Source organism: Nematostella vectensis, chromosome 8, assembly GCF_932526225.1.
Source record: "Nematostella vectensis chromosome 8, jaNemVect1.1, whole genome shotgun sequence".
NCBI classification, from domain to species: domain Eukaryota; kingdom Metazoa; phylum Cnidaria; class Anthozoa; order Actiniaria; family Edwardsiidae; genus Nematostella; species Nematostella vectensis.
In genome coordinates, this window is record NC_064041.1 from 14,345,948 (window position 1) to 15,458,160 (window position 1,112,213).

A 1,112,213-nucleotide genomic window follows, 5' to 3' on the forward strand; every position below is an offset into this window, starting at 1 on the left:
TATCTCGTTTTAACTACTTATCCGAATAAGGAATAGACTAAAAAGAGGGTTTTTTATGTTTTCTAAACATTTCTCGAATAAATAAATGGAATCTCCCAACTTCCGATTTCGTTTTACCTACTTATCCGAATAAGGAATAGACTAAAGAGAGGGTTCTTAGTGTTTGCTCATCATTTCTCAATAAAGGAAATGAAATTTCATAACTCCCGATTCGCTTTTACGACTCCTTTCTAAAGAGTTCCCGAAAAAGGAAATGGTATTTCATAACGCCTGATTTCGTTTTAACTACTTATCCGATTAAGGAATAGACTAAAAAGAGGGTCGTTAATATTTTGTTAGCAAGGTCAAATTCACACGACATACGTACGTAGTCAAGTAAAGCGCGAATATACTCCTCTAAACAAATTGTGAGAAAATACTAACAATCCTCTTTAAAGTAGATTCCTTATTCGAATAGATATTTAAAAAGAAATCAGGCGTTATGAAATACCATTTCCTTTTTCGAGAAATGTTTAGAAAATACTAAAGAACCCTCTCTTTAGTCTATTGCTTATTCGGATAAGTAGTTAAAACGAAATCAGGCGTTATGAAATACCATTTCCTTATTCGAGAAATGTTAAGAAAATACTAAAGAACCCTCTCTTTAGTCTATTGCTTATTCGGATAAGTAGGTAAAACGAAATCAGGCGTTATGGAATACCATTTCCTTATTCTAGAAATGTTTAGAAAATATAAAAAACCCTCTTTTTAGTCTATTCCTTATTCGGATAAGTAGTTAAAACGAGATCGGGAGTTATGAAATACCATTTCCTTTTTCGAGAACTCTTTAGAAAGGAGTCGTAAAAGAGAATCGGGAGTTATGAAATTTCATGTCCTTTATTGAGAAATGATGAGCAAACACTGACAACCCTCTTCATAGTCTATTCCTTATTCGGATAAAGTCGTAAAACAAAATCGGACGTTGGGAGATTCCATTTCCTTATTCGCGAAAACTAACTTGAATAAGGAGCAGTCCCGTATTCGTGTCACTGCACTAATCTATTTGTTTTGTCAGAGCCATATCTAGTAGCCAAGGTGTTAATTGACAACAACACTATCTGTCAAATTGTGGTTTTGTTAGCAAGGTCAAATTCACACGACATACGTACGTAGTCAAGTAAAGCGTGAATATTTTCCCTCTAAATATATTAATGCGTTTGGAAATAAAGCCCAAGATACAAATACATTTATTAGATGAGAGGTAGATTTCCTCTCTTTTGCTAGATTCATTTGTGAAAGCGATTGCACGCATTTCGTAATTTGACCTTTTGTAGCAGATAGAGTCTCATGTTCACAGCTCCTCTTAGCAGCGAGCACGTTAAAGCATCGAAATTTACCCGACGAAAATGCTGTTGGACTTGTTCTGAATAAACTGTTATGCCTAAATACTGTTTACTCGAATTAAAAGGTATCATGTAAGTACCCCCCGGATTTGAAAAGGGAACTGAGCGAATAAGGAAACAGACGAAAAAGGAACTGCGAATAAGGAACTAACTTCACTCTGGTAAATAACACCAACAAAAAGCAAGTTATTTAGTGCATACGAATAAAACCAGAAAGTTTTTTTTTTCACAAAGGTTTTGTTATCATTTAAAAGGTTTTTTTCGTCGTTCTCTGGCGTGACGGGCGCAATCATTTCTATGTTTATTTTGGCTTGAATTTTCCACCCAAAAGTTCACGTGATCTTAAGTCCCCTTTCAGAAAGACGACTCTTCTATTCTTTCCCGTGACCCTTTGCGCTTAACTACGTTCAGGTTTCTCTCGTCGCTCGTTTACCGTTTACTGGGCTTGCCTGGGTACGAGGCAGAGAGAGCACACTTGCAGATTTCCCTTGTGGTTAACAGTTCTCACTGGGTTGCGTTGCGTGTTTCTTTTACATTCTAAGAAAAACCTTTCACTTACTCTGAAAATATTTACAGAGCATGCATTTCGACAGTTTTCACATTATTCTCTCAGTGATCAAATCCACCCATACTGATCATTTAAAATGACGGCCGGTACTCAGGCCTGCGCCTCACGGTTCTCCGCTGACCAGATTGCCGCGGGCTCATGTTTCGTTCGTACATTGGCTTCATGCAGAAGTAGATGCGGATCGTATCTCCTTCGGGGGACTTGAAGTTGTACGAGCTTTCGCGACGGCAAAAAGCAGACTCAAGGCGCTCCTGTTTTACGCCAACATCCTGATGGGAACAAATAAAATAATCAAAGCGTGGCTGGGAGACTACTCCTTCACCCCATTGACCCCTTGCGCTCGATGTGCCCAGTTTGGAACATGGGGGTGGGGGGAGGTATGTAACCATGTCATGTACTTTGATGGGAGGGGGGGGGGGTCAACCCCTTGCTATCCTGTTCCATGGGGATAGAGTGTCTGTGCTGTCTGTACTTACCTGACCATACTTCTCCCAACATCCATCTTTGGCACCAGCTCGATACCAGACCCAGCGGGTACTCAAAGGCTCCGCCCCTTTCTTCTTGGCATAGGACGGTGTTGACAGGCGTCTGATGTCTGTGCGATATCGATTGATCTCAATACGCATATCCTCAAACTCTATGCGGACATGACTTTCATCCGAGCTTGATGATTGACGGTGTCTCCTAAAGCACATCAACTTATGATCAAGACACAAATCTCCAATCCACAAAGACTTGATACTGCCACCTCACCCCTAAGGGTTAAAGCTTTGAAAGCCCTTTGTAATCTTTGTTTGTAATCTTTGTTTATCGAGGGTAGCATATTTAACCGAATATACAGTTTTCTAACATATGGCCCTTGGTTAGTAAGCACTGTCACTGGGGATATAAGAATGATAGCAAGCTTTGTAAATTAAGGGGAAGGATGATGATACAGAGACATTTAAAAAGCTAGGGAGGAACCACACCCCTACTGGTCATTTACTTATATTTAAAAAAAAAATACAAAGAAGTCCTACCTCCCCCTGGCCCTGTGGTCTAAAGAAATAAATAAACTTTCACTTACATAAAAGATACAGAAGAAGATAGATCTGGTGAAATGTCACTAGTTGTGACAACATCATTTGATACATCACAATATAGTTTCTCTAAGATGTCATTGTCATGAGCAGACAGGCTTTTCCAGCCTTCAAGGGGGGCTCTGAACTGCCAATGATAGGCTAGGGGGCAGTGATGGTTGTCACAGTGATGGCCATGTGTGCAATCTCCTTTGATGAATGCAGCACAAATATGAGCTTGAGAATTAAATTTGATGTTTACTGAAAAAAACACACAATTTAGATTATTGCCATTACAAAGGACAGACAGACAGATGTTTCTTTGGGGGGGGCATGCGACCAAGAAGTTATAAGGTGAATCTGAGAAATCATTGTTTGTTCCCCTAATTATGTTATTCTGCAAGGGTTTGTTTAAATCCTCTTTGCATTATATATATTCAGTCTTTTTTGTGGCTGGCCCTTTGTTAGATATATATATATAATAAATCAGATTTTTAGCTTTTCTGATGAGGCAAGTGGGATCGTTTGCCTTGTAGGCTACAGCGCTATTATGGTCCCCATACATGTATGCCTGATCTGTTTGTACTTACTTCCCTCTCTGTTTCCCTCCTTTCCAGCATCTCTTGTATATCCACCCGTCTTGTGGCTTTTGACATAATGCATCTGTCTGCCATTGTCATATGCATCCAGGTCATTGCAGTAAGCATTTGGGAACTTGTTTCTCCATCTGTATGCCCACAGTACGCAATAAAGTGTCAAACACATTGCACACACCCTAGAGTTACTGAGTGGATCTGCAATGCTATGAGTTTCCAGTACACTGACAGATGCAAACTTATCATAGAAGTAAAGAGAAACATTAGCCAAAAAGGCACTCACATCAACTAATAAAAGAGTGACAAATGGTATGACCACGACAACCAGAAGTTCTAGAAACTTGACAGTTGATCTCAGTACTGATCTCCAGACCAGCTGCACATACTTCAGTTCCAAGAACCACATAATTGACCTTATTAGGAAAGACAATAATGTCCCCACAATTCTCAGAAGGTATCCGATACCAGCTGTCAGGAATCGCAGAATGATTGACATGAAATTGACAAGTAGTGTCCCTAGCACAGCTAGGATCTTGTAGACGACAGACCATAGATCTTTTAATGTGAGTATGACCGGACTCATCACAAACCAAACAATGGACATCAAAATGTCCAGCAGCTGTAACACAAGCTTTGAGTAATAATACAGATGGTAAGCTGTAAGCAGGGCAAGAACTACAAGGGACGCAGTCACTGTAACTCGCCCCCCTGGCACAAGATCGCACAGCAGTAAAAACAATCGACGGCAAAGTTCGCAAAATCCTCTTGCATAAATTCTTATTTCTCTTAGCTGAATATTGACCTGGTTTTTCAGTTCGGAGATTTGATTTTCCACGGGAACCCGTAGCCTTTGGTGTAATTCAGCTTTAAAGAAATCGTAGTACTCTATAGGTTTCCGGAGATATACCACGAAAAATGCTTTATAATCGAAGTAGATTACTGCCCGTATTGCGCGAACTAGAGTGTTCCATGAATTACGCAGTGTTGTAAACACCCAAACTATGGATGTGTAAATAGCTATAAGAAAATTCAGTAATGGGGCTAGCATTACATATATTTTCGTTAATATGGTGCTAACTCTTGTGAGAACGGTGTTCCACTTATCTCTGAAAACAGCTACAACTTGATAGAGAAAACAAGGCTTCGCTTTATCACTGTGACCTTTCGCATCTACGTCCGCCGCCATTTTCTTGACAAATTCAAAACAAGTTGTCTAGTTCTCCAGGTTCTAATTAAACAGCAAGGGGACCTTAGGACTCAGCAAACCAATAACCTTGTCCCGGATGACCAAAAAGATGGATCTAAAAATTGTGGAGGATAGAAGTATGCATTGCGCAGCGAAGAACCTTCTATAAGAATGTTTCGACGAGGATACACATTTTTCGCACGACGACACAAACCACAGGCAACCCACTCTCAATCGGAGTTATGGCCAACAAACGCACCCCAAAAAGTAAGATGCTTTCAGCAGCGGCATAGCCAGGATTTTTAACAGGAGGGGGGCCATAAGGCCCTTTCAATAGACATTTTCTCCTGTATTTTAGATAATGTCGCATATTTACTGTATTTTATTATTGGCTAATAGAGGGGGTGGGGAGGGGTGCTGGGCCACGGGAATCTGGCTTTCTAGAGTTGATGTCTTTTGTTGTTTTCTATGGGCAAGTATCTTAATTTGCAAACACCCACGCTCTCAGCTAAGCTGACAATGAAGTACGGGCGATAGGATAGTTTATTGGTGTTTCATTAAATTTTTGCATTAGTTATTTGCAGCTTAGACTGGAAGTGGTGCTGTGTTCCCTTTTTTTGTCAGTAGCATTTGCCATGATGTTTGGTTCCTACACCAGGGGCGTAGGCAGGGGGGTGGCCAAGGCCCCCTTCTAGCAGCCAAAAATATAGTAAATTGAAAAGGCCTTTTGCACCCCCTCCGGTTAAAAATCCTGGCTACGCCGCTGTACACTGCTTTGAACCCAAACAGCTTACATTCAGTTGATTTTTTAAAAGCCTGGCCATGATGCAGCTCTGTAGTCCAGTGATAAGAAAATACTGTACTTGTGCTAAAAAACACACACTCGTCTCCTATCCCTCAAGGTATTCTCTCAGGTGCCTTAAGCTGGTTGAAGACCAGAAATAAATTGTTTCAACTAACAAAACATCATTTGTTCATTGATATTATACCTATGATACATTTGCTTTAGGATGCAATGCAAGTCTAGAGAACCTAGGAAATACCTGTGAACACACCTTTTTGTCACCTCTTACAGCATAATGTGTGGGTTTGACATCTATTTTAAAAATAGGTTAAAACAGCCCATATCAAAGGCTAAAAGGCCCAATAGAACATATGCTGACCCTACCCCCTTTGCTAATTGTTGTAATTTATCTCTTGGTGAGCATATGTGACTTTTTTTTAAGTTCGAGTCCAACAATTCTTTAAAAAAATGAGTTTTTATGATGCATCTTTCTCCATATGATCTCTTGTATTTGTACGGAAAAATTTGGCTTGGAAAATCATAAAAATCAAAGATTAAATCGCATGCAATAAGTTTTTTTAAGTGTACATATATATATAAAAGGTATATTATTTTACAACAGATTTATCTATGAATACTAGAATAATACTAGTGTAACAACAAAAATTTTAAATACAAGAGATATCAATTTTATATTTCTTAATATCTTAAGAAATGGCTGTCCTCGTCTGCTTGATTCACTTTTCTTTTTCTTCTTCTCCCATTTTCTCCACATCTGTAGCAGTGGCTTCTCCCTTAGCGATGGCATCTCTATTGCGACTTGCTATTTCTATGCTATGTGGATGAACAGGCAATATACCAGCCTGGAAAACAAATGGTCAAATCACTTATTAATATGATTAAGTTGAGTAAATGCCAGTGAATAAAATTAAAGATCATAAAAATGCATTAGCACTCCACAAGCACATTTTAATTTGACCAAAATTTCTGATTAATAACTGCATATTCCTTCCCATGCACACACAATTTCATCAATGCCATCCATATAGATTTTGATAAGAACATTAAGCCTGAACATTTCTTTGTTAGATTATGTTTAAAAAACACACCAGCCTCTGTTATCAAAACCTTTTGTGGATATAGTCAGGCTCACAGGGGGTGCACACATCCCAGCCCGTCTGATACCACAAAGTTTCCTTGTTTACTTTAAAAAAAATTGTAAAACATTAGGCTTTGTTCATATGGTATTCATGCTTGCGCAATCTTCCTCAGCAAACCCTAGCTATGCAACTTGTAGTCATAACAAGATTCTTTTCTGTTTCTTTTTAAAGAGCCTAAACAATCAAATTTTAGGGGATAATCATCAAGGCCATTCGCTATGCAAGGGAATCAATGTCTAGGGCATTGCTAGAACATTTTAAGCTTTAAAGTGCTGAAAAATTAAAAATATATTATTAAAAATATATTTCTTAAAAGAACAAGTGTAAAACTCAGATAGACCAATCCCACACTAACTGACAAAGTACATTTCTTACCAGTCCAAGCAACATAGCTACAGGTCGTGTTGGCTCAGCTCCAACAGATAACCAATACCTGTAATCAAGAGTGACATCATTAGCATTTATTACAGTAGAACTAACATTAAAGGGACCTGCAATGTGTTCATTACATAATATATCCCTTTAAAAGAAGACGCAAGTGCATACTTCAAAATAACAAATGTTTATATTTATATGTATTAATACACAAGACTTAAGCACAAACTATTGCTAGCTAGATTTCATTGAGCACAACTTGCACCAAAAGACATGAGTAAGAGAGTGAGCCTCTTAATAAATAACGTCTGAGATGGTGACAGACTAGGCTGGTCAATTTTTAGAAGTTGTCGGACAATCAAATAGTGTATGGGATAATCTGTTTGATCCAAATTGTTAATTCTGAAAAGAGGTTTGCGTCCTCACCAGACCAATACCAGTCTTCTCTCCAGCATGTGAGTACTGAGGATTCCATATCCTTAAATGGGAGACCCATTAAGGCGATTCCTACTGTACTTATTTTGTCACACGATGATTCCCAACACAAATTACTTCAGTCGAGATTTGGTTTGATGACTCACTTAATTCTGTCGACATTTAAACTGATTAACTTCTCATTTCTGTCATTCGGTAAAGGGTCATATGTGCCAATCTGGAATACAAGATAAAAAGGAGGAACAAAGATTCCAAATTAACAAACTACACAAAAATAACGTTTATATTTGAAAACAACACGAATACTATCACCAATTTTATGTCCCTGATTAACCAAACAATGAACGGCTCCAGTAAAATTTGATGTCTGTAGAATACAACACACAACCCGCTCTCACATTTGCAGAGTGCATACCTGCTCAAAATAGCCACGGTTTCTCGCTTTCTTACGATGTGATGCGACCAGATAGAAGAAAGGTCTGTTCTTACATCCGTACAGGGCCAAACGTAGAGCTACAATCGATTTCTTCATAACTTTAGATAAGCATTATGGACTCGATTTTATTTTCGCTATCAGAGGTAAAATGGAGAAAAGTGCCAGGCGTCACAAAACATACCAGAGAGAGACTAGAACTTTCTTGAAAACACAGGGACACCAAAATTATTTGATAAGCTGTTGTTTTTCTAAAGAAAAAATCAAGTGCCTCTTTTTTTAACTGTGATAAAAAGGAAGAGATAAATTTATTGTTGATAAGAACTGTTGAGAGGGATTTTATTGAAGAATATGTTTCCCTTATAAGAAGGTGTCATCATGGAGGGGTTGGTTTTTACATTTATGCTTTTAATTTTAGCAGTTAGCTGGCTAACCTTTGTTTAGAACTAAAAAGATCAAACTAAGAAGAAAGTTCATGATGTGCTTTTTTTTAATAATTGGATCTTTTTCTGTTGTCATAATCTTGCTAGGCTAAAGCCTATGTTAAAAACTCCCATCATGCTATTCATGTCAGGGATGTACAGTTCGGATTATGTTTAAAAGGGCCTGTCTAGCCTCAGACTCAGGGAAATATAAGACTGCATCCAGAGCACCCTGACTATATTCCATCAAAAGGGTTTTCATACGCCGAGGTGCATCACCAGCAATTACATGTTCCATAATTTTTCTGCCGAGTCTTTCATTTTTGATAGGATTGCTGTTTTCTCTGACTTTTTTAACCATTTTTTGTACTTGTGGTTCAGCAAGACTAAGGATAACAGATGCACTATTAAGGGTCATGGCCGGCTGGTTGCTTTGTAAGTTTTCTAATTCTTCCTTCAAGTGTTGAGCAAAGGCAATGTTCTTTCCAAATTCATAAGCTTTCTCTTGTAACTGAAAGGAATAAAACATAAGTTAAGAAACAAAAATAAAGAGAAAAAGGTTGGACAAATGTAGTGGTATCAAGGGATGAGAATGATTGACAAATGTTGTGGTATCAATGGATGAGAATAATTGACAAATGTTGTGGTAACTAGGGATGAGAATGATTGACAAATGTTGTGGTATCAAGGGATGAGAATGATTGACAAATGTTGTGGTATCTAGGGATGAGAATGATTGACAAATGTTGTGGTATTAAGGGACGCAAATAATTGACAAATGTTGTGTTATCAAGGGATGAGAATGATTGACACATGTCGAGGTATCAAGGGATGAGAATGATTAACACATGTCGAGGTATCAATGGATGAGAATGATTGACAAATGTAGTGGTATAAAGGGATGAGAATGAATGGCAAAGAGAAATACCAAGATCCATGTGGGATTAATCTGGTTAGCTCCCATCCCACTAATCTCGGATTGCCAAAAAAATTTTCATAAAATAAGTCTTTGAAGATGGAAGTTAATTTGAAATTTTCATTATATCAATAATATGTGATTTGTACTTAAAAACATGTGACCTTTTGAATGGCCAGATCATGCCAAAATAAGCACAGAAATGGATGCGGCTGTCACACCAGAGAGTGACGATACAAATCTTCCAATAAAAATGAGCCCTTTCTGATAAAAAACTTTCTAAATAATTTGTGTGCGCTGCTACCAAATGCCTGAGTCCATGCAAGTTTGACTCCCCAAAATTCATGTGATTTTGTTAGTGCAAGTGGCCAAGAGTTTCCACCACAAGTTAAATCGAGTAAGGGAGCTCAAACCGTCTCCTACCCACAAATCAACTATGATACACTTTTTAGATGCTGTTTATACCAACCTCTGTAGAATGTGACAATAGTTTGAGAGCAGCTTGACAACTGTTAGCCAGCAGACTTGCTTTGCTTTTGAACACTATCTCCTTCCAGTAGTCAAGAGTTAAAGTGTTATACTCAGAGCTCATGACACGACCTTCCATCAGATGACTGATCACCGTGGAGATCATGGCAACAACTTGGGTATCATTCAAAGCAGCCAATCCAGTACAAGCATTTGCAAGTAGAAAATCACCAGTTAACACACTCATTTTGTTTCCAAACTCCATGTCTTTGAATTCTTTAGTAGGAACTGCTGCCAAGTCAACCACTCCATTGTGAATCAAGTATGCTGTGTTGTCCAAAAAAATTAGTGTGATTGAGTTGATTATTTATCTTCACTTTTGTACCAGAATCAATTAATTTGTATAGACACTTGGGGAATGTTGAAGGACTGATAAACAGCATGCCTGTGGGTTATATCATTTGTTTACATCAGCTCTTCAAAAGATATTTTCATTGTATCTATACTAACTACAGTCGAACTCCTATTAAGCGGTCACCCTCGGGACTTAGCTTAGTGACCGCTTAATAGAGGTTTACCGCTTAATAGAGGTTTCACTATTTTCGCCCGTAAATTAGGGTAAATCGGGCTGTAATTATACGTAAGAACTTTTTATTATAATAAACAACAGTAACAATCATGTTAGCCCTAAGACGGGGCCTGGTGCATTCCAATTTGATCCAGAAATGTTTGAAACCGCCTAGTCAGTTTGTTTTTGCCTATACGGCTCTTGTGGCTTTGCCCAATTCTATGGGCATGAGCTACTTTCGCTGGCGTTATGTAAAGTAAGTGAGTGCGTTAAGGTTGATGAGATTAAGAGTTTGCGCGATTTTGGAAGTCGAATCAAAAACTCGCAGTGCGTTGCCGTACCCAAAAACTCACAAATCTGACACAGTTGCATTCATTCGGGGATACCATGAATACATGACTGAGTGAGAACCAGCACTGGAAGATGTTTACAAACTTATGCGGGAACCAACTAACATAAAGGATCCGAATGCTGTTGCAATCGTAAGAGAAAAAGCCGACAAAACGGTGATGGATGGAGCCGGTCACCCGAATACTCTAGTTGACGATTACGAAGTTATCAGGCATATTCCCAAACTGATGTCAACGTGGGTTACCAAATATCTCAAGAGACCTACGAACTGTGAGAAAGTCGTAGTCAAAGGGAAGTGGGTAAACAGAGGTGGTGGCTATGGACTCAAGATTCCTTGTGAATACATATTTGAAGGTGACAGTTTTTCTTCTAGCTGGCTAAAGCGGAAATTGGTAATCAAGGAATTTGATGCGACGGATTCGCACAAGACCACACAAGTCTCACAAGACGATTAGCCATAGTAATTAGATTAGACAGTTAAAAATATGACGAAATATGACATGCACTATCTGTTGTCATGCTGACAAATATTGATGATGACCGTTTAATAGAGGTGAAAAACAATGAAATCAACCAATTGGTACCCTCCTTTGTTGACTGTGTCTGCTTAATAGAGGTGACCGCTCAATAGAGGTCAAATTTACAGTAAACATAAAGGGGAAAATTCGGGACTTTGGTAAATGACCGTTGAATAAAGGGTGACCGCTCAATAGAGGGCCGCTTAATAGAGGTTCGACTGTATATAGGGATTCCCTTTAAACAACAACTACATATATAGTGGGCATGGAAGGGTGCCTATCTTTTCTTAAATAACCCAGTGTCAGCTTTTTTTTAGTTTACCTAGTGTAAATGGTTAAGTGCAAAAGTGGAGTTCTGGTACTATACAGTGAGTTGCTTGCCCAAAATCAAATATTTAAACATGGGTTTGACTAATATACTGCACCTGTGTGAATCATTTCTGTGATCTCAGCTATTTGCCTCTGTCCTGGGAAAATCCCAGAAACTGCCTCGTGCTCCATTGACACCTTGTTGCTAGGGAGACAAGGAGCTGCTGCCTTAGCAACCAGCAATACCAACAGACCTCTAGTCTGCATGCTGTACTGCCCGTCATACACAAAGCCCCGTGCTGTCTTCACTAGCGGGTGTCGGCTGCCGACAAGCCTCTTCATGTACATTGCAATATTTGATAGTTCGTCACTGAGCAGGCAACGCAAGCTCAGGAAAGAAGTTGGGTAGCCAACCAGCTTCTCTGCATCTGATAATGCTTTAGTTAAGTCGTCCTGTTGATTGGCTGTCCATAAATCACGTGACTTGTTACGTAACAATACATTTGTTGCTGCATGGTGGTTGCCAATTTTGTTGACAGAATAAAGCTGATTTGCTTTTGTCCCAAAGCTAAGCACACGCGATGCTAGACTAAAACGCAAAGAAAACATACTCGCATAACTTTATCTATCAAAAGATATTAGAATTTCACGGAAATTCATGAGAAAGAGCGACCTTTGGACGTGACTCCCTTCAACGTTGTGGGTTCAATTTTCTAAGTTGGGCTCAATGTTTGGTCAGCGGAAGAGAAAATAAAACACAGGAAACCCGAGTCTTTTTCCTTTATAGTTAATAATTCCGGTGAGCTTTCCCGTAACGTTAGATCATTCCTTATTTTAGCAATGTCTTTTATCGTTTTAGATATATGAATTGATTGCATTTCTATGGAAAAAACACTCTGAAATATTGAATTTTAATTGTTTAGCTACATTTGGGAAACTTCGATCAACAGTTCGGTTGCTTGGTTCGTTAGCATTCAAAATGGCGGACCCTTCCACTTCGTTTGTGTCGAATGAGGTGAGCACGTTACAGGACTATTTGCACTCAATTCTAGCTCTCCTTCGGTATTACTTTACTTGAAATTCTTTAAAAGGTTAAGGCATTAATGCACTTAATGCTGAAATGTTGAATTTTTGTGCTGTTAAAAACGTGAATCGCTTTTACTTATTCCCGCTCTCGGTATCGTGTGACACGAAAAACTGCCATTATTTATATTAGTCATGAATTCTAGCTCTTTTGCAGATCTCGTTGTTGTTATATTGTTTATAACTTTAAAGTAATCATCTAACAATCATATAAGTCTGACTTTAGGTACATTTTCTGCAATTTTGTGCATTCTAGAACCATGGTCAAGGCTTTGTTGACCAGTTAACACTATTTATGCACTAGTCAATTGCAACCCCACCCCCTCAAAAAAAGAAAAAACTGCAGTCAAATGCCCCCACCCCTTGGGATGCAAACTATAGGCAACTACCCGACAACAAGTCACCTGTAAAAAGTCTATATCTTTCAAAGCCAGGGAATTTGTACTAAAAACTATCAATAAATTGTCTTCATCTGGTGTTATTTATCATTCATATTCATTTTTGCACATTTCGCCATGCAGCTTGCCACATGCTGATACATGGAATTGCTTGCTACAGAAGAGAAACAGTCTCAAACCAGAAACTGACATGACTTTTGCAAAGTACATTTGTGATGTCATTCATTTTTCTCCAAGCCCCCATGGTGGGGACAAGTCTTAGAGTAAAAAACTATCTATTCCCCCACCCCCTTGATACAGATTCTTGTTTAAAAGTGCTCTAAACCCCCACGTTAAACCCACAATTCCCCAGGACCATGGGTGGGGGTTTCAAATGACTAGTGCATTAAACACTTTTTTTCAACGTGTTTTTGTTTAATTGAAATTGTATTTTAGTTTATGGATAAAAAGTCCTATAAAAGTAATAGAATAATTGGAATATTGACAAAAAATAAAAATAACCAACTGTTTTCACAATGTTGCACGCGCATCCAAAATGCCACAGACTGGTCGGCCACAGCTGATCTGAAATGGTGTACGAAGAGGAGTTAACAGAAAAGAAACTATAGAAAATGCTGCCACAGTACTTCTTTTGCAGGGTCAAATTCCCTTTTATTGGCATTTTGGGACAGCTGTCATATATTGTGACTTTGGCCAGTGTGTGGAGATGAGGCAGAAGTTTATCACACTTGTCTCCTTGCCCAAGCTGTCTCATGATATGTCAAACCTGGCCTATTGCCTAGCACCCTAACCACAGGTAGCCCAGGCTGTCTCATGATATGTCAAACCTGGTCTGTTGCCTAGCACCCTAACCACAGGTAGCCCAGGCTCACAGAGGGTGTAGAGGAACTAACAGTTGATGTATAAGCAAAATTTAGTTCAACACAAATCAGATTAAAATGGATATCCTGTCTTCATTGACAAAGCTGTAGTTGTTGGTTTATTATCTTACTAGCTGCTATCCTAATTCACACAAATAAATTCTTGCCAATTGTTTTCCTATGAATTATAATCATATTTATATATGGCTAAATTTTTTTTGCAGTGTTTCTCTAAGAGAAACGATGTTTGTGGCAAAGTTCCTGCATTATTACCTAAGGCTTAATCTCATTAACAGAGTAAATTTGTTAGAGTTTTTTTTCATAAAATACCATAATATTATCCCCACATTACTAGATCATTTGTTTTGTTCAATTTGGAATTTTTTGGCAAATGGGTGTAATCCTACAGAAAGGGACAACAAAATTGGAAGCTATTGTCATTGTATTTATTTCTAATGACAAATTGAATTCTTCAATTCTCAGACACCTGGAGAAGTAGCAAGGACAATAGAACTTGTTGAATCTGTGTTGCAGTCCAACATCACAACTGATGCCCTACTGATCTCACAAGCCCAGATACATTCTCCACCTGTATGGCTTGGGACTGATCCTGCCTGCCTGGCTAGTGGCATATCTCAGATAGAGGGTTTTACTAAAGTCTTGCCATCAGGAATCAATGATGTCCCTCAGCCTAATAAGACAGGAATGAATACAGAAAAAGTTCAAGTTGAGCACAACAGTCCAACTCAAACAGAAAAAAAGATAAGTAAAGAAACAGAGCCTTTGAAAACACAAAATGCCTTGTCTGATGATAAACAAGCCTTAAAGCCATATGCATGCTCTACTTGTGGAAAGTGCTTCAAGACAAAGTCGCAGTGTTGCCGCCATGAACAGGGTCACCTCGGTGAGAGACCATATGAATGTGACGAGTGCCATAAGCGGTTCAAACACAAGTGGACTCTGAAAGATCATGTAAAGCTACACAATGACAACTTAGAGAAGCCTCACAAGTGTGACCTGTGTAACTGGGCCTTCTTACTTAAAAAGGATTTAAGAAGACATATGCTGACCCACACCAAGGAAAAGCCTTTTGCATGTTCAACTTGCAACAAGGCGTTTGCAACCAAGCAGACACTAATAGTGCACATCCGTGTGCATACAAATGAAAGGCCATTTGTGTGCAATGAGTGTGGAAAAGCTTTTAAGACCAGCGGTGATCTTGGGGTTCACAAGCACCTCCATTCTGGCAAAAGACCTTTTAAGTGTGAACAATGTGACAAAGGCTTCTTGAAAAAATCCTCCCTCACATATCATCTCACTCTACACACAGGTAAAAGACCTTACCAGTGCCAAGAGTGTGGGAAATCTTATAGGTTAAGATCTGAGCTTAACTACCACGAACGCAGTCACAAGTGTGTATTCCCGTGTAAAGAGTGTGGGAAATCTTTTCGGTCCAGTTATTTGCTTGAGGTCCACCTCCGCAGACATGCTATTAAAACAAAATGCAAGTATTGTAAAGAGGGGTTTGCAACACATAAGGAGTTGGAAACCCATGTGTTATCGGTCCATTCAGATGCTCTTGTGAGTTGCAAATTGTGTAATGAGTTGTTTGAAGGTGAAAAGCGGCTAAGAGTTCACATAAGCAAATCCCATCAGGAGGAAACTACAAAATGCACATTTTGTAGGCAAAGGTTCATTACACTCAAAGAATTGGAAGGCCATCTGTCATCAAACCACTCGAATGTTTTATTAAAGTGTGACTCATGCAATGAGATGGTTACAGGCAAAAGGGCGCTAAGAAATCACATGAAGAAAGTCCATCAAACTTCAACAACAAAATGCGAATTTTGTAAAAAGGAGTTCACAGCGCTTGAAGATTTGGAAAGGCATGTGTCATCTAACCACGACTTGAGTTGCATATTTTGCAGGAAGTTGTTTCACGGGAAAAGTCTGCTGGAAAGGCATGTAAGTAAAAGACACAAAGAAGGCACCAAACCCTCGCCATCTAAGAAGATTAGAATGGTTTTACAAGACCACTCTTCACAAACAGGGATACAGGAAATGATTGTTACAATGCCTGATCATAGTCAGCAGAATATTTACCAAGAATGCGTAAATATAGAGGATTGTCATGGTGACCTGGATTCTCACAACGAAAGTCCATCTCAACCAGAAGCAGATACTGGTGAAGAAGAAGAGTCGGCAGGAATGCATGAGTCTTCAGATGAGAAAACCTCAGAGGATGCTGATGAAGGTTTTAAAACCAGAAGTAATCAACATGATCATCAATGCCACCGTCGCACCAGTGATAGACAACTCAAGTGTGATCAGTGTGGTAAAGGCTTCTTGAAGAAATCCTTCCTCACAAGGCATCTAAAAGAACACGCTGGCAAAAAAGCACATCAGTGCAAGGAGTGTGGTAAGACCTTTAAGTCCAGTACTACGCTCAACCTCCACAAACGCAGACATGCAGGTCCACAGATTTGTGGAATCTGCAGCAAGGAGTTTGCGACGAAAAAGAAGTGCATTGCTCACTTTATCACAGAGCACCCATGTCCTGAGTGTGGGCGGACATTTAGAACTATGCACACTCTAGAAAAACACAAGGAGTCTCATAGAATCGTGGAACAGGAAATGTGGAAATGCAACTGGTGTGAGAAGAGTTACACACGAAAGAGTAATCTCACAGCACATTTAAAAATGCACAAAAACAAGAAACCTTTCTCTTGCAAAGCCTGTGGGAAGTCGTTTTTCTACAAGTCAAGTTTGGTGAATCATAAGTGTATGAACGTTTCAAGCACAGACAAAGATGAATCCATTGATTAGAAATGTTGATTTGGAATAGGACCACACCTTCCACAACCTAACAACATAAAGCCATAAAAAAAAAACTGAGAACTGCCCTATGGATTGTCTAGCGACATCATGGATACTACTGCAAAAGGTATTTTGGAAGGCCATAATCATCTCCTGACCCTGCACCAGAATAATTAGTGGTATGATTTGTGGCGTTATAGCGAATATGTTCCTGCTTGGTACTTTATCATCCTAATCACACTCGTGTGATCATGACTGATCATAGCACATACAGTGAAAAGTAGGGAGCAATGCATGGACCAAAATGCTGTTTGAAAGCGCAGGCAAACATGACTTGCTGAAATATTGGTTTAATGCATTTACCCATATATCAAATGACTTGGCCCAACATCAAGATCAGTTTTTTTTTGTTTATTGTTTGTTTATTCTTTTATTGTTGTACTGTACCAATAGAAACTGCATTACATGGACGTGTGACTTCAACTGGCTGTAGGGTATTACAAAGAGACTGGGTTTAGAGCCAACACGTCAGAGTCTTTCTAGTGTCAGGATTCATTATTTATGTGTGGGATAGCAATGTTTCTTGACAGGGACTTGAAGACAAGGGTCATTTCGAAAATGACCGCTAGAAAACTGTATACTATATCAGCAAGGTATGTTAAAATGAGTATTAATCAATTTTAATGTGTGATGCGCGCTACCGTATGCCCTAACAGTTATGGTTAGTTACTAGGTCCAACAAGCAATCGATAAATATCTGACTGACATGAAACACTTGCCAATCAGCTGGGCGAACATGGTGTAAACCTGTGACTTTCGGATTCCGGTATACTTTATCATGAAAGGTGGAGGGCGCGTAAGCGCTCCTCACACCATTACAATTTGTGATGGTGGCCACGGTAGCGCGCGTCGCACTATAACAATTTGTGATGGTGGATACGGTAGCGTGCGTCGCACTATAACAGTTTGTGATGGTGGCCACGGTAGCGTGCGTCGCACTATAACAATTTGTGATGTTGGATACGGTAGCGCGCATCGCACTATAACAATTTGTGATTGTGGATACGGTAGCGCGCATCGCACTATAACAATTTGTGATTGTGTATACGGTAGCGCGCGTCGCACTATAACAATTTGTGATTGTGGATACCGTAGCGCGCGTCGCACTATAACAATTTGTGATGGTGGATACCGTAGCGCGCGTCGCACTATTACAATTTGTGATGGTGGATACGGTAGCGCGCGTCGCACTATAACAATTTGTGATGGTGGCCACGGTAGCGCGCGTCGCACTATAACAATTTGTGATGGTGGATGCGGTAGCGCGCATCGCACTATAACAATTTGTGATGGTGGATACGGTAGCGCGCGTCGCACTATAACAATTTGTGATGGTGGATACAGTAGCGCGCGTCGCACTATAACAATTTGTGATGGTGGATACAGTAGCGCGCGTCGCACTATAACAATTTGTGATGGTGGATACAGTAGCGCGCATCGCACTATAACAATTTATGATGGTGGATACGGTAGCGCGCGTCGCACTATTACAATTTATGATGGTGGATATGGTAGCGCGCGTCGCACTATAACAATTTGTGATGGTGGATACAGTAGCGCGCATCGCACTATAACAATTTGTGATGGTGGATACGGTAGCGCGCGTCGCACTATAACAATTTGTGATGGTGGCCACGGAAGCGCGCGTCGCACTATAACAATTTGTGATGGTGGATACGGTAGCGCGCATCGCACTATAACAATTTGTGATGGTGGCCACGGTAGCGTGCGTCGCACTATAACAATTTGTGATGGTGGCCACGGTAGCGTGCGTCGCACTATAACAATTTGTGATGGTGGATACGGTAGCCCGCATCGCACTATTACAATTTGTGACGGTGGATGCGGTAGCGCGCATCGCACTATAACAATTTGTGATGATGGCCACGGTAGCGTGCGTCGCACTATTACAATTTGTGATTGTGGATACGGTAGCGCACATAGCACTATAACGATTTATGATGGTGGATACGGTAGCGCGCGTCGCACTATAACAATTTGTGATGGTGGCCACCGTAGCTTGCGTCGCACTATAACAATTTGTGATGGTGGATACGGTAGCGCGCATCGCACTATAGTGGTATGTAGATGTAGATTACAAAAAAAGCATAATTTGGTGTGTAATGTAAAAAGATTCCAATGATTCTATTGTGATTTTTCAGCAAGGTGTGATCATTTTGATAAGGCTAGGAACAAGTTCTTATAGGTGTGAAGAAACGTGAGTTATAGGGAGGGGTAGTGTAGTTGCACTTTATTCCCTTTTGGCAGGTTCTGACGCAATTTGCATAAAATGTTATTTTTCCCCAAGGACATGCATGATTTACACTGACAAAAATACATTTGGCATCGACTGCCAATACGGCTATCGACAGCCTTAAAGGAGAAGATAACAGCAGTTACACACCCTTACAACCAATCAAGAATTATCATAAAAATGCGACTTTGTGTACTCAAGTCTAATCCCGGCGTAAACAAGCTTTTCTCGTTATGAAATTCCACTACACCGCCTCCCTTTTATGACAAAATTAACAATTGATTGACACGACGTCTAATAACTTACAGACGTATGTCAGCTTACGTCCCACGCGAAAATCAATGTGTCGTAGCCCTCGGTGATTCATGGGAAACGTATAAATTAGGGGGGGGGGGGGGGGGGTCTAGTTTACGTTGCAGATAAACTAAGCTAGCTCGTGCAACACTGAATGTATATGAGCCTTAGGTTATCACACACGGGGCCGGGTTATATTTGACGTGTGGGAGGGTGGGGGGATAGCTGTTGCAGAGAAACTAAGCTAGCTCGTGCGAAAGTGAATGTATATCAGCCTTGGGTTATCAAAGCCCCGTTATCAGTCAGGGCTGGGTACTGCTGTTACCGCTGTACTGCCACTCGTCCATTCTGTCGTGTGATGAAAGACTTTTTTGTGTACAAACGACGCCCTTTTTTCGAATGCAGGAAAGAGCAGCATTGCGCTCGCACAGGAGGGGAGTCAAATGTCGTTTATGTGTTTTTTTTAAAAGCCGCTTCAGTCAAAGGTGCAGAAATTTGGATTATACTTTCCTAGCTCACAGACCAGAATAACAAAGTCTAGATATCCCCGTTCAGCCGATAAACGCATCGCTGAATTCCCAAGATAGACGCCTAGATTATATAATACAGTGTGTCTTTCAGATCACGTCTTTTTCTCCCGCTTATGTATCGGTTAAAGAACTTGCTTTGCCTCGCGCGCGCGTCTCAGCTTGTGATGGCTGAGCATAAATGTTGAAGACATGACAGAAGCGCGTACGTAATAAGTCTTAGCGCATTACGAGAGAGGCATGTGGCAGGTCAAGAGTCTTGTACTACCCAAGACAAACAACTCAGCCACTATGGATAAAACAACAAACGTATATGCTTTGTATTTTTAATACTTAAATATATAAGCTTTGCTTTCGATATCGTGGGCGCGTATATATGAGTATTTGATGTGATATTTATAAGGATATCAGGCTGGAATTTGTAGCTTTTTCGATAATCTGTGTTTACCAAGATTACCATAATCTGTACTTGTTTCCGTTTTCAACGCGGATATTCAGGAAAAACACTCACTTGCGAACATAAACATTTCGCCGCCTGACCAATGCAAAAGGACTTTCGGCGAAAATTAATCTATCGTGATGCATTTTATGCAGATTTTCTCAGTATTTAATAATTTACAATCTCACACCCGCATTTTTGTGTACGAGTCATCAGCGGTCACACAATGCTTTTGAGTTTAATTTATCATACAAAAACCTTTTCAAATCGCTAACAGACAACGCGTTAATACGAAAAGCGACTAAAAAGACTTAATGAATTGAAATCGCTGGCGCCAGACAATTCCTCCAAAAACCCTTTTGATATATGCATCCATGTCGCATTTTTATGGTTCTAGAATACTCCGATTATACAACCGCAATGACTTCATACCCACTTCAAACACTTTTCCTTGGCGAGATTAATACTATATACACCGCTTAATTATTCATCCCTAAGTCGACTCATACACCCTAGCGGATATACTGACGTCTTCCACTAGATGACGCGCGCGTCATATCTGTATTTGTTATGATTCTAATGCGTTCAGGGTCGCCCTATAGTGATTTTCGACGTACGGTGTTCCCTAATACTTCTATGTCACTGAGTTTTCGCGGGGATACTGGGGACATGTGTTCCTGGCTGTTCTGAGGACTCAATGTCCGTGAATTAAATTCGGGGTGTAATGGTACTTTAATATGTCGGATGACGGCCGCCACTTTATTCCTAGGGACCGGGGTCGTTTGTATCGTCCTCCCTACGACTATCGCCACATTAATCACAAATTCATGTATCGGGGAATAGTTTCCCACGGCCTCTAGTAACTCTTTCTGGTATTTCGAATGCACTCCGGCGTTTTTGATTTCCCGCATAGATGAATAACTCGGCGTGTTTCGGCGGTCGTTGAAAAACTCTGTACCGGATTTTACAAATAGTTCAGCTGATGTAGGCGACAAAAAGATTAGCATCAAAGCGCCACGGCCCTTTCTTGTGTAATTCTTTCTTGTGATTTCACTCAAGAAAAAATGTACCTTTGGCGAAGTCTGACAGAGGTTTAGAATCTCGACCATTTGACACTCGATGTTGCCGTACTGACAGTCAAGCCGGTGTTCTGGCCAATGAAGTATACGGCATTCGGGCGAACAATAATGAGTAAAGCAAGCCTTGCACGACTTAAACGTCAATTCCACTATCCCCAAGAGCTCCTCTTTCTTCTGACAATGCGGATTCTCACAGGTGAAAACCTTTTTCTCCATTAGCCTGGGCGGCTTTGGGGGAATGACGCGAGGTGGCTTAGGCGGCGGTGACTTGGTTGTATGCCGTCGTGGAAGCGTACTTGATTTCGATTCCCCTTCGTTCGTATGCTCATTCGCGTTCACATCCAAATTCAAAGAATGCAACCTATGTAGCCTACCTCCCTTGGGCTTCGTGTAGCCCGCAATGAAACCATTTTGTTCGCCTGTGTCCATGAATTTGGGTTTGATGATTTTGGTCGGGGAAATGGGCAATATATCTGTGTAGTCGGGCGTCCGTCTTGCGTTGCGTTTGCTCGAGTTCTTCCCTACGCATAAGTACATGTTAAATAGCTCAGGCAGAGTCGAGCCCGGTTAAGAAGTTAGAATCGAATGCAGGGGTTTCCTTCAAGACCAAACACCGAATCAAAAATTTCATTAGTCTCGCGAGACATCTAGACAGCTGTTGTGGGGTACGCCAGATATCGTCGTTAGCGGGTGTCAATCAAGGGTTAGAAGTCCGCACGCTTCGTCACACAACCACACTAGACAACAGCGTGAAGGAAAACCAAGAATGGAATCACATGGAGTGGAACACGGAATGCACTTAAAGTTATACCAAGAACATACCCTTGAAAAACGTGTTGTGAAATGCGAAGAATCTGCGTATGACAATAGCTGAGTAGTATTGGATAGTCCGTTCCCATTGAAAAATAGAATGGTTTTGGATCGAGAATTTGGACGATCGACTGCTGGGTTCAAGTAAGCCTATGGTGTGATGTCAACAAAATCCGATTACAATCACAATAACAAATGTCATTGTCTGGCGAGTCATTTATTACCTCAAGCGACGCAATGCACGTCGAAATAACATCATTCGTGACACTGGGATAGCGGCCGCCCCGGAACCGCGCCAAGTTGGCTCCTTATAAAATGTTTTTTTTTTTTTCAGTAAAAGGACTATGGGAAAATGAAAATGACTAAGAAAGCTGCGTATGCCACACAGTGATAGCGGCAGCCCCGAAAACGCGCCAAATTGGCTGCTTGAAATATGTTGTTTTTTACAAGAAAAAGAACCTGGGAAAAGGAATAAAGTTAAATAAAACTATGTATGTATGTCACGCATTGAATACATGAATTATTTCCCCAAGTCATTTGTATATATATATATATATATATATATATATATATATATATATATATATATATATATATATATATATATATATATATATATATATATATACTGCAGCAAAAAAAAAAAATAGTAATAATTAGAGGATGTCTGCAAGAAGATATCATTTAACTGTAAGCGGACAGTAAACAAAGTTTTTGCTTTTAGTTCGTCAGATATATTTTCTTTCATTCCATCAAAGAACCGCTTTACTCTTAACCTTGGCCAATCCAGAATTTCCATTCGTAGCCAAATAGTTTAGCAAACAATTAGCGGAATTCCCTGGGGGGAGAGGGTGGGTCAAGTATTTGTCACCCCTGTAATCACGTAGAATGGCTGCGTGTGATTACTAATAACACGTACTCCATATAACAGTCTGTTAGCTCCTGTTTGTTTGATAAACGGTCAATAACCTTGCACTATGGACCGCGGATATTTCTAGACGTGTATTCCCATACATAAACAAGCTTGCTCCTTGTTTGTTTAATACATTCTTTTATCATGGATGTTGATAAAGCACGTAGAAGCAGTATCAATTAACTTGATTTGGTCTAAATTGACAGACACGGCCATGCTATGACCTTCCTGTTCCATCATCGTATATCTATGCCACGCGACGCCAAACGGGCTCCCTGTAATTCTTCCTGTTTCATGAGTGAGTAGGCGAAACTTTTGTCTGAGTCATAACCGCATCCTTTCAAAAACCGCGTCCGCGACAAGCGAAAACACCCGAAAAATCATCTCATGTCTTTGAGATTTTCTTTAGAGATTCTTTATATTGTGACACGCGCTTCGCCTCCTCCCTCCCCCCCCCCCCCCCCCCTGGCTACGGGCCTGGAAAGTGTTTTGCATTCTATTTATTGGCCTCTATTTCACAAAACCATCAAGGTGGCCACAAAGGGTGAAGCGCCTGCGTAGCACTGGAAACTACAACCCGACGTTCGTGTCATAGATCTTTTACTTTCCAAAATAATTTAAATCAACAAACCTTTTTCTTCCTAAAACAAAACAGCTCTATTATATTGCTAAAAATACCGTTATCCTAAAATATAAATCAGATATTTCAATACACTTTTTCCATAAGAACTGAGTGGCGGTTCCAGGATTTCAATACGGGGGGGGGGGGGGGGTGGATAATGGCCGGTTAGACGGCTCGCTATATAAGGCGGGGGTCTACCTGAAACTCACTACAGACATCAAAAAAAATTTTTTTCGATAAATATCATATTCGGCTATTCCTTTACCGATTCAATGTTGTCTTACAACTGTCCTGACTCTTTTTCGGTAAGCCCGAGCGCTTTTAAAAAGTTGTGTCAAGTTTGAAGATCACGTTGCCATGGCAACGATTACTGCTTCTTTTGAATTCGGCGCATTTTTTCTACTCCAATGGGGCCCAATCGCCATACAAACCTCCTCAAATCTCTTTGAAACAACTGTCCAGCGGTTGACAGCAAAATACACAACTATTATGGGATATACATGTGCAAAATCCAGCAAAACTTCTAAACTTATCGAACCGCGATCCTCAAAGCTATATACAACTCATATCAACTCTTTAAAAGACCTTGAAAAATAATGGTCGGAGAAAAAGACTCATCGACGTACCGAAAGAAAAGAAAACGCGTGTTTTACGGCAGCAAAAACAGGAGCTGAACCGCTCAGACAGAGATGAAAGCTCTCAAACAACTCGTGGCCTCGACGAAGAACCAGGACCCTCACACTCTCGATCGGCAGATTATACTCCAGATCACAGTGAACAAGCTCCAGCAAGTGCTTCTAGAAAGAAGATTAGCGACCATGGCTACAATGAAAGCTTTGACGGAGAGTTTTCTTCGGACGATCAAAGCCTTTCAGAATTTGACTCAGACCACGAGGAGGAATCTGGTGATGATGCTGAAGCCTGCGAATATCGAGCCGTGGACTTGGGATGCCTCTCTTCCTATCTTTTCGATGTTCATAGATGCGAAGAAGGTGAGTATTTTGAAAAATAACATCATATTGTTTTCGCTGATAAGCTCAATATAGTGATTTAGTTTATATGATTGGTCTCAGATTTGGAAATTACTATATACACAGAATACGTGACCTTATGATTTCTTGAACTCAGCGGGACTGTAAGACTCATATTATAAGTAACAATTATTCTGTTTGAATCAATGGCTGATTCATTAGCTAGCGATTCTAAGTGTTTGTTTTATTGCAGGTAAACTTGAAATAAAAGAAACTACTTTAGCAAGGGCAGGGCTGAAATCCTCTTTCGAGGTTAAGTGCAGTTCCTGTCATGAAACTGAAACTCTGACAACATCAAGTCAAATCCACAGAAGAGGCAAGTCTTTCGATGTCAACCGGCGAGTAGTGTACCACTCCCTGGAAAGTGGAAATGGATATGAGGGACTTGCTTCATTTTGCAGAGTCATGAATATGCGATGCGTTAGCAAAGCAGCATATTACAATGCTCAGGAAGAGGAGGGAAGACGTGAAATGTGTTCGGCCGCAAAAAGACTGTGTCAGAAGCTGATAGGAGATGATGGCAAGGAGTTTGAGCTTCTTGACGTGGCTGTCAGTTTTGATGGAACCTGGGCCAAGAGAGGCTTCACATCACTCACTGGAGTGGTTTTTGCTATTTCTATAGACACTGGAGAGGTCCTAGACTACCATGTCCTCTCCAAACAATGCCAGACATGTACCATAAACAGAGGCAAAATTTCTGATGATGGAGAGTTTGAGGATTGGAGACTAGAACATGTGGCTTCAGGTGCATGTGTCTCCTGCCATGGAGGCAGAGGGTGCTGTTGTGCTCTGGAGTAGATCCATAGAACGCCACCACATGAGGTACAAGTGGATGATTTGCGATGGGGACAGTAAATCACAAAACTCTGTCCAAGAGATCTACGATGAATGTATGGTGGAAAAATTAGACTGTGTGGGGCACGTGCAAAAAAGGATGGGAAGGCGGTTGCTCCAGTTGAAGAGTAGGAGAAAAGGGAAGCTAGATGATGGCCATACGATTGGTGGCCGTGGCCGCCTCACAGAGGCCAAGATAAAAAACTCCAAAAGGAGTATGGTCTGGCAATTCGCCAGAACACCGTGCAAGATACTAATCCCACAGAAAGAGATATTGATGTGGCAGTATATGCGATGAAAAAGAATATAATCGCATCTCTACACCACAATATTGGGATGCCGGATCTTAAAAAACAGCATCAATACTGCCCAAAAGGAGCAAATTCCTGGTGTAAGTTCCAACAGGACGAAGCCACCGGTACCTCCAGTTACGACTCAGCAGACTGCTTACCTGAGGTTTTTCTAGAGGTACTGCGGCCAGTATACATGAGCTTGAGTGAGACTGATTTACTGAAGAGATGTGTTCGTGGAAAGACACAGAACCCTAACGAATGTATTAATTCGTTGGTTTGGGCCCGATGCCCAAAACACAAGCACCATGGCCCAAAGGTGGTGCGATTTGCAGAAGCATCTGCTGTCTGCCATTTTCATGGGGGGGGCTGCTAGTAGGGAGAAAGTGATGGAGAGTCTTTTGATCCCTGCTGGCAGCCATACAAAGCAGGGATCCCTTCTTAAGGACAGAAAGCGGGTGCAGAAAGCAGACAGGCAAGTGTCTGAAAAGGCAAAGAAGAAAAGACAGGCCACCCAGATGCGCAGAGTATGCAGGGAGGAGGCTCCAAGGAGTGCTGAGGGTGTTACTTACGAGTCTGGAGCCTTTTAGCTAAAATATTTTCAAGAACATTGCTTATATGATAAGAAACAGCGTTTTTGTGATTATTGTCAAATTTAAAGGCATTTTCCCGAATTTTTGCTTTTCGGGCTTCAAGAAAAGATATCTCTTCAAGAATTTGTTCAATTGACCTCAAACTTTCAGCATTGATAGATATAACTGAGGTGATTAAAATGAGTTGAGGGATTTCCTCTTTAATTTTTTAAAAGAAAGTTATGGACTGATGAGGTCAATTTTCCTATTATGCAAATTTAAATGACTTCTATTGGCTTATTTTTTGGAAATCCAAAATTTCCTCAACTCATTTTAATTATTAGTGTTCTAGCAATAGTACAATGAAGAAAAATCGAAATTCCATTCAATCTGCAAGGAGTTATTTTTTCTTAAATAAAAACTCTCCTTACTCAGCATGTGTCTTTTTGGAAGCCTGGTATCAAATTACATTGTCATATTTCACGGAATAAAATATAAAATCAGAATCGTCATCTCATAACCTTTCCAATGATATATGGTTTGCTATAGTTATGATGAAAACTTTGACAGTTGTGTTTTTTTTTGCAACACCACTCAATTTGCTATGAGTTCAGGTAGACCCCCGCCTACTGATCAAGTGGTTCTTGGTAGGTCGCTACATAGATCATACAATACTTCATGATGAATTGGATTTGTCGCGTCAGCAAAGTCAAGCAGGCGAAGGAAATTGGACAGTATCTCTCCTCCCTTGGACATTTATTCTCTAAAAACAAAGTGACTTTTATTTATTTTTTTACTCCAAAAAAGAGGGTGTAGTCGGGTCGCTTAGCGCACAAAAATAAAAAAGAGCTCAATCTATACACAGCTCCCATCCTTCTATGTAAACCGGCCCAGTCTCAACTGAAATTTAAACGTTCTTATACAAAAAAAAGTATCCAAAATGGTCCCAATGAATTTGAAATTGCTTCATACTCGCAATATTACGGCAGAATGTCCGAAATTTTGACAGTTTACTGGTCAGTTTCGGACCTTGCTATGCCGTCAACACAGGGTACCCGTGTTTATGCTACCGCTGTACCGAACCGAAGGCTCAGTGCGTTGCTAACGTTTCGCGTCTACCCTTTTCTCGAGCGACAAGAGCGTGTCGGAATTTAAGTAAATACAGCTCGCAGTCGCCTGCAGCAAAAACTCCAACAAACGAAGGAGAAAATTTGCAGGCCAAACAGGGCATTGTAGTTGTAAAAACTCTAAAATTGAATTTGGAACATACTTTTCGAACTCTGATTTTTGACTCGGAGAAGAGAAATCATAGAGATGAAAGGTCCCAAACGAAAACTTGAAGTATTATTCAACTGATGTTTAGCAAGAAGAGCTCCCAGGACACAACACGCTAGATCAAATCACTGTTAATTACCATGAATCATCGAGTATTTGTAGCAAGTCTGATGATATCCGCAGTTCTACCATTCGCGACGGCAACTTTGAGTAAGTATAGCTTTTGCATATTTTAACGTGTATTTGTTTATAAGTCTGCCTGTTGGATCATTTGATTCCTGTGTGTATTACAATTGCAATGCTGAGATCAAATCCTTTCTATGCGTTTTACTTTTTATTTATTTTTTATTGGACATTCTAATAATATTTTCGATTAATTTCTTACGGCATCACATTGGATTCTTTTAGTAAGCACTCCAATGGCTTTATGCACTGAAATGGCTTCCACAAGGCCAACAACAAACGTATTCGAATTTTGCTTGAACACGATGTAAAAAAAAAAAAACTAAAGTCTAAGTCTTCAAAGTCTTATCTTGCCCAATAATAGTTCACATGTTAAGGATGTATAACTATCTATCAATTTTCGATACATTTTTTTTAACAAACGCTATTTTTCTGAAACTCCATTGACAAACTGTGTGACAAACCTGTTTTTAGCCTTTCTTGTGAGGTTTAAAATGTTTGTGTTATACAGGTTTATGTATGTGTACATATATGTGTGTTTAGTTTAGAACTAATGCTGCCTGATGTATGTGTAAGACCATGGAGAAAGCCATTTTTGGCCAACTCCTGACTTTCTAAATGATTTAGTAACATTGGACTAAAGTCTCTATAAATATTAACAGTTATATAACTGATTATATTTTTTTTCTTCACTTATCCAGCTTTCACAGTCCAACCTGCCGATGCTGTTGTTGTAGTTGGACAGTCCCTAATGCTTAACTGTCAAGCGACAGACAGCACTGGTACGCCAGTTACCATTAACTGGAAGAAGGGCTCTGATTGGCTGGTGGACCCAACAAACAAGCCATGGCGTCAACTGCGTAATAACTCACTCTACTACACTAGCATTGCGGCTCAGGATGTTGGCGAATTTTTGTGTGGAGCAGTGTCTGGTGGGAGTGCTATAATATACAGCAGAACAGTAACAGTGGAGCTAGCTTGTGAGTAGTGGCTCTCTACTAGTTTTCAAGGGGGGCTCAAACCCAATTAATCGGGGGGAGGGGGATAAGAAATGGAGCTAAAATCCAAACAAATACCTCACTCACCTTTCAGGATCATGCACCCAACACCCCACCCCCCTCCCCACCCCTCCCTTTTGAGAAATTCGGAACCCAGTTCTGTTTATGTGATCCTTTTTGATGACTACGTCAGTTTGATCACAATGGGAGGGGGGGGGGTACAGACAGGGTGAGGAGAATTTACTTTTTGAAGAATGCCAACTAGCCACCCCTTTGCTGTACATTTGAAAATCCCATGGTCTATTGAAAAGAAAACTCCCAAATAAAATTTGAAGTCCAATATTTCAGTACTGAATTAGCCAATGGAAGTGCATGCTTTGTCAGACTCTGTATTTTGCAGGATTGTAAAATTGTGCCTTCTCCAATCACACTGCTATTGGTGATCTTGGAACTTTTTCTTGAGTTTTGCTCTTTGTATAATGCTTTTTGGAGTGTTCAATCAATCAATTGAGATTTTAAACATAGAAGCTTTCTTTAACTAATGGCTTGTGCCATAAGTCAGTCTGACATATGCAGAAACAACGAACACTCCCAAAGGCAAGAGGAGTTGCATGTTCTTTCTCTTCTTCTGCATCTCATGTAATTTACGTATGTCTCTCTGTAATATTTGCTCTCTCTTTTCAGCTATAAGCTCTATATTTGTATCAAACCCCAACAACAGGACAAAAAGAGTTGGAGATGCTGATACACATTTTGCCTGTGTGACTGGGATAAGCAAGCCATTTGCTTCAGTTTATTGGGAAAAAGATGGAGTAAAACTGACGGAATATCCGACAACCTCAATGCTGATTCCTACTGATAACCCATCATGGACTTCAGCGAGTATTTCAGTGCGGAACATAACACTGAAGAGTGCAGGTTTCTACCGGTGTGTGGCCGTGAATCCAATGCTGCCCAACCTGCCTCAAATAAGTCAACCTGCTTACCTTCAAGTTTTACGTAAGTATCAGTACTTTTAATAAACCAACCTTACTGTCCAGGTATATCCAGGTACATACATAGGTAGGGGGTTGAAGGATTCAGAAGAACCAGCCCACGGGACTGGATGGTCTGCTAAAATCAAAGAAATTCGAGAAACATTGTGAACTTGTAAGCATAGCTGTCAACCTCGCTTTAGGATAAATCTTGAGAAAATACAGTAAATGTATCAGAAGTACCAAGATAACTAATACAGGAGAATACAGTAAATGTATGGATATTTTCAAGAAAATTAGGCTTGAGAAAAGGTTCAAAATCTTGAGACTACCGCCTATTGCAGGAGAGTTGACAGCTATGTGGAAGGGGTATCATCTGAGGGAAAATGGTCTTCTAAAGGCCAAATGAATAAAGCACTTCAGTTTTTATGTACTATTTTTAAAGGTCACCCGATTTCATGAAAAATAAAACATTTGGAACCATGCATTCTTTATAAGGAGTTGATACTAGTCATTGAGTTGTATTATTTTGCATTGTTGTTGTTTTTTTTACAGCTGCTATAGATGCACCACATTTCCAAGTTCATCCATCTAGCACCACCATCGCTGAACACCAGTCGGCAGCTCTTCAGTGCCATATACTTGGTGTACCAACACCCAGTGTTACCTGGGAATTCAATAGCAATGGACTGCTGGACAGTCCTGATCGATACCAACTGAGTAATGGGTCTTTGTATTTCAAGTCGGCTAACAGAACAATGGCTGGGGTCTATAAGTGCACCGGTACTAACAGTGTTGGCTCAGTTTCAAGTTCACCTGTATTTGTGGGTGTTGCATGTAAGTATGCTTTATGAATTGCATGTTTTTAATACCCTGGGTACCAGAACCTCTAGACTTCTCTCATCCGCGCCTATTTGCCTGAGCATTACTGGGCAAGAGAAGTCTTGAGGCTCTGGTATCCTGGCTATGTTTTAAAGGCCCTTCTCAAAATCAGGAAAAGCTGTGCTGTCCCTCAGAACTTTCCATTTTAGGTTTAAAGCAGTGCTAAAATCAAACCCTGGAGCAACTGTTAACTGAGAACTAATTTTTTTAGTTGCCTTCTATTACTGAGAAATGTCTTTGTTCAGAGCTGTAGTAGAGGGTGGGGCATTTTAATGTTTCTGAATTTCCCTACTCTTCCCCTATGCTTTGCATTATGCTATGTTTTTCATGAAAAACATTTGAGAAATACAGGCTGCATAATAATTACCCATAATTACCCATCTCTGATTATTTGTCTGGCAAAAACCGCACCCTGGCTGGTTCACATATAGATTCTTTCATGCACTAACAACAATAAATCTGTCTTTTCAGATTTTGACTTTGTGTTTCACAAGCACCCCTCGAGCCAAAATGTGACGGAGGGTGCCCCTGTAAGTCTCGAGTGTGACCCCCCTAACAGCTACCCAATTGGGGTTACGATCACTTGGTTCAGGAATTACCAGGCAGTCCAGTTAGGTTCTGGTATTACTGTTAGCAGCTCTGGTACACTAACATTTGCGGCAGCTAAAAAGGCGGATGAGGGGGAGTATTTCTGCAGTGGTGTCAACTCATACCTTAAGGCTTCACGTTCATCCAGTATCGCCCAACTCACAGTTTGGGGTAAGTAATTTCCTTCCAGTATTTCATAAACATAGTTATATATCCTCACTGACATCGGTTAAGTTATTGGAGAGATCCACAGGCGCGTTCCCAGGATATATAGATAGATAGATACGTTTAATTCACCCTTTTGCAGTGGAAACTGAATTACAGGGATTGCGCAATTACATTGATGACTATACAGTAAGACAATTAGCATATTTAACAGTCACGAAATTTGACATTCTGCTAGTATAACATTGAATTACATTGAATGAGCGATCAGATCTTAATTCATAAGGGTGGAAAATAGGTGATCTTCTGCAATTTATTAGGTCTTAAAGCGGATTTTGGTTATTTAATGACTTAATAAACTTCGTTCAGAAGGCGTTTCTTCTGGCATCAAGTGACGGCAAATCAGCGGTTGCCAGGGCGACACTGTATTCTAGGACTGGCTGATGGGGAGTGCGCAGTCATAGGAATCATATGGAAAAAGCATAGTATTTGAAGATTCCTTAATAAGAAACGATACACATTTTTGAAGCCAAGGGTGGGGGGATGCGCGCGCACCCTGCGCCGCGCCTAATCCGTCAACGTTGCAGTAAAATTTGGAGACTGGATTTATGAGTAAGCCAGCAGCGGTTACCACCAAGGAGGTGAATTGGGCGTCCAAGTTGTGATAAACTGAGTACTGTGACCTCGGGGACTAGTCAATCAGCCCTCATATATGGCCTTTAATGCATTTGTGCCAATAGGTGACCTGCGTGCGTATTGATTGGACTTTGTGCTGCTCCTATAAGTCACGTTATCAGTATAGTACGCATGATATGTGACGCCTTGAACAGTTGGGTTAAAGGGCCATTAATATATTTATTGCCTCAGATATTTTTCTATTATTGAAAGAGGGAGGGGTGACTTAAAAACGGGGGGTCCGAAAAACAAAGGAGGGGCCTTTGATAGTCTCGACTGCTCGACCGTCGTAGATATAATAAGGTTAAGTGTTTTTTTAATTTTCTTGGGAAAAGACCATTGTACTTTTTTAATAATAAAATAGGAAGTTTTCGATTAAAAAAAATAATAAAATGACATAATATGAGTTCCTTTTCAGTCCGACCAACATTCTCTACGAAGCCACAAAACACAACCGTCATTGAACATCAGTCCCTTCTACTAATCTGCGCAGCCACAGGCTACCCAATGCCAAGTGTATTATGGCTCAAAGACAACCAGGCTGTGGATACAAATCACGTGACCTTGCATAGTAACGGGAGCCTGTCAATCACACGCGTTCTCTTTAGTGACAGGGGGAGTTACTCTTGCGTGGCTACTAACGTTGCTGGAAGCGCATCTTCAGTCGCTACACTAACTGTTCAAGGTCAGGCAAAATGGAAAATACAGTAACATCATAGTAGATTCTATTTAATACTAACCGATGGTTTTCTCCGTGTCCGCAGTTCCGCCCACCGTTTCCGGACGTCCCACCAACGCCACACGTATAGTGGGGGAGTCCCACACTGTCACGTGCCAATTCCAGGGCTCTCCCGCACCCCTAGTCACGTGGTTCTTCAAGAATGATACCGCTGACAAGACAGTGCCAAGTACGCTCAACTACGTCATCAACGGAGGGATCCTCACCATCAAGGCCGTGACGAAATCAGACGAAGGGACGTTTGTTTGTAAGGGAACTAACCCTGCTGGTGCTGCCGAAGCCTCGGCGTATCTGTACGTCAAGGGTGAGTCGATGACGCCTCGGGACCTCAGGCCATTACAGACACGTGACTCGAAACTCGCGAAACTCGATGTTTCTGCCTCTGGTAGCCAGCTAGCTGACTCTTATTTTAGGTGGTTCGGTAATATTTTTATATATGGACAGTCGGGAACCCTGTTGCGCACAAGGGCACCTCTAAGACTTCGCGCGTCCGAAAACAACTTGTCTGGTTGAGCAGTCTCCTAGCTAGCGGTATTGTAATGTTTGGAGCAATTTTGTTCGTTTGCCACATGCAAGCATGCTACTAAGATCCGAATCCTTTACATGATAATAGGAATTATATAAAAAAAATCCGTAAATTTGAGTCCAATTTCACTCTAGTTCCCGTGTCCTTGGACGCTGGTCCAGTCAATGTCACAGTCAACGAAACATCAACAGCCTCGTTTGAGTGCCAAGCATCCGGGGACCCAACACCAACTGTCACGTGGTACAGAGGGCAGACAGCCCTTACTCATGGTGGCCGTTATGTGATTGGTCAAGGCACGTTGACTATTCTGCGAAGCAACCCATCTGACACTGGGGAATACCGCTGTAACGTGACTAACGGACTGGCGACTCACGTTGGCGTGGCGCACCTGTTTGTTCAAGGTAAACAATAGGGGGCGACTTATGTCTCACCTGACTTTTGGGGCGACTTGCGCTGAGAAATCACGTGACTTTTTGGGTAGCAAACAAATGCTGCAAAATAGTGCGGCAAGATAACAGAAATGTTTAAAGGTCGTCGTTTGAAAGGTCGCAACCTCGTAGGGACAATGCTCGCTGTAGGAGCGAAACCAAGGCAAATACATCCATTTGAAGTAGAAATACGTTCCTTATTTAACACTAACAAAACATTAGACTTCATTTCGGAGTCAAATTATCCTATAGCCCGGTTAGACCACATCTTGTCACTGACACTTTCGATGAGAAAAAATCAAAAACTCTTGTCCATTCAGTCCCTGCAGCCATCACGTCTCTCACCGCCCCACGATTCGCCCAACTTAACGGCAGCACGACCCTAATCTGCTTGACCAGCGGTATACCCTCACCAAGGATCACGTGGTATCGAGATGGACGTGTCGTCACTCCTGATGGATCACGTGTCACTATCAATGGAGGCTCGCTAAGCATTGCGAGGGTCACTAGGTCTGATGGTGGTACCTACGCATGCGCCGCGAGTAACGCTGCCGGGATGACGTCACGTGCGGCAAACCTGACAATACAAGGTATGCTGTGTCATTAAGGGTGCAAAGGGTGCGCGCGCATCCCCCACCCCCCAACGCGTATCTAACACCCTTCCCCCACCTTTGACTGCGCACCCTTTTTTCTCCTATCTCCTCTACCCGAAAATTCACTAGCTCTGTCGCCATGTTATATAAAAAAAACCCATTTAAATATCAATTGAGAACGGTAATACCCACATTTGTTTAAATAATACTGTTATTCTGAAAAGTTAAAGATTATGGCGGTGTTCAGATTTTCATTACAGTTCAAAGATCGATAGAGATAAAACTTTGGAAAATGCTAGGGCTCCCGTAGCCTACGGCAATCCAGTTTCAAAATTCTTGAGCTCAAAATCGTCCCCTCTCCCCCACTTACTTTGGATTTGCCCGAAAAATTTGTTAAATGCTCGTGTTGAAGTGTGGGCAAGTGGATTCAGAAACTCTTTGAAAATTTGTCGGGTTCTTGGTCTAGTTTATCCAGACTCCTCTACTTAAATCCCATCTTCTTTAGTTCCTCCAGGCCCACCCACTGATGTCTCCGCCCTCCCTCTGACTTCAACGTCAATCAAGTTGTCATGGAAACCAGCATTCAATGGTCACTCCCCAGTCACGAGCTACACAATCGAGCAAAGGGTCGGCGACCGTTACCAGGAGATTGCGTCTGGTGTTACCATGACGGCCTATACCGTGTCCGGACTATCTCCGTATGTCGAGTATACTTTTCGATTGCGTGCTATGAATGCTATAGGACTTGGCGAGGGTGGCCTGGTATCCAACACGACGATGGAGGATGGTGAGTCTTGAATCTTGGTTGAAGGGCACTTGGTATCGTATTAGTAGATCAGGGAGGATGGTGACCGGGGGGTCCGCCCCCCGCCCTGCTCATATGACGATATGGGTTCCACTCCGGTCGACCCTTCCTTGGTAGTGAAGAAGACGGTTATTTTTATGTTTTTATTTGGATAGAAAAAGTTTCTAGATGGATCTAGGGACCTATTACCCAAGCTAGGGATGCCAATGTGAACTCAACTGATCCGTGGTCAGTGAATTACTCCTCAGAACCCCAAACCGCGTTTTTGACACGCCCCTGTAGACGTTGCAATGGTCAGGTTTCGCCTTCTGTTTTAGTGTTCTTTCTGTTTTTCGCTCAGCCCTGGAATTGACTTGTTGAATGTTTGTGGGCTTACTAGAGGCTTGTGTCCTTCCACTTAAGGGGGGGGGGGGGGGGGGGGGTGAACATCGTTGATACTGTATAAGCACTATACCGATATATAAATTTGTATAATTTTTCAATTTAGCGCCCTCGGAACCGAGAAACGTGGCCGTGACGTCACTCAACTCCACAACAATCACTGTCACGTGGTCAGCACCAGCCACGCCCAACGGTATAATCACGTGGTACGGGATAACTTACATGGTCAAAGGCGGAAGCAGCTCCTCTCAACAGTTTCCGGTCAGCGGTCTACCCCAGCTCAGAGCAGTGATAAGCAACTTATTGCCTCACAGGCTGTATGTTGTACGCGTTCGCGCAGCAACCGGAAGTGGGGCGAAAATGTGGGGGAACTTTTCTTCTGAAGCTGAAGGAATGACCGGGGAAGATAGTGAGTATTACATGTTGAGTTTAGCTTCAAAGAGCCTGTCAGACATGCTGCCTTTTTTTATTGTGTCCAACCATAAAATGGAAGATAAATTATCAGAAAAAATCTCCCTGAAAATTGATTATTGCGGCTTATTTAATGAATTCAATTATATCGCAATGGCATCCTCAAATCAGCCGATAGAAATAGAAGCTTTCTGCTACTTGTTTTAGTTGCCGTAGCCATATTGTGTTAGCCCATGCCCACCGCATTGAGCCTTTGCGCAACGCGTTTTTCGCAAGCGCACCATGTTGAGCCTTTGCGCTCATTTGTGCTTCGCAATCATTATGTTTATGTCCTTCCAGCTTGCTTCAAGAAATTACCGTGGTAGAAATGGTTAAGAGCCGCGTTTTTCCTTTTTTTTTTTTGGCAAAGAGGCCATTTATATCCTCAAATGTAAACAATAAAGGCTGAACGGAATCTGATCTTGTTTTAGCCCCTAGTGCTCCACCCCAGGCCGTCCGTGTCCGCGCTTCGAACGCCACCGCAATACACGTCACGTGGCAGGTGAGAGATCTGTGTGGGAGGGGGGTTACTTCTTGGAAATGTGTTTATGTGTGTGCGAGGGGGAAGAGGGCAAATCCGATAGATTTACCGTTGAATAAAAGAAAATTTCTTATGGACATATCCTAAAGTATCTACGGAAATCAATCGGGTGTCCTAGTACTAACACACACAGGGGCATTTGGGGCCGCGAGTCTCTCTTTTTCTTGGGTGAGAACGTTAAGCCGGAGATGCCTTCTCTCGCCTACTTTATTAACGTGTATATTGGGGGACGTGATAGAACCGCTGGGGACGCTCGCCCGTGGTACCATCTTCAGTGATAGTGCTTTACACACTAACTCGCACTCATGTTCGTAAACTGCGTGAGGCAATTTGTATCTCTACTGACGTGTTGTCAGTTTAATGTGAAATTTGATCTTGTTTGCGAAGTTGATTTGCGCGGTACAAATACTAAACTCATTTTATTGCAACACACACTATGAATTCTAAGAAAGGCTAGAAGACGGATATTTAAATATGTTGACTGTTCTCCTCCACAGGCTGTACCTGCTTCATCTACAAACGGAATCGTACGAGGGTACCAAATCCTGTACCAAGCAGTAGGCCCGTTCCATTATGGCAGCCCTATGACTATGACGTCACTCACCATGAATGCTTCCCTAGACGGTCTGCACCCCTGGACTGATTACCAAGTCTCGGTCCAGGCCTTCACTGTGGGCGCTGGCCCTGCGAGTCCTGGGATTATTGTGCGCACGCATGAATCCGGTGAGTAAGTTTGCTGGCGCGCACCTTGGCGCCATCCTCAGAATCCAGCACTTTTAGTATATGTTCCTGCAGGTCCTTAAAAAGTATTTCACGTGTTTAAGACAATAACAGGGTCCTAAATTTTGAAAAAAAAGTTTGATAATGGTATCAAAAAGTCTTATTTATCTCAAATTTCAGAAAAAATGTTTATTTTTTCTAGAGAAGATTATGCTATGATCGATTTATCTTAGTTATTACCGACTAAGTGTTGTATTTGTTCAAGCTCACACTTGTGTTAAATTTTGAAATTCTTGGTCTTAGCAAAGTCTAAATTTGGTGGCTGTTTAGCTTCAGAGACTTTTCCAGAAGCCTTTTTTTTAATTGTGTTCCGTGAGATCTGCTTAGGCAGGGGCAGATCTAGCTTTTCGCTAAAGGAGGCGGGGCGTAATTTTTTTATGTAACATATGGCTTTCTGGCAGCCCAAAGGGGTTTAAACCCCTTAAACCCTCCCCCCCTAGATCCCCTACTGTTAGGATATATTTGATTATGGAATACCTCTCACTAATAACATTTCCTTCAATGTTCAGTTCCTTCAGGTCCACCTCTGAACGTTACCCTAGTAACAGCTGACGCAAACTCGATCAATGTTTCCATGGCAACTCCTGCCCCTAAAATGCGCAACGGCAACATTACAGGATTTAGAGTATATTACAATGAATCCAATTCCTCGGGCCCATTCTTTACTGTGACAACGGACAGCATGGAAACGAGGCTTGTTAACTTGACAACCTACATGGAGTACGCTGTGAGCGTGGCTGCCATGACAACGTCTGGTGAGGGTGTCCGTAGCCAGGCGATGACAGTACGGACAGGAGAGGGAGGTAGGTGATGAGTGTAAGGGACAGGAGAGGGGGATAAGTGATGACTGTAAGGGACAGGAGAGGGGGGTAGGTGATGACTGTAAGGGACAGGAGAGGGAGGTAGGTGATGACTGTAAGGGACAGGAGAGGGAGGTAGGTGATGACTGTAAGGGACAGGAGAGGGGGGTAGGTGATGAGTGTAAGGGACAGGAGAGGGAGGTAGGTGATGACTGTAAGGTACAGGAGAGGGGGGGTAGGTGATGAGTGTAAGGGACAGGAGAGGGGGGTAGGTGATGACTGTAAGGTACATGAGAGGGGGGTAGGTGATGAGTGTAAGGGACAGGAGAGGGAGGTAGGTGATGACTGTAAGGTACAGGAGAGGGAGGTAGGTGATGACTGTAAGGTACAGGAGAGGGGGGGTAGGTGATGAGTGTAAGGGACAGGAGAGGGGGGTAGGTGATGAGTGTAAGGGGCAGGAGAGGGGGGTAGGTGATGACTGTAAGGGACAGGAGAGGGGGGTAGGTGATGACTGTAAGGGACAGGAGAGGGGGGTAGGTGATGACTGTAAGGGACAGGAGAGGGGGGTAGGTGATGAGTGTAAGGGACAGGAGAGGGGGGTAGGTGATGACAGTAAGGGACAGGAGAGGGAGGTAGGTGATGAGTGTAAGGGACAGGAGAGGGAGGTAGGTGATGACTGTAAGGAACAGGAGAGGGAGGTAGGTGATGACAGTAAGGGACAGGAGAGGGGGGTAGGTGATGACTGTAAGGGTCAGGAGAGGGAGGTAGGTGATGAGTGTAAGGGACAGGAGAGGGAGGTAGGTGATGACTGTAAGGGACAGGAGAGGGGGGGTAGGTGATGACTGTAAGGAACAGGAGAGGGAGGTAGGTGATGACAGTAAGGGACAGGAGAGGGGGGTAGGTGATGACTGTAAGGGTCAGGAGAGGGGGGTAGGTGATGAGTGTAAGGAACAGAAGAGGGAGGTAGGTGATGACTGTAAGGGACAGGAGAGGGAGGTAGGTGATGACTGTAAGGGACAGGAGAGGGAGGTAGGCCTATCTGGGGGTCGTAGTAACTCCACGTTACTCCAGTATGAGAACTAGACTTATAAGAACCCGCTGGGCTAACTCATTTTCTTAAAGCTGTTACTTTATCCAAATCAAAATTACGAAACTCAGTGCCATACTAGAAACAATTTTTTTTTTTTAAATAAGAACTACCAGAAGAGGTTAGGTTGGAAAGAAAACATACGATTTTAATGAAGAAAAAATGGAAGTGATTCGCAGCACGCTTGCGTTGGTGGAACAAACAAAACCAACCCAGTCATATGGCCTAATACATACTTAACAAAAGGCGATGAATTTTCATACTTATAAATGCCAATTTAGATCTTTCGTTTGTTTTGTTTTGTTTGTTTTCGTAATATTGGTTAACTGGTTTATGTCTTTATCCAGTACCTGGCGAGGTGCGTGACGTCACGCTAGAAGACAAAACCCACGTAAGCGTGAAAGTCACATGGAACCCGCCCCAGCCCTCTACCGGGATCATACAGGAATACCGAATCGTCTACAACACGTCCGAAGGAGGCTTGAAGTCAAAAACTACCTCCGACACCTCTGTCGTACTCACCAATATGGTCCCTAACACAACGTACGCTTTATGGGTCGTGGCGAAAACAAGTGCTGGATATGGTCCCCGCGGAAATACGCTATATCTTACCACAGGTGGGTTCGCCTTTGTGAACAAGAAATATTTATGTTCTTTGGCGGTTCGGATGTACTAAAGTCCCGTGTGGCTGTCGTTTTTCTAAATGGTCTAAAAGAGCCTGAGAAAAGCGCGCGGGAGACCTGTGATATTCTAAAACGTTAGGGACTAGGCTCCATTTCCAAGATGGCTGCCAGCAAAATCGTAGTAAACACGAATTCCTGCAAGTTTACTTCGCAATTCTCGACATACAAAGTTCTAGAGAAAAAAAATGATTGAAGCGGACTCCCAAATTATGCCTATGCCTAATAAGAAAATGACCGCGCGAGTTAGAAAAACATCAGCCTCATTGCTGGCGCCACTATGCTCAGTTATTGTTGGTGAACTGCTTTGCGGCACCTCCCAACATGACCCAGCATGCTTTGCGGCACCTCCCAACATGACCCGGCATGCTTTGCGGCACCTCCCAACATGACCCGGCATGCTTTGCGGCACCTCCCAACATGACCCAGCATGCTTTGCGGCACCTCCCAACATGACCCGGCATGCTTTGCGGCACCTCCCAACATGACCCGGCATGCTTTGCGGCATCTCCCAACATGACCCAGCATGCTTTGCGGCACCTCCCAACATGACCCGGCATGCTTTGCGGCACCTCCCAACATGACCCGGCGTGCTTTGCGGCACCTCCCAACATGACCCAGCATGCTTTGCGGCACCTCCCAACATGACCCGGTATGCTTTGCGGCACCTCCCAACATGACCCGGCGTGCTCTTCGAACAGCGCCAGCATAACAGGGTCAGCGTCTCGCCATCCTCTCGCCCTTAAATTTTGTAATTTTATGAAATACCAAGTGTGACAAAGCATCCATTTTCATCGGCTTATTATAGGACGCTATTGTGATATTTGCGATTTGACAAATAAAGTATAAAACATTGTTTTTAGAAAAATATTCCGAAATTTCTTCAAATTATCTGTCATTCTATGAATGAAAATATTAAATAAGTTGTGGCTATGGTCATTTTAAGTTCCAAGAGATTAGGTACTGGTTTATTGAGCTGAGCTAACGCTTATTTTCGACCCAGGCCTTCCTCCTGTTCCAAGTACCAGTGCCCCTCATGCGCCCACCACAGCCACCCCGAATGCCACCAAGTCGCCAGCGGTCGGTTCAGGCCCCTCGTCAAGTCGACTGCTAAGTGAAAGGGACTTGATAATCGTCGTCTCGTGTATCGGCGTGATCGTTATTCTTCTCATCCTGCTCGCAGTATACTTCATCGTCATCAGGCCTAGGAACTCGTACAAAGGACGTAAGTCACGTGGCGTTCCTTATTTGGAGATCGTGTCTTTATATGTCTAGCCATTTTTTATGGAAGTTTGCTGTCATTACTTTATACACCACTCTTAAATGTGTATCGCAACCAAAAGATTCAAATAAGTAAGCTAATTCTCGTAATTAAGAACAGATTGAGATTTGGAAAACCGTCGTTTTGTGTTTATTTACCTCTTGCCTGTATGGCTTGTAAGGGTAGCGTTTTGCCATCTATGCGTCTACCATGCAAAACGGAGTGAGACGTGCATTTTCCGAATACCACATTTTTTATAAATAGGTGTATAACAATGATAAGTATAAACGGCTACGTTATGATATGTCTCATAACTGGTAGTCGACTCAGTTTCGTATAATTCGATATAAACTTATTGCGCCTCTTCGGATATAATATTTGGGTCATGATGTTAGAGTCTAAAGGACCAAGACAAAAGACATGGGGTATCCCATAACTTTCTGTTCTTTTATTCTGTAGAGATGTCAGGAACTGAACGGAAGCGGCGCCAGGGAGCCATCGACATGGAAAACTTGCGCGGGTAAGTACCATATATGGTATTTTTCCTCAGTCTTGTATGGGAATCCTGTGTACATCCGGGACCTGCCATGGCACACCATCTTGATTTAAAACGTGCTGATGTTGAGGCTAACTCGGAAGTTGTTTTTAGTTAATTTCGACTTATAATTACTAGAAGTGTCGCACACTAAATTTGATATAACACCGTACATCTGACTTTCTATACTCGAAGACAAATGAAATCAAACCATAAACTCTTGCACTATGAAAATAAACTTCATAACCCTCTGTATAACCATATACTTGTTGTCGTATACTTATGTATGTTTTTATCTCCTCTTAGTTCTTCATTATTCATTAAACACTATTCATTTTGCCTCCATTTCATAACACTTTACAACAAACACAGTTCATGAGAACTCCTGTTTATTTTGGATATGTAGCCAGCGCCCAGCTAGCAGTAATCACTGCTGAATTTCCAATACAATTAATATATGAAAAGGTGAAATATTATAATCAGCTAATTTATATTTACAAGAAGTTAATACTGAGCCGGACACGTAAACCAGAGATAAAAACCCTATGGGAAAAAACTCTGGACCGTGTTCCCCGAAACAATGCTCAGCATTGCGTGCTCTCGGGGCTTAAGAGCCGAAGAAAAAGTTTAAAAAAGAAAATTCACAAAAAAAAAAAAATTAGCAAAAGTCAATATGGTTAAAACAGAGAAGCTGGCTAGATTGACACTAGCACGCTATGTCTCCCCTTATATACTCCTACCCATACTGCACTCTTCACATTTCCACGTGTTATTCACATGCCGTCAAAATAAACATTTCTGCCTCTATCATTACATTCCATCGGCAGAAATGTATTATTTCTTATATAACCCTCCCATACCTTTTCCAAAAAAATAACTATTCTCCTGACCCCACCTAATAACCATCCTCTTGACCCTACCTAAAACCCGCTGTCTTCCATGCATTGTATGACCCTTGTGTGCCTAAGGTCTGTGGAAGTGACTGGAGTCTATAACCAGCTAACCGACTCGTACATAAGCCAAGAGCTCTTGCACTACTGATGTGCTAAAAGGTAAATTAAACCTAAAATTTTATGTATAAACGTGTGTTTCTAAATCTGTGCGCTACTTAACCTTACCTTACCCCTCTTGGTCATAATGATAACGATACTATTTAATGTCTTTCTTTAAAATTTTAATTCTTTTGCGATTGCCTGCAAAACATCGCATTCAATAAGAACATATAGCGCCTTTGTTCTTTAGCTGCATAAATGTGTTCCAATTTTTAATGCCCTGCGTCCGTTTTTGCGCTCGCCCCGTGCGGCTTAGAATACAATATGGCGCCCGATCATCGAACGGGAGAGGGTTTTCCGCGATGATAACCGAGTACCGCCTGCAAGCAGGCTACTGGTTGGCTAGCGAAGTCAATGTCAGATTGTACAACCAGATTGTACAACCACTCGCATTATTATCAGTTTTAATTGACATGTTTCACAAATCTGTCAAGTGGGCAACGCTAGCGCGCGCCGCACGGTAACACTGCCAAGGTGGCAACGGTAGCGCGCGTCGTACGGTAAAACTGCCAAGGCGGCCACGGTAGCGCGCGTCGTACTGTGGTTGCGGTTCGACTGGTGTAACAGTTTAAAATAACTATTTTAATACTTTTTTATCTTTAAATCTATTAATATATGATTGTGATCAATCCTACAATAAAAAAACTAAACTGTATATAATAAAACTATTTTTTGGGGGATACTAGTAATGGTATTTTAAATGATAGTACTAATATGCAACTCGCGTGGCGCTTGGTTACTTTGCTACGAAACCCTATGCAAATATCTTATTGGGGAATAAGAGCCGTTTGAATTAAGGCCAAGTTCAATCCATCCCACAATAAATACTTCTCACAGTTTTATTTCTAAACTATCAAATAATGCAGGGAAAGTTGAGATTTTAAGAATGTTAACATTAATTGAATTAATTGTCACAGTTGAAGATGAAGGATAACGATGGTAAAAATTGCTCGGCGTTTCAGGGTATCACCCGATAAGCGACCTGTTCTTGACGTTCACGAAGAGACTACGAGTAATAACGACGACTCGTTCGACGACGGTTCGGAATGGGCGAGTACCATCACCGGAATGCCTTCGGAACCTGCTTCAGAGCCGATTGCAGTCGTGCTACCGACGAACGCAACCCCTCACCTGCAGCCTAGAGTCACGCAACTAGCGTCACGCCAACCTTCTGAGACACTTCCTGTCAACTCGAGGAATGAGTATGCCGGAGAAACCACAGGGGGTGACCACTCTCCACTGACTGCGCTCAGGAATAAGAAGCTCTCTATGGATTCTCTCGAGGGCAGCGTGTATGACCAGCCTTACACAAGCGTGGACGAGTTGGGGCCTGGGTTCTCAAGCTTCACTCCGCCCCCTCCTCCTGACTTTCGGTCGGATCCAGATTTCGGGTACGCGCCACTGAATGACGACACGTCACCCGACAGGTCTTTCACAAATCAGCTCTACAACGCCATGAACGATGACCAACCAAACGAAACCCTCTCTGATCAAGGCTTCTCTGAAGTAAGCTCGCCGGAAGTAAGGTCACCGGAACCGGAAGAGACTCAGCCAGAACCGGAAATTATCATTCCTGCCCCAGATTTCGAAGGATTTGCTAATGATGGGTACGACACTGACGAAGAACTTGATAAATATCTGGGAGAGAATGAGGCACCGGCAAAAAACCCTGTATCCGAGGTCCCTATTATCCCAAAGACAAAAACCCGGGTAAGCCCGACAGAGCTGTTTAGGGGCCTGGAAGCTAACTGCCCTCCTGATCCGCCTCGCACCAGTCCCCCTAAGATTCCCCCGGCCTATCCGCCCCGAAGCTCAAGTACGAGTCTCAGCTCCAGGTCTTCGCCGCGTGACTCGGTCAAGGTATCAGCCACGGGATCACCTGTGCCACCTGCGGGATCGCCCGCACCATTTGCGGGATCGCCCGCACCATCTGCGGGATCGCCCGCACCATCTGCGGGATTGCCCGCTTCTGATGTGATATACGCGCAAGTAGACAAGTCAAAAAAGAAGAGAAAGTCAACGTCATCGGAACCTGGACACGTAGTTTATGACGAGAGGACTAATTTCTGATCCTGAGTTTTAGTTTTGTGTGTGTGTAAAATAGCGTATGTGACGTGCTGAGATGGGGGCTCTAACTAGGACACATAGCAACGCACCTAATTGTTTTATTCTCACTGGAACATAAAGGCAAGAGAGCGCAACTGCTTAATTTTCTTGCGGTGTTTGGTCGATTCTCACTTGTTTTGCCCTATTCGATGACGCTATACTTCAGCGCGCGCTACCACCTTTCCGATTGCACTGATAAACCTCGTGCACTGCCGCTGTCGCAGACAGCCCAGCCTTAGTGACGCTAGGCCTAAGATTCGGCAACTCCAGAAGCTCCTTTCCCTGAGATCATCAGTGCTGTAACACTCTATAATCGCAGTTTTTTTTTAGAAACCGCAAATACAAGCGCAGAATTTTAAATATTCACTAACCATTTTAGCGGGTGAAATTAACATCCTAAAACATAGGATCTTTTTATCGCGCGTTTGTAGCTAGGTTTTTATATGCCTTACGTCGGGTTTTAGACCCATAACTACGCAACAACCAATAGAAAAAGAGTGTAAATATTTTAATAAAAATTTTGAACCCTTTTAATATTATTGTGTGATTCCAGAGGCACGAGCTTCACTCCGACAACACAAGCCGCGAAACGGCGGGCGCATAAAAACCGAACGAAGCCCGAGACTCTGGTACCCAGGGTACCAGAAAAACGTCCACAAAAGGGAGTGGGGGTGGGGGGTAGGGGAAAGATTTTTCTAGAACCTAGTGTAAAATGGACCAGCCCTTAGGTACATTCCACATTCTAAGTCATTACCAATACCCAAAGTACGAAACTACATGTCAATAAACTTTGATTTTTTAATATCCTATATACAGAACTTTACATTCCACCATTCAAAATATACTCTATTTGAGCGAATTTCATGTTGGTTTATTTGTATTTACAACGTTGGCTTCAAGGAAGCGTTCAGAGATCTCACTTTCCTTGACAATTCAGTCGTGGTCTGCTCGGGGCATATTTGGTGACTGGTCGATGCTCACTCAGAACGTCTTCCGCATTTTGTTTTATAATTCCAGAAATCTTAGAATTCGGTCCAGTGTTCGTTTAATTTTAATGCAAATTGTTGGTTGATTTGCACGTTTTTTCGGTCCCTCGGCTACTTGGAACGCCCGCTTGTTGCAGTGGGAAAGACGCGATTTACTCCGTGAACATTCGTGTTTCCCGACATTGGTCAGTTCCGTTAAAAAACGAACAAAGTTGCGAGTCCTCGATATTTTTTAAATACGTTTGCACGCACAGAGGTCCAGCGGTCTTTGTTTGGGCGCTCCCAATCGCCGCCAAAGAAAGAAGGCGCTGAATCCACAGGAATCCCATTGAGTCACACGAGCTCTGGGCTAGATATCAGAGGAGGCCCGAGCCGCTGGGGCTTCATAGACACAGGAAGCCCTGGGCCGCATTTCAGAGGGCTTGGTTGACACCACAGGGAGCCCGAGCAGTTCTAGAGAAGGTGGTAACCATCCCTCTGATAGTCCTCGTGCTCCGTTGGAATTGCATATTACGAATGAGAGAAAGATGCTTCAGGGTGATATCCTCCATCGAGTGAATATATGCAAGAGACACGCCGACACAACCAGCCACATCCCTCCCCTACACGGAGACGCGCCCGAACCTGTAAGAGTGCAACAAGGAGAAGTCAGGCAACATGTCAATAAACGGTCCCTGTCACTACCCCTAACGGTCCCCTAATCCCACCCCTAACCGTCCCCATACCCAACCCCTAACGGTCCCATACCAACACCCCTCAAGGTCCCCTAAACCCACCCCTAAGGGTCCCCTAACCCCACCCTTTTAACACGGCTTATCACGCCGCCATTTTACGCACAAGTACACCCGAAGTACAGCCACGTGACTGGTGCTCACCATTGCCTGTGCGCGGGTCATAAGCCACCGCGTGTCTGGCAGTCTTCGTCGGCTCCTGCTCGCGACACTTCGTGCATAGGCTCGAACAGCATGATGGGTTACAGAACGGCGTATCCAGCGGTCGTTCTACGTATGTACCATGCGCACCACCACTAACGTGCCACTCGGAGAATGCCTTGTAAGCGGTTTTACCTATGACGCATGCGCATGGAAATTAAAATTACATACAAATATAACACGTTGCTGCTCCCGCAACGGTTTAGTCACCAAAAACTGTCGTTTTGCTAGCTCACTCATTTTCTCATTAGGCATTACATACCATATTTGGGAGTCCGCTTCAACCATTTATTTTTTCGTTTTTTTTTTTATCGCTGTAGAACTTTGTAAGTCGAGAATGTCTGCGTAAACTTGCAGGCATTCGTGTTAACTACAATTTTGCTGGCAGCCATCTTGGAAATGGAGAGTAGTCCCTAACGTTTTAGAATATCACAGGTATACCGCCTTCTTGTCCCAGGCTCTTTTAGACCATTTAGAAAAACGACAGGCATTGATTGATATATAAGAATTTGTTGAACAAAATACTAGAAACTTCTCATTGGCTACTGTTTCACCAAAATTACAAAAGGAAGCCTGTGCTTGGTTGATGTACCACAGTAAAAAAAGGACGCATTTAATTGGCTCGTATACCTTGGATGTTGTACTTGGACGTGACTGAGAGAATCTCTGCTTCACCAGAAAATGTGTGCATGAAACACGCAGGCGAAAACACCCCCGACATCTTACTCATGATTAACTACAAGAAAGACAAACACAGAGAGAAAGTCAACAATAGAAGCTCAAGGGCATAACAAAGGTGTTACGTGCCTTTGCCAGCCGCCATCTTGTCATCCTAGCAAAGCACCAAGTGTGCGAAAGCATCCATCTTCAAGATGGAAATAGGTAAATAACATATGAAACACTTTAACATCGTTATTCAGAAATTTACCCAAGTAATTCGTTTTCAAATAAAAAAAAGTATAACAAAGGTGACTTTTTAATCTGATCCCCAAATGTCAAAAGAACACAAAATAAGGATTATTGTTTATGGGAGATCTTACGGAGACAGAACCCCTCTTACCCTTCGAAGCGATCGATGTGTGTTATTGCCAAACTTGGCCAAGTACGCTGCTTCACTCGGTAGTTCCGGGGGGAGCCGTACTTTGGGAAACTGAGAAGGAACGAGCTCCTGTAGCTGATACGAATCCCATTGCGCAACCATCACGTAAATGGGCGTGCTTAAGTACTTGAATACTGGAATAAGAAAATGGTGAATTAGACAAAAAGCCAAGCGTCTCATCACGCATGCGCGTAGCGAAAATTTTAAAGGCGGGAGGAGGGGGAGTGAAGTGTGGTAGTATTTGTGAGTATTTGTATTGCACAAATTAAAATGTGACTGACTTTACTCGTCAGGGTTTAGATAAAGACTCCTCTCATCAGTGCGAGAGTACTGTCACTGAGGATGCGCCACCAAAGGCCAGCGCCCCCAGCGGTACTTCTACGCCCCCCAAATACAGGTTAATGGATTTCGGTGAGAGACGGGACCAAGGGACGATACGAGGGATTCACATCCCCCATTGTAGAGGCATCTCTAAGATCCCTAACCTGGGTTCATCCTGACCTGTGTTCGAAAGCGGATTTCGCGATTCTCATAATAATAATAATAAAATAACGAAAAAAAAAATAAAAAATTAGTCTTTGGCGGCTAAGTGTGGACAACTACGCCCTTGCACTCATCCCCAAATACACGCCGCACACACCCCTAGATACACGCCGCACCCACCCCTAGATACACGCCGCACACACCCCTAGATACACGCCGCACCCACCCCTAGATACACGCCGCACCCACCCCTAGATACACGCCGCACCCACCCCTAGATACACGCCGCACACACCCCTAGATACACGCCGCACCCACCCCTAGATACACGCCGCACTCACCCCTAGATACACGACAAACCCACCCCTAGATACACGCCGCACCCACCCCTAGATACACGCCGCACCCACCCCTACATACACGCCGCACCCACCCCTAGATACACGCCGCACCCACCCATAGATACACGCCGCATCCACCCATAGATACACGCCGCACACACCCCTAGATACACGCCGCACCCACCCCTGGATACACGCCGCACTCACCCCTAGATACACGACAAACCCACCCCTAGATACACGACAAACCCACCCCTAGATACACGACAAACCCACCCCTAGATACACGCCGCACCCACCCCTTGATACACGCCGCACCCACCCCTAGATACACGCCGCACCCACCCATAGATACACGCCGCACCCACCCATAGATACACGCCGCACCCACCCATAGATACACGTCAAACCCACCCCTAGACACACGCCGCATACACCCCTAGACACACGCCGCACTCACCCCTAGATACACGACAAACCCACCCCTAGATACACGCCGCACCCACCCCTAGATACACGCCGAACCCACCCCTAGATACACGCCGCACCCACCCCTTGATACACGCCGCACCCACCCCTAGATACACGCCGCACCCACCCATAGATACACGCCGCACCCACCCATAGATACACGCCGCACCCACCCATAGATACACGTCAAACCCACCCCTAGACACACGCCGCATACACCCCTAGACACACGCCGCATACACCCCTAGATACACGCCAAACCCACTCCTAGATACACGCCAAACCCACCCCTAGATACACGACAAACACACCCCTAGATACACGCCGCACCCACCCCTAGATACACGACAAACCCACCCCTAGATACACGCCGCACCCACCCCTAGATACACGCCGCACCCACCCCTAGATACACGCCGCACCCACCCATAGATACACGCCACACCCACCCCTAGATACACGCCGCACACACCCCTAGATACACGCCGCACCCACCCCTAGATACAGGCCGCACACACCCCTAGATACACGCCGCACCCACCCCTAGAAACACCCCACACCCACCCCTAGATACACGCCGCACCCACCCCTAGGTACAGGCCGCACCCACCCCTAGATACACGCCGTACCCACCCCTAGATACACGCCGCACCCACCCCTAGATACACGCCGCAACCACCCATAGATACACGCCGCACCCACCCCTAGATACACGCCGCACACACCCCTAGATACAGGCCGCACACACCCCTAGATACACGCCGCACCCACCCCTAGATACACACCGCACCCACCCCTAGATACACGCCGCACCCACCCCTAGATACACGCCGCACCCACCCCTAGATACACACCGCACCCACCCCTGGATACACGCCGCACTCACCCCTAGATACACGACAAACCCACCCCTAGATACACGCCGCACCCACCCCTAGATACACGACAAACCCACCCCTAGATACACGCCGCACCCACCCCTTGATACACGCCGCACCCACCCCTAGATACACGCCGCACCCACCCATAGATACACGCCGCACCCACCCATAGATACACGCCGCACCCACCCATAGATACACGTCAAACCCACCCCTAGACACACGCCGCATACACCCCTAGACACACGCCGCATACACCCCTAGATACACGCCAAACCCACCCCTAGATACACGCCAAACCCACCCCTAGATACACGACAAACACACCCCTAGATACACGCCGCACCCACCCCTAGATACACGACAAACCCACCCCTAGATACACGCCGCACCCACCCCTAGATACACGCCGCACCCACCCCTAGATACACGCCGCACCCACCCATAGATACACGCCACACCCACCCCTAGATACACGCCGCACACACCCCTAGATACACGCCGCACCCACCCCTAGATACAGGCCGCACACACCCCTAGATACACGCCGCACCCACCCCTAGATACACGCCGCACCCACCCCTAGATACACGCCGCACCCACCCCTAGATACAGGCCGCACCCACCCCTAGATACACGCCGTACCCACCCCTAGATACACGGCGCACCCACCCCTAGATACACGCCGCAACCACCCATAGATACACGCCGCACCCACCCCTAGATACACGCCGCACACACCCCTAGATACAGGCCGCACACACCCCTAGATACACGCCGCACCCACCCCTAGATACACACCGCACCCACCCCTAGATACAGGCCGCACACACCCCTAGATACACGCCGCACCCACCCCTAGATACACACCGCACCCACCCCTGGATACACTCCGCACTCACCCCTAGATACACGACAAACCCACCCCTAGATACACGCCGCACCCACCCCTAGATACACGACAAACCCACCCCTAGATACACGCCGCACCCACCCCTTGATACACGCCGCACCCACCCCTAGATACACGCCGCACCCACCCATAGATACACGCCGCACCCACCCATAGATACACGCCGCACCCACCCATAGATACACGTCAAACCCACCCCTAGACACACGCCGCATACACCCCTAGACACACGCCGCATACACCCCTAGATACACGCCAAACCCACCCCTAGATACACGCCAAACCCACCCCTAGATACACGACAAACACACCCCTAGATACACGCCGCACCCACCCCTAGATACACGACAAACCCACCCCTAGATACACGCCGCACCCACCCCTAGATACACGCCGCACCCACCCCTAGATACACGCCGCACCCACCCATAGATACACGCCACACCCACCCCTAGATACACGCCGCACACACCCCTAGATACACGCCACACCCACCCCTAGATACACGCCGCACACACCCCTAGAAACACCCCACACCCACCCCTAGATACACGCCTCACCCACCCCTAGATACAGGCCGCACCCACCCCTAGATACACGCCGTACCCACCCCTAGAAACACACCGCACCCACCCCTAGATACACGCCGCACCCACCCCTAGATACACGCCGCACCCACCCCTAGATACACGCCCTATAAGCGGTTTGCTATTGCGGTTGTGCTTGTTGTTTTTTTGTTTTTGTTTTTTTCTGAGCAAGCCCGAGTCAGACCTGAAGGAAGAAATCCTTTATCGTGTTTAGGACACTTGCCTAATTCTCCATAAAGACAGCCGGCGGCTTTTGGCATCTCTGCTCGGCACGTCTCGTCCACGAAACCGTCCCATAAATCAGAAAACATCTACAGGGAATAAAAAAAGAAAACTGCACATGAAACAAAAGGAAAAACGTAAAAATATAAATTTATAACATTACACTAGATAAATAAAAGTAATGGGAAAAGAACATTTTAAGTTGATGTGAAAACAAATAAACATAAACTCACCACTCCAAGCGTGGAAAAGAAGTACGGCAAATCCAATTTATTTTCTTCCCCGAAATTAGGAAAAAGAGTGAACCACCCTCCGTCATTAAAACCACGAACCTGCAGAACAGACGACATGTAGAAATAAATGAACCTGCAGAACAGACGACATGTAGAAATCAATAACTAGGCCTGCCGGGATGCAACCCGTGATGCTTTGCGTACCCCTGTCAATGCTTGCCCTGCCCGTGATGCTTTGCGTGGCATTGTCTTAGTTCGTCAGGACCGTGATGCTTTGCGTGCCATTGTCTTTGTACTGATTTCACGACAAGGAGAATTCTGTCGGCGTGTGACCTTACCTTTGCTGGTAGAACCATTTGCTGTACAAAGTCCACATTGGCAAGCATGCCCAGGCCCCCCGCGGACGCTCCACCGAACAGAATCTGTTAAGATATCGAAAAGAATCAGTTGGAAAGGGCGCCATTACCTTGAAACGCCTTGCGCACATAGCCTGGTTTCCAGGCTACTGTCCTTTGGTGTATCAATAGGTGACCACATAAGCTAACAGCACAGCCTAGAGACGCCTGGATCAGACGCTATTACTCGACAAGCGACTGCCGATTGATTACCGAACACAAAGAGAAGGTCGTACGCGCCGAACAAACACCTATTGGGTACCGAACACCGAGGGAAGGCCGCAGGCACCAAACGAACACCAGTTTACCGCCGAAAGAGCGCCGAAGGATGAGCGAGTGTAAGGTGTGACGATACGTACCAGTGTTCCCGTGGTGTTGATCTTGTAGTCGTCCATAAGTTGCTGTACGACAGCTTTCACGATAAAGTGACCCAGCATTTGTAACCCATAGGGATGCGTCTCTTTCGTCTTCCGACCAACAAATACATCACCACTAGAGCAGAAATAATCATTGGATAAACGAAGTTCAAGGGGGCGGAGTGGCCCCAAAATAGATGGGGGGGGACTTAAAAAAAAACTCTAAGACAAGATTGATTAATATGATATGACAAGTTCTCAAAAAAGAGGTCAGCCGTCGCAGCCGTGACTTACCTACAATAAGGTACAAGAACTTTATTCCAAGAAGCAAATGTTGGGTTCTCGTTAGGATTATCGGATGAGAGGAATGAACCTGTCATGTAAAGTTCGTAATCCTTGGAGGAACCAAATGAGCCCTTGGCTCGCTCGTGACACGTCTTATGGTCCCCACACGAGCCTCCCGCCTGCAGCTGAATGACCCAGTCCTTGGAGTATGGATTACGACTGAGGTAGAACACGGCGGGTGAACCATCTGCCGAGAGAAACGATTATCAATAGGCAAAGAGCGGGTTGGATGTCGAGAGAGATGATTTTCGATGAGAGGGTAGAGGAAGGTTAGTATAATTTCTGAAAGTTCCGACATTCAAAACAATGCGAAATTACCTAACTAACCATCCAGGTGTATCAAATATTATGTGATCTTTCAAATAAATGCAACATCGCAGTTTGAACGTCTGGAAATGGATGGGAAGTTGTTACTTTAGGCTTAGGCTGTACGTTTAGACATTTAGACTAAACCATTAGACCCTCAGCATTTAACCCATAACCAGGCCCGTACCCAGGGGGGTTAAGGGGAGCGAGCGCTAGATTAGTCTGGTATGTAGCCAGACAATAAACATCCCGTGGAGAGACTGCAAAGGCGTAAAAAATCGTTTTTTTTTTTCGGGGGTGTTCAGCAAAATCCATCATCGCCATCACCATCACCATCACCATCACCATCACCATCACCATCACCATCACCATCACCATCACCATCACCATCACCATCACCATCACCATCACCATCACCATCACCATCACCATCACCATCACTATCACTATCACTATCACCATCACCATCATCATCATCATCACTATCACCATCACCATCATCATCATCATCATCATCATCATCATCATCATCACCATCATCATCATCATCATCATTGTCTTCATTTACAGCAGCCGCAGCAGCATTGTATCTATCATTAACTTTTAATTAACGACCATCAACTTCTTGATTATTAACATCTTCTTCACAGAAATATACATATTTTATAATTGCGGATAGGAATGTTGGCGGGGTTACACGAATGTTTGGGTTACTCGAATGTCGGGGTTACTCGAATGTCGGGGATTACTCGAATGTCGGGGTGACTCGAATGTCGGGGTTACTCGAATGTCGGGGATTACTCGAATGTCGGGGTTACTCGAATGTCGGGGATTACTCGAATGTCGGGGTTACTCAAATGTTTGGGTTACTCGAATGTCGGGGTTACTCGAATGTCGGGGATTACACGAATGTCGGGGATTACTCGAATGTCGGGGTTACTCGAATGTCGGGGTTACTCGAATGTCGGGGTTACTCGAATGTTGACGTCACTCATGATGAACGAAGGGGATATCAGTGGGAACACGAGATGCGAAATATTCTACATATGGCAAAAAAGCAAGATTTCACATTTAGAAACGGTGTATAAACATGCGCAACTTATTAAAAGGTTTGAATTACAGTTAAGCTCTTGGGTTATATTTTTCTTTCCCGAGGTAAACATCGGCAAATTATGGTGCCAAGGACATAAAGTCAATAAGTTGAATGAGTTCGTGTTACCCGGGTTTACCGCGCCTCGGTTGTCTTATTAAGGGGTTAGTAAGCTCGGTTTACTGAGGGGAAGACAGCCGCTGGGCTGGTAACACCCCCACATGGCGTAAAACTAATAAAGATCAACTCATGCATAACGTGTTTCATTGCGAACTGACCTATCAAATCCCCCGATTTATGGAGGCTCTGTGTTGAAACTACAGGGAACTCATAGAAAACTGATGTAACAGGAGATTGCAAATCCAATTATTGAGAAGCCAAATGCAACGCGGCTTGCTAATATTACAGTGTTTATACGAAGAGTTCAATAAAGAGTTAGTAAATTGAAAAGAAGGCTTAGTTAGACAAACTTCATTATACAAACCAATCAAAGGCGAAAAATTTGTATTGTTTGGCAAAACCCGCGGCTTAAAGCTAAGTTAATAGATACCACACTGGCTTTAAAACAAAACAAAAACCGTCAAATTTGAAATAGATGGATGGCTTTTCACAGTAGGTTATATGCGAACGCTTTTTTGTAAATAATTGGAATTTCCTGTTGAGTCTCTAATCAATCTGAATTTAGATTTTTCATATAACGAGATTTTCGTTCGGCAAAGTGCATGTGTAAGACCGTTTGCAAATGACAAAATTGTCAATTTACTAAAAGATGATTCAACATTCCTTATAGAAACAGACATATTTTTTTATTCCTAGATTATGATCAGAATATAATCTAACACTCAATAAAACTTGAGAAACAACAGAAGAATTAGACGAGTTCAGAACGGTTAAAATGATACCCTTGAATTCAAAGAGGCTTGCTGAAATACGAATGGTCGGGTAGATATCAATAATGAAAAGAACTGCCCGAGGCGGACTTAACGCGTACGACAGATAGGCGCATAATTTTCAAAGACTATACAAAGAAGGTTTTCATTCCTTTTCATCCTTTCTGCAATCGCTTCTTGGACCATTCCAAAAAAGACTCCTTATTTTGTCGTCTTCACGTTCCTTACTCCCCACAGTCACGGCGCGCCAAGGGTCCCGTTTTAGATCTCTTGTTAGTAAAGCTTTGAAAGGTTGAGGGATATTGAAAACAGAAGAAAAAAACATTTTGATGAGAGTGTGATATTTCAGCGCTAGTTAAACTGGTAAAAAGAGTGCCTTTCTAACGGAAATAGATGGTCGGCACATAAAAGATAAAAAAAAACAATTATCGTCTACTCCAGTAAAAACATAAAGCCATGCTAAACAATCTCTGTCACCGAACAGCAAAAACACACGCGTTCGAATGGAGATTAATTATCGTTTGAATGCAAGTTAGGCTGTGAGATATAAAAACACTTTTAGCCTATTAGAGCGATCGCATTTGCTATTGTGTTTTTAATGTTGTATTGTGACTCGCGGCGAGAAATTCGAAGCTTGTCTGTTCGAATCCTTTGTGACAATAGTAGAGACATACAATTTCCCGCAAACTCGCATCAAAAAGACCGACTGGAGTTTCCGACATGAAATCTCCAGTAAACTAGAACAGGAAGCTACCGAAATTAAAGCAACCCGGCTATAGCTCGTCGAGGTCTCATTCAGGGTATTTTAGCTAATACTTTGTTTTACACAAAAGTTTTAATTTTGTAAGGCGACCGATGCGGTGTTTTTGTTGCTATTTTCCCTAAGTACAATCGAAGATGTAAATACTGGCGGTGTGGTTTGTGTGGTACAGAATTATCGCAAATGGCAGAAAGACCGGGGTCTACCGAAAGCGACGGGACTAATTAAATTAATTCGCCTAAGTGATAGTAAACATACGTTGTCCTCGCCTCGATTTACCGACGAAATACACATGGACCTAATTCTCCCCAAATTACAAAGACGCCTAAATATAGGGACTGTACAAAACAAACTCTCATAAACACATAGCCTTAGACGAAATCCCCTGAGACTCACGACCAAAAACACGATATAAACCGCAAATTGCCTGATTCGAAAGGATGATCACGCCGGACGATCTGCCGACAGAAGCGAGCTAAACACTATCTCAATTCTCCGAATATTTTTATCGCCTAATACAGTGCGCACTCTCCCATACGGAGTAGTGGGCTTTTCCGAGGGCGCGCGCGGGGGCCTTTGAAGTTGCGAATTGGCATAAATTACTCTTCGACCAAAATAATTTAGAAGGCACTTGTGATGGTGATAGGGCCATGTGATCTTGAAATCTTATCGTGTGTGCTGGTGAGATGACTGACTGAAACACAGCGATCACTACGCGAGTTCGTCAAGCCATACTTACACCGGTAAAGCCTCGAAACGTTAGATGTTTTGGGTTATTAAAATATTATAGGCAAACTACTAGGACTCAGAGAGCGGCGAATTTATCATAACACACGAAACAATAACCCAGGCTCACCACCCGGGGCTGCATGAACTGTAAGCCGTCTTTCCTTTGATTAATCCTATCCGTACAGCATTCATCGGCGTTCGTGCACGATTCCCCTTCAATCAACCACCATCAGTCACTCACAAGCAAAAAATAAATAAACCCCGGAATCAATCCATCAATAAAACACAGGCCGGGTAGAGCGGGCACTCAGGGAACAACTTCGATCAATTCTGTTTAGAGCTTGAGCGTATATTAGGGGTTTAGTAAATGATAATATAGTGTGTTTAGAGCCGAAGTGGCTTATGAGTCTAATCTCCCCCGTCGACAACATTCTGATGTAGGCAATAAAACTAGATTACTGAGTGACTTACCTAGGCAGAGGGCATTGCGATCCCTGGCGTCGCGGATTTCGTGTTTACGCAGGTTGTAGCGGTATTTCTTGCGGGGACGCACGCTTCTAGTCTTCCTTGTATATTTACGGTATAAGATCTCCTTATAGCTGTCTGATTTTGAAGGGTTGTTGGGTCTTAGGATATCTGTCTGTGCTCCGTGACTGGGCCAACCTTGAGCGGTGTAAACAAATATCCAACAGAATGAAATAACAAGAAGTCTCATGGCTCTTCAGCGCTGTAAATAGGCGAACGATCCCCCGTAAGCCGCGAATCCAGGGTTTTCCCTCGCTGTTTAGGTCTTGTTACGATCAGGGTCTCTGCAGTTTAAAATTGCGTTATTCGTAAGTTAGCGATCGTATGAAGTAGCCGCATCCTGGCGACTCAACTCGATGCATCACACGTGTGGTTTAGCACTGAGAGATCAACCGTCGCTAACTTGCATCAAACATGGCTTTAAATTTCCCCTGCACGTTCACACTACTACACTACTGGTTCGAGGGACTTATTGTTATTGCTGTTAGGATGTGCTGCCTGTTTGTATAAGGCAGCCCAATCTAATGAATCCACACACACACACACGTATGTGTACGACGATACGCTCTCCGTATGACAAACACACCGAACCTTCAATTATATGAATGTGTGACATGTCACACACACACATAGTAAGTGAAAAAGTCACGCACTGCCGACCGGAAGTGGTCGGCGGAGGTTTCTGTACAAAGCACGTACGATGCAGTGTGCATATACTATGCGTACAAATTTTTCGATGAGAGATCCGGTTAGTAAAGCCGCCTTTATTATCAAAGAAATATTGTGCAAACAAAGAACACAATAATGGGTTCCAGGACAGGCGAATGGTACCATGACCACCTGACACTACACTGGCTGCCAACATCAGAATGGCTTCTTAATTAACTGTATGGCTTTTCGAGGAATCTCACTCCAGAGAAACGTTACACTCAACTATTTTAAAGCGGTTTAAAGCAATGCGTTATAGTCGGCCAATTGTTTTTTTTCGTTTATTTATTTGCTTTGCTGTCACCCTAAATTGAGTTTCTCGATTCATTCGCGTACAGTAAATTGACGGGTTCGTTTGAGGTCAAAAGGAACAAACGGCGATATAGTATATGAGCACTTTGACTCGTCGTCCCGGGTATTCTAATGGCCTGTCTGTTGGGAACATCTGAATGGCTTCCCTGGATTACAAGTGGCGCCAGAAATACGCATGGTCTTACTAAATTGAATTAATCGATGGTTAAAGCGAAATAAAACCTTTATCAAAACCACTAAACGTATAATACACAACAAAGTTGAAATAACTTTAAATCGCAATCGTCCTTAAGAGATATTTTTAAAAAATGCTCGAGAAACCTGAGAAATTTGAGACCTGTTTATCATATGTTTTCCAAATGTGCTTTCTACAAAATATAAAACAATTTATAACTAATAATGTCAAAAAATGCAGCTAATTGCCAGATGCATTAAAGAAATAAATAGCATGGTTCATGTCACGTATGCACTAACTTCTACGATGGGCCAACTTCAACGGACAACATCTAAAATACAGATGATTTATGCATTATATATTTAATTTCACCCCTTTGCTATTATAAGTCATAGGGGTCAAAGTTAATCAATGTTTTACGGATTATCGACGAATAGCACCAACAGAATACGTGCTTGATTTTACGGAAGCGGAAACAAACAAAAACACATCCAAGTGTGAAAATGGGATAGAAAAAGAGAAATTGAGTTTATGCAGGTTTGTCAGGACATAGTAATTGGTACAAATAGGCCCCCTTGTATCGGTGCACGGAAAAATTTGGCTATTTCAAGAAAAATGAATGCTCTCCCATAACTCCATTTGATGAGCAGAAGTAACCACAAAATAACAGACACTCTTTTGTAAAAAAAAAAAAACATTTGTAACAATAAAATTGACAACGATTGAATCTGTCCTTGAATTAACCGGATAAATATGGAGTTAAAATTTTATGCTGCCGTATCTCATCTCTACTTCAATAACTTTTTATTGAGCACTTTGGATAGGAGAAGGCGAGGGCAAAAATGTTTTAAAAGCATTTTTTTTACTCGTCTTCTTCTTCACTTTTTTCCTATATCCAACAAAGCAAATGATAACCGCCAACAACCTTCGAATAGACTGCTGGATATTCAAATCACTGTCGCAAATATTGTCTGGAACGCCCGAAGTTTAGACAAGAATAATTGAAAACAATTAATTAAAAACTCTAGAACGAAGAGAACCTTAAACAAGAATATCTTCCCTTTTTACAGAAAGAGCCTTATATATTCAAATGATGATAGTATGTAAAAGTGTTTTCGCTTACCGATCGTGGTGTTTGCGCCCTTGGGCTAATTCCGCGTGGCTCTGTTATCATCAACATCGGGTCTAACTATCGCGCGCATATCTCGGCAAAAATTCCCTCATGTGTCTGCCGAAAACTCATATTTATGACTTTTCTGAGCGTCGCCCAATCGCCTGCTTTCACCTGTGTGATTTGAGTTGACGTTGGGCTTGGACTAACTTGCCAGGACCATGAATACATAAAGTTAAACTATTATACAGCAAAACTTTTTAGCTGAAACATGCCGCTAATCGAAAGCAAATAGATAACAAAAACAATTGAGTCTGTGAATTAATGCGTTGATCGCTGTTCAGTCGCTAGTTTACGTCTATGTAGACCGCGACCGGGCCTTTTCACTGGAGCGCGTGGCGCGGTGGAAGATGCGGCAAGGACTTTAATGACCTCCAGGAATAACTTTATAACCACGACGATCGGAATAATCAAAAAGGGCATGGTAGTTTTATCATTGAAGAGCCTCAGTTTATCCATCTGACATCACAAAAAGAACATGAATCTATCTTTTTTTCAAAGAACCACACCAATGTGTTTATTTTTCTCTGCGTAATATAAATTGACGTATTAATCGCGCTTCTTTCCTTAGAACAATTACCAATTTCATGACTATTTGGGTAGTGGTTAGGCTCGTGCTAGCTACAGGGGTCGGCGAACTTTTGAAGTCTTTCGCGCGTTGCCGGTCACTGTGGCATCAATCAAATTTGAATGAATATTCACTGCTAAACGAACGACTCACAAATTTTGCAAAGGAAGACCTCAAGACAACTGCGTGCTTTGTTTACTCTTCCTATAAGAAAAATGCGCGCTTTTTTAGTATTGATTAACGAGGCGAAATAAAATCTTAACCACAAAAAAAACCCCTTAACTGATAATGAAATGACCTCATTTACCGATTTGATCGTTATGGAAAGTCAAATTCACCTTTCCTCGCCGCGTTTTGTGCCTCGATGCTTGCGCTTGCCGATGGTAGTGTTATACTTTTATATAAATCAAAACCAAGCATTCAAAGTGAATATCTATTTCCATTCGTCTCTACCACAAACATCGTGTTTTTATTCTGCACCTGTGGCACTGACTTGAATTGGGATACCTGTGGTATTCCCGGAGGATCGTATTTCCCGTACTCCTTCTTCCATGATTCAATTGTTTTTATACAAGAATATCAGCAAGCAGCAGAAGAAACAACAACAACTGCCTAGTGCATGGTGTGTAAAATACAATAAGAACATTAGAGTCACATCACACAGCACATAACGAGTAACATAAAAGAATATATGTAGGGTTGAAATACCTAGCAGTTCTGTTTATGATATAGAAAAAAGGTTAATTTAGCAAAATTATTATGAAGTCGCTAATCAATTACTTCCCAAATCCAACGCAAGCTTCGCTATATTGTGACTTGTAGATATGATGGTACACTTCTTAGGATCCCTGATTGGGACATGCCCCTTGCGTGACAGGCCTCTCTTTCGTGACAGCCCAAGGGCACCAGGAATACGATGATCGGTCAAATAACAAAAACAAAGAATTATTTTTATCTTATTCCCAAACTTACTGTCATTTGCATTAATACGAGCCTTTTCAACATCCGACGGATAAATTGGGCTTCTTCTAATCTCCTTTTCGGTATTTTAAGATGAATGAACCAGTCCTCATTCTAGACTGAATAGATAATAGCTGTTAACAGCTGATCCATTTTGGCCTGTTGGCGGCTTTTCGAACATAGGAGCGTACAGAAGGGTATTCGAAGTTTGATCAAAAGACTTTGCCCGGGGTGGCAAACAATACTAAAAGGCTAAAATAAGGTGAATCGAGAGCATGCCAATTTCACCAATTTTAGAAAAGCGCCATGAGCCTCGCATTAAGTATTTCGTCCAATATTGCGAGTAGCTACAAGGTCCTGGTAGAGCCGAGAATTTCATGCCCAAAAGATAACACTATTGAAGAGTGTTACTCCCTCTACGCAGACCACCCAGTGTTTACCGCATGTCTGTTGTCTTTCTAGTTATACCATCTTGTGTTTACTGCATGTCTGTTGTCTTTCTTGTTATACCATATGTGTTTACTGCATGTCTGTTGTCTTTCTAGTTATACCATCTTGTGTTTACTGCATGTCTGTTGTCTTTCTTGTTATACCACCTAGTGTTTACTGCATGTCTGTTGTCTTTCTAGTTATACCACCTAGTGTTTACTGCATGTCTGTTGTCTTTCTAGTTATACCACCTAGTGTTTACTGCATGTCTGTTGTCTTTCTAGTTATACCACCTAGTGTTTACTGCATGTCTGTTGTCTTTCTAGTTATACCACCTAGTGTTTACTGCATGTCTGTTGTCTTTCTAGTTATACCATCTTGTGTTTACTGCATGTCTGTTGTCTTTCTTGTTATACCATCTTGTGTTTACTGCATGTCTGTTGTCTTTCTTGTTATACCACCTAGTGTTTACTGCATGTCTGTTGTCTTTCTAGTTATACCATCTTGTGTTTACTGCATGTCTGTTGTCTTTCTAGTTATACCATCTTGTGTTTACTGCATGTCTGTTGTCTTTCTTGTTATACCACCTAGTGTTTACTGCATGTCTGTTGTCTTTCTTGTTATACCACCTAGTGTTTACTGCATGTCTGTTGTCTTTCTAGTTATACCACCTTGTGTTTACTGCATGTCTGTTGTCTTTCTTGTTATACCACCTAGTGTTTACTGCATGTCTGTTGTCTTTCTTGTTATACCATCTTTGTGTTTACTGCATGTCTGTTGTCTTTCTAGTTATACCACCTAGTGTTTACTGCATGTCTGTTGTCTTTCTTGTTATACCACCTAGTGTTTACTGCATGTCTGTTGTCTTTCTAGTTATACCACCTTGTGTTTACTGCATGTCTGTTGTCTTTCTTGTTATACCACCTAGTGTTTACTGCATGTCTGTTGTCTTTCTTGTTATACCATCTTTGTGTTTACTGCATGTCTGTTGTCTTTCTAGTTATACCACCTAGTGTTTACTGCATGTCTGTTGTCTTTCTTGTTATACCACCTAGTGTTTACTGCATGTCTGTTGTCTTTCTTGTTATACCACCTAGTGTTTACTGCATGTCTGTTGTCTTTCTAGTTATACCACCTTGTGTTTACTGCATGTCTGTTGTCTTTCTTGTTATACCACCTAGTGTTTACTGCATGTCTGTTGTCTTTCTTGTTATACCATCTTGTGTTTACTGCATGTCTGTTGTCTTTCTTGTTATACCACCTAGTGTTTACTGCATGTCTGTTGTCTTTCTAGTTATACCATCTTGTGTTTACAGGCTGTCTGTTGTCTTTCTAGCTATACCATCTTCTAGTTATGCCATGCCGTACTTACTGTGCACCGTTTTGAGTTCAAGTGTCTTTATCAGTCGCCATTTTTGCATCTTAGCAAAATACAGAGTGTAAGAAAGTATCCATTTTAGGTCTTTCCCAAAGATGCTCCAAATTTCTTAAAAACATCCCCAATTGCCAAAGTTACTCCAAAAATTGCCACAGAGTTGCCCCAATTCGCAAAAGTTGCCAAAAAAATGCTATAAAAATAGAATAAGAATTACCTAAAAATTGTCGCAAGTGTAAAACGTTGCCAACAAATTTACTAAATTTTACAAAGTGGCAGAGAGAATGCTGCTTAATAGTTCTTTTCAAAAAAATTTTTAAATATAACGCAAATACGTAATATGCAATGTAATGTGCATTTAACATCAGTCATGTTTTCGCTTATTGCTGTTGTCGCTCGCTTGTTGCTTAATAATAAGTTCATCGTCACTCGAGGACTCCGCCATTTTGAATATATTAGAATAATCATAGTAAAGAACGCTGACCAACATAACTGCCTCTTCGCAAAACCATACGTCGACCAATGACACAAGATTAATAAATGATGTAAGTAGTTAAAAAACTCGAGAGTTCAATAGTTTGATATACCAAGAACAAGAAAATAAGCAAAAAATGCCCATTTGACGTGAATGTATCCCTAAAACCCCGAAAAAAAAAACAGCAAAAGTGCTCTCATTTACAAGAGATGCCCGAAAAGAGAAAGGTTGCCGCATATCCTAAAAGTTGCTCAAAAGTTGCCAAGCATCTGTTGAGTGACTGTTGCGTTCATTCCGATTTAATTCGTTATTTGAGGTACAAAACTTTGTTTTTAGATGCTTATTTCGAGATTCTATCGCATTTATTTTTCGGACTAGGCCTTTTTAACTCTATACATAGACATCCGTTCGTTTGTGATACATTATCATTGTGTTTGCGTTAACAGAAAGTATTATTTTTAAAACACAGGGAAAAATTTTAAGCCCAAAACAAGAACTGACGAACAATTTATCCCCCACCCTAAGAATACTGACTCCCCCCCCCCCCCTCCCCCCGCCATGGACCGCAGTGAAATTTAGCGGTGAGCACCTAGTTGCTTTTGTTTCTATTATCTTCTTTCTATGAAGGAGCTAGTTGGTCTCTATTTTTTTCTTTGTGTTGGGCAATGTTCCTTTTCCAAAAATCAATAAGAAGTTTTGAATTAGTAACATTTTATCGACCCAAATTTAGCTTTTAATTTTGAAAGGTCTAATTCAGGTAAGTAATTTTTTGTGTGTATTTGTGTTTTTTTGTTTTGCCGAGTCAAGGTGATAAACAACTCAGCATGGTATCTATGTGTCGCAGCGCATAAAAACCCTCGAATGTGCATAGAATTATACGTCCTACCACTAGTCAATGCACTCCAGAAACCTTGACTTTCAAGTAGAAAAACTCAAGCGCTGAAGAGATCTTGATAATGGTGATGAAACGCGTAAAGCATCACAAGCCGGGTTACGCACACATAGATCACTTAGCACGCTAGATTACCTCAAGCTTGATCAGTCTCAAGTCGTCTACACTTAGTACGATTTGGTGAGCTTTTTAGCCGATTTACCTGTTGTCTCTGGGTACCATAGTCACAGTGAAGCGAGTGCTGATGAAGATATCGCGGTGTGTTGTAGAATTAGCTTTATGGCGCTGCTTTAAACTAGTTTTGTGCACGTCTCTTGAGGTGTCTGTCCCAGGTGATCAGGTCTATACGCACATTGTGTGGTATATCGATTTTGCTTGTACTACAAATAGCCTTGGGGAACTTGCTGTTAAACAGTGGGGTGCCGACATCGAAATGCGCTATCCCAACAGCCAATTAGGAGAAGCATTGTAGAGATAACAAGAAGCCAATCAAAATCTTTGGCTTATCTTTCTATAGCCAATCATACTATGCGGCCTTTTTCTAGAGATAACGGTCCGAGATAACCATAAAGCCAATATAAAAAAACCGATTGATCTTGATCAGCATTAAAGCAGTTGTCAGATCTTAGCTTAATCTATAAACAAGTGGAATTGCTTTATGGAGGATTTGAGGTCTCGACACATTTCCAAACATCCGGTTAATATCCAGACGGTTTTAATTTACTAGAAAAATTATCGACCACAGTCCAAATGTTCATTTTCTCTTTTTCTCTTTTTAATCATAACATAAAAACAAAGTCAAATATATTTTGTGTACATAGCTGGACGTGGAAAAAAGGCCTTAATGTCATTAATTGTGAAAAAATCAACGAGTTTCGTAAAATTGTATCACAAAAAGGGTAAATAAAAGGAACCTTCCAGGCGCAGTATGGCTAATAAAACAGCCCTATATCACAGAAATCGATGAGAGGCGGTGAACACAAAGAAATTTAATGAACAACTGTGAAGCAAGCGCCCTGGGAGTCCAACGACACTGTAACCCCAGCAGGAGAGCCAACACAGGTCGCCCATAGCAGCCCGATGCACGCTTCGAGGATCCAGGGGTCTTTTCTCCCGCTCGCTCCATCCTCGTGGCGAATACTTTCGTCCCCAGCGCTTAAATTAATGGCGCGAAAATTATCAAAAGACACATTTCTCCAGTCATAATATTAGGGCTTTTAAAAGATGGAAGTTATAGTCCAAAGAAAGCGAGGAACAAACAGCCATTATATTATCCGCACTCGTGGTTTTCTTAGTGGTTGTTCACAGTGCGCATGCGCAAGGCTGGTTCTCGCCACCTCGAGCACGGCTCAAGAAAATGCGCAAGCATGCGAGGTTGGTTTTATATATTATATATATCAACATTTGTTATCGTTTTCAACTGATATTGGAATAATAAATATAAACTCAAAGTAACCAGCTTAAATGGAATCTTATGGTTTATTCACTGAATTCTATAGCAACATTTCTCCCCAAAGCCTGCGATTGTGACTTACTACTATCTACTTTTCAAATCGTTTCTTATTTGAAAAATGTATTGCAAGTGCTTCCAATCTGTTCACGGTCGCAAACAGATCAAAAAGCTAGAAGCCAGTTCCAAACAAAAGCGAGATAAACTATAATCTACTACAAGTGTGTAAGACAGGTCAACACCGCAGACTGAAATGGTGTTAGGCAAGACTGGTCTTTTTGGTCTACGGCACCTTAGAGGCATTGCCCATTGAATGGGCCGAGTGCTTTTGCATGAAGTTTTACTATATTCAAGTAAAAACAATCACATTACCCCCCAAACCTTGCAAAGAGTTTCTTTATCCATCAGTAATCAGTAATCATTAGCAAAAGCGCATCTCGGGTGTTAAAAGGAGAGTGGATGGAGAGCGAGCGAACCTCTTTTATGGTCTTACGAGGTGTTATTAACGCCATATTAAAGACGCCGAAACGCCATGCGCCTGGTTTAACTATGTCCAGCTTTTTCAGGATGTCAAAACAATCGTAAATTAACCTTTTCTAGAAAAAAGAGCTTTATTTTCTTTGGATGGTTTCAAAGTTTATACAAACTCCAGGTGGTCCGTCTACTGGCGCCAAGAGTTTAACAGAAAGAGAGATTCGCATTCCTTCTGATTTAGCAATCCACTTGGCACCAGACTCTTAACGAATTTAAAATCGATCAGCGATCAGGTTTCAAGAGCAACAGTTGATATGAATTATATTAGAAAGGCTTCTCTGCGAATGCTAGTGTTCCCCTTTGGCTCTGTGTGCTGATGATAGCGAATTGTCGCGCCACAAGAGTCGGTATGGATCACACCTCAAATGACGAGGCTGTCGAGTGGACATAAAAACGGGTTTCTAGCAAAACGAAATCGAAATATCTAAATAAATGGGAAATCAGACTATTTGGCAGTTGCTTGCTATTGATTTACTTTGTAAATTGTAGCGTTGAAGACTTCTAAGACTATCCGCATTTGAGCTAAGCGCACATACTGCATACTGTATACTAACGCATGCGTCAACAAAGTAATCTGCATTAGAACAACTTGAGTAAACTTGAGCTAGATCCCAATAAGCCGTTATTTAACTACCCTCTATCACCTTGTATCACTGATCTCGAAGCTTCTTTTTTCCGAGTTTATCGATAAACATCAAGTGACTTAGTGATAAAACGTATGAATGTCATTATTGTTATTGCTGCTATTGTTACAAACTTCTTCTAACACGTATATCGAAGGTTGCCTACGGGCTACAGCTAGTTGTGTCACGATCACAAAACTTCTAACCGACAAATTGCTTTAAAGAAGGCCAATCACGCCGCCCTTTTATGCTCCTACGCAATGCCGATTCAAACAAAGCATCCACTTTCATAGGCTAATTCAAACAAGTAACAAAGATGGTCTCAATCAAATATCGTCAATAACGTATCAGACTTCATTCGTAGATTATTTTGAAGTTTCCTTTGCTTTTTATATACAAAATATACAAGAGTGGTTGGTCGACATGCATTCTTAACGGGGATTTTACTAAAGTATCGGATCCTGCTTTTATTAGCCATGATCACGTGGTGCTCAATGCATGTCCGCAAAAATCAAAAGGCATGCAGGATTGCGCTGAGAGACTTGTAACATCCTAATCGTCAGGTTCCCATCGTCATCGACGCCCTGCTTTAGAAGGGTACGCTGTCACCTTGTGATTAATTGAGCTCGATTCCGCGCGTGCAGTAATACACCTCACTTCCCATTTTTGTCATTCGTCAGTTAAGTCATTAGTCACAAGGGTATCGCGAAAGCAATGCTGTCAAGTCTTGTTCTAAAAGATAGAATGATATGTAATTTGTCATTCGCATTCTCTGGACTGAACATGCTTATTGTTGTTCATATGAAACATATGAAACAAAGAAGGGTCTAGAAAGACCTGATATAATTGCAAGGGTAATAAAAGGATAACGTTGTTATCGTGCACAGAGGTAAACCACAGGGACGTCTTGTTTGAGTAAACGAAACACCAAACCAAAGTCCGATAGGTCTACAGTTATAACGTGTATGGATGAAACTTTGACCGCTTACAATAAGCTATAAGAAGCAATTATTATCAAGTAAACTTACAGTCATTTTAAACAATGAATAGAAGTAATGTTAGTCTAGAAAGTGCACATGTAAAGAAGTATGCCTGATCCCTTACAGAAACTATTTGCTTACAATACAAACAAAGTTAAGTGCCAATAAGGCTTGTCGATGAGCGGTAGTGAAGTGTATAATAACAGATCTCGAGTATTGAGTATCGACCTCGCGTATCGAATATCATTATTTGGAGGCTATTTTTCGAGGAGAGTTTCGTGTCAGCGGAAGCAAAATGCTAGAACATTCAACGCTAAAGAATGCTCCATTTATACTTATACACTGATAGCATTGTTATTCGCGCCCTGTTTTTTTTTATCGAATGTTTACAACCAATAGTTGTTTCGTCGCCTGGAGATCTCCACTTCGCGGTCATTCGACCTTTAACTATATCAAAGTAGCCCGTTGATGGCTCTCGTTTTTAATCTTGTTTTCAAGTCGTTGTGATAACTCCAAAAGTACTCATCTTTATATTTTCTTTACTTTGTATATGTTCTTCTTACTAAGCGGGGATTTGCAGTAAAAACATGCACGCATTCACTTTTACCGCGCGTAACGTCAGTGACCTCTAAAGATATCGCGATGCGTGCACGCAAATACAGAAGGTTCAGTTGCTGTTGTAAAACGGTACTTACCGAGCGATCCGATCCAATCCTACTATCATACAGGGTAAAGCTGTGCTACTGCAGTGTGTTGGGGCGCCGAATGACGATACCACGCTTATTGAGTTCATATAAACGGAATACCACCCGTTTTACATTTTCTCGCCCGCGTCTGGTAAACTCGTCTAGTTGATATCTACTCGTAACAATTGCGCCAAATACTTAACCAAATGTTTATCACGGACAGGGCACAACAACTGATTACTACTCTTGCTGAAGAGGATCCACTTAGCGCTTATGACACCTCACAAGAGCGTTAAACTCTTAAGTTAATCGTGCTTTCGTGTGGATAAAACGTGTTTGGGTGAACGATTGGTAAAATCCATAGGTGCTGTTCGGTATGGGAATGCTGTGAATTTTGACAGCCTTAATGTGTTTCAGCTGGACTATTGGTAGTGTTTCGCATATGGTGCGCAGGCATGTCGTTGATTGGCTACACGTGCGCTAGGAAGGTGGATATGAGTGATATTGCACTATACCACCCGCTATTCAATGGTGGGTCCCCACGGGGAGCTAGTGGCTGAGATCACATAGTTCCCAGGCCGATTTTATGTTTACTACAAACAGTTGTTCTGAATTCTTAAGTTTAGACAGATCCGTGTCGGATGTGTGGCTCGCGATTAGCGTTTCGCTGATGTGTGGTTGTCTTAGCCGGATGAATCCCACGGAGTATCTCAGTACCACAGGACTCCCGTCGACACACGGAAATCATTAGTAGATACAACGAATGTTCAGTTTGGTGTGGTATGGTGTTAATTTGTAGGTATGGTTTGAGGCGTTTAAACGGGTCTATCATTATTATTACTAATTAGCACTTTCTAGAACTCGATTTGCGTCACCAGCACCTTCCAATTAAGATGAAATTTATCTTAAATTTTGATTAATATTATATTTCTAAAGATGCTAACTCTATAAATGATAAAAATACATTTCTTTATGTCAGACTTTTTGCTGTCTCACGGGCTTAGGTTTCTCCACCGTGGGGGCATTCAGAGAAATCTACCCTCGACATATCGGCGCATCTTTTTCCCTTCAACCTTCTGTTATGGCACTTAACTTCGGATAACTCACATATCAATATTTGGGTGACTTTCATACCCACTCGGCCGACCTCTTGGAGGCCTGGGTCTTAGGGCTTTTCAAGATCAGTGAGAAAAAAATTTGACCGAGAGATCAAGTTTTTTTAACAAATTTTTGCCTCGAGTCTCAAATTGACAGGAATAAGCATTTTTCACCATGTTTTCTGGAGATCCGGGAGCGGGAAAACTTTAGCTCTTCTAAATATGGGCATCAATGCCCATATAAGGCAATACATACGAAGGACACTATATGTGGGGAATATGTTTGATATGAACTATCCCCCCCCCCCCCCCCCCCTACCTCGCATCCCCCATCCCCTCGGCTAATCGACAGAGTACAGTGTCCCTAGCCTCCGCCGCAGGCATCGCTCTGCCCAGAAAGGGATTCCTGTGGTAATGCATCGAACGGGTTTCCTCTTTTTCTGCTTTTGGCATTGTCCCCTCCCCCCCTTAACAAAGGAATTTGTCGACCACAGGAATCCCGAGTCTCGGTTTCTAACGTTCAGAGACGCCTGCCTGCGGAGGAGGCTACAGTGTCCCGACCTATAGAAGTGGCGGGATATCGCCTGCACGAGGATATTTAATCGGATTGAATTAGCCTCTTTCGCACGCAACAAACGATTCTCGAACGGACCGGAAGAGAAGTTTGCTCACCACAGGGCTCCCGCTTCTTGTCTATCGCTTCCGGTTTTGGCCTTCCCAACACCGTGATGCCTTATTCGGGGGATTCTACATTTGAATAGCGTTTGGATTGAGAAAGTTACGGAGTAATTTTCTTCGTTCAACTCATTTTGTAAGCCTCACGCTGTCATTTTCGATACTCACTTATTTAGGATTCATTTGCATTTTTTTTTATTAGAATACTAGTAACTCGAGCCTGCTGTTTAACTCGATGTTTCTTTTGTTCTAGCCTCTCAATGGTATATATTGGTATATATTCAGTCGGTATAAATTGGAGGTCACATGACTTTTATCGCATGCAATTGAACAAAACGGTTAATACTGATCTAAAAACACACGATTTAAGGATTAACAGTAAGCACTAAGGGTGTAAGCAAGCGGAAATATATTGTCCACTTCTTAACCTAATGGTATGTTCATTTACAATGAAAAAAAAAACACATTAGCATTCTATAATTAGCATCTACTAATAGTGTTAATTCTAGTAGATGTTGTTAGCTAAAGGGCCTACGGGAAGGCTTGTAAATGATTTCATTATGACATACACCAAATAGCCGTTTGTTTCAGACTCTATATTTGAGGTGTTTTATCTCGGAGTGAAGTAGGGGGTGGGGGGTAGAAACTAGCTTTTAGTATATTAAGCCAAGTTGTCAGATCCACGAAACATGTGTCTTGAACCATATCGCTTGATTTCTTTTGACAGGTAAACTTGTGTTATTCCTTAGTACTCTCCACAAATTAGCTTACTTACCTATTAGCCGACAAGTGCTGCATTGTGCTCGATGATATCGGTTGGAAATCCCGGAGTATGCTTCACTTTCTCGAACCTATTTTGAACCAAAAGCGTCCTGGTTTGTTTCCTAAACGAATTGACGGTGTTTTCAATAGCGCAACATTGATATGCGGGGGAATATTGAATTGTGTGATTTTTGCCGCAGGGCAACAAATCGATCATCCAGTCAACGTAGTTTAAACATTGCTTTTTTAGATTTGCGGTCAACTAAACTGGCCTTGAGAGCGTGCTAGGTAATAGTCAATTCTTTTGTTTAGTCTACTTGCTTCGAGCAATATTCCTTGATTGTTTTATTAAGTTACCTTGGTACAAAATAGGTAATGCGAAACAGACGTTTTTTTATTGTTCTTTTAGCCCTGAATATCCCTGCGGGCGGTATTCTTACTGTCTCCTAATCAAATTTAGTTTTCGTTTATAGAAAAGACCGCTAACCAATCACGGTACTATGTACAGTGCCGATGTCGGTGCGCTATATGAAACGAATTTTTTCCACCATTCCGCCAAATTGTTTTCTTTTGGCCTAGGTAGGTTCTCCCTTCAAAAAAGCTTAAACATAAGGTACAATTGACTTTCTTTTTGCAAAAGCTAAATTTTGAAATTTATTTAAAATCTAGAAGACCTTGGGCGAAATTTACCTGTTTGCTTTGCTTGTTTATTCCCTCGTTTCTTTTGTCTTACGTATATTGATATTTGTATTTTTATCATTCACAATTTCATTCATAAGATATCAAACAATGAAAACAAATAGTTCTAAATAAATAAAATCTTCTGTGGGTCATATCAGTATTCCGTTAGTGCATTACAGTGATGTGGTTTTCATCGGTAGACCGTACAAAATAAACCACATGTAGAAACATCTGAAGTTTGCAAATTTTCCGCTTTTTACGCTGTAGCTATTCTGCTATTCTAGGTATTCTGGGTAATTTTAATATGGCGTCTTATATTACCCAGAAGACACTAGGGACGAGGTACCCTGGGTACCAGAGCCTCCAGACTTCTCTCGCCCAGTGACGCTCAGCCAAAATGCCGTGACATTTTTTGGATGAGTGTCACTGGACGAGAGAATTTTGGAGGCTCTGGTACCCAGGGTAGGGAAGAGGTTGTACGTGGTCGTTGAAAGCCTAAAAGCTATGTATCACGGGCGTCAGAGTACACCCCCCCCCCCTTCTTAAAGCTCATAAAATTAATGAATAACCTCGTGCGATCTCTCAGCCTAGCCTTGAATGTTAAGCCGATCATAGAACACCCTCTATAACAACTAGAACTAGAGTAAACACCCTTTGCCCACCTTTTACCATATTACACTTGTCAAAAGCTCGCGATTTCAGATGGCGATATTTCGCGACATTGGATTTTTGCGATTTCGCGGCTATTTTTTTTTTAAAAAACCGGGTCACTTTATTTTCGCTTTCTTCCAATTTGGGGACAATGAAATCAAGCATAGTGGAATTGAAATGGGCTATAATCATCAAAACTATAACAAACTTGTAAAAAAAAACATGATTGGGTTAAATTTAGTTAAACAAATCTATACAATTTATTTAGTTACATATTAAGTTACAAAAATCTATAAATACAGTTCAGAATTGTCCAATTTACCACTTACGGTACATACATGTATAACTGACAAGGTGTATTTCCATTGTTTTTTTCATTTGATTTTTGAGATTTCGCGAAATTTGACTGGAAAATGAAGTGCAGTAGTCACGTAATTTGATTTTGAATGTTCTTCAAATACTGTCTTTTATTCACATGATACCTTACCTATCCCCTTCCCTTAGTTGTTTAGTAACCCTTTAGTCAACGCTGCTAATCAATACAAACATTAGAGTGTGCTGGTACGCTAGCATTTCCATACTCGAACTATCCTGCAGTCCATTCCAGTATGGTATTTCATTCCCATGATACCCTGCGCTCATATTTTCAAACAAAATGGCGGCGAGGTCGATATTTCGCTGGAGAAGAAACCAAAAAGAAGTAATGTGTGTCTAGCTTACTGGATACAACCAACACGATACAAGATGCAAGCAAACGAAGCTAGATTCCTTAAAAGGTAGTTATAACGAATGTTGCTCATTTTGATTTGCATTTCGTTTGAAAACTGTGATATTGTCTCCATGAACGAATAGCCAAAACAGTGTTTAGCTTCCTAGTTTCTGTTGCTAACGACAGTTTCGCGATTTCTTGTGGTCTACAGGAGGGTTAAAGGGGGGAACATCGATGTGCATCCGACTGAAAATGCCATCGTGGTGAATTATGAAGTTGAGGCCATCATTCTTGGTGAGATGGGAGAACCTATGGTTGGCGAGAGAAAAGAATGCCAAAAAGTGTAAGATAAGTATGACAAGAGTAGAAAAAAAAATTCATTTGATCACTAGTATTTTTTATATTTAATATATTATGTAGCGTAGCGTTCTGATGTTGTTTTTTCTTTTATTTTTACTTCAGGATTCGTCTTAGAAGTTTAAATTCTACAACAAATATTGCAGCTCTGTCAAAGGAGATTATTGAAAAATGCAAACTTATCCATCCATCAAAACTCCCCGAAGTGGAGCAACTACTTTATTACCTTCAGAATCGAAAAGAGAACTCAAAATCTAAAGGTAAAGGCATATATAATGAATGAAGGGCTATGGATAAAGTTACATCTTTACAGGGGCTCATTCAGGGGGATGACACAGGGCGCCTTGCCTCTTTTCTGGCACAACAAAGCTATTACGTCTTGGTTGTTACGTCTCAGTACAGGAAACGAAATGCTCTTGAGACACCTCCCTCAAAGGAAAAGTCCTTGCTAACGCCCCTTGTTTATGCATTAATTAAATTAAGTAAGAAAGAGTAATACTCTAAATACTTTGAACATAACTTCACAAATATGAAAAAAAACCTGGGAAGGAATCAATCAAGTACTTTCGCGGAAATCTAAATCAAGGACTTGCCTCGCAAGAATTAAAGACCTGCAAAACTCTAACAAATCGACAAAGAACCTGAAAAAGATAGCAGATGTTATGAACAACCACTTTGCCCCCGTTGGGCATCAACTTGCATACAAATTACTTCCTTCAAAATAGGAATATCATGATATCATCATACCATATCATGAGTTCTCACTGAGTGCTACTTCTACTCTCGAATCGTTTTTATTCCATCCAGTAACATCATCTGATGTGCAATCGGAAATCCTATCCATCCCTAACAGTAAATCATATGGTCTCTACTCATGTCCAACCCACTGACAAAAAGGAGTCAGCAATATCCTGAGTCAACCCCTTGCAAAGCTAATTAGTCTCTCAGTCTCCCTGGGTGTCTACCCAGATAAGCTGAAACAGGCCCAAATTGTTCCAATATTTAAATCTGATGACGCAGAAGACGCCAATAACTACAGACCTATCTCACTTTTGTCAAACTTCAACAAAATTTTTGAAAAACTGATGTATCAAAGTATGATTTCTTTTATTGATAAACATGACTTTTTGTTTCCCGCGCTATATGGTTTCCGCAAAGCCCATTCAACACAGCATACGATATTAGAGTAGATATAGTTAATACAATACAAGCCAATATGGATGAAGGTCTCTTTTCAAGTGGAATATTTATATATCTAAAAAAGGCTTTTGACACTGTAAATCATAGCATACTTTTGGGGAAACTTCAACATTATGGCTTTTGCGAATAATATCTCAGTGGTTTTCGTCATACCTGAAAAATTGAAAGCAAACCACCGAAATTAACCGAAGCTTCTCCGACAAACAAACTATTGACTGTGGCGTCCCACAAGGATCTTATTTTTGGTCCTCGGCTATTCTTGTTATATGTCAATGATATTAAATACTCTTCTACAAAATTTAGTTTTTTTTTATTTGCTGATGATAGTAACCTACTGTATGCCCACAAAAACGTGCATGCCTGTTATAAACAAGGAACTAGAAAAGGTATACAACTGGCTGACATCAAATAAATTAACCCTTAATATAAAAAAGTCAAACTACATTATATTTCGCCCTCATCAAAAATCATTAACATATAACCCTATAAACTTTTGGTCTATGATAATGATTAAATCAGCATTTGAATATGCAGTAAAACCTCTATTAAATACCTTGGAATACTTATTGATGAATACCTCTCTTTTAGAAATCAAATTGACCAAGTAACAATCAAAATAAGCAAATAGGAATGATTTAAAAGTTGAGATATTTTTTTCCTCCCAAGATACTCTTACAGGTATACAATTCCTTAATTGCACCCTATATCTCCTATGCTCTAGCAGTATTGGGATCTGCTGATTAGTGTCATTTGAATAGAATTTTGCTTCTACAAAAACGTGTTATTCATTTCATGTGTTTCGCTAAACATAGAGAACATGCAATCCTGCTTTTTCTTGATGCTGATATTTTACCAATTAATTTTTCTTATTATGAAAATATATGCCGTTTACTGCACGATGTCCAAAATAATAGAGCTCCCAGTAACACAATCGATTTATTCACGGATATCAAAAGTGTGCACACCTACAACACGCGCTCATCGGCTTCTGAGAACTTTTACATGAAGCGTTCAAAACTACAAAAACAGTATGCTTTCTCTAGAGTAGGTGCTCGAATTTGGAACGAGATGCCAGCCACGCAAAACATCATCAAGCTCTCACTGAAATATTATTGAATCATGATGACTATTTGGACATTTCACAAATATGTAAGGCAATCATATTCTTGCACTAAATAGATTAAATACACTTCATGCTGTAACAAAGATCAGTTATCCTTCTACAGTGTATATGCTTTTCTTATTGAAATGACTCTCCTCCCTTTCTCCATTCTCCCATTCTTGTTTTGTTACTAAGATGCTTTTCTGTACTTGAGTTTGTGCTTTTATGTTTCGTATCTCGTCATTGTAATTTTACTTAATTTTTGTTTTCCTTAACTGATCCGCCATGATTAGTCCCAGACTAACTGTGGATCAGTGACTGTATGTAAACTTATAAAATGAAATATAATAAATTTGACTTGACTTGACTTGTTTGATATAGAAAAACCAACAGCCAATGAAGACCAAAAGCCAACAGGAACCTTATACTGCTTATTAACTTTTTTTTACCACATTCTTAAGTACAACCCATAAAATGGATCATTTTTTTATGAAGGATTGTCAAATAGTATCCTTTTTTCATGGCACATACTTTACATGTATCGATGTTTCCCTTTCCCCTCCCCCCCTGATAGCGTATGTTCATATTCCTTACCAACATTTAAAACAGTTAACCCTTTTTCCTAAATTTGCAACCTCAACCAATACTTTTATTTAGTTGGATGCTTGAAGGGTTGATCAAGGAGGAATCAGTGTTAATCAATGCTTCTTTTTGCAGATAAACAGAAGACAGAGCGAGAGAGACTTGAGGAAAGATCTGCAGAGTTTGAGGGGACAGAGGTAATATATTATTTCCTGAGTCTCATGAGTGTGGCACATTCTAGTAGAGACCTCTTTTCTTTATATTTCACTGCCATTGGTCAAACTGTCCCCGAATGCAATTGTGCCAGTGTTGCTAGGCAACTTTTTGTTGGAGCTCTTTCTGAGAAAACAGTTACCATATTTACAGTACTTACATATAATACCTGAATACACTTTTTTCATGCAAAAATGACCTGTTCTAAAATCGAGGTGCCTTTGATACATGAGACTTCTTGATAAATGGTCTCAATAATAATAACATAACAATAATTATAATAATAATAATAATAATAATAATAATAATAATAATAATAATAATAATAATAATAATAATAATAATAATAATAATAATAAAATAATGATACTACTACTACTACCACCACCACCGCCACCACCACCACCACCGCCACCAACACCACCAACACCACCACCGCCACCACCGCCACCACCACCACCATCACCGCCACCACCACCACCATCACCGCCACCACCACTGCCACCACCACCACCACCGCCACCACCGCCGCCACCGCCACCACCGCCACCACCACCACCGCCACCACCGCCACCACCACCACCATCACCGCCATCACTGCCACCACCACCACCACCACCACCACCGCCACCACCACCACCGCCGCCACCGCCACCACCACCACCGCCACCACTACTACCACCACCACCACTACTACTACCACCACCACCACCACCACCACCATCACCGCCACCACCACCACCACCACCATCACCGCCACCACCACCACCACCACCATCACCACCACCACCACCACCACCATCACCGCCACCACCACTGCCACCACCACCACCATCGCCGCCACCACCACCACCGCCACCACCACCATCACCACCACCACTACTACTACTATAAGCAGTAGTAGCAGCAGCAGTAGTAGTAGTGATAATAATAGTAATAATTAATTAAAATTCTTGAGTATTTTGATCTGCAAATAAATTAGTCCAGATATTTAAAACTCCATGTGTCGCCATTGGCCTAGTAATGGGCCTATAGCTGTTACGGTGTCACTGTTATTTGTTGCGTGTAAATTTCATAATTTTCTTGATTATATTTCCATTTTTATATTCAGATTGATGAGGTTGCAAACATTAATGACATTGATGACTACATTGAGCTTCTGTATGAGGATATCCCTGAGAAGATCCGAGGCACTGCCCTGATCCTACAGCTATCTCGAAATCCTGATAACTTAGAGGAGCTAGCTCAGAATGGTGAGAAAGGGCATTGTGTCTGTCCATATTTCTGTTTCTATCTATCTTTATCTAATGAGGATATATGAAGATCCTACAAAATATCATAAAGACCTTTTAAAAGTTCTTGCAAGATCTTGAAAAAGCTTAGATGTGACCTTGGCAATATCTTCTGTGGTACCTTGTAATCTAGCAAATAATTACATCATCTTTGAAGTAATGTTAAGATCTTTGTTACATTTATAAGCTTCTACTTTACTTTGAAAGTCCCTTACATGCACTACACCGCATTTTTTAGGCCATGAAGCCCTTTTCTTATTAGAGTACTTACATGTTATTGCAATACTGAAGATGAGATTTTGGAATCTGATAGATGGTGCAACAACAGCTTTATATGTGAAGAAATAGTTCACAGATGTTAACATTAAGGGTGTACTGACATTAGTGTTGCTCAGAAACGACGTTGCTACGCTAGTGGCGTTAAGCGCGCGCATATAAATAACACGGAATTCGTCATTCACAAGCTTTCCTGAAGTAAAAGAAACAAAAGTTTGCGTTTCAATTTCCCCAATTTGACTTTAAGTTGAATCAGCCTTTTCAGGTGATGATATTTCCCATATTTTGTAAAAACGAAGATTCAGCGGAGATTGAATCTTCGTTGAAGTCTAAGTTTTCAATTTTCACTACCTGCGCGCGCTGCAAACACCGGTTGCAAACGCTCACGCACGCCCTGAAAAATCTTATTTCAAAGTAGCGCCCGCTGTATCAGAATTTTAAAATACTTTTTCAATTTTCATCATGTCATGATGGATATTGTTCCTGTGAAGTGTAAATACCACAAAACACTATTGGAATTTGTTTTTAAACTTTCAATTTCATCATGTGAGATATCAGTGTGTCTGAGCAGGCCGAATGTGCATGCGCTGGCTTTGTTTCACTTCCGGTTCTGCGTTTTCTAAAAAAAAAAAGCTTTTTTGTCGCCAAATTATTTCAAAACTCTATATTTTTTCTGTATTCTTTTTTATTAAAACCTCCTTCATATAGCCAAGCATGGATTTAGTGTTAATCTAACAGAAATCAAAATTATATCAAATAATCTGGATTTCAGGACCTTTGAAAAATCATAAAAAAACAATTACTCAATCATTTCTAAAACGCATGCTTGGCTTAATGCACCCATCCCTCAAGATTCATAAAACGTATTCAATATTTGTTTTCGAGCAAAGTTACTTTGAATATTTGCTATCTGTAACTATGACGTCACATTATGACGTCACGGGTTAATGTCATCATAATAGTCAGCACACTTTTGTTGGTCAACTTGGCAAATATCAGTACCTCATGACTTTCTACAAGGCTTTTATGCTATATTAACATTTCCTTAGCAACAGATGTCAGTACACCCTTAAGAAAGAGCTGTCTACTACCTGACTAACCATTACGAAAAAAACAGAGCCAAACAACATCAATGACATAGTGTGCAAATCATGTCAAACAGCTCACAACAAAATGATTCACAATCTTGGCATTCCTGAAGATTGACACCAACACATACTCTCTCTCGCTCTCCACAGAGACTGTCCTTGGGGCACTGTCAAGGGTGATGCGAGAGGACTGGCGCAAGAGCTCTGAGCTCACCACCAACATCGTGTACATGTTCTTCTGCTTCTCCAGCTTCTCCCAGTTCCACACCATCATCATCCATTACAAGGTCGGGGCCATGTGTATGCAAGTTATGGAGCATGAGATCACACGCTACAAGTCATGGACTGAGGAACTGGAAAAGAAACGAACTGATATCCTTTTCATTTTTTAGAACTTGACTCACGGTTGTGTGTCGAGCAGTCTGCACGCCTTTGGCCACCAAATACTGTAGTTAGGGTTCTGCACAGCTGTTTTGGTATTGACACACCAAGAATGGCTGCACAGAAAGCTACCAAATAGTGGGTCATTGATGAAGGATTGTATCAAGTACCATCCCTTTTTCATGTGAAACCTATGACTGTGCACCCGCCTCATTAGTGAATCCTGGGTACAAACTTGCTCAAACAATTTCTGTACACAAATGTTATTTATCAATAGTTTGCATAACTACATAGTCTCAGGCCTATAAATTTATGTACACATGCAGTGGTATTTCTTGACAATCCTCAAGCAAAAATCAGAAAGACTACGAGAAAAGCTACAAAAAGTTTCTTGGACTTGTGAAGAAGCAAGAACAATTACTAAGAGGTGTGTTATTGTACTTCAAATACCTCTGTTAAACATACACATAACGTGTGTTCTAATTCAAATTTTAATGTAGACATCACATTGTGTGTTCTAATTCAAGTACCTATTAATTAACGTAGACATCACTGTGTGCTTACTCAAATACACATGCTCAGAAACAATTTCCAACTTTGTTCACTTATTGGCTTTGTAATAATTAGTCATCTGAAGCTGTGACAGGTGCAGAATTGAAAGAATTAGAGGGTCATGATAGACATCCACCTAAAACTAGTTGCAACTTGTGAACGAAAACAAAGGGTGCAAATGTGACTAAAAACGAGTGTAATAGATTTTACAATAGTTGATAAAAGGTTGATAAATTTCAGCTGACGTGCATCAAGCATGCTATACACTATGTGCATACTGTTTACAATAAAAATACAACAATACAATCAACTTTATTTATCGAGGCTATACACACATTCTAATGTAAATTATAAAGCACTCTTTTTTCCACCTTTCCACCTCCTGTTCAGTTATCATCTACCTGCTACTAAACTTGGCTGAGGATGCGAAGGTGGAGATGAAGATGAAGAACAAGGGCGTGGTCAGCATGCTGGTCCAGTTGCTGGAGCGGGACAATGCCGACCTCCTCATCTTGGTGGTGTCCTTCCTCAAGAAGCTCTCTATCTTTGTGGAAAACAAGGATGAAATGGTAAGATCTCTGTCTTTGTGGGAAACAAGGATGAAATGGTAAGCTCTCTATCTTTGTGGAAGACAATGATGAAATGGTAAGCTCTCTATCTTTGTGGAATACACGGATGAAATGGTAAGCTCTCTATCTTTGTGGAAAACAAGGATGAAATGGTAAGCTCTCTATCTTTGTGGAAAACAAGGATGAAATGGTAAGCTCTCTATCTTTGTGGGAAACAAGGATGAAATGGTAAGCTCTCTATCTTTGTGGAAAACAAGGATGAAATGGTAAGCTCTCTATCTTTGTGGAAAACAAGGATGAAATGGTAAGCTCTCTATCTTTGTGGGAAACAAGGATGAAATGGTAAGCTCTCTATCTTTGTGGAAAACAAGGATGAAATGGTAAGCTCTCTATCTTTGTGGGAAACAAGGATGAAATGGTAAGCTCTCTATCTTTGTGGAAAACAAGGATGAAATGGTAAGCTCTCTATCTTTGTGGAAAACAAGGATGAAATGGTAAGCTCTCTATCTTTGTGGGAAACAAGGATGAAATGGTAAGCTCTCTATCTTTGTGGGAAACAAGGATGAAATGGTAAGCTCTCTATCTTTGTGGGAAACAAGGATGAAATGGTAAGCTCTCTATCTTTGTGGAAAACAAGGATGAAATGGTAAGCTCTCTATCTTTGTGGAAAACAAGGACGAAATGGTAAGCTCTCTATCTTTGTGGGAGACAAGGATGAACTTGTAAGCTCTCTATCTTTGTGGGAAACAAGGAGAATATGGTAAGCTCTCTACAGTATATTTGTGGAAAACAGGGATAAACTGGTAAGCTCTCAATCTTTGTGGAAATCGAAAAACAAAGGATAAAATTGTACAATACCATAATTGCTCAAAAGAATGCCTCCCCCAAATAAGAGCCTGCTTAAGGATTTAAGCCCCGCACCAACTCTGATAAAGCAAGATAAATGTCCTTTAGGCTAAAATCGTGGAGTACATGAAGGCTAGTACTGTAAAAATGGCTTTTGGGAATCCATGTCCACTTATTTGTTATGCCAAGTTTTACTTTTATTTGATTGTCAATAATAACAGAGGATATGTTGAATTAACAAAAGGTTAAATCATGTTTTTTATTAGGCAGAAGCCAACATTATTCAGAAAATCAACAAGCTTATTCCTAACTCTAATGAGGTAAGTACTGTTGTTGTGTGTTGAGATCCATGTGTTCTGCACCTTGTTTGGTAGCCGGATCTGTATACTATAGTGTGACGCATGTTTCCAGGGCACTACAAAGTTTTATTAGCCGATTAGCATACGTTTTGATTAAAACAAATTCATTACTATCAGGATCCTCTCATGCTAAAATGTGCACAAGCATTTCCCAGATGGTTAGTTTAACTTGTATCAATCAGATAGCACGTTTTGGCTTTCTTTGCAAAACTTTGCAAAAGGTTTCTATAGTAGCATCTGCCCTGAAGCGTAGCCTTTAATTAGATGTTTGAACCTCCTTTTTTTTTCTCAGGATCTGCTGAATATCACTCTTCGTCTGCTGCTGAATCTCTCCTTCGACACCCAACTCCGTGAAGCCGCAGTCAAGTGTGGACTTGTTCCTAAACTTGTCCAGCTGATATGTGAGTACTACATAGCTGTCAACCCAACTTAAATAGAAATCTTGTGAAATCGGGTGAACAACACTAGATATGTTAAGAAATCTGTTAAGAAGATTAGTGATTCTAGGCATGCGATGATGATGATCTTATTATTTCCACAGCGAACGAAATTCACAGTGTAGTTGTTCTCTGCATCCTGTACCACATAAGCATGGATGACAAGTTCAAGTCCATCTTTACCTACACTGACTGTGTACCTACTGTAAGTAATCCAGTTGAATCTATCAACTATTTCCTACTGAAAGTTTGTCAAGCATTTTCTACTGTAGGTCATCTTAGAGGTATCATATTTAACTGCCTTGCTACTGTAGGTCATGAAGCTGTAGCTTGAGTCCTGGGGAGCTCAAACCTGTTTAATCCTCCTGTTAAACTAGTTTAACTGTCTTGTCAGGTCATCAAGCTGATGTTTAAGTGTCTCGTTGTACACAAACCATGTTTAATGTTCCTGTTAAACTAGTAAAACTGCATTGTCAGGTCATGAAGCTGATGCTTGAGAGTCCCGGGGAGCAGATAGAACTCGAACTGATTGCTCTCTGTATAAACCTGGCAGCCAATAAGCGCACAGCACAACTCATCTGTGAGGGGCCTGGGCTAAGGCTGCTCTTGCGACGCGCCTTCAAGTTCCAGGATGCACTGCTGCTCAAGATGATCCGGAACATATCTCAGCACGACGGGCCGACAAAGAAACAGTTCATAGTAAGCGATGTTGTTAATTCCTTGAAGTGTCTTTGTCAGCCGCCACTTTGTTATCCTAGCAGAAAAATGTATGGCCAGCTTATTAAGAATCTCGTTCCCATGTCAACTATTTCTCTTTCCTGCAACAGGATTTCATTGGTGATCTGGCCAATGCCGTGCGTACATGCCCGGATGAAGAGTTCGTGGTCGAATCTCTAGGCATTCTGGGTAACCTAACAATCCCTGAACTCGAGTTCAAGCAGCTCCTTGTGGATTACGGGATGCTTTCCTACATCAAGGATAAACTGCAGCCAGGTAAGAAATGTTATGTGAATTTAACTGAAGGGGAAGGTTCTCCCACGGACCCCCTCCCCTCCCCTCCTCTTTAGCGCCGCTATGCAGGCTTATTTAACTTGAACTTCTAGTTCGTATGTGTGGCTCTAAAATTGGTGTAGATTAGTCTCCATCCTACATTAATAGTCTTATCAATGATGTATAAGTGGTGCTTAAGAGGATCTTCTTGAATCACACCCTAGAAAAACCTCCTTAAAGCGCTCCCTAGAATCGGTCCTTTAAGTATTTCCTGATTTCCTGTAACTGCTTCCTAGAGTTGATTCGTAGAATCGCTATCTAGAGTCGTTTTCCAAAGTACTCCCTAGAATCGCTATTTAGAGTTGATTCCTAGAATCGCTATCTAGAGTCGTTTTCCAAAGTACTTCCAAGAATCGCTATCTAGAGTTGATTCCTAGAATCGCTATCTAGAGTCGTTTTCCAAAATACTTCCTATAATTGCTTCCTAGAGTACTCTAGGAAAGCATCTAGTTGCTTTCTTAAAATGCTTCCTAGAATATTTTTCTAAAAGGACTTCCTTGGCACGATAACATGTGTCTGTTGTGAAGGTGTTTAGTAATGTCCCTGATATTTCCCAGGTGCTGCCGAAGACGATCTAATTCTGGAAGTGGTGATACTCATCGGGACGGTGTCCATGGATGATGGATGTGCCTCAATCCTGGCGAAAGAAGGCGTCATACAAACACTGATTGAACTTTTAAATGGTAATAAGCTGTCTTCCCCTTTAGTGCCAAACTCTTCAAATTCAGTCCACCTCCTTTTCCTAAGTTGCATGTTAAAAATATAACACTTTTCCAAGAGTAGTGAGTCCTGCTCGGCTTAAAGCCGCATTGTCACCAGTTTACTTCCGGTCAATTACCAAACAATATCCGATGGTTTTTAACGAAGAACGCGAAAAATATTTGAAAGCAGTATGTCTATTGGAAGTCTCTTCGAGGATGTGATTGATAATTTAGAGCGGATGGCCTGTTAAATATCTCGGATTCTAATAGATTATTTTGTCTTTTTACGGTTGAGGTTTCCGTCGGACCTCCGGAAGTAAACTGGTGACAATGCGGCTTTAAATGTAAAAGGAGAGCCATGGTCTATCTGCTGGTATTTTGTCCTATTCTTTCCTATTTTCATTAATTGTGCATTTCCAATATTCATTGTACCCGTCTGTTGTTTATCAGCAAAACAGGAGGATGACGAAGTCGTGCTGCAGATCGTTTATGTCTTCTATCAGATGATCTTCCACAAGGCAACCCGTGACGTCATCATCAAGCAGACTCGTATCCTTGGGCGAACAATTGCAGAGGGGTGGGGTGGGGGGAAGGAGGGGGTACCCAGTGGATGGGGGGGGGGGCGGGGGGCGAAACTAGGTAGATCACCAGCTCGCTTGCAGCTGTGGCTTCACACGCAGCCGTTCAATGCTCTTGAAATGAATTTGCCTCGGTATTCTTGTGTTATGTTATGTGCTCTCTCTGAATGGATGGCACACGAGCGAGTTAATTGTTTTATTGCAGAGTGGAACACTTTGAAAATGTTTAGTGTACGAATGTTTACAGTACTTCAGAATATGGTGGTTTTCGTCTCTCGCGTAGACGAGTAACTGCCATCGATTGGTTTTCACGCTCTATTATCCCTTGACCGTTTTATCAGAGGCGCCCGCTTACCTAATCGACCTGATGCACGATAAAAACACGGAGATCCGCAAAGTATGCGACCAGACACTAGATATTATCATGGTGAGAGCAGGCCATACCACTATAAAATGATGGTGATTATGATGATGGTGGTGGTGGTGGTGGTGGTGATGCCAATAATGATGATGATGGTTGTAATGATAATGATGGTGGTGGTTATAATGATGGTAGTGATGGTGATAGTGAGGATGATAATGATGGTTGTGATGTCAATAACGATGATGGTGATGTTGATGATGATGGTGATTTTTATGATGATGATTATGATAGTGGTGGTGATGATGGTGGTTATGGTGTTGATGATGGTAGTGATGATTTTGGTTTTGATGACGATGTCTTAAATAGCTAATAAAAAGCATATCAGCTTTCCAAAATGGTTACAAAATGAAAGTGTATTTTAAACATTTAGAGGTAATTTATCTAGAAAAACCTATCTTTCTTGATTATTCTATTCACTAAGTTAGTCGCCTTGAAACATTCTGTTAGGTGCGTTAGTGATTATTCTTCATCAAGCCATACTTGATGTTTTGTTATGTTTTCTGTTTGGGTAAAATTGTGATTCTAGTAGAGTGATTCTAGTGGTAGAGTGATTCTAGTGGTAGAGTGATTCTAGTGCAGTGATTCTAGTAGTAGAGTGATTCTAGTGGTAGAGCGACTTTAGTAGTAGAGTGATTCTAGTAGTGATTGTAGTAGTAGAGTGATTCTAGTGGTAGAGTGACCCTAGTAGTAGAGTGATTCTAGAAGTAGAATAATTCAGTAGTAGAGTGATTCTAGAAGTAGAATGATTCTAGAAGTAGAATGATTCTAGTAGTAGAGTGATTCTAGTAGTAGAGTGACCTAGCAGTAGAGTGATTCTAGTGGTAGAGTGATTCTAGTGGTAGAGTGATTCTAGTGGTAGAGTGATTCTAGTAGTAGAGTGATTCTAGTAGTAGAGTGATTCTAGTAGAGTGATTCTAGTAGTAGAGTGATTCTAGTAGTAGAGTGATTCTAGTAGTAGAGTGATTCTAGTAGTAGAGTGATTCTAGTAGTAGAGTGATTCTAGTACTAGAGTGATTCTAGTAGTAGAGTGATTCTAGTAGTAGAGTGATTCTAGTAGTAGAGTGATTCTAGTAGTAGAGTGATTCTAGTAGTAGAGTGATTCTAGAATTAGAGTGATTCCCTGGTTGTCATCATTACTTGTGTACTCACTGGATATCTTTGCGCAGGAATACGACGAGGAATGGGCGCGGAAGATTCAAGCAGAGAAATTCCGCTGGCACAACTCCCAGTGGCTTGACATGATTGAGAACCACGCCCAGACAGACGGTGACGTGGAGGGCTACTATGGTGACGAGGTCCCTTACCTAGATGGAGACCTCCTGGACCGGCCCGACCTGTTCTACGGGCACCCGGGCTATGATGATCCTGTCACGCTAATATCACGCGAGGGAGCTGTCACGCCAGAGTTCATCGGTGACGAGCAGGGAGAGTACATGATGTACAATGGGCAGGGATACATAGATCCCAGAGAGCACCCCGCATTTATGGGCCCGGATGGGCACCCTGCGTACATGGGTCCTGATGGGCACCCAGCATATATGGACCCAGACGGACACCCTGCATATATGGACCCTGAGAGCCAAGCATACATGTCGCGATACCCTGTGGGAGGGTACCCCGAAGATGAATATGGATACGGAGGGGAGGAGGGTGTGGAAGATTGGGGTCGATTAATTGGCGCTGAAGAAGAATATATGTCCGACCATATGGGCCGTCCGGTAAGCCGGTATCGGGGACGGCCTACTTCGCCCATGTATGCACCCTCCGAGGGGGGGAGGCCTGGAAGCAAACATAGTGGTAGACCGGGACAGTACGAGGCCGAGGAGACTGACATGTATGGGAGGCCTGTGTCTCGCATGCAGTATGGATATAGATAGTCCACCCCCCTCGCCTCAAGTCACTCCTCGCGTTTTATTGATAAAAATATCGTAGTTTATTCTATCATGCCAGGCTGAGCTCTTACGGCGTACTTTTTATGTTTCGTCCCAGATTCAAACGCGAATAAACAGTCGATTGTTTTGTCTTCATTTGCACGCATTCGCATTTGATCCGGCATGCGAAAAGTACGCCGTATGAACTGGTTCTAACTCGTCCAGGAAGTTTGTAGTTTCTCCTACAGCGATGTGCTCAATCATTAAACTCTTTAAACTCATCATTATCTTTCACACGCTTGGGTAGTTTTTTTTTTTTTTTTTTTTTTTTTGGTTCCGATCCAACTTGTGTGAGAATCTGTCAAATATAAGCGCAACACAAGTGAGAATCGGCAAATACAAGCTCAACTAACACAAGTGAGAATCAGTCAAACACAACAAATGCCAGTTATAAATACCTGTAGTTATGCCCTGGATTACTTTTAACAACAAACAATTCCTTGCAAGAAAATATATCACAGATTTAACCTTGCTTAATCCCTGGTTGTGAACTTCTAAAGAGATTAATCAAGGCTTAAATGTCAAGGTGAATTTTTGTTTTTTTGTTTGTTTGTTTGTTTGTTTATAACTGAAAGTTCTGTCTAGTACAATGACCAATGTAAGGATTCGTATTCATGTTGGCTACAGGGTAGGCGCAACACAAGTAAGAATCGATCAAAACAAGCGCAACACACGAGAGAATTGATCAAAACAAGCGCAACACAAGTAAGAATCGATCAAAACAAGCGCAACACAAGTAAGAATCGATCAAAACAAGCGCAACACAAGTAAGAATCGATCAAAACAAGCGCAACACAAGTAAGATTCGGTCAAACACAAGCGTAATTCAAGTAAGAATCGCTCAAACACAAGCGCAACACAAGTGGGAATCGCTCAAACACAAGCGCAAAACAATCAAGCAGTAAGCGTTCTCTTAGCCTGCTTGTAGGCGGTACTCGGTGTTAATTGCGGAAAACCCCTCTCCGTTCGGTGATCGGGCGCCATCTTGTATTTTAAGCCGCGTAGTTCCTGGGGGCGAGCGCAGAAACGGACGCTACTCTGCGTCCGTTTTTGCGATCACCGAACGGAGAGGGTTTTCCGCGATGATAACACTGAATACCGCCTGCAAGCAGGCTAGCGTTTTCTATGATAACCGTCGCCGCCTGTGCTCGACCCTACGGCGGGTTAGTTTCTATGGCGTGTTGTGCGGTTGGAAAATTCTGCGAAACTTTATGACTTGTAATCAAAAGAAAAAAACAGTGACTGTGACCATCTTAATCAATGAAAAAGGTTTCTTCGGTAGCAGTTTTTTTATGCATAATATAGCTGCTCAGATGAATTTTACGTGAATTACCGTACATATCTCAAAAAACTTCTCATGGACCCATGAACAAACTTGCCATGGTCCCATGGACAAAATGAACCTGTGGCCAAACCATTCGATGGACAGCGATTGCCCAATTATGCGGGCAGTGTTTTTAAAGGAAAAGGTACAAAACCTAGCCGACTATTGTAGCATGTAGTTGGTTTTCAGTTGCTGTGTACTGTGTACATCCGGGAAGGCTATGTTTTCGAATGGGAGTCCTGGTCCTGTGGTGTGCAAGTATGCCCCAGCTTCCCTCACTTCATGTGGCCACAGGTATCCGCGGTACCTCGTTGCACGTGGTCGCTTAGGGCAGTCGTGACTCCTTCTATCCTTGTTTTAATTCGTCTCTTTGTTTTTATCAAGCCTTGAATTTCTACCAGCGGTACCTGCCGAGGTATGTATCCTGTTCAATGATAGCTTTTGCATGCAGTAAGTTACACAAAGCAATTCCGTACTTTTTATCGCTCTGGTTGACGTTAGTGTGTGTAGTTTTAATGTTTTCCATTGTTTATCTCCGCTTGAGTTCTTGAATTACCCTCTGTACTACTGGTTTTGTTTATAAGACAGCTGGCTACGAGCGCTGCAGGTATTCATTGTTCACATGTGTGTTCTATACAGCGCTCGAGGTCAAGATTACAAACTAATGTATCGATCGCCCGATATCGTCCGTATAACCTCCACATGCGAGATGTGCTTGTCATATAACTTACATGTCTATTTTCTGCATTTTTGATATATCCGGAGTCACTGTAATTTTTGTTTACAAAGACCAAAAGGGCGCAATTCCATACCCCTTCTAAAACACCATGGGTGGTAAAAACTTGTCATACAAAAAGATACCCAAGTCTCCAATTCCATAACAATTCAACTGACATATTCTTGTGTTGCAAGTTATAGAAATATTTGGAGTTGCCTATACAAAATAGCTCTGGTTCTTGTTCATCAGAAAGTCTTATTATGATTTAAGATGCTGAATAGACAAAATACACAGGACAAACTCATATGGGGGGGGGGGGGGGGGGGGGGACGAGGGGAGCAATACAATAAAGTGGGAAACAATTTGTTTAACAATATCATACATGGGGACTACCTTCTGTTCCAAGGTTCATAAAGCCAATATTATATACTCATCGACAAGTTACTGCTACTGTATGTAAATGACTGCTTTGCCCTCAGAGCCCCTGCCCTGGGAAACCTGTTTACTGTAATGTAATGTACAATAGCCGCAGTCTTCATTGGACCAAAACTGATGTAAACCTTTATAATAAAGTATCACCATCTACTTGAATAAGTTCTATCCACTATTTCTTAGTTTTCACACATTTACTGCATTCCAAGTGATAGCCTTGATAGTTTTTCTGGCATGAAAACCCCAAAAACACAAAGTTCCGCAGGGAGAGGGGGAGAAAAAATGTGTGGGGAAGGGCATTTTTTCTCCCCCTCCCCCTGCAGAGCACGTTATCCAAGATGGCGGCCGTGGTTTGGAACTTCGTGTTTTCAGGGTTTTCATGCCGAAAAAACTATGAAAGCCTAACAGTAGGCTATCCAAGTGATATTCTTCTCTCTCACTTTTTGAGGGGTTGGATACCCGCTGAACGTCTTTGCCACTTATTAGCTAATATGAATGCTCTGCTTTACTGTAGGATGGCATCTCTTATGAATTCTGTTAGTGACATCAATCAACCCCAAGAGGCAGGGCAAGTTTATCAAAAAGTTATCATCCCCAGGGATAGAAATGGTTTATATGGGTTACACATCAGCAATTTATCCCCTCAGGTTTCTGAGCATGATCTAAGGACAGTGTTTCAGGCAGTTGGCCGGGTTTTTGTTTGCAAGATTGTGGTGTTCAAGGGTGCCAATAACAGAGATACAAATGCACGTATTGGATTTGTGAAATTCAAGTCCTACAGTGAGGCTCTGTCTGGATTGCTTAAACTTAACGGAGCGGAAATCAAGAGATGTAACATCCTGATAAAACCTGCCCTCGTACAGGGAGATAAGGGGGGGCCAGTGTTAAAAACATCAAAGTCCTCTGGCAATAGCACTAGCCCTGACTCCAGTACTGCTGGAACACCAAGGAAGAACTCTGATAACTCCAGTGGGGAGAGAAGCCCTAGAGGGCCCATTGTGGAGATGAAATGGAGCAATGGGCAAGATGGCCCCCCCTTGGCTAGCATGCCCCTTTCCCCACAAACTACACAGGACTACTATGTGCTGTCTTCTGATGCCATGTGTAGGGATATAAGAGAGGTTAACTACCAGCCCAATGGTTACCATAAAAACACTGTTAACAATCAACAGGCGGCATGCACTCTGCATGGCTTGAATGACAACACATGGAGCAATAACAATGCCCCAGATGTATGGCCACAGGATCTCCATGGTAACATCACTTCTAATGAATATGCAAATGGGCATTTACAGATGCCTGAAACTAGCAAGAGGGCGACGTCCAGTCCTCAAAAGCAGTCTACCAATACATGCTCGTTGGATGGGTCAGAAGATGAGGGGCTGGCGTCAGTGACTGCTACGCTCAAACAACTAGAGATGTCTCGGTCAAGCTCCGCCTCATTTCTCAGCAGTGTGGATATAACAAAGTGGTCGGTGTCAGATGTTGTGGACTATCTAGAGAACACTGAGCAGTGCTCTAGTGGGATTCTTGAATTTATCAAAGGGGAGGAGATCAATGGGAATGCTCTTCTGCTTCTTGATAAGGAGTCTGTATTGCCATACCTTAAGTTGGGCCCTACATTAAATCTCTTGGATATCGTTAGCAAGATCAAGGCAAGCCAAGGCCTCAATTAAATTACATACAGGTGAAATAAATATATATTAGTATGTAATGAAAATATCTTAGAATATTATTATCTTACATAAACTCAAACAGGTAGTTTAGTTCAATGCATCTCTCATGCATCATCATTCCATTTATACATCATACATTTCTCTTTTCATAAGTATCAACCTACTTTGCAACAGAGGAAATAAATTTAGAATATTTTCTTTATTACAAACAGCTAGAATATATATTATTTATTTCTCTAATAACTGAAAGAAATGACTGTTTTATCCGATTTCATTAATTTAGATTCTATTATACTATTATATATACTAAATTCTATTATTCTATTATAGTATACAGCGGGAGCGTGTCCATGGCTCTTACACTAACCAAAGTGTCACTAAGTTCTTTTATCCTTTTATGAACTAAATATACACTTGTTTCAAAAAAGTTTGCACTTGAGAATCAGTGTTATGTACCCTGAAGTGGTCCATGGGAAACTAAGGCTACATTCTGGACTGTGAAATGTTCAGGGATGTATAGAGGCACACAAACAAGGATTCTCCACTTCTCCAAGGCTTGATTTTTATTGCTGCTTTTTTTTAATTACACAGTAATTTTGCTGAGACTCATAAGGCATTGTGGGTCACACCACATGGATTCTCCAAGTGTAACCTTATTTGAAATAGGTGTATTGTATAGTTGCCTTGATATCCGTGGAGATTATGCCTCTGAAACATTACACTAACACATTTTTAGCATGGTTCTTCTCTTTAAGTCACCCATAGAATTACTAAAAACTGTTAGAAATTTCTTCATAGACTATTCCTGGTCTGTGTAAGGCGAGAGTTGTGTTTGACTTCAAACTGCCATATTGTTAATTCGTTATAATCTTGAAGGGAATGTTTTATCCCAAGCAACGTTAAAGGATTATTCTTGGGTCGCGTTGACCTATTTGTTAATTTGTTATCACCCTAATGGCATGTTATGGTTGGTTTTCTTGACCTTGCACTTAAGGGTTCTCCACCAGACATAAGACAACACATCCTTGAAATCTTTTTCCATGGAAACCCAGGGTTGATGGGGGTTATTCGGGAAAGAGTGTGGTTTAGATTTTTGATTCGTTTGTACTCTGTGACAACACAAAGCCCTTGCAAGGAAGGGAAGCATGCAATTGCTACATTTTACAGTAACTCAATGGACCTGGACCATTAGATATTTGCAAATATCAAGGCGCAATAAAGCAGAGAAATTACCCAAGGAAAAATCCTGGCTTCACCCCCGACCCTATATGTCAAGGGGGCGGGGGTATACAGAGAGAAGGCCATTTAGATATAATATTCAGGTAAAGGGTTTTGAATCTCAGAAATATTACATGCTTAAAAATATCCCATTCTTCTTATCTAATGGTCCAAAAAAACCGTTTGATATTGATTTAAGCATTACATTGACCTATCTATCTTACTGGCTGCAGTCTTGTGGGGAACCTTAGTTTGTCAAAGGTCGTTATTTAAAAGGTTAAACATATTGAGATGTTTATATAGTTTATATGTAGCCATGGCTCTATGGCTTGAAGTCTGTTGATCTAATTTACGTGACACTGTTTTTCCGCCATCATCTTGAAAACTTTTCCAACATTAATTGAACTATAATGTAGAAATTTGAGCCGTTTTTATTATAGGTTTAATTGACTTTGATTGACTTACAGTGATTCAAGCAGATTTAGTTCACTAGCTAAACGAATATCATTTTATCTCCTAGAAAACCACGCGTCACGCAAGTAAGAACGACAGATTTTAATTAAATTACTTTTATAATGGTGGGAAGCCCAGCAAACCTTTTGAGGTATTGCTGACAATTTTGATTATCGCCTCGTGATCTCTAAAAATTCTTACGTTATACGTTATGTAGTCTGCTTTGCTGCCGATCTTAGCGTCACACACGTGCCGCTAGTAGCGGCTGCTAAGCATGATTTACATTATGAAACTATTTCATCAGAGTGGACTGCCTGTGGAAAACCACACGATTCCCGATCCAATACAAAAAGAGAGTCGAGATGATATCACAACTACTGTTCTTGTTAAATTTGTTACAATAATTATTTAACTCGCCAAAGCTGTTGAGGAAATAAATTCAAAACATGATATTGAGATAATGGGATATTTATTGGGAAACTTGTTCTGTCACAGTCATAAAATGCAACTGTCTTTTTTTTTATCGTGGCTGCCAGAAATCAGCAAAATTGCGCAATACACAAGAGCCTCTGCGCATTTCTACTCTAATAGGAGCAAATAGTGGGGCGTCACCATTCCCTCGCGTCCCAGACAACCACAGGAAACTCAAGCCCTCAGAGCTTTTATTCGCCTTTAATTAAAGTAAATTGGTGTTCTAAACACATATATTTATTCATAGTCAAAAGCCCCATAATAAATAGCCTTTGCGTCTAGTCCATCGACCACGTAATCATGACAACGGTTACCGTGGTAACATAAAAAATTAAATATCTCACTAAAATTAATAGCTGTACTAGGGGCAAAGGCTATTTCATATCTGTGTAATGTCAATAAACAAATATGTGCCTTAAGATTTCCAAATTGTTTTGCTTAAATGTTCCCCATTTTAACTTGAATGATTCTAGCTAATTAAAAATCAAATTTATTCAAGTAAACCGTTTCCATGGCAACAACAATTTCAACTTTTGTAAGTTACCACGATCTGCCACTATACCAAGCTTTATTGCTATCCATTCGCGAGATATTCAAGAAAATCATTTTGTTCCGCGTATAAGCCCATAGTCAAGCCTTAGTAAGCCTGAGTCGTAAAAATGACGTCACCCCGTACCTTTCCGCTTTTTTAAACGTTTGAATCCGTGTTAGTGTGGACGGCTGGATCCAGGCGAACATGATGCGAAAACGAAAGTGTGGACTCGAATCAAGTGATGCGTTTTCGGCGAAACGAATCCGGATGACATGACGGAAAATCGCGCAATTCCTAGAGAGAGAAGACACAATTTTTTACAATGGCTATAGTTCCTTGTATTACGGACTGATTTTCAAAACACAAATAACGTGAGGCCGAAGTGCACATAACCAGATTTTGGCTTTTTAAGATATTTTTTCCTTGATCATCATTGCGCTGTGTATCAGTTCAGGGACGAAAAGCTCAAATTTCAATGACACTTTACAAAAAGTCGCATCAATTTAAAAAAAGTCGCACTTGATAATTTGTTTGCTATAAGTTACTAAGAACTCAGAGAAATTCTCCGCCTTATTCGATGTGAAATGGGCTTATTTGAAGCGTCACGTCATGTTTTTCCGTCATGTAAATCCGGATACTTTTGAATTCGTGTTAGTGCGGACGGCCCCTCAGAGGTACGCACTCAATAAAGTCTAGCTTTGAATGCCGATGACTTGCGCGTGGTCTTGCGAAAACCAGGGGGCGGAGCTATCCCTTTTATAAGCGCGCGTTTATGTTTAAGTTTGCATTCTTTCCAATTGTAAATACGCTTTATTTGTAATGTGCGAGTTTTTCTAAAATTCACGGTTTCACGTGTCAAACGATTATTTTGATCGGCCGCTTGTTGCACTTTGGCCATTTTGTTTACTTTTGGACGGCTGTGATTGGTCGATTTGGCAACTCCTTCACGTCATGTGTGAAAGGGGTGGTTTGTAAAAACATATCAATCAATGGCTGTCGTATTTCTAAATGATCTAAAAGAGCCTGGGGCAAGAAGGCGGTATACCTGTGATATTCTAAAACGTTAGAGCAAGAGACCATGATATAAGAGAACGAATCCCCGTGGTTCGTCGCGCCATATTTGGTTATGGGCACAACGAGCTAGTACAATTTCACACCGAATTTTTCCCTCTGCACTTCTTGACTTCGTTCGCTACCTGTTTTTATCCTTTTAGCTGCTCTTCAAGGCTCATGATCACAATGCTACTCATGGGGTGGTGTCCTGTTATCTGTTAAGTTATCTAATGTTCAGTTATCTAAATGTTATATAAATAATTGAACGGGAAGACGTCGGGGAGACGGTGAATTTGGAGTTCATTCAAGACGCATCATGCAGACTAAAAAGTTCTTTTTTCTCTGCAATTCGGTGAGATAGAATACCTAGGCATTCTTAGAGTCTATGTTATGTATTTTAATACAAGAAGGCCTTAATTTTTCTTTGAATTATAACATTTTTAGATGAATGAACTTCAATTTTTCACGCAAATGTTCAGAAATCATGTCACTCAAGAAACCCTTGTCACTGGAATAAAATTTACTTCATTATAAAGACTTGAAATCTTTTATTTGTGATATCGGTGTGAATATAATGGTATTAAGTTCTGGATGTATCGTTTTAATTAAAAGGGAATTGGAAGAGACTTGTGTTTTGTAAACACAGATTTATGATAATTGTTGTGTTATAATTTGCGAATCAGCGGTGAAGACTTTTACTGGGGAAGTTGATCCCAGAGCCTAAAACGCACTTTGTGCATTTCAAAGTCACAGAAACGGGTGATTGGCTCCAGCGTACTCTATGGAAGATCATTTTTACAGCGTTCGTAAAAAAGGAGGGTATTTCCGTTCAAAAAGATTTCCAAAACATCCTTTGCCGGATCACATTGCTCAAGATGTGATCGCGCGTAAGACTCATGTTGCTAGGAAACGTGATCGATAACCAATCACAGACGTATCTAAAAATAACTGCTTGTTCTAAAAATAGTTTTTACGGACGTCATCATTGGAACATACCCTAATACGGGAGATTCGTTCTCTTACATCATGGTCTCTTGGTTAGAGACTAGGCTCTAATTTCCAAGATGGCTACCAGCAAAATCGTAGTAAGCACGAATTCCTGCAAGTTTGCGTGAAAATTCTCGACTAACAAAGTTCTAGAGCGACAAAAAAGCGAAAAAATGATTGAAGCGGACTCCAAAATATGGTATGTAATGCCTAATAAGGAAATGACCGAGCTAGAAAAACCACAGTTTCTAAATGAATGACTGATATGCATAGGGTTTTGTTGCCGGCTCTCCTTTTTCCTTCCCCCCTTCCTCAGGGATAATCCCGAATCTCTCGAGAACCGGTTAGCAGGCTGTATGGAGTTATTATTATAGAAACACAACTTTAAATAGAGTACTGGTATGTACAGTTGGTATGTTAATATGTACAGTTGGTATGTATAGTTGGTATGTACAGTTGGTATGACTTTTGATGTATATAGTTGGTATGTACCAACTATATGCCGTTGGTGCATAGTTATTATGTAATGTTGGTATACAGCGGCGTAGCCAGGATCTTTAACAGGAGGGGGGCCAAAAGGCCCTTTCAAGGCATTTTCTCCTGTACTTTTCGATAATGTCTCATTACTGTATTTTTCGCTGCTAGAAGGGGGGGGGGCTGGACCACCCCCCTGGCTACGCCCCTGGTATATATACACCATCAGATAAGAGTTTTCGCAAGTCTGATTCCACTAACCTCATACCCCTAGGGAATGGGTATGGGTTAGGGGCCTACGCAACGAGTCAAATTTGCATATACGCACTTTTGACGTCTAGCGTCATAGAAAAATGTCAATGCGTTTTTTTATCATATAAACACATAGAAGCGTCATATGCATCACAAGCAAAAAAAGTTAAGTACGACATCTTTGAAGTGTTGTCCTTTTTTTGCCAATGGTCTAAAATAGCCTTGAGTGAGCGCGCGGGAAACCTGTGATATACTAAAACGTTAGGGTCTGGGTCTATTTTTCAAGATGGCGGCCAGCTCAACGAACGCTCAACGAGTAAACACGAACTCCTGCAAGTTTACGAGGATATCATCGACGTACACAGCCCTAGGGCGATAAAAATAATTGAAGCTGACTCCTAAATAATGTTTTGTAATATACTAAAGAATTGACCGTGCGAGCTGGAAAAACACCGACACGGATGCGCTCAACGAACGAGGATCGAACAAAATGAAGGAATGTAATGAAAATATCCATACCTCCCCCATTGAGGGGATTGGAAATTTCGGGGGGGGGGGGGTTCAAACGCCCAGGAATTTCCAGAGGCGAGGGGGGGATGGGTAAAATGCCCTTTTTCCTTAACAGTTACTGTATTTATTTTTTTTTCCAGGGGGTTGGAAATCCCAGAGGGGTGGGGGCTCATACCCCCGACCTCAATAGAAGGGGGAGGGGGTATGGATATTTTCTGGAACTACACAATCAGGTTTAAGGTTTTGGGCATATTATAAGCTTACTGTTATATATCACACCTTTACGACGTTATAATGTATTTACTCTTTCTACGTGCGTACCTATATGTTTCTTAAACTGTTAAAAAGCGAATATCATATCATAAATTGTGTTTTTTATGAAGGCTTCCATTGCAGCGAAATTTATTTATCAAACCGCACACGCCAAGTTCATTGAGGATATTTACTATTCAACCGTCTGGAATATTGGCAAGGTGACGTGCCATTTTCACAATCGGCACCGCTTACTGCGTCAAACAACACTACAAACAAAGACTTCACCCCCCAGCTCACATTTTGTTATATTTAGAGAAACACAACTTTAAATAGAGCAACGTCGAGGTAAGGCAATCGATGTCCTTAGGATTCAATTCAAAATTGTGTACAAATTTAATATAAGCCTGTTAAATCTAATTATGTTGGAAAGGCGTGTTTAATTTTGTGACTTCAATTTTTAATAAAAGCTGGCTTTCGTTGTCTGATTTAATTTAGGTTTGTTGTCGGAATTCAGGAAATGATCAGGAATTATATGATCAAATAGGAGAATAATACAACGATTTTCGACACCTTATTACTTGTTCCCAATTATAGATAACTCAAAATTGCTCACAACTCCCCCATGTTAACGCGTGTTAAACTGCTTTATTAATTATTAGCAACTTGAGTAATATACCCTAAGATGTAATGGAAAGCGTGGAAATGTTCCGGGTATTTTCTATGCATTATATATTTTCGACAGGCTCTTTTGGTTGACATCCATGGGATCATCTAAATAAGGAGATTGGAGCAGGCTTGCTGGAAAGAATGGAATATCTTTTCGCAGCTCAAGTCTGCTCGAGCCTTTTTACCGCCTGGACCATACCCTGTATTTTTTTTTTTTTTTTTTTTGAACCCGGAATTGTATTTTTTTTTTCTTCAATCCTGTCTGAAGTAAATTTGAATTTGTTCCCATTTTTGTTTCAAAAATACCAATACTCCAATACAATACCTTTTAGAAACTTCTCTTAAGCGTTCAAGAATAACATTCCTCCCCAGGTGTTTTAATATTTTTTCACGCCTTTTTAATTTTTTCAATTTGACATTTTGACATCCATGTCTAGGCAAAGCCATTATAATCAACTCGCATTTTTGTTTTCTAAGTCGACTGATAAGACCTGATTCAATTCCATCAGAATTGTTTGCTTAGAAAAGTGATCTCAAGAAAACAAGGAAAAATTTATCACTGCTTTCACCTTGTTTGCTCCATCACAGGGCAGCATTATAGCTGTGACAAGCCCTCGGAAGCGAGTCGAGGGGCACTTGTTTCAAGAACTAACAAAAGTCAATTGGCCAAATAAGTAAAACGGCCAATTAGAACTTCATAATTAGCTGGTAATTACTTGATGATCAAATTGATCCATCTTTTTTGTATTTATGTTCTCAATTCGTATGCAATTGTAGAACTGAAAGGTATTATTTAAGAAATATGGTCACATGGTGACTGAAATCATTAAAGACTCGTTGCTAAAATACATGAGAACTATATTGGGAGAAGACCTTTTTTAGAACTTTTGCTCGTTCTATTATAGCTTATATTCCACGAAATTATTTCACTATACGAGTAAAAATGCAATGCAGGGCCCAGGTTGCTTTTGATAAATTTCTGTAACATTGAATTTGATGTTTTTCCTTTGCTCTGCTTGCTGAGTTGTGGGTGGGTTGTGTAAAAGGAAGCTATACGTGGCTCAAGACGCAATGAAACAAGTAGGTTTTCCTGAACAAGTAGCATATTTTTTTCATATTTTTCAGCTCTACAACTGGCGAGTGACCAGGTTGCTCAACTGGTTTGCGCTTTTAAAACGTTATGTGCACCTTTTTATTTCAGGGAGAATAAGAAACGCTGTGAGGGATATTCTGTTTGTATTTTTTTTGTTTTTGTTTTGTACAGAGAGTAGTGCAGACCACTAAGTGTCAGCGGGGGGAGAGGAACTAGTAAATTATACACGCTATAAATACTAACACAACGCCCTAAGAATCACTTTATTTCGTCTGACGCCACTAGGCCGGGACAAAAGGAAAACAGGAATTTTTTGCAGAGTGAATGTAGTTGGAAAAATATTCGTGAGATATTTTGTAAATATCTATATCAGGAGAGATATCTTTAGAAAGGTATTTCATATTCTAATCCTTGCCTCTGTTCCTTGTATCTTTTTAGGCAAGTGGTAAATGCGAAGCGGAAAAACCGAAAGAATATATGTTTTTTAGCTGTAAATTCTATGGAAATGAGGCCGGGCATGCATCTGGGCAAAGATAGCCCCGAGTCGTCTGCCTGGTACTCGTGCTAGGGCAGTAAAATGAATTTATGTCTTATTAAAGTTGTAGAATGCTGAAGGCACTTAATCTTTATTGCAAGCAGACAGCGCACCGGTTCCTAAAGCCCTCCACACGTCTTGCGGCTTGTACACGTTATAGGAAAACTTCACACAATAATAAGAAAAGGGAATTGACTTTTTGTCATGCCGGGCGAAGAAAATGGCAAAAGAGTTGAGATAATAAAAAAAGGAATGATACAAGATATTAACCTTTCTAGGCGCCTTGAAGTAACACTCGCCTGCAGTGCAGTATAAGCGTTTTGTTAATAAAGGCATTATACGAAAGCAAAGTAGTCAAAATACCCGTGGTGAGCTTCTTTAGTTACAAAAGGGGGACGAATCAGCCCTTTTAAAGATTTAAGTAAAACGCCTGTGAATGAATTGTGTCTCTTCAGACGTTTCTTGGTTTACCCTTTAAGATCAAGACAAAGCCGGCTATCAGGGGTCCATGGGTAAAACGAAAGTGCACCTCGTCAGTGCGAGCATTTCAACAGCGCCTTCGTTTGATTCGCACGTTATTTGTGAGGAGGGATGGAACAGCCCCTTTAAAGAGCTCGCTAAAATCCGTTCCATCCCTCCAAGTTCATGTCATTATCGCGATATTCAGGTTGTGAGGATCAGACACCTTGGCAAAGATATTTACGACTTCCATGTGTCGCCAAGAGTGTACGACTTCAATAATGTTGGTTCAATAAAGTAAACTAGATAAATAATCTTGCAGTTTGCTCTCTCTGGTGCGTTAACAGTTGCCACTTTTCGTTTATTTTAGTATCTTTTATCTTTTTCCACTGCGGCTTGGAATATCACAAAAGGGAAATAGATGGAATATCTAACTAAGAAAAAAAGGATATTAATCAAATTTCAAATAAATACGCGCGATATCCAATCGCGCAAATCTACACCAATGTTAACACCCCTGGTCTCACATTTTTAGTTGTTTTCCTTTTTTGGAAAACGAAAACGAACCATTCCTCGCATAATCGATAATATATGCTATAATAAGCAGATTCTCTTTCTAGGATCTAGATTCTAAACAATGTTCCTTTGTATTGATTTTTCTGTTGTGATCTTAAAGATCAACATTAGATATCTAGAAAAGACACAAGCGATAGATAAAGAGTACTCTCGAAAATTAAACTCCAAAAAGAAGGCGACCGCTTAGAAATACACTAAAAGCCCACTTCTGCTCCACACGCCACGGGTAGGATTTCATTGCAAATAGACGAACACAAGATATGAGACACGAGTGTGGGGACAGATGTGTTTAGTACGGCTTTCGTGCGATACGACTCAGTCAGCAGCCACTTACAGCGCAGTGTTTCCGTCTTTTTGATTTGTCACCGCTGTGAGGGAAGCAGTACGGATCGTCGTTAAGTTATCGTTTGAGGGGCTTTGACTGTACTCTACTGTTTAAGTATTCTGCACTTGGGCTGTTTTCGAAGTGTTATCAACGATTACCATATAAAACACAACCTCCTCCGCTACTATACTTAAACATTCTTGACTATTCTTCCATTCGAGGCTTGTTGTTATTGGCTATTAATGGTACTAGCCGTTTTGCACAGAAAGTAAAGATTTTTTAATCCTTCATATTTACATTAAGGGGAAAAAATCAAGTGATTATTTTTTTTCCCAAAATGGTAATAGTTTCAAAATATTTCAAATTATACAAAGCAGCTTCTCGCGAGTTCGTCTAAGGGTCTTTAAGGGGGAGGGGAGGGGGATAATGTGTGTGAGAAATGCGTGATGAGATATGCCTTAGAGAGGATTAAACATACAGTTTACATGGAAAAAAAAATCTCACGCTACCAGTCCATCATGCATCCAGAGTTTAATTCTTGTCACAAGAATTGCATAGTGATTTACGAATTTCAAGTTCATAGCATTCCAGTCCAGAGGATGGAATTCATAATAAAGTATCACATCAAAGAGAATTAAAGCTGGGATAAGTTTACTTCCGCAGAAGTATATTCCATTTCTGTGTTTAGGCAGTAAAACATTTCTCATCGAGAGAAATGTGTATGCACAAATATACACTGAATGATGCAAAATGCTGAATAGCGCAAATCATACTTCATACTTTCATTCCTTTTTTTTTGTCGGGGATTTTTATTTTTAAAAGGGATAAGATGAAAGCAGTGCTGTTGAGTCTAGCCCATAACCATACTCGACAACGGACTGGATGATGTCAGTGATATTTTGTCTTTGGAAATTTTGGATATTAGAATTGTGATGTGATGAACATGATGACCACCACGAATAGGTGACTATTCCATCAGCCATTAATCATTTTACCAACACACAGTGAAGCGCAAGACTTTTAATTATAAAAAAAATCGTGAAAATGATCGTCCATTTTGAATGAGCTTCGCCCGTATTTCCACCAGGACTGGTGATAAGATTTCGCGGAGCTCCAGCTAGGGTGAATTGTCTCTAAGTGGCGGAAGTGTATCCAATCAATAGCAATCTGTAGGCACTTGGGCATTATCTAGTATGATAACTTTGCGGGTAAAAGCGTGAGCGACCCGTGCCAATATGGATAACCCATCGAATGAACTAAACCCACAATCTCGAGCTTAATCTTTCCGGCTTTACGCCGAGTTCGTCGAGAAGCGCATATCCCACTGTGATCCTATCCCTATTCGTTATTTCAGTGTGTAGTAGACCTAAACCAACAAATTAAGAAGAGTTTTTTTTTTTTTCATTCAAAGCCGATTTTCCTCAAGTTTCTCAGCCCCGGGTGACAATATAAATTGAATCAGTTAATATTCTGTCAGCTTTACTGCTAATGTGCCAAAAATGATAAAAGACCCATCTAGTATTCGGCCTTTAACAATATGAGACATATCGCCAGCGCGATGACAAACCACGACCTAATTGCCTTAAAACTTCATCCTCATTAACCTGAATTCTTAAAATCAAGACATTCACTAACATTTTCTCGAATCAGAGAGCTTATATATAGACGATATGCCTGACTCAGCCTCCCACATTATTTCAAAACAAAAAATCCTGGCTTGAAAAGGAAAGCAATGATTTATTTCAAGAGTGTTTTCATTTTAGTTTCAAGCACTTGTCCAAGTTCTCTCTTTTGTTCAAATACAGTAAACACAACCTTATAGGGAGATTATTTTCCATAAAAGACCTGCCTTGCTTGATGAATTAAAGTAGGACAAAATCATGGCAAATTAATGAAGCTCGTGTATTGAGTTAGAGAGGGAATTAAGGACAGACGCTTAATCAATTTTGATTTCAACCGGTTTTATCGACGCCTCACTCCACATTTGCGGTGACTAGGAGGCGGACGGAAGAAACCCCAAATCAATCTAATACAGTGGAATTCTACAAAATTGCACCTTGTGAAAGGAAAACACCTTATTTGGCCGCTTATCTCATTTCGCTATTTGATTTCTAATTACTGGTAAAAGTGAAAAAGTCATGCCTTAGTCGTCTTTAATTTGTACATTTGTGTACAATGTCTTGCAGTTTATTCCAAATGTATTAAATACGGTGTTATTGGTTTTCCTGTTGATCTTTCTAATCGAGTAAATAAACCTTCCGATTTAGGGGCACTTTTACAAGTTAAAAAATCCGTGGCTGCCGGTTGATTAGTAAGGGGAGCGGTGAAATCACCTCAACCAATCACACGCCTCTGCTGCAATGCTTTATTCAATCAGAGAGGAGAAACAGCTGCCACTCACTAATAACTGTAACACTTGAATGGGTTTCGTGGTAAATAAGACTCAAAGTTTAGACAACGTCCATTCGCCTTTTTTGAAAGGACTTTCGCGGGTAGAAAAATCAGAGCTACTCTTCTACGGCGCTTTACGTTTTGAAATTATTGAGTTTAAAGATAAAATGCCTCGCTCCTTTTTGGTTCGAAAGAAAGTTCCAACCCATGATCAACACCACGAGGATATTACAGGTTTGATCAAATTTCATAATTCCAGTTTTAGGTTAGCTTTTTTACAACTTGATTCACCCCTCTAGTTAACATCTTTCTACACAAGAAAATAAAAGGCAAATTATAAAATGTGTTTTAGAATTGCTTTGATTTGAGCCTAGCAGGAAATTTTAAACATTTACTTCAGACTTTTTCAACCTCCCTAATAAAGAATAGATAAAATAAAAAATGCATGTTAAAAAGCATTTAAAGTATAAGAATTCAAATGTTATGTTTTCTATTTGTTTCAGAAAAGGTAGTTGCGAGTTCCGATCCAGATGGCAGAGATCTAGAAATCAGTGCCTCAAAAATCTTATACCAAGACAGTGCTGCAAGTCAAACTCTTCTTCAGGCGATCAAACCTCGTCATTACTTCCAAGGTAAGCTAAATACCCACCTAACGCTGTAAGCAGTTTATACTCAATTGAGATTGTCAGTAAATCCGCTTTGCAAATACACAAAAATTACACCTTTTCCACTATTATTTAAAAAATAAAATTCGGTCTAAAACAAACTCTTTGCTTAAACTGTGTTGCCCGCACGATGGGAAATCAAAATTATCACAGACCATAAGATAAACCGTGATTTTTGCATTCGCAAAAATATAGCAATTTGTTCAATAGTTCCGAATAAAAAGAAGAGCATATTCTTATATAATAAAGTTGATTCTTTTTTTTAAATAAGGTAGCGATTTTTGTGAGTGGAGAGATCTTAACGAGGTGAAAGCGCAGGGGTGCGTTAGTTAACAGAATGCGTACTTTGCATATTAACTTATCGACTACCAAACTTCTTTAACCAGCAGGAAACGAAGAGAAGATGCGTGATTAAGTTCGATGACAGCAGAACACCTGCTTGACTCGAATTCTCGATGTGCACATTTCACTTCAGTTTTGTCGCCTAAATTAAAAATCTAGAATATTTCCTGTGATTGCTAAGATTCCCTAGGATGACAGTGATTTAGCGCTAAGCGAGAACGCTTTTAATCTGACGCAAAGCTAAGCGCATGTCGGGTTATTTAGAAGTGGTTATTAACTAAACGGGAAAAAGAAAATTTATACTTGAGAAGAAAGACGATGCAGATAACGGTGAGGTGTTAGAGTGGAATCGGTAAATTGATCGATATGAAAGGCAAGTGGTCTAGGGTTACAGTCGAAGTATTCCATAATGTTTACCCAAGATGTCTATTATTCATGACATCTTCTGATTTTGAGAAATCGCTCATTTATTATAGATGTTAAATGTGCCTTAAAAAAGGGACGAAGATTGCTTATGAAAAATCACAGTAAATTGCTTGCTGAGGGCGGTCACGTGTTCCGCCTGATTGGACAGGAGACGCATGCGCAGTAGGAACGCGGAATAAAAGCCAAAAAGTTGTCGGGGCATGGGATTCTTGGCATTTTTCCATATTTGGAGATGTCTATATTCAATGTTTGGGCTACTTGCGACTAGAAATAAGCCTATGTTTGGGCTAAAAACATCAATGAGATCAGGCGAAAGCGGAAAGAAAAAAGGAGCCGGGAAAGAGAAAACTAATATCATTTTATCAGGAAATGTTTAGAAAGGTTTTGATTTGCACAGGAATAGCTTGAACAAAACGCTTTATGATAAGTCGTATGCGGGAGCTTACCATACCCTTGTTTGAATGTTCACGTGTGTGAGAGAAGCGAGGAATGCTATTACTTTTTATATTAGGGCCCCCGAATGGTCCCCGAAATTTCGATGTGCTCGCAGTTTTCGGCCAATGCTCGCATGCTCGCGCAAGGACCAATCGGGGGCCCTGATACTATATGCACCTGGCGCGGCCACAGGTAGCCCAAGCTCTCGATTATGCCTATTGATCGATTGTATGGGAAACTGTTATGCATACTTTTTGCTTTTATTTCTTTGTAGCTTATTTTTGTGTTCATGTTTACATTTTGCGTGTTTTTTCATACAATGTTTACCGTGGTCAATAGGCACAGTGTAGTATTTTGCACGTGCTACTTTGAGAGAGCATATCAAGAGAAAACCTAGATTGAATGCATAACGAATCTTTTTCGGCTTTTGAGTCTTTAGGAGTCTCGAAACTGAAAAAGTTATCATTCCAAGCTCTCTCTGTGTTTTTTTTTTTTTTTTTAAATTAAAGAATGTCAAATATAGAATGCATAACGAATCTTTGTCGGCTTTTGGATGTTTAGGAGTCTGGAAACTTAAAAAGTTGTCATTCTCTATGTATTTTTAAAATTTACAAGTTTAGTTTCCCTGAACATTATCGGATGAGTAAATAAGAACGTTTGATTTCTCTTGTCGTGTTCGCCTTTTGAAATTATGTATTTTACAACCGAGCCAAATACGGAATAGAGAAATTTCCTTGTTTCGAAACGGACGGCACAGAATCACAACAACCTCTTTCCTCTTAAAGAATTTCGGTCAACCATTCCTTTGTTATTTTTTTTATCGAACTTCAAAATGAAATATAGGAATGAAGTCTGATATTTGATTAAAATATCTTGGTTACTTGAATTAGCGGATGGAAATGGATGTTTCGTGTGACTCGGCATTGAGCGGGGGCACACGGCTTCTTTAATATAACTCTTTGTCGCGTTTTCCTCACAAATTACTTTATCATCCATGGCCACCATATTATTGCACCACCACCCTATCTTTGCATTTCGAAACAATTAACCGCAATACTTCGATGTTTTTCTGCTAGCTGCTGTTGGGTCTACTTCATCACATCCCGACCCAAGGCGCCACAACATCAAGCAGGAACACGTCACAGCAGCACATAGCCAATCCAGCCCCTCCACGGTCTGGAAAGCCTGGGCTCCACTGTCTCCAACAAGCTTCGTGCCTCCTCGCCATCTTGGCTTCTCAGATCCAAGCATGGCCAGCGGACACTCATTTATGTGCCATGCGCAGTACGATCCATTCCCATCAAGGCTGAGCACAAATGCCAGTCCCGTTGCTATGGAGCCGTTTCTATGGAGCATGTCTCATAGGTATGTGCCCAGTACGGCGCATGCGCATCCAGGCTCCGATTTGGACGCATTTAGAAGAAGCAATAGAACGTGTCAAATGGATGGTCACTGCGCAAGCACTCAAAGCGACACCAGGACCCAAAATAGTCACGAGGACAATAGCGTGTGCTATCAGGATTTGAGATCAACGGTGACTAAAAACGAAATGTCCCCATCAAGTCCTCAGAACTACAAGGTCGTGGACTCAGCAGAAAGAGGCAACGATGACCAGCAGACGTACGCTTGTAAGACGTGCCAGAAGATCTTCTGTACTCCACACGGCCTCGAGGTGCACGTTAGAAGATCACACGCATCCAGCAGACCATACAGCTGTCCCACATGTGGCAAAACGTTCAGTCATTATGTTAGTCTCATTCAGCACAAGAAGACGCACTCATCGGTACGACTCTTTGAATGCAAGAAATGCGGAAAGCACTTCAAGCGTTCGTCAACGCTGTCCACACACATGCTGATTCACGCGGACATCAGACCCTTCTCGTGTGAATTCTGCGGGAAAAGATTCCATCAAAAGTCGGACATGAAAAAGCACACTCTGGTCCACACAGGAGAGAAGCCACATGAGTGCCGTTACTGTGGAAAGTGTTTCAGTCAGTCGTCCAATCTGATCACCCACAGTAGGAAGCATTTAGGATTCAAGCCGTTCGCTTGTCTTGTGTGTGGACGCGCTTTTTACCGCAAGGTTGACTTAAGAAGGCACAGTCATGTTCATACGGGGATTAGGGCTTAAGCCGTTCGCTTGTCTTGTGTGTGGACGCGCTTTTTACCGCAAGGTTGACTTAAGAAGGCACAGTCATGTTCATACGGGGATTAGGGCTTAAGCCGTTCGCTTGTCTTGTGTGTGGACGCGCCTTTTACCGCAAGGTTGACTTAAGAAGGCACAGTCATGTTCATACGGGGATTAGGGCTTAAGCCGTTCGCTTGTCTTGTGTGTGGACGCGCCTTTTACCGCAAGGTTGACTTAAGAAGGCACAGTCATGTTCATACGGGGATTAGGGCTTAAGCCGTGTTTTCACATGGACACATATTTCTATTGTAATCATGGTTGAATACCGGACATAAGGACGAATTCGTTTTTTTCCAAGTTGTCTCTAATTGGAATAAGTTGCTATAATGTAATAAATACATATATAAACTAAACAAACATTACATAATTTCTTACGAATTATGAGAATAAAGATAGAGAATCATTATATTTCAGTGCGGACAACTTTTTGAGAATGTTGTATAAAATATAAAATAAACAGAGGAATTAGAATTGTCTCACATTTCTTTCTGAATACGGCTTCATTTAAAAACGTTGTTTTTGTTTTAGTTGTAGGATTATCTTAGTTTCTCGTTCTCTTCGTATCCAGCTTAAAATGACCGCCCCATTCTGCTCATCTTTATGAGGTGGGTGGGGTGGGTAGGGGGGTAATGCTTAGGGGTTTCGAAATCTGTATTCTCAGTATTTTAAAACACTCCACGGAAATGTTTAGGTCTTACGCATGTCAGACGTAGAAGTTCTTCCACACAGAAATATCTCGCATCTTCAAATTGCAGCAGAATAAATAAGCGATATAAGGGGTAATATTCATGAGTACATTGTCACCGTGACAGACCACGAGCGTAATCATTTGTACAGAGTTGTTAAAGGATTCGAAACTTCGTCATTCACATTTTGTCTTTTCTTTTTGCAATTAGTTATACGTCAAAACATAAACCGTCAAAATATATACCTAACCGTAAAGCTTTAGCTGCAATACGGTGATTCAGTGCATGTCTGGATGCATGGTCTTTTTAGTTTTTTTTTTAACCTGTCCGAGTTCGAGCCTAGGTCAAGTGTTCTGTTTTTTGAAAACTTTTCTTTACTTCTTTTTTACTTGCACTTCTTATGGCCTACAGTTAGTAAACGATAATGGAAGTGAAAGATGCTAAAACAGTGAAAGATGCTTTTTAGTACAAGCACACTGATACACTGTAAGCACAATCCAAAAATCCGAGAAAAAACTGGATAGAAGTGGAAAGGACATCCCAGCCATTGACGGATATGATTGCGAGTCAATAACATACGGGATCGTGCGTCGTTCTTTCCTCCGTGGGGAGAGGTACTCGTGTATTTTATTGCAATTTACCAGATGGCCCTAGAATGTAGCCCAGCTATTTTTTTTTTCGATTTTGCATTTTTTGAGTTGCCTGCCTATTGATCCACCCTCCCTCCATAATGCCAATAGAATAACAGTTTAAAGCTGATGCCAAAAGCAGGGGCTCCATATCGCTCCAATATCTAAAAGGGACCCCGACCAATAGTTAATATTAAGACTGCAGCACAAAATTAGTTGAATACATTCAACACATTAAAAAAAGTCCTTTGTTGAAGTATACTCAATAAAAGAAGTAATATTAGTAATATAAATGAATTGTGTAAGCTCTGATGGGGGGGGAGGGAGGGATTTTTGCTGTTACCATGGCTACAACTATTTCGACTGGTCAGCGGTCAGCAATGTGAGTCTCCCACTTCCCTTCCCTTGGGCCGCTACGCAGGCTAGCTGGCGAATCTCCCCTCCCCCACACCCCTAACTACGACCATTTCTATCTTTCAGCTGAACGCGTCCTTTATGGCTACCCGGGATCTACTGGTTTGTACAAAAACACTCAAGGGAATCTTTGGGCCCAATAAACACAAAATACGCCACAAACACAAACTATTTGTCTATTACAACTCGCTAGTCCAACCCATCATTGACTTCGGAGCTGTTGTAAAGTGCGCGACTTCCAAGCAGAACATAAACGTAGTTGTCGGACTTTAAAAGGCTGCGTGAAACTATAATATTGGCCAAGAAGTGGGGCACACCATCACAACCACTTAAAGAGATTTGGTACCGAACAGAGCTTTGGAAGCAATGGAGGCAATCCTGGCGCTGTTGGCACGGGAGACATGACATAGCGCATTTAATCGAGGAGTCTCGCAAGAAAGCGCATTTATCCCACTTGCTTGGATATAAGCCAGTTAAGCAGACAATTTATTTTTTTGTCGATAACATGTGTAAATAAAATATCAATCATTCTTGTATTTAATGAATGGCATCAGCCCAGCATATAAATAATTTCTTAGTAAATATTCAAACAACATTTATTAGATGATACATTAAAGAGAGTTTGCGTTGAAGTGATGAAAAATGTGCTCATTTTGGCCGGGAAAAAAGTTTTTAAAGAATCATCATTTACGGTAAGCAATATAGAGCATATCACTCTAATACATCCACATTTGACGGCAGGTGTTTTCACAAGAGAAGTTTGCAAAATGTCGGAGCTCTGTAGAGAAAGTAATATTTCAAAACCTTCGGAAAATGTATTCACGGCGTCCTTTATATCCCTTCCCTGAATCACCGAGAAAAGAATCTTGACCACCAAGATGTCTCAGTGTATGTGATATTGCTATCTAATAATGTGGAGTTTTATTTTTTGAGGCACACACAGGCATTGATATATCGCCTTCATTAAAATCATAACTGCCAACAAAAGGGGAGCCACCAAAACGAACATTTAAGGATTTTTTTACGAAAGATAAGGCCACGACTTTCTCTCCTAACTCCTTTGTGACCAGCTTAGGTTAATTGAGAAGGACTTTGAAAATTATTGAGTCTTATTTTTTTCCTGTACACTTTCGGGACCTTTGGGGGCGCCCACAAAGAGCGTAGGGTCTTCGAGCATAGGGATGTAGGGAAAGCGAGGTACAAATAATATACTGCCATTTCGTTCCATTTACTTTCATAGGGGTCAAAGAAGATGTATTGACATTTGCGTCAATTTTCTCACACGTACTCCACGCATTGTTGTTCTTTTTTTATCTTTGCCCAGGGATGATGGTCATTGGCAACTTCTCATTGTTTCCATGGTTACTACTCCTGCGATTAGTCAGCGGTCAGCAATGTGAGTCATCGTATTCCATATATGGTTATGAGGTGAAAGGTCACACAATTCGCGAGAGCGAGGCGTGGGATGTCGTGGATTGCATGTCACGGTGTCAGTCGGAGTTCTTCTGCCTTAGTATCGCCTTCCGTAAAACAGACAGGATGTGTATGCTGAAAAACGCGGACCGGCACACACATCGTGCGGACTTCGGACCGGGAAGTCGGGGAGTTCAATACATGGAAAACATGGAACCCTACAATAAAGTAAGGCTTTTTGATATTTCACATATTATATCGGTTTCAACCAACCTGATAAATAAAGTGAAATCTTCATAAACGACCCTACGCAACTACGTTTGATGCATTAGCCTAGACATGAAATGGAATATTAATATTTTTCTTTTTTGAAGAGACGAGTCCAGACGTGCGCAGATCTAAAGGCCGCGCGCGCGTCTGCCCCGAATGGGTATTACCGAGTGACACTTGCTTCTGGCCGAAGGCTCGCGGTCTATTGTGACATGGAAGACTTTGGTAAGGTTTGCGTACGCTCGTGCCTAAAGTTTTAGCTTTTTGTCAGCTGTGACGATGATAAATCAATGGTCATGCTTAATCAATCGCCAAAGAAATTATAGAAAATTCAAGAAAACATTCATAATTACACATTGAACAGATAATCGCAATTATTTATTAGGATGGGGCTACCGGAAATAAAGGGGTAACTGATACATCACTTTTTTTTCCGCGGACCCCTTCTGCTTGACAAGGCTTGCCTCAACCCCCACCCCACCCTTTTAATTCAGGAGAAACACACTTGAACGGTTTGTTACAGGTGGAGGGTGGACGCTCGTGGTAGGCATCAGCTCAACCGACAACAACCATCTGCAGCGGTCAAAGCACAACTGCATGCACGAACAGCTCTGTGTTCCGTTCACTAATGCCACCATCACAGCGAGAAAATTATCTGATGCGGACATCCACCAACTTGCCGAAACAGAAGGTGAAATTTGATTTGCTTCCTTATGTTTGTAAGTAAAACAACGCGAAAAGAAGGGGTTGGATACATGGGAGTATGCCCCCCCCCCATCCTCTGTTGAGCATGCCCCCCCATCCTCTGTTGAGCATGCCCCCCCCCATCCTCTGTTGAGCATGCCCCCCATCCTCTGTTGAGCATGCCCCCCATCCTATGTTGAGCATGCCTCCCCATCCTCTGTTGAGCATGCCCCCCATCCTATGTTGAGCATGCCCCCCCCCATCCTCTGTTGAGCATGCCCCCCCATCCTCTGTTGAGCATGCCCCCCATCCTCTGTTGAGCATGCCCCCCCATCCTATGTTGAGCATGCCCCCCCAACCTCTGTTGAGCATGCCCCCCCCATCCTCTGTTGAGCATGCCCCCCCATCCTCTGTTGAGCATGCCCCCCATCCTATGTTGAGCATGCCCCCCCATCCTATGTTGAGCATGCCCCCATCCTATGTTGAGCATGCCCCCCCATCCTCTGTTGAGCATGCCCCCCCATCCTCTGTTGAGCATGACCCCCATCCTCTGTTGAGCATGCCCCCCCCCATCCTTTGTTGAGCATGCGCCCCCATCCTCTGTTGAGCATGCCCCCCCCCATCCTCTGTTGAGCATGCCCCCCCATCCTATGTTGAGCATGCCCCCCCCATCCTATGTTGAGCATGCCCCCCCATCCTTTGTTGAGCATGCCCCCTATCCTCTGTTGAGCATGCCCCCCCATCCTATGTTAAGCATGCCCCCCCATCCTTTGTTGAGCATGCCCCCCCATCCTATGTTGAACATGCCCCCCCATCCTCTGTTGAGCATGCCCCCCCCCATCCTCTGTTGAGCATGCCCCCCCATCCTCTGTTGAGCATGCGCCCCCCATCCTCTGTTGAGCATGCGCCCCCCATCCTTTGTTGAGCATGTGCCCCCATCCTCTGTTGAGCATGCGCCCCCCATCCTCTGTTGAGCATGCGCCCCCCATCCTCTGTTGAGCATGCGCCCCCCATCCTTTGTTGAGCATGTGCCCCCATCCTCTGTTGAGCATGCCCCCCCATCCTCTGTTGAGCATGCCCCCCTATCCTTTGTTGAGCATGCCCCCCCATCCTCTGTTGAGCATGCCCCCCCCATCCTTTGTTGAGCATGTGCCCCCATCCTCTGTTGAGCATGCCCCCCCATCCTATGTTGAGCATGCCCCCCCATCCTTTGTTGAGCATGCCCCCCTATCCTCTGTTGAGCATGCCCCCCCATCCTCTGTTGAGCATGCCCCCCCATCCTATGTTGAGCATGCGCCCCCCATCCTCTGTTGAGCATGCCCCCCCATCCTCTGTTGAGCATGCGCCCCCCATCCTATGTTGAGCATGCCCCCCCCATCCTATGTTGAGCATGCCCCCCCCGCATCCTCTGTTGAGCATGCGCCCCCCATCCTCTGTTGAGCATGCGCCCCCGCATCCTCTGTTGAGCATGCCCCCCCGCATCCTCTGTTGAGCATGCGCCCCCCATTCTCTGTTGAGCATGCGCCCCCCATCCTTTGTTGAGCATGCCCCCCCATCCTTTGTTGAGCATGCCCCCCTATCCTTTTTTGAGCATGCCCCCCCCATCCTCTCTTAACCAGAATTTTGAAAGCCACAAGATTTCAGTCCAAAAAGCTATCTTTTGCATGAAAACAATGGGGTGGTTTCAATATTCATGACTCAAAGGCATTTTTACCCGTTACCATTGTTACCCGGCATTGCTACCCTTACCTAAAACCTTATCGACACTCCACAGGTTCTTTCCGAGTCGACTACGACTTTCGATACACCGGGTTTTTTCGCGTAAGTACACTCATCCTTCTGAACAAGAGACCACCAAGCACCAAACAAAAAGCCGTTCATTAGTTGTTATCTGACACGTTCAACATCGAATATACACAAAAAAATATCTAGTAACTAGAAAAACAAAATCGAGCAAGAAATCCTTAGCTAAAGATACAGCGATATCCCAGAGTAAAACGAACCAAGCGAACTAGCCTCGAATTAAAAAAAATATCGAACAGTATATATAGTACATTCTCGCTCTCCCCACTGTATTAACAGATAGTATTTAGTTCTCTTAGATACCATCTTACCCACTTGCAGTATATATAGTGCGTACTCGCTCTCCCCACTGTATTAACATATAGTATTCTAGTTCTCTTAGATACCATCTTACCCCCTTTGCAGTATATATAGTGCGTACTCGCTCTCCCCACTTTACTGTATTAACATATAGTATTCTTGTTCTCTTAGATACCATCTTACCCACTTGCAGTATATATAGTGCGTACTCGCTCTCCCCACTGTATTAACAGATAGTATTCTTGTTCTCTTAGATACCATCTTACCCCCTTGCAGTATATATAGTGCGTACTCGCTCTCCCCACTGTTTTATCAGATGGTATTCTTTTTCCCTTAGATACCATCCGGATATTGGAATTTTGATTCCTCTTGCTCAGGAACGAGGTAAGATGCTTTATTTTTATTATTGTTGTTGTTAAACTGTAACTTTTACTGTTGCTATTAGTGTTGTTGTTGTCATTGTTATTTTTGCTGTTATTTTGATGTTTCTGCTTTTAAAATTGTTATGGAGGTTGTTGTTGTTTTTATATGAAAACACAAAAAAAACATTTAGTACCATGCAACAGTAAACAGTAAATTCAACGCTACATATGGTCATTCGCAGAGAAGCATTAGCGACGGGACAAAAGTTGTTAAATTGGTTTTATTTTGTTTCATAGAAATATCATAAATATCAATAAAAACAGACAACTTTGTTTTTATTGTTATTTATACAAAATCGCTTGTAAAATGAGATTCTGAAAATATCTTAGTTTTTTCGTTTATGAAACGCTGTGTCATCATTCCTGGTATGTTAGAGGATAACCGTATGCAAAAATGAGACCCATCTGTTTAATAACAATATAAATCACATTGTGCACCTCTCTAGGGGATGCGCAAAGCTGAAAATTTACAGCTTTCAATGGGTCGTTTGCCAAACATGGGATTCTGCGGTTGTTCAATTAAAATTCGGCAAGTCAAGTTTGCTTACAGCAATATTGGAAGTTCTGCTCGTTTTACGCAAAATCTGAAGCTAAACTACTTGGTTAAAAGCTTTAAAAATGCGGTAATTTGGTAAGAAAAACGCTGGAAACATATGTGACCCGGCAAGGGAAAACGTACACTAGAGAAAAAGCGTTCGGGCTATGAACGAAAATTATCGTTTGACGGATTATGCAGAACGCTTTTACGATATTCAGAACGATATCAGGTTTCTACGAGAAACGATCTCCAATTTTCAAGATCGTTTCTCCGAAGTCAAGATAGTTGGTTAACATATTATTATTTATGATAAAATCCGACTAGCCAAAGCCTTCTTCCGCGCTCAAACTCGCATACGATGGCCACCATCTGGAGCACAATATTGTAGCCTACCTGTGCGCCATCGCCTGCGCATTATCCAAAGATGGCGGCCGGGTTATGCGAACTCCGTGTTTTCAGGGTTTTCGTGCCGGAAAAAACTATCAAAGCCTACAGGTAGTCTAACAATATTGCGTTTGGCGCAAAGCAGTGATAGATGTACACGCAACACGCCCTCTTGGTTCATTGCTCTTTTTCAAAATGACACTTTTTTTCTAGCTGCACCAGGATAATTGTGTCGCACAAATACCCGTATGTGTGGGAGTCCAACTGTAAAGGCGTGTCCCTGGGGTACAAAATTCAAAGCACAGGCTCGCACAGAGGTAATTACCGTTAACACCTGAATGAAATTATGGTTATAAGCAGAGGCTTCAAAAGGATCCTGATAACAAGATGCCCCACCGAAGCACCTGATAGGCACGTCTTATTACCTTTTCTATTCGTATTTCTTTTTGTTTTCAGTGTTTGATTGTCATGATGACGGGGAATGTGGAGGGGGCTTATGGCTGTCATCAAGATATCACTGTAAGTACAACAATCTTGCCTAGATGTCTGTCTGTCTTGCTTGCTTGCTTGCTTGCTTGCTCGTCTCTCCCCTTCCAATACGAGTATGTGTTATTGGTAAGACCTGTCCGTGTTAACTGTTCGTGTTGTCTTTCAGCTGAACGTATCCTTTATGGCTATCCTGGACTGTCATCTACTGGACTCTACAAAAATAAACAAGGACATCTTTGGGTCCGATAAAAACAACGGGACAAAATTATGGGTATAGAAGCAAGGCAAGAGAATCATTGAAAGGAATTAAAAGTGACTTCTCCCCTTAGTCCCCCCCCCCCCCCCCGGCCGCTTTTCTCGCCCACGGACCCCTTCCCCTCCCTTTAGCGCCGCTACGCAGGCAAGATCTACTTGATCTTGATCAGCTTCAAAGCGTCTCGGCCTCAGTGCCCCTCGGCCTTTTATTTCCTTTTATTCTCAAAAGAGTAGTACAGGCTAGCATTAGGAATTGATTTGATCTCTTTTTTTTTGTTTTCTAAAATAGAACGCTAAAAATGTTCTCCTTGTCGGCCGTCGTCGCAGGGAAAACAACACACCTTTTCTACAATGAAGTTATTTTAATTTGAATTGAAGCTGTTTACTGCGTCCATTGCATTGGATGTTATCCTCAATATAGACAGACTAATGTAAAAAAAAACTATGATAATATATTTTACAGTGACACAAATTCCGCTAGCAACACCCGCACATGACGCACCTGAACGAGGGGTGTGATTTCTCATGAAATGATACTCTCGTTATTCGCGGGAAATCTTGTGTTTTGCCTTAGCTAATATACTCGCATAAAGTAAAAAAAATTGACCTGAGATAAATCAATGTAACATTTTTAGGTGAAAGGCACCCAAAGTTATTATTAGTCAGGCTTTGCTTGTATACTAGTAATGTCATAATTTTATCGCAGTAGCTTATGCCCGACAGTCGGGAAAGGTCCTTAGCGGACTAAATGCCCGAAAGTTCTTAATTTATTCAGATAACAAATTGTCGACCTATTGAGCTCAAAGTATTCTATATTTGTTGAGAAAAGGCACTAAATTAAGCCTTATTGTCGGTATTGGATATTTTCTGTTGTCTCTGTACTGTGCACTATAGAATCGTAATTTTAGTGGTATTAATCGACAGCTCTCGATTTGCTAAAATATCACGGTAAATTTTTAACCTCTTGTGAGTTCAAAGTATTCTACGTTTGTTTCGATAGGGCAAGCCAATCTTTTATGTTGGAATTGTAGGTTTTTTCTTGCTTGTAAACACTATAAACCTTTCCCGACTGTTATTATAGAATCGAGCAGATAGAATTAAAGTGTCACTAAAATAGCGATTTTATAGTGTATACACAAGCACAGGTTCCCAAAGCTTATGTTACATTGTACGTGTTGCATTCATAGTTACTGTAAAGATATGGTGCGTTACAATTAAAAAAATGGGACGAAAAATATAACAAAATACCTTCACACTTTTCTCCTCTGTTTGTGGAGTTGTTATTTACATCCTTGTGAGTTTCAACCCATTTGCGGCACTATTATGAGCCATTGTAGTTCCCGAAACTTCCCCACCCCCACCCCCTAAAAAGTCATGTGGTCCGCCCCCAAGGGCGCTAGTAAAGGAGTATACATTGATTTTAATATATATTCGTTTTGGTTAACAATATTTTTTGGTGTAAAAAGGGATATTGTCCAACATATAAAACATTGTACGTATATCGTTTTTGTGGATTTGCATGCTTCACCACTATTTAGAAGTTAATTCCAATAATAAACTGTATCGGTAAATCCCGCTGTTATATCATGAAATCTGGAAGTATCTATATTATGGTTTATAAAGACAAAAGTATAAAATTATTTGTGCTACAAGCTAGATCATATCCGTAAAATATAAAAGTACGGCTCCTAAAAAAAGTCAGTGCCCCCCCCCCCCCCCCCCTTAGAGGACTTTTTTGGAGCCTTTTGGTGGTTAAAAATTTTAGGAGACCCCCCTCATTTTCTTTTCTCCCTCCCCCTCCCTTGGTGTATTTAATGAACACTATAATAAAAAAAGTAATGACGGTGCTTTTATGTGACGCACTTCTTTTTGTTATTTTTAATTAAACACAAATCTTCCATCAATTGAATCTCTTTAGAAAATTGACAGTTATTGTCGCTGCATCCTGAGTAAATACTAAAAACAATCACTTACTCAACGATTCTGTCGGTTTTTTTAAATGTTCTTATGTTCTTTGATTGCAGCAATCGAAAACTTCCCCATTTTTTATTGAGACAATTACAATTACTTCCTATATATCATTTCTGACGAATTTGTTGTGTATTTTTAAAGAAGTTAGTGTCACCTGCCAACAGCCTTTTCTCCTGGGCTTCAATATAAAAATCGTACGTCGCTTATTTGAGGTGAGTTTTGATTGGCATTAGAACATCTAAATTGAATGTAGTATTTTCGTCTTCTATGTTTCTGTGTATTTTTGTTTTAAGTTTATTTCGTTTAGAATAATTTAAAGTAAATTACAATAGCGACCAACAGTAAAGTTCGTTTCGATTTTTCCTACTGCAATATAATTTTCTTTTTTTTTCACGCTTCTGTCGAAATAGATTGCAAATGCTTGGACGTTATACTTTTAAAATATTTTCTATACGTAATCTAAGACAAAAGATCGATCAATATTGCTAAAAAAAGATGAGTCTACACAAATGACAGCACAATTGGTGCTGCCCTGGATACGAACAAAGTGAAGGAAAAAGGGAAAGGAGAGAGAGCTGACTTCGTTTTCTACACTTTAACATATAACACGGGATGGGCAAGGAAGTGCACCCCTTTGATAACCCAAGGGATTTGGTAGAACTCATACTGAAGAATTTGGAAATACTGAAACATACTTTACGTTTTGTTCACAATGTTTTAATGGAAGTGTCTTCAGTGAGTATAGCAAGGCCTAATATTTACATTGCCATATATAACCATTATCACCAGATTCACAACATGGTCTCTTTGGTATTGAACTGAATTAGTATTGAGTTCAATTGGTATTGAACTCTGAAAAATAGGGAACGAACCAGATTACGAAGTCACACTAGCCGAAAGTAACTTGGACTAGCAAAAAATACCCTAGTCTTTAACGACCGATTTGGGATGAAGCTTTTGCAACATTTTAGATTAGATAAATTTATATGATATCTTGTTTTGAGATTGTTATTTCAATATTCCTTCATAAAATTTGTCTTTCAACAAATTAATCATTAAGGTATGGCTTACAAGGACGTTTTATAAGAATTGTACACTGTGACATGCTAATTTTCTTTCTGTACAGATGTCATCTTCCTTCGATCGCCCATTGGTTCCAGCCTTTCTCTTTCTTTTGCTCCTGATAATACGAAGATCTAGTGTCAGCGGTTCACAGTGCCACACCTCCTCGCCAGGCATGTCGCTGATTGGCTATGACGTCATTTCCTTTTCAAATATGGACTTAAACAGTTGCTGGCAGCACTGTCGGGCATCGATTCAGTGCCAGAGTCTAAACTACTTCATAAGAGAAAGGAAGTGTGTCGTTAACAACAGAACGATAGAGCAAAGACCCCGAGATGTTGGTAACGATGATAACGCTATGTACTTTGATAATCCTTACAAAGGTATATCTTGTAACTTTTAATTAAGTAAAATAATACATCAGTTTTACCCCAGATTTGGTAATTGATAAGCTTAATGCATTTCTATATTTCCCACCTAAAAAAATAGTTTAATGATCTATAGACATTATGTAAGCGCTAAAAAGGCTATAATATTTGTTTAAAAGAACAAGAAATCAGCTGAAACGCCGTCAACGTGAAAACACTGAACTAGCTTTCTAGTTCCTTAAACCGTTGACTATCGCAAATACTTGTCTAAAGGTAAATCTAATGATACTCCTTGAACAGAAAGATATACTTGCCGACTTCTCCCGCACAGACCATGGAATACCGTCTTTCCAATATATAGCTGAGTTTCCTGATAAGCAAAATGCTTGATTTGGGGATTTTCTAACTGATTGAAATATGTTGGTGGTTTTATTAGCGGTGATTGGCTCATCCCCAAACCTACCGGCGCTGTCATGCAACGAGATCAGAAATACATCAAGCAGTGCCATCAGCGGGCTGCACTGGTTGAGGCATGAGCAATCGGGAGCAGAGATTCAAGTCTTCTGTAACATGTCTACTGGTTGTAAGCAAAAGACGTACTCCCTTAAAAGAAAGCTTGAAAACTTAGTGACACTCTTATTTCTGTTGTAGTGATTGAAAGCTGTCAAGAAGACCAATGTAAAAATAATGGCACATGTCAGTACCTGGGAAATGGCAATTACACATGCGAATGTCTTGAAGGGTTTAACGGAAATAACTGCGAGAAAGGTAAGTAGGTCTAGAGTAGTAATCCACTGACCACGGATCAATTAAGCTCAAATCGGCATCATTAGCTCTGTAAATAGTTCGCTAGATCCATTTAGAAACTTTTTCTATCCAAATACACACATGAAATTAACCGTCCTCCTTTTTTTTGCGAAAAGTTGCTACATCGCACTTGTGTGTGTTTGAAGTCATATTAAATAAGCTCAAATTGAGTTCTTGGCGAAATCTCTTTATCCGTTTGATTTTGCAAAGGTTGTGGAAGCCATTCAAGAGGACTGCAAAGCAGTATACCAAACAATAGCTTCACATCTTCTTCTGCGTATTCAAGCTGCGATCCATTCAAGGCGCGAATCGATAACACCTCGGGGTACTGGGCTCCGGCCACGACAACTGACCCTGGTGACTACCTACAGATAGACCTGGGTCCGAGTCACGTGATCTGTGCTGTGGAGACCCAAGGTGGGCAACATTCTGGCGAATGGACAACGAAGTACAAGCTAAAGCACTCGATGGATGGCATGAACTGGACTACTTATCAAGAGGTACAAGCGCAAATCATCAGTGACTCGAGGCGAGCCAGGGGCGCATCCAGCTTGTCTCAAGGGGAGACACATAAACCGAAGAGGGGGGAGGGCACCAATAAATAAAACGTATAGTTTTTAATCTACCTCCCCCCTCCCCCTTAATGGACTCCCCTTCATGAATCCGCCACCGCGCACCTGCATGAGGCGCATACATAATCCATGAAGAAAATCCAGAAACACACCCAAACACATCAATCCCGATAGATTTGTGGTTGAAATCAAACAAAGTCAGCCAACAAAGAAACTGCATGGTCTGAACGTCGCAAGCCCAAGTCAAATAAGCAATTTGTTTCAATAATGAATTGTTGGATGATATAAACGTACAAGAAACGTACAGAACACACCCTAAAGGTTGGTCCTCACTAGGCCGCAAGCGCATACGTAAGCGCAAAATGAAGGGCAACACAAGTGAGAATCGGTCAAACACAAGCGCAAACGCAAGAAACCAAGCAGTTGGGTTCTCTTGCGCTTGCGTTTACGTCCAAGTGAGAACCGACCTTTAGGGTCCAATATCCCAGCGGTACAAAAGCACAGGTAACCCATGACAGCGCTAAAAAGTAGTTTCTAATTTCTTATGTATATATTTTTAGGTTTTTAAAGGAAATACCGATGATTCAACGAAGGAAAAGCGATTCATCACCGAGCCTTTTTCGTGCCGTTTTCTTAGATTCGTTCCCACGACTTACCGTTCTTGGAAAGCCCTAAGGGTCGAAGTCTACGGCTATACTTCATAGTAAGTGTTGACTGAGGATGAAGGGGGGAAAAAAAGCCTCTAGCGTGACGAGACTAGCGTGACGTACGTGACGAGCCTAGCGTGACTAGTCCAGAGAGGCTTTACGAGGAGAACTAAGCAAGGCAATTATCAATATATATAAATAAAAATAAAAAAACCTTATCGTGATAATGATATTGCTATATTAATCAGCCTATTATCAAACAAAAGGCAAAAAGTGAAATTCTGATCGAGCAATATAAGTAATAACGACAATCTGGGAGAATCGAACTGTTGATCAGATGAAATAACACTAAAAATAGAACATACTTCCAGACATGCGCTAAAACACACACATCTAATAAGGCGGAAAATTTCTATAAGTACTAAGGAGTAATATAAACCAAAATATCAAATGGGAATTTTATTAAATTGATGCGACATGTTGTAAAAGGTCATTGAAACTTGAGCTTTCGTCCCTGAGCCCATACATAGCGCAAGGATGTTCATAAAGGATAAAAAAATCTTAGAAAACCCAAATCTGGGTATGTGGATTTTGGCCTCACGTTATCCGTGTTTTAAAAATCATTCTTGGTTTCCCAAGAAACCGATGGCCATAGAAAAATGTATTCTTTATCTATCTCGAATTGCGCATTTTTCCGTCATGTCGCCACGCACTCTTCGCTGAAACTTTGAATGAAAAATATCCTTTACACGCTTGCGTCGCTGGTGTATTGTATTCTATCCCAACTGCTCTCCTGCTTACGGACTATGATGAGTTATGGGTAGATGTAAGTCCGCAGGCTAGAAGACAGAAGGTCTACCATTAAATAAGGGGTTGGGGAGGGACGTGTTAATGTGCCAGCGCGCAAACAGATACATACCCTTATAATTACCATTCTGATCCGCAGACGTCCGCTGACCGCGTGGTAGTAACGAACTAGCTTGATGGTCATTGTTCTACTAGTTTAAATAATGGCCGTTGCGCATGATTGCACTTGGGATAGTATTCTATCCCAACTGCTCTCCTGCTTACGGACTATGATGAGTTATGGGTAGATGTAAGTCCTGGGATACACCTCCTTTGGGTCCTGCCCCCAAACTATATACCCCTAAACACCCTACCCGTAACTAACAACCCAAAACTAACACTCCCCAATCTTAAAACCCAAAACTATAATAAGCGTGCAAAAATTTTATCTATTCGGGGGTTATAAGATCCCATCTATCAAGGTGCTCGTCATGAAAGCCGCCAGGTACGAATGATTATGGGATTCGCAAGATCGCCATTGACGAGTCGGTTCCAACAAAACCCAAAACTAATAATGACAACAATAATAATAGAGTTTTTTTTTTTTCGTCCTTGTAGCATACAGTAAAATATTATAGAGAGAGTCAGAACACTAATATTACAATTTACATACATGACAATAGTTAACAATAATATGGTAATTTAGTACATTGGTAAATTGAGCAGTGATCTATGCATTCTTCACATTAAATTGTAGCCATACTGCACAATGTCGCTCCTTATAAGGTAACTGATAGGAGCGACATATGCATGCGTCGTCTCTGCGGTCAGATAGAAGCTTGAGCTCTGCAGCACGCAGGGTTTACCGATAGCTAAGGTCCGGCAGGATAACGCGCAAGGCTCTCTTCTGTACAGGCTCTACAATTTCTGACAGATATTAGGCAGGTCTGACCACACAGGCGACGCATACTCCAATATGGATCTAATAATGGCACAGTATATACAGAAGAGATCTCCATGTATGACTCCTGCCTTTCTAAGGAGTCTGGGGGATTAGAGATGCTTAATAGGCCCTCTTCAAAATATATTTAATGTACGTGTTCCAGCCTAGGTCCTGACTGACATAAACACCCATAACCGTCTCAATAGCGGTGCCAAATAAAGGTTGCCAGTAGGGGACGTCAGATTTTGCAAAAAGTTGGTTACAAGCTCCCTGCATTTTTTGGGGGGGAGGGGGGGGGGTAGCCGCATACCACTCTCCGAACAAGTGGGCAATGTCATCACCGACATACTGTAACTAGGAAAGAAACGCAGTATGATTTCATACACTGTCTGGTATCATCCGCGTATTTCACCCTGCAGGGCCGGCTAGCCACAAGTCGGTTGACTAAGATTGTAAAAAGCAAAGGTGCCAGCCTTGTGCTCTGAGAAATACCTCCATTTGAAAACACTCTAGAAGATACTGTATCACAAATATCAACTTTGAGGTCTAGCTGTTAAAAAGGCCCATATCCATTGAACAAGATGGCTATCTACATCTAGGATGTTTAGCTCTCTTATTAACACAGTGTGGTCAACTAAATCGAAACCTTCTAAGAATTTTGCAAAGAAAAATCGAGCAAAGTTCTCTCTACTATCTAGAAATTCCAAAATACTATGAATAAAATATCCAAAAGCCTGGGTGGTCGATTATCCACTCACAGAACACTGCTTTAGATCAAGTTTGTAAATTACCTGTACTACCAAGGAGTCTAGTGCAAAGCCTTCCAGGACTTTGGCTAACTGGGAAGTGAGGGTAATTGGTCTAAGGTCCTCGTTCACACTTCGGGGGGTTGCACCTGTGTGATGGGTGCACAATAAACTCCTTGGTCCTCTCATCCCCCTTGCAGACTGAAGATATACAGATCGCTTATCACAGGCTGGACCAGGGGACTTCTTGATCTTAATGCCCCTTAGAGCTTGGAATGCTTTCCTAGTAGACACAAGTTCACAAGGTCGCTTGAGACAGGGTCTTGGCATTTATCAGTTAGTGGTTCAAGTAGAGAGAAATCCTCGATTAACCCATACAAAAAGCTATTAAACTTCTCAAACAATGAGTGTAAGGTAGGTTTATTAGGGTCTAACAATTAATGCCACCAGTCACAAGATTCGGTCAGCCTTTCAATAGCTTTGACTTCACCCCACCAGTGTGAAATATAAGTGTCTTTAGACTGGATACCTTGTTGGTATAGTACTTAGATTTATAGTTCTTCACCCCTCTTTTGAGCCTGGATTCTTATTCTCTAATACTGTTTAGAGTCCTTTCCTTCCTTGACTAGCAGCTTTTGTTGTCTTGCAATCAGAGCAGTAGGCTATGCAGTTACCCATGGCTTGCTATTACTACACACAATGATCTTAGTAAGTGGTAAATAGGCATCAACAGCTGAAGTTTTCAGATTGTAAAACGCAACAAATTTTTCCTTAGCACGAAGAAGACTCATGATATTGTCCCAAGTGAAAGAGGTTATCCACCTTCCAAACGCCTACAAACGCCTATTAAAATCTGCTAGGTCGTAAGTCCCATCTCCAAAAGGTTTGTTTGACTGCTATTGGAGTTTCAGACTTGTTCGGTGAAATATAGATAGTGTAGTGGTCACTACTCCCCAACTTAGGAAGTTGAGAAGGTGACTTGAACAGTTCAAGCCTGGCACCAACCAAAGATGCCTGAATCTCTGGTGAAAACAGTAATAATATACTTAATATACCTGACTGAGATCTATAAGGACTCAATCTTAGCAGTTTCGTAAGCAATAACCCTTTTCAGGGCAAGCCGGATTCATCATAGGTTCACACCCCCACCACCATGCTCAATTCTATCCTTTCTAAACACACGACCCCAGGGAGTCGATGTATGAGTACAAGATAGAATCATTAAGCCAAGTTACTGTGATATAGATTATTCCAGGCTTTACATTTAATGTAAGAGAACACAGCTCGTCCATTTTTGGAAGGAGGGATAGTACATTAGCTACCAGTAACTGAGAAGCTGGTGACTCTGTGCTCAATGAGCTATCAGGAAGATCGGTAGAATGTAAACAGTTCGATGGTAACCCTGTGTACAGTTGACCACAGGCAGTCCACATTGGGAAAGAGTGGCTTCTTCTGAGTTCTTGCGTTTTAAGAACGAAAAGGCTTTCGTCCTCCAAGTTCCCCTTGTTACTTATTTCCACAAGTAAGCAGATAGCTTCTCCCTCAGATTGTCCGGGCCACAAACCTCGGACAATCTTTTTCTGTATGGGCCCCAACCTCAGACTTCCGTATTTTCTTAGTCCGGGCCACAACCTAGGTTAAGTCCTCCTGATGTTATAGAGTTCACGGCTGCTGTGCACAATTCTCGACGAGTCGGTGGTTTCATTCTGACTGGCTCAGACGATGAGATGAGAGCTTAAAAACGGCTTAAAAACGGCCCAAGAAGCCAGCAGTTGCAGATAATACTGAACAGCGATGACAACTAGTAATGAGAACGTAATTTACTGCGGCAGTACACAAATCCCGAAGAAAGTATGAACACTAAAGACGATATTACACGGAGCTACGAGGCAACGCGGCAGCCACTGCTTGAGCTGCTGCCCGCTGACCAATGACTACAAGCGTGGGAGGTCTGGGACCGGCTGCACCGACAGGATGACCCCTCCAGTCACACTATTAAACTTTACATCCGCTTCTCTCTAAAACTTGTTGACAACGTCAACGACTTTATGCCTCAAAGAGCGTGAAGATACTGAAACGGCGGATACACAAAAAAAAGAGAAAATGTATAGATCTAACGTATTACAAACTATGAATAGAAGGGCCAACCACCGGTATGCCGGATCCAGAACGTATAGGCTCAAAAGGCCCACGCCTGTGACACGACACGAGGTGGATCGGAACCTACCAATAAAAATTACATTTTTTTTCATATATATATACTTGTGTATTTCCTAAGTTTGGCAACAACCTCAAGACTCTCTATTTTCTTAGTCCGGGCCTCAACCTCAGACTGTCCGGGCCACAATCTCAGACAAACTATTTTCATAGTCGGGGCCACAACCTCGGACAACCATTTTCTGTCTGGGCCACAACCTCAGACTTTTGTAATTTCATAGTCCGGGCCAAAACCTCGGACAAACATTTTCTGTCTGGGCCACAACCTCAAACTTTGGTATTTTCATAGTCCGGGCCACAACCTCGAACAAACATTTTCTGTCTGGGCCACAACCTCAGTCTTTTGTAATTTCATAGTCCGGGCCAAAACCTCGGACAAACATTTTCTGTCTGGGCCACAACCTCAAACTTTGGTATTTTCATAGTCCGGGCCACAACCTCGAACAAACATTTTCTGTCTGGGCCACAACCTCAGACTTTTGTAATTTCATAGTCCGGGCCAAAACCTCGGACAAACATTTTCTGTCTGGGCCACAACCTCAAACTTTGGTATTTTCATAGTCCGGGCCACAACCTCGAACAAACATTTTCTGTCTGGGCCACAACCTCAGTCTTTTGTAATTTCATAGTCCGGGCCACAACCTCGGACAAACATTTTCTGTCTGGGCCACAACCTCAAACTTTGGTATTTTCATAGTCTGGGCCACAACCTCGAACAAACATTTTCTGTCTGGGCCACAACCTCAGACTTTTGTAATTTCATAGTCCGGGCCACAACCTCGGACAAACATTTTCTGTCTGGGCCACAACCTCAGACTTTCGTATTTTCTCAGTCCAGGCCACAACCACAGACTTTTGTATTTCGTATTCTTTTTATTCCGGTCAAAACAAAACCTGCCACCGTGAATACAGTCTCCAACAAAACAAATGTTTACATGAATGCCAAAAACACGTTTTTTTTCTCTTATGTGGTTATGTCCACGTCGTTATATCGGGCTAAACAGAGTGCGCGCGCCTAATTCGTTATGTCGTTATGTCACTAGTGTGCACCAGGCGATATGCACGGTGCACACTGTATGCACACTGGTGACATCACAACATAGGGGCGCGCTGTTTTATGTTCAAGTGTGTACATCCAAGAGAAAACAGAATTAGTTTGAACCATGGTGGAAATTATCGTAATGGTAGCTCAAGATTTACAGCTTGGGCATCATATAAGCGAAATTCGCGAAATATATCCAGCGAAATTGCTGAACAATACTTCTGCAAGGTATACCCACGCGCTCGCTGAAGTGGGTGATAGTTCAGCTGCACAAGTGTGCGGACCACAGGGATCCTGTGTCTACAAAAATCTTTTCAGCTGCCTTGGGGTCACAGCCGCCGATAAGATCTAACATAACGCCAAGACAGAAGACCTCCGGTAGTGTTAAAGCATGGACCTATTTTATCTTACGCTAGTAGTTGTATCCTTAGCTGGAGCTGCACAAGGTATGACACTCATCATGCAGTCACGACCACCGTTAGATTTAGACCGTTAATCTAATGAAAGAGCGCAAAAGCACAAGGCTTTGAAAAAAAAGGCGAAAGATGATTCCCTCGATCTCCAATCGACCAGTTATAAAAGTGATTCGGGATGGCCGCGTAGTTTTAAACACGGTTGTAGCACATACTAATTTAGCTAATAGCCTGTTAGTCGGTTTTATATGAATCCATCAAGTGCACATCGGCCCTTTGCGCGCCACAGTATTCCCAATGAGAACAGAGAACAAGCATTTCCAGAAAAGGGCCGGTTAGAAGGCTTACAAACTAAACGTGCTCAAAACTAACATTCATTCTTTAATTTTGAGTATTCTCAGCAAAACGAAACGACATAACAAAGATAGTGTACTTTAAAGTGATTATGTTCAAACAATGTAAGAATGGTTTCAAAACAACGCTTTTTTATTTGAGTCATTTGGCAGCGACTTCATAGCTTCAGAACGCAATTGAACTATCTTCAATCTTACCAGTTCCTGGTGGTGGGGGGTGCCTAGGTATGCGCCTGTTGGGACAAGAGCGCCTTGGACACTAAGACCTTGTCTTTTTTTGGGCCTAAAACTTACCATCAATCAAACCATTTCCTCGTGTTTTAGCAGGATCGTGCGGTCGCCGTATGGTCAGCGGAAGGATCGTGGGCGGAAGAGAGGCAACACCTCACTCGTGGCCGTGGCAACTGTCAATCAGGCTTAATGGTCACCACATTTGCGGGGGTTCCTTGCTGAGCTCAACGTGGGTGCTAACCGCTGCCCACTGCGTGATTCGAAGTCACAACACTTCAGACTACACCGTCATTGTAGGTAAAACAGAGAGTCACCTGTCCTTAAAAAAGAACCTGCAGTATGAAGGACGCAGACCTGGTTTTTCTCGTCATTCTCACGTCAGACCCCATCAAGAGCAGAGCTTCAGGTTTGGGGTGGGGGTGGGCTGCATTTGTATCAAGCCTTCCTGCTCTTCTTTTAGGAAGAGCAGACCACTGCAAGTCTCTAAGATAAAACACATTTTGTGATGATTCTCCTAAGGTACAAATTAGCAAATCCAGCTCTTTAAAATACGTCTAGTTTTAACACTCCTGTGGCCATCGTTTAGTTCAAACAATCGAGTTTAAAACTGTCTTTGCGACGCCAACAATTACTATCGCTTAATCTAGGTGCGCACAAACGAGTTCTGGACGGGACGGAGCACAAACTCAGCGCGTTTTACAAACACGAGAAGTACGTGGGAGGGAAGGACAAGAAACATGACCTCGCGCTCATCAGACTCGCCAAACCTGCTGCATTCAGCGCCAAGGTTAGCCCGGTGTGTCTGCCCAAACAAGGAGATCTTCTTGGTAATGAGAAAAACTGCTATACTACAGGTTAGTCACGCAATAATGTCACGCATGTTCATGTCGTCACTTATTTTGATCTAATACAAAGACCTCTCTCCCCAAATGTTTATGAACTCGCTACAACACTTTAACTTTTACCGAACATGTTTGCCTTCAAACCATGTCCCCTATAGGGTGGGGCAGAGTGTCTGGTTCTATGATGTTCTTCATGGCTACGAAGCTGCAACAAGCTAGGACTCCAGTAGTTGACCACGAGACATGCGCGATAAAGCTCGACAAGTTTGCGGCCGACAAGACAACCATGATTTGCGCAGGGGGTTCTGGGAGTAGCGCCTGCAGTGGGGACAGCGGTGGTCCACTGGTGTGTCACGAGGGAGGCACGTGGGTGTTGCGAGGGGCCGTGTCTTGGGGAACAAGTCACTCGTGCCCAGGCCGCATGTTTGTTGCATACGCGAGAATCAGCTCCCACATTGATTGGATTGAAAGAATCACTTCTGGTGACGTCACCGGAAGTGGACAAGGTAAAAGATCTGCGTGTGTCCCAATTATCATTATAGCATCTCTACAATCTTTTTAAGTATCATGTTTGGGTCCGAATTGAAACCCCAATCGCCGAAAACCCTAAAAGGCGACAAATGAAAGCTAACTCAAGGGCGTTAGGGAATGTTCATTTATTATCCCAAGGGGGTGGGCGGCTGGGGTCTGAGGATACTGTGGGGGGGGGGGGGAGGGCTCGAGAAATTTCTGAGGTCTAAAGGGGGGCGTCGAAAGTGTTTGGTTTTTATAACGGTGGGTCAATGATTCCTTTGTTTGTTGTCTCTACCATATAATTTGACGAAGTGTCAAATCAGTCTTTTTGGTTTAACTTGTCTCGGTTTGGGGGGAGTTATTTGGCATGCACAATCCAGGAGTCCAAGATTCGTATTAAGCCTCGTTTTATCTATGCAATGCAAACCTGTATACACCCTAAATACATCTTTTTATTGGTTTCCGCTATATACTATTATGAAGTGCTTATTTTCCACGTTCCTCCACTTTCTGTCCAGCTTGCAACTAATATCTTAATAGTGTTCCTTAGACATTGTCATTGCCGTTCCTTCCTTTGCTCCTCCTTTCTCTGGTTTTCGGGAGGGGGGACCATAAATATGGAGGAAGCGTAAGGGGGGGCATGGAAAATTTTGTTCCTCGGGATAAAATATGGACTTTCCCTTGCTATTTGAAATACTATGAAGCTAGGGAAAAGATAGCCCTTGGACCCCAGGAGAAGTCCTAGAGCAAGTTAAGCGAGCTTTTGCTTCCAGTGAACGGACAAAATCCGCTTAAATAACCGTGCTATTAAATCCCTTCTATAATAAAGGCGGCTCCGTTAGCTTTAAAACTGGCATGTTTTTTTCTTGCAAAAGTTATAAAGACAGAAATGGGCATGACTTATAAGACTGACCACAGAAAAAGCCCAACCGCTGTAACTTGGTTGCCTCGCTTTGGACAAGTGTGTGCCACAAATAAGCTATACTTATCATATATATATATTGCCTGATTTCTATATTGGCTTTTTGATTTTTGGTTTGGAAGCTGCTGCTCAAAATTTGAATGTTGTTTTTAGGTCTAACGACCTCAAGCCCAGCAAAGACAACGAGACTTCCAACAACTACTCGACAAAAGACCACCCAAGTCAGCACAGTGCACCATGCTACTAAAGGACCCGCTACTGGTGTAACCACTACCCTGCCAACAGAAACAGCCACGATACCCACAACAGCTAATGGCTCGTCTACAAAGGCACCTACTACAAACCCAGGTATTACTTCCTTGAACTAAGCTCCTGAGTTATCGAGAGAGGGAGTAGGGTAGAGGGATGCTAGATAGAGTTGACTCAGGATTACTCGAGCTTTGTTTGGTTTGAGTTATGGGGAGTTCGAGTTATCTTGAGTTCAAGGTATCTGGAGCTCGAGTAATCTGGAGTTCGGGTTATCAGAAGTTCGAGTTATCTAGAGTTCGAGTTATCGGGGGTCGGAGTTATCGGGGAGCTCGAGTTATCTGGAGTTCGAGTTATCGGGAGTCCGAGTTATTTGGAGCTCGAGTTATCTTGAGTTCGGGTTATCAGAAGTTCGAGTTATCTGGAGTTCGAGTTATAGGGAGTCGGAATTATCGGGGAGCTCGAGTTATCTGGGGTTCGAGTTATCGGGAGTCGGAGTTATCGGGGAGCTCGAGTTATCTGGAGTTCGAGTTATCTGGAGTTCGAGTTATCGGGAGTCCGGGTTATCGGGGAGTTCGAGTTATCTGGAGTTCGAGTTATCGGGAGTCCGAGTTATCTGGAGTTCGAGTTATCTGGAGGTCAGGTTATCTGGAGTTGGAGTTATCTGGAGCTCAAGGGAGTTTGAGTTATTGGGAGCTCGAGTTATCTGGAGATCACAAATGCATTACTTTATGTGAGTCACATAAATGAAAAGAACAAGAGTTAACTCTACGAGAATATGGCCATATATAAACATTATGACAAAATGATTGTTCTGGACACATATTTGTTTCAGAATGCCGAGACAGTAGCAAGAACTGCGAGTTTTTTGTCCGACTATGCAGCTCACAAAGCGTGAAGCGAGTTTGCCGCAAAACCTGTAAAATCTGTTAAACAACGGTACAAACCTATCCGTGAGGTGAAACTTAAGTCGTTTCCAACAAAGTATTATTAATCTAATCAATAAATTGTATTCAAATATAAACACTTGTACATGTGCAGATACTCGTCATTTCGAATCCACCACCCACCCCTCTTAATTTCGGAAATGCTAGACACCCCTTTTGCAGGCGCTCCCCCATCCTACGTGAATCTTTCGCGTATCCGAATAGAAATGAATCGATGATGTGTGTCACATGTGACCCCTTGTGTAGTTAAGTGTGGGCGCAGGGTAGGTGCGCGAACGTCTCTAAACGGCCGCCAAAAAGCGTTTTGTTTTCCTTGTTTTTATTAATAAATCCTTGAATGCGAGTCCTCCCCCTCCCCTCCCTGGGACTGGCACAGAACCTACTCCAGCTCTATTGTTGAATTATAGGTTCTTTTTATATGAGTTTTTATTGGATTTCTATTGATATTGAGTCAGTTCTTTTTATATGAGTTTTCATTGGATTTCTATTGATATTGTGTCAGTTCTTTTTATATGAGTTTTTATTGGATTTCTATTGATATTGAGTCAGTTCTTTTTATATGAGTTTTCATTGGATTTCTATTGATATTGAGTCAGTTCTTTTTATATGAGTTTTCATTGGATTTCTATTAATATTGAGTAAGTTCTTTTTATATGAGTTTTTATTGGATTTCTATTGATATTGAGTCTGAATCTAAGATACAGAAGGCTTTCTCTGTTTATTGCTGTTGTGTCAAATAAGTACAATGAGTTTTGACAACAAAAGAAGGATATATCGTCTATAACTCCAAAGTTGTGAGATTGATAATCGTTTTATCAACGCGTCGTACCTACACTGAGCTGTATGCGCTCAGGTGCACACTTTACACGTCTTTTTGCACATATCTTTTACGGTATTGCACATGTGCTGAAAGTACCGGCAGCTCGCATTTGAATCTTTGCAATCTGAAATCACAAGTAGAAACAACATTAAGACAGACAAAGAAACAACATGTGCTTATTTTTAGGGCGTAGAGGAGATATCGCTTATGTTCTGGGGGATTTAGGGCAAGCCTAGCAATGTTGCAAGATTGACCAAGATTTTGATTTTTCTTTTCAAGGTGACTGTTTTTACCATGAACGGTAGACAAAGCGATGCAGGATTTTTTGGGAGGGAGGGGAGGGAGGCAAAGGACATGCATTTATTCTACCTGAATGCGTTGGAGTATTTCATTCAGCGAGAAAACCCGGAGTTCATTATCTTGGATACCGGACTCGGGAGAGCAGGACGAGCGATAGTTTACAAAAAAGCGGATCCATATTTTCCAAAATGGCGGCCAAATAACGAACTCCTTGTTTTCTCGCCAAAATAAAACAGCAAACGCCTACAGTTAGGTTAGCGTGATCTTTATCTGAATAAAAACTTACCACCGGTGCCACCTCCACCACCGCCTCCATTTCCGTCTCCTCCATTTCCGTTACCGCCATTTCCGTCCCCGCCATTTCCGTCTCCGCCATTTCCGTCTCCGCCATTTTCGCCTCCTCCATTCCCGTTTCCGCCATTCCCATCTCCGCCATTTCCGCCATCCACATTACCGGAAGTAATCCGTTTGATCCAATCAATGTACGAGCTGACCCTGACGTAGATCGCGTACTTCTTGCCCGGGCACGTCATACTACTTACCCATGATGCAGCGCCGCGAAGGACCCAGTGCCCAGACTCCTCGCAGACGAGAGGACCACCGCTGTCCCCATGGCAGACGCTATTGCCGGCGCCTCCGGCACAGACCATGGATTGCTGGTCAATGCCGTCTTTCCATTGGCTGATTTTCCTGATGCAGGTTTGGTGATCTACGATGGGTGCTTTACCTTGCTGCAGCTTCTTGGCCCTTGAATGCAACAAAGAGGACGAGACTCTCCCCCATCCTAAGCGCGAATTACTCATATCAAATATATTTGTTAAAAATCTACCCATTGCTTGCTACCATTGCCTACATTGCCTGCGCCTTGAGTTGAGACATTCTCGTCTTTCTCGTAGTAGTAATTTTGTATGGGCCCCAGGAACCCTCGTTTTTAACTAACACTGGTAGTCGCGTAATCGCACCAGCGTCCCATGGACCATTATATTGGTATCACGTGACAGTAACGCGTGACACTTGTGTATATGAGGATTAAAATGGAAAGAGAGCATAGCTGTTTGCTCGAGACAAATTTTATTTAACAGTAACGCGTGACATTGACACGTGACACTATCGAACGATAGTGACACGTGACAGTATGGTGTGACAGTATCGTGTGACACTATTTGCATGACAGTAACACTTGAGACTATTGCGTGACGCTATCACATGACCTACCTGTTGCAAAACAGTTCTCCCTTTCCTTCATTAGATCTCCTTGTTTGGGCAGACACACCGGGCTAACCTTGGTGCTGAATGTAGCAGGTTTGGCGAGTTTGATGAGCGCGAGGTCATGTTTCTTGTCCTTCCCTCCCACGTACTTCTCGTGTTTGTAGAACGTGCTGAGTTTGTGCTCCGTCCCGTCCAGAACTCGTTTGTGCGCACCTGAAACAAAGAGGTGTCATTTTGGTGGTTTCATCAACCAACCATTTGGCGTTCAGCGGTGTCAGCAAGATTTGAGAAAAAGCAAGATGTCATTCCAGAAGTCTCCTGATTAGAAAAAGTAAAATTAGTAAAAGAATAGATAGGCTTTCATTGATATTCAAACTGAAATATAGTATTTGTGATGCTGGTTGAAGGCGACATTTTCCAACGTCAAAGTTATCAAAAACCGCGCATTACCTACGATGACCGTGTAGTCAGCGGAGTTATTACTTCTGATAACACAATGAGCAGCGGTCAACAGCCAGAGCGGGCTCAACAAGGACCCCCCGCAGATATGGCTTCCTTTGAGTCTGATTGACACCTGCCAAGGCCACGAATGAGGCACCGCCTCGTCACCTCCTACAATACGAACACCATCAGGACGACGACCGCACGACGAGGCTGAAACAGAATTACATACAAAAGTGAGTAAGACGACTGACTGGTGCAGATGTACTTGATTAAAGAGGTTCTCGCATCGCTGAACACACGAAAGCGCGACGAACGAAAGCCGACGCGAGGCCGAGTAATAGCAAGGGCATTAGGAGTGACAATGGCACCCAGGGTAGTGCATTGGGCTATTTATTCAAGACATGAGAACATATTTTAGCATCAAGTTGGCGCCCGTTATCCCACATTGCTAATTGGGCATTACACGGACATGATGCGACCGCGACTTTGTATTGAACACACTTGGTAAACACTTAAGAAGATCACTGAATACATTGCACAACGAGACACAACATAACACGTCAAGATGCTACACGAGCATCATCTTACCAGGGCTAGAAACTGCCCCCCATCCCCACCCCTCTCCCTCCCCTATCCTTAATAACATCCCTTAGAATTGCTAGATTAAGCTTATGAATTAACTTTCTAAACTTCTTAAAGGAAGAGGATTAGATTTAGGGCACAACAACTAATGGCTGGCTCTCAGTGGAGCACAAGTGAAGACCAAACACTAGAGCAAGCAACTCTTTGGATTTCTCGCACGTTAGCTCGATTCTTACTCGTGCTGCGCTTTACGCCGGCTCTTGCATTTATTTAAAAATAATTTCCACAAGCAAGCAAGTGCTAGCAAAATATGATTCTTACGGAGTAAACGAAAACCTAGTGTATCGGATGAAAAAGTTACAAGGGCACACAACGGATCTGTTCCGCAGATTTTGCTGGCTGGGAAGATGTTAGACCCCTCGGTTGCTGAGAAAAAAGTCGTCCCGAATGGTTCTGCTGACAAATTTGTGGAGTCGGACTAGCTGTGCTGGGAATATTTATGGGGGCGCTAGAGCGGATGCTGGGAAAAAGTCGTCCCGATCGGTTCTTATACGGGCAATTGTGCTAAAATGCCTAACCAACGCTGGCTGGGAAAAAAAAAGTAATTTTCTTTCCTGGGAAAGAGGAACAGATAATTTCTTCCCAGCAACTTTAAAAATAGATATTTTCGGCATCAGAACATATTAAAACGACGAAATATGCCGTTAACGTGTTTCGGAAAGGGGGGCTCGTTGTATGACCTTGAAGTCACTTTGTATTAGACTACACTTTAGCATTAGCCGGCACCAATACTTTACCCTCTGATGTCGCAACACCAAGCACACACAAAACAAATGCTATGGATCCGATCATCTTCGCGGTAGCTTAACATAAGGTAGAATATTGAGTAGCCAGCAGCCCAAAATGCTGCGTGCTCATCACAAGCTGGACAGCTGCAAGGCAGGTGCGGCACGGATGTCAATCAAAGGCCAAGGAGTCCCATGGTTGGCTAGATTAGGGGCTGAGAACTTTTGGTCTAATTCAAATCTACTTTTATCCGGGCCCGTACCCAGGGGGCTAGCCCCCCCCCCCCCCCCCCCCCCGCCCCCCACACACACACACACACATACATACATACTTTTTGTTTGGTCCTTATACAGATTGTGTACATGGGATCAGTCCCAAATAAAATTAAGATAGTTTACCATGCGATGAAGGAATACAACTTTATTGTGCTTCGTAATGCAGTGATTTTGGCAATATTTTTTCTATTATTTGTTGAAGTTTTGTTGGTCGATTTATGAGGAGGAGGAAGAGGTCAATTGTATGTTTGTGAAAGTTCGGCTCTTTCATCACAAAATTTGGGGCATCTTGTCAGGAAATGAACCTCATCCTCCACCTCACCGGTAGCGCAAATAGGGCATATCCTCTCATTTGCTCTTTTGTAAGGTTTTCGATAACGCGCAGCTTCAATTTCGAGCTTATGATTGCTAATTCGCAGTTTTTTCAGCGCGATTCTGTGGTTTAAATTGGTGACCTGGCTTATATATGTTTCAAATTCGTAAATTGTTTTGAATATTCTATAGGTTTATTCTATAAGTTTTTTTGTTGGTTGGATTCTTTTCTTATGTCATCATGCATGTTGCTGAACCATGTCTGTTACTCAACGTCTTGTATTCTTTGTTTTAATAATTTTTGTTTTTTTGTTTTTTCGGGGGTGTGCAGTTTTTAATCAGGGACCTCCTCGCACCCCCCCCCCCCCCCCCCCCGAAAAAAAAAATGGTCCACTTTTTCGGATTTCGCACACCCCCCTCCCCTCCCAAGAAAAATCCTGGGTACGGGCCTGTTATCTACACTTTTTAAAATACGTTTGTACTCGAGAATCCATGTGTGTAGCCAGCAGTGGTTCACGAGCACTAGGTATCTGAAAGCCAATAGAATGATAGCAAACACAAGAACAAAAATGGCTAGAGCTTTGCAAGGCTTGTTTTTTTGTTATTTATTTTGATATCTACTTTGATATCTATAAGGTGCTGCGGTTTCACTGCACATGGATTCTCCGGGTGCAATATATGTACAAGAATGAAATCATTTGTTTTGTGTTTGGGGATGATATCTTTGCGGAATAAAACTACACCCAGCCCTCTTGAATTCAAGCAAGGGATATCATCCATGATCAATTAGTATTTCGCCTTGCTAATCATTTCTCAATTGGCGGGGGTAACTTGGGGGTGGGGGGTGGGGGGGTGGGGGAGGAGTTGGAGAAGGGGGGCTGATGCATGAACATGACAAACCTTTACGAACATAAAACAGCCTTCTACAGTCTATGTCCCAGGCTATCCTGTCGCCCATGCCGCTAGTCGAGAGAGACTGTCGTGAGAGACTGGGCCAACCTCAAAATGGCGGCTTGCTATGATTGTTCATCTGATATTAGAAGTTTGTCAATAAATATCAAGAAATAATCCTTTCACAAACTACAGTCTACGTTGCATTTCAGTCGTTCCTCTTTAACCCTCGATATTTCTCAAAACCCATATAGTACGAGACGAGCTTCACTCTGAAGATCATAGAACCGCTGATTAAATCCTTTACTCTGTGTTGACATTAGTACATCACATCCATCCTGCTGAGCAAATAAGCTGTACTCGCAAAATGCAGATGCAACACGAACCCTTGCATTATATATCACACGATACGGAGTATCTTTCTCCAGAACTTGCACTGAGTTTGAAACGTGAAGATGAAATTGCTGTGCTTACTTGCTGTGCTTCTGTGTGGAAGCCTAGCTGAAGGTTTGTAGTGCGATCATATAGATGATTTAGTTCAGTTCAAGACGGTTACCTTTAGTCATACATTAGGGACCTTACGCTTCGTACGCGCGCTGAAGGAAAAAGGTGGAAGTGCGAGCTGAAATCTTATATACATCTCTCCGCCACCAGTTTACTAACGGCGCGCTGGAATCTTATGTACATCTCTCCGCCACCAGTTTACTAACGGCGCGCTGGAATCTTATGTACATCTCTCCGCCACCAGTTTACTAACGGCGCGCTGGAATCTTATGTACATCTCTCCGCCACCAGTTTACTAACGGCGCGCTGGAATCTTATGTACATCTCTCCGCCACCAGTTTACTAACGGTGCGCTGGAATCTTATGTACATCTCTCCGCCACCAGTTTACTAACGGCGCGCTGGAATCTTATGTACATCTCTCCGCCACCAGTTTACTAACGGCGCGCTGGAATCTTATGTACATCTCTTCGCCACCAGTTTACTAACGGTGCGCTGGAATCTTATGTACATCTCTCCGCCACCAGTTTACTAACGGTGCGCTGGAATCTTATGTACATATCTCCGCCACCAGTTTACTAACGGCACGCTGGAATCTTATGTACATCTCTCCGCCACCAGTTTACTAACGGTGCGCTGGAATCTTATGTACATCTCTCCGCCACCAGTTTACTAACGGCGCGCTGGAATCTTATGTACATCTCTCCGCCACCAGTTTACTAACGGCGCGCTGGAATCTTATGTACATCTCTTCGCCACCAGTTTACTAACGGTGCGCTGGAATCTTATGTACATCTCTCCGCCACCAGTTTACTAACGGTGCGCTGGAATCTTATGTACATCTCTCCGCCACCAGTTTACTAACGGCGCGCTGAAATCTTATGTACATCTCTCCGCCACCAGTTTACTAACGGTGCGCTGAAATCTTATGAACATCTCTCCGCCACCAGTTTACTAACGGCGCGCTGGAATCTTATGTACATCTCTCCGCCACCAGTTTACTAACGGCGCGCTGGAATCTTATGTACATCTCTCCGCCACCAGTTTACTAACGGCGCGCTGGAATCTTATGTACATCTCTTCGCCACCAGTTTACTAACGGTGCGCTGGAATCTTATGTACATCTCTCCGCCACCAGTTTACTAACGGCGCGCTGGAATCTTATGTACATCTCTCCGCCACCAGTTTACTAACGGCACGCTGGAATCTTATGTACATCTCTCCGCCACCAGTTTACTAACGGCGCGCTGGAATCTTATGGACATCTCTCCGCCACCAGTTTACTAACGGCACGCTGGAATCTTATGTACATCTCTCCGCCACCAGTTTACTAACGGTGCGCTGGAATCTTATGTACATCTCTCCGCCACCAGTTTACTAACGGTGCGCTGGAATCTTATGTACATCTCTCCGCCACCAGTTTACTAACGGTGCGCTGGAATCTTATGGACATCTCTCCGCCACCAGTTTACTAACGGCGCGCTGGAATCTTATGTACATCTCTCCGCCACCAGTTTACTAACGGTGCGCTGGAATCTTATGGACATCTCTCCGCCACCAGTTTACTAACGGTGCGCTGGAATCTTATGAACATCTCTCCGCCACCAGTTTACTAACGGTGCGCTGGAATCTTATGTACATCTCTCCGCCACCAGTTTACTAACGGTGCGCTGGAATCTTATGGACATCTCTCCGCCACCAGTTTACTAACAGCGCGCTGGAATCTTATGTACATCTCTCCGCCACCAGTTTACTAACGGCGCGCTGGAATCTTATGTACATCTCTCCGCCACCAGTTTACTAACGGTGCGCTGGAATCTTATGGACATCTCTCCGCCACCAGTTTACTAACGGCGCGCTGAAATCTTATGTACATCTCTCCGCCACCAGTTTACTAACGGTGCGCTGGAATCTTATGTACATCTCTCCGCCACCAGTTTACTAACGGCGTGCTGGAATCTTATGTACATCTCTCCGCCACCAGTTTACTAACGGTGCGCTGGAATCTTATGTACATCTCTCCGCCACCAGTTTACTAACGGTGCGCTGGAATCTTATGTACATCTCTCCGCCACCAGTTTACTAACGGTGCGCTGAAATCTTATATACATCTCTCCGCCACCAGTTTACTAACGGCGCGCTGAAATCTTATATACATCTCTCCGCCACCAGTTTACTAACGGTGCGCTGGAATCTTATGTACATCTCTCCGCCACCAGTTTACTAACGGCGCGCTGGAATCTTATGTACATCTCTCCGCCACCAGTTTACTAACGGCGCGCTGGAATCTTATGGACATCTCTCCGCCACCAGTTTACTAACGGCACGCTGGAATCTTATGTACATCTCTCCGCCACCAGTTTACTAACGGTGCGCTGGAATCTTATGTACATCTCTCCGCCACCAGTTTACTAACGGTGCGCTGGAATCTTATGTACATCTCTCCGCCACCAGTTTACTAACGGTGCGCTGGAATCTTATGGACATCTCTCCGCCACCAGTTTACTAACGGCGCGCTGGAATCTTATGTACATCTCTCCGCCACCAGTTTACTAACGGTGCGCTGGAATCTTATGGACATCTCTCCGCCACCAGTTTACTAACGGTGCGCTGGAATCTTATGAACATCTCTCCGCCACCAGTTTACTAACGGTGCGCTGGAATCTTATGTACATCTCTCCGCCACCAGTTTACTAACGGTGCGCTGGAATCTTATGGACATCTCTCCGCCACCAGTTTACTAACGGCGCGCTGGAATCTTATGTACATCTCTCCGCCACCAGTTTACTAACGGTGCGCTGAAATCTTATATACATCTCTCCGCCACCAGTTTACTAACGGTGCGCTGGAATCTTATGGACATCTCTCCGCCACCAGTTTACTAACGGCGCGCTGAAATCTTATGTACATCTCTCCGCCACCAGTTTACTAACGGTGCGCTGGAATCTTATGTACATCTCTCCGCCACCAGTTTACTAACGGCGTGCTGGAATCTTATGTACATCTCTCCGCCACCAGTTTACTAACGGTGCGCTGGAATCTTATGTACATCTCTCCGCCACCAGTTTACTAACGGTGCGCTGGAATCTTATGTACATCTCTCCGCCACCAGTTTACTAACGGTGCGCTGAAATCTTATATACATCTCTCCGCCACCAGTTTACTAACGGCGCGCTGAAATCTTATATACATCTCTCCGCCACCAGTTTACTAACGGTGCGCTGGAATCTTATGTACATCTCTCCGCCACCAGTTTACTAACGGCGCGCTGGAATCTTATGTACATCTCTCCGCCACCAGTTTACTAACGGTGCGCTGGAATCTTATGTACATCTCTCCGCCACCAGTTTACTAACGGCGCGCTGGAATCTTATGTACATCTCTCCGCCACCAGTTTACTAACGGTGCGCTGGAATCTTATGTACATCTCTTCGCCACCAGTTTACTAACGGCGCGCTGAAATCTTATATACATCTCTCCGCCACCAGTTTACTAACGGTGCGCTGGAATCTTATGAACATCTCTCCGCCACCAGTTTACTAACGGTGCGCTGGAATCTTATGTACATCTCTCCGCCACCAGTTTACTAACGGCGCGCTGAAATCTTATATACATCTCTCCGCCACCAGTTTACTAACGGTGCGCTGGAATCTTATGTACATCTCTCCGCCACCAGTTTACTAACGGCGCGCTGGAATCTTATGTACATCTCTCCGCCACCAGTTTACTAACGGCGCGCTGGAATCTTATGGACATCTCTCCGCCACCAGTTTACTAACGGCACGCTGGAATCTTATGTACATCTCTCCGCCACCAGTTTACTAACGGTGCGCTGGAATCTTATGTACATCTCTCCGCCACCAGTTTACTAACGGTGCGCTGGAATCTTATGTACATCTCTCCGCCACCAGTTTACTAACGGTGCGCTGGAATCTTATGGACATCTCTCCGCCACCAGTTTACTAACGGCGCGCTGGAATCTTATGTACATCTCTCCGCCACCAGTTTACTAACGGTGCGCTGGAATCTTATGGACATCTCTCCGCCACCAGTTTACTAACGGTGCGCTGGAATCTTATGAACATCTCTCCGCCACCAGTTTACTAACGGTGCGCTGGAATCTTATGTACATCTCTCCGCCACCAGTTTACTAACGGTGCGCTGGAATCTTATGGACATCTCTCCGCCACCAGTTTACTAACGGCGCGCTGGAATCTTATGTACATCTCTCCGCCACCAGTTTACTAACGGCGTGCTGGAATCTTATGTACATCTCTCCGCCACCAGTTTACTAACGGTGCGCTGGAATCTTATGGACATCTCTCCGCCACCAGTTTACTAACGGCGCGCTGAAATCTTATGTACATCTCTCCGCCACCAGTTTACTAACGGTGCGCTGGAATCTTATGTACATCTCTCCGCCACCAGTTTACTAACGGCGTGCTGGAATCTTATGTACATCTCTCCGCCACCAGTTTACTAACGGTGCGCTGGAATCTTATGTACATCTCTCCGCCACCAGTTTACTAACGGTGCGCTGGAATCTTATGTACATCTCTCCGCCACCAGTTTACTAACGGTGCGCTGAAATCTTATATACATCTCTCCGCCACCAGTTTACTAACGGCGCGCTGAAATCTTATATACATCTCTCCGCCACCAGTTTACTAACGGTGCGCTGGAATCTTATGTACATCTCTCCGCCACCAGTTTACTAACGGCGCGCTGGAATCTTATGTACATCTCTCCGCCACCAGTTTACTAACGGTGCGCTGGAATCTTATGTACATCTCTCCGCCACCAGTTTACTAACGGCGCGCTGGAATCTTATGTACATCTCTCCGCCACCAGTTTACTAACGGTGCGCTGGAATCTTATGTACATCTCTCCGCCACCAGTTTACTAACGGCGCGCTGAAATCTTATATACATCTCTCCGCCACCAGTTTACTAACGGTGCGCTGGAATCTTATGAACATCTCTCCGCCACCAGTTTACTAACGGTGCGCTGGAATCTTATGTACATCTCTCCGCCACCAGTTTACTAACGGCGCGCTGGAATCTTATGTACATCTCTCCGCCACCAGTTTACTAACGGTGCGCTGGAATCTTATATACATCTCTCCGCCACCAGTTTACTAACGGCGCGCTGAAATCTTATATACATCTCTCCGCCACCAGTTTACTAACGGCGCGCTGGAATCTTATGTACATCTCTCCGCCACCTGTTTACTAACGGCGCGCTGAAATCTTATATACATCTCTCCGCCACCAGTTTACTAACGGCGCGCTGAAATCTTATATACATCTCTCCGCCACCAGTTTACTAACGGCGCGCTGGAATCTTATGTACATCTCTCCGCCACCAGTTTACTAACGGCGCGCTGAAATCTTATGTACATCTCTCCGCCACCTGTTTACTAACGGCGCGCTGGAATCTTATGTACATCTCTCCGCCACCAGTTTACTAACGGCGCGCTGGAATCTTATATACATCTCTCCGCCACAAGTTTACTAACGGCGCGCTGGAATCTTATGTACATCTCTCCGCCACCAGTTTACTAACGGTCGATTACGTAACAATCTTCGATGATTTTTAACAGAAATTTCCAAATTTTTAAAGCGTGCCTGTTGGAAGTTTTTTTTAGAGAATGTGAATAATAGAGAATGTATTAATAATTTAGATCGGATCGATGGCCTGTTAAATAGCGCGGATTCTATTAGATTCTTTTGTTGAGGTTTCCATCGGCCCTCTGGAAGTAAACTGGTGATAATGCGGCTTTAAATGGTAGGTCCCCTTCGTCGCTGATTTTCAGAATTCTTTTTTATTTATTTTCAGCTTCGTGCGGGACACGTCCCTCAGGAGCACGCATTGTTGGGGGGGAAGAAGCGGTCCCAAATTCGTGGCCATGGCAACTGTCACTCAGAGGTCCCTACAGCCACAAGTGCGGGGCGACATTGATCACGCCTGAGTGGGCGGTAACCGCTGCTCACTGTGTCGGTGCTGCCGCTGACCCCGCGCGCCTGCGTTTAGTGGCAGGTAAAACATACATAAAACATGTGATATGACACGTGATATGACACGTGATATGACTGGCTTAACTTTGATTTACATAAGTCAATATCAAAACGTTTTGGGGAATAGCTTCGACCAGAGGCGTTTCTCGTTAAATACTACTTTTCTTCTTTTACATATCTTTTTGTAGATAATAGACAAAAAATAAAACGGAAAAGAGCTATCATGTGACGACGAAATGTACAAAGAAGTTTAATGTTTAACGTTCCCTCATACTAGGGGAAGGGAGGGAGGAGGGGAACCCCAATATTTTTACGAAGACTGCATTACATGAAACGGGCATGTACCAGTATTTGCTAGGGGGGTTGGGGGAGGAGTAGAGTCAGAAAAAAATATATAATATTTGATGATCCTTCGGCGGCGAAGAAGTGAGGGGTGCCCCGTCCACAAAGATGACCCGTCTATGTAACTACTCGATTTGTCTTAAGGTGCTCACAACATCCGTAACGATGGCAAAGAGCTCTACGTCGCACGCGTTATTCGTCACGAGAAGTACAAGCGACTCCGCCATGACATCGCACTACTGAGGCTAGCTCGACCGCTAGCGGTTGACAAGAAAGTGTCTACTGCATGCCTGCCCCAGCAAGGGGATAGGGCGAACCCAGGGCTGAAGTGTTATATTACAGGTATGTCACGCAACAACAGAGTCACACATCTAGTAAGGTACGCAACTGGTTAGTTATAAATAGAATCTTCAACGATGAGCAACTTGGCTACCGACCCAAATCAGACCATTTAGCTATATAGAAAATGGTCTGTTTACTTTTGACCCCAGATCAGTCTAGGCTACCGGTTAAATAAAGCAGGAAACTACGTAAAATATACACGCGACATGTCGAACATGTATACTGTTGAATCACTCATTTAGGACAGTCTAAGTCTATATATTTTCCGTAACTTGTTGAATAGAGACAACCTTTTAATAAAAAAAAATGATCACAGGTTTTCTTAAAATTGTCCAATTTTTTAAAACGTCTAAAATTTCCTATTGTTTAGGTTGGGGTAGGTACCACTCCACCATAACCAACCCGGCCAAGAGCCTCCGCCAGAGCCTGGTACCCCTTGTTGACCACGTAACGTGCAAACGCGGCTTGAAAGAGTTCTACTTAGACGAGGAGACCATGATGTGTGTTGGAGGGGCAGGGAGCAGCGCCTGCAATGGGGACAGCGGTGGCCCTCTGGTGTGTGAGGAAGGGGGCAAATGGGTGCTTCGCGGCGTTGCATCATGGGTAGCCACTTCACAATGCCCTGTTAATAACTATAGCGTGTACGCTAGGGTGAGCAGTGACGTTGATTGGATCCAGGACAAGATCGCTGGTAAGATACAGTTAGATGTACTGTAAGGCAAATCTATTATTACCAAGGAAAATAGTTTGTTTGTGGGACCTTCTTAATTGACCATATTTGGCTATATTAAACACATTCAACCAAGTTTGCCAAAACCCACTAAATGCCGTCATCTTGTAAGCGCACAGTGAAATTTCATGTAAGGAATTTGTTTTTTCTTGTATGGAAGTGACTCCGTTCAACAAAATAAACAAATCTCTGGTATTTTTTTCACGTGAGCTTATTACTGATGTCTTTCTAATTGTTGGTGGTGTATTGCGCCTCTGGTGATGTATCATGATAATTGTTGTTGTTAATGTTTCAGAATTGATACTTTCATTTTTCCATCTTGGAGTCGTTTTGGCTATTATTATGTCGTTGTTTCTGTATCATACTTTGTTGTCTCTCTTGTTATTTTAACTACGCAGCTGCTTTGTCTTCTATTATCTTTGTTCTACAACGGGGTTCTTTTGTCTCTATTCTTCTCGTTCTTTGTGTCGAGGTGCGGATATTGTTCATTTGCCCAATCAAATTGCAGCTTTTAAGAGCTGCGTACTGACCCTCTTGTTATCGTCGCTGTTTGTGTTGCCATTGATGTTTTATATGGTTGTTGTTCTTGTTGAACTGATGTTGCTTCTGCTTTATGGTAGATCTATTTACACTCACGTGACTATTGTACTACTGTCCTTGCAGCTGATCCTGGTGTCGATGGCTTTACGACGCCAACACCGCCAGGTAACCCTTCCTCCCGCCCCTCTTTCCCCACCCCACAAGTGTTCCATACAATTAACGACCTGAAACTGCGCTTCTGCATTTCTCTTTGAAAGGCGGCGCCCCATAAAACTCATGGTATGCTTTACTTTACGTGTTGTAAATATTATTGGCGAGAAACAAATAAGAGACATATATTATTATATATCAAGCACGTACCCGAGATTGGCCGAGGGGGGGGGGGGGGGGGGGGGTTAGTGGTCATAGGTATCATATGGAAAAAGCATAGTATATGAAGATTCCTATATAAGAAATGACCCAATTTTGGCCTCCAAGGGGGGTGCGCGCACCCTGTGCACCTCCTGTTTACGCGCCTGTATATTATATCCATTTTATCTAAACTGAACGATAGTCAGTCGCACCGCAAAGAGCATTAATATCTTGTCATTCGCATTTCCGTTTAGTCAGTTATTGACAATCGCACGCGTTTCTGTGTCCGGTAGAGTGTAAGGACCAAACCCCCAACTGTCCCTCCTGGGTGTCGCTTTGTCATGTTCCCGCGTATCAAGGCTTCTGTCCCAAGACATGCGGAGTGTGCAAATGTGAGTATAGATCACCTTAAAGCTTACAGAGAAAAGAGAGATCTTGAAAGCCCAGTGCAAATAGCGCCAGCATTGCTGGCCAAGGCAACTAATATTGTCGGCTGAGCAGTGCTGGCTTGCTGTGTTTACCAACATTTCCCTTTTCTTGTGGGGTTCCTCGAAGTTTACAGAAAAAAGGCAAAGGATTCTTAAGGCAAAAAGCGCCAGCATGCAGCGATTCATTCAAATACCATGCAGCTCGCACATCAATCCTGGCTTATTTTGGTCGCCAAAATGTCTAAAAAGTTTGTTTTTGTCCTGTTCTCTGGAGACCCTATTCGAAGTGCACCAGGGGCTCCAACGGTAACTCCCGCGGGCGCATTGAGCTAGCTAAGTATAACTCAACGGTAACTCCCGTGGGCGCACTCAGCTAGCTGAGTACAACTCAATGGTAACTCCCGCGGGCGCACTGAGCTAGCTAAGTACAACTCAATGGTAACACCCGCGGGCGCACTCAGCTAGCTGAGTACAACTCAATGGTAACTCCTGCGAACTCAATGAGCTAGCTAAGTACAACTCAACGTTAAGTCCTGCGAGCTCAATGAGCTAGCATAAGGACAACATTTGTTGGACAGATATTTTTTTGATGTAATATTTGTTGTTGTTTTTTTTTTTTTCAACAGAGTTTTCTGATTATGATGATACATTAGCGTCATTAGACTTGGTTCCAGAGCTACTCCATGTAAAAAAACGAAACGAATAAAGTCATTTTGCCAATGTTGTACGTCCTGAATAGAAGAGATACGCAACAAGTTGTAGAAATAGGCATTGTTCCACTTTTTTAGGAGAGATTCTGCTAGATCCTGGCTAGGCGCATGAAATAATACGATTACTGAAAAAGAAAATTTCATATATCATTTAAGGAGATGATAGAAGAGTGCTATGGGGGTAGGGGATAAGAAAAAAAACTGGAGCCCATTGGCCATAGATCAAACCTGATCCAGATCAGATTAGATGATAAAAATTAGACAATACTTTAGCTTTACGGCCAGGCTGGCGATTTCGCCCCCAACACCGCTATCTAGCGAACTGTACAATACAAAGGAACCCGAGGTACCCGCGCATTTGTGGGAAGGCAATAACCAGGATCCCAGCCCTTTCTTATACGGTTACGCCACGCACAGCTTGATGAGATTTAGACTGAATATCGGGGCTTTCCACGCTTGCGTCACGATACTACAAACGCAACTATATTATTACGCTGAGCCTATGCTTTATACGCTGTGTTTTTAAGAATACTTTGAAAATATATCGTTTAGACTTCGGAGAGAAGGGCGATAGCTCAAGTTTAAATTGACGTAAAAAAACGATTTTACGTCAGAGTAGAGGGAGAGTAAGATCAATCTTACGAGCAGTCAAAATGCGAATCGTTCGTTCGGTACCTTTTACACATCGGCAGCCCTGCATCGGTAGCATGTGTTTATCCAGAGATGGCACTATTCTATTATTAGGTTGGAAAACTGCTGTTATCGGCTATTATGCATCCCCCGTTAAATAAAGTTTATTGTTTTGTATTAAATTTTGGTACTTCCGTCTTTTTCTGTATATCTGTCTTTCTATTTTTATATTTTGTATTTCGCCGTTCTGTTTGTAACCTCATCATCCAGGACGTGTCAAGATCTCTTCCCGAAATATTGTCTTCAGACTACATGTTTGTGGTTAATCAACTTTGCAAGAAGAATTTTTTTTATTTCTTTATTTTTTTTAATCAAGTTATCATGATTTTTTTTTTATTTCTTTCTGAAAATAAATTAAGCGCATAAGATTTTACATATTGTTTTATGTTACTCTTTTAATCGTTATTTTTTTTATAACTTTAAATTTTGCAAATGTAACGTTCATTCACTATCAGAGAATGACATTTTATTTACTTGAAAAGAATAAGTTAATGTCGTGATCTGGTTTTTGAAGCTAGACCTTCAGCGCATACAAAGTCGGTGGCGTGCGAATAAAATGAAAAAGGAAATAAGTCAAGAGAAATGTAATCGATACCACCCACTGACCATGAAGATTGCCTGCTGCTAAATAGCGAGATAAAATATAAAATATTATTTTTTTAGTGTGATGCGTTCTAGAATTCATAATCAAATTGTGTTCATAATAACATCCTTAGATATTATTGCTATCGTTCATTTGTGTAATTTCCTACTAATAATTCATTGATATTATAAGATAATGTCAATTAGAACTCGGTTCAGGCTTAAAATACCCAAGCCTTTACTGGAAATTAGATATTTCTTCGTGTGATGTGCTCTTTTTAGAAAGCTGGAAATATTTATAAGAACAGCTCAAGTTTAACGTTAAATAGATAAATACTATAATCTGATCAAGCATTTAAAAGTAATGAGATTTTTAAATGAATCTTATTTTGTTTAAAGCACAGAGAGAAATCTACAGTATAGAGAGTAATGACTTGCTTTCTGTTTTTTTTTTCTGTTCTGTCGCTATGCCTTCTTTATTGAGTGTGGATTGCTTAATTGAGGCTTGGATTTTGTCTTAATGTTAAGGGTCTCTAATCTTCGTATTAAGACAAAATGATACGCAATGGATAAGAAATGGAAACAGCAGCAATAATTATTACGGACTCACACTTCAAATCCCTCTGGTATAATTGATCAATTTTGATGTCGAGAGATAGTAACATTCCCTTAGGAAACTGATAATTTTGTTCAAGCACGATAAAGACTGTTCTTTTTGGGGGTTTAAGCAGTACACACTCGATTGAAAGCATACTAACTCAAGTGAAGTTTTAAAAAGAGTCTGACTACTTAAGAATAGATAAGAACTGGACGAGGAAAAAAAGCCTTATAGTAAATCGTCGTTTTAATACTTTCAGAGAGCAAGTGTGAGTTTGTTTAAAATATGGATGGTATTAAACCAACATCAGGTAGCAAATGTTTTATGAGCGAGCATTTGCAAACATGAGCACTTTGACTTCTCGTGTTCGAGCAGCAAGGCATAAATTTGAAATTTGCCTTAGATTAGTCGTGTCTGTGTCAAATCATGAAGCATATTCTAGAAGCCAAAGTGGATTCAATTGAAGCGATGATTTGTTTTTAGAATGCAAGCATTCGATCAGGACTCACGTTGTTTTTCGAGTATTAGAGCAAATAGCTTATAACTTTGTGAGAAATTAAGCGGACAATCTGCTAGCAACGATAACTACAGAGCAGAAACAGGAAACGGGATTCACAATTTAAAAAAAAATTACAATACCAATAGAAACCGTTAACACAGTTGACGGCATAATGCGAAAGAACTGTCATTAAGGCTTTATTACCCTTTTTGTTGGTATGAAACAAGGCAGAATTTCGCCCCCATCTGTCTACAGCGGTCTAAGTTACTCCTACGAGCCAGCAGGGAGAAAGTTTGATAACAAAATTACGACCGCCCCTAACTACCTCATCCGTCCTCACACAGGCATTCAACTGTCAATCGAACACATCCCTCGCTTCCTATTACGATACTACGGTTCCGCGCAAAACGGAAAACACCTCCGATTATTTATCTATGGTAGTTTATATTAAAGTGCAATAACGGAATTGCTAAACGTTGCTGAGTATCAAATTGGAGAGTTTAAGGCAGTTTGTCGTTGCCTCGTGTATTTTTGGATAACAGGATTTTACCAACATTTGGACAGTGTTATTTTTATCGGGCTAACAAAAATTTGAGGAAAAAAGGTTTTGACATACATTATTGGGGAGAGCAAAGCTTGTAAAACAAAAATCACAACATAAGGTTAATATCAGTTTGTCCTTAATAAATGTGTCTTTCACTTGTCTTTTTTAATTGCCATTGTGTTTTGAGAACAACGGAAGACTGATCCCACTTGTGATTCGAGTAAAAGCGTTTTAACGCGTGACACGCAGAAAAACACTTGACAAAAAAACGATACACAGTTTTTATATGGATTGTATGTCTAGCCCTCTTCTGTTTGATAATTGCGTTGTGCTTCAAGAGCAGCTTTTTTAGAAGAGTGTAAATTTAGAATACCTAAATGTCCTTCCATAAGCACAAAAGAAAGAAAACCTAGAAAAAAATACTCTCACTCAAGCTGAACTATGGTAGAAAATAAGCAAAACCTGAATTAGAATTATCAGTCTATCGAGTTAAAAAGAGGAGCATTCTCAACTTTTCTAGATATTTTCATGACATCTTATTGGCATAATATTTTTTGCAACTTTATCGACACCTATGCTCCTAGTTTAGATAAATTCGCCTTAATCCATAACAGGAGTTGTGAAAATAGAGGTGAAAAAGAAAAGTTGAACCAAAATTTAAAGATTAATGATTCTATCGGCTTCTCTTAAACTTTTCTTTTTTCTAAAGTATGAACTCTCAAAAGCATAATATTCGTGTAACTTTATAAGCACCTGTGGATTCTACAATAAATACATTACCGGATGGATAGCGACGCCAGAATTATATCGGAAGTTCTTGGCATAATTAGATGATAATGTCACCTAATTGCATACTTTGCATAATTGAAAAAAGCAATTAACAGATAAATTCTGTTTAAACACCCGACACCCATCGCTACTCGGTCAAATGGAGCGTTGATGTCCTGTCTAATAGACGTTGGAGGTCATTTTGTAATTAATCCTCCCCTTACAGATGTTGACGCTGTCTTAATAGATTACGTCAAAAATGGGATTTAAATTCCGGGCTGAAGTATAAATACACGCGTTTACGGTGTCGTTGTCACAATGAGAAGTCGCCATGGAATCCTTCGTCCTGCTCGCGGTACTTACATACTCTCTCGTATCTTGTACCTTAGTAACTCCACAATCCTCAAAAGAAGAGGTTGCCACAAGGTGGTCCAAAGACAAGTACGATTATCTACCACTAATTCCACATGGAGAGAGCTCCGATGAGAGCGACGCATTTTTAGAGAACATTCTTCGAAATGACAAAACGACCTACCGAGAAAAAAAGGGCAGAGTCGTTCACAAGGGAAAGAACCCTCCACAGCCGCCATTTCGTATTCCTATTGGCAGAAAAAGGTCTAACAGGGTAGTCATTCACACGGGAGCGAACCCTACAATGGCGCCATTTCGTATTCCTGGTGGCAGAAAAAGGTCTAACAGGGTAGTCATTCACACGGGAGCGAACCCTACAATGGCGCCATTTCGTATTCCTATTGGCAGAAAAAGGTCTAACAGGGTAGTCATTCACACGGGAGCGAACCCTACAATGGCGCCATTGCGTATTCCTTTTGGCAGAAAAAGGTCGAATGGCGTAGTCGTTCATACGAACCCCGATTTGTCAGACTTGGATGGCGACACGCCCAACGTAAATATCGAAAGGGTAAGAGTATCTAGTTACAGGGACATCCATAGACATCACACAAACACAAAAACCTTCTTTACTTTTCTCGCCACTCACATGCACTTTTAAGCCTTTCATACTTCCGCCGTACCTATGCCCTTCAAAACGTTACACGCCCCGCCACCTTCAAACCTTTTATGCTTACCTAACCCCCACCCCCTAAAAATATACTTTGCCCATCCCCAAACCCCCACAAGCCTTAAATGCTTTCCTTACCCCCATCCCTACAAGCCGCAAACACACATTAAAAGTACATTCGAATTTGTATAACTAAACCCTAACGTATGATTGCATCATTTTCAGGCTCAAAAGGAAGAATGTTGATAAATCCTTCACAATTTAGACGCATTGGATTAATTGTGAGATAATATAGCAAATAAATTTCCCTTATATCTCAATGTTTTTTCTGTGTTTTATTGATAGAGAAGAGAAAGGGGTTTGTGACTAGCGATGACATCGTCCATCACCTATCTTGCCCCCCCCCCCCCTCCTTGGGCCATCGGTACATTATGCACTTCGCTAATGGCCTCTGACAAAGGTCCAGATTTACCAAATGACTGAAGAGAAACGCCAGTATCCGCTATATGAAAGTGGGCGGGGTTCCTACTCGTACCCCTACCCCTTCACCCCCTTTTCCCGGGATTCTTCGTGAGAGCCTTTGTGAAACCGCAATCGCTAAAGTGGTGGTTTAGCTGTTTAAAGTCATTAACAGGCCCGTACCCTGGGGGGTGGGGGGTGCAGGGGGTGCGACCCCACCCCTACAACGGACGAAAGTCCACTTTCGGCTGTCAATAGACGTGCTATTTGTAGATAAAACTATAAAGCATAAGCTAGATCACTCCGGTATGTCATCAATCCATAAGTCAGACTTTTTTGTAGCCAAATTCTGCAATAAACGTCTCGTGGATATAATGCAAAGACATAAAAAATTCCTTTTTGTTTTTTCGGGGTTGATAACATTTTGTACAGCCCCCCCCCCCCCCCCCCCCCCCTCCTCCCCAAAAATTAGGTCCACATTTTCGGATTTCGCACCCCCACCCCCAAAGAAAAATCATGGGTACGGGCCTGTTTACGCACCTTATGTACAACCCAACCCCTCTTCTTGCCAAAAGTTCCAAAATAGAATGGTAGAGGCATTAGTCTACCATTACCTGCTACAGCTAGGCTGCTTACAGAGAAATTCATTCCCGTGAGACACTAACTTACATCTATCGAGACCCTAACTTAAATTTAACGAGACCCTAACTTACATCTAACGAGACCCTAGCTTACATTTAACAAGACCCTAGCTTACATTTAACGAGACCCTAGCTTACATTTAACGAGACCCTAGCTTACATTTAACAAGACCCTAACTTACATTTAACGAGACCCTAACTTACATTTAACGAGACCCTAGCTTACATTTAACGAGAACCTAGCTTACATTTAACGAGACCCTAGCTTACATTTAACGAGACCCTAGCTTACATTTAACAAGACCCTAACTTACATTTAACGAGACCCTAACTTACATTTAACGAGACCCTAGCTTACATTTAACGAGACCCTAGCTTACATTTAACGAGACCCTAGCTTACATTTAACGAGACCCTAGCTTACATTTAACGAGACCCTAGCTTACATTTAACGAGACCCTAGCTTACATTTAACGAGACCCTAGCTTACATTCAACGAGACCCTAGCTTACATTTAACGAGACCCTAGCTTACATTTAACGAGACCCTAGCTTACATTTAACGAGACCCTAGCTTACATTTAACTAGACCCTAGCTTACATTTAACTAGACCCTAGCTTACATTTAACGTGACCTTAGCTTACACTTAACGAGACCCTAGCTTACATTTAACGAGACCCTAGCTTACATTTAACGAGACCCTAGCTTACATTTAACGAGACCCTAGCTTACATTTAACGAGACCCTAGCTTACATTTAACGAGACCCTAGCTTACATTTAACGAGACCCTAGCTTACATTTAACGAGACCCTAGCTTACATTTAACAAGACCCTAGCTTACATTTAACAAGACCCTAGCTTACATTTTACGAGACCCTACCTTACAGTTAACGTGACCTTAGCTTACACTTAACGAGACCCTAGCTTACATTTAACGAGACCCTAACTAACATTTAACGAGTTTCCAAAATGCCGCTTTCTTACATAACCGGGAGTTGTGAAATTCCCTGGGAACCTCGTTGCTAAGGTATGTGCAAGTTTGGTTGCCCTTTTGCGCGACTTTATTTTAGTTCAATTCTTTACGTAGCGTTACCTTTTTAACGTAAGATGCGCTCGGAGGTATGACCCCCCACCCCTCTGGAATTTCCAACCCCCTGGAAAACAATAAATACAGTAATTGTTAAGGAAAAAGGGCATTTTACACCCCCTCCCCTCTGAAATTCCTGGGCGTTTAAACCACCCACCCCACGGAATTTCCAATCCCCACAATGGGTGGGGGGAGGGGGTGTATGGATATTTTCTAGAACTACACAATTCAGAAAAATATAAATTAAACATACGGCTATTAATTTAATATAATTATTATATGGTTCTGATATCGCTTGAGTTTATTTATCACCTTTGTTTTTACAAATAATTGCTACCCATTAACACATTAGGGCTCTTGTGGGACATGAAATCACATCAGGAAAGAAAAAGAAATACTCTATGTTATGTAGACAGAGAGTTGAGGACATTGAATTGCAACTTTGGCAGAATGAAGTTTTCAACGATCAAAGACAGCAAACCACGCAACGCAATAAGCTTAGAACATATCGCGACCCTAAGAATAACTATGAACGAGAGCTATTTTGGGATCCCGAATCAAAACCACCAAAGTTGCCTCACCAAATTGCGCATTAGCAACCATGACCTCAAGATAGAGAAGGGGAGGTATCATAGATCACTTATCACTTATAAACTAGTTCATGAACGGATATGTCAATTATTTTCCGACATGGTAGACAGGTAGAGGACGAGTTCCACTTTGTTGTGCAGTGCAGTAAACATGCGCAGTTAAGAACTACACACTTCTCGGAAAACTTAGTAGATCCTCACGTGGAAATGATTTCGCTATGAAATCGAAGAGGCAGCTTTTTTCTCTCATAATATCACGGGCAAACCAGACGAAATGTTCTTGTATCGAATATTATCTTTAATTTGTTCACCAAATATATCTGTAATAAAGCCAATTTCTTGAAGCTGTTGCCATAGATTGATTGATCTGGTTCCGTTTTAGCCGTGATTCATAACAGTTTAGGCGTTTTTCTCCCTCATCTCGGTTTACCTCCTCCCCACTCGTAATAAAATACAACACGATGTTGCTGGAGTCTATGATTATACAATTTACTTTCAGTCAAACCAATGTACTAAATCTGTATACAATGAAGTGAATAGATTGTAAATTGTATTGTTATACCTATTTAGAGCCTCGTTTCCATCGGCCTCGTTTCCATCTACCTCGTTTCCATCTGCCTCGTTTCCATCTGCCTCGTTTCCATGCGTCAGCTCGCTCGTTTCCATCTGCCTCGTTTCCATCTGCCTCGTTTCCATGCGTCAGCTCGCTCATGATGTATCGACCTGGGCTACCTGGGATAAAGAGAGTAATGTTTTTCCAGGTTAGCCTAAACAGGTTTTTATTCAGCGGGTACTATTTTTTTAATTATAGGCTACATATAATTAATTAGGTTCTTAATTTTAAAGAAATGTTTATGTACTAATGGCTGGTAGTGCGGTATCTTGATAAAATGTCAATACCGACCTGGCCTTCGTACAATATGTGGTAAAGACCCCTTAAAATATATTTAAACTCTAATTATCGTGCTAAAACATGATTTTCATCATTGCTGTGAGATCTTTTAAGCCCAAGGTTCAAGTTTTTTTTAAAATAGGAACCTGTTTCAAATTTAAGCTAAAACGGTCTCATTTCACGGAGGTGTATTGGTATTTTTATTTTAACAGATTCTCAAATTAGGTTCTAATAAGCGGGTATGTACTGTTTGGAAAATTTCTTACATAAATGTGCTGCCCCGATAGTCACGAACTCGCAAATAAAAACTGTTGATAAACACATTTATACCCATATCCTATAGAATGACTTGAAACAGTTATTATATCCCTATCCGCCGTCTAAATATAAAATGGGACGAGTGTTATAGCACAGGGATCCCGCAATTTTCTGTATGGTTCCAGAATGTTGTGCAGAATGAAAATTAAAAAAAGCACTACTGTACTTTAAAAAAAATTAATTTAGATTAAATTGTTACCCGAGAAATAGCGTTATTTGACTGTGAACTTTAGAAGCACACTAGCATACACACATTGGCACCAGTCGGGCCAAGACGGGACGCTAGCACAGTCTATTACCCGTGCAGTTCGGCAACCATGGACAGCTGTTTCGTCCTTATTAGGACTCGTCAGCATGGCATAGGCGGTTTGCCTCAGTTAAACTTCATCGGCAAAAAAACTGCAGGGCGACTTCGACTCGAACGAAGTGCTTTAAACCACAGCTCAGATCCATGTGGGATCTAGAGCTGCGACCGGGCTAGCGTGATGCCAATTGTGCGGATCACGCATGCGACCTTTGCTAGTCTAAAACTCCGTCGGATAGCCAAACTATCCTTGCGAATATGTATACATAAATGTGAACTTTAGAAGCACACTAGCATACACACATTGGCACCAGTCGGGCCAAGACGGTACGCTAGCACAGTCTATTACCCGTGCAGTCCGGCAACCATGGACAGCTGTTTCGTCCTTATGGCCCCGACGTAGATAAACAATTAGCAATAATTGGCAATTACTAATCTACGTCGGGGCCACTTCGCGTAGATAAAGAATTAGCAATAATTGGCAATTACTAATCTACGTCGGGACCACTTCGCGTAGATAAATAATTAGCAATCATTAATCTACGTCGGGACCACTCCGCGTAGATAAACAATTAGCAATGATTAGCAATCATTAATTCGTTGTCTATCGACAGCAGCGGGACTGGGGCCACATGTACATGTATAGAAATGAGTGGGAACCTTGCAATTAGACCCCCGTCTTTCCTGTAGTATATATACATACACATGTGCATACGTACGTATATATACACATGTGCATAGCATTCGAAGGATGAAGTGCGAAAAAGATTACTGCAGGTGGCTAAAGGTCGGCCATGCAAACACGTGTGGCCAGAGGTGCATGGACACCTACTGCAAGATGCACCTCCAAAGGCTCCGTTAGGGCAGCCCCCTCCCCGTGCCGTGCAGGATCTGCGGCATAGGGACGCAGTCGAAGACGCGGTTGTGCCGCCCCTGCGGAGCGAATCGTGTAGGGCAGAGGATGCGCGGCACCGAGAGGCGCGCTCGGGAATGGTTCGCACTCGCCCTGTCTGACATCGTAGCCGGCGGGACTGGGTGGCACAAGACATACCTAAACACCCGTCCCGCCGGCTGCGATACGGGCAATTAGAGACTGGGTGGCACAAGGCATACCCAAATACCCGTCCTGTCTGATACCGCAGGGCTGCGATACGGGCAATTAGAGACTGGGTGGCACAAGGCATACCCAAACATGGACGCTTACATAGAGGAGATTCTCAATAGCATGCCTGACAAAGAGGCGCCCACCGCACTGGCAGGGCTGGTCAAGAACATCCTGGACGAGGGCATCTCCGAGGATGCCAAGCGCAAGCTGCTTAAGCCGCTCATGCCGGCGAGCTCGCGGCCAGAGGAAGTCTGGCGCGAGTTCGACTTTTTGCTGGAGCAAAAGGGCCCCGAGAAGTACTGTTCTCTCTTCGTCGGCGGCGCCCATTTTCGGTTCCCAAGCGTGGATGCCACTCTTCGGGGCCAAGACATAAGCGCCGGTGTTTTCAAGGAGATACGACACCTTGGTGGAGTAGGAGTCATTGCTCCAAAGCCGGTTATGCGGGGGCCTGATATTAATGACGATGGCTCGGTGTGGTGGGTCTCGCACGAGCGAGAGTCTCTGCGGGCAAACGCAGTGTTGCCACCGGTGCTTAAGATGGTAGACCCCGACCGGCGTTACAGACTCTTTACGGTCGTTGGTAAGGCCCCCGCAGAGCCATTGGCGCCAATCACAGAGGAGGAAGGGCGCTCGGAACACAAAATTGGTGGGTCATTAGTCAAAAGAGGGGACCGAATCGCAGTCGGCGCCCTGGAAGGCATCGATGCGGGTATTTGGGAGAAAGGACGAGAGTACCTCGTCTACGTGAGATACGAGCTTCGCCCTTTACCTGAGCAAACTGGTGAGCCTGGGCCAATGCGAACTGTGTTGTGAGTTATGTTGCCGACTTCTTGAGGAATCGCGGCACCTCGCGCTCCCTCGGTCTAACTAAGACACGAAGCAGGATCCTCGAGCGATTTGACAAGAAGCTGGCCACTACGGGATGCACCAAAGAAGACCTCTTTGAGATGGAAAAGAAGCTCGAGGTAAAGCTAGTAGCCGTGGACGCCCTGGGCAACGTTATGTGGAACTCGGGGAAGTACAAGACTAAGGCGAGGGTCACTATCCCTTCCCACAGTAACCACGCCTGGGCGGAGCTTCCGACCACCTGCGATCACGAGCGTCCACGGCCTAGACTTCGAGGCTGAGGGGGAGCTTCGTTCGTTATGTCAGGAAAAGGCAGCGCGAAGCGCTACCAGTGCCGCCACAAAAACGCGCGAGGCAAAAATGCGAGAGGTGCTCATTCGCTTTATAAACAGGGCGATCCCCAGAAGCACGAGGATCTGGCTGTGCGGGCGCGTTATAGTCACGCACGAAGTCAAACTGTACCGATCGGGACAGGACGGAGCGGCTATCGACAGGGCGTTTACAGACGAGACAGGACATGATCCTCAAATGGCTCCCTGATGATCACCCAGCCTACCAAGAGTACACCGAAGCTACGCACTCGATGGGCGGCGCAATAGGGTATCGCTTCAAGAAGTGGACCCAAAAAGAGAACATCAGGCCAACGCCTCTTAAATACAGGGACGTCTGGCGAGCGGCGCAGGTTGAGTCCAAAGTGTGGAATAGCAAGGGAAACTTAGGGGCGTAGCCTCATGCGCACATCGACATCGTGCGGCGTACCTAGGATGCGAGGACAGTCTCTCCGGCGGCGCCTCGGACGCCATTGATTTGGTACGGAAATACGGCTTCCCTACGAACGTGTATCGTATCGCGGATGTTGTGGGACGGCCATTGAGCGAGGTTTTTCAACTAACCGGGGCCATTCAGCTGACCGAGTGGGAGTTCTCTGAGGCCTGCCCCTACACTTTTTGGAGGGTATGGCAGCACTTGGAACAAAACGAGGGCTGGATCACCACGCCAGAGCTCAAGGACCTGTTAGACTATGGAGACCTCGTCAAGGCCACGGCGAGGGAGGTGTTGTATAGCGTCGAAAAAAAGGACTCCATCAAGTTCCCCCACTCCATCGCGTGCCGCCCCGGCGGCGAAGACTCGCAGTACCCTGAGGGTCGAGATCTCGCTGTCCGTTTCGTAGGCAAGTGCGCTCGCCATGGCGACGAGTCCTCGATCGTAGTCCGCGACCGTGAAGAAGCCGCGTATCTGACAAACGTCCTTGCGGGCACCGACCACTTACGTAACTTCAAGCACGCCGACGGGGCTCATCTGATCCAATACAAAGACGGTGTCCGACGCTCACAATGGTACCATATCAGGGCCTTCGTGTTGGCGTACACAAATATAGCGTTGCGACGCATGTTGAGGCGGATCCCTCGCGAAGACGTCCTCCGAGTGTGCACAGATGCCATATACGCAAAGGCGGTGCCCAGTGGTGTAAAGCTCGCGGAGCGAAATCCGAGGTATGGAGAGTTGCGCCACAAGAAGCCTGGGTACGAGTGGCTACCCGAAGCGGCTTGGGGTCCGAAGAAGTCGGGGAGCTTGGCCAAGGAGCCAAGCACTGCGCCGAGTCTGCCGTGCGATCTCTGTAACCTCTGTAAAGATGTATCTAGCCGGCCAAGTAGGATCGGGGAAGACCGAGTGGGCGGTGAGCATGTTCCGCGGCCGCAACGTTGTGGTGCTCACCCCCGAGAACGACCTCGCCCACGACCATAGCAACAACCCGCGCCTCGCGGTGAAGGCTCAAATCTACCACCACTACCTCTGCATACCAGCGGAGAAGCCGATCGAGGAGTGGAGACCTTCCGAGCTGGGGCACAAACTCGACCGTCTCGCAGAAGTAATCATCATTGACGAGTGCTGTAAGGTACAAACTAAAGTGCTACGCTTCATCCTAGAGTATCTCGCCACGCGGCCGTGTCAGGTAGTGTGTTGTAGCGACTATGGGCAGGTCCCGCCCTGGGGAGATAAAGAGGGGCCCCACGATATGCTCAAGGAGTGGGCACAAGGGAACATCCGCTGGTTCGGGTTCGACTACCGCTGCCTGTGTGAAGAATGCGGAATGCCGTACAGTACTTGCGACTGCGGCTCTGCCGCGCCCTCCTCCAGGCTCCATGACATAAAGGACCGGATTTGGTGTCGGCCAGATCCCCAACAGCTTGAGGTGTTTCGAGAGGAGTGGGGTGGGGTAGCGTTCGACGCGGCGATCGAGCAGGCCCACCCAAGCGATATGTGGGTGTGCTCGACCAACAAGATGGGGCTTTTGTTCAGCAGCGATTGATAGAGCACCACAGGAAAAACTACCCCCGATTACCAGCAACCATCCGCTTTGACCCCGATCCTAGCGTCGCGCATCGTTATCACAAGCAAGGGTGGCCGGTGTCCGTGCCAGGCAAAGGGGGTGAGAAGGTCGACGCGTACAAAGGCACGGTAGTCGAGGTTCCTCTCGATGCGGTCCTTAACGGGCTTCTCCTCGAGTGGAAATACGCGGGCTGGGGGACCGTCCACCGGGTGCAGGGCAAGACTATCCAGACTCCAAGACGTCTGTTTATCATAGACCACAGCTTAGAGGGCTGGATCACGAATGCTGTATACACCGGCATCTCCCGCGTGCGACACGCCGACCAGATAGTCCGTGTGATCCCCCCCGATAACACCCCCGGTGCCTTGGCTCCCACAGAACTGCAGGCTACGCCCAGTGAAGAGCTCATTACAGCGCGAATCAAGCGATACGCTGTAGACGACAGGCAAAAGGGTCGAACAGTATCGACCGGCTGGACGACAGTCAGGGTCACTACAAGTGGAATGTCAGACTCACGTGCCTTAGCTGCAATAGAAGCGCTGATCACGCTAGCGTGACGCTACGCAACTGCGAACGCATGAAGCCGTGCTTAGAGTACGCCGTGTAATACAACACTGGCTGTCCGGGCTCCATAACCCTCTTTAGTATTGGGTATGCCTTGCTTGTCCAACACGGGTCCGTCGCTCGCCGTCGGCCCTTGTCCTGGAGGTCTTCCTCGCTTATGGCGATGTACACCTCCGTTCCGACTTCTAAGGGGACCTCTAAGGGGGGCTTTTTGGCTTTGAGAGGCACGCGCCTCAGCTTTATGGCGTCTTTAGTCGCAAAGCCAGTCATGCGAGTCTTCGTTGCGTTTATGTCCGAGATGACGATTGGCAAAGCGGTAACCCACTCGCGGTTTGTTTCGCCGGATGCAAACTCCTTCGAGTACTGCGCACGAAATAGGCGCTGTGCCAGCCAGCGATGGAAAGACTCGGCGAAAGCTTGGCTCCTGTGGTGACTTGGCTCAGCCCGTCGGACCTCCACCCCGTGGTCTGTTAGAAGCTTTGTGGTAGCACCCTTGAACTTCGTGCCGTCATCAACCATGAGGACTTTAGGCCATGTGAGAGGTCCCTCTGCATAGATGTCAGCGAGTTCGCGGGAGACGACGGCCGCGCTTTTAGCCCTCAGTGGGCGGGCGGCTTTATATCGTGAAGCAACGTCAACGACAGTCAGGGCATACTTGTACCCGCGGTCGGTTGTCAAGAATAGCAGGTCCGACTGGTGGATGCGGTTCGATGTCTGCTCAGAGAATTGGGCGTATGTAGTCGGAGGAGGATGTGTCTGTGTGTAGCCCCGACGGGCTGCGAGCTTACCCACTTGCGCACTCGATCTATGGAGGCTGATCCCTTGGGAAGTTTGGCATGCAGAGAGGTCACTCCCTGGAAGCCACATCTGGCGTAGTATATAGAACGAAGGAACGCATCGAGTTCTTCGTCAGACTTGTGCTTCGCCGCCATTACGTGTCGGCAATGTACTGCAACAGGTGTATCAGTCTCCAACAGGCGGTTGCCGTCTGCTCGGGTAGTGCCGAGGCGGTCTTTCTGAGGTTGGTAGGCCTTCGGAGAACGACATTGGCGAACCTCTTAACGCACTCCCTGTCTGCGCGCCACAACTCGAGGCTTCGGTTAGCAATGTCACCAAAGGTACATAACCCACCCATCGACGGCACCTTCGGTGTCACTCGCTTAGCAGCGGCTGCTACATCGTGCATAGCACTCCACAACTGGTCTGCAATTATCTTATACGTATACGTATATGTATACGCGCAGTATGGAAAAAGGCCTCCTAGATGCAGCGCCGGAACGGCAGCTGCATCACAGCAAGCGGCTAGCTGTGTAGCCGATGGCGAGAGCGCCGGCGCGAATGTACGCAAGCTCGGCGTTTTTCTGCGTTTTGCTGGGGATGTAGTAGTCGGACAGCTCAGGAGCCCGTATAGACTCCAGGGATTGTTTTGGTCGGGTCTGGTTGTAGAGTTTGAGCGCGTAGTCAGTGTCGGTGAAGTTTTGCTTTGCGAGGGCCCCTCTCTCGCGACTTTGCGCTTGCCAATCGAGGATTTTTTGTCGCCGCTGTTGGTAGCGTCAAAAAATTGTGATGGAGGCCATCGAGTAGTGTGTACGTTTCACGTGCTGTGTGTACGTGAACACGAGTCTAATACGTGGCCTACACGTATAGTACACTACTAAATGGGCAGGATCTTCTGGTCCTCAAGGTAACCCTTCAAAGCGACAGCACCCGCAACAGCGGCAGTCATTTTTGCGTAGTTCATGGCGTTCGCGGAGGGGTCTTTGGTGAAGTCTTCGCGCAAGACCTTGCGCCCAACCCAGCCATTACCGGCGACGAGGCCGGTTATGACTGCGGCATCAAGGATGGTCTTTGTAATCTTGCTTTGATGCGTCGTCGACATATGTACGCTTGTACGCATATAATGCACGGACGTGCGGATATGGGTGGGGCTCTTGTGTTTAAATGTCTGCTTACTCCATGGCTAACAGTCGAGATTTGCATAGTCCGGGAGCGCGAAGCGCTGTCGCCGGAGCGGCGAGCGGTAGACCCTTCATCTGCTGTGTATTTGCGGGCGGGGTCACGTCGTCGGTACCTTCGGTAGCAAGTGGATCGGTAGCTCGCTGTTTAACAGCTGATGTACGAGTGAACGCGGCAGCTAGCTCCCGCCTACGTGTGTAGAGGCCGATCAATGACACTAGAAGACCAGCGACCCCGATAACCGAGCTGGCCGACCAAGCAGAGTTGCTTTCCGGGACTGGTGTGTGTGCCGAAGGCGTGCCAGCGCTTGCCGTTCTGGCGGCGGCATCTTCGGTGCGCGCGCGCAAGCCCTCGCGTCGCGTCCCTGCGACTCTCTAGTGACCGGCGACTCAACGTGTTGCACGACACGTGTCTCTTTCTTCTTCGCTCTGTTAAGTCGGTTCCACTCTGCCAAGCGCCTTCCGGCTCCGACTCCGCCAGGGTGTTTAGGTCGAGTCGCGGGTGGCTCGGGGCTCGTGATCCTCTCCACCAACGCCGAAGGCGTACGTGCAGGTTTATGGGCAGTTTTTTGATGATGCTCATCAGCAGCTTCCGCTGACCCGTTTGCCTTTCCGGCAGGCTGAGCACTAGTATTTCCTTGAGGTTCCTCCATTTGTGATGCAACTACTTGGTTGCTGAAGAAGTGGCAAGCTTTCAAATGAGCGTCTACTCTAAAGTCGTCATGGCAGACTCGCCAGTGTGCGTTTGCAGGCGAACCACTGGTGAATCCGCGACTGCTACCTCGTGTTGACACCGCGTGTCAGCGCTTGCCGTCCCGGTGGTGTTCACATGGCGTGCTACGTGTAACGCCCCGACGGCTAAAGCCATCAAACGACCGCAGCGTAGAGACAGGCTTCCGGACAATGTGCGGAGCTCGTTGTTGATGATGTAGTCGGACACTAGGTCATTGTGGAGATCGACCACACTGTCTATCGGCAGCGCAATGCCTACTAACTTGGTCGTAAGCTTCAGAAAGCTGTCTGCCAGGGCGTTTGTAGTCCGGCTGGCTAGAGCGGTCTCGTATCGCTTCTCGTACTTCCTCACTTCCTCGGCGCTCATGCGTTTGACGTCGTCGTGAGTCAGGGCCTTGCCTACCATTTCCCTCGACTTCCCCGAGGCTACGAGAATCGCGAGTTTCTCCCTCGCGTCTGCTATTTCAGTTTGCTCACCTCCGGTAGCCGTCCCGGCTGGCTGTGTCAAGCAGGCCAACGACTCGACGGCCGGGAGGCCGGCGGCGCCCCCCTCAAGAGGACTCTTAAAGTACTCGTCACTCATCATGCACCCTAGGTTGCAACACGTGTGTACGTTTCACGTGCCTTGAGGGCGGTGTGATCGATGCGTATACGTATATACGTATATACGTATACGTATACGTGGGCGGTGGTTTACTGCGCTTACCCTTCAACTAGGGCGATGGTATAAGGGTGACGCAAGCAAAACTTTAACTTCGAGAACTTTTTTGTCTTCAGGGCCTTCATGTACTCTTTCATCTTCTCTTCTGAGAGCTCCGAGCCGTAGTCATGCAGGATAGCTTTCATGTGCGCCTTGCTCGGCGTATAGAAGACCACCAAGGCCGCGATGTTCTCACGGAACGGCTTCGTGATGCTGGTGAGCTGCTGCGTGATCACCCACACGCTAATACCCACGTGGCGCGCGCTGAACGCCAAGTTGACGTGCTGGTCAGAGCGCCTCTTTACGTCTTTCGAGGCCGCACAGTCGTCAAGTATGATTAGCGTATTAGTGCCTTCGAAGACAGCGGAGACAAACCTCAGCAGTATGTCGATCTGACCCGCCTCAGGTGTGACGACAAACAGACGATTGTCGCCCTCGCCGAAGCCGTCGTATGTTTTGCTGTAGGCAAAGGTAGGGCACACGAGTACGATGTAGTCAAACTTGCCCCGGAAAGGGCCGCGCAGCCGGTCCACTATGAATCGGGTCTTCCCGCATGACGTAGGGCCCACGATGTTTTTCGGGTCCATACCGCGCTGCCGCAGCGCTTCGCGCAGAAACGCGTTTCGGTGTCTGTGCTCAGTACTGTATGGTCTGACTGGATATACTGACCCGGAAAGGGCCGCGCAGCCGGTCCACTATGAATCGGGTCTTCCCGCATGACTTCGGGCCCTCGATGTTTTTCGGGTCCATACCGCGCTGCCGCAGCGCTTCGCGCAGAAACGCGTTTCGGTGTCTGTGCTCAGTACTGTATGGACTCTAGCTGTCCGTTCATAAGGTTCATTTGGGCGTCGGCTACCACAAACACGTGACAGTTTACGGTACCCTGGCCGCTTGCCGTGCGTTTTATCTCGAGATGCACACCGTCGCGGGTGTTGACCAATCGGAGACCGCCCCCATAGATAGCATTGTCGTCCGTCGTTCGAAGGTCGATCCACAGAGCAAACTTGTTATCGCCATAGAACTACTCGGGGCCGATTGCCGGAGCGGCAGGAGCTCCGCTGTGCCCCCCCGGGGAGGGGCGGACGAACCGCCTTTTCGCCTCCCTCCAGAAATCCGTGGGACGTAGTCCCTGGCTGAAGACCTTGTTTGGCATGCCGCCGATTGTAACGCGAACGCTCTTGATGTCGGGGTACACGAACTTCTCAGAGTCGCGAGCCCCTGCCGTGTATGGCTCCACAAAGAGGAGCAACAGACCACTCATAGACCTTCGCGACAGGTTGACACTCTCGTTGATTATGCTGTCCGTCCCTTTGCTAATCACGAAGGTCTTGTGGAAGTTCACTTGCTCGTAGAAGAACGTTGTGCCGTTTGGGAGGCGGCGGCTGCAGACCGGCCGAGGTTGTCGTCCCTCGGGCTTTCGTATTCCAGCTCTAGATTTTTGATGCCGTAGGATAATTCGGCAGCATCGCTTCCGACTACTACCTGGTCAACCGTTGCGAGCGTGATCTCGAAGATCAGCGCCTCGGAGAGCGCCCTTGGGTACAGTACGCCGTGGTCCGTCATCAGAGAATGGTCTAGCGGGATGGTGTACTTTGCCCCGTGGGCGGCGTTTAGAGCGTTCTCCTTGGCGTTACTAGTCGCTTTATCGCCAGCCTTGGAGCGAAGTTTGCGCATGTTTTCTGAATGTATGCCCTGCTCCAGGCGGTCCTCTCTCTCGACCTTGGACAGGTAAAGCTCCTCATACGTCTTGAAGACATCGTAGTGGTTGGTGTCCTGGAGCGTTTCTCCTGCAAACGTGATTTTCAGGCGGCTCACGAGATTTCGGCCGACGTTGTTCACGACGGTATTATTCTCTTGGCCTGAGATGGAGAGACCGAAACCGACCCTCAAGGAGCCAGGCACAAGCGTGACGCCTTCCGATAGCTTTGGGACCGCCACATATAGCGTCTCGCCGGGGGAAGCTGTCGACGGGTTGAGTGTGACCCGGTGAACAGTTCTCTCGGCTTTCAAACCCAGAGGAGTTCTGGATGTTCGTTCGGGGTCAAGTTTATCGCTGACTGACATCCCTATTACGTATTACGTATATTATATATATACATAAAGTACGAAGTCGCGTGGCTATGGTGCGGACTGTTAGACATGTCTAATATAGCGTAGCATGAGTTATGCGCACGCATCATGGATGATGTTGGCGTTGACATTGACGATGCCTTGCCGGGTGCGTACGCCGATCGCGGAGCGGGGGACGACGAGACGACGCCCCTCATCCCGTTTGACCCCGACGATGGGGAGTCGATCCCAATGACGAGCACGTCATCGCGGGGGGCCCGGACGCAAACGACCGCTGAAACCTCGTTCACCACAGAGGGTGCAGCGACAAGACTCGGTCTCCAGTCCCTCAGGGAGAAATAACCAGACCTTAACGAGAATCTGATACGGTTCCAGTCAGACCGGAGGGGAAAGACGCTAATACAGCTTCACAACTTCGACAAAGGAGGTTGGAATAAACCAAGACAGCTGTTCAATGAGAACGGGGGCGTTCGACAGGACGTTGCAAAGCTAAAAGGCTTCAAGCTGTCGATGGGGTCACAGAACGAGTCCAAGAGCTGCAAGGGGTGGTAGCCACAGACAGGGAGACCATCGACGACCCTAACACGTCAGAGAGTCGCCGCCAAGAGGCCCGTGAGCGCAACGAGGAGAGGCTTTCCGAGATTGACGAACTAGAACGCGAAAACCGAGAGCTCGAGAACCAAAAGCCGCTAAGAGAGCGCATCAAAGCCATCTTCAAAAAGTACGGCTTTACCGTCACCGCTATCGGGTTGGCCGTGCGACGACGATCGCGGCCATTGTGACGTCGCTCGTCAAGTCGCTCTCCTCCGTGGCCAGAGGGGTCGGTAACGGGCTTAAAGCCATCGGGAAAAAGCTAGGCGAGCTTCTCCCTGGGCTAGTAGGCAGCATCGCGAACTTCGTGTTTAAGGCTGCAGGAGAAGCGGTGAAATTCCTTGGCGAAAATGCGTGGCTGCTCATTCTAGCCGTAGCCGCGTTCTTGGTTCGTCGAATGCAAGGCAATCATCGGAACAAGTAATACGCCGCGGCCACCGCGAGTGCCGACAACCCCGCCTTGAGGGCGGTGTGGTCACTTTTCGCCCGGTCCGATTGCGCTTGCCGTTCCGGCGGCAGTCATGCTATGCGCAGCATGCATACATGGAGAGGGGGCAGGCGCCGCGCCCTCTGCGTGCACTTTCGCAGGTGCTAAAGCCTTGCTTCGCGCCTCGCGGTCGATCCTCGGATCAGTCACGTGTTGCACCCTAGGATGCCAACCGGCCATGTTATGAGCACCGACTGGCTTTGTCTCGGTGTTGATCGCGTTTGCGCCGAGCGTCATGGAGTCTGTGGCTTTCTGCAGTTTATTGTTGTAGCCCACGACGCTTTGCGTGTTTTCCACCAGATCGCTTGGCATCAGCCACACTCCTGGTGCGACCGCAAGACTCAGTTTCACCTTGGCCTCCTGCACGGCTAACTGGTACCTTTGCACGCTTTGAGCGATGTCGTTTTCTATGATCGCGTCTTCAAGCAGCTTCGTGAACTCCGCCTGCGCCTCCATGGCCGGCCCACCGGCCCTCGCGATAGAGGAACGGACGTTTACCTGCGCGCCAAGCACTGCATAGACAAACGCCTCGACCGAGCGATCGAGTCTTCTTAGCCCTGCTTTTGTCAGCCCCTCACCTTTGGGAGGCGCAAACCAGCTATATTGCACGCCCCCGTGGTCGTCGTTGCGTATGAAACCCACCTGCTTCCCACTATTGTACGTCCCTCCTTCGTCGCTAAACAGATTGATGTGGCTCGGGTACTCGTCCGCCGCCGTGTCGTAGCCAGGGATCACGTGCACGTTGCGATACCCCTCCCCCGGGTAGAACACAAACACATCGCCTAGCCCGTGGTTCCGCCCGCCTTTCCATCGGAAGTCCGGCTTACGCAGCAAGCCGAACTCTATACATAGACGCTCGAAAGCGGCTTTCTTGTAGGGGCTACCTTTTTGCGTGAACAGGCTGTCGCCAGGCAGGGGGGCGCCGAGCTCGTAGAGTATCTTCCGCGTGGTAAAGTAGACGTCAAACATTAGAAATCCCCTGATGACAGAGGGGAGCGTGGCGAAAGCTGGGTCGGTTAGGGACACACTGCACCCGGCGGTTGCGCACCAGACCGCAAAGTTGAGTTGCTGTGCCCAGTACCCATAGGAAGGCTCTGATAGCCACCGGCGAGACTCCCTGGCGGACTTGTGCGTGACTACTGTCTCTTTAAAAATGTCTCGGACCCTAGTCGTGAATGATTTGTCCTCAGCCACGTGTATCTCTGGCTGCATGAGTAGTGGGGTGATGTCCGAGGCCGTGCTCTCCACAGGGGGCGCGGGCACGGCGTAGAGGAGCTTTTGCCCGAGGGTCAGAGACCTAGGGAAACCGGTTTTAGCGTGTTTGACTTGTTCGGCTATAGCGTGTTTGATATGTCCGGCTATAGAGGCTCCCGCCGCAGTTGCCGCCTTCTTCGTCTCTTCCATCCCTTTCGCCTCCTCGTTCAGCATCCGCCAGCCTTCCCAATCCATGCCCAGTCCTATTAAACACGAAGGCAAGCTGTGTTCAACATGGTGGTCCTACATATTGTGTTCACCAAAGGCGAACAGACGCTTCGTGGCGCTCCGGCAGTGCTCGCTGTTTAACAGCTGGTATAATCTCGAGCGGGAGCATCGGATAACGACTATAGCCGCCCTCCCGCCCATCGCTACTCTGCCAGCCGGGCACCACACGGCCGAGTCCATCGTGGAAACGATCAACCGCGCTGAAATCAAGATTCTGACCGCGGAGCTGGATCCCCTCACCGGGAAGATCGCTCTCATGTCCAATGGCTTTGCGTTCCTGAATGCCGAGCTTTGCGCACTATTTGGCCTAGAGGCTAAAGACGATCAGTTGGGGGAGCGGGGCCTCGCAATCCCCTTGCGGGGGGGGGGGGGGGCACTTAAGGTGGCTTTGCCGAAAATAGAGGCCCTCTACATCTGCTGGGATATCGTAGATCGCACGCAATGCGTGCAAGGCGAGCCATCAAACGTTCTCGCTTGCCTAGAAACCCGCGGGAGGCCGCACGAGAAAGTCGTCTATGGACCCGACGCCCCCGTTTGTGTCACAGCATCTTCCTCTGAGTTTGTCTCGAGTATCCAAATATAAATAAGGAATAACTACGGTAGACGGGACTTTAAGGGCAAGCCCGTTCGCCTCGTATTAGAGCTTACCTAGCTCCGACGTAACAAACATGGCAAACAGCGGCGATAGCAGTGGTGCCATATACCCCTCGCTTCCCAGTGTTTGTCCCCCGAAGAGTACGCACATGACGCCTGCCGTTCCGGCAGGCGTCGGCGGCGACGTGCAAAGCTTCCGACTCCAGAAAATATGTGACACTCAGGCGGTTCTAGACAACGAGATAACGCATCATCGACAGGTGAGGAAAAAGTATAAGCGCGCCTTTGCCGTTACCCATGCTGTGTCTGTGGCATCCGGCATCGCTGAAGGGGCGCTTTCCAGCGCCGGGGTAGGAGTCTCTTTGAGTGGGATAGGGGTTCTGATCGGCGGTCCGCTGGCAGGCGTCGCTGGGCTGGTCGGTGTCGTGGGCGCGGGCGCGAGGGTAGTCTCAAGGGGTATTACGAGCAAGGTGGCTAAACACGAAGACACGATGGTTTTAGCGGAGAGTAAGAAAAACTTGATCAGCGAGCTGGTCTCTAAGGCTCTGCAAGACGGGCATATCTCAGACGAAGAGTTTCGGCTAATACTTTGGGAACAAGAGAGATACTACGCTCTCAAGGCCGCCACCAGAGCTCGGCACGGCCTCGCATCGCGTATGCGCAGCATGAAAAAAAGCAGGAAAAGGGCCCTCCCTGGAAACACTCGAAAAGATAAAAAAGAGACTGCGAGAAATTCGCGAGGAGTTCGGGAGCGAGGTGTTCGAGTAAAGCTCACGTTTAAACGCCACGCCAGAGGCTTCGAATTTACGGCCGAAAAACGGTCATTCCGCGCTTCGTAGGGTGGCGGTCCAATCCAATGCTATGCACATGTGTATATATACCTACGTATGCACATGTGTAATATGCGTATGTATGCACATGTGTATGTATATATACTACAGGACAGACGGGGGTCTAATTGCAAGGTTCCCACTCGTTTCTATACATGTACATGTGGCCCCAGTCCCGCCGTAGATTAATGATTGCTAATGATTGCTAATTGTTTATCTACGCGGAGTGGTCCCGACGTAGATTAATGATTGCTAATTATCTATCTACGCGAAGTGGTCCCGACGTAGATTAATGATTGCTAACCATTGCTAATTATTTATCTACGCGAAGTGGTCCCGACGTAAATTAGTAATTGCCAATTATTGCTAATTGTTTATCTACGTCGGGGCCACTACGGTGTCTATGAAATTCCATAGTCCCCCCCAATAAGAATGTTTTTAATGTCAGGCTCTTTCAACAATATTGAACGTCCGAGGTCTGATGAAATACGAATGATGATGAAATACGAAACAATTTAGTACAAAGAATAATAGTCTTTTGAAAAACAAAAATCGGTTAGGATGATACTATAGCGCTGGCATAGATGTATAATAAAATAGATAATGTAGGAAAGTTGTAAAGTTTATTAAAGGCCTTCGTCACACTCAAAACAATTACCGCACTGAACCGAGAACGCTATGACAGCTATATCTTCGATTCAAATCTTTAATTTCGTGAATGTTTGCTTATCGAGATCTTTTTGACAGGTTTTGTCACTTATGTTATGCTTCCTACCTTAATATGCTAACTACAAAAGGATTAACATTTCGTTGGGATATCTTTAACAACTCGCTCTTGCAATAAAGAAGTGAGACCAATAATCATCGCAAGGGGGGATAGATGTTATCTTGAGAGTACTGCAGTTAAATTGCTAAAAAGAGATATTGGATTTAGTAAAAATCCAAGACCAAACGAGAGGAAATATGCCATCGACGGGGAATTTGACAGCCCACATTTGAAAGTCCTCAGAGTCAAGCAGCAGTTCACTGATAACCGATCACAGCTCCTTTTGTAGACATCAAAAGTGCTCCCTCCTCTCGATTCTTTGGCTGCTAGGCGTTTATAATGAAGAAAAGCACTAGGTTTATTGTTGTGTTAGTTGGGTTATCGCTTCTACTCACGAGACACTGCCAGGCAAGACGGAAACCAAAACTGAACGTGTTTATCGATGGAAAAGAGGTCGCGCGCTTTCTTTATGGTGAGTTTAAGGAGAAAACTATACAAAATTACTACTCTGAAGTGTATTACTAGCTTTGCAAAGCGTATTGACAAGTTGTTAGATTTGGTACGGCCGTATGCAATTTACCTAGGGATATCAAGCTTAAGAAATGTTTCTTAAATTCCTAATCATCAACAAAACTAAACCTGATTGTCAGTTTTTGATTGAAATAAGTTACAAGGCCGAATGTACGTTATGTTATAATTATTTGGATAATCGCCACTTTAAAGGCTAAAATGGTTTTATGTTTAGTTCGTGGTTAACAAATTGTATACACGTGAATATTTACGTAATGAGAGCGGTTTCTCAAAATATTTTCCTGCTTAGTTTTGTTTTGTCTAACGCTTTTAATTGTTTCCACTCTTTGTGCCGCGTTGCGTAAAGGGAAACACGCTAATTAACAGTTTATAACTGTACTATATCACGAAATTGGCTCAGAGGGTAATTCGCACCTTAAGGCAAGAAGTTTATTAACGTCTGGACGGAGGTGTTGATTAATTATTATTTTTTTTTCTTTCATTTACTTGTATCAAAGTTTTTGTTTAAATATTCTTAGAGAATACATTCTCAGCCCAAAATGTTGAGCTATTTTTATTTAACAACCTTACTTCTCTAAGTACAATAGTTGTAACAACTCGAAGTACTCGTTGTGTACATTGCTTTTTGTCAGTTTGTTGATGATAGCTATCACGTGCCTTAATACCTATACTATATCCCTGTATAAGAACGTTTAAAACAAAATGCCAAAGCACATTCCTCAGCATTTTTCTCTGCTCGGGTCAGAGTTTTTTTTTTAAACATATTTATATTATAACTCCACGTCCAGATATCCGTAGCTCGCTGTACCTGGTTCGCGACAGTGAAGTGGCCGCCATGTTGATGAAACCGCTGACAAACCTCGTACCACCCATACAGCCAAACATCCGGGACATCAAGTTTAAATTCAACTCTAATGGGAAGGTATGAAAAAAAAAATGATGAAACGAGCAGGTATCATCTCAGCAATCGTATCGACCGCTAGGCGGAAATAATCTAGACGAGCGGGTATTGATCGCTGGGCGGGAATAAATATCATGCGCAGTGGCTTTAAGCTCCTCCCCGTGAGCAAATCATCGTTATGCGCTGCAATATTATTACTACTGCATAAAGACTACATCAACTGATAAAAAAAGGATAACGTAATAAAAAGGACTGATAGTAGCAGTAAACAGTGAAAAAAAATTCGAGTAAAAAAAATCGAACCTCCTCCAGATCAGATAAAATAAGAAAAAATAGACCATACTTCCAGACATGGCAGCCTAAAGCTTTACGTCTAGGCTGGAGATTTCGGCCCCAGCACCGCTATCTAGCGAACTGTACAACACAAAGGAACCTGAGGTACCCGCGCATTAATGGAGAGGCAATAACCAGGATCCCAGCCCTGTCTTAGTCGGTTACGCCACGCACAGCTCGCTAAGATTTGAAGTGAAAATATCGTGGTCTTCTTCGCGCTTGCTTCATTTGGGAATAGGCGTGCTGCTAAAGTAATGTGGTGATGTCGTCATCATGTGCAGCACACTATGACCTAGGTCTACATTGCTGCCTTTTGTGTTTGTTCTTCTTTGTCCAGTCACGCATGTGCATATTTTTTTGTGCTCAGAACAACAAAAACAAGCTACATTGAAATGCACGCAGTCTAGGAATCTTTGTGTTTTTAGGTTTTTGGAAATACTGTGAATATACCTCTCGTAAGCTACACTCCTCGGATTTCTTAGAAACATTTAAGATTCTAGAGCTCATATTTTTCTTGGCACATGCATCGGGTGTGGGGGTCTCAAATTAAATATATCGTCCAAAAATCATAAATTATCCGATTTGAATTGTAGAGTAACGGTTTAGCGACGCATATAAAAGGTGGCGCATTTTGTTTTAAAATCTGACGCATCCAAGGATTTTCATCGTAGTATTCACCGATGAAAAGTGTAACAGAAAGCTTCGAAAGGTAGACAATTTACTGGGTTATTTCTATAAATTGAAAACTTTCGGGCATTGTGTCCATTGAGGGCCTTTCCCGACTGTCGGGCATATAGCCACTGCGTTGATGATATTTTCCCGCTTGTCTAGATATATTTCCGCCTAGCTGTCGATATCCAATTGTCGAAATGATACCGGCCCGCCCAGCGATCGATACCCGCTCGTCTAGATATATTTCCGCCTAGCGGTCGACATCCCATTGTCGAGATGATACCCGCCCGCCTAATGATCGATACCCGCTCGGCACAAAAAACCAATCGCGACGCACTAAGGTGTGTTGAAATGCTAGAGAACCTCGATGTTATGCTTCTATAGCCACTATCTCGACGTTCGGGTATCGATCACTTTGCGGAAGGAACCAAAGCGGGTATCGGTCAATGGGCGGGTATCAATCGATCTAGGTAGGCCGGCTATTCTGATTCACGTTACAAGCATTGTTTGCTTGTTTCGTAATGTGTGGCTTGTCGTGTTTGGCTCTAGGTGAGTTACTCGCTCTCCTTCCGCTCGAGTAACGAGTCGGTCATGGCCCACCCGAGAGCAAGCATCCCGCTGACTGGACTCGTCCCGCGGAAAACAAAAGGTGAACAAGCAATGCAACTTCAAAGGATCTGTGTGTTGCTTATTGGTATCGTGTAACTGCCGTATAATACTTCGATTTACAAAACCGGCAAGGTGGCTATGGTAGCGCGCGCGTTGCGTTAAAGACTAATCTAACTAATCGAGAAAATTTAATTGATAGGCATGACTAGTAGGGCGCATAAGTATTGGGAAGAAAAATGTTCTTACAAGATGAGAAAGAAGGACGAGGAGAATCAGAAAAAAAGATTAAGCGTGTCCTTGTTCTACACGACGTCAACCAAAAAGATATACAAAAACCTAAAAGTTTGATGCGATAAGAAATCCTATATCCGTTATGTGAAATGTTTCTTTTATTTCCAGCTTTCCGTGTACACTTTCCCTGTACAGAGCGCCTATCTGCAGAAGTCGTAGTTCATATAAATATCTCTTTTACCAATCGCAATGGCCGTAAGATTGTGTGGGGACCGTTACACCTAGCCTTACGAAGACGATGTCGCGCCACGCTCCGTAAGTACCAGATTAGATAGATATTACAAGTAAGATGGTGTGGACCGTTACACCTAGCCTTGCGAAGACGATGTTGCGCCTCGCTCGGTAAGTACTAGATTAGATAGATATTACAAGTAAGATGGTGTGGACCGTTACACCTAGCCTTACGAAGACGATGTCGGGCCACGCTCCGTAAGTACTAGATTAGATAGATATTATGAGTAAGACGGTGTGGACCGCTACACCTAGCCTTACGAAGACGATGTCGCGCCACGCTCCGTAAGTACCAGATTAGATAGATATTACAAGTAAGATGGTGTGGACCGTTACACCTAGCCTTACGAAGACGATGTCACGCCAAGCTTGGTACGTACAGGTTTAGATAGATATTACAAGTAAGATGGTGTGGACCGTTATACCTCACATTACGAAGACCATGTCGCGCCACGCTCCGTAAGTACTAGATTAGATAGACATTATAAGTTGGATGGTGTGGACCGCTACACCTGACCTTACGAAGACGATGTCGGGCCACGCTCCGTAAGTACCATTTTAGATAGAAAAGTAAGACGGTTTGGACCGTTACATCAGCCTTACGAAGACGATGTCGGGCCACGCTTGGTACGTACCAGATTAGATAGCTATTATAAGTAAGACGGTGTGGACCGTTACATCAGCCTTACGAAGACGATGTCGCGCCACGCTCTGTAAGTACCAGATTAGATAGCTATTATAAGTAAGATGGTGTGGGTACCGTTACACCTAGCCTTACGAAGACGATGTCGGGCCACGCTTGGTACGTACCAGATTAGATAGCTATTATAAGTAAGACGGTGTGGACCGTTACATCAGCCTTACGAAGACGATGTCGGGCCACGCTTGGTACGTACCAGATTAGATAGCTATTATAAGTAAGATGGTGTGGGGACCGTTACACCTAGCCTTACGAAGACGATGTCGCGCCACGCTCTGTAAGTACCAGATTAGATAGCTATTATAAGTAAGATGGTGTGGGTACCGTTACACCTAGCCTTACGAAGACGATGTCGGGCCACGCTTGGTACGTACCAGATTAGATAGCTATTATAAGTAAGACGGTGTGGACCGTTACATCAGCCTTACGAAGACGATGTTGGGCCACGCTTGGTACGTACCAGATTAGATAGCTATTATAAGTAAGATGGTGTGGGGACCGTTACACCTAGCCTTACGAAGACGATGTCGCGCCAAGCTCCGTAAGTACTAGATTAGATAGACATTATATGTTGACGATGACGATGATGATAATGATTGTGTTGACGATGACTGTGGCTATGACGATGACGATGGCGATGACGATGACGATGACGATGACGATGACGATGACGATGACGATGACGATGACGACGACGAGGACGATGACGATGACGACTACGAGGACAACGACGACGACGACGATGTTAATTATAACGCAGTGGATTTATGCCCGACAGTCGGGGAATGTCCTTAATGGACTAAATGCCCGACGGTTTTAAATTTATGACAACCAGTAACTTGTCGACCTAGTGAGTTAAAAGTATTCCATATTTGTCGAGAAAGGGCAAACAAATCTGAATTGAGATTTATTGTTATTGGTATTGTTGACTAAGTACACTTTAGAATCGTTATGTAGTGGCACTCTGCAATTTTCAAGAACATGTTGCTAGATGTCGACAGTTCTTAATTTGCTAAAATTATTATACAATGGAAATAGTCTGATGGTAAGTATATAAATAAGCATGTCCCGGACGTACACAGGTTTGCCGTGAGACTAATAATAATAATAATAATAATAATAATAATAATAATAATAATAATAATAATAATAATAATAATAATAATAATAATAATAATAATAATAATAATAATAATAATAATAATAATAATAATAATAATAATAATAATAATAATAATAATAATAATAATAATAATAATATATTGCTTAAAATATATATTTTTTAAATCCTCCCAAGGCACAACAGACTTTCCCCAGTCTTCTCAGAAAACTTCGTCCAGTACTCTACCAATACCTCGGATGTGTAACAAGAAATGCACCAAGAGGCACATCTTCAGACGGTTCTGCCTTAGCGACTACGGTAAGAATGTAGGATATGCTTTTAAAAGTGCACATTTTGTTGGCATGTTTGCCTTGTCGAGGGTTGGCCTCAGGGTAGTAGTAATAGAAGAATTACATGTTTCAAACCAATTAAAATACGCCAACAGCCGTTCTTTGTATTTTTAAAAAATTAATTAATATAGTCCACCAAATACTTGTAGTCAACTCTGGTATTTTTTCAAACACCAATACAACCCCGTATTGGGCTTGTGCAGGCCTGCCCCCCCCCCCCCCCCCCAGCAAAAATGGCCTTTTTCTTGTTCAATGATCACCAGATTTTAAACATTCTTTTAAAATATTTGTACCCCCAATTTTCCCCAACAGCTTCAAGCCATTTCTGCTTTCTTAAGAGTTCGTCTATTTGTCATTTCTAGCTATAAGAGCAAGAGTCGATTCAGAAGTTCACAAAAATGGCCATCAGCAGCTTCGTGTGCGCGTCAGTACGCGGTACAAGTCCGGCGCGGTGCGCATCACCAAGAGACAGCTCCTGGAGCTGCGAGGGCGGGAGCTGACTTGTAACTGCTCCCAGGTGCTCCCTTCCAAGGTCTACTTGATCATCGGCAAGGAGGATAAGCATAGGAGGGTGCTATTTGTGGATGGCATGGTCTCGGCGCTCGAGTGGGACGTTGATGGAAAGAAGATGGCACGCATGATTAGGAAGAGGAGGGATCGATGTCCGAAACGAATCACGCCTTAAGGGTGTACTGACATTAGTGTTGCTCAGTAACGACGTTGCTACGCTAGTGGCGTTGAGCGCGCGCATTTACATAACACGGAGTTCGTCATTTGCAAGCTTTCCTGAAGTAAAAGAAACAACAGTTTGCGTTTCAATTTCCCAAAAATTGACTTCAAGTTGATATCAGCCTTTACGGGTGATAATATTTCCCATATTTTGTGAAAACGAAGATTCAGCTGAGATTTATTCAAGCCAACCTTTTTGAAGCCAAAGTTTTCAATTTTCACTACCTGCGCGCGCTGCAAACACCGGTTGCAAACGCTCGCGCACGCACTGAAAATCTTATTTCAAAGTAGCGCGCGCTGTATCAGAATTTTAAAATACTTTTTCAATTTTCATCATGACACGACGGATATCGTTCCTTTGAAGTGTAAATACCACGAAACACTATTGGAATTTGTTTTCAAACTTTATTTCAATTTCATCATGTGAGATATCAGTGTGTCTGAGCAGGCCGAATGTGCACGCGCGGGCTTTGTTTCACCTTCGGTTCTGCGTTTTCTAAAAAAAGCTTTTTTGTCGCCAAATTATTTCAAAACTCAATATTTTTCTGTATCCTTTTTTTTATTAAAACCTCCTTCATAAAGCCAAGCACGTTAATCTAACAGAAACCAAAATTATATCAAATAATCTGGATTTCAGGACCTTTGAAAAATCATAAAAAACAATTACTCAATCATTTCTAAAACGCATGCTTGGCTTAATACACCCATCCCTCAAGATTCAATATTTGTTTTCGAGCAAAATTACTTTTAATATTTGCTTTTATTTGTATCTATGACGTCACATTATGACGTCACGGGGCAACGTCATTTTAATAGTCAGCACACTTTTGTTGGTCAACTTGGCAAATATCAGTCCCTTATGACTTTCTAAAAGGCTTTTATGCTATATTCACTTTTCCTTAGCAACAGATGTCAGTACACCCTTAAAGGGGTAGAGGGGTGGTGGGGGGAAAGAATTGTGCCTCGAAGTAGGGAAAGGGGGGGTAAAAATCAAGCCTTGAATGAGATGAGAAAGAATTGCGCCTTGCATCGTTTTGGGGTCTGGTATCGAGGAAACTTTCTTTTCTTTGTTTCTTCTCAATTGACTGCTGGTCACTTTTCCTGTTTTTCTCTTCTGATTGCAAGTCATATAACCTGCGAAACGACAACTTCGGAGAGTATTAAAAAAATTATGCCTTAAGGGAGTCCAGAATTCAACCGGTGTTCTACTTGGTTTTCAACTCTTTGTTATTTGCAGGGAAGTGATGGCGCTATTCACCAGTACCCCTAAGGCATTATTTGGTGCCTTAACAACGGCATTTTATTGTTTTGTAATATGTAATACTTTCTATAATAAAACTTGATATATACATTTACAAAGAAATCACGTAAGTATATTAAATTATGTAGTTATTTTGGGTAACTCATGAGAAGTGGGAAGAGATGGAGAGGCATGAGGTCACGTGATACTACATTGCAGGGCCGTAGCAGGGGGTGGTGCACTGGGGGCTTTTCCCCTCCCCCCAAATATCTTTAAAAATCTTAAGGAAATGACCAGTAGGGGCGTGACTGTTCTCCCCCCCCAATATTTTCTTAATGTTTCTTCATTGTGCACCCCCCCCCCCTCCCAAATCTTACGGGGCTTGCTACGGCTCTGCATTGCCTCGTGGTGATCCTTGCAGGCGCGTACCCAGAAAATTCTGAGGGGATAGGGGTGGCGTGCGCAGTCATAGGTATAATCCTTTTCCTGTTTTTCTCTTCTGATTGCAAGTCATATAACCTGCGAAACGACAACTTCGGAGAGTATTAAAAAAATTATGCCTTAAGGGAGTCCAGAATTCAACCGGTGTTCTACTTGGTTTTCAACTCTTTGTTATTTGCAGGGAAGTGATGGCGCTATTCACCAGTACCCCTAAGGCATTATTTGGTGCCTTAACAACGGCATTTTATTGTTTTGTAATATGTAATACTTTCTATAATAAAACTTGATATATACATTTACAAAGAAATCACGTAAGTATATTAAATTATGTAGTTATTTTGGGTAACTCATGAGAAGTGGGAAGAGATGGAGAGGCATGAGGTCACGTGATACTACATTGCAGGGCCGTAGCAGGGGGTGGTGCACTGGGGGCTTTTCCCCTCCCCCCAAATATCTTTAAAAATCTTAAGGAAATGACCAGTAGGGGCGTGACTGTTCTCCCCCCCCAATATTTTCTTAATGTTTCTTCATTGTGCACCCCCCCCCCCTCCCAAATCTTACGGGGCTTGCTACGGCTCTGCATTGCCTCGTGGTGATCCTTGCAGGCGCGTACCCAGAAAATTCTGAGGGGATAGGGGTGGCGTGCGCAGTCATAGGTATAATCCTTTTCCTGTTTTTCTCTTCTGATTGCAAGTCATATAACCTGCGAAACGACAACTTCGGAGAGTATTAAAAAAATTATGCCTTAAGGGAGTCCAGAATTCAACCGGTGTTCTACTTGGTTTTCAACTCTTTGTTATTTGCAGGGAAGTGATGGCGCTATTCACCAGTACCCCTAAGGCATTATTTGGTGCCTTAACAACGGCATTTTATTGTTTTGTAATATGTAATACTTTCTATAATAAAACTTGATATATACATTTACAAAGAAATCACGTAAGTATATTAAATTATGTAGTTATTTTGGGTAACTCATGAGAAGTGGGAAGAGATGGAGAGGCATGAGGTCACGTGATACTACATTGCAGGGCCGTAGCAGGGGGTGGTGCACTGGGGGCTTTTCCCCTCCCCCCAAATATCTTTAAAAATCTTAAGGAAATGACCAGTAGGGGCGTGACTGTTCTCCCCCCCCAATATTTTCTTAATGTTTCTTCATTGTGCACCCCCCCCCCTCCCAAATCTTACGGGGCTTGCTACGGCTCTGCATTGCCTCGTGGTGATCCTTGCAGGCGCGTACCCAGAAAATTCTGAGGGGATAGGGGTGGCGTGCGCAGTCATAGGTATAATATAGAAAAATGATAGTATTTGATTATCCTTAAATAAGTAATGATCCACTCTTTGGCGGCCAAGGGCACGCGCACCCCTTTAAGTACGCGCCTGAATTTTACATCTAGTTGACTTGTCCATCCACGCAGTCTATCGCTAAGTGGGATGGTCGACGGGCTGGCAGCTCCTGTCGGCAGCGCAGCCAGTGAATCTCTTCCTGCACTTCTTTTATTCGTTTGGTAATCCTTATGAGTTCCTCATCTATTACCCTGTGCAGATCCTGTCTGCTGGCCATATCAAGCATCTGTTCTTCTAGCTTAATTATCGATTTAGAAAGCTTGATGAGCACCTCATTTATTAATACAGAAATACATCGGAGCTCCTCAACATAACCAGGGGCCGGTTCCTGAAAAGAGGAATAAGTTATACCCGGAATAATAGCTATTCTAGGCATAAATCCACTATGCTAGACATAGCTATTCCTGATGGTTGTATACCCTATAAAAAGCACGAAATGTCCACCTCTTTGTTTCTTATAACATGACAAATACAATATCCAAAATAAAGCTCTTGAAATGCCGCTGGGTCATTTTTGCGCTTATCGTGTAGACTTCTTGCAGAGGTTTACTCGGTAATTTAGCGTTAGAAAGGAGATCATTTTTTTCATTGTTATAAGTGAAATTACACACAAATATTTGAGAAAAAAGCGCGAAAAGGTGAAAAAGCTATGAGCAACATGACTGCGCGCAAAGAAAATCCACCTTTCTTCAATCCCCGTATTGTTGAGCATATTGAGCACTTTCTTTGCATATAAACACTAAAAATGTTAATGATATCCTTAAGGGGACAATAGACGCTGTCTATAGTCTAGTGAACTCTCTCTTAAGTAAAAACTAAAAGTACATCAGTTCATAGAATTTTCTGCTAACGGGCTTGCACTGGATCTTATTCTCGCTGTCTTTTGCCCACTTTCGTGCCAATTTATCAGTCAGTTTGCTCTTATCTCGACCTCTTGTCTTATCTTGCATATGACTCGCGGTGATATAAGATCCCCGCCATTAGCACAGAATAACCTATAGAAGTTTATAAGATAAAATTCCTAATATCATAAATGTTATAAATGTTAATACAGCGCCGTAGCAAAGCTCAAAATATTAGGGGGGTACGATACAGAAACATTTCCATATAATTTTGGAAAATATGGGGGGGGGGGGGGTACGTGCCCACTGTTCCCCACCCCCTGCTACGGCCCTGTGATAACCTTGTTTTTTCAATGCTTCTGCTCGCGGTACAACCAGATGTTTACCTCCGCCCGAGCTTGGCGTACAACTGCACGCTTGAACGGGCATGGGTTTTCAATGTGCGCCTGAAAAAAGTAATTTTGGGTTAGAGCTCCGAGGGGTTGTTTATTAGATCGGGTAACTTACATAGGCCAAAAATGGTGGCGATAAGAAGGGATAGTGAGTTGGTGTGGGTAGAGCAGTGGGATCATAGTAAGAATGGCTGGGTATGGATTGCGGTATGATGTCTCTTGTGTGGGAGCAAATAGAGAGATTAGTAAAAGAAGAGGATAGAGGTTTGTTTGGGAGATTTCGAGAGCATTTCAGTGATCGAGACCACAGGTCGAGTGCTTAAACACGAGGTTCCGCCGGGCTCGAATTTGCAATTATAATCAAAATACCACCATGCTTGCAGTCACAAATTACAAGTCTCCTGTAAAAAATGCTTATCCCTTAGCCTCATGCGTTTGAAATAAAACTATTTTTGTACAGGTAACAAGACAATTGTGTTAAGAGATTAATAAATCAGTTTCCACTCACGTTTTCGGTGCAAAATTTTAAAATTTTGTGCTATCCATAATCTAACGCATCTTCATAAATTATTATTTCGCTGTGATGAAAATGATCGCATTTTAGAGCGCACACAGCTTGGATAGCATTATTTTACTACAAATAGAACCATTTTAGGTGGCCAAGTCTAGGAGTGACATTTAATAAGGTTTAGAATATAAAATTTGAATTGAGCGCTCAATGCAATTGTCCTGACATGTTGACTCATTGACGGCTGATTGATAACTGATTGTTCTTGAGCCCGGGGGTGGGAGGAGCTTTCCCTTTTATAGCGGAACCTCGTGTTTAACGTCTGCTCGAGAATTCATCAAAACAAACACCGAGGCTATGTACGCACTATGAAAGCACTATGAATGTTAAGATGGCTTGGAAACTTTGCCTTCAAATTCATTTATTCATTATTCTGTGGTTATTCTACTTGGATCGTAAGTTTCGTATTTAACTGGGACATATTTGTTGTGCATGTTCTACCCTTCCTACAAAATTATATTTTTAATGATAAAATGCAAATGTTGGTACCACGGCTGGTAACGAGTCGGATTATTCTCCTTACATGATTTTGTGCTGAGCCATCGCAGGAGCTTTGGAAAAGGCACCAATCGGACAAATCAGTGTGCGTGAGGGGGGGGGGGGGGGGGGGCGGGGAGGGTCAGGGAAGAGGGAGTTGCACTTTCTGACTTCTGTTTTTACCACAGGAAGCCCAGTTCAGGTGTTCTTCTCCTCTATTCAGATGCATAGGAAGGGGCCAATAAGGATGCGAGAAACGTCCTATCTGATTGATACAAGCTTCGACATCCAATCAACATGACAAAGAAAGGCTTGAGTGCGACTCAGTCATAACTTTAAAAAGAAAATAAACATATATGTTTGAAGTCTTGTGTAACTGCTCCGATATGTTATTTTTACATTCAGTGGGGCCCATCGCATCATTCAAATTAAAATCGTTTACCTGTCTGTGTCGCAGTTCTCCCTCCCAAGGGCAGCCCAGGTGCTGGTTCACACAGTGCACAGGAAGGTCCAAAACCTCGCGATCGGCAATTTTGTCCCTGAACCACTGAGGGGAAAATAATAAATTCCATCTATTTACTTATAACTATCAGGTGAACTCACTGATTTGTAAAAACATGTCTTTGTTTACCTTAGATTTGACTACAGTGGAGTTACATACTGCACTGCATCTCGTTGAACCTTGACTGTGAATAGAAAAATATATTTCTTTCAGCAAAAATTCTCAAGTTATCGCTGGCTTCAGGGTTTTCATGGGTAAGGGGAAGGGCGTCAGAGTTGGCGGTAGGTATGAGTAATTTAGCTATCGCTATTAATAATGTGTAATATTAGCTTTAGCACGTCGAGTGATGGTGTCAGAAGTGGGATATTATAATAAACAGCTTCTGAGTGAACTCCGACAAGCATGTATTATTTCAAGATGGCCGACCATAGTAGGTCTCGGATCTACACAGGGCTCCCATATACATAGCACAGGGTTACCAAATATGACTTATCGTAATACTACATAATGATAGAACTATGTACACGTTAACTCACCTGACCAAGGGGCTGATGCACGAGAGGCAGTACCGGTGCCCGCAATCTGTCTGGACAGCGTCCTTAAGAATAAATCCACACTTGGAACATCGATGACTAGCCTCTATTGTATCTTTGTCGGTATATTTGTAACCTACCATAGCAAAGTCTGTAGGAAAAACGCCTTTGCGTTAGTTTTACGACTGAATAGATTAATTAGAGTAATAAGGATTATGTAGGTCCCAAACGCGTGTCTCCCTCGATTTTTTTAATAAACTGACAAATTCAAGTTGACGAATTATACTTCAAACTTGTGATCTTGATTTATCTTCCTGTTTTCACCATGCCTGCACAGACCACAGACCACCAAGTTTCTCGTACAGCTTATCTGCAATCTTATCCTTGTCTATTCGACCTAACGGTTTACCTTTTCTCTATGGTGCTACCTATTCGCAGGATGTTTGTTCCAAAAACATGCCACATCAACTTTCGAAACTGATTTCCTTTTTGCCAGCTGGGGATGGCAGTAAACATATCGCGTACCGCCAGCACCACGATAGCTGTCATGTCAGCGGCAAATATTTCACAGATATTGCGGTGGTAAACATGGTTGACATAGGGCCGTATAGCAGCATATAGCGCCTCATAGCACGTGCGGCTTTTCTCACGTTATCACCTTACCGAATTGCAAAACCATTTTGACAAGCTCAAACTGCGCATCGCCTTGAAGATATCGAGTCATTTGCTATTTCTAATGTTGCGCGTGGGATTGGGTCGAGGTTATAAGCGAACAGCATGTTGGGATACGATTTTAGGGGATGCAACCCATCATTTTTTTTTAACAAAAGTTAAAAAAATGATTGGATTTGGTAATTCTGCTCCCAGGATATCTTCGTTAGGTAGATTCACAACATCAACTTAGCATTATTCGACGTGCGCTTCTCAACATGAACCGATCCCCGCGCAACGAAAAAAATGGCTAAAAAAAACTCTTATTTTTTGTTTATCAACTATCAGTTGACATCCCATTACCATTAGCAGTAGGCGTATAGTACTAAGGAATCATGTGACTTTTTGGGTGGCAAACTTGTGAGCGCTCTGGCTTTTGTCAGGAAAATAACAGCAAAAGAAAGACAACTTACCATAATTGCTTGAATAAGCGCCTTCCCCGAATATGCTCCTAGCTCAAACCAATGTGTTTTACGTCGTAGATTTCGACGATTAGGAACACTATACGTCAGAACGGATAAAGCCCTGTGCAACCTGCTTGGGCCAGCAACGCTGGCGGAGTGCTGGGCCGGTGTTAGGTCGTGTGCAAACTTTATTATAGATGCGGGAACATTTGTTGTAATGACAGCGTTATTCAGACGCGTGAAATTTTTTTGCTATGAAAATGATGCTAATGAGCCCAGAATTGTTGGGTTCTTGTACAGACTGCGCCAGCAAAGGTGTGATATGCTCGAATGACCACGAGACAAGGAAATGCTGGCTGGTTCTTGGCAAAAGTTTGAGCTCAATTAAAATTTCACCAACACTCGCCAGCACCAGCCAGTACCTTCCAACACGGTGTTCAAACTGCGCCAAAATTGCTGGGCCAACGTCTGGCCATCAATGCTGGCGCAGTTAATTAACTATAGTACTAACTACCGCCGCAACATGTTATTATTGAATGCTTGTTTTTTTTTTTTTTTATTAATCTGGGAAAATTTTTATTCCTTGCGCACTAGAGATAACGTCTAGGACATGAAAAAAAAAAAAAAATGGCGCAATCTGATAGCTGTTGACATAGTCCACTCTGTGTCTTGACGGTACAAAGTCATTTCCGGGGACGAAGAAGTCTCCTTTGCAGCCGCCCGAGGTCGGAGTCACGCAAAAACGCTCCCCGCGCGCCCCCGCGTGGGAGGGACGAAGGGACTTTCCCAGCTTGGGTTACCTGCGTTTAACAGTTGGCACCGCTGACCCCTTCCATGAGGTCAAGGCACCAATTTGGCAAAAATAGAAAGAAAAGGAAGAGTTTCTACGGAGATTTCGCAAGAAAAAAAACACACACAACTGTCACAAGGTAAACTGGTAAACCATTAACTATGGTGCTCGGTATTTTATACCTACCAAAACACAGGGAAGGGGGTTTGGCTCGATAAATGCGAGTTGGCAGAGCACTTGTTTACTTCATCAAAATCTCAAATCATCAAAGTCCATTTGGAATCTTGTGCTTCTTCCACGACGTTCTCCCAGCAAACAGAAATCCTGATAAAGAAAAATGCTTCAGTTGCCTTTTCACATGTTTTCCAACCAATTCTTTTTAAATAGGTAGAGGCACGCGTAATATATTTAAGTAAATTGTGTAATTCAGTCGTGGCGGTTCGCAGACGTTGCCCTCGATTTACTCAGGTTATTACATGGAAAATAACTAATAAGTTAATAATTCAAGTAACTGATTCATTTATATACTTTTCTGTTTTGTCATTTACTCCTTCAAGGCAAATATTTTAGAAATGCAACTTTTTTTAATGATTTTATTCATTCATTAAATTACGCTGAATTAGGCACGTTTGCAGCGAGGGCGCACTCATCCTCACCCATGCTTAGACGATTAAAGTCGAGTTTGTGAATGTATATGGGTGTCTACAAAACAAAGACCTAAAACCTAAAATCTGTTACCCCAAAAGCTATGACCCCCAAATATTGCCCTTATTATTTAGCCTACCTTGTTTCCCAAAATGGCTACACAGCGTGGAAGTTTCATGTAGAATCAGTGATCCTTATGAGATAATTAGCTAGTTCAATTTGTTTTCTTTTTTTAATTGGGAAATAGGGAAAAGCAATACTTGCGCTTCTAGATGGTTGTTTCTTAAAATGCTGATAAACTCAGAAACCCGGAAAGTCACCTGGTAAACTTTTCAGGTGTTTATTCAAAAATCTTAATTGCCCTCTATATAACTAACAGGAAATAGCTTCATGTTCTAGTTGTGTCCAGTTGTAGAAAGTTTTCATCACAGAAAAAACCATTCCACTGCCTGGTAAAAAGTGGGCCAATCAAGGCAAATGCTAACATCATTTTATGGGATTTCCTTCCAACCAATCAGGTTTCATCTCTGTCAAATGATTAATGATAATTAGCTGTCACAGTGCTAAAAATATAAACAGCTTTGCGAAATTATTAGAAGTTTTTCTACAAAATGAGACTTTATTTACTTGTTCTTTGTCTTTCTTTCGAAAAATGTCGATGCCACAGCAATGTTTGGGGTGCAAGTTGTCTACAGACATAGACAAAACTAGGATTTCAATAACTATTTAGCCAATCTATTCATAAACTTTGGAAATTATAATTTACTTGTCAGAACGCGTATCGGCAGGCTATGCTAAAGCTTTGGTTTGATAAACGCTCTTCCTCGCCAGGGAGTTTGAAAACTTTTCTGGGGGCGTTTCTCTAAATTACCAGTATTTAGCAGGTCTGTTAGGTCACCGAAAGAGTTTTCAGGATAATTTTTCAGGCAAAGAAGTGTGTCTTGAAAATGAGTCCAACTACAATTTTCAATGGGACAAATAACGACAATTAAAAATGGTTTGTTCATTGGCGCGCACAAATGAGAATGTTTCTTTCATGAAAAGCACAAGAAAACTAGCTGAATTACCTCATTAGGATCACTGATTCCATATGAAACTTTCGCACTGTGCAGCCATTTCTGAAACAAGTAGACTAAATAATAACTGCAATTTTTGGTTGGTCGTAGCTTTTGGGGTCACAGGTTTTAGGTATTAGGATAGATAATGAAAGTGCTGCAAAATTCAGAATTTGTATTATTGATGGCTCTGTAAAAAAGCATGATATCAATGAGCCTAGACAATAGTAGATCCCAGTAAACTCACGAATATACATGGGGTTTGGTACAAAAGATAAGTTTTCTATTAATATATAGCCTGCTGGAAGACAGCCCAGCGAAGTACAGAGAAATGGGGTTTTGCCATTAGAGTACTTGTAATAGAGTTTTTTTTCTAGTATAAAGATAGGTTTTCTTGTATTTTGCTTGCTTGTTTATGCTGTATGAACATGATTTTGTACACTAACTCCATAGAGTTTCATGAGAAATCTCTTTTTCCAAAAGGAAAGATATTGAACAGCAGCTCCCAGTAATATGGAGTAAACAAGAACTACTCCTGAGGTTAAAATTTGCCGCATCTTCAAGAGGGGGGAGGGGGTGAATAGGTTTGCAGATCGGCGGATTCAGCCCCGAAATGCTCACAGATTACGGATTTTGATGATTATTTCAACGGATTGACGGATTTTGGAAATACGGCGGATCATGGATCTGTTGACAATTTGGGCACGGATTTCGGATTTTGACTGCTTTGAGGGTCGAATTTCGGATGTGAAATGAAATGAAATGATTGAAATGAATTTCAATCAATGCTATTGTTTTTCTGTCAAACCATGCGGATCTAAAAATATCTACGGATCCATGGAAAATGTTGCGGATCGGCGGATTTACATACCCCTATTCACCCCCCCCCCCCCCCCCTTTTCAAATATTATTATGAATTGCCACTTGAGCCTGGCAAAAATTTGCGGGACGAAAATCCCTTCCAAGGTGAAAAGTAAATCAACTCAAACACATCATCACCCTTTCTGGAGATTTTCAGCTCTAAAGTATGCATGATGCCTGTTCTTTTACATTTTCCTTAGGTAGACACAGTACTGTTTGATCAACTATGGACTATTCTTAAATATAAAGTCAGAAACACATCTTTATTAGCAGTATTGCAAGCATTATTCACCTTCTAAATCTGTTCATCAAACAAGAAAAATATATAAGAAATATCAGAGAATACAGTAAGTTTATTGATGCAGTGGCAGAACATTGTTTTTATCTATTTTTGATATTCAAGAGAATTGGTGATGATACACATACAATTATTATATGGCTAGGATAGTATGTGCGCTGTGATTGGCTGATTTAGCAAGCAAGATTTCCCCATCTCAGACCGATTACCATGGCAAATAAAAGCGGAAGTTGATTTGTTTTTTCGCCAAAAATTAGTTAATAGCCATAAAATAAATGACTTATAAACCTTGCTTGCTCTGTCTGTATGGAGAAATATCAGACTTTGGTCTTTTCTGTGCAGGCGGCGAGCGGCCTGCGGTTTTATTGGTGTACATTCAAGACCTCGTTCTGATATTTCACCATACTACAGACCTTGTGCTTGGTTAATAATCATATGTAGCTCAATGTTATTATTCACACAAGCCTAGGGCTTCACATTGACAGAATCACAATATTTTAAACTTAACATTCTTTGGTTAAAAATTTATAGTATTATATTGACCCATGGCTATTTTTAAGCTGAATTGACAAAAAGAAACAGACTGAGAATCAATACCTCTATTTTGAGTTTTTTTCCACTCATATCAAAGTGGCACACTTCTGTACCTAGTCAGTTTTATCCAAACTTTCTAACATTGCTTTGTGGTCCTACTGTATCTTTCATCCCAAGCAAGTTGTTAGTTGGCTTGTATTTTTTTAACCAAAAATACAGCTATTAGCTTTTATTATTGAGTGCCCTTATATCATCAGGTCTATTGGGGCATAATTTGAGTGTTGGGCTGAGATGGATGTTTGCAAGCAATGAATTCACATGGATTTTCTAATGAATCTCTACTGCTGTCCTATGTTGGCTTTTCTGAAACCAAATTGATTCCAAAATTGTTTATTCTGATATTCTGGGTCTGTTTGACCAGGAATTGATTGGCTCTGGGTAGAAAAGACTTAACTGTCTAACTGTTGGGAGAGGGAGGATGTCCAGAGATATCCCATAATATGCTTTGCAATCTGGCGGCAGGATGTGTCATGGGGTTCAGTAGCCTTTAAGCAGTAAACATTCTGTTTTGAGGCCATGGAAATGGACCAAGAGGATCAGAATAACCATCCTCGGGGACCCAGGGCGTACTGGGTTTTAATTTAATTAAAATGAGGCCAATAGGAATCCGTCTCCCATTTCTTGATTATCGGGCAGACACGACCGACCTCTGCTCGGCTGTTACAAGTGTCATTTACACAGAGCACATGTACAGTTGTGTTGTTGTGTAATAGACTAACTGGCGTGGTTCCTCAGAGACAAAATGGCCGCCGACTTAAAGGAGGCTGTCTCTGAAGCGCTTAAAAGCTTCCCTAACATCAAAAATATCAAAAAAGAGCAGCTAATTATAGTAGAAAAACTCCTAGAGAAAAGAGATGTCTTTGCAGAACTTCCCACGGGATATAAAAAGAGCCTTACTTATCAAACAACACCAACAACATTCAAGTGATAAACAATTAAACAATCCAATTTCGGTGTATTAGATTTCAGATGATGTCAACAAATGCTGGTGCTAATAAGCAAAATCATCTGGCAAGCCTCAAATGACGGTACCGTATGACAAGGCCAGTTATTGGATTATAGAACAGTTTTAATACCAGCTCTTACAGAGCAGTTAGCCAGGGCGTTTTTTTTCCTTTTCTTTTCTCATTCCTCCCCCGCGGCGCTCTCATCCAGCGCTCGTTTCTGCTTAGTACGCCCTGGGTCCCCGCGGATGCAGAATAAAGGTATCTATTTGTGACTTGAGTTGTGTTTGCTGATCTCTTTTTGGGCGTTTTGTTGAGAGGGTCAATTATGCTGTTTTCCTTGTTAGATTTGAAGTTTGTCAAAGAACATGAACTACAGTATCATTTGGCTTAAGAGTAGTTGCTATCACCTTGGTTGGATGCATATCTACAACACCATTTATCCCTTAGACTGATGCCTCAGTGTCTTGATCTCAAAGTGTTTATTTTGCATTATGAATATTTTGGATTGTGGATGCTTCTCATGGCCTGTACAGGTTGGTGGGTCATTGGTTCAATAAGTTTTATTTAAAAGATGCATTAAATTGCTTGAATTACAATTCCTGCAATAAATGTGCATGCTGTTACAGTGACACAAGTTTAAATGCTGTGTACCTGCACAATTTTAGATGCAATAAAAAGGCTGAAAAATCGCATCTATTTGTTTTTGGGGTGTTTTATTTGTTAGAGATATACTGTATTAAGAAGAAGTTGATTCATCAAAAACTGGTACTTGACTGCCAAATTTTGGTCCTTAATAGGACTTCTTCAGGGCAGACTGAAAAAGATAAATTGTTACAGGTTTATTTACATCAACTTAGTGGCAAAAACATGGCAACCATATGAAAAAAAATTTGCACGTTCTAGAATGAACGTACCGTAGTCAAGACCAAAAAATAATTTATACATCTCTACTTGGTTTTCTACTAAAGAAAAAAAATATCACTATTTAGACCCCACAGATAGATAGACTTACAGATAGATAGAATTACAAATTAATTTTGAACTACAAAATTAAGTCAAAATTAATCCCACTCTGTCTGAAGTCACATGATTTCTTAGGGCACCTAGTATTTATATGTGTCTCCCATGTTAGATTCTGTTGTTTTCATTAGAGCACTTGGCCTCTGCAACTGCACATTTGATGCAAAACGTTTAAAGGAGTGTTCATTATTTATGGCGGGGGGGGGGGGGGGGTCGGTATTCAGTGCCACTCCACTTGAGTTTTCTGTACAACCCCCCCCCCCTCTCTTTGTCAACATCAAAACTTTGTTGACCCCCCCCCCCTGGAGAAACACAAACATTTGTTTGATCCCCCCTCCTCTTTAAAAGTCAACAAAACTACATTTATAATACAAAATATAGATACATATAAACAAATGATGCAGTGACAAACAAACAAGAAATAATATTTATTTTATTGTAAAAAGTCAAATGTGTCCTTTTGGCATTTTGAAACAGTAAAGAATATGTATCTATACCTATATCTATCCTTGCATGCCATATCACTAGTCTATATCACGCAGGACAATTTTTTATTTTACTGCATGGAAAAAGATAAAATTGTCCTTTGCGCTTGGTCTGATGGATCTCCCAGATCTGGCACTTGCAGGGGTGTTCAAAGCAAAGGTATCAGAGTCAGACTTTTTTTATGCATTGACGTTATCTAATAACCTTACAAATGCATATATTTTAGTGGTTGTTTTTTATTTATCCTATAGGTCAAGCTTAAATGAACTGCTACTGAGTAATAAACATAGTTGAATTTGCCATTTGTGGGAAAGCATTCACGGCTCAACAGCAGTAAATGTAGCCTAAATATGTTATTGGCAACGCTAGGAAACAGCCTTTTTTGCATTTTGATTACTTATTTCAATAATAATAAATAAATAAGTTTTCTACTTTTAAGGGATGAAACTTTCCCCCCCCCCCCCTTAACCACTTTGAAACTTTCATGGTACGCAAAACATTTTTAGCCCCTCCCCCATGTGAGAACCGACCCCCCCCCCCCCTCGGCCATAAGTAATAAACACTCCCTAATGTTATTTTTTCCAAGATATAAAGGAGGATGTTGAACAGCATAATGATTTTTTGACATGAGAAAATATTTTGACCAATAGCTCTGTAGGAACTGTAGCTTCTGTATCAATTAGTTGACGTTAATCCGTACAGTAGATTTCCTTGGACGTCTGTAAAAACTTCAATTGGCCTTTATATCTGAGGTTTTTCATATATAATTAAAATTAACGAATGGACTATCTATGTTAAATCTTTCAAATTCGTGTTAGGATGCTAGTATTTTTAGCTTGAAAAGTCGAAAAAATTTCTCTAGATTCTAATTATTTAGGACCACCATATTTCATCCTGGCAAGGATGACTTACCATATTTCATCCTGGCAAGGCTGACTTTGTCTTTTTAACATTTCTTGTCAATTTTCTTGCTATTTATCTAATTGTACTGAAACCTTACCAATGTAGACCTAGCTACCGCGGCCTTGGTGTTTTTATTGGTCTTGCGTGACTGATGTGAAACCACCTAAAACATTAATTCAAAATGGACTGAGGTCATTGACAAAAAGGGTGAGTTATGTTTAGCCATGACTATGCCTTTCAAACGTACACATTTGTGTTAAGGTGCAGCTTTATAAAACCAAGATCTTTCTTCTGTGTATTTTGTGTGTACAGTGTGCAGTCGGGTGTAAAAGCCTAGCTGCAGCATTATCCAGACATATTACCCGTTTGTTATTGATCCAGGCTTAGCATCTTCGTTGTCGCTCGCAAAAGCTTGATGTAATGAATGGATATGTGGTTAGCAAAGCTAGTATGAGCAAAGCTAGTATGAGCCCGTACACTTCTCTGCTACCTAGGTTGAGCTAGAATGTATGCAGGTGCATAAATGAAGGTTTTATATGTCAGGCATCTGCCTTGCTGTCTTCAGCCAACAAACAAAATGGGGAGGGATTACGGGGCGGCTGCACAGTAGACTGCTATCTATAGCTAGTTGTAGACTCGCATCTAGCTGAAAGCATACTTATGGAGAACTGTACTTTCTTGCGGACTCACAACTTATTCGATATAAAACATCAGAGTCAAGACTCGTCATGAATTGATTATTCGAATATTTTGATATTCGATATTATAAATATGATTAAAAGGGTTTCACCCCCAATTTAATATTAAGCTTTACTTTTTACAAATTATTATTACAGCACATAATTTTGTCTACTATTAGAAGAAACTTTTCGTTTCACTGCACATAGATATAAACATAATTTGATATGCCGACAATATGCGGTCGCCTGAATTTGCATCGACGAGTGTATGTTATGTTATGTTAATTAGGGGAATCCCCCAACTTCTTGCTCCACAGCAGCCAATCAGATGGAAGCAATCATAGGTTTCTCGGGATCGAGAAAAATACCCCTACAGTGCTTTTTATAGGTATCGAATTTTACTTAATTTTCCAAATGCTCTTCTTTTTTCCACTTATACCTACTAAACTGCATATTTAGCGTTGCTGTGGGTAGCGGAAATCGAGACCGGACGAAGAGTTCCATACGATAAAACGTATTTTCGCATGTTTTAGTAGGCTTCTTCATTTATTTCCATTGAGTGTTCTACATCCGTACCATTATATATTTTCGCTAACCTTAGGAATACCCAGCCACATATAATTTGGTTCCATTGGGAAGTTCATTTGTAGAACAATTGTGGATTAGCCTGCATTTCTTATGTATACATCGCCTTGGGTACCAGAGGCTCCAAGCTTCACTACCAAGGGCGACCACTGAGCGAAGTGGCTCCGCGGTAGCCTCGCCTCTAGGCGTCTTGTGACAGTCCTCTGTTGTCACGCATTCTATGCGATAAGCAGTCACCTGACAAGTGCACTCTAATGGCATCCTATTTTTAACTTTATACATGCAATGCAGCAATGGAGACGATTTTATCGCTAAAAATCGTATGTCATCTATAACCTTATTTACAACCGAGTTTACGCACTGGTATCATCCATTTCCACTCACTGATGATTAATACCGTGCCGTCAGAGTTCATTTCTGTCAATTTATTGTTTATCTTTTGTACAAGAAATGCTTAATAAGCGTTTTTTTTTTCAGAAATCTAATAAAAGGATTGTGGAAAAGAAGGGCTGAGGGTAAGAGTACTTATGCTTGTATAATAGGTTAAGACAATGTATAAGGTTGATTAACGTGTGTAGAGAATTGCTATACTCTCTCCCATGTCTCATGGTTTTAAGTGCTGCATACAAACAGAACAATTTGCTTATATCCGAGTCAAAACTCGCTGTACTGAATCAAGAAGATCATTTCTGCCTATGCCACTATCTAAGGCTCAGCCTAACTCTTGGAACTGTAGGTACAAGTTTTGCTGTTTGTGAAACAAGATAAAGCGACTAGAACAGTGACAGTTTGGGAATGTAGCAGTTCCAGGACATACGACTATTGTTTTTTTTTTGCGATCGTAGCTGCACCTCACTAATCTGTCACGAGTTTAGGGATATAGGCAGGCGAAGGGAATCGAATCGTCGACATCTAGACAACCAATACGGCATCTCTATATCTATACCGTTATAGACTATTATAAGACTATCTACTATTACGTTCAGATCATTAAAAACCGGTAACATCCGCGTATCTAACTAATTTGAAATCACAGTTAACGGAAAATGGGTTTATATAACAGCGCAGTTAGACTGATTTATTCTACGATTGTTGGAAGTGAGCTGTTTGTTTCAAATTTCAACCCATGCGATTGGTACAACTAACCATTTTTTGGGGGGGAATCCACGGAGATATTTACCATCTGCGAATTTTAGCTGCATCACATAATTTACCCGGCACACAGAGAATAAAATTGCCCCAGCATCGTGTGTACTTAACGGTAGATAATCTAATAAGAGTCTATTTTCTCACCTTTTATTTCACGCGGCACCTCTGAAGTATAGGGCCACGTGTTTCTACAGTGCTGTCGGTTGTCACTCGGTTGTCACCTGTTATCCGCCGCAAACCGCCTTTCCCTATCAAAGCTTTTTCATCTGATAACCAGACTCAATAACAAAGTAATCCAAGCTTGTTCGGTCGATTTTGGGAATGGATAACACTCCTTTCTCTCGATGTTTTGACTGGGATGTAGACTAAAGAGCATGCGCATGAGCTTGCTTGAGAAAAGTGACGTCAGAGGCTATTAAACAGCATGCGCGAACTTTGTCATGTATCTAGAAACGTGCGAGGGCCACGTGTACTTGCTTTGTATGACATTTTTTTCTCTTTCAGACGCGCCTCGTCGAGCGTAAGTTGATTTTTACGGAAGACGTTAGAAAATAATATTGCTGTATTTTATTTTGAGCCCTAAAGTTAAGTCGTTGTCCCAAGCTGTTATATTCTATTTCAAGGCTTGGTAGACGTTTTAAACTCAAAGACTTTGTAATAATATAATATAATATAGTTTAAAGGAATCCCTAGTGTGACCGCCAGGGTGATTATCGTAAATGCAAAACCATTTTAGTGGCTGCGCGTGCACGTATTGCGTGTTATTTTGTCGGTTTTCTTCTGATGATGATGATGATTATCATTATTATCATGATGATGACAATTATTATATTTGCGGTGATGATTATAATGGTTATGACATTGATGGCGCTGATGATGATGGCATTGATATTGTAGATGTTCATGACAATAATAATGATTGCTGTGATGATGAAGACGACATGGTAATTTTGATGACGTTGATAATGGTAATGATGATGATGATGACAAAGCTAATAATCGCGGTGATGCTGATGACATTGATGGTTATTATGATGATGATCATAATGATGACAATAATAATGATGGTGATAATGGCGGTGTAATAATGATGACAGTGATGGTGATTAATCATGATGGTGATGACATTGATGATAATTATCATAATGGCGAGGGTCAGTACGCATCTCTTATAAGCTGCAATTTGATTGGGCAAATGAACAATATCCGCACCTTGACACAAAGAACGAGAAGAATAGAGACAAAAGAACTCCTTTGTAGAACAAAGATAATAGGAGACAAAGCAGCTGCGTACATACTCAATGGCGATGATGATGATGGCATTGATGTTGACGGTTAGGGTGGTGACGATGATGATGATAATTATGACGATGATGATGGCATTAATAATGATGATAGCAGTGATGATGTTGGTGGTGATGGTGATAGTATGGTGATGGTGATGATGTAATTGAAATACTGTTGTAGTGGTATGTGTGAAGCCATTCAGAAATAAGAACGTGCCAACTCTTTGCATTCTTAAAAGTGGATGCATTCTCTGGGGAAATCCTTTTCGTGCGATTGGTCGGATCTTTTTTGAAATCCCATACCTAAATAAAAAGCTTAAAAATATTGTGCGGTAGGACACACAAAAAAAATGCCAAGTTTTCCCAAAAAAAGGTCTGGTTAACTTCGGTAAGCTTGAATATTTGCATAGAGGTTCCTTATGTTATGTAAACCAACATATCAAAAAGTGTTTTCTGTTTATAGATTCGTCTTCGAGATATGAGGCTTGAAGTGCAATTTTCTAATGTTCAAAGTATGAATTCTCCTCATTTTTAGAGAGAAGTCGGGCTTTGATCAGAAATTAAGCCAACTTTGCTAGCTAATATCTAAATTTCATATCTTCTAAATTCCTTTAAAATTTGGAATTAAGCTTTTGGTCAGAGGAACTCCTTGTATACGGAATCTTGAGCTTATATATTGAGAATTGGAAAATTTCATGCCATTTTTAAAGGCTAAAAATAAGAACCTGTTTGAAATATTAGGCTAAAAAGGCTCGTCTAGATTGGTATTTTTAGGCAAGCAGGTACTCAAATTCTAATTTCTTATAAGCTGGTAAGTACTGTGTTATACACGATTCATGGAAGTTACGCCTTATATTTTATTTCATGCTGTGCATTAGAGCCGGGTTGAAGCGAACTGCTGATTATTATTTTTGTTTTCGTTTAACTGATATGCCCGTGCAGCACATCATCTCGCACAGAATCGAGTTAGAATTGCAGATTACAAGTACACCACTGCAATTCGATTGGTCCGTTTCCGAACAAATTTAGGGGATTCCCCTTAGGGAAGTTTAATTAAAAATAAACTACCCGTCGATGTGTGCAAACACATCGACGGGTAGTTTAATTTAATTAGTTAATTATTTCCGGAAAATCTTTCTGTGCATGGAAATGCATTTCATTCATTTGAGGTATGTACTAATTATTCGACTAAAACATTACGCATACTGCTGATTATTATTTTTGTTTTCGTTTAACTGATATGCCCGTGCAGCACATCATCATCTCGCACAGAATCGAGTTAGAATTGCAGATTACAAGTACACCACTGCAATTCGATTGGTCCGTTTCCGAACAAATTTAGGGGATTCCCCTTAGGGAAGTTTAATTAAAAATAAACTACCCGTCGATGTGTGCAAACACATCGACGGGTAGTTTAATTTAATTAGTTAATTATTTCCGGAAAATCTTTCTGTGCATGGAAATGCATTTCATTCATTTGAGGTATGTACTAATTATTCGACTAAAACATTACGCATACTTAGTTCTTTACTCTCCTGCAGTTGTTGTTTAGACCACTCGATTTATGTTTTGTGAGAGCAGAAGGGAGCTATGGAACCTATTTGTCTCCCAAAACATCTACGTAATCTAAATTCTAGGAAGTTCCAGTAATGAACGATGTCCGTGGCTGGCTATAGCAAAGAACATTATTTGTCAGACTGGTAATATCTGCACGTATGAATAAGTTTTGGAGAATTTCACCCACACATACACGGGCTATCCCATGAGAATTGGAATCTTATAATACATAAGTAATTAATACGTTTGGCTGGCCTGTGTAGTAAGAGTTTTGGGGAAATATAGCCACGTAGGCTAGGGGAAATAGAGCGATCGAAGATGTATGACTTCGCAGCCCTTCCCTCGCATCGCTGAAACACAAGAAAAACGCTTGCTACGAAGATCATAAATAAATAAATATCTACCTATATCACTGCTGCTCGATAGAATTATAATTTTTTATTAACGGTCTAAACGGCGATGATGTCGGTACTGGTCACAATGATAACAATGATAACGATAACAATGCTGATAACGATGACGATGACGTTGCTAAGGGCGTGACAATGACGATGCCGATGACACGATGACGTTTCTAAGGCCGTGACAATGACGATGCCGATGACACGATGAAGTTTCTAAGGCCATGACAATGACAATATTGATGACACGATTATTTCAAGTATCAAAGAAGTAAGTCATAAGCAATGCTTCTTATGTCCCTTTTCGATTACAGTGCCGTGATAAATTTACTTTATTGAACCTGTAACTGTTATTCTGTTACCATAATTTAAAAGTCATGTTCTGATTTGTTTTTAAATATTTGGTGGTGTAAACTTGGATTATTTTACACTGACAACCTACTTTGGAATTGGTGTATATGGCGCGCACCGACTGACTTCTAACGTCTGACTGCAGTCTTCAATCTTTAAGATTTTGAATTTTAAAGCTGAAAACTTCAGACTTTGTATTTCAGTCTTTAGTCTCCCAACTTAAGGCTTCAAACTCCAGTTTTTAATACTTACGACCTCGAGTTACTTTGCCGAGATGAGCATCTCAGTAGTGAACTAAACTACTCTGGTTCACTGCGAAATTTAAAATAAATAAATATATATATATATATATATATATATATATATATATATAGCGTCACCCAGACACATTATCCGTTTGTTATCGAACCAGCATCTTCGTTGTCGCTCGCAAAAGCTTGATGTAATGAATGGATATGTGGGTAGCAAAGCTAGTATGAGCAAAGCTACCTGGGTTGAGCTAGAATGTATATAGGTGCTTACGTTTAGGTTTTATATGTGTTTGAGATATCAGACATCTGCCCTTCTGTCTTCAGTAAACAAACAAAATGGGGAGGGATTACGGGGTCGGCTGTACAGTCGACTATGCTATCGATAGCTAGTTCCCGTAGGCTTACATCTAGCTGAATATATAGCTAGTTCCCGTACACTTACATTTAGCTTAAAGCATACTTTTAGAGAACTGTACTTTCTTGCGGACTCACAACTTATTGGATATTAACATCAGAGACAAGACTTGTCATGAATCAGTTAATTGATTCTTCGAATATTTTGATATTTGATATGATTATGATTAGGGTTTTACCTCCAATTTAATCTGAAGCTTTACTTTTTTACAAATTATATTTTCATAGCTATAATTTTTTCTACTATTAGAAGAAAATTTTCTGTCACTGCACATAGTTATAAGCATAATTTAATATGCGTATGTTAATTAGGGGAATCCCCCAACTTTTTGCTTCAAAGCAGCCAATCAGATGGCAGCAATCATAGGTTTCTCGGGATCTAGAAAATACCCTACAGTGCTTTTTATAGGTATCGAATTTTACTTATTTTTCCAAAAGCTCTTCTTTTTTTCCACTTATACCTACTGTGCTACGTCAATTTCGGGCCTTTAAAACTCGCGATATCCACGACTCAATCGGCGTAAACTGCATATTTAGCGTTGCTGTGGGGATTTTAGCGGGAATCGAGACCGGACGAAGAACTCCATACGATAAAACGTATTTTCGCATGTTTTAGTAGGCTTCTCGCATTGATTTCCATTGAGTGTTCTACATCCGTACCATTATATATTTTCGCTAACCTTAGGAATACCCAGCCACATATAATTTGGTTCCATTGGGAAGTTCTTTTGTAGAACAATTGTGGATTAGCGTGCATTTCTTATGTATACATCGCCTTGGGTACCAGAGGCCCCAAGCTTCACTACCAAGGGCGACCACTGAGCGAAGTGGCTCCGCGGTAGCCTCGCCTCTAGGCGTCTTGTGACAGTCCTCTGTTGTCACGCATTCTATGCGATAAGCAGTCACCTGACAAGTGCACTCTAATGGCATCCTATTTTTAACTTAACTGCGCGTGATTAAAGCCGCATTGTCACCTGTTTACTTCCGGTCGATTACGTAACAATATTAGATGAAAACGCGAAAATTATTTCAAAATATTGAAAGCAGTGTGTCTATTGGAAGTTTCCTTGAGGATGTGATTGATAATTTAGGGCGGATGGCCTGTTAAATATCTCGGATTTTAATAGATTCTTTTGTCTTTTAACGGTTGAGGTTTCGTCGGACCTCCGGAAGTAAACTGGTGACAATGCGGCTTTAAATAAATTGAACATATTTAGACTTATGATAAAATAAACACATTTTGATACGAAAAAGCTTCCATTCAATCAGGCTAAATATGGTGTTAACGGTATAGAAGCCGGCCACGCCTTTCCTGGGCGTGGTCCCAGCTTTGGTCTATGATATACAGTAGATTGGATTGAATTAAAAACGGACGTTGGTCGAAAAAAGGGCTTTTAAAGTCGCAAGATCCAAGATGTGTGTACAATACACCTAAAGCAACCTCGAAGCGAGTGAAACTTTTTCCTAAACTCCTTTTGCAATTTTCTAAGGTATATGGCAAACACCGTTCTTTTCATGTGCCGTTCTAGATGCAAATGCCTGTGAATGCCAATGCGATTGTTCTTTGTTGATTGTTCTATGCCTAATTATCATATCAAATCACATCATGTTCTAAAATTAAACGCAAGCGGTCACAATTAATTGATTGATTCGAGTGTGGCATATAGCCACATTGTATAGAGATGCTGATGTTGATGTAGATGATGGTGTTATGGTATTGGTGGACGAATAAGAATATGAACAAGAGGTGGGCAATACTAAGAATGTACTAGGAATTCATCAAAATGGGGCGTGGGAAAACCGCCCAATCCATGCCCTCGGGATCCGCCCTGGTGGTTAGCGTGGTCGTTAGTAGTGCGGCTGTGGTAGTGAGGCGGTGGAAGTGATGATGATAACGATGAATTTTACCCTGCGATGGTTTGAACTAAGAATGCTCCCGGCTATTATGATGTTCGCGGGCTCATTTAAAATGAGATATGCAGGGGACCTTTATAGGTTATTTGTATTATTGTGATGTTATGCATGCAATGCAGCAAAGGAGACGATTTTCTCGCTAAAAATCGTATGTTATCTATAACCTTATTTAGAACCGAGTTTTCGCACTAGTATCATCCATTTCCACTAACTTGTTAATACCATGTCTTCAGAGTTTATTCCTTTAAATTTATTGTTTATCTTTTGTACAAGAAATATGTGCTCAATAAGCTTATTTTTTCTTCTTCAGAAATCTAATAAAAGGATTGTGGAATAGAAGGGCTGAGGGAAAGGTAACTTATGCTTGTACAATAGGTACTGGATACTCTGGAATGTAGCAGTTCCAGATTATACGACTATTGTTTTTTTTTTTTTTTTTTTTTTTTTTGCGATCGTAGTTGCACCTATGGGCAGGCGAAGGGAATCGAATCGTCGACATCTAGACAACTAATACGGCATCTCTATATCTATACCAATAATAAGGCATCTCTAAATCTATGCCGCTATAGACTCTTATTAGATTATCTACCATAACGTACACACGATGTTGGGATAATTTTATTCTTTATGTGCTGGGTAAATTCTGTGACGCAGCTAAAATTCGAAGATCCGGGGATTCCCCCCAAAAGTGCTTAGTTTCACCAATCGCATGGGTTGAAATTTGAACAAACAGCTTCCGACAATCGTAGAATAAATTAATGCCTAACAGCGCTGTTATATAAACCCATTTTCCGTTAACTGCGATTTAAAATTAGTTAGGTACGCGGATGTTACCGGTTTTTAATGATCTATTAGTGCCTATCTGTTGCGCCTCATACTGCATTCACACCAGCACTTAAACCAGCGTAGAGGTGCTTTAATTTAATTGTTTTAAATCTCAATCTCCCAAAAGTGGACAGAACCAAAAACAAAACTGAATAGACTGTGCTGTACATGTTACTAAGTGATCATTTAGCTAGTAAAAATTCAACGCAATGAGAAACTTGGCAAGTTATCAGGCAAAGAAAAACCTTATTTAACTAAACATGGTTTTTGTGTGAATGCAGCATTAGAGTAGTTTGTCGAAGCCTGCCTTTATCAGACTTTATCAGCCAAATACAGTTTTTAGATATCGATGCCTTTAAACAGCCATGTTTGTTAGAGGCGGTTAGTGAAGGGAATGCGCCGATTAGAACGAACCGATTCGCGTGCTCGTAGCTACGAAAAGGTAAAGGATTTCTTTCACGATTAAGCCTCTACACAAAGGCTATTCGCGTGTTAGATCTTTATTAAAGCAAACCTAACACCTTTGGCGAGAAGACTGCTCTATTTTAGTGGTTTAAAATACCATTTTCTCACCTTGTATTTCACGCGAAACCTCCGAAGTATAGGGCCACGTGTTTTACTATGCTGTTGGTTGTCACCTATTATCCGCCGCAAACCGCTTATCCCATCAAAGCCTTTTCATCTAACAACCAGACTCAAAAACAAAGTAATCGTAGCTTTAAGTCGATTTTGGGAATGAACAACGCTCCTTTTTACTCGTGGAACACGAGTTTTGTAAATAACCACGTAAACATCACTCAAATTGCGGCGGCGGCGGTGATGTTGACACTTCGTTTGCAAAAAATGATATGTATATTAAAAATATTGGCCAATTGACTTTGAAACCTAACAGAGAGCGAATCAAAACAGCCGTCTTATTGTATCGAGCAGCCCGTACAAACGGCTAATGTGAGAAAGGTTTATTGACGATATATTATGCGTGTGGACTATTCCGTTGTTCAAGCCGATTCTGATTGGTCAACGTTGTTCTGCATGGCCCGCTTTCTGTGTTCTCACTGTAAAATTTAATAATGTAAATCACAAGGTTTTCAAACATTATTTATAACAAATTCAAAGATTTTCATAGAATACATGTTTTAATTTACTGCTTGAGGATCATGATTTCCATCATTGCTTAATAAGCAATAAGCTGGTAAGTACTGTGTTATACTCGTTTTGTGTACGTTTCGCCTCGTATTTTATTCCATGCTGTGCATCAAAGTCGAATTTAAGCAAATTACTGATTATTATTTTTGTTTTCGTTTCACTGATATGCCCGGTCAGCACATCATATCGCACAGAATCGAATTGCAGATTATAAGTACACCACTGCAATACGATTGGTCCGTTGCCGAGCAAAATTTAGGGGATTCCCCTTAGTGAAGTTTAATTAACACATTGACCCCTCGACTGGCACAAAACACAATGTCCACTCCTTGAAGGATTGTACAACCACGAAAATATCTTTACGTATTGCAAAGCATTCTGGGAGATCCAGGGGAAAATTCACGAGGGGAGGGCCAGTCAACACTCCTCTCCCCAAAGTCAGATGGTTTTTTATAAGTCTTTTCACCCCGAAGCCAAACAAATCAATCCCAGGTCATACAGACCCAAAATAGCAGTGTAAACAATTTTGCAATCAATTTGGTTTCAGAAAAGACAGCATTTAGGAGAGCTGTGGTGATTCATTAGAAAATTATTTTCTCATCCAGGCAAAGCCAAACAAGAAAAAATCATCATGAATCCACCTTTGCTTGCAAATATCCATAAGCAAAGCACTCAATTATGCCCCAAAAGACTTCATGATGTCCTGAGACACTCTCTAAATATGCTTATAGCTGTATTTTTGATGAAAAATACAAGCAACCATCAACTTGTGCTGGCTTCAGCCAACGACGAGGGATTAAAAGTGGGGACCGCAAAGCACTGTTGGAAAGCTTGGATACCGCTGACTAGGTGCAGCTGTGTTTGACTTTGACGGGCTGTATAAAACTCAGAATAGGGGGGGGGAGGTATCTGTTTTCAGTCTGTTTTTTTTTTTTGTAAATTCAGCTAAAAAAAAGCCAGGAGTCAATGGGTTAAAGATAGACTACCTGCCTCAGGTGACATTCAGACATTTTAATTAGTTAATTATTTCCGGAAAATCTTTCTGTGCATGGAAATGCATTTCATTCATTTGAGGTATGTACTAATTATTCGACTAAAACATTACGCATACTGCTGATTATTATTTTTGTTTTCGTTTAACTGATATGCCCGTGCAGCACATCATCATCTCGCACAGAATCGAGTTAGAATTGCAGATTACAAGTACACCACTGCAATTCGATTGGTCCGTTTCCGAACAAATTTAGGGGATTCCCCTTAGGGAAGTTTAATTAAAAATAAACTACCCGTCGATGTGTGCAAACACATCGACGGGTAGTTTAATTTAATTAGTTAATTACTTCCGGAAAATCTTTCTGTGCATGGAAATGCATTTCATTCATTTGAGGTATGTACTAATTATTCGACTAAAACATTACGCATACTTAGTTCTTTACTCTCTTGCAGTTGTTGTTAAGACCACTCAATTTATGTTTTGTGAGAGCAGAAGGGAGCTATGGAACCTATTTGTCTCCCAAAACATCTACGTAATCGAAATTCTAGGAAGTTCCAGTAATGAACGATGTCCGTGGCTGGCTGTAGCAAAGAACATTATTTGTCAGACTGGTACTATCTGCACGTATGAATAAGTTTAGGAGAATTTCACCCACACATACACGGGCTAACCCATGAGAATTGGAATCTTATAATACATAAGTAATAAATACGTTTGGCTGGCCTGTGTAGTAAGTGTTTCTGGGAAATAGAGCGATCGAAGATGTATGACTTCGCAGCTTTTCCCTCGCATCGCTGAAACACAAGAGAAACGCTTGCTACGAAGATCATAAATTAGTAAATATCTACCTATATCACTTTGCTGCTCGATAGAATTATGATATTTTAACAACGGCCGTAACGGTGATGACGTCGGTACTGGTAACATAATGATAACTATAAAAACGTGCCTATTTTATGTTTATATAGTTTTTATACCTTTGTAAGAATTACTAACTCTGATTATAAAGGACTACTTCTATATAGTTTTGGATCTTTAGACAAAAAAGGTTGAAATTCCACCCTGTTATATTTTCCGGGGATCCCCCCAAAAAATTGCTTAGCGAGCAACTTTCGCAAATGGCAATCGCATGTCCTTGATGATGCCATATTTCCTACATGTAGATATCACGCAATCGTATTACCCCCGCATCGGGAGCCATTCCTTACGGTTTCCATTATAATGTCCCTTTGCCCGACACTTGAAATCGACGGGAAGCTAGGGAACAGGTTTTCAATCATTTACAGTATTCGGAATATACTTTTTGTATATTCCCACTGCTTAACTGCTAGGAATTAGCCTCGAGATTACGGCCTGAAATATACACATAACCGCAACATGTTCAAAAACACAATAATGCATGCAGAATATTCGAGAATTTCGAATTCAGGTTTTTCCGTCAAAAGGAAATGACTGCCGGTGGTTTCCGATCATGTCTGGCGTCTAAAAGTAGCTTTGACTATTATCAAACCGCGGAAATTTATGGGAAACCGTATCTGAAAACATATGCCAATCAGGACGTCCGTTCTCAATCACCGCGACACTAATTGTAGTTATAACAAAATCGTTTCCTCAACTTTCTTATTACTCTGTCGTGCCAAACCTCGCGTGCACCCAGTTCTCAATTAGTCACTTTGCTGCCAACTTTCTCTCCCCATGAAGGATTCTGTACAGAAATTTAGATCAAAGGCTCTTTGGTCATATTTGGTGGTGTTTGGGTAGATTATTTTACCTGTAAATCCCAGAGCCGGTGTCTGTTTCTTTCAAACTGTTAGACCTCGTGGTGGCCTTGAAGAGAAAAACGCAACCCCAATGACGTCAGGCCCGGTTGGGGCCTGGGTCTAACGCCAACGCAAAACGTGTTTTTTTTCATATGCTACGTTGTAATACCCTCTTTCTCGCGCTTCCCTAAAGTAGTAAGTCGAAAGCAATGCTTCTTATGTCCCTTTTCGATTACAGTGCCGTGATAAATTTACGTTATTGAACCTGTAACTGATATTCTGTTACCATAATTTAAAAGTCATTTTCTGATTTGTTTTTAAATATTTGGTGGTGTAATCTTGGATTATTCTACCTGTAAATCCCAGAGCCAGTGTCTGTTTAAAAAACAAAACAAAACGCAACCCCTATGACGTCAGGCCGGTTGGGGCCTGGGTCTAACGCCTGTAAACTGATATTCTGTTAGCATCATTTTAAAGTCATTTTCCGATTTGTTTCTAAAGTCATTCTGCAAATATTATTAAAGCGGAAGTAAAGAGAGTCAAAATGAAGGATATGTTTATAAAGTAATCCGTATTTTGGACTGATATTGTTATAAAAGCTAACTGGAGTTCTTTTTACACCGACACACTTGATGATGTAGGGAAACAAAATCGACCGCCTGGAAATATTTTTATAGTTTTTCTGACGTGTTAAAGATAGCATACACTGTTCAGACGTCGCCAGACAGACTGTACACAATCCACTGACTTCACCATATAAACAGAGGCCCCTGTGCTCACTGTTTACTGACAACGCGCATTGTGCGCATGTAACACCTATTCCAGATAAGGCTGCACTCGGAGAATCTGTGTATCGTAACCCACAGTGCTTCATGGTTATCAAGCAAATAAGCAAATAAAAGTAAATAAAATACAAATCCAGGATTCAAAAGCTGTAGAATTCTGTTTATGTCCGTGTGATCATTCAAATGGCTTTCAGATACAAGGATTCAGCCATTGATATGCTACCCATGAACCACCGTGGGTTACGACACATGGATTCTCGGGTACAACCTTTTTTGAAATAGGTGTATATCAATTTCTATAAACGTTGTCAGCGTGAACGGCGAATGGCAATTGCCAAATAGCAGTTCAACGACCGAAAGGTGTTTATGGGTAGTAATTATTTGTAAAAATAAAGGTGATAGATAAACGCAAGCGTCCGAACCATATATTAATTATATTATATGGGTAGTCGTATGTTCTATTTATATTTTTCTGAATTTGGAGAAAGACCCACAAGTCCTTTCGGTCGTGGAACTGCCATTTGACGTTCGCACAGACAAAGTTTTTTGAAATAGGTATATACTCCTATTAACAGCGCACACTACACGGACTTCACGATACTCCTATTTCAATACTAGTCAGTGCAAATGGCGAATGACGATTGAAAAATGGCAGTTCTACAACCAAATATAAGCATGAATCTCAATATATCCTACACAATGCCATGAAATGTATAAAATCGTGTCATGATCCATTAAAGGTCACTAATGTTTCGCTCTTGCATCGCTCGAAGTCATTTATTACGCTTATTATTACGAATAATTAGTACCATTTGCCATTTTCAATTCATCGTTTGCACTGACAGCCTACTTTGGAATGGGTTTATACGGCGCGCACTGACTGACTCTAACGTTTGACTTCAGTCTTCAAACTTTAGACTTCAAGCTTAAAGACTTTTAGACTGAAAACTTCAGACTTTGTACTCAGTCTCTATAGTCTCCTCACTTAGGACTTCAAACTCCAGACTTCGTACTTCAAACAATTCAGCGAAAATTTATTTATAATACTTACTACTTCAATTTACTTTGCCGAGATGAGCATCTCAGTAGTGAACTAAACTAGTCTGGTTCACTGCGAAATTTAAAATAAAAATAATATATATGGATGGTGATATTACTAAATATTATTCAAAAAATAATTCAATATTTAAAAAGTCCAAAGTCCTTTACATAGCTTTATCTACTAAACAGTCCAAGAGAAAGATGACTTCATTATAATAGTATTTGAAAAACTCCCATGGATGTTTTAGCCATGATTAAGGGCTGCATTTGTATTACCTCTGAATGGCTGACTAAAACTGACATGGCACTTTAGGCTGGTATACGGTACTAAAAGCATCGTAGACAAGAAAATAAAGTAGCTTTAGCTGCTGTACATCCCTACTAGACTCAAAACGTTTTTTCACCAGGGATTTCAATATTATATTCCTTTTTGTATTTTTCCAATTGAGTAATAATAAGCTACGCGTGTGGGTAGATACCGGGGTAAACTGTGGTATCAGCAATTTTATTTTTTTAGCTTTTCGGTGTTGAGCTTCAAAATTGTCATTCTGTGCCCTTCTCCACGGTAAAAATAATTTGAAATACCAGTACCTGGAATTTTTCATGGTCGATGATCCAGCTATCTATCTTTTTTTCGTTTCAGTTCTATCTTGGCTTCAATCGAGGTTCCATCAAGATATCAATTGATATCAGTAGTCTCCACTAATTTGAGAAGGTAATTATTATGATCAAATCTCGATCCGATGAGAACACATCGTTTACCGTTTTTTTTTCATATATAACTCTTGACTTCGAGATGTGTTTGATAATGATTTAGTGCCCGTCCGAGTACTAATGTTAAAGCCATATACAGTCATTTATGTTTCATACAATTTGATTTCGTGATCTGAATGCAGCTCTCAATACTGGATTACACTTGACCTACACATTGCATCATTTTAGTTTACATGCAGTTTACCTGTTACTCTCGATCTCGTGGAAACGGCCTGGTCTGTAACACGACCGGCCCTGGGAACTTAAATTCCAGCACCTTCAGTCTTGGAAATCAAGTTCCTTGTTCGTGTCCTTCTTTGGTTCATGTAATAAAAGGTGTTTACTTCAAACTTCGGTTGTTTTTTGTACAATAACGCTCTACAAAATCAAATCTACCGAGTGAAAAACTACAACATAAGACAACGAGGAGCCCTATGCTCGGGGGGCCCATAAGATAAATAAGGGGCCACAGGGGGCCCAAAACAAATAATATTATAACATCTCCCTTCTCAACAAAGTGTTAGGTTAAGTGTTCAATAAATGTTCTTAACAATGTTCAATAAGTCTTTGTGGTTTTTTGATAACCCTGCCAGATGCTGTGCTCATCGGTGTCGTCTCGTGTTGCCTCTCAGAAGACTTTGGTGGTGTAGGCGATGCTGTCACATCATTGCTTAACTGTGTGGGGTTGTTGGTACTTTCTGGTGGTAGTTGAGGAATGGCTGGTATAACAAAAGGACTTGTGCTCATCGATTGATCATTAGGTGTTGAAATGATTTGTCGTCGATTTCTCCTGAAGACACGCCCACGCTCATCTCCTAATAAGTACGATCGGGGCAATACTTCTGCTTTCCTCCACTCAGCCTCCCGGTTTGGACGGATACGCACCTTATCTCCAACTTGTAAAGGAGGGAGATCATGACTATGACTATCATAATACTTTTTTGAAACACTCTGACGATGTTTCAATGTCTTCACAACTTGATTTGGGTCAACAGGCTGAGGCAGTAGCAAACGTCGATGAGTCGGTAGTTGGGTACGTGTTCTCCTACTCATTAGCAGCTGAGCTGGAGACACACCTAAGTCATCAAAGGGTGTATTCCTGTATTTGAGTAATCCTTCAAAAGGATCTTTGTTGTCAGCAGCCGCTTTCTTTAAAATTCGTTTTGCGGTCTGAACTGCTTTCTCGGCAGCTCCATTTGATTGTGGATACTCTGGAGAGCTTGTGGTGTGACGGAAACCCCACTCATCTGCAAACTTTTTGAACTCATGTGAACTATTAAAAAGGTTTCTAGTGTTACTGTACTGGGAGCCATTGTCGCTCAGAACTTCCACCGGGATCCCAAACCTTGCAAAAATCTTCTTTAAGTTATTGATAACACAATTAGCAGTGGTTTGGCGTAACAACTCAATCTCAAAGTACTTTGAATACAAATCGGTAACAAGCAAATAGGAATGTCCGGCATATTCAAAGATGTCAGTACTGATCACTTGCCAAGGCAATCCAGGAACCTCACGTGGTAGTAGGGTCTCTCTTGGCTGTTGGTTTCGGAAGGCATTACATATGGAGCAGGAACTAATCTTGTCTTTGATCTGTGCAGTCATTGAGGGCCAGAAAACATATTCTCTTGCAAAACTGAGACTTTTGTTCTCACCCATGTGTGCGCCATGAATTTCTTCTAGCACCTCTGCCCTCAACGATCTCGGGACAATGATTCTGTCTGCTTTGAATAACAAACCATCTTCTACGCTAAGTTCCTCTCTAAAACTCCAGTATTCTCTCGCTAGCTCATCAAGTTGATGTTTTTCTGCTGGCCAACCTTTAACGACATATTCCATGACCACTTGAGAGGTAACATCGCAGTTTGATGCTTCCTTGAATTTTTGCAAAGTGCTTGAATCTACACCAAGACTGTCAATTAAGTTGATTCCAATCATCTCTTCTGGTTCACTAACTGGTTTAGTGTCACTAACTGGGGCTCTGCTTAAGCAATCTGAGATGAATTGTTTCTTTCCTGGCACATAACGAACATCAAGGTCATACTTTGTCAGCTTTAACAACATCCTCTGCAATCTCGGTGGTGCTTCATTCAAGGGCTTTTTGAAGATGGCTTCTAGTGGTTTGTGGTCGGTTTCAACTACAACACGACGTCCATAAACATAAGTATGGAACTTTTCAGTTCCCCAGACAATTGCCAGAAGCTCTCGCTCGATGTTGGCATACCTTGTCTCAGCAGGTGATAGTGTTTTTGAGCCAAATGCTACAGGTCTTTCGTCCTGCAGAATCACAGCACCTAATCCCGTGCCACTTGCATCAACATTAAGCACTGTCTCTTTGGTGTTGTCAAAATAGGCTAAAACTGGCGCTGAGGTAATGACTGCTTTGAGCTTGTCAAATGCATGCTGTTGAGGTGTCTCCCATACGAATGCGGTATCATTCCTTGTTAGCTGCGAGATAGGGCCCTGGAGATCAGCTTTATGTTCAATAAATTTATCCAGATAGTTTACAGTTCCTAGGAAACGTAGTATGCCATCTTTATCGGTCGGGGCAGGCATCTCGTTGATAGCTCTTACCTTTTCAGGATCAGGCTTTAAACCGTCTGCAGTAAATAGGTGTCCAACGTAGCTGACTTCAGGAACTCGAAGTTTGGCTTTACGTGGATTGAACTTTAGACCTATCTCACGGCTCCTCTTCAATACTGCAATCATCTTGTCATCTAGCTCACATTGATTTCCACCATGTATCAAAAAGTCGTCAACGATTATTTCTACTGGTACTCCTGCGAAGAGTCGGTCCATCTCTCGTTGGTAAATCTCGGGCGCGGAACTTATGCCGAATGGGAGCCGCAGGAATCTGTATCGACCCCAGGGGGTATTGAAAGTCAGGAGCTTCGAGCTTTCTTCGTCTACTGGTAGTTGCCAAAAACCGCTGCATGCATCCAACGTTGAGAATATTTCAGCACCGGTGAGTTTGTTGGCAACCTGTTCCACTGTGGCCATCGGATAATGGGGTCTCTTGAGGGCTCTATTGAGGTCACGTGGGTCTATACATATTCTGATGTTGTCTTTGGTTGGTGGGCTTTTCTTTTCTTTGCCTTTTCGTTTATCGATTACTAACATCGAAGAGACCCAAGGGGTATGTTCTTCTTCTTTAACAATGATCCCATCTTCTTCCATCTCTCTCAGCTTCTGTTGAGTTGGGTCTAACATGGATACTGGGATCTTTCTGGGTGCGTGTATAACTGGAGTTACTGCAGAGTCTACCTCTAGGTGTACTTTGTTGGGTAACATTCCTGGTTTGTTACTGAAGCAATCAAGGTAATCTTTCAGAACAGGGTCACTTGTGAGGGTTGTGGTACTTTTGCTTTGTTCTCTGGACAAGTCGATGTTTGATGTTTGTGCTGATGGTGAATCTAGCAATGTGAGATCCATGAACTGTAGGACTTCAAGATCAAGGCAAGCCTCACAACTTAGTAGTGGGGTGAACTCTCCATCAACTACAAGATATAACAGATCTATCTTTCGATCTTTGTACTGTGTTGGAAGGCGGACACATCCTTTAGGGTAGATGGGCTTAGTCGCAAGCCAGCCCTTCAAAGGCTGGTGTAAACGTTTCAACGGCTTGTTGGTGATGCTCTTGTACAAGTTGTAGGGGATGACAGTAGCCTCCGCACCCGTGTCTGCTTTCAGTTTGACCTCTTTTCCTGCTATCATGACTTTTATCAGGCTCTTTTTGGGTTGCTGGTTCTGTAACACGCTTCCGACTTCAATGGATCCAAAGTATGTGTGGGTTTCGTTGCTGTCACTTGAGTCATACTCCTGTTCCACCACATGCACTTCTGGATCTTTTTTCTGTTTGTTTTTACACATCTTTGCAAAATGGCCTGTTTTGCTACAAATCTTGCAATTCCTTTTAAAAGCTGGGCATCGTGTTGGGTGTGCAAATGAATGGCGATATCCACAGAACTTACAAGACGGCTGTTCTTTCTTAACTTGGACTGGTTGCACAGACACTGTTTTACTTGGGACTACTGTCTGTGGAACAAACTTATACTTCTGCAGCTCAGTCGCCTCATAAGTTCTGCAGTAATCATGCGCGGTTTGTAGGGTAAGGTCTGGCTTTTTCAACAACTCCCCTCGCAATTCATCGCTGGTTACTCCCCCCACAATACGGTCTCGTATCAATGAATCTCTAAGTGCTCCAAAGTCACAGTTTAATGAAAGCCGTTTTAGCTCACTAACAAAGTTGTCAATTCGTTCACCCTCCTTTTGGTTTCTAAGATTGAAGAGCAGTCGCTCATAAATGACATTCTTAGCTCCTCGACAAAGTTCATGGAACTTTCGGCACACATCACCATAAGATTCATTACTCTCGCCTGCAGTATACACAAAGTGGCTATACTCTTCAATTGCACTCGGTCCAGCACAGTTAAGTAACAAATTAACTTTTAACTTATCTCCCTTGTCGTCCTTTCCTTTTGCAACCAAGTAAATTTCGAACTGCATTAGGAACTTTCTCCAATTTTCTGATGCATTCGCATCCAACACCAAAGGTCCCGGAGCTCGATGATACATTTCCCCACTTTCGGCCATCGTTTCCTTGTTTTGTCGACTTTTCTTTAACAATTAATATTCTCCAGTGGTTAACCACTTCTGACACCATGTAATAAAAGGTGTTTACTTCAAACTTCGGTTGTTTTTTGTACAATAACGCTCTACAAAATCAAATCTACCGAGTGAAAAACTACAACATAAGACAACGAGGAGCCCTATGCTCGGGGGGCCCATAAGATAAATAAGGGGCCACAGGGGGCCCAAAACAAATAATATTATAACAGTTCAGTGTTATGTTTGTCACGTGTATATTGCACCGTTCTTCTATCTCTCGATTTGAGGCAGCGAGTCGGGTATGGCACACTCTAGAAGAACCATATCCACCATCCAGATGTTGCTCAGGTGATTTAGTCTTTTAACGTTTTATAGTCTCATGTTTAATTTTCTAGATTTGCGATTTTTAAATATCGGTCACGGCATCGATCTGCAGCGTTTCTCGATTTGCATATGACGCCATGACGTCATGCCTGTTTGTAGCATTCAGGGGATTCCCCGCGTGATACAACCGGATACCATTATAGCGTCTGTTACTAGCCTCGTTTCCTGGCTTCTATTGGCTGAGCGTTTTGTCGGTCAATGACGTCACTTTCCATTTGCCGCTCGTCGTAAACCTGGCAAAACACTCGAAATCGGCAAATGACGTGTCTATGGGCTTGTACGGAGCGAGGTTGAGTCTATGGCTTATACCCTAGCGTTTCAGCATGAAATCAATCGAGTACAGTACAAACTCACTCATATCTCACTACAACTGAGATTATTTACTTCAATTGAGCCTGTTTTGGGTCGATTCTCAAAGCGAAAGAGTAGATTGCGCAAAACTAACCCGTGACAACAGGAACAAGACGCCTACGAACGAAGGTTACGCTTTTAGCACGGTATCACGCGTGTATCACCAGGTTATTTCGATCGTAATAAGTAAAAAGGTGCGAGGATGCTTTTTCAGAACGTTCGCCTTAAGACAGAGCGGTAAGTAACATTTTTGTCGCAATTTCAATTTTTTTTCCAGCAGTTTTATTTTGTACAATTTTTCCAGCTTATAATTTTGCGGGCCGCGAAGCGATTGACTGATCTTTGCTAAATCCAGGAAGAAGTGTTTTCTTGCTTAGGATCCATGCAGCTTGTAAATACGATATGAATACCATCCCGGTTTTGATTGTTCTAGAGCGATACATTTGCGTGACGTGACTGTCTTCTTCCTTCTGTCACGCCGTCCGCTTAACTTCAGACTGCTAGCCAAACAAAAAACTCTTCTCCGAATCCGAAGGTTTTTGTTAACATTTTTCTTATTGATTGTACTTTAGCGGTTACACACAGCCTGCGTAATAGGGCTCGCTCTTCGAGCCTCTTGCTTTTCCCTCAAACACACGGGAGCTAGGCTTTTTATTGCGCTACGGGTTTTTTTTTAACTGCTGAAGCATGAGGGGTCCTTAGGTCAAGCACGCTTATTACCATAGCAACCATCGCGTCGACGCTATGAAAAATTATTGTGTTTGGTTCTAAAGACCCGTTCATGGACACCTTAATAACCAAACTAAATGGAAGTGGTAAGTTAACCTATATATTTTTATGGCTGAGAATAGTTAATTTTACTTATTACGAGTTTGCTTAAGGATTCATCGGCTTCAGAAAAACAAAAATATAATTTTGGTCATCAAACTACATGTACATGCTGCTAACAATTGATAACGCTAGCAACCTCGCGCGCGGGTAAATATTTTATTCTAAAAGGCTGAAGACGAGCGGATAAATTCAATACGCATGTTAACGCAATGCATCCAATCACAGAGGCTGGTTCTCACTTCTAGTACGCAAGCGCAAGTGCTTGTGTTACAGTGAGAATCGGAATATACGTTCGCTGCGTTTGTGTATTAGTGAAAACCAACCAATAATTACAGCGTAGGTGGAATAGTTTTTTTTAGATAATTAAATAATATAATTATCACATGATTATTATTATAGTGTTTCAATACCGCACGCAACTGATACACACTTATAAATATATGGTTTATAAAAAGACATTGCTTGGCTTTCTCGTTACTTTTTTTACGACTTAAAAGTCTTTTGAGAGAACCTGTTTTGACTACTTCCCCACTTGATTGTAATTAATGAAATTATTTATAATTGCTTTATTTCCATACGGCTGCGGAAATATCTTTTAAGCTCATTTTGGGTAGCTAGAAGTTCGTGTTCAGATAATTTTTTTTTATTTGTCTCACTTCGGTTAGCTTTCTTAGGTTATGTCTTGTTTAACCACGTGGCAAACCAGATCTCCAGGTGTTTAATACCATGTGGTGTTAGCGTATTTTTTTTTAGATTTTGCTGCTGTTATTGACTTTGAAAACGTGTGGTTTCCAGATGGCTGAATTTAGTGAAGCACCATACAATAGATGCATGCGGAGATGATTGATTACTATGCTGGGTGTTTTGGTGAACCTCTGACAAAATGTATACTGGTCACGCAGTATTTATCTGGAATCTTTAACATTGATCATGAACTCTTCGATTCTCGTCGACATTCTTTCTAGGCGATGTCGAATGTCAGGAGCCTATTCCTGTTCTTATTATTTGAATATCCTTGACGTTTGCGTGTATAAAATAATATGTCTGTTTGCAACTTGTGGTTGAGAGTATTCAAAGCACATCCTTCTCGGGGACGGTGCGGAAATATTCGCGTCGCTTGTCATACCGGGAGTGCGGTTTCCAGTGATCTACCGTGCTAGCAGAGCTTTCTTCCTGTTTGTTTCTACAGGGAGTTGTTGTCTCCATTCTCTCACACTCCTTGTTTCTATCAGTTCACTATCCTTGACGCGTCTCTGTTCTTTCGCGTTCTCGTTCGTCTGTGTCTTGTGGATACCCCGGAAACCTGCTCAGAACAGGGAACCAAATGAAGTCACATTTATTTGTATGGTACTAATGGTTTGAAGGGGCAGCAGCTGAAGAGTGGTTTTAGTGTTATTCCGGCAATCTCAAAAATGAGCCAAAACTATGCGGAATAACTATCCAGGTTTATCATAGGCCTTTGATTCTTCAGATAAATATTGTGGTTTGAACGCCTCACATCGAGCAGATGGAAATGGATTGAAAATAGTTCTTTAAGCTTTCTGAAACGGCTGTTCCTTTACTCAAACCTTGAAATTGCGAAAATAAACCAACTACATCCATTGCATAAAATCTCTTTTACGAAAAATTGATTCATTCTAATTTATTAGACTTGAGCGAAGTAATCAGGGTGATTTTACGTTGTTTTGTTAAACGCTTTTTCATATTTCATTAACATTTCTCAGATCAAGTGTTCTTTAAATATTTGTCTTCGGGACTTCGACTGGGTTTGGGTGAAATCAATTGATATTTAAATACTGAATAGATACGCTTGTGTTCCTCTTCTTGTTTGCTAAATACGTTTTGGATTCCTTTGTTACCTTTCCACTACCGATCGTTAAAAGGGTTTAAAAAAATCTCCCCCTCCCACAGGTAGCCCAGGCTCACGGCGAGTGTAGGTTTATTACAGAGTTTGTATGAGCGAACAAATCCCGTTGAAATAAATATGCTGATTTGAAAATAAAACAAAACAGTAGCTTGAAGTTGCTGCTACTCAAACCCGCCATTATTTGCCATTTTAAGCTGTTTTAGCCGCTGCGAATTTTTTCCGTCGCCTTCTGTATATAAAATAGACAAGGTTGCAAACTCCGACAACCGCCAAATTCCAAAGTGCTCAACAAATCTACCGATACTTTCAAAATCCAGACTCGCACGGCAAAATAAACCTCGCAGAATCATAGCACACATATTTATCTTTCCAACCATACCTTTTAATCGTCTATTCGTCCCCGTTTTTCCGTTTGAGCGGCGAGAATCTTTCTTTGGAATTTGAAAATATTCGTGATAGCGACGCTCGATGGGCCGTTCGTGGAGAAAAAGACAATACGCGCCATGCCAAATTCTACCAGCCGGGGTAGGGTACTTCAGTTTTTCCAAGAAATTAATCAAGTTCCGCATTGGACGAATAACTTTTATCAACTTCTATCAAGAAGTTTACGTTTTCCAATGCCCCGTGGAAACACTCGGATTGTCATTATATGGTGAGTTTGCGATATTCATTGGCTAACCCAAGTTTATGGGTACTCTTAATCATTGAATATAATTCGCACCTCATAATATATCCCACCCACGCACATGGTGCATTTTATACACTACATTATAATAGTCATGATTTTTAATGGACTTATTATACCTTATTTGGTTTTATTTGTTGAGTGTAGACACTGGTTCCAATACCTTAGCGCTCAAATGGCTCACTCATGACTGCTAGTGGCCACATTGTTAGACCAATGCTCTTGCCGTGCTCACATACCATATTTTAGTGCTCTGATACTCGCTCGATATCATATCGAGTGAGCTCCAAGTTGACAGGAAGAGGCTTCACTGGTGCTCAACAAGAAAATAAGAAATGCTCGAACAAAATAGAAACAAAACATCGGAATTATGTGTCTCAAGAATGTATCGTTGCTTGCCGACAAGAATGTTAAAAAGCTTTTATTGCTCGAATTCGAAAATTAAAATGCTTGGATAATAAAGAGAGTTGCTTCCCTTTTTGCCAAGAACCTTTCGATGTTCCCCATTTTGTCGTCCTTTGTATGGTGACTAAAATGGATAGAAATTCATCCTGAGAATAAACTGTTCCGATGATCTGTAGGCCTTGTTCTTGATCATCGAAGCAATGACCGTGTCATCCGGCCCGACTCATGGTTCAACTTTTTGTTCGATTGTTTTTTTTTTTGTTTGTTTGTTTCCGGTAATCCTACGTCCAGTCGTTTTTAGTCGATCTCAATCGAACCCCAATCATTCGATTGTTCGAATCGAACGTTCGAGGAGTCATGGTTGTTGAATAGAAAGCTGGTATTGGGGGAGGCTAAAATCTCGGCCCTTTGAACCTTTAGATGTCTGTCACACGATTCGCTTTAGCTACACTCTTATCTGCATTGACATGAGCAATTTGACAAGTCTTGAAATCCAGCCTTAGAAATGATTGATGTGTTGATTGACTGATGTCTTATTAGTAGTTTTTATATTTTACTCTACAAGCGAAAATCGTCCTTCGCTCCCATTATGACACGGAATGGGTATATTGTTTTACATCTATGATGACAATTCAAAATCTCCCTTCAGGAACCGTCAAAAGTTATGTTTGTTTCAACGATGGGGAACCCCCGGATCTCATTGCAAATATTGTCCCTTGACCTCGTTACTGATAGGTTGCCGCCACGGAAGCGCGTGGAAACACGCGAAGCTTATCCAAAACTTATTCGAAAAATATATATTGTATAGTGATATTCCAGTAAAGTATTACGAGGGTTGGTCTCGCAAAGAAATGCACAAGTTCGGAAGTACTAAATTGTCTATCATTAGATGCGCAGTTTCAAGCCAGATAACATTTGTGTTAGCAAAACTGAAAATGAAAACTAAACTTTCGAAAGTATAAAAAAATCCCTTTGGTTTTTCCTTCTATATTTATAAAGTTATTCATCTATCAGTTTTATATAGAGTGTTCACCGTTGTCAGCGGAACATTTTTGTCCAATTCCCTAATAGAATATCGCTCCGTGAAAAAAATGATATTCAAGTAAAAGTAATACAAGGTTTGATTGAGGATGCCATGTTATGAATTCACTTGTGAGCTTAATGGTAAGCATTTCTTAGTTTTTCCTGTTTATTTATAGGTTTAAAAATAAAATAAATAGGTATACATTGACAGCTGCAGGCCAGATCTCACCATAATCATTGTATAGCTGGTGCTACCTTCAATACCAGATAAGAGTATTCATGCCCCACCCATATCAGGGGGGATCAAGAGCCCAGGGAATTTTTTTTGGGGGGGATTGGCTATGGCCTAAATAGCTTAATTAGAATTTTTCATTTCTTCCGTAGTAAAAGGAGGAAGGGGTCTGTTCTAGAACGCCATTATTTCTTTAAAAAAAGGCGTTAAATTACACACGAAATACCGCGGTCTGATAACTTTGAAAGGTTTTATTTTGTCCTTCACTTTACTTCCTTATGAACATACTTCCGGGTAGTGCAATTGTTTCTCGAATAGTGGCATAACCTTTTATTCGGTTCTTATTCGGTTCCTATTCGGTTATTCGGTTCCTATTCGGTTATAATTGTCAGGTTAGCAGACTGCTAGTCGATTTACATGACCACTTAGAAAAACTAAAATAAACCATTTGGTGCATTCCTACATTCATCCTCGGGGGCACAGGGCGACGCGGAGACCAGATGCGGGAGTACGCGCGAAGACGAAAGAAAGAGGCAGAAGAAGAAAGATCATCGCGTCGCCCCGGGTCCCCGAGGATGCTTCAAGGTTATAAGCACGCATGCGCAGGAGGCGGACACTGAGGACCCACCGCCATCCACCCCCCACCCCACCCCCCGGCTGCTCCCTCGCCCCTAAGGTGTTTCCTTTGTTCCGGTTTCTCAGGGTATTAGGACGTTAAAGACACCTGAGAACTATGTTTACCAATTTGTGTTTTACGTAGTATTTTTTTAATATGTCGTTGTTTCAACAGATATTGCTATGGTAGGATACGAAATCGCCACGACAGATACTGCAATTGCCGCGAAGCACCTGTGTGCAAAGTGCCGCCTTATTGTCAAAGACGCTGTACAGACTGCCTGTGGGCACCGGTACTGCTCTCCGTGCATAAGTCCCCTATTAAGGTACTAAGTGCGACTACTATGGGCCTCCAGTTCAGACAGTTTTAGATCTGTCTTCCTTATCGCGCGCGCGATACACGCTCGGGTGCGCGCAGTCTTTCAACCGCTCCGTCAAAAAGGAAACATAGTTAATCCTGAAGAATCTATAAAGCTATTTAGTGTTGGTTTGAGAAAAATACAAACTACATAGGTTTCCCTACAGGTCTGTTTCGTGGTTGCCCACTCATCAGGGGAAAATCCCCTGATGAGTGGGCAACCACGAAACAGACCTGTAGGGAAACCTATGTAGTTTGTATTTTTCTCAAACCAACACTATACACCGCTCTACTTTCGAGTATTGAGCACTTTCTATGAAAGCCTTCAACCATCATTTTATAAAGCTATTTATATTTATTCCTAATAAAAAAATCAATAAAATAAAAAATTCGGATATAAAAGTTTATTTTTTAGTATTTCACAAATAATGAGACTTTTAATAGTCCAAGTTTGAAGGTTGTGCTACCGTGACATCCATAGTTTCATGCGCAATGTGCCATCACAAAATAAAATAAATGCCACAGGGCGCTAAAACGAGCATTTACGGTGTCTTGGCTTCCATTGTTGGTATCTTGCTAATACATTTTTGTGTTGGATTCCCAGCCGAGGTCCAATACAATGTGACGTTTGTGGCTCAACAATAACCAAGCCGGAGGTAAGTAATATTAGCTCCCCCGGTTGAGGTTGAATGTCCACTTCCACTAGTAGGTGGTGTTGGTAATGGCTGAGAGTAAGGGGGGAGGGGGAGATCAACGATTAGCTGGAATAGTGGAAACGAGAGTGGTTGCGTCGCCTTGTGCTCCAGAGGATATATATCCCTAATCATTCTGTTTCTGATTTTAGACCTTCCGTGACAAATTCGCCGATCGTGAGATACTGGAACTCCATGTGCACTGTGTGAACCAGCCTCACGGCTGCCCCTGGGAGGGAGAACTGCGACACAGACAGGTATAACGACTTTCAATATTCCACGTCGAAACTTTTTAAGATAATTTGTATCATCACCAAGAAAGATGGCTCTATATTTCATCTCGAGGGTGGTGAGTTTCTTGGAATACGTCATAACTAACTCAATCTTATCAAGTCGACCTTTCTTACAGGTATTATCACATATGGCTTCCATCCCCTAATACCGTTTTTGCATGGAATGTACAACTTTTAAGGCGTAGCAAGTTAAAGCTTGCTACGACTTTACAATCGGTTGCACCTGGAGAATCACGACACGTGAGAGTGCAACCTGATTTTAATTGGGAATATTTAAAAATAATGCCTGAAATGTCTGAGTGGTGATTCATCGACGTTTCGTCACTACAAACTTTAAAAACTGCCACCGTATTGGCATTCTTAGATCTATCATGAATATCATAAATGTTTTGCTTATTTTAATTGGCATTTTTTTTTCTTTTTTTTCAGAATCACCACACCAAGTGCGAGTTTACTCCAATATCCTGTGTGCATCCAGAGTGTGGCAAGAAACTGTCTGTGGCTAAGCTACCAGAGCATCTACAGAACGAATGTCAGTACAGAGAAGAGACTTGCTCGTATTGTGAACAGCCCGTGGTGGTAGCACGCATGAAGGTGGGTGCAGGGGAGAGTATGTAGGGAGTGTGAGGCGTATGAAAGAGCGACATAGAGAAGAGACGTACTTGTATTATTAACAGCCGCCCGGTAGCACGCATGAAGGTGCAGGATGCAGGGCGGAGGTATAAGGAAGTGTGAGGCGTATGAAGGAGCGTCATAGATAAGAGACGTGCTCGTATTGTGAACAGCCCGTAGTGGTAGCCCGCATGAAGGTGAGTGCAGGGGAGATGGGGTATTAGGAAGGGGGGCATATGAGAGAGTGGGACGGAGAATAGACGTGCTTGTATTGTGAACATTGCCTAGTGATTGCACGCATGAAGGCGGATGCGGGTGGGTGGGAACAGTACCGAGACTGTAAGCTACACGCCTGTGATAGGTATCCTATAATTTTTAATGAAATTATTATTTTTCTAGTATCATTTCAAATGGAGAGTTTGGCCATCTATGGCCTCTTATTGTAACGAGACATTGACCTCTTATTGTAAAGAGACAGTGGTCTCTTATTGTTAATATCTCCCATAAAGCTTCTATGTTATGTTCTAGTTAAACTAAACGATTGAACTATCTATTTTTCTTTAGGAACACCACGAGAAGACGTGTCCTTCATATCCCGTCAACTGCCCGAAGTGCAGCAAAGAGCTAATTCGAGTTGAGGTACATTCCACTCCATTTACCCGGGAGCCTCGGTTAGAAAAGGGGAGGGGATGCGAGAATACACTTGAAGTGTTTATGCTTGGGCACGAATGTACTGTGCAGCATTGGTTTAAATGAAACTGACTGCATGATCCGACGTTGGGCCACAATGCATATTAACAAATGAACATCTCGACGTGGAAAACTTCGACTGTCAGTATAGATACGGACTGCTCTACGCAGTTTACATTCATGAGTGTGAGTTAGTATGTAATCGCTAGCACTGTCACTGTCACGCTTATTTTGCTTACCCAAAAAGAGGTTAATAAAGACACGGCATTTTGGCTTGAAGTCATCTTGGCCAGACAATGTCTTCACACTCATACTTATGACTGTAAACTACGTAGTTCGTATCCATACTGTCAAGTATAGTCAGTCACATTTGATTAAAGACAAGGTATTTTGGCAAAAACTGTTGACCCAAGGTAACCAAACAAGCGAAAACATCAATAGGCCATTCCAGTTATAAGTTTGCGCGCGCATTACCATAGAAACCGTCATGCAGCGCGCGCTTCGTTTGGTGCAAGCTTTTAAGCTTTTTTAAGCTGAGGTAGGTTTCCATGTCGAGTGCGCGCGCACGCTTATAGCTGGTATGGCCTATTTTGCCACAAACTAGACCCCTGCTTGATATTGACAGAGGCAGGTCGAGTGACTCACACCTTTAAAGTGCTATGAAGTGAAACACTATGCTGACCCTACGCTGCATTGTATGTTTAAGTTGGCAAGGCATCTTGACCCTGCAAGTGTTAATGCTTGTGAAAAGCTAATCACAGAGTGTCCCTTCAGCAAAGTGGGATGCCAAGAAGTGAAGGTGAGATCTCCAACCATTTGTGACGCTTTAAGCTTGGTACCCTACCGTATGTAAGAGCTTAAGTCAGAGAAGAACGTTTGTTTTATTTAATGATATTATAAAGAATTGTTCTAGCGCTTGTCGTAACATCTGATTGGTTAAACTGGACCTTGGTGATTGGTTGATCCAACCCTTGATCTCAAAAGTGACTGGTTTATTTAATCCTTCTCCTCATAGCAGATTGGTTGATACAAACCCTATCCTCACAGGCGATTGGTTGATTTAACCCTTGTCCTCACAGTTGATTGGCTGATCTAACCCTTTTCCTAATAGCTCAGGTCTTAACATTGATGTTACTCTAGTCCTCACAGGTGATTGGCTGGTCTAACCCTTGTCCTAACAGTTGATTGGCTGATCTAACCCTTTTCCTAATAGCGTAGGTCTTAACATCGATGGATGTTACTCTTGTCCTCACAGGTGATTGGCTGGTCTAACCCTTTTCCTAATAGCTTAGGTCTTAAAATCGATGTTACTCTTGTCCTCACAGGTGATTGGCTGGTCTAACCCTAGACCTAATAGCTTAGGTCTTAGCATCGATGTTACTCTTGTCCTCACAGGTAATGAACAGCAAAGAGCGTAAGGTGCATCTTGAGAAGGGCGTGGTGGGGCACACCAGCCTACTTCTAGCGCTATTCATGGAACTCTCGCGCTACATTGAGGAGAGCCTTCCTCGCCTGGCGATGGGCCAACCTGGTGACAGTGTCTCCAAACTGCAAGAATTGTGCAATAAAGCCATCATGGGAATAGACAGTGTCGTCAAAGAACTCGCTGTTTTCAAAACAAAACAAGAGGACCACGAAAGCAGGATAAAAAAGCTGGAGCAAAGAGGTGGTGGAATCGGCGTCAACGGGCTGCAGTCACTGCGGATTTCAGAAAACATTGATAACGAAGCTATAGGAGATGTGCTGCGGCGTGTGGCCAATGTGGAAGCCAAGGGTGCGGATCATGAAGTACTGGTCGTCGAAGCGCACTCAGCCGTAGATGAACTACGCAGGGAGGTGGGACGTCTAAATGTCAAGCTACAGGAATCCGATGACATCATTCGTAGGCTTGAGCGGCAGCTAGAGTTACACGACCAGGGAACAGGACTACGCAATCTTGCAATCGCTGATCTGGAAGAACGGCTAAACACCCTACAAGGCACAACGTTCGATAGTGTTCTCTTGTGGAAGATCACTAACGTCGCGAACAAACGCAGCGAGGCAACGTCAGGACGTGTGACCTCATTCTACAGCCCTTGCTTTTTCACCGGTCCCCATGGGTACAAGATGTGCGCGCGCATCTACCTGAATGGGGACGGCATGGGGCGTAACCATCACGTGTCTTTGTTCTTTGTTATCATGCGCGGTGAGTTCGATGCCCTGCTGCGCTGGCCCTTCAGACAAAAGGTAACGTTGATGCTCCTGGACCAAGATAATGTGGAGCACGTGATCGACGCGTTCCGCCCAGACCCTTCCAGCAGCTCGTTCCAGCGTCCTCGCGCCGAGATGAACATCGCGAGTGGCTGTCCGCTCTTCTGCTCCCACGAACAGCTTACGCAACACGCGTACATTCGTGACGACACGATGTTCCTTAAGATCATCGTGGACAAGCCAGACTGGGCATGAAAATGGTTAGGCTTGGCCTGCAAAAACGACCGCTTATTCGTGCTCATGTGTTACGGGCGTGGTGACGCGAACGTGCTCATGTGAAGACGGGCCAGCGGATGTTTTTGCAGGCTAAGCCGCGATCGGCTGAACTAGAGTGAGTCCAACATCAATGTACGGCTATTTAGTTAAAAATGCTTTTATCGAAAAAAGCTGATTGTGGCTAGTTTATTGGGACCCTGAGAAATGAAGGATTATCAAACGTGGAATCGAAATATCGAACGGAAACAAAGCCTTAGTAAGCCAATTTGGTAACTGTAAAATTAGGATATATCAAAATAGCACACCCCAAAATAAAAAGCTTTGGAAAAGACTTACAGACCTTGCGAATATAACCTTATGGCTAATTTGCAACGGTGAATACAAAAAACATATAACGGCTAATTCTGTTTGTTGTGCGATGTTGGATTCTCTTGAGTTTTTGCTCGATTTCGGTCAAAACCTGGAACTTTGAGAGTGTGAAGACATGCGAACAAACTACAAACTGAGCAACAAAAATCGCACAACTATCACAAGCAAAGAATGACCTAGTAATGGGATTGTACAGCAGAAGATGATAGGGGAACTCTTGAGATTCATCGTTACGGCGAAGCTGTGAAGCTATTTTATAGTGTTTCGAGAAAGCGGCTCGAAACGTCACCCAACATTAAAAATAGTTGAGATTCGATCCTGTTTATGAGATGTATTTGAAGGATTACAATGACGACATTTTAACATCGATGGAGTGTATAGTGGTTACCAAGTCTTCAGAGCTTCTCGACAACACCTTACATAATACGTTACAAGTTACCAAAAAACAACAGCAATATTGCTACGGAGCGACTGGAGTCTTTAATACCTCACACTATGTTGGGCATAGCACCATTTCCGGCGTAATACTTCAAACATTCTTGCATCTCCTTCTAAAAAGTGCATCAGCTGAAAGACGAGGGGAACTATGGTGTTGCAGTATCATATCTCGAGATAAATATTGAGACCATTCGTGAATTACTACTACCTGGTCCAGTCCCCAACGTGTAGTGTGTGTTGGCGGGCTCACCTAAACTGATGAATTTTTCAGTATGCGTGAATTTGGTAATAGCAAGCGTACACAGCACCCAACAGATGTCAGTGCACCATCCTCAATGTCACATGTCGTGTTCCGGATCAGTAGACTAAAAGGCCATTTCTACCTAGACTGCTTGCGAATCCCTTCTTCGGTAAGCGTCAGTAAAAACAAAAGAAGGATATCCCGTGTCGTGCACTCAGCTTTAGGTCTCAAAACACCATCGGTTTGTTTACGCATAAGTCAATCGCTCTCCTCCAAACCCTCCACCCCACCCCCACTGTAGCGTGACAAACTGAATGTTGCGCGCGCAACATGGACATGTTTTTCTGTGTGTTTTTTTTTTTTACTAAGGCTAAGTTCAAACGTCGTATTATCCACGAGCCGTATTCAATGCAAATGAAGATGAAACAATCGACTCGATTCGTTTGCATGCATTTGCTTTGAATACGGATGGATAATACGACGTTTGAACTTAGCCTGACGTCCGCCAAAGGTGGGGCTGCAAGCAGTCAAATGATCACTTGGCCAAAAGTTCACTTATCCACCTGAAAAGTCCCAAGGGCTACCGTCAATGCCAATAGAGAGCTAGCATACCCGGGTCAACTGTGGATAGCTGACCAAGGACTAGAGGTGGCCGGGCGTGCAGGGACACGTTTTTGCTGCCAAAGGCTGGGAAGGCGCAGCTTGCCCCCTACGGGGGACCTGTGGCAGATCTTCGCGAGACCTCTTGGAGAGCACATGATCGTCGTCACGCAGGGCGCCTAACCGTGGTCATGGAGTCCATCTATGCCGGCGCCTCAGGTGTCACAGCATGGCGGTCGAATGAATGTGTAGGCCTCTCGTATCAAAACATCTGCTGTGCTGAACACAGTTCTAGAAATAGGTATAATTGGAAAACGAGTGAATGAGTCAAGTTGCCATCCTGACAATAGGGTGTTCTAGTTCTACAGGACGTAGGCTCGGGCACTTTTGATTCCACGCACACGCTGAATTTTGCCGCCGTCGCGTCTTGAAGAGCGAAGGCTGATCTAGATCGCTCGACTTTAGCCTATGACCGCTAGTAGTCCTGAATTACATACTACGACTCTCCGCTCACGACATCTCAGAAACCGTATGCGTGTTACTCATTTGCATTTTTGCCCTAAGCGTGCGCTGTTCGCGTGTGCATGTGTGCGAGCTACTCACCGTGTACTTTTCTATAACGTGTTCGCTCTCTGAACAAGGAATGAGTTCGTTATAAAATCTAACACCTTATAGCGAAAATGAAATATCCTGAATTTGACATGGAAAAGAATCAGCCCAACGAACCTGAGGCAAATGAGCTTTTTGATTTTTTTTATTGAAACTGGTCATAGCCACTTTCTTCTTTCATTTCATGATATTTTCGATTTGCATCCGCAATCAGCATTCCTTATATTTTGAAACTACTGTTAAAACGTTTAAAAATCCTACGACTTTCCTTTTCGTAGCCGAGCGTGGTGGCGGAGTCGTGGACTTGATTTTCACTCTACGACACGAGTTCTAGGACGCGGGCAAGTCACAAGACTAGATCGTGCTGTCTAAATCGGCCTTTAGAAATAAAGAGCGTGCGAACAATATGGCCGCGCGGAGGATCGAAACGAAGGATAAGGACAAAGGCAATAGAACATCTCCCATTTCTTCACCCGGCCGTACTCTTTTTGCATCTATCAGCGGCTTTCCCCGGGGTACGACCCCGAGGTACTTGCCCGAGGGATTTACCCCAGGGGATTTGTTTGGTAAGCGGTATATCGTACAACGCCTGGGCCTGGCTTCCCGCTTTTTGCGCTCTTCTGGAGATCTTCGTCGTGTAGTGATTCGAAGAAATAACATGCTCATCTACCGGTGACCTGATCTACTAAGATTCCTTTAAATTATTTCTCGTGCATTAATAAACGAAGAAATACATTATACCGTCCTCTAAGCGATAAATAACGGCCTTAGCAGTGATCACACTGCGAATGCTCTATATTTCTCCTATTGTTCGGATTCGCCAAGGAAACCCTTAATGAATTGATCAAGGAAACCCTTCATGAACTGAGTGATTTGATAAGTTTGTAAGGGCACTTTGACAAATTCCCGGGGGTCGCACCCCGGGGGAAGCCGCTGATATATGCAATGAACGCTCTTTTCCGCTAAAACCCTACAAAACGATTGCTATACAGGCTCGCTTGCTATTCTTGATCTGTTGACACGACGGAGAGTTGAAATCTATAGTGCGCGAGCCGCTATATATTCTATATTAGTTTGCTCAATTATTGACCTTGTTAGTCCGGGAAATGATAGTCAAGGCATTGTAAGAGAGGTAAATCAAGTTTATTTTTAAAAAAAAAGGACTATTAAGATATTGAAATCCTACTGAGTGGTATGGATCAACCACAAAAAAAAAAAAAAAAAAAAAAAATGAGTCAGCCGAGATTCATACATTTCAAGATTCATTCAACGAGCTTAGCGAGCTTGTGGGTCTCGAATAGACAGGCCAAGTTGTTGTAAGAGGGGTAATTCAGCTTGTGGGTCTCGGATAGAGAGGCCAAGTTGTTGTAAGAGGGGTAATTCAGCTTGTGGAACCTTAGTTCAGGACAATTTAGTAAGCTGATTAAATGATGGTCATAGAACCGGATGTTTAGATGAATATTGATTGTAAAGCCAGTGTTATAACAGGTATAGATCCTGCAGCTGAGTCTTTCATTTCATTATTTCTTGAAATTCCATATCTCCAATAGAAAGAACAACTATAGTACACTACAGCAACAGTAAAATGACGTTATATCAATACAAAAACAATGGAGCAAACAAGCTAAAGTTTAGCTAACGAAAACAATGCCAGTGCGAATCAGCAACTAGGTTTTGTGTAAAGATATTATCTATAGTTATAATCGTTAAATGAGCATTTTTTCCAGATTTGAGAAATTTAGTGGAAACTTTATGTAAATGCTGTCCTGCTTTATTACCAATGCGTATTAAAATCCGCAAGAGACTCCATGTGTCCTCTGTCGAAACTTCCTAATAATTCAGAAGCAAGCATGGTGGTTTGACAGAAGTAACTTCACGTGTTGCTCGGATAAAGCCTGCCTACATTAGAGTAATGACGCGCAAGATCAGTTACGATTTTACACCCCAAATCGAGTTGCCTCGTTTTCGCGGCGATATTACACCCCAGATCAAGTTCTTTTGCAGAATTTATCGCAACCTCTTTTTTGCAAATTAAATTGCAGTTGACTTTAGCGTGTTCGGGACTCCAGTGCAAATAACTGCGCAACTTTAACATAAACATTTTAGATTATTTAGCTTATATTTTTTTTAGCAGAATAGAAGTTCTTATGTAACATTAATGTTACGTTTTGGGTCAATTTACGACTATTTTTACACCAATGTTATTGCGTCGCAGCCTCAAGCGGGGTTTCGCGCGACCATTGCTAGTGCAGGCCTTACAAATATCTAGAAATCAAAGGTGATTGCGCGATAACGAGAATAGATCCCACAGGCTGACACCAAAGACTGTATGCCCCTCATTGCCTCCTCCCCAGGCTCCCGGGGGCGGACTCTAATACATTTAGAAGGGAAAACTACTGGTAAAGAAATAGTTTGCTATAAAAGAAACCCCGACGTTCACCTTCAACGTTGGGTCGTGTCTCTCAGAAGATTTCACATTTTTGGATTGATGCACCACAGAAAACAATGGGGAACCAAAACAGCAGAACAATGAGGTAATCTAGCCAGTTGCGTGAGGCCTTATGAGCGGGCTTCTACATCGCTTGTCAACATTCACGTAGTCGTTACTAGCATAGACGTTCAGGAGCGTTAAAAGCCTAAGAGGGGGGACTAATATAGTTAAAAAGGGAGGCTGCCGATGGGGAGGTGTGGGGCCCAGTCCCTGGCTTTGCCATTAATAACCTGCCACCTGAGAGCGAAGCAAGTTTGTCGCCTGACATGAGTAGGGCAGGGAGTATAATAATCTCGTTTTTATCTTAAACAATATAAATGATAGATGATATATACAAATCTTTATTAATCACAAAATCTGAGCCCGGCTTCTATTCTAAAATACTTTTACGATATTTTGATTGCTTCACGAATTAGGGGGAAGGAATTAAAAAAAAAAGATATCCTAGCTTCCCTGTTTTTCCCAGTGTCGAAACCCTCAGGTCTGATTCCTTGGATATCGTTCAAGTATAACGGTCTGAGTCTTTAGATATCGTTTAAGCCTGACCCTTAGGTCTGAGTCCTTGGGTATCGTTCAAGTCTAACCCTCAGGTCCGGACCTATGCATAGCGTTCAAGTATAACCCTAATGTCCGAGTCCTTTGATATCGTTAAAGTCTAACACTAATGTCTGAGTCCTTTGATATCGTTCAAGTCTGAAGATAATGTAATGTCTGAGTCCTTGGATGTCGGTCAAGTGTAACCCTGAGGTCTGAAACCTTGCACTCGTTCAAGTGTAACCCTGAGCTCTGAGTCGTTGCATATCGTTCAAGTCTGACCCTAAGGTGTGAGTCCTAGATATCGTTCAAATCTGACCCTAAGGTCTAAGTATGGATATCGTGTAAGTCTAACCCTAATGTCTGAGTCCTTGGATATCGTTCAAGTGTAACCCTAATGTCTGAGTCCTTGGATATCGGTCAAGTGTAACCCTAATGTCTGAGTCCTTGGATATCGTCCAAGTCTGACCCTAGGATCTGAGTCCTTGGATATCGTTCAAGTCTGACCCTAATTACTAATTCCTAAATCGTTCAAGTGTAACCCTAATGTCCGAGTCCTTGGGTATCGGTCAAGTGTAACCCTAATGTCTGAGTCCTTGGATATCGTTCAAGTGTAACCCTAATGTCTGAGTCCTTGGATATCGGTCAAGTGTAACCCTAAGGTCCGAGTCCTTGGATATCGTTCAAGTGTAACCCTAATGTCTGAGTCCTTGGATATCGTTCAAGTGTAACCCTAAGGTCCGAGTCCTTGGATATCGTTCAAGTGTAACCCTAATGTCTGAGTCCTTGGATATCGTTCAAGTATGACCCTAATGTCCGAGTCCTTGGATATCGTTCAAGTGTAACCCTAAGGTCCGAGTCCTTGGATATCGTTCAAGTGTAACCCTAATGTCTGAGTCCTTGGATATCGTTCAAGTGTAACCCTAAGGTCCGAGTCCTTGGATATCGTCCAAGTCTGACCCTAGGATCTGAGTCCTTGGATATCGTTCAAGTCTGACCCTAATTACTGATTCCTAAATCGTTCAAGTGTAACCCTAATGTCCGAGTCCTTTGATATCGTTAAAGTCTAACCCTAATGTCTGAGTCCTTTGATATCGTTCAAGTCTGAAGATAATGTAATGTCTGAGTCCTTGGATGTCGGTCAAGTGTAACCCTGAGGTCTGAAACCTTGCACTCGTTCAAGTGTAACCCTGAGCTCTGAGTCGTTGCATATCGTTCAAGTCTGACCCTAAGGTGTGAGTCCTAGATATCGTTCAAATCTGACCCTAAGGTCTAAGTATGGATATCGTGTAAGTCTAACCCTAATGTCTGAGTCCTTGGATATCGTTCAAGTGTAACCCTAATGTCTGAGTCCTTGGATATCGGTCAAGTGTAACCCTAATGTCTGAGTCCTTGGATATCGTCCAAGTCTGACCCTAGGATCTGAGTCCTTGGATATCGTTCAAGTCTGACCCTAATTACTAATTCCTAAATCGTTCAAGTGTAACCCTAATGTCCGAGTCCTTGGGTATCGGTCAAGTGTAACCCTAATGTCTGAGTCCTTGGATATCGTTCAAGTGTAACCCTAATGTCTGAGTCCTTGGATATCGGTCAAGTGTAACCCTAAGGTCCGAGTCCTTGGATATCGTTCAAGTGTAACCCTAATGTCTGAGTCCTTGGATATCGTTCAAGTGTAACCCTAAGGTCCGAGTCCTTAGATATCGTTCAAGTGTAACCCTAATGTCTGAGTCCTTGGATATCGTTCAAGTATGACCCTAATGTCCGAGTCCTTGGATATCGTTCAAGTGTAACCCTAAGGTCCGAGTCCTTGGATATCGTTCAAGTGTAACCCTAATGTCTGAGTCCTTGGATATCGTTCAAGTGTAACCCTAAGGTCCGAGTCCTTGGATATCGTCCAAGTCTGACCCTAGGATCTGAGTCCTTGGATATCGTTCAAGTCTGACCCTAATTACTGATTCCTAAATCGTTCAAGTGTAACCCTAATGTCCGAGTCCTTGGATATCGTTCAAGTCTGACCCTAATTACTGATTCCTAAATCGTTCAAGTGTAACCCTGAGGTCTGAGTCCTTGCATATCGTTCAAGTGTAACCCTAATGTCCGAGTCCTTGGATATCGTTCAAGTATGACCCTAATGTCCGAGTCCTTGGATATCGTTCAAGTGTAACCCTAATGTCTGAGTCCTTCGATATCGTTCAAGTGTGACCCTAAGGTCCGAGTCCTTGGATATCGTTCAAGTGTAACCCTAATGTCTGAGTCCTTCGATATTGTTCAAGTGTAACCCTAAGGTCTGGGTCCTTGCATATCGTTCAAGTCTGACCCTAAGGTGTGAGTCCTTGGATACATTGTTGAAGTCTAACCCTTGGGTCTGAGTCCTAAAAGACAGAACAAGGGCTTCACCTGGATAATATTCTTGCTCCATGTCCATATTAGAATGGGAAACATTGTAAAAGAGAAATCTGAATAATACACTGTCCCGTTATATAAACCTTCTTAGAGAAGGAAACCCAGCAGCCCGGAGCTTATGGGTTAGGTCACGTGGCATGACCCCTTTAACAAGGCCTGCCGTCTCTATAGTCAGGTGACTTAGATTGAAAAGGCGTCACTTGCCGAAACACTGGGGGCCCAACACTGTTGAATCACCTAGCGAGTCCTAAATGGAAGTGTGAATCGCGATTTTGCCGATAGTGTTCCCTTGTTGATAAAGGCTGCACTTATGTCTTCATACTTGGGCAGGAATGTCAGGTTTCCGAAGGCCGCGACCGAGGGCTTGGACGCTAACATCCGGGAACTCACTCGAAGGATGTCATCCATCGTGACGTTTTCTGGAAACAAAATAGAGGAATGTCACTGATGCGCGGTGCACACTGGGGGCATAACGACATAGGCGAGCGCTGTTTTATGTTCTTACGTTCATGTCTTTACATCCGCGACATAATAACATAACATCGACATGAAGCATGGGCATGCAGGGCATGTGGGCTACCTGCGGTTTTACCTGGTTGATCTCAGCAGCACTTACCAATACATTCGTACAGCTCGCCAGCTGACCTTCTCTCTCCTAGACCCAGGACCTGGCGGCCAATGTCCTCAAACACGATGACACGCGACTCGAGATTCATCATAAGCATTGACTGAAGCTGCTTCTTGGCGCGGGCTAGCTCCACCTGATACACAAATGTCACGTAATAATATAACGCAAGGATGTCACGCAATAAAATCACGCAATGGTGTCACGCAATGGTGTCACGCAATAACATTAGGTAATAATGTCACGCAATAAGATGCTGTAATAATGTCAAGCAATGATATCACGTAATGGTGTTACGTAAAAATATCACGTGTCGAGCAAAAAAAAAACACGCAAGGAATCCGCAGAAGATGTCACACAGTGATCATGGAACCATTGTTAGACATGGAAGTTAGTTTTGGGAAACGAATCAAATAGTGAAGAGAATCAATGAACTTACCTCTGAGATTAAGCCCTTTGTGAGACTGAAATATTCCTTAACGAGAACTTGAACAAGGTCTCTCAACTGAAAACAGCAATAACATCCAAACCACGTGTTATTTTTACACTTCATGCTACACTCACATTAGCACGTATCATAATTGAGACACTTCTTGTGCAGCTACACTACATGCATTTAGACTGTAGCATAATGCACTTTAACACACTCGAAACAAATACTCTGAACAATAAAAGACATGTGAATGTCCATTGAAAGACCATTTAAATGAGACCAAAGATGCAGATTCCGCTATCACTGTAACTGTGGTTATAATTACCTGTGTCGGGTGTGCACTCGCATGGATACAGAACATTCCGCTATCGCTGTAACTGTGGTTATAATTACCTGTGTTGGGTGTGCACTCGCATGGACACAGAACATTCCGCTATCGCTGTAACTGTGGTTATAATTACCTGTGTTGGGTGTGCACTCGCATGGACACAGAACATTCCGCTATCGCTGTAACTGTGGTTATAATTACCTGTGTTGGGTGTGCACTCGCATGGACACAGAACATTCCGCTATCACTGTAACTGTGGTTATAATTACCTGTGTTGGGTGTGCACTCGCATGGATACAGAACATTCCGCTATCACTGTAACTGTGGTTATAATTACCTGTGTCGGGTGTGCACTCGCATGGATACAGAACATTCCGCTATCCATGTACTTGTGGTTATAATTACCTGTGTTGGGTGTGCACTCGCATGGATACAGAACATTCCGCTATCACTGTAACTGTGGTTCTAATTACCTGTGTTGGGTGTGCACTCGCATGGATACAGAACATTCCGCTATCCATGTACTTGTGGTTATAATTACCTGTGTCGGGTGTGCACTCGCATGGATACAGAACATTCCGCTATCACTGTAACTGCGGTTATAATTACCTGTGTTGGGTGTGCACTCGCATGGATACAGAACATTCCGCTATCGCTGTAACTGTGGTTCTAATTACCTGTGTTGGGTGTGCACTCGCATGGATACAGAACATTCCGCTATCACTATAACTGTGGTTATAAATACCTGTGTTGGGTGTGCACTCGCATGGATACAGAACATTCCGCTATCCATGTACTTGTGGTTATAATTACCTGTGTCGGGTGTGCACTCGCATGGATACAGAACATTCCGCTATCCATGTACTTGTGGTTATAATTACCTGTGTTGGGTGTGCACTCGCATGGATACAGAACATTCCGCTATCCATGTACTTGTGGTTATAATTACCTGTGTCGGGTGTGCACTCGCATGGATACAGAACATTCCGCTATCGCTGTAACTCTGGTTATAATTACCTGCGTTGGGTGTTCACTCGCATGGATACAGAACATTCCGCTATCGCTGTAACTCTGGTTATAATTACCTGTGTTGGCACTCGCATGGATACAGAATATTCCGCTATCGCTGTAACTGTGGTTATAATTACCTGTGTTGGGTGTTCACTCGCATGGATACAGAACATTCCGCTATCCATGTACTTGTGGTTATAATTACCTGTGTTGGGTGTGCACTCGCATGGATACAGAACATTCCGCTATCGCTGTAACTCTGGTTATAATTACCTGCGTTGGGTGTTCACTCGCATGGATACAGAACATTCCGCTATCGCTGTAACTCTGGTTATAATTACCTGTGTTGGCACTCGCATGGATACAGAACATTCCGCTATCGCTGTAACTGTGGTTATAATTACCTGTGTTGGGTGTTCACTCGCATGGATACAGAACATTCCGCTATCCATGTACTTGTGGTTATAATTACCTGTGTTGGGTGTGCACTCGCATGGATACAGAACATTCCGCTATCGCTGTAACTGTGGTTATAATTACCTGTGTTGGGTGTGCACTCGCATGGATACAGAACATTCCGCTATCGCTGTAACTGTGGTTATAATTACCTGTGTTGGGTGTTCACTCGCATGGATACAGAACATTCCGCTATCCATGTACTTGTGGTTATAATTACCTGTGTTGGCACTCGCATGGATACAGAACATTCCGCTATCCATGTACTTGTGGTTATAATTACCTGTGTTGGGTGTGTACTCGCATGGATACAGAACATTCCGCTATCGCTGTAACTGTGGTTATAATTACCTGCGTTGGGTGTGCACTCGCATGGATACAGAACATTCCGCTATCGCTGTAACTCTGGTTATAATTACCTGTGTTGGCACTCGCATGGATACAGAATATTCCGCTATCGCTGTAACTGTGGTTATAATTACCTGTGTTGGGTGTTCACTCGCATGGATACAGAACATTCCGCTATCCATGTACTTGTGGTTATAATTACCTGTGTTGGGTGTGTACTCGCATGGATACAGAACATTCCGCTATCCATGTACTTGTGGTTATAATTACCTGTGTTGGGTGTTCACTCGCATGGATACAGAACATTCCGCTATCGCTGTAACTGTGGTTATAATTACCTGCGTTGGGTGTGCACTCGCATGGACACAGAACATTCCGCTATCCATGTACTTGTGGTTATAATTACCTGTGTTGGGTGTGCACTCGCATGGACACAGAACATTCCGCTATCCATGTACTTGTGGTTATAATTACCTGTGTTGGGTGTGCACTCGCATGAATACAGAACATTCCGCTATCGCTGTAACTGTGGTTATAATTACCTGTGTTGGGTGTGCACTCGCATGGATACAGAACATTCCGCTATCACTATAACTGTGGTTATAAATACCTGTGTTGGGTGTGCACTCGCATGGATACAGAACATTCCGCTACCATGTACTTGTGGTTATAATTACCTGTGTCGGGTGTGCACTCGCATGGATACAGAACATTCCGCTATCCATGTACTTGTGGTTATAATTACCTGTGTCGGGTGTGCACTCGCATGGATACAGAACATTCCGTTATCACTGTAACTGTGGTTATAATTACCTGTGTTGGGTGTGCACTCGCATGGATACAGAACATTCCGCTATCGCTGTAACTGCGGTTATAATTACCTGTGTTGGGTGTTCACTCGCATGGATACAGAACATTCCGCTACCATGTACTTGTGGTTATAATTACCTGTGTCGGGTGTGCACTCGCATGGATACAGAACATTCCGCTATCCATGTACTTGTGGTTATAATTACCTGTGTTGGGTGTGCACTCGCATGGACACAGAACATTCCGCTATCGCTGTAACTGTGGTTATAATTACCTGTGTCGGGTGTGCACTCGCATGGATACAGAACATTCCGCTATCGCTGTAACTGCGGTTATAATTACCTGTGTCGGGTGTGCACTCGCATGGATACAGAACATTCTGCTATCGCTGTTACTGTGGTTATAATTACCTGTGTCGGGTGTGCACTCGCATGGATACAGAACATTCCGCTATCCATGTACTTGTGGTTATAATTACCTGTGTCGGGTGTGCACTCGAATGGATACAGAACATTCCGCTATCGCTGTAACTGTGGTTATAATTACCTGTGTTGGGTGTGCACTCGCATGGATACAGAACATTCCGCTATCCATGTACTTGTGGTTATAATTACCTGTGTTGGGTGTGCACTCGCATGGATACAGAACATTCCGCTATCCATGTACTTGTGGTTATAATTACCTGTGTTGGGTGTGCACTCGCATGGATACAGAACATTCCGCTATCCATGTACTTGTGGTTATAATTACCTGTGTTGGGTGTGCACTCGCATGGATACAGAACATTCCGCTATCGCTGTAACTGTGGTTATAATTACCTGTGTTGGGTGTGCACTCGCATGGATACAGAACATTCCGCTATCGCTGTAACTCTGGTTATAATTACCTGTGTTGGCACTCGCATGGATACAGAACATTCCGCTATCGCTGTAACTGTGGTTATAATTACCTGTGTTGGGTGTGCACTCGCATGGATACAGAACATTCCGCTATCGCTGTAACTCTGGTTATAATTACCTGTGTTGGCACTCGCATGGATACAGAACATTCCGCTATCGCTGTAACTGTGGTTATAATTACCTGTGTTGGGTGTGCACTCGCATGGACACAGAACATTCCGCTATCCATGTACTTGTGGTTATAATTACCTGTGTTGGGTGTGCACTCGCATGGACACAGAACATTCCGCTATCCATGTACTTGTGGTTATAATTACCTGTGTTGGGTGTGCACTCGCATGGATACAGAACATTCCGCTATCGCTGTAACTGTGGTTATAATTACCTGTGTCGGGTGTGCACTCGCATGGATACAGAACATTCCGCTACCATGTACTTGTGGTTATAATTACCTGTGTTGGGTGTGCACTCGCATGAATACAGAACATTCCGCTATCGCTGTAACTCTGGTTATAATTACCTGCGTTGGGTGTGCACTCGCATGGATACAGAACATTCCGCTATCCATGTACTTGTGGTTATAATTACCTGTGTTGGGTGTGCACTCGCATGGATACAGAACATTCCGCTATCGCTGTAACTGTGGTTATACGCTGTGGCCGAGTAAATCCAGTGGTACTTGTTGAGTACATTCAGGTATAGACGCGAGTACATGCCCTTCCCAGGACCCCCAGCCGAGAAAGACCCACCCCCTCCCATCAACATGTTGAGGACAGTGAAGGCGAAGAAGTCTGGGTCATCGTAGGAGGTGCTCTCCAGGCCGATAGAGACATGCGCCAACTCTGGTAGCGGCGTGGGCCCTGGGTTTACACGTGGTTCTGCAGTGTGATCCTACAGTGAATACAATAACACAGTTAATTAATCATAGACGTAGCGCTCATTGTTGCGTTTAAAAAGAAGGTTAAAAAGAATCTATTAGAATCCGAGATATTTAACAGGCCATCTGCTCTAAATTATCAATTACATCAAATATTTGTCGTGTTTTCTGTAAAAAATCATCAAAGATTGTTATGTAATTGACCGGACGTAAACTGGTGACAATGTGGCTTTAATAAATCTGTATCGCCCCCACCCCTCCCTATCCCCACACTTTGGCCCTGGTTGATGGAAACTATTTATATTACTGGCAATGCTGTTTTGGCACTAAAAAATAAATGTACAAATAAATAAAGACTATGTATCCTGCATTATTTGCTATTGTGATCAGTATAACAATACGGCAGTTTTATTTCAGAATGGATTGGATTTCATAGTGAAAGAAAGAGGATTTAGTTTGCGACTGAGATGATCTTATTTGTATATGAATTTTCCGCAGCCTCCTGGACCAACCTGTGCGAAAATCACTATAATACTTTTTACAGTTCTGGATGGTCAAAATGCCATAGAGCATATGTACAGTACTACATTATATAAGAATGCCCAACTCACAGTGATAATGCCACCTGTGTACTGAGCTATTGAGTGGTCGGGCGGAGTCACAGAGGCCCCCTCGGTGTGCCAAGATGGCTTATCTGTGAAGTGTTTCTTGGTCAACTCAACTAGCTGCTCATGGTCCACGTTGACGCCAGCAATAACCATTCTGTCCGGCTGGTAATACGTCTTCATGAACTCCATTATGGTCTCTCTATTGATGACTGGCAGGTTCTGGGGAGGGCAGAGCTTGGGGAATCCAAGGGTGTTATTCCTATACGCCGCCTGGGCAGTAGAAGAACATTCAATCAGAGTTAGACTAGACTTACATGCCAGTATAGATTTCAATCAGAGTTAGCCTAGACTTACATGCCAGTATAGATAAACTGGCCTGGCCTGCTGGTTGGGTTATGGTGTATTTGAATATTGAAATGTCTTGTCATTAAAAAAATAATTATCCATAGACAGGGCTACTGGTATGGTGCGGGGATTTTCCGTAAATTATGCGGGATTTTTTTTTCCAATTATGCGCTAGAATTCGGGAATTATGCGCGAATTATGCGGATTGCGCAATGTTGTCAAAAAAATTCTAGGAGGAAAGGGAGAATTTAAACCTTGAAAAAATCGCTCAGAAAACGTTTTTCTCGTCGTTAAACCTTTGTATTTTCTATGGTACATCAAAATGTGAGCTTGCGTACGTTCGAAATAATTACGCCATTTTGAACGAGGCGCTAAGAGACTGGGGCGATGAAGTCCAACTTCACTTCACTTGTAGATATATTGTTTGCACAGCGCATAGTACTAATTAAATTAATTAGCTGCCTCGAAGGCTTTAGTATGGCTTCGAACTACAGTAACCTCTAGGGAGGGACAAAGCTATATTTGAAAATATTTGTCCTAGCATATGGAACATTGCGGACAACAAGAAAATCGCGAAAAGAGCTTAAATATTTGCGTTTTTTCCAGCAGGTTTTAGGGCTTACTATCTACCAAAACAGATAAAGATGCAGTTCAAGATATTTTTCACCTGTAATGACTTTTACTAGCTTCTACATAACCGATTTTGTTATTGTTTTCCCAGAGTTAATGTCCGCAATGAGATTGCTGAACTTCCTTATCGATTTCCACTTATCATATTATTTATCATGCTGAAACTATTGTATTTGTCTATCAACAATTATGATTATTTACTAACAGGAAAGCAGTGGGTTCTGCATATGGTGCGCACCCCGATTTTGAAGGTCATTTTTCGAGTAAAATAGTGTGCATTCGGGTAAATATGGTAGTCGTTTTCGAACCACACCGAAGTGAACACTTTTGTTCTACGAGGGCCTTCTGAGGTTTTTCGGGGATTTTTTGCCACTGAAATGAGGTAAGAAATTCCTAGGAAATAAAAAAATCACACTTTAGTTATATATATTCCGAAAATTTTCCAAATTATGCGGCAATATGCGGGATTTTCAAGATTATGCGGGGTTGTCTCAAAAAGGTCAAATTATGCGGCCCCGCGTCAGCGCATAATTCCGGTAACCCTGCATAGATTATTTTTAGCCTCCTCGGCAGGTATAAAGAGTTCTTCCACTCTCAAGTGGACCAGTTAAGAAGTCAAAGTTGCCTCCCCTCTCCCCTTTAGGAATCATATTTACTCACTGCATGCACCATGTCAGTTAGGATAGGTTCTGGGTCAAGACGCATCTCAAGATTCTCAAGCTCAAATTGCACCAACATCTTTTGTTCATCAACCTAATGAGCAAGTAAACACAAACTGTAAAAACAATATAATATATGGACTTTAAAGTAAAACATCAGTTGGATGCCTATTTTTGGGAATAGAACGTACATACTATTTTTTCCAAGACCACAAACCATTCAACTGCACTTACTGTATAACAAAACATTAATTGGCCAAGGTGGTTTGAGAAAATACAGTATGCATGCAGATTCTAACTGCTGATAAAACATCTTTCAAACGATATATTCAAGTTACTGTCACCAGTTTACTTCCGGTCGATTACGTAACAATCTCTGATGATTTTTAACGGAAACTCCGGAAAATATTTCAAAATTTTAAAAGCAGTGAGTCTTTTGGAAGTTTCTTCGAGGATTTGACTGATGATTTAGAGCGGATGGCCCGTTTTATAGCGCGGATTTTAATAGATTCTTTTGTCTTTTGACGGTTGAGGTTTCCGACGGACCTCCGCAAGTAAACTGGTGACAATGCGGCTTTAATAAAGCCTTATAATAAAGTCTTTTTTTTAAATGTTTTTTTTTTTGTATCGCTGAGCATGAATATCTACTGAGTTTCGTCATGGTTTCTGGAAGCTAGTTCGTACGGAGCTTCTTGTATAGTTCCATTTGTAAAGCCTGTCACGAAAACGGTGGAATGCCCGAAGTCGTCACCCAAAAATGATGAGACCAATTTTCATAATAATGCTGTGGCCATGCAATGTTTTATAGATATTACAATTTATAAGTGGGGAAAATATATTTCAGATGTCTTGTTCCACTTTCAGCCTATCAGTCTTGAGTCTCAGCCCTCAATCTCGACTCTCAGCTTCTGACTCTCTACTCTCAGCTTCTGACTCTCTACTCTCGACTCTCAGCTTCTGACTCTCTACTTACGACTCTCAGCTTCTGACTCTCTACTCTCGACTCTCAGCTTCTGACTCTCTACTCTTGACTCTCAGCTTCTGACTCTCGACTCTCAGCTTCTGACTCTCTACTCTTGACTCTTAGCTTCTGACTCTCTACTCTCCACTCTCAGCTACTGACTCTCTACTCTCGACTCTCAGCTTCTGACTCTCTACTCTCGACTCTCAGCTTCTGACTCTCTACTCTCGGCTTTTGACTCTCTACTCTCGACTCTCAGCTTCTGACTCTCTACTCTCGACTCTCAGCTTTTGACTCTCTACTCTCGACTCTCTACTCTCCACTCTCAGCTTCTGACTCTCGACTCTCAGCTTCTGACTCTCTACTCTTGACTCTTAGCTTCTGACTCTCTACTCTCCACTCTCAGCTACTGACTCTCTACTCTCGACTCTCAGCTTCTGACTCTCTACTCTCGACTCTCAGCTTCTGACTCTCTACTCTCGGCTTTTGACTCTCTACTCTCGACTCTCAGCTTCTGACTCTCTACTCTCGACTCTCAGCTTTTGACTCTCTACTCTCGACTCTCTACTCTCCACTCTCAGCTTCTGACTCTCTACTCTCCACTCTTAGCTTCTGACTCTCGACTCTCAGCTTCTGACTCTCTACTCTCTACTCTCAGCTTCTGACTCTCTACTCTCGACTCTCAGCTTCTGACTCTCTACTCTCGGCTTTTGACTCTCTACTCTCGACTCTCAGCTTCTGACTCTCTACTCTCGACTCTCAGCTTTTGACTCTCGACTCTCAGCTTCTGACTCTCTACTCTCCACTCTCAGCTTCTGACTCTCTACTCTCGACTCTTAGCTTCTGACTCTCGACTCTCAGCTTCTGACTCTCTACTCTCTACTCTCAGCTTCTGACTCTCTACTCTTGACTCTCAGCTTCTGACTCTCTACTCTCCACTCTCAGCTTCTGACTCTCTACTCTCGACTCTTAGCTTCTGACTCTCGACTCTCAGCTTCTGACTCTCTACTCTCAGCTTCTGACTCTCTACTCTCCACTCTCAGCTTCTGACTCTCTACTCTCCACTCTCAGCTTCTGACTCTCTACTCCCCACTCTCAGCTTTTGACTCTCTACTCTCCACTCTCAGCTTCTGACTCTCTACTCTCGACTCTCAGCTTCTGACTCTCTACTCTCGACTCTCAGCTTCTGACTCTCTACTCTCGACTCTCAGCTTCTGACTCTCTACTCTCGACTCTCAGCTTCTGACTCTCTACTCTCGACTCTCAGCTTCTGACTCTCTACTCTTGACTCTCAGCTTCTGACTCTCTACTCTCCAATCTCAGCTTCTGACTCTCTACTCTCGACTCTCAGCTTCTGACTCTCTACTCTCCACTCTCAGCTTCTGACTCTCTACTCTTGACTCTCAGCTTCTGACTCTCTATTCTTGACTCTCAGCTTCTGACTCTCTACTCTCGACTCTCAGCTTCTGACTCTCTACTCTCGACTCTCGGGGTTTACCCAGACTCTTTATAATAGTTTAAGTATATGTATATTATACAGTATGAAGTACCTCTTGTGATGTAATTTGTGGCCGCATCACAGCCTCAGACAGCACCTCCACGGCTAGCGGGAGACCACTTGTAAAACTTGATGTACCATAAACTATGGCATCTCTGATAAAAAATAAGAGGATGATTACACAGAGCTTTTATACGAAGCTAGATGCTGGTGATGTTAGTAATGGAATAAGTGACACAGTGGTGCAAATGATGATAGGAAGTACTGTACAATGAAAATGATGGTGATGTTGCTGGTGATGGTACAGTACTTGATAATGGTTGACAAGGTGATGATTTTGATGATGGGGGTAATAATCATGATAGTGATAATGATGATTATAGCTAAAGGTACATCATGGTAATTTTGAAAATGATTTGCGATAAAATTATGACAAATGGTGATGTTAGTCATGGAATTGGGAGATGTTACTGTATTTTAATAGTCTGACAATGTTTATGATGGTGGTAATGATTATAAGGCAGTGAGTGATAATTGTGATGATGAGACGATCCAGTAGTTATAATAATGGTGATGGTTGTGATGGTATGTTGAAGACTGTCATGTGTGCGGATCAGGAAAACTATGGCTATGCAATGTTGATATTATTTTGATGATGTTTAAAACATGGTGGTAATGATCATGACACTCTTACTAAAGGCGATATGGATGATGGTGATGTCATGATAAAAAGGAATTGATGGTTACGATGATTATGATACTGGTGATAGCATACAGTATTACCTGAATGAAGTACAGTCTGCCATTCCACCTACTGGCTCCAGCTCCTGCATGATGTCATCATGGCTGGGGAACTTGGCCGTGCTCTATACGAAAAGATAGTATATGTACAGCACAAATTACAGTATATGTAAGATTTTGACTTATGACGAAATCTGTCTCACATGTGGTCTGACTTTTTGTCATGATGGAGATACTGTAAGGGCTGCTCCAGCAACAATCATGATCATGGATTTGTGCACAAATTACAGTATAAGCATTTTGGCTCATGATGAAATGCGCTTCACATGTGTCTGACTTTTTGTCAGGATGGAGATAAGAGCTGCTCTAGCTACAATCATGATCGTGGATTTGTGTGCAGACAGGTTTGTGTGTTTTTGTTGTCACTAGAGATGGTACCAAGCACTAGCGTCCTCTGTGGTTCTTTCATATCCCCCAGTTCCCAAAAACAGAAGTTAATGATGTGTGGTGAGAGGCATGCCCTCTAGCTGTACCTATCCTTAAGACAAGGGATTCACAGTTCCTTATATATAATATGCTAGACAAGAATCATATTACAAAATCAATGATGAGGATCATGCTGCTACAAGAAACACTGTTTGAAAATCTTTACCTGAAATGCCATCTTCTCTATCACATGAGTAACACCATTTGGATGGTCAACCTCATATCTAGACCCTCCATCAATAACAACTAAAAGAAAATAGGTACTATATAAAAACAGTAGAACAGTTGGGATTTGCAAATTTGGTCCCTTATATAGTGTGCAAAGTCCCTAATATGTGTAAACAAAAAAGCCAGAGGATGTCTGACCATTTGCATATATTTCTATGCAATGGCTGGTGGAAAACCTGTGAGGTTAGATGACTGCTGTATGTATTTCATAGATAATTGAATTTTTATATACCAACTAAGGGCATACTTTCTTTGGCCTTTGTGTGTACATATCTTTTCAACATAGGGCAAGGCTGCACAAATCACACACATAGGAGCTTTAATGCATACAAATCCATAGGCATTCCCCAGTCACATCTGTAAGAGCATACTTTTATTCAATATAAATTCAAATATAGAATTTTTTGTCAAGCCATTATCTACTTTTCATTGATCAGATGGTTTAGCAATGTTTTTAGGCAGCTTACTGCACTTACAGTAATGTAAAAATGGCTGGTATTGAAAGGAACACTTGCCCTTTATATGAAAAAAGTGTAATGACTGGTGCGACTAGGCATAACAACATGGACGCACACACTCTTATCTTCGTATGTTCGTGTGTGAATTCAACATTTTGACAATCTCCTAACAGAAGGAGATGGACATAACGACATAAGAAAAACAAAACATGTTTTTTCTTTTATGTCATTATTTCCATGTCGTTATGTCAGGCTAGACAGAATGCATGCCCCTATGCCCTTATGTAACTAAGTGTGCACCAGGCATAACAGCCCATCACTCCTAGACATTTGCTCATCAAACAAGAGTATTAACTAACCACTGATAAGGGGCTTATAATTGTATCACGAAGAAGGGGGGGGGGGGGGGATGTGGCAGGAGTGGGGGTGAGAAGTAGGAGTCTGTCATGTAGAGAATGCCAATACGTCTGTAGAGGATGCCAATTATCATAAAATATGGAGGGGTGTGCTGTACACTGTAAAAGTCAAAGTAAAAGCCACCCCTTCCTCCCATACGCACGGCAAATGACTACTCACGCGAATTACGTAACTGATAGACACATTTCATCAGAGCTGTCAGCCTTGCGTACAACAATTAATATGTTTTGAAGCAACAGCCCCATACAAACCTCCGACAGTTGAAAATTGCCCAAAGGACTCCTCGGATGCGACTTTGATGCCGTTCGGCAGCGTGGTGACATGTGTCTCGTGGTGATCCCGCGTCCACTTCACTTGCTCTGTGATCCCTGAAGGTGGCGGAGGGACGTTTGGCAGAGCTTCATTCAACGGTGGAATCTGACCATTTGTTGCCCATCTGCGCGGTACATACGACAACAGGGGATTCTTAGAGGCTCTGCATGCTGAGAAAAGCTGCCGAGAAGCGAACCGGTAACATAAATAGGACATTTTTAGTGAGCTTCGGCAGCTCGAGATTTGTTACACATGCTGGATTGAGCCTGCGCTTTCACTGACCAGCGTCTACCACGCCAAAATAATTACCCCACAAGCGAACAATCGCAAAAAAAAAGAAAGAAACTGAACACATATAAAAAACAAATCGCCGAATTTTAATAATTATTACAAAACGTAGATTCATTCTTCTGTAGGATACCTTTTTGCATTGCATTATCTATTTTTGGGCTTCCTTTGCAAAGTCCGCGTGCGTTTGATTCAGCGGTTTCCCGAATGAAATCATGCATAAATAAAGACAACAATCAAGATGGCGGATTTGGTGCGCTGTGCCTTCGGACCGGCGTTATATCGAATCTACAGTCGCGTCGAGTCTCGGGTAAACACATAAACTTTACCTTCAGCTCCACCATTTAACTGGATTCTTTGCAAATCTAGATTTTTGTTTCAATTTTGAATCGCTTTTAAAATGTTATTTTCTTCCGCTTCTCGATCTCACGTAATAAAACTTCAATGAAGGGCTTTTGAGAAATCGTTTCCTCTCGGATACTAAGAGGTTTCTGATTACTGATATTTTGCTCTATAGATCCGAAGCCGGGCTTATGAGCAAGGAGGGCTTGAACAATGTGGCGAAGGAGTCATTAAGGCGGTGAGTACAGCGAGGAAATTCAAGAATTCGTAAAACTTGATTCCGCCTGCTTTTACGAAGTTAATATGTACTCGTATCTTGGACATTATACTCGTCTACGTACATTTAGTAGTATCATTAGTTCTGTTGTGTGATTTTTGAGTGCAATTATATGAATTCATATAATTCAGGTGTATTATTCATTAAAATAATTCAAATATTTTTTTTCTTGTTATTGTTTTCTTCCTCAATCCGTTCTGTTTTTAAATTCCTTTTTACGGACAGTGCTGAATAACGTATGCGCATGCGCGGAATCTGATGCAAACAAACAACTTTTCGCTTCACACGCAGTTCTAGAAGTGCGACAAACAGTACCGGTTTACAGCATGCCAATTCTGCATTATTTTTGCTAAACTAGACTTTTTTGTGCGACCTGCATCTTGAGTTTTGACTTTTTAACTTATTGTCTACAAATAATCAAATATTATTCAACTGGCGGGAGATTTCTAGACCAGGGAAACGACCTCCTTGCTTTTGATGGAACGAAAGTTTGTCGCTGTACTTTTCATAGATGACCATGTTCTGAAATGGCAACAAACGAGGTAAGTGTTGTAATCATCGATGTTTTATTTCAAAGGTACTAAAGTAAACCTTTACTTAATAATCCAAACTCTCCCACTTTCAAACGGTTCTCAAATGCGCCTGGAAGCAACAGACAAACTTCATTATTAGCGACTTTCTTGTTTCAAATGTACGTTCGGATCAAACCTAAGTAAACTTATCCCGCTTTACGACATATTTTTTTCCAAACAACTTATATATTAGATCTGTTGCTGACACCATCTGCAATATCCTGCGAGAGGCGGGAATGAAGTAAATATTGATTGATTGAACCTAAAGGAAGTTAACGCAAGTGACAGATCCAAGGCTGTGGCTTATATTGTTGATGTGTTTGAACCATTCCAGCATTTGCTTGGTCCTATTTACCGGTGCCATTGCTAGAAAAGAGCCTGTTGGGCCATGGATATTGTTGTAATGGTAGAAATGCAACTGTTCTCCCATTTATAATGAAGATGCAGGCAGTATTCGTACTACTCCTGGCAATGTCTATGTGATGCTCCAGCCGTGCAGTTGGGGTTGGGTCCTCATTAAGAGTCACTGCCATTTCAGGGGAAAGGTGTGTTCTCCCAAGTCCTTTGCCTTTCATTAAATTACTTGACCTTGATCTTTATAATTTCTTGAAGTGGTTCTTGACAGATTGGACATGTATGGTTAGACGGTAAACAGGTTTGATGAGGGGTGTGATAGCAGGCTAAACGTACATAGTTAATGTCATTATTTACAGAACAGGTTTTGAAATCGCACCAAAGGTTAGGATTAGGTTCAAGTCCAGAGGTTGTCTTTCCATATTATACCCTAGAGGAAAACACTTGGTGTCAACAGTGCAGATGAAGGTGGGAAGAAGGTATTGCTGGTATCCCCTGGCATTTCCATTCTGGCAGTATTCTCTAGGAAGCTGAAAGGAAATAGTAATATAGTTAGCCTTGAATGCTTTGCACTGTGACGTTTAGTATACTCACACCAGTGACTTTAGTGATGTTTTTAGTGACTTCACTGAATGTCTTGAGGAGGAACTCTGCTGTTTTTCCTGCCATCAGCCAGTAGTCCTGTTTGCTTGACCCTCTGTGGTATAAGCCTCCAAATGCTCCGTAAAAGTTTGCCATAAATCCCCTGGTGGCAATGGTCTTGGCAACCTTCTCAATACTCTTGGCATCAAAGTGACTGTATGTCTTGGCCCTTAGATTGGAATGCCAGGAACTTTTTTTTCAACCAGGAGGTAGAGCCAGGATTCTTTCAGATGCCAATATGCAGGGGGGTTGTTTTTCTGGTAGTCACAATCACTGAGATAGGATAAAGTTGCCTTGTCATAGTGCCTTCTTCTCCAGATAAGGAATAGAATTGCCATTTGTGACATTACAGACATGTAAAGCTCTAAATTCCCCGTTTTTAAAATCTGGTATTGGAAGTACACTAGTGGGACAACGTCATCAAGTAGATACAAAAGGGAGACAAATTCAGGTGATTTACATTTTTTGAAGAACTTTGTCTCTGATCATTGCCCAGCCCATAAGTGCAGCAGTGACAAGAATGGAGGACTGGTAGACTTTTGGCTTCTTAGGAAGATCGCCTCCAAACAGATGAGAATAAAGCTTTGCAAAGAAGTGATTGAAGATGATAGTCACATCTTGGACAGCGTTTAGGAAGATCGCCTCCAAACAGATGAGAATAAAGCTTTGCAAAGAAGTGATTGAAGATGATAGTCACATCTTGGACAGCGTTTAGGAAGATCGCCTCCAAACAGATGAGAATAGAGCTTTGCAAAGAAGTGATTGAAGATGATAGTCACATCTTGGACAGCGTTTAGGAAGATCGCCTCCAAACAGATGAGAATAAAGCTTTGCAAAGAAGTGATTGAAGATGATAGTCACATCTTGGACAGCGTTTAGGAAGATCGCCTCCAAACAGATGAGAATAGAGCTTTGCAAAGAAGTGATTGAAGATAATAGTCACATCTTGGACAGCGTTTAGGAAGATCGCCTCCAAACAGATGAGAATAAAGCTTTGCAAAGAAGTGATTGAAGATGATAGTCACATCTTGGACAGCGTTTAGGTGGACATGGAACTGGCCTTGCTCCGGAATGTTAGTTCAGGTAGTGGATGTCACTATGACGTGCGTTTGCAATCAGTTTCTGTGGGTAATACCATCCTGAACAATCAGCCGGGAATAGGATAAGATACTTGGAGAGGTAAGATCTCAGAGATGGGTATTTTTGGAGTACATAGTCAAGGGATTCCTTGTATTTTTTCATACTTTTGAGATCTCGCTCCTCCAGTAATTTACATGTCTTAAGGCTTTCCAAGTCTGTGTTGTTAGGTTGGCTGTATACCCTGATTATGAATAAATGAAAATACTCTTTATAATCAAAATTAAGACCACTTTGTTAGGCTAAGTACAGTACAGTTGCCCTTTTTATATAAATGTTTCTTTACAATATCTTTTATCCCAAAAAGTGAACATTTGAATCTCCTGTAGGCTACCCATGCGTTGCAAAATTACCTAAAATCCTGTGCAAAACTCTGAATGATTCCTGGGTTGAAATCTCTCATTGTTGCTGGTAGCTGGTCGATGAAGTGATTTCTCATTTGTTGTAGGCCATGCAGAATGTACACATTAAGAGTGTTGTTGTCGGCACCTCCAAGGCACAGAGTTTGTACACCTTTGATGTTCACAAAAACTGGCCGATGAAGGCTCACACCATTTGCATTTGGGGCTGCTATATTCCTGTGAACATCTATCTTGAAGTTGCCATGTGTGCCACCTTGGTCTTCCTAAGGTCTGTGGGTGCTCTTTTAGTATGGATGGTAATCATCTAGAAGATTTATAACCAACCAGCCAGCCTGAAAATTGAGGGGAGAAAGTATAATTTCCGCCCTATTTCATAATTTAAACTGTTTGTTGTCATACTTACAGCTTCAGCATTTTTTATTATCTCTTCAGTGTGTTGGTGATGGTCCTGTACCATTTTTGTTTTTTTCGTTTTGGACTGTCCTTGGGTTCACTTAGTATCCTATTGAAGATCCTGCCGCCAAACCATATAGTGACATTCCTGATATGCTGGAATGCACACCTTTTCTTTTTGCAGGACACATGTCTTCTGTGATCTGTGAAATACAGTTAATTTGCCATTTAATTCACTCAAAATTATTAATTATTATTTTTCTCATCTCATTTGTAACAATCTTAAGAAATTGTCAATATGTTGTAGGGAATGTGATATACAAAATTGTCTGACATTGGTAACTTTCCTTGCATGCTGTAACAATGTCTGACACTGATTTCATATTTTACCCACCTAAAGTATGCAAGAATATGTAACAGCGAGACCGTTCTCTGTTCTTGTAGTGCTGCTCTATTTGAAGAGACTTCTGCATCCTCACGAGTGATGGCGGACAGAAGCTGGTCAAACAGTCCAGGTGCATGCTTATCAGCAAAGCTTTTCATAGCCACAGGATCATAGAGGGGGTCACCGCAGCTGCTATTGTAGTATCTAGACATAGCTTGCTGACACTTAGCAACTAATTCTTGGAAAGAAAGACCTATAGACACAATTGTATATGTGAAGAATTAGTTAGTGTGTAAAAAGTTATTATTTTAAGCATTATTTTGATTACTTATAATGAAATGTTTGTTTGTTTTCTGTGTGTATCACTTACATACCTGATGAAGAAATATCTTTTATTTCTTGAGATAAACCCGGTAGGATGCTACTCTGGTCCAAACCCTAAAATATTGTTTTAGAAACATTTCACTTGGTGTGAATCTCAATGTGATAAAAACAGGACACCCTTCTTGCTAAAATTTAAGGTTTGTACCCCCTACTAAAATCCTGCATCTAAGGTTTTGCTTGATAAAATTATTATTAAGTAGGGCCTTTATTACCCTGTGAAACAAATTTGAACAATGCATATTTTTAATATTGAATTTCTTTGTTCACTTTCGTTTTATGTGTTACTGTAAACCACACAAAATAATGTTACCTGGTTGCCATCAATACTTGTTAGGGGTAGTCTGTTCTCAGTGTGTTTGCTTTTTGGTCTCTGTAAAGTAAAAAAAATAAATAAAAAATAACATAACAAAATATACAAAGAAATTAATGTTTATACTGTGCAATTTATCCCATTGTTTGACTTTTTTTCCCTGAATCCCATATGATTATATTTTTTCAAACCATTGACAAAATAAGATATCATGTGTAAAAATACCTTAGTGGGTGAAAGGAAGTCATGCTCATCTTTGAATTTCATAAGCGCTTCTTCTGCAGTTGTTACACCAACGAATTCCTGACGATATTTTGGAAAATGTTCACCAATGCGGTCGAAGAGATTAAAGAGCCGGCTCGGTATGGCTTGACTATGGAGCCCTTAGAGTGAGATGGTACTGGGCAGGAGCAGAAGCCATTTGCTTCTCTTTCCGCACGCATCCAGTGGCGACTGCATGCCCATATCTCTTCTTCGCTCGCTGAAAATTGCGCGAAAGTTCGCCTAATAGCAAGTGTAACTCGCCTCATATCCCCCTCACACTGCTCACCCGACCTGTCTTTTTGTGAAACAAACAGGATTTCGTTTTCGGTGCTCCATCCGTTGCAGTACACAGCATAACAAACATCAGATACACGGAAACAATCATTTTACGATAAGTGCCCTTTAAAAATCTTGCGTAACGCGAATTGTGTCGTTGTTTTCGCTAACTGTACAGCCTTAAACCCTACTGTACAAAAGATGACAGACACCTACGTCGATGGAGAATTGATATTAAAAATTATAGCCTTAGGTTTGCAGTCAATTTTTTAGCATTTAGGAAAAACCAACAGGTGCCGGCAAAATTTCAAAACCTGCCGCCATTTTAAAAGAAAATGTTGTCGTTCCGAGGTCTCGTGCGTCCAGAAGCTTGCGGATGCGCATACGTTTTTCAGCACTGTCGTTTTTACGTAAGTTACACTGAAAAAAAATGACCGATAGGAATTCATGGACCCCACTTCATATTAAGCTGTTTTAATTTTTTTGTTAATTTTTTTCTAAGAATACAACGGGTAAAATACAGTCTGATATATTCCTATTTATCTCATTAAATGGAAGGGTAGACTTAGACGTAAGCTTTTTATTTCATTTCTCTGTTGTTTTAGTTGTCCTATGCCTGGTCGATATGCTACTACACTTCTCCTGCCCTTGGATTTTACATGTTTAGAAAAGGTATTGTACTATGGAATTGTGAAAAGCTGTTCATAAAACACAACTATGTACATTCATACTATTGTTTAACAAGAGATACTATTTTACCTGTGCAGGCATTGATTAAGAAAGAAAAGGAGTCGACCTAGTGTTGAGTAGAAGGGATATAGAAACATCAGCAAACTGTTCATTTTTTATGGAGGAGTATAATATACCAGTGTTAATTTATTTGCTTATTTATTTCCCTGGTTCCGTCACAAACACACAGAACACACAGCTTGTCTGTAGTTTTTCTAGTCATACCAAACCATACACAAATTTTCTGGTAACAATGTTTTACCATGACTTTGATTAACTTTCAGGATTTTTCACACATGCAGGAATAATTTATATGTCGAAGTACATTGGTACAGCCGTGGTTTTACTTCTTGGTGCCTACTGCATAAGAGGTGATTTTCTGTTTATAAGCTACTGTCAGGGCAGAAGTAGGGGGTGGGGCACTAGGGCATATGTTGCCCCCCCAATATTTTGAAAAATTATAAGAAAATGTCCTGTATTGTCCCCCCCTCCCCAATCATACGTCATTTTTTGCAACTCTAACAGCTTGTACACTTTAGTCGATCCACAAACCATGAAAAAGTTGCCTGTCAGCATAGCTATGTCAGAAACAATTTCATTATACTACACAACAAAGAAATTGGATGGCCATGAAATTGTAATTTGTGATTCCCTTACTTTGTCAGGACTTCTAATTTCTTCTCCAACCAACAAAGAGATTAGTTGATAGAATTTATGTTACTTGCTAAAAAGTTAATTAAGTCCATTCTTGGAATCACCTTATATTCTTGAATCATTTCGCCACCCCCCCCCCCCCCTCCCCGCCCTTCAATTAATAAAGCATGAGCCTAAGGTTCTTGAAATAGAAGAGAGGTTGCCCAGGGAATTCCCCCTTTTTTCTCATGTGCATCACAATTCCTCTTTACAGGCTATGAGGGTAAAAGCAAATATTTGGGGGGGCCGATCTGTTGCATATATTTTTTCTCATTGGAACTAGTATCGAGATCTTTATGGTTTAATAATACTTCTATTGTGTATTCCAGGGTATGGCAGGTATTTAAATCATGATTATAGAGAGTTCTTAGACATCCTGGTTGCTACCAAAGGCTCAAATACAGATGAAAATAAGGTATAAATGCTATTCCCCAAGTAAGTTAGATCACCTATACATTCAGAAATATATCCTTTTCAGCTATATAGCCATACCAGCTTCTAAATCGACTGGGAACAAAAGTTTATTTGCGATAAACTGAAATGACAGTAAAAATGCTTTGGGCTTAATATAGTACAACCATTATAACTAGATTTTTTTGCCCCATTATTTTTTAAGGGCATGAGCCCTTAAAAATGAGTTTTTTTAAGGGGATCAGCCACTCCTTGTTAAATTTTAAATGGTCCATCCCTAATAGCAATTAAAAATAACAATACTCTCACATATATTTTTATTTCTGATTAATCAATGTCATTAGCATGTAACCTATGTTCTTGGATTGTAACTTTCAGCGACGTCTTGGCATGTATGACTTCATGTTCTATGAATGGCCCGCAGATTATACTTGGGATGAAGCACTGAGAAGGTATTTATTTACAGTTGACAAGCCAACATGTAAGCATGGGTAAATACCACTGAAGCGCCCAGCTGCATATATTAGCCAACGCATGACTTCAGGCTTTTATGTGATGGCTAATATATGCAGCTAGGTGCTTCAGTGGTATTTACCCATGCTTACATGTTGGCTTGAAGGACAACATTTTGTCAATCTACTGTGTATTTGTTTGCTACATCCATCGCATGGCTTGCACTGTCCTCTGACTACTACCATCTCATGTATGCACCGCTTATGGCTTTTGTATTTCTTGTACCATTAGAGATGCTTCTGAGGCAGAAAGCCCATTCCTAAGTCCCTCTCGCAGAAGCCCAAGAGGTTTAACTGCTCAACTTTTAGCATTTCCATGTGATTCCCTAAGGTGTGTATCAAATTTTGGAGTAAATAAATAAATAAATATTTCAATGTCAAAGTAAGCCCTTTTTGGTATATGGCCGATTTGTGAGCGGTCAATGAGTTGCTTTTTATTGTTGTTATTTTGCTGATGAAAGGCAAAGCGTGTACGTGTTTGCCACCCAATAAGGCATGTAATTTCTTAGTGCAAGTACTGAGTAATGATGGGTATTTTTGCATTTGTTGTAGATATTTAGCTGCTCACTCAGTAGGAAGGCCTCTCATGTACCCAGGCTCTATAAGGCTTCTGCAAGCAGGCTTGGGTAAGTTGGCTTGAATTGAGCTCCTTGTTTACAAGGCCTCAGAGGGAAAGATGTGGACCACTATCTGCCTGTTACTTTTGTCCTATGGCTGAAGGACCTTGTTACTGAGGAACCGTTTTTAGTGTGAAAAAGTATTGCATATTACGGGAGGTATTGCATATTTTTTATGGGAGGTATGCTTTTATCTGTAAAAAGAAGCAAAACTGTGTAGTAAAAAGTAGTAAAAATACAATAGGAATGATCAACCTACTTCATCTCATATAGTTGACTTGAGTTTGTTGTTGGATTTGTTATATAAGATCAACAGGGGTTTTATTCTGATCCCAGAGGAGGTAGAGAGAGGGGTTAATAGGCAAATAAGTGCATTTGATTGTTTTACATATACAATGACTCATTCTTTGTTGGAACAAGAAGTATGTAAGTGGAATGCTTTGCCTCCTTCGGTTGTAAACCATTGAGGCATTAGGTCGTTCAAACATGCCCTAAGAGTGCTAAGAGATTGTGAGAAGGTGGCTAAAAGGTAACTATTTAAAGTACTGTAACGTGACCCCTATGTATTTTTATCCCTAGCCGAGCCAATTCTGAGTGGTCGAACTGCATTTCTTGAAAAGGTATTCAGCACTTTGACAAATTACCTGGCTTTGAGCAAATAGCTTTGAGCATCCCAGACTCACAAACCCATCTTTTTGCACATAGGGAGGCAAGAGAGCCAAATTGTTAGCAGCAGATGGCAATCATATTGATACAATGTTTGTAGACAAGAGAGGGAACATAAGCAACAAGGGAGAAACCCTGGTATGGTATTCAAATAAGCCCTGGTATGGTATTCAAAAAAGCCCTGGTATGGTATTCAAATAAGCCCTGGTTTGGTATTCAAATAAGTCCTGGTATGGTATTCAACGAAGCCCTGGTATGGTATTAAAATAAGCCCTGGTATCGTATATAAATAAGCCCTGGTATGGTATTCAAATAAGCCCTTGTATGGTATTCAAATAAGCCCTGGTATGGTATTCAAATAAGCCCTGGTATGGTATTCAACGAAGCACTGGTATTGTATTAAAATAAGCCCTGGTATGGTATTCAAATTAACCCTGGTATGGTATTCAAATAAGCCCTGGTATGGTATTCAAATAAGCCCTGGTATGGTATTCAAATAAGCCCTGGTATGGTATTCAAATTAACCCTGGTATGGTTCAAAACTAAACCCCAGCGTGCAACAGTCTTTGCAAATATTAAAAAGCCTTAAGAAAGCGACACCTTTGTTATTTTTTAGGGGGGATGCACACTGCCGACAGAACGACATAAAAAAAGCATGTTTTTCATTCTTGTCGTAATGTCCGTGTCTTATGTCGATGTTACGTTGTCATGTCGCCGATGTACACACTCAATCATAAGAACATAAAACAGTGCGTGCCTATGTCATCATGTCAGCATGTGCACTACTTTTTTTTTAAAAAAAAGGGAAAAATTCAAGTAACCTAAATGATAATTTTTATGTTCTAATTATGGCATTCAATAAAAAAATATCAGAGGCTGCAAGCAACCTATGTACCAGAAATGTATATATGACATTTGGGACAAATAGACAATAACATGTTGGCTAACATGGTGGAGAACCCGGGTCAATATCAATTGGCTTGTTTTGATCTCAGGTGATAGCATGTGAAGGCAATGCAGGGTTTTATGAGCTTGGCTTGATGTCAACCCCACTCAAAGGTAACACTGCACATACATTTCTGAAAAGTCCCAAATCAAAGCCGGGTAACAGGCCCATCTAGGCATCCCACATGGGTGATATCACCATCATCACTGCATCAAATGGTTTTGGTTGTTTACTTGATTAGTTTAAAAAAAATCAATTTATGTTTTTTTGTAATTTATAGCTGGTTACTCGGCTCTCGGCTGGAATCATCCGGGTTTTGGCGGCAGTACAGTAAGTACAAATAACAAAAATTATCAATTTTATATCCGGTTTATCGCACCGCATGTCGGTGTGCGGATAGTGAAAACAAAACAGGAAGAACAGGGGATTTTCGTCCTCTTTTCTTAGAGCGAGCAAGTTTTGGTAAATAATTTTTGCCGCGAGTCGCAAATTGACAGGAATTAGTATTTTTCACCATGTTTTCTGGGGATCAGGGAGCGGGAAAACTTTAGCTCTTCTAAATATGGGCATCTATGCCCATATAAGGCAATACATACGAAGGACACTATCCGTGGGGAATATGTTTGATATGGATATTTGTATGTGCCATGTGAGTGGTTTTGGTGAGTCGGATATTTGTATGTGTCACGTGGGTGGTTTTGGTAAGTCGGATATTTGTGTGTGTTAAGTGGGTGGTTTTGGTGAGCCGGATATTTGTATGTGTCACGTGGGTGGTTTTGGTGAGTCGGATATTTGTATGTGTCACGTGGGTGGTTTTGATGAGTCGGATATTTGTATGTGTCACGTGGGAGTTTTTTTTGGAAGAGGAAGAACAAGATGGAAGGGCCAACGAGGCGGGTAAGAAAAAAGGACGAAAATCCCCTGTTCTTCCTGTTTTGTTTTCGGATATTTGTATGTGTCACGTGAGTGGTTTTGGTGAGTCGCATATCAATATTTGGGTGACCTTCAAACCCGCTCGGTCAGTCTCTTGAAGGCCTGGGTCAAATCCTTTCCTTACTAATCCTATAAAGTCCTTAGACCCAGGCCTCCAAGAGATTGACCGAGCGGGTTTGAAGGTCACCCAAATATTGATATGCGACTCACCAAAACCACTCACGTGACACATACAAATATCCGACTCACCAAACCCACTCACGTGACACATACAAATATCCGACTCACCAAAACCACTCACGTGACACATACAAATACCCAACTCACCAAAACCACTCACGTGACACATACAAATACCCGACTCACCAAAACCACTCACGTGACACATACAAATACCCGACTCACCAAAACCACTCACGTGACACATACAAATACCTGACTCACCAAAACCACTCACGTGACACACAAATATCCGACTCACCAAAACCACTCGGACCGAGCGACAGTGACCAGTCCACAATGAGTTAACTAGAAGGGCTAACTATTGAGTTTTCCGTGAACCTGCGTCTGCTTACTGCGATTGTCAATATCCCGCGAACTTTCGTCAACAATTTACAACTACTAAACCGCTAAATTGCCCTCTGCCTTCCGTCATTCAACGTTGATTGGTCACAGCATCACGGAGAGTTGGCATTATTTAAATTCACGAGGGTTCACGAGAATTTTGAATGACGGAATAAGGCGATTTAGTAGTTGGAAATCGCAGCCGTAAAACCATAAAACTGCAGTAAAATTCTGCAACTAGAATTGATCCGCAGACAAACTTATATCGAGACAAACTTATATCGCTCTAAACTCGTTAAATTTAGCTTCTTGGGAAGAAAAAAACACCACAAACGGATACATTTATATCCCAACTAAGTTTATTTCATGAATTAGAGCATAAAGATATAACTCATAGTTGTTTATTCGCGTGATTTCGTATGTCCTTAGAAATCCATCACTGACGCGGGTGGGAAGCCTGTGGTTTTGCTCATTACCCGTTTGCATTTGTTCTTTACTTCATGAATTTCCATTTATATTGAGCTGCATCAAGTAAGACACGGAAAAAGGTGTCTTTATTGCATTTGAATACTCGTAAGTAGGCAATTCCACTTTTTTCTAATCCCGAATTGACATCGTTTTCCTTGTGTCCTTGATTTCAGGGGCTTCCGTTCCCATCAGCTGAAAAGAATGCGATAGATGTAGTTGTGCAGTATGCCGTCCAAAAGCTCGGCTTCCCTTTAGAAAGTATTTTCATTTATGCCTGGTCTATAGGTAAGTAAGTTATTAAAAGCCCGCAACTTGGTTGTTGTTTTCATTCAATATTAAAAGACAAACTATGTGGAAAAATATCGAAATAACTCAGCCGGTGGAAATTGATGGTTTGTCATACTCAATATTTTGCTAGGATGACAAAATGCCTGGTGCTTCTCCCTTCCTCCATTTGTTCTTTATTTTACTCCTTTTATTGGAGGGACTTCTGTGTCACTCGATCGTCAGATCATTGGATCGATCATCCGTAAACTTTTTGTGGTCTTTCTGTGCTTTCGCAACACAGCAATTTTTAGATCTTCCTGTAAACTTCCGGTGACCAACTTCCGGTTAAAGTTAAGTACTATAAAAGAGCCCGGTCATCGACCTGTGACCGCTACGGTCGTTACGTGATATAGCCATAAAGTATATATAAGCTAGTTTTTACAGAAAAGTCTTCGATGTGGGTTGAGCGTGCGCATGCGCCTTCGTCACTGACGTCAATCGATCTTCTATGGTTCACTCCAATTCAAGTTGTTAGTTTACAAAACAAGTCAAATGCTAGCAAAGCTTTTAATTCTCCTTCTTCTAGTACTTGAAGATTCGCATCTCTGGGTTTTCACATTATTTGTTTGAAATTTTGCTGAAAGAGTGATTTTGTGCTATAAAAGCGGATAGCCAAAGCTACGACTTTTAAAGTCAGAGAAACACAAGGGAAAAACCTCTGTTAGCAGGGCCTTTCTTTGCAGGGTAATAAAAGAAAGCCTCTGTTTGCAGGTCAAAAAAATAGTATGAACTTTCATAAGTTGTTTTTTCCATAATGCTTTTTTATAAATTAAGTGCTAAATATCAAACAAAACTCGTTCAAACACGCTTATTCATCAAGAAACGATCAATAACGATTTTGCGAATTTCTAGAATGTTGACATGCTTAAAATACATATGACTGTAGCTTGATTAATTATGTCGGGTATTTAACTTCTGTTTCCGGAGAGAATAGGGCGAAATTTGACATTTAGCAAAAGCAGTTCGAACGGTGAGGTACCAATTAGGATAAAAACTAATTTTACTCATAGGTTACTTCGGCAATGCCTCGGTGGTATAGTGGTTCTGTCGCTTCTCTAAGACGTCAGAGACCGGAGGTTCTATCCCTACTTGTGACGTCTAATTTTTTTTTCTTTTTTTCTTTACTATTTATGATAATAATAAATAATCAAACTGTTCTTGGTGTTTTATCACATCGAAAAGAAAGGAAATTGTTATGTACTCCCAGCATTTTGGATGTGTTCATCCTTTGTTCAAAATTCATCCTGTATATGTTTTTTTTTTTTGCACACAAGAAAATAACTAGAAAAACAAATTTGCATTCACGAGTTGGCTCACAGAGCCCTTTGATTGAAATTCCAGGAGGATTCTCAGCTTGTTACGCAGCCATGACTTACCCTCAGCTAGGAGGACTGGTAAGTGGTCAATAGCGAAGCTCCCTTGCTTAGTCCCAAGAATTTCTTACTGATATTCCTGTTCTCGGAGATTAAGTGTGGGGTCTAGGACAAGCTCACATACATAAAGTTTCGTGTGACGTCACAACTCTTACCAGACACAGGAATCTCGATGAGCAACTCGCATAAGCACGCTTAGAAGTAGGGCTGAATGTTCATGTTAGTCATGTTGAATTTACTCTTCTCATACTAAGTGTCTTAATGATGCCATAAAAAATGATGCAACATAAGATCATAGCTTTGTTTTCCAGTTATTGTTTACCTTTCCAGTTTTTGTTTACCTTAAAATACAAAGGTCTTTTTGCCTTTTTTTTATCCCCTTTGTTGGCAGGTACTGGATGCGGCATTTGATGACATAGTTCCTCTCGCCCAAAGCAAGATGCCTGAAGTTTTAAGTGCGTACATAGTACCAGTTTTGTTTAAATCCTTGTTTGTAATCCTCTGTATCTGTAATGGTGGTAAAAACAATATTATTGTGTGAGCGCCTCCCCCAGAGTACCCAGTCCTTATCCCTTGAATACACGTCTACATTGAGCCTTAGATCCTTTTGGCCAGCGATATTCTTTCGTTTATTTCTTTGTCAGGCGTTTTTAACGTTTATTTTTTGGCCGGCGTTTTTCATTCCGTTTGTTTCATTTGTTACGCTATTTCCTAACGTTTATTTTTTTTCACCAGGCGGTTTTATTACTCAGACGGTGAGAGAATACTTTAATCTGAACAACATCAAGTACCTTTATGGGTGTGTATGAAGAGCATTCCAACTCATCGCAGTTAATTTGTTTGGTTAAGAAAAACAATGAGGGAATGATGGAAAATGTTTAGAGACAATGTAATGTTGTTTGTTGTAAGAATTAAAAAATACAACGAGGTGTTGTGTGTGGCTGGTGGCGCTAGATAGCAGATTATAGATTTGTAAAAAGCGCTAAAAAGGATAGATATTACAGACGTTTCGAGGCTGCCTTTTTAGCGCTCTTTTCAAATTTATAATCATACTATTCGTAGATAGGGATGATAAATAGAATCAGCAAGGGCTTTAAGTAGAGATCATGTCTTTACAAATTCACATGTGAGATGCTGCTCCAGCAGAATATGTATGCATGGGCCTGGTAGTTACTGCACTGTGTAACACACTGTTTTGTTTATTCTGTAGTTACTCTGGTCCTGTTCTTGTTGTGCGTCGGATGAGAGATGAGATCATCACTGTCGTGTAAGTAAAACCTAACAGTATAGTTATGTGATTTATCTAGGGGAGGGCTTGTGATGGGTCTAGGGGAGGGCTTGTGATGGGGTCTTGGGGAGGGCTTGTGATCGGTCTAGGGGAGGGGTTGTGAGGGGTTGTGAGGGGTCTAGGGGATGGCTTGTGAGGGGTCTAGGGGAGGGCTTGTGAGGGGTCTAGGGGAGGGCTTGTGAGGGGTCTAGGGGAGGGCTTGTGAGGGGTCTAGGGGAGGGCTTGTGAGGGGTCTAGGGGAGGGCTTGTGAGGGGTCTAGGGAAGAGCTTGTGAGGGGTCTAGGGGAGGGCTTGTGAGGGGTCTAGGGGAGGGCTTGTGAGGGGTCTAGGGGAGGGCTGGTGAGGGGTCTAGGGGGAGGGCTTGTGAGGGGTCTAGGGGAGGGCTTGTGATGGGTCTAGGGGAGGGCTTGTGAGGGGTCTAGGGGAGGGCTTGTGAGGGGTCTAGGGGAGGGCTTGTGAGGGGTCTAGGGGAGGGCTTGTGAGGCGTCTAGGGAAGAGCTCGTAAGGGGTCTAGGGGAGGGCTTGTGAGGGGTCTAGGGAAGAGCTCGTAAGGGGTCTAGGGGAGGGCTTGTGAGGGGTCTAGGGGAGGGCTTGTGAGGGGTCTAGGGGAGGGCTTGTGAGGGTTCTAGGGGAGGGCTTGTGAGGGGTCTAGGGGATGGCTTGTGAGAGGTCTAGAGGAGGGCTTGTGAGGGGTCTAGGGGATGGCTTGTGAGGGGTCTAGGGGAGGGCTTGTGAGGGGTCTAGGGGATGGCTTGTGAGGGGTCTAGGGGATGGCTTGTGAGGGGTCTAGGGGAGGGCTTGTGAGGGGTCTAGGGGAGGGCTTGTGAGGGGTCTAGGGGAGGGCTTGTGGTGGGTCCAGGGGAGGGCTTGTGGTGGATTTAGGGGAGGGGTTTTGGGGAATAAGCGTATTCCCACATTTTTTTTCTCTTTACAGGGAAGGGGACATTAGCACAAACCTTGGAAACATTCTTTTGGTAAAGTTGTTGAAGCACAGGTAAGTATATAATTCCATGTCGTGTTCTCAAATGCTTCAAATTACTTGGTATTATTTCTTTCTTTGTGATCTGTGGTTCTAGATATCCAAATCTATTGGATCGTGAGGCTCGCATGGTGTTAGATGAGTTTTTAGCTGCCCCGGAACAAAATATAAAGTGTGAGTGAAAGGTTCTTCTTGAACTTGTTGATGATACAACCGTCCCATCACTGCCACCGACGACGCCTCCACCAACAGCAAAAACACCATCATCATAACCACAATAAACGTCACTTGCAAAGGCATCAATATAATTGTCATCAGCAGCATCTTCATCATATTATCATTTCATCATCATCAACACCATCATCATAACCACTATAAACGTCACTAGCAACGGCTTCATTATAATTGTCATCGGCAGCATCGCCATCATCATCATCATCGTCGTCGTCGTCACCATCATCATCACCATCAACTCCGCCCTCATCATCAATAATAACTGTTATCATCGTCATAAACATCATCATCACCACGCTGCTGTTATCGTTAAGTAGAAAATGGTTAAAAAAAAAGAAAAACCACACTCAAATCATTGCTGGTGTTTCAGTGGGCCTGTGGACAAGCATGAACGTGGATGTCGAGGAGTGTAACCTGAAGTTGAAAGAATACACGGAGCAACACGGCAAAACCTTCCCCATGAAAATCGGTGAGAGCGTATTATATAACAAACCTTGTTACGCCGCAAAATGTAAGAACTAACGCAAAATGTAATCTTAACGCGAAATGTAATAGCTTTCAACGCAAAATGTAATAAATGTTTATCGCGAAATGTAATAACTTTTCAACGCAATTTGAAATTCTGTCTGTTAAGGTCCGTCCATTTCTCTGTCTGTCGATCTGACTTTTTTCAGTCCTTCTGTCTGGTACAACATTTATTTTCTCGATTACTGATTATGCTATTTGTTTTTCGCTATCGACAGGCCATGACATGCCCCCTGAGAAGAGAATCCACATGCTTATGTTCCTGGTAAGGTCGACCGTCCATAACAAGACTATGTTTAAGTCTCGATATGAAAGAATGCCGATCATTCGTTTTTCCTAATACCATGTTCGAAGGTTTACCTAAAATGTACTCTAATTAGCTCATTAAATATCAGCTTTGTGCTGCTGAAAACTCCTTCATCAGCCCCCTTACGCCTTTCTGCAGCATTGTTAACGCTTTAAACAAGGCAATTTACTGATGGGTTTCAGCGTATTGGGCCTAAAATTCCACAGAGTTTACACTACTGCTAGGGCCTTCAAACAACGTGTGATGTGCACGATTCTCCAAATTCCTATACAAATTGATTTTGACATTAATATTTTAAAGTAAAGTAAATTTTGATTTCAAATTTCTAAACATTATTTTAAAAAGTGCTTTGTGGCGCCTGTTGGCTTGTGAAAGCCACGACAGTAAGATAACACGTTTCCATCATTCTTAATGGCTTACTTACAACGCTGCCAAGGTGACCACGGTAGCGCGCGTTGTATGGTAAATGGGCTGAATAGGGAATAGTCCGTTTTATTGAAAAACTTTGTTTGAAGAATTTGGACCGTTATATGGAGGTTCCCTGTGTTTTTCAACAATACTATACGTGCGCTTTCATCTAATGTTCCTTATTTCTCAGGTTCTGCAGCACCTGATGGATTTTGACGCAGCCCATTGTATACCTTTGCCCTCGACCGAATTCCGTCTCCCGTGGAAGATAGCATCTTAGACGAAAACAGGCCAACATCAAAGTATTCAACATTCTTTTAGTTGAAAGGTCTTCGAAAAGAGGTTGTAATTCCAAGAAAACCAGCTCCTGGCGTTCTTACCGGGTTTCCTGTGTTCAGCCTAGCCCCACGTTTTTTTTACCGGGTTTCCTGTGTTAGCCTAGCCCAAGGCCTTCTTACCCGGGCTTCCGATCAGGTTTTGAGGTTGGTAAGACCATGTCCCCATGTATCCGTTTTCGTTTGAAAACGCAACCTTTTTGTTCCGATTTCAAAAAGATCCACGTCCACACGAAGCGTTTTCATTTTGATACGACCCGTCCCCACGAAAACGCAGAAACGATACGAAAACGATAATAAGTTCTATAGCGCATGCGTACTCGCGCGCCAAGTGGACTGGATCTGAGTTATCACGCCATTGTTTACGAAAAGTTCCGTTTTCGTCCGTCCCCACGGCACCGAAAGGGTATTGTTTTCAAATTGTTCCACTTTGGATACCGTTTTCAAATCGTTCCGTTTTGGGTCATCGTTTTTGCGTTTCCGTGTGGAAGGTACCCGTATCCGTAACAAAAAGGTTACGTTTTCAAACGAAAACGGATAGGTTGGCACGGGGTCTTAGAGTTGTGACGTCACAGGCTCTTCCCAGACCCCAAACTACTTTCACGGTTTATCTCAAAGGACAGGAAACCCGGTAAGAATGCATTGTACTACGCTGCGAAAAAACGGCAACCGACTAAGTCATTTTAGCTGTAAAAACACGCCAGCGTATTACGTGACAGAGCTCAAATTGATAGCCTGCGTAACGGCTCAAGGGAAGGGGAAGGGGAGGAAGCCCCCTCGGTCGCGCGCTCGCTTTTCTTCTCTACCCCCCTCTACCCCCGTCCCTCTCCCTTGAGCCGACGCAGGCTGTCAAATATTTTTTGGACTCAACCTAGGTTTTTTTTGTTTTTGCATGAGTGTCGTCGTGTAAAACAGCAAAATGGATGTATTCAGTTGTAAATATTTGCCATCAATGGTACAATTAAAAAAAATAAAAACTTTTGACTATACCAGTTTTATTTACATTTTACATTTTACATAGCTCTCCATAGTCCGAGTGTGCCGTACGGGATCTGATGGAAATGATAAATATTCCATTTTTAGATTTTTTTTTCATCGCAAAGTGTTTTATTGTTTCTGAGCAGGCCTTACAACCTTAAAGGTTTTTTGCCCCGCCCGAAATAACAGAATTTTTGTCTTTACTCTGGTCTAGTTTCTGTCTGCATGCTTCTGGCCATGGGTTTGATATTCTTATATTCTAATATATCTTCTTTCTAGAAAGAAGTCCCTCCCTCACGTACTGTGTGGTATACCCCCTCCAATGAGTGGGCGCGTAGCACCCTAGCTGTACAATACACCTATTTGTATTCGCCCAGTGTCTCTTAGTAGGGGATTACGGTCAAAAGACCGTGAGTTTTCGATGCTGGTCCTTTTGGTGTATTTTTTCTTGTATCTTTTTCTCTTTCTTAAGCAGTTCCTGTAGTCGGTTGTGTACGCTGTCTCGCTTTTCCGTAAAAATGGTTTTATTCCTAGAATCCCTGAAAATATATGATCATAAATGTAAGGAGATGTTAGTTAGGGGTGAGAAACATGTCCCTATTTCATTTAGAGAGTTTTTTTGCTCCGCACAAAATAACTCTTTCCTCAGAATTTCGGATATATATATTCTAGAAATAGTCCCTCCCCCACGTACTGAGTGGTATATCTCCCCCCGATCCCCACGTACTACATGGTATACCCCCCTTTCCAACCCCCACGTACTACGTGGTATAGCCCCTCCCCATATACTTTGTGGTTTACCCCCCTCCCCCACTCACTGCGTGGTATATCCCCCCCCCCAAAAAAAAAAAAAAAAAAACAATTTCCTGTTTGCGTGCTACGTGGATGGCATTCGACTGCGTCCCTAGGGCGAAACTATTTGAAAAACTGAAAGCAGTAGGTGTTACTGGGCGTTTCCTCGACATAATCCAATCAATGTACTCAAATGACAAGTCTTCCGTAAAAATTGGAAGCTCCATAACTGAATCCTTTCGATGCTACGCAGGCGTGAAACAAGGCTGTATGATTTCGCCAACGTTGTTTAATTTTTACTTGAGCGACCTCCCAGAAAAACTAAATGAAAAATACCGAAATGATATTGACCTAAACGGTGTGCCATTAAGTTGCATTCTCTATGCCGACGACTTAGTTATCCTATCAAAATCAGCAAAGGGCCTGCAAGAATATCTGAACAGCCTCGAAGAATATTGCAAAGCATCCGAACTATCCATCAATCTAGATAAAACAAAAGTAATGATTTTTAATAACACCGGGAAAACTATGAATAATTACAGAATCTTTTACGGAACTTATAAAATAGAAAATGTCAAAAGTTATAAGTAACTTGGACTCCACTTTTGCCCTTATGGAAATTTTAATTTGGCTAAGGAGGAGCTCAAAAAAGTAGCATTAAAAGCGATGTTCAAGTTAAGAAAAGAAATGGGAGAGCACTTCAGACAAGATATCAAACTAACTCTCCGCCTTTTTGACACCTTGATACAACCAATCCTACTTTATGGAAGCGAAATATGGGGAGCGGACTACAAGGGAAAGTTAGAAAAAGATCCAATAGAAATGGTCCACACCAAGTTTCTAAAATGGCTTCTCGGCGTAAACCGATACTGTAGCTCGAACGCGTGTAGGGCTGAATTAGGACGATTCCCTCTCAGAAGAAAAGCAAAGTGTAGAGCGATCAAACTTTGGCTTAAACTTTCAAACAACAATGGGAATAACGAAAAACTCTCCCGCAAAGCATTCGCTACCATATCTAATTATGAAAACAAGAACTTTTGGCATAGAAAAATTAAACAAATACTAGACCTTGCGGGTAGGAGCGATATTTGGCTGACTGACACAAACACTCCCGAAGCAACTTACAGTTTTCTTCAACAAAGGCTTTATGACATCGAACAACAGACATGGCTTAGCTCTATTCAAAATGACAACAGAAAAGACCAAGAACAAAAGAACAAATTGCGTACGCTCAGAAAGTTTAAACTGTCCCACAATTTAGAAGATTATCTAACGGACGTAAAAAATATTGACCATAGGATTGCCCTTACTAAATTCAGGCTAAGCAATCATAAGCTAGCAATTGAAACTGGAAGGTATGAAAAGCCATATAAACAACCTAACGAAAGAAAATGCTTAGTATGCCAGACAGGTAAAGTGGAGGATGAAGAGCATTTTCTGTTAGAATGTCCGGCCTATAAAGATGATCGGGATAATTTACTGGATTTCCTTAAAACGCATGCAGGTATCAATGTTAGACACCATGCCAACAAAGAAAATAACTTCGTCAGAATTATGGGATTGAGCCGGAATGAAAACGTGAATCGGCGCTTAGCGAAACATATTTTTGAATGTATGAAGGCAAAAAATGTGAAGCTTGATGATTACGTACGGTGACGTCACCTAATCATTCGAAACAAGAAAAAAATGCAGAGGGCAAAGTAAGAAAAACATATTATTTGTGGATTTACGCCGATGTAAATGTTTTATAAGGTGCCATGAATAAAATCTATCTATCTATCGTGGGGGAGGGGGAGGGGGTATACCACGCAGTACGTGGGGGAGGGGGAGGGGGTATACCACGCAGTACGTGGGGGAGGGGGTATACCACCCTCCCCCTCCCCCACGTACTGCGTGGTATACCCCCTCCCCCTCCCCCACGTACCGCGTGGTATACCCCCTCCCCCTCCCCCACGTACTGCGTGGTATACCCCCTCCCCCTCCCCCACGTACCGCGTGGTATACCCCCTCCCCCTCCCCCACGTACCGCGTGGTATACCCCCTCCCCCTCCCCCACGTACCGCGTGGTATACCCCCTCCCCCACGTACCGCGTGGTATACCCCCTCCCCCTCCCCCACGTACCGCGTCGTATTCCCCCTCCCCCTACCCAACGTAACGCGTGGTATACCCCCTCCCCCTCCCCCACGTACCGCGTGGTATACCCCCTCCCCCACGTACCGCGTGGTATACCCCCTCCCCCTCCCCTACGTACCGCGTGGTATACCCCCTCCCCCTCCCCCACGTACCGCGTCGTATACCCCCTCCCCCTCCCCCACGTACCGCGTGGTATACCCCCTCCCCCTCCCCCACGTACCGCGTGGTATACCCCCTCCCCCACGTACCGCGTGGTATACCCCCTCCCCCTCCCCCACGTACCGCGTGGTATACCCCCTCCCCCTCCCCCACGTACCGCGTGGTATACCCCCTCCCCCACGTACCGCGTGGTATACCCCCTCCCCCTCCCCCACGTACCGCGTGGTATACCCCCTCCCCCTCCCCCACGTACCGCGTGGTATACCCCCTCCCCCTCCCCCACGTACCGCGTCGTATACCCCCTCCCCCTCCCCCACGTACCGCGTGGTATACCCCCTCCCCCTCCCCCACGTACCGCGTGGTATACCCCCTCCCCCACGTACCGCGTGGTATACCCCCTCCCCCACGTACCGCGTGGTATACCCCCTCCCCCTCCCCCACGTACCGCGTCGTATACCCCCTCCCTCTCCCCCACGTACCGCGTGGTATACCCCCTCCCCCTCCCCCACGTACCGCGTGGTATACCCCCTCCCCCTCCCCCACGTACCGCGTGGTATACCCCCTCCCCCTCCCCGACGTACCGCGTGGTATACCCCCTCCCCCACGTACCGCGTGGTATACCCCCTCCCCCTCCCCCACGTACCGCGTGGTATGCCGCTGAAGAGCCTCCTCTTGCTTGTTTAGCTGTTTCTTGACGGAGGAAATCTCCTCGTGAATCTTGAAAAGCTGAAATTGCACGGTTCACTCAGACTCAAGATAGCCGTGTCGTAGAAAAAATAACACAATTTTTCTACTTTTTGAAATTACTCTGAGGCCTTCACTCAGAAAAAACCTGAGGAATTAGCGTGACTGCCGTGACAGTCACGTCAGTTATTGTGACGTGACAGTTTTACGTGACAAAATCTCACGATGATTCAGCGCATGTAATAATAGTTTAAGAATCAAGGAGGACCCTTACCTGGATATTCCAATTGGTGTTTTCATCTGCAGATTTCCTGGTCTTTCGTATGTCGGGTTTTGCCCCAGGATGTGAAACCCGGAGGTCATGTAAGCTCCCTACAATCAATCAATCGATTATCAATATACATTTCCTTGTTTTATCAATCATTTAATCATCTATTTTACATTTACTTATTTTACATGATTCATTCAATCATCTATTTCACATTTCTTTATTTTACATCAATTAATCGATCATTTATTTCACATTTCTTTAAAGTAAATCGATAAACAGAAATGCAGCATGAATGGACGTCGCTGTTTTGAAGATGGAATAATAATAATAATAATAATAATAATAATAATAATAATAATAATAATAATAATAATAATAATAATAATAATAATAATAATAATAATATTAATATTAATAATAATAATAGATTATTCTATGCATAAGCAATAAAATGGAGCTATCTTGAATAGGATAGTAGAATCATGATCATCACCAGCAGCCATCATTATCCGATCACCCTCCAATAATTTACCTTTGCTGTCAGCATCAGCAATCATCATCATCACCACCATCATCATCATTATCAACTGTCATCATCCTCCAATAATTCACCTAGTTGCTGTCATCAGCAATCATCATCATAAGCAATAATCTGCATCATCATTATCAACCATCATCATCGGATCATCATGTAGCTTACCTTTGCTGTGTCCGAGTTTGTGGTTAATGAAGTCAAACACGTCGCTAGCTTTACCCTGCAAAACAGAATGGCAGGCAGATTAAAACAGTCTCTAGACATCAAGAACAATGTCGGCCGATGTTGGCGCTTTAAAGTTCTTTTAATTAATTCCATGGTGTTTGGGAAAAGGAGTGTGCAACCAAGATCCGCAAAGACAACCTTTCTAAGGTAAAACATACCTGGGAAGCTGAAGTAGTTGACGCAACAACTAACTTTTTCTTCTTTCTTTTGAAAGGCTCTTTTAGTTTGTTCTTCTCTCTAAGCTCGGCGCATTTATCAAGCGATTTTCCTGACCATAGGAAAGCATTAAGCACTTTTATTAACATATGTCATCTATGTCAACAAATGTCTTCGATGTCACCCTTGTTGCCAGTGTTTCTCACACCACCGATGAAACGAGAGCCAAAAAGAATGACGAACAAATGTTGTTGGGGGAGAGGTTGGGGGAGGATTTGAATAAGGGAGGGGTACAGTGTACAGTCCCAGACCCCAAGCTGTCTCAAGGTTAATTTCCAAGGACAAAAGAATGCCTGGGGTCAAGGTAGCACGGCAGAATGCGTTTCTCTTTAACATGCGACAACAACTCTTACGAAAATAAACCACTTTTTATTTTCGTAATAATCTCAATTGCGCCTTAGATAAAAACACATTCCGCCGTGCACCTTAGCTTGGGTGTAGTCTAAGGATGAGTAGTCATGTGATCAGAGACTCGCCCTGGGGTAATACCACGACTTCTATTGGCTCTACTCTCCCTTACTCATCCTGGGGTAATACCACGACTTTTACTCTCCCTTACTTATCCTGGGGTAATACCACGACTTCTATTGGCTCTACTCTCCCTTACTTACCCTGGGGTAATACCACCGCATCTATTGGCTCTACTCTCCCTTACTTACCCTGGGGTAATACCACGACTTCTATTGACTCTACTCTCCCTTACTGATCCTGGGGTAATACCACTACTTCTATTGGCTCTACTCTCCCTTACTGATCCTGGGGTAATTCCACGACTTCTATTGGCTCTACTCTCCCTTACTCACCCTGAGGTAATACCACGACTTCTTTTGGCTCTACTTTCCCTTACTCACCCTGGGGTAATACCACGACTTCTACTGGCTCTACTCTCCCTTACTTACCCTGAGGTAATACCATGACTTCTATTGGCTCTTTACTCACCCTGGGGTGATATCACGACTTCTATTGGCTCTTTACTCACACTGGGGTAATACCACGACTTCTATTGGCTCTACTCTCCCTTACTTATCATGGGGTAATACCACGACTTCTATTGGCTCTACTCTCCCTTACTCATCCTGGGGTAATACCACGACTTCTATTGGCTCTACTCTCCCTTACTCACCCTGGTGTAATACCACGACTTCTATTGGCTCTACTCTCCCTTACTGATCCTGGGGTAATTCCACGACTTCTATTGGCTCTACTCTCCCTTACTCACCCTGAGGTAATACCACGACTTCTTTTGGCTCTACTTTCCCTTACTCACCCTGGGGTTATACCACGACTTCTACTGGCTCTACTCTCCCTTACTTACCCTGAGGTAAAACCATGACTTCTATTGGCTCTTTACTCACCCTGGGGTGATATCACGACTTCTATTGGCTCTTTACTCACACTGGGGTAATACCACGACTTCTATTGGCTCTACTCTCCCTTACTTATCATGGGGTAATACCACGACTTCTATTGGCTCTACTCTCCCTTACTCATCCTGGGGTAATACCACGACTTCTATTGGCTCTACTCTCCCTTACTCACCCTGGTGTAATACCACGACTTCTATTGGCTCTACTCTCCCTTACTCACCCTGGGGTAATACCACGACTTCTATTGGCTCCACTCTCCCTTCTCCATCCTTTCCTAGGCCTTTGCTGATTTTAAGAAAAAGAAAATTAAATAAAAAAGATATAATATTTAGAATTCTTATAGTTCAAATTAACATTGCATTCATGATGAATAACGCTTCATCAATGGAGGGATTAACTCCCTCACTGAAGATGGTACCACGGGCCAGCATCCCCAAGTGTGATAAGACAAGACTTTCAGTACGTACTCCGAGAAAGTTAGGGTTTTTACGCTCACTTTTTATTGCCTTACCCGAATATGTATCCCATTTTAGCCATCAACTTGGAACCAATACCCTGTATATGAAGATAATGGGGAGATAAACAAAGAATGTCATTTTTCATCCTTCACCATTACCATCACCATTCTCATAATGACACAGTTATCGACATAGTCATCCCTAACACCACAACCCATCACCCCCACAATCATCATCACTAACAACACCAAACCGTCATCAATATCATCATCATCACCATCACCATATCTTCCTCAGATATATCTGATATTGACGTACCTTAGTGTGTTGTTCCCAGTCCCCAAGAGAGGACAAAGCCCCCGTGGGCTTCCATGCATATCGAATGACGTCATCATCTTGTTCAATAGCTGCTTTGCTGCTGCTGCTGTCGCCAGTATCTGATTGGCTGTCAGATTCAGAGTCACTTTCTACCTCTTCAGGGCCTAAGGTTGATATCAAACATGTAGACATTCACACCTCACCCAGATGGAAATAAAGAAAGCACTCAAAATGAGCTTAGCAAGAACCTATTGTGCACCAATAAACATTTTTTTTAATTAGAGAGCAATTTCCTTGTGCAAAAATATTAAATGTAATAACTGGACATGACATCATGAGCTTTACATAGAGCCTGTCAGCTTGTTAGCACACTAGATGATTTTGAAGATTGTGTGATTTGAATTTCACAAAAAATTGTGTCCCACATAGTCGGTACCTAAGGGGTAGATATCATCTAGAGGGAGGGTTGCATCTGTGTTGTATGTCTCGTAGTGAATCAAAAACTCATGAGACTCATGCTTGATTGATCTGTCAACAAAATATATAATATGATTTACAACTGTACAGAATTCATTGTACAGTATTCATTTACACTGACAGACAAATGATGGGTAAGCCGGCAAAGATCAAGAAGAGTACAGTTATTTGTATGGTTCCCTGAACACTGGTAGTTCCAGACATACTTTAAAAAAGGACTGACAAATTAGAGATGAACATGAAAAGGGGTGGATACACAAATAATAAAATATCAAAAAAATCCCCAATAATGTACCAAAAATTCATCTCAATTACAGTAGCTGTGGATAGACGCTGAATCTATCACCATCCTGGATATGCTTTTGATAGTGGTGGAAGTTTTTTTTCAACTAGAAAGAAAGGGTGGTGCTCAGCTATCGTATGACTTGTTTTCAGGGTGTGTGCATTAAAATATGATATGAAAAAACTAACATAAAGGCAATTCTGCCATGAGGAAGGACATCTTTTTGATGTGGGGGTGGATGTGTCTGTACAGATCACCCTACATAGCCAGATGCTCTACCTGCTTATAGAGTATGACTTACTTGATCGTTGAGTTGTACCATACTCCATCACTATACCGTGCCAGGCATCTTTGACCTGCCTTGACTGAACTACACATAGAAACAGGCATAAGGACAGCTTTGTTTATTCACATGACTCAATTTTAAAGGAGCACTAGTACATTTGTACTAAAACAATCAATAAAAATGCAACTAAGTGTATTAAAACAAGTAAATAATAATCTTCTTAACTTCACCCAAAGTGTAATACTGAGAAAGAAAACAATTTGGAAATGCTTAATTTGCAGCTAGGATCTATTAGTTTTAATATATTCTATTTCAAATGTTCATTAAACACACAGCCTGTACGAAAACTTGAAAAAAACTAATTCCAGTCCATTTCCGTCCCTTTTATGTGAGGCCTCCAAATGCATTACTGTATAACACCTGAAAGATCTACTGTAATAGATGTTTTTGTTATTAAACATGACTTTGACTGTTTCCAAGCTTTCTGTGTAAAGGGAGGTATGTTTAAGGAGTAAATGGTGCCTTTCTTTGGTTGTTTATAACTGAATTTGTTGTTGCCCGACCTCAGCGAATACAAAATCCTTGTCTTGTTCGGGAATAGCGCAAAGTCAATCATTCGCCTAAACCAATCGATGACTTTCATGTTCTTACTGTCGCATCATAAACCATTTGACTGCACGCAGCAAGGAATTGATTGGTCACGGTGGTATGATTGACTACACGCTATTCCCAAACAATAAAAGGATTTTAATTCTTTGACAGTCGCACAACAACGGATTCAGCAATATCACTGCACCACTGCAATAGAGACGTTTGGGTGTTGCCCGCAATACAGCTGGGTGAGGGTGGAGACTAAGGGATGAAGGCTAAAGCATATACCACGCACTGTGGACAATGAAGGATTGCCTTTTTAAATGAAACATGAGAATCACCCATCAGACAGGGCTTCTGGAATTACGGGGAAAAAAACTCAAAATTACGTGGGATTCTTTGCTAAATTACGTGGAATTAATCATTACGCGCTAAATTATGCTGGATTTTGCCATACATTTTTAATTTAAAAATCAAAATTTTGTGGGATTCTTTACTGTTTTATGCACAAAATTACACGGAATAGCAACTGTTACCTCCAAACTACATTTTGTACCGAAGGAAAGCACGAAATAACTTGAAAAGGTTAATTTTTTGCGCGAAAATATCTTAAGCGAGTTTCCAGCCACCAGCCAATTAAAAAAGGTATTTTATTACCAGTCCTAGGCCTTCGCAGTTTAGCAAAGAACGCCTAGTCATTTTATTTGTTTTCGAAATTCAGTTCGAAATAGCGCACTCTTACGGAGAATATCTTTCTTTTTTTTACGAGAAATAGAGGTAAGAACCCTAAAAGAACACATCAGCTGTGCAATAAAATGTTTTGTCTTTAAAAATTTAGCCAAATTACACGGGATTACGCGGAAATTTGTGGATTATGCGGATTACGCGGAGAAAGCCAAATTACGTGCTTCCACACAAGTGCATAATTCCAGAAGCCCTGATCCCAGCCTCTCTTTCAAGCCATCGCTATCCATCGCTAGGTCTAGTTGGCACTTACAGAAAAGAGCTGCAAATCGGGACTACATCCACCTCTTCTTACCTGAAATCTGGCTCCTTAAACGGCTTCAAATGCTCAACATCAACCAGATATCCATGAGAAAACCTGAAAAATGGTCAAACAGCAACAAACAAGCTGGGGTTTACCATCCTCCTAGTACATAAGGACAGAAAGTGATGATAATAACAAAGTGAGCGTAGTAATCACAATAAAAAATGAAGTAGCCCAGCTTGATGTTCTCATGCATGCCAACATGCTTAGGACTGGAAGTACGGCTCAATTCAAAGAAAATTGAAAAATACTATTAGCTAAACCCAAACTTTCTGATAGCCTTTTTATGTCACTTCAACAATAATATTTGTTTATGATTTGATTCCAATGTTATGTACAGTACATTGTCATACTTGTCCTGGATAGCACTGAGTAATACATTATGATACAGGAGTCAGACCTGTGTAATACTTACAAATTAGAAAACCTAACAAGCTTTCAGTTACATCCACCCTCAAGATGTAGGCATTTAACATATATATGTATCATACAAAGTATGTCTCATACCTGCACTCTGCTCCAGCAAACTTGCACTTTCCTTCAAGAAAATATGGGCAAGGAACCATGGACCTATGAGTGGGATTCAGGAATAATACTCTGACCTAGAATTTGAAATGAAAATTAATTTTAATAATTGCTAACAAAAATAGATACGTACATATTTCACAGTAGCTTGTAATGTAGATGTATCGAGGACACACCCTTAGAGATGCCAAGCTCAGAAAAAAAAAGTAAACTTCATCAGCTTCAAGTCAAGTTTTCAGAAATTTAATATAAACTTCATAAGTTTCCATTTTCTGCTCTTGCTATTTTTATGTTATGTTCTATTTTGTAACTTTTGGCACTTTTATATGTACAATAACTTGTGATAAACAGATCCCCATTCAACTACCTCAGGGCATACTGTAAGGGGTGTTGAATTGATGACAAAATCTATTGCAAGTATCTTTTTCCCTTCCAAGGTTTTATTATATATTGCGTCACAAAAAGAGCAGACACAGATGATTGTCCATGCTCTCCATATTAAGTGGCAGTGTGTGAATTGCCTTCTTTAAAATGGCATTAAGTGAAAGGTAAAAAACTCCCTACAAAGTGTTTAGATAACAATAGTGTGTACCTTTGCCTGGTCAACAGTCTCTTCATCTAATGGTATTGATTCAAGCTTGAATACCATTGCATTATGGTGTTCCTTTACTCCCCATTCCTAAGGAAACATGAAAATGTGGATATAAGAGCACAGGTAGCCCAAGCTCTTTTTTTGTACCTATTGATTTTACGGTAAACATAGGGCGAAAATAAAAATTAGTGATAAATAAAAAACAATTTGCTGAATGATGTCTGTAGTCTGTAGACGTGTGTAGTCTAGATGTGTGTTTATGTTTACAGTTTGAGTGTTCTTTGGTCGTATTAAAGCGCCTTTTTCAAGATTCAAGATCCACGATTTGAAATTTTAAACGAACGAAGTGAAAGGTAGGAAACTAATTTTGAACATACCACACGTTCCGTCCTCAAAAACACACTTCCTCCTGCTTAATCGCGCTCAAATCAAGGCAACATCCTCACAGAAAGTTAGAGTCTAACCAGTCCAAACCTCAGCGCCACACGATTATCCATTGCAGAGGAATCCGGCAGAATATTCGTCTTTTTGTCTTTGAACTATGCTTGACCACAATTAATTTGGCAACCGTCAAAATTGCCTCGTCCCTGCAAGCGCAAAATCATGGCAAAGATTTGGCAAGAGCCGAAGAGGTCCTTGCCGTGGGAGGGAGCGCTGAAATTAGTGCGCAAATTTTGCACACAATTACCCTACCAGGGAAAATTAGTCCTAGCAAAATTTTTCTAGCTGTGTTGGGGAGTGTAGAAACTTGATTGCATTGTTCTTTTTTACAGATTCCGTAAATTTTGATCATGAGGTGACGAATATCGTAGTGTATAAGAGTACATACCACGGAAAACTATGGGAAATTTGTTTTCTACTATACAAACAACGAAAAAAGTATTTTACAAAATCAAAACAGCGGGCGCTCGTTTGAAATGACGTGTTTTCTAGTGCGTGTGCAAGCGGATGAAACCGGTGTTTGCAGCACACGCAGGTAAACGAAAATTGAAAACTTTCCCTTTAAAACCCTGCAGTCTTCTTACTTTTAGTGTCCTTTTGTATGGATGGAAAATATATTTACTAGAAAAGATTGAGAAAATTGAGAAAGAGAAATTGTAGTTTTGCCCGTGAAGGCCCCGGCGAAAATTAATAGGCCATCGATGTTATCAGCACGCCGAGAAAAACTTTGCTAGGACTAATTTTCCACAACAAGGGAATCGTGTGCAAAATTTGTGCACTAATTTCGACGCTCCCTCCCACGGCAGGGACCTCTTTGGCTTCTTGCCAAATCTTCGCAGCCACAAGTGCATGGGCATGATTTTGCGCTCGCGGGGACGAGGCAATTTTGACGGTTGCCAAATTCATTGTGGTCAAGCATATTTCCTATATCATATCTGTGAGGATGTCGCCATGATTTGAGTGAGATTAAGCAGGAGGAATAGTGTTTTTGAGGACGGAACATGAGGTATGTCCATAATTAGTTTCCTACCTTTCACTTCGTTCGTTTTAAATTTCAAATCATGAATCTTGAATCTTGAAATAGGCGCTTTAATACGACCAAAGGACACGCAAAATGTAAACATAAACACAACCCTAGACTACACACATCTTTTCAGCAAATTGTTTTTTATTTTTCACTAATTTTGATTTTCGCCCTATGTTTAACGTAAAATCGATAGGGACAAAGAAAGAGCTTGGGCTACCTGTGATAAGATAGCATCTCCAACAACAAGGCTGTGAAAAAAATGTTATGACATTTACACTCCAAACTCACCTGTGTGAAGGCTACTCTACATTTAGTCCCAATTATATTTTCATCATTATCTTCATCATCATTATCATCAATTGTGTGATCATTAACATAGGAGTTTCTATAATCTACACTAGTCTTTGTATCCTGAAATAGAAAAGGAAAATATGTGATTCATATGACAAATATCTGCTGTCACCATATGTTTTTTTTTTGTTTGTTTTTTCATATTTCTACTTAATATAACTCCAAGAGGGTATTTTTTTCCTGTCTAAACACTTGTAGCATTTATATAGTTTTTAACCCTGGTCGATGAGTATCTGCATGATACTGTAAGACAAATTGTTGAGCAGACAGTGGAATACTCACTGTCTCTGGAGTACCACTATCATGATGTGATGACTCTTGCTGCTCAAGCAGTTGTAAAAGTTGACTTTTCTTAAGTGACAACAAACTTTCTATTGAGATAACATCAAAATCCATGCTTAAGTTATGGTGGAAATTTTATCAAATTTCATATCATTTTCTAGGCTTTGTAAATCTAAATAACAAAGAAAAGAATAGGCATTGTTATTTTTGGTGGAAATTATATTCAAATTTTGTATTATTTTCTAGGCTTTGAAAATCTAAATAACAAAAAAGGATGCAATGTATGTACTGTATTTATGTAAGTCTACCCTCACCTTCAGTGACTTGAATCAGTTCTGTTAGGTCATCTTTCAATTTGGCCAACTCAGCTCTCCCTTCTATCTGTCCTGACTCCAATACTGTCTGTATTTGTATAATCTACAAAAAAGGCAGACATATCTTATTTTCACCACTAATAAAGAATGAACGGTGTCATGCATAACAGTGTACCCATAGCTGTCAACTCTCCCGCATTAGGTGGGAGTCTTAAGATTTTGAACCTCTTTTCAAGCCTAATTTTCTTGAAAATATACATACACTCACTGTATTCTCCAGCATTAGCTATCTTGGTACTTCTGATACATTTACTGTATTTTCTCAAGATTTTCCTTAACCTATGTTTGACAGCTATGTGTAGCTGGCATCCAGATGTGTCTACAAAGGAAAACTCTTGCCTATTATCATATCAATAAGTTAATAATAATTCATTGATTGAGTTTGCATTTTGTTTTTATAGCTAATATTTTTTGGCCATCACTCTTTCTAGCTCCCTGATACCAAAAAATGTGATGACTGTCTGTGAATTGTGTACACTCCACCCCCTCCCCAACCTTTGGTTTCCCTCCTGAAACTAAAGGGGGACCTTGAAAGGGAGGCCACGGATGAAATGGGCGTAATAACGCACAACGGGTGCACATAGTAGATCTGAATTTGAGATATCTTTCAAGGTGCTGTATTTAAGTCACCATTTCATGAGAGAAATATCGAACGTTCACCCCAATGCGAAGGGGCCGGTTCCTATAAAGCAGGTTAGCACTAACCAGGGATACGGCTATCTCGACTATTGATATAGCTTATAAGTGAATCATGATACCAATTCCATAGCACTCTATTGACTCCATACCTGCTGTTTGTACTGTTCTATTGCCTCCTTGAGAACATCCTCGTCCATAGTATAATGACTATATTTCTCATCCCTAGCTAATCTTGTTGGGGCACAAACTAAACTCTTTCGGCTTTGTTATCAACATGGCCGCCGAACGAATACCGCTGACCAACAGGCACCAGATAAAATCGAGGTAAATGATTATTTAAGTAACAGAAAATTAATTCAATTTATGATTGAATAAATGGGTAAGGTTAAGAAGCTCACTAAAAATCTGTAGTTTATTGAATAATTAAAAGAACTTGTTTCAAGAAAACTAATTACAAGGTTTGGGTTACCTGTGGTGGGTCATAGTCCTTATTCCATTGCCTGGCTACAAAGTAAAGATGGCCGCCTTTGTTGTTTGTTCGGTTTAGTGATTTTCCTATCGTTTCGCCATGCCTAAAGTCATCTCTAGAAGTATTGTGTGCTCGGATACTAAAGATAAAGAAGAGTATAAGGCCGACGACGCATCTCTTTTCGTCTACTACTGCATTTGCGGGCAAATGGCGATGATTTTAGGTGAGGTGTTTTTGTGATTTTCTGTAAAAGAGCACGTCGTAAAACGTTGTTCTTTATGGCGTGGATGCTCAGAATACTGAGAGAAAGTTTCTACCTGCTGCTACCCTCATTCTGGCAAACATAGTTTGTTTATTTTTTAACACTTTTTCTTACAGTTTCATGTCATGTAGGGCTTTTTGGAGGCGTTGGATCTCTTTGTAATCTTGACAATTTTACCCTACTACAGTATGCCCAATAGTTTTCAACCTTCTGGTGGTTTTGTGGGCTTTGATTTTTACTATTAATGTTGTTGCTCTCCCGTGTTGAGCACCAAATCTCCCGCTTTTTAGTGCTTCCGAAAAATTATTCTATAGGAAATCGTCATTTTGCCCATTTTCTATTATAATATTAAAAGCAATAATTTCCTTGCATAGCGCAATTTATCTAACACCCTTCGTGTGGTGATGTATTAGTGGATTTGTTTGCGAGAGCTTTCTATTATACCCACCCCTCCTCCCCAAAATGAATATACCCCACCCCTCCCCCAAAAAATTCTCAAGCCTTGAGATTTTCGGAGGTTGACAGGTATGATGGTGTGCTCAAAGATGTGTTCCTACATATTCTTGCCATTTCATCCAGATTCCACGCTAGAGAAGCTACCACTCCGGCGGACGGACCATGCAAGGGTGATAGACAGCAGTAAACATGCATTCAAACTCAATGCTGTGGAGGGAGATGTAGTGTTTCTCAAAAGGTTGGTGTTTAATGGCCATTCTCAAAAACATGAAACATCTTTTGAAATTTTCATGTGACTTTTGTCAAGTGTCTTTGAAATTTAAGCATTTATCCAAGCATTCATAAATAGTGAGAGGATGATCAGGGAAACTTCACTGAAAAAGCCAAAGTGTTAGGGAATGTGAACCCCTTCGCCTGGTACTCCTTGCCCAAGCAAAAGGCATACTGGTACTTTTTTTATCTGAACTGTACACCTATAGTTGTTTCGGTGAATGATAACTGTGCAAACTGGGTTTGGAACTTGTCTTTATTCGGCCATTGCAACTCGACTCTCTGGTCTATACAAGCCCGCTGACTCCTAGCAGGTGCTACCACAGGGAGACCATATCATAACAATAGTTAGTGTGAGAAATTTTGATCTTTCTTGCAGGAAGGGGGGTATTGAGAGGCAGTTCCGTCTAAAATGCAAGAAGTAAGTCCATTCTTAAAAAAAGAAAATTAAAACATGCGATCACAGTGAACAAAATGCTGTATCACCAATGTTAAATATCACTGAATTCCTAATTCCCCCCTTCCCCCAACTGCCCTCAAGATCACAAAACTAACAGTGTGGCAGTCCCTTACTTAGATAGAACATAGCTGTCAACCCAACTTGGACAGAAATCTTGTGAAATACAGTAAATATGTAAAAACAAAAAGAGCCAATGCGGGTGAATATATAGAATGTATGAACATTCTCACAAAAATTAGGCTTGTGATCAGGTCAGAAATCTTGTGAGACCTGCCTAATGCGGTTGAGTTGACAGCTATGATAGAAGTAAAGAAATTATTATCAACATTAGTTTTTCGGATTCTATAGAATGGTCTTTGCAAAAAAACCTTATGTAATGTTATGTGCTTTTAAGCTTAAGAAGCTGTTCATAGGGTGCAGTAGCCAAAGTAAAGTCAATTAAAGTAGACACTATCCATTTATGCCATTTAATCTACTGCTGTCACAGAAATGCCATAAAAACATATTGTTTATAAAAGGGCTTTTGGTTTACATTGTGTCTGTTTTGTCTAGATGTGACTTGTGGCTATTCTACAGACCATCAAAGAAAGACCAGAATGTCACTTTTGTTGTAGATGGTAAGTCTTGAATGGCATGATATGTACAGTAGCTCAGTGTTACTGACTCTATTTCGCATGCAAAGACCTAGAACCCAGTATTTTTGAGAGGTATCGATCATGACTCTCAATTTTTGTTAGATATTTTGCTATTGGTAACTTCTATAAACTGTTAATACAGTATGTATTGTACACCTTATACAAACTATGCAAAGTCTTACAAAACATATTTTTATAAATTACAGGTGCAATGGCTCAGTCTGGGAAAGCTCCAACAGAAACAAAGAAAGTACCAGACAAGGTAGTATCTCCATTCTGTAAGCAGCAATGGAAAGAGGCTAGGTTCACCTAGCTTTCTGCATGTTCTTAATTTATCACCGCATACATTTATGGCTTTAGGTTTTGCATCTCCTCCCCCTCTCCAACTGTATTTTGATAAGAGCCCACCCTTGAGGCATGCTCAGTATTAGACTGATAGTGACTAGAATTGAATATCACAGGCCATGAAATCCTCTCCCCTCCCTTATTCCAATTCTACCCCTACCTCCCTTTTTGATACTCCTCATCTGTCCCCATGTACCATCTTGAGGAATGTCACTGGTGCATCTGTTCACTCCTTTCCTGTTGTCAGGTGATTATGGTGCATCTGTTCACTCCTTTCCTGTTGTCAGGTGATGATGACTAAACGCACCAAGGAGTTTGGCAAGTTTGGCTCTGTGACAGTGTCTACAGTTGATGAGGAAGAAGAGGAAATAGAACAGGTTTGTTTTAAGAAAATGTCACTCACTATATGAGTTGTCAGCTTTGGTTTGTTATTAATACAGTATAAGAGTGTTAGTAGGACATGAGCTCTGATAGGCTGAAATAAGTTTGTAATAACTACACACCCAAGTTTGACATCATCTAGCATGCTCTTGATGAGGCCGCCTTGTTACATACAGTACCTTTTGTCCATGGCATGTTATGTATTAATCATCTGTGGATTACTAGGGACACACACACAAAAAGATAGAATTTAATTGTTGAAATGTTAATGTTTTTGTTGTTTAAATTTTCTGTGCATACTGTATGCTGTGCTCAAATTATTTCCTAAACTACTGCAGCCTTCCACTAATAAAAATCAATTACTTCTTTTTCATTCAGAAATTCAAAGATTGCGAGTTAAAAGCTAGTGGGAATAACATTGTATTGTTCAATTTGCAGCAAGAGGTTGAGTCATCATATGCTCACAATGCACGGATCATCGAGAAGCAACTGGAGCGCAAATCAGCTGTCCCTAAACGCACCCATGATCAGGTACAGTTGGGTCAATGTCTGTCCTGTCTGTCTGTCCATCTGTCTGTGTGTCTGTTTGTCCTGTCTGTGTATGTCTGTCCACCTGTCGTTTTATTTTTTTATCTGCTCATCCGCCCATCTGTCTGTCTATCCACAACATCTCTGTCCGCCATTTTATTTTTTTATCTGTTTGCCTGCCTGTCTTTAGAAACTTTCTTTAAATGTCTAGCTAATCAAAGGTCATGAAATCTTTACTGACTTAGTTCAACTCTTCTAGGACACTAAAGCTGAGTTTGGGACCAAGAAGCCACGTGGCACCCTGATAGACAGAACCTAGTACCCAGGTGCTGTGTCATTGGCTAATGGCAAGAAGAAAAATTGAGACTCTAGAGATGAAACGGTGAAGACAGATTGGAAGGAAGTCAGGAAAGATGAGACAAGTAAATTGTGTGTAGTAAAAAAATGGTCCAATTTAAAATGGGACATAGACAAGGACTTCAGAGCACAAAAAAGTCTTAATAAAAGATAGGTTTTATCAAGTTGAGTTTTATCACTTTACCTTGTTGAAAGGCAAGCTGGCATAGAAAGCAGGCAGGCCTGCTTTTTATAGAACAGAGTATGGAGACAATAGCATGATGCAATATCAGAAATGCTAAGAAAGGTGCAAAAAGTTTATATGCCATGTCACCATTATAGAGGAAAAAATGAGACGCATCTTTTTTTCAGCTGAAACTTTGATGTCCTACACTATTCAAACTGCCTGTTTAAACCTCGGCTGGGTTCATAGTTGCATAGCATTCCACCACTGCTCTTTGATTTACTTGTTTATGAAACTTTTCGAAACAACTGCAGAAACCAGAAAAAATAAAAACAGTTTTTTTAATTATATGATTTTATTTTTGTGATGAGCATCTGGATCACTTTAGGATCAACCCCAGTGTATGAAAATACTGTGTGTATCATATGTACATATAATAAAAACAAAATTTGCAAGAAATGTCATTAGACAATACAAAATGTCTCTAAGATCTTGTAACACTAGTCTTGGGTGTGTTGGGCTTCTGGTAATCTATCGTTCACCAGGGCAGCTTGTTGTGCCGTCTAGCCGTTACTTCCCTAATATTGGGATCCCAGACAATAGCACACGCTATTGTATCTTTACAACGTGCGCAGAAAACTCGAGAACCCGCATGCGCCGATGATGGCTGTTACGGTAACCGCTGGTCTAGGGGGCGGTGGAGCGGGCTCATCGCTTCTAAGAAGTTCGAAGTGTTTTTGTAAATGTTTCTTCGCGCGAAAGCATCTCTTCATGAGAAACTCTTGTAGTGTTCTATGGCTTCCCTGTTTGCGTAGTGCAGCACGGTGCACGTCCCCCCAAGTGTAATAATGTGTGCCGCGCTCGCTCCTCGCGGGTTCAAACGCGACCATGTCTTCTGCTTTCAAGTTCCACGTCTTAGAAATTCGCCCTAAAGGCAACTCGGCGACTTTCAGTCTTAGGTATGGCTCCTTGTGTTGAATAACCCAGCGAGGGATCCGGGGCGAACACGTGTTAAGCACAATCCAAGTCCACAACCAGCCAGGCAGGATCCCGTATTTTCCGGAATTGTAAAACCGCTCGGACAAGTAGATTCCGAGCACCAACCGAGACATGCTCAGGGAACGGTAGATGTCGTAGTAGGTATCAAAAGGTGCTCGGAAAGACAACGCCAGCTCGTAGTCTCGTCGGCACAGTCGTCGCCATAGTGGATCGCAGTATTTGAGCGCGAAGTGCAGTCGGGTGCAAGCGCGGGAAGCCCGTACAATGGAGCGCGCGTCAAGTAGCGAGAAGATGAAGAGCAGGATCTCCGTGCTAAGGCACGTGATATAGCAGAACCCATCATTGCTTTCTACCTCATTTTCCTCTCTGTCCCTCTCTTCCTCCATTCCAGGGACGGCCAGCTAACCTTTCTATTTTATCACATAATTTCGTTGGTACCAACGGAATCGGAGTTTCCTTAGATTGTACATGTCATAAATTGGACAACTTTTCGCGATAATTCCAGTTCAATGGGCGCGTGTTAATTGGCCATTAGAGATAATTAGAATCTCCTCCACCAATTAGAATCTCCCCTTTGCGTTCGCGAATACCGTTTCATGTCCAAGCATCTATTACATGCTGACAAGAGAGCATAAGATCTCTTGATACTGATTATTTGGTATCTTTATCTTGGTATTCTAAAGGCCTGGCTAGTATGTGTTGTTGCGCTAGCACGAGAGAATCGAGCGCGCGCTTATTTGACCACGTGATTTGTTACAAGAAAAAAGTGCGCGAAGCATCACAGAGCAACCTCATTTTCCTAAACTGCGTGTTCTCATTTATCAAAATAGATAAGGGGTAAGCCTCAGTCATCCCTTGATTTCTTGTATTTGCTGGGAGAAAGGCACCACTTTCTTTCAAATGTTCTGGCTTCGCTGAAAGAGTCGATCGTGCTTGTATAATTTCTGGCATAATCGCTCGAAACTAGCATTATTTTTAGACTTTTCGTTCGCAAAGAAAGCAATGCTCAGAATAATTTGCATTTTGCAGATCGAAAAATTAAAACCAACCTGATATATCCCTTTTAATGTATCATTTAAATGCAGAAGTGATCTCGCTCTTGTATTTCATTACTGTTTTTGTTGTTATTATTCTTATAACAATTTTTATTACTATCTATTTTTTTTTGGGGGGGGGGAGGTAGGGCTGAGGACGAGGGAAGAAAAGTTTAGATGCATTCTAATCAACCTAATAAGCCCCCGGCCGTCAAGAAAGTGCAGCCGTTATTAGCAAAATAATGCATCTGATTATTTACAGTATAGGTTAAAAACGTCCGTATTATCCATGATCCGTATTCAATGCAAATGCTGCATGCAAATAAAAGCGAGCAGTGCGTTTAGCATATCATGCCAGCTTTACTAGCATAATCTACTCGTCCCTATTCACTGAGCCCCCCCCCCCCCCCACCCCATGCTGCGAACCTGTAATCAGTTTGCCAAATTGATATTAAAGTCTTTTTATCTGCCAACATCAACAAGAATGTCAACCCAACTTTGTCAAACTAAATTGTTGTCAATGAATTACGACCACAGGAGTACCAAGTTCAGGGTAAATATCTGATGCCTAATGCCCAGGCTCTTAATTTCTGGATTTCAATCACGTGACTTTTGGTGTGCATTTCTTTTTCTGGCGTCACAGAAAGCACATATTTTCGTACTAAGTGAACCCGCCCCTTCTAGAATATGCGCAAGTACAAAAAATGTTTGTAAGCAAAGAAAGAAATCAGGAGTATCAGGAGTAGAGGTTGTTAAACGGGTCCGCATATTGTATCACAGGCGACCATAGCAACGCAATCCCGTCAGACTCAGACTGGGTTAAAAGAAGGAACCGCGGTATAAAAAGCGCGGTCTTTGCACCATTGATGTTTAAGACATTATTTCGAACTTGATTATATTGACTATTTTGACTATTTTGCTTCTTTTTATGGAGCTCTGCTCTAGACAAAGTCTAGTGGGAATGACGACTTGGACCAGGCGCGCGCCTTTTATGCCGCGGGTCCTTGTTTAAAGATTACCCAAGATTTACTCTCAAGACACAACTTTCTCATCTTAGAGTTATATGGACTGTCATACATTAAGCGACCACAATTTGCATCAGTTATTGATCTTTATTTATTCTCGGTAAATAAAGCTAGGGTTTTTATATTTGTTATTTATTTATTTTACTATTATCATTTTTTTTGCCGTTGAGCTATAACAACTTTAAAATACCAATCATGAAAATTAAGATTCCAATTAGTGATAACAACATTGTGTAGTTCCAGAAAATATCCATCCCCCCCCCTATTGAGGGGGTCGGAGGTATTACCCCACCCCTCTGGAATTTACACCCCCCTGGAAAAAAAATGCAGTAACTGTTAAGGAAAAAGGGCATTCAACCCCCCCTCCCCCACCCCGGAATTTCCAATCCTCTCAATGGGGGGGAGTATGGATATTTTCTGGAACTACACATTCCAGAGATAAAAATCGCGGAAGAGTAAGTCCCTGGTTACTCTACAAACAAGACTTTTTTTTTTCAATTTTAAAGGGCCCCCCAGACCCCGGACGAGCGATGTATTAGGATAGACAGTCCTGTTGTTCGACAGTTCAAGACACCACTACCCCTCCCTACCCAGTGCAGCCCTACTAGACCAGAGAATAAGTATCGACTCCGCCCTCTTTTGGAAAAAGCAATTTGATGTACCGTCTATCTCCCTGTGTTATATAAAACAACAAGGACGTTAAAAGACCAAGCCGAAAAAAAACAATAAAAAACCAACCGTCCGAGCTTTTGTTTGTTAAGCAAACATGTGTATACGCTTACAAAAAAACACCGCTCATAAATTCATGTCGCAATCTGGCAATCGCAAATAAAGCATCTTGTTTAATTTTATCCATTTACCGAAAGTAATTGCCTTCTTCCTTAAAAACGTACGAGAACCTAAAACGTAAAGAAAACTATAATTTAACTTTTCGGATTTCCAACAGGGTGGCTGAATCTACTGATTATGAAAATACAATCACCCGTTTGAAGGGAATGTTTAAGTGAAAATATAGATATATTTGGCGGCTTATGCTCTGAACTCGAAATAGAAAATGGGATAAGGTAGGACGTGCAATGAATGAAAATACCGAATGCAAAATTTATCTGTTTTTAACTATACGAGATTTATACACCAATTTAAAACAGGATGGAATAATTCAATTTACCGGAACAGCGTGAGATTTTTTTAACTTCTTAAAAGAAGTTGGATTTGAGACCACAAGTTCTCGGATTATTGGGTTATGCCGCAATATTCCTATGTGTTGAGTTAAACATGCGCAAATATTTACTCTTAATTTTACAAATTTGTAAATCGCCTATCTATTTTAAACTCAACTTCAAATACAAGTTGTCGGAGACCTTCAAAACTACCTGACGCCTAGTATGACAGTCGTGCTGTTCGCGATCTTTGGGACACATATTTGAAATGGAGAACATGGGAAAATTGTTGTGCCCCACGCAAAGAAGAAAAAAATAGTCTCATTTCATTTCACCATCTTGATTAGATGTCTAACGCTGGGTATCGAGCCTCGTTATTCTAATGGAACTTTTCCAATTAAGAAACACCGGAACACTTTGCTTGTTTAGAAGATAATTTTTCTTGGAAGAAAATAGTGACTTTTTAAGCTGTTAAGGACACGAATACAAGTATGTGTGACAAACATTAAAAAGTTTTCGAGGACTTTTCCCGTCTCTTCTTTAGATAGATTAACTCTAAAAATTACTCTAGTTGACTATATTAGCAACAATGATTCAGTTAAGGTTCCCTGTATTTTATCGAATTTCGGGTTTTTCGATTATTTCTTTTTTGTTAAAGTCATAAGACAAATCCTTTGACATCTGACAGGATATTTTAAGGAATTATTTAGATAGAAAAACATTGAAAATTTGTATCTATAAAGATATATGAAAATAGGCGAACCGAAAAATTGAAAATTCAAAATGGATCTGGTATCCAAGGGGTTTGCCTTTAAGAAATGATTGTGATAATTTTTTACAGGGTTCAGCATTGATGACAACTACTTAATATAGGCTTGAAAGTTCCGTGTCTTTTAAGAACACACATTTATAACGCTATACTTTCATCTTATTTTGCTTATTTGCTTTTTGTACAAATATTCAAATGATATCACATTTCAAGATCACTATAATAAAGTATTGCAAAAAAAATGAAATTCTTAAAGGGACATAGTGATGGCATAATGTCGTTTAGTTAATTACTTAGTGTACGAGCTACGAGTTTAGGTTACAATTATTTATCGCATGACGTATAAAGGGCGGGCTTCTATTCTTCTTCTATATACAGGGACGGCGCAAATGCACTTGCCAACTGTGTGTCTTTAAGCAAACATATTTGGCAAACTGGGTGTACCCCTTGCCGTGCATTCATGGTATCCACGCAGATACACGCTAAAACCACAGATTTAAGATGAGTAGCGGGAATGCCTCCAGGCAGACAGGATTTGATCCAAAGACCATGCCTTCTGCGGTAATTGTCTCTCTTAGCGTGTTCAATGCGCTCAATAGCGTCCTCGGAACACTGGTGAATTTTGCCGTGTGCGTTGTGATCTACCAGAACGAGGAATTACAGAATGGTCTGGATTTACTCATTGGAAACTTGTGCCTGGCTGACTTGGCCGTATGCGCACTAGCGGAGCCTATGTATATCGGCTTCCTTCACAGTAAACTAAATGACCAGTCCTCAAAGGCTTTCGAAACCATTTCTGTTATCACCCTACACGCTGTAGCGATTAACCTAGTCGTGATTGCCATTAACCGAATGAACGCCATCGCTAACCCATTCAAAAACACCTTCATCTTCTCAAAAGCGAAGGTCTTAATGTTGATTTCGTGCGTCTGGATTGGTGCTATCCTAATGGCGGTATTTCTTCTGGAGACCCAGGAAGGCAAAGCCTTCTCACCGTACTCCCACCTTCTCCTCATTCTAACCTTCCTCCTCGCTTACGTAAGAATATTCTGGATAGCCAACAAACAGCAGCGAAAGATAGACATTCAGAGAGAGGCTATCAGCCATAATTTTCAGCAAGTGCGCTTGCAGTGTGCGAATCGCGCAGCTAGGACGACGGCCCTGATTGTACTATCTTTCATGATTTGCTTCTTCCCAGATACGGTATACGACTTTATCGAAGATGTGGACGTCATGATCGAGCGAAAAAAATGGCTTTTTTCGTTGTTGTATTTTAGCTGCCTGTTAAATCCTTGTATCTATATGTTCCGAACTGATTCTTTTAAGGCGGCGCTAAAGAGAACTTTGGGGATCTCGAACTAGATAAGGATCCCCCCTCCTATCAAAATCAAGACTTATTTTATCTAAAGTGACTACTTTACTACAAAAACGAGCGATGTGTTCGTGAGAAGAACTCAATGTTGAATAGGAGGCAAAATTTCCAATTGACAAATTCAGCAAACATATTAAGCCTCCCGCATAGTAAATAAGGCGCCGCGTTTTAATTTGTCATATTTATATTCTCCGCTTCCCCAGTTTTTTTTTTTTTTTTTTTTTTTTTGCAGTTGTTACATGTTGTATAATAATGTTGCATTATATGCTGTTTTTTTAAGATCTGGAATAATTTAACACCAGCTGTGAGAATGAGAAAAAAAGAAAGTATTCATATTCATCCATTCACTAAATATATAAAGAAATAAAATATAATAATTCATCTTCATATAAAATTCATTTTTATTTGATAATGAAGTTAAAAAGTATTTTATTTTCTAGAAGAGATTTCCTATGATAATGAGAAGTGTGTGCGAAAGTAAACGAAAAACGAAATTAAAAAATAAATTATTGTTGTTATGTAAATCACATTAACATCTTTGGCAGCATGCTGCCACGGTGATGTAGAAATTGTGAATTATTATCTCATAAAAAAAAAACAGTTTAAAATGAAAAAAGGACACCCGCAAATATAGAGTTGTACCACGTGATACCGGGCAGAACCTATGGAAAACAATTGGTGCCGAAAAATGCTTTATTCTTCATAAAAACCGTAATTAACAACGTTTGTATCAACACACTTGTGCTAACAATGTAATCTTGCTAACACGGAGTTTTCACAAATTATGTTTTACAAAATGAGGGACCTCTTTTTTTATTACAAAGCCGCAGAAGATTTTACTACAAAGTGCGTCAGCATTTTTTTTTTACCACTTCCCTTAATTACAAAGTGCGTCAGGTATTACAGATCGTATTTCAAGTACAATACAATGTTTCAGACACCCATGATTCCATTTGAGCCCGAGAGAAATTGAAACAATTACGTTAATTACGGCGGTCCCTTCTTTAGATAATTTCGTAATCTCATCACGCTTTCTTATAATTGTTTTATCTTATTATTCTATTATTGCGTTTTTTTCTCCCTACAACTAACCCACTTTAACCTCGATATATCGAACTTGCCTCTAATAAAGTACGCCATCAATATTTCTAATTTGAATCCCCGATAATTTGAAGTTATAACAATTTTTTTACGGAATTCAGAGTAACATATAAAGATTCAAATAAAGAACAAAAAGTTCACGACTGCATTTTACTTTGCCAATTTTCGAAATTTTCACCCTATAACGGAATAAGAAAATTCAGTTGTTTTTTTAAAGGGAGCTTTTAACACTTTAGTTCATTTAAATCTCAATTTTCTTTCCTTTTTTCTCGTGTCTTTTGTGACCTAACTTGCTATTTTGGCATCATAATAACTTTGCCGACAAACGAGTTCCGCGCCAGGTGCGTTTGATCAACGTTTCGTGATACAAGTCGAACAGCCGGCCTAATTGGTTTGTTCATTTCTTTAACGTCTACATAAGAAAACTTAATTATTTTTGCGGGTTTCATTGAGCTTTTATTGGTTATTAGAACTGAAATGGTTTCAAATTATGGATGGAAATAGATTTTTTTATGTGACTTGGTTTTGTGCGGGAACGTTTAATGGCGATTAAAAAGTGCTATATTACAATTTCTGATCAATATTTATTTCTTAATTTTGAGGTATTAATATACAGTTCGTATTATTTGACATCAGCGCGAAAAAAACTAATACAAATATATTGATATAAGAAATATTTATTTTTTAATAAGAATCGAGAGATCGACACCAACTATATGTGATAAAACGTGATAAAAATAGACTACTCTGATAAAATACTAAATCTCTTACACTAAACTTATAATTCTTGACCGAGAACTCTTGAGCATGTTCGATCTATTATTTTCTTGGTCTAAAAATACAATGCCAAACACTCATCGATATGGTAGCAACTGTACTTTGGGCTAGCTGTACACAGGACAGGGGGCGACAATTAGCTTGTAAGGGGGTGGGGGCTTTTTTCTTTTCGAACCAAATAATGAAACCTTTTTTTCCCGGAAGCCTCCCCCCCCCCCCCCCCCCCAACTAAAAAGTTTGCTCCTAAAGCACAGATTTCAACAGATAATGTTATCAGGCTTTTAGTGCAATGTCGGCAATCAGCCAAAGCACCTCTTCTGCTCTCCATATCTCGTTAAAATTGTCTTAATAATTAATTTTCATGCTTTTTGCATAAAAAAATAGTGCTAAAACGCACTTTATTTATATCTAAAGTGGAAATTCAAATGAAATTGAAATGCTCAGAACAGGGGAGAGGAAAGGGGGTCACTACAATAAGCAGGTGACTTGCAATAAGAAATCACGTGACTTTTTGGTGGACAAACTCGCGCGCGCCTGCTTTTGAAGTAAAATAACAACGAAAAGCAACTTATTTAGCGCTTTCGAATCAGACAAAAATGTCACGAGTGGGTCTATTTTCATTTTAATTTTTTTTCGTCGCTCTCTGGAAGTGACGACAACAGCAATTGGACGCTTGTTTTCGTGGGAGGAGTTTACCACTCAAAAAGTCCCGTACACTTATTAGACTTGCAAATCAACTAGTGAACTTCAAGTTACTGTACAGTACGTGTATCATTGAAGCTAAAGAAATCGAGCGAATCTACGAATTTAGGTGCCCCGGAAGCATTTATATTATTCAAAAAAACTAAACAATCTAATGTCATCAACTTAGATGGTTTGATGTTTGATGTTTTGTTGATTAGTTTTGTCACAGCATTGAATATGTACATAAAAAACTAGAAGTACAGCTAGAATACAGAGTATCCTTTAAGACTACCTTTGTTTTTCATTCTTTTATAAGCCGTTCAATCCCCCCCCCCCCCCCCCCCCCATTGATGAATGTGTTAGAGATCCTTTTATCGGGTCCTTTTTCTCTGCTACAAACCTTGTATATCAAGATTTCAAACCTCAAGCGCAACCAGACCACTCCCTCTCTCCTTTCTTTGCTCTTCTTCAGCTAGTACCACATGTAGTATTTACAGTGCGATGCATGCTAGCATGGCCACCTTTACAACTTAGTACATCAAGACAGTGAGGAAGCAAGAAACGTGATTATTGACATGGACTTCACTAGCAAAACATCAAGGCAAATAAATGCTTCAGTGCGCATCAGAGTATGACAAAATCCTCCTAGTTATGAAGTCCAAATCCATTAAAAACTGTCATTCTCCTTTTGGCCTCCTTTCCTAAAAAGATGCATTTGTGGCCCGGTTATAGCGCGCACCACACTATAATACAATACGGCAATAAAAAATACCTTAATTCTTTTTTAAAAGCCCCCTTGCCATGTTTAATGATTTAGGTCTCTGCTGTGAAGGCATCTCTGGCTCATCGTATATATCCTCTGTTAGCTCTGCTGGTGCCGATGGGGACCGCACCTCTCTATTTCTAGGAAGACCATCAACAGATCCACTTGTATGTCTATTTCCTTCACCTATTTCGGCATAGTCCTCAGTTTCAGGGATGATATCTTCCGGGACCTTTTTATGCTTTCGTCTTGCTGGTTGAGGCTTCTTTAGATCTAGTCCATCTGCGACCAATGTCGCCCTTAAGTTTGACACCAAGCTGGACATTCCTGGAACTCTGCTCAGAACGTCAGGTGCGCTGGCTTTGCGTGGTTTATAAGGGAGAGGGGGGTTATTAGACTCCCTTGTTGACGTCTCCTCAGGCTTCCCACTCGGGGTTATTGTTGCATAGTCAACACTTGAGTAGAAGTCCTGGTCAGGAGACATACTGTACTGGCTGTCAGTGAAGCTCCCTGAGGCATCTAAAGGGCAGAGCCCCGACACTATGCTGGAGATACTGGAAACTGAGCTTCTGTCTTTCCCAGAGGTCAGGTTCAGATCTGGAGCATGTGATATTCGAGGTGGTGGAATAGGTTGTTGTGGGGAGCTTAGAGGGCATTTTCTAGGGGGGACCACTGGGCTCGACTGAGTCTTCCGTAAAGGTAGATGTGAGGGACGAAAATCACTCCTGTCTAAAGTACTGTAATCTTCAAGTTCTGATTTAGTTTTTGGCCCAAGAGTCGACGTATTATGCAAAAGGACATTATAATTATCACCATCCTCTTCAATGCTACCTTGTTGGTAACTTCCAAAATCCAAAGCCCTTGCCGGACCCTTCTTAGGCGTTGTATGGTCTAGGCTATCGTAGCTGGATCCCAAATCTTGTGGGGAGCTTTTATTGTCATAAAGACCAGGACTGGAGGTTTTAGTCGGAGAGACAGGAACATGCAAAAGAGTGTTATACATATCTCCTTCCACTTTCCCTCCAGTAAAACCTTCAGACATGCTGGCCCCTTGCACGTCACTAATAGTGTTATAAAAGTCTTCAGAATCAAATTTTCCATCGCTATGAATACTTTGTGGTTTTCGTTTGGGTATAGAAGGAGTTAGTGTGTCGTACCCCTCCATGTTCTGATTGTTCTCTAAAAATTCATGTGCCGCACCCATACTCAGAGTATCAGAGTCCATACTAGCCAACGAGTCTCTTGCACTACTAAAAGATGTTATGGACTCCCGAGGTTTAACATGACCATAAGGAGATGCATAACCATCTACTCGATCCATACTCCCGCCTCCTGTGAGCTTTCGAGGTGGTAAGACATTTTGGTCGTAATTAGGATGGGTTGGGTGGGGAGGGTTGGGAGATGGTGAGGCATGTAGGTGGTCATAACTCTTGTTTTGAAGTTTCAGTGTCTGCGGCAGGCTGTCGATTGGCTGAGAGTGTTGTAATCTAGGGTGCGGTTTCTCAGGGGTGGAGCTACCCCCTCTTGAGGCCCTTGACTTGATAACCGTGTCAAGTACTTTATAAATCTCATCATGTTGTGATGTTAGAAATGAGAATTTCCCTTCCCCTGTTGGGGCTCGTCTTCCTGCCTCTATAGTGAATTTCCCCTTATTGCTCATATATCTTCGCAGACATGTAAATGGCCATGCAACAAGCTGCAAGCCGTCGTTCGCGGTGATCAGGCGCAACTCATTATCAGCAATGTGAAGGTGGCACATTTCACAGGCGCCGATTCTTTGCATTAATTCATCTTGTACTGGGTCAACCATGAACGATTTGACTAAGAAAGGAATAGGTCAAGTCATTACAAATTGGTTGGAATGATACAGTAGTGCAGCCAAGGTTGTATATAATGTGGGGAAATTAGCATTTTAGGGAATGGCCTGAGGTTGAAAGGTATATAAATTGTCTTTAATAAATGTAGGATTTTCCCAGAGGGTATATAGTAAATATAAATGGAAATACCCTGATGATTGGAATAAGCATACAAAAGCACCACTAGATTGACACCACTCTGGTGTAAATCTTCATTTTATTTAGCTCTAGTTTACATTCGCACATTTCAACGATATTGTCATCGATTTATAGACAACATAATCTCCTTCATGAATGCAATTTCAAACAACAGTTTATCGCAAATAAAGTTTTGTTCTCTATCAATTCAAAAGCCTCTCCAATACCCCCACACACACACTCACACACACCCAAAGACCACCCAAAAAATTTAATAAACACCCCCTAGTGCTTATTTGAGTCATTACAGGACATATCAATTTTTTTTCAGTTGGAGATTAACCAGGGAAGACCTCTGGCTTTACCAGAATACTTTGCAAGTTTGTGATAATAAACAAAGACAGAATGTGCACATTAATGGAAATGGTTATAAAATCAGGATTATCATTAAATCAGGCATAAAAAAATGGCTTCGGTTACTCGAGAGGCTATCAGGGTGAATAAATCACAAAGTGTCATGGACAAGGAATGGTTATCAAGCCCTTCTTGAATGTACAGATAACAGGTTCAGTACTATTCATACAAACATTAGTCTTAATCCCTGACAGTAGAAATATCTTCTCTCTACATGAGAAAAGAGGCTTTTGCTAGGAGGAAACTCTGTTATACTTCTGATGAAGCATTATTTCAAAATCTTCGCTTCAATGACCGCATAAAAATGTTTTCAGGATATGAAATCAATTTGCAATGGACAATTGAACAAAAGGTTGCTATTATGAATTAAGTGATTAGTCATAAATGGGTAATTCTTTTAGTTATTGCGCCCTAAACAGCGTGCGGGACAGATAATTAAATTCCATAAACATCAATAAACAACCTTGCACGAGTGTCAGATGCCATAGGGGATACGGAATTTGAAAAGTTTTTCAACTGGATAAATAAGTTTCCCTTGTTTGGTTATCGCAAATAATCTAAAATCTTCGATAACTTACCTATATTTTCCTTCTCAAGAAGTAAGATCCAATTATTTTCTTCTTCTTCTGAGTGCGCGGATAGTCTAAACGTGTGTTCCACTGTCTTGATGTCGAAGGCGAACTTCCTCTTTGGGTCGTGGATTTTCATAACTTCGTACCCGGGGTACAGAGTCAGTACTCCCTTCGGCTCTTGTCTTCTCCAGTTCCGATCTTTATAATACTCCAAACATTTAATGCTGCTAGCAAGGAAATGCTTGTATACAAAATAACGCTTCTTCCAATCCCTTTTGCCGTGGTCCTCGGCCGTGGAACACTTTTCTAAATAGCCCTGTAAATAACGACACAACTCGTGACTCGCTCGCTAACATGTTACAAATCACATATTGCAACTTGAAACTTTCGTGGATATCTCGCGTTTTATTGAACGGTTCATAGATACGTCTTTATTGGTAATATCCTAAATGCTTTCGCAAGCATTGGCTGAGATTCGTATGGGGTTAATGCGTCGGAAAACAAAAGTTATAGTACCCACCTCCAGAAGGACATTCACCTCCATCTTGCGAAGCCATGCACAGAAATTCCACTTCCGCTTGGACGCGAGGAGCTGGGTACTACTATGTTAGAAGTCAATAAAGAAAGAGACAGAGACAGAGACAGAGAGAATAATTAAAGAAAGAGAGGGGAAAAGACAGACAGACATAGAATGAGAAAGAAAGAGCATACCTGTCAACCTCCGAAATCTTAAGGCTTGAGAATTTCTCGGGGGAGGGGTGGGGTATTTTCGTTTTTCTGGGAAAAGAGAGAGAGAGGGGGGGAGTGGGGGGTGGTAGTGTAGGAAGGAGCTTCACGTCGCTAAAACATTGAGTTTACTGGCTGTTACAGGACAGAGTAAAGTAAAAGGGAGCGACTATTTAACATTGAGTTTACTGGCTGCCACAGGACAGAGGAAAGTAAAGGAAGCGACTATTTAACATTGAGTTTACTGGCTGTCACAGGACAGAGGAAAGTAAAGGGAGCGACTATTTAACATTGAGTTTACTGGCTGTCACAGGACAGAGGAAAGTAAAGGAAGCGACTATTTAACATTGAGTTTACTGGCTGTCACAGGACAGAGGAAAGTAAAGGTAGCGACTATTTAACATTGAGTTTACTGGCGTCACAGGACAGAGGAAAGTAAAGGGAGCGACTATTTAACATTGAGTTTACTGGCTGTCACAGGACAGAGGAAAGTAAAGGTAGCGACTATTTAACATTGAGTTTACTGGCGTCACAGGACAGAGGAAAGTAAAGGGAGCGACTATTTAACATTGGGTTTACTGGCTGTCACAGGACAGAGGAAAGTAAAGGAAGCGACTATTTAACATTGAGTTTACTGGCTGTCACAGGGCAGAGGAAAGTAAAGGGAGCGACTATTTAACATTGAGTTTACTGGCTGCCACAGGGCAAAGGAAAGTAAAGGGAGCGACTATTTAACTTTTGAGGGAAGATTTTTGGAAAAAAACATTTCATTCTTGTCCTTCGGGTCTAGATAAACAGATAAAATTGGGTCCAAAGAATAATCCCCATGACATGACAAAAAATACCCTTCACGCCATACTCACCCTTTTGTAAGAAAATACAAAATTATTCGGTTACTTTTGTTTTTTTCTTTTTTTCAAACGTTTTTTTTTTTTTTTCGTCATCTGGTGTGAGTAAAGGAACTCCGGTCCGCAATAAATGGGACCTAATAGCTAAGTTGGGTAAATATAACGTTATAACATTTTAAAAGCATTTAAAAATAAGTATTCAAAAATATTTATTGTGAAATACAAGTAAAATAAAGATAATATCAAGCATTTGCTATCGTTAATTAATGCTATACAAGTAAAAACACACGTTTCCTTACCGACTTTTTAGCCTTATCTACGGACAATTACAACAGATCACCAAAAGGCCCTATGGTGATCAATTTTGCTTGTCTACGCAACTCAGACATATGCAGGGGGTCTCTGCCATTTAAGACAGCTTTTAAAAAATAATATATCTCATTGAGTCATGGGGAATCTTAACATTTCCCAAAGCACTCATGTGCAGCTATGCAATTAACGTTACACAGTGCTTTTAGCGCAGGATATACGACTCCATAGTGGTATAGCCGTCATAAATCGTGATTATGTTTGGAGTCTCATTGATCGTTGTTAGCCCCTCCCCACATCAGAAATATTTTAAAGGGTCATAGTCAGCCTCATCGTTGTTATTGTTTTTATTCAACAATCGAAGAAAAATGATGTGACGGCAATAGCCATCTTAAACAAGGTTTTATTTTTCATTTATTGGCAAAATCAATCGATGTCGCCATAAGATTCCTAAAGCAGACGATGGAAACGGGATGCTTTCTCAGGCTCGCTATTCTGCTTGCTTTGTGACAGCCGTGAGCTATAACGAAAAGTGGGAGCTTGAATATGATATAAAGTATATCTTATATCGGCTATAATAATCACAAATTGCTGTATTATATACCCCTATTTGAAATAAGGTTACACTCGAGATTCCATGTAACGAAGCTCTCAATGGTTCAGGGATAAGAAACAAGTGACAAGTACAACTCTGGTCTTTGAAAACCATGTGAATCAAGAATGCTACAGACTTCATAACCTGGACTTGATTTGAATTTCGATTATATACTTATTTATTTGATACCCATAAAGCACTGCAGGTTACGACACATGAATCTCCGAGTGCATGACCTTATGAAAAAGGTATCGGATATTTCGACAGGCCAATACCTGCCTTCTCTAGGTTTATATGAATATTGAAAAATATTGACTGTTATATACGCTAACCTGTCCCTAACTGTCGACGCAGACACAAGGTGCGTATACCAGCAGGATAGACGTTGTCCAGCGGTTTTCTTCCTAGACTAGATTAATTCACCAGCAGACTATCGCAATAGGAGACTTGCGCTAAGAGATCACGTGACTATTTGGGTGGCAAACTCGCTCAATATTGCACAAATAATGCGAAGAAATCTCGAAATATCCATCAAAAAACAATGATTCGTACTTCATTTACCAAATGCAATCTAAAATATTACAGTAGCTTTCCAAAATCAACGGATGAAAATGGATGCTTTGCGCTAAGAGATCACGTGACTATTTGGGTGGCAAACTCGCTCAATATTGCACAAATGATGCGAAGAAATCTCGAAATATCCATCAAAAAACAATGATTCGTACTTCATTTACCAAATGCAATCTAAAATATTACAGTAGCTTTCCAAAATCAACGGATGAAAATGGATGCTTTCTCGCATTTGGTGTTTAGCAAGGATGACAAGACGGCGGCACACGGAGAAGCTTTTCATAAAAATTAGTACTAAAAGTGACACCTAAGGGCAATTCCACTACTCAGAAGATGCAAATGTGGATAAAAAAAATATAATCCCATAAGGTAGGGTGCTAAGATTTGAAAGGCTTCGATATTTTTGTGGTATTTGATTAAATGGATAATATCGTCCCATAAATTTACCCTAACGGTTAATCCGTGAAAGAGGTTTATTTCTGCTGTAAACACGGGAAAACAGGGTACAGTGTCACATGTATAGTGCCCACATATCACAGTGGTGAAATCTCAAGCCAACCAGACTAGTGCAAGCACTACACGTCTCGTCCATCAAGCTCTCTACAAAATCTGTCTGAAACTGCAACCTAATGCAATAAACGTAAGCCCATCTAATAGGATAAGATAAATTTCCGTGAATCAGAGTAAAGGTTTCATTACCGTTCAACAAACAAATATGACATCCTTACACAGACTTGAAAATACAGCGTTGCCAGCTCATTTCCATACGGTATCGCAGATTGGATCTGTGGGTGTTTCGTGGTTCTCTATTAACTTTGTATCAGACGGACATCAAGGACGACACTCGAGAATACTACGTCTAGCGATACCTGGTGCATCGGGATAACCTTTAACTCTTCAACACGACTCGCGAATTGTATATACAGAGTATATCGGGAGAACGGCCGCCTCGTAAGGCGCTTAGGAAACGCGCATTTTCACATTGGGTTAATCCTTTAAAGGCCTCAGTCCCGAAGGTTTAGTCGATATCGGTGAGCACAAAAAAAAAAGACGATGGGCACTTGAATTTCGGCATCGCGTGGCTTCGTGTTGATGCTTCTTTTTTTAAGATACCGCAGTGGTACATGGAAAGATTAATCCCTAAATTACTTTACAAAAAAAGGAAAACAAAAACACGCAGAGGAAATGAGACATTTAGACTCGAGAAGGGCATCGCGTGTTTTCGTGTATAGGCGTTTTTAAGAGATAAGAGAGTGGCATGGAACGATAAATCCTTAAATTACTTCCCTAAGAAAGCAGAAACAAAACGCCAAGAGGAAAGAAAAAAAGTGTCGGTTACGCTAGGACGTCGCAGCTAAAAAGAGCTCTTTAATTTGGCAGTAAACTCGCGGAAAGAATAAATCAAGTACTGACGTTTTAGCCTAATTAAGAACGTCATCGGTCTGTTTTATATTCGCGCAAGTTAGCAGTCTGTCAATCCGAGAAGGACAAGGTTGGCAAGACGCTGGCTACACAAACAATAACCCGACGACTTTATTTATTAGTATTGGTTGATTGGGTACGCAAACGGCGCGACGGAAACACAGACGTTAATTCCCTCAGGAGGTGAAACGTTTACGACCAAGGCTGCGTGTTATAGAATGCACTGACCTTTCGTGGCCACTTAGGGTTCTTAGCAGAACGACTTGAAAGCCAACACAAAAACTGCTTTGAAAACTACGAGAATGAACACAAGGTTTCTGAAGAGAAGGTTGAGGTACTTATACAATTTCGCTCACTGGGAGTAGTAAGCTCTTTGTAATGCAATAAGCCAAGATTAATTGAGCAGAAGCTTTATTCAAATTCTACACCAAAGACTCAGCAAACGTTGGGGTTTAGCAGTCCTCAATTCTGTGTCATGGGTGAAGCGGCACTTGTTTCTTTACAAAACACCAGCACTTCTTCGAACAACACCCTGGGAGTACTTCCAGGCCCGTCACCGTTTAATTTCAGCTGCGAACACGGCCCAATTCCTTCAGACGAGCAACTCCAAGGGATGTTTCAGTCAGTTTGTGGATGCCAAATTGTATCATCGACTCTCTTAGTAACGCCAATGGTGGAAAACTTTTTCAATAAATTCTTTTTATCTATATCAGTGATTGGAAATCTGCTGGTCATCCTTATACTGCATCGAATGCGACGAGGGTTTTTCAACTCTGCCATGAAAGTCTTACTGCAAAACTTGTCTGTCGCAGACACCGCTGTTTGCGTGCTTTATAACATCAATGAAGCCATCGGGCGCAACTCGCACTTCACACTGGACTCCACTTGTAAGCTTTTCACGGGTCTCCTCTGGGCTTCTCTCTGCTGCTCGTCGTGTTCCGTATGCTGCGTTTCTATTGAGCGTTATTTGGCAGTAGTCCATCCATTGGAGTTTAACCTCACCAAGCGCAAGGCATTTCTCATGGCGATATTCTCGTGGTACTATTCACTGTTATTCACCTTCCCTGATTTTTACTTTGTTGAACGTGTGGACCTGAACGCTTGTACGCGCGGGACAGTCCACTTATGTCTTTACAGCCACTGGCAAGGGACAGACGTCATCATGATGAATCTACTGAACGTCACTGCCACTTTCGTGGTGCCACTAGCTGTGGTTTTATTCACGAATATCTCGATCATGAAAATTCTGTTATTTCCCAATGAAAACACTAAACAAGTCCAGAAGAGTGGGGACAGACGAAATCGTCACTCAAACGTCGTGATTATTGTCCTGTTGCTAACCGCGATCTACGTGGCGTGCTCGATACCTTTTGCGGTGTACTATGTGCTTACGGTGATTCCACAGAAGGTCGAGCTACCAAAAAAGTTCCCCCAAGTGGCGTATTATCTGATGCTGGCAAATAGCTCCTGTAATCCATTCGTTTATTCGTTTTTCAGTGCGGATTTTCGCCGAGAGTGCGTTCGGTTTCTACTAACGCCGTATCGTTGGTTTAAGGAACATTTCTTAAAATAAGGCACATTGGATATTTTGTGATATTTCACAGAGACACGCTGGAAAATAAATTCTATCAAAAAATATAAATTATATTAAAGAAAACAGAAGCGTTCTTGATGAGGTGTAAAAGATGTGCGAATATTTGCAGAAGTGATAAACAAACTCGATCAACATAAGCCGATGTAAACATCAGTCAATCGACAAAACTTGCGAACTATTACAAAGAACAGAGAAAAAAGCAGAATAGACATAGACAAACCCAACAAGAATAACAACCCCTGTACAGTACCTAAAATAAAATACTCATTGTTAGCATTACTTTGGCCTTAGTGGTGGTAGCTACACTAAACGCCACGCGCTGATGGCTGTATTGTAAAAAAAACCGAGCCGGTAATAATACAGTCAGCTGGGCAGAAAGAATAGACGAACAAGCGCACCACGGCGTAACTATTGAATTAGCATTTATAGGCTTTTACTGACATTCCAATAAAGCTTCGCATGATAGATAGCGACTTTCCTTGGGTCGATGAGGCTAATCTAGTCCATGCGACATGACAATTTGATGGAAAACTCACTAATATCATGTCGCAAAACTCTAGCCTAATTGAATTTTTTAATAGAGTGTTATTTCTGTCCTCGGGTCGAACTGATAGCATAGTAATAATATGAAGACTGCTTCCCGGGGCAAGTCGATAATTGGTAACGTATCCGAATATCTTATCTTATAGCCTTGAGAAACCTCATCAACTCGCAAACAATAAAGACGCAATCGGAAAAGACTCGTGCGGTATTTCCTTACTACATCAACGTTGCGGAAATATTCTCAAGAACAGAACACGACTAGCGAACAAGCATACAAACATTTAATAAATTCAACAACAATGCTAGTGTTATACATTCTTAAATAAACTTCGAAATAACCGAGCGGATTTTTTTTGTTTAATGAAGCGCAAAAATAGATTTACACTTCCATTGCGTTTCATTGTCAGTTTTTCGTATTTTGAAGCTGAAGTGGTCGGTCTTATATTTTCATATACGTAAATCTCTAATTAGTGATTTCCAAGCTATCCTAATGCATATTAAAGGAATTATGGCTCGACCACAAAATAGCGTCTCAGTGACCTTTAAAATATATTTTTCTATGATCAACCCCTTTTGCTATTATCTACATCTGAAAATATGAGGGTCTATTCACAAGGAAACTCTCAAATAACCACCCACGGTTAAACTCTGGTATTTTTACGAATTATATCTGATTGAAATATATCTCAGTCACTCGCCTAGATAAGCAGATGAGGATGGATGCTTTATAGAACTCGGGATTCTATGGAAGCGCCATGAATTGCCGGCATGAAAAAGGAACACATCTAGACTTCATAAAAAGTTATTTTTACCGCGATTTCTTGGGAAATGCTTATGTGAGGAAAATAGACTAGCTTTGGAGGATTGACTTTGGGTTGTAACGGCACGGCCCTTTTTTGTACGATACATTACGGTAAAACAGCTGAAAACTTGTTGTGATTCGGTATATCAGAGCCCTTCAGTAATGCGAGCAATTACTTTTCTGCGGTATAAATAAAAATATACCGGTGTTAATTTGTTCTGCGGTGTACGGAAATTTGCTTTGCTTGCGGTATAAGAACCTGTATATGTATAAGATTATGAAAGGTGTCGGGTGTGAAACCTGTCTATGCGTTTGTATATACGTTATTTGGCCGTTTGCCATGTTGTGCGCAACACGCACTAGGCATATCTCTTTTTCTCCTGGGTTATGCAGTATTTTTGGGGGGTAAAAATTGCGGCATTACGTAAATAAGAAACCTCAAAAGATCCCCCTAGATGTGCGCACAAAACTAAGTATATTCACATTTGACTTAATCTTTACAACGATCTACGATAATTTCAACATAATGCCTTAACATTTACCCATAATTCCACCAGCATATGCCTCAAAATGTAAGGCACGGTTAAAAGGTTTAAAATGTTAAGAAGACACCAAATGTCGTCGTTAAACACCCCCTGTCAGCTGCTATTTTGTCATCTCAGCAAAGTACCCCCCCCCCCCCCCCTTTCAAGAAAAAAAAAAGGAAATAAGAAAAATGCCCCAGGGACTTATTAGAGCTTTTACGGAAAATCTTGAAACTAGAACATACATGAATACTCGGCTGCACTGGTCTGTATCACTAAGTATACACGCTATTTCTACTGCTTTCAAATATATTAATAGGTTAACACGTAGAAGGCCGCCAACATGTTTTTTTTTTTTTTTTTTTTTTTTTGCCGAGCTCAGTATCATAGAAGTGGTCATTTTCGCCTTAGGCTACCGAAAAGATAAGACTTCAATTCGCAAATTTTATGATCTTCACCTAGAAACAACATATCTTTATCACTATCGTAATAAGAGATAGCCTGCAACGTTTTATTAAATTTTTATTATCATTTTAACTAGTTTTAGGTCTAAGAATGATCCAAATCTCGTAATATCCCTAAAACATTTCTAATTTGTTATTTAGAAGACGATAACCATTTTCTACTTCATCAAGAAAAGTAGTATTAAGAGAGACTTGGCTGGTTTTGTGTTTCTAAGTGACTTGTATCGATCGCGGAAAAATGCAAAGACATTTAACGATACATTTAAGCAGCATACACTTCAGAAGCGAGTCCCTTTAGATCAAATGGGCTTTTACACCAACAATAACAGACGGCGTGGGGCCAATTTTCTCATGACTGTGCATTCAAAACAAGGCTTATATGTATAGCTTCTTGAAAGCAGCATTAATGAGTTCTTGAGAGAAGATGCCGCTAATACTCGGGATATCTTAGATAAGATTCACGGCACTTTACGTGACGTACGAGGTCATTAAAAGGCGAAAACGACGAAGAAAACACTTCAAGTCCTCATTTTGTGCCCAAGAGGGGAAAGGACGTAATCAAGCACGTGCTACTATGTCTAGAGCCCAGTCCCTGCTTTTCCATGACACAACCACGAAGCCCTGTACAAACAGCGCTGGTATTGTTTCAAAAGCAGTAAAAATCGCTGTTGTGCTGCGAAGTCGTTTGTTGCATTGTCTGTCTGCAGTTAGCTGCGCGAAACGTTGACAGCATTGCTAGTATGGGGTTCATGTTGAAAAACCGACATTGGTGACAACATTTTTGTCAAGGGTTCAGGTTACTGGAATTTAGTAGCCCTACTCCTTGGTCAAAGAATATTATAAAAAATCGATCATTTTTGAATTTTTTGTATCATTTAAGGGAGTTATGTTCTTGGGAAAGGGTTTAATTTGGTTATCTACTTTTCTTACTATTTGCTTTCCTCCGTTCATCCAGTTCCATTATTTCGATTGTATCTTTTAGCGGAGCACCATAGCCAAAGAAAAGTGGTATAGCTATACGATAAAGTTCCTGTGGTCACGATGGGATTCCTGTGGATTTTCGAATGTCGGTGCCTCGCTCTCTGATTGGCCGAAAATTGAATAGCACCAAAGCGGGAACGCGCGCGTACAGAAAAATAATTTTCCAATTTCCTTCATTCGTCGAACATGCTACAACAAAGCCAAAGCTTGTACCAGTTATAGTACTATAAAACACTGTGAAAATAGACGAATATTAATTTAGTCTTCTAAGGTGAACTCATTGCCCTTAAGGAAGGTGAACTTGTAAAAGGCGAAAGCATTCGGAGTGTTGTTTTCAACTCTGAATGGGAAACTGAAAGACGATGACTTTCGATGAAGTATCGGTTAATAAATATCGACTCTCTTGAATCTGGCATGGAGAAGTGTGATTGTCGTCAGAAAGCTTTCGTTCGTTCTGTTTGCCGCAGAGATTGTCAAAACTATTCGTACAACAAAAATTTGCCTGTTTCCTGTATTTCCTCTGTTAGATCAAATCAGATTTAAACTTGGCACACTAAATTTAACAGAGACCAATTCTGTAAATGTGAATATTAAAAAATTAATGACACATTAAATTATTTGAAATTTATTTTACGGCAAACGTCCATTTAACCAACGCGCCCGGTTGCTAGTGTTTTATAACAGACTTTTCACGGTTGAAATCTTTTCCTTTTACTTTAAACAAAGACTCAGGCACCTAAATTTAAAGCTTTTAGTATCTTCTTTCACATCCCAATAAGATTTTTCGGGTTCAAGGCTTACATAGTAGTGTTCGACAGCCATATCTTATAACGAAGGGTTTTTTTTTAACAAAACATTGCCCTCCCCAATCCATTATAATTTTTTCCCAGTTGAGAAAAATTATTTCGACCCCATAACCTTTAGTCTAATCTTGATGCATTCATTCCCATGAAAAATAATTAAAAGCAGCTTACAGAAAATATATATATGTATACCTTACTTTTTATGAAAGCAAAACATCATTCAGCAAACATGCTCGGTCATCAAAAAGGAAAAAAAACTTCTAAGAACCCCAAAAACAGTTATCAGAAGCTTGTGTTGTTGTGATCTCTTTTGAAATGTTTAAAACTCATGAATGAATTATAAAAATTAACACGCCTTTTTATTTTTGTTCTTTATAGTATACTTGAATTATACAATTACAATTTTATAGTCTGAAATCACAGCCACGGTGCTACATTGGTTGATCAGTGGGAAACACATCCTGTACGGTCCCTCAGAAACAAAGCAACATTGTAAGATTAGATTTTTCTCGCTCTCAGGCAATATACGAAAATGGATAGAAAAATATTCGGGTCCATAAGTTTACGTACCGCCCACGTATCATAATTCGGGAATTGGGCTTCAAGTTGAAAACGGCGAAGGGATGCCCCTGCCCACCCCCCAAAGTCTATCCATTTAACATGAACTAAACTATTCTCTCTACTCTACTCACTTCCATACATCCTAGGATTGTTAACTCTTCAAGAAATACCTGAGGAGCCCCTTTGGCTTCTTATCGGTCTTGCGGAGCCCCTGTGGCTTCTTATCGGTCTTGCGGAGCCCCTGTGGCTTCTTGTCCGTCCTGCTGGCCTGATATTGGGCGTCCCTCTTCCATTGCTCGTAAAACTCCATTTGGACATCATGAGGAAGACATTCAAATACACTACTGTCCACACCTTCAGGAATCACTAGGTCACATCTTAGAACAGAAGACTGATTAGAACTACTTGAATCCTGGTTTCTCGCACCTTCAGGGATCATTGAGTCTTTCCCAAAGGCCGAAGTTTTCTTAGAACTTGAATTCTCGTCTCTCGTACCTTGATGGATCAATGCGTTAATTTCTAGAACGGAATTTTTCTTAGTATAACTTAAATTATGATCTTTCACTCCTTTAGGAATCACAAAGCCACATTCTAGAACTGGTTTTCTAGAACTAAGGTTTTGATGGCTCACAAAGTCACTTGCTAGAAGTGTCGTTGTCTTAGACAAAACTGAGTGTCGGTCGCTCGCATCAGATTTAACATTACTCCTTGATAAGTATTGAGAATCACAAAAAGATGCCGACCCAGCCTGACCTGTTCTACTTGATCTCTTCGACACAATAGACGATGATGCGGAGTCTTCGAAAACTGAACTTTTCTTGGAATTGTTGACAAACTTTGAGTGTGAGATAATGTCAGTCGTTCCAATGGACTTTGTTGTTTTGCCTGACAATTCAGAGGATCTGAATACATCTACTGATGATTTGTTAGAAAATTCGGGTTTCTTGGAATTGTGTGAAATGTTTGAGTTTGTCGCTGTTGGTGGCAGCAAGTGGAGGCCGGATGATGATTCGCTATGGTTCGTTTCAGATGTAAGATGAATGTCACAAGACTTGGGCTTATTGTCACTGTCGGGTTTAGAAGCATCTTCTAAGCTAGTGAAATAATTCTGGCCAAGAGCATTTCCCTTCTCTCCCTGGAAAAAATTTGTAATCGTCTTTCGCTCAGGACGTCTTTGAAAATTTGACAAACACACATTAAGAACTCTTACTTGGAAGGATTTACTGACATCAACCAGCTTATGAAACAATCCAAATACAGTTCCAAAGAGCACATTTATCTTTTCAGAAGAGTTCGGCGTATTCATTGCAAACCTATCCGGGACAGGACACTGTCTGCTTTCCTTCTTGTAGACTCCGGGCGCTTGCCCACCTCGCCTTATTGCCAGTCGCACCGTCTGAGGATGTCCTGTATCTTCCGTAATTCTTGGGATAAGATTACCAATAAGAACCCTTAGGTTTGTTTTCACAGACTCTAGTGAGCACAAGTTGCTGTAGGAGTCTTCCTCGCTGATAGATTTCGGCATGGAATCTGTGCTGACCTGGGAGTCATCCGCCCCGTGGCTTAGTGCATGTAGGATTCTAACTTCCTGGGAGTTAAATTCATTCAGGAGGGCCTTCTTGGAGCATTCTTGAAGCTCTGCAATAGTTGTGATCCCAAGGCTGCCTAGCCGGGCACACGTACTGCGTCCAATACCTGGAATAATTAACTTGAATAAATACAGAGTTCGAATCATTGTTTTTTGATGGATATTTCGAGATTTCTTCGCATTATTTGTGCAATAATGAGCGAGTTTGCCACCCAAATAGTCACGTGATCTCTAGCGCAAGTCTCCTATTGCGATAGTCTGCTGGTGAATTAATCTAGTCTAGGAAGAAAACCGCTGGACAACGTCTATCCTGCTGGTATACGCACCTTGTGTCTGCGTCGACAGAGTAGCAGAGTCGAATACCAGTTTTTGGTGTATTGGAATAATTAACAAATAGATCTAATTTTAGCGTGTCTGTCCTCTAATGACACAAATGACGTCACAGCATGCCATGAACAAAAACGTATGCATAAGACACAATCAATATATCAGTTGTTTTATTTATTTATTTTGTTTTTGTTGTTTTCTATATAGATTTTTATTTATTGATTTCAAAAAATTACTTTATTGATTACTAAGTTACTTTATTCATCCATCCATCCATCCATCCATCCATCCATCCATTCATCCATCCATCCATCCATCTACCTATTTATTTATTTATTTATTTATTTATTTATTTATTTATTTATTTATTTATTTATTTATTTATTTATTTATTTATTTATTTATTTATTTATTTATTTATTTATTTATTTATTTATTTATTTATTTATTTATTTATTTATTTATTTATTTATTTATTTATTTATTTATTTATTTATTTATTTATTTATTTAGTTTTTGTTGTTTTCTATATAGATTTTTATTGAATGAACATGCCAACTTAGTAATCAATAAATTTAGTAATCAATAAATTACTTTATTGATTACTAAGTTACTTTATTCATCCATCCATCCATCCATCCATCCATCTATCTATTTATTTATTTATTTATTTATTTATTTAGTTTCTGTTGTTTTCTTTATAGATTTTTATTGAATGAACATGCCAGATACACCTCATGGTTTTGCTGTATTGTGCACATAAGCTGACCTGGTACTTTCCTGACTGGCAGGAGTCCCATCAGTCCTTCCACTCTCTCTGTGTACAGTAGGGTCTGTTTATTTGGCTTGTTCTGCTCCCCCGCTATCTTTGCCAGCAATTTGTTGTGAGCAATGCCTGCGCAGGTAGTCAAACCTATCTCATCGAAAATTGCTTTCCGCAGCTCAGAAGCAATCACTGATCCAACAGTCAGTCTCTCATGGCACCCACAGGGACAAACCTGAAAATTATGAGAAGTTCATCATTGATGAGTGAACATCATGTGGAAAAATAAGATCAATAAAGTTTTTAAAGTGACATTTTATATAGAATTCACTTGGACCTAAATTTAAAAGTTGACACACTACATAGTGGCTCGCTAGAGTTTCGAAAACTTTAATTCCCTGGTAATTTAGTCTATGACTAAATGAGCTAAATTTCAATGGCAATTTGACCTAATATCCGTCTTTTCTCCTTTGACAACTCAAACTGGAATCAATATCGTATCCCATTTAATTTAACTTTTAATTTCAGCTCTCATTTTGAAATACTTATCTTGATATTCTTATTTCCATTGTTTACTATTCTTTAGTGACTCCCATCTAACATATATTGATAATGATACTTTCTTATTTATTAAACATGAAAATATGAGTGGCTAGAATTATTTCTATTCGCAAAATTCAAAATAAAAAGTGCCTTTTAACAATGTACAAGGACTAAAAATACTTCCAGAATCATTAAAAACATGCTTACAGAAATAGAATATTGTGGTAATTAGCCAAGATGCTTGGGGAGGAGCTTATTCAAGGAAGGCACAATTATTGCATGGCTGTAATTGTAAGTGAGGCCCAGTGGGCTGATGCAGGGGGTAGGTTTGGGTGAATATACAACCTCTTCCCCTTTTCTAAGAATATAAGTAAAAGTTTCTTTGTTTTTGGTGGAGGGAGTTCACTGATAAAAATCTTACCACCCGCAAAAAAAATGATTTTTTTATGCCTTTGCAGGATCTCCACGGGATATTTATTGTCGAATTTGACAACATACCAAAGTGATCTAGCTTATGCTTTACAGTTTTGTCTACAAATAGCACGTACGTCTATTTAGAACTGAGAGAAATAGGACCTTTGGCTGTTGTGGGGGGGCCTGGTATGCAACAAGACGCACTTCATGACACCCTGTGATGTTTTCTGTGCATCTATTACAGGATAGATGCACAACAAAATGAGATCTATTTGTTTTATACAACAATAAAAATGTTTTCTTACCTTACAATCTAGTTATTGTGAGCGCACGTACATGCTGAAGTGCTTGTGTGCTCTTATAACACATGGACCCTTGAGCAACCAGAGTGCGCAATTTACAAGTGTTGTTATACAAAAAATAATAAATGATGTATCATTAACTGGGCCCTCTTAACCCCCAAATTTAAGCCTGAGTATCAGGGGATGGGGGGGGGGGGGGCTTAAGGATACCGTAGACCCAAGCGGTAATTACCCCGATCGTCCCGGCAAAAACGCTCGCGGGATTAAAGCAAATGCCAACAAACTATATATCAATTTAAAGCTAAATGATTGTACTTTCCTCCTAAAATAATCATTTTTTATACGCGCTTAATTTTGAGTGCTTTTGCCTGGTCCGAAGTGCGAAATCGACCACTTTTAAACATGCAAATTATTTATACACACCAAAAGCGCGTAACCTCCGTTTTATATCTTTCGTCATGTACTGAACTGACAAACCGTGTCTACATTTAACGTCACACAGCCTTGTTGATTAATAATCAAGGGTCAAAGTTAGGCGTGGAATAATTTTGCTTCTTTGGCTACAACGCGCTAATTAAATCAGTAGCAAAAAAAAGCTATTGATTATCCGTGGTACGGTGTGACAGAACAATATCTATACTAGACGCTTGCCAAGTTGCGCAGGAATCGGGCGGTTAGAAGTGTACCTTCAATTCACATATTTAGAGTAAGATGGGGTGAAATTTGATTGTGAGATACAGGGGATTGAAGTTGTGTAAACATTAGACGCAGCGTGACAAGTAATGACAGACGAAGAGCAAATAGAGCCGCGTATGGCAACCAATCACACTGCGCGCTCTACACGCAGCGGGAAAACTCTTAGGCGCTCAAATGTCATAGCGCTAGTCGTGCAAGTGAAGGAAGATGCCTAGATCGAAGCGAGCTTGCACCAAAGAAAAGAAGAGCGCGGGAAACTTAAAAGACCGTGAACGGAGACAACTCTATGTTTTGGGCTTTTTTCCTCGCTTAGCCCTCTTCGAAGGAAGACAAGGATTCTTACTTAATCACGGCGTAGTTTACAACTAAGCAAATATTAGAGTAAATGCTTATAAAGTTGATATAAATACGGATAAATCTCTGATAAAACGTCGATAATCGTACTGACGCGCTTGTATGCTAATTAGAGGGAAAATCCGTAAAACTAAGTTCCCCGGATGTTGATCCCGGGACTTTGAGCTAAGTAAACAGGACTATGGGATTATTGACGCCTTCGAGAATAACGCTACACTCGTTCGAATTCGGTTTTTCTTGAATATCTGGTGGAGTATTTAAGATTTTGGTGGTATCTTTTTGCTACCATCTAGAGTGTGCCTATTGTCATCGAATGGCATAATAAAAAAAATTCACCCGAAATAAAGCCATTTGGGTCTACGGTATCGTTAAAACCCTGATACTCAGGCTTACCAAATTTATAAAATTCCAAGTCCCAAGCCCAAGCATACAAACCTCATTAGAGCTTCCTTTCAAAATGTTGTCACCATAGATACAACCAACAGCTATATAAGATCCACGGGGCGCATGCTTCATTCTCTCTTGCACCAATTCACTGACATCAACATAATTCTCGTCTAGACCAAGTCTTTCCACCCGCAGTGCAAACCGTCTCAACAACTTTGTCACCCTACTTGAGAATTCTCTATACTTCGTCAAGTCCTCTCCGTTTATAATGACTAGATCGGGGCATTTCTTTTTAGCTTCTGCTAAGGATATAAGCTTTTTAAGTCCCATGGCCCGTGCCACGTAATTACAAGTAACGAGAATGTGTTTTTGCGAGACACCCACAGGCCGATCTCTGAGACACGGGTTTCTTATCATTTCAACCTGTGCATAGAAGCAGTCAATGTCTATGTGCACAATCACTCTGTTATGCTTGCTCGTGCCGAGTTTGTCAGTGCTAGGGTCGTTTGAAGTTTCGTTGAGCGAAGTTGAAAGGAAGGAGTCTAGTTTTTGTCTCTTGAGCGGCGGTAATTGCGCGCCTGTCAAAGACACGGGTCTTACTCGCCATTTTTGCCATTCCTCTTCGGAATCATCAACTTCGCACTCGCCATCACTGTTTGGGGGAAGATGGTTTTCTTGGTATCCATACATCTGCCCGATTTGAAGGGAAAGATTCTGAGTTTATCAAGGTGAATCTACTGCAAATCAAAATATGGGATGCAATTTCCCACGGACGTAGACTGAGGCCGAGTCCGCGGCCTCCCAGCGGTCAAACCCACTCTCCGTCGGAAACTTCCGAATAAACATCTTCGGAAACGAGCATAATAAAACAAAATGGAGGCCATACGACGAATAAGTTACGTCTCTCTCTTATGTGCCCGTACGAGTAAAAGAGACAATTCCTGGCTTCGTTGTATGCTGAATGAATTTTCCAACCATTTTTAATTAAAATTTTCAGATAATGTATCTTTATAATTTTAGAACCATGACACTGATGGCGGCTTACCTTTTTTCCCTTTGTCCTATTTTACTAAAATTAAGTATTAAAGTAAGCTTAATTTTTTTGAGTAAGTACTAATGTTACAGGCGCGTTCCCAGGATTGGCCGGGGGGGAGGGGGGGTGCGCAGTCATAGGTATCATGGAAAATGCATAGTATTTGAAGATTCCTATATAAGAAATGCCCCACTTTTTGGCCGCCAGGGGGCGAGCGCGCACCCGCCTGTGTACGCGCCTGATTTACAAAAAAATATGTCTTTGATACCTGCTTTTCTATATCAATTTTGAGGGTTTACATGGATTTAAACTCATCACCGTAAGTAACTTATTATAAGTACTTTAAAATACTCAATTAAAACTCACGGAGGAATCTACAGAAATTACATTATGAATTGGCTTTTTTTTAGATAGATATCATATTATACCTAGGGCTGCGCAACCTCTCCACTCCCCCTCAGCTAATTCTGAATACGCGCCTGCTAAACGTTAACGTTCTTGTTATGATTACCAGAGATAAAACGCAACACAACGAACCCGCACGTTCCTAAGTCAAAATTAGGAAACTAATTGGCTGACTCACTTGTCCGTTCTTGCTCATTTATTATTGTTTTAATCTGCCTGATGACATATAAAGTAACTAAATATAAAGTAAACTAACTAAATTGAGTTGCAAAGGACCTACTAGGTATTATTTATTATGATATGTCACCACACAAAAGTCGGACCGCCATCTTGGATTTCTCCGACCATCTCGCATTTTCCGAAGATGGTGTTCGTAAGATTCCAACTGATAAGTTGGGTAAGACCGCTGGGAGTCCGCGGACTCGGCCTCATTCTACGTCCGTGGGGAAATGCATCCCTCAAAATATAGCGGCGAACAGTATTTACGCGCATTGGCACGGTTCCAGTCTTCTCTCTATAGATTGGACAAGGGACCCCGCGTGGTCGGGAGAGACCAAAGAGAGACGCTGTGACGTGCAGTTCTCAACACTGGAGATCGATATTATAAACAAATACAAAATACTTGACTTCTTTGAAAATCCAGGGATATTTCTCTTTAACGTTTAGAGGGAAATACCCCTGGGTTTCCGAGGATGAATACTTGAACGAAACGCAAAAACAAATTACGACTGTCACTTTTAAGTGCATTTGAAAATGCAAATGAAACTGGCTAATTCTAGAAGAGCTAAAATGAGCTAGTTATTGCTTAAAACAGAAACAATTAAATAAAGCTCACGTTTTATTGTACCCTCCTACGCAGAGCTTTTTGTGTCACTCGTTTCTTTTGCTCTAAAGGAAAGAAAAGGGAACGAGCGACACCGAAAGCGGAAAAAAAAGGGAACGAGCGACACCGAAAGCTCTGCGCAGGAGGATAGTTTTATTGATGCTTGGATAAAAATTCTGGAACACATTAAATATAATTTTAAATAAACATGCGCACACCCTGCGCAATCCCCTAGGCGCACTAAGGTAAGTACGTCATCTAAAGACAACATAAACCGGCACATGGTCTCCCTAACATTAACACTACATGAAGTACTGACCCACGCTGAGACACAGAGGCAAAAAAACAGCCGCCTGCTTTTGTGGGGCACCTCTTTGGAAAAAGGTCGATGCCTACATACTTTTATATTGCAACCATTTTAGATATTCTTGTCAAACGCAGTAAAAAAATTGGTTAAAAGAAAAGGTTTGCAGACTGCGCGTGAACTCACGCGTCCTGGACAATTGGGAGGTCTGTGGTGACGTCACAATTTAGAACCTAAAAGGTAGTCTGCATTTGCTTTCAGAGGCTATCGCACCCACAAAATCCCTTGGGTATTTTTGTGGATCCCATTACTGTCTTGCGGATCACCAGGACATGGGTGGCCATAGAGAACGCGATTGGCTGGGAAAGAAAAAATACGAGACATCTTACTATTTATAGCACGATATCCTTTGATCTGGCTTATGTGGCGCGTGGGTTCTTAGGCTACGAAGGGGCTATTAAAAAGAACTTTGTTAACGAGATATTTATTTCAGTAGCAAACTAAATCCTCTCGAATCATAGCGAAACTCGAGCCATCTGGAAATTACAAAATTCTAAGGAATTAAATAATGCAGGGAAAGCTATATTTGTCTCCTGAAAAGTTTTAGTTCGTCTTGTAAAGGAAAAGTTTTCCCTCTCCTTAACTTGTTAGTAGACTTTTGCAAATGTTAATTTCTTCATTATGAAATGTCCCGTCTAACTTGATCGAAGAGGTTATAACGTACTGCTGTATTTGGATGAAATCCACGGTGCTCCGCATTCGTGATCATCATGACCATCAAACACTGCAAGACAAAAAGGCAATTCCGTCATCGACGGTCTGATCGGGTTTGCTGTGGTGGGTCCCAGACCCTTGGACCATCTCAGATTATATGAAATCTGGTACGACAGCGCACACGCGAGAAACCTCAAGTTCCGTTCCGTTAAGCTTGAAATAATAAGTATTCCACCCTGACTAATTGATAAATATGGTAATTGATTGTGGGAAGTATATAAATGTGGAGAATGACATGGGCAAACTAATGAATCATTTTAAAGTAATTGTTGCAGACGTAATACCCCCATAACTATAAAAGGTATGATCTTATCCCTAAGGCATCACTAAGATCACCACATTTTCACGGACAATTCTCAAATCAAACAAAGTTGATCTACATAGTTGCTCTACATATCGACAGTTTGGTTCTTTGACGTCATTAGCACGCATGCGTACAGCAATCAAAACCATCCCACATGGATCTCGTCTAACGTTGTTTAGGTATCACGAGATCAAGTACTCTGGTTTTGGCGCAGGGTCTATTCCTGCTGATCAAGAAGCTGGCTTCTATTTGCTTCCCTGGTGGAAACTGGAAGACATGTATCTTGGTTCTAAATTTATCTCGTGCACTGATGATGTAGAGGGAAATTTAAAAGACAAAAGATTATTTTGTCTTTTTCTAAATTTCACTGATTATTAATACATGAGGAAAATTTAGAAGCATCTATTGTTTTCGTGGGAATTTCGCTAGTAATCATCCCTTAGAAAACAAAGCAATCCGAGTTGATCATGGTATTACTATAAAAAGTTCACTTTAAATTGGGACTTTAAAAGTAAAAATACGTTGATCGATTCACTTAAAACAAATCTTTGGTTTTAATTTCCGATTTACTAAGATGTTCACAGTGGAAAGACATTGAACGGTAATTGATAACAAAGAGCGGATCTATTGCTAGAATGATCAAGATAGGTGAGTACCTCTATGGCAGCCGTTAGATATCTTGTATCCCAGAGACACGCCTTTGCAGTTGGACTCCCACACATAAGGGTACTCGTACGAGACGGTTATTCTTGGACAGCTATAAACAACATTTTTGGAATTAGTAGGATTCTTCGACAACTAGGAACAACATCAGTATAATTCTTAACCCTATTCAGACTAGGGCTCTTTAAGCCCCCCCTCCCCCCCCCCCTCCGGGAAAATTGCTATAACTTCTGAACCATAGCAGCTAAGAGGCTAAAACTTGGTGACTTTTCCTAAAATCTATCTGCGGACGTTTTGAATGCCATTGACATGTCGAGGAGACGCTCCATGTTACCATGGCGACCGTTTTATCGCACATAGGTTTCCTAAAAACTTAAAAGTAGTGAATTTTTCATATTTTGGTCCTGTTTCTCAGATTTAAATGCCTGTTTTGACTTTTGTTTACGTGACAAGTTTCACAACAGCGCTAGAATTTTTTTACCTCGGATATTTGGGGGGAGGGGTGGGTAAATTTTGCTTTGTATCTGTTGTTAAAAATGTCGCTAGATTTACTAGATGACACTTTAAAAGCTAATATTATGCATTTATCATTACTATAAGCAATGATAAATGCATGCAAATACTTTTTTCTGTAATAATTCCAGATTTTTTTTTTCTTTTGCAAAAAACCATAAGAATCCAAGAAGGCGGATCCAAGATGGCGGACCCAGGATGGTGGAAATTCTTACAAAAAAAATGATTATAAAACGTTTTTATGACCTTTTTGCATTGAAAAGCCGTTAAAAGGTTGATTTTGACATATCTGAATGATGCAAAATGATTTCAACCCGATATCTGATAATTTGGGCAATATTTAAAAGAATAGCTAGACATCGTATTTATGACATCATTGTCATAATTGATTCTACCACACCCAAAATGGGCCGTTATGATTATTTGCATGCTGGTGCTCATTGTCTGTTAGCTTGATGGTCATAGCCTAAGCGGTTCATGAAATACGGAGCATATCAATATTTGTGTGACTTTCATACCCACTCGGCCGACCTCTTGGAGGCCTGGGTCTTAGGGCTTTTCAAGATCAGTGAGAAAAAAATTTGACCGAGCGGTCAAGTTTTTTTTAACAAATTTTGGCCTCGAGTCTCAAATTTACAGGAATAAGCATTTTTCACCATGTTTTCTGGAGAACCGGGAGCGGGAAAACTTTAGCTCTTCTAAATATAAGCATCATCAATGCCCATATAAGGCAATACATACGAAGGACACTATATGTTGGGAATATGTTTGATATGGGGGACCCTTTCAGCCCCCCCACCCCGGTCACAGACAGCTCAAAATAGCCCAGTCTGAATAGGGTTAAACAAGTATGATTTAGTATGATTCTTGGATAACTAAGAACAAGATTAGTATTGAGCTGTTTCCAGGAATCGTCTAACGGGAAAGCGGTAGACTTGGTGTCTGTAAGAAACTCGCCTTGATCCTTTGCAGGACGAGTCAAAGTTCGACGATCCAGAGGGAATCTTCAAATAAAGAAAAATAAGGTTGTTCAGGGGGCCGTTATTCTTTGTTTGTTTGTTCGTTTGTTTGATTGTTTGTCTGTTTATGTTTTTGTTTATTTATTTGTTTGTTCGTTTGTTTGTTTGTCTGCTTGTTTTTCCTTCTTCGGTAGCCCCAAAAATTCTTTTATTTATTGGTGAGAGATATTTCATCTCTAATGGCGGTGAATGGAGCGTGCTAGCTACGCCCTGATTATATGTGGGGAGTACAAGAACCGGCTGTACGCGTGATTGTATTAGAGTGGATGGTGCATGTTGGGGAGGCAGTACCTATACTGACAATAAAGTCAGTCGCATCGAAACCGAATTTTGAAACTAAACTCCTTATCTACTCCTCCGTCGCGGAATTGCTACACAAGAATTGGATCCACCCAACCTCCTCTGCAAATAGATTATAATACCATTTTATAACTAGCTATAAATGTTGGAGCTGGTCCATTTCCATGAGTAGCCCCCTATTAGTATTCTTCACTCAATATTCGTGGATATCAATTATTACATACTTACACGGTAGAACACAGTGTAACGGTAGTCGAAATCGACTCGAAAAGTCCCTGTAGAGAAGCGCAAGTGCGGTTAATCGAGATATACAAATGAATTTTGATCATTATGGAATCTATAATAATTCGAGCTAATAAGGGCATTTTATCATGCATTATTGTTACAGTGTGTTTTAATACACTTAACTTAACTTAACTTCTAGATATTACTCAGGGTATAATATTTGCTCGAGGTATAACCTATCTAACCTTCTCTTTGGGCAAGCTGGTGGATGTCCGCATCAGATAATTTTCTCGCTGTGATGGTCGCATTAGTGAACGGAACACAGAGCTGTTCGTCCATGCAGTTGTACTCTAACCGCTGCAGATGGTTGTTGTCGGTTGAGCTAATTCCAACCGCAAGCGTCCACCCCCCACCTAAAACGTAAAAAAATATTGATGAAAGAAAGGAAGGATGGAAAATATTGATGAAAGGAAGGAAGAAAGGAAGGAAGGAAGGAAGGAAGGAAGGAAGGAAGGAAGGACGGACGGAAGGACGGAAGGAAGAAAGGAAGGAAGGAAGGAACGAAGGAACGAAGGGACGAAGGAAGGAAGGGACGAAGGAAGGAAGGAACGAACGAACGAACGAAGGAGGGAGGGAGGGAGGGAGGGAGGGAGGGAGGGAGGGAGGGAGGGAGGGAGGGAGGGAGGGAGGGAGGGAGGGAGGGAGGGAGGGAGGGAGGGAGGGAGGGAGGGAGGGAGGGAGGGAGGGAGGGAGGGAGGGAGGGAGGGAGGGAGGGAGGGAGGGAGGGAGGGAGGGAGGGAGGGAGGGAGGGAGGGAGGGAGGGAGGGAGGGAGGGAGGGAGGGAGGGAGGGAGGGAGGGAGGGAGGGAGGGAGGGAGGGAGGGAGGGAGGGAGGGAGGGAGGGAGGGAGGGAGGGAGGGAGGGAGGGAGGGAGGAGCGAACGAAGGAAGGAACGAAGGAACGAAGGAGGGAAGGAACGAAGGAAGGCTAGGACATCACATACCAAAGCGTTCCATATCACAGTAGGCCACGATTCTTCCACCAAATGGCAGTTTAAAGGGATAGTACCCACTCGGAACGGATGCACGAGCAGATTTGAGGTCTGCGCATGATTGGACGCGATTCTTCGGGGGAAAAAAGAAAAAATAATGAGAAATGTTCTAATGGTAAACATATTTTTGATAACAAAACATAGGTTAGAAGAGGAACAAACAACCAAACTCGTGCTTGTTGTAACAAATTTAAAACATTTTTTTTAACTGTACTTTATTGTATGGTTCCACGTTTTCCATGTATTGAACTCCCCGACTTCCCGGTCCGAAGTCCGCACGATGTGTGTGCCGGTCCGCATCTTTCAGCATACACATCCTGTCGTTTTTACGGAAGGCGATACTAAGGCAGAAGAACTCCGACTGACACCGTGACATGCAATCCACGACATCCCACGCCTCGCTCTCGCGAATTGTGTGACCTTTCACCTCATAACCATATATGGAATACGATGACTCACATTGCTGACCGCTGACATATCGAAGACATAGTAGCCATGGTAACAGAAAAAATGTAAAGTTTCCGATGGCTTTCATTCCTAGCAAGGGGTACAAATATTTATGAGAAATAAATAGTTATCCTAAAATTGCATTAACGCTTTTTTTATGAAATTTATTCAAAGAACGATAACGCCATTCTTCATTAATCATTTTTGGACTTTTCTATTCTTAATTAATCATTTATGGACAATTCCTGGTGCTTGTATTAGGCTTCCTAATTAAGTGTGCACTCTTAGACCCCATGTGCCATGACCCGCAGTGCGCCATGGGTATTAATTGATTACGTAAATAAGCGTTAAGGCGAAAAGAAAAAAACTTTTCAGTGGTAGATGTTCCATAGTTGGATACATGGATATCGAGTTGCTCCTAATAATATGCTTATGATGTCAATTAACTTATTAATGAAGAAATGATGTTTTTTGGGGGGTAAAAAAATTGCGTGCATTAACCACATGGGCCTCAGCAGGAACCTAGATAGCCTCACCGAGAATGCCATAAACAGATGCAAGGCTTGTATTCTCTAACCAGTAGTGCAAGCCATTTGTCATTTTGCAATTTCTTATAGTCAACATTGATTGAAATAGGTGTATACAGTTAAAAGGAGAACAGAAAGTGGGATGGATTGTTTTCTATTTAAGTATTCCCAATAACTTAACAAACTAGAATGGGGAAATTGGGGGAAGTCGTGCCATAAGTTTGGTAAGGAAAAGTTTTTGAAATAAATTAAAAAAAACGATACTTTAAGTGTGTTATTTAAAAAGCATACAGACAAATACTGATTTTAGTTATGAAAGATTTAGTACATCGAAAACTAATGTTGTAAAAGTTTCCTTTTTATAAAACGATCCTTTTCTAAGCATGATAATTATGCCAGCATTTAGCATTCTTAGAAAGTTATTTTTTTGTTCTTGGTCCTGTCTTACCTTTTGTGTTGAAACCACTGTTGATTTAATTGCGACAACCTAGCTAAATCTCGAGCCGAATTGATTTGACTAGTATTAACATAAACATATTTTAATAAAACTTCACGGGGACTTCCTCCCTAAGACCGTGCGCTCTGCTGATTGGTTCGCTATCTCGTGACAGTATTCGCGCCAAGCATTGCTTAATGAGTAAATGCTCGAAATAGGCGCAGCAAATTCACGTTTCGAAATCAATTGTACCCTGAAACCTGACGCAATTTACTTACTTGATTCAACAATTCATGGAACAAGAACTCTGACAACGATTCCTGGGCTTTAAAAAAGACGGTCCTTCCAATACGTTTTTCGTCTCTAGTAAAGAAAATCGATAGTGTTTCGACATTACTTATCAAAGTATTTAACTGCTAGCAGTTCTTTCTTTGTTGAACTTCCGTGAAGGCAAAGCGGGCGTATGTCAGATTGCAGCAGTCTTCTACTCGAGATAACAAATTAAACAATACAAAATGTTCACCCTGAATGAAATAAGAATCTGACCCAAAATATCATATCTTTTAATTTTTCTTTGGCTAAAATACGACAAACACCTAACACCCAACAGGTTTCTTGTTTTGTTTTTTAAAAAAATCTGGAAGAAACCCTGCAAGTGCAAAGTCTCTCTGGCAAAAAAAAAATATATGTTGAAAGAGAAAAACTCCCTTCTCCTTATAATGGTCCACCTATTAAAAACTCCCTTCTCCTTATAATGGCCCACCTATTAAAAACTCCCTTTTCCTTATAATGGTCCACCCCTATTAAAAATTCCCTTCTCCTTATAATGGTCCACCTATTAAAAACTCCCTTCTCCTTATAATGGCCCACCTATTAAAAACTCCCTTTTCCTTATAATGGTCCACCCCTATTAAAAACTCCCTTCTCCTTATAACGGTCCACCCCTATTAAAAACTCCCTTCTCCTTATAATGGTCCTCCCCTATTAAAAACTCCCTTCTCCTTATAATGGTCCACCCCTATTAAAAACTCCCTTTTCCTTATAATGGTCCACCCCTATTAAAAACTCCCTTCTCCTTATAATGGTACACCCCTATTAAAAACTCCCTTCTCCTTATAATGGTCCAACACTATTATAGTCAGGTCTCTTAGTGTTTCAATCTATACATAGCGGACAAAAGCACCAAACTTGGCAAAAAGATAGCCAAGAGGATGCTAATTAATATTGAGACCGGTGCCCACCGGTACCAATTGAGGATTTTGTGTAATAAAGGAATAAAAATTAGAAAAAAGCGTCCATCACGGGTTCCCTGTGGTGAAATTTAAAAGATCTTGTATTTCCTAAACTAAGGCGAAATATCTGATTGTTTTTTTTCGGTAGGGGAAATATGACAGTATTTGTTAATATTTCAAGATAAAACTGTCGTCTGCTGCATTAAAATGATTTATTTAAGAGAAAACGTTTTCAAAGCTAGACCCAATCGCCCTCACGGTTATCCAAGATGGCGGCTTATATTGGCACTGTATATGCTGTAAGTACCTCATAAAATCGCGTATTTTAGGTAAAAAAAGCTCTTTCTTTATGTATCAAGGACGTACAATGTCTATAACCTACTAAATATGAAATTTTGTCTTGATGTTAAATTTATTTCTTCTAAATCTGCGATTAATCGCAATTATCGGGTATTTTGACGTTGGCTAAATAAAAAGAGGTAGAGATGGATTTAATAAGGGGGCTTTGTGAGTGTCTGTCAACTAGACACCAAAGACCAATAAGATGCTTTAGATATGCCTCCTTAATCAAAGTTATTAGGTTGTGATTCTTTTCTTGAGAATATTAGAGGATTTTGATGTTCTCAAAAGAAACATCTGTAGAAACTCTTTGTCGCGCAAATAGCGCAAAATGGCACAGGAATTGTCACAAATTTGCGGTATTATGCTCGAGGCACTACAAAAAAAACAGCGCTCATTGCTCCCTACGTGTGCATCATAGTGATGAATCGCCGCACCAATAGAGGACTATTTTATTATCCTAAAGATGTCTTACGAAAAGGAAAGGTCTCCAGGAAGCGAGAGAGGGTGATTAAAAAAGTACAGAGCTTTTGTCATGCTTATAGAATATATTAACAGAATATATAAGTGGAGGCTGTTGAAAATGGTACGTTCCTTTTCCTGATGTCCGAGCTCCACAATTTACATGAGACACGCTTGGGAGATTTTAGGAATGAGAAATCCCTTAACCGTTTTCTACTAAAGGACAGAGTTTTCGAGGCTTTTCCTAAAGTGCGGATCAGTGATCGGCGGACCGTTATTGTAATAAAGAGGAGAAAGTTATTCTGAAACAAACTGAAAGATACTTTTCAGAATGATGCGCGTACGCTAGCATGTGCCCAGGGTCCGCGTGGATTTCTTTTCCAAACAGAGGATTTTTCCTTTCTTTGGGACGTTTTCTTCGAGGTGCCGAAGAAACGACGGTGCTATAAACAAGTGTTCAAAAACTCTAGTGTTGACGATACTAGCGTCAACCTTAAGAGAGGACACGTTTAGCCCAAAACCTGACGTAAGACAGAATTATTCTATTATTCTAACGATCAGAAGGTTTTGAGCGCCATATCTGATATCTGTAGACGCCAGCCACCGCTGCCGATCTATATTAGTTCGATATCCTTTTTTCACAAAATGAAAATATAAATCATGGAACGCTATTAGCTAGGGTTTTCGGCTTTATACGACCGAGTGGTTGGAAGTCAAGGGCGTCTGCCGACTCCCCCGCTTTGACCCATAACTAGCATGGGGTAGAGCGAGGCTCTCGCCTCGGAAACAATTGTGATACTTTGATTTTAAAATAACATAGGGCCGTAACGAAAAGATAAACAAATGATCCGAGTTGTCATGGTATAATTTATCAACGCACAATAGGCTATGAAAAATCTTCCTCATCGGTAGAATATTTTTTCCTGCTGACGGGTCTATTAATTAATAGTGGTCCACCACTATTAAAAACTTCCTTCTCCTTATAATGGTCCACCCCTAATAAAAACTCCCTTATCCCTATAATGGTCCACCCCTATTAAAAACTCCCTTTTCCATATAATGGTACACCTCTATTGAAAACTCCCTTCTCCTTATAATGGTCCACCATAATTAAAAACTCCCTTCTCCTTATAATGATCCACCCCTATTAAAAACTCCCTTCTCCTTATAATGGTCCACCCCTATTAAAAACTCCCTTTTCCTTATAATGGTACACCCTTATGAAAAACTCCCTTCTCCTTATAATGGTCCACCCCTATTAAAAAACTCCCTTTTCCTTATAATGGTACACCCCTATTAAAAACTCCCTTCTCCTTATAATGGTCCACCCCTCTTAAAAACTCCCATCTCCTTATAATGGTCCATCCCTATTAAAAACTCCCTTCTTCTTATAATGGTCCACCCCTATTAAAAACTCACTTCTCCTTATAATGGTCCACCTATTAAAAACTCCCTTCTCCTTATAATGGTCCACCCCTATTAAAAACTCCCTTCTCCTTATAATAGTCCACCCCTATTAAAAATTCCCTTCTCCTTATAATGGTCCACCCCTATTAAAAACTCCCTTCTCCTTATAATGGAACACCCCTATTAAAAACTCCCTTTTCCTAATAATTGTTCAACCCTGTTAAAAACTCCCTTTTCCTTATAATGGTCCACCCCTATTAAAAACTCCCTTCTCCTTATAATTGTCCACCCCTATTAAAAACTTCCTTCTCCTTATAATGGTCCACCCCTATTAAAAACTCCCTTCTCCTTATAATGGTCCACCCCTATTAAAAACTCCCTTTTCCTAATTATTGTCCACCCCTGTTAAAAACTCCCTTTTCCTTATCATGGTACACCCCTATTAAAAACTCCCCTCTCCTTATAATGGTCCACCCCTATTAAAAACTCCCTTTTCCTTATAATGGTACACCCCTATTAAAAACTCCCTTCTCCCTATAATGGTCCACCCCTCTTAAAAACTCCCATCTCCTTATAATGGTCCATCCCTATTAAAAACTCCCTTCTCCTTATAATGGTCCACCCCTATTAAAAACTCCCTTCTCCTTATAATGGTCCACCTATTAAAAACTCCCTATTCCTTATAATGGTCCACCCCTATTAAAAACTCCCTATTCCTTATAATTATCCACTCCTATTAAAAACTCCCTTCTCCTTATAATGGTCCACCCCTATTAAAAACTCCCTTCTCCTTATAATGGTCCACCCCTATTAAAAACTCCCTTCTCCTTATAATGATCCACCCCTATTAAAAACTCCCTTTTCCTAATAATTGTCCAACCCTGTTAAAAACTCCCTTTTCCTTATAATGGTCAACCCTATTAAAAACTCCCTTCTCCTTATAATGGTCCACCCCTATTAAAAACTCCCTTCTCCTTATAATGGTCCACCCCTATTAAAAACTCCCTTTTAGTTATAATGGTACACCCCTATTAAAAACTCCCTTCTCCTTATAATGGTCCACCCCTATTAAAAACTCCCTTTTCCTTATAATGTTACACCCCTATTAAAAACTCCCTTTTCCTTATAATGGTCCACCCCTATTAAAAACTTCCTTCTCCTTATAATGGTCCACCCCTATTAAAAACTCCCTTATCCCTATAATGGTCCACCCCTATTAAAAACTCCCTTTTCCATATAATGGTACACCTCTATTAAAAACTCCCTTCTCCTTATAATGGTCCACCCCTATTAAAAACTCCCTTCTCCTTATAATGATCCACCCCTATTAAAAACTCCCTTCTCCTTATAATGGTCCACCCCTATTAAAAACTCCCTTTTCCTTATAATGTTACACCCTTATTAAAAACTCCCTTCTCCTTATAATGGTCCACCCCTATTAAAAAACTCCCTTTTCCTTATAATGGTCCACCCCTATTAAAAACTCCCTTCTCCTTATAATTGTCCACACCTATTAAAAACTCCCTTTTCCTTATAATGGTCCACCCCCATTAAAAACTCCCTTCTCCTTATAATTGTCCACCCCTATTAAAAACTTCCTTCTCCTTATAATGGTCCACCCCTATTAAAAACTCCCTTCTCCCTATAATGGTCCACCCCTCTTAAAAACTCCCATCTCCTTATAATGGTCCATCCCTATTAAAAACTCCCTTCTCCTTATAATGGTCCAACCCTATTAAAAACTCCCTATTCCTTATAATGGTCCACCACTATTAAAAACTCCCTTCTCCTTATAATTATCCACTCCTATTAAAAACTCCCTTCTCCTTATAATGGTCCACCCCTATTAAAAACTCCCTTCTTTTTATAATGGTCCACCCCTATTAAAAACTCCCTTTTCCTAATAATTGTTCAACCCTGTTAAAAACTCCCTTTTCCTTATAATGGTCCACCCCTATTAAATACTCCCTTCTCCTTATAATTGTCCACCCCTATTAAAAACTCCCTTCTCCTTATAATGGTCCACCCCTATTAAAAACTCCCTTTTCCTAATAATTGTTCAACCCTGTTAAAAACTCCCTTTTCCTTATAATGGTCCACCCCTATTAAAAACTCCCTTCTCCTTATAATTGTCCACCCCTATTAAAAACTTCCTTCTCCTTATAATGGTCCACCCATATTAAAAACTCCCTTCTCCCTATAATGGTCCACCCCTCTTAAAAACTCCCATCTCCTTATAATGGTCCATCCCTATTAAAAACTCCCTTCTCCTTATAATGGTCCAACCCTATTAAAAACTCCCTTCTCCTTATAATGGAACACCCCTATTAAAAACTCCCTTCTCCTTATAATGGTCCACCTATTAAAAACTCCCTATTCCTTATAATGGTCCACCCCTATTAAAAACTCCCTTCTCCTTATAATTATCCACTCCTATTAAAAACTCCCTTCTCCTTATAATGGTCCACCCCTATTAAAAACTCCCTTCTCCTTATAATGGTCCACCCCTATTAAAAACTCCCTTCTCCTTATAATGGTCCACCCCTATTAAAAACTCCCTTCTCCTTATAATGGTCCACCCCTATTAAAAACTCCCTTCTCCTTATAATGGTCCACCCCTATTAAAAACTCCCTTCTCCTTATAATGGTCCACCCCTATTAAAAACTCCCCTCTCCTTATAATGGTCCACCCCTATTAAAAACTCCCTTCTCCTTATAATGGTCCACCCCTATTAAAATAAATCAACACTACCATTGTGCTTGTTTTCGGTCAGAGCACGCGCATGCGCATACGTTATTCAGCACTGTCGCGGCGAACAGTATTTACGCGCATTTGTCTCGGTTCCAGTCTTCTCTCTATAGATTGGACAAGGGACCCCGCGTGGTCGGGATAGACCAAAGAGAGACGCTGTGACGTGCAGTTCTCAACACTAGAGATCGATAGTATAAGCAAATACAAAATACTTGACTTCTTTAAAAACCCAGGGATAAACGTTTAGAGGGAAATACCCCTGGGTTTCCAAGGATGAATACTTGAACGAAACGCAAAAACAAATTACGACTGTCACTTTAAGTGCATTTTAAAATGCAAATGAAACTGGCTAATTCTAGAAGAGCTAAAATGAGCTAGTTATTGCTTAAAACAGAAACAATTCAAAAAAGCTCACGTTTTATTGTACCCTCCTACGCAGAGCTTTTTGTGTCGCTCGTTTCTTTTTCTCTAAAGGAAAGAAGAGGGAACGAGCGACACCGAAAGCGGAAAAAAAAGGGAACGAGCGACACCAAAGGCGGAAAGAAAAGGAAACGAGCGACACCGAAAGCTCTGCGCAGGAGGATAGTTTTATTGATGCTTGGATAAAAATTCTGGAACACATTAAATATAATTTTAAATAAACATGCGCACACCCTGCGCAATCCCCTAGGCGCACTAAGGTAAGTACGTCATCTAAAGACAACATGAACTGGCACATGATCTCCCTAACATTAACACTACATGAAGTACTGACCCACGCTGAGACACAGAGGCAAAAAAACAGCCGCCTGCTTTTGTGGGGCACCTCTTTGGAAAAAGGTCGATGCCTACACACTTTTATATTGCAACCATTTTAGATATTCTTGTCAAACGCAATAAAAAAATTGGTTAAAAGAAAAGGTTTGCAGACTGCGCGTGAACTCACGCGTCCTGGACAGTTGGGAGGTCTGTGGTGACGTCACAATTTAGAACCTTAAAGGTAGTCTGCAATTGCCTTCAGAGGCTATCGCACCCACAAAGTCCCTTGGGTATTTTTGTGGATCCCATTACTGTGTTGCGGATCACCAGGACATGGGTGGCCATAGAGAACGCGATTGGCTGGGAAAGAAAAAATACGAGACATCTTACTATTTATAGCACGATATCCTTTGATCTGGCTTATGTGGCGCGTGGGTTCTTAGGCTACGAAGGGTCTATTAAAAAGAACTTTGTTAACGAGATATTTATTTCAGTAGCAAACTAAATCCTCTCGAATCATAGCGAAACTCGAGCCATCTGGAAATTACTAAATTCTAAGGAATTAAATAATGCAGGGAAAGCTATATTCGTCTCCTGAAAAGTTTTAGTTCGTCTTGTAAAGGGAAAGTTTTCCCTCTCCTTAACTTGTTAGTAGACTTTTGCGAATGTTAAGTTCTTCATTATGAAATGCTCCGTCTAACTTGATCGAAGAGGTTATAACGTACTGCTGTATTTGGATGAAATCCACCGTGCTCCGCATTCGTGATCATCATGACCATCAAACACTGCAAGACAAAAAGGCAATTCCGTCATCGACGGTCTGATCGGGTTTGCTGTGGTGGGTCCCAGACCCTTGGACCATCTCAGATTATATGAAATCTGGTACGACAGCGCACACGCGAGAAACTCAAGTTCCGTTCCGTTAAGCTTGAAATAATAACCATTCCACCCTGACTAATTGATAAATATGGTAATTGATTGTGGGAAGTATATAAATGTGGAGAATGACATGGGCAAACTAATGAATCATTTTAAAGTAATTGTTGCAGACGTAATACCCCCATAACTATAAAAGGTATGATCTTATCCCTAAGGCATCACTAAGATCACCACATTTTCACGGACAATTCTCAAATCAAACAAAGTTGATCTACATAGTTGCTCTACATATCGACAGTTTGGTTCTTTGACGTCATTAACACGCATGCGTACAGCAATCAAAACCATCCCACATGGATCTCGTCTAACGTTGTTTAGGTATCACGAGATCAAGTACTCTGTTCTTGGCGCAGGGTCTATTCCTGCTGGTCAGGAAGCTGGCTTCTATTTGCTTCCCTTCTTGGTGGAATCTGGAAGACATGTATCTTGGTTCTACATTTCTCTCGTGCACTGATGATGTAGAGGGAAATTTAAAAGACATTTCTAAATTTCCCTGATTATTAATACATGAGGAAAATTTAGAAGCATCTATTGTTTTCGTGGGAATTTCGCTAGTAATCATCCCTTAGAAAACAAAGCAATCCGAGTTGATCATGGTATTACTATAAAAAAAGTTCACTTTAAATTGGGACTTTAAAAGTAAAAATACGTTGATCGATTCACTTAAAACAAATCTTTGGTTTTAATTTCCGATTTACTAAGATGTCCACAGTGGAAAGACATTGAACGGTAATTGATAACAAAGAGCGGATCTATTGCTAGAATGATCAAGATGGGTGGGTACCTCTATGGCAGCCGTTAGATATCTTGTATCCCAGAGACACGCCTTTGCAGTTGGACTCCCACACATAAGGGTACTCGTACGAGACGGTTATTCTTGGACAGCTATAAACAACATTTTTGGAATTAGTAGGATTCTTCGACAACTAGGAACAACATCAGTATAATTCTTAACCCTATTCAGACTAGGGCTCTTTAAGCCCCCCCCCCCCTCCCCCCTCCGGGAAAATTGCTATAACTTCTGAACCATAGCAGCTAAGAGGCTAAAACTTGGTGACTTTTCCTAAAATCTATCTGCGGACGTTTTGAATGCCATTGACATGTCGAGGAGACGCTCCATGTTACCATGGCGGCCGTTTTATCGCACATAGGTTTCCTAAAAACTTAAAAGTAGTGAATTTTTCATATTTTGGTCCTGTTTCTCAGATTTAAATGCCTGTTTTGACTTTTGTTTACGTGACAAGTTTCACAACAGCGCTAGAATTTTTTTACCTCGGATATTTGGGGGGAGGGGTGGGTAAATTTTGCTTTGTATCTGTTGTTAAAAATGTCGCTAGATTTACTAGATGACACTTTAAAAGCTAATATTATGCATTTATCATTACTATAAGCAATGATAAATGCATGCAAATACTTTTTTCTGTAATAATTCCAGATTTTTTTTTTCTTTTGCAAAAAACCATAAGAATCCAAGAAGGCGGATCCAAGATGGCGGACCCAGGATGGTGGAAATTCTTACAAAAAAAATGATTATAAAACGTTTTTATGACCTTTTTGCATTGAAAAGCCGTTAAAAGGTTGATTTTGACATATCTGAATGATGCAAAATGATTTCAACCCGATATCTGATAATTTGGGCAATATTTAAAAGAATAGCTAGACATCGTATTTATGACATCATTGTCATAATTGATTCTACCACACCCAAAATGGGCCGTTATGATTATTTGCATGCTGGTGCTCATTGTCTGTTAGCTTGATGGTCATAGCCTAAGCGGTTCATGAAATACGGAGCATATCAATATTTGGGTGACTTTCATACCCACTCGGCCGACCTCTTGGAGGCCTGGGTCTTAGGGCTTTTCAAGATCAGTGAGAAAAAAATTTGACCGAGCGGTCAAGTTTTTTTTAACAAATTTTGGCCTCGAGTCTCAAATTGACAGGAATAAGCATTTTTCACCATGTTTTCTGGAGATCCGGGAGCGGGAAAACTTTAGCTCTTCTAAATATGGGCATCAATGCCCATATAAGGCAATACATACGAAGGACACTATATGTGGGGAATATGTTTGATATGGGGGACCCTTTCAGCCCCCCCCCCCCGGTCACAGACAGCTCAAAATAGCCCAGTCTGAATAGGGTTAAACAAGTATAATTAGTATGATTCTTGGATAACTAAGAACAAGATTAGTATTGAGCTGTTTCCAGGAATCGTCTAACGGGAAAGCGGTAGACTTGGTGTCTGTAAGAAACTCGCCTTGATCCTTTGCAGGACGAGTCAAAGTTCGACGATCCAGAGGGAATCTTCAAATAAAGAAAAATAAGGTTGTTCAGGGGGGCCGTTATTCTTTGTTTGTTTGTTCGTTTGTTTGATTGTTTGTCTGTTTATGTTTTTGTTTATTTATTTGTTTGTTCGTTCGTTTGTTTGTTTGTCTGCTTGTTTTTCCTTCCTCGGTAGCACCAACCATTCTTTCATTTATTGGTGAGAGATATTCCATCTCTAATGGCGGTGAATGGAGCGTGCTAGCTACGCCCTGATTATATGTGGGGAGTACAAGAACCGGCTGTACGCGTGATTGTATTAGAGTGGATGGTGCATGTTGGGGAGGCAGTACCTATACTGACAATAAAAGTCAGTCGCATCTAAACCGAATTTTGAAACAAAACTTCTTATCTACTCTTCCGTCGCGGAATTGCTACACAAGAATTGGATCCACCCAACCTCCTCTGCAAATAGATTATAATACCATTTTATAACTAGCTATAAATGTTGGAGTTGGTCCATTTCCATGAGTAGCCCCCTATTAGTATTCTTCACTCAATATTCGTGGATATCAATTATTACATACTTACACGGTAGAACACAGTGTAACGGTAGTCGAAATCGACTCGAAAAGTCCCTGTAGAGAAGCGCAAGTGCGGTTAATCGAACTATACAAATGAGTTTTGATCATTATGGAATCTATAATAATTCGAGCTAATAAGGGCTTTTTATCATGCATTATTGTTACAGTGTATTAATTACTTAACTTCTAGATATCACTCAGGGTATAATATTTGCTCAAGGTATAACCTATCTAACCTTCTCTTTGGGCAAGCTGGTGGATGTCCGCATCTGATAATTTTCTCGCTGTGATGGTCGCATTAGTGAACGGAACACAGAGCTGTTCGTCCATGCAGTTGTACTCTAACCGCTGCAGATGGTTGTTGTCGGTTGAGCTAATTCCAACCGCAAGCGTCCACCCCCCACCTAAAACGTAAAAAAATATTGATGAAAGAAAGGAAGGATGGAAAATATTGATGAAAGGAAGGAAAAAAGAAAGGAAGGAAGGAAGGAAGGAAGGAAGGAAGGAAGGAAGGAAGGAAGGAAGGGAGGAAGGAAGGAAGGAACGAAGGAACGAAGGGACGAAGGAAGGAAGGAACGAACGAACGAAGGAACGAAGGAACGAAGGAACGAAGGAACGAAGGAACGAAGGAAGGAAGGAGGGAGGGAGGGAGGGAGGGAGGGAGGGAGGGAGGGAGGGAGGGAGGGAGGGAGGGAGGGAGGGAGGGAGGGAGGGAACGAATGAAGGAAGGAGCGAACGAAGGAAGGAAGGAACGAAGGAGCGAACGAAGGAAGGAACGAAGGAAGGCTAGGACATCACATACCAAAGCGTTCCATATCACAGTAGGCCACGATTCTTCCACCAAATGGCAGTTTAAAGGGATAGTACCCACTCGGAACGGATGCACGAGCAGATTTGAGGTCTGCGCATGATTGGACGCGATTCTTCGGGGGAAAAAAAAGAAAAAAATAATGAGAAATGTTCTAATGGTAAACATATTTTTGATAACAAAACATAGGTTAGAAGGGGAACAAACAACCAAACTCGTGCTTGTTGTAACAAATTTAAAACATTTTTTATAACTGTACTTTATTGTATGGTTCCACGTTTTCCATGTATTGAACTCCCCGACTTCCCGGTCCGAAGTCCGCACGATGTGTGTGCCGGTCCGCGTCTTTCAGCATACACATCCTGTCGTTTTTACGGAAGGCGATACTAAGGCAGAAGAACTCCGACTGACACCGTGACATGCAATCCACGACATCCCACGCCTCGCTCTCGCGAATTGTGTGACCTTTCACCTCATAACCATATATGGAATACGATGACTCACATTGCTGACCGCTGACATATCGAAGACATAGTAGCCATGGTAACAGAAAAAATGTAAAGTTTCCGATGGCTTTCATTCCTAGCAAGGGGTACAAATATTTATGAGAAATAAATAGTTATCCTAAAATTGCATTAACGCTTTTTTTATGAAATTTATTCAAAGAGCGATAACGCCATTCTTCATTAATCATTTTTGGACTTTTCTATTCTTAATTAATCATTTATGGACAATTCCTGGTGCTTGTATTAGGCTTCCTAATTAAGTGTGCACTCTTAGAACCCATGTGCCATGACCCGCAGTGCGCCATGGGTATTAATTGATTACGCAAATAAGCGTTAAGGCGAAAAGAAAAAAAACTTTTCAGTGGTAGATGTTCCATAGTTGGATACATGGATATCGAGTTGCTCCTAATAATATGCTTATGATGTCAATTAACTTATTAATGAAGAAATGATGTTTTTTGGGGGTAAAAAAATTGCGTGTATTAACCACATGGGCCTCAGCAGGAACCTAGATAGCCTCACCGAGAATGCCATAAACAGATGCAAGGCTTGTATTCTCTAACCAGTAGTGCAAGCCATTTGTCATTTTGCAATTTCTTATAGTCAACATTGATTGAAATAGGTGTATACAGTTAAAAGGAGAACAGAAAGTGGGATGGATTGTTTTCCATTAAAGTCTTCCCAATAACTTAACAAACTAGAATGGGGAAATTGGGGGAAGTCGTGCCATAAGTTTGGTAAGGAAAAGTTTTTGAAATAAATTAAAAAAAACGATACTTTAAGTGTGTTATTTAAAAAGCATACAGACAAATACTGATTTTAGTTATGAAAGATTTAGTACATCGAAAACTAATGTTGTAAAAGTTTACTTTTTATAAAACGATCCCTTTTCTAAGCATGATAACTATGCCAGCATTTAGCATTCTTAGAAAGTTATATTTTTGTTCTTGGTCCTGTCTTACCTTTTGTGTTGAAACCACTGTTGATTTAATTGCGACAACCTAGCTAAATCTCGAGCCGAATTGATTTGACTAGTATTAACATAAACATATTTTAATAAAACTTCACGGGGACTTCCTCCCTAAGACCGTGCGCTCTGCTGATTGGTTCGCTATCTCGTGACAGTTCTCGCGCCAAGCATTGCATAATGAGTAAATGCTCGAAATAGGCGCAGCAAATTCACGTTTCGAAATCAATTGTACCCTGAAACCTGACGCAATTTACTTACTTAATTCAACAATTCATGGAACAAGAACTCTGACAACGATTCCTGGGCTTTAAAAAAGACGGTCCTTCCAATACGTTTTTCGTCTCTAGTAAAGAAAATCGATAGTGTTTCGACATTACTTATCAAAGTATTTAACTGCTAGCCATTCTTTCTTTGTTGAACTTCCGTGAAGACAAAGCGGGCGTATGTCAGATTGCAGCAGTCTTCTACTCGAGATAACAAATTAAACAATACAAAGTGTTGACCCTGAACGAAATAAGAATCTGACCCAAAACATCATATCTTTTAATTTTCTTTGGCTAAAATAGGTTTCTTGTTTTGTTTTTTAAAAAAATCTGGAAGAAACCCTGCAAGTGCAAAGTCTCTCTGGCAAAAAAAATATATTGAAAGAGAAAAACTCCCTTCTCCTTATAATGGTCCACCCCTATTAAAAACTCCCTTCTCCTTATAATGATCCACCCCTATTAAAAACTCCCTTCTCCTTATAATGCTCCACCCCTATTAAAAAACCCCTTCTCCTTATAATGGTCCACCCCTATTAAAAACTCCCTTCTCCTTATAATGGTCCACCCCTATTAAAAACTCTCTTCTCCTTATAATGGTCCACCCCTATTAAAAACTCCCTTCTCCTTATAATGATCCACCCCTATTAAAAACTCCCTTCTCCTTATAATGCTCCACCCCTATTAAAAAACCCCTTCTCCTTATAATGGTCCACCCCTATTAAAAACTCCCTTCTCCTTATAATGGTCCACCCCTATTAAAAACTCTCTTCTCCTTATAATGGTCCACCCCTATTAAAAACTCCCTTCTCCTTATAATGATCCACCCCTATTAAAAACTCCCTTCTCCTTATAATGCTCCACCCCTATTAAAAAACCCCTTCTCCTTATAATGGTCCACCCCTATTAAAAACTCCCTTCTCCTTATAATGGTCCACCCCTATTAAAAACTCCCTTCTCCTTATAATGGTCCACCCCTATTAAAAACTCCCTTCTCCTTATAATGGTCCACCTATTAAAAACTCCCTATTCCTTATAATGGTCCACCCCTATTAAAAACTCCCTATTCCTTATAATGGTCCACCCCTATTAAAAACTCCCTTCTCCTTATAATGGTCCACCCCTATTAAAAACTCACTTTTCCTTATAATGGTACACCCCTATTAAAAACTCCCTTCTCCTTATAATGGTCCACCCCTATTAAAAACTCCCTTTTCCTTATAATGGTCCATCCCTATTAAAAACTCCCTTCTCCTTATAATGGTCCACCCCTCTTAAAAACTCCCATCTCCTTATAATGGTCCACCTATTAAAAACTCCCTTCTCCTTATAATGGTCCACCCCTATTAAAAACTCCCTTCTCCTTATAATGGTCCACCCCTATTAAAAACTCCCTTCTCCTTATAATGGTCCACCCCTATTAAAAACTCCCTTCTCCTTATAATTGTCCAACCCTATTAAAAACTCCCTTCTCCGTATAATGGTCCACCCCTATTAAAAACTCCCTTCTCCTTATAATGGTCCACCCCTATTAAAAACTCCCTTTTCCTAATAATTGTCCACCCCTGTTAAAAACTCCCTTTTCCTTATAATGGTACACCCCCATTAAAAACTCCCTTCTCCTTATAATGGTCCACCCCTATTAAAAACTCCCTTCTCCTTATAATGGTCCACCCCTCTTAAAAACTCCCATCTCCTTATAATGGTCCATCCCTATTAAAAACTCCCTTCTCCTTATAATGGTCCACCCCTATTAAAAACTCCTTTCTCCTTATAATGGTCCACCTATTAAAAACTCCCTATTCCTTAAAATGGTCCACCCCTATTAAAAACTCCCTTCTCCTTATAATGGTCCACCCCTATTAAAAACTCCCTTCTTCTTATAATGGTCCACTCCTATTAAAACTCCCTTCTCCTTATAATGATCCACCCCTATTAAAAACTCACTTCTCCTTATAATGGTCCACCCCTATTAAAAACTCCCTTCTCCTTATAATGGTCCACCCCTATTAAAAACTCCCTTCTCCTTATAATGATCCACCCCTATTAAAAACTCCCTTCTTCTTATAATGGTCCACACCTATTAAAAACTCCCTTTTCCTTATAATGGTACACCCCTATTAAAAACTCCCTTCTCCCTATAATGGTCCACCCCTATTAAAAACTCCCTTTTCCTTATAATGGTACACCCCTATTAAAAACTCTCTTCTCCTTATAATGGTCCATCCCTATTAAAAACTCCCTTCTCCTTATAATGGTCCACCCCTATTAAAAACTCCCTTTTCCTTATAATGGTCCACCTATTAAAAACTCCCTATTCCTTATAATGGTCCATCCCTATTAAAAACTCCCTTCTCCTTGTAATGCTCCACCCCTATTAAAAACTCCCTTTTCCTTATAATGGTACACCCCTATTAAAAACTCCCTTTTCCTTATAATGGTCCACCCCTATTAAAAACTCCCTTCTCCTTATAATGGTCCACCCCTATTAAAAACTCCCTTCTCCTTATAATGGTCCACCCCTATTAAAAACTCCCTTCTCCTTATAATGATCCACCCCTATTAAAAACTCCCTTCTTCTTATAATGGTCCACCCCTATTAAAAACTCCCTTTTCCTTATAATGGTACACCCCTATTAAAAACTCCCTTCTCCCTATAATGGTCCACCCCTATTAAAAACTCCCTTTTCCTTATAATGGTACACCCCTATTAAAAACTCTCTTCTCCTTATAATGGTCCACCGCTATTAAAAACTCCCTTCTCCTTATAATGATCCACCCCTATTAAAAACTCCCTTCTCCTTTTAATGGTCCACCCCTATTAAAAACTCCCTTTTCCTTATAATGGTACACCCCTATTAAAAATTCCCTTCTCCTTATAATGGTCCACCCCTATTAAAAACTCCCTTTTCCTTATAATGGTACACCCCTATTAAAAACTCCCTTCTCCTTATAATGGTCCACCCCTCTTAAAAACTCCCATCTCCTTATAATGGTCCACCTATTAAAAACTCCCTTCTCCTTATAATGGTCCACCCCTCTTAAAAACTCCCATCTCCTTATAATGGTCCATCCCTATTAAAAACTCCCTTCTCCTTATAATGGTCCACCCCTATTAAAAACTCCCTTTTCCTAATAATTGCCCACCCCTGTTAAAAACTCCCTTTTCCTTATAATGGTCCACCCCTATTAAAAACTCCCTTCTCCTTATAATGGTCCACCCCTATTAAAAACTCCCTTCTCCTTATAATGGTCCACCCCTATTAAAAACTCCCTTCTCCTTATAATTGTCCACCCCTATTAAAACAAAGATCAGCGCCGAGGGCCACTGAGTCGTTATTGTTGAAAACCATCCCGACTAAGCCCCAGTCTCTCCGCGGCCATCCTCTTGATTTCCTTGCGGTCGTCTTTCCCCGTTCTTGTCTTTGGAAACTCATCGAAGACAAGATAATATCTCGGTCTGGTCAAATCTATGCCTGCAGTATTAGCGCGTAATTCCTCGCAGGCCCATTGGTTAATTTGGGTTATAGCGGACTCTGAATCGGCACGAAAGCGAGGATTCAACACAACGCATGCGCATTTGTTTTGAAATGGCGGCATTTTACCAACGAACTGTCACATTTTGCGGAATGCTAAGAAAACTAGACCAAACTTGAGGCTATAGTTTTCTTTATGACTCCCTCATTATCACACAGATCTGTCATCTTTTGTACAGTATGGTTTTAATGCTGTACAGTTAGTCAAAACAGCGACTGAAGTCAGTCTTTCCTACCTTTACTCGAATGATTCAACACTACGATTGTGCTTGTTTTCGGCCAGAGCACGAGTATGCGCATACGTTATTCAGCACTGTCGCGGCGAACAGTATTTACGCGCATTGGCTCGGTTCCAGTCTTCTCTCTATACATTGGACAAGGGACCCCGCGTGGTCGGGAGAGACCAAAGAGAGACGCTGTGACGTGCAGTTCTCAACACTAGAGATCGATAGTATAAACAAATACAAAATACTTGACTTCTTTAAAAACCCAGGGATATTTCCCTTTAACGTTTAGAGGGAAATACCCCTGGGTTTCCGAGGATGAATACTTGAACGAAACGCAAAAACAAATTACGACTGTCAAGTGCATTTTAAGTGCATTTGAAAATGCAAATGAAACTGGCTAATTCTAGAAGAGCTAAAATGAGCTAGTTATTGCTTAAAACAGAAACAATTCAAAAAAGCTCACGTTTTATTGTACCCTCCTACGCAGAGCTTTTTGTGTCGCTCGTTTCTTTTGCTCTAAAGGAAAGAAAAGGGAACGAGCGACACCGAAAGCGGAAAGAAAAGGGAACGAGCGACACCGAAAGCTCTGCGCAGGAGGATAGTTTTATTGATGCTTGGATAAAAATTCTGGAATACATTAAGGTAAGTACGTCATCTAAAGACAACATGGAATGGCACATGATCTCACTAACATTAACACTACATGAAGTACTGACCCACGCATGAGACACAGAGGCAAAAAAACAGCCGCCTGCTTTTGTGGAGCACCTCTTTGGAAAAAGGTCGATGCCTACACACTTTTATATTGCAACCATTTTAGATATTCTTGTCAAACGCAATAAAAAAATTGGTTGAAAGGAACAGGTTTGCAGACTGCGCGTGACCAAACGAAACCTGGACAGTTGGGAGGCCTGTGGTGACGTCACAACCTGGTGCCGATATTGAAGACTACAATTGCGTCCGGACTATCGCACCCACAAAGTCCCTTGGGCATTTCGGTAGATCCCATTACTGTGTTGTGGATCACCAGGACATGGGTAGCCATAAAGAACGCGATTGGCTGGAAAAGAAAAAATACGAGACATCTTAGTATTTATAGCACGATATCCTTTGATCTGGCGTATGTGGCGCGTGGGTGTCTAATGTTATGAAGGGGCTATAAAACTAACAAGATATTTATTTCAGTAGCGAAATTTATCCTCTCGAATCATAGCGATCTGGAAATTACTAAATTATAAGGAATTAAATAATGCAGGGAAAGCTATATTCGTCTCCTGAAAAGTTTCAGTTCTTCTTAAAAAAGGGAAAGTTTTCCCTCTACTTAACTTGTTAGTAGACTTTTGCGAATGTTAAGTTCTTCATTATGAAATGCTCCGTCTAACTTAAGGTTGATCGAAGAGGTTATAACGTACTGCTGAATTTGGATGAAATCAACGGTGCTCCGCATTCGTTATCATCATGACCATCAAACACTGCAAGACAAAAAGGCAATTTGGTCATCGACGGTCTGATCGGGTTTGCTGTGGTGGGTCCCAGATCCTTGGACTATCTCAGATTATAGGAAATCTGGTACGACAGCGCACACGCGAGAAACCTCAAGTTCCGTTCCGTTAAGCTTGAAATAATAAGTATTCCACCCTAACTAATTGATAAATATGGTAATTGATTGTGGGAAGCATATAAATGTGGAGAATGACATGGGCAGACTTATGAATCATTTTGAAGTAATTGTTGCAGACGTAATACCCCCATAACTATAAAAGGTCGGGGGGGACCGGGTCCGTTCATAGCCGCGAATCCTCCGGGCCTCCCAGCCCCATTTTAGGCTTGGGAGGTGCGCTGGGCCCCTCCGACGCCCCCCCAGCCCCATTTTAGGCTTGGGAGGTGCGCTGGGCCCCTCCGAGCTCCCCAGCCCTATTTTAGGCCTGGGAGGCGCGGATCACCCCCTCGAGCCCCATTCCAGGTTGGAGAGGCGCGCCGCGCCCCTCCGAGCCCCACAGCCCCATTTCAGGCTTGGGAGGCGCGCCGCACCCCGCCGACCCCCCAGCCCCATCTCAGGCTTGGGAGGGGCGCCGCGCCCCGCCGAGCCCCCCAGCCCCAGCCCTGCAGATGAGGCCCCGCTTAGATTAATAATTGATAATTATCAATCTACGTCGGGACTACTTCGCGTAGATTAATAATGAGCAATTATCGATCTACGTCAGGACCACTTCGTAATTAGCAATGGTTAGCAATCATTAATCCGCTGTCTATCGACAGCAGCGGGACTGGGGCCTTTCATAGAAACGAGTGGGAACTTTGCAATTAGACCCACGTCTATCCTGTATTATATATATATATTTATATATATCTGGAGTCGGAAGCTTTGCACGTCGCCGCCGACGCTTGCCGGAACGGCAGGCGTCATGTGCGTATCCTTCGGGGGGCAAACACTGGGAAGCGAGGGGTATATGGCACCACTGCTAACGTCGCTGTTCGCCAGTCGTTATCTGATGCTCCCGCTCGAGATTATACCAGCTGTTAAACAACGAGCACTGCCGGAGCGCCACGAAGCGTGGGCGCCTTATCGGCCGCTCGAAGAAGAGCGTCTGTTCGCCTTTGGTAAGCACAATATGTAGGACCACCATTGTGTTGAACACAGCCCGCTTTCGTGTTTAACAGGACTGAGCATGGATTATGAAGGCTGGCGGATGCTGAACGAGGAGGCGGTTCCCCGGAGGGGGGTGGAAGAGACGAAGAAGGCGTTAACTGCGGCGGGAGCCTCTATAGCCAAACATATCGAACACGCTATAGCCGAACAAGTCAAACACGCAAAACCCGGTTTCCCTAGGTCTCTGACCCTCGCGCAAAAGCTGCTCTACGCCGTACCCGCCACCACCGTTGAGAGCACGGCCTCAGTAAGCCGGACTTCCGATGGAAAGGCGGGCGGAACCACGGGCTAGGCGATGTGTTTGTGTTCTACCCGGGGGAGGGGTATCGCAACGTGCACGTGATCCGTGCACGTTGGCGGATACGTTGGCGGACACGGCGACGGACGAGTACCCGAGCCACCTCAATCTGTTTAGCGACGAAGGTGGGGCGTACAACAGTGGGAAGCAGGTGGGTTTCATACGCAACGACGACCACGGGGGCGTGCAATATAGCTGGTTTGCGCCTCCCAAAGGTGAGGGGCTGAAAAAAGCAGGGCTAGGAAGACTCGCAGGGGCCGTTGGGCCGCCCATGGAGGCGAAGGCGGAGTTCACGAAGCTGCTTGAAGACGCGATCATAGAAAACGACATCGCTCAAAGCGTGCAAAGGTACCAGTTAGCCGTGCAGGAGGCCAAGGTGAGACTGAGTCTTGCGGTCGCACCAGGAAGGTGGCTGATGCCGAGCGATCTGGTGATAAACACGCAAAGCGTCGTGGGCTACAACAATAAACTGCAGAAAGCCACAGACTCCATGACGCTCGGCGCAAACGCGATCAACACCGAGACAAAGCCAGTCGGTGCTCATAACATGTCCGGTGGGCATCCTAGGGTGCAACACGTGACTGATCCGAGGATCGACCGCGTGCCGTTCCGGCGGCGAAGCAAGGCTTTAGCACCTGCGAAAGTGCACGCAGAGGGCGCGGCGCTGCCCCCTCTCCACGTATGCATGCTGCGCGTAGCATGACAGCCACCGGAACGGCAAGCGCATCCGGACCGGGCGAAAAAAGTGACAACAGCGCCCTCAAGGCGGGGTTGTCGGCACTCGCGGTGGCCGCGGCGTATTACTTGTTCCGATGATTGCTTTGCATTCGACAAACCAAGAACGCGGCTACGGCTAGAATGAGCAGCCACGCAGTCGTTCTATGGCGATAACAATTTGCTCTGTGGATCGATTTTAGAAGGACGGACGAGAATGCTATCCATGGGGGCGGTCTCCGATTGGTCAACACCCGCGACGGTGTGCATCTCGAGATAAAACGCACGGCAAGCGGCCAGGGTACCGTAAACTGTCACGTGTTTGTGGTGGCCGACGCCCAAATAAACCTTATGAACGGACAGCTAGAGTCTATACAATACTGAGCACAGACACGAAGTGCGCAAAGCGCTTGCCGTCCCGGCGCAGCGCGGTATGGACCCGAAAAACATCCTATTTCACGCTCTCATCGTGGGCCCGACGTCATGCGGGAAGACCCGATTCATAGTGGACCTGTTGCGCGGCCCTTTCCGGGGCAAGTTTGACTACATCGTACTCGTGTGCCCTACCTTTGTCTACAACAAAACATACGACGGCTTCGGCGAGGGCGACAATCGTCTGTTTGTCGTCAAACCTGAGGCGGGTCAGATCGACATACTGCTGAGGTTTGTCTCCGCTGTCTTCGAGGGCACTAATACGCTAATCATACTCGACGACTGTGCGGCCTCGAAAGACGTAAAGAGGCGCTCTGACCAGCTCGTCAACTTGGCGTTCAGCGCGCGCCACGTGGGTATTAGCGTGTTGGTGATCACGCAGCAGCTCACCAGCATCACGAAGCCGTTCCGTGAGAACATCGCGGCCTTGGTGGTCCTCTATACGCGGAGCAAGGCGGACATGAAAGCTATCCTGCATGACCACGGCGCGGAGCTCTCAGAAGAGAAGATGAAAGAGTACATGAAGGCCCTCAAGTTCTCGAAGTTAGAGTTTTCCTTGCGTCACCCTTATACCATCGCCTTAGTTGAACGGTAAGCGCAGTAAATCAGCGCCCACGTATACGCATACGTATACGCATTGATCACACCGCCCTCAAGGCACGTGAAATGTACACACGTGTTGCACCCTAGGGTGCATTCTTGAGGGGGGCGCCGCCGGCCTCCCGGCCGTCGAGTCGTTGGGCTGCTCGACGCAGCCTGCCGGACGACGTGACCCCACCCGCAAGGCCGCCGCTGGCGGCTGCACAGTAGATCAAGGATCGACCGCTTGCCGCTCCGACGACAGCGCTTCGCGCTTCCGGACTATGCAATCTCGACTGTTAGCCATGGAGTAAGCAGACATTTAAACACAAGAGCCCCACCTATATCCGCACGTCCGTGCATCATATGCGTACACGCGTACATATGTCGACGACGCAGCAAAGCAAGATTACAAAGACCATCATCGACGCCGCAGTCATAACCGGCCTCGTCGCCGGTATCGGCTGGGTTTGGCGCAAGGTCTTGCGCGAAGACTTCACCGCGAACGCCATGAACTGCGCAAAAATGACTGCCGCTGTTGCGGGTGCTGTCGCTTTGGAGGGTTATCTTGAGGACCAGAAAATCCTGCGCATGTAGTAGTGTACTACACGTGTAGGCCACGTATTAGACTCGTGTTCACGTAAACACAGCACGTGAAACGTACACACTACTCGATTGTCTCCATCGCAATTTTGGTTGGCAGCGCCGTCCTAAACGCGACTGCATTCGTTGGTGGCAACTACCTCGCAAAGTTCCTGTCGAACGATGAGAGCCCTGCCTTAGCCGAGAAGGAGAGGCACGACAAGGACCTAGAGAAATACCAACAAGACTATGGACGCTATCAACAGCGGCGACAAAAAATCCTCGATTGGCAAGCGCAAAGTCGCGAGAGAGGGGCCCTCGCAAAGCAAAACTTCACCGACACTGATTACGCGCTCAAACTCTACAACCAGACCCAACCAAAACAATCCCTGGAGTCGATACGGGCTCCTGAGCTGTCCGACTACTACATCCCCAGCAAAACGCAGAAAAAAGCCGAGTTTGCGTACATTCGCGCCGGCGCTCTCGCCATCGGCTACACAGCTAGCCGCTTGCTGTGATGCAGCTGCCGTTCCGGCGCTGCATCTAGGCGGCCTTTTCCCATACTGCGCGTATTCTTATACGTATACGTATACGAATGCGTATAAGATAATTGCAGACCAGTTGTGGAGTGCTATGCACGAGGTAGCAGGCGCTGCTAAGCGACTGACACCGAAGGTGTCGTCGACGGGTGGGTTATGTAGCTTTGATGACATTGCTAACCGAAGCCTCGAGTTGTGGCGCGCAGACAGGGAGTGTGTTAAGAGATTCGGCAATGTCGTTCTCCGAGGGCCTAAAAACCGCCTCGGCACTACCCGAGCAGACGGCAACCGCCTGTTGGAGACTGATACACCTGTTGCAGTACATTGCCGACACGTAATGGCGGCGAAGCGCATGTCCGACGAAGAACTCGATGCGTTCCTTCGTTCTATATACTACGCCAGATGTGGCTTCCAGGGAGTGACCGCTCTGCATGCCAAACTCCCCAAGGGCTCAGCCTCCATAGATCGAGTGCGCAAGTGGGTAAGCTCGCAGCCCGTCGGAGGCTACACACAGACACCCCCTCCTCCGACTACGTACGCCCATTTCTCGGAGCAGATACCAAACCGTATCCACCAGTCGGACCTACTATTCTTGCCAACCGACCGCGGGTACAAGTATGCCCTGACTGTCGTTGACGTTGCTTCACGATATAAAGCCGCCCGCGCACTGAGGACTAAGAGCGCGGCCGTCGTCTCCCGTGAACTCGCTGACATCTATGCAGAGGGACCTCTCACATGGCCTAAAGTCCTCATGGTTGATGACGGCACGGAGTTCAAGTGTGCTACCACAAAGCTCCTAACAGACCACGGGGTGGAGGTCCGACGAGCTGAGCCAGGGCACCACAGGAGCCAAGCTTTCGCCGAGCTTTCGTGCGCAGTACTCGAAGGAGCTTGCATCCGGCGAAACAAACCGCGAGTGGGTTACCGCTTTGCCAATCGTCATCTCGGACATAAACGCAACGAAGACCCGCATGACTGGCTTTGCGCCTGAAGACGCCATAAAGCTGAGGCGCGTGCCTCTCAAAGCCGAAAAGCCCCCCTTAGAGGTCCCCTTAGAGGTCGGAACGAGATGTACACCGCCGTAAACGAGGAAGACCTCCAGGACAAGGGCCGACGGCGAGCGACGGACACGTGGTGGACAAGCAAGGTATACCCAATACTAAAGAGGGTTATGGAGCCCGGACAGCCAGTGTTATGTATTACACGGCGTACTCTAAGCACGGCTTCACACGTTCGCAGTTGCGTAGCGCCACGCTAGCGTGATCAGCGCTTGTGCATTCTATTGCAGCTAAGGCACGTGAGTCTGACATTCCACTTGTAGTGACCCTGACTGTCGTCCAGCCGGTCGATACTGAAGCATTGGGGATGGCTTTTGGTGTACCTCTGAAGCAGAAGCTGAGTGCCACAGACCATGCACTTCTTTTCAGCTTCAGCAATCATGCCGAGTACGTGGTCTACCGTCAGAACGTGGTGCGATCCCGTGTACTTTGTGCGACCCTTTTTCCTGTCGTCTAAAGCGTATCGCTTGATTCGCGCTATAATGAGCTCTTCACTAGGCGTATCCTGCAGTCCTGTGGGAACCAAGGCACAGGGGGAGGGCTATCGGGGGGGATCACGCGGACTATCTGGTCGGCGTGCCCCACGCGGGAGATGCCGGTATATACAGCATTCGTGATCCAGCCCTCTAAGCTGTGGTCTATGATAAACAGACGTCTTGGAGTCTGGATAGTCTTGCCCTGCACCCGGTGGACGGTTCCCCAGCCCGCGTATTTCCACTCGAGGGGAATCCCGTTAAGGAACTATCGTGCCTTTGTATGCGTCGACCTTCTCACCCCTTTTGCCTGGCACGGGCACTGGCCGCCCTTGCTTGCGATAACGACACGGCCGCGTGGCGAGATACCCTAGGATGGCGCGTAGCACTTTAGTCTGTACCTTACAGCACTCGTCAATGATGATTACTTCTGCGAGACGGTCGAGTTTGTACCCCAGCTCGGAAGGTCTCCACTTCTCTATCGGCTTCTCCGCTGGTATGCAGAGGTAGTGGTGGTAGGTTTGGGCCTTCACCGCGAGGCGCGGGTTATTGCGATGGTCGTGGGCGAGGTCGTTCTCGGGGGTGAGCACCACAACGTTGCGGCCGCGGAACATGCTCACCGCCCACTCGGTCTTCCCCGATCCTTCTTGGCCGGCTAGATACATCTTTGCACAGGTTGCGGCCACTAGATCGCACGGCAGACTCGGCGCAGTGCTTGGCTCCTTGGCCAAGCTCCCCGACTTCTTCGGACCCCAAGCCGCTTCGGGTCGCCACTTGTACCCAGGCTTCTTGTGGCGCCACTCTCCATACCTCGGATTTCGCTCCACGAGCTTTACACCACTGGGTACCGCCTTTGCGTATATGGCATCTGTGCACACCCGGAGGACGTCTTCGCGAGGAATCCGCCTCAACATGCGTCGCAACGCTATGTTTGTGTACGCCATGACGAAGGCCCTGATATGTTACCATTGTGAGCGTCGGACACCGTCTTTGTATTAGATCAGATGAGCCCCGTCGGCATGCTCGAAGTTAAGTAAGTGGTCGGTGCCTGCAAGGAGGTTTGTCAGATACGCGGCTTCTTCAAGGTCGCGAACTACGATCGAAGACTCGTCGCCATGGCGAGCGCACTTGCCTACGAAACGGACAGCGAGGTCTCGACCCTCAGGATACTGCAAGTCTTCGCCGCCGGAACGGCAAGCGCTGGAGTGGGGGAACCTGATGGAGTCCTTTTTTTCGATGCTTTACAACACCTCCCTCGCCGTGGCCATGACGAGGTCACCCGAGTCTAACAGGTCCTTGAGCTTTGGCGTGGTGATCCAGCCCTCGTTTTGTTCCAAGTGCTGCCCTACCCTCCCGGAAGTGTAGGGGTGGCAGGCCCCAGAGAACTGCCACTCGGTCAGCTGAATGGCCCCGGTTAGTTGAAGAACCTCGCTCAATGGCCATCCCACAACATCCGCGATACGATACACGTTCGTAGGGATGCCGTATTTCCGTACCAAATCAATGGCGTCCGAGGCGCCGCCGGAGAGACTGTCCTCTCATCCTAGGTACGCCGCACGCATGTCGATGTGCGCATGGGGCAGCGCCCCTAAGTTTTCCTTGCTATTCCACACTTTGGACTCAACCTGCGCCGCTCGCCAGACGTCCCTGTATTTAAGAGGCGTTGGCCTAATGTTCTCTCTTTGGGTCCGCTTCTTGAAGCGATACCCTTTTGCACCGCCCATCGAGTGCGTAGCTTCGGTGTACTCTTGGTAGGCTGGGTGATCATCAGGGAGCCATTGATGATCATATCCTGTCTCGTCTGTAAACGCCCTGTCGATAGCCGCTCCGTCCTGTCCCGATCGATACAGTTTGCCTTCGTGCGTGGCTATAACGCGCCCGCACAGCCAGATCCTCGTGCTTCTGGGGATCGCCCTGTTTATAAAGCGAATGAGCACCTCTCGCTCGCACTTTTGCCTCGCGCGTTTTTTTGGCGGCGCTGGTAGCGCGAAGCGCTGCCTTCTCCTGACATAACGAACGAAGCTCCCCCTCAGCCTCGAAGTCTAGGCCGTGGACGCTCGTGATCGCAGGTGGTTCAGTCGGAAGCTCCGCCCAGGCGTGGTTATTGTTGCAAGGGATAGTGACCCTCGCCTTAGTCTTGTACTTCCCCGAGTCCCACATAACGTTGCCCAGGGCGTCCACGGCTACTAGACTTACCTAGAGCTTCTTTTCCATCTCAAAGAGGTCTTCTTTGTTGCATCCCGTAGTGGCCAGCAAATCGCTCGAGGATCCTGCCTCGTGTCTTGGTTAGACCGAGGAAGCGCGAGGTGCCGCGATTCCTCAAGAAGTCGGCAACGTAACTCACAACAGTAAGCGAAGGTGTCACCCCCCTCTCGGTCAAACATTGGCCCAGGCTCACCATTTTGCTCAGGTAAAGGGCGAAGTTCGTATCTCACGTAGACGAGGTACTCTCGTCCTTTCTCCCAAATACCCGCATCGATGCCTTCAAGGGCGCCGACTGCGATTCGGTCCCCTCTTTTGACTAATGACCCACCAATCTTGTGCTCCGAGCGCCCTTTCTCCTCTGTGATTGGCGCCAATGGCTCTGCGGGGGCCTTACCAACAACCGTAAAGAGTCTGTAACGCCGGCCAGGGTCTACCATCTCAAGCACCGGTGGCAGCACTGCGTTAGCCCGCAGAGACTCTCGCTCGTGCGAGACCCACCACACCGAGCCATCATCATTAATATCAGGCCCCCATCATAACCGGCTTTAGAGCAATGACACCTGCTCCACCAAGGTCTCGTATCTCCTGGTAAACACCGGCGCTTATGTCTTGGCCCTGAAGAGTGGCATCCACGCTTGGGAACCGAAGATGGGCGCCGCCGACGTAGAGAGAATAGTACTTCTCGGGGTCTAAGCCCTCTGGGGCCTTTTGCCCCAGCAAAGGGTCAAACTCGCGCCATACTTCCTCTGTCCTCGCTTTCGCCGGTGCAAGCGGCTTACGCAGCTTGTGTTTGACATCGTCGGGGATGTCCTCGTCCAGGATGTTCTGGACCAGCCCTGCTAGTACGGCAGGCGCCTCTTTGTCAGGCATGCTATTGAGAACCTCCTCTATGTAGGCGTCCATGTTTGGGTACGCCTTGTGCCACCCAGTCTCTAATTGCCCGTATCGCGGGCTGCGGTGCCAGACAGGACGGGTATTTGAGTATGCCTTGTGCCACACAGTCTCTAATTGCCCGTATCGCAGCCCTGCGGTATCAGACAGGACGGGTATTTGGGTATGCCTTGTGCCACCCAGTCTCTAATTGCCCGTATCGCAGCCCTGCGGTATCAGATAGGACGGGTATTTGGGTATGCCTTGTGCCACCCAGTCTCTAATTGCCCGTATCGCAGTCGGCAGGACGGGTGCTTGGGTATGCCTTGCGCCACCCAGTCTCTAACTGCCCGTATCGCGGGCTACGATATCAGACAGGACGTGTGCGAACCATTCCCGAGCGCGCCTCTCGGTGCCGCGCATCCTCTGCCCTACACGATTCGCTCCGCAGCGGCGGCACAACCACGTCTCCGACTGCGTCTCTATGCCGCAGATCCTGCACGGCACGGGGAGGGGGCTGTCCTTACGGAGCCTTTGAAGGTGCACCTTGCAGTAGGTGTCCATGCACCTCTGGCCACACGTGTTTGCATGGCCGACCTTTAGCCACCTGCAGTAATTTTTGCCGCACTTCGTCCTTCGAATGCTATGCACATGTGCATATACTACAGGACAGACGGGGGTCTAATTGCAAGGTTCCCACTCGTTTCTATGAAAGGCCCCAGTCCCGCTGCTGTGGATAGACAGCGGATTAATTATTGCTAACCATTGCTAATTATTATCTACGCGAAGTGGTCCCGACGTAGATAGATAATTGCTAATTATTAATCTACGCGAAGTGGTCCCGACGTAGATTGATAATTAGCAATGATTAATCTACGCGGGGCTGGGGGGGCTCGGCAGGGCGCGGCGCGCCTACCAAGTCTAGAATGGGGCTGGGGGCTCGAGAGGGAGATCCGCGCCTCCCAGGCCTAAAATGGGGCTCGGAGGGGCGCGGCGCGCCTCTCAAGCCTGGAATGGGGCTGGGGAGGGGGGGGGGGATCGGAGGGGCCCAGCGCACCCCCCAAGCCTAAAATGGGGCTGGGAGGCCGGAAGGGGCGATTCGCGTCTATGAACGAACCCGGTTCCCCCCCAAGGTCTGATCTTATTCCTAAGGCATCCCTAGGACCACCACATTTTGTTTCACGGACAATTCTCAAATCAAACAAAGTAGATCTACATAGTTGCTCTACATATCGACAGTTTTGTTCTTCGACGTATTTAGCACGAATGCGTACAGCAATCAAAATCATCCCACATGGATATCGTCTAACGTTGTTTAGGTATCACGAGATCAAATACTCTGGTCTCTTGGTACAGGGTCTATTCCTTCGCTAATCAGGAAGCTGCCTTCTATTTGTTTCCCTGGTGGAAACCAGAAGACATGTATCTTGGTTCTAAAATTCTCTCATGCACTGATGTAGAGGGAAATTTAAAAGACAAAATATTATTTTGTCTTTTTCTACATTTCCCTGATTATTAATGGAGGAGGGAAATTTAGAAACTAAGTTTCCCTCATCATTAATACATGAGGAAAATTTAGAACCATCTATTGTTTTCGAGGGAATTTTGCTAGTAATGGTGCCTTAGAAAACAAAACAATCCGAGTTGATCATGGTATTACTAGAAGTTCACTTTAAATTGGGACTTTAAAAGTACAAATACGTTGATCGATTCACTTAAAACAAATCTTTGGTTTTAATTTCCGATTAACTAAGATTTCCACAGTGGAAAGACATTCAACGGTAATTGATAACAAAAAGCGGATCTATTGCTAGAATAATCAAGATGGATGGGTACCTCTATGGCAGCCGTTAGATATCTTGTATCCCAGAGACACGCCTTTGCAGTTGGACTCCCACACATAAGGGTACTCGTACGAGACGGTTATTCTTGGACAGCTATAAACAACAATTTTTAATTAGTAGGATTCTTGGACAACTAGGAACAGTATGATTCTTAACCCTATTCAGACTAGGGAGGGGGGCTCTTTAAGCCCCCCTCCCGGAAAATTGCTATAACTTCTGAACCATAGCAGCTAAGAGGCTAAAACTTGGTGACTTTTCCTCAAATCTATCTGCGGACGTTTTGAATGCCATTGACATGTCGAGGAGACGCTCTAAGTTACCACGGCGACCGTTTTTTCACACATAGGTTTCCCAAAAACTTAAAAGTAGTGAAATTTTCATATTTTGGTCCTGTTTCTCAGATTCTTTTTTGACTTTTGTTTACGTGACAAGTTTCACAACAGCGCTAGAATTTTTTTACCTCGGATATTTGGGGGGAAGCGGTGGGTAAATTTTGCTCTCTAAAAGCTGTTGTTATTAATGTCACTAGATTTACTAGATGGCACTTTAAAAGCTAATATCATGCATTTATCATTACTATGAGCAGTAATAAATGCATGCAAATACTTTTTTTGTAATAATTCCAGATTTTTTTTTCTTTTGCAAAAAATCATAAGAATCCAAGATGGCGGATCCAAGATGGCGGACCCAGGATGGCGGAAATTCTTACAAAAAAATTATTTTAAAACGTTTTTATGGCCTTTTGCATTGAAAAGCCGTTAAAAGGTTGATTTTGAAATATCTGAATAATTCAAAATGATTTCAACCCGATATCTGATAATTTCGGCAATATTTAAAAGAATAGCTAGACATTGTATCTATGACGTCATTGCCATAATTGATTCTACCACACCCAAAATAGGGCGTTACGATTATTTGCATGCTGGTGCTCATTGTCTGTTAGTTTGATGGTCATAGCCTAAGCGGTTCATGAAATACGGATGGGGACCCTTTCAGCCCCCCCCCCTCCCCCTCCAGTCACAGACAGCTCAAAATAGCCCAGTCTGAATAGGGTTAAACAAGTATGATTTAGTATGATTCTTGGATAACTAAGAACAAGATTAGTATTGAGCTGTTTCCAGGAATCGTCTAACTGAAAAGCGGTAGGCTTGGTGTCTGTAAGAAACTCGCCTTGATCCTTTGCAGGACGAGTCAAAGTTCGACGATCCAGAGGGAATCTTCAAACAAAGAAAAGTAAGGGGGGCCGTTATTCTTTGTTTGTTTGTTCGTTTGTTTGATTGTTTGTCTGTTTATATTTTTGTTTATTTATTTGTTTGTTCGTTCGTTTGTTTGTTTGTCTGCTTGTTTTTCCTTCTTCGGTAGCACCAGCCATTCTTTCATTTATTGGTGAGAGATATTCCATCTCTAATGGCGGTGAATGGAGCGTGCTAGCTACGCCCTGATTATATGAGGGGAGTACAAGAACCGGCTGTACGCGTGATTGTATTAGAGTGGATGGTGCATGTTGGGGAGGCAGTACCTACACTGACAATAAAAGTCAGTCGCATCTAAACCAAGTTAAAAAAAAACTCCTTATCTTCTTCTCCAACGCGGAATTGCCACTACACGAGTATTGGATCTACCTAACCTCCTCTGCAAATAGATTATAATGTCATTTTATAACTAGCTATAAATGTTGGAGTTGGTCCATTTCCATGAGTAGCCCCCTATTAGTATTCTTCACTCAATATTCGTGGATATCAATTATTACATACTTACACGGTAGAACACAGTGTAACGGTAGTCGAAATCGACTCGAAAAGTCCCTGAAGAGAAGCGCAAGTGCGGTTAATCGAGATATACAAATGAGTTTTGATCATTATGGAATCTATAATAATTCGAGCTAATAAGGGCTTTTTATCATGCATTATTGTTACAGTGTATTCATTACTTAACTTTTAGATATTACTCAGGGTATAGTATTCGCTCAAGGTATAACCTATCTTACCTTCTGTTTGAGCAAGCTGGTGGATGTCCGCATCAGATAATTTTCTCGCTGTGATGGTCGCATTAGTGAACGGAACACAGAGCTGTTCGTCCATGCAGTTGTACTCTGACCGTTGCAGATGGTTGTTGCCGGTTGAGCTAATTCCAACCGCAAGCGTCCACCCTCCACATAAAATGTTTGTTGAAGAAACAGCACTGACCAGGCAAAATATTGATGAAAGAAAGGAAGGAAAATATTGATGAAAGGAAGGAGGGAAGACAGGATTGAAGGAAGGAAGGAAGGAAGGAAGGAAGGAAGGAAGGAAGGAACGAAGGAACGAAGGAACGGTAAAGGTGCAGCGGCTTCCCGCTAGCGGCCATCTTAGCGTCTTCTCAATTCACGAATGCCCTCCACACGAGAGGCGTCGTTTTGACCGGAAAATTTTAAAAAATACGCTATGCCAAGGGAAAGAAAGCTTCCAGCTAGACTCAGAGGTAATCATAGATGATTCTTTTGCAGATTTATAACGGAAATCATTTTATTTCTCACACTGTCACGAAACACATAGGGAACAATCCGTTCTTGTTGATGGAGTCTCATCTGCCCCTATAAGTGTGTCATCTGGTGTGCCCCAGCGGACCGTTCTCGGCCCACTGATGTTTTTGTTTTTACTCTACATAAATGACATCGGCAATGATTATAAATCTTCTACCATAAGATTGTTGATGATACTCTTTTATACAGTGTCATCGAGGCAACTTCTGATGCACATCAGCTCCAGTCTGATCTTACCTCCATCGAGAAATGGGCAGAGAAATGGCTCATGTCCTTTAACCCAACAAAATGTTTTGTCATGAGAGTCACGAGAAATAGGGAACCTATAGTATTTAACTACACATTGATGAACCACATCCTTAAACCAGTTGAACACCATCCATACCTAGGCGTCGAGCTCTCGAACACACTTGACTGGAGCTGGCATATAAACAACAAAGTGTCCAAAGCCAACCAAACCTTAGGTTTTTTTAGGCGCAACCTAAGCAATTGCCCAGAGAACATTAAGGAAGCTGCTTACAAAACGCTCGTTCTTCCACACTTAGAGTATGCCAGCTCTGCCTGGGATCCATGGTTAAAGAAACACGTCAAACAGATTGAGAAGGTTCAAAGGAGGGCGGGTCGTTTTGTTAAAAATTGCTGGGATAGGACTCCTGGCACAGTCACAAACATCCTAAACGATTTGGAGTGGCCCCCTCTCTCTAAAAGGCGCCAGGATGCCAGGCTTACATTATTTTACAAGGCTGTTAACAAAAAATCAGCACTTGAGATACCAGACAATATTGATAGACGCACCCGCCAATTACGCAGCTCTCATCCAGATAAATTTATCGAGTTATGTCCAAGAACAGAAGCTCGTTTTTCTGTAGGACAATAAAAGAATGGAACAAGCTGCCCCGCCTTACCCTGGATTCCACTAGTGCAGATATTTTTAGAGAACGAATAAAATAAAATAAAATTATTAAAATTATATTAATACCAATAATGCTGTTTAAACGATTTTTATTTTTTATTATTATTTTTATTCTGCCTTATTATTATTTTTATTATTATTATTTTTATTATTATTATTATTTCTATTATTATTATTATTATTTTAGTTAATTAATTAATTAATGTATTTATTTATTTATTTACTTATACAATTAATATCCACAGTGATGGTAACCCCTATGTGAATTAACAATGTAGATGTAGATGTAGAACGAAGGAACGAAGGAAGAAACGAAAAGGAAGGAACGAAAGAAGGAACGAAGGAAGGCTAGGACCTTACATACCAAAGCTTTCCATATCACAGTAGGCCACGATTCTTCGACCAAATGGCAATTTAAAGGGATAGTACCCACTCGGAACGGATGCACGAGCAGATTTGAGGTCTGCGCATGAATGGACGCGATTCTTCGGGGAAAAAATGAAAAAAATAATGAGAAATTTTATAATGGTAAACATATTTTTTATAACAAAACATAGGTTAGAAGGGGAACAAACAACCAAACTCGTGCTTGTTGTAACAAATTTATAACATTTTTTATAACTGTACTTTATTGTATGGTTCCACGTTTTCCATGTATTGAACTCCCCGACTTCCCGCTCCGAAGTCCGCACGATGTGTGTGCCGGTCCGCGTCTTTCAGCATACACATCCTGTCGTTTTTACGGAAGGCGATACTAAGGCAGAAGAACTCCGACTGACACCGTGACATGCAATCCACGACATCCCACGCCTCGCTCTCGCGAATTGTGTGACCTTTCACCTCATAACCATATATGGAATACGATGACTCACATTGCTGACCGCTGACCCATCGAAGAAATAGTAGCCATGGTAACAGAAAAAATGTAAAGATGCCAATGGCTTTCATTCCTAGCAAGGGATGCAAATATTTATGAGAAATAAATAGTTATCCAAAAATTGCATTAACGCTTTTTTTATGAAATTTATTCAAATAGCGATAACGCCATTCGTCATTAATCATTTTTGGACTTTTCTATTCTTAATTAATCATCTATGGACAATTCCCGGTGCTTGTATTAGGCGTCCTAATTAAGTGTGCACTCTGAGACCCCATGTGCCGGCAGTGCGCCATGGGTATTAATTGATTATGCAAATAAGTGTTAAGGCGAGAAGAAAAAGATGTGGTAGATGTTCCATAGTAGGATACATGGATATCTTAAAGAGTTGCTCCTAATAATATGCTTATGATGTCAATTAACAATTAACAATTAACTAAATTAATGAAGAAATGAATTTTTTCTTGTGTAAAAAAATTGCGTGCATTAACCACATAGGGCCTCAGCAGGAACCTAGATAGCCTCACCGAGAATGCCATAAACAGATGCAAGGCTTGTATTCTCTAACCAGTAGTGCAAGCCATTTGACATTTTGCAATTTCTTATAGTCAACATTGATTGAAATAGGTGTATACAGTTAAAAAAAGAACAGAAAGTGGGATGGATTGTATTCTATTCAATTCTTCCCAATAACTTAATTAACATACTTGAATGGGGCTAATTGGGGGAAGTCGTGCCATAAGTTTGGTAAGGAAAACCCTTTGAAATAAAAAAAAAACGATACTTTAAGTGTGTTATTTAACAAGCATACAGACAAATACTGATTTTAGTTATGACAGTTTTAGTACATCGAAAACTAATGTAGAGAAAGTTTCCTTTTTATAAATCGATCCCTTTTCTAGGCACGATAAACATGCCAGCATTTAGCATTCTTAGAAAGTTATTTTTTTTGTTTTTGGTCCTGTCTTACCTTTTGGGTTGAAACCACTGTTGATTTAATTGCGACAACCTAGCTAAATCTCGAGCCAAATTGATTTGCCTAGTATTAACATAAACATGTTTTAAAAAACTTTACGGGGACTTCCTCCCTAAGACGGTGCGCTCTGATTGGTTCGCTATCTCGTGACAGTTCTCGCGCCAAGCAATGCATAATGAGTAAATGCTCGAAATAGGCGCAGCAAATTCACGTTTCGAAATCAATGTTCGTGCGAGAAACTAGCTACAAAATTTAAACACAAAACCCTGAAACCAGGCGCAATTTATTTACTTGATTCAACAATTCATGGAACAAGAACTCTGACAAAGATTCCTGGGCTTTAAAAAAGACGGTCCTTCAAATACGTTTTTCGTCTCTAGTAAAGAAAATCGATAGTGTTTCGACATTACTTATCAAAGTAGTTAACTGCTAGCCGTTCTTTCTTTGTTGAACTCCGTGAAGGCAAAGCGGGCGTATGTCAGATTGCAGCAGTCCTACTCGAGATAACAAATTAAACAATACAAACTGTTCTCCCTGAATGAAATAAGAATCTGACCCAAAATGTCATATCTTTTAATTTTTCTTTGGCTAAAATACGACGAACACCTAACACCCAACAGGTTTCTTGTTTTGTTTTTTAAAAAAATTTGGAAGAAACCCTGCAATTGCAAAGTCTCTCTGGCAAAAAAAAAATATATGTTGAAAGAGAAAAACTCCCTTCTCCTTATAATGGTCAACCTATTAAAAACTCCCTTCTCCTTATAATTGTCTATATATATAATTGTCTATTAATAGGGGTGGACCATTATAAGGGGAAGGGAGTTTTTAATAGGGGTGGACCATTATAAGGAAAAGGGAGTTTTTAATAGGGGTGGACCATTATAAGGAGAAGGGAGTTTTTAATAGGGGTGGACCATTATAAGGAGAAGGAAGTTTTTAATAGTGGTGGACCATTATAAGGAGAAGGGAGTTTTTAATAGGAGTGGACCATTATAAGGAAAAGGGAGTTTTTAATAGGGGTGGACCATTATAAGGAGAAGGGAGTTTTTAATAGGAGTGGACCATTATAAGGAGAAGGGAGTTTTTAATAGGGGTGGACCATTATAAGGAGAAGGGAGTTTTTAATAGGGGTGGACCATTATAAGGAAAAGGGAGTTTTTAATAGGGGTGGACCATTATAAGGAGAAGGGAGTTTTTAATAGGGGTGGACCATTATAAGGAGAAGGGAGTTTTTAATAGGGGTGGACCATTAGAAGGAGAATGGAGTTTTTAAGAGGGGTGGACCATTATTAGGAGAAGGGAGTTTTTAATAGGGGTGGACCATTATAAGGAGAAGGGAGTTTTCAATAGGGGTGGACCATTATAAGGAAAAGGGAGTTTTTAATAGGGGTGGACCATTATAAGGGGAAGGGAGTTTTTAATAGGGGTGGACCATTATAAGGAAAAGGGAGTTTTTAATAGGGGTGGACCATTATAAGGAAAAGGGAGTTTTTAATAGGGGTGGACCATTATAAGGAGAAGGGAGTTTTTAATAGGAGTGGACCATTATAAGGAGAAGGGAGTTTTTAATAGGGGTGGACCATTATAAGGAGAAGGGAGTTTTTAATAGGGGTGGACCATTATAAGGAGAAGGGAGTTTTTAATAGGGGTGGACCATTATAAGGAGAAGGGAGTTTTTAAGAGGGGTGGACCATTATAAGGAGAAGGGAGTTTTTAATAGGGGTGGACCATTATAAGGAGATGGGAGTTTTTAAGAGGGGTGGACCATTATTAGGAGAAGGGAGTTTTTAATAGGGGTGGACCATTATAAGGAGAAGGGAGTTTTCAATAGGGGTGGACCATTATAAGGAAAAGGGAGTTTTTAATAGGGGTGGACCATTATAAGGAGAAGGGAGTTTTTAATAGGGGTGGACCATTATAAGGAGAAGGGAGTTTTTAATAGTCGGGTCGCTTAGCGCACAAAAAATGCTCAATCTATACAGAGTGGACGAAAACACCAAAATTGTTATAAATATAGCCTAGAGGATGGTAATCAATATTGAGACCGGTGCCCACCGGTACCATTTGCGGATCCATAAATAAAGAGTAATTATTTTGTTTAGAAATCTGGTGTTGCGGGTACCCTGAGGTAAGATTTTCATACCTTTCCCAGACACAAAAAAAGATCAAAATGCACATATTTGAAAACGATTTCTATCATTTCAGCTGTATTTTATCGAATTTCGAGCCAAGAAACATATAAATAGCTATGAAAAGCTACATTTAAAGAAGAAGGAAAACCTAATGGAACCCAGGCCCCACGCGGCTTTATTTACATCGCTTTCGCTAACATGCAAATATGACTGATTTTTATCATAAAATAAGCACAAATGTGGTGGACATGAATTTTTCCAGAAATTTTTTTTCAATAAGTTCTCTAAGTATTATATTAAGGGCTATAGAGCTTTAATTTAACCAGCGCGGCTGTAATTAATAGACCCGTCAGCAGGAAAAAAAATCTGCTACCGATGAGGAAGATTTTTCATTTCCCAATTGTGCGTTGATAAATTATACCATGACAACTCGGATCATTTGTTTATCTTTTCGTTACGGCCCTATGTTATTTTAAAATCAAAGCATCACAATTGTTTCCGAGGCGAGAGCCTCGCTCTACCCCATGCTAGTTATGGGTCAAAGCGGGGGAGCCGGCAGACGCCCTTGACTTCCAACCACTCGGTCGTATAAAGCCAAAAACCCTAGCTAATAGCGTTCCATGATTTATATTTTCATTTTGTAAAAAAAAAGGATATCGAACTAATATCGATCGGCAGCGGTGGCTGGCGTCTACAGATATGGCGCTCAAAACCTTCTGATCGTTAGAATAATTAATTCTGTCTTACCTCAGGTTTTGGGCTAAACGTGTCCTCTCTTAAGGTTGACGCTAGTATCGTCAACACTAGAGTTTTTGAACACTTGTTTATAGCACCGTCGTTTCTTCGGCACCTCGAAGAAAACCTCCCAAAGAAAGGAAAAAACCTCTGTTTGGAAAAGAAATCCACGCGGACCCTGGGCACATGCTAGCGTACGCGCATCATTCTGAAAAGTATCTTTCAGTTTGTTTCAGAATAACTTTCTCCTCTTTATTACAATAACGGTCCGCCGATCACTGATCCGCACCTTAGGAAAAGCCTCGAAAACTCTGTCCTTTAGTAGAAAACGGTTAAGGGATTTCTCATTCCTAAAATCTCCCAAGCGTGTCTCATGTAAATTGTGGAGCTCGGACATCAGGAAAAGGAACGTACCATTTTCAACAGCCTCCACTTATATATTCTGTTAATATATTCTATAAGCATGACAAAAGCTCTGTACTTTTTTAATCACCCTCTCTCGCTTCCTGGAGACCTTTCCTTTTCTTAAGACATCTCTAGGATAATAAAATAGTCCTCTATTGGTGCGGCGATTCATCACTATGATGCATACGTAGGGAGCAATGAGCGCTGTTTTTTTTGTAGTGCCTCGAGCATTAATACCGCAAATTCGTGACAATTCCTGTGCCATTTTGCGCTATTTGCGCGACAAAGAGTTTCTACAGATGTTTCTTTTGAGAACATCAAAATCCTCTAATATTCTCAAGAAAAGAATCACAACCTAATAACTTTGATTAAGGAGGCATATCTAAAGCATCTTATTGGTCTTTGGTGTCTAGTTGACAGACACTTACAAAGCCCCCTTATTAAATCCATCTCTACCTCTTTTTATTTAGCCAACGTCAAAATACCCGATAATTGCGATTAATCGCAGATTTAGAAGAAATAAATTTAACATCAAGACAAAATTTCATATTTAGTAGGTTATATACATTGTACGTCCTTGATACATAAAGAATGATCTTTTTTACCTAAAATACGCGATTTTATGAGGCACTTACAGCATATACAGTGCCAATATAAGCCGCCATCTTGGATAACCGTAAGGGGGATTGGGTCTAGCTTTGAAAACGTTTTCTCTTAAATAAATCATTTTAATGCAGCAGACGACAGTTTTATCTTGAAATATTAACAAATACTGTCATATTTCCCCTACCGAAAAAAAAAAAACAATCAGATATTTCGCCTTAGAAATACAAGATCTTTTAATTAAATTTCACCACAGGGAACCCGTGATGGACGCTTTTTTCTAATTTTTATTCCTTTATTACACAAAATCCTCAATTGGTACCGGTGGGCACCGGTCTCAATATTAATTAGCATCCTCTTGGCTATCTTTTTGCCAAGTTTGGTGCTTTTGTCCGCTATGTATAGATTGAAACACTAAGCGACCTGACTATAATAGTGTTGGACCATTATAAAGTTCACATAAGGAGAAGGGAGTTTTTAAAACAAAGATCAGCGCCGAGGGCCACTGAGTCGTTATTGTTGAAAACCATCCCGACTAAGCCCCAGTCTCTCCGCGGCCATCCTCTTGATTTCCTTGCGGTCGTCTTTCCCGGTTCTTGTCTTTGGAAACTCATCGAAGACAAGATAATATCTCGGTCTGGTCAAATCTATGCCTGCAGTATTAGCGCGTAACTCCTCGCAGGCCCATTGGTTAATTTGGGCTATAGCGGACTCTGAATCGGCACGAAAGCGAGGATTCAACACAACGCATGCGCACACGACTTCATAAAGCCGCTGGTCTGGAACACCGACGGCGATCACTTGCTGAATACACTCGTGGACGTGAAGTGGTAACTCGACCTCTGCGGGTTGTATAGATTCTGTAGCGCATTTGATCAGATTATCCTGACGCCCGTGGATGCGGAGTCGGCCGTCGCTCGTGAGTGATGCTCTATCGTGAGTAAAGTACCAGCCAGTGGGGGATTTGGCTTCGTGTCTGTGACCTTTTATCATGAAGTCTGAGCGGAGAAGCATGCCCGCCTCTCTGACACACAGTTCCCCTGTTAGAAACAAACCAGATATGATATTCTTCACTTCTTATGATACATTTGGATATTTTGCAGATTTTGAACATAGTTTACAGGGGGGTGCAGGGCGTGCGAATGCACCCCGCCCCCCCCCCCCCCCTTACAACGGCCGAAGGTCCACTTTCGGAGAAATTCTAGGTACGGGCCTAGTTTAGGACAATTTTTATCAAAACGGTCACACAGACAAAAGGACATACAGAGCCGTACAACACACTTTTCAACTTTGCTTTAATTATTTATAGCTTGTAAACTGAAGGACAGACAGACAAACGGACAGACTGACCTTTTGTGTCGACCATTACTAACTTTCCTTCGGGGTCGACTATCTTGACTTCAAATCCTGGTATTATCTCGTACAGACCAAACTCAGCAGAGTCGATGTTGTCTCGCGTACAAATCGTTCGGCCAGCTGTGCAGAATTCTGTCGCAGCATAAACCACTAAAACCTTTGTATGTGGTAATTTGGAGATGGCCTAAGAGAAATGAAGTACATAGTGTCAAAATCTTTCATAGTTAGAGTGTGTCTATTAACACGGGTTATTAAGACAAGAAGTTCTTCTAACAAAAACAAAAACGATAAATAAGTCTGTCTTTGTTGGAAAGCGAAATATTCCCTACCCCTACCCCCTACAGCAAAAGTCTTGCACCCCCCTGGGTAAGAGTCCTAGTTAACCCATACAGCAGTCGATATCTCATCACAATTCAATCATAATCCCACTTACCTTCTTCACCGTTTTTTTGTCCATCATCTGTCCTCCTGTCTCAAGCTGCACTAACTTTCTCAGATCGTAACGATCAACCCCTTCGAGCTCGTAAAGATCAAGAAAGAACGGCGGAAGCACTATAGCATTCGTCACTTTTTCCTCCTCGAAGACGCCAAGCATGGCGCCAATCATGTGACTGTCTAATGACAATCTTGGCGGGAAAATGACGTAAGTCAAACCAAGCAGCGCAGATAGTGTGAAGATACAACTTCCAGTTATCCAATCAAAGGGCGCGTACGAAAATATCACAGTGTCGCTTGTGTAGCCACAAGCAAACGTCTCATGAATGATAGCGTTGACAAATCCGTGGTGCGTGTATTCACATGGTTTCGGGATACCTGTGCTACCGGAAGTGAAAATAAAGACAGTGAGGTCATCGAACTGTACTTCATTCTCTGCCTTTATAAGAACGTCGCGAGGTTTTTCTTTTCCTGATCGAAGAAGAGTCTCGTAACTATGGCAACTAGTAGACACACCGTCATCTGGCCCAACGAAAATGGCTGCTTTGATGTCGCCCACAATTGCACTGACGGCGGAAGTGACGTCACTTTGTTGAGAACTAAACGCAACCGCTGATATCTGGCCGCTTAATTCAGTCACTGCATCGTCATAATGGGGACCTACAATCAGCGCTACTGCGCCGATCCTATTCAAGGCCATGTGAAATACGATAAACTCTATTGAAGTCTCCAGCATAAGCAATACCTCATCCCCTCTCCCCAGGCCTAGCTCAAGCAGCATGATCGCGAGGCACTGGGATTGCTCCTGGTACTGTTTGAAGGTTATGGACTTCCTGTGGTTATAGCCTGTCTCGTCACGGTAGACAATGGCTTCCTTGTCAGGACGCAGAGCTGCTTGTTCGTCTAAAAGCTGGAATAAGGTCCTACATTCCAGCGGAGTGGTGTGTGGTCGATGTACGTAGCTCATTGTATCTAAACAAATACAATATCTATCAATTCCTTTCTTTTCAATTTTTAATATAATGTGTTTTTTTGTGTGTATACGGCACTTCTTACAATTGACATGTTACAGAAAGATTTTAAATATAGTTGTAGTTTTTTTATTCTTCGCACTGCCTAAACCTGAACCGCACTACAATTACGAAAAAATGATGCGATTCTGTACTCTCCTGCGCAATAGCTTTCTGTGTCGCTTGTTTACTTCGAGCGACGCAGAAAACTTTATGCGTTCTAAACGGCGCATGGATAAAACGGTCACCAGCCGTATGTCTCGCAGACGTCCGTATTTAATTTGAGTAGCCGTATGCAATGGTTTTAGACGCCGAATTAACCATATTGGAAAGATTTTATACGGCTAAATTTTATGTGTTTTTATGTTTCTTTGTTTGTTTTTAATTACATTATGCATTAGAAACGGTAATGAAAAGAACGGCGTCTAAATCCAACCCTATCCAAAGGCGTTCGGCACGGGGTAAGTGAGGCGTGCAAAACGCCTAAGCCGTGCCAAATAGAATGGACCGGTCTAATTTGATTAGACGGCGTTCTTTTCGTGTACCTGGACACCTTCTATTTGGAACGGGGCATACACAACAGTGTTTAAACTAGGTATAAGATAGTATATCATATATATGCATTTTCCTGGGACGGTAGGCACAGTGATTGTTACGCTAAATTATAATAATAAATAGTAGCTCGGATTACGCAGCATAACTTGACCGGGCTTTCTAATCAAAGACGGATAGCGCGTCGCTAACAAGGCACATTTGAGCCAAATTAGATGGAAATTTGTGGTTTATTATTACAATTTGGCCTAACAATCACTGTTTCTACCGCCCTTGATTTTCGGAGCAAGCTCCGAGCTTGGTCCGAGCGGTGCAGATCAGCGCAAGTAATTTTCACGTAATTTTCACGTAATTCTCACTGGAACGCAAGCACAAGAGCAAGCGCAAGAGAATGAAACTGCTTGCTCTTGTGTTTGACAGATTCTCACTTGTTTTGCGGTTCCGTATGCGCTTACGTTTGCACTTGCGTCGCCGTGAGAAACAGCCTTTATCGAACAGTCGGCAACCCGACAAATCAGAGAAAACCATACTTACACATTTCCTTGACTTCTAAGTAATTCTTGATGTACTATCAGTAGTAAGAAAGCATCTTGTAGTCCGTGACGAGCGTGCCAGCTTGTGTCCGGCACAGGAACATGTGTAAGTGTAAAGAGATGACGTTACTCCATACCCTATATATAGAAATGCACCTTTTGCCCAATCTGTTCGCATCATTATATAACATGCAGCCTAGTCACTGGCGTGATATCATTCACACTGCTCGATTTTATTTTCGAGAAACAGAGAAACAGTTGCCTTGCTTTTTTTTAGGTCTTAGACTTCGTGTAGATTTTGATTTTTTGTTTTTTTCCCGGCACAAGAAATCTGAAATAGCATATCACGGCCGCCATCTTGGATTATGCGCTGCGCGCAGGGGGTGGGGAGGGAAAATGCCCAAACACATCATTTTTCCTGCTATACAGGTGAAGACAGGTGATTTTTTAAAGGACTAAGTAAATCAATTCTACAATATAATACAAAGAAAATACCCTTATAAAAACAGTAGGAGTACCATGGCATGGGCTTGAAACTTCCACAAATATATGCATATTAAATAAAATAGAAAGGTCATTGATTTAACATCATAATTCAATTTGTTGTAGACTTTCAATCATGGAAACAAAACACTGAGTCATCTTGCAAGTGCTCATTTGTGAAGTCTACGGGGGACAAATACCAAAAAGACTCTGGGACAACAATTAAGTATTTCAAGTGCAATAGAGGAGGAAAACATCGATCTGTTGTGAAGGGACCGAGAAGGACAAAAACCCAAGGTGCAGTAATTGCAGAAGTAATCCAAGTACAGTAATTGAAGGAGTAATCCAGTACAGCTTGATTACACCTGGCGCATTTCTCTGTCACACTTATTGCAAAGTGCAGATCTAACATTTTGAATGGCTTACTTTTTGAAAACTGTCTGAATACCATGGTTCAGTTTGTAATATGTGTATGCTCTTGATAATTTTTATTTTATTTTTTTACTTTTTTATATTCTAGGCTCATGCAAAATGGAAAGCAACTGTACTGCCTCACTTACAGCAACTGTAGATTTAAAAGGAAAAGTGACAGTAGAGGCAGTACTCACCCACTATGGTCATGGACATGATATCCAGCACCTTCGTTTGCCGACAGAAAAGAAAGATGAAATAGCTGCCAAACTGAAACAGGGAGTAACAAAGGAAAAAATTCTACAAGATGTAAGGGACAGTGTATCAACTAAGAACATAGGCAGACACCACATTCTGGAGCGTAAAGACATCCAAAACATTGAAAGAGCATATGGGCTGAAAGATGTTCAACGTCATCCAAATGACCAACAAAGTGTGCTTGCATGGATAACAGAGTGGAGTTGAGAGGATAATAACCCTGTATTGTACTATAAACTACAGGGGCAGATAGCAGAGGAAGGGTATGACCTACAGAAATCCGATTTTTTTATTGTTTTGCAAAGTCAAATTCAAAAAAATATGCTAACAAGATTTGGCCACAAAGGCATTTGCTGCGATTCAACTCATGGCACAAATGCATATGACTTTACACTAACAACAATATTAGTCATGGATGAGTTTGATCAAGGTTTTCCTGTGGGATGGTGTTTGTCAAGTCATGAGGACTTCATCACCATGACAATATTTATTAGGGAAATTAGGAAAAACTGTGGGGTCATACAGTCCAAGTTTTTTATGAGTGACATGGCCCCACAGTTCTACAATGCTTGGATAGCCATAATGGAAGGCCTCCGCCCTGCTAAGCTTATATGCACCTGGCACACTGACAAAGCTTGGCAGTTAGAACTCAGAAGAAAGATAGGTAGTAAGCAGGTTCAAGAGGAGGTGTACAAAATGATGAGGACTGCCCTCCAAGAAACTAATGAAGATGTTTTTGAGAAACTGCTTCTAGCTCTTCTAAACTACCTGGGCTCAAAAACAATAGAATTCTATGAATACTTTAGAAAAGACTGGGTGCTAAAGAAAAAGGAATGGGCATACTGTTATAGAAAAGGAATGGGGATAAATACAAACATGTATGTGGAAGCCTTCCACAGAGTGTTCAAAAGAGTGTATCTCAAAGGGAAAGTGAACAAACGTGTAGATACATGTTTGGTAAATCTCATGCAGTATGTGCGGGACAAGGCCTTCAATAGGATGATAAAAATGACAAAAGGAAAATTAAGCTATCGAATAAACAACATTTCTAAGAGACACAAACAAAGTTTGCTTATGTCCCCACAAAATGCTGTCACTGTAGGAGATGGAGTATGGTCTGTTTCATCAGACGACAACAAACATGTATACAGAGTAGTTTTGCATGCAAATTGTTGCCCGGAAGATACTAAATGCAAGGTGAGATGTAAAGAATGCAATATTTGCATTCATCAGTCTCAATGCACCTGTCCAGACTCCCTCATAACAACAACAATATGCAAGCATATCCACCTGGCAAAGAGACTGGCCGAACAAAAAGAAAATGAGCATAAAAAAAAAGTCAATTAGAAACAAATTTAGACCAAGAAATAGAATTCCTGGCCAAATGTGTAGAGTCCAAAAAACCTGATGTGGATTCAGCCAAAGAAAGAATAAAGGAAAGACTCCTCCAGTTATTAGAGAAAGTTGATTGCTGTCACTCAGCAAGTATTCTAAAACAGCTAGAAAAGGACTTGACAAAAACACAAAATCAGCTTACAGCCTTAATAAAAAAAGAGACTGATACAATCCCTCTGGCAAATAACAAAACTGCTCCAGCAAACAAGAAAATGGAGACACAGAGGTTCTACTCAACAAAAAAGAAAACTAAAAAAAAAGACTACATGTATTGTCAAAGCCCACTAGGGAAGAACAAGATCAAATCCTTGCAAGCTTAACTGACCCTGTCTCTCAGATAGGTAAGGAAGTAATAATGTGCCTGGATAAGAAAAGAAAACACAGAGATTTTTCAACCCTAGATACAGTAGCTTATATACTCTAGATGTAAGGGTTGGTATTTGTACCACCAACCCCTCTCCCAGCTGAATCTGAAACTGTGTTACTTGGTTTCATGCAAAATTTGATATAAAATTTGGGGAAATTATTCACCCATGCACAAAAAGGTAAAACAGGAACTCATGCACATAAAAGAGTATAACAAACAAGAGGTATTTTGTCCAGCAACCTTTATTGATGAACAAGACTGCAAATAACTACTATCCTCAAAAGAAACACCCCAGTTTACATTTTCAAAAGCCCCTACCTCCACCCCAGATCACTGGTTCCCCTCCACATTGAAGTTATGAATGAAAACATGATATTCCGTCTCATTATTTTACTATAAAGCCAAATGTTAGAAGTGTCTGGTTTTGCTTGCAGATAACAATACCAACAAAATTGCGTGTGACAGTTGTGAAATGGTACTTGACTGGTAAGCTTATCAGATTAATAAATTCTCAATAACAAAAACAACACTACCAATTAACTTTGAAAAATTAGTCAAAATATTTTGTTGGTTTCCTGTGAGTCCACTACATCAAACTTTGTGTTATCTTTGTGTTCCAGGATGTGTGCAAAACCTGCTGGCAACAACTGGATGTGCAAGGACGGCCTAGAGTCTGCATCGAAAAAGCAGAAACTTGTATAGCAGTCTATCCAATACTTTATTACTAGGGTCCCAGCATGCATAGGCAATGGCAACCTCATAAAATGGAAGGGAATTAGGTTGAACTTCATTGAGCATGAATTTACAAGTTTTATTTGAATATTGTTCTGTATAATCCTGTTTATAATATTTCTAAGTGTTTGGTTGTTTGATTTGAGAATTGTTACGGGGCGACAATTCTGCTATTAATCCTTGTTCGCACTGAAATTGTCTAAAAACCCAAGCTACTACTTGGTTGAAGAGTAGTTGCTATCACCTTGATGGATACATATCTTCAATACCATTTATCCTACTGTAGGATGACGCTACGTCCTGTACAGACTGGTGTAGGGGACAATGGGTAATTAAAATGAAGACTGCCATATAATTGAGACATTATTTTAACAAGTTTTTGCTTGAAATTAAATGCCTGGCCAAAGCTGAGAGGTTTGCATGTCTTGAATGGATACCAATATATGAGTAGTACGATATTAGTTTTTAGTGCTGTGGTCTGTGGATCTTTCATGCAGAAATCGATCCGGTATCCAAAAACATTGACCTTACTGTTTTACCGTTGAAACCTTATCATTTTGAAAAAAGAAATATAACTATCAAAATACTACTTAAAGTTAAGATAGAAACATATAAAATACAACCTTACTCAATTTTGGGGGGCGATAAAAAGGAATGGATCTTTTTCAGTTATACAGGAATCGATCTTGATCGATGAAATGGAGCTTTTCGCCACTTAATAAAGTACACTCATAGGTTCTCTACTATGCAGGTTGGGAACTGATCTTTTATAACAGCTAACAATCCTATTAACTTAAGTATATGATATAAGCAACGTGTTCAAATATTGTGATACCTTAAATCTGTTAATTAAATCTGTTAATTATTATAAGTATATGATATAAGCAACGTGTTCAAATATTGTGATACCTTAAATCTGTTAATTATCGAACTCACCTCGTGTGCACAAAAGTCTTGATACTCAGCTTCTTTTTTCCAACCTCAAAGTGAAGAGACAATGGACAAAAGATCCTTCGAAGACGGTAAAAAAAGGTATTTTCAAATGTCTAACATCTTTGCTCGTGCCACAAAACGCAAAATAGAAGAGTAAAGTATCATCAAACAAACAAATTTCTCTATTCCGTCCCATGTGTGGAACAGCTTTAACGATGTTTGTCCGATGACCGCTCGGTGGGTATCGGCATACCGTCGGAAGACTATTGTTCTCTTGACCAATCAGGAACTGGATCGATTCCTGCATTTAGCCGCAAGTACCCCGTGGAAGAGGGGGCGGGGGGTATTCAGGGTAAATGTTATAGGGATGCTCGTCGGGGAATTAAAAAAAATACCCCTAAAAAATACCTGCAAACCAAAAATTGTTACCCTAAAGAAGCCATAAAAAATTCTAAGAGAAAAGCCTATTGTTTTCCCGGTTACCCCCTAAAAAGTTAGTACCTGATGCCCGATTTTGACCCCTACAAAATACGACGAGCATCCCTTTCAGGTCGAGATGGGAAGAGCCCCCCCTGTAATATGCGAACTCGTGCCGGAAAAACTATCAAAGCCTACAGGCTACTAATGGCATCTTTCACCTTAGGATTGCTTAATCGATAGATGTGAACTTTAGAAGCACACTAGCATACACACATTGGCACCAGTCGGGCCAAGACGGGACGCTAGCACAGTCTATTACCCGTGCAGTTTAGACTAGCAAAGGTCGCATGCGTGATCCGCACAATTGGCATCACGCTAGCCCGGTCGCAGCTCTAGATCCCACATGGATCTGAGCTGTGGTTTAAAGCACTTCGTTCGAGTCGAAGTCGCCCTGCAGTTTTTTTGCCGATGAAGTTTAACTGAGGCAAACCGGCTATGCCATGCTGACGAGTCCTAATAAGGACGAAACAGCTGTCCATGGTTGCCGAACTGCACGGGTAATAGACTGTGCTAGCGTCCCGTCTTGGCCCGACTGGTGCCAATGTGTGTATGCTAGTGTGCTTCTAAAGTTAACATTTATGTATACATACTCGCAAGGATAGTTTGGCTATCCGACGGAGTTTTAGACTAGCAAAGGTCGCATGCGTGATCCGCACAATTGGCATCACGCTAGCCCGGTCGCAGCTCTAGATCCCACATGGATCTGAGCTGTGGTTTAAAGCACTTCGTTCGAGTCGAAGTCGCCCTGCAGTTTTTTTGCCGATGAAGTTTAACTGAGGCAAACCGGCTATGCCATGCTGACGAGTCCTAATAAGGACGAAACAGCTGTCCATGGTTGCCGAACTGCACGGGTAATAGACTGTGCTAGCGTCCCGTCTTGGCCCGACTGGTGCCAATGTGTGTATGCTAGTGTGCTTCTAAAGTTCACATTTAATCGATAGAAACCGCTTCGCCCACTCCCCTGGACATTCTTTCCTCTCGGTTTAGTTTTGTAAGTGGAGAGATGTGCAAGCAATGCAATTTTACTGGCAGTAACAGACCGATCGCCCCATACCCCGAACTGCACACACCTATAGCTCTCCCGAAACAAGACAGAGATTTCGAGCTTGAATGACGTGGAACTATGGCTAAAAAATCAACAACCATCGTTACTCCCTTTGAACTTTCTAATTCTCTCAATTCAAATTGAGCTGGAAAGTTCCGATTTCTAGGGCAGTCTAGTGGGCGCAATGTTTTCGTAGTCGATATTTTGGATAAGGCTTTTTAGAGCTGTTAAAATGGCAAAAACTGATGTTGGTAATGTTTCGAACCAAACGACACTCTGTTTTCACGATCTCCGACTTTCTTCTCCCTTTATTCGAATCAGCTCTCAATCTCTCTTACAATATGTCTTCTTTCACGAGTTTACCCCGTGCGATCCTATTACTAATTACATATTACTTAATTGGTGATCATAAACTAATAACTTTAACAACTTCCGGTACACAGAAACGGAACTTCCGGAACAACTGATACTTCGTGGAGATATTGTAAATTGGTCATGACCGATAGGTTTGACGATCGAAGCAAACTATTTTGGAGAAAAATCAGTCAGGATTAATCGATTGGTGGTGATATGATTGCCATGGCGCCAGGAACGCCGTTCGTCGTGGGGTTAAGGACCTGGTTGGTGTACAATGTCGGCATTTCTGAACCGATCTCCAAATGAGATGAGTTATTATATTGCATAGTCTTAGTAAATGGATATGTGTGCGATAGATGGTATTCATTCACCTCTTTCAGCAATTTCATTTTGAGACCGAAGACAAACAGAATCGATTACCGGTGTCTTTTATTTACGAAGACTTTTTCCTCTCAGAAGATTAAATTATCTATTTTTCTACCGTTTGACACCCGGACTATGAATGTTTTCTGCTCATAAATGTGCATGATAAGCAATTGTCAGTTGAAGGGAACGAGCGACGCAGAAAGCTCTGCGCAAGAGGGTGGTTTTATTGATGCTTTGATAAAAATACTGGGATACATTGATACTAGATGCATTTAATATACATTGAAACATGCGCACACCTTGCGCAATCCCCTAGGCGCACTGAGGTAAGTACGTCATCTAAAGACAACATGAACCGGCACATTAACACTACATGAAGTACTGACCCAGAGGCAATAAAACAGCCGCCTGCTTTTGTGGTGCACCTCTTTGGAAAAAGGTCGATGCCTACACGCTTTTCTATTGCAACCATTTTAGATATTCTCGTCAATCGCGATAAAAAAAATTGTTCGAAAGAAAAGATTTCGCAGACTGTGCGTGACCAAACGAAACCTGGACAGTTGGGAGGCCTGTGGTGACGTCACAACCTGGTGCCGATATTGAAGACTACAATTGCGTCCGGACTATCGCACCCACAAAGTCCCTTGGGCATTTCGGTAGATCCCAGTACTATGTTGTGGATCACCAGGACATGGGTAGCCATAAAGAACGCGATTGGCTGGGAAAGAAAAAAGGCAGAGGCATCTTAGTATTTATAGCGCGATATTTGAAGTCTTTTGATTTGGCTATGTGGCGCGTGGGCTCTTAAGCTATGAAGGGGCTAAACTAACGAGATATAAATTTCAGTAGAGAACTTTATCCGCTTGAATCATAGCGAAAATCGAGCGAAAGTCGAAGAATATCCAAGGAATAAAATAATACAGGGAAAGCTATATTTGTCCCTCCTGCGAAAATTTAGTTCTTCTTGTAAAGGGAAAGTTTTAACTTTTCTTAATAGACTTTAGCGAACGTCATGTTCTTCTTTTTATGACAAGAAATGTTCCGTCTAACTTGGTTAAGGTTGATCAAACAGGTTATAACGTACTGCTGTATTTGGATGAAATCCACGGTGCTCCGCATTCGTTATTATCATGACCATCAAACACTGCAAGACAAAAAGGCAATACGGTCATCGACGTTTTTATAATCATGACCATCGAATACTGCAAGACAAATCTTAGGTTTCAATTTCCGAACTAAGATGTCCACAGTGAAAAGACATTCAACGGTAATTGATAACAAAGAGCGGATCTATTGCTAAAATTATCAAGATGGATGGGTACCTCTATGGCAGCCGTTAGATATCTTGTATCCCAGAGACACGCCTTTGCAGTTGGACTCCCACACATAAGGGTACTCGTACGAGACAATTATTCTTGGACAGCTATAACGAACATTTTAAGAATTCTTGGACAACTAAGAACAACATTAGTAGGATTCTTGGGCAACTAAGAGCAACATTAGTATGATTCTTAGACAACTAAGAACAACATTAGTATGATTCTTGAACAACTAAGAACAGCACTAGTGTGATTCTTAGACAGCTAAGAACAACATTATTTGGATTCTTGGACAACTAAGAACAGCATTAGTATGATTCTTAGACAGCTAAAAACAACATTACTATGATTCTTGAACAACTAAGAACACGTTAGTATGATTCTTGAACAACTAGGAACAACATTAGTATGTTTCTTGAACAACTAAGAACAACATAAGTAGGATTCTTGAACAACTAAGAACAACATTAGTATGATTCTTGGACAGCTCAGGACAACATTAGTATTAGACAACTAAGAACAATATTAGTATGATTGTTAGACAACTGAGAACAACATTAGTATGATTCTAAGACAACTAAGAACAACATTAGTATGATTCTTGGACAACTAGGAAAGCATTAGTATGATTTTTAAACAACTAAGAACAACATTAGTATGATTTTTGAACAACTCAGAACAACATTAGTAGAATTCTTGGACAACCTAAAAACATTAGTATGATTCTTAGACAACTAAGAACATGAAAAGCGGTTGGAATGTGTCTGTAAGAAACTTGCCTTGATCCTTTGCAAGACGAGTCAAAGTTTGATGATCCAGAGGGAATCTGTATGTAAAAAAAGCGGTACAATTTTAATAACGCATTTTCAATGATACTAATGATAAGGACTTTCAGGCGGTCCCCTTATCCTGTTTTTTTAGGGCAAGCCTCAGCCATTCTAGTATTTCCTGGTGAGAGATATTCCAGCTCTAATGGCGGTGGATGGGGCGTGCCTTGGCTACGGCCAAGATTATATGTGGAGGAGTACAAGAACCGGCTGTACCTGTGTGATTCTATTAGAGTGGATGGTGCACGTTGGTAAAGCAGTGCCTACACTGACAATAAAGTCAGTCGCACCTAAACCGAATTTTTAAACAAAACCCCTTATCTACTCCTCCGTCGCGGAATTGCACGCTACACGAGTATTGGATCCACCCAACCTCCTCTGCAAATGGAATTATAATACCTTTAATAACTATCTATCAATGTTGGGGCTGGTCAATTTCCATGAGAAAATATACCCCCCCCCCCCCCACACACACACACACCTTTAGCCCCCTATCAGTATTCACCACTTCTAGTAATAGTCCAAGTTAACAATTACATAGCATACTTACACGGTAGAACACAGTGTAACGGTAGTCAACATCAACTCGGAAAGTCCCTGTGGAAAGGTGCAAAATGTGGTTAAATCGGATTATACAAATAAGTCATGATAATTCCTGTGAATGGAATTTATAGTGATTCTTGTTATTGAGGACTCCTGTTACCATTAATAATCTTTACTTAACTACTAGATATCACTCAGGGTATACTGTTTGCTCAAGGTATAACCTAACCTTCTGTTTTGGCAAGCTGGTGGATGTCCGCATCAGATAATTTTCTCGCTGTGATGGTGGCATTAGTGAACGGAACACAGAGCTGTTCGTGCATGCAGTTGTGCTTTGACCGCTGCAGGTGGTTGTTGTCGGTTGAGCTGATGCCTACCACGAGCGTCCAGCCCCCACCTAATACGTATCGGTTTTTTTAAAGAAAGGAAGGAGGGAGGGAGGGAGGGAGGGAGGGAGGGAGGGAGGGAGGGAGGGAGGGTAGAGACATCACATACCAAAGCCTTTCATATCACAGTAGACCACGAGTCTTCGACCAGACGGCAGTTTAAAGTGGTAGTAACCACTGGGAACAGACGCACGAGCAGATTTCAGGTCTGCGCATGACTGGACGCGATTCTTCGGAAAAAAAAATAAAGAGAAATGTTCTAATAATAAACATTTTTTTATAACAAAAACATGGATTAGAAGAGGAACCAAACAAACCAAAGTGTGCTCCTTATAACAAAATATTTCTAAATTATGAGCATACTCTATTGTAGGGTTCCATGTTTTCCATATATTGAACTTCACGACTCCCCGCTCCGAAGTCCGCAACATGTGTGTGCCGGTCCGCGTTTTTCAGCATACACATCCTGTCTGTTTTACGGAAGGCGATACTGAGGCAGAAGAACTCCGACTGACACCGTGACATGCAATCCACGACATCCCAAGCCTCGCTTTCGCGGATTGTGTGACCTTTCACCTCATAACCATAAATGGAATACGATGACTCACATTGCTGACCGCTGACCCATCGAAAAAACAGTAGCCATGGTAAAACCAAGAACGTGGGTTTTCTTGGTGTTTCCATCTCTAAGTGCCAGTAAAAATCGTTTGAAAGGATTCGAAATAAAATACTGCAACTAATTGCAAACGATAGATGAACCTATATGCACTGGTTCACATCCTGTCAAAGAAATGGGCCGCAAAGAAAGCGTTTCTGTTCAGTTTCAGAACTTGTTTTCGCCGCGCGAGACGTAAGGGCTGGAAATTGCAGGCTACCTAAAAAAACAAAGCGATAGATATTGACTCAACTTTTCTGCTGCAATTAGTTTCTGACTCACACAGAAGCAAATAACAATCTTCCTTTCTTCTTGGTTCATTGAGATCCGCCCAATATTGCTGAAAAACTCAAATCTCTCCCTCTCTCTCTCTCTCTCTCTCTCTCTCTCTCTCTCTCTCTCTCTCTCTCTCTCTCTCTCTCTCTCTCTCTCTCTAAGATAGTAGCAAATTTATTGTTACTTTTTTTTGTATAATGCGCACTACAGTACAATGGTGACTCAAATTGTGTACATTGACATCGGAGGTACCCTTTAGAACATATGCTCCAAAATTAAAACTGTTCCAGCTTCAACAAGCTAGAGATTATAAGGGCTGGACTACTAAATAATTCATCCCCATTTTTGGTGTTTGTGCTATACAAATTGTGTGGGTAATTGTATTCTTACCTCGTTATTTTAAAAGAACATATTCATATTGAAACTAGAGAAAGGCGAAGAAAAGGAAAACGGTTTTAGTGTAATTAAACGCAAGCACAAGTTTCAGTTACTTTATAAAACGTTGACATTTTTTTATAAATACAGGTGGAAGTAGAACAAAAGGTGTCATATATTGTTTTCTATTTCAATCTTCAATAAAATTTTGCAAGACTTTAGAAAAATTGGGGAAAGTCGGGTCATTTATTTGGTAAGGAAAAATCAATAAAAAACAACACTCTGATTTGGTGATTGAAATGTATAGGCAAATACTAATTTTAGTTATGAAAATTTTAGTTTAGATGAAGAAACTAATGTTGACAAAGCTTCCTTTTCTAAATCAATTCCTTGAAGGCTTGAACAAAAAGGCATGATATATATGCCATTCTTCAGCATTCTTATCAAGTGATTTTTTTACCTGTCTTACCTTTGGGTTGAAACCACAGTTGATTAAATTGCGACGACCTAGCCAAAGCTTGAGTCGAATTGATTTGCGTAATTAGCATAAACATACTTTAATAAAACTTTACGGGGACTTCCTCCCTAAGACGGTGCGCTCTGATTGGTTTGCTATCTCGTGACAAAGTTGTCGCGCCAAACAATGCGTAATGAGTAAATGCTCGAAATGAAACCTGACGCAATTTACTTTACTTGATTATACAATTCATAAAACAAGACTACTGAAAAAAAAAATGAAATGAAAAGAGAAACAGTCCTACCAATACGCTTTTCGTCTTTAGTGAAGAAAATCGAATGTGTTACGATATTACTTCTCAATCAAATTATCGATTGCTAGCCGTTCTTTTTTGTTGAACGTCCGTGAAAGTATAGCGGACGTAAACCAACGCGTATATCTGACCCAAAATATCATATCTTTTAATTTTTCATTTGGCTAAAATGAGATATCCAACAAACACCTGACGCCAAACAGGTAGTTTTATTTTAAATGTTTTATTTTAAAAGTTTCCAGCAAGTACAATGTCTCTCTAGCAAAAAAAAAAAAAAAAAAAAAAAAAACGGGAACAGCCAGGTACTTGAAAAAACAAAAACTCCGTTCCTCTTGCTTATTACAAGTTTACTTCCGGTCGATTACGCAACAATCTCAGATGATTTCAAACGGAAAACACGAAAAATATTTAAAAATTGTAAAAGCAATGTGTCTATTGGAAGTTTTTAGTCCATTCATTCTGTGGTTTGACCACCACTAATTACAGAAATGAAAACGAGGCTGAAACCGGAAGTAGAATTATTTCGCCTGTTTACAACCCTAATTGCACCGAATTTGAAAGGATCTGAGATGGGGGTGGTACAGTCAAGATGCTTAATCAGTTATTATGAGTTACACTCTGTTGCAACATGGAGACGAGGCGGAAACTGGCAGAAATTTATTCAACTGCTTTTTTGTTTGTGTTGCACCGAATCTGAATAATAAGACAACGATGGTACTATAAGTGCATTAAATTTAATCTATATGAGACATGACTGGCAAAACAAGATCTTTAATCAGTTATCACGGGTAAAAGAAAAATTCCGAAAAGCTCGCGGATTTCTTTCAAAAAGAAAATTGGCTGAATAAAGCGACATAACCCATTGGTGATACGTTACATGGTGAAACTGCACGGCGTACTATTAATCTTCAATAGCATCGTCGTTTTCTTGAGTCAGGACAGGGGAGTTTGCACAGCCAGAGCCTTTACATTGTCCACAAGCTGGCGAACATTCTAGGTTTTGTTTTCGACAGGAACATTGCTATTACTGCGATGTGTGTTAATTTGGTTGTCGGGTGCTTTGGGCAAGTCAGTCATCAAAGGCCCGAAACAAGACATAGATTTCGATCTTTAATGAAGTGGAACCATGGCTAAAAATAAAACATATATCTTCGTCACTCCCTTCGAAATTTCAAATTGTGAACTGGAAAGTTCCGATTTCCTTTTCCCCCGTTAAGGTTTCAACTACACCGTTTTTTCTAATTTTACGCGGTGGACATCCCGGGGGCGCGAGGCTGGGGAATGTAAGTTCCCACCGTGACTCTTATGGGCCTTTTGTTTTGGAGTCACCTGACTGTAGGTCAATCGAATGAACTATCCATCTAAACAACAACCTCTTCGTTCGTTTTGTGATTTATTTACAAAATATTCGCGTTAGAGAATAATATTGTTTTACTAATTCCTATTCTATTCTTAACTTAAAAACGGAATTAAATGTCTGTCTACCAAATCATTCAAGGGCCCTTGATAGATCCTGGAGATTTCATCATAATTTCTAAGAAAGGGTTTCTAAGAAATCGTTACAAAGCCTCAGGGGACGTGGGCCTTGCTGAAAGGGGCCCTCCAACACAGTCTGCATAACCATCGTCGTCGTCAACACTAAACCCATCAAGCCCTTCCATGGCGGCTTTTAATTCTGCCTCCAGGTCCAAGTTGAGGTCCAGTCCCTCGGTGAAGTCAGGGTTTGATTCGACCTCAGGGGAGCCTGGGGGCGGTGAAGGGGATCCACGACTTTCCTTATCCTCATTCTTGTCTTCTTTGGGCTTTTCTGCCTCATCTAATCCAATTTTTTGAAGTACCGCGTCAGTTGCACCACCTTGCTGCTCCTCGCCTAAGCTTTCTGTCTTTTCTACGTTTTGTTCTGCATTCGAATCTACTAGAGTTACTGTGGGAAAATTGTTGTCCTCAGAATGGTTAGCGTCTTCGGTTACTGTACCCTCGGTTATTTGATTATTTTCCCGAAAGCTTGTCGAACCATCTTTTGCCATTACTTGCTCACAAGTGCCATCTTCTGCTATCACTTGCTCCCCTGTGCCATCTTCTGCTATCACTTGCTCCCCTGTGCCATTTTTTGCTATCACTTGCTCACCAAAGGCATCATCTGCTATCACTTGTTTGTCTGCATTGACCTGCTTAGATAACGCGACATTCTCTTCTCGAGAAACCTCGTTTTTATCAGGATCAGAGTTCTTTATCGAGTGGTCGCCTGAAGTACTCAACACCTTTGAATCCGGATCATTCGGTAAATCGTCCTTCAGATGACTTAACTCGTTTGAAATGTCATTTAAATCTAGATTATTGGCTAAGCCTTCTTTCTCATTCGATAAGTCTACCGAGTCCTCCTCCCATTCTGCACCCACAGGAGCAAGCCTCTGCATCACACCTTCATTCCCCGTCCCATCGTAAGCAGCTATACAACTACGCTCGTCTTCTTCTCTCAAAGGCTCCAGACCTCCTACCGTGGGTTCCCCGATATTCGGAACCTCGGGCGACGGCGGCGGGGGCACAGACCCTGACCTGCTGGCAGAACTTGCTTCGTTAACTCCCATCGAGGTCGGCACCGACGCTTGCTCTTGCGAATTACTGTGCAGGGATGACTCCGACAGAACTTCAGCGACGAAGTTGTTCTTTTCAGCGGAAGGCATTCGAGGAGGGGTGCTTTTAGGGCGTGGTCTCTCGGGAGGGGCCAAGTGGAAGATCTTGATGGACTTAGGGATTGAGTTGGAGGGCGGCTGCCTTAGAGGCTTAGGGGCGTATCGCCCTGGTGTCTCCATGAACTGTAAGGGGGTTCGAGTTCGTGGCTGTCTCCAGCCTGGGATGGAGATACCCGTGCCGATAATAATCCCCTTGGTCTCCTTAGCTATAGGGACCCGTGTAGGGGAGTTCGCGGGCATGCTGGGGTGATGCTTGTGTCGCTTTCGCCCATACAAATCGCCTTGGAACTGATCAATGATGTCTCTCGGGATATGGGTTCTACTCCCAGGGCTTGGGCTCCTTCCCCTGATGGACGGCTCGATAAGGTTCACAATCATCTTTTCCTGCGCCCAATCACTGTTACTTTGACGAGGTGTGTCACAAGGCTCTTCCAGTGGCCCCTCGGTCAGAAACACACTCTCCGATAACTCGACCGAACGGTCCTCTTCCTGAATGATCAGCTCTTTGCCAGCAGCAATCTCCCTCCCCTCCCCCATGCTTTCCTCCGCGTCGTAAACGCTACTGAGGGTCTCCCAGCGCCGCATTTGCTTCGAGGAGTCGTCGTCTTGTGCCGAGCTGCGTCCGTACGATCCCGAGGAGTATTTGAGGCGGTCATGTGACTGGGAGGTGCGCGAGTATTGGCGGAAGTGGTCGTAAGACTTGTCCGGGCTGATTGGCGTTGGGGCAGGCGCTCGAACCGGAGACGGGGAAAACCTAAGTTAAAAGATGAGATGAGATGAGAACCTGGGGTAAAAGATGAAATGTGTAAAATAGTACAGGTGTAAAAGATAAAATGTGTAAAATATGACACGTGTAAAAGATGAAATGTGTAAAATATGACACGTGTAAAAGATAAGATGTGTAAAATATGACACGTGTAAAAGATGAAATGGGTAAAATATGACACGTGTAAAAGATTAGACGCGCTGGAACCAGCCACGGGGAGAACCTGGGGTAAAAGATGAAATGTGTAAAATAGGACACGTGTAAAAGATTAAATGCGCTAGAACCAGACACGAAGGAGAACCTGGGGTAAAAGATTAAATGTGAAAAATACGACACGTGTAAAAGATTAAATGCGCTGGAACCAGACACGAAGGAGAACCTGGGGTAAAAGATTAAATGTGAAAAATACGACACGTGTAAAAGATTAAATGCGCTGGAACCAGACACGAAGGAGAACTTAGGGTAAAAGATGAAATGTGTAAAACATGACACGTGTAAGTGAAGAACATTGTCCTGTAGGTCACATGTATTCACTTTAACGGTTGCAAATGCGAAGGATAATAGTGTGATAAACTGATAGGTCTTACCTGTATGCAGAGAACTCCCTCGACATGTCATCAGATTCGTAGTAGGAATCAATCAAAGCCAGTCCCCCACTTGGTATTGTAACGTTCAGGGGGGTACGCGGACATGGTTCCTCCGTACGAGACACAGCGACAGTCAACTCCTCTCTAGGTGTACTAGTTGGACTGGGCGTGACGGGTACGAGCTCCACCGGTTCCATGGCCACACCCAGTTGAGCGAGACGGCGCGGGATAGAACTGCTGCAGTGATGGACAACATGTTTTGGCTTTCCTTCCATTGGGATTCCTGTGGAGATAATATACACTCCGATTAAGAAGTCAACAATAAAAGACCTCGGAGAAGACTTGTAATAAATCATTGACTGTCAAAAAAAATGGAAGTGGTCCAGATAAACACTTCGAACTAAATCCACTTGAGTCACAACAAAGTTCAATTCATCCTACAATGGAGAAACATGTTATTGCTAAACCATGAAATAATCTATGGATAATAACACACCCCCACAATGAGGTGTTATTTCAATATTCAAATATATAATATAAATATATATAAAACAAAAATAGTGCCATAGTATGTAATGCGTGACATGTAATGTGTGACATACCTATATTATGCATGTGTAGTGCATGACGAGCTCCGCGTGCTGTGACTTGCCCCTCCCCCTCCTTCTCCACAAGCACAAGCTGTTTCTTTCCATTATTCTCTCGCTCCTCCCCTATCTCTATCACCAAGGTTTTGTCTTCAACAGGGGGTGTAAGACTTGAGTTGATATCAACAGCAAGTTTCACACGAGAGTTATTTTCTTCAATCGCCATAGCGACTGTGGACTCAGAAGTGACAAGTTCAACTGCCTGTATCAGGTCTGCATCGCTCTCCACAATCTTCACATGTTTTCTTGGGATTGATTGATCTTTTGGTTCAGATACTTCAGCAGTGACATCTGTCTGTGAAATATTTCTACAATCGAATAGATAATATTACTAGAGTGGCAATTGCAATCACTAAAGTTATAGTAATGGTCGCATTTCCATATCAGTTGGTCTAAATCAAGTCAGTACAAAAACCTGTTAGTACACGACTTAATATGTACTTGACGATGAAGAGTTTTTTGTAGTTTCAATGTCAAGACTTCATCTGGATCAGAGATCGCCCATTGTGTTAGCGCCTTAGCGCCTCATTGTGTTAGCGCCTCACCTCACCTCGGCGGAAACAGGTTCAATTCCCGGTCGAGAAATGGATAGTATCTTTCTGTTTCTCAGCCCTGAATTTGACTTGATGAACAAATGTGAGCTTACTAGAAGCTTGTGTTTCTCAGTTCCAAGACATTATTATTTATTTTGAAATGAATTTATTTTTACTTGTATTTTGAAAATGATTTTACTTTTACTTTTATTTTGAAAATGATTTTGAATCTATTTTCAATTTCATTTTTAAACGGAAAATCAATTTTATTTGAATTTCATTTCAATTTTACGCTAAAAATATAATTTTGATGCATGAAAATGAAAAAACCATGTGGCAGCGATGGGCCACCAAACCTACGTAATAGGATTTTAAATTTGAAGCTCCATTAAGCTTCCGGAAATGGTGCTTATATAAATCAAGTTAATTTTTTTTGGTGTTACCGCATAGTAAGGAGTGGCAATGATAGCGTAGTTATAATAAAGCAAATGGTTTATAGCTATATGTATTTCACATGCTCCATATTTATTACTATAACAATTACTACTACTGCTACAGCTAATGTATCACCGCCACCACCGCCGCCACCACCGCCACCGCCACCACCGCCACCACCACCACCGCCGCCACCACCATCACTATTATTATCATTGTTATTATTACAAATCAAACAGTTGATTACCCTACAGTACCTTGCATTCAGTTGACGCAGGATTCCAGATAGAACTGGGCGTGGCAGATCAGCCAGGTCTTCCATCCTGTATTGTAGGAAACAAGAATCATAAAAAACAAATACAGTCTAACATTGTTACTTTGCTGCTGCAGTCTTCTCTACTGCAGAAGAATACCTTTGCACGATTCCCAAATAACACAAGGATTTTGATCTCGGGCCCATTTCACAACATTGAATTTGATTATAAGACAAACAAGTATGATTGAGTGCCTATCTGAGACATACATTTACAGAAGTTAAGGTTAATCCTCAACTTATTGTGACATTTTAGAAGTTGATTTTGTCTGACCAGGATTTTGTTGTCTTGTTATAATTGGTTCATGTCCTAGTCTAAAACAGATCAAACAGAATGAAACACAAGACTGGTTCTTACCCATATTTATCCAACTCAAGGGTTTCAACGTTGACCATCTTTGCAGGAGGTCTGTATGGTGAGTAAGGCTGACCTCCTGTGGGCGTTTTTGTAGACTTTGGACGACTCTGAGACAGAATTTCGGTAAGTTACAAAAAATACCATCTAAATTAGAATGTACATTAATAAAAATACAATTGCACAAAATGTCCATCAGGAAGTGTGAAAATGCAAGCAAAAAATTACATGCTTACAAAGATAAAAGAGCATGTGTTTTTTCAGTGTCTAATGCAGCTTTGATTCCCTGCTATTTTGTCATGTTGTTTGCATTTATATGTATATCCCAAAATGCCTATCAAGTAAACCAGAGTCACAATTTAAGATTAATTTACAGTCAAACCAGGTTAAATGTGCCCCCTGAATAGTGACTTCATTTTTTTTTAAATTTCAGTTGATTATTTGCCAAAAAGTGTGCAATCTTGAAACAAGTTTTCAATTTTTTAATGCAAAGTCTCATTCAAAATAGCAGAAAGAAACCGCCGTGGTTGTATTTATGAGCTGGGAAACTAAAGCCTTTATTTCCCCCCCCCCTCCTTAGTGAAGCTACTGATTTATGCAATCTTAGTGAGTGAGAACATTCCAAAAACTTGTCTCAAGAATGGAAACTTCTCAGCAAATAATCAAAAGAAATTACAAATAATAAACTGAATAATCAGCTATAGGGGAGCAAGCTTGACCTGGTTTGACTGTAACAGTTTTAAAACGCACTGGCTTGAAAGGCTCCATAGCAGCAGGGACGAGATCTTCTGTCACGTCTTTTGGCACAATCTTCTTGGGTCCTTTTCTCACACTACCTCCACTCGAGCTACAAACACACAGTTGACAAGATGTGAAATTGTACAGAAACAGTATGTTTTCTAGAATGTCGAGGACTGGTGGGTATATACTCCACCAAAAAAATACTCATATACAGTATACCTGCATGCATAATATGGCAACACAATCATATTTTGATTCAAATATAAACTGTTACACCTTTTGGAACTAATTTTAGCAGTAGTAGTGCTTCCCTACCCCCCCCCCCCCCTAAAATAATAATAATTTCCTCTGCTCAGGAACTACAGTGCCTAGTGAACAGTGAAGTTACAACTTACCTTCTACTTGATGAGCGTCTTTTTCTCTTCTAAAAAAAAAAATCTTTGTTTGTTCTTTTATTCTTTAACAAAAACAAGGTTCCATCCCTTGGTTCGCTTTATTAACCTTTAATTTGAACTAATGTAATGCCCAATGGTGTTACAGAGGTCGACTCATTGATACATAGTCCTAACACAAACCACAGCTCACTAGTAGCCCAGGCTCTATATACGCCCCAATGAATAATCAAGTCAAGGCCATCTTTTAATTCTATTGCATTTACTGTAATTTCAAAAGAAAGCCTTAGAGCTTTTAATTGTAGCATATCGAACCTGGACTTTCTAGCACCCTTAGTTTTTGTTGTGCACAAAAGCTAAACTACAATGCAGTTGTGATAGAGGGGGCTGAGTATGAATATAAAATGTTCTTCCCATTTCTCAATAAATCACACTGCCTTACAATACCTTCTTGTTGGAAGGGCACCAAACAAGATATGCCGATGTTATGTAAACTTCCTGCCATTCTTGATTCAACTCGTTGTCATCATACACCTCATGCACCCCGATGTGTGCGACCTTATTCGGTTGACACCCCTCACTCTTCGCACTACTTTGCCGCGAGGCAACTTGTTTTTTCCATAACATGCGCCTTTTATAATCTGTCATCGCAGACGGACAGGCAGATGGAGAAGGGTGTGGTGCTCGAACTGTGCTCTGGGCTCTGGATTGATAATCTGAATCACGGCTGTAGAGACAAAAAGTTTACCTTTGAAGTGCTATCTATAATGGCTTGTGAAAGAGAAATTATCGGGAATGGAGAAAAAATGAAATGGTTGCGTTATCCCATTTGCATCCCCAACAATGGCAGAAAGTCCACTTTCGGTTTGCAATAGACATGCTATTTGTAGAGGAAAACTATACGAAACTATAAAGCATGAGCAAATTAGAAAAAAAAGCATTCTTGATCACTCTGGTATTTTATAGATCTAAAAAGTCAAACTTTTTTGTAATAATAAATGTCTTGTGGAGATACTGCAATAGCATAAAAAATCCCTTTTTGTTCTTTCTGGGGTCAGTTTTTTTTATCAGAAAACTCAAACCCAAGGTTAGTTACAACAGGCCAGGTTGTTAACAATGAAGGATATTTGTACCTTGAATCAGGTGAAAGTGAAGGCAACGATGTTGATCTTCTATGAGGCCTGGGTAGCTGCTTGTTAGATGTGCCCATGTCCAGTCCTCCAAATACATCTACTATTTTGAGTGTTGGCAGACTCCCTGTGGTCATAGGTGTGGAAAAGAATAGTATTTGACAATTTTAGAATTTTAGAAAAGGGTTTGAAACCAGGCGTTCAATGTAAAAATCTGTTAAGGTATCATAACTGTAAACTCACCCGCAAAGATTTTGGACCTCATCACAAGCCTAATTTTTGTGAGAATGTTAATAAATTTTCTGTATTCAACCGCATTGGCTTTCTTGTTTTTTGTGTTTTTTTTTTCACATATTTACTGTATTTCACCCGATTTCACAAGATTTCTGTCCAAGTTGGGTTTACAGCTTTGATGTATTTTCCTACATTCTCAGATGACCCAGTTCTTCTAGATCTTGCCTTTGTTCTCTCTAGTTATACAATTTTCGAACTCATTATGATCAACAGGTAAACTAGATGCACAGCAAGACATTTTCAACATTCTGGGCGAATTGTAAGGCATAACGTCCTTATGGAAAATATTTTTGTACATAAATAATTTGCCCGCATTCGGATAAAACATAGTAAGAAGTCGTTGCTATTTTTTAACGAAGGCATTATCAATAAGCTTACACATTTTAAACAATGACATTACCTCGTAATAAAATCAAATTACTAAGTTAAAACATGTTGGGAGGAATTCAGATGGCAATTTAGTAGACAACATGCATATGGGATAAACATAGAATTACAAACACACTTATGAAGAGAAGTCGAGGGGTACGAAACTGGTGTCCTTTGTATTGTATGTAAACACGCTAAATTGTAGATTATAAAACTTACCATCAATACTCTCTAGTCGCTGTTCTTTTGTCAAATAGACCTGGTCTAGCTGTTTACTAGGTTCTGTATTGAAGGATTCCCCTTCAACGCCATTTCTCCTATAGACAGCTTCTTTTACGCGTTTCAAATCAGACTTCCAGCATTCGGGATGTTGACAAATACTCGTACAGCACTGCTGGCCTTTCATGATGTGATGCGCAATCAACGGCAATTTACAGAATTATAAACATGCCGATACAACAAGTGGTGATCCATTATATGTTTTAGTGAGTTATTTGCTCCATAGTGCGGGGAAATAGTGATTTTTGTGTCGTTTTCCAGGTTTGGCCATCACTATTTGGTACAGTCCCGCGCTTGTGCTTTTGCTTACTGTGACGTCACGCCATGGCAACGGGTTAGGGACGCGTGCTTCTACCACAGCCAACCCGTGAATAAGAAAAGAAGAGTGAAAAAGAACCCTTTGCCCGGGATTAGCCAGATTGTATTTACAATCTTTCTAGAAGGCAGATAAAATTCGCCGATAATAACAGAGGATTCCTTTTCCTCGTGAACGCCAGCTTAGAGAAATACAAAGAAAAGATGGGAATGGAGTGATGAATCGATAAATAAACCACAGGCAAAACTTGGAAGCTTGAAAATGGCAAGGGCGGCGGACAAGGAGTTAAACTTTTACCTTGTGTTGATTAATTTTCCCAATAAGGAGTTCAGTTAGATGGCGCAGGTAAAAAAGATTACTTTTCATTATCCCGTTTATTTTTTCACTTCGCATGTGGTTTCTTCGTATTTAGATATATACACACTCAGAGTAAAAAAATATGAATCATATATCACGCAATTAAAAAGACAGATTGGATCATAAGGACTTCAAGATAGAGGAGATAGATAGATAGTTTATTGAATAAAATCCTCCGCAACCCAAGGGTTGAATTATGAAATTATTTACACTAAAATTATTTACAGGGAAACTAATAGAAGTATATAAAATCTAAGTAAAACGGGAGGAAGCATTCTTAATTATAAAACTATTGTCAAAACGGCCGGTCTTATACCTTGGAACATTAAAAAAACGTTTACGTCTCAGAGAAATGTTAGCATCGATCACAGGTGGTAAGAGCTTATTAAGCTTACAGGCTTTGTTGCTAACGATCTTGTCGAAGAGCGTATCGGTCAAAGACAGGCGACGGGCAGCTGGACTGACAAGTTCTGCCTCCGCTAAGGCCTCCTCGTACGGGCAGTATGGATATATAATGCGTAGCGCGCGGCGTTGAACTTGTTCTAGTGAATTAGATAGATAGCTTGGAAGACTATCATGATAGACTGGGCAAGCATATTCCGTGATAGGCCTGCCACAAGTGCGGAAAAAACTGACTAGTTCGGACTTGCCAAGGCCTGAACGTTTAAGCTGACGCAGACCGAACATGCGCTTTTTGCACTTTGAAATGATATCATCAATGTGATCGTTCCATTTAAGGTCACAAGAAATATGGAGACCTAAAATTTTAGCACATGAAACGATTTCAATTTCAACGTCGTTTACAACTATTGGATCGAAATAAGTGTCACTAGTGCTAAAACTAATCCTCATTTCCTTGCACCTGGACTCATTGAGCTGGAACTTGTTTGAGGCAGCGCTGCTGGCCAGGGAATTAACAGCCGCTTGAATGGTGCTGGCTTTGGACTTCGGGACTGTTTCGGAAATTGTCGTGTCATCAACGTATTTCCACAACTCAGTGTCGGCGATATCGAGGTCATTGATCATCGCTATGAATAGCCAGGGGCTCAGTTTTGTCCCTTGTGGAACTCCGGCTGGGACCACGCCTCATTCAGAAAGGCGATCCTGTCCCAGTTTGACGCGCTGTTTTCTGCATGATAGGAAATCAGTGATCCAGGCGATTATTGCGTCAGGGATGTTGAAGGTGCGCAGCTTTGTTAGTAGAATGTTATGATCGATAAGATCAAATGCTTTCCTGAAGTCAAACAGGACAACCCTTACAGTAGCCCCGTTGCCATCAGTTGCCTGGTTCCATGAATAGACCATACTAATCAGGGCTTCAGTGGTGCTAGAACCGGGAACAGTGCCGAACTGCCTTGGATCGACTTTAGCGAGAACTGCTGGCTTCACGTGATTCTCAACAACGAAGTCCTTGGCCACCTTTGAGAGAATCGGCGTCAGGGAGATGGGACGAAGGTGTTTGTTAATATCATGCACTGGCTTTTGCTTCGGAACAGGAGCAACATCCGCGTGTTTCCAGGACTGAGGGAGCCTGCCCTCAGCAAAAGAAGTGTTGATAAGGTTGATAAGTGTTGAAAATACTTCCAATAAGTATCTGTGGAAAGATAGCAACTGGTTTGTATTTTTGATTATGCTAAAAAAAAGCTCAGTATTAAAGCAAACGTGACATTCACGCTGCGTGTCATTTATACTGTGAGTGCAGGTTCTTTATGGCAGGGCGGCAGATCCACAAGTTCCAGAAAGTGGGGGCCGAAACAAGAGTTTCAAGAAATAGGGGCCCGGATTCGTTGTTGTTTTTTGTGGATTTCAATAAATTTCTTGTTATTGTTATTTTTTTTAGCCAAGAAAAAGGGGACTTGTCCGGCCCTCCCCTAGATCCGGCCCACCCCTAGAACCGCCCCTAGATCCACCACTAGGTCCGCCCCTAGATCCACCCCTAGGTCGGCCCCAACCCTAGATCCGGCCCACCCCTAGATCCGCCCCTAGATCCGGCCCACCCCTAGATCCGCCCCTAGATCCGGCCCACCCCTAGATCCACCCCTAGATCCGCCCCTAGATCCGCCCCTAGATCCACCCCTAGATCCGCCCCTAGATCCGCCCCTAGATCCACTCCTAGATCCACCCCTAGATCCACCCCTAGATCAGCCCCTAGATCCGCCCCTAGATCCACCCCTGAAAAGTGCCTGGATGCCTTATCTAACGTCTAACGAACAAAGCCATTTGTCAGTAAAATACATTCTTTGGTATGCATTCTTTGGGGTGCAGAGTCCAGAGTAGAGCTTTTAATGGATTAAGCTGAACTTTGTTTTTTTGGACATACTGTAGCAGTAATAATGGGTATTTTCATTCTGCATTTCACAAAAAGTAAATCAGTAAAAGTAAAGAAAATTACACTATTAGCAGTTGATTCGAGTTGATCTCCGTTGCAAATCACAGGCCTCATGAAGAAACATTATAACTGATCTGTCCTTGAGATGAATTTCCGTAGTCCACACATTGCCCACCTCAGACGCTACTCTCCCAACACTCTGAACACTGTGCATTCTACTGAACACTGTGCATTCTACTGAACACTCTGAACACTGTGCATTCTACTGAACACTCTGAACACTGTGCATTCTACTGAACACTCTGAACACTGTGCATTCTACTGAACACTCTGAACACTGTGCATTCTACTGAACACTCTGAACACTGTGCATTCTACTGAACACTCTGAACACTGTGCATTCTACTGAACACTCTGAACACTGTGCATTCTACTGAACACTCTGAACACTGTGCATTCTACTGAACACTCTGAACACTGTGCGTTCTACCCAACACTCTGAACACTGTGCATTCTACTGAACACTCTGAACACTGTGCATTCTACTGAACACTCTGAACACTGTGCATTCTACCCAACACTCTGAACACTGTGCATTCTACCCAACACTCTGAACACTGTGCATTCTACCCAACACTCTGAACACTGTGCATTCTACTGAACACTCTGAACACTGTGCATTCTACTGACAGTCTTATAAAACCAATATTTCCAGGCGCGTACACAGGGGGAGGGACAGGATGCGTGCGCACGCCCCTGGGCGGTCAAAAAGTGTGGCATTTCTTATTAAGGAATCTTCAAATGCTATGCTTTTTCCATATGATACCTATGACTGCGTACCCCCCACCCCCACCCCCTCAGCCAATCCTGGGTACCCGCCTGTTTTCAAGAATATAATTAAGCAGCATTCTCTTCTATGGGATTTGCATGAATGGTGACGCTATAAATCGTGTATCCTGTAAGAGTTTGGTACTGTAGCTTTGCTAGGCAGCGTTTCTCTGCTATGGGATTTGCATATGGTGACACTTTAAATCCTGAATCATGTAAGAGTTTGGTAGTTTTACTAGGCAGCATTTTCTGCTATGGGATTTGCATGAATGGTGACACTTTTAATCCTGACTTCTGTAAGCGGTCGGTAGTTCTTCTCATTAACTGGGAGCTTCTCAAGATCATCTAATGTTTCCAGACCACCAATAACCCTGATATAAAAACAAAAAACATAACATATAAGAATAAAGAAAGGAAGATTTCATTATGGGTATAGTGGTCTTCAACACAGTCGCTCTCACCTCTGTCAAGCTGTGGCAGAGGTCAGAATGACTGCATAAGAAGAATACAGGTATTGGTGCTTTAGTCTATACAACTTGAAGGAAAAGGCTACCTGAATACAATAGACTGTTTTCTTTATGTTGCACGTACATCCTAAATGCCACAGACTGGCGGGCCACAGCTATGATCCAATATGCAGAGGAAGAGGAATTTGACCCTAGCGCCTGTAGTGTTCGAGTGGGTAGGCTGTGTAGCCGGGCGAGGCCTGGGTACGAGGTAAAGTAAATCGCCATATTGGATTATGTACATGCGGAAACTGAGCGAGTAAAGCGTTGTGTGGACAATCATCCTGTGTAATCTTTTCCATCCCGAAGTTAGACACTACAGCGCCAAAACTCTGTGAAAAAAGCACTCTGGCAGCATTTTCTATTACCTCGTATGTAAACTCCACTTCGTACGGAATTATAGATCAGTGGTGGCCCGGCAGTGTATGGCATTTCGGATGAGTGTGCAACATCGTGAAAATGGTATATCAACAACATAGTTATAATTTAGTACTCAACAGTTTTTTTTTGTCTTAATCAACACTTTTTTTGGGCAGAGAGGTAAAGAGTCTGCCCCAAAGAAATCTAAATGAAGATGAAAATAAGGCAGAATCAACTGTCGGTTTTTTTAAAAATAATATTCAACATTCTTGTTCAAGAAAACAACAGGCCATCTGCTCTAAATTATCAGTCACATCCTTGAAGAAGCTTCCAATAGACACACTGCTTTACAATTTTGAAATATTTTTCTTATTCTCCATTAAGAATCATTGGATATTGTTACGTAATTGACAAGAAGTAAACTGGTGCGATTGTCACTTTATCCAATAAGTTGCTTACTTCCCAAACATAGTGTATTTCATGTCTAGGTGTGGTTGCTTGCCGTAGCATATGAAGAATTGAGAGCCGTTGCTGTTGGGTCCATTGTTGGCCATGGAAACTGTTCCTCTTGCATTATGCTGTCATGAATAAAATAAAAGGAATGTTTACGTTAATGATTATTTCAAGTTTGAGTGTTTTGTTGACATTTGCAAACTACCGTACTGAACTTGTTGGCTTTCATCAGTAAAAATAAATTACACTGAGTGTGTGCACTAAGTTGAGTCAATACAGTGGTGTAGATAGGTGCTATTTTTAATGGCAACAACGAAATGGCAATTTTATTCTAGATTTGGCCTTAAAAGTAACTAGTCTCTAAAAAGATTTCAAAAGTCATCAAGGCTTTGAAAGAAAATAGTCTGTGGATATGATGATGTAAATAATAACTAGAATAACTACAGACAAGCTGTTGAATAAGTATATTATACAACATGTGGTTTATTTACAGTAGGCATGTCAGATAAATCAACACAATGTTGAAATTGTAGATTTTATGCCTCTGAAAACAGAGTACACTAATTTCCGGTGTTAGTTCTTTCCCAGAACTTGCGTTGACTTATTTCTATAAACTAAATAGGCTGAGGAATAACTTACTCGCAAGGAAGGACTCAGCTCATCCTCAAACTTTTTTCCCCAGATACTCTTTCCCCCTTTTCCAGACCCTGCAAACAGTATTTTAAACATTATTTACTGTACACTTTGTGAGTCACACTCTCTCAAATAACACATGGCTTCATAGGTTATAAAACCCTATGAAAATGAGATGTAAATAAAATCACCTTGAATCACAGTTAATTTCAATCCATGCTACAATAAAAACAGCTCAATTATATTCCTAAAGTATCAAATAATGTGAGGGAAGATCTACATTTAAAAATCTTGAGAGTTTTGAATATCCAAAACAAAAAAGTTAATACATCTTCGGACCTACAGACTGGACATAACTTCAAAGATCTGATGGAATTCAAACCTTGGTACAGTAGCTGGGGAATTATTATCAGAAGACCCCAGATTCTAATTCCACTATGCTGGACAGTATAAATACAGTGCAAGCCTCAGTTTGAGACAAATTTCATGTGCAAACCAATAAGAATCCCTTGGATCTTTAGAATCAAACAATTTACCAAAACTTAGATCATTGCGCACCCCCCTGTGCATATGAGTCCTGCAACTAGCTCCATGTGCTTAAATCAGGCATTTCCTGAATACTACAGTAAACAAACCTGTAGGATCACCAGTCTGTACCATAAATCCTTTGATGTTTCTACAAAGAAAAACAGGAAATTAAAAATATTTGAAAAGTTAGAAACAGGACATTCCAGACTCATAAAGACAGAAGGCAAGTAAAAGATAGAAAGGTAAGAAAATTGAAAAGACTATAATATTAGTGACAAGTGTCCTTAACTTTTACCCGGGACAGGTACTGTATAAAAAATCTCTCTTCAGCGCTCCCCCCACAGCTCAATGCCGTTAAATGCAGGCTGTCTTTCCCTGAAGTTTAGCACTGCTACATAAAACATTAGAGGGGGGGAGGGGGTTCAGCATAAAGGCGCGATATCGACCTTTTCTGGCACTTATATAGATATTTATCACTCATCTAAAATCGGATATATATCAGATATTTTTTCAAAGGTTTCTAGTATCAGATATTTAGCCGATATTATAACAAAACTTACAAATCCAATTTCTGATATTTATCGGATCTTATACCCCTAGAACTGCCATGTTGAACCTAGATTATTGCATCTCACGACTTGATAATATCAGATAATTTCATAAGATAGAGACGAGAGATTTCATCTAATTACTGATATGTATCAGATACTATAACTTAAGAATTGTTGTGTTGAACCTAGATTATTGCATCTCAGGACTTGATAATATCAGATAATATCCATGAGATAGGGACGAGAGATTCCATCTAATTACTGATATGTATCAGATACTATAAGTTAAGAACTGCTGTGTTGAACCTTGATTATTGCATCTCACGACTTGATAATATCAGCTAATATCCATGAGATAGGGACAAGAGATTCCATCTAATTACTGATATATATCAGATACTATAACTTCAGAACTGCTGTGTTGAACCTAGATTATTGCATCTCACGACTTGATAATATCAGATAATATCATAAGATAATATCATAAGATAAGGACGAGAGATTCCATCTAATTACTGATATATATCAGATACTAGAACTTAAGAACTGCTGTGTTGAACTTAGATTATTGCATCTCACGACTGGATAATATCAGATAATATCATAAAATAGAGACTTCAATGCTTATAAAAATCTGATTTTACTGATTTTATTGGATATCTATTAGCTATTGCAGAACTGGCTATCCCCTACCACCATCACACACACGCACACAAATCCCACACGCAAAGAATAAATGACACCAATTTCGCCACCAAGCAAAATACCCTTTACTCTTTTCATAGCTAGCAATAACTTGCACAAAGCGGAATATAACAGTGAAATAATTCAGATTCAAATTGGATATCGAGTAGAAAGAGTGTTTTTTTTATGATTTCAATTTTTTATAACACGCAGAGCTCACATTGCATCTTCCCATCAGATCAAGTGCTTCGTCATCTAGTTCCTCCCAGGGCCGCTTTGGAAACTGGATCGCTTTTCTGCCAGCTTTTTCTATCTTTCCCAGCCCTAGCCCTTCCAGGTTCGTCAAAAAATATCTTGCAGCTGTGCAGGTATATTTGTTTGGCTTCCCTGGAGGTGGCATGAGGTGACGTTGCATAACTGTTGTCGAGGTAACAACATCACTTCCGGTTGTCAAAAGGCTTTTCACATTATTGAGGCATTCTCCAGGGAACCTGGGGAGTTGGCGATCATAGCGTCCAAACAACTCCTCCTCCATCAAACTGCTAGCTTGCACACCAGAGCTCTCTATCACAAGATCAACCTGATGGGCATGGGAAAAAATAGGCCTTTTATGTAGGGGATCTTTTGTGGTAGCGGTAGAGGTGTGGCTAAATATCGGAGAGGAGAGGGGGGCATTTTAGGAATTCTGAGACTTGGTGATGGTTACCTGACCGGCGCGAGTGTCCACAGCATCTCTCTCGTCCTCAAACTTTACCTCAGGGGCATCAGAGCGAATCGGACCTTAATCAAGAGGGTAAATAGGTTAGGATAGATTGGTTCTCCTCTAACGAAAAAAAAAAATGCAACAAAACTGAATTCATTTCTATGCAAAGGTTTTTAAGTCATTATTGATTAGCGATTAGGAAACAACTATTTCTGTATATATTTTCTTCAATTGTTATAAGAATGATAAATTCAGATAATATATGTTAATAAATATAAACTTGATTCCGTCTAAGATTATTTTTAAGGAATCTTTTTTCCAAATAAGATTGCAGCTGACTTTTGTCGTATTTAACAGCGGGATAGAACTGTAAAGATAATTGGGGTCTCGGTAAAATAGACCTGTATGGCTACTTACCTGAAGGAGGTAATCCATAAGATGAGCGCATCTCTTTACTGTTTCCATGTTTATTTCGCATAAACGCCATTCAAGGTCATCGTCTACATCGGAAAGTGGGTCTCTTCCATCTGTCTTCATCTCTTCAAGGACAGTTAGAGCATCTTGGACTGCCTGCTTGATCATACAAAGCCTTAAAAATTGCCCACGTGCCTTTGATAGGATTCCCCGCCGGTTTTCATCCCATTGAATTTCAGATTTACGCTTTACCAGATCATTATAATATTTTCTTTCTTCCCTTACTGCTCTCTCGTCGGCAAATTTGTAAATATGATTGTCGCCTGGGACGCACTCGTGACCACGCCGAAGAACAGTAAAAACCTTGTGAAATGTGGTTACATTGTTGGGAACGGGTTTTAAGTCATCCCACAGGGGGTCTTTCTCCGGGGGGCAAACAAAGAGGAATCGGCTGTTAAAGCCATCGATATCTTCTAGAGATAATTGTTTTATGACATAGTTTGGCTGAATAAACCCTGTTAGGTTAAGGCAAGTTTCATGCATCAATAGTAAGGAACTTTGGTTAATGAAGTCTCTCACCCACTCTCTGCCATTGTACAACTTTAGGAAAACCTTTCGGTCCAGCTGACTTTTTCCTCCTTTGTTATTTGCTATGAGTTCATACAACAAGCTAAACTCATAAAAAAACAAGCATTTCAGCGCCGTTTTTTGACATCAGCTGGTGCAGTCTATCGAAGGAAAATATATTGACGTATAGTCGTGGGGCGTCCATTGGGCCTTCAGATTCAACAGAAGCATCTCCCCCGTTGTTCTTTTCCTTGAGCCTTTTCTCAAGTAGCTGCATGCCCTCCAACACAATATGTGCTGCAGCGGATTTCTTTTCTCCCTTTCGAGCGGCGATTCCAATCCATAGAATAGGAGTCTCGGACCACAAAGAATTGATTCTAAGTTTTGACGCAATGCCTAATCAGGAGGCTGCACAGACTAAAAATGGAAAATAAAAACATTCGTCCGGGCATCCAATTGCCTTTGAGTAATTGAAGATTATTTTGACACAGCTAGGCAGCCTCAAGTGGTGTTTTTGGCAGACAGGCCTGCCAGGAAGGCGGGTTTGTTTCTTTTGGTTTCGTTGACATAAAAAAACAAACTAGCAAGTTTTACAGGACTGGATCGCTTCTATATAAACACCACTACATTTTTTTTAAGATGGTCTTACATAATATTTGTTTACATTCAAAAAAAATTTTTGAAACAAAAAAACTGATTAAATATAAGTAGAAATTTAGTTATGATGAAAAATGATAAGCACACAGACAGACACACAGCGTACACCATCCTCTGGGTTTTGTTTTCAAATAACTAAAAGCAGAAAGGGGAAAAAATGAGATCTTACCAGGAGCTTATGGATCAATATAAAAGGAAAACCCGTTAACTTACTATATCACAGCGTCACAAAATTTTTGAAGCGATAAATGGGGATGTTTTCTATAAGCTCGAAAGTTGACCAACAAGAACATTTTTTAAAAACCAATAGGCGACAAAGAAACATTCAAACTGTTCCTATTTTTAATTGGAAATGGTTGTCCACCAGAGTTAGCAGTCGACTGGATACTTTCATCACAATTTCGGGCATTCGACTTGCGGGTATTGGAAAAGAGAGCAAGACAGCTAACGTATTTGGAGAGCTGTATAGACATCTAAGTAGATTCTAATAAGATAATCTCCAATAATATCACAATATCGAGGGGCCAGCAGAGGGGAGGAGGGTATCTAAATAGACATCTAGTAGAAAATAGATATCTAGTAGATTCTAATGATAATCTCCGATAGTATCACAATATCGAGGGGTCCAGCAGATGGAAGGAAGGCATCTTAATAGACATCTAGTAGGTTAAATAAAATAATCTCCGATAATATCACAATATTGAGGGATGAGGAAAGGAGAGGAAAGGGGTTATCAGTGATAATGTTCGATATCGCGCCTATCTCAACCATACCCTACCTGTGAAAGACGCAGTTATCATAGTAATGGCTTGCGCAGAGAGCAAGAAAGTTCTACAAGAGAAAAAAGCATGCCAAACAAATTGATATAGGAATCATATTAAAGTATAAACTTATATTCCAAAAGCCTTCAATTCGTACCTCGCACGTTCTCGGAGTGTCTTCGCAAAAGAGTTCGATTTTTAAATCGCCGATGTCAGTTTGAAGTGTAACAGACTAAAAAGAGACACGAATGTATCTATTAGCTTCATTTTCAGACATATGTTCTTAGGTTTCACACTCTTACCATTTTCAAATTCTTGTTTTGTGCATTTTTACTAAAACGTTTTCAAGTCGTCCGCCATTTTGAGCCTCTCTTTGATGTCAAAGCCGAAGTGCACCATGGGTTAGTAATAAATAAGCTGAAGAATCAAGAAATAAATAAAAAAGAATCCGAAAAAGCTAGGAAAAATAATAATAATACACTAAACACACCTAAACTTGCTATATCAACTAAAAAGTATGCATATTAGTCTGATATTCACATTTTCTTGTTATCCCCAGTCTTCTTCTGTCTCCCGGTACGCAATGTGAGCCTGGCACTTTCTTGCATTCGAAAAACAACGCGTCGCCACGAAAGGCCGCCACGAAAAGTCCAGCATAGCAGATAGAACCCTGAAAATGCCGCGAAAGAAAGCCTTCAGCATCAAGATGAAAAAGAAACAACTTCAAGACAAACGACAAAGAAAGCGGGATAAGGATGAAGGTGAAATAAGCCCGGTTTATTGAATGCAGTATTACTTTGTATATCTTGCTTATAATTTTTTTGCATTCCTGTGCTGTAGCTCGTAAAGTGTCGTTGTTTGTTTTTAGATTCTGCTAATTCCAATGGGGGGAATTCTGCTGACTCTGAAGGGGGAGAAGAAAGTGAACAGTTTGAACCAGTAACCATGAAGCTGCACCAACAACCCACTCAACACAAAGGCGAAATCCTTCCTTACGACCCAAATAGGCATGTAATAGCCGCTTATAAATTATAAATCAGCTTTGTAAGGTAAGGTTAGATTTAGCGGAATTACTTAACTTGTGTAGAAATATACCTTAAGCTGACCCTACTTTTATCACCTATCTACAATTCATGCTTGCTTATTTACTTAAGGATTTTTGTGAGTAACTAACAGAGGGCATTGAGTGGTTACATGTGCCAGCATGGAAATGAGGCTAAAGCCTCAATCAAAAGAAGATGAGAATCAATGAAGCTGTCATCTTTAACGAAGGTCTATTGCTTTTGCTAGGTATCATTTGCATTTTGCCCGTGAATCAAAAGCAGAAGTAGAAGAAAGGAAGAGGTTGGCTAGACTGCCATTCACGCTAGTTTCAGAGGTATGAATGCGGTACTAGATTATCATTATCATCTCATCATCAATATCTACATCATAATTATCATCACCATACTATTGCCATTGAGTTCATCATCATCAATATGAGTGGAAGCTTGCATCACTAGCATCATTAGAACGATTTCACGTAACCCCTTTTTACATGCTAATGAATAAACTAACATGTTAATGAGGCACACGCGCGGCACATGCGAAACATCGTAAAACCAGCATTGGCAGCTCCACAGCCATCAACATCTACCTGAAAGCCCACAGTCGGCGCACAGTCGGAGATAGTGAGGCAACAAATGCATTATGCGAACAAGCAGACGCCTGCACAAAGGAAAGTCGAGTACAAATTAACGACCGCATTCGCAGGATTCTCCTCTGAGAGTGAAAATAAATCGGAACCAAAATCCAAGAAAAAAAGACATGCAAGGGAACGGCAAGGGAAGCACAAGAAGCTCACACTGCTATGTGTTCAAAGGACATGAAAATTCTGGTAAAGTGAACGATCTCATAAATAGGTTGAGAAGCAGTTGGACAAGTAGTTCAAACAAGCTAGGAACTCTGACTCTCTTAATTGTTTTGTTTGCGTAAATTTCTATGGACAGGAAAATAAAATTTCCTAGAATGGACTACAACCAATTTTTTTACGGTTCATCCAATTTGATGTATCACCGCTTCAACATTTTCACCGGGTTGTGAAATGTTTGAGAATAAAAGAGAACAAATGAAATATTTGTTTTTTGTCAATACTCTCCCAAGCATGAACCTACCACGCATGTGCCTCATTAACATGTTAGTTTTCTCATTAGCATGTTAAAAGCGGTTATACGTGAAATCGTTCTATTGTCAATAATATTAATGTCATCAATGGCATCACCATCGCCATCACTATCATTATTAATTGTGGTCTAAATATCATCATCACTTCATAATTGCTACCAATATCATCATCATTGTTGTCATTTCTACATAGTATTTACTAGAGATTGGTAACCACATTATGGCCTCCATCATCATCACCAACAAAGTCATGAAGTGATTGTTTTCAATCATCTTTGAGCCCCCACCATTACCACCACCACCTTCACTGACAATCATTCCTTGTGTTCTATTGCTGTTTTATTGTTGTATGTACTGTAGCTTATAACTAACCTTACCATGCCAACTCACTAATGACAGTTTATGTCCTGCCATCTGACATAAGGTTGAGCTGGAGGTCTCTGTGGAATCTGTATACAAACCAGGATCAGGTATGCTAAATGGCCAAATTGATCAATCTCACAGTGTATTTCCTTTTGAATAAATAAAGAGAGATGGATGGATAAACCACTTTTTTGGTGAGGCCAAGCATGTAGTGGCTAGTGTTGGGTGAGGGTGCAAAGGAGACAACACCATTATCAAATTTTTCTGTGTTTTTTTTATATAATAACCTGGAATTGTTTTATTATCAAATGGCAATACATTTTCTAGATATTTCCCTTATTCACCCATTAAAGCTTTTAAATTTTATGGCTGTTTTCATAGGCCGTGAAACCTTTAGCCTACATGTAGCTGGTGACTTGCGAAAATATCCTATTGTAGTGTCTATGCAACAGCGGCGATAATCGTGTTCCGTTCCGTGACATTCCTTCGTTTTAATTCTGCTAATGTATACTTGCATTCTTTGTAAGAGGATAATTAAGAAAGATTATGAATGGTATCTCATGGGTAGCAAGCACTCCACGACTTTCAGCGTTTGAAGTAAACTTAAACATTTTGATTTCTGTGTACACAACACAAGCGTGTACATATGCAAGGAGTTGCTATGATCTGCTGCTTAATTTGGTTAAAAAACCTAGCCTCTTTGGACAGAACTTTGGAAAATAACAAAAAAGAACGGAATTGCTTGGGGTTAATGAAAGACTTTCCGTAGCCAGTAGGAAGGCTTGCAAAGATATCAACATCATCGCTCAGAAAAGCAAAAAGATAGCCTTCTCTTGTTCATTGTGGGTTTTTTCTATCCCAAATAACATTGACACATCTTCTAAGGCTGAATTAAGGACATATTAATAGGGAATAGGTGGTAGAGTCGTAGTGTTTTTCTCCATATTTGAACCTTTCGATAAACTCACAGCAGGAACCCACGATTTCAACTTCTGATCTGAGCCAATTAAAATATCCAAGAGAACTTATTGAGTGGCCAATCAGAGACTATTATAGGTTTTCCTGCTAAAGCTATGACCTCACGGAACATGATTAACACCGCCATTGCGTATACTGTATGCTATACAAGGATATTTTCGCGAGTCAGCAGCTACACGTAGGCTATGAAACCCTATGCAAATGAGATACTCGTGCTAGCACTGAACACAGCAATCTGCTTTAATCAATGTGAATATCAGTCCATCCTATACATCCTATCCAGCTAGGCGACTAGTTAGTACAGTTTATATTTCTAAATGATGAGTGTTTTAGTGTGTATAAATTTGATGGTTACAGTCCTTGATATGCCAAAGAGACCCCCTTGGAATTTCCAAATGAGTAAAGAGCAGGTGGAAAACAATGAAAGAAAAGAATTCCAGAAATATCTAGAAGAAATCTACAAGCACCACAAGCAATCTGAACTAAGCTACTTTGAGCATAATCTTGAGGTAAGAACTTTAAGTGTTGGTTAATTAATTATCTATTTTTTATAAATAGCCAATATTTATAAAATGTTTAATAATTGACTAGTTTAGTTCATGATTTATTTATTAAATAATTAAAATGAATAATGAATTTTAATGAAAATTATTCATCATGTAATGAAGTAATCAGCATGCTTAGGAAAAATACAGTAGTAAAATCATGGCTGGTGAACAAGGAACAGGCATGTATGTATCATAGAAAAAAGGTATTTGACAATCCTTCAATATAAAAAATCTATTAAGGTGGCGCACCGAGGTTGTTTTGGCTAAACAGCTTATATACTATGTTCCCTGCAGAAGACTCATTTTCGGCGCAATTTTCGTAAATTTTTCAGATTTTATTAATACATCTATGCTTTATCAGATTCCGCTAGATTCACTCTTCTTGGAAACTTGGAAATCAAATTATTTTTTGTCATGCAAGTTAAAAGGAAGCAATTTTTTTATATTAAAATAAAAATTTTGAAATCTGCGCGATGAATTTTTTTTCTAAATCTACAGTAACACCTAACAATACTCCAACTTGAAGCACACAAATTTTTGGGAATATATTTTTTGGAAATATATTTCGAATATAGGGAACTTAGTAAAAGCTGTTTAGCCAAAACAACCTCGGCGCGCCACCTTAAAATGGTAAAGTAAACTTTGTTTATAGTCCATAAGGAAGTGCTCCAATCATTAGTACTGTTCAGCACATGGATTTGAAAATTTTGCAAAACTTTGCAACCTATTCCTGCTATTTGAGCCTGTACTTGACTTGTAGCATTTGTTTCCTAGACATGGCGGCAACTCTGGAGGGTTCTAGAAGTTTCTGATATCATAGTTTGTTTAGCTGACATTAGACACCCCGTAAGTATCCAGAACTCAGGGTTGTCCTCAAATGGTGGTGATAAAATTCAGGAAAATCATTAAAGCTGTATGTGCTATGACTCTATGAACACTTTTTACTTGATTTCGTGCTATATTTAGCCATCCAAACCTCTTAGCCAACAATCTCTTAGCAGAAAAATTCCTGGACAACTCTGGACACCTTGTTAGTATCCTTTAGTAAATGTAGATTATGACGAAGCCCAGATCTAAATAAGTTAACTCTTAACACAATATGCCCAAGTTGATGTCTTGTTATTGCCCTTATTATTGCAGGCTCTGCATTTTTCCCCTGCCCTGTATGAGTATGTTTTAAAGGATTTAAAAAAGAAGTTTATACTGGTATTAAATAAGGTCAGTATAATGTTGTCTATGGACTTATGTTTGTGTTTATGTTTATTGTTATCTCCTAAGTTTTTTTTATATCTACTCTGGCCACTGAGCCTTAACATTAAAATCATTGATCACCCAATTTCCAGGTGGATCTTGTAAGCCCCGAGCTTGTAACTGCCTGGAAGTGCTATTTCCAGTCAAAGTACGAACACCTTAGTGTTGTATGCTTTAGCTCATTCCCAAAGGCTGAGTCTGAAAGGAACAAAGAACAAGGAAAAGGTCGGTATCATCACAGGTCCGTAGCAGGGTGTGGATCGCTATGCGCATGCCCCCCTCCTTATTTTTATTGTGGAAGCCATATAATTTCAGTCTACCAAGCAGCAATTTCTAACTTTGTGCTGATTTATATAATTCCCTGACTCCACCACGCCTACACAGACCACTTGTTTAGTTAGGCCGAGTCTGCCGAAAAAGCAAGTTGGTTTAAGGGATGAAGAAATGGTGCATCCCTCTCCATCAATAAAAAGCCACCTCTAATTTTAGTCTGCTAAGCAGTGGTGCTAACTAGGGGGGGTGAATAGGGGTATGTAAATCCCTCGATCCTCTACATTTTTGTGGGAAATCCGTGGATCAGCAGATATTTTTTGATCCGCATGGTTTGACAGATAAACAATAGCATCGGTCGAAATTCATTTAAAATCCGAAATTCGATGTCAAAGCAGTCAAAATCCGAAATACGCGCCCGAATTGTTAACAGATCCCTGATTCGCCATATTTTCAAAATCCGCCAATCCGCTGAAATAATCATCAAAATCCGTAATCCGTGAGTATTTCGGGGCCGAATCCGCCAATCCGCAAACCTATTCACCCCCCCCCCCCCCTAACTGTTACTTTTGTAAAAGACTGCACATGATTCTGTTAAACTGTATGCAGTAGAAGACTATCTGGGCTATATAATTATAGTATTTTAACCCATTCAAAAAAGTTTTTGGTGTTTTATTTTGTAGTTTTATCCAAGAAGCAAAGGCGGAAAAAATTCAACTCTGCTGTTGGTCCAAGGGAACTACTGGCAGCCTGTTCAAAGTTATGTGGAGATAAAGGTAAAAGATGCAGGAAAGATTATTGTGATGTGATATTAAGTATGCCAGTCAGCCACTCCTTTGCACAGAGAGCTTTAGACACAGAAAGCTCTGCACAAGAGGGCACCTTCTAGTGACAGGATTATGGTTTAACCCTTGGGTGAAATGTATTCAATGAAACATATCCACACCAAATACACACTGCCTGCTCATAACATGGAGTGAGCGGAGCGGATTTACACTTAGTTTATCACTTTATTCAACAGTGGACCTGATGAGTTGGGAGAAAAAGATTGTTGAGCAGGAGAGAGGAGAAGTGGAGGGCTGGGTCGAGTATGATGAGCTTGATAGCTCAGATGAGTCTGAAGGCAAGTATAGACATTAGTTACCATGGTAATGCAACAGTTGTAATGGCATGCCACATGGATTAATTCATTATTTGTTTCTCAGATGAGATTGACCAAGTACACGAGGAAGTTGAGACCAATGATGCTCTTCTGACACTAGGATTTGTGGGTAGGCTGTGTTCAAACTTGATTTAAAGGGCCCTTGTCAGCCACACCTTTCCTGTTGTTTTCGCTCAACATTTGAAGACAAATTATGCAAAGAAATCTTGAAATATCCACCTAAAATAAAGTTTTATACATCATTTACCAAATTCAATTGGAAATATTGCATCAGCTCCCCCAATCAGCTGATGGAAATGGATGCTTTTTATTCATACCTTGATAACATTTGTATTGTCTCCATTTCGTTTTCAGGTCATACAAATGTTGGGAAGTCTTCCCTGCTTAACGGACTTGTAGGCAAAAAGGTAGCAGATTGTTGCTTACTCTTATGTTTGATTGGTCAATGCCACATTATCACTAGTTTTCTTCGCCATGGTCGACGGAAACCTCAACTATAAAAGACAACAGAATCTATTAGAATCTGCGCTATTTAACAGGCCATCCGCTCTAAATTATCAGCACATCCTCAAATAAACTTTCAATAGACACGGCTTTCAAAATTGTGAAATATTTTTCGCATGTCCGTTATCAGGTTGATAATAATGCCTATATTTGATTGGTCAGGTTGAAAATCATACTAACATGTGATTGCTCTGTTTGATAATAATGCTTCCATGTGATTGGCCTGTTTGACAATAATGCTTGTGTTTGATTGGTCAGGTTGTAAGTGTGTCACGCACTCCAGGTCACACCAAGCACTTCCAGACGATCTTCCTGACACCAAGTGTGAGATTGTGTGACTGCCCGGGGCTTGTGTTTCCTTCTCTTGTGGACAAACAACTACAGGTGAAATCCCTGGGTTTCATCTAGGTACAACAGACTCTGCCAGCCGCCATGTTGTCATCCTAGCAAAGTACCAAGTGTTAAAAAATCATCCATTTCCATCGGCCTATATGAGGACGCCAATGCGATGTTTTCAATTGAATTTGGTAAATGATGTTATTGAAATTTGGTTTTAGATTGTTATTTCGAGATATTTGTTATTGAAATTTGCTTTTAGATGGTTATTTTGAGATATTTACCTACCAACATAAAATAAAAACAGTAACAAAAGTGCCGTCATGATGAGATTATACTGATGTCATGGAAATGCACTTTTAATATGCAACTCACATCACTTTTCAGTTAAGTCATTCCTTAAAATAATATCCTTTTTTAAAAGGATTATATTAAGCTTAAGCCTTGTCAGCCTCACATTTGTTTTACCCTTGTTATATTTTCAACCAATAATGGAAGACAGATAATGAGATAAGATCTCTAAGCAGCCATCTTAATATAAGATCTTATGCTATATTGGCCGAGGTTGATCGAAAAAAAATGGCAACAGCTCTTCCAAATCAGCCGATATAATTGAATGCTTTATCACATTTGGTATTTGGCTAGGAAAACAAACTGACGGCTGAGAGACACTCTTTGTCAACTTACTGTAAGTCCACATTTCCACTGATGCTCTTTTCCCATCATTGTTTACCCTTTTACTGCAGATCCTATCGCGCCTTTTCCTCATATCACAACCCTAATTTGTCCACATATCCTATCGGGCCTTTTCCTTATATCACAACCCTAATTTGTCCCAAGATCCTATCGGGCCTTTTCCTCATAACACATCCCTAATTTGTCCACAGATACTATCAGGCCTTTTCCTCATATCATATCCTGAATTTGTCCACAGATCCTATCGGGCCTTTTCCTCATATCGCAACCCTTATTTGTCCACAGATCCTATCGGGCCTTTTCCTCATATCACAACCCTAATTTGTCCTCAGATCCTGTCGGGCCTTTTCCTCATATCACAACCCTAATTTGTCCACAGATCCTACCGGGCCTTTTCCTCATATCACAACCCTAATTTGTCCATAGATCCTATCGGGCCTTTTCCTCATATCATAACCTGAATTTGTCCACAGATCCTATCGGGCCTTTTCCTCATATCACAACCCTAATTTGTCCACATATCCTATCGGGCCCTTTCCTCATATCGCAACACTTATTTGTCCACAGATCCTATCGGGCCTTTTCCTCATATCACAACCCTAATTTGTCCACAGATCCTATCGGGCCTTTTCCTCATATCACAACCCTAATTTGTCCACATATCCTATCGGGCCTTTTCCTCATATCGCAACCCTTATTTGTCCACAGATCCTATCGGGCCTTTTCCCGATTTCACAAGTCCAGGAGCCCTACACAGCGGTGGGATACCTTGCTGCCAGATGGCCGCTAGTGCACATGCTCAAACTCGTGCTACCGCAGGACCTGCAGGAAGACGACAATAAGGAGGTTGACCATAAGTGGTCCGCATGGGACATCTGCGAGGGTGAGGTGACGTGCCTTTTTGAAAGTTTGAAAATGGTGATTTTCAGATGGGAACTCTACTGCAGAACAATATTCTGGGTATTATATTATATATATCCGGTGTGTAAACTACCTTTTAACTTTAAAAGCGTAAAAATGCAAGGGCTGGCGATAAGGCATGGTTATCGTAGTTCAACATCTAATGCATACATCGTCTTAAAATAAATGACACTAGTGTTTAGAATACTCTTCTACAGCCAGAATGCTCAGCGCAAATAAACTGAGTTCTTTGAGCTGCCCTCGACCGAGTTTCATTGCTTGATATTCAGAAATGAAATGAGTGGTTTTACTTTGTATCTAATTTAAATCTGGATTAAACGTATTCGCTCTAGGACCTGTCGATCTTGTAAGTGATTCTATCCTACTAAACGCAATACCCTGTGTTGTAGGATGTTTTTTTTATATTTGGCTCTGATTGTGTTATGTTCCGGTTGGTTCTGTCTCAGCAATACCTAATTTTTATGATGTTCTTGTGTGACGACTTGATTCCTCTTAAATCTTCCTCCCATCTCCATGTGAGCTCTGTTTGCGATAGGCAAATTCTGTTTTAGCAATACCTAATTAGTATGTTCTTGTTTGGCGGCTTGATCCCTCTTAAATCTTCCTCCCATCTCCATGTGAGCTCTGTTTGTGATAGGCAAGTGACTCCCATCTCTATGTGAGCTCTGTTTGTGATAGGCAAGTTCTGTTTCAGGTGTGTGTGTGTTACACGATGTCCTTTATGTGGGTTTGATTGTGTTTTGTTTCGGGTGTGTGTTGCATGTGTCCTTCATGTGGCTTTGATTGTGTTCTCTTTCGGGTGTGTTACACGATGTCCTTTATGTGACTTTGATTGTGTTCTGTTTCAAGTGTGTGTTGCATGTGTCCTTTATGTGGCTTTGATTGTGTTCTGTTTCTGGTGTGTGTTGCATGTGTCCTTTATGTGGCTTTGATTGTGTTCTGTTTCTGGTGTGTGTTGCATGTGTCCTTTATGTGGCTTTGATTGTGTTCTGTTTCAGCTTGGGCCGAGCGGAGGGGCTACATGACCGCGAAGGCCGCCAGGCGAGATGTCTATAGAGCAGGTATTAGGGCTTAAAGTCCATATAACCTTTCGGAGTTGATAGACTTTGTCAATCCTTTATATTTTCATCTTCCAAATGGTATGTGGTTCGTATGGACCCTATAAAACACGCGTTCGCGCGAATAACTCAAATCTGTAATATTGATGTATTTTGGTCAACCTTCGGAAAAAAGGCCGTGAACTGAAAGGCCCGGGTCCAGTCATTTGTGACGTAGATCGAGATGTCAACCAAATTACATGAGAAAAAATATGCACGCGCTAAACCGGTTCCCGTCTTCAGGTCTTCTAAGCTATTGCTGAAGAACGTTGTGTGGTTACAACTTTTACTCTCATCTTTATATCTCAAACTGGTAGTCAAATGATTATTTAACTTCAGAAAACAAATCTGCAAAATTTAGCAGATATTTTTTAGTTTTTGAATTGTTTTTGCTTTGTGCGCGCGCGCTGCATTCGCAATCAAGAATGGCGACATTCTCACGAGCGCGCGCTGTTTTTGAAACCTACAACGAAACGATATTTTCTTTTTTCGCATACAATTCTCGACTTTAAATTATCCTTCGCTTCATTGTGGGCAGCTCTGCAATAGAAAACAATTCGAAAATATTTTGTGGCATTGCCGTCTCTGCATTTTAACGGATTTAAGGAAAATACGTTGTTTCAGATTTTCCCGCCAAAACTTGGAATTATTCACTCGATTCAATCTCCTTTCGCGCGACCAGGAAATTGTTCAAAGATCTGTAGAAAATTCAAATTTCAATCAAATTCAATTGCTTACAAAGAACTTTCGAAAAAATCTAGAAACAAAGTCAAAAACGTTACTTATCAATCTTAATCTAAAATACCGCAATAGCTTTCCCCAATACGCCGATGGAAATGGATACTTGAACACTTTCAGCGGCGTAGCCAGGGTTTTAAACAGTAGGGGGCCAAAAGCCCCTTTCAAGGCATTTTCTCCTGCATTTTAGATAATGTATCATAAATTTACTGTATTTTGGCTGCTAGAAGGGGGGGGGGGGGGGGGCTGGGCCAACCCAATGGCTACGCCCCTGACTTGGTACTTTGCCCAGATGACGAATTAATCGATCCGCCATTTTTTACTTATGAGTAATACTGAGTTACGTAAAGTATCAAATAAAGTTTACAATGTTTGCTGTTTCTTGCGATTTGGTGCCTACGTCATACATAAGCCATAGGAACCGAAGAAAGTAATTTAGTAAAATAATATTTTAAACTTTAACATTTATCATGTGCCGTTCACCAGCCAATAGCATCCTGAGACTAGCTGTGGATGGAAAAGTGCCAATGTACCACTACCCACCGGGCTTTGTACAAGAACGAGGTAAGGATTCATTTATCACTTTTCTCGTGTACAGCCATTTTAAATAAGGTTGCACTTGCATCATTTATCACTTTTCTCGTGTACAGCCATTTTAAATAAGGTTGCACTTGCAGAGTGCACGTGTCATAACCAGCAATGTTTCATGGGTACCAGACAAATAAGCATGAATTTCAAATAATCAAATCCAGGTTTAGATAGCTGTGGTAGCATTCTTGTCTTTGTGCCTGCTAGCATTCACGTGACTCTCGGAGACAAGGATCTAGTCATTTATACCTTACCCATGAACCACTGTGGGTTACTACACGGATTACCAAGTGTAACCTTATTTGAATAAGATGTACCATTTTTTCTCACTATGATTTGCTTTGTTTCGTCAGTAATTATGGTAATTTCACTCGATTATGCATTCGGACACAAGTCTCTAATTATTTCGGGCATATCTCGCATGTCATCGTAAGGGGCTCGTGTGTACTTCGGGCATATCTCGCATGTCATCGTAAGGGGCTCGTGTGTACTTCGGGCATATCTCGCATATCATCGTAAGGGGCTCGTGTGTACTTCGGGCATATCTCGCATGTCATCGTAGGGCTCGTGTGTACTTCGGGCATATCTCGCATGTCAGGGCTCGTGTGTACTTCTTGCATATCTCGCATGTCATCGTAGGGCTCGTGTGTACTTCGGGCATATCTCGCATGTCATCGTAAGGGGCGCGTGTGTACTTCGGGCATATCTCGCATGTCATCGTAGGGCTCGTGTATACTTCGGGCATATCTCGCATGTCATCGTAAGGGGCGCGTGTGTACTTCGGGCATATCTCGCATGTCATCGTAAGGGGCTCGTGTGTACTTCGGGCATATCTCGCATGTCATCGTAAGGCGAAGTAAGGCGGGTGAAGGAACAGGAAACGGAGACGTAAGATACTCGCGTGTGAAAATCGATGCGAAGAAGACACGAGCGCAGGAGGAAAAAAAAGGAACGGCATAGTTACTTCTTACGTTTCCGCTTCCTTCTCCGTTTTCTTCGCTAGTCAAAACCCATCTTAAAAGCTTTTTTCCATCTCAGACAAATGGAAGGATCATCCAGACACCCTTGCCCTGGCTCAGGTACAAGATCAGAAAAGCGAGAGTAGGCGCCAGCGGGAGGTGGACGAAGAGGTCAGCGAACTGCGCATGCGCCTCAAGCCTCACAGTCTGCAACCACGTGACTTTATGGAGAGCGCAGACGGCGACGACGAGGACGAAACAGCAGAGGAAGGGGGACTGGTCTCCAACAATCCATTTGCATTGCTCGCGGACGAGTAGCACCACAGGTAGCACAACTACTTTACAATGAATTAAGGTTCCTCGAGAAAAGGAACTGGCCCCTAAACAATCGATTGCATTCTTGACGGACGAAAAGCACCACATGTAGCTCATAAGCTGGATGATTTAATAAGAGAAAGGTATATATATAGTCAAATAAAACATTTGAACTTCTCTTGGAATAGCACCACAGGTACCCCATATGGTTTGCTGTTAAATAGTTTATCCAGAGTGTGCAACGCAGAAAGTAAATGCATATTTATTGATATGACTCAATCTCGCTCCCAGAGCCCACGTACCTTTTGCCCGGCGGCAATTTACCTTGCGGCTGTACCATGCCGCTGGGCCAAAGGTACGTGGGCTCTGGGAACGAGATTGGCAATAACTGTATGAGGATCACAGTCCGCATGCGCGGAATGCACTGGGAGCACGAAAGGGACCAGGAAGGCCATGTTCATGTGTGAGATCAGGAAAAAGAAACTGTAAAAGACATTGCCATCTATTTTAGATTGGAAACAAAACACGGATAAAAGAAAATATTATAAAGAAATAAAAATATGTAAATAATTTCAAAGCGAAATGTTTATGCATGTTATGTTTCAGTCGAATGACATGTGAAAGAGAAACCTGTAAGTAAAATAAAATGGTTCTATTTGACTTGATATATTACATCGCGTTTTTTCCCATAAGCTGCTTATGCTTCTATCTAACTCATCCTCTAATATACTAAGATACATAAACACTTTTAGTAGTATGTAAAATATGAGCGGCTAATCTGTATGAGCAATCACAATAGCGAGCCGCAGGCGATAGATTCTATGCATCTTATTGTTGTGCGGTAATTGGGTCGCATTCCGAAGTGCGGTGCGTCCCTAGAAAGAAGAAAGAGCATGAACGGAGAACAGCAAGCCAAAATGCAAATTATTTTTAGTCATTGCCATACCGTCGAGATGGCAACAGCCCGTTTCGGTGTGTTCAAGGAAGAGAGTTCATTGCTATCTAAGACAGTACCAGGTCACTGTTTTTGAGGCATGGCAAAGTGAAAGGAAAAACGCGAAGTTGGAGTTTGGAAACAACGAGAAGGACTCAAATATCGAAGACCTGTCCGTCCCACTCCACCACATGTCCGCCAAGACGTTAAACTTCTGGCTTAGTAAATTCATTTGCGGAGTTGCGAAGCAAAGTGGTGAGTAGTTCGCTTGCAGAGCGTTGAGATTAACATAAGCATATTGCTGCAAATTTGTTGTTAAATGATGGAAGTAAATGCTTTGCCGGAAATATGTCGTTGAGTTTTCTATGCTAATAAGTAGATTCTGAATAAAAAATTAATGCATACTAATTACCTGAGCAGGGATCTCTATCAAATATTAATGGTACTGTTTAATAATTCATCAACCCCAGCCTTTCCCGGCTATCTATTCAAACCCTCCGCGTGCTTGAGCGAGTAAGTACGCAGCTGCTTTGTCTCCTATTATCTTTGTTCTACAAAGGAGTTCTTTTGTCTCTATTCTTCTCGTTCTTTGTGTCGAGGTGCGGATATTGTTAATTTGCCCAATCGAATTGCAGCTTGTAAGAGCCCGCTTGAGCACAGTAGACTTGTATAGGGGTTTACAGCTGTGTACATGTGATCTGAATACAGTAGACTTGTATTGGGGTTTACAGCTGTGTACATGTGATCTGAATACAGTAGACTTGTATTGGGGTTTACAGCTGTGTACATGTGATCTGAATACTGTGCTGGGATTGGTTTGCACCCTCATGCATAAATGATGAATTTTACAAAGTGTATCAAACATTTAATGTATTAAAATAATGGAGCGTTTCTGTCGCATGAGTAATTTTCAATACAATGGCTACATCATTTTCGTAATAGATTTGACCATGATAGCATGTATACATTAACGAGTGAGTTGAAGCGTGGGGATTTAGGAATAACCACAATCCCGCATAGTATAAATCTACGTGGCACACAACTAAAAATGTTAAACAAACAGGCATAAAGGGTGTTAGCAATGTCGCCATTTTAATTTGTGCATTAACGGTGGACCTCGATGGATTAAATGTCAACTTTAAGTTTCAGGGTTCCAAGGATGACAAGAACCAAAGACAACAAGCAATGGAAATATCGCCCCCTTTCTTTTGCTATTTTCATGGCTATTGTCATCGTTGCGGGTGTGGTTTTTCAGCGAGGGGGTTTGTGCCATGCTCTACTTAAAGGCTATCATGTGTTGAACTCAATTTACACAGGCTCGAGGATCGACAACGAAGATGCAAGATTTCAAATAAAACGTTATATTGGAGGGGTTAATAACTCGCTCAAAGGTCAACCCTTTGGTTTGGATCGTGATACAGAACATTTCATTAAAGGTGTGTGGCGGAATCTGACATTTAAGAGAACGCCAATTGTAGTTAACTCCTCCATGGAATTATTCGACTTTGCTGTAGCCGTTACGGTAGCATCTAGCAACCATTTCGAGGAATTCGAGCACAATATAAGAAACTTTTCGCACCGTTTCCCTCGAGTAAAAGTATTTTTCTATGATATTGGCTTGGAAGAGTTACAAGTCATTGCGGTCAAAAAACTCCCATTTGTCATGTATAGAAAATTCAACTTCGCTGCTTATCCTAATCATGTTCAAAATCTCTTGAACTACGCTTGGAAGCTCCTAATAATCCAAGAGTTGATCTCGGAGTACGACGGAGTGATGTGGTTCGACTCCTCGATCGTTTTCACGCGAGACGTGAGTCATTTCATCCCTCTGATGTTCACGGCCAAGTCCGGAATCTTGTTCTACCTTCAGATCTACAGCCGTATGCACTCAATCCGAGCTGCAACCCACCCCCAGATGATCAAGTACTTCCCGGCCAGTGAAGACGGCCTGCTTTCTGACATGCTTCCAGGCGGCTGCATCTTGGTACTGAACACCGCTGATGTGCAGCAGCACATTTTACCATGGACCACCTTGTGTGCCCTCCACAAGAACTGTATTCAGCCAACGGGGGCCAATAAGGACTGTCCTCGAAGAATCTGGGGTCTTCCTAGAAATCAGTACGCTAACTGTCATAGGTTTGATCAAGCGCTGTTTAGTCTTGTAGTGGGGAATCTGTACGGGTTTGAGCTGAGTAGGTACCGGTTAAACCGCACAGAGGCACCCGCCCATGTGGCCCATCTCTTGAAGTAGGAACTCTGTACGGGTTTGAGCTGAGTAGAAACCGGTTAAACCGGACATAGATACCGGTAAAACCGGACATAGATACCGGTATAACCGGACATAGGTACCGGGGAATAGTGGCCGATGGGGGCCTCGGTCAAATATTCTGTGGAAAACTGCAGATGGTACACGGTTTTCCAGAATTACTGGCATCCCCGTTGAAAGTGGACTACCTCTTAATTAAGCAATTCTACATTTTCCGGAAATTTTCCAGTGGGAGGGATCTGTACTATTTACAAAATAACCATAAGTACCGGAATTTCCAATTAAATGGTAAACAACTTTGGTGTTCTTTTTATATTTAAACCAAGCAAGAATCCCTTGAAGGTCTCACTCTATATTTTTTATTCATCAGAAGGGAGGGGGGCTTGATACATAGAGGGGGCTTATTTGAACAGTGTGGTTCTTAAGAGAGACGGAGCTTATAAAGCTTTTTCGGCTCATGTAATTAATTAATCCGGTTTCTTAAACAACTCAGTGTTATTTATTTTTTTCTATTGTCATAACACCTGCAGGGTTTTTCAGACTAGGACTATTACCCATGATGCCACGCGTTTTTCGATACATGAACTATAACTGTCGAAAGTTCTTTGAAATAGATGTGTTACGTGTTTCTTGCTTGTTAGGATAGGTCATTCTCATTTGCCACATCGCTCATTGTTAGCATAGATTAGCCGGCAAACCTGAAAATAGCAAAACAGCGTTTTTATACGTTTTCAAAATGCTTGGAGCATTGCCATGTGAGATCCCTTGAATATAAACCATCACTCAAATACCGACCGGCTAAGCTATCGTAAGCTATTCGTGATAATAAGATAACAGGAAGGATAACCTTTTTTTAAGTGACTCAACACTTAGCTGGACAGCTAATTTACAGGAATAGTCACTATAATAAACTACAAAATATTACAAAATTCGAATTAACTAGCTATATAAAAAAATATAAAAATATAAAAGAATTTTTTCTATACAATATCATTTCAATTGATTACTATTTACTGTAGGTATAAAGATTATTTATATCAAAAACAATAGACAGACACGTCTACGTTACTTATTTGTTTCTTAAAAAGTTTGTAACTACGTATAGTCCTAAAATTATTAGGTAATTTATCCCATTTTCTGGCAGCTTCATACCTAAAAGGTTTGAGTCCATAACTAGTAGCTAGAATGAATTTTATTGTATCTAAAGTACCAAGTTTGTATGTATCGTCAATTCAAATAGGGTACTGGTACAAAAGGATACTTTTACTCAAGTTAAATTTAATGCTGCGGTTTTCCTTTCAATTGTTAACTTTGCCTGTCAGCCAATAGGGGCTCTTCCAAGTTTTATCAATTCGAGGCTGAAAAAAAAACAGCCCTTGGCACAGTCTAGCAGCAGTCATCTCGCTCCGCGCACAAGGGCGCCTGATTTTGTCCGCGCTAATCGCTCAGACTCAACAAAAATGGACTATGCAGGAACTTTTGGTGTTTACTGTTAACGCTTGGAGGTGCTGTTGTTGGTAAGAGAACCGTCAAACAGTAGAGATAAGAAGTCGTACTGGAAAAGATCGAGGAATAGCTGGGATATCGCAAGTTAAGACGTAAGTAAATCATCACAGCTTAATCATTAGAATGAAATCAATTCGAAATTGTTGTGTAACACAGGGCATCAGATTATCTCAGGCTAATCCCTCATAACACCACCAAAACGCAATTGAAACTGCAATTATCTCCATGTCTGGTCGTGAACTCCATGTTTTTCATGCAATCGTATACTGACATATTTGGGAGGTGGCATCCCTGGGAGATTTGCGAACTTTGGCGAAACACTCTCCAAATGTTGACATTTGAATTGTTATTCGTGAGACAAGTGCGTCGGTACGATACCAAACACTATCTGTCAGATAAAACGCAGGTATCAAAATGCGATAGCGCATGGGATCTGCATTACAAAAAAACAATACATGTTGGATTTGAAATGGCCAATAAAAGCTCCCAAATATTTTCTATCTGTAATTACGTCTTTACTGGAACTGTGTGACAACAAGAGCATTTCTTAGCGTATCCCAAGTGTTTTTCGGAGATATTTACATAGAATTTTCGATAACGGGTGGCACCGTTAATGTTTAATGACGGTATAGTACATGCCACGATTTCCTCGTAGCGTCTGGATTTCTCTTATGCTCAACAACTAAGTTCCCAAGACATTTGCAAACACAACGCGAAACTAATGATCCAGAGCTGTAAAAGAAAAGGAGATTTTTTGGCCAATCGTCTGACTAAAGCTTCTAAGATGAACTTGCGTTAAAGATATTTGTAAAGTTATTAGCATGGAGAAAGAACTTGAGGAATTGCGTAAAGAAAAGGATGATATTGTTTTAGGTTTCATAAAGGAGAAGGAAATCATAGAATCGTTGCACCAGGAGGAGATCAACACATTGTATAAACGCTTTGAGAAAGAGAAAATTGCTATACGCGATGAGTTTAAAAAACGGGATTCGCACTCTAGGCAGCAACAGGTTCCCGAAGAACGTTTACGGGATGTCAACGAGACGCAAAAAAGACAACTTGAGGATAGTGTTTTATCGCTGAAGGAAGAATTACAAAACGAGAGAGCAAAGTGCGACGATTTTAAAACGACTATTGCAAAAAAAAGTTTAGAAATCGATAGGTTAGATCACGAAAACGATATTCTACGATCAATGTGTGAGATGGAATCCCCGCAAGAAAGAATTCTTAATTTGGAAATTGAGAATAAAAAATTAGAAAAAGAACTTAATGACACTAAGAACGAAAGTGAATTGGAATTTGCGCGAATGAAAGATGAACACGATTTTGAGAAAACTGAGATCGAAAGAAAACACACACGCGATAAGGCAGAACTTGTAACTAATCTTGCCAAGCAAGCAAACGTCTTGAACAATCAAACAGAAAACTCTGGCACATTGACCGAGCAGGAACACCTGGAAGAACTGCAAAACCGAATAGAAATTGTTGAAAACTTGTGGAGGGATAGAAATGAGCATGAAAAGAAACGTTTACGGGAACATTTCAAGTCTGAGTTGAACGATCTTCGTGAAAAAACTCGCGAAGAACTCAAGGAGAGAATAGAAGAAAAAGATACTTTGATAAAGAGCCTAGAGCAAATCATCGATGAGCTGTCTGAAGCTTTAAAACTGGAAAGGTTTGCTCTTGCTAAAGTTTATAACCGTGAAATTTCTCTTCTTGCAGCGAGAGCGGACACACCAAGTAAGGAAGACATCGAGGTAGCTCTTATTGACGAGGTCGCCAAGCTTAAAAACCAGCAGCAGGATGCTTTGAAGGAGATGGAGAAGAAAAACAAGAGAAAACTCCGTGAGCTACAGAAGGCGCAAAAGCCGTTGCAAGAACTCTTAGAACAGCATAAGAAAGACCTTGAACAACAAAGGTATGAATATGAACAGCAAAAAGAAGATCTTGAAGCAAAACTTAGGAATGAGCAATTACAACTGCTCAAAAGTTTCGAATTTGAAAAACGTGATACTGAGAAGTTTTACAAAAATCTCCTGGATAACCGGGAAGTCGAGTTCCAAAACGAGCTGAACCAGCTGAAAAATAATCACGAAAAAGAGATCTGTGACATAACAAAAGAAAAGGAAAGACTGAATGAGCAACTTATAGGGCTAAACAATAAAAATGTCGAGATTTTGGAAACATTAAAAGGGTTAGAAGAAGAGAATAAATCATTGAAATGTGAGATATCAAAGCTTGAGAACAGAAGTACAGAAGGCCAAACAACAAAGCATCCACATGAAGCTGGTAAAGGGAAAGGAGATGTGGAGAGGAAGTCTGTGCTGGAAGACATCCAGAGTGTCGAGGAGAGCTCCCTCGAGGCATGCCAACCATCCAATCAGGTAACCATGCCAGGGGCAAATGCCAACATTAACAAGCTTAACTTCACTGATAGTAATGAGAACATAGGAGCGCAGCGTCGCGAGAAGGCGGGTGAACAAGAGGAGTCAAATCTCGAGGATTTGCAAGTAAGACTCCGTGATAAGGATGAGGACATTAAGCAGCTTAGAGACGAACTCGAAAATGAGAAAACTAGCACACGAGATTGTCAGAAAAAGCTCCGTTCGCTTCAGGACTTTGTGAATACACTTGGCTCTGCTGTGAATGATGATGGTGATCCTAATGATATCGTTGATCATGTCAAGACCTTTGTGCGTAGTGCCGACGGGGACCAGTGCTTGTCAAGGTATGTTCAGCCCACAGAAGACAACGATGCAGATGTTGTCCAACGTTTTGATAAGGAAGTCCATAAATTGGGAAATTTAATCGATGATGCACTATCTACTAACAAGGAACAGCAAGACCTGAAAAAGATTCTACAAAGTGCAAAGAAAGACATCGCGAGGGCACATGAGCTGGTGCTCCTTGAGAACAACGAAATGTTCCAGAAAAATAAGAATGCTCTTCTGAAAGAGTTGTCCCTTGCAAAGAAAATAGAGCTTGAAAGCTACGAACATCTACAGGGGCAAAGTGAGGTTGGGAATGACTCGGAGAAAGAGAATAGCAGCAGAACAGTGTATACAAGCGACGGTGACCACAAAGCCGACAAGGAAGACCAACCACGTTCTGAGACACCAAGCAGCCTGCATTCCAGTGTGAGTGATCCTGCTGAAGCCCTGAAGCAAGAAAATGGGGATCTCAAGCAAGCCTTGCAGGAATTACAGGACCGGTTTAGTAAAGATATGCAAGAAATGCAAGAAAAGGCATACAACCAGCGCAAAGAAATTGTTATGTCAACGGAGGCGGAAGCAATTGAGTCTCTGCTGAGACAAAAAAGTTCGCTGGAGGATGCAATTAATACCGAACGGTTTTATCTAAGTCGCGTTTACTACAGCGAGATGAAAGATGAATTGGAAGAAATTCTTGCAAAAGAAAAAGATAAGATGGAAAGAAAATTTCAGAAAGAAAAGATTGAAATTGTTTTGAAGCATAACAATGATTTGATGGATCTTCATAAGATGCTTGTTGAAAAAGATGATAACGAAGTCAAACTTATCCAAGAGAGGAACGCTATGGCTCGCAAAGTGCTAGCCGTACAAAGAGGGGCATCGCCCGCGGATGCACTGGATGAGGAAGAGAAAGCTAAGTTGGCGAGAGAAGCAGATGTAATGGAGTCTGTCCTTCCTCTGAAAAAGGAGATCGCTAGCTTGCAGCTCGAGCGGCAACGTGATAATGAGACAAACACAGACGTTCTTAGGAAAGCGATCGAGTTAATCAAAGAGCTGTTAGAGGAGAAAGAGGATGGGGGTAGATCAAGAGCACCTAGCAGCGTTAAAGAAGAGGATTTCTTTTCAAGATCTGGGAGGTCTTCGAAGGCGTCTTTGAATGCATCGAGAGTAGGAGAGAAACATGATCCGACAAGTGTTGATGGAGAAACAGTTCCAACTTCCGGAAGATCTTCTCGGGCCTCCTTGGTGAATGATAGCATGGAAAGTGGTTTATTCGAACCTCAAGGTCCAGATAACTCAGACAGTGTATCCGCCGAAACCCCTGAAAACCAAGATAATGGCACTGTCCCAAATCAGCTTGATTCTTACAGCAAATTGAATACTCAAGAGATAAACAGCAAAGGAGACTTGGTCAGAGCTCTAGAATCCCTTATTGAAGGTGTTTTGCATGACAAAGAGGAGGATTTCGACTCTGACACTTCGTCTGGAGCCTTTTCTGATTTAGAGTCAGGTGTGTCAACCCCTGCACCAGAATTAATCGACGGAAGTGACTCCGGTGCAGAGTCAGCAGGAAGTGACGATTTGGCAATCAAGAAGTCAAAAGTGGACCTTGCGCTGAATTTAGAGAGGTTCGGTCTTGGAAGAGTATATTACAACGAGTACAAGGACAGCTTGAAAAGGGCCATGCGAAAGCTGGCTCGGGCAAAGGACACTATCAAGAACCAAAAGAGCGGGTTCGAGAATGATTTGATTGATGGAGTCAGATATCTTGTTGACAAGATTTCATTTGAGAAAGTGAGTGTACTCTCTGAAAATGCACACACCCAGACGACTCAAGAAGATATGAGCATTTTGGTTAAAAATGCAAAGGTCGATGGCGAAGTCGTAGGCAAAAATGATAAGGAAAGAGAGACGGAAATGCCTGATAACGGTCTTACTAATGCAGCTAAAGACGAGATAGAGACGGCAAAAGATACAGAGGAAAAAACAAAGAGTGCTACTTCTGATATTTCAACGCAAATAAAAGACAAGAATGCGGAAGAGGATTACATAGGATCTAGTGGCGAAGATGCAGAAAATAGCGAGATAAGCGAAGATCTTGAGGAAGGAGAAATCCCTGAGGTTGCCAAGCTTCACATTCCAGTTATATCTGGCAGAACCTCGCCTTGTATCTTTGACGTTTCTCTTGTGGAAAATGATGCAGAAGGCAGCGAACGACGGAGATCGCTTAGACCAGATGACAAAAGCAACAAAGATGACGGGGAACGAAGAGGAAGCGTTAAAGAAAATGAGGCAAAAACTATTGACATGGAAAGTAGAGCAGATCAACCAGATGGATATCGTCCACCTGGGCCTGCCAATAAAGCCCATGAAGACCCAAAAGACTCCCAATGTTCCGGAGCTGTTGGTGATACAGAATGCAGATCAGAGGAAGAAGAGAAGCACGGCTCCCGTCATCGAAAGGAGGACGCTGTACCAACGGTACAAGGTGTCGTGGAGGAGATTGTGTCGACACAGCAACTGCATTGTTATGGAGCAGTCCCAGAACAGGAACAAGCAGTCAAGAAAGAAGTGCCAAATGACCATGATGACAGTATTAACGACGATAAGGAGAGAGTTGAATTGCAGTTATGTAAAGAAGAGGCAATGGACAATTCTCGAGAAGACGTAAATGACAAAGTTCAACAAGATGCCGACACTGCTGACGATGCAGAGATATCTTCATTGCACATAGCTGTTATTCCCGGAAGAACCTCCCCATGTTTATTTCAGAAAATAGATATTCCTGTTGACGAGGTCACTGAAGACGTAAAGGATGAGAAGTCTCCAGATCTAAGAAAAGAAGAAGAAATGAAAAACAACGAGAAATCATTGACAAGTATTGGAGATGATAGAGAAGATGGTGGTGATGAAGCAGATGTTACTACATCAAGAAATCAAGAAGAAAGTGCGGTAGATAGTATTAGTTCTAAAGAAGCTAACGAGAAGATAAAACAAGACAGCAGAAAGACAGGTGATGGTTCGAAAGAAGAACTTGATAGAGACGCCAAACAAGAAAGCAAAATACCCGAAGAAAGAAATAAGAATGAAATGAAGAGTGCCGGAGAAGACCATGAAATGAAGGAAAGTGACGTTGTGAAAGAGAGTAACAGCCAGGATGCTGGAATAAAGAAAAGCGAGAATGTGAAATTTAATGAAAGCGAGGCTGACGAAGTAAAGGAAGGTGAAGATGTTAAAGTCAACGCACGCGAAGATGCGGAATTTAACGAGAGTAACGCCATTGATGTAAAAGGGGAAAATGATAGTGATGCGAGAGATAAGCCGAGACGCGATCAGGTAAACGAAATTGGGGTGATTGAGGATGATAAATCCCTAATGAAACCTTCAGCGTCGATGGAATCTAGACAAAGCCCTTTGAGCAAGGAAGGAGAAGACGTAACTAGTGATCAAGACAGGGGCCAGCCCATTAGCGTATCAACGGAGAAGTACGGCTCTCAAGGTGGAGACCATACATATCAGGAATTACTTGGCAATGCGGAAGGGAAGTCTGAATATCCAGTCAAAGACAAATCCCAAATAGATGGCAAAGACGACGAAACTCCAATTGAGAAAGATGGTGATTCCATATCTCAGTCTGAAAACGACTTGGAGCCACATGAACATGGCAAGAGCGTGGAGGAACTGACAAAAGAAAATAAAGAGTTGAACAAAAAATATGACATCTTACGCTCCCTAGTTGGAAAATGGTTTGTTGACGAAATACCAGAACTGAAAAAAGTCTCCATGGAGAAAGCAAACCAGGATGAGGAAGGTAAAATAAGCGAAGAGGAGTTAAATGAACTCAATAAATCTAAGGACCGCCTAACGGAGGCGATTGGAGATATCGAAAATAAGATTAGTGGACTTAAACTTCTAAGTGATTTTAATAAGAAAGATGCCGATATGCAGCTGGTTGAGAAAGAGCTTCAGAAATTGAAAGAGCTAGAGGAGGTGGAGGGTATCCTTAAAAAAGATGACGAAATACGTCTCTATGCACACTTGGTGGATGAAAAGGCGAAAGTGGGCGATAAACGCGAGGAATTGAAACGAGATGTCGAAGAACAACTGAGTAAACTAGCAAGCGATGACAACCAGTTAGTGGCATTGCTCGCAAGGCAGGACGAGCTAGAGGAGAAGATGGCTGAAGATGCTAGACTGCTGGCGCGAAAATCCGATGAATTTGACGCAATCCAAGCAAGATCAGAGGAAAAGGAACGGCTTGAAAGAGAGGCAGAGACATTGAAAAAGCAGAAAGAGGCGCTGGAAGTGATAAGCAAAGGAGAATGTAGTTCGTCGTCTGATGGAATGGTAGAAGCAGAACCCGACAATGCAAATAAGGCTTTCGATAATAAAGCTGAGGAGAGGAGAAGTATTCCAGTTGATACCCGAGTTGATAAAGAGCTAACAATGTCTCTAGATCCTTATCAATATAACCCGGAGGTTTCGCGTCTCTTAAAAAGGAGAGAGAAACTGGACGAAGAGCGTCGTGAGGTTGGTGATAAGATCAAGAGAGCTCAAGACTACGAGAAGCGCTATGAAAATACTCTTAAGGATCATTCACGCCGGTTAAAACCATTCCTTAGAAGGCTGGAGAAACTAGAAAAGAGACTACCAGAAAAAGACAATGTGGCCTCATTGGGAGAACTTATCTCCAGTTTGGGAGAGATAGATAACAAAATTAAAGAGAGATTAGAGATAGGGAGGCCAGACATCAATGATGATCAGGAGATTTCAGCCTCAGCTCTGACTGCAATAATACGTGGACTGCGAGATGAGGAGCAAGCGATCAATAAGGACCTCAAGCAATTGCAAGACGAAACAAAAGTTGAGGAAGCGTCACAGTCAAAACGCGTCGAAACAACTGTAAAGCCCATTGAAGAAGACATGAAGTCTCTACCAGACGAGTTGAAAGAAGCAATGGACCTTTCGTTGCGAAAGAAACAGCTTGAGAACTCTCACAAAGAATGTAATGATAGGTTAGAAGCAAAAGGGCAAGAGTTCCTTGATGCTGTCGAACTGCAGAGGAAAGGAAAACTTAGAGAAGACTCACTATCGGAGATAAGTAAGCTTGCGAAGAAGAAGGAAGCGCTTCTGAAAGACCTACAAGACGTGACAGCTTCCATAGTAGGTGATATTGATGCAAATGGGAATTCTAAAACAGATACCGAAATATTGGAGAAGAACGTTGAAAGAAAAGTAGAGATTGAAGATGATTTACAGAGAGTTCAAGATGAGATTGACGAGGGGCCATCTACTACTGCACGTGCGGTACTAGAGGCGTTTGAACAAGTAGTGACACAGAAAGAGGATATAGGATCGCTGACTGAAACGCTGCGGAACGCTAAGGTTGCCTTGACGGATAAAGCAGACGAAAATCCCGCATTCTTTGCTGAACTTTCGCCTGATGTCATTGAACTTCTAGAGCTGAGCAACTACAGAAATGACGAACCAGAGACGGGTCAGTTATTACAGAAGATAGAAGAAACATGTTCTCTCCAGTTCGAGGAAGACGCAAAAATTACACAACTTGCCACGGAATTATTGGATTTGAAAGGCCGGGGAAAAGACCCAACAACGAAAGAAGATGATTTATGCGAGGCTTTAACAAAGTGGGGAGATCTAAAAGACAAGAGCTCTTGCTTGAATGAAGAAATGAACTCCAAAGAATCGAGGAGGCAGGTGTTGGATGAGAATAAAGAAAAATCCACGGGAAACGTGTGTCCGAAGTATGATCTAGACAGCTTGATGAGAAGAAAGGGTAAGATTCAGGATGATGTAAGTGCTGCGGAGGACCTGTTTACCTTATTGGAGGAACAAGAGCGGCTGCAAGATATCGTGGATGACATCCAGGGAGGCGCGGATGAATACCTAAAGATGCAGTTACAAGATGTTGAAAAGATCATCCGACAGAAGATTGCTAGGATGGACCAACTTAGAAAACAAATTGAAGAAAAGAGGAATGAAGTGTCGAAGCGACAACAGCAGCAGCGGGCCTTAAAAGAGGAAACAGAGGAAATTCAAAATGACACTGCTAAAGTTCTTATCAAAACACAGGAGAATCTTGAAGAGATTGAAAAAGACCGGGCTCTGTTTCATGAAAAACAGTTGAATGAAGAACAAGAACTCATCGAGGAGATAAAAGAACTGAAAGGGTATTTAGAAGAGGATCTGTGGGAGCTGGATTCCTTAAGAGAAAAGATTGATAGTTTACACAATGGTGATAAAAACACCTCCGAGCAATTGCAAGAATTCGAGAAGGCGTTACGGACCAAGAAATCTCTGCGTGATTACACGTTGGAAATAGATGCAAAACTCACAAGCTACGACTCTTCAGATCAGGATAGACTTACTAACGAACAAAAGGAGAAGCTTAAAACAAAACAGCGCGCGATAGTAAAAGAATTGCAAGACATCCAAGACGAGAAGAAGAAATTTGGAATAGAGCTGGAAGACGAGGAGATTCAACAATCTTTGAGTAATCTATACGATCAGAAATCTATCCTTGAAGCAGAACGAAAGGATATTTTGGCCAAAATTCACGGGGCAAATGAATTTGCAAAGTTGGTGGATCAAAGGAAAGACGTTAAGCCTAGTGATCAAGAACAGAGATATTACAAACACGCGTTGGATAGAATGATGAGCGATGATACCACATTGATCAAACTCGCACAAGAAAATGAGATTCTTCGTCAAGCAGCACGTGATCAAAGGCAGCAGATGGAAGCTTTGTTGCAACGTCTGACGAAAGCATTGGGTGACGACCTGGCAAAGTGTATTACCGCTGACAAGTGTACAACCGAGATTGGTCTTCCAGTGAGCGTGCTTGGCTCTGAGGGAAGGGAAACCGTTAAGGCAATGGTAAAAGATCTAACTGACGAGAATGCAAAGCTTAGAAGCATTAATTGTTATCTGAACAGGGATCTGGATACCTTAGAGAGAAAAGTTGGTGAGGCTTTGACTCGGTCCATTCTTAACCCTAAAATAAAAAAGAAGAATCAATTTCTTAGTGGAGTTAATGACGAAGAGAAGACTATTGAAGAGAAATTAGAAGAGAACTCCGATAAATTGAATACAAAGAGGTTTATCTTGGGGAATAATTTGGCTAATGCTCTTTTCGGAGGCGAAAACGTTATGGTTGATTCGATGGACATTATGGCACCGCAAGTCATGAAAAATAATGATGAAACACTCGAAGAAGTCATCTTAGCATACGAAAAAGAACTTGACTTCTTGAACAGTCAAAACGAATTATTAAAAAATCTTGTTGGAGAAGACCTGGTCGACGCCTTGATGAGATATGGATCGTCAGAGAGGAAAAAAGGCAATGGCACTTTGAGTGATGAGGATGCCAATGAGCGAAACTTGCTCTTACTACAAGAAAAAGGGGATTCAAAAGGAACAACAAGAGATAGAGACAGACCTGAATCATCGTCTAAAAAAATGCCAGCCCAAGCTGTTTCAGACAAATCTTTAACAGCCGAGTCTGCTCCAACGGTCATTGATAAAACTGTTAGCACTTGTAGTGCACCTGTAAAACGTCTTCAGGAAAGTGACCAAGAGGATAAAATTTCTATCGAGAAACCGGCGCATTCTTCGGCTGACAGTGAACCTGATGCTGAGTCAAAAGGCTCTTTGATTGATGAATCCCCTGAGATGGCTACATGCGATATTGCCGAGAGCTCTCCACAGCCATCAGCTTATGACAAGACGGATAAGAATTCAGCCCAAGAGCAACTACCCCTATTGACTACAAGTGGATTACCATATGCAGATAGTACAGAGGTTATGAGACCACTAAAGGCTCCAGATTTTATGGCTGAGTACGACAAGCAATTGGCCGATGTTGTTGCTGCGTATGAAAGGGATCTTGATATTCTAACCACAAGACTCGGGCCAAACCTGTGTGACGCAGTCTTTTCGATGGGCTGCAAAGATGACCCTGTAAAGAGAAAGGTCAAATCGAGTGATAAGGAGAAATTCAATAAAGAGAAAAGTGATCTTCAAAATTATATGCCTTTCAGACACCCTGTTGCTTTAGTTAATCAGGAAAATCCAAGCGAATCAATCCCTGCTGTAGCTGAATTGCTTAAGTCGGATGTCCCTTTGGAAGACCTAATTACATCTTACGAGACCAGGTTAAATGATCTTGAGAAAAAGCTTGGCCCAGGGCTTGTAAAAGCTTTGTCAAATAAACCACTTTCCACTCATGATAGTGAGGGAGTTAAAAGTTTACAAGAAGTCAATGATTTTGCTAGTGATGGCATTGAAGAAAATAACTTGTTGGTCTCACCTGCGCAAAAGTATGATTCGTATGAAAAAGAGCACAAATGGATGATTCAACAGTTCTCTCAGCAAGATAACGACAAGTCTGAAAATGACAAAGATAAGGTTGAAGAAAAATCAGGAGAAGATACTAATGAAGCTGAAGTCCAATCAGGAAAGGAAACAGATGAAGCTAAAGTCAAATCAGGAAAGGACACTGACCAGGCTGAAGTCAAATCAGGGAAGAAAACTGATGAAGTTAAAGTCAAATCAGGAAGGGAAACTGATGAAGCTAAAGGCAAATCAGAAAAAGCCAAAGATGAAATTGAAGTCAAATCAGGGAAGAAAACTGATGAAGCTAAAAACAAATCAGAAAAAGACACTGATGAAGCTGAATCACAACTGCAACCTGAACTTGCCCCTGTGTATGAAAATGTCGAGAATCAATTGAAAAAAGATGGCTTTGGGGAGGGCGGTTATGCCCATGCGGTTACTTTGAAGTGCAGTACACCCGTCTCTAAGCTTAATAAGCCCGTCAAGTACTTAGGCGAAACCGGCCACCAGGACAGCAGTGTGTCGTCGGACGATGAACGATACTCGGATGGCTCCAACGAAACAGAGCAGGAAAAAAGATACATCGACTCCGAACACCCGTGCGGCCCGTATCTGATGGCTCCATGTGTCATGAGCGAGAAGGGAACATCGCTGGAAGAAGTCATTAAAGGTTATGAAAATGACCTTGAGATTCTGAAGACGCGTTTGGGACCAAACTTATGGAGTGTAGTGTTGTCTCAATGTCGAAAAGCGGACACTGGCGGCGTCAATGAGACAGTAGGAAAACTGAGCGTGGCAGGGGAAGATTTGCAAGAAGGATGCCTAGATGTAGACCAGTTGGAAAACAGTGACGATAGAACGGCAACCAGCGATGGGGAAGATGCACTACTAGGACAGTTCAGTGAATTTGTGTTCTTTCCCTTAGAATATATGTTGAAGACGTATGCCACGGAGCGAAAAGAATTCAAGTCTAAACTCGGACATGATTTATTTGACTTAGTAATCAAAAAGGACGATGATGGTGTAAGACGGGCAACTATAGAGCAAGAGAAGATAGTTCAGTCGAAGCCAGGTTTAATGGACTCGGACAACAAGAAATTGATGAACGAAGATAAATATGAAAATATAGGGGAGGAACAGAAGGCAGATAGTACCAGTGCCAAGATGGCGATTGATGACGAAACAGGCGGTATCTCCGCTGTTATGGTCAAAATAGACCAGGACCAGGCAAGTGCAATTGTACAGGATTCACAGACGAAAGCCACCGACGGCCACGAGAACAAACCACACGATAGGGATTTAGGGTTCAATCAAGATAAAGAGGCTACTTTCACAGAGAGCAAACCTCCGGACAAAGCTTTGGGACGTAGACAATCTGATGCTGGCGGTAGTGCCAAGCGAATACAGCCTTCTGAATTAGGCTTGTCTGGCTTGCAATCATCACGCGTGATCTCAGCTATGAAAGATCACGACATCACCCTTGCTGATGCCATTCAAGACTGTGAAAGAGAACTTAGCACTCTAAAGCGGAAACTGGGTTCTGGTCTGTCTGAAGTTCTGTTGAAATCAAGGTCTACTGAAGAACCGAGAGAGATAGGAATCGATAATTCAGAATCGAAAGACGCCCCACAGCTTTTTGAAGCTGCGTTAGGTGATGCACAAAAAGGATGGGAACTAAAGAGAGCTTTAGTTAGCAACACAAAGAAGACAGATATCAACCAATTACCAGGAGTGGAAAACGTGAGAGTGGATCAGATCCAGAGCGGAGAAAAAGAAATAGAGCCGAAGTCAATAAATGCCGCAGAAAAAGAAAATGTAACAATGGCTTCCCAACTGGGGACAGCGGATAAGCCACAGAACGATGAAACCGCTGAGTCCATTCTGAACGGCCCAGCTATTGTAACCCCAAAAGGCACAACTCTTGCAGACATCATATGTTCCTATGAAAGAGATTTGAAATGGCTGAAGGCTAGTGTCGGACAGGACTTGGCTGAAGCTATTTTACACAAAAGCAAAGACTTACGGAGCAGTGGTCAAGAGAGTAGTGAGATTGATGGGAGTTGCTCTGACGCCAGTGTAAAAGATCTCACCTTTAACGAGATAGGATCCGAACATGCTAAGATTTCCGAAAAAGAGGACGCTTGTGGAGAAAAGCAGCTTGTAAATGATGCAATGGAACAAGAAACAAAACCCGCTCCCCTCGAAATTGTTAACAAAGAAAGGGACGTGGAAGATAAATATGATAAATTTCAAATTGAGGCTGGGGCTCATGAAAAATTATCCCCTGAGAAAACAAAGACGAATGAAATAGAGTCTCCAATCAAAGAAGGCTCTTCACAAAGGAGAACAAAACCCACAGTTCTTTTCGCATTAGAAGAAGGGAGGACTCTAGAGGCTGTCATCAAAAACTACGAACGAGATATTGATGGCTTGAAAACGAAGCTGGGGGAGAAACTATATACAGCTTTAACAAAAGATGAATACACAAAAGATGATAGTGAGACGGAGCTTCAAGGAACAGAAATATCTTGTGTTGGAGCTGAAGAACCAATGGGTAAAGAAGAAACAGCACCAGCTGCTAAAACAGGGCCGAGGCGTTCGGAAAATACCACATCAACACCTGACGAGAATTCGACCGCAGGCAACGACCAAGACGAAGGAGTTGCACCGCTTTCTGAGGCTAAACTTGAGGGGCAAGGAACCAGCAGTATTGATACAAAGCTTATCAGAGACCTTGAATTCAGGGCGTCTATGCAACAAGACGATCTTGAATCAAAAGAATTAGAAGCACTTAAGGCAATGAGAAATCAAGATATTACACTGTTTGATGCAATTTTAAGGTGTGAAAGGGATTTAGATGTCCTTAAAAGTAAACTTGGTCCCAACCTTTTTGAAGTGCTGCTTACAGATACAGAAATTGAAGACAACAAAGTAGCCGCAGCAAATGTTATAGCTGTGGAAAAAGTACCCGAAGCAGCCGGGGACCAAGTCAGCGAAGTTGCCTTGATAGCAAAGAAGAAATTGGATGGTGGTTCCGAGATCATCAAAGCAGACGAAGACGCAAAAAAAGATGTAAAGCGTAAAAAAGAGGAACAGACACAAAAGGAGACAATGTTAATGGAAAATGAACAGTGTTCCATGAAGAATCCAAGATCTGATGAAAAGCTAAATGCTGTACGGGATTTGAGCAAAGACGGAAACAGCATCGAAACAATTTTGATAGACTATGAAACTAAGCTCGGTAAATTACATAAAAGTATTGGTCCAGCTCTTTACGAGGGCCTTCTAGAAGCAGAGGGTGATAAGGATAAGAAACTAGAGGATCAAGAAGCTCAAGATGGCCATGATTTAGTTGTAACAAATGAGGAGAGAGAACTTGAAAAAGGTAGAAGCTGTGACCAAGGAGCTGAGAGCGACGATAAAATGACAAGCAAAACAGTGGTCGACAAACAAGGATGTCCAAGCAAGCTAGACAGCAATCCCGGCACTGAAGTAGTGAATGAAACAGAAAAAGATGATGCAGACAACGGTGTGCAAAAAGCTCTTGCAAGTGTGAAATGCGAAGGTTCCACTTTGGAGGACATCATATCCGATTATGAAATGAGAATGGCCCAAGAGCGACCCAATGAGGATGAGGACGAAGACGCCCTAAATGCTTGCGAGGAAGAGCTTGGTGCCTTGATAAATGAGAACAATGTTCTAAAGGGTAAACTTGGCAGAAATCTCTCCCGATGCATTTTGGGCAACGACGAGACTGAGAATGTCGGCAATATTGAATCTTCCCCTGATTCTAAAAAAAATATTCTTGAGGGACTAGACCTCCAAGATGGTAAAACTGTCGAGGACCTCCTCTCAGATTACCGTAGAGAATTGGAATTATACCGGCAAATCAAGGATGAGAATGGAACTGTCTCAAGGATTGTGAATCTAGAAAAGCAAGTGAATGATCTGAGTGGAGAAAATTCATCCTTGAAAACAACAATGGGTGACGTTAAAGACAAAGTCGGCGAAGGGCTGTTGAAACAACTAGATCTTGAAGACGTACTCAAGACAAGTTCAGGGGGTGAAAATTTGAAATGTGCTGGAAATGCAAAGTATGGTGGTGAAAATGAAGCCGATCACACTGAGGGCGACGACGAAATGATTAGACTAGAAGCTCCTTCGATAATGAAAGCCAGCGATATTTCGCTCGAAAAGGTTTTACAAAACTACGAACGCCAACTCAGTGACCTTATTGGCCAAGGAAACCAACCAGGAGAGCTAACTGAAGTAGAACACGATTATCTGAAGAACAATATTGGTCCAGAGCTATTTGATATGATCCTTCACATGAAAGATGAAGACACAGCTCTTGAAGACTCTGTGTCTGATGGCAATACAGATGAAGAGACATCGAAAACACAAGGCAAACTCAGCGTGTTGAAAAGAATGAAAAAAGAAAGAAAGCCAATATCAGAACTTCTAAGTGACTGTGACGAGACGATAGACCGGCTTGTAAGGGAAAACCAAGCACTCAAAGGTGTTGTTAGTGATAGTACAGATGGCAGTAGCCCTGTAGAGGAAATCATCTCTACTTACGAGGCCAAAATAGAGAAATTAGAAAAAACGTTTTCACAGAAAGAAAAGGGATATCAAGACCAGATTCGGAGCCTCGAGAGTAGAAACAATGAGATGGAGCAGGAATATGGGGACAAGATGCTAGAGATGGAAGGCGAGATTGAAGACTTAGGTTACAACTTTGACCAGTTATCCAAAAAGTTGCGCCAAGATTTAACTGAGAACCTTATAAATGCCAATGATGTTGACGAAGATGACGCATTTTCTCGACGACGGGTCGAGGCGCTGAGAAAGATGGAACAGGAAAACAAAACTTTAGCTGACGTTCTCGAGGAATATGAGGACAATTTGCGAAAACTTGACCACGAGAACAATGTGTTAAAGGCAATGTCAGGAGAGAGCGAGGAAGGTGCTTCGATTCTAGATACCATCTCTGACTATGAGGATACCATTACTAGACTCAAAGACACGAATAAGATGCTGAATGACCGACTCGATGATCTGAAAGACAGAATAGGGAAGAATTTGACAAATGAATTAGTAGAACTTGCACGACAAAAGCGAGGAGAGCTCGAAAGCTTATCTGACACAAGAGATCGATTACCTGTGATACAACGTATGGCTGAGGAGAACACTAGGCTCGAAGATGTTATTATAGCTTACGAAGAAGCTCTGAAAACAGCACAAAATGAACTTTGCGTCATACAAACAGAACTGGCATTGCTTTGCAGCACAATAGGTCAAGACCTTTCAAAGGAAATCTTGAATCCAGCTGCACAACCTTCACAGGAAGATGCCGCTACTACGGTCACTGTAACTGAAGAGGAAACAAGAAAGCCCAGGCAGCCGGCAATAAGGACGTTGCAGGAGAAAATAGGAAAAGATTTAGCGACAGAACTACTTGAGATGGATGAAAATTCGGCTGAGGAGCTTAAACGTGGAAGGAAGAAACCCTTTGCCCTATGGAAAATGGCTTCACTTTCCAAGTCTTTAGAAGAAATAGTCACGGAGTATGAGAGTTCATTGATAGAGTTTGGAGCGCTTAAAATCGAAGATGAAAAAACTCCTGCAAAGGAGATTAGCGCTGTTGAGGAAGAAATTGTCATGACAGCTGAGAGTAACTTGGGAGCCGCTGCCCCCGATGCGATGGTCATCATGGATGTAGTTGAGAATTCAAGGGGTGAGGACGTAAATGAAGGTTTGCAGGATCGTCTCAAAGATCTAGAGAGCCAACTAGAAGAACAGAAAAAGCTTAACGCCAATTATCAAAAAGATATCGAAGATCTTCTGAATGATATTGTCAAGTTAAAGATGCGTGGTATGGATGACGATGGAACTGAAGAGATGGAAAATCAAATAAGAGAGGAGCTTGAGGTAAAACAAGAAAACAAACTTCTTCAGGAACAAGTAGAAAACTTGATAAAGGACAACGCGTTATTACAAAAGGATAACACCGATAAGAGCACAGAGATTCAGAACATGGAGCTAGAAATAAAGAGGCTTGAAAATATCGTAAGCGATTTGCAGAAGGAACTAGAAAACAGACCTGACGACGATTGGAAGGAAGAGGTGGATGGCTTGAAGTCGAGAAATGAGGAACTGCTGAAAGAGGTGGAAAGCCTGAAAGAGAATTTGAAAGAAATTAAAGATGGCTCTCAAACGGAAAAGGAGAACCTTATCGAAGAAAAAGAACGGGAGAAGTTGAATGCTATGAATGAGCTTCTGAATGCTAAAGCAGAAGTTGAGGTGAAACTTCAGGAGCAGCTTACTGCGAATGATGAATTGGACGATAGGGTGAGAGAGCTTGAAAAACTGATGAAACAAAGAGGACATCAAGAGCCTAATAACGTGGGAGATAATAGCGCCGAGCTTGTAGTACAAATTGATGGTTTAGAGACAAGAAACGAAGAACTGCAAAAAGAGCTAGACGGTCTGAAAGAGAACATGAAGAACATTCAAGATTACAAAACGGAGAAGGATGAAGAGACGGAGAAGCTGAGATCAAGGAATGAGAAACTCAAGGAGCAACTAGACGAGACAGAGGAACTGATGAGAAATACTATTCAAAATTATCAAGAGGAGATTAAAAACATTGAAAAGGCAAAGGCGCATTCAGTGGACAACCTTAAACACGAAGTTCAACTGTTAGAGAGCAAGCTGGAGATGGAAAAGACATCAGGAGAGCGACTTAAGGATGAATTTAACGACATGTTAGCTCGCGAAAGGAACAGGGCCATTGAAGACTGTAAGGATGATCTAGAGCGAGAAAGAAGGAGAGCACAAAAAGAGAAAGAAGATTTGATTTACGACCACGAAAAACGAGAAAAGGTTTTGCAAGATGGGGCTGAAAAAGACAGAAAAGGGTTCGAGAAAGAGAAAGAAGAATTCGAGGAAGCATTCAGGAAAGAGAAGAAAATATTTCAAGATGAGTTAAGTAAAAAGGATGAAGACCTCGCTCAGAAATTGCAAGATCTTAGAACACAACTTGAGAACGAGATGGAAAAAGAAAAAGCTGAGTTGCAATCCCGCATTGAAACAAACATATATGGTGAAGAAATCCAGAAAAGTGTGGACTTAGAGAAACGTTTCCAAGAAACATTAAACGAAGCTTTGCAAGATCATGCAAAGGAAATTGAACATCTAGAGAGCGAAATGCAGAGAGCTGAAGAAAGTTATCAAGAGCAGAAGCTACAGCTTGTCCAAGAGTTTGAAAGAGAAAAAGACGATATTCTGTCCGACAAGCAACAGGAAAAGCAAAGTCTTGAAGCTACCATTCAAAGTTTGCTCAAGGAAGTGATCAAATTAAAGCAGCAAAGGAAAGAAATGAGGCAGAATCACCGACAAGAGGCGCAAGGGATCGAAGAGCTACTTGAAAAAGAACGAGAAGGCATCAAAGACAATATGGACAAATACAAGAGGGAGCTATTCGAGAAGATGAAAAACGATCATGAGCAAGACTTGACGAGCGAGAGAAAGAAGTACGAAGAGATCATCGAAGCTCTGCAAGGGGAGTTATCCAAGGCAGAGGTTCGACTTAAGGAGGTGGAGGAGCGGTTACTCAGCGCTCTTGCAGAGGCGAAGTCACAAAAACTGGGCAACGACCCAGAATCCCCTACGTCAATTGACGAATCTGACATCAAGCTTATCAAAAAGGGCCTGGAGTTTGAATACGATCAAAAGCTTAGCGCAGAGAAAAGGAAATTCGAGGAGACTCTACAAGGTCTACGTAAGGAGGTCGGGAATTTGCAGGAGAAGAGGAAGATAATCCAAGAACGTGTTTATAATCAGGAGTCTTTTGGGGCAGTGGATAGGCACGTAATTGAGAAGAGTATTGCAAACTATAAGATGGAGGTGCTGTCAAAGCTAGAGGAAGAGATGAATAATCGTCTCGCTCGTGAGAAGAAACCGCTAGAAGAGGAAGTCCGCGAGTTACAGGAAGAGAACGAGGAGTTGAAGAACCAGAGATGGGAGATGAAGGTAACGAATTAGAAATAGGAGATGAAGGTAACGAATTAGAGATGGGAGATGAAGGTAACGAATTAGCGATGGGAGATGAAGGTAACGAATGAGAGATGGGAGATGAAGGTAACGAATGAGAGATGGGAGATGAAGGTAACGAATGAGAGATGGGAGATGAAGGTGACGAATGAGAGTATGGGAGATGAAGGTAACGAATGGGAGATGAAGGTAACAAATGGCAGATGAAGGTAACGAATGAGAGATGGGAGATGAAGGTAACGAATTAGAGATGGGAGATGAAGGTAACGAATTAGCGATGGGAGATGAAGGTAACGAATGAGAGATGGGAGATGAAGGTAACGAATGAGAGATGGGAGATGAAGGTAACGAATGAGAGATGGGAGATGAAGGTGACGAATGAGAGTATGGGAGATGAAGGTAACGAATGGGAGATGAAGGTAACAAATGGCAGATGAAGGTAACGAATGAGAGATGGGAGATGAAGGTAACGAATGAGAGATGGGAGATGAAGGTAACGGATTAGAGATGAGGGCAACGAATTAGAGATGAGGGTAACGAATTAGAGTTGAGAGATTAAAAAAATTAATGATGAAAGATGAAAGTAATGAGAGGTAAAGGTTACGAATTAGAGATGAGGGTAACGAATTAGAGATGAAGGTAACGAATTAGTGTTGAAGGTAACGAATTAGAGATGAGAGATGATGGTAACGAATTAGAGATGAGAGATAAAAATAATTAGAGATGAAGGTTACGAATTACAGATGAGGGTAACTAATTAGAGAATGTATTAAAAACCGTTTATACAAAATTGGTTCATATCAGGGTAGTTTGTTTAAAAAGTTGTCAGCTTGTAAACTTTCCTTATATGGGCAATTTTACATTTTGTTTGAAAATTGGGTGGATAATCGCTCATTCTTATAAATTAATTGGAACAGTTCATTCATTCAGGGGTTTGAAAATGATTACACAATACACAAAGCTGACAGCAATATATTGATATACATACACTTTCCCATCCTAAAAGGCTATCACCCTATATAAAGATTTTGAGCATCGCTTGTGGTTTACTCGTTAGGTCCACTTTAGACGCGAGAAAGTGAAACTTGAAGAGGAATTCGAGCGAGAAAAGGAAAATCTGGAAACTCAGTTTGATGCGGAACGTGAAGAGTTCCGGAGGCGTCTAGAGGACAGAGCTCAGCAAAAGGCAAAGATAAGCCGCGCAACAAGCCCAGTCCTCGGGGTAAGTCAAGCAAACAATCTTCACCATATGATATTGCTGCCATATAACGAACAAAACGGTGTGTCTTTACAGCATAGCGATAAGTTTGCTGCGGTATAAGAGAAGTTATTTAAGGGTGAAGAATGAACATTGTGCTACTCGGTGTAATTGTACTGGTTTCATCATGTCTTGGCCCATAATGAATGTATATTGTAGATGCTCCGCGGGATTTGGGAACTTGAATTATTATTAGCTGAGGAGAGGAACCCTCTCAACTTTACATGATTGGAACAATTACGATAATTTTAAGGAGCCCCGTACACATTTGACCACCCTTATTGCCTCGACTTCTTGAGTTAGCTTTCGTTGCTGTAATTAGACGGCCTTTTTGTCACATAAAAAACGTTTCTATTAAGCCATTATTCCACAAATTTTGAGGAAGGTGCAACCGATAAAATGTATAAGCTGGGACCCACACACATACCGGATACCGGAACGGTGTTTTTAATGTTATGTCTCGTAAAAGAAGTTTCCGTATACTGTCCCTCAATAGAAATTCCCCCCTTGTGTTTCCAGGAGTCGACGCCGAGACAGGAGAATAACGTGCGTATGCTTCGTCAGGAAAACCTGGCTTTGGCGTCAGAAAACGAACGACTTCAGATGGAGAATGGACACCTTGTACTGAAGATGGAAACCATAGAACACAACCTGGCACAGACAGAAAGACTAAAGGTAAGATAAGATGGAGTATGGACACCTTGCACGGAAGATGGAAACCATAGAACGCAATCTGGCACAGACAAAAAGACTTAAGGTAAGATAAGATGGAGTATGGACACCTTGCACGGAAGATGGAAACCATAGAACGCAATCTGGCACAGACAGAAAGACTTAAGGTAAGATATAATGGAGAATGGACACCTTGCACGGAAGATGGAAACCATAGAACACAATCTGGCACAGACAGAAAGACTTAAGGTAAGATAAGATGGAGAATGGACACCTTGGACGGAAGATGGAAACCATAGAACACAATCTGGAACAGACAAAAAGACTTAAGGTAAGATAAGATGGAGAATGGACACCTTGCACGGAAGATGGAAACCATAGAACACAATCTGGCACAGACAGAAAGACTTAAGGTAAGATAAGATGGAGAATGGACACCTTGTTCTGAAAATGGAAACCATAGAACACAATCTGGAACAGACAGAAAACTTAAAGTAAGATAATGCAGCAATGGCTGGAAGCTTATTCGCATTTACCGAGAGAGCGACTACAGCGCACAGACTAAATAAGTAACTAAAAGTGAGGATATAAAACAATTGTGTTACACAGGCAGAAAAAATAATGGGTAAGATTGTTAAGAGAAAAAACTTCTACAGTAGTTTTTCAAATCACTGTTACCGAGAGAGCGACTACAGCGCACAGACTAAATAAGTAACTAAAAGTGAGGATATAAAACAATTGTGTTTCACAGGCAGAAAGAAAAATAGGTAAGATTGTTAAGAGAAAAAACTTATACAGTAGTTTATCAACTCAAATTTTACTTTAGCAAGATAACTTGAAATAAAATTGTTGTTTTGTTTCTGTTTTGTTTCAAGGCGGAGAAAATGAGAAGAATCCAAGAACGAATACCAAAAAAGGTAAAAAAATCCTTCTTCTACGATTAGTGTTGCTTTATCTTTGACCATATTTTTCTCGCTAACTTATTCTTCACAATTTGTTTAAAGTACACTATTGTCCCGTGACAGAGAAAGTATTTGGAGATCATAATTTCGGGAGCGGATCCTGGATTTTTTTAAGTGACTTAACTTGACTTTATATACCCCAATAGGGGGGGGGGGGTGTAACAGCGCACACGTGGCCTCTCTTAGTAGATTCGAGGAAATGTTTGTGTATTACATCATAGGTCTCACTAACATTTTTAATATTTAACGAACTCTCGCCAGCATTTTCCAACTGCTTAACCGCTTTCTTGCTTCCATCATACAAACTAACGGAATTACATTTGCGCCTTACGGAGAGGTTGCGTGACTGAAACCATTTCATTGCTGGCCAATTAAAATGCTTCAAGGATTTTGAATGCTGGAAGCCAGAAGGTGATCTAGCCGTTGGAAGTTATCGGCGAGAGTTCGCAGAATATTTGAGAGCTGCATGAAGGCGTACGATTCGGCCCGACACAATCGCCATATTATCAAATTTCAGCCAGGAAACTTTAAAACCATATGCGGTTATAGACCAGCAACGTTAATTTAAACTTCTTGTTTAAGGTCCAATTTGCAGACCAGGTTCCTCCCGGTAGACCTGGTACGTCATCCAGTAACCATGACGACAAGGACCGCTTGATCCATCAGCTCGTTGAGACCAAGATGTTTTACGAGTCTGTGTTCGGGGAGCTGTGTGACGAAGCGGGGCTTTTTGAACTGGACAGCAACCAAGTAGTCTAATCATAGGGCACGTCACGCCATAGATGCTTGCACTTGCAAGAACAGGAGTATAGGGGGAGGGCATAATCCAAAAGGTGAAACAGACAATTAGTTTAAGTGATTTCAAAGGCTTTTAATCATTATTTTCTCCAGAAAAAAGACATAATATAAAGCAATACTTACGGTAAATACTTTAATTCGAGTGTATCGCTTGCGTTTTTATACGTTCTTTACACAGAGTGCAATCAACTTTTACAAATTTGTATAAAAGATGTTTAGTGCAGTAATATATACTTTATTATAAAAACTAAATATTCGCGCTAAAAGCTTTATCAAAACGTTTACAGTCAGTTATAAGACCATAATGTTAAAAATAATTTGTATATGGCTAAAGATTTGAATTTAACGCTAAGGATATTTAGATTTGAAGTAAATAAAAGCGCAATGATATGATTGTGAATTTAATTTATTGTTTTAGTGTGCATCCGTTAGCGGGCCGTGTGTCCGAAAAATATCGTTTAAGTCTCGTAAAAAAAATTACAAACTTCAAAGTCAGTGCATTTCAATTTGTTGATTTGTTGAGCTGTGTGAATTTTTGCGTTGCGTATAGTTGCGCGCAGCAATTGCGTGAAATCAGGCCTGAGTTGCGGCTAAGTTCCATCAATCAGGTCTTAAGTTGTATGTAATCAGGTCTGTAAACCTGCGCATCATATCCAAGCACGGTTAGCATCGGTGCTAACTTGCCAGCAGTCTCCGCCACGTGTTGAGGTATTGCGCCGACCCATCGGTACAAGGCGTCGAAGTTCAGTGGTTTGACGACTTGATCGCTGGATCGCTCAAGTCTACAACGACAAGGCAAGCAAAGTCGTCTTATTTGCATGTTACAATGTGACTTTCCTTATACAATAGAGACCTTTGGAACCAAGGACAAAGTTCCAAAGTTCGCGGTGACTAGTACATAATGTTTTCGTTCTCGTTAAACACGAGGTTCCGCTATAAAAAGGAAAGCTCCTCCCATCCCCGGGCTCAAGAACAATCAGTTATCAATCAGCCGTCAATGATTCAACATGTCAGGACAATTGCTCTGAGCGCTAAATTCAAATTTCATATTCTAAACCAAATTAAATATCATTTCAGAGCTGTCCATCTAAAAAAGAATAAGCACATTTCACATCAAATAAGGAGGAGAATTCCTTTAAGTTATTAGCAAGTAACATCAAACAAAATATCAAATGCAATTTTAAAATTTGTGCTGCGACTTTTTGAAATGTGAAATTTGTACCGTGCGTATATAATTGCTTAACATGGACATTGTCCTACCTTGATATAACTGGTCCGCCAGGTAATCCCACACTCTGCTCATGGTGAAGTACCCTCTCGTCCCATTCAATTTCCAGGAATTCCAGCACACTTTCCATAGCCTTCCTTGAATGTAGAATCACGTGCTCATACGGGACTCTTAGACACCTCTTGCGCCCCAGGCTCTCGCATTGCGTATTCATACCCATGACCGCTCGATCCCAAGTACGTAATAAAGACTCGTAATCCGAAGAATTAATCCCTCGAATAAGAATACGTCTGGATACTATAGAATGGACAACGGCCCGTCCGTCCCGCACTAGAAACACGAACTTTGAGTTCGGGAAGACTCTGGCAAGATACGTCATGTTTCGAAGTGTTAGCGGATCCTTGTTACAGAGACGTTTCGCTGGCGCACCATGTGACGTCATAACCTGCAGAATAAACTTTGCTACTGCGGAATCCAACACTTGTGAGGTCACACCAGCAGCGTCCAGGCGCATGCGCTCCCGATATGTGTACTCTCCCACATGGAGCAAAAGCTTTGGAATAACTCTGGTCTCTTGGCCGCAGCGGATGTCGGGAAGGGTGTCGAGCATCACTCTCATAAGTGTGGTACCGCTGCGTGGAAATCCACCGACGAAAATCAACGGCGAGTTTTCGTCATGGGTCAGCGGCGTGCAACGTGTCCAGTAAACAACAATCAAAACAAGGCCCGCAAGTATAAGTACAAAAAGTCTTACTTGTTTTCTAAGATGTCTGAGCATTTTCCTGAGACGTGAGAGGTAGAATTGAGCGAAGATGAACTTGCGAATCCCATTGCTAAACTTCGTGTTTTGATTCAAAATAAACTTCAGACAAAAAGCGGTATCACGTGACACGTCGTTCACCTGTCAATTGACTGGTGACCCCATTTTACCCATCATTTATTGCAGGTGGCATTTGTCACGTTGTCGAGTGTTAGTCGTTTATGTAATCTTTGATTCAACAGCAACAATCATTTTCAAACAGAAAAATATTATTCTGATATTGAATATTGAATTGTTTTATCATAGAGAACACTTAAAAAGAATCGCTCAAACAGGAAGAGAGAGAGAGTTAGACAGTCTTCAGGCCCATACCAGGATCTTTTCTTAGGGGGGGGGGGGGGGGGGGCGAAATCCGAAAAAAAAGTGGTCCTTACTTTTCCGGGGGAAAGGGGGGTTGAAAATCTGACTACCCCCAAAAGAATAAAACGGGATTTTTCTTTTTCCTTTTGAGTTTTTCTGGCAGGCTACTTAGGTTGAAGTTGAATAGCGTTGGCGAAATCATCCACCCCTGTTTCACTCCTGTGTAACATCTGAATGCCGTCGTCACAAAACTGTCTAATTTTACTGAGGATTTATCATTTGCATACATTGAAGTTAGAATATCAAGGAAACGACCAGTTATTCCTTCCAATTCCAGTCTTTTGAAAAAAATATTTCTGAGTACACTGTCAAATGCTTTGCTAAAATCGACGTAGCACACAAAAAGGATTTTACCCGCTTTTTTTGGTTTGGACTTTACATATTTATCAATTAAAGTTTTCATCACAAAAATGCTATCTACGGTCCCGTGTTTTTTTCTAAAACCACATTGTTCTGGTTTATGTATGCCTTTATCCACCAAAAAGCTGTATAATCTTTTGTTCAAGATTGCGTTAAAAACTTTCCCTGTGGCTGACGGTAATATGCCTCTTTCTCAGGCTTAGAGGGGTCAGATTCAAGAGCTAATTTTAGATCTTCATGGGTCTTTCCGTCCCAGCGCATTTTTCTAAATTCATTGAGACCGTCGTCACTCTCCCCTTTTCCTTAAGGTGCGGATATTGTTCATTTGCCCAATCAAATTGCAGCTTGTACTGACCCTAAGTACGCAGCTGCTTTGTCTCCTATTATCTTTATTCTACAAAGGAGTTCTTTTGTCTCTATTCTTCTCGTTCTTTGTGTCAAGGTGCGGATATTGTTCATTTGCCCAATCGAATTGCAGCTTGTAAGAGCTGCGTACTGACCCTCTTCCTTTTCTGTACTCCGTATGTCTTTAAGACAGTGTAGTCTCAGTGCGTAGGGCAAGGAACAATGGTCCGTTAAGTGAGGCTCGATTGGGGATTGACAATGAAATAATTAAACGTTTTGACAATCTGATTAGACAGGATGACATAGTCAACAACACTGCTGCCGTTTTATTTGAAGCACGTTTTCTTCCCCTCTAAGTCCCCCACAACCCTTCCGTTTAAAATGCTTAGTTTGAGGGCTGTACAACAATCTATCAAGTTTCTGCCTCTGCTGTCAATTACTTTCGAATCTTGTGAGTTTTTGAAATTTTGAAAATCGACTTTATAGTCCTCCGGTAAAGTAAGAAATATATTTTGGTCGTCCTCCAGAGCGAACTCTTGCAAGTTGCTCGTACGCGCGTTGAAATCGCCTTGTATAATGACATCGCCTTTGAATGAGAATCTTAATATTTCACATTCAAGATTTTCTATAGCATCCTTGCTATGGTCCCGATTGTTTTTCATTCCGTTAGCCGGGCTTAGATATACCGTTGCTAAATATATATATTTCTTCATAAGAAAAAAACGTTTGCTCAGTTTGATCCATAGCACGTTATTGTTTTCGGTTCGTACATATTGAGTACCGCAACCATAAATACACTTTTTTACGTAAACTGCAATGCCGCCTGATTTCTTTTTTCCTGATGATTCTCTATGCTTTACCAGATATTTATAATATTCGATTTCTAATTTTCGTCTGCGTGTGTTATTCCTGGATGCTACACTGCGAGGACAAAACGAAATAAAATTGCTGACATCCTAAACAATGGGATCAGGAACGTTAGAGAGCGGTTTAGAGAGGGGCGTTTATTACAAACTTTTAAGCTTAGATAGCGGGCGTTTATTAGGGCTTTTTTTTTGCCAAAACTGAATTTTATGCCCCGTACACGCAAGGATTCAAAAGTTAGAACCTTTTCGATGTTAGGAGAATGCATTTTTCTAAGTAATAGAAGTGGTCACTGCGCTGTTAGTTTTAAAGGCGCGTGGTGGTAAAAAAACAGTAAATGCGTGTGTGGATCAGGGGAAAATTGTTTGCACTTTTTTTAAAAGCTGAGCTTTGAAACGAGCTTTAAGGTATCCAAAATCAATAAGGTGGGTTTTGTAAAAACTTGAATTCTGTTGTTTGAATTAAAACTAATAAATGACTATCAAAACGATTCTAATCTAATAGTTAAAAGGAAGAAAAATAGCCAAAAAGGCGCCCTCCCCCCCATACCAATCCATTAAAAAGTTAAGAACACAATAGACAGGAGATGACAATGAGATGACAAGAAACAAAACAAACTTTTTTCTATAAAAATGTATATTTATTTATTCTCTTCAATTTCTATAAAAAGGTATGCAATCATAAATTAAAGCACAATTTATATGTACAATATAAAGATCTTGTAAACTCAACATTTTATCACTTAGATCCTAATCATAAATACTTTGTTTCTATTCTGCTCACGAAAAGGGTTTACGATATGTGTATGTTATGAGGACACACGCTTTGGATTTTTACAAAGGGAATAATTTTCGATTTTTCTGTTTCATCAATTCTACCCGTTTCATGAGACTGTTTTAATCATAGGCAAAAATACTTTAGTACAAATTAAGAATGTACGGCTTCATACTTCGTATTTCATTAATGAACCCCCTGGATTCAACTAATAAAAAAAATCATCGTTACTGTGTGATCATAGGATTCCCTGACGTCACGTTGTCCAAGACTGTGTAGGAAAAATATGTCGTTTGGCTATCGCGGTGTGTTCGTGCTATCGCGTTGTATTCGTGCTTCACTCGTCTATCGTGGTCTATTTGTGCTTCGTTCGGCCATCGCGTAGTATTCGTGCTTCGCTCGGCTATCGCGGTGTATTCGTGCATCGCTCGGCTATTGAGTTGCATACGTGCTTCACTCGTCTATCGCGGAGTATTCGTTCTCGGCTATCGGGGTGCGATCGTGCTTTACTCGGCTATCGAGATGTGCCCGTGCTTCACTCGGATATCGAGGTGTGTTCGTTCTCTGCTCAGCTATCGCGGTGTATTCGTGCTTCGCTCGGCTGTGCACGGTGAATTCGTGGGTGGGCTAGAAAATCGCACATCCGCTGTTTGTTAGCCTTCGTATTCCGTCGATAGTTCGCTCTGCTAATAAACCACACTCGCGGTTCGCTCGGTTGTGAGGGGCGAGGCTCAGCGAAGTGAAACTTTTAAACTACTAACTGCCTTGACTGGTTTAGCTGGTTTAACCGGTTTTACTGGTTCGCTTTTAGCAATGAACAAGTCTTTGATAAGTGCTGTCTTCTCTTTTTCAAGCTGTGCAATTTGCTGTTCTTTCTCTTCGAGTTGCTACAAAATTAAAGAAAATTGTATTAATTAACGTAACTAAACACAAGAAAGATTTTAAAATAAAACTATACTAAGTCAGCGTATATTTAAGTTTAGTGTTTAAAAAAAAAAGATATCTAGCACCTCTATCTATTACAAGCTTGGGTTGGCTGTGTCGGGACCCGGTGCGTAGAGCATCATGGGGCAAGAGTATGAAGGTACATATGTACTCTCATACCCACATAATGTATTCTCGTGCTTTGTGAGACCTGCCTCATAGAGTGTGCCTTATACATCAGTCATCAAAGAAACAAAGGTACTGACAGAACTTACTTGTTTGAGAGCTGTGATTTCTTGCTTGGTACTCTCCACTTGTGCCGCGAAATCAATTTGCCCCTTAAAACAATGTAAAATAGCATTATAACACAGGCGAACCAGGATTAGAATCAGTCCCTCGTGATCCTTCGGGAAAATAAAATATAATTTTAAGTTGTGACTTGACTGTTTTCTCAATAAAGCTAGTTACATTGTAAGTAAGGGCACAGAAAGGGGTTTAGTCCCTCGAGAGAAAATAGGAACTAAACCCCTTTCTGCGCCACAATTCCCCTAAATAACAACACAGGAGGCTAATATAGTAATGCAACTAGTTTTATTGAGAAAACAGTCAAGACACAACTCCAAATGATATTTTATTTTCCCGAAGGATCACGAGTGACTAATTCTAATACTGGTTCGCCTCTGATTATAAGTTGATAATGAAACGTATTCTGAATAGTGGTGCTTGCAATGAGTAAACTTAAAGATGGCGCACCACGCTGCAATTTTATACAAATTATACACACAATACTGAATCACACATCCATTTCCACCGGCTAGGTGAAAAAAATTAATTGAGAAAATTACAACTATATATCGTCAGACATATAGTAATTATCAGATTTTATTTTTTATCTTTCTCTAGGGTTGACTTCTTAGTGTGAGTGGCCTAGTTAGAATTTATTAAACTATTAGGCTTTACACATTTTCAGATATAGTCAAATTCGCTCATATAGATTTATAAATATAAATATATACTCATTTTCCTTTTTTTTTCAAAGGGAAACCTGTGTATTGAAATCTTGACTTACATGTTTCTTGAGGGGACTCTCCAGTACTTTAGAGAGATATTCGTTCAGATGTAAGATGTTGGACTTGTAGTTAGCAAATGTTCTTGCATCAAGTTTCAACTCAGCCCTTCGAGTCTTGTGCAAAAGCATCTCATACTGCATCTATAAAAACAGTGAGATGTAATTAAGTAAAAAAAAAAAAAATAAAAAATCTGTGAGCAGAAGGGGAATATATCATGTGAAGGATGAACTTAAGATTTTGTATTTTGTTATGACCATAGCTGTCACTTCAACCGCATTAGGCCAGTGTCACAAGATTTTGGACCTCATCATAAGCGTAATTTTTGTTAGAATTTTCATACATTCTCTGTCTTCAACCACATTGGCTTTCTTTATATTTTTTTTTACATTTACTGTATTTCAACCGATTTTGGAAATCGACTCTGCCAAATTTTCGTCTTTAATAAGACTTCTTCAGGAAGAGTCGATTTCCAGTTTTTGTGTATTGTATTCATTGTTCTGGTGCGAGATCACGACAGTTTGGGCTTTTTGATTCTATTCAACTGATTTTACGATATTCCTGTTCAATTAGCATTGACAGGGGGACCAAGGTGTTATTGCCTAGCTAGATTGGAAATAGTGTACTGGTGTGGATGGATTGGAAATACTGTGCTGGTGTGGATGTACCTGTTCTAGGGAGAGTTTGCAGTCTGGCTGTTCCAAATGCAGCTTCTCTTCCTGTACAGCTGTGATTCTCTTGAAGTACCATTTCCTAGCTCTCTCAATCACTTCCATTCCACTCCTCAATATGTCATGTTCCTCTGCAATTTGCTTGAGCCTACTGTCCTGTTAAAAGAACAATAACAGAAATGAACACACTGAACAACAAGTTACACAGAAAACAGGTGTTGGAAATCATTGACGTATAGCTAACAAGGGGGCTGGGGGGGACAAGGGGGGTGGGGGGTTAGCACATGGGAAGATTGGGTTTGGGGGCAAATAAAAGAAAAAGCCTCCCCACCTCCCCCCCCCCCACAAAAAAGCAAACTTTAAAAAATTTTAAATTTAAATTAAAATGTTCAATTGTTTTTAAATGATCTACATTTTAACTGCAATTCTGAAATGTAAATCTGCTTTCACTATTATCCATGTTATGAATTATGTTGATTTAAGGATTACATTTATGTGCATATTTGATTGGTAAGCATCGAGATATGGTGGTCAAAATCCAATGAAGTGCTCTCCACCAGCCAATAATTGTTACAGCAAAATTTGTTGTTGCGCGACCCCGGCGAATCCAAAGTCTTTGTCTCATTTGGGAATAGCGTGTAGTCAGACACAAGCTTTGGGGGCGGTTTGCCTGGTTTTTATTGTTTGGTTTGATTAACTATGCGCTATTCCCAAACGAAGAAAGGAATTTTGGATCCTGGCAGGTCGTGCAACAACAAATTTGGCTATAATGGTTTTGATTGATGGTAAAAAACATAGCCCAGTTTGACCGTTGAAGAGTACTCAAAATCTCAGTAATGTTTTAACATAGAACTTCAAAGTAAAATACAACAATAATTACAGCAATAATACAATAATTAGTTATATGCTTAAGGCTGTTTGTAGTGTGAAAATATCTCCATAGAGTGTATATGACATCACTCTGATTAACCAGACAACTAGGAAGCTCTACAAGTGACCTTAAAAGACAGGTGATGTGATAACTGACCTTGTCAAATTTTTCACTGACATCACTACTTCCACCCTTCAAACCCTCGAAGTCTTTCTCACTTCCAGATGTTGATGACACTCTCTCCTGTTCTTCATTGCCAACAAAATACACTTTTGTGGTTGAGTTTCGTCTCTGGCCCATCCCTGGAGAAGACACTGCAGGAAGAAAATGGGAAAATATTAGATTATAGGACATGGCTGCGTTGTCTTTTCCAACCTTCCGCAATACCTATGTGCTGCCTTAGAAAGAATTCAAAAAAGATCTCTAGGAATAATTTTCGGTAGTGGCCTTAGCTACGAGGACGCCCTCGAACGCGCATGCTTGTCTTCTCTAGAGGCGCGGCGTCACAATGTGTGCAGAAAATTCATAAGCAATATCAAACAGGGGAGCGTCTTATACCCCCTAGTGTCAAGCAGACTTATATCCTCCAACTCGCCATACTCCCTAAGATCTAAGCGCTCACATAGTGTGGTTCCGGGTCGCACGGACCGTTTTTCCAAATTCGTCTCAGCGCAATATGCTGGGGATTTAATGTTATTATGAATTATGTATGGTGTAATGTATTTTGTAGTTAGCTGACCCTACCGGTAATTCAGTTGTAAAAGAACTGCAAACGGTTGAAATAAACGAGCATTATTATTATTATTATTATTATGGCAGCCTTCTCCAGAAATACTAGTGAGCAAAGTTTTGTGTTGCGAAATGCTCAAGGGAGGGGCAGGAGGGTAGGCTTTGGGAATGGTGATGGTCTAAATATCACACCGACTACAGATTTAAAAAAATAATGGATAAATTATAGACCTATTAAAATAAACTACTGATAGTGGGTTGTACTTGAACATTCTGAAAAAAAAAAAACAGAACAGATCGGCTGGTTTGAGGACTCCTATTCATACCCATTTTAGATTGACCTTGCAGACAATTGTGTCAACTTTGAGTAAAACTGCTCCATTTTTATGTGCCTCGTCGATGTTTAACTGCATGTAGGTAAACTTATGTGAACAATGCAATTATTTCGTCTAAAACCAATAACCATCAAATAACCATTGTCATATTATTCCTACCAGCAACTGTAGGCACGAATGAAACATTTAAAGCAAAAAAAATCCTTTTTTTGGCGGTTTTTTACTCCACAAAATTTCACTAGACCCCCACCCCGCCTCCTTACACATATGAATGCCTCCTCACACACAGCAGGCTTAACATCTTGAAAACACTTCAAAGGTTATGAACTCATTACAATAAACCTTTTGTGCTAAATCAAAACAAAACTATCAACCCAAGCTGGTAAGGGTTATTGTATTTCACACTGTTTTGCCACACAAGTTGATAGCATCTACAGCTGTGGAGTAATTGTTACACCCAACAAGTGGTCTGCATGCCATATGGCAAAAACTATTTGGGCACAGCCTAATTCGATGTTACCAAACCATTTGACAGCTATGTATGGACTTTCTGAGATGATTACATATCACAGAAACATACGTGGTTTTGAAGACTACTTACTTAAGGTACACCAGGGATATACATTCAATTTATGTTGACTATGCTTTAGTTAATTGATCTTTAATTTTCTTTAAATTCTCCAGTAAGGAAAAAGATATGAGTTACTGAAATTTCTTAGAGATTAGTAACTGAAATTTTTTACACCCGAAACACAGTAAGTTTCACAAACAAAGCGCGGAATCCGGGATGTTCGACAAGTTTAGTCTAATCTTTCCGTCAACACATTTCCGCAAAAACAATAACTTCGGGGGAAATAACAATAAGCATGAACTAGGGTTTTTATAAGGGTGAAAAGTGAGTGTCATTGTCTTTATTGGGATGAAACAAAAAACTGCACTGGCGTGAAATGGGTACTTGGGCTGAAGAGAAAAAAAAATAAATGCCGATTTGGTAGGATAAAGTTTGCAACCAAGCGGTCATTTGATATTTTCCCATGGTGTACTGATTTGAATATTTCATTTGACAGGCACAACAATACCGCTTGGTAAGAATATTGACTTTTCGGTTGACTCGTCTTGAAAAAGGTCAATAGTAATTTAGAAAGCCAAAGCCACCCAAACGCGCCACCTCCAAATTACACCTGGCACTATCCTTGAGTAATGGACCGTCAAATCTCACAGGTATGACTTTAATAAAACCGTGCGATGTCTTCCTTTGAGATAAGAATTAACAAAGACAAGTAATTATCTCCTAATCTCGGTTCTTCCTAACGGTTAATTCCAGGTGTGAATGCAAAGACGCATGCCGCTCTGAGCTCGGATGCAAATGCTGTATGCTAAGGGGCTTGTAAACATGGGTTTTTAGTTGTTTCAAGACTTACTTCCGGACGGTGCGTCTCGAACGTCCGTCAACGATTCACCACGCCATCTTCTCCACTTATCAACAAGGTCAGAGCGTTCACTCCCATCTCTGATCCTAAAAGAGTCCTCGCTAGAATCTGAAGTCCAGTCTTTATATTCATTTAGATTAGTCATAGAATGAGATTTTCGAGTCGTCGGCGATATCGGCTTGGAGCGTCGCGAACGGATTGCAAGCTTAAAACCATTACACAGACTCTCAAAATCCAGGAGTCCATTTCTCGGCGTAACTTTATATAAACTCTCTAAAATACCCGCTGGTAAGCCGCCTTGACCCTCTTTAACATCCAAGTAAGACTGGATGTCGGCTAACTTCACATATCCTGTGTTGTGCTCGTCCAAAATTCCAAATAGCGCGCGCATGTAATTCGTAAACTCCTTTGGCAAATCGTGTTCTTTGTCAGCTGGAACTGGCGATGCAATGATTGTCGTAGTGGACGATTCTCCTTTGCCATTCTCACGTGGGAAAATAAACGCATGTCGGCCTACTTGGCGATATCCTTGGTCGGTGTCTTGTCCTTTCATAGTCACACCATTTCTGTTTCTCAAATACTGACTGAAGAAATATGGACACAAGCTTTTGATGACAACACATATATCAACAGTCATCGGTCCCTTTGTTCTAGCGCGTTGTTCATTGGGTGAGCAAATAAAAATATAATCATGCTGAGATTTGATTGGTTTATGGGTTTAGCTCACTGGTCGTAAATTGTACCACAGGAGGACCGTGTTAAAGAAAATGCTTTTCTCGATAATCAAAGATACCGCAGAGGAATTTCCCGAGATTAATCATATGTTGACAGTATGCAGAAATGTTTTTATAATGATAAGATTTGAGATGAAACTGCTGGAACAAGTTAATACGAACCAGACTGACATTTCGGTTATTAATTGGCACATTTTGCGCAGGTCGTTTACTCCCCATGACAACGCTCAATAAAGTCACTGTGCGCGATGACCCAAAGAAAATTTGTTATTACTTTAAAAAGAATACATTATCTTAACGATAAAAAGCTGAAATGTTCCTGGAGTTCTAGGCAATAAAGAAGTGATTCCATAAGTTCTATTTTTTTTTACAGAATTATAGCGAAACATTTTCCTGCACAGGGTAAACGTATGACACTGAAACTCCATATAACCTTTCAGAGTTGATTGAGTCAGTTCTTTATATTTTCATCTTCCAAATGGTATGTGGTTCGTATGGACCCTATAAAACACGCGTTCGCACGAATAACTCAAATCTGTAATATTGAGGTATTTTGGTCAACCTTTGGAAAAAAGGCCGTGAACTGAAAGGACCGGGTCCAGTCATTTGTGACGTAGATCGAAATGTCAACCAAATTACATGAGAAAACATATGCGTGGGCTAAACCAGTTCCCGTCTTCATGAACGTTGTGTGGTTACAACTTTTACCGTCATCTTTATATCTCTACCTGGTAGTCAAATTATTATTTAACTTCAGGAAACAAATCTGCAAAATTTAGCGGATATTTTTTAGTCTTTGAATTGTTTTTTCATTGTGCGAGCGCGCTGCATTCGCAATCAAGAATGGCGACATTCTCTCACGAGCGCGCGCTGTTTTTGAAACCTACAACAAAACGATATTTTCTTTTTTCGCATACAATTCTCGACTTTAAATTATCCTTCGCTTCATTGTGGGCAGCTCTGCAATAGAAAACAATTCGAAAATATTTTGTGGCATTGCCGTCTCTGAATTTTAACGGATTTAAGGAAAATACGTTGTTTTAGATTTTCCCGCCAAAACTTGAAATTATTCACTCGATTCAATCTCCTTTCGCGCGGCCACGTAAATTTTCAAAGATCTGTAGAAAATTCAAATTTCAATTGAATTCAATTTCATTTTCAGAATTTGAACGTTTATCTATGCTTTGTTTTGGCTAGATTGATATAAGTGAAAGGTTTTACGAACTTTAAAATTTTAATCGCGCGCACTCCACAAGAACTGAGAGAGCTCTCTAGCATCAGAGAAGCCGTTGATCTATTTAGTCTACGTCGAGGAGGATATAGACAAAAAGCTTAATTCAAGGTAACCCATATTTATTATCTATGTACTATTCAATTTTTTGTTTGCGTTTTGTGAAAAAAAATTCGGATACTACAAGTAATCCTTAACCACTTCTTTAATCAACCTATATCGCACCTGGTGATGGCAAATTTTCGTCTTTAATAAGACTTCTTCAGGGCAGACTGAAGAAGGGAAATCGTTACAAGCTTATTTACATCAGAATAATGGCGCGAGACGCAAAAACATTACAACTGACAAAAACGCGCATTTTCTAGAATAGCGCGCGCTATGGATAAAAAGAATTTACACATCTCTACGTGGGTTCCTACTACAAAAAAAGTCATCACTATTAAGACCCCGCGGGTAGATAGACTTCAGCCGATAAGCCCACTGGCCTTCCCTTTCCCTAAGCTGAGCCTCAGAGTTACACTTATCTATAAGTTGTAACCATAACATTATTAAGACCTAAATGATGATCGCAATGAAAATGTTGATAGATAAGGTCATCCTTAACTCTTTCACTAACCGGTAAACTAGGGTGCTTATTTAACCTACTTTTATGATTATTAAAACGCTTCCTAAAACTATTGATAGTAGACCCTACGTATTGCTTGCTACACATAGAGCAAGTAATTAGATAAACAACAAAATCTGAGTTACAGTCCAAGTCAAAATTAATGACATATTTCTTATTAGTAACTGTACTGCGAAACTCCCGCCCTGTCTTAAGAAAGTTACACACCCTACACCTTTTACTGACACACTTACCACAACCTCTAACCTGAGTACTATCCTCTTTAAGAGAGGAGTGCACCAACATATCCTTTAAACTCCTAGGTTTCCTATAAGCCACCATAGGTACCCTACCAATAGCACCCCTACATCTACTAGAAGATTCTAGAACTGGCTGTAAATTACGAAGAATACCAGGTAAATTAGGTAAAGCTGGATGAAAAGTGACTACAAAAGGTACACGATCATTCTCACCTTTACGCCTGTCTTTCAATGTGTCGTCCCTAGGAATACGTCTAACCCGGTCAACTTCCCTACCCACAAACCTGCTGTGTTATGGTACAACTTATAGATAAGTGTAACTCTGAGGCTCAGCTTAGGGAAAGGGAAGGCCAGTGGGCTTATCGACTGAAGTCTATCTACCCGCGGGGTCTTAATAGTGATGACTTTTTTTGTAGTAGGAACCCACGTAGAGATGTGTAAATTCTTTTTATCCATAGCGCGCGCTATTCTAGAAAATGCGCGTTTTTGTCAGTTGTAATGTTTTTGCGTCTCGCGCCACTATTCTGATGTAAATATAAGCTTGTAACGATTCACCTTCTTCAGTCTGCCCTGAAGAAGTCTTATTAAAGACGAAAATTTGGCAGAGTCGATTTCCAGATTTTGGTGTATTTTATTCATTGTTCTGGTACGAGATCGCGACATTTTTGGCTTTTTGATTATATTCACCTGGTGATGGTGTACTCTTGTCAAAATGTGTTATAGCACTAACACTTCGTTGCAAATAGTGTGAATATTTTCCACGCTTCTCGCGTTGAATTTGCACATTACTCAGCGTAATTGCCGAGCGCAAAGACAACTTGGAATTGCGCAAAATAAAGGCACAGGCCCGGTCGGACCACGTTTGAAGTAATCGACGACGTCATCAAAGACATAAATTTTCATGTTTCTTGTTAGGAAAATAGTGAGGTAACCGAACTTATCAAATGACCGTGCCAAAAATGGTGACGTTAAAGATGACTATAGAAATTATTGTCACTCATTTATCAAGCAAAAAGTTGTGGTTTTGAGCTCCGCCTTTAGCAGTGCCTAAATCTATATAATTACAAGAAACAAACAAGGAATTCAAACGCAAGTTTGTATATTTTTCAAAGCATCACGTTGATACAAAAGATTGCAACAAGACCACGATCAGACAATGGACAACATGTTTGACATGAATATGCCGTTCAAGTCAGTGAACTTTAAAAGCACACTAGCATACACACATTGGCATCAGTCTGCACAGTCTATATTACCCGTGCAGGAAACCATGCACAGCTGTTTCGTACTTTTTAGGACTCATCAGTTTAACTGAGGCAAACCTGCTATGCCATGACGAGATTGGCAAGGACGAAACAGCTGCCATGGTTGCCGAACTGCACGGGTAATAGACTGTGCTAGCATCCCGTCCTGGCCCGACCGGTACCAATGTGTGTATGCTAGTGTGCTTTTAAAGTGCACTGATTTTGTACAAATTAGGCCGCACATACATTCTCACTGACCCGCAGCAAGAGTTTCATTTAACTGTTTTCGTCACGTGATGGGACCAGCCCTGTTACTGAGTTGGTTCCCAGTCTCTTCTGGGTTATTTTAGAGAACTTACCCAGAAGAGACTGGGAACTAGATTGGGCAGATCCTTGATATCAAAAACGCCATCTTGAAAATACTCTGGAAAGGTATTGGCCTTAAAGAAAGGCAGGTAAAGTAATTCTTGACTAAAAAAAGGACTATCCGACTATTGACAAGTTTTTACAATTTCTGTCAACCATCGACCATTTAAATTACCCTTTAGGGTAATTAGGCCTTTAAATTACCAACTCTTTGACCTGTTGACTATCAAAAATCTTTTCAATTTGTTTAGACCATCGACCATTTTCTAGAAGTCTTCTCCTCACTACATCGACTATCGACCTATCTGTCAATTCGTTCTGGAGTCTCCCTACGCATGCGTCATGGGCCTTGCCGCTGTCTCTTCCAGAATCGCTTGACGTCGTCGTGTCCTGAGCGACTGACGACCACGACTCTTTTGGTCGAGTTCGCCCAGATGAGTACGCCGAGGTCCTAAGGACAATCATTACAGTGTTAATATAAAGCCTTGTCCAGACAGCGCCATCATTAGTGCTGCTATAAAGCCTCGTCCAGACAGCGCCAGCATTAGTGTTAATATAAAGCCTTGTCCAGACAGCGCCAGCATTAGTGTTGCTATAAAGCCTCGTCCAGACAGCGCCATCATTAGTGTTAATATAAAGCCTCGTCCAGACAGCGCCAGCATTAGTGTTGCTATAAAGCCTCGTCCAGACAGCGCCATCATTAGTGTTAATATCAAGCCTTGTCCAGACAGCGCCAGCATTACAGTGTTAATATCAAGCCTTGTCCAGACAGCGCCAGCATTACAGTGTTAATATTAAACACGAACGAGATCTTTGAATAGATAGAATAATAATAAAAAAATACCTCGGCATATTTGCGGAGCATTTCAAAGTCCGCTTGTGAAAGAAACTGGTTGTATAACACACCTGTAAGAAAAAGAGTTACCATCATATCAGTTTATAAAAGTAACAAAATTAAACGTACAGCGCAGCCATCCTCAGGCCCGGCAAGTGGTCGTTAAATAGAGGTACAATATCATCTTATAAAATACTTTAAAAGTGCAGTGGTCCCTCTATCTATTGAGCGGCCACCCTTAAACACGAACGCGTACTATAAAAAGGATATCACTGAGTGAAGAGCTCCATAGAGAGATACCAAAATGCCACAATAGAGTTCTAGTGGCCGCTAACACACTATAGAAGCAAACATAGCCTTATCAACAGCTGTTTCTTGAAACAGAACGAAAAATAGCGAGGAATAGATAGGTTTTGAAGCGATGAATTCTGAAGCGATGAAAAAAATGAACATCACTAGTGGTTTGGATCATATATCCAAATCACTACTGATGTTCATCTGGGTTTTGCATGTGACCCATATCCTCTCCACTCATTGGCTAATGCATGCATGAATAATTAAAGTGTTTGAGAACTGGTATCTATTTGTCTCGTGGGCTGTGTTTGCTGATCTCACTCCCTTGTGTGTATTTTGAGCGTTTTATTGAGAGGGGGGATTCTGCTTTTTTCCCTTGTTCGATTTGAAGTTTGTCAAAGAACCTGAGCTATTATTTGGCTAAAGAGTAGTTGCTATCACCTTGGTTGATGCATATCTTCAAGACCATTTATCCCTTAGACTGATGCCTGCGTATTTTCATCTTGTTGTGTTTATTTTGCATTTATTGGGTTGGGGGTATTTCTCAAGGCCGGTAGAGGCCATTTGTAAGGTTCAATGTGTTAAATAGAGGTATTCTGATACAAGATCTTTGATGTTTATATTTAAGGAATCTGTATTGCTTGGGAGAAAACAATGCACAACAATGGCGGCCTGATTATTAGCCTTTTTGAATTACCTTCGGTGAACTTCATTCTGCTGCGTTCCATTTCCCACAGGCGGACTTGATCACTGATGGTCGATGGTATAATTGGGGTCTAATACACACACAACCAAGACGTTTAATAACAATGATGGATTAAAGTAGGGCGTGGGACACAAAATACTAAGGACAACAATACTGAAAGTACGTACTCTTTTTAACATCTCGGGGTGAGCTCGCGTTTGCAGAAAATTCAGAATCTGAGGGAAAAATATATATAAACCTGAGTGATTCAACCGGATTTATTTCCCCTAGTGAAATGTACAGCACATGTCCTTTGCATATAATTTTATTGCGGCATTAAAACATTCGGCACACATGTCCAGAGTGGGCAACCCTACAAATACCAATATTTGATAAATGCATGCATAATATTGTCGAAAACAATGGAGTCCACTTGATAATGTCGAAATAGTCTTTGTCTCACCTGTTCTGCAGAAATTCCACTTGCTAGAGCCTGTGAAGCCAAGACAGGAAATTTGGGTGGGTTTAAATCAAAATAATTTAAATTATGGGTGTGGTCTAGAAGATTTAAGGGAAAGAGAGGAATACAGAGAATAAATTGGAGGAAAGGGAACGTGGGAAGGAGGAAAATGGGGGGGGGGGGGGGCAAACAAAGGGACAGAGCAAGCTCATCTGACATATAGACACATACACAAATACTTTTTATTCTACCTGCTGACAGCTTTCTCGTGTTAAACTTGCCACACATAAGTTTGGGAATCTATAAAAGCAAGCATTCGAAGTGAAATAACGACATACAGGTTATACCTCAATAAGAAATCACCTATTTTTTTTATTATGGAGTTAAATGTTAACCACCGAAAGTACCAACAACGTTTTCACCTATGTACCTGGTTCCTTACCTACAGAGTATCTCACAGAACAATCCGATGAGGGACACTTGAAGGCAAGACTCTGCAAATGTAAAAAGAGTACTTTAAACAAAAACAAAAACACAAATATTTAAGTAAAAAATGGTAAGGCAGGTTAAATCAAGTATAGAACATACTTGAATACTCAGGTTATACTCAAGTATAGAACATTTAGCCATACCTGTGTATGCATATACTCTGTAGTTTGTCTCAATAATAATAAACCCAGCTTCTATTTGTGAATCTGTAGTATTAATTCCTACAGATAATAAAAGGAACTTTATCAAACAAGACAAAAGTACACAGGCAACATCTTGGAAAGGCATACAAAGCATACAAAAACAAGTGAATAGGGGTACATTTTTTAATACTTTTTTGACTCGCTATTGTAAGTCCAAATGTGCGCTGTAGTCAATAGAGGCTGTGTTTCCACCGCAAAGGGTATTCTCAAGCTGCGCACACCTTGGCTTGAGTCGTCAAGAACTTTTTGGAGTTTTTTCATAATACTCATTTAAAAAACAACAGCAAAAGCAGCAACATGGGCGTGTGTTCCCGCACCCTCCCCCTGCCCCCCATTGGGCCTGACAGCTTGCAATGATAAATCTGTTAGTGTCGCTCTGATAAAGAAACATTCACTACAAACCTTTCCCTGCTGCTGTTAAATTAACAGATAATTTTGTGGGATAATATCTCCTTGACTTTCTCTGAAAAATGAACATGATGGGATGAGGAAGAAACAATTGCATTCTGCAAAAAAACTTCAAGGGGTAACATAACAAGAAGTGTGAAAGAGGGTATTTGGTACAGCAGTAATGAAAATGATCAAAATAATAGTACCTTTCTTTGGAATACTAAGCCTATTTCTCTTAATTGTTGAAGAAACTTCATCTGGCTATCAGTGAGCCCATCAGTAGGATAGTCCTGTGATAAAATAATTCTCATAATTATTGACATCAAATAACAATGTTAAAAACCCAGATTGTGTTGACATTATCTTTATTCTCATTATCATAAAAATCTCTATCATAATCATCATCATTATCACCATTCTTATCATTATAATCATCATCATCATTCTTATCATCATCGATCACTCTTATCATCTTTGTCATCACCTAACCACCATCAATCACTATAACAAGCATTCTCATCATCATCATAATTGTCGTCATCATCATCACCACCAATATTAATTATTACCATCACCATTCGCATCATTAACAAGAAAACTTATAATCAATAAGCCCTTAGCCATTGCCATCGTCACCAGCACTTACCAGTCATAAAAAGCACTCATTTAACTAAAACACTGTTGCTTCATCATGCCCACAACCACAACATGTCTGTGCCAGTTTAGTGTCTATCAAATCAATACACAGGCACATACCCAGGATTTTTCTTGGTTGGGTGCAAAATCCGAAAAATGGACCTAGTTTTACCCCTTGGGGGGATGGGGAGTGAGCTGAAAAGACACAAAAAACGATTTTTCTATGCCTTTGCAGTATCTCCACAGAAAGTTTATTGTCGGATTTGGCTACATACCAGAGTGATCTAGCTTATGCTTTATAGTTTTGTCTACAAATAGCACATCTATTGATAACCAAAAGTGGATCTTTGGCTGTTGCGTGTGTGTGGGGGTGCATTTCCACTCCCCTGGGTACGGGCCTGATACATACTGACAGAAAGTCTCACCTTTCCAGGAGATGAGAAGCTGAGCTGAAAAAGCAAAGACAGACACTCTACAAGGTCCATGCCTCTGGCCTGAGGAAAAAAATAATTTTATTTATAAAAATATAGAAAAAAAAAATAAGAATAAATATTTTAATTGTTACCGATGTATATTTTTATTGCCACTAAATGTTACTACTGGTTAGTTGAAAGTTATTATGTGGATTTTGGCTCTGATACATTTCTTCTAAAATTTGAGTCACAGTTAGGGTTTAGGGGGTGAAAGTGTACCTCTACGGAGTCACATTTGGGGTTTGGGGGGTGAAAGTGTACCTCTACTGAGTCACATTTGGGGTTTGAGGGGTGAAAGGTTACCTCTACTGAGTCACATTTGGGGTTTGAGGGGTGAAAGGTTACCTCTACTGAAACACATTTGGGGTTTGAGGGATGAAAGGTTACCTCTACTGAAACACATTTGGGGTTTGAGGGGTGAAAGGTTACCTCTACTGAAACACATTTGGGGTTTGAGGGGTGAAAGGTTACCTCTACTGAAACACATTTGGGGTTTGAGGGGTGAAAGGTTACCTCTACTGAGTCACATTTATGGTTTGAGGGGTAAAAGTGTACCTCTACTAAGTCATATTTGGGGCTTGAGGGGTGAAAGTGTACCTCTACTGAGTCACATTTGGGGTTTGAGGGGTGAAAGTGCACCTCTACTGAGTCACATTTGGGGTTTAAGGGGTAAAAGTGTACCTCTACTGAGTCACATTTGGGGTTTAAGGGGTAAAAGGTTACCTCTACTGAGTCACATTTGGGGTTTAAGGGGTAAAAGGTTACCTCTACTGAGTCACATTTGGGGTTTGAGGGGTGAAAGTGTACCTCTACTGGGTCACATTTGGGGTTTGAGGGGTAAAAGTGTACCTCTACTGAGTCACATTTGGGGTTTAAGGGGTAAAAGGTTACCTCTACTGAGTCACATTTGGGGTTTAAGGGGTAAAAGGTTACCTCTACTGAGTCACATTTGGGGTTTGAGGGGTGAAAGTGTACCTCTACTGGGTCACATTTGGGGTTTGAGGGGTAAAAGTTTACCTCCACTGTTTCTAGACATTGAAGCATGAAGTACCAGACTTGTGAGGGTCTGTCCAAGAGAAGGAACTGGAAGCCAGCAGGACTGATAATAGGATTTGAGCCAGGGGACTCACTAAAGAGGGAGAGAAGGCACTTTAGAGAGAACATTTTGAAAATTATACCATAGAGTAATATACAAAAAATAACTCTAGGGATGGGACTTTCAGTCTGTCTGATTGTATGTCTGTCTGTCTAGGATGGCCAACTTGACAGTTCTCACAGGTTTTCACTTGTGGAAGCTGATAAAATAGTCTCTCGATAAAACAAATATACAGTACATTGATATATCTTTCTCAGAAACTCATTATTATAAAATGATAATCTTTTAATTTAGACATGAATTAGTTGAAGCCTGCAACACATGTTCTTGCAAAATCCACTAAAGAGTATTACTAGTCTTTTACTAGTCCAAAGGGAATGCAGAACATATCTTTTTGTTTATTTGAAAAAAGTGTCATTCTTCAAATTACTGTATGAGATCACTCTGGACATTGTGTGTTGAGCTGTCAGAGCAAACACAAACCATTTCATGAGTCCACTCAAAACAAGAACTTTCACAACATCTTGGCTGACACCTCCTGCATTGTCTGCCATCTCTGTGGAGCCCGTCATGAAATGAAGAACACTCTGAGGGAAGAAAATTATTATTAATGGGGATGCTATGTACTAAAATGTACTATCATCAATACAAGTAACAAAGAGTACAGTAACATAATCATCATCAATCATTTCATCTCCTGTCTTTTCTCTCAATGTTTCACCACAACGCATACATACAAGCTGTGATACTAGAAGTAATTCTTTTTTTTTTCAACATGGGAGAAACAAACTCAATGCCATCCAACAATTATTCCATCCATTGTTACTATGCCCATCATTATGATCATAATCTCCTTCATTGTTTTCATGATAATCATTATCATTTCTACCAACATTTTTACCAGCTAGTCATTGTCGTCAAAATCACACCCCAACATCATCATCAATAGCAGTAACATCGCTCAATAGCATATTCATCCAAGAAACCTGGCTCTCTTGTGTTTACAAACCTCCCATCTCTCGATAGCATATTTATCCAAGAAATCTGGCTCTCTTTTGTTTACAAACCTCCCATCTCTTGATAGCATATTTATCCAAGAAATCTGGCTCTCTTGTGTTTACAAACCTCCCATCTCTCGATAGCATATTTATCCAAGAAACCTGGATCTCTTTTGTTTACAAACCTCCCATCTCTCGATAGCATATTTATCCAAGAAATCTGGCTCTGTTTTGTTTACAAACCTCCCATCTCTCGATAGCATATTTATCCAAGAAACCTGGCTCTCTTGTGTTTACAAACCTCCCATCTCTTGATAGCATATTTATCCAAGAAACCTGGCTCTCTTGTGTTTACAAACCTCCCATCTCTCGATAGCATATTTATCCAAGAAATCTGGATCTCTTGTGTTTACAAACCTCCCATCTCTCGATAGCATATTTATCCAAGAAATCTGGCTCTCTTGTGTTTACAAACATCCCATCTCTCGATAGCATATTTATCCAAGAAACCTGGCTCTCTTGTGTTTACAAACCTCCCATCTCTCGATAGCATATTTATCCAAGAAACCTGGCTCTCTTATGTTTACAAACCTCCCATCTCTCGATAGCATATTTATCCAAGAAATCTGGCTCTCTTGTGTTTACAAACATCCCATCTCTCGATAGCATATTTATCCAAGAAATCTGGCTCTCTTGTGTTTACAAACCTCCCATCTCTCGATAGCATATTTATCCAAGAAACCTGGCTCTCTTGTGTTTACAAACCTCCCATCTCTCGATAGCATATTTATCCAAGAAATCTGGCTCTCTTGTGTGTTTATCTGGACCAAGGTGCTGGGTTGAGCCCATCCATGACTTTCCCCTAAAATCAACAAAAAGGATAATAACCAATAATTACCCAAAGCCATTTAAAAGGTGCACTCGTACAAGTGATTTTAGTGTATTTTGGAAAGCGTGAAAACAGCCAAAATCGGTATGGAATAACCAACAGTATCCATCTAGACCTACTAAATGTTAATTGATCTTTCAGATAAATACATACAATCTCATTAAGTATAAATGCTACTGGATGGTGTGATTTTCTTGAGGAAATGACAAACTGATCTTCTAGTTAAGAATATTTTTCCTCACCCTCCACATAATGCAGCCTTCATATTTGTCCTGAAGGTTGCGTTCATCTCATATCGCTTATGCACTCCACTAGGTACCTCACGCCAGATTCTCAACTGCTTCAGCGTATTCAGGGAACCTATGTTATACCTGGGAAATGCAAATACAGCAAATCATACGTCAAGGACAACGAGGCAAAGAGGGATATCGGTTGCAGAACTTTTTAGAGTGGGCAGGTTTGGGTAGTCAAAAAAATATTATAGTATGTAGCATTGATAAAAAAAGAAGATTGAATAACTTACAAAATGAGCTAATCAAACTAATATCTTATCTATTTTCATACATTCACTCATTTGTATCAATGTTCTCTAACACTGGCTGATAACCAGCACAATCCCTGACCTCAACCCCCTCCCCCCATCCTTGTATGTTGTGATACCTACTTGTAATATGCACTCTTCACCCATGTACTAACTATGCTTTCAGGTACCGGCTGATCAGCAAACAACGTTCTCATCACAAAGTGTTTTGCAAGTTCAGGAAGCTCTCTGAAATTCACAAAAAAATTTCAGTAGCGGATCTACCAGGTTTACCCCCCTCCTCCCTTGGGCTGCCTTTGTTTTGATTGTGTCTGTTCATTCCAAAATCCTTACCAAGGTAATGACGAACATTTTTGGTCAAACCCCCCCCCCCCCCTCCACCTCCACCCCTTTGGCCAAAAGCTAGATGTGCCCCTATACTTGCATTTTTTTTCTTTTTAGGATAGCTATGAAATATTAGTTATTAGACATTAAGACAAACTATTAATTTCCTTGAATTTATGGTTTGATAATCATTATGTTGAAAAGGTTTTGGAGTTCTACGCGCTACGCTAATTTCCTCCCAAAAAATAATAGCAACCAGTATTTCTCATATACCTGAATACGGTAAGGCAAGTTGCTGGGTGACAAAATAATCTGTCTAGAATCCCAACTGGAAGCCCAGATAAATACTCATAAAGATCCTTTCGCTGCAAATGGCGAAAGAAGGAGCAACCCCATTTATCACTATCCACGGCCGCCATCTTGGCCAAGGGAAATCCACAGGAAGCCCACCTATACTACATTAGGTAAAATCTGTTATCAATTTTTAACTATCTTTTTGTTTTGCAAAAAAAATGGCATTTTGTTATTGACCAATCTCTTTTAAGAGTTGATTAACATGAGTACCATTCATTTTGGCCATGAAGTTCATGTTTTGGTGCATTTACGCATTTTAAAAGTAGTTTCTGTCGCACCACAGGGAGACCATGGCCTTAAAATCCTAACTCATTCTGCGACGTGCTTGAGCCCCCTGTGGTAACTCGTTCAAAGTTATGACACGTGACATGTAAATCAACCCAAGAAAAAAAATCTTTCGATATCGTACGGAACCAGTTAACGATCGAAGCTCCCTTTGTTTTGGTCTGCGGTACAAAGGTTGACAGAATTTGCCCTGAATTTAAAAGCCAGTATAATTGCTAATCTAACTATCTTTTCGAATGTCCTAACCGATGGCTTCGCGAGTTCTCTTCGAAGACGAAGCTTTGTTATTCCCATTTCCCTTCAATCGTAGCATTTAATCAGTTTTTGCCCGAAGTTTGCGATATCACAAGAAAGAACCCGCTCAGAATCCAGCTTCCAAGAAATGGGTTTCGGCCTTCAACTTCGTTTGTTATTATGGAAGAATTTTACTTTGAAAAAGCGATCACCGGTAAGTTAGACCTCTGAATGCGCAAAATGGGCACGCTATGTTTACATTATTCTGTTTGCTTCTTGTTTTTTTCTCTCGCTCTGGTGATTATTACACCGTCCATTCGTTTTTTTCGATTTCTCTTGCTTTCTCTAGCTTGCCGTGGTCTTCGAAGTACTTATTCCATTGGTGCTATTTCTTATTTTGATGGGAATTCGACTTAGACGTGAGCCTTATCCTAAACCCGAAGGTAAGACATCTTCGTAATTTTCCCTTAGTCGTAAGATAATTGTGCCGTCTCGCCAAAATAAAGTCATTACCAATAAAGGGAGATCTATTCAACTCGCCTTTTTAGCACGTACAGTTGTCATATTTTGTCTTTGATCTGTTTTAAATTGTGCAAACTCATTACTAGGCGATTGTAGATTATATTCCTGGGATTCTAAGATCAAAATCTTCATTTGTAAGGTGAGAATTTTCTGTTACACGTGCAAATGTGTGAATGAAGTATTTTTAGAGCATTTGATATAATCTTTTGAATGAAACCCTCACAATTGAGATCTACAATAGCACTCTTCATACATATTCTAGAAAGATTTCAAGCTGTTGAAGATCGCGCATTAAGTTGTGCTAGCGACTAGTGTACGAATGGAGGATCACTCGATTGGCTGTCGTTTTTAGCAATTAGAGGTCAAGGAGGGAAGCATCTATACATATAAAAATAAAAACCCGGAATCTGAATTCTATTTAATCGAAAATGAAAATATTTATTTTTTAATGTCCAAAAGGTGACATAAATTTTTCTTTGAGATTTGATTATAAATAAATTAACCTTTCATCTGTATTCTGCCTGTCTCCCACATGAGACACCCCTCCCAGGGAAAAAAAAATTGTAGTAAACCTACTAAAGCCAAGCATACTGGATAAAAACATCTCCTATGACTCAAACTTTTCATATGGTATACATCTCCATTACTTTATTATCCCCCACCCCCCCAAAAATGATAAAATAAAATAAAAAGGTCTAGCTTGTATAAGGAAACAAATTATCTCTTCTGTTTTTATCTGTTTTCAATCTTTCCTCTCTTTCAGATTTATTGTGATTTCAGAAATATGAGCATATGGCATTATTGTGTGGATGTTTATACTCAGCCAGAGCAGTTTTTATTAACCGAAAGTGTTACTCTTAGGCTATTAGGGTCACAATTGTTCCTTTTTTTATCAAGACAAATTCCAAAATATTGAAAACGGATGATGGCTTTGGCTATTTTAATTTGCTTGTTAGACAAAAATTGTTATTACTGATGCAAACAGACTAACTGCTGTTGATTTTGCTTTATGATTCCAATAAGCAGGTGTGAAAGTGTGAAATGGACTTTCTTTTTTTTTTGTGTGAATACTTTTGTAGTGTGCATGGGTTTTTCCTAAGTTTGGGTAGCCTGTGTTACCTTTTACCCCGTTTACCATATTTAAACTGCACGTGTGTAATTTGTGTAGTTCTGTAATAAATTTATTTCTGTCAAGATGCTTGTGTTGCGTGGTTGGGTTTCGTTGTTTTCCTTTTTCGTTTGATCCTTCTACTAAAAGTTCGAGCCATCGGAATCCGAACCAGTGCTCGAAACCAGCCGTTACACATGCTTAATGCTTTTATATTAATTAAGATAGTATAATATAATTCTATCAGTTAATTGTTTAGAGGAAGAAAAAAAAAAGTTTTTTGTGTGGTTAGTTTTGATTTATAAAAAAAATAAAGTGCAGTACTTTTGAGTATGTGAAACATCCATGTTCAGCATTAGAAGTTACAAAGCCTTTTATCCTCTGAGAGATTTCTCTCTTCATCCCTTGCTTATACCCTCCCCTGCCGCCTCTGTTGTCCCGCCTTTTGGGCATGCTGCTTTCTCTCCTCTGTCAAATACTGTATTCTGGATCCTCTGTAGTTGCTTGAACAGACAAGAGAGAACACACAATAATATAATCTTATTCTAATTTTTTTGTTTTCATTCAGAGATTTTCCCAGTCCGTGCTTTGCCGTCATCAGGAATAATTCCCTTGTTGCAGCAGTTCTGTCCAAATCGCCATACAGATGAGCATGGCTTTCCTCTTCATCCTAATTCCAGGTAAAGTATATCAATGGATTCCTAACGTTTAAATTAACTGTTTAGTGTTTAGCCACAAGTTGCCTTGTTTTGAAAGTCTAGGCTTCGTTTCCAGACGATATTGAGAATCATTCTCTGCTTACAGGAATGCATGCTTAGTTTTCAAGCCTACCAGTGTTAAAGGCTGTATTACCTAGAAACGTTTGTCTAGGGTAGGACTTCTAAAAATGGGTTGGGAAAATTGGAAAATGGACGTGACGGGGCTGGACAAGAGATATACCAGAAAATCACCATTGGATCTGCTCTTGTTTTTTTACCCCTTCCATCAGCCCCTCTTTATATATAAGAAAAAAGGGGCAGTGTAACTGATTATGTGATTGTTATTTCAGCATTGGAGAAATATTAGCAGACATGACTGATATTCTTAATTCACCAAGTCTCTCTGTCATATCTGATCTACAAAGACTGCCACATGACTTTAGGGATTTTATGAACAATTCTAGGGCACTACAAGAGCATTTAAAGAATATAGGAAGTAAGTTAAAGTAAATGCTACTAACTTGCACTAAGTGATCATGTGGTTACATACAAAAGCAGCCAGTGGCCTCATTTGCAGATGCAAACAATAGATTCTGTGGAGAGAAGGGGGCTTAGCAGCTTCTCTTAGTGTCACGCACGCGGCTGCTACATACCTGTCAACTTACGAAAACCTCAAGGCTTGAGAATTTTTGGGGGGTAGGGGTGGGGGATATTCGTTTTTGGGGGGAGGGGTGGGTTAACCTTGCAGGCGTTTACCGTATAGAAAGCTATTGCAAACAAATCCATTTATAGATATAACGAGGGTGTTATATAAATTGCGCTACACAAGAGAATTATTGTTTCAAATGTTTAAATAGAAAATAGGCAAAATGATGATTTCCTTTAGAATAATTTTTCGGAATCGTTAAAAATAGCTAAAAAGCGGGAGATTTGGTGCTTAACGCAGGAGAGCGGGAGAAGGGGTCCAAAATCTTGAGACTCCCGCCTAATGCAGGAGAGTTGACAGGTATGGTGCTAAGCAGACTAGGGGGGTTGTGGATGGAGGAAAAAGACTGCAAAATGTATTTAAAATAAAAACTAAGAATGGAGTCCTTCTATAGAGTCTTTCTATGTCTCTCTAATCTGATCCACATGTTTTGGTTTGGATAGAATGTTCTTTCTTGAAGAAACATAGAAGAGTTTTTTTGGCTAAATATGTGTGACACCCTTTATGCTAAATGCTTAATTAGACAGGGCTTCAGGAATTACGCCGAAAAAAAACTCCAAATTAAGGGGGAATCTTTGCTAAATTACGCGCTAAATTACGCGGAAAATCAATCATTACGCGCTAAATTATGCGGGATTTTGCAATACATTTTTCTTTAAAAATTAAAATTTTGTGGGATTTTTTTTTACTGAATTAGGCGCTACATTACACGGAATATCAACTGTTACGCCCAAAATACATTTTGTACCGAAGGAAAGCACGAAATAACTTGAAAAGGTATTGTTTTTGCGAGAAAATATCTTAGGCAAGTTTTCATTGGCTCCTAGCCACCAGCCAATTAAAAAAGGTATTTTATTATTAGTCCTAGGCCGTCGCGGTTTAGCAAAGAACGCCTAGTCATTTTATTTGTTTTTGAAATTCAGTTCAAAATGTCGCACTCTTACGAAGAATATCTCTCTTTTTACAAGAAATAGAGGTAAGAACCCTAAAAGAACACATCAGCTGTGAAATTAAATGTTTTGTCTTTCAAAATTTAGCCAAATTACGCAGGATTACGCGGAAATTTGTGGATTACGCGGAAAAAGCCAAATTACGCGCTTCCGCACAAGCACGTAATTTTGCAATCAGCAGGGAGTAACAATACATCCACTCTTGCATATGATGTTTTTTATTCCCATTGTGTTGTGACCAACAAAGTACTAATGTTTTCATATTCAAAAACATCTTTTTATTTATGTGTTTCACATTTTTGTCGTCCAGATTTTAGTCTTCAAGATGTTATTACTGACCCTGATGAATTTCAAGAGCTGCTTACGAATCTATCTGTCCCAGACCAGCTAGCTTCTACTTTAATGAACAGTTTAATTAATGGAACTGAGGTCAGTATTCTTTACCATAGATCCGTCAACCGGCTTAAACTGGCCATAAGAAGAAATACAAAATGAATACAGCAAGATCGCTCCCTTTGGACTTGTAGCCTCAACAACATCAATAAAGAAGTTGTCTTGAAGTTTGTAGAACCATTTTGTTCAACTTCTTTTGAGACTATCTCTTGTTGAGATTGTAGTGAGGATCCAGTTGGGAAGGGGGGGGGGGAGAGAAATTATACTTTTGCGAGACCTTTGCATCCCCCATAGTCCCTAGATTCACCCCACAGCCCCCCCCCCCCCCGCTAGATCCGCCATTTGTGTGTTAAATGGAGTTTGTGTTTGGTTCTGCTTAAGTTTGAATTATCATATGACAGGGGACACTATTTTTGAATTTATTGTACAGCTTGCAAGAATCCTTTACCAACAAGACCAGTTCCCTGCGTCTCCCAATCTGTTTCCAGTAAGAAATGGCTTATTACCATTATTGGAGAAGGAGAAAAGACTAAGTAGAACAGGCACTGGTCTGTTAGAGATGTTGGTTCTTGCTGTACACTCACAAAACACATCACTCGGTCTCCTGCCAAAACTACAAAATCCTCAGGTACTATAAACAGTTATTTGGATTGGCTGCGGGTGGGGGGGGGGGTGGGGTGGGGTGCACAGTCATAGAATTAGACAGACGGAAAGATGGAATAACAATTGATTTCTGGAATTTGGTTTTGGCTAAGTAATCGGTATTGTTATTCCTTACAGAAACTATATTGCAACAAAGTATTTTTTTTACTCCTACAGAAACTATATTTAAACGGGTATTTTTCATTTCATTTATTAACAATTTTAACGACTTTTTTTTTCTTATTTACCTTACAGAAACAATATCAACAAAGGTCAACAACGGGCTCAAGTTGTAAAAAAGACGAGCTGAGTATCCTGATTTTTCACTCGAATAACACTAAGAAGGTAATTGAGGTTTCCTTTGCAGTTTTTGTGTGTAGACAGTGTGAGTTCATGGTTACACAAGAAATTCTTACCTTTAATATTTACCTTTTTTCTGCTTGCTCTTACAACTGTTTGTTTATCTTTTCCAGGACGCTCTTTTGAATTCTCTCTGTAATCTCACGCCTGACCAGAGACAAGCTCTAGTAGGGTTCATAGTAACTCACACGAAGACAGATGCACTAGCCAGGCAGGTCAGTATTTTGTAATGATGAATGTCATAGTATCACAATCTATTTCAAATGAGGCCAAGGACGGCAGAAGGCCAGGGGCAGGGGGCCGCCAGTACCCCTAAAATTCTAGGAGCAGCGCCCCCCACTATTCTGAGTGGATGTTTCTTTAGATATGAACGTTTTTTCCAACGGGTTTCAAGCGCTACATAAGCAACCGACACCAAAATCGTTGAACAGTTTAAAATCCAGTTCATAAAAAACCTAGGTTATTCCCCTCATAAATAGCGTTTAAGAATTTGAAACCGCCACCCACCCCTCCCCCCTGAAACCACCACCCACCCCTCCCCGTGAAACCACTATCCACCCCTCCCCCAACTGTCGCTCCCCAACTTATGGGACCACTACGCTGCCACTGTAAGGTCAGACCCGTGCCCGTGGCCGTAGCCGGGGGGGGGGGGGGAGGTTCGGCTGTAATTAAGGAAAATTAAGTGCCAATACGAGGTAGTAGGACGAGCTACCTAAGAGAAAATGGCTATGGAATAAATAGACTATTAATAAAAATAAAACAAATCCAGGCTTCTGAAGCTGTAACCGTCTTGTTCCCGTAAACATTACGCGACTTTCAGATACCAGAATTCGGCCATTCATACGTTACCCATGAAGCTATTGCTAACTGCGGGTATGGCTCATAGATAAAAAAATGAGAGATTTTGAAGTATTGATCGGAGTTTATTTTTCAGTTAAACATCACCAATGAAGATCTTGCAAGGTTTAACACCTCCTTTCAGCGTCTCAAAGTGGACGTAAGTAGATCTGCACTTGATAAATAAGTGGCTAACATTCTTGCTGTTGGGCACCGGAGAAATTATAATAATAGCAAAGTTCGTTAGAAAAGTCAAGGAACCGCTTTTAGCTTAACGCCTTGAAATTGTTGGAAAAAGGAACATTCGGCATTGTTTGAGAAAACTAAGTAAAATTATTCGGTAAATGAAAGTTTTGCTGTTCGCTCATTCTGTTGAATTGCGCTGCCTTTCGCTATGAGATGTTTTTTTAGCCGCGTAGAAAAGCGCCAATATTTCAAGAGAAAGCAGTCGGCTTTGCTCGCCACGCTTGAGTGTATTGTACGTTTTCCCAATACGAGGCGTGTTGAAGGTGTTCCTATGAGTTGAACGTTTTCCAATAAGTTACTTTTACCCTTTTCATACATAAAACAGGGCTTCTGGAATAACGCGAAAAATAAAATAAAATTACGCGGGATTCTTTGCTAAATTACGCGCTAAATTACGCGGAACATCAATCACTACGCGCTAAATTACGCGGGATGTTGCAATACATTTTTCTTTAAAAATCAAAATTTTGCGGGGTTCTTTACTGAATTACGCGCTAAATTACACGAAATATCAACTGTTACGCCCAAACTACATTTTGTACCAAAGAAAAGCACGAAATAACTTATTTTTTTTTTTGCGTGAAAATATCTTAGGCAAGTTTTAATTGGCTCCTACCCACCAGCCAATTAAAAAAGGTATTTTATTATTAGTCATAGACCTTCGCGGTTTACCAAAGAACGCCTAGTCATTTTATTTGTTTTTGAAATTCAGTTCGAAATATCGCATTCTTACGAAGAATATCTCTCTTTTTTTACGAGAAATATAGGTAAGAACTCTAAAAGAACACATCAGCCGTGCAATTAAATGTTTTGTCTTTCAAAATTTAGCCAAATTACGCGGGATTACGCGGAAATTTGTGGATTACACGGATTACGCGGAAAAAAGCCAAATTACGCGCTTCCGCACAAGCGCATAATTCCAGAAGCCCTGATAAAAGGCATGTCGTACGTTGTTGAACGTGTTCCTTTGAGGTCATTTTACTTTCTTCACGAAACTTGTCGAACGTTTTCCAAAAAGTTACTCTAACCCCTTTTTAAATAAGAGGCATGTCGTACGTTTTCCAGTAGGGTTTTTTTTACCCATTTCAGATACGAATCATGTTGAACGTGTTCCTTTGAGATCCTGTTACTTTCTTCACGAAACATGTTGAATGTTTTCCAAAAAGTTACTTCTACGCTTTTCATGTACGAAGCATGTCGTACGTTTCCCAATAAGTTTCTTTTACCCTTTTTAGTTACAAACAGGCCCGTATCCAGAATTTTTCTTGGGGGGGGGGGGGGGGGGGGCGTAATCCGAAAAAGATGACCTAATATTTCCGGGGGGGGGAGGGGGGGAAGGGAGTTCTCTGATAAAAATGGCCATGCCTTTGCAGTATCTCCACCGGACGATTATTGTCGGATTGGGCTACATACCAGAGTGATCTAGCTGATGCTTTGTAGTTTTGTCTACATATAATAGCGAGTCTATTGAGAAACAAATGTGGACCTTTGGCCGTTGTGGGGGGGAGGGTGCGTTCGTACCCTCTGCACCCCCCCCCCCCTTGGGTACGGGCCTGCAAAGCGTGTTGAAGGGTTCTTTAACCCTTTCCAGGTACGAGGTATGTCGTACGTTAGCCAAGAGGTTTTTATTTACACTTTCAGATAAGAAGCATGTCTACTTTTGTACAGTTGGTCCAGAAGGGCCAGCACATGGCGTCTCTATTAAAGCTGAACATGTCATTCGCCGAAGGCCTGGACAACATGACAAAAAGCGCTCGTAACAAGGCGTACATACAGGGCATGTGGAAGAACTTAGGCCCAGTCCTCTGCGGCTCGGACCCCGACGAACAGCCGGACCGCGTCGTGAAGCACATGTTTGATTACCGCTGTCTGACAAAATCCTGCCAAACGCGGGCGCTTAGGCTGATGTTTTACTTACTGACCCATAATCCCAAGATTCTTTACGCGCCTAATAATACAGCTGCTGATGACGTCATCAAAGATGTAAGTTGATAAAGCCGCACTGTCACCAGTTTACTTCCGGTCGATTACGTAACAATCTCCGAGGATTTTTAACGGAAAACGCGAAAAAAGATTCAAAATTGTAAAAGCAGTGTGTCTATTGGAAGCTTCTTTGAGGATGTGACTGCTAATTTAGAGCGGATGGCCTGTTAAATATTTCGGATTCGAATAAGATTCTTTCCGTCGGCCCTCCGAAAGTAAACTGGTGATAATGCCGCTGTAATATATAATTATAATTTATGCTCTTTATCTATTTCCTGTTTTATATGTTTTATATTTTGTTATTTTTGTTGGATATGCCCTGAAATCTACCACTGCTATTCTTGTTTAAACTCAAAAGACTTCTACAAATTTGCAGGTTGACCAAATTACTAATACAGTAACGACTTTTTTCAAAGGCGAATAGGACGTTTTCAGACATTGAGTATCTCCAAGACCTCGCCCACGACTGGCTCAACACATCATCTCAAATTCGCCGCGCCCTCCTCCAAAACGAGACCCAATTCTACCTCGGTTTGGTGTCGAATTACATCCGGGCCTATCCCGACAGCTACTGGGAGCTAATATCTGGAATCTCAGAAAAAGACCCTACTACGCATGCTCCGTACTTCAAAAACATCCACTCTCTGCTGACCAAGAAGAACGGGGGCGTCAATCCTATCATTGAGCAGCTGGATAGGATAGATGCTGTGCTCAAGATATGGATAGAGCAAACCAAGGCCTTCAAGCTTGATATATTTGTAGGATTTAAAGACGAGGAGTCGTTAGTTAGATACGCCTTTAATACCAGTGGAGTTCGGGGCGACGATTCCTCTAAGATAGTTGCAGGTACGTGACGTCAAATTGCTTTCAAAAGATCAAAAATTTAGCTTCTCCTTACTGTACTCGTCCTCTCCCCTATTGATAGGTCTAGGCGTCTTCAAAGATTGTTTCATTTTGACATGGGGGACTTCATAAAGGATAAAGGATAAAGGATCTTATCCGTTTATAAGACCTGCGTAACGGCAATCTTGTTTTGTTTCCTGTTTTCAATGTTTTAAATGCTAATCAGTTTAAAATCGATTATTATAAAGCTTACCATGCACTCTCTGTATTAAACGTCAGCGAAATTACACAGAGGCGTAAAACATGTCATTTCAACCTATTTTTGTTGATTTATTTGCGTTTTCCCACCACGCCTAGGTCAACCACATATTTTTTTTCTACTGCTTGTCTGTAGTCTTTTAGTCACACGACTCATGAGGGACTTTTTCTTTTCTCTTAGGAATCGTCTTCACCAACATAGAGCCAAACAAGACCTTACCTGTCCACGTGACCTACAAGATACGAATGAACGCTACCTACTTCACGCCAGCCACTGACCGCATCCGTGACAGCTATTGGAGGCCTGGGCCCCAGTCTTGGGGTCAAAGCTATTACGACCTCGGTTTCGTGTGGCTTCAGGACAAGATTGAGAGAGCTGTGGTGAACTTACACGCCATGAGGGAGGTGATTAAACCGGCGGTCTACCTTCACGAAATGCCCTATCCATGCTACTCCAAGGACAGGTGAGCTGACGAAAATATCAATTCTCCTCAGTTTTATGATATTGTTTAATGCGATTGGATATGGGGAGTTTAGTTTACAATAAAAGGTGGTCTATTTCCACAAGATGGTATTCGTAAATGTTGTCAGCCCATTTAGAGAACTCTATTAATCTATCTCATTATCTAATCGTATCTCGTAAAATTTTAAGCGTTGCTCGTTGTTTCAACTAAAAATAATCCAACCGTAATTCTAAATCTTTATTTGTCAAGAGCCTCGATAAGTTGCACGGCTTTTCAGGCCTTTTTGTCTGTTATATTGATTGAATAAAGAAACTTTGATTCTAGGTTTATGCTGGTTATCCAGCACATGATGCCGCTATGCCTGACGGTCTCGTGGATTTACACGGTGGCCATTGTGGTTCGGTCCATCGTCTACGAGAAGGAGCAGCGGCTCAAGGAAGTCATGAAGATGATGGGACTCAGTAATGTGGTCCACTGGGTGGCTTGGTTCATCACTAGTGTCTCTGTCATGTCAATCACTGTCATGTTGCTGACAGTCATTCTGAAGGTAGTGATTGGATGATTGATTGATTGATTGATTGATTAATTGATTTTTTGTTTATTTATGGCAGTCATTTTTAAGGTAATGATTGATTGATTTTCTTAGTTTTTTTTTGTTTCTGGCGGTCATTTTGAGGGTAATGATTGATAGATTGATTTTATTCCTTTTTGTGTTTATTTCTGGCAGTCATTCTGAATGTAAGTTTTTTTTTTAAATTTATCGAGTCAACAACAATAGTTACTACAATACATTCCGAGACAATACTAATGCAAAATTATACAAAACAGAAAGGTTAATTCAAAAGGGCAGGTGCAACGGGACTTGGAGTTCCATGCTAAGCACTACCTTGCAATAAATGAACTAAATTTAAATCAAATTATAAAATATATTAAATCAAACTATTATCAACATGCACAGGTAGGTAATGAGGCGGTTTAAAAAATGTTTTGGAAAATCGCAAGATTGCCAGTAAGCCTTTTCATTTGTTTCCTTTGTAATTTTTACGATAAAATTGAAAAATAATCATGCAGTATCTTAGAAATTGGCTTTGGCTGACCAAATTCTCCAGAAGAACTGCAAAAAACAATGCAAATGGTTTATTTTCTTCCTAAATGCTGCCAGAATGGCAGAACATTGGTTTTCAGGAAGACTGATGTAAAGTCAATCAAACTTATTTCATCCTTTATTTACTTAAACCGGGCCACTATTAATTCAAACTGTAGAGCTATTGTTGATATAAATTAAATCTTTCAATACTTGCGGGTGTCATTAGAAATGTTGATTCAATCAATACGTTATTCGTTATATGCCTGTTATTTGGTTATTAGTCTCCTGGTTTCAACAAACAATGATATCAAGGGACCATGATGTAAGAGAACGAATCCCCCGTATTATGGTATGTTCCAATGATGACGTCCGTGAAAACTATTTTTAGAACAAGCAGTTATTTTTAGATACGTCTCTGATTGGTTAGCTCTCATGTTTCCTAGCAACATGAGTCTTACGCGCGATCACATCTTGAGCAATGTGATCCGACAAAGGATGTTTTGGAAATCTTTTTGACCGAAAATACCTTCCTTTTTTTTTTTGAACGCTGAGAAAAATGATCTTCTATAGAGTACGCTGGAGCCAATCAACTGTTTCTGGGACATTAAAATGCATAAAGTGCGTGATTTTAGGCTCTGAGATCAACTTCCCCAGTAAACAATTTTCACTGCTGATTCGCAAATTATAACACAACAATGAATCATAAATCTGTGTTTACAAAACACAATTCTCTTCCAATTCCCTTTTAATGAAAAAAGATACATCCCGAACTTAATACCATTATATTCACACCGATATTACAAATGAAAGGTTTCAAGTCTTTATAATGAAGTAAATCTTATCCCAGTGACAAGTTCATTCATCTAAAAATGTAATAAATCAAAGAAAAATAAAGGCCTTCTTGTATTAAAATACATAACATAGACTCTGAGAATGCCTAGGTATTCTATCTCACCGAATTGCAGAGAAAAATAACTTTTTAGGAGTCTGCACGATGCATCTTGAATGAACTCCAAATTCACCGTCTCCCCGACGTCTTCCCGTTCAATTATTTATATAACATTTAGGTAACTGAAGATTAGATAACTTAACAGATAACAGGACACCACCCCATGAGTAGCATTGTGATAATGAGCCTTGAAGAGCAGCTAAAAGGATAAAAACGGGTAGCGAAAGAAGTAAAAAAGTGCAGAGGGAAAAAAATTGCTGTGAAATTGTACTAGCTCGTGGTGCCCATAACCAAATATGGCGCGACAAACCATGTATGGATGCTATGATTGACAAGCTCGCACAATCTAAAAATAGCTTTCATGAACGACTTCGTGGGCCACGGGGATTCGTTCTCTTATATCATGGTCTCTTGCTTTAATAAACCTCTAATTTCAATTCATCTGAGATCGTCAAACCTAAACAAACAACGCACCTTTCATTAGATTAAATATTCGATTTTATATCACCTACAAATTTGTTATGTACAGCCGCTTTAGTGCCTTAAGGTTAGTTGTACGAGACTGTCGATCTTGGACAGACCATTCTAAGAGGGGGAAAGCCATACACGCGTGAACCCTCGGCGATGTCTCTAGCAGAAACCATGGATGGAAATTTATCAATTCTCAAATTTCCCATAGAGCAAACTATTAGCTCAATGTCCAGACAATTGAGTCGATCCTTATCATATTTGCCAACTCGCTTGCCGTTGTCGTGTTTACAAGAAAGACTTTTTGTCTGAAAAAATCTCAATGGTGGGTCACAATAAGCATCCATATCCATCGGCTAATTCAAGCGAGTAACCAAGATATTTTCAATCAAATATCGTTAATAACATATCAGACTTCTTTCGATATTTTCCTTTATTTTCTTATTTTCCTAGTTTCCTTGCGAATAAACCGCTGTATTTTCAATGATAAACAATAACATTTGAGGTGATCGACTTTCTTTAAAGTAGTGCTATCATATAGATTTAAAAATTGCTTCAGTAACACCCAATTTGCTATTTCTTATGGGGACGAATTGCTTTGGCCACTCCCCCGTGCTATACCTAAGGATTTTTAAGGGTCATGATTGTAACTAGCCTCGTAGCGACCGCGTCACTCTCATTCTTCAGTTTTATTAAGACTTTGGACTCACCGTACTTCGAAAATCCATTATGTTTAGTATATTACATATTGAGAAATAGCTGACATTGTTAGAATTTTAATTAAAAGATAAAGCAAACAACACGACGTCTCTTGAAATTAGGCTTAAAATTATATTGATCATTTTCTGTTTGTTTATTCACTTCAATAATCAATTATTTACTGCAGTCATTCTGTATATACTTGATTTTGTTTAGATTGAAACAGATGCTCTCACAAATCCAGGACTGAATGATTCAAAGAAGAAAGCATGTCCAATAATACCTCTTTTTCCGCGTTTTCTGTGGGACGACGATACGTCGAAATTGTCCAGTCAATTCTGATCATCATTACCAACGCTTTTGCACTTATCGTGTTCACAAGGAAGACTTTTCGCCTCAAAAAATCGAGTTACCTTCTCGTAAACTTAACCATGGCTGACCTTTTAGTTGGAGTAACATTGCTCTCGACCAGTTCTCAATACCTGTACAATAGAAGCATAGACATTGATCTGTCTAAGATACTCGGACCCTTTCACTCAATTTCCCTCCTTTGCTCATTGTTTTCGTTATCTGCCATCGCAGTAGAGAGAACGTACGCCGTAGCATCACCATTCAAGCATCGCCAACTGACAAGATGCCATTATACCATATTGATTGCGGTACCATGGATGACATCTCTTCTTTTGCACGTCAATCCTCTTCCCCAAACCTATGAAAGACATTTTGAAACAATAAGGATGGCTATAGGTCTTGTTGCACTTTTAGTGATAATCGTGTGTTATCTTGTGATTTGGGTAAAAGCCAAGTCAAGAACAGCGGCACGCAACAATAGAAAAACCGAATCAAACATCAAACTTGCCAAGTCTCTGTTGATCGTGATTTTTGTTTCATATACCTGTTTCATCCCCGCTGCAGTTTGTATCTTGTTAAATTTTTGGTCAGAAAGCAAAGCCATAGACAATTATTATACCTACGTTCTCTATTTAAACTCGATGTTAAATTTTGTAGTGTACTTTTTGCGAATGCCAGAGTTTAGGAAGGAGTTGTTAGTGATCTTTGGTGGATGTAAGCCACGTAGGGCCCAAGAAACTAACATTGAACTTCGTATGGAAGCTTTCGTGATTCGAAATAACCAAGCGCAAGTTTGAGTGAACAGTCGATGTTAAAGTCCTGATATAAAGTCCTTCCAGTCAAGTCAGCATAGTGAGTGAACAGTCAAGGTTAAAGTCCTGATATAAAGTCCTTCCAGTCAAGTCAGGATAGTGAGGCCTGGAGGAGACGGGACCTAAAAGAGAAATCTTTCCTCGTTGGCTAAGATCCATAAAGAGCCCCTAGCAGCCACGCCTTGGTTTTTGTTGTCATTTTATATTGCAAGCCACAAATGTGCATAAATCTCGAAATAACTATGTAAAAAAAAGTTTGATACTTTATTTCCAAAAATAAGATGTAGCTCATCCCAAACCTATTATAATAATTTTATTAAATGTGATTTAATATTATAAGATCTAACGAGTTTCATATTAAACTTTGCGGATACTGCTGTGACTCTGCGCTGTTTAAAGTCATATCAATATATCTTGTGCAAATTATCATTGAAGTTTTTAGATTGAGAAGCCCTAGTCGAGCCGTGCAAACTTTACAAATGAATTTGAGAGATTAAATGTGTAGTATTTATATAGCTCAACCTATCATTGCGAAAATGACCACAGGCGCTTCACATATGACTGACTTTAGATCCGGACTGCTCTACTCTACAATCACGAGTGTTTGTTAGTATGTAAGCTCTGTCACTAAAGATGGAGACCGCGTCCCCTGCGGTTCTTTTACGTCCCCCAATACATGTTAAAGTGGCACTCGCACGCTTTTTCTATGATAAAATATATATATAAAAAAAAAATGTGGAACGTAACAGAATATCTTCCTGATTTTTACGCCCAAGTGTAATAAATAGAAAATGGTAAACCGTTAAGTATTTATGCAATTTCTAGGTTTGAATAAAGGTGCAGCCTGTTCCGAAACCTAAAAGTACTTATTTTTAATCTATGAATACCATCCGCTCGATGTAAGGAGTTGTATTTATCTAAAAGAACCAAGGTAATTTAATATACCTGGATATTTAAAATTTCATTAAATTGTTTTTTTTGGGGGGTGTCGAGGTCCGCGGACTCATAATAATTATTGCGTTTAAATTAACTGATTTCGGCGTATCAAAGCTTTCTGGGAGCATTGCCTCTATTTGTTATAACTATAGCGTTCTACATATCCCACATAAAAAATCTCACTGCCCCTAAAAGATATCATAAATGGGATAACCACGATCTTTTTTGTTCTATGTTTTCAACCATCCGTTCTGTGCGGTTACACTTAGTTGTTGATTAATGCTTGTGTTCAGTTTTATCCCTTTTCGATGAGAGGTACCGTTAATAACGCCACAATCGTAGTCAATCTGTGTTTACAATAGAAAGAATAATTTTCCTTCTGTTTTTCCCCACAGTATTGAAAAGTAATCACATTCATTTGCCCTCTCTTCTTTCTTTCCCCACAGTATGGCAAAGTCCTCGCATTCATTTACTTAACACTCCTGTCTTTCCCCACAGTATCCCAAAGTCCTCGCATTATTTTACTTAACACTTCTGTCTTTCCCCACAGTATGGCAAAGTCCTCGCATTATTTTACTTAACACTCCTGTCTTTTCCCACAGTATGGCAAAGTCCTCGCATTATTTTACTTAACACTCCTGTCTTTTCCCACAGTATGGCAAAGTCCTCGCATTATTTTACTTAACACTCCTGTCTTTCCCCACAGTATGGCAAAGTCCTCGCATTATTTTACTTAACACTCCTGTCTTTTCCCACAGTATGGCAAAGTCCTCGCATTATTTTACTTAACACTCCTGTCTTTCCCCACAGTATGGCAAAGTCCTCGCATTATTTTACTTAACACTCCTGTCTTTTCCCACAGTATGGCAAAGTCCTCGCATTATTTTACTTAACACTCCTGTCTTTCCCCACAGTATGGCAAAGTCCTCGCATTATTTTACTTAACACTTCTGTCTTTCCCCACAGTATGGCAAAGTCCTCGCATTATTTTACTTAACACTCCTGTCTTTCCCCACAGTATGGCAAAGTCCTCGCATTATTTTACTTAACACTCCTGTCTTTCTCCACAGTATGGCAAAGTCCTCGCATTATTTTACTTAACACTCCTGTCTTTTCCCACAGTATGGCAAAGTCCTCGCATTATTTTACTTAACACTCCTGTCTTTCTCCACAGTATGGCAAAGTCCTCGCATTATTTTACTTAACACTCCTGTCTTTTCCCACAGTATGGCAAAGTCCTCGCATTATTTTACTTAACACTTCTGTCTTTCCCCACAGTATCCCAAAGTCCTCGCATTATTTTACTTAACACTCCTGTCTTTTCCCACAGTATGGCAAAGTACTCGCATGATTTTACTTAACACTCCTGTCTTTCCCCACAGTATGGCAAAGTCCTCGCATTATTTTACTTAACACTTCTGTCTTTCCCCACAGTATCCCAAAGTCCTCGCATTATTTTACTTAACACTCCTGTCTTTCCCACAGTATGGCAAAGTCCTCGCATTATTTTACTTAACACTTCTGTCTTTCCCCACAGTATGGCAAAGTACTCGCATTATTTTACTTAACACTTCTGTCTTTCCCCACAGTATGGCAAAGTACTCGCATCATTTTACTTAACACTCCTGTCTTTCCCCACAGTATGGCAAAGTACTCGCATTCAGTGACCCCCTGATCATATGGCTCTCTCTGATGCTGTTCGCCATCGTAACGATCGTCTTCTGCTTCCTGATAAGCGCCTTCTTCTCCAAGGCCAAGCTCGCGGCGGCGTGTGGCGGTATCATCTACTTCCTGACCTACATGCCTTTCGTCTTCGTGTCCATCCGCGAAGGAGCGGCTCACGCTACGATCGAGAGCTCGGAGAAGATGGCCATCAGTTTGCTTTCCACCTCGGCGTTTGGCCTTGGCGCACGGTATTTCGCGCTTTACGAGGAGCAAGGCGAGGGCGTACAGTGGTCCAACATCGGGAAGAGCCCGGTAAGGCCTGGTACTAATGTGTCAAGGCTTGATCACGTGACACTGGTGCGACGTAATTCCGTTTCGAGGATGGTGCTCCGTAATGTCTGGTATATACTGTACTACGGAGTTTTGCCGTTATTATTTCACACTGGCTCGAGCTTACGAAACTAATTTTAAGTTCATTAAAAAGAAAGAAAAATATAAATTATACGAGCTTGCTATTGATGGTGGAATTTGTGGTAGGCAAATCAGCAGTTTGGACACAGCAAACCTCTTTTGCTTTTTTTCTCTTTAAAGAAGCTGTTTCATGAAGACTAGGAATGTCGTCTACGTATATCCTTCATATATGGCTCACTATAGGGGTTTAAGATTGATGTTGGGGTTAGAGGCCTTATAGAGAACCATATATGAATGACCTACCTACTAATAGCTACAAGAGTTTTACAAAGCAATTCACAACATTCGACATTCGTTTTTTGCTGGTAGATCCGTGGAGACGACTTCAACCTCCTCAAGGTCCTTTACTTCCTGGTCTTCGACACTTTTCTCTACGTCATCCTGGTCTGGTACATCGAGGCCGTACATCCGGGATCTTATGGTCTTCCTAGACCGTGGTACTTTCCTATTCAACCGACCTATTGGTTCGGACACAATACAAACGCGTGTCCAAATCTGAGGAAGAAAAACTACCGAATGATGACGTCAGACGAGATGGAAGACTCGCCCCAGACCCCTGGACTTCTCGCGTACGAGAGGGAGCCCGTACATTTACCCCTGGGAGTCACAATAGATAATTTGCAAAAGGTATGTGGTCGTTGGCGAATACTTCATGCAAACACAATTTGATACGTCTCAGCTTGTCCATAAATTGCGATTGTTATAGTTTGACTAAAGCACTCTACCCCTTGGTCGTACAACTACATAAAAGTTAAGAAAACAAGGTGGGAACAAGTCTTACAGTCAAGAACTGTAAAATTTCACCACCACTCGGGGCAGATTCACGTTCGAGAGTGCTCTTAACCACCATGTTAACCCCACTCTTTCCCGGGACCACAGGGACCCCGGGATCACAGGTGGCAGTTTCAGTGCATAATCTTTGTAAACGTAATTTCTTGAGAGGTTTCTTGGCTTCCCTAGATGATGTTTTGATTATGTAGCAAGTGCACAAAGTGTTTCTCTTTATTTTCCAGTGATGCCTACATTACGAATCCAATACATCATAGATAATATTAATATATTTGATAAATCGAACACTTTCTGTTACTGCGCATAGCGTGTAAAGGCACTGCGCACAGCGTGTAAAGGCTAAGTGAATCCTGACTGTTTTTGTTGAAGGTCTACAAATCTGGAACCAAGGCTGTGGATGGGCTAAATCTCAATCTGTACGAAGGCCAAATCATGTCCTTCCTTGGTCATAATGGCGCTGGTAAAACCACCACTATGTCCATCCTCACCGGACTCTTCCCGCCCACAGCTGGGACGGGCTACATCTATGGACACGACATACGATTTGACATGGACAAGATCCGGCATAATCTGGGCATGTGTCCGCAACACAATGTGCTATTCGATGGGTGAGTGCTCATCAGCCCATATAAGGTAGATGGTGACGACGTTTTTCCCCTTATAAGGAGAGTGTCATTAATTCGCTTATATAAGAAATACTCCCTTATAAGGAGCACCGTTACCCCTTATAAGGAATTTAACGTTATTTCCTTATAGGGAGAATAAAAATTTTCACTTATAAGGGGTGTCACTTTATTCCCTTATAAAAAGAGTAAAGTTATTCACTTACATTGAGAGCAACATTATACCATTATAAGCGGTGTAACGTTATTCCCTTGTAAGGAGAGTAAAATTATTCACTTATAGGAGAGTGAGATTTTCCCTTATAAGCAAAGTAAAATGGCGGTGTGGTTTAGTCTGTTGCTGGGTTTTCAGGCTGACCGTGGACGAGCATCTCTGGTTCTACGCTCGTATGAAGGGGATGGCGGCGCATGCTGTGAAGACAGAAATGAACCAGTAAGATTTTATATTATTTTATATTTATATTACAATATTATATTAATAATTACTTATTGATTATTATTTAATTTTACGAGTTTACTTCCAGTGGATTACGTAACAATCTCCGATGATTTTTTATGAAAACCCAAAATATATTTCAAAATTGTGAAAGCAGTGTGTCTATTGTAAGTTTCTTTTAAGATGTGACTAATAATTTAGAGCGGATTGCCAGTAAGACAGCGCGGATTCTAATAGATTCTTTTGTCTGTTGTCGGTTTTGGTATCCGTCGGCCCTCCCTAGGTAAACTGGTGCTATTCCTGCCTATAATACAGTCATCAATGAGGGGGATGGTTCACGTGCCAGTATTCTTTCAGGTGACAAATCAGCAGTTTGCGAGACTGATAACGCGGTGGTGTATGTTTGCACTTGTAGGTTGGTTGAGGACATTGGTCTGCCAAACAAGCGAAACTGTGCGGTGGAGACCCTGAGTGGTGGCATGAAAAGGAAGCTGTCTGTTGCCATGGCATTCGTGGCAGGCTCCAGAACGGTGATCTTAGATGAGCCCACTGCAGGAGTAGACCCGTACGCCCGCAGAGCAATATGGGATCTCCTCATCAAGTACAAGAAAGGTATATTACATCGCTAAGTCAATTATCCGATAGCTTAAACTAGCTTTCACCTCCGTCTACAATAAAATGCTGAACTACCAATGTTAAGAGGTGCTGGGAAATAGCTAGCTAAAATTTCCATTGTCTTGGGGTCAACTCATTGAGGCTTAGCAAGCTCAATACTATCCGGAGCTGGCGCTGTTCGCACGGGACCTTAGACTGCTTCAATTTCCGTGATTTCAGGCCGAACCATTCTCCTCTCCACACACTTCATGGAAGAAGCCGACATCCTCGGTGATCGCATCGCCATCATCTCAAGCGGCAAGCTCCGATGTGTTGGCTCCCCTCTCTACCTAAAACGACGCTTCGGCGAGGGCTACAACCTCACGCTTGTGAAAAAGAGCATTTCCTCCCCTCATGGGTCTATTGGGAGCTTTAGGAGAAGTACCAGTAGTAACTTGGAGGCAAGCAGGAGGAGCGTGAACTCCCAACAGGGGTATACTGGGGCCAGCTGCCCACCGGGGTCCACTGGGGCCCGACAAGGTTCCATTGGAAGCATTAGTACTGAATGTAATGTTGGCAGTAGTAGGATAAGCATGGATTCCCCTCTGGACTCTCTTGCCAATGAGAGTCGCGTGGAGGTATCAAGTACTGAGACAGAGGCGGACAGAAGAAGCGGTTTTGTTTCGCCGAGGACCAGTGGAACTCTCACAGGTGAATGTTCTCAGCTTTTTTAGCCATTTTTACGAGCCTTGTGCTTTATTAATTTCGGGGTTTGCAAGGCAGAAGAGCTAAAATAGAAACCCCAAAAAATATTATCCATAAAGTTCGTGAATCCGAACGTGATTTTCGTCGGCTGGAATAAACCCTAGGAATTCGAAAAATACTAAAAAAAACTTTCATTAACTTAAGATAGTTTTATTGAAAGTTAATTTTCACCAAGGAAATCTCTGCTATTTTGTTTCAGATGCACTATTTCCTGGTGATCTGCCCACGCAGGAGGAGAAATTAACCAGTTTCATCACCTCCCACATCTCGTCCGCTCAACTAAAGCACAAAACAAACCAGGAGTTCACTTTTATACTCCCCGATAACTCGATCAAGAGGGGAGCATTCAAAAAGCTCTTTGCTGACTTGGAGCAGAATATAGATGTGCTGGGAATTGATAGCTACGGCATTACTCATACTCTCCTCGAGGAAGTAAGCGATGGTGATGGCGATAATGGTGATGAGGACGATAGTGATGGTTGGACAATAGAGATGTTTATGATGCTGATGGTGGTAATACTAATGATGATTATGGTGATGATGGTGGTGACGATGTCGATGGCTATGGCGATGATGATGGCGATGGTGATGGTTGAACAATAGAGATGTCGCTGATGTTGATGATTATGATGATGATGACGACGACGACGGTGACGACGATGATGATGACGACGACGACGACGACGACGACGATGATGATGATGATGGTGGTAGTGGTAGTGGTGGTGAGGGTGGATGACGATGATGATGGTGATGATGATGACGACGACGATTATGATGATGAAAATAACGATTTTATCAATTTGATCCTGGCTATGATAAATAATGTATTCGTAGAAATTAGAAATTTTCATTGGATATCAATTTTAATATTCTTTAATTGATTCATTCTAATAGGTTTTCCTGAAAGTAACAGATGTCTCATTAAACGAGACCGGTAAGTAAATGTTCGCGTTTTGACGCCTCAAGTTTTAACATGGTCTCTTGCTTTTATAAATCAATTATGTTCTTCATACATCATATAACCAAGGTTTTTTCAAAAGTGTAAACACTTTGATACATCAAATAACCCTCGTATGGTTAATTGAGCATACGAGGGTTCTGACTGTTTAAATAAAGCGATTGTTTTTACTTTTTTATTTGTTAGATGATATAGATCGGTGTTCGATTCATTTTATGATCATTCAGTGGGTGGTACCATAAGTATATGCTTTGAACCATATCCGTATGAATAACGCCCTTAATAGTGATTGTCAGCCGAAAATTATTTAGATTGAATTGAAGATTGGAAAGAGGAATTTCTAAATCATCCTCGATCAAAGATATCCATGCTCCAATTTTAGACTTAAGCGGTTTTTGGTGAACAGCAAAAAGAAATTTTCAGCGCATCTAGTTCCTATGTCAGGTAGATGATAAACACCTCACTAGGTTTAGATATCCATATGCAGCTATGCTTATTTTGGCTGTTGATATTTTCGTGTAGTACACTTTCATATCACATTCATCTATCCAATATTTATTCTATATCGCTGTTCCATACGTATGTTACGTAATCAACTTTTAATTACATTATCATTGAGATTTGACAGTTTTTGTCGTCGTCTTGTTACATTAAAAGGAAGCCATTGAATCCGACGAAATGCTAATGCTCGAATTATTAGCGAAATCAATATATTCAGACAGGCGAAAAACAGCTACCTTGTGTTTATTATTTTCCTGTTTCCATCTCACCTACGCACATCACCTGGATGCTTCTACGGCTCGTCATTTTTCTTCCTAAGTTATACCATGGAATTTCACCACCTTTAGCATAATTGTGTTTTTCCCCTTTCGTTCTGATTTCAGGTTTGTTTGTATTTGTGCATTGATAAAGAATAGTTATCAATTATTTCGGGCATAAGCAATTTCGAAAATTGCAATTACTGTCCGTTTTAATTAAAATTGTTGTTATATGAAAGTTGTTAGTTCTAGAAGAACAGATAAGCATGTGATCACCCCTTCGGGCTTCAATCGTCCATACTTATGTTTACAGTTGGGTGAATAGCATATCTATACCGTATGTGTACTATATCACCAGTAAAATGAAACCTAAAAACCTCCATTGTTGGAGTCTCTTTTGAATGGAATTTGACTTCTCTGAATGATCAGTGTTTCTTCAAATGGTTCACAGAGGTTTACTACGCTAAAATATCAATGTGTCCTCAGCCTGCGTAGCAATCGCCAAGGGCTTGGGAAACTAAGGAATAGACCGCTCGCTCCTGGAGGAGAGGATTGAGCGACTCGCCCGTGCGCGCCCCTTGTTTCCTTCTCTTTTCTTTCCCAACCCTTTGGGCTTGCTACGTAGGCTAATGTGTCCTCGAATAACACACGAAGCTGCGGTGTTGGAATCTCTAAAAAAGCATTCTAATTTTACAACGCTAAAAGATCAATGTGTCCCCTTAGGCTCTTCCAATTTGACCTCCCTAAACCAATACTGCAGTGTCTTTAAATAGTCCACGTACTGAAAGGAAAATACCCACAGCGTGAAAAAGGAAAAAAACTCGGCAGGACCATTGTTCGTGAGATGTTACGTAACGATGTATACAATTTGACACTTGACTGGCCATGCGTGCAGTGAGAATAAAAAGAGCTCGGCAGGACCATTGTTCCGGAGATATTACGTAACGATGAAGACGATTTGACACTTGGCCATGTGAACAGTGTTGTTTTTCTTCCGAAAAAATCATAACAAATAGGTGAAAGCCATTCAAATACCGTGGAAAAACCACAGACCGAGTCTTAAGTGAAAAAAAAAATATGGATGCGAATCATATAAATTCGCACCCTATGTTTGATCAAATGTTGTGGCCTCCAACCATCTGTTTGTAGATTCTTCATATGATAATGGATGGAACAAAGCCGGTAAAAATGGAATTATAATTATGAAAACTCAGTTTAATGTGTCCTTTTGAGCTTACGGTAATTTTCGCTTTTGAATGACTTTTATCACTTTAGGTGACATAGAAAGTCGTGAAATTAATAACCCAAAGCTGTCAGCAGAAATGTAATGACAAGTCGTAATGATAAGCAATGTCAGGATTATGGAATAAGTTCGATGCTATTCATTTGTTTGTTAAGAGGCAGGATGCTATACATTATATGCTTTCAAAATGAAGTATAACTCTTTAAGTTGATTTATGTTGACTCTGTAAGCATTTGCCAATTAAGGACAAAATACCGATGTTTTAGTAATTTACGTGTACAAGTTTTATTTCTGCCCAGGGCCATTTGAAACATAATTAATGCGTTCGATCACACACCTTTCTCCGCACATTCCTCGCTAAATGTATTAACGATAAGTGTGGTTAAACGACTGACCATACATCCTTACTCGTACTCTTTTCCTTTTTAACTTGCCGATACCGATTGCTGCAATTTGTATTAGCTACAATCTAGCTCTTCAGTTATTCGACCTAGGATATAACACAAACACCAAGGCGCCTCTTCTCCTGAGTGGTGCATCTGCTATTTAAATGCCGTGCCATAAACGGTTCTTCAGTTTCAGCGAAGTGTTACCGGTGTTGTCGACAAGAGTACAACGAAGCAAAAAGTTGCTCATTCTCGGCTCTTATTAGCTCTTTGCTCTACGCTGCGTATTGCCCTCACGATTCATTCAAGTTGACACTAAACTCGATGCAGACCATACCTCAATGAAGACATCCTAACTTGTTCTGTATTGGCTTATTCGCTAACCGTATGAATGTGATACGATTGAAGAGTATCTACAAACTAGACAGTTAATTCTTATCTCAACGACTTAATTCTTGTTTTTTGTTGAGGTTCGCCCTGCTGGCTCGGGTCGTGTCAGTGAAGATCGTCGATATATCCTGAACTAAGATTATCGCAAAAAAAGTTCTTCAGTTGAGGCATAGATCCAATCAATAGACGAGCTAATGCACTCTTGTTTCTTCATTGGTTTACTTTTGAGATAATCATATCGGCTAGAAACTGTCACTACGAACGAAAAGAGCTGTTACGGCACCAATATTCTATGTCCAAACATTTTATTTCTGCTGACATTTGTTATCTTCACTCAAAACTACTTTCTCTTCTCACCCAGGCCTTTATCAAGCGTGGAACAGCTCCTCCCTTCAACATTTCGTCCTGTGGGAGGGACTAAGCTATTCTCAATAGCGATTGGTGCAAATCGGAACTGACTTGTTTTTAAATATTTTAACTACACAATCAACCCGAGGTTTTTTCTCATTAGAAAACCACCAAACATCGACGCCATTTCCACGTAAAGTCGACAAACACCGGTGTATTCTTCTCACGACGGTATTAATGACATTTTGCCTGCCTCGCAAATATTCAAAATTTTAGTCTCTATAGAGCGTACTACGCTTCCTCCTAAGAACAGGCTGATTGTCACTGACTCTGTGTAAAGTGCAAACAGACACGTCTTCTTTCTTTGATTATAATTTTGATCATCTCTTTTGAAGGACATCTGTGCGAAAACCATCTGCTCTTATCCTGCAGACACTCGAAATTTACCCGGGAAAGAGAACTCAAGAAGGATATTTTTTATTCTTTAACTTTATTATCTGTGCTTCGACTACTGTGCTATTAGGCAGCAAATCAATACTTGTATTCAACTTGAGCCTGCGACACGTCAAGGCGACGTCTCCATCCACGACTGATTTGATTGACCCAACGTATTCAAGGGAGTTTTCTTGCTCTTCAGTGTTCTGCTACTTGAAGATAACTAGAAGTAGACCCAGTAGATCCTTGCATCGCTGTAAATGATTTGGTGAATCAGTGCTTCCAGTACTAAGATGAGAAGTCAAAATATCACGAGTGAAGAAGATCAAGTGTACGTGCATGGGGCGTACTGGTTTGCCCTGACTCTCGTTCTCGTTTTACCTAACCTCATCGGCAACACGCTGGTCTGTTTGACTATTATCAAGACCAAGTCGCTACATAACTTCTGCAATTTCTTGCTGGTGAACTTAGCCATTTCCGACATGGCTCTTGGGTTGCTTGAACTCGTTAAGGTGTTCCTTTATCATTTTCTCCGCATTTATTTCGGAGCCTTGAAAGTTGCAAGCTATCCTTTCATTGAAGTGTCCATTTTTACTGTGACTGCGTTATCGTGCGAGCGATATACAGCGATTGTCAAACCTTTTAAACTACATGGATCGTCCACATCAAAGAAACTTAAGGTCATTATTCCAACGTTGTGGATTCTCGGGTGTTCATTTAATATCCCATCATTTGTAATGTTTTCTGAGTCCGAATCCGCATACTTTAACGTAAAGCGGAACGAAAACACGCTGGCTATCGTAGATGGGCTCGTTCATTTTTTAACTTGCTATACTCTTCCCTCCTTAGTGATGTGGTACACATTGTATCAAATTTGTTACACCCTTAAACACCGAAATACGAAAGTTATCCCCAAATCGCAACAGTTTGCTCTAAAGGTACAGCAAAAGGTCGTTAAACTTCTTGCATTTGTTATTTTATTCCACAATATTTGCTTTCTGCCCTTCTCTGTCGTTTCCCTACTGTCCACACTATTCTGGAAAATAGGCGATGTCGAGCTGTACATTGTTTATTACATCCAGTTCATCAGCCCGCTTCTTAATCCCATAATGTACTGGCTACATAGTAGAAGATTTCGCGAAGCTTTATGGAAAATTTTGACCCGCCATCCTAAACGTAAAGACAAATAGTGGTAGACGAAATAGACATATTGACAAAGGACAGCTGCAAGTTTATAAACTGGAAAGATAGACAACAATAGAGATCTCTTCACCCTTCAGGGGGGCCATCAACTGTCTAACCGTATCTTGAAATAACATCAAATTTGGCAATCATCTGATTGGGTGGCATTCGGTTGTCATTTATGCTACCCCTAGGCATGGCGTTAGATTAGAATCTTCTTCACATAGGGACAACGTCACTACCTTATTACACTAAAATTTAGCGATTTTCCTATTTTCGTAAAAAACAGATCACTTTATTTTCGCGATTTTGGGATAATAAAATCAAGCAATACAATGTGCCGTAATCATCAAAAAAGTCCAGCTCAACCCCTTACCGTACTCAGTTACTATATATACATTAGATGACTAAATAAAAAAGGTACGTGTGTACCTCAAAACTCTATATGCAAAGAAGATATTGTTCAATAATGATATATTGCTTCTTTAATTGACATTAAAAACATCTAGAGTGGTAACATTGTCTTTAATTTACAATTTCATTAAATCTTAACATATCTTTGTCAGACATGTGGCTAGGGCTGTTTCAGGGGTCATTTCTTGTTGAAAGATATCAAATATTATATATTTTTTATTATGATTTTTATTACTGCGCATTCTTCCATCCTGTAAATATATACTTTTATACCTATGAGAATGTCATGATTTCATCTATTTCTGTGTGTGGTGTAGAGTGGGGGGTTGTTAGATTTGCTGTTTTATCTATGAAGGGAGGGGAGGGGTGCAGTCATAGATGCTTATGAAAAAAGGATAATTTTTTAGATTTGCTGTTTTATCTATGAGGAGAGGGGAGGGGTGCTGTCATAGATTTGCTGTTTTATCTATGAGGGGAGGGGAGGGGTGCTGTCATAGATTTGCTGTTATATCTATGAGGGGGGGGGGGGGGGAGCGCGTGATCCTGCACCTCTAGCTTCGCGCAAGAAGCAGGTCAACGGATCAGGGCTAGACGTAACTGAATAAATCAAATAGTTGTTTAATTTAAATAAATTTAAATACCGTCTTGACAAATACGTGTTCTTTGCTAATAAATCTTCATTTCATTTAATATATTAATATTAATACTCGAGAAGTATCTAGTAGTCAAAGTTGAGTTAAATTTCAGTTAAGTTTATTTTTGTATCATTCCCTAGGGCAAAATCTAAGCTTTAAATACATTGTTTACTCTGTGTTGTTTCGCCTTGTGTGAAAATAATTATAAGTGCTCTGCTGTACGTATTTGCTTTTCTGCGGTATATCGTTGTTTGCGTTTTTGGCGGAAATGGGGTTTTAAATGATGTAGGGATTTTCGGTACATAAACAGCATTGTTCAAATATTTTGCTGAAGAATTTTGATAATCTTGGGCTACTAACAGCTCAATGAGCTTTCTTAAAATTCTCGTGCGTTTTATTTGAAACTACTGCTTTTTTTACTATGCTATGTCAAGGGACCATGATATAAAAGAACGAATCCCCGTGGCCTATGATGTAGTCCATGAAAGCTATTTTTAGATTTCGCGAGCTTGTCAATCATAGCATCCATATATGGTTCGTCGCGCCATATTTGGTTATGGGCACCACGAGCTAGTACAATTTCACAAAAAAAAATTTCCCTCGTCTGCACTTCTTTCTTCGTTCGCTACCTGTTGTTATCCTTTTAGCTGCTCTTCAAGGCTCATGATCACAATGCTACTCATAGGGTGGTGTCTTTGTATCTGTTAAGTTTTCTAATGTTCAGTTATCTAAATGATATATAAATAATTGAACGGGGAGACGGTGAATTTGGAGTTCATTTAAGACGCATCGTGGGACTCCTAAAAAGTTATTTTTCTATGCAATTCGGTGAGATAGAATACCTAGGCATTCTCAGAGTCTAAGTTATGTATTTTAATACAAGGAGGCCTTTATTTTTCTTTGATTTACAACATTTTTAGATGAATGAGCTTCAATTCTTCACGCAAATGTTCAGAAATCATGTCACTCAAGAAACCCTTGTTACTGGAATAAGATTTACCTCATTATAAAGACTTGAAATCTTTTATTTGTGAATTACCTGTCTTAATAACCACAATATCGGTGTGAATATAATGGTATTAAGTTCTGGATGTATCTTTTCATTAAAAGGGAATTGGAAGAGAATTGTGTGTTGTAAACACAGATTTCTGATTAATAGTTGTTTTACATTGCGAATCAGCTGTGAAAACGTTTACTGGGAAATTGTTCCCCACGCCTAAAATCACGCACTTTATGCATTTTAATGTCTTTAATGTCCGAGAAACGGTTGATTGAATCCAGCGTACTATCTGGAAAATCATTTTCACAGCGTTCCTAAAAAAGGAAGGTGTTTTCGGTCAAAAAGATTACCATAACAGCCTTTGCCGGTTCACATCGCTTAAGATGTTATCGCGCGTAAGACTCATGTTGCTAGGAAGCGTGAGCGCTGACCAATCAGAGGCCTATCTTAAAATAACTGCTTGTTCTAAAAATAGCTTTCACGGACGTCATCATTGGAACATACCCTAATACGGGGGATTCGTTCTCTTACATCATGGTCTCTTGGCTATGTTTAATCCTGTTTTTTTCTGTCCTTTTCTCTGAATTTTATCGCTTCACCGCAATGATAGTTATAATTTAAAATTTATCAAGTTTTTTGGTCAAACGAATCGAGATTCCTATGCGCAGAATGGTATTTGACTAGTTGCTGTTTAAGTTTGAAAAATAATTACAGTATTTTCGGTACTTTTAACTTGGGTTACGTTTCTACCTCTCTGTTTGTTTTCTAGGGGTTGGGGGAGGGGTTAAAGAGGCCAATTGTTATGCTCACCACCACCCCACCCCCTCTATCCCAAGAAAGAGATTAAGAGGGAAATACAAGTTCGGCAACCCATTGCTCCCTGTCTCTTCCTACAGCGCCCTCAGCGCTAAAATTCTTATTTCGTTGGTCTAAGCTGTCTTAGGAAGCAACACAGCGGTTTGTATTCCCACATGTCTTTGCAATATTTTGTCGGATCATCGTTAGGTTTCAATTCATCCAACTAGAAATTAATTTCCTTGGACCGTGGTGAAGTATCGAGCAAAAACTTGACCGGTGGTTTGGGGAATCTATCGGCCGCATCCATTGGTGAAACCGCAATGCTTATAATTTTTGCACAGGGGTCGTAGTGATTTTAGGTTCAGCAAGAATTGCGTTGCCTCTCTTGTCCTTCTTGCTTTTTTGCGATCTTGTTTCATGGATAATCTGGGAAATATATCAGATGCAAAGGAGTGCTGCAATTATTTAGCAAAAGATGGCAATATTCTAAACTATTATTTTATTTATTTATAAGGCTTCTACCACTACAACACATAGGAATAGCGGTAAGGTTGAAATAGCGGTAAGGTTGAAATAGCGGTAAGATTGAAATAGCGGTAAGATTGAAATAGCGGTAAGGTTGAAATAGCGGTAAGGTTGAAATAGCGGTAAGGTTGAAATAGCGGTAAGGTTGACACAACAAAGCACGGCTCCAAGTGTAACCCTTTACAATAAAAGAAAAAAGTGGACATAACGACAACAACAAATGAAGGAAAACATGAAGAAAACGCAATACCTACTCTAAATGGCTAATAGCAATACGTACTCTAAATCGCTGATAGCAATAAGATGGTTGCGAAAGAATACTCCTAGCGCGGCAGCACTTAGGACAATCAGATTCCCACGTAAGTGCATTTTCGGCATTGAAAGTAGGTTGGAGGGCCTGGCTATATCTGACTGTTAGTTTTTTTTATTTCTAAGGTGTTTTTATTATGTTATCGAAAGATGAAGGTCCACAGTGCTGAGACACGGATACGGAATAATTAGTATGTATTTTGGAGTATTCTAGTTGCCCCTTAATAAATAGTTTTAATTGAATTTCTCAGGGAGCCATTTTTACGATTATTTTTAGAACTCAAAAGCACACATTATAATGTAGACCTTTCACTTAGAAATACTTAAAGTTAGAGTTAATTTAATTGAATAAACCAGGAAGCTATTTTTTAACGGATTATACTTCATTGTAACAATGTTGTCCTTTCAGTTGGAAGACTTCAAGCCAAAAATGTAGGACTTCCTCATTAGATTATTTTCATTTATTTTCTCACATTTCGTAATACCACCGCACCACAGCCCTTTTAACACTTTTAAAATAAAGTAATTCATTGCATTTTAGGGATTTTCATTCATTAGGATAATACCTTGTATTTACATTATATTGTTAAAAGCAATTTTGGCTCGAGATTATCTTCACCTGCTTTTTCTTGTCACTTCTACTCCATTCGTTTTGTCTCCTTCTTCCTTTTTAGACAAACAGCGATAATGAAGTTATTAATAGTCTTGTATTTACAATGTCTTCCCGTCACACTGCAAACAAACCTTCGTCTATTATAGAAACATAATGTAATTTTACATTCACAATTTGAATCGTCCTAAAGGCTTGTATCGAACCCAAAGGTTACATACCTTTCATACACAATGGAGTTGTTCTTTTTACTGAGAGTATTAGCCATTTTTGGAAATATGTGCAAAGCGTTTGACTAATTTTCATTTGTAATGAATCACTTATATGTGAGTCAGAATTCCCCTCAGAACACGGTTTGCCCCATGTTTGAAACTACAAGATAATATATCGAATAAGCAAAAAGGTGACACGGGGGAAACTCGATGTAATAATATTCTAGGCATATCGAACAAATACAAAAAAAAAAAAAAAAAAAAAAAATAGTCGTGTTCGTGAACCAGAAGAATGAATACAATACACCAAAAACTGGAATTTGACTCTGCCAAATTTTCGTCGTAAATAAGACTTCTTAAGGTCTGCCCTGAAGTCGAATCCCAGTTTTTTGTGTATTCTAGGCATATCGATATATATTCATAGGTCTCGATAACAGTAGAATGTATGGAAAATTATTACTCTGCCATGAGGTTCTCAAGAGATTTGATCCCCTTGTTACCCCCTCTTGTAGGAATAAAAAAAAAGCAACATTTACACGGCATCATCCATTTCCCACTTAACAACTAATATACCCACAAAAAGCAGATTTCTTAGGAATATAACTTCTGACCGTTGTGTATTTACAATTTGAAAATACTCTTGAAAGCAATACGGAAGTCCTTGTATCTTATGCAATAGATAATGGGATTGAGAGCAGAGTTAGTGAATGCGAACGGGAGAGTCAGTAGCCATAACTGCTCCGTTAGCTCTGCCGTGCAATGATCGATTTCCGATTGCACAAAGTGTATCACCCCTATAACAAGATTGGGAAGCCAGCAGGCGAGAAAGACACCGATGATGATGGCGATGGACACAGAAGCCTTCTTGTTCCTTAGAACTTCACGCCTTGAGCTCTCACTATCGGACGACTTTGTAACGCTCACAGCAGAAGACGCTACCCTTGCATTCATCTGCCGACGAAATTGGCTAGCAGCAACCTTAAAGATTCTATGGTACATGTAGATAATGAGCATAAACGGTATGACAAAAGCGACCAGGACCACGAACAGGTAGAACTTAGGACGGGTCTCGTATCCTGTCAGCGCGAAGCTTACCGCCGCGAGAACGAATGATGCGACCCAAACTATTGCAATGGCAGCAAAACACTTAGCATTTGATACCCAGACTGAATAACGCATCGGTGCAATGATAGACTTAAAGCGGTCATAAGTCACAAGGATAAGGCTGAAGGCAGAAGCCATCAGGGTCTGTAGTGCTAAGAAGTCCAGGAACATCTCAAATGTGTGGTTAGTGAGCAGGAGAGGCCATGTTAGGGATGCGACGCTATACAGTGGTACAATGACCATCCCCACGGCAGCATCAACCACCGCCAGCGAGCCAAGGAGATACATGGGGATTTTTTGGAGATTTGCGCTCTTGTAGATGGCCAGGAGAACGAAGCTGTTTCCCAACACCGCCATAACACCTATAAAAATCGTCACGCCTGTAGTAGCTCTTAAACTCTCTTGGCTGATAATATACTTTTCGTCCCACTCGCACAATGGCGCGCTTGGTGTTGTACTCATATTAGGATGACTCCCTTAGCACCTGTGATAGCAGTTCTTATTAAAGTATTTTAATTCTTTGGGTTTTGATATCTATTGTCCAAACGTTGCCTGGTCTTGCCTGGTCTTGAAGGATGTGCCAAATAGGGAAAGTGTGTCAAGAATATTTTTTCAATGTCAGCGACTTTCCTGGTCAACTCAAACGTTATCCATTCGAAAAATCTTACTTCGGTGTGCTTTCGCTTACTACCAAGCAAGCTTTGCAAGCTCGCAGTATTCAAGCAATCGTTTTTATGTCTGTTTCTTCAGAGCAAGTCATCATAGCCAGATAACCCCATCATACTCAGATAGATGTAGAGTGTGAGCGAGTGGTTCGTTGTGTCAGGGTTGCTTGTAAATTGCTTAAATTAGCAATGTCAACAAGGTCAACGATTCGCTAGACCAGCCGCTCGTATTAGCCGCACTGTGCTGATCGTGAAGCCGGTAGCTGCTATTGTCAACCCTTCTCAACATGTTCGTTTCCTGCATCCTTATTTAAAACAGGCCGCAGTGCTTCATGGGTTATAATGATGATATTTAAATACCAGCTTTCTTATCAAAACTAAGTTTTAAATAATTGGTTTTAAATTTTGCTAAGTGCAGCGTGAGTTACAACCTTGAAGTTGAAAATCGGTTAATATTAACTATTTAGTTTTTGACGACGAGGAACAATTCTACATTTTACATTCTAATTTTAGAATTGTTGAGCAAGTTCCATCAAGACGGTGTTGAGACAGCTGCATATAATTGTTGATCAAATTTTATCCGCTAAGATGTTATTTAGACGGGACCACCTTTTTAACATTTCCGATAATTTTAGAATGCAAATAGCGAGCTCGCATATTGATATATGTAGACCATCTTTTTAAGATTTTTTTGACCGCAAGAATTTCAGAATGTAAATTCCGATCTCGCATATTCGGAGATATCAATATAAAATTAAATTAAACACTTGCATAGCACCATAGCAGTAAACATTAATGAAACATTCAATGGCAAATTACGGCATTATCTCCCCTTTATTTTCTTCGAAAACAATATCGAAATTAATTAAAATAAGAAGTTTGTGGATCTCCTAAACAAAGTTCGATCTAAAATTCTGGTCAGCGAAAAAGAAATAAAAAGTTGGGGGTTGCCGTCATAACCTTCCATTTCCGTGGGGGTTGCTGCTCACTCACTTTTAAAAACTTGTCCTTCACCAGCTTATGTGTTTTTTTTTTATATTAACAATCCATGCTAATTTTTAAGGCGGCTTCGACACAAAGACTCCCGTGTGATCTGTCGTGGAGACACGCTCATCGGGAGGACGCAAATGGAAAATGTGTCTTATATTATTTCACGATAGGATCTTTGGAACATACTAGGGGGAAATGCTGAGAATAAGCCTTCAGAATGGGAAAGGTAGCACGCATAGTATCATATGCAAAGCTCGGGTAAACTGTTAACCTACCGGGATAGCATAAATGTATGCTTTAAACAACTTTTGAATGAATTACATCGAAAGCTTTCGATCTGACAGAGGGTAAAATAAACCAGCAATAAATCAGGATCACGTGGACACCAGCGAGATAGACGGATAGTCAAGTGGATTATGGGCTCTTTGATATAATCGATCTCCAGGAATCGATAAATTTGGGATTTTTTTCTGTTTTGGAAATCTAAAACTTTTTCTGTTATTCTTTGTTTTGGATTTTAATCGAGATGACTTGTGCTGTTATTTTATTGACGATATGAAAATATATGAAGATAGTTAGAAGATATGAAGTTGATTGAAATTAGAAAAAATATTAGCATCTTATTTAACCCCAAAGTTAAATTGAAAAAAAGAACGTTTAAAGCTGCATGCGGCAAGTGCAGTTTCAGTTTTTTTTAGTTTAGAAGTGTGAGACTTGCTGAAGACTTGTTGAAGACTTCTGAATTCGTAATATAGGTGGTATTAGCCCCTCCACCTTGCTGAAGACTTCTGAAGTCGTAATACAGGTGGTATTAGCCCCCCCACCTTGTTGAAGACTTCTGAATTCGTAATATAGGTGGTATTAGCCCCTCCACCTTGTTGAAGACTTCTGAAGTCGTAATATAGGTGGTATTAGCCCCTCCACCTTGCTGAAGACTTCTGAAGTCGTAATACAGGTGGTATTAGCCCCTCCACCTTGCTGAAGACTTCTGAAGTCGTAATACAGGTGGTATTAGCCCCTCCACCTTGCTGAAGACTTCTGAATTCGTAATACAGGTGGTATTAGCCCCTCCACCTTGCTGAAGACTTCTGAATTCGTAATACAGGTGGTATTTGCCCCTCCACCTTGCTGAAGACTTCTGAATTCGTAATACAGGTGGTATTGAGCAAACCTGGTTGCCCCGTCACTTAATTGATAGGTAACTCCATTCTTTTGACTTCATCGTAGAATCAAGCAAAATAAAATAAGCGGTTATCAGTATAGAGTGGGAACAAACTGGTTGTTAGGTTTCTTTGTATTTTCAGACTTCAGACAATTAAAGCTAACTGAGTTACATTATAGAAAAGTATATGTGTTTGATGAAGTCACGCGTGTTCTTGCAACCGTTCTACAACAGTCAGAACATAATATTGACAATATTGGGGGAGTACGATAAAGAACGATTAAGAAGAGAGGTGGGGGACACAGCCACGCCTCTACTGGTCATTTCCTTATAGTTTTTGATAATAGCCCCACCCACTGGTACTGTTCTGACAGAAGAAAAATTAACTCTCGTGTTTCGCTCCTACTGAAAATAAAACATCAGTCACGGCCCAGCATGACGTGCGGAATAAGAATATAATCCGGTACCTCCCACCACGTGACGAGTTACACTTTTATCCCCTCTTTTTCTCTAATATTTCGTCAAGCACGGTCTCTTTTAACAGCCTTTAGCAATGACGACACCAACGAGTACGACAAAGGCAGAAATTGAGAAAATCAAAATGGGCACGTGAAAAAGCCTTATTCATTTCTAAACGAGCGTTATTCATCTCTAAACGACGTAAAAAAAAAAACAGTTCTATCTAGGACGCGGGGGCGTTTATCATCTGTAATCGCATAAGTAGAAAAATGTCCCTGGCTCGTTTTTGTTTCTTTGCGCTTATGAACCCTCGTTATCCTTATTGGAATAGTTTAGAATTGAGTTTTTGTCTTCAAAGCACTTATTTTAATGTCGCGTCTTTCTAGCTACCGCTGTTACCTCTGCTATAGCACTCTAATGGGAAGTTTATAGTTGCTATAAAAAGGACATTTCTTTTGCAATTACGCTTCTTGTGTTCATTATTCAGAATGTGATTACACAAACATTGGCTTTACACAGTTTGAATGAAGTGATTAGAAGATTTCGATATTGGTAAGCTATTATCTAAGCAGGTTAATGGTCTAGCATCTTTATCCGCAGAGATGACCGAAAAGCTAGGGACAATTCAGATCTTATTGGGTGTTGATTTGAAGATTTTTTGATTTATTATTTTTCTTTTGAGATATGTAAGTGAAAATAAAACCCGGTGGTTTGTCGAAGGGAAGGGAAGGTATTTGCTTGGCAACTTAGTTTATATTTGAGAGCTGTCAGTTTCTATGTTAATAATTTGAGCAGATGATAAAGTGCGATTGGAGGACTCGTCCCCTGATCGCGATAAGCATAAGTACTAATGCTTCCAGGGAAATGGATTAAAAACGAATCATCTCTCAATTTGTAAACATCTGCTTCAGGTCTTTATTAAATGGCGAATGACATTTGAACAGCAAAATGTTCACATTCATGTGATGCTGGATCTACATATTTACACTAACGTATAGCACTCTAGGCGGATCAGCTGAAACACCATCTACAGTTCAATGTACGATTGTATCAAATCATCTTGACGGTTTTTTTCCTTCGCAAACGTAGATGACGCCTTCGCGACTTTCGGTTCCAGAGTAAAAAGTAAATAGTAAATTACAAAAGACAAACAGAAAACATCCGACAAGGCACTGAGATGACAAGGCACAATACGACGAATCAAGACGAAGAAGCTCATGACTACGGCGCAACTTGGTTCGTCCTGACACTCGCTCTCGTTCTCCCAAATCTTATCGGTAACACTCTAGTATGCCTCACCATCGCCAAGACAAACTCCCTACACAACTTCTGCAATTTCCTGCTGATAAACCTGGCCATCTCGGACATGTGTCTTGGATTTCTTGAACTTCTCAAGGTCGTTCTTCTCCGTTACCTAAACATTTACCTGGGAGCATTGAAAGTCGCGAGCTATCCCTTCATTGAAGTGTCTATTTTTACTGTGACTGCGATATCGTGCGAGCGATACACAGCGATTGTCAAACCTTTTAAACTACATGGATCGTCAGCATCAAAGAAACTGAGAATCGTCATTCCACTATTGTGGTTTCTGGGATTTGTCCTCAACATTCCGGCATTCGTAATGTTTTCTAAGGCCGAGTCAGCATATTTTGACATCTTGCAGCGAAATCAGAGCGCTTCTTTTATCGATGGAATCATCCATTTTCTGGCGTGTTATTTTCTCCCATCGCTAATCATGTGGTATACGCTGCTTAGAATATTTCTAACCTTGCAGAACAGAAAAACAAAAGTTCTGCCTCAATCCCAACGGTTTGCTTTGAAAGTTCAGCAAAAGGTAGTTAAACTATTGGGTCTTGTAATATTGGCGCATAACATTTGCTTTTTGCCCTTCTCAGTTGTTTCTCTACTCTCGTCGATTATTGGCACAGTTGGTAATCTAAAATTGTACATTGTCTACTATATTCAGTTTGCTAGTCCGGTTTTGAATCCGTTGATTTATTGGGCGCACAGTAACAAATTTCGCGATGCATTTGTGGTGATCGTAACAAGCCAGAAGAGAAAGCAATCGCATAGTGCTCGGGTTTCTCGTACTTTTAAGGCATAATATTTCTGTTGTACTATTAGTAAGATTTCAAAGGAAAAAAATTCACTACCACCAAGGAAATGTGTTTTTTTAAAATTGAATTTAGCAGAATAAGTGGGTTACTTCTTGATATACTTTGCGTTGTTGTTGTTTTTTTCGGAAACAGCTGCGTTTGCCGCCACGGACCTTAAATGGACGGTGCTTTAATCCCTCTATGGACGGTGAGATTAATCCCTCTAAATAATTAAAGGTAAATTCTATTCACGGTTGGTGAGAGCGTACTGTAGTTTTTTACGAAGATTTTTGTATCAGTAGAACGAGGGAGTGGAGTCTTTGAGTGATTTTTCTGAACTATCAATTCTGGTGAATAAATACCGTACACGCGAACTTACTTCGAAGTATTACTCTTATCTCTTAGGAAACACCAAAACATGTGCCTGTGCTAGTGTAAACACAGCATAAAAAGGAAACCATAGTGCCTGCATGTACACTCGACCAAACAACTCTCTTTTGCTAGGTGCGAACTTACTCGTGAAGACACGATAACTTGCTTAGCGGAATCGCTTTCTCGGGAACACTGCATTTTGAATGTATTGACTTTTAAGAAAGCAGACCTTTAGAGTGAATTACGTTGCTTTCTAATTAATACGGGGATTTGCAACATACTCCCATATTCGTAACTTAATTTTGTTATAATTTTATTTTAAGCGTGTCAAACGTGAAAATTTTTGAGCACGATACTTGAAAACTTTTGTTTATCAAGTGCGCTAAAATAATTCACCGGATCTGCTTAACATGAAAACAAAGAGTGAAGTAGCTTACTAATGTTCTTAGATTATGGCTCATTTTGAGAGAAGTCTTTGCTTAAGCTAGAGGGCTTTTTTTGTTTAGCTGTTCATTTTCTAGCTTTTTTTGACCCAACATTAAAGGTTTTTTTCTTTCTTCCCCAACCTCTCCCTCTGTGCATTTAAGAAAATAAATAATAATATTAAAAGTTTCCTCCTTTTGTGCGTTTTTTTAGGTTGTTTATTTTGCAGTCCTTCGCAAAAATCGGCGCTTGGTATAGCTACTCAGGTTCTTTCCGTGCTAGATTTGACCAACAGATAACTTCTCACTTCTCACCACTATCCGGCTCACTTGTCTCACTGGGAGACTTTGTGTTGCGTAATATATCTATAGCCTTGGTTAGAGATTTTTATTTTCTAAGCAGATCCCTCGTTAAATATCAGAATGTTCCGTCCCTTACTGTTAAATTCTCTAAGCGCCATTCTTCAAATAAGCTGAAAATACGGCTTTTTTTTATTGATATCTCAAGCGACATAGCAAGAACAAGCGGCCATAGGGTCAAACATATGTAATACAGATTACATGTAAATAATGACATCTCATTGGCCGCGCTGCATGTGTATTTTCTGTTTTGCTAATGAGTATTATTAAATGAGCCGTATTTTTCTTATATTATTGTTTTTTTCTGTTTTTACTGTACTAGTTCTTTATTGTTTTCTTCCCGCTCATTTCGAGAGCACGAAAAGATCTTATTTCCGTTACACATTTTTTTTTTTTTTTATTTTTTAATGAACATAGTGCTGGGTTTTTTTAGTTGTTATTTTAGATTGAGTTTGAACTAAAAAAATTATAAGGCGGTGTATTGTTTTTGTCGCTTGGGAAAATATTATTGGACTTTATTTACTTATCAAATGAAGAGACTACTGTTTATTTTAGATTGAGTTAAGGAAGTAAATTAGTCTACTTCAAATTTAACATATGGAAATAATGTCTTTACTGCGATTTTATATATTCAATAAATTCCAACTGTTAAACCGCTTTCTGGCTTTCGTCAAGAATCATATTTGGTGCTTTTCGATTGGTAAGTGATTCAGTGCTGGCCAATGAAAACGCTTCGCAAAGATTTTGAATGACGGGAGCCATGAAGACGATATAGATATTGGAAATCGTCGGCCAAACTTCGCAGAATTTTGAAAACTGTAGTTATGAATACGCTGTTCTTATCACAAGCATACACCGACTGGGACAACGGAAGGCATTATAAGCAAACAGCCATTATACCTTCATCCCAGTAGACAGACGTGATAGCAAAACGCCATCGTCTATGCTTTGAAGCCAACATATTATACTCTACAGTTCATCGAGAACAACGGTTAGTGCGTCCCCAGTTCTGTTCCGACAAAGGGCTAACTCCGACTGAGGCGTAACGTATTGGTTTATTATCGCTGTCTTCAAATGGATATAACATGGAGCCAAAATTGTACCAACTTCAAAGAGTCCAATTGTACAAATTTAAGTGGAGACTCAGTTCATTGCAGTTATATATGGCTTGGCGTTAACCTTGCACTCGTTCTCCCTAACTTCATCGGCAACACGCTAGTATGTCTTACCATCATCAAGACCAAACCACTGCACAACTTCTGTAACTTTTTGCTTGTGAATCTAGCCATCTCGGACATGGTACTCGGAGTATTAGATTTGTTGAGTGTTGTTCTCGCCCTTCTTAGTGATAACACATCCTCCATGAATGTCAGACTTGTCGCCTTTTGTGTAGTCGAGGTCTCCATTTTTACTGTGACTGCGATCTCGTTTGAACGGTACACGGCGATAGTGAAGCCATTCCAGAGACTCGGTGCGGCCAACGTAGGGAGACTAAAGATCGTTATTCCTGTTTTATGGATTCTGGGAATCGTTTTTAATATCCCTTCTTTCATCCTGTTTCTTGATTCAACACTTGACGATCATACAGCGATCGATTCTCACCTGGACAAGAACCTAGCGTCGGCAAAGGTTGACGGTGTTGTGCACTTCTTGGTGTGTTACGTCGTCCCATCGCTTGTCATGTGGGTCACCTATTTCAAGATTGTTCAAGCTTTACAAAGGCGAAGTAGAGTAGTTGGCACGAATTCTAGTTCATCTGCTTTGAAAGCTCAGAAAAAGGTCGCTAGACTCCTTGGACTTGTTATCTTATCGCACAATATTTTCTTCTTGCCGTTTTCTGTTACTTCTGTCTTAGTCATGGTTTTTGGCCTGCCTAACATGTCTTTATTTCTTGACGTGTTTTACTACCTACAATTTCTAAGCCCGATTGCGAATCCTTTTATCTACTGGGTTCATAGTCAAAAATTTCGCAATTCCTTCCGCGATATCATAGGACCATATTCAAAGTGAAAGCGAGAAGCTAAACAAATTGTAGTTTCCTCAGTTATAACATAGTTCAATGTCCGTATTATTTTCCCTTTTTGTTGGTATTAAATTTGTGTTCGTTACTCGGGTACTGAAGCTTAATTTACTCTTTTAAACCATTTAATAATGTAATGTATTAACTTGGAAACCTTGGTTTAATAAAAAAAAACGACAACAAATAGATATGAGAATGTAGTATAGAAGCCATCGAGTAACAAAATTAATGCAATTTGAACGTTATTATAATTGACATGTTCTTATTAGTGGACCGTTAATAAAATTCATATATGGTGTTGTCCCCTTCATGCTGTTCTAGAAAAGTGTTTGCCTCTAAATTTTTTGTTTTCTTATTAAAAGTTCTCTGTTGATATAAGACCTTTTTCACCTGTTTTCTTAATATTATTTCTTAATTAAAAATCCATATAAGAAAGGAACCGTCTCTTTGTGATGCTTATGAAAGTACAAAAAATTACATGCATACAAGCACATCCTGCTGGATAAAAAGCGTTGTTTTGTACCCATCGTTTATTTCAGTGGTTGTTGAACCACTAGTTTTGCTGTTCTTAGATCCTTCTCGAACCCTCGTTTAAAATCCACGGCTGGTTAGTCTCTGCAATGTTTAGTAGTTATGAAATATTTCAAGCCTCGCTGTGAAACGGATCGAAACTCCTGTATGCAGATTGGTGCAGATGTAAGGGGCTGTGGCTGTGTCAATGCTGTTATGTAGATCATATAAAAATTTCTCACGACGTTTTGATGTTTAGATGAAGATATAAGTTATTCTTTTCATTGCGTAGACTGGGCTTGAGAGACTCCCGGTCTAAGGTATTGAGGTTAGCGCTCAGGGCTCACTTTTTACTTCCAGAATAATATCGTTCAATCCACAATTTGCTCGCTCAACTTCAATTCCTAACATGAAATTTACGGAATGAGAAATTTATCCGTGAAAATTATCCTTCTTAAATGAAACATAAAACAACTCGTTTTTCTTTTGGAAAGTTTGTTTTTCTCGAGCAATTTAAGTGTGTTATTGGAAATTCCGTCGAGCTTTGGTTATTTACAGATCGAAATGAACCAGTCACTGTGCAGTTCGGACAATTAACACTGCAAGTCATGCAAATGTGTGTCTCGGGGTAAAAACTGTTATCTCGTCTAGATTAAGTGAGATTTCGATCTTTTTTTTTTCATAAGAAAGAGAGGTTGATGTGTATTTGTGAGCTATTCTCGAAGGTAAAAAATTGTTTATGTATGTACGACTTCAATGCAATAATACAAATTTTTACGCCATTTTATCCTGGTTTGTGTAATTATTGTTACATTGCCAGTACGTCAAATGGAATCGAACAATCAATCTATTCTTATCTAAACGGGCATTTATATATATCGCTTTGGGATATACTTTATAGCATGGAATACAGATTGCATAAGAAGAAGTTCTGTTGTTCTAAGGAGGTTCTGTGTATTTCATCGACACCTCACTCCGTAATTGTTAGTATATATATATATATATATATATATATATATATCCGCGCCCCACATTCTATTATATATTTATTTACCAATTTCAATAGGAAATATCGCACTTTCTTTCCAAAATCAGCCGATGGAAATGGACGCTTTCCACCCTTGATATGTTGCTAGGCTGAAAAGTTGGCGGCTGAAACTGTAAACTGTTTTATTCGAAGAGCAACTGATTTTATCATTGAAAAATAAAGGTGATCACACTGTTTGGTATTTCTAGATGAAAACAGCGCAAGCGAAGCAGAGACGGTGCCAAGTCTACTTTCCCCTCCCCTGCCAACCTTGCCGACCAATGAAGGACTGGAAATGAGTGATGTCGTAAGAAACAGGGGAGAGGATACTGAACGGCTGCTTGGTTACCAGCCCCTCTCGGACTCTGGCACTCACCAAGGTAATTTATACAGTGGTCCCCCCCCTAAGGGTACACGCTTACCTACTCATTTACCCCTAGAGCGGCCTGTACCGGCCTTGACACGCTTACCAACTCATTTACCCCTAGAGTGGCCTGTACCGGCCGTGACACGCTTACCTACTCATTTACCCCTAGAGCGACCTGTACCAGCCGTGACACGCTTACCTACTCATTTACCCCTAGAGCGACCTGTACCGGCCGTGACACGCTTACACGCTTACTAACTCATGTACCCCTAGAGCAACCTGTACCGGCCGTGACACGCTTACACGCTTACTAACTCATGTACCCCTAGAGCAACCTGTACCGGCCATGACACGCTTACACGCTTACACGCTTACTAACTCATGTACCCCTAGAGCGGCCTGTACCAGCCGTGACACGCTTACCTACTCATTTACCCCTAGAGCGACCTGTACCAGCCGTGACACGCTTACCTACTCATTTACCCCTAGAGCGACCTGTACCAGCCGTGACACGCTTACTAACTCATGTACCCCTAGAGCGGCCTGTACCGGCGGTGACACGCTTACACGCTTACTAACTCATGTACCCCTAGAGCGGCCTGTACCGGCCGTGACACGCTTCACAACTCATTTACCCCTAGAGCGGCCTGTACCGACCGTGACATGCTTACCAACTCATTTACCCCTACAGCGGCCTTTACCGGCCGTGACACGCTTACCAACTCATTTACCCCTAGAGCAACCTGTACCAGCCGTGACACGCTTACCTACTCATTTACCCCTAGAGCGACCTGTACCGGCCGTGACACGCTTACCTACTGATTTACCCCTAGAGCGGCCTGTACCGGCCGTGACACGCTTACCAACTCATTTACCCCTAGAGCGGCCTGTACCGGCCGTGACACGCTTACCTACTCATTTACCCCTAGAGCGGCCTGTACCGGCCGTGACACGCTTCACAACTCCATTACCCCTAGAGCGGCCTGTACCGGCCGTGACACGCTTACCCACTCATTTACCCCTAGAGCGGCCTGTTCCGGCCGTGACACGCTTACCAACTCATTTACCCCTAGAGCAGCCTGTACCGGCCGTGACACGCTTACCTACTCATTTACCCCTAGAGCGGCCTGTACCGGCCGTGACATGCTTACCAACCCATTTACCCCTGGAGCGGCCTGTACCGGCCGTGACACGCTTACCAACTCCATTACCCCTAGAGCGGCCTGTACCGGCCGTGACACACTTACCTACTGATTTACCCCTAGAGCGGCTTGTACCGGCCGTGACACGCTTACCAACACCATTACTCCTAGAGCGGCCTGTACCGGCAGTGACACACTTACCAGCTCATTTACCCCTAGAGTGGCCTGTACCGGCCGTGACACGCTTACCTACTCATTTACCCCTAGAACGGCCTGTACCGGCCGTGACACGCTTACCTACTCATTTACCCCTAGGGCGGCCTGTACCGGCCGTGACACGCTTACCTACTCATTTACCCCTAGGGCGGCCTGTACCGGCCGTGACACGCTTCACAACTTATTTACCCCTAGAACGGCCTGTGCCGGCCGTGACACGCTTACCAACTCCATTACCCCTAGAGCGGCCTGTACCGGCCGTGACACGCTTGCCAACTCATTTACCCCTAGAGCAGCCTGTACCGGCCGTGACCAGCTTACCTACTCATTTACCCCTAGAGCGGCCTTTACCGGACGTGACACGCTTACCAACTCATTTACCCCTAGAGCGGCCTGTACCGGCCGTGACACGCTTACCTACTGATTTACCCCTAGAGCGGCCTGTACCGGCCGTGACCAGCTTACCTACTCATTTACCCCTAGAGCGGCCTGTACCGGCCGTGACATGCTTACCTACTCATTTACCCCTAGAGCGGCCTGTACCGGCCGTGACACGCTTACCAACTCATTAACCCCTAGAGCGGCCTGTATTGGCCGTGACATGCTTCACAACTCATTTACCCCTAGAGCGGCCAGTACCGGCCGTGACACACTTACCAACTCATTTACCCCTAGAGCGGCCTGTACCGACCGTGACACGCTTACCATCTCCATTACCCCTAGAGCGGCCTGTACCGGCCATGACACGCTTACCAACTCCATTACCCCTAGAGCGGCCTGTACCGGCCGTGACACACTTACCAACTCCATTACCCCTAGAGCGGCCTGTACCGGCCGTGACACGCTTACCAACTCCATTACCCCTAGAGCGGCCTGTACCGGCCGTGAGCAGTACCCACGAACCAGAACAAAACAAAATCCAAATGAACGCATCCAGCCTGCGTAGCTAGCGTTTTTGTGAGTCCGAGCGCGGGAAAACTTGTGTGAGGGCAGAAAGATTAGATAGGGGAGGGAGACGCCGAAGGGAGAAGTCGCTTGCAGAAAGATTTGTGGTTCTAAACGGTGTTCTTATTAACGAGGTAATGCTGTATGTGGTAAGTCTTGTGGTTCCGAAAGGTGTCCTTATTAACGAGGTTCTACTGTGTGTGGTAAGTCTTGTGGTTCCAAACGTTGTCCTTATTAAAGAGGTTCTACTGTATGTGGTAAGTCTTGGTTCCAAACGGTGTTCTTATTAACGAGGTCCTACTGTGTGTGGTAAGTCTTGTGGTTCCAAACGGTGTTCTTATTAACGAGGTTCTACTGTGTGTGGTAAGTCTTGTGGTTCCAAACGGTGTCCTTATTAAAGAGGTTCTACTGTATGTGGTAAGTCTTGTGGTTCCAAACGGTGTCCTTATTAAAGAGGTTCTACTGTATGTGGTAAGTCTTGGTTCCAAACGGTGTTCTTATTAACGAGGTTCTACTGTGTGTGGTAAGTCTTGTGGTTCCAAACGGTGTCCTTATTAAAGAGGTTCTACTGTATGTGGTAAGTCTTGGTTCCAAACGGTGTTCTTATTAACGAGGTTCTACTGTGTGTGGTAAGTCTTGTGGTTCCGAACGGTGTTCTTATTCACGAGGTTCTACTGTGTGTGGTAAGTCTTGTGGTTCCAAACGGTGTCCTTATTAAAGAGGTTCTACTGTGTGTGGTAAGTCTTGTGGTTCCAAACGGTGTCCTTATTAACGAGGTTCTACTGTATGTGGTAAGTCTTGTGGTTCCAAACGGTGTCCTTATTAACGAGGTTCTACTGTGTGTGGTAAGTCTTGTGGTTCCAAACGGTGTCCTTATTAACAAGGTTCTACTGTGTGTGGTAAGTCTTGTGGTTCCAAACGGTGTCCTTATTAACGAGGTTCTACTGTGTGTGGTAAGTCTTGTGGTCCCAAACGGTGTCCTTATTAACGAGGTTCTACTGTATGTGGTAAGTCTTGTGGTTCCAAACGGTGTCCTTATTAACGAGGTTCTACGGTGTGTGGTAAGTCTTGTGGTTCCGACACCTGTTTTAAAAAATGTAAAACTTCAATTGTTTACAACGGAAAGAAATTTCGAAATAACCATCTGAAATCACCGGATCTCATTATGTTTCTTCTGAGTACCGGAGAATACCATGCCGAATTAATAACTCTTTAAGTAAAAAATATATATTATTCTGTTAAAGTCATCGCTAAAGTATAGCTCTCAATATTGTTATTCTTACAAATAGTCAATAAAAATAATAATTCTATTTTACATTCGACATTGATAAAGTTCCTTTAATTATGTAATCGGTTCCAGAACCTGTATGCCGAAATAGGTCTTCGTAAGCTATCACCTAACACAGAATACAATACAATTAACCTTTTTTTATAGAGGATAACTTTACAACATGTATAGTTTCTACGCTCGTATAGACGTTCAAGGCTCTGGAACCAAGATCTGAACTACTTGTCGCCTTCGCCTAATCATGTTTAATCTCATTCGTCTTTCAGATGAGGCATCTAACGGCCACGCTGCTGGTTTGTTTGAAGGAGTAGGAAGTCATACGTTGACCGGCTCGGCACTCCAGTGGCAGCAATTCTACGCACTGATGCTCAAACGCTTTCACTACGCGCGACGTAACTTCAAGGGTGTCATCTCGCAAATTCTCCTTCCTGCTCTATTTATTTGCATTGCCATGACAATGGCACTTTCACTTCCGCCCAAGCCAGACCTCCCCCCTTTGGAGCTATCGCCTTCTATGTTCTATCAGCCCAACTACATACCATTCGGCAACGAGGCCAAAGGCATGAACATCCTCGCAAAGAGGCTCGAGCAGACCCTGACGTTGTCGTCCGGTATCGGTGCGACGTGCTGCTTACGATATCCCCAGTACGACTTGCTCAACTCGACAGTGAAGCTCACGAAGTCCCAAGTCGCCCTGATGTTCGATAAGTCTTGTCGGAAAGCGATCGACGAGGTCTCGGGAGTCTATCTGAAGCCGAATAAGCATCGATTCTCGTACATTTACTACACCAATAGCTCTATGAATGTGTCAGAGTCGGTGACGCATCAGAAGGCGGGGCCAGGATGTCGGTGTTCGGCAAATGGCACGTGGTACTTGTGCGATCAGGGCGCGGCCGGGAAGCAGCCCAAGGAACTGGTGACGATAACACGTGACACGCTTCAAAATGTGACCGGCAGAAACATGTCAGAGTACTTACTCTATACCACGCAGACATTCAGAATGCACAGGTAACCCATGTCCGAGTACTTGCTCTATACCACGCAGACATCCAGAATCCACAGGTAACCCATGTCCGAGTACTTGCTCTATACCACGCAGACATCCAGAATCCACAGGTAACCCATGTCCGAGTACTTGCTCTATACCACGCAGACATTCAGAATGCACAGGTAACCCATGAGTTTTTATTTTATTTTATCCTGAAGCCCATGGCCTCCCTAGATCCGCTACTAGTATGTAATAGTTCTTAGTAGCTGTAGTATTTATTCTTGACGTATTACGTATTTGGTTTCAGATTCTATCGAGTGACCTTATCACCTGTTTTAGTATTTATTTACCGTATTGTAGTATATTATTGTATTTATTTATAGCTGTAGTATTTATTCTTGACTGCACCTATTTGATCGCGTCCAGGTACGGGGCGCTGTCGTTTGGTAACGTCGTGCAGTTTGTTCCATCGAGGCTGGACAGTGTTCATATCGATGCCGTGAGACGCCTCGCCATACGTGAAGCTTCCAAGGTACATTAGATTTTATACGAACATGTCTTGTTTAACATGTTTAATCCTATACTTCCCTAAACTGCCCCAAAACGCCCTTTCCCCCGTTAAAACAACAGCAAAGGTTAATGACTTCTTAAATGGACTGTTTTCAAACTCTTTTACTCCTATAATTGTCTTTCCCGCCCAGAAACTATAGTCGCATTTGAAAGACACAAAAGCCAGTGCGAGGGGTATATGACTTCCTTTAAGCATGTATTGTGAAACATTACCACTCCTATAACGGACTTATTCGCCCCTAGCCTGCGCCCCGTGAGTCTAACACAAGACAAAAATTTCTAAGTTTTTTTTTTTTTTTTGGTAGTCTTGGTACAACAACAAGGGTTACCACGCATTACCGACGTACCTGAATGTGATGAATAACGCTATTTTACGCGCATCTATCCCCAAGAGTAAAGGCAATCCTGCCGCTTATGGTATGTACATACACATCGATAAATAAGCGCATCTAACCCCAAGAGTAAGAAAGGTCAACCCTGTCGCTTATTGTAATGTACATACACATTGATGAATAAGCGTGTCTATCCCCAAAAGTAAAAGCAACCCTGTCGCTTATTGTAAGGTACATGCACATCGATGAATAAGCGCGTCTATCCCCAAGAGTAAGGGCATCTCTGTTGCTTTTTGGGCTTTTTGTATTTATTCCTGTTGCATACGGTATATACATAATGACACCAACACACTGCTTTTAATCATATTAAGCGGCCTTAAAAGGCCGCTTAATATGATTAAAACATTGCATACAGAAATTTATAGCCTCGTAGTGTATGGATGGTTCAGTAGTAAAAATTTTAGAAATCAACAATGGGTTTGTTTACGAATTTAAAGTTATAGAAGAAGTAAACACTGCGGATGGGCATGATGGGATTAATGCTAGTATTTTTTCTTAACTCGGAAAAACGTCTGAATAAAGCTGACGTAAGTCTGTTTGTTTCCAGGAATCACAGCCTATAACCATCCCTTCCCGTTTAACTCCACGTCTGCAGTTCATCTGTCAGCGGATTATTTGTAAGTACCGTATCTAATAGCGGGTAGAATAAAACCTTTGCCTCAAGAAAGGGAAATAAATCAACACAAGGTTGAAATTACATGTTTTAAGCCCCTGTGAACACGGAGTACTTTCGTTGACGTTTAGAGCGTTAGCCCTTCGTCAAAGCAAAAGAGCTTGTCCAATATATGGCTAACACTCAAAACTTCAGCGAAACTATTAACAGAGGCGTAGAATAACCATTTCAACTTTGGGTTGCTGTTTTTCCTGATTCCTCCACGATTACGCAGACCAAATAGTTATACTACAGCTTGCCTATAGTCATACTAGCCTCAAGAATGGCCCTTTACCGGAGACTCTTTTCCTCTAGAGGATCCCTGCTAAACCTTGGTACCGCATTTCCCTGCGCATCATCGTGGTGACCCTCTTAACACTATCTTTAAATATTTGGACGATGGCAAACGCATAGTTATCCGAGGCCGGGGTCTGTCACCATCAGTCTCTGCCAGCCGCCATTTTGTCATCAAAGTACCAAGTGCGAGAAAGCATCCATTTCCATCGGCTGATTTAGGCTTGCTATTTCGATATTGTCGTATGAATTTGGTAAATGAAATATTTAACTTTAATGTTAAATAAAACAAGAGCAAAGGTGTGGCTCTTTGATTGTTCGCTTCACCTTCACCAGGCGGCAAGGCACGGATCTGGTTATCGCCATCTTCGTTATCATCGCCATGTCTTTCGTACCTGCAAGCTTCGTCGTGTTTCTCGTAACGGAGAGGTCTACCAAAGCGAAGCACTTACAGTTTGTCAGCGGCGTCGACCCTGTCGTTTACTGGCTTTCTAACTATCTATGGGACATGGTGAGCGATCTTAACTTTTAAGGCTGATTTAGACAGCACGGTTTAGTATTATGCGACACCTCTACAACTCGAGTCGCAGATTGTAGATCATAGCCTGCTACTATGCTCGACTACGAAAGTCTTTGTGTGTAATTTAGGAGTAAGACATGTCGTAGGCGGGTCGCATACGATTGAATCGTGCTGTCTAAATCGGCCTTTATTTGGACTTTATAACAAGCCTGCATTTCGTGTAGGTTGATTAAAATAACCTACCCTGGTCCCAGAGCCTCGAACGTCTCTCTATTTAGTGGCCAGCGAGCATGAGGAAAATTTAGAACCATCTATCGTTTTCGAGGAAATTTTGCTAGTAATCGTCCCAAAAGAATCCGAGGTGATCCTGGTATTATTAGTGTAACTACCTTATAGGTCCTGTTTTGCTTTATTCTTAGTGTAACTACCTTATAGGTCCTGTTTTGCTTTATTCTTAGTGTAACTACCTTATAGGTCCTGTTTTGCTTTATTCTTAGTGTAACTACCTTATAGGTCCTGTTTTGCTTTATTCTTAGTGTAACTACCTCATCCCCGCCTTGGCTTGTATAACGTTGCTCTACCTATTTGGAGTTCCCGCCTACGCCTCTGAGACGAACTTCCCCGCTGTCGTAGGGCTCTTTATGCTTTACGGGTAAGGCTTTTTTTAACGCACTCATTCTTGTGCTGCCCAGAACCACCCCAACCTCTTTTTGTCAAATACACGAAGCTACACAACTTTCCAAATGGTACAAGTCCCCCTTGAGCTTCTAGAATACTGGATCTCTTGTAGACTAAATTAGAACGTTGTATTATCGTATTATATGAATATGGTTTATGGTTATTACGACGTTTGAACGAACCTTTTTGCACTTGGGTCGCGCGCGCAACGTTTGTCGACTGCCTATTGTTCGTCCCTTCCGCTCCAACGAAGGTCTAACGCTCGAAACGTTAGGGAACTACTTTGTTTTCACAGAGGCGTTAAACACACATTTTATCCTTATATTGGATGTATTTCCCTAATTTTACTGTATCTCTCGTTTTAACCAATTGTAAAATCAACCGTGCCCGTTAACTACTGTACTAGACTTCTGCATTTCTCGTTTTAACCTTCAGTAAAATAACTTTTCAACCGCGCCCTTCAACTTCTGTACCAGATTACTGTATCTCTCGTTTTACCTTCAGTAAAAAAAATCGTGCCCGTTTGACTACTAGTGCATTTCTTGTATTAACCGTGCTTCCCGGGTCCTGTTTTTTTTTTACTAGACTACTGCTTGTTTTAAGCCTTCAGTAAAATAAGTCTTCAACCGTACCCGTTTAACTACTTACTAGACAAGTGTATTTCTTATTTTAACCGTGCCCCTCGTGCCCCGCTTAAACTACTGTACTAGACTAGTGTTGTTTTAACTGTGCCCCTTCTGTTTCTACCATACTAACTATTGTATTCCTCAACGATCAGCTGGTCTATCACGCCTATGATGTACCCAAGTGCGTTCTGCTTCAGTGAGGCGAGCTCGGCGTACGTCGCTATGATCGTGCTGAATCTCTTCGTCGGTGTCACTGCTACCGTCACTACATTCATCTTACAGCTCTTTCCTGACGATGAGGTAATAGTTGCCCCACAAGTGACATATAACTCCAGGCAAACACGTTTCTGGGCGAAGGACGGCAACCGGAAGTAGGAAGTTTTTGGGTTTAACCCTACCGCAACGTTAGCAGGTTTTTTATATGTGAGACTGCGTGGTGGAACACATACGTCTTTTCTCATTGCATTGAAGCAAAAAAAACTTTACAAAGTAGGAAAATTTTTAAGTTCTGGTTACCATCCGTCGCTCAGAAACGTGCTTGCATGCTTTAGCATAACAACAGTTTGTATCACGTTACAATATAGCAAGGTCCTTGTATACTGTCTTTCGTGATGTTCTAATCAAACGTTTGATTGGCAGGTACTTACAGACGTGAATGATGTCATCAAGTTGATCAGCCTGGGGTTCCCCAACTACTGCCTGGGGCGAGGGCTCATGGATCTGGCGTACAACCAGTACTTGTCGGAGTACTACAGACAGATAGGTAATATGAGAACGTTTCCCCGGCCTCTTCAGGTTTTGCTTGGAAGCAAGCGTAAGAGCAATTACACAAACAAGTGTATCACAGTGCATGCACAAGAAAATCAAACAGTTTAGTTACTCTTGTGTCTAAGTGAGAACAACCTTTAGCGTGGATGTGTTTTGGGTCGCATAGAATTTGTTTTATTTCTAAGAATTAAGGGGAAAGTGGGGAAAGGAAGCGTAAATGTACATCCGATCATTTTTGGAAGTTTTGCTTTGAACATAGCGGTTGTCATGGTTTGAAAAAAAAACCCGAAAATTTACCTATTGTCTTGTTTCAGGCGAGGAAGACTCGATCAAGTCTCCTTTCGAATGGATGATCGTCAGCAGGAACCTCGTGTGTATGCTCATGGAAGGCTTCGCATTCTTCATCCTGACCATCCTCATAGAGTTTAAATTCTTCTTGAAAAGACGGTAAGTAAGGCTTTGCATTCTTCATCCTGACCATCCTCATAGAGTTCAAATTCTTCTTGAAAAGACGGTGAGGCTTCGCATTCTTCATCTTGACCATCTACATAGAGTTCAAATTCTTCTTGAAATGACGGTAAGTAAACGTTTCTTCTTGAAACGACGGTAAGTGAAAGTTTTTCTTGAAAAGACGGTAAGTGAAAGTTTTTCTTGAAAAAGAGGTAAGTGATGGTTTTGCCGTTTGCGCGAAGCTATAGTTATATAAATTAAATGTGTTGCATGTCTATAGTGCAAGTATCTATTTAGGCATACTCACCAGCGCATACTCACCAGCGCTTGTTAAGATACAGACTGCTCCACACTGTTTACACACATGTGTATAAGTTCTAGTTTGTAAGCACTGTCACTGAAGATGGTGCCACGGGCCACCGTCCCCATCGGTTCTTTTACAGTTTAATGCAGTTTGTTTTGCGACACGTGACTTACGGAGAAATTAACTGTATCCAATATAAAGCGAAGGCAGAGCCCGTACCGCTGAGCTATCGCGACTCTATCAGTTTCAATAACAAGTACGGCGGGAAACAATGGAAGACTGAAAGGACCATATGATAATCTTTGGTTTGGGTATGATTTTGTTTTCAGGCGTATCCCGGTCTCCCAACTTCCAATTGAAACCGAAGATGAAGACGTAGCTGCCGAGCGAGATCGGGTGCTCCGAGGTGATGCCGACGACGATCTCGTCAAGATCGAAAATCTCACGAAGGTCAGTTGCGTTTCTAAATACACAAGCCCCGTCCCTCCCCACCCTCCATTCTCCCTCTGTTAAGAAAGATTAGGGCGCGTTTTTTTCCTATTATTCTGGAATGGGAATGGTTGGTAGAGAATGTTCAGAATGGCATTCGAGTCAATCTGTTACAGGTAGTAAAATGGGTGGAATGGCCTTCATTCCATTCCAGAATGAGAACGCGGGATAAGCGTTCTAATCATTCTCATGCCGGAATCACGATTAAAAAAACACGCCTTTAATCTTGATTATAATCTCTTTGCAAAGGACTTGTAAACAAATTTTACACCCCCCCCCCTTTTATTAAAAAAAATATGCGTTAAAATACGCAATGTATTATATAGCACTTATTATTTTCTGTCAAATTTTGAAAAAAATAGAGCAGCAAATGCGACCGTTTGGACACTAACTTTTCCCGTGGTGTTTTTACAGATTTACTATTCCCGTGGTGTCTTTACAGATTTACTATTCCAGTGGTGTCTTTACAGATTTACTATTCCCGTGGTGTTTTACAGATTTACTATTCTCGCAAGAGGGGCAAGCACCTGGCGGTGGACCGGTTATGCGTTGGTGTCCCCCAGGGAGAGGTATGTACCTGACCTGGTATTACGTATTTATACTATTAAAAGCGCCACCTGTGTTCGCCAAACGTTTTTGATTGGTCGAGTAGCGGTATGACGTCACAACCAGCACTTGCTTGGAGCTTCGAACTTGTTCGCTAGTATCAGAAAGACAGCAAAATATTTGGAAAACACAAACATTGTTTGAGATAAACGTTTATATTTAAACCGATTAATATCTTACTTGTTAATATATAATATGACTGATAATAGGTAATAAAGACGTGACGGAAAAAACCCTGAACATGCGCACTTCGAAGAGATGGAAAAAGAAGATATAATTTCTTAAAATGGCCATCAGTTCCTTGTATTCCGGACTGATTTTCCCTTTTCAAAATACAAATAACGTGAGGCCGATGCACATACCGAAATTTTGGCTTTTAAGATAATTTTTTCCTTGAGCTATGTATGAGCTCAGGGACAAAACCTCAAACTTCAATGACATTTTACAAAAAGTCGCATCAATTTAAAAAAAGTCGTATTTGTTATTTTGTTTGATATTACTCACTAAGTTTTTCGCCTTATTTGATGCGAAATCAGCTTATTTTCAAGTCGTGCTTTTCTGTCATGTCGGTAAGAAATGAAATACTGATGACCTTCCTAAGTGTCATGGAAACAGGGGTTGTTGGTGGGAGATAAGAAAAAAAATAACGTGTTTTCCCTCCTTCCTCCTCTCTACCTCCCCCTCCTACTCCGCAGCCTCGCTGACCTTAACTCTCTGTGTTTTCGAGGATGAAAGATGTCTTGACATGCAACCTTACTCTGCTGATTTATTTGCAACTAATTTTATTGTTTGTCTTTGCGCAGTGCTTCGGTCTGCTGGGCGTAAACGGCGCAGGGAAGACAAGTACCTTTAAAATGTTGACAGGGGATACTGCCATGACGGCGGGCGATGCCGTGCTCAACTCGTACCGGTACTATATAACAAATTCGACTGATGTTTACTGTTGTTATTACAAGTCATATCAAGAATCTTCGAGTGTTTTGCGAGCTTTGGCTTGTAATTCGTTAATCTTTTCCGCAATTAGTCGGTCAACCCAATTGCGCTGATTTGATTGACACGAGCCTTTGGCGCGTACTTGATTCGCGTTTTTTTAGAGTTTAAAGAATTATTATAACTGCTGTAAATAAGAGAGCAAAGAAATATTGATACCCTTCTGAAAAATAAAGACAACAATTTTTATTTTTCTCAATATGGAAGCTTGTATAAAATCACTAAGGAATACCCCCATAGGCAACCAAAGTATCACAAGAAAGGCGAAGAGATTGAATAGCCTAATTTCTAGTTCCACTATGACCGCTGGACTTACAGACTAAGGATGCATAAATACATTGTAAGCCTCGACTTGAGGCAAATTACATGCGCATACCAGCGAGAATCCTCTGGAGCTTGGAATAAAACAAAGCAAAAACCTGTGAATACTTCACGATCTCGCTGGTATTTGCAATCGATTCAATTGAAACCGATGCTTGCACTGTATTTATGCGTCCTCAGTGCCTCTGACCAGCAGGCACAGTGGAATTCGAAACTGGACTATTGCAGTTTTTATGTTTGGTCTCTCTTTTCGGGAGTAAAGCCTTGAAAAGTTCTTGTCCTCTTAAACAGCATCGCGACAGACATCCATCGTGTTCACCGGTGTATTGGCTACTGTCCTCAGTTTGACGCGCTGATTGACGAGATGACGTCAGAGGAGCACATCCTGCTCTACGCCCGACTCAGGGGGGTGCCAGAGAAGGAGATTAAGCAGGTCTGTGCTGTAGCCTCAGGGAAGGGGATGGGGGGTGCCGGAAAAGGAAATTAAGCAGGTCAGTGCGGTAGACTCAGGGAGGGGATGGGGGATGCCGGAAAAGGAGATTAAGCAGGTCAGTGCTGTAGACTCAGGCAAGGGGATGGGGGGTGCCGGAAAAGGAGATTAAGCAGGTCAGTGCTGTAGACTCAGGGGAGGGGATGGGGGGTGCCGGAGAAGGAGATTAAGCAGGTCAGTGCTGTAGACTCAGGGAGGGGATGGGGGGTGCCGGAAAAGGAGATTAAGCAGGTCAGTGCTGTAGACTCAGGCAAGGGGATGGGGGGTGCCGGAAAAGGAGATTAAGCAGGTCAGTGCTGTAGACTCAGGGAAGGGGATGGGGGGTGCCAGAGAAGGAAATTAAGCAGGTCAGTTCTGTAGACTCAGGGGAGGGGATGGGGGGTGCCAGAGAAGGAGATTAAGCAGGTCAGTGCTGTAGACTCAGGGGAGGGGGATGGGGGGTGCCGGAAAAGGAGATTAAGCAGGTCAGTGCTGTAGACTCAGGGGAGGGGGATGGGGGGTGCCGGAAAAGGAGATTAAGCAGGTCAGTGCTGTAGACTCAGGGGAGGGGATGGGGGGTGCCGGAGAAGGAGATTAAGCAGGTCAGTGCTGTAGACTCAGGGAGGGGATGGGGGGTGCCGGAAAAGGAGATTAAGCAGGTCAGTGCTGTAGACTCAGGGGAGGGGGATGGGGGGTGCCGGAAAAGGAGATTAAGCAGGTCAGTGCTGTAGACTCAGGGAAGGGGATAGGGGGTGCCGGAGAAGGAAATTAAGCAGGTCAGTGCTGTAGACTCAGGGGAGGGGATGGGGTGTGCCGGAGAAGGAGATTAAGCAGGTCAGTGCTGTAGACTCAGGGGAGGGGATGGGGGGTGCCAGAAAAGGAGATTAAGCAGGTCAGTGCTGTAGACTCAGGGAAGGGGATGGGGGGTGCCGGAAAAGGAGATTAAGCAGGTCAGTGCTGTAGACTCAGGGGAGGGGATGGGGGGTGCCAGAGAAGGAGATTAAGCAGGTCAGTGCTGTAGACTCAGGGAAGGGGATGGGGGGTGCCGGAAAAGGAGATTAAGCAGGTCAGTGCTGTAGACTCAGGGGAGGGGATGGGGGGTGCCAGAGAAGGAGATTAAGCAGGTCAGTGCTGTAGACTCAGGGGAGGGGATGGGGGGTGCCAGAGAAGGAGATTAAGCAGGTCAGTGCTGTAGACTTAGGGAAGGGGATGGGGGGTGCCAGAGAAGGAGATTAAGCAGGTCAGTGCTGTAGACTCAGGGGAGGGGATGGGGGGTGCCAGAGAAGGAGATTAAGCAGGTCAGTGCTGTAGACTCAGGGAGGGGGATGGGGGGTGCCGGAAAAGGAGATTAAGCAGGTCAGTGCTGTAGACTCAGGGAGGGGATGGGGGGTGCCGGAAAAAGAGATTAAGCAGGTCAGTGCTGTAGACTCAGGGGAGGGGATGGGGGGTGCCAGAGAAGGAAATTAAGCAGGTCAGTGCTGTAGACTCAGGGAAGGGAATGGGGTGTGCCAGAGAAGGAAATTAAGCAGGTCAGTTCTGTAGACTCAGGGAGGGGGATGGGGGGTGCCGGAAAAGGAAATTAAGCAGGTCAGTGCTGTAGACTCAGGGGAGGGGATGGGGGGTGCCAGAGAAGGAGATTAAGCAGGTCAGTGCTGTAGACTCAGGGGAGGGGATGGGGGGTGCCAGAGAAGGAAATTAAGCAGGTCAGTGCTGTAGACTCAGGGGAGGGGATGGGGGGTGCCAGAGAAGGAAATTAAGCAGGTCAGTGCTGTAGACTCAGGGAAGGGAATGGGGTGTGCCAGAGAAGGAAATTAAGCAGGTCAGTGCTGTAGACTTAGGTAAGGGGATGGGGGTGCCGGAAAAGGAGATTAAGCAGGTCAGTGCTGTAGACTCAGGGGAGGGGATGGGGGGTGCCAGAGAAGGAAATTAAGCAGGTCAGTTCTGTAGACTCAGGGAGGGAAATGGGGGGTGCCGGAAAAGGAAATTAAGCAGGTCAGTGCTGTAGACTCAGGGGAGGGGATGGGGGGTGCCAGAGAAGGAGATTAAGCAGGTCAGTGCTGTAGACTCAGGGAAGGGGATGGGGGGTGCCGGAAAAGGAAATTAAGCAGGTCAGTGCGGTAGACTCAGGGAGGGGATGGGGGATGCCGGAAAAGGAGATTAAGCAGGTCAGTGCTGTAGACTCAGGCAAGGGGATGGGGGGTGCCGGAAAAGGAGATTAAGCAGGTCAGTGCTGTAGACTCAGGGAAGGGGATAGGGGGTGCCGGAGAAGGAAATTAAGCAGGTCAGTGCTGTAGACTCAGGGGAGGGGATGGGGTGTGCCGGAGAAGGAGATTAAGCAGGTCAGTGCTGTAGACTCAGGGGAGGGGATGGGGGGTGCCAGAAAAGGAGATTAAGCAGGTCAGTGCTGTAGACTCAGGGAAGGGGATGGGGGGTGCCGGAAAAGGAGATTAAGCAGGTCAGTGCTGTAGACTCAGGGGAGGGGATGGGGGGTGCCAGAGAAGGAGATTAAGCAGGTCAGTGCTGTAGACTCAGGGAAGGGGATGGGGGGTGCCGGAAAAGGAGATTAAGCAGGTCAGTGCTGTAGACTCAGGGGAGGGGATGGGGGGTGCCAGAGAAGGAGATTAAGCAGGTCAGTGCTGTAGACTCAGGGGAGGGGATGGGGGGTGCCAGAGAAGGAGATTAAGCAGGTCAGTGCTGTAGACTTAGGGAAGGGGATGGGGGGTGCCAGAGAAGGAGATTAAGCAGGTCAGTGCTGTAGACTCAGGGGAGGGGATGGGGGGTGCCAGAGAAGGAGATTAAGCAGGTCAGTGCTGTAGACTCAGGGAGGGGGATGGGGGGTGCCGGAAAAGGAGATTAAGCAGGTCAGTGCTGTAGACTCAGGGAGGGGATGGGGGGTGCCGGAAAAAGAGATTAAGCAGGTCAGTGCTGTAGACTCAGGGGAGGGGATGGGGGGTGCCAGAGAAGGAAATTAAGCAGGTCAGTGCTGTAGACTCAGGGAAGGGAATGGGGTGTGCCAGAGAAGGAAATTAAGCAGGTCAGTTCTGTAGACTCATGGAGGGGGATGGGGGGTGCCGGAAAAGGAAATTAAGCAGGTCAGTGCTGTAGACTCAGGGGAGGGGATGGGGGGTGCCAGAGAAGGAGATTAAGCAGGTCAGTGCTGTAGACTCAGGGGAGGGGATGGGGGGTGCCAGAGAAGGAAATTAAGCAGGTCAGTGCTGTAGACTCAGGGGAGGGGATGGGGGGTGCCAGAGAAGGAAATTAAGCAGGTCAGTGCTGTAGACTCAGGGAAGGGAATGGGGTGTGCCAGAGAAGGAAATTAAGCAGGTCAGTGCTGTAGACTTAGGTAAGGGGATGGGGGTGCCGGAAAAGGAGATTAAGCAGGTCAGTGCTGTAGACTCAGGGGAGGGGATGGGGGGTGCCAGAGAAGGAAATTAAGCAGGTCAGTTCTGTAGACTCAGGGAGGGAAATGGGGGGTGCCAGAGAAGGAAATTAAGCAGGTCAGTGCTGTAGACTCAGGGGAGGGGATGGGGGGTGCCAGAGAAGGAGATTAAGCAGGTCAGTGCTGTAGACTCAGGGGAGGGGATGGGGGGTGCAAGAGAAGGAGATTAAGCAGTTCAGTGCTGTAGACTCAGGGAGGGGGATGGGGGGTGCCGGAAAAGGAGATTAAGCAGGTCAGTGCTGTAGACTTAGGGAGGGGATGGGGGGTGCCGGAAAAGGAGATTAAGCAGGTCAGTGCTGTAGACTCAGGCAAGGGGATGGGGGGTGCCGGAAAAGGAGATTAAGCAGGTCAGTGCTGTAGACTCAGGGAAGGGGATGGGGGGTGCCGGAGAAGGAAATTAAGCAGGTCAGTGCTGTAGACTCAGGGGAGGGGATGGGGTGTGCCGGAGAAGGAGATTAAGCAGGTCAGTGCTGTAGACTCAGGGGAGGGGATGGGGGGTGCCAGAAAAGGAGATTAAGCAGGTCAGTGCTGTAGACTCAGGGAAGGGGATGGGGGGTGCCGGAAAAGGAGATTAAGCAGGTCAGTGCTGTAGACTCAGGGAAGGGGATGGGGGTTGCCAGAGAAGGAAATTAAGCAGGTCAGTGCTGTAGACTCAGGGGAGGGGATGGGGTGTGCCGGAAAAGGAGATTAAGCAGGTCAGTGCTGTAGACTCAGGGGAGGGGATGGGGGGTGCCGGAAAAGAAGATTAAGCAGGTCAGAGCTATTGTCTCGAAGGTACCGAAAAGTGAAACAGGTTTTGTAGACTCAAGGGGAGGTGGGGGCGGAAAAGAAAGTGAAACGGTCAGGTTCCATTTTGTCATCCTAGTACAATACCAAGTTGGAAAAAGCAACCATTTCCATTAACTGATTTGTGATATTGCGATATTTCAATTTGAAATTAATAAATTTAGTATAAAACATTGTTTTAAATGTACAAATGTCTTTGCATAATTTGACTTCCATTATGAAATGGAAACCATCACGAGAGTGAGGCCGACTAGAGCACTTTATCACGTCAGTAACTTGAGCGAATTGCTATCATCCAACTTGTTTTTCATTCCCAGAATTGTTCCCTCGTAGGTGATGAAGTGGGCTATCCGTAAGATGAACCTGACTCAGTACGCAAAGACCCCGTGCAAGACCTACAGTGGAGGCAACAAGAGAAAGCTCTCCACGGCTATAGCGCTCATAGGCGACCCACCAATCATATTCTTAGTAAGTATTTCGTCATGACCCACCAATCATATTCTTAGTATTTCGTCATAGGCGACCCACCAATCATATTCTTAGTAAGTATTTCGTCATGACCCACCAATCATATTCTTAGTATTTCGTCATAGGCGACCCACCAATCATATTATTAGTATTTCGTCAAAGGCGACCACCAATCATATTCTTAGTAAGTGTTTCGTCATAGGCGACCACCAATCATATTCTTAGTAAGTATTTCGTCATAGGCGACCACCAATCATATTATTAGTATTTCGTCATAGGTGACTACCAATCATATTCTTAGTAAGTATTTCGTCATAGGCGACTACCAATCATATTCTTAGTAAGTATTTCGTCATAAGTGGCCCACCGATCATATTCTTAGTAAGTATTTCGTCATAGGCTACTACCAATCATATTCTTAGTAAGTATTTCGTCATAGGCGACTACCAATCATATTCTTAGTATTTCGTCATAATTGGCCCACCAATCAAATTCTTAGCAAGTATTCGTCATAGGCGACTACCAATCATATTCTTAGTAAGAATTTCGTCATAAGTGGCCCACCAATTATATTCTTAGTATTTCGTCATAAGTGGCCCACCAATCAAATTCTTAGTAAGTATTTCGTCATAAGCGACTACCAATCATATTCTTAGTAAGTATTTCGTCATAGGCGACCACCAATCATATTCTTAGTATTTTGTCATAGGCGATTACCAATCATATTCTTAGTAAGTATTTCGTCATAAGTGGCCCACCAATCATATTCTTAGTAAGTATTTCGTCATAAGTGGCCCACCAATCAAATTCTAATTAGAGTAAAGTAAACTGGTTGTCCAGTTTTTAGCCAGTGACTTTCTTGGTCGTTTTTACGAATTTTTCTATATGGCACGAGGCGCATTAGGCGTGATATCCCTCTATAGCAAAATTCGTTGTTGCGCGACCTCCCAGAACCGACAATATCTTTCTTCGTTTGGGAAAATAGCGCGTAGTCAATCAAACCAAACAATCAAAACCAGACAAACCGCCCCCAAAGCTTGTGTCTGACTACGCGCTATTCACAAACGAGACAAGGATTTTGGATTCACCGAGGTCGCGCAACAACGAATTTGGCTGTAATATCTGGGTTGATAAAATTCCTCTTTTTAATAGCCCTTATCGTCTTCGTTATCTTCTAGGGCGAGCCTACAATAGCCCTTATCGTCTTCGTTATCTTCTAGGACGAGCCTACAATAGCCCTTATCGTCTTCGTTATCTTCTAGGACGAGCCCACAATAGCCCTTATCGTCTTCGTTATCTTCTAGGACGAGCCTACAATAGCCCTTATCGTCTTCGTTATCTTCTAGGACGAGCCCACAATAGCCCTTATCGTCTTCGTTATCTTCTAGGACGAGCCCACAATAGCCCTTATCGTCTTCGTTATCTTCTAGGACGAGCCCACAATAGCCTTTATCGTCTTCGTTATCTTCTAGGACGAGCCTACAATAGCCCTTATCGTCTTCGTTATCTTCTAGGACGAGCCCACAATAGCCCTTATCGTCTTCGTTATCTTCTAGGACGAGCCTACAATAGCCCTTATCGTCTTCGTTATCTTCTAAGACGAGCCCACAATAGCCCTTATCGTCTTCGTTATCTTCTAAGACGAGCCCACAATAGCCCTTATCGTCTTCGTTATCTTCTAGGACGAGCCTACAATAGCCCTTATCGTCTTCGTTATCTTCTAGGACGAGCTCACAATAGCCCTTATCGTCTTTGTTATCTTCTAAGACGAGCCCACAATAGCCCTTATCGTCTTCGTTATCTTCTAGGACGAGCCTACAATAGCCCTTATCGTCTTCGTTATCTTCTAAGACGAGCCCACAATAGCCCTTATCGTCTTCGTTATCTTCTAGGACGAGCCCACGACAGGAATGGATCCGGGTGCACGGCGCTTCCTGTGGAACCTCATCCTGAACATCGTCAAAGATGGGCGATCAGTGGTGCTGACCTCTCACAGGTATGACGTCACTGGTATCGTGAAATTCCGCTCTAAGCGCTCTAACTGATAGATAAAGGCTTCGAAAATTATATTATTCAAAATCTGTGTGATAGAACATACTGTTTATCAAGGAAACTGTATTTTACAAATGTTGTCCTTATACATAAATTCTCACTTTACATATTTTCTGTTCCGTTTTGCTCATTTCCTTGATGTCTTAGTGTTCACTTTAGAAACAGCCAATTTATTGTCGGGGTTGACTTGACTCAAAGTCATTCCCTTATACCCCTACGAACAAAGGCACAGCATAGGGAAGAAGGCGGTTGATGTTGTTAACTTGCCTTGCTCTCAGGGTTTTAATTTTACATGCACTAAGAGAATCAATTCTAAAAAAAGCTAGTAAAGACAAGTGATTTTATGTTAGTCTTTCCCGGGTGACTAGATAGTTCTTTGAGTTCTGCTATCTTTATTTGTTTCAGTATGGAGGAATGTGAAGCCTTGTGCAGTCGCCTCGCTATCATGGTCAACGGACGGTTCAAATGCCTCGGCAGCTGTCAACATCTCAAAAACAGGTAGATTGCCATGAAGACCGGAAAACAGGTAGGCCATGAAGACCGTAAACAGGTAGGCCGTGAAGACAGGAAACGGGTGTGCCATGAAGACAGGAAACGGGTGTGCCATTAGGACCGGAAATGGATGTTCCATTAAAACCAGAAACAGGTATGCCATGAAGACCGGAAACCGGTAGGCCATGAAGACAGGAAACGGATGTGCCATGAAGACAGGAAACGGGTGTACCATGAAGACAGGAAACGGGTGTGCCATAAGGACCGGAAATAGATGTGCCATAAAGACCGGAAACAGGTATGCCATGAAGACCGGAAACAGGTATGCAATGAAGACCGGAAACAGGTATGCAATGAAGACCGGAAACAGGTTTGCATGAAGACCGGAAACAGGTATGCCACGGAGACCGGAATCAGGTATACCACGAAGACCGGTAACTGATATGTTATGAAGACCGGAACCAGGTTTGCCACAAGGACCGGAAGCAGGTATGCCACAAGGACCGGAAACAGGTATGCCATTAGAACCAGGAGGATAGAATTATAACGGAGCATTAAGATTTAGAAGATAGACAGGAAAACAAATACTTAGCTTTGATGATGTCTGCAGGTTTGGCGAAGGTTATATCATCACTGTGCGTATCCAAGGCGACGTCCCTAATCTTGAGCCCGCCATCACACACTTTACTGAGCACTTCCCACGGGCCACTCTTAAGGTATCTAAACAATTTCCTTTTGTATTTTACGTTAGGCCTATTATTTATTGAAATAAGCAAAGATGCAAGAGGGGATGTAAGATGCTTACTTCGCATGTGAAAATAGTTGCTAGGGAGACACGAGCGGAAAAAAAATTAAGGGGACGGTTTACGTCGGCTTCGCGAGGGATACACGAGCGGAGAAGACATTAAATGGACGGTTCAAGTCTCCTTCGCGAGGGAGACACGAGCGGAGAAGGAATGAAAATGACTGTTCACATCTGCTTCGCGAGGGAGACGCGAGCGGAGAAGGAATAAAAGGGGCGGTTCACGTCTGCTTCGCGAGGGATACACGAGCGGAGAAGGAATGAAAGGGGCGGTTCACGTCTGCTTCGCGAGGGATACACGAGCGGAGAAGGAATGAAAGGGGCGGTTCACGTCTGCTTCGCGAGGGAGACGCGAGCGGAGAAGGAATGAAAATGACGGTTCACGTCTGCTTCGCGAGGGAGACGCGAGCGGAGAAGGAATGAAAATGACGGTTCACGTCTGCTTCGCGAGGGAGACGCGAGCGGAGAAGGAATGAAAATGACGGTTCACGTCTGCTTCGCGAGGGAGACGCGAGCGGAGAAGGAATGGAAATGACGGTTCACGTCTGCTTCGCGAGGGAGACACGAGCGGAGAAGGAATGAAAGGGGCGGTTCACGTCTGCTTCGCGAGGTTTTCACACGCTGGTGTGCGTCTGATGTCTGCACTTACTTTTCCGTCTCCGTTTACTTTGCTTGTGAAAAGCTGTTTTTTTTTGCGTTTTACACGCTCTAGTAAAAGTGGTTGATTGTGCTTAATTCCTTTTTCAATGATTTAGACGCTCCGATGTGTCGGGCGGATAGAGCATTTACGAGCAGCTGTCATCCAGCCCTTTCCTCGGCTTCTGAGAAAAGAAATTGGCCTGCCACCAAAAGTCTATTGAGTAGCGTCCGTCTGTAAGATTTTGGCCGACTCCGTACACAAAATTGGTCTGAGAAGTAAGCGCGCATAGACGAGCCTTTCATTGGTTAAGTTTTGAGGACGGTCATAAGTAAAAGCGAAGATAGCCTCGAAGCGTGTCCGGGCCGTATTAAGTGTCCAGTTGATAGATCTAAATCACGCTATTTGGTTGGAAACCTCCGTAGGTGTTATTGGTTTAGTTTTAAATAACGATAGTTATAAGTAAATTTGGGACATCTCAAAAGCTCTTTTAGCTGCCATTGGTTAATTTTGTTGGCTTTATCACGTGCCGGTGGCTTCTTGTGTACAGGAACGTCATCACAACATGCTTCAGTACCAGATACCCTCGGGCATCATGACGCTGGATCAGATCTTTGGGAACATCGAGGACTACCAGGATCGACTGGGCATCGAGGACTACTCAGTCAGCCAGACAACATTAGACAATGTGAGTGTTTAAAAGAAGCCGCCATTTTATGCTCCAGCAAATTGCTTCAAGTGTGTGACTCAAAGCATCTATTTTCATCGGCTAATTCAAGTAACATAGATGCTTTCAATCAGACATCGTCAGTTTTCACGCAACAAGACCGTTGTATTCTCAAATGAAAACATGTAAACAAAAACAACGGTTTGGCTGATCGACATTCCTTAAAGCCTTCTTGGTTTACAATGGAACATTGAAGTATTTGTACTCGATATATCGATAATTTCAATCAACATCTTGGCTCCCAACAACATTAGAATACACAAATTTTCTCCATATACTTTACCTCACAGCACAACACCTCATCGGACTTAACTTTATCGTACGCGTCTCCCTCGCTATAACTTAACTGATTTTATTTATCACAGGTATTCATCAACTTTGCCCGCCAGCAGACAGACGAGACGGAATACAACGAGCAACTGCCTGCCAGTGATATCGCAGGCTCATTACAAGGCGAGCGCCCGCGCTCCATGTTGTCAGAGGAGATTCACTTTAGTGTTCTAGAAGATGATGAGGAAGGCGCAAGGGTTTTCTTTACTGATCGGGTATGTCACGTGATTGAAGAATGATTCGAAACTTCCTGTCTAGGGAAAGATGCTTGGAGTTTTGTCATATTCAATCATCTTTTATTTTGCTAAATTTATTTTTGGTTTTACACTTAGTTCTACCAGCCCTTATCCACCGTGTGTAAGCCGACCTAAACCATTTCTTGCATGCACCACACTCATCTTCCCGCACCCTACACCTTGTCTCACCCTACTCAACGTCACCTCACCTTATACCACTTTGCCAATCACTTATGTTCACCTTACCCTAACCCACCTAGCGTGATTCCACGCTACTCCTACGTCTCATCCTACTCCACGGCACCTCACCTTATACCACCTTGCCAATCACTTATGTTCACCTTACCCTAACCCACCTAGCGTGATTCACCCAGATAACATACGTACTCAGCCTTATTAATCCTTCGCCTCTTACATTATTCCACCATACCTTATTTCACCTAATGACACCTAGGTAACATACGTACTCAGCCTTATTACTCCTCCGCGTCTTACATTATTCCACCATACCTTATTCCACCCAATGACACCTAGGTAACATACGTGCTCAGCCTTATTACTCCTCCGCGTCTCCCCTTATTCCACCATACCTTATTTCACCTAATGACACCTAGGTAACATACGTACTCAGCCTTATTACTCCTCCGCGTCTTACCTTATTCCACCTAATATTACCTAGATAACATAAGTACTCAGCCTTATTGTGTCACCTAGATAACATTACGTTACCACCCCTTAGTTTACCTCAGAATACGTTACCTTGCCGGGACTGAGTCCTCATCCTATTTTATTTTGTTTAACAGGCTCGGCTTGCGTTCTCGACAGAAGAAGCAACGTGACAAAGACCCAGATAAGGTTTAATAACAACCAGAAAACGTAACCGAATGAAATGTGGCACTACCAGGCTGATAGGCTTTTATGCATACACCCATTTTTGTTTTAGATAACAATCCTAACACATTCTCTGCTATTTTTCTAAAAACATATTTTATAGTATTCTTCAGATGTACCGTAGAACATACTATGCTATTGTAATTGAAAAATAGGATTTTTTCTTGATCAGACAATAAATCTTTTTTAGAATTAGGGCTTAAATTGCGTAAATTGTAATGTTTAATAGGAAAATTCATAGGGGTTCTTATGCAGTAGGCGAAATTTTTAATCTCAAAACGTAGATTATTTAGAATACAAGTTATGGCAAATAATGAATACTTTATGGTCGGTTCCATTGCTTAAAAAATAGGTTCAAATTTCTATTTCAACATTCCAAAGATGCTTGTGTTTGTTTGAGATATTAGAAGATATTTTGGTCCTAAGATTTGGGAAAACTAAAATAAACTTAAAAAGAATTGGGGAAAACGAAACACATTTTTTTTTTCAACTGAAAAGATACTTTGAATTATAAAATAATAAGTCAAGGGGCGGGCCAAAAGATATTTGAGGAAAGATAGGTCATTTATCGTGCACTCGAGGCTGTAAAGATAATTCTTTTTTTCTCATATTTCTTATGGTCAGTCCCTGGTTATTCACCTATTTTAAATACGATTGCACTCAAGAATCCATATATCGTGACCCGCAGTGGCTCATGGGTGACGTTTACATTATTTTAGCATCTTGGTACACTTAAGCCTATCCAGAGCCTCGAACGTCTTTCTATTTAGTGGCCAGCGAACCTCGTCTCAAGCTCGCTGGCCATTAAATAGAGAGACGTTCTGGCTTTCTTACACGAGTTACACGACAAGACTGACTTGGTAGTATTTTATTAAAGTTTTTTGAGTTTTTACTCGGTTTATCACAGAGTTGTGGGAAGACATCGGGGAGGTGAATGCACGAAAAGAGAAGTTGTGGCATTCACTTTGCGTGGGTGAGGTGAAATTGGGAATGGGCTATTGAGCATCGCGTGATGCCGTATATTTAATGTTTGGTAAGCAGAGAAGAGATAGTATTTAATAGAATCTAAGATTACAATTGTCAGCATTGGAAGTATAATAAATTATTAGTTTTGGTACTCATTGCTTTTGGAATTCTTTTGTTTTGATTTGGCTTGATTGGCAGAATCGGTCTCAATCCTCACCCACATACCTCACATCGTGGACAAGTCGAAGGCATAGGAAAACAAATGCGTACAAAGCACAGTAGACTACAATAACAATTGTTTATTCCCTATACGCTCTACTAAAGAATTTTGGACAGTTTTGATAAACTGGATTTGTGAAAGAATTCTAGAAGACTATTGTCCAACACTGTACCGAAGCTGCATAATATAATTCCAACAATACATTGTGATTTAAGTATTTGCCAACAGTGTATGCCGTTACTCGGCCATCTTTAGAGACTCCAGGGCGCGCTGCATTTTAAGAATTTCAGCCTCTGTTTCTTGTATCTACATTAAAAAAACAAACAATACAAATAAGGTTAGAGCTACAGCAAAAATGAAAACAAAGCACGGCCACGGTCCACAGCGAGTTCTCTAAAAAAATATGCGAGTACTAGGGAAAATACTACAAAATGATCAAAAGACAAGCATTCGGACACCTTTGAACACTTAACTACATACCTTCTCCTCGTTTTGTTGTTGAATATTTTCAGGTACCTAAAAATATGTCGGAACAGGTTAACATCTGTAACCACACGAAAAACGAAGAATCCGCAACCCAACGCAGAACGTAAGCACTATATTCTTTGGAGCAGTTTGCGATTTTTTTTTTTTCAAATTTGCTCTCAAGCTAGTGCGGTCAGGGGTTTCGTGTGGTCATGGGATTCTAGCTCGCGTCGCACGAGACAAATGCTAGTGTAAACAGGCTATTTAGGCAGTCTCTTCTATCTATGCTAAATAGAACGCAAATAAAGAAATGGGTGTGTACAATCGTAATTAGAAGTCCCAAACAAATATCATTGCAATCCAGTCTCTGGATTACCCCCCCACCCCCACCCTCCACCGGTACCCCCCCCCCTCTCCACCGGTATAGGCACCTTGTTCTTGTAATCTTCCACTTCAGTTGCTTTTTTCAGCTTCTCCAGTTGCGCTTTGAGGTTTTCTTGCTTGTTTTCAACTTTAGAGATTTCCTTGGCGATGTCAATCATTCCCTACGAGCAAATATATTTTGCAATTATTCATAGCTCGTACCCTGACTGACAAGATTTTTCATTACCGAACAAAGGCGATTGGTGGTGAGCAAATATACTTTGCAATAATCCAATAATGTTCAAGTCTGTACAAGGGTACCTCTATCTTAAAACGGCGCGTTTATCTCTGACGTGTGAGCTCTGTTTAGCTGTTCAGTTCTGTACATAGCCCGAGTGACAGGCCTGTATTACCCATAAATTCGAACAATCCGTAATTGTTCGTTCGAACATCTTTATGTTTTCGGGGAGCTCATGGCTCGCATAAGCCCTTATTGTTTTTCTGTGAGCGCCTTGCCATTTGTAATTGTCAAACAAATAAACTGGATCCAGCGCAATAAACAATTTTTCGCTGTTGTAGCTCGTTGGGGAATCGTATGCGACTACTTATTGTATCACAGAGTACATGCGAAATGCTTTCTTTATAATAGGCAATGTTAAGCTGGAGTCTACGCAGTAAACATAAACAGAATTCAGCTTTTCAATGTTCCTAGCTTGTAGATGTCATATCTCTACGGCGTCCATGATCAAATGCAAACCAGGAAGAGGTCCCCCCTCCCCTTGGCCTTATATAAATAGTGCGCTTATTTCTTATCGGTATCGTTTTTTTTTTAAGTTTAGGTCTATTAGATGTATTAAAAGCGCTGGAAATATGGATGCAGTAAAGCTGCCTTAATACTACTTATATAATTGCTCTATATTGATTGAGTCATTAAAGCAAGCGACAGGCGTTGCGTCTGGCATTTATGTCAGCTTAGTTTTATTTTTCCTCTCCAACATTTGAAAAACAAAGTCGCCTGATACGCGGCCTGTGATTTTCTTGTTCCAGAGTCCTGACAGCTCTAAAAAAAGCCATACGAATAACACTTAGAACGAAAACAAGGATGGATGGCGATTCAGCTGTTCAGCCTTGCAAAAAGGTTGAGGTTAGTTTTTTTCACTCCCAAATTTTGCACGGAGTGGTGTCACAACCAAGTTGTTGGGGAGAGAAGTGAAACGCTCGGCACAGCGGCAACTACCTGGAGTTTACTAGCTAGCCAAACGAAGCCAAACAAAACAGACTTCTGTAATAACGACAGTAGGCTGTAGTGGGGGCGGTACAGGTACCGGGTTTTACTTCGCTGTTACAAACTCAAGGTTTACCCGATAATATACTCTGCGGCTTCTACCGCACCCCTTTTTATAAGTTCCGACAACGGTGTCCCTTAGGTAATCCGACACTGACAGCCATGGGAAGCTTTTAGCTCTGTTTAGATAAGGTTTCAGCCAATGGGCGTCCTAGGAACGAACTACCCCCCATGGGTGTGTCGGTTTGTTACCCTTGGGCTACCGTGACTTACGTAATGTTTACATGTTGCTACTGACTACGGTTGTCACACACTAACTTGTCACACTGCTAGTGCGCATGGCAAGATACACACATGAATATAATGATTGACAAGATTCCAATCATTTTTGCACTCAAAATCTTAAACCGTACTAAATCCTAATTTCGTCGACGGCCAGGTCTGAATCCACACAGAGCAAACCCTGTGTGAACTCAGATCTAACTTTTCTTCCTTCGTTAAGAAGCGCGAACCGAGAATTGGTGGCCAAATTCTGATTGTCAAATGCCCCTGGAAAAGGGACGCGCAACTCCTACTTTTCCACTGGGTCAACTTTTCCACTGGGTCAACTTTTTACTTTTCGTTATCCTATTTCATAGGAACGGCTAAAGTTACTTTGTCGATATAACTTGCTTAAACAAACAGACGCCTTTTAGTTGAATAAACAAAACGTACTTATAACGGTTCTTAACTTCAGGAAGGTCGGTGTTTAATTAAAGTAAGATATTTAGTTGTCAAAGATGACGTTGATCTATATTTCGTTATTTTCCTCCGTGAAAATAAGTCTGTTTTGCTAGGTGTCATAACCAAGTACGAATATTATTGACATTTCGTGCTGCGTTAGTCGGATGCATAGCTGTTACTGTTACTCAGTTAATTGCAAATGTAGTTGTCTATTATGCACCGAAAGCGAAGACGTACATGTTTGGCTTAGAATTGACCGTTCCTCACGCCGCCACATTGTTGGAAATAAGCGAGTTTGGTAGGGATTCACCTCTAGCTTTGAAGGCGAAGCGAAGGTTGCTATTTGAGACCATTTACGTTTTTTGTGTGAGTGACATTCTTTGCGCGATAAGAATAAAAGCAGAGTTCCCCTGACATCAGGTAGATTTCCTGTCCTCGGGCAGGACATCGACTCCTTTGAAGTTTTGTCCCGACCGGCGAATTTGTCGTGTTGCGTAAGAACATAGGTTGCACTTGGCTTCGTAACATGTCACGGACATCTGTCAGTTTTTGGGGTCAGTACGCAGCTCTTACAAGCTGCAATTTGATTTGGCAAATGAACAATATCCGCACCTCGACACAAAGAACGAGAAGAATAGAGACAAAAGAATTCCTTTGTAGAACAAAGATAATAGGAGACAAAGCAGCTGCGTACTTACTCAGTTTTTGAGCTTATCTAAACAGAGATGTCCTGAGCATCTTGCTAGTGCGACCTAAACGGCTCATTTTAACTCAATATGTTTACTACAAACTAAGAGTCACAAACAACGTGATCAAATACCGTGGAACAAGGATTTTTGTGCTTGAACCCTTTGCCCGAAACGTTTTCTATTATCTTTGTTCTACAAAGGAATTCTTTTGTCTCTATTCTTGTTCTTTGTGTCGAGGTGCGGATATTGTTCATTTGCCCATCAAATTGCAGCTTGTAAGAGCTGCGTACTGACCCAACGTAGTCAAAATAACCGACTAGGCAACGAAGCCGAACAAATCAATTTACATACACAATCGATAAAGAGAAACCAGATAGGTCTCGCTTTGGCCTTGTGAAAGAGGACCAGAAAATATTATGTCTGTGTTACCTATATTAGACCACTATAACCACAGCTACTTTGTGTTTTGGAAGTGCTCAAATATAGATCAATCAACAGCTGCCTGCCTTAAAGAAGTCATTCCAAACATATTGAGCAAGAAGGAACTAGTTATTTCGGTTGAAAACCCTATCCGTATTCTTAGTGTTGGTAGTGGCAGAGGCGAATTGGATATGGTAATCTTACGATCAATTTTAGCCGGCTATAAAGCGGGAAGAGCTTTAATACATCAAACGGTAGTGGAACCCAGCAATTCATCTTTGGTGGATTTTAAGAAAGCCGCTGCAAGTGACGATATTCCAGAAGTGGTTTTCTCTTTTCACCCCACAACTTTCCAAGAGTTCTCTAATGGTAATCAAAGAGAGAGAAAGTACTTCATGATTCACTTTCTGCATAGTATTTACTACATGGATATAAAGACAGCTTTAGCTTGGTCGTATGACAACCTCCAAAACGGCGGTATAATTGTATGCCTTGTGCGAACAGCCCAGCAACCAATATACCAAACTCTAAAGATGCTTGCAAGTTTAAAAGGCAAAGCCTTCTGTCATATCTGCAGTGAGGATGTTACCGACGTTATCAAGGAGAATGGCTGGGAATTCGAGAAACACGCAGTAAAATTTTATCTTGACCTCAAAGATATCCTCGATGCAGAATCCACCGAGGGTAACCTATTGCTGGATTTTCTAACTCTTACACCTTATTTCAGGAAGACAGAACCTATTGAGATTGCCCAACAAATTGAGGAATTAATTAAAGAGCTTTCTTACATACAAGATGGAAAAATGGTAGCCAAGTTTGATAGCGAGTTAATAGTTATACACAAGTGATTATCACAAGACCTTTCGAGTAAACCTTTAGGTACAAATATATTTTTAATTAAACATTGTCTAAAGGTGGTACGGTAGTACGGGTCGTAGTACAGGTCAACCAAGTCCACTGTATGTACGAATAAAATTAAAATGGGGTCAATGTCACGCTGTGTGACGTTTGTAGAGTACTAAGGATGTATAGTTAAAATTAACGCCGTTCATTCTACTATGAAATAAAATCGTAAAAATCTCAATAATAATCATACTTGGCAGCTGTGTCTTTCATGTAGTCTGGGTGAAGATTCAACCCATTTAGGCTTTTATTTCTCAAATAACGAGTCCCCCCTTCCCCTCCCCCCCAATAAAAGAAGAGAAAAAAAGAAGAAGTGTAGCCTTTGGCATTTTCCGGACTGGGCACAAACGAAAAAAATCCGCTTCCTCGGAATTCAAAATGTTGATCCTTTTAGATGACATCAAGACTAATCTTACTCAACTCATCGTACGATAATAACTACTCCCGTACCCCCCCCCCCCCCCCCCCCGACACACGCTTTATTTTAACCAAGATTTTGATAGTATTTATGTACAGTCAGTCCAAGAATAAAATGGTCCCCCCCCCCTCCCCCGATCAAAAAAATCGAGCACTTTCATGTTTCTCATTGAAATCGGATATATGCAACCATTTGCCCCTGTCTGTTGGATTCGTGAAGTTACTATAGACCTCTCTCGTGTCGCGTATGTCTTGCTGGTCATTTTTACGCACCTTTAGCAGCAGATGCACCTTAAAGTTACTATTGACCTCTCTCGTGTCGCGTATGTCTTGCTGGTATGTCTTACGCACCTTTAGCAGCAGATGCACCTTAAAGTTACTATTGACCTCTCTCGTGTCGCGTATGTCTTGCTGGTATGTCTTACGCACCTTTAGCAGCAGATGCACCTTAAAGTTACTATTGACCTCTCTCGTGTCGCGTATGTCTTGCTGGTCATTTTTACGCACCTTTAGCAGCAGATGCACCTTAAAGTTACTATTGACCTCTCTCGTGTCGCGTATGTCTTGCTGGTATGTCTTACGCACCTTTAGCAGCAGATGCACTTCGCACTTGCCAGTTACAGTGTCGACTGCGCAGCCCTGCGGCGGCCTCTCGTGGCCGAGGATGTTGAGCTTGCTGAATCCACCGAGAGAGAGTGCCGTGTCTACTAACGGCTTGATGGAGTTGGCGAGAGCGTCATCCGTGAACACAGCATACACTAGCAACACAAACAGGTGTCGACGAGTTGTCGAGTTTGCATCAAATACCGTAAATGATATAATAAACGTCCGGGGAAAATATAACAAACCCAAATGTAGTGGGGTTTTAGTCTCAGTCATGATCACGTTAAATTAAAACCTGCGTAGCAAACATTTGTTGATATCATGGGACTGAGGAGCAGGAGACCTTTCTCTAGACACGTGTAGCTGGGCCATGTAAAGCATAGCGCACAGGCGCACGTGCATTCCTCACCTTCAGGCTTGGCTTTGACCACCTGGTACTCCTGCTTGATAGACCGCACGATCTTCACGATGCTCAGCATGAACTCAACTTGCTCCTCCAACTCAGCTTGTCTCCATGGCAACTAAAACAGAATTAGAATTGGCCTGTGTTTTACATACAGTAAGGTTGTCCGGATGATACGTGATACATGTACTGGTTGGCGCTTGGCCGTAGCTTCTGTGTACTTATGTTCGTTGGGAATGGCGTGTTGCAAATGCATGCCGGTGATTGGATGTTGCTTCTGTGTGCTTATGTTTTTCGGGTGTGGCGTGACGCAAATGTAGAGCGGGGATTGGCTGTACTTACGTTCTTTGGGTATGGTGTGACGCAAATGCTTGGCGCTGATTGGCCGTTGCGTCTAGGAAGTCTCTGGTACAGTTCTTCTGTCACAAAAGGCATCATGGGACTGAGCAGAAGGAGCCCTTTCTCTAGACACGTGTAGCTGAGGCATGTCAAGGGCAACACGCAATATCAACCTTTGCAAAGCCATATATGCATTTATGTATATACAGTAAATGATCTAATAAACGCCCGGGGCGTTTACTAAATTTCGATGGTCCGAGAGGGGGCGTTTATTAGAGAGGGACGTTCTTTACAAACTATGAAAATATAACAAACCCAAGTCCAGTGGGGTTCTAGTCTCAGTGAGGATCACGTTAAATTAAATCCTGCGTTGCAAACATTTTCTGAAATTTAGCAAGTCTCACACAGTAATTTGATTTATTTTAGCGAAATTACTATGTCGTTTGCTGGGAGGGAGGTAAGGGAGGCCTTAATTGGAGAGGACAACACGCAATATCAACCTTTGCAAAGCCATATATGTATTCATGTATATATCACTTTGAACGGAATTATTTCTCCAAATAATATTTTTACGGCCGAATACATATATTCGCTATTCGTACTTTTTATTCAAGCGTCCGCGAAAAAAAAACTTAACCTAGCAGGTGGTACTATTAATATTCAAACTGTAAAATGTCCGATAGGGTCTGCTTCTGCTTTTTTTTGGTGCTGTTTTTACTGTGCACTGCTTGCTTCCTCTTTAATTTCCTTGTAGTTCACGGTTACGAGAAAGTAGAAGATATCGTTTACCCTCATCTCTTCTATCAGATGTCACTTCCAGGATGAAATCAAGACCACCGTGCGTAATCACGTGCGAAATCGGAGAGCAATAGTATTGTGGTGATGTGTCAGAAACTGATTTAAAAAACGTCGAAAATACCGTTTAAATGACGTCCGATTAATTACCGTTACTTTCCCGTCTAAAGTTGTTTAATGTTAAAACAAATTTCTAAGTGAAATGCTATTGATAAGAACTCTATTGAAACAATGGGGGGTAAAAACAGACTGCTTATTGGCTGTGGGTTAATAGCGTGAACAAAGGCGCGCCTTACTCACACTTGGCAAAACGTCAAATATAGAACTAAATGGATATGTATGTTTTTCGTTCGGGTTCACACAGCTACGTCATAAATAACAATGAACAATACAGAAGAACACAATAGCAAAATCATTTATAGGCATACTCTTATCTACGAAAAAACGTCAAGGATACAGTGTGTTTCGTGTGGCGAGGATCGCCTCTTGGTCGCCACTTTGTAAAACTGGTTTGATGGCCTCCTGCAAGAAAAAAAAGCATACAACTATTTGTTATTGTTTATAATATATAATACGTTTTTTTTGGCAAGAAAACTACAAAATAAAAATCAACGATTGAAATTGATACTTTATTCACGATATTTGAATGAAAGTTTATCAACTACATGCTTGAATTTGCCGATGGTAATGGGTTCTTTAAGTGCCTTGTGTTATGATATCAGAAGTGCCTTGTGTTATGATATCAGAAGTGCCTTGTGTTATGATATCAGAAGTGCCTTGTGTTATGATATCAGAAGTGACTGTCGCCGACAAAAAGATCCTTACGCTAACGTATATGTAAGCCTTAATCTCAATCAAACTCTGTTTTTTATTTATTTTTTTTACGAGCAAATTAACAATGTATTATTCCAAAAACACAGCTTCATTTATGTTTTAACAAATACGCTGGTTAAAATACAAAAGAAATCGTGGGTAAAGAGAGGAAAATGGATTTCTACTTGACCCTAAAGCTGCTAGGATGGCAAAATGGCGCCTGAAAGAGCCACTTTATATAAAACCCAAGAGAACATCACTGACAAGATAGCCACGTTTAGCCCTTATTATACAAGGACGAAGGTCCTCTCCCCCACCCCGAGAAACACAATTTGCTAGCAATGGTCACGTGTTTTGTACGCACCAAGTAGACATCGCAGAGCTCGTACAGCCAAAAGTTGTAGGTGGCTGTGGTTATGGCGGGAAAATCATACGCGGTAAACCCATCGTTGCACGCCTTCTCAGCGAACGACAAGCGACTCAGAATCCATCTGTCCATCAAACTCTCGTTGCCAAGCAACTAATATGTGAAGAAAGAGATTAGGGAATCTAGTGAAAACCTTATCAATATAAAATCTAAAGTTAGATCTAAAGGTCTAACTTTACTTCAGAATTTAAAAAAAGTACAAAAAAACATTAAGTATCATGTACACAGAGGTTCCAAGGTAACTCCAAAGTAAAGAGGTTAAAAAAAAAGCATCGAGTGTCCGGTATAAAAAGGTCCCACTGTACTTCAGAAGTAGAAAAAAGTAAAAAAAAAAAAAGCAGTTTCCAGTATAGAAAGGTCCCACTGTACTTCAGAAGTACAAAAAAAGTAAAAAAAAGCAGCAAGTGTCCGGTATAGAAAGGTCCCACTGTACTTCAGAAGTACAAAAAAGTAAAAAACAAAAAAAAGCAGCAAGTGTCCGGTATAGAAAGGTCCCACTGTACTTCAGAAGTTAAAAAGTACAAAAAAGCAGTGTCCGGTATAGGAAGGGCGCACTGTACCTCAGTAGTCGGATTGGGCTTGAAGCCCTCCCCCAGACCAGAGAGGGCAAACTTGGTAGCGTTCCACAGCTTGTTACAGAAGTGTCTGTAGCCCTGTACACGCAACACGTCCAGATTGATATCACGACCTGAAGAACAATCAAAATATGATATGACGTCACATCTGGCCCAGTCACGTCGCACCCGGCCCAGTCACGTCACATCAAACCCGGTCATGTCACATCCGCCCCCGGTCACGTCACATCCATCCCCGGGTCAGGTCACATCCACCCGGTCACGTCACATCCGCCCCGGTCACGTCACATCCGCCCCCGCTCACGTCAAATTTGGTATGGCTACAGACAAACTGTAGAATGACTAGGTGGTCTGAGGAGGCGTGAATCAGGGAAATAGATTAACACAAGGTTTAGATTGTATATATGTATCACACATCCGTGAAAACAAGTAGTTCAGCTGATGTTTCGGGCGTTAGTCCTAAAAGTAGGTGGTATGTGTAAGTTGAAGTGTTATTATTTACTCCTTTTGGCAAAACATGGCAATTTAACCATGTATTGATTTATTTTTCTCACGTCAAATCTGACTAATTGACGTAACATCCGCCCCAGAAACGTCACGTCTGAAATGGGTGCTCCTGTACATGTTGTCAAAGCTCATATGATACTACAATTTAGCCTACGAGCTCATGTTAAGAAGGTCCAGGGCAAGTTTTCCCAAAATAAGGTCTGGTTAACTTCGGTAAGCTTGCATTTCTGCATAGGGGTTCCTTATGTTATGTAAACCAAAATATCAAAAAGTGTTTTTTTTCTAATGGATTCGTCTTCCAGATATGAGGCTTGAAGAGCAATTTTACAATGTTCAAAGTATGAATTCTCCTCGTTTTTAGGAAGAACTCGGGCTCTGATCAGAAATTAAGCCAACTTTGCTCGCTAATATCTAAATTTCATATCTTTTTAATTTCTTTTAAATTTGGAATTAAGCTTTTGGTCAAAGGAACTCCTTGTATGCGGAATCTTGAGCTTATATATTGAGAATTGGAAAATTTCTTGCCATTTTTTTGCTGTGTCGGTCCATTCAAAGCGTTAGAACTTCCACCATTCAAGAGCCAATACAACACGTATATGGACCAATACAACACGTATATGGACAAATACAACACGTATATGGACAAATACAACACGTATATGGACCAATACAACACGTATATGGACCAATACAACACGTATGTGGACCAATACAACACGTATGTGGACCAATACAATACGTATATGGATCAATACAACACGTATATGGATCAATACAACACGTATATGGACCAACACAACAAGTATATGGATTTCGTTCGAGTCATCTTCCCGTAAGGCGCTAACCTTTCAAAGTGAACAAAACTTTTGAATTTCTTGGAAATGTGAACAATTTCCTTCGGATTGAGCACACGATTTAATTGACTGTATGAAACAATGAGAAATTTAGTCTCATAGGTAGACTTCCTGGATTGAGAGACTATAAAAAACTTCAGGAGTTGCATCAACAAAAAAAAAACCGTTTCTAAGAGCCCGAAACACATAAAAAAAAAACATCTCAAAGACAGAGCCAGGTGGTGGCTTGGTGGAATCGGCAAACAAGGGTGAGAGTGTTGTACGTCATTGGGAAAACAGACTAGTTTCACTGACGCTTCGAACAAAAGACTTACGAGCAAAATAACCTAACGCCGGATAAGGAGTACAACAAAGCACTTGGACAATGTGTTGATTTATCCCACACTGTTAGTTTCAGGGAGTTATTTTTACTCCACTCAGAGAGTAAAAACTACTCTTTGCGATGGAGTACTTTTAAAGGAGTAATTTGAACTCCTTTATTGGAGTAAAAACTACTCCACTGAGGAGTAATTTTTTTGTTTACTCCCTTAACGGAGTAAGTTTTACTCTGCTGAGAATTAGTATCGAATGTTTTTTAGAAAAAGAGTAATTTTCACTCTTGTTGGTCAAATAATGGAGTAAAAAGTACTCTTTTCTGGGAGTAATTTTAGCAGAGTAAAAGCTACTCCAACTATCTGAAGTGAAAAGAGTTATTTTTACTCCAGATGGTCAAGAAATGGAGTAAAAAAGTACTCCTTTTAGGGGGTAGGTTTTGAAGAGTAAAAACTACTCCAGCCATCTCGTGTTGAAAGAGTAGTTTTTACTCCAGCTGTATCTTTTTAGAGCAGTAACAAATCACTCCAAATATATAAAATAAAGAGAGTTGTTTTTTTACTCTGAATTAGCTGAATTTAAGAAGGAAAACGATAGTCTTTATTATATAAGACAAAAGATAAAAATAATAATTTATGGTATTTATTGGTATTGAGACAAAAAACTCTACCCTGTGCCTAGGAGTTTCCTAAGATTTCCTAAGTTCGATCAAAACAACAAAATATGATTAAACTTCCTAAAAATTCCTAGGATTTCCTAGTATAAGCAGAAGACCAGAAAATTGAAATAATTTGGATAAGAAAATCTTAGGAAGAAGATTTGAAGTTCTACAATTTAGGAACTCTTAGGAAATTCTTAGGAAATGCTAAAAGAACATTTTCAATACAAGAACAGGCCTCGCCATACTTGCATATATTGTCAGTTATACTACAACAATAAGAAATGTAAACAAAGACAGGCTTGGACTCTAACATGAGTTTTATGTGGTGTACTTTCAGAATTCGCTCAGAATAATTAGTACTGCATTGAAAAGAAAGATAGGTAGGGTGATAATTGTATAAAAGTCTTAGATCCGATTTGAACATTATAAAATAATATATATTGTTTCTAATAGAAATGCTACTTGAGATTATAAAAAAAAAAAAGAAGTCCCGCTTTGCAGATAGAAGACGGCTCACCAGGGCCCGTAAAACCAAAATGTACCGGGCGTCCCTCGCTTTAGTGGCCGAGAGGGGCTTGGGCCCAAGGCGCAAAATCATAACGGTCGAACGAAAGCCATTATCATAACCTCCAAACAGATAGCCGTTTATTCCCGTCTTTTCTACGCGTAATCCACCTTTTTTGAGGATTTGATGGCAGAACATGGATTGAAGTTAAAGGTTAGTGTGTAATGGGCTTTATAATGTGATAGGTTCAATACTAAATGTAACTTCTGCGACCAACTTCAGCATCAAATCATCGTTCGTGAGCGGATTTCTCGAACTAGATTGATATGTTTTGTGATTCTTTGTTATCTTCCAAAGCAATACTACCTTCTTATGTGTTTCTCTTATTATCTTCGCAGGACATAGATAGAGATAGTAAAATGTGCTCGAGTTGAAAGCCAGAAAAGAAAGAAGTTTGAGGTATAAGGAATGTATCAATGCGTAAATCGCAAGAAACGAATAAAAACTTTGTAAACTTAAGTTATTCACTAATCACTGTACTTACATCTAAAGCGCCTATGCTTTATAAACTGTTACTTGAAGCACAAAATTGAATAACTTAGCTAAGTAAAAACCTAGTAATCAGTCTTGCACCTAAAATTTGTCCAGATATTTATTTTGAATATCTTACGTTACGGTAGTTGGTTTTTGTCCGTATATTCTTATCACAGTAAACCCTGCATATGAAGAACCTAGTTATCTTTTCAAGCTAGCCTACCAGGTTCAAATTTAAATGGTGCATATAGAGGCATTGGGCTTCTAGCTTCTTATCTGAATATACAAAGATGGAGGAGGAGGCAGTTCTTTTGGAAAACCGTAATGACGCCAAAAAGGGTAATGTTCAAAAGCTGTTAAAGTTGTTATAGAAAAATAATATTGTGTTATGTTTGTTTCAGCTTTGTTATGTTGGGACACTTGTTAGTAATTTTGTCCTGGATACCTTATGTCAAATGACTATTATTTTTCAAACATTTTTTCAACTTATATTTTTGTTATTTTTTAAACTGAATTGTTTAATTAAATGATTTGTCAAATTCATAATAACGTCTTTTCCTTGGTGTTTCTAAATTACTCTACTTTCTCCAGTATTAACCCCTGAAGTAGGTGGAGTTTAAACGGCCATTTTGTAAAAACAGGGGGGAGGGGGTTGAAATCATCCCTTTAGTTACCCAATTAGTAGGGGGAAATAACAAAATAGGGAGTAAAAATTGACTCCCATTTTGAGGGTGAATTGTACTCTTTTAATGGAGTAACTACAAGCAACCTAGTAAATTACTCCACTTAGCTACCCCCTAAAGTGGGTAAAATCTACTCCCCTGAGAGAGTAGGAAAAAAGGAGTAAAAAATAACTCCATTTTGAGAGTAAATTGTACTCCTTTAATGGAGTAATAGCAAGCAACCTAGTAAATCACTCCCTTTAGTTACTCCCCTACAGGGGTAAAATCTACTCCCTTGAGAGAGTAGAAAAAAGGGAGTAAAAAATTACTCCAAAAAGGGAGTCATTTTGTACCTCGTTTTTTTACTCCCCTTTTGGAGTTAAAACTACTCTCTGAAACTAACAGTGCAATCAAGAGCCCGTCTTTGTCTAACGCTTTAACAAACAAGCAGAACCCCACCTTGAGCCGTGTAAGCACAAAGAGCGAATCTAAGTGCGTCTGTTCCACACTCGGGGATGCCATTTGGGTAGTCCTCTTTCTGAAAACAGATAAACAGTCGATCACGATTGGTCTTCCTCTAGCCCTTAGGGGTGAGTTACCGCGAGAAAAAGTCCCGTTAACCAAAGAAGCCCCCCGCCTCCCTTTCGAAAGATGACTGGTAGACCGAATGGTACCGTGATTTGTCCTCACCTGTCCTTTCTTTGCTCTCTCAACTTCCCGAGGATCCAGATTACTGTTCTCAAGCAGTTTGTGCAAGTCCTATGCACATAAAAAACGTACAAAGCTGTTAAATGGCTTACAAAGATATCAATAGAGCAATATTTCCGTGCAAAATCCCAACAAGCTTTTAATGTCAACAGCTTTCAAATGAGTAAACACAACACAAACACAAAGCTTAAAGGCGGGTCGGAACCTTGTGAATTCAGCTGTATCTCCGCGATAAAACCATAATCCTCAATCACTGGGACTAGCTGTTGTAGTGAATGGACGTGTCCTAAATCGCTCCGGCTTGTCATGTAGAATTTCAAACTTTTCGAGATGAGCGAGGCAGAGAAATAAGTAAAAGCACAAGATGCAAGTACAAATAGTCAGAGGGCAGAAAAACGACGGAAGCGTTCGCGTACGAAAAGCTCGCAAACAGAAATGGAGGACAGCCATTACAAGTGTGTTTGCAACCACGCACTACTCGTGGACAAGCTAGAGTTAATGAACGCAAAACCCGACTCAACTATGCTAGCCATTAAACAGCTACAAGGAATGAACGCACTCTACTCATGGACAAGCTAGAATTAATGAACGCACTACTCATGGACAAGCTAGAATTAATGAACGCAAAACCCGACTCAACTATGCTAGCCATTAAACAGCTACAAGGAATGAACGCACTACTCATGGACAAGCTAGAGTTAATGAACGCAAAACTCGACTCAACTATGCTAGCCATTAAACAGCTAGAAGGAATGAACGCACCACTCATGGACAAGCTAGAATTAATGAACGCAAAACTCGACTCAACTATGCTAGCCATTAAACAGCTACAAGGAATGAACGCACTACTCATGGACAAGCTAGAATTAATGAACGCAAAACCCGACTCAACTATGCTAGCCATTAAACAGCTACAAGGAATGAACGCACTACTCATGGACAAGCTAGAGTTAATGAACGCAAAACTCGACTCAACTATGCTAGCCATTAAACGGCTACAAGGAATGAACGCACTACTCATGGACAAGCTAGAGTTAATGAACGCAAAACCCGACTCAACTATGCTAGCCATTAAACAGCTACAAGGAATGAACGCACTACTCATGGACAAGCTAGAGTTAATGAACGCAAAACCCGACTCAACTATGCTAGCCATTAAACAGCTACAAGGAATGAACGCACTACTCATGGACAAGCTAGAGTTAATGAACGCAAAACCCGACTCAACTATGCTAGCCATTAAACAGCTACAAGGAATGAACGCACTACTCGTGGACAAGCTAGAATTAATGAACGCAAAACCCGACTCAACTATGCTAGCCATTAAACAGCTAGAAGGAATGAACGCACTACTCGTGGACAAGCTAGAGTTAATGAACGCAAAACCCGACTCAACTATGCTAGCCATTAAACAGCTACAAGGAATGAACGCACTACTCATGGACAAGCTAGAGTTAATGAACGCACTACTCATGGACAAGCTAGAATTAATGAACGCAAAACCCGACTCAACTATGCTAGCCATTAAACAGCTACAAGGAATGAACGCACTACTCATGGACAAGCTAGAATTAATGAACGCAAAACCCGACTCAACTATGCTAGCCATTAAACAGCTACAAGGAATGAAAAAGCAGATCTATACTCTGGAACAGGAAAACCAAGAAACGCAAGAAGAGATTATAACGATCAAGGAAGAATTCAAGATGGCGGACACGAAGCTTGAAGAAATGTCAAGTCAAGTCAGCCCGCCTGCAAGGCGCACATTAAGTTTGATAGGCTATTTATTAACGGTGTGCTTTACACCGGCCCGGAAGGGTATAGAGCTTATTAGGTTACCACTTGAAATCAGTTTCTCTCCATATATACTTGCAAATGTACTTAGGAAATTAGATGCCGCCTGGAAACGTTTCATCTGGAAACGTTTTATCTCGGATTTCCCAGTAGAATTTACGCTTGAGTCCATTATTTCTAGATCAGTTTTAAAGGCGGCCTTAAATTTGTCATCTAGCAGATAGCAAAATTGTTGATGCAAAACTTGTTGTTTTTCCGTACGCATAATAATCAGCACTGTTTATGCATCATGCGACATTTTTCAATGTTTTATTGTAATTTATGTTTTTTCCTGTTCATTGTCTTTCAAATAGCAGCTACACACCTCCTTCTATTTTCTGAATGCACAGCTCATTATAAACCGTAATATGCCTTTCAATATCACTGCTTGCTCCTTAAATGCACGCGAAATGAACACAACAAAAAAGCGCAGGCAAATCTTTAGATGGTTGCACAATCAAAAATACAGACTAATTTCAAGAAACCTACAGCAGCAAGTCCCTAGAGAAGATATGGGCGGCGGAATGGGGTGGACCAATATTTTATAGTCACGGAAGTAATCACAGCAAAAGTTTGATGGTTTTGATCAATCCAAAACTTGACGCACAGATTTCAAACTCTGTTACGGATAAAAATGACAGGTATTTGATCCTTGAAATCACAATCGAAGACTCTCCGTTTGTCCTTGTCAATACCTATGCGCCTAATGACATATAAGAACAGCAACTCTTCTTCGACACAGTCAAAGAAAAATTGCGCGCGTTTTCCGGCAAACAAATCTTATGGGCAGGTGATCATAACTGCGCGTTGACGCCATTAGATAAAAGCGGCGGAACAGATGTTAGCAAAAAACACATAGTAATCGATGAAATAAAAAGAGCTTGAGCCTCGCTTGATCTTGTTGATATTTGGAGAAATCAGCACCAAAATATAAGACAATACACGAGGCACAATAGAAATTTAAAAATACAATGCAGACTAGACTACTGGTTGGTCTCAAACTCAACAGCTTCGATAATGGAAAACTCGACTATTCTTGCAACAAGTTTTTCTGATCATTCTGCCGCCATTATCGAACTAAAATCCAAAGATTTTGTCAAGCGTGGACGCGGGTTTTAATAACCTGCTTTTTAAAGGTCCAAAGTTTCTTGACGAATTGAAAGACACTATCACGTCGCAAAAACAATGCTACCGCACAATGGAAGACTTACGCCTAAAATGGGATATTCTAAAGATGGATATTAGAACATTTTCCGTGAAGTACTCCAAAGGAAAAGCAAGAGAAAGAAAAGATAAAGAGAGAGAATAACAAGCCGAATTGAATATTGCGCAGCAAAAATTGAACGAAGATATGAGCGAAGAGAATATGTGTAAATTTTATGAAACCAAACACAAATTAGATTTGCTCGCACGACAAAAAACAAAAGGCACGATCATTCGAAGCCGAGCCAAGTGGCACGAAATGGGTGAGAAAAATACGAGATATTTCCTTAACTTAAAAAGACAACATGACAGTAAATACATTACAAAACTGAATGATGACAATAGCAGAGAAATCACAGATCAGAAAGAAATTATGAATGAAATACAAGATTTCTACGAAAAACTTTACACGTCATCTCAAGAAAATGAGGGCGTGCCCACTAGCTCCGAGTGTTTCTTTAGCACACCCCCAAGTAAAATACTAAATGACAGCGAACAAAAGCTATGTGAAGTGTTCTATTTGAGTGTTTCTTTAGCACACCCCCAAGTAAAATACTAAATGACAGCGAACAAAAGCTATGTGAAGGGAGATTGTCAAAAAAAGAATGCTTAAAAATATTAACGACTTTCCCTAAGGGCAAAAGCCCTGGAAGTGATGGTTTAACTGCTGAATTCTATTTAAGATTTTGGAGACACTTAGAAGATGAATTCGTACAATGTTTTAATGCAGCCTTTGAAAAAGGCGAAATGTCAATATCACAAAAACGAGGCGTCATAACTCTTATTCCAAAGAAAACAACCAATAGATTCTATTTAAAGAATTGGAGACCTATAACCCTTTTGAATGTTGACTATAAAATCAAAAACAATAGCAACTAGAATAGCAAAGCTGCTGCCAGACATCATACACCCAAATCAAACTGGTTATGTGCGTAATCGATATATAGGGCAGAACATGCGCATGATTTTCGATCTAATGGATGTGACGCAAACAGAAGATATCCCTGGAATTGCTCTTTTCTTAGATTTTCAAAAAGCTTTTGATAGCCTTGAGTGGAATTTTATAAGGAAAACATTGAAAACATTCAATTTTAGCCCAGACATAATCAAGTGGTTTAATACATTTTACAACAACATTTCTAGCTGTGCGCTAAACAATGGATATGCCAAACCCTTTTTCAGCCTCCACAGAGGATTAAGACAAGGATGCCCAATGAGTGGGATTCTGTTCATTTAAGCGGCCGAGATTTTAGGAAATGCAATACGAAAAGATGAACAAATTAGAGGAATTAATATCAACAATTCAGAATTCAAATTAACACAATATGCAGATGAGACGACAATCTTTGTAGCTGACATGAAATCAGCAAATCACCTCTTTGCGCTCTTAAAGAAATTTAACGAATGCTCCGGGTTAAAGGTAAATCTTTCGAAATCAGAAGGCCTCTGGCTGGGTAGAAACAGACATTGTCAAGAAACGCCTTTCGGTATCCGCTGGCCAAAGAAATCAGTTTACGCACTCGGCATCCATTTTACTTATGATAAAATAACCTTAAAAAAGAAAATCTCAGTGTTAAACTTGCAAGCATGAAAAAACTCTTAGACGTTTGGAAAATGAGAAACCTCACGTTAGAGGGAAAAAGTTAATATTGTGAAAACCTTGGCACTATCAAAACTTACATACGTCGCTTCTTTGATATCAATTGACAATGACTTTACGACTGAAGTAAACAAAATAATCTGGACTTTTATTTGGGACAGAAAGCCGCCTAAAATTAAATCGAAAACGATGATTGGAAAAAAAATCGAAGGCGGTCTCAACATGCCAGATTTTTTTATTATAAATAAGGCTATCAAAGCAAGTTGGGTCAAGTGACTTTGCACACACGACGAGCGAGAAGAGGAGAGTTGGAAGCGCATCCCTATTTCCCTCCTACAATCCGTTGGAGGAACATTCCTTTTCGATTGTGATTTTGATATAAAAATATTATCTCTCAATCCTAAACTCCCAAGCTTTTACAAAGATGTGTTAAGGGCTTGGCAAGATTTAGAGCTTTATGAGAAGTCATCGGTGTTTGAAGAGTATATTTGGAACAATAAGCAATGTAAAAATTGCAGGAAAATCAATCTTTTACCCAAGCTGGCAAAAACACGGAATTTCTCAAATCAAACAATTAATAAATGAACAACGAATTTGGATTTCAGAAAAGGAGCTAATGTGCTTGTATGGCATAAAATCTAACTTTCTAACACTCTTTGCATTGAGAAAAGCCATCCCCTATGAGTGGAAGTCCCGAATGAAAACAGAACCGCTGCCTCAGAACACAACTGCACCAACTCTAAAAATGCCCACTTGTAGAGAAGCAAGAGAGATCCTCTGTGAAAAGCAGTTCCAAACACCAACAGCCGAGAAAAGAATTATTAAATGTGGTTTCTTTCAGGAAAACCTCGCCCATGTCTACGTGCTCCCGTTTCTCATTACCAGGGACGTTCAGCTGCGAATGTTTCAGTTCAAACTTATTCACAACATCCTCCCATGCAACGCCTCTGTCTTCAGAGATAAAACCGTAGACTCTAACAAGTGCTGCATTTGCAAAGAAATCCAAAATTTACAGCATCTGTTTGTTGAATACAAACAGGTTAAGAAATTCTGGAGTGCTTTTGATAATTGGTGGACCAACAGAAATAGTGAAGACATTGCATTAGAATATAAGGATATTGTTTACGACCTCCACCCAGAAAAAACAGCGAATCAACCACTGAATCTATGCCTGATCTTTGCAAAACGCTACAATTATGGAGCATGCAAGAAAAATGAAAATGTTTATTTTAAAACATATTTGATATATCTAAACACACAATTAGATACTGAAACAGCTGGCATTGCCAAAAAATAAAGTTGTGAGGTGTCTAGCTTGCTCGCTTACCTACAGTAAAAAGGAAAAAAAAGAAAATAATAATAATAATAATAAAAGAACAAGAACAAGAAATTTACAAAAAAAAAAGGAAAAAAAAGAAAGAAAGAATATATATATATACCAGAGAAGTATATGACAAAAAAAAGAAAGAAGTATTGAAAATGTAGGTAGGCCTTTTTTTGTTTGTTTGTTTGTCTGGTACGTAACTTAGTGTAAAGCATACTTTATTAAAATATTACATACTTTATAAAAATATTGATATTGATAATAAAAAAAAATAATATAAAAAAATAATAATAATCCTCAATCACAAGCCAGGTGAGCAGACACGAAAACATCAATAAGAAGCTGTCAGGGTCGGTTACCTGTGCTTTTGGTGCGAATAAAAGACTGGCTTATGTCTGGAATACCATGATTTTTGAAGAAATAAATCAAATAAAAATCAATATAAAAAGTGCTCTGGCTTCATCGAATACTTGTTATTTTTAGGACTTTTTGACATTATCTAGTTTATTCGTTGAATGCCTGTTTTGTTGTTCTTGTTGTTGTAGGAGTGTTTAGCGGAATGCCTGTGGTTTTGGCGGGAATTCCATACCTGTAACGTTATCCCATTGATGACGTCAACAGGATCAATGACGTTGCCAAGGGACTTGCTCATTTTTCTGCCGTGCGCGTCCCTGACCATGGCGTGCAGATAGACCTCGCGAAACGGCAGTTTACCGGTCAGCTTGAGCCCCATTTTTACCATGCGCGCGACCCAGAAAAACAGGATGTCGTGCCCAGTCTCCAGGAGCGTGCCAGGGTAGAATACTTGGAGGTCGTCTGTCTAGCGAGTCAAAAACAAGTCATAGTCATACGGCTTGAGAAACGGACAGACGGGAAGAAAGAAAGTCAGACAGACGCACAGACAGATAGAAAATGCGCAATGTAGATTAACCCAATGACTCCTGTTTTTTCAGCTGTATTTACAAAAGACCAAAAACAGATACCTCCCCCCCATTTTGAGTTTTTTTTACAGTCGGTCAAAGTCAAACACCGCTGCGCCTAGTCAGCGGTATCCAAGCTTTCCAACAGTGCTTTGCGGTCCCATCTCTAATCTCTTGTCGCTGTGCTAATGCGACCACAAGTTGATGGTTGCCTGTATTTTTCACAAAAATACAGCTATTAGCATATTGGGAGAGTGCCTAAGGACATCCTTAGGTCTATTGGGGCATAATTGAGTGCTGTGCTTATGGATATTTGCAAGCAAAGGTGGATTCATGGATATTTTTTCTTGTTTGGCTTTGCCTGGATGAGAAAAAAAAATTCAAATGAATCACCACAGCTCTCCTAAATGCTTCTTTTCTGTGATCCGTAGTCAGACATGAGTTGTATGGCGGCTGCCTGAGGCGCCCTCCCGTGCCTTTAACTCGACCACGTCTTAATATCCGTTCTCGTATTTCAGCATCTAGCTGCGATGAAAGTGATAAGCTACTCTTCTTTCTTTTCTTGAAACCAACTTTATGCATTAATGATTTTTTGAGTTTCTGGTTGTGGGATACAAGCCGGTTGAGGGGTCAATGTGTTAACAAAATTATAGTTCCCTTTTTGTACCTTTTCAGGCCACCCGAATATGGAAAATGGAAAAAGCCCCGAGGAGAACCATGTGTCCAAAACGTCTTCATCTGAAAAATGTAAAGAAAAAAAGGAAATAAAATCAGGGATCAAAAATAGAATAAGAAAAAGTGCAAAAATATTTGGCAAATTATTAAAAAAACAACAGCCCTGCCTTGTCTAAGGTGTATTTTGTCTTCGGTCACACCAAACCGCTCCGCTGCCTTCTTTGTCGCTTCTTCCAAAGAGCGACCGCTAACCCAGTACTTATCATCAATGTCCTGTAAAGAGAGATGAGTTAGGCTGTGTGAGAGCATGAATTCCTGAGTAGGGAGGGGTTTAGAATCCGACAAAATAAATATTGCCACAGGGTTAAAAGGTTTCTTTCAGCCGCCATTTTGTCATATCAACTATTTCTTTGGCATTTTCAAAGATAATATTTTTGGTAAGCCAAAGATGATGTTATGTTTCTGGATGTTTTTTTTTTTTGTCATTTATCCGTAAATGACTTGCAAAGAAAAACTAAAATATAAGAGAAGCGCTTAGTGATTCACTTAGATCACTCCTAATAACGAATATCTTATCCATCAATTTATTCTCTTCAGCTCAGTCCGTAGGTTCTGGAAGAGGGGGGGGCAAAATCCTTCTTAGCTAAATGACCATGCAGCTAACAGAGTCCTTGTCGGCAATACCTTTGTTATTGTTTTTAAACAATTTTGGACAACAAACTATGAGAAGTAATCTCAAAGTAACAACTTAAATATAAAGTCTAATGCTTTAATTACGAATCCAATCGAAAAATATCCCAATAGTTTCTTTAATCCAGCCAATAAAAATGGATAGTTTCTTTTACCCTTCTTACTTTGGCACTGCAAAATGGCACTGTTTAGTGACTGTTTAAGATACCTAAATTGTAAATGAACTTACCTCCCCTCGAGGAACGTTTGGATCGTCTACGGTTACGAAGTACGCCGGGATACGATGGCCCCACCACAACTGACGAGATATACACCAGTCCCTGTGTTAACAGAAAACGTCTACTTAATATCCAGTATTTATTACAGCATGATTTACAGACCAAACTACTAAAAGCTATGCAAATACAGGCAAGCGCAAGAGAACGCAACCTTTTTTTTATTTTCTTGTACTTGTGTTTGCCCGATTCTCACTTGTGTTGCGCTTGTGTTTGACCGATTCTCACTTGTGCTGCGCTTGTGTTTGACCGATTCTCACTTGTGTTGCGCTTGTGTTTGACCGATTCTCACTTGTGTTGTGCTTGTGTTTGACCGATTCTCACTTGTATCGTGCTTGTGTTTGACCGATTCTCACTTGTGCTGCGCTTGTGTTTGACCGATTCTCACTTGTGTTGCGCTTGTGTTTGACCGATTCTCACTTGTGTTGTGCTTGTGTTTGACCGATTCTCACTTGTATCGTGCTTGTGTTTGACCGATCCTCACTTGTGTTGTGCTTGTGTTTGACCGATTCTCACTTGTGTTGTGCTTGTGTTTGACCGATTCTCACTTGTATCGTGCTTGTGTTTGACCGATCCTCACTTGTGTTGTGCTTGTGTTTGACCGATTCTCACTTGTGTTGCGCTTGTGTTTGACCGATTCTCACTTGTGTTGCGCTTGTGTTTGACAGATTCTCGATTGTGTTGCGCTTGTATTTGACCGATTTTCTCTTGTGTTGCGCTTGTGTTTGACCGATTCTCACTTGTGTTGCGCTTGTGTTTGACCGATTCTTTCTAGTATTGGGCTTGTGTTAGACTGATTCTCTCTTGTGTTGCGCTTGTGTTTGACCGATTGTCCATTGTGTTGCGCTTGCGTTTAACCGATTCTCACTTGTATTGGGATTGTGTTAGACTAACTCTCTTTCTAGTTTGTTCTTTAGTTTTATTGAGAACCAACCATTAATACACAAGCCAAAGCGTTTAGGGAACAAAACTTGCTGCTTTGTATCTCTCGACCAAATCTGCCACGACATTGACTTAGTATGCAAACCCTCAAATGGTATGCCGCGATTGTAGAGACTAAATTAACAGGTAAATTCAATACATGAGAACACACTTAATTTCTACAAATGGAAGTTGAATAAATGCAATAGAATTTAGGCATGTCACGAAGTTCCAAATATGGTAGGTGAGGTCCTAATATGGCGTTACCTGCAGTTTTCGAGCCAGTTGAACCAGGTCTTCTCGTGCATACTAGGAACAATCTTGAGTTCACCATTCCTAACGACCTAGGCAGACATTAACAGTGGGTAAATAACAACGTGTGCTATGATACTGGAGCTTCACCCAGGTTCCGCGTGCATTCGCTCCTCGTTTTATAAGTCAATCACAACGGGACTTCGTTGAGTGCAGGCCTACGTTACCGTAAGAGAACGTAGCAGAAAATAAAAGCCATACTACTAAGACTACAAAGTTAAAGAACAAAAAAAATATTTAAAAAAGATTGTGAAATCTTCTCTGCAATAGGACTTAGCTGAATCTCACAATTAATCGGCGGCCTGTTTTCTTTTTCCCTTATTTTATTGCCATAAGCCTTGGTTAATTCAGCCCTTAAAATTTGCTGGCATTGTTGACGGAAAAATAAATTTCAAATGGATTAGATATATAAACCGAACGTTGAAACTGTATGAAAAACGAGCATTTTTCAAAGTAAAATAACGCTGCGTAGAATAGCAAATAGAGTAGGGCTTACCTTGACGGCTTGTGCAGCCATGTCTTGACAGTCCACGTACCACTGAGGCTTAATCAGCGGCTCCACAATATCCTTGGATCGACTACAACACAGAGGAGACGGTAAGGGACCCAAACATGGAAAAGGGTGGCACTATTGGCTCCATACATGTGCCTCTCACCACTGGGTTCCGTGCTGGACTCACGGTCCCGACGTATGGTTCTTGTCTCTGAACCATGAAATTTTCTCAAAGTTCTACTTTCTTTTTCTTGTTCCTCAAAAACCAACAATCTCTATCTAAGGCTACAGTTTTGGAAACAAGGTGAAGGCAGTCGTACCTACATTTGGTACGTCCATGGGGTTTTCCTCCGTTTTCACATAGTCATTTTGCCTCAAGGGCAGTCCAAATGTCCTTTTTATAGCCAGTGTGAACGCAGTCTTACCTGCATGTTGGTACGTCTATGGGGTTTTCCTCTGTTTTCACATAGAGTCCTTTTGCCTCAAGGGCAGTCCAAATGTCCTTTTCATAGCCAGTGTGAACGCAGTCTTACCTGAGTAGTAGGGTTTTGGCGCAGCTGGCGCAACTTTTTGATCTCCCCAAATTTCATTCCAAAAGTGGCGCAAAAGTCTCCGCACACCTCCGCCAAGCCTCGCGACCTGCGCATGCGCGAGTTTGCCAGAGATCTCTTGCACGACCAAGCCCACCCGTCAATCACTTTGTCACGTGATAGCCAAGCCCACCTGTCAATCACTTTGTCACGTGATAGCCAAGCCCACCTGTCAATCACTTTGTCACGTGATAGCCACGCCCACCTGTCAATCATTTTGTAAAAAACCTGTCAATCACTTTGTCACGTGATGACCACGCCCACCTGTCAATCATTTTGTCAAAAACCTGTCAATCACTTTGTCAAAAACCTGTCAATCACTTTGTCAAGAACCTGTCAATCACTTTGTCAAAAACCTGTCAATCACTTTGTCAAGAGCCTGTCAATCATTTTGTCACGTGATAGCCAAGCCCACCTGTCAATCACTTTGTCACGTGCTGCACCTAGGGGGAGCCTGGGGGCTATTCTGGTCTAAAGACGTATGAGACCCTAGATAAAATGACATTAAAGACGGAGGTGAAGATTAAAAACGGTGCGGCTACCGCCGGCGGTTGTTCGGTGCCGGAGGTGAACGTGAGTAACACTGCGGATGCGGGGCCTGAACACTGCTGTTGTAACGCTGATTACTATGAAGACTCAGAATACGGAAGCTTCGACCCCGTTGGGTTTGTGGCCGGAGCGGCGACAATTGTCCTTGGTGTTCTAGCAATGTTAGTCTCCATGCCACGGTATGGCGAAAAAAGATGGGTGAGATACTAGTCCACGGATGTGGTGCGGAGGCTTTAGACCGCACCGCCCCCACGCGGACCCCTTCGGAAGTCTTAGCAACCACACACATCACACCCAGAGGGAGCTCGAGGGGCTAGCCTCTCAGCTTCACATCTAAAAAAGCTTTTGAAAAGTGGTTTAAAGACGTGAACAGTCTAATAAAATGGAGGAACGAACAGTTGAACGCACGGTTGAAGATCGGTCACCACCACCATATAATATCCCCGGCGGACCGGTGCCTGAGATTAACGTCCCCACCCTCATGCCGGAATTTGCACTGTTTGACCGAGCCCTCACCGAATACGAGACTAGTAGAGCCTCCTTGGGAGACGGGGATAGTAGTAACACCCTTTGCAATCATGACGACCTAGTCACAGAAGACGGGGTCACTAGTTGCTTAGAGTGCGGGGAACAGATGCAGCGCGTGATCGCGCACGAAAGGGAATGGGGTTTTTACGGACATTCCGACGGCGAACGGTCTTCGGATCCAAGTCGGGTCCAGGTACGTAGGTCTGAGGATAGAAATATTGACAAGGATGTGGAGAACATGGGTTTTAGCGGGGTAATTGTATCCAAAGCTAACGAGATATACACTCAGGTGACGAAAGGCCAGATTTTTCGCGGCGACCCACGGAAGGCGGTCGTCTTTGCGTGTATCTACTACGCCTACAAGATGTCCGGTAAGTGTCAGACACCGAAAACCTTGATGGAAACTTTTGGATTGAGCAGGAAGAGTTGCCTTAAGGGTCTAAAAATCTTTAGTATTAACGTGCCTAAAGATTACTTACTACACGGAACGTCTCCCACCGTCGTGGACCACATTCACGATGTGATGGATAGATTCTCGGCGTCCCCCGCACAGAAGGGAGAGGTGGTCCAGCTCTACTACAGATCTAAGAACCGCTCGTCTGAGTTGAATCGCGCTCGCCCACAATCCTTTGCGGTCGCTTTAACCTATTACTGGGTACGGCTAAAGGGGGTCGATATTACACTTAAAAAATTCTCCGAAAGAACGGGCGTCTCCGAGTTAACCATCAGTAGGAAAGCGAGAGAAGTGGCCACAGTCCTGGGTACGCCTGGTGTGGTATGATGTTTCCTGATTTCCAGAGAAATCAGGATTTCCAGAAAACTGTCAGTTCGGAGTAGATGTGAATTAACACGTCTAAAGAAATTCGAAAAAAGTGGTTTAAAGACGTGGATGTAATAACAAAATGGATATGCAAAGTGCTGGAAGTCTTACAAATCTCACCGTGGAGGATCAAGCCGCCACCTTAGCGAGGTGGGGAGCCGCAGACTTTGACGCCGTTATGGAGCGCGCGGCGTGGGAGGGGTGCGTCGAGACCGTGAGGTTGTGTAAGAGTTGGGGTGCGACGGATTTCGAAAAGCCGATGGTCAGGGCCGCAATGAACGGCCACACCGAGATCGTTAAGATGTGTTGTGAGTCGGGCGCCTGTGACTTCGTGTATCCAGCGTCCATGGCCGCGAAAGGCGGGCACGTAGAGGTTTTGAAGGTGATGGGCGAGTATTGTGCCGACGGAGGAGAGGCCATGACCGAGGCCATGGGTGCTGCGGCGGCGGAAGGTCAGGTGGGGGTTGTTGAGTTGTTGATAGATCTAGGTGTCGATGTCGATGTCGGTTGGGCCACCGCTGAGGCGGCGTACAATGGGCACGTTGAGGTTCTGAAGCTGCTGAGAGAAAACTTCTGGGAGTTTGACCCGGACTATGCTATAACACCAGCCATCGAATCTCGCAACCTCGAGATTGTGAGGTTGTGCTTGGAGTGGGGCGCGACCGATCTCATTGTACATATGAACTACGCACGGTTTTGGCATCTGCATAAGATTTTCGCGGTGCTACGTGCAGCTTGGGGGTGGAGTCTCGTGCATGAGGAGCTCCCGGAGAAGCTACACAAGGTGAGATTCCGTAGAAAGCTGGAGGACGAACTAATGCCAGTAGCTTGGCACCCAGACAGGTTCTGGGACTGGTGTCTTGATGAGCAAGAGAAGGAAATGTTGGAAGAGTGTTTCGCTAGGTAGACGTCGGCCGGCTAGGAGGGTGAGTATCGAGGCGTAAAAAAATGAAAAGTGATTTAAGGACATGACCGGTTTGATAGAAATGGAGAACCAAACGGTGAAAGACCCGAAAGTATCCCCCGTAAAGCGAACAACGGATTATAAGTGTCTTCATGGCAGAGTGAAATATTATTGCAAAGATTGTCACGGATCGCAAATCTGCCCTCACAACCGGAGAAAAACGCGGTGCAGAGAATGTAACGGCGGTAGCATTTGTGAGCACAGACGAGCAAGATATGTCTGTAAAGACTGCAAGGGGAAAGGGATGTGTGAACACGGCAAACAGAGACCCTTTTGTAAGTTATGCGGAGGGTCTCAAATATGCGAACATGATAGACAAAAGCACCATTGCAGAACGTGTAACGGAAATTAACATTGACCCACTCAGTTTTGTAACGCGTCTCACGTTACAAAACACATACATTCCTAATCACCCTGACAACTAGCGATTCTGAAAATAGGTTTTGTATTTACATTGAGAGTTCGCGGTCGCCAGGGTGGTCTGGTATGCGCGTGAACAGGTATTGTCTTCTTGCGGTGCGTCACATCCGCTCACATGCACCCCGCATGTTACCGGAATAGATACCAAGCTAAACCAGCCGTGAAGACTGTGATCGTGACAAGGTTATTTTCATGCTGCGTGTTCGTGGGTTTAATCACGTCCGGCTTTGGGTTAGTTTTCGCCTCCGGTTCCGGTTTGTGAGCCGTGACTGACTCGGTATGAGGTAACACAATCTTTGAATGACCCATATTATGTTTTGGGATCGTTTTTATCTCGTTATTTATCGGATTCAGCCCCAGTTTCATATCTGTGGTGGCTTTTTGTAACTTGTTATTATAGCCAGCGATCGAAGTGTTGTTATTTATCACAAGATACGATGGACTTAACCAACAGCCGAGGGCGAAAGCCAAGTCTAGTTTTTGTCTCGCCTGTTGTAAAGCAAACTGATACCGTTGTATACTCTTCGATATACTGTTTTCCACCACCGCGCTTTCAAAGAGTTTCGTGAAGACCTGTTTCGTTTCCTGAGCTGAACCGCTATCACCAACGATTGACGACCGGGTCTGAACTTGCGCGCCTAGAATACAGTAGACAAAGGCTTCGATGCTCTGGTTTATCCTAGACAACCCAGCTTTGGTTAACCCCATTGATTTTTCCGGAAAGAACCACTCATACTGAAACCCAGTTCTAAGGTCTTTCAGGTACTCGATCTCAAAGTGATTCATGTGTTCGTGGTCGCTTTTGGCAGCGTCCCATTCGTCGTGTAATTGATCAATGGTGCCATAAGGCTTATACTTGTCGTTAGAAGATGACAAGCCGTGATAATCATAATTATAAACGTTCCCTAACCCGTGATTTATCGGTCTGAGGAACCGGAAATCGTCACCAGTTCGGAATTCTGTTCTTAGTTTTTGGTAAGCCGCTTCGCTGTAAAAGTTTTTATTCCAACTAAAGAGCCTATCTTTTGGAAGAGGGCATTGTAGCTCGTTTAATATTCGTCTGATAGTGAAAATGATGTGAAATCTGTAGAATGACCCCACTTGAGAGTCGTCAATCATGTCACGCGTCACACCACATCCAGCAGTCGCGCAAAACATAGCAAAATTTAAGGCTTGACTCCAATAACTGAGGTTTGGGGCGTCGAGCCACCTACTAGCCTCCTTTGCTGTTCTGAATACTAGCAAGCTGTCGGTGAATATGTCCCTAAAAACAAAGTGTGTCTTCACCTTTGGTGTTATAAAAACATTAAAAGAGACGTAATTATTTCTCGTAGGGTTTTCGTCCCACGGCAATATCTTGTACTCTGCACGCGCGTCTAGTCTGTATTGTTTTGGGAACCCAAACAGTTGCTGGATCGTTTCCTTGTATGCTTGTGTGTCGTCGGCGACTAGAAAATCCTGGATATTCTCGGGTTTCCAGCTATTACCAGGGAAGTGATATAACGTTTTGACTAGATTCCCATTCTTGTCGAATGGATCGTATTCGTCCCCATTGAAAACGAATTGCACATTGCCGTGCCCGTCGGCAGAGAACCTGAAGCGTGAGTAGTAGGGGTACCTTTTCACAAATTCTGTAAACTTCATCTTATATGACATATAAGATGTTTTTAAATCAGTCCTTTACGCATCTCAATTCATAGATCCATCCGACGGGAGTTCTCTCGTACAGAAATTTCACCGAGCGGGTCGACTCGCCAGGTCTTTCAAAATCTCTTCTCTTACTGTTTCCCTCAGCTTGGTAATGTTTACGTTTTTTTCGTCCTCTCTTACCGACTTTTGACGGATCTGGAGCTTTAGAGCCTCAAACTTGTCCACCTCGTTCAAGATTAAAGAGAACTCTTCGTCTGATATTTTGTTGTCTTTTAAAGCTTTAGAGACCAGGTCGCGTATGCTATTTACTTTTGCCTTTGCCATCGCCGCTGTTTGGTCGTGCTTGGAGACTTTTTGCGACAGCCGTTTAGAAACCGCCGCACAGCCTACAGACGTAAGACCGAAAACACCGGCCAAAGCACCCAACGGAACTCCGACGACGATACCAAAACCTGACAGAGAAGTCCCCAAACCACTAGACCCAAGAATGACGGATAAGAGTCCTAAGACCACACTTAACTTTGAAAACACGCTCTGCCCTCGTTTATACTTTTTCCTCACGTTCTCGTAATGTTTAACTTCTTGCTCCAAACTTCCCAAAACATCGTGGGTCTTTTGGAGTCTGAAGTTATCACCCGAGGGGCTGACCCCTCGGGGTACGTTCGGGTAGATTGAGTTGTACTCTTCCATAGCTTTATTATGGGGAGAATTTATTCTTTAAGTGATTTCTAAAATTAGACGTATCGGGTAGAGACCGCGCTCTATTGTGTTTCCGTCACCACCCTTTATACTAAGACGGAGACTACTCACGTAACCGACTGATGTGGTGCTAACCCGTACCGGATCGCTTGGATTGAGGTATATCTTTCCTTCATCAAGCTCTACACTTGCTAGGATTTGTGAGGGCGCCCCTTGTTGGAGGGAGTCAGACGCGTTCACAAGATCGCAGTGGATAAAAATAGCCTCGTGACCTATCATCTTTATCTCGTGGCGAGTGTTTGCTTCCAGCTCCCTGGTCTTGAGTCCTAACAGGCAGGCGAGCGGCTCATTCAACGCGACGTTCCGGTGAACTTCGAGTGACGAGTCTCTAATAGAGACTGACTTTTCACCAAGACGCATACCCCCATCTATTTGACGTTTTAGCGTCTCGATCGTATACTGCCCCGCGGGGATCCTAAGGATAATGTTCTCACCGTCGGAGACCGTTCCCTCGCTTGAGAGACTGTTACAACGATTATGAAACGCACATCCTCGCAGCGCGATAAACCGCGGCTTTTCAATAGGTTGTTCTAAATAGACAGTAAAGTCACCAACGTTTCCTTCAATGTAGAGTAATACCATTTGTTATGATTTCCGTCTCCTTTTAAATCGTTCTACGGAATACAGGACGACAGCGACGATGAGAAGCCATGCGTTTTTAGCTAAAAAGCCAACAACTTCACCTGCCGTTCTAAATATGAAACTAGCTATAGCACCAACCATTCCTGGGAGTATTTCTCCTAATTTTTTGCCTATTGTTTTCAGACCATTTCCAACACCTTTTGCAACACTAGTCAGCCCAGCTTTCAGATTAGAGACAATAACACCGATAACAACGCCCACAGCGGTAACGACAGCAGCGACTGTAAATCCGTATTTCTTAAAAATCGCTTTGACACGATCTTTCAACGACATTCTCTCTTCAAGATTTTCTCTCTCCAATTGATTCTCTTCCAAAGTCTCATCTATGACAGAATTTCTTTCGCTGAGCTCTTCATTTTTACGATCTATAGCTCTTAGTCTTTCTTGGTTAGTTGTTTCACTTCGTTCCTCATTATTTTTTCTCATTTGCTCGGTGTTTCTCTCTTCTTCTTCTCTGAGTGTATTACCTGTAGCGTCTAGTTCATCGAGTTGAATCTGAATTTGCTTGTACTTTCCGGATCTGATTTTGTCGTCAACACTCTTCCGCACCGTTCTATCCTCATTATACAACCTTTCTGGTCTAGTCCAACCACCTTTTCTCGCAGAATAGAAGGAAATGAATTGTTTTCCTCTCTCATCCGTTGAAATCTGAACTAGATTTTCATCAAGATCTGGATATTTCGATAACAAAAGGTCTACCCTAAGTGTGTCCGTTGAAGGAGAACCTCCCATATTCTGTAACTCCATGTACTCGGGGACAGCCCTCCCGGGGTTTCGTGTTTTCCATAAGTCAGTCAACCTCCTACTCACATAGCTTGCACCTCTACCAAATCTGTTTGAAATCCTTTCATTCCATGATTCTCTTCCCTCACCATCGTTTGGAATAAGAGAGTCATAATCTTCGTCTACAGTAGTATTCAAATCTTCTCTACCTTCTTCTGTTGTGGGATCAAAATCTATATCCATTTCTTATTTTGTTTGAAAATAAGAAATCTTTAAGTCGTGCCGGCTCATATCCACCTACTCGCTACATAGCCAAGAGCTAACATTCCACCTCCAACATATGCCATCTCTCCCATCTTTTGGTTGCTACTTGGTCTGTAGTAATCTGAGAGCTCAGGCTCTTTCAAATCAAAATCTGGATGTGTTTGAGCGTATAGTTTGAAAGCCTGATCGGTCTCCTTATCATTCTGGTCTGCACGAAGTTTATTATTATATTCTTCCCCCAACCAATCCTGATATTCCTGTCGTTTTTTCTGCCAATCACCCATTGCTTGTTGATACTTTTCAAGCGCTTTATCGTGTCTTATTTTTTCTTTATCAACATGAGTAGCGTCAGAAGATAAGTATCTCGCTAGGTAACTCCCTCCAACGAATGCCGTCGCATTAAGAATAGCTCCACCAATCATAAATGCTATACTCGCCATTTATTAATCAATCTATAAGATCTTTAAGTCACCTACAGCGGTTTTGGCAAAATCTTTTGTGTTTCCAGATAATCTTTCAGATACATACTACCGGACAGGACAGCAACCCATTTAGCGTAGTTTGTAACACTTGACGAAGGGTCGCTGATGAATGACTCTTTCATAGCCTTTTTAGCAACATAACCCATACCGGAGGCTAATCCGATGATGACTGCTGAGTCGGTGATCGTTTTCACAAGTTTGTTTTCAGTTGACATGATTTTATTTATTACAGATTCAGATAATCTTTAAATCACAACATTCCTATTTTTGGCGTCGCGTTCGGGAGGCTAGCCTCTCGAGCGGCAGGTCTCTCGAAAGTTTCGGTCTCGGGCGTCTTTTTGCAAAAACGCATATACATATCCAATGCGGTGAGCCCTATTCCGACTAGAGCCAGTACAGTTGTAAACGATAGCTCTGGAATCCAAGCGTCCGAGAGGCTATCCCCTCGAGCTCCCTCTTGGTGGGGTGTCTCTGCTCGTGCAGCGTCTTCCGAACTCGCCTCCGCCTCGCGTTTCATCTCCCTAGCAAGTGCTTCTCTACACCTCCTATTATATTCGGCAACTCTCTTACCAGAAGCGACTTTTATAGGATCTTTTTCCTTAGCGGCACTCTTCTTCCTGGGGGGAGGGTCCTTTGTAATTTGTTCAACCTCTTGATTTTCGTCAGACATGATTCTTTACTCACTGAATAAAGAATCTTTAAATCACATCATGCTCAAGAGCTTGCTCAGTTGTGCTCAAGAGCTTGCTCAGGTGTGCTCAAGAGCTTGCTTAGGTGTGCTCAGGTGTGCTCAAGAGCTTGCTTAGGTGTGCTCAGTTGTGCTCAAGAGCTTGCTCAGTTGTGCTTGGAACTTCTTGAAGTTTGTTGGAAGTCTCCTGTGAAGGTGTTAGTTTAACATGCTTAGCGACCCGAAAGACGGCACTAGCAAGTGCTACCATCCTTCCTCCCTTCAATACCAAGAGACCTGCAAAGTTTGACAATTCGCGTTTAACCAACTCGTCGTTCTGTAAGTCTTTGCTAAGCGCTTCGGTGTCATCTACAGGAACCACGTAGGAAATGACTTGAGACACCACTTGAAGTGCTGATTCTACTAATCCATCAGTAACTTGTTTGCCTAAGACAGTCTGGTAGCGAACAAAGTACTTTTCGACGTCTTTCGCCGGGAGCTTCTTGATGTCCCCTAAACTCATGTCCACACCAAGAAATTCCTTCGTAGTCCCAAGAGATGCGAGAATAGCCAGCGATTCTCGTTTGACTTCAACATCGTCTTCGAGAGGCTCACCCTTCGAGCTCCCCTTAGACTTAGGCTCCTCTTCCATATAATCCTCAATGCTTGCCATCTTATTTTGTAAGTAGACCAAGATGTTTTTAAACCACTTCGAGGGGTCAGCCCCTCGAGCTCTCACCGCGTGGCAGGAATCTCCAAATAACGTTGGAATGGATGTCGTAGGCAGAAACAGAGTCTGGAATACTTTTCAGTTTTCAGCAGTTCTACAAACTTTTTACGAGTCTCAACGTCTAAGTCACCCCCATAATCTTCAAACAGTGTTTTGGTACCGATTTGAGATGGATTATGGAATGTAACCACACAGGCGACGTTATCACGGAAGGGCTTTGCTATGGATGTTAATTGTTGCGTCAATACCCACACTGATAATCCTTCGTGTCTCCCTGAGAACGCTAAATTGATAAACTTGTTCGAGCGTTGCTTTAGATCTTTCGATACAGCACAGTCATCCAAAACGAGTAACGTATTTGTACCAGAAAATAGCACCGCACAATCTGTTAGTAACTCGTTAATCTCATCGGTGTTACTAGCATCCGGCGATAATACCAAGAAACGTTTATCTCCGTGAGCAAATCTACGATAGGACTTGTTTTTCGCATAAGTCGGACAAATCAACACAATGTATTCAAACACATGCCGGAACGGCCCTCGGAGCTGTTCCGTGAGGTACTTTGTCTTCCCACAATTAGTAGGTCCTGTGATAATACAATGAAAAGGAACTTTTTCCCGTAATTCTTCCATTCTTTTTGTATTATCACACAAGTCCTTTTTAATACATGATTGCTCTCAAATTCGAGTTCATAACCTCCATCAACGCGTCGGCTACTACAAACATGTAGCAGGTGATGTTTCCCGTTCCTCCAACTTTTCGTTTCATTTCTAGTTTTACTCCGTCCCGCGTGTTGTTCAAGACCAGACCTCCTCCGTGAATGCTGTTATCTGGATGTGCCCTCAAGTCGACCCACAGAGCAAACTTGTTATTAGCGTAAAAATCCTTTTGCTTAACACCCTCTCTACCGAAACGTTTCTTTACCGACTCCCAGAGGTCTGGCGGTGTCATCCCCTTGGAGTAGAGACGGTTTGGCATGCCATCCACATTAATGTTGATCGATGTGATGCTTGGATTGACAAACTTTTCGGAATCCCTTGCTCCTCCGGTGTAGCTCTCTGTGAACAGGCACAATATCCCTGTCATTGACCTCCTCGGCAGATTAATGTGCTCGTTTATGACACCATCATTAGGTTTGGAGATGGTGAACGTTTTGTGGAGAATGACGTTCTCGTAAAAGAATCCTCTACCAACCTGATAAGCCGACAACGCCTCACGAGCTAAGTATTCACTTGAGATGCAAGCATATTCCAACTCGAGGTTTGTGATTGTGTACGTTGGAGTCTTGACCGTGTCAGCATAAACAACGACGTCGGAAACTGGGGCTAGAGTAATTTCAAAGATTAGCGGATGAGGTAACGCCTTTGGATAAAAGACCCCATGCTCGCCGAGAATAGGATGGTCGAGTGGAATGCAGTACTTGGTGTTGTGAACTGCTGCAAGAGCTACTTCCTTAGCATCTGATGTCGCTTTGTCACCTGCATTTGTCCTGAGCTTCCTCATGTTTTCAGAGGAGATACCTTGTTTTATTCTATCCTCACGATCTTCAGCTTGTAAGTATAAGTCGTGATAGGTTTGGAAGAGATCGTATCTTTGAGTATCCTGTAGTGTTTCTCCACCGAAAAGAATCTTGAGCCTTGACACTAGGTTCCGGCCAACGTTGTTGACGAGAGTATTATTCGCGTGTCCTGTGACGTTTAAGTCAAATAGTAAGGATACACTACCTGGAACAATCACTACATTTTCAGCAAGTTTTGGAATATTTATATAGAGGGTTTCTCCAGGACTTGCCGATGAGGGATTGAATGTAATCCGATTCAGCGACGATTCCGCTTTCAGGCCGAAGGGTTCCCGTGGGATCCTGTTTGGGTTAATTTTTTCTGATATCGCTTGTGCCATCTTTTATTTTAAGAAAAGAGAGATAATCTTTAAATGAGTAACGAAAGCAGGTTATCAAAAATATACTATTCCACCGATGGATACTGGAAAGGGTATTCAGCTATTTATAAGTTAGCTAGTGTCGCTAAAGTCAGTGAAGCCGAGGCTAAGAGGTGGCTTGAAAAACAGGCGTTGTGGCAGATCTATCTCCCAGCTCCAAAGTATGTCCCCAGACCGCATTGGACTGTGAATAAACCTAATCAGATTCACCAAGCCGATCTGTTGTTTATGCCCCACGATAACGTAGGCAGAAAAACCTACCGTTACGCGTTGGTCGTGATTGATATTGCCTCGAGATATAAAGATGCAGAAGCACTGACTACCAAGGATTCGAGTGGAATTGCTAAAGGGTTTGAAAAGATATACTCCAGAAAACTTAAATGGCCTCATACGGTGATTGTCGATCCGGGGACAGAATTTAGGGGAGAGGTAACGAAGATTATGAAAAAGAAGGGGGTTACCATCCAGCGAAGCGAAGCTGGGAACCATCGCGCACAGGCTTTTGTCGAACGCGCCAATAGAACACTGGCGGAGAGGTTGTTTTCTCATCAGTATGCTCAAGAAATGATTAGCGATGATCGGTCCAGAGTTTGGGTGAAACGATTGCCAGATGTTTTGAAGACTCTGAATAGTCAACCCATAAGAATTACTGGCAAAGAGCCTGTAAAATCTATTGGTTTGAAAGAGGTTGATATTGACCCTCCAACGTATAAGCGGCCTGTTGGACTTGACGAAGTTAGACTACCACCAGGGGTTAGAGTTAGATATCTATTAGCTCCTGGAGAAGAGGAAGGAGGTGAACGCAGACGAGCCACAGACCCCATTTGGAGTTTGAAAGTGTTTGATCTATCACGCAGTGTTGTTTCGGTTGGGCAGCCTGTGTTGTACTACCTCTCCGAAGGCGCTCCAAGGAGGTCGTTCGTTAGGGAAGAACTTCAAGTCGTCCCTGAAGATACTGAGCCACCACCTAATAGCGTTCTGAAATGACCGTGAGCGAAGGTGTGAATACCATCATCACAGATGACCCGTTTATCATCCTCATGAGATAGAGCGACCTTGTTCACCGTTTCAGTGTAAACATCATGCTTATGACTTCTGATGACATTCATAAGTCTCATCTGAGGTTTCTTACCAAATAAGCAATCCTTGTAGTCATCGAAACCGATGCTCTTCTTGACGACTGCTCTCTTGACGCCCTTGCATTTCTTTTCTTCTTTACCTTCATCCATCTTGTACGAGTAAAGTTTGGCCCTCAGTCCTACAAATTCTGTGATTTGCTGGCCCCCAGCCTCATCTTTAAACATTCCGATGACTTTCTTGTTCACACCCACCTCAATACCAGATGGGTGACCCTTCGGAAAGTTGCTGGTGTCGAACATGGACCTCACATCCCCGCTGATGTCCTCGTAAAAGTCTTTCGTCTCGATCTCATACATCAGGCTGTCAGTATCAGTGAATAAGAGCTTTGCATCCTCACCGTACTTAGGCTTGACGAAGTTGTAGTGGAAATCGTACATGAGCGTCTTACTCAGGTCCAGAATGGACATACCCAAGTAGACAGGCTTGTTGAAGATCAGCTTTGTCTTCTTCATGTGGATGGCGGCTAGATTCTCGCAAAAGATGGTGCGATGTTGATAGTTCGGCTTTGATATGAGCTTCTTGGCCTGCTTCTCGTCCGTCACCAACCGAATGTCCACCCTGTTCCTAATGTTCTCCATAGTCTTACCAAAGACGGAGTTGTTCATTAACTTGAAAAAATCTTTCTCAAAATCGTTTGTCGCCTTGGCTCTCAGATCGGTGTTCAAGTCAATGTAGGGCTCCAGCCAAGCAGACTCCTCAAAAGTGACACCCCTGTGAATCTTGGTGACTTTTAGCCCAAAACTCACATAAAGTCTCAGAGTCTCATGGTGGATAACGTACTTTGTCTTGTCGTTAAGGTTGGGGACCAACTTGTCCACATTGCCTAGCCCGATAGATTCCGGGGCTAGTGGGTAATCGTTGTGTAAGTCATGTAGGTGGTGAGGGTACTCCAAGTCAACCTCCAGAATGCATGGGCGGTCTCTCCAACCTGACAGCTCTTGGTCACCCATCCACCTGAAACCGTGAGTCGGTAAAGGGTTGCTCATCGCCCAGCCATACAAATTGTTAGCATCAAGGTAGGTGATATATTTTGTGGGTAGGTCAGGGTCATACTCCTTCATGTAAGGGTTATTTGCCTCCCCATGTCTGTTGCTTATCATGGAGACACCCCCACGGATGCCCTTCTCAATCATGAGCAACATGTCATAGTCCGTTAGAAGCTCTAGCCTCACCTTGGTGGTCTTCAACGCTGCATCCCAAGCCAACCCTGGCGCTGTGTAGTACCAAGCGGGGTCCAGACCGTAATTCTTGAGACAAACGTCCCTAAAGTTCTCGAAAACGTCAGCTAAAAGCAACACATCCGACTCTAGGTACAGATTGTGGTAATCCCTCATGGTCCCCATCCCAAAGGCCTCCCACACTCTCCGCGCGTGCAGGTGATCCTCCTCCGATATGTCGGTGTCGTTGAGTTTGGAGTGGAACGCCTCTCTCTGTGGGAGCTGTGTTGCGTCGAGCTTGCTAAAGCCGTCGAACCAGTCGTAAGGGAAAACACCCTTCCTCAACAACAGCTGAAGCTCCTCCCCCTCATAGTACTCCGCCAGGTTTTTGAAGCACTCCCTTGACATATTACCCACTAGACTGTCGAGACTGGCCGACATAAACCTGAAACTGTCGATAAATCTGATATCACGTTTAACATCAATCTTGTTGCCCTCCTTGTTCGTGAAACTGTCGACTACAATCTGTTTTGTGAAAGAAATATACTTTTCCTCGTTATTAGGTATACAGTTTATTTTACCTTCCGATGTACCAAGGTTCTTGATAAATAGATGGCTGTCGTACCCAGACAGATTGTGAAAGATAACAGGAAAGAACTTTGGAATTTTGTGATCTAAGTTGCATGCGTTGTGAGCAGCACCTCTGTACTTCCCTGTAAGGTGGCAATGGTCCAAAACCTTGTCTTCCCCTAATTCACCCTCACAGATGTGGCAGTGAGTGGCGTCGTTATAGGCGATTTTGTCCTTCGGAGTCATTTTCACCTTCTTAGGGAACCTGAACTTATCATAAATTTTCTTAATGTCTGACTCCAAAGACTCTACGAAAAGCTGTGGGATATCTTCGTCTGGAGATTCAGCTGTGTATCGTACAAGCTCGGATGGGGATATATCTCCGTCGAAACACTTGATGAGATAGCAGAAACCAGACGGTTTGTGTTTCTGGTATTGCTTAGTGAAGCTTTTACTCTCATCTGGAGAGCATGTGTCTATATTCTCTGTGAAGCTCTCAAAGTCGGCATAGACAACAAAGGGGACACGCATTTTTCTGTTGTAGTTTTTGAATTTAATGTGGGGTAGATTTCCATCCTTATCTATCTTAGGCATCTCTATTCCAACCGCTTCATGATTGCCGCAGCATTCAGAATGTTTTTCTAATGATTGTTTGCACCGAAACGAGTTCAGACATCTACAGCATAAAAAACGAGTATGATGAAACTCATCAATTTGAGTAGATACTAATCTCATCATATTCTTTATCCAGCAGTAATGATTCGTCTCATCATCCGAGATGAGAAGTAAGTTGATTGCATTATCTGGATCCTTCTCACTGATTCTCAATGGATATATTTTGGTTTCGTATCCAAACACATTAACCGTATACTGGTTCTGTTTCTCGAACTTGTCAATCTGTTTTAGTGAGACGGGGAACTCTATCCCTGACCAGTCGAATTTCTCAGAGTTCTCTATCATTTGTTTACTGAACCTTTGAGGATCTTTCTCCCTAGGATACACAGCAGAGGTTACTGCCCACTTGAAACATTCGTGATCATTCTCGTTCTTAACATTGATGATCGCCTTCTTAGACGCTAGTTTCGGCGGCAGCGGAATATAGGAAGACCCAGAAAGCGGTTCAAAGGGATCTATGTTGATGTCAAAGTATTCCACTTGGTCAAACTGCCATCCGGAGCCTTGCTTCTGGAACAGCTCAACTAATCCGAGTAAATAATTTGTCATCGTATCGAACAAATCAGAGAGATCAGTCGACTCTGTCACAATCTCGGGCTTCTCTGTATGAAAATATCCCAGTTCTTCTTCGATCTGAGCTGTAGCCGGATCCTCTTTTATAAACCCGCAAGTAAAGATAAACTTCACTTTGATAGGCTTTTTTTGTCGACTGATGAGCTCTAAGACTTTCGGTTTGATTCTGGCGATGAATGTCTTGGGGTCGTAACCTCTCTGCCCGGCTATTCCGTGGGTTTTAAGATACCCCTTCAACGCCGTCTGTTGTTCCTTGGGTGTGAAGCGATCTTCCACCTCCTCGTGTAGACGCTTAATCCTCTCCTTCAGACGTTCGACCCGTTTATCTGCAGCCTCTTTGACGGTCTTTTTGACGGGCTCGGGGACATAAGATAGTATCCAATCCGCAAACTTGTCTAACTCGCTCTTGATCAAGTTGGCCGCCCTGTTTGCAAAATGCTTGAGTGATTGGACGCGGGAACTCCGTGGGGGTTGGGAGGGTTTTAGAATAGGGACATTAATCTCAGGTATCGGGCCGTCGAGAATACTCTCCGACGTGTTGGACGGGGTAATGCGGGGTGGTCGTGGCAGCCCTTTGACAAGTTTGGGTAAAGGAACCCGTCGGGGTGGTGGTGGTGGTGACGTGCTGGTCAGCGCCCCGACGAGCTCGTCTCTCCGCATCCAGTAATATCTTGGGATACCCCGCTCCTTGGCGAGGGCTTTCAGATCTTTCACCTTCAGGTTCTCCATTTCTATCAAACCAGTCATGTCTTTAAACCACTTTTCAAAAGCTTTTTTAGATGTGAAGCTTAGAGGCTAGCCTCCCGAGCTCCCCCTAGGTGCGACACGTGACAAAGTGATTGACAGGTGGGCTTGACTATCACGTGACAAAGTGATTGACAGGTTTTTGACAAAGTGATTGATAGGTTCTTGACAAAATGATTGACAGGTTTTTTACAAAGTGATTGACAGGTGGGCGTGGCTATCACATAACAAAGTGATTGACAGGTTTTTGACAAAGTGATTGACAGGTGGGCTTGGCCGTCACGTGACAAAGTGATTGACAGGTTTTTTACAAAGTGATTGACAGGTGGGCTTGGCTATCACGTGACAAAGTGATTGACAGGTGGGCTTGGCTATCACGTGACAAAGTGATTGACAGGTGGGCTTGGTCGTGCGAGAGATCTCTGGCAAACTCGCGCATGCGCAGGTCGCGAGGCTTGGCGGAGGTGTGCGGAGACTTTTGCGCCACTTTTGGAATGAAATTTGGGGAGATCAAAAAGTTGCGCCAGCTGCGCCAAAACCCTACTACTTACCTGCATGTTGGTACGACCATGGGGTTGTCCTCCGTTTTCACATAGAGTCCTTTTGCCTCTAGGGCAGTCCAAATGTCCTTTTTATAGCCAGTGTGAACGCAGTCTTACCTGCATGTTGGTACGACCATGGGGTTGTCCTCCGTTTTCACATAGAGTCCTTTTGCCTCTAGGGCAGTCCAAATGTCCTTTTTATAGCCAGTGTGAACGCAGTCTTACCTGCATGTTGGTACGACCATGGGGTTGTCCTCTGTTTTCACATAGAGTCCTTTTGCCTCAAGGGCAGTCTGGATGTCCTTTCTTGCGCTGAATCGCTTGAGTCCCTGAAATGTGGAGAGCATCCGGGTTACAATCACAGACACTATTATAAAAACAATAAATATAGCAATCCCTGTATAATCCACCGGACGAATCTCTCTCTGTAACCTTTAGGGAGACACGAGAAGGAAGAGATGACGAAGATTCGAACAACATTTTTATGTGCATCTCCATTTCGTCTTTTTCTTAAAAAATTAATAACTTGTGCAAAAGCTATTGATTATTGGAGTCTATTTCCACAGGGGATAAAAAGCGGTGACAAAGATATAAAGAAATAAAGAACAAATATCTGAACACCACAGGTTGATATACTATATTGTATAAAATCGCTAATAATTTACACGTTTCAGTATTCAATGATGAACAAATAGCAGATGAATGATTGAGTGATAAGTATTTTCCCGCCTTGCAACATTAAGTTCCCGGGTATTCGAGCGCGGCTCATACCAAATATGGTTTTTGGCGCGTGGGTGTTGTTTATAACTCGTACCACAAAGGATTTGAAGTGTTGGTGGAAGTCGCCGACGTCCCGGATAAAGCCGTTGTCGTCCATCATGGTGATGAATGGTAGGTCGTGCCTCTGGCCAACGGCATAGTCATTGTGATCATGAGCAGGCGTGATTTTCACAGCACCTTTTACAATAATAAAAGAAAAGTTTAACTGCAGCTAAAATATTCTTTGCCGATGATTTCTAACAGCTAAATTGCATTTTGGCTTCCTTCACACAGGATCATTTTTATTACCCTAGGCACCAGAGAAGCTCCAAGAGAAGCTTGGAGCTCGAGCCTCTGGTATCCAGGGTGCGTTTTTATTGGCTACTACCGAAATTGTTTTCAATCACGCCATCTCTCCACAAGGCACAAAGTCACAGTAAAGACAGAAAATATTTTAGTCCCCTTTTCGCAGACCAGGGCTAACCGAATAGAGACGACTGACAACAATACGAAAACCCGCGTAAAAAAATGTTGAAAAACCTTGCATAGCGGGAGGTACGGATCGTCTTTGGAATCGCACATTCTAAGGCGATAGGTGTAAATTCAAAAGACTGATAAACCAACACAGAAAGTCGTACGAGTGACAAAACTGCACACAATGCAAGCCCCTCTGTTCCAACAGCCCATAATATTACCTGTTCCAACAGCCCATAATATTACCTGTTCCAACAGCCCATAATATTACCTGTTCCAACAGCCCATAATATTACCTGTTCCAACAGCCCATAATATTACCTGTTCCAACAGCCCATAAAATTACCTGTTCCAACAGCCCATAATATTACCTGTTCCAACAGCCCATAATATTACCTGTTCCAACAGCCCATAATATTACCTGTTCCAACAGCCCATAATATTACCTGTTCCAACAGCCCATAATATTACCTGTTCCAACAGCCCATAATATTACCTGTTCCAACAGCCCATAATATTACCTGTTCCAACAGCCCATAATATTACCTGTTCCAACAGCCCATAATATTACCTGTTCCAACAGCCCATAAAATTACCTGTTCCAACAGCCCATAATATTACCTGTTCCAACAGCCCATAATATTACCTGTTCCAACAGCCCATAATATTACCTGTTCCAACAGCCCATAATATTACCTGTTCCAATAGCCCATAACATTACCTGTTCCAAATGCAGGGTCCACCATGTCATCACACACGATCTTGAGCCGCCTGTTGCAGAAAGGATGGACAGCGTACTTCCCGTGTAGATGCTAACAACAAAAGCAATTCGTTTATCAAGTCGGCCGAGTTTCCATCGATGGAGGAACAAAATTTGGGCAAAAAAGACAGCGATGAGAACAAAAAAGTTAAATATGTAACATATATCGCCCACAAAAATAAAATTTCTGCGCGAAGGAAGTGGAGGACTGCCCCCCTGGATCCGCCCCCCTGGATGCGCCCTTGCTGCATAAGCAACAAAAATGTGATATAGTAGCATACGTACCTTGTATCTTGCATCATCCGGGTGCACGGCGATGCCAGTATCTCCCAACATGGTCTCTAGACGGGTCGTGGCTACTATCAGCTTCTCGGCCGAATCCTCCACAGGGTACGAGAAATGAACCAGGACTCCAAACTCCACCTTGTGGTCATAGCCAGGAACAGTCAGCATTGTCCGGCCAGTCAACTCTTTCTTGTCCACCTAAAAATGACAAAGCAATGCAGTGGAACTCTGTTAACATGTACCCTCAAAGCAAACCATTTCAGAGTTAGCGAGGAGTTTGAGTTAATCAAGTAGAAATGAATGAATGGGAAAAAGTCGGATATTTGGGGGTATGGAATTACAGTAGGCCCATTATTGTCCTAGGCTGTTAGACCTCCCTCTGGAGTCTTTAGATACATAAATAGTATGATATGATTTCTTCAGTTTTGTTTTGTTTTAATGTTTAATGAAATTCTCGGAGAAATGCGGTTTTGACATTTTTACGAAATTGAAAATGATTTTGCACCTAAATCGCAAAATCTCGCGAAATATGCCGATCCTTTTTTTGCGAAATTAAGTGCCCGCGAATTAAAGTAACAATATGGTAACCAATAGTAACTGGAGATTGTCAAGAATTATCCTCTTTGTAAAAATATTATGCTACCCGGAACTAGGAAACGGCACAAAACGAGAGAGAGAGTTCATTCTTTGGTGTTTTTCCGATTTGCGTTTTTCATCAGTACGTTATCTTGACGTATTAGAAATATAATTTCGAGGTGAAAGACCGTGATTCAAAATTCACGAGTATATGTAACGAGCATTCGCCACCGTGGCGAACGTATTTAGTAATAGAATTTGCCACATGGTGAAGAAACTCGCATTTCGCGAAGGGGCGAGCGGCGAGCGCTAGCGCGCACGGACATAGCTTTGACTGTTATTATTCTTTGGGTAAATGATGTGCAAGCATCCTGTAACAAACCTCAATATCTGAAATAGCTGAGTTGAGAGTACATGACCAATTCACTAGCCGCTTGCTTCTGTAGATGAGTCCTTCTTCGTGCAGGCGCACAAATGCTTCTGTTACGGCAGTGCAAAGTTTCTACAACAAAGGATCCGAGATACTTATCCAACTGATAATATTTCTGAGTACCATGCACTTTGTAAGTATCCTGTCATACCTTTCCAACATAGGAAACGGACACTTTTACCCCATCCTTTCATTAGTTTTAATTTTCAGAGATGATTGTGTCAATTGCAAAACCGCTATTTTACTCACAGGATCCATAGTGAAGCAAGCTCTTTCCCAATCAACCGAGATGCCCATTCTTTTCTGCTGGTTATAGATAGTATCTCCCTTCCTACAGATAACAGGAAATGTAACGCAACGTAATGTAACTAAAGCAATGTAACCAATCAAGTTACTCAACACCCATGGTATGCACTTATGCCTTGATATCTTTTTTTTTCTCACAAAACGTACTAACACTTCTTCTCCTGATACATTTTTTTTAACAAACAGCTACTTAAAACACCTTGTTCTGGGAATATGAAGAAGAAATGCAGGTGAAAAACAGTACAGATTTTTGTAGAAGACAAGACAAGAGTGTCAAGGTCAGATAAATTATATATTTTTTATATTATTCCTGTCCCAGTAGCCAGTACCCATGGCTATGGCCTGCCGTCTGGAGCAGACCCAATTACAGGGCACACTGATAGGATGAACAATTTCTGTACGAATTGTTACCAGTAGTATTTATGTAATTATTTATTGTGTGCTCATTGTGCTGATTGCCCTGTTATTCAGGTTTAACCTGCAATAGGGTTAATAAATGGATTATCATATCATAAAAAGGTATGTTCGTTAGAACTGTCCACTTCCTGATCTATCTACAATAATCCACCAAAAAAAGACACACAACAACTGCCTACTAGACTGCTTTGTTTAGAAAAGACACACAACAACTGCCTACTAGACTGTTTTGTTTAGAAAAGACACACAACAACTGTCTACTAGACTGTAGACTGTTTTGTTTAGAAAAGACACACAACAACTGCCTACTAGACTGTAGACTGTTTTGTTTAGAAAAGACACACAACAACTGCCTACTAGACTGTTTTGTTTAGAAAAGACACACAACAACTGCCTACTAGACTGTTTTGTTAAGAAAAGACACACAACAACTGCCTACTAGACTGTTTTGTTTAGAAAAGACACACAACAACTGCCTACTAGACTGTTTTGTTTAGAAAAGAAACACAACAACTGTCTACTAGACTGTTTTGTTAAGAAAAGACACACAACAACTGCCTACTAGACTGTTTTGTTTAGAAAAGACACACAACAACTGCCTACTAGACTGTTTTGTTAAAGAAAAGACACACAACAACTGTCTACTAGACTGTAGACTGTTTTGTTTAGAAAAGACACACAACAACTGCCTACTAGACTGTAGACTGTTTTGTTTAGAAAAGACACACAACAACTGCCTACTAGACTGTTTTGTTTAGAAAAGACACACAACAACTGCCTACTAGACTGTAGACTGTTTTGTTTAGAAAAGACACACAACAACTGCCTACTAGACTGTTTTGTTTAGAAAAGACACACAACAACTGCCTACTAGACTGTTTTGTTTAGAAAAGACACACAACAACTGCCTACTAGACTGTTTTGTTTAGAAAAGACACACAACAACCGCCTACTAGACTGTTTTGTTTAGAAAAGACACACAACAACCGCCTACTAGACTGTTTTGTTTAGAAAAGACACACAACAACTGCCTACTAGACTGTTTTGTTTAGAAAAGACACACAACAACTGCCTACTAGACTGTAGACTGTTTTGTTTAGAAAAGACACACAACAACTGCCTACTAGACTGTAGACTGTTTTGTTTAGAAAAGACACACAACAACTGCCTACTAGACTGTTTTGTTTAGAAAAGACACACAACAACTGTCTACTAGACTCTAGACTGTTTTGTTTAGAAAAGACACACAACAACTGCCTACTAGACTGTTTTGTTTAGAAAAGACACACAACAACCGCCTACTAGACTGTTTTGTTTAGAAAAGACACACAACAACTGCCTACTAGACTGTAGACTGTTTTGTTTAGAAAAGACACACAACAACTGCCTACTAGACTGTTTTGTTTAGAAAAGACACACAACAACTGCCTACTAGACTGTAGACTGTTTTGTTTAGAAAAGACACACAACAACTGCCTACTAGACTGTAGACTGTTTTGTTTAGAAAAGACACACAACAACTGCCTACTAGACTCTAGACTGTTTTGTTTAGAAAAGACACACAACAACTGCCTACTAGACTGTTTTGTTTAGAAAAAACACACAACAACTGTCTACTAGACTGCTTTGTTTAGAAAAGACACACAACAACTGCCTACTAGACTGTAGACTGTTTTGTTTAGAAAAGACACACAAAAACTGCCTACTAGACTGTTTTGTTAAAGAAAAGACACACAACAACTGTCTACTAGACTGTAGACTGTTTTGTTTAGAAAAGACACACAACAATTGCCTACTAGACTGTAGACTGTTTTGTTTAGAAAAGACACACAACAACTGCCTACTAGACTGTTTTGTTTAGAAAAGACACACAACAACTGCCTACTAGACTGTAGACTGTTTTGTTTAGAAAAGACACACAACAACTGCCTACTAGACTGTTTTGTTTAGAAAAGACACACAACAACTGCCTACTAGACTGTAGACTGTTTTGTTTAGAAAAGACACACAACAACTGCCTACTAGACTGTTTTGTTTAGAAAAGACACACAACAACTGCCTACTAGACTGTAGACTGTTTTGTTTAGAAAAGACACACAAAAACTGCCTACTAGACTGTAGACTGTTTTGTTTAGAAAAGACACACAACAACTGCCCACTAGACTGTAGACTGTTTTGTTTAGAAAAGACACACAACAACTGCCTACTAGACTGTTTTGTTTAGAAAAGACACACAACAACTGCCCACTAGACTGTTTTGTTAAGAAAAGACACACAACAACTGCCTACTAGACTGTTTTGTTTAGAAAAGACACACAACAACTGCCTACTAGACTGTTTTGTTTAGAAAAGACACACAACAACTGCCTACTAGACTGTTTTGTTTAGAAAAGACACACAACAACTGCCTACTAGACTGTTTTGTTTAGAAAAGACACACAACAACTGTCTACTAGACTGTAGACTGCTTTGTTTAGAAAAGACACACAACAACCGCCTACTAGACTGTTTTGTTTAGAAAAGACACACAACAACTGTCTACTAGACTGTAGACTGTTTTGTTTAGAAAAGACACACAACAACTGCCTACTAGACTGTTTTGTTTAGAAAAGACACACAACAACTGCCTACTAGACTGTTTTGTTTAGAAAAGACACACAACAACTGCCTACTAGACTGTTTTGTTTAGAAAAGACACACAACAACTGTCTACTAGACTGTAGACTGTTTTGTTTAGAAAAGACACACAACAACCGCCTACTAGACTGTTTTGTTTAGAAAAGACACACAACAACTGTCTACTAGACTGTAGACTGTTTTGTTTAGAAAAGACACACAACAACTGCCTACTAGACTCTAGACTGTTTTGTTTAGAAAAGACACACAACAACCGCCTACTAGACTGTTTTGTTTAGAAAAGACACACAACAACTGTCTACTAGACTGTAGACTGTTTTGTTTAGAAAAGACACACAACAACTGCCTACTAGACTGTAGACTGTTTTGTTTAGAAAAGACACACAAAAACTGCCTACTAGACTGTAGACTGTTTTGTTTAGAAAAGACACACAACAACTGCCTACTAGACTGTAGACTGTTTTGTTTAGAAAAGACACACAACAACTGGCTACTAGACTGTTTTGTTTAGAAAAGACACACAACAACTGCCTACTAGACTGTAGACTGTTTTGTTTAGAAAAGACACACAACAACTGCCTACTAGACTGTAGACTGTTTTGTTAAGAAAAGACACACAACAACTGCCTACTAGACTGTTTTGTTAAGAAAAGACACACAACAACTGTCTACTAGACTGTAGACTGTTTTGTTTAGAAAAGACACACAACAACTGCCTACTAGACTGTTTTGTTAAAGAAAAGACACACAACAACCGCCTACTAGACTGTTTTGTTTAGAAAAGACACACAACAACTGTCTACTAGACTGTTTTGTTTAGAAAAGACACACAACAACTGCCTACTAGACTGTTTTGTTTAGAAAAGACACACAACAACTGCCTACTAGACTGTTTTGTTTAGAAAAGACACACAACAACTGCCCACTAGACTGTTTTGGTTAGAAAAGACACACAACAACTGCCTACTAGACTGTTTTGTTAAGAAAAGACACACAACAACTGCCCACTAGACTGTTTTGTTTAGAAAAGACACACAACAACTGCCCACTAGACTGTAGACTGTTTTGTTTAGAAAAGACACACAACAACTGCCTACTAGACTGTTTTGTTTAGAAAAGACACACAACAACTGCCCACTAGACTGTTTTGTTAAGAAAAGACACACAACAACTGCCCACTAGACTGTTTTGTTTAGAAAAGACACACAACAACTGCCCACTAGACTGTTTTGGTTAGAAAAGACACACAACAACTGCCTACTAGACTGTTTTGTTTAGAAAAGACACACAACAACTGCCCACTAGACTGTTTTGTTTAGAAAAGACACACAACAACTGCCCACTAGACTGTTTTGTTTAGAAAAGACACACAACAACTGCCCACTAGACTGTTTTGTTTAGAAAAGACACACAACAACTGCCTACTAGACTGTAGACTGTTTTGTTTAGAAAAGACACACAACAACTGCCTACTAGACTGTTTTGTTTAGAAAAGACACACAACAACTGTCTACTAGACTGTTTTGTTTAGACACGACACACAACAACTGCCTACTAGACTGTTTTGTTTAGACACGACACACAACAACTGCCTACTAGACTGTTTTGGTTAGAAAAGACACACAACAACTGCCTACTAGACTCTAGACTGTTTTGTTTAGAAAAGACACACAACAACTGCCTACTAGACTCTAGACTGTTTTGTTTAGAAAAGACAAGATCAAGCTTACTCATTTTTCCATTTCCAGATTTCTTCAACAAACTTTTCTCTGCCAAGGTCATGCCTTGACAAGCCTCTCTCTCTCATCAGTTTTTTCTCAACTACAACCTGCGACACAACAATTTTATCATTGCTTTATATTATTTTCTTGATAATCCATTGAAACCCTGATAACTTGAAAACAACACAAACTCCCTGCTATACAAACAAACAATTTTGTTGGTCATTTCTATTTTGGATAACTCAATCTTTTTGACAAGTTTAAATTGTTTTTTTTTTGTCTTCCTGAGTTTCATGATAACAGAGTTTATAAGTCGTCTATGGCAAATAATATCCAGGATTTATTTTTATGTAAGTACACAGCACTACTTTTTTCCAGATATATGTAGTCCATGCAACGAACAACACCAGCTATTCAATATTTGAATTCTACTGTAGTTACTGTAACTGGTTGGTTTTGAATCTCAACAAGATTGTCCATGATAATACCTGGGTGGCGATGCCAGCATGATCACAACCTGGGTTCCATAATGTCATCTTTCCTGACTGGCGGTTCCTAGAAACAATAGAAAATATTGGTTTCCTATGCACTCTTGCTTTTGGTTTTAATGGGCATTCTGTCAGACCAAATGTGATGTGTTACATGGCAAATCCCTCTTACATATGAGTGTTTTCTTGAAATAACACATTTCTGCCCTATGATAGTTCTCTTGTGAGTTGGTTTTGTCATGTTTTGTTCCATTTTGTTGAAATTGTAATATTTACATTTATTTCTGAGAATTACCATCCCCTCAATATAAACCCTTGTTCCAAAGAATCCACCAAATGATTGATTGATTCCAGGTCTTCCTCAACACAAGTGCCTACAGAAACAGGTGGCTAAACCGCCTTTCCTGTATAAACAGGTCTTCCTCTGCATTAAGGATCCACCTGGGCAACCAGGCTTGGGTGAATTACTATACCTTAAGAGAGTCATTCACCACATAACCTATTAATGGTGACATAGACGGTAAAACTATTTTACACATTGCAAACATAAATACCATCTCGTGAGGCAGTCCTCCACAGCATTTGTCAAAGCATGACCAAGATGAAGAGAGCCGGTCACATTTGGAGGAGGGATACACATCATAAACATGTTGTCTGAGCCAATTTTCTTCAGATTATCATGCTACAAAAATAAGATCAGATAGTGAGTTTCAACTTTAGCCATTTTAAAAGTAACTTATCCCTGTATGGTACTGTTTTGACAACAACCTTTTTATTAATGTATTTTTCAAAACTCTTTAAAAACCACACTGCATGGAAAACACACTGTCATTAGAAAGATTCCTTAGCTTGGACATGCTGCTTGGTAGGGTACAGTAGGTAGGGTTTCTTACTTGTCCTATACAGGGTATATACAGTAATTTTATATTTAAAATTATCTATCCTAAACAGTGTGTATATGTTTCTAGCCCCTCTGTCCTAAACAGGGTTCTGATTTTATTATTTTCTGTTCACATGAATTGCCAATTGTAGAATGCCATCAAGTCTTTTCGCATGAGGTTTCCAAGGTTCCCTGGCATTCTGTGATCATAAATATGGGCTGTTGTCCTGAACAAGTTATGGGTTACAGACCCTTGGGGCACCCCTATATGCACCCCTACACGTATACACACCCCTAAATGCACCAAAACAGGGTTAGGAATAGAACACGTGTTAGTAGTGTACATCCCCCCTCTCCAGGTTTCTATGGACCCATGGGTGACATCTTGAAGGGTTGACATTACCGGTACCTGGTATTCAGGCTTGAAAAAGTTTTGTTTCTCCCACCATGCATACCATGCCGCTTCAACATACGTCGGGCTGTAACTATCAGGCATGCTACCTGAAACATCTAACACACAAAACACACATTTGCCAAAAAAGTAAATACTTTGTGATCAACCCAATTTAAAAAAAAAAAATTAATAAAAGTAATACAGATTAATCTTCCATTGAGGAAAGGAGTAAGGAATAAGCCTTTTTTGAATAAATGAAAACTTGAGGCAATAAAATTATGGACGGAGGTGCTAACCTTTATTTCCTCCATTCCCCTCACCCCTCCCCCTACCATCACCATCATTCAAAAACACTTCGCATGAGTGGAGGCATAAATAGTGCAGTGTTAGTGTCTCTAATATAAACAAAAAATGAAAGTAAAAAACTGTTAATGTAAATGGTGTAAAAGAGGCTGCTCTGAAAATGCCAAGGGCGCAGGACATTCAGTTTGCCTTATACCAATAGGGAGACTGTTCCAATGCAGGACATTCAGTTTGCCTTATACCAATAGGGAGACTGTTCCATAGGCAGATTGCAGAATTGGAAAAAGGAGCTCCCTTTTTCTTTCTCCCTACTGAGTTTTGAGCAGCATAGATTTAAGTCGGTATAGCAGGTGGTTCTTCTATTTACAGAGCTAATAAGAGTGAGATGGATGCTTAAAAATTATGGAAATTATCATTTGCTTGTTAGTGATACCTAGTTATTTCTTATTGGTTTCCAGTATATCACTAACCTTTTTTCTCTCCTGGAGCTGTGTCTTTATCGTACACAAAAACCTTTTTAGTTGTTTCCTTCTTTTTTTTCTCTTTTTTCTGATTAAAAAAGGGGACAAAAAAGTGTTATTCAATATTAAGTCACCAATTATAATCACTAAGCAAATTTGATTATCAGTCTTCAAATTTGTCCTAAATAGCCCTTGACAGCCACACCTCTGTGGTAGGTTTTACACTGGAAAATCAATTCTATGATGAAATTTCATAATAAACAAATTTCCCAAATTTAAAAAAAATATATATATTGCAATAGCTTTCCCAAATACGCCGATGGAAATGGATGCTTGAACACTTGGTACTTTGAAAGGATGAAAAAAGGGCAGCTGACAGAGCCCCTTAATCAGCATCAATCATCAATGTATTGATTAATTCAAAAAATGGACAATATTAGTATACATTTTTCTCTACATCTTAAAAGTGGGTAAATAAAGAGATGGGGAAAATTGAAAAAACTGTAGATTTAAAAGTAAAAGTAAAAAGTGGAAAAATAGAGGAATTACAGAAAAAAATGTTCATGTTACAGTGTGTATTTTTACGACACGTGACCATAACATTACATCAGCCAAATGGAAATACTGCTAACACCCTTTGATCACGCATATTCACCCCATTGTTGCTTTCCTTGCTATCAGATGTCATTTTCTGTTGCTTCTTGTTAAATTTATCTAGCTTAGCTTGTCTTTTCGCATCTTTTTTCAACTGAGAGGCAGTTTTCGCCGGTGCCTCTTCACTCGCCGGTGCAACATCCTTCGCTGTGTTTTCGGCGCCATTACTAGATGAAGAATCCATCGTACTAGTCCAGATCTTTGCAGAACGCTTTAGACTTAAATACTCTCTATTAAGAAATAAGTTATTTTTAACTAAATGGCGCAATTGTGGTGAAATAGCTTTCCAGTATTGCATGAATTTTAGGAGCAAAATTCATCCGCCATTGAGCACGTGCCCGCAAAGAAACAAGGGACACCACAGGTAGCCCAGCATTAATTTTTCTATAAAGAACAAATTGGTGACTTTGATAGTTTTTAGTTTTCGTATATCTATCTCCTATCATAGTATCCTCTTCATTGAAAAAAAAGGAAATAAGTAGTCAATTTTAATTAGTCCCTCATCGCAATATAATAAAATAGTTAAAGAGGTTGCTTGTGGTTCTTGAGCCCGCGATAAAAATCATTATGTAATTCCAATATGGCGGCCTACACAAGGCCGATGTCATCGTGTTTCTCTCGAGGCAGAAACCTCTTTAACAAATGCCCCTACAAAGAATTATCCTTCGTTACCAGAAGAAACAATGCAACCTTTTCACATGCAGCTAAAAATCGGAGCGTTTTACTTGGTGTTGGGGCTCTCGCAGGCATAAGTTTTGGAGTTTTGTATTCCTTGAAGACCCAGAGTCGTATTGCTCGCGAGATCGAACAGGAAAATTATTCATCTGAAAATTCAGCATCCAACGAAGCCTCGCATCAGCCAAAGATAACACTGTATCAGTACCAGACATGTCCTTTTTGCTGCAAAGTCAGGGCTTACTTAGAATATTTTGGAATTGATTACACTAAAGTTGAAGTTAACCCTCTGACAAGGAAAGAAATCGAGTTTTCTACAGAGTACAGGAAAGTGCCTATTGCTATCGTGGATGGGAAACAGGTGTGTTGCCTAGGCTGCTCCCAACATATTCAATCATTAGGATCGATAATCGATATCACTTAATAAATTACTGTAAGCAAGTCAAGCAATCGATAAAAAAACAGTTGAGTCAAGGGACGTCTTTTAAACATTTTGATAAAATCGATCATTATCGGTAATTATCAATAAATTGATGTGACAAGAATAAGTGAGTATGCGTTATTGCAAATCAACTAATCATTATTGAGTGACATATCATTTGAATTTTTTATCTATTCAAAATGCTGGGAGTTGTTTCAACGCCACTCTGTTGTGCCTGTTGTATGGTGTTGTGCATGTTGTATGGTAATGTGCCCGTTGTATGGTGTTGTGCCTGTTGTATGGTGTTGTGCCTGTGGTATGGTGTTGTGCCTGTTGTATGGTGTTGTGCCTGTTGTATGGTGTTGTGCCTGTTGTATGGTGTTGTGCCTGTTGTATGGTGTTGTGCCTGTTGTATGGTGTTGTGCCTGTTGTATGGTGTTGTGCCTGTTGTATGGTGTTGTGCATGTTGTATGGTAATGTGCCCGTTGTATGGTGTTGTGCCTGTGGTATGGTGTTGTGCCCGTTGTATGGTAATGTGCCCGTTGTATGGTGTTGTGCCTGTTGTATGGTGTTGTGCCTGTTGTATGGTGTTGTGCCTGTTGTATGGTGTTGTGCCTGTTGTATGGTGTTGTGCCTGTTGTATGGTGTTGTGCTTGTTGTATGGTGTTGTGACTGTTGTATGGTGTTGTGCTTGTTGTATGGTGTTGTGACTGTTGTATGGTGTTGTGCCTGTTGTATGGTGTTGTGCCTGTTGTATGGTGTTGTGCCTGTTGTATGGTGTTGAGCCTGTTGTATGGTGTTGTGCCTGTTGTATGGTGTTGTGCCTGTGGTATGGTGTTGTGCCTGTTGTATGGTGTTGTGCCTGTGGTATGGTGTTGTGCCTGTGGTATGGTGTTGTGCCTGTTGTATGGTGTTGTGCCTGTTGTATGGTGTTGTGCCTGTTGTATGGTGTTGTGCCTGTTGTATGGTGTTGTGCCTGTTGTATGGTGTTGTGCTTGTTGTATGGTGTTGTGCCTGTTGTATGGTGTTGTGCCTGTTGTATGGTGTTGTGCCCGTTGTATGGTGTTGTGCCTGTGGTATGGTGTTGTGCCTGTTGTATGGTGTTGTGCCTGTTGTATGGTGTTGTGCCCGTTGTATGGTGTTGTGCCCGTTGTATGGTGTTGTGCATGTTGTATGGTGTTGTGCCCGTTGTATGGTGTTGTGCATGTTGTATGGTGTTGTGCCCGTTGTATGGTGTTGTGCCTGTGGTATGGTGTTGTGCCTGTTGTATGGTGTTGTGCCTGTTGTATGGTGTTGTGCCTGTTGTATGGTGTTGTGCCCGTTGTATGGTGTTGTGCCTGTTGTATGGTGTTGTGCCTGTTGTATGGTGTTGTGCCTGTTGTATGGTGTTGTGCCTGTTGTATGGTGTTGTGCCTGTTGTATGGTGTTGTGCCTGTTGTATGTTGTTGTGCCTGTTGTATGGTGTTGTGCCTGTTGTATGGTGTTGTGCCTGTTGTATGGTGTTGTGCCCGTTGTATGGTGTTGTGCCCGTGGTATGGTGTTGTGCCTGTTGTATGGTGTTGTGCCCGTTGTATGGTGTTGTGCCCGTTGTATGGTGTTGTGCCTGTTGTATGGTGTTGTGCCCGTTGTATGGTGTTGTGCCTGTTGTATGGTGTTGTGCCCGTTGTATGGTGTTGTGCCTGTTGTATGGTGTTGTGCCTGTTGTATGGTGTTGTGCCTGTGGTATGGTGTTGTGCCCGTTGTATGGTGTTGTGCCCGTTGTATGGTGTTGTGCCTGTGGTATGGTGTTGTGCCTGTGGTATGGTGTTGTGCCTGTTGTATGGTGTTGTGCCTGTGGTATGGTGTTGTGCCTGTTGTATGGTGTTGTGCTTGTTGTATGGTGTTGTGCCTGTTGTATGGTGTTGTGCCTGTTGTATGGTGTTGTGCCTGTTGTATGGTGTTGTGCCTGTGGTATGGTGTTGTGCCTGTGGTATGGTGTTGTGCCCGTTGTATGGTGTTGTGACTGTTGTATGGTGTTGTGCCTGTTGTATGGTGTTGTGCCTGTGGTATGGTGTTGTGCCTGTGGTATGGTGGTGTGCCTGTGGTATGGTGTTGTGCCTGTTGTATGGTGTTGTGCCTGTTGTATGGTGTTGTGCCTGTTGTATGGTGTTGTGCCTGTGGTATGGTGTTGTGCCCGTGGTATGGTGTTGTGCCCGTTGTATGGTGTTGTGCCTGTTGTATGGTGTTGTGCCTGTTGTATGGTGTTGTGCATGTTGTATGGTGTTGTGCCTGTTGTATGGTGGTTCTTGCATCGGCTCCAAGGCTGGTCCCCCCAGTCTGCTAAGCTGCCAATCTTTCAAGAGTGGCTGGACAGGGGAATGCACAAACAACCGCAATTACCATTTTAAAGCTGTGTTCTGTGGTCAGACTTGAATCCTATAGCAGCAACATAGTATACCTTTGACACAACCAAATGCTATCTTCACCCTTTTAATTTAGAACCAAAGCATCAAGAAGGGTGGTTAGCTTTCAAAATCTTTTTATTTTAGATTATTTTTATTTAATGTACATTACATTAGATATCTGCTAAAATTGTCTTTGTCATCAAGTGGTTGAATAGTTAAATCACAATATTATTTTCTTACTATACAGATAAATGACTCTTCTGTGATCATAAGCACTCTGTATTCATCACAAGTCACGGGTCAGTCCCCTGAGACCATCCTTCCCTTTTACCCAGAGATGAAGTACAAGGATGAGAAAGGGAAGGAGAAAGTGGAGTATGCCAACAGACATGCAATCATGTACTTGGACCGAGTGGACAAGAAATTGCAGGAGAAGCTCATGTAAGGTCAAGGGGTGTGGCCAGAACTTGCCAAGGGGGTGCACAGGGAGTGGCCAGATATTGCCAGGGGGGTGCACAGGGTGTGGCCAGAACTTGCCAAGGGGTGCACAGGTCGTGGCCAGAACTTGCTAAGGGGGTGCACAGGGTGTGGCCAGAACTTGCTAAGGGGGTGCACAGGGTGTGGCCAGAACTTGCCAAAAGGGTGCACAGGGTGTGGCCAGAACTTGCCAAGAGGGGTGCACAGGGTGTGGCCAGAACTTGCCAAGGGGGGTGCACAGGGTGTGGCCAGAACTTGCCAAAAGGGTGCACAGGGTGTGGCCAGAACTTGCCAAGGGGGGTGCACAGGGTGTGGCCAGAACTTGCCAAGGGGGTGCACAGGGTGTGGCCAGAACTTGCCAAGGGGGTGCACAGGGTGTGGCCAGAACTTGCCAAGGGGGTGCACAGGGTGTGGCCAGAACTTGCTAAGGGGGTGCACAGGGTGTGGCCAGAACTTGCCAAGGGGGGTGCACAGGGTGTGGCCAGAACTTGCCAAGGAGGGTGCACAGGGTGTGGCCAGAACTTGCCAAGAGGGGTGCACAGGGTGTGGCCAGAACTTGCCAAGAGGGTGCACAGGGTGTGGCCAGAACTTGCCAAGGGGGGTGCACAGGGTGTGGCTAGAACTTGCCAAGGGGGTGCACAGGGTGTGGCCAGAACTTGCCAAGAGGGTGCACAGGGTGTGGCCAGAACTTGCCAAGGGGGGTGCACAGGGTGTGGCTAGGACTTGCCAAGGGGGTGCACAGGGTGTGGCTAGGACTCGCCAAGGGGGTGCACAGGTCGTGGCCAGAACTTGCCAAGGGGGTGCACAGGGTGTGGCCAGAACTTGCCAAGGGGGTGCACAGGGTGTGGCCAGAACTTGCCAAGGGGGTGCACAGGGTGTGGCCAGAACTTGCCAAGAGGGTGCACAGGGTGTGGCCAGAACTTGCCAAGGGAGTGCACAGGGTGTGGCCAGAACTTGCCAAGGGGGTGCACAGAGTGTGGCTAGGACTTGCCAAGGGGGTGCACAGGGTGTGGCCAGAACTTGCCAAGGGGGTGCACAGGGTGTGGCCAGAACTTGCCAAGGGGGTGCACAGGGTGTGGCCAGAACTTACCAAGAGGGTGCACAGGTCGTGGCCAGAACTTGCCAAGGGGGGTGCACAGGGTGTGGTTAGGACTTGCCAAGGGGGGTGCACAGGGTGTGGCCAGAACTTGCCAAGGGGGTGCACAGGGTGTGGCTAGGACTTGCCAAGGGGGGTGCACAGGGTGTGGTTAGGACTAACAAAGGGGGGTGCACAGGTCGTGGCTAGAACTTGCCAAGTGGGTGCACAGGATGTGGCTAGGACTCGCCAAGGGGGGTGCACAGGGTGTGGTAAGGACTAACAAAGGGGGGTGCACAGGGTGTGGTTAGGACTCGCCAAGGGGGGTGCACAGGGTGTGGTTAGGACTCACAAAGGGGGGTGCACAGGGTGTGGTTAGGACAAAACAAGGGGGTTGACAGGGGCATAGCCAGGATTAAGTCTGAAGACCTTTTAAATAATCCTGTTTAATTTTCCCCTAATAAAAAAATCCTTTAAGACTTACATAAAATATGCACTCACCTACTGTATGTACATATAACAGACAGAAATCAATTTGTCATTTTCCTGCATGTACCATACAGTTAGTTGGACAGCAAAGTCCTACTAGTCTGCTTTATGCAAGCTACTGTACACTGAAATCTATTTTCCTGTTTATCTTACTTATACGTACATAAGCAGAGATTGAGCTCTCACACTTTTAGATTGAGCCTTTGTATCAACAAACTGTGAAATTCACTTAATTGATGACGTTTGTTTTCAGGGAAGAGCGCAGATGGCGTGAGTGGGTGGATAAGACATTTGTTCACACTCTCTCCCCAAACATCTACCGCACAACAGCAGAAGCCATGCAAGCATTTGAATACTTCTCAAGTGTGGGAAACTTCAGCACTATGGAACGCTACTCTGTCCGTTATTTTGGTGCCTTCACGATGTACATCCTTGGAAAACATTTAAAGACGAGGTACAATAGTCATAATTCATTTTATATGTTATTTACCAGCTTTGAGGTCCATTTCGTGAAATACCGTGGCCGAGTTCAAGGCCGAGGTCACGGTATTTCACGATATGGACTGACCCTTAGCTGGGAAATAACATATTTATTTTTTTCCTCAATAGATATCCAACTTTGTTCACCTTACGGGCTTATGGTTGCACGAGGCGAGGTTTCGCTTCCTTTTGTTGATGTTTGTGAAGATTTTGTTTGCTTATGATCATCAATAAACTACATTTCTTATTTCCACACTACGCTTTTCATCACCCAGAAATACAAAACCTTCAAAGAAGACATTCTCTGAGTTTTGACCAACAATTTTGTAAAATAATTTAGTCAAAATTGATATGTCGTTCTCAACTCAAATTGATTGCAGAAATGTCTTCTTTCGCTTTAAATCCTCCACAGACGATAAGATATATTCACTAAAGAACTTCTCTTGAATGTGTATACATTAAGCTGGTTATGCAGAGACAATTTTCTGCCTTTTTTATCCCAAATAAACTTTCGGCAAACTTGAAATTGTTGCGCTTATTGCAAAATCATTATGGCGGGAAATTGTCAAAACACAGGGAGTTTGAAGCCGATTTTCCTTAAAGTCAATGATTCTAGATATGGTATCGGTATCGCGGGGTCCAGAGCAGAGGATACCGGACCTCACGAGAGCCATTCAGAGCACGCGATTTAATGGATACCGGACCCTGAAAAAAAATAAAAGTATATTATAAGTCATACAGTATGAGTACGGTATATCAGTTCATAAAAATAATTATATGAAGACATATTAAGTAATTACTGTAAAATGTTCATTCTAGACTTGTAACTAGGGATTCTTGTTAATGAATTGTAAAATCTTCTACCCCCCTCATAAAAACTCTGGCTACACACCCATACCTTTAAGGCATGATATCATTAACTAATGACCTCCTTCAAAATTGTGGAACTTACAGTATCTCTAAGATAACTGAATAAAGTTGTTTACAGTGCAATATTTCACATCAGGTACAGGTTAAAGGATGATGTACGAGAGTCTTTGTATGAGGAAGCGGAAAAATGGATGAAAGCGGTTGGTAAGAGGAAGTTCATGGGTGGAGCTTCTCCCAACCTTGCTGACCTGGTAAGGAGCTGTTTAAATTACTGGTTCAATATACTGACCACTACTCCCTTTCCCCTGACATGTCATTTTTGTCCTGTTTTCTGCTTGTGACTTGTGACTCGATTTGGTATATGACGTGTCATTATGTCTGGTTTTGCAGGCTGTGTATGGTGTGCTACATGGTTTAGAAGGTCTCGACATGCATAATGACTTAATGGCAAATACTACCATGAAACCCTGGTACGACCGCGTGAAGGAAGCAGTTGAGACTCATGCTGGAGCTGCAATGATGAATAAAACTTAATGCTAAAAACGAATGTGGAAACCTGGAAATGATTTTTTACAGACTGTTAGGAAACAACCACTTGATATTAACAAGTCACATGGTGTAAACTGAATTGCTGTTGTACATACTGTCAGGTGCTGACCATTTGATATCCACAAATACATGGTGTTAATCTGGATATGCAGACAGTTCGATATATGATTCACATGGTGTAAACCAGAAAATGGTTAGGGATCAAGATGGTCAACAGGGAAGTAATGATTTTCTCTCCTCAATATTTGCTTGCAGCAATATGGGTTCAATGCTTTTTGGAATTTCCCTGTGCCTGCTAGCCTAGGTTAGTTTGTTCGATTTTTTTAGGAACTGAAATGGCCAGTCCCTTATTGATAAAGTACCATTAGGTTGAAGGAAGAAATAAAATAAAGCTTTAGCGTAATATTTTCCCTGTAAAAATAGAAGTAAACAACAAGGGTTTGTATTTTTAATTGTAAAAAAGTGGATTGCTATTTATAATCCATGTAATTGAGAAATAATAGGTTCTACGACAAAAATATGACATGTGAATTTATGACAATATCCTTACCAAGTATATTGTGTGAGAATGTGGATAGACACTCCATCCCTGTTTTTCTTACTCTTGTGGTGGGAAGAGGGTCAGTAAGCAGCTTTTACAAGCTGCAATTTGATTGGGCAAATGAACAATATCCGCACCTTGACACAAAGAGCGAGAAGAATAGAGACAAAAGAACTCCTTTGTAGAACAAAGATAATAGGAGACAAAGCAGCTGCGTGCTTACTCTAGGAAAAAGGTCAAAGTTGGAGAATGTGGATAGACACTCCATCCCTGTTTCTCTTGCTCTTATGTGGTAGGAAGAAGGTCAAAGTTTGAGAATGTGGATAGACACTCCATCCCTGTTTCTCTTGCTCTTATGTGGTAGGAAGGAGGTCAAAGTTGAAGAATGTGGATAGACACTCCATCCCTGTTTCTCTTGCGCTTATGTGGTGGGAAGGTCAAAGTTGGAGAATGTGGATAGACACTCCATCCCTGTTTCTTTTGCTCTATGTGGGAGGAAGGAAGTCAAGGTGGGAGGGACCAAGGAGCACATAAACGCAACCACCCCACCCACCCAATGTAAAGGCCAGTACTCTCCTGTAACATCAAGCGCTAACAGCACATACTATGAGCGTAATAAGACAACGTTTTGTTTTCGTCCAGATCGGTAAAAAGTCTTCAAAGTTGAACACATAACATGAAAAGCTTTGCTGGAACCTTAAGGAAGTTGCTGGTGGTGTACTGTTTCCATGAGGGTAAGGGAGCCCTCTCTAGTTGCGCGCCAGCTTTTAAAATTTTTGCTTTTACCGGAAGTACGATTTTCTCAGGGGATCTTCCATAACCATGGAATTTAAATTGCTGGAACATCACGATTGTATGCAGAAATGGACACTGAAAGACCTTTTGTGGGACCTAAATAACTAGACTTTGGGGTCATTATTCCCTTCAGGTTTCTGTCAAGTGGACAAACTAGGGTTGACCGCTGACCGGTATTAGTAACGAGCACAACTCTTTGCATAAACCCAATCATTTAATTATATTACATTTTCACAAATTTCTTTAAAAATAATATACTCTTCCAAGCAAAAAAAAATGCACTCTTTTAGAAACCAAATTGTTACCACACAAAAGGAGACGCGAAAGGGCAATACCTAATAATGTCAGCCTTACAACCAAGGCTCATCCCGTTCTCTCTGTTTTATTCAACCTGTGACGTCACACTATCCCACCACAGGAAACCCAATCAGCATGCCAGGGACTAGACAGCTCTACTAAGAACATTCACTAAGCCATTACTAGGTACTGCATAGAGTGAACAAAGAGAGTGGGATTTCACGCTAGTCCCCTAAGTGATAGCTACTCTACCTGAAAATCATTACGTTTGAATATCAAACCAAGCGATGGCTATTACTTAGATCTGGGTATCGAACCCCCCCCCCCCCCCCCAAATGTTCCCAGGCAATGTCATCGTATTTGCATTCCCTGTTATACAAAAGCATCTCTCTCAACGTTCTTGTGGTGGCTGGGCAACATTGAATCAGTGAATCAGCTCGGGCTTACGGCGTTGAATCAGCTCGGATGACTTGAGGTCCTGTCCTCTTGCGCAGGTGAATATCGTCAGACTGTAGGGTTATCAAAAACAATCAAGTGAGTTAAAGTCCAACATAGCAAGGGTCATTATACGATCATTAGTCTTTGATCAGATATCTTAAAGTTTGTTTGTGTCCAACATAACAAGGGTTATTACCATCACTAGTCATTGATAAGATACCATAAAGTTAGTTGGTGCTCAACATAGCAAGGGTTATTACCATCACTAGTCATTGATAAGATACCATAAAGTTAGTTGGTGCTCAACATAGCAAGGGTTATTACCATCACTAGTCATTGATAAGATACCATAAAGTTAATTGGTGCTCAACATAGCAAGGGTTATTACCATCACTAGTCATTGATAAGATACCATAAAGTTAGTTGGTGCTCAACATAGCGAGGGTTATTACCATCACTAGTCATTGATAAGATACCATAAAGTTAGTTGGTGCTCAACATAGCGAGGGTTATTACCATCACTAGTCATTGATAAGATACCATAAAGTTAGTTGGTGCTCAACATAGCGAGGGTTATTACCATCACTAGTCATTGATAAGATACCATAAAGTTAGTTGGTGCTCAACATAGCGAGGGTTATTACCATCACTAGTCATTGGTAAGATACCATAAAGTTAGTTGGTGCTCAACATAGCCAGAGTTATTACCATCACTAGTCATTGGTAAGATACCATAAAGTTAGTTGGTGCTCAACATAGCGAGGGTTATTACCATCACTAGTCATTGATAAGATACCATAAAGTTAGCTGGTGCTCAACATAGCGAGGGTTATTACCATCACTTGTCATTGATAAGATACCATAAAGTTAGTTGGTGCTCAACATAGCGAGGGTTATATCAAACCTATCAGTTTGTACACCGCCCAGTCTAACAGGGTGCCTACAAACAGATACACACAGTCGATATGCTCGCCAACACCAAATATAAGTCATAGATATGCTTTCATAGCGAGGATTGCAAGATCCACTGGAAATACCAAAACCCCATTTGTGGGTTAACGAAAACAACGAAACGCTCCCTGCTTTTAGCGTTAACCACTACTGGTCAATTTAGTGAGGGTAAAGTAAAGCATTCTACATTCATGTCTTCTCCACTGCCCACATTAGCAAGGTTCCCTACTCACTTCATATCCCGCCTCGTCAGCGCTGAATGAACCGAGCCCAGCCTTGCGCTCGAATTCCGCTACCGCGCGTGCCTGGGCCTTCAGCTCCAGCAAGTCCTCATGCTCTGACAGCGAGCCGGTACGCGGTCGATAATTCAACGGGACCTCTTCGTCGTCGTCCTCGTCTTCGGAAATCCCTCGGAACATGTTCCGTGTCTCGGGCGCGCTCGAGCCGTAGATGACTTCGGAATCACGGCCGTACGGACGCCAGTCCTCATACGATAGACTTCGTACAGGGGGCTCGATGCGGGAGATCTTCTCGGCAAGGTCAGAAAACGATTTGCCGTGTTTGTGTGAACTATGAGGCTGCGAAAAGAGAAAGCGTTTTGGATGGTAGTGCCTATCGCAGTGACTACAACTGATATATGTGCTCATATCAACCTTTTCAATGGGGTGGATATATGTTCATACCAACCTTTTCAGTGGAGTGTATAGGTCTTCGTATTTACCTTTGGGTTGTATATGTGTTATATACGGGGAATGTGTGTTGATATTCACCATTTATGCTTGGTGTACATGTGTTTATATTCACCTTTTCAGTGGGGTGGATATGCGTTCTGCTCGGCTGCTCTTGCAGTATTTCTTGTAAGCGTGATTTCTTAGTCCACTCCCCGATGACTGTCTTGCCGTGCTGGTAACCAACCTCCTGTTTCCATGACGACAATAAGAACGTCAACATGCTGTTTCCATGACACCCCTTATATGAATATGTTTATATCAAATGACAAATCTCACTTACCACGATCTCGTCGAAAAGGCCGAAGTCTAGAGTTTTAAACCTGAATAAAGAAACCGATGGGTTAGGGTACAAATAAAACACACTGCAGTGTTCCCAGTGTTGATTTATGTCGCCTTCTGTGGATAAAGAACAAGAGCGACATCTGATAAAACACGTGACATCTAATCAGGCACGTGACTCATGCTGAAGTACGTGACATATGATAAAACACGTGACATCTAATCAAGCACGTGACTCATGCTGAAGTACGTGACACCTTATAAAACACTCGACATCTTATCAGGCACGCGACTCATGCTGAAGTACGTGACACCTTATAAAACACTTGACATCTTATCAGGCACGAGACTCATGCTGAAGTACGTGACACCTTATGAAACACTTGACATCTTATCAGGCACGTGACTCATGATGACGTACGTGACAAATTAAAAACACGTGACACCTGAACAGGCACGTGATTCGTCATGAAGTATGCACCACGCATACAAGCATATGATGTTGATGGGCATATGATGTTGGTGCCGCTGACCTGTTAATAGGCGGTCTGATGTACTCGTAGTTCGAACTTTCTCGAACTTCTTCCAACTGTTGCACACACGACACATACGCCAACCGCGACTGAATCTCAGCCATATCCGGGATCTAAACAGGTCAAACAGGTTACATGCCAGAAGTAATTATAATACCATCTATACTCCGTTTGCCACGGGTCACCCGAGCGGCAGTAGATAAGTAGGGAACTTGTTATGCATTAGAACCCTGTAATTGGCATTCTGAAAACCTGGGTGGCCAGGTGTAGGAGGTATAAGGTTGGAGAGGTGAGATAGGATAGTATGCAGCTATGTGGATGAGACAAAAAGCCGTGGCACTTACCCTGACGGTTTCAGCGAAGGGATTCCACCGGTTCCAGAGTAGCCACCACCCTGACAGCTGGTCCCCATAGTTCATGAGTTCGCCGTGATACTCGGAGCCGACGTCGATCGCAATGATCGTCTGGGCACCCATCTTCTTCATCACATCCGCTAGAACAAGCAAAGACAAACAAATAGAAATTAAATTAAAAATAGCCACAAAAATATTGTCGTTCTGGTCGGCACCGCGTCCAGAAATTGTGCCGCATGCAACAAACTTTTTGGATTCGAAGAAAATAAACAAAAATAAAAACTGCCCGCCCGCATGCTCCCGAAGAAGAAATCGCAACCAGAAACGAAATATTCTTTATGTGGCCTTAAGTCTATTTTTTTTTGTTCTTTTCACGGTAAAAATATAAATGCATGCAATCGAACAAAGCTTAGTAATAAGTATCTCGAGTATACCGACGGAGACGGGTGCTTGAATGAGTTCGCCGGGTACAGGCGGTCCATACCTGGAAGATTATTGACGTAGCCTCCGTCCAGCAGGAGGTGGCCGTCTTTAGGATCACAGAGCGGAGGAAGATAACCGGACAGAGACATGCTGGCCCGGACATACCGCCACAGGGATCCTGGAGCAATAGGATTGATATGATTACGACGCTGGGTGGAAGTGATATTATAAGCAAATGATTAAGCGTGGTTTCGTAGGGTATGAAACACTATGCAAATGGATGTTCGTCTCTCATATTGAATTAAACTCGCTTGAATCACGGTGCACTTCAATACATTCTACAATTAAAATAGCTCAGATCTGGAGTATCAAATAATGGAAAAAAGTTGACACCATAAAAATTGATGGGTTTTGAATAAGAATAAATAACAAACATCAACACGTCACGTAATGACATAAACATCGTCACGCAAGTCGGGTGAAAGGACTTCAATGACGTCTAGATTCTTCTCACCGTCTGTGTGCACACGCATGCGCGACGAGGTGATATCTGTAGTTATACAGAAATAGGGGAGTAACAGATCCTAAAAAAAAGAAAAGTATATTAGGAATAGGTTGTCATAACTCCAAAAACGTTTGTACCCCAATCCCCGAAAGCTTTGTAGGCAAGGGAAAAACCTGAACAAAATAATGGAAAGACTTGCTTCAGCTATGAAATTAATTGCATCAATATTTTAGAGGTTCACTGTCGGTTCGTCCCCAAGCCGGTCCGTCTACAAGCAGGCCGTCGTTTAAAGGTGAATCAATTGCTAGAGATGTCCAATACAAAACTGTCGAGGTTTATTTACCTCGATTTGACGCTCTCCAAATGAGCTGCGGATGCTGGCATTAAAGCCACTACCTGGAGAAACAAAACATATTTGAGCAAAAAGCGAATGCGAGAAATGATTTAGCTCGCTTCCCTCTCACTTGGAAGTCAAACTTCCTCCCCAGGGGTTTTTCATGCAGTCAGCCCTCGTTTTTGCTGACTCTCGGGGCCATACAGTACATATAGTATACGGGTAAGGGCGGGTTGTCCACAAGGCAAGAAATCACTGCTAGCCCAACACTTTTCTCTATCCCTGCGCCCATAGGGCTCGAGAACATGAAGGTGAAGGGATAGGTCAGGTCGAATATAGTTGACGGTTAGACCAGCATCCCCTACCCTCCTTCTGGACCTATAAGACTCACCCGAGAACATGGAAGTGAAGGGATAGGTCAGGTCGAGAATCTTGGTGAACATTGAGTTCATGTCCTGAAACAGAAACACAGCCAGAGTTAGAACCGGACTTACAGCAAGGTCACGAACCCGACAAGGTCATGGGACCCGACAAGGTCACGAACCCGACAAGGTCACAGAACCCCACAAGGTCACGTACCTCACAAGGTCACAGACCCCACAAGGTCACGTACCTCACAAGGTGAAGACCCGGCAAGGTCACAGATCCGCCAAGCTCACGAACCCGACAAGTTCACAGACCCGACAAGCTCACGAACCCGACAAGCTCACGAACCCGACAAGTTCACAGACCCGACAAGCTCACGAACCCGACAAGTTCACAGACCCGACAAGGTCACAGATCCGACAAGCTCACGAACCCGACAAGTTCACATACCCGATGAAGTCACAGACCCGATGAAGTCACAAACCTGACAAGGGCCCGGCCTGACAAGGTCAAGGACCCCAAGGTCACAGTATACAACACAAGTGAACACGTTAACAATACGACACGCCACAGTAAAACTTACCCATGACCACTCGCGGACCTTCTGCGTCATCTTGGTGACGTCCCCATACTCTGCGAACGCAGCTCCGACAAAGGCCCCCATACTGGTCCCGGCCACCATATCCACAGGAATCCCTGATCAAGAAAAGGTTAGAACTTCCATATCCATAGCCATGGTAGATTTTTAATGACCATCACTTCACGAACATACTGATGTTAAGCTTAAGTTAAAATTTGTTGCCAGCTTACCATTCTCTTCTAGGGTCTTGATTACACCCACATGTGATAATCCCCTGAAACCAATGAATGAGGAAAAACGTCTTAGAAAACAGTTCTTAGAAAATGGTTCTTAGATCAAAGTTCTTAGAAAAAAGGGAGGGTGGAGAGTGTAGAAAGAACTCTCCCACTCAATAGGAAGGTTAGAAAAACTGAAGGTACGATGGTACACTAAGTGGACCCCCCACCCTATAAATCCTGGCATCCTCCTGCACCAGGCTTAAAGGGCCTTAGTCTAGACAGCCATAACCTTCTCACGAACTTAGTCGCACCAGTCAGGCGTACAACTCACCTGGCACCTCCACCGCCCAGAACCAGCCCGATAGACGTACCAGTCAGGCGACGCGCCAGACGGGCGAAGTCAGAACTCCTGCAATATCATTAAATTAGTCCTTGGTACACGCTTCGCCTCTCAGGCCAGTGGACCGGGGTTTAATCCAAGGTCAGGTCAACTTGTTTTTTTTAAGAGGTACGGCGAATCCTTCGCCTTCTTTGATAAGGACCGGAAGTGAAATCTCGCAAAACACACTGTTACCGCAAGGGACGCTGGCCCGTGGGATCATCTTCAGTGACAGTGCTTACAAACTAACTTATACACATGTTTGTAAACTCCTTGGAGCAGTCTCTACTGACATGTTGTCAGTTAAATAGGCAGCGCAGGGGAGTATGCCTTAATAGATACTTGCACGGCTAATTAAGAGAGGGATGGAGTAACAAACCTCCAGGATAGGAATATAAGGTTGAATGAAAACATAGTAAATTACATACCTCGCTGGGAGGTTGTAGGAGGCCGGACTCCGGGCGTACTGAAATGCAGTATATGCATATAAGTATAAAAGTTTATTTGAAAGTGTATACGTGACGCTCAAACAGATGAACAACCTTCTTGTGCATGCCAATCAAATGATACTACGAGCTATAAAGCTCTGAAAATGCTTCAGATTAAACCTACCCGGTCCGCCAGGAACCGCTTACTGAAAATCTTTTTTGGACAACGGACCTAAAAACAAAATAATCAACAAATTACATACCACAAGGATTTTGGGCGCAATATAAAAATATGTAGTTTGCTACACCGATGCTAGCAGGATGACGAAGGTGGTCACGTTAACACTCACGGACACCGTAACACTCACAATCACGGTAACGCTCGCAATCACGGACAAGATAACGCTCACAATCACAGTCACGGTAACGCTCAGAATCACGGACACGGTAACGCTCAGAATCACGGACACGGTAACTCTCACAATGAAGGACATGGTAACGCTCACAATCACGGACACGGTAACGCTCGCAATCACGGACACGGTAACGCTCACAATCACGGACACGGTAACGCTCACAATCACGGACACGGTAACGCTCACAATCACGGACACGGTAACGCTCACAATCACGGACACGGTAACGCTCACAATCACGGACACGGTAACACTCACAATCACGGACACGGTAACGCTCACAATCACGGACACGGTAACGCTCACAATCACGGACACGGTAACACTCACAATCACGGACACGGTAACGCTCACAATAACGGACATGGTAACGCTCGCAATCACGGACACGGTAACGCTCGCAATCACGGACACGGTAACGCTCACAATCACGGACACGGTAACGTTCACAATCACGCACATGGTAACGCTCACAATCACGGACATGGTAACTCTCACAATCACGGACACGGTAACGCTCACAATAACGGACACGGTAACGCTCACAATCACGGACACGGTAACGCTCACAATCACGGACACGGTAACGCTCACAATCACGGACACGGTAACGCTCACAATCACGGACACGGTAACTCTCACAATCATGGACACGGAAAGCTCACGATCACGGACACGGTAACGCTCACAATCACGGACATGGTAACTCTCACAATCACGGACATGGTAACGCTCGCGTGAAAACACGGCACTCACGTGATGGTGTGCAGAGATCCAGCCGCGTGCATTGAGCCAGTGCACGGTTCCCGATATCCGGTGACTACTGTCTACCGTGCGGTGGAGGAGAATTAGTTCCTTCTGTGCACGCACCTGCAGGCCCTCCAACTGCAGCTCGAGCTGTCAATCACACAAAGATTAGCCAATACCAGTCAGGAACTCACAATTTTAATGTAAATTTGGATGCCCTTGCCATAGACGAATATCAGTTTTTGGTGGGGTATATTCCTTACTCTGGTTTACGGACGCGACTATTTTGGCATTTACATTACTTGAGTGTTTAGTTTTGCGCATTTTGCAAGAAGCGTTATAAGCACGACCATCTATAAGGGTCGCTATAGTGTCCCTAACCATTACTATAGTGAACCATACATGAAGGATCTACGCTTACCTGACCTACAGCTGGATCCTCGTCAGCTGAGCCCACGATCAAGATGCAGTCCGCCTACAATAAACCAGAAAACAAAACTACCTCCAGTTCCTATCGATACAATACACCATAAAAAACTACACTCAATTCCTTTCGATACAATAAACCATAAAACAAAACTACAGTCACTTCCTATTGATACAATAAACCCTAAAACAAAACAACACTCAGTTCCTATCTATACAATTGTTAGTTGTTGAAAAAATGTAAATAGTAAAAATTCGTAAAGTATATGTAAAAAATCGTCTTCTCCCTACATGTCTGATGCACCGCCTGGTATAGCACTATGTGTGTATGTCGCCTATATTTGTGTACCCCTTTGTCCAGGCGGACATGTAGGTATCTGCCTGGTATAGCACCATGTGTGTATATCGCCTATATTTGTGTACCCCCTACCTGTCGGATGCACCGTTTTGTCCAGGCGGACATGTAGGTATCTGCCTGGTATAGCACCATGTGTGTATCTCGCCTATATTTGTATACCCCCTACCTGTCGGATGCACCGTTTTGTCCAGGCGGACATGTAGGTATCTGCCTGGTATAGCACCATGTGTGTATATCGCCTATATTTGTATACCCCCTACCTGTCGGAGGCACCGTTTTATCCAGGCGGACATGTAGGTATCTGCCTGGTATAGCACCATGTGTGTATATCGCCTATATTTGTATACCCCCTACCTGTCGGATGCACCGTTTTGTCCAGGCGGACATGTAGGTATCTGCCTGGTATAGCACCATGTGTGTATATCGCCTATATTTGTATACCCCCTACCTGTCGGATGCACCGTTTTGTCCAGGCGGACATGTAGGTATCTGCCTGGTATAGCACTATGTGTGTATATCGCCTATAGTTGTATGCCCCCTACCTGTCGGATGCACCGTTTTGTCCAGGCGGACATGTAGGTATCTGCCTGGTATAGCACCATGCGATGCAGATCCTCTTGCTGGCCCAGCCAGCTCGCCAGGCGATACTCATTGATACTGGCAAAAATAAACACAGTGATACAGCACAAGAATGCCGATATATGGGAACCACAAAGTGCCTTACGGTAAAAACCAATAAAAACATGAAATTTCTGGGGGAGGGGAGTTATCACTTTTTTGGGGGGGAGGGGAGGGGCTAGAGCTTGTGTGGTTTTTGTCGGGTGTTAAGTATTTATCATTGTTTGTTTTGTTTTTGGGGGGAGGGAGGGGCTAGAGCTTGTGTGTTTTTTGTCAGGTGTTAAGTATTTATCATTGTTTGTTTTGTTTTAAGGGGGGGAGGGAGGGGCTAGAGCTTGTGTGTTTTTTGTCGGGTGTTAAGTGCACCAGTCCCTTAGATTCAACTGAGGAGTTCCAAATAAGAAATTTCGAAATCGCTCAAAATTGGTTTAAAGTTAGCCCCTGGTTCTCTTATCATGGTTAAAAAGTTTGAGTTACATACAATAAATATTTTTCGAGAAATTCCGAATTTACGATTTTGCCTATAAAATCGCCGATTTGGGGGCATTTTTCACCTTTCGTAAAAAATCGCAAAATATTCTTTAAATATACGCGGAATTAAAAATAGCGATACAGATCCTTAGAAAGGAGTTGATAAGGTATAAATCGAGTGGTTTCTTTACTTTTTCCGGCAAAAAAAAGTACATTTTATTGCTGTCTAAACATGTCCATAAAAAATGTCGACTTGAATAATAGCTTAAATTTGGGGCTTATAAAACCGATGGTACATGGATTTTCGCAGAAATTTTGCACTTTGAGCAAACATTGGTGTTATTTCTTTCGATTCAGCAAATAAAAAATTGGGGGAATCAAATTCCCGAATTATAATGAAGCCGAACGCAACCCCATGTCGAGCTCAAATAACACGCGATTTTCTTGACAGCCGTCTTTATTAGATACACATACCTGTTTGTACAGGAGAAAAATCACAGAAAATAAACTCTACCCTTGCTGTATACTAATCTCAGATGCAGTATAATTGTCTTGGTTCATCCTTGGAAGTTACTGGAAGTCAATAAAGACATTACAATGAAACATATTTGCTATTTTGTACAGACTTCAGTTCAGAACGCCTGCCGGAATGGCAAACTTTGAAGGATTTGTTTGGGTTTTAAAGTTTCTTTACGCTCAATTGAAGTAAAAGGTATTCAAGCACGTCAGTTCTTACCTTCTGCCAAGAGGTTTCTAGGGAAAAAGCCGATTTGTAAGATTAATTTCAATGCAAAGGTCAAGTACTACAACACGAGTCTGGTTTCAGATGACAACAACTGATCAGCGGTCTGCCAGATGAAAATGCGTGACTTTCCACAGGTATCCTAATCCCGATAAGAACATACCGTTTTGAGTCCTAGTCTTTCTTTATTAGAAAATCATATTTTAAAAAAGGCGATATCATGTCTTGTTTGTCTATTTTCAAAAACATCTGATGATTTGGTAAAGAACTTAGGCGTAAGAGTAAAAATTGTATACGTTACGTTTATCTGCATATTAGTTGTGTGCGCATGAGCACTGCTTGATTACTGCAGAAATTTTTATCAATAATGGGAGCGGGTCTTTGTAAAATGAAGACAGGACCTACGCGGACCAGACCTCGGCGGACCGGGTTATTTTTATTTTATTTATTTTTTAATACACAAACATATGTGAAGAAACTGTTTAGCTACTTAGTAATCCACACCACCCTATTTACCATCTTCCATAAGTCACCACTTACTCAATTACTATTTTTACCTTTTGTTAGTTAATCATCAATGAACTTTGTACATATACTAGCTGTAACATGCCATTGTAACTCATTTATAACCTGAAGCTGAAGAAGGCAGGTATTGGCCAGCCGAAATATTGTTCTAAAAAACATAAATCTGCGTTGTTGTCGACTTTTTCTTTTAAAGGTTTTACCTTTTGCGTGGGAGTCCCTAGGGTAAATGTGCCGTTGTTGCTGGTCGCCGGTGGGACGGAGTTTCTTTTTCATTACGGACTTGCTCCAGGTGACTGGAGTAGTTTGAAAAATCGGTAGCTGGAAAATCGGCGACTACCGTGAGAATAGTGACTTTAAATGGGCTGCTTCGCTACTTTGTAGCAAGAGAAAACAAATATCCCTCTGTCCAACCACTGAGCTGTCAGTTAACTCAATGTAAACTGTTGATTGCCGTTAGAACAGTAACCCTCTATGGGCTACTTCCCTTCTGCACAAGCACAATCGTAGATTGCCGTGAGAACATTAACTCGTTATTGGCTACTTTGCTTGATATAACAAGAACAACAACTGTGCAATGCCAACAAGACTGCCTGGAAAAGGGTTACAAAATCAGTTGGAGCTTGCGACAGATTGAACCGTTAGCCACAAAAGGCTTTAGGGCAACACAAAGAGATCACATGAGGCTGCTTCTTATAAAATCAGGCAAGCATAAAATTGTAATTCAGATAATGCTTGATATTTTTCTTGATCATGACTACCTGTCATTACGCTGTTTGTGTGGGTGGTCCTTGTGGCCCTAGTGTCGATTGCTCGAGCAATTCAAAGTGCGTTCTTAAACTTTAAACTGAGTTGGAACTTCTTCTTGCTAGAGCTGGTAAGTGAATCATGATTTAACGACCGGAGTATTTGTTAAGCGCGCGCGTAGGTGACTCTTGAAACGCAAATGTAATCACAGGTAGCCCAGGCAATGGTTGCTTGTCCGTAGCTCGGAATTCGGCTGTTCTGAGAGGGGACGAGTAAGGCGACGACGAGTGAAATGAGTTCTCTAATAGAAATCTGACTACCCCCGAAAGAACAAAGAGGGATTTTTTTATGCCTTTGCAGTATCTTCACGGGACTTTTATTGTCGGATTTGGCTTCATACCAGGGTCATCTAGCTTATGCTTTATAGTTTTGTCTACAAATAGCACGTCAATTGGGAACCGAAAGTAGACCCTCGGCCGCTGTGGGCGCACACCCTGCATCCCCCCTCCCCCCCCCCCCCCCCCCCCCCCGGGCATATTTTGGGGAGTCCCTATTTCAACTCAACTTCCCGTTTCGTAGACTCGACTTATTTATCGCGCACCTCTGCTTTCCTTATATTAGTTTATGTGTGTTCCGATGTTTGTGTGTGTGTGTGTATGTGGGGGGGGGGGGGGGGGGGATATGCGACGGAGATTGATTTTTCATTACGGACTTTGCGCAAAAGTACAGACTAGCTCACAGGCTAAAACATCCCTCGCATTAAAACAATGTCAATCAGCATTATATCTTTCGTTTAGCGAAAGTATTATTTTACCCCTCAAACACGGGGAGTAGATCGTCGTCTGTATCGGAATTGAGGGAGTGTGACAATTCTTTTAGCTTATGCCCTTATGTCAACGAAGCATGTTTGCTTGTGGTATTTGTGTTTTATTCTTCGATTGGTGTTTCCTACGGTATCTTTTTAAAATAATTTTGGCATCATTAATATTTTTTTTTTATAGAATGAAGAACATAAAATAAGAAATAATCTAGAATAAAAACTGCAAGCCGACTAGTTGAACTATTCTTTATATCGGGTTTCCTTTGCAAATTCATGCATGCTCATCTGGTAGACCGCTGATCAGTTGTCATCTGAAACCAGACTCCTGTTCAAGTACTTGACCTTTCATTGAAATTAATCTTACAAATCGGCTTTTCTCCCAGAAACCTCTTGGCAGAAGGTAAGAACTGACGTGTTTGAATATCTTTTACTTCAATTGAGCGTAAAGAAACTTTAAAACCCAAACAAATCCTTCAAAGTTTGCCATTCCGGCAGGTGTTCTGAACTGAAGTCTGTACAAAATAGCAAATATTTTTCGTTGTAATGTCTTTATTGACTTCCAGTAACTTCCAAGGATGAACCAAGACAATTATACAGCATCTGAGATTAGTATACAGTAAGGGTAGAGTTTATTATCTGTGGTTTGTCTCCTGTACAAACAGGTATGTGTATCTAATAAAGACGGCTGTCAAGAAAATCGCGTGTTATTTGAGCTCGACATGGGGTTGCGTTCGGCTTCATTATAATTCGGGAATTTGATTCCCCCAATTTTTTATTTGCTGAATCGAAAGAAATAACACCAATGTTTGCTTAAAGTGCAAAATCTCTGCGAAAATCCATGTACCATCGGTTTTATAAGCCCCAAATTTAAGCTTTTATTCAAGTCGACATTTTTTATTGACATGTTTAGACAGCAATAAAATATACTTTTTTTTTGCCGGAAAAAGTAAAGAAACCACTCGATTTATACCTTATCAACTCCTTTCTAAGGATCTGTATCGCTATTTTTAATTCCGCGTATATTTTAAGAATATTTTGCGATTTTGTACGAAAGGTGAAAAATGCCCCCAAATCGGCGATTTTATAGGCAAAATCGTAAATTCGGAATTTCTCGAAAAATATTTATTGTATGTAACTCAAACTTTTTAAACATGATAAGAGAACCAGGGGCTAACTTTAAACCAATTTTGAGCGATTTTGAAATTTCTTATTTGGAACTCCTCAGTTGAATCTAAGGGACTGGTGCACTTAAGTATTTATCATTGTTTGTTTTGTTTTGGGGGGGAGGGAGGGGCTAGAGCTTGTGAGCTTTTTGTCGGGTGTTAAGTATTTATCATTGTTTGTTTTGTTTTGGGGGGGAGGGAGGGGCTAGAGCTTGTGTGTTTTTTGTCGGGTGTTAAGTATTTATCATTGTTTGTTTTGTTTTTGGGGGGAGGGAGGGGCTAGAGCTTGTGTGGTTTTTGTCGGGTGTTAAGTATTTATCATAGTTTGTTTTATTGTTTTTTTCTCATATAAAACACCGAGGTCTGTCTGTGCATACCTATCGAGAGCAGAACTGCCAAGTGTGTTGCGGACGAAGTTGCTAGTCAAGAGAAGAGTGGGACCTAGGAGGAAAAAGATCAATTGATATTAAGAGTGGGACCTGGGAACAATAAGATGACGTGGTCAATGCAACATGGTCAAACATTGAAATGTTCTGCTACCGCTGCAACTTTGAGTGGGTCTCTACCGGGTGCTTTTTCAATCCATCCTACAATAAATACGGCTCCATTCTATTGCTAGAGTGTAAAAATCTATGGACAATAATATTTTGCAAAAAACTAAAATATTCCACTATTTGATTAAAACCAAAACTGCATAAGTCGTCGTCTTCAGCGTACCTATGGCCTGTAGAGCAAGGCTGACCTCAAAGCTGAAGTTAGATAGCGGCACGCTCGTGGAGGCTGGTATGACCGCCACCGTGCCCAGGTTGGACCCTCCGAATATCTGGTTATCCACGGGGCGGTGGTTCTCTAGAGGGGAAAAAAAGGGTTTAGAAGTCAAGGAACCTACAGGATGGATGAACGGTGGGGCACAGGGATTGTCGGACGGACGCACGAACGGTCGGATGGAAAGACGGGCGGAGAATGTACAGACTGACTGACGAGGGACGGACGGACGCACGAACGGTCGGATGGAAAGACGGACGGAGAATGTACAGACTGACTGACGAGCGGACGGACGCACGCACGAACGGTCGGATGGAAAGACGGGCGGAGAATGCACAGACTGACTGACGAGCGGACGGACGGACGGACGCACGAACGGTCGGATGGACAGACGGACAGAGAAATGGAGAAACTATTACGGATGGACAAACACACAGACGAACAAACGGACGGAAGAAGAAAAAGAGAGCTTGACGGATATACAGACGGACAGACAGACAGATACAAAACTCAGAGGAACGACTCAACTAGTAGCGTCTCTGTACGTCTGTACCGACTCACCTAGTAGCGTCTCAGTACGTGTGTACCGACTCACCTAGTAGCGTCTCTGTACGTCTGTACCGACTCACCTAGTAGCGTCTCTGTACGTTTGTACCGAATCACCTAGTAGCGTCTCTGTACGTCTGTACCGACTCACCTAGTAGCGTTTCTGTACGTCTGTACCGACTCACCTGGTAGCGTCTCTGTACGTCTGTACCGACTCACCTAGTAGCGTCTCTGTACGTCTGTACCGACTCACCTAGTAGCGTCTCTGTACGTGTGTACCGACTCACCTAGTAGCGTCTCTGTACGTCTGTACCGACTCACCTAGTAGCGTCTCTGTAAGTGTGTACCGACTCACCTAGTAGCGTCTCTGTACGTCTGTACCGACTCACCTAGTAGCGTCTCTGTACGTCTGTACCGACTCACCTAGTAGCGTCTCTGTACGTCTGTACCGACTCACCTAGTAGCGTCTCTGTACGTCTGTACCGACTCACCTAGTAGCTTCTCTAAACGTCTGTACCGACTCACCTAGTAGCTTCTCTAAACGTCTGTACCGACTCACCTAGTAGCGTCTCTGTACGTGTGTACCGACTCACCTAGTAGCGTCTCTGTACGTGTGTACCGACTAACCTAGTAGCGTCTCTGTACGTCTGTACCGACTCATCTAGTAGCGTCTCTGTACGTTTGTACCGACTCAGCTAGTAGCGTCTCTGTACGTCTGTATCGACTCACCTAGTAGCGTCTCTGTACGTCTGTACCGACTCACCTAGTAGCGTCTCTGTACGTGTGTACCGACTCACCTAGTAGCGTCTCTGTACGTCTGTACCGACTCACCTAGTAGCGTCTCTGTACGTGTGTACCGACTGACCTAGTAGCGTCTCTGTACGTGTGTACCGACTCACCTAGTAGCGTCTCTGTATGTCTGTACCGACTCACCTAGTAGCGTCTCTGTAAGTGTGTACCGACTCACCTAGTAGCGTCTCTGTACGTGTGTACCGACTCACCTAGTAGCGTCTCTGTACGTTTGTACCGACTCACCTAGTAGCGTCTCTGTACGTCTGTACCGACTCACCTAGTAGCGTCTCTGTACGTCTGTACCGACTCACCTAGTAGCGTCTCTGTAAGTGTGTACCGACTCACCTAGTAGCGTCTCTGTAAGTGTGTACCGACTCACCTAGTAGCGTCTCTGTACGTGTGTACCGACTCACCTAGTAGCGTCTCTGTACGTCTGTACCGACTCACCTAGTAGCGTCTCTGTAAGTGTGTACCGACTCACCTAGTAGCGTCTCTGTACGTCTGTACCGACTCACCTAGTAGCGTCTCTGTACGTCTGTACCGACTCACCTAGTAGCGTCTCTGTACGTGTGTACCGACTAACCTAGTAGCGTCTCTGTACGTCTGTACCGACTCACCTAGTAGCGTCTCTGTACGTCTGTACCGACTCACCTAGTAGCGTCTCTGTAAGTGTGTACCGACTCACCTAGTAGCGTCTCTGTAAGTGTGTACCGACTCACCTAGTAGCGTCTCTGTACGTGTGTACCGACTCACCTAGTAGCGTCTCTGTACGTCTGTACCGACTCACCTAGTAGCGTCTCTGTAAGTGTGTACCGACTCACCTAGTAGCGTCTCTGTACGTCTGTACCGACTCACCTAGTAGTGTCTCTGTACGTGTGTACCGACTCACCTAGTAGCGTCTCTGTACGTCTGTACCGACTCACCTAGTAGCTTCTCTGTACGTGTGTATCGACTCAACTAGTAGCGTCTCTGTACGTCTGTACCGACTCACCTAGTAGCGTCTCTGTATGTCTGTACCGACTCACCTAGTAGCGTCTCTGTACCTGTGTACCGACTCACCTAGTAGCGTCTCTGTACGTGTGTACCGACTCACCTAGTAGCGTCTCTGTACGTCTGTACCGACTCACCTAGTAGCGTCTCTGTACGTCTGTACCGACTCACCTAGTAGCGTCTCTGTACGTCTGTACCGACTCACCTAGTAGCGTCTCTGTACGTCTGTACCGACTCACCTAGTAGCGTCTCTGTAAGTGTGTACCGACTCACCTAGTAGCGTCTCTGTACATGTGTACCGACTCACCTAGTGATGTCTCTGTACGTGTGTACCGACTCACCTAGTAGCGTCTCTGTACGTCTGTACCGACTCACCTAGTAGCGTCTCTGTACGTCTGTATCGACTCACCTAGTAGCGTCTCTGTACGTGTGTACCGACTCACCTAGTAGCGTCTCCGTACGTCTGTACCGACTCACCTAGTAGCGTCTCTGTACGTCTGTACCGACTCAACTAGTAGCGTCTCTGTAAGTGTGTACCGACTCACCTAGTAGCGTCTTTGTACGTGTGTACCGACTCACCTAGTAGCGTCTCTGTACGTCTGTACCGACTCACCTAGTAGCGTCTCTGTATGTATGTACCGACTCACCTAGTAGCGTCTCTGTACGTCTGTACCGACTCACCTAGTAGCGTCTCTGTACGTCTGTACCGACTCAACTAGTAGCGTCTCTGTAAGTGTGTACCGACTCACCTAGTAGCGTCTTTGTACGTCTGTACCGACTCACCTAGTAGCGTCTCTGTATGTATGTACCGACTCACCTAGTAGCGTCTCTGTACGTCTGTACCGACTCACCTAGTAGCGTCTCTGTACGTCTGTACCGACTCACCTAGTAGCGTCTTTGTACGTCTGTACCGACTCACCTAGTAGCGTCTCTGTACGTCTGTACCGACTCACCTAGTAGCTTCTCTGTACGTGTGTATCGACTCAACTAGTAGCGTCTCTGTACGTCTGTACCGACTCACCTAGTAGCGTCTCTGTATGTCTGTACCGACTCACCTAGTAGCGTCTCTGTACCTGTGTACCGACTCACCTAGTAGCGTCTCTGTACGTGTGTACCGACTCACCTAGTAGCGTCTCTGTACGTCTGTACCGACTCACCTAGTAGCGTCTCTGTACGTCTGTACCGACTCACCTAGTAGCGTCTCTGTACGTGTGTACCGACTCACCTAGTAGCGTCTCTGTACGTCTGTATCGACTCACCTAGTAGCGTCTCTGTACATGTGTACCGACTCACCTAGTGATGTCTCTGTACGTGTGTACCGACTCACCTAGTAGCGTCTCTGTACGTCTGTACCGACTCACCTAGTAGCGTCTCTGTACGTCTGTATCGACTCACCTAGTAGCGTCTCTGTACGTGTGTACCGACTCACCTAGTAGCGTCTCCGTACGTCTGTACCGACTCACCTAGTAGCGTCTCTGTACGTCTGTACCGACTCACCTAGTAGCGTCTCTGTACGTGTGTAGCGACTCACCTAGTAGCGTCTCTGTACGTCTGTATCGACTCACCTAGTAGCGTCTCTGTACATGTGTACCGACTCACCTAGTGATGTCTCTGTACGTGTGTACCGACTCACCTAGTAGCGTCTCTGTACGTCTGTACCGACTCACCTAGTAGCGTCTCTGTACGTCTGTATCGACTCACCTAGTAGCGTCTCTGTACGTGTGTACCGACTCACCTAGTAGCGTCTCCGTACGTCTGTACCGACTCACCTAGTAGCGTCTCTGTACGTCTGTACCGACTCAACTAGTAGCGTCTCTGTAAGTGTGTACCGACTCACCTAGTAGCGTCTTTGTACGTGTGTACCGACTCACATAGTAGCGTCTCTGTACGTCTGTACCGACTCACCTAGTAGCGTCTCTGTATGTATGTACCGACTCACCTAGTAGCGTCTCTGTACGTCTGTACCGACTCACCTAGTAGCGTCTCTGTACGTCTGTACCGACTCAACTAGTAGCGTCTCTGTAAGTGTGTACCGACTCAACTAGTAGCGTCTTTGTACGTCTGTACCGACTCACCTAGTAGCGTCTCTGTATGTATGTACCGACTCACCTAGTAGCGTCTCTGTACGTCTGTACCGACTCACCTAGTAGCGTCTCTGTACGTCTGTACCGACTCACCTAGTAGCGTCTTTGTACGTCTGTACCGACTCACCTAGTAGTGTCTCTGTACGTGTGTACCGACTCACCTAGTAGCGTCTCTGTACGTCTGTACCGACTCACCTAGTAGCGTCTCTGTACGTCTGTACCGACTCACCTAGTAGCGTCTCTGTACGTCTGTACCGACTCACATAGTAGCGTCTCTGTACGTCTGTACCGACTCACCTAGTAGCTTCTCTGTACGTGTGTATCGACTCAACTAGTAGCGTCTCTGTACGTCTGTACCGACTCACCTAGTAGCGTCTCTGTATGTCTGTACCGACTCACCTAGTAGCGTCTCTGTACCTGTGTACCGACTCACCTAGTAGCGTCTCTGTACGTGTGTACCGACTCACCTAGTAGCGTCTCTGTACGTCTGTACCGACTCACCTAGTAGCGTCTCTGTACGTCTGTACCGACTCACCTAGTAGCGTCTCTGTACGTGTGTACCGACTCACCTAGTAGCGTCTCTGTACGTCTGTATCGACTCACCTAGTAGCGTCTCTGTACATGTGTACCGACTCACCTAGTGATGTCTCTGTACGTGTGTACCGACTCACCTAGTAGCGTCTCTGTACGTGTGTACCGACTCACCTAGTAGCGTCTCTGTACGTCTGTACCGACTCACCTAGTAGCGTCTCTGTACGTGTGTAGCGACTCACCTAGTAGCGTCTCTGTACGTCTGTACCGACTCACCTAGTAGCGTCTCTGTACGTCTGTATCGACTCACCTAGTAGCGTCTCTGTACGTGTGTACCGACTCACCTAGTAGCGTCTCCGTACGTCTGTACCGACTCACCTAGTAGCGTCTCTGTATGTCTGTACCGACTCACCTAGCAGCGTCTCTGTAAGTGTGTATCGACTCACCTAGTAGCGTCTCTGTACGTGTGTACCGACTCACCTAGTAGCGTCTCTGTACATGTGTATCGACTCACCTAGTAGCGTCTCTGTACGTCTGTATCGACTCACCTAGTAGCGTCTCTGTACGTCTGTACCGACTCACCTAGTAGCGTCTCTGTACATGTGTATCGACTCACCTAGTAGCGTCTCTGTACGTCTGTATCGACTCACCTAGTAGCGTCTCTGTACGTGTGTACCGACTCACCTAGTAGCGTCTCTGTACGTCTGTACCGACTCACCTAGTAGCGTCTCTGTATGTCTGTACCGACTCACCTAGTAGCGTCTCTGTACCTGTGTACCGACTCACCTAGTAGCGTCTCTGTACGTGTGTACCGACTCACCTAGTAGCGTCTCTGTACGTCTGTACCGACTCACCTAGTAGCGTCTCTGTACGTCTGTACCGACTCACCTAGTAGCGTCTCTGTACGTGTGTACCGACTCACCTAGTAGCGTCTCTGTACGTCTGTATCGACTCACCTAGTAGCGTCTCTGTACATGTGTACCGACTCACCTAGTGATGTCTCTGTACGTGTGTACCGACTCACCTAGTAGCGTCTCTGTACGTCTGTACCGACTCACCTAGTAGCGTCTCTGTACGTGTGTAGCGACTCACCTAGTAGCGTCTCTGTACGTCTGTACCGACTCACCTAGTAGCGTCTCTGTACGTCTGTATCGACTCACCTAGTAGCGTCTCTGTACGTGTGTACCGACTCACCTAGTAGCGTCTCCGTACGTCTGTACCGACTCACCTAGTAGCGTCTCTGTACGTCTGTACCGACTCAACTAGTAGCGTCTCTGTAAGTGTGTACCGACTCACCTAGTAGCGTCTTTGTACGTGTGTACCGACTCACCTAGTAGCGTCTCTGTACGTCTGTACCGACTCACCTAGTAGCGTCTCTGTATGTATGTACCGACTCACCTAGTAGCGTCTCTGTACGTCTGTACCGACTCACCTAGTAGCGTCTCTGTACGTCTGTACCGACTCAACTAGTAGCGTCTCTGTAAGTGTGTACCGACTCACCTAGTAGCGTCTTTATACGTCTGTACCGACTCACCTAGTAGCGTCTCTGTATGTATGTACCGACTCACCTAGTAGCGTCTCTGTACGTCTGTACCGACTCACCTAGTAGCGTCTCTGTACGTCTGTACCGACTCACCTAGTAGCGTCTCTGTATGTATGTACCGACTCACCTAGTAGCGTCTCTGTACGTCTGTACCGACTCACCTAGTAGCGTCTCTGTACGTCTGTACCGACTCACCTAGTAGCGTCTCTGTACGTCTGTATCGACTCACCTAGTAGCGTCTCTGTACGTCTGTACCGACTCACCTAGTAGCGTCTCTGTACGTCTGTACCGACTCACCTAGTAGCGTCTCTGTACGTCTGTACCGACTCACCTAGTAGCGTCTCTAAACGTCTGTACCGACTCACCTAGTAGTGTCTCTGTACGTCTGTACCGACTCACCTAGTAGCGTCTCTGTACGTGTGTACCGACTCACCTAGTAGCGTCTCTGTACGTCTGTACCGACTCACCTAGTAGCGTCTCTGTACGTCTGTACCGACTCACCTAGTAGTGGCTCTGTACGTGTGTACCGACTCACCTAGTAGCGTCTCTGTACGTCTGTATCGACTCACCTAGTAGCGTCTCTGTACGTCTGTACCGACTCACCTAGTAGCGTCTCTGTACGTGTGTACCGACTAACCTAGTAGCGTCTCTGTACGTCTGTACCGACTCACCTAGTAGCGTCTCTGTACGTCTGTATCGACTCACCTAGTAGCGTCTCTGTACGTCTGTACCGACTCACCTAGTAGTGTCTCTGTACGTGTGTACCGACTCACCTAGTAGCGTCTCTGTACGTCTGTACCGACTCACCTAGTAGCGTCTCTGTACGTCTGTACCGACTCACCTAGTAGTGGCTCTGTACGTGTGTACCGACTCACCTAGTAGCGTCTCTGTACGTCTGTACCGACTCACCTAGTAGCGTCTCTGTATGTCTGTACCGACTCACCTAGTAGCGTCTCTGTACGTGTGTACCGACTAACCTAGTAGCGTCTCTGTACGTCTGTACCGACTCACCTAGTAGCGTCTCTGTACGTCTGTACCGACTCACCTAGTAGCGTCTCTGTACGTCTGTACCGACTCACCTAGTAGTGGCTCTGTACGTGTGTACCGACTCACCTAGTAGCGTCTCTGTACGTCTGTACCGACTCACCTAGTAGCGTCTCTGTACGTCTGTACCGACTCACCTAGTAGCGTCTCTGTATGTCTGTACCGACTCACCTAGTAACGTCTCTGTACGTCTGTACCGACTCACCTAGTAGCGTCTCTGTACGTCTGTACCGACTCACCTAGTAGTGTCTCTGTACGTCTGTACCGACTCACCTAGTAGCGTCTCTGTACGTCTGTACCGACTCACCTAGTAGCGTCTCTGTATGTCTGTACCGACTCACCTAGTAACGTCTCTGTACGTTTGTACCGACTCACCTAGTAGCGTCTCTGTACGTGTGTACCGACTCACCTAGTAGCGTCTCTAAACGTCTGTACCGACTCACCTAGTAGCGTCTCTGTACGTCTGTATCGACTCACCTAGTAGCGTCTCTGTACGTCTGTACCGACTCACCTAGTAGCGTCTCTAAACGTCTGTACCGACTCACCTAGTAGCTTCTCTAAACGTCTGTACCGACTCACCTAGTAGCGTCTCTGTACGTCTGTACCGACTCACCTAGTAGCGTCTCTAAACGTCTGTACCGACTCACCTAGTAGCTTCTCTAAACGTCTGTACCGACTCACCTAGTAGCGTCTCTGTACGTGTGTACCGACTCACCTAGTAGCGTCTCTGTACGTGTGTACCGACTCACCTAGAAGCGTCTCTGTACGTCTGTACCGACTCATCTAGTAGCGTCTCTGTACGTCTGTACCGACTCACCTAGTAGCGTCTCTAAACGTCTGTACCGACTCACCTAGTAGCGTCTCTGTACGTGTGTACCGACTCACCTAGTAGCGTCTCTGTACGTGTGTACCGACTCACCTAGTAGCGTCTCTGTACGTTTGTACCGACTCACCTAGTAGCGTCTCTGTACGTCTGTACCGACTCATCTAGTAGCGTCTCTGTACGTCTGTACCGACTCACCTAGTAGCGTCTCTGTACGTCTGTACCGACTCATCTAGTAGCGTCTCTGTATGTCTGTACCGACTCACCTAGCAGCGTCTCTGTACGTGTGTACCGACTCACCTAGTAGCGTCTCTGTACGTCTGTACCGACTCACCTAGTAGCGTCTCTGTACGTCTGTACCGACTCACCTAGTAGCGTCTCTGTACGTCTGTACCGACTCACCTAGTAGCGTCTCTGTACGTCTGTATCGACTCACCTAGTAGCGTCTCTGTACGTCTGTACCGACTCACCTAGTAGCGTCTCTGTACGTGTGTACCGACTCACCTAGTAGCGTCTCCGTACGTCTGTACCGACTCACCTAGTAGCGTCTCTGTACGTCTGTACCGACTCACCTAGTAGCGTCTCTGTACGTCTGTATCGACTCACCTAGTAGCGTCTCTGTACGTCTGTACCGACTCACCTAGTAGCGTCTCTGTACGTGTGTACCGACTCACCTAGTAGCGTCTCTGTACGTGTGTACCGACTCACCTAGTAGCGTCTCTGTACGTCTGTACCGACTCACCTAGTAGCGTCTCTGTACGTCTGTACCGACTCACCTAGTAGCGCCTCTGTACGTCTGTACCGACTCACCCAGTAGCGTCTCTGTACGTCTGTACCGACTCACCTAGTAGCGTCTCTGTACGTCTGTACCGACTCACCTAGTAGCGTCTCTGTATGTCTGTATCGACTCACCTAGTAGCGTCTCTGTACGTCTGTATCGACTCACCTAGTAGCGTCTCTGTACGTCTGTATCGACTCACCTAGTAGCGTCTCTGTACGTCCCACGCCTCGCCTGTACTGGCCGAGTAAGCGTTCACCGAGTAAGTGTATCAAACGTGACACGACCTGAAGACAAGAGAAAACGCTTAATGTATCTCACCTTGATACGATACATAGAAAGAGGAGAATCAGTGAGGTATTTGCAGTATACATTTTATAACTAGGTCAATGGAATTCCCACTGGAAGTAAGGGTTAGTGGGTATAACTTGTAATGGACCCTACCTGGGGGAAGTAGCGCTTGATTGTGTTGAGCAGTCCGTCCGGAATCACAGCTATCTCGGTGTCGCTGAAATAGAAATTCAATCAGTTTGATCATTTGTTTGAATGGTTGGCTGAAGAATGAAACAAAACCAAATTATAAATTGATAAACTTTCTTTAGAGAAGAAAGAAGATGGTAGTATTCACCGGATAGCGTGTACTGTTGTTGCCCTGGGTGACTGGGTCAAGACTTCCACCTTAAAAACGACAAAAGTAGATCAGTCACCACAAATGTTTGAGCAGAAATGTGTGTAGGGTTTAAGAATCAAATATTTGTAAGTATCAAATGATTTCCTTCACTATGTAGCCATTGCCTGGGCTGGGAGTCCCGGGTCCCCATGAGTTTGGAATGGTTTAGACACTCGACTGGTACATGATTTGGCCGCTGGATTGCAAAGAGTTTTGGCATTATATTCCAGAGTTTGATCGTAAGTTTTCATGGGGCTTGGTAGCTTGATAGAGCTTGCCCACAATTTTGTTAATGGTCTGGTAGTTTGATTGGCACTAAGACTTGGCCATAAGTTTGTAAATGGTCTGGTAGTTTGATTGGCACTAAGGCTTGGCCATAAGTTTGTCAATAGTCTGGTAGTTTGATTGGCACTAAGGCTTGGCCATAAGTTTGTCAATAGTCTGGTAGTTTGATTGGCACTAAGGCTTGGCCATAAGTTTGTCAATGGTCTGGTAGTTTGATTGGTACTAAGGCTTGGCCATAAGTTTGTCAATAGTCTGGTAGTTTGATTGGCACTAAGGCTTGGCCATAAGTTTGTCAATGGTCTGGTAGTTTGATTGGCACTAAGGCTTGGCCATAGGTTTATGAATGGTTTGGTAGTTTGATTGGCACTAAGGCTTGGCCATAAGTGTGTTAATGGTCTGGTAGTTTGATTGGCACTAAGGCTTGGCCATAAGTTTGTGAATGGTCTGGTAGTTTGATTGGCACTAAGACTTGGCCATAAGTTTGTAAATGGTCTGGTAGTTTGATTGGCACTAAGGCTTGGCCGTAAGTTTGTGAATGGTCTGGTAGTTTGATTGGCACTAAGACTTGGCCATAAGTTTGTAAATGGTCTGGTAGTTTGATTGGCACTAAGGCTTGGCCATAAGTTTGTCAATGGTCTGGTATTTTGATTGGCACTCAGGCTTGGCCATAAGTTTGTAAATGGTCTGGTAGTTTGATTGGCACTAAGGCTTGGCCATAAGTTTGTCAATAGTCTGGTAGTTTGATTGGCACTAAGGCTTGGCCATAAGTTTGTCAATAGTCTGGTAGTTTGATTGGCACTAAGGCTTGGCCATAAGTTTGTCAATGGTCTGGTAGTTTGATTGGTACTAAGGCTTGGCCATAAGTTTGTCAATAGTCTGGTAGTTTGATTGGCACTAAAGCTTGGCCATAAGTTTGTCAATGGTCTGGGAGTTTGATTGGTACTAAGGCTTGGCCATAAGTTTGTCAATAGTCTGGTAGTTTGATTGGCACTAAGGCTTGGCCATAAGTTTGTTAATGGTCTGGTAGTTTGATTGGTACTAAGGCTTGGCCATAAGTTTGTCAATGGTCTGGTAGTTTGATTGGCACTCAGGCTTGGCCATAAGTTTGTTAATGGTCTGGTAGTTTGATTGGCACTAAGGCTTGGCCATAAGTTTGTAAATGGTCTGGTAGTTTGATTGGCACTAAGACTTGGCCATAAGTTTGTAAATGGTCTGGTAGTTTGATTGGCACTAAGACTTGGCCGTAAGTTTGTAAATGGTCTGGTAGTTTGATTGGCACTAAGGCTTGGCCATAAGTTTGTTAATGGTCTGTTAGTTTGATTGGCACTACGACTTGGCCATAAGTTTGTCAATGGTCTGGTAGTTTGATTGACACTAAGACTTGGCCATAAGTTTGTAAATGGTTTGGTAGTTTGATTGGCACTAAGACTTGGCCATAAGTTTGTAAATGGTTTGGTAGTTTGATTGGCACCAAGACTTGGCCATAGGTGGCTTGGCCATAGTAGCTTGACTGGTCCTCCATGCTTACCAGGCCGATAAGCTCTCCTCTGCCCGCCTCGCTGACCAGCTCCTTCTTGCCATCCTCTAGCGTGACGACGGACCTTAAGCGGCCGTTCAGCACGATGAAGATGCAGTTTGACTGCTCGCCTTGCCTGAAACAACAACCGATGGGTTACTTGAATGATAATAATGATTGTTTCGGTACTTCTCATAATTCAGATCAGCTAAACTGCCACAGAAGACACAACAGAGCGAGGACAAGTACTGGTTATAATCTGATGTTATTGCTGGTGATGATGCTTGTGGTAATTTTCTTACCTGTAGACAGCTCTGCCAGCCTCGATGTGCATCCAGTCGAGCGCATAGTCAATCTGCCTCAGGAAGGGTGAGAGATGCTGTACCAGGGAGCATGCAACATTCAAGATGACACGCGGTCTCTCACGCATAATGCTGTACACAGGCCAATGTCACGAGTTATAAAAACCATGCCACATTCAAGATGATGTGACACAGGGGAGTTTCACAAGTTATTAAACTATGCCACATTCAGCACGATGCTTACACAGCAAGTTATGAAACATTCAGGTTGTGCGTGTTATGAAGATTCATTTCAAATGTGAGTTATGCTTATGGCCCAAAACAGCGACGTCCAAAATACCCCTTCCCCTATGTGTGGTTTTAGAACTTTAGTGCACCTTTCCTGTAGAATATCGCCTTGGTGAAGATAGCCACACCCAAATATCTCACACGTGGTTTTAGACCTTTAGTGTCCCTACCTGTAGAATATCGCCTTGGTGATATTAGAAACGTACATATACCCCCTCCCCCACCTCCTTACCCGTGGGTTAGACCCTTTCAGAGCCCCTAACTGTAGAATATCGCCTTGGTGAAGATGGCCACACCCATATACCCCCACCCCCACCTCCTTACCCGTGGGTTAGACCCCTTCAGATTTCTAGCTGTAGAATATCGCCTTGGTGAAGATGGCCACACCCATATACCCCCACCCCCACCTCCTTATCCGTGGGTTAGACCACTTCAGATTTCTACCTGTAGAATATCGCCTTGGTGAAGATGGCCACACCCATATACCCCCCACCTCCACCTCCTTACCCGTGGGTTAGACCCCTTCAGATTGCTACCTGTAGAATATCGTCTTGGTGATGATGGCCACGTGGCACTGGTTGATGGCTTTGGCCGAGAAGAAGGATGGCTCGCCCGTGATCACCGCCATCTCCCCAAGAAACTCCCCTGGCACAGCCGTGTACAGGACATCATCATACTAGAGAACCAACAAAGATCTTGTTATAGATGCGATATACTTTCTCCTACTATCAAGATTAAAATATTGTTATAGTACGTACCCTATCCTTTGCCTCACTCATGCTTCTCTGAGTCACTTCTAGTGCGCCCGTCAAGACAAAATGGAGGTTCACATCCTAGAATACAGTCACATATTCTCATAAAGCCTGCAAATGTCAAAAATTCTACTGTGGCTCTGGGACATGTTCACCAAAAACATGGCACGATATTACCCCAAACGGCAGGTGCATTGTCGTACCAGTCAGATCGTGCTCGAACGGAAATAGGAGTACGCCCAACATCACCTTCAAGAGTGCAATGTTCCGACAGTCTGACCACAAAAACTTAAGCGATTTTACCGCAGTGTTCGCAATTTTTGCTTAACGTATGCGCGCAATGTTACTGCAAAATACACAAGATTGTTCCACAAAGTGCAAAACGTTTAATGCGCTTCTCGACAGAAAAGTGAGGCTGATGTTTTTATTTGCATTAGCAGGATTCTAACGTGATGTATTCACGATGTACCCAAATAGCGCGATATCCCATGCAGCTCGCGATATGTTACGATGGTTTCACTCTTACATGATCTCCTTGGTGGATTAGGAATGTCCCGGATGGGATAACAGCGATATTCACCCTGCTCTCGAGCGACTCCACCTAAACAAACAACAATCACATTCTCATTGCATAGTTGGCGGAGTAGTTCTTTTTAACCCCCCCCCCCCCCCCCCGTTTCACTAATTGGTTTCACATTTAATAATCCTTGTCTCGAGGAATTTTCCCTATTATCTCTTGTTTTTTCCTTATTCCACCAATCTCAAAATATTTATTGCTTACTAAAAAGCAGTTTTCAGACACTTCTATAAAACGTCCACTTGTCTCGATACCAACTTTCTTAAACCGGTATTTCTAGTTCAGAAGTTGATTAAACAGGTATTTCTAGTTTACATGTTGATTAAACTAATATTTCTAGTTTAGATTTTGACTAACCGGTTTTTCTAGTTTGGATGTCGACTAACCGGTATTTCTAGTTTCTTGGCGATCTCCCTCGTCGCTGTTTGTAGTAGTTCATCATCCTCATCCACTTCCATTGATAGTCCGCCGGTGGCGAAGTCAAACCGTGCATCCAGCGAAGTAGGACTCGGCTCCGAATCGCTACCACATTCAAACGTTGCGCTGCGACTCGCTCCCGATGGCTCTCCGAGGGTGACGACACGCGCTCGGCCACAGGCCGCGTCAAAGTCGTTGGGTGATCGATATGATCCTGCATGAGAGCATTGTAAAATGGTTTGTTGGATCGCTTGGCTGTACAAGGGAGTACCTCCGGGAGTTTCCGATCAGGTCCAACTTGCAAATTATGCTCTAAATATTGCCAATGCCGTATGTAGGCACTCATAATCAAGGAAGACAACCTGGGTTACTAAAATCAATCTAGCTGATTCTCTGAATTATTGACTCTTCTATATGGCATTATGGTTACTCAACTTCCTAAAAATAGGTCTTGGTTACTCAACTTCCTAAAAATAGGTCTTGGTTACTCAACTTCCTAAAAATAGGTCTTGGTTACTCAACTTCCTCAAAATAGGTCTTGGTTACTCAACTTCCTAAAAATAGGTCTTGGTTACTCAACTTCCTAAAAATAGGTCTTGGCTACTCAACTTCCTAAAAATAGGTCTTGGTTACTCAACTTCCTAAAAATAGGTCTTGGTTACTCAACTTCCCCAAAATAAGTCCTTTTTGTAAGCAACCTGACCTAAATCCGGATCCACCGACCGAAATTTCCGCAACAAACGTTCTACCATCATATTGTTAGACATGGATGAGGGGTGCAAGAATGGCAAGAAGGCGGATTGGTGTGAACGGTGAGTGTGACGATGTGTGTTAAGGGCTCATACTGATTGACAAAGTGCCAAACAAGCTAGGGTAGGGGGTGGGAAGAATTATATATGAATGTGATCAATTGCTGTGTCTAGGTACCAACAAGGCAGGGGGGGGTCTGTGGGGGGGGGGGTAGAAAAGATGGAATAAGGGCGGTGGAGTTTGATCGTCAAAAGCTGTATTTCTAATTACCAACGTCCTTATCTTCTTCATCCCCCCCCCCCCCCCCACCACCACCACCACCACCACCACCACCACCCACACACACATACTCCTGTTTCATACTTGGGTTCGCCAAAGGAAGCCCATATATGGAAAAACTGGTACGAACGAAAACTATACAAAAGGCGCCCGCGGAATAGCCATCTACGGACCCAAGAACGCACACTATTCGCGAGTGGCCAAGTATTAGGTACACATGTTTTACTATTTGCGAGTAGCCAAGTGTTAGGTACACATGTTTTACTATTCACGAGTGGCCAAGTGTTAGGTACACATGTTTTACTATTCGCGAGTGGCCAAGTGTTAGGTACACATGTTTTACTATTCGCGAGTGGCCAAGTGTTAGGTACACATGTTTTACTATTTGCGAGTGGCCAAGTGTTAGGTACACACGTTTTACTATTCGCGAGTGGCCAAGTGTTAGGTACACATGTTTTACTATTTGCGAGTGGCCAAGTGTTAGGTACACACGTTTTACTATTCGCGAGTGGCCAAGTGTTAGGTACACCTGTTTTACTATTCGCGAGCGGCTAAGTGTTAGGTACACATGTTTTAATATTCGCGAGTGGCCAAGTGTTAGGTACACATGTTTTACTATTCGCGAGTGGACAAGTGTTAGGTACACATGTTTTACTATTCGCGAGTGGCCAAGTGTTAGGTACACATGTTTTACTATTTGCGAGTGGCCAAGTGTTAGGTACACACGTTTTACTATTCGCGAGTGGCCAAGTGTTAGGTACACCTGTTTTACTATTCGCGAGTGGCCAAGTGTTAGGTACACCTGTTTTACTATTCGCGAGCGGCTAAGTGTTAGGTACACATGTTTTAATATTCGCGAGTGGCCAAGTGTTAGGTACACACGTTTTACTATTCGCGAGTGGCCAAGTGTTAGGTACACATGTTTTACTATTCGCGAGTGGCCAAGTGTTAGGTACACATGTTTTACTATTTGCGAGTGGCCAAGTGTTAGGTACACACGTTTTACTATTCGCGAGTGGCCAAGTGTTAGGTACACCTGTTTTACTATTCGCGAGCGGCTAAGTGTTAGGTACACATGTTTTACTATTCACGAGTGGCCAAGTGTTAGGTACACATGTTTTACTATTTGCGAGTGGCCAAGTGTTAGGTACACATGTTTTACTATTCGCGAGTGGCCAAGTGTTAGGTACACACGTTTTACTATTCGCGAGTGGCCAAGTGTTAGGTACACATGTTTTACTATTCGCGAGTGGCCAAGTGTTAGGTACACATGTTTTACTATTTGCGAGTGGCCAAGTGTTAGGTACACACGTTTTACTATTCGCGAGTGGCCAAGTGTTAGGTACACCTGTTTTACTATTCGCGAGCGGCTAAGTGTTAGGTACACATGTTTTACTATTCACGAGTGGCCAAGTGTTAGGTACACATGTTTTACTATTCACGAGTAGCCAAGTGTTAGGTACACATGTTTTACTATTCGCGAGTGGCCAAGTGTTAGGTACACACGTTTTACTATTCGCGAGTAGCCAAGTGTTAGGTACACATGTTTTACTATTCGCGAGTGGCCAAGTGTTAGGTACACACGTTTTACTATTCGCGAGTGGCCAAGTGTTAGGTACACCTGTTTTACTATTCGCGAGCGGCTAAGTGTTAGGTACACATGTTTTACTATTCACGAGTGGCCAAGTGTTAGGTACACATGTTTTACTATTCGCGAGTGGCCAAGTGTTAGGTACACATGTTTTACTATTTGCGAGTAGCCAAGTGTTAGGTACACATGTTTTACTATTCGCGAGCGGCTAAGTGTTAGGTACACATGTTTTACTATTCGCGAGTAGCCAAGTGTTAGGTACACATGTTTTACTATTCGCGAGTGGCCAAGTGTTAGGTACACATGTTTCACTATTCGCGAGTGGCCAAGTGTTAGGTACACATGTTTTACTATTCGCGAGCGGCTAAGTGTTAGGTACACATGTTTTACTATTCGCGAGTGGCCAAGTGTTAGGTACACACGTTTTACTATTCACGAGTGGCCAAGTGTTAGGTACACATGTTTTACTATTCGCGAGTGGCCAAGTGTTAGGTACACATGTTTTACTATTCGCGAGTGGCCAAGTGTTAGGTTATGTCAGCTACTTCAGGCCTATTTTCACAAGGGAAGTCAGCAGGGACGGAGAAGGAAGCGAGGACGCAAGGTTCTCACTCTACGTGGATATCGGTGCGAAGAATACGCAAGCGGAGAATGAACGGTTCATTTTCTCCCCTCTCGCTTACGTCTCCATCGAGCTGATTTCCACTCGGCCTCAAGCAATTACGGCTTTTCCCCGTCCCCGTTTACTTGGCTAGTGAAAACCTGGCTTTGACGTTAGATTGTGCTGGTCAGTGCAGGATTAGTGCTTACAGGATTAGTGTTAGATCTAGTCTAGCTGCCTGCAACGATACGACACATTCAAGACAAACAAGTACATAAAAACACACGGAACGGGAACAAAGTACGGCACACCACGACAAAAATAGCAGAGCTTTTTTTAAACACCTTCAGCGTTCGCGGAGTCCTGGGTAGAGTCGCATGCGGCGGCCCAGCGCGACATGTACGTAAGCGAGTTGCAGCGGCCAATAGGCTGTTTACGATGGGGGGAGGTGTCGGGTTCGGTGAAGCTGACACTGCGTCTGAGCACCTTACCCCCCACGGGGATGGGTTTGGATGGTGAATGGTCGTCTGAGTTGCCGGGAGCTGATACTACAATAACCAGTATCATTATCATAGTGTTCATGTAAGAGGAAGTGTAAGATGGCGTGGCCAGGGAGGTGCCCGGGGGCAGGCGAACCACTGGCGTTTTCCCAGAGTTTTACTGTGGCCTACACGCGCCCGAATCACGAGAGTGGCTGGTGTCTTTAGCCATCAAGTTTATGCTTAGTTCTGTTTTTATTATATTTTTGAGAACTGAGCCTAAACTGATTTAAACCACGAAGACTACGTTTACATTGTTCTGCTGTTTTCGTATTCATTTCAGTAATTTAATTTGGTGAAGCTTTTCACCGTTGATTTTTTTAAGAAACTTTGGTCATAAGATTCTGCTTCAAATAAAAGTAATGGCGAGTCGAGGCAATCAGAAGGCTTTCTCAATCACTAGGGTACCCCCTGTGAGAACGAATAGAAGGAAAGATAGCAAAAGAGAAAAAGTTCTTCGTGATATTTTTACAGTTATCTTGAGCCCTTGCTTTCAACTTGTAAACTCTCACATAGTCACTCCCGGCAATTTTCCGGGAAACTTCTATTCATTACCTAAATTTGACGGATAATCCCTGTGTTCGGCCAAAACTGAGCTAAACTCTCGGAGAAATGGCCTACCTTTAGGATCTGAGCCCGCGGAAAAACTAGCCAGCCCACTGTCCGGACTTGCAGCTGCACTGCTGCCATTACTCGCGTCCGCGCCCGCAGTTTCTAAGGTCTGCGGCTTTTTCAAGGCCCCGCGCGGGCTTTCTGTGGTGTCGACGGGTCGCGTTCTCGAGGTCGTGCCTGAAGGTTGAATACGTCGCGATGATGGAGTGCTCTGGGAATAAAAGCAAGAGTCTTGTCAACTACAATTAACTCTGTTGTTGCGAACACCCTTGTTAAAAAAAACATAGTTTCACGAGTTTTTTTTAATATCACTACTGTAGAAATAATGTCCTTAGTTTATTTCCATATATGTTTCTGAAAATTCGATTGCTAGTAGATACAATCATCACCCTTCTAAAAGGTCCCTCGAGATACTCACCGAGCTGATGAGCTCATAGCTGAGTCCCAGGAAGCCATGGAGCGCGGTGAATGTGACTTGTTGTAGGCGAAGAATGATGATCTGCGAGCACAAGACAACAACCAATCACACTCCAGCGTTTTTGGCGAAAAAAAGGAGGGCGGAGACGAACCGTGAGGCTACTTGGGGTCTGGGACTGACCCCAACGCTGGAACAGACCCTTTCTCCCACAACTTACGTAAAAACCTCAAAGTATCGCTCATCAAGATGGCCCTGTTTACCTGTACAACACGAACCAGTGATTCTGGATTTTGCTCAAACACCTCCTGAAAAGCTTTACCGGGTAGCCTGTGGAAAATTAAGACACGTTATAATTTGGGTAAGGCAAAACGGCGAAAACAAAAAGCTCTCAGAAAATAGAACGCGCCACGCTCTAGATAGCCTAGAAACACATTCCACAACAAGTTCGAGTAGGGATTTCAAAAACTGTACAGAGTTACAAAATTACTTTTTTGAGTAATGGATTACAAGACCACAGATCAAACTTGGTCGAGTAGAAGGAGCCTCAAGCAACCGCCATACGAGCACAGCTTAGATTAAAATTTTTGGTTTCTGTGGGGGAAGGAAAACCAGAGAACCCGTAGAAAAACACCTTCGGAGCAAAGGCAAGAATCAAGACACTCAAGTTAGAACCGGGAATCAAACCCAGAACCCGACAGTGAGGGGTACAACCACTACAGAGGGACGCTCTGTCAACAGCGCCACCAATTTACCCCATAGCGTCGCAAAAAGGGTCTATTTTGGTCCCCGCTATACTACTACAGTAGCATGTGTGGATTACGAGGTTCTTACCTTAGTACGTGTGTGTCAACAAGTGCTCTGGCGCGAATCTGCGGGACTGGCATTGGGTGACCCTGAAAAGAGACCACATCTCCTTCAACGGACCTCATTAAAGAACCATAGTCGGCCACACCTATCTATCTCTATGTTTTTATTCAATATTGAAAGTCACATAATGTGACGAAAGTTCGAAATAATCATTGATCATCATTGGCATTGACTTCCCAAAATCATCCGATGAAAATGGATGCTTTCTCGCACTTGGTATTTTGCTAGGGTGACAAAATGGTGGCTAATAGACATTTCAAGCGGCGTTCCTATACCTTTAGTGCGACGCGCGCTACCGTAGCCACCAAGACAAAGTTAACCATGCGATGCACGCTACCGTGGCCATCAATACAAGGTTAACCTTGCGACCCGCGCTACCGTGGCCACCAAGACAAAGTTTATTATGCGACTCGCGCTACCGTGGCCACCAATACAAACTTTACTATGCGACGCGCGCTACCGTGGCCAACAAGACCAAGTTTACAATGCGACGCGCGCTACCGCGGGCACCAATACAAAGTTTACCATGCGACGCGCGCTAACGTGGGCACCAATACAAAGTTTAAGGAGAGTTAGCCAATTTAAATGCGAGAATCACAATCACGAAGGACTGCACGCTAACGTCCAATATACAAAGCACGCTGTGTAGACTACCCTCACCCTCCCCTCCCTCCCTTATCTAGTGAATGATCCATACCGTTAGCACGTCCAGGATACTAAGCACACTGTGTATAGACTTTCCCCCACCCTCTCCTCCCTCCATCATCTAGTAATGACTCATACCGTTAGCACGTCCAATATACTAAGCACGCTGTGTAGACAATCCCCCACCCTCTCCTCCCTCCATCATCTAGTAATGACTCATACCGTTAGCAGGTCCAATATACTAAGCACGCTGTGTAGACTGTCTCCCTGGCTAACATCCTTCATCGGCAGCTCAGTACCATCCTAAATCGACAACGACTAAATAAGTGATCCAGGTTCGACGAACAAGCGAGTGACACGTACGAGTACATTTTTTAGCGATACAATATGATTAAAATTAATATCCTGACAGCCTATACCTTTTCTACAAGCGAGACCCGTAATTTCCCGCTCTGAACAACATAGATCGAGTCATCAACCTGAACACAAAGGACTCGTGTTAGTACGGTGGGTAACAGTAAATAGTGTTCTTCGGGGAACAAAGGACTCGTGTTAGTACGGTGGGTAACAGTAAATAGTGTTCTTCGGGGAACAAAGGACTCGTGTTAGTACGGTGGGTAACAGTAAATAGTGTTCTTCGGGGAACAAAGGACTCGTGTTAGTACGGTGGGTAACAGTAAATAGTGTTCTTCGGGGAACAAAGGACTCGTGTTAGTACGGTGGGTAACAGTAAATAGTGTTCTTCGAGGAACAAAGGACTCGTGTTAGTACGGTGGGTAACAGTAAATAGTGTTCTTCGGGGAACTAAGGACTCGTGTTAGTACGGTGGGTAACAGTAAATAGTGTTCTTCGGGGAACAAAGGACTCGTGTTAGTACGGTGGGTAACAGTAAATAGTGTTCGTCGGGGAACAAAGGACTCGTGTTAGTACGGAGGGTAACAGTAAATAGTGTTCCTCGGGGAACAAAGGACTCGTGTTAGTACGGTGGGTAACAGTAAATAGTGTTCTTCGGGGAACAAAGGACTCGTGTTAGTACGGTGGGTGACAGTAAATAGTGTTCTTCGGGGAACAAAGGACTCGTGTTAGTACGGTGGGTAACAGTAAATAGTGTTCTTCGGGGAACAAAGGACTCGTGTTAGTACGGTGGGTAACAGTAAATAGTGTTCTTCGGGGAACAAAGGACTCGTGTTAGTACGGAGGGTAACAGTAAATAGTGTTCTTTGGGGAACTAAGGACTCGTGTTAGTACGGTGGGTAACAGTAAATAGTGTTCTTCGGGGAACAAAGGACTCGTGTTAGTACGGTGGGTAACAGTAAATAGTGTTCTTCGGGGAACAAAGACACGTATACTAACTAACGTGTAATGAAGACTACAACGACGCGTTACAAACAGGTGATAAAAGTATAGGGAAAACAGACAAAACAGAAATCAAAAGATTCCAACGTTTTGGACTTTACTTACAGTCCTTCGTCAGGGTGGCTACTAAAACCGTTACAAGGATAACGCGTGTAATCATATTATGGGTGATGAAGCGTTCGTATGTTGTAACTCACATGACCCTGTCTGAAGAGCAATGCATTTGCGGGTACAAACTTAGTCTCGATGTACTTGACCAGCTCAAAGAAAAGCGGCTTCTCGAAGTGGCCGAACACCCTAAGGACGCAGCAAATAGAAATCTAAGTAAATAGTATATTCTAGTCCGTTAGACGCGCTACTGATAATTGTAGTGCGTGGTATTTATTATACTCCGAATCAGATGTCATGGATAGCGATTGTCGTCCGAATTACGTGGTATAGATATTCGATTCTAGTACTAGCCAAGTGGTATTGGTAATCGATTATCGCTCTTATGACGTTGTATGGATAATCGATTCTCGTTCATATGAAGTGATATGGATATTCGATTCTAGTCCGAACAAAGCGGTATTGATAATCGATTCTCGTTCGTATGGCGTGGTATAGATATTCGATCCTCGTTCGTATGATGTGGTATGGATAATCGATCCTCGTTCGTATCACGTAGTATAGATAATCGATCCGTATTCGTATGACGTGGTATAATCTTTCACGTACCTGACGCTTTTGAGCATGTATATGACTTCCGGCGGAAGTCTTGGCTCGCTGAAATCCACTTCCGCCGCATCTGCCTCCAAAAACGCCGCGGGGGGCTCTTTTAGCTGACGCTCAGGCTCGGACTCATCGAATCCGACCAGCCTACGAAATACATTAACGTGGAGCATTAGCGATATCGCAAACCAACCCTGTTAATGCGGACAGGGCACTATATGTACGCAAGAGCATGCAGTCAAGTTCCCGCCAAAACCACAGGGTAACCGATCGACTACATATGGCCAATGCAGTCTTAATTAAAAGCTAATATTCCGGAACACGGGGGTTTCATTTACATGCGTCGATTAAACGATCAATTGGAAAAAAAACAACGCCATGTAGTAGTATATAGGACGGTTGGTGATTGTTTGAATTAGAGAAATATTAACCGAGATAAGAGCCTCGCTCGCCTCATGCAACCTTATAAATATCTCGATTATGGGCTTGTCAATAAGTCGATCAAAGGCGTGACATCGCTCGCACTATGCTATGTCAATTACTCGATCTATGGCGTGACATCGCTCGCCTCATACTATGTCGATAACTCGATCTATGGCGTGACATCGCTCGCCTTATGCTATGTCAATTACTCGATCTATGGCGTGACATCGCTCGCCTTATGCTATGTCAATTACTCGATCTATGCCGTGACATCGCTCGCCTCATGCTATGTCGATAACTCGATCTATGGCGTGACATCGCTCGCCTTATGCTATGTCAATAACTCGATCTATGGCGTGACATCGCTCGCCTCATACTATGTCGATAACTCGATCTATGGCGTGACACCGCTCGCCTTATGCTATGTCAATAACTCGATCTATGGCGTGACATCGCGCGCCTCATGCTATGTCAATAACTCGATCTATGGCGTGACATCGCTCGCCTTATGCTATGTCAATTACTCGATCTATGGCGTGACATCGCCGCCTCATGCAATGTCAATAACTCGATCTATGGCGTGACATCGCTCGCCTCATACTATGTCGATAACTCGATCTATGGCGTGACATCGCTCGCCTTATGCTATGTCAATAACTCGATCTATGGCGTGACATCGCTAGCCTTATGCTATGTCAATTACTCGAACTATGGCGTGACATCGCTCGCCTTATGCTATGTCAATTACTCGATCTATGCCGTGACATCGCTCGCCTCATGCTATGTCAATAACTCGATCTATGGCGTGACATCGCTCGCCTCATGCTATGTCGATAACTCGATCTATGGCGTGACATCGCTCGCCTTATGCTATGTCAATAACTCGATCTATGGCGTGACATCGCTCGCCTTATGCTATGTCAATAACTCGATCTATGGCGTGACATCGCTCGCCTCATACTATGTCGATAACTCGATCTATGGCGTGACATCGCTCGCCTCATGCTATGTCGATAACTCGATCTATGGCGTGACATCGCTCGCCTCATGCTATGTCAATAACTCGATCTATGGCGTGACATCGCTCGCCTCATACTATGTCGATAACTCGATCTATGGCGTGACATCGCTCGCCTTATGCTATGTCAATTACTCGATCTATGCCGTGACATCGCTCGCCTCATGCTATGTCGATAACTCGATCTATGGCGTGACATCGCTCGCCTTATGCTATGTCAATAACTCGATCTATGGCGTGACATCGCTCGCCTCATACTATGTCGATAACTCGATCTATGGCGTGACACCGCTCGCCTTATGCTATGTCAATAACTCGATCTATGGCGTGACATCGCGCGCCTCATGCTATGTCAATAACTCGATCTATGGCGTGACATCGCTCGCCTTATGCTATGTCAATTACTCGATCTATGGCGTGACATCGCCGCCTCATGCAATGTCAATAACTCGATCTATGGCGTGACATCGCTCGCCTCATGCTATGTCGATAACTCGATCTATGGCGTGACATCGCTCGCCTTATGCTATGTCAATAACTCGATCTATGGCGTGACATCGCTCGCCTTATGCTATGTCAATAACTCGATCTATGGCGTGACATCGCTCGCCTCATACTATGTCGATAACTCGATCTATGGCGTGACATCGCTCGCCTCATGCTATGTCAATAACTCGATCTATGGCGTGACATCGCTCGCCTTATGCTATGTCAATAACTCGATCTATGGCGTGACATCGCTCGCCTCATACTATGTCGATAACTCGATCTATGGCGTGACATCGCTCGCCTTATGCTATGTCAATTACTCGATCTATGCCGTGACATCGCTCGCCTCATGCTATGTCGATAACTCGATCTATGGCGTGACATCGCTCGCCTTATGCTATGTCAATAACTCGATCTATGGCGTGACATCGCTCGCCTCATACTATGTCGATAACTCGATCTATGGCGTGACACCGCTCGCCTTATGCTATGTCAATAACTCGATCTATGGCGTGACATCGCGCGCCTCATGCTATGTCAATAACTCGATCTATGGCGTGACATCGCTCGCCTTATGCTATGTCAATTACTCGATCTATGGCGTGACATCGCCGCCTCATGCAATGTCAATAACTCGATCTATGGCGTGACATCGCTCGCCTCATACTATGTCGATAACTCGATCTATGGCGTGACATCGCTCGCCTTATGCTATGTCAATAACTCGATCTATGGCGTGATATCGCTAGCCTTATGCTATGTCAATTACTCGAACTATGGCGTGACATCGCTCGCCTTATGCTATGTCAATTACTCGATCTATGCCGTGACATCGCTCGCCTCATGCTATGTCAATAACTCGATCTATGGCGTTACATCGCTCGCCTCATGCTATGTCGATAACTCGATCTATGGCGTGACATCGCTCGCCTTATGCTATGTCAATAACTCGATCTATGGCGTGACATTGCTCGCCTTATGCTATGTCAATAACTCGATCTATGGCGTGACATCGCTCGCCTCATACTATGTCGATAACTCGATCTATGGCGTGACATCGCTCGCCTCATGCTATGTCAATAACTCGATCTATGGCGTGACATCGCTCGCCTTATGCTATGTCAATAACTCGATCTATGGCGTGACATCGCTCGCCTCATACTATGTCGATAACTCGATCTATGGCGTGACATCGCTCGCGTCATGCTATGTCAATAACTCGATCTATGGCGTGACATCGCTCGCCTCATACTATGTCGATAACTCGATCTATGGCGTGACATCGCTCGCGCCATGCTATGTCAATAACTCGATCTATGGCGTGACATCGCCGCCTCATGCAATGTCAATAACTCGATCTATGGCGTGACATCGCCGCCCATGCAATGTCAATAACTCGATCTATGGCGTGACATCGCTCGCCTCATACTTTGTCAATTACTCGATCTATGGCGTGATCTCGCTCGCCTCATGCTATGTCAATAACTCGATCTATGGCGTGACATCGCTCGCCTCATGCTATGTCGATAACTCGATCTATGGCGTGACATCGCTCGCCTTATGCTATGTCAATAACTCGATCTATGCCGTGACATCGCTCGCCTCATACTATGTCGATAACTCGGTCTATGGCGTGACATCGCTCGCCTTATGCTATGTCAATAACTTGATCTATGGCGTGACATCACCGCCTCATGCAATGTCAATAACTCGATCTATGGCGTGACATCGCTCGCCTTATGCTATGTCAATAACTCGATCTATGGCGTGACATCGCTCGCCTCACACTATGTCGATAACTCGATCTATGGCGTGACATCGCTCGCCTCATACTATGTCGATAACTCGATCTATGGCGTGACATCGCTCGCGTCATGCTATGTCAATAACTCGATCTATGGCGTGACATCGCCGCCTCATGCAATGTCAATAACTCGATCTATGGCGTGACATCGCCGCCCATGCAATGTCAATAACTCGATCTATGGCGTGACATCGCTCGCCTCATACTATGTCAATTACTCGATCTATGGCGTGACATCGCTCGCCTCATGCTATGTCAATAACTCTATCTATGGCGTGACATCGCTCGCCTCATGCTATGTCGATAACTCGATCTATGGCGTGACATCGCTCGCCTTATGCTATGTCAATAACTCGATCTATGGCGTGACATCGCCGCCTCATGCAATGTCAATAACTCGATCTATGGCGTGACATCGCTCGCCTCATACTATGTCGATAACTCGATCTATGGCGTGACATCGCTCGCCTTATGATATGTCAATAACTCGATCTATGCCGTGACATCGCTCGCCTCATACTATGTCGATAAGTCTATCTATGGCGTGACATCGCTCGCCTCATGTAAGGTCGATAACTCGATCTATGGCGTGACATCGCTCGCCTTATGCAATGTCAATAACTCGATCTATGGCGTGACATCGCCGCCTTATGCAATGTCAATAACTCGATCTATGGCGTGACATCGCTCGCCTCATGCTATGTCAATAACTCGATCTATGGCGTGACATCGCTCGCCTTTTGCTATGTCAATTACTCGATCTATGGCGTGACATCGCCGCCTCATGCAATGTCAATAACTCGATCTATGGCGTGACATCGCTCGCCTCATACTATGTCGATAACTCGATCTATGGCGTGACAACGCTCGCCTTATGCTATGTTAATAACTCGATCTATGGCGTGACATCGCTCGCCTCATACTATGTCAATAACTCGATCTATGGCGTGACAACGCTCGCCTCATGCTATGTCAATAACTCGATCTATGGCGAGACATTGCTCGCCTCATGCAATGTCAATAACTCGATCTATGGCGTGACATCGCCTCCTCATGCTATATCAATAACTCGATCTATGGCGTGACATCGCTCGCCTCATACTATGTCAATAACTCGATCTATGGCGTGACATCGCTCGCCTCATACTATGTCGATAACTCGATCTATGGCGTGACATCGCTCGCCTCATGCTATGTCAATAACTCGATCTATGGCGAGACATTGCTCGCCTCATGCAATGTCAATAACTCGATCTATGGCGTGACGTCGCTCGCCTCATGCTATGTCAATAACTCGATCTATGGCGTGACATCGCTCGCCTCATGCTATGTCGATAACTCGATCTATGGCGTGACATCGCTCGCCTCATGCTAAGTCAATAACTCGATCTATGGCGTGACATCGCTCGCCTCATACTAAGTCGATAACTAGATCAAAGGCGTGACATCGCTCGCCTCATGCTAAATCAATAACTAGATCAAAGGCGTGACATCGCTCGCCTCATGCTAAGTCAATAACTAGATCAAAGGCGTGACATCGCTCGCCTCATGCAATGTCAATAACTCGATCTATGGCGTGACATCGCCTCCTCATGCTATACCAATAACTCGATCTATGGCGTGACATCGCTCGCCTCATACTATGTCAATAACTCGATCTATGGCGTGACACCGCTCGCCTCATACTATGTCGATAACTCGATCTATGGCGTGACATCGCTCGCCTCATGCTATGTCAATAACTCGATCTATGGCGAGACATTGCTCGCCTCATGCAATGTCAATAACTCGATCTATGGCGTGACATCGCTCGCCTCATGCTATGTCAATAACTCGATCTATGGCGTGACATCGCTCGCCTCATGCTATGTCGATAACTCGATCTATGGCGTGACATCGCTCGCCTCATGCTAAGTCAATAACTCGATCTATGGCGTGACATCGCTCGCCTCATGCTATGTCCATAACTCGACCTATGGCGAGACATTGCTCGCCTTATGCTATGTCAATTACTCGATCTATGGCGTGACATCGCTCGCCTTATGCTATGTCAATTACTCGATCTATGCCGTGACATCGCTCGCCTCATGCTATGTCCATAACTCGACCTATGGCGTGACATCGCTCGCCTTATGCTATGTCAATTACTCGATCTATGCCGTGACATCGCTCGCCTTATGCTATGTCAATTACTCGATCTATGCCGTGACATCGCTCGCCTCATGCTATGTCGATAACTCGATCTATGGCGTGACATCGCTCGCCTCATACTATGTCGATAACTCGATCTATGGCGTGACAACGCTCGCCTTATGCTATGTCAATAACTCGATCTATGGCGTGACATCGCTCGCCTCATACTATGTCAATAACTCGATCTATGGCGTGACAACGCTCGCCTCATGCTATGTCAATAACTCGATCTATGGCGAGACATTGCTCGCCTCATGCAATGTCAATAACTCGATCTATGGCGTGACATCGCCTCCTCATGCTATATCAATAACTCGATCTATGGCGTGACATCGCTCGCCTCATACTATGTCAATAACTCGATCTATGGCGTGACATCGCTCGCGTCATGCTATGTCAATAACTCGATCTATGGCGTGACATCGCCGCCTCATGCAATGTCAATAACTCGATCTATGGCGTGACATCGCCGCCCATGCAATGTCAATAACTCGATCTATGGCGTGACATCGCTCGCCTCATACTATGTCGATAACTCGATATATGGCGTGACATCGCTCGCCTCATGCTATGTCAATAACTCGATCTATGGCGAGACATTGCTCGCCTCATGCAATGTCAATAACTCGATCTATGGCGTGACATCGCTCGCCTCATGCTATGTCAATAACTCGATCTATGGCGTGACATCGCTCGCCTCATGCTATGTCGATAACTCGATCTATGGCGTGACATCGCTCGCCTCATGCTAAGTCAATAACTCGATCTATGGCGTGACATCGCTCGCATCATACTAAGTCGATAACTAGATCAAAGGCGTGACATCGCTCGCCTCATGCTAAATCAATAACTAGATCAAAGGCGTGACATCGCTCGCCTCATGCTAAGTCAATAACTCGATTAAAGGCGTGACATCGCTCGCCTCATGCTAAGTCGATAACTAGATCAAAGGCGTGACATCGCTCGCCTCATGCTATGTCAATAACTCGATCTATGGCGTGACATCGCTCGCCTCATGCTATGTCGAAAACTCGATCTATGGCGTGACAGCGCTCGCCTCATGCTAAGTCAATAACTAGATCAAAGGCGTGACATCGCTCGCCTCATGCTAAGTCAATAACTCGATCTATGGCGTGACATCGCTCGCCTCATGCTATGTCAATAACTCGATCTATGGCGTGACATCGCTTGCCTCATGCTATGTCGATAACTCGATCTATGGCGTGACATCGCTCGCCTCATGCTAAGTCAATAACTAGATCAAAGGCGTGACATCGCTCGCCTCATGCTAAGTCAATAACTCGATCGAAGGCGTGACATCGCTTGCCTCATGCTAAGTCAATAACTCGATCTATGGCGTGACATCGCTCGCCTCATGCTAAGTCAATAACTAGATCAAAGGCGTGACATCGCTCGCCTCATGCTAAGTCAATAATTCGATCGAAGGCGTGACATCGCTCGCCTCATGCTAAGTCAATAACTCGATCTATGGCGTGACATCGCTCGCCTCATGCTAAGTCAATAACTCGATCTATGGCGTGACATCGCTCGCCTCATGCTATGTCAATAACTCGATCTATGGCGTGACATCGCTCGCCTCATGCTATGTCAATAACTCGATCTATGGCGTGACATCGCTCGCCTCATGCTATGTCAATAACTCGATCTATGCCGTGACATCGCTCGCCTCATGCTATGTCAATAACTCGATCTATGGCGTGACATCGCTCGCCTCATGCTATATCAATAACTAGATCAAAGGCGTGAAATCGCTCGCCTCATGCTAAGTCAATAACTCGATCTATGGCGTGACATCGCTCGCCTCATGCTATGTCAATAACTCGATCTATGGCGTGACATCGCTCGCCTCATGCTATGTCAATAACTCGATCTATGGCGTGACATCGCTCGCCTCATGCTATGTCAATAACTAGATCTATGGCGTGACATCGCTCGCCTCATGCTATGTCAATAACTCGATCTATGGCGTGACATCGCTCGCCTCATGCTATGTCAATAACTAGATCAAAACAAGTCTATAAGAGGGCGTAATTAATTATGTCAATAAATCTACACTACATGAAGGGGTTATTCGGTTACACCAGAGAACAAAAGCATCATGGGCTAAAAAAGCAAGAGGTATGATGGTACACACTCAACGCGGTTGGATATACTGGTCCAGATATGGTAATCAGCCCTTACCAAACCAAACGGCGGTGCGGAAGAGTATGAAAAGCTGCCATTCTTTGGGAAATATTTAATATTTAGAAATAAAAAAGAGAAAGAAGATAGGAACAATTTTAGAAGATAAAAGGAATAAAATATTGTGAGCTTCAATAGCTTGATAGCGATGGATGCTATGTCAATTCTTGAGTAAGCAGCAGAAGCAACTTGCTAGAGATGCGAGCTTTGAAGAAAAAAAAAACACGAAAAGAACAAAGAGGGATGCAAATTATACTCCGTACCTAAAGGGCCACTCGAACCACGGCTCGAAAATCTTACAGCTGAAGCAAGTACTGAGAACATCAGAGGTGAAGTCTTGAACGGATTCCATCAAGAAGAACGGTTCAACAAGACCATGATAAGTTCTCCACGTATGACTTACTCTCCCTGCGACCTCCTTTCCGATGTTTCTAGCAACTGTTACCGGGTCACAATAGAAGGATGCTGCATACAGCTCGATAGCTGTCACTTTAGATAGTCGACTGTACAGAACGAGACCTCGGAATGATCATGAATAATAAATGCTTTTCCCTCCGTGTTTACTGAGCGAGCGGGTAGCAAGGGGGTTTATTAACAGGTGGTCAAATTGTTTTGAAGTCTTGAGATCCTCAGTCTTTCGGGTGTTAGCAGAGAATCAGACTTAAGTGAGAAATACTTGGAGATAGGAGCATTGTTCATAGCGATCAAAATAAGATATGATATATTATATGATAGAAATACCAACAGGATATTGTGCACCATAATAATAATATATCAAATTCCCTTTTTTTAACTATTCTACATTTCAGCAGTTCCCACGCTTATACTATTTATACTGCTACTTATAACGCCATCTCTACGTTAATGTACTTTCATATGGCGTATATCTTTACTTAGAGTTAAGTCCTAAAGAAGAGAAAAAAGGTTGGAGGCGAGCTTTAAGTAAAAAGTTATTTTCATGAAATAATTTTAGCATAGGGTATTTTTAGATAGAATAATTAAAAAACAAGGACAAAAATAACTACTAACTAACTTATTTCCTCCTAGAATAGAGAAAACTCTTGAAGCTGAGCTTTAGGAATATGCTGAAATGCCGTTTTTATATGAAAATTATTTCAACAAGAGTATTCTTAGAGAGAACACTATACTGTATGTTAATAAAAAGTAAAAAAAAAATAATTAATTAATAACTACGGTACCAAAATTCAAGGATGCATTTTTTCTAAGGAGACAACTTAGAAGTTGTGGGTAAAACAAATAATATATTTGAAAAGGAGAGGTTAAAACCAAACCATTGATGTGAAAGAGATAAGTGTTGCCGGTATCCTGTATAACTTTGTCCTATCTTGCTGATTTTGAACACCTAATTTTGTAAACACCAATTCTTATTGCATAAAAGCAAATGATAGGTAATCCTGGACTGTTTGATGTGATATAAAGCAATGTACCATTAACTAGTACCATCTAACAAGTTATTTGAGAATAAAGTTTTTTGAGAAAAATGAGTCTTCAAAAAGGAATAAAAGCAAAAGATTTTTTCAATAATTGTTTTTTTCAACTATGGAAATTTTAATAAACTAATTTATCTAATAAATGCCTGGGGCGTTTTCGATGGTCCAAGGGGGGGGGGCGTTTAATAGACAGGAGGCATATATTATAAGGGCACTCATTATAAACAATAACAAAACCATTTGCAAAATCTTGTGCTTCATTTAACACTGCCGGCAGGTAAAGTAGATGAAAGACAAACAATATACAAAATACTCCCTAATAACCATTATATTAACTTAATTGGGATTGCACGCTTAAAGCTGAAAGTAGCTCTGGTGTGCCAAAGAAGGGCATTTCAGAACTGGAAAATGACTAACAAACTGGTATGACTAGAAAAGCTACAGATAAGCTGTTGAAAAACTAGAGGGTCTGTGTAGGCGTGGTGGAATCAGGAAAATAAAAAAACACAGATTAAAATAGTGTGATGTACACCTCCCCACCCCTCCCTTCCCTAATCTTGGTCTATTGATGAAAAAGGGGCTGGTGCACACCACATGGTCTGGTAAAATGAGAACAGCCTTAAGCAGAGAGGCACTTACTGTTTTGCAAAGTTGAACATGACTTTTTGCCTTTTCCTAATGGTGCGTCTGTACCCTTCATCTCTTGCTTCAGACAACTGCTTCACCTAGTACACAAATACTTGGGTTCAGTGAAACACAAGATTGTTATTCTTTACAGCTACAGTAGGGTGGGGACACATGCACACAGCTACAGTAGGGTGGGGACACATGCACACAGCTACAGTAGGGGTGGGGACACATGCACACAGCTACAGTAGGAGTGGGGACACATGCACACAGCTATAGTAGGGGTGGGGACACATGCACACAGCTACAGTAGGGTGGGGACACATGCACACAGCTACAGTAGGGTGGGGACACATGCACACAGCTATAGTAGGGGTGGGGACACATGCACACAGCTACAGTAGGGGTGGGGACACATGCACACAGCTACAGTAGGGATGGGGCACATGCACACAGCTACAGTAGGGTGGGGACACATGCACACAGCTACAGTAGGGGTGGGGACACATGCACACAGCTACAGTAGGGATGGGGCACATGCACACAGCTACAGTAGGGGTGGGGACACATGCACACAGCTACAGTAGGTGTGGGGACACATGCACACAGCTACAGTAGGGGTGGAGACACATGCACACAGCTACAGTAGGGGTGGGGACACATGCACACAGCTATAGTAGGGGTGGGGACACATGCACACAGCTACAGTAGGGGTGGGGACACATGCACACAGCTATAGTAGGTGCGGGACACATGCACACAGCTACAGTAGGGTGGGGACACATGCACACAGCTACAGTAGGGTGGGGACACATGCACACAGCTACAGTAGGGGTGGGGACACATGCACACAGCTAAAGTAGGATGGGGACACATGCACACTGCTACAGTAGGGGTGGGGACACATGCACACAGCTACAGTAGGGGTGGGGACACATGCACACAGCTACAGTAGGGGTGGGGACACATGCACACAGCTACAGTAGGGGTGGGGACACATGCACACAGCTACAGTAGGGGTGGGGACACATGCACACAGCTACAGTAGGGGTGGGGACACATGCACACAGCTACAGTAGGGTGGGGACACATGCACACAGCTACAGTAGGGGTGCGGACACATGCACACAGCTACAGTAGGGGTGGGGACACATGCACACAGCTATAGTAGGTGCAGGACACATGCACACAGCTACAGTAGGGTGGGGACACATGCACACTGCTACAGTAGGGTGGGGACACATGCACACAGCTACAGTAGGGGTGGGGACACATGCACACAGCTACAGTAGGGGTGGGGACACATGCACACAGCTAAAGTAGGATGGGGACACATGCACACAGCTAAAGTAGGGTGGGGACACATGCACACAGCTACAGTAGGGGTGGGGACACATGCACACAGCTACAGTAGGGGTGGGGACACATGCACACAGCTACAGTAGGGGTGGGGACACATGCACACAGCTACAGTAGGGGTGGGGACACATGCACACAGCTACAGTAGGGGTGGGGACACATGCACACAGCTACAGTAGGGTGGGGACACATGCATACAGCTACAGTAGGGGTGCGGACACATGCACACAGCTACAGTAGGGGTGGGGACACATGCACACAGCTACAGTAGGGGTGGGGACACATGCACACAGCTACAGTAGGGGTGGGGACACATGCACACAGCTACAGTAGGGTGGGGACACATGCACACAGCTACAGTAGGGGTGGGGACACATGCACACAGCTACAGTAGGGGTGGGGACACATGCACACAGCTACAGTAGGGTGGGGACACATGCACACAGCTACAGTAGGGGTGGGGCACATGCACACAGCTACAGTAGGGGTGGGGACACATGCACACAGCTACAGTAGGTGTGGGGACACATGCACACAGCTACAGTAGGGGTGGAGACACATGCACACAGCTACAGTAGGGGTGGGGACACATGCACACAGCTATAGTAGGGGTGGGGACACATGCACACAGCTACAGTAGGGGTGGGGACACATGCACACAGCTATAGTAGGTGCGGGACACATGCACACAGCTACAGTAGGGTGGGGACACATGCACACAGCTACAGTAGGGTGGGGACACATGCACACAGCTACAGTAGGGGTGGGGACACATGCACACAGCTAAAGTAGGATGGGGACACATGCACACTGCTACAGTAGGGGTGGGGACACATGCACACAGCTACAGTAGGGGTGGGGACACATGCACACAGCTACAGTAGGGGTGGGGACACATGCACACAGCTACAGTAGGGGTGGGGACACATGCACACAGCTACAGTAGGGGTGGGGACACATGCACACAGCTACAGTAGGGTGGGGACACATGCACACAGCTACAGTAGGGGTGGGGACACATGCACACAGCTACAGTAGGGGTGGGGACACATGCACACAGCTACAGTAGGGGTGGGGACACATGCACACAGCTACAGTAGGGGTGGGGACACATGCACACAGCTACAGTAGGGGTGGGGACACATGCACACAGCTATAGTAGGATGGGGACACATGCACACAGCTAAAGTAGGATGGGGACACATGCACACAGCTACAGTAGGGGTGGGGACACATGCACACAGCTACAGTAGGGGTGGGGACACATGCACACAGCTACAGTAGGGGTGGGGACACATGCACACAGCTACAGTAGGGGTGGGGACACATGCACACAGCTACAGTAGGGGTGGGGACACATGCACACAGCTACAGTAGGGTGGGCACACATGCACACAGCTACAGTAGGGGTGCGGACACATGCACACAGCTACAGTAGGGGTGGGGACACATGCACACAGCTACAGTAGGGGTGGGGACACATGCACACAGCTACAGTAGGATGGGGACACATGCACACAGCTATAGTAGGGGTGGGGACACATGCACACAGCTACAGTAGGGTGGGGCACATGCACACAGCTACAGTAGGGGTGGGGACACATGCACACAGCTATAGTAGGGTGGGGCACATGCACACAGCTACAGTAGGGGTGGAGACACATGCACACAGCTACAGTAGGGGTGGGGACACATGCACACAGCTATAGTAGGGGTGAGAACACATGCACACAGCTACAGTAGGGGTGGGGACACATGCACACAGCTACAGTAGGGGTGGGGACACATGCACACAGCTATAGTAGGGGTGAGAACACATGCACACAGCTACAGTAGGGGTGGGGACACATGCACACAGCTATAGTAGGGGTGGGGACACATGCACACAGCTATAGTAGGGGTGGGGACACATGCACACAGCTACAGTAGGGGTGGGGACACATGCACACAGCTACAGTAGGGTGGGGACACATGCACACAGCTACAGTAGGGGTGGGGACACATGCACACAGCTACAGTAGGGGTGGGGACACATGCACACAGCTACAGTAGGGGTGGGGACACATGCACACAGCTATAGTAGGGGTGAGAACACATGCACACAGCTATAGTAGGGGTGGGGACACATGCACACAGCTACAGTAGGGGTGGGAACACATGCACACAGCTACAGTAGGGGTGGGGACACATGCACACAGCTACAGTAGGGGTGGGGACACATGCACACAGCTACAGTAGGGGTGGGGACACATGCACACAGCTACAGTAGGGGTGGGGCACATGCACACAGCTACAGTAGGGGTGGAGACACATGCACACAGCTACAGTAGGGGTGGGGACACATGCACACAGCTACAGTAGGGGTGGAGACACATGCACACAGCTACAGTAGGGGTGGGGACACATGCACACAGCTACAGTAGGGGTGAGAACACATGCACACAGCTACAGTAGGGGTGGGGACACATGCACACAGCTACAGTAGGGGTGGGGACACATGCACACAGCTACAGTAGGGTGGGGACACATGCACACAGCTACAGTAGGGGTGGGGCACATGCACACAGCTACAGTAGGGGTGGGGACACATGCACACAGCTACAGTAGGGGTGGGGACACATGCACACAGCTACAGTAGGGTGGGGACACATGCACACAGCTACAGTAGGGGTGGGGACACATGCACACAGCTACAGTAGGGGTGGGGACACATGCACACAGCTACAGTAGGGGTGGGGACACATGCACACAGCTATAGTAGGGGTGGGGACACATGCACACAGCTACAGTAGGGGTGGGGACACATGCACACAGCTATAGTAGGGGTGAGAACACATGCACACAGCTACAGTAGGGGTGGGGCACATGCACACAGCTACAGTAGGGGTGGGGACACATGCACACAGCTACAGTAGGGGTGGGGACACATGCACACAGCTACAGTAGGGTGGGGACACATGCACACAGCTACAGTAGGGGTGGGGACACATGCACACAGCTACAGCAGGGGTGGGGACACATGCACACAGCTATAGTAGGGGTGAGAACACATGCACACAGCTACAGTAGGGGTGAGAACACATGCACACAGCTACAGTAGGGGTGGGGACACATGCACACAGCTATAGTAGGGGTGAGAACACATGCACACAGCTACAGTAGGGGTGGGGACACATGCACACAGCTACAGTAGGGGTGGGGACACATGCACACAGCTATAGTAGGGGTGAGAACACATGCACACAGCTACAGTAGGGGTGGGGACACATGCACACAGCTACAGTAGGGTGGGGACACATGCACACAGCTACAGTAGGGTGGGGACACATGCACACAGCTACAGTAGGGGTGGGGACACATGCACACAGCTACAGTAGGGGTGGGGACACATGCACACAGCTACAGTAGGGTGGGGACACATGCACACAGCTACAGTAGGGTGGGGACACATGCACACAGCTACAGTAGGGGTGGGGACACATGCACACAGCTACAGTAGGGTGGGGACACATGCACACAGCTACAGTAGGGGTGGGGACACATGCACACAGCTACAGTAGGGTGGGGACACATGCACACAGCTACAGTAGGGGTGGGGACACATGCACACAGCTACAGTAGGGTGGGGACACATGCACACAGCTACAGTAGGGGTGGGGACACATGCACACAGCTACAGTAGGGGTGGGGACACATGCACACAGCTACAGTAGGGGTGGGGACACATGCACACAGCTACAGTAGGGTGGGGACACATGCACACAGCTACAGTAGGGGTGGGGACACATGCACACAGCTACAGTAGGGGTGGGGACACATGCACACAGCTACAGCAGGGGTGGGGCACATGCACACAGCTACAGTAGGGGTGGGGACACATGCACACAGCTAAAGTAGGATGGGGACACATGCACACAGCTACAGTAGGGGTGGGGACACATGCACACAGCTACAGTAGGGATGGGGACAGGCACACAGCTACAGTAGGGGTGGGGACACATGCACACAGCTACAGTAGGGTGGGGACACATGCACACAGCTACAGTAGGGGTGGGGACACATGCACACAGCTACAGTAGGGGTGGGGACACATGCACACAGCTATAGTAGGGGTGGGGACACATGCACACAGCTACAGTAGGGTGGGGACACATGCACACAGCTACAGTAGGGTGGGGACACATGCACACAGCTACAGTAGGGGTGGGGACACATGCACACAGCTATAGTAGGGGTGGGGACACATGCACACAGCTACAGTAGGGGTGGGGACACATGCACACAGCTACAGTAGGGTGGGGACACATGCACACAGCTACAGTAGGGGTGGGGACAGGCACACAGCTACAGTAGGGGTAGGGACACATGCACACAGCTACAGTAGGGGTGGGGACACATGCACACAGCTACAGTAGGGGTGGGGACACATGCACACAGCTATAGTAGGGGTGGGGACACATGCACACAGCTATAGTAGGTGTGGGGACACATGCACACAGCTACAGTAGGGGTGGGGACACATGCACACAGCTACAGTAGGGGTGGGGACACATGCACACAGCTACAGTAGGGGTGGGGACACATGCACACAGCTACAGTAGGGGTGGGGACACATGCACACAGCTACAGTAGGGGTGGAGACACATGCACACAGCTACAGTAGGGGTGGGGACACATGCACACAGCTACAGTAGGGGTGGGGACACATGCACACAGCTACAGTAGGGGTGGGGACACATGCACACAGCTACAGTAGGGGTGGGGACACATGCACACAGCTACAGTAGGGGTGGGGACACATGCACACAGCTACAGTAGGGGTGGGGACACATGCACACAGCTACAGTAGGGGTGGGGACACATGCACACAGCTACAGTAGGGGTGGGGACACATGCACACAGCTATAGTAGGTGTGGGGACACATGCACACAGCTACAGTAGGGGTGGAGACAGGCACACAGCGTCTGTAATGAGCACCTAGATGCTATCCTATCCTATCTCCTATTATCCAGCATTAATACACAGAATTTCGATGAGTTTTTGAGGATGAATAAATATGTGGTGAGATTTTGTATGATCCACACTGTCTTGGACATGAAACTGAAAGAGTCGTCTATATTTCCTTGTTATACAAATTTGACATGTAAGAGATCATGTGCTTATTGTTTTGTTTGTCACTTAAACAAACAAAAGACCTGTTATGGTCAAAGATTTTAGTGTTTAAAACAACAAACATAAATTATTACAATAAAACTAGACATTATTATTATCCAAATTCTTATTGCACCTTAAATACAACAAACTCAGAACTATTAAATTATTTTAAATAGTAGTTACAAATCAGTTTCACTTCGCCCACTGATGTCATACTTTTTTGTTATGGAGCTGTATAATATATCATGAATTAATAGTGTCGTGTTTTTAAATATAATTCAAATCTTTATGTTTTGGTGAAAAAATAACGACTTGTAGTAGGCTAAATAGATTTCTGGTGGCATTCTCATGGAAGCTTAAAAAATACAGCTTCATTTCGACCATGATCTTCTTGTCAAATAGTTCAAAGTTCATCTCTTACCTTTCGCAGCATTTTCTTTCCGTAGAAAATCATTTTATCTCTCTTACGAAATCTTGGCTTGGGAAGGACTGGTGATACAGCCACGGGTTCTTTCTCTGCAAGCAAACAATCCAATTGTTAGTCCGCTCTACTCATGACATATTGCAAAACTAGAAAACAAAGAGTAAAATCCGAAGTACCTTTTTTGCGTATTTTGCGAATGAAGTAAATCATGAGGGTAAATACAACAAGTAAAAATACGCTCCCTATCAGCAAATTCACCTAAAATTTAACAAAACACAAATACATCAGTCCGAGGAATACTTGAGCGCTATGCCATAAGACTAATTTTACCGTTATTTCGTCAAATAGCTGAAACTCCGTCATTTTGTATGAGAGAAAACGTATGACTTCCCGAGCCTCCATATTGAAAATTGTTTATTGGGATGGGGTAAGTCCGCTGATAAAAGTACTGAAGGCTCGAGCACACATTAAAAACGTGTTTTGTTGACTGCTGAAAACTTGATTTTTTGCGGATTTTTTATTGCGTTTTCAGCCTAAAAATACATTGCGCGGGTTTTTCAGATAATTTTTCGTATTAAAACACCCGGCTAAAAAAAGCGGTTAATTTTTATTCAAGTTTGCGCGACGCGCGCCAAAGAAGAGGAGTTGTCATAGAAAGAATTATTTCGAAGCGATAAGTTACTACAAAGCATTATGGCGCTTGGCTTATGTTTTTTATGCCATTTCAAATCAATTTGTTCCTGTCTCAAATTGTTGAATTGCCAGTTCGCTCAGTTATAATTTTAATTGGTTTGTTAATTAGACTAATTTTGAAAAAAATCATTATCTCTATTGACGTCACAGATAAAACCAACGCCAGATATCCCGATCAAACGGGATGGGCTCCAACAATCCTGGAAATCCCTTATCCCGATAAAAAAATAACACGCAATCCTGGAAAATGTCAGACGATCGTAAAACTCCGCGAGGAGGAGCTATCCTTGCGAAACAGCGCAAAAAGAGAAACGACGACTCGCGCTATGTGTTCCCAAAGATCCCGGCCGACTTGACTCGGGAAATGATCTTACAGCACAATGTAAATAACACTTACACGTCTTCTTATTCTATCGACTACGTAAAGAAGGTGGGACAGCCTGCAATCCCGAGGCCCTGCTCGGCAACGCGACGCAACAGGCCACATCCCTCAAAGGTAAACAGAGCCTTCGAATTTTTTTTATTTGATCCGTTGAGTTATTTCAGGCATGAAAGTTTAATTATGTCTTTGAGCTAGTTAGGGCAGTAATCCTTGTAGCTTGTTACTAGTAATGCTACGAAATCTCATAATTAGAAAACTAGAGTTGCATGTTCGTTTGCTCGCTCTAACGTCTTTGCGTCTTGGCGCACTATTTTAGTAGTGGGAAAGTAAAGGCTAGATCTCACTAGGATGTTAAGCCGCATCCACACTTACAATTTTTAGTTGACAATTTTAGTTGACAACTATATTTCTTGGCATCTACACTAGTAATTTTTCATATGTGACAGTTTTTAATTGCCGAGAAAAAGCAAACCTGATAGCTTTTGAGAAACTATAGTTGCCACGTAAAAATTGTCCAATTTGCTCCATCTACACTAGCAAATCAAAAGTGTCACATAAAAATTGTCAACTAAAAAGTGTTATTGTAGATGGGGCTTTAGTCCAGACCCAAGGATTCCCATTGCGTTCGACATTCTAGCTCGCGTGATGAGCGCAAGAGCAAGCTCAAACGCAATCGCAGCACAAGAAAGAATCGGTCAAATACTGATTGCGCTTGCAACCTAATGAGAACCAAATTTTAAAAAGCAGCCCCTGGAAAACTAGCATGTTATGAAACGGAATAATCCGCCAAATAGTACACGAAACTTAGTGCAAAAATCTGGTTAGACTAGAACGCAAAAGCAAGCACTAACACAAGCGCAACACAAATGGGAATCGGTCAAACACATCAAGCAGCTGCGTTCTCTTGCGCTTACTCTTGAGCTTGCGATCCAGTGAGAATCAGCGTCAAAGGTATAATGAAAGTATAATGAAAGCACAAATCATTGCCCCTAGAATTTCTTAAACTGGCGCCTCCCCTCCGAGCTGGTCCCGGCCATGAATATCACGGATGACGCGGCGTTCACTTGCTTCCCGACAGGAGAGTCCCTTCAGAGATTCTACGAAAAGTTCAATGGCGCCTTTCGTAAGTACGGCTTACAGGAGAAGGTGGAGTTCATTCAAGAAAAGATAAAAATAGAAGAGATGATCATCCTATTTTATTGTTTTCATCTCATATCGGAAGACATATTGTGAGGAAATATCGAAGAAACGATCTAAAACAAAATTTTAGCCAATCACTTGGAAAATTCAATAAAAAATATCACAATAGCTTCCTCGAATCAGCCGATGGGAATGGATGTTTTTTCACACTTTGTTTTTTTGCAAAGGATAAACAGCGCCAGCGCCGTAGTCGTAGCTTTTTAGCACAGACACGGTGCCTTGTTAAACTGAGCACATAAACCATCTTTATATCGCGTAGTCTCCGCAAAATCCGTGCATAGAATATGTCATATGCACGTGCGCGACTGAACAAGAAACCGTTAAGGCAGACGTTGGTCCCAGTGTTCTGTGTAGGATGACGAAATCTTTTCACTACTATAGCAACAAACCATCTCCCAAGAGACGCTACCATAAAAAAGGCCCCGTTATATTTCAGTCTACGTCACATCGAGCTGTGTGTGGCGTAACCGTATAAGACTTAGGTCTTAAGGGCTAGGAACCTGGTTATTGCCTCCCTATTAATGCGCGTGTGCCTCTGGTACTTTTGTGTTACACAGTTCGCTAGATAGCGGTGTTGGGGCCGAAATCTCCAGCCTAGCCGTAAAGCTTTAGCTGCCATACGGTGATTCAGCGGCTGTCTGGATGTATGGTCTATTTTTTTTCTCAATTCACTGATCTGGATGAGGTTCGATCCTGAGCAAATTGACTTCAATGGCAGTTTCGTGGATTTACCATTTTTTTGTATGTCAGTGGTTTTACGGGTGTGTTTCATATGCAGGCTGCATAATCAGGATTTGCTAGAAGGTGTGCAGACATACATATTCTTCAATATCGGAAGACCGCTTTATGGCGGTCGGAGGGGAGGGGCGGGGCAATCAATCGCCCCTATCGCCATGCCTGGTATAACGCGCCTGCGATGTAAAATAACTTTTTTAAAAAGGGCATTCTAGCTATAAGTTTGCGCGCACATTACCATAGAAACCCACCTCAACTACCCGAATGCTGCGCGCGCCTTTTTAAGGTTGCAGCAAACAAAGCGCGCGCTGCATGACGGTAGTTGAGGTAGGTTTCCATGGTGAGTGCGCGCGTATACTTATAGCTGGAATGGCCTATTAACATTTTATTACGTTTTTGGGAGGGGTGGGATGAATTAAGTATGCTTAGCTGACAATGCTCTTTGTTTCATGGACTTTTCATGCGTCAGGATTGTGTGAAGTGGGAACCTTCTTTTTATTCAGATACAGCACAAGAGCCAAAGAGCGCGGACAAGGCTTCGTCTCCCATCCAAACAATACAGCAAAGTAAGCTGCACAGTTATCATACAGCTAATGCACTAATAATGCACTAATACTTTGCTATACTCTGAATTCGATCATAGCCATCTTTTAAAAATCATTTCAACCTGCTCTGTACATTCCTAATTTCGTGTTCCACCGATTCATTCCCATGGTGATTCTGGTTAAAAAACCTATAACAATATTTGTATCACAGAGCCGTAGCAGGCCTCAATATATGGAGAGGGGAGGATACAGAAACTTTAAGAAAATATTGCATGTACAGCAACACCCCTACTTTTCATTTTCTGATAATTGTTGAAATTGTTTGGTGGGGGGAGTGCCCCCTTTGCCCCACCCCTTGCTACACCCCTTGCCCCACCCCTTGCTACACCCCTTGCCCCGCCCCTTGCCCCAAACCTTGCTACGCCCCTTGCCCCACCCCTTGCTACGCCCCTTGCCCCACTTCTTGCTACACCCCTTACCCCACCCCTTGCTACACCCCTTGCTCCACCCCTTGCTCCACCCCTTGCCCCGCCCCTTGCCCCGCCCCTTGCCCCACCCCTTGCCTCACCCCTTGCCCTGCCCCTTGCCCACCCCTTGCTACGCCCCTTGCTACACCCCTTGCCCCAACCCTTGCTACGCCCCTTGCTACGCCCCTTGCTACACCCCTTACCCCATCCCTTGCTACGCCCCTTGCCCCACCCCTTGCTACGCCCCTTGCCACGCCCCTTGCCCCACCCCTTGCTACGCCCCTTGCCCCACCCCTTGCTACGCCTCTTGCTACACCCCTTGCCCCACCCCTTGCTACACCCCTTGCCCCACCCCCTGCCACACCCCTTGCTACGCCCCTGTATTGCCAACCTTAAAAAGTGCTTCTCATAAGGAAAAATAAAAATCCAGAAATTCAGCAATGACTAAAATTGCTGAAATTTCCATCATTTTCAAACAATTGCTGTATTTGCCAAATTGTCACGGCTATTTCAAACAACCGCTAAGAGGACATTTAGCTGAGCGACCGCGCTTTTAATAACAGACCGGAAGTCGTGGTTATTAACTCTGTTAATGACTAACGCGCGGCGCTGGGCGCACGCTTCCTCGATACTTGGAAGTAAAAAACGTGATGCGTACCAGCTAGTGTTGAAAGACAAGTGTGCGCAATGAGCATTTTTAGAATATTTAGGAAATTACCTCACAGATAAGGTGCTATAAGCGGCAGTGCCATGAATACTGTAACAATAAGAAGAGTTTACTTTACAGTGCTAAGGCAATTAATGGCGGAAACAAATTGCGCAAAATAAATGACTTCATGTTCAGACTATGATCTTGCCTGAGTTTTTATATCGCAACCACTGCATTCAATGCAATCTCCCCCCTTTACAGTTCTCATTTCTACACTCATACGGTATCGCGAATGCTTTTTGACTGATTTCTGAACTTACTTAATATTTGGAGTTCATGGCCGGCGCGACCTCGGAAGGTGAACGCATTAACAGTATTCACCTACAAAATCTTGAAAAAAATTGCAGAGTTTGTGGAAATCGCCTCAAGAAATACAAAGACCGGTTCGAAACTAGTTATAATTGCAAGGACCACGTAGTATTTCTTGCTGAAACCTACAATTTGAGTATTGAAAAGGACGATCAGACGATTCACCCATCGAAGTTCTGTCGTGAGTGTTTTCGGTCGTATCGCATCAACACTCGCGAGGTCGTTTTTTTGGGAAAAACACACTGACACTTGCAGTACTTGCGAAAAAGAAGAGTTTGCAAGAAAAGGAGGAAGACCAAAAAAGTCAAAGCGAGGTGGTGGAAACACAAGAAAAGCGCAGCGACGGATCTCCTTTGTAGACTCTGTTGCGGCGTTACAAGATCAAATAGCCGATGTGACAAAAGAGATTGCAAGTCGACGGATTGATAATTTTTCAGAACGGTTTTCAGAACAGATTGTCCCAGACAATCAGCGAGGCCCTAAAAGACCCGAGAGATGGGAAAATGAATAGGGAGGTTGCCGAACTGGGGACTGCAGTGGTGCGAGAACTTTCAAAGCGCTCAGCTGACAAAACCGTCTCACTACCATGCCACGGAAAGGTAAATACCCCCCCCCCCCCCCCCCCCCCCGAAAAAAAAACATTCAATTTGACCATTTCTTCTTGTCAAAATAAGCTAATTACTGTTTTTGATCCACAGTCATTGGTGTTAAAACACACGCCAAATTCCCAAAAGCCAAATGACGAGGTTTCTGTCCGGCATTTGAGAAGAAGGGTCTCTCATTTACAGAAGGTCGGTGGGAGGCTAAGCGCGGGTGGGGAGATGGACACCCTGGTTATCCATCACCTGCGACAAAGGGAGAAGAAGGAGCGCGAGGCAGTTCTAAAGAAAGCCCTTGGCAAGGAACTCATCTTGCAGAATCCAGAGGGAGAGGCCTTGGCCATGAAAGCTGACCTCCGCCTACCTTGGTTTGCCCTTGGAAAGCTTAGGCTGTAGGTTTTTATTTATAAAAATCTAAATTAATCCTTTGTTAGAAACGAAATAATTGGTTGAAATAGCAACATATCTTAAAGTATTTGTTTCGCTACGACAGGTGGTTTAGTTACTGGATTTTGTCCACATTTTGTTCACAAAGCCCAAGAATATCGAAGCGGTTTGCCACAGAGTCATTGAGGTCTGCCAGACTGAGTGTCCAGAACTACTTGGCCAGGCAAGAACTGTCAAGGCAAAATTCCAACAGTTGTTCAGCTTATTCAGTGTTTGCCACTTCAAGTACAATTCTGCGACCCCGATGTCCCAAGAACAGTTATCAATTCTGGGTAAATACGAATTGAAATAGTGCCATTCTACAACCTGAATATTCAAACCTATTTTGACTTATTTTTCGCCAACAGAGCAAGATATCAAACTACTATGTGGTTACTACCGCGAAACAGTTCCTGATGAGTCTTTCCCTTCCAAGTTCAACATGCTGGAGCACCACGTCGTGGAATTCATCAGGCGCTGGAGATTCCCTTTGGGCTTTTTCGGGGAGCAGGGAGGCGAATCAATCCACCATGAGCTTCAGGCCCTGCACCGTACGCACAGCCAAACAAAGCCGGCTACAAATCGCCTTAAAGCCATCATCTAAGATCACTACGTGATCGTTGCACCGGCTAACAGGAACGTTATTCCTGAGAAGAAACGGCGTAATCTTAAAAGCAAAGAAAAGCAATGAAGTTAGAAGTTAGAATTAAAGGCCGATATCATTGTATATATTTGTATAAATTAAGTAAGTACTTATAGCTTTCGGTTGAATCAGGCAGACTCCATTATTTTAGCAAACGAAATACGAAAACATAATATTCATACTAATTATTGTAGAAGCTTGCAAAATATTTAAGTTGCTTAGAGTTATCGTAGAGGTTTTCTGAAACCATAGCATTATGATAGTAAGCGACTAACTTAAACCAATTTGAAAGCCACAATCAATAAAAACAGGTGAAGCCTCTAATGGCGATGCGATACACAACCAACAAAACATGCCAAGACGGAAAAGATCGTAGAATGTTTAATAATCATTCGCGACACGAACTTACCTCGTGATTCCATTCATGAGAGCTAATACTTCGACCAGTTACCCTCAGATTTCCTTGGAAAACTCCGACAAGACAGCAAAATGAAGCCATTCCTAGCTAAATGGGTAATATTTTTATCGAGGGGGAATTCGATTGCCATCATTATAGGTCGATTTTCTCGAGAATTTTAGCAAAATTGATGCCGTTTTCTGTCCTCAAGGCCAAAAACCCGCTTCCCCTGGATCATTTGCATATTGGTGGCTTAAAATATGCTGTTTTTGATTGGTTTGAAATACAATGGGCTTTTCCAACTAAGACGCCATCTTTACGTAGTCAAGGGCAATGAAGACCGCTTACGTACTGTTCGCGGGCGACTAAATGTCCTCACCGACGATGCCGTGTTGTAGTGACCTAAATTCCTGGAATTTCTAGTGAATAATCGCACTGAAATGAAATGTTTCTTTTGTTTTCAATTGTAACAATAACAAAAATAACGGTTGATCGACATTCAAAAAGTTTATAAACTTGTTGCAGGGCAGAGACTATTAAAGAGGGAGGAACTGGAGAACCAAAAGCTACCAGAACCCAGTCCACAAACATCACCCGTGTCATCACCAACACAGGTAACACAGGGAACCCAGTTACAGTTGTGTAGACTCCTCCATGTTACTGCCTCTGCAGGCATCTCTTAGCCATACAGACGAGCCTGGGCTGGTCTTCTCTCAGTTTTTGGCAAAGTGTATGTATTACTCTATAGTGTATGTAAGAAACTCTATAGTGAAAAAAGAAAACCGGCGCCTGTATGCTATAAGGCAGCTAAAGCGCTGTAGCGTGTCTATTGATGACATTATAGTGGTTTATCGCTCCCTTGTGCGATCCACGCTCGAGTACGCAAGCGTCGTTTTCGCAGACCTGCCACGCTACCTTTCTGATTCATTGGAGAGAGTCCAGAAACGCCCTCGCCATTATCTATCCGGGCTTGGATTACAAGGAGGCCCTTAGGGCAAACCTAGCCACCCTTGAAGATCGTCGGACTGATGCCTGCTGTAGGTTTATCTCTTGTTTGACGCCACAAAACCCAGTGTACCGGCTTGTGCAAGACCGCATTGAGGCTACTACCCATAGCTACCAGTTAAGAACGCGCACTGGCAATCACATCAAACCTTTTGCGACCAATAGATTTGTCAACTTTGTCACAAACAAACACGCGCTGGCCTTGGCTATCTGACTGCCCATACTACCTTTATATTTATTATATTGTATCAATTAATCATTATTTATTATATTTGATATTGGAATCCTGTAATTTAGCTTTTAAGGCTACGAGAGGACTAATAAACGAGTATTATTATTACCTACAGGCAGGAGCCTAAAATGATAAGTCTGGAAACCTAGTAATGGTAGCCAGGCAACTCAAATGAGGGGGGAGGGGTTCTTCCCATGTTGACTTGATAGGGGTGCTTGTCATATTTTCAAGGGTCAAAATCAGGCCTCAGGTATTCTTTAGGGGGTATCCGAACAAAAAAAAAATCGGCTTTTCTTTTAGAAATTGTATTTTTAAGGCTCCTGAGGTATTGTTTAGGGTAGCAATTTTTGGTCGTGCCGGTATTTTTAGGGGTATTTTTTTTTTAATTTTCTGATGAGCATCCCTATCACTTTTACCTTGAAGAACCCCCCCTCCCCCCCCTGGGACTCAGCTCTCCATTGCTCAGGCTATAAGTTTAATTATGGAATGCTGTTTGTAATCATAGCTGGGTCAAGAGTATGGGTCACCAAGTTAAAGTGTGAGTGGGTTGTATGAAGGGTTTTAGAGAGCTTTTTCGAGATCTCAAAGTATGTAAGAAACTATAAATAGAATTGACCTTTTCCAGGTTCCTATTCCTTAGTTGAAGCGAAGGTTGTTGTTGAATACTCACTTATCAAACTCTCCATTTCGCTTCCTTATCAGGCTTGCATTGTCCACAAAGCAAACACATGCCTCCCACACACCTCACGGGTGCTTTTGTTCAGTCCTCTATTGTTTGGTTATTGATTTGGTTATCTGGTGTTGAGTGACACCAGAGGCTGGCAGACATAGGTCACCTTCAGTTGTTATTCAATTACCAAAGTTCTGGACTTGAGGCGAAGATTTGGCCTCGGTAATACAATACAATGCAATAATTTTTATTAAACGACGGTAGCATATTAACTGAATTAATTTTCTAACATATGGCCCTTGCTTGAATCATAGAAATGTGGCCTTGCTGTCTTACTGTCAAATCTGTTGTATCGCGACTCTTATTTTCAAAACATCGATTTGTTTTGGTTTTCTGTTCCATCAGTAAAACCACTCTGAGCCAATCAGAGTCTCGCTTTGTGCACTTCCCTAGTTATCCTCTGGAAGAAAACCAGACAGTGTCGCAACAGAAAGCCAGGCAACTGCACTAGGCGAGAGATGGCAAGAATCTGATTGGCTTAGAATAATTGGACTGATGGAACAGAAAATCCCAAAAGACAAAAACAAATCGATGTTTCAAAAATCTGGCATCGCGATACAACGGACTCGACAGTAAGGGCTGAAAGAATATTGCTGGCTTGTTCAATTAAAAGAATTCCAAACAGTTTGGTTGTATGTTCTCTGTCGTACTTGTCACTTATGACTCCTAGCTATGGCTCGGGTTTTTTCTATATCACAACTCGTGCAACAGTATTTTACTGGGATACATGTAGCCATAAAATGCAACCTGTTTTTTGTTTCATTCCAGTTCCTATTATCAGTGACATTATCAACAGTCCTTCTGTACCAGGACATCTTTTCCAGGATTTATCAAGCAGTTATCCGAATATTTTGTTGAAGCCATTTCAGCCAATATTTCCCCCCAAGCAGGTTTATCGTGAATATAAATATCAGCCAATCCATGCTTTGCAAACTCTATTCCTGGATTAGAATCAAACACTCCAGTTGTGATCCAGATTGTATCCGGCTCTGTTGACGAAATCCAAAACATATTACTAAAACAAGTCTTGCAGCATTTCCTTTCGACTGTTTCGGAGCTCCGATAAATAACCAGATGGTCTTCGCCCGCCATCATTCGTACATTCTTCACGTTGACGGCCACAGATGTAATAAAAGCACATCCGCTTCGTTTTTGACACATAGTGCAATGGCAATTAATTACTTGTCCAACTTGACCGTAGTGAGCAAATGTAACGCGTCCACACAAACAACTTCCCTTGGAAAGCCGAACTGTTGGGTCGCTTTCGCCCTCCATGTCTTTGAATGCATACTTGTAATCTGCCTCGGTTTCAAGTTTGTTTTTAACACAGGCGACCCGAACAAAGTTTTTTTCAAAACCTTTTTTAGCACCATACTAGAGCCCTTGTATGTAATATAGCAAGCCGTAATATAGAGGCACTGGTACCAAGGGTAAATGTGAAATTTAACCTCAGGTGAATCCAAGAGAGCGTATGCTCTCTTGGTGAATCCTAAACACATTTGTTTGACGCCATCAGGCCTCTTGTAAAATATCTTCGCAGCTGAGGGTGTGACTCCCTGGCTAGGTACGGTCCACACCCCACACTACCAGGTCTGGCCCGGCCGCCCTTCCTTCTCCACCTCAATGCTTTGTGGCCAGAACATCATCTGCTCTAACTATCCTAAAGCCCGTGTTCGGAAAATAAAGAATGTTTGATCGTAGACTGTTTTTGCGTGACTCTTTTCGTAGACTGTTTTTGCGTTACTCTTTTCATGTGATTCTTTTCAGTTACCCAGACCGGGGCACGGGGCAGTCTGTACCAGGAAGGCATCGGAAAAGTACTGGCCAAGCAACTTACCGGGTGAGAGGGCTCGTCTTCATTGCTGGTATTTCTATTTTGTCATCGTCGAGCTGTGCACGTCCTCCATCCCAAACTAACCTCTATTTATCCGGTTTCCTTTCTTTTTTCTAGACCAAGACCTCATCAAAGAGTTACTAGATGCTAGGGATAAGAGATATCTAGTCAAGGTATAGTAAGCGAATATATAATATAATATAATATAATATAATATAATATAATATAATATAATATAATATAATATAATATAATATAATATAATATAATATAATATAATATAATATAATATAATATAATATAATATAATATAATATAATATAATATAATATAATATAATATAATATAATATAATATAATATAATATAATATAATATAATATAATATAATATAATATAATATAATATAATATAATATAATATAATATAATATAATATAATAAGCGGTGTACACCAGGGGGAGGGTTCCAACATCGCACGAAATTTCCCACCATAAAAATACCAAGGATAGAAACATGCTACCAAAAATAGACCGTGCATTCTATGGATTCATAAGAATGCACGGGCTGCGGTAAGTAAATTATAAACTTACCGCAGCCCTGACTCTAAATATTTTACCCCCCAAAAATACAAGTATTTTCAACCGGAGATATTGGATTAGGAAATCGTAGATAATGCACATTGTATTAGTGACACCATCTTTTGTACCATGCTGGATCAGGCCGCCATTTTTTGCTCCTGCACAATAATTCTTTTTCACACAAAGCTTTTATTTCCATCGGCTAGTTAAAGCTTTGTGGACATCGAGTTCAACTGAGATATTTAATCAAATAGCGTCAAGAAAGCATTTATCCTCGACTTTATCCTCGGGAGCCTAGAGGCAACAAGCCAGCATAACGAGGCGCGAGAACTTTCTCCCGCCACCTACCCCCTTCCTCTCCGCCCCATCGACGCCCTCTGGGTTTTCAAGGATGATCAGACCTCAATGGATGGCTATTTTTAAGTATTCCTGCAAATAGACTGTAGTAGTTTCAACTTTTAACATTGCAAAGGAGAGGAGTGACTAATCGATTCTTTTGACCGTAGTTTCTGCGAACGCTTTCCCCTGACTCGCTGATTGGCCTGAAGCAATGGCTCCAATCAAAGGAAGAAGGTACGTGTGATTATACTGAAGTTGACATAACCTCACAACCACTCAACTCGACCCCACACCTCCCCTATATAATAATAAATACGTAAGGAAGTATTTTCAATTTTATTAAAGGCATTTTTGTGGATATTGAGCTTTTTTATAAGTAACAAAAGCAAGGTTGACATAGGGTAAGGTATTGTACATCGCAACCAGTGGGGGACTTTGTTTTTTCATAGACACCGGGAACCCCTTCGCGTAGAAAAGGAATTAGCAATTGTTAATCTACGTCGGGTGGGGTTCTGGTAGAAAAGAAATTGGCAACGTCGGGCGGGGGCTTTCATAGAAATGGGGGGTAACCCGCGTCGCGCCCCGCCGCGCCCCCAGCCTGTTCTCCGTTGTTTTTTGTATGCCCCGCGCGCCATACCCAACGCCTGGGGTATACCGTCTGGGGGCCTCCGCTCCCTTCGGTCCTCCGCCCGCTACTGCATGCAGCAGGCTCATCCTGGTGCCCCGCCTCCTCGCCGCCCGGAGCGCCCAGCACGCGCCGGGCGGCGCGATAACAGGGTAGCTGCCCCCCCAGCGCTTCGCGCGGTAACATGTGGGAACCTTGCAATTAGACCCCCGTCTGTCCTGTAGTATACCGAGCATTCAAAGGATGAAGTGCGGAAAATATTACTGCGGGTGGCTAAAGGTCGGCTATGCAAACACGTGTGGCCAGAGGTGCATGGACACCTACTGCAAGGTGCACCTCCAAAGGTTCCTTAAGGGCAGCCCCCTCCCCGTGCCGTGCAAGATCTGCGGCATAGGGACGCAGTCGGAGACGCGGTTGTGCCGCCCCTGCGGAGCGAATCGTGTAGGGCAGAGGATGCGCGGCATCGAGAGGCGCGCTCGGGAACGGTTCGCACTCGTCCTGTCTGATATCGTAGCCCGCGATATGGGCAATTAGAGACTGGGTGGCACAAGGCATACCCAAACACTCGTCCCGCCGGCTGCGACACGGCAATTAGAGACTGGGTGGCACAGGGCATACCCAAACATGGACGCTTACATACTTAGATCCCGAGAGGTACTATTCTCTCTTCGTCGGCGGCGCCCATCTTCGGTTCCCAAGCGTGGATGCCAATCTACGGGGCCAAGACATAAGCGCCGGTGTTTACCAGGAGATACGAAATCTTGGTGGAGCAGGAGTCATTGCCCCAAAGCCGGTTATGCGGGGGCCTGATATTAATGACGATGGCTCGGTGTGGTGGGTCTCGCACGAGCGAGAGTCTCTGCGAGGTAGCGTACGAGTAGGGTAGGGTACGAGTAGCGACCCGAAGCGGCTTGGGGTCCGAAGAAGTCGGGGAGCTTGGCTAGGGAGCCGAGCACTGCGCCGAGTCTGCCGTGCGATCTAGTGGCCTCAACCTCTGCAAAGATGTATCTAGCCGGCCAAGGAGGATCGGGGAAGACCGAGTGGGCGGTGAGCATGTTCCGCGGCCGCAACATTGTGGTGCTCACTCCCGAGAACGACCTCGCCCACGACCACCGCAATAACCCGCGCCTCGCGGTGAAGGCTCAAACCTACCACCACTACCTCTGCCTACCAGCGGAGAAGCCGATAGAGAAGCGGAGACCTTCCGAGCTGGGGCACAAACTCAACCGCCTCGCAGAAGTGATTATCATTGACGAGTGCTGTAAGGTACAGACTAAAGTGCTACGCGCCATCCTAGGGTATCTCGCCACGCGGCCGTGTCAGGTAGTGTGTTGTGGCGACTATGGGCAGGTCCCGTCCTGGGGAGATAAAGAGGGGCCTCACGATATGCTCGAGGATTGGGCACAAGGGAACATCCGCTAATTCGAGTCCGACTACCGCTGCCTGTGTGAAGACTGCGGAAAGCCGTACAGTACATACTACGGCATGCCCTCCTCCAGGCTCCACGACATAAAGGACCGGATTTGGTGTCGGCCAGATTCCCAACAGCTTGAGGTGTTTCGAGAGGAGTGGGATGGGGTAGCGTTCGACGCGGCGATCGAGCAGGCCCACCCAAGCGATATGTGGGTGTGCTCTACCAACAAGTTTGGGGCTCTTGTTCAGCAGCGATTGATGGAGCACCACAGGAAAGACTACCCCCGATTGCCAGCAACCATCCGCTTTGAACCCGATCCTAGCGTCGCGCAAACAAACCGCGAGTGGGCCCACCCAAGGGGGTAGTCTTTCCTGTGGTGCTCCATCAATCGCTGCTGAACAAGAGCCCCCAACTTGTTGGTAGAGCACACCCACATATCGCTTGGGTGGGCCTGCTCGATCGCCGCGTCGAACGCTACCCCATCCCACGTGCCTTAGCTGCAATAGAAGGCACAAGCGCTGATCACGCAACGCGCAACTGCAAACGCGTGAAGCCGTGCTTAGAGTACGCCGTGTAATACAACACTGGCTGTCCGGGCTCCATGACCCTCTTTAGTATTGGGTATGCCTTGCTTGTCCACCACGGGTCCGTCGCTCACCGTCGGCCCTTGTCCTGGAGATCTTCTTCGTTTACGGCGTTTATGTAAACCTCCGTTCCGACCTCTAAGGGGGCCTCTAGGGGGTGCTCTTCGGCTTTGAGAGGCACGCGCCTCAGCTTTATGGCGTCTTCAAGCGCAAAGCCAGTCATGCGAGTCTTCGTTGCTTTTATGTCCGAGATGACGATTGGCAAAGCGGTAACCCACTCGCGGTTTGTTTCGCCGGATGCAAGCTCCTTCGAGTACTGCGCACGAAATAGGCGCTGTGCCAGCCAGCGATGGACAGACTCGGCGAAAGCTTGGCTCCTGTGGTGCCCTGGCTCAGCCCGTCGGACCTCCACCCCGTGGTCTGTTAGGAGCTTTGTGGTAGCACCCTTGAACTCCGTGCCGTCATCAACCATGAGGGCTTTAGGCCATGTGAGAGGTCCCTCTGCATAGATGTCAGCGAGTTCGCGGGAGACGACGGCCGCGCTCTTAGTCCTCAGTGGGCGGGCGGCTTTATATCGTGAAGCAACGTCAACGACAGTCAGGGCATACTTGTACCCGCGGTCGGTTGGCAAGAATAGCAGGTCCGACTGGTGGATACGGTTTGGTATCTGCACCGAGAAATGGGCGTAGGTAGTCGGAGGAGGGGGTGTCTGTGTGAAGCCCCCGACGGGCTGCGAGCTTACCCACTTGCGCACTAGATCTATGGAGGCTGAGCCCTTGTGAAGTTTGGCATGCAGAGCGGTCACTCCCTGGAAGCCACCTCTGGCGTAGTATATAGGACGAAGGAACGCACCGAGTTCTTCGTCGGACATGCGCTTCGCCGCCATTATGTGTCGGCAATGTACTGCGATACATCGAAAAAGGTGTGTCAGTCTCCAACAGGCGGTTGCCGGTGATGGTCTTTGTAATCTTGCTTTGCTGCGTCGTCGACATTGCAATGCACGGACGTGCGGATATGGGTGGGGCCCTTGTGTTTAAATGTCTGCTTACTTCACTGCTTACTCCACGTCATCGCGGGGGGCCCGGACGCAGACGACTGCTGAAACCTCGTTTACCACAGAGGGTGCAGCGGCAAGACTCGGTCTCCAGTCCCTCAGGGAGAAATACCCAGACCTTAACGAAAATCTGATACGGTTCCAGTCAGACCGGAGGGGAAAGACGCTAATACAGCTTCGTAACCTCGACAAAGGAGGTTGGACTAAACCAAGACAGCTGTTCAATGAGAACGGGGGCATTCGACAGGACGTTGCAAAGCTCAAAGGCTTCGAGCTGGCGATGGGGTCTGTGGCAGAGATAGACGCGGTCATCCAGGAGAACACAGAACGAGTCCAAGAGATGCAAGGGGTGGTAACCACAGACAGGGAGACCATCGACGACCCTAACACGTCAGAGAGTCGCCGCCAAGAGGCCCGTGAGCGCAACGAAGAAAGGCTATCCGAGATCGACGAACTAGAACGCAAAAACCGAGAGCTCGAGAACCGAAAGCCGCTCATAGATTGCATTAAAGCCATCTTCAAAAAGTACTGCTTTACCGTCACCGCTATCGGGTTGGCCGTAGCGACGACGATCGCGGCCATTGTGACGTCACTCGGCAAGTCGCTCTCCTCCGTGGCCAGAGGGGTCGGTAACGGGCTTAAGGCTATCGGAAAAAAGCTAGGCTAGCTTCTCCCTGGGCTAGTAGGCAGCATTGCGAACTTCGTGTTTAAGGCTGCAGAAGAAGCGGTGAAATTCCTTGGCGAAAATGCGTGGCTGCTCATTCTAGCCGTAGCCGCGTTCTTGGTTCGTCGAATGCAAAGCAATCATCGGAACAAGTAATACGCCGCGGCCACCGCGAGTGCCGACAACCCCGCCTTGGGGGCGGTGTGGTCACTCTTTCCGCCCGGTCCGGGCGATGTCATGCTGCGCATACGTGGAGAGGGGGTAGGCGCCGCGCCCTCTGCGTGCACTTTCGCAGGTGCGAAAGCCTTGCTTCGCACCTCGCGGTCGATCCTCGGATCAGTCACGTGTTGCACCCTAGGATGCCCACCGGCCATGTTATGAGCACCGACTGGCTTTGTCTCGGTTTTGATCGCGTTTGCGCCGAGCGTCATGGAGTCTGTGGCTTTCTGCAGTTTATTATTGTAGCCCACGACGCTTTTGCGTGTTTATCACCAGATCGCTCGGCATCAGCCACACTCCTGGTGCGACCGCAACACTCAGTCTCACCTTGGCCTCCTGCACGACTAACTGGTACCTTTGCACGCTTTAAGCGATGTCGTTTTCTATGATCGCGTCTTCAAGCAGCTTCGTGAACCCCGCCTGCGCCTCCATGGCCGGCCCACCGGCCCCCGCGATGGAGGAACGGACGTTCACCTGCGCGCCAAGCACTGCGTAGACGAACGTCTCGACCGAGCGATCGAGTCTTCCTGCTTTTGTCAGCCCCTCACCTTTGGGAGGCGCAAACCAGCTAAATTGCACGCCCCCGTGGTCGTCGTTGCATATGAAACCCACCTGCTTCCCACTATTGTACGTCCCACCTTCGTCGCTAAACAGATTGAGGTGTAGAACACAAACACATCGCCTAGCCCGTGGTTCCGCCCGCCTTTCCATCTGAAGTCCGGCTTACGCGGCAGACCGACCTCTATGCATAGACGCCCGAAAGCGGCTTTATTGTAGGGGTTGTCTTTTTGCGTGAACGGGTTGTCGCCAGGCAGGGGGGCGCCGAGCTCGTGGACTATCCTCCGCGTGGTAAAGTAGACGTGAAACCTTAGAAATTCCCTGATGACAGAGGGGAGCATGGCAAAAGCGGGGTCGGCTAGGGACACCCCGCATCCGGCGGTTGCGCACCAGACCGAAAAGTTGTGTTGCTGTGGCCAGCACCTATAGGAAGGCTCCGATAGCCACCGGCCAGACTCCTTGGCGGACTTGTGCGTGACCACTGTCTCTTTGAATATGTCTCGGACCCTAGTCGTGAATGATTTTCCCTCAGCCACGTGTATCTCTAGCTGCGTGAGTAGTGGGGTGATGTCTGAGGCCGTGTTCTCCACGGGGGTCGCGGGCACGGCGTAGAGCAGCTTTTGCCCGAGGGTCAGAGACCTAGGGAAACCGTTTTTTTGACTTGTTCGGCTATAGCGTGTTTGATATATTCGGCTATAGAGGCTCCCGCCGCAGTTGCCGCTTTTGTCGTCTCTCCCGCCCCTTTCGCCTCCTCGTTCAGCATCCGCCAGCCTTCCCAATCCATGCTCAGTCCTATTAAACACGAAGGCGGGCTGTGTTCAACACAATGGTGGTCCTACATATTGTGCTCACCAAAGGCGAACAGACGCTCTACTTCGTGCGGCCGATAAGGCGCCCACGCTTCGTGGCGCTCCGGCACTGCTCGCTGTTTAACAGCTGGTAAAATCTCGAGCAGGAGAATCAGATAACGACTATATCCGCCCTCCCGCCCATCGCTACCCTGCCAGCCGGGCACCACACGGCCGAGTCCATCGTGGAAATGATCAACCGCGCTGAAAGCAAGATTCTGACCGCGAAGCTGGATCCCCTCACCGGGAAGATTGCGCTTATGTCCAGTTGCGTTGCGTTCCTGAATGCCGAGCTTTGCGCACTATTTGGCCTAGAGGCTAAAGACAATCAGTTGGGGGAGCGGGGCCTCGCACTGCCCTTGGGGGGACCCCCACTTAAGGTGGCTTTGCCGAAAATAGAGGCCCTCTACATCTGCTGCGATATCGTAGATCGCACGCAATGCCTCTCCTTAGGCGAGCCTTCAAACGTTCTCGCTTGCCTAGAAACCCGCGGGAGACCGCACGAGAAAGTCGTCTATGGACCCGACATCCCCGTTTGTGTCGCAGCATCTTCCTCTGAGAGTATCAGAGGAAGATCTCGAGATCTCGAGTATCCAAATATGGATCAGGGATGACTGCGGTAGACGGGTGGACTTTAAGGGCAAGCCTGTTCGCCTTGTATTAGAGCTAACCTAGCTCCGACGTAACAGACATGGCAAACAGCGACGTTAGCGGTGGTGCCATATACCCCTCGCTTCCCAGTGTTTGCCCGCAAACGCACATGACGCAGGGCGTCGGCGGCGACGTGCAAAGCTTCCGACTCCAGAAAATATGTGACACTCAGGCGGTTCTAGACAACGAGATAACGCATCATCGACAGGTGCGGAAAATGTATAAGCGCGCCTTTGCCGTTACCCATGCTGTGTCTATAGCTTAAACGCCATGCTAGCGGCTTCGAATTGACGGCCGAAAAACGGTTATTCCGCGCTCCGTAGGGTGGCGGTCCAATCCAATGCTCGGTATACTACAGGACAGACGGGGGTCTAATTGCAAGGTTCCCACGAGTTACCGCGCGAAGCGCTGGGGGGGGGCCAGCCACCCTGTTATCGCCTGGCGCGCGCTAGGCGCTCCGGGGGGCGAGGGGGCGGGGCACCAGGATGAGCCTGCTGCATGCAGTAGCGGGCGGAGGACCAAAGGGAGCGGAGGCCCCCAGACGGTATACCCCAGGCGTTGGGTATGCCGCGCGGGGCATACAAAAAAACAACGGAGAACAGGCTGGGGGGCGCGGCGGGGCGCGGCGCGGGTTACCCCCATTTTTTATGAAAGCCCCCACCCGACGTTGCCAATTTCTTTTCTACCAGAACCCCACCCTACGTAGATTAACAATTGCTAATTCCTTTTCTACCAGAACCCCGCCCGACGTAGATTAACAATTGCTAATTCCTTTTCTACGCGAAGGGGTCCCCGGTGTCTATGAAAAAACAAAGCCCCCCCCCAACCATCTTATCACTTCCTCCTTGTTCTAATATGTGACAGTTGGGTGTACTTGTCAGATCCTGGGTCTGAATTCTCACGACAAACTGGATACACTCTAACACAATAGAAACTTGCCAAGCTCTACATCCCTTACAGCACACGACGCACGACTGCCACCCTCCATGACAACTTTCAATCGAAATGAACAATGTATAACATTATGTATCATATTTTTCCACATGCGATGAAGAGGACGAAAATGGAGACCTCCCCCGCTCTCCAATCTGTATGCCAAGTAAGACAAACAATTAGTCGCAAATGATAGTTAGTAGCCTTAAAATCCAATAAGCCCGCTGGTCAAAAACAATAATGGCGCACAAATATGCGTGAGGTGTTCTTGGTTCCAGGCAAACCGTTAAATACCAGCAAAATTATGAAGAAGTTTACGAGTTTTCGCTCTCTGTTATCCTCTGTTTTGCCTTTTAGAGTCTTATTTTAAACCTTAGGTAAAAAAGTATCACTTGAATTTCTAGTCGATATAGGCGATCGTAGTTCGGAATAACTAAACTGAAATCCTTATTTACACTGACGCGCGCTACCGTGGCCACCTTGACAGTTTTGTGAAGTAAGCCAATAAGGATGCACTATTTGTTTGACATGAACTTTACTGGTCAATGCTTGACATTACATCAGAGCCTGTTGGAATCCTCTTGTGTTCAGCTCATGTCAATCAAAACTGTCAATTTGGCTTGCTGATTGGCTAAATGCATTTCAACTTTGTGATGGTGGCCACGGAAGCGCGCGTCACATAGTAAACTTTGTGATGGTGGCCACGGAAGCGCGCGTCGTATTACGAACATATCTGAGTATTTTTGTTTATTTAGAAACGCGGTATTTTAATCCTGACGATTTTGAGGACTCCGTGCAGACTCCACCCAGCAGTCCTGCCAAGAGAGACTCACCGGTGACTTTCGAAGTATGCATGCGCAAGTGTACACAATTCCATGCTCAAATGTACACAATTCCATGCTCAAATGTACACAATTCCATGCTCAAATGTACACAATTCCATGCTCAAATGTACAGAATTCCATGCTCAAATGTACACATTTCCATGCGCAAATGTACACAATTCCATGCTCAAATGTACACAATTCCATGCTCAAATGTACACAATTCCATGCGCAAATGTACACAATTCCATGCTAAAATGTACACAATTCCATGCGCAAATGTACACAATTCCATGCTAAAATGTACACAATTCCATACTCAAATGTACACAATTCCATGCGCAAATGTACACAATTCCATGCGCAAATGTACACAATTCCATGCTCAAATGTACACAATTCCGTGCTCAAATGTACACAATTCCATGCTCAAATGTACACAATTCCATGCGCAAATGTACACAATTCCATGCTCAAATGTACACAATTCCATGTACACAATTCCATGTACACAATTCCATGCTCAAATGTACACAATTCCATGCTCAAATGAACACAATTCCATGCTAAAATGTACACAATTCCATGCTCAAATGTACACAATTCCATGCGCAAATGTACACAATTCCATGCGCAAATGTACACAATTCCATGCGCAAATGTACACAATTACATGCGCAAATGTACACAATTCCATGCGCAAATGTACACGATTCCATGCGCAAATGTACACAATTCCATGCTCAAATGTACACAATTCCATGCTCAAATGTACACAATTCCATGCGCAAATGTACACAATTACATGCTCAAATGTACACAATTCCATGGCAAATGTACACAATTCTATGCTCAAATGTACACAATTCCATGCGCAAATGTACACAATTCTATGCTCAAATGTACACAATTCCATGCGCAAATGTACACAATTCCATGCGCAAATGTACACAATTCCATGCGCAAATGTAAACAATTCCATGCGCAAATGTACACAATTTCATGCTCAAATGTACACAATTCCATGCTCAAATGTACACAATTCCATGCTCAAATGTACACAATTCTATGCGCAAATGATGCCCCCTCTTTCCCCGTTATGCCTGGAAATAAATGCCTAAGATTCCTTCTTCTTCTCAGTGCACCCTCCCGCTTTGTCTAAAGCGTGACGTACGGCCCTCCTTCGACAAACTCTACAAGAACACAAACAGCCACGGTCTGTACTCATTTAGGATCGAGCTAGATCAGTGGTCAAGGGGGTATTTTATATTGGGTTGATATCACACGGTAACACGGTCTGTACACATTTATGATCGAGCTAGATCATTTGGTCAAGGGGGCATTTTATATTGGGTTGATATCACACGATAACACGCTTTGTACTCATTTAGGATCGAGCTAGATCATTGGTCAAGGGAGTATTTTATATTGGGTTGATATCACACAATAACACGGTTTGTACTCATTTAGGATCAAGCTAGATCATTGGTCAAGGGGGCATTTTATATTGGGTTGATATCCCACGGTAACACGGTTTGTTGTCATTTAGGATTGAGCTATATCATTTGGTCAAGGGGGCATTTCGTATAATTGAGCTAGATCATTTGTCAAGGGAGTTTTTTATATTGGTTTTAAGCTTGACCCTGTAATGTTACTAAGCACATTATTATCTTTCTTTTTTATTTTCAGATCGTCGAATCATAGGAAATCTTATTGAAGCTGGAGATCGGGGATATCTTGAAAAGGTAAGGCACCTATTTTATAGTTCATAAGGACATCCATCATTCGAGTAGCAAGCTTTGCTGAAGGATGCGGGATATGCTCATTTTGGCGGTCGTCGGTGGATGTGCATGCGTAACTTATTAGCTACGGGCCTGTCCATACGCGACTTGCATTAAGAAAGCACGTGACTTTTTGTATGGCAAACTTGCGCGCGCTCCGGCTTTTGACGGCAATATAACAACAATAAGCAACGAATCAGGCAAAAAAATTCTAGGGCTATTTCCATAAATAGACTTACATCGCTGTTTGGCGTGACGTCGGGGCCATTTCTATAGTCATTTTGGCGTAAATTTGCTACTCAAAAAATCCCGCGATTTCTACGTGCAAATCGGCTATTCATTACATCTCAACAATTATTGCATCTTATTCCTTGCATTTTAATTAAATGTGGAACCAGTCTTACATATAGTCATCTTATAGTTCCTAGACAACATGGTACGACCAGAAGCCATTACAGGAATCCAGTCATGGTTGACAAGTCACGACGAGAAAGGTAGGGCCACGCACAATAATGATAATGACAATGACAATGATAGTAATGGCGCCGTGACCGTGAGACCTAGACATGTAGAGAAACGGAGACCGTGACACGACGAGACGCCATACCTGATGACACCATGACCGTGACATGAGAAACCGTGACACGACGAAACGTCTTACCTGATGACACCATGACCGTGACATGAGAAACCGTGACACGACGAGACGCCATACCTGATGACACCATGACCGTGACATGAGAAACCGTGACACGACGAGACGCCATACCTGATGACACCATGACCGTGACATGAGAAACCGTGACACGACAAGACGCCATACCTGATGACATCATGACCGTGACATGAGAAACCGTGACACGACGAGACGTCTTACCTGATGACACAATGACCGTGACATGAGAAACCGTTAATGAGAAACGGTGACCGTGACATGCTACCGTTCGGCCGTGATTATTGATAATACGTTACCGTAATCACACCTAAACTAAGACGTGACTTAGATGTATTGCTCAAGCTATCTTTTTTCGTGTCTTCAGATCGCGAGGTTGCCCTTCGTTTCTTGCACGATATCCGCAGACCATCACCAAAACGTGCGAATAACAAGGAGGGTGAGCCCGCAGCCGAGAGTCCCGTCCAGCGGTCAGAAAAACAGGTGCTCAAGAAATTAAAGAGCAAGAAGCATGGGAAAAACTGCTCATGCGCAGTGTGTGATAACGAGCGCTCCTGCAAGATTCTCAAGGCTCTCTCCAAGTAAGTACTAGCGAACTTACGATTCACGCGAAGCGATTCAAGACCGCGGAGAGTCTTAAGGCGCACACTCAAGATTGCGACTCAGGCGAAGCATTTTTCTTTTAGCGCGCGGTGTAATATAGCGCCGTTACATTCGCACACGGTGTGCGCCGTCTTAGACTCTAAGCCCTCGTGAATCTCAAGTCCCCTAATAGCCTAAGGTTAATGACATGAGAGTCTTAGATAGCGCATACTCAAGATTGCAGCTCACGCTACGTCTGTCTGTTTGTCTGTCTGTCTGTCTGTTACAAAGGAGTGGACCAAGGGGAGGGAAAAAGGATGGGGGCCTGGGAGAGAGGTCACTAAGGTTAACACCCTCTTAATAACTATCTTTCCAGACAAGGCACATCTGCAGTCATAGACGAGATGCGGAGAGCTCTCGATTTTGTCCCACGGCCCAAGAACACATCTGCAAGGAACGCCAGCGTGCGAAAGAACCAAGTTGCAAAACCCGGAGGCCAAAATCCACTTGGGTCTGTGAATAGCTACGCACCGAATGGCTTTGTGGCGAATAAGGGCGCGCTTTTTATGCAGCCTCATCGGGTATTGCCCTCACATTTCGTCATCCACCCGGAATTACCGTAAACGAAAGCAACCACTTATTTCACCTGTCAACACGGGAATCCGTGGAATCTTGGACTCGTGGAATCTTCGATTTTCACGGGAAAGTGCTGCATTGAGGTTTTTTTTTTTTTTTTGCTATTTGTAATCTTGACTAAATTTTGGAACTGGAACTTCTTATAACGATTACCCAGAATACTGCTGGCGATGACATAAACCCCCACGTAACTGCCACGGCTGCACTTTGTGAAATAAACGCACCAATAGTCCATTTTAGTGGTAATTTGCCATTGCATCATTAGAGATCCTCTATGACGGCGCTTACCTCCATCCCCCCCACCATCACCACCACCACTGATAACACACCATAACTGACTAAAACAGGCCTGGAATCCTGGTTTATTGCCTCCTTAATGCGCGGGTTCCTCAGGTTCCTTTGCGTTAGACAGTTCGCTAGATAGCGGTGCTGGGGTCGAAATCTCCAGCCTAGCCGTAAAGCTCTGGAAGTATGGTCTCACTCTTTTCTCATATTTCAACTGATACGGTGTGGGTTCGGTTCTCGGCCTCGATTGTTAAACTTTTTTTCAATCTTCAGTTCTTTTCTATTTATTCATGTCATTGTTTGGCCGGCCTTTTTGTTGTCGATCCTATACTATAGGTGCGAATTCAGGATTTGCCGATGGCTGGTGTGTTGGCATAATTCCTGAATGGGAAAAGAAAAAGCGTTGGAGGAGGCCGGGGGAGAGGGGGTGGGGAGAGCTATTCGGGCAGAGCATTCAGATCATAGGAAATTTCGATATCAAAACCTTTCTATACTACGTTGTTAACCAATTTCGATCGAAATATCGCGATAGCTTTTCCAAGGGCGTGTTTTTTTCTATCATTCTGGAATGGGAATGGTTGGTAGAGAATGTTCAGAATAGTTATATATTCTCACTAGGGTAACCCGTGAACAATGCCTCAGGATAAGGCTAAGATATGGGGAGAGCGAGCCCGAGGCAATTGCGAACGGGTGACCCCGTGAGAAAGCATGATTTCATCGCTGCGGGGAGGAGGGCGGGTCGCAAAACGGCTTGAGATCTTCTCCGTGGCGTCGCAAGGACTTGAAGTGAAATATCCAGAATCGGATCCAGAATATAAAGCCAGAGAGGTGCTAAAGTTATGTAACCGGGGCCCATGCTGATATCTAAACCTGTTTATTCACGATCTCGCCTTAATTTCGGCTATTTTTTCCCGATATTCCCCACTGAGAATAGTTATATATTCCCACTAGGGTTACCCGTGAACAATGCCTCAGGATAAGGCTAAGATATGGGGAGAGCGAGCCCTTCGGCACAAACTTCCAGGTGACACACTTAACCGCGGGAAGCGGAGGCCTTTTAATAAAAAAAAGAGGCAAAAAGAGGTACTTCTCCCCAAAACTCAGAAAATCTTACCGCTAAATGATAAGATTACCAAATACCAGAGAACAGTTAAAAAATAGTAAAAATTCGGTTCTATCACCGTCCCGAGGACAGGGAAAAAGGATGAAATATCGTCATGCGCTTTGTATGCTTTTACGACAGCAGCTACAGCCTCAGAGGAAGTATTTGCAGCTAAAACCGCGCTTGGGGAATCTGCCTTAAAGATTTCTCTAAGATCCATATAAGGATAACTTCCTCATTCGCCCCTAAAAGGGAAAGGGTAATTGAACACCCGGCACGAAAGCTATAGGGTGTTTCGCCACTATCCAAACCGAGTATGTCAAGATAAAACTTAAGCCTGTTATAAACCGCAGTGCCCGTAAACGGTTCTTCAATTACCCTATTTCCTTTAGAGAGGCGAAACAAATAACCTGCAGAAAGGTCGAATCCTAACAGCGTACAAATCGAAAAGAAATCGACAGAAAAGTAGCATCAATCGCGAGAATACAAATATAACTTAAGAGAGGGAACTTCTAGTTTACGCATCATGCCCAAAATGTACAACAAAACCTTCTCTAGCTTGTCAAGAAACAGAGGGGTGGCTTTTTTAGGAGAAATTCCAACTTGAGCTTGCTCCTCTTTGATGGACTTCAAGTACAACTTGACGGTCGAATGGGGCGCGGGGTTAACAACACGCAGACCACTATCCCAGTCTCCCCTCATTCCCGCTGCAGCGAAAATTGCCCTGAGTTTTCCGATTAGGGAGTCCACAGTCTTAGCCGCGAGGCGCGTAGGACACCAGCATATAGAAACACCTGTTTTTCCCGAGAAAACTACAGTCACGACGATAAACTTTTTGTTCTCCCACCCCTATCCTTCCATACTAAAAATAAAACAACATCACGGGGTGTCGCTGAAGCCAAAACTTTCTGCGATGGAAGCAAAGCGAGGAATCTTGAAAGTTCTAACTCCAACGCTGATTTTTGCTTCTCATAAGGCTTTTTCTTTCTAGAGCTCTCAAGCTCATTAATCTGTTTATTTATGCTGGCGGTATCTATACACAGGGGATTATGAGGGGAGGCCTGGCCACCTCCTAGATCCACATCTTTGGCAAAAACAGAAATTGTCATCGTTCGGGTAGCTACATTCTTCACATCGAACAGCCGGACGCCAAATCCGGGGACACTATAACATAAATGAAAAGAGAATAAAAGGCCATCAGCGTTGGATCCGAAAAGCATATAAATCCCATTGGAGCTTGCGGGAGGAGAAACCACCTTGGGGAGAGGGAAATAAAATAACGTTCTCCTGTCCTTTCAATCCCAGCAGAAGCGAGTCGACGGAGATACTGCGGAGTATAGGCCACCAGAAGGGAGGAGGGCCCAACCTCGGAACGACTATAGTCACATTGACATCGGCATCCATCAGCAACCTAAGAAGTGGACCCATAAGAACAAAAGGAGGGAAAACATATACATTAACCTCGCGGGTAAGGTCTTGGGCAAAAACATTAATACCGCTAGACAAAGGAGTATGGAAAGGCGTGAAATGTCGCAAAGGCCTCCCCATCTCGTCACACTGAGTATCGGAATCTAGCGACATAAGGTCAACAGAATGAGGACCGAACCAACTCTGAAGTATTCCACGCAGAAGGGAAAAGCATACAGTTCTTGTCGGAGAGCTGTCTAGACGGGGTATCGGCCGGGTTTGACTTTGATAGGACGTAAGAAAACGTGATATGCAAATTCCGACGTAGAGCGATGTCAAACAGCTTCTTAAGGGCTTCATAAAGGGCGCGGCTTTTTCCACCTTGCCTTGTCCATGAATGGATTAGAGTAGTACTGTCAGTATGCACATCGAGTCTAGCATTGTACATAAGACTTTCTCCCGCCAAAAGAACGTTTACGACCGCAAGAGCTTGGTTCACCGCAATAGGAAACTTACGCTCCTCGGAACCCCAGTAATCTCTAATCGAAAACGCATCATCACCTGGACAATTAATTCCCCCCCCCCCCCCCCCCCCCAAGCGTAACTGGATGCATCCGTAAATAGGGTTACAACGATGTGCCGTTCTGTTGGCCAGGTAAGGCAACTGTCCCAGGTGTCGAGGAAACGCCAATGCTCTACCTCCTTCCGGAGCTGCTGGGTAATACGAATAGGGCGCGAGGACTTAGAGTACCCTGAGATTGCCTTAAAGATTTCCCTCGAGTACAACTGTGCAGCCGGAACCGCGATACAAAAAGATGTTATTTTTCCTGCCAGTCTTTGAAGAGTCTTAACCGAAGTAGAGCTTCCCTGTAGAACGGACTCTCGCAGCGCCGCAAATTTCACCTTCTTCTCATCCGGGAGTATGAACGCCCGGCGTTGAGAATCGACAACATAGGTCCTTTGACTCCACTTTACAGGTTGTGAAGGATGCAAAGGTCTGGTCGAATAAGGAACTGGGAGAAGGTGCCACTTTCATTGCGGCGGCGGTCCTCATCTCTCTGGCCTATTTCATTGGTTTATCTAAGTCTTTCCTGATTCCAAGCCAGCAGGTGCGATTTCTCGGTTTTATAACGGTCGTCAATGGACTGACTGCATGGGACTCCCATGGAACGGATATAACTTGTGGCTCCCATACCTATTGTATGATACACGTAGGCACTAGCCTTCCATCCAAATGGAATAGTATGGTAGACATAAAAATATCCTTGCTATTCAAAGTCGAAATACGCTCTGCTGCTGGGGGATAAAAACACATGATCATAACCGCTTTTATCGTCCATTGTTGCTTGAAACGAGTCTTTACACACGTAGCGAGGCAATTTGGGGATATAGTCCAAGGAAAGGGGAAGGTCCTTTGCCCACAAATTAAGAAATCTCTCATCATGACAAAGCCTAGGTTTTGAGGGCTCAATAGTAAAAGGCATGACAAGATGAGGGGGTTTTCAGGAACCAACTTTTCCCCAAACTGAAATCGAGCCATTACGCAGACGCTGATCAAGAGTGGATGAGATAAATTCTTCGAAATCCAAGCGCGACTTACTATTTGGAAACAGAGCTTGCGAAGGAGTGTTTGTATTGTAAAATTTTCCTTGGAAATCCCCTTTAAAAGGTACAAAAAACTCTTCGGGATTTACTTCATCTCTGATGTTCCCTAAAATCTCTGTAACTTTTCCGTGCCTTGAAAGAATCTTCTCCCACTGCGAAACATGGAGATGAATTTCACCCGCACGAAAAGCATCCGGGTCCCTGAAGCGTAAATCCTTGGCAGACGCCTTAGCTTCTAATTTCGCAACCTTCTCAGGGGATGCGACCTTTCCAATCAACCCAGCGCACGGCCACGCCACTGATAGTAAATTTAGACCTGGGTCTGAAGGTCTTCTTAAACCTTTTACTGGGTGGCTGGTAAAAACGAAATAAAAAGGAAGAATAAAGATCCGCGTGAGAAAAAGGAAAAAGGCAACACAACCCCAAGTCCAAGCAGCCCCGGGATACCCCGTCATAAGAGCAATTAAGGGCATTAGACATAAGAGCATAAGAGCAATTAAGGGCATTAGACATAAGAGCAATTAAGGGCATTAGACATAAGAGCATAAGAGCAATTAAGGGCATTAGACATAAGAGCATAAGAGCAATTAAGGGCATTAGACATAAGAGCATAACAGCAATTAAGGGCATTAGACATAAGAGCAATTAAGGGCATTAGACATAAGAGCAATTAAGGGCATTAGACATAAGAGCATAAGAGCAATTAAGGGCATTAGACATAAGAGCATAACAGCAATTAAGGGCATTAGACATAAGAGCAATTAAGGGCATTAGACATAAGAGCAATTAAGGGCATTAGACATAAGAGCAATTAAGGGCATTAGACATAAGAGCAATTAAGGGCATTAGACATAAGAGCATAAGAGCAATTAAGGGCATTAGACATAAGAGCATAAGAGCAATTAAGGGCATTAGACATAAGAGCAATTAAGGGCATTAGACATAAGAGCATAAGAGCAATTAAGGGCATTAGACATAAGAGCAATTAAGGGCATTAGACATAAGAGCATAAGAGCAATTAAGGGCATTAGACATAAGAGCAATTAAGGGCATTAGACATAAGAGCATAAGAGCAATTAAGGGCATTAGACATAAGAGCATAAGAGCAATTAAGGGCATTAGACATAAGAGCAATTAAGGGCATTAGACATAAGAGCAATTAAGGGCATTAGACATAAGAGCATAAGAGCAATTAAGGGCATTAGAGAGCCCCCCGAGGAGGAAAGGACAAGAAGAGCAAAGGCCCAAAAACTACTAATAAAATAAAAATAGATATGTACTTCAAAACCAGAGCTACTCGAGTCGCCCATGTATAGAACAGAAAGGATCAAAACATAAGCTATTACAAGGGGCTGACAACATTTTATGCCTTAACCACATATTTCTTTACAATTCAAACAAAACAAATGACGTTTTACATTTACAGGGTACAGTATAACTACAGTTGTTTAGGCTCCGGGCAGGACGCAGCCCTATGGCCTGTCTTTCTACAATTAAAACATCTAATCGAAGAAAAACCTCTATAGGGACGCCACCGCGGGGGCGCATCCCACCCCGATGATAACGGGAAGGGCGGAAATACGGATGCCGAACTCCGACAGGCGGAGTTCCAACGGTTGTCTGGGTTGCGGATTTCAGAATTTTGCCGATCTGATGTGAAACTCTCTTGGTCTCGTCGTCTCCCAACAGCTGGTCAACAATGACTGGCAAACGTTCATCATAGACGAAGGGACGACACTGCTTAAATATTGCGTCGAAACGCTTGATATCCTTGTGACCAGAGGATCTGGCCGCGTCCACCAAATGCTCTAGCGCTGCAATAACAGCCGCGCCGTGTATCAGCGGACTTGGACGGTCTACCAGTTGGCGCACAGTCTGTAAAGCCCTTTCAACAGAGCCATGCAACACTTGCTTTTGAAGCTCATCTAGCTTCGCCGCTAGAGATACCAAACCAAACTAAAATCTTGCAATAGTCCTGCAAAACACACATAGGCATAAAATTCCACAATAAAGACATTTATAACTCGCCTGATATAACTTAACCGGTTAATGAAAAAAAACACTTCACCAACCGTACACAGATCACTGACCTAATACTCCTGGGGATACATTCCCGAAGACAAAAAGGGTCATAGCGATCATGAAAAACGTTTTTTGATGCCTAAATACTCAAGGCAGGAATGTATCCGCCAACTAAACTAATAACTTCACAAGATTTAGCAATACTCGCGGAGACAGAAGTACATCTCGCCTATATATTTGGTAACAATATTTTACCAGAGATCCATCTCGCTACGGCAGAAACACATTTCGCCTACAAAACTGATAATAAACATTTAGCCAAGACCCATCTCGCTACAGCAGAAACACATTTCGCCTACAAAACTGATAATAAACATTTAGCCAAGACCCATCTCGCTACAGCAGAAACACATTTCGCCTACAAAACTGATAATAAACATTTTAGCCGAGACCCATCTCGCTATGGCAGAAACACATTTCGCCTACAAAACTGATAATAAACATTTTAGACGAGACCCATCTTGCTCTGGCAGAAACACATTTCGCCTACAAAACTGATAATAAACATTTTAGCCGAGACCCATCTCGCTACGGCAGAAACACATTTTGCCTACAAAACTGATAATAAACATTTTAACCGAGACCCATCTCGCTATGGCAAAGACACATTTCGCCTACAAAGCTGATAAGACATTTTAGCTGAGCCCCATCTCGCCAGCGACGTAGCCAGGATTTTTAACAGAAAGGGGGCCCAAAAGGGACTTTCAAGGCATTTTCTTCTGTATTTTAGGTAATATTTTATACATTTACTGTATTTTTGGCTGCTAAAAGGGGGGGGGGGGGGGCGGGCCCCCTAGGCCACTCCCCTGGCTACGCCCCTGTTCGCTACGGCAGAAACACATTTCGCCTACAAAACTGATAATAAACATTTTAACCGAGACCCATCTCGCTACGGCAGAAATACATTTCGCCTACAAAACTGATAATAAACATTTTAATCGAGACCCATCTTGCTATGGCAGAAACACATTTCGCCTACAAAACTGATAATAAACATTTTAATCGAGACCCATCTCGCTATGGCAGAAACACATTTCGTCTACAAAACTAATAAACATTTTAGCCGAGACCCATCTCGCTATGGCAGAAACACATTTCGCCTGCAAAACTAATAAACATTTTAGCCGAGACCCATCTCGCTATGGCAGAAACACATTTCGCCTGCAAAACTGATAATAAACATTTTAACCGAGACCCATCTCGCTATGGCAGAAACACATTTCGCCTGCAAAACTAATAAACATTTTAGCCGAGACCCATCTCGCTATAGCAGAAACACATTTCGCCTGCAAAACTAATAAACATTTTAGCCGAGACCCATCTCGCTATGGCAGAAACACATTTCGCCTGCAAAACTAATGGGGGGGACTGGGGGGTTTCAGAGGATCTGGTGGGAGGCGTGGATCGCCCCTCCGGGCCTCCCAGCACCGTCTCCCGTCTTAGGCCTGGGAGACGCGAATCGTCCCTCCGAGCCCCCCAGCTCCGTCTCTATATATCGAGCGTATAATGTTTCACGTACATAAACAACCGGCGATCGCTAATGTAGGCCGAATCGGTTTCACGTACGTAAGCTTTTGGCGACTGCTAATGTAGGCCAAAACGGTTTCGTGTACGTGAACAATCGGCAAAAGCTAATGTAGGCCAAATCGATTTCACGTACATAAACAATCGGCAAAAGTTAATGTAGGCAAAATAGATTTCGCGTACACGAATAATCAATTACGGACGGTGTTTCGCGTGCTCGATTTCACGTACGTAGATGATTTTGGCCAAATCGATTTCAGATAATGTTTCACGTACATAAATAATCGGCAAAAGCTAATGTAGGCCAAATCGATTTCACGTACATAGACAATCGGCAAAAGTTAATGTAGGCAAAATAGATTTCGCGAACACGAATAATCAATTAGGGGCAGGTGTTTCGCGTGCATGAATAATCAATTAGGGCCGGTGTTTCGCGTGCATGAATAATTAATTAGGTGTTGGGTTTGCAATTAGACATTCGTATGTCCTGTGGTATACCGAGCGTTCGAAGGATGGGGCGCGGAAAAGATTACTGCGGGTGGCTAAGGATCGGCCGCGCAAACACGTGCGGCCGGAGGTGCTTGGACACCTACTGCAAGGTGCACCTCCAAAGGCTCCGTAAGGGCAGCCCCCTCCCCGTGCCGTGCAGGGTCTGCGGCATAGGGACTCAGTCGGAGACGCGGCTGTGTCGCCCCTGCGGAGCGAATCGTAAAGGGCAGAGGATGCGCGGCATCGAGAGGCGCGCTCGGAAGCGGTTCGCGCTCGTCCTATCTGACATCGCAGCCCGCGGTGCGGTCAATTAGAGACTGGGTGGCGCAGGGCATACCCCAACTCTCAGTTAGAGACTGGGTGGCTCAAGGTGTGCCCGAGCATGGACGTCTACATAGAGGAGATTCTCGATAGCATGCGTGACAAAGAGGCGCCCGCCGTACTGGCAGGGCTGGTCCAAAACATCCTGGACGAGGATATCCCCGACGATGTCAAACACAGGCTGCTTAAGCCGCTCGTACCGGAGAAGGTGTGGACGGAGGAGGTCTGGCGCGAGTTCGACCCTCTGCTGCCGTCCCGGCAGCAGGAGGGCCCGGAGAGCTTAGACCCCGAGACGTACTACTCTCTCTTCGTCGGCGGCGCCCATCTTCGGTTCCCAAGCGTGGATGCTACTCTACGGGGCCGAGACATAAGCGCCAGTGTTTACCAGGAGATGCGAGATCTTGGTGGGACAGGTGTGATTGCTCTAAAGCCGGTTGTGCGGGGGCCTGATATTAATGACGACGGCTCGGTGTGGTGGGTCTCGCACGAGCGAGAGTCTCTGCGGGCGGACGCAGTGCTTCCGCTGGTGCTCGGGATGGTAGACCCCGACCGGCGTTACAGACTCTTCACGGTCGTTGGTAAGGCCCCCGCAGAGCCATTGGCGCCAATCACAGAGGAGGAAGGGCGCTCGGAGCACAAGATCGGTGGGTTGTTAGTCAAAAGGGGGGGTCAAATCGCAGTCGGCGCCCTGGAAGGCATCGATGCGGGTATTTGGGAGAAGGGGCGAGAGTACCTCGTCTACGTGAGATACGAGCTTCGCCCTTTACCTGAGCAAAATGGTGAGCCCGGGCCAATGTTTGTATGAGAGGGGGGTGACGCCTTCGTTAACTGTGTTGTGAGCTATGTTGCCGACTTCTTGAGGAGGCACCTCGCGCTCCCTTGGTCTAACCAAGACACGAGGCAAGATCCTCGAGCGATTTGACAAGAAGCTGGCCACCACGGGGTGCACCAAAGAGGACCTCTTTGAGATGGAAAGGAAGCTTGAGGTAAAGCTAGTAGCCGTGGATGCCCTGGGTAACGCCCTGTGGGACTCGGGGAAGTACGGGACTAAGACGAGGATCACCATCCCTTGCCACAATAACCACGCCTGGGCTGAGCTTCCGACTGAACCACCTGCGATCGCGAGCGTCCACGGCCTAGACTTCGAGGCTGAGAGGGAGCTTCGTTCGTTATGTCAGGGAGAGGCAGCGCCTCGCGCTACCAGTGCCGCCGCAAAAACGCACGAGGCGAAGGTGCGGGAGGTGCTCATCCGCTTCATAAACAGGGCGATCCCCAGAAGCACGAGGGTCTGGCTGTGTGGGCGTGTTATAGTCACGCACGAAGGCAAACTGTACCGATCGGGACAAGACGGGTGGGCTATCGACAGGGCGTTTACAGACGAGACTGGACATGATCCTCAATGGCTCCCTGACGATCACCCAGCCTACCAAGAGTACATCGAAGCTACGCACTCGATGGGCGGCGCAATAGGGTATTGCTTCAAGAAGTGGACCCAAAGAGAAAACATCAGGCCAACGCCTCCTAAATACAGGGATGTCTGGCGAGCGGCGCAGGTTGAGTCCAAAGTGTGGAATAGCAGGGAAAACTTAGGGGCGCGGCCTCATGCTCACATCGACATGCGTGCGGCGTACCTAGGATGCGAGGACAGTGTCTTCGGCGGCGCCTCGGACGCCATTGATCTGGTACGGAAATACGGCTTCCCTACGAACGTGTATCGTATCGCGGATGTTGCGGGATGGCCATTGAGCGAGGTTCTTCAACTGACCGGGACCATTCAGTTGACCGAGTGGGGGTTCTCTGAGGCCTGCCACCCCTACACTTCCGGGAGGGTAGGGCAGCACTTGGAACAAAACGAGGGCTGGATCACCACGCCAGAGCTCAAGGACCTGCTAGACTCGGGTGACCTCGCCATGGCCGCGGCGAGGGAGGTGTTGTATAGCGTCGGAAAAAAGGACTCCATCAAGTTCCCCCACTCCGGCCCCGGCGGCGAAGACTCGCAGGGTCGAGATCTCGCTGTCCGTTTCGTAGGCAAGTGCGCTCGCCATGGCGACGAGTCCTCGATCGTAGTCCGCGACCGTGAGGAAGCCGCGTATCTGACAAACCTCCTTGCGGGCACCGACCACTTACTTAACTTCGAGCATGCCGACGGGGCTCATCTGATCCAATACAAAGACGATACACCAAGAGCCATCCCCAATGCTTCAGTATCGACCGGCTGGACGACAGTCAGGGTCACTACAAGTGGAATGTCAGACTCACGTGCCTTAGCTGCAATAGAAGGCACAAGCGCTGATCACGCAACGCGCAACTGCGATAGCGTGAAGCCGTGCTTAGAGTACGCCGTGTAATACAACACTGGCTGTCCGGGCTCCATGACCCTCTTTAGTATTAGGTACGCCTTGCTTGTCCACCACGGGTCCGTCGCTCGCCGTCGGCCCTTGTCCTGAAGGTCTTCCTCGTTTACGGCGATGTACACCTCCGTTCCTACCTCCAAGGGGACCTCTAAGGGGGCTTTTCGGCTTTGAGAGGCACGCGATTCAGCTTTATGGCGTCCTCAGGCGCAAGGCCAGTCATGCGAGTCTTCGTTGCGTTCATGTCCGAGATGACAATTGGCAGAGCAGTAACCCACTCGCGGTTTGTCTTGCCGGACGCAAGCTCCTTCGAGTACTGCGCACGGAATAGGCGCTGCGCCAGCCAGCGATGGAAAGACTCGGCGAAAGCTTGGCTCCTGTGGTGCCCAGGCTCAGCCCGTCGGACCTCCACCCCGTGGTCTGTTAGGAGCTTCGTGGTAGCACCCTTGAACTCCGTGCCGTCATCAACCATGAGGACTTTAGGCCATGCTTTTGCCGATTATTTATGTACGTGAAACATTATCTGAAATCGATTTGGCCAAAATCATCTACGTACGTGAAATCGAGCACGCGAAACACCGGCCGTAATTGATTATTCGTGTACGCGAAATCTATTTTGCCTACATTAACTTTTGCCGATTGTTTATGTACGTGAAATCGATTTGGCCTACATTAGCTTTTGCCGATTGTTCGCGTACACGAAACCGTTTTGGCCTACATTAGCAGTCGCCAAAAACTTACGTACGTGAAACCGATTCGGCCTACATTAGCGATCGCCAGTTGTTTATGTACGTGAAACATTATACGCTCGATATATAGAGACGGAGCTGGGGGGCTCGGAGGGACGATTCGCGTCTCCCAGGCCTAAGACGGGAGACGGTGCTGGGAGGCCTGGAGGGGCGATCCACGCCTCCCACCAGTTCCTCTGAAACTCCCCAGTCCCCCCCACTAATAAACATTTTAGCCGAGACCCATCTCGCTATGGCAGAAACACATTTCGCCTGCAAAACTAATAAACATTTTAGCCGAGACCCATCTCGCTATGGCAGAAACACATCTCGCCTATGAAACTGATAATAAACACTTTAGCCGAGACCCATCTCGCTATGGCAGAAACACATTTCGCCTGCAAAACTAATGAACATTTTAGCAGAGACCCATCTCTATGGCAGAAACACATTTCGCCTACAAAACTGATAAACAACGCACATTATTAGGGAGACCCGTCTCGCAAGAATGCTAGAAGCTAAAATACACATTCGCTAACAATTTACATAATCCAAATAACACAAATGCTGGTAAAGCTGAAACACATTAGTCAAGCAAAGATGCCTACCCATTTTTCCCAACATCTACCGAATGTAGAAAAACTGAAAATTAACTAAGCCACAAAAGAAAGGGAAAAAACTTCCGCAAGCGCTAGAAAAACACTTACAGGAGCGGCTACAGGCGCTTGGCCAGGAAGGGGCGCTTGGCCAGGAACGGGTGCTTGGCCAGGAAGGGGCGCTTGGCCAGGAAGGGGCGCTTGGCCAGGAAGAGGCGCTTGGCCAGGAAGAGGCGCTTGGCCAGGAAGGGGCGCTTGGCCAGCAAGGGGCGCTTGGCCAGGAAGGGGCCCGGAACACCCGGGTCGATGGCAGCGGCAACATCAGCATTGGGGGGATTCATCGGTACATGGGCCATAACGACGCGCAGCGATGAAAACGGCTTGAGATCTTCTCCGTGGCGTCGCAAGGACTTGAAGTGAAATATCCAGAATCGGATCCAGAATATAAAGCCAGAGAGGTGCTAAAGTATGTAACCGGGGCCCATGCTGATATCTAAACCTGTTTACCCACGATTTCGCCTTAATTTCGGCTATTTTTCCCCGATATTCCCTAGTGAGAATAGCACTCGTGTCATTCTGCTAAGCGAGTAAAGCTTCCTAAAGTAAGATCTAAAAATTAAACATCGAACAAATCATTGAGGCCATGCTTGCAGCGGATCTCCTCACAGCACCGAATAGCTCCACCCCCCACCCGATACACACACCGCACCCGGGGTGATCGCTTATTTTCGGCGATATTCACGTGAAGCTCGTGACGCAATCCCTAATTGCATGACGTCATCTCTGTGTCGGTTGCTCGCATGACGTCCCTTGTTGTGAAATAGACGCGAAATAGTTTTTTTTATCTTGAAATTAGCGATAACGTGGTTAGTAAATGATTGCTTTTAGTTATCTCGCGATTAAGCCATTTCCCAGGTTTCATCTCATGCACTTAAGACAATAAAATTATTTTTCTAGAATGCTGTGATGTATTAGTGTTATTAGTTCACAGAAACAAACAGTCTTCAGCAACTTGCACCAACTACCATGGTGAAGAATCTGCAAAACACGACGGAGCTCTTTGCTACCGAAGCGAGCTCTTTCTTCTTCTTTCTGGAATTAGTCCATAATGGAATTACTTTCTATCCATTATACAACGAAAAGGGTATGGAATAGGAATTTTGATAATGAATGTCTTTATAAAAAAAAAATTATTCACAGCAATGTATTCACAGCTAGGTTAGAGCTCTATTGCCCCCCCCCCCCCCCCTACATTTGCAGACCCCCTATAAAGCCAATATTTTCCATCCCTTTTGGTTAAACTCCCTCATACCTTAAAGGGAACAAAACGTTAACTCTTTTTAAACAGATCTACAAAGACCACAGGTAGCCCAGGCTCACGGCGAGTGTAGGTTTATTACAGACTTTGTATGAGCAAACAGAGTTTGTATGAGCGAACAGAGTTTGTATCAGCGAACAGGGTTTGTATGAGCGAACAAATCTCGTTGAAATAAATATGCTGATTTGAAAATAAAACAGTAGCTTGACGTTGCTGCTACTCAAACCCGCCATTACTTGTCATTTTAAGCTGTTTTAGCCGCTGCGAATTTTCCCGTCGCCTTCTGTATATAAAATAGACAAGGTTGCAAACTCCGACAACTGCCAAATTGTGCTCAACAAATCCACCGATCCTTTCAAAATCCAGACTCGCACGGCAAAATAAACCTCGCAGAATCATAGCACACATATTTATCCTTCCAACCATACCCTTTGATCGCCTTTTTGTCCCCGTTTTGCCGTTTGAGCGGTGAGAATCTTTCTTTTGAATTTAAAAATATTCGTGATAGCGACGCTCGATGGGCCGTTCGTGGAGAAAAAGACAATTCACGGCATGCCAAAATCTACCAGCCGGGGTATATATATATATACAAACCTATATGTATCCTGGTATAAAGGGCATTAAAGCAGCAGAATTGCCTTGATTTCTGAAAACGATCTAATAAAGTGTGTGTATGTGTGTAAGTGTGTGCCTGACTTGTATGATACAACAAAGACTAACATCTAGACATTGTTCTAAAGACAATCCAAGTAAGAAATTGGTCGGGGAGCTGAAGCTTGCCCACTGAGTGGCAAATGGACTTGGCGACTATTCGAACATGGACTAACCATACAACTCAATGCGGTTTAAGTTGTTTTTATCTTTTGAGCAATTTTCCATTTTAACTCCCAAGAAATAGAGTAATTTCCTCTGTTGATCTTACATAGCAGCAGGAAGAAAACCGAAACCGAGTGGATAAACTCGATGAAAAACCAACATGCAGGTTTAAGTGTCTAATGGCTCTTTTAAGACATTAAAATGTCTCCTGGGTATTTGCAAAAGGGACAAGCGATCCCAGGATGACGTCGTTTAACCCTGTATGATACAATAACAACCTATACGACACAGATGACAAGACAGCCAAAAATACCTTCGCCTTGGTAACTTACGTTTTCTATATACGTAAGCACGCAGCGATTGGCAAGTCCGTTACTAATTATCCATAAACTTGCTTTCTTGTTAAAAGCTTTCGCCATAGCGGATGGTTAAAGGCGTGGGCCTGGCTAGCTCGCCCGCCGAGGATGACCGGCTTCTAAAACGTTATTAAAAGACTGCACATTATAACTCGTAAAAATAAAAGGCTTTCTGCCTTTTTAGAGTCAAGCATTTTAGCTTTTTTCCGTTTTCCAAATTATGCGACATGTATAAAAGGAGGACCGAAAGTGCTACCAAGAGCGATCTAGTTTGCTTGAGAGGTACAGACCCGTGTTAAGACAGGTTTCAACTTTTCTGCAAGTTCAACATGATGTTCGGATATGTGGTAATGGTGAGTGAGAATTATTTCTCTTTTATCTTTTCCTCTCTCTTAATCTTGTCAATACCTAGGTTTAAAGTATTTCACCTTCGATCTTCTCAACTCTCTGTATTTTTGTAAATTCCTATTTTTGTGCAAAGTCGCGCATCTTTTTCTCAATTCTTTTTTTTGTTGATTCTGATTTGTAAAGGGTCTTCCATCTTTGTTTTCTCTTTTCTTCCCCATTCTCTCTATTCTTGTAAAGTCCTATTTTTGTATAAAGTATATTGCTTCTCCTCTATTCTCCACAAAAGTTACATGCTTTATTTACCGAATAAAAAAGATCACAACAGTTCCCGCGTACCAGCTGGTAAAAATTGATGCTTTCTGAGACTCTGTACTTTGCTAGGACGACACAATGTCGGCTGTTTTAACAAAGAAGATCCAGATGACGGTTTGAGTAACATGCAATTGGAGGCATTTTGCCTCCTCTCTGATTGAATGATTTTAAAATTTGCCCTAACATTTTAACAACAATTGTGATAAACAGTACAGCAAAAGCTGTATAAAGGCTGTAAGTATATGCTGGCTCGTAAAATTTGCGGGAAAAAGAAAAAAAGTCGATTCGTAGCCCTTGCCGATTTAACATGTCTCCCCCTCCCCTCCCCTCCCCTCCCCTCCCCCGAAAGATGTCCAGTGTCATTTTCATGTTGGCGCACTAACTTGCCTCTGCTTTGTTTTCCTAGTTTATCCTATCAGTCTCCATTCTCCTCCCCGTCGCGAAATCACAGACTACCCAGCCATCGATGGCTCTTGCACAGTGCCTTAAGTGCCAACCGCAGACCCCTTACGCACTCATGAAACTCCTCATTACGCAGAACTACATGTTCGTGAAGCCACCTTCAAATGCGCGTTCTACCCAGCCAATGCCGCTGCCCAGGATGTCCGGCGGCTTTGGCCGGCGGGATAGTTATCAATGTCCTTTTAGATGGGCGACGGATTTAGACTCTAACCGGAAGCCCTTTTTGCTGGTGAAAGCCGTGCTGACATGCGACAAGGCACGTGATCCTACATGCGCCCGTTGCCAAGCAATCAACTATGCTCACCAGGTCCTCACTTACAAATGTGGCGCGAGCAGAGTTTGGGACTGGAGCTCAGTTCAGCTTCCTGTTGCCTACATGTTGGGATGAAATAAGGAAGACCAAGAGACGGCATGTGAATACTTTCGGGATATATAAAATAAAGACACTAACCTTAAACATACGTTAAGTTTTTTTTTCTGTCCTTTTTTTTTTAGCTTTGTTTGTAGTTTTTGTAATGGTTGTAAAAATTCATCCAAAAATAAACACATTAATGGGATCTTAATCATTTTAACAGGTTTGTCCAAATGTGCTTATCTATGTTGGAAGTTTTCCCAATCTTTTTGCTATTTTGTGAGGGGTTGAGGGAAGTTTTTCAAGGGAGATTGGTTAACCCACTCCAACCCCCCCCCTACACACACACACACACAGTACCAGGCGCCCCCCCCCTACACACACAGTACCAGGCGCGCCCCCCCCTACACACACACAGTACCAGGGGCGCCCCCCCCTACACACACAGTACCAGGCGCGCCCCCCCCCCCCTACACACACACACAGTACCAGGCGCGCGCCCCCCTACACACACAGTACCAGGCGCGCCCCCCCCCTACACACACACACAGTACCAGGCGCGCCCCCCCCACTACACACACACACACAGTACCAGGCGCCCCCCCCCCCTACACACACACACACACACAGTACCAGGCGCGCTCCCCCCTACACACACACACAGTACCAGGCGCGCCCCCCCCCACACACACACAGTACCAGGCGCGCCCCCCCTACACACACAGTACCAGGCGCGCCCCCCCCCTACACACACACAGTACCAGGCGCGCGCCCCCCCCTACACACACACACACACAGTACCAGGCGCGCCCCCCCCCTACACACACACATTACCAGGCGCGCGCCCCCCTACACACACACACACAGTACCAGGCGCCCCCCCCTACACACACACACAGTACTAGGCGCGCCCCCCCCTACATACACAGTACCAGGCGCCCCCCCCCTACACACACACAGTACCAGGCGCCCCCCCCCCCCTGCACACACACACAGTACCAGGCGCGAAGAAGAGTGCAAGTTATGCCGATCCAGCAGAGTCCAGGGGAGGGGTTGTTCACCCATCTTTTCACTTTATTTTGTCAGGTACTATATAACCAAACACACAGGTGCGTATAATGGTTGCGCATTCTACCCCCCCCCCCCCCCCCACCACCACCACCACCCTTCCTCAGCCAATCATCGGTACACGCGCACATTAACTCCCCTTCCTCCCCCCTTCGGAATATCCAGAATCTACCCATAGGTCTAGTAAGCACCTAGATGGCATATCTTAGAAATCAGGAATGAATGAAATGAATGCACAATTGCTCATCCTTTTCTATTATCATTTGTCAAATAAAGCAATTTTGCGGTGTGAAAAAACCGTCAGAAAAGCTAGTCCAATTTTTACTTGGTCAAAAAATTTTGGTGATCCTTTAAAAGTGTCATTAAAATAGATTTCTTTTTTTGCAATATAGGTTATTAAAGGATAAAAGGCTGGCACCTGCTCGTAGCTCAATTTTAACTTGAGCTTGGGGAGTTTTAATTACGATAGGAAAAAGAATGCCTAATTACAATAGGTGTTTCAATAAACGTTTTTTTCAGTTAACACGGACGCTATGGCTACTGAGTGCTCAGGCAAGCTAACCACAGCTTCTTCAGTCTCCCTCGCTTGCCTTTTTGCCATCTTCGGCTTCATCGCAGTGTTTGGGAACTGTGTGATTTTGCTTGCCATAGCTAAAATCCCTAGACTTCGGTCGCCTTCAAACTGGCTCTTGGCTTCTTTAGCTGCCGCTGATCTTACTGTTGGTATAATCATTAACCCAATTTGGATTGCGCGGTGCCTGGTCGAGCAAAAACCCCATTCGCACCCGTTTAAAATCACTATTGATTACTTGTGGTTACAGACCTCTGCGGTAACTACCTTTACTTTGTGTTTGGTCACCGTGGATAGATTTATCGCCGTCACTTACGTATTCCGCTATGGATCCGTGGTCACTCTACCGCGATGCCAGTTTGCAGCTGGAATTGTATGGCTCTTGTCTCTTCTTTTCGCAAGCGCAAGGCTTGTTACAACAAATCCGCAATCACTACCCAGACTTTGGACTATATCCATGGTTGTCACCTTCATTCTCCCTTTCATTCTCATCGTTTTCTGTTACGGGAAAATACTGAAAGTCGCGCACGAACAGAGAAGAAGAATAAGGAACGAAGGGCCCGCAATCGACTTAGAGACACGGAGGGAAATCTTGCGCAGCGCAAAGGCTAACATTACCGCGGGAATTATTATAGGACAATTCATCATTCTTTGGGTTCCTTGTCTTGTAACTTCTCTGGTTCATACTTTTACTACGAGTGAATGCCTTAGCGCCGAGCTTCGTCGTGTATGGATTGCAGTTGAGCTGGTAGCTTTTGTCAGTTCTGCCTCGAATCCTTTTATCTATTTCATTAGAAATAACGCATTTAGGGGCGCAATTAGAGAAATGTCCCGTAACCGGAATGAAAACGTTTCCCCGGGTTTAAAAAGAAGCTAGAGTAAGACATTCTTAAAATCTACTAGTTTTGACTGTAACAAGCATCTCCGAAATCAATATGAAAAATCGGGTTTAATAATATAAGGATAAGAAACCATTTTATTGCTTACGTTTTATGAGCAGTTCCATATTCTCTGATTCCTATCATGCAGTTCAACGCTATTACAATGGAAATGAGGGAAAAGAAAATATATATATTTAAAATACAATAAAATTACGAGGTGTTTAAAAGGGAAATAATTAAAAACGTTAAAAATTTATTAAAAACGTACTAACATATAAATATGGATCATTCCGAGGTTAAACTTAAAAATAAAAAATATCCTGCAAGCAACTCATGGCGTAAAAAAATATCCTGCCACAGCCTGGAGCGAAAGAAAAAATATCCTGCACAAAAGAATTGCCCAGCCCCCCCTCAAATATCTAATGGTCCGTCCCTTAGAGATTTTTTCTTTGTAGAGGTGTAAAGACATTGACAGGTGTGAATACATTTTTGGCTTGTGCCGTCTATGTTTATATTTCTGTGGGATTTTGAATGCTCAAATGTGCAAACATCTAAGTGAACGATGTTACAAAGCGCTATAATATATATACATATTCTAAAGTGCTAAAAAAACGAAACAAATTAACGGAATTAACGTTTCGTTACATGACTTATTTTAGTTTTCAAATTACCCCGCAAATAGACAAAGTGAATCTGGACGCGAAACTGTTTGAATCTTTGTGATTGTGAATCGTTGATTTCGGAGATACCTTATACTTATACCCGCCAATGTTGGTAAGTGATCTAGCTCAATATACATTCTTGTTTTATTCGTAAGATCTGCTCTAGCAAACTATTATACGATTGTCAAGCACCAATGTTACCATGTTAGTGATCATGCTTGACCATTTATTCCTGTAACTGTGTAGCCATGCTAACACAATATTGTAAATGTATTGATTCCAGTTGACCACACATAATATAAACCAATCGAACCAGCTGTGACCTCGTGAACTCGAACAGTTTTAGCGCGTAAGCGGTCAGCGGATGGTCAGCGGTCGTCGGCCATGGCGGCCATGGATTTTGTAGCTCCTTTGATATTGCTTACCATCGCCTGTTACTCTCTTAATATTCGTACGAACCAAGATAAATCAAACAAGAAATGCTTGTTAATAACACAGGGAAAGCATTCGGCGTTCAATGCATCCGAAACAATCGGTTTAGAGGCTCTACATCGTCTCCGGGTATCTGCTACAAGGCCCGCCATCTTGGATTTAAAACGGCCCAAACTCTTCACGCTTCTGTCCTTACTCCTGCTGAGTGGTTCTGTCGAGCCAAATCCTGGGCCTAACTACAAATTCCCTTGCGGAATCTGCAGCAAACCGGTACGGATAAACCAGCGAGGAATTCAATGTGACTTTTGTGATATTTGGTCTCATATTCGTTGCCTGAACATGAACACGATTATATATGACGCTCTCGCCAATTCATCTTGCGTCTGGGTATGTTGCGCCTGCGGGATGCCCAATTTTTCGAGCTCCCTCTTGGACTCCTTCGCTATGGTCCAATGTTCAAACCAGTTCTCGTGTCTTGATTCCTCTGATACCACTCTGGGCCCTCCTCTCCTTTCTTCGTCTCCTGGCGATCAGCAGTATTCACCCGACTCCACAACATCATGTTCTCAATCATCTAAACCTATAAGGAAGCACTCCCTGTCTATTTTGACAGTTAATTGTCGAAGTTTGAGAAGTGAGAGGAAGAGATGTGAACTTCAGTCCCTTGTGGATACCTTCAAACCTGATATCATCAATGCCACTGAAACTCATATTGACGACAATGTCCTTACAGCTGAACTAGGGCTTCAGGGTTATGAAATCTATCGTCAAGACAGGAAATGTGGAGGTGGAGGTGTTCTGGTTGCAACAAAGCAGGATTCTATTATATCTTCTAGAATCCACTCACTTGAGGATGAACATGTTGAGTCTGTATGGTGCAAAATTGAAATTGCTGGCACCAAGCCATTATATAATGGGTGTATGTACAGAACCCCAGACCGCCAGCCCGAGTCTATTTACTACCTAGACTCTACATTGAACAAAATCACATCAAGCCCTTGTTTGCCTAACGTCCTAGTCACTGGAGATTTTAATCTACCTGATATCTCCTGGGACTGCACGGACTGTGAGAATAAATATATTGTTAAGGCTAACCCCCAATATGGAGTTCTGGTTAATCAAGCCTTTATTGATACCATCCATGAACATTCTCTGTCCCAAGGTGTAACAGAGCCAACTAGAGAAAACAACATCCTCGATCTGGTGCTGACAACTAATCCGGATCTGATCTCCAGGACTAAGGTGCTCAATGGCATGAGTGACCACAGCATAGTCCTTTCCACTGTCAATCTAAAAACACGTACACCCAAGAAAAAACCCCGCAAGGTTTTCTTCTATAAGAAGGCTGATGTCTATGGTCTAAGGGGAGCCGTTACTAATGCACTAGCCCCTGATTGGCAGGAATGGGACCAGCCTATTGAAACATACTGGGCTTTTTTCAAGGACACGCTTTCTAGCATTATGGACACTTATATCCCTCACAAGCATTTATCTGGTCGTTGGAATGTACCCTGGATGACCGGCGAAATCAGAAGAGCCATTAGGAAGAAGCAAAGGCTCTACAATAGGGCCAAAACCACACAACGCCAGTCTGACTGGATGAAATTTAAAAAGCTCAGAGCCAAAGTCAAAGAACAATTAAGAGAATCATATCACTCATATATTGCCAACCTGCTCGAACCTCCAGAACAAGACAAAAAGCCATCTATGGGTAAACGATTTTGGTCCTTTGTCAAGTCTAGGCGCAGGGATACGGTGGGAGTTGCTGGTTTACGAGAAACGCCTGATGGCAATGTCATCACAGACAGCAAGACCAAAGCTGAGATTTTAAGCAATCAATTCAAATCAGTTTTTACAGTTGAGGATACATCCAACCTCCCAGTGCTGCCTACATCATCCTTCCCTGACATCGCTGATCTGCAGTTTGACACACGTGGTATTGCTAAGCTCCTAAAGAGTGTTGATGTGCACAAAGCTAGTGGACCCGATCAAATCCCTTGTTGGATACTAAAAACTGCAGCTGAAGAGCTAGCCCCCTTTTTGCAAAAGCTGTTCACCTACTCACTTCTTACTGGGCAGATTCCCAAGGATTGGTGCAATGCTAACATTCATGCAATTTTTAAGAAAGGGAATAAGTCCCTAGCTTCTAACTATCGTCCTATATCTTTAACGTCAATCACTTGTAAAATCATGGAACACATTTTGTTTCGCCACCTAATGTCCCATCTCGACAGCAATAATATCCTCCTACATATACAACATGGCTTCAGGAAAAAGTATTCCTGCGAGACGCAACTCATCACTGTGCTCCACGAACTGTGTTACAATCTTGACCAAGGAAACCAAACCGACTGCATTCTACTTGATTTCTCAAAGGCTTTTGATAGGGTTGCCCATGGGCGTCTGCTTCAGAAACTTGATTTTTACGGTATCCGTGGAAAGCCACTTACGTGGGTCAGGTCTTGGCTAATCCACAGAAATCAAACAGTTGTTGTAGAGGGGGAGACATCAAAATCAACCAGAGTCACATCAGGGGTCCCCCAAGGGACTGTCCTGGGACCACTGATGTTCCTCTTGTTCATCAATGACATCAACTCAGGGATTATTTCACGTATTAGACTTTTTGCGGATGACACCATCTTATATGGCCTAATCGAAGGCCCACAGAGTGCAGCAGTTATTCAGAAAGACCTTGATCTCCTTTTTAAATGGTCTAAAACATGGCAAATGTCATTCAACGCCGACAAGTGTAATATTATCAGAATACATAGATCCAAGTCTCCCATTGTTTATAATTATACGCTGGGTGGGACTCCATTAAAAGCTGTTCAGAGCCACCCATACTTGGGTGTAGAGTTGTCCTCAAATCTGAACTGGAACACTCATGTCACTAATATTGTTGGAAAGGCTAACAAATCACTCGGTTTTATAAGGAGAAATCTTGGGGCTTGCCCTGATTTTGTTCGAGAAATAGCGTACACTACCCTCGTGCGCCCACGTGTGGAATTTGCTTCTAGTGTGTGGGATCCACATGTCCAGAAGCAAATAAAGGACCTAGAGAGCGTACAAAGGAGAGCGGCAAGATTCGCAAAGAACTGCTACATTTATGAACCAGGGACTGTGACAGGCTTACTAAAAGAACTCAAATGGCCCTCCCTCCAGCTACGAAGGAAGATGGCGAGACTTACTATGTTCTACAAAATGGTGTATGGCCTTGTAAACATAAATATCTCCAAAGATCTCCTACAAACTCGCAAGCAATCTACTCGCTCCTCTCACCCCAAGAGGTTCATAAACCTGCCTTCGAACACAAATACTTCTAAATTTAGCTTTTTAACCCGCTCGATTAAAGAGTGGAACTTACTGCCAAATAACATAATAGAGGCACCAACTCTTGCTAAATTTAAGGAGCTGTTATCCAGTGAATTTTGCATATAATGTTAAAATGAAGAGACAGTAGTGTTACATTATTACTTTATTTTGTATTCTTTTTCCTTTTACATTTATCTCATTTCCTTTTGTTATTGTAATTTTAAATATCCGCCTCATGCTCACGCTTTGCGGATTACAATATATAAATAAATAAAAGCAACCATCCTCGGAAACCCAAGGGTATTTTGATAATACCCCTGGGTTTCCGAGAATGGTAAGCAACGAGCGGAACTTTGAGAGTGATTTTGCACGCGATACAATCACATGGTAACTAGTCCCACAGTTCTAACCGGCATGAGCGAACGCTACGTCCCCTAGAGTTTTACACATCTAGTTTTTAGAAAGACCAGGACATTAGCTGTATTAGATCTAAGGTTATAGGAAGAGCGACAGCAATCGATAAGTGCTAAGACTGATTGTCAGGCCGAGGAACTATGATGCTTCGGGGAACTCACGATAGTCGTAGATTACTCGCGCCCTGGAGAGCCATTATCGTGCAGTCGTCGGCAAACGTCGGGGAATTTGTCCACGATAGTCGTAGATTACTCGCGCCCTGGAGAGCCATCATCAAGCAGTCGTTGGCAAACGTCGGGGAACTTGTCCACGATAGTCGTAGATTACTCGCGCCCTAGAGATCCATCATCGTGCAGTCGTCGTCATACTTCGGGGAACTTGTCCACGATAGTCGTAGATCACTCGCGCCCTGGAAAACCATAATCGTGCAGTCGTCGGGGAACTTGTCCACGATAGTCGTAGATCACTCGCGCCCTGGAGAGCCATCATCGTGCAGTCGTCGGGGAACTTGTCCACGATAGTCGTAGATCACTCGCGCCCTGGAGAGCCATCATCGTGCAGTCGTCGACAAACGAGAAAATTAGAGTTTTGCTAATCTAATCTAGTTAATATAAAAAAACGAGGTCAAACAAGTAAAAAAAATGATAATTTTATTGAAATAATTAATACTGTAGAATGGAAGCATTGACAAATTGACGGCTTATTACAGATCAAAGGAAAACCCAGAATAGACTGATCAACCCTTTATAAAGAGGGTAAGACAACACTTTTCGGACCAATATCCATTTCGGTGCATAAACCAGCACTCGTCAAACCGACCATGGCATTATGAATTAAAATAACCATCTCATTGCACTGAAAAAAAAAAAAAAAACATTAATTATCTAGAGACTTCTTGAGAATCCCTGGTGAGCTTTAAATTGTACGGCTAAGAATGTACGGCGTGTCGCATTCTGGAAGCATGTAAATGGTCATTCTTTTGTGATAGCCTGCAGACCAGAGGCTATACCCAACCGAACACCCAGTATTTTGAGGCCTTCTACAGCTCTACGATCGGCAATTACGAGCGGCGGACATCCTCGAACCGCCGAACATACGAAGGGACAACGGAACAATGCCGAGTGGCAGAGATTATCGCATCGCTGAACACAAAGGGTGTCTAGGGCGGTACGAGAATCTCTGACACTCGGCATTGTTCTGTCGGGTGTTCAGTCAAGCGGGAATTCCCGTCACTCGGCATTATTCCGTCATGTATTCGGGTTAGCGAGAATCTCCGTCACTCGGCATCATTTCGTCAGGTTTTTGGGTTAGCGAGAATCTCTGTCACTCAGCATTATTTCGAGAATCTCCGCCACCTGTCAATTTACACCCATATTGACCGTAAAAACCTTAAAACGTCAGCGGCTGATAAAAAGTTTTATTCGTTTTTCTGTGTCACTCAAGACCAGATGAGGCAAGAGACAGAGAAAGCTCTGCTTAGAAAACTATTTTTTTTTAGAATGACTTATTATAACTTAAAGTCTTAGGCTAAGTTCATACGTCGTATTATTCATGAGCCGTATTCAATGCAAATTAATCAAGACCATTTTCCATCTTCATTCACATGCATTTGCATTCAATACGGTTCATAAATAATACGAAACACCATCCAATCAACTAAGAGTGCAAATAAGTATTTAATAAATCATAGCGATATTCATGACGGCAAAATCTTTTTCTATAATTTTCGCGTTTTTTTCATTCACTGATTGAAAAATAAAATTGTGTCTATATTTAGAATCACGTGTTAAAGCAATTCATAATTCACGAAATAGGAAGAAGAAACCCAACAAGATCGTACTTCATTCCTTTTGCTAAAGAGCCACTGTTAGCCGCCATTTTGTCATCCTAGCAAAGTCGCAAGTGTGGAAAAGCATCCATTTTGTCATCCTAGCAAAGTCGCAAGTGTGGAAAAGCATCCATTTTGTCATCCTAGCAAAGTCGCAAGTGTGGAAAAGCATCCATTTCCATCGGCTGCATAAGGAAAAATGTCGCGTTATTTTCGATTAAATTAAGTAAATATATCATAAAATTTTTATTTTTGATTGTTACTTGGGGATTTCTTCTCATAATTTGTCGTCCAATATTGGTCCAATATTGGGTTGAAAACAATAACAAAGCCGTGGCTAACAAGGGCTCTTTAAGTTAAGATCTCAGGGCCGTACCTAGAATACTTCAAAAGCGGAACAAGCTTCGACCATCTTGTCATTTGACTAGATGAAGGCAAAGCGGTAACGCGTTACCTACGTTATAATCTCACGAATCTAGGTTTTGGAACAGTTGTGCGAATTATGTATGTCCTAAGTAAGGCCCTGCCTGTACTAGCGAATCAACTATGGCCTGCTCAGGCATTTAATCGGTGTTTTTCGCGCAAATTAAGCGATATGCGTGGAGTTGCGATTGCCATCTTTTTTTGCTCCGCCATTTTGTAATGTCTGACGTCCCCAGGCCACCGAGTAAACGCCTGCATTCGGCCAAACCAGGTCAAAATAGTCTTGTATATTAAGAAATATATACTTTTCGTGACTAAAGTCAGCAGTATTTCTTTTCGCCGTTCCTCGCGCGACCCGGTAAGGGAACAACTCCATCGTTTTGAAGCGAGACAATAACTGAGCGAGCACTGCTGGGGTGCGTTTAACAATTTTTAAGATGCCGCTAGCGATGCGCGGTGAATGTTCACTTCGCTTCATCATGACGTCTAGGCGATACCATTATGACGTCATAGGAGATATTATTATGTCATAGGCGATATCATCATGACGTCATCGGCAATATCATTATGACGTCATCAGCGATATCATCATGACGCCATCGGCGATATCATTATGACGTCATCAGCGATATCATCATGACGTCATCAGCGATACCATCATGACGTCATCGGCGATATCATCATGACGTCATCGGCAATATTATCATGACGTCATCGTCGATATTATAAATCTTCGGCAATATCAAGACAGAATGTGACTTCATCAATAGAGCCTTCAACGGATGACGTCATCATGGAATGCTTTTCGTAAGGTACTGTATCCCGTCTCAAACGTGGCCTTAGGTTTGTCATGGGATATTAACGCTACATGTGTCATGTGATGCCATAATGAGGCACATCTCAAACTACGAACTGTGGTTCGTGACGTCATCATAGTTCCTGGCCTTGGGTAGTGACGTCATCAGATAGTGACGTCACGATAAGAAGTGATGCCATCAAGTTCATCCAGTGAAATAAGGAAGTCATAAGATGACATTTGTGAGGTACTGGAATCCATCGTAGAGTTTGGCGGTTTTAAGAGAGAAAAAGCTTGTCTCCACCATGGATCATAAGATGCCATTTGTGAGGTACTGGAATCCATCGTACAGTTTGGTGGTGAGCGAGGAAATGCTTGTCTCCACCAACCCGTTGACGAGAGAGTCCAGCTGCTCCTCGGTCAGGTTCATGTGGAATCTCTCTCTCATCGCGCGGATTGTCGACGCACCGCGGATAAAGCACGGCAAGTTAGACCCTGGATCAACAAAATCACTGCAGTGTTATATTATGAGAGAGCTTGAAGGGCAAAGGGGAATCACGGCAAGTTGGGTAAAGCGGTAACTAGATAATTCCTTATCATAGCGATGAGCTATGAAACCCTGAGAAGCGAGGGAAAAACAAGGCAAGCAGCAACAAAAACGGTAAACTCAAAATGACAATCCTCCTGATAACAAACATTTGTATAACTAGAACTAGACTACAGTCAAATTGTAGAAAAACTAGGTCTGCGTAGGCGTAGGGGAATCAGCCCTTCTTCGGAATAAGAACCTTCAAACAAAGACAGAGGCAGCTGCTGTCTACACCACAGGGCTCCCATATTTGTCTGCACACCACAGGGCTCCCATACTTGTCTTCGACGACCTGTAGGCCGCCTCTTTTGCTCCGACAAACGCTCGAAATATCAGCGCAATAACTCTGTTTTCAGGTGGCGTAAAAACATACCACTTCATACCATCATGAGTTGATAAATTTCACTGATTCCCCGTGCCTACGCAGACTACCTAGTTATTCTACAGTAGTTATCCCGTAGTTCTTCAAGTGATTCCAGAAACAGGCGCTGCCTTACGCCACAGGGTTCCCGTACCTGTCTGCATGATCTCGACGATCTGCAAGCACTTGTCCATGTTCTTGCGCGCGGCGAGGAAGCCCTGGAGCATCAAAATCTTGAAGTAGTTGTACATGTCGCTATCGATACCTCCCATGACCTGGAACGAACAGCGTCACGCAGGTCAGATGGCGTGACACCAGCATGGGGCAGAGCGTCACAGGGGTGACGTGACACAAGTACGAGGCAAACATTACAGAGATTGTGTGATATATGGAATGCTCGACCTGCAGAATGCGTGACCTGCAGAATACGTGACCTATGCGATGCGTGGTCCGCAGAATGCGTGACCTGCTGATTGTGTGACCTGCGGAATGAGTGATATGGAATGCGTGACCTGCGGTTTAAATGACGTGAGGATTGCGTGACCCGTGGAATGCGTGACAAAGATGGGACTTGCCTCTACAAACTCGTGCGTGAGCTTGAATGGCGAGTTCTCGAAGCCGAGTTTTCCAGGGGAGCTTGAAAGGATGAACCCGAAGTCGATGTGGATGATATAACCGTAGTTATCCAGCAGAATGTTCCCATTATGCCTGAAAATATCAACAATATCAACCCCGCCATTAGCCTAGCCCCAGGCTGTCTTATAAGAATTGTGACGTTACAGAGACCCTAAGCTGCCTCACGGTCATGTCAAACGACAAGGAGCCCGGTAAGACGATCACGCCTGGACAAGCCTGTTTTCTCTAACCTAGAAGCGGTTTGTGAGTGGTTCTTTAAAAATGAAATTCTAGCCGTCTTTGTTATGCCAAAATTGTCATAAGCTTGTGTGCATGGCAAAATTTCTTGAACCCTTCCCTCCCCCTTCAAGTGTTTTTCTTATAGCCTCCTCCGCTGGCAACTTTACTCTGTAATGGCCTTTATAGAGATTCGGGATACCTGTGTTTATCATTTTAGGACACGGGAGACTGGTGCCTTTTCACCTCCCTCCCCCTGCGTTATTGTTCGTCTCTATTCGCCACAGGAACCCCGCATCGAAAAAAAAAACGATTTTTCTTTCCGATGAGAAGAGAGGCCTGCAGAGAAGGCTATGTGTTTCTGAACCTGGTGAGCAGGAGAGATTTCTTACCTATCTTTGACTTGCAGTATGTAGCAGACAAGGCAGTACGCTGCACAACTTTCAACAAAATTCCTCTGTGCAGTCAGAAACTCCTCGGAATTGACATCACCGTGTTCCTGTAGGGATACCATTAAAGGATGTTGATCAGCTATTCATTTGTTATTGTCTACTTTTTACAAGGGACTTTTTGCAAGAAACTTCAAATAATAACAAACTTCATGTGCCATCTTAGGGTTTAAAGTCTTTGTTATTATCTCTTTGTACGTCGATATGTCTGGTTGCCTAATCGTCCAACTGTCTATCAGTCTGTATATCTGTTTGAATGATATAACTAGAAAGGCTACAGGCAAGCTGTAGAAAAACTAGATGGTCTGCGTAGGCGTGGTGTAGACAAGGTATAAATGAATTCAAGGTTGAAAAGGTATGTTAAACGCGTCTGTGACTCAGAGTAGTCGCGCTGACGTTTCGAGCGTTAGCCCTTTGTCGGAGCTGTATGTTGGTTCGTCTGTCTGTCTGTCTGTGTCTGTCTGTCCCTCTGTTCATTTGTCAGTCTATGTACCTAAGCAAGAACCCCTTGCCTTGATAAAGTAGTTTAGTAGCGACATCTGACTGTTCTTCTTGATCTGATGGAGGGACACTGCGTTCACAATGGGCTCAATAAGACCGCTGTCATCCGATGTCACAACTACCGCAAATCTAGGGGAAAACAGGAGGGTTAGGTTGGATGTGGTTATAGAACTGAGGAAAACAGGAGGGTTAGGTTGGATGTGGTTATACAACTGAGAAAAACAGGAGGGTTAGGTTGGATGTGGTCATAGAACTGAGGAAAACAGGAGGGTTAGGTTGGATGTGGTTATACAACTGAGGAAAACAGGAGGGTTAGGTTGGATGTGGTATAGAACTGAGGAAAACAGGAGGGTTAGGTTGGATGTGGTTATACAACTGAGGAAAACAGGAGGGTTAGGTTGGATGTGGTCATAGAACTAAGGAAAACTGGAGGGTTAGGTTGGATGTGCTTATAGAACTGAGGAAAACAGGAGGGTTAGGTTGGATGTGCTTATAGAACTGGGGAAAACAGGAGGGTTAGGTTGGATGTGCTTATAGAACTGGGGAAAACAGGAGGGTTAGGTTGGATGTGGTCATACAACTGAGGAAAACAGGAGGGTTAGGTTGGATGTGGTTATACAACTGAGGAAAACAGGAGGGTTAGGTTGGATGTGGTTATAGAACTGGGGAAAACAGGAGGGTTAGGTTGGATGTGGTTATACAACTGAGGAAAACAGGAGGGTTAGGTTGGATGTGCTTATAGAACTGGGGAAAACAGGAGGGTTAGGTTGGATGTGGTCATACAACTGAGAAAAACAGGAGGGTTAGGTTGGATGTGGTTATACAACTGAGGAAAACAGGAGGGTTAGGTTGGATGTGGTTATAGAACTGAGGAAAACAGGAGGGTTAGGTTGGATGTGCTTATAGAACTGAGGAAAACAGGAGGGTTAGGTTGGATGTGCTTATAGAACTGAGGAAAACAGGAGGGTTAGGTTGGATGTGCTTATAGAACTGAGGAAAACAGGAGGGTTAGGTTGGATGTGGTCATACAACTGAGGAAAACAGGAGGGTTAGGTTGGATGTGGTTATAGAACTGAGGAAAACAGGAGGGTTAGGTTGGATGTGGTTATAGAACTGGGGAAAACAGGAGGGTTAGGTTGGATGTGGTTATAGAACTGAGGAAAACAGGAGGGTTAGGTTGGATGTGGTTATAGAACTGGGGAAAACAGGAGGGTTAGGTTGGATGTGGTATAGAACTGAGGAAAACAGGAGGGTTAGGTTGGATGTGGTTATACAACTGAGGAAAACAGCAGGGTTAGATTGGATGTGGTCATACAACTGGGGAAAACAGGAGGGTTAGGTTGGACGTGGTCATACAACTGGGGAAAACAGGAGGGTTAGGTTGGATGTGGTTATACAACTGAGGAAAACAGGAGGGTTAGGTTGGATGTGGTTATAGAACTGAGGAAAACAGGAGGGTTAGGTTGGATGTGCTTATACAACTGAGGAAAACAGGAGGGTTAGGTTGGATGTGCTTATAGAACTGAGGTAACGAAATTGCTCGAATAAGCGCCTCGCCTAAGAGGAAAAGAAAAGAAAAAGCGTAATTGTTTTTGCACTAAACTTTTGGATGATGGTGACTGTGCGTTTGCAGGGAAGTATCGATTGCTGACAGTACTATCTATAACAATATTAATTTGTTAAAAGCTTATCTTTTTTTTAAAAAAATGGTTCTGGGAGGATTTTGACTCCTTGTGAAAGTACAAACTTACGGTCTGAGTGAGAGTGGAACTCGCTCTTGTTTCCAGATGGCTTGTAGCTGGGAGAGTAGTTGGTAAGCGAGCAGTTCTTGCCGTAAGTCATCACCACACTTCACTATCATAGGTAACAGCTGTGATAAACGTTAAGGAAGGCCAATCTCGCCGCCATTTTATGCTTCTGCTCAATACCAGGTCACATTAAGAATCCAATTTCATCGGCTAATTCAATCGAGTAACTGAGATAATTTTTAATCAAATATCATTAGGGAATAAATCGAGTATGAACAGAAGTCAATATTTAGTACAACAAGGGGTTATGTTAGAGAGGTTATAGTAGATTTTGTCAAATGAAAAGGATATTCCAGTTTGGAAGATGTCCATAAGGCGAGGAGGCTCGTATCCTTGATTCCTTTTCATCGAACGGCTCCTTTAAGACAGCAGCTTCATGTAGGAACCAAATATAACGTTAAAAAAGGTTACGAATACTTAGGGTTTCAAGGTACGACGTGCGTACTACCGTGGCCACCAATACAAAGTCTACCATGCGACGCGGGCTACCATGGCCACCAATACAAAGATTACCATGCGATGTGCGCTACCGTGACCACCAATACAAAGTCTACCATGCGACGTGCGCTACCGTGGCCACCAATACAAAGTCTACCATGCGACATGCGCTACCGTGGCCACCAATACAAAGTTTACCATGTGACGTGCGCTACCGTGGCCACCAATACAAAGTCTACCATGCGATGTGCGCTACCGTGGCCACCAATACAAAGTTTACCATGCGACATGCGCTACCGTGGCCACCAATAAAAAGTTTACCATGCAACGTGCACTACCGTGGCAACCGAAAATGAGAAAGTTCACAACATACCAGAAGGATCCTCTGGGTTATTTCTAAAGAGAGTCGTCGGGGTGCTGAGGTGCTCAGATAACCTCTGACGAATGTCGGCTGCAGCTACAAAGGTGTTGTCACCTACTCCGTCCACCTCGCTGCTCGCAACAGGTTGGCGGTCTTCACACTCTGTCGACCAGCACTCATCATCTGAGTCACCAATCTAGAGATAAACAGATACCATTGTCATTTCTAACTCTTTTAAAATCTATAGTTTGCAAGTGGCAAATCGAGGGCTATGTGGGTTGAATAGATAGACTAGAGGCAGACAATTAAGGGCTTAGAAGCGTTTGGTATCAGTATATTTTTAATTCACCACTGTTTATAAAATTATGGATCAATAACAAGTGGATTTATTCCCAAAATAAACTATTGTTAAAGATTATTGTAAAGATTATTCTTTACCGTGAAGCTTGATGTTCTTATAGCATCTGATCGACAGTATGTTGGTAAATGTTCTTCAGACCTGTGAACAAAATAATCTACATCAGTTTATTTTTGGCCTTTTTTCTATAAATACTACTACTATGTAATGTGTAATTAGTATGACAGTAGAGTTCATATGTATCATGAGCTTTTCAAGCTCGGGAGATTGGGTAACCACTCCCCACATTATCGACATTAAATAAATAAATTATTGTATTGTATTGTTTCGCATTGTATTGAACCTTGTTTGCCTGAGAGGTTTCTGGCTTGTATTGAACCTTGTTTGCCTGGGAAGGTTCTGGCTTGTATTGTACCTTGTTTGCCTGAGAGGGTTCTGGCTTGTATTGAACCTTGTTTGCCTGAAGGGTTCTGGCTTGTATTGTACCTTGTTTGCCTGAGAGGGTTCTGGCTTGTATTGTACCTTGTTTGCCTGGGAGGGTTCTGGCTTGTATTGAACCTTGTTTGCATGGGAGGGTTCTGGCTTGTATTGTACCTTGTTTTCCTGAGAGGGTTCTGGCTTGTATTGTACCTTGTTTGCCTGAGAGGGTCCTGGCTTGTATTGTACCTTGTTTGCCTGAGAGGGTTCTGGCTTGTACTGTACCTTGTTTGCCTGAGAGGGTTCTGGCTTGTATTGTACCTTGTTTGCCTGAGAGGGTTTTGGCTTGTATTGTACCTTGTTTGCCTGAGAGGGTTCTGGCTTGTATTGTACCTTGTTTGCCTGAGAGGGTTCTGGCTTGTATTGTACCTTGTTTGCCTGAGAGGTTTCTGGCTTGTATTGTACCTTGTTTGCCTGAGAGGGTTCTGGCTTGTATTGTACCTTGTTTGCCTGAGAGGGTTCTGGCTTGTATTGTACCTTGTTTGCCTAAGAGGGTTCTGGCTTGTCTGGAATTGTTTGGATGTTTGGCATTGTACTGTACCTTGTTTGCCTGAAAGGGTTCTGGCTTGTCAGGAATTGATTGGATGTTTCGCATTGTATTGTACCTTGTTTGTCTGAGAGGGTTTCTGGCTTGTATTGTACCTTGTTTGCCTGAGAGGGTTCTGACTTGTATTGTACCTTGTTTGCCTGAGAGGGTTCTGGCTTGTCTGAAATTGTTTGGATGGAAGAGGGTCATCCTCCCCATCAGTGCAGAGAACTTCCACATAAACCATGTATGGAGCCTGGACAACAGAGAAAGCTTTCAGAATGGTATGGACAGAATTTTGAGGAACAGGACAACAGAAAAATTTCTTTTGAATGGTATGGACAACAATCGAGGAACAGGCGTGTTGTCAGGATGCGATAAGGGGGGGGGGTCTGCAACTGCAAGGAATACTTAAAAATGCTAACTCTGTTTAAAGGGCACAGGTTGTATCTTGAAGACAGGTTAAAAATATAAATTTGAGGTGCTTGGACCACCCAATTTTTCTCAATTTGTCATTGAACTTTTCATCAGTGTCTTCTGATTCAATTGGTTTCTTTCTCTCAAAAGACATGGGAACCTTTTTCTATGCCAGCAAGAAGACATGGGAAATCTTTCTACGTCAGCTAAGATATATACCCACCTTGTCCTTAGAATTTAGCACCACTGCAGCAGTATGAGGAATCCTCACAACATAGTGGCTGCCGACTCTACTGGTGTGTACCGGAAGACACACTTTGGCAGGCAAGTTGAGGTTGAGTAGAGACAGCTCAGCAAACAATCGGGATGCTAATTACAAAGAGGTTAAGTAGTTAAAGGCTGATTAAGACAGCTAGATTTAGTCATATGTGACTTGCCTATGACATGTCTTAGCCCTGAATTACACACAGACTTATGTAGCTGAATGTTGTAGCAGTGTCATATGTTGATTTACACTCTACGGCTTGAGTTGTATGTAGGCTAATTTACAATCTACAACTCACGATTTGAAAGATTTGAGATCAAGGAGTGGGCTGAGCAAACCCAAGCCCCCTCATTTCTGAGAATTTACATAGAAGCATAAACAAGTGTCAAATATCCAAGAAAGGGCAATAAATCTGGTCTTCCCTTAAAATCCTTACTTAGCCCCCTCCCCCCTTATTGGAACTTCTGGATCCACCCCTGGGTGCACCAGTAGGATGCTGGATCCACCCCTAGGTGCACCAGTAGGATGCTGGATCCACCCCTGGGTACACCAGTAGGATGCTGGATCCACCCCTGGGTGCACCAGTAGGGTGCTCGATCCGCCCCTGGGTGCACCAGTAGGATGCTGGATCCACCCATGGGTGCACCAGTAGGATGCTGGATTCACCCCTGGGTGCACCAGTAGGATGCTGGGTCCACCCCTGGGTGCACCAGTAGGATGCTGGATCCACCCCTGGGTGCACCAGTAGGATGCTGGATCCACCCCTGGGTGCATCAGTAGGATGCTGGATCCACCCCTGGGTGCACCAGTAGGGTGCTGGATCCACCCCTGGGTGCACCAGTAGGATGCTGGATCCACTCCTGGGTGCACCAGTAGGATGCTGGATCCACCTCTGGGTGCACCAGTAGGATGCTGGATCCACCCCTGGGTGCACCAGTAGGGTGCTGGGATCCACCCCTGGGTGCACCAGTAGGATGCTGGATCCACCCCTGGGTGCACCAGTAGGATGCTGGATCCACCCCTGGGTGCACCAGTAGGATGCTGGATCCACCCCTGGGTGCACCAGTAGGATGCTGGATCCACTCCTGGGTGCACCAGTAGGATGCTGGATCCACCTCTGGGTGCACCAGTAGGATGCTGGATCCACCCCTGGGTGCACCAGTAGGGTGCTGGGATCCACCCCTGGGTGCACCAGTAGGATGCTGGATCCACCCCTGGGTGCACCAGTAGGATGCTGGATCCACCCCTGGGTGCACCAGTAGGGTGCTGGATCCACCCCTGGGTGCACCAGTAGGATGCTGGATCCACCCCTGGGTGCACCAGTAGGATGCTGGATCCACCCCTGGGTGCACCAGTAGGGTGCTGGATCCGCCTCTGGGTGCACCAGTAGGATGCTGGATCCACCCCTGGGTGCACCAGTAGGATGCTGGATCCACCCCTGGGTGCACCAGTAGGGTGCTCGATCTGCCTCTGGGTGCACCAGTAGGGTGCTGGATCCACCCCTGGGTGCACCAGTAGGATGCTGGATCCACCCCTGGGTGCACCAGTAGGATGCTGGATCCACCCCTGGGTGCACCAGTAGGGTGCTGGATCCGCCTCTGGGTGCACCAGTAGGGTGCTGGATCCGCCCCTGGGTGCACCAGTAGGATGCTGGATCCACCCCTGGGTGCACCAGTAGGATGCTGGATCCACCCCTGGGTGCACCGATAGGATGCTGGATCCGCCCCTTGGTGCATCAGTAGGATGATGGATCCGCCCCTGGGGGCCTCAACCCCCAATAATAGTGATTGAGAAGGTAATGGTATTACAATGCCAGTGAGGCTGATGATGAAAGTAGCAGTGATGATGAAAAAGTGTAATGATGTAAAATAAGAATAATTCAGTCTATGGCAGCACTTCTGGACAAAGTTAGCTCATAGTAGAGAAAACATCATGTTGCCAAGCAACACTTACTCTTGAGATCTTTAGTGGGAAGAGATTTGAGTCTTGCACCGACGGAGATGAGAGCGGCTATGAACTCTCTCTGAGCAATAAGCCTTGGGTTCTAGTACACAAAACAAGCAATAAGCAAATAGAATTGAATTGAAAAAAAGGAGGAATTGTTACAGTCCATGTGATTCTAGGGAGAGGGTGCTGCAGGTTAAAAAGGGTAGGGATGGCTGTAGGCAAAGCACCCTAAAAAATACCAAAGCACATAAAATTGATTGCCTGAAAATATTCCTAAAAATGTCCTAAAAATACCAAGTAGTTATTATTTTTGTTTAAATTTTAAAAACCATTTTGAATATGCACTTATCAAATAAATCCCAAAGCAATTTTGAAGGTGACTTTCCTTGAAGTCTTTGGAAACTATAAGAAACTATACAAAATGGTCATTGCTCGTGGAATGCCTCATTGTTGTAACCCCTCAAAAACAATTTTTTTATTACAAATATTTTGTTTGTACCCCTGACTGTCAAGCCTACCATTTGGAGATACCTTCCCTTCCCCCCTCCCCTGATCCACCTTAGCTGTTTCATCTTACCTGGCAATTACACGAAGGAGGTGATTTAGCAAGTTCCATCAGGAGAGGGCTGGAAGCATTTGCAGACACCTTTGGTGCATGCTTGGAACAGTAACTATCGAAGGCGTGGCCATAGCGCAAATCACTAGATGTCATACTCGGCTCATATTCATTGGCCTTCAAAGAAAGTTTTAAATATAACTTTAACATGTGGTATTTGGGGGTTGGTAAATTTTGTCCTAAGCTTATTCTTATGGGTAAGATAAATACAAGGTAGGGCATTGTCTTGGTGGTATCTGCCAGCAATTGGCACCAAGACAATGGGGAAAATATGCTTTAGCTGGCAGTTGAGACATGGCAAGTGAACACATGGTTAAATATTAGTTACTTAGCCAGTGAAGCTTTCTGGACTCCATTGCCTGACAAGAAGCAGGGCATTACTATGGCATAAACTACATATTACTATGGCATAAACTATATATTACTATGGCATAAACTACATATCACTATGGCATAAACTACATATTACTATGGCATAAACTACATATTACTATGGCATAAACTACATATTACTATGGCATAAACTACATATTACTATGGCATAAACTACATATTACTATGGCATAAACTACATATTACTATGGCATAAACTACATATTACTATGGCATAAACTACATATTACTATGGCATAAACTACATATTACTATTGCATAAACTACATATTACTATGGCATAAACTACATATTACTATGGCATAAACTAGGCTGACAACATTTCTTAGTGGCAACTCACTGGGGAGAAGAAGAGAGTAAATTGTTGAGGGGGCTAACTGGGGAGGGTGGATTGTTTAGGGGGCTTGCTGGGGGCAGGGGGAGGGAAGGAGTGTGGATGGTTGAGGGGGATAACTGGGGAGGGAAGGGAGATGGTTTAGGGGGCTTACTGGGGAGGGAGGGGAGAGTGGGTTATTTAGGAGGATCGCTGGGGGTAATGAGGGGTGGATTCACTATGTTATACCTCCATCAGTCTGCTGGAAGCCACTATAGCAGCTGTAGCATCAGACTTGGATCTGTGGTGGGTCTTCTTGGTCGACCCAAGGGTGTTCAGCGCACTAGGTGATGTAGGTGATGAGGATAACTGGCCATGGGTAGGCATTGGTACAACAGGGGACCTAAGTAGAAAAGGAATAAAAATGCAACATTAATAACAACACCTAGGACTGGCAACATTTAGAACAATACATAGAACTGGCAACATTAATGACAATACATAGAACTGGCAACATTAACAAAAATACATAGAACTGGCAACATTAATAACAATACATAGAACTGGCAACATTATAAAAATACATATAAACTGGCAACATTAATAACAACACATGACTGACAACATAAATAAGAATACATAGAACTGGCATATTAATGACACTACACAGAACTGGCAAAATTAATAACAACACATAGAACTGGCAACATTAATAAAAATACATAGAATTGGCAACATAAATAACAATACATAAAACTAGCAAAACATAGGATTTCCATTACTTGTAGACACTTTTTCTAAGAGTATGGATTGTTTCATGATAAATGTTCCAACTAACTTGGGTTTCCCAACACTTGTATCATTCAATATAATAGACAGCAGCTTGGTTCCTCTTGTATACTCTTCTGATGGGAGCCAGCCGTCGGCACAGTATGCCTCTAGAAGCCAAGTGGCCTGTACAAGAATATGGTGAAAAACAAGAATCAGCAACTCAGAATCAGAAAACTATGCATTCTAAGCCTTTAATCCCCTTTTAAGGATATTAACATACTAAAAGAGATTTTGGTGTTAAGGTTTTTTGCATGATCTTGCTCAGTATTATATGCACTCTGTACAAGTAACCTGAAGAAATAATCAAAGACAGCATGCAGATGCATAAGTTATTCAAAGACTTCGCGATATTGATGCATGTTTTGAGTACTTTATTGAATCATAGAAATAGAGGTTGTGCTAGCTAAATATCAAACAAAGTAAAGTAATGTAAACAATAACCTTCACACCACCCAAGGCTATGGCTCAGGATGCCATCTATAAAGCGAGCTTTCCACTAGCAAAGGAAATGAAGACGGAGAAGAAAGAGCAGATGTTAAGGGCCTATGGCACTATCTTTTGAGTCCCTTGCAAGGGAAATTTGTTTGTTTTATAAAAGCTTCTGTTTTTTTGTCAAATCTCTTGGAATTTTCAACATAAGTGTTTTAGACATAAATGATCCAAGTGATGACGTCATCTGACCCCTTCCATGGTCACGTTACCCAGAACAGAAAAAAACATGCTGTAGAAGCTACTGTTTAAATCTAACATAATTTTTTTTTTGGCAGAAATATTTTATCATCACTATTTTCTAAAACTTCACGCATCGGATTTGCGAAATTTTTTGTTTTTCGAAAACCACATATTTGGTAATAACTTTTTCATTTCTTCAAAATCAAAAATCCCATGTGCTAAGTTGGTAGGAATGGTAATATCAATGGTTTGAGTTTAAAAAAATCACAATTGTTGTAAAATGATCAAAATTAACATGTTTTTCTCGTGCTGAAATGGCTGCCATCATGTTTTTTCATCGTCTGTTTTTATTCTCGAAAAACATAAAAAAATTGCATTTTCTTCTACAAAATGTCAAAAGTTTAGTTTAATCTCTTGGAAAAAAAGAAAAAAAGTGAGAACTGGGGTTTCGAAAAAAAAAGTGACTCAATTGGGGATTGAACATGGAACCCTTGCTTACGAGTCAAAGGTGCTAACCACTGGGCCACGGAATTAAGTTAGAAAACATGGGGCAATTTTAGTCTATTTACGCGAATGTAGCGCTTTTCCCTTTCATAGCAACCAGATAGTACCATAGGCCCTTAAACACTTGTAGCACATGTGAAAATTTGCACAATGTAGATGCAAGAAGAACTAAGCTTTCTTCTCCGTTTTGCATCTTTTTTGCATTAAATCCCACACTCCTCTTCCTCCTCTGTCACTGTTTCCCTATTGAAAATATGTCTCAAGTAAAGAGGTCAATGATTGGAAAACTATAGGTAGAAGAAGAGTAATGCTCCATGTGGACTAACGCTCCATGTGGACTAACGCTCCATGTGGACTAACACTCCATGTGTACCTCTAATGCAAAGTTCAAGCTTCTTCTGCATCTCTCCACCAAGTACCGATGAACAACATCACCCACATCATCCATGTGGATGTACATGTTACTAAAAATAAACAAACAGGATTAAAAAAACAACATACCACACTTATTAACAATAACCCCTTACAACATGAATAATAGAGTCCATTGAATTATTGGCTAGTACATGGCATACAGTAAAATATATATGAAACCCCTTTGAATTATAATGGCTAGTACATGGCATGTAAAAGATCTATAAACTCTCCCTCTCATTAAAAAAATTCCAAAAATCCTCTCAATGAAGCCTCTTAACAAGGAAGTTTATTACACCACCAGAAAATGGCCTATGTATCACAACTTGATGATTATAACTACACACAAATTTATTACCCAAACTAATACTTACATTAATTGAGGAAGATAAAAGCTGACATCATCATCATCCAAAGACTGGAAAATAAGAAAATAGATTTAATATGAGCCTGGATATGTAATAAATAACAGGGTTGGCTCAAAATACATTTTTATTCTGGATGTGTAGGATGCTTAAAGGGATTCAGTATAATCTATATAAGTGTGGTTATGTGAGTGGTTCACAAGGAATGTCTTTATTCAAACACTCTGTCATCCTCACACATCCCCCAGTAAGAACAGATTAGAAGTGAATGGTATTACAAGCACTGCTTACAGCATCTATTCCCTATACAGCAAAACCTTGTGTTCTATCTGTTTTCCCGACTCAGCATTTTGTTATTGTTTCGAAGATTTAAATAAACATTCTCTGTATTGTTAAACTAAGAAATTTTTTAGGTTGAATTTCATAGTATGTAATTCAAGAAATTCATGGTGGCTACTAAGTTGAATCATTTGAGTCATTTGCATAGCTTTTCTTAGCCTACAAAACCATGCATCATGGAAGTCAGATCAATAGACTTAAATACAATGTTATATGAGACAGAAAAACAATCAAGATATATTCTATAATTTTTCTGCTGTAGAGTCTTGAAATGTTTATTCTTACTGTTTGTCTTAATGGGATAGTCCTGAAGACTAGCCGGCTTGCAAATTTTACCAGTTTGGAAAGAGGTCTGTCACACTCAAATAAACCTTTTTAATTAATCAATTGGACACAAATGGCTCAGGTGTGTGGGTAATTCTTAGCCAAAGCTTAATTTTATTTTATTCCAAGTCAGCTTGAGTTTCAAGATATTTGAGTAGCAAACACATATGATAAGCATTGTATGTCAAGTAAATATGCAGGGGCGGATCTAGCTTTTCGCTAAAGAGGGGGTTAGGTTCAGTGACAAAGGGGGGAGGGGGTATTTTTTTGGTTACATATGGCTTTCTGGCAGCCAAAAGGGGGGGTTTAAACCCCCTAAACCCTCCCTCTAGATCCACTACTGTTATAAACAGAAAAAGCTACAGACAAGCTGTAGAATTACTAGGTGGTGTGACCAGAAAAAGCAGCAGACAAACTGTAGAATAGCTAGGGTGTATGACCAGAAAAACTACAGACAAGCTATAGAATTACTAGGTGGCATGAGCTACAAACAAGTTGTAGAATAACCAGGTGGTCTGCATAGGCATAATTGAATCAAGGAAATAAATAAATAAATGCAAAGTTGAAATGGTATGAGTTTTACGACTGTAAAAACAAGTACTGTAGTTTTGGTAATGTTTTGAGCATTAGCCATTTATTGGAGCTACAGGTTTAACACAGAGTTCTAATGCTCTAAATGTCAGCAAAACCACTCTGTTTTCACTCAGGTGTAAAACATCCTGTTTTAAAAAACTTAAATTTGTTTAATTTATTACTTTCAGTAAATATTAAGTCATACTCACAAATAACTTGTTGCCGAGGTAGGTCAGTACTCCTGGTTCTTTGGAATTAAACAAGTATGCTATTGCTATAGACATATCAAACAGCTTAGACTCAAACAGCCTTAATAACCAAGAGCTCTTCGGCGGAGGAAGACTTTCTCTGACCACTACTTGCTGTTCTAACGGCAGACTTAACGTCTTTTTTAGCCTCTGTGCATTTGAGGTATCATGCGAGCTATGCTCCTGTTCACTATGCGTTGCAATTCCATTCATTATAGGTGTAGGTTGTTCACGTTTTGGATTATTATTCATTAATCCTTCATCCATTGAAATTGACGATAAATACCCTATTCCATTTTGTCTTCTGGAGGGATCTGCCACCCCTATTGTTTCCAGGTTGTCCCCATTGAATTCCTTTACTACCGACATTTTTTTAACACTTAGTTGTGGTGGACACAAAACGTGATGACAGTTAAAGAAGTTGCCATTTCCTACATCCGGTTGGCTTGAGATATGTTTACAATTACCACAACAAGTGTTATCGCTAAAATTCACCCCTTTAAAACAAAGGTATTTTTTGTTTGCAAAATTAACGCTTTAGCTGTTTATAAAAACCCTCAACGGTTGTTCAGATTTCTTTGGGAGATGCTCGAAGCACCGCTACCACAAAAAATGTCGAAAACGATGCATCAAGAAATCTTCAAGGGCTTGTACAATCTTCGTATCAAATTTCAACCAATATTTGATACGATATACAAACAAAAAGCTGAAATGAGAAAAGCAAACACACCAGTCCTTGATAAGATGTAAAAAATCTGTAAATAGGTACAGTTTTGTGGGAGGATTTCGCGTATTTCTATCCCAGCTTGGCTTGGATCTCGAATCAAAACACTGTGACAGTAGAATGCTGAAAAAAGGTTCAAACCGCGCCGCTTAAAATCAGTTTTGTTTGTAATCCATACATAGAACCATCGTCAAATGCTCAATATGTTATCCTCTGGTACCTATGGTGTAACCTCACGGCTTGATGACTTGAAGACGGCAACAATTTCGACCCAAATTGACAAGGTAGTTAAAGGTGTACACGGTTCATTGAAGCACGGTTTGAGTTCAGGAAGTATATCCGTTTTCTCCCCTATTTTAGCACGGATTTTCTACAATCATTCACAAAGGTTGTTTGATCACGACTTCAAGCGTTCCGTGCTTTGTCGCATAGCGTTGGATTCAGGTCCAATGGTTGGGTTGCTGTTGAGAAATCGGTATTTTCTTAGCCATGTCACGGTCTTCAAACCCACAGCCGATCGATTGCATCTGCCAAGACAAGCCCCATCATGCACAGCGGCACGCGAAAAACAATCATGCAATGCGCGCTCGTGTCTGAGAAAGAACGGCGGAAACGGAAACAAGCAAAGTTCACTTTGACGTCCCAAAGAACAACAGCCACTTTTTTCTGGGAAGCATGCCACTACCTCCCTGCTAGTCTCTACCCTATAACAAATTTTCTGTTTGAACAAAACAAAACACATGGAAAGACCTCTTAACTTGAATGTGCTTTGGCGTGAGATTCTTATCCCAAAACCTGGCGTTTACCTGGTGTTTTTATCTTTGATTTTGAGCAAAAATGGAAAAATCCAAGATGGCGGCTACGAATCGCTCGAGGCCGGTTTTTCGCTATAAAAACACCGGGTAAACGCCTGAATTGCAGGCTAAAAACCAGTTCTCCCTATGTTCCTTGCCACGTTACGGATTGGGTCAGGTGTCCATCCAACAGAGCTCATCCAGCGAATAAAATAGATTTACCAATCACCAGAGGCCAATCACAAAGTCGAAATAACAGTAATCATTGTCTTCCGACCAATCAAGACAGTCCAGGTAAAACTTCTGACGATGTGACGCAATCGCTTATGCGTGATCACGTGTGGGGTTGACAGCCGAGGGAAGGCCACTCGCCAGTCGGGTCTTTCGATCGCTTCTCGAAGCTTGCGTTTTGCTGTGTAGCTGAAATGCTTTGCAGTTGTCAAACGCACAGTAGGTCCTTGCGACTTGCTAAACACTTTGGTACTTTGAATAACTAACATGGTTTTACTTACTGCTTTTTCCGCAGTTTTTTAACGGTAAACCATTGAACCACGTGTAGCTCGCACGGCGGCCAAACTCACAGTCACGTCCTTACAGTTTCAGGTTAGTTTTGTAATGCAAAACACATATAAGATGTATTTATTGAATAATTTAAACCATTACAGCTTAAAACACATATTCCAAATTATATTGGATTAGCATGAGGTTTTATTTTTTAACCTTCAAAAAATTAGTCTGTTGCCGCGACGCGTTGTCTCGTTTAGTTTACCTCGCAAAATTCTAAATCTCATGGAAGTTGTGTGTTTTTTTGTAGCAATCTCGTTTTTTAGAAAACATCATCGAAATGGAGATGCCATCTATCGTTCAAAGCCAATCCCGGTTGACTTTTTCTCGAGAAAACCACGAAAAAAGATTACTCGAGTTGTTGAATGAGCAGCGAAAAGCGACCAAATTCTGTGATGTTTTGCTCGAAGTGGGCGACTCGGAAATAGCAGCACATCGGGCCATCCTTTCAGCATCAATCCCAGTCCTTTCTGAACGGTTAAGCGACCGAAAGGAAGGTCTCAAGATCAAGCTAGAAGGACTACAGCATAATGCGGTGAAAGCGATCGTGGACTACCTGTACACTTCTTGCCTAGATGTCCCCGCGGACTCGGTCCTGAATGTTTACCTCGCGGCCCGTTCCTTAGGAATGAACGAACTCGTCAGCGACCTCGAAGATTTCATCAGGAAAGAAATCCTCCCAACAGAGTGGCTGGCTATCCGAGTCTTTGCTGTACGTAACGACGTTCAAGAGCTTTTGGCCATGGTAGAAGAATTTATTGCCAATAATATCGAGGAAATCTTCCAAAAGCAAGCGTTTTTGAAACTCCCCCGCTTACAAGTTGAGCTAACTGCACGACACAGCGAAGATAGTCCAAGCATGGAGCCCGGATCACTCTGTCAACTCGCCGTCCATTGGGTCTATTCCCAGCTAAAGGTACCTTATTTTCTCACTTAAACTATTGTAACTCGTATATTAGTACTTTAAGTCTCTATCACATAAATGTTTATTCCAAAAGCACTAAGCGACATCAATTTTTTAGGACGCGCTAAAAATCGCCTGCCGGCTTTTCAGATAGCTTCTACCCCATCGTCCAAGTCGTAAAAAGCCTTAACCAATGTACGTACTACCTGATGATAACTGGGTCAAAGGTTTGACATCGCGTTTGCAAGGTTCTCGTTTCCCTAACCTCCATAGCCACCAAGAAAATGCCTGCCGCGAAGCACGATTTTTTTTTTTTTTTTTGGCGGGTAAAGCTTTTGAATTGAATATTCATAAATCATGTTACAGACATGTGATTCGAGGACGCTGTTTCCAATTAATTTATATTCCGTTACGGATCTTTTTTTGGGACTTCACTTATCGCATCTTTTTTACAATCCTTGAAACAGACGCGTGCGTGTGTAGATAAAATAGCGCGAATTTCCTTTTTTATAAACATTAGAAATGTGGGATTCGATATGTATTCTGCCGTTCTTAAGAGGGCAGAAGTGCACTGTTAAGTCGATATCAATTCCGTCTACGGGAGTTTTCCAATTCATGTGTGTAATATGTATATATTAGGCAGTGGTATAAATTTTTTTATATTTTATGGACTTTTTGTTAATTGGATTGATCTCAAGCTGTGACCCATTTCAACACTTAAATGGTTTTTCTCTTACAAGTTGGCCCCGGTGAATTATTAGATAAGTTTTCTGCTACAATTTTTTAGCTCTCGAGATTGTATATATATAAAAAATCGACCCCATTTTACTAATTTTATTTGGACTTGCCAACAGAACATTAGCTATCTAAACTGCCCACAAGACAACTCCCAATTGAGGGTTTTAAGTTTTTTTATCATTCCCAAACAAACCCTCAATAAACAAATGCAACTGGTTTGCCTTAATTATTTAAATAAAACAAGAAACAAATTGTAGAAGCATTGGAAATAGATCATTTATATGACAGACCACACGACCATGTTTTTGTTGCTAGCCATGTACTTTTGGGTCATGGGCCTGAGGGATGCTACTTAGCACTTGGAAAGCTTGTTGTGGGCAGATAACACTCAGGGAGATGTTACACTTGTGTGATTTTGAGTAAAAACAGACAAGCACCTAGTTTATTGTGCAGTTAGAAGCACTATCTCATAATTATGACAAAGAACATTTCTTTTCCCAATACACATCAATGATCAGGGTTCAAAATAGTGTCCAGCTTTTTTTTTTTTTGCTGGCTTTTTTTCTGTATCCCCTTCCCATATTTTTAGTTTGCAGGCTTTTTTATTCCCACAAATATCCACAATGTGGCAAAATCTAGCAGATTAAATTTTTTTTAACCCTGATGATGACTGACAGGACTATTTTTGTAACATTGTTTTGACTTGGAAGGTTCCAGTTTAGAAAAGCGTACAAAGGTTGTCATAAACAAATGTATCCAGTCACCCCAAAATACCCTCATTGTAATCAGTCTGTTTGGAACATCTCTCACTATATTGCTTTTTTTATTGTATAGCTCTTGTGCTAATAGTCTTTATTTCAAGACCTTGATACATGCATATTTTCATCTGCTCTTTACTACAGCAAAACCAGACCAGTGTTTTATTTTCTTTAAGTTTTTGTGCTTATATGACTATAGTTTTACTATGACTATAGTTTTACGTAGTTCCAACTTGACTGGGGAAATATCTACTAGAAGACAGTGCTTTAGGTTTTCTTTTTTTATTTTGACATTAATGAGATATTTGGTATCACAAACATCTTTTTCTCAAGGGGGCTTGCATGTTTAAGGGTCTTTAAAGGCTCTCCATATTTTTATTATAAATTTTAGTTATGTGCAATTTCTCTGTTGAATCAATTATTAGGACTGTGTTTGGTACATGGATTGAAACAATCACATTTTAACTCTGTGACGTATTTGAAGAATGTTCTTGCTATATCCATAAAGAAGACAATTTATTTTTTCAATTCATGTACTTGGTTTGTGTGGGTACTGACTGTGTTTCCAACTGTTTATGACTATGAGTATTGTCAAACCATAGCTGGATTTCCATGATTACTTGTAGACAATCCAAATCTGCTTGCCAAACTGTTTTGTTTTTAGTGAAAAAAACATTTTTCTACAGTATATGATTTGTTGCTGAAGAAGTTGTTTTTATATTTAGGCCTTCTTGATTTAGACAGCTTGATAATGTATTAAACTACTGCAAGGCAGCCAAATGACTCCAGTATTTTCAGTATTGTTTGCAGAAAAAATGTAAAATTTAGATCAAGACTTATTTTTGATGATGTCCAAATACTTTTTTTCGCAGGCTCTTCAATTAAGTTACAAAATAAAATAGGCTTTTTGCAGGTGAAATGCCTGAATGATAACTATTTTATTGTATGACATGGAATTATTTTTTTTTTTTTTTCATTTTGTATGCCTGATCTCTGATTCTAGATCTATTGTATATTTGCTCAATTCTTGTTGGGAGAAATTGGTCTCAGTGACAGGAATACTAAATTTCAGGAATTTCAAAGTAGCAATGAAAGTAAATAAAGAAAAGATTATAGATCATAGAAGTATTTTCTACTGTAATGCTGCTTTGTTTTTAATTGGATTCCTTATAAATATTGATACAATTCAAAACTAGAAATATGAATAATTGTCATTCTCTCTTAGGTTTAGCTTGTATTTGAAAGAAGATAGGAGTTTGACATTTAGGTTAGATTATCTATTTTTCTTTACTCTGATCAATCATCACTTGGTAAGTTAGTCTAACAGCAGCTTTTCTTGAGCCTTGGTCTTGGATTTAGTTATCCCATTGATCCCTAGGGGCTTAAACACAAATATAACACAAGCCCACATTGGTTAGACTTCAATAATTTTCCTTAGCAGATATATTACTTTTTTATTTCTGTGAATATCAACTTTTAATATATTTCCAAAGAATTTGGTAAATCAGTAGAGTGTTTGCCTAAGGGTAAAATTGTAAAATAAAATCATGGTTTCTAGATTATTTTTGATCAGAGGCAAAGTTGTGCTTCTTTACAAGCATGAAAACACCAATAAACCATATTTGTTTGACGTTTTCCTTTCTCAATTTGGCATTCTTTTATGTGTTGCATGAGGGTTTTAATCCTTTGAACAATTCTGCCATATTTTTTTGTTTACCAAGAGATGTAGTCTGTTTTTTTTTTTGCCCCAAATCAAGTTAAGCCACATTAAATCTCTTTTTAGATTGATTAAATGATAAGCTTTCAGCTATGTGTCAGCATTAAAGTCAAAGGGTTATAGAAACTATATGAACTTCCAAAATGACTTTCATGTTTACCTGGTTTTTTGAGATAGTCGTTTAGTATTCAGACCATGTTTTGAGGCTTACAGATATTCAGTTCTACAGGTTGATTTAAATCACATACCCTGTTCTTCTTCCAAGCTATTTTCTGGCATTGTCTTGTTATCTTTGATCAGGTGTTGTCGCTATGTTTGGACATTATAAAAGTGTTATGTTTGTCATAATATTCTGTTCTTGATCACTCAAAATATATCCATGTACAATATATAAATTTGTTACTGTTTAAAAAAAGAAAACAAATTTAGTTCTGGTTAAAGGTAAAAATTAAAGTTTTTTATTCAAATGACCAACAAATCTGTAAAAAAACATGTCAAATATTTCTTCGTGCAAATATGTAATTCTATGAAATTGTATACACAACAAGAAACAAGAATAGGACATTTTGCACTGTTTTTTTCAAACACAAATGACTAAATACATTTTACTCTACCTTCTTTCATTTTACGTCCTTGTGCAGGCATATCTGAGCCCCCCCTCTGCTACAAACTAAACACGAATGCTAAATTTCTTGAAGATAACGTAAAGCCATCTAAACCATTCTTTTGTATGAGGATTGAACATGTAAATTCTTGCAGTCATTTCTGAGCAAAATTGCTAAATTTCTATTCCTGTGACTCATTTCTTTATATGGTTGTTTGCATATATCCACTCATGAGATGCAGGCATTTCTGAGCTCTTTCTATAGATAACACGTAAATAGCTAATTTTCTAGGAGATACATATAGCCTCTAAACTGTTCTTTCAAATAATGGGTTGGTTACTTCAACTCCTGCAGTCATCTCCGCGCCCCCTTGGCTATAAACAAATAAAATAAAAACAACCAAACCATTCATCTTTTCTTTTATAAGATAGCTGCCATCTAAGCACTTAGTGGCAGATGTGCTCATGTTTTAAATTGTACCCAGTCAGTTTTTGTAGTGTTAGATTTAGTGAACATATAATATAACATATTACTCAAACAATGAATATACCTAGAAAGAACTAAAAAATAATATGTAAATAGCTAATGTATATACCCATTTCACAAAAGGTTGTAAGTGCGAATGGTAAATGGCTTATGGTTACTAATTATTTGTAAAATTAAAGGTGTTAAATAAAGTCTAGCAATGTCAGAGCCAAGCATTGGTAACCTTTAATGGATTTGTCCATATTCTTGGAGACGCATGGTTACTTTCGGTCTTAGAACTGCCATTCGCCAATCGCCATTTGCACTGACACCCTTTATAGACATAGATGTATGTTGAAGGTCTTGATAATGTTGGGGCTATGTATCATCAGTTCTGAAGGTTTTCTGTTTAGGATGACGACGAAGCCACCACGAGTGCTCTTCTAGAGCACACTCACATAATGTACCTGACGGACGAAGGAAAGCTGAAGGAGTGCACTCTTGAAGATCTGGACACCAACACTTACAAGTTTATTGCCACAGACGCACAAGCCAAGAATATACGGCACAACTCGATGGAACAACTGACCAAAGCTGATGTTAAAGGTACAAAGCATGAGTGTGCGTTATAATCGATTGTTCATAGCAGCAGTGAACACTTGTAATTAAAGACTGTTAAATAAGAGTTTTCTGAGTGTTTTAGAGTAGATTTATACAAAATAACAACAAAATACATATTACCACAATGGTCCATTCAATTACAAGTTAAAATTGGAGAAATGTTTGCTTGTGAGAATTTGCAAAATAAGTAAAACAAGAATTAGAAATTGTAAGCATAAATGTTTGGTAAAAAATGTGTTCCAGTTTGATTCTCAGTGTCATTGTTGTAACTTTTCCATTATTTTATCAGAAAACCTTCACAGCGATGATGAAGGGGTCTTCATCATTGAAAGCAACAACAACAAGAGAAGGAAGGCGACTCCCAGAGAGTCTATGTTCCGAGTCATTGCAGCTTTCCAGAGCTCAGAGTGTGACGTGTTTGGGTTTGGCATAATCGACAGCAGGCTGGCAGCAATCTCCATACACCAGCAGCTCCAGATGTCATGCCATGATTCTGTGTCCAGCGAGTCGTCTGGTTATGATGAATGGTCCTTGGTTGCCTCAATGAGCCGAGGTTAGCGCCCTTCCCTCAGGCAGGCGTGTGCCATGGCACCCTTCCCTCAGGCAGGCGTGTGCCATGGCGCCCTTCCCTCAGGCAGGCGTGTGCCATGGCGCCCTTCCCTCAGGCAGGCGTGTGCCATGGCGCCCTTCCCTCAGGCAGGCGTGTGCCATGGCGCCCTTCCCTCAGGCAGGCGTGTGCCATGGCGCCCTTCCCTCAGGCAGGCGTGTGCCTTGGCCACCTGTTTGGTACCTATGCATGACTGTGCAACCCTCAGCAAATCCTAGATACACACCTCTGATATTGATCGTTTTTTCATCTGAACATTTTTTAAATTGGATACTTTCAATGTTCCCAGTAAAACTCTGAACTGAAATATGCATGGATTTGTTCAACTACACATCCTGCTGGTGCCAGAACAAGTTTCAACATCTAAATTCTCACTGATTCATTATTTCCCTCACATTTTAGTTTAACGCATCCTGCCTGAGATTAGAGATCAAGAAAAATGAGATCCCAAAACACCCTTAACATTATCAATCATTGAGATAAATAATTTTCTACAGGTCGCTGTAGTGTTGGCGCAGCTGAAGTGAATGGCAAGCTCTATGCAGTAGGAGGGTACGATCGTGGCCAGTGCCTTGAGACAGTTGCATACTATGACATCCAGACCAACGAGTGGATGCCTGTTACCAGCCTGCGCAGGCGTCGTGGCCGGCTCCAGGTGGCTATTCTAGGTGGCAAGATGTATGCTGTGGGTGGTTCAGATGGACATTCTGAGCTCAACTCCTGCGAGTGTTATGATGAGGCAAGTGATAGCTGGCACATTGTGGCTCCAATGAACTACTGTCGCAGCAACTTTGGGATGGCGACCATCAACAACCGCATCTACGTAGTTGGCGGCTACCAGGGTTCTCACAATCTGAAAACAGCAGAAGTGTACAACCCTGATTCCAACAAGTGGGTCATGGTAACGCCCATGAGCAGTGGGCGTGACAATCTAAGTGCTGTAGCCCTTGATGGAAAGATGTATGTGCTCGGCGGGTATAATGGTTGGGCTTACTTCAACACGGTTGAATGCTACACCCCTGAAACTGACAGCTGGAGCTTTGTCACTCCAATGAAATTTGCTCGTCGTGGTGCCGGCGCAGCTGCAGTGGGCGGGTACCTCTATGTGATTGGCGGGTATGATGGGACCTCCTTCCTGACCTCGTGTGAGCGATATGACCCATCAACCAATGAGTGGACTACCATTGCTGAGATGAACACCCCTCGCCATAACGTGGGTGTGGCGGTGGTGAATGGACTGATCTTTGCTGTGGGAGGATTCAACGGCTCTGCTTTCCTGAAAACCATGGAATACTATGATCCAAAGACCAATAAGTGGAGCTCCTTTGTGAGCTCCTTCACATAGTATTGAACTGACTTAAAGCGTCATTGTGGACTTGAAGCAACAACAACATGGACAACAACTATGGAAGAAAAAGGTTCCTAGTCTATTTCCATGTGTTTTAGACAATGTTTTAATTGTTCCAATGCTAGTTTATGATTGAGTGAGTGCAAAGTGGGAACTTCCCCTCCCCCCCAGTTGTTGTTGCTTAATATACCTCAGAGTCACTGAGTTTATCATGTGTGTATGTCAGTGTAAAATATAGTGCCAGGGCAAAGTTTTGGTAGGGATAGGAGTTTGAAAGCTACATTACTATTTTTTTGTCTCATCTCTCAGGATTTGTGCTTATCACCTATTTATTATTTCAAAACCGACTTGGATTTTTTTCATATCGTTTTGCTTTATACTGCAATTATCCCATTGTTGAACCCATTTGATCCTTATCAGCTTAAACCGAATTTGTACCCTCAATACAAATTTGAATTATTTCCTGTGAGCTTGTGTTGACACTTTGACAAAAAATTTATCCAAAATTAAATTGTGCTTGTAAAGCCATGGCCAAATGAAACCCAAGTCGGTGCAAATCAAAACTTGCGACAACTTGCCTTTCGATTTGTGCCACAGCTTAAGTCTGTAATCTAATTGGGAAAAGTCAGTATAAGCCAGTATAATCTATTTGTGTTCTAAGAAGTGAGATATCCTATTGTACTATCCAGCAAGTAAGGCAATACATTAGTTTGCAATATCACACACTGAAATGTATTTTGACAGAAATGTATTTAGTGTGAAAGTTTTATCTTATTGTTGTATATTATATAGATATTATTGAGTGATATATATGACTGTTAAAAAAAATCTTAGCAGCTTTTTGAGTAGTTTGTTCCTGTCCCATGGAGGATTTTCGAAATTCCCATTCCTTAATTCATTTTACCCACCTGAATATCATCAATTTTTTATCATTTTTCAAAGAAATGACCAGACTACTGGATGTCCTATTTTTCATCAATGTTAATTGCTTAGAAAGCTAAAAAGATTTTATTAGATAAGAGAATTTAATGTGGGTTACAAAAGTAAGCTATGCAAACATGCCCTAACAACACAGAGACATTTGGCAACTTTACACATTTGTAAGCTTCTGGCATTCTCGATACATCTAAGTGTTGATGGGGAATGGGTTTTTTTAGTTTCTTTTATATGGCGCAAGATTTGGTTTATCTGGAATTAAGTTATTACTAAGAACATTATTGGTTAGATACTATAGTGAAGATAGATTTATTTATTGCATGGAGTGGCCCCTGGTCCCATCTTTTGATAAAACCGAATGATTTCAATAAAATGTGTGAATAAAAATGGTGTTTGCTATTTTAATTGTTGTTGGCATAAATTTGGTACAGAGAAGATTGAAAGCATTTTAACATTCTGCATATGATTTGGGACTACTTGCATGCAGACAGTTAATTCACAAACCTTTTCTCATAAACCATGCACTACTTTTTCTCACTGTACACTCCAATAATCATCCACACAAATACTATATACTGGAGACCACCCACCTGTTTTTCTTTACCACACTCAAAACCTTCGTAGGAAAATGCACTTTTGGTCTGTACTGTACACAGAATATGTTATTGACTTAGTGGGCGGGCCATACGAGAATCCATTCTATAGCATTTCTTCTTTAAAAAATCCTTTCAATAGATCCATCTTGTTGTATTACAGTTTACAGTGCATTCACACAAGCGTAGAAACTCCTTGAAAATGCCCAGTGTCCATCACATACTATTGCTATTGACCTTTTAATGAAGATAAATAGCTGAACCTCCAACTAACTGAAAGTCACTGACCTCTTGGTGAAAGTCGCCTATTACAAACAGTAGTTTGACTTAAGTTTAACAATGTTATAAGGGTGTGTATTGTCTTGATTTATTATACATGGCATAATCCTTGAAGTATACAATATTGTACATAGTACATTAGCGCCAAGCAAAATGTGGCTAAAAGAGTTATAATAGCTCAAATAGATAAGCTGATGATGTCACTTTGTCTTCTGGGCCTTCTTTGCCTTCTGCTCTTCCTTTGCCTACAAAAAGGAATTAACACAATCAGAGACTTCTAGTAAAAACAACATGGGTAGGATAATCTGATCTTCTTTTATAAATCTATGTATGCTACAGATTAGAATATCCTCATTTTGTTATCCTAGCAAAGTACCAAGTGTGAGAAAGCATACATTGGCTGATTTATGGGAGCAATTGTAATGTTTTTTATTGAACTTGGTAAATAAAACATAAAATTGTATTTTTAGGTGGCTATTTCGAGATTTCTTTTAACAATGATTGAATAAATATTAAAGGTATGAGACACAGTCTCTTTAGTGACAAAAAAGCAAAGGTAGTTAAAGTCACATTTGTCATTACCACACCTTCTCAACTAGAGGAACTAGCTCTCCCTTTTTTGCCAGCAGTTTAAGCATCTCCATGATAAGGGGTATGTAGTTGTGCTTTCTTCGAATGTTTTCTACCTGTGTAGCATTAAAGATATACACAAAAGTGTGGAAGCCCAATGGGAGATAACGTAAAGCTAACTGTGACAAGCATCCATAAACATAACATCCCCCGGAACCCAGGTTATTGAAGTTGCAGGTGAGAGAACAAGGCCGGGGTAGGGGGGGGCGAGAGAGGAGAGATATGAGCAAGAAGATGTCTTTGATGTCCTTGTACCTGAGGATGTTATCATAACAACTCACAGTTCTTTATATCCAGCAAGACCCAGAATATTTTCACTTGCTACCTAAAATACCGGCATTTAAAAACTAGAATTTTTCTATGGCACATGCTTACTGTGGCATGTGCCCTATAGCCATGAACACATCTCAGCCAATCAGAGCATGTTTAACTAGGTTTCCAGGCTTGCTGGCTGGGTTTTAGGTGGAAGGGGAGGGGAGTTGCATTTTAAGGCTGCAATTATCCAACTATATACCGTTAATGACCTAATAAACATTGGGGCTCTTATTAAATTTCAGTGGTCAGAGAGGGGGCATTCAATAAACAAACCAAAGTGCAGTGGGGTTCTAATTTCAGTCAAGATCATGTATTATAGCTTGCATAGCAAGAGTTTCTTAACATTGAGCAAGTCTCACCCAGTAGAAGCCAAGATCAGATTAAACAATAAGGCATTTAAATTTGATTTATATTACCCTGCTAGCAAAGCTTTCTTCCTGTTTGTTTCTATCAGTTTATTTATCTGTGTTGCGAGTCTGTTCTAACAAATGAGAACGCGAAAGAACAGACTTTTGATAGGGATAAGTGAACTGATAGAAACAAACAGGAAGAAAGCTCGCTGCTAGCAGGATATGATTCCTATGTTGTTTGTTTGTAAGCTGGGAAGGAGGGAGGGATGGGGGGGGGGCATTTGTTAGAGAGGGGCGTTCGATACAAGCTTAGGGGGGGCATTCATTAGATAGGAGGCATTCTTCAGATAGGGGGCGTTTGAAGGATCATTAACCGTAGTAGTAAAGTTGCATCCCCCGCCACCCAGGCCATGTGCCAAGGTAAAGTACCCACCTTATATCTCAACATTTTATCATCCTCTGCTGACACCAGTGATTGCAGTCTCAGAATCTCAGATCCCATTGACTGAACAATCCCCTCTAGATCACTAACTGACTGATTGGCTTGATCGGTCTCCATCGCCTCACCACCCTTGATCAAGACAAAGACAAAGACACAGTTTGTTTAGACAAGAGAGCATAAATACCTATGAATATTTAAAACATTTTTTTACTGTATTTAAGGGGAGGGGAATTCGGAGAATGGCTTTCACAGTGAAAGAGACAAAATTTGGGTGCAAAAACATGGCTTTGACAGGATGGGCTTTGCTTACTGCAATCTTGGAAGTTTTAGAAAAGTTTTGTTTGTTTTACAATAATGCCTGAAGCTAACATGGTTAAAAAAGCTTAAAATAATACACTTTGGTTAGAAAAAAGCTGCAAATTTTTGCTAGAAGGCTAAAAATAAACTCCATTCTGGCAAAAGCCACGTTTGTGTGCTCAATCTGGAAAATGGTCCATACAGGTATGCAGAGGAATTTGACAAGGAACAGCAGCCATACAACATTACAAGCCATGTAATTGGTTTTCCTTATAATGCTGCCTCTGTTTTTATGGCCAGCTTTTTCATAATTACCTCTGGTTTAGAGCTTTCTCTTAGTTCATGTATCTGAAGAAGAAAAGTAAAATCAGTTTAAAAAGTGATTATTCTTAAAGAAAAATGGAGCATCAAAATACCCTTTCTAGCAGCTGTTGTTTTTTCATATTCAAAGCTTCGATTTCTTGTAGGTAAAGCATCTTGCGATCTGTGACTATTGCCATTAAGTTAAACCGAATTTCTTCAGATGAATATCTGGAATAATTAAATAAAAGAATTACAGTTTGAAATTAAAAAATACAGCTTGGAATAAACTGCATTTGGGCTTTCAACTAATTACAAACCATTACCATTGCAATTTGCTTTTGAAATGATAAAATCAGTTGTACTATTATCGTCATTATTATTACATTACTAATTACATTATTACCATAATTTCTATCATTATTATCATATACATAACAAATACTCATTACACTAAAAACGTCCAAGGGCATTTATAGGGTTAAAAATGCATTGGCTATCATTATTATCATATACAAAACAGACACTCATTACACTTAAAACGTCCAGGGGCATTCATAGGGTTAAAAATGCATTGACTATCATTATTATCATATACATAACAGATACTCATTACACTAAAAAACGTCCAGGGGCACTCATAGGGTTAAAAATTCATTGGTACCTTACCTTTGCATTCTGGTCTCAATGATGGGCTTACAGACAGCCACCCAGTTGTCCAGTGTGCAAGCCCCTTAGCAGAAAAAGAGAATAGATAATCAAGAACACATGGACAAGGAAATACTTTATAGACATTAAGAATCATCTGCATAATTCACTATACCAATTACCAATCTCACGACATGAATGAATGATAATATAGCCTACTTGTAGGCTTTGATAGTTTTTCCGGCACGAAAACCCCGAAAACATGAAGTTCCCATACCATGGCCGCCTACTTGGATAATGCGATCCGCAGGGGGAGGGGGGAAAAGAACACCTACAGGATGTCTAGCCTTTTTCATTCAGACATTTCCAACTTCCTCCGTATACGGACAAAGCGATCTGATTGGCTAGTGACCTCCCATCGCTCATCACTACATAGCTTTGTCATGTTCACGCTTTCAGTGCTGATTAAACGTAGCGGTCACCGTTCTTTTCCCCTCCCCCTTCCCCGCGCATTTTTTCTCCCCTTCCCCCTGCGAAGCGCGTTATCCAAGATGGCGGCCATGGTATGCGAACATCGTGTTTTCGGGGTTTTCATGCCGGAAAAATTATCAAAGCCTACAAGTAGGCTAATGATAATACATCTTCTTGAGTTAGTTAGAAATGTACCTCTTAAAAAAACTCCAAAAAAACTTGATAACTCAAGCTAGAGCAAGGACAACTTGAGAATATCCTTCATGGTTAAGTGGAATCATGACTTCCATATATTTGGACTTTCAGTGCACAACCCCACCCCTCCCCTGACCGGTAAATATATACCATCCCCTCCCTTCCCCTTACAAGTAAATATGTACCATCCCCTCCCCTCCTCTCCTCTTACAGGTAAATATGTACCATGGTCTATAGGCCCTTCTCTCAAGCCATCCAACTCATAAAGCCTGCCATTGATTGGAGCATATGCAACAAAGTGATAGACATCGTCGTCTTTTTGTGGCATCTTGGCATCAAACTCAAACATCTGTTGTCTGAAGACAAAAAAACATGATAATGAAGACAAAAAACATGATAATTAAGACAAAAAAAACATGATAATGAAGACAAAAACATGATAATGAAGACAAAAAACATGATAATTAAGACAAAAAAAAACATGATAATGAAGACAAAAAAACATGATAATGAAGACAAAAAACATGATAATTAAGACAAAAAACATGATAATTAAGACTAAAAAACATGATAATGAAGACAAAAAACATGATAATTAAGACAAAAAAAACATGATAATGAAGACAAAAACATGATAATGAAGACAAAAAACATGATAATTAAGACAAAAAAAAACATGATAATGAAGACAAAAAAACATGATAATGAAGACAAAAAACATGATAATTAAGACAAAAAAAACATGATAATGAAGACAAAAACATGATAATGAAGACAAAAAACATGATAATGAAGACAAAAACATGATAATGAAGACAAAAAACATGATAATGAAGACAAAAAACATGATAATGAAGACAAAAAAAAACATGATAATGAAGACAAAAAAACATGATAATGAAGACAAAAAAAACATGATAATGAAGACAAAAAAACAGGATAATGAAGACAAAAAACATGATAATGAAGACAAAAAACATGATAATGAAGACAAAAAAACATGATAATGAAGACAAAAAACATGATAATTAAGACAAAAAACATGATAATGAAGACAAAAAACATGATAATGAAGACAAAAAACATGATAATTAAGACAAAAAACATGATAATTAAGACAAAAAACATGATAATTAAGACAAAAAAACATGATAATGAAGACAAAAAAACATGATAATGAAGACAAAAAAACATGATAATGAAGACAAAAAACATGATAATTAAGACAAAAAACATGATAATTAAGACAAAAAACATGATAATGAAGACAAAAAAACATGATAATTAAGACAAAAAACATGATAATGAAGACAAAAAACATGATAATGAAGACAAAAAACATGATAATTAAGACAAAAAACATGATAATTAAGACAAAAAAACATGATAATGAAGACAAAAAACATGATAATGAAGACAAAAAACATGATAATTAAGACAAAAAACATGATAATGAAGACAAAAAACATGATAATTAAGACAAAAAACATGATAATGAAGACAAAAAACATGATAATTAAGACAAAAAACATGATAATGAAGACAAAAAACATGATAATGAAGACAAAAAACACGATAATTAAGACAAAAAACATGATAATTAAGACAAAAAAACATGATAATGAAGACAAAAAAACATGATAATGAAGACAAAAAAACATGATAATGAAGACAAAAAAACATGATAATTAAGACAAAAAACATGATAATTAAGACAAAAAACATGATAATGAAGACAAAAAAACATGATAATTAAGACAAAAAACATGATAATTAAGACAAAAAACATGATAATGAAGACAAAAAACATGATAATGAAGACAAAAAACACGATAATTAAGACAAAAAAACATGATAATGAAGACAAAAAACATGATAATGAAGACAAAAAACATGATAATGAAGACAAAAAACATGATAATGAAGACAAAAAACATGATAATGAAGACAAAAAACATGATAATGAAGACAAAAAACATGATAATGAAGACAAAAAAAACACGATAATGAAGACAAAAAAACATGATAATGAAGACAAAAAAACATGATAATGAAGACAAAAAACATGATAATGAAGACAAAAAAAACATGATAATGAAGACAAAAAACATGATAATGAAGACAAAAAAACATGATAATGAAGACAAAAAAACATGATAATGAAGACAAAAAACATGATAATGAAGACAAAAAAACATGATAATGAAGACAAAAAACATGATAATGAAGACAAAAAACATGATAATGAAGACAAAAAACATGATAATGAAGACAAAAAACATGATAATGAAGACAAAAAACATGATAATGAAGACAAAAAACATGATAATGAAGACAAAAAAAACACGATAATGAAGACAAAAAAGACACGATAATGAAGACAAAAAAAAACATGATAATGAAGACAAAAAAAACATGATAATTAAGACAAAAAACATGATAATGAAGACAAAAAACATGATAATGAAGACAAAAAAACACGATAATGAAGAAAAAAAAAACACGATAATGAAGACAAAAAAACATGATAATGAAGACAAAAAAACATGATAATGAAGACAAAAAAACATGATAATTAAGACAAAAAAACATGATAATGAAGACAAAAAAACATGATAATTAAGACAAAAAACATGATAATGAAGACAAAAAACATGATAATGAAGACAAAAAACATGATAATGAAGACAAAAAAAAACATGATAATGAAGACAAAAAAACATGATAATAAAAACAAAAAACATGATAATGAAGACAAAAAAAACATGATAATGAAGACAAAAAAAACACGATAATTAAGACAAAAAAACATGATAATAAAAACAAAAAACATGATAATGAAGACAAAAAAAACATGATAATGAAGACATGGAAAAGAAATTAAGTTCAAAAGTTAAATAGCCCATTGACCCCTGGTTATTTTGAGTAAAATTTACAAAAAAAAAAGACCAAAAACAGACCCCCCCTATTCTGCTCTGCCACAGTGATCGCCATCCAATCTGATTCTACAGTGAGTACTGTGGGTACTTCTTGTTCTACTACTAGAACAGGCCAGTAAAAGGATGGTTGGGTTCAATAGGGTTAAAACAAACCTTGAGAAGCTGTTGTGTACTGCTCGTATTACATCAGAGTTTGATAAACTCAGGCCTTTTAGCTTGAAGCAGAGAAGATATCATCATCATCATCGTCAACATCCACACAACCACAGCTATCATCATCGTTGTCATCCACCACAACCTATAACCATCACTACAACCATCATTACATCACTGCAACCATCATTACATCACTGCAACCATCATCATCATTACTACAACCATTATCACCACAACCACAGCTATCATCATCGTCGTCATCCACCACAACCTATAACCATCATCAAAACCACCATCATCTCTACAACCATCATCATCATTACTACAAACATTATCACCACAACCATCATCACCACAACCACAGCTATCATCATCGTCGTCATCCACCACAACCTATAACCATCATCAAAACCACCATAATCACTACAACCACCATCATCACATCACTACAACCATCATCACATCACTACAACCATCATCACATCACTACAACCACCATCATCATCACTACAACCATTATCACCACAACCATCATAACCACAACCATCATCACATCACTACAACCATCATCATCATCACTACAACCACCATCATCATCACTACAACCATTATCACCACAACCATCATAACCACAACCATCATTACATCACTACAACCATCATTACATCACTACAACCATCATTACATCACTACAACCATCATTACATCACTACAACCATCATTACATCACTACAATCATCATCATCATCACTACAACCATTATCACCACAACCATCATTACATCACTACAACCATCATCATCATCACTACAACCATTATCACCACAACCATCATTACATCACTACAACCATCATCATCATCACTACAACCATTATCACCACAACCATCATTACATCACTACAATCATCATTGCATCACTACCACCATCATCATCACTACAACCATCATCACATCACTACAACCTTTATCATCATCACTACAACCATCATTACATCACTACAACCATCATTGCATCACTACAACCATCATCACATCACTACAACCATCATTACATCACTACAACCATCATCATCATCACTACAACCATCATCATCATCACTACAACCATCATCACATCACTACAACCATCATTACATCACTACAACCATCATTACATCACTACAACCATCATTACATCACTACAACCATCATTACATTACTACAACCATCATTACATCACTACAACCATCATTTCATCACTACAATCATCATTACATCACTACAACCACCATTACATCACTACAACCATCATTACATCACTACAATCATCATTACATCACTACAACCATTATCACCACAACCATCATTACATCACTACAATCATCATCACATCACTACAACCACCATTACATCACTACAACCATCATTACATCACTACAATCATCATTACATCACTACCACCATCATCATCATCACTACAACCATCATTACATCACTACCACCATCATCACATCACTACAACCTTTATCATCATCACTACAACCATCATTACATCACTACAACCATCATCATCATCACTACAACCATTATCACCACAACCATCATTACATCACTACAACCATCATCATCATCACTACAACCATTATCACCACAACCATCATTACATCACTACAATCATCATTGCATCACTACCACCATCATCATCACTACAACCATCATCACATCATTACAACCTTTATCATCATCACTACAACCATCATCATCATCTCTACAACCATCATCATCATCACTACAACCATCATCATCATCTCTACAACCATCATCATCATCACTACCACCATCATTACATCACTACAACCATCATTACATCCATACAACCATCATCATCATCTCTACAACCATCATCATCATCACTACAACCTTTATCATCATCACTACAACCATCATCATCATCACTACAACCATCATCATCATCTCTACAACCATCATCATCATCACTACAACCATCATCATCATCACTACAACCATCATCATCATCTCTACAACCATCATCATCATCACTACAACCATCATCATCATCACTACAACCATCATCATCATCTCTACAACCATCATCATCATCACTACCACCATCATTACATCACTACAACCATCATTACATCCATACAACCATCATCATCATCTCTACAACCATCATCATCATCACTACAACCTTTATCATCATCACTACAACCACCATCATCATCACTACAACCATCATCATCATCACTACAACCATCATCATCATCACTACAACCTTTATCATCATCACCACAACCATCATCATCCAATTGATATGTACTTTGATTTATCTTAGACTACCAAACCCTGAAAATGAGATATTCATCTCAGTAGTTAATTAAATCCACTTTAATCAAGAGAATTTCAATCATGCTACAATTAAAATATTCTATCTTTCAAAGAACCAAACAGTACAGGGAAAGTTGTATTAGAGTTTTAAATATTCAAAACAAAACAAAACAGAACAACACTGTCACTAAGTCAGATCTACAGACTTTAGAACAATTCACAACACTTACAGCACCATCAAATGTAGCAGAGAAGTCCTTGAAAGAGCTGAGGTTTGGCCCCAAGTCAATATCAGGATGGGCAGTGTTTAACAGTACACTGAGTATGGCCTGCGTCGCACATGCATTGGTGATAACCTACAGTAGGGGGTAAATAGACAATTACAGTAAGACAACCAAAACCTCCCTGATCAAAATAATGATAACTGTTTCGCACGCTTTTAATAGTATAGTAGGGAAAAAGGAAAAAAAAAAAAAAGAAATGTATTCATGAGAGCATTAAGTTATTTTACAGTCGCCACCTGATTGGTTAGGTAGCATTCAAAGATGGAATTAGCATAACCGTGCATTAGTTCAAAGACGTTATGTAGTCAGTAAAACTGATCAAGAGTATCCGGAGCAAAAGATACTAAGATTGTAAGTAAAATTTATATGATTCATATCATGTACTTTATAAACATAATCTCAATGACCAATAATCAATGTTACTTTATTTATTCAACAGTTGACTAGCAAATAGTGGCTAGTACAAAATAAAAACTTGCTCCGGCATTATTAGTGTGGTATATGGCTGGTTATCCGAAACAATAACAATGATAAAAAATGTGTAATTACAACAATGTTTATTCACATATAATCCATAACAAACCATCACAAATTTTACTGTGTAAAGGTCTGCTAATCAGAGCTGAAAACCTTACCTGCTTTGCAAAGAATATCCCAAGAGATCGGCTGTCCTGTACCACACTACCTGCAGGCTCCTCGCCAGGCTTCCATTTGAATAGAAAAATGATTCCATGCACTGGCCTACAGAGATAACAACACATTAACAATGTAATCCAGAGAGGGTGGGGGAATTCATGCAGAAGAGGACGGGGGTAGGACTTTTGCAAAGGAGAATTATTTTTTTACCATGAACTGGTGAACAAAGGTGTTACCCTTGGAATTAAGCACTTGCCCACCCCCCCATAGAAAAATATTGTATTACCCATAATGCAGTGTGTGTAGAAGAAGAAGAAAACGTGTTGACCGCCATGTTTGTTTCTGTGTGGTTTATTTTCGGTTTATTTTTAATGTTACTCGAGTTTTCACAAATTATAAGGTAACATATTGGGGGCTCAGACAAAGAAAACGGATTCAGAAGATGACTGAAGAACTTCAGCTTAGTATCGAAGAGAGTTTGTGTCGCTTGACGGCCGAACAGTTACACGAAGTGGAAAACTTTTTGAAGCTACACGAGGACGACAAACTATCTAGGTTGAAACGGGTCAGAAGGATCTCACAAGCTGTGGATAACGAGCTTGAGAGCAAAGGAGACCAAGCAGTCAGCTATCTGAAGGGATTAGAGGAGGTTATTTCGGCGATTTCTGGAGCAACGAAGCCCAAACAAGAAAAACAAGCCCAGCCAAACACGAGTGCAAGTGCAAGTCCGAGCGAGGAGCTCCAAGCTCTGAAGGATCAAATGAACAAGCTTATGGGTATGGAATCAAAGAAAGGTCTCTACATTTGGGATATAAAGAGAGAAATGAAGATTTCTGGGCAAATTGGAGAGCCAGGACAGAAAGATAAGTTGAGTTTTGTCAGTCTCGTGAGACAAATTGACTCTGGACTAAAGAAAGGACACAGAAGTTGAGGTGGTCGATGCAGTAATAAAGTCCATTTGCCCAGGAATGAGACTTCGCAGCTACTTGGAAGGTATTCCAAGCTTGACTCTGGCCCAATTAAGACACATTTTGCGCTCGCATTATCAGGAAAAAAATGCAACAGAACTGTATCAAGAATTAGCAATTTTGGCTCAAGCTCCCGGGGAAACCCCTCAGAGTTTTGTGATCAGGGCTTTGGATCAAAGGCAGAAAGTTTGTTTTGCGTCACAAGAGTCTGATAGCAAAATGAAATACGATCCCGAATTGGTGCAAGGACTATTTTTAAGAACTGTGGAGACTGGATTAATGGATGATGGTGTAAGGATGAAACTAAGACCATATCTACAGAACACAGATACCACTGATGAAGATTTAATCCAGCATGTAAATATTGTGGCATCTGAGGAGTTAGAGAGGAAATCAAAGTTAACCAAAATAACTAAGAAAGTTAATCAGCTAACAAGTGATAATGTCGAATCACAAGGGAATGGTGGACGTAAGGACAAAGGGAAGACTGCTCCAGCCGCAGTCTCAACAGAAGACCTGATCCTAGCAGAACTCAAGTCAGTGAAGTCGGAGATGGCCACATTGCGGGAGACAGTGGCCCAAGTGCAACAGGAAAGGGATGGCAATATTGATAATCGGGATATACATGTACAGAAGACCAAGAGAGTTTGCAAGCAGTGTGAGGATAGCAATACGATTGATGCATGTGATCATTGTTTTTATTGTGGTTCATCTGAGCATTGGGCACGGGGATGTCGTAAGCGGAGACCAACACAAAACAAGGATTCGGGAAACCAGCACCGGCTGCCACCGCGGGACAGGCGGTAGCCGGGTCGCAAGTTGCTTCCACAGGAAAGTCCCAAGTATGTGTGTTATGTGGGCATCAACCATCTGGTAGTGATTGTTTAGTTCAATGTGCGGGTTGTAAGTCAGCATTGTACTGCGGTGTGCAATGCCAACGGGCTCATTGGTTGGAACACAAGAAACTTTGCACTGCGATACAAGAGTTACAAGCCAAGAAAAACAGTGAGTACGCAGAGCGAATTCAGTCTAGTGTATTTATGTCTCATCTCACTCCAAAACAACATGCTGTTATTTGTAAACTAGTAGGACCAAAATGCAAAGTTTCCTGCATGCTTAATGATATTAGCACAGAGGCCCTCTGGGATACGGGCGCGAAAATTTCAGTTTTATCTAAATCATGGGTCAATGAGAATGGTTTGAACACTGATTTACAAGATATTGAGACACTCCTGGGTCGGGATAGAAACTTAAATGTATCTGCTGCAAATGGCAGTGAGATCCCATATGAGGGATGGATCCCCATAACATTGAAGCTAGAATCCCATGGGTATACAGGGCCAGATGTAGAAGTACCTTTTTTAGTGACCCCAGGAGAGTTAGAGTGTCCCATCATTGGATATAATGTCATAGAAACAGTGATTAAAGATTTCCCAGGGGATAATAGCAACACCACAGGGAGCCCATTACAGGATATTATGAAAGGTGCATTTCCAGAAGTCAGAGGGGAGGCAGTTGGGGCCTTGATTAACTTTATCCAAACATGTGACAACTCAGAACCCTTGTGCATCTTAAAGTCACCTAAGAAGAGTGTCAGCATACCGGGGGGGCAGACCCTGAGAATTAATTGTCGTGCAAATACCGGCCCAGTCGAGGAGAAATGCCCAGTTATCTTTGAACCAGATGAAGACCAGACATTGCCTACAGGGCTAGAACTCTCCCAGTCTCTATTGTCCATCCCGAAAGGGAAAGCTACGCGAGTTGACATTTACGTCAGTAATGCCACCAAGCATGATATCACCCTCAGGGGGGGCACCATCTTGGGTAGTCTTAACCTTATCAGATCAGTTACCCCAGCAGAAGTGAAACTTAGTGAGATGAACTTGTCTGATTCAAGGGGGGTACACCCAGGTGAAACACAAGAATCCAGGGGGGCGACCATAGATTCATCACAGAGGGTCCCAGGGGTGGTGATTGGAGATCTGAATGAAGAACAAAAAAAGGAAGTCACTCGTCTGTTACAGGAAGAGGAGGAGACCTTTGCCCGTGATAGTCAGGATGTCGGTTGCATCGAAGACCTTGAGTTAAATTTAACCCTAATGGATAAGACTCCTGTTCAGAAAACATATGTCTCAATTAGCCGCCCATTGTATGCAGAAGTCAAAGGCTATATTGAGGACTTGATAAATAAGGGATGGATTGTGAAGTCAAAGTCTTCCTACTCGTCGCCGGCTGTCTGCGTCCGTAAACGGGACGGGTCTCTAAGACTGTGCATTGACTATCGTGAACTGAATCGTAAGAGTGTTCCTGACCGTTTTCCCATCCCAAGGATTCAAGATGCATTAGACACCCTAGGGGGAAATAGTTGGTTTTCAGTACTGGATCAGGGACGCGCATATCATCAGGGTTTCATGGGGAAAGACAGTAGACCATTGACTGCCTTTGTGACCCCTTGGGGACTGTATGAATGGGTTCGCATTCCCATGGGTCTTTCCCAGGCCCCCGCGGCCTTTCAAAGATATATGCAAGATTGTTTAGAAGATTTAAGAGACACCACATGTATCCCATATTTGGACGATATCATTGTCTTTAGTCAAAGTTTTGAAGAACATGTTAGTGATCTGAGGAAAGTTTTGCAAAGACTGCGGGAACACGGGATAAAATTGAAACCCAGCAAGTGTAAAATCTTTCAAAGGGAAGTTACATTCCTTGGACATGTTGTGTCAGAAGAAGGTTATCGGATGGATCAGGAGAGTATTAAGGCAGTTACGGATTTAAAGGATACGCCACCTAAGACAGTCGGAGAAGTTCGCAGACTTATGGGACTTCTAAGTTATTTCAGGAGATATGTACATAACTTTGCGACGTTAGCAGCACCCATTTATGATCTTTTGACGGAACCCAAGGGAGGTACAAGTACCAAATCGAAAAGTAGGTCGAGTAAGTCCTTATCACGCCAACCAGTCTCTTGGTCTGAGGAACATCAGCGAATACTGGAGACACTTATAGATACTATCACATCACCACCCGTTATGGCTTATCCGGACTACCAACAACCCTTTATTCTTCACACTGACGCATCGGAGCGGGGACTTGGGGCTGTATTATACCAATGCCAGAAAGGAACCTTGAGAGTCATTGGTTACGGGTCACGATCGTTAACTCAAGCCGAGCGCAATTACCATCTGCATTCGGGGAAACTCGAATTCTTAGCGCTAAAATGGGCAATTACGGAGAAATTTAGAGACTATTTGTACTATGCCCCTAAATTTACTGTCTACACGGATAATAACCCGTTAACATACATTCTGACCACTGCCAAATTGAATGCGACCGGACAGCGTTGGGTATCAGAATTGGCTGACTATAACTTTGTCATCAAATACAGACCTGGAAAGGCAAATGGGGATGCAGACGGTCTCTCGCGGATTTCACAAGGCATGGAGAAGTATATGGAAGAATGTCAGAAGACCATATGCCAAGAAGACATAGGAGCCACTGTGAATTCTGTAAAGTTCCAGGCAGGTGAAGATGGCATTCCGACTATCTCTTTGTCAGCATGCCTTGAAGATTCTCCCGACGATAATGTCACCTTAGGCACGCAAGCATGGTCGACAGAGGACATTGTGAGACTTCAGCGTGAGGATACAACAATTGGAAAGGTGATTGGTTTCATACTTAATGAGTCATTACCCAGCTTAAAGGAGCGAAAGAAGGAAACTCCTGAAACAAAGGCCATGTTACGTCACTGGAAGAAGTTGGAACTAGGTAAGGATGATATCCTTCGCCGGAGAATTGGACCACGTCTCCAATTGGTCCTTCCACGGAAACTTCATCATCTCGTTTATAAGGAATTACATGAGGAAATGGGGCATCTCGGTGCAGAGAGGGTATTGCAACTTGCGAGGGATAGGTTCTTTTGGCCCCGTATGCAACAGGACATTGAACACTATGTTACCTCTGTTTGTCGATGTATCAAGCAAAAACGACCGAAACATGCTCAACGGGCACCAATGCAGAGTATTCAAACAACAGCTCCCTTTGAACTCATTTCTTTGGACTTTTTACATCTAGAAAAAAGCAGTGGTGGGTATGAATATATCCTCGTAGTGATTGATCATTTTACTCGATTTGCCCAAGCATACGCAACACGGAATAAATCGGCCCCTACAGTGGCAGAGAAGCTGTATAATGATTACATCATGAGGTTTGGGTTTCCCCTTCGAATACATCACGATCAGGGGAAGGAGTTCGAGAACGATCTACATAAACATCTGGAAAAGCTTAGTGGGGTAGCTCACTCAAGAACCACACCATATCATCCACAATCCAATGGACAAGTTGAGCGTTTTAATCAGACCCTTCTTGCAATGTTACGCACACTACCAGAGAACCAGAAATCCAAGTGGAAAGATAGTCTTAACAAAGTTGTACACGCATACAACTGCACTCGAAATGACTCAACAGGATTTTCTCCTTTCTATCTACTTTATGGTCGCTCACCTCGACTTCCCATTGACTTAATGCTTGGTACCAGTTTGCAAGGCACTCCGCAACAGTATCCGAAATATGTGACAAAGTGGCGAGAAACCATGGAAGAAGCTTACAGGATCGCACGTTCTAAGTCGACAGCTCAAGCCGCGCGGGGTAAGAGGTACTACGAGAAGAAAGTGAGATGCTCATCACTTAAGCCGGGTGATCGGGTATTGGTACGAAACCTGTCAGAACGAGGCGGTCCAGGGAAACTACGCTCATACTTTGAGGATCAGGTGTTTGTGGTTGTGAATCAGAAGGGAGAATCGAGCCCAGTGTATGAGGTCAGACCTGAGAATGGCAAGGGCAGGAACCGGACTCTGCATTATAACCTCTTACTGCCATGTGATTATCTCATGAGTGACGTGATTACTCAGCCAAAAAGGAAAACCAAAACACGGAAACCTGCAACAAGGAACGCAGCAGAGTTGAAAGAGGAGTCGAGTAGTGAAGAGGAACCAGACTTTGTTTACGGTAGACAGGTTGGATATGCGCCCGACGAGAAAGAGGAAGCATCAAGCGAATCGGATGTAGTCCTGGGTCAGCAGGAGGAAGTATCAGGCGAGTCTGATGTAGCACCGGATCGGCAAGAGGAAATAGCATCAGGCGAGTCAGATGTATCTCTGGATCAGCAAGAGGAAGCTTCAGACGAGCTGGATGGAGCACCCGATCAGCAGGAAGGAACGGCAGGTGAGCTGGATGAAGCAATAGAGGAGCAGGCAGAGAGGGCATCACAGCAGCAGCAAGGGGAACAAGGTGATAGGGACAGCCAGGAGAACTATGCTAATGGCAGCATCATTGGACGACCCGAGCGGAATAGGCATCCACCTTTGCGGGTTACTTATGATGTTATTGGTCAGCCATCCTATTATCGGGGACCGGTCGCTAACCATGGTATAACTATAAATGAGTCAGCATGGAGTGCTTACGGTGCACCTCCTACACAAGAGTTACCATGTGCCACATGCGGGTTCAAGGCACCCTTCGGTTTACAGGTACCCTACGGTTATTCGGTACCCTGCAGTCTACAGACTCCCTACGGTTATCCGGTACCCTACGGTTTACAGGTACCCTACAGATGTCCTTCCTTCTCACCATGGACACCAGCAATGCAATTACAAGTACACTAGTACACTTACTTGACTTATATTTGTTTGTTTGTTACAAGAAAAAGAAAAGAAAAAAAACGGTCTAGTTAGAGACACTAGTTGAATAATACTAGTATAGCCTAGCAAATAGTGTAGGTAACAAGGTGTAAGACCTTGAGCAGCATTGGGTATTTACGTGGCAATGACATTGTGCAAGAGAACTGTAGAGTAAAGAATAAGCAAGATACAGCTGTATGAAGAAACAAGTGGAAGCCATGGTTGGACTTGATCACCCTACACCATGCCTTCATGGAACTGAACATTGAAATAGTAGAGTAGTCAGATTTTTTTTTTCCTCAGTTGCATTGTAGTATTGAAACATACTAGTAACTTAAATGTCGAGGACGACATCTTTTCAGGGGGGAAGTGTGTTACCCTTGGAATTAAGCACTTGCCCACCCCCCCATAGAAAAATATTGTATTACCCATAATGCAGTGTGTGTAGAAGAAGAAGAAAACGTGTTGACCGCCATGTTTGTTTCTGTGTGGTTTATTTTCGGTTTATTTTTAATGTTACTCGAGTTTTCACAAATTATAAGGTAACATATTGGGGGCTACCAATGTCAAAGCATCCACCCTATAAAATGCTGTTAAATTGTTGACTGACCTCAAATTTTCAAGGGAAGCATCATCTAAGCTGTATATCTCTTCAACTTGTACTCCAGTACAGCCTTGAATTAATAATGAATTGACAATAAGAACATCATAATCACGTGGGGCGAAAGTAAATTTAGAAACTTCTTTATCTATTTTTTTCTGTATATGTGTGAGGTGTTATGTGAAGATACGGGCCTATTTGCATGAGAAATAATGAAGCGTGTGATCGGGCCTATTTGCATGAGAAATAATGAAGCGTGTGATATACCATAACGTCTTAAAAATACGCGTGTACAGCACGAAAGGCAATGATGGGCTTCCTTTGTGTAACATTGTCGTGCGTGCAGTTCAACACCAGGCCTAATATAATCCAACAAGATAAATAATAACATGTATTTTACAAACATCTTATTCCCTTCCCGTACTCACCGAATCCACGAATGAGTTCAGTAAAGACGCCAGGATCACTTTCTATCAAACACCACTCCGCGCTTGCCGCCATCTTGGATTTTACCCATAGCTCCTTGCAAGCGTCAAATGAGCCCTTGAGAATCACAAAGCGGTGCTGCGCTGAAAAACACCCAACAGTCTTTGCGGTTTTTAAATATTGAGTCTGCATGGTTTAGGCCAGCGGTAACGCTAATTTGTAAATATGGCCGTGTACTTAGAAAGAAACAAATTTCTGCTGTGAATTAATAGCCATTAGAAGTATTGATCTACCATAAAGAGCGTGAAATGGTGAGTAGATATGATTTATAATTTGTTTTCCGACTTTTAATCTTGTGACTTTAAATTAAACTTGTTATTGAAACATTTAGCTTAGTATTTCAAATTTATCAGCGGAAGTGAGAAAGGTTTTAGTATCTCCATCTTGATGAATGATGAACAATGATGCTTTCAACTAGCTTGGGCATATATGTCTTCAATCTTGAGATGCCAAAACTCCATTTTTTCTGTTTTCCCCTTGACTAAAATAACTAATTTTTATTCAACAGGGTACCCAAATCAAGGATGTCAAGATTTCCCAAGATGCACCCAAGACTCTGTTCCTTGATAAGCATGCAGAGTTTATTGCAAGCTATGGGAAAAAGAAAGACACAGACTATGTAAGATAACAATTGTGAAACAAGGATAAAAATAAGAAAAACATGTTTCAAATTATTCAATTTCAATGTTTACGCCTTCTGTGGAAACAGAGTATTTCAAGTATTTCAAGAACTAGTCAGAGCAAAAGATAAAAGACCAATGTTCAAGGCATCAGCAAAACCACTCTGTTTTCACAGAGGTATGAGCCATACCATTCCCACCTTGTCACACCAACTTTCTTGTACTGCTACTTGTAGCTTATCACAATTCCCTTTTTACTCACATAGGATTACTGTATGACAGAGTATCTACGCATGAGTGGGGTCTACTGGGGGTTAACTGCGATGGCTTTGATGGACAAGTTAGATATGATGAATAGAGAGGAAGCTATTGATTTCGTCAAGTCTTGTCAGCATGACGATGGAGGGTTTGGCGCGAGTGTGTCACATGACCCGCACTTACTGTATACTTTGAGTGCTGTTCAGGTCAGTAGGGATTTTACTGTCACCACTTACATGCCCTCCCCTAAACCCTGTATCAAAATTTGAGGCACCCCCCCAAATCAACACTCAAAAAATCGCAACTCTCCCCAAAACATAGCAGCCTTCCCCTATAACTAATGACCCTTCTCTAAGTTCTCATTCTGATTCATGCAGGCACCTTGGGTGCTGTTCAGAAGTATGTTTGCATGGAATTTATGTTTAACCAATCACATTCACTAGATTCACAAACAGTCAACAAGAAAATGTCTCAAGGCTCGGTGTCTGAATTCTAAATATTTGCTCCTTAATTAGCCTTTGATTTTATGGAAATATTTCAACATTTTTATTGTTTATTTGCACCCTTATTTGTAAATCTGTTTTACAGATTCTTTTCCTGTATGATGCAATAGATGCGGTTGATGTACCAAGTATTGTACAATATGTCAAAAAGCTTCAGCAAGAAGATGGGTCATTTGCGGGTGACAAGTGGGGTATGATGCCATGTGGCAATTTGTATTTCTTTCATTTGATTTGGCCTTCGTCAAGTGGCAGGAGAAGGCATCTGAGTCCAAAGTCCCAATATTCCTTCCAAAAATTATCTGATATGCACATTTTTATATTTGGTTTGACAGGTGAAATAGACACAAGGTTTTCATTTTGTGCGATAGCTTGCTTACAGCTACTGGTGAGTCAGTGATTTTTCCGAGGAATGTAAACAAGAAAATTGGTCTGATTTGTTAGATAATATATTTGTCCAATCATCTAACAGCTTTTCATTACATTTTGACTCCTATTAACACACTGAACACTTTTTTGTTCATGCTAGAGCCTTTGTATGCTTCAGTGGTTGACTCTACCCACTTTGCAGATTGTAATTATATGTTCTCTCCCAAAGGACCGTCTGGATGCTATCAACGTTGATAAGGCAGTGGAATATGTAGTGGATTGTATGAATTTTGATGGAGGGTTTGGCTGCAGACCTGGTTCAGAATCACACGCAGGGCAGGTATGTACAGAGTATTTTCATTTTGTTATCTTTTTAAATGGAGTAATACTCCATTTAAATGTTTAGGAAGAAGGAAGGGTAAGGGGTTTCAAGTATAGCATGGCTGAATTTTCTTTTCTTTAGAAATTATTCATATTGTCCTATCAATAACCCATTTCATCCTTCCATCAATTAAACATGGGCATTAAGATAATAGCAGTAGACTTTGAAGCAAGTTGTAGCTGCTTTTTTACTTCCGGAGGTCCGACGCAAACCTCAACCATTTAAAGAATAAGAATCTATTAGAATCTGAGCTGTTAAACAGTCCAACTGCTCTAAATCACATCCTCAAAGAAACTTCCAAAAGACAGACTGCTTTCACGATTTTAAATTATTACTCATGTTTTCCGTTAAAAATCATAGGAGATTGTTACGTAATCAACAGGAAGTAAACTGGTGACAATGCGACTTTAAATGTGAGATGTCTATGGCTTACATTATGTTTTGTGTATTCTTTACACAGATCTACTGCTGTCTAGGGGCCCTGTCAATCACTCACTCCCTCCATCACGTTAATGTCGACATGCTGGGCTGGTGGCTTTGCGAGAGGCAGCTTCCATCAGGCGGCTTGAATGGTACTCTGCGTTACCCTTTAAAATCTATGACTTGAATGGTACTCTACGTTACCCTTTAAAATCTATGGCTTGAATGGTACTCTACGTTACCCTTTAAAATCTAGGGCTTGAATGGTACTCTATGTTACCCTTTAAAATCTATGGCTTGAATGGTACTCTATGTTACCCTTTAAAATCTATGGCTTGAATGGTACTCTATGTTACCCTTTAAAATCTAGGGCTTGAATGGTACGCTACATTACCCTTAAAATCTAGGGCTTGAATGGTACTCTACGTTACCCTTTCAAATCTAGGGCTTGAATGGTACTCTATTTTACCCTAATCTAGGGCTTGAATGGTACTCTATGTTACCCTTTAAAATCTAGGGCTTGAATGGTACTCTACGTTACCCTTTAAAATCTAGGGCTTGAATGGTACTCTATGTTACCCTTTAAAATCTATGGCTTGAATGGTACTCTATGTTACCCTTTAAAATCTATGGCTTGAATGGTACTCTATGTTACCCTTTAAAATCTAGGGCTTGAATGGTACGCTACATTACCCTTAAAATCTAGGGCTTGAATGGTACTCTACGTTACCCTTTCAAATCTAGGGCTTGAATGGTACTCTATGTTACCCTTTAAAATCTAGGGCTTGAATGGTACTCTATGTTACCCTTTAAAATCTAGGGCTTGAATGGTACTCTACGTTACCCTTTAAAATCTATGGCTTGGACACTTACAGTACACAAGAAACCAAAGGCTTTAATGTTTTGATAAAGTAGACTTTCCACCTCCGATACCCATGTTATTAAAAATTCCTCTTATTTCATAACTTGTTGTTTTTTTTTTGTGGCAAACACACATTTAAGCTTTTGGCAACAAAAGCGATTTATTCAGCACTGACAAGACATTTTTTTATCAGAAAATCATAGCTGTCAACTCACCCGCATTTCTTGGGTTTGTTTCACATTATACTGTATTTAAACCGATTTCACAGGATTCCTGTCCAAGTTGGGTTGCAGCCATGGAAAAGCTTTTTTTTATTAAAAAATCTCTGGTGTGATTGCCACAGCCATTTCTGGCGTGAGTTCGCGACTCAAGAATTCGCATGATTTTGTGCAAGTTGCCCCAGAGTAGAAGCTGTCTATCAATTATGCCAGGCTTCCCAGAGTAGCAGCTGCCCTAGCAGTTATGCCAGGCTTCCCAGAGTAGAAGCTGCCTTTAGCGGTTATGCCAGGCTTCCCATAGTGGAAGGGTTTGTTTGTTATGCCTTCAGATTTACAAAAGACCAACCTCATTCCTTGGGCTACCCCTTTAATACAGTATTTGGGGCATTATGGAGACAGGCTTTTAATTATGTCACACAGCTTCAATTGTAAATGTCTTACATTAGTTTTAGAGAATAAACAGTGACAAAAAAACACAAAACCACTAGATTCTTTTTGTACTTGGAGCTATAAGATCTACTGGAAGCCAGGGTAGTTTAACTGAATATAATTATTTTTTTTATACAGGGAGGCCTGAAAAACTACCTGATGTTTGTTATTCTTGGTGGGTTCTGGCTTCACTGAAAATTCTAGGAAAAGTTCACTGGATCAACAAGGTACAGTCGGAGAGAGGGCCTTAAAACAAAGGGTTTCCACTTTTCTGTAGTAATACTTTGATTCCATAATGACAACTGAATAATGTATATATTTCTATACTCATAAGAGTACAACTTTTTACAGTTGTCCTATTTTATGATGAATATCAATTTATTTTGCATTTTTCAGGAGAAATTAAAGATGTATATATTGGCATGTCAAGACGAGGAAACTGGAGGGTTTGCAGATCGACCAGGAGACATGGTAAACCTTTTTTTTCCTGTCTTAATGTTACACCACATTTTTTCTTGTCTGTCTGGGTGTAACATGTCACTCATTCATGTGTGTCTGGGTGTCACATGTCACTCATTTTTGTGTGTCTGGGTGTAACATGTCACTCATTCATGTGTGTCTGGGTGGCACATGTCACTCATTCATGTGTGTCTGGGTGTCACATGTCACTCATTTTTGTGTGTCTGGGTGTCACATGTCACTCATTCTTGTGTGTCTGGGTGTCACGTGTCACTCATGTATGTCTGTGTGTCACATGTCACTCATGAATGTCTGTGTCTGGGTGTCACATGTCACTCATTCTTGTGTGTCTTGGTGTCACATGTCACTCATTCTTGTGTGTCTGGGTGTCACATGTCACGCATTCTCGTGTGTCTGGGTGTCACATGTCACTCATGAATGTCTGTGTCTGGGTGTCACATGTCACACATTCTTGTGTGTCTGGGTGGCACATGTCACTCATTCTGGTGTGTCTGGGTGTCACATGTCACTCATGTATGTCTGGGTGTCACAGGTCATACATGTATGTCTGGGTGTCACATGTCACTCATGTATGTCTGTGTGTCACGTGTCACTCATGTATGTCTGGGTGTCACGTGTCACCCATGTATGTCTGGGTGTCACGTGTCACCCATGTATGTCTGGGTGTCACAGGTCATACATGTATGTCTGGGTGTCACATGTCACTCATGTATGTCTGGGTGTCATGTGTCACTCATGTATGTCTGGGTGTCACATGTCACTCATGTATGTCTGGGTGTCATGTGTCACTCATGTATGTCTGGGTGTCACGTGTCACTCATGTATGTCTGGGTGTCACATGTCACTCATGTATGTCTGGGTGTCACGTGTCACTCATGTATGTCTGGGTGTCACGTGTCACTCATGTATGTCTGGGTGTCACGTGTCACTCATGTATGTCTGGGTGTCACGTGTCACTCATGTATGTCTGTGTGTCACATGTCACTCATGTATGTCTGGGTGTCACGTGTCACTCATGTATGTCTGGGCGTCACGTGTCACTCATGTATGTCTGGGTGTCACATGTCACTCATGTACGTCTGGGTGTCACAGGTCATTCATGTATGTCTGGTTGTCACAGGTCATTCATGTATGTCTGGTTGTCAAATGTCACTCATGTATGTCTGGGTGTCACGTGTCACTCATGTATGTCTGGGTGTCACGTGTCACTCATGTATGTCTGGGTGTCACATGTCATTCATGTATGTCTGGGTGTCCATGTCACTCATGCATATTCCCTTGCCCTAGGTCGACCCATTTCATACCCTGTTCGGACTGACTGGTCTTTCTCTGCTCGGCTCTTCTGAAGTCAAGGCTGTTAATCCTGTGTACTGCCTTCCACAGAGTGCAATATTAAAATTAAAAAGTCAACCAGATATCTTAGACTAAAAAGAGGTGGAAGGGTATTTAGGGAAATACGAACCTCTTACAAAGTATGTCATTTATATAGCGACGCGCGCTATTGTTTAAATAAAGTTAGCCAGTTAGCATGCGTGAGAACCAGAGCTTTCAGTGACGCGAGCATTTTATCTAGAAGGGCTCGCCTAGTCAGCCTTGGTCCTGTAAAATGAGATGAAATCAAACACATTACTTGACTGGCTTTTGTTTTTGCACTTCGGAAATTTAGTTGCCCACTTGATCGTTTTTTTTTTTATTCTTTTCTTGGATCCGACGGTGTTCTCCTTTGTCAAGTACCCTTCTACGAACTTGCCTGAAAGATTGAAGTCATTTAGACGCATTTTTGTCGTAGCCTTTGAAAGTGAAAGAGTCAATTACTTGCACGATTTCTTTGGAAATGGTTTTTGTTGGACACTATGATACAACTACACATGTACATAAGCTAATCTGTACTGTATCATTTTGTCATTGTCGATTAATATTTGGCCAGAATTTGTCTTTTTGTGGATAACTACAAAATTGCGGACCAAGATACACACTGGCAAATTTTGCAACTTTTTAACTAATTAAGAACTCCATGTGCAAAGTGCCTACATTTTTACCGACAGACGACCAACAGATCAGTGTGACGTTTTGTAAGGAAAGTGTTGGCATTTGTTGCGAATATTACGAATATTTGGCCGAGATATTGAGAACAAACTACTAGTTCGCGGTGCTGTGAAAAGGCAGTATTTAGGGAGCGGCCATTAATTACTGGAGATGGTCCGGCAATTTTGCAAAACCCTGGGCTAAAAAATGTTGCCCCCCACCCCCCACCCCCCAAATCCAAGCCCAAAAATCGTGACCCTTCCTTGACCGGACGCCCAAAAATTTGCAACCCCCCACCACCACCACCTTTATATATTCAATAATTATATCTCTTTTAAACCACAGAGACTTGATATACATACTGAGTTTTACTGAATTTAACCTTCACTAAAATATAGATCAGCTAGCATGGCAATTTTGTCCTACTAAATTTAAAAGTATGAATCTTCACTTTCGCTAGTTTAAGAGTGGCACAGACAAGATTGGTACCTGAACAATATGGAACTAGATATACAAAAGTAGGAAACATTGTTAACTGAATAGAATTTTCAATTTAACAATGACTCTCTTGTTGAGTATTATATTAGAACCAGACTTTAATTCGACGCCCAAAAAATGTGACCCCCCTTTTAATGACAGCCAAAAAGAAATTCGCCCCCCCCCCCAAAAAAAAATCCGCGCCCAAAAAACGAACCCACCCAGTAATAAATGACCGCTCCCTTAGAGATTTTACCCATCTCCTTTGGGCATGCTGGAATGCCAGGAATGAGGGTTGGGAGAGTTAAAAAATCAATCAATTGTTAGGTGAAATCAATTTTAATTAGTCATCTTTTAGCGTATAGATATTCAATTAAGAAAAAGAAATTGCCGGACTAGGGTACTAGCCGGACCAACGAATGACTGGTTGTCTTGTATAATGTGTAAAGAAGCATTTCTTTAGGGCGCTGGCTAGCTATTCCCTGCTGGCAGACGCCTCTTTTCTTTGTATTTTGATGAGCTGATGTTTGCGAATGCCAGCCAAGCAAAATACAAAGTTAAGAGCAGCCTTTGATGTGCAGTAGGAAGTTGGTTAATGAAATTCATGCCAATCAGATAGCGCGTTTCTCGCGTCACAAACTAAATTTTTGGAATGAAAGATAAGCGATTTCCAGAATAAAAAAAAAGATTATCTGTGCTGTGGGTTATATACGCCAAAGGAAGCCGAGATATTGGAAAACTCGATAAAACTGAACACACACAACGCGTGACACCTATACGTAGAAGGCTTACAAATAGAAAAGGCTGCCAGCCAGATCCGCTCTTAATTTTTTTTCTGAGACCTTTTGAATCGTGCCAAACTCGACTTTAGAGATCAGAGACATTCGATTGGCAAACAAGAAATAAAGGAGGACTCAAATGCGATGTTTACAAACTGTGTTGTTTTGTCTATATGGCCTGATTAGCATCGAAGTACGTTTTCGCCTTCAAGAATTTCCCCACTGCCTAGTCCCTAGTCCCCCAGGTGTTCTCACCCGGTCCCTGATCGGGTTTCCTGTGGCAAGGAAGAGTTGTGACATAAGAAACAATTTCCCCAGACCCTAAGCTGCCTCACGGTTCATCTCAAGGGACAGGAAACCCGGTAAAACCGCCTGGGACTGGCCTGATTTCCTCGTAAATTGTATTTTAAACCACTGCCAGCACGGTCGACCCGCTAGTGGCAGACTGCTTTTCGTTTCCTATGAAGGGTTTCCTGTCAAAGTTTTCCTATAAAGAGTTTCCTGTCAAAGTTTAGGTTAATAACATGGCCCGCATAACACGAAGCTTCGTGCTTCAGATGTAAAATCACCATCACCCCATGAGAACGCATGTCACACTAAAGTCGCACTGGGTGGATTACGTACGGATGTCACGGATATGTCACGCCCTCACCGCGCGTTACAAGTAGACGCTCTGACCTCAGTTCGCCCCCACACGCGCTGTTTACGCTACCTATAATCCGGACGACAAACCACAACGCAATAAAAAAATCATTTGTAACGATGTTTTCAGTTCGGTGCAAAAAGAGACGCGCGCTCGATGAAATGTTCTGAGGTTTCTCGCCGGGTGTTCCGCTCCAGCGTGTCGACACGCTGGTCTTGTTTCTACATCCGCTACAGTTGCCGTTAATTAGTCGTTAACTCGACATAATCCATTGCCCACTGTCACATCGCTCTGTTTACGAAGAGTTAACTGTAATCACCAAGTTGATCGAGTTTTTTGAGATAGCATAAGCGAGACGAGTGTCATTCTGTTGAGAAGATTGATAGCAGTGAGATGCTTCGCGCTTTGGGAGCGTCTTTCCTGGTTCTATGCTTTCCATGGATCGGGCTTTTGAACCCAGTGAAATCAGAGCCCTCACGATCTCAGGACAACGTTATGGATTTAGGTGTTGTGGAAGATTTAGAGAACGAGGAAAGGAAACACGAGAGTAACTGTGCGAGCACTCGCCGAGTCAAGCGATATGATCACTCGAGGTTTCCTCCGAATCGCCCGACAAGCACCCAATTTGGCAAGGCACTTAGATTTTTCGGCCAAGAAGCGATCCGATTCACTGCAGTGAAAATCCCATCTCGGGAGTTCACAATCGAATTTTGGGTAAGACCCGAAGGAGGCCAGCATTCCCCCGTGCCTATATTAGGTCTTTATGACCTGTGTTCGTCTGAGTCGAAAGATAGGGGATGGAGAATCGGTCTAGTAGAAAAGGCACCAGAGAAGAGTGTGCGTCTGTTTTATAGCTTACGCACTGCACGCTCAAATCGTAACACAACACTTCTTTCAGACCGCCGCGTCGAACCACATCATTGGGTTCACGTCGCTGGCACGTATGATGGCCGATACATGAAGTTTTACATCAATCAAGCCAAGGTTGGTGTGTCTAGCGACCAGAAAGGACATGTCTTCGCGTCACCGCTTATTTCTGAGAGTTGTGAAGTGATAGAAGCTGGCGGAGAGCGGCGCATGTTGACGTACTTTCGAGGGTCAATCGATCAAGTCAAATTTTGGTCCGTGCCTCGAACCCACAAGGAGATTAGTGAAGAAGTCTTTGGTAAAAAAACAAATCCCGCCAATTTGATATTCGTCGAGGACTTTTCGGGGATCGGGAATAAGATTCTATCGTGGTTGACGATTACTGAGACGGCACCGGAAATTGTTGAGTCGACTATCCCGAGCGATAAGCACGACCTCGCGCTCGTTCGTCCTCCTTGTGGGTCCACCGTGTGTGATAACCCCGAAGTCGTCCGCAGTTATGTCAACAACACGCACTTACGACAGCACAAGACCCTGCGCTTTCGTGTGATCAATGTTATGAACGATGACGGGAGTGACCCTATCGTGAGCAAGGCGCAGATACGCCATCAGACGAAGACGCTTAACGACGCCTTCAGTGTGTGGAATATCACATGGGAGATGCATGAAGTTGAAGTAAGGAATACGTCACTAAGAGGCAAGACTGTGCTTTTTATGTGTTCCCCTAGCGAGATCGGCGACATGCGATGTAATAAGGACTACTGTAACCTCCCTATCACGGGCTACGACGGCGGAGATTGTATCGAAGGGGGTTATAACAAATGCGACCCCGCCAAGCGCGGGAATGGCCAGTGCGACCCTGAGTGTAACAGACATGACCATGCCTGGGATTACGGCGATTGCTGCGACCCCTCCATAACCCTCACGGATAAAACCTGCTTCGACCCTACCTCTCTCTATCGGGCTTACTTGTCACTAAAGGAATACAAGGAGCTGTTAAATTTCGACAACGCGAGGTTTCTGAATGTGTACTTTAAGCAGTGCGGGGACAACTGTGATGAGACTTTCCAAGGTACGGCGACGTTCCCTTGGGAAAACACGGTGCATAGTGTACTAGGAGGTGTCCTTATCAATCCTGGGTACTTCGGACAGAAGGGGCACTCAAACTCTATCATCCACGAGTTTGGCCACGCCCTTGGTCTATGGCACGTACACAGGGGGGTGACGGAGCTAAAGTGTACGGACGAGTGCCACGAGACATTCCCTTCGATGGAGCTAGGGGATCTATGTTCCGATACCAACCCCACCCCACTGAACAAAAAATGCCGCGACCCCGCCCTTAAACGTAATGATATGGTGTGCGGGAGGAAGTACTTCCGGGATACGCCCTTCAGGAACTATATGAGTTACGCGGACGACTCGTGTACGAACTCCTTTACGCCACAGCAAGCCGCTCGCATGCACTGCTATGCCGACTTCATCTTCCAATCGTGGCAAGCCCAGAAGACAGGTCCTTCCTTCATACCCATCCCCCCACGAGTCACGAGTGAGACCCCCGGATCTGTCTCCATTGCTTGGATCCCGCCTCTAGGGACGGGGGGTGCAAACGCCATGAACATGTGTCATCTGTGTGCCAAGGATGATATCCTGGAGCAGTACGCGGTGACGGCGTTCTCGCCCATCAAGGAGAACCGCCCTAATGGCTACTGGGCCCCACAGCAGGCGCTAGGTGCACCCGATGCCAAGCGCTGCGTGCTTGATCCTAAGGCGTGGAACCCGATGCAGAAGGCCCCCAGGTCGTGCCCGAACTGCTACATCGAGCTGGGATTTAAGGAAGCTATCATCCCTACCGAGTTATCCATATGGGTCACATGGCACCCCAAAAATGGCATCTCCGATATCTGGTTGATTTTCTTCGACGGAACTCACGAGTCCCTTGGTAACGCGACTGCGCAGTGCGACTCACCACTGACCATGGCAGTGCGGACGCATAAGAAGGTTGTGCGCGTGCGCATTTACACTTACACAAGCATCGATGCCGTTAAGCTGACGTCATCGGTGTCTCATCCAAACTGCAGGCGTTGTAAACCTGTTCATTACCTGGTGTCCCGTGATCCTCCCTTCCTGGACGGCCAGGAACAAGTGACAAAGACAACAGGTCTACGAGATAGGTAGGTTTGGGACCACACCCTCCCCCCATCCCCCCCCCCCCCACCCCCTCGCCTTTTGGCTCTTGGCTCTCTAGGGATAAGACTATCAAATCTTGTGAAAATGTGAGATCTTGATGGATATTTTTGGGTTTCACAATATGTTTATCTGTCAGGCGACAAAATGCATCAAGAGAGCTTAAGTGAAAAAACAATAAATACCGTAACGATTCGAATATACGCCCGGGGCGCTTATTTAATCTTTAAGGGGGAGCTTATTAGAGAGGGGCGGTTATTATTATTATTTTTTTTTTGGGGGGGGGGGGGGCTTATTCCATTTTGGCGAGCTTTATTTGCGAGAAACTGAAACTACAGTAAAAATGCTGTTAGATTATTACTGGGATACCTGTGGTATCCCAGTCATAAAATGCGACTGTTTTTTTTTTCCCGTGGTCTAGGGAAATCTGCCATATTGTGCAATACCCCATGAGCCTCTGCGCCACTTCGTGTACCATCTATTTTGTGTCCCCATTTGTCCCCATTTGTTTCTATGACAGTGCTCTGCTGTGGATTATATCTCTTTCTATGTAGTTTATGTGTATGCTAGTGTATGCTCTCTACACTGCTGTATGATAGCATTTGGTAGAAATTTACACTGTAAAAGATAGGACAATCAGTCATGTCCACTTTTATTGATGAATCCACCCCCCACCCCCAATCAATCCTGGAGAGTTGGTGCTTCTTACCATTCTTGCCCCAATCAGTGTTATGATATGGCATTTATAATATAACTCAAGATTTTACAAATGTTTTTAGTATATCCAGGCGATATTATTATGGCCCAAAATTTTGTCAGACATATACACAGGTAACCCATCAGGTATCCCAGTCAAACCTGCGCGGGTTGTTTACACATTAATCAATGGCTGTCGTTTTTCTAAATGATATAAAAGGGCCTGGGCGAGCGCGCGTAAAACCTGTGATATTCCAAAACGTTAGGGACTAGGCACCATTTCCAAGGTGGCTGCCAGCAAAATCATAGTAAACACGAATTCCTGCAAGTTTACGTGGAAATTCTCGACTTATAAAGTCCTAGAGCGATAAAAAAGCAAAAAAAAATGATTGAAGCGGACTCCCAAATATGGTATGTAATGCCTAATCAGGAAATGACCGATCGAGCTAGAAAAACGACAGTTTGTAAAACAAGATTGACTGATATGTCGTGGTAATGTGATAATGTCAAGAGCTAAATTGAATGAAGATTTTGTTGGGATACTTTTAGGGGAGGGGAGGGGGCGCTTATGCCAAAATTCGAGGTCGAAGAGGGGCGCTTATTTGGGAGGGGATGCTTATTAAAATGAGGGCGCTTATTTGGGAGGGGATGCTTATTAAAATGAGGGCGCTTATTTGGGAGGGGATGCTTATTAAAATGAGGGCGCTTATTGGGGTGGGGGTGCTTATTTCAAGGAGGGCGCTTATTGGGGAGGAGGCGCTTATTCTTTTTTGCCATTAGCCCTGCGCGTGATTATTGCTGAGTGTGGAAAACGTTTTGTCATAACTTTGGCTTCAAGCCCAACAGTGTCTGAATAATGACACGAAACCTGCATATTTAAGTAGCGCTCATTCACTTCGTGTCCGATTAAGCATACACAAGTCAAAGGTACTGAAATAGCAGCGAAAAGTCTAGAATACATTTTTGTAGCAGCTTTCATTTTCCATAGTTATATCGACTTTCAGGGCTGCTTAAACCTCTATAGAAACTGATATGCAAGCAAGCTTTATCCCTTTTATTTACATGGCTAAATTTAACAGCTACGCTGAAGAGCGTTCTTCTTTATTTCTTTACTTTTTCTTTGGCATAATGTGTGATGCTGTTAAAACAATTCCCTTCGAAGGTATTGTTGGCAGCTTGATGGTGACAAACATTAGGAGAATGTCTCATAAAGCCAAAGTCCTTTAGAAATTTAGATATTGGCTCTGTTTTAATGATTCCAGTTGCGTATATAGTTAATGTGTCAAAAAACACGCCTCAGATTTTTTATCAATTGTGGTGATCAACGAGAGTCTGTCACGAAGATTGTAACGGAATTATTTCTGTTCCCCATATTGCCATTAGATCAAACTCCGCATTTAGCAAAAAGCTAGATCCGCCCCAGGCCCCAGGATGTATAGTCAGTTTGCAGTGTCTCCATCAGACGCCATTTTGTCATCTTAGCAAATACCCAGTGGGTGTCCAAGCATCCATTTCCATCGGCTGATTTGGGGAAGATATTGCGATATTTCCGATCGAAATTTGTAAATAACATATACAACTGTGTTTTAAGATGACAATTTTTTTGTATTTTAAAAAATGAAAACAATAACAAAGGTGTGGCTGACAAGGGTGGTATTACGAGGGAATTGACCGGGGGGGGGGGGGGTACATGCTAAGCTCTGTTCACGAGGAATGCTGTAAACATCTTTTTGTTTACATCGACAGTTTTATGTTGGATTTTTATAGTTGTCATTCACAACGTGTGAATAGGACATTCTAGTCAACTTGAAATACATGTGAAAGTATGTAAAAAAAAAAAAAAATTAAAAGATGTAGAGGAATGACCAAGGATCGAACTTGATAAAAAAATAGACCATACATCCAGACGTGCGCTGAATCACCGTATGGCAGCTAAAGCTTTACGGCTAAGCTGGAAATTTCGGCCCGAGCACCGCTATCTAGCGAACTAACTGTACAATACAAGGGCACCTGAGGCAGCATTAATAGGGAGGCAATAACAGGTTCCTAGCCCTGTCTTAGTCGGTTACGCCACGCACAGCTCGCTGAAACTGTAACTAAAAATATCGAGGTCTATTCGGGCGCATCAGGTCTCTGTAGTGTTCCAAGCTCGTGCGTACGACTTCATCTTTTGTGCGCAAGATTACAAAAGTTAAGAGTTGTACGCTACGCGACTTGGAAAATAAAAAAAAATCAAGTGTAATTCAACAGGCAAGTGTTATTCCAGTTTGTTTTATTTGCTGAAAATGTTTCGTTTGCGATAAAGACTTTGTAGACGGTGATGCGCACCCAGTTCTGTCACAATATACATAAGCATAACGGCGAATGGATCCAAGTGTTGGACTAAAGATCATTCTAACTTTATGGGACGCTCGCCTCACACTAGCCCATCGTACCAGCGGTTTGCGGAATTAATTATTGCAAATGCGATTGGACTTCCATTTTTACCAATTCTAAAGGAATTAACGTTTTTGTAATATAGGACAAGTTTAGCGCTTCCTTCATGAGGTTCCCGCCCAAAACTCTATAGTTATTTATTATTGCATAGATTGCTAAGTTATCTGACGAAAAAAGCTGTTTACGAAAAAGGTATATGGATGAGTTTCCAGAAATGTAATCAGGAAATGTTATATTCATGTGTGGGTGCTTGTTTTTCAGCTCTGTAAAACAGGGACAAAGCTACACGTACACAGTCCGTGCCGTGACAAGCTCGGGCCTGAAGAGCCCGCCATCCCCACCGCTGACCTATACACCCAAGCGAGGCTTCTGTGGGGATGGCCGCGTGGATGAGAAGGCTGGAGAGGAGTGTGATGACGGGAATGTGAGGGATGGAGACGGTTGTAATATGCAATGCAAAAAAGAAGACGTATTTCACTGCGAGGGTGGGTAATGGAGGACTCGGGATGGGGGGGGGGACGTAAAGCATTATGAGGGAAGGGAGATTGAAGGGTGGAGACGGTTGTAATATGCAATGCAAAAAAGAAGACGTATTTCATTACCCGAAATGAGTAGGTACGCAGCTGCTTTGTCTCCTATTATCTTTGTTCTACAAAGAAGTTCTTTTGTCTCTATTCTTCTCGTTCTTTGTGTCAAGGTGCGGATATTGTTCATTTGCCCAATCAAATTGCAGCTTGTAATAGCTGCGTACTGACCCCCCGAGATGGGGGGATGGAAATAAATACTATGAGGGAGGGAAATTGAAGGAGGGAGGAAGTTGATATATAAAATGCAAGAGGAAAAAAAAGACATGTTCCATTGCAAACGTGAGTAATAGGTTATTGAAGAATGTCAAAAAGACACTCTGTTATTGTTTAAACTTTGAAAAACAGCAGTTTTTTTGCTAGAGCACTCCAAAAGAACCATCCATAATTGAAACTCGATACTTGACAATATAGACGATAGAATTGACGCTTTGAAGAACTCGGTATTTGACTAATGTAACAAGCATTCCATATTTATCCCAATAAAAATTTATGACACAAAATGTTTTTTTGTGAGCTGCCCTGTGTAACACTGCCTTAAAATCCTACTTGTGTTCTTGCTTTGAACCCTTTTTTACATTTGTTTCACCACAGGGCACCCAAGCCTTTGCTATCGCCATGATGGGGATGGGGTCTGCGAAGAATTCGAGCGCATGTACAGCATCCGGGACTGCGGATTTTACACACCGGAAGGATTTCTCGACCAATGGGCACGCAACGCCTCGGCTAACCCCGACTACCAGCTCCCAGAATGCCCTGCGAGTCGAGTGATAGGACCTCCTGTTAGGGATTTGGTAAGTCAGAGAAATCAACATGCACGTAGAACCAGCGTGCTTTGCGATCGCTTTCGATATTGAGTGATCAATACCACCTTTCTATGATCGAAATACGTAGGACAATACCAGAGGCCTCTCAAATACGGCGACGATCCTCTCTTGGGAAAGCAGTTGATTATTTTTTATAACTATGATAATGATGATGATAATGATTATGATGATGAGATGATGATGAAGGCGACTTGATGTGATCATACGGACTATCCCCGCCAACTTTTGTAAATGTCCGTGTCCATGTTGTTGTTATTGTTGTTGTCGATGATGATGATTAATGATGATTCATTTGATGATTATGAATACGATTATGATGGTTCTGATGATGATGAGGGTGGTGATGGCGGTAATGATGATGACGATGATAATGTTAATGTTGATGACGATGACGATGATTATAATTGTTCTGATGATTATGGTTCTGATGATGATGGTGGTGGTGATGATGATGATGGTGATGATGATGATGACGACGATGATGATGATATAGATGACGATGATGATGACGATGATGATGACCATACTATCCGTGTCCCTGTAGGTGTGTAAGCCTGACCCTGACCTGTCCGTGGCTTGGGCTCCCTGTGGCCATTATTTCGCTGATAGTGATTACTGGCTTCAAGTCACGTTTGAGCACGCCGTCGTCCCTGCTGCTGTGCTTGTTTATCTTGCATCCGACGGGCGCGCGGGTCCGGCCTACGACGAGTTCGTCAAGACTATAGAGGTACGATGAAATATCGATCTACGCGTGAATAGCTATTGACTTGTTCTCGACTGAAGTGGTACGATTATAATATCGATCTGCGCGTGAATAGATATCGACTTGTTCTCGAATGAAGAGGTACGATAAAATATCGATCTGCGCGTGAATAGATATCGAGATGCTCTCGACTATAGGTACGGTAAAATATCAGACATTAGATATCAATTCACTTTTGACTAAAGCGGTTCGAAAAATGTTGACCTTCCTGTAAATAATGTGGGATTTTTTGTGTTTTAATTCAACCTTGTTCTCAATGCCTCTCACTATTCCATGGTTTGGAAGCGAGCTGTCAAATGGCCTATTATATAGCAATAATGCGCATTTCTGTTGTTCATACCAGGTTGACCTGTATGATACTGAGGGGAATATTCACGAATCTGGCAGCAAAGAAGTCAGTCTCTCTTGCAAAACAAACCCCGCCGTTGTCCATATTCGACACGACATGACAATGAAATTCTACTATAGCCGAAAGGTAAGGTCGCGTTTTAATTACAGTACGGTGCGCGAGGACAGGTAACAGGTAACGACAGTTTTACTGTACGACGCGCGCTATCGTGGCCACCTTGAGTCCCCAGGTTTCGTTTCCGTTTTGAAAATGCCACCTTTTTGTTACAGATTCGGGTATCGTCCACACGTAAACGCGAAAACGACGACCGAAATCGGAACGCTTTGAAAATGATCTCCAGAGTGGAACAATTTGAAAGCTTTACCCTTTTTGGTGCCGTGGGGACGAACGAAAACGGAACCTTTCGAAAACGATGGCGTGATAACTCAGGTCCAGTCCACTTGGCGCGCGAGTATGTGGCCACCTTGACGGTTTTGTGAAGTAAACCAATTAAAACACCAAGGATGCGAGAAACGTACAATTTGATTGATATTGGCTTCACTAGCCAACCAGCGAGGCATAGAATTTGTTTTTTATTGCACATCAGAGCAGGACGGAATCTCCTAGTTATGAAGATCTTGTCGAAATGATATTTTGGCATGCTTACTGGTTAAATCTTTGTATGTATGAGGATATAATGTAGGAACGTTGATTTTATATCACAAAACGAGGTGCGCGTGTGCTCCATTTATTTTCCGCGTATGTTATTTTTCCGCGTTATTTCCTCGAAGCCCCAATTGTGCGCTGAGCCTGCTACCACTCCAGACCTGGACTCTCTTTGCTCTCAACATTCCGCGGCTCAACATTCCAGATTGTCGGGCGCGAAGAGAGTCCAGACCTGGACTAAGCTTGCTACCAGTCCCGTACGCCTTAGGAACGTCCTAGGAATTGTGGGTCTTGTTCTTTTTTTTCTGGTGGGAGTTTGGATTTACTAATAGGGCCATCGTCCAACTAACAGACAATCGTTTAGTCGTAAATATAGGAATGCAAAATTGTGGTGTGAATGCCCTTGTCTACAGGTTTATCAAAAGCTATTGTTTCAGGTTCGACTCACCTCCAAGTCATACATGGTCGCAATAGCCGGCGTAACCTTACGTTCGCTGACTTCACTGGATCCCGTAGCCCTCGCAGGATGCGGGCCAGATGAGTTGTACAATCCACGAACACAGCGCTGTCATAAATACAACTGCGATAAACCTAAGTGCCCACCCCTGCTAGTCAAACGCGCAACTGTCAAGTGTGAGGGCGACAAGGAGGGTCAGCGGTGTGTGGTGACATGCGCAAAAGGTTATCGTCCCAGAAGGCCTTTCAAGATGCTGTGTTTGCATGGGAAGTGGAGAGGCGCGGTTGATAAGTGTGTCCCAGTGGATTGTGGGATACCAAAGATACCGAATGCTAAAGCTAGTAAGTCATTCAACTACTCCGACTAATTACCATATTAGGGACCTTACGCCGACTAGATACCATATTAGGGACCTTACGCTGACCAGTTACCATATTAGGGACCTCACGCCGACTAGTTACCATATTAGGGACCTTACGCCGACTAGTTACCATATTAGGGATCTTACGACGACTAGTTACCATATTAGGGACCTTACGCCGACTAGTTACCATATTAGGTACCTTACGCCGACTTGTTACCATATTAGGGACCTTACGCCGACTTGTTACCATATTAGGGACCTTACGCCGACTAGTTAACATATTAGGGACCTTACGCCGACTAGTTAACATATTAGGGAACTTACGCTGACCAGTTACCATATTAGAGACCTTACGCCGACTATTTACCATATTAGGGACCTTACGCCGACTTGTTACCATATTAGGGACCTTACGCCGACTTGTTACCATATTAGGGACCTTACGCCGACTAGTTACCGTATTAGGGACCTTACGCCGACTAGATACCATATTAGGGACCTTACGCTGACTAGTTACCGTATTAGGGACCTTACGCTGACTAGATACCATATTAGGGACCTTACGCCGACTAATTACCTTATAAGGGACCTTACGCCGACCAGTTACCATATTAGGGACCTTACGCTGACTAGTTACCATATTAGGGACCTTACGCTGACTTGTCACCATATTAGGAACCTTACGCCGACTAATTACCATATTAAGGACCTTACGCTGACTTGTCACCATATTAGGGACCTTACGCCGACTAGTTACCATATTAGGGACCTTACGCTGACTTGTTACCATATTAGGACCTTATACTGACTAGTTACCATATTAGGGACCTTACGCCGACTAGTTACCATATTAGGACCTTATGCCGACTTGTTACAGTATTAGGAACCTTACGCGAGATGACATTGACGGCAAGCCGGTAATCGTGTTATTATCCTATGTTAAGAGTAGCCTCCTCCCCAGGCCTCTTTGCTCTCTCAGCCCTTAGAGCATCAACGTTTCACCATATTGAATCCGAATGAGTAGAGTTTACCGAGAGTAGCCTGCGGACGAGGCTACCGTAAGTGCTTCTATATCTAAATGTTGCTTTCAAAAATCATTTGTCAATGCTTTACAGACTGCCCTAAGGGCACTAAGTTTGGTAGCACGTGCGTGTTCCGTTGTGTCCCTAATGCCAAGATGACGGGCCTCGAGCACTCCATCACGTGTGAGGACGACGGCAAATGGTCTGCACAGCAGTCCTTCTGCATTATGACATGCGCAGTGCCCCCAATCCCACCTAATGCCCTTGCCATTAGCGGCACATGTATTGGCGAAAAAGGCAAGTACAAGGCGTGTTCCTCCGGGTAGGGAGGTGCAGGGCAGGATGTACCTTTCAGGCAGGTCAGCCCTAGTTCCCTGCCAGCCGTCCTTAAGACTGACACCGACGGCTACCTGAACACTTAAGAGATTGGTTTAGCCTAGGTTTTAGGACAATGATATTATTATTATTATTGTTGTTGTTGTTGTTGTCTTTAGAGGGCAAACAAAACATATCATAAATCACTCGAATAGAAATTATTAGCCAAAATTGGATGGCGCCCCTTGAGGCTTAGCCGAAAAAAGGGTTGCGCCCATTTACGACAAGAACGACGTCACGGTCTACTACAGAGACACAATACTCACTTTAACTCCATCATACTCTGACGAGTGTTTGTAAACAATATACTTTTATAACATATCATCATTTATTCTTTCATTAATTTTCCGTATTTTTTCGTAGAGATTTCGTTAGACTAACAGCCTGTCGTCATGTGCCTATTATCGGGGGACTGCCTTTTTCTCTATGTGACTTTTTCAAATTGTCTCAATTCTCATTACAGAGAAACGGTTTATGCCAGGGGTGTCCTGCAAGTTCCGGTGCAAGACCCGCTTCCGGTTGCAAGTAAGCAAGGACGCGCCGTCCAAGAAAGTACTCAAAGTACGGTGTACCAAGGAGGGCACGTGGACTTTGAACTCCCACTGCGTGCCAATCACGTGTCCAGCTCCGCCCCCGTATCTACGTTACTGGTACAACTGCACGCATGGCGACGCGATGGGCAGCCTGTGTACATCGTCATGCCCTGATGCTAAGGTAAGGTGTAGCTGCATTTTTTACGGTTTTACTCGACCTTGCACGAGCATAACACAGGAGTCAAAAAAAGTCCAGTGACCTCTTGCGCACCGATTCTGGATCAAGTAAGGCCCGATTTATACGTCGCGCCCCTGCCTTGCAGAATCTAATTGTCTATTTCTATTGACACACATTGGGTTCAACGTTGATTCTGAGTCGCAACTAGTCGCGCTCAAGAGATTGTGGGAAGTAAAAGTTGACTTGAATGGGAGTTTCTGCTGCACAAAATAAAAAATATATATATGGTATCAAGAGACCGTGATGTAAGAGAACGAATCCCCCGTATTAGGGTATGTTCCAATGATGACGTCCGTAAAAACTATTTTTAGAACAAGCAGTTATTTTTAGATGCGTCTCTGATTGGTTATCGCTCACGTTTCCTAGCAACATGAGTCTTACGCGCGATCACATCTTGAGCAATGTGATCCGGTAGAGGATGTTTTGGAAATCTTTTTGACCGAAAATACCTTTCTTTTTTACGAACGCTGTAAAAATGATCTTTCATAGAGTATGCTGGAGCCAATCAACCGTTTCTGGGACATTAAAATGCATAAAGTGCGTGATTTTAGGCTCTGGGATCAACTTCCCCAGTAAAAGTTTTCACTGCTGATTCGCAAATTATAACACAACAATCAATCATAAATCTGTGTTTACAAAACACAATTCTCTTCCAATTCCTTTTAATGAAAAAGATACATCCAGAACTTAATACCATTATATTCGCACCGATATCAGAAATAAAAGATTTCAAGTCTTTATAATGAAGTAAATTTTATTCCAGTGACAAGGGTTTCTTGAGTGACATGGCCTAATCATTGATGTGCTGTTTGTTCGGCTCGCAGTGGCGTTAAGAAAAGTCGGAGATCGTAATGTAACCGTAACACAACCGATTTCGGAATTACGTTAATGCGTCAAAAAGGTACTTCAAGCAAAGCATTTTATGTGCTTTCTCGGTTAAATTAAAATAAACTTTTTGTGGTCCAAATCTTTTGGGTCTCCTGTTTTCCAAATCTTTTGGGCCTCCTGTGGTCCAAATCTTTTGGGCCAACTGTGTTCCAAATCTTTTGGGCCTCCTGTGGTCCAAATCTTTTGGGCCTCTTATGGTACAAACCCTTTGGGCCAACTGTGGTCCAAATCTTTTTGGCCTCCTGTGGTCCAAATCTTTTGGGCCTCCTGTGGCCAAACCATAAAACAAAATGGCGGACGACAGAAAGCCAGCCTCAAAACTTCGCTGAAGCAAAGCAAAGAGCCATAGTAACAAGTTGGTCAAAATCAATCTTGAACCGGCAAATACTGCCGCTACCACCCAGATTTATAACTGATCTTGTCAAAATATGGAGAGCAGTTTAAGAGAGGACAAACCAGGCAAAAATTGCAGAACAAGAAAGAAAAAACGCAAAAATAAGTGCAACAATGTTAATGGACGCGAGACGAAGAAAAATAAAACATCAAAAACAAGCAAGGGAATGTTATCAACTTTAAAGCCTGCCAAAGTAAAGGAGGGCCAGAGAAGAAAAGAAAAGAAAAAGAGAAGAAAAAGTGATAAGAAGGAGAAAGCCAAGGATCCAAGGGAGTGCAATGTAAAAAAAGCAACCAGGAATAAAAAAGCAAAGAAAGAAAAATCAGAGAAGTCTCATTTTTCTTTCAAGGTTAACACTATTAAAAATACAAATGCGGAGAAAGTTAACAAAAAGAAAAGAAAAGACCGAATTCTGCAGAAGAAATCAAGCCAACCAGACCCGTCCATAGTTTTTTCTCATAGTCTCTACTGCACTTGCAAGGAATGCTCTTCTATGTATCTAAAAGGAAAGTGGTCTAAACATGAATGTGACATTGTAATGGATAATGTGAGGAGGATTGGTGGAGAATATGGGGTAGAAGACCTTGCCTCGAATCTATTCGAAGATGTCAAATTATTAGATGGTAAAGTTATGACATGGTACAAATTCACGAGGTTTGCCAATTTTAATGAGAAAGTCCGTGCAGGGCTGAATCGTTCAGTTCCAGCCATAAAATCCCATTTATATAACACATTGCTTGGTACACAAATTGGTAAATTCAGTTCAGAAGAAATTGACGCACTAGAGAAGTTCCATGCCTCTCGTGGGAACAAGTGGAGAGAAATCAGCAAACAGCTAGGGAGATGTTTAGTCAGTGTTTTCCGCAAATGGAAAAAACTAGGTGGTAACCGTGGCCCTTGGACAGATGAAGAAACAGAAAGCTTGAAAAAAGGCATAAGGAAGTTGACTGATACAAAAGAAGGAACTCCAGTCTACAAGGGCATCAATTGGGACGCTGTGTCTAGAGTTGTAGGTACTAGGAACTCTCATCAGTGTTACATGAAGTGGATTTCTGCCCCCAAATTAGCTCTTGAAACAAGTGAGACCTCTAGGTGGACCTGCGGAGATAACATGCAGTTGATTGAAAAAGTCTATGCCTCCGATGCTTTGGAAGAATGCCAGCTTGACTTTGATGAAATGTTTGAGAATTGGGATGGTGACAGCGTGGTGTCCCCTCAATTGCTTCTCATTAAATGGCAGTTAATAAAGAATAGATACATCAGTGATCACAAGAATATGCCATTTGATGATGTCGTTTGTGAGTTGTACCATAAGCATTTACCTAAACTCAAGTCAGCAATTGAGAGGGAGGAGAAGATTATACAGGAGACAAAGGAATGTGAAGAACAGAAAGCAACGAAAAGGAAAAGCTCTTCTGTGATAATAAGAGCAAAGAAACAAAAGCTACAACTGGTAGAGTAAACTGCTTCCATCTGGTGTGTTATGTACAGTATGGTGCAACTGCTGTGATGTAGAGAACTTTAGCCACACTTGCCATGCTTGTAGTTAGCAAAAATAAATCAATAAAGTAATTTTGTCGCGTAACAAAACAATGCAAAATCGTCCATTAATTTTCATATACATTTGTAGTGTATTCCCCTTCCCCACTAGTTCCAACGAGTCTTTTCGATGCATATATGAAACCGAGCATGAAAACAAAACATCTTGTTTACAATTTTGATGCCTGACCTTGGTGAATAGTGAAAAAGATTCCATGGAGAAGGATTTTTATTTCCGGGTGTTGAGTAAATGTATAGCCTGTACTGGTTATTCTGCCTGATTTTGAGTTTTATGAAATAACTAATTCACTCTACACCCATGCAAGGGCCACTTTGATGTAATGTCAACTTGTGTTCTTGAGTGCACAGGATGTTTCTATAAGTCAGATTTTAGCAATTTATAATCAGTGATGGTTCATGCCTTAACTTTTTTCATTTTTTTTTTGTAGCAGAAGTCAAAACATTGTTTATAAAGTTCTTAGATGTGTGATGGTGGCCTGGGATTAAATTCTTGACAATTACTTCTTATTCTCAACAGTCTCATCAAATTAAGTGTGGTGGTAATGGCTACTGGAGTAGTCCTTTCATGAAGTGCAAGACGGCAGGGTCATGTGGTGTCCCTCCCCAGATCCCTGGTCTGAAGTTTACCTGCAGCGCCTACAGTCTGAAGGCCACATGTAAAGTCACCTGCACTGCAAAGAATTATGATGCTGTGGTCAAGGTAATTCGTGTGGTGAGCTTTGCTGTGCAATTAAGAGCCCTGGACAGCCACACCATAATGAAATAATCATCTAGAACAAAGTTTTATACTTTATTTACCAAATCCAATTAGAAATATTTACAGTACCTTCCCTTAATCAGCCGATGGAAATGGATGCTTTTTCACAATCGATGCTAGGATGGCTGATAGGATGGGGGTTGATAGTGATACTTTAAAACGGTCAAAGACTTCCTTATCACCAATCCATGGGCGACCTGTTCTTGTTACAACCACCCTCACCCATTCTTTGTCACCAAAAAGTTGGTCATTAAAGGATGGTTGAATACATACTACTTTTTCCATGTGATACCTGCATAACCCCCTCAGCAAATCCTGTGTCTAGGACTGACCACTGCTAATCATGTTTGAATCCTTTTGTTAAGCTTGCTTCTTACAAACGTTGTCATGTATCTACTTTACACCCTTGAGTTTGACTGGTATTGTTTGTTGATAGGGCAAAGAAGACATCTGGGGCGTGTCCATTGCATGTGACAGCAAGTTAAAGTGGGAGCCTGACCCTATGTTGATCACTTGTCTCAAGGAGTGCCGAAAGGATATAGGGGATGGCTGGTGTGATGAAAAGAATAACAATCAACACTGCCGGTGGGATGGTGGAGATTGCTGTGCATCAACAACTAAGGATCGCATGGTGCGAAGGTCGCCACCACATTGTGGAAAAGCATGTGATTGCCTGGATCCATCTGCCCTGGAAAACCGGAGGATTGTAGCGAGTGGTGATGGTAATGGCCCGTCCCCTGATGATGAAGCTGAAGGCGCAAGCGGGGACCAGGGTAATAGCCCCTACCGACTTGAGTGGAAGCCAAGTAATGATGAGACAAAGCAGTGATGTTGATTTTTCCAGGAAGGGATTCTGACATGACTTTTCCAGGAAGGCTTATGACATGGCATTTTCCAGGAAGGGATTCTGACATGACTTTTCCAGAAAGGAAATCTGGCTTTTCCAGGGAGGGCTTGACATGGCCTTTTCCAGGGATTCAGACATTTCCAGGAAAGGACTCTGCATGCTTTTCCAGGTTTTTGACAAGGGTTTTCCAGGACAGGGGTTTGATATGGTTTTGCCCCAATTTCCAAAAGCCTCAGTTTCATAATCTAGAGACTTTAGGCACTTTGCATCAAGCAGAATGGATTGAAGGGATTGGCCAGGTCTCTGATTATGCACAGGCACATATACCCAGGATTTGCCTGGGAGTGCACAGTCATAGATATCTATGATTCAACTCACCCTGCATGCCCCATAGGTCTACAAGTACACTGTGCTCCAGTATGCTTAATAGGTCTACAAGTACACTGTGCTCAATAGGTCTACAAGTACACTGTGCTCCAGTATGCTCCATAGGTCTACAAGTACACTGTGCTCCAGTATGCTCCATAGGTCTACAAGTACACTGTGCTCCAGTATGCTCCATAGGTCTACAAGTACACTGTGCTCCAGTATGCTCAATAGGTCTAAAAGTACACTGTGCTCAATAGGTCGACAAGTACACTGTGCTCCATAGGTCTACAAGTGCACTGTGCTCCATAGGTCTACAAGTACACTGTGCTCAATAGGTCTACAAGTACACTGTGCTCAATAGGTCTACAAGTACACTGTGCTCCAGTATGCTCAATAGGTCTACAAGTACACTGTGCTCAATAGGTCTACAAGTACACTGTGCTCCATAGGTCTACAAGTACACTGTGCTCCAGTATGCTCAATAGGTCTACAAGTACACTGTGCTCCATAGGTCTACAAGTACACTGTGCTCAATAGGTCTACAAGTACACTGTGCTCAATAGGTCTACAAGTACACTGTGCTCAATAGGTCTAAAAGTACACTGTGCTCAATAGGTCTACAAGTACACTGTGCTCAATAGGTCTACAAGTACACTGTGCTCAATAGGTGTACAAGTACACTGTGCTCAATAGGTCTACAAGTACACTGTGCTCAATAGGTCTACAAGTACACTGTGCTCAATAGGTCTACAAGTACACTGTGCTCAATAGGTCTACAAGTACACTGTGCTCAATAGGTCTACAAGTACACTGTGCTCAATAGGTCTACAAGTACACTGTGCTCAATAGGTCTACAAGTACACTGTGCTCAATAGGTGTACAAGTACACTGTGCTCAATAGGTCTACAAGTACACTGTGCTCCATAGGTCTACAAGTACACTGTGCTCCATAGGTCTACAAGTACACTGTGCTCAATAGGTCGACAAGTACACTGTGCTCAATAGGTCTACAAGTACACTGTGCTCAATAGGTCTACAAGTACACTGCGCTCAATAGGTCTACAAGTACACTGTGCTCAATAGGTCTACAAGTACACTGTGCTCAATAGGTCTACAAGTACACTGTGCTCCAGTATGCTCAATAGGTCTACAAGTACACTGTGCTCAATAGGTCTACAAGTACACTGCGCTCAATAGGTCTACAAGTACACTGTGCTCAATAGGTCTACAAGTACACTGTGCTCAATAGGTCTACAAGTACACTGTGCTCCAGTATGCTCAATAGGTCTACAAGTACACTGTGCTCAATAGGTCTAAAAGTACACTGTGCTCAATAGGTCTACAAGTACACTGTGCTCCAGTATGCTCAATAGGTCTACAAGTACACTGTGCTCAATAGGTCTACAAGTACACTGTGCTCAATAGGTCTACAAGTACACTGTGCTCCAGTATGCTCAATAGGTGTACAAGTACACTGTGCTCAATAGGTCTACAAGTACACTGTGCTCCAGTATGCTCAATAGGTGTACAAGTACACTGTGCTCAATAGGTGTACAAGTACACTGTGCTCAATAGGTGTACAAGTACACTGTGCTCAATAGGTCTACAAGTACACTGTGCTCAATAGGTCTACAAGTACACTGTGCTCAATAGGTCTACAAGTACACTGTGCTCCAGTATGCTCAATAGGTGTACAAGTACACTGTGCTCCAGTATGCTCAATAGGTCTACAAGTACACTGTGCTCAATAGGTGTACAAGTACACTGTGCTCAATAGGTCTACAAGTACACTGTGCTCAATAGGTGTACAAGTACACTGTGCTCAATAGGTCTACAAGTACACTGTGCTCAATAGGTGTACAAGTACACTGTGCTCAATAGGTCTACAAGTACACTGTGCTCAATAGGTCTACAAGTACACTGTGCTCAATAGGTCTACAAGTACACTGTGCTCCAGTATGCTCAATAGGTGTACAAGTACACTGTGCTCCAGTATGCTCAATAGGTCTACAAGTACACTGTGCTCCAGTATGCTCAATAGGTGTACAAATACACTGTGCTCAATAGGTCTACAAGTACACTGTGCTCAATAGGTGTACAAGTACACTGTGCTCAATAGGTCTACAAGTACACTGTGCTCAATAGGTCTACAAGTACACTGTGCTCAATAGGTGTACAAGTACACTGTGCTCAATAGGTCTACAAGTACACTGTGCTCAATAGGTCTACAAGTACACTGTGCTCCAGTATGCTCAATAGGTCTACAAGTACACTGTGCTCCATAGGTCTACAAGTACACTGTGCTCAATAGGTGTACAAGTACACTGTGCTCAATAGGTCTACAAGTACACTGTGCTCAATAGGTGTACAAGTACACTGTGCTCAATAGGTGTACAAGTACACTGTGCTCAATAGGTCTACAAGTACACTGTGCTCAATAGGTCTACAAGTACACTGTGCTCAATAGGTGTACAAGTACACTGTGCTCAATAGGTCTACAAGTACACTGTGCTCAATAGGTCTACAAGTACACTGTGCTCAATAGGTCTACAAGTACACTGTGCTCCAGTATGCTCAATAGGTGTACAAGTACACTGTGCTCCAGTATGCTCAATAGGTCTACAAGTACACTGTGCTCCAGTATGCTCAATAGGTGTACAAGTACACTGTGCTCAATAGGTCTACAAGTACACTGTGCTCAATAGGTGTACAAGTACACTGTGCTCAATAGGTCTACAAGTACACTGTGCTCAATAGGTCTACAAGTACACTGTGCTCAATAGGTGTACAAGTACACTGTGCTCAATAGGTCTACAAGTACACTGTGCTCAATAGGTCTACAAGTACACTGTGCTCCAGTATGCTCAATAGGTCTACAAGTACACTGTGCTCCATAGGTCTACAAGTACACTGTGCTCAATAGGTCTACAAGTACACTGTGCTCAATAGGTCTACAAGTACACTGTGCTCAATAGGTCTACAAGTACACTGTGCTCAATAGGTCTACAAGTACACTGTGCTCAATAGGTCGACAAGTACACTGTGCTCAATAGGTCTACAAGTACACTGTGCTCAATAGGTCTACAAGTACACTGTGCTCCAGTATGCTCAATAGGTCTACAAGTACACTGTGCTCAATAGGTCTACAAGTACACTGTGCTCCATAGGTCTACAAGTACACTGTGCTCCAGTATGCTCAATAGGTCTACAAGTACACTGTGCTCCATAGGTCTACAAGTACACTGTGCTCAATAGGTCTACAAGTACACTGTGCTCAATAGGTCTACAAGTACACTGTGCTCCATAGGTCTACAAGTACACTGTGCTCCAGTATGCTCAATAGGTCTACAAGTACACTGTGCTCCATAGGTCTAAAAGTACACTGTGCTCAATAGGTCTACAAGTACACTGTGCTCAATAGGTCTACAAGTACACTGTGCTCAATAGGTCTACAAGTACACTGTGCTCAATAGGTCTACAAGTACATTGTGCTCAATAGGTCTACAAGTACACTGTGCTCCAGTATGCTCAATAGGTCTACAAGTACACTGTGCTCAATAGGTCTAAAAGTACACTGTGCTCAATAGGTCTACAAGTACACTGTGCTCAATAGGTCTACAAGTACACTGTGCTCCATAGGTCTACAAGTACACTGCACCTGATGCAGGTCAAGAGCTGGGCCAGATTTCCTCTAAGATCATAAGAACTTCTAGCCTAGAATACTCCACATCTTTTTATCCTTGGGTTCACTAAGAACATTGTTGAAATAATACTTATTTATACTCTCTATTCTTGAAGGATATCTAAATTGACAGAGAATCGAATATAAATGCAATAACTTCAATGTAATTGTAAATTCCTGATCATTTTTATACAAATTGTACACATATACAAATAAAAATCATCTGCAGGGTCCAGGAGTGAAAATCTATATAATTCTGTTAAAAATATACACTTGTTCACAACATGAAATTTAGATAAAAGCAGTTATATTAGTGTATGACAATATCTTTGCTGTTGATGCAGTTGATGGAACCGATGCATAACACTTGACTGGCTGGAACAAGTCAGTAAATTTATCCTGACCTGACTTGCTGGAATTTTTTCCCTTTGTGTGCATAATATTCATGGAAGATATGTTTAGTCTTTTTCACATATTTTAATAATTTTCAGAAATGCTGATCTATGAAAAAGTTTTTTTACCATAAATGCCCCCCTTCAAAAAGGGAGGGGGGTGAATTGTTCTACAATTTGAATCAAATAAATGTCAAATGATTTTTTTAAATTTAATTTTTGAGAAAATATGACATCCACCTTTTTCAGAATGTTCTTTATATTATCCATTTCTAAAGGTATGTAATTTATGACAACAATTATTTGCTATTTAATGATAATAAAACAAAATAATCTGCTAGTTCTTATATTAATCAATCACTGGTGTGATTCACACAAATGTAAAGTGTCAACTTAGGGTGCATATTTTTTTCTATCATTTTTGAATGGGAATGGTTGGTAGAGAATGTTCAGAATGGCATTCGAGTCATTCTGCTACAGGTAGCAAAATGAGTGAAATGGCCTTCATTACATTCCGGAATGGGAACATGGGATATAGGAACACACACTTTTTGTAATCATTTTCATTCTGGAATCATGAGTAAAAAATACACCCTTAGTCAATAAGGCGTGCTTTGCATGGGGTATAAACTTTGGGCAATTATAGATGTGGGTAACCTGTTGTCTGACCCTATCAACATCTCCTTTGTTGTTGTGGATGAGTGCTGTCTACCAAGCAAGGCATTTGAAGTAATGCTGGATGATGTTGGAGCTGTTTGAATGGGGCTTTAGTTATCACAAAGCATAAAGACAATTAAAATTAGAATTCTAATAACGTAATGGATTTGAAGGGAGCACTCAATCACATTATATAATTCAGTTGGTAACAGGGATTAATTTAATGAACAAACAAATTAAATTTCGTCCAAGAGCATAATCTATCAATTATCTGAATAAAAAAAAGTATATAGGCAACGCAGTGGCATATAGCCACTGCGTACAGGCAAACTCAACCTTGACATGCACATTCATCACGTTATCAGTTGTGAAAATAACTCCATTTAAAGACTCTCGTCATGTTATCATTTTTTTGCCCATTCTGGGCTGAAATTCAAGTCATAACAGCCATTTTTTTATATAATATTCATCCACATATTAAATATCCATCCATTTATATATTTGTCTTCTAGCACTTCCGTCTCAAGTGACTCTTTGATAGACTTGGATCTCTTCTTTTATAATCTAATAATGCGACAGTGTGTTGTGCTCCAAGCTCTTCTTAATCTCCCTGGCATGAACGAATCGCTAGCATTAACAGCAAAATAAACACAGGCACGTGAATACCAGCAAACCCATACGAACTTGTTCCTTCGAGTCTTTTACAGAGTAATACTTTATAAGCTGCAACGAGGGATACCACACAAAAGCTCCATAAAGTCCTGGTCGCAGCCAACCTTTTGTCACCTGCTAGGAAGAGTCTTATAAAAACAATCGTCGAGAAGTACGCGACGCAGCCATCGCAGATATACAACGGGATAAACACAGTCCACCATGACATCGACTCTGGCAGCTCTATCTTTATCGCAAGAAGGATAGAAAACACGAAGAGTGTAACAATATAAAGCCACAGCTCGAAGATCGATTGACCAAGCCATGAAGTTAGTTCTTTGATAGTAAATAGCATGATATGCCGTCGATAATTAGTCGCGTTGAGTCTACATAAACCTCTCGCCGATGTTCAACTCACTCCCGTTTCTGATCGCTTGTCCGCCATCTTGTTTCATACTCAGTTCCTCAAACACAACCTCGTCCCCAGGGTCTTCTGGGTAATTTTCAATATGGCGTTTGGACCCGGGGATCAGGAAACATCACGTTCCCATGGCATTCTGGGATCACTGCCACAGGGCTCCCGAATAACCGCATCGCCTTAGGGAATGTGTAATGAATGTGTAATAATTATCAGAAGGGGGGGGGGGGGGGGGAAGGGGGGGGGGAAGGGGGTGGGGGGTCTGTAAAATGAGCTTCGAATAATGACATGCATGTCCGTGAAAGAGTTATGTGAGCTTGGAGACTTTTGCATGTCCGTGAAAGAGTTATGTGAGATTTCGTGACGACCAGCGGACATGCATGTCCGTGAAGGAGTTATGTGAGCTTGAAGATCTTATGACGGGCCGAGGCGCCGCCACCCCCTTAAAACAAATGCTTTAAGCGACCCCTATAACACACCCCTCTCCCACGAGGCCCCCAGACGGTATACCCAAGGCCTTGGGGGCCTACGAAAAAGTACGAAAAACGGGCTGGGGGGCGCGGCGCGCGTCATTCTCGCCCGCATGAAACCCCCTGTCCCCCAGACGGTATACCCTAGGCCTTGGGGGCCTGCGAAAAACTACGGAAAACGGGCTAGGGGGGGGGGGTATTCTCGTTTGCATGAAACCCCCCAGTCCCCCCGTGTTCGCATTCTGCACACAGATAAAACTATTGGCTCCCGCCTATTTGTGTGAACAATTTAACGCGAAGATGTAAGAAAAGCTATAATAAAAGATGTAATGCAGAAACATACTTTCCAACTTCATAATGGCAAATGAGTGTCGATTTTATAAGTTTGCTTTAAAAAATGATATTTGCAATTTTGATTTCGACGATGATTTGGTGCACGTATTCAGCATGAACTTTCTATGGGTCATGTAACAGAACTGTAGAAGAGTAGGCAGTCTGATACCAGACTCGTACCCAGTCCGTATTGATGTTGAGGAGACTACTACAGGTATCCTGAAGCCGACCCCGAAACCGCATCAGCTATATTCAACCTCCCCAAAATGCATCGCGCGGCGTCTGGGTAGGAGACTGGTCTGATAGGAGTGCGTACACAATCTAGTGCGTGGTATGCAGAATTACTCTTGCAGGATTTGTCCGTTCTGAAAAATGTTTTTGAGTAATGCTCTCCCCCTTTCTTAACGCTACATCGACTACGGACAAGAGAAATGTAGAAGTCCGCTGGTAAGGCCTAACAGGATTGGCTAGATTACCCTCATTGTTCTATTGTATTCCCGTTCTTCGTCTGTGTTACATCAATCCAAACCAATCCAATGTGGTGAAATCTTCCGATAGCTTCTACATGGCCCACAGAAAACTGAGGCCTTTATACCGGAAATTCGCCTTTTTTAAAAGTAAGTTCCCCTGCGAGTTAGTACCACAGCATCTCATACAGTCCAAAACAAGAAGGCACGACGAACAATGCTAAACACCCCAAAACCAATACCTATAACACCCGAAGACACGACAAACAATGACGAACACCCGAAGATACGAAAAACAATGTCGAACACCCGAAGACACGACAAACAATGCCGAACACCCGTAGACATGGAATATAATGCCGGATACCCGAAGACAAGATGAACAATGTTAAGAGTTAGGGGCGATCACACAAAGTAAAATAAGGCAAAATGTCATTGAAAATTGTCAAATAAAACTTTAATAGCAATAATAATTCATACCAATTATATATTAATTACAAATTCTATACAATAATTGGGAAAGTCGGATTATCCGTCCTCAGCGCCAGTAAAGGTGACTTGCGGGTAACACACAGCCGGGGGATTCTTTTCTTCTTTAATCTCATGCAACTGCAAACAATAATCGACAGAACAAAATCAGACAATAAGAACTGCAAGCAAGGATTAGACAGCCTTATGTACTGATAAAGAAACTCATATCCCATCAAGTTGCAAATAGGGGCGGGGTGAGGATTGGATTTTCTTCAAGCCTGTGTAATGTTGAGACAAGCTCATCTAAATTATCATTGCTTATAGGGGTGGGGTGGGTGGGGATTGACTTGTCTTTAAGTCTGCATACTGTTGAGGCAAGCTCATCTATATTCTCATTGCTTATAGGGGTGGGGTGGACGGGGATTACCTTGTCTTCTAGTCTTTGTACTGTTGAGGCAAGTTCATCTACCATCTGGTTTGACTTGACCTCTCTGAGCCTGCACTCCTCAAGTTCAGCCTGCATTGCTATCAGCTTCATGTCACGTGCACTTACGGGTGTGTCCGCCTCACGCTGTGACAACTCGCTGACAATGTGATTCTAAAAATAGAATGAGCATGTGGTTTGAGTGTCTAGCCTACCTGTAAGCTTTAGATGCTGATTTCGGCGATAAAAACCCTCGAAATCTCGAAATCGTAGTTCGTGGCCGCCATCTTGGATTCGAGTGACAAAAACTCCCCCCGGCGCCACTTATTTTTTGTCACTCGAATCCAAGATGGCGGCCACGAACTACGATTTCGAGATAAGCATCTAAAGTAACAGGTAGGCTATTGAGGGTCTATGACTGTACTGACAATGTGGATTGGAGTGAAGAATAGAGGTGAGCATGTAATTTGAGGGTCTGGATCACGTGATATCATGACTGCACTGACAATGTGATTCTAAGATTGGAGTGAATAATAGAGGTGAGCATGTGGTTTAAGGGTGTGGATCACGTGATATCATGACTGACTGCCTTAATCTAGAACCTTTTCCCGTTACACCTTTGTTATTGTTTTTATTTAAAATTGAAAGACAAGTCATTTAAAGAAATTTCGAATTAACCATTTAGAAATTGTTATACGTTATTTACGAATTACACTCGAAAATGCTTCTATAGTTAACCAAATTAGCCGATGAAAATGTATGCTTCTTTCCACTTCCGTATTTTTAAGAGTTAAATGCTTTTTTTCTCTTAGTATTGTATATGATAATTTTTGCGGATGATTTTTTGAGCATATTGTTAGCACCAAATAAGCTTGAGACCTTTCAATTTTTTAATCAAAGGTACAACAATTGTTTTTTGGTCTGATTTCTGACCCTAAGTCTTTAAGGGTTACAGTTTATGTTGTTCAATCCCTCCACCTCCCCCATCCCTCATCATATGGAGTATGGGAATAGCCCTCCTTAGCTTTCCCACCCCTTCCACCCCCTACCTTAAACATGTTCAGTTCCTCTATTCGTTTGTTTGCCTCTCGTAGCGCCGCTGTAATATCTTTGTCGTGGCGTTTTGTGATTGCCAGCTCACGTTTTAGGGCGTATAATTCTTCTTGCTCCTGTGCACGGGTCACTTGGCCCTAAAACATGTGACACGCATGCATTAGGCACGGGATGTGCACGTGAACTGTATGAACTGCGCGTCAAGTGTGAAATACGTGTGACTTGCCTATATTACACGTGACCAACATGTTACGATGACAGTTAATAGTGTTACTTAACAATACAACACGTGACTGACATGCATTAATCAAATGTAGTACACGTGAATTGTACGAACAGCGCATCAAGATGATAGTGAATAAGGGTTACTTGACCCTACAACACGTGACCGACATACATTGTGCAGACCTCCCATGTAACGGATCTCTTATGTGGAGGTCCCTGTCTAGAACGTGATTTCTCGTTCATCTACAGCAGAGAAGCCTCCACACAACGGACCTCTATAAAGTGGACAGCCTCTCTGTGTCCGTTATATGGTGGTTTCACTGTGCACCGCAGAATAGATTAAAATGTAATGGATTACCTGTATTAATCTGTCCGCCAAATTCAGTGATTCCTGCAAGGTAAAAACGTAATGTTACTGTATCCACTTTTGCTGTTTGGTTCATCAATCCATTCAATGGATCTGGGGGAGGAGTTACATGTGTGTGTTAAAAGCCTTGTGTTTGGTCATCTTTGCATTAATTTTGGATTGAAGGGGTGGGCGATTTAGCAGCCGAGAATGCTGTTAAAACGAGAATTTACAATATTCAAAAAGAAAAATCTTCTTTTATCTGAAGTAGCTTAACTAGTCACTAACCTGCTCTAACTCGTTTGACTGGTCACTAACCTGCTCTAACTCGTTTGACTGGTCACTAACCTGCTCTAACTCGTTTAACTAGTCACTAACCTGCTCTAACTCGTTTGACTGGTCACTAACCTGCTCTAACTCGTTTGACTGGTCACTAACCTGCTCTAACTCGTTTGACTGGTCACTAACCTGCTCTAACTCGTTTAACTAGTCACTAACCTGCTCTAACTCGTTTGACTGGCCAATAACCTGCTCTGACTCGTTTGACTGGTCACTAACCTGCTCTAACTCGTTTAACTGGTCACTAACCTGCTCTGACTCGTTTGACTAGTCACTAACCTGCTCTGACTCGTTTGACTGGTCACTAACCTGCTCTAACTCGTTTGACAGGTCACTAAACTGCTCTGACTCGTTTGACTAGTCACTAACCTGCTCTGACTCGTTTGACTGGTCACTAACCTGCTCTAACTCGTTTGACAGGTCACTAAACTGCTCTAACTCGTTTGACTGGTCGCTAACCTGCTCTAACTCGTTTGACTGGTCACTAACCTGCTCTAACTCGTTTAACTAGTCACTAACCTGCTCTAACTCGTTTGACTGGTCACTAACCTGCTCTAACTCGTTTGACTAGTCACTAACCTGCTCTAACTCGTTTGACTAGTCACTAACCTGCTCTAACTCGTTTGACTAGTCACTAACCTGCTCTGACTCGTTAAACTAGTCACTAACCTGCTCTAACTCGTTTGACTGGTCACTAACCTGCTCTAACTCGTTTTACTGGTCACTAACCTGCTCTAACTCGTTTAACTAGTCACTAACCTGCTCTAACTCGTTTAACTAGTCACTAACCTGCTCTAACTCGTTTGACTGGTCACTAACCTGCTCTAACTCGTTTAACTAGTCACTAACCTGCTCTAACTCGTTTAACTAGTCACTAACCTGGCTCTAACTCGTTTAACTAGTCACTAACCTGGCTCTAACTCGTTTGACTGGTCACTAACCTGTTCTAACACGTTTGAGTGGTCACTAACCTGTTCTTACTCGTTTAACTAGTCACTAACCTGCTCTAACTCGTTTAACTAGTCACTTATCTGCTCTTACTCGTTTGGCTGGTCACTAACCTGCTCTAAACTGTCTGACAGGCATCTAACCTACTCTTACTCGTTTGACAGGCCACTAACCTACTCTAACTCGTTTGACAGGCCACTAACCTACTCTAATTCGTTTGACAGGCCACTAACCTGCTCTAACTTGTTTCACTGGTCACTTACCTGTTCTAACTCGTTTCACTGGTCACTTACCTGTTCTAACTCGTCGACTCGTTGAATTAAAAGTCTGTTTTCTGTCTTCAATCTGCGGATCTCTTCGTTGTCTTCAGCTTCTTTGTGTTTCACTCTAGTGTATTCTTTTTCTAACCTAAGAACAGTGCACCTTTTAATGCCATTGAAATTCTAATAATCTCAAAAAATATATATAAAGAAAAACATGATTAAACAAGTGATGATGATATTCATTTTGAGCAGAAGGACAAATAACGTCCAATTTACAGCTCAACGCACGTGACCTTTTGATAAAACTGATTCTTGTAGCTTATACGCGCATTTTACAGCGGAACTCTTTCAACTCGCTCTCTCAGGGGGAACAAATCGATTGAGCGAAGAGCTAGACTTATGCGAGTTCGAGTTATCGGGGTTCCAGTGTAGATCCCGTCGCCTTTAACATTCTTCAATTTTAATTTGCAAGTTGATCGTCTTTTAACGTCGTTATTATTATGCCTTTAACAGGCATGAAAATCAGCGCGAAAGACGCGCTGATTTTCTTACACGCCCTCTGCTTCTGCAATTACTTCCTCAATGAGAATAGGTTTTTATACCCCGCGGACGACTTGACATTGGACTTAGGGTCTAACTGTGACTCTATTCACTGATTAACCTTTTCATTTTCTTGGAGTTGAATTTGTACTCCGAGGCGATCTTCATCACAGGGTCCATGTCCTTCTCATACAAATCTGGCATCTCTTTCTGGAAATACTGATAAATCACGGGTATATTAGTGATGGAAATACTGATAAATCAAGGGTATATTAGTGATGGAAGTACTGAAAAATCACGGGTATATTAGTGATGGAAATACTGATAAATCACGAGCATATTAGTGATGGAAATACAGATAAATCACGGGTATATTAGTGATGGAAATACTGATAAATCAAGGGTATATTAGTGATGGAAGTACTGATAAATCACGGGTATATTAGTGATGGAAATACTGATAAATCACGGGTATATTAGTGATGGAAGTACTGATAAATCACGGGTATATTAGTTACTGATAAATCACGAGCATATAAGTGATGGAAATACTGATCAATCACGGGTATATTAGTGATGGAAATACTGATAAATCACGGGTATGTTAGTGATGGAAGTACTGATAAATCACGGGTATATTAGTGATGGAAATACTGATAAATCAAGGGTATATTAGTGATGGAAGTACTGAAAAATCACGGGTATATTAGTGATGGAAATACTGATAAATCACGAGCATATTAGTGATGGAAATACAGATAAATCACGGGTATATTAGTGATGGAAATACTGATAAATCAAGGGTATATTAGTGATGGAAGTACTGATAAATCACGGGTATATTAGTGATGGAAATACTGATAAATCACGGGTATATTAGTGATGGAAGTACTGATAAATCACGGGTATATTAGTTACTGATAAATCACGAGCATATAAGTGATGGAAATACTGATCAATCACGGGTATATTAGTGATGAAAATACTGATAAATCACGGGTATATTAGTGATGGAAGTACTGATAAATCACGGGTATATTAGTGATGGAAATACTGATAAATCACGAGCATATTAGTGATGGAAATACAGATAAATCACGGGTATATTAGTGATGGAAATACTGATAAATCAAGGGTATATTAGTGATGGAAGTACTGATAAATCACGGGTATATTAGTGATGGAAATACTGATAAATCACGGGTATATTAGTGATGGAAGTACTGATAAATCACGGGTATATTAGTTACTGATAAATCACGAGCATATAAGTGATGGAAATACTGATCAATCACGGGTATATTAGTGATGGAAATACTGATAAATCACGGGTATATTAGTGATGGAAGTACTGATAAATCACGGGTATATTAGTGATGGAAATACTGATAAATCACGGGTATGTTAGTGATGGAAGTACTGATAAATCACGGGTATATTAGTGATGGAAATACTGATAAATCACGGGTATATTAGTGATGGAGGTACTGATAAATCACGGGTATATTAGTGTTGAAAATACTGATAAATTAAGAGCATATAAGTGATGGAAATACTGATAAATCACGGGTATATTAGTGATGGAAGTACTGATAAATCACGGGTATTATTAGTTACTGATAAATCACGAGCATATAAGTGATGGAAATACTGATAAATCACGGGTATATTAGTGATGGAAATACTGATAAATCACGGGTATATTAGTGATGGAAGTACTGATAAATCACGGGTATATTAGTTACTGATAAATCACGAGCATATAAGTGATGGAAATACTGATAAATCACGGGTATATTAGTGATGGAAGTACTGATAAATCACGGGTATATTAGTGTTGGAAATACTGATAAATCACGAGCATATTAGTGATGAGAATACTGATAAATCACGGGTTTATTAGTAATGGAAGTACTGATAAATCACTGGTATATTAATGATGCAAATACAAATCACGGGTATATTAGTGTAGAAATACTGATAAATAACTCTAGGACTTCCCACCCCTTACCCCACACTTCCTATCGAGGATCGGAACAAGAACTTCTATCTTTAACACATACTCCATATCTCTAAGATGAATCTTTTTGAGAACTCCCTCAGCATCTCTTGCTCCCCCTCTCCCCTCCCCAGCTCTTCCTGCTTTTCTCCCGTCACGTTCCATTTAGTGGATGGCAAGTTGTCAAACCTTTAACATGCCCTTCGTGTCATAGATCAATCTCGATGCCCCCCACCACCACTTCCAATTCCCCACCCCTAACGTTCTATCTTGTGGGGGGCAAGTTGTTATACCTTTAACATGCCCTCCATGTCCCTCTCAAGAAGCTCCTCCTGTCCCATCGACAGGATGGCGAAAATTATACGAAACAGGCCATCGCGACCCTGCCACAGAAGGGATAACAGCTGATGTTAAATTTAATTACAATGTGGTCTCCATTACAATGTGAACAATGTGTACATTACAATGTGTACATTACAAAGTGTGCATTACAATGTGTTCAATACAATGTGTACATTACAATATGTGAAATACAATGTGTGCAAAGAATGTGTGCATTGCAATGTGTGCATTACAATGTGTGTAATACAATCTGTGTAATACAATGTGTGCATTGCAATGTGTTCAATACAATGTGTACATTACAATGTGTGCAATACAATGTATGCATTACAATGAGTTTAAAATAAGTTTTACAACGTATGTGATGAGCAGAGCGATGTTTGCGCAATATGCTTGGTTGTGGCACGGTGGGATGTTCGGTAATCCTATGACATTTGAGCGCGAAAGCGACGCTCTGCTAGATCAGAGTTTTTCTCACTTTCGTGCTCTATTGTATGTAAAACATCCTTATACAGGGTGCTTTATAATAGCAACTTTGTTTCCCACCTCAGATATAAACATGTCCATGACGCGAAAGGCTGCATTAAGCGGGAAGACAGAGGCGAAAAGGGTCAAGAACCAAGACGAGGCATACATGGCCGTGTGGAAACCCTGCATGACATAATTATATAGAATCAACACAATTTGTCACACAATAAGTAACGCAGGTCATGCATCGGGTCAAACCTCACGTCACACTATACCTGAGCCTGAAGTGAGCTCTGGTAGGCTCCACGCAACTTGTCACACAATAAGTAAGGTCACGCATCAGGTCACGCGTCACGTCACATACCTGAGCTTGGAAGTGAGCATAGAGCTCTGGTAGACTCCATGCAACTTGTCACGCAATAAGTAAGGTCACGCATCAGGTCACGCGTCACGTCACATACCTGAGCTTGGAAGTGAGCATAGACCTCTGGTAGACTCCACGCAACTTGTCACACAATAAGTAAGGTCACGCATCAGGTCACGCGTCACGTCACATACCTGAGCTTGGAAGTGAGCATAGACCTCTGGTAGACTCCACGCAACTTGTCACGCAATAAGTAAGGTCACGCATCAGGTCACGCGTCACGTCACATACCTGAGCTTGGAAGTGAGCATAGAGCTCTGGTAGGCTCTCCTGAAGGAGGTTCTCAAGCTGGAACATGCACAAGCCGAGCTCCGCCATGGTGGGCTTGAAGATCTCACGCATTCGGTAGTCTTGCATCAGCTTGACAAACACACAGAATGCTTCCTCCTCAGGCATCTACAGGAGACCAGGAGAAGCAGGGAGTCATGAAAGAGAATCAAAGAAAGTGCTTCATCTACGTGGAATCAGCAGAAGGGAGAAAATGGGACACACAAACCCTACTTCTCCGGTATCCGAGTAACAGTGAAGCACACCCCACAATATACAATCCCACCACACGGAGTCACACTAATACACCCCTGCATGGACACATGGAGCTACGCACATAAGAAACACTGCCTTACACACTCAGCCACACAACCTACTATCCCATTGCCACTTAACACACAATACAAACCAACACTATGCTCACACTACTACTGAATCAAAACGCATAGTGCCACACAACACAACAAAAGAATGATGCAATCTCGAGGTGTGCAAGGCAGTGCGGATCAAAGCTCAATGTGTGCATGCAAAGTGCCACACAACACAACAAAAGAATGATGCAATCTCGAGGTGTGCAAGGCAGTGCGGATCATAGCTAAATGTGTGCATGCAAAGTGCCACACAACACAACAAAAGAATGATGCAATCTCGAGGTGTGCAAGGCAGTGCGGGTCATAGCTCAATGTGTGCATGCAAAGTGCCACACAACACAACAAAAGAATGATGCAATCTCGAGGTGTGCAAGGCAGTGCGGATCATAGCTCAATGTGTGCATGCAAAGTGCCACACAACACAACAAAAGAATGATGCAATCTCGAGGTGTGCAAGGCAATGCGGATCATATACCTCAATGTGTGCATGTAGTGATGTGGCGTGGAGGGACACAATTTGTTGTATGGCTGATCGTAGTTCGGTTTTAGAGGTAAGGTGGGGCATGACACAATTTGTTGTATGGCTAATGGTAGTTTAAATGTAGAGCTGTGTTGTGGTTTGGTGTGACACAATTTTTATGGCTGTAAACAAAGACGTTTATACAAACCTGCATTAACAAAAGACCAACGATAAAAGCACTCCCTTGGCAATAGCCCACCTCCTTATCGTATATAGAATACGCCTGCGACCAAGAGACACATTTTAATGCTAAAACATGTGAAAACTATAATCATTTGACTAAACATAAAGCATGGATTAAGCATGAATTCTTTGGTGCTCTATCTCGATACAACAGCGCTGATGAAAACATCTAGCAGCGTGGAATGGCGAATACCTAGGTCACATGTCATTTTCTGACGTCATTCCTAGTGCCCACTAGTGACATACATAAAAGAAAAAAAATGTTTTTCTCTTGTGTCGTTATGTTCATGTCGTTATGTTGGGCTTATGTATGACATAAAAGAAAAAATGTTTTTCTCTTGTGTCGTTATGTTCATGTCGTTATGTTGGGCTTATGTATGACATAAAAGAAAAAAAATGTTTTTCTCTTGTGTCGTTATGTTCATGTCGTTATGTTGGGCTTATGTATGACATAAAAGAAAAAAATGTTTTTCTCTTGTGTCGTTATGTTCATGTCGTTATGTTGGGCTTATGTATGACATAAAAGAAAAAATGTTTTTCTCTTGTGTCGTTATGTTCATGTCGTTATGTTGGGCTTATGTATGACATAAAAGAAAAAAAAGGTTTTTCTCTTGTGTCGTTATGTTCATGTCGTTATGTTGGGCTTATGTATGACATAAAAGAAAAAATGTTTTTCTCTTGTGTCGTTATGTTCATGTCGTTATGTTGGGCTTATGTATGACATAAAAGAAAAAAATGTTTTTCTCTTGTGTCGTTATGTTCATGTCGTTATGTTGGGCTTATGTATGACATAAAAGAAAAATGTTTTTCTCTTGTGTCGTTATGTTCATGTCGTTATGTTGGGCTTATGTATGACATAAAAGAAAAAATGTTTTTCTCTTGTGTCGTTATGTTCATGTCGTTATGTTGGGCTTATGTATGACATAAAAGAAAAAATGTTTTTCTCTTGTGTCGTTATGTTTATGTCGTTATGTTGGGCTTATGTATGACATAAAAGAAAAAATGTTTTTCTCTTGTGTCGTTATGTTCATGTCGTTATGTTGGGCTTATGTATGACATAAAAGAAAAAATGTTTTTCTCTTGTGTCGTTATGTTCATGTCGTTATGTTGGGCTTATGTATGACATAAAAGAAAAAATGTTTTTTCTCTTATGTCGTTATGTTCATGTTGTTATATTGGGCTTATGTCAAAATGTCGAACCACTCACACTTGAACATATAAACAGAAGGGTGTGCGTGCCCATGTCTTTATGTCGTTATGTCACTAGTCCATCAGTGCACCAGGCATAGCACTACATTGCTTATGTAATACAACATTGTTTACATAAGTAGTTTCCTGACGTAACATAAATAGTGGGCGTGACATGAGTATAACACACAGTTGCTAAATTCGAAACGAAGAAGTCCCCTTGATGACATCAAATACACAAGTTACCTTGATGACATTAAATACACAAGTCACATTGATGACATTAAATACCCAAGTCACCTTGATGACATTAAATACACAAGTCACCTTGATGACATTAAATACACAAGTCACCTTGATGACATTAAATACACAAGTCACCTTGATGACATTAAATACACAAGTCACCTTGATGACATTAAATACACAAGTCACCTTGATGACATTAAATACACAAGTCACCTTGATGACAATAAATACACAAGTCACCTTGATGACATTAAATAGCGTCCCCTGCCCAATGCCGTCCTTGTCTTTGAAGAACGAATGATCAGGAAATGTCCGCGCGATGTCTCTCTTGATCATTCTTTCGCATGCGGAATTCGCCTGTGAGAACATAGGTGTAAATATTCAGAGCGTAGCTTTACAAAAATCTTAAAATTTAAAATTATCCATGCATTATTTTATACTCTAAAAAGACGTAGGATACATTGAATTTCACAGTGATTCAGACAGATTTAGTTCGCTTGAAATGTGTATCACACATTTCTCTGAGGCAGTAAAAATCTACCCTGGAAACCACAGACTGGAAGTCCGTTGAGTTCGTTCACCCGCCCCCTATTAGCTGAGAAAGTATAGAGCATCACCCTCCTTGATCTTCAAAGTCTAGCGGGAATAACGACTAAGAGCAGGTCGGTAGATCTGATTTGTGAGACGAATGTTCTATAACCAGGTCCGGGCCATTTACCATATGCCCTTTTTATTTAAGGTGGAGGTCTCATTTCCTTGAAGAAAAGGGCGCTGGCCAATGATACCATCCCTAATAGCTATCAAACTATCTTACCTTGATTAATTTAGGGTACTCATCCTTGAGAGGCATGTCCCGGGACCCACAAAGCAGCTGCCAGACGAGCCCCCGTAACGCATTAGGTATTCCCTTACGGACCATATCCCGTACGTTCTTTGGTTTCTTGCGCACCGCGTCATCCCAATTGCCCATCAGTTGTCCCCACTCGTGGTACACATCCCCTTCGTCACACACCTCGTCATAGTTCTCCGGCGTGTCTGGAGGGAGGGAGCCACTCGCGGTGGACCATCGCTTAGGTGTGTCCGGGATAGCAGTCTGGGCGCGAGAATCTGAGGCAAGAATTCTAAGAAAAATGGAGTGAGGGCTGGTGTAAAAGAAAAGCATGTGATGTAGAGAGAAATGAGACACAAAGCAAAGCTCTAATACAATTTGTTACTAACAATTTAGAATTTCCAGGACAAGTTAGTTATGTTCATGAACATCATAGTGCAGGTGTGAAGGGAAAAGGATGGAAGTGGAGGGGAAATAGAAGAGGAGGAAGGGGGAGAGGATGGGCAAAAAGGAGGAAGAAGTTGGAGAAGAAAAAGGTGGGACAGTAATGGGAATGAGAGGTGAGAGAGGAGCAAGACCATGAAAGGGAAGTAAAAATGAGATGCAAGAAAGGGGAAAGGGCAAAGGAAAAGAAGTTAAAAGCAGGTAGAAGGGGAGAAGAATGAGGAAGGAGCAAGAGGGAGAGAAAGGAGAAAGGTGAAGGAGGAGGTTGGAAGAGGAACAGTGGGAATGAGAGGATGAGGGAGGGGAGATTATGGAGGGGGGGGGGGGGAGAAAAACGAGGAGGACAGAAAAGGAAGGAGGGGAAAGGAGGAGAGAAGATGAAAGAGGGGTGGACGAAGAAAGAATTGTGTGGGAGGATGGAAGAATAAGAAGGGAATAGAGGGAAAAGAAGGATGGGGAAGAGACTTAAGGAAGGAGAGGGGAGAAGGGGTAGAAGGAAAAAAATAATGAGGGTTAAGGAGGAAGGAGGATGAGGGGTGCGTGAGGAAAGAGAATTGGGTGAGAGAGGGACGAGATGAGGGAATGAGGGGTGAGAAGGAAGGAGGATGAGAGAGGGACAAGATGAGGGAATGAGGGGTGAGGAGGAAGGAGGATGAGAGAGAGAGACGAGATGAGGGAATGAGGGATGAGGAGGAAGGAGGATGAGAGAGGGACAAGATGAGGGAATGAGGGGTGAGGAGGAAGGAGGATGAGAGAGGGACGAGATGAGGGAATGAGGGGTGAGGAGGAAGGAGGATGAGAGAGGGACGAGATGAGGGAATGAGGGGTGAGGAAGAAGGAGGAAGGAGGATGAGATGAGGGAATGAGGGGTGAGGAGGAAGGAGGATGAGAGAGGGACGAGATGAGGGAATGAGGGGTGAGGAGGAAGGAGGATGAGAGAGGGACAAGATGAGGGAATGAGGGGTGAAGAGGTAGGAGGATGAGAGAGGGACAAGATAAGGGAATGAGGGGTGAGGAGAAAGGAGGATGAGAGAGGGACGAGATGAGGGGTGAGGAGGAAGGAAGATGAGATGAGGGAATGAGGGGTGGGGAGGAAGGAGGATGAGAGAGGGACGAGATGAGGGAATGGGGGGTGAGGAGAAAGGAGGATGAGAGAGGGACGAGATGAGGGAATGAGGGGTGAGGAGAAAGGAGGATGAGAGAGGGACAAGATGAGGGAATGAGGGGTGAGGAGAAAGGGGGATGAGAGAGGGACAAGATGAAGATGATGAGCGGTAGACTGCGTAATAGCAGTAGTGGTATCGTAAGTGCGTAATAGCAGTAGTGGTATCGTAAGTGCGTAATAGCAGTAGTGGTATCGTAAGTGCGTAATAGCAGTAGTGGTATCGTAAGTGCGTAATAGCAGTAGTGGTATCGTAAGTGCGTAATAGCAATAGTGGTATCGTAAGTGCGTAATAGCAATAGTGGTATCGTAAGTGCGTAATAGCAGTAGTGGTATCTAAGTGCGTAATAGCAGTAGTGGTATAGTAAGTGCGTAATAGCAGTAGTGGTATAGTAAGTGCGTAATAGCAGTAGTGGTATCGTAAGTGCGTAATAGAAGAAGTGGTATCGTAAGTGCGTAATAGCAGTAGTGGGATCGTAAGTGCGTAATAGCAGTAGTGGTATCGTAAGTGCGTAATAGCAGTAGTGGTATCGTAAGTGCGTAATAGCAGTAGTGGTATAGTAAGTGCGTAATAGCAGTAGTGGTATCGTCAGTGCGTAATAGAAGAAGTGGTATCGTAAGTGCGTAATAGCAGTAGTGGGATCGTAAGTGCGTAATAGCAGTAGTGGTATCGTAAGTGCGTGATAGCAGTAGTGGTATCGTAAGTGCGTAATAGCAGTAGTGGTATCGTAAGTGCGTAATAGCAGTAGTGGTATCGTAAGTGCGTAATAGCAGTAGTGGTATCGTAAGTGCGTGATAGCAGTAGTGGTATCGTAAGTGCGTAATAGCAGTAGTGGTATCGTCAGTGAGTAATAGCAGTAGTGGTATCGTAAGTGCGTAATAGCAGTAGTGGTATCGTAAGTGCGTGATAGCAGTAGTGGTATCGTAAGTGCGTGATAGCAGTAGTGGTATCGTAAGTGCGTAATAGCAGTAGTGGTATCGTAAGTGCGTAATAGCAGTAGTGGTATCGTAAGTGCGTGATAGCAGTAGTGGTATCGTCAGTGAGTAATAGCAGTAGTGGTATCGTCAGTGCGTAATAGCAGTAGTGGTATCGTAAGTGCGTGATAGCAGTAGTGGTATCGTAAGTGCGTGATAGCAGTAGTGGTATCGTAAGTGCGTAATAGCAGTAGTGGTATCTAAGTGCGTAATAGCAATAGTGGTATCGTAAGTGCGTAATAGCGGTAGTGGTATCGTAAGTGCGTAATAGCAGTAGTGGTATCGTAAGTGCGTAATAGCAATAGTGGTATCGTAAGTGAGTAATAGCAGTAGTGGGATCGTAAGTACGTGATGGCAGTATCGTAAGTAGCACCAAGACTAAGTTTGTCAAGAATGTCTATCGATTAAAATCAAGCTTCACAGCCCTCATATGACTCTCCTTTCCAATATCCACCGTACATTTTAGATGCATTATAAATCACATAGATGATGCAAACGTATTGAACATAATGAGACAAAAAAATTCCAATAGCGCGAAATGAAAACAACAGCCGAAAAGGAAACCGCAATATGAATTAATTACTTCGGTTTGATTTTGCAGGAACTTCTCCACGAGTAAACATACCACGATAATTCAATAAATAATAAAGTACGGGATATCGTATTGTTTGACGTTTTAGATAGGTGTACAGATAAGCAAACGCGCCCCGCGATCGTTTACGATATTCCAACTTTAATTGCGAACCAGCGCAATACATCAACCAAATAAAACCCCAGATTGCCCGAAGCAACCTCCTAGAAACAATTAATACCAATGTAGTCGAAGGCCAAGACATTTCCTTTTTTTGAGTCAAGTTCTTAAAATATCACGCGGTAAGAGAAACTGCCGCGACCAAAATAATCACGAGACCTATGAAGAACATGAAAACGCTGGAAGCGATGGGGAAATTGTTACCTGGGCAAGCTACGGGTTTTACGGGAGCGGGATTGTGAGTTCCTTCGCTTCATTGTCACGGGTTTAGCGTCATGGAGTGAGTGTACACGACGTTTACCGACAGATGAGCGCTGTCATGTCGATTTATGTAGAGATAATAGAGTATTTCCTGTTTTCCTTGCGAACTTTATTCTGGGCCTGTTCTTTGACCCGGGTTAAAGAATGGATTATAGCTGACAGATGAAAGAGTGTCAGATGAAAGACGTGCCATATATGAGTTGATAATATCGAGAACAATCTCAAATACTTTTTTTTTATAAGAATGTTTAATTTTCAGTTTCGGCTCGTTCTTATTTTTGGAGCATCTTAAGCCTGAAAATGTTCTCAAGGTTGTTTTTATGAACGCAATTTGAACCAAACTTGCAACGCATCACACACACAGACACGAAAAGCGCAGAATATTTTGCTGTTATCTGAGCCTCGGCATGTTCTTAGAATTTGGTAAAATCTCACCCTGAACGTTCTTATAAAAATACGTTGTCTATACGTTGTCTATACCTTTAAGGTCTCACATATGAGTATCGTAAATAAATATTTGCTCGTTTTTCTCTATCTGAAATCGAAAGTGCATTACTTTTTAAGCAAATGATTTCTGAAAGCAATCATGACAGATAATGATTGAGTTGAGTGGTAATAAACCGTTAACAATTGCTGATTAGGGTTGATATGCAATCAATATAATAGAGTTTAACAATTCTTACCAATGGGTTTAATACAATGAGAATTCCAGGAGCGAAAATAATGAAACATTCATAAGAACGATCAATTCAATTTACCTTTTCACTATACGCCTTACTAGCGTGCACTGAGCTAATTGTGTCTCTTAAAGTATACCCCAAATTCAGAGGCTCTCTACAACATACAATGTAAAAGAGTATCAACCCAAGAATGTCATATACACCTATTTTAAATAAGGTTGCACTTATGCCTGGTGCACACTAGTGACATAACGACATGGACATAACGACATGGGCGTACGCGCTCTGTTTAGCCCAACATAACGACATGGGCGTACACACTCTGTTTAGCCCAACATAACGACATGGGCGCGCACACTCTGTTTAGCCCAACATAACGACATGGGCGCGCACACTATGTTTAGCCCAACATAACGACATGGGCGCGCACACTCTGTTTAGCCCAACATAACGACATGGGCGTGCACAATCTGTTTAGCCCAACATAACGACATGGGCGTGCACACTCTGTTTAGCCCAACATAACGACATGGGCGCGCACACTCTGTTTAGCCCAACATAACGACATGGGCGCGCACACTCTGTTTAGCCCAACATAACGACATGGGCGCGCACACTCTGTTTAGCCCGGCATAATAGTGGAAAGCTACGCACTTATTACAAAGATCAAGACAAATTTTAAACTAGAAAAATATTTATCAGAAGCTAATGTTAGACGCCGACAATCTATGACAAGATTGCGTGTCTCGGCACACAAACTAGCAATTGAAACAGGCCGCTATAAAAAATTACCTTATGAATTAAGGATTTGTGAAAAATGTGAAAAAAATTAAGGTTGGGATGAGTACCATACCTTAATGGAATGCGACTATGTCAATGATATACGTCGAGTATTTTCTAATGATCTATTTGCAAACAATAACTGTTAAGGCCAAAAGACCTTTTCTTGTATATTATGAGCTTAACAGATGACTCCATTACGAGCCTAGTCCTGAAATTTTGTGATGATGTAATTGAATATTATGAATAGAGGATAGGCATATAAGCCAACCTACTTTGTATATTATCCTAATATACCTGTATTGGTATTTATTGGAATAAAAGTTATGAGTTATTAACTACATGGGCGTGCACGCTCTGTTTAGCCCAACATAATGACATGGACATCATGACATAAAAGAAAAAACAAGTTTTTTTTTTCTCTTATGTCGTTAAGTCCATGTCATTATGTCTGACTTGTGTCAAAATGTTGAACCATTCTCACTTAAACACACGAAGATAACAGTGCACGCGTCCATGTTGTTATGTCGTTATGTCACTTGTGTGAACCAGGCATTAGAGAACTCATTTGGTGTAACAAGCAGTGCCTCATGTGTATCTAATTATAAAAGCAAATAAGCTTAAATAAAAACTTGATTTGCAAAGTTTTAACATTCTTGTTTATGTGCCTGTAAATGGTTTTCAGAGTAAGCCATTTATGTTACCCATGATAACACCATGGTAAAACCACTGAAGGTTAAATCACATCCAGAATACCACATTAAATTTGAAATAGGTGTATACATATTTCTATTTTTGTACCCCACTGACAGATGATTTCAAAACAAAGAGTACCTGAAATTATTATTTTGAAATCTCTACTTTAATACTAATATTAGTATAGTTTAACTCACTGAGCCCTGGCTATTTTAGAGCTGAAATGACTACCATTCCTACATCTACCTACCTATTACCATTTTGATTGGCCAATTGAAATGTGTGACAAAAGTACAACACTAAAGTACAGGCATGAGACCTATCCCTTGCTGGTTATGGAAGACCCTCAAATTATGTGATTCTGACCCCCCTCATTACACCAAAAGTGCTATCCCCCATAGCCTCACTCTCCGCCTTTGATCTACACTTGTTCTACAGACAAAAGCTTTAATAACCGCTGTAATGAACACACTAACTACTGTACTTTCTCCAGCGTGGCTATAAACCAGCGTTCCTCAACAAATTCTATGTGCAGCTAACTCCTGCAATGACCCTCTAGGCCGGAGGCCGAAATAATAACAACCACAAAAAAGCCTGTTGCATCCATTTTGTTTACAAGCCTACACCTACTAACATCAAAGACATAATCCATAAAAATTTTAACCTATTCTAGACTAAATGCCATGAAGTTTTCACTGAGCCCCCTTTTGTAGCCTTTCGCTGCTCACCTAACCTCTCAGACACCCTGACACCTCTCGGACACCCTGACACCTCTCGGACACCCTGACACCTCTCTGACACCCTGACACCTCTCTGACGACCTGACACCTCTCTGACACCCTGACTAAAGCCAAGCTTTAGTCACTCTACCACAAAAAGCAGTTGGGTGCCTTTCATTGCAGGAAAAGCTGCCTAACCTTTTCCTATATCAGAACTGATTGCCTAACAAGCTAAATATTTTTCTTAACAAGGGAGACATCACCTATAGCCTGCCCCATAACCTGCAAAACTAAAATCATGATTTACATCATTTAGTGTAACCGCTGTAATCAACAATTATACCAGAGAAACTAAACGCACACTAAAAGAATGATTTAATGGCCAACACAGACCTGTAGACTCGAATCTCAATCCACACCTACCCACGCCGCTGAACACTTACTAAAACCTAACCACTCCCCTTCTGTCATAGAGCTCATACCTATTAAAAAATTATAAGAAACCGAGACTTCACACTGATAGCTTGTGCTGGCACTGTAGAGCCCGGTGGCCTTAACTGCCAAGAAGAAACTCCTCTATTTATTATTATCCACTTGTCTATTTACAATTATTATCTTTTGCTAGTTAATAATCAATAAACTTTGTACACTCTATCTGTAACATGCCAATGTAACGCTTTTGCAACCTGAAGATGGCACATACCGGCCTACCGAAATATTGTTTAAAAAAACAAATCTGTATTGTTGTTAAATTTTTCTTATAAAGTTCAAAGTAAAGACCACGCTCTTAACCAATCATAATCAAGATAGAGAATGCAATGTATAATAATCTTTGTTAAATTATTTTTTATGGTCACCTATACTGTACCTCCCAACCCCATCCACTTGTATTGTAAGGTTGTGTCAAATAATTTGGCAACAATTTCATTATATAAAATATAAAAATATTGAATTTTCATTTCAAATTATCTATTCCTTTAACGTTTGTCCATTCTGACTATTTATGACATTAAGTGTCACATGCTAAGCATTTATTTGACAGAGGCAAATATAAGAAATAGTTGTTTACAAAAAAAGTAGCCATTTCTTTCCATTTCACATTTGCAATTTTTTACACTAAACTGTCTGGTCCAATATCATTTAAGTAAAGCATGACAACATTAAGTTACAAATCAATCATTTTATCACCCTTTGGCCTCGGCTGTACAATACACTATTTATTGCAAAGAGAATAGATTTTATGGTCTATCCATGCGTGACTTATGCTTGATCAGCTGCCTCGAAGTCTTTCACCCTTACTGTTTAGTCTCACGAAAGTGGAAACTGTAGTGTTTTCATTTTTTGCTTCGTCTCGAAAATTCGAGACCCTCAATGAAACGTTCTTCCAACAGTAAGTTAAACGAATAGCTTAGGTACAGAAGTAACAAGCGTTAAATTCATTCATTGAATTTGTCTATCACTCTCTAGCAAAAAATAACTAACAAATGTGATAGATCATTAGCACGAATACTGACCACTTGCAAAGAATGCTTGGATAATGGTTTAGACAAGCAAATTAGTAATAAATTAATTCAGTGTATTTCTCTTACCTATTTTGCTCCTCCAGCTTGGCAAGTAGTTCATCAACCGAAGGCGACCTGTTCTTGTCTTGGTTTAAGCACGCTGTTTCACTGGGGCTAGGAGCCAATTCTGAGGCCATACTAGCTGGCTTGATAAGCCGGCAAGAGCATCAAACCATTGATGATACACAACCGAGTTCGCCCTCGTAAATCAACCCAGTTGAGGCCGACATATTTCAACAGCATGCAGAGTAAAATTTGGGCGATGTCGAACTTCCCGTAAAAATTCCTTGATAAAGCGGCACAAAAATTCAGTAAATGACACAGATTGATGGCGTTTCGGAAACTTGGGGGAGGAAATGCGTAAAATAATACGAAGGAGATTTGCGCTTGGCTGCAGGTTTTTAGCTCAAATGAAACTCGATGGGCCGGCTAGCTTGTCAGCGGTATATAACAACAAAACAAGATAAAAAACCTAGGGGAGGGGTGGGCTGGTGGCAGGGTTGAACATTACGTGACAGCATTGAACATTCGTGACAGGAACTTAGTCCAGACCTGGGGGACTAAGCAAAGCTTAAACATCTAAATTTGCAATTTGCTTTGTTTAGATATCCAAACTGTGTCTTAAATCAACTTTGACCAATGGCCTTTTAAATGTATTGATATGATTGAGACGTTAAATCTATTGATATGATTGAGACGTTAAATGTATTGATATGATTGAGACGTTAAATGTATTGATATGATTGAGACGTTTTAGCGACGCTTGTACCCTGTGGTTTTGCTCCGAAATGGAAAAATCACATATTTCAGGATGTTCCACCAAAGGGATTTTTTGGAAAGTTTTAGTATGTTAACTAGGTTGTATCACTTGTTCAAAATCCGCTGAGAGAAATTCTATTGCAATTAGTTCCACCTGGGCCATGAAAATTTTGTTTTCCCATTTGAGCGGACTGAATTTCCGGTATACCCCCATTATGTATCTTTTTTTACTCTGAGCGAACCTTCAAGCCGGGTTGGGGGGGGGGGTGGGGGGGGGTTCATCCGAACTCCTTAAGCCCCCCTGGCTACGGGCCTGGACTGGACTATAAATGCAAAGCAAAAACATTCAAGTTTGCAGTAGTCCAGCTAAGTACAGATACACTAACACAAAATGTGTGTGGAACTTTAACATATAATTTATTATTGCAAGAGCATCAATTATGAGAAGCAGTTAGGAGGTATTGCTTAAAAAACATGATAAAGACTATTGTTGTCTCCACAAAAAAGTTTTGTATGGGATTGTTGGCCTTAACTCCTCCACTGCTCAGTATTTTTATTTCTTAAATTCTCCCCATCTGAAGGGCAACTCCACCATACATACTATACATACAAACAATATTACATGTACAAATTTCTCCTTTTTGTGTATGTTTATTTGTTGAAAATGCATAACTTGTAATTTTGAACACTTGTAAACAATACAGAAGAAAACCCCATAATACTACCTCTTTATTTAAAATCAAGACAATGCTTTATAATAATAATACATAAATAAACATAACATGTAGCGCAATGCTTGGTCGTTAATCATTTACTAATACAGGAACCATATAGAATTTGGGTCCAAAGGACATGACATAACCATATACAAGCGCATGGGGAGGACAATTGAAATACCCAACAAGGGTAGGCTAAGAAAAAAATGGACTCTCTAAAGGGTCTCTCCTCCCCCCTTGCCCCCTCTCCATCAGAATATTTCATGAGCACTCATTTTTTTTTTTGTTTCCTCTTCAGGCCTTGATGATAAATAAATTGTAATGCATAAAAAATTAAATGGGTGCAAAGCACTATCTTCATGCCATGGATCTTAATCACCCTATCACAGGAAATAGATAGTTTCCATCCTACTAAAGGAAAAGATGGCTTTTACATTTTAATTCTCCTCACACCATGGCAATGATTCATAAATATACCTTCTATGATTCCCTTTTTATCAGTAACCATCATTAGAAAAAGTTATTTCTGTGTAGTTTGGATAGACAGCCTTTAACTTAGCTACTGAGATTTTGTGGTCAGCTCTTCCAAAACCCTGGAATGATAAGCAAATATTATATGTAATCAATCAGAAATGATAAAAAAAATGGTATTAACAGAGCAATGGGAACACTATAGTATTTTGTAGAAAAAACTAGGTCGTCTTCAAAGATGTAAACAAGAATAAAAAGTTTTTTTTTTCAAGCTTAGAGCTCTCTTGCAGATATTAAACATTGTTCAATGTTGTTCATTGAAATACTCTAGTGTGACTAGGACTCACCATCGAGAAGCCATAAACCAAGATCTTTTTTTTTGCGGCATTGTGGCGAATCCTTCCTCCACCGACACACTCTGTACCCAGTCCTAGTTCCTCTATGCCAGGCTGGACTCTTTCATAAATATCAGCTGAGAAATGAAATAAACCATTACTTACATAAGTATACTTAATAGTTTAAGTATTAATTTCTGAATCAAGCATAGAGACAAAGAGGGTAGTCTGTTTCAATCTGTTATTTGTACCATGGAAATCGGCCCATTCATAGCCCCTGACGATATTTTTCTCTTTATCCCCATCTGTTATCTTCAGTAAGATGTATTTAAATATACCACTTTCATCGATATCAACATCGGGAATGGCGTCTAGTTTTGGTGAATGGTCTTCCCTTTCGGCCGCCATATTGGATAAGGCGGGGAGTTGGGTCTACTTGATAGAACAACTTTTGTGATTGGTTTATTGATTATAGGGTCCGGGTTCATTGATAATTCAATTTCAAATGATCCTAATCAACACCTAAACACATTATAGAGGGTAAATTTGAATTAATGTTTGGATGATAATGATGATATATTCCAATATAAATTTTTCTTCTTATTTTTGCTATAACATACCTAATACAAGCCGCTCCCCTATTGGTCATATTTTAATTCTGAATGGCCAATAAGATTGTCGCTACTAATTGTCTGCCAAATTCGAAGATGAACTTTCTGCGACTTGTCAGAAATTTGTATTTGTCAGGGAATCGTGTCAGAAATGTGCGCTAAGTGGATTATTTTTGCTTGGGGATTACTAAGTTTGATTAAAGCTCAAGGTAAGTAGATACTTCATAAGATTAGTTGCGAAACAATCTCAATCTTCCGCATCCAACTTTGTATTCATTCAAATTCGTTGTTGCGCGACCTTGGCGAATCCAAAATCCTTGTCTCGTTTGTGAATAGCGCGTAGTCAGACACAAGCTTTGGGGGCGGTTCGTCTGGTTTTGATTGTTTGGTTTGATTGACTACGCGCTATTCCCAAACGAAGAAAGGAATTTTTTGATTCTGGGAGGTCGCGCAACAACGAATTTGGCTATAAATTTCATTAACGTTTTGATAACGATCCAACTTTGGAGAGTTTTTTAAATGTAACCATTTACTTGGCACTTATTCCACAGAATTGGTGGGATGAAAGTTTAAATAAATTTTACGAGCTTTAGATGGCTATTAAATCAAACCAAAGATCGGATTGCAAGTGTTTATTTTAGTCATTGTAGCGCGACATTCCTGCTCTCAATCAATCATTGATTTTGTTTGTCCATGCTATTGCCACATTCATTATGACTATGTACTCATTCCATTACAATGTGCTTTTTGTACCCTTACTGCCTGGCCGTTAGAAGGAAAATAAATCAGCACAAGGTTGAAATGTTTTCTTGTGAAAGCAAGAGTAGTTTTGCTGACGTTTCGAAAGTTAGCTTTTCGTCGTTGCAAAATAATTCTGTTATTGGCATTTAATCTATCTGTACAGATACTTGTATTTCTACCTGCCTTTTAGTCTGTCTGTAAGTCTATCCAGGTCTGTCCGTCAAGCTGTATGTCCGTATAAAACATCCAATATGATGTATGTATGTCCATCTATGTCGTCCTTTATTATTTTTCTTTCAGAAGTTTGGTTTTCAATAGGAGTACTTTCCTATGCAGTTATATGACCTCTGTCATGCTATGTGCTTGTTGGTTTTGCATGACATTTTATTCAGTATATGTACTTTTGGCTGTCAGTAGGATGGTGGGAAGGTCTCTTGGCCACCCTGGTGTGCCACTGTTGAAATGTTAGCTGTTATGTGTTGATTTAACTTTGTTTTTCTGTGTAGCAATCAGTTCAAGCCATGTCGGAAATAAAAACAAAGATTGCCATGTTGATCGCACATGTAGTTCATTCCATGGCCCGAAGCCAGAAACATACAACAGCCCAAGTCCTGGAAAGTACAAAGCTTTTAGGAACTTTGAGTTCCAAGAACAGTCCCAGTCCTCTCAGATAAATTCATGGAGCTCAATCAAAGAACTGGACAAACCTGTTCAACTTGTTTATCCAGACCAGAGCTCACACAAGCAACTAGTTCTACACAAAGAGAACCTTAGGCTTCTTCAGCTTATACAAGGTGAATAATAGCTAAACTTCTCTGAGAGTAGAAAAGTGAGAAAGCAGTTATATGCGCAGTCACAGAGGGTTGTAAGGGTCAAGCCATTAGACGTGTCTTCTAGAGTCAGGATTTGTACAGGTATGGTATCATATGGAAAAAAGATAGCTTTTGATGATCCCTCAATAAGAAAATGATGCACGTTTTGGTAGCTGTGCAGATGTGCGCAGGGATGTGGGTGTGTGTGTTGGGGGACCATACCAATCCTCTGAAATATCCTAAGGTCTACCCCTAGTGAAGGGGGAGCATAGTGACAGGTTGACAGATCAATGGTTGATAAACGATGGTTCTTTGGGCTCCATGGAAACACTATTAAATTAAATACTATGAAATGATGTCCTTTGGGGGCAGAAAATTAAGGGAGATGTTGATAAAATTCAAAACCTTAACCACCCTTTGAAAAATCCTGGATCTGCCACTGCAAGAACACAAATTTTACAAGAACGTTTGATATTTTACAGTCCTTAAAGGGATGTAACATTTCCACTTGCCCTATTTTTGTCAAAAATACCTTTTTTTCTCACAGAGCCCATAGCCACAGTAGCAGTGGTTGGTAAGTTCCATACTGGGAAGTCATTCCTGCTCAACCAGCTGATGGGCAAACAAGCAGGGTTTGGAGTAGGACCATTTGTGAGACCAGAAACTATGGGGATCTGGATGTGGGGAAAGGTAAAACTTAAAAATTATTCTGCGTAGTTGAGGGTTTAGAAATAGAGGGGAAGTAGGGGGGGGGGTTGCATGGGTGAATAATGGTTTGTAGTGTTATTTCAGGAAATAATGAGGAATGATGAACACCGCACCACTCTTACTTAGACTTATTAAATGCCCCTTGATATTTCAGATAAATATGTTGTGTTTGTTGAGTGTATTGAACCACATAGCGAATGGAGATGGATTAGAAATAGTACTTGAGGTTTTGGTACAGAAAGTACGTTTATCAAAAACCCAGAAATTGAAGAGTAAACCAGATCCAACAATGTTTTTAAGAACATCTTTCTTACCAGAACACTGCAAGCCGCCGATATTATCCATCGATAGGAAGAAATTCTTTGTTATTTCAAGAAAAAAATGAGTAGTCGATAATATCCATCAATAGGTGGAACTTTCGTTATTTTAAGAAAGAAAATGAAGGGTGAAAAGGGTGAAGGGTGAAGAGGAAAAAAGTAATGGAGGGAAAGATTAGACGTGGAGAAAAAGAGTGTTAACGAACCAAGTAACTGTGAGTAACCTTGATTTCTCCCATCCCTGCGTCCGGTCCTTGATCCTAATTAACGGTATTAAAATGTTTTACAAAATAAGTTTGAAAAATTTCAGCCGTTAAAGATAAAGCTCCAAGATGGACAGGAGGTCGCACTTGTATTTCTCGACACTGAAGGTAAAGACACACTAGAACAACCAACTGTTAGATTTATTAAAACACCGCATAGATGAATGTTTTCTAATGATATAATAACACTTAATAAATCAGAAAAGGTTTAGAAAAAAGCCCAGAGAGATGGAAAACAGCTCGGAAATGTTAAAACTTTTTTAAGCTGAAATCTTTACTGTAACCAATGGCATTGTTGATATTTAAAGACTGTCGACCAACCGCGTCTTTGTAATTGTTTGCATTTGAAAATGCGAAGGATGTTTATAAATGTGAGACGGTGTTGTGTGTGTATTTGTATTCCTAGGGTTTGCCGCGACGAACGTCTCAGAAAGCTACGATGCCAAGGTGTTCGCTGTTGCTACCCTTCTCAGCTCATACCTGATTTATAACTCGGTGAAGGTGCGCCATTGATAACTAAGAATATCGACCAGACAATCTTTTTTATTGTTTACAGATTAAGAAATACAACTGCCTATTCGCAAAAAAAAAAAATGACCAACCTTGATTTCAGTCTAGAAGGGTTTCTGTAAAATTCGTGGGTAAAGGGTTTGCGCAAGAGGATTGGCAAAGAGTTTGTTTAAGAGTATTGGGGAAGGGGTTGCACAATAATTTTTTGCTTAACGCGTCAATAATGACGACTATTGGTGGTGGGTGAAAGGGGTGCCCGTAACGGCAGCATCCGATGCACACGCCTAGCACTTGTGGCACATCTAATCGGAGCGTCAAATTTATCGGCTGCGGTCTGTATGATGCTATGCCAAACACAGCCATCTCCCCATCTTCTCGCCTCTGTTGATATTTTTGTCCTCCCTCGCTGTAGATCATTGACCAGGGAGACATTGACTATTTAGAGCTCCTGTCACGACGTACACAGGTTCGTTTATTTTAGCCCTTCATTGATCTATGCACCTGATAATCTATTTAAAAAAACGCTGTCAAATGTCAAATAACAGTTTACTGTGAAAATATACTATGCATCTCGTAGTATTGCAGAAAAATATTGATATATTATGTTATTTGTTTACTTGTCATCACCATATATGTTCTTATACCTAATACTAATATGTTCTAATACCCATAAGCGCTGACAACGTCTAAGGAGGGGGGCGTAAGGGGGGTGCGAAACCCGCAAAACCGCAAAGAAACCGCACAGAAAAACGCAAAAAACCGCAAAATAAAATACTAGAAACGGCGGCAGATTTAAGGCAAAGACGCATCACCGCGCAAACCCTTACGCCCCCCTCTCTAAGGGGTATACACTCCAATATCAATATTACGAACTGTACACTACATCTCAAAATTCTCGCAAAGATTTTTGCAAATTTTCGCGCAGTGTTCTTTCGCATTTTGACATAACTTTGCTTTCGAGATTGTGTTGATTCGTCACACATTCCAAAGTGACAAACATTTACGAGTTACCTTTTTTATTGTCAAATTCAAGCGAAAAACGTTACAGCGACGACAAATGATCACGATGCGTTAGAATTTTTTTGGAAAATTGTCTGATGCTCTATGATTCTTGTCACCAACAGCTGTTCGCCCTCAAGTCCCAGATGTCAAAAGCAAAATGGAACAACGACTTCAACCACGATTTGCTTAAATTCCCACCACTGCTTTGGGTAGGTCAAACAAGCTCAAAACTTCTCCTGATTGGTGACCTTGATTCGCGATTATGTAATGAGAATTAACATTGGGTAGGACAACACACTCAAAACTTCTCCTGATTGGTGACCTTGATTCGCGATTATGTAATGAGAATTAACATTGGGTTGGACCACACACTCAAAACTTCTCCTGATTGGTGACCTTGATTCGCGATTATGTAATGAGAATTAGCATTGGGTAGGACCACACACTTAAAACTTCTCCTGATTGGTGACCTTGATTCGCGATTATATGATGAGAATTAACATTTGGTTGGACCACACACTTAAAACTTCTCCTGATTGGTGACCTTGATTCGCGATTATGTAATGAGAATTAACATTGGGTAGGGCAACACACTCAAAACTTCTCCTGATTGGTGATCTTGATTCGCGATTATATAATGAGAATTAACATTGGGTAGGGCAACACACTCAAAACTTCTCCTGATTGGTGACCTTGATTCGCGATTATGTAATGAGAATTAACATTGGGTAGGACCACACACTTAAAACTTCTCCTGATTGGTGACCTTGATTCGCGATTATGTAATGAGAATTAACATTGGGTTGGACCACACACTTAAAACTTCTCCTGATTGGTGACCTTGATTCGCGATTATGTAATGAGAATTAGCATAAGTTCGTCACAACCGCTTGGTCTCATTAAAGCCTAATTTTCACCAGTTTACTTCCGGTCGATTACGTAACAATCTCCAATGATTTTCAAAATTGTGAAAGCTGTGTGTCTATGAGGATGTGATTGATAATTTATAGCGGATGGCCTGTTAAATAGAGTGGATTCTTATAGATTCTATTGTCATTCAACGGTCGAGGTTTTCGTCGGATCTCCGGAAGTAAACTAGTGACAATGCAGTTATAACTTCATAATCAAAGTCAGTCATTACGATTTTGATCGGAAAGTGACTAAGGTTCTTAACACAGGTGGTTCAAGACTTTGTGCAACTGACCGAGAATAACGAAGACCCGACGTCATGGCTGCACAGATTACTGGCATCCCCTGCTAAAGACAGCGAGGAACACGCTATTAGCCTCAAAGGTAAAGCACAGGTATCCCAACAATCCGGGCTGCTTAGTAATAATATTGTGCTTAGATCTTATTTTAAAGACAACCAAGTACGTGTATTAGCCTCAAAGGTAAAACGCAGGTATCCCAACAATCCGGGCTGATTAGTAATAATATTGTGCTTAGATCTTATTTTAAAGACAGCCAAGTACGTGTCATTAGCCTCAAAGGTAAAGCGCAGGTATCCCAACAATCTGGGCTGCTAAGTGATCATACTGGGCTGGTATCTCATGCTTAAGACAGCGGAGCACACGCCAGTATCCTCAAAAGAAGATACTGCTTATGAACTTTCTACATTTTATTGGGCTTTCTTTGGAAAAAAAACACAGAAATTCCAACAATCCAGGCAGAAAAAAAATATTTTTTTAGGGTATGAAATTCGACAACAAACAAATTTTTAATACCTCATACCGATGGAATCTCACCCATATAGTATATAGTGTAACTCGAGCTTTGTTTTTGTTTTAGCTATTTTTCCGAGTGTAGAGTGCCACACCCTGTTTTTCCCTGCGACAAAGAAGGCCATCTTACAGGACCTATCCAAGGTGATATCCTTATCTCAAATGTCACAAGGCCATCTTACAGGACCTATCCAAGGTGATATCCTTATCTCAAATGTCACAAGGCCATCTTACAGGACCTATCCAAGGTGATATCCTTATCTCAAATGTCACAAGGCCATCTTACAGGACCTATCCAAGGTGATATCCTTATCTCAAATGTCACAAGGCCATCTTACAGGACCTATCCAAGGTGATATCCTTATCTCAAATGTCACAAGGCCATCTTACAGGACCTATCCAAGGTGATATCCTTATCTCAAATGTCACAAGGCCATCTTACAGGACCTATCCAAGGTGATATCCTTATCTCAAATGTCACAAGGCCATCTTACAGGACCTATCCAAGGTGATATCCTTATCTCAAATGTCACGTCACATCAAGTTTCCTTGCTGTTTTCTTGCATGCTTTTTTTTTGTTGGTAGAAGATGTATATTCCCGCATATGTCCACTCGGCATATGTGAAATTTTGTGCTCTTTGTGTCTGAGCTAATGTCACACTTGACGTATGTGACGCTAGAAACCTTATGTCACACTTGACGTATGTGACGCTAGAAACCTTATTACCTTACGTAACACTTGACGTATGTGACGCTATAAACCTTATTACCTTACGTAACACTTGACGTATGTGACGCTTTAAACCTTATGTAACACTTGACGTATGTGACGCTAGAAACCTTATTACATTAACAGGCACGTGAAGAAGACTTGACTGAAGAGTATCGAGAAGAGAGAGATGAGCTGCTTGAGAAGATGAGGAGATCTATCAGACACAAGGGGAAAAACGGTACATAAGACACCAAGGGAAAAGACAGTGCATGAGACAAACACACACAACATACACATAGGGGACAAACACACACAACATACACATAGGGGACAAACACACACAACATACACATAGGGGACAAACACACACAACATACACATAGGGGACAAACACACACAACATACACATAGGGGACAAACACACACAACATATAGACACAACCCACGAGTAGAAATGAGGTACACACTAACCCTCCCACCCCTACCTTGTGCCCACACACACTCACACCACACATATACCCTACATGTACCCTATACCCCACACACACTCACACCACACATATACCCTACATGTACCCTATACCCCACACACACTCACACCACACATATACCCTACATGTACCCTATACCCCACACACACTCACACCACACATATACCCTACATCTACCCTGTACCCCACACACACTCACACCACACATATACCCTACATTTACCCTATACCCCACACACACTCACACCACACATATACCCTACATGTACCCTATACCCCACACACACTCACACCACACATATACCCTACATGTACCCTATACCCCACACACACTCACACCACACATATACCCTACATGTACCCTATACCCCACGAGTAGTAAAAACGGTACACGCTAACAACACCGCGAATCATATTTCGTCCTGTAAAACAGGGTGTTAAAAGAGGTTGTGTCACACGCCCGTTCGCGCCTGCGAACCAAACCGCACGGACGGAAGGCTTATCTGATTAATATTTTTTGGAGAAGTACGTGAGCGTGTTTACGTGTAGGTAGATGATGACGACAACGACGACGACAATGATGATGATGATGATGATGATGACGACAACGACGACGACAATGATGATGATGATGATGATGGATGATGGATGATGGATGATGGATGATGGATGATGGATGATGGATGATGATGGATGATGGATGATGGATGATGGATGATGGATGATGATGGATGATGATGGATGATGATGGATGATGGATGATGATGGATGATGGATGATGATGATGATGGATGATGATGATGATGGATGATGATGATGATGGATGATGATGATGATGGATGATGATGATGATGGATGATGATGATGATGGATGATGATGATGATGATGATGGATGATGATGATGATGGATGATGATGATGATGGATGATGATGATGGATGATGATGATGATGGATGATGATGATGATGGATGATGATGATGATGGATGATGATGATGATGGATGATGATGATGATGGATGATGATGATGATGGATGATGATGATGGATGATGATGATGATGGATGATGATGATGATGATGATGGATGATGATGGATGATGGATGATGATGGATGATGATGATGATGGATGATGATGATGATGGATGATGATGATGATGGATGATGATGATGATGGATGATGATGGATGATGATGGATGATGATGATGGATGATGATGGATGATGGATGATGATGGATGATGGATGATGATGGATGATGGATGATGATGGATGATGATGATGATGGATGATGATGATGGATGATGATGATGGATGATGATGATGGATGATGATGATGGATGATGATGATGGATGATGATGATGGATGATGATGATGGATGATGATGATGGATGATGATGATGGATGATGATGATGGATGATGATGATGGATGATGATGATGGATGATGATGATGGATGATGATGATGGATGATGATGATGGATGATGATGATGGATGATGATGATGGATGATGATGATGGATGATGATGATGGATGATGATGATGGATGATGATGATGGATGATGATGATGGATGATGATGATGGATGATGATGGATGATGATGATGGATGATGATGATGGATGATGATGGATGATGATGGATGATGATGGATGATGATGATGATGATAATGGATGATGATGATGATGATGATGGATGATTATTTTGTCCGCAGGATCTCCGATCACTGGTCCCGAGTTGGCGTCTCTTCTTGAGATTCTTGTAGAAGCTGCAAACGAAGGTTCCCTCGCTCAGGTAAACTACCTGCCTGTGGAAGTCTACAACGCTTCTGTCTCGGGTTATCCGCGATAGTAGGTCGCAAGCCTGAAGCCTCCCAAAATTGAATCTCCGAGTGCCTCAGTTTCAGATTCTCGCCCTTTGCATTTTCTTATACCGCCCAGGGGGGATGGGGGAAGGGGGTGTTCTCAGGTTCTAGTGTTTGGATTATTCGAAAAAAGATAAACTATTCTAGGATTGGGGTCGTGGGGGAGTAGCAGAACCAAAAAGGGAGTTGCAGAGCCACATATATAGGGGGAGGGGGTGGTAGATATATTCTAAGAGACTAACTGAGCCAAACATTTAGGGGAAAGTGGGTGGAACAATCCCGGGAGGCAAAAATAGAAAGTCATAGAAAATTCAAGTCCCCTCTCCCTGCTGCTTTGAATAGACGAGTGTCAAGTTGTCTTGCCTATCGAACTGGCTTGTGCTCTAGATCCCAAGCCGTTGGAATACATTTCTAGAGAAACTTGAGCGCACCGCTAATGAGGACTGCTTGGAGTTCTACGAGGGAGAGATGGCTCTGCTGCACAACAAGTACGATCACGGTGAGCACATCCGGGTCTCTAGCGCCACGTGATGCTGGCGCCATGCACGTGTGATGATCACGTGGCTCCGCTATTATTTTATCTTTATCTTATTGACCCTAATTGAATTAGCTTGACCAACAATTCGTTCCAATGTTTAATTGCTCTTTCTGTATATTCTTCCATTCTTATAACAACTTCGATTGATCTTAACTAACTTGTCCAACCATTCGTTCCAATGTTTAAGATATTCTGTACATTCTTCCAAGCTTATAACAACTTCAATTGATCTTAATTAACATGACCTGTTTGTCTATCCTTTGTTCACAATTTTTATTGGCGTTTATGTACAAGCCGAGTTTAACTTTATTCCTTTTCAGGCCCCATTCCTCCAGTTGAACTTCAGGTGAGATTAAAACGACATATACATCATATCAGGTGATCCGATCCAATATGTACTTTTAAGTACAAACTTCACCTTTTAAGTAAAAACTTCACTTCTCCGGTGGCAGAAACTATGTGTTAATTGAACCGGTGAGTGATGAGACTTTTTCTAAATTCTGTCAACAGTTCTGTAAAAATCTCTTAGATGACATAAAAAGGAATCGACTGTAGATGTAGACAACGTAGATGTAGATTTGGCGAGGGGTTAGGGCCAATAGCATATACAAATTGTCTAATAATTGCTTCGTACCCGTCAATTCTCTGCCGACAGATTCCCCTTTCTTTACTTCAGCCTTTGCATTATCGTTCCTCTCTAGTTCGTCAGATACGCTAGCGCGGCACGAAATTGAATTGATTAGAAGCTCGACCCCCCGTTTACTGTTGAACAACTCTATGGTCGAACCTCAACAGAACCAGAATGGTGCGACACTGGCAAGCCGTTTAATCTGGGCCTAACTCGGCTTTATCAAGAGTAGGATTAATAAAGAAAGATCGCAAATGTTTAATTGTTCCCCCGCCAGGAATGGCATGAGATCGCCCGCGACAAGGCCGCTAAGCTGCTTTCACATTTGCTGTTCGGGTGAGCTGCTGTAAAATAAATCAAATAAATTTGTTGTTTTGAGTTGTTTTAAGTTCCTTTTTGTCGCTTGTAGCATGTTCGCGCTCATCATTTTTTGCTGGTATTGACGTAGTCGTTCGTTCGTAGGCACGGTTGCATTTGTTGTCGATGCCCAATTTTGATTTCTTATTTTATTAGTTATTGTTGTTTATGTTGACGATTGCAGATGTATTTGTATATACGTTTTTGTCTCATTCCCCATATCCGCTTTTTGTCTCATTCATCATATCCGCTTTTTGTCTCATTACCCATATACGCTTTTTGTCCCAATCACATTTTCAGATTGGGTAACGCTACGGACGACTCCTCACGCAGCTTGAGCCGACGGGTGGAGCAGAGCCACGAAAAGGCGGTCGACATGAACGACAAGAAGACGATGCTGATGTGCAGCGACGTGCAGAGGAGAATTGAGGTAAGGGGAACCTTGGTTTTCGGGGCAAACTGCAAGAGCATAATATACATGGCTAGCAGAATAACCTTGTTATGTTGACCATTTACAAAAAAAATGCCCCACCCTTTTTTTCGCCCCTAAACCTATTGCCCTATTTATACCTCTTAAAGAACCATCGCCTAGAAAATGAAAAACAGGCTGGAGCCTGAAATCATTAGTTAGTTTTACTGACTAGAGGGAAGCGAAAGTTCGTGTTTGGGATAACTCTAAGAAGTTACGTTAGCTCATGGAAGAATCTTAAATTGTCAAACTTCATCATGGCTATTGTAAATAAAAAGAATGTTTTCTTTTTACTTCTCTAGCTGGACGCAGAAGAAGAAATGGACCACGTGCAGCTTCCGGTGACCTCGACACTCATCCGCGAGGTTTTCAGTAATGTGGAGGCAACAAGCACCAAGAAATACGCGTAATGATGATGGTGATCATTATGATGATGATGATGGTGGTGATGATGTTGGTGGTGATGGTGATGATGGTGATGGTGGTGATGGTGATGGTGATAGTGGTGATGGTGGTGGTGGTGGTGATGATGGTGATGGTGATGGCAATGGTGATGGTGATAGTGGTGATGGGGGTGGTGGTGGTGATGATGGTGGTGGTGGTGATGATGGTGGTGGTGATGATGTTGGTGATGATGGTGGTGGTGGTGATGGTGACGGTGATGGTGATGGCAATGGTGATGGTGATGGTGGTGATGGTGATGGTGATGGTGATGGTGATGGTGATGGTGATGGTGGTGGTGGTGGTGATGGTGGTGATGGTGGTGATGGTGGTGATGATGGTGGTGATGGTGGTGATGATGGTGATGGTGATGGCAATGGTGATGGTGATGGCAATGGTGATGGTGATAGTGGTGATAGTGGTGATGGTGGTGGTGATGGTGGTGATGGTGGTGATGATGGTGGTGATGATGTTGGTGGTGATGGTGGTGATGGTGGTGATGATGTTGGTGGTGATGGTGGTGATGGTGGTGATGATGTTGGTGGTGATGGTGGTGATGATGGTGGTGATGGTGGTGGTGATGATGTTGGTGGTGATGGTGGTGATGATGTTGGTGGTGATGGTGGTGATGATGTTGGTGGTGATGGTGGTGATGGTGGTGATGATGGTGGTGATGATGTTGGTGGTGATGGTGGTGATGATGGTGGTGATGATGTTGGTGGTGATGGTGATGATGGTGGTGGTGGTGGTGGTGATGGTGATGATGATGATGGTGGTGATGATGGTGGTGATGATGGTGGTGATGATGTTGGTGGTGATGGTGGTGATGATGTTGGTGGTGATGGTGATGATGGTGGTGGTGGTGATGGTGGTGATGATGGTGGTGATGATGTTGGTGGTGATGGTGGTGATGATGGTGGTGATGATGTTGGTGGTGATGGTGATGATGGTGGTGGTGGTGATGGTGGTGGTGGTGATGGTGGTGATGATGGTGGTGATGATGTTGGTGGTGATGGTGGTGATGATGGTGGTGATGATGTTGGTGGTGATGGTGATGATGGTGGTGGTGGTGATGATGTTGGTGGTGATGGTGATGATGGTGGTGGTGGTGATGGTGATGATGGTGGTGGTGGTGATGGTGGTGATGATGGTGGTGATGATGTTGGTGGTGATGGTGGTGATGATGGTGGTGATGATGTTGGTGGTGATGGTGATGATGGTGGTGGTGGTGATGGTGATGATGATGATGGTGGTGATGATGGTGGTGATGATGGTGGTGATGATGGTGGTGATGATGGTGGTGATGATGTTGGTGGTGATGGTGGTGATGATGTTGGTGGTGATGGTGATGATGGTGGTGATGATGGTGGTGATGATGGTGGTGATGATGTTGGTGATGATGGTGGTGATGATGTTGGTGGTGATGGTGATGATGGTGGTGGTGGTGATGGTGATGATGGTGGTGGTGGTGATGATGATGATGATGATGGTGGTGATGATGGTGGTGATGATGGTGGTGATGATGGTGGTGATGATGGTGGTGATGATGTTGGTGGTGATGGTGATGGTGATGGTGATGGTGATGGTGATGGTGATGGTGATGGTGATGGTGGTGATGGTGATGGTGATGGTGATGGTGATGGTGGTGATGGTGATGGTGATGATGGTGATGGCAATGGTGATGATAATTGTGATGGTCACGTAGATGATGGTGATGACGATGGTAATTAATAAACTCCATAATATTTTTTTGCAGTACAAGTTTGAGTTACCTATCAGAGGGTCAAGGATATAAAACGCATCTGGAAAGACTGAAGGTTTGGTTTTCAAAAGATAGTGGTGATATGTACTATATATTTATATTTATAGTAATTAATACTATTGATACTAATCACTTATTATAGTAATTAAGGTGTTGCTATGGTGATGGTGTGTATTTGTGATGGTTATGGTGATGATGCTGGTCGATGATGATGATAAAGATAATAATAATAATGGTGATGATAATGATGATGGTGGTGATTGTGATGGAGGTGGTAATGATTATGATTTTGTTAGTAGGTGTGTTGTGGTATTGACGGTGGTGTTGATGTGTGATCACGATGGAAGCTATGATGAGGTTATGACTATGATATTACTGATGACCGTTGGCGATGAGAGATGTTCTGTCAGCGATTGATGCTTATTTAAAATTGACGTTACTATAGCATAATTTTCGCAACACATCTTCCCAGATATCATTGCGTAATTTGCGTGACTCTTACGAGCTGAGAAACACCAAAGCCCTCGAGCAAGTTCTCAAAAAGGCGTCAGACAGGGCGATAGGTACGTGTGTTCCCAGTTAAAGAGCCATGAATAAATCAGAGAGTTCTGATTGGTTATTGCCCGGAGTGTCGTCTCCGTTCTCTCACGACTCGTCCGCTTTGACTGACGCTAATAGCTTCGGTGAATCTTACAGGTATAACCAACAAAACGGCTATTTTCAGGATCTCTAGGAAGAGGTGATGTTCTATAGCCAAGCGTGGTGATGGCGCCACTGAAATGAGAAGTGCTTTTTATCACAAGCTTGTTTGCAAAATTTTATACATTTTTGTCGAAGGCAATGTATTTTGAAGGCCCGTAGCAACCAGCCCTCTTCGTTAGGTAAATGCACCCTTAAACAGAAGCGAATTTGGTGCAGATACATAGTTTTTCTTCTGCTTATTATAGAATTATTCCAAGATCAATGTAGCAACAAGGAGAGATCCCCGCGGACGCCAAAGCTGCTAAGCCGTATATTGGAGAACGCAAAGCTAGACGCACTACAGGTGAACCAAGCTACAGGGGCAGATGAGACGAGGGAATTGGCAGGGGCCATGGAAGGGGGGGGGGGTCGCATGTAAATGAACATGCAGGGGCCATGGGGGGGGAGAACAGGGCCAAGGAGGGGGGTCACGCGAATCATTTTTCAGGGAAGAGGGAGGGGAGTTGACACAGACAGACAGATTTATTAGAGTGCCGTGAACAAAGATTTCCCTAGGCCATTATTCTCTAATATTTATTAGTAAGATTGTCTAATAAAAAAGCAGTCATAAATGTATTTAACTACAATACTATGGTGTTTTTGCGGGCTATTAGATCTGAAAAGTTTGGAAAATGTCTTTTAGTTGTTGCGAAAGAGTATTTCTAAGTTCTTTGTAAATTGGGCATTTGACAAGAAAGTGTTCTTCGTTTTCCATAGTGTGACAGCGCGGGCAAACCCTTGACTTGGTTGCTTAATACTTTCTACAAATTGGCGCTAGCATTGACAGTTTGCCTAAATCCCCAGATCAAGATTATTTGCAGACACATTTCAAAGTTCTGCAATCTTACAGACCATTCCTTTTCATGCCGTAGGTATTTCGCGACGATGGAGGCATCGCGGTCGAGGAAAGGTTTTTCAAGCCATTTCTGGCCATGTTGCAGGTAAAGTCGCATGTTGCAGCTAGAGTTGCATGTTGCAAGTAAAGTTGCATGTAACAAGCCTGAGCAGTCTCTAATGCTTGCTTTACCAATCTCCTTGTCCTCGCTACACAGGCCAGTTTGTATCGTTTTCCATGATGTTCTAGAGTAGCCTTACCATTAAACTACTCATGTGACTCCTTGTAGACAAGACTGGAGGACGAAACTTTATCCATTAGGCAAGATAACATGGAACTACTCAAGACACAAGCTGAAGTCAAGGTGTGAATTCCAGAATTTAATGCACCACAACATACACAAGATAATTCAATTTTTGTCATCAAGTTTTCTACCACGTGGAAACGCCTAGAATCGATCGGCCTAGAATCGATCTATACGGGACGCACTGTTTTTTTAACACGTGATTTTGTTTTGCTCTGGTGTAAATGCAAAATCCCCTCCCTTGAACCTAAATCACATGATATCGAAATGCCGTGCCTTCCTGTGAAAATGTCGCTATAGAGCACCCATGGTAGACTGTGGGTAACACCAATTCTTTATAACGATTTAGGAATTGTCGAAAGGTGAAATCCCTAAACATGTTTATTTTACAACTGTAGCGAATTACGAAACGTAATCATAACAAAACTGTTCAAATACCATGTAGCTCAAGCACTTATGACAGAAACCTGCACAAAGTTAGATAATATTTTCCACACCTGTATGACACAAAAGTATATTTCCTGCCCTCCTGTATGAAATGCTTTCTGAGACGAAATTTGTTTGAATAGAAAAAAAGTACGTGGAACCGTACGTGGAAGCGTTCTAAAGTAATCCTATTTTTCTGGTGCAGGTGAAGGAGCTGTTGGTGCTGTTCAGGGACAGTACATCCGGGAACAAGATTATCCTGCCGCTAAACCAGACAGACCTGGATATGAGGTGATGTGCTTCTATAAAATAAGACCAGAAAGACCTGGATATGAGGTGATGTGCTTGTATGAAATAAGACCAGAAAGACATGGACATGACGTGATGTGCTTGTAGGAAATAAGACCAGACAGACGTGGATATGAGGAGATGTGCTTGTAGGAAATAAGACCAGACAGGCCTGGATATGAGGTGATGTGCTTGTAGGAAATAAGACCAGACAGACCTGGACATGAGGTGATGTGCTTGTAGGAAATAAGACCAGACAGACATGGATATGAGGTGATGTGCTTGTAGGAAATAAGACCAGACAGACCTGGACATGACGTGATGTGCTTGTAGGAAATAAGACCAGACAGACATGGATATGAGGTGACGTGCTTGTAGGAAATAAGAACAGACAGGCCTGGATATAAGGTGATGTGCTTGTAGGAAATAAGACCAGACAGACATGGATATGAGGTGATGTGCTTGTAGGAAATAAGACCAGACAGACATGGATATGAGGTGATGTGCTTGTAGGAAATAAAATTAAAGCTCTACTATAAAAACTATATTTAAAACTCTATTATTCTACTGTGATGTTAAACTTCCTTTTCGGATTGAATTTTTCCCCGTAAAGAGACTATGGGCAACCCATCAGTAAAGATACAGGGTGCTCCACGAAATTCTCAAACACGAGTGTGAGTTTAATGTTTAAGCACTGCCACAGAAGGTTGTGCCACGTACCATTGTCTCCGGCCAAGAGACCATGATGTAACAGAACGAATCCCCCGTATTAGGGTATGTTCCAATGATGACGTCAATAAAAACTATTTTTAGAACAAGCAGTTATTTTTAGATACGTCTCTGATTGGTTAGCGCTCACGTTTCCTAGCAACATGAGTCTTACGCGCGATCACATCTTGAGCAATGTGATCCGGCAAAGGATGTTTCGGAAATCTTTTTGACCGAAAATACCTTCCTTTTTACGAACGCTGCAATAATAAATCTGTGTTTACAAAACACGATTTTCTTCCAATTCCCTTTTAATGAAAAAGATACATCCAGAACTTAATACCATTATATTCACACCGATATTACAAATAAAATATTTCAAGTCTTTATAATGAAGTAGATCTTATTCCAGTGACAAGGGTTTCTTGAGTGACATGATTTCTGAACATGTGCGTGAAAAATTGAAGTTCATTCATCTAAAAATGTTATAAATCAAAGAAAAATAAAGGCCTTCTTGTATTAAAATACAAAACATAGACTCTGAGAATGCCTTGGTATTTTATCTCACCGAATTGCAGAGAAAAATAACTTTTTAGGAGTCTGCACGATGCATCTTGAATGAACTCCAAATTCACCGTCTCCCCGACGTCTTCCCGTTCAATTATTTATATAACATTTAGATAACTGAACATTAGATAACTTAACAGATAACAGGACACCACCCCATGAGTAGCATTGTGATCATGAGCCTTGAAGAGCAGCTAAAAGGATAAAAACAGGTAGCGAAAGAAGTAAAGAAGTGCAGAGGGAAAAAATTGGTGTAAAATTGTACTAGCTCGTGGTGCCCATAACCAAATATGGCGCGACGAACCATGTATGGATGCTATGATTGACAAGCTCGCGCAATCTAAAAATAGCTTTCTTGGACGTTATCATGGGCCAAGGGGATTTGTTCTCTTATATCATGGTCTCTTGCTCCGGCTTGATGTCCCAGATTACCAGAGAAGACGAAGGATTCGCACAGTCCATTTATAAAGATTCAGGTTAACGCCACTGAAATATAAAACAAGCTGACCTGACATGTGATTGAACCCCGGTCCACTGGCTTGGAAGGTGAAGCCCGTACCACTGAGCTATCGCGACTCTACAAATATTGATAGTAAATGAGACAGTTATCCCGACTCTTTTTATTCCACAGACTTGGTTCAGAGATGGACAGAGTAAAGTCCCTGTATTCAAGCTCCCAAGTAAGAGTAGTGTTCCTATGCAAAAGTAATATTTACCATCCTCGTTGGCACGTCTGAGAGTGACATTTGCGGAGCTTTGATGGCACAGTTGGTAGCGCGTCACGCAGTGCGTGCGTGCCTCTCACGAACAAGTTTTTTTGTTCGAACCCGGTTCCTACGTGTGTTGAGCTTGTTATTTCTTGCCTTTGCTCCGAGGATTTTTCCCCGTGCTCTCTGGTTTTTAGGCTGTGTTCCGTGGTCAGACGTGAGTCGTATGGCGGCTTCCTGGTCTTCTTCCCGTGCCTTCAACTCAACTATGTTGTATCCGCTCCCTCATATTTCAGAATTCCAGCGGCATGGATGGTGATTAGCTTCAAACCTTGTTTATGTAAATCTTTTTTTTTCTAGGTAGGTTTTGAAGAATTTGATGTTATTCAAGAAACCTTTAAGTTACTACAGGTAATTTCGTTAAATATGATTAAAACGTGTAAAACTGCGCGATTATTTTCCTGATGCCCAGAGAGTGTACTCGTTCTTTGTTTGTTTTCACAGTAAATTTATACTGATGTATAAATGTGCTGGAATTTCACGGAATGACTGTTGCTACTTTTATTATAATCGCTTAAGAAAACTGTTATCCAAAATGAGGGAACTAACAAAGGCTAGTGAACCTGCTCTTTCAGGAGGGCCTAGAAGCGATCTGCAAGGAACGCCATCACGAAAATATGATAGCTTACAGCAAGGAAGTTGAAGTCCCCCTGCGTACCAGCAAGAAGATTGTGCTGCTCGCCGCAGATAACTACGACACTGAATTCTCACTCAAGCAATATGTGAGTTGGTGTATCCATACGTATATGTTATTGGAGGGGGCTATTTTACCAACGACCTTTGTGGCTGGCGACCCGAAGAACGTGTTTCTTTCAACCTCCCATCCCTCCTTTTGCCGGAATTTGATTTATGTAGATTGTCATGTTCTCCAAAACAAATCTACGAAAGAAATCGAGCATTAAGAGCATTTTTCGATGTGCCACAGATTCGTCAAGTATGCCTGTTAAACCTTGACGAAGGCAAGCCCAAGCACTGGCCATCTCCACTCAAAGATACCATCATAGATAACTTCATATCCACTGACAAGGAGATCAAGAACATCGTCATATCACGACGAGGGCTCTGGGCCAGGATCAAGGGCTTCGTTCAGTGGTTACTATGGATCTTCAACATGTATTAGGTGTCACGCAACGTTATCACGCGTGTCACGCCATGTCGCGGTGTGGACCATGGGACAGGGACAACATGTCACGCCATGTCGCGATGTGGAAAATTCGACAGGAACAACATGTCACGCTATGACACGGTGTGGGCTAGGGGCAACATGTCACGCCATGTCACGGTGTGACCAGGGGCAACATGTCACGCCATGTCATGCTTCCTGCAGTGGAAACTTCAATAAAATTTATTAGGCGTCACGCAACGCCATCACGATATGCCACGTTGTGGGCCAAGCACAAGGTCAAAGAATTTGTACAGAAGTCACTATTCTGCACTGTTGCTTTTACTTATTATATACAGCTTGGTCACGCAAGAACTAAATTGCACGCATCAGTGTCACACAACTGTCTTGTGATAAAAAATATTTTGGCACTGGATACCACTTGTGCCGTCATGATCATCTGAGCCTGGAGATGTTAATAAATTAATGTTATTGTTAATAAAAAGACAGTTTGCTTGCATACTCTCGCTGCCAACAATACTGTTGGAGTAAGCGCCAGTTAACAGCCATATGTTAGCTTGCGATGCTTCCGGGAATAATCTAGCCTTGCGGTCGGCGCGCACGCTACCATATGTGAGATTAGACTTTATATTTTAATGTAATAAAGAAGGTGAGAGGCGACCTAAAGTGAACCACTCTAAAAATGTGACTAAAAATAAGTTATAAACACTCTTTATATCTTGCGCCAAGTTCAGAGACCCAAACCAATTACGAACACCCAAACAAAAACCAATTACCAATTACGAAAAATTGTATAAAAAAAAAGGAAGAAAAAAAAGGCAGTGTCATGGTAATAGCTTTGCAATAGCTCTCCGGCCCGGACGTCAATAAACCCAGTTTTCAATCAAATATTGCAATTAGTTTAGCAATAAAATAATGGCAATTATTTTATTTAAAGGCATTGACAGCTTAAAGTTCAACTTTTTGTAGACAATTAAAAGCCTACAATAAACACTGACTCCAGACATTCGCAGTACCATGACGCTGCCCCTTAAATCTGAGTGCAATTGAGCCTTGACGCGCCGCGAGTTAGCCGTTAGTAATAGAGCCTTTGCGCACTGTAGACGATTATTCACTCGCCGTTTTCTAAGTCAATTAAATTGTGCACGGTACATTTTCTATTGCTGGGATTTATTTTACAAGGAGATACATTTTGACCACGATTTCGTCTATAATCTTATGAAAAAAGAGGCCTCTGAATGAGTCATTCGAGCTCTCACGGCCAGTCACCACGGAAATCACGTGACAGTCGCCTCTTCGTCTCTCTTCTCCTCAGTATGCGCATCACCTGTTTCGGGTTCACGTACACAGGGTACCCGCAGCCATGGCTATCGCGTGCCGGAGGAAGCAGGACTTTGCCTTGCTTGTTAGTCAGCGGAACCTGTAAAAGGGTAAAATGCGTAGCCTTGTATGGTGGAATGGCGGATGGACCTTTATTGTTAGTAATCGACTTCACTTCTCCCCTCCCCCAACCCACCTACCCCCTGTAAAGTAGGACTCTTTCATTATTGAGCAAAGCTCAGTGGATGTGTACCTTGAGTTCATCTTTGAGATAATTGAGATGTTCCTGGTCTTTCAATTTTACTACTTGTTTTTCTTCTGGCGCTGAAAGTAAACTTATATTAAACGTAAAAGTACATTTGAGCACAAGTCTTTTGTCATTCAAGTGCCTGATTAATTACATAAACCGATAAATGCAGAGTAAGAGATTTGTTATGCTTTCCTACCTTTTGAATCCATTGCTGGTTTGTGAATTTGTAAAATGCAAAAAAGGTAGATTCAATTATGACGCGCATGCGCGTGACGGAACCAGCCAGATGAACACGTCAATCAGAGAGATATAAGCCAATTAGGAACGATAGCCAATCAGAACGATAGCTAATCAGAAATAATCCGTAAAATGCAAATTAAATAAATCTGGGAGGATCAATCAGAAAAGCGAGATGCAACACAAATTGGCATGACTGCAACTTGCGCGTGCACGGTACTGAGCAGAAAACATAAGAAGTTCGAGACACTTTGCGAACCATTAACTGTGAAATGGTCTGGTTATTTAGTTATTCATTTCTTACCTGATTTTCGCGCCGCTTAAAATCTGGTAGAAAAGGTGAAGAGTTCCCGTGAGTGCAAAAACACAATATCAACTTGGGCGAGAGCGCGGGAAACCTGTGATGTTCTATAAACGCTGGGGCCTGGGCGTATTTTAAAATGGTGGCCGGCAAAATCGTAGTAAATACGAAATCCTGCAGTTCTACGTGGAAATTTCCGACTTACACAGTTTAAGGCCGCATTAACGTCGCGCCGTATGAAAGTCGAATTTTAGTCGACGTAAATATAGCGATGGTTTTAGACGCCGTATTAAATTAGGCGTAGGTATATAATTTAGTTCTAGCGGGCTATAATAAGTGCCTGCGCTATCACAATTACAGCGGTACATGGCTCGTTTCGCGGGTTGAAACATGTAGCCACCAATATAGTGTGTGCTAGATACTGACCCTAACCCAAACCCTATTGATGGCTACATGAAGTATTATGCTTTATCGAGTAGAAAAGCAGGCATGCAAATTGGCAAAAACGAAACTAGTGTTCTGTGTGCTTGAATATGAAATTGCGATTTTATCGAGACGTGGGTTTCTTGTAAGTCGCCTTTTAACTTCGAAAAAAAGAAGAGGTCCAATAAATACAATGTTCAATGATGTTGTAAAGCGCACAGGTTTTAGCTAAAACATTATTTAAAACCGCTGGATAATCCTTCGCTTCGTCTGGAACCCAATTCGGCGTTTAAAACCAATGCCGTCTTATAGCCGTATTTTGCCGGTTTAACTACATTTGCATTCATTATAATAACTTATGCATTTGATACGGCGCATGTATAATACGGCGTCTAAAACCAATCTGACTTAAGCCGTACTATGCGGCTGGACCAGGCGTATTATCTCGCAGACCCGTATTTCATTCGACCGGCCGTATAAAATGGTTTTAGACGACGGATTAACCATGTATAAAATTGTAAAAATTTAATACGGCTGAATTTAATCAGACGTTAATGCGGCCTTTAAACTAGGCCTAAGCGTGACAATAGGCGAAAAAAATGATTGAAGCGGACTTCCAAATATGGTATGTCCTAATAAGGAATTGACCTAGCGAGATAGAAAAACGACAGTTTTCAAGATAAGAATTGATTGATATTTAGACTAGACCCTGCCGCAGGGTTGACTGGGATACCTGAGATCTTCAATTTGTTTGGACCCTGTGTATGACAAACATTCTACTGCCCACCACCTTTGGATATAATAAAAACATGTATAATCTTGTTTTTTTTTATTGTAAATTCCATATCACAACACTGATTGGGGCAAAAAATGGTAAGAAGCATCTTCTCTTGAGGTGGGATTTGACTCAAGGTGTGCTACACAAGAGATAGCACCGAAATAAAATTCAGAAAAACTGAGAATATGAGAATGTTTTAACATTCATTAATATTTAAAAAAATATATTTCTTAAAAAAAAAGCTTAATTTACCAAAATAATTTAAAATCTACTTGGTAAAAAAATCATGACATTCAATGAGAAAGATCAAAATATTTTATAGTGAGAAAACAAAAATGTGTCTTATGGGTAGCCGGACAAGTGTGGCGATGTAAGGTAGTCACTTCTTTGGGATTCATTCATAGCGATTTGTAGGAGACGATTTCCATCAATTGTTACAAACTACTTCCACTTCAAAATAGATTAAGCAATTAAGGTAAATACCTCGAGTCCAGAGCACATTAAATTACGTCTTGAAGTAAACTGTAAGCAAGAAGTAGATAAAGTGAAGTAAACTGTAACCCTGTAAGCACGCAGTAGATAATTCTAATCTCGAGCCTCCTCACGTGTCCTGGTCTCTTGGTCCAGTCGCAAGTGCAAACATTAGTAAATACAGCGAAATCAATCCGGCTTGATATGATTTTGCACAATTACTTGATAGAGATTGAGACTACGGTAATATATGCAGTAATGAAATCGCGAATCTGGCCTTCAACTGCACAAATAACATGGATCTGAGAGCTGGAATCTCAAAATCAAGGATGGCGTCCATGACACAGTTTTAAATTATGCAGAAGGTATCGCAAAGATTCTTGGGTATTTTGCACAAACGCGAGACGACGAAAAAAAAACCAGTTGCATTTTATGACTGGGCTACCACAGGTATCCCAGTAATAATCGTAGGTAACCGGGTTTTATAAAAGCAATATAGTATTCTCGGGTAGTGCGAAAGTGTATTAATGTGTTGTTATTCTACTAAGGAGACCACAGGGAGGCGCGCAATTTCCAAAAACGTGACTCGTATAGTTATACCATTTCTTACCTATGAAGCTCTACACTGGCTCCGCTAGAAAATGCTTCGTGCGGGGTTATATTCACGAGTGAGTTAACGTGAACAAATTCGTTGAATTACACGGATTGCTTAGTTAGTCTTATAAAGAGCAGAGAGAAGGTAACAAACTACTTGTACATGTACATCTCAATTATTTACCAAGAAAGAAGGGGTCAAATGAATAAATAAGAATTTCAGGATAAGACAATATAGAAACGAAAGCGATTCCCTTGCACGAATTGTTTTGATAGTATTCATGAATAAATCATTATTTCAAGAAGACACTGCGTCTTTTTTATTTTTCATTCACCGTTTTTGTAAGCATTTCTCTCGTAGTTTTGTACCAAATTCCAGTGTTCTTCCAAGAATTGCTCAAATCACTTTAGTACTTTTCTTAGAAGGCTCATTTTGAAAGAACATTTATAAATAAGTGCAAAAAAGTAATTTTTTCGAGCAGCATGTTCTCTGCAGGGGTTTAAAAGCTGCCCGTGCTGTTTGTCAAAAATCTTCTACGTGCCGGGTTGACAAGTCTGTTCTGATTGGTTGATCCGGAAATTCTCGTATCGATTAGTTATACTTTTCACATATGGAAAATGCTGTACGCGGTACTACTTGGATGTATCGCTGTTTTCACATGTGAAAGCAATAGCACGACGAGTTCTTATTTAGCGGTTTACGATATATCACTCTAGTTATATATGTAATAATACCATTTCTCTATACCCATAGAGCTTAGCGAGCTCCGCGCGCTATAAAAAAATACTGGGGAATGTACTGTCGAAATTTGTAATAATCGTCGCAATTTGCAATAAAGTTGTCGCAATTTGTAATAAAGTTATCGCGATTTGTAATAAAAAAGCACTCGCAATTTGTAATACGCAACTATCGCTATTTGTAATAAAAAAGGTGTCGCAATTTGTAACACACCTCCTTACGTATCAAAATGTACCAGTTTGTTAAACATTGCATTGTCTGTGACAATGATGCTATGTGTGATTTAACTTTCACATAAATAATTTAACTGTGAATTTTGCTAGCAAAGCCGAAAGCTGGTGTATCATTCTTATCCCGTCTTTAGTATTCTAAAAACGTTATCCGCAATGGGTTGAAGTCACTAAAGATGTCTCGCTTTTGTATTTTAAAGCTATGGGCTTTTCTTGTAACAGCCACGACGGTAGCGTCAAGCACTGAAGTGTGCGATTCAGGTTAAAAAAGATCGGCAACCATCAAGACTTTTTCCTTGGGTCGTTTCAAAGAACACAAAGGGTTCTATCTTAATGTTCCTGCATTGATTACAAGTTTGGTGAAGAAAAAGAGCGCGTGCCATTTAAAATGTTTGAAAGAAAAATCGTGCGTGTCTATCAACTTCGCCTCAAGTGCAAACCCTACGGGGGAGTTCTGGTGCGAGCTTCTCTCTGACGATAAGTACAACTCTTCTGTTTGGGCCAAACGCCACCGCCAACCACTATAGCATCTATGTAAGTCATTTTAATGGGCTTTTAGTTTTATATTGGTATCCATTTCGAGTTTGTGCCCCGTTCCGATCCTTCGTGAAATCCGTTTAAACTCAGTAATAACACTTAAGGACAATAATTGTCGATTATGAGTCGAAAAGCATAAAATTGAAGGAGAAAATGCTTTTATCCAATACGGTAGTGCATACATTCTCTCTTGACATGACATTGACTCTAATATCTCTTTGATATAAAATTTGATGTTAGAATTATTTTTCTTTAATTCCCGAAGAATTCTTATTTTCTCACGTAACTTGTGAAGGCGATATGAAAGCAAACTAAAATTCTACCGTGCCATAAAAAACATTGTCAATTTTATTACAACTTGACTGAAAACCTCTTTTTTGCATTGCTCTAGACAAAAGCTCTTCCCTGGCAACGGAAGAACTGTTATCTTTGAGAATTCAATTAAAAATAAACATACTACCACGATCTCAGGAGGTCGTCAAAACGGAACTATTTTCATTTTTTTTCCTGATAGTCTTCTTTTTTATTTCTTTTTTACATAATCCATTTTCACTTTTTTGTTGTAAACGCGCAAATAAACAAATTCAAGACTGTGTGTTTTGGCAACAGCCGATTAGGGTTTGTCGTTCCCTGCTAAGAGCTCACAAAGGCGTTCACCAATTTCAAAATATGAAAACATAAAAAAGTCGAAAACAATAGACCATTATCGCTCACGCTAATTTCCTTATTAGTAGAATTGCAAAATTTCGATTTAAAAAACCCGATGGCTTTAAAAATTTGTCGTCTTTATTTTTTACAAGGTATAAAAAGAGGCTGGACGGGCATCGATGTCCGTCAAAAACAAAGACTTTCCTGGAAAATGCTCAGTTTAAAAACCTTCATAGCTTTTTAACTTAAAGCAATAATTTTAAAACTTGGCTAAATTTAACTAATATCGATGCACCGAATTCGATTCTAGCTTCTATTTCATGAGAAACTGAATACATTTTAGTGCAATTCTAGCGTAATAAATTGTATACTGTATGCTTGCAATAGTGATTTGATTTCCCAAGCAACGGAATAAACAACGCATATCATAAAATATGCATTACTTTAATTTTGAGTTGCTAAATATTCGTAGCGAAAAATCACTAATAATGATGCAGGTGTCCGAAATACGGAAGTCGAAAATACCGAGATTGTTAAGGGGAAAGGGGGAAGGGGGAACTGAAAATTGTCTCCGTTTAATGCAGGCCCACCTCTAGAATGTTGAGCTTGGTTACCCATTAGGTGACTTGCGAGTTGGGTATCCAATAAGTCACGTAATCTCTTAGTGCAAGCCGCATATCACTTATGCTTCCCAAAAAATGGGAATTGTAATCATTGTTATAGAAGTACCTTATCGTTCATATGAAATTTGTAGTTTTATGTGGTTTGAAATTCTCGTAAATTGCTTATAGAACACTAAACTACTCTAGCGCTTTCTCAATTTAGGACCCCCGAATGGTCTATCGCGAGCATTTGCGGGCATGCGAGCGCCCCGTTTTTTATGCGAGACCGAGCATTTTTAGGCGGAAAAAATTGCGCGAGCATGCGAGCATTAGCCGGAAACTGCGAGCACATCAAAATTTCGGGGGACCATTCGGGGCCCCTCAATTTTAAAATACTTATTGTAGCTTCTCCTCTAGATAAAAGCATCGAGAGAAAAACATATCTTCAGTGAAAGCAAAATTTATTAGTTGCTGTTCTGTAAAGTTTTAACTTTCTTAACAAGCGCTGCGACTACCTTAAATTAATCATTGTTTTGTTTCTCATTGCTTTGATTATTAATAACAAAAAACAACTTGTGTGTTTTTTGCACAAATTTATATAATCCCTAGTTGTCTTGCTCTCGCTCGCAATGAAGTGGCCAGACAAAAGGCAAGTTTTGACGCCAGTTGGCTGTTTTGAGCTCCTGTAAGCGCTGCTGACGACATTACCACAAGTACGCGCTGCTCACGAACACTAGTAAAAATTGGCCAACACGTTCATTACTATAGCCTTTTATTTTCTAGTCTCCTTGTCAGTCCGATCCTTGTCTCCATGGAAGCCGTTGCCTAGCAACATACACTGATGACACGTACACATGCGCTTGCTTGCAGGGATATACTGGAAGGCACTGTGAGACGGGTAATATTCAATTAATAAAACTTATGAAAGCAGATAAATAGATAGACTACAAGCAGTCGCCGTTGTGTCGACCGTTTTACTTCTCTCCTTAATAACGATTGCTGATTGGCCTAAAACTGGCCAATCACAGCTTAGCTTCCGTTTTTCGCTGTCTAGTGCCAGTCCTCCGCTGTTAATTGAAAACTAACGAGTAAACATAAATAATATTTTGAGACCAGTTCAATCCGCTATCTGATTTGCTACTGGGCCAGGAGCGAAAACAATAGGAATGGAATGTTTGGCTCAAATCAGCATAGCCATTGTTGGGGACAGAAGTAAAACGATCGACACAGCGGCGACTGTCTTGAGTTTTCTTTATTTAAAAAATGCCTTTTATTATTCTTATATCCCGTGTTTTTTTCTAGACATAAATGAATGCCAAAGCAATCCTTGCCTAAACGGAGCCACATGTACTGATCACGTGAATGGATACACGTGCAGTTGTAAGCTGGGATATACTGGCATCGAATGCCAACAAGGTAAACACATTTAAGCCGACCCGTATATCGTCGGGGGATCCTACGCAAGACCTGGAAGAGACCAATTCTGTAGTCAGAAAAAGACTGCTTCTTGGCCTAAGAAAGGTCTTCAAGACCTTTGTCTAAAAAATATGATAGCATAAATAGATGTTTACTTTGTGCTAACAAGTGAAATAATGCCATGAAATACTTCTTTTATTATTGACTTCATCCCGCGTTTGAGTCGCATTCTGTTTTTTTAGACATAAATGAATGCCAAAGCAATCCTTGCCTAAACGGAGCCACATGTACTGATCACGTGAATAGATACACGTGCAGTTGTAAGCTGGGATATACTGGCATCGAATGCCAACAAGGTAAACATTGTTTATGACACGTACACATGCTGCGCTTGTTTGCTAGGATATACGGGAAAGCACTGTGGGACGTGTTAGTTAACATTCTGTTTCATTGAACGCATGTATGCCCGTCTGTATATTGTAGAATACATTTAAAGTTCGGCTCTTAATTCTTTTGTAGTCGAACGCTTTTCTTTCGCCGTTGCTTTCCGTCTCTTTCGCTTAGCCTTTTCATTTTTAGCCATCACCACAGGGCATAGGGAATATTTATCTAGTTAAATTTACAAAAGCCAGAAAAAAATGAGATTCGGAAGTTGCATTTGTCTCTACTGAACTTTTTGAACTTCTTATTTTGTGATATTTTCCAGATGGCAGGTATGTATAGAGTTTCCTATCCTCAATCTTCCATTTTCTTGAGTTTTGTTGAACGGAAATGGTACAGAGCATGGTGGACCCTACATTGTATAATTTTAGAAATGATCCATACCCACGGCTAAGAATTCGCCCCCTAACCACATCTGGGATTAGGATATCCAATGAAAAATACAGTAGCTGTATAGAAATTAAATTGAATTTGAGTCAATTTAGAATTTCCAATCCCTTATTTGGACAGGAGGAGGTGAGGTGTATGTTTTCAACAAAGTTTGTCATAAACGTGATTTTTGTAAGAAAGTGCCTGAGGTCTGGAAGAAATTTCCAACCAATGATTGTAAGCACCGATAGATTCAAAAATTTTGTAACTGTAAAATTTCAAGTATAAGTGTTTTTCCTTTTGTAAATGCGCAAATTGCCTGTAATTCAGCTCTTAACTGCTAGAGGCATCAATAAACAATATTATTATTAGTTTGTCATAAACGTGATTTTTGTAAGTAAGTTTGTCATAAACGTGATTTTTGTAAGTAAGTTTGTCATAAACGCGATTTTTGTAAGTAAGTTTGTCATAAACGCGATTTTTGTAAGTAAGTTTGTCATAAACGTGATTTTTGTAAGTAAGTTTGTCATAAACGCGATTTTTGTAAGTAAGTTTGTCATAAACGCGATTTTTGTAAGTAAGTTTGTCATAAACGCGATTTTTGTAAGTAAGTTTGTCATAAACGCGATTTTTGTAAGTAAGTTTGTCATAAACGTGATTTTTGTAAGTAAGTTTGTCATAAACGTGATTTTTGTAAGTAAGTTTGTCATAAACGTGATTTTTGTAAGTAAGTTTTATACTTTTTCTTGGTTTGACCCGAGGCACACGTGTGTGTATGTTTTGCATCCCTTTTCTGCATCTTCTGTAAATTCACTTCTATTCCCTCTCGGGTTTTCTAACGTTTAGAGACGGAGGAGGCTACAGCTAAAGGTGATCTTGTGCTTTTAGTTTGTTCCCAGGCCCTAGGCGTGCAGTATCGGTCCATCATACCAGACGCCTGTATGACCGCGTCAAGCTACTATGATAATGGGTATGAACCTCGGAACGGACGCCTTAAAAACGTGTATGTCAGCGACTCAGTGAATCGAGGGATGTGGAGCGCAAGACGTAACTTGGTTGGCGAATATCTCCAGGTCGATGTTGGGCGTTTAGTTGGTGTAACCAAGGTAGCAACCCAAGGTCGACAATGGCAATTTACCCAGTATGTGACGAGCTACAAGATCGGCTACAGCACTGATCTTAGTAACTGGGCTATCTACCGCAAAGGAGGAATCGACAAGGTCATTAGATAAATACGCAAATTAAACATGATGCTTATGACCGCAAATCGGCCATTAGACAATGGGGGTCCTGTGGATTTTTGGGCGAGTTTTGGCGGGTCGGAGTTTGTTACACCATCTTTGAACATTTTGTAACTTGTTTTTCTTTTCTTCTTGCCTGGAAGTTTAGCTTCAAGCCTTATCGTAAAAGAGCACCCAAAAGTTTCACAAACGATTTAAAAGCTTTCGCCATGAAAGCTATCAGGTGGTAAGCGTCCTTGCCCCTGTAATGGTTTTGCTGATAGTCACACAAAATTAGAAACATTTTAGCAAACGTATGTGGATTCGCCGCAATATAAGGCAAGAGGCAGATGCATCAATTTTTTAGAGTTTCGATTTCTCTCATTATTCGGATCCCATTTTTCTATTAAGTTGTGATCCTGTAGGTTTAAGGTCTAGCTTTAATTTGTCATTTTTATTTTCCAGGTTTTTCCAGGCAACACAGACACAAGTAGCATCGTGTACAACCATTTGGCTGCACCCTTACCAGCTCGTGGTGTCCGGTTCATTGCTCAATCCTGGGCTGATCATATTTCAATGCGTGTGGAAATTTATGGATGTGGCTGAATAGATTATGCGAAAAAGCACTCTGAACATTTATTAGAAATCTCACAAAAGGCGGTAGCATGAAATACGCCAGTTTCTACAAAATGACTAAATCTTATTATTGGATGTTTCTTAGGGATTTCGTTAAATAGATTGCCAAAATTCGGGAAAAACTGGATAGTGACAAACACTCTTATCCATTTATAATTTGAATGGCCATCCATATATAGACAGAAATCGACACCATATAATATGATATTCGCAGCAGTATTCTTATATTTTGGCACAATATTCACAAAAGACACATTTTCAAATTATTCTTTCCCGAGTTGGCCCTTGACACACCCACCCTTCAATCAGAAAAGCGAGATGCAACACAAATTTGCATGACTGCGAAATGCGCGCGCATGGTACTCAGCAGAAAACATGAGAAGTTCGAAGCTCTTGACAAACCATTTTGGGGTGGGGGCGTCATGATACTCCATGAAATGGGAACTGGTCATTTGATATTTGGCCATCAAATCTGGCACTTTCCTAGACTATAGGATATAACTCATAAACCTACTAGTGAGTGATCGTGTATGGATAAAATGGGACGGTTTATCTAAAGAGTGGTGGTTCATAGGACATCACCATTTCTCGTTGTCTCATGCAAATCAATGTTGTATACACAAATCAAACAGCAGGTTTGTAATTTTATTGAGAATATTTATCAACATTCTATACACCCACAACAAATAAATAAGTTAATATTCCATTCAATTATTTCAATGCCACGTTCATGTTCACACTCGTATGCAAACTCTTATCCACGGAAACCCAGGATTTACCAGTGAAAAAGCTGGTTTTCCTGGGATGACAATCTTTGTTAGTTTTGAACAACACAAACATGGTTACAGATGATAACCACACAAGAAACCTTGGAGATAACAACTATAAGTAATTGCCACATGGAGGCATCAAGAGATAACTCTATTGGGATAGATCGTCACACGCGAGCAAAAGAAGTAGACTGAATCACGAGCTATTTTGATCAACAGTTCCACAAATAACACTAGAATGGTTTCTCTCCTCGCTGGGCCGCGTGCGGAGTGAGGGCGGTTGAAACACGTCAGAAAATTAGGCAACATGTACAAGGCCGTAACCAGAGGGCGGTACACGTCCCCACAATATTTTCAAAAATCATAAGAAAATGACCTGTAGTGGCATGGCTGTGCCCCCAATATTCACTTAATGTTTCTGTATAGTATAAAAATGCTTCTGGGTTTATTTCTTTAAAATAAAAACAAACAATCGGATTTTGCCTAATCTTCCTTTGAAGCAAGCCGAGATAAACAAGAATTAATATAAACAAGATATTTCTCTTTACATAAATTATACAATGAAAGTAATTAAAGCTATTCCTTCGCAAAAAAAAAAACGATCGAGAAAATGACAGTTTTCTCGGAAAAATTTTACACCGTTTCTCAAAATAAATTATTGCAATACTACTTTGAAAATAGCTTATGCAACAACCCTACGTTTCAGTCACTCACCAGAAAGACATCTTTTTCTTTGCCGCTGATAAAAGAGCCCTCGTCAGTTAACCCTTTGTCATTATTTTCTTCCTAAATTGTAACATCCATTATTCGAAGAAATCTCAAGATATCGAAAGTATCGCAAAAGCTTTCCAAATCAGCCGATGGAAATGGATGCTTTCTCGCATTTTGCTCGGATGACAAAATGGCGGCTAGGAGAGACACTTTGTAAGAGATTTATACCATGTACAATGGGCAAAGCAAGCAGCCCATAATATAACCAATATAAAATGGACCGGCTACAGCCCTAAAAATGCATAGTTGCTTGTAAATCTACATTAATATTAAGATAATAAAATTCACAAATTCGTAGGATGAATCTCCCTTGTGCTATTCATAAGCTACGTGCCGATGGCAGTAATTTATTGCTTGAGGTAGCCCCCGTGCATTTCATTGGCGATTTCATTGATATAAGTTATGTCCGGTCTCTGGTCGGGAATTGGGTTTATACATAGACTGACAAGATGGCGTAACTGAAAAAAAAAAAAATCAAGAAAATAAGTAATTAATAACCATCTAACATACACAAAACCTGCAGCTTTCCTCGTCCACATTGGTTTTAGATAATAAAGATTTCTGAATCCCTAAGTATTATTGATCTGGTTTACAAAATCGATCTGCCATAATTATGAACTTGCTAATTCTGAATGTTTTTGTCATCGCTTTTGTTCTTGCATCCAAGTGATTAACACTTTGCCTAACCCCCTAACCCTTCGCGTTGACTGCCGGGATCAAGCTTTTTGCTAAGGGGGGGGGGGGGGGGGTTGGCTCAGTGAGGGGGAAGTGGGTAAATTTTCTTGTTACATATGGCTTTCTGGCAGCTCAAGGGGGGGGGTTTAAACCCCCTTACTGACTGTGAAACTATACCTAGTCTTGTGTGCAGGGCCGCACATCCCCCCTGACTACCAACAAGCCAACTTTTATTTTGAAAAAATCGCAAAACCTATTAAGATGTTTTGAATAAGATTCATCTATGAATCCATAATCCACCTATGCAGTCCTTGTTGCTTAGCATGAATACAGAATACTGATTGGTTGTAAGGCTTGTTGCTAGGAATTGCTGAGGGGGAGGGGGAAGATATTGCTAAGTTCTTGTAGCCTACCTGTTGCGAATAATGCTCAGCAGGGAGGGGTGGGTAGTCGCACTGTTCAATCTTTTTACATAAGGAATACAGATTCATTTTGTCCCCGTAGAAAGGAGACTGTAGAGCTGCCATCTAAAGGATGAGGAAAAAAAAAACAAAGCTTACAAAACAGCTACTTTGTGAAGTAATTTGGTGGGTGCATGCCTCAGGGATCAGTCAATGAATGCACTCATTTAAAAAAATCCTCATGAACCAGGTTGTGGGTGGTTGTTTCTAACCATGAATGACATAAAAAAAACTTGCAAACTGTATGAAATTGCAATCATTGTATAAAATACAGTGGATTTGGGGGACGTTTACCATCTACTGGGAATGTTAAAAAGATATCACTATGGGTATATAATCATTCTAAAAGAAAAAAAAAACATAAAAAATATTACCTCATATAGCAGACACCCTAGGGACCAAATGTCTGACTTAAAGTTGTAGCCATTTTCTTTTATTCTCTCAGGAGACATGTAGTATGGGGTCCCAACTGAAATAGAAAATAAATGAGCCTTTGTTTCCTTTTGACTCTTATATAATGTGGGGCTACCTGTGGTGTCACAAGAGGAAACATGGGGGAGGGGTCAACAGGTGTGCTAACTAAAATAAAAACAGCCTTTGTTTCCTATCCTGTTATTTAAAAGATCTGGGACTGTCGCGATGAGGGACGAAAGGTGGAGGGGGTCAAATGGTGTACCAAATTAAAATAAATAATAAATAAATAAATAAATAAATCAGCCTTTGCTTCCTGCCCTCTTATAGATCTGGGATGTCACAAAGAGGAAAGAAGGAAAAAGAACACACACACATTACCTGCAAACTCCCAGCCTCACACACCCACCCACACAGATGCTTACCACCCACCCACATGGACGCTTACCATCCACCCACACAGATGCTTACCACCCACCCACATGGACGCTTACCATCCACCCACACGTATGCTTACCACCCACCCACACGGATGCTTACCACCCACCCACACGAATGCTTACCACCCACCCACACGGATGCTTACCACTCACCCACACAGATGCTTACCACCCACCCACACGGATGCTTACCACCCACCCACACGACGCTTCCCACCCACCCACACGGACGCTTACCACCCACCCACACGGACGCTTATCACCCACCCACATGGACGCTTACCACCCACCCACACGGATGCTTACCACCAACCCACATGGACGCTTACCACCCACCCACACAGATGCTTACCACCCACCCACATGGACGCTTACCATCCACCCACACGTATGCTTACCACCCACCCACACGGATGCTTACCACCCACCCACACGGATGCTTACCACCCACCCACACGGATGCTTACCACCCACCCACACGGACGCTTACCATCCACCCACACAGATGCTTACCACCCACCCACATGGACGCTTACCATCCACCCACACAGATGCTTACCACCCACCCACATGGACGCTTACCATCCACCCACACGTATGCTTACCAACCACCCACACGGATGCTTACCACCCACCCACACGGATGCTTACCCCCCACCCACACAGATGCTTACCACCCACCCACATGGACGCTTACCATCCACCCACACGTATGCTTACCACCCACCCACACGGATGCTTACCACCCACCCACACGGATGCTTACCACCCACCCACATGGATGCTTACCACCCACCCACACGGACGCTTACCATCCACCCACACAGATGCTTACCACCCACCCACATGGACGCTTACCATCCACCCACACAGATGCTTACCACCCACCCACATGGACGCTTACCATCCACCCACACGTATGCTTACCAACCAACCACACGGATGCTTACCACCCACCCACACGGATGCTTACCCCCCACCCACACGGATGCTTACCACCCACCCACACGGACGCTTACCACCCACCCACACGGACGCTTACCACCCACCCACACGGACGCTTACCACCCACCCACATGGACGCTTACCACCCACCCACACAGATGCTTACCACCCACCCACATGGACGCTTACCATCCGACCACACAGATGCTTACCACCCACCCACATGGACGCTTACCATCCACCCACACGGATGCTTACCACCCACCCACACGGATGCTTACCACTCACCCACACGGACGCTTACCACCCACCCACACGGATGCTTACCACCCACCCACACGACGCTTCCCACCCACCCACACGACGCTTCCCACCCACCCACACGGACGCTTACCACCCATCCACATGGACGCTTACCACCCACCCACATGGACGCTTACCACCCACCCACGCGGATGCCTACCACCCACCCATGCGGATGCTTACCACCCACCCACACGGAGGCTTACCACCCACCCACACGGACGCTTACCACTCACCCACACGGATGCTTACCACCCACCCACGCGGATGCTTACCACCCACCCACGCGGAGGCTTACCACCCACCCACACGGACGCTTACCACCCACCCACACAGATGCTAACCACCCACCCACACGGACGCTTACCACCCACCCACACGGACGCTTACCACCCACCCACACGGACGCTTACCACCCACCCACACGGACACTTACCACCCACCCACACGAACGCTTACCTAAGGAGTGAGCAGCGGTCGTCTTGGAACTAAAAAAGCGTCCAAGTCCAAGATCTCCAAGCTTCACAACACCAGTAGCAGTAATAAACACATTTGCTGGCTTGATATCTGCAAACAGTATATTTTATAAGCTGCACTGCATTGGTACAGATGAAGAACTATAGTAAATAGAGCTATGATCCTATGTACATATGTGTGTTAAAATACAGGACCATATCCTTATCTGAGAAAGTGAGGAACTTTAATAACAATAATTTAAAGGAATGATACCAGTCAAACTCTTGCTATTACCAGCCCTGTAGCCAGGGGAGTAATGCAAATGCCAATGGGTAAATGAACCACACTACTTAAATCCTGGTAATTGTCTTGATAACCTACGCTCTGTTCATAACCAGGTGTCAATGTATATATATATATGTCAATAGGTGTCAATATATATAACAATTTCTTGAATCACTGGGTTGAATTTACAGGACCAAAAACAGGTGTCAATGATAAGTGAGTTGTGACACTAAAGTACCCAGGGACTTGGTACTGGGGGCCTCTTTTATCACTCATTCATTCCGAGCCAAACATAGATCAAATAATTGCTCAAAAAGGGACTGTACTTATGTACAGTAATAAGGAAGGGTCCTTAAGGTGTGACTGACTAGCACATACCTCTGTGCATGACTCTCCGTGAGTGCATGTGCTCAAGAGCTGCAGTAAGTTGAACAAAGTATTTCCTGCAAAGGGTCATATTTATTGGTGAGCACATAGCAGGGTTCAGGTTTGTTCCTAGGAGGATGGGGGGGGGAGGGGGAGCACAGGGTGTAAATATTTTCCCCCTTCTGGCTGCTATACCTGAGACACTTCTTATTGAAACATCATTAAATCCTATCCTTTTTCAATGTGACACCCATGACTTCACAAAACCCCTCAGCCTATCCTGGGAACATGACTGTGGTTTAGCATGGACTTGCCAAAGACTGGGGGTTACCAAGGGGGGGGGGCAAACATAGGGCTTACCCCCTTCTCCTCCTCAAAGAAAAACAAGCCCACACTGAAAACTAACAGCTCTTAGTTACAGCCACATTTCATAACTCTGTCGTTGCTTTGAGGAACTATAAAAAGTTCCCTGTTTTCCAATAATTAACAATTTAGAACCCTTAGAAGTAAAAATGTTTCAACAAACCAAATTTAAAGTCTCCAATGTAGAAAATTTAAAGTGCTCAACCATTAAAATTAACAAGGCTGTAAGACGAAAGGGTGGGACAGCTATGTTTAAACCTTGCCAGCTTACCAGACAGTTCTTTCAGGAATCAATCTCTTTTGCTTTTTGAAATGCTACAATCAAAAAAACTAAAGATCAAAAAAACATGAAGGCATTAAGAGAGAAGAAATAACTAAAACATAAAGGAAATTTTACTTTTAACCATAAGGAGATTGGATACATTCACGCCATATTTAGCAGACAATAACAGTTTAAACTTTCATTGCATTAATTATTCCTTGTGGCAGAGTAGTCTCAAATTTAGTTTTGATGTTTAAAGGGTCTTGTGTCCCCAGGAAGTATAATCTTTTACCTTAATCATTCTTGATAGGTCTCCTGCATCTGCCAATTCTAATACAATATTTAGCTGAAAGACAAAATAAAACTTCAATTAGACTTGGGTCGAACAGGGGAATAAAGAGGGTAAAACATCAGGAATCACAATTTCACAGATGACAAAATTAAGGACAATAATCTTGATCCACCACAGAACTAAAATGGGCATGAGAATATGCAATAAAAAGCAGTGAAACATGAAAATGAGAAATATGTGGCCAGACAATTATAATATTTTGAATAGTATTTAGACCGGATGTTACATTTGTTGAATTTCAAGGTTTAAAATCATGATCCACACAAGATTAATTTGTTATTTCGATGTTCATAAAGACATATTATTTCACTAATCACAGTCCCATTTTATCTGTTTTCATTCATCCCGGAATGAATTTAGGTCTATCATGGATCACAAAGAACTTCGTCCCTCCCTTTGGAGTTCAGGAGACTAAAACAAAAGCAGCAGAGCTGTTTATACATATTTCTGACAGGGAAAAACCAGTGGGGTTCCTTCTATATCAAAAGAGGGGGATACATTATTTTCAAGAAGTGGAAGTGAGCTTAAGTGATGTTACTATAAATGGGAAATTGAGGTTGGGAAAACCTTGTTGTATTTTGAATGCATGCTAATAACTATAGTCTATCTAGCCACATTAAAAAAGAGCTATTTTCTTTCAATTTTGCAAGACATCACCAAACCCAAATAAATGTTAAGAGACCATATATCTTTGAAAAGCCAATGAAAGTCCCACCTACCTCATTATTTTCAATAAATGAAGCATAGTACTTGATAACATTTGGGTGATTTAGTTGTTTTAAAAGATCTATCTCTTTAATACAATCTTGTCTTGCCTTTGCATCCATCATATCGAAAATCTGGAAAACAGACAATGAGTAAAACACAAGAAATGAAGTACACACAGACATAAAACTCCAGCTGAGTGTCAAGTGTCCTTTGGCACAGAAGGGCTGTCCTGCATGGTTCCTGTAGATTAGCAGCCAACAAATTTAAGACTTTTCAGAATTTTTAATATCTTAAACATTTATTACCAGCATGAAAGATAACACTCCCTCAGTAAAAACAACTCCATCAAGCATAATCTTGGCTAGAAATTGTTAAACATTAATCTGGAATTTGAAAAAAAAAGACTTTTTAAGACCATTATTAAACTTTATACATGAATTCAAGAACTTTTAAAGGCCTTAAAACAAAAATAAAGTTTAAGTCATTTAAAGACTTTTATAGGACCTGCTGGAACTATTTTCCACCCTGCATTTCTTTTCTAGTCATAGACCAAAGCTATTGCACAAATGTCAGATAAATTTTTTAAATGAAATATTAAACTATGGCTATTAGAAATTTTGGCAAAAAAATGTGTCTTACAATGCTGTATGAACACAAAAGCAAAGGTGGGCTGGCAGAAATTCTTTAAAAAAAATAATTTTAATGGAAGTTAGTGCATGATCGGAAAAGAAAAACTTTTCAAAGATAAAATTTGTTATATTAGCATAACAAAACGATTCCCCTCATTACCATATCTACGAAGCAAAAAAGAACTTCTAAAACAATTATCCAAAATTGCTTGTCACATTAACAACAATGCTAAACACGCATAAATTTGAAGGGGTTTACGAGGCCCTACGTTAATAAGATCACCACTATTCGCTTCAACGGTTAATTCACTTGCTACAGTAACGTTGTTTTTGATTTGATATTTTGGTATTGTGAAGAAATCTTAATCATTTCTGGTAACACAGCAGTAGGCCTCACCAAGCAACTAACCATCGTATAATTGGGTAGTCACATTTAGCATTTCTCCCCTAAACAAGTAGCCATGGATATTCTATCCCGAGAAAAAAAAAAACTCTATAGTAAACCAAAAGTGTTAGCATTATGAATTAACACGTATTTTATTACCTGGATTTTTTTAAGTGCGACGATTTGATTATTAGCGGTGCATCTAGCTTTGTATACGACACTGAACTGTCCTCGGCCTATTTTCTTCTCAATTTCGAAGTTTCCAAGGCAATTATAAACGGCATATTCGTCGTCCCCCGCAGAAGGGGTAATGTCCATAGCTGAAGTCATTTTGAGGAGGAATTTTTCACCGAGGAAATTGGGTTTCTCGTACGGGAAGAAAGACGAACCCGTACGCGTAGGAAGGAAGTGTGAAAAGACCGTCGTCAGACCACCAAAGAGATTTCAACCTGTCAAAAAAATATTTATAGTGAGTCTAGACAAACACAGCATTAATCTGCGTTAAAGGGAATGGGAAATTTCCGTTTCTCTGTCATTTTAGGTCGGATTCAGGCGAATAAATTATATGAACCCCAAATATAAACACAGGTAAGTTACTACTTCATGTGTTTATGCGAAAAGGTCTTTATAAATTATAGACCATGGCTGATTTGCAGATAAGACACCGGTAAATCAATGAATACTAAGCGATCCTTAAAAGCACAACGTTTTTATTTCTACTCCCGATAAAGAAAAGTGTAGTAAGAGCAGAAGACATCGCTTGTCAGTTTCTCGCTTGTCGATTGCAGCTGTTGTTTTGTGTGCAAGAAATGCATACCCCGGTTGCCGAACTCGGGCCGGGTTAGAAAAAAAATAAAAACAGTTCTTCACACACAATCAACCACAATATAATATATATCATCCACACCATAGCCAGTCTATAGTGCAGTCAACAAGTATTGAAATTCTAGAGTTCCGTGTCAGTAAAACAACACGAAATTGCAAAGCGTTCCAAATTCGATCGAAACCCAGATGCCCGAGTTTGTTGGTTTGGGTTCTCGAAACTGGCGCCAAAAGATCCCATGTAACTCACCTTTCCTATTGACAGATCTAAAAGCTTATATCCAAAGCCTTGCCCGATTAATTCTGTCAGGTCAATATTGGAACCATTGCGATTGAATTCAGCAAACCTAGTTATTTCGAGCCGTCTTTTCGCTCCACTCGGCACTTGATGGTGTAAACTGAAACGCCGGATAAATTTGCATATCTGCCCGAACTAGACCATAATAGTTATGCGCAAGCACTCATAACTAATAACTCGCTCCCACTTATAACTCGAATCTAAGTAACTCGCTGCTGCTAACTCGAATCGCCACTTACCTTGGAGTCACTACATTTTAACCCTTTTGATTTTAATCCAATGATTTTATTTTCCTTCAAGTAATTTCCAAGCAAACATTACCCTTCTTCGGAGTGTGCGCACTTTATTTCACAGGTTTACCATCCTCATGTTGCTATGATTTGTACAAATCAGCACGCTGCAGCTAACAGAACGAATGTCAGATAAGCCCCCCACCCCCCTCTCTTAGTGGCTAAGGCATGGTGTGGCGGGGGGTGGGTTGATTGAGGAGACTATAGTAGGGGGATCAATTCTCGTTTCAGGTTTGGAGAGATAAGTGATTACATGGATTATTAAATTAACCCGCTACCAGCCGAGGATCGGTATAGCCCAGGTTTCATCACACGAGGGGTCGGTTGTAAAAATAAAGCGCTTTCTGAAAAAAAAAAAAAAACCACAGCTAGACAGCCCAAGTAGCACATAAATGAGTCCAATACCATTCCACTTCCGTTTGACCGCAAGTGGTGAAACCGCGGAAATGCCTGCCACACAGACGTGACCATGTCAGCGGCGCTGGTATATTTTTGGCGCGCAACTTGCATACGAGAGAATAGCTTCAGCCGTTCAGCAGGTTCAGCCGTGCATGTTTTGTTGTTTTCTTTTCGTCTCCAAGACGTTGTGTACTTTTTTTTTTCTGTCTGGTTTGGGTTTTTTCTTACCCCCCCCCCCCCCTCCACCCCCCCCCCCCCCCCCCCCACATACACTTTTCTAATGGTCCGTCGCTAAGGCGCATGCCTGTACGGGTTTTTTCAGGCCCAGTCCCCACGAATTTATTTTAGCTTGATACGGGTATCAAAAACGATAACAGAAAACGGAGAAATTGGAAAACTGGATGCCATACGCAACGCTGTAGAGCTTGTATGTAATCGGTTTCGTTATCTTTGCTTCCCTTTCGCATGGAAGGAGAAAACGATTCAGCTGACAAGGATCGTTTTAAAAACGGCAAAAAAAATTACAAACGAAAATGGATATGGGGGGAGGGGGGTCCCAGGGGTTAAGGCGTACCTTGACTTTCACATTCTAAAAGTTACAGCTCGCGCTTTAAATTCTTCACACACAAATGCCAAAACTCGTGGAACGCTAGCGCTATTAGCCTGTGTCAGGGGCTCATGAGTAGGGGCAATCATCTGTAGTTGTCTTTCTTTCTTTTAATGGTATAATTGTTAAATATTTTTCTCTTTTTAGTGGAGAGAGTTATAATCACTGCATTTTGAATTTCTTCTCACTTTCTTGCCCAGGCCGGTTTTCTTCGGTTAGTTTTCTTTTTGTAAAATCCCTTTCTTCCGCTTTCTTTTGCAGCTTGAATTTCAAGAAACTTTTTCTTGTTATACCTGTGAAATTAATAAAAATATATTGCTTTGCGTAGTTGATTTGGTGCGCATGTACCCATGTATTTGGGTTTTACGACGTCCGTTGCTTTGTGGGGCCCTCTCGATGGTAAGCGGTCTAACGTCCACCATGACTGCGAAATGGCTCCCGTTAAACGAAGCCATGAAGATAAATACGCACATGATATACACATAATAACAACATTCAACAAAGCTAGGACACTATTCGAACTGTATCCAAGTAAGAACCTTTTTAAGCATGGTTTGCTTGCTTTATTTTTTTTTCTAGAGATTTTGGCTTACTGGAATTTTTTAGGGGAATTTTCAATATAAGACATCTAATGATGGGTCAGACTACAACCCACCTTCTAAACTGTGCGTCTGCTAGTAATTCTTGTACAATATTGTTCTTTCTGCTTCGTTTTGGGATACGAGAAGAGTAGAAATCAGCAGCACCTTCAACAACCGTACCCATCTGTAGACCAACAGTGAATAAGTATAGTTTAGTTCCCAACATCTGGGTCACCTGGAAATGCTTGGACAGGTCCTTGAGAGCCTAACCCGTGGTTACCTGCAAATACTGGGATAGTGTTTTAAGACTCTAACCCATGTTTTATGGAAATAATTGACCAGACAACCTCATCCCTGTTTACTGCACCTGGAAATACTTGGGCAGCTCCATGAGACGCTAACCCCTGGTTATCTAGAAATACTTGATCAGAGAACCTACTCCCTAGTTCATGGAAATACCTGGACAGCTCCTTGAGATTCTAGCCCCTAGTTACCTGGAAATACTTGGGCAGCTCCTTGGAATCGTTCTTCTTGTAATGCCGTTTGGGGTCCAGAATATGTCTCATTTTGAGGACCTTGAGTTCTTGTTTCAATTCAGGTGTCACTGTGGTGGCAGGCAAGTCAAACCACTTTGGTCCAGCTGATTGCTCTGTAGCTTGCTAGAGATCACAAAAAAGGCTTAACACTGTGAAAAGAGAGCTTGAAAGGCTCATATCGGTGGAAACATAATTCCTGTTATGATAATGTGACAAATCAAAATGGCATAAAAGAATCTGATTTGATAAAAGCATAAAGGCAAGTTTGTATGTCTCCCCCAGGTCCAGGTTTCCTGACAAGCATTCTTCTAGTTGAAAACAATAACAAAGGCTTGGCTGACAAAAGGGGGTGCTCTTCATAAGGCATCTCGTGTGCTTTGAATAATCTCCAATGCATTACACTTTATTTTTGGCTGCTATAAGGTTGGCCCCTTTGCCCCCCCCCCCCCCCCTCCCCCTGGATACCTTCCGTTTCCACTGTCTCTGATTGTAAGATTCACGCATGGGGGGAGCTGTGTGCTTCTTCTCAAAATCTGATGTGATGACACTTTTCTTCATTAACTGACAAGAGAAAACAAATATATGAGCACTATTCATCATTGTGACAGAATAAAAGTAACTTATTTGTTTTCAAATTTGGCTGAGTACATGTTTTGATACAGCCTAGTATTTAATCAGTAAAAAAAACCTCAATCACCAATTGCTCAACTTTGCCTCTACTATCTGTTTTCTTTTCGTTTTCTAACCTTGTCAATGTTTGCTAGTGAAGCACTGGGAATATTGGATGAGACTGTGGAAGGCCGGGTTAGACTCAAATACATTTCTGTGGGCTCAAGGCGTGGCTGTAATTCAGAAGCGAGCACAGTGGCACTGGAAAAAGAACAAGAGTAGAGCTGAGATGCAAGGCACTGTATTTTATAAAGTTGTATTTGAAATAGGTGAGAAGATAATGAGAAAAAGTGTAACAAAATGACAAAAAATCAATTACTCGTTTAACCAAGTTTTATATTTGTTCTTAGTCAAATTGAGCTGTCCTAGTGCCTACCCACTTCAGTACGTGAATCTGAAATGGTTGCACAGCCATGAAGTGTTCTTGTGTAGATTTTCCTTTCAGGGATTTTATTAGTTTGCACTAGAAGTGGTGCTTGTATTGTCTCAAATGTCTTTCTATTTAGTGGCCAGAAATAGAGAGACATCTGGATCCAGGGTAGAGTGTGGCTGTCTGTGTAAAGTCTTTCTTGGCTCTGGCTGGATTTATTCAGAAAACTTTGTTTGTCCACAAATTGCCTGGGATCAAGATGCAATCGCACAAATAATTCAATGACCTATTTTTTCACATCAAATCGAAAGATTTAAATTTTTCTTGTCTTTGTGCGATTCTATTTTGTTGATATAATATGTCTCATTGGTACAGATGGTGTTTTTTTACAACACCTCAATACCAATAACATCAATACTTATACCTAATTAAGAAAAACTTACTCTTTTTCCTCGCTTAAAATCTCAGCTGGTAGAACAAGCCTATCATCGAAGTCTTCCACCGCAGATTCTCTGCTATTTGGTAGATCACGTATTTCATTGCAGTCTTTTTTAGATAAGATTTTTGATGCGATGTGGTTGTATGCATGAGACACTAAACTCTCTAAATCGTAAGATTCGGAAATATCTTTGCCCGAAATTTCACTGGATACTTCATCCTCGGTCCTTATATTTCCTTTGACCGATTTTCGGCTACTTCTTCGTGTCTGGACTGGCATCTTTATGTGAATTTGTTTTGTTTAAGTTTACCATGTGGTACAGGGTTCTAAGCGTCCATATTAAAAATAGATCAGCGGTGTTACCCATTAATGGTGAAACCGCTGGCTCGTCGTATCCACGTGTGCTAGCACGCAAATAAAGGAAAAAGGAAAAAAGAAAAAAGAGAACGGAAAAAAATCTGCTAAAAGGAAACCATAATCAGAACTTTTAATAAATGCAACAATAAATTTTGCCATCTTCGTGGTAAACGCTAAACACATCCAGTAGCGGATCCAGGGGGAGGGTTAAGGGGGGCTAGCCCCCCCCCCCCCCCCTTTGGGCTGCCAGAAAGCCATATGTAGCAAAAAGAATTACCGTATCCCCCCTTTGTCACTGAGCCAAACACCCCCCTTTAGCGAAAAGCTAGATCACCTACTGACATTACCAATATTTTCGAGGAAGAGCCCACTTCGAATTTTGCGTTGGGAGCTATTATATCTTATACAAAACATTTCACTCAAGAGGCAAAAAGTGCTTTTTTCATTATTGTCATCACAGAAATAATTCGTGAATTTGGGACTTAACCTGGCCTATTACAAATTTTTCTTCCTTACAATATGACATTACCAATATTCCTGACATTACCAATATTTTCGAGGAAGAGCCCACTTCGAATTTTGCGTTGGGAGCTATTATATCTTATACAAAACATTTCACTCAAGAGGCAAAAAGTGCTTTTTTCATTATTGTCATCACAGAAATAATTCGTGAATTTGGGACTTAACCTGGCCTATTACATATTTTTCTTCCTTTGTTATGTTCTGGTATTTTTGTGGTTATACGTCAAAGGTTCTAATTTAGAAATAACAGCCTCTAGCCTTAAACCAACAAGATAACAGCAAAATTAGAAACCACAAGAGTAAGAAAAAAATACAGTTCTGATAACAATACCTTCAAAACTAATAATTAGCAACAAACCGCTCACAAAGAAAAATACCTTTTTTCTTTAAAAAACCTTTTAGCGCATACTTAGTACGCTGGTGTAATGATTATCCTTAGTTTTCTTCCATTTTGGGTATTTGAATGTTTCTTTCTTTAAGTTTCAATTGTCCTTAAATCCTTTTAAGCCATTAGAACAATAGTAGACCTCACTGCGGCGAAATTACACACAGGCAAACAATAGAAGGCTGAGGCTTATTGCGTCTTTAAGTTTTCTTTGCTTTTCGTTCTGAAATTTGATTTCGACCTTTAAGAAAATTAGGACTAACAGGTTTTCTGAAGCCACCAGGTTTATGATGTAATCTTTTTAAATGGACATTATGTAAAAGCGAGAGTTGTTTGTGTCAGTACAACGAAGATAAATCTCGACCAAAATATTTTTAACCATAGCTTTCAAGAGAAAACCCCAGCATGAAGTTCATGTCAAAAAGTTAAAAGTGGTTTATCTATTATCTATACAATCATTTCTTCAAGTTAAAAAAATGGGTTTCAAGTCTTAAGGTATTTTCTTGCTGTTTCAAATATTCATGTAAAATCATCCCTGGGATAAAACCGAGTTGTTAAACCATGACGAAGCAAAGAGGGCACCAAAATCAATTCAATATTGCTCTTCTAACCATCTTAGAAGATTTTCGTATTGGATCAAAGTAAAAAACATTGCGGCATTGATTGAAACCTGTTCTTAGGATACTTTTAATTCCTTTTGGCACTGGTTTAATAACAATCGTAACAAGATTTGTTCAAGTATTTACAATGAGTTAACGTCAGGAATCCAAATTAAATTCCATAGAAAAGTCTAAAGTGTGAAGTTTTTGTAAGCGAATAGTTGAGGATTTAAGAAAAGGGTCGACAATAAAGTCACAAGTTGTGTTTACTCTATTGTTCAACGGCTCATATAGAGATCAAAAAGCTAACAAAAGTCAAGTTTTTATTGCGTTAGTCGTAGATGAGCTCATAAAAACAGCAAATAAGACGTGAGACTGGTTCATCTCAAAACGAAGTTCGTGATTACTTGGTTCATATGATAAGCGTCAGTGATCGACCACAGATGCTTTTAATGAAAATTACGCCCTTACAGTACATTATCCCTTCCCTATCTACGCGCCCTTAACTAGAAATACGAGTCGGGAGCCTCTTTCATTGGGTACCCTAATGAAAGATTATTCAGAGGTGATAAATCCGAAAGCCATGTGAACGAAAGTGTGAGCACAATTTCACACCTGGGCCAACGCAACTGAAATATGATTGGTGGAGGGAAACCCAATCGCGGTAAATTCCACCACGGCAGCCAATCAGAAGCGAGTGTTTTATCCCTGGGGTGATGATCATAGGCAGGTCACTTTTACACAGATTCCGACACCTTTGGCGCTAAACGCGCGCTGTACAAACTACCTTCTCATTAGCATTGTTGTGTGCGGGATCGACCAATGAATGCGCTCGTTATTCTTTGAGTTTATAGTTTTTTTTCAGGCAGCACTTGTTAAGTAAACAGAGGGAAAGGTGAGAGTTCTGTGCCGGCGACACGCGACCGAACTCATTCGCTAATTAGCAGTCTTAGCGAGAACAACCGAGTCATCGTCACTAGAGTTCGAAGTATATACTTAGCACCATCACACTTGGGGGACATCTTGATTTATGGTCTTCACAACCATGAACCAGAGGCAAGAAAGCGCAGAGATGCTACTGTCATCAAAAGCCGCTGCCTTTTCCATCGCAAACCTCCTGACGGACAGCGCCAACAAAGTTGACAGAACTTCGCGAATTTACTGGAGAAAAGAGCAGAGCAAGAACGAAGGGAAAGACCTCGTAAAACTAAGTGACCGTCCTTACAAAGATCTCATCGCGTTAGACTCATGTACTTCGTATCTCTCAAGAAAACATCCCACTCAGGAACTACAAACAGGTTACTCGATCAAGAAGATCCTAGAAAAATCTGAATCTCCAGTTAAGAGAACAGAATCTGAACTTGGCCCATTACAACAGTTCGCGGCTTGTTGCGACCTTGTCCGCAATATGGACGTGCTACGCGGTGAACTCGCGTACAAGGGAGACCCTAGACTTGTCACTGCACCCAGGGAAGTACAAGTGGCCCTGCAGCAGAGCGAGCTGTGGTGGAAGTTCTACGCCTGCGGTACTGAAATGGTGATAACACGCACAGGAAGGTGAGTCAAACACTACTTCTTACCAAAGGTAGCCACTTCCTCCCTAGTTCAGAGGGTAGACACTTCCGCTTCAAATGTGACGCTAAATCATGCAGGTGAAGGACGTGACATTCGTAACCCTCAGTTCGTTTTCAGGTTTATGCGCTAGTTAACAGTAAAATGGAAGCAAAAAGATACCAGACCAATTTCGAAATGGCGATTCCGTAAATATCCAATGAGACATAAGGTTTAGACTAACAATTCTCTGCTTTTGAATATACCATTTTTTAACGACTTTTTATGTCTTTTTCACACATTCATCAGTTAAACTATTGGTAGTTCGAAATAAAAACATCGAAGTTGAAATGATCTCTTGATCATTTCGTTAGGTGTGATAAACTTACTCATTTAAAAATAGCTATTAATCTTGAGAGTGCAGCCCAAAACCGCGTAGAATATTGTATCATTTTGAATGGTTTTCCAAAGACCGCAAAAAAGAAAGAATAAACAATCAACCACTCAGTCAAGTTCTGTATTAATATATATTTTTCTATGCAAGTTCTACAGTGGAAATCAACTTCTTTTTTGGTTTCATCTCTAAAAGCATATATGACACATTCTTATTGGTTATAAAACGACACATAAACACTTCTACCTCAATGCAAGGTCACGCTAAACGCCTTAGCGCATTATTTCATTCACACATTTTCTATGAATTTCCGTAGACGTGCTAAAAACAACAACAAAAGACACGCCTCGAACAAACAGAGTCCTTCTCTACATATGATGACAACTTTTCTTTCATCTCGCACTTCGTTTAGACTCACGATATACTTGCAGCGGTTTTTGCGTAAATTAACAACGAAAATCGATACCTGGAATACCGTAAGTCATTTCGATTAACCTAACCCGTATTAAAACTCGCTTCCGCTAATTAACTTTTTTTATGCGATCCAAAAATCAAAGCAATATCCCTTATACGTTTTCAATATAAATAAAAAGTTGTGAGATTTTGTTACGAAATCACCAAAGAACGAGTTACAACGATATTATTTAACTGCAATTTCAGTATTTGAGAAAAAAACCTTTGATAATAAATTATGACGTCGTGTTAAAAATTTTCTTGTCCGCACAACCTCGGGTTTCTTCGATAAGTTGTTATTTCCTTTCACGTTTTTTTTTTTGTCGGGAGCACGCTCTGGTAGATCTAAAAGCGGGTTTGAAGAAGAAAATACACTAGAGCCTTGAAGACAAAGAAGGCGACGGTTGCACAGAGAAGAGAGACAACACCGAGAGGACCCTTAACCGTTTTTATTATTACATCCATCAATCAAAAAACGTCAAAAAGAACCCCAACAAAACGACCAAAACTCGCTCAAATATTTGTAAACATTCTTAGTCAGCTTTAAAAACGGTTCTGTAGCAATGGCACAAGCGAGTAGCCGTAAAAACGGTCTATTCAGTTCGAATGTTTAGTCGAGATAATGTGGATTGTGGCCTTTAGCCGGATGGTGAGGATTTGCTGGTTAGCACGCGCATCGAGTTCTCGTCGCGACTTCACTGCACAATGGTTCACAATAGTGGCGGTCTATAATGTTCTTTAAGTTTATTGAACACTCGAAGGATTCTTTCTTGGTATTTAAGTTAAAACAGTATGGACACGGCTATATAATGACTATTGGCGACACCCCAAGTACAGGTGTAAGTTGTGGCGTTTGGCTCAAAAGCAAAAACTACTCTTTTGGCCTGAAGTTTGAATATGCAAAACTTTCTGATCTAATTCTGATTAGATTTATTCACATGTGGGCACAAAAGGGTTTTGATCGCTTATCTCGGGCGACTAAGAGCAATTGAAATACAGTCTAGGAGGATAAATAGTCACGAGTGAGCACTCCAGAAACTCCCCTGCGACGCGAATCGTGTGCATTGAGACGTTACCAAGACGTGATACTTATCTGGTGATTTGCGCAGATTCACGGGGCCGGCTCGAGATAAGAGCTTAAGAGAGTAAAGATAGCGGTGATGGCGTGTTAAAGTCGTGCTCTCCATTGGAAGCTAGGGTCTGAACTTGAGCACATGGCGTAAAGGAAAACAAGGAGGGTATTCTTTTTATTCATTACATTCAAGCGCAGAGCTACTATGGTGAACAACAGGACAATCGACTAGAAAAGCAATAGTCACTCGCATGGGTCCATCCCTGGGGACGCAAAGCGCGAACGAGGCTTAACAGAATAACTTACAAGAATTCCCCCCTCTTAGGCCATCTGAACATAAAGTCTTTTTCACCATGACCGTATGGGCCCTTCTAACGACCAGGCAAACGCTGTGAGGACCTGCACTCGGCAAATAGCACAGCGAGATGAAAACCTTGCAAAAGTCAATATAAACGAGTTCTCTCCAGGGCATGTCTGGATTGTCTAACACACGTGCCCGGAAAAAATGGGTGTGGTCCATTGTGTCGGCCCCTCACAATTACACTTATTAAGAAGTTATTATAACTGCGATTTCCCCAGTGGACAGATGACACTCGGTGCAGCCGGTGTACACTTAGGAGACACATTGAGCGAGAGTTTCTGTTAAAGGAATAGGAAGACCCCGCTCTAAGGCACTGGGACATTGTGTGACACGAGTGGGCCGTATCGATGCCCTATATTGTACAACCGGGTGAATGGGAGCGTAACAAAGACATCTATTCCAAGGCTAATGAGGACTAAAGGCGAGGTCTTATTAAGACATAAAGCTTTTCATTAGTAAAGCGACGTAGGCGTCCACCGACGATAAATTCCGACCACTTGCTTTACGATGATAAAGAACAGATAACGCTGCCTGTCCCGCGCTGGCTTAGACCAGATTAACCCTTATTGTACCTTTTTTATCACACAGACGGATGTTCCCGACGCTCGCGCTGTCGTTCCTAGGGATGGATCCTCGCAGGTACTACTCCGTTCATGTCGACCTGACGCCCATGGACGGATACAGCTACACATTCGCTAACAATGCCTGGCAAGTAAGCGCCATGGCGAGCGAGGTTAGCCATCTGCCTTATGTACAGTCCTACCGGGCCGAAGACACTGTGCACACGGGCTTGTATTGGATGAAGAACGGCGTGGACTTTAAGAAGATTCGATTGACGAACCGAAGAACTGGGTCTTTCAAAGAAGGCGAGGTGAGATTAAGTTAAGCTTTTTATCAGAATTCCTAAGAAATCAAACTTAAGGGTTAGGTAAGTTCAAAGTAATATCATAGCAAATTGTTGTTTTTATTCCCATTTTTATTCATTGTTCGAAAGTCACAGCTGCGATTGTCGCTGTTCTATCCTCTTTCGCAAAATTTCGTGTCCCTCCACGACGCGCATGGAATCACGGGTAACTATCCGCCTCGTGTTATTTCTCTAAGGCTTTGAGTGAAGCTTGCTTTGCGAGTTCGTATTCAACCCCTAAAAAAGCAAAACCCTTGAAGAAAGGATCTAAAAGGAAAAATCGATCGCCATTGATATTATGGCGAGGTTTGGGGGCCTGACAGCTACTAATATTCGAGATATCTTAGATACTAAGTTGTCTATTTTCGCAATTTCCCAAACGAAGGGTCATTACTAATTCATGAAAGCACTCCATTGTCTAAGAGTTCGCAACCCCCTCGTGCACAAAGAACATGGACATCGTTTTAGACTTTTACACTTGTTCTATAGTGTTTAGTGTTGAGAAACTTTGTGTATAAGTATATGGCTATCCTATTTGCACTATCGCCTACACCTGAGATGATAAAATGGGCCGACTTTTTTGTGACGTATGGATGCGGCCGCACAAATACACGCGAGATATCAAAACTCACCACAAACTAAGAAAATTATAATAGAAAAAGCCGACAGCTCTTCTGATTATACTATCTTTAACCGAGAAAAGTACCTCTTGACAAAACTTAACTCTTCATTATTTATTATACAAAAAAACATGCAGAAACACGGGAATGTGTATTTAAAACAGTCAAATGTAGAGGTGCGGAAGAAAACCCCTAGCCATATTTCCTCATCAAGCGAGAATTCTTTCAAGTCTTTTATTTAGAACAACAATGCCCTTAGTTTTTCTTCCCCTTTATTTCTCAAGAACTCACTTTATATTGCTTTCTCTTTCAGCTTCATTTAAGCCCTAACAGAAAGTACCAACCGAGAATCCACATAGTCGAAGAGACGGAGGAAGGAGTTAAAGTTTCTTGCTCAACTTACGTATTCCCCGAGACAGCTTTTATCGCAGTCACTACATATCAAAACGAAGAGGTACATTTGTCATTTAAAAATTACCACACATTGCGTAAAGATAAGGATGCACTGAAAGCGATTTGATGTCTAGATGTTACGCGCACGAGAATACGACAGGCTTCATCGCATTGCTAGACGCCCATGTATAGGATTGTGCTGAAAGCGATTTGATGTTTTGCGCGCGAGTAAATGTGACAGACTTCATCGCTACTCGAGGACACATGAAAAGGTTGTCAAATTCAACTACTAAGCAATACTGCTCCTAAATCGCCACACAAAAACTATAATAAACAAACTTCATGTACAAATTGCCCTGTCGTGTGACTTAAAGGCATATGTTTCCCCTATTACTGTTTAAGAAAAAGTAAATAAAAAAGCATATTCTAAACAGGTGATTTTTGGAGCAAGCCTGTTTGTTGAATTTAGCATGTCTCCCCTAAGGATATATTAGTTATTTCATCTTTGATTGAAAAGTGTTTTCGAGTTTGCGAGATCGCTAATCGACGTCTTTGTGTTGTAGCTGATTCAACTTAAGATCGATCACAACCCGTTTGCCAAAGGCTTCCGCGACAAAGGGACAAGGTGAGACATTACAAGTCACATTTCATGTCTATTTGTTTACGATTCACTTTGCTTATTGCTTCTGAATAGCTCTATGGTAGAATAAGCTTATAGAGAGGTTACTTGTTCGCGTTTCAAAGGCATCAAATGAGAACTCTATGGCTTCGTGTGATTCGGTTACGAAAAGAACCCTTTAAACTCTATTAATATTGTCAAGTAGGTCCTTAACCGGTGGTGCGCTTTTCTGAATAAAAACGGAAAGGTTCTTAAGCTCAGAATGGAAGAGAATGGAGTCCAGCGGGGGGTATAGATTCTCTGCAAACACATCGACCCCCTAGTGAGCCCACTTGCGCCACGTAATTCGGTCGAGTGTTCTCAATGACTTCAAACAAGCATAATCTACGGGATATTGCACATGGGTACGGTGAAATGCGTTCATATACTGCTTAGGAAACCAGCAATTCCACGCTGTGATATAGTGCTTGCGATAGTAAAAGAACACGCTGAGCACATTGGTATGTCTCTCGGGAGGGCTTTTGTAGTGAGCTTGTGTGTCAAGACTCAATCACAAACTAAAGGTCTAACCCCTTTGCGTACAATGTGGAAGTAGAAACATTAAAATGAAAAGAACAGAAACTGAAAAAGAACAGAACTGAAAAGAACACACTTTTCATTTTGGTATGTTTTTCTGGAAGGTTTTTGTATTGAACTAATTCTTACTCCGAAAAATCATGAAGTTCAATCACGAGAACTAAAGGTGTGCCCGTGTACAAAGTACATTTTGGGAAAAAGAAACATTAAAATATATATTTATAATGTAAGGGCGCACGCAACATACTTTGTAAACATATTTTGAAATGAAGTTAACTTTTAAACGAAGTTTAATCAAATGTCGAGCCATAGGCTATCGTTAATGTCTGTAGCATAATTTCCCTTAACAGTTTGAATTGAATACTGCTTATAGGATCCCCACGGTCCTGACTTTCTACTCATTGTATTCGATACAATGATGTCATTTTTATTGATCAACCAAGACAATAAAGTTCTTATAATTATGAATTTTTTAAATGGGATCCACACAATATGATTTCAATAGTTTTACGTTGGAAAGTTAGTGTTATTGAACGGATCTCTTTTTTTTGGTTAAGAACAAGAATGACTTACGAAAAGGATAATTTGCGGTAAAAATGAATATTTTCCTCACCGTTTCGATTGGTGGCAGATTGACAGGGGATAAAGATGTTTTTTTATCAAAAAGAAAGAGAATTGAAAGAAAGGTGGATCGGTTTTCGAAAAACGATAAAAAAGGTCTTTACATCGCTCGCTTTAAGAAATGTTGGATGATACAAATAACAATAAAATCTTAAAGGAGGCTTCTTGAAGCCAATGGAAATCTTTCATATATCATGTTCTCTCTTCATCGGCCAATACTGTCCGAAAGGCTCAAATATTTTGTCTCATAAAATTGACAATGGTTCGTGAGCTAAGCGACAATTTGAACATGTGATTAATGAATAAGCGAACCCCAGCTTGCAGCCCTCCATACAATATCGTAAAGTTGATAACAAAAATTCACAATGTCGAAGTGTTCGCTTTTGTGTGACCTATCGTTTAATGTCTTAACAGAGGCAAGCTAATAAATAACCCCTAAATCTCTATACATATTCTACTGTCTTTCTCATTTCTTTCGGCATCTCTTTCTTCTTCTTTTAAATTCCTTTATTAAAACACTACAGGATTCCCTTCAAATGTAATTTACTCTAATTTGGAGTTTCTTAAGGCCTTCTGTTTAGAAACTTTAGTTATGCACGTGTAGTTAAAGAATAAGCTAAAGAAATTTCTTTGGTAAATAGCGTCATAATTTATCGGTAAGGATAAATTAAAACACTCTTTATACTTCTAAAGGACAGAAGCATTAATTTCTACAATAAACTCGAGCAAGCATCGAATATAATCACTCATAAAAGCTAGTCTAATCTTATTTTATCATGAAAGACAAGATTGATAAGCGAATAAATTCAAAACTATGACTTTGAAACAAGGAGACTTTTTGCCATAATTTCTTCGACTACAGATCCCAATAAAATCATTTTACACAGAACGATTCAAAAGACATGAAAAATACATATTTTTGTTCTTATTCTTTTCTAAAGTTTTATCAACATTCGTGCAACCTATCAAGTATTTTAATATAAACTCTTTTCTAGAATAAACAAAACCAAAAACGATCTCCTATTTAGTGCAGTATTTGCTGTTTGCTTAGGGTATACCACTTTTCATTCTCTGTATTTTCTTCCACTTATTGAGCAAACTTACAAGCCTCTTCCGGATACAAAGACCGGTAATTAAAACTCGCTTTAAATGTCAATTTGTAACAGAACTAGTTGTTTTTGGTTGTCAGGACTGTTTGAGCCGGTCGATTCACGAAGCTTCAGCTCACACGTGTGTACGCGTGGCCATCATCCCTCGCAAAGTCACTGGAATTTGTTTGGATATTTTACCTATTACACCTAGATGTTGTGATAAAAAGATAAAAGCCTTATGGCTCGCTAAATTACACAGATAATCTCATAAAACGCTTAGAAAATAATAATAATTTCGTTTTCAAATCGGCGAAGCGACCAGCTTATGCTAGATTCTACTGATAAAATGCTATTAAACAGCTACGTTCTAAACTCCAAAGATAGAAATTCCGAATTTAAGTTTACAACTATTTCTCGTATGAAGTTCGAGAAAATACAGCGTACGGAAATAAAGGAGATTAATTAAACCACGTGTAAAAGCGAAACGGAAAAATAAAACGCAAATGCACATATAAAAACCTTTTTTCTTTACAAAAACTGTCATAATTGGCGACAAAACGTCCGTAAGATCAAGTGACAGTCGATATAGCAGAACTATCGGTTAGCTGGAGAAGTTATCTCTTTTGTGGGCCTACAAGACCCTTGATTGTCTGTCTGGAGGCGCGTGCCAAGGAATTATCATTGATAATGAACTAATTGAATGGACGGAAATCTGCACTGCGAATTCAAGAAAGCAAACTGGTTCCTTTGTTTGAGTTTTATGACTGTACATGTGAAAACTACTCTAACAAGTCTTGCGCCACTGTGTAGAAGATGACCACATTATGAGCTGTATATATCATTTTGGCAATTTTTTTTATTCATTGGAAATAAAATGTTTCAAAACACATTTACTCTAATTGCGAAAGTGCAAAACTTGAAAAACGCAAACGAGTGACGATGGCTTTTGTTCGAATATATTGTGTCTCGTTACACTGGGTTTTGAAAATATATTTCATCTGAAAGAAAACTTAGATTTTGATTGAATGGTATTCTTTCTCAACACATTTCTTACGATTTCAACACATTTCTTACCATTTTGGGAAAAAAGCATACAGTATGCTTTTAACCATAAAAAGAAGACAGCGAAGGCGTTTTGAAAAAAAAAATTATAAGACTTTATTTTTTGAAAATGGGATTCTTGTGGCAATCAAAAAGGAGGTGATTTTTTTTTTAATTAAACCGAATGATGAGAACCGGCTTGCAATATTGTCCTGTCGATGGAAATATGGACAGAAAAAGAGTATGAAGACAATCACCAAGTCAGGCTAGGACTGCGGTGCATGGAGACGAGGCTCTCGATTACCATGGCAGCCAAAATCCCTTAGGTTGGAACCTTTTTGAAGCACACTCATAATTCATGAATATGAAAAAAGCTGAGTTCGCGAGCCTTTGTGAAAACGCGAAATCGGTGAATTGATATAATACTTTAAACCATGTCGAACTTGGGCTATATTCTTTTGCTCGATAATTTTTAAGCGTATGGATGGAATGTGGACGGGTTGAAATAACCCCTTTATAAGAAAAAGAACAATTCAATATTGTACATACATGATAATGATATGTAATTGGCCAATTTATTTTTTATTTTTTTCAGACGAAGATTCACTCCATACGAACATAGATCACACAGTCATTACAGCTCAAGCGACAATGCCTAATATGGGCAACATTACCTTATGAGGTGATATCTTGGAAAGCAGAAGTGCCATTAAAAGGAAGGGTGAATCCATATATGGCGAATGGCCATACAAGACCTCGCTGAAAGGTCGCTAAGGCAGAGCAAAGCTTTGCGAGCGTCCTCCATGACAGACGTTTACATGAAACCCGGGATGCGAAGGGAGATCCAACAGAAATACGTGGAACTAGAATACACATTAAACATATCATACTAGCTCATTCTGAGTTCCCTTCCCACAATAAAACTTTTTAAAGAGCCTTTGTCAACCGCACCTTTGTTGCTGTTTTTAACAAACGTTGGAAGACAAAATATAAGAAGAAACCACCATCAAAAAATAACATCGTATGCTTTATTTACCGAATTCAGTCGAAAACACCGCAATTAACCCAAATCACAAGGTAAATGGATGTACTCTCGCACACAAGGAGGAAATTTGTTAGGATGATGGCAAATTGGCGGCTGGCAGAGTCTCTTTAAAGAGTGAGACACATTTACGTAGTTACTTCAACATGGAAGGAACAATGTTAGTTACCAAAAAAAGATATCTAAAAAAATTCCTAAGTTTTGGTCGTGAGACATTAGTATAATTTGTACTTTAAAAGTCAAAATCATAAAAAAACGACATCAACATGATCATTATTATATGATTATTATTTTATCGTTTGCTTTCTTGGCTACTGCGAGAATCTAAGGGTGAGGTGGGGGTGAGGTGGGGGTGAGGTGGGGGTGAGGTGGGGGTGAGGTGGGGGTGGGGGTGGGGTGGGGGTGAGGTGGGGGTGAGGTGGGGGTGAGGTGGGGGTGAGGTGGGGGTGGGGTGGGGGTGAGGTGGGGGTGAGGTGGGGGTGAGGTGGGGTGGAAGGGCGCACTGCGGTAGAATCTGATCAAATGCCGGTGTAAGGCAAGGGAGGCTTAAATTTGCCGTTCGCTGCTGCGAGGATCATGATCATGTTTCCCATACCCCCTAATAGCAAAACTCCTGAAACTTGTATAAAACAATTATTGCAAATCAAGTTCCTTATTCAAGACTCATGGGAAAAGCACAATACTCTACAGCAAGCTGGAATTCAAACCAAGATTGATATAAGTGCCCTTGGAATGCCGCGATTTCCGCAGGTTGGGAAACACCCCTAATAGTAAAGAGGCTGAACTCTCAGTCAAAAGTTAACAAATGCTTTCATGTCCACCCTCCGAGTAAAAGAGCTTCAAGCTCTCCCTCGGCTACTCTAAAAAAGAAGGGTGGACTAACTATTTATCTCAAGATCCACTCTGATTTCGGACATGCGTGGATCCAGACCTATTTACACCAGTTAGATCAAAATTTTAGTGCAAATCTTCATTATGTTGAGGCGACAGTGTTCAGCGCTGTTTTTTTTTTTTTTCACAGGCAACATTTTTCCTGGATCCGTGCCTGTTATTACGAATAACAAACTCGTAGTTGAGTGCTATGAGCACCATAGAATCCAAAATCCTTCTTTTCTTGATTGACCACCCCGAAGAATAATACCACACTGCTGTGGACGAAGCGCATATTACATAGAACATAACATTCCAAACTGGAAATCGTTTTTCTACCATATTACTGTCGAAGAAAGGGGGAGGGGAGGGGAGGCTGTCACTGCTACATGTTCAAATAAACTTTCATTTCACCGAACTAAGCCTATGTGATTCCAACTTTTTGATATCATCTTTTCATTAGCAAACGGTAAAAAACGCAAGTTTTCGATAGAAAAAAAGTAGTCGGGTATACAACTACAGCGGCGATTACTTCTATGTATAGAAAAGCAGTATAAGGAAACGCAGGGTTCGCCATTTCTGAGGACAGAAAAACATTAAAAACGTGAAGAAACGAAAAGGAGAAAAATTCCCATGAAAGTTCTTATCACCGGCACCCTTACCATATGGCTGCCGACATATGGTCATAAATAGTAATGAGTTCTCCATGTATGGTCAAAACCCGAAGATTAGCCAATCCGTATGTGCCATTTGACAGCTGGAAACCGCCGAGTAAAAATATAAACATCAATAGTTAACGTTTTAGCGCGGGAGCACTTAGTAAAAGTGAAAGGAACAGGTAAAAAATAGTAGATCTGTGAATAAGAAAGTTAAATTCATGAGAAGATAACCAAAAAGATGGGGCAACTCGCAGTTAAACTAAAAGAGCTGGTGGAACGAATCGAGTGGCGACTGGAGGGTAAACACGGTAAGATACAACAGTTAACCTTTTGATAATAAAAGGAAGGATCATTTAGAAAAAAACCATGTCAGTACTTATGGGTACAACATAACGTGTGAGTCAAAAAGGCAATTTTATTTTTAATATCAAACTGTCTTAATTAGGTAACATTGTACATCATTGTACCTTTCGATAAATATTTTGTGTCTTCACTTACGCAATACAAACATATTTTTAATGAGTGCTAAAATAAGAAATTGAAATTCCTACATGAGCGTTCATGAGCGTAAGCTCCCCCCAAAAAAAACAATGAAGCCTACAAACAAAAGAGAAAGTACCTTTCTTTTTCTCTTGTATTTTGTAATGTCGTGTGGGCAGGTGATTATTTTGTTCGTTTTTTCCCCGTCTTTTTCTGCTCGCAATAGCCTTTTTAAAATATTCCACTTTGGAACAGTTAGAAATGCCCTTGTGCTACGCCCCCTAGAGTCGAAACTTATCCTATGAGATGTTTTAAAATAATGTTAAAAAAGCTCAGATATCAAAATAGAGCAAATGTGTTATATACCATAAGACACAAATGTGTTATATACCATAAGACACAAATGTGTTATATACCTTAAGACACAAATGTGTTATATACCATAAGACACAAATGTGTTATATACCATAAGACACAAATGTGTTATATACCATAAGACACAAATGTGTTATATACCAGGGCCACAGGGCCCACTTACATTTATGCTTGCCGCTGACATAGAATAAACGGGGCACGTGGGCTTTGGGAACAAGATTGTATTCGAGGTCGCGAGTGGACTGGGGATAGCGATCAAAGTGATTGGTTACAGTATACGCTATGCCTATTAATACGTCATCCAAGATAAAATAATTAAAAATTCGAAGGAAATACAGAGGAAATACGCATTGACGCCCTTCTCTAGCTATTTTGTTGAGAAAGATCTCTAAAAACCTCCTTGCCTTGAGATGCAAATAACGCGCGCGTAAAAACCTGATTATACAATTCGTGTTGCTGATTTGATTTTCTACAATCCATCAAGTTGAAAAGTATCAGTACTTTTTTTTATTAAATAGCACTAGTGGATCTCCCACGCTTTTGTATAGAGAGTGTTTTTTATGCGTTTGTTTGGTCAGCCAGAAAACACGCAAAGTGTAAATGATATTTATCTCCCGAATGTAGGTTTCTAATTTTTTTTTTTTTGGGGGGGGGGGGGGGGGGGACGACAGCCGTTTTAAGTCTCGTAAGAAATATGCAAGATTGTCTTGCAAAAACATACGCACGACAACAGCAACGTCTACTAGTAGGTTTCTTTATAAAACGGGAAAATGCTTCCATGTTTTGGTAGCTAAAAAGCAGATTTATTGTTGTCAAAATGTAATGGGCTGTTTTCTCTGTACAATGTCCTTCTCCCAGACAGAGAGAGTTTATACAGTTGATGAGACGTCCAGAAAGATCTTTCTAAATTTGGCCAAGCTATTGCATCTGTGCTCATACTACTTCTAATTTTACTTCACTCAGCAGGGAGCCTTAAGACAGATGTGGGAATATAGAATAATGTCTAACTATTATCTAAATGATAGTAATCTTTTTGATAACCATTTGTTTTTTGAAAAATAATAGTAATCAAAGTTCGAAAGAAAAAACATTAAGCTTACTTAACAGCAATTAACGTGCTGCTGTTTAATTAGTGGTTTTAGAAGGTTTTTAAAATATGGATTGTTTACACTAAGGACCACCTAGGGGCAAGTATGTGAAGATGCATAACTAAAGCAGATGAAGCAGAAATAAGTATAATCTGAAAATCAGTAAGGCCCAATTGATACAATATAACAGTAATAATGCAATTTTCTCACATTTGTTTAATCTTAAAACCCCCTTTGGAAATATCGTTAACAAAGCATTCTTTTAAACAGTACTTTAGCCATATAACAGAATATTCAACCTGTTTTTTTTCTGTATTATACACAGGACTAAATGCCTCTGAAATATTTTTTCTTTCCACTATTTATTGGACTTGATGAAAAACATGCAATTCAGCTGTTTATATAATAAACTCCGAATTTAAAGCTAGATCATAGGATCTTAAAAGCTAATATTTTTTCACATTCTTCTTGGCAGCGGCTACTGCTACGGGCCAATATTCCCAGAATGCTTTGTTGCTCAACTACAAAGCCTCGATCAAAAAGAGATGAGGGTTGATGAGAGTCGATGAGAGTTCCAACTCTTATGACCGATTGATCGTGCACTCTCGCGCACTGTCCTCGACTTTTATCAACTCGTATCTTCGTTTGATGAAGTGCATTTTCTTAATCAAGAGCATTTTGACATTTATTTGCCAACAGAGGCCTTGAGCACTGATGGAAGCTACGACAGCATCTCCCGTGAGGATAACAGCAAGCAGACGAGCACGGACGATATCTATCAAGAGGACAAAGACTTACTCAGAAAAGTCCTCGGAAAACTCGAGCTGATAGAAACAGTGGTCGAGACCCAGAGAAATAAACTAGAAACACAAGAAACCAAGATTAAAGCATTGAAGAACACCATCAAATTAGCCGAGAAAAGCGGGAGGGCAGTTTATAAGGAGGACGCATCTGAAGCTAATGGTAAGGGCCCAAGATTTGACCCTTTAGGGACACCAAACGAAAGTCAATAAAAAGAAGTACGTAGGAATGATACACATAAAGCTGAGGGAAACTATAGAAATGGCAAGGACCTAAGGCGTTAGCTCCCCAATACAGAAAGCTCTGACGTTTTAGGGAGCTAATTATAGGGGACAAGATTAAAGCATTAGCAGGAGCGGATGCAGAGGGGTGGGTGGGGGGGGGGGGGTGGATATCCACCCTCCTAATAGAGTAAAAGAATGGAAAGTCAATTTGTTTGAAGGAAATAAATGTCTGAGGGACGGGAAGTACTGTCAATGTGCCTTTGACTTTGCTGATGCGACAAATCCAATTCAGCGTGAAGTATTGTTAGATCAACGTAACTTACCAAGAACCACTGGATCAGTTATAAGCCGTCTATCCAGACATTATCCACTCCCCATTTGAAATCCTGGATCCGCTCCTGATTAGGTACACCTTACAGATAGCGGGACGTTTCTAGGGAGCTAATTATAGGGATAGGGAAGATTAAAGCGTTAGGTACACCATATAGATAGTTGGAACGTTTCTAGGATGCTAATTATAGGGGCCCAAGGTACTTGCAAGCGTTATGTACACAATGCAGATAGCGGAATCGTTTCTAGGAAACTAACGGCAAGGGCCCAACATCAAACGTTTAGTACACCATAAAGGTATCGGAAAGGTTTCTAGGATGCTAATGATAGGGGCACAGGGTTCAAGCGTTAGGGACACCATACAGATAGCGAGATATTTCTAGTAACTGATTTAGGGATCCAGCGATTTAATACTAGTGAACAAGACAGTTGACCGGCGAGGATCTGATTGAAGACTCAGCTAATTAGGGGTATCTAGAAAGTACTCTAACCGTAAAGGCCCCAGAGTAAAGTGTGAAGGAACACCATTCAGTAACGGAAGAAAGTTAATCAAGGACCCGCACTATAAAAGGGCTTGGCTCGGCTGAATTCAATTCAAACTTCCCATCACGCCCTTAACATCGCGTCGGTTTTGAGAGCAAGCAGAAGCGTCTAGATAGAGGGGATAAATAAATGTGAAAAGGAATTGAAAGAAATGACAAATTTGAAGGTTAACATAGTCAGGGTTCCAAGATAAAACTATCTGAAACATCAAATAAATCTGTGACCTGGACAAACAGTGCATAGTACGGTAAGACTGAAGAATTCCTTTAATGTATAATACCTGGGTTTTTTTATTCAGATTCCGAAACAGAGAAAGACTCTACGTTTGGAAGGATATTCGACTCAATATTTCAGGAAAAATCGAAAGTCGAGGATTCCCCTACGACCACAGACATTTTAGATCGACACAGTGACAGACTCCAAGAACAAGAGGAAAAGCTCCAGGCGGTTTTGGAAAAAGTTGGGAACATAATGGATACCATACAAGATGAACAAGGTCAGGGCCGTAGCAGGGGGTGGGGCACTTGGGGCACGTGCCCCCCCCCCCAATATTTTCAAAAATTATATGAAACTGAGAGTAGGGCGTGGCTGTGCCCCCATTGTTTTCTTAATGTTTCTGAATCGTGCCCCCCAATAATTCGAGGTTTCGAATTACACGCGCGTTTGTTTTGTCTCAAACGCTTCACTCGCGCCTCCCGTACTACATGCAAGTATACGACAAGGGAAGCTCCGTTATAACTACGTTGTTTAATGTTTTGAAATTCCAAGGTTAAGCTTGACCCGCAATGCATGGGTAGCGTTTGAGGTGCATGTAGTACGCGTGCACATCCTCTAGCCTGGCCTCTCTCCCTTACCCGCTAAAAGCGTGCCAGGTTTTAGAGTTATTGAATAACTTTCAACCCCTTACAGGACAGAGATCGACAGGCGCGCAAGATTGGCTGAGAGGTGGTGTGCAGTCATAGATATCATATGGAGAAAGCATAGTCAAGCATTTTTTGGTCGCCAAGGGGGGTGCGCGCCTGATTGAAAACGTCACTGTTGGAAATCCTTAGACCATGGACTTATTTTTTATGGACTATAATTAGCTATCAATGGAGGATGTCTTGATCCCATATTTTCCTACATTCAGCAGCCAGTCAAGGCCAATTCGTATTCTGCGATTACCCTATACCCTGCAATAACCACGGCTACACAACCAGTCATAGTATAGGCTCTATTTCCAGCCGTCGCTAGGCCTCACCGGTGCATACTGTTGGCCCACAGAAATGAGCTGGAAATCAAGCCTAGTCATAGTATAGATCATGACAGTATTCATCATGACTATGATATGATGATGATTCCACAGAAGTACTTTTTCAACGTAATCCTAATCAAGTGGAGATCTAGGATTTCTTAAAGGGGGTGTTCATCCGGAATATGACACACCAGGGGGGAGGGCCCCCCTGGATCTGCCACTGTCTGATAACTAGTAAAGCCTTTCTTGTAACAGTGTTGTAACAGTGCTGTTACAGTGTGGTAACAGTTGTCACGCAAACAATGCATTTGGAAGAGCAAAAATATATACGGAATGCAAGATTTTCAAACAGGATCTGAGTTCTTGCTTGTGAATCTTTGAAAGGCAATAAACACTCCACAAATATTTTCACTATTACAGTTTATAGCCATACTGCAACTAATGGTCATATATCTTTGCAGGTTTGTGCAAGAATATGTCTGAGCTTAAGACGACACTTGCTACTATACAGACATCCTTGGATAAGCTTTGGCTTGACCATGATGCTGTCAAGAGGAAGAGTAATGAGGAACTAGAAACGCACCAGAAACTCCTAGATAACCTTTTCTCTGGATTTGTAGTAGCTTTTGTTATTTTGGTGTTCATTTGTATGTGTACATAACATTCTTCTAAAGAAATAAAATCTTTTACCTGTATAATTTAAATAATCACAATAACTTAAAAAGGTTATCTTCAAGTAAAAAAATTGGAAAATGATCTGCAATTCATAGATCCGACATGTCAATCATGCGGGCACGAATAGCCAATCAGGAACGAGATGGTGCAATGACAGCCATGTTGTCCCACAAAAAGTCGCCAATCGACGCCGAAAAAGATTGGTTTGAGATATTTTTCTGCGAATCTGGACAAGCAAATAAGCATTTTCCGGTCAGCGTAAAAGTGCTAGCCCTGTTTTCTTTGCTTGGCTGCTTTTAGTGTAGAGTTGGGACTCAATTGTAGAAAAACACGTAAAATTTACTACCAAAAAACGAAAAACAAAAAGCAAACAAACCACTTACAAGAGCAGTGTAAGTCCTACCATTAAACTTGTGTTTGATATTATACCTAGGCTACTTAAATTACATATAGGAATGAGACTGTCGTTTGCATTTTTACTGTAAATCTTGACGTTTGCCGATAAAACTTGTAGTTAGAAGTCAGACGTAAACAGAGAATCCGCCTTTCTCCTCTGATTTTCCCCGCACTTAAATCACTGCAAGTTAAAAATATAGCTTTGAAAACACATAAACACTTAGTACCTACCGTAGAGAGCACCGCTTTATCTTATCATTTCCAATTTTTAATATTTTAAGCTGGATTCGTGACATTTCCATTCAACAACCAAACTCGTAGTTATCTATTTCTATGCTTCATTCACACAAGATTTTCACCAAGCTTGGACAACAAGACAAGTTTCCATCATGTTAGGTTACTGTGTTTTATTTTCCAAGTCGCAGTCTGTATTTAAAATAACTCCGGGCAGGACTCGCTGACCTCATCCGATATGTTGTACAATTTGTGGGACTTTTGCGGGACTTTTGGGTTGCACGTCGCTGGCTTCCATTTGCTGCTTTCTGATTGGATATCCATGCGCGCGTCGGATCTATGAATTAAGTAATACGTAGATAATAGATTTGATAAGACAGTCTCTCTGGCAACTTAAGATACATCAGAAACTTTGTGAAAACCTTTCATCAGAATGTATACCAGCTTTTGTTATTGTAGAATTTAATATTACATTATTTTTTTTAAACTATATATATATATACATATATATATATATATATATGTATATATATATATGCAAAAGCCAAGATTTACATCAATTTCATTTTAAGATATGTCTTTATATGGCTTTAAATTAAGAACTACATAAATTTAGACATTCTTTTAAAATACATAAACTTGTACTTCTTTTTGATTCTTAAATACCAAGTACAAATTATTTGCTGAGTAACTTAATAAGTATATTAACATTAATAAATATATGTTTATAATATTATATAATTAGTATACATTTATAGTCTTACAAGCCAACATAGATTATTTGCTTACTTAAAAAAAAACAGCAAAATAAATTTTCTGAAACAAAGCCAAAGATGTTTCTTAAATGTGAATTTGATTCTTCTTCAATTAACATTCAACCAGAGATTTTTTAAGAAAACTTAGAGGAAGTACATACATATGTTTAAAAATTATACTAAATCAACTGATTATTCCTCTTATTGGATGAGATTAGTATCTGCTACTCATAGAGTAAAAGAACTCCAGTGACCTTTCATTCCACTGGAAAAATTGCTCTAACAGCCTGCCATACATTTTAGGTACCAAATCACTGGCTCTTGTATCATGAGGCAACCCAAGGTTGTCCAAGATAACATGACTACCAGGGGATATCCCATCCAGTGATGTTGCCAATGATTGCTTTGGTTTAATCATTAAAATCCTGATGAAGTATCCAACTAAATGCAAGCAGTCTTCTGGGATTGAAAAATCAAGTCTCTTCTTAGGCACAATGCTAATGAGCTGAAGTTCCTTTTTTCCGTCTTTGCGGAAATATGGGTCAAACATTTGGCATGGCTCCCTGTGAATGACATTTACATCACAGAATAACGACGCCATGATTGACAAGCGGTTATAGTACTTAGTGCCTGGCTGTGCAAGTAGCCTCTCTGCACGGTCATGAGTATAGAAAAACAAAAGTTCACATCTTCCTATCTTGAAAATACTTTCTTTGCCAGGGACACGTGCAAGATAGCTCATCAAAATCTTTGTTGTAGATGCCAAAGTTTTTCCACCTTCAATTCCAACAAATTTAACTGGGGTCTCATCTGATTCCCATTCCACAGGAGAAATCCCTTTAAATAAATCCTTTGAGGCGATCGCAGGCGCTCGACAAATACGAGCTTTGGTATCGCTTTCATCGTGAACTAAATGTGGATCAATCTTCCCAAAGTCACCAAACAGAGGGGTGAACTTTCCATTAGTTTCGCTTTGAAGTGATCGAAGATCTTCCATAAATATTTTATCTGGTTCTAGACCGATAACTTGCTTGGCTCCAGAGTCGATCATCGCTCTAGTTAGCATTCCTGGTCCCGGACTCGCCTCTATCACACAATGTCCTTGGACGTTCAACACCTTTGCGACTCTTTCAGCCAAATCTCGATCTGTTATATACTTGTAATTTTTCACTGTGTAACTTCTTGGCTTTAGATTGTACTTCTCTATTAGTGTAGCTCTTGAAAAATACGGTCTACAGTGTTTTCTAAGCGGTGAAAACACTGCAAGAGAATTATTTGAGATTTTTCTCCATCGGAAACGTAACCACATGGCAGTCGCCATCTTGATTTGAAACACTTGACAATCCACAGGCAAACCATATAGGTGGGATTCCATTAGCAGATTAAAAGCTCAGAATATCTACTAAAAACACACATACGATAACAGAACAGTTACATGCTCGAAAATGTAAAGCAGCAAACACATATAAAACACACGGCTGAGATTTGATAAATTAAAAAAAACAAAAAACATATTTACCAAAAATTATTTGAAATTCTTTCTAAGCTTCGTTTGGTCGCCTGTGCGGTCTTGTTGATTCGAGACATCGAGCGCACAGACCCCTGGGAAACAGAACATCCAAGATGGCGGAAGATCGCGAGGTTTTGAGGGAAATTTGGGACGGTAGATTGCCGGTCTGTTTCAACCTCACTTCTGATGAAGTTGTTAGTATGGAGCAGCCAGAACCCTACTACGTAAGTGTGACTAGGTTTTACGTGTATTCTGCTATATAATGTTAAACTGTATATTCGGTTAAATATGCTACCCTCGATAAACAAAGATTACAAAGGAATCGGCCTCCTAGTATTAGCGAAAGCTACTTATAGGAGTAATAAATCGAAGTATCGAAGTATCGAAGACAATGACTCGAAAAACAATAAGTAAGAGATAGCAAACACGAATTATCAGAACCGTCTTCCTGTTTTCTAGCAGTCGAGACTTGGCAATCTGCTAAAATTTGATTAGAAGAAAGCTTTTCGGTCCCAACTTCAAATGGTAGAAACGTAGAAACCTTAAAAATACACACGCTTTTTACATGAGAAGGAAAAAGAGACAAAGTAGCTTACGCATAATATGTGAAAATTTTACGAAAATCTACAAAAAAAGCAAAAAAGCAGCCATTATTTTATCTCCTTCCTCAGCTTTTCTTTTTTGCTGACGTCTCTATCTTGCGTATTTTCTCATGATTTTAAGTGGTTCCCTCACAGGTAACCCAGGCTCTGTCGAGTAATTTGAACGGATGGGTTCATTGACCGTTAATAGGGAGAACATAAAGAGTTGTTACTTTATGCAAGTATTCTTCTATAAAAATGCAATAAATTCAATCCAACTTGATGTAGTACTTGTAGTTGTCTATTATTTACATGTTTAAGTGATTTAGAGTGCATTTGGGGTCGCTTTAGTGCTGTTCAGGGAAATTTAAAATCCCCTCTATCACTCCCAATAAAGAAAGAAGTAAAGGTTGTTTACTAATTTCCAATCGCCTCAACTAAAGTGCTCGGTTCTCGAAAAATAAGACACGCACAACGATTTCAACTACGGGAGACGATCGCCAGATAAATTCCACATTACATTAGCTTGTGATATTAAGCACTTCCCTGAGTTTTCAAGCTCAAATTGTCCATTGTTTTTTTTTTCTGTCTTTTGAAATATTTCACAATAGAAAATGAGCCTGGGGAATAGTCATGTTTGTACTTGTGGTGGGTTTCAAAAGAAAATGTAAGCCTTGGTACTGCAACAATAAAGACCATTGAGATTATAAACTGTTCCTGCTTTTGACTAAAAAGGAATGTACTTAACATTGTCACAGCAAATCTAACCACACCTTCTGACAAGGTTGTTTCCCAGGGCTCTGGAAATTTTAATCCTTTTTATTTCATTAATATTTTCTCAGCTTTTGGTGCCAAGATTGAACTACCTTATGCTGGTGACAGACAAGATACAGAGACACTTCCAAAGAGCTGTTAATCAAGACTCAGTCGAGGAGGTCTGGTTTGAGTATGATGGCCAGCCTTTGAAATGGTATATTATTTGAAATAGTTATTGAAAATCCTAGAGAATTAAGTAAAGTTTCCAATTCACAGCCTTGAATGTCCACCAAAATGAGCAAAAACCTCTTTAGTAAAATTACCCCAGACTTCTCTTTTAATTATGTGTTTGTTTATTCCGGGCATTATCCAATTGCTGTTTTGTTCTTCTTAATTATGTGTTTGTGTATTTCAGGCATTATCCAATTGGTGTTTTGTTCTTCTTAATTATGTGTTTGTGTATTTCAGGCATTATCCAATTGGTGTTTTGTTCTTCTTAATTATGTGTTTGTGTATTTCAGGCATTATCCAATTGGTGTTTTGTTCTTCTTAATTATGTGTTTGTGTATTCCAGGCATTATCCAATTGGTGTTTTGTTCTTCTTAATTATGTGTTTGTGTATTTCAGGCATATCCAATTGGTGTATTGTTCGTCTTAATTATGTGTTTGTGTATTTCAGGCATTATCCAATTGGTGTTTTGTTCTTCTTAATTATGTGTTTTGTATTCCAGGCATTATCCAATTGGTGTATTGTTTGACCTGTATGGTTCCTCTGCCTCCCTTCCGTGGAATCTAACTGTACATTTCCAGGTATGCATTCTCCACCTCATAACCCTCCTCCCACAAAGATTAGCCAAAATGTAGTCTCCTTCCTCAAAACTTGCTCAAACATAGAAATTCATTAAAGTTTCCACCATTTTTTTACAGCAATGAAGATATAAATTGTTTACTCTTGAGTTTTATTGCAAAATACCCTCCACTGCTAATACAGGTTTTCTTATCGCAATTACAATTAGTTCAATTAATAATTCTGCTATGCCCTCTCAGATGCATCGCTGTACCCTAACAATCCCCAGGGACTTTAAAATAAAACAATCCAAAAGCTTATGAATTCCTTATCTCACTGGTATTTACAAACCATTCGCCTGAATTTAAAGCTCGTATTGTTTTCATGCATCCTAGTACCTATGACCAGAGGACACTGATTTAGGATTTTTGAACCAAACCAGGATCAATATCACACACCAAAAGGGTTCTACGCTGTATTATGCCGGTCTTGAATAATTCCTCTAAATCTTTTAGTGTTCACAAAAAAACAGCTTAATTTTCCCAAAAATGTTGATGATAAATATGTGTTATTTTCAACTAGAAATTCCCCACTGACGAACTCATGAGATGTCCTGGGAAAGAAGCAGTAGAGGCGCACTTCATGTCTTCTGTGAAAGAGGTACAGGGGAACCAGCTCCTACCAGAAATGAATCAAGGGGTCTTGATATAAGTTTGTGAAAGAGGTACAGGGGAATCAGCTCCTACCAGAAATGAATCAAGGGGTCTTGATAAAAGTTTGTGAAAGAGGTACAGGGGAACCAGCTCCTACCAGAAACGAATCAAGGGGTCTTGATGTAAGTTTGTGAAAGAGGTACAGGGGAACCAGCTCCTACCAGAAACGAATCAAGGGGTCTTGATGTAAGTTTGTGAAAGAGGTACAGGGGAACCAGCTCCTACAAGAAATGAATCAAGGGGTCTTGATATAAGTTTGTGAGAGAGGTACAGGGGAACCAGCTCCTACAAGAAACGAATCAAGGGGTCTTGATATAAGTTTGTGAAAGAGGTACAGGGGAACCAGCTCCTACAAGAAATGAATCAAGGGGTCTTGATATAAGTTTGTGAGAGAGGTACAGGGGAACCAGCTCCTACAAGAAACGAATCAAGGGGTCTTGATGTAAGTTTGTGAAAGAGGTACAGGGGAACCGGCTCCTACCAGAAATGAATCAAGGGGTCTTGATATAAGTTTGTGAAAGAGTTACAGGGGAACCAGCTCCTACCAGAAACGAATCAAGGGGTCTTGATATGAGTTTGTGAGAGAGGTACAGGGGAACCAGCTCCTACAAGAAATGAATCAAGGTGTCCTGATATAAGTTTGTGAGAGAGGTACAGGGGAACCAGCTCCTACAAGAAATGAATCTAGGGGTCTTGATATAAGTTTGTGAAAGAGGTACAGGGGAACCAGCTCCTACAATAAATGAATCAAGGGGTCTTGATATAAGTTTGTGAAAGAGGTACAGGGGAACCAGCTCCTACAAGAAACTGATCAAGGGTTTTTGATGTAAGTTTGTGAAAGAGGTACAGGGGAACCAGCTCCTACCAGAAATGAATCAAGGGGTCTTGATGTAAGTTTGTGAAAGAGGTACAGGGGAACCAGCTCCTACCAGAAATAAATCAAGGGGTCTTGATGTAAGTTTGTGAAAGAGGTACAGGGGAACCAGCTCCTACCAGAAATGAATCAAGGGGTCTTGATAAAAGTTTGTGAAAGAGGTACAGGGGAACCAGCTCCTACCAGAAACGAATCAAGGGGTCTTGATAAAAGTTTGTGAGAGAGGTACAGGGGAACCAGCTCCTACCAGAAACGAATCAAGTGGTCTAGATGTAAGTTTGTGAAAGAGGTACAGGGGAACCAGCTCCTACCAGAAACGAATCAAGGGGTCTTGATGTAAGTTTGTGAAAGAGGTACAGGGGAACCGGCTCCTACCAGAAATGAATCAAGGGGTCTTGATATAAGTTTGTGAAAGAGGTACAGGGGAACCAGCTCCTACAAGAAACGAATCAAGGGGTCTTGATGTAAGTTTGTGAAAGAGGTACAGGGGAACCGGCTCCTACCAGAAATCAATCAAGGGGTCTTGATATGAGTTTGTGAGAGAGGTACAGGGGAACCAGCTCCTACCAGAAACGAATCAAGGGGTCTTGATATGAGTTTGTGAGAGAGGTACAGGGGAACCAGCTCCTACAAGAAATGAATCAAGGTTTCCTGATATAAGTTTGTGAGAGAGGTACAGGGGAACCAGCTCCTACAAGAAACGAATCAAGGGGTCTTGATGTAAGTTTGTGAAAGAGGTACAGGGGAACCGGCTCCTACCAGAAATGAATCAAGGGGTCTTGATATAAGTTTGTGAAAGAGGTACAGGGGAACCAGCTCCTACCAGAAATGAATCAAGGGGTCTTGATGTAAGTTTGTGAAAGAGGTACAGGGGAACCAGCTCCTACCAGAAATGAATCAAGGGGTCTTGATATAAGTTTGTGAGAGAGGTACAGGGGAACCAGCTCCTACAAGAAATGAATCAAGGGGTCTTGATGTAAGTTTGTGAAAGAGGTACAGGGGAACCAGCTCCTACCAGAAATGAATCAAGGGGTCTTGATATAAGTTTGTGAAAGAGGTACAGGGGAACCAGCTCCTACCAGAAATGAATCAAGGGGTCTTGATGTAAGTTTGTGAAAGAGGTACAGGGGAACCAGCTCCTACCAGAAATGAATCAAGGGGTCTTGATATAAGTTTGTGAAAGAGGTACAGGGGAACCAGCTCCTACAAGAAATGAATCAAGGGGTCTTGATATAAGTTTGTGAAAGAGGTACAGGGGAACCAGCTCCTACCAGAAATGAATCAAGGGGTCTTGATATAAGTTTGTGAAAGAGGTACAGGGGAACCAGCACCTACCAGAAATGAATCAAGGGGTCTTGATATAAGTTTGTGAAAGGAGGTACAGGGGAACCAGCTCCTACCAGAAATGAATCAAGGGTTTTTGATATAAGTTTGTGAGAGAGGTACAGGGGAACCAGCTCCTACCAGAAATGAATCAAGGGTTTTTGATATAAGTTTGTGAGAGAGGTACAGGGGAACCAGCTCCTACAAGAAATGAATCAAGGTGTCCTGATATAAGTTTGTGAGAGAGGTACAGGGGAACCAGCACCTACCAGAAATAAATCAAGGGGTCCTGATATAAGTTTGTGAGAGAGGTACAGGGGAACCAGCTACTACAAGAAATGAATCAAGGGGTCTTGATATAAGTTTGTGAAAGAGGTACAGGGGAACCAGCTCCTACAAGAAATGAATCAAGGGGTCTTGATATAAGTTTGTGAAAGAGGTACAGGGGAACCAGCTCCTACAAGAAACGAATCAAGGGTTTTTGATATAAGTTTGTGAAAGAGGTACAGGGGAACCAGCTCCTACCAGAAACGAATCAAGGGGTCTTGATGTAAGTTTGTGAAAGAGGTACAGGGGAACCAGCTCCTACAAGAAATGAATCAAGGGGTCTTGATATAAGTTTGTGAAAGAGGTACAGGGGAACCAGCTCCTACCAGAAATGAATCAAGGGGTCTTGTTAAAAGTTTGTGAAAGAGGTACAGGGGAACCGGCTCCTACCAGAAATGAATCAAGGGGTCTTGATATAAGTTTGTGAAAGAGGTACAGGGGAACCAGCTCCTACAAGAAACGAATCAAGGGGTCTTGATGTAAGTTTGTGAAAGAGGTACAGGGGAACCGGCTCCTACCAGAAATGAATCAAGGGGTCTTGATATGAGTTTGTGAGAGAGGTACAGGGGAACCAGCTCCTACCAGAAACGAATCAAGGGGTCTTGATATGAGTTTGTGAAAGAGGTACAGGGGAACCAGCTCCTACAAGAAACGAATCAAGGGGTCTTGATGTAAGTTTGTGAAAGAGGTACAGGGGAACCGGCTCCTACCAGAAATGAATCAAGGGGTCTTGATATGAGTTTGTGAGAGAGGTACAGGGGAACCAGCTCCTACCAGAAACGAATCAAGGGGTCTTGATATGAGTTTGTGAGAGAGGTACAGGGGAACCAGCTCCTACAAGAAATGAATCAAGGTTTCCTGATATAAGTTTGTGAGAGAGGTACAGGGGAACCAGCTCCTACAAGAAATGAATCAAGGGGTCTTGATATAAGTTTGTGAAAGAGGTACAGGGGAACCAGCTCCTACAAGAAACGGATCAAGGGTTTTTGATGTAAGTTTGTGAAAGAGGTACAGGGGAACCAGCTCCTACCAGAAATGAATCAAGGGGTCTTGATGTAAGTTTGTGAAAGAGGTACAGGGGAAGCAGCTCCTACCAGAAATGAATCAAGGGGTCTTGATATAAGTTTGTGAAAGAGGTACAGGGGAACCAGCTCCTACCAGAAATGAATCAAGGGGTCTTGATAAAAGTTTGTGAAAGAGGTACAGGGGAACCAGCTCCTACCAGAAACGAATCAAGGGGTCTTGATATAAGTTTGTGAAAGAGGTACAGGGGAACCAGCTCCTACCAGAAATGAATCAAGGGTTTTTGATATAAGTTTGTGAGAGAGGTACAGGGGAACCAGCTCCTACCAGAAATGAATCAAGGGTTTTTGATATAAGTTTGTGAGAGAGGTACAGGGGAACCAGCTCCTACAAGAAATGAATCAAGGTGTCCTGATATAAGTTTGTAAGAGAGGTACAGGGGAACCAGCTCCTACAAGAAATGAATCAAGGGGTCTTGATATAAGTTTGTGAAAGAGGTACAGGGGAACCAGCTCCTACAAGAAATGAATCAAGGGGTCTTGATATAAGTTTGTGAAAGAGGTACAGGGGAACCAGCTCCTACAATAAATGAATCAAGGGGTCTTGATATAAGTTTGTGAAAGAGGTACAGGGGAACCAGCTCCTACCAGAAATGAATCAAGGGGTCTTGATATAAGTTTGTGAAAGAGGTACAGGGGAACCAGCTCCTACAAGAAACGAATCAAGTTTTTTTTATATAATTTTGTTAAAGAGGTACAGGGGAACCAGCACCTACAAGAAACGAATCAAGGGTTTTTGATATAATTTTGTTAAAGAGGTACAGGGGAACCAGCTCCTACAAGAAACGAATCAAGGGTTTTTGATATAATTTTGTTAAAGAGGTACAGGGGAACCAGCTCCTACCAGAAATGAATCAAGGGGTCTTGATATAAGTTTGTGGAAGAGGTACAGGGGAACCAGCTCCTACAAGAAATGAATCAAGGGGTCTTGATGTAAGTTTGTGAAAGAGGTACAGGGGAACCAGCTCCTACAAGAAATGAATCAAGGGGTCTTGATATAAGTTTGTGAAAGAGGTACAGGGGAACCAGCTCCTACCAGAAATGAATCAAGGGGTCTTGATAAAAGTTTGTGAAAGAGGTACAGGGGAACCAGCTCCTACCAAAAATGAATCAAGGGGTCTTGATATAAGTTTGTGAGAGAGGTACAGGGGAACCAGCTCCTACAAGAAATGAATCAAGGGGTCTTGATATAAGTTTGTGAAAGAGGTACAGGGGAACCAGCTCCTACAAGAAATGAATCAAGGGGTCTTGATATAAGTTTGTGAAAGAGGTAGAGGGGAACCAGCTCCTACCAGAAATGAATCATTTCTTCATCTTGTATAGACTTGCATCTACTAGAAAGTTTAATTTGGGTGCTTAAATTTTGATTGCATTGTTATTGCAAGTTAAGCTAAAATTTAATTTCCGTGTTTGTTTTGGCTTTTGTGTGTGTTTTGCCCATGATGCACCCTTTTCTTTTTTGACTGCCTTATTTTGAAGATATTTCCCAAGCCTGAGCGAATTATCATTAAACTGACACATGGAAGTCTTTTCTTGCAGGCTGATAGTCTAAAACATAGATCTCAAGTCATCAACTCAATGCAGAAAAAAGATCACAAACAGCTTTGGTTAGGACTGAATAATGGTAAACAAGAACCAAATGACTCACATTTTGATTGCCACAAAATATTTTGTTTATTACAGTGTCACCTTTAAAACTGTGAGCACTAAAATATGTGTGGAAAGTTTATTGTCTTTTGGTCAAAACCAGCCTTCCATACATATTTCCTGGGTAGGGCAGGAGGGGCAAAGAACAAATCGTTTCAAATTCTAGAATACATTATGAAAAATGGTACACATTTTAGCCCTTTGTACAATTAATAGTCAGCTCAAGATATTGTGAACTCAACGTGTGATGAGGGTGTAGTCAAAACCTCAATTATACAATAAATGTAGGCTCGATTTCCAGCTCCTTTCTGTGAGCCTGCAGTACCAATATGGCTTAGCAACAGCTGAATACAGAGCCAACAATAAATGCTAAAAAATACAGCACTTCCAACTCTTATATATTTTTTCTGCATCCACAGATAAATTTGAGCAATTCTGGGCTGTGAATAGAAGATTAATGGAGAGAGTTGGAGATGACCCATATTTTAAATATATCCCATTTAAGATTTACCAGGTACTGTTCTCTCTTACACTTACTTTCCCAATAGTTACACTGGATGTAATATTCTGGTTTCATTCTAAAATGTTTAAATATTCTTAACAAATACATTCTAAGATATAGTAAAGTTTTTTTGATAGATTTATGATAAAAACATTTATTAAAAACCCATATTGATTTTGGCCAATCACGCCACCATTTTATGCACATAAGCCATCTATTTCCATCGGCTAATTCAAGCGAGTAACCAGGATATTTTCAATCAAATATCGTCAATAGCGTAATCACACTTCATTCATTGATTGTTATTTTGAAGTTTTCTTGAGAATAAAACGTCTGTATTTTCAATATTAAACAATTACAAAGTAGTGGATGAACAACATTTTTTAATAGATAAAGATTTGTGGTGGTGAAGTATAGCATTTGTTTGTGTTTCAGGTTGATAAACCCTTTATACAATGGCTCTTCAGACCTGTTTCGGATACAGGTGGGTGTTGTATTTATCCAGTAATCCTCATTCATCATACATTGTTATTGCTGAAATCACATTGTAATCAAACTGTTTTGTCACCACTACCAACAACCCAGTGGTCTTCTGGATTTTTTAAAATTATCCTCAGCATTTTTGGGGTTGGAACATTTGCCTGTTTTTTTTTTTTTCTAATCTAGAAAACTTTATGATTATTTTAGGGATTTGAACTTCTCCCCTTCCCATCCCACCCCTTCACACTCACTTTTTCGGCATGGTTAAACAAGCCCCACTCACCACACTTGTGACTTCGACACCACTAGCTGGTGAATGCTAACAAACCACACTATGACTGATACAATCGCTATCTTATATAGGGGAACAACAGACATTACGTGACCTTCTGCAGCTCTGTGTCCCTCATGTGCTTTCGGCTAACAGCATGGACGTAGACAGTCAGTGGCGTATAGTAATCCAGGGCATAGAGCCTCCATTAGAGACACCCACCCAGTGGCTCAGCGAGCACCTCAGTCACCCTGATAACTTTCTGCATATTGTTGTGGTGTCGAATGAGTAATGGTCTGTTATCACAGAACGAAATTAATATGTATATATAGCTGTTAACAGGAAAGTACCCAGGATTGACTAAAGGGGTGTGCACATCAATATGTATCACATGCAAAAAGCTTAGGTTTTGAAGATTCCCTAATCAGATATCACCCACTTTTTGGCTGCAAAGGGGGGGGTGCGTGCACCCCCCCTGTGTATGTTCCTGGTTAACGGAAATGTCGAGTTATCAGAGAAATACATTTAGAGAGATGTCTTATACCTTTAGCAGTTTAAACAAAAGATATCTAATCTGTTATGAGCTGTAGGTATATATAGTATATATAGGTATACAGCTATTTCAAATAAGTGTGCACTTGAAGAATCCATGTGTTAACCTGCAGTGATTCATGGGTGTCAAATAAATAAGCATAAACAAAAGCAAATCCAGGTTTAGAAAGCAGAAGCATTCTTGTTTATTTGAGGATAAAGCCATTTATACCACCCATAACCACTGTGGGTTACTCAGTCAACCCATCGAAACTCAAACTTGGCTAATTTTGAGCCATCCTTTGCTCATTTTGAATCAAATTGAGTAATAGTAGTTTTCTGTTAGAATAGTATGCAGATGAAGGATTTCTTGGATGGGGGTGGGAGTTCGGTACTAATAAATAAATACTAAATGTGGGGAAGGGGGGTCACAGGCCCCTTTATATCAGAGGGGCCAAGGTACAAAACTATGTGCTACTTATACTGTAAGAGTTATTATGTCGCTATGATAATAAGCAGCTTTTTAAGATTCCAAAAAGAAAGATCCATGAGTCCATAACAAATAACCATTAGTCAACAACCCATGTATAAATCAAATACAATTGTAGTAAAAATATTTTTTTTATTGGACACATGAAGTTGAGCCGTTCTTATTTTTAAAGTCTTATTTTTTTAGATTTCGGTTACCTGAAATCATACACACCAGCTGAGTAAAAACAGAACTACATAAATGATCAATAACAATAGTATTTTAAGTCACTAGTATGAGCACAATTTGATTCTTCATTTTTAGAGTGATCACTATAATAAAAAAAATAATTGCTGCTATCTGAGCTGGACGTTTTTTTGAAAAAATGTGCTTGACACTAAAACACTAAAAGCGGCTGCTAAGCAGACTACAAGGAGATGTGATTGGATTAAAAAGATTATGATTTATCAGGCGTGGATTTGAAGTTTCTCGCAAACGTCTCGGCCACAAGAAGGGGGAAGATGAGAGAAGACTCGCCATATATCTGGATAATAAAAATCAAACACAGACAATGTTAGTGAATTTTTCAGTTTAGAATTGTAAAACATGCCCCTAGCAACATTCATCAGTAAATGAAACCCTTGACAACAGGCATAAGATAGGGAGGGGCTGTTGTTGGAGAAATCACTCATCTCTCCCCCCCACCCCTGCCCAGATCCAGCGTATATTTCTTCCAGAGACTTTTGGGAGTGTCCACAAAGACCACTTGGTCTCCAAAGAAAGTCCAGCCTTCTCAGGTATACTTGCTACTTGCTATACTTGCTTATTTTTATGAAGGTGTATGTTTAAGAGGCTGACATGCCATATCTTGTCATCTAACAGTATGTTTAAGAGGCTGACATGCCATATCTTGTCATCTAACAGTATGTTTAAGAGGCTGACGTGCCATATCTTGTCATCTAACAGTATGTTTAAGAGGCTGACGTGCCATATCTTGTCATCTAACAGTATGTTTAAGAGGCTGACGTGCCATATCTTGTCATCTAACAGTATGTTTAAGAGGCTGACATGCCATATCTTGTCATCTAACAGTATGTTTAAGAGGCTGACATGCCATATCTTGTCATCTAACAGTATGTTTAAGAGGCTGACGTGCCATATCTTGTCATCTAACAGTATGTTTAAGAGGCTGACATGCCATATCTTGTCATCTAACAGTATGTTTAAGAGGCTGACCTGCCATATCTTATCATCTAACAGTATGTTTAAGAGGCTGACGTGCCATATCTTATCATCTAACAGTATGTTTAAGAGGCTGACATGCCATATCTTATCATCTAACAAACCTTGACTGGAGTTGCAGTTGCTTTAATTTTTCCCCAAGAGACAGCCTCATCTGGTCTAGCTCCTGAATCACTCCCATCAAACTCTTGTGCTGTGTTGACATACACTGCATAGTCTGCCCCATTACGCTGACGAGAGAGAAAGAAACCACACACAATACGCTGACAAAAGAGAAAGAAACCACACACAGTACGCTGACAAGAGAAAGAAACCACACACAATATGCTGACACAAGAGAATGAAACCACACACAATACGCTGACACGAGAAAGAAACCACACACATGGGTTGCATGTTACCACACAGTATGATGTTGCCATGGGTTGCATGTTACCACACACAGTATGCTGTTGCCATGAGTTGCATGTTACCACACAGTATGCTGTTGCCATGGGTTGCATGTTACCACACACAGTATGCTGTTGCCATGAGTTGCATGTTACCACACACAATATGCTGTTGCCATGGGTTGCATGTTACCACACACAGTATGCTGTTGCCATGAGTTGCATGTTACCACACAGTATGCTGTTGCCATAGGTTGCATGTTACCTCACACAGTATGCTGTTGCCATGGGTTGCATGTTACCACACACAATATGCTGTTGCCATGGGTTGCATTTTACCACACATGCTGTTGCCATGGGTTGCATGTTACCACACACAATATGCTGTTGGCATGGGTTGCATGTTACCACACAGTATGCTGTTGCCATGGGTTGCATGTTACCTCACACAGTATGCTGTTGCCATGGGTTGCATGTTACCACACACAATATGCTGTTGCCATGGGTTGCATTTTACCACACATGCTGTTGCCATGGGTTGCATGTTACCACACACAATATGCTGTTGGCATGGGTTGCATGTTACCACACACAGTATGCTGTTGCCATGGGTTGCATGTTACCACACACAATATGCTGTTGCCATGGGTTGCATGTTACCACACACAGTATGCTGTTGCCATGTGTTGCATGTTACCTCACACAGTATGCTGTTGCTATGGGTTGCATGTTACCACACACAATATGCTGTTGCCATGGGTTGCATGTTACCACACACAATATGCTGTTGCCATGGGTTGCATTTTACCACACATTATGCTTTTGCCATGGGTTGCATGTTACCACACACAGTATGCTGTTGCCATGGGTTGCATGTTACCACACACAATATGCTGTTGCCATGGGTTGCATGTTACCACACACAGTATGCTGTTGCCATGGGTTGCATGTTACCACACACAATATGCTGTTGCCATGGATTGCATGTTACCACACAGTATGCTGTTGCCATGGGTTGCATGTTACCACACACAATATGCTGTTGCCATGGGTTGCATGTTACCACACACAATATGCTGTTGCCATGGGTTGCATTTTACCACACATTATGCTTTTGCCATGGGTTGCATGTTACCACACACAGTATGCTGTTGCCATGGGTTGCATGTTACCACACACAATATGCTGTTGCCATGGGTTGCATGTTACCACACACAGTATGATGTTGTTATGGGTTGCATGTTACCACACACAGTATGCTGTTGCCATGGATTGCATGTTACCTCACACAGTATGCTGTTGCTATGGGTTGCATGTTACCACACACAATATGCTGTTGCCATGGGTTGCATGTTACCACACACAATATGCTGTTGCCATGGGTTGCATTTTACCACACATTATGCTTTTGCCATGGGTTGCATGTTACCACACACAGTATGCTGTTGCCATGGGTTGCATGTTACCACACACAGTATGCTGTTGCCATGAGTTGCATGTTACCACACAGTATGCTGTTGCCATGGGTTGCATGTTACCACACACAGTATGCTGTTGCCATGAGTTGCATGTTACCACACACAATATGATGTTGACATGGGTTGCATGTTACCACACACAGTATGCTGTTGCCATGGGTTGCATGTTACCACACACAATATGCTGTTGCCATGGGTTGCATGTTACCACACACAATATGCTGTTGCCATGGGTTGCATGTTACCACACACAATATGCTGTTGCCATGGGTTGCATGTTACCACACACAATATGCTGTTGGCACTGGTTGCATGTTACCACACAGTATGCTGTTGCCATGGGTTGCATGTTACCACACACAATATGCTGTTGCCATGGGTTGCATGTTACCACACAATATGCTGTTGGCATGGGTTGCATGTTACCACACACAGTATGCTGTTGCCATGGGTTGCATGTTACCACACACAATATGCTGTTGCCATGGGTTGCATGTTACCACACACAGTATGCTGTTGCCATGTGTTGCATGTTACCTCACACAGTATGCTGTTGCTATGGGTTGCATGTTACCACACACAATATGCTGTTGCCATGGGTTGCATGTTACCACACACAATATGCTGTTGCCATGGGTTGCATTTTACCACACATTATGCTTTTGCCATGGGTTGCATGTTACCACACACAGTATGCTGTTGCCATGGGTTGCACGTTACCACACACAATATGCTGTTGCCATGGGTTGCATGTTACCACACACAGTATGCTGTTGCCATGGGTTGCATGTTACCACACACAATATGCTGTTGCCATGGATTGCATGTTACCACACAGTATGCTGTTGCCATGGGTTGCATGTTACCACACACAATATGCTGTTGCCATGGGTTGCATGTTACCACACACAATATGCTGTTGCCATGGGTTGCATTTTACCACACATTATGCTTTTGCCATGGGTTGCATGTTACCACACACAGTATGCTGTTGCCATGGGTTGCATGTTACCACACACAATATGCTGTTGCCATGGGTTGCATGTTACCACACACAGTATGATGTTGTTATGGGTTGCATGTTACCACACACAGTATGCTGTTGCCATGGATTGCATGTTACCTCACACAGTATGCTGTTGCTATGGGTTGCATGTTACCACACACAATATGCTGTTGCCATGGGTTGCATGTTACCACACACAATATGCTGTTGCCATGGGTTGCATTTTACCACACATTATGCTTTTGCCATGGGTTGCATGTTACCACACACAGTATGCTGTTGCCATGGGTTGCATGTTACCACACACAGTATGCTGTTGCCATGAGTTGCATGTTACCACACAGTATGCTGTTGGCACGGGTTGCATGTTACCACACAGTATGATGTTGCCATGGGTTGCATGTTACCACACAGTATGCTGTTGCCATGGGTTGCATGTTACCACACAGTATGCTGTTGCCATGGGTTGCATGATACCACACACAGTATGATGTTGACATGGGTTGCATGTTACCACACACAGTATGCTGTTGCCATGGGTTGCATGTTACCACACACAATATGCTGTTGCCATGGGTTGCATGTTACCACACACAATATGCTGTTGCCATGGGTTGCATGTTACCACACACAATATGCTGTTGCCATGGGTTGCATGTTACCACACACAATATGCTGTTGGCACTGGTTGCATGTTACCACACAGTATGCTGTTGCCATGGGTTGCATGTTACCACACACAATATGCTGTTGCCATGGGTTGCATGTTACCACACAATATGCTGTTGGCACGGGTTGCATGTTACCACACAGTATGATGTTGACATGGGTTGCATGTTACCACACACAATATGCTGTTGCCATGGGTTGCATGTTACCACACACAGTATGCTGTTGCCATGGGTTGCCTGTAAGAGGTGTTGTGTGACACTTTTGTTCGGCTGTGAAAGATGTTTTGTGACTCCATTTTGTTTACCTGTGACAGGTGTTGTGTGACACCATTTTGTTCGCTGTGAAAGGTGTTTTGTGACTCCATTTTGTTTGCCTGTGAGAGGTATTGTGTGACATCATTTTGTTAACCTGTGAGAGGTATTGTGTGACACCATTTTGTTAACCTGTGAGAGGTATTGTGTGACACCATTTTGTTAACCTGTGAGAGGTATTGTGTGACACCATTTTATTAACCTGTGAGAGGTATTGTGTGACACCATTTTTTTTGTCTGTGAGAGATATTGGTCACAACATTTTGTTTGTCTGTGAGAGATGTTGAGTGACACCATTTAATTAGCCTGTGAGAGGTATTGTAACTGTGTGACGCACCATCATATTAGCATTGCAGACATGATGTTTGACAAGACCTCCACCAAGGATGATTATACCAGTATTCTTTGAAAACACAGCATGATTGTTTACAAGTCGGACATCTGAAATATATTAAAGCAAATTATAAGGTTCAAATTATTCTGTAGAAAGGAAAGTGGTGGGGGCACAAATGCATAAAACAAATTGATGAATGTTAGTTCTGACACATTTTAATCAGTGCTGTCGCAGGCATTAAAATACAGGGGGGGGGAATACAATTTTCTTATATCTTTTTAAATATTGGAGAAACACATGCCCCCAGTGCCCCCACCCCCTGCTACGGCCCTGCAAAACCCCCCTCCCCTGCCCAAATCCTTCGACGGGCCATCATTACATCAGTATAATTAATCTGGTAATAACAGTATTGTATCAATTGTGATCATCATTATTAGAAGCCAATAGGAGGTTAGGGATATTGGCAAGCCTTCACAATTAACAGGACACAAATTTAACGGAGCAACCAATTTATCCCCACTGCAAGCTAGGCTGCAATACCAAATTTGTCCAACCTGCCAAGCAGCCTAACCTAATAACAGTCTCTCCTGCTATCCCTTATTGGCCTGTGGATTCAGCGTCAGCTTCATGGCTATTACAAACCTTCAGCAATGTCAAGCTTTAGTCCAGGATTCCTGTACGAGTGAAAGTAGATGGCGTCCCCAATAGCACCATCTGTAATAGCTGGGCTGAACACAGGGATGTTGTTCTGGATATTTTATAAACAAATTAGTCTAGATAGTGTCAAAAACATCAAACACAACAATTTGCAATTGTTTTTTAAACAGCAAAGAATTTACTTCTTCTAAAAAATGAGGTTGCACTCAAATAATCCTTTGTCTAAGATAATGCTCTAGCTTGCAGGGGTAGATCTAGCTAGGGGTGGGCCAAACTGGCCCAGTCCCCCCTCTTTTTCAGGATATTTTTGGCTTAACACATTGACCCCTCAACCGGCCTGTACCGGCTTTTGGAAGTACCCACAACCCAAAAAATTTATAAATGCAAAATAAACACAATAAGATGAAGATACTCAGGCATCAGTCTAAGGGATAAATGGTCTTGAAGATACGCATCCAACCAAGGTGTTGGCAACTACTCTTAAGCCAAATAATAGCGCAGGTTCTTTGACAAATTTCAAAGCGAACAAGGAAAGAAAAGCAGAATTACCCCTCTCAATAAAACACTCAAAATACCACACAAGGGAGAGAGATCGGCAAACACAGCTCAAGACACAAATAGATACCTTTATTCTGATCCTCCAGGTTCATTTCCATGGCCTCAAAACACAATATCCACCCCTTGAAGGCTTGTAAAACCATGAAGATGCCTTTACGGATTGCAAAGCATTCTGGGAGATCCAGGGGAAAATTCACGAGGGGAGGGCCAGACAACACTCCTCTCCCCAAAGTCAGATGGTTTTTTATAAGTCTTTTCACTCTGAAGCCAAACAAATCAATTCCAGGTCATACAGACCCAGAATAGCAGTGTAAACTATTTTGGAATCAATTTGGTTTCAGAAAAGACAGCATTTAGGAGAGCTGTGATTCATTAGAAAATTATTTTCTCATCCAGGCAAAGCCAAACAAGAAAAAATCATTATGAATCCACCTTTGCTTGCAAATATCCATAAGCAAAGCACTCAATTATGCCCCAAAAGACTTCATGATGTCCTGAGACACTCTCCTAATATGCTCATAGCTGTATTTTTGATAAAAAATACAAGCAACCATCAACTTGTGCTGGCTTCAGCACAACGACGAGGGATTAAAAGTGGGGACCGCAAAGCACTGTTGGGAAGCTTGGATACCGCTGACTAGGTGCAGCTGTGTTTGACTTTGACGGGCTGTATAAAACTCAGAATAGGTATCTGTTTTCAGTCTGTTTTTTTTTGTAAATTCAGCTTGAAACTAGCCAGGAGTCAATGGGTTAAAAATATCAAGAAATATAAGGAAATCCATGGAAGAATAATGAATCAGCCCCCTTTTCTTGAAATCCTTGCTTCGGCCTCCCTTTTTTGGAACTTCTGGATCTGCCTCTGGATTTACCTACAGGGAGGGGTCCGTAACCTTACCTTGTAAGCCCAGTAGTACACTGACTCTGGGTGGTTGATCTCCTTGCCAAGTCGTGCTATGAACTTTGATGGTGTCCAATTAATTCCCTAAAGAGACAAAACATGTAACAGAACAATATACTAACAGGTGTGAACCCCCTAGATATGCGCCTGATAATCACCTCATTTTGTTGTTCCTCAAGCATCTTATCCAACACTGGTTGAATGAAGTCCTCAAGTTTGCAGTAGTTGTCATTAGGAACCAGCAGATTGCCAATCCGATTGATTCCTTTTTTCCTTAGAAATTCCCCTGAGATGCTAAAGTCTCCAAGGTATGATGGGGCCAAGCACTTCATGAAATCTTCCTCTATACCTCCCCCTGTTGTGACGAGAACATCAACCTGCAATGACAATGTAAATTATCCAACAGTTTGAATATAACTGGATAATTATAGGTCTTACATAGAGGAAAAATGCATTCTGTTTTTATAAATATCCAAAACTTAAACTAGTTAAAAATATATAAAATAATTGCACATGGGTTGAAAGAAAAATTCAGTGTCATCTTCTTTCTTCTTCTGATTCTGGATATGGCCCCCAGTATTGTTACCCTAATACTCTTACCATATTGTTTTGGACCAAATAACGTATTACTTCACGGACACCACAGGATATCATGTTTGATGTATAAGCCAGGAAAATTGTACAGTTGTTCTTCGGTCTTCCGGTAGGCAATATGTCAAGTTCAGGATTTTCTGTGTTAGGGACATATGGTTCTTTCTTCTTGGCTATCTGTAGTACATGAATGGCACAAAGGAAAAGTCAGCACAGAATTTCTATCATTAATTGGGGTAACAACAGGGTGGTGAAGAGTATTTTCGTGATTCCTGATTGGCCCTAAATTAAATTTGTGATTCGCGAAAAGCCTAAACATAAATTTGTGAATCCTGATCGAGTACTCTATCGTGAAATGTGACCGTAGACGCCGAAAATAATTGAAAAAAGAAATTAATGTAACAAGAGCGACAGCAAAACAGTGCCCAACTAGACAGCTGTAGGGCAATCACTGCGCTTCGATTGTAACAGCGTCTCTATTCATACTTTTATACGTAGAAATTAACATTGATGTTATTGTGTGTTAGTTCAACTGAGGAGTGAATCAACTGCAGCGTTGATCTATGTATATTAAATCATATATTCATGAGCAAAGCAAAAGTTAAAACCATGATTCATGAAAGCTTCTTTTTTAAATTCGTGATTCGTGAAAGCCTAAAAAATGACTTCGTGATTCGTGATGGGTACCCCCTGTTCACCACCCTGTAACAAAAATGTGAAAAGGCTTGAAGAAATTCCCTGGATAACTCAAACCCTCACTTTAAAGAATGTCCATCGACCACTCCTTTGTTATTGTTTATGGTTGAAAATACAGCTATTTATTTGCAAGGAAACTTTCAAAATAATAATCTACGAACGAAGTCTGATACGTTATTGACAATATTTCATTAAAAATATCTTGGAGGTACTCGCTTGAATTCGCTGGTGAAAATAAATTCTTTGAGTCACTCGTAGTTGAGCAGGAGCATAAAGTGGCGGTGTGATTGGCCTTCTTTAACATAGCCACACTGTAGTAGTCATCTAGCAAGTCATCAGTATTTCCATAAAGCCATGTCACAAGCAAACATTTTGGTTGCAACTTAATTGCAAGTCACACGTACACCATATATCACTGTGAAGTATTCGCTGCTACTGAAATTTGTTGCAGAAAGTAAAAGTGAGTTATTTTTCTATGCAACTTTGAAGAGAGAAAAAAAGAGACAAAGAGGGTGTTACATGTAACAAAACGTGCAACGACTTGCTATCAATACATGCCCGTGGCCAGGGGGGTTCAGAAGAACCGACAACTCTACTACAGGGTAGGGCAAGCTACCTTAGAGAAAATGGTCTGCTAAATGAGTAAACAAACCCCCCCTCCCCTGCTCACAATCCTGGATACAGGCGTGGCGTGCATTATCAATTATGCATAGATAACTTTTGCACAGTTTTATAATAATAAAAAAGAACATCACTCGCACCCGGTGTTCTCATAGTTTTTTTCTCAGGCACAATGGCTCTGTAACACTGTATAGCGAAACCATAGGCATCGTGTCAATTGCGCAAGCTCGAACTCGCCCGATTGCCCGCGAAACAAAGACATAAAAAAATGCAATGCAACTACGGAGGTGGCCTTGATACAAAAGCATGGTGTGAAACCAGTACACAGATCGCTCGGCGCGTTGAATGCATGCTGACAAAGTTTGTTGTTTACCATTTTGTTGATCTCGTCCACAGCTTTTCCAAAATGCATCGCTTGAAAGCCTGTGTTCTTGTAACTTTGTAGAAGCGCGTGGTAGTCAGTGCCTTGGTTGAAATCATACCCTTTCACTGTCTCCGAACCATCTGGCATAGGTTCACTCTTTAGCAAAACAGAATCAACTGCAATTTGTGGCGGTTCGGAGGAATTGGAAGCCATGACGAGCTAAGCGGTGGTTTGTGTGCTGTATGCTGTGAACGATTAACACCTAACTAAACCCACTGTACTAGTTTGTCTGCTAAGCAGCCGCCCTTAGTATCACGCACGCCTTCCCCTTGTGCGTGACGCTTCAGTAATACCACACCACAGGTAGCACTATACTCAGGATAATGTCATGGACTTGGGTTGCCTGTGTAGTTCTGATTCAAAATGGCGGCCTACAGGAGATTACCTGCCCGTAGAAATTTCCTCCTTGCTACAAAATGGTTGGCTTGCGGCTGTCAAAAAAGATTCACTGCAACAGGTAAATGCAATTAGAAGAGGACTTAATTTAGTAGGAAGAGGTGCAAGTCTCAACAAACCTTTGTGCCAATGTTTTTAAGGAAAAAAAATATTGAACATATGCGCTCGTCAATTGAAACCCCCCACCCCCATGGTCCCGGGGAAGAGTGGGACATTAGACTTTGACGCTGTACAAAACAGAGAAAAGCCCCCACTACCTCGGGACAAAACTGCAGTCAAATGTCCCTACCCCTAGGGATGCAAACTATAGGCAACTATCCGACAAAGACATCAAGAAGTCATCTGAAAAAGCCTTTATCTTTCAAAGCCAGTACACTTCAGCGAATTTCTACTAAAAACTTAACTATGAAGATAACAGTTACCAAAAAAATGGAAAAATAAATTATTTTCATCTGGCATTAGTTATAATTCATATTTGTTTTTGCACATTTCACCATGCAGCTTGCCACACTCTGATACATGGAATTGCTTGCTACAGGAGAAAAACAGTCTCAAACCAGAAACTGACACAACTTTTGCAAAGTACATTTTGTGATGTCATTCATTTGTCACCTAGCCCCCATGTGGGGGATGGAGTCAGAAACTGTCAATTCCCCCTCCCCCTATGGACAGATTCTTGTCCCCCTCCCCCCTATGGACAGATTCTTGTTCAAAAGTGCTCTTGACCCCCATGGTAACCCCCATGTTAACCCCCATGGTAACCCCCATGTTGACCCCCATGTTAACCCCCATGTTAACCCCCATGTTAACCCCCATGTTAACCCCCATGTTGACCCCCATGTTAACCCCCATGTTAACCCCCATGTTGACCCCCATGTTAACCCCCATGTTAACCCCCATGTTAACCCCCATGTTAACCCCCATGTTGACCCCCATGTTCACCCCCATGTTAACCCCCATGTTAACCCCCATGTTAACCCCCATATGAAGAAACTGTTGTCGTTTTAGGGGTCTTGTACCGATGAATTTTAGCTTCTTTTCAGAGGCTTTCTCCATTGACAAAAGATGGTCACAATTACTTTTTTTTCTCTTCTGAATACAATTCACAAAGTTTGCGAAGCACCTGCGGTACTGCAGCCCTAGAAATGACAAGAATCATGCAGGTTTTCCAAATAAGGAATATATTAGTTCCCTTATATGGAAGGGACCGCGTCTGGGAAAATCACCAATTTTTGGCTAAATTTTCTTGAAATGACACTTCCCCGGGACCATGGGGATGGGGGTTTTAAATGACTAGTGCATTAAAGTATACTTAAGTCATATGATTTCAGCCTCTTCAGGGCGTGCTAGTTTTGATGCCGCCGAGGACTCAATGGCAGGGTTTCAAGATGAGCAGGCAGAGGAGAGGTACAGAAAGTTTGAAGAGGGATTCAAATTGTATGATACTCACATCCCCACAACTATCGCACAGAAAGCCTTGCTATCAGTTGGGTCAGCGTTTATGGCACTTTACAACCCTTACAGATCAGGTATGTATCAGGCAGGAAGCAGGATTTGCTGAGGGGGGGACATGGTACACAGTCATAGATATCACATTGAAAAGATAAGAAAGGGCTATTCTATCTTATTTTGAGATCTTGGCTTCCAGTGTTTAGAATTTCAAGGACGTGGGGGGACCGAGGGAACCTTCCCCCCCCTCTTTCTCCCTGTTAATGGTTTTGTCATTTTCAACAGGAAGCCTGATTATAAAGCTTTCTTTGTTTCTTGCTTTATTGAGACGCCTGCCAAGGAGGCTACGTTGCGCCAAGTATTGCTAGAGTATGCAAACTGACCCAAAACAGCTGTTCCTTTTATGTCTACTAAATCCACTTGACATCAAAGACTTGATAAGATTGTAGACTGAAAACTCTTGGCTTTGACTCTAGGATTTACTAAACGATTGATTATTGTTTAGTTTTGGAGTGTTATGCTCAACTTTATTACACAGGTTAAAAAAAATGTGACAACAAATCCTATTTCAGATATGGTTGCTACCCTTGGAGAGACAACAGGTTTTGTAGCACGGCAGTTGATGCTGTACAGAATGAAGCAAGATCCTGTTGGTCGAGAAATCCTAAGGTAGAGAACAAAACATAAGAAAGGTTATGCCAATTACATAGTTGGACAGATCTTTTTGTTAGAGAGAGGGTTTAAACTTATAGCAATGAGGTTGTGATAAAAGTATTTTGCTATATTTCACTTTTTGCTCCCATATATGCAAACTTATTTCCTCAAAGGCTGTTTTATTGAACTACACAACAATAAGAGTGCTCTGGGGTATGTAATCTGGGGGTATGTACTCTGGGGTATGTACTCTGGGAGTATGTGCTCTGGGGGTACGTTCTCTGGGGTTATGTACTCGGGGGTATGTACTCTGGGGGTATGTGCTCTGGGGGTATGTACTCTGGGCGTATGTACTCTGGTGGTAGTACTCTGGGGGTATGTACTCTGGGGGTATGTACTCTGGGGGTATGTACTCTGGGGGTATGTACTCCAGCCTGTCATGTTTTTTTATTTCTCATAGGGTTTGAGTTAACAGGGTTGCCATGGTATATTATTATTTCTAGATTACAGCCAAGGGTGAAAAGCTGGACTGTTGATCTCAATGAGATGAGAAGCCTACAAGAGGGGACTTTTGGCAGAGAATATGCAAGATTTATGGATGACAATGTGAACAATTAACCTTTAGTATATTTTCAGCACATGCCACACTGTAATACTCCATGGGTCACACTGTACCTCTCCATGGGTCACACTGTAATACTCCATGGGTCACACTGTAACACTCCATGGGTCACACTGTAATACTTCATTGGTCACACTGTAACACTCCATGGGTCACACTGTAATACTCCATGGGTCACACTGTAACACTCTATGGGTCACACTGTAACACTCCATGGGTCACACTGTAATACTCCATGGACCACACTGCAACACTCCATGGGTCACATTGTAATACTCCATGGACCACACTGCAACACTCCATGGGTCACACTGTAATACTCCATGGGTCACACTGTAATACTCCATGGGTCACACTGTAATACTCCATGGGTCACACTGTAATACTCCATGGGTCACACTGTAATACTCCATGGGTCACACTGTAATACTCCATGGATCACACTGTAATACCTAATGGGTCACACTGTAATACTCCATGGGTCACACTGTAACACTCCATGGGTCACACTGTAACACTCCATGGGTCACACTGTAATACTCCATGGGCCACACTGCAACACTCCATGGGTCACACTGTAATACTCCATGGGTCACACTGTAATACTCCATGGGTCACACTGTAATACTCCATGGGTCACACTGTAATACTCCATGGGTCACACTGTAATACTCCATGGGTCACACTGTAATACTCCATGGGTCACACTGTAATACTCCATGGGTCAAACTGTAATACTCCATGGGTCACACTGTAATACTCCATGGGTCACACTGTAATACTCCATGGGTCACACTGTAATACTCCATGGGTCACACTGTAATACTCCATGGGTCACACTGTAATACTCCATGGGTCACACTGTAATACTCCATGGGTCACACTGTAATACTCCATGGGTCACACTGTAATACTCCATGGGTCACACTGTAATACTCCATGGGTCACACTGTAATACTCCATGGGCCACACTGTAATACTCCATGGGTCACACTGTAATACTCCATGGGTCACACTGTAATACTACATGGGAATGGATTTACTCTTCTAATTTTTTTATGTACAGGGTCTTGACCAAGATTCCCGTGATGATGTGAGTAATCTATTCTATTAGATTAATAACAGACTGTGTAAGTGAGTATTTAACTGCATTTAAAGCAAGTACCTAGTAATTTTACCACATTACACCAGTTGACTATCGTCCCTGCTGCATAAGAACATGATGTTTGTTGTATCAGGTGAAGTTTGTGGATGATATAGAGCTTGCGTATGTCATGCAAAGATACAGGGATATCCACGACTTCACACACACACTAACTGGTCTGCCGACGGTCAGGTGAGTCATAATGATTGTTGTTGGGTGTCATGGTCGGTGTGATGATGATTGGTGTTGGGTGTCATGGTCTGTTGGTTGGTGATTGGTGTTGGGCGTCATGATCAGTTGAGTGATGTTGATGCTGGGTGTCATGGTCAGGTCAGTGACGATTGGTGTTGGGTGTCATGGTCAGGGGAGTGTGTTTTCTGTGATATCAAACAACCCTTGTGTTGAGAGTAGCTACCTATTCCAAGTATGGACTGCTCTATAAGAAAGCAGTTTCCCTTTGTCCTGCTAAGGCATGTATGACAACTGTGTTTCAGTGTTGCTGGGGAGATTGCCGTCAAGTGGTTTGAGATGGTACAGACTGGGCTACCAATGTGTACCCTCGGGTCTATATTTGGGCCACTCAACCCAGAGGTCACACCCAAGTGAGTTACCCTTTGTATTTGTATTAATTTTTTCATTCACTTCTTGTAAGTGCAACCAGTAAACCAATGAACAGAGGAAATATGTATAAATGGTATGTTTTGACCCATCACAAGATAGTCTAGGAACTATCTAGTAACTGTCATGTCCCAACAAGTCTCATTGTATGAAGTGATTTATCAGGGGGTATTTTATGTTCACTGTTTTACAGGTTGTGCTGTAAGTTGATTCTAATAGCACTGTTTTCAAGAGTTATTTTGTCTTTAAACCTCCCATACTTTTATCATTTTTCTTGAGAGATTTTCATATTGAATATTCACATGGGAAATAAGAAATTATTATCTTTCATAGGCATAGAGAGCAGCTTAGAAGCTATTACATCCCCTGGGCACTGAGCAATGGCATGAAGGCCAAATTCATCATGAATGTTTTCTACGAGAGACATTTTGAAGAGCCAATTGATTCATTAAGGAAAAAGATGAACCTCACACCTGCTAGACGACTTGATGGATGGTAATGAAATCTCAGATTCAGTGGAACTGCAAACCTCGCATCACCACCATTTTCAATTTCATGCAAACGCTCATCAAAAATTTTAAACTGCCTTCTGGCTTCCATCATTTAAACTAATGGAATTAAATTTTGCTGCTCTTTGATTGGTCAGCTCTTTGCAGAAAGGTGGCGTGTTTGGAAGCCATTTAAGTGCTGGCCAATGAAAACGCTCAATGATATTAAATGATGGAAGTTATAGGTGATTTAGCAGGTTGGAAATCGTTGAGCAGAGCTTGCGGAATGTTGAAAAAAAAAGCAGTATGCTTAGGTAATGTACAGACTTAAAAGTGAATTATAGATTCACTGAAAGTACTTCTATCAAGGAAAAGAAATATTATCATGAAATACTGTTGTGATAAACTATATATTAAACAACATGTAATACACATGTGAATTTGTAAAATAAAGTAGATAAAGTAAACTGTGGTTGTTTCTTTTTATTTTATTCTGTTTTCCATAAATGTTATACACATATTTTCGAGTTAGTGACATGTTTTGCCTCCAACAAAAATACAGAAATGGTGCTTTTAGCTGTAAAGCTGTCATCCCACATCCTGCACAGGTGCATCAAAAAGAACTTGACTTCAGGAACGTCAATGCTTGGACCCCTTTTCTCCATAACCACTACTATAACCACTACTATAACCACTTCCCATCCAAGCAAGCGAGTGAAGGTTAGAAACTATGTCAGCCAGGGAGTGTAATGGAAAAAAAAGCACAGTGTTGTAAATACAAGTAGGGCATTGGCATGATCTAGTCTCTCCTCAGAGGGAACGCCTCCTCACTGACTCCCTCACTACTGACGACATTTATAATAACGGCATCTCCTGTGTATATATCCCTCTCAGCTGCTGAGGTGAAGACGTCCTTTACTAGCGCAACAGCCTTGTCTCTGGTCAGAGGGGTATGTGGGACTCCTTCTTGGTTCTTGAATCCAATCTGCAGGAAGGGAAACTCGATAAATCATTTATCATACTAGATATATAAAAATCATAGTCATTATTATTATTACAGTAGGTCAAGTACAGAGTGAATTAAGTTAGGTAATTGTCCACACTAAACTTGTGGAGAAATGAATAGCAAAGTGGCACCCTCCTTTAGACTTATCAATAAATTGACTCAATTTTAATGTCTGGCACCAGTTAAATATAAAATCTACAACAAACCTGGTTGTCTAGTAAAGGCTGCAACAAAGCAGATGCTGATCCGCCAGCGCGATACACCTCACGTTCGTAGGATCCCACAGGGTCAAAGCTAAACACGCACCCTTTGCCTGAGAGAAAGAAACACATTGCAATCTGATCCACCTCATTGAGTGATATCATATTTGTGGATCTCTCCTTTATCAAATCCTGGACTTCAAACTTTAAATGTTAGTGTACCAAGAGGAGTACCCAAAGGTTTTCCCTCCTAATTCTTTTATACTTGTGAACAGTATTCCACTTCATCAAATCCTGCACTTCAAACTTTAAATGCTATTGTTTTATATGAGCTTTTAGCTGTGAACTACATGGGCACATAAAATCCTGGGTAAAATGTTGGGGTGAGTTGGTATAAGGGGTGAGGTGGTATGAGGGGTGAGGTGGTATGAGGGGTGAGATGGTATGAGGGGTGTGGTGGTATGCGGGGTTAGGTGGTATGAGGGGTGTGGTGCTATAAGGGGTGAGGTGGAATGAGGGGTGAGGTGGTATGAGGAGTGAGGTGCTATGAAGGGTGAGGTGCTATAAGGGTTGTTGAGCTTTTAGGGGTGTGATGCTATGACGGGTGTGGTGGTATGAGGGGTGTGGTGGTATGAGGGGTGTGGTGGTATGAGAGGTGTGGTGCTATGAGGGGTGTGGTTCAATAAGGGGTGAGGTTGTATGAAGGGTGAGGTGGTATGAGGGGTGAGGTGGTATGAGGGGTGAGGCGGTGTGAGGGGTGAGGCGGTATGAGGGGTGTGGTGCAATGAGGGGTAAGGTGGTATGAGGAGTGTGGTGGTATGAGGGGTGTAGTGCTATAAGGGGTGTGGTGCTATGAGGGGTGTGGTGCTATGAGGGGTGAGGTGCTATGAGGGGTGTGGTGCAATGAGGGGTAAGGTGGTATGAGGGGTGTAGTGCTATGAGGGGTGAGGTGCTATGAGGGGTGTGGTGCTATGAGAGGTGTGGTGCTATAAGGGGTGAGGTGCTATGAGGGGTGTGGTGCTATGAGGGGTGTGGTGTTATGAGGGCTGTGTTTGCCTACCCTCAGAGTCCAAGCCAGCCAGAATGTTATAAGTGTAGTAGGGAAAGAATCGTCTGTAGTACAGCATTGTTGACAGCATCTGAGCAATAGCAGTGCAACTAGAAAGAAAAAAAACATGAATTAGGCTGAGGGAGGGATGTGGTAGCTTCCTACAAATAATCTGGCAATAATGGAGTAAAAATATCATAGGTTTATACCTGGAAGATTCATGTAAGATTTAGATGTTTTTTGTGCTTCCTTGAGTGCCTTTGCATGCGTATTTTTTGTATGTTTTGCTCTCGCTGAACAATGTGTTGTAAAAACATAATCCTGTGGGGGTTGTGTCAAGTGATAAACTATACATACCTCATTGCTTTGCCATGATCATGCTCATACATCTACAAACAAGAGTAAAAAAAGAGTAAAACACAGATGGTAAAAATAGTAATCAATGAGCTTGGAATTATTTTTAATAATTACCAGACCAGTTTGCAACTGGAAATTTTGTACAAATCGCCTGTTGCAAGTTCTAGTAATTACAAGACTGGTGGCACCATATTACCTGTAATCTTGCTGAGATGTGTTTTGTCAGTGTGAGACAGTCACCATGGAAACCTGAGCATCCTAACACTGTTGAGCCTGTCCTGAAAACATAAAAATCAAGATGTTCAAAGACACTGTACCCTAGGTACATAAATATCAAGATGTTCAAAGACACTGAATCGTACCCTAGGTACATAAATATCAAGACGTTCAAAGACACTGAATCGTACCCTAGGTACATGCCTTGAAAAAATAATACATAAAATCCTAGGTTTCCAAAGATGGTTTCCATGATACTGTAAAACACAGGTTACAACACATTGATTCCCAAGCCAGATTTTCAATGGAGCGAGAATACAAAATGATGGAGAAAGTAAAAATGTTGTTTGGGTGAAAATCATGCTTAGGAGCTGTCCAACACAATGTTTTGGAACGAAAATGAGAATGCCACTTGCGCTATGTAAATTTGTCACAGAATGAGATCTTCTGGTTTGTTGGTTTCTTCTGTTCGTGTCTCAACTTACGTTGTTGATTTTCACACATAAATGAAGTAGATGAAGTCAGAAAAGGAAGAATAGCATCTCCGTTGTGCTAACGTTTACATTGGAAGTACGCAACTTACGTCCCTGTTACCTTATGTAGCAAAAACAGGCCTTGACAGCGTGATTATTTTGCTCTGCGATCTGCATTACTAAAAAGCAGAACCAGCAGAACCAGCATATTTTTAATGCAGGGGTGAAAGAGGGTATAGGGGTAGGGATGTTATACAAGGATTACAATTTATTTTCGAAATAATCAATCGAAAATTATTTTTTGTTTGTTTCTCTGTTTCACTCATTCTGTTGTGACTTGCTGAAACAACATCACTAAGCACAAATGTGCTATGTTATTTCACGCACATTTGACACTCTGTCATATGTAATTTGTAAAAAAATTCCTTTGAAAGTTCCAGATAAGTATAAAAAAAACATACTGTAAAACTGCGCTCGCAATTTTAGTGTACAAAAAGCGTGTTTTTTTTGCCAAATGTGTCCTTCTCGTGTACCTTTGCAGACGAAAAAATAACAAAGTATTTTAACCCTTTTTTTTTCATATTATACTATGAACGTATTACTCAATTTAACAATTTCTGCATGTGTGTAAACTTGCGGTCGTCCTGGACTCATCACGCTATGTGGCGTTTGATGGGGCTAACATTAGCGTGACGAGTCCAGACGGCCAGGAGGCTTCGGCGCTGGTGCAGTTGTGTATTTGGAACTGTAACTGTTATTGTATTTGCTTGCTAGACACCGCATGAACGCTAAAAGATAAATTGTAAAGAACAGGACTTTTTCAAGTTAAACAATTAACGTAGTAGTCATTTGCTCTTGTGTTGACTTATTCAATATTTCCTTATCGGGTTTAAAAATACAGTTTTTTTGAAAATAAATTGTAATCCTTGTATAACATATATATCCCTCTTCGCACCTGCACTCAAAATAAGCTGGTTCAACTGGTTCCGCCGGTTCTGCTTTTTAGTGATGCCGCTCTGCGAAGGTAGATATATACTTACAATTTATAGACCTTTGGGCTGTCTCTAGTGTGGATCTGAAACCCTTGACTCAATCTTGTATCAGATGCAATAACGGCAAAGTCTTCACCAGAGATGGCTAAAACCGTGCTTTAAAAGTCAAAGAAAAAAGTTAGACATGGTAGTTAAAAAGTGGCATGAGTAAAATAATTCTTTATTTCTAGGCTACAAGAAGTTAGATATTTTCTTATGAATACAGGTATATGTAAAACAAAGCAAACGCCTTTTTCAATGTTTAGATGTCGTAAAAAAATAAATAAGGTGTGTTATGATACTTTTTCAGAAACTTTAATGGGAAAAAACTTCGCTGAGTCATTTTCGCCATGCGGGAAAAATGAGAGGGGTAAAACTTTAAATCGACAAGACTTACCCTCCATTGAATGCATAGGGACTAAAATAAGTCTGTTTGGGATTTCCTCCGTAGTACGATTCACTACCGACCTGCATTTTGGTGAGAGAGTAAAACCTTTGACAAGAAGAGAAGAAAAACTCAAAAGATTTCCAAAATGGCCGCTGGCTATCCCAGAATGCCTTGCGTATTCACACAAGCAGCCGCTTGCTTGATACTAAAGTCGCGTGCTTGGGGAATTAAAAAAAGAGGAATAAAAGATATGTTTAATTATCTGCTAACTGAAAATGTGATATTTCAATTTAAAGTTGAGGTATCTATGGCTTCAGGTAATTTGAGCTCGTTTTGGTAAAAAAAAAAACTGAAAAAAATGAATGGAAATAATTAGTAGCTCACATTGAGACCGCTTTCTGATTGCGGGCGCATCTGCGTATCCGAATGTCAGCCGGCAAATATGGTAAAGTTTGCTCTACAGTTTGTGGTAAAAGTTGAAGAATTATCCTTTCTAATTTTATCATTTTTGTTTATATTGAAGCTGTTCTACTCGTTTTTCAAGTCGTTGGTCGGGAAGGAGGTTATAGTTGAGCTTAAAAATGATCTCAGGTAGGACACTAAGAACACGACAAAAGATGGAAGACTATGGTGGTTTTGTTCTTTGGTAGTTTTGGTTTTTGAATTATCTACCCAAATCTACATGGATATGTTTGAGTGCTGCAGATTCCTAGTTATTTGTGTAACTTATATTTGTATTTACTACGATACAACATTTCAACACTACAGCAAGCCATAGCCAAGGTAGGGAGGGGGGGGGGGGGGGTTAGGGGGGGGGAGCATCAAAGGAAGAAGAAGCCCAAGGAATTAGACTGTGTTCAGAACTGTTGTAGATAGAATGCATCATTTGATTGGCGGCATGCTATTGTTGATGGAATGCATAATTTGATTGGCAGCATATTGCTGTAGATGGAATGCATCATTTGATTGACAACATGCAGCTTTAAATGGAATGCATCATTTGATTGACAACATGCAGCTTTAAATGAAATGCATCATTTGATTGATAGCATTCTGCTGTAGATGTTGGCAAAATGCCTAAACAACAATTAGACAGCAACAGCATTTGTTTTTAGCATTTCGTTATAAAAGTGTGCTGCTTTTTCCTTGCAGTGTCCATGGAACATTGGACTCAGTTGACCAGGTGAGTATGTTTGATATTTTGATGCAAAAAATACTGTGAAGTGTGGGAAGAATTTGATGTCAGTCTTTCAATCGCTACTTTTATAGGTCAACCATCAAAACTGTGAACAGCGGTAATACAGAGTGTGGTTTAAAAAAAATATTGTTGATTACTGTATGTAGATTTATTAAAAAAAAAGAATTTTAAGAAGAAAACTATTAATAATCCATAAAAGGTTTATTTCACTTTCTGTCTCTCCAGTTCCTAAATCTCAAGCTGACAGACATAGACGTAACAGATCCAGACAAATACCCACATATGGTAAGGGAAACATTTAAACTGCAACAGCAAGCAACATCTTACAGTTTTGGCAAAAACTTTACTGGTGAATTGTTAAAGTGGGGCAGACTTCCTTTTTGTCTATATTTTCCTTGTAGTTGCCTCTTGCCACATTCTGATTCTAAAGCCAGACTGGTTGCCTGTAGTGTCTTGCGAATTCTTCTAATTCATTCACTGCACAAAATTGTGCCATATGAAGCACACATTTCCATTGGCTCATTCAGACAAACAACTGAAAAGAGAGACACTTTCAATAAATATCATTAATAGTTATGAGTATTAAACTATCAAATAGACTTAAGTTGTATTTTCAAATTGGTAAATGGGTAGTTTATTGTCATTCTCAAGGCAATTACCCCTATCCATTAGACACAAGGGTCTGCTCAAATGAAAAAAAAACTGTTCAATGGCAAGCATTGAGCCATTGACACCTTCAACAAAATTGTTGATTAATTGCTATAACAAACTAAAAGTAATACTGTATAACTAACAAAGAAAAGATAAATAGATGTATTTCATTTGATTTCAGCTCTCGGTAAAAAACTGCTTTATAAGAGGGTCGGTAGTCAGATATGTCCAGCTTCCATCAGAAGAGGTGGACACACAACTGTTACAAGATGCAACAAGAAAGGAGGCGATGCAGAATAAGACCTGAGACTCCCCATGTATAGATGCATTTTATATTTCCTTGTAGGTCCACTATTATCCAGCAGAGAATGTATTAGTGCTCTCCCATGCAAAATCTATCCTTGCCTTTGTATATCCATATTTATTGATGTTTGCCTGTAATATTTTAGAATCACTGCTGTGTAAAAATATTTGTCTCTTTCTGTAGTAAATATTGTCTTTTTTCCAACAATGGAATTAAAACACTTTACCTCTTGGGGGGTTTGACTGTCAGGGATTACAGGGTGAAGGGGGATACATGGATGGGTACTTCATAATCATTTTTTAAATGACTTTTTTGTTAATTGTGAAAAAAACAACTTGAAAACTGTGATTGTTGTAATTACCATGGATCATGATCTCTGGGTAAAGATTGTCTCCTGTCAAGCCTAGTGTAAATTACAGAGAGCGCATTGCAAAACAAGGCACTTTTCAGCCAAATTAGAGGAGATTTTGTGGTTTATTATCGGAATTTAGCCTAACAAACTCTGTTCCTACTGTCCTAAGCCTATCACAGCCTGAATGAGTGGAACCTCCATTGACTCACCAACTCTCTGTTCAATGGATTGAAGCGTTAGTGTTGAGAGCTGTGGTACAGTTGGGGTCTGAGTCGCATTGGCCCTCCACCCTATCTGAGAATGAGCAATTCATTGTATACCCTCCACCCTATCTGAGAATGAGCAATTCATTGTATATCCTCCACCCTATCTGAGAATAAGCAATTCATTGTATATCCTCCACCCTATCTGAAAATGAGCAATTAATTGTATACCCTCCACCCTATCTGAGAATGAGCAATTCATTGTATACCCTCCACCCTATCTGAGAATGAGCAATTCATTGTATATCCTCCACCCTATCTGAGAATAAGCAATTCATTGTATATCCTCCACCCTATCTGAAAATGAGCAATTCATTGTATACCCTCCACCCTATCTGAGAATGAGCAATTCATTGTATATCCTCCACCCTATCTGAGAATGAGCAATTCATTGTATATCCTCCACCCTATCTGAGAATAAGCAATTCATTGTATATCCCCCACCCTATCTGAGAATGAGCAATTCATTGTATATCCTCCACCCTATCTAAGAATAAGCAATTCATTTTATATCCTCCACCCTATCTGAGAATAAGCAATTCATTGTATATCCTCCACCCTATCTGAGAATGAGCAATTCATTGTATATCCTCCACCCTATCTGAGAATGAGCAATTCATTGTATATCTTCCACCCTATCTGATAATGAGCAATTCATTGTATATCCTCCACCCTATCTGAGAATGAGCAATTCATTGTATATCCTCCACCCTATCTGAGAATGAGCAATTCATTGTATATCCTCCACCCTATCTGAGAATGAGCAATTCATTTTATATCCTCCACCCTATCTAAGAATAAGCAATTCATTTTATATCCTCCACCCTATCTAAGAATAAGCAATTCATTTTATATCCTCCACCCTATCTGAGAATGAGCAATTCATTGTATGTCCTCCACCCTATCTAAGAATAAGCAATTCATTTTATATCCTCCACCCTATCTGAGAATGAGCAATTCATTGTATATCTTCCACCCTATCTGAGAATGAGCAATTCATTGTATATCCTCCACCCTATCTGAGAATGAGCAATTCATTTTATATCCTCCACCCTATCTGAGAATGAGCAATTCATTGTATATCCTCCACCCTATCTGAGAATGAGCAATTCATTGTATATCCTCCACCCTATCTGAGAATGAGCAATTCATTGTATATCATTCACAGAAACACTGGAATCCTATGACCATATGTATCTGTATCAGTTGGTGAAATACTATGTCAGGTCTGTCACATGATGAGCCCATACATTTCACAATGGCAAATAAAACTGTTTGGAGTTTTTTGAAGACCAAATACAATTTCCTTTGAGGTGAATGCCCGCCAAACTCCGACCCCAAAGTGTGCTTATTTTTCACTGAGTATAACAGGGTTTGGAACTGTCACACAGCATTTAAAAACTGCCAACAGGAGGAAAATAAGTTTTAAGAGTGGTTTTCAAAAACCTGTGAAATACTTTTAGTTTATTTTAGTACTAATACACTGTAATTTCTTTGTTCTGGCTTGACTATTACCAGGATTTTAGAAACCACTCTATAAGCAACTGCTTATTGTACTGAAGTCTACAGATTAAGTACACACTCACAAAATGAGAATTCCTTTCCCATGTGGTGAATTTCATTGCTAACTATGTTGCCACGGTGGCGAATGCTCGTTTCATATACTTGTGAATTTTCAATCACGATCTTTCACCTCGAAATCTTATTTCTAATACATCAACATAATGTACTGATGAAAATCGCAAATTGGAAAAACACCAAAGAATAAACTCTCTCTCGTTTTGCCCCCTTTCCTAGTTCTGGGTATAGCATACATGAAGAGGATAATTTTTTACAATCTCCAGCTACTATTGGTAACCATATTGTTACTATGTTTCGCAGGAACTTAAATTCGCTAAAAAGGATCAGCATATTTTGGGAAAACAAAACGGAAAGAGTATTGAATTTTGGGCTATTAAAGTTTTAAGGTATAGGATTTCGTGGGGCTTTAATGTCGAGAAATTAAAGAGACCAATAAGGTATTTTTAATAAATTGGTCGCTACAGCTTCTCGGTTGTGGATAATTCCCCATAAGTGTGGCTAATTCATTTAGGTTAATATTAGCCAAAGTGGCTCGTCCCTTAGGATCCTAGCGCATACGGAGACACAAATTTTATTCATGAGGGGATTTCGCATAGAAGATATATTTATTAATAACATTTACAAGCATTACAGAGAAACATTACATACATCAATACGTGACTTGACAACATTATCACATCAATTCTGTGTGTTTTTGGCTTAGTCTTCAATTAGACAGAAGAAAAACCATTTCATTGTCTGTTACTTTTTCCCCTTGCTCTCCATAGGTTTCCCTTTATCTTTTCCACGTAGCTTGATGCCTATAATAAAAGATGGGTATCCACTATAAATACATTTTTATAACAAACAAAAGCTGTCGTATATATATATTATATGTATATTTTTTTTTTTCGGTAAAGGTAGAAGTAGCATGTATAAATGGAGGTCAGTGGTAAATACAGGCCAAAATAAACACAGAAATGGCTTTGGCCATCACACCAGATAGTAACAAAAAATTAAATCTTTCAAATGAAAATATGCCCTTTCTGACATAGAACTTTCTGACTGATTTGAAAGGACTGAATATGTTGTTGTTATTTTTCCACCAAAATCCAGAGTGAGTGTGAGTGTACCACCCAAAAAGTAAAGTGTTTTCTTAGTAAGAAGTTTTCTAAGTTTTCTATTTTTAGTTAATTTGTCCAATAAAAGCGCCTTATATTATCAAACCAGAGTCCCATTCCTTTATTTTTGGGCTAAAACTGTTTTTCCCAACAAACTTCATTTGTGCCAAATCCTTTATCCTCTCACCGATAGCTCTTTCAATCTTCCCCAGGACTTGGTTGTTAGGTATCGCCTTGCCTTGTTCATACTCCATTATCACATGTGGTTTTTCATTCACTTTCTACCAAAAACAAAAAACGAGATTCAGGAATCTGATTTTAACTCTTGCACTTTTCTGCTCATGCAAGGCAACCATAAATACTCTCGGGTAAGTTAAATATAGGGAAAACACCCCTAACTTACCAGGTGATCAAAAGAAGGTTGTAATGTTTGTTATAATCTAAACTCAAATGGCCAAGGAAATAATGTTAAAATTGAGTCGTAAAACTAAGAAAGATTGTTCCAACTTGCTTGAAGGTGAGTGCATGTCCTGGTAAACATAATAGCAGTAAGGTGCACTTCCTATATTGTTTTTTATAGGCACATGAGAGATGCCAAAAGTCAGGATACATTGTACACTAAAAACTAAAAATTTGTAATTGAAAAAAGGACAAAATTATAAAAGAAATTGGAAAGGAAAAAAATACTGAGCATATCAAGCCCCTCCAGGAAGATAACAGTCAGCCTTAATCTTGTGAATGTGGTAACAGTTTAGATATACAACATTAGCAGTGTAGAAAAAAAAAAACACTCACTGTTGCAAGTTCCTTTTGTGTTAATTTTTTTTCCACTCTTCCTTGCTGTATAAGCTTGCCGACGTCAAGGGAGACTTTCTCATCTTTATAAAAACATATTGGGTAAATGCATAGTCTGTTCTTAGTCAACTCATTACAACATTTATAATTGCATTAAAATCCAACTTACGATGTAATTCTTCTGTTTCGCGGTCAAGCTTCGCTGTATCTCTGTTTGTAGAATGTTGTTTGTTTCCACCTGCCCCATCTGTCATCAACATCATGAGGATGATTTCGTTAATAATAAAATCATTTTGTTTACAAATCATGATAGAGTGGTTTTCAAAATCCTGTGCAACAAGATGTAATTGTTAAAGTGTAATAGTCAAGCCAGAACAAAAGATAACAAATACATTACAGTGTATTAGTACTAAAGAGACTAAATAGTATTTCACTGTTTCTTGAAAACCACTCTATTGATGATGTTGGTAGCAATGATATGATAATGGTGGGTAAATTTATTCAAAATTATGATGACTTTTGTTTTCAAAATTATGATGAATATGATAACGTTGATGATGACGACATTATTTCATTGATGACCGTAATGATTGTGGTGTAATGATGACGATATTTAAAAAGAATAATGCTGATGTAATTAACAGGCAATGTACAAGTAAACTTAAGTTTAGTTGCAAAAATCACGAAACACTCACATTTTATGGATGTGTCAATACCCTCTCCGTGTCTCTGAGCACTGGCTACTGCCTAAAATCCAACATATCATGAGCGAGATCGCAAATAAAAATTGAACAAAGCAAACCTAAAGTCGATACAAAACAAACGGGTGCACACTAAACCGATACAAAAATAAACGGTTCTTGAATTCTTCCGCTAAAGACAATAAATTCTTGGTATTACCTGTTTTGAACGCATTTCAGCGGCCCTTGGCGCCCTTTTCTTTAAGTATGTTACGGAGTCCCAGTCAGATTCTGCCATTGTTGAGCGAGAAATAGATAAATTTTCACGTAAATTAGCACGTTTGGGCTAGTGAGCTATTTTGAACGATCTGTTAAATTGAGCATGCGCTATAATAACTTCGATTTTGGAAAACCGCGGGCTCAACACACAGGTAGACCATCATTCTCACTTTTATATATTATTTCCTTGAAGAGACATTGGAAATATCTAAAAGCATGCAATAGAAATAAAGATTGATTTCACGATAATCATAATGTTGCATCCCTTTTCTAGTTTGTTTTCCCTTTCTGTGGTGAATAAAAAACAGGACCACCGTTTACCCGGCATGCCTTTCGAAAGGAGAAACAACATGGCAAAATGGCGGACGAGTTGACACTAAAGCGTATATTCGTCTTGTAAGCGTTTTCAGCTTTCTACAATGCCGAAATCCATCCAAGAAAAAGTTTTCCGCTACGTGCGAGAAGGAAGACAAAAACGACTTCGCTCACTTTTAAAAAAGGACAAAGGGAAAGGCATTTTTCTTGACGAGTTTCTTGACAAGAGGAAAAGGACACCATTACATGTAGCCTGTTATCTAGGAGAAGACGCAATAGCTCGGGTTTTATTAAAGAGTGGCGCTTCTTTGTGGGCTTTAGATGAGGATTCAAATACCCCAGTACATCTTGCTTTGATTTATGGTCTGCAAGTATTAGACAGAGGTGTACTGAATAGTCTGATTTTACCATTAATGCGAAATGGAGATATTGTCGATACTGCAAATTGCCATGGAGAAACCCCAACGGGTCTGCTCGCGCGATTAAAACAAGAAATAAACTATAAAGAAGAAGATAGAAGACTTTATGAGGAGGAGGAAGAAAGGAGAAAAGAGGAAAGATCGAAAGATAAGGAAGAAGAGAAAAGATGGAAAGAGAAGTTGTTTGACGAGATGGTGTATGATGATGTTTGCTGTCATCATGAGGCCTTCATCGAGGATGAGCACTCATCAAATAACAGACAAGAGAGCTATGATGAGTGGGCTGAGAGAATCCTCAGAGAAAAGACTGCAAAGTATTTTGCAAACAGAGCTAAAACAGAAGACAAAAACAGGCAGTCAGATTTTCAAGAACGAGAAAAAATAGCCAGAGAAAGAACTAGACAATTAGAACAAGAGCACCAAGAATATATTAGGAAGAATTCTGAAAAGATGTCACAGGCTAGGATTGCTTGTTTGAAAGTTGAATATGAGAGAAAGTGTGAGGCAATTTTTAACCAGAAATCTAATAATAAGCTATGTTTTACTGACATTCCATGGCCATGTGAAGGCACTGCTAGTGAAATGCTAAAGATGCTAACAAAGTTCTTGTACAATGAACAAGACAGAAAGAGAAGACTAAGAGAACAGCAAGTTCGGTGGCATCCCGATCGCTTTCTTCAGAGATGTGGTGAGAGGCTAGATGAGCGGGATAGAGATAAGGTCGTGGAATATGTTGTGGAAATATCTCAGGGAATTAATGCTATGATTGAGAGTGGGAAATAGTGTAATGATGATTCTCTTTTTTAATTAGAGTGAATGCTTAGTATACAGTACTCCACATGTCTTTGAAACCAAAGAAACAGCCACAGGATGGGCATTAAGAGGAAAGCCCTGTGTTATGTAACAGTATCAACATTGCTGTGGAAAACAGCCAGCTCAATTATGAAGGTGTTTGGTGGTGCTATGAAGGGCAGGGGGTATAGGTGTTCAGATTGACGGATCAGGGCATAACAGCACACAGATTGACAGATTCTCAAAACATTTACGGATCACAGATCTATTGAAAATTTAAGGTCAGATTTTGGATTCTGATAATCTGGGGATCTTGCTGATTCTTCACTTTAAAAAATCGCAAAAAATGTTTTTGTCTATCATTTGTTGTTGATTGGGATTAAAGCAAACCTGTGCAGATCGGCAGATTTTCAGGAAAAATCAGCAGATCGATGGATTCAATGACCCATATTCACCCCCCTTATAAAGTGGTTTCTTTAATTTGTGATCTCCCTCACCCAAGAACACGTTTGGCTTTATGCCACAGAACTTCCAATATTTGAAAAGAAAAAAATTCCAAATAACCCTGAATGACAGCTGGCTAGCAGACTCCATAATTACCCAGTAATTGTATGATGTTTCATATTACACAATGCTACCCATCTCCAAAACAAAAACAGAAAATGGAAAAGGCAAAGATAACACAGAAAGCATAAATTTACTCTTTACTATGCCTTATCTACAACATGTCTTTACCAAGCTGAGCCTATTTGCAAACAATCAGAAAACATTGCCTAAATTGATCAGATTTGCTTTATATTCACATCCATGGTAGATTTCTGTTAGTTTTTATGCTTATAAAGCATGGGGACAAGTTGTGTTCATATGGAAAGAATCTCTTGCCAAACAATTTATGCAAACATCCACAAAAAAATATACTGTTCCAAATTTCTATACATCAAGTGGACTGTGATGGTAGCCAAGGGCAATCACTGAACAAGTTACCTTTTGAAACTGCTGACTTGGTAATACAATCAAGGGAACACAAAGCAATAGCAGTTTCAGATTTGCAGGAAATGTATGGAATTGAGTAAATTTGGTTTTGGGCTCAAGTGAGCACATGGCTGTGGCTTTTCTTGATATTTCATTTTTATTCATTGCCTTTGTAAAATACTGTAAGTTTTGTATCTGAGACAAAAATGAAGGCACATCCATCAAAACCATAAAAATAGGATATGTTATTGGCGAGTAAAAAAGAAAAAGATGTAGAGAGGGATGTTTCACTAAATGAACATTGCTAGCCTATTATTATAAAAATATGGCCATGTTATAAGAATGCATGGTAGAAACATCATTTAGCACCGTTATGAGCACAACTCTCACATAAAACAGCTTCTTACAAGAGCTATTTGAATCCTATAATATGTACATTATAAATATAATATAGCAGCTAGCGATCTGGCGGGCTCTCAAGGAAACGCTGGCGGGCACGCTCCTTGCAGTACTTCTTGTGGCTCGGCCAGTCTCGCTGGAAAATATAAAATAGAGGAAATGCCCACATTATAAGATAACAAAACTATGAATGATTGAGCCACAAATAATACAAAAGGGCTGGGTAGCCTGGCATATGGGTAAATGCTACAGTAAGTGGAGTTGGCCTATAAGGAGTGTCCGGGATAGTGATGCGGTTGTTCTTACCTTTGTGTATAGGGGAAGATTATGAAGGAGGTGGTGGGTAGGGGAGGTATAGACCGGAAAACAAAAAGGCTAATAAGTTTTAGGTTAAAAGCGGGTATTCGTACCATGGCACCTGGGGAGAAGGGGGACATAAAAGGGGGATAATGGTTGTGATACGGGTAGAGGTTGGTGGCAGAGGTGAGGGCGGGAGGGTAATTATGGGGATAATGCTACGTTGAGTGGAGTTGGACTATAAGTAGTGTACGGGATAGTGATGCGGTTGTTCTTACCATGGCAAATAGGCATGTAGTCAGAGCTAACACCAACAAGGTTGGCAACAATGCAATGCACTGTTGTTGTTTACAGAAAAAATTCACAAATACTGTAGTGCATACTGAGAAGCCATTTTGGTTTGTTTTACAGACTATATAAGGCTGTAAATTCACAGGTTGAGTACACAGCATCAAACAGACTGCCAAAGCAAAGCATCATAGACAGGGCAAGCTCAACCCACTAGAACCAAGCATCATAGACATACAAGCTCAACCAACTATAACCAAGCATCATAGACAGGGAGAGCTCAACCTACTAGAACCAAGCATCATAGACATGGAGAGCTCAACCTACTAGAACCAACCATCATAGACAGGGCGAGCCCACCCACTAGAACCAAGCATTATAGACAGGGCGAGCTCAACCCACTAGAACCAAGCATCATAGACAGGGCGAGCTCAACCTACTAGAACCAAGCATTATAGACAGGGCGAGCTCAACCCACTAGAACCAAGCATTATAGACAGGGCGAGCTCAACCCACTAGAACCAAGCATTATAGACAGGGCGAGCTCAACCCACTAGAACCAAGCATCATAGACAGGGCGAGCTCAACCAACTAGAACCAAGCATCATAGACAGGGTGTGCTCAACCTACTAGAACCAACCATCATAGACAGGGCGAGCCCACCCACTAGAACCAAGCATTATAGACAGGGCAAGCTCAACCAACTAGAACCAAGCATCATAGACAGGGCGAGCCCACCCACTAGAACCAAGCATCATAGACAGGGCGAGCCCACCCACTAGAACCAAGCATTATAGACAGGGCGAGCTCAACCCACTAGAACCAAGCATCATAGACAGGGCAAGCTCAACCCACTAGAACCAAGCATCATAGACATGACAAGCTCAACCAACTAGAACCAAGCATCATAGACAGGGCAAGCTCAACCTACTAGAACCAAGCATCATAGACATGACAAGCTCAACCAACTAGAACCAAGCATCATAGACATGACAAGCTCAACCCACTAGAACCAAGCATCATAGACATGACAAGCTCAACCAACTAGAACCAAGCATCATAGACATGGCAAGCTCAACCCACTAGAACCAAGCATCATAGACAGGGCGAGCTCGACCCACTAGAACCAAGCATCATAGACAGGGCGAGCTCAACCCACTAGAACCAAGCATCATAGACATGGCAAGCTCAACCCACTAGAACCAAGCATCATAGACATCATAGAAATACATTTCAAACATTGTAAACATCCGTAAACTTCTAGAGGAGGCAGATAAGAAGATTTATCGTACTCGCTTAGATCAACCTGAATATCCTCTGAGCAAAATCCTGCCTAAGAAAAAAGACCAAAAATACAACCTCAGAAAAAGAAATGTGATTTATCCTAGGGTTCACTCAGAGCGATTCAAAAATACTTTTGTCAATAGGCTTGTCTTTAAATATAGTGACATATAATTGATGTAGCGCATTTACTTATAATCGGTTTCTCCTACATTTTGTAAACTTAGACATGTTGATTTATCTAAGGCAATAAAGATTATTATTATTATTATTATTATTATTATTATTATTATTATTATTATTATTATTATTATATTATTATTATTATTATTATTATTATTATTATTATTATTATTATTATAGACATGACAAGCTCAACCAACTAGAACCAAGCATCATAGACAGGGCAAGCTCAACCTACTAGAACCAAGCATCATAGACATGACAAGCTCAACCAACTAGAACCAAGCATCATAGACATGACAAGCTCAACCCACTAGAACCAAGCATCATAGACATGACAAGCTCAACCAACTAGAACCAAGCATCATAGACAGGGTAAGCACAACCCACTAGAACCAAGCATCATAGACAGGGCGAGCTCAACCCACTAGAACCAAGCATCATAGACATGACAAGCTCAACCCACTAGAACCAAGCATCATAGACAGGGCAAGCTCAACCCACTAGAACCAAGCATCATAGACAGGGCAAGCTCAACCCACTAGAACCAAGCATCATAGACATGGCAAGCTCAACCCACTAGAACCAAGCATCATAGACATGACAAGCTCAACCAACTAGAACCAAGCATCATAGACAGGGCAAGCTCAACCTACTAGAACCAAGCATCATAGACATGACAAGCTCAACCAACTAGAACCAAGCATCATAGACATGACAAGCTCAACCCACTAGAACCAAGCATCATAGACATGACAAGCTCAACCAACTAGAACCAAGCATCATAGACAGGGTAAGCACAACCCACTAGAACCAAGCATCATAGACAGGGCGAGCTCAACCCACTAGAACCAAGCATCATAGACATGACAAGCTCAACCCACTAGAACCAAGCATCATAGACAGGGCAAGCTCAACCCACTAGAACCAAGCATCATAGACAGGGCGAGCTCAACCTACTAGAACCAAGCATCATAGACAGGGTGAGCTCAACCCACTAGAACCAAGCATCATAGACATTGACAAGCTCAACCTACTAGAACCAAGCATCATAGACAGGGTGAGCTCAACCCACTAGAACCAAGCATCATAGACATTGACAAGCTCAACCTACTAGAACCAAGCATCATAGACATGACAAGCTCAACCAACTAGAACCAAGCATCATAGACATGACAAGCTCAACCAACTAGAACCAAGCATCATAGACATGACAAGCTCAACCAACTAGAACCAAGCATCATAGACATGACAAGCTCAACCAACTAGAACCAAGCATCATAGACAGGGCAAGCTCAACCTACTAGAACCAAGCATCATAGACAGGGCAAGCTCAACCTACTAGAACCAAGCATCATAGACATGACAAGCTCAACCAACTAGAACCAAGCATCATAGACATGACAAGCTCAACCCACTAGAACCAAGCATCATAGACATGACAAGCTCAACCAACTAGAACCAAGCATCATAGACAGGGTAAGCACAACCCACTAGAACCAAGCATCATAGACAGGGCGAGCTCAACCCACTAGAACCAAGCATCATAGACAGGGTGAGCTCAACCCACTAGAACCAAGCATCATAGACATGACAAGCTCAACCCACTAGAACCAAGCATCATAGACAGGGCAAGCTCAACCCACTAGAACCAAGCATCATAGACAGGGCGAGCTCAACCTACTAGAACCAAGCATCATAGACAGGGCGAGCTCAACCAACTAGAACCAAGCATCATAGACAGGGCAAGCTCAACCTACTAGAACCAAGCATCATAGACAGGGTGAGCTCAACCCACTAGAACCAAGCATCATAGACAGGGCAAGCTCAACCTACTAGAACCAAGCATCATAGACAGGGCAAGCTCAACCTACTAGAACCAAGCATCATAGACAGGGCGAGCCCACCCACTAGAACCAAGCATCGTAGACAGGGCGAGCTCAACCCACTCGAACCAAGCATCATAGACAGGGCAAGCTCAACCCACTAGAACCAAGCATCATAGACAGGGCAAGCTCAACCCACTAGAACCAAGCATCGTAGACAGGGCAAGCTCAACCCACTAGAACCAAGCATCATAGACAGGGCGAGCTCAACCCACTAGAACCAAGCATCATAGACAGGGCAAGCTCAACCCACTAGAACCAAGCATCATAGACAGGGCAAGCTCAACCTACTAGAACCAAGCATCATAGACAAGGCGAGCTCAACCCACTAGAACCAAGCATCATAGACATGACAAGCTCAACCCACTAGAACCAAGCATCATAGACAGGGCGAGCTCAACCCACTAGAACCAAGCATCAAAGACATGGCAAGCTCAACCCACTAGAACCAAGCATCATATACATGGCAAGCTCAACCTACTAGAACCAAGCATCATAGACAGGGCGAGCTCAACCCACTAGAACCAAGCATCATAGACATGACAAGCTCAACCCACTAGAACCAAACATCATAGACATGACAAGCTCAACCAACTAGAACCAAGCATCATAGACAGGGCGAGCTCAACCCACTAGAACCAAGCATCATAGACATGATAAGCTCAACCCACTAGAACCAAGCATCATAGACAGGGTGAGCTCAACCCACTAGAACCAAGCATCATAGACAGGGCGAACTCGACCCACTAGAACCAAGCATCATAGACAGGGCGAGCTCAACCCACTAGAACCAAGCATTAAAGACAGGGTGAGCTCAACCCACTAGAACCAAGCATCATTGACAGGGCGAGCTCAACCCACTAGAACCAATCATCATAGACATGGCAAGCTCAACCCACTAGAACCAAGCATTATAGACAGGGCGAGCCAACCCCACTAGAACCAAGCATTTTAGACAGGGTGAGCTCTACCCACTAGAACCAAGCATCATAGAAAGGGCGAGCTCAACACACTAGAACCAAGTTTTTTTGTAAAGCACTTTTAATGTTGCATGTGGGATAGTGATGTATCTTTTAACTCAATAATAATCACGTAGCTGCCACCTCATGTTTTAGAACTCATTTAGTAAGATTGTTGTGGGGCCCAGTTCCCACTCTATTACTGGGTCATGTGACCCACAAGACAAATGCTTTTGTTGATGGACAGATTGATTGTTATCAAGGCCCTAATCGACGTAAGTTTGTTTTGTTTTGATTAATTTAGCTGCTGTTGATTATTCAATCATCGAGATACAGCATGTTGTCTGGCTTTGGGGGTGGGGAATATGTACCAGTGCCGTAGCCAGGATTTTTAACAGGAGGGGGCCCAAAAGGGACTTTCAAGGCATTTTCTCCTGTATTTTAGATGTCTCATACATTTACTGTATTTTTGGCTGGTAAAAGGGGGGGGGCTAGGCCACCCCCTGGCTACGCCCCTGTGTATGATAAATGTATCACTTTAACATACCTGTTGGCATAGTATTCCACAGTATCTCACTTGTTGACATCTGCCACAAATACTAAACTCTTGGAGCTTAAAACAACAAACAATTAATGTAATGAAGATATTTCTCTATAATAATTATTAATAAAACAAATTAAAGCACTTCTATTGTGAAATTATCAATATAAAAATTACAACTGCCAATTACATCAAGTATAAAAATAACATATTTCAAAGCTATTTTAAAAAATGGTTAAGTGTGACAAAAAACTGCAAATATTATAATTAATTAATTAATTAAAGACTGTGACAAAACTAATAATACTATAAATATTATAAGATAAAGAGAAATGAAAATAAACACTTCTTTAAATAAACATGTATTTTAAAATTGTCTTGTTTTCAAAACTAGAGATCAATCTATTGTGCTTTATTTCATTGGGAAAATTGCTCAACAACCTAGGTGCAGCATCTGAAAATGTGTAGTCACCAAAAGAACTTTTTATGACATGATAGTGTACCTAAGTGTAGTGTCATGTTTGGCGTAAGACTAAGGTTTCATCTCACCTCACTCTCCATTCTTGTGCAAGGAGCAAAGTGGCATTCATAGAATGATGAAGAATCATCTGCAGATGGATAACAAATTTTCAGGAGGTGGGAAAGGGGTATTAATCATTTCTCGCAGCTGGAGGGAAAATTCCATACAGAAAGGAGGATGAGTGTCATGTAAGGTTAATTATACTCAAGGACTTTTTAAGTTTTTGAAAGATTTGGTGCACTTTTGGTGGTCTTCTCTGCAAGATTTCTTTGGTTCCCAAAGCCCCAGATTTGATTTTTTTCATTATTATTCTATTAAATACATTCCAGCAATAGATCATAAGTTCATATCAGTGGGCAAATCAAGGAATTCTTCAAGGAAGAGAAAGGCACTTAAGTTGTAAAATAAATTGTATTAAACAACCACCTACCTTCTTCCTTTATCAATTCCCCATTGGCATTGTAGAATTTATTGAAGTTTGCATTGATATAATGCTGGAAAAACAATTTAATCAATATTCAACCTATCAGTGATCTAAGACACACTTATCTAGTAAGAGGATTCTCAACCCTACTAGAAGCAGCTATTATATGATAACATACATGCAAAATATATTCTTATGCTTATAATTATGATTGAACAATAATGAATACAAATTTTTTTATAAGCACAAAGCTTGTTAGTGTGTAGAAATAAGAGTAATCATTGTTAAAGGGCTTGTAACCAGCACCTTTTTATTACTTATCAACCAATATTGCAAGACAAATCTCAAAACAACCACCCTAAAATAAAAACTGCTCTATTAACCAAATTTAATTTTAAAAAATCCCAATAACTTCCCTAAATGCTGACGGAATTGGATGCTCCTATCCTGTAAAAAAAGAGTTCCAGAACAGAGAAAGGCTGAAGATCCATGTCTTGGCCGTGCAGGAAAATGCAGCCTTATACTGGCATGACAAAATGGTGGCTGACAGAAACCCTTTAATAAACAGAGTTGATAAACACACCTCATCCTGTGCCTCAAACGCTGGTAATCTGGATACTGCTGTCCAGTACAGATTCTGGTCGTCGCTAGGCTCATTAGCACCACTAAAAACACATTATCAGGCACATGGTGAGAGAGGCACCCAAGGAATTGGAATTTCTAGTTGAAATAACTTCATATCAACAATCCCTTTGGGGACACTCAAAGGCTTAAATGTTTTACCGTAATGTATTCAAGCTACTTGACTTCGCACACTTCTTGTTACCGGGTAAAATTTTTTCTTTTTTGTTTTCTGATGATTGTATTTCTGCCTGTCAGTATACACACTGTATGTATTAGAAGCTCATATATAAGAATTAAACGATGCTGACCTATGTGTGATATCCCTCAACCCTTGTTGTCCTTGTTTATATATAGAAATATTTTCTATTCGCCTGAGCGTAGGGAAAGAGAATAAAATGCAGCAGTACGAAGATTACTGTAAAAGCTTTATCAAGCCACCCCTCCCCCTATTAACCCATTGACTCCTGGCTATTTTTTAGCTGAATTTACAAAAAACAGACTGAAAACGATACCTCCCCCCTATTCTGAGTTTTATACAGCCCGTCAAAGTCAAACACAGCTACACCTAGTCAGTGGTATCCAAGCTTTCCAACAGTGCTTTGTGGTCCCCACTTTTAATCCCTCGTCGTTGTGCTGAAGTGAGCACAAGTTGATGGTTACTTGTATTTTTCATCAAAAATACAGCTATGAGCATTTTAGGAGAGTGTCTTAGGACATCTTGAAGTCTATTGGGGCATAATTGAGTGCTTTGCTTATGGATATTTGCAAGCAAAGGTGGATTCATGACGACTTTTTCTTGTTTAGCTTTGCCTGGATGAGAAAATAATTTTCTAATGAATCACCACAGCTCTCCTAAATGCTGTCTTTTCTGAAACCAAATTGATTCCAAAATTGTTTACACTGCTATTCTGGGTCTGTATGACCTGGAATTGATTTGTTTGGCTTCGGGGTGAAAAGACATATAAAAAACCATCTGACTTTGGGGAGAGAAGTGTTGACTGGCCCTCCCCTCGTGATTTTTCCCTTGATCTCCCAGAATGCTTTGCAATCCGTAAAGGCATCTTCGTGGTTTTACAAGCCTTCAAGGAGTGGACATTGTGTTTTGAGGCCATGGAAATGAACCTGGAGGATCAGAATAAAGGTACCTATTTGTTTCTTGAACTGTGTTTGCTGATCTCTCTCCCTTGTGTGGTATTTTGAGCGTTTTATTGAGAGGGGTGATTCTGCTTTTCTTTCCTTGTTCGCTTTGAAATTTGTCAAAGAACCTGCGCTATTATTAGTTGCCAACATCTTGGTTGGATGCATATTTTCAAGACCATATATTTCTTAGACTGATGCCTCAGTATATTCATCTTGTTGTGTTTATTTTGCAGTTATGAATTTTTTGGGTTGTGGGTACTTCTCAAAGCCAGTACAGGCCGGTTGAGGGGTCAATGTGTTAAAGTAATACCCTTTGCTATCATACCCCGCCCCCTCCCTTACCCTAAGAAGCATTAATATACTGTACCGGTAATCGAAAATGTAGAGGAAAGCTTATACTGATCTATGATTTTCTGGGGCTTAAGGTTGCAGGAGGTTAAGGCAGTGAGAGGTTAGACAGTGCTTATCGTTTTTCTCACCATCCAGATTTCTGATGTTGGCACCCTCTAAATTTGCTATCATATGGCATCACAAACAAATTACAAAGTCTATTATCTGCAAAACAATTAAATCAAAAGAAGCAATGTTTACAAGTAAAATAAGTTAAAACTCAAACAGTAATTTTTATCATACACTCTAGATGCATACTCTCATTGTTTGATTTGCTCAGAAACAACTAATTCTTTGCAATGTAAAACTCTCTCAAAATGTAATATTAATAAATATATCTAATGACTTTGTTTAACTGGACCATACTACTGAAGCCAGGGGCCAGTTGCACAAAGATTGGATAAGTCTTATCCACTGGTTAAATCCCTATCCAGCGGATAAAACGTATCCGAGTGGCGTGATTCGGTTGCACAAAGCCCGAATTAAAGTTATCCAGCGGTTAAAGTTATCCCGATGATAGAGGTCAGATAAAATCTAAGACAGGAAGAAGCTAAACTGTATTTTGCCTCGAAAAACCGATTGGTTTCTGGCACTTTTTGAAGCTCTTGCTATCGCCTCCATTTTGTTTGAAGGAAAAGCAGTGCGCGCTTTGCATATTTACTATTGAAACGGGAAGCCATTTAGTGGCAAATGATGGCTATACAGCGGATAGTTATCCAGCATCTATCCACGCTTTGTGCAACACTATTTTACCCCCCGGAAAACTATCCTCTGGATAGGGATTTTATCTGGCGGTTAGTGCCTATCCGACAGATAACTTATTCAGGCGCACTTGGTCCCATGCACTATGGCGCACTTGGTCCCATGCACTATGGCGCCCTTGGTCCCATGCACTATGGCGCACTTGGTCCCATGCACTATGGCGCACTTGGTCCAGCACACTATGGCGCACTTGGTCCAGCACACTATGGCGCACTTGGTCCCATGCACTATGGCGCACTTGGTCCCATGCACTATGGCGCACTTGGTCCAACACACTATGGCGCACTGGGTCCCATGCACTATGGCGCACTTGGTCCCATGCACTATGGCGCACTTGGTCCCATGCACTATGGCGCACTTGGTCCCATGCACTATGGCGCACTTGGTCCCATGCACTATGGCGCACTTGGTCCCATGCACTATGGCGCACTTGGTCCCATGCACTATGGCGCACTTGGTCCCATGCACTATGGCGCACTTGGTCCCATGCACTATGGCGCACTTGGTCCCATGCACTATGGCGCACTTGGTCCCATGCACTATGGCGCACTTGGTCCCGCACACTATGGCGCACTTGGTCCCATGCACTATGGCGCACTTGGTCCCATGCACTATGGCGCACTTGGTCCCGCACACTATGGCGCACTTGGTCCCATGCACTATGGCGCACTTGGTCCAGCACACTATGGCGCACTGGGTCCCATGCACTATGGCGCACTTGGTCCCATGCACTATGGCGCACTTGGTCCCATGCACTATGGCGCACTTGGTCCAGCACACTATGGCGCACTTGGTCCCATGCACTATGGCGCACTTGGTCCCATGCACTATGGCGCACTTGGTCCCATGCACTATGGCGCACTTGGTCCCATGCACTATGGTGCACTTGGTCCCATGCACTATGGCGCACTTGGTCCCATGCACTATGGTGCACTTGGTCCCATGCACTATGGCGCACTTGGTCCCGCACACTATGGCGCACTTGGTCCCATGCACTATGGCGCACTTGGTCCAGCACACTATGGCGCACTGGGTCCCATGCACTATGGTGCACTTGGTCCCATGCACTATGGCGCACTTGGTCCCATGCACTATGGCGCACTTGGTCCCATGCACTATGGCGCACTTGGTCCCATGCACTATGGCGCACTTGGTCCCATGCACTATGGCGCACTTGGTCCCATGCACTATGGCGCACTTGGTCCCATGCACTATGGCGCACTTGGTCCCATGCACTATGACGCACTTGGTCCCATGCACTATGGTGCACTTGGTCCCATGCACTATGGCGCACTTGGTCCAGCACACTATGGCGCACTTGGTCCCATGCACTATGGCGCACTTGGTCCCATGCACTATGGCGCACTTGGTCCCATGCACTATGGCGCACTTGGTCCCATGCACTATGGCGCACTTGGTCCCATGCACTATGGCGCACTTGGTCCCATGCACTATGGCGCACTTGGTCCCATGCACTATGGCGCACTTGGTCCAGCACACTATGGCGCACTTGGTCCCATGCACTATGGCGCACTTGGTCCCATGCACTATGGCGCACTTGGTCCCATGCACTATGGCGCACTTGGTCCCATGCACTATGGCGCACTTGGTCCCATGCACTATGGCGCACTTGGTCCCATGCACTATGGCGCACTTGGTCCCATGCACTATGGTGCACTTGGTCCCATGCACTATGGCGCACTTGGTCCAGCACACTATGGCGCACTTGGTCCCATGCACTATGGCGCACTTGGTCCCATGCACTATGGCGTACTTGGTCCCATGCACTATGGCGCACTTGGTCCCATGCACTATGGCGCACTTGGTCCCATGCACTATGGCGCACTTGGTCCCATGCACTATGGCGCACTTGGTCCCATGCACTATGGCGCACTTGGTCCCATGCACTATGGCGCACTTGGTCCCATGCACTATGGCGCACTTGGTCCCATGCACTATGGCGCACTTGGTCCCATGCACTATGGCGCACTTGGTCCAGCACACTATGGCGCACTTGGTCCCATGCACTATGGCGCACTTGGTCCCATGCACTATGGCGCACTTGGTCCCATGCACTATGGCGCACTTGGTCCCATGCACTATGGCGCACTTGGTCCCATGCACTATGGCGCACTTGGTCCAGCACACTATGGCGCACTTGGTCCCATGCACTATGGCGCACTTGGTCCCATGCACTATGGCGCACTTGGTCCCATGCACTATGGCGCACTTGGTCCCATGCACTATGGCGCCCTTGGTCCCATGCACTATGGCGCCCTTGGTCCCATGCACTATGGCGCACTTGGTCCCATGCACTATGGCGCACTTGGTCCCATGCACTATGGCGCACTTGGTCCCATGCACTATGGCGCACTTGGTCCCATGCACTATGGCGCACTTGGTCCCATGCACTATGGCGCACTTGGTCCCATGCACTATGGCGCACTTGGTCCCATGCACTATGGCGCCCTTGGTCCCATGCACTATGGCGCACTTGGTCCCATGCACTATGGCGCACTTGGTCCCATGCACTATGGCGCACTTGGTCCCATGCACTATGGCGCACTTGGTCCCATGCACTATGGCGCACTTGGTCCCATGCACTATGGCGCACTTGGTCCCATGCACTATGGCGCACTTGGTCCCATGCACTATGGCGCACTTGGTCCCATGCACTATGGCGCACTTGGTCCCATGCACTATGGCGCACTTGATCCCATGCACTATGGCGCACTTGGTCCCATGCACTATGGCGCACTTGGTCCCATGCACTATGGCGCACTTGGTCCCGCACACTATGGCGCACTTGGTCCCATGCACTATGGCGCACTTGGTCCCATGCACTATGGCGCACTTGGTCCCATGCACTATGGTGCACTTGGTCCCATGCACTATGGCGCACTTGGTCCCATGCACTATGGTGCACTTGGTCCAGCACACAATGGCGCACTTGGTCCCATGCACTATGGCGCACTTGGTCCCATGCACTATGGCGCACTTGGTCCAGCACACTATGGCGCACTTGGTCCAGCACACTATGGCGCACTTGGTCCCATGCACTATGGCGCACTTGGTCCAGCACACTATGGCGCACTTGGTCCCATGCACTATGGCGCACTTGGTCCCATGCACTATGGTGCACTTGGTCCCATGCACTATGGCGCACTTGGTCCCATGCACTATGGCGCACTTGGTCCCATGCACTATGGCGCACTTGGTCCCATGCACTATGGCGCACTTGGTCCCATGCACTATGGCGCACTTGGTCCCATGCACTATGGCACACTTGGTCCCATGCACACTATGGCGCACTTGGTCCCATGCACTATGGCGCACTTGGTCCCATGCACTATGGCACACTTGGTCCGCCTACTATGGTGCACTTGGGCCTGTGCACTATGGCGAACTTGATCCGTGAACTATGGCGCACTGCTCCCGCGCACTATGGTGCACTATGACTTGGTTCCTGTAGATATGGCATTAAGATAGGTCTTTAATACTTACCTACAGTAACACCATTCTTGTGAAAAACCTTAAAACCTGGTGCAATTCCACCACAATGCCTCTCCCTGAAAATATACACAGAGCAAGATGTTTAGTAACATATAGTATCAATAAACTCACACATCAAAATATACACAAAGCAAGATGTTTAGTAATAGATTATATCAATGAACTCACACATCAAAATATACACAGAGCAAGATATTTAGATATAGATAATATCATTGAACTCACACACAAGAATAATATACACAAAGCAAAATGTTTAGTAATAGATGATATCAATGAACTCACACATCAAAATATACACAGAGGAAGCTGTTTAGAAATAGATGATGTAAATGAACTCACACACAAAAATAATATACACAGAGCAAAATGTTTAGTAATAGATGATATCAATGAACTCACAGATCAAAATATACACAGAGCAAGCTGTTAAGTAATAGATGATATCAATGAACTCACACACAAGAATAATATATAGAGCAGAATATACCAAATCTATGCCTGCTCTTTGTAAAACGCTACATTAATGGAGTACAAGAAAAACAAAAATATTTATTTTAAAACATATTTAATATATCTTAAAACACAATTAGAAATTAAAACAGCTGACACTGCCAAAAAAATAAAGTTGTCAGGTGTCTTGCCTGCTTGCCTGACTAGATAAAGTATAATAAAGTATAGACAAGCTGTAGATTGTATAGCATAAATTATTTTGGTTTCTGATTAATTGTAATGTCTTTGAAAGTATTAAAAATTAAAAAAATTAAAACATTATCAATTATCAATACCAATTGATTTACTAAACAAGAACAACCCCAACACATAGTCCAGTAAACAATTTTCTTTATGAAATAGCAAAAAAGAGGAACTTATAAGTCTTAAAAACCTTGCGTTGCGTCATCCCTGCATTGTTAGGAGGAAGTGGGGGGAAGCTTATTTGAAGGGAGCTCTTGCTTCTTTTTTTACACCTTAAGGGTGATAAACTAGCATAAACAGTAATTGAATATTTTAGTAAAAGCAAAGAAAATTCCACAAAAGGGAGCTCTTACTTCTTTTTTATATAAAAATACTTATGGGGTCTTAATAAAACTCACCAAATGTAATCATGGAAGTAGCACCCTGATTTATCCTTAGTTATGTCAAAGGCATAAGCATAAATTCTTGCACCATTACCATCACGGTCAATGTCAACCTTGGCCTTGAGGTAGAAAATAAATAATAGCAAAAATGATTAAAGCAAATACTTTGATTACAGATCATAGTGTTATTACAGTGATATCCTCTGTATTATTTCTTTCTGGCAGCTTGAGCATACCGTGCACATTATTATAAAACCAACCAAGACTCACCTCAAATCTAAATCTTTTAACCAAAGGGATGTCTTTTTCATCGATAAGACAATACTTATGCTGAAAAAACAAATAACAAAAATATTTTTATCTGATCGATATTTTATTATATATAAAACATTATCAGATGTCAACAACAGCAAACCTTGGCTTTAAATAACATAAAAAAAAAATAAAATAATTAAGACTTTGTAACAGTTTTATTCGCTGTTCCTTCTAGAAAACTAAGGTGACAAACAGTGCCTTACCCCTCCCAGGGTCAGTCGTTTATACAGGCCGAGGAAAGGCTTGAGGTTAGGATTTCACGGATCTCTTTTGCGGCAAACTAAGCTCATACAGACAGCCTATAAATAGTTACCATGATAAGCCACTTATTCTGCTAAAAAAAACCGTCAACAAAGTTGTAAGATGGTTCATAACAGCTGTTAATAGCAAAATAATCAACATATTCACCTCAATAAAGCCTTTATACCGCTTGGAAACCCAAACACACAAAAATAAAATCATCCTACGTTATAAGATATATTCTAGTAAAGGGTATATGTGTTAATGCTAGCGATTGTTCTCCGTAAGGAAAGTGGTCAAATTTGCGCAGTTGTTCTTATGGAAAAGCATTTTCTGTGAGTTTGCGCGCACGAACCCGGCCCTCAAAACAGCGTCGCACGGAGAAAGCTGATAAAAAACTTGTTCAAATCCTACCTTTCCACCTGCTTTTCCAATATAAACGATACCAAGCTTCAGGCCACTCTCCATTCCCGAAAACTATGGAATACCGCCTTGAAGACACATAAAAATGATGAAAATTCGCACAAATTTCTAGTTCTCTCTTTTCGAGATGTTTACGGGGATTCATGAGCCGCCGGCACATCATAGGCAGCGGTGTAGCTTAGAAACCACGTGAGTTGTCAATCGGAAGTAACACATACTATAATACACCGGTGATGATCAGATGTTGATGATTCGAAAAGCGCTGACATATTCTATGAGATACCAGAAAGTGGTTAAGTTGATTGCCTCTAACTTATGAGCCACTGGGAATGGTATTTTTTGTTTAGTTGGTGGCGTCAGAAATTTTCAGACATTAAAATGTCACCCCCTTGAAACAGATATGTCACCTACCAAGTTTGGTTATTCATACGACGTTTTTTCTTTCGTGAAATCCTTAGTCACCTCTATTGAAATATATATATTCATAGACAGGCGAAGTATCTTAAATAAGAAAATATAATATATTTGCCTTTAATACGTCCCAGAATTGCCTTTTTTTCATAAAATTGATACGTTTACGCAAAGATTAGTTTTTTAGCGGTCACCCTGTGGTAGAGGTCGAGTTCCCTTGTGGAGCCTGAGGTCCGTGTGCTTAGTGCTTAACTCTTTCGCCGGTAAAAGCTGTTCGAAATGGCCCAAGAATCGCAAAAAAGCCGGGTTGTAATAGCCGTTGACGGCAGTGAACACAGTGATCGTGCCTTTGAATGTAAGTTTCATAGAAAAGTGAAGTTTTTTTGCCTCGAAATTATTTCTTCAACCTTTTGACACGGCAAATGAGTTGAGTTAGCCAAGCGTGCCTTGATAAGATATAAGAAGAGAACTCGCTTATTCTTTCCTTCACAAAATAGGAAAAATTGTATATATAGTCATAATTATCTTATTTTAGGCGTTAATTTGTTTCTTTTTTGTTTTTGTAATTTTCTCCCATCCAGACACTTGAAACAAACGCGATAGTACATTACACAGAAAGATGTTCAACATTTGTACTTTGACCAATTTCTTATCTTCTCCAAGATGTCTGTAATTTTTAAACTAATCAGTTAATTAATGCTTGATTGAATTTGGTAATAGTACCGATTATATTATTTTTGTTCTATTATTTTCGATTTCCATACCCAATCAAAACCAAATGATCGAATTTTGATTGAAACTTTTACGAGTTCACCCAGGTTTAATGACTTTGGATTGCTTTCTATTGCAGTTTATTCACAAAATATGCATAAAAAGGGTGATGAAGTTCTACTGATTCATGCAAACGATATCGCTGAGCGTCACATACAGCTGCATCCATGTAAGTATCACCAAACAAGCTAACAAATCAAGCATATTTTCTGGTTTAAACCAATTAGGGCCTGGTCGCACTCGTAAGATGTTCAGGAGATGTCAAAGGACATTAAGAACAATACGTTTGTCCCGTGACATCTTCACACTATTTGGCATTGTTAAATTACGTTCGCACTGGTTGCAATATCCGCGGATCACGAGCACTAAAAATAACATCATATGTCACTCATCTGTGCTAACTTCGCGCGCAGGAGATTCGAAGAGCAATAACTCTCTGCACGCTGCACAACTCTGCATATTAAGTCATTCGTAGAAGAAATCTGCTGCTTTTCGTTTGGATGTACATATACACGCTACACGTGTATATACATTGTGCTACTTTAGTTGGATGCATAGCTGTTACTGGTACTCAGTTAATTGCAAATGTAATTGTCTAATATGCACCGAAGGTGAAGACGTACATGTTTGGCTAAGAGGCCGATTGACCGTTCCTCCTGACGCCAGATTTTTGGAAAGGAGGGATATTGGTAAAGATTCATCTCTAGCTTTGACGACACGTGTGTTACGGTCAAAGATCTAGTGAAACAAGAGTGAAGGTTGCTATTTGAGACCATTTACGTTTTTGTGAGGTTCTTTGCGCGATAAGAATAAAAACAGAGTTAGTCTGATATAAGGTAGATGCCCTGCTCCAGGGCAGGACATTGGTTCCTCTGATGTTTTGCCCCGACCGGCGAATTTGTCGTGTTGCGTAAAAATGTAGGTCGCACTTGTTTTTGTAACATGTCACGGACATCTGTCAGTTTTTGAGCTTATCTAAACAGAGATGTCCTGAACATCTTGCTAGTGCGACAGGGCCCTTAGAAAAAATAGTGTAAGTGCAAACTAACATTTGCTGTTCACTGTTTACTCAGACAACGTTTCTTGAAAATTTCAATTTTTAAGGTACATACCTTCCCTCTTAGGAATCCTAGTTCAATTAAAGCCGAATTGTCACCAGTTTAGGTCTGGAGGTCCGACGGAAACCTCAACCTTTAAAAGACAACACAACCTTTTAGGATCCACACTATTTAACAGGCCATACTTTCTAAATTATTTATCACATCCACAAACTCATCCACAACTCCCAATAGAAACACTGCTTTAACAATTTTGAAATATTTTTTGTGTTTTCCATAAATCATTGGAGATTGTTACGTAATCGACCAGGAGTAAACTGGTGAAAATCTTACCAAGAGCATTTCTGGTTTAGAACATGCTGCTGATATTTGTATCAGATGGTCTAGCAACTGGTTTAGAACATGCTGCTGATATTTGTATCAGATGGTTTAGCAACTGGTTTAGAACATGCTGCTGATATTAGTATCAGATGGTCTAGCAACAGGTTTGGAACATGCTGCTGATATTTGTATCAGATGGTCTAGCAACTGGTTTAGAACATGCTGCTGATATTTGTACCAGATGGTCTAGCAACTGGTTTAGAACATGCTGCTGATATTAGTATCAGATGGTCTAGCAACAGGTTTAGGACATGCTGCTGATTTTTGTATCAGATGGTCTAGCAACTGGTCCAGAACATGCTGCTGATATTTGTAGAAGATGGTCTAGCAACTGGTTTAGAACATGCTGCTGATATTTGTATCAGATGGTCTAGCAACTGGCTCAGAACTTTCTGCTGATATTTGTAGCAGATGGTCTAGCAACTGGTTTAGAACATGCTGCTGATATTTGTATCAGATGGTCTAGCGACTGGTTTAGAGCATGCTGCTGATATTTGTATCAGATGGTCTAGCAACTGGTTTAAAACATGCTGCTGATATTTGTATCAGATGGTCTAGCAACTGGTTTAGAGCATGCTGCTGATATTTGTATCAGATGGTCTAGCAAATGGTTTAAAACATGCTGCTGATATTTGTATCAGATGGTCTAGCAACTGGTTTAGAGCATCCTGCTGATATTTGTATCAGATGGTCTAGCAAATGGTTTAGAACATGCTGCTGATATTTGTATCAGATGGTCTAGCGACTGGTTTAGAACATGCTGCTGATGTTTGTATCAGATGGTCTAGCAACTGGTTTAGAACATGCTGCTGATATTTGTATGGTCTAGCAACTGGTTCAGAACTTGCTGCTGATATTTGTATCAGATGGTCTAGCAAATGCTTTAGATGCTCTTTTATTAATGTAATTTTATTATCAGATGATCTAGCAACTTGTAGCGGCGTCAGCCCCACGTGATGGAGAGATCTGGCAAAACTTTGTTGAAGTACTCACAAATTCCATAAGGCTAGGGTTTTATTGCGTGTAAAAACTTGGGAAGCTTTACAGCAAGTTTGGCCTAGGGCAGCGCTAACTGAAACCCGTGTGAACCCGTCGAATTTCTGTGAGCCTTAGGGGCTTTACAAGTTTGCTGTGTTTATAAAGCTTAGGTCACGTGATCGCTAGCATTACATTGATTGGTGACATAATAAGATGACTACAAAATAACTAAGGGGTTATCCATTGCCGTTACACAATTGGTTCCAGAAGTCACTACTGATATATGAAATGTTATTATCAGATGGTCTAGCAACTGTTGAGGGCTGGGACAAATGGTTGGAAAGATGCACAGAGGAGTCCAAGAAAATGCTGTCAAGATTTGAGAAGAAATGCAAGGAAAACAAGGTAAAATGTGACTCCGAGTAGTTGGAATATGGTGCAATGTCAAAAAGCAAGCATATTTTTGAAAGCTACAAGCAAGTAGAGCAAGAAGACAGCTATAGTTCTTTTTACTTTTATCACACATACCTGTACCACATACCCAGGCCTAGAAAAGCCCCTGAAGGTTAAGTTTTTATTTTATTTTCTGGAGTGTTTTACACAAACCAAGATGTTTCTGTAGTTTGAAGATTTTTGGTGAAATTCTGAGAGATTTCATCTAAAATCTGTATTCACCCAGGGAGGGACAGTAGGAATGAAGCTATGTTGTTAACTACCTTGGTTTGCTGGCTGTAGTTTGTATTCTTAAAAGCTGCATTCACTACCACTTTTTTGCTGTCTATGTTTTCTTTTCTATGATTTTGTAAACTAACTCTTCGTTTTATGCTTTTCACCCAATCAGTTCAACTGTAAACTTTTCACTAAAGTTGGCAACCCAGGAGAAGTAATCTGTGATTTCACAGAAGAGAAAAATGCTGACCAGGTGGTGTTAGGTTGCCGTGGTCAGGGCACAGTGCGACGCACATTCATGGGGAGTGTTAGTGAATACTGTATCCATCATGCGACCACGCCTATCACTGTGGTCCCTCCTCCTGATCGGGAAAAAACTGGCTTTATAAACAGACCAAAGAATATTGAATGAAAACCATGGCTTTATTAACAGTCCAAAGAGTGCCGAATAGATCCAGTTTTCTTTAGGTAGAAGTATTATATATGTTTAGTGTGTATCTTGCTTTAGAGCTGATAAGTTAGATAATGTTGACTGTTGGAAGCATTAGTTATATAATACTACATAGCTTTATAGGTATTACAGCACATTCAGTAAAACTGTTAACACCTAAGATGTGTATTGAATATTTATTGTCTTTTGAAGAATCAGACGTGACATTGTTTTTACTGGTGATGCTGTAACACTTCTCTTCCATATCATGGTAATAGGCTATTTTGTCAAACTTTTTTCAGTTTGCCTTTTTTCCTTTTGATAAAAAATACAGACACTTTTATCTTACAATATGATAGGGTTGCAGAGTGATTCTTATTAGGTTTTATCACTGTGTTGCAACTTGTATTTACAGTATTTTGTACAGTCTATTCAATGGTGCACATCTGTCTATTGCACATCCACTATCAAAACTTTATTGGAAGTTTTGAATATGTTTTATATACAGTGCCGTAGCAGGCCTTGAAATATTGGAGGGGCAAAATACCGAAACATTAAGAAAATATTGGGGGCACAGCCACACCCCTACTGGTCATTTTCTTATAACTTAAAAATATTGGGGGGCATGTGCCCCACCCCCTGCTATGGCCCTGATATTAAATGATTGCGCTTCAATTTGTGCTGAGATGTAGTAAGTGCCTGTAAGCTTGGTGCTGTTCCTGTTAAGTAAACAGTTTATTATCTGCCCTCCCTGCAAAACAAAATCTTTAAGTGAAGTCCATCTACCAAAACAAAATTATCTAGATGTGGTTGCATTGTAATTTGGGTATGGTGATCAATGTTTGGTAAGCTAAAAGTGAAGATTATTTAATTTGATTGTTAAGTGTTTTTAACCTTTAAATAAATGTTTGGATCAGCCCTTTGGCTATGTTAGTGTAATGTCATAAATGTCAACTCACTCGCATTAGGCAGGTGTCACAAGATTTTGGACCTCATCAACAGCCTAATTTTTGTGAGAATGTTCATACATTCGGTGTATTCACCCGAATTGGCTCTCTTAGGTTTTTTTTACATATTTACTGTATTTTACCCAATTTTTACAACTTATAACTGATCAAGTGGTTCATAAGGGGGAGGGTTGGAAAATGGCCTGATAGACGGCTTATAACTGATCAAGTGGTTCATAAGGAGGAGGGTTGGAAAATGGCCGGATAGACGGCTTATAACTGATCAAGTGGTTCATAAGGGGGAGGGTTGGAAAATGGCCGGATAGACGGCTTATAACTGATCAAGTGGTTCATAAGGGGGAGGGTTGGAAAATGGCCGGATAGACGGCTTATAACTGATTAAGTGGTTCATAAGGGAGAGGGTTGGAAAATGGCCGGATAGACGGCTTATAACTGATTAAGTGGTTCATAAGGAAGAGGGTTGGGAAATGGCCAGATAGACGGCTTATAACTGATCAAGTGGTTCATAAGGGAGAGGGTTGGGAAATGGCCGGATAGATGGCTTATAACTGATCAAGTGGTTCATAAGGGAGAGGGTTGGGAAATGGCCGGATAGACGGCTTATAACTGGTCCAGTGGTTCATAAGGAAGAGGGTTGGGAAATGGCCGGATAGATGGCTTATAACTGATTAAGTGGTTCATAAGGGAGAGGGTTGGGAAATGGCCGGATAGACGGCTTATAACTGGTCCAGTGGTTCATAAGGGGGAGGGTTGGGAAATGGCCGGATAGATGGCTTATAACTGATTAAGTGGTTCATAAGGGGGAGGGTTGGGAAATGGCCAGATAGACGGCTTATAACTGATTAAGTGGTTCATAAGGGAGAGGGTTGGGAAATGGCCGGATAGACGGCTTATAACTGATTAAGTGGTTCATAAGGGAGAGGGTTGGGAAATGGCCAGATAGACGGCTTATAACTGATCAAGTGGTTCATAAGGGAGAGGGTTGGGAAATGGCCGGATAGATGGCTTATAACTGATCAAGTGGTTCATAAGGGAGAGGGTTGGGAAATGGCCGGATAGACGGCTTATAACTGATCAAGTGGTTCATAAGGGGGAGGGTTGGAAAATGGCTGGATAGACGGCTTATAACTGATTAAGTGGTTCATAAGGGAGAGGGTTGGGAAATGGCCGGATAGACGGCTTATAACTGATCAAGTGGTTCATAAGGGGGAGGGTTGGAAAATGGCCGGATAGACGGCTTATAACTGATCAAGTGGTTCATAAGGGAGAGGGTTGGGAAATGGCCAGACAGACGGCTTATAACTGATCAAGTGGTTCATAAGGGGGAGGGTTGGGAAATGGCCAGATAGACGGCTTATAACTGATCCAGTGGTTCGTGGTAGGTCACATTAATATAACAATACTTCATGCGGAACTGGATTTGTCGCGTCAGAAAGTCAGAAAAGTCAAGCAGGCCAAGGCACATGGACATTAACTCCCTTCCCTCAGACATATATTTTCTTCAAACAAAGTGGCTTTTCAACTGTTTTACTCAGAAAAGGAGTGGATATCCCTCTTCTATTGCGAAATTAGCCGCCCCTAAAGGCGTTTGGTGGACAAGCAGGAATCTTGAAAACTTTCACGATCCTGACAAGCATGATGAGTTTGAAAATGAACAGAATTACCAGAATCAATGTTAAAATTTTGCTTGGTTGACTGAAAATTTAAAAATATTAATAAATTTATAAATATTATTAATAAATTTGCCAAGTGGGAGCCCTTTGGTATTAGATGGTAAATGAAATTGCTTCTTTTAGTTTTATTTTTTTGCAGACCATTTAAGTTCTTGGAAGCACAAAAAAGATTATAAAGAAAAGTTTTTTTTTAAAGGAAAGAATTTAACCAATTCACGGTAACCCTGTGGTAAATACTCTCTACGAGAGATCTGAACAGAATTTCTGTGTCGCACGAAGTGTACAGCATCGTCCTGTAGAACTTATCAAAATGTCTGAAGAACCTAAGAAAAGCCGTGTTGTAATCGCTGTTGATGGTAGTGAGCACAGTGATCGCGCTTTTGACTGTAAGTACCGATGTATTGAGGCATTTATATGACCTCGACAAAGCCCCCAGCAAATAGTTGGTGAGTCTACCACGTTTCTAATTGACCAAGAGTGATTTTTATCCTAATTCAAATACGAAACGATGAAAGTATACGGTAGAAATTTCCCGAACACACCACAGTTCTGTATAGTTACTGGGAGTGCAATTCTGTTGGGAGCTCATTAAAGTCTATTTATTTACAACGTCGCCATTTTGTTTGTCTATTCATTGTTTTGCATGGGAGGGGGCCATGTTGGGGGATGGGGTGGGGGCTTTAACACCATGACCCACAATGAGGATTTAGAAGCCCAAACGCATGGATGTCACTGGTAGGCCCATTACAAGGTGCTCCCAGCAGGCACATACTTGGGGGGGTATGCGTACCCCCTTGGTCGCTAAAAATAAGATGGTCATTTCTTATTAACAGATTGCCAAATACTATGTTACCTATAACTGTGACCTTTGCTAAACGACTCATCCAAACAGGGTGCATTTACACCCCTGCCCCTATCCCCTTTACTTTAAGGTCTACTTTGGAACCTAGGATTCATCCTTGTGAATGTTGTTACACTGGTGTTTTCTTACCCTTCGTTTATTTGCAGTTTACTCCAAAAGTATGCACAGAAAAGATGATGAAGTTTTACTGATTCATGCTAATGACTTTGCTGATCGACACACACAGGAACACCACCGTGAGTGCGTTTTGATAACTGATTTTAATGTTTGATATTATTTGTGTGCACAACCATATAAAAAAGAGGATGAGGGCTGCTTTGTTTGGGGGGAAGGTTGCAATTTTTTTAGGGCCGATTTGGGGGTGCGCCTCAATATTTAAGCTGGGTTTAGGGAGGTCCTTATTTTTTAACAAGTATTTTGATCAATATCCGAGCCTCCTAATATAGTGCTTGCACAATTGGGACATATGCTAAAATGGAATCTAAAAGTTATCGTGGTAATAACAACACTGTAATATTTTGGTTTATTGCTTGATGAGAAAATTTAATAAGAAAATTTGGCTGAAAACATCTACAAAAAAGGTGCATTTCAACGGCACGCAACCATATTTCTAAAGATTCATTTTTCTTTTTCTGAATATTTATACAATCACTAATAACTGACTCACAAATAGGTTGTTGGGCTTGTTTGCATCAACATTTTGGTCAATGAGAATATCTTTGGCGGCTACAACGATCAAATGGCTTCTTTTGTTACTGGATTTCTAAAGCGTGCAACAAACAAGGAGATGGCTATTGTAACTGGAAAAAGGATAATCAAGAAGCTGGCAATGGACTAGAGATTCCTTGCTTTTATACAATTTCTGGAGACAAAGAGATGTCAATCCCATGGTTAAAATCAAAGTTAGAAAATTGTAATTATGAAATTCTTTAATGGTTGCCAAATGGAAAAGCAGCTTTTGTGAAACATTTCCACTTTATATGTGATTTCAGCATGCATTGGATATGATGTTTATCAGGTGTTGACTGATGTTGTAAAGCCAAAAATCATTGTGGTTGCTTACACAAGCTTAAATATAAAAGAAAATCTTACAGTAGTTGGTGGTTTGAAATTGTGGTTGTTAAAGGAGCTGGTCGCACTGATAAGTTGGTCACTTACGAGAACTTAGAATTACAGAGTTTGTGTGACAATTCAATTGGTGATTCGTGATCGTGGTCGTTATCAGAGCTGGTCGCTAACGAGAGGGGTTGCTCAGAGAGCTTCGACTGTATATTTGATATAAAAAATGTTATAAAAGTTAAAATAAGTTCAAGGATCTAGGTTTTAAAACTACTGACACGTTGGCATTGTGCATTAAAAAGGTGTTTTTCCCTATTTTTCTTGAAAGTTACATTGTACCCCAAGCTTTCCTAAGCACATACGTTTTCAAATTTAGTTGGTAAAAGGTGGTGTATGTGATGCCCTGTGTCATAAGAGATGTTATTGAGTAATTTGTCTAATTTCCAAAGCCTCTGGGAATATCCATCTACATCACTAAAGTTTATGGTTATGTTTATTAACAGATAATGTAGCTACAGTCGAGAGTTTGGATAGATGGCTGGAGAGATGTACAAAAGAATCTAAGAAACTGCTGTCTAGCTTTGAGAAAAAATGCAAGGAGAATAAGGTATTTTCCCTCAGACTTTCCTCAACTAATGGACAAAGTAGCTCATTGCTCATTGTGACTTGTATGACTGCATGCATGGCATTTATACAAAAAACCTTGGGTAAATTTTAGGAGATGTATTTATTAGATGTAGGTAGGAAAGCCATTTCTGTGCGCCAGCAAGGATCCTTTACCTACAATGTCCAATTTCAGCTGGAAAAAGAAACTACTGATCTTGCTGTATGGTTTTAAAAAATTCAATGTTTTCTTTGTGACAGAGCTCTGAACATTTTTGTATGACACTACCTTCAGTTTACCTTCAGTCTTTTTATTTTAGTGTATAATTGTACCATTAACACTACTGTACACTATGTTTTCCCACAGTTCAATTGCAAACTTTTCACCAAAATTGGTAAACCAGGAGAAGTCATTTGTGAATTCATGGAGGAAAAAAATGCAGACCAGATAGTGCTAGGGTGCCGTGGGCAAGACACATTACGGCGCACATTGATGGGAAGTGTAAGCGATTACTGCATACGTCATGCAACCAAACCTGTCACTGTGGTCCCTCCTCCTAATCGAGAGAGTCATGGATTTATCAACAGAGCAAATAATGCTGACTAATTCTGCATAGATACGAGGGGTGTGTTCTCCACCAGTTCTGTCTGGAGGCTCAAAACACCTGGTAACATGGACTAACTAAAATATACTTCTAATTTATAAAAAAAAAGATTTAAAAATAAAAAAAGGAAAGCAAACATATGGTAAGAATTATAGAAAATACATAAATAAATTTGAGAATTCTTGCCATTGTACTCGTGTAGAGACAGGGCAAAACTTGTAAAAAAAAATGAGGTATTGTATGTGGGTGGTAATAGAAGAATTAGTACAATTAGATTTTTGTAGAGGGGTAATTCCACAGTATTTGGGACATAAAATGCTAAAAAGTGAAATGGCTTAAAAAATAATCTAATCTAGCTTACTGAGTTGAATAAAGACTAAATGTCTCTATTTTGCACTCTTTTGGTACTTTATGCATAATAACATATCTTAAATTATCATAGATGTACCATGTAAACGTTTTTTTGTGTCACGGAGGGGACATAAGTTTTCAGCCAAAATAATCCAGCCTCTAAAAGCAAATCTGATATTGACTGTAAGGACAAAAGAGTGTTTCTTGCCTAGGGTCAATGTTATGTCAGTTGATGTGAAATAATGCTTTGTGGAGAAAGCAGCATTTTGTCCATAATTAGTTTGTCCCCTCCGTGACAAATCAGATGTGACATGTTTTAATAATTTACAGAAAAACTATTGTAACTGCTCTATTTTGTAAAAACTACTGAGGTGTAGGACAACAAATTCAGAAATAGTAAAATTTGTTTGCAAATGTTTTTCTTTTGAATTATTATTTCAAAAGTTTATGTCATGGAGAGGACATTTTGTCATGGAGGGGACACTTGATGAGATAAACAATTGTAACATTTTGTTTTTATCTTGCTCAGTTATCAAACATTGACATATTTGTTATCTCTTCATTTATTTTACTTGCATTTCCTGCAGTGAATTTTAGCTTTTGATTACATTGTACAGTAAAATATCCTGGAGGCTTATGGGAAAATTTGCTCTGAGCATGCTCAGAACATACGATCCCATGATGCAACAGTTCTTCTTGTACTTGCAGTGGTCTCCGAAAATGAGTTCCAGCAAGTAAAGAACAAGGAAATACAGATCAAAACTTAAAGAGAATGTAGAAAAGTACGAGTTAGCTAAGGAAAAGGACAAAGTAAGAAATCTGAATATATTAAGAAAAAAACAGCTAATATAGAGATCCTAAGGGCCAAGGAAAGAGAAAAGAAAGGCTGCAGAAAGAAAAGAAAAGATCCCATCAGAAGAAAGCATTTGCCAAAATGTCCTAAGCAAAAAGTTTCAGTCATTGCACAGATGGTCCTAGAGCTATCGCCAGGCAAAAGAAAGGCTGTTTTAGATGTATGTGGAATAAAATGTGAACAACCAAAGCTGACTACCACCCGTAAGATGCGAAGTGATGCCCTTACAGATGAACAGGTGACAGAGATTGAAGAGTTCTATAGAAGAGATGATATTAGCCAGATGATGCCAGGGAATAAAGATTTTGTCTCTGTCAAGCTTCCAGATCGCCCAAGAGAACACCGCCAAAAAAGAAATCTCTTGTACAAAATCAGTGAAACGCACGAGTTGTTCAAGGAAGAAAGTAAAGTTGAAGTAGGAAAATAAAAGTTTGCAGAGCTTAGGCCTAAAGAAGTAATCACTTCATCCTTAATTGATCAGGAAGTCTGTATATGCAAATACCATGAGAACATAGACCTTTTCCTCCAAGGGTTGGCTAAGCTCACAGGGAAATGTCCAGTCTGTCTGTAGTATTGGGTGCTGTAATTGCATTGACCGTGTCTGTGAAAGCTGTGGGGTGAGTCAATTAACAGATCAACTCTTTAATGGGATAAATAAGGAGAGTGAGATGTCGTACTACCAGTGGCAGAAGCTGGAAGGAGTAATAGAGAAAGTAGTTGTTGACATCACAGTTGGGGAAGCTACTGAAGATTTACAAGCCATGTTGGGTCCATTTAGCCGACATGTCTACAATATGAGGTCGTGTTGTTATCAACAGTGCTCAAGAATTTGCTCAAGTAGTAGCAGAGAATGAGTGCCAAAAGGTAAAGGTAATGTATCTTCCTAAGAGTGATATCATTCAGGTCAGAGGGAAGCAAAAGGAGAGATGGAATGCATGTGTTGCAATTCCTGAGACTCCATTCCAATTCCTGAGCTCCATTCATTATGATGAGAGGAGCTCAACCACGACATTGCGCATTGCTAAGAATTCCCAGTTCTATATAGAAGACAGCATGTGCACGGATCATGTACTAGCCAGGGATCTGCATGTAAGCAGAGGTCAGAAAGCACACTGAAGTCAGCTGACAATAAGTCTACTATGCGTACTAGTACAACTACTAAGTCCAATGCTTCTAGTATTACTAAGCCCTTGTCATCCAGGGAGGCCTGCCTAACACCCTAAGGGATGTCTTATCATCAACAATCTCATATACCTTTCCCCACTATCAGGAGGCTCTTGTAGCAGCCGTTATAGAGGAACATGTTTCTTTTGGGGGCAGTAGAGCTATTTCTGATAGTGATCTTAAGAACTTGTCAGGTAAATATGCTCTAACTGATAAGGACCGGTGGCTAACAAACTTTGTAATTGATGAGTACTTGAAGCTTCTTTCTGTTACTTATCATGCCAATTCTCTGTTAGTAGCCACAATTTCATGGGAAAGGTTTGAAATATTAAGTGAAACTAAGCTGGCAAGCCTCCTTAAGAAAGAGAAGGCGCTAGAGCAGGAATTCATCTTTGTGCCAGTCAACCCCAGGGGGTCTTCCCACTGGTTTCTCTTGTGTGTTTTTCCAAAGATGCAGTCATTCATTGTTCTTGATAGCCTGGCTGGGGTCTATGCCAAGCCTACCCATGAAAAAACTTTTTCTAAAATGTGGCTATCCTACTACTCTTTGCCCAACCACATGGCATTTTTATGTCAACAGCAAAGATGAGATACCCCAACAAACAACTGCATATGACTGTGGAGTCTATGTCTGCATGTACGCCAGGTCACTTGCTCTTTCATGCCCTCTTGTGCTAGATGCTAACCCAGTGTATGTCCATCATCCATGATCTCCACCTTAAGAGGGTAAGCTCAGTTTCTACTGTATGGCTCAAAGTGGGAGACTATGTGGCGGTTGGCTAGATCAGTCACTTCTGTTATGGAAGGCTGGTGAGAGAAATTGGTAAAGACTTTGTAGAAGTCAAATTTCTCCACAGCATTGGCGCCGCATGCTTTGACTGGCCAAGAAGAGATGACATTGCTATTATACACACTGGCTGCATCCTTTATGCTCCTGTTCACCTGAAGGGTAACTGCCCATTCACAATCCCAGTGCACAGTGATCTCGAGGAATCACACCTATTTGTAAAAAGGCAAAACAAACAAAAGGCAAAGAAGAAGTTCCAGTAAGTTTGTATGTCACTCATTTTGTTGCACACATGAAGATGTGCATTTAGGTTTTTCTGCATATTGCAGGCTTAACGGACAAGCTTTGTGTTCAACATTCACTTACATGTATGATAGGCTAACTTATTTAAATCATTTTGTACCTAGTTGCTAAAAATTGGTTGTGTATTAATGGTTTCTGTAGCAGACAAATTGTCCCCTCCGTGACATCAACACCTATTCAAAAAGATTCCACCACAAATACACAAGATAGGCAAAACCTAATATCTCTATACAGTTTTACAGTTGATTGGTCCTTAAGTAATCTAATGCTGTCATATTATTAATTCCTTTGTTGTATTTACAGGGAATGGGGCATCCTCGGAAACCCAGGGGTATTTTGCTCTAACATTTCACTCGCGAGAAAAATAACCGCTGGGGAACAGTAAAGAACGAACTTGGCAAAAAAATCGAGGCCTATGGTGAGCTGTGATTGGTTGACCTCCCGAGGTCGACCAATCACAGGCGCGCATCCCGAACAATGCACCAAAAATTTACATAACTGCTCTGTGTTTGGCTAGAGATCAAATATGGCGTGTAGCGTAAACAACTTCTTATTCGAACAAGGGAGCCCACTCAACTCAGCGCATTGTTTATTTAGCATGTGCTTTAAACTTCGTTTATGAATATCAATTAGGTCACGAAGTTCTCAATAAAACTCCTTCCAAATATTCGGGTTTTGCAAAACCCGAATATTTCTGAAAGAATTCGACGCAGGGATGTAAAACAAGTGTTCCAAACATGAATGGACACAATAAAGTATAAGACATATGTATTTGGAAGGAGTTTCATTGAGAACTTCGTGACCTAATTGATATTCATAAACGAAGTTTAAAGCACATGCTAAATAAACAATGCGCTGAGTTGAGTGGGCTCCCTGTGATGAAACGGTGCAAGCTATTACTTTGCACCGAAGTTTAAGCTTACAGAGGGAATGTCGTAGATCCTTGGCTTGCAAAATGTGCAAATTAAGTCCGTTAAACCATCTTGTTCTGATACATTTCTTCCAGTAATCGAGGAGAGTTGGTCTTCAAGCAAATGCGATCCGAATAGCTTGTGCCTTTTTCAATAGCTGAGACTGTTCCCCGAAACGCGGCAATAATTCACAATTGCCTTTTCCGAGTAGAGAAGGCTAACCCATTTTTCTTTCGTAAATTACAAAAGACCGACCTGTCGAAACGGTAACTATATCTAAACGCGTAAGATTTTCCACAGGAATTGCCTCCTAAAAAAGATTGATCGATGACAGCTTTTGACATCTTTGATCCCCAGGGACCCAGGCGCCGTCGTCTGTCGCGACGGCTTTTTTGCCAAGTTCGTTCCTTACTGTTCCCCAGGGGTTATTTTTCTCGCGAGTGAAACGTTAGAGCAAAATACCCCTGGGTTTTCGAGGATGGGAATGGGGTTGAAAAATTAGTCTCTGTTTTTTTTGTGTGATTTTTCTGGTTCCCCTCCGTGACGCTTGAAAAAAAATGTTCAAATCTGAAATCCAATGAAAGAAAAATCTTTACTGCTATCTATCACATAATACTTTAGAGGCTGACTTATCTATACACATGCTTTACCCATTTTATTGATACCCACAAAATATATATATAATTGATTTTTTCTTTTAAATTGTCCCCTCCGTGACATTCCAAATACCATGGTTAAAAAAGGATAAGATATTACAGAAGTGTTGAGGCTCCCGCCTATTTCTCGTTTTCTAAATGCTCCTGCACTTCCAGACTTTTATAGTAAACATAAAAGGGAATATTGTCTCCTCTGAAACCCTTGAAGATAAACCCTTCCTCAAAAAGTCTTTAAAAGTTTTATAACCATTCATGGTTATTAAGCTTGATAAAAGTGTCAATTCTTACCATGGCACCTTATTAAAGAGAGAGGGTAGCGGAAGTGAGAGAGAAAATTCAAGACAAAAATATACACAATATAGTAAAACTTGTGTTCACAGAGCCCTTTTGATCTGAATGGGATAGTTCACAGAGCCCTTTGAACTTATGATCTGAATGGGATAGTTCACAGAGCCCTTTGAACTTGTGATCTGAATGGGATAGTTCACAGAGCCCTTTGAACTTGTGATCTGAATGGGATAGTTCAGAGCCCTTTGAACTTGTGATCTGAATGGAATAGTCCACAGAGCCCTTTGAACTTGTGATCTGAATGGGATAGTCCACAGAGCCATTTGAACTTGTGATCTGAATGTGATAGTTCACAGAGCCCTTTGAACTTGTGATCTGAATGGGATAGTCCACAGAGCCCTTCGAACTTGTGATATGAATGTGATAGTTCACAGAGCCCTTTGAACTTGTGATATGAATGTGATAGTTCACAGAGCTCTTTGAACTTGTGATCTGAATGGGATAGTTCACAGAGCCCTTTGAACTTGTGATCTGAATGGGATAGTTCACAGAGACCTTTCAAATGGAAAGCCTTAAGTGTGTTCTAGTACAAGGTTTCTTATCAGAATATAAACCAGGTACTAGTCAAGTTTTGAAGGTAAATTGTGAGTCAAGTTGGGCGACAAAATGCTGTATTTGTATTACTGGGCTATTCTTACCTCCAACTGTAAAATGCTGTATTTATTACTTATAATAGGCTATTCACATTCTACCACTCTAACAACTTTATAAAGCAAGCAAGGTAGACAGTATCACCAAACATACGAATTTATTAAAATCCTAGAAATCAGATTATTCTACATCATTTCAGTATTATATACAAAATAAATCATTTGTTATCCTGTCTAATGATTAGTATACAATAAATACCAGATATAACATATTCTTCTCTGAAAAACAGATTATATACAGTTAAACCTCTGTCCATAGTAGGGGAAGGGCTTCGCTACTGTATATTATTCATTCTCTATGAAAAATCCCTTTTCGTCTAATTGAAACTGTTATAAAGCCCTGAATGCTGGCAAGCCTGATGAAACGCAGGCTTGCATATGATTGATGAGAGCATGGAAAACGTTAAAAACAAGTGACACTTGATAATTGGTCAAATAGATGTACAATGAAACTTGCATAGTCTAAACAGGTCGTGATTGGGACGGACATTAGTCTGACTGTAATACCCAATGGAAGTGACTCAGATAGATGTTTCCATTGGGGTTTCTTCCTCACTGATCTAGAATTACTCTTCTACCTATTTATCTTCACTCGAACCCATTCGATGCCACTCAGGTCAATCGTTCTTCACAAAGTTTCTTCTCCCTGTCTGTTCTCCAGTTCTATTTCCCCTCCAGACACCTCTTTCACAGGGCTGTGAGTCCCATTCGCACTGACTCAGATTAATCGTTCTTCATTCGGTTTCTTCATCATAGAGTCTAACTCAACTCTACCCCCTCCAAACTCCTCTTTGCTCGGGCTGTAAGTTCCATTTGAAGCTCTTTTCATGAGTAAGACTATAAGAAGAACCAATAGAATCAACGCTACGCACCCAACTACTACACCAATAATTATCATCTCTTCCTCCTCTGCTGTCCTTTTGTCAGCGGCGGGGGGCGCCACTTCTCTGTTCTCGCAATGTATGCCGGTGAACGTATCGGTACAGTTGCATGTATAGTTAAAATGTACTGGATGTATTTTACAAACGCCATTGTTCTCGCACGGGTTTCTAAAACATGGACTAGGAAGCTGGCAGTTCTTCCCCGTATGGGATGGCTCACACTGACAGGTATATCCATCACGAGTTGATTTACACCTTCCTCCATTCTGGCAAGGGTTCGAGTCACATTTATCGCGTAGGATATCACAATTGCGGCCCAAGTATTTAGAATCACATTCGCATATGTAGTTGTCCATTAGAGGTATACAATTCCCATTTATGCAAGGATTTGGCGTACAGTAACTAAGTAATCCACTACAATTCATATTTCCATAGCCTTCTGTGCAGTTGCACTCGTACTTATTGTAGGAAAGCCGAATGCAAGAGCCATTGTTCAAACAGGGCTTTTCGTCACATGGTGTCACTAACTTTTCACAGCTGGGTCCAGTATAGTCAACTGTGCAGGCGCACCGATAGCCCGGGAAAAACTCTGAAACTGAATGGCTATCGGTGCACGTACCGTTGTTCTGACATGGGGTAGATTCACACTCTTTGATATCTACCGAACACAGTTTACCTTCCCACCCTTCTGCGCATGTGCAGTAGAAACCCGTCGCATTTCCACTACAGGTCGCATTATTCATGCAGGGCTGCTGGAATCGACACCACTGACTGGCATTGTACTGGCAATGGTTGCCATAGTAACCCTGCTTGCATACACACTCGTATGAGCCTATAGTGTTATTACAGCTCCCATAACTTGAGCAGGGATTGGCTAAACACTCGTCAATGTCCAACTCGCAATAGCTACCATTGTATCCTACTTGGCAGGTACAATTGTAATCATCAATCAGATCTACGCAAGTTGAGTTATTGGTGCAGTTATTACCGACGCAATCATCAATGTCGATCTCGCAATTTCGTCCAGTGAAACCACTAACACATGCGCACGAGTAATTCAGGTGTGAGTCGGTGCACGTGCCGTAGTTCCCACATGGATTAGACTTGCACTCATCGGTGGTCGCATTGCACTGTCGTCCTTCGAAACCAGGGGCGCAATGGCAGACAAACTGATCAATACCAACGTTACTTATCTGCGTCAAGTTCGCAGCGGTTCTATTTTCGCAAGTAGAGCCGTTAAAGCAAGGCGCATGCGCACACGTCATGTTAGCTGTCAGGTTGCAAACCATCCCTGCATAACCTTCTGGGCATGCGCACTTGAAGGCATTCCAGTCATCAGAACATTGACCTCGCATACAAGGCCTAACTGCGCATGCGTCATCACTACGACAACCTGTATTGATCCCATTAATGGATGTAACGTCAAATCGAGGCTTGAGTGACGTGACGTGGCTGACGTTGTATGTTGCATTGTAGTATGGAATGAAAGGCAACAAAGCCCCGCCTACTCGCACGTTGTCAAGGCAACCCTTGAAGAAGGGCTGCGCGAGGCCAAACGAGATGGGAGTCGAAGCAAGTAAGTTCTGTAGCTCTGTTCCGGTGAAACTTCCTTCTTTCTCAGTCTGTGATTGGTTTACTGACAGCAGGAGAGTGGATGTCGCATTGAAAGTCACGTGGTACCATTCTCCGTTATTTACAACGACACCTTTAAAAAGACACAGCAAAAAGAATTTAAAATGTAACGCATCGATGGATCAAGTATACAAAGAAAGAAATCAGACGAGGAATATTTGAAGAAAATTGAAGCTATTTTTTAAAGATGTTCTAAAACGTAGTCACGATTACTAGCAACTGCTGTAGAACACTACAAGGAACTGCGACTATTGTTCACTATATTATATTATTTCTATCTTGTCTACCACCCTAATAATAGGGAACGTTTTTACTTGGTGGACTTACATTATCTATCGTAATTTTACCCAGTCTACATTTGACACAATCCTTTTTTTATTAAACTGTACCTGTTTTTACGGTGCCCGTGTTCCCACCGAACGCGTAGGTGACATTGAGATACCCAGACTCGAGCCGGACCTCCAAAAAATTACTTGCATCCTGGCGTGACTGTAACAGAACCGCGTTACTCTCTCGAGTGCGGAGGATGACGGACACCAAGGGGCTTAGCGTGACGTTAGATGCGAGGCGGAAGGTGGCGTTACTAAGACTGCCATTTAGAGTTACAGGATGGACACCTGGAAATAGAAAAAAAAGATTTACTTCTGCCCTTTTTTGTACTGTTTCAAGAGGGCTTTTTTCGCTCGCACCTCGCGCGGCCGAACTCTTTGCTCGGTGAAACTGTACCCATTCGTAGCGAATATTCAGGACTGCGAGTACCGAGGTAAAGCAACAGGGATTGGCAATGGCGTAAATGAAGAAAAAATGGGGATGGGTGGTCGTATAGACTAATATGTAGCAGATCCTCAGCACTAAGGCAAAACAAAAAAGGATTGACAATGAAAAAAATAAAAATAAAAGGGATTGCGTTAAAACCATCTACTCACATTCGTACTGCCCTTCGACATCCAAGCAGACACTTCCACTCGGGCACGGCTTAACCAGCGCACAACCATACAACGAACAGTCTGGGCCACCATACCTTGGCGAGCACGAACACTCGTACTTATTCCACCGGTCATTACACGTCCCGCCCATACCACAGGGAGACCGTGCGCAGACGTTCTCTCCGAGGCACCCTCGGCCAAGATTCGAGGCTATTCCAAGAAGTGGAAAGCTTTCCTCAGAGGATGACACAGGAAAGAATTGTAAAAGCTTGCTGTTGAGGCGGGCGTCATGGATGCAACCACGGAGGGGTATTTTCGTCACTACATCTTCTTGTTGGTACGCAGTCCAGTTCTCTAAGCCACCCAAATAGGCATGCTTCAAATTTAAGGTCTGGTCATAGAACCAGCTATAACTTTGATTATCAATAGTCGTCGTGTTGGCAGAAACGGACACTAAGTGCCATTCGCCATCGACGACGTCATTGTTTTTATCAAAGCTGATGTTCCACCGGCTACCGCTGACCGATCTTTGTAAGAACAGCCGTCCGTTATGAAGTCCTATGGTAAGATGGACGTTGCTGTCGTCTGTGAGAAAGGCAACCAGGCCGGCTGATTGGCGCGTGCGTATAAAGAAGGAGAGTGAGCCCGCGTTGTTAAAGACAGTATTCGTGTTGAACAAGGCGAAGCTGGAATTCTGGAACTCGCTGATGTCACGTCTTTTTCTGGCCGCGCCTTTCAGAGGAGACTGGGCACCAAATGTACCAGCGACAAAACCTGTCGACGGAGCAGGAATCGGTTAAAAAAAACTACGACGGCCAAAACAACCAAATGAGCAGTAGCCTGCCTAGCGCCTCAAGGGGAGGGGAATGGAGCCGCTTCGCAGGCTAGAGAGCAGTAGTGACAACGCAGCGGCAATATGCGGTTCTTCTCCCCTGTAAAGCCCATCTAGTTAATTTTCCAACGTATCATATCAATCAGTGGTTGTTGCTATTTAAAACGGCGCGCGGGAAAACTAAAAATTCCAGAAGTATAGGGAATAGGCCTCGTTTTTAAGGAGGCGGCAAGCAAAAGCGTTTATACACATATCCCTGGAAATTAAATCTCGACTTTCACAGTTCTAGAGAGATAAAAAAAAAGCGGGTAAGCAAACGAAGTGGATTCCCAAATTTGGTATACAATGAACTAACAAGCAACTGACCAGGCGAGCTGGAAAAACGACGGTTTTTAATGTCCTGCATTAAACAACAGATATAATTTTTTCACAATACTTACTCGTACTGCAATTGGGCCCAGTCCACCGTCGATAGCAAGCACATCTGTATGTGAGCCACTCGTCAATGCACGTCCCGTTGGTACAGGGGTCGGGAGAGCACACCTCCTCCCTGGGGCACCCCATGCTGACACGCACAAGCTCTATCTCAGACGGTAACTTTACCACGCCATTTACTTTGACATCTCGAATGCAGCCAATCAGGTTGCGACTACTTTGGAGGTTCCCCGAATATCCTCCAATGAACAGCTTGGGATTTGTACGGTTGATTCGAGTTATGGAAACACTTGAGGTGTTTATAGATAATTGTAGGTGACTCTGAGTGACATTCAACCTCACAATTCCGCTCCAATTACCGTCCGAAAGCGCAGCCCCTATTGCTGCACTGTTAACGCCATTGCTTATTTCAATAGCCCCTTCCTTCAACTGCATCAGGAATTTGCTCTCCGAATCATGTACCAGTACGCCGTCTGCAAGCGTTGTTCGAAATTCCAACGCAACCATGAATTCACTTTGGCTGCCATCAAACGTCAGATATGACGAGCCGTTCAAACTAACGGTTGTAGAATTCTCGCAGAGGGGTCCACCAAATCCGGCACTGCAATCACAAGTAAAGTTCTCGAACCCTATGTCTTTACATCGTCCTCCATTTAAACACGGATTTATCGGTCGACAGCGCGTCTTAAGGTACTCGCATTGCCTCCCCGTGTAGTTAGCGGTGCAGTTACAGCTGAAGTCGTTCACAAGGTCATTGCAGGTTGCGTTGTGTTGACAGGGTGTTGACAGGCACTCGTTGATGTCTTCGGAGCAATTGAACCCTATGACGGAAAATGTTTACATCAAATGGTTTTATCCGGAGGATGAGGGGTGAACATTAACCCGCGCCACAAGACAAAGGAAATGCTGGCGAACTACTTCACAGCACCTTCCAGCATGGTGTTCAGACAGCGCCAGCAATGTAAGCGCTGTTTGCACGGGGATTTAAACAAGGCGGAACTTGTTTTTTTGTTTTTGTTTTTTTACACAACTAAAAATTCTAAATCGTATTAACCGGAACCCTCTGGTAGCATTAAGACTTTCTATGATTATAAGGCAACAGAGTACTTGACTACCACGCATTGTGCATGTATACAGACAATATACATCCTAAAAAGCAATAATTTGATTTATTATATGGTTACGATAGTACGCGCGCTTAACGCCTCTGTCGATACATCAAAGCCTCAGTTTGATATTTCCCGGCATGAACTCACTCTCGGTTAGTGAGCAGTTAAGACCCAGGTGGGAAACCGGGTTCTCCAACAAATAATACTTCTTAACTATTCCGGAATACGAAAGGTTAATGAATACGTTTAAGTTATTGTTTGCAAGCGGGAAAACTCAAAAACTTCACAACATTAAAAGAACTAAAATACGGTACTTGACATCCGGGGACTTACCCGTGTACCCGGGCACGCATGTGCAGTTGAAATAGTTGATCAAGTCGTTACACGTGGCGCCGTTCTCGCATGGGTTCGACGCACACTCGTTAATATCCGTAGAGCAGTTCCGGTCCGTATAGCCGGGTACACATGTGCAGTTATACGTGCCGTTGAAGTTATTACATGTCGCGCCATTGTCGCAGAAACCAAGCGCGCATTCGTCTATGTCCACGTGACAGCGGTCCCCAGTCCATCCCGGCGGGCAAATGCATTCCTTTCTATTGACCTTGTCGACACAGGTAGCCCCGTTTTCACAGCGTTTATTCGGATCAACCGCTGCTAAGAGGCATTCGTCTACGTCTGTTTCGCATAAGGGCCCTGAGGAGAAAACCTCCAAAAATATCAATCGAACCACTGAGAAAAAATCGATTTGAAATTGCTGGTTGACACGCTGTCCGAATGATTTGCACACGAGACTATAAAACCACGTATTATTAAAAACGTCTTAAAAAAAAAAAAAAATAATAATAATAATAATAATAATAATAATAATAATAATAATAATAATAATAATAATAATAATAATAATAATAATAATAATAAAGAACAAGAACAAGAAATTAATGAAAAAAAGGGTAAAAAAAAGAAAGAAAGAATATATATCTTGGTTTGTAGGAAAAAAAACAAGATATATCCCGCTCTACACCTATGTATTGAGCACTGTTATATGAACGCCTGCACTCACACATTTAGGTTCAACGATAGAGCGATTTCACAATAAACGTGAGGTCGGCCTCCACATCAATTTAATTTCGTGTCCAATAAAGGCGTGCTAACGTCGCATCTTTAGTCGGTCGAACTTTTCTCGAGAGGTACGATAATGCCACCCTAAGAGTGGAGCCGCTTAATCTAGGCCTAAGCATAATATAATAAGTACAAAAGCGAGAAGAAGTTTGATGCCACTTTAATCTTAATCGTGAAACTCAAAGTCATCAAACCAAGAAATACTATATAGTTACGTACCTAAGAAACCAGATTTACAGAAGCACTCGTATCCCTTATCAGAACAGGCAGTCTTATCGCAGTCATTGTTTTGACACAAAGCGCCGTTCAGACAAGGGCTGCTGGCGCACTCGTTGATATCCAGCTCGCAGTTCGTGCCATTGGTGAACTCGGTGCACTGACAGCTATAGTTGCCGGGCGTATTCGTACACGTGGCACCATTCTTACAATAGCCCACTGCAACAAAATATGGCACAAGAATGATGGCTCATACTTTACACATTGCCTACTGTGACGAAGTATATAGAACACAATATCAAACATATATACAATAAAAATAGCAGCCCATTACAAACGCATAAAATAAGAGAGTATAAAATATAGATCTATAAACGATTTCAAGGCGGATGCATATCGATAGATGACCATCAAGTAGCTATCTGCTCTACTCCCAATTGTGTTTTTCGGTTTTTATTGCAGAAATCCTTGGAGAGTAAGCTCACGCAATATATAGCAACCATAATCACAAGTTTTTCCAGTGTTGCCAATAACAAATGGTATGAATGACCAAGGGTCTTTCAATGTCTTGTGACGTGGTTATAGCGTGTTTTGGAAAAGTACACCATATACCTGGCTCTGCCAATTTGTTGAAACAGAACTATAAACCTAACAGGGGACCAAAATTATACAACAGAAAAAAAACTTCGAACTTACGGCTGCATTCGTCGATGTCCTTCTCGCAATGTCTGCCCTCGAACCCAATGAAGCACTGACACGTGTAATTATTGATGCCGTCGATACAAGTGCCGTTATTACACCCAATGGCGGGGCAATCATCGATATTTACCTCACAGAAAGTCCCATTAAACCCACTCAAACACGTGCATGTGAATTTGCCTTCTTCATTCTTGCACGTCCCATTGTTTCTACAAGGGTTTGATTCACACTCATTGATGTCGAACTGACACAGGTCGCCATGGTAACCACTAGGGCACTTGCAAGTGTAGTTATTGAGTAGGTCAACGCAGGTAGCGTTGGCAACGCACAGCGCGCTTGCGCAGTCGTCGATGTCGATATCGCAGGTTTTGCCGGTGTACCCTGTAGGACAGGCGCACGTGAAGTCTGTCTCGTTAACGATATTACAGGAAGCACCGTGCTTGCAGGGATTTGGGTGGCAGCTATCGCTCTTATTTTCACATCTAGGCAAAAGAACAAAGTACAACTTTTAATCCTCCGGAAAACCAATCAGAAAAAAGCTGAGTTATAACTTAACTGGGGCTATATGATGTACAAATTTGACAATCGAGTCCGCCAAATTTAACTGAATAAAAGCTTTACTGTCATGATATAGTTAAATACCCTGGAAATCAGAGTATCACCTGGTTGGTGACTTTATGTGAGAGGGTTTTTAAGGGTTTACGTACTCTGACAAAAGAACTATAGATATATATTTTGAGACACAGATAGCGCTTTTTCGAGGGTGGAAACTTTTCGATACACGGCCTAATCATCTAAATACGGCGTACGCCCACACTTACCTAACGCCGTCAAATCCCTTCGGGCAAGTGCAGTTGAAGAACCCAACATCATCAACACACGTGCCGTTGTTTAAACAGGGACTGGAGTTACAGTCATTCACTGTGTCCAACTCACAGTGCGTGCCGTTGAACCGCGGTAAGCACGTGCAGTTATAGCCATTGACGCCTTCGTGACACGTGCCTCCGTGACGGCAAGGATTGCTAAGGCATTCCAAGATATCCACGGAGCAGTCCGAACCCGTAAAGCCTGGACACAAAAAGAGATGAATGAAAAAGCTCTCAAAAGATAAGTTCTTTAGCGACCACGACTAGGACAATAGTTCATTTTGCGCTAAACTTTATTTTTAACATTTCTCAAATCAGAAGCTAAAGTTGGCGAGTAGCGACTAGATATTTGAAAATGCGACCAAAAACATGTTCACAAACTAGTGATCAACAGCACCTCAGCAACTAAGAAATATTTTGATTAAAAAAAAGTCAAGCAATTTATTAATCAAACTAATTAACAGGCAAATAATTGATCAATAAACTTGTGGGGTATAATTGCTGCGAAAAGTTTAGCACATAAGCTAAAATTTTTAACCACCCAAAGGGGGAGCTCCGAAAAATAATGACCCTCTGATGATATTTTTTTATTTCGGATTTATGAGTTCTAGAAAGGGGCCATGAAATGTTAAGGTGAGTCAAAATCTTCCCTCCCCTCTCAGGGTATTTACTGTTAACTCATCCCTAATTCGATGTTTTCGATTAAATTTAGCGAATAAAGCATATGATTTTTAAATGATTTCTTCTCGTAATTTGTTTCCAGTGTTACCAATGACTAAGGGCCTAAGGCTCTTTCAATGGTCTTGTGACGTGGTTATAGCGTATTTTGGAAAAGTAAACCACATACCTGGCTTGCATACACACGTGTAGTTGTTGACTTGATCCACACAGTCCTGATTGGCATTACACGTGTTACTGACACAATCATCGATGTTGGTTTCACATCTTTCCCCGGTGAAGCCAATGAAGCAAGAGCAGTTAAATCCATTGATGCCATCTACACATGTGCCTGAGGGAAGTAAATAACATAGAAAATTCTTAGACATGTGCCGGGGACGGCCAATAGCACAGACGATTGCTGGCCTTGTGCATCGGGACGTGGCTGGGGACAGCCAATGGCATAGAAGATGGTAAGTCACGTGTTTAGGAAAATCGACGAAGAAGGGAGATTATTTGTCTATTGCTAAAATATAGCAGTCCGGTTAAGACTCCATTTATTGTAAATCAAGAACAATTTGGTCTACGACTTCAAATCTTTATCCTTTCCTTTTCTTCTCTTTTTTTTTTCATGTGATCGGGGATAGGGGAATGACTTGTTACGTGCCCGCAAAAAAAAGCGCAAACAGAGCGCTTGTTGAAGAAAAGTTTAAAGAGGTTTCTGTATTGTTCTTACCTCCGTTCAAACATGGGTTTGGGTCGCATTCATCAATGTTCTCCTGACAGTTCTTCCCTCTGTACCCAGCCTTACAAGAACACCCATAGGTCCCGAGGTAGTTGTCACAGGTCCCTCCATTCAAGCACGGTCCCGGCTGGACTTTGCACTCGTTGATGTCAACGTCACACTTGGGGCCCTCATAGCCCGACCCTGTACAGTTACACGTATGGTTGTTGACTCCATCCACACATTTACCGTGTTTGCAAGGAAGACTTGCGCAGTCATCAATGTTCTGCTCACAGCGGATGCCATTGAAGCCTACAACAAGGATAAGGGACAACAGGCTTTAGCAAAAAGGCTCAGAAAGAGGCAGGTTAATACCCAAAAAAGAAAACAAAACGTTCCTTCTTGCATTGGCACCATTCACCCCTTCAAGTTGTACCACAAAAAGCACCCTCTAAACACAGGCTGGGAAAAATTTAGAGGAGAGGCACTTCCTTTTCCAGTTCTGATGAAAGTGATGTCAGGAGTTATATAGAGTTGGATAGTGGGAAGATATCAGCCACCAGTATTTCAGTAATTTGGGATGGTTGTACTGTTTCTCTTTTGATTACTATACAATTATATTAACCCTTTCAAAACCGGCAAAATTCAGGTCACATAGCTTGGATTGCATAGACTTCTAATTTGAGGCCGTTGGTGATAAAAGGGTTAAAATTTTATAGCAAAATATCTTGTGAGAATCGTTATCCACTCACACCAAAAATCTACCATAGCATATGTTCATTTTGATTCCCTTACCAGTGACGCAGACACACACATAGTCATCTGATGCATTGCTCTGTTTCTGGCAAGTCCCTCCATTTGTACAATTCAAGGTTTCACATGGATGAAGAGTTCCATTACAGTTCCACCCTGTGTAACCCTGTGGGCATGCACATGTGTAGTTATTTCGATCAAATGTTTCCTTACAAACGCCGCCATTTTGACAAGGATTTGGGTCACACAAGTTGCCTAGGTTTGTGCTGCAGTCTCGCCCAGTCCAACGTGGTCCACACAAGCAGGTATAGTTGTTGACGCCATCGAGGCAGGTGCTATAGCTGTGACAGGGTGCACTGGCACATTCATCAATATTTATTTCACAGTAGTCTCCAGTGAAGCCAGCATCACAGGCTGAGGAGCAAAAGCATAGAAGAGTTGATTGAGACAAAAACAAGATTCGCCATTAAATCAAAGAGGTATCTCCTTTACAACTTATTTTGATTGTTGCTGCAGAAAATTTACCACAATAAAGAGGGCTGAATTAACCCTGCTACGCTTTCTTCCTGTTTGTTTTATCAAGCTCACTTATCTGTGCGTATATCTTTTTCGTATTCTCATAACAAATGTATATGTATGAAAGCCATGCAGGGGGGAAATAAGGGACCAAGGCTTACACCCCTATAGGCGTCTTCATGAGATGAGGTGATCATTGACGTGTCAAGATCTCTAGTGGCCCAATATATAAAAGATATAATATATTCTTGTGGATTTCAGGGTTTTAGGGGGGGGGGGGGGGGGCACACTGCCTTACCCTCAGGCCATGCCTATGGTTTCCATATTCATTTAAAAACTAAGGTCAATTAAATTGATTTCTTTTCAATTAAACATTAGTGGTTACTCAACCCACAAATGTGTAGCTGATCGAGGAGAGCTGAGTTTTAAATATATTTTAATAATTGTTCTAATTATATTTTTTATTTATATTCAAAGGACAACAAAAAAGTACTAACACACACACACAGAAAAGACTAGACTGAAACAAGAAAAACCAATACAAAAACAGAAGGACAAAAGGAGAAGTTTGGTAATTCAACAAAAAAAAGCATAGTATTGGGATACGAAATTTGAGTTTTGCAGAAAAACAGTGTTTTGCAGAATGGGGTAAAAGTTATTTATTTTGGTTGATGATGTTTCTCACTGCTTTGCCTATTTGTGAAACACAAACATAGTCATTATCACATCTTGTTATAGCATCCAATAACAGGAGGTGTAATTTATTGTTGAAAGCTTTTTTGGGTTTGTCTCTTAGCGAAGCTGGTATCTCATTCCAGATCCTTGCACCAAACCTATAGAAAAGGCTTTGTATTGGATTTGTAATTTTGATTTTTCTATACCGTAATGATTCGAACAAGCGCCAGGGGCGCTTATTTAATTTTTCAGGTCTTTGGAGGGGCGCTTATAGGAGAGGGGGCGCTTATTGGAGAGGGGGCGCTTATTGGGGAGGGGGCGCTTATTTCATTCCGGCGGAAAATACCAGCTTCTGAATTAATTGAGGATCAAACTTTATTTGCGATAAGCGTAAACTGTTAGATTGTTTATAAATCAATGACAATATTGTTGTAATGTGAAAATGTTAATGCGAGCTAAATAACATGCAAGCAAATAACATGCACAATTCAATCGGTTCTTTTGTTGGGATATTTTAAGGGGGCGGGAGGAGAGGGGCACATAAGTAAAAAGTCAAGGTCGAAGGTGGGCGTTTTTTGGGAGGGGGCGCTTATTTAAAGGAAGGCAATTATTAGAATTATTACGGTATAGAAGTTACCAGATGAAGACGACCGAATATTGTACGAATGTACATTTGAGATGTCTGAGAAAAGATCAAGAATATTCTTAGGAGCTACTTTATTTCGAATATCATGCATAAGAGTGCATATGTTTTCATAGTGGACAAAGCTAACTGGTAAGATGCCAGCATCTGAAAATAGTGGGATTGCGTGGTCTTTCCAGTTCGCAAAAAGCTCGTTTTTTAAGGGTAAGGATTTTGTTTAAATTATATTTATTGGCTGATCCCCAGACAGTTATGGCGTGGGAAATATGTTGTGCAATTAATGAGTGGCAAATTTGTAACAATATTTTGTGGGGTAAAAAATGTCTGAGTTTTGCAATCAAACCTACGGTCTAACTGATTTTAATTACAATTTGAGCAATATGATTTTTATAAAACAAATTTTCGTCAAGCAATGTACCAAGTTTTTGCATTCTAAGTTTGATGGTTTTGTTTATCATGCCCTCGCATAACAATTTTAGGTTGATACGTTAATATTTTTTGGTGAGGATGAAAGATGACATAATGGATTTTTTTATGTATAGGGTTAATTTGTTGCTAGTCAGCCATTGAGACACATGTTCCAGCTCAATATTTATCACAGACTCAAGAGTGCACAAGTGCTTGTTAGCATACAGAATGTTCGTATCATCAGCAAAAAGATAGAAATTGAATTTAGTAGATGAATATTGTATGTAATTCATATAGATTAGAAAGAGGAGAGGACTGAGGACAGAGCTTTTTAGGTATACTAAACAAGTCAGGTAAAAAGTGGTCCCAAAGGATAGCACACGAATGTGTGATTGGGAGATTCATTGTCTAATAATAGCTACTGTAATAAAGTATCTGGTGACTTTTTATCAGTATGCAATGTCCAAGAAATAACATGAGTCTCTTTCCACACCTTATAGACCTTCCTTAGCCCCCTTAATTCATACATGCTGTTAATTATGTAACCCAGTAACTCACCTTTGCGATTGGGACATCCTGCTATTGAATCTAAAGGGCATCCTGGTGTCGGTTCAGTTGGTTTAGATTCTGAGGTGAAAGGCACATTAGTTCCACTCTCCATACACCCTGAGAACCAAACACCACCACTCCCGCCACCCGCATATAGTGGCCCACCACTCACAAAGCTGCGAATATCCCTTGGTATACTCGCTGAGTATGATGTTATTGGTCCATCAAGGGAAATTGTAGAATTTGCATCCCCTATGCCAGGGACATATCGCACTGTGAAATATTGACTTTTATCCAGCTCATTGCCAACATGTACAAAGTTTTCCACACCTCCAACTTTCCATCTAACCGTCAATTGACTTGGGGTGAAGTATGGCGGCTTGACAGATATAGTGTAGTTCACAATTGCTTTGCTAACAATTATCTCAAAAAAATCATTATTTGAATTTCCGACTTGAGAGAGTAACACCCCTCCCTCACAAGTTCGAAATCGAAAGTCAAATCTTGAATTAAGTGGCAATGTTGCACTGCTGACTTGTAATAATGATGTATGATTAAAAAAGAATTTATCTCCTGCATCAGCAAGCTGTATACTGGAATAAACTGAAAGAGAAAGAAGAAAAATTAGTTAAATGAACAAGTAGAATTTTGGGGGGATGAGATAAATTTTGACCTAGAGGGCTCCTCCATTATCATTATGATAAAAATTGTGCATACAATTTTAATTAATTTAAAAATGCAGGATTTGAGTATTTTTATTTCTTTAAGCATAAGTGACATGCCTTGAATGACATGTATTCTGACATATATCAACCAAGTATCTATGAAGTGTTTCAGTATAATACAAACATGAATTGTGATATATTTCACAGTATGACTGGTTGGTACATAATCATCATTGTCAAATAAACGCCAAAATTATGTCAATGAGATTTATCAACAGGAAAATGTTCTTTCAACAATCACTTATCTAGATTTGCTGATATGAAAGTCAAGGAAAATAAAAAAGGCTGTATAATAATTCAATTGGTTATTCAATCTCCCATTGCTTTTCTCAGTGGGAAATATTCAAATTGGACCAGAACAAAATTTCAGGAATAGTTTTAAAGTACAAAATGTCACAAAATTTAGTAAAAAACTGAGACAATAGATGAGATAACTGGTATGAATAAAGCTTTAAGAGCTTTGGTCAAGAATTTACCACATCATACAAGCAATTATCTTCAGCATTATCAATTCTAATGTTTAGGGGACTTTTAATTCTCCTGGGAGAGAAAGGCTTGAGTATGGAAATCAAAGAAAAGTTGTTTTTGAGTTAAATATTTCCTACAACAATATTAAAATAAAAGTTAATCAGAATTGTCTCCAAAGTATTTTTTTTTTCTATAAAAACCAAGAAAGTCTAAAATTGTTTTAAATTTGTGTTTTTGAGGTATAAACAATATTTACAAAATATAAATCATGGTTTACGGGCAAGGGACCCAGACCTCAAGAACTAGTAGCTTAGAATTAACTTTTGTCAAAGGATTTGGCGTATTATAGATTGCATCTTGCAAGCGAGAAGAATGTGAGAAATTCTGATCAGTATTTCATAAAGGAATTAGACGCCTGTACACAATCGGAAGAAGTGAATATCTCGGAAATTAATATAGAATAGTCGATCGGAGATTTGTTTAGAGACAACCTAGGAAAACAAACGTATGGGCAAATCGAGAAAGATACTAGCGAATTAAAGGCGGTTGACTTTATGAGATCGCTCAAAAACTTAAGCTAGATAACTTCATTGTGTTTACTATCGGTTAGCGAGGGGATAGAGAAATGATAGCGCAAACCCGGCACTCATGTTAGGCAACCCAAAACACACATTACGTACAAACTTTGGAACTTCGAACGAATCGACATATAACCACTCAGACTTACCTAGAAATACTACGAAAAACCATAGTTTTTGCTTCATGCTGGAAAATACCACAACTGTTCAATTTTCACGCGACCTTTTTTGAACTTCATGACATTTTAAAGCGAAGAAAGTGTGTGTAGTCAACAGCTCTCTTTCTCCGGTGCATTTCACTGAGCGATAAAAGTGATAACCGCTTACAGCCGAAGGCTGGGGAGAACTTGCATCACTGCCACTAAACCCGAATTAAGAAATAACTTTTATCTCCCGAATACTAAAACAAAAGAGTTATTATGTGAAACTATATTTGAAAATAGAGAATTTAATTCTAAAGAGGAGAATGTGTTTTTTACTGTTTCTGTGGAGAGTTGTTTCCTACATTGCTTGTTTTATGATACTGATTGGACTACAAATTCTTTACACACGTCGTGGAATGCCAAGCAGTTTTTAGAGGCGGTCCCAAGGGTAACGCTCGCTTCTCGAAATTCAAAGCGAGCAAAAAATCAATAAACTTTGAATACAAAATAATCAAATAAAAATTGAATTATTTTGGTGACAAAACAACAGAATGTGCTAAACAGAGTGTTAACTATGGCAAGTAAACTTGGAAAGTTTGTCATAAATTCTTTAGAAATTACTCATCTTGTTGGATTCCGGTATATGCGATGATGTTTGCCCGTTAACTTGTATAGTTTTGCTTATGCACCAGTCAATTGACAGCCCGCCCCCCGACCCCCGGGACATACCGGGGAGTTAACGCGATCCTGTGGGGGATTTAACACCTGTGATTCACCGGGGGACCGGGAATTTAATAGAAACCCTCAACAGGCCGGGAAAGGGGGCGGGGAATTAACGCTGAACTCTCATATGACCGTTTGATTCGTCGCTTAACCCTTTCATACCCAGGCTCCTGAGGCCCAAAACAAGAGCAAATGTGTGATAACGAAAGAATATTTATTGGGACAACCCAGACTTTGAAATGTACTTTATGTTATATATGAAATTAAAGCTGAAATGTTGTTCTTTACTTTAAATTAGATATTTCAGTACTCAGTACATTGGTTTGATGGAAATTGAATTTACAAAATAAGAATTTATCAAAAAATATACTAAAAATCAATATTTTATCTTTAGACACATAACATATAATTTCATAAAAACTAGAAAATGTCAATGCAAAAACACCTAAAAACATAGTCTATCGCCAGTACTCCACTTTTGTATGGAAATCTTTCCAACAGTTTTGATCTTTCTGCAAGCAGAGGAAGACATTACACACATTGCAATAGATGCTAGGGCGTGGCACGTAGGGAACCTTGGGTCTTCTGGCCAATGGCACATCCTTATACCTGTCAGAGTGGGTTTTTCTTATTTTCTTACTACAAACAGCACAGTTACCCTTATCCTGACGCATTTCAGGCAAATGCAAACCAACATCAGTCAGTCTTAGCTCCTCATTTCTGGGGGGTCTCTGGGCAGCATTATGGGCAACCCGCATGTTGCCAATCAAGTTCTCAGCAAGCTCTTCTCTGAACTCCAGAGAGGTTCTGATTGGTCTAGGTGTACCCTCTCTATCCTCACACTCTAACACAAAAGCATTGTGGATTGCCACCTCTACTTCATGAAACAGTACACGACGGTACCATTTCACCGTCTTTCTGATACATGTATAGTACCTAAGCATCTGGTCAGACTGGTCCACACCCCCCATATAGGCATTATAATCTTTGAGAAGGGGTGGGCAAGGAATATCGCCACTTTGTCCTCCTTCACCTGCACCTCTTCTTTTGACATTTCTTGCATGGACTGGAGCACGAACTGGAAACTCAGGGGGGTGAATTGTAGATAAAAAATATACAGCCTTGTTGTCAAGCCACCCCACTGCCAGAAGAGGTCCACACATAAGCCACTTACTACTACCCCTAGCAAGTCCTCTTGTATTCTCAAATAGAACCTCCTTTGCAAAGTTTTTTCTGTTTCCCTTTATTGTTCCACATGCATATATTTGGTTGTCAAACAAGAACTGATAGAGTTCAACACTGGTATAATAGTTGTCAGTATAGAGGTGATGTCCCATACCTTCAAGGCCTGAACACAGCTCTTTTACAACCCTTGCTGCCAGTCCAACCTCAGCTCTTTCCCCAGGATTCTTTCCAATGTACAGTTGCTGTCGGTAGACATACTTTGATTCAGAATCGGCTAGCACCCAAACCTTGATACCAAACCGGACAGGTTTGTTCGCAATAAACTGGCGAAATGATAAACGTCCTCTCCATGGAATCATGCACTCATCAATTGAAATGTTTTTGTGCAGATTGTAGGCATTTTCAAATTTAGGGAAAAGAAGATTCAAAAGTGGCTTGATTTTATGCAATTTATCATAACCAGGTTGCCCAGAAGGCACAATGTTGGAGTCATCTGAGACATGAATGTACTGTAGAATCTGAAAGAATCTGTTACGAGACATGACTTGACTGAATGAGGGAACAGTCAAGAGCCATATTTTCTTCTGCCAATACATTTTTGCCTCAGGAAGTTTAACAATTCCCATAGCAATGTTCAAGCCAAAAAAGGCCTTCATTTCATCCTGTGTTATTGGTTTCCATTGTCCACCACTAGTACCCTTGGCTCCCTTCCTCTCTGCATTCAGGTTGGTCATAGTGACGAGGCAATCCCAAACCTCTTGGTCAAAAAATAATTCAAAATACTCAAGAGCAGATTTCTCCCTCCTCTGTCCTCTATTTGCCAGCCCAACAGCATTTGTAAACGGTTTTAAAATTCTTCTGTTGACCTCTTTCGACCAAATATATTGTTGACGGCCGCCATCTTGGATTTCTCTCCTTTGTTGAACTGAAATTGCTCTGCCTCGCCTGGCACCTCTTCCTCTGCGAACCCCTCGAATAGTTCTTCGAGCATTTTGTGAACATTCACGAAGATTTCTCGCTTTCTCTTGTCGCTGATTTGTCACACTTTGACGTCGATCAAACTCTGAATCACTCGAAGAGCTGCTGGAGTCCTCATAAGAGCTTACACTTTCGACAGAATCGTCTTCTAGATCGGCTGGAATTGCCGGGAATAACGTTGGTAATTCATCTTCGCCATCCTCCGAGTCAGAAGAGTCCAAATCTGTTGTGTTTTCGTCAAAAACACTCGATAAAACTTCATCTACCGTTAGATTTCGCTGCCGATTTCTTCTCACTCTAACTGACGCCATTTTTAAATACCCCAGCTGTAAACATCAGGTCGAAAAATTGAAAAATATCACTCCAAAACACGAGAAATCGATGATCTTTGAATGTCTCAAAAGAAAATGGCTTCCTCTTACATATTTTAGTGCCCAGGCCCCTAAAAGTTCTAATTCACGGCAAATGGGTACCACAGGACTCCCTAATTATATGACAACGTGGTCAGGTAGCACTGTAGTGCTACCTGGTCCGGTGGATCCATATGATACATGATATTGTTATGGTTCCAGTCTATTTATATTATGGTTTGTAATACACTATTTCCTTTGCGTTGATTGTTCAGGTAGCCGGAAAAGTAACAAGCATTTAACACCACATGACATGTTTATCGTCCCCGCCCGCATTCTTTTTCGGGGCCGCAACAAGATTTTCTTTATTTTCTGCTGCTTTTTTGATTGTTTGTTTCCCAGAAGTTCAAATTTCGCGCGTTAGCGGTGTCTGGGCACTGAAATAAAGGCAGACGTTCCCGTTTCACGGCTTTTCTTACGATTTTTTTCACCAGTTCGCAATTTCCTCTGTGAATCGTAATAAATATTTGATAAACCAAGGAGAAAAAATAAATAAATAATAAATAAATAAAAAGGATCGCATGCTCCCTATTTTGATCTTATCAGGACGATAAACATGTTTTTATTTTTACTTACTTGGCCTTATAATGAACGTCTCTAAAAACTGGGTTGTTTCGCTGGTGCCCGTGCTAGAAAAAGAGTGTTCTGTGAACTAAGGAACCCATCACAAGGTTACGCCAAGAAAAGCCGATAGATGGAAAGAACAAAAGATGCCTTTTCGAAGAGGGAAGAAAGCTCTCGTTATTGCTGTGTTGGACTCCCTGTGTTTATGTCAGCTACCTGCGCAAAGCGCGACCCGCGAATGACACAGCAATATACTTAATGTGTGCTGTCTGGCCATCAATCTACCTGAATAACATAAAGTATATTGCTACCTTGTAGCTTATGCAAGCCGTACATCACTACTGCCCTGTTAATAACACTGAACCAAAATGGCGCTTAGATTTCTGGCGATGCACAAAGAAGCCGGGCCATACCCCATGTATGTGCTACTGTTGCTTTTAGCTGCGTATTTATTGAATCAATTGGACCGATGCGTTTTAGCCGTAGACGGGGTTGATCGTCCTATCTTTTAGGGTATAAAATTTCGACCAACTGTTATTTCTTGTTTTTTTTTTTTTCGATTTTGCTATTTCTTAGGGTTAAAAATCCCTTCTGCCACATCCAATTTGCTATGTCTTAGGGGTACTTAACTAAATACTTAGCTGCCTTCCTCCTACTAAGGAAAGAAACAAGGTTGAAGCCGCCATTTTGGGTAGCACTCAAATCCCGTTGAAATTCGCGAGGCTGTCAAAAGGCGCCTGCAGCCTTGCTTCTTTCCTTAGTAGGGGTGGGGCAGCTTTATATTTCGTTGAGAAGACCACCCCCAAATCGTGTATTAGACATGAATTTGACAACAACAATGCATGTTCTAAGTTTTTAAGGCAATTTTATTTAGAACATTTCAGAAAAAAAAGCCCTCGTTATACCTCCCAGAACAGCCGATTCCGAGTTACCAACAAGCTTCAAAACCATTGCCTGGGTTACCTGTGATCTTGGCGGCGGAGTGCTCAGTCGCGATGATCCAGATCTACGTTATTCACAGCTATAATTCATTGAGTGCGGACCTCTGTAACGGCCAGAAGAAAACATAGCAAAAAGTAAAGCCGTACGACAAACTACGAAATGTTAAAGAACTACCAGGAATATTCGGGAAAGTGTTTGGAGTCAATTCTCTACAAAAACAAAGCGCGCGCGCTCATTTGAAATGGCTATTTTCAGACGCGCGCGCGGACAAACAACAAATTTGCCAAATTCATCACTTCAAAAGCTATCTAATCCTCCCTTGTTTTTCTTTTTGTTATAAAAAAAGGGCTAATAAATACACTGTTTACTTTAATGGTGTGTTTTCGGCCAACTGTTGTGTGTTTTCGGTCATTATAGGTTTTTGTTTTTTCTCTACGAAGCTTTCACTTAGTGAAGTCAAATGACGAATGACAGCTTGCCTAAAGGCCTGGCTAAACTAGGTCGCGCTCGACATGTCGCCCAGTTTAGCCAGGCCTTGGCAAGTCCCTTTTATAGCGCGCGTTCGTATTTAAGGCATCGTGATCCTGCTGGGAAGAGCCAACCTTTTCAGAGAGAGACGTTAAGGCCGCCAAAACTGAGGCCAGGGTAGGCACGCTTGAGATTGAAGCTTCGGCGTTTCCTCTGCTGAAACAAGGTTCGGAGCGGCCCGAGGGCCAGTACACTCCTTGCCCCAGGAGCCGAAATCATGCTCGCTAAGCTTGGTTTTGCAGCAGGAACATTTGCGAGGCATATCAAAGAAAATTTGAATACTGTATATGATACTATTTAGCACTGCACGTGGCTGTGACTCAACTCAGCTGAACTGCCTATGATACACTAGCCCTCTTATCCACAGTGGACGTAACTGTATATGATACTATTTAGCACTACACGTGGCTGTGACTCAACTCAGCTGAACTGCCTATGATACACTAGCCCTCTTACTATTTAGCACTACACGCGGCTGTGACTCAACTCAGCTGAACTGCCCATGATACACTAGCCCTCTTATCCACAGTGGACGTAACCGCTGTCACATCGCTGCCGGCGCGTGGTAATAAATCTCTTTGATCCTATCAAGAGTCTTAAAGGGAAGGACATGTGATTATTAACACAGGGTAACACGGTAAGCTGGAGCAATGGTGATATACACCTCACGAGTTAGCAGCATGTATTGTTATGATAGATTATGTTAGATCGTAGTTAAAGGAAGTAAGGAGATATACAAGTCAAGATATAATTACTCTAAGGATAAATCAAGGTTAAAAGTATTCTTGAAGCATTATTAGCTTTTAGCATAGGAGGATATTCGTTTAATTATAAGGATGAGTGAAATAATGACCTTTGTGGGATCGCACCATGTTTCGGAACTCATCTGTCTTCTACTTTCCGTTGAATCAGTTAGTTAACGAGTCTTCTTTTGATACAGTTCCTTTTGATGTCGTACGTTAATTGTCGGTATCATTAGCGCAGCACGTAGGATCGCCCACACTCAAGTAGGAGGTGCTTAGCTCTACTGTTTTTTGGTAATCTGATTTCTTATGCTAATCCAAGTCACCCAACACCACACCTACGCTACTTGAGCGACCACTTCTTTTCCCCTTACGTTCGTTAACTTTCGATTACAAGTTACACATTTGTTTCTCCAAAGTTACCTTTTGACCTTTCCTACTGACTCCCTTAGTTTCATGGCAAAGGACATTCATTTTGTATCCTTAAATTCTTTTCAAAGCTTTCCTTTGTTATCGCTGATTTTGCCGACAAAAAAATGATATCTGATGTAACTGTTTGCATTGTCAAGTACCGTCCAATCACCGCGCTCTGCACACGTGGTCAGTGCTTGTCAATCAAACGTACTACTTGTTTTACTACAAATAGGACCGCATTGTAATTCCTCATTACTCTTCATTCCACTCACTCAGAATAAAGGTACGACTCCGGTCAAAAGAAGTCCTCCCGACTAATCATTACAGTATCTATGGGGATATGTATGATTCGAGTAAAAATGGTATTTCTAGCTGACTAGTGATTAAACATTTGATAATATTGACCTATGTACGTGGTATTGTCAGCTATCGCGCTGGTATTATCTTTATAGAAGATTACAGTGGTCTCACGCGCTAGTGGTATTTGTAGGAGCCCTTGATCACACGGATCCGCGATATGGGCATCTTACACGCTAGAGACCCTACTGCCTACCCGTTGATAACATGGATCTGTGGCTTCAATTTGGTTCAACTCCTGGTACTCACTCTCTCTAATGTCTAAGCCTACTCCCCTCTCGTCCCTACCACAAGGCCTGACCCCTATGCGTGTCAAGGGATTCAGTGGGGCGTACTGCGCACTCTCACTGTGTTGTGTCGTCGCCTGTAAAGACTGGTACACTTCAGGTGGTAAGCCTCGTTTTCTTGTGTTCTCGTAACCTGGCTCTCCATGATCACCTGTGCCGTTCCTTGCTCTCATTGCGGGAGGATTCTGTCCACATATTCTCGTGCTATCGACGCCATCGTACTGGCGATTGGCTGCCACGTGCTGATGAAGTGATGGATGGCTATTCATAGCTTCGTATTGCGTGACACTGCTAACTTGCGTTACATCGTATTGCGTGACGTTACCATTGTTAGGTGGTCGTGCCGGTGCATTGTTCACTGATTCGTACTGTGGAATGGTGTCAGGAATGGGTTCCCTATTTTCTGAAGGGGCGACCTCATAATCTCCCATCTCTGGTATTGTGTGCTGGTCTTGGTTCACATTTTCTTGCATTGCCACATTCTGAAGAATAACAAATTGTTTATAATATTGTTTATTGCTAGCTCACTTCTCAAGGTGTTGTATAAACTCTATTCAATAAAAAATGTTTACCTGGAATGCAGAGTAGCCTGGGTTTTCAGCTTCAGATCTGTGGGAAAAAGGTTATGTTAACCCAAGAACAAAAGTATGTCATAATAGTATCAAGCTTCATACCTTCTTTTCCTTGTTGTAAGACCTGCAAAACAAGAAAGTATCCTTTATTAGTATACTACTTTAAAGTCCATATAACCTTTCAGAGTTGATAGACTTTTTTAATTCTTTATATTTTCATCTTCCAAATGGCATGTGGTTCGTATGGACGCTATACAACACGCGTTCGCGCGAATAACTCAAATCTGTAATATTGAGGTCAACGTTCGGAAAAAAGGCCGTGAACTGAAAGGCCCGGGTCCAGTCATTTGTGACGTAGATCGAGATGTCAACCAAATTACATGAGAAAACAACCGGTTCCCGTCTTCATAGTTATTGCTGAAGAACGTTGCTTTTACCGTCATCTTTATATCTCAACCTGGTAGTCAAACAATTATTTAACTTCAGGAAACAACCTGCAAAATTTAGCAGATATTTTTTAGTCTTTGAATTGTTTTTCCATTGTGCGCGCGCGCTGCATTCGCAATCAAGAATGGCGACATTCTCACGAGCGCGCGCTGTTTTTGAAACCTTACAACAAAACGAATTTTTTTTTCCGCGTACAATTCTCGACTTTAGATTATTCTTCGCTTCACTATGGGTAGCATTGCAATAGAAAACAATTCGCCATTATTTTGTGGTATTGCCGTCTCTGAATTTTAACGGATTTAAGGAAAATACGTTGTTTCAGATTTTCCCGCCAAAACTTGGAATTATTCACTCGATTCAATCTCCTTTTGCGCGGCCAGGAAAATTTTCAATCTGTGGAAAATTCAAATTTCAATCAAATTCAATTCCCTTTTCAGTATTTGAAAGTTTATCTATGCTTTACTTTGGGTAGATTGATAGAAGTGAAGGGTTTTAAGAACTTTCAAAGATCTGTAGAAAATTCAAATTTCAATCAAATTCAATTCCCTTTTCAGAATTTGAAAGTTTATCTATGCTTTGTTTTGGCTAGATTGATATAAGTGAAAGATTTTAAGAACTTTAAGGGTGGCAGACCTGCTACTCGACATGCAATCCTATTTAACAGACTTACCTGCCCTCTTCAGCACTACGATGTAGACAATCAGACCAAAGATGACCAAGAACAAGATGGCGACCAGCACAGCGAAACCAACAATGGTGGAGTTCTGATCATTTACCTCGGCAGCTGGAACAAAATTATATAGACCGAATAAGCAGAAAGGGTAACGAATGTGACGTTGCGAGATTGTTCACCTAAGATCTTACACGTGACAAAGTCATGCGACAGTCACATGAAAAGGACACATGCCTGTGGGGACACCGCGGAAATACGCTTTCGCCTGTGGGGGTTTGCATTTCGTCGCCATTTCGGGGCTGAGTGGGGCCTGGAAGTTGCGCGGCTGACTGGATGACTAACTGGCTGCAAGAGATCATGATATAAGAGAACGAATCCCCGTGCCCCATGATGTCGTCCATGAAAGCTATTTTTAGATTGCGCGAGCTTGTCAATAGCATCCATATATGGTTCGTCACGCCATATTTGGTTATGGGCACCACGAGCTAGTACAATTTCACAACAAATTTTTTTCCCTCTGCACTTCTTTACTTCGTTCGCGACCTGTTTTCATCTTTTTAGCTGCTCTTAAGGGTCATGATCACGATGCTACTCATAGGGTGGTGTCCTGGTATCTGTTAAGTTAGCTAATGTTCAGTTATCTAAATGTTATATAAATAATTGAACGGGAAGACGTCGGGGAGACGGTGAATTTGGAGTTCATTCAAGATGCATCGTGCAGACTCCTCAAAAGTTCTTTTTCTCTGCAATTCGGTGAGATAGAATACCTAGGCATTCTCAGAGTCTATGTTATGTATTTAAATACAAGAAGGCCTTTATTTTTCTTTGCCGAACTGCACGGGTAATAGACTGTGCTAGCGTCCCGTCTTGGCCCGACTGGTGCAAATGTGTGTATGCTAGTGTGCTTTTAAAGTCCACAAAAATATTTCCATAACATCCTTTGCTGGTTCACATCGCTCAAGATGTAATCGCGCGTTTGACTCATGTTGCTAGGAAACGTGAGCGCTAACCAACTAAAAATAGCTTTCACGGACGTCATCATTGGAACATACGGGTATGTATATATGTCTTACATCATGGCCTCTTGTTGGCTGCACTAAAACAATAATTCTCCGAGAACCACATGTATATTAACTGTATTGATATTATGTGTCTCTCTCAGTAAAAAATGTCTTAACCAACTAGCTAACTGGCGTGTGACACCACAGGGTACCCGCGCGATGACCACAAAAAACAACTCTATACCATATTACTATACCTATGGAGCTCCGCGAGCAGTTCCGGACTGACTAAGGCTTCTCGTGACGTCACTCATGAGGTCATAGCGTATTTCGAAACAGCTCACCACATACGGTTCTTATTGCAGTTATCCTCGGAGATTTAGCTCACAAAAATAAAGTAATTATCATCACAAGTTTATCCAGCCCTGCCAGTTTGTTGAAACAGAAATACACACCCAACAGGAGACCAAAATTATACAAAAGAAAAACACTTCAAAATTACGGCTGCATTCGTCGATGTCCTTCGAACCCAATGTAGCAGTGACACGTGTTATTATTGATGCCGTCGAAACAAATGCCGTTATAACACCCATGGCCGGAGCAATCATCGTTATTTACTTCACAGGACAGAGATTTTCAGAATACTTACTTGCAATTAGGCCCGTATTGCAATTAGGCCCACGGTCGCAAGCACATCTGTATGTGAGCCACTCGTCAATGCACGTCCCGTGGGTACAGGGGTCGGGAGAGCACACCTCCTCCCTGGGGCACCCCATGCTGACACGCACAAGCTCCATCTCAGACGGTAACTTCACCACGCTATTTACTTTGACATCTCGAATGCAGCCAATCAGGTTGCGCCTTTTTTCGAGGCTCTCCAAATATCCTCCAATAAACAGCTTCGGATTTTTACGGTTGATTCGAGCTATGGAAACACTTGAGGTGTTTATAGATAAATGTAGGTGACTCTGAGTGACATTCAACCCCACAATTCCGCTCCAATTACCGTCCGAAAGCGCAGCCTCTATTGCTGCACTGCTAGCGCCATTGCTTATTTCAATAGCCCCTTCCCTCAACTGCAGCAGGAATTTGCTCTCCGAATCATGCACCAGTACACCGTCTGGAAGCGTAGTTCGAAATTCCAACGCAACCATGAATTCACTTTGGCTGCCATCAAACGTCAGATATGACGAGCCGTTCAAACTAACGGTTGTAGAATTCTCGCAGAGGGGTCCACCAAATCCGGCACTGCAGTCACAAGTAAAGTTCTCGAACCCTATGTCTATACATCGTCCTCCATTTAAGCACGGATTTATCGGCCGACAGCGCGTCTTAAGGTACTCGCATTGCCTCCCCGTGTAGTTAGCGGTGCAGTTACAGCTGAAGTCGTTCACAAGGTCATTGCAGGTTGCGCTGTGTTGACAGGGTGTTGACAGGCACTCGTTGATGTCTTCGGAGCAATTGAACCCTATGACGGAAAATGTTTACACCAAATGATTTTATCCGGAGTATGATAATGAATGCGTTCAAGTCATAGTTTCCAAGCTCGAAAACTAAAAAAACTTTAAAAAAAAATAAATATACGGCGTTTCACATCCGGGGACTTACCCGTGTACCCGGGCACACATGTGCAGTTGAAGTAGTTGATCAAGTCGTTACACGTTGCGCCGTTCTCGCATGGGTTCGATGCACACTCGTTAATATCCGTAGAGCAGTTCCGGTCCGTATAGCCGGGTACACAGGTGCAGTTATACGTGCCGTTGAAGTTATTACATGTCGCGCCATTGTCGCAGAACCCCAGCGCGCATTTGCCTATGTACACGTGACAGCGGTCCCCAGTCCATCCCAGCGGGCATATGCATTCCTTTCCATTGACCTTGTCGACACAGGTAGCCCCGTTTTCACAGCGTTTATTCGGATCAACGGCTGCTAAGAAGCATTCGTCTACGTCTGTTTCGCATAAGGGGCCTGAGAAAAAAAAAGAAAGAGATGTCAATCAAACCATTGCTAGATGGCATGTTGGCCCAAAAAATTCTAAAAACATCACTAAAATCACTAAAAATTCTAAATCGTATGAACCGGAACCCTCTGGCGGCATAAGACTTTCTATGATTATAAGGCAACAGACTACTTGACTACCACGCATTGTGCATGTATACAGACAATATACATCCTAAAAAGCAATAATTTGATTTATTATATGGCTACGATAGTACGCGCGCTTAAAGCCTCTGTCGATACATCAAAGCGTCAGTTTGATATTTCCGGCATGACCTCACTCTCGGTTAGTAAGTAATTATTATTATATGGCTATACGATAGTATGTGCGCTTAAAGCCTATGTCGATACTTCAAAGCCTCAGTTTGATATTTCCGGCATGACCTCACTCTCGGTTAGTAAGTAGTTAAGACCCAGGTGGAAAACCGGGTTCTCCAACAAATACTACTAAGCTATTCCGGAATAAGAAAGGTTAATGAATACGTTTAAGTTATTGTTTGCAAGCGGGAAAACTCAAAAACTTCACAAAATTAAAAGAACTAAAATACGGTACTTGACATCCGGGGACTTACCCGTGTACCCGGGCACGCATGTGCAGTTGAAGTAGTTGATCAAGTCGTTACACGTGGCGCCGTTCTCGCATGGGTTCGATGCACACTCGTTAATATCCGTAGAGCAGTTCCGGTCCGTATAGCCGGGTATACAGGTGCAGTTATACGTGCCGTTGAAGTTATTACATGTCGCGCCATTGTCGCAGAACCCAAGCGCGCATTCGTCTATGTCCACGTGACAGCGGTCCCCAGTCCATCCCGGCGGGCATATGCATTCCTTTCTATTGACCTTGTCGACACAGGTAGCCCCGTTTTCACAGCGTTTATTCGGATCAACGGCTGCTAAGAAGCATTCGTCTACGTCTATTTCGCATAAGGGGCCTGAAAAAAAAAAAGAAAGAGATGTCAATCAAACCATTGCTAGATGGCATGTTGTCCCAATGATAGATATCGATGAACTAAGGAAAGGAATGCTTGCACTAATAAAACACTACTAAACCACGTAAAATTAAACGGCGTGCCAGCGTCGTACCGTTCTGGTTGGGTTGAGGTTAGACGATAGAGCCACTTCACAATAAACGTATGGTCGGCCTCCTCATTAACTCAATTTCTGTCTAATAAGCGGCGTGCTAACGTCGCATTATCTGTCTGTCGAACTCTTCTAGAGGGGCACGATAATGCGACTCTGGTAAGCCGCCTAATCTAAGGCTTACGAAATTGTAAATAAGTACAGTAGCTGCTAGCTGGATTTGTATGTAACCTTCATCTAAATTGTGGAACTGAAGGCCACCAAACCAAGAAATGCTCTATTTTTACGTACCTAAGAAACCAGATTTACAGAAGCACTCGTATCCCTTATCAGAACAAGCAGTCTTATCGCAGTCATTGTTTTGACACAAAGCGCCGTTCAGACAAGGGCTGCTGGCGCACTCGTTGATATCCAGCTGGCAGTTCGTGCCATTGGTGAACTCGGTGCACTGACAGCTATAGTTGCCGGGCGTATTCGTACACGTGGCACCATTCTTACAATAGCCCACTGCAACAAAATAAGGCACAAGATTGATGGCTCATACTTTACACATTGCCTACTGTGACGAAGTATATGGAACACAATACCAAACATATATACAATACAAAAAGCAGCCCATTACAAACGCATAAAATATGAGAGTATAAAGTATTATATTATTTAAAGTATAAATGTTTTCCAGGCGGATGCATATCGATAGATGGTCATCAAGTAGCTATCTGCTCTACTCCCAATTGTGTCTTTCGGTTTTTATTGCAGAAATCCTTGGAAAATTAAGCTCACGCAATATAAAGCAACCATAATCACAAGTTTTTCCAGTGTTGCCAATTTGTTGAAACAGAACTATAAACCTAACAGGAGACCAAAATTATACAACAAAAAAAAACTTTGAACTTACGTCTGCATTCGTCGATGTCCTTCTCGCAATGTCTGCCCTTGAACCCAATGAAGCACTGACACGTGTAATTATTGATGTCGTCGATACAAGTGCCGTTATTACACCCATGGGCGGGGCAATCATCGATGTTCACCTCACAGAAAGTCCCATTAAACCCACTCAAACACGTGCATGTGAATTTGCCTTCTTCATTCCTGCACGTCCCATTGTTTCGACAAGGATTTGATTCACACTCATTGATGTCTTCGGAGCAATTGAACCCTATGACGGAAAATGTTCACATCAAATGATTTTATCCGGAGTATGATAATGAATGCGTTCAAGTTATTGTTTCCAAGCTCAAAAACTAAAAAAACTTAACAAAAAAATAAATAGCCAAAAGAAAATCTGATTTAATTACGGATTATCTTGGGATATTAAAATGGCCGATAATTTAATCCGAAAGTGAAAAGTCACGCGTCGATACTCACTATTTTCGAAAGTCGTCAAATGATTTAAAAGACACATATAGCCAGCCCAAGTATACCAAACATTCATGCTCAATAGCTGGATCAAGAGAAAAGAAAGAAGACAAAAGCAACTGCTTATGTGACAAGCCTGGTTACCAAGTACCCCGGGAGCGGGCCGCTCCACCAATTGACTTCAACGTCTGTAAACGACCGCACACATGAATGTGTGCAAGTGCTACAAGATGAACAGTTTCTAACAGTAGGAACTGTTAATCTGGTGGCCTCGGGTGTGCGCTTATCACTCTTCTTGCCTTTCTTTCTTTTTCTACAGAAGAGTCAAAGGAGTATCTCGCCAATTAGAATTTCACGCATTTACAGGCTATACTGTATCCTGTTGTGCGGGTAGGGGGAAAAGACAGTACTTGCTGTATTCCCCGAAGCGACAAATGGTCTTCGACAGCTAGCCTTCAGGCCAGTTAAGATAAAAGACAGAATGATTGGCAACAATTGAGCGCTTTCCGGGGGGGGGGGGGGGGGGGGGGGTAGGGGCATACTCCACAGGAAACTTATGAAATTACAAGCTTGAAACATGCAATCTGCAGAATTTTTGGGGATGCATTTGGCATTTTTCTATTCAAGTTTACTTTTCACCAGTGTTGTATTAAACTTATGGTCATTTAAAACTGAATGACTTCATTCATGGATTAGTCAAATAATAAATACACTATTCTTACCTAATTCAACCAAATTTGTGTTTTATAAAGTGTGGCGAGGCAAGTACCAGTTAATCTTCGAATACCCTTTGGCGGTATTAAAATGGTGTGATAACAATATATATATAAAAAAAAAATCCCTCGCATTGTAGTAAAAAAGAAAACAAAACGTTCCTTCTTGCATTGGCACCATTCATCCCTTCATCTTGTACCACAAAAAGCACCCTCTAAACACAGGCTGGGGAAAATGTTAGAGGAGAGGCACTTCCTCTTCTAGTTCTGATGAAAGTTTATCCATTCATATCAGGAGTGATGTCAGGAGTTATACAGAGTTGGATAGTGGGAAGATATCAGCCACCAGTATTTTAGTAATTTGGGATGGTTGTACTTTTTCTCTTTTGATTACTATACAATTATATTAACCCTTTCAAAACCGGCAAAATTCAGGTCACATAGCTTAGATTGCATACACTTCTAATTAGAGGCTTATTGGTGGCCAATTGGTGATAAAAGGGTTAAACTTTTAGAGCAAAATATCTGAGAATTGTTATCCACTCACACCAAAAATCTACCATAGCATATGTTCATTTTGATTCCCTTACCAGTGACGCAGACACACACATAGTCATCTGATGCATTGCTCTGTTTCTGGCAAGTCCCTCCATTTGTACAATTCAAGGTTTCACATGGATGAAGAGTTCCATTACAGTTCCACCCTGTGTAACCCTGTGGGCATGCACATGTGTAGTTATTTCGATCAAATGTTTCCTTACAAACGCCGCCATTTTGACAAGGATTTGGGTCACACAAGTTGCCTAGGTTTGTGCTGCAGTCTCGCCCAGTCCAACGTGGTCCACACAAGCAGGTATAGTTGTTGACGCCATCTAGGCAGGTGCTATAGCTGTGACAGGGTGCACTGGCACATTCATCAATATTTATCTCACAGTAGTCTCCAGTGAAGCCAGCATCACAGGCTGAGGAGCAAAAGCATAGAAGAGTTGATTGAGACAAAAACAAGATTCCCCATTAAATCAAAGAGGTATCTCCTTTACAACTTATTTTGGTTGTTGCTGCAGAAAATGTACCACAATAAAGGGTGCTGAATTAACCCTGCTATGCTTTCTTCCTGTTTATTTTAATCAGCTCACTTATCTGTGCGTGTCTTTTTCGTATTCTCATAACAAATGTATATGTATGAAAGCCATGCAGGGGGAAATAAGGGACCAAGGCTTACACCCCTATAGGCGTCTTCATGAGATGAGGTGATCATTAACGTATCAAGATCTCTAGTGGCCCAATATATAAAAGATATAATATATCCTTGTGGATTTCAGGGTTTTAGGGTTATAGCATCCAATAACAGGAGGTGTAACTCATTTTTGAAAGCTTTTTTTGGGTTTGTCTCATAGCGAAGCTGGTATCTCATTCCAGATCCTTGCACCAAGCCTATAGAAAAGGCTTTGTATTGGATTTGTAATTTTGATTTTTCTATACCGTAATGATTCGAACAAGCGCCAGGGGCGCTTATTTAATTTTTCAGGTCTTTGGGGGGGCGCTTATTGGAGAGGGGGCGCTTATTGGAGAGGGGGCGCTTATTGGGGAGGGGGCGCTTATTGGAGAGGGGGCGCTTATTGGAGAGGGGGCGCGTATTGGAGAGGGGGCGCTTATTTTATTCCGGCGGAAAATACAGCTTCTGAATTAATTGAGGATCAAACTTTATTTGCGATAAACGTAAACTGTTAGATTGTTTATAAATCAATGACAATATTGTTGTAATGTGGAAATGTTAATGCGAGCTAAATAACATGCAAGCAAATAACATGCACAATTCAATCGGTTCTTTTGTTGGGATATTTTAAGGGGGAGGGAGGAGAGGGGCACATATGTAAAAAGTCAAGGTCGAAGGTGAGCGTTTTTTGGGGAGGGGGCGCTTATTTAAAGGAAGGCAATTATTAGAATTATTACGGTATAGAAGTTACCAGATGAAGACGACCGAATATTGTATGAATGTACATTTGAGATGTCTGAGAAAAGATCAAGAATATTCTTAGGAGTTACTTCATTTCGAATATCATGCATAATAGTGGACAAAGCTAACTGGTAAGATGCCAGCATATGAAAATAGTGGGATTGCGTGGTCTTTCCAGTTCGCAAAAAGCTCGTTTTTGAAGGATAAGGATTTTGTTTAAATTATATTTTTTGGCTGATCCCCAGACAGTTATGGCATGGGAAATATGTGGTGCAATTAAAGAGTGGTAAATTTGTAACAATATTTTGTGGGCTAAAAAATGTCTGAGTTTTGCAATCAAACCTACGGTCTAACTGATTTTAATTACAATTTGAGCAATATGATTTTTACACTGATTTTAATTACAATTTGAGCAATATGATTTTTATAAGACAAATTTTCGTCAAGCAATGCACCAAGTTTTTGCATTCTAAGTTTGATGGTTTTGTTTATCATGCCCTCGCATAACAATTTTAGGTTGATACGTTAATATTTTTTGGTGAGGATGAAAGATGACATAATGGATTTTTTTTATGTATAGGGTTAATTTGTTGCTAGTCAGCCATTGAGACACATGTTCCAGCTCAATATTTATCACAGACTCAAGAGTGCACAAGTGCTTGTTAGCATAAAGAATGTTTGTATCATCAGCAAAAAGATAGAAATTGAATTTAGTAGATGAATATTGTATGCAATTCATATAGATTAGAAAGAGGAGAGGACCGAGGACAGAGCCCTTTAGGTATACTAAACAAGTCAGGTAAAAAGTGGTCCCAAAGGATAGCACACGAATGTGTGAATGGGAGATTCATTGTCTAATAATAGCTACTGTAATAAAGTATCTGGTGACTTTTTATCAGTATGCAATGTCCAAGAAATAACATGAGTCTCTTTCCACACCTTATAGACCTTCCATTAACATGCTGTTAATTATGTAACCCAGTTACTCACCTTTGCGATTGGGACATCCTGCTATTGAATCTAAAGGGCATCCTGGTGTAGGTTCAGTTGGTTTAGATTCTAAGGTGAAAGGCACATTAGTTCCACTCTCCATACACCCTGAGAACCATACACCACCACTCCCGCCACCCGCATATAGTGGCCCACCACTCACAAAGCTGCGAATATCCCTTGGCATACTCGCTGAGTATGAGGTTATTGGTCCATCAAGGGAAATTGTAGAATTTGCATCCCCTACGCCAGGGACATATCGCACTGTGAAATATTGACTTTTATCCAGCTCATTGCCAACATGTACAAAGTTTTCCACACCTCCAACTTTCCATCTAACCGTCAATTGACTTGGAGTGAAGTATAGCGGCTTGACAGATATAGTGTAGTTCACAATTCCTTTGCTAACACTTATCTCAATAAAGTCATTATTTAAATTTCCGACTTGAGAGAGTAACACCCCTCCCTCACAAGTTCGAAATCGAAAGTCAAATCTTGAATTAAGTGGCAATGTTGCACTGCTGACTTGTAATAATGATGTATGATTAAAAAAGAATTTATCTCCTGCATCAGCAAGCTGTATACTGGAATAAACTGAAAGAGAAAGAAAAAAAAATAGTTAAATGAACAAGTAGAATTTTTGGGGGATGAGATAAATTTTGACCTAGAGGGTTCCTCCATTATCATTATGATAAAAATTGTGCATACAATTTTAATTAATTTAAAAATGCAGGATTTGAGTATTTTTATTTCTTTAAGCATAAGTGACATGCCTTGAATGACATGTATTCTGACATATATCAACCAAGTATCTATGAAGTGTTTCAGTATAATACAAACATGAATTGTGATATATTTCACAGTATGACTGGTTGGTACATAATCATCATTGTCAAATAAAGGCCAAAATTATGTCAATGAGATTTATCAACAGGAAAATGTTCTTTCAACAATCACTTATCTAGATTTGCTGATATGAAAGTCAAGGAAAACAAAAAAGGCTGTATAATAATTCAGTTGGTTATTCAATCTCCCATTGCTTTTCTCAGTGGGAAATATTCAAATTGGACCAGAACAAAATTTCAGGAATATTTTTAAAGTACAAAATGTCGCAAAATTTAGTAAAAAACTGAGACAATAGATGAGATAACTGGTATGAATAAAGCTTTAAGAGCTTTGGTCAAGAATTTACCACATCATACAAGCAATTATCTTCAGCATTATCAATTCTAATGTTTAGGGGACTTTTAATTCTCCTGGGATAGAAAGGCTTGAGTATGGAAATCAAAGAAAAGTTGTTTTTGAGTTAAATATTTTCTACAACAATATTAAAATAAAAGTTAATCAGAATTGTCTCCAGAGTATTTTTTTTCTATAAAAACCAAGAAAGTCTAAAATTGTTCTAAATTTGTGTTTTTGAGGTATAAACAATATTTACAAAATATAAATCATTGTTTACGGGCAAGGGACCCAGACCTCAAGAACTAGTAGCTTAGAACTTTTTCCAAAGGATTTGGCGTATTATAGATTGCATCTTGCAAGCGAGAAGAATGTGAGAAATTCTGATCAGTATTTCATAAAGAAATTAGACGCCTGTACACGATCGGAAGAAGTGAATATCGCGGAAATTAATATAGAATAGTCGATCGGAGATTTGTTTAGAGACAACCTAGGAAAACAAACGTATGGGGAAATCGAGAAAGATACTAGCGAATTAAAGGCGGTTGACTTTATGAGATCGCTCAAAAACTTAAGCTAGATAACTTCATTGTGTTTACTATCGGTTAGCGAGGGGATAGAGAAATGATAGCGCAAAACCGGCACTCATGTTAGGCAACCCAAAACACACATTACGTACAAACTTTGGAACTTCGAACGAATCGACATATAACCACTCAGACTTACCTAGAAATATTACGAGAAACCATAGTTTTTGCTTCATGCTGGAGAATACCACAACTTCTTAATCTTTACGCGACCTTTTTTGAACTTCATGACATTTTAAAGCGAAGAAAGTGTGTGTAGTCAACAGCTCTTTTTCTCCGGTGCATTTCACTGAGCGATAAAAGTGATAACCGCTTACAGCCGAAGGCTGGTGAGAACTTGCATCACTGTCACTAAACCCGAATTAAGAAATAACTTTTATCTCCCGAATGCTAAAAGAAAAGAGTTTTTATGTGACACTATATTTTAAAATGGAAACTGTGATTCTAAAGTGATTGGATTGTAAGTTCTCTACACACGTCGTGGAATGCCAAGCAGTTTTTAGAGGCGGTCCCAAGGGAAACGCTCGCTTCTCGAAATTCAAAGCGAGCCAAAAATCAATAAACTTTGAAAACAAGATAACCAAATAAAATTAAAATTATTTAAAAATTATTTTGGTGACAAAACAACAGAAAGTGCTAAACAGAGTGTAAACTGTGATATTCAAATTTGGAAAGTTTGTTAAAATTCTTTAGAAATTACTCATCCTGTTCAGTTGGATTCAGCCGGTAAGGCGATGACGTTTGCCCGTTAACTTTTATAGTTTTGCTTACACTAAAAACTAAGGGATTAACAAAGAAACCAAGACTAAGTATTGAAACGGTTATTTAGACAAAAGTAGGTAAGAAGCCATTCATAACATAGCCAAAAACTGAACTTGCAAAAGAAGCTAACTATATGCCCTAAAAGACGACTCAGAAAAACTTGGAACAACTTATCGCCATCAAAAAATAAATTGTGCATGTGCGGTAACGCTGGTTTATTTTCTTTTGTGTCTGTTAAATTAAACTGAATCTCTCTAGGTTGGAAATGCTGAAGATGGGGGGAGGGGTGTGGTAAACGCATAGCGCCGTGCGACACACGTTAGTGGTGGTCTACCCTGCATCCGAGTTTTTCTCGCTCCCTTCCCGCGTTTTGTTGCTTCGCGCCTAACAAGCCCCGTGGATCGACGGTTTTACTCAGAAACCTATCTCATCTTTCAATAAAACAGTAGCGTAGCAATATGTGTATATTACTCTCTTTAAAGCGCCGTGTTTAAATAAAATCCCCCAAAATTATATATGTTATAATGTCATATAATGTATGTTATGTTTGAACGCCTCTAAAAACGGAGTTGCTTCGCTGGCGTCCGTGCTAGGAAAAGAGAGTGCTTGTGAGCTAGAATGTATTACAAGGTTACGCCGAGAAATGCGGTGCCTTTTGAAGAGGGATAAAGAAAAATCGCTCGTTATTGTTATGTTGGACTTTCTGTGTTATGTCACCTCTCTCCGCAAAGCACGTGACCCGCGAATGACACAGCAGTATACTTCATGTATCCTATCAAGCCATCATTCTACTTGAATAACTTTCGCTATTTTCATACATAAAGTATATTACTACCTTAGAACTTATGCAAGCCGTACATCACTACTGCCCTGTTAATAACACTAAACCAAAATGGCGCTGAGATTTCTGGCGATGCACAAAGAAGCCGGCCCATACCCCATGTATGTGCTACTGTTGCTTTTAGCTGCGTATTTATTGAATCAACTGGACCGATACATTTTAGCCGTCACATCTCAGCCGATGGCCCAATCCATAAAGTTTGGGGACAAGGGATGCCTTGCTCTCAATACTAGCTACACGAAGTACACCGAGTTTTGCGTGAAGAGTTTGGTTGACAAGGAACAGACTGAAAGAAATGAGACTTGGTTAGTGAAGTAAAAGTACTTGGATAAGTTTATTTTTCTTGTCTTTCACAATAACACATTCAATCAGAATTTCTGAAGCGTCATTACGTAATGTTGGTTGTTAAATGTTTTTAAGTTTTTGATCATTCTTCTTGGTAAAATGAGTCGTGTTTTTGAATGTTTACAGTGGATGCCTGACTTTCTTGGTCAACACCCAGACACTTACCATAATATCGATATAAACAGGACGGAATGCTTATGGGGGAAAGGAGGGGGGGGGGGGGCTGGAGGGGGTTTCTGGCCCCCTTATTTTGGCAAGCACATTAACAGGGTTCTGAAGCACTAAAACAGGAACCAGGGCTCCTTTAATTTTTGGCTGGTAATAGTCAATCTTGTGAACTCTAATTGTATATGTGTCAGTCTTAAAGCCTTAATCTGTGATGCATACTATTCCAGGTGTCGCCACAAAAAAACTGACAACCTGACATTCTCAGTCTGCCGCTGGGACTATGATGGTACCGGTGAGGAATACCAGATCCTTGCTGGTCCTGCCTTTATTGTCATCTACACCTTCAGTGGAGTTATTCTTGGCCTGTTTACTGGGACGTTCAATCGCAAGAATATTCTGGTGTTTTGCTTGTTGCTCTGGAGTGGGATGACGCTGTTGACAGGTTTCTCCACTACTTACTGGCATTTGCTGGTCACGAGGTTCATCCTCGGCATAGGGTGAGTGAATTATGGTGCTCATCTTTTTATGTCATAAGTCTTTATTTTGTATTTTTTTAAGTGTTATTGATCCTGGATCCCCTATCATTGCTTCTTTATGCATTAGGCATTTGATATCATAGATATGTATTTATTACTTGTTTGATAGTTTTTGTGTTTTTTATTCCAGAGAGGCAGGCTGTACTCCTTTTGCAACAAGCCTTATCGCTGATTATTTTCCTGAGGTTAGCACCATACCTGAGGCAGAAAACATGAGTCTCAGCTTTAATAGTTATCAATATCATATTCAACCTCCTATGGTAGTGGTAAAATTCCCTAAACCCAACATATATATATTGGTGAACTTCCTTAATAATTTCAATTATTTTATTGTTTACCATGCTTTTTATATTCCCCTAAAAGTCCTCTTAAATAAGCCTCCTCTTTCTATAGCATGTCTCAGCATCAGTAACAAAAATAGCTTAATGATGGTTATGACATATAAATCTATGTGGCAGCTCTTTATCCAAAGAGAGGAAGCCACATGTAGGCTGTGATAATGGGAGCATTTCCCTATGCTTACAAATAGCACACAAGTTCTTTAATATCCACTTTACCTTGTGTCTCTCTGACATCCTGGAAACACAGGAGTTGCACTCGCAACACCACATACTTATCTAGACCTGAAAAGTCCTGAGAAAGTAAAAAAGTTTAAACATTAAAATTGTCACATTGTTTCAACTTGCTGAAACATCCCTTAGAGGGTAGGAGTTGGCACCCCATAAAGTTGTGTACCAGGATTGGCTGAGGGGCGGGTGCACCCCCCCCCCCCCCCACACACACACACACACACTTGGCATGTACATGCCTGCAATATTCTAGTACCCTTTTCCCATAAGGTCACTAACCTGTACAATTCCTGTACTGTCAGTCATTGCGCGGGGACTGCTCTTGGGGTGTACATGCCTGCAATATTCTAGTACCCTTTTCCCATAAGGTCACTAACCTGTACAATCCCTGTACTGTCAGTCATTGCGCGGGACCGCCCTTGGGGTGTACATGCCTGCAATATTCTAGTACCCTTTTCCCATAAGGTCACTAACCTGTACAATCCCTGTACTGTCAGTCATTGCGCGGGACCGCCCTTGGGGTGTACATGCCTGCAATATTCTAGTACCCTTTTCCCATAAGGTCACTAACCTGTACAATTCCTGTACTGTCAGTCATTGCGCGGGACCGCCCTTGGGGTGTACATGCCTGCAATATTCTAGTACCCTTTTCCCATAAGGTCACTAACCTGTACAATTCCTGTACTGTCAGTCATTGCGCGGGACCGCCCTTGGGGTGTACAACTGGGGAATCTACCTTGGCTACAGTATGTCATACGCTTTTGGGAACTACATCACCAAAGCCGATATTGGTGGCAAAGGGTGGCGTTGGGTGTTCTGGATTGCTGCTATTCCTGGATTTGTGGTTGGTGCATTGATAGTGTTCACATTGAAGGAACCAGTAAAGGGAGAGCAGGCCCCTATGCAGGTAAGCATGATTTTTACATGAAAATAATTAATAAACTTAGATAAAACCATTTTCTTATTGAATAATTAAGATAATAGGCATGCTTTGAGTGAACTATCTAACTGAAATTGGGCAAACTAGATGTGCAGCCAAGCTATGTTACATAATTAAGATAGTAGGCATGCTCTGATTGGTCTAACTAATTAGATGTGCAGCCAAGCTATGTTACATAATTAAGATAGTAGGCATGCTCTGATTGGTCTAACTAATTAAATGTGAAGCCAAGCTATGTTACATAATTAAGATAGTAGGCATGCTCTGATTGGTCTAACTAATTAGATGTGCAGCCAAGCTATGTTACATAATTAAGATAGTAGGCATGCTCTGATTGGTCTAACTAATTAGATGTGCAGCCAAGCTATGTTACATAATTAAGATAGTAGGCATGCTCTGATTGGTCTAACTAATTAGATGTGAAGCCAAGCTATGTTACATTCTATAAATTGACATGATTTTTCTCCATCCACTATTATTATTTGAGAGTTTCCTGTACTTTAATGGGTGTTCACAAAATGATATATCATTCAACAGAAATAAGTTACCACTATAATATTGCTCTTGTTGCATTTGTTTTGTGGGCTAGAAAAGCATTTACAAATAGAACTCAGGATATCTAAGTTTCAAAACTAACTAGACTTCTTATGGCTAACACTAGCATGTGTTCCCAGAATTTAGTGAGCAAATCTGCCGTCATCAAACTCAAGCTTGTTCTGATGCTAAAAACGTTCCGACGCCCAACCCTCCTCATCCTCTTCCTTGCCGGGGCCATCCGAAATGCAGGCGGATACGTCTGGGCATACAACACCCAGCCCTACTTCAACAAGTATTACCCGGAGACTGATGTTGGCCGGTACATGAGCTGGATTCCTCTGGTAGCCGGTTCATGTGGTGTTGTCCTGGGAGGTTTTATATCGGATAGGCTGGTGAAGGACAGAGGACCGCATGCCAGAATCTGGGTTCTTGTTGGAAGCCAGGTAAGATGGAATTGTTTATATCATATTACATCCCACATGAGGTGTGCACCGTGAAGTTTTAAATGAATTGAATAGGAGAACACATAAGTTTTTGGTTTATATAAGTTTTAAGTATAATGTCCACAAAAAATTTGATGATGCTGAGGCGTATATAAAGCTATCTACTTTTCTCTAATTCACAATAAATACATTTACCTAAATTAAATGTCTAAGGAAAGAAGTCATTGCTCCTTCCTTTACTTTGATACAGTAACTCTCTGTAAAACGCACACCATCTGGACCATAACTTAGTGTTCCATATAGTAAAAGTCCGAAATAATAGAATTTAGTTTCATTCAGTTCTTTATAAACTTTAGTTTTGAGGATTTATTATATATCCGTGATAACGTGATAACAAGGTGTTGAGTGAAGTTTCCTACTGAATCCCCCATTTCTTTTATGCTTTGTTTTCACTTGAACGTCCAACCTAGGTTGAGTAACTACTGTGCCTAACCTAGGTTAGATTTGAGGTGTGTGAACACGCTTCAAACATAAGAGAAAGCATCATGCAAAGTGATTCCTAAAAAGCATCTCGTTGTTAAATTTTGTTAACAGAAGTCATCACTGAATGACAAGAACGGCCAGTAAAAGCATTATAATTGAGCAACAGTTTGACCTCAGTATTCAATTTGTTAACACTGTTGCTGTTCAAGCTGAATGATCGTCCAAGGTTATGTTTTCAAGTGGAAACACAACATTAGCTATTGTCTCTTTTTCCAGATCATTGCCGCACCCTTTGCCGCCGGTGCGCTCTTTCTCCCCACCCCCTGGGCGTTCATCAGTCTCCTCCCATCCAACATCATCGGTGAAATGTGGGTGGGCGTGACCCTAGCCGTTGTCGTGGAACTCGTCCCTAACACCATCCGCACCGCTGCCATTGCTGGCTATCTCTTTATCATCACAATCATTGGCGGGAACATCCCTCTGCTGGTCCCACCGCTTAAGAAGGTCACCAGTCTCCGCACCGCCCTCTATATACTCTACCCAGGGCTGTACGTAGTGAGCTCGGTGCTGTTTCTATTGACTCTTTTTGTGCTGAAAAGGGATATTGCGAAGAAGGCTGTGGAAGAGGATGTGATCCAGCCTCTATTGCCTGATAACCCGAACTCAGAGAGCAAGATGGTGTAGCGAGGAAGAGATCATTATATTGCTGTTATTTGGAAACATCCACCCATAATAAAAGTTGTCGTTTCTCTTGGGAAGCATCCCTTTGTGTACAAAGCGACCTCCTTTCAATCAAAAGTTTAAGCGACAATCGCACCAGTGGGCCGACGAAACCCTTAACCTACAAAAGAATCTGTTAGAGTCCGCGCAATTTTACAATCCATCCTCTCTAAAGTTATCAGTAACATACTAAGAAACTTCATATAGACACAATGCTTTTACAATTTTGAAATATTTTTCGTGTTTTTCGCTTAAAGAATCGGAAAATGCTGCGTGCTTGACCGAAGCAAACTTGTGCGATTGCCGATTTAAACTGACAATCTTCAATGTCATCACTCCGGCATCCGGTAGAGATCCTAGAAGAGAGGACTTGTATCTGTACCGCCCATAGCCCTTCCTTCAAACTCCCCTATGGGCAGTAGAAACGTAGTGTTTGTTAGGTTCAATTAGGATAATAAAACCACGAAATTCTCTTTAAATTGGTTTAAATGTGCCGTGTTTCCGGCTAGCGCTTCGGAATCTGTTCGCTCGCCAGGGGCTTTGCGTCATCTACCCTTACCGCGTTTTCTATAAACACGTCGCGTGTCGCCAAGGCACATTCTAGCCAAACGAGAGGGAGTTTCGTGGTTTTATTATCAGAAATTAGGCAAACAATCTCGGTTCCTCCTCCTCTTGGTTTCTCTTTACGCTTTTCTTACGAGGATCTCGTTTGCTGCATGTACTCGCCTGTAAAAATCTAATGGGCACATTAAGACCAGCTACACACCTGCACCTGCTACAGCTTATATTTTTTAACCAAAAAAAGCTACGAAAACACATTTTATCCTCTGAATGTTTTATAGCGGATATCTTATATGTACGCCCAAATACCTCAAGGGTAATGCCGCAAATAACTGAATTTTCTAGAACCATTTTAGAAAGGACTTCTTTGCAGATAATCACTGTGTCGTAGAAAATGCATTTTTTGAACCTCACAAAAAGAACATGAGTATAAAGCCGGAAACAAATTATTATGACATGGTTTCTCAAATCAAGTTGCGGTGCTTAATTTTCCAGAAACCATTTTTCCATGTTCTGTGTTTAGGTTAAGTCGACAGTAAACCCACGGGAGCGCTATGGTTACGAATTCATGTCGAACACCAGGGTGTAGCTACCGCGAAAAGGTGCTTCCGGGATAAAAACCTCTTCGTATTTCTACTAGTAAACACGCAATTTAAATTGAGTTCTTAAAAACCACAAAATTACGCGTTTTTTTTCGTGATAATAGCAGATTGTTTAGACGTAACATGGATTGGATATGACAATGCTTTTTGTTGTGTTTTTTTTTTTTTCCCGGAGAATAGTTATCATTTCAAGCAAGGTGAGAGCACTATTGTGTGTCGGAATGAATAAAAGATGGATGGATGGATGAGATAAATAAAAAAGCCCACTCAGTATAAAGTCTAGAACGACACGATATTATCCCGTTGTCTCTCACTGCGCCGACTTCGCTAGAAACCAGGTGAGTTCTTCGTTTTCATATCCCCTTTGCTCTAATGCCCTAGACATTTCTAAACGCTCTTTAACTCTATTGATACGAACCTTATTATCTCTAGAAATGTATTGAGAAAATTATAATCATATCTTTTCAAATTAAAATTTGACGTAAGGAATTTCTTTGATAAAGGTTTTTTTTCATCACATAGCCTGACTTTGAAAGGCAAGTCCAGATTCTTGTGGCCACGGAATTGTATATTTCACTTCTTTAAAGCTTTAGTTTAGATGGCTCTCATATTTGGGTTTCAAAAAATGTATTTTACATAATGGTGTCTACGCCATCGCTGTCGATAGGAGCTGTTCTAAGTAGCCTTATAAGTAGTTATATTGACGACTCATTCAAATGTCTGAGAACAGCACACTTAGCCCGAGTGTCCAATTATGTTTTACTCGAAGTGCTTTGAGAGACGAATTGATGGACTAATTGCGACCCTTGCAGCCGCTCTCTGTCAGTCTCTGTAATCCCAGAGACCTTGCCGCCGCTCTCTGTCAGTCTCTGTAATCCCAGAGACCTTGCCGCCGCTCTCTGTCAGTCTCTGTAATCCCAGAGACCTTTGCCGCCGCTCTCTGCCAGTCTCTGTAATCCCAGAGACCTTGCCGCCGCTCCCTGTCAGTCTCTGTAATCCCAGAGACCTTGCCGCCGCTCTCTGTCAGTCTCTGTAATCCCAGAGACCTTGCCGCCGCTCCCTGTCAGCCTCTGTAATCCCAGAGACCTTGCCGCCGCTCTCTGTCAGTCTCTGTAATCCCAGAGACCTTGCCGCTGCTCTCTGTCAGTCTCTGTAATGCCAGAGACCTTGCCGCCGCTCTCTGTAATCCCAGAGACCTTGCCGCCGCTCTCTGTCAGTCTCTGTAATCCCAGAGACCTTGCCTCCGCTCTCTGTCAGCCTCTGTAATCCCAGAGACCTTGCCGCTGCTCTCTGTCAGTCTCTGTAATACCAGAGACCTTGCCGCCGCTCTCTGTCAGTCTCTGTAATACCAGAGACCTTGCCGCCGCTCTCTTTCAGCCTCTGTAATCCCAGAGACCTTGCCGCCGCTCTCTGTCAGCCGCTGTAATCCCAGAGACCTTGCCGCCGCTCTCTGTCAGTCTCTGTAATCCCAGAGACCTTGCAGCCGCTCTCTGTCAGTCTCTGTAATCCCAGAGACCTTGCCGCCGCTCTCTGTCAGTCTCTTACCAGAGAGCTTGCCGCCGCTCTCTGTCAGTCTCTGTAATCCCAGAGACCTTGCCGCCGCTCTCTGTCAGTCTCTGTAATCCCAGAGACCTTGCCGCCGCTCTCTGTCAGTCTCTGTAATCCCAGAGACCTTGCAGCCGCTCTCTGTCAGTCTCTGTAATCCCAGAGACCTTGCCGCCGCTCTCTGTCAGTCTCTGTAATCCCAGAGACCTTGCCGCCGCTCTCTGTCAGTCTCTGTAATCCCAGAGACCTTGCCGCCGCTCCCTGTCAGCCTCTGTAATCCCAGAGACCTTGCCGCCGCTCTCTGTCAGTCTCTGTAATCCCAGAGACCTTGCCGCTGCTCTCTGTCAGTCTCTGTAATGCCAGAGACCTTGCCGCCGCTCTCTGTCAGTCTCTGTAATCCCAGAGACCTTGCCGCCGCTCTCTGTCAGTCTCTGTAATCCCAGAGACCTTGCCGCCGCTCTCTGTCAGTCTCTGTAATCCCAGAGACCTTGCCGCCGCTCTCTGTCAGCCTCTGTAATCCCAGAGACCTTGCCGCCGCTCTCTGTCAGTCTCTGTAATCCCAGAGACCTTGCCGCCGCTCTCTGTCAGCCGCTGTAATCCCAGAGACCTTGCCGCCGCTCTCTGTCAGTCTCTGTAATCCCAGAGACCTTGCAGCCGCTCTCTGTCAGTCTCTGTAATCCCAGAGACCTTGCCGCCGCTCTCTGTCAGTCTCTTACCAGAGAGCTTGCCGCCGCTCTCTGTCAGTCTCTGTAATCCCAGAGACCTTGCCGCCGCTCTCTGTCAGTCTCTGTAATCCCAGAGACCTTGCCGCCGCTCTCTGTCAGTCTCTGTAATCCCAGAGACCTTGCCGCCGCTCTCTGTCAGTCTCTGTAATCCCAGAGACCTTGCCGCCGCTCTCTGTCAGTCTCTGTAATCCCAGAGACCTTGCCGCCGCTCTCTGTCAGTCTCTGTAATCCCAGAGACCTTGCCGCCGCTCTCTGTCAGTCTCTGTAATCCCAGAGACCTTGCCGCCGCTCTCTGTCAGTCTCTGTAATCCCAGAGACCTTGCCGCCGCTCTCTGTCAGTCTCTGTAATCCCAGAGACCTTGCCGCCGCTCTCTGTCAGTCTCTGTAATCCCAGAGACCTTGCCGCCGCTCTCTGTCAGTCTCTGTAATCCCAGAGACCTTGCCGCTGCTCTCTGTCAGTCTCTGTAATCCCAGAGACCTTGCCGCCGCTCTCTGTCAGTCTCTGTAATCCCAGAGACCTTGCCGCCGCTCTCTGTCAGTCTCTTACCAGAGACCTTGCCGCCGCTCTCTATCAGCCTCTGTAATCCCAGAGACCTTGCCGCCGCTCTCTGTCAGTCTCTGTAATCCCAGAGACCTTGCCGCCGCTCTCTGTCAGTCTCTTACCAGAGACCTTGCCGCCGCTCTCTATCAGCCTCTGTAATCCCAGAGACCTTGCCGCCGCTCTCTGTCAGCCTCTGTAATCCCAGAGACCTTGCCGCCGCTCTCTATCAGCCTCTGTAATCCCAGAGACCTTGCCGCCGCTCTCTGTCAGTCTCTGTAATCCCAGAGACCTTGCAGCCGCTCTCTATCAGCCTCTGTAATCCCAGAGACCTTGCCGCCGCTCTCTGTCAGTCTCTGTAATCCCAGAGACCTTGCCGCCGCTCTCTGTCAGTCTCTGTAATCCCAGAGACCTTGCCGCCGCTCTCTTTCAGTCTCTGTAATCCCAGAGACCTTGCCGCCGCTCTCTGCCAGCCTCTGTAATCCCAGAGACCTTGCCGCCGCTCTCTTTCAGTCTCTGTAATCCCAGAGACCTTGCAGCCGCTCTCTTTCAGCCTCTGTAATCCCAGAGACCTTGCCGCCGCTCTCTGTCAGTCTCTGCAATCCCAGAGACCTTGCCGCCGCTCTCTGTTAGTCTCTGTAATCCCAGCACAATACCAAGCTTGAGAAAAGCATATATTTTCATCGATTAAGGAAAGCGGTATTTGCAAAATAAAGTGTAAATCTTTGTTTTAAAATGATTATTAATTCCCAGGTTTATTTTGTTTATTATTAAATAAAAGGTGTTACTGGTTAGGGTTCTAAAATAGAGTTTCTTTTTCGCCGTTATTGTGTATAAAACTGTGAATTTTATTATTATTAATATTATCATCTTATTGATCCACGAACTTGGTAGAGAAAAGACGAAACCTTGTAAAACGGGTCTGTGTTTGCTATTAGTATTAATATTATCATCTTATTGATCCACGAACTTGGTAGAGAAAAGACGAAACCTTGTAAAACGGGTCTGTGTTTGCTATTGTTATTAATATCGATTATTTTCAATATCTATATTTATTGACTAATAGCATGAAAATAGCAAAGTCATTTTGAGAATCATGTTCAGATTGTTTTCTCATGCTTATGATTTTTAAGAGACAAGTAAATATTTTGCCCCTAGTCTCGGAAGATTATTTCTGGCTCCGTTTTACCCTATCATGAGCCAACAATGCATTGCTAGTAGCCTATTATCTAGCAGTCTATAATAGAGACATTGTTCTTTTTCCATGAGGGAGCGGTCATTATTTATCGGGGAGAGGAGGGCGGGGCTGCTAAGTTGAAGTTTTTCCGGTTCAAAAATTTCCACCCTTACCCAATCTAGAGCACAAAAATTGCGATCTCATATCAATTAATCAACGGCAGTCGTTTTTTAAGTGGTTTAAAAGAGCCTGGGGCGACGATGTTCTAACGATGTTCTAACGACAATGTACTCTCAAATCGAAGCTACAAAAACTCTTCCCCAAATCTCACTAGCCCCCAACCCCCCGCTAAATAATTACTGCTCCCTAAAATAAATAGTTTTTTTTTCCTCCGTTACTCTGTAATTTACTTTTTGGGAATATATCGTACGAGTACAATGGCTGCATCTCCCTCCCCCTGCTATCAAGGTTAGCAAATGGTCTTTGGCGCGCTTACAAGTAGGATATGATTTATTGCGGGACGTTGGGGAAAGCCTATTATGTCTAGCTTAATCACAGGTAGCCCAAGCTCACTATTTGTGTCGAATTATGGCTACCTGTGGCTTAATAGCATTCTCCAGACGGAGCTCACACAGCATTGCTGAACTCTAGCGGCAGTGCGCTGTTTAGACAGCAGTCAGTCGCCATTTTGTCATCTAAGTACCAAGTGTGAAAAAGCATCTCTTGCCATCGGCTGATTTGGGGAAGCCAATGCGATATTTTCTATTGAAGTTGGTAAATAAATTATTCAACTTTGTTTCTAGATGGTTATTTCGAGATTTTAGCACATTACCTGCTTTCAAGAGAGCATAAGATATCTTATGCTCTCTTGGTCCTATGGTATGTTGTTGCCCTCCGTAATAGCGCGTGTATCAAATAGGGAAAATGCCGTTCTAGATTTTTAGATTTTCGTTTTCAGCAATAAGTGAGAGCGCGATATTAATTTATACTCAACCGATTGGAACAATCAAACGTTAAACACTTAAGAAAATTCACTAACGAATCATGTGGGAATAGGAGAAATTGGGAATGCTATCTTGATAATAGGTATAAAAAATCATCAGACTTCCCTTGACAAAGATAAACTAAGAAAATGTTAAAAATGCCTCAAACAACAGAACAACATGCCTTTGTTTGTCCGTCTGTCTGTCTTTCTCTTACGTTTCCCAAAATGAGAGAACCGCAATTTTCTGTTAAATCGCTTTGATTTTTGGAGCAAAACTTCGACTATAACTGGGTTTAACTTATAGATCATTAAAATTGATTGTTTGGATAAAAACCGAGTCGCACTAGCGCTACGATAGGCCGAATAAAAGGGGTCCGTTCCTTTATTTTTGTTCCTATAATTGAATTAGGAACAAGCCGGTTGTTCCTTTCCTGAAACAAAGGTACAAACTTTTGGCCGTACAAAGGAACACATTTTGCACTATTCGGAACACAAAAAATACTTATTAGGAACAAAAAGGCCCATTTGTAATAACAAAGGAATACATTGTTCCTAATCAGGAAAATCAGATGGGTCTTTCTTACACAATTAGGAACATTCTGTTCCCATGTCTCAATTGGACCTAACAAAAGAGGAACTCTTTGTTCCTAACCGCACGCCAGTAAGGAACATCCTGTTCTGATGTCTTAATTGGACCTAACAAAAGGGGAACTCTTTGTTCCTAATCGCACGCCAGCTAAGAACATTCTGTTATCATGTCTTAATTGGACCTAAAAGGGGGAACGTGAAGTTCCTTTTTTTGGAAATTGGGAACGTGCATTTCCCAAATAAAAAAAAGCAGTTGAACAAAGTGGGCGTAGCAAGATGTCACGATTAGTTCATATATACACAAATGGGATCATATTGTTCCTATACTAAAAGGAACCTTTATTTCCACTTCGACGCTATTGGGAACAAATATTTCCTATAGAACAAAACGATCCCTTTCATTAAAGGAACATTTTGGATCGGTTATCCATCGGTTATCCATCATGGGAACAAAGTGTTCCGACGCTGAAAGGAACGCCCTGTTCCTTTGGCGACTAATGGGAATAAAGGAGAGGGATAAGCAAAATGTGACATTGTCTAAGAGATCAAATCGGTCAAGGCATGTTGGATCTTGAACATCAAGCTGCCTGAACACGGGGGCAGGGCAAGCTTATCGCCAATCTTTGGTTCCCAAACGGCTTAAACATGTTAAGGACAAGTTTGAACACGCTTAGTACATTTGCCTTGCCATTGGCCAGTAAAGGTTTTCGTAGTCTAGGAACACATCGTATAAATTCTAGGAACACATCATATAAAACAACTGGCAGGTGAGAGCATGCTCATTTCTCATTGCCTCTCCATCCAAGAACGATGAGTAAAACGTCCAAGCAAGTTGACTTGGCTAAAGTGACAAATGCTTTACCCAAACCAAAAAGACTTTACTTGGAGAAAGATGAATCCGACGTTTTCACTGCCCAGTTCAGGCGTGCGAGCACGATGGATTTGGGACTCAAAGAGGCTGCAGGAAACACGTTGCAAGAAAGCACGGTTGGTTCTTTTACTTTGACCAGAAGCCAAGCAATGCAGAAATTGAAGCTAGTCAAGTGAACGATTGTAATGAAAGAGCCAAAAAGCCAACTAGCTCGAGCAGATCGATACCAACCTTTGAAGCGTCAGTTGTAATCGCTAAAGAATTTCTTTCTTGGCTCACAGGGAGTGGCGGGGGATGCAAAAGTGACCGAAAGGCACGACAAATTGCCGTTTCTCAGATTTTGCTGCAAAGACGAAGACGATTTGACTTGGAAAAACGTCAACTATAGCTTATGCTCTCCCAACCTTCTATTTAAATTTGCTGATACGATGCATGAATCTTGGACATGCTGGACGCCATCGGGGAACTAGTGTAATTCAAAAGGTTGAGCTAGGGATTGTCTGATACAGTGGCTAGAGGATTGTCCGTCACCGAGACGTACTTGAAAAGATTTCGGCAAACAGTATGTAAGATGATGAGATTACAGTGGACCAGTGATCTGGACATTGATGTGTTAGAAGCCAAGGGTCACTGGGCTTCTCTCGACGAGCTACTGGAAGTTGTTTCTCGTTACCTTCCTCGATACGAAGAAGTGCTCAAGAAATGCAGGGACAAACCAGGTGACGTTTGCTCGGGGGACTTGACGTTTGCCACCAAATTTCTAGCCCTCTACTTGTTCATCAAAGTAAAGGGCTCTCGACCCATGACGTACCAGTACCTCACTGTTGACATGGTTCACACAGCGAAATCAAACGAGGGATTCATTGATGAAAAAATATTCAAAACGGCAGCGAGATACGGGTTTGACTCACTCATTTTAACCGACGCGAACATGACCGTTTTGGATGGATATATCAATCACATTCGCCCTTTGCAGAATCCAGCTTGCGACTACGTGATCGTGAATAGAAACGGAGAACAGCACAGCAAGCTCGGAGAGCTCACTAGCAAATTGGTGTTTTATGCCATTGGAAAATAGGTTTATCCGACGCGCTACCGACAGATTGTCGAAACGGCTAGCTGCAACCAGCTTAGCGCACGAGAACAAGACGCAGTTTCAGAGGATCAAAAACACAGCTCGGTTGTAGCAAGAGTGCATTATCAAAAGCGAAGATCTAGAGAGGTCGCGACCAAGGCCCGTCAATGCTTGGACATACTGCATGGCGACAAGGGAACAAAACTGGAAGAAGACGTGATGTCACGACTGTCCGATATCTCGTCGGCCTCCTCGCAAGTACAGTATGCGCGCCACCTGTCCAGCGGTTCTACAGAAGAAGTCCAGCGGTTCTACAAAAGAGTGCAGAAGAAGCGTCGCCACAAAAACGTGACAAGTGCAATGCGAATACGATGCCGAGACTAACACGCCACAGAGCTGTCAAAATGCCTGCCAGTGATCGTAGGTGCGATAGAGAGAGCTCATCATCGAGCAAGAAATCTGTGGTCTAGATTTGGTTCAATCCGTCAATCCGTCAATAATTTACACGGGTTTATCAAACCGCCAATTCCTTTATTGCCTACCAGTTGACTTGATAATCCTTTCTAATTATTCACGGATCCAAGGATGCAGTCCTTTTAGTTGACGTGATAATCTTGATAATCCAGTTGACTTGATCATTTTTTCTAATTATTCGCGGATCCACGGAGCCATGGAAGCAGTACTTCAGTACAGCAGTACATCACCGATTAAGTTTATTCCAAGTGCCGCTTTTGCTTTAATGCGCATGACTGTATAACAAAACATTACTATTCCTTGTACGGATTAGGTCAGAATTGTGATTGTTCTGAACTGACCCAAAAATATTTTCACATGCATTAGGCTTTCAAGTCCTTCAAGCAAAATAAACAGACTTTTCGAGAAATCGTGATCTGATTTGAAATTTGATGCTGCACAGCAAATATAGGAACAGATAGTTCCTATATTTGTTGTTCCTGTCCAGTTGGACCTTGCGTTTAAGAAACGTGACGTTTGCAACTCGTAAGATATTTTTTTCAGGAAACTGTACCAGACTTCGATGCATTTGTGGACATCCGTCCGAAAAATTCTTGCGACTAGAGGGCGAAGTCGGAAACAGGCGTCACGTAACATCACGTGACCTTAGTTTCCATGGTAACAAAATACATAGTCCTTTTCCGTTTTACAAGACAACCTCACTTGACTAAGATCACCTGAGTAGGTTATCGCAGTCTTGTATTTTCGAAAAATGCTTGATTAATTGATAATTTCCATAGAGTATTCTGAAGCTTGTCCACATCCATTTAAGTATCTTTTAGGAACCAAATTCTCCGTGACGAGCTGAAATCCTGCTGCGCGTGTAAAAATCAGGGCATAGGAGACGCATATCGGAGAAGGAAGAAATAGAACGGTTCCTTTTCTTTTTTTCTCTCCTTGCGTCTCCTTTGCGCTGATTTTAAGCTCTTAACAACGTCTAAGCTCATTTTCCCATCTCCACTTACTTCACCGATAAAAAGCTGCTATTAAAAAGCTGGCTTATAGAGGTTCCATCAATGAAAAGCTGGCTTATAGAGGTTCCATCAATGAATAGCTGGCTTATAGAGGTTCCATCAATGAGTAGCTGGCTTATAGAGGTTCCATCAATGAGAAGCTGGCTTAGAGAGGTTCCATCAATGAGTAGCTGGCTTATAGAGGTTCAATCAATGAAAACCTGGCTTATAGAGGTTCCATCAATGAGTAGCTGGCTTATAGAGGTTCCATCAATGAGTAGCTGGCTTATAGAGGTTCCATCAATGAGTAGCTGGCTTATAGAGGTTCCATCAATGAAAAGCTGGCTTATAGAGGTTCCATCAATGAGTAGCTGGCTTATAGAGGTTCCATCAATGAAAAGCTGGCTTATAGAGGTTCCATCAATGAAAAGCTGGCTTATAAAGGTTCCATCAATGAAAACCTGGCTTATAGAGGTTCCATCAATGAAAAGCTGGCTTATAGAGGTTCCATCAATGAAAAGCTGGCTTATAGAGGTTCCTTCAATGAAAAGCTGGCTAATAGAGGTTCCATCAATGAAAAGCTGGCTTATAGAGGTTCCACCAATAAAAAGCTGGCTTATAGAGGTTACAGTTTCCGTTATAACATTATTAATAAGGATGCAATTTTCACCCAAGCGCTCGACAAGACGCTTTCGGGTGGCTATATTAATGTGTATTTTAGTTTTCCAAGAATGAGTTATGATTGTCTTCTGTTATTTGTTGGTTTGTCGCACTATGTTATACTTCTCCGGCCTGATGAACAAAAAGAAAAAAGGCGGTGAGTTACTCTTTCGAGTTTATTGAGTGTCATGTGTTCACAAATAACATATCATGGGTAGTGGGGCTGACTATGCGTGTGTGTGTTTAGGTGGGGGTGGAGATCATAAACAGACTGGACAGGCAAATCTTTTTAAAGATTAATAAAAAACATATCTGTAAACCATTTTAATGGTTTACAGATATGTTTTTCATTTTCTTGGCTCAAAGATGCTAAAATCTATTATAATCTTCATAAATAGGGGGCTCCTCTTCAATTTTCATACCACAGTCTTGACAGTACGAGGGAGATATCACGTATTACGGTTTGGGAGACTCATAAGCTTACCGAGCCCTGGTGGGGAGGGGGGGTGGTTCTTCAGGCTAAAAGTGATAGGGATGTTCGCCGGGAAATTCTAAACATAGCCCTAAAAATACCTGCACACCAAAAATTGCTACCCAAAAATACCCCAGAAGCCCTTAAAAATACCAATTATAAGAGAAAAACCTATTTTTCTCGGAAACCCCCACAAATACCTGAGGCCCGATTTTGACCCCTAAAAATTACGACAAGCATCCCTATCAGGTCGACATGGGAAAAATCCCCCCCCCCCCCCCAATTTCCGGGTTACCGATTCTGTAAACAGCCTCTGTCGATGTTTTATACTTTATTTGTCAATTTTAATAAATAACGCTGCTTTTCCAAAATAGCCGATAGAAATGGTGCTTCATCTAATCAGTGCTAGGATCTCAAATGGTGTCTGACACAGACACTAAGAAAGGCTGTATACTCTGCATCAGGTCTCCCCTCCCATCGTCGGTCGAAATACATGTCGGCATCATTTTGTCATCTTAACAGGTATAAAGTCATAAAAAGCGGTAATTTGCGAAATGCTATCTACAAAGACTATAAGCCCTCTGGCGTTTCAGAACAGAACAGAACAGAACAGTTTTTTATTTTCTTTTACAAATAATATTTTACATAAACGCACTGTCGGCAAATAGCTTAGCTAGTCTAGGCCGACAGCGTGAAGGACGTGAGATTTCATAAATAGTAAAAAAAAACTATAGTATGCATAATAAGTATTAAATTATAGATATTTATTATTGATGGAACATCTTCATTATCAATTTCGTAAACTTAAATGTAGAAATACAATCCCGTATTTTTTACGAAATCCACACTACAAGGTAGCAATTTGGTCTCTTATAGCCGAATATTTGAATTAAAATTCTCATGAGGTACTTTACACTTGTATTTTTTTTACCACAAGCACAAAAACTATTCAGCCTCTCCATAAATATAATACTTAGATTTCGAATTTCGTGATCTTTGCGCTTATGAGAATATTTTGAGAAAGTAAACATAAAAAAGGATGTGCCGATGGGCGTTTATGTCTGGAGGTGACAAAAGATAAAAGCCATGATAATTTCTTGATTGAGCACTGCGATTTGTAATACCCTGCGACCCTGCTACCCATCGGTACTCAGTGTTATTATCGCGGAAAACCCTCTCCGTCCGGTGATCGATCTTCTTTCCCCCCCCCCCCCCCCACACACACACACACACACACACCTGCCCTGCGTCTGTTTTTCACCGAACGGAGCGGGTATTCCGCGATAATAACACCGAGTACCACCTGCAAGCAGGTTTTTCCCTTCCTACAGAAGAACTGCGGGCTCACGAAGGAAAAATTCACACACAAAAAACTTGTGCAATAATAATCATTTGAAGTTCTTTGTCAGGAATAAAACAATAGAGTGTCGTTTGCAGGATTAGTTACAGCTCAAGACGCACCCAAAAAGGCGAGAAGAAATGACGTCTTCTATTGTAATGGTGTTACATTCACAAACGAGCATTACTCATTGTTTTTATGCGAAAACAAGAACTAGGCGCATTAGGACTCGACTCTTTATGCCCTAGAAATACTCAAAGTCCAAGTACAGGCGTTACTGAAAGGGTTTATTATTTAGATCATCCAGAACGTGCAAATTTGAGTGAGATTTCCACGGCATTGGGGGTGGACTTTTGGTGTTTTGACCAAAGAAGAACACGAACTGCAAACGAGGTATAATTCATTATGTAAAGACTCCGAGAATAACGGTCGGCCGTTTCAAGTCTACTTTAATGATTGTGAATATTTTTTTTCACGTTTCAATGGTTTGCATTTTTAAAAGACCGTGTAACAATTAAGATTAGTTTCGTTTACTCAACATTATTTTCATGTTGATGGTTATAACTTTGGAATGTTAAAGATTATTGGAACATTCCTACCTCCTATACGTTCTATGATTTTATACCCCACAGAAATAGATAAATGCGCTTTTATCATCAATGAGTGCATTACTGTTTCCTGGTAACTATAAAAAGCACTAAAAAGTACAACTTGAAAAAAAAAATAGAAGAACATTTCGTGTAGCTTCTTTTTGGTATGCTTTAAAAAAATCTCCCAGAAGCTCAAAAAAGTGGTTTGCTTTTTCTATCCTTGCAATCTCTGATGACAGTGTTTAACAAGCAGTTCGGTGTAATGTCTTTTTGAAGTCCTCAAGTAAGCCCACCCTCTGGCGAATATATTTATGCATTTATAGGCTGCGCATTTTATACCGACTTTTATTCAAATAAATCACAATAACTATTTTATCCACCAAGTCAGAAGTCACAACATTAAAATGTCGGTCATAATCGCAGAACTCTTAAGGGTAAAAAAAAAACTTTGAATTTGTAATAAACTTGTTTGTCATCAATTATTTAGAGTCAGAATTCTAAATTGAATATAATGCTGTAAAATACAAGCTTTCAATACAAATGTCGGAAGGTATTTCAAAAGAAAAAGGAAATGTCAAAAAATATTGCTGGAACTTGGCCGTCCATGTTCCATAGCGTTTCTACCCCATACTAACTCTGACACAATTATTATCTTTAGTTTTTTTATGGATTTCGGTATATATTCATATAATAATGCATGTATAATAATAACACAAACTAACTATAAAAATATACTTTGCGGCTGGTGTTTTTTAAGGCATTAAAATGCCTAAGATTTTCAAAACGCTAGGACTTCTGATATAAGCAGTAGTTATCACTTATCGTGAAATCAATAAAGAAGAGTTTTCTCGGTTTGCTTTTTCACGATGATTTTTCTGTAGCCTTTCAAATCAATTGAACTTTTGTACAAAAGAAAAAAGTCGAAAGACACCTAATTGATGACCACAATGACCGATATACATTATGTTTCTTTGTGTCAAATGCATATGTAAGTGAAGTTCTTAAGCCTTTTAACCATCTTGAAAAATTGACGCAAACAGTTCTTAGTAGAGAACATAGACACCTGTGTTCTTATGGACAATGTATAAAACCTTTTAAAACCTTTTTTAGCCGCCCGAGTCCAGAATTTATGTTTCATGCGTCTTTTGCCTTTTACACGTTTTTCTACAAAAACAAGCATGATGATGGACTTGTGATAGCTTTAAAGCCTAATTTTGAGATTAGAAGAAAATATCAAAACCGCCCGCCCGCATGTCCCGAGGAAGAAATCGCTACCCGAAAGAGAAGATGCAGGGTTTTTTATATTTGTGCCGAAAGAGCAAACCAGCATTTTGTAGTTGAACACAGGCTCAGGCGCGTACACAGGTGAGCCAAAAAGTGAGCCATTTCTTATTAAGGAATCTTCAAATACTATGCTTTTTCTATAAGATTCCTATGACTGTATACCCCCTCAGCCAATCCTTGGCACGCGCCTACAGGCTAGCCTTATGCCTATTGAAGAAAGGCGATAATTTGCTGTTAGGTGACGACATTTAAAGCCGAAAAAATAATCAATAATTCCCAAGTCAAGCGGAAGATAAAAATAACGAATGTCGTGTACTTCATTAAGGTGTAGTGCGTGCTACCGGTGCATGTTAAACCCTGTTGCGTCTAGTATATTACCCAACATTTGTCCAATCATAAATGTCCATTTTACTTGGCATGAATCTTTTAGATATTCACCCAATTCGTGCGCGAAAATTAAAATGTTCTCAATCATCTACTCAAAAACAGAAGGTTTTACGACAATTTTCCATCACATCCGCTATTTTGGCAAACGCACAGGTCACCGAAATATTTCTTTAAAAAGCTCATTAGCTTAGCTACGCTACTACATATCACATTATGCTAATTGAACAAAATTGAAAAGCATTCACACTGATTTCATATGTAAAAACAAGCAGGGTTGATAATGGTACAACAGTGTATACTGTAGGAACTGCCGCTCAACCCAATGTACAATTTTTCTTTTCCTTTAATTCTGTTTGATTGGAATGGATCGAAACTATGGATCTGGAAAGGAAGTGAGATGTGGTTAGAAACGTTATGGCAACTTAAGATCTCTCGGAGAGCACTGAATTATAATCGCATTTCATATCTTTAAAGTGTTTTTTTCCCCGCCGTTTCAGGTTTATCTCATTGGAAATGCTTTTCTGGAACATTCTTCTCGCAGTAGTCGTTGGTTCAGAGGCCAGGGTCAGAGATTACAACAGGTTTGCTATCCACAAAAAATATACTCTTAGAGTTTAGACTCCTTTTGAGAAAATTAGTGGGAGATGTACATTTGTATTCAAATTTGTCATTAGCTTGAGGTATCACATCTGCCTTGAACCAATTCTCTTTTCTCAACGATATGTTATCCTTAGAAAAAATATGTAGGAACATGAGTAAACATTCATAGCCACACATGAAAATCAACTCAAATTGAAAGAGCCTTGGACCCTGTGACGACAATCCGAACTCAAGGGGTGATGAAACACGATGTCAGCAGAGCTGATGTCAATGCAAAACAACTGTTGAATGAAAACATAGCTCGAACAATGCTTAACTTGGTGCTGATTTCTAGGTAAATCTCGTCAACTCGAACCCTCCATTATTCTGACCTCTCTCTAACTCTGAGCAGGGCCAGGGCGTGACCCCGGGGGCATGCCTCTCCCTTTCGGCGAGTCTTTCGTCGTCGTCCTAGTTGGCGTCGTTGTGTTAACACTCTGTTATTTTATTGACAGGTCAAAGCTGGAGATTACAATGACAGATACTCTAGATGAGTTATTCAAGCGACCGCGGTACGATCCGAGGTTAAGGCCTCAGTATAACGGTATGTAACACTATGTACCGCACATAGTATAACAGTATGTGACACCATATATCGCCCATAGTATAACGGTATGTTAACACCGCTCATAGTATAACGGTATGTAACACCATATACCGCCCATAGTATAACGGTATGTTATAATCGCCCATAGTATAACGGTATGTTAACACCGCCCATAGTATAACGGTATGTTATAATCGCCCATAGTATAACGGTATGTTAACACCGCCCATAGTATAACGGTATGTTAACACCGCCCATAGTATAACGGTATGTTAACACCGCCCATAGTATAACGGTATGTTAACACCGCCCATAGTATAACGGTATGTTATAATCGCCCATAGTATAACGGTATGTTAACACCGCCCATAGTATAACGGTATGTTAACACCGCCCATAGTATAATGGTATGTTAACACCGCCCATAGTATAACGGTATGTTAACACCGCCCATAGTATAACGGTATGTAACACCATGTACCGACCTAAATAAAAACGGTAGTAAAACCTTGCACCGCCCATAGTATAACGGTAAGTTAACACCACCCATTAGATATATGTTAACACCACACATATATATATATGTTATGATTATATTTTATGATATAAAATTGACAGATGGGCCTGTCCTTGTAACCACTGGCTTCTGGGTTCTATCCATTGACTCCATCAATGTGCAAGACATGGTAAGAATGATATGGTAATCGCCATCGACAGTATGTATTTACTGTATGTTTCTGGGTTCTATCCATTGACTCCATCAATGTGCAAGACATGGTAAGAATGATATGGTAATCGCCATCGACAGTATGTAAAGCATCTACAAAAGACACTAAGATACGACAGTTTATGCAAGAGACACTAAGATATGACAGTTTATGCAAAAGACACTAAGATACGACAGTTTATGCAAAAGACACTAAGATACGACAGTTTATGCAAAAGACACTAAGATATGACAGTTTATGCAAAAGACACTAAGATATGACAGTTTATGCAAAAGACACTAAGATACGACAGTTTATGCAAAAGACACTAAGATACGACAGTTTATGCAAAAGACACTAAGATATGACAGTTTATGCAAAAGACACTGAGATATGACAGTTTATGCAAAAGACACTAAGATATGACAGTTTATGCAAAAGACACTAAGATACGACAGTTTATGCAAAAGACACTAAGATATGACAGTTTATGCAAAAGACACTAAGATATGACAGTTTATACAAAAGACACTAAGATATGACAGTTTATGCAAAAGACACTAAGATATGACAGTTTATGCAAAAGACACTAAGATATGACAGTTTATGCAAAAGACACTAACATATGACAGTTTATACAAAAGACACTAAGATATGACAGTTTATACAAAAGACACTAAGATATGACAGTTTATACAAAAGACACTGAGATATGACAGTTTATGCAAAAGACACTAAGATATGACAGTATATGCAAAAGACACTAAGATACGACAGTTTATGCAAAAGACACTAAGATACGACAGTTTATGCAAAAGACACTAAGATACGACAGTTTATGCAAAAGACACTAAGATATGACAGTTTATACAAAAGACACTAAGATATGACAGTTTATGCAAAAGACACTAAGATATGACAGTTTATGCAAAAGACACTGAGATATGACAGTTTATGCAAAAGACACTAAGATATGACAGTATATGCAAAAGACACTAAGATTTGACAGTTTATGCAAAAGACACTAAGATACGACAGTTTATGCAAAAGGCACTAAGATACGACAGTTTATGCAAAAGACACTAAGATACGACAGTTTATGCAAAAGACACTAAGATACGACAGTTTATGCAAAAGACACTAAGATATGACAGTGGAGGAAAAGAACACGGTGTTTTTACGGAACATCTTACTTCTTCTTGATTTCTTATGGTGTTTTAATGTATCTGAAAAACGTTCGTTTTTGCAGGCGTTTGGGATGGACATATTCCTTCGTCAGAATTGGGTGGATAACCGGTTGGATCACGGGCTTAACCAAACTCTGTCCCTTAGTAATGCTGTGATGAGCAATATCTGGCTACCCGACTCGTACTTTAAGAACGCCAAGCAAGCAAACTTCCACGAGGTCACGTCCAAAAATCTTATGATAACCATCGGGCCGAAAGGCAAGGTTCATTACAATACCAGGTAAGCAACGAAATATATTTCGGTGTCTTTTTGGTCGACGTCATCATCATCAAGATAATTTTCATCGCGATTGTCGTCGTCATCATCATTTTCATCGTCATCGTCGTCGTCATCATCATCATTTTCATCGCCATTGTCGTCGTCATCATTATCATTTTCATCGTCATCATCGTCACCGTCATCATCATTATCATGGTCGTCGTCACATCATCATTTGCATCGTCATCGTTATTTTCATCGTCGTAGTCAGCATCATTTTCATAGTCATCGTCGTCACCAAGGCTTATCACAGATGATACAAAGTAGCAACATACTTGATGATTAGTGTTCAGAGTGACCATAGTATAACCATAGTGTTACGCATATTACAGATGATACAAAGTATAGCAACATACTTGACGGTTCGTGTTTCAGAGTGACCCTGAAAGCCTCCTGTTCCATGGATCTACGGCTGTACCCTTTCGACATCCAGCACTGCCCACTGATCATGGAGAGTTGTGAGTAGCCTTGCGCGCAACCAGAATTTAATAAGAGGGTTATGGTGGTGGTGGTGGTGGTGGTGGTGGGGGGGGGGGGGGGGGGGGGGGCAAGGGAGCGCACGAGTAAGGATTTAGATAAAGTAATATGTTCAGCACCAAGGCTATTATCACACATAGGCAAGGCTATTATCACACGTGCGCGAGGCGGCGTCTTCTTGCCGGCTTCGTGTATCTAAATCACCGTAATATCACATAGGCACGTTCCGAGTTTTAACCCTTTATCGGACTTGTGAGTAGATCCAGAAGGGGACTTGTGAGTAGATCCAAAAATGGACTTGTGAGTAGATCCAAAAGGCCTAGATGGGGAAGATGCGTCCGAGGGCCAGGTACAGGGGCATGACACAAAACATTCACGTGTTCGCACACGACAAGAGCGTGTCTCTTAGTGTGATCTAAGAAGCTCCATGGAGTCCACGATCTCGATGTCACTCTATCTCTTCAATAAGCCGCCCTCGAGTTCTCCTTTCCTTAAAGCCTTCTCCCTTACTGGGGAGTATCAAACATTCAACGAAATACGTTTCCAAGTTTATCGGTGGCTCTTTAGAACAGACTAGCTTGTACTCCAGATGTTATCTTGTTATGGTGAGTATAGAAACAAGAGTTTATAGCGTCAGCCAGCGCATACCCCCCCTTGGCAAATCCAGGGTGAGTGCTTTAAATGTTTTCTTCCTCTGAGTAAAAAACGTAATAAAGCCGTTAAGTACCCCATGATACTCAATGATACTCTATGACTCCACAGACGGCTATAGCGTCGAGCACATAATGTATAAGTGGGAGAAGGGGGAGGGGGACGGGATGTCATTTGTCCCGAGGGACGTCAAGCTTCTACCGCAGTTCAACCTGACGAAGCTCGAGCTTTCCTCGAGAAACACACAGTATGTGATAGGTAAGAACTTCTTAGAAACACACAGTATGTGATAGGTGAGAACTTTCTCAAAAACACACAGTATGTAATAGGTAAGAACTTTCTCAGAAACACACAGTATATAATAGGTAAGAACTTTCTTAAAAACACACAGTATGTAATATGTAAGAGCTTCCTTAGAAACACACAGTATGTTATAGGTGAGAGCTTTCTTAGAAACACACAGTATGTAATAGGTAAGAACTTTCTTAGAAACACACAGTATGTAATAGGTAAGACTTTTCTCCGAAACACACAGTATGTAATATGTGAGGGCTTTTTTAGAAACACACAGTATGTAATAGGTGAGAGCTTTCTTAGAAACAAACAGTATGTAATAGGTAAGAACTTTCTTAGAAACACACAGTGTGTAATTAAGAACTTTCTTAGAAACAGAGAGTATGTAATATGTAAGAACTTTCTCAGAAACACACAGTATGTGATAGGTAAGAACTTTCTTAGAAACATACAGTATGTAATATGTAAGAACTTTCTAAGAAACACACAGTATGTAATAGGTAAGAACTTCTTAGAAACACACAGTATTAAATAGGTAAGAACTTTCTTAGAAACATACAGTATGTAATAGGTAAGAACTTTCTCAGAAACACATAGTATGTAATATGTAAGAAATTTTCTAAGAAACTCGCAGTATCTAATAGGTAGGCACTTTCCTAGAAACACACAGTATGTATTAGGTATATTACACATACCGTGTGTAATAGGTAAGAACTTCTTAGAAACACACAGAATGTAAAAGGTTAGAACTTCTTAGAAACACACAGAATGTAATAGGTAAGCACTTTCTTACAAACACACCGTGTGTAATAGGTAAGAACTTCTTAGCAACACACAGAATGTAATAGGTAAGAACTTTTTAACAAACACACAGAATTTAATAGGTAAGAGTTTTTCTAGAAACACAGTATGTGATAATTAAGAACTCAGAAAACTCGCTTGCTATATTTCTTAAAATTTCATCCCTTTGTTAAAATGTAAAAAGTATTTATAACAAAATGTCACTGATTTGCTGAAAAAGGCCCTATTATATCCTGTTCGCTGCCTTTTGCAGGTAACTGGTCTGGCGTGATGGCTACCTTCACGTTCGAGCGCACCTACAGCTTCTACGTCATCCATATCTACGGACCGAGCGCTCTTATTGTACTAATCTCTTGGATATCATTCCTGCTACCACGTGACCAATCCCCAGCTCGCGTGACACTGGGCGTCACGTCGGTACTCACGGAAGTCACGATATTGACGATGTCGAATAACGCAATGCCCAAGGTAGTGTAACGCAATTCCTTAGGTAACATAACGGAATAAGCAATACCAAATATCATACCAAATAATAAGTATGCCAAGTGTATTGCTTTTTTTTAGAGTAACGTAAGAAAGATATATATTGCTCACGTGTTCTCCACCACCATTCATTTAAAATTGGGGTGTAGCTTTTTTTTTCAATCAGACAATGGTTATTATTATGGGGTTGACTGAATAATATAACTAGTACTCTCTGTATTATGCTGGTTCGTATCAAAATGCTAGTCATTTTACTCAATTGCTTTCTCATGCTTATTACTCTACAGGTGAACTATGTCAAGGCCGTCGATAAATACCTGATTGCGTGTTTTCTGTTTGTGTTCGCGTCTCTCATGGAGTACTCGCTCATCCTCGTGTTAGCGAACAGGACAATGAGACGGGAAAAACAAAAACGGGCCGCCAAGCGTCTAGCTATGGAAAAGGTAAGACATCTAGGAAACAACCAGCAGCCTTTGTAATCATTATGTTCATTGGTATAACCATCATCATCATCACCATAATCATCATCAAAGGTGAGGCATTTAGGAAACAATCGGCCTCTATCATCATCCTATCCTCTGTTATCATCATCATCATAATCATGACGAGTGAAAGCATCATTCATCCTCAAATTGGCTGAAGGGAGGGATCGAGGACTAAACAAATATCTCGAGCTGCAAACAGTTCATTATTTATAAAGGGAATAAGGCTGGGTATGGTATTATTCAAATTAGCATTTCTTTACTTCGATTTTCAATATTTTTCTTGAGCTAAAGCCCATCTTTTCACAGGAAAACTGCAGCGAACACGATCCAGAAAACAGCAAACTGCTCCTGTCTCCTAACATACGATGCGCCTGTCATCGGCGCTCTCCATCTTCTAGCCTCCGGAACGCTAACGGCAACGCCCACCAACCCAACTTTGCCCTCAATGTAACTCACAGAGACAGCCTTCTTGTCAGCATTAGGGATATACTATACAGAGACGAGACGATACTCGCCGTGGATGAGTACTCGAGGAAGCTTTTCCCGTTGGCTTTTTTCGCGTTTAATGTGTACTATTGGGTATTGGTGTTCTGGTTTTCACACCTACTCCTGTAGGGTTATTCGGGAGGGCGTTAGACCCTGAGGCTTAGACGCGAAGAAGGATCTTCTGATCAGCGCAAAGCAGCAGTAACCATAGAAAGATGATACAGTTGGATCTTAGTGCATATTTTGATGTAAGAGAGAAGCACTGAGGCTTTAGACGCTGAGGTTTAGACGCGAAGAAGCTCAAATGATCAGCGGGAAGCATCAGCGGCTATATCTAAAGTGAGATCTTTATATTTGCTGATCAGGCGCGCTTGGCTGATGTAAACATAAACCAGCTAGCGAATATAGAAGGGCGATACAGTAAGATCTTTAAATTCTGAAAAGCGAGCTAAACAAGATAGAAAAGGTATCGTGACACAAGATGCTTGTCTGAACCTTGACGCCAAAAAAAGTGGGAACATGCGATATGACGCTACGGGCCCACGCAATAAAACTAACAAAAACTAGCTAAACTAGCACTAAAGCTCGCAAAAACAAGTGGAAAAGCGACTATAAATGGCGCTGCCTCCAAAAAGTAGGAGCGCCTTGATCTGTTTAATATATTGGGAGCTCATCTAACACAAAAGCGGGCCCGAACCAAAGTCAACTAATTCTCAAAAATTTTCAACAGACGTGAAAGACTACCAGAATGACAGTGAATTGGGCAATGTCATGAATGATACGTGGCCATGGTTTGCTCAATGAACCGTTAGAGAAGAGTCCAATGCTGGCCTAACGAATCCCAAAATTACTGTGAAGTTCAATATTCTGCGAACTCTCGTCAACTTCCAACTAAACCGCTTTCTGGTTTCCGTCATTCAAACTAACGGAATTATACAATGGGGCTTCTTGATTGGTCAGCGCCTTGCGGAGAGGTGGCGTGATTTGAAACCATTTCAGTGCTGGCCAATGGAAAGACTTCAAGGATTTGAATGACGGAAGCCAGAGATTTAGCAGTTGGAAATTGTCAACGAGAGTTCGCATTGAAAACTGCAGAAGAGTTTGATGAGTTTCTGGTACAACCTTCATATTATCCACCACTTTTCAAGCTTATTTTCTTATACCCCCACTTCTTTTGAATTAACTTGCATCCGTCAGTGACGACCACTCCTTTTATTTCCTCCCGTGTCTGCATTTACACCAGGTAGCCCGATCTTGTCTATTCCTTCATTTGAGTTTTCTGCGCAGAGCATGGACAGTGACATGGGCAGTGGAGATAATATAAATGTGTGTAAAACGAATGTTGTACCTGAAACTTTGTATAATAATTTTTTTATCGATTTCATTATTATGTACGCAGTTTTAAGGTCATGTTTTTATGAAGAAGTATTTAACTGTAATGTTTTCAGCCAAAAGCATTTCTTCAGATGATGCATCACAATTAATTGCTTGGTGGACAAATGCTACTCTCTGTCGTTGACAGAGCCAGGACCACATTTATAATTTTTTAACCACCACCCACTGTAATTACTATCAACCCAAGCTTTCCTATAGTCCTGGAATCCTCTAGGTCAAATTACAATGAAGCCAAGAAGGGGAGAGGGAAACGGAGTCCAGCACTTAACACAGACAAACTATTTGACTGGAGGCGGATCCAACAGTGCTTTTCGTTTGGCAGTTTCTTTAGTGACATTTAAATGGAGTCTCCCAAGTCGTTCCTGGATAAAAACATAGCATAAGAAGATGGGAAAAGCAAGCATTACTCACCTGGAGGATTTTATATGCGCAGCGTTCGGTAGCCAGGATTTTGAGCGGGGTGGGGCAGGGCGGGGGAAGGGTGGTTTCGCTGACCCATTTAGCACCCTATTTTCTCTTAGGTAGCACGTCCTAGCTCACAGTGGTACTCAATTTTTCTTCATCAGAGCGGACCCGAACCCCCAACCCCCCTTGGCTACGGACCTGCACAGCATTCGCAGGGCTCTTGGATATTAGTCTCATTGGGGACATATTTTGTGGGGTTCAACTTTTCACCCATTTTTTTTAGTTTTTGGAATTTCTAATCCTGGGTTGGGTATATTTTGGTTGGTAAGTTTCTACCTTTGGTATTTTTGAGGGTATAAAATTCTGGGCTCTTAGCCGAGTACTCAAGACCCTTAGGTGCATGAGATGTATGCCTTACCTGCGCATTTTGTAGGATGTTATTCACTAGCATAATTTTCCTCCTCGAGTTCATCAATTTCTTGACATAGACGTCTAGATCTACAGGTATATCTTGTAGCTCTGAAAGCCTGTGTAACTCTAAAAGAAAAGTTTGGAGATTACTCTAATTTTAAAAAGCAGGCATCAGCCATATAAAGCTGCCTATTTTGTGAGAATGCTGTGGAAGTCATCCCTATTTTCCAGGCCCGTACCCAGGGGCCCCACAACGGCCGAAAGCCCACTTTCGGTTCTCAAACAGACGTGCTGTTTGTAGAATGCAAAGACAAAAAAAAAAAAAAATCCCTTTTTGTCCTTTCGGGGATGGTCAGGTTGTTATCAGAGAACTCACCCCCCCCCCCCCCCTCCACACCCCAGAAAAATTAGGTCCACTTTTTCGGATCTCGCACCCCCCTAAGAAAATCCTGGGTACGGGCCTGGTTTATTGATAAAGCGGCATAAAAGTTATCTCAAAACAGAAAACAAGAAAGGATGCCGTTCAAAATAAGAGAGTTTCGAATTACTCATCGCCACAATAAATAATAAATAAATAAACACTTTTTAAAATAGGTCTCACAGGGATGTGAATATATTATCGCAATACAACTGACAAATGGTTTACTTAGACTCTTGTCGCGTGGAAACTTGAATCTAAAAATAATATCAATAATGTATAAACTAGGTACATTCGCAATTTTGAAATACGTGTCTAATTATTTTTGTGAAGTAACAAGGTCTTAGCAATGTACGTAATAATTTTTCGTCAATGCTTCTTTTTTAGAGCGACAGCTGTTTAGTTGTTTTTGAGCGACCGATCAGAATTTGACAGTTTTGTCATATTGTCATAAGGCAAGATGTTTAAAATATTAAAAAAAGACATAATGAATTGAACTTTCTGGAGTTATAAAGGCAAAGAAAGATTTAATTGCTTTGTGGTCTATCTGTTTGGTTTACATAGAAATAAAACTTTCATGTTTTAACCTTTGTTAAAGGCAACATCTTAAAAAATTGTCTGGTTTGTTGTTCTGAAAATGATGCACTTTTATACTATTTTAACACATTGACCCCTCAATCGGCCTGTACCGGCTTTGGGAAGTACCCACAACCCAAAAAATTCATAAATGCAAACTAAACACAACAAGATGAAGATACTCAGGCATCAGTCTAAGGGATAAATGGTCTTGAAGATATGCATCCAACCAAGGTGTTGGCATCTACTCTTAAGCCAAATAATAGCGCAGGTTCTTTGACAAATTTCAAAGCGAACAAGGAAAGAAAAGCAGAGACACCCCTCTCAATAAAACGCTCAAAATACCACACAAGGGAGAGAGATAAGCAAACACAGCTCTAGACACAAATAGATACCTTTATTCTGATCCTCCAGGATCATTTCTATGGCCTCAAAACACAATGTCCACTCCTTGAAGGCTTGTAAAACCACGAAGATGCCTTTACGGATTGAAAAGCATTCTGGGAGATCCAGGGAAAAATTCACGAGGGGAGGGCCATTCAACAAGTCTTTTCACCCCGAAGGCAAACAAATCAATTCCAGGTCATACAGACCCAAAATAGCAGTTTAAACAATTTTGGCATCAATTTGGTTTCAGAAAAGAAAGCATTTAGGAGAGCTGTGGTGATTCATTAGAAAATTATTTTCTCATCCAGGCAAAGCCAAACAAGAAAAAATCATCATGAATCCACCTTTGCTTGCAAATATCTATAAGCAAAGCACTCAATTATGCCCCAATAGACTTCATGATGTCCTGAGACACTCTCCTAATTTGTTCATAGCTGTATTTTTGATGAAATATACAAGCAACCATCAACTTGTGCTGGCTGCTGGCTTCAGCACAACGACGAGGGATTAAAAGTGGGGACCGCAAAGCACTGTTGGAAAGCTTGGATACCGCTGACTAGGTGCAGCTGTGTTTGACTTTGACGGGCTGTATAAAACTCAGAATAGGGGGGGGTATCTGTTTTCAGTCTGTTTTTTGTAAATTCAGCTCAAAAATAGCCAGGAGTCAATGGGTTAATATAAAATATTATCAATTTATTTTGAGCTTTATGGTGTTTAAACACGAAGGCGCGGTATAAAAGGCCGCTTCCCAGGGAAGCATCAGCTCATTTGTCAATCAGCCGCCGTGGAGTGAGGATCGAATTCAAGATGGCGGCAAAAGTCAAGTACAAAATGCAGAGGGGAGAGGTTTAAAGAGCTTCCTGATTTATAAAAATGCCAATTCTACCTTCTAGTCCGATAGAATGTGTAAAAAAGGAAACTCAGTAGAAATAAAGCTACGAAACCATCGTGATTTACGCAAAAAACGAACAAACGCATGACCAGAAAACGACGATTTCAAACCTCGAAAAAAGGTAAGTTTTTTATGCCTAAAATGTACTTCTCATATCTTTAAAACTCAGAAAACAGGATTTAAATTATTCATCAAAAGCTTATAGGTTTCGGGGAAGCTTTGGGGAAAGTTTTGCTAGAAAATGCATCTTGAATTTGTCCACATAACTGCCGATAAAAGCAATGCAGGCCTTTTATAGATAAGATGTTGCTTGTAGATCAAATCTTGCTTTACTGTTGTTTGTTTTTATTTTTACATCGCCTAGAGCTCAGAAAAGATTGTTTTGTGATGTGTGAAGTTTTAATTCTTTTTACAAGCTACTATAAGTTGGAATTTAAATATGCAGTAAATGGTAGTGTTTTTTATTGTTGGGACCTTCCTATCAATACACATAAATCATCAGAGAAAGCAGTCCATTATTTGTATTCTAGTAATGTTAACTAAACAGTTTTGTTAATCTCTCGGAATTAATTGGGGGCCAAACTTGAATGTTGAATCTATTATATTTAATTTCTAATTAATATGTTTTCATCCTAGCTATACCCAAGATGCAAGTCATGGTGACATCTGAATAATCAACATAAAATAATCAAGATATATTCCTCAAGAGAAAGCAGATACATAGACATATACAGTATTACATTTTCCCTGTGATTTTAAATCATAAACATTCGTTTATAAAGGAAATCTGTTCCGTTGCTATTGATTTATGTGTTACTGAAGTGTTTAGCTACCAGTCTATTTTATAAACTGCATTATAGATTATACTTTTGAATAAACCAAAATGCCTTGTATTTTATCCATTCAGTTCAAGACTTCTCATTCTTACATTCCATTGAATGAAAACAGTAAAAGTCATGTCTTTATTTTGTATAATTTAACTTATAAAGTATAAAACATATGTTTGGGTAACCCTTTTATAAAACTTAGGATCCAGACCCTTTTTCGACAAACAGAAACATAAAGCTAATTAAATTGTTATTATTTGTAGTCATTTGTAGTCATCATAGATTGCAAGATAAAAACAAAATACTATACAGGTGCACTCTGATCCAAAAAGTAGAAAAATCAATTATGGATCCAACTCACTTAGATGGATTTCAGGCATTTCTTTAGTAGCCCTTCAGTTGTTTGGTGTACATATATATATGAGTAAGTATGCAAGCTGAGACATTGTACAAAATGTTTTCTGCTGTTTTTGTGAGCCAGTTATGCACCATAAAAACAAATATCGAAACAAATGTTTTCCTAGAACGGTAAGCATACCAAAAATGGTGTCGAAGGGAAAGGCAGGAGATTTGAAATCGCGCCGTAAATGTACGAACTTCAAGACAAATATGCATTTCTCGCTGCAAAAAAAGGCTTAAAGTATAAATCAAACATATCTTTTCTTTCATTTGGGAAAGCATTTATTCGTTTGATATCAAATCATTAGATTTGGGGGCATTCTTTCTTGACTGGGCTAGTAACGGTAATGGCCGCCGTATTGGACTTTCCCTCCATTTAAAAAATGGGGGCGGGGCTTAGGCGTTTTTTGCGGAGGTCCGACGGAAACCTCAACCGTTAAAAGACAAAAGAATCTATTAAAATCCGAGATATTAAACAGGCCATCCGCTCTAAATTATCAATCACATCCTCAAAGAAACTTCCAATAAACACAATGCTTTCAATATTTTGAAATATTTTTCGCGTTTTCCGTTAAAAATCATCGGAGATTGTTACGTTATCGACCGGAAGTAAACTGGTGACAATGCGGCTATAAGTAAAATCGATAATATTTGGGAATCTCGTACATTTGCATATTATATAGCAGGTGGCCTTTACTGCGCATGCGTAATTGGTAAGGCTTCGCGAGGTTGTGTGTTTATTTGTGATTGTCTGTAGCAATGCAACAAGCTGAAGGTTACAACGTGGACGCTCCGAGGAGGTCAATATTCCGAGATCTTCTATCCACCGGGGACCGGTAAATCCATGTCTTAACTTTTAGATTTTTTACTCTTGGATATGCTATTGAGTTGAAGGGAAACATGACATCAACTTATTTGGAACTTAAAACTTCATACATTAACCAAAATACTCACTTGCCGGTGGACTATTTCATAGGTGGGGGAAAACCCGATATGCATAACCTTTTAACCTCTTGTATTGGATTAGGTGAAATTGCCCAAAAACTTTGCATCTAATGCCTTTAAAAATGAAACCCCTAAAATGTTCTCGTTTGAAGTAGTATATAGAATGTTCATTTGGTACAGCCCCTCCTATTTACTTGCTGTCTCTTGATATCTCCGTGCTCTTAGCCTTTGTGGCCTTTTAGTAAAGTCCAATTTAAGTCATGAAGACTGAATGGGGAAATTTACGACAATGCCGCTCTTCCCACAATATCCTTTAATGTAATAGACTTAACGAGTCATGAGGAATGTTAAAACCTGCCCACTGGGTTGTTTTAAGACAAGTGTTTCTTTTAGGCTGGTGAGTGTTTTCTAATTTAGAAAAGGGGTTTCTCATCGGCAATTAGCGTATAATAAAATAGGCAATACTACAAACAGCAATAATATTTATTCACTCTAGTGAAAAGGTAAATAAAGGCAAAAAAATATATATATCTAAAGGAGATTATTCAATTAAGACACTCTCCATGTAGTTTTCGTTCCGTACGAAGGCTAGAGAGAACTTTTAATTTGAAAAAAGTTATCCAATCAGCATGCGAGAATAACAGTTTTGAATGATACGAATTTCTATGAGCATTTCTTTGTGTTTTTATCATTTGCAATAAAGGCAAAAAAAGATATATATCTAAAGGAGATTATTCAATTAAGACACTCTCCATGTAGTTCTCGTTCCGTACGAAGGCTAGAGAGAACTTGTAATTTGAAAAAAGTTAGCCAATCAGCATGCGAGAATAACAGTTTTGAATGACACAAATTTCTATGAGCATTTCTTTGTGTTTTTATCATTTGCTGTAATGTTAATGGTCATCAGATAGGCGGTTCCTTACTCCCCCAAAGTTGGTCACATAGCGTGCGCTGCAGCGTTGCACAAACCAGATACAAATTTCACTTGAAAGTATAGTTAGTATTAGATTTAGAAATTAAAGAAGTTTTTTTTCCAGATTTAGTATTTCAGAGTTTTTTCTACTATTCTGTAGGAGCTATTGATGGAGAATGATTTGTTGCTAGGAGCTTCTTGGCGATTCACCTTTTTTTTTGGGGGGGAGGGGGGCAACATCTACCGAAAAACACCCCAATAAATAATAAATCAGCCATGTTTTGGTGGCGACCGAGAACGCCTTTGACGGCAGTGCTTTGGTCGGTAGTCAAGTTCGATAGACGAAGCCAATTAGTTTTACCAATTTTCCATAAGTTAACTAATATTTTACGACAACATTATAGTGTCTGTTGATCTTCTCGTTTTCGAGTACGGACACAAGTGTGAACACGGACACGAGTGTGAACGCGAACATGAGTACGGACACGAGTGTGAATACTATTTTCATATTGGAGGAAGCGTTTTTGCTCCCAGTTTGTTGCAATTCATGATCTAAAAGGGCACAGATAAATACCTGGGTGAATTCTGCATTGCTTCCAAGCTTCTGTCTAAGCACTTCTTTAAAATCAGTTCAACTTTTGCCAGACCCAAGACTATCTGTTGTTTTGTATAGGAGATAATATTGAATTTGAAAGTAGTAATTTTGGAAAATCTTTAATTAGTTGCGAATTGTTTGAGTGCGAATACTTGTGGGTGGTCCCCAGGGTAAATGTCCCCCACATAACAACAACAACAATAGAAGAACAGAGTCAAATTTGCAGGGCTTAATAGCACGGACATTCTCTGAGTAAATAATCTTACAGCTAGTACACTCATTTTTAATATGAACGTCCAATTTTCAGTTGAGACAGAGCACTTCGAAAATGTTCTTACGGATGTATTTAAAATACATGCCATGATTTATACATATATAATACTATACCAAAACAGAATGAAAATTAGCGATAATACTTCAAGGTCAGTTTACATTTTAGAGCACATCACTCTGATAAAGCTTATCTTGCTGCCGTCTGAGCCTCCCCGGTATGTTCGTTGAATGTGTAGTTCCAGAAAATTTCCATCCATGGAGGGGATTGGAAATTCCGGGTAGGGGGTTCAAACGCCCAGGAATTTCCATAGGGGAGGGGGGGGGGGGGGTAAAATGCCCGTTTTACCTTAACAGTTACTGTATTTATTTTTTCCAGGGGGCTGGAAATTCCAGAGGGGTGGGGGTCATACCTCCGACCTCCTACATGGGAGGTGTCGTGTCCGTACTTGTGTTTGTGTTTACACTCGTGTCCGTACTCATGTTCATGTCCGTTTTCACACTCGTGTCCGTACTCGTGTTCGTGTTTACACTCGTGTCCGTACTCATGTACGTGTCCGTTTTCACACCCGTGTCCGTACTCGTGTTGTGTTCACACTCGTGTCCGTACTCAAATTCATGTCCGTTTTCACGCTCGTGTCCGTGTTTACCCTCGTGTCCGTATAGGATTTTGCGTTCACTTTTGTTCCTTGGCCTTTAAAGGTGTCGTACGAGCCAATTTGAACAGAAAATGCCAAGCGAATAAGCATCAAAACAAATAAGCCAATACCCACACTATGTTTATGTGCAGTTTATTCATTTAATTTTTTTTTTGTAAATTGAGACGGAAATTCATTTTTCTTTTTTATGATGCTCTTGAACGTCTTCATTTGACCCAATCAATAAGTCTTTTAGATGTGGTATCGTATACTCGCGCAAATTGTGATGATCTTGGTTAAAGGTTTATGTTTTCTTAACGAAAAGGAATCCCTCTGAAAATTCTATAAAGCAAGTTCGATTTGTCATTATTCGTTGCTGAGAAAACAATACATTATAGCATTACTAATCTTTGGAATTTTTCATTTCCTAAGTGAGAAAAATCATTTGTAACTCTATCATTTGTGAGTTTTTATTCTCTTGTTGTTGACTGGTATTGGGTATTTATTTTAAAAACATGTTATAAGAAAAGTGAGCAAAAATACATTTTGTTTTTATAGTCAGTTGAATTTTCAATAATTCAAATCCCAGGCGAATGTTTTTAGAAAGACTGCATATCTATGCTAAACGAAGACAGGAATACATTGGAAAGAAGTAGAAGGAAAAAATAAAGAAAATCTCATAATGAGGAATAGTGTATACTATTCTTACAATAAAGCACAGATACAATGTGTTGGAGGCATGGAAAGGCAGAGCCCCCGAATGGTTCTCTGACATTTCGATGTGCTCGCAGTTTTCGGCTAATACTCACATGCTCGCACATTTTTTTCCGCCGTGCTCGCATTGTATTTTTCAATATGCTCGCTGCTCGATTTATTCAAGTACTAAAAATGCTCAGTCTCGCATAAAAAAAAAACGGGTGCTGGCAAGTGCTCGCCAAAGACCATTTGGGGACCCTAAAGGCGTTTCAGGCAAAACACAGCGAAAAGCAAAAGGCCGGCTTCATGTAAGAGCTATCCTCAACCTACCCATAATGCACTGCCAGTTTTTACACCAATACAAATGATAAAAATAACCTATTAAGGAAAATAGTATAAAAACGGAATTGCAATTGTTTGTGTGGAATTCTGATAAAGGTGGAGTGTGAAATGAAGAGAGTAATTGCAAACATTTAAAGTGAATATGATTCATTGAAAAATAAATAGGTAAATATATCTTTTTTACTTTGTTTTTCATAGTAGCCATTTTAAATAGGCCCAAGAAATTTTTGTTTTATTACCACAGGAATTCACACGTGCTCGACCGAGTCCACATACACAATTTAGACGTTGGTTTTGTTTGATATGGAATTTTGTCTCTATTCCATTACTCAAAACAGCAGCTCAGGACAACTCCTGTTTATTTTGGACTTGAAGCTGTGACCCTACAGGGAAAATCACTGCTAAATCGTGCCACCCTCTGCCCAATCTCTCCCTGCAGGCCCGTACCCAGGGACCCCACAACGACCAAAAGTCCACTTTTGGTTCTCAATAGACATGCTATTTGTATTTGTAGAATAAACCATAAGCCAAATCCAACATTAAAGATTACGTGGAGATACTGAAAAGGCATAAAAAATCCTTTTTTGCTCTTTCAGAGGTGGTTGGATTTTTATCAGAGAACCCAACCCACCCACCCCCACCCGGAAAATAAGGTCCACTTTTTCGGATTTCGCACCCCCTCCCCCCCCCCCCAAGAAAACTCCTCGGTACTGGACTGTTTTCTTGGATAAAATATCAAAAAGCTCAACAGTTCACCAGATATATTAATGTATGAGAGGTACACAATGGGATTGGACCATGCAAATTAGTTAGAGTTGGACAAGTAGCTACAAACCTTCTGATAATTTGTCAATTTGCGATCTGACTTCCACTTGACTCTGTCTTTAAATCAAAATAAGAACCAAAAAAATTAGAAGGACATAAGAACTGATGCTACCGTACAGCAGCCATCGCCTTAACTCTAAATTTAGATAATTATTAGGTCATTCAGGCGAGGAAATTGAAGGATAATTTACTAATAATTTACTAATAATTTACTAATGTCATGAGATGGAAAATGGGAAGTTTCGGTGAAAGAAAAAAGACGGCAGAAACATCCAGGTAAAAACTGGCAAAAACAAGTCGATTTTGCATATCCGTACCTGACTGAGTGAACTTTAGTATCTAGCTCTTCGATTGCCGGTTTGAATAAGTGCATGAGGCCTTCGGCAAGCGCCTCTCGACTGCTTGACTCGGGAGGCAAAACGTCTGTTCCTTCCGCCATCTTGGATGGAAACAAAGCGCAAAAAATACTTTACGGGAGGGGTGGGTATGGAGAAAAATCTAAAAAAAAATTGGAAAAAACAACCTAAAAAATAAAAGATTGATTTGATTAAGAAATCTATAAACTTTTCATGCTGAAAAGTTTTCTTTAAAGAACGTGTGAATTATGACAATTGTTTTTAGCGTGATCCCGACATTTTGAACCCCTGGAGATCTGGTAGCGACAGGGTGAATACTTCACCGGGAGGGGGAGGTACTGGATTTTGATTAGCAATGATGTTAGTTTTTCGGATTCAGTTACACCAATATCCTTGACAACGTAACTTTGTTTTTCAAATAAGTATTGCAAAAGATCCAACTATACAGTTCATTTTTTTGTAAAACATTGCACTAGAGTAGCTTTTATATTTCTTAGCCTCACCCCTCCCCTCTATAAATGAGTGTATTGATCTTTGGACTCAACGTCCACTCTCTTTACAACAACCTCCACCATCATGGCGGCCTCTGTCCAACTTCGGCGAATTTGTAGCAATAGTTTGGCGGTAGGTTTACCCTATTCTCCTTTAATACACCAATCAATAAACCCTAAATCTAATTTCCTTGAGCAAGACATTTTATAGCGTCAATCTTCGTTGAGATGTGTTTTAGTCTGTATAACGACAATCCGTGACAATAGTCATTTTGTCGTGGTTGGTGTGTTTGGGAGTACTTATAAGTATATGAAAGCAAATTATCGTAACTTTTCTGATATCTTTCGTATACCATTCTATCGATATGTAAGTAATGGTCTGCGAACTTAATAACTGTGTAATACTGAGACTTATTAAGTATTGTCAAGAAGCTTTTTTTTGTAAGCATTACTTTTCCTGTAAGGAAGTACATTTGCTCTGTTATGTAATCGGCTTGTTATTGTTATAGTAAGTAAATCCTAGGATGGCCTATAAGGTAGGCATAAACTCATTTCTTGTCTCAACCGTTATTATCTTGTTTTCTTGTAGAGATTATTTACCTCTGCCAGTTCTACAAATTCACAAAGAGTAAGTTAACTTGTAAGGGTAGTTCTTGATGCATACAAATTCAATTAACTTGATTCCAGAGTTTTATTTGTATCCATACTCGTTGATCAATGACCCAGTGACTATTGAAAAAGTGGACCTTATTTTGCCGGGGTTGAGTTCTCTGATAAAAATCTGACCACCCCCGAAAAAACAAAATGGATTTTTTTTTATGCCCTTGCGGTATCTCCACTGGACGTTTATTGTCGGACTTTGGCTACATACCAGAGGGATCTAGCTTATTCTTTATAGTTTTTTCTACAAATAGCACATCTTTTGAGAACTGAAAGTTGACCTTCAGCCGTTGTGGGGGGTGGGGGGGGCAAACCCGTTGCACCCCCCTGGGTACGGGCCTATACACCTATTTCAATAAAGGCTTTCAGTACAAATGGCAATTGGCAAATGGCCGAAAGTAACCATGCATCTCGAAAAATATGGATAAATCAAAACATTTATCTATTAAAGGTTACCGATGCTTGGCCCTGACATTGCTGGACTTTATTTAACACCTTTAACTTTAAGAATAATTAGTACCCATAAGCCATTTACCATTTGTCATTCGCCATTTTCACTGACAACATTTTGTGAAACAGGTGTATGCACAGATATTGTTGAGTCAATTCTAGAGGGCTGGATCCAGAATAGTAAATCACGAAACATGGATCAAAGCTAAAATAGGTATCCTTAGCTCTAGTGATGGGTCACTACATCCATTTAGTTTCCTGTCCAGGCAAATACATACATAAAATTGACCGTTTTCTGAGCTACCAACATAGGGGTCAACTTGGGTGGAATTCCAGTATATCAACAGTTTGAGGTGCAGACCCCTAGGACTCCCCCTCTGGACACCCCTCTGGATATGGTAGATACTGAAGCCTAGATAAAACAGAAAATGTGAATCAATGAGATTTCCAACTCTCATGACCATTTAACCATACACTTTCATAGACTATCAACTACTCTCATTCTTTTTGAACATGCTCAAATTTGACATGAGTGTTGTTGTCGTTTCATCATGTGAATGAGACAGCAGTTTTTGCCAATAGCAAAATTGAATGTGTTATTCCAGATTTAGCAATGATCCTGATCACAACATATATCAGGGAAAAAAACCCACTTATGTACAAGAAATCATATGGTTGATCCTCATTTTCCTCTTGTAGAGATGCTTCGGAACAGAGATCAAACCTGAAGCATCCTCATTTAATTCTGGAATCAGCTTTGGTAAGTTTGGTGCTTAATCATTTCTGTACCCATACACATGTATAACCATACACCTGAGGAATAGAATATTGCAGTAAGGTCCTATTCCATTCCATTCCTGTTCCATTTATTTGAATGATAAGTTATAGTTAAATAGGTGCTCAGTATAAAAGGTCCCATTCATTTGCATAACATGCAAATAATTAATACAGTATTGACATGTACAGTATGCAATAAACTTCATAGATCATGCTTAATGTTTGCTTATTTTTTGTCTCTAGCCATGTCTGATGAGTTGAGAGCACTACAAGACATGGCAAGAAAATTTGCACGTGAGGAGATCATGCCCAAAGCCGCAGAACATGATAAAACAGGAGAGGTATGTAACAGGGTGTGTCATGATAAAACAGGAGAGGTATGTAACAGGGTGTGTCATGATAAAACAGGAGAGGTATGTAATAGGGTGTGTCATGATAAAACAGGAGAGGTATGTAAGGGTGTGTCATGATAAAACAGGAGAGGTATGTAACGGGGTGTGTCATTATAAAACAGGAGAGGTATGTAACAGGGTGTGTCATGATAAAACAGGAGAGGTATGTAATGGGGTGTGTCATGATAAAACAGGAGAGGTATGTAACAGGGTGTGTCATGATAAAACAGGAGGGAATGTAACAGGGTGTGCCATGATAAAACAGGAGAGGTATGTAACAGGGTGTGTCATGATAAAACAGGAGAGGTATGTAACAGGGTGTGCCATGATAAAACAGGAGAGGTATGTAACAGGGTGTGTCATGATAGAACAGGAAAGGTTTGTAACAGGGTGTGTCATGATAAAAAAGGAGAGGTATGTAACAGGGTGTGTCATGATAAAACAGGAGAGGTATGTAACATCCCATATATATATAAAGTGTACCATACATACATGTAGGTGTAGGCAGAGAACTAAGGGGCAGCCCACCATTCTCAGATCAGTGGTATAAAAAAGGTGATAACATTATTCAAGGATAAAGGAACGGATGCCCTGATTCCATGAGGCATTCCCCATTTCTGATTGAATCCTTTAGTCAAATTCTTACGCGCTCTCTCATTTGTCAAAACAGAGTGTGATTTTTTGTGGAATTCAATGGTTGAAACAGGGAATTCAATGAAAGCACAAGTGTACCGGGAAATGTTTCCCAACGCGAATCATATCTTTCAAACTTACGCCTAGCTTAGAAAATCAAAGTTCTCATCAAACTAATTTTGGTATAGATGAATGGACTTGCTTAGGAAGAAACTCTCGCTCTGAGATTTGTCTGAATTTGCCAGAAGTTGAAAAACTTTCCAAGCCTTTGACTCTTGCAGGTAGGAATCAAACGGTGACAAAAGTCAAAACAAAACACGGACATTACAGCTCTTGGCACAGAAAAGACAAAAAAACCATGAATGAAAATACAATTACTACGTATATCTCAAACAAAATACAAGAATTCAAAGAGTGTATCACGGCCTACAACACCAGAAAAAAGCACCAGATTCGCTACCCACCAAGAGTAAAATTCCTGAGCCTCTGTACCACAACCGGTTTCCTCTGTACCACAACCGGTTTCCTCTGTACCACAACCGGTTTCCTCTGTACCACAACCGGTTTCTCGCTGGTACAGTGAGCAGCGGTTTGTTTCTGGAACTCACTTCGACAACTCCCCAATTGGCATTGCTGTCAACCTCCATGTTTACTATCAATCCGGAGGAAGTCATGATTCTCTCTAAATTTGAACGGACACGCGTTTCAATTTTCTGAACGTGATAGATTGCATGTAAAAACACTGCTCGCCTCTCATTGGCTGGTAAAATAACAACTACAAAATTGCTCCTTGGCCAACTGAAAATAACCATGAAAATCTCTTCAACCATAAAAAGAATTTGACCATAGAATTCAACTTGTGTGATATTTTTTTTCACGTGAAATTCACCATGGAATTCCCTCATCGATGATGAATTTCTCTATATAATTGAAAATAATTTCCACTCCTTAGTTTTAAAAAGCTCAAATTGCACTTGCCAAAGATGGCTCGTGCAATTTGAGCTTTTGATATTCTTGTGCAAATTGTTTCCAAAATTCAAAACTTGAAACAGTATGATTACCTATACTAATTTATTTGGTCATATTTGTTACCAGTACCCATGGGAGATTATCAAAAAGGCCCACGAGGTTGGGCTGGTGAATGGACACATACCTGAGGCTTATGGTAAATGATAATGACAAATAAATTTAAGATAGTTAAAATAAAATAGTTTCCTCAGTGCAAATTGCTATCCCAAACTGGCAGTTCTGTTATTTTGTGTTATTTTTGCAGAATGCAAAAAAATATGGATAAATCATGTACTTTTGTTCTTAGAGATAAATGATACCTATATGTAAAAAGTGGTCAGTCCTTGAACTGCCATTCATCATTTGCACCCAAAATGTTTCTTGAAGTATGAAGGTTTATTTTTTTATCAAGTCAGGGGTGGATACAAGGTTTCTTGAAGGGAAAATACGGGTTAAAATACTGTATTTAATATGTGGTATTGGTCTAGGTTTAGCTATACATATTCTCTCATTGTTACATCCTTTATTTATCAGGTGGTATTGGTCTAGGTTTAGCTATACTTATTCTCTTATTGTTACATCCTTTATTTACCAGGTGGTATTGGTCTAGGTTTAGCTATACCTTATTCTCTCATTGTTACATCCCGTATTTAATATGTGGTATTGGTCTAGGTTTAGCTATACTTATTCTCTCATTGTTACATCCTTTATTTATCAGGTGGTATTGGTCTTGGCGTGCTTGATGGGTGTGTAGTGACGGAAGAGCTCAGTTATGCCTGCAGTGGAATTCAAACAGCAATAGAAGCCAACTCTCTAGCTGTGAGTATGACTACTGCTGCGCCACCATATTGTACCACTATCATATAGTGCAAAACTTTTAAACCTGGTATGATTGAAAAACTATAGACAAGCTGTAGAATAACTAGGGGATCTATGTAGGCATTGTGGAATCAGGGAAATAAACACCAGGTTGAAATGGTGTGTTGTACACCTCTGTGAAAACAGAGTTTAGTTTTTCTGATGTTTCTAGTGTTAGCCCTTTCTAACACATGTTACTACAAATGTCTTTCAGGAAATGCCTGTCATTCTTGCTGGGAATGAGGAACAGAAAAAGAAGTACTTAGGACGGATGATCAAGGAGCCCATCATGGCAGTAAGTACAGGGGTATACCCCAGGGGACAGTACCTGGGACCCCTTTGCAGACAATAGCACAAAACAGTGTAAAAGCTTAGTCTTTGAGCCTTCTCTTAGAGGGCTATAGTGCCCTTAAATGAGTTCTCCGTGGCTCTACAAAACTACCATGATTAAGTTATATGTCTGTGTTCCAACGTTACTTTATTATGACATCAAATATCGTAAAAGTTCTGTAAGTCTTCCTTTCCAGTAAGTCCCCTGCCCCTTCTGAAGCTTAATTTTTGAACCCCTATTTACTTTTAAGTCTTTCTCCTATAAGGAGGATAACACATAATGCAACTCCATTATTAGATCAATAAGGACACCCATGTAAAGAATCTGTACATTTACGGAAGAGCATACTGTAAATTAATTTAAAGCAATTGAGACTAAAGTAGGGACCAAAAATACCTATTGTCAGCAACAGAAAAAAGAGATTCTGAGTTAAGCCTCCCTTTCTGTTAAGACCCCCTCTCCCTCTCTTTGAGACAAGAGCTGTTATGGCACTGTGGGTCTGTGTTGGTAACTGCATCTGTCTGCTGTTTATTTTTTAACCAGGCATACTGTGTGACTGAGCCAACAGCTGGCTCTGATGTCGCAGGGATTAAAACTAGAGCTGAGAAAAAGGGTGACGAGGTAAGATGAACTTCATGCACGTCAAGTGTCACATGATTCCATAGCCAATTTACTGAAATCAAAATGACAGGTAAAGACATTAAATCATTATTACTCTTTTCCCTTGAATATTTTCAATCTTGCTTGTTACTGAAAGCACTCTTTACACACTGCTGCTTATCTTTTCCCAGTATGTCATCAATGGACAAAAAATGTGGATCACGAATGGAGGTGTAGCAAACTGGTAAGAAAATTTGAAATAATAATATTGCATGACCCCCCCCCCCCACTTTAAGTGTGTCACGTTGCATTTCTTATGTTTATCCCATTCACATATCCATTGTATCTTGACATCCTGTGCAGGTTCTACTATATTGGCTCATACAGCCTCAAACTCATCGCATGGCATGTTAAAAATGCAGCTAAATTCGAACGCCCATCTCACACTTATCTTGGCATTGTCTTGTAGGTATTTCGTGTTGGCTCGTACAGACTCCAGTGCATCAGCAGGAAAAGGCTTCACTGGGTTTATTGTAGATGCTGACACGCCCGGCGTCACACCCGGACGCAAAGAGCAGAACATGGGTCAGCGTGCATCAGACACTCGTGGGATCACATTTGAGGATGTTGTTGTGCCGAAAGAAAATGTCCTAGGAGCAGAGGGTAAGATGTTTCTTGGTTCAATTGTCTCCTTGTTTTAGTAATTAATTTGACATACTTTACCATTTTAACTATGGACAAAGATATTTTACCCTTTAAGAATGCTTCAGACTAATACACATGGTCAGAATTTAGCTCTTAACCTGTTAACACTTCTGTAATGTCAGTGGGCTACGCTATAAATGTAATATAAGCAAAAATCACCTCTAACATACCTATTAGTTTATTTTTTATTTAGTCCACAATAGCAAGTCTTCTGTAATATTTTTTAGGGTGAGTGTCACCTGTATTTGGTATTGTTAAAAACAATCCACCCACATTTAAATCAAAAAGTTATTTCTTGTTGATGAACTTTGAATGATTTGGATGAACGTGTACACAGCACAATTTTACCATTTACTTGGTGTTTTTTATACTTTGGGGGCTATAAACTTCCTCCAGGTCGACACATTTTTAGGACGCTTGTCTCTGGGCTCAAGTTTTTTAATTTCCTTGTTGCTTTAAGGAATTGGATTCAAGATTGCCATGGGTGCATTTGATAAGACACGCCCACCAGTAGCTTCAAGTGCAGTGGGTCTTGCCCGCCGCGCCCTTGAGGAAGCCACCAAGTACTCGATGGAGCGCAAGACAATGGGGAAGTACATCTGCGAGCACCAAGCAGTGCAGTTCTTGCTGGCTGACATGGCAATTGGTGTAGAGACCGCCAGGCTGGCCACTCAGCGATCTGCATGGGAAATTGACCAGGTACGCTCAGTAACTCTTAGGGTATCCAGAAGTTATGCAACCTCTAGGTAAGTACTAATTAAAAATAGATCCATGTTGTTGTCGATTTTCTTTCTCTTTACATGACATTGAAATATTAAATCGAAAACTGTATTCATAATAAAAGTCATAAGGGAACCATCTTAGGCTGTTAGGCATCTGGTTGCCCAAGGACTGTTTATTTCGATGTATTCACTGTGGCCCCAAATATAATCCTACTGTAATTGCAGTATTGCCTTTACCTCTTGATTTGGACTTGCTTTGAAGATAAGGAAGTTGACTATGATGTTATGTTATGATGTTGATGAAAATGTATGTGTCTCTGTCGGTTGTTATCCTAACAAGTATGATAAAGCTTTCATTTCCAACGGCTCATCATGAATGTTAAATGCAAACAACAGCAGAGCTTGTGCTCTTTCATGGTAGTGATAATAGCGACAATGATTGTGATGTTCATCCTTATGGGTATAGTAGATGATTGAGATCATTTTCATCTGATTACTTACCAGGGTCGTCGTAACACTTACTACGCCTCCATAGCCAAGTGTCTTGCGGGGGATGTCGCCAATAAATGTGCTACAGATGCTGTACAGGTAAGGAACAAGCCAAAACACAAGGAAAAGCGTCTTCCAGGCTCCCATTGTTGCTATACAATAAACACATCCGTATGGACAGATCTAGGCGTGGGATGAGACTATACAATAAACACATCCGTATGGACAGATCTAGGCGTGGGATGAGACTATACAATAAACACATCCGTATGGACAGATCTAGGCGTGGGATGAGGCTATACAATAAACACATCCGTATGGACAGATCTAGGCGTGGGATGAGACTATACAATCAACACATCCGTATGGACAGATCTAGGCGTGGGATGAGGCTATACAATAAACACATCCGTATGGACAGATCTAGGCGTGGGATGAGACTATACAATAAACACATCCGTATGGACATATCTAGGCGTGGGATGAGACTATACAATAAACACATCCGTATGGACAGATCTAGGCGTGGGATGAGACTATACAATAAACACATCCGTATGGACAGATCTAGGCGTGGGATGAGACTATACAATAAACACATCCGTATGGACAGATCTAGGCGTGGGATGAGACTATACAATAAACACATCCGTATGGACAGATCTAGGTGTGGGATGAGGCTATACAATAAACACATCCGTATGGACAGATCTAGGCGTGGGATGAGACTATACAATAAATAAATCCGTATGGACAGATCTAGGCGTGGGATGAGACTATACAATAAACACATCCGTATGGACAGATCTAGGCGTGGGATGAGACTATACAATAAACACATCCGTATGGACAGATCTAGGCGTGGGATGAGACTATACAATAAACACATCCGTATGGACAGATCTAGGCGTGGAATGAGACTATACAATAAACACATCCGTATGGACAGATCTAGGCGTGGGATGAGACTATACAATAAATAAATCCGTATGGACAGATCTAGGCGTGGGATGAGGCTATACAATAAACACATCCGCATGGACAGTTCTAGGCGTGGGATGAGACTATACAATAAACACATCCGTATGGACAGATCTAGGCGTGGGATGAGACTATACAATAAACACATCCGTATGGACAGATCTAGGCGTGGGATGAGACTATACAATAAACACATCCGTATGGACAGATCTAGGCGTGGGATGAGGCTATACAATAAACACATCCGCATGGACAGTTCTAGGCGTGGGATGAGACTATACAATAAACACATCCGTATGGACAGATCTAGGCATGGGATGAGACTATACAATAAACACATCCGTATGGACAGATCTAGGCGTGGGATGAGACTATACAATAAACACATCCGTATGGACAGATCTAGGCGTGGGATGAGGCTATACAATAAACACATCCGTATGGACAGATCTAGGCGTGGGATGAGACTATACAATAAACACATCCATATGGACAGATCTAGGCGTGGGATGAGACTATACAATAAACACATCCGTATGGACAGATCTAGGCGTGGGATGAGACTATACAATAAACACATCCGTATGGACAGATCTAGGCGTGGGATGAGACCATACAACAAACACATCCGTATTGACAGATCTAGGCGTGGGATGAGACTATACAATAAACACATCCGTATGGACAGATCTAGGCGTGGGATGAGACTATACAATAAACACATCCGTATGGACAGATCTAGGCGTGGGATGAGACTATACAATAAATAAATCCATATGGACAGATCTAGGCATGGGATGAGACTATACAATAAACACATCCGTATGGACAGATCTAGGCGTGGGATGAGACTATACAATAAACACATCCGTATGGACAGATCTAGGCGTGGGATGAGGCTATACAATAAACACATCCGTATGGACAGATCTAGGCGTGGGCTAAGGCATGTGCCTTAGGACTGGAAGGAAATCTCACCCTGTCCCCGTAAATACAGATCACTTCTCTAAATTTCTAACTGTAAGATTTCAACCACTTAATTAGAATTACTGTAGTTGCACACATAGCCTGTAGACTGCAAAAAGCTTTAATAAACTATTGTTATTTATTATTTATTTATTTATTTATTTATGAGTGAGCCCCACCCTCCAATCTAGTATTTTGCTTTAAAATATTCAAAAGTAAAAGAAAAGTCTTTAAAAGAACAATACCCCCCCCCATGTTAAGGTCCTTGCTTTGGCATCTTAATCCTTAGCATCCGCATAAAAGACACTTATATAGCCATTGCTTTGTGTTATTTTAGGGTATTTAGGCTCATAGATAGGTTGTTACTTTTATTATTAAATATATGATAACAATGACTGGTATTTTTATTATTATTAAAGTTATTATTATTTAAGTAATTATTTCAATTTCTCTACTAGAGATTCGTGTGTTTTTTCTCTTTCCTGTCATCTTTGAAGTTCATTTCAAACATAGTTTATAGAAGGCAATGCTTACGAAACACGGCCAGAGACTTTGTTTGGTTTTTGGCCCCGTCACGTGGTTGTGTATGTGCACAAGTTGTGCGTACTTTCCAGAGAATTCACTGTATGTAAACGAATAGTCGTTGCTCTCTGCATCAATACCGCTTCTCGGTCTTTCCAAAACACCTCAGTGTTGATGCAAATTCGAACCCGTGCTATCATGCTTGCCGTGTCATCTCACTAAGATTGTTTGATAAAGCTCTACTCTCTAAAGAATTTAATTAAGCCCCGCTTGGTACTTGTTCAAAATTACATGGCTGTATTAAACAAATTTTCTAGGGCTGCATAGCGCAAGATGTAATGGCGATAAAACATGCAAAGTGATAAAAAGATTAAAAATAAGTGAATAAAAATAGCAAAGTTTCAAATAAATCAATAATCGATTTGTGCCCGAATACGCGTATTCCTAAATTTCGTCCATATGTTTTCTTTTACTGTACGCTTGGTTTGTGCACGTTCGTGATCACGTGATAGGGCTGTTCAACATCAAAGAGCGCCTATTGTTTATTTCCTATGACATTCGCCGGGTTTTTTAGCCATCTTCCTCTATTAACCATGTTTCAAATCTTAGGCTAAATAGGTAATTTCATAAAGTTCATCTTGCATACCAACCTGTTTGTTAAATGTAGCATTGTGAATATTCACTTTTTCCTTCAGATATTCGGAGGAAACGGCTTCAACCAGGAGTATCCAGTGGAGAAACTCATGCGTGACGCCAAGATCTTTCAGGTATCTCACTGATGCCTGTCCATCGAACTGTCCATCTCTACGTCCGTCTTTTGTCCGTCCATTTCTGTCTGTCTCTCTCTTGCTCATTTTCCTGTTTCTGTCTGTCCATCGAACTGTCCGTTTCTCGTCTGTCCATCCTACGTCCGTCTTTTGTCCGTCCATTTCTGTCTGTCTGTCTGTCTCTTGTTCATTTCCCTGTGTCTGTCTTTCCATCGAACTGTCCGTTTCCCGTCTGTCCATCCTACGTCCGTCTTTTGTCCGTCCATTTCTGTCTGTCTGTTGTTCATCTTCCTGTGTCTCTCTGTCCGTCCGTCTGTCTAAACTTGACGTTTTTTTCTCCAGATTTACGAGGGCACCGCACAGATCCAACGTATGATTATCGGCCGTTCTCTTATTGAAGCCGCCAAAATGATGAACTAAAGACCCCCACCCTCTCATTATTACCTGTACAGTCTCTATAGCTTAATATGAGACTAGGGCCTTTTGCTTACTTATTGCTGTTGGTGGTGCACCACTTATTTCCCAGTGTAAATAAATAGGGATTCCATTTGTGCTGTACGTGTTTGTAAATAGTTCCGCTAACCGTTGCATTCTCCCTCTAGTTCCCAGCATTTGGGGATTTCCCGCTCTTCATGCGTGTGGCTAGGATTTGAACATCTCGGTCCTCATGCAGAACACTAGATATTTTTAGATCCCCGTCCTCATTAGGCTCGGTTTCCAGTTCGTTTCTGTGAGCCCGTAGTACGTGCCCCACACTGGAGCGATGAGGCTGGAAATCGACCCTACGTCCTCATGTGCGCGACCAGTATACACCTATTTCAATAAAGGTTGTCGGTGCAAATGGCGATTGGCAAATGGCAGTTCTACGACCGAAAGTAACCATGCGTCTCCAAGAATATGGATAAATCAAAACAATTATCCATTAAAGGTTACCTACACTTGACTCTGACATTGTTGGACTTTATTTAACATCTTTAATTTTACGAATACTTAGAATCCATAAGGCATTTACCATTCGCCATTAGCACTGACAACCTTTTGTGAAATAGGTGTATGCAGAGTGCTGCAACCTGCACTTTATATATGCGCTTTTCTACGCGCCCCCTTTCTACGCGCCCCCCTTTCTACGCGCCCCCCTTTCTACGCGCGCCCCTTTTTACGCGCCCCTTTCTCCCCCCCCTTTCTACGCGCGCCCCTTTCTACGCGCCCCCCTTTCTACGCGCGCCCCTTTCTACGCGCCCCTTTCTACCCGCCCCCCTTTCTACGCGCCCCCCTTTCTACGCGCCCCCCTTTCTACGCGCGCCCCTTTCTACGCGCCCCCTTTCTACGCGCCACTTTCTACGCGCCCCCCTTTCTACGCGCCCCCCTTTCTACGCGCCCCACTTTCTACGCGCGCCTACCCTGCTAGCGGCCAGCAGCAAAGACACGCACGCAACATGCACATACAGTACGCAAGGGGTGCGCGCACAACAACCGCTCTACCTAGTCAGCGGTATACAAGCTCTTCAAGAGTGCTTTGCGGTCCCATCTTTCATCTCACATATGTAAGCTGGCAGTTGCTTAAAACAAAAAAAGGCGATATTATCGATTCCCGATTTACCCCTTCCGGACCATGTTTTATAGTGTTTTATATTTTCAAGCTTGTGCGAAAAAGAAGAAGCGTCAGGCATGGAATAGAATCCTTCGATGCCCTCAGTGCTCCCCTGTGCGACTCCGACCGCTGGGGACTGCGAAGGAGTCTAGGCATGGAACAGCACATCTTTTACTGTGGTGAAAAAGAGAAGTGTTTAAGTTTTTGACGTACCAGTCAGTACTACTATGGGCGGGAAAATAGAAAAGCTTTTCTTTTTTTCTGCTCGCCATGATGTTTTTTTCGTCGTTTGCATTTCTTTCTCTCTTTCAGTATATGCCACAGGTATCCCGCACCTGAGTAGCCAAGCCTGCATTACGTGACAAAATGGCGACCCTTCTTGGAAAAACAGCAGTCTTTTCAGTTCGGTGTGATTTCTAGCGAACTGCTACCTCCAAACATGGCTCGTTCCGTTTGCATCTAGTTTGACCAAGCAATGAGAGGTCATCTGACCAAGCTATGGCGGGAATCCGCTACACTGATCATGCTGGCGCGTAATGGCGGCTTGCGCAGCCCTTTCGACTATCGCGTCCTCCTGTTGGAGAGGAACTCCAAAAGCCGATTCATGGTGAGTGGAGCACGCAAGTAAAATAACATGTTATACATACGAAAAAACCGTCTCAAACTGAGGGCTTCGTGCTGCAAGACTGACTGTTATCTTTGTTGCCTTTTCTTGTAGCCTAATCGCGAAGTCTTTCCTGGTGGGGTAATTGACAAGTGTGACTTTGCTGACGAATGGATGGAACTATACGAAAAATCATTTCAAAAGCATGAAGACTTCTCTAGAATTTTAGACATCAAAAAGCCAAGGCCACCAATATTCAGGAAATCTAACACAAGCATTCCAACTGAAATTGCTTTCCGTATCTGTGCAATCCGGGAGACATTTGAGGAGTCTGGCATATTGTTACTGAGGAGTATGTCAAAGGGTGAAAGTGAGAATAGCCTGCCATGTGGTGCAGCTAGCGTGTTTGAGGATTTGCCGACTGAAGAGGTGCAAAGGTGGAGGACTGCGGTTCATAATGATGGATCACAGTTCATTCATCTGTGCAGGTTTGTTAAATCCATGAGGTACATCAAAGGCTCAGGTAGCCCAAGAATATTGTCATAGTTCTTTAAAGAAATAAATAGGAAGATTTATGGGGTGAAAAAAAAACTATTTTATGATAAAGAGTTTGTATTTACATGATTTTCCCATAGAGGAACAAAAGAGTAAGAAAAATCTGAAAAGAATAAGAAACACCGACAGAAGTCTTGGGCTGCCTGTGCTGTGAGGGAATAATGTAAAATGTTGTTCCTTTGGGGGTCTTAGCGTTATTGGGCAAAACCCCCTTCTGATTGGCAGAATAATGACTTATGTCATTCCATAGGGAGCTCCAGTCTGTCCCTGATGTGTGGGCCTTGACAGAATGGTCGGATTGGCTGACACCTGCAAGCGTCAAAATACGATTTGACACTGTGTTCTTTATGTGTTTTGTGAACTATGAGCCTGTAGCTCAGCATGATCACAAGGAAATGATTGAATCAAAGTGGAAGACGCCAGTAGAAGCTGTTGTTGATACAATTAAGAAGAAGGCCTTATTAGGACCTCCACAACTCTACAACGCTCTTCAGTTTTGTGGGTGGGTTAGCTAGATAACTAGATATTTCATAAATATGTACAGACCAATTTCATTGAGGCATGGTCATCCAGGAACAGCTTTCAGATTAAGAACCCCCTTTACTTGTTCATTTTCTTCCCATGTCTCATAAGGGCCTCCACAAAGAAGAGAACCTACCTTTACTTGTTCATTATCCTCCCATGTCTCATAAGGGCCTCCACAAAGAAGAGAACCCCCCTTTACTTGTTCATTATCTTCCCATGTCTCATAAGGGCCTCCACAAAGAAGAGAACCCCCCTTTACTTGTTCATTATCCTCCCATGTCTCATAAGGGCCTCCACAAAGAAGAGAACCTCCCTTTACTTGTTCATTTTCCTCCCATGTCTCATAAGGGCCTCCACAAAGAAGAGAACCCCCCTTTACTTGTTCATTTTCCTCCCATGTCTCATAAGGGCCTCCACAAAGAAGAGAACCTCCCTTTACTTGTTCATTATCCTCCCATGTCTCATAAGGGCCTCCACAAAGAAGAGAACCCCCTTTCCCATGTCCTGTAATGGCTATGTGCATGATGTTGCTACCCACTCAAAAACTCGCCAATTTATTCCTGAAATTCTGGAATAATTACGCTTCCAAATTCTTTTATTGAAAACCAATATGCTAAGGCTGTTAGACAACGTCGTTTCAATAGATTGAAATATAAATTTTGCTTTTGTTCGACATTTTTGTTTAAGAAAGTTTTATTTGAGCAAAAAAACAAAAGCAATCGTTACATCACGCCAGTTGCCTTATGAATAATTGGAAATAATGTACTTTATTAATGTCGTATTTAAAAGTCTTTAACATATTTTGGATTGACATTACCCGATTTTTTCGTTTTTTGTGTAATATGTTTTTGTTCTGATAATAGTTCAAAAAGGGGGGCCGAAGCAAAAGTTTCAAGAAAGGGGGGACGTACTTGTTCTTCCGTATATTTCCTTTTAATTCTTGTTATTTTTAAGCCAAATGTCTGAAAATAGGCCCCCTTGCCCCCCCCTTAGATCTGCCCCTGGTAAATGTAAGTTGATAAGAGTGCACTGGGAATTTCTCCTCTATTTGGTCAAGAAAATTGATGCTTTTTTACAGTTGGTACTTTCCTAGGATGGCAAAATGGCAGCTGTCTCTTGAAGTGGGGTATTTCGTGTGATCATGTGAAAAGTAGCTCAATATCCAGTCATGTGGCTCACTGAAAATAGCAAATAATATGACTTGGCCTTTGAATTTTCTAGGTTTACCAGTTGGGAAACATTCAAAGAATTTCAACAATCTCGTGCCCATGAAGGATGTGACCAGATGCTGACGATCATCCTAAAGTGCAAGGATGGCATAGTGGTGAGCTTCTGGGGGGAGGGGTGGGGGAGGGAGCAGGGGGGTCTTCATTTTCATTATTTCTATGTATGTTGACTGTATGGTATAGAAAGACTCATTCTAGTTCTAATAAATTTATGTGGTCTCATACTACTGTATATGTGTAGTGGAATTAGGGAATTGAATCATTAAAGGGTAGTAAATCAATGCCTGTCTAAAAAGAGTATTTTTACTATTGTTTGAGCAAAAGTCTACAGTATCATCAGAAACTGAATCTAGAATATGGGCTGGTACCATATTTTTAGTGAAATGCAAATAATGGTTGGCGGTAGATGTCTCGCTTTTGACTGGGGTGTTAAATAAAAAGACCTGTGAAACAAAGAGGATTATTCTGTTCTCTTTTTGTTTGTTTGTGTCATTGTTGCTAATCACAGTTCTAAAGCTAATCCAAAGAGAGAAAAGAAAAACTTGGTACCTTTTTGAAGTGCATGTTATTTGTTTTGAAGGCTGTGAAACCAGGGGACGACCTGTACCCTTCAAGTTTCGAGCATATCTTACAACAAACAAATGGAACTCTGGGTATCCCTAATGGAGTTGTTAAGCCACAGGAGATGTCTGACACGTTAGAGGCATTAAGGAACAAATCACAGAGACTACACAGACATGAGCTGTCTGATGATGGTAGCCCACCCAGACTTTTTGTCAATGTTAAGCTAGACAGGAGACAGAGTCCTCCTGTCACCGATATGGCCAAACTCTTGATGCTTGCGCAAGCAGAACAGGCCAAGTTATAGGCTTGCGTTTGTAGACACAGGTTTGTAGGTCAGCCAAATTCCTTTTCTAACTAAAATCATGGCTTCTTTATTTATTTTTCGCTGAATTTTGAATTTTCTCTGAAAAACCTAGTTGTTCACCTCCTTCATATTTTGTGCAGCATTTTATGAAGAAGAGTGACAAATTCTAGTATCCGCCCTTACCATGCGAAAAGAAATATTTGACGATTAACGAAATTTTGATATGGTTATTAATTAAATGTAGATCTTTTTGGTGCTATAATGAAAAATGTAATGGATAAAACATCTAGTCTTTCTTTCTTTAATTAAAATGTTTACTGTTCTTATTCTAAAACGTTACAACCCCATCGCATAAGTTCTGTATTCTTAACATTTGCCCTATCTCCTAAGTACTGCATTCTCAACACTTGCCCTGAACTCATGCCTTAGCGTGTGCCTCCTAACATCGACCTTTCGGTAAAACCGCCTTCCACATATCTTGCATGGGAATGGCTTGATACCGGTGTGTCTGCGCATGTGCGTTAACATGTTCGATGATTGGCTGAACACCTTGCCACACTGCTTGCACTGAAATGGCTTTGCACCAGTATGCATCAGTGTGTGTTTTTTCATGTCGGATTTTCGCAGGAATTTCTTGTCGCAGTACGTGCAAGCGTATGGTTTGTGGTCGGAGTGAATGAGTTTGTGCGTACTTAGACTTGAGGGCCGTCGGAATTCCTTCCCGCATTCAAGGCAGCGGAATACTCTCTCCTTTTCGTCCTTTGCCGAGTGTTCTAGTTTCGGTAGAAGTGAGATTGGACTACCTGCTTTCATGAGGGTTGGGTTTGAAAGTATCAATTCTTTTGTTTTGCAATCATGACCAGACCTCCTATCATCCGGCTTGGGTCTAAGTTCTTCTACTAATGATGCTTCCACGGTAGTTCTATTATCCCCAATATTTGATGGATAGCGTCCATAGTGAATCAGAACGGGTGGCGGGTTAATGTGCTTCATTTGAGGTGGCGGAAATACAGGAATCATAGGCCGGGGAGTGTGGAAGGTGGATCGCACCTCGAGGTACTCCGCCATTGTGAGGCCTGCTGGTGGAGGGAGAGGTAGGAATGTAGGTATTTCGCTTGTATGTGGATATCTGGTGTGGAAACTCGGGGGAATTATTGCAGATGGAAGCGGTCTTTGTGTAAAAGGAAGGAAGCTTCTCTTCTCCAATTCGACTCCTTCATCTGGAAGGAAATTGAATGCAAATACTTATTATGAAAACAAAGGCCGTAGGGCCCCCATTGGTTTAGCTCGATACTTTTGCTGTGGAAGATAACCTAACAGCGAGTCCCTGCGTGCTCACGACCTTGGACGCGCTATGTAATCGCCGCCTGGTAAACTCGACCCCCAGCGGCGCGTTCCCAGGGGAAGATAAGTAAGAATAAGTTGTTTATTAGGCACTAACAAGTATGAGACATCACTTTGGATTAAAGTTGCCCTATATCCCGTGGTTTGATTTTCTTATTATCGAGAGTTCAATACACATCTTATAAAAAAGTGTATTTTCGAGCTGCCTAAATTCAAGCATTATATCAAGAATGGTCGTATCGGTTGTCTAATTTTTCTTCCTTAAATCAAAGTAAACATCGTAGCATAAATATATATTCATGATTTCTTTATACCTTTCGAAAAAGTCGAGAACGGCTTATTTTCCCACAAACGCTTGAAAAAAAATCAGTGCATATTTGGAGGCTGGAGGCTGGCTTTTAAATTTGAAGAAATTCCAGGCTGAAGAGTCCTACAAAAATGTTTCTAAATAAAATTTTAGACCTTTTATGCATTCAGACAACCCATATCTATTGTTCTATCCTGGTAAATGCTTAACTTATCAAACACAAAAATCACCTCTAGTTGTTATCTTCAAAAGCTTGAATGTGAAACCAAAATTTTCCTCTTTAAACGCGCTGCATTTTCTGTGGTGAAGGTGGTCTCTTAGAAACGAAGTAACGGATAGCTGAGCTTGGTAACTCAACCCATTTACTTGACGAAAAAAGCGTGATAGTAGGAGGTCTAGTCATTTCGGCACTGGCCTGGCCCGCTAATGCCCTAATACAATAGAGAAAGTGTAATTGGGGGTTAATTAGCCGTTGTTATTGTTACCGAAAACACTCGTGTTAAGAAAATGGCTTGTTTTAAGACTTAATTTGTCAAGGAAGTTTTTCTAGCGAGATTAAAGAGACTGTTACTCGGAGACCTTAAGTGTTGCGAAAAGTCCATGAGGATTATCTGGGATACATTGATTAATTATTTCGGAAAACGTTTGATTGTGAAAATCGATTCAATTTTATTTAGCGTTTCAGACTGAACATATAATCGGTTTACAAAGAGTGTACAATTTTATTAAATGTTATTTTAGCTATCAATTTAAGACACGTTTAATGTAAACTTTTGATATTTTTTGCCTTTTAGAGAACGCAAGTTTGTCATAAATCCACTAAGGATTTGGTGTTTGACACAAAGCGGCCCAAGGCACCAAGAAGCGCTGGACTCGAAGAAACCCTTTTTAACCTTAGATATAAGGTGTTTCCTACCTGCTTCATGACGAAAAAAAAATATGGGCTTTTACGCGCACATTAACAGCATAAAGTTTTCCATGCAAAAGTGAGGAATTCCATCTCTCTTGAAAAAAAAGGCTTAGATTAACTACTATAACGATAAAATAATTCATATATCGTTTTGAAACGAAATATCAAAGAAGTGCATTTTCTTTTAGACATTTTTTTACCCAAATTGGAGGATCTTTTAATTGTGATAAAATCCCCAAAAAGTACAATTTCTAGCATATTTGTTTTTTGCAAAGTAAGCATTGATTTTGAAAAAACTTCTTTATATACTGTAAAAAGCTAGATGACAACTGAATGATAAAAATTCATGTTTATTTTTTCGGAATGTGATTAAGTAAAAGAAAATATATGTTCTTTTGAGAAGAATGGCTATTTCATATATTTTTTTATAAAGGATAAAATAGTACAAAACCTTAACTAAACGCAACTGAATAATGAAAAACAAACTGCCATAGATGCATGATTTGCGAAGAGCTAGATAATGTTTGATTTACTGAATAAGATATCAAAGAACTTAGGCTTGGACCTATTCTATATTCACTTTTCATATCCATTTTAGAATTTTACTACTTCAACCCAAGAAATGGCCTCTCTTATGATTCGTTATAATACAACGATGATATTATCATATTGGGGTCGTGCTAGATGGATTGAAATTCATGAAAAAAACCTGCAAATATTCACCAGTTTTCTGTATGTGCAAGCTTTTAAAAGCTCAGTTTTACAGTCAACATTCTGTTTTATAGTCAACATTATATCATAATATTCATAGTACCATTATCTCGCTAAAAAATCGTTTTCTCAGCTTCCCAAACCTGAAAAAAATCTCGCGCCCGATTTCTTAAAAATGATTTTCGAAAAGTTTAAACGACTGTCTTTCTCAGCAATTGATAAAGCCATTCTTTTACGCAGCCTAGTTTTTGTCGTAATTTCTCAGCCATTTCTGTTTAACGCGGAAATACATCTGTTTTCCAGCCCGCTGAAGTTGCGTTTTCTCTAAAGCTAAGTGAATTTCGCGTAGTCTTCAACAGCTTTGGAACAAATGTCTTGTTTTGGAGAAACCGCAAACAAAGCAGTTATTGAATTATCTTTACTGTTCGGGTTATAAACATTGATTTTAAGTTATTCTTTGCGTGTTTCCAGACGCCATGTGTCCTCATCTTAAAAAATATTTTTCTTAATTCAACAAATCCAGCCCCTACCGAAATAAAATCCGCTAATTGCCATTTTAGTTATTTTCATTCGCTTAGAGTTTTTGTTCCTTTTTAAGAGAGTTGAAATATGTTTTTATTTAGTTTGGTTATAAAAGTTGCACCCATTTTGCTAACAGAAAAAGATGTACTCTTAGCAAAAAAAATAAAATAAAAATAATACAAATCAACAGCGGTGGAAATAATAACATTATAGTGTTCCTTATTGGTTTTATCTACCATAAGATTTTATTTCGTTTAAGATTTTTTGGGGTTAAGATTTGTTTTCGTTTTTATCCGAAATAAATGGCCAATCCTATACACACCCCATACGGACAGTGCTCATTTCTCGAGCCTAAATAGAATAATTCCTTCAAATCTCTAAAGTCATGTTTCAAACTTACGGTTTCGTGTGTTCTCTGTGTTGTTTTCGTGATGACAAATTTCAGAAAAAGCAACTTCATGTTTTGCGCGTACCAGAAAAGAGCGAGGCATTTTGATGGCTTTTCCAGCGCGTGCCAAGTCTTCCGTGCAATTAAACATCGTTTGACGCCTCTTTATAACCCCCCCTAATATGCAAACTAACTCATAATTAGGTTGGGTAGCTAAGACAAAGTTCTGACGCTTTGAGGGGCAGACAATACACATGTTAGGGCGGCTCGTTTTGGACAATACCCAAACTAGGTTTGTGACTTATTTAAAGTCGGTAAAAGAGCTTGAGGGGAAACAATTAACAAATACAATAGCCCGCTGCCTCTCTCACCGGCGCCTTTAAAGTCAGTGTTTGGTATTAATTTGTGCTTTTTAGGGTTGGAGGTTTCTTATTCAGTCTTTGTGTGAATCCTGCTAGTGAACATTTTCACGAAAACGTATGCATGACAGATGGGTTTTCAAAGTGGATTTACCAGAAATAGAAACGAACTCGTGGAAAGAAACCCTCCAAAACACGAAAATCTAAAAAGACAACTAGTTCATGTGGTTTCCTTTTATTTAGATCGGAATTCATAATAAAAATTGCTAGAATAAGATCTTTTAAACAGTTTTTCTAAGGTGTTGTTCTCCAGCAACAAGACAAGATGATTTACTTCTGTTCTTATAATAGTTTCGTAGATAATTTGCGATAAATTATTCCCTGCATTTGACAGGCCAATATTCACAGTTAATTCTCGCAAGTTTTAAAGTGTACCTTCCATTAGATTTGTTTCTGTGTGTCATAATTGTGTTTTTTAAGGAGCGCGTTACACTTCAAATATCCTAAACACAGATGCTTCTAGTATGAGAAAACGCTTTGCTTGCCTCTGACAAAATAACTCACTCTAGAAAAACGATTAAATCCTGAAATAAAGCAATGAATAGGGCTTTGTACAGTTATCTCCAAGACAACAGCGATATTCTTGGTCAATGTAGTTGGCAAAGAGGTAATTTGCGAGAAAGTATTATTTCGAAATAAAAACAAAGATACAGTGTTTTAGAGACACGTTAAGCGGTTTGATTGTTTAAGGGGGTTGGTTTGTTTGCACTGTCGGAACTCTGTATGAATTGTTACAATGCAAAATCAAACGTTTCTCAAACCCTAGTCTAGTCTAGAGCGTTAAAGGATTAAAAGACTATTGTTGGCGTAAGTGAAAATTAGTATTTGTCTTATCCCTAAAGATTATGAAAACTTATAAAAACGACTCTCGATTAGTTAAATATTCGTACAATTGTACGAGGAGGCGTCAACAAGATGTAACTGCAAAATCTCGTTTAAATTACCCGAGAAAATCACGGCCGTATAAGCAATAAAATTGACACCCTTTTTTTGATTTTTCAAGTATCCATAGGAAAGGTGAGAAATATTTTTTTAATGATTTCAAAAAATCTATTCCATTCTACTTAATAGCTTTTTGGATTGAAAACTTGATGTGATCTAAAGCTGATAAGCCTTTGGCGAACTCCCTACGTTGACGTTCAATTGAAATCACCCAGATAAGGTCATTATAAGTCAGTGCGTGCCGTATCGTTTCGCTAGCAACTTAGTTTCATATCCATAGACATATTTCCTCTGGGTGGGTTATCTCTTTGTTATCGAGAACTATTAAAAAGATTCAGGAAATACGGTTAAACAAGCAATGTTGTTCTTGGTGCCAGGCCGTTTTTCCCGCTTCCTGATTCTGTTGCTATCTGTAACGAGTTAAATCCTCTTTTCTAAACTATATTTTTCTTATCTTGATTTTTAAAGAAGCCATAACACTCGAACGAGACGGAGTGTACTTAAGGTAATCCGATTAAAACATGGTGTGTATCGAGAGATTTTACCCTGAAAAAGAGCTCCTTGCTGGAAATTTATAAAATTTTAGTAATTTGTTTGCTATTCCCAGAAAAAAAACAGTAATATCTTGAGTGACGAAGCACACTCTTGTCGTAAAAATAGAAATAGTCGTGAAATGTCACGGGGCAGGAAAAGAAATATAAGAACATCAATGATTCCCCCCCTTGGCCATTTGTTCAGCATATTCGAACTTAATTAATTACGCTCATTCACGTTCTTTTATTGGCAAAAAGAACTTTGAAGGTAGAAAGGATGGTCCAGCATCGCCAGCCATTCTTTATGTGCTGTTTGTTTTTACAGAAAATAATCATTTGAATGTTCTTATCATTATTTCTTGGTGAATTTGACTACCACTACCACAACAACCGCTTGTGATCATCGAGGCGACAAGGGCCGTTTAACCAAAGCTGAACACCTCATTGAAATATGTATTTTTGATTTTAGGGAAAGCATATTAAGCCTGTTAAGAGGGTTTTTCTCTTTTTAGGGAAAAGATCGTAAAGTTCATTTTGGTTAAGAATTTCAAGTCACTTTTTTGGATGCTTAATTGATTTGAAATAAAACGGTCCCGTTGCCCTTTTATAGTGTATTTATTTCAAATTACCCCTCTTGGGGGCATGAATAATCAAAAGTTTCGATTAAATTTAAAAACTAATAAGATAATGAAGTACTAATACTTTTCTCTTTTACGCTTTTTTTTACTAGTTTTAAACTACGAAAGTTGGATTTCGACCTTTTCTTGGTTAAATTAATTTCGTGGCTTAAAGGATAACCCAAAAGCTTTGATTCTTTCAAACGATTAATTATGAGCATTCTTTCATAATGTTAATTATGAAGATGCTATAAGCTTGAAACGTGTTTCTTTGTTTAAATATCTATTTTTTTTACTATTTTTCAAAAGTTGAAGTTATAGTATCAAAACCAAACTCAAATATCATTCTATTGTACAGAAAGTGGTCCTCACTCTTTCATTGTCACGGGCGAAGCTAATAAATATGATATTGGCATCCGCCACTCGTAATTCACAAAGTATTGTCAAGTGTCGCGTTCGCACGTGCTAACTGGTTAAACAGAGCTGTTAAATATAACTAGAACAGCTTGTTTTTTATTTAATAGGCTACCTGGTCAAGTTTGGAGTCAGCATACTTAAATACAGAATTGCTACCTTCGTCTTGTTAGGAAAAATATGCGCTATCCTGTGCTCTTATTTATACTGACTTGTTGGCACACGCTTTCGGAGACAATAGGTACCCTAAGTCAATCGTCACTTATTGTAGAGCTTTATTAAGCGGCTCTATAACTTTCCCTACCAACGAATTTCTGCGTGATGAAATTTTGTGTGATCCGTAAAGCGTACTTTTCAGAATCTCCGTTTTGTCCAGTCAACAAACTCTTTAATTTATTCTTCACTATAAAGCGGACACATTTAAAATCTAGAGTAACTTAAAGTTTCGGGGACTTGGTAGTCTGTCGTAGAAGCAAATGTCGTGTATAAAATGCCTTAGTAAAATACCAATGAATAAATTTGTGAAGCTAATTACCTTCATTACAGCAGGAATGGCATAAGGCTTCCAGGCCTCTGTTACATGGGAAGACAGTGTTTACACGGAACTCTGCGATTTTTACACCCTGTCCACACGGGTCTCGTACTAGATGTCTCTTTCTTATACAACTAGAGGAGTTCCCGTATGAACGTTTAACCGTACAAATCATTGTACGGCAGAGAATCCAACCGGTGCCGTAAAAGGGAGCATGAGATAGCCGTCATACGACTCATATCTGATTCGACTTGGATAACTCGACTTGAGTTCGATTTACCTTGGACTGGCGTCTAAATTTCCGTCATTTTTCCTTGAAGAACCCGTATAACTCGGATTCCCCGCTAACTTGAACTTTTTTTCTCCATTCCCTTGCCCATATTTTAATTCTCTTCTCGTCGCCACCACTCAAAATACGGCACTAATCAAATTTGACTCTTATTTCATGTGTCTTTCATTCATGCATTTCGCGGCCACAAAAACGTTAGCTTTAAATGTAGTAATTTGATGCGAGGGTCGGCCAAAACGAGTCCCTTATATACGAGAAGCGATTTAACAAGAAATTCACTACGATGGAACTAAAATTTCCACCCATTTAGTTTGGTTCTAAAGACAAGGATCGGTTTGCTTAAAAAGGGCGGCTCAATAGAACCCACGCAGACACCCCTAGAACCCTCCGCTGTATCTACCGACTAAGCATTTAATTAAATGTTGAAAATATGTACTTGAAACTTGAGAAAGGGGCCGCCTTTCCAAGTTTGGAGCCTCAGCAACAACAGAGCTAGTATCACCAGACTTTATAAAATAATGGTCGGCGAAGTTCAAAAAGGCTTACGTGAGCAGGACTTATAGAATGAAATTAATCAGAAGTCATGCGCCATATGCGCTACGTGACCAAAGTTTAATCGTATCATTGTTTAACAATTAACTGGGCTTAAAGGATCTGTAAACTCCTAGTATCAAGCAAATTACTCTCCCGATATTTTGCTTAAATTCTTTTACTTCCGGTTGAATATACGGCGGAAGTTATCCCATAAGTTATGTTTGATGTTTTTTGCGCCCGAATAAAACGACCTTCTTCAATTTTAACAGTTACGAAAAATGTTTCATCGGAAAATTTGATCTCTTCTTCGATAACTGCAAAAGATCTTTGATAGAAATTTATTCTAACTTTACTTTAACTTCGATTTTAAGGTTACTTTTCTCGTTTTGCACGACACGAAAGCTGTGTTTTTTCCAAGTTTAGGCCAAGTAAATAAAAGCCCGCATCCTTTTTCGTGTCCGCGTCAATATATATATATTGATAAACCAAGGAGAAAAAATAAATAAAAAATAATAAATAAAAAGGACCACATGCTCCCTATTTTGATCTCATCAGGACGATAATCATGTTTTTATTTTTACTTGGCCTTATCCAAAGTTCTTTTCGCGTGAAAAAAAATAGCGGTTTGATATTTCCTATTCGAAAACTATAACTTTCCCCAAAAAGGCAAAATATAAATATAAACCTATTAAAGAAGATATTCTAGTGATAAAGTTGTAGTAGTTGCATAATCGAATTAAGGTCTCTGAATGAAATTGACCGTTTTCTTGAGTATGGACCTATCCTATCCACATTCACGACTTGACTTTGTTTTATCACTGTTCTGTTGTTTTAGTATCGCTGTAAATTTGTTGTCAGGTTCCATTTCTTTTTTTTTTGTAGGTTTGTAAGAGACAGGTTCTTATTCTGCATCGTTCTCAAATTTTCCGGATGTTGAATGTTTTTCTGTGCGAGTTTCTACCAGGCATGTTTGCCGACAGACATTGGGTGAACTTGTATCGCGCAGAAGTTTGAGGATATTTGCATCCTATATTTTTTGCAGTGATATGTTGGAGAGATCAATTTTTTCGATGTTATATTTTTCGTAGCCGTTGACATCTATGAAGATCGTTGTAAAACCTATAGGGTAAATTTGCTTCCGCCGTATAGACCGGAAGTAAAATTGCTATCGTCAAAAGGTCAACTTTTAGGCCGAAACGGGAAAAAAAGACCTCGATATTCGTATTCTACGCCAGAATTTCTATTATATCCCAAAAGTGACGGGGGGTGTTTACCGGACGTTTAAAAGCCTAACGCGTAGACATGGAAAAAGGTCGTCACTTGGGCGGTCAAATAGCCCAATGGTTTATCGGACTTCTTAAATCAGGAGCGGAATTGAGTGGGGATTCAGCGGAAATTCATTTCAGTGACATATCAGTAATATTGGTTTTCTCCACCTTCGATTCCCAAAGAAAATCAATCCGAAAACAACCAGTCCGATGTGCTTTTCTATTGGTTATTTCGTTTGCAAAATGATAATAATAATAATAATACATTCTATTGCTAGGGCATAAAATTATATTTTCAAGAATGATAAAATATATAATAGTCAAAATGAAACCCAAATTGCAGTTTCTCGCTACCATTTTTACATTCCTTCTGACCAATTCTCCTGACTGGCTAGTTCATCTTAACGGAAGCACGATGCTCATATTTTTGTCTCTTCCCCTCTCCCCCAAAAAGGGAAAAAAGAAAAATGACTTCTATAAACAGAATTGTTTTTTTAAAACATTTTATTTGTTAATATAATCAGTTAAATTTACAATTTATTTAGATAAAACTCTTGTAAAACTCTCTTTTAAATTGTGGCTTCGTTTTCCTGAAACTAAAATAAATTATTAATTAACATTTACGTAAAAAAGGTGAGTACTTTCTAGAAAAGATGAGTACTTTTCCCTAAGAAAAAAAAACGTACGTCATACGGAGGGACAGGGGCATAGTGTAACAGCTATACTTTTGGGTTCTCTAACCACATGTAACAAGACTCTCTCTGGCCACTTTTGACAAAACGACTATGACCCGCTTGGCTGGGGGAGGTACCGGTTTTTACTTGTTCGCTGTTACAAAGTCTTTACAAGATCTGGTGTCTACAAGTATTTTCTTACAGGTGTCTCTTCAAGTTCTAAAGAGCCTATAGTGAGTTGGGGCTTCGGTACGCACCCATATTTATATGCTACTAAGACGGCATGTCCTTTAGGATAACTGACACTGACATCCCAAAGGGCTTTTAGCACTGTTTGGATAAGGGTTTAACCAATGGGTGTACGAGGGACGACCTTCCTACGTGGGTGTGCCAGTCGGTTACCCTAGGGCTACCGTGACTTACGTAATGTTTACAATGTTGCTACTGACTATGGATGTCACACACTAACTTGTTACACTGCTAGTGCGCATGGCAAGCTACTCACGTGACTATTATGATTGACAGCATTCCAATCATTTTTGCACTCAAAATCTTAAACCGTACTAAATCCTAATTTCGTCGACGGCCAGGTCTGAATCCTACACAGGGCAACCCGTGTGTGAACTCAGACCTAACTTTTCTTCCTTCCTTAAGAAGCGCGAACCGAGAATTGGTGGCCAAATTCTGATTGTCAAATACCTTTAAAAAGGGACTCGACACGCCTATAAGTTTCCCGAGCAAAAGGTCAATCTACTAAAAATAGGAACTGCTTGTCTAAGCATGTATTCAGTATACAGACATACAGACGGACACAGAGATAGACAGACGAACAGGGGGACGGACAGAAAGATAATCTGACAGACGGACCGACAGACAAAAGAAGCACGCGAAGTTATCATCTTACTTTAGCGCTGTTGGTAAAAGTGCTGCATCCCTTTTTCCAGTTCGCGCATTTTCTCATTCTTCAGTTGATTGACTGATGCCAGAAACTGAAAACAATATTATTAAACAATGGGATAGCAATGAAAACACTATTATTAGCATATGACACTAAACAAGTTGTCAGCAACAAGAGCGCAACGAGGACAATCAAAAGATGAAATGAGGTGAGGTGAGAGTTAGGTCAATAAAAGACAACGCAGGAGTTAATGGCACTGAGTCCAGGTCGCGTTAGCGGACGCTAACGATTCATGAGACGTATTTCCGAATATATATACTCTAAAAGGTTTTTTATTTGATCGCATGTATTTAGCTTTTTTCAAGATCAAGAGGATATGAATGCATTGTAAGACTGGATCCTCACCACCCCCCAATGTCCCATGATGCTCAGCTCTTAATAGCAAACTTCACCCAAACCGCCACTCTCTACGTTTTTTGTCCATTGGGGACGAGCTTGTCTGTGTGAGCCCCACCCCTACCCCCACCACCAACCTCTTCGTTTTTGTCCCATCAGCAAGCTTGTCTGTGCCCCCCCCCCCCCCAACACACACTTTCCGTTTTTGTTCTATCGGTAAGCCTGACTGTGTTTACCCCCCCCCCCCCCCCCCCCGTTTTGTGCGTCCATGTTTACCCGTGTTCTCTTGTCATCCGCGAGGCTTGACACGGACAGGAAGCCTGGAAACGAGATCAGGTTACTAAGCAACAGGATACGCAATGCTGTATATTTCACTGTCTTCTTACTCATCAGAATTATACTCGAATAAAAATAACCATCATTGTCAGAAATGCTAATGACGATTACATAGAAAGATCCACTCTCATGATGGGGCATGCAACCCTGGAAGGAAATGATGTATGAATCCTTTGCCCTCCCGGGAACTCCGGCTCTAACTCTTCATTTTCAGAAACATTTGATGCAGCCAGGGTGCATCCAAAAGGGGAGGAAGGGAGGGAGGGTCTAACCTCCTTAATCCTTCCCTAGAATTCTAAATGGGCGAGTGAGGCTAATCTTTACGACTCCACGCTAAAACGTTTTCGCGCGCAGGGCCCCAATTCGCAATGTACCTTACCAAGGGTCTTCTCTCTTTCTAGGTCCACTCGGCCACGGCCCTTCTTTTGTGAAGACGAAACAGATCCAGATTCATCTGGTCCCTTCCTTGATGGAGTCCCTACTAGGGCAGATTTCCCAATTGTCATAGGCGCCTGCGGTGGTGGAGAACCCGTCTCGTTTATGTCCCTCCACGGGGACTTATAATTCTTGGGTCTATAGCTACTCAAAGGGGAACTATATTGGTCCTTGTCAATGTCCCTACGAGTCTTCTCCTTCTCAGGCGAATCTTGTGAATTATTCCTAGAAACACTGTACCTTGACTGAGCTTTGCTACCCATAGTTCCGATTTCTAACGAGTTGCAGTTACTTTCTCCACTATGAGATCGTTTTGAGTTTCCTTGAGTATGTAATTTTCGGAATGGACTTGCATTGACTGAGGACTGCTCGGATTCACTATCCATAGTACTGGATGCTTCACTTGCAAGGTCTCGCACATCCAGTACACGACCCAGCCTCTTACCCTCCCGCCGTCCCTCATGATATATCCGCTCCTCTCTTCCTCTCCTTTCCCGGCCCTCGGTTCGAGGCTTTCGACCGTGCTCTAAAATTGAAAAAAAAAAAACATTATCATTACATTGTATGATAAAATAATGCAACGAAAGAGATGACTATAGCTAAGAAAATCGATCTTTATGACCGATTAACACGGTAATATTTAGTAGAAACAGTAGCAATAGAACAGATAGACAAATTTCCGAGCCTCTCCGGTATCTCGGATACAAGGGTTTCCACAGTTATTTGTTGTGAGTGCTGATCGAACTGTCGTTCAAAGAAAATTTCTTTTATAAAATATTGACAAAAGATCACTTCCGATGAATCAAGCTGCGTTTTAGCAAATCACTATCTTATCGATTTTTTAAAAAACATGGACGCCCTGTATAATTTAAGCGCGAAAGCTTATGGGTGCTGATTTATTTCTCTTCTGTCATGGCTACTCTTTGAAAACATCCTGGTTAAAAGAGAAACTTGGTAATTTGGTAAAAAATAAATAGTAGAAAAATTGCGAAAAAATATAATAATACAAAAAATAGGGGCTGTGAATGAGCTCCAGCCAAAGCCTCGCTGTAGTGCTCAAATTTCACAGGAACCCTTCCCCCTCCCCATCTGGAAAACAGCCTTCTATTAGCGTACACATACCAAGTGCAGCTCTTCTTAATGTCTCTAGAAGTAAAGCAATTTCCGCTCCCTCTCTCACTTCCGGTCGAGTTAAGGGCTGTGTTCTTGGTCTGTCCTGGTTAGCAAGGGTGTCTTCCGGTCGGGCAGCAGGTTGTCTCAGATGTGCGGTCTCCTTTCCAAGGGTCGCCAGGTGATCCCGCTGTACAAGTGCCATGTCCCTCTCGTCCTGTACCTGTTGTAATTTGTGCTTTAGTTCATTCAGCTCGTTCTCCATTTCTGTGACTTTTTCCTTGTCCAAACGACTTTTCGCAAGCTGGAAAGATGGATTACTGTAAAGAAGGGTGTCACACGAACTAGATTTGCTTACAAAAATGTAATTGTGATTTAAGGGACGAAACCAAGATTGACTGTGGCGTGGGGCGTGTCTAGAAAGGGAATTCAGGGTGGGGACCAACGTGGTAATTGACTGACGTCACGGGAAGGTTAAGCTCAAAATGGCTTCTTCGCTTCCGGTAATAGGTCAATCTATGCATCTTGAGTCTCCTGAACAGCTGAAACTAACGAAATTGATATTCAGCGGTAAACGACGCAATTTCTTATCACGACAAATGAGCAGGGTGGGGTTCGAGCTACTTGCCCCCCTCTACACGCCCCTAGCTCCTACTTGCCCCCACCCCCCGACACGCCCCTAGCGCAGACAAATATATCACACAACGAAGAAACGGAAGGATACCATCTACGCATAAGTGTAATTGAAGCGAAAACACTTAAAGATTAAGTGTCCATAGCTAGAGAGCATTTTTTCACCTCTATTCGGAAATCTTGTACGGTTGAATCCTTTCTTGTGATGACCTTGAAAAAAAAAAAGCGAAAGAGGCTCTAATAGCAAAATCCATGCTTTAGTTAACCGGTATTTTTTCCTTTCAAACGAGCAATATCAAATAGTTATTGCTAAGATTTCTGGTCTAGGTTCTTCTGCACAAATATCACACATTATCAAACTTGACACCCTGCTTTGGCATTCCTTAAAATTTCTTTCTCATAACTTTTCATCTTTCCCTTAATTTTTCATGGATAATTAAAGATTATTTGTTTTCGTAAGATTGTCTCTCCTTTTCTCTTCCCCCCCCCCCATTTACTTTACCCTCCCTTCCCGTCGCCCTTTACCTACTCAAGATTCTTCATCTTGCTCTTCAGCCCCTCTAAAGATTGCCCCGCCCCTCCCCACCCCCATTTACCTTACCCTCCCCTCCCTTCGCCCTTTACCTGCTCAAGATTCTTCAGCTTGCTCTTCAGCCCCTCTAAAGATTGCCCCGCTCCTCCCCACCCCCATTTACCTTACCCTCCCCTCCCTTCGCCCTTTACCTGCTCAAGATTCTTCAGCTTGCTCTTCAGCCCCTCGAAAGATTGCCCCGCCCCTCCCCACCCCCATTTTCCTTACCCTCCCCTCCCTTCGCCCTTTACCTGCTCAAGATTCTTCAGCTTACTCTTCAGCCCCTCTAAAGATTGTCCCGCCCCTCCCACCCCCATTTACCTTACCATCCCCTCCCTTCGCCCTTTACCTGCTCAAGATTCTTCAGCTTGCTCTTCAGCCCCTCTGAAGATTGCCCCCACCCCTCCCACCCCCTTTTACCTTACCCTCCCCTCCCTTTGCCCTTTACCTGCTCAAGATTCTTCAGCTTGCTCTTCAGCCCCTCTAAAGATTGCCCCGCCCCTCCCCACCCCCATTTACCTTACCCTCCCCTCCCTTCGCCCTTTACCTGCTCAAGATTCTTCAGCTTACTCTTCAGCCCCTCTAAAGATTGTCCCGCCCCTCCCCACCCCCATTTTCCTTACCCTCCCCTCCCTTCGCCCTTTACCTGCTCAAGATTCTTCAGCTTGCTCTTCAGCCCCTCTAAAGATTGCCCCGCCCCTCCCCACCCCCATTTACCTTACCCTCCCCTCCCTTCGCCCTTTACCTGCTCAAGATTCTTCAGCTTACTCTTCAGCCCCTCTAAAGATTGTCCCGCCCCTCCCCACCCCCATTTTCCTTACCCTCCCCTCCCTTCGCCCTTTACCTGCTCAAGATTCTTCAGCTTGCTCTTCAGCCCCTCTAAAGATTGTCCCGCCCCTCCCCACCCCCATTTGCCTTACCCTCCCCTCCCTTCGCCCTTTACCTGCTCAAGATTCTTCAGCTTGCTCTTCAGCCCCTCTAAAGATTGCCCCGCCCCTCCTCGCCCCCATTTACCTTACCCTCCCCTCCCTTCGCCCTTTACCTGCTCAAGATTCTTCAGCTTGCTCTTCAGCCCCTCTAAAGATTGCCCCGCCCCTCCCCACCCCCAATTACCTTACCCTCCCCTCCCTTCGCCCTTTACCTGCTCAAGATTCTTCAGCTTGCTCTTCAGCCCCTCTAAAGATTGCCCCGCCTTCCTTCTCTCCTCTTCAAGTAACTCCGCTCGCTTGGTCATCTGTTGCCGCAACTGATCCTACAACAAGCAAGAAAAACAATATCTCTAAAGACAGATTCCCCTATTTATGTATGGTATAACTAGAAAGACTTCAGGCAAGCTGTAGAAAAACTAGAAGATCTGCATGGGCGTGGTGTAAACAAGGTATAAACTAACATACCTGACAACATTGTGTTGATTTATACCTTCCCTATTAATGTAGCCTGCATAGTTTCTGTGTGTTTTGAGCGTTCAGAAACCGACGATAAGATCGATGAGCGAGATTTTGATCGCACGAAAAATGGGGCGAGCGCAGAAAAGGAAGGAGGCTACGCAGGCTACTATTAATGACGCTATCGGGATCGGTACATTGAAGCGAAGAAACCGTCGCTCTAGTCAGAAGAATGAATTGAATCACTCCGATACACTAGCTCATCCAACCATCGACTATTATATTAATGGCACGGTCAAGATATACTTACCCTGAGTTGACCCTGTTGAAGCTTGATTTTCTCAGCTGACATCTTTCTGTTGACGTCGTCTTTCTGTGCAGTAAACAAAGTACGCCATCTTATGGGCGTGTCATTAAACCAAGGAATGGGGGCACTATACCTACAAAATGACCCCCCCGCAAAACAACAACAAGCATGCTTACATTTTGCTTTGCTGCCTCCATCCCTATTTTCTGTGCTTCAAGGGTCTTCTCAGAGGTCTGAAAGTAATCTTGAATATCATCCTGTCTTTACTGTACAAGCTTTTAAATCGCGAAGCGCGCTATCGTGGCCACCAATATAAAGTCAATAAACAGTCGCGTACACAGGGGGTTCGCAGGTTGCGCGCACCCCCTCCCCTAATAAGGGCCAAAATGTAGGTCACTTCTTATTAAGGACTCTTCAAATTATATGCCTTTTTCTTATGATACCTATATAGCCTGAAAAGTCTTGCGAGAATCGCAGTTTGATTGGCCCTACACGTCGTACTATGTGTGCTGAAGTATTTCTTTGCCTCGCTAGCTTGCTACTGAACATCGTACTATGATGTGTGCTGAAGTATTTCTTTGCCCCGCTAGCTTGCTACTGAACATCGTACTATGATGTGTGCTGAAGTATTTCTTTGCCTCGCTAGCTTGCTACTGAACATCGTACTATAATGTGTGCTGAAGTATTTCTTCGCCTCGCTTGCTTGCTACTGAAGTTCACGTCAATCAGCACGAACGCGCGCTATAAAAGGGATTGCTTCGCCCCTTTATTCGAAAGCTCGCGCAAGGCTGTTACTACATTAAAGATGTGTTTTTCGCCAATTTTGCGTCTATTATAGGTTTCTGGCCTCTCTCTACGGAGCTCTGCACTGAGTGAAGTCAAATGAGGAATGACAGCTTGCCTAAGGCAAGTCCCTTTTATAGCGCGCGTTAGGATGACAGAGACTGTAATCTACGGTGGTCTATAGTACCTCTTTGATGGAATGACGTAGTTCCTCTAGCTGTAGCATCATGCTTTCCTTAGTTTGCTGCAGCTGTTTAATTTCTTCCAGGGTCTGGTCACGTGTTGTTTCAACTAGCTTCAGACTTTTGACAAGTTCCTACAGACAGTAGGCATAGCTCTTCATTAAGTGGTCGACCGAATGACGGAAAATGCTCTAAATAACCTTATTTCACATCAAATAGCGCAAACAAATTCTTTCTAAGATTCTTTCTAAGAATCACTGAAAGCACTTTGGACCAAACGAAACAGGGAACTTCTTTTAGACCCGAAGAGCATGCATAAAATTTGTTTTCCTAAAAACAATATAATAGTCGTGCTTTTAGAGGACGCTGCGTTTCAAACAGTTTTGCCATTCAGTGAAACAATTTGCTTTTCTCTGTCATGAGTTGACTTCTTCCGATTGTGGACACGGAAACATTGCGTGTTGAGTAGAACTGAGTTCCTAAAAACAAATAAATTGAGTGGAATACCTTTATCTGTGAGGTCTGATCCTCAATGTCTTTTTTCGCGTTCTTCTTTTTATCTTCCATATTTTCATTCTTTTGAGAACAAAAACAATAAAAGAGAACAGCAAAAATTAAAAGGAGAACAACAACAATAAAAGAGAACAACAATAAAAGAGAACAACAAAAATAAAAGAGAACAACAACAATTAAACGGAGAACAACAACAATGAAAGAAAACGACAACAATAACAGAGAACAATAACAATAAAAGAGAACAACAATAAAAGACAAAAATATAATAAAAGATGTTTGTGAAGGACGTTCGTGCATAAAGCTTACAATAAAGCTATAAAGCTAAGAAGCTCATAGCGGAGCCAGCGCGGGCGTAGGCCGAGCGCGGAGCTCCATAGGTATAGAAATTTGTCATAAGCTAGGCGACTCAAAAATTGTGGTCAATGACGTCATGTCACACGCTGTCAGCTATCTGCCCCCATTCACGTGACCAGCTCAAGCGACCAGGCCAGCTAATTGATTGATCGCTCTAAACCAATGATAGACTATTTCCAGCAAGAACCGGGGGGACTTGAAAAGGCGGGAGGGGGGATTAAGCCTATTCTCTGACTTTCGACGAACGAATAACGGAATGCATGATGCAGAAACGAAATGACAAGAAAAAGTATTTAATTGAGAAAATGCAACTGATTAGCCAGTCAAATGGCCGTATGAAAAATTTTAAAGGATATGTTTGTCTAAGGAACTGCTCTGTACCTTTACAAGGTGGGAATATCATCAGCTCGACTTCTTTACCTGTCGCGGTAATTGACTCAACATAAAATCGTGGAAAGGGAATTCGTGCATCATCAGTTAACAACCCTGTGAATTCCCCCGAACCTTTACCTTTTAACACTAAAAATATTATTCTTCGGGAGAAAAACGTGTACCAGGTAAATAGGAAATCGCAAAATAGATCCAAATAGATGAACCACCAAACGATGAAGTAAATATTGGTTGGAATTTGAAGCCAGTTTTCTGTTTTCTGCGCGCGCTTACGTGCACTGGAATGACGCCATGAGCGCGCGCTTACGTGCACTGGAATGACGCCATGAGCGCGCGCTTACGTGCACTGGAATGACGCCATGAGCGCGCGCTTACGTGCACTGGAATGACGCCATGAGCGCGCGCTTACGTGCACTGGAATGACGCCATGAGCGCGCGCTTACGTGCACTGGAATGACGCCATGAGCGCGCGCTTACGTGCACTGGAATGACGCCATGAGCGCGCGCTTACGTGCACTGGAATGACGCCATGAGCGCGCGCTGACGTGCACTGGAATGACGCCATGAGCGCGCGCTTACGTGCACTGGAATGACGCCATGAGCGCGCGCTGACGTGCACTGGAATGACGCCATGAGCGCGCGCTTACGTGCACTGGAATGACGCCATGAGCGCGCGCTTACGTGCACTGGAATGACGCCATGAGCGCGCGCTGTTGTAAGTTGTAAAAAAGTTCTTTTTATTGTCTTTTGCTTTTGCGTAGGATTAGAAATAATTTAAAAAAGAAATAAAACATTCTTTGTGTGCCTTCATTGAGTTTTGAAAACCTCGGTGTTTGTTTGTGGAATTCTCGAGCAGATGTTGTTTTTATGGATCTTTTTTTTATCCTCACAAGAAATTCTACTCTAGAAACTCTATTCTTCAGGGGGTCATACCCCTAAACTGCCAAAATCTATATATTAAATCTCTAAATATGATACCAGAGAAGATTTCCGCTCATAGAGTGGATTTTGTTGCCACCCCCCCCCCTCAGAATTTCTACCCCCTAAAAGTGGAATACTACATTGTTTAATAAAATCCAATTTTCTCTGTGTGGCTATGGATCTATTCTGGTAACACAAAATGTTTGTCGTCAGTGCTAATGTTGCTTACGGTATGCTCTAGTAAGTACGCAGCTGCTTTGTCTCCTATTATCTTTGTTCTACAAAGGAGTTCTTTTGTCTCTATTCTTCTCATTCTATGTGTCGAGGTGCGGATATTGTTCATTTGCCCAATCAAATTGCAGCTTGTAAGAGCTGCGTACTGACCCGTATGCTCTGGCTATCACATCTCTCCCACAGGAACCCCGTCAACATACCTTCTCACATTCATATTCCTGCTTGTACAACACAGGAACCGCGTCAACATACCTTCTCACGTTCATGTTTCTGCTTGTACAACACAGGAACCCCGTCAACATACCTTCTCACGCTCATGTTCCTGCTTGTACAACACAGGAACCCCGTCAACATACCTTCTCACGTTCATGTTCCTGCTTGTACAACACAGGAACCCCGTCAACATACCTTCTCACGTTCATGTTCCTGCTTGTACAACACAGGAACCCCGTCAACATACCTTCTCACGTTCATGTTTCTGCTTGTACAACATCAGCTCCTGTGCAAGCTTTTGCGCATGACCAAAGTGGTGCTGAGCCTCTGACCGGAAAAACTCCATCTCGCGGGCGAGACGTGTCTGCTCTTGCGCATGCTCTTTGACAGTCTGCTCGAGTTTGTGCTTATACTCTTTGCTTTTTGCACCGCTGACCTTGAGTGACCTCTGAGCCTGCTCTGCTGTGGCTTGTTGCTGTTGAACCAAAGCACGCATGTGTGGTAGCCCAACTTATTTTCCCGGATGTATTTTGTTTGTGTAATCATTAGTCTTTTAAAGGCTATAAAAGTGCCTACCGAATATGTGAATGGTATTATGGCTTTCGCTCAAAAAAAGGCCGCTGCCAGAAAACGCACGGTGGTTTGAGATGAGCAGATCCCTGTCAGTGACGGGTCCCGGATGTATTGAAGGTTTGTTTCTATCCCGGGGAGGGGGGAAGGGGGATTTATAAAACAAAAGGCAAAATGCTCTAACACCCCATACCTTTCAACTTCAAGACTGTTTTTCCAGAGTACGTCAACTTACTTTCTTTAGATCTTCTTTGAGCTTCTTTATCTCCAACAGGGACTTTTTCAAAGACTGGCGCATCTGTTTGTTTTGTCCTTTAAGCTCGTCAACAGTGCGCTCCAAGTCGCCTAGAGGGGGGTCAAAGAATAAAAATGTGAGATCAATGATTTTACTTTTATGTCAAAACCAGCACCTGGGGCGAATTGCGGTTAACCTGTGGTCTTCCCAAACATCAGGGTCTTGGCCTATTTTTCAACGCCATCTGAGATGGTGGTCAGCAAAATCGTAGTAAACACAAACTGCAGCGCTAGTTTATGTTGAAATTCTTGTCGTTCACATATCTACGGCGATAGAAAAGCGACAAAGTGATCGAAACGACGTCATCAATGGATTTTTAGTGATAGAAAAGCGACAAAGTGACCGAAACGACGTCATCAATGGATTATTAGTGATAGAAAAGCGACAAAGTGACCGAAACGACGTCATCAATGGATTATTAGTGATAGAAAAGCGACAAAGTGATCGAAACGACGTCATCAATGGATTATTAGTGATAGAAAAGCGACAAAGTGATCGAAACGACGTCATCAATGGATTATTAGTTGTAGAAAAGCGACAAAGTGATCGAAACGACGTCATCAATGGATTTTTAGTGATAGAAAAGCGACAAAGTGACCGAAACGACGTCATCAATGGATTATTAGTGGGCAGATTCACGCAAAAACGAGATCTTCTTGTTAATTAATTTTAACGTGTCTAGAAAGGGACGCGGCTACAAAAAAGCAAAAACCTAAGATAAAGAGAGAAGTAGAGATAATGATATCTATTCTTTATTTCTCATTGGCGTCGCTTCTTGTACTTGAAGCGGCAATTGTACTAGCTTACCTCCAGCAGGGCCGACGGAAACCTCAACCGACAAAAGTCAAAGGAATCTATTAGAATCCGCGCTATTTAACAGGTCATCCGCTTTAAATTATCAGTCACATCCTCAACGAATAGACACACTGCTTTTATAATTGTGAATTTTTTTTCGCGTTTTCCGTTACAAATAGTCGGGGGTTGTTACGTAATCGACCGGAAGTAAACTGGTGCCATTCCCGCTTTGATGCCAAGCCTTCATACTTTGCGCATGCCCAGTTCGTGTTTCTTGCGAGCACTTTATGCTGGATACTGCTGTACCGCTGCTCTGTTGGCTCACTTCAATTGCTGTTCCAGCCTCATCAACATATTTCTAAACCATAAAGAAGAAATCATCAGAATGTCATTTAAATTTTCATAGCGTCAAGTAGAGACATTCTACTGGCCAGGTTGAATAATAAAAAAAAAAACCCGAAAATTATGAAAATGAAAATGAAAGCGCTTTTATGTTGCTAATGCAAGACTATGTCCAGATAAGATAATGACTCCCGGAAAAAAGGAGTTGACTTACCTTTGAATTACTGATCCGTTCGTTTCCATTAGCAACGTTGCTGACGTCATGCTTCTTAGGTACCGGAAGTTGAGCACCTCGACGACGTTTCCTCTTCTCTTCGACCTCTTTACTACCGATAGCAGTCGCTGACCGTTTTGCAGGCTCATCACGCATGTGCTCTGCGGGGGTTGAATGTCGTGTGGTTTCCCCTTTCTGTAGGAGTTGCTCGAGTTCGTCGCGACGGTGTTCGAGTTCGTCTCGAAGTTTTCGGAACTCGGCTTCGAATTCAGCGTGATTTTGTTTGGTCTCGGAAAATTTCTAGGAAATAGGAAGAAATTTTAAATACAACAATCATCCCCAGAGATAAAACAGTGAACTTAAACTTTAAAGATGTAATCCACCGGGATTTTTTTATAATATAATTCCCTGAGAGAAAACATCCAGAGAGCTAAAAGTATGAAATCCAAGAAGTGCGCCCACCTTTTTCTCGAGATTTAGGTCAGCGGTCACTTTACTCTTGGAATTGACTAAAGATTCCAGCTCTTGTTTCTGATCTACAAGGTAAAAAGACATCATAACCATCTTAGTAGGATTTATTTTTACAAAGCATTGTTACTGCCGGGCGCCAAAAAAATTCCGTGTCCGGGTCGTGAAAAGTTAATATAAAAACATGAATGTGATAGGAATCTGTGGCAACCTTTTAATTCTTGTTTGACGACGTCTAGCTCTTGATGGCTTGTCTTATTATCGCTCTGAACACGGTCCCGATCTGCGCATGCGCTAACTACTTGTTTCTTCAGGGATACCAGTTCCCTGAAAAACAGAAATTAACGTCAACTTTCCGTTAGCATCTCTTGTAAATAGCGTAAAAGTGTACAAAAGTTTTGATAATAGTCTTTTTATCGTTGTTTTTCTTTTGGGTTGTTGGGAGAAGTTGGAAGTTGGTCATACCCTTTTATCGTTAGTTTTGGTGTAGTAGGGAGGAGTTGGCAGTTGGTCATACCCTTCCATTATTATTAGTCTTTGGCGTAGTAAGGAGAAGTTTTGAGTTGGTCATACCCTTCTATCGTTGTTAGTCTTTGGTGGTAGTAGGGAGGAGTTGGCAGTTGGTCATACCCTTCCATCGTTATTTGTCTTTGGTGTAGTAGGGAGAAGTTGGGAGTTGGTCAAACCCTTCCATCGTTATTAGTCTTTGGTGTAGTAGGGAGAAGTTGGGAGTTGGTCATACCCTTCTATTGTTGTTAATCTTTGGTGTAGTAGGGAGAAGTTGGGAGTTGGTCAAACCCTTCCATCGTTATTAGTCTTTGGTGTAGTAGGGAGAAGTTGGGAGTTGGTCATACCCTTCCATCGTTATTAGTCTTTGGTGTAGTAGGGAGAAGTTTTGAGTTGGTCATACCCTTCTATTGTTGTTAATCTTTGGTGTAGTTGGGAGTTGGTCATACCCTTTGATCCTGTCCTGATCTTGCTCAAGCTCTTGAATCTCATCCTGTAGCTCTTGTTTTCTCGCTGCGAGTTCGCTCATCTCGGATTCAAACTTGCTCCTGTCCTCTTCTGTCTTTTTTAGCAAACCTCTTTCTCGATTTATCTCCGATACAACGCTCTTAATCGCAAAATTAAAGTACAGTAAATACAACGTGCAGCAAGAGGGAAGGGGGAGAAGATGTTTTGTCTCCTACAGTATAAGTGTGCTACATATTAAACCCGCAATGTCCTGTACTTGGAACCCAAGCTCTATTCTTAGACTAGAGCTTCGCCGGTTGTTTCACATCTAACTTATATTTTCCCGTAACAGTTTAGAAAACAGATCACCTCTAGTTCTATCCCGGCTTCTAAAGTCTTCTCCTTCAGAGATACAAGCTCCTCCTCCTTCCCGGCGACCCTCGCGGTCAGGCCTTCAATCTCTCGCTCCTTATTCCCAGTCTCCCTCTCGTACATGCTGAGTTTCTCGCTTTCCTCTTGTACTCGCTCGCGCATGCTCATTAGCTCTGCGCGGTGTTTTCGTAACGCCTCGAGAGCCTCGTTCCTCGCGTCATTTACCTCGGTCAGCCTGTCAGCGGTTTGCTGTTGAGAGGGTGCATATAAAATATTACATATAAAACATATAACGTTACAGATAAAAGACTGTCTCAGAGACGTCTTATTAAAGAGGCTATGTTATCAGACGAGCATCTGGTTTGCGCATTGAATTACAAGTCTCCAGTGGGCCACGCTAATGGCTGAAATTTCCGTAAAATTCTCATCGCCCCACCCTCCCCTTCCCTCCCCTTTCTCGTCCCTCACCTGCAGCACGCCCTCGTGATATTCCCGTTCTTTCTCCCTCCTCAGTCCCTGTTCCTCGATTTCCCGTCGTCGGGTCGCCATGGCTAGCTCTAGCTCGCTTAGGTCTTTACGTGCACGTGCTATGCACGTGTTCAGTTCGTGGTACTCCGCCGTCTGTTTTTGTAATTCGTTGTGAGTACGAGCTAGTTGTGTTGTACGCTCCTCGATGATTTTCTCGCCATCTTTAAGCGCGCTTACTCGGCGCTCGTGTTTGGCGTGCTCCTCTCGCTCAGTGGCGGCGACCACTTCTCGCAGATCTTCGAGTCTGGTCATTACAATAATAGGAGTATAAGATAAAATAAGTTTATAGTCTGATCATTACAAAAAGCAGATATGTGACAGTCTGTATGCATGCGAGCTATAGTGTAATAGCTCTCGAGAGAAGTAGGAGGGGGGGCACAACTGCTCGCAGATCTTCGAGTCTGATTAGTACGATACTAGGAGCAAAAAAAATTAACGATTCTGTATGCATGCGACATTTAGCCTAACAGCTCCCGAGAAAAGGAGGAGGGGGGGGTTCTTTAAAGAAGAGACTGGCTCTTCGCAGATCTTCGAGTCAGATCATTTCAATATTAGGAGTGAGTCTGTATGTATGCCTTATAGCTCCCGAGAAGAGAAGAAGGTGATTCTTTAAGAAGAGAAACGAATCCTCGCAGATCCTTGTGCGTGATCATTAAAATATTAGGAGTATAAGAAGATAAGTGTCAGTCTGTATATGCATGCGAGCTATAGCGCCTGTCAAGAGTGGTAAGGGAGGGGAGGGGGGGGGTGGATTCTTAAAAAAAGCACGAATCTTCGCAGATCTTCGAGTATGATTATTACGATATTAGGAGTATAAGATTTGTGCCAGAGGGGGTTGGGGGCGGGGGAATAAACTCATTTAAAAAAGACACGTCTTTTCGCAGATCTTCGAGATTAGGATTACCAAGAAAGAGAGAGAAAGAGACGTAATGAACCCTTCTTTTCAAGAGAACCCAGAATGCAGTTCAAATACTAGGTTTGGTGGGAACAACTTCATTGTCCTAGAATATTCATGTTAGCTTGAGGGGAATGGACTTAAGATAACGGCCATCCAGTGCAATGCACCAAGACGTATCGAGCCTTTGGACTAGGAGGTATTTATTTTCATCTAATTCACTACATATAATAATTATTTTTTTGTTATTGCTTATAATGATTATGGTGAATTGATTGATTTTTACGGAGGGCCACAAGTTTGTGAGTGTATCACACTTTTTTAGTGTTACCCTCTTAAAATAAATAAATAAATAAAGCTACTACTACTAAGTACATTTCGGCATTATTGAGTTTACTTTTGTTGACTTTGAACACAAAAGATGACATATGCACGTGCTTGGTGCGACTGAACCAATAAGAACAAAGGCAACCATACAGACCTAGATGACGACATCACTTCACTGCTATAGGAACCCATAATTCCCAAGAGGCGCAAGCGTGAAAAAGACTTCAATATTTTTCACTCTACATCTCAGCGAGCTGTGTGTGGCGTAACCGTATAAGACTTAGGTCTTAAGGGCTAGGAACCTGGTTATTGCCTCCCTATTAATGCGCGGGTGCCTCGGTACCTGTGTGTTACACAGTTCGCTAGATAGCGGTGTTGGGGCCGAAATCTCCAGCTTAGCCGTAAAGCTTTAGCTACCATACGGTGTTTCAGCGGATGTCTGGAAGTATGGTCTAATTTTTGGCATTTCATCTCATCCAGGAGAGGTTCGATCCTTGGCCAATGGGCTTGAATTTTTTTTTACTCTCATTTTAAAATCAGTTAGGACTTTTTATGGCATAAAAACCTTTTTCATTTCATCTCAAGTCATGTTGCAGGTGCAAAGTCAGGATCCTACGCCTATCACAGGCTACAGGCCTGGTTAAGAAGATGACTAGTCAAGAAAAAAAAGCAAATTGTGTGAGTTAGAAAACACGAAGGAGGAATAGAGAAAAAAGAAGAAGAAGAATTTCAAAAACAGCAACAACAGCAGCAAAAGAAAAAGATGTATATCAAGCTGATATGTTAAAAAAAATGTTATTCACTATTCGTTTCCGCTTTCTTAATATTATTGAATTTTTGTCCGCTAAACGGTGCCTAAGTTGAGAAATTTCACGCAAATTTTCAGGCAATCTTATTTCTCTTCCTTCTTCGTGGCAGCCATTTTGAATAGGCCCGGGAACACTCGTTTTCTAGTCTCCCAAAGGCCATTAGACGAAGGACACATATGATGACATAATAATAATAATAATAATAATAATGTGTTTATTAACCCTATTGCAGCGAAAGCTGAATTACAGGGCAGCCAGTATATATATAATACATCCTTACATTTACATAACTTGTTGATAACGATAAGTACAGAAATTGTTGAGCCTATTCGTACGGCCGCAGATGGGGACAACAGACGCCGTACCGGACCGTAAACCATACCCATGGTGCGTTGCTACAGGAATAGGAATTAAGCGTTTAAGGGGGCCTCCGCGTTTGGCCTTTGCCACGAGAGCGATGCATGCCGTTTCTCTACGCTGGCATAGTGTTTCCAATTTAGCGTGTGATAATGCCTCATGGTAAGAGAGGTTTGGAAACACTATGCGCAGCACTTTTTTTTGGACCGATTCCACTAACTCTACCAAGTACTCTGGCAATGCCGACCAGACAGGCGAGGCATATTCAAGCACAGGTCTCATTGTGCTACAGTATACTTGAATAAGGTCGTTTGATGATAGACCGCTTTTCTTGAGCGCACGGATTGCATACAAACGCTTGGTGGCCTTCTTCACGATAGCATCACAGTGAGTATTCCACGAGAAGTCACTGGTGATGTGGACACCAAGCAACTTATAGCAATCCACGCGCTCAATAACACAACCATTTATGAGCATAGGAGCAAGCTCAGTAGAATTATAAGTAAGGAAGCACATGGCCATTTTTTTGCATTTCTTGGCATTAAGGCGCATATTGCGTGCAAGGGCATAGCTATTTATGTCATTCGCAACAAACGGAAGGTAGCTAGGAGAATTTCTTGGAACAATTTCAAAAACTGTAGCGTCATCTACATACTTGATGCGATACTGCCAGTCGCGCGCTAACCTATTCACCAATATTGCAAATAGTAACGGAGCTAGCCTGGTGCCCTGTGGGATTCCTCCCTTAGGTGATATTACATGGGAGCGTGAATCCCTTATCTTAACATACTGACTCCTGTTGGATACAAATGACGACACCCATCGAATGATACATTCATGGACACCTAGGTGACACATTTCTGCTATTAGAACGTTATGGTCCACTAAATCAAAGCCTTTACTGAAGTCAGAAAAAAACAGTCTGACCCAGCAGTCCCCTTTGTCGAGAGCCTCGAAAATTATGTGCATCACATAGACCAGCGCTTCAGTAGTAGACTTCCCAGCAACTGCAAACTGTAACCAGTCCAGTTGATGTAGCACTTGATGGAATAGTGGCTGAAGCGTAAACCCTTCCAGTACCTTGGCGAGTTGTGATGTCAAGGCGATCGGCCGTAGGTCATCTTCGACTACTTTAGGGCGGGGGCACTTGGGGATGGGCGAGATCTCAGACTGCTTTAGTGGAGCAGGGACGTATCCTTGAATGAGCGACGCATTGTATAGATCGCAAACCACAGGAGCGAGTTCGATTGCAAAGGTGTTCCAGATCCTAGCTGGAATTGGATCAGGACCAGATGACTTGTTGGTTTTCACCTGGCGGAGGGCCTGGTACGCACGCCTATTATCGATCAACAGATCATCAGGGACCTGGTAGAATGACCCAGGTGCTTGAGGCGGGAGTGGTTCAAAGTGCGCAGTTAAACTACCGAGAAAATTGTTAAATCTAGTAGCTAGGTCAGAGGTTGTTGGAATGTCGTCACACAACATCTGTTGAGACCAGTCACGTGGAGACCCGCTGTCCCCAGATAGACCCTTGACTTCTTTCCACCACCTTTTCACATTGGTATTCTTGAGTTTGGCGACTTTGGTCTTATAGTAAGAGGCTTTGCTTTTTTTGCACTCTTCCTGAACAGAGTTTCTGTACATTTTGAATTGCGGTGAGTCATTTCCAAATTGATGTAATGCCTTTTGGCGTTTGGAAACAAGGTACTTGAGCTTATTGGATACCCACGGTTTATCACTACTGCAAATCGATATCTTCCTGAGAGGGAGATACTTATCGACAGCCATATACAAAACATCCGAAAATGCCTGGAATTTTTCAGAGACCAGCTGTTTGTCAAATACTTCGGTCCAGCGCTGCTGCGTTATCCAACAGCCAAAGTCCCGGATCTTACTGGGCCGGAGGTCACGTTTCCAAATAGTTGTCTTAGCCCTAGGTTTGAGAGACCTCAGAATAGGCGCTATAAGCAACGTGTAGTGGTCGGATCTTCCAATCTTTGGCAGCTGGCACACAGGAGCGAAAGAGTTGGGCATGTTGGTAAGGCACCAGTCGAGGATGCCGGTATCACGGGTCAGTACTTTGACGATCTGAGAGAGACCCGTAGCACGCTTTGTAGCGACTACACTGAACCGAGTACTTGTGGGATTGAAATCACCGCAGATAAGAACAAGTCCCTCTGGATGATTACGTAGGAAGCTCTCAGTATTAGACTGCAGATGTTCTAGGAGCCTACAGTTCTCAACCTCGCCACAACTAGTGGAGTGGTATACAGATCCAAGTAATATCCTGGAGATTTTGCGAGGGAGCCTGCGTGGTCTAGCATCAATCCATATCGATTCGATGTCCTGTGATTCGTAGTCAGACAGTCTTGTGCATGAGATGTTAGAGTCGACGTAAACGCATACACCACCACCAGACGTGTGTGTTCTATCGCGCCTGAAGCACGAAAACCCGGGGAGGTTAACTGCAGCATCCGGGATGTCAGGGTGCAGCCAAGACTCAGTGATGCAGACGATTTGGGGTCTATTGAGATTAACAACAGTTTGAAGCTCATCGATCTTGTGTTGAATTGATCTGATATTACTGTAAACCAAACTAGGAATTGAAGCTTTAAGAGTTCCAGCAGCGACATCATCGACTGATGGGGTACCTGTGGTCTCAGGCACAGGGAGACCATCCGAACGGTTGACTCGGGACTTACGAGAGGATCTAAAAGGTTTTCTAATGCCTAGATCCTTCAAACGAAGCCACAGTTCTTTATCAATACGTTGCTTGGGTTGTGTTTTCCTAATTGACTTCAGCGTTGGGCTGTCATAAACCCTTCTCGAGCTCAGAGAACGTATCGGATTTCCAAGATGGCGGACATGAGCACTCGGATTCGGGAACCCATGATCTTGACTGAAACAAGGCCAAATGATGATAAAACAGGGCCACCAACACACCAGGAATAAGGACTGCCATTTAGCTGATGTAATAGGCCACATGCCGGCCGCAAGATAGGCTTGAAATTGAACGTTGGACAAAAACAGACAGACAAATTCTAACGTGGGGCAACCCGTGGAGGTGCCGCTGATCATTTGATATGATCATAATCATAAACAGGCGTGTACCTGTGGATTAGGGGGGGGGGGAGGAGGGGGGTGTGCAGTCATAGGGATCATATGGAAAAAGCTTAGTATTTGGCGCCAAGGGGGGCACCCCCCTGTGTGCGCGAAGGTTCTCATTGATGGCAAAACTCACTTGAGATAGAGTCTTAGCCTCTCCTCTGTGCCTGCAAGCCTGCTCTCTAGACTTTTGAGCTCTCTTGTCCTCTCCTCAACACTCGTCATCACACCATCTGAATCCTTCCGCACCTTCACCAGCGATTGCTCCGCCTCAAGTAACTCCTTTTTCTTCAAATCCACTTCCTATGCAGAAGGTGAGCGAAACATGTGACCGGGTAAATGACACTAGCAAAAATCGTTCCTATTCATCAAGGGTAAAAATAGGTTTCTACGGATTATGTAGAATGATAGTATATTTAGAACATAATAAGTTTTCAACGAGAATCATTTTTTGGATGCAATCATTCATGGCAAGATCCTTCTTCAGTTTATCTAGAAATCCTAAAAATAGTATGCCTTTGAATGCCTTGGACCTACCGCAGTGATTTGCGTTAGCTTTTCTGTCATTCCCCTCGTCTTGATGTCGAGGCTAAGAAGCTGATTTCCCGCGCGAATAAGCTCTGATGACGTCTCTGATGCCCTCGTTTCCAGGGCCCCCGCGTCTTCCTCTGCACGACGCATGCGCTCCTCGCTTCGCTTGCACTATGTGGGGAAAACAGCCTTTACATTACGGGGAGTATGCGTGGTGGGTGGATGTTTTTCTTTTTACCATGAAAAGAGCAGCGGAGCTTATTAATCAATGGCTACTTTTTTATTTTATTAATGGTGTAAAAGACCCTGGGGCGAGCGCACGAGAGACCTGTGTATTCTAAACGTGCCTATTTTTTTCAAAATTGCGACCTACAAAATCATAGAAAACGCAAATTGCTGCAAGTCTACCTGAAAATGTACACAGTTCTAAGGGCGATAAAAAGCGAAAATTAATCGAAATGGTCTCCCAAATATGGTATGTTATAAGGGATTGATCAATCTAGAAAATTGAATGTCTTCAAACAAAATTCATTTTCAAATTCTTATTGCTCTGGGCCTGATCCTTGATTCTTATTTCTAGACATAAATTTTGTTTCGAAAACTGTAGGTTTTTTTTAGCTCGCTCGGTCAATTTATTATTTGGACATTACATACCATATTTGGAACGTTACTTTAATCATTTTTTTTTAGCTTTTCTGTCGCCCAGTACTGTGTACGTTGAAAAATTCCGCGTATACTTGCAGTAATTCGTGTTTACTACAAATTTACAGGCCGTAAAAATACGCCCAGGCCCTAGCGTTTATAGAACACCACAGGTTTCCCAAGCGCTCGCTCAGGCTCTACACTACGACTGCAAAAACAGAATAACAGCATTTTTTTAGGGATGAGGTATATTTTGTCATTACTCGCCCCAAGCCACGCACAGTGCCCATTGATGATATCTTTGATGATATCTTTACCTGAGAGATGACGGCGTCTAGTTCGTGCCTGTGTTCAGCAAGATCAGCGGTAACCTCCTGCAACTCCATGCGTCGCTTGCGCAGAATGCTGTCTAAGTGTGTCAGCTCATTCATACGGAACTCGCGCCCAGCCTCCATCTCCGGCTGTGACACAGGGTACCCAGGGTAGGGCTGTTGACTCATAACGTCTTGGGGAGGCTCACTGAAATGTTATTGTTAGTTAAAAAAAAAAGAAAGTTCAAGTCAATGTTTATAATTTTATGAAAGAAATGCTGTTTCAATTAGTGACGATCAAATAATCGAAATAAATATCAATCAATGGCCGATTTTTTCAAATGGTCTAAAAGAGCCTAGGGCGAGGCCTAAGATGTTCTAGTGACCCTGTCCCCACGTATCCGTTTTCGTTTGAAAACGCAACCTTTTTGTTCCGTTTTCAAACGCGTCTACACGAAGCGTTTTCATTTTGATACGACCCGTCCCCACAACGCAGAAACGATACGAAAGCGATTACAAGTCTTACAGCGCATGCGTACTCGCGCGGCAAGTGGACTGGACCTGAGTTGTCACGACATCGCTTTCGCAACGTTTCGTTTTCGTCCGTCCCCACGCGCCGAAAGGTTATCGTTTTTAAATTGTTCCACTCTGCAGATCGTTTTCAAATCTTTCCTTTTTTTGTCATCGTGTGCACGATACCCGTATCAAAAAGGATTCGTATTCTAACGAAAACGGAAACGTGGGGACGGGTTCTAAAAAGCAAATATATATATTGATGCGGCGCCCAACTATTGTATGTGATGTCTAAATAAGGGATTGACCGGGCGAACAAGAAACACGTTTTCAAAACACGATTGATAATAGTATAGAGAGACCTTAAACCCACAGAACCTAAGCTAGCATGTTTCTGAGCGACGGATGCTAACCGGAAGTTTAGCGTTTTCCTTCTTCGTAAAGGTTTTGCTTCAGCCCATTTAAAGAGGACTTCTCTGTTCCACCGCACAGTCTAACGTAAGGAACCTGCTGGCAGCGTGATAGCAAATAGACAAACCCTTCTATTTCCGTCTGCCTTCCGTCACAGAAAAGTTCCCCTGTTCCAGAGTACTAGAGCACTAACCCACGTAAACTAACACAAGACAAACCTCGGTACGAGGTACTGGGCCGGAAACTCGTCCACACTTGACCGAGCCGTACTGGGACTAAGAACAGGCTGGGGACTGGTCACTAAGCCAGGTAGGGGTCTGGGTCTAGTTACTTCACACGGCTGAGGATTGGGACTGGAGGCTTGACTCGGTTGAGTACTGGGTACTAGTCGAGGACTTGGTACTGGTGTAGGTAGTTCTGGGATTGTCTGAAAAATTGTTGACGGAAGAAATATTTGAGATGTAACTACTGTACATAATTAAGTCTACTAAATTTTAGCGAGAGGACGGAAGTGTATAAATCTAGCGCCTAGATTCTAACTATACCAGTTTAAAAGAAGACCAGTCACGCCGTTTTCTTTGAAAAGCATCAATCTCGATTCTGAGTTGGGCAATTCCTCGAGAATTTTGTATCAGTCAAGCCAAAGCGCGCCAGTTTGTCACCCAAAAAGTCACTTGTATGCAATTATAGAATTTGCAATTATAGAATACTTACCTAGACCGAGCCAGCCAGCTTGCACATCAAGATGAGCTCATCCGTTCAAGAAAGACAGAGCCACGGAGATACCACAAAAGCAAACAACAAGATTGGTAGATTTTATAAGATGTTTTATTAAGCAAAATACACACTGTACAATTGTTAACATGGCTTGAATATTAGTTATGTTACAAGCTGGCTGGCTGTAGATATTGCACATCCTAAACAACCTTTTCCCTGTCAGAAGCAAGAAGACGGGGCGTGATGTGAAAGCGGTAGCCGTATCAGAATATTTGAGAAATATCCTCATTTTTCGCAAATTTTGGGTCCATTTGCCCGAAGATTTTACAACTGACTGGGAAGAGTTTTTTTTTATATAATTGGTCCTCAATATAAGAAAGTAACAATTCAAATGAAGTGCTCTATTTCTGAAACCCCCACATTTTTGCATACTGAGGTGTTAATGAAAAAAATATTCTTTAATCTGTAAGTTGCATGATTCGCTGCTAAAGAATGCGTCCATGCAAATCACAATCTAGATCATGGATGTATTATATTAGAGTTATGACAGTTATTTACAATTCTCTAAAATAAAGAGCTTGATGTAAAAAAATAATAATAAAATAAAATGAAATAAAAATAAAGCAGACTCCATAGGACTAGATATCTCTAGTGGTAAAGACCCCGCGAATCTTTAAAGAGGATTTTGGAAGAAAACAGGGGGAGGAGACGAGGAGAAAGGAGGGAATATAAATTTTTACAAGCTTTTTTGTGTGAAAGAAGGGGTAGAAAAATCCCTTTTGAACTGCACCCATATATTAACACCTGACTATAAACTTAAAATCACACTTGATGTATTAATTAAATATGAATATCTAAGATACCATTTTCACTCAAATAAACACCATCGTTAGATCGCATATATTTTTCAATGCCATTTTACTTCTTGTATGCATCATCATTGAGTCCAGCCTAATTTTGTAGACAAAGAATTAAGTGCTAGCCCCTTGGGTGTGTTCTTATTTAAGTAAACATGGTATTGGGTGTGTTCTTATTTAAGTAAACATGGTATTCGCTTTTGATAATGATGGGGCACTTGTACGGCTCATGAGTGATTGTGGTGTTACACCGGTGACCTTAAAACCAGTAAAATCAAAAGGAATGACCAAAACAACCATTCGGATTTGTTAAATGACTTTTGATAAAATCTTGTGGGTCTCGGAGAGGATGGAAATTAATAGAAAATAGTACTTTTCGAATCCAGCACAAGCTGTTCCTTCACTTATACCTTGGAGCTAGATAAATTCAAGCGACTAGATCCTTTGCATATAATCCATTTAACTCAAAATAGACATACAAATGCCCCTGCTCTAATGTTAAATAGTAGTCTACCTTGTTAAGCCTAAGTTAGCTTGTACTAGCTAAGGTTGGACTTGTGGTCTAGTATGGTCAGAAGGTGGTCCTGCAATTTCTAAACACACGTACTGGGAATTAGAAAATTACCCCGTTGCATCACAAAATGTGTGGAAATAGACTTAAGTTTAACTTACAATTAATTAAGTCTCTTAAAATATATAAACCTGCAAGCCCTCACTTGGATGGAACAGAAATATGCCAGAAAGTGAAATTTTATTTATTTGCAATTCTAATCTAGCATGACATTAACAATAAAGCTGTGTTTATAAAAGAGATTAAACATTAATTAACAGGTCGATGTGAAAAGCAAAGACATATATGTTTGAAAATAATAGAGACCATAGATGTATATTTATAAATATCACAGGGGTAAGCAAGTTCCTACTTAGATGGCTAGATACTTAGAAGGTAGGTGGTGCTAGATGGGAAAAAAACCCACCACCTTGTTCTTTGAAGTAAGAAAGCAGCTATTTGCAGAGGCTTAGGGGCGGACTTCTATATAAAATCTGGTTAGGTTACAAAAATCCGCACAAAAAGAGCGCACGCCTTCTACAAAGGAAATAAAATCCCGATAGTAAATGTGTCGAAAAAAAGTGCATACCGAAAAACAAAAAATCCTTCACACAAAAACCAGGTTTACTACTGGTCCGGCCCTTGCCGCGGCCACCCGCGGATGTCGCCGAGAAGCTCGGGGCCTTGGTACCCAGTGTACCTTCTCATAAGTTCACTGTTTTTGGAACTCGGGATCAGCTTAACCGCGTACAGTATACCTCATCTTAACATACACGGGGGTTAACCCCGTAAACCCACCCATGGACTCACCGCTAGTGTTCCGTCAAGGGAATGAACTTGACTCCGTCTGCTACTTGTACGACTCCTAACAGCCCCCTCAACCTGGTAATAACAAAACCTTCAATCAAAAATATATACTTTGTTGCTTGTACGGCTGCTAACACTCCTAACAAAACCTTCTATCGAGAAGGCCAAAGTATGAATACACCTGATACGTGAATTGTCCATGGATTTTTTAAGTCTATCAGACTTCAAAATTGTTTCGGATTTTATGTCGATTAAAAATACGACTTGTAATCGTATTATCGCCGGACCAAAACCGCTGTTTTATTTATCATTAACAACAGCTTCTTGAGATTAGGCGGGGGGAACCGTTGGCTTCGTTTTAATAAAAGTGGTCAAGTTGTCTCTATGGATTTGTTCCTTACGAATTTGGGAAAGAGTTTTGACATAAAAGCTGTAAAACACTTATTTTCCCTTACCAATAATTCTAAGGCCCTTGAAGTACAAGACGACACGAAAATTGACGTTTTTAGCGTTGCACGTTGACAGTGTTTTGATGCACTTATGCCCTCGCCTGCCATGAACTTTGTGCCACTAATAACTTGTTATGGTCAAATAGATGCTTTGGAAGCATAAATCAATTTTAATTAACTTTATCTAACTTGTGCACGATGGCCTTTGAATTCGTGCTCAATGAAGGAGAGAGAAAACAATAATCTTACACGTGTTATTAAGATATCGCTTTTGGCGGGAAGATTTGTAGCGATCGCACACGACTGTGAAATCCTGCCTGATATTTCCGATTTACCTGCTAATAAATACACTTAGACACAGCTCTAAAGTAACTTAGCAAGCCTTGAAGTAGCCACGATAAGAGATTACTTAATTAATGATTTATTCACCTCGTTTTCAAGACTTTGAAGATCCAAGCGAAGGGACTCCCTTTGGTTCTGAAAATGATACAACAAGAATGTCTACAACTACCAAATATCCGCACGAAAAGTTACTCACATAACATGCTCTATAATCACAAAAGCAAACCTTCTTCACAGGTACATAGGCCTTGGATTCGTGTAATTTCGGGACCACATTCGACATAACTACCGACTACATCGAGTTTCTCTTACAACTACAAAATTCCATGCTTCGATCACGAACCACTTCATCCTGTCAGCTCTATGTGGCATGTCAACAAAGCCGAAGACTCTCAAATTACTATATCAATTCACTTTCTGCATTCCTTAGTAGCAGCAAACAAGGTTCTTGTTATAATTCAATTAATGGAAAAGTTAAATGCCACAACGGGGAAATTCAACACATAAAAGTTAGCAAGAAAATTACGATAGATGAACAGAGCTGCCTAGGGGGCCTTGAATTAAGCTTTTTTTGTTGTTTCTTTGGATTTGGTTTGAAGCCCAGTTTGACAGGGAAGTTTAGGTAAATCAATAGACAAGAATAATTACATATTATCGACATTATGACCGCATTACACTATTTTTTTATGAAACCGTGTAATTTTCAGTTGAGGCTGGACCGCTTTTATTTTATAAGAACATTTTTTTTAAATGTTAAAACATTTAGATTTTTTTAAATGTTAAAACATGTAGATCATTGAAAAGAGTAAGGTAATACACAAAATAAATTATTGTATACTAACTGGGGAGTGTAAAAATAGAAATACAAAAAAATGATAAATAGCAATACAATTTCTCTCGATTTTTCCGCTTTTTTCACGGCAACTTTGTCAGCGCCTGTCTAGCAGGGTATTGGATAGAACGTTTCGCGTGCTCATTTTAAAAAAAAGATAAGATATTCTAGTAGCTTAACGGAAGAGTTTTGCCACAATGGAAAAGAATACTAGTTATTCTGGGTTTATTTATGGTTGTTATTCTGGGTTTATTTATCGTTAAAAAAGAAACGTTCTCGATTTCAAGTCCTAGCACTTTTTGGCGCGGAAATAACCTAGCTCCCAGGATCTTCTGGGACATTCAGAAAAAGAGGAGGTTTTTATAACTTTTTTTTTTTAAAGTCGATTAACAAAATAACAACTTTCATTGAGATGTGCACAATGATTGAAAAAAAAATGTAACAAAATAGATTCTCATTCTAACCAACCATGTCAATCAATGGCTGTCGTTTTTCATATAACAATCAATCTTGTTTTGAAGGTGCTGGTTTTCTAGCTCGCTCGGTCAATTTCTTATTAGGACATAACATACCATATTTGGAAGTCAGCTTCAATCATTTTTTCGCTTATTTGTCGCCATAGAACTGTATACGTCGAAACTTTCCGCGTAAACTTGCAGGAATTCGTGGTAATTACGATTTTGCAGGCCGCCATTTTGGAAAACTAGCGTATCACAGGTTTCCCGCGCGCTCGCCCCAGGCCATTTTAGACCATTTAGAAAACGACTCCCATTGATTGATATAAAAAAGTTTACGTACACAATTCTAGGGTGACAAAAAGCGATAATTTAGTAAAAGATAGATTTTTAAATATTTGCAAAATGGCGGTAGACAGACTCAAACCTGACAAAGCCTCGCTTTCGTGCTCGAACTCAAATTGGAAAACAGGCCGTCTGGTCATACCAACCTGAGAAGTGTTTGCTCGCTGAGTGGCGCTCAACACTCCTTCCAACCGACCTACTTCGTACTCCTGCACACAAAAGAGACATTGATGTCATAAGGGTTATATCAGAAACATATACCGCAATACTCGGGCAAAGGAAGCATCCCGCTACGATTTAATCGGGATTTAGCGCCCCATACCCCAAACCCTAGGTACCCTGGATCCAGAGCCTTGAATGTCGCTTTATTTAGTGGCAGTAATCAGCTCAGGCTGTGGGCGACATTCTCTGGATACAGATCGGGGTCCCTGACTACTAGACGAGCATTTAAGGTACTTTGTTGCCTTAGAAATATAAATATTTTAACGAGCATAATTCCGGGGGGATAATCCACGATAATTCTCCTGTGGGAGGGGGGGGGGGGTTCAGGAGTGGTTTCTCTGAATCTGTTTGATAAGGCGTACCAGGTCTCCGTGTTCAGACACGTTGCAGTACGAGTCATCCACACTTTTTCGCGCCTTTTTCTTTCGCCTGGACCGTTCTCCGGGAAGTCCATCATAGTGGTGGTGATGTACAGGGGACACGGGGGCGCTAGCAGTGGTCCCTAATACTGTGGGACTCACGGGGATCTCGGGACTAGACTTGGATCGTCTGCCTGCGAGTCAGATAAATTAAAATTTTTTTTAAAAAAATCGCTTTAAAAAAGAAGAAGATTGGGTCGGATTGCTGAGGTGACTCTGAGGTATCTCCTGCTGTTAACCGCCATTTTGTCATCCTAGCAAAAGCATCCATTTCATCAGCTGATTTGGAGAAAATGGTGAGATATTTTCGATTGAATTCTGCAAATAATGCATTTATTTCTAGGTTACCACCTTGGGGTTTCTTATAATTTTCGAATATTGGTTTAAATCAATAACAAAAGTGCGCCTGACAAGTTCTTTTTAAAGAGGAGAGTAACGACTTTAACAGTGGGTAGTGTATTCAATAGTGGGTAGTGTATTCAATAGTGGGTAGTGTATTCAATAGCGGGTAGTGTATTCAATAGTGGGTAGTGTATTCAATAGCGGGTAGTGTATTCAATAGTGGGTAGTGTATTCAATAGTGGGTAGTGTATTCAATAGTGGGTAGTGTATTCAATAGTGGGTAGTGTATTCAATAGTGGGTAGTGTCTTCAATAGTGGGTAGTGTGTTCAATAGTGGGTAGTGTGTTCAATAGTGGGTAGTGTGTTCAATAGTGGGTAGTGTGTTCAATAGTGGGTAGTGTATTCAATAGTGGGTAGTGTATTCAATAGTGGGTAGTGTATTCAATAGTGGGTAGTGTATTCAATAGTGGGTAGTGTATTCAATAGTGGGTAGTGTATTCAATAGTGGGTAGTGTATTCAATAGTGGGTAGTGTATTCAATAGTGGGTAGTGTATTCAATAGTGGGTAGTGTATTCAATAGTGGGTAGTGTATTCAATAGTGGGTAGTGTATTCAATAGTGGGTAGTGTATTCAATAGTGGGTAGTGTATTCAATAGTGGGTAGTGTATTCAATAGTGGGTAGTGTATTCAATAGTGGGTAGTGTATTCAATAGTGGGTAGTGTATTCAATAGTGGGAAGTGTATTCAATAGTGGGTAGTGTATTCAATAGTGGGTAGTGTATTCAATAGTGGGTAGTGTATTCAATAGTGGGTAGTGTATTCAATAGTGGGTAGTGTATTCAATAGTGGGTAGTGTATTCAATAGTGGGTAGTGTATTCAATAGTGGGTAGTGTATTCAATAGTGGGTAGTGTATTCAATAGTGGGTAGTGTATTCAATAGTGGGTAGTGTATTCAATAGTGGGTAGTGTATTCAATAGTGGGTAGTGTATTCAATAGTGGGTATTTTATTCAATAGTGGGTAGTGTATTCAATAGTGGGTAGTGTTTTCAATAGTGGGTAGTGTATTCAATAGTGGGGAGTGTATTCAATAGTGGGTAGTGTATTCAATAGTGGGTAGTGTATTCAATAGCGAGGAGTGTATTCAATAGTGGGTAGTGTATTCAATAGTGGGTATTTTATTCAATAGTGGGTAGTGTATTCAATAGTGGGTAGTGTTTTCAATAGTGGGTAGTGTGTTCAATAGTGGGGAGTGTGTTCAATAGTGGGTAGTGTGTTCAATAGTGGGTAGTGTATTCAATAGTGGGTATTTTATTCAATAGTGGGTAGTGTATTCAATAGTGGGTAGTCTATTCAATAGTGGGGAGTGTGTTCAATAGTGGGGATCGATTCAATAGTGGGTAGTGTATTCAATAGTGGGTAGTGTATTCAATAGTGGGTAGTGTATTCAATAGTGGGTAGTGTATTCAATAGTGAGAAGTGTATTAAATAGTGGGTAGTGTATTCAATAGTGGGTAGTGTATTCAATAGTGGGTATTTTATTCAATAGTGGGTAGTGTATTCAATAGTGGGTAGTGTATTCAATAGTGGGTAGTGTATTCAATAGTGGGTAGTGTATTCAATAGTGGGTAGTGTATTCAATAGTGGGTAGTGTATTCAATAGTGGGTAGTGTATTCAATAGTGGGTAGTGTATTCAATAGTGGGTAGTGTATTCAATAGTGGGTATTTTATTCAATAGTGGGTAGTGTATTCAATAGTGGGTAGTGTTTTCAATAGTGGGTAGTGTATTCAATAGTGGGGAGTGTGTTCAATAGTGGGTAGTGTATTCAATAGTGGGTAGTGTATTCAATAGTGGGTAGTGTATTCAATAGTGGGTAGTGTATTCAATAGTGGGTAGTGTATTTAATAGTGAGAAGTGTATTCAATAGTGAGAAGTGTATTCAATAGTGGGTAGTGTATTCAATAGTGGGTAGTGTATTCAATAGTGGGTAGTGTATTCAATAGTGGGTAGTGTATTCAATAGTGGGTAGTGTATTCAATAGTGGGTAGTGTATTCAATAGTGGGTAGTGTATTCAATAGTGGGTAGTGTATTCAATAGTGGGTAGTGTATTCAATAGTGGGTAGTGTATTCAATAGTGGGTAGTGTATTCAATAGTGGGTAGTGTATTCAATAGTGGGTAGTGTATTCAATAGTGGGTAGTGTATTCAATAGTGGGTAGTGTATTCAATAGTGGGTAGTGTATTCAATAGTTGGTAGTGTATTCAATAGTGGGTAGTGTATTCAATAGTGGGTAGTGTATTCAATAGTGGGTAGTGTATTCAATAGTGGGTAGTGTATTCATTAGCGAGAAGTGTGTTCAATATTGGGGAGTGTATTCAATAGCGAGGAGTGTTTTCAATAGTGGGGAGTGTATTCAATAGCGAGAAGTGTGTTCAATATTGGGGAGTGTATTCAGTAGTGGGGAGTGTATTCAATAGAGAGAAGTGTATTCAATAGTGGGTAGTGTATTCAATAGCGAGAAGTGTGTTCAATATTGGGGAGTGTATTCATTAGTGGGGAGTGTGTTCAATAGCGGGGAAAGTATTCATTAGTGGGGAGTGTTTTCAATAGTGGGGAGTGTGTTCAATAGCGAGTGTATTCAATATTGGGGAGTGTATTCAATAGTGGGGAGCTTGTTTAATAGCGAGGAGTGTATTCAATAGTGGGGAGTGTGTTCAATAGCGGGGAGTGTATTCAATAGTGGGGAGTGTGTTCAATAGTGGGGAGTGTATTTAATAGTGGGGAGTGGGTTCAATAGCGAGGAGTCTATTCAATAGTGGGGAGTGTGTTCAATAGTGGGGATCGATTCAATAGTGGGGAGTGTAGGACACTGGGAGACATTTTGAGACCGGGATGCTAGAAATTTCAACATATTACTGTGATGGTCAATTTACCACACAGGCATAATTGGCCAAGCAGGAGAGAGGCGAACGGTGTCAAAAAGCCAATAAGGTGAGAGGTCTATAGCTAACCTGTGTTTTTAAAGTGATGATGATGGTGAATCTCCCCAGGAGTAGTTCCCAGGGTACTTTCCATAAACCCGGGCGACACAACAGGCGTGGTTACCACTCTAGTGTTTAGGAGAGGCGACCCTGTTATTGACACGTGACCAAGGGGTGGTGACAGCGGCGTCCCAGCATGCAATAGTGCATTGACCTGGCTCTCACGAGCCTGCAGGGCTGCTCTCAAAGCCTCTACCTCGGCCGCCAAGGACCCGTCTAGAGACATCGATAAACGGTCATGACAAAATCAAGAATAAATCGTTTCAGCTTCAAAACGAGACATACGTAGAAAAGGGAAGAGGGGAGAGTGGAAATGTATTAACAAACCCTTAAATATTTTTAAATATTTAAGGGTTTGTTGAGAGAAGGTTATTAAAATAACCTTCTTTAAACCTTTTCAAACAACTTTTACCAAAGAAGGATGTTTGTTTTAAGTTATCTTTCCCTCTCCCGAACTTTAAGGAAAAACATCACAATATTCTGGTGACGAATAAGGCAGAAATGATTGGTCGAGACAACAAAGTACAAATAGAAGGGATATAATATGCGCCTTACCAGCATAGCCACTCAGCGGTATTCCGCCGTTTGCCAGGCTCGCCTTAAGTTGCTCCAGTTCCTTGTTCTGCGCTGCCAACGCCGAGGCCAGGTTACCTATCTCATTCCGCAAAGGAGCTGTAAAATGTAGTGATATTTAGTAATACTGCAAGTACTTCGGGATCCCTGTGTAGATCCTGATAAACTATGAGTATCCTGTGGTTTTACCTATGGAGGCTTCATCAGCAAGTCCTTTGTTCACGTGACCTTGTAATTCCTTGTCCTTTGCGGCCAGTAATGCTTGCAGTTCGGCCACCTGTCAGGCAATCATCGACGATGTAAATAGGTCATACAATCTCCATTATTTACGAATGCATATTCCTTATACCTTGTTTTAATCCTGTTGCAATAGGCGACTTGCACTAAAAATTACGTGACCTTTTGGGTGGCAAACACGCGCGCCCCCGGCTTTTGGCGGGAAAATAATAACAACAAAAAGCAACTTATTCACACCTGACTAATCAGCAAGAAAGCTATTATGTTAGAAAGGGCTCAATCTCGTTAAAGTATTTTATTTTTTCGTCTTCCTTTGGCATGAATGCCGCAGCAATTTCTGTGTTTATTCTAGCGTTAGTTTGCCACTCAAAAGATGTGATTTGCCACTTGATTTCTTAGTGCAACTAACCTATTCAAAAAATATTTGACTTAAAAGCACAAGTGAAAACAAAAAGAGCGCGAAAGCCGGCATGGAATAAAAATTCTTTGTGCAAAATTTTCGTGCAAGGAATATAAAGTCAAAAGAAGCTTATTGCCATAATGGGCGGGTAGTACAATCAGATTTCTAACGTACATCAACGTATTTAGCGAAGTCTATTAAGTAACCCGCTCAGGCTTATTTGGGGAATGGCCCTCGTCTGATTACGTATGCGCTACACCTAGTAATCTAGTGACGTTTTTGTCAGGGCTACACATGTACCTGTTTCTGAGCACTAGCCAGATCCCTTGCCGCGGTGGCCTGGGCATGAACTCGTTTCTCTTCCGCACGAACGGCTTCCAGTTCCTTCTCAACTTTCTCCTGGAAAATAAAAAAATAACAGAGTTATTTAAACACATTTTTTTTTTTGGGGGGGGGGGGGGGGCGTTGGCCGCATCAAATAATAGGCTATTGGCTTCTAAATTGTTGGCACAGGACAATTGTGCAAATCTATTTATGGGATTCAGCACGAAATACAATGGTAATGCCATTTATTGGAAGTTGGTATTTATTTGCTACAAATCACCCAAAACTCTACATAACAAAATCAAATCCAAGGATTAAAAAAAAACATCTAGCCAAATGTCTAAAAAAAAAAGGTTTAAAGAACACACATGTCTGCAAGATTTTTTTACCAACCTTCATCGCCTGTCCTTGAGCACCACTGAACATGCGCCGCAGCTCATCTATCTGATCCTGAAGACCGCTGACACGCGCCTGCTGAGCACCATCTCTATTCGCCAGGTTCTATGACGTCACAAAAATAGCACTTTTAACGACCATTTTCCAATCAAATCAAAATAACCCCATCGATACTGGCCACATTTTTCTTAAATAAGCTTTCACTTTATTAAAGAAGGCCAATCACCTCGCCATTTTATACTCCCGCCCAATGCCGAGTGACAGAAGCCTTCATTTCCATCGACGAATTCAAGCAAGTAACGTATAAATAACGTATCATACTTCATTCTTAGATCGTTATTTTGAAGTTTCCTTGCAAATAAACCGCTGTATTTTCAATGTTAAACAATAACAAAGGAGTGGTTGATCGACATTCTTTAAGCTCCTATTCCTTCTAATCGCGCAAGGAAACATAAACAAATCACGTTTTCAGTATCAGTAGCAACCGAGACTTGTGTAGAAGCCAATAAACTGGTCAAACCAACTGGTTTTCCCAATCAATCGCTGAAGCCCCCCTCTTCAATAAGTTCACCCTCCGAGACAACCTCCCCTAGCCCCGCCCACCCTGAGGAGCCATTTATTGCTTAAAGGCGCTGCCACCGGGTCACTAGTCACTGACCTGTAACTGGCGATTCTTCTCGTCTAACAGGGCTTCCAATGCAGCGTTATCCTGGTCAGCTTTACCAAGCTACATAAAGGCATAGGTTAGTTGTATTCCCCGACATCTCAAGAATTGGAGGAGGTGTAGCTTGAGGGGGAGGGGTGGGTAGCTCCCCGATAACTTACACGAATTGGTGAGGTATGACTTGAGGGGGAGGGGTGGGTAGCTCCCCGATAACTTACACGAATTGGTGAGGTATGACTTGGGGGGAGGGGTGGGTAGCTCCCCGATAACTTACACGAATTGGTGAGGTATGACTTGAGGGGGAGGGGTGGGTAGCTCCCGATAACTTACACGAATTGGTGAGGTATGACTTGAGGGGGAGGGGTGGGTAGCTCCCCGATAACTTACACGAGTTTGTGAGGTATGACTTGAGGGGGAGGGGTGGGTAGCTCCCCGATAAAATACACGAATTGGTGAGGTATGACTTGGGGGGAGGGGTGGATAGCTTCCCGATGACTTACACGAGTTTGTGAGGTATGACTTGAGGGGGAGGGGTGGGTAGCTGTACCTTATGGCTGAGTAACCTGGCTCGATGAACCTCATCCTGCAAAGCCGCCACTTCGTTCCCAAGCTGCCTTGCGAGATCCCCATTAGCGGCCTAAAATTATAATGACAGGAAATCGGGGATGCTTGTCACCCTTTCTGTAGGGCTGGACTACCATGTTTCGAGAGCGCAGATAAAACATGGTCTGAACAAAGGCGTAGAAAGGCGCCTGAGGTAGCCACAAAACGACTCATTTCTGACCACGTAACATAGCTTAGGATCGAAATTGTTGGTTTTTGTAGAGGGAGGAAACCCGGAGAACCCGGTTGTATATTAGTGTAAGAACCAAAAGTAGTTTTGATTGGCAACCAGCAAGATTGACAGGTTATCTGCTGATCAGTGTTTTGATTTGCTTAACAGTGAAAGTGACAGGCTACCTGTTGATAAGCTCTCTCATTGGCTTTTTGCAGCTTTTCTGCCATTCTGTCGAGTTCGTCTTCAAGTCCGCGAATCCTTGCGGCGCTCGCAGACCGCTCACGGTCAAGCTAGAAACAAAAAATACACAAAACCGATAAATAAACACATCGATCGCGCGAAAATACTTTAAATAAAAGGTTAATCTAGTACAAGGACTTTGTTTGGAGCTTTTCTTCTTTGATACTAAAAAGGTTTTTGGGAATGGGTTATTCATCTCTCTTGATCCGACAAAAAGCTCACACTCGAACGTTAAGTAACGCAGCTATGTCTTCAATCTATGTCGATCAACCACTTCTTAGTTATCTTTTACAAGCGAAAATACAGTGGTTCATTTGTAAGACAACTTTAGAATAACCATCCACGATTGTAGTCTGATAATTTATTCATGATATTTGATTAAGAGTTTCTCAGTTACTTGCTTGAATTAGCCGATGGAAACGGATACTGTGTGTCACTCGGTCTTGAGTATGAAATGACGGCGTGATTTACCTAAAACACGTGACTCACCTGCGTCTCTGCGTTGTCTAGCGTTTTATCCAGCCTATCCTGTGCTCGCGCCAGTTCCCCCTCCAAGTCCTTGATCTGACCCTCAAGAGCTCGTTTGTCACCTGCACGCTTGTCGGCCTGACAACGACACCAATTCAGTGCACAAGTCATGTGACATTCAAAAGCACGTCATTAGACACGCTTGTCGGACTGACAACGACACCAACTCAGTACAAAACATCAGTGCACAACCAACTCAGTACAAAAGTCATGTGACATTCAAAAACATGTCAATAGACATGTCGTGTGACTGTTAAAGAGCTTTTGTCAACCACACCTTTTTTTTGTTTTCATTTAAAATTGGAAGACAAACTATTTGAAGAATTCTAGAATAACCATCTAAAAAGTTCCAAACGTTATTTACTAATTTCGATCGAAAATATCGCATTAGCTTTTCCAAATCAACTGATGGAGCATGTCTCTGGTCAAATGTAGAGAAGGAGTTAACGCATGATGACTTTAATGTGTTCATTTCAGTAAAAAAAAACTGTTCTGGAATACAGTCCATTGGAATACAAATAGCTCCACTCCATTTCTAAAGTTCAAGTTTTCTAAACTGATATTATTTCAATATTCAAAATAAGACCCGACATCGGTGAAAAACATATGATTTGACGATCATATATGGAAAAAAAATTACTTAAAGAGTCTCTATTAGCCTCTATTTTGTCAGGTTGACAAAAAAGTAGAGCATAGTTAATTAACTATGTTGTAAGAGAAATGCTTTTTTTAATACACTTCCCGGCGGGCATCACTCACCGCTCGTCTCGCTCGCTCTTTCGCATCCTCCAATGCGTCCACCAGGTCCGCAACCTGCGCCTGCAGTCTCTTCTGTTCAGCGGCGTTATCACCATGCATCGCTTTCAACTGAGAAAAAAATCGGACACTTAAGCGAACACGTTTCGGACGACTTTATCTCGCTACGTACGCACTTGCTTATTCTGTTCCTTGCTACGAGCCAGCTTGTTGCGCAGCGCATCCAGCTTGTCCTCTAGACTGCTGATCCTATCTTCGAGGGGCCCGCGGGCGTCAGCAAGCTGTTAAAATAGAAAAAAAGAAAACAAAGTGTTTGTGCTTTGAAAGGTTGGACCTGTATGTGAATAGACCTGTATGGAGTACGTGAGAGGGTTATGAGAGGGGTGAACCAAGAGGTAGGTGGGGGGGGGGGGGGGGGTGGACCCTGGGGTATGTGAGGGGTAGATCCAGGGTGAGGTCAGGGAGTGGAACCTACCGCTTGATCCATGGCGTGTTTGGCGAGTTTCAGTTGATCTTTGAGAACTGCGATTTCATGTTCCAACGAGGCAACCTCTTGTTCGTGGGCAGCCTTCTCGTGAGAAAGCTGAAAAATTGAGTTTAACACTAAGTTGAGCTTCGTAGGGTCAGACGACAAAATTAAGCGAACCTATTATGTGCTAATCGAAGCGCGCTTCTATTACATATATCAGTTGCCAAGTAGCCTCGTTGTGAAAGTTGACACTGTATAATATTTTCAGAGTCACACCTGTTTTTCTAGACGTCCCACCTGTATTTCTAAGAGTCTCACCTATACTTCTAGGGGTCTTACCTATATTTCTAAACGTCTCACCTATATTTCTAAACATCACAACTGTATTTATTGAAGTCAAACCTGTATTTCTAGACGTCACACCTGTATTTCTAGACGTCACACCTGTATTTCTAGGAGTCTCACCTGTATTTCTAGACGTCACACCTGTATTTCTAGATGCCACACCTGTATTTCTAAGAGTCTCACCTGTATTTCTAGTAGTCTCACCTGTATTTCTAGTAATCTCACCTGTATTTCTAGGAGTCTCACCTGTATTTCTAGGAGTCTCACCTGTATTTCTAGGAGTCTCACCTGCATTTCTAGACGTCACACCTGTACTTTTAGACATCTCACCTGTTTCCCTAGATCGCCTTGTTGGGCAAGCTGCGATCTCGCCTTCTGTAGCTCCTTCCCAAGCTTCTTGAGCTCCGCTTCGCGCCGGGAGTTATCATCTTCAAGCTGCGAGCAGACACAAAACAATAACAATTTCAACGACCACGAGGAACAAAGTATTATATGTTTCTCTTACGTAAAGACATACGTAAATTTGGTTAATGTGCGATCGTGGTTAAATGATTATGGGCTTAATACTAATAAAATATTGGCCAGAGGGGCAGAAAAAAACTACTTCAGATCATTGATTGTGCGATTGCGTCTTTTTATGACTCAATTTCTATTTATGCCTGTAGATTTTGAAAATACGACTTAAACCTGTCGTCCTTTTCCTGCAAACTACACTGATTTGAAAACAGGGGACCGAAATACCACGTAACCATCATGCCGAGAAAACATGGTTGGTGTTACTGCGTGACAATCATGGGGGAATGTTGCGTGACCAATAGCGTGACTCGCCTGAGCCTCGTGTTGTTTAGCTTCGTCCAGCAGTGCCTTAAGATCCCGGATGTTGCCCTTTGCCTGGAACACACCATGCAGCATGAGTTAGAAATACTCATGTATATACTGTAATACTGAGTTAGAAACACTCACTTATATACATATGTAACTGTGCAAAGGAAAGCAACGAGGGCCGACTTTATCCAGAATTGCAGGTTTGGGCCTAATTGTTTAGAATTCGCAATTATTAATTCGCCCCTTTGGTGCGTGACACAGATCGACAGTCTGCTATCACATTGCAGGGCGTCACAATACGAGAAATCCGACCACAACAATTTGAACTGATCGACCGAGAAGACCCTGGTACAAGGTTTATTTTCCACACCAGCTCTACCTTATCATCAGCAGCACTGTCCTGTCGCTCCTTCTTCAGTGCTCCAAGCAAGTCCAGGTACCTTTTATGAAGGTCCCCCAGAGCACCTGCCAACTCGTCCCCTGGCCCTAACGCCCCTCGGATTTGGTCCCTATTGTTGCCCATGTCGTCTTGCAGGTCTGCGAGTCTGTCAAACACTTCGTCCTTGTCAAAGGATCGCTTTAGTTCGTCCTCTAGATCTTTTATTCGGTCTTCAAGATCTTTGTTTGCGCTCTTTGAAAGATATAAAGGGGTTGGAATATAATGAGGTTAAAATAACAAAATAAACCGGAAACAAACTCGTTCTACTCTAAAAAAACAGTATCAGCTTGTCAGCCTTGCAAATAAAGCAGCATCTTTTATTTTCTATAATCCAAGAAATCCCAACCTATCTGCGTTCGCAATTACCTTGACTCCTTTTTCCGGTAAAACTTTCTCCCTATCTTCCTATAAGTGTCTACAGTCTGCCTGTTTCCTAACCTTTAACCCATATATCTGCGTTACTAAGTTCTCTCTGCACATCAGTTAGACATTGTTTCCTTACCCTCAACCCATCTATCTGCGTTACTAAGTTCTCTCTGCACATCAGTTAGACATTGTTTCCTTACCCTCAACCCATCTATCTGCGTTACTAAGTTCTCTCTGCACATCAGTTAGACATTGTTTCCTTACACACAACCCATCTATCTGCGTTACTAAGTTCTCTCTGCACATCAGTTAGACATTGTTTCCTTACCCTCAACCCATCTATCTACGTTACTAAGTTCTCTCTGCACATCAGTTAGACATTGTTTCCTTACCCTCAACTCATCTATCTGCGTTACTAAGTTCTCTCTGCACATCAGTTAGACATTGTTTCCTTACCCTCAACCCATCTATCTGCGTTACTAAGTTCTCTCTGCACATCAGTTAGACATTGTTTCCTTACCCTCAACCCATCTATCTGTGTCCCCAGTTCCCTAGTCTCCCTCTCCTTGTCCATCCCAAATCGAGCAGCTTGTAGTGCCTTTCCAGTTTTTTCTTGTTCTTTACGAATTCGATCTTCCGCGGCTCTTCGATCGGCCTATAAGAAAACAACTTATTAACTCGAAACAAAAAACTTTGTTCTTCGTCGTTTACTGTAATGTAGCAGCGGCAAATTTAGATTGACTGACGCTACATTCTCGACTATAAAGAACTCGAAAAATAAAAAAAATCACTAAAAATGCAGATATACAAAAATATGACATCCGAGGAAAATATCAACGTTTTTCTCTTTTTTTTTTTGCTAGTGTGCCCATATCCTCATGTTTAAGGTTAGACAAAAAGCTTAACAATTTCAATCGTATTTCCAGTAAAAATATATTTAAAAAGAAATAAAAAAATACCTTGTACAATTCTAGCTGTAAAAGTAAGACTAAAATTAAAGTCCTAAAAAGGACCAATATAGGCCTTAATTTCAAATTCTAACGTTTTCATGCAGCTATTGTGTATAACATCTTGAAAGAAACTAATAATGTATGTTCCAAAAACTTTAAAATCAATAAAAAAGTTGTGAACTGATACGAAAAAAAGAAAGCTTTAGGAATCACCTGGTTCTGTTGCTTCAGTCTATCAATTGCATCTCGGAGTTTTTCTATTTCCGCTTCCGCCGACTTAAGCCTCGCTTTGGTGTCAGCCAATAAAGGCTCAAGAGAGCTTCCCTTGGCAACCTGGCCCTCTAACTCGGAGAGGCGCTTCCGAAGAGTTTCAGCATTAGCTTTCTCGCGGTGCAAAGCATCCTGGGTACCTGTAGAAGAAATCAATTTTATGTCAATTAGTCAATTGGGACGGAGAGATAAGGGTCATGCCTAACAGGACACCAATGGCTGCAATTGAATTTTCCAAAGTTGAACAAAACTAATAAAGGCAATCCAAATAACATGCAAAGAGCAAACAAAGTAACGCAGCAAGTAAGTTGTTATTTCAATCAAATCAGTTCCCTGATATAACTGTTTACCAGTCTCATCCTGTAAAAATGTGTATCCTTTAAATGCAAGTTTTTAAATTACCATCAATGCAGTTGCGTTGACTCGCTAGCTTTTTCTTCAGCAACCGACTTTTCCACAGACTAGACTAAACTGTTGTGATAACAATATTGCAGAAACGGTAGCGTGGCCGAGCGGTCTAAGGCGCTGGTTTTAGGCACCAGTCTCGAAAGAGGCGTGGGTTCGAATCCCACCGGTGCTAATTGGATTATTTTTGTAGGTTACTTTTGCTGCCTTCTTTTGTAAACTAAATCGCTGTAGTTGTATATCAGTTGGTCCGTTAGCTCAGTTGGCAGAGCGTGGTGCTAATAACGCTAAGGTCATGGGTTCGAGCCCCATACGGACCAGCAGTTTATTTTTAACTAACCATAGTTGTGTTGACTAGCTAGTCTTTTATTCAGCAACAAGGTCCTCCACAGACTAGACTGAGTTGTTGTGATAACAATATTGCAGAAACGGTAGCGTGGCCGAGCGGTCTAAGGCGCTGGTTTTAGGCACCAGTCTCGAAAGAGGCGTGGGTTCGAATCCCACCGCTTCCAATTGAATTATTTTTGTAGGTTACTTTTGCTGCCTTCTTTTGTAAACTAAATCGCTGTAGTTGTATATCAGTTGGGCCGTTAGCTCAGTCGGCAGAGCGTGATGCTAATAACGCTAAGGTCATGGGTTCGAACCCCATACGGACCAAAAGTTTATTTTTAAATAACAGTCAATGCAGTTTTGTTGACTAGCTAGTCTTTTATTCAGCAACAAAGTTCTAAACAGACTACACTGAGTTGTTGTGATAACAATATTGCAGAAACGGTAGCGTGGCCGAGCGGTCTAAGGCGCTGATTTTAGGAAACAGTCTCGAAAGAGGCGTGGGTTCAAATCCCACCGCTGCCAATTGAAATATTTTTGTGGGTTACTTTTGCTACCTTCTTTTGTAAACTAAATCATAGTATTTGTATATCAGTTGGTCCGTTAGCTCAGTCGGAAGAGCGTGGTGCTAATAACGCTAAGGTCATGGGTTCGAGCCCCATACGGACCAGCAGTTTATTTCTAACTAACCATAGTTGTGTTGACTAGTTAGTCTTTTATTCAGCAACAAGGTCCTCCACAGACTAGACTGAGTTGTTGTGATAACAATATTGCAGAAACGGTAGCGTGGCCGAGCGGTCTAAGGCGCAGGTTTTAGGCACCAGTCTCGAAAAAAGAGTGGGTTCGAATCCCACCGCTGTCGATTGAATTATTTTTGTAGGATACCTTTGATACCTTCTTTTGTAAACTAAATCGCTGTAGTTGTATATCAGTTGGTCCGTTAGCTCAGTCGGCAGAGCGTGGTGCTAATAACGCTAAGGTCATAGGTTCGAACCCCATACGGACCAGCAGTTTATTTTTAAATAACCGTCAATGCAGTTTTGTTGACTGGCTAGTCTTTTATTCAGCAAAAACGTCCTCCACATACTTGACCAATTGTTGTGATAACAATATTGCAGAAACGGTAGCGTGGCCGAGCGGTCTAAGGCGCTGGTTTTAGGCACCAGTCTCGAAAGAGGCGTGGGTTCGAATCCCACCGCTGCCAATTGAATTATTTTTGTAGGTTACTTTTGATACCTTCTTTTGTATACTAAATCGCTGTAGTTGTATATCAGTTGGTCTGTTAGCTCAGTCGGCAGAGCGTGGTGCTAATAACGCTAAGGTCATGGGTTCGAGCCCCATACGGACCAAAAGTTTATTTTTAAAGAACCGTCAATGCAGTTGTGTTGACCAGCTTGGCTTTTATTCAGCAAAAACGTTCTCAACAGACTTGACTAATTGTTGTGATAACAATATTGCAGAAATGGTAGCGTGGCCGATCGGTCTAAGGCGCTGGTTTTAGGCACCAGTCTCGAAAGAGGCGTGGGTTGGAATCCCACCGCTGCCAATTGAAATATTTTTGTAGGTTACTTTTGATACCTTCTTTTGTAAACTAAATCGCTGTAGTTGTCATGGGTCATGGGTTCGAGCCCCATACGGACCAGCAGTTTATTTTTAACTAACCATAGTTGTGTTAACTAGCTAGTCTTTTATTCAGCAAAAAAGTTTTCCACAGACTAGACTAAATTGTTGTGATAACAATATTGCAGAAACGGCGAGCGGTCTAAGGCGCTGGTTTTAGGCACCAGTCTCGAAAGAGGCGTGGGTTCGAATCCCACCGCTGCCAATTGAATTATTTTTGTAGGTTACTTTCGATACCTTCTTTTGTAAACTAAATCGCTGTAGTTGTAGTTGGATTCGAACCCACGCCTCTTTCGAGACTGGTGCCTAAAACCAGCGCCTTAGACCGCTCGCCGTTTCTGCAATATTGTTATCACAACAATTTAGTCTAGTCTGTGGAAAACTTTGTTGCTGAATAAAAGACTAGCTAGTTAACACAACTATGGTTAGTTAAAAATAAACTGCTGGTCCGTATGGGGCTCGAACCCATGACCCATGACAACTACAGCGATTTATTTTACAAAAGAAGGTATCAAAAGTAACCTACAAAAATATTTCAATTGGCAGCGGTGGGATTCGAACCCACGCCTCTTTCGAGACTGGTGCCTAAAACCAGCGCCTTAGACCGCTCGGCCACGCTACCGTTTCTGCAATATTGTTATCACAACAACTCAGTCTAGTATGTGGAGGACCTTGTTGCTGAATAAAAGACTAGCTAGTCAACACAACTATGGTTAGTTAAAAATAAACTGCTGGTCCGTATGGGGCTCGAACCCATGACCTTAGCGTTATTAGCACCACGCTCTGCCGACTGAGCTAACGGACCAACTAATATACAACTACAGCGATTTAGTTTACAAAAGAAGGTATCAAAAGTAACCTACAAAACTAATTCAATTGGCAGCGGTGGGATTGGAACCCACGCCTCTTTCGAGACTGGTGCCTAAAACCAGCACCTTAGACCGCTCGGCCACGCTACCGTTTCTGCAATATTGTTATCACAACAACTCAGTCTAGTCTGTGGAGGACCTTGTTGCTGAATAAAAGACTAGCTAGTCAACACAACTATGGTTAGTTAAAAATAAACTGCTGGTCCGTATGGGGCTCGAACCCATGACCTTAGCGTTATTAGCACCACGCTCTGCCGACTGAGCTAACGGACCAACTGATATACAACTACAGCGATTTAGTTTACAAAAGAAGGTATCAAAAGTAACCTACAAAAATAATTCAATTGGCAGCGGTGGGATTCGAACCCACGCCTCTTTCGAGACTGGTGCCTAAAACCAGCAACTTAGACCGCTCGCCGTTTCTGCAATATTGTTATCATAACAATTTAGTCTAGTCTGTGGAAAACTTTGTTGCTGAATAAAAGACTAGCTAGTTAACACAACTATGGTTAGTTAAAAATAAACTGCTGGTCCGTATGGGGCTCGAACCCATGACCCATGACAACTACAGCGATTTAGTTTACAAAAGAAGGTATCAAAAGTAACCTACAAAAATATTTCAATTGGCAGCGGTGGGATTCGAACCCACGCATCTTTCGAGACTGGTGCCTAAAACCAGCGCCTTAGACCGCTCGGCCACGCTACCGTTTCTGCAATATTGTTATCACAACAACTCAGTCTAGTCTGTGGAGGACCTTGTTGCTGAATAAAAGACTAGCTAGTCAACACAACTATGGTTAGTTAAAAATAAACTGCTGGTCCGTATGGGGCTCGAACCCATGACCTTAGCGTTATTAGCACCACGCTCTGCCGACTGAGCTAACGGACCAACTGATATACAACTACAGCGATTTAGTTTACAAAAGAAGGTATCAAAAGTAACCTACAAAAATAATTCAATTGGCACATTGGGATTGGAACCCTTGCCTCTTCAAAGACTGGTGCCTAAAACCGGCGCCTTGGACCGCTCGGCCACGCTACCGTTTCTGCAATATTGTTATCACAACAATTAGTCAATTCTGTGGAGAACGTTTTTGCTGAATAAAAGACAAGCTGGTCAACACAACTGCATTGACGGTTCTTTAAAAATAAACTTTTGGTCCGTATGGGGCTCGAACCCATGACCTTAGCGTTATTAGCACCACGCTCTGCCGACTGAGCTAACGGACCAACTGATATACAATTCGGGGAAGTACAAGACTAAGGCGAGGGTTACTATCCCTTGCCACAATAACCACGCCTGGGCGGAGCTTCCGACCGAACCACCTGCGATCACGAGCGTCCACGGCCTAGACTTCGAGGCTGAGCTTCGTTCTTTATTTCAGGAAGGCACTGATATACAGGTAGGCACTGATATACAACTACAGCGATTTAGTTTACAAAAGAAGGTATCAAAAGTAACCTACAAAAATATTTCAATTGGCAGCGGTGGGATTCGAACCCACGCCTCTTTCGAGACTGGTGCCTAAAACCAGCGCCTTAGACCGCTCGGCCACGCTAATATTTCTGCAATATTGTTATCACAACAATTAGTCAAGTCTGTTGAGAACGTTTTTGCTGAATAAAAGACAAGCTGGTCAACACAACTGCATTGACGGTTCTTTAAAAATAAACTTTTTCTCCGTATGGGGCTCGAACCCATGACCTTAGCGTTATTAGCACCACGCTCTGCCGACTGAGCTAACGGACCAACTGATATACAACTACAGCGATTTAGTTTACAAAAGAAGGTATCAAAAGTAACCTACAAAAATAATTCAATTGGCAGCGGTGGGATTGGAACCCACGCCTCTTTCGAGACTGGTGCCTCAAACCAGCACCTTAGACCGCTCGGCCACGCTACCGTTTCTGCAATATTGTTATCACAACAACTCAGTCTAGTCTGTGGAGGACCTTGTTGCTGAATAAAAGACTAGCTAGTCAACACAACTATGGTTAGTTAAAAATAAACTGCTGGTCCGTATGGGGCTCGAACCCATGACCTTAGCGTTATTAGCACCACGCTCTGCCGACTGAGCTAACGGACCAACTGATATACAACTACAGCGATTTAGTTTACAAAAGAAGGTATCAAAAGTAACCTACAAAAATAATTCAATTGGCAGCGGTGGGATTCGAACCCACGCCTCTTTCGAGACTGGTGCCTAAAACCAGCAACTTAGACCGCTCGCCGTTTCTGCAATATTGTTATCATAACAATTTAGTCTAGTCTGTGGAAAACTTTGTTGCTGAATAAAAGACTAGCTAGTTAACACAACTATGGTTAGTTAAAAATAAACTGCTGGTCCGTATGGGGCTCGAACCCATGACCCATGACAACTACAGCGATTTAGTTTACAAAAGAAGGTATCAAAAGTAACCTACAAAAATATTTCAATTGGCAGCGGTGGGATTCGAACCCACGCCTCTTTCGAGACTGGTGCCTAAAACCAGCGCCTTAGACCGCTCGGCTACGCTACCGTTTCTGCAATATTGTTATCACAACAACTCAGTCTAGTCTGTGGAGGACCTTGTTGCTGAATAAAAGACTAGCTAGTCAACACAACTATGGTTAGTTAAAAATAAACTGCTGGTCCGTATGGGGCTCGAACCCATGACCTTAGCGTTATTAGCACCACGCTCTGCCGACTGAGCTAACGGACCAACTGATATACAACTACAGCGATTTAGTTTACAAAAGAAGGTATCAAAAGTAACCTACAAAAATAATTCAATTGGCACATTGGGATTGGAACCCTTGCCTCTTCAAAGACTGGTGCCTAAAACCGGCGCCTTGGACCGCTCGGCCACGCTACCGTTTCTGCAATATTGTTATCACAACAATTAGTCAATTCTCTGGAGAACGTTTTTGCTGAATAAAAGACAAGCTGGTCAACACAACTGCATTGACGGTTCTTTAAAAATAAACTTTTGGTACGTATGGGGCTCGAACCCATGACCTTAGCGTTATTAGCACCACGCTCTGCCGACTGAGCTAACGGACCAACTGATATACAATTCGGGGAAGTACAAGACTAAGGCGAGGGTTACTATCCCTTGCCACAATAACCACGCCTGGGCGGAGCTTCCGACCGAACCACCTGCGATCACGAGCGTCCACGGCCTAGACTTCGAGGCTGAGCTTCGTTCTTTATTTCAGGAAGGCACTGATATACAGGTAGGCACTGATATACAACTACAGCGATTTAGTTTACAAAAGAAGGTATCAAAAGTAACCTACAAAAATATTTCAATTGGCAGCGGTGGGATTCGAACCCACGCCTCTTTCGAGACTGGTGCCTAAAACCAGCGCCTTAGACCGCTCGGCCACGCTAATATTTCTGCAATATTGTTATCACAACAATTAGTCAAGTCTGTTGAGAACGTTTTTGCTGAATAAAAGACAAGCTGGTCAACACAACTGCATTGACGGTTCTTTAAAAATAAACTTTTTCTCCGTATGGGGCTCGAACCCATGACCTTAGCGTTATTAGCACCACGCTCTGCCGACTGAGCTAACGGACCAACTGATATACAACTACAGCGATTTAGTTTACAAAAGAAGGTATCAAAAGTAACCTACAAAAATAATTCAATTGGCAGCGGTGGGATTCTAACCCACGCCTCTTTCGAGACTGGTGCCTGAAACCAGCGCCTTAGACCGCTCGGCCACGCTACAGTTTCTGCAATATTGTTATCACAACAACTCAGTCTAGTCTGTGGAGGACCTTGTTGCTGAAAAAAAGACTAGCTAGTCAACACAACTATGGTTAGTTAAAAATAAACTGCTGGTCCGTATGGGGCTCGAACCCATGACCTTAGCGTTATTAGCACCACGCTCTGCCGACTGAGCTAACGGACCAACTGATATACAACTTTCGATACCTTCTTTTGTAAACTAAATCGCTGTAGTTGTATATCAGTTGGTCCGTTAGCTCAGTCGGCAGAGCGTGGTGCTAATAACGCTAAGGTCATGGGTTCGAGCCCCATACGGACCAGCAGTTTATTTTTAACTAACCATAGTTGTGTTGACTAGCTAGTCTTTTATTCAGCAACAAGGTCCTCCACAGACTAGTTTATTTTTAAAGAACCGTCAATGCAGTTGTGTTGACCAGCTTGTCTTTTATTCAGCAAAAACGTTCTCAACAGACTTGACTAATTGTTGTGATAACAATATTGCAGAAATGGTAGCGTGGCCGAGCGGTCTAGGGCGCTGGTTTTAGGCACCAGTCTCGAAAGAGGCGTGGGTTCGAATCCCACCGCTGCCAATTGAAATATTTTTGTAGGTTACTTTTGATACCTTCTTTTGTAAAATAAATCGCTGTAGTTGTCATGGGTCATGGGTTCGAGCCTCATACGGACCAGCAGTTTATTTTTAACTAACCATAGTTGTGTTAACTAGCTAGTCTTTTATTCAGCAACAAAGTTTTCCACAGACTAGACTAAATTGTTGTGATAACAATATTGCAGAAACGGCTAGCGGTCTAAGGCGCTGGTTTTAGGCACCAGTCTCGAAAGAGGCGTGGGTTCGAATCCCACCGCTGCCAATTGAATTATTTTTGTAAGTTACTTTTAAAACCTTCTTTTGTAAACTAAATCGCTGTAGTTGAATATCTGTTGGTCCGTTAGCTCAGTCGGCAGAGCGTGGTGCTAATAAAGCTAAGGTCATGGGTTCGAGCCCCATACGGACCAGCAGTTTATTTTCAACTAACCATAGTTGTGTTAACTAGCTAGTCTTTTATTCAGCAACAAAGTTTTCCACAGACTAGACTAAATTGTTGTGATAACAATATTGCAGAAACGGCGAGCGTTCCAAGGCGCTGGTTTTAGGCACCAGTCTCTGAAGAGGCGTGGGTTCGAATCAAACCGCTGCCAATTGAATTATTTTTGTAGGTTACTTTTTATACCTTCTTTTGTAAACTAAATCGCTGTAGTTGTATATCAGTTGGTCCGTTAGCTCAGTCGGCAGAGCGTGGTGCTAATAACGCTAAGGTCATGGGTTCGAGCCCCATACGGACCAAAAGTTTATTTTTAAATAACCGTCAATGCAGTTGTGTTGACCAGCTTGTCTTTTATTCAGCAAAAACGTTCTCCACAGAATCGACTAATTGTTGTGATAACAATATTGCAGAAACGGTAGCGTGGCCGAGCGGTCCAAGGCGCTGGTTTTAGGCACCAGTCTTTGAAGAGGCGTGGGTTCCAATCCCAATGTGCCAATTGAATTATTTTTGTAGGTTACTTTTGATACCTTCTTTTGTCAACTAAATCGCTGTAGTTGTATATCAGTTGGTCCGTTAGCTCAGTCGGCAGAGCGTGGTGCTAATAACGCTAAGGTCATGGGTTCTAGCCCCATACGGACCAAAAGTTTGTTTATTTTTAAATAACCGTCAATGCAGTTTTGTTGACTGGCTAGTCTTTTATTCAGCAAAAACGTCCTCCACAGACTTGACCAATTGTTGTGATAACAATATTGCAGAAACGGTAGCGTGGCCGAGCGGTCTAAGGCGCTGGTTTTAGGCACCAGTCTCGAAAGAGGCGTGGGTTCGAATCCCACCGCTGCCAATTGAATTATTTTTGTAGGTTACTTTTGATACCTTCTTTTGTAAACTAAATCGCTGTAGTTGTATATCAGTTGGTCCGTTAGCTCAGTCGGCAGAGCGTGGTGCTAATAACGCTAAGGTCATGGGTTCGAGCCCCATACGGACCAAAAGTTTATTTTTAAAGAACCGTCAATGCAGTTGTGTTGACCAGCTTGTCTTTTATTCAGCAAAAACGTTCTCAACAGACTTGACTAATTGTTGTGATAACAATATTGCAGAAATGGTAGCGTGGCCGAGCGGTCTAAGGCGCTGGTTTTAGGCACCAGTCTCGAAAGAGGCGTGGGTTCGAATCCCACCGCTGCCAATTGAAATATTTTTGTAGGTTACTTTTGATACCTTCTTTTGTAAAATAAATCGCTGTAGTTGTCATGGGTCATGGGTTCGAGCCCCATACGGACCAGCAGTTTATTTTTAACTAACCATAGTTGTGTTAACTAGCTAATCTTTTATTCAGCAACAAAGTTTTCCACAGACTAGACTAAATTGTTGTGATAACAATATTGCAGAAACGGCGAGCGGTCTAAGGCGCTGGTTTTAGGCACCAGTCTCGAAAGAGGCGTGGGTTCGAATCCCATCGCTGCCAATTGAATTATTTTTGTAAGTTACTTTTAAAACCTTCTTTTGTAAACTAAATCGCTGTAGTTGTATATCAGTTGGTCCGTTAGCTCAGTCGGCAGAGCGTGGTGCTAATAAAGCTAAGGTCATGGGTTCGAGCCCCATACGGACCAGCAGTTTATTTTCAACTAACCATAGTTGTGTTAACTAGCTAGTCTTTTATTCAGCAACAAAGTTTTCCACAGACTAGACTAAATTGTTGTGATAACAATATTGCAGAAACGGCGAGCGGTCCAAGGCGCTGGTTTTAGGCACCAGTCTCTGAAGAGGCGTGGGTTCGAATCAAACCGCTGCCAATTGAATTATTTTTGTAGGTTACTTTTTATACCTTCTTTTGTAAACTAAATCGCTGTAGTTGTATATCAGTTGGTCCGTTAGCTCAGTCGGCAGAGCGTGGTGCTAATAACGCTAAGGTCATGGGTTCGAGCCCCATACGGACCAAAAGTTTATTTTTAAATAACCGTCAATGCAGTTGTGTTGACCAGCTTGTCTTTTATTCAGCAAAAACGTTCTCCACAGAATCGACTAATTGTTGTGATAACAATATTGCAGAAACGGTAGCGTGGCCGAGCGGTCCAAGGCGCTGGTTTTAGGCACCAGTCTTTGAAGAGGCGTGGGTTCCAATCCCAATGTGCCAATTGAATTATTTTTGTAGGTTACTTTTGATACCTTCTTTTGTCAACTAAATCGCTGTAGTTGTATATCAGTTGGTCCGTTAGCTCAGTCGGCAGAGCGTGGTGCTAATAACGCTAAGGTCATGGGTTCTAGCCCCATACGGACCAAAAGTTTGTTTATTTTTAAATAACCGTCAATGCAGTTTTGTTGACTGGCTAGTCTTTTATTCAGCAAAAACGTCCTCCACAGACTTGACCAATTGTTGTGATAACAATATTGCAGAAACGGTAGCGTGGCCGAGCGGTCTAAGGCGCTGGTTTTAGGCACCAGTCTCGAAAGAGGCGTGGGTTCGAATCCCACCGCTGCCAATTGAATTATTTTTGTAGGTTACTTTTGATACCTTCTTTTGTAAACTAAATCGCTGTAGTTGTATATCAGTTGGTCCGTTAGCTCAGTCGGCAGAGCGTGGTGCTAATAACGCTAAGGTCATGGGTTCGAGCCCCATACGGACCAAAAGTTTATTTTTAAAGAACCGTCAATGCAGTTGTGTTGACCAGCTTGTCTTTTATTCAGCAAAAACGTTCTCAACAGACTTGACTAATTGTTGTGATAACAATATTGCAGAAATGGTAGCGTGGCCGAGCGGTCTAAGGCGCTGGTTTTAGGCACCAGTCTCGAAAGAGGCGTGGGTTCGAATCCCACCGCTGCCAATTGAAATATTTTTGTAGGTTACTTTTGATACGTTCTTTTGTAAACTAAATCGCTGTAGTTGTCATGGGTCATGGGTTCGAGCCCCATACGGACCAGCAGTTTATTTTTAACTAACCATAGTTGTGTTAACTAGCTAGTCTTTTATTCAGCAACAAAGTTTTCCACAGACTAGACTAAATTGTTGTGATAACAATATTGCAGAAACGGCGAGCGGTCTAAGGCGCTGGTTTTAGGCACCAGTCTCGAAAGAGGCGTGGGTTCGAATCCCACCGCTGCCAATTGAATTATTTTTGTAAGTTACTTTTAAAACCTTCTTTTGTAAACTAAATCGCTGTAGTTGTATATCAGTTGGTCCGTTAGCTCAGTCGGCAGAGCGTGGTGCTAATAACGCTAATGTCATGGGTTCGAGCCCCATAAGGACCAGCAGTTTATTTTCAACTAACCATAGTTGTGTTAACTAGCTAGTCTTTTATTCAGCAACAAAGTTTTCCACAGACTAGACTAAATTGTTGTGATAACAATATTGCAGAAACGGCGAGCGGTCCAAGGCGCTGGTTTTAGGCACCAGTCTCTGAAGAGGCGTGGGTTCGAATCAAACCGCTGCCAATTGAATTATTTTTGTAGGTTACTTTTTATACCTTCTTTTGTAAACTAAATCGCTGTAGTTGTATATCAGTTGGTCCGTTAGCTCAGTCGGCAGAGCGTGGTGCTAATAACGCTAAGGTCATGGGTTCCAGCCCCATACGGACCAAAAGTTTATTTTTAAATAACCGTCAATGCAGTTGTGTTGACCAGCTTGTCTTTTATTCAGCAAAAACGTTCTCCACAGAATTGACTAATTGTTGTGATAACAATATTGCAGAAACGGTAGCGTGGCCGAGCGGTCCAAGGCGCTGGTTTTAGGCACCAGTCTTTGAAGAGGCGTGGGTTCCAATCCCAATGTGCCAATTGAATTATTTTTGTAGGTTACTTTTGATACCTTCTTTTGTAAACTAAATCGCTGTAGTTGTATATCAGTTGGTCCGTTAGCTCAGTCGGCAGAGCGTGGTGCTAATAACGCTAAGGTCATGGGTTCGAGCCCCATACGGACCAAAAGTTTATTTTCAAATAACCGTCAATGCAGCTTTGTTGACTGGCTAGTCTTTTATTCAGCAAAAACGTCCTCCACAGACTTGACCAATTGTTGTGATAACAATATTGCAGAAACGGTAGCGTGGCCGAGCGGTCTAAGGCGCTGGTTTTAGGCACCAGTCTCGAAAGAGGCGTGGGTTCGAATCCCACCGCTGCCAATTGAATTATTTTTGTAGGTTACTTTTGATACCTTCTTTTGTAAACTAAATCGCTGTAGTTGTATATCAGTTGGTCCGTTAGCTCAGTCGGCAGAGCGTGGTGCTAATAACGCTAAGGTCATGGGTTCGAGCCCCATACGGACCAAAAGTTTATTTTTAAAGAACCGTCAATGCAGTTGTGTTGACCAGCTTGTCTTTTATTCAGCAAAAACGTTCTCAACAGACTTGACTAATTGTTGTGATAACAATATTGCAGAAATGGTAGCGTGGCCGAGCGGTCAAGGCGCTGGTTTTAGGCACCAGTCTCGAAAGAGGCGTGGGTTCGAATCCCACCGCTGCCAATCGCAATATTTTTGTAGGTTACTTTTGATACCTTCTTTTGTAAACTAAATCGCTGTAGTTGTCATGGGTCATGGGTTCGAGCCCCATACGGACCAGCAGTTTATTTTTAACTAACCATAGTTGTGTTAACTAGCTAGTCTTTTATTCAGCAACAAAGTTTTCCACAGACTAGACTAAATTGTTGTGATAACAATATTGCAGAAACGGCGAGCGGTCCAAGGCGCTGGTTTTAGGCACCAGTCTCTGAAGAGGCGTGGGTTCGAATCAAACCGCTGCCAATTGAATTATTTTTGTAGGTTACTTTTTATACCTTCTTTTGTAAACTAAATCGCTGTAGTTGTATATCAGTTGGTCCGTTAGCTCAGTCGGCAGAGCGTGGTGCTAATAACGCTAAGGTCATGGGTTCGAGCCCCATACGGACCAGCAGTTTATTTTTAACTAACCATAGTTGTGTTAACTAGCTAGTCTTTTATTCAGCAACAAAGTTGTCCACAGAATTGACTAATTGTTGTGATAACAATATTGCAGAAACGGTAGCGTGGCCGAGCGGTCCAAGGCGCTGGTTTTAGGCACCAGTCTTTGAAGAGGCGTGGGTTCCAATCCCAATGTGCCAATTGAATTATTTTTGTAGGTTACTTTTGATACCTTCTTTTGTAAACTAAATCGCTGTAGTTGTATATCAGTTGGTCCGTTAGCTCAGTCGGCAGAGCGTGGTGCTAATAACGCTAAGGTCATGGGTTCGAGCCCCATACGGACCAAAAGTTTATTTTTAAAGAACCGTCAATGCAGCTTTGTTGACTGGCTAGTCTTTTATTCAGCAAAAACGTCCTCCACAGACTTGACCAATTGTTGTGATAACAATATTGCAGAAACGGTAGCGTGGCCGAGCGGTCTAAGGCGCTGGTTTTAGGCACCAGTCTCGAAAGAGGCGTGGGTTCGAATCCCACCGCTGCCAATTGAAATATTTTTGTAGGTTACTTTTGATACCTTCTTTTGTCAACTAAATCGCTGTAGTTGTATATCAGTTGGTCCGTTAGCTCAGTCGGCAGAGCGTGGTGCTAATAACGCTAAGGTCATGGGTTCTAGCCCCATACGGACCAAAAGTTTGTTTATTTTTAAATAACCGTCAATGCAGTTTTGTTGACTGGCTAGTCTTTTATTCAGCAAAAACGTCCTCCACAGACTTGACCAATTGTTGTGATAACAATATTGCAGAAACGGTAGCGTGGCCGAGCGGTCTAAGGCGCTGGTTTTAGGCACCAGTCTCGAAAGAGGCGTGGGTTCGAATCCCACCGCTGCCAATTGAATTATTTTTGTAGGTTACTTTTGATACCTTCTTTTGTAAACTAAATCGCTGTAGTTGTATATCAGTTGGTCCGTTAGCTCAGTCGGCAGAGCGTGGTGCTAATAACGCTAAGGTCATGGGTTCGAGCCCCATACGGACCAAAAGTTTATTTTTAAAGAACCGTCAATGCAGTTGTGTTGACCAGCTTGTCTTTTATTCAGCAAAAACGTTCTCAACAGACTTGACTAATTGTTGTGATAACAATATTGCAGAAATGGTAGCGTGGCCGAGCGGTCAAGGCGCTGGTTTTAGGCACCAGTCTCGAAAGAGGCGTGGGTTCGAATCCCACCGCTGCCAATCGCAATATTTTTGTAGGTTACTTTTGATACCTTCTTTTGTAAACTAAATCGCTGTAGTTGTCATGGGTCATGGGTTCGAGCCCCATACGGACCAGCAGTTTATTTTTAACTAACCATAGTTGTGTTAACTAGCTAGTCTTTTATTCAGCAACAAAGTTTTCCACAGACTAGACTAAATTGTTGTGATAACAATATTGCAGAAACGGCGAGCGGTCCAAGGCGCTGGTTTTAGGCACCAGTCTCTGAAGAGGCGTGGGTTCGAATCAAACCGCTGCCAATTGAATTATTTTTGTAGGTTACTTTTTATACCTTCTTTTGTAAACTAAATCGCTGTAGTTGTATATCAGTTGGTCCGTTAGCTCAGTCGGCAGAGCGTGGTGCTAATAACGCTAAGGTCATGGGTTCGAGCCCCATACGGACCAGCAGTTTATTTTTAACTAACCATAGTTGTGTTAACTAGCTAGTCTTTTATTCAGCAACAAAGTTGTCCACAGAATTGACTAATTGTTGTGATAACAATATTGCAGAAACGGTAGCGTGGCCGAGCGGTCCAAGGCGCTGGTTTTAGGCACCAGTCTTTGAAGAGGCGTGGGTTCCAATCCCAATGTGCCAATTGAATTATTTTTGTAGGTTACTTTTGATACCTTCTTTTGTAAACTAAATCGCTGTAGTTGTATATCAGTTGGTCCGTTAGCTCAGTCGGCAGAGCGTGGTGCTAATAACGCTAAGGTCATGGGTTCGAGCCCCATACGGACCAAAAGTTTATTTTTAAAGAACCGTCAATGCAGCTTTGTTGACTGGCTAGTCTTTTATTCAGCAAAAACGTCCTCCACAGACTTGACCAATTGTTGTGATAACAATATTGCAGAAACGGTAGCGTGGCCGAGCGGTCTAAGGCGCTGGTTTTAGGCACCAGTCTCGAAAGAGGCGTGGGTTCGAATCCCACCGCTGCCAATTGAAATATTTTTGTAGGTTACTTTTGATACCTTCTTTTGTCAACTAAATCGCTGTAGTTGTATATCAGTTGGTCCGTTAGCTCAGTCGGCAGAGCGTGGTGCTAATAACGCTAAGGTCATGGGTTCTAGCCCCATACGGACCAAAAGTTTGTTTATTTTTAAATAACCGTCAATGCAGTTTTGTTGACTGGCTAGTCTTTTATTCAGCAAAAACGTCCTCCACAGACTTGACCAATTGTTGTGATAACAATATTGCAGAAACGGTAGCGTGGCCGAGCGGTCTAAGGCGCTGGTTTTAGGCACCAGTCTCGAAAGAGGCGTGGGTTCGAATCCCACCGCTGCCAATTGAATTATTTTTGTAGGTTACTTTTGATACCTTCCTTTTGTAAACTAAATCGCTGTAGTTGTATATCAGTTGGTCCGTTAGCTCAGTCGGCAGAGCGTGGTGCTAATAACGCTAAGGTCATGGGTTCGAGCCCCATACGGACCAAAAGTTTATTTTTAAAGAACCGTCAATGCAGTTGTGTTGACCAGCTTGTCTTTTATTCAGCAAAAACGTTCTCAACAGACTTGACTAATTGTTGTGATAACAATATTGCAGAAATGGTAGCGTGGCCGAGCGGTCTAAGGCGCTGGTTTTAGGCACCAGTCTCGAAAGAGGCGTGGGTTCGAATCCCACCGCTGCCAATTGAAATATTTTTGTAGGTTACTTTTGATACGTTCTTTTGTAAACTAAATCGCTGTAGTTGTCATGGGTCATGGGTTCGAGCCCCATACGGACCAGCAGTTTATTTTTAACTAACCATAGTTGTGTTAACTAGCTAGTCTTTTATTCAGCAACAAAGTTTTCCACAGACTAGACTAAATTGTTGTGATAACAATATTGCAGAAACGGCGAGCGGTCTAAGGCGCTGGTTTTAGGCACCAGTCTCGAAAGAGGCGTGGGTTCGAATCCCACCGCTGCCAATTGAATTATTTTTGTAAGTTACTTTTAAAACCTTCTTTTGTAAACTAAATCGCTGTAGTTGTATATCAGTTGGTCCGTTAGCTCAGTCGGCAGAGCGTGGTGCTAATAACGCTAATGTCATGGGTTCGAGCCCCATAAGGACCAGCAGTTTATTTTCAACTAACCATAGTTGTGTTAACTAGCTAGTCTTTTATTCAGCAACAAAGTTTTCCACAGACTAGACTAAATTGTTGTGATAACAATATTGCAGAAACGGCGAGCGGTCCAAGGCGCTGGTTTTAGGCACCAGTCTCTGAAGAGGCGTGGGTTCGAATCAAACCGCTGCCAATTGAATTATTTTTGTAGGTTACTTTTTATACCTTCTTTTGTAAACTAAATCGCTGTAGTTGTATATCAGTTGGTCCGTTAGCTCAGTCGGCAGAGCGTGGTGCTAATAACGCTAAGGTCATGGGTTCCAGCCCCATACGGACCAAAAGTTTATTTTTAAATAACCGTCAATGCAGTTGTGTTGACCAGCTTGTCTTTTATTCAGCAAAAACGTTCTCCACAGAATTGACTAATTGTTGTGATAACAATATTGCAGAAACGGTAGCGTGGCCGAGCGGTCCAAGGCGCTGGTTTTAGGCACCAGTCTTTGAAGAGGCGTGGGTTCCAATCCCAATGTGCCAATTGAATTATTTTTGTAGGTTACTTTTGATACCTTCTTTTGTAAACTAAATCGCTGTAGTTGTATATCAGTTGGTCCGTTAGCTCAGTCGGCAGAGCGTGGTGCTAATAACGCTAAGGTCATGGGTTCGAGCCCCATACGGACCAAAAGTTTATTTTCAAATAACCGTCAATGCAGCTTTGTTGACTGGCTAGTCTTTTATTCAGCAAAAACGTCCTCCACAGACTTGACCAATTGTTGTGATAACAATATTGCAGAAACGGTAGCGTGGCCGAGCGGTCTAAGGCGCTGGTTTTAGGCACCAGTCTCGAAAGAGGCGTGGGTTCGAATCCCACCGCTGCCAATTGAATTATTTTTGTAGGTTACTTTTGATACCTTCTTTTGTAAACTAAATCGCTGTAGTTGTATATCAGTTGGTCCGTTAGCTCAGTCGGCAGAGCGTGGTGCTAATAACGCTAAGGTCATGGGTTCGAGCCCCATACGGACCAAAAGTTTATTTTTAAAGAACCGTCAATGCAGTTGTGTTGACCAGCTTGTCTTTTATTCAGCAAAAACGTTCTCAACAGACTTGACTAATTGTTGTGATAACAATATTGCAGAAATGGTAGCGTGGCCGAGCGGTCAAGGCGCTGGTTTTAGGCACCAGTCTCGAAAGAGGCGTGGGTTCGAATCCCACCGCTGCCAATCGCAATATTTTTGTAGGTTACTTTTGATACCTTCTTTTGTAAACTAAATCGCTGTAGTTGTCATGGGTCATGGGTTCGAGCCCCATACGGACCAGCAGTTTATTTTTAACTAACCATAGTTGTGTTAACTAGCTAGTCTTTTATTCAGCAACAAAGTTTTCCACAGACTAGACTAAATTGTTGTGATAACAATATTGCAGAAACGGCGAGCGGTCCAAGGCGCTGGTTTTAGGCACCAGTCTCTGAAGAGGCGTGGGTTCGAATCAAACCGCTGCCAATTGAATTATTTTTGTAGGTTACTTTTTATACCTTCTTTTGTAAACTAAATCGCTGTAGTTGTATATCAGTTGGTCCGTTAGCTCAGTCGGCAGAGCGTGGTGCTAATAACGCTAAGGTCATGGGTTCGAGCCCCATACGGACCAGCAGTTTATTTTTAACTAACCATAGTTGTGTTAACTAGCTAGTCTTTTATTCAGCAACAAAGTTGTCCACAGAATTGACTAATTGTTGTGATAACAATATTGCAGAAACGGTAGCGTGGCCGAGCGGTCCAAGGCGCTGGTTTTAGGCACCAGTCTTTGAAGAGGCGTGGGTTCCAATCCCAATGTGCCAATTGAATTATTTTTGTAGGTTACTTTTGATACCTTCTTTTGTAAACTAAATCGCTGTAGTTGTATATCAGTTGGTCCGTTAGCTCAGTCGGCAGAGCGTGGTGCTAATAACGCTAAGGTCATGGGTTCGAGCCCCATACGGACCAAAAGTTTATTTTCAAATAACCGTCAATGCAGCTTTGTTGACTGGCTAGTCTTTTATTCAGCAAAAACGTCCTCCACAGACTTAACCAATTGTTGTGATAACAATATTGCAGAAACGGTAGCGTGACCGAGCGGTCTAAGGCGCTGGTTTTAGGCACCAGTCTCGAAAGAGGCGTGGGTTCGAATCCCACCGCTGCCAATTGAATTATTTTTGTAGGTTACTTTTGATACCTTCTTTTGTAAACTAAATCGCTGTAGTTGTATATCAGTTGGTCCGTTAGCTCAGTCGGCAGAGCGTGGTGCTAATAACGCTAAGGTCATGGGTTCGAGCCCCATACGGACCAAAAGTTTATTTTTAAAGAACCGTCAATGCAGTTGTGTTGACCAGCTTGTCTTTTATTCAGCAAAAACGTTCTCAACAGACTTGACTAATTGTTGTGATAACAATATTGCAGAAATGGTAGCGTGGCCGAGCGGTCAAGGCGCTGGTTTTAGGCACCAGTCTCGAAAGAGGCGTGGGTTCGAATCCCACCGCTGCCAATCGCAATATTTTTGTAGGTTACTTTTGATACCTTCTTTTGTAAACTAAATCGCTGTAGTTGTCATGGGTCATGGGTTCGAGCCCCATACGGACCAGCAGTTTATTTTTAACTAACCATAGTTGTGTTAACTAGCTAGTCTTTTATTCAGCAACAAAGTTTTCCACAGACTAGACTAAATTGTTGTGATAACAATATTGCAGAAACGGCGAGCGGTCCAAGGCGCTGGTTTTAGGCACCAGTCTCTGAAGAGGCGTGGGTTCGAATCAAACCGCTGCCAATTGAATTATTTTTGTAGGTTACTTTTTATACCTTCTTTTGTAAACTAAATCGCTGTAGTTGTATATCAGTTGGTCCGTTAGCTCAGTCGGCAGAGCGTGGTGCTAATAACGCTAAGGTCATGGGTTCGAGCCCCATACGGACCAGCAGTTTATTTTTAACTAACCATAGTTGTGTTAACTAGCTTGTCTTTTATTCAGCAACAAAGTTGTCCACAGAATTGACTAATTGTTGTGATAACAATATTGCAGAAACGGTAGCGTGGCCGAGCGGTCCAAGGCGCTGGTTTTAGGCACCAGTCTTTGAAGAGGCGTGGGTTCCAATCCCAATGTGCCAATTGAATTATTTTTGTAGGTTACTTTTGATACCTTCTTTTGTAAACTAAATCGCTGTAGTTGTATATCAGTTGGTCCGTTAGCTCAGTCGGCAGAGCGTGGTGCTAATAACGCTAAGGTCATGGGTTCGAGCCCCATACGGACCAAAAGTTTATTTTCAAATAACCGTCAATGCAGCTTTGTTGACTGGCTAGTCTTTTATTCAGCAAAAACGTCCTCCACAGACTTGACCAATTGTTGTGATAACAATATTGCAGAAACGGTAGCGTGACCGAGCGGTCTAAGGCGCTGGTTTTAGGCACCAGTCTCGAAAGAGGCGTGGGTTCGAATCCCACCGCTGCCAATTGAATTATTTTTGTAGGTTACTTTTGATACCTTCTTTTGTAAACTAAATCGCTGTAGTTGTATATCAGTTGGTCCGTTAGCTCAGTCGGCAGAGCGTGGTGCTAATAACGCTAAGGTCATGGGTTCGAGCCCCATACGGACCAAAAGTTTATTTTTAAAGAACCGTCAATGCAGTTGTGTTGACCAGCTTGTCTTTTATTCAGCAAAAACGTTCTCAACAGACTTGACTAATTGTTGTGATAACAATATTGCAGAAATGGTAGCGTGGCCGAGCGGTCAAGGCGCTGGTTTTAGGCACCAGTCTCGAAAGAGGCGTGGGTTCGAATCCCACCGCTGCCAATCGCAATATTTTTGTAGGTTACTTTTGATACCTTCTTTTGTAAACTAAATCGCTGTAGTTGTCATGGGTCATGGGTTCGAGCCCCATACGGACCAGCAGTTTATTTTTAACTAACCATAGTTGTGTTAACTAGCTAGTCTTTTATTCAGCAACAAAGTTTTCCACAGACTAGACTAAATTGTTGTGATAACAATATTGCAGAAACGGCGAGCGGTCTAAGGCGCTGGTTTTAGGCACCAGTCTCGAAAGAGGCGTGGGTTCGAATCCCACCGCTGCCAATTGAATTATTTTTGTAAGTTACTTTTAAAACCTTCTTTTGTAAACTAAATCGCTGTAGTTGTATATCAGTTGGTCCGTTAGCTCAGTCGGCAGAGCGTGGTGCTAATAACGCTAAGGTCATGGGTTCGAGCCCCATACGGACCAGCAGTTTATTTTCAACTAACCATAGTTGTGTTAACTAGCTAGTCTTTTATTCAGCAACAAAGTTTTCCACAGACTAGACTAAATTGTTGTGATAACAATATTGCAGAAACGGCGAGCGGTCCAAGGCGCTGGTTTTAGGCACCAGTCTCGAAAGAGGCGTTGGTTCGAATCAAACCGCTGTCAATTGAATTATTTTTGTAGGTTACTTTTTATACCTTCTTTTGTAAACTAAATCGCTGTAGTTGTATATCATTTGGTCCGTTAGCTCAGTCGGCAGAGCGTGGTGCTAATAACGCTAAGGTCGTGGGTTCGAGCCCCATACGGACCAAAAGTTTATTTTTAAATAACCGTCAATGCAGTTTTGTTGACTGGCTAGTCTTTTATTCAGCAAAAACGTCCTCCACAGACTTGACCAATTGTTGTGATAACAATATTGCAGAAACGGTAGCGTGGCCGAGCGGTCTAAGGCGCTGGTTTTAGGCACCAGTCTCGAAAGAGGCGTGGGTTCGAATCCCACCGCTGCCAATTGAATTATTTTTGTAGGTTACTTTTGATACCTTCTTTTGTAAACTAAATCGCTGTAGTTGTATATCAGTTGGTCCGTTAGCTCAGTCGGCAGAGCGTGGTGCTAATAACGCTAAGGTCATGGGTTCGAGCCCCATACGGACCAAAAGGTTATTTTTAAAGAACCTTCAATGCAGTTGTGTTGACCAGCTTGTCTTTTATTCAGCAAAAACATTCTCAACAGACTTGACTAATTGTTGTGATAACAATATTGCAGAAATGGTAGCGTGGCCGAGCGGTCTAAGGCGCTGGTTTTAGGCACCAGTCTCGAAAGAGGCGTGGGTTCGAATCCCACCGCTGCCAATTGAAATATTTTTGTAGGTTACTTTTGATACCTTCTTTTGTAAAATAAATCGCTGTAGTTGTCATGGGTCATGGGTTCGAGCCCCATACGGACCAGCAGTTCATTTTTAACTAACCATAGTTGTGTTAACTAGCTAGTCTTTTATTCAGCAACAAAGTTTTCCACAGACTAGACTAAATTGTTGTGATAACAATATTGCAGAAACGGCGAGCGGTCTAAGGCGCTGGTTTTAGGCACCAGCCTCGAAAGAGGCGTGGGTTCGAATCCCACCGCTGCCAATTGAATTATTTTTGTAAGTTACTTTTAAAACCTTCTTTTGTAAACTAAATCGCTGTAGTTGTATATCAGTTGGTCCGTTAGCTCAGTCGGCAGAGCGTGGTGCTAATAACGCTAAGGTCATGGGTTCGAGCCCCATACGGACCAGCAGTTTATTTTGAACTAACCATAGTTGTGTTAACTAGCTAGTCTTTTATTCAGCAACAAAGTTTTCCACAGACTAGACTAAATTGTTGTGATAACAATATTGCAGAAACGGCGAGCGTTCCAAGGCGCTGGTTTTAGGCACCAGTCTCTGAAGAGGCGTGGGTTCGAATCAAACCGCTGCCAATTGAATTATTTTTGTAGGTTACTTTTGATACCTTCTTTTGTAAACTAAATCGCTGTAGTTGTATATCAGTTGGTCCGTTAGCTCAGTCGGCAGAGCGTGGTGCTAATAACGCTAAGGTCATGGGTTCGAGCCCCATACGGACCAAAAGGTTATTTTTAAAGAACCGTCAATGCAGTTGTGTTGACCAGCTTGTCTTTTATTCAGCAAAAACGTTCTCAACAGACTTGACTAATTGTTGTGATAACAATATTGCAGAAATGGTAGCGTGGCCGAGCGGTCTAAGGCGCTGGTTTTAGGCACCAGTCTCGAAAGAGGCGTGGGTTCGAATCCCACCGCTGCCAATCGAAATATTTTTGTAGGTTACTTTTGATACCTTCTTTTGTAAACTAAATCGCTGTAGTTGTCATGGGTCATGGGTTCGAGCCCCATACGGACCAGCAGTTTATTTTTAACTAACCATAGTTGTGTTAACTAGCTAGTCTTTTATTCAGCAACAAAGTTTTCCACAGACTAGACTAAATTGTTGTGATACCAATATTGCAGAAACGGCGAGCGGTCTAAGGCGCTGGTTTTAGGCACCAGTCTCGAAAGAGGCGTGGGTTCGAATCCCACCGCTGCCAATTGAATTATTTTTGTAGGTTACTTTTTATACCTTCTTTTGTAAACTAAATCGCTGTAGTTGTATATCATTTGGTCCGTTAGCTCAGTCGGCAGAGCGTGGTGCTAATAACGCTAAGGTCATGGGTTCGAGCCCCATACGGACCAAAAGTTTATTTTTAAAGAACCGTCAATGCAGTTGTGTTGACCAGCTTGTCTTTTATTCAGCAAAAACGTTCTCAACAGACTTGACTAATTGTTGTGATAACAATATTGCAGAAATGGTAGCGTGGCCGAGCGGTCTAAGGCGCTGGTTTTAGGCACCAGTCTCGAAAGAGGCGTGGGTTCGAATCCCACCGCTGCCAATTGAAATATTTTTGTAGGTTACTTTTGATACCTTCTTTTGTAAAATAAATCGCTGTAGTTGTCATGGGTCATGGGTTCGAGCCCCATACGGACCAGCAGTTTATTTTTAACTAACCATAGTTTTGTTAACTAGCTAGTCTTTTATTCAGCAACAAAGTTTTCCACAGACTAGACTAAATTGTTGTGATAACAATATTGCAGAAACGGCGAGCGGTCTAAGGCGCTGGTTTTAGGCACCAGCCTCGAAAGAGGCGTGGGTTCGAATCCCACCGCTGCCAATTGAATTATTTTTGTAAGTTACTTTTAAAACCTTCTTTTGTAAACTAAATCGCTGTAGTTGTATATCAGTTGGTCCGTTAGCTCAGTCGGCAGAGCGTGGTGCTAATAACGCTAAGGTCATGGGTTCGAGCCCCATACGGACCAGCAGTTTATTTTGAACTAACCATAGTTGTGTTAACTAGCTAGTCTTTTATTCAGCAACAAAGTTTTCCACAGACTAGACTAAATTGTTTTGATAACAATATTGCAGAAACGGCGAGCGTTCCAAGGCGCTGGTTTTAGGCACCAGTCTCTGAAGAGGCGTGGGTTCGAATCAAACCGCTGCCAATTGAATTATTTTTGTAGGTTACTTTTGATACCTTCTTTTGTAAACTAAATCGCTGTAGTTGTATATCAGTTGGTCCGTTAGCTCAGTCGGCAGAGCGTGGTGCTAATAACGCTAAGGTCATGGGTTCGAGCCCCATACGGACCAAAAGGTTATTTTTAAAGAACCTTCAATGCAGTTGTGTTGACCAGCTTGTCTTTTATTCAGCAAAAACGTTCTCAACAGACTTGACTAATTGTTGTGATAACAATATTGCAGAAATGGTAGCGTGGTCGAGCGGTCTAAGGCGCTGGTTTTAGGCACCAGTCTCGAAAGAGGCGTGGGTTCGAATCCCACCGCTGCCAATCGAAATATTTTTGTAGGTTACTTTTGATACCTTCTTTTGTAAACTAAATCGCTGTAGTTGTCATGGGTCATGGGTTCGAGCCCCATACGGACCAGCAGTTTATTTTTAACTAACCATAGTTGTGTTAACTAGCTAGTCTTTTATTCAGCAACAAAGTTTTCCACAGACTAGACTAAATTGTTGTGATACCAATATTGCAGAAACGGCGAGCGGTCTAAGGCGCTGGTTTTAGGCACCAGTCTCGAAAGAGGCGTGGGTTCGAATCCCACCGCTGCCAATTGAATTATTTTTGTAGGTTACTTTTTATACCTTCTTTTGTAAACTAAATCGCTGTAGTTGTATATCATTTGGTCCGTTAGCTCAGTCGGCAGAGCGTTGTGCTAATAACGCTAACGTCATGGGTTCGAGCCCCATACGGACCAAAAGTTTATTTTTAAATAACCGTCAATGCAGTTTTGTTGACTGGTTAGTCTTTTATTCAGCAAAAACGTCCTCCACAGACTTGACCAATTGTTGTGATAACAATATTGCGGAAACGGTAGCGTGGCCGAGCGGTCTAAGGCGCTGGTTTTAGGCACCAGTCTCGAAAGAGGCGTGGGTTCGAATCCCACCGCTGCCAATTGAATTATTTTTGTAGGTTACTTTTGATACCTTCTTTTGTAAACTAAATCGCTGTAGTTGTATATCAGTTGGTCCGTTAGCTCAGTCGGCAGAGCGTGGTGCTAATAACGCTAAGGTCATGGGTTCGAGCCCCATACGGACCAAAAGGTTATTTTTAAAGAACCGTCAATGCAGTTGTGTTGACCAGCTTGTCTTTTATTCAGCAAAAACGTTCTCAACAGACTTGACTAATTGTTGTGATAACAATATTGCAGAAATGGTAGCGTGGCCGAGCGGTCTAAGGCGCTGGTTTTAGGCACCAGTCTCGAAAGAGGCGTGGGTTCGAATCCCACCGCTGCCAATCGAAATATTTTTGTAGGTTACTTTTGATACCTTCTTTTGTAAACTAAATTGCTGTAGTTGTCATGGGTCATGGGTTCGAGCCCCATACGGACCAGCAGTTTATTTTTAACTAACCATAGTTGTGTTAACTAGCTAGTCTTTTATTCAGCAACAAAGTTTTCCACAGACTAGACTAGATTGTTGTGATACCAATATTGCAGAAACGGCGAGAGGTCTAAGGCGCTGGTTTTAGGCACCAGTCTCGAAAGAGGCGTGGGTTCGAATCCCACCGCTGCCAATTGAATTATTTTTGTAGGTTACTTTTTATACCTCTTTTGTAAACTAAATCGCTGTAGTTGTATATCATTTGGTCCGTTAGCTCAGTCGGCAGAGCGTGGTGCTAATAACGCTAAGGTCGTGGGTTCGAGCCCCATACGGACCAAAAGTTTATTTTTAAATAACCGTCAATGCAGTTTTGTTGACTGGCTAGTCTTTTATTCAGCAAAAACGTCCTCCACAGACTTGACCAATTGTTGTGATAACAATATTGCAGAAACGGTAGCGTGGCCGAGCGGTCTAAGGCGCTGGTTTTAGGCACCAGTCTCGAAAGAGGCGTGGGTTCGAATCCCACCGCTGCCAATTGAATTATTTTTGTAGGTTACTTTTGATACCTTCTTTTGTAAACTAAATCGCTGTAGTTGTATATCAGTTTGTCCGTTAGCTCAGTCGGCAGAGCGTGGTGCTAATAACGCTAAGGTCATGGGTTCGAGCCCCATACGGACCAAAAGGTTATTTTTAAAGAACCTTCAATGCAGTTGTGTTGACCAGCTTGTCTTTTATTCAGCAAAAACGTTCTCAACAGACTTGACTAATTGTTGTGATAACAATATTGCAGAAATGGTAGCGTGGCCGAGCGGTCTAAGGCGCTGGTTTTAGGCACCAGTCTCGAAAGAGGCGTGGGTTCGAATCCCACCGCTGCCAATTGAAATATTTTTGTAGGTTACTTTTGATACGTTCTTTTGTAAACTAAATCGCTGTAGTTGTCATGGGTCATGGGTTCGAGCCCCATACGGACCAGCAGTTTATTTTTAACTAACCATAGTTGTGTTAACTAGCTAGTCTTTTATTCAGCAACAAAGTTTTCCACAGACTAGACTAAATTGTTGTGATAACAATATTGCAGAAACGGCGAGCGGTCTAAGGCGCTGGTTTTAGGCACCAGTCTCGAAAGAGGCGTGGGTTCGAATCCCACCGCTGCCAATTGAATTATTTTTGTAAGTTACTTTTAAAACCTTCTTTTGTAAACTAAATCGCTGTAGTTGTATATCAGTTGGTCCGTTAGCTCAGTCGGCAGAGCGTGGTGCTAATAACGCTAAGGTCATGGGTTCCAGCCCCATACGGACCAAAAGTTTATTTTTAAATAACCGTCAATGCAGTTGTGTTGACCAGCTTGTCTTTTATTCAGCAAAAACGTTCTCCACAGAATTGACTAATTGTTGTGATAACAATATTGCAGAAATGGTAGCGTGGCCGAGCGGTCAAGGCGCTGGTTTTAGGCACCAGTCTCGAAAGAGGCGTGGGTTCGAATCCCACCGCTGCCAATTGAATTATTTTTGTAGGTTACTTTTGATACCTTCTTTTGTAAACTAAATCGCTGTAGTTGTATATCAGTTGGTCCGTTAGCTCAGTCGGCAGAGCGTGGTGCTAATAACGCTAAGGTCATGGGTTCGAGCCCCATACGGACCAAAAGGTTATTTTTAAAGAACCTTCAATGCAGTTGTGTTGACCAGCTTGTCTTTTATTCAGCAAAAACATTCTCAACAGACTTGACTAATTGTTGTGATAACAATATTGCAGAAATGGTAGCGTGGCCGAGCGGTCTAAGGCGCTGGTTTTAGGCACCAGTCTCGAAAGAGGCGTGGGTTCGAATCCCACCGCTGCCAATTGAAATATTTTTGTAGGTTACTTTTGATACCTTCTTTTGTAAAATAAATCGCTGTAGTTGTCATGGGTCATGGGTTCGAGCCCCATACGGACCAGCAGTTCATTTTTAACTAACCATAGTTGTGTTAACTAGCTAGTCTTTTATTCAGCAACAAAGTTTTCCACAGACTAGACTAAATTGTTGTGATAACAATATTGCAGAAACGGCGAGCGGTCTAAGGCGCTGGTTTTAGGCACCAGCCTCGAAAGAGGCGTGGGTTCGAATCCCACCGCTGCCAATTGAATTATTTTTGTAAGTTACTTTTAAAACCTTCTTTTGTAAACTAAATCGCTGTAGTTGTATATCAGTTGGTCCGTTAGCTCAGTCGGCAGAGCGTGGTGCTAATAACGCTAAGGTCATGGGTTCGAGCCCCATACGGACCAGCAGTTTATTTTGAACTAACCATAGTTGTGTTAACTAGCTAGTCTTTTATTCAGCAACAAAGTTTTCCACAGACTAGACTAAATTGTTGTGATAACAATATTGCAGAAACGGCGAGCGTTCCAAGGCGCTGGTTTTAGGCACCAGTCTCTGAAGAGGCGTGGGTTCGAATCAAACCGCTGCCAATTGAATTATTTTTGTAGGTTACTTTTGATACCTTCTTTTGTAAACTAAATCGCTGTAGTTGTATATCAGTTGGTCCGTTAGCTCAGTCGGCAGAGCGTGGTGCTAATAACGCTAAGGTCATGGGTTCGAGCCCCATACGGACCAAAAGGTTATTTTTAAAGAACCGTCAATGCAGTTGTGTTGACCAGCTTGTCTTTTATTCAGCAAAAACGTTCTCAACAGACTTGACTAATTGTTGTGATAACAATATTGCAGAAATGGTAGCGTGGCCGAGCGGTCTAAGGCGCTGGTTTTAGGCACCAGTCTCGAAAGAGGCGTGGGTTCGAATCCCACCGCTGCCAATCGAAATATTTTTGTAGGTTACTTTTGATACCTTCTTTTGTAAACTAAATCGCTGTAGTTGTCATGGGTCATGGGTTCGAGCCCCATACGGACCAGCAGTTTATTTTTAACTAACCATAGTTGTGTTAACTAGCTAGTCTTTTATTCAGCAACAAAGTTTTCCACAGACTAGACTAAATTGTTGTGATACCAATATTGCAGAAACGGCGAGCGGTCTAAGGCGCTGGTTTTAGGCACCAGTCTCGAAAGAGGCGTGGGTTCGAATCCCACCGCTGCCAATTGAATTATTTTTGTAGGTTACTTTTTATACCTTCTTTTGTAAACTAAATCGCTGTAGTTGTATATCATTTGGTCCGTTAGCTCAGTCGGCAGAGCGTGGTGCTAATAACGCTAAGGTCATGGGTTCGAGCCCCATACGGACCAAAAGTTTATTTTTAAAGAACCGTCAATGCAGTTGTGTTGACCAGCTTGTCTTTTATTCAGCAAAAACGTTCTCAACAGACTTGACTAATTGTTGTGATAACAATATTGCAGAAATGGTAGCGTGGCCGAGCGGTCTAAGGCGCTGGTTTTAGGCACCAGTCTCGAAAGAGGCGTGGGTTCGAATCCCACCGCTGCCAATTGAAATATTTTTGTAGGTTACTTTTGATACCTTCTTTTGTAAAATAAATCGCTGTAGTTGTCATGGGTCATGGGTTCGAGCCCCATACGGACCAGCAGTTTATTTTTAACTAACCATAGTTTTGTTAACTAGCTAGTCTTTTATTCAGCAACAAAGTTTTCCACAGACTAGACTAAATTGTTGTGATAACAATATTGCAGAAACGGCGAGCGGTCTAAGGCGCTGGTTTTAGGCACCAGCCTCGAAAGAGGCGTGGGTTCGAATCCCACCGCTGCCAATTGAATTATTTTTGTAAGTTACTTTTAAAACCTTCTTTTGTAAACTAAATCGCTGTAGTTGTATATCAGTTGGTCCGTTAGCTCAGTCGGCAGAGCGTGGTGCTAATAACGCTAAGGTCATGGGTTCGAGCCCCATACGGACCAGCAGTTTATTTTGAACTAACCATAGTTGTGTTAACTAGCTAGTCTTTTATTCAGCAACAAAGTTTTCCACAGACTAGACTAAATTGTTTTGATAACAATATTGCAGAAACGGCGAGCGTTCCAAGGCGCTGGTTTTAGGCACCAGTCTCTGAAGAGGCGTGGGTTCGAATCAAACCGCTGCCAATTGAATTATTTTTGTAGGTTACTTTTGATACCTTCTTTTGTAAACTAAATCGCTGTAGTTGTATATCAGTTGGTCCGTTAGCTCAGTCGGCAGAGCGTGGTGCTAATAACGCTAAGGTCATGGGTTCGAGCCCCATACGGACCAAAAGGTTATTTTTAAAGAACCTTCAATGCAGTTGTGTTGACCAGCTTGTCTTTTATTCAGCAAAAACGTTCTCAACAGACTTGACTAATTGTTGTGATAACAATATTGCAGAAATGGTAGCGTGGTCGAGCGGTCTAAGGCGCTGGTTTTAGGCACCAGTCTCGAAAGAGGCGTGGGTTCGAATCCCACCGCTGCCAATCGAAATATTTTTGTAGGTTACTTTTGATACCTTCTTTTGTAAACTAAATCGCTGTAGTTGTCATGGGTCATGGGTTCGAGCCCCATACGGACCAGCAGTTTATTTTTAACTAACCATAGTTGTGTTAACTAGCTAGTCTTTTATTCAGCAACAAAGTTTTCCACAGACTAGACTAAATTGTTGTGATACCAATATTGCAGAAACGGCGAGCGGTCTAAGGCGCTGGTTTTAGGCACCAGTCTCGAAAGAGGCGTGGGTTCGAATCCCACCGCTGCCAATTGAATTATTTTTGTAGGTTACTTTTTATACCTTCTTTTGTAAACTAAATCGCTGTAGTTGTATATCATTTGGTCCGTTAGCTCAGTCGGCAGAGCGTTGTGCTAATAACGCTAACGTCATGGGTTCGAGCCCCATACGGACCAAAAGTTTATTTTTAAATAACCGTCAATGCAGTTTTGTTGACTGGTTAGTCTTTTATTCAGCAAAAACGTCCTCCACAGACTTGACCAATTGTTGTGATAACAATATTGCGGAAACGGTAGCGTGGCCGAGCGGTCTAAGGCGCTGGTTTTAGGCACCAGTCTCGAAAGAGGCGTGGGTTCGAATCCCACCGCTGCCAATTGAATTATTTTTGTAGGTTACTTTTGATACCTTCTTTTGTAAACTAAATCGCTGTAGTTGTATATCAGTTGGTCCGTTAGCTCAGTCGGCAGAGCGTGGTGCTAATAACGCTAAGGTCATGGGTTCGAGCCCCATACGGACCAAAAGGTTATTTTTAAAGAACCGTCAATGCAGTTGTGTTGACCAGCTTGTCTTTTATTCAGCAAAAACGTTCTCAACAGACTTGACTAATTGTTGTGATAACAATATTGCAGAAATGGTAGCGTGGCCGAGCGGTCTAAGGCGCTGGTTTTAGGCACCAGTCTCGAAAGAGGCGTGGGTTCGAATCCCACCGCTGCCAATCGAAATATTTTTGTAGGTTACTTTTGATACCTTCTTTTGTAAACTAAATTGCTGTAGTTGTCATGGGTCATGGGTTCGAGCCCCATACGGACCAGCAGTTTATTTTTAACTAACCATAGTTGTGTTAACTAGCTAGTCTTTTATTCAGCAACAAAGTTTTCCACAGACTAGACTAGATTGTTGTGATACCAATATTGCAGAAACGGCGAGAGGTCTAAGGCGCTGGTTTTAGGCACCAGTCTCGAAAGAGGCGTGGGTTCGAATCCCACCGCTGCCAATTGAATTATTTTTGTAGGTTACTTTTTATACCTCTTTTGTAAACTAAATCGCTGTAGTTGTATATCATTTGGTCCGTTAGCTCAGTCGGCAGAGCGTGGTGCTAATAACGCTAAGGTCGTGGGTTCGAGCCCCATACGGACCAAAAGTTTATTTTTAAATAACCGTCAATGCAGTTTTGTTGACTGGCTAGTCTTTTATTCAGCAAAAACGTCCTCCACAGACTTGACCAATTGTTGTGATAACAATATTGCAGAAACGGTAGCGTGGCCGAGCGGTCTAAGGCGCTGGTTTTAGGCACCAGTCTCGAAAGAGGCGTGGGTTCGAATCCCACCGCTGCCAATTGAATTATTTTTGTAGGTTACTTTTGATACCTTCTTTTGTAAACTAAATCGCTGTAGTTGTATATCAGTTTGTCCGTTAGCTCAGTCGGCAGAGCGTGGTGCTAATAACGCTAAGGTCATGGGTTCGAGCCCCATACGGACCAAAAGGTTATTTTTAAAGAACCTTCAATGCAGTTGTGTTGACCAGCTTGTCTTTTATTCAGCAAAAACGTTCTCAACAGACTTGACTAATTGTTGTGATAACAATATTGCAGAAATGGTAGCGTGGCCGAGCGGTCTAAGGCGCTGGTTTTAGGCACCAGTCTCGAAAGAGGCGTGGGTTCGAATCCCACCGCTGCCAATTGAAATATTTTTGTAGGTTACTTTTGATACGTTCTTTTGTAAACTAAATCGCTGTAGTTGTCATGGGTCATGGGTTCGAGCCCCATACGGACCAGCAGTTTATTTTTAACTAACCATAGTTGTGTTAACTAGCTAGTCTTTTATTCAGCAACAAAGTTTTCCACAGACTAGACTAAATTGTTGTGATAACAATATTGCAGAAACGGCGAGCGGTCTAAGGCGCTGGTTTTAGGCACCAGTCTCGAAAGAGGCGTGGGTTCGAATCCCACCGCTGCCAATTGAATTATTTTTGTAAGTTACTTTTAAAACCTTCTTTTGTAAACTAAATCGCTGTAGTTGTATATCAGTTGGTCCGTTAGCTCAGTCGGCAGAGCGTGGTGCTAATAACGCTAAGGTCATGGGTTCCAGCCCCATACGGACCAAAAGTTTATTTTTAAATAACCGTCAATGCAGTTGTGTTGACCAGCTTGTCTTTTATTCAGCAAAAACGTTCTCCACAGAATTGACTAATTGTTGTGATAACAATATTGCAGAAATGGTAGCGTGGCCGAGCGGTCAAGGCGCTGGTTTTAGGCACCAGTCTCGAAAGAGGCGTGGGTTCGAATCCCACCGCTGCCAATTGAATTATTTTTGTAGGTTACTTTTGATACCTTCTTTTGTAAACTAAATCGCTGTAGTTGTATATCAGTTGGTCCGTTAGCTCAGTCGGCAGAGCGTGGTGCTAATAACGCTAAGGTCATGGGTTCGAGCCCCATACGGACCAAAAGGTTATTTTTAAAGAACCTTCAATGCAGTTGTGTTGACCAGCTTGTCTTTTATTCAGCAAAAACATTCTCAACAGACTTGACTAATTGTTGTGATAACAATATTGCAGAAATGGTAGCGTGGCCGAGCGGTCTAAGGCGCTGGTTTTAGGCACCAGTCTCGAAAGAGGCGTGGGTTCGAATCCCACCGCTGCCAATTGAAATATTTTTGTAGGTTACTTTTGATACCTTCTTTTGTAAAATAAATCGCTGTAGTTGTCATGGGTCATGGGTTCGAGCCCCATACGGACCAGCAGTTCATTTTTAACTAACCATAGTTGTGTTAACTAGCTAGTCTTTTATTCAGCAACAAAGTTTTCCACAGACTAGACTAAATTGTTGTGATAACAATATTGCAGAAACGGCGAGCGGTCTAAGGCGCTGGTTTTAGGCACCAGCCTCGAAAGAGGCGTGGGTTCGAATCCCACCGCTGCCAATTGAATTATTTTTGTAAGTTACTTTTAAAACCTTCTTTTGTAAACTAAATCGCTGTAGTTGTATATCAGTTGGTCCGTTAGCTCAGTCGGCAGAGCGTGGTGCTAATAACGCTAAGGTCATGGGTTCGAGCCCCATACGGACCAGCAGTTTATTTTGAACTAACCATAGTTGTGTTAACTAGCTAGTCTTTTATTCAGCAACAAAGTTTTCCACAGACTAGACTAAATTGTTGTGATAACAATATTGCAGAAACGGCGAGCGTTCCAAGGCGCTGGTTTTAGGCACCAGTCTCTGAAGAGGCGTGGGTTCGAATCAAACCGCTGCCAATTGAATTATTTTTGTAGGTTACTTTTGATACCTTCTTTTGTAAACTAAATCGCTGTAGTTGTATATCAGTTGGTCCGTTAGCTCAGTCGGCAGAGCGTGGTGCTAATAACGCTAAGGTCATGGGTTCGAGCCCCATACGGACCAAAAGGTTATTTTTAAAGAACCGTCAATGCAGTTGTGTTGACCAGCTTGTCTTTTATTCAGCAAAAACGTTCTCAACAGACTTGACTAATTGTTGTGATAACAATATTGCAGAAATGGTAGCGTGGCCGAGCGGTCTAAGGCGCTGGTTTTAGGCACCAGTCTCGAAAGAGGCGTGGGTTCGAATCCCACCGCTGCCAATCGAAATATTTTTGTAGGTTACTTTTGATACCTTCTTTTGTAAACTAAATCGCTGTAGTTGTCATGGGTCATGGGTTCGAGCCCCATACGGACCAGCAGTTTATTTTTAACTAACCATAGTTGTGTTAACTAGCTAGTCTTTTATTCAGCAACAAAGTTTTCCACAGACTAGACTAAATTGTTGTGATACCAATATTGCAGAAACGGCGAGCGGTCTAAGGCGCTGGTTTTAGGCACCAGTCTCGAAAGAGGCGTGGGTTCGAATCCCACCGCTGCCAATTGAATTATTTTTGTAGGTTACTTTTTATACCTTCTTTTGTAAACTAAATCGCTGTAGTTGTATATCATTTGGTCCGTTAGCTCAGTCGGCAGAGCGTGGTGCTAATAACGCTAAGGTCATGGGTTCGAGCCCCATACGGACCAAAAGTTTATTTTTAAAGAACCGTCAATGCAGTTGTGTTGACCAGCTTGTCTTTTATTCAGCAAAAACGTTCTCAACAGACTTGACTAATTGTTGTGATAACAATATTGCAGAAATGGTAGCGTGGCCGAGCGGTCTAAGGCGCTGGTTTTAGGCACCAGTCTCGAAAGAGGCGTGGGTTCGAATCCCACCGCTGCCAATTGAAATATTTTTGTAGGTTACTTTTGATACCTTCTTTTGTAAAATAAATCGCTGTAGTTGTCATGGGTCATGGGTTCGAGCCCCATACGGACCAGCAGTTTATTTTTAACTAACCATAGTTTTGTTAACTAGCTAGTCTTTTATTCAGCAACAAAGTTTTCCACAGACTAGACTAAATTGTTGTGATAACAATATTGCAGAAACGGCGAGCGGTCTAAGGCGCTGGTTTTAGGCACCAGCCTCGAAAGAGGCGTGGGTTCGAATCCCACCGCTGCCAATTGAATTATTTTTGTAAGTTACTTTTAAAACCTTCTTTTGTAAACTAAATCGCTGTAGTTGTATATCAGTTGGTCCGTTAGCTCAGTCGGCAGAGCGTGGTGCTAATAACGCTAAGGTCATGGGTTCGAGCCCCATACGGACCAGCAGTTTATTTTGAACTAACCATAGTTGTGTTAACTAGCTAGTCTTTTATTCAGCAACAAAGTTTTCCACAGACTAGACTAAATTGTTTTGATAACAATATTGCAGAAACGGCGAGCGTTCCAAGGCGCTGGTTTTAGGCACCAGTCTCTGAAGAGGCGTGGGTTCGAATCAAACCGCTGCCAATTGAATTATTTTTGTAGGTTACTTTTGATACCTTCTTTTGTAAACTAAATCGCTGTAGTTGTATATCAGTTGGTCCGTTAGCTCAGTCGGCAGAGCGTGGTGCTAATAACGCTAAGGTCATGGGTTCGAGCCCCATACGGACCAAAAGGTTATTTTTAAAGAACCTTCAATGCAGTTGTGTTGACCAGCTTGTCTTTTATTCAGCAAAAACGTTCTCAACAGACTTGACTAATTGTTGTGATAACAATATTGCAGAAATGGTAGCGTGGTCGAGCGGTCTAAGGCGCTGGTTTTAGGCACCAGTCTCGAAAGAGGCGTGGGTTCGAATCCCACCGCTGCCAATCGAAATATTTTTGTAGGTTACTTTTGATACCTTCTTTTGTAAACTAAATCGCTGTAGTTGTCATGGGTCATGGGTTCGAGCCCCATACGGACCAGCAGTTTATTTTTAACTAACCATAGTTGTGTTAACTAGCTAGTCTTTTATTCAGCAACAAAGTTTTCCACAGACTAGACTAAATTGTTGTGATACCAATATTGCAGAAACGGCGAGCGGTCTAAGGCGCTGGTTTTAGGCACCAGTCTCGAAAGAGGCGTGGGTTCGAATCCCACCGCTGCCAATTGAATTATTTTTGTAGGTTACTTTTTATACCTTCTTTTGTAAACTAAATCGCTGTAGTTGTATATCATTTGGTCCGTTAGCTCAGTCGGCAGAGCGTTGTGCTAATAACGCTAACGTCATGGGTTCGAGCCCCATACGGACCAAAAGTTTATTTTTAAATAACCGTCAATGCAGTTTTGTTGACTGGTTAGTCTTTTATTCAGCAAAAACGTCCTCCACAGACTTGACCAATTGTTGTGATAACAATATTGCGGAAACGGTAGCGTGGCCGAGCGGTCTAAGGCGCTGGTTTTAGGCACCAGTCTCGAAAGAGGCGTGGGTTCGAATCCCACCGCTGCCAATTGAATTATTTTTGTAGGTTACTTTTGATACCTTCTTTTGTAAACTAAATCGCTGTAGTTGTATATCAGTTGGTCCGTTAGCTCAGTCGGCAGAGCGTGGTGCTAATAACGCTAAGGTCATGGGTTCGAGCCCCATACGGACCAAAAGGTTATTTTTAAAGAACCGTCAATGCAGTTGTGTTGACCAGCTTGTCTTTTATTCAGCAAAAACGTTCTCAACAGACTTGACTAATTGTTGTGATAACAATATTGCAGAAATGGTAGCGTGGCCGAGCGGTCTAAGGCGCTGGTTTTAGGCACCAGTCTCGAAAGAGGCGTGGGTTCGAATCCCACCGCTGCCAATCGAAATATTTTTGTAGGTTACTTTTGATACCTTCTTTTGTAAACTAAATTGCTGTAGTTGTCATGGGTCATGGGTTCGAGCCCCATACGGACCAGCAGTTTATTTTTAACTAACCATAGTTGTGTTAACTAGCTAGTCTTTTATTCAGCAACAAAGTTTTCCACAGACTAGACTAGATTGTTGTGATACCAATATTGCAGAAACGGCGAGAGGTCTAAGGCGCTGGTTTTAGGCACCAGTCTCGAAAGAGGCGTGGGTTCGAATCCCACCGCTGCCAATTGAATTATTTTTGTAGGTTACTTTTTATACCTCTTTTGTAAACTAAATCGCTGTAGTTGTATATCATTTGGTCCGTTAGCTCAGTCGGCAGAGCGTGGTGCTAATAACGCTAAGGTCGTGGGTTCGAGCCCCATACGGACCAAAAGTTTATTTTTAAATAACCGTCAATGCAGTTTTGTTGACTGGCTAGTCTTTTATTCAGCAAAAACGTCCTCCACAGACTTGACCAATTGTTGTGATAACAATATTGCAGAAACGGTAGCGTGGCCGAGCGGTCTAAGGCGCTGGTTTTAGGCACCAGTCTCGAAAGAGGCGTGGGTTCGAATCCCACCGCTGCCAATTGAATTATTTTTGTAGGTTACTTTTGATACCTTCTTTTGTAAACTAAATCGCTGTAGTTGTATATCAGTTTGTCCGTTAGCTCAGTCGGCAGAGCGTGGTGCTAATAACGCTAAGGTCATGGGTTCGAGCCCCATACGGACCAAAAGGTTATTTTTAAAGAACCTTCAATGCAGTTGTGTTGACCAGCTTGTCTTTTATTCAGCAAAAACGTTCTCAACAGACTTGACTAATTGTTGTGATAACAATATTGCAGAAATGGTAGCGTGGCCGAGCGGTCTAAGGCGCTGGTTTTAGGCACCAGTCTCGAAAGAGGCGTGGGTTCGAATCCCACCGCTGCCAATTGAAATATTTTTGTAGGTTACTTTTGATACGTTCTTTTGTAAACTAAATCGCTGTAGTTGTCATGGGTCATGGGTTCGAGCCCCATACGGACCAGCAGTTTATTTTTAACTAACCATAGTTGTGTTAACTAGCTAGTCTTTTATTCAGCAACAAAGTTTTCCACAGACTAGACTAAATTGTTGTGATAACAATATTGCAGAAACGGCGAGCGGTCTAAGGCGCTGGTTTTAGGCACCAGTCTCGAAAGAGGCGTGGGTTCGAATCCCACCGCTGCCAATTGAATTATTTTTGTAAGTTACTTTTAAAACCTTCTTTTGTAAACTAAATCGCTGTAGTTGTATATCAGTTGGTCCGTTAGCTCAGTCGGCAGAGCGTGGTGCTAATAACGCTAAGGTCATGGGTTCCAGCCCCATACGGACCAAAAGTTTATTTTTAAATAACCGTCAATGCAGTTGTGTTGACCAGCTTGTCTTTTATTCAGCAAAAACGTTCTCCACAGAATTGACTAATTGTTGTGATAACAATATTGCAGAAATGGTAGCGTGGCCGAGCGGTCAAGGCGCTGGTTTTAGGCACCAGTCTCGAAAGAGGCGTGGGTTCGAATCCCACCGCTGCCAATCGCAATATTTTTGTAGGTTACTTTTGATACCTTCTTTTGTAAACTAAATCGCTGTAGTTGTCATGGGTCATGGGTTCGAGCCCCATACGGACCAGCAGTTTATTTTTAACTAACCATAGTTGTGTTAACTAGCTAGTCTTTTATTCAGCAACAAAGTTTTCCACAGACTAGACTAAATTGTTGTGATAACAATATTGCAGAAACGGCGAGCGGTCTAAGGCGCTGGTTTTAGGCACCAGTCTCGAAAGAGGCGTGGGTTCGAATCCCACCGCTGCCAATTGAATTATTTTTGTAAGTTACTTTTAAAACCTTCTTTTGTAAACTAAATCGCTGTAGTTGTATATCAGTTGGTCCGTTAGCTCAGTCGGCAGAGCGTGGTGCTAATAACGCTAAGGTCATGGGTTCGAGCCCCATACGGACCAGCAGTTTATTTTTAACTAACCATAGTTGTGTTAACTAGCTAGTCTTTTATTCAGCAACAAAGTTGTCCACAGATTAGACTAAATTGTTGTGATAACAATATTGCAGAAACGGCGAGCGGTCTAAGGCGCTGGTTTTAGGCACCAGTCTCGAAAGAGGCGTGGGTTCGAATCCCACCGCTGCCAATTGAATTATTTTTGTAGGTTACTTTTGATACCTTCTTTTGTAAATTAAATCGTTGTAATTGTATATCAGTTGGTCCGTTAGCTCAGTCGGCAGAGCGTGGTGCTAATAACGCTAAGGTCATGGGTTCGAGCCCCATACGGACCAAAAGTTTATTTTTAAAGAACCGTCAATGCAGTTGTGTTGACCAGCTTGTCTTTTATTCAGCAAAAACGTTCTCAACAGACTTGACCAATTGTTGTGATAACAATATTGCAGAAATGGTAGCGTGGCCGAGCGGTCTAAGGCGCTGGTTTTAGGCACCAGTCTCGAAAGAGGCGTGGGTTCGAATCCCACCGCTGCCAATTGAATTATTTTTGTAAGTTACTTTTAAAACCTTCTTTTGTAAACTAAATCGCTGTAGTTGTATATCAGTTGGTCCGTTAGCTCAGTCGGCAGAGCGTGGTGCTAATAACGCTAAGGTCATGGGTTCGAGCCCCATACGGACCAGCAGTTTATTTTCAACTAACCATAGTTGTGTTAACTAGCTAGTCTTTTATTCAGCAACAAAGTTTTCCACAGACTAGACTAAATTGTTGTGATAACAATATTGCAGAAACGGCGAGCGGTCCAAGGCGCTGGTTTTAGGCACCAGTCTCTGAAGAGGCGTGGGTTCGAATCAAACCGCTGCCAATTGAATTATTTTTGTAGGTTACTTTTTATACCTTCTTTTGTAAACTAAATCGCTGTAGTTGTATATCATTTGGTCCGTTAGCTCAGTCGGCAGAGCGTGGTGCTAATAACGCTAAGGTCGTGGGTTCGAGCCCCATACGGACCAAAAGTTTATTTTTAAATAACCGTCAATGCAGTTTTGTTGACTGGCTAGTCTTTTATTCAGCAAAAACGTCCTCCACAGACTTGACCAATTGTTGTGATAACAAT

The 1,112,213-nt window shown here is 41.8% G+C and overlaps 92 protein-coding genes, 11 long non-coding RNA genes, 142 other non-coding genes and 1 pseudogene across 338 annotated transcripts in view; 182 read left to right on the forward strand and 64 right to left on the reverse strand.

The window, feature by feature from the left end:
- Positions 1–1,571: 1,571 nt before the first annotated feature.
- On the reverse strand, positions 1,572–5,011 carry LOC5510464. The gene is made up of 4 exons (XM_032379676.2): positions 3,599–5,011; positions 3,017–3,269; positions 2,427–2,634; positions 1,572–2,219 (listed from the first exon to the last, which is right to left on the reverse strand). Exons 1-4 carry the CDS (start codon positions 4,788–4,790, stop codon positions 2,022–2,024), a joined length of 1,851 nt encoding a protein of 616 aa, XP_032235567.2. The 5' UTR covers positions 4,791–5,011; the 3' UTR covers positions 1,572–2,021.
- A 304-nt stretch (positions 5,012–5,315) lies between these two features.
- On the reverse strand, positions 5,316–8,153 carry LOC5510474 (probable 28S ribosomal protein S16, mitochondrial). The gene is made up of 4 exons (XM_001630907.3): positions 7,960–8,153; positions 7,691–7,761; positions 7,110–7,167; positions 5,316–6,437 (listed from the first exon to the last, which is right to left on the reverse strand). The coding sequence occupies exons 1-4, from the start codon at positions 8,074–8,076 to the stop codon at positions 6,312–6,314; spliced, it is 372 nt and encodes a 123-aa protein (XP_001630957.2). The 5' UTR covers positions 8,077–8,153; the 3' UTR covers positions 5,316–6,311.
- Positions 8,154–8,449: 296 nt separating this feature from the next.
- Positions 8,450–12,239, reverse strand: LOC5510480 (all trans-polyprenyl-diphosphate synthase PDSS2). The gene is made up of 3 exons (XM_001630908.3): positions 11,646–12,239; positions 9,785–10,110; positions 8,450–8,910 (listed from the first exon to the last, which is right to left on the reverse strand). Exons 1-3 carry the CDS (start codon positions 12,136–12,138, stop codon positions 8,548–8,550), a joined length of 1,182 nt encoding a protein of 393 aa, XP_001630958.2. The 5' UTR covers positions 12,139–12,239; the 3' UTR covers positions 8,450–8,547.
- A 68-nt stretch (positions 12,240–12,307) lies between these two features.
- On the forward strand, positions 12,308–16,750 carry LOC5510495 (zinc finger protein ZFP2). Its single transcript, XM_048731647.1, has 3 exons — positions 12,308–12,328; positions 12,453–12,544; positions 14,354–16,750. Exons 2-3 carry the CDS (start codon positions 12,509–12,511, stop codon positions 16,694–16,696), a joined length of 2,379 nt encoding a protein of 792 aa, XP_048587604.1. The 5' UTR covers positions 12,308–12,328; positions 12,453–12,508; the 3' UTR covers positions 16,697–16,750.
- Positions 16,751–20,134: 3,384 nt separating this feature from the next.
- On the reverse strand, positions 20,135–22,633 carry LOC5510496 (apical junction component 1 homolog). Its single transcript, XM_001630909.3, has one exon. The coding sequence runs from the start codon at positions 21,875–21,877 to the stop codon at positions 20,858–20,860; it is 1,020 nt and encodes a 339-aa protein (XP_001630959.2). The 5' UTR covers positions 21,878–22,633; the 3' UTR covers positions 20,135–20,857.
- Positions 22,634–23,957: 1,324 nt separating this feature from the next.
- LOC125570318 lies at positions 23,958–26,847 on the forward strand (annotated as a pseudogene).
- Positions 26,848–27,500: 653 nt separating this feature from the next.
- Positions 27,501–45,450, forward strand: LOC5510481 (roundabout homolog 1). Of its 5 annotated transcripts, none has more exons than XM_048731642.1 (19): positions 27,502–27,897; positions 28,572–28,850; positions 29,553–29,867; positions 30,398–30,679; positions 31,196–31,483; positions 32,571–32,837; positions 32,917–33,195; positions 33,552–33,818; positions 34,166–34,435; positions 34,944–35,225; positions 35,731–36,033; positions 36,506–36,576; positions 37,113–37,338; positions 37,905–38,198; positions 39,630–39,899; positions 40,966–41,187; positions 41,683–41,743; positions 43,773–44,716; positions 44,759–45,450. In XM_048731642.1, the coding sequence occupies exons 1-19, from the start codon at positions 27,828–27,830 to the stop codon at positions 44,878–44,880; spliced, it is 5,112 nt and encodes a 1,703-aa protein (XP_048587599.1). In that variant the 5' UTR covers positions 27,502–27,827; the 3' UTR covers positions 44,881–45,450. The 5 variants fall into 5 exon arrangements, with proteins under 5 accessions (XP_048587603.1, XP_048587599.1, XP_048587602.1 ...); XM_048731645.1 differs by having other exon boundaries at positions 43,773–44,706; positions 44,749–45,450; XM_048731644.1 differs by having other exon boundaries at positions 43,773–44,701; positions 44,744–45,450.
- A 250-nt stretch (positions 45,451–45,700) lies between these two features.
- LOC5510482 (palmitoleoyl-protein carboxylesterase NOTUM) lies at positions 45,701–71,504 on the reverse strand. 4 transcript variants are annotated; one of them, XM_048731650.1, is made up of 11 exons: positions 71,346–71,504; positions 57,407–57,744; positions 53,110–53,347; positions 52,819–52,951; positions 52,403–52,486; positions 52,065–52,163; positions 51,833–51,920; positions 47,895–48,067; positions 47,465–47,570; positions 46,778–46,969; positions 45,701–46,526 (listed from the first exon to the last, which is right to left on the reverse strand). In XM_048731650.1, the coding sequence occupies exons 2-11, from the start codon at positions 57,648–57,650 to the stop codon at positions 46,435–46,437; spliced, it is 1,449 nt and encodes a 482-aa protein (XP_048587607.1). In that variant the 5' UTR covers positions 57,651–57,744; positions 71,346–71,504; the 3' UTR covers positions 45,701–46,434. The 4 variants fall into 4 exon arrangements, with proteins under 4 accessions (XP_048587607.1, XP_048587606.1, XP_048587608.1 ...); XM_048731649.1 differs by lacking the exon at positions 71,346–71,504 and adding an exon at positions 68,808–69,129; XM_048731651.1 differs by lacking the exon at positions 71,346–71,504 and adding an exon at positions 64,728–64,878.
- Positions 71,505–73,278: 1,774 nt separating this feature from the next.
- On the forward strand, positions 73,279–87,532 carry LOC116617202 (kinesin-associated protein 3). The gene is made up of 17 exons (XM_032379674.2): positions 73,279–73,440; positions 73,585–73,716; positions 73,836–73,990; positions 76,750–76,811; positions 77,939–78,080; positions 79,634–79,855; positions 80,214–80,291; positions 80,807–80,985; positions 82,098–82,151; positions 82,483–82,591; positions 82,732–82,832; positions 83,105–83,326; positions 83,455–83,620; positions 84,235–84,360; positions 84,829–84,927; positions 85,298–85,383; positions 86,547–87,532. The coding sequence occupies exons 1-17, from the start codon at positions 73,289–73,291 to the stop codon at positions 87,255–87,257; spliced, it is 2,796 nt and encodes a 931-aa protein (XP_032235565.2). The 5' UTR covers positions 73,279–73,288; the 3' UTR covers positions 87,258–87,532.
- Positions 87,533–88,909: 1,377 nt separating this feature from the next.
- LOC116617204 (polycomb protein Scm) lies at positions 88,910–93,588 on the forward strand. Of its 3 annotated transcripts, none has more exons than XM_032379678.2 (3): positions 88,910–89,050; positions 90,300–91,472; positions 91,792–93,588. In XM_032379678.2, the coding sequence occupies exon 2, from the start codon at positions 90,301–90,303 to the stop codon at positions 91,459–91,461; it is 1,161 nt and encodes a 386-aa protein (XP_032235569.2). In that variant the 5' UTR covers positions 88,910–89,050; position 90,300; the 3' UTR covers positions 91,462–91,472; positions 91,792–93,588. The 3 variants fall into 3 exon arrangements, with proteins under 3 accessions (XP_032235569.2, XP_032235571.2, XP_048587609.1); XM_032379680.2 differs by having other exon boundaries at positions 93,200–93,588; XM_048731652.1 differs by having other exon boundaries at positions 90,300–93,588.
- Positions 93,589–103,741: 10,153 nt separating this feature from the next.
- On the forward strand, positions 103,742–108,238 carry LOC5510500 (zinc finger protein Gfi-1b). Its single transcript, XM_032379677.2, has 3 exons — positions 103,742–103,945; positions 104,215–104,343; positions 106,656–108,238. The coding sequence occupies exons 1-3, from the start codon at positions 103,879–103,881 to the stop codon at positions 107,708–107,710; spliced, it is 1,251 nt and encodes a 416-aa protein (XP_032235568.2). The 5' UTR covers positions 103,742–103,878; the 3' UTR covers positions 107,711–108,238.
- Positions 108,239–110,074: 1,836 nt separating this feature from the next.
- On the forward strand, positions 110,075–117,291 carry LOC5510501. Of its 2 annotated transcripts, XM_048731781.1 has the most exons (10): positions 110,075–110,188; positions 110,821–111,137; positions 111,284–111,404; positions 111,703–111,870; positions 113,638–113,684; positions 114,304–114,350; positions 115,524–115,627; positions 115,767–115,829; positions 115,966–116,070; positions 116,344–117,291. In XM_048731781.1, exons 2-9 carry the CDS (start codon positions 110,823–110,825, stop codon positions 116,046–116,048), a joined length of 948 nt encoding a protein of 315 aa, XP_048587738.1. In that variant the 5' UTR covers positions 110,075–110,188; positions 110,821–110,822; the 3' UTR covers positions 116,049–116,070; positions 116,344–117,291. The 2 variants fall into 2 exon arrangements, with proteins under 2 accessions (XP_048587738.1, XP_032235575.2); XM_032379684.2 differs by having other exon boundaries at positions 110,077–110,188; positions 115,966–117,291.
- Positions 117,292–118,029: 738 nt separating this feature from the next.
- LOC116617207 (EGF-like repeat and discoidin I-like domain-containing protein 3) lies at positions 118,030–121,705 on the forward strand. Its single transcript, XM_032379686.2, has 6 exons — positions 118,030–118,237; positions 119,152–119,470; positions 119,892–120,038; positions 120,107–120,223; positions 120,473–120,762; positions 121,395–121,705. The coding sequence occupies exons 2-6, from the start codon at positions 119,152–119,154 to the stop codon at positions 121,536–121,538; spliced, it is 1,017 nt and encodes a 338-aa protein (XP_032235577.2). The 5' UTR covers positions 118,030–118,237; the 3' UTR covers positions 121,539–121,705.
- A 5,851-nt stretch (positions 121,706–127,556) lies between these two features.
- Positions 127,557–131,759, forward strand: LOC116617205 (chymotrypsin B). 2 transcript variants are annotated; one of them, XM_032379681.2, is made up of 6 exons: positions 127,557–127,661; positions 128,306–128,509; positions 128,860–129,066; positions 129,213–129,560; positions 130,643–130,837; positions 131,571–131,759. In XM_032379681.2, the coding sequence occupies exons 1-6, from the start codon at positions 127,607–127,609 to the stop codon at positions 131,666–131,668; spliced, it is 1,107 nt and encodes a 368-aa protein (XP_032235572.1). In that variant the 5' UTR covers positions 127,557–127,606; the 3' UTR covers positions 131,669–131,759. The 2 variants fall into 2 exon arrangements, with proteins under 2 accessions (XP_032235572.1, XP_032235573.1); XM_032379682.2 differs by having other exon boundaries at positions 127,562–127,661; positions 128,309–128,509.
- Positions 131,760–132,381: 622 nt separating this feature from the next.
- LOC5510502 (chymotrypsin B) lies at positions 132,382–135,969 on the reverse strand. The gene is made up of 5 exons (XM_048731468.1): positions 135,835–135,969; positions 134,462–134,665; positions 134,018–134,224; positions 133,089–133,586; positions 132,382–132,626 (listed from the first exon to the last, which is right to left on the reverse strand). Exons 1-5 carry the CDS (start codon positions 135,887–135,889, stop codon positions 132,532–132,534), a joined length of 1,059 nt encoding a protein of 352 aa, XP_048587425.1. The 5' UTR covers positions 135,890–135,969; the 3' UTR covers positions 132,382–132,531.
- Positions 135,970–137,712: 1,743 nt separating this feature from the next.
- LOC5510503 (chymotrypsinogen A) lies at positions 137,713–147,274 on the forward strand. Its single transcript, XM_032379687.2, has 7 exons — positions 137,713–137,808; positions 143,643–143,843; positions 144,308–144,505; positions 144,876–145,196; positions 145,899–145,940; positions 146,420–146,518; positions 147,181–147,274. Coding segments are annotated over exons 1-7 (915 nt in total). The 5' UTR covers positions 137,713–137,756; the 3' UTR covers positions 147,183–147,274.
- Positions 147,275–151,200: 3,926 nt separating this feature from the next.
- On the forward strand, positions 151,201–152,283 carry LOC116617166. The gene is made up of 2 exons (XM_032379611.2): positions 151,201–151,864; positions 152,189–152,283. Exons 1-2 carry the CDS (start codon positions 151,277–151,279, stop codon positions 152,207–152,209), a joined length of 609 nt encoding a protein of 202 aa, XP_032235502.1. The 5' UTR covers positions 151,201–151,276; the 3' UTR covers positions 152,210–152,283.
- Positions 152,284–171,332: 19,049 nt separating this feature from the next.
- Positions 171,333–179,113, forward strand: LOC5510504. The gene is made up of 6 exons (XM_048731229.1): positions 171,333–171,781; positions 172,629–172,762; positions 174,296–174,395; positions 174,755–174,901; positions 176,875–176,997; positions 177,392–179,113. Exons 1-6 carry the CDS (start codon positions 171,649–171,651, stop codon positions 177,712–177,714), a joined length of 960 nt encoding a protein of 319 aa, XP_048587186.1. The 5' UTR covers positions 171,333–171,648; the 3' UTR covers positions 177,715–179,113.
- A 1,172-nt stretch (positions 179,114–180,285) lies between these two features.
- LOC5510505 (TNF receptor-associated factor 3) lies at positions 180,286–185,913 on the reverse strand. Of its 2 annotated transcripts, XM_032379634.2 has the most exons (6): positions 185,222–185,913; positions 184,101–184,248; positions 183,694–183,748; positions 183,505–183,609; positions 182,012–182,071; positions 180,286–181,111 (listed from the first exon to the last, which is right to left on the reverse strand). In XM_032379634.2, the coding sequence occupies exons 2-6, from the start codon at positions 184,238–184,240 to the stop codon at positions 180,830–180,832; spliced, it is 642 nt and encodes a 213-aa protein (XP_032235525.1). In that variant the 5' UTR covers positions 184,241–184,248; positions 185,222–185,913; the 3' UTR covers positions 180,286–180,829. The 2 variants fall into 2 exon arrangements, with proteins under 2 accessions (XP_032235525.1, XP_032235524.1); XM_032379633.2 differs by having other exon boundaries at positions 184,101–185,913.
- LOC116617172 lies at positions 182,697–183,427 on the forward strand. Its single transcript, XR_004295652.2, has 2 exons — positions 182,697–182,980; positions 183,251–183,427. It is a non-coding gene; the product is annotated as an uncharacterized LOC116617172 (long non-coding RNA).
- On the reverse strand, positions 184,420–213,544 carry LOC116620287 (uncharacterized protein K02A2.6-like). Of its 6 annotated transcripts, XM_048731220.1 has the most exons (5): positions 208,909–213,544; positions 207,961–208,020; positions 192,909–192,974; positions 186,189–186,326; positions 184,420–186,041 (listed from the first exon to the last, which is right to left on the reverse strand). In XM_048731220.1, exon 1 carries the CDS (start codon positions 213,291–213,293, stop codon positions 209,250–209,252), a length of 4,044 nt encoding a protein of 1,347 aa, XP_048587177.1. In that variant the 5' UTR covers positions 213,294–213,544; the 3' UTR covers positions 184,420–186,041; positions 186,189–186,326; positions 192,909–192,974; positions 207,961–208,020; positions 208,909–209,249. The 6 variants fall into 6 exon arrangements, with proteins under 6 accessions (XP_048587177.1, XP_048587176.1, XP_048587180.1 ...); XM_048731219.1 differs by having other exon boundaries at positions 184,420–186,326; XM_048731224.1 differs by lacking the exons at positions 184,420–186,041; positions 186,189–186,326 and adding an exon at positions 190,576–191,216.
- On the forward strand, positions 186,036–228,876 carry LOC5510506 (TNF receptor-associated factor 3). Of its 14 annotated transcripts, none has more exons than XM_032379618.2 (10): positions 186,041–186,141; positions 194,554–194,591; positions 208,594–208,665; positions 219,877–220,027; positions 220,664–220,715; positions 220,904–221,008; positions 221,474–221,638; positions 222,221–222,295; positions 223,053–223,145; positions 223,742–228,876. In XM_032379618.2, exons 4-10 carry the CDS (start codon positions 219,885–219,887, stop codon positions 224,789–224,791), a joined length of 1,683 nt encoding a protein of 560 aa, XP_032235509.2. In that variant the 5' UTR covers positions 186,041–186,141; positions 194,554–194,591; positions 208,594–208,665; positions 219,877–219,884; the 3' UTR covers positions 224,792–228,876. The 14 variants fall into 14 exon arrangements, with proteins under 14 accessions (XP_032235520.2, XP_032235509.2, XP_032235507.2 ...); XM_032379616.2 differs by lacking the exon at positions 186,041–186,141 and adding an exon at positions 192,981–193,018; XM_048731227.1 differs by lacking the exon at positions 186,041–186,141 and adding an exon at positions 201,710–201,752.
- On the reverse strand, positions 215,212–217,255 carry LOC116617171. Its single transcript, XR_004295651.2, has 2 exons — positions 217,121–217,255; positions 215,212–216,177 (listed from the first exon to the last, which is right to left on the reverse strand). It is a non-coding gene; the product is annotated as an uncharacterized LOC116617171 (long non-coding RNA).
- Positions 228,877–229,883: 1,007 nt separating the features above from the next.
- Positions 229,884–245,918, reverse strand: LOC5510507 (mitochondrial-processing peptidase subunit alpha). The gene is made up of 10 exons (XM_001630915.3): positions 245,567–245,918; positions 244,379–244,458; positions 243,769–243,851; positions 243,038–243,140; positions 240,528–240,620; positions 238,896–239,162; positions 237,996–238,298; positions 233,562–233,627; positions 233,114–233,258; positions 229,884–232,916 (listed from the first exon to the last, which is right to left on the reverse strand). The coding sequence occupies exons 1-10, from the start codon at positions 245,841–245,843 to the stop codon at positions 232,735–232,737; spliced, it is 1,599 nt and encodes a 532-aa protein (XP_001630965.2). The 5' UTR covers positions 245,844–245,918; the 3' UTR covers positions 229,884–232,734.
- A 210-nt stretch (positions 245,919–246,128) lies between these two features.
- On the forward strand, positions 246,129–264,917 carry LOC116617179 (phosphatidylserine lipase ABHD16A). Of its 2 annotated transcripts, none has more exons than XM_048731072.1 (22): positions 246,129–246,225; positions 246,433–246,495; positions 252,219–252,285; positions 252,627–252,713; positions 253,365–253,450; positions 253,825–253,898; positions 254,191–254,289; positions 254,511–254,584; positions 255,155–255,195; positions 255,281–255,379; positions 256,237–256,300; positions 256,468–256,517; positions 258,326–258,437; positions 259,821–259,873; positions 260,244–260,307; positions 260,588–260,651; positions 261,063–261,119; positions 262,075–262,134; positions 262,217–262,293; positions 262,724–262,822; positions 263,097–263,143; positions 263,784–264,917. In XM_048731072.1, the coding sequence occupies exons 1-22, from the start codon at positions 246,157–246,159 to the stop codon at positions 263,871–263,873; spliced, it is 1,596 nt and encodes a 531-aa protein (XP_048587029.1). In that variant the 5' UTR covers positions 246,129–246,156; the 3' UTR covers positions 263,874–264,917. The 2 variants fall into 2 exon arrangements, with proteins under 2 accessions (XP_048587029.1, XP_048587030.1); XM_048731073.1 differs by having other exon boundaries at positions 252,645–252,713.
- On the forward strand, positions 246,505–251,174 carry LOC116617173. The gene is made up of 2 exons (XR_004295653.2): positions 246,505–247,076; positions 250,439–251,174. It is a non-coding gene; the product is annotated as an uncharacterized LOC116617173 (long non-coding RNA).
- Positions 264,907–279,288, reverse strand: LOC5510508 (zinc finger CCCH-type with G patch domain-containing protein). Its single transcript, XM_001630916.3, has 17 exons — positions 279,131–279,288; positions 278,283–278,385; positions 277,969–278,057; positions 277,624–277,746; positions 275,868–275,954; positions 275,258–275,352; positions 274,742–274,804; positions 273,127–273,195; positions 272,502–272,593; positions 272,066–272,229; positions 271,801–271,844; positions 271,510–271,574; positions 269,865–269,974; positions 269,647–269,701; positions 268,950–269,047; positions 268,635–268,717; positions 264,907–265,445 (listed from the first exon to the last, which is right to left on the reverse strand). Exons 1-17 carry the CDS (start codon positions 279,176–279,178, stop codon positions 265,307–265,309), a joined length of 1,527 nt encoding a protein of 508 aa, XP_001630966.1. The 5' UTR covers positions 279,179–279,288; the 3' UTR covers positions 264,907–265,306.
- On the forward strand, positions 265,776–267,479 carry LOC125570103. The gene is made up of 2 exons (XM_048731074.1): positions 265,776–266,253; positions 266,530–267,479. The coding sequence occupies exons 1-2, from the start codon at positions 265,792–265,794 to the stop codon at positions 267,352–267,354; spliced, it is 1,287 nt and encodes a 428-aa protein (XP_048587031.1). The 5' UTR covers positions 265,776–265,791; the 3' UTR covers positions 267,355–267,479.
- A 179-nt stretch (positions 279,289–279,467) lies between the features above and the next one.
- Positions 279,468–283,308, forward strand: LOC5510484 (STING ER exit protein). Its single transcript, XM_001630887.3, has 8 exons — positions 279,468–279,673; positions 280,292–280,406; positions 280,818–280,859; positions 281,451–281,515; positions 281,740–281,795; positions 282,166–282,255; positions 282,698–282,790; positions 283,047–283,308. Exons 1-8 carry the CDS (start codon positions 279,550–279,552, stop codon positions 283,104–283,106), a joined length of 645 nt encoding a protein of 214 aa, XP_001630937.2. The 5' UTR covers positions 279,468–279,549; the 3' UTR covers positions 283,107–283,308.
- Positions 283,309–288,563: 5,255 nt separating this feature from the next.
- Positions 288,564–290,870, forward strand: LOC5510509 (melatonin receptor type 1B-B). The gene has a single exon (XM_032379639.2). It carries the CDS (start codon positions 288,796–288,798, stop codon positions 289,654–289,656), a length of 861 nt encoding a protein of 286 aa, XP_032235530.2. The 5' UTR covers positions 288,564–288,795; the 3' UTR covers positions 289,657–290,870.
- Positions 290,871–292,698: 1,828 nt separating this feature from the next.
- LOC116617174 lies at positions 292,699–296,606 on the reverse strand. The gene is made up of 3 exons (XM_032379636.2): positions 296,492–296,606; positions 295,978–296,287; positions 292,699–294,812 (listed from the first exon to the last, which is right to left on the reverse strand). Exons 1-3 carry the CDS (start codon positions 296,513–296,515, stop codon positions 293,002–293,004), a joined length of 2,145 nt encoding a protein of 714 aa, XP_032235527.2. The 5' UTR covers positions 296,516–296,606; the 3' UTR covers positions 292,699–293,001.
- Positions 296,607–304,276: 7,670 nt separating this feature from the next.
- Positions 304,277–312,880, reverse strand: LOC5510511 (DNA polymerase iota). The gene is made up of 3 exons (XM_001630918.3): positions 312,136–312,880; positions 309,398–309,626; positions 304,277–308,408 (listed from the first exon to the last, which is right to left on the reverse strand). The coding sequence occupies exons 1-3, from the start codon at positions 312,775–312,777 to the stop codon at positions 306,865–306,867; spliced, it is 2,415 nt and encodes an 804-aa protein (XP_001630968.2). The 5' UTR covers positions 312,778–312,880; the 3' UTR covers positions 304,277–306,864.
- A 1,476-nt stretch (positions 312,881–314,356) lies between these two features.
- Positions 314,357–321,036, reverse strand: LOC116617175. The gene is made up of 9 exons (XM_032379638.2): positions 320,923–321,036; positions 319,715–320,037; positions 319,453–319,573; positions 318,696–318,863; positions 318,454–318,500; positions 317,864–317,910; positions 316,387–316,487; positions 315,377–315,436; positions 314,357–315,011 (listed from the first exon to the last, which is right to left on the reverse strand). Exons 2-9 carry the CDS (start codon positions 320,033–320,035, stop codon positions 314,917–314,919), a joined length of 960 nt encoding a protein of 319 aa, XP_032235529.2. The 5' UTR covers positions 320,036–320,037; positions 320,923–321,036; the 3' UTR covers positions 314,357–314,916.
- Positions 321,037–327,513: 6,477 nt separating this feature from the next.
- LOC116604763 lies at positions 327,514–334,017 on the reverse strand. Its single transcript, XM_048730997.1, has 9 exons — positions 333,902–334,017; positions 332,693–333,015; positions 332,428–332,548; positions 331,862–332,029; positions 331,633–331,679; positions 331,037–331,083; positions 329,564–329,664; positions 328,566–328,625; positions 327,514–328,200 (listed from the first exon to the last, which is right to left on the reverse strand). Exons 2-9 carry the CDS (start codon positions 333,011–333,013, stop codon positions 328,106–328,108), a joined length of 960 nt encoding a protein of 319 aa, XP_048586954.1. The 5' UTR covers positions 333,014–333,015; positions 333,902–334,017; the 3' UTR covers positions 327,514–328,105.
- A 4,374-nt stretch (positions 334,018–338,391) lies between these two features.
- Positions 338,392–356,224, reverse strand: LOC116617164. Of its 2 annotated transcripts, none has more exons than XM_048731000.1 (8): positions 355,458–356,224; positions 354,238–354,560; positions 352,164–354,095; positions 351,935–351,981; positions 351,347–351,393; positions 350,169–350,269; positions 339,345–339,404; positions 338,392–338,992 (listed from the first exon to the last, which is right to left on the reverse strand). In XM_048731000.1, exons 3-8 carry the CDS (start codon positions 352,255–352,257, stop codon positions 338,898–338,900), a joined length of 444 nt encoding a protein of 147 aa, XP_048586957.1. In that variant the 5' UTR covers positions 352,258–354,095; positions 354,238–354,560; positions 355,458–356,224; the 3' UTR covers positions 338,392–338,897. The 2 variants fall into 2 exon arrangements, 1 of the variants encoding a protein (XP_048586957.1); XR_007312448.1 differs by having other exon boundaries at positions 338,896–338,992; positions 339,259–339,404.
- Positions 356,225–359,442: 3,218 nt separating this feature from the next.
- LOC5510486 (medium-chain acyl-CoA ligase ACSF2, mitochondrial) lies at positions 359,443–368,028 on the reverse strand. Of its 3 annotated transcripts, XM_048730996.1 has the most exons (6): positions 367,807–368,028; positions 364,316–364,388; positions 363,226–363,306; positions 361,128–362,101; positions 360,689–360,878; positions 359,443–360,378 (listed from the first exon to the last, which is right to left on the reverse strand). In XM_048730996.1, exons 3-6 carry the CDS (start codon positions 363,227–363,229, stop codon positions 359,852–359,854), a joined length of 1,695 nt encoding a protein of 564 aa, XP_048586953.1. In that variant the 5' UTR covers positions 363,230–363,306; positions 364,316–364,388; positions 367,807–368,028; the 3' UTR covers positions 359,443–359,851. The 3 variants fall into 3 exon arrangements, with proteins under 3 accessions (XP_048586953.1, XP_001630969.2, XP_048586952.1); XM_001630919.3 differs by lacking the exon at positions 364,316–364,388; XM_048730995.1 differs by lacking the exon at positions 367,807–368,028 and having other exon boundaries at positions 364,316–364,433.
- LOC116617196 lies at positions 363,236–364,688 on the forward strand. Its single transcript, XM_048730999.1, has 3 exons — positions 363,236–363,330; positions 363,834–364,004; positions 364,228–364,688. The coding sequence occupies exons 1-3, from the start codon at positions 363,327–363,329 to the stop codon at positions 364,581–364,583; spliced, it is 531 nt and encodes a 176-aa protein (XP_048586956.1). The 5' UTR covers positions 363,236–363,326; the 3' UTR covers positions 364,584–364,688.
- On the forward strand, positions 364,584–367,281 carry LOC116617195 (the record flags this gene model as incomplete). Its single annotated transcript, XM_032379661.2, has 3 exons — positions 364,584–366,112; positions 366,573–366,624; positions 366,759–367,281. A coding segment is annotated over one exon (1,140 nt), but the record flags the coding sequence as incomplete, so codon positions are not given.
- A 2,069-nt stretch (positions 368,029–370,097) lies between the features above and the next one.
- Positions 370,098–374,978, reverse strand: LOC116617200. Of its 2 annotated transcripts, XM_032379673.2 has the most exons (10): positions 374,902–374,961; positions 374,448–374,481; positions 373,490–374,001; positions 373,236–373,356; positions 372,970–373,137; positions 372,748–372,794; positions 372,150–372,196; positions 371,374–371,474; positions 371,136–371,195; positions 370,098–370,769 (listed from the first exon to the last, which is right to left on the reverse strand). In XM_032379673.2, the coding sequence occupies exons 3-10, from the start codon at positions 373,808–373,810 to the stop codon at positions 370,675–370,677; spliced, it is 960 nt and encodes a 319-aa protein (XP_032235564.1). In that variant the 5' UTR covers positions 373,811–374,001; positions 374,448–374,481; positions 374,902–374,961; the 3' UTR covers positions 370,098–370,674. The 2 variants fall into 2 exon arrangements, with proteins under 2 accessions (XP_032235564.1, XP_032235562.1); XM_032379671.2 differs by lacking the exon at positions 374,448–374,481 and having other exon boundaries at positions 374,902–374,978.
- Positions 374,979–376,578: 1,600 nt separating this feature from the next.
- Positions 376,579–385,054, reverse strand: LOC5510487. Its single transcript, XM_032379663.2, has 10 exons — positions 384,677–385,054; positions 383,798–383,921; positions 383,112–383,391; positions 382,668–382,696; positions 382,282–382,378; positions 381,535–381,641; positions 381,121–381,186; positions 379,851–380,203; positions 379,249–379,531; positions 376,579–378,649 (listed from the first exon to the last, which is right to left on the reverse strand). The coding sequence occupies exons 1-10, from the start codon at positions 384,861–384,863 to the stop codon at positions 376,762–376,764; spliced, it is 3,414 nt and encodes a 1,137-aa protein (XP_032235554.1). The 5' UTR covers positions 384,864–385,054; the 3' UTR covers positions 376,579–376,761.
- Positions 385,055–387,628: 2,574 nt separating this feature from the next.
- LOC5510512 (peptidyl-prolyl cis-trans isomerase-like 3) lies at positions 387,629–395,904 on the reverse strand. Of its 3 annotated transcripts, XM_032379660.2 has the most exons (9): positions 395,874–395,904; positions 395,686–395,800; positions 395,541–395,615; positions 395,401–395,453; positions 391,154–391,194; positions 390,525–390,592; positions 389,892–390,010; positions 389,120–389,272; positions 388,783–388,937 (listed from the first exon to the last, which is right to left on the reverse strand). In XM_032379660.2, exons 2-8 carry the CDS (start codon positions 395,686–395,688, stop codon positions 389,161–389,163), a joined length of 471 nt encoding a protein of 156 aa, XP_032235551.1. In that variant the 5' UTR covers positions 395,689–395,800; positions 395,874–395,904; the 3' UTR covers positions 388,783–388,937; positions 389,120–389,160. The 3 variants fall into 3 exon arrangements, with proteins under 3 accessions (XP_001630971.1, XP_032235551.1, XP_048587765.1); XM_001630921.3 differs by lacking the exon at positions 389,120–389,272 and having other exon boundaries at positions 387,629–388,937; positions 395,874–395,892; XM_048731808.1 differs by lacking the exons at positions 388,783–388,937; positions 389,120–389,272; positions 389,892–390,010; ... (1 more) ...; positions 395,686–395,800; positions 395,874–395,904 and adding exons at positions 392,988–393,061; positions 393,402–393,554 and having other exon boundaries at positions 391,149–392,861; positions 395,541–395,621.
- Positions 395,905–395,945: 41 nt separating this feature from the next.
- Positions 395,946–408,937, forward strand: LOC5510488 (guanine nucleotide-binding protein-like 1). Its single transcript, XM_032379657.2, has 17 exons — positions 395,946–396,144; positions 396,252–396,390; positions 396,674–396,761; positions 397,971–398,016; positions 399,245–399,396; positions 400,210–400,281; positions 400,576–400,653; positions 400,779–400,911; positions 401,640–401,732; positions 401,978–402,079; positions 402,162–402,227; positions 402,473–402,525; positions 402,881–403,006; positions 404,363–404,537; positions 405,574–405,636; positions 406,897–406,974; positions 408,037–408,937. The coding sequence occupies exons 1-17, from the start codon at positions 396,060–396,062 to the stop codon at positions 408,273–408,275; spliced, it is 1,788 nt and encodes a 595-aa protein (XP_032235548.1). The 5' UTR covers positions 395,946–396,059; the 3' UTR covers positions 408,276–408,937.
- On the reverse strand, positions 408,382–409,359 carry LOC116617194. The gene is made up of 2 exons (XR_004295660.2): positions 409,219–409,359; positions 408,382–409,147 (listed from the first exon to the last, which is right to left on the reverse strand). It is a non-coding gene; the product is annotated as an uncharacterized LOC116617194 (long non-coding RNA).
- LOC5510489 lies at positions 409,329–413,015 on the forward strand. 2 transcript variants are annotated; one of them, XM_001630891.3, is made up of 2 exons: positions 409,329–409,461; positions 410,356–413,015. In XM_001630891.3, the coding sequence occupies exon 2, from the start codon at positions 410,366–410,368 to the stop codon at positions 411,455–411,457; it is 1,092 nt and encodes a 363-aa protein (XP_001630941.3). In that variant the 5' UTR covers positions 409,329–409,461; positions 410,356–410,365; the 3' UTR covers positions 411,458–413,015. The 2 variants fall into 2 exon arrangements, with proteins under 2 accessions (XP_001630941.3, XP_032235549.2); XM_032379658.2 differs by having other exon boundaries at positions 409,338–409,461; positions 410,350–413,015.
- A 107-nt stretch (positions 413,016–413,122) lies between these two features.
- On the forward strand, positions 413,123–436,182 carry LOC116617190. The gene is made up of 5 exons (XM_032379655.2): positions 413,123–432,078; positions 433,157–433,321; positions 433,877–434,032; positions 434,905–434,946; positions 435,574–436,182. The coding sequence occupies exons 1-5, from the start codon at positions 413,800–413,802 to the stop codon at positions 435,748–435,750; spliced, it is 18,819 nt and encodes a 6,272-aa protein (XP_032235546.2). The 5' UTR covers positions 413,123–413,799; the 3' UTR covers positions 435,751–436,182.
- LOC5510513 (protein-tyrosine sulfotransferase 2) lies at positions 435,842–437,907 on the reverse strand. Its single transcript, XM_001630922.3, has 2 exons — positions 437,050–437,907; positions 435,842–436,571 (listed from the first exon to the last, which is right to left on the reverse strand). The coding sequence occupies exons 1-2, from the start codon at positions 437,793–437,795 to the stop codon at positions 436,394–436,396; spliced, it is 924 nt and encodes a 307-aa protein (XP_001630972.2). The 5' UTR covers positions 437,796–437,907; the 3' UTR covers positions 435,842–436,393.
- Positions 437,908–440,384: 2,477 nt separating this feature from the next.
- LOC116617180 lies at positions 440,385–447,190 on the reverse strand. The gene is made up of 6 exons (XM_032379646.2): positions 446,559–447,190; positions 444,230–444,387; positions 443,200–443,358; positions 442,534–442,674; positions 441,740–441,802; positions 440,385–441,427 (listed from the first exon to the last, which is right to left on the reverse strand). Exons 1-6 carry the CDS (start codon positions 447,118–447,120, stop codon positions 441,272–441,274), a joined length of 1,239 nt encoding a protein of 412 aa, XP_032235537.1. The 5' UTR covers positions 447,121–447,190; the 3' UTR covers positions 440,385–441,271.
- LOC116617181 lies at positions 441,577–453,974 on the forward strand. Of its 3 annotated transcripts, XR_007312429.1 has the most exons (5): positions 441,577–441,722; positions 445,673–445,743; positions 446,205–446,358; positions 446,462–446,625; positions 451,258–453,974. It is a non-coding gene; the product is annotated as an uncharacterized LOC116617181 (long non-coding RNA). The 3 variants fall into 3 exon arrangements; XR_004295657.2 differs by lacking the exon at positions 445,673–445,743 and having other exon boundaries at positions 441,584–441,722; positions 451,258–452,742; XR_004295656.2 differs by lacking the exon at positions 441,577–441,722 and having other exon boundaries at positions 444,383–445,743.
- Positions 450,479–459,790, reverse strand: LOC5510514 (general transcription factor IIH subunit 4). The gene is made up of 17 exons (XM_001630924.3): positions 459,593–459,790; positions 459,119–459,223; positions 458,697–458,825; positions 458,331–458,427; positions 457,051–457,154; positions 456,489–456,600; positions 455,424–455,492; positions 454,569–454,652; positions 454,375–454,435; positions 453,913–453,990; positions 453,723–453,774; positions 453,532–453,580; positions 453,284–453,313; positions 453,009–453,056; positions 452,833–452,911; positions 451,851–451,912; positions 450,479–451,457 (listed from the first exon to the last, which is right to left on the reverse strand). Exons 1-17 carry the CDS (start codon positions 459,736–459,738, stop codon positions 451,347–451,349), a joined length of 1,416 nt encoding a protein of 471 aa, XP_001630974.1. The 5' UTR covers positions 459,739–459,790; the 3' UTR covers positions 450,479–451,346.
- A 265-nt stretch (positions 459,791–460,055) lies between these two features.
- LOC5510491 (ATP-binding cassette sub-family A member 2) lies at positions 460,056–527,292 on the forward strand. 2 transcript variants are annotated; one of them, XM_048730950.1, is made up of 42 exons: positions 460,056–460,406; positions 460,542–460,635; positions 462,391–462,502; positions 462,871–463,016; positions 464,487–464,605; positions 465,000–465,197; positions 465,467–465,556; positions 465,685–465,786; positions 466,506–466,568; positions 468,296–468,637; positions 469,054–469,483; positions 469,920–470,202; positions 470,527–470,749; positions 477,146–477,481; positions 477,950–478,267; positions 478,799–479,037; positions 479,405–479,485; positions 479,904–480,100; positions 480,323–480,793; positions 481,047–481,279; positions 481,745–481,784; positions 502,450–502,620; positions 506,465–507,206; positions 507,613–507,718; positions 508,062–508,173; positions 508,696–508,765; positions 509,431–509,605; positions 510,151–510,266; positions 511,071–511,218; positions 511,558–511,681; positions 512,001–512,133; positions 512,770–512,890; positions 513,427–513,498; positions 514,339–514,445; positions 515,138–515,279; positions 519,874–520,008; positions 521,901–522,004; positions 522,466–522,558; positions 523,163–523,268; positions 524,542–524,679; positions 525,084–525,263; positions 526,088–527,292. In XM_048730950.1, exons 1-42 carry the CDS (start codon positions 460,341–460,343, stop codon positions 526,121–526,123), a joined length of 7,314 nt encoding a protein of 2,437 aa, XP_048586907.1. In that variant the 5' UTR covers positions 460,056–460,340; the 3' UTR covers positions 526,124–527,292. The 2 variants fall into 2 exon arrangements, with proteins under 2 accessions (XP_048586907.1, XP_048586908.1); XM_048730951.1 differs by lacking the exons at positions 460,056–460,406; positions 460,542–460,635; positions 462,391–462,502; positions 462,871–463,016 and adding an exon at positions 464,149–464,202.
- LOC116617184 (adenosine receptor A2a-like) lies at positions 490,905–493,593 on the reverse strand. The gene has a single exon (XM_032379650.2). The coding sequence runs from the start codon at positions 492,617–492,619 to the stop codon at positions 491,675–491,677; it is 945 nt and encodes a 314-aa protein (XP_032235541.1). The 5' UTR covers positions 492,620–493,593; the 3' UTR covers positions 490,905–491,674.
- Positions 494,679–497,903, forward strand: LOC116617186 (adenosine receptor A2a-like). The gene has a single exon (XM_032379652.2). The coding sequence runs from the start codon at positions 496,611–496,613 to the stop codon at positions 497,535–497,537; it is 927 nt and encodes a 308-aa protein (XP_032235543.1). The 5' UTR covers positions 494,679–496,610; the 3' UTR covers positions 497,538–497,903.
- Positions 499,144–501,002, forward strand: LOC116617185 (neuropeptide FF receptor 1-like). Its single transcript, XM_032379651.2, has one exon. The coding sequence runs from the start codon at positions 499,758–499,760 to the stop codon at positions 500,691–500,693; it is 936 nt and encodes a 311-aa protein (XP_032235542.1). The 5' UTR covers positions 499,144–499,757; the 3' UTR covers positions 500,694–501,002.
- A 133-nt stretch (positions 527,293–527,425) lies between the features above and the next one.
- On the reverse strand, positions 527,426–580,623 carry LOC5510516 (valine--tRNA ligase). The gene is made up of 29 exons (XM_032379648.2): positions 580,244–580,623; positions 579,598–579,676; positions 578,840–578,940; positions 578,105–578,232; positions 577,551–577,617; positions 577,072–577,169; positions 572,231–572,312; positions 571,934–572,053; positions 570,976–571,173; positions 570,652–570,742; positions 569,512–569,654; positions 568,923–569,026; positions 551,574–551,655; positions 551,033–551,109; positions 549,799–549,889; positions 549,047–549,152; positions 548,872–548,942; positions 547,874–548,104; positions 541,307–541,375; positions 541,076–541,154; positions 536,567–536,694; positions 535,944–536,099; positions 535,224–535,288; positions 533,975–534,110; positions 533,639–533,750; positions 533,212–533,384; positions 528,258–528,371; positions 527,842–527,877; positions 527,426–527,667 (listed from the first exon to the last, which is right to left on the reverse strand). Exons 1-29 carry the CDS (start codon positions 580,538–580,540, stop codon positions 527,599–527,601), a joined length of 3,303 nt encoding a protein of 1,100 aa, XP_032235539.1. The 5' UTR covers positions 580,541–580,623; the 3' UTR covers positions 527,426–527,598.
- LOC5510493 (histamine N-methyltransferase B) lies at positions 531,149–532,393 on the forward strand. Its single transcript, XM_032379654.2, has one exon. The coding sequence runs from the start codon at positions 531,303–531,305 to the stop codon at positions 532,152–532,154; it is 852 nt and encodes a 283-aa protein (XP_032235545.1). The 5' UTR covers positions 531,149–531,302; the 3' UTR covers positions 532,155–532,393.
- Positions 537,508–540,324, forward strand: LOC125570085. Its single transcript, XR_007312426.1, has 2 exons — positions 537,508–539,633; positions 539,819–540,324. It is a non-coding gene; the product is annotated as an uncharacterized LOC125570085 (long non-coding RNA).
- LOC116617183 lies at positions 541,514–543,871 on the forward strand. Of its 2 annotated transcripts, none has more exons than XM_048730952.1 (2): positions 541,514–541,990; positions 542,243–543,871. In XM_048730952.1, exons 1-2 carry the CDS (start codon positions 541,891–541,893, stop codon positions 543,340–543,342), a joined length of 1,200 nt encoding a protein of 399 aa, XP_048586909.1. In that variant the 5' UTR covers positions 541,514–541,890; the 3' UTR covers positions 543,343–543,871. The 2 variants fall into 2 exon arrangements, with proteins under 2 accessions (XP_048586909.1, XP_032235540.2); XM_032379649.2 differs by having other exon boundaries at positions 541,515–542,863; positions 542,948–543,871.
- A 189-nt stretch (positions 580,624–580,812) lies between the features above and the next one.
- LOC5509381 (prostaglandin E synthase 2) lies at positions 580,813–588,180 on the forward strand. 2 transcript variants are annotated; one of them, XM_048730953.1, is made up of 5 exons: positions 580,813–581,278; positions 583,970–584,163; positions 586,017–586,217; positions 587,250–587,364; positions 587,504–588,180. In XM_048730953.1, the coding sequence occupies exons 1-5, from the start codon at positions 580,823–580,825 to the stop codon at positions 587,645–587,647; spliced, it is 1,110 nt and encodes a 369-aa protein (XP_048586910.1). In that variant the 5' UTR covers positions 580,813–580,822; the 3' UTR covers positions 587,648–588,180. The 2 variants fall into 2 exon arrangements, with proteins under 2 accessions (XP_048586910.1, XP_048586911.1); XM_048730954.1 differs by lacking the exons at positions 587,250–587,364; positions 587,504–588,180 and adding an exon at positions 586,373–586,950.
- Positions 588,181–589,193: 1,013 nt separating this feature from the next.
- On the reverse strand, positions 589,194–643,482 carry LOC5509397 (patatin-like phospholipase domain-containing protein 7). Of its 4 annotated transcripts, XM_032378291.2 has the most exons (42): positions 643,391–643,482; positions 643,237–643,318; positions 643,058–643,152; positions 636,135–636,220; positions 625,922–626,062; positions 625,402–625,501; positions 624,268–624,327; positions 624,071–624,151; positions 623,168–623,229; positions 622,597–622,663; positions 622,337–622,417; positions 621,928–622,129; positions 621,112–621,315; positions 617,516–617,760; positions 617,079–617,153; positions 616,559–616,633; positions 616,337–616,476; positions 615,513–615,644; positions 615,223–615,346; positions 613,368–613,417; positions 613,184–613,247; positions 612,942–613,026; positions 603,561–603,692; positions 603,221–603,284; positions 598,303–598,417; positions 597,398–597,451; positions 596,986–597,126; positions 595,998–596,045; positions 595,814–595,851; positions 595,338–595,415; positions 595,019–595,062; positions 594,792–594,904; positions 594,234–594,297; positions 593,852–593,904; positions 593,518–593,587; positions 593,065–593,181; positions 592,572–592,720; positions 592,228–592,340; positions 591,696–591,735; positions 591,489–591,602; positions 590,918–591,262; positions 589,194–589,804 (listed from the first exon to the last, which is right to left on the reverse strand). In XM_032378291.2, exons 1-42 carry the CDS (start codon positions 643,460–643,462, stop codon positions 589,739–589,741), a joined length of 4,281 nt encoding a protein of 1,426 aa, XP_032234182.2. In that variant the 5' UTR covers positions 643,463–643,482; the 3' UTR covers positions 589,194–589,738. The 4 variants fall into 4 exon arrangements, with proteins under 4 accessions (XP_032234182.2, XP_032234183.2, XP_032234184.2 ...); XM_032378292.2 differs by lacking the exon at positions 621,112–621,315; XM_032378293.2 differs by lacking the exon at positions 643,391–643,482 and having other exon boundaries at positions 643,058–643,154; positions 643,238–643,318.
- Positions 599,289–600,199, reverse strand: LOC125570087. Its single transcript, XR_007312428.1, has 2 exons — positions 599,586–600,199; positions 599,289–599,422 (listed from the first exon to the last, which is right to left on the reverse strand). It is a non-coding gene; the product is annotated as an uncharacterized LOC125570087 (long non-coding RNA).
- On the forward strand, positions 601,974–602,377 carry LOC125570086. Its single transcript, XR_007312427.1, has 2 exons — positions 601,974–602,080; positions 602,244–602,377. It is a non-coding gene; the product is annotated as an uncharacterized LOC125570086 (long non-coding RNA).
- Positions 643,483–643,877: 395 nt separating the features above from the next.
- On the forward strand, positions 643,878–667,164 carry LOC116616241. The gene is made up of 14 exons (XM_048731472.1): positions 643,878–644,249; positions 645,129–645,258; positions 646,574–646,636; positions 650,691–650,779; positions 653,900–653,972; positions 654,084–654,139; positions 655,052–655,118; positions 662,556–662,600; positions 663,190–663,281; positions 664,399–664,474; positions 664,948–665,003; positions 665,461–665,533; positions 666,080–666,293; positions 666,671–667,164. The coding sequence occupies exons 1-14, from the start codon at positions 644,001–644,003 to the stop codon at positions 666,915–666,917; spliced, it is 1,530 nt and encodes a 509-aa protein (XP_048587429.1). The 5' UTR covers positions 643,878–644,000; the 3' UTR covers positions 666,918–667,164.
- Positions 647,571–650,089, forward strand: LOC125570195. Its single transcript, XM_048731473.1, has 2 exons — positions 647,571–648,699; positions 648,799–650,089. The coding sequence occupies exons 1-2, from the start codon at positions 648,604–648,606 to the stop codon at positions 649,093–649,095; spliced, it is 393 nt and encodes a 130-aa protein (XP_048587430.1). The 5' UTR covers positions 647,571–648,603; the 3' UTR covers positions 649,096–650,089.
- On the reverse strand, positions 649,085–650,561 carry LOC116619071. Its single transcript, XR_004296500.2, has 2 exons — positions 650,178–650,561; positions 649,085–649,792 (listed from the first exon to the last, which is right to left on the reverse strand). It is a non-coding gene; the product is annotated as an uncharacterized LOC116619071 (long non-coding RNA).
- A 14,983-nt stretch (positions 667,165–682,147) lies between the features above and the next one.
- Positions 682,148–683,595, forward strand: LOC116616243. Its single transcript, XM_032378273.2, has 2 exons — positions 682,148–682,263; positions 682,977–683,595. Exons 1-2 carry the CDS (start codon positions 682,240–682,242, stop codon positions 683,418–683,420), a joined length of 468 nt encoding a protein of 155 aa, XP_032234164.1. The 5' UTR covers positions 682,148–682,239; the 3' UTR covers positions 683,421–683,595.
- A 1,361-nt stretch (positions 683,596–684,956) lies between these two features.
- LOC5509377 (beta-2 adrenergic receptor) lies at positions 684,957–686,126 on the forward strand. Its single transcript, XM_032378320.2, has one exon. The coding sequence runs from the start codon at positions 684,986–684,988 to the stop codon at positions 685,898–685,900; it is 915 nt and encodes a 304-aa protein (XP_032234211.1). The 5' UTR covers positions 684,957–684,985; the 3' UTR covers positions 685,901–686,126.
- A 6,255-nt stretch (positions 686,127–692,381) lies between these two features.
- Positions 692,382–710,533, reverse strand: LOC116616258 (phosphatidylinositol 4-kinase beta). The gene is made up of 18 exons (XM_032378318.2): positions 708,674–710,533; positions 707,238–707,281; positions 706,823–706,913; positions 705,281–705,396; positions 704,692–704,845; positions 703,698–703,853; positions 703,127–703,217; positions 701,132–701,277; positions 700,644–700,747; positions 699,569–699,629; positions 699,143–699,326; positions 698,623–698,703; positions 698,275–698,395; positions 696,535–696,652; positions 695,966–696,072; positions 695,297–695,429; positions 694,876–694,996; positions 692,382–694,266 (listed from the first exon to the last, which is right to left on the reverse strand). The coding sequence occupies exons 1-18, from the start codon at positions 709,079–709,081 to the stop codon at positions 694,082–694,084; spliced, it is 2,421 nt and encodes an 806-aa protein (XP_032234209.1). The 5' UTR covers positions 709,082–710,533; the 3' UTR covers positions 692,382–694,081.
- Positions 710,534–710,572: 39 nt separating this feature from the next.
- Positions 710,573–719,880, forward strand: LOC5509394 (kelch-like protein diablo). Its single transcript, XM_032378319.2, has 6 exons — positions 710,573–710,680; positions 710,757–710,833; positions 711,045–711,710; positions 716,395–716,587; positions 716,892–717,155; positions 717,707–719,880. The coding sequence occupies exons 3-6, from the start codon at positions 711,075–711,077 to the stop codon at positions 718,552–718,554; spliced, it is 1,941 nt and encodes a 646-aa protein (XP_032234210.1). The 5' UTR covers positions 710,573–710,680; positions 710,757–710,833; positions 711,045–711,074; the 3' UTR covers positions 718,555–719,880.
- LOC116616260 lies at positions 714,145–716,399 on the reverse strand. Its single transcript, XR_004295274.2, has 2 exons — positions 715,072–716,399; positions 714,145–714,575 (listed from the first exon to the last, which is right to left on the reverse strand). It is a non-coding gene; the product is annotated as an uncharacterized LOC116616260 (long non-coding RNA).
- LOC5509376 (ubiquitin carboxyl-terminal hydrolase isozyme L5) lies at positions 719,881–738,143 on the reverse strand. The gene is made up of 12 exons (XM_048731443.1): positions 738,032–738,143; positions 737,613–737,676; positions 730,356–730,461; positions 729,667–729,792; positions 727,106–727,167; positions 724,239–724,369; positions 723,369–723,432; positions 722,816–722,930; positions 722,715–722,747; positions 722,094–722,231; positions 720,953–721,051; positions 719,881–720,610 (listed from the first exon to the last, which is right to left on the reverse strand). The coding sequence occupies exons 1-12, from the start codon at positions 738,102–738,104 to the stop codon at positions 720,566–720,568; spliced, it is 1,056 nt and encodes a 351-aa protein (XP_048587400.1). The 5' UTR covers positions 738,105–738,143; the 3' UTR covers positions 719,881–720,565.
- Positions 738,144–738,213: 70 nt separating this feature from the next.
- Positions 738,214–745,549, forward strand: LOC116613872 (geranylgeranyl transferase type-2 subunit beta-like). Of its 3 annotated transcripts, XM_032374373.2 has the most exons (10): positions 738,214–738,340; positions 738,598–738,708; positions 738,976–739,173; positions 739,556–739,661; positions 739,803–739,855; positions 740,066–740,176; positions 740,679–740,790; positions 742,286–742,374; positions 742,544–742,618; positions 743,915–745,549. In XM_032374373.2, the coding sequence occupies exons 1-10, from the start codon at positions 738,338–738,340 to the stop codon at positions 744,053–744,055; spliced, it is 999 nt and encodes a 332-aa protein (XP_032230264.2). In that variant the 5' UTR covers positions 738,214–738,337; the 3' UTR covers positions 744,056–745,549. The 3 variants fall into 3 exon arrangements, with proteins under 3 accessions (XP_032230264.2, XP_048587403.1, XP_048587402.1); XM_048731446.1 differs by lacking the exon at positions 738,214–738,340 and having other exon boundaries at positions 738,992–739,173; XM_048731445.1 differs by lacking the exons at positions 738,214–738,340; positions 738,598–738,708 and adding an exon at positions 738,749–738,887.
- A 1,221-nt stretch (positions 745,550–746,770) lies between these two features.
- Positions 746,771–767,619, forward strand: LOC5506035 (pappalysin-1). 31 transcript variants are annotated; one of them, XM_048731436.1, is made up of 16 exons: positions 746,771–749,589; positions 752,996–753,219; positions 753,913–754,112; positions 754,690–754,872; positions 755,252–755,383; positions 756,340–756,700; positions 757,839–758,042; positions 758,584–758,834; positions 762,251–762,433; positions 762,927–763,793; positions 763,902–764,067; positions 765,080–765,395; positions 765,432–765,509; positions 765,774–765,851; positions 765,930–765,965; positions 766,226–766,489. In XM_048731436.1, the coding sequence occupies exons 1-10, from the start codon at positions 746,945–746,947 to the stop codon at positions 763,317–763,319; spliced, it is 4,776 nt and encodes a 1,591-aa protein (XP_048587393.1). In that variant the 5' UTR covers positions 746,771–746,944; the 3' UTR covers positions 763,320–763,793; positions 763,902–764,067; positions 765,080–765,395; positions 765,432–765,509; positions 765,774–765,851; positions 765,930–765,965; positions 766,226–766,489. The 31 variants fall into 31 exon arrangements, 25 of the variants coding, with proteins under 25 accessions (XP_048587393.1, XP_048587384.1, XP_048587380.1 ...); XM_048731427.1 differs by lacking the exons at positions 765,432–765,509; positions 766,226–766,489 and adding an exon at positions 767,242–767,619 and having other exon boundaries at positions 765,080–765,431; positions 765,712–765,851; positions 765,930–765,991; XM_048731423.1 differs by lacking the exon at positions 765,432–765,509 and having other exon boundaries at positions 765,080–765,431; positions 765,712–765,851; positions 765,930–766,017; positions 766,324–766,489.
- Positions 767,620–771,211: 3,592 nt separating this feature from the next.
- Positions 771,212–790,692, reverse strand: LOC5506027 (EVI5-like protein). 3 transcript variants are annotated; one of them, XM_001626699.3, is made up of 13 exons: positions 790,283–790,690; positions 782,211–782,517; positions 781,637–781,753; positions 779,925–779,999; positions 778,850–779,014; positions 778,273–778,377; positions 777,678–777,767; positions 775,507–775,604; positions 774,876–774,990; positions 773,308–773,340; positions 772,721–772,861; positions 771,675–771,845; positions 771,212–771,385 (listed from the first exon to the last, which is right to left on the reverse strand). In XM_001626699.3, the coding sequence occupies exons 1-13, from the start codon at positions 790,390–790,392 to the stop codon at positions 771,305–771,307; spliced, it is 1,608 nt and encodes a 535-aa protein (XP_001626749.2). In that variant the 5' UTR covers positions 790,393–790,690; the 3' UTR covers positions 771,212–771,304. The 3 variants fall into 3 exon arrangements, with proteins under 3 accessions (XP_001626749.2, XP_032230269.1, XP_032230270.1); XM_032374378.2 differs by lacking the exon at positions 790,283–790,690 and adding an exon at positions 785,762–785,940; XM_032374379.2 differs by lacking the exons at positions 771,212–771,385; positions 771,675–771,845 and adding an exon at positions 772,058–772,186 and having other exon boundaries at positions 790,283–790,692.
- Positions 790,693–791,649: 957 nt separating this feature from the next.
- On the reverse strand, positions 791,650–792,974 carry LOC5506033 (14 kDa phosphohistidine phosphatase). Its single transcript, XM_001626698.2, has 3 exons — positions 792,788–792,974; positions 792,549–792,673; positions 791,650–792,323 (listed from the first exon to the last, which is right to left on the reverse strand). The coding sequence occupies exons 1-3, from the start codon at positions 792,942–792,944 to the stop codon at positions 792,228–792,230; spliced, it is 378 nt and encodes a 125-aa protein (XP_001626748.1). The 5' UTR covers positions 792,945–792,974; the 3' UTR covers positions 791,650–792,227.
- A 237-nt stretch (positions 792,975–793,211) lies between these two features.
- On the forward strand, positions 793,212–812,743 carry LOC5506032 (guanylate-binding protein 2). Its single transcript, XM_048731599.1, has 26 exons — positions 793,212–793,356; positions 794,395–794,682; positions 795,248–795,390; positions 796,036–796,096; positions 796,395–796,489; positions 796,911–796,964; positions 797,623–797,709; positions 798,679–798,793; positions 799,289–799,365; positions 800,078–800,171; positions 802,139–802,218; positions 802,676–802,787; positions 803,147–803,172; positions 803,732–803,790; positions 804,112–804,241; positions 804,583–804,686; positions 806,478–806,538; positions 806,956–807,046; positions 807,431–807,528; positions 808,097–808,165; positions 808,349–808,423; positions 808,995–809,080; positions 810,984–811,032; positions 811,420–811,470; positions 811,695–811,841; positions 812,045–812,743. Exons 1-26 carry the CDS (start codon positions 793,299–793,301, stop codon positions 812,237–812,239), a joined length of 2,505 nt encoding a protein of 834 aa, XP_048587556.1. The 5' UTR covers positions 793,212–793,298; the 3' UTR covers positions 812,240–812,743.
- Positions 812,744–817,761: 5,018 nt separating this feature from the next.
- Positions 817,762–824,823, forward strand: LOC5506031 (EGF-like repeat and discoidin I-like domain-containing protein 3). The gene is made up of 7 exons (XM_001626719.3): positions 817,762–817,815; positions 817,985–818,119; positions 820,156–820,270; positions 820,675–820,788; positions 821,031–821,144; positions 822,487–822,818; positions 823,284–824,823. The coding sequence occupies exons 1-7, from the start codon at positions 817,762–817,764 to the stop codon at positions 823,422–823,424; spliced, it is 1,005 nt and encodes a 334-aa protein (XP_001626769.3). The 3' UTR covers positions 823,425–824,823.
- LOC5506029 (serine/threonine-protein kinase Nek7) lies at positions 824,079–833,281 on the reverse strand. 2 transcript variants are annotated; one of them, XM_032374376.2, is made up of 10 exons: positions 833,109–833,281; positions 832,196–832,485; positions 831,034–831,153; positions 830,255–830,308; positions 829,972–830,015; positions 829,350–829,414; positions 828,690–828,797; positions 826,506–826,600; positions 826,084–826,197; positions 824,079–825,453 (listed from the first exon to the last, which is right to left on the reverse strand). In XM_032374376.2, the coding sequence occupies exons 2-10, from the start codon at positions 832,364–832,366 to the stop codon at positions 825,343–825,345; spliced, it is 882 nt and encodes a 293-aa protein (XP_032230267.1). In that variant the 5' UTR covers positions 832,367–832,485; positions 833,109–833,281; the 3' UTR covers positions 824,079–825,342. The 2 variants fall into 2 exon arrangements, with proteins under 2 accessions (XP_032230267.1, XP_032230268.1); XM_032374377.2 differs by lacking the exons at positions 832,196–832,485; positions 833,109–833,281 and adding an exon at positions 831,328–831,414.
- A 1,261-nt stretch (positions 833,282–834,542) lies between these two features.
- Positions 834,543–837,401, reverse strand: LOC5506025 (deoxynucleotidyltransferase terminal-interacting protein 2). Its single transcript, XM_001626695.3, has 6 exons — positions 837,052–837,401; positions 836,316–836,439; positions 836,035–836,130; positions 835,528–835,692; positions 835,108–835,217; positions 834,543–834,745 (listed from the first exon to the last, which is right to left on the reverse strand). Exons 1-6 carry the CDS (start codon positions 837,324–837,326, stop codon positions 834,637–834,639), a joined length of 879 nt encoding a protein of 292 aa, XP_001626745.2. The 5' UTR covers positions 837,327–837,401; the 3' UTR covers positions 834,543–834,636.
- Positions 837,402–839,656: 2,255 nt separating this feature from the next.
- Positions 839,657–849,938, forward strand: LOC5506001 (T-box transcription factor TBX15). The gene is made up of 5 exons (XM_001626717.3): positions 839,657–840,467; positions 843,330–843,612; positions 844,579–844,719; positions 845,222–845,283; positions 849,202–849,938. Exons 1-5 carry the CDS (start codon positions 839,941–839,943, stop codon positions 849,263–849,265), a joined length of 1,077 nt encoding a protein of 358 aa, XP_001626767.2. The 5' UTR covers positions 839,657–839,940; the 3' UTR covers positions 849,266–849,938.
- A 1,340-nt stretch (positions 849,939–851,278) lies between these two features.
- LOC5506015 lies at positions 851,279–858,389 on the forward strand. Its single transcript, XM_001626716.3, has 4 exons — positions 851,279–851,485; positions 853,820–854,083; positions 855,317–855,514; positions 856,714–858,389. The coding sequence occupies exons 1-4, from the start codon at positions 851,416–851,418 to the stop codon at positions 856,911–856,913; spliced, it is 732 nt and encodes a 243-aa protein (XP_001626766.1). The 5' UTR covers positions 851,279–851,415; the 3' UTR covers positions 856,914–858,389.
- LOC5506024 (dimethyladenosine transferase 2, mitochondrial) lies at positions 857,716–859,684 on the reverse strand. Its single transcript, XM_001626694.3, has one exon. The coding sequence runs from the start codon at positions 859,631–859,633 to the stop codon at positions 858,527–858,529; it is 1,107 nt and encodes a 368-aa protein (XP_001626744.1). The 5' UTR covers positions 859,634–859,684; the 3' UTR covers positions 857,716–858,526.
- Positions 857,716–859,930, reverse strand: LOC125570092. The gene is made up of 2 exons (XR_007312444.1): positions 859,832–859,930; positions 857,716–857,894 (listed from the first exon to the last, which is right to left on the reverse strand). It is a non-coding gene; the product is annotated as an uncharacterized LOC125570092 (long non-coding RNA).
- Positions 859,897–870,326, forward strand: LOC5506006 (autophagy protein 5). Its single transcript, XM_032374392.2, has 8 exons — positions 859,897–860,046; positions 861,246–861,373; positions 861,891–861,969; positions 862,529–862,606; positions 867,805–867,889; positions 868,332–868,426; positions 868,850–868,898; positions 869,258–870,326. Exons 1-8 carry the CDS (start codon positions 859,936–859,938, stop codon positions 869,455–869,457), a joined length of 825 nt encoding a protein of 274 aa, XP_032230283.1. The 5' UTR covers positions 859,897–859,935; the 3' UTR covers positions 869,458–870,326.
- Positions 870,299–880,294, reverse strand: LOC5506016 (deoxyhypusine synthase). The gene is made up of 8 exons (XM_001626693.3): positions 879,992–880,294; positions 878,311–878,478; positions 877,869–878,087; positions 877,708–877,794; positions 876,240–876,345; positions 875,601–875,704; positions 871,512–871,637; positions 870,299–870,709 (listed from the first exon to the last, which is right to left on the reverse strand). Exons 1-8 carry the CDS (start codon positions 880,193–880,195, stop codon positions 870,623–870,625), a joined length of 1,101 nt encoding a protein of 366 aa, XP_001626743.1. The 5' UTR covers positions 880,196–880,294; the 3' UTR covers positions 870,299–870,622.
- Positions 880,295–880,364: 70 nt separating this feature from the next.
- LOC5506011 (ubiquinone biosynthesis protein COQ4 homolog, mitochondrial) lies at positions 880,365–885,880 on the forward strand. Its single transcript, XM_001626714.3, has 8 exons — positions 880,365–880,499; positions 881,770–881,967; positions 882,460–882,556; positions 883,045–883,147; positions 884,230–884,256; positions 884,402–884,499; positions 884,802–884,909; positions 885,259–885,880. The coding sequence occupies exons 1-8, from the start codon at positions 880,406–880,408 to the stop codon at positions 885,422–885,424; spliced, it is 891 nt and encodes a 296-aa protein (XP_001626764.2). The 5' UTR covers positions 880,365–880,405; the 3' UTR covers positions 885,425–885,880.
- Position 885,881: 1 nt separating this feature from the next.
- Positions 885,882–890,307, reverse strand: LOC5506002 (proteasome subunit beta type-1). The gene is made up of 7 exons (XM_001626692.3): positions 890,142–890,307; positions 889,754–889,861; positions 888,221–888,302; positions 888,025–888,056; positions 887,680–887,777; positions 886,626–886,732; positions 885,882–886,398 (listed from the first exon to the last, which is right to left on the reverse strand). Exons 1-7 carry the CDS (start codon positions 890,216–890,218, stop codon positions 886,213–886,215), a joined length of 690 nt encoding a protein of 229 aa, XP_001626742.1. The 5' UTR covers positions 890,219–890,307; the 3' UTR covers positions 885,882–886,212.
- A 206-nt stretch (positions 890,308–890,513) lies between these two features.
- LOC5506012 (U6 snRNA-associated Sm-like protein LSm2) lies at positions 890,514–892,516 on the forward strand. The gene is made up of 5 exons (XM_001626713.3): positions 890,514–890,577; positions 890,656–890,723; positions 891,285–891,315; positions 891,556–891,615; positions 892,163–892,516. The coding sequence occupies exons 1-5, from the start codon at positions 890,575–890,577 to the stop codon at positions 892,286–892,288; spliced, it is 288 nt and encodes a 95-aa protein (XP_001626763.1). The 5' UTR covers positions 890,514–890,574; the 3' UTR covers positions 892,289–892,516.
- Positions 892,517–895,067: 2,551 nt separating this feature from the next.
- On the reverse strand, positions 895,068–897,438 carry LOC5506017 (endothelial differentiation-related factor 1). The gene is made up of 6 exons (XM_001626691.3): positions 897,277–897,438; positions 897,072–897,123; positions 896,546–896,623; positions 896,377–896,459; positions 895,769–895,862; positions 895,068–895,281 (listed from the first exon to the last, which is right to left on the reverse strand). Exons 1-6 carry the CDS (start codon positions 897,352–897,354, stop codon positions 895,223–895,225), a joined length of 444 nt encoding a protein of 147 aa, XP_001626741.1. The 5' UTR covers positions 897,355–897,438; the 3' UTR covers positions 895,068–895,222.
- Positions 897,439–897,654: 216 nt separating this feature from the next.
- Positions 897,655–899,258, forward strand: LOC5506013 (NF-kappa-B inhibitor-like protein 1). Its single transcript, XM_032374391.2, has one exon. The coding sequence runs from the start codon at positions 897,755–897,757 to the stop codon at positions 898,850–898,852; it is 1,098 nt and encodes a 365-aa protein (XP_032230282.1). The 5' UTR covers positions 897,655–897,754; the 3' UTR covers positions 898,853–899,258.
- A 281-nt stretch (positions 899,259–899,539) lies between these two features.
- Positions 899,540–915,243, reverse strand: LOC116613880 (zinc finger MYND domain-containing protein 19). Its single transcript, XM_032374393.2, has 10 exons — positions 915,089–915,243; positions 914,390–914,449; positions 914,135–914,238; positions 913,032–913,096; positions 908,855–908,930; positions 907,195–907,276; positions 906,618–906,681; positions 906,217–906,275; positions 905,674–905,739; positions 899,540–900,368 (listed from the first exon to the last, which is right to left on the reverse strand). Exons 1-10 carry the CDS (start codon positions 915,140–915,142, stop codon positions 900,291–900,293), a joined length of 708 nt encoding a protein of 235 aa, XP_032230284.1. The 5' UTR covers positions 915,143–915,243; the 3' UTR covers positions 899,540–900,290.
- Positions 915,244–915,705: 462 nt separating this feature from the next.
- Positions 915,706–920,723, forward strand: LOC5506009 (universal stress protein Slr1101). The gene is made up of 4 exons (XM_001626708.2): positions 915,706–915,863; positions 916,359–916,448; positions 918,998–919,101; positions 919,538–920,723. The coding sequence occupies exons 1-4, from the start codon at positions 915,788–915,790 to the stop codon at positions 919,775–919,777; spliced, it is 510 nt and encodes a 169-aa protein (XP_001626758.1). The 5' UTR covers positions 915,706–915,787; the 3' UTR covers positions 919,778–920,723.
- A 1,929-nt stretch (positions 920,724–922,652) lies between these two features.
- On the forward strand, positions 922,653–926,334 carry LOC5506008 (universal stress protein Slr1101). The gene is made up of 4 exons (XM_001626707.3): positions 922,653–922,822; positions 923,445–923,534; positions 924,861–924,964; positions 925,328–926,334. Exons 1-4 carry the CDS (start codon positions 922,747–922,749, stop codon positions 925,565–925,567), a joined length of 510 nt encoding a protein of 169 aa, XP_001626757.1. The 5' UTR covers positions 922,653–922,746; the 3' UTR covers positions 925,568–926,334.
- Positions 926,335–931,669: 5,335 nt separating this feature from the next.
- On the reverse strand, positions 931,670–947,984 carry LOC5506019 (protein crumbs). The gene is made up of 13 exons (XM_048731310.1): positions 947,149–947,984; positions 945,238–945,831; positions 942,480–942,851; positions 941,697–941,996; positions 941,151–941,312; positions 940,259–940,505; positions 939,435–939,919; positions 938,742–938,957; positions 937,737–938,096; positions 936,300–937,115; positions 935,028–935,801; positions 934,491–934,718; positions 931,670–934,174 (listed from the first exon to the last, which is right to left on the reverse strand). Exons 1-13 carry the CDS (start codon positions 947,183–947,185, stop codon positions 932,307–932,309), a joined length of 6,459 nt encoding a protein of 2,152 aa, XP_048587267.1. The 5' UTR covers positions 947,186–947,984; the 3' UTR covers positions 931,670–932,306.
- Positions 947,985–948,323: 339 nt separating this feature from the next.
- LOC125570319 (piggyBac transposable element-derived protein 4-like) lies at positions 948,324–950,339 on the reverse strand. The gene has a single exon (XM_048731873.1). The coding sequence runs from the start codon at positions 950,337–950,339 to the stop codon at positions 948,324–948,326; it is 2,016 nt and encodes a 671-aa protein (XP_048587830.1).
- A 2,821-nt stretch (positions 950,340–953,160) lies between these two features.
- Positions 953,161–967,309, reverse strand: LOC5498023 (fibropellin-1). Of its 4 annotated transcripts, XM_048731312.1 has the most exons (13): positions 966,969–967,307; positions 965,064–965,657; positions 962,707–963,078; positions 960,943–961,203; positions 960,336–960,551; positions 959,537–959,896; positions 958,575–958,934; positions 958,175–958,434; positions 956,229–956,310; positions 955,963–956,076; positions 954,948–954,969; positions 954,846–954,882; positions 953,161–954,755 (listed from the first exon to the last, which is right to left on the reverse strand). In XM_048731312.1, the coding sequence occupies exons 1-13, from the start codon at positions 967,003–967,005 to the stop codon at positions 954,156–954,158; spliced, it is 3,315 nt and encodes a 1,104-aa protein (XP_048587269.1). In that variant the 5' UTR covers positions 967,006–967,307; the 3' UTR covers positions 953,161–954,155. The 4 variants fall into 4 exon arrangements, 2 of the variants coding, with proteins under 2 accessions (XP_048587269.1, XP_048587268.1); XM_048731311.1 differs by lacking the exon at positions 956,229–956,310 and having other exon boundaries at positions 957,616–958,434; XR_007312535.1 differs by lacking the exons at positions 953,161–954,755; positions 954,846–954,882; positions 954,948–954,969; positions 956,229–956,310 and adding an exon at positions 957,224–957,349 and having other exon boundaries at positions 955,961–956,076; positions 957,616–958,434; positions 966,969–967,309.
- Positions 967,310–968,429: 1,120 nt separating this feature from the next.
- On the forward strand, positions 968,430–973,206 carry LOC116613869 (MFS-type efflux pump MSMEG_3705-like). The gene is made up of 6 exons (XM_048731313.1): positions 968,430–968,737; positions 969,173–969,442; positions 969,612–969,666; positions 970,742–970,957; positions 971,665–971,970; positions 972,730–973,206. The coding sequence occupies exons 1-6, from the start codon at positions 968,484–968,486 to the stop codon at positions 973,135–973,137; spliced, it is 1,509 nt and encodes a 502-aa protein (XP_048587270.1). The 5' UTR covers positions 968,430–968,483; the 3' UTR covers positions 973,138–973,206.
- Positions 973,207–974,495: 1,289 nt separating this feature from the next.
- LOC5506003 (gamma-aminobutyric acid receptor subunit beta-1) lies at positions 974,496–998,235 on the forward strand. 6 transcript variants are annotated; one of them, XM_032374366.2, is made up of 10 exons: positions 974,496–974,674; positions 988,536–988,619; positions 989,133–989,221; positions 989,843–989,910; positions 991,181–991,398; positions 991,813–991,895; positions 992,677–992,823; positions 993,914–994,128; positions 994,431–994,586; positions 994,935–998,235. In XM_032374366.2, exons 2-10 carry the CDS (start codon positions 988,552–988,554, stop codon positions 995,241–995,243), a joined length of 1,353 nt encoding a protein of 450 aa, XP_032230257.1. In that variant the 5' UTR covers positions 974,496–974,674; positions 988,536–988,551; the 3' UTR covers positions 995,244–998,235. The 6 variants fall into 6 exon arrangements, with proteins under 6 accessions (XP_032230257.1, XP_032230256.1, XP_032230254.1 ...); XM_032374365.2 differs by lacking the exon at positions 974,496–974,674 and adding an exon at positions 985,960–986,170; XM_032374363.2 differs by lacking the exon at positions 974,496–974,674 and adding an exon at positions 988,296–988,430.
- On the forward strand, positions 981,134–982,723 carry LOC116613868. Its single transcript, XM_032374368.2, has one exon. It carries the CDS (start codon positions 981,337–981,339, stop codon positions 981,841–981,843), a length of 507 nt encoding a protein of 168 aa, XP_032230259.2. The 5' UTR covers positions 981,134–981,336; the 3' UTR covers positions 981,844–982,723.
- On the reverse strand, positions 996,514–1,006,523 carry LOC5506014 (SNARE-associated protein Snapin). The gene is made up of 4 exons (XM_001626688.3): positions 1,006,366–1,006,523; positions 1,006,059–1,006,105; positions 997,333–997,451; positions 996,514–996,871 (listed from the first exon to the last, which is right to left on the reverse strand). Exons 1-4 carry the CDS (start codon positions 1,006,485–1,006,487, stop codon positions 996,788–996,790), a joined length of 372 nt encoding a protein of 123 aa, XP_001626738.1. The 5' UTR covers positions 1,006,488–1,006,523; the 3' UTR covers positions 996,514–996,787.
- Positions 1,006,524–1,006,916: 393 nt separating this feature from the next.
- Positions 1,006,917–1,018,303, forward strand: LOC5506023 (probable medium-chain specific acyl-CoA dehydrogenase, mitochondrial). The gene is made up of 14 exons (XM_048731316.1): positions 1,006,917–1,007,028; positions 1,007,485–1,007,523; positions 1,008,705–1,008,765; positions 1,009,026–1,009,123; positions 1,010,903–1,010,972; positions 1,011,534–1,011,634; positions 1,011,888–1,011,968; positions 1,012,548–1,012,625; positions 1,012,796–1,012,848; positions 1,013,074–1,013,267; positions 1,013,770–1,014,008; positions 1,014,536–1,014,619; positions 1,017,685–1,017,756; positions 1,018,099–1,018,303. Exons 1-14 carry the CDS (start codon positions 1,006,981–1,006,983, stop codon positions 1,018,174–1,018,176), a joined length of 1,296 nt encoding a protein of 431 aa, XP_048587273.1. The 5' UTR covers positions 1,006,917–1,006,980; the 3' UTR covers positions 1,018,177–1,018,303.
- A 1,382-nt stretch (positions 1,018,304–1,019,685) lies between these two features.
- On the forward strand, positions 1,019,686–1,023,459 carry LOC5506022 (acyl-coenzyme A diphosphatase NUDT19). The gene is made up of 5 exons (XM_032374380.2): positions 1,019,686–1,019,954; positions 1,020,066–1,020,439; positions 1,020,757–1,021,008; positions 1,022,253–1,022,355; positions 1,022,838–1,023,459. The coding sequence occupies exons 1-5, from the start codon at positions 1,019,823–1,019,825 to the stop codon at positions 1,023,123–1,023,125; spliced, it is 1,149 nt and encodes a 382-aa protein (XP_032230271.2). The 5' UTR covers positions 1,019,686–1,019,822; the 3' UTR covers positions 1,023,126–1,023,459.
- LOC116613875 (zinc finger protein with KRAB and SCAN domains 3) lies at positions 1,023,411–1,031,454 on the reverse strand. Its single transcript, XM_032374382.2, has 2 exons — positions 1,030,768–1,031,454; positions 1,023,411–1,024,345 (listed from the first exon to the last, which is right to left on the reverse strand). Exons 1-2 carry the CDS (start codon positions 1,030,937–1,030,939, stop codon positions 1,023,504–1,023,506), a joined length of 1,014 nt encoding a protein of 337 aa, XP_032230273.2. The 5' UTR covers positions 1,030,940–1,031,454; the 3' UTR covers positions 1,023,411–1,023,503.
- Positions 1,031,455–1,033,341: 1,887 nt separating this feature from the next.
- On the reverse strand, positions 1,033,342–1,055,359 carry LOC125570320 (trichohyalin-like). The gene is made up of 23 exons (XM_048731874.1): positions 1,054,715–1,055,359; positions 1,053,762–1,053,926; positions 1,053,361–1,053,527; positions 1,047,672–1,047,975; positions 1,047,201–1,047,452; positions 1,046,834–1,046,991; positions 1,046,089–1,046,204; positions 1,045,872–1,045,945; positions 1,045,410–1,045,709; positions 1,045,103–1,045,211; positions 1,043,999–1,044,108; positions 1,043,441–1,043,668; positions 1,041,073–1,041,141; positions 1,040,571–1,040,699; positions 1,039,777–1,039,833; positions 1,039,604–1,039,666; positions 1,039,050–1,039,160; positions 1,037,503–1,037,547; positions 1,036,717–1,037,008; positions 1,035,539–1,036,120; positions 1,035,100–1,035,143; positions 1,034,434–1,034,518; positions 1,033,342–1,033,451 (listed from the first exon to the last, which is right to left on the reverse strand). The coding sequence occupies exons 1-22, from the start codon at positions 1,054,895–1,054,897 to the stop codon at positions 1,034,435–1,034,437; spliced, it is 3,642 nt and encodes a 1,213-aa protein (XP_048587831.1). The 5' UTR covers positions 1,054,898–1,055,359; the 3' UTR covers positions 1,033,342–1,033,451; position 1,034,434.
- Positions 1,055,360–1,055,666: 307 nt separating this feature from the next.
- LOC116613873 (centriolin) overlaps positions 1,055,667–1,112,213 on the reverse strand; it is a 140,608-nt gene continuing 84,061 nt past the window's right edge. For 2 of the 5 annotated variants that reach the window (XM_048730955.1, XM_048730959.1), the window contains 22 exons: positions 1,073,517–1,073,713; positions 1,072,874–1,073,008; positions 1,071,928–1,072,179; positions 1,071,552–1,071,614; positions 1,071,054–1,071,158; positions 1,070,385–1,070,492; positions 1,070,086–1,070,190; positions 1,069,913–1,070,020; positions 1,069,115–1,069,231; positions 1,068,568–1,068,675; positions 1,068,155–1,068,244; positions 1,067,602–1,067,670; positions 1,066,941–1,067,048; positions 1,066,524–1,066,622; positions 1,065,776–1,065,863; positions 1,065,569–1,065,685; positions 1,064,984–1,065,229; positions 1,061,571–1,061,761; positions 1,061,133–1,061,195; positions 1,059,442–1,059,489; positions 1,058,567–1,058,638; positions 1,055,667–1,056,059 (listed from right to left, as the gene is read on the reverse strand). In XM_048730955.1, coding sequence (XP_048586912.1) covers positions 1,055,835–1,056,059; positions 1,058,567–1,058,638; positions 1,059,442–1,059,489; positions 1,061,133–1,061,195; positions 1,061,571–1,061,761; positions 1,064,984–1,065,229; positions 1,065,569–1,065,685; positions 1,065,776–1,065,863; positions 1,066,524–1,066,622; positions 1,066,941–1,067,048; positions 1,067,602–1,067,670; positions 1,068,155–1,068,244; positions 1,068,568–1,068,675; positions 1,069,115–1,069,231; positions 1,069,913–1,070,020; positions 1,070,086–1,070,190; positions 1,070,385–1,070,492; positions 1,071,054–1,071,158; positions 1,071,552–1,071,614; positions 1,071,928–1,072,179; positions 1,072,874–1,073,008; positions 1,073,517–1,073,713 — 2,714 coding nt within the window. In that variant the 3' untranslated portion in view covers positions 1,055,667–1,055,834. Of the gene's footprint in view, positions 1,056,060–1,057,415; positions 1,057,465–1,057,677; positions 1,057,800–1,058,566; positions 1,058,639–1,059,441; positions 1,059,490–1,061,132; positions 1,061,196–1,061,570; positions 1,061,762–1,064,983; positions 1,065,230–1,065,568; positions 1,065,686–1,065,775; positions 1,065,864–1,066,523; positions 1,066,623–1,066,940; positions 1,067,049–1,067,601; positions 1,067,671–1,068,154; positions 1,068,245–1,068,567; positions 1,068,676–1,069,114; positions 1,069,232–1,069,912; positions 1,070,021–1,070,085; positions 1,070,191–1,070,384; positions 1,070,493–1,071,053; positions 1,071,159–1,071,551; positions 1,071,615–1,071,927; positions 1,072,180–1,072,873; positions 1,073,009–1,073,516; positions 1,073,714–1,112,213 lie in introns of those variants that run through there. The other 3 variants (XM_048730958.1, XM_048730957.1, XM_048730956.1) reach the window with 3 other exon arrangements.
- On the forward strand, positions 1,074,072–1,074,153 carry Trnal-uag. The gene has a single exon. It is a non-coding gene; the product is annotated as a tRNA-Leu (tRNA).
- On the forward strand, positions 1,074,226–1,074,298 carry Trnai-aau. Its single transcript has one exon. It is a non-coding gene; the product is annotated as a tRNA-Ile (tRNA).
- Trnal-uag lies at positions 1,074,409–1,074,490 on the forward strand. The gene has a single exon. It is a non-coding gene; the product is annotated as a tRNA-Leu (tRNA).
- On the forward strand, positions 1,074,563–1,074,635 carry Trnai-aau. Its single transcript has one exon. It is a non-coding gene; the product is annotated as a tRNA-Ile (tRNA).
- Positions 1,074,752–1,074,833, forward strand: Trnal-uag. The gene has a single exon. It is a non-coding gene; the product is annotated as a tRNA-Leu (tRNA).
- On the forward strand, positions 1,074,906–1,074,978 carry Trnai-aau. Its single transcript has one exon. It is a non-coding gene; the product is annotated as a tRNA-Ile (tRNA).
- On the forward strand, positions 1,075,243–1,075,315 carry Trnai-aau. Its single transcript has one exon. It is a non-coding gene; the product is annotated as a tRNA-Ile (tRNA).
- On the forward strand, positions 1,075,431–1,075,512 carry Trnal-uag. The gene has a single exon. It is a non-coding gene; the product is annotated as a tRNA-Leu (tRNA).
- On the forward strand, positions 1,075,585–1,075,657 carry Trnai-aau. The gene has a single exon. It is a non-coding gene; the product is annotated as a tRNA-Ile (tRNA).
- Trnal-uag lies at positions 1,076,469–1,076,550 on the reverse strand. Its single transcript has one exon. It is a non-coding gene; the product is annotated as a tRNA-Leu (tRNA).
- On the reverse strand, positions 1,076,661–1,076,733 carry Trnai-aau. Its single transcript has one exon. It is a non-coding gene; the product is annotated as a tRNA-Ile (tRNA).
- Positions 1,076,806–1,076,887, reverse strand: Trnal-uag. The gene has a single exon. It is a non-coding gene; the product is annotated as a tRNA-Leu (tRNA).
- Positions 1,076,998–1,077,070, reverse strand: Trnai-aau. Its single transcript has one exon. It is a non-coding gene; the product is annotated as a tRNA-Ile (tRNA).
- On the reverse strand, positions 1,077,422–1,077,503 carry Trnal-uag. The gene has a single exon. It is a non-coding gene; the product is annotated as a tRNA-Leu (tRNA).
- Trnai-aau lies at positions 1,077,614–1,077,686 on the reverse strand. The gene has a single exon. It is a non-coding gene; the product is annotated as a tRNA-Ile (tRNA).
- On the reverse strand, positions 1,077,955–1,078,027 carry Trnai-aau. The gene has a single exon. It is a non-coding gene; the product is annotated as a tRNA-Ile (tRNA).
- Trnal-uag lies at positions 1,078,275–1,078,359 on the reverse strand. The gene has a single exon. It is a non-coding gene; the product is annotated as a tRNA-Leu (tRNA).
- Positions 1,078,620–1,078,701, reverse strand: Trnal-gag. Its single transcript has one exon. It is a non-coding gene; the product is annotated as a tRNA-Leu (tRNA).
- Trnai-aau lies at positions 1,078,812–1,078,884 on the reverse strand. The gene has a single exon. It is a non-coding gene; the product is annotated as a tRNA-Ile (tRNA).
- Positions 1,079,236–1,079,317, reverse strand: Trnal-uag. Its single transcript has one exon. It is a non-coding gene; the product is annotated as a tRNA-Leu (tRNA).
- Trnai-aau lies at positions 1,079,428–1,079,500 on the reverse strand. Its single transcript has one exon. It is a non-coding gene; the product is annotated as a tRNA-Ile (tRNA).
- Positions 1,079,769–1,079,841, reverse strand: Trnai-aau. The gene has a single exon. It is a non-coding gene; the product is annotated as a tRNA-Ile (tRNA).
- Positions 1,080,089–1,080,173, reverse strand: Trnal-uag. Its single transcript has one exon. It is a non-coding gene; the product is annotated as a tRNA-Leu (tRNA).
- Positions 1,080,626–1,080,698, reverse strand: Trnai-aau. The gene has a single exon. It is a non-coding gene; the product is annotated as a tRNA-Ile (tRNA).
- Positions 1,080,762–1,080,834, forward strand: Trnai-aau. The gene has a single exon. It is a non-coding gene; the product is annotated as a tRNA-Ile (tRNA).
- Trnal-uag lies at positions 1,081,023–1,081,104 on the forward strand. The gene has a single exon. It is a non-coding gene; the product is annotated as a tRNA-Leu (tRNA).
- Positions 1,081,456–1,081,528, forward strand: Trnai-aau. The gene has a single exon. It is a non-coding gene; the product is annotated as a tRNA-Ile (tRNA).
- On the forward strand, positions 1,081,784–1,081,856 carry Trnai-aau. Its single transcript has one exon. It is a non-coding gene; the product is annotated as a tRNA-Ile (tRNA).
- Trnai-aau lies at positions 1,082,125–1,082,197 on the forward strand. Its single transcript has one exon. It is a non-coding gene; the product is annotated as a tRNA-Ile (tRNA).
- Trnal-uag lies at positions 1,082,317–1,082,398 on the forward strand. The gene has a single exon. It is a non-coding gene; the product is annotated as a tRNA-Leu (tRNA).
- Positions 1,082,471–1,082,543, forward strand: Trnai-aau. The gene has a single exon. It is a non-coding gene; the product is annotated as a tRNA-Ile (tRNA).
- On the forward strand, positions 1,082,659–1,082,740 carry Trnal-uag. The gene has a single exon. It is a non-coding gene; the product is annotated as a tRNA-Leu (tRNA).
- On the forward strand, positions 1,083,092–1,083,164 carry Trnai-aau. The gene has a single exon. It is a non-coding gene; the product is annotated as a tRNA-Ile (tRNA).
- Positions 1,083,420–1,083,492, forward strand: Trnai-aau. Its single transcript has one exon. It is a non-coding gene; the product is annotated as a tRNA-Ile (tRNA).
- On the forward strand, positions 1,083,761–1,083,833 carry Trnai-aau. Its single transcript has one exon. It is a non-coding gene; the product is annotated as a tRNA-Ile (tRNA).
- On the forward strand, positions 1,083,953–1,084,034 carry Trnal-uag. The gene has a single exon. It is a non-coding gene; the product is annotated as a tRNA-Leu (tRNA).
- Positions 1,084,107–1,084,179, forward strand: Trnai-aau. The gene has a single exon. It is a non-coding gene; the product is annotated as a tRNA-Ile (tRNA).
- Positions 1,084,295–1,084,376, forward strand: Trnal-uag. Its single transcript has one exon. It is a non-coding gene; the product is annotated as a tRNA-Leu (tRNA).
- On the forward strand, positions 1,084,728–1,084,800 carry Trnai-aau. The gene has a single exon. It is a non-coding gene; the product is annotated as a tRNA-Ile (tRNA).
- On the forward strand, positions 1,085,056–1,085,128 carry Trnai-aau. Its single transcript has one exon. It is a non-coding gene; the product is annotated as a tRNA-Ile (tRNA).
- On the forward strand, positions 1,085,397–1,085,469 carry Trnai-aau. The gene has a single exon. It is a non-coding gene; the product is annotated as a tRNA-Ile (tRNA).
- Positions 1,085,585–1,085,666, forward strand: Trnal-uag. Its single transcript has one exon. It is a non-coding gene; the product is annotated as a tRNA-Leu (tRNA).
- On the forward strand, positions 1,085,739–1,085,811 carry Trnai-aau. The gene has a single exon. It is a non-coding gene; the product is annotated as a tRNA-Ile (tRNA).
- Trnal-uag lies at positions 1,085,927–1,086,007 on the forward strand. The gene has a single exon. It is a non-coding gene; the product is annotated as a tRNA-Leu (tRNA).
- Positions 1,086,359–1,086,431, forward strand: Trnai-aau. Its single transcript has one exon. It is a non-coding gene; the product is annotated as a tRNA-Ile (tRNA).
- Trnai-aau lies at positions 1,086,694–1,086,766 on the forward strand. Its single transcript has one exon. It is a non-coding gene; the product is annotated as a tRNA-Ile (tRNA).
- Positions 1,086,882–1,086,963, forward strand: Trnal-uag. The gene has a single exon. It is a non-coding gene; the product is annotated as a tRNA-Leu (tRNA).
- Positions 1,087,036–1,087,108, forward strand: Trnai-aau. Its single transcript has one exon. It is a non-coding gene; the product is annotated as a tRNA-Ile (tRNA).
- On the forward strand, positions 1,087,228–1,087,309 carry Trnal-uag. Its single transcript has one exon. It is a non-coding gene; the product is annotated as a tRNA-Leu (tRNA).
- Trnai-aau lies at positions 1,087,382–1,087,454 on the forward strand. Its single transcript has one exon. It is a non-coding gene; the product is annotated as a tRNA-Ile (tRNA).
- Trnal-uag lies at positions 1,087,570–1,087,650 on the forward strand. The gene has a single exon. It is a non-coding gene; the product is annotated as a tRNA-Leu (tRNA).
- Trnai-aau lies at positions 1,088,002–1,088,074 on the forward strand. Its single transcript has one exon. It is a non-coding gene; the product is annotated as a tRNA-Ile (tRNA).
- Positions 1,088,337–1,088,409, forward strand: Trnai-aau. Its single transcript has one exon. It is a non-coding gene; the product is annotated as a tRNA-Ile (tRNA).
- Positions 1,088,525–1,088,606, forward strand: Trnal-uag. The gene has a single exon. It is a non-coding gene; the product is annotated as a tRNA-Leu (tRNA).
- Trnai-aau lies at positions 1,088,679–1,088,751 on the forward strand. The gene has a single exon. It is a non-coding gene; the product is annotated as a tRNA-Ile (tRNA).
- Positions 1,088,871–1,088,952, forward strand: Trnal-uag. Its single transcript has one exon. It is a non-coding gene; the product is annotated as a tRNA-Leu (tRNA).
- Trnai-aau lies at positions 1,089,026–1,089,098 on the forward strand. The gene has a single exon. It is a non-coding gene; the product is annotated as a tRNA-Ile (tRNA).
- Trnal-uag lies at positions 1,089,214–1,089,295 on the forward strand. Its single transcript has one exon. It is a non-coding gene; the product is annotated as a tRNA-Leu (tRNA).
- Positions 1,089,647–1,089,719, forward strand: Trnai-aau. The gene has a single exon. It is a non-coding gene; the product is annotated as a tRNA-Ile (tRNA).
- Positions 1,089,975–1,090,047, forward strand: Trnai-aau. The gene has a single exon. It is a non-coding gene; the product is annotated as a tRNA-Ile (tRNA).
- Trnai-aau lies at positions 1,090,316–1,090,388 on the forward strand. Its single transcript has one exon. It is a non-coding gene; the product is annotated as a tRNA-Ile (tRNA).
- Positions 1,090,504–1,090,585, forward strand: Trnal-uag. Its single transcript has one exon. It is a non-coding gene; the product is annotated as a tRNA-Leu (tRNA).
- Positions 1,090,658–1,090,730, forward strand: Trnai-aau. The gene has a single exon. It is a non-coding gene; the product is annotated as a tRNA-Ile (tRNA).
- On the forward strand, positions 1,090,846–1,090,926 carry Trnal-uag. The gene has a single exon. It is a non-coding gene; the product is annotated as a tRNA-Leu (tRNA).
- Positions 1,091,278–1,091,350, forward strand: Trnai-aau. The gene has a single exon. It is a non-coding gene; the product is annotated as a tRNA-Ile (tRNA).
- Trnai-aau lies at positions 1,091,613–1,091,685 on the forward strand. Its single transcript has one exon. It is a non-coding gene; the product is annotated as a tRNA-Ile (tRNA).
- Trnal-uag lies at positions 1,091,801–1,091,882 on the forward strand. The gene has a single exon. It is a non-coding gene; the product is annotated as a tRNA-Leu (tRNA).
- On the forward strand, positions 1,091,955–1,092,027 carry Trnai-aau. The gene has a single exon. It is a non-coding gene; the product is annotated as a tRNA-Ile (tRNA).
- Trnal-uag lies at positions 1,092,143–1,092,223 on the forward strand. The gene has a single exon. It is a non-coding gene; the product is annotated as a tRNA-Leu (tRNA).
- Trnai-aau lies at positions 1,092,575–1,092,647 on the forward strand. Its single transcript has one exon. It is a non-coding gene; the product is annotated as a tRNA-Ile (tRNA).
- On the forward strand, positions 1,092,910–1,092,982 carry Trnai-aau. The gene has a single exon. It is a non-coding gene; the product is annotated as a tRNA-Ile (tRNA).
- Trnal-uag lies at positions 1,093,098–1,093,179 on the forward strand. Its single transcript has one exon. It is a non-coding gene; the product is annotated as a tRNA-Leu (tRNA).
- On the forward strand, positions 1,093,252–1,093,324 carry Trnai-aau. Its single transcript has one exon. It is a non-coding gene; the product is annotated as a tRNA-Ile (tRNA).
- Positions 1,093,440–1,093,520, forward strand: Trnal-uag. The gene has a single exon. It is a non-coding gene; the product is annotated as a tRNA-Leu (tRNA).
- On the forward strand, positions 1,093,872–1,093,944 carry Trnai-aau. The gene has a single exon. It is a non-coding gene; the product is annotated as a tRNA-Ile (tRNA).
- On the forward strand, positions 1,094,200–1,094,272 carry Trnai-aau. The gene has a single exon. It is a non-coding gene; the product is annotated as a tRNA-Ile (tRNA).
- On the forward strand, positions 1,094,388–1,094,469 carry Trnal-uag. The gene has a single exon. It is a non-coding gene; the product is annotated as a tRNA-Leu (tRNA).
- On the forward strand, positions 1,094,542–1,094,614 carry Trnai-aau. The gene has a single exon. It is a non-coding gene; the product is annotated as a tRNA-Ile (tRNA).
- On the forward strand, positions 1,094,730–1,094,811 carry Trnal-uag. Its single transcript has one exon. It is a non-coding gene; the product is annotated as a tRNA-Leu (tRNA).
- On the forward strand, positions 1,095,163–1,095,235 carry Trnai-aau. Its single transcript has one exon. It is a non-coding gene; the product is annotated as a tRNA-Ile (tRNA).
- Trnai-aau lies at positions 1,095,491–1,095,563 on the forward strand. Its single transcript has one exon. It is a non-coding gene; the product is annotated as a tRNA-Ile (tRNA).
- Positions 1,095,679–1,095,760, forward strand: Trnal-uag. The gene has a single exon. It is a non-coding gene; the product is annotated as a tRNA-Leu (tRNA).
- Trnai-aau lies at positions 1,096,112–1,096,184 on the forward strand. Its single transcript has one exon. It is a non-coding gene; the product is annotated as a tRNA-Ile (tRNA).
- Positions 1,096,300–1,096,381, forward strand: Trnal-uag. Its single transcript has one exon. It is a non-coding gene; the product is annotated as a tRNA-Leu (tRNA).
- On the forward strand, positions 1,096,733–1,096,805 carry Trnai-aau. The gene has a single exon. It is a non-coding gene; the product is annotated as a tRNA-Ile (tRNA).
- Positions 1,097,061–1,097,133, forward strand: Trnai-aau. Its single transcript has one exon. It is a non-coding gene; the product is annotated as a tRNA-Ile (tRNA).
- On the forward strand, positions 1,097,249–1,097,330 carry Trnal-uag. The gene has a single exon. It is a non-coding gene; the product is annotated as a tRNA-Leu (tRNA).
- Positions 1,097,682–1,097,754, forward strand: Trnai-aau. The gene has a single exon. It is a non-coding gene; the product is annotated as a tRNA-Ile (tRNA).
- On the forward strand, positions 1,097,870–1,097,951 carry Trnal-uag. Its single transcript has one exon. It is a non-coding gene; the product is annotated as a tRNA-Leu (tRNA).
- On the forward strand, positions 1,098,024–1,098,096 carry Trnai-aau. The gene has a single exon. It is a non-coding gene; the product is annotated as a tRNA-Ile (tRNA).
- Trnal-uag lies at positions 1,098,212–1,098,293 on the forward strand. The gene has a single exon. It is a non-coding gene; the product is annotated as a tRNA-Leu (tRNA).
- Trnai-aau lies at positions 1,098,644–1,098,716 on the forward strand. The gene has a single exon. It is a non-coding gene; the product is annotated as a tRNA-Ile (tRNA).
- Positions 1,098,832–1,098,913, forward strand: Trnal-uag. Its single transcript has one exon. It is a non-coding gene; the product is annotated as a tRNA-Leu (tRNA).
- Trnai-aau lies at positions 1,098,986–1,099,058 on the forward strand. Its single transcript has one exon. It is a non-coding gene; the product is annotated as a tRNA-Ile (tRNA).
- Positions 1,099,174–1,099,255, forward strand: Trnal-uag. The gene has a single exon. It is a non-coding gene; the product is annotated as a tRNA-Leu (tRNA).
- Trnai-aau lies at positions 1,099,607–1,099,679 on the forward strand. Its single transcript has one exon. It is a non-coding gene; the product is annotated as a tRNA-Ile (tRNA).
- On the forward strand, positions 1,099,795–1,099,875 carry Trnal-uag. The gene has a single exon. It is a non-coding gene; the product is annotated as a tRNA-Leu (tRNA).
- On the forward strand, positions 1,099,948–1,100,020 carry Trnai-aau. Its single transcript has one exon. It is a non-coding gene; the product is annotated as a tRNA-Ile (tRNA).
- On the forward strand, positions 1,100,136–1,100,217 carry Trnal-uag. The gene has a single exon. It is a non-coding gene; the product is annotated as a tRNA-Leu (tRNA).
- Positions 1,100,569–1,100,641, forward strand: Trnai-aau. Its single transcript has one exon. It is a non-coding gene; the product is annotated as a tRNA-Ile (tRNA).
- On the forward strand, positions 1,100,897–1,100,969 carry Trnai-aau. The gene has a single exon. It is a non-coding gene; the product is annotated as a tRNA-Ile (tRNA).
- On the forward strand, positions 1,101,085–1,101,166 carry Trnal-uag. Its single transcript has one exon. It is a non-coding gene; the product is annotated as a tRNA-Leu (tRNA).
- On the forward strand, positions 1,101,518–1,101,590 carry Trnai-aau. Its single transcript has one exon. It is a non-coding gene; the product is annotated as a tRNA-Ile (tRNA).
- Trnal-uag lies at positions 1,101,706–1,101,787 on the forward strand. The gene has a single exon. It is a non-coding gene; the product is annotated as a tRNA-Leu (tRNA).
- On the forward strand, positions 1,102,139–1,102,211 carry Trnai-aau. The gene has a single exon. It is a non-coding gene; the product is annotated as a tRNA-Ile (tRNA).
- Positions 1,102,467–1,102,539, forward strand: Trnai-aau. The gene has a single exon. It is a non-coding gene; the product is annotated as a tRNA-Ile (tRNA).
- Trnal-uag lies at positions 1,102,655–1,102,736 on the forward strand. The gene has a single exon. It is a non-coding gene; the product is annotated as a tRNA-Leu (tRNA).
- Trnai-aau lies at positions 1,103,088–1,103,160 on the forward strand. The gene has a single exon. It is a non-coding gene; the product is annotated as a tRNA-Ile (tRNA).
- Trnal-uag lies at positions 1,103,276–1,103,357 on the forward strand. The gene has a single exon. It is a non-coding gene; the product is annotated as a tRNA-Leu (tRNA).
- On the forward strand, positions 1,103,430–1,103,502 carry Trnai-aau. The gene has a single exon. It is a non-coding gene; the product is annotated as a tRNA-Ile (tRNA).
- Trnal-uag lies at positions 1,103,618–1,103,699 on the forward strand. Its single transcript has one exon. It is a non-coding gene; the product is annotated as a tRNA-Leu (tRNA).
- On the forward strand, positions 1,104,050–1,104,122 carry Trnai-aau. The gene has a single exon. It is a non-coding gene; the product is annotated as a tRNA-Ile (tRNA).
- On the forward strand, positions 1,104,238–1,104,319 carry Trnal-uag. Its single transcript has one exon. It is a non-coding gene; the product is annotated as a tRNA-Leu (tRNA).
- Trnai-aau lies at positions 1,104,392–1,104,464 on the forward strand. The gene has a single exon. It is a non-coding gene; the product is annotated as a tRNA-Ile (tRNA).
- Trnal-uag lies at positions 1,104,580–1,104,661 on the forward strand. The gene has a single exon. It is a non-coding gene; the product is annotated as a tRNA-Leu (tRNA).
- Positions 1,105,013–1,105,085, forward strand: Trnai-aau. Its single transcript has one exon. It is a non-coding gene; the product is annotated as a tRNA-Ile (tRNA).
- Trnal-uag lies at positions 1,105,201–1,105,281 on the forward strand. The gene has a single exon. It is a non-coding gene; the product is annotated as a tRNA-Leu (tRNA).
- Positions 1,105,354–1,105,426, forward strand: Trnai-aau. The gene has a single exon. It is a non-coding gene; the product is annotated as a tRNA-Ile (tRNA).
- Positions 1,105,542–1,105,623, forward strand: Trnal-uag. The gene has a single exon. It is a non-coding gene; the product is annotated as a tRNA-Leu (tRNA).
- On the forward strand, positions 1,105,975–1,106,047 carry Trnai-aau. The gene has a single exon. It is a non-coding gene; the product is annotated as a tRNA-Ile (tRNA).
- Positions 1,106,303–1,106,375, forward strand: Trnai-aau. Its single transcript has one exon. It is a non-coding gene; the product is annotated as a tRNA-Ile (tRNA).
- Positions 1,106,491–1,106,572, forward strand: Trnal-uag. Its single transcript has one exon. It is a non-coding gene; the product is annotated as a tRNA-Leu (tRNA).
- Trnai-aau lies at positions 1,106,924–1,106,996 on the forward strand. The gene has a single exon. It is a non-coding gene; the product is annotated as a tRNA-Ile (tRNA).
- Positions 1,107,112–1,107,193, forward strand: Trnal-uag. Its single transcript has one exon. It is a non-coding gene; the product is annotated as a tRNA-Leu (tRNA).
- On the forward strand, positions 1,107,545–1,107,617 carry Trnai-aau. The gene has a single exon. It is a non-coding gene; the product is annotated as a tRNA-Ile (tRNA).
- On the forward strand, positions 1,107,873–1,107,945 carry Trnai-aau. Its single transcript has one exon. It is a non-coding gene; the product is annotated as a tRNA-Ile (tRNA).
- Positions 1,108,061–1,108,142, forward strand: Trnal-uag. Its single transcript has one exon. It is a non-coding gene; the product is annotated as a tRNA-Leu (tRNA).
- Positions 1,108,494–1,108,566, forward strand: Trnai-aau. The gene has a single exon. It is a non-coding gene; the product is annotated as a tRNA-Ile (tRNA).
- Positions 1,108,682–1,108,763, forward strand: Trnal-uag. The gene has a single exon. It is a non-coding gene; the product is annotated as a tRNA-Leu (tRNA).
- On the forward strand, positions 1,108,836–1,108,908 carry Trnai-aau. The gene has a single exon. It is a non-coding gene; the product is annotated as a tRNA-Ile (tRNA).
- Positions 1,109,024–1,109,105, forward strand: Trnal-uag. The gene has a single exon. It is a non-coding gene; the product is annotated as a tRNA-Leu (tRNA).
- Positions 1,109,456–1,109,528, forward strand: Trnai-aau. The gene has a single exon. It is a non-coding gene; the product is annotated as a tRNA-Ile (tRNA).
- On the forward strand, positions 1,109,644–1,109,725 carry Trnal-uag. The gene has a single exon. It is a non-coding gene; the product is annotated as a tRNA-Leu (tRNA).
- Positions 1,109,798–1,109,870, forward strand: Trnai-aau. The gene has a single exon. It is a non-coding gene; the product is annotated as a tRNA-Ile (tRNA).
- Trnal-uag lies at positions 1,109,986–1,110,067 on the forward strand. Its single transcript has one exon. It is a non-coding gene; the product is annotated as a tRNA-Leu (tRNA).
- Positions 1,110,419–1,110,491, forward strand: Trnai-aau. The gene has a single exon. It is a non-coding gene; the product is annotated as a tRNA-Ile (tRNA).
- Trnal-uag lies at positions 1,110,607–1,110,687 on the forward strand. The gene has a single exon. It is a non-coding gene; the product is annotated as a tRNA-Leu (tRNA).
- Trnai-aau lies at positions 1,111,039–1,111,111 on the forward strand. The gene has a single exon. It is a non-coding gene; the product is annotated as a tRNA-Ile (tRNA).
- Trnai-aau lies at positions 1,111,367–1,111,439 on the forward strand. The gene has a single exon. It is a non-coding gene; the product is annotated as a tRNA-Ile (tRNA).
- On the forward strand, positions 1,111,555–1,111,636 carry Trnal-uag. The gene has a single exon. It is a non-coding gene; the product is annotated as a tRNA-Leu (tRNA).
- On the forward strand, positions 1,111,709–1,111,781 carry Trnai-aau. Its single transcript has one exon. It is a non-coding gene; the product is annotated as a tRNA-Ile (tRNA).
- Positions 1,112,037–1,112,109, forward strand: Trnai-aau. The gene has a single exon. It is a non-coding gene; the product is annotated as a tRNA-Ile (tRNA).

Coding starts and splice junctions, on each gene's coding strand:
- LOC5510500 (XM_032379677.2), top strand. CDS start 103,879: ATGCCTCGCTCCTTTTTGGTTCGAAAGAAAGTTCCAACCCATGATCAA. Junction 103,946..104,214: donor ACACCACGAGGATATTACAG/GTTTGATCAAAT, acceptor TATTTGTTTCAG/AAAAGGTAGTTGCGAGTTCC. Junction 104,344..106,655: donor ACCTCGTCATTACTTCCAAG/GTAAGCTAAATA, acceptor TTTTTCTGCTAG/CTGCTGTTGGGTCTACTTCA.
- LOC5506009 (XM_001626708.2), top strand. CDS start 915,788: ATGGCCCAAGAATCGCAAAAAAGCCGGGTTGTAATAGCCGTTGACGGC. Junction 915,864..916,358: donor CAGTGATCGTGCCTTTGAAT/GTAAGTTTCATA, acceptor TTTCTATTGCAG/TTTATTCACAAAATATGCAT. Junction 916,449..918,997: donor TCACATACAGCTGCATCCAT/GTAAGTATCACC, acceptor TGTTATTATCAG/ATGGTCTAGCAACTGTTGAG.
- LOC5506011 (XM_001626714.3), top strand. CDS start 880,406: ATGGCGGCCTACAGGAGATTACCTGCCCGTAGAAATTTCCTCCTTGCT. Junction 883,148..884,229: donor CAAGATTTATGGATGACAAT/GTGAACAATTAA, acceptor TTTTATGTACAG/GGTCTTGACCAAGATTCCCG. Junction 884,500..884,801: donor ACTGGTCTGCCGACGGTCAG/GTGAGTCATAAT, acceptor ACTGTGTTTCAG/TGTTGCTGGGGAGATTGCCG.
- LOC5506003 (XM_032374362.2), top strand. CDS start 988,361: ATGTACAATTTTTCTTTTCCTTTAATTCTGTTTGATTGGAATGGATCG. Junction 988,620..989,132: donor AGGGTCAGAGATTACAACAG/GTTTGCTATCCA, acceptor TTTTATTGACAG/GTCAAAGCTGGAGATTACAA. Junction 989,222..989,842: donor GTTAAGGCCTCAGTATAACG/GTATGTAACACT, acceptor TAAAATTGACAG/ATGGGCCTGTCCTTGTAACC.
- LOC116617180 (XM_032379646.2), bottom strand. CDS start 447,120: ATGAAAGGACAAGACACCGACCAAGGATATCGCCAAGTAGGCCGACAT. Junction 444,388..446,558: donor TCGAGACGCACCGTCCGGAA/GTAAGTCTTGAA, acceptor TTCTTCCTGCAG/TGTCTTCTCCAGGGATGGGC. Junction 443,359..444,229: donor TCAGTGAAAAATTTGACAAG/GTCAGTTATCAC, acceptor TTCTTTTAACAG/GACAGTAGGCTCAAGCAAAT.
- LOC5510480 (XM_001630908.3), bottom strand. CDS start 12,138: ATGTTTTCTTTGCGTTTTAGTCTAGCATCGCGTGTGCTTAGCTTTGGG. Junction 10,111..11,645: donor CACAGAAATGATTCACACAG/GTGCAGTATATT, acceptor TGGACAACACAG/CATACTTGATTCACAATGGA. Junction 8,911..9,784: donor TATTGTCACATTCTACAGAG/GTTGGTATAAAC, acceptor TATTCCTTTCAG/TTACAAGAGAAAGCTTATGA.
- LOC116616243 (XM_032378273.2), top strand. CDS start 682,240: ATGATGTTCGGATATGTGGTAATG. Junction 682,264..682,976: donor TGTTCGGATATGTGGTAATG/GTGAGTGAGAAT, acceptor TTGTTTTCCTAG/TTTATCCTATCAGTCTCCAT.
- LOC116617202 (XM_032379674.2), top strand. CDS start 73,289: ATGATACCCTGCGCTCATATTTTCAAACAAAATGGCGGCGAGGTCGAT. Junction 73,717..73,835: donor AGAAAAGAATGCCAAAAAGT/GTAAGATAAGTA, acceptor TTTTTACTTCAG/GATTCGTCTTAGAAGTTTAA. Junction 84,361..84,828: donor ACTGATTGAACTTTTAAATG/GTAATAAGCTGT, acceptor GTTGTTTATCAG/CAAAACAGGAGGATGACGAA.
- LOC116617186 (XM_032379652.2), top strand. CDS start 496,611: ATGACAAGGCACAATACGACGAATCAAGACGAAGAAGCTCATGACTAC.
- LOC5506013 (XM_032374391.2), top strand. CDS start 897,755: ATGCCGAAATCCATCCAAGAAAAAGTTTTCCGCTACGTGCGAGAAGGA.
- LOC116604763 (XM_048730997.1), bottom strand. CDS start 333,013: ATGAAAGCCATCGGAAACTTTACATTTTTTCTGTTACCATGGCTACTA. Junction 328,626..329,563: donor ATCTAACGGCTGCCATAGAG/GTACCCACCCAT, acceptor TTTGTCTTGCAG/TGTTTGATGGTCATGATGAT. Junction 328,201..328,565: donor GATTTCATCCAAATACAGCA/GTACGTTATAAC, acceptor TTTCTTTCCCAG/CCAATCGCGTTCTCTATGGC.
- LOC5506033 (XM_001626698.2), bottom strand. CDS start 792,944: ATGGCGGCCGAAAGGGAAGACCATTCACCAAAACTAGACGCCATTCCC. Junction 792,674..792,787: donor TGAATGGGCCGATTTCCATG/GTACAAATAACA, acceptor TTCATTTCTCAG/CTGATATTTATGAAAGAGTC. Junction 792,324..792,548: donor TGGTTTATGGCTTCTCGATG/GTGAGTCCTAGT, acceptor TTATCATTCCAG/GGTTTTGGAAGAGCTGACCA.
- LOC5498023 (XM_048731311.1), bottom strand. CDS start 967,005: ATGAAGCAAAAACTATGGTTTCTCGTAATATTTCTAG. Junction 959,897..960,335: donor CTGTAAATCTGGTTTCTTAG/GTACGTAAAAAT, acceptor TTTTTTTTTCAG/GCCCCTTATGCGAAATAGAC. Junction 956,077..957,615: donor CAATACGGGCCTAATTGCAA/GTAAGTATTCTG, acceptor ATTTTGTTCCAG/CTGCCGAGGTAAATGATCAG.
- LOC5510508 (XM_001630916.3), bottom strand. CDS start 279,178: ATGGACGAGGATGTTCTCAAGGAGGCAATAGAACAGTACAAACAGCAG. Junction 274,805..275,257: donor TTTGCTGGAGCAGAGTGCAG/GTATGAGACATA, acceptor ACCATTTTTCAG/GTTTTCTCATGGATATCTGG. Junction 273,196..274,741: donor TTTAAGGAGCCAGATTTCAG/GTAAGAAGAGGT, acceptor TTCTATGTGTAG/TTCAGTCAAGGCAGGTCAAA.
- LOC5510493 (XM_032379654.2), top strand. CDS start 531,303: ATGTCTGTGTTACCTATATTAGACCACTATAACCACAGCTACTTTGTG.
- LOC116617204 (XM_048731652.1), top strand. CDS start 90,301: ATGGCATCTCTTATGAATTCTGTTAGTGACATCAATCAACCCCAAGAG.
- LOC5509381 (XM_048730953.1), top strand. CDS start 580,823: ATGGCGGCCTACACAAGGCCGATGTCATCGTGTTTCTCTCGAGGCAGA. Junction 581,279..583,969: donor CTATCGTGGATGGGAAACAG/GTGTGTTGCCTA, acceptor CTTACTATACAG/ATAAATGACTCTTCTGTGAT. Junction 584,164..586,016: donor AAATTGCAGGAGAAGCTCAT/GTAAGGTCAAGG, acceptor GTTTGTTTTCAG/GGAAGAGCGCAGATGGCGTG.
- LOC5509397 (XM_032378291.2), bottom strand. CDS start 643,462: ATGGAGGCTCGGGAAGTCATACGTTTTCTCTCATACAAAATGACGGAG. Junction 622,664..623,167: donor GTTGACACACACGTACTAAG/GTAAGAACCTCG, acceptor AATTTTCCACAG/GCTACCCGGTAAAGCTTTTC. Junction 597,452..598,302: donor CAAAACGGTGCATCCGACAG/GTAGGGGGCATA, acceptor GGTTTATTGTAG/GCGGACTGCATCTTGATCGT.
- LOC5510513 (XM_001630922.3), bottom strand. CDS start 437,795: ATGCTCAGACATCTTAGAAAACAAGTAAGACTTTTTGTACTTATACTT. Junction 436,572..437,049: donor GGCGGACCAGTTATATCAAG/GTAGGACAATGT, acceptor TTGTCGTTGTAG/ACTTGAGCGATCCAGCGATC.
- LOC5510506 (XM_032379612.2), top strand. CDS start 217,210: ATGGGCCGTTCGTGGAGAAAAAGACAATACGCGCCATGCCAAATTCTA. Junction 220,028..220,663: donor TGCATAAGTCCCCTATTAAG/GTACTAAGTGCG, acceptor TTGGATTCCCAG/CCGAGGTCCAATACAATGTG. Junction 223,146..223,741: donor TGGGATGCCAAGAAGTGAAG/GTGAGATCTCCA, acceptor TTGTCCTCACAG/GTAATGAACAGCAAAGAGCG.
- LOC125570320 (XM_048731874.1), bottom strand. CDS start 1,054,897: ATGAGTCAACAGCCCTACCCTGGGTACCCTGTGTCACAGCCGGAGATG. Junction 1,041,142..1,043,440: donor AGAAACATGAACGTGAGAAG/GTATGTTGACGG, acceptor TGTTCTCAAAAG/AATGAAAATATGGAAGATAA. Junction 1,040,700..1,041,072: donor ATCAGACCTCACAGATAAAG/GTATTCCACTCA, acceptor TACTGTCTGTAG/GAACTTGTCAAAAGTCTGAA.
- LOC5506022 (XM_032374380.2), top strand. CDS start 1,019,823: ATGAGAGGTCATCTGACCAAGCTATGGCGGGAATCCGCTACACTGATC. Junction 1,021,009..1,022,252: donor AACGCTCTTCAGTTTTGTGG/GTGGGTTAGCTA, acceptor TGAATTTTCTAG/GTTTACCAGTTGGGAAACAT. Junction 1,022,356..1,022,837: donor AGTGCAAGGATGGCATAGTG/GTGAGCTTCTGG, acceptor TTTGTTTTGAAG/GCTGTGAAACCAGGGGACGA.
- LOC5506029 (XM_032374376.2), bottom strand. CDS start 832,366: ATGACTTCAGCTATGGACATTACCCCTTCTGCGGGGGACGACGAATAT. Junction 831,154..832,195: donor TCGCACTTAAAAAAATCCAG/GTAATAAAATAC, acceptor TCTGTTTTCCAG/ATTTTCGATATGATGGATGC. Junction 829,415..829,971: donor ATTCCTGAAAGAACTGTCTG/GTAAGCTGGCAA, acceptor GACCCTTTGCAG/GAAATACTTTGTTCAACTTA.
- LOC5506035 (XM_048731427.1), top strand. CDS start 746,945: ATGCTTCGCGCTTTGGGAGCGTCTTTCCTGGTTCTATGCTTTCCATGG. Junction 749,590..752,995: donor ACAACAGGTCTACGAGATAG/GTAGGTTTGGGA, acceptor CTTGTTTTTCAG/CTCTGTAAAACAGGGACAAA. Junction 762,434..762,926: donor ATTATGATGCTGTGGTCAAG/GTAATTCGTGTG, acceptor GTTTGTTGATAG/GGCAAAGAAGACATCTGGGG.
- LOC5506017 (XM_001626691.3), bottom strand. CDS start 897,354: ATGGCAGAATCTGACTGGGACTCCGTAACATACTTAAAGAAAAGGGCG. Junction 897,124..897,276: donor CTGAAATGCGTTCAAAACAG/GTAATACCAAGA, acceptor GTTGGATTTTAG/GCAGTAGCCAGTGCTCAGAG. Junction 896,624..897,071: donor TATTGACACATCCATAAAAT/GTGAGTGTTTCG, acceptor TGTTGATGACAG/ATGGGGCAGGTGGAAACAAA.
- LOC5506002 (XM_001626692.3), bottom strand. CDS start 890,218: ATGCAGGTCGGTAGTGAATCGTACTACGGAGGAAATCCCAAACAGACT. Junction 889,862..890,141: donor CCCTATGCATTCAATGGAGG/GTAAGTCTTGTC, acceptor TGACTTTTAAAG/CACGGTTTTAGCCATCTCTG. Junction 888,057..888,220: donor ACATCTCAGCAAGATTACAG/GTAATATGGTGC, acceptor TCTTGTTTGTAG/ATGTATGAGCATGATCATGG.
- LOC5509394 (XM_032378319.2), top strand. CDS start 711,075: ATGGAGATGCCATCTATCGTTCAAAGCCAATCCCGGTTGACTTTTTCT. Junction 716,588..716,891: donor GACCAAAGCTGATGTTAAAG/GTACAAAGCATG, acceptor TTATTTTATCAG/AAAACCTTCACAGCGATGAT. Junction 717,156..717,706: donor GGTTGCCTCAATGAGCCGAG/GTTAGCGCCCTT, acceptor AATTTTCTACAG/GTCGCTGTAGTGTTGGCGCA.
- LOC5510481 (XM_048731642.1), top strand. CDS start 27,828: ATGAATCATCGAGTATTTGTAGCAAGTCTGATGATATCCGCAGTTCTA. Junction 30,680..31,195: donor TGTATTTGTGGGTGTTGCAT/GTAAGTATGCTT, acceptor CTGTCTTTTCAG/ATTTTGACTTTGTGTTTCAC. Junction 35,226..35,730: donor CAACACGACGATGGAGGATG/GTGAGTCTTGAA, acceptor TTTTCAATTTAG/CGCCCTCGGAACCGAGAAAC.
- LOC116613869 (XM_048731313.1), top strand. CDS start 968,484: ATGGCGCTGAGATTTCTGGCGATGCACAAAGAAGCCGGCCCATACCCC. Junction 969,667..970,741: donor TCGCTGATTATTTTCCTGAG/GTTAGCACCATA, acceptor CTGTACTGTCAG/TCATTGCGCGGGACCGCCCT. Junction 970,958..971,664: donor GAGAGCAGGCCCCTATGCAG/GTAAGCATGATT, acceptor ATGTGTTCCCAG/AATTTAGTGAGCAAATCTGC.
- LOC116617205 (XM_032379681.2), top strand. CDS start 127,607: ATGGACCTATTTTATCTTACGCTAGTAGTTGTATCCTTAGCTGGAGCT. Junction 129,067..129,212: donor GAAAAACTGCTATACTACAG/GTTAGTCACGCA, acceptor TGTCCCCTATAG/GGTGGGGCAGAGTGTCTGGT. Junction 129,561..130,642: donor CGTCACCGGAAGTGGACAAG/GTAAAAGATCTG, acceptor TGTTGTTTTTAG/GTCTAACGACCTCAAGCCCA.
- LOC5506016 (XM_001626693.3), bottom strand. CDS start 880,195: ATGGCTTCCAATTCCTCCGAACCGCCACAAATTGCAGTTGATTCTGTT. Junction 871,638..875,600: donor TCTGCAATGCTAATATGATG/GTGCGTCACACA, acceptor CTCTCTCGTCAG/CGTAATGGGGCAGACTATGC. Junction 870,710..871,511: donor CAACTGCAACTCCAGTCAAG/GTTTGTTAGATG, acceptor TTTATTATCCAG/ATATATGGCGAGTCTTCTCT.
- LOC116617184 (XM_032379650.2), bottom strand. CDS start 492,619: ATGAGTACAACACCAAGCGCGCCATTGTGCGAGTGGGACGAAAAGTAT.
- LOC5510488 (XM_032379657.2), top strand. CDS start 396,060: ATGCCGCGAAAGAAAGCCTTCAGCATCAAGATGAAAAAGAAACAACTT. Junction 396,391..396,673: donor CTTCCTTACGACCCAAATAG/GCATGTAATAGC, acceptor TGCTTTTGCTAG/GTATCATTTGCATTTTGCCC. Junction 400,282..400,575: donor TAGCTGACATTAGACACCCC/GTAAGTATCCAG, acceptor TTATTATTGCAG/GCTCTGCATTTTTCCCCTGC.
- LOC116617185 (XM_032379651.2), top strand. CDS start 499,758: ATGGATATAACATGGAGCCAAAATTGTACCAACTTCAAAGAGTCCAAT.
- LOC116613872 (XM_032374373.2), top strand. Junction 739,856..740,065: donor TAGCTTGCTTACAGCTACTG/GTGAGTCAGTGA, acceptor TCTCTCCCAAAG/GACCGTCTGGATGCTATCAA. Junction 742,619..743,914: donor CAGATCGACCAGGAGACATG/GTAAACCTTTTT, acceptor CCCTTGCCCTAG/GTCGACCCATTTCATACCCT.
- LOC5510474 (XM_001630907.3), bottom strand. CDS start 8,076: ATGAAGAAATCGATTGTAGCTCTACGTTTGGCCCTGTACGGATGTAAG. Junction 7,168..7,690: donor TTAAATGTCGACAGAATTAA/GTGAGTCATCAA, acceptor TCTTGATTACAG/GTATTGGTTATCTGTTGGAG. Junction 6,438..7,109: donor TAGCTATGTTGCTTGGACTG/GTAAGAAATGTA, acceptor TTTGTTTTCCAG/GCTGGTATATTGCCTGTTCA.
- LOC5510486 (XM_001630919.3), bottom strand. Junction 360,879..361,127: donor ACAAAAAAACGGTGAAGAAG/GTAAGTGGGATT, acceptor CATTTCTCTTAG/GCCATCTCCAAATTACCACA. Junction 360,379..360,688: donor AGTAATGGTCGACACAAAAG/GTCAGTCTGTCC, acceptor TGTTTCTAACAG/GGGAACTGTGTGTCAGAGAG.
- LOC5510512 (XM_048731808.1), bottom strand. CDS start 393,471: ATGGCGTTTATGCGAAATAAACATGGAAACAGTAAAGAGATGCGCTCA. Junction 393,062..393,401: donor TTATGGATTACCTCCTTCAG/GTAAGTAGCCAT, acceptor CTCTTGATTAAG/GTCCGATTCGCTCTGATGCC. Junction 392,862..392,987: donor TGGACACTCGCGCCGGTCAG/GTAACCATCACC, acceptor CATGCCCATCAG/GTTGATCTTGTGATAGAGAG.
- LOC5510496 (XM_001630909.3), bottom strand. CDS start 21,877: ATGTACTTATGCGTAGGGAAGAACTCGAGCAAACGCAACGCAAGACGG.
- LOC5510514 (XM_001630924.3), bottom strand. CDS start 459,738: ATGGCGGCCGTGGATAGTGATAAATGGGGTTGCTCCTTCTTTCGCCAT. Junction 456,601..457,050: donor TTGAGTGGACTCATGAAATG/GTTTGTGTTTGC, acceptor CTCCCTCTTTAG/TGAGTCCCCTGGCTCAAATC. Junction 453,314..453,531: donor CACGAGAAAGCTGTCAGCAG/GTAGAATAAAAA, acceptor TTGGCTTCACAG/GCTCTAGCAAGTGGAATTTC.
- LOC5506023 (XM_048731316.1), top strand. CDS start 1,006,981: ATGGCGGCCTCTGTCCAACTTCGGCGAATTTGTAGCAATAGTTTGGCG. Junction 1,012,626..1,012,795: donor CTGAGAAAAAGGGTGACGAG/GTAAGATGAACT, acceptor ATCTTTTCCCAG/TATGTCATCAATGGACAAAA. Junction 1,013,268..1,013,769: donor AAATGTCCTAGGAGCAGAGG/GTAAGATGTTTC, acceptor TGTTGCTTTAAG/GAATTGGATTCAAGATTGCC.
- LOC116617174 (XM_032379636.2), bottom strand. CDS start 296,515: ATGGAGGTGAATGTCCTTCTGGAG. Junction 296,288..296,491: donor AGGTGAATGTCCTTCTGGAG/GTGGGTACTATA, acceptor CGTTATTTACAG/GGCTATTTAGAAAAGTGTTC. Junction 294,813..295,977: donor TCTTGAGAAGGAAAATATAG/GTAAGTTATCGA, acceptor TTCCTTTCTTAG/TCAAATCGTTCATGGTTGAC.
- LOC116613880 (XM_032374393.2), bottom strand. CDS start 915,142: ATGGAGAGTGGCCTGAAGCTTGGTATCGTTTATATTGGAAAAGCAGGT. Junction 914,450..915,088: donor TTGGAAAAGCAGGTGGAAAG/GTAGGATTTGAA, acceptor TTGTTTTTTCAG/CATAAGTATTGTCTTATCGA. Junction 900,369..905,673: donor GTGGAATACTATGCCAACAG/GTATGTTAAAGT, acceptor TATATTTTCCAG/CGAGACTGGCCGAGCCACAA.
- LOC5506032 (XM_048731599.1), top strand. CDS start 793,299: ATGTGCGCTAAGTGGATTATTTTTGCTTGGGGATTACTAAGTTTGATT. Junction 797,710..798,678: donor AATTCCCACCACTGCTTTGG/GTAGGTCAAACA, acceptor TTCTTAACACAG/GTGGTTCAAGACTTTGTGCA. Junction 799,366..800,077: donor TCTTACAGGACCTATCCAAG/GTGATATCCTTA, acceptor TTACATTAACAG/GCACGTGAAGAAGACTTGAC.
- LOC125570319 (XM_048731873.1), bottom strand. CDS start 950,339: ATGGCGTCAGTTAGAGTGAGAAGAAATCGGCAGCGAAATCTAACGGTA.
- LOC5510507 (XM_001630915.3), bottom strand. CDS start 245,843: ATGTCCTATTTATGTTACCGGTTCGCTTCTCGGCAGCTTTTCTCAGCA. Junction 244,459..245,566: donor GCAATTTTCAACTGTCGGAG/GTTTGTATGGGG, acceptor ATTTTCTTTTAG/TTGTTATTGATGGAGGGTCT. Junction 243,141..243,768: donor GCAGACTGTACTTCATTCAG/GTAATACTGTAT, acceptor ATTTTTTATCAG/AGATGCCATAGTTTATGGTA.
- LOC5510509 (XM_032379639.2), top strand. CDS start 288,796: ATGAGTAGCGGGAATGCCTCCAGGCAGACAGGATTTGATCCAAAGACC.
- LOC5509376 (XM_048731443.1), bottom strand. CDS start 738,104: ATGGCGGCAAGCGCGGAGTGGTGTTTGATAGAAAGTGATCCTGGCGTC. Junction 737,677..738,031: donor TGAACTCATTCGTGGATTCG/GTGAGTACGGGA, acceptor TATTAATTCAAG/GCTGTACTGGAGTACAAGTT. Junction 721,052..722,093: donor ATAAAATGTTGAGATATAAG/GTGGGTACTTTA, acceptor AATGCTACACAG/GTAGAAAACATTCGAAGAAA.
- LOC116617207 (XM_032379686.2), top strand. CDS start 119,152: ATGTCATCTTCCTTCGATCGCCCATTGGTTCCAGCCTTTCTCTTTCTT. Junction 119,471..119,891: donor CTTTGATAATCCTTACAAAG/GTATATCTTGTA, acceptor TGGTTTTATTAG/CGGTGATTGGCTCATCCCCA. Junction 120,763..121,394: donor ACTGGACTACTTATCAAGAG/GTACAAGCGCAA, acceptor ATATATTTTTAG/GTTTTTAAAGGAAATACCGA.
- LOC5510464 (XM_032379676.2), bottom strand. CDS start 4,790: ATGGCGGCGGACGTAGATGCGAAAGGTCACAGTGATAAAGCGAAGCCT. Junction 3,270..3,598: donor GGAGGGAAACAGAGAGGGAA/GTAAGTACAAAC, acceptor TGTTTTTTTCAG/TAAACATCAAATTTAATTCT. Junction 2,635..3,016: donor TCTTCTTCTGTATCTTTTAT/GTAAGTGAAAGT, acceptor GATGTGCTTTAG/GAGACACCGTCAATCATCAA.
- LOC116613868 (XM_032374368.2), top strand. CDS start 981,337: ATGATGAGATTACAGTGGACCAGTGATCTGGACATTGATGTGTTAGAA.
- LOC5510505 (XM_032379634.2), bottom strand. CDS start 184,240: ATGGTAGGTTACAAATATACCGACAAAGATACAATAGAGGCTAGTCAT. Junction 183,749..184,100: donor TGCATCAGCCCCTTGGTCAG/GTGAGTTAACGT, acceptor TTCTATTCACAG/TCAAGGTTCAACGAGATGCA. Junction 183,610..183,693: donor CCACTGTAGTCAAATCTAAG/GTAAACAAAGAC, acceptor TTTTCCCCTCAG/TGGTTCAGGGACAAAATTGC.
- LOC116617200 (XM_032379671.2), bottom strand. CDS start 373,810: ATGGAAACACCAAGAAAACCCACGTTCTTGGTTTTACCATGGCTACTG. Junction 373,357..373,489: donor ACATGGAACCCTACAATAGA/GTATGCTCATAA, acceptor TTTTTTCCGAAG/AATCGCGTCCAGTCATGCGC. Junction 372,795..372,969: donor CCAGCTTGCCAAAACAGAAG/GTTAGGTTATAC, acceptor ACCTTTCCACAG/GGACTTTCCGAGTTGATGTT.
- LOC5510502 (XM_048731468.1), bottom strand. CDS start 135,889: ATGATCGGATCCATAGCATTTGTTTTGTGTGTGCTTGGTGTTGCGACA. Junction 134,225..134,461: donor TGACTACACGGTCATCGTAG/GTAATGCGCGGT, acceptor TCTTTGTTTCAG/GTGCGCACAAACGAGTTCTG. Junction 133,587..134,017: donor GGAGAACTGTTTTGCAACAG/GTAGGTCATGTG, acceptor ATTCGCGCTTAG/GATGGGGGAGAGTCTCGTCC.
- LOC116617166 (XM_032379611.2), top strand. CDS start 151,277: ATGGAATCCTTCGTCCTGCTCGCGGTACTTACATACTCTCTCGTATCT. Junction 151,865..152,188: donor CCAACGTAAATATCGAAAGG/GTAAGAGTATCT, acceptor CATCATTTTCAG/GCTCAAAAGGAAGAATGTTG.
- LOC5510487 (XM_032379663.2), bottom strand. CDS start 384,863: ATGAAAGGCCAGCAGTGCTGTACGAGTATTTGTCAACATCCCGAATGC. Junction 382,379..382,667: donor AGACGCTCATCAAGTAGAAG/GTAAGTTGTAAC, acceptor GTGTGTTTGTAG/CTCGAGTGGAGGTAGTGTGA. Junction 379,532..379,850: donor ACTACACATGCATAATATAG/GTATGTCACACA, acceptor TTATCTCCACAG/GAATCCCAATGGAAGGAAAG.
- LOC116616241 (XM_048731472.1), top strand. CDS start 644,001: ATGTCAGACGATCGTAAAACTCCGCGAGGAGGAGCTATCCTTGCGAAA. Junction 653,973..654,083: donor CTGGCCAAGCAACTTACCGG/GTGAGAGGGCTC, acceptor TCTTTTTTCTAG/ACCAAGACCTCATCAAAGAG. Junction 665,534..666,079: donor GACAAGTCACGACGAGAAAG/GTAGGGCCACGC, acceptor TCGTGTCTTCAG/ATCGCGAGGTTGCCCTTCGT.
- LOC116616258 (XM_032378318.2), bottom strand. CDS start 709,081: ATGTCGGTAGTAAAGGAATTCAATGGGGACAACCTGGAAACAATAGGG. Junction 700,748..701,131: donor TGCTAAATTCTAAGGACAAG/GTGGGTATATAT, acceptor TCTGTTGTCCAG/GCTCCATACATGGTTTATGT. Junction 695,430..695,965: donor ATACTGCAAGTCAAAGATAG/GTAAGAAATCTC, acceptor TGATATTTTCAG/GCATAATGGGAACATTCTGC.
- LOC5506024 (XM_001626694.3), bottom strand. CDS start 859,633: ATGGCGACTGCCATGTGGTTACGTTTCCGATGGAGAAAAATCTCAAAT.
- LOC5510503 (XM_032379687.2), top strand. CDS start 137,757: ATGAAATTGCTGTGCTTACTTGCTGTGCTTCTGTGTGGAAGCCTAGCT. Junction 143,844..144,307: donor GCGCCTGCGTTTAGTGGCAG/GTAAAACATACA, acceptor ATTTGTCTTAAG/GTGCTCACAACATCCGTAAC. Junction 145,197..145,898: donor GATCCAGGACAAGATCGCTG/GTAAGATACAGT, acceptor CTGTCCTTGCAG/CTGATCCTGGTGTCGATGGC.
- LOC125570103 (XM_048731074.1), top strand. CDS start 265,792: ATGGCATTCGACTGCGTCCCTAGGGCGAAACTATTTGAAAAACTGAAA. Junction 266,254..266,529: donor ATTACAGAATCTTTTACGGA/ACTTATAAAATA, acceptor GAAATGGTCCAC/ACCAAGTTTCTAAAATGGCT.
- LOC125570195 (XM_048731473.1), top strand. CDS start 648,604: ATGAATAGGGAGGTTGCCGAACTGGGGACTGCAGTGGTGCGAGAACTT. Junction 648,700..648,798: donor CACTACCATGCCACGGAAAG/GTAAATACCCCC, acceptor TTTGATCCACAG/TCATTGGTGTTAAAACACAC.
- LOC5510516 (XM_032379648.2), bottom strand. CDS start 580,540: ATGCAATACTGGAAAGCTATTTCACCACAATTGCGCCATTTAGTTAAA. Junction 579,677..580,243: donor GCAAGGAAAGCAACAATGGG/GTGAATATGCGT, acceptor TTTTTTAATCAG/AAAAAAGAGAAAAAAAAGAA. Junction 534,111..535,223: donor CTCGCCACACGAAACACACT/GTATCCTTGACG, acceptor GACATGCCTCAG/CTACACGTGTCTAGAGAAAG.
- LOC5510491 (XM_048730950.1), top strand. CDS start 460,341: ATGGGTTTCGGCCTTCAACTTCGTTTGTTATTATGGAAGAATTTTACT. Junction 479,038..479,404: donor CACAATGTGCTATTCGATGG/GTGAGTGCTCAT, acceptor CTGGGTTTTCAG/GCTGACCGTGGACGAGCATC. Junction 515,280..519,873: donor CAGAGAAGGAGATTAAGCAG/GTCTGTGCTGTA, acceptor GTTCCCTCGTAG/GTGATGAAGTGGGCTATCCG.
- LOC5506025 (XM_001626695.3), bottom strand. CDS start 837,326: ATGCCAGTCCAGACACGAAGAAGTAGCCGAAAATCGGTCAAAGGAAAT. Junction 836,440..837,051: donor ATTTTAAGCGAGGAAAAAGA/GTAAGTTTTTCT, acceptor TTCTTTTTCCAG/TGCCACTGTGCTCGCTTCTG. Junction 834,746..835,107: donor GCAGACGCACAGTTTAGAAG/GTGGGTTGTAGT, acceptor TTAATTTCACAG/GTATAACAAGAAAAAGTTTC.
- LOC5510501 (XM_048731781.1), top strand. CDS start 110,823: ATGATGGTCATTGGCAACTTCTCATTGTTTCCATGGTTACTACTCCTG. Junction 114,351..115,523: donor TCCTCTTGCTCAGGAACGAG/GTAAGATGCTTT, acceptor CTTTTTTTCTAG/CTGCACCAGGATAATTGTGT. Junction 115,830..115,965: donor GCTGTCATCAAGATATCACT/GTAAGTACAACA, acceptor GTTGTCTTTCAG/CTGAACGTATCCTTTATGGC.
- LOC5506006 (XM_032374392.2), top strand. CDS start 859,936: ATGGCGGAAGATCGCGAGGTTTTGAGGGAAATTTGGGACGGTAGATTG. Junction 860,047..861,245: donor AGCAGCCAGAACCCTACTAC/GTAAGTGTGACT, acceptor ATATTTTCTCAG/CTTTTGGTGCCAAGATTGAA. Junction 862,607..867,804: donor TCATGTCTTCTGTGAAAGAG/GTACAGGGGAAC, acceptor CTTTTCTTGCAG/GCTGATAGTCTAAAACATAG.
- LOC116613875 (XM_032374382.2), bottom strand. CDS start 1,030,939: ATGATTTGTACGGTTAAACGTTCATACGGGAACTCCTCTAGTTGTATA. Junction 1,024,346..1,030,767: donor CCATTCCTGCTGTAATGAAG/GTAATTAGCTTC, acceptor ATTTCCTTCCAG/ATGAAGGAGTCGAATTGGAG.
- LOC5506001 (XM_001626717.3), top strand. CDS start 839,941: ATGGTCTTCACAACCATGAACCAGAGGCAAGAAAGCGCAGAGATGCTA. Junction 840,468..843,329: donor GTGATAACACGCACAGGAAG/GTGAGTCAAACA, acceptor TTTATCACACAG/ACGGATGTTCCCGACGCTCG. Junction 844,720..845,221: donor CTACATATCAAAACGAAGAG/GTACATTTGTCA, acceptor TTTGTGTTGTAG/CTGATTCAACTTAAGATCGA.
- LOC116617179 (XM_048731072.1), top strand. CDS start 246,157: ATGGCGGATTTGGTGCGCTGTGCCTTCGGACCGGCGTTATATCGAATC. Junction 259,874..260,243: donor ACCCTCAGCTAGGAGGACTG/GTAAGTGGTCAA, acceptor CTTTGTTGGCAG/GTACTGGATGCGGCATTTGA. Junction 260,652..261,062: donor AACATCAAGTACCTTTATGG/GTGTGTATGAAG, acceptor TTTATTCTGTAG/TTACTCTGGTCCTGTTCTTG.
- LOC5510482 (XM_048731650.1), bottom strand. CDS start 57,650: ATGAGACTTCTTGTTATTTCATTCTGTTGGATATTTGTTTACACCGCT. Junction 52,164..52,402: donor AAATGGTTCTACCAGCAAAG/GTAAGGTCACAC, acceptor TCTGTTCTGCAG/GTTCGTGGTTTTAATGACGG. Junction 51,921..52,064: donor TCTTTTCCACGCTTGGAGTG/GTGAGTTTATGT, acceptor TATTCCCTGTAG/ATGTTTTCTGATTTATGGGA.
- LOC5506012 (XM_001626713.3), top strand. Junction 891,316..891,555: donor CATTGGACTCAGTTGACCAG/GTGAGTATGTTT, acceptor CTGTCTCTCCAG/TTCCTAAATCTCAAGCTGAC. Junction 891,616..892,162: donor CAGACAAATACCCACATATG/GTAAGGGAAACA, acceptor ATTTGATTTCAG/CTCTCGGTAAAAAACTGCTT.
- LOC116617183 (XM_032379649.2), top strand. CDS start 541,891: ATGGACAAGCTAGAATTAATGAACGCACTACTCATGGACAAGCTAGAA. Junction 542,864..542,947: donor AGCCATTAAACAGCTACAAG/GAATGAACGCAC, acceptor AACAGCTACAAG/GAATGAAAAAGCAGATCTAT.
- LOC5506014 (XM_001626688.3), bottom strand. CDS start 1,006,487: ATGGCGGAAGGAACAGACGTTTTGCCTCCCGAGTCAAGCAGTCGAGAG. Junction 997,452..1,006,058: donor AATTGACAAATTATCAGAAG/GTTTGTAGCTAC, acceptor CTTTTCTTTTAG/AGTTACACAGGCTTTCAGAG. Junction 996,872..997,332: donor ACATCCTACAAAATGCGCAG/GTAAGGCATACA, acceptor GTTTTTATCCAG/GAACGACTTGGGAGACTCCA.
- LOC5510504 (XM_048731229.1), top strand. CDS start 171,649: ATGAAGAAAAGCACTAGGTTTATTGTTGTGTTAGTTGGGTTATCGCTT. Junction 172,763..174,295: donor AATTCAACTCTAATGGGAAG/GTATGAAAAAAA, acceptor GTTTGGCTCTAG/GTGAGTTACTCGCTCTCCTT. Junction 174,902..176,874: donor ACGATGTCGCGCCACGCTCC/GTAAGTACCAGA, acceptor AATCCTCCCAAG/GCACAACAGACTTTCCCCAG.
- LOC5509377 (XM_032378320.2), top strand. CDS start 684,986: ATGGCTACTGAGTGCTCAGGCAAGCTAACCACAGCTTCTTCAGTCTCC.
- LOC116620287 (XM_048731222.1), bottom strand. CDS start 213,293: ATGGCCGAAAGTGGGGAAATGTATCATCGAGCTCCGGGACCTTTGGTG.
- LOC116617164 (XM_048731000.1), bottom strand. CDS start 352,257: ATGGACGAACAGCTCTGTGTTCCGTTCACTAATGCGACCATCACAGCG. Junction 351,394..351,934: donor GTTACACTGTGTTCTACCGT/GTAAGTATGTAA, acceptor CTTTGTTTGAAG/ATTCCCTCTGGATCGTCGAA. Junction 339,405..350,168: donor ATCTAACGGCTGCCATAGAG/GTACCCATCCAT, acceptor TTTGTCTTGCAG/TGTTTGATGGTCATGATGAT.
- LOC5510489 (XM_001630891.3), top strand. CDS start 410,366: ATGACAAGAACCAAAGACAACAAGCAATGGAAATATCGCCCCCTTTCT.
- LOC5506019 (XM_048731310.1), bottom strand. CDS start 947,185: ATGAAGCAAAAACTATGGTTTTTCGTAGTATTTCTAG. Junction 941,997..942,479: donor TGTGTGTGTCTGCGTCACTG/GTAAGGGAATCA, acceptor TCCTTGTTGTAG/GCTTCAATGGCATCCGCTGT. Junction 937,116..937,736: donor ATGCGTGCCCGGGTACACGG/GTAAGTCCCCGG, acceptor TTTCCGTCATAG/GGTTCAATTGCTCCGAAGAC.
- LOC5506008 (XM_001626707.3), top strand. CDS start 922,747: ATGTCTGAAGAACCTAAGAAAAGCCGTGTTGTAATCGCTGTTGATGGT. Junction 922,823..923,444: donor CAGTGATCGCGCTTTTGACT/GTAAGTACCGAT, acceptor GTTTATTTGCAG/TTTACTCCAAAAGTATGCAC. Junction 924,965..925,327: donor AAAAATGCAAGGAGAATAAG/GTATTTTCCCTC, acceptor GTTTTCCCACAG/TTCAATTGCAAACTTTTCAC.
- LOC116617190 (XM_032379655.2), top strand. CDS start 413,800: ATGGAGAAAGAACTTGAGGAATTGCGTAAAGAAAAGGATGATATTGTT. Junction 434,033..434,904: donor CACAGACAGAAAGACTAAAG/GTAAGATAAGAT, acceptor TTTTGTTTCAAG/GCGGAGAAAATGAGAAGAAT. Junction 434,947..435,573: donor AAGAACGAATACCAAAAAAG/GTAAAAAAATCC, acceptor TTCTTGTTTAAG/GTCCAATTTGCAGACCAGGT.
- LOC5506027 (XM_001626699.3), bottom strand. CDS start 790,392: ATGGCCTCAGAATTGGCTCCTAGCCCCAGTGAAACAGCGTGCTTAAAC. Junction 781,754..782,210: donor AGTACCCTAAATTAATCAAG/GTAAGATAGTTT, acceptor ATGTTCTCACAG/GCGAATTCCGCATGCGAAAG. Junction 780,000..781,636: donor CGCTATTTAATGTCATCAAG/GTGACTTGTGTA, acceptor TCTTGGTCGCAG/GCGTATTCTATATACGATAA.
- LOC116617175 (XM_032379638.2), bottom strand. CDS start 320,035: ATGAAAGCCATCGGAAACTTTACATTTTTTCTGTTACCATGGCTACTA. Junction 318,864..319,452: donor CTGTGATATGGAACGCTTTG/GTATGTGATGTC, acceptor TTTACGTTTTAG/GTGGGGGGTGGACGCTTGCG. Junction 317,911..318,453: donor GTTACACTGTGTTCTACCGT/GTAAGTATGTAA, acceptor CTTTATTTGAAG/ATTCCCTCTGGATCGTCGAA.
- LOC5506015 (XM_001626716.3), top strand. CDS start 851,416: ATGGGGCAACTCGCAGTTAAACTAAAAGAGCTGGTGGAACGAATCGAG. Junction 851,486..853,819: donor GCGACTGGAGGGTAAACACG/GTAAGATACAAC, acceptor ATTTGCCAACAG/AGGCCTTGAGCACTGATGGA. Junction 854,084..855,316: donor GGACGCATCTGAAGCTAATG/GTAAGGGCCCAA, acceptor TTTTTTATTCAG/ATTCCGAAACAGAGAAAGAC.
- LOC5510511 (XM_001630918.3), bottom strand. CDS start 312,777: ATGTATGGATACCAAGAAAACCATCTTCCCCCAAACAGTGATGGCGAG. Junction 309,627..312,135: donor TGAAAGGAAGCTCTAATGAG/GTTTGTATGCTT, acceptor CATAATTTTCAG/GTTTGTCCCTGTGGGTGCCA. Junction 308,409..309,397: donor GCCAGTCAGGAAAGTACCAG/GTCAGCTTATGT, acceptor TAATTATTCCAG/GTATTGGACGCAGTACGTGT.
- LOC5510484 (XM_001630887.3), top strand. CDS start 279,550: ATGCCTAAAGTCATCTCTAGAAGTATTGTGTGCTCGGATACTAAAGAT. Junction 281,516..281,739: donor TGTCACTTTTGTTGTAGATG/GTAAGTCTTGAA, acceptor TATAAATTACAG/GTGCAATGGCTCAGTCTGGG. Junction 282,791..283,046: donor CTAAACGCACCCATGATCAG/GTACAGTTGGGT, acceptor CAACTCTTCTAG/GACACTAAAGCTGAGTTTGG.
- LOC5510495 (XM_048731647.1), top strand. CDS start 12,509: ATGGCGGACCCTTCCACTTCGTTTGTGTCGAATGAG. Junction 12,545..14,353: donor CTTCGTTTGTGTCGAATGAG/GTGAGCACGTTA, acceptor TTCAATTCTCAG/ACACCTGGAGAAGTAGCAAG.
- LOC116617196 (XM_048730999.1), top strand. Junction 364,005..364,227: donor GAGAAGGACAAAAACCCAAG/GTGCAGTAATTG, acceptor TTTATATTCTAG/GCTCATGCAAAATGGAAAGC.
- LOC5506031 (XM_001626719.3), top strand. CDS start 817,762: ATGTCTCGCTTTTGTATTTTAAAGCTATGGGCTTTTCTTGTAACAGCC. Junction 817,816..817,984: donor TTCTTGTAACAGCCACGACG/GTAGCGTCAAGC, acceptor AATGTTTGAAAG/AAAAATCGTGCGTGTCTATC. Junction 820,271..820,674: donor TGGAAGGCACTGTGAGACGG/GTAATATTCAAT, acceptor GTTTTTTTCTAG/ACATAAATGAATGCCAAAGC.